Below are 1,144,503 nucleotides of genomic sequence, written 5' to 3'. Positions count from 1 at the left end.
AAACGTAGGTATGTATGGCAGGTTTCCATCTTTGTGGAGGATAATGTTCCTCACAAACCATAGGGCATCGAAGATCATTGGGAGGCATTTAGTTTGGATTATTTGTAATCTTTTGATGTTGCTAGGGGAGGTTTAGCTCCATGCTAGTGAACCGTAAGTTAGCATGGGTCTGATGATTGCTATGTATATTCTTAGTTTGTTTTCTGGACTGACTTTGCTTCTACGATTGGGTAGAATTGGGCTATTGCTCAGTTAGCTTTGTTGCAGGCATGGGAGATGTGGGAGTTGAAGCTAAGATGGTCATCTAGTTTGATTCCCAGGTATTTTACTTCTTTTTGCCATGGGATATCAGTATTGAACATCGCGACTGCTCCGTGATGGTTTGCTTTATTCCTTGTAAATAGTATGGCCGTGCATTTGTCTGCATTGACGTCAATTCTCCATTTCCGAAACCATTTTTCAAGATTCGTTGCTGCGTTTTGTAGTCTTTGTGTGACTAGGTATAGCCTATGCGATCTGGTGTGTATCGCCATGTCATCTGCATAGAAAGCCATGGTGGTTGATGCTGTGCTTTGGACGTCTGAGATAAAAATGTTGAAGAGTAGCGGCGATAATAGGGAGCCTTGTGGGACACCTGCTGTGATACCTCTAGTGGATCTGAGCCCAAAGAGTTTCAATTGAAATTTTCGGTCTTTCAGGTAAGAGTCTATGATTTGGATGAGGTTTAGTGAGTATTTTGCAGTTAATTTGTGGATAAGGCCTTTGTGCCACACTTTATTGAAGGCATTGGCCACATCCAGGAAGATTGCAACTGTATGTTGTTTCCAATTAAATCCGATAGTTATGTATTCTATAAGTCTGTGGATTTGTTGAGTTGTGCAGTAACCAGTTCGAAACCAAATTGTTGTTTTGGGATTAGGTCTAGATTATCCGTTTCGTTTTGTGGGCGTTTTAGTATTACTTTTACAGCGATTTTCCCAAGGCCTGACAAGAGACTGATAGGTCTGTAATTCTCGGGGAACTGAGGTGCTTTCCCCGGTTTGTGGATAAGGGTTATATCTGCCTGCTTCCAGCGAGTGGAGAAGTAGTTGAGACAGCATCGCATTGATGATAGCCACTAGATGCATTACTGTTTTGTGAGGGAGTGCTTTTATAATTTTCTTTGAAATCTGATCAGAACCTTGTGCTTTTCTATTGTTGAGGTTCTTAATAATTTGGTATATTTCCTTTGGCATAGTATAGCTTCTGTTGTCACTGCTGCTGGTGGTATGATGAAGTGCATAGCGTACTTGCCTCTGGATTTTTTCAATGAAGAGCAAGTCCGCACGAGTGTGGTTTGGTTGAAATTGCAACTCCAGTGTGTCTGCAAAGGCTCCTGCTTTTTCATCGTCTCGGTAGACTATGCCTCTTTCTCCATGGATTGGTTGTATGCTGGGGTGATCCCTGTGAAGGGCTTTAGTCATTTTCCATAATGAGTTATCTTCAGTGTTTAAGGAGCCTAGTTTCCCCTCCCATAGTTGATTTTTATGGACTTTGATCGCATAACAGACTAGGTTTGTTGCTCTCTTTATCTCTTGTTTATCCTGGGGTGATAGTGTTGCATGATATCGACGTCTGATCCTGTTTTTGTTGCGGATAAGCTTTGGAATCTCTTCTAGGAGCAGGTTAGTTTGAGCTGGAACGGTAACGGTTGAGGCTGTTGCAAGGCCAGTTTGGATTGTGCTTTCCAGTTTATTGATCGCTGTGTCTATTTCTTTGGGTGAGGAGATGGTTGGGACATGGCCTGTGATGTTGCAGTTGCGTTGAGCTTCTTGAAATTTGTGTAGGATCGTCTGGAGGTGGTTTCTGCTTCCATGTCTAGGCTACGCAAAACTGGATTGTGGTCGGAGCTAAGATCATTAATAACCTGTAACTGGAACTGGTGTGGGGTGTTTCTGAAAATGGCAATTTCCAGCACATCAGGTTTGTCCAGTGGTCCGTGGTGTGTTGGTTGAACAGGACCTGCTATGGTCATGTTTCTTGTCATAGCGAATTTGTGTAGGCTCTTCCCATTATTATTGGTGTTTCTACTGTTCCACGTGGGATGTTTTGCGTTTAGGTCTCCCACCACTATTGTTGCTTCATTTGTGCCAAGGAGCTGGGAAAGGTCTGAGGCTAGAAGTGGTTGTAGACTAAATCCTGGAGGGTTGTAGACTAAATATAGTTTTAGACTACTTGTGTTGTTGGTATGTATTTCAATTCCAGTTTCTTCTACGTTTGTAGTTATTAATTTCTTGATCTCATTGTATCTTATTCTTTTTTTAACAAATTTAGCCGTACCGCACCCTCTGGCATTGAGCCTGTCTGTCGTAAGTAGTGAGTAGTACCTTTTTTTGGGGTTGTCGCAAGGCTGAAGGTGCGACTCGTTGACTAACAGGATGTCTATCTTATATTTTTCAGCGAATTGTTTTAGTTCTAGGAGGTTGTTGTTTAGTTCGTTAGCATTCCAATATGCAATCTGTATTGAGTTAGCTACGGTAACCGTGTTATCCATTAATCATGGAGAACAAGACTTGTGTGTTTTTGAGGAATTTGTTGGTGTCTGCCTGATTGGGATTTGTTTTGCTAAAGGCCGTTAACATCTCTCCTGGAACGGCAGCTAGGATTGCTGCAGGGTTTTGGTTGCAAGATGCTGGTTTGTTACTTGTAGAAACCGCAGATGCATATGATTTCTAGAGAGTAACAGCCCGTGTTCTGATTTCTGGCGTAGTTCGCTTCTGAGTCGGTGGGGGTAGTGTCTCTCTAGCCTTCTGCAGGTTAGATGGTTGAAGTGAACATCTTTCTAGTTGGCTGGGTGTGGCCGCCATAGTTTGCACACTTAGTGGGAGTGGTTCGCGGTTTGACGCAAGTGTGCGCGGGATGGTTGTTGACGCACTTGTAATCCGCTTTTCATGGTTTTGTGCACGCCCATATTTTTGGCAACGATGGCGTTGACCAGCTGAAGCCTTTCTTCTGAGAGGTTCGGTCTTGATGATTAAGCTGCAGACTATTTTAAAGTCGTAAATTTCTCTATGGTCTTTACTGATCGCTACTAAGGCCAGAGGCATCGGTCGCTTGTCTGCACGGTACATGCGCGATATCTTAATTGGCTCTAAGCCTTGTGATCTGAGGTCAGTAGCTATTTCTTCAGCTGGTATGGTTTCAGCCAGACCTCTGATGACCACTTTTAGATTTTTTTCACTCTTAAGCTGAAGCGTGTGATATGGGACTTTCAGTTCATCCATAAGTCTTGTGAGATGGCGGTAGTCCGAAGTTCCTTCAAGTTGAATCCGGATTGCTTCATCTGTACTCTTGGCTGATGTAAATTTGATGCTTGTGTTCTTCATCGTCTCTGTAATTAAAGACCATTTTTCTTTTGTTCTTGAAATTATTAGTGAAATTTTCTCTTTGGGTTGTGCCCTGGAGTCAGTCTCCATTCTTTCATCAGGTTGTGCTGTTAAGCTCATTGGAGCTGTTCTTTCCAAGGGTTGAGGTATTATTTCAGGTTCTGCAGCAGGCGACTCCTTCTTGCGCTTCTTTCTGCTGACAAACCGATAGTCTGTAGAGTTATCTGAGCCGACTAGGGGCTGGTCGTTAACTGGCGACATAATCTCTCTGGTGTTATCTTCAGAAGTGCTGGGGAGAGGGTCAGGGGATTGATAGTCCTCTGTATCAACCTCTTCTATTTGGTGGATTGCTACCTTTCTTGGCCATTTCCTTTGCAGCTGGCCTCCTACATGTTTGAAGATTGCCAATAGCTGCTTGAAGTCGAGCTCATCATAAGAAGAGTCCATAATTCGGCCTAAGAGAAAATAGCGGTTGCTCGGGTTTCCCGAGTAGTTTGCTAGTGATCCTGTAGACTTTGAGAGTCCACTAGCTAATCCCGTAAAATACCAGCAAAAAGTTAGTTTATTATAGGTGACTATCCTAAAAAAAGAGAAATGGAGTTTCAGGAACTTACTTGGACACAGTGCAGAGACCTACCTCCCTAAAATACCATTCATCCACCACGTCCTCATTGTGGGTGAGGCCTGCCGGCCATCAGACCACTGCATATTTCATACAGAGGGGGAAATAGTAGGTCTCGAACTGTGTTAGTTCCAGCGCAATGCGAGCTTCCCGAAAAACCTTATATAAAATTCAACTAGGCAGAGTCCAAAGGAATACGTCCGATCACAACGACAGCCACTATTAGAATCTTGCATGCTTCTCTTTATTGACAATTGACATTTATGTCTGTAGGGGTGAAGCTAGATGCTTTTCATATTCCCTGCTATCTGTTCCGGTTAGTGAGGGTAAAATTTATGAACAGTTTGGTCGCTGGGTAAGGAGATTATGCATCGCTACAGTAGGTTAAAATAACTTTTGGTCTTCTAAGTTTGAATATGTCCGTTACCTCGTATGCTACAGCTTGCTGAACCAAATCGGTGGAGTGTATAGACGTGTTTAGGAAGAACTTAGATGCTAAAGATTGTAGAAAAAACAGAAAATATTGAGAATATTTGTATCTCTGTGAATTTTTTTGTTTCTTACATACCATGGGTCGTTCAGAATCATTCTCAAGCACTGTTCTGTACTAGTTATATTTTGATAACGTTAGTATTAGATGTGTGGCTCCAGGCTGGAGAGGCGTAGGTGAAAATAGGACGAATTGTCATCTGGTATAGCTGCAATTTGATTCTGTTACTTAGTTTGCTATTGCTATTAATTAGCAGATAGATCTGAGCGAGGCTTTAGATGCCTTTTCACACTCCGACTTGGTGTGTTGGTTGAAAGTTAGCTTTTTGTCGAGAATTACACCCAAGTAATTTTGTTTCTGTCTGCTAGGGACTGTTAGTATTTAATAGTAATACATCTCCTGCAGGAGATATTGGCCTTGTCGAGAAAAGAATGGCTAAGCTTTTTTGGGGTTTGACTTCCAATCTCCATTTGGAGAGCCAATCCTCCAGCTTTAGAAGGTTTTCTAGAAGCTTTCTGGTAATGAAATGAGGTCGGAGAGATCTGGTTAGTATTGCTGTATCGTCCGCATATTTATATATATATACTGTATATACATACATACATACACACACACACGAAACCGAGCAATTTTAAATAAAACTTGGTTTTAATACTATTTCCCAAGTAAGCAAACAGACAAGTAAGTCAAGTTTGCGCCTGCACGTAGTGCAAGTCCAAGCAACTCGTGGTAAAGGTGGAATAAGCTTCGATCACTGTCCTTGGTATTTACGCTTAATGCAAAGCACATACCCTAGTATAGATGTATGAAGCTATACATTAAAGGAAAGGGCCACTAACCAGACCGGTTTCGACCTTTATTGAGGTCTCATCAGTAGGAGCCAGGCTAAAGAAATGCCAAGGTTTAAGTAATACAGAGTTTATAAATTTTACCAAAACAAGGTGCTTTGATCTTATTAATTAAAAATCTCAGGATAAGATATAGATGTAGAAAGATTTTTCCCTTGGGTATGTTATGTATTAAAGATACCAAGCAATTTTAAATAAAACTTGGTTTTAATCCTATTTCCCAATTAAGCTTACTTGGGAAATAGGATTAAAACCAAGTTTTATATATATATATATATATATATATATATTAAAAATGGTTATTGAAAATGGAGCGCTACGCGAAAGAACAACGCATTTTCTTTGTTGAGCAATATTTTAAAAATAATGAAGGTTTGGCAGCTACAATTCACAATTTTCGTACAAAATGTGGTCGGAATAGAGATTTAACTAAGGAAATTGGATCAATTAGTGATCGTATACACTCTGGCAGTCCTTCAACAAGCCGTTCAACAGAAAACATCGAAGCAGTTCGTGAGAGTGTTGCTGAGAGTCCAGGAACATCAATTCTGCACCGTGGTCTTGAATTGGGCATTTCGAGAAGCTCTCTACAGCGTATTCTCACGAAAGATTTGCATCTTCACGCTTACAAAGTTCAATTGATTCAACAACTGAAGCCTACTGATGACACACAGCAAAGAGAGTTCGTTGAATGGATTATGGAACAACAACAAGTGGATGCTTATTTTTCGAACAAAATCATCTTCAGCGATGAGGCTCATTTTCATCTTGATGGCTTCGTTAATCGACAAAATTGTCGCATTTGAGGTTCAGAAAATCCACGAGTGATTGTTGAGAAACAAATGCATCCACAACGTGTCACTGTTTGGTGCGGATTTTGGGCTGGTGGCATCATCGGTCAATTCTTCTTTGAAAATGCGGCTGGTAAAGCAATACCAGTTAATGGTGCTCGCTATCGCGACATGATAATCCAGTTTTTTGTGCCTAAATTGCAAGATATGGATGTGTACGACATGTGGTTTCAACAAGACGGCGCCACATTCCATACAGTCCGAGTAACAATTCAATTACTGCATGAGTCATTTCCTGGTCGTGTAATTTCCCGTTTTAGTGATCAGAATTGGCCGCCAGATCATGTGACTTAACGCCGTTGGACTTTTTTCTTTGGGATTTTTTGAAGTCTAAGGTTTATGCCAACAAGCCCACGACCACCCACACCTTGAAGGAGGAAATTGAGCGCTGCATCAATGAAATTCAGCCACATTTATGCAAAACGATCATGGAAAATTTCGACAAAAGAGTGCGTATGTGCCAGCAAAGCCATGGAGGCCATTTACCTGATATGCTATTCCATGCATAACCCTATACTGTATACTTTATGAATCAATAAGAAATTACAATTTTTAATTAAAAAATCTGTGTTTTCTATCAAAATTACTTCTTGCGTGAATTTTGGGATACCTTGTATATATACATACACACACCAAGGGGAGCTACGCCCCGGCACCCAACTCCGCGAGTTCCGAGCTGGTAAGCCGGTAAGCTGTGATAAGACAAAAAACGTGACTTAAAAACGTTTCAAATTTCAACTTATCCTTATATATATATATATGTGTGTTACGGTTAAAGTAATAAATCCGGTTATTAATAATAATTACCGGTTAAAGTGAATAATTTACGAGAATTAATCACTTTAACCGGTAATTATTAATAATTCCTAGAGGAGTCTGGTAAATGTAATAAAAACATGTTTCATAAAAAATATTTTATTTAATAGCAGAAAAAGTTGGTTTAAAATACCATATTTTGTACCTAATTTATATAGGTTTTCATTCTTAATAGAAATTATAACAGCTATAATATTCCGGTTATCGGTTAGGTTACTTTATAATGATTTCTGATTTCATTGAGTGCAAAAAAAGTATTTCCTTACTTTTTTCATTAAACTAACCTAACCTAACCAATTGCAATATTGGAAACCTTGACCACCTAAATTAGAATATTTCGTACCTAATATATATAAGTTTTCATTCTCAATAGCCTAACCTAACCGGTTAGGTTAGTTTATAATGAAAAATGTCAGGAAAGTACTTCTTTTGCACTCAATGAAATCCGAAATCATTATAACCTAACCTAACCGATAAAGGTTTCGGTAATGATTTCTGATTTCATTGAGTGCAAAAGAAGTACTTTCCTTACTTTTTGATATATGAAAAGGATTTTCCTGTCAGATGTTTTAAGGGAGAAGCGAGATATTTTAAGTAGGGGAGTCAATGCCTTCAACTATTGGTCTAAGAGGAGTGTTTTCTTTGTGGATCTTCGGAAGGCCATATAAATGGGGAATAATGAATGAAGAGAGCTGAGCGATAGGCGAATATTCCTAGGTAATTCTGTAGTGGATTTGATTTGAGGAGATTATTTTCCGGTTATTGTAGTTCTCTCGTGGGGTCTCTTAGAAGTTCAAAGTAAGTATTACAATCCAATAATTCACAGGTCTTGAGGCGATAATCGGATCTATTCAGGATGACAGTGGCGTTCCCTTTGTCAGCTGGCAAAAGAAGATATCTTTATTATTCCACAGTTGATGAATAGCTTTTCTCTCCGAAAAGGAGATGTTGTCAGTGGGAGGTCTACTCTGGTTGATTGCAAATATAGCTTCTATCCTAAGTAGGTTTGCATCTTGTGTTGATAGATTGGAGGCAGCTTTTTCTATTTTCGTAAGAAACATTCTTTAGGAATAGATCTGGTTGAAGGTACTAATTAAGCCCCTTGGATAGTACATTTATTTCTGCCGTTGTAAGAACATGTGAAGATTTATTAACGATAACATTGTTAAGAATGTGTGAAGCAATATTAGGTCTTGTGTACGTTTGAGGGAATCAAATTTCCTAATCAGTTTATATTTATTGATTTGGATTCTAGCAGCAAAAGTGCACTAATAGATTTAGTCTCATTCCAAGATATATTGTCTAATGAAGACTCTAGGCTCTTTTCTAACGTACCTTTTTTCGGGAACAAAGAAGCTAGACTATGATTGGTATCCATAATCCTTTCTGCAAAAAGTTCTAGTTTGGCCTTGCGATAAATAATATGCGCTCGCTTATATATATATATATATATATGTAGAAAGTATTTTACCTTGGGTATAATAAATGTTAAAAAATACCAAGCAATTTTAAACCTGGTTTTACTCCATTTCCCAAGTAAGCAAACAGACAAACAAGGCAAGTTTACACCTGCAAGTGATGCAAGTCTAGCTGATCCTACAGGTAGTGCAAGACCAAGGCAACTCGTGGTAAAGGTGGCATAAGCTCTGATCACTAATCTTAATATTTACCCTTAATGCCAAAACACATCTCCAAGAAGGGAATGTATGATGTTTTGTATTAAAGGCAAGGGGGGCCACTACCCAGGCCGGTTTCGACCTTTATTGAGGTAGAATGGGAGTTCATGTCTCTCATCATTGGCCTTTGGAGAATAAAGCATGCTGAGGGTCAGCAGACAGTAAGAGGAGTATAATGTAAGATAGAGTAGGATAGTAGGAGGTAAAAGAGGCCTCAGTCAACCTGCTTAGCCGTATTAGGCTAATTGGTCTGTAACACATAATCTCCATTTATCTGTTCAGAAAAAAAAAAGGTTAAACCGGGACTTTTGTCTAGGGTTCGCATATGATTTTATCCAAATTAATAATTTGCTTAGAGGATCTTTTTGTGTTACTAAATATAATATCCTTATTTGTATTCCGGGTAATTAAATTTTACTGCTGTTATTGAGAAACTGAGGGCTTATGGTCCGGGCTAAATATATGAATTGATCATAGAGGTCGAACTTAGATCCGGAGAGAAAAAATAAAAAAAAAAGGAATTGTTTTTTTTTTTTGAATACATTAAAATATAAATTTTATTATTTAAATTTAAAAAAATTCAAATAATAAAATAACAGGACTTGAGGTCCGGTGAGTTGAAATGAATAGGGACTTATAGACCTGGTACCATTGGGACTTAGAACGGGATAGAGAGACTGGTCCGGGAGATGCCGCTCGCGAGGAGCGGCACCGCCTCGCTGTAAGCCTTCGCAGCCCGGGTTCTCAGCTCTACCCCCCCCCCCCTTATTTGGAGTAAAAGAAACCGTACCAGCGAAAGCTTTGTGGCTAGGGAAGACAGAGTGGTTATTCTTTTTCCTAGGTGGGGGGGGGGGGTTGGTGAGGTTTTGTGGGTTCTAAAGAGATATACAGGGCTTGATGCGTCCCTGTATAAGAAAGCATATTGTCGGTGGTTTGCAGTATTGATTCACAAATTTAAAATCTCCTAGTAAGTGCCTTTTTTGTGCAAGAAATTTGGGTAGGTAGAAAAAGAAACCTATCCTTATTCTTGCATACATTAAATTTGCGTCTCGTACCTGGGATTTTTTCCGTGCCTTCCAAATGTTATATTTTAACACGTTGATTAGGAAGATAGCGAACTTTTGGGTTTTTTGGACTGGTGGGGGGGGGAATTGTAGCCGTACGACCTCTTCTACTGTCAGCATGGGGATTCCCAATGCTGTGCTGAGTCTCCGCCAGATGCTATGGGCTGGTGGGCAAAAATAAAAGAAATGGTCCACCGTTTCCACGTCCTGGCCAACATCGCAGAAGGGATCGCACGGGCTAGGTACATACCGGGATTTCACCTGTTTCACCGGTAGCCGCCCGTAGGCTATTCTCCAGGCTAGATCTCGATGAAAAGGCTGTCTCCAGCTGTTTTTGATTTTTCTGAAGAGAATTTCATTATTTGTCCTGAGATTGGGTGTATCACGCCTGGAAAGTTGGAAGAAATCCCAGTATACTGCTTGGGGTTTGTGTGTGAGGATTGCTATTTTCCTCTGTCTCTGAGTGTTGTGATCGATTTAACTAATGTACGGTACTACTTGGGCACCCCCCCCCCCCCTTGAGCGGGGTCCAGCATAGTCCGTGATCCCAAAGAGGGGGAGGAAAAGTCCTATAAAGTATCTAATTAGCAGGCCAGAAATGTGGTGGAGTTTAAGGCCTTCCGTACAGTTTTGAACGTGTTTGCTTGTAGCAAGCTTTTGTGATCGGGCAGAGCGTAACCCCCCTTCTTCCTGTTTGAGTTGTAGGTATTCTTTCTTTACTTCGTGTTTTCTCCCATTCCAGAAGAAATCAATGAGTTCTTTTGATAATTTATTTTCTTGTGACAGTGTGATGCCCGTGATGTTGACAGTGTGCATCAGCATTGGGGTGACGATTGTTCTTATTACTGTCGCTCTGCCATAAAAGGAGAAAAAGGTTGGTTTGAATAGCCTTATCCTGTCCCTGCTTGTCTCCTGCAATTTTTGGATTGGTAGTGCTAGGGTGTCTGAAAAAGGCACGCCTAGTATTTTTAGGGGCTGTGTCTGTAGCGTAGGGAAGTCCAGTGCTATGGAAATTTCTAAAACTTTTGATTTTAGTTTTTTGTGCGTTAACGCGAAGACCACTGACTATGCTGAACTTTTGCAGCATGTGCAGATAGATATAGATGGACTCAGAATCTTTGAGTGTGGCCACTACATCGTCCGCATATGCTACTATTTTGCATTGTCTGGAGACTTGGGGCAGTGGAATACCATTAACTGCGGGGGTGTTATCAATTCTTTTGATTAGGGGTTCTAATACTAGGGAGAAGAGGAGGGGGCTTAGCTGGCAGCCTTGCCTAACCCCTCTCTTTATGCGGATTGGTTCTGTCAGAAACCCATTAATAGATAGTTGGGTCGTGGCTTCCGCGTACATGTTTTTAATTGTACGCCGAAGTCTCGGGCCCACGCCTGTTTTTTGGAGAATGTTCTGCAAGTACCTGTGGTTGACGCTGTCAAACGCTCTCTCCAGGTCGGTGGAGAGAAGTGCCAGGGGGGTATTTTTTTTTCCTTAGCCAGTCTGATCAAGTCTCTTAACAAGAAGAGATTGAGTTCCATAGATCTACCGGAGATCCCGTAGACCTGTGAGCTTGTTATTATATTTTCGATACCGCCCTTAAGGTGTGTGCAGATAATTTTTGCAAAGATCTTATAGTCTAAATTGGTTAAGGAGATTAGACTCCAGTTATTCGACAAAGTCCGATCTCGGTCTTTCTTGGGGATAAATATGGTATAGCTCTTAACGAATTCCTCTGGGATGTTTCCCGAAGTGAGGAATTCGTTAGAGGTCTCATCAGTGGGAGCAAGGCTAGAAATACCAAGATTTTAGTAATACAGAGTTTATAAGTATTTTACCAGAACAAGTTACCATAAGGTGTTTTTGTGACAGAGTTTGTGATGACATTGATACCTGTGACTTCGAGATTAGTGGTTGTAGGAATGGTTACAGCATGATGGTTGATGTGGTTTTTGATGATGATGGCTGTACCACCACCTCTATAATCCAGCCTATCATTCCAGTAAAGTTGATATCCTTTAAATTTAGGATTATCAGTAGGTCTCAGGTGAGTTTCATTAATTAATAATATATCCGGATTATATCTGTCATTAAATTCCTGCACTTCTAGTATTTTATTTTTAAGGCCGTTGGCATTCCATGCAATAATCATTAGAGAATCTGGGTTGAATTTTTCCCTATGCATTGGAAAGTGCAGATAAAATGGACTGTGTTTGCTGCACGGAACTTTTTGTAGTGCTTAGTGATGGATTTCCGTTACTGAAATCCTGTAATATTTACAAGAGAAGAGGTGATGATGGCTGTTATATTTGAATGTGGATTTGGCATATTCTGATCATGGACTGCTTTTTTAGGGCGGGCCACGTCACCATATGTTCTTGTTTGGTATTAAAGATTTATTTTCTTGGGGGTTGATGGTAGGTGAGCTTGAGCTTCTGGGGCCTCGCTTCTGATAATTAGGTAGATTGACTGATTAACTCAGTTTGCCTGTTTTTTAGGTAGCAAATGCATCCTCTGTAATTTGCAGGGTGGGGGCCACCAGAATTAGTGCACTTAGCCAGGGTGGTTTTTGGCTTGGAGCAGGTATATGTGGGGTGGGTGTCACCACGTTTTAAACATCTGTATTAAGCTTTACACAACTTCTGGGCTTGACCAAATTTTTGGCATCTATGGCACTGCCCAGAAGAGGCCCTCTTCCTTAGTGGCTCCGGTGAGACCTTAAGCCCACAGATCGTCTTCAAGTTATAAATATTTTTATAGATATTGTGTATTTCCACAATACCAGAGGCACAGAGGTCTTGTTTGATCTGTACATTCTGCTGACCTTTATTGGAGGCAGATCTTGCATGTTGAGGTCGGCTGCAATTTCAGCTGTTTCAATGTCTTCTGATACTCCTCGGAGTACCACTTTTAAATTTTTCTCCGAGGTAAGTGTGAAGGTATGGTATTGTATACCTCTTACATCCAACTCCTTGGTTAAATTTCTATAGTCATTCACTGTATTGGGCTGAATCTTGATGTTTCTCCTCTGTGTTCTTGGCAGTGGAGTAATTTATCTGCAGGTTGGCCATGGTGGTTGTTAAGACTGTCCATCTCTGCTTTTCCCGAATGACTGGAGGCACCTTTTCATTGGTGGAGGCAGAGGAATCTGTGTAGGGGGCATCTTCATCCATGCCATTTTCGTTTGTTGAATCCGAGACTAGAATTTTGTGCTTTTTGTGCGCATGCGTCTCTCCTTGATCTGAATGAGTAGAGTCCGAGATTACTAGATTTAATTATTTTCCTCCATTTGAGAAGCGTCTTCATTTTGATCTTCATCAGTCTCGAGTAAAGAGTAAAAATTTAGGAAGCCGGGCCATTCAAGCTCGAACTTCTTAAGAAGTTTCTTTATGAAGCTGAATGCCATCCCTTTATCTAGAGAGTCTATAATGATGTCAGGATCTATCATGTGTGATGGCCATTTCAGCTTAAACTTCCTTTGAAGTTTATTTACAAGAATAACGCTGGCTCTTCATCCAGGGAATCTGTGAGGGCATCCAAATCTAACACATCCATCATTAACGATTTGCGTATAAACGCAAGTAAATCCTGCAAGTATATGGATCTGAAATAGATGTGCTAACAATGGCGATTCTAGCGACTGTTAGGCCTAACGAATCCCCCCTCGTTGCAATTACAGTCCATTTACCTGTGCTGCTGTTCTTAAATACAGTATAATCCGCAATTTAATAACTTTAATCATGTCTATGCTAGTTAATCTATCAGCTACACTACAAAACCAGAGTTTCTCATATTTGATTAACACGTTCTACCGAGAAGAAAATCCACAACCGTCATACCTTAAAATAATCGCGTCACTCCAATAGCGGCGTTACCATTTAGTTGAAACTATATTGGTGTCCTAGACAGCGGCGAAGAGGTTGTCTCATCATCTTAGCTATTTCTGCCATAATTCTAAACAACAAAAACAACAATTCCATGAAATATAGCATAATAAATAATAATGGCATTATGGTTTTAAAAAAATCCTACAAAAACCAACAAAAAATTCAAAATATATAATGAAAATATTTTACTAAAAAATACTATCTCAGTGACGAGAACTACCACTTACAGGTATCGAACCGATTTATTATTCATCAACGAATTGTAGCTAGCATCCTCTACCAACAACAGTTCATTTCATCACCATGATGTCTTTCTTAAGGACGGAACATGTGCTTTTGTCACATAAGACAGCATTCTAGTTGGACATTCATTCGATTTTTTTACTCAGGAAAAAAACCTAAAGGTGAATTAAGCGTTTTCATATTGAGATGATAGTAGACTTCCTATAGAAACCTTTTTTTTCCTGTCATGTAAAAACTAGCCAGAGAACACACATTGCTAGACAAAGCAGGTTATGTGAGAGAGGGCTAACTGCCCAATAATTACTTGCCCAAATGATTGAGAGAGGGAGAACTCTTCTTCTGGCCAGTTAACTCACCTTTATTCGAAAAGTTCTTATAAATGGTCTCGCATCCTAGACCGATTCGAATTCGAGTCTTTCTAATCAAACTATTGAGCTGAATATGTGAAAAAAGAAAAACAGGATGGTGATATAAATGTTTTTGAGGTCTTCAACTCTACATTGGTCTTCTGATGGACTTCAGTTATCAGACCAGACTATGCTTTTTTTTTCTTTTTTTTCTTTTTTGTTATTTTCTGCTTGAGGTATTCCATATTTTCGATGTACTTTTGAATTAGTATATTGCAGTATTTATCTACAACCGGAAAAACTTTTCTTCTTTTGTATGTGAACTCCACCCACAAAAGGTTTCAAGCCAATATATAGTACCTAAGTATTAGTACTGCTGTTGGGCAGAGAATAGACAGGACACCTAACTCTAGAGACCAAACATGGAACTTTTTCAAACCATTTCAAGTCTGCAATAACCAGAGTTGTCGCCCGCAGAGTAATAAGATTCATCTACTCTACTAGCTGAAGACACTCACAGACATTCATGCCCATCGTGGTAATGGAACCTGCAGCCAGTTAGTGGGGGAGTGAGTATTCTATCCAGTCAGCCGATCAGGTCACGTAATTTAAAATGAAATTAAACTATGTTGTTGGGAATGCTAGATATTATTTATAAAATGAACCCCCCCCCTTCATTTTTAAAATAAAATCAATTTCAGGAAACACATTATACCTAAAGCTGAAATGTTTCTTTTATTTTTGACTGAACTTCGTTTTAAGTAATAATTCAGGATGTCGTATTTTTGCAGATAGTTTATACTGTAGTTCGAGAAGAAATGTTGTTTCTTCCCGAACTAAAAAATTATAGTTTATACTGTAATTCGAGAAGAAATGTTGCGACACTTACTGTACAGTCATCGGTGAACGGAAATGTTTGTGAAACTCAAAAAAATAAAAAACTATCCGGTACGTAATGTTGTACTTGTATTGCTACAAAAAAAAAAAAATAATAATAATAAAATGTTGAGAGTAATTTATTAATTATGTTACGTCATTGAATATTACGAGATATACAAATCATGAAATTAATTTAAATAAATTTCATGTTTAACATCATTTTAAATGAAATCCATGCAGAATACAATTGATTAATTTTTCATCTCGCAGTAATAATTTCCTCTGTTTATGGAATCGCTCGTTTCTCATGTTCTGTGAAGACAACATGGTCTGGTGATAATAATAAAGCACGTGAATAAAATGATTCATTTTATTCGCAAACTTCACTTTTTTTTATTTTTAAATTTTCACCGGTATTTTCGTTTTTCTCATTCATTTACCATGTAAACTGTTCTCGAATTAATTTTTTTCCCCCTTTCAAAGTATTGCATATTTAAGAAAAAAAAGCCAAACAAGAATTAATATTGTTAACTAAGGACACCAGTCAATTATTATATGCAATGAAACAAATGCTTGTTAAAAATGAGTCAGACTAGTGTGAGTCATGATCATTTCCAATGTAATGTACTGTATATGTATATACCACACACACATACACACACGTACACACACGTACACACACAGTATATATATATATATATATATATATATATATACTGTATGCCTGTTTTGCGGGATGGTAGGGTTTTCTTCTAGATGAAAATCCTGTCATCTTCCTATGCAAAGGAAAGCAAGAACGTACGCATTCGTTTACAAGTCTACAGTTGTAACCTCACAGCATGAATGTCTTTAGTTGTTAGATAATTTGCATTGAGTGATGTCAAACAACCACCGTTTCTTGGATGCCTTGAGTTAGCTTGAAAAATGTTTATTTTTGGTCTCTAGTGAAGAATTTTCCGGATGACCTTATCTTTTGTCCACGCAGCGTACTAATTTTGATACAGGGTTCCAATTTTTTTTTTGTAGATGAGACCAGTGGCGCACCCAGGAGTGGGGGGAAAGAGGTCCTAGATCCCCCCCCAAAAAAAAATTAGAAAATTTTCCAAACTCTTTTCCTATTTAAAATTAATTTTTTTATTTATTTATGTTAGGTCGTATCTTCTATTTCTATACTATTTATGAATTAGCGGTCACATAAGGTGGGAATACCCTATAGCGCTCGGGAATCACGGCCGCTATGAACGCAAGGCGAACCGAGCTCTACTTCGTTTGCCCGAGCCGGGCCAGAGGAGATCACAGGCATCATGTATTGGCGATCACTGCAGATGCTGTCACAGGTCATATGCAATGCATAGTGCAGGGGTCTCAAACTCAAACGCAGCAAAGGGCCGGTCAATTAGATATATATCAGACGCGGGTCGTATTCAATATTATTCTGTGAACCAAAACATAAACTAAAAAAAGAAAGGCTCTAACAAAGGCCCTTTTGTTGCCGGGCCTTTACGACTTAAGTAAACAGTTACACCACCATTTAAATTTTAAATTTATAATCATTTTTTTTTTAAATTTAAAAATATAACAAAATTATTTAAATACACAATTTTGACTTACAAAAATAAAGATTTTTATTATAAAGATTTTCTATCATCAAATGTTATTTCATGATAGAAACATGGTACAAAGAATTATAGTAATGCGTTTTACTTTTGTTTAAAGCTGTCATCAAACACTTAGAACAGGGGTTTTCAACCTTTCAGACAGTGCAGGCCGCATTAAAATTTTGAAGGAAGCCCGCGGGCCACTAAACTATACTGCGGTATTTAGAATTGTAAGATGCTTTCCAGATTCACAAGGAACGCTGTGCATTTGATACTTTACATAAAATCCTATAAAAATAAATAAACTCAGCTTTAAATCGTAGGTAGGAGTCGGGTTCATGATAAGTAAATACAATCAATACTTGAAAAAAGATAATTTAATGAAGAAAACATTCATTTTTTACAATGTCAGTGGGAAACTTGACAATGCTTTTCCTCATCAATGCCACGGAAAGAGATAGCCAGTTGTTCTCTATCCTTTACATCTGTGCTCTCATCTAAAGCAAGGGAATATGACGTAAATTCGGACGACCGTTTTTTTTTTTTTTTAAAGTTCCTTCGATATCATTGGCAAGTTCTTCGACATGTGATGCTACACTTATCCCAGACAAACTCGGTTTTTTAAGCGCTTCCTTATTATTTGGGCACATTTCCCCAGCAGCGATGAGACACTCTTTCACAAATTCGCCGTCCAAGAAGGCTTTTGATTTTTTAGCAATTTTTTCAGCTATTACATAACTTACTTTGACGCATGCTTCGCTCTCTTCCCTCCCTTTTAAACGTACCCTACTGGCATTTTAATTCAATTTGGAGACGGTTCACTTTGTCCACACGAAGCTGCCCTTGAAGGTGATCGAAATTGGACGCATGATTTGTCTCATAGTGTCGTTTTATATTGTATTCTTTTGATACAGACACTGACTCACGACAAATTAAATACACTGGCTTATCGTCGATCGGCACAGAAAAGTACAAATTGGTCCACTTTTCATTAAAAACCAGACAAGAATCACTTGATTTACGCTTTTTACTCGTAGACGCTATAATGATGGAAGGTGAACCCAAAAAATGATCCAAAATGGCCGTGTAACGGTTATTATCCACTGAATATGTCTCACACTAATAAAAAAAAGTCTGGCAATATAAAACCACAATAGGCTATGGCTGACACGACGAACCTGCGTGCGCTTATACACGAATATCACACTGTTAACGACTGACTAACTGTGTTCTTAAAAGAACTGGGCGATGGACTGAGTCCTTGACTCTTTATCCCGTCATCTGAATGAAGATAATCTGCGTGGATGGAGTGTTATTGAGCTAAAAAGCTCTAGTCATGGCTGGGTAACGGCAATAGCCGAGCCTCAGTTAAAACTTCATTGGCTACAGCATTGCCATTTGTTACCCTGGAAGTACCGAATTTTTCAAATCGTCGACTAACTGTGGATGTGATCCTCTTGTATTTATATGAAAATAACGAAGTTTCGAGAACCTTCGAAATGTATTTGGAAGGCACTAGACAGCGCACTCGAACGAACTACTGCTTCAGCCATCTACCTGCGACGTTAGTACTAGTACTTAAGTGCCCCTGGTAGATGGCTGAAGAAGCATGTCTATTTAATATTTATTTTTATAGGATTTTTATATAAAGTATCAAATGCACAGATTTCCTTGTGATTCTGAAAAGCATCTTACAATTCTAAATATCTAAATATACTGCGGTATCTAAATACCGCAGTATAGCTTAGTGGCCAGCGGGCTTCATTGAAATAATTTTTTATTTCATCGCGTTTAATGTTAAGTAGTTATTTTTTCAAAATGGCCGGCGGGCCATGCGTTGAAGATCCCTGATTTAGAAGTTTGAATTTTTTTCTGTTTTAATCCCCGCACGATGTTAGAAATATTGATTTTTAGAAAAGAAATCATTAAGGTCGCTGATCAGATAGAAAGCCTTCTTCCTATCTCACCCGGAATACACACTATATCAAGATTCGCAAACTGGTGACCTGTGGGCCAATTTGCGAACCATGGCATAGTGTGTATTCTCAAATCGTCTACTCAACTCGTCCTCACCAAGATTAAATCCTGAGTGCACCACTGGATGGGACTGTAATAAAAAAAAAAAATAAAAATAAAAAAAAAAATAAAAAAAAAGAAAAAAAAAGAGTTAAGCCTAGTTAAAACCAAATATAATGAAAATAACTAAGTAGTGAAAATAGCGTTTTCGTTGGGTACACTGAGCTTGTGAGAGTAAGAATTTGTGAGAATTTGGATTGTCAGATTTGTACTTATATCGCTTAGTTTCGTCATATTATAGGTTTGAAGTAACTTCTAACTTCTATGTCTGGATGGACATCAATCCCTTGGATTTTTATCCCGTAATCGGTAATTTTTTAATTGTTTAAAGAAAGAAAGTTTTAAGCACTTGGCTCGCCCTAATTACGGCTGCATAGAAATATTTCAATCTGTGATCAGGGCAGCCTTTGGGCGTTTATGTTTCCATCAGTCTTTTTTATCGTAATCTGATGACTCACGAATGAGTGGGTTGGGATGGAGTGATACCTGACCAAAGTACTTGGTTGATATCTGGAGGAGAAACGTAGGTATGTCTGGCAGGTTTCCGTCTTGATGGAGGATACTGTTCCTCACAAACCATGGGGCATCGAAGATCATTGGGAGGCATTTAGTTTGGATTATTTGTAATCTTTTGATGTTGCTAAGGAGGTGTAGCTCCAAGCTGGTGAACCGTAAGTTAGTATGGGTCTGATGAGTGCTTTGTATATTCTTAGTTTGTTTTCTGGACTGACTTTGCTTCTACGGTTGAGTAGAGGGTAGAGTTGAGCTATTGCTGAGTTAGCTTTGTTGCAGGAATGAGAGATGTGGGAGTTGAAGCTAAGATGGTTATCTAGTTTGATTCCCAGGTATTTTACTTCTTTTTGCCATGGGATATCAGTATTGAACATCGCGACTGCTCCGTGATGGTTTGCTTTCTTCCTTGTAAATAGTATGGCCGTGCATTTGTCTGCGTTGACGTCAATTCTCGATTTCCGAAACCATTTTTCAAGATTCGTTGCTGCGTTTTGTAGTCGTTTCTGTGGTTAGGTACGGCCTGAGCGATCTGGTGAGTATCGCCATGTCATCTGCATAGAAAGCCATGGTGGTTGATGCTGTGCTTTGGACGTCTGAGATAAAAATATTGAAGAACAGCGGCGATAATAGGGAGCCTTGTGGGACGCCTGCTGTGATACCTCTTCTAGTGGATCTGAGCCCACGGAGTTTCTCTTGAAATTTTCGGTCTTTCAGATAAGAGTCTATGATTTGGATGAGGTTTAGTGAGTATTTTGCAGTTAATTTGTGGATAAGGCCTTTGTGCCACACTTTATTGAAGGCATTCGCCGCGTCCAGGAAGATTGCACCTATATATTGTTTCCAATTAAATCCGATAGTTATGTATTCTATAAGTCTGTGGATTTGTTGAGTTGTGCAGTGACCAGTTCGAAAACCAAATTGTTGTTTTGGGATTAGGTCTAGATTATCTGTTTCGTTTTGTAGACGTTTTAGTATTATTTTTTCAGCGATTTTCCCAAGGCCTGACATGAGGCTGCTAGGTCTGTAATTCTGGATGAACTGAGGTGCTTTCCTCGGTTTGTGGATGAGGGTTATATCTGCCTGCTTCCATCAAGTGGTGAAGTAGTCGAGTCTTAGCATCGCCTTGATGATAGTCACTAGATGCATTATTGTTTTGTGAGGGAGTGCTTTTATAATTTTGTTTGAAATCTGATCAGGACCTGGTGCTTTTCTGTTGTTGAGGTTCTTGATAATTTAATATATTTCCTTCGGCGTAGTATAGCTTGTGTTGTCACGGCTGGTGGTATGATGAAGTGCATAGCGTACTTGCCTCTGAATTTTTTCAATAAAGCGCAAGTCCGCATGTATGTAGTTTGGTTGAAATTGCAGCTCCAGGGTGTCTGCAAGGGCTTCTGCTTTTTCATCGTCTTGGAAGACTATGCCTCTTTCTCTATGGATTGGTTGTATGTTGGGGTGATCTCTGCGAAGGGCTTTAGTCATTTTCCATAATGAGTTATCTTCAGTGTTTAAGGAGCCTAGTTTCCACTCCCATAGTTGATTCTTATGACCTTTTATCGCATATCGGACTAGATTTGTTGCCCTGTTTAGCTCTTGTTTATCCTAGGGTGATAGTGTTGCACGGTATGGACGTCTGATCCTGTTTTTGTTGCGGATAAGCTTTAGAATCTCTTCTGGGAGGAGGTTAGTTTGAGTTGGAACGGTAACGGTGGAGGCAATTACAAGGCCAGTTTGGATTATGCTTTCCAGTTTATTGATCGCTGTGTCTACTTCTTTGGGTGAGAAGATGGTTGGGACAGGGCCTGTGCAGAGAGTTGCATTGAGCTTCTTGAGATTTGTATAGGATTGTCCAGGTATGGTTTCTGCTTCCCCGTCTAGGCTAAGCAGTACTGGATTGTGGTCGGAGCTAAGATCATTAATAACCTGTAACTGGAACTGGTGTGGGGTGTTTCTGAAAATGGCAATATCCAGCACGTCAGGTTTGCCCTGTGGTCCGTGGTATGTTGGTTCAACAGGGCCTGCTATGGTGAAGTTTCTTGTCATAGCGAATTTGTGTAGGCTCTTCCCATTATTATTGGTGTTTCTACTGTTCCACGTGGGATGTTTTGCGTTTAGGCCTCCTGCCACTATTGTTGCCAAGGAACAGGGAGAGGTCTGAGGCTAGGAGTGGTTTGCCTGGAGCGTTGTAGACTAAATATAGTTTTAGACTACTTGTGTTGTTGGTATATATTTCAATTCCAGTTGCTTCTACGTTGGTTGTTATTGATTTCTTGATCTCATTGTATCTTATGCTTTTTTTTTAACAAATTTAGCCGTTCCGCCCCCTCTGGCATTGAGCCTGTCTGTCCTAAGTAGTGTGTAGTACCTTATTTTGGGGTTGTCGCAAGGCCGAAGGTGCGTCTTGTTGACTAAAAGGATGTCTATCTTATATTTTTCAGCGAATTGTTTTAGTTCTAGGAGGTTGTTGTTTAGTTCGTTAGCATTCCAATATGCAATCTGTATTGAGTTAGCTATGGTAACCGTGTTATCCATTAATCATGGAGAAGATGTCTTGTGTGTTTTTGAGGAATTTGTTGGTGTCGGCCTGATTGGGATATGTTTTGCTAAAGGCCGTTAACATCTCTCCTAGAGCGGCAGCTAGGATTGCTGCAGGGTTTTGGTTGCAAGATGCTGGTTTGTTACTTGTAGAAACCGCAGATGCATATGATTTCTAGAGAGTAACAGCCCGTGTTCTGATTTCTGTTTCTCTATGGTCTTTACTGATCTCGACTAAGGCCAGAGGCATGGGTCGCTTGGCTGCTCGGTACATGCGCGATATCTTAATTGGCTCTAAGCCTTGTGATCTGAGGTCAGTAGCTATTTCTTCAGCTTGTATGGTTTCAGCCAGACCTCTGATGACCACTTTTAGATTTTTTTTCACTCTTACGCTGAAACGTGTGATATGGGATTTTCAGTTCATCCATAAGTCTGGTGAGCTGGCGACAGTCTGAAGTCCTTTCTGGTTGAATCCGGATTGCTTCATCTGCACTCTTGACTGATGTAAACTTGATATTTGTGTTCTTCATCGTCTCTGTAATTAAAGACAATTTTTCTTCGTCATCATCATCATCATCAAATTCCTGCCATGTGCCCTCAAGGGGTGTACAGGATATGACAGTACTACATGAAAAAAATTACATCATTACTAACTTCCTATCTACAATTTTCCTCCAAATCAGTCTGTTACTTGTCAAGACTCCAACATTATCAGATCTTATATTTCTATCGTCTAAGGCACTTTGTACCGTATCAATCCAACCATTTATATCTTGGTCTTCCTCTGTTTCGTTTTCCTGCCAACCTGGCAGAAAACACTTGTTTTGCTAATCTTTCCTTGCCCATTCTGTTTAAATGACCATACCACCTGAGATTAGCTCTGCTAACGCATTCCTGGATGCTGACAATGTCAAGTTTTTTCCTAATATCCTCGTTTTTAATATGACATTGCCATTGATGCCATCTGTTCACGCCTATAATCTTTCTCAGGACTCTCATATCTGTGGTCTCTAGTCTTTGGTGTTTTACTTCTGATCCAGCTCTCAGATCCATAACTTAAAACTGGTTTGAACACTGTCGTGTATACAGCTAATTTAGTGTTCCGACTAATCTCTTTCTTATTCCATATGAATTTATTCAATTGACTTCCCACCATACAAGCTTTGCTGATTCTGTTGTCTATTTCTATATTGAATTTACCATCTTCAGTAAAAATCTTGCCTAAGTAGCTGAAATGTTTTACTTGTTCCACAGTTCTCCATTCACAACATAGTTGACATTTTCAATTATTCTGACTATTTTCATTGTCTTTGTCTTTTTATTGCTGACCTTCATACCATATCTATTACAACAGCTGTTCAATTTAGTCAGAGAATCTTGTAGACTTGTAGCTGATTTATTTAGAAGTGTAACATCATCCGCATAAAGCAAAGAACTGACATTAACATCTCCAATTTTGATATCATGTGTAATGCCACTTTCCTTCATAATGTGATCCATATAGATAATGAATAACAGAGGGGATAATGTACATGCTTGTCTCACACCAGATTTAACATTAAACCATCTTCCTGTACTTCCTTCAATTCTAACTGCTGACTTACAACTCAAATAAAGACTAAGTATTGCTTGATATAATGTCCCATTCACACCATATAACTGCAGCGTATTGAATAGCTTCTCTCTTGGCACCTTATTATATGCCTTTTCCAAAGCGACAAAACTTAAATACAGATCTTTGTTTATTCCTATGCTTTCTCGACTATTTGTCGTAAAGTGAAGATCTGATCCTGACAGCCTGTATTTGTCCTGAATCCAGCTTGTTCTTCACCAAGCTTTTCTTCCACAACTCTTCTCAATCGTTTCTCAAGTATACCTGCATAGATCTTGCCAGGAACACTCAGTAGGGAAATATCTCTGTAATTCTCACATTCAGTTTTATTTCCCTTTTTTATATATGGGTACTATGAGAGCTCTACTCCAATCATCGGGAATTCGTCCCTCTGTTCAGGCTTTCTGAACTATGCAGTGCAAGACTGTAACATCTACTGTTAGACTCTTATACCACCATACTTCAGCATTTCTGGTCGAATATCATCTACTCCTGCTGCCTTTCCACATTTCAAGCCTTTGATGGCTTTTTCTACTTCAAGTATGAATATACAATTTTTCTTTTGTTCCTAAATTACTGGTGGAATCCTCTCTGGAGTCGGTCTCTATACTTTCATCAGGTTGTGCTGTTAAGTCCATTGGAGCTGTTCTTTCCAAGGGTTGAGGTATTATTTCAGGTTCTTCAGCTGGCGACTCCTTCTTGCGCTTCTTTCTGCTGACAACCCGATAGTCTGTAGAGTTATCTGAGTCGACTAGGGGCTGGTCGTTAACTGGCGACATAATCTCTCTGGTGTTATCTTCAGAAGTGCTGGGGAGAGGGTCAGGGGATTGATAGTACTCTGTTTCAACCTCTTCTATTTGGTGGATTGCTACCTTTCTTGGCCATTTCCTTTGCAGCAGGCCTCCTTCATGTTTGAATATTGCCAATAGCTGCTTGAAGTCGAGCTCATCATATGGAGAGTCCATAATTTGGCCTAAGAGAAAATAGCGGTTGCATGGGTTTCCCGAGTAGTTTGCGAGTGACCCTGTAGACTCTTTGAGAGTTCACTAGCTAATCCCGTAAAATACCAGCAAAAGGTTAGTTTATTATAGGTGACTGTCCTAAAAACAAGGGAAAAGGAGTTTCTTTTCCCTTGTTTTTAGGACAAGGGAAAAGAAACTTACTTTTCCCTTGAACTTGAAGTGTCCAAGTAAGTTTTGAACTTACTTGGACACAGTGCAGAGACCTACCTCCCTAAAATACCATTCATCCACCACTGGTCCTCATTGCGGGTGGGGCCTGCCGGCCATCAGACCTCTGCATATTTCATAAAGAGGGGGAGATAGTAGGCTCGAATTGTGTTAGTTCCAGTGCAATGCGAGCTTCCTGAAGACCGTTAAAAATTCAACTGGGCAGAGTCTAAAGGAATACGTCCGATCATAACGACAGCAAGAACCGAATCGTTTAAAGTAATAAGCTATTTCTGATAATTTTATATCTACCAATCATCAGTCTCTTCGGACATCTATTCCGCTTCGTTTGCATTGTCTTTACAGCATGTTAAATTTCACCGTTCCATTATTCAGTGGCGGATTACCTAATAGGCGCACGCCTAGGGTCTTGTCGTCGCGAAGGGCCTCAAAAAGACTCATTTAAATGATTTATCTATACTCTTTATAGAAAATGATATAGTTAATATGTTAAATTATGATAACTTTATCGATCAATTTGCAGATTTAAAAGCACGAAAGGTAACATTGTAAGTTGTAATACTAACTAGACGAATTAAATAAATAATTTTAAATAAAGAAAAAAATTTGCTATTATTTAAGGATTTTATTGTCTTTTAATATTAAAAAAACTTTAATATAAAATGCCTTATATCAAAATTGCGCTTAGGGCCTCAAAGGAAGATACTCTGCTACTGCCATTATTATTATTATTATTATTATTAGTTTTACAATTTTACCTCATACCTTCAGTATATTTGATTATTCTCAACGATGTCTGTGTCTATGTTACGATTTATTTTGTGTCCTGTTTAGCACAGTTATCCACACATTTCATTGTGTATTTAATGCACAGAGCTAAAATCTCAGTGATCAGTTCAATTTTATTCAAGGAAATGGCTAAATCGGAAAGATGAAGAAATATTTTTTTAAGCGTTCGATATATATATATATATTGCTATGCATGAAAGGCAAGGGCCACTACCCAGACCGGTTTCATCCTTTATTGAGGTCTCGTCAGTGGCAGCCAGACCTAAAAATGCCAAGGTTGAAGTAATGCAGAGCTTATAAATTTTACCTAAACAAGGTGCTTTGACCTTATTAAATAAAAATTTCAGGATGAGAGTAAGATGTAGAAAGTTTTTTTTTTTTTTTTACCTTGGGTAGATACTATGTTAAAGATACCAAGCAATTTTATAAGCTAGGTTTTAATCCTTTTTCCCAAATAAGCAAATAGACAGGTAAGTCAAGTTTGCGCTTGCAAATACAGAATAAATATGGCAGTCATTGCAGGAAGTTATTCGCTCAGTTGAATTAGTATATTATGTTATACATGACAATACAGTGATCCGTGTTTTCTTTCTTGTTTTACTAAAGCTTAAGCAAACAAAAGGTTGCACGTGAAATAGCTTCACGATTAGGCTACTTGTATATACAATAATACCCAGGGCCGGCTCTACCGACGGTGCAAGACGTGCAGTTGCACAGGGCGACTAAGTTGGCATAAACTATACGAAAAATAAGGGAGAAGGGGCGGCAAAATATGCTACTGCATGGGGCGGCAAAATTCCTAGGAGCGGCCATGGTAATACCCCGCCTTACGACGATCCACTCGAACGACGCTTGATTGTTCATATAACGGTTTTAGCGAGATGACAACCGATGACTCAACCAGTGCGTAATTTTCATGGACTATTGATTTACGATGTCGTTGCTTGGTACGTACATCGTACGTACTCTCATCCTGTTTTGGTGTTTCGCTGTGAATATAAACTGCTCATAACTATTATTTTATTTTGGTTAATAATGGCAAATAAAATTCAAAGTCAGAATTCTGTTGCTTCAGTGAAAAGCAACAGAATTCTGTTGTTTTTATATCAAGGTTGAAATAATTGAAACTAGATATCAAGGTTGAAATAATTAAATTTTAGTGACAATGGCATATCGAACACTGAAAGAGACTGCAGGCAAGGCTTACCTCGCCTCGCACTACTGTTGTTACAGTTGTTAAAAACAACGATAAAGTTCTCGGTGGAGTGAAAAGGTGCTACATTAGCTAATACTACAGTTATCCGTAAACGAACAATCGTATTGCCGAAATGGGGAAAAAAAAAAAAAAAAAACCTTTTAATGGCATAGATTGATGATCGAACTGGTTGGCGTGTTTCCTTAAGCGAAGCCATTCAGAATAACTTTTTTGTTTGCGAAAATTATTCTGAATATTTCGTTTCGTTATCTGACGTAACTAATGCTTTATTTAAGTCAAATTTTCTCTTCAGCAGCAGCTAAAAGAAATCAAATTATCTATGATACTATAAAAAAAAAAAAAAAGATGTTGGCTGCAGTTTAAATTATTTCATCGATATTATTCTTTAATAGGTATTCATAATGTTGTTATAGCATATCTTGAATTTTAGAAGAAATTTAGCATTCTCTACAACAATAATGTCAGCCAAGTAGCCGCTTCCAAACTGCAATCAATCTTCAGCTTACTGAATTTTAAGTGAAAGTTTACTTAATTCAGTAAGTTTTACTTACTGAATTAAGTAAAATATTCGACATATAACTGATTCGAATTGATTAGATGCAATCCGTTGCAGGGTCCGCGATATTTTTTTTTTCTCTCTCATTACAACCCCGACTTCCATTCTGATCTCTTTATTTCGAACTTATCAGGTGACCTAAAGCAAAAGTAAGAAGCAACTATATTTCAGATGAGTTTCTTTTCGTTGATGGATTAATGGGTTAATGTGTAAGATGACATATCCACCAAAAACCAGAGCGGTCAGCTTTCCAGATTGCTCTCAAATATTTCATATTTGATATTCAGTACTCTGCGACTCGATATTAGCATGATATCGGTCGTTCTGTGAGCAACGGTAATTTATGTATAAAAAGTAGAGCATGAATGAAAGCACTGCTTTGCATCACCTTTATATTTCATAGTTTTTCCCATAGGTATTAACAGCAATGGCAATTTCTTTTATCAATTCACTAACAGTTAAATATAAGTTAAGGAGAAAAGGATCTAGTAAACTGCCTTATAAGCAGCAATATGCGAAAAATCTGGAGAACGATCAAATCCAGTGCAGTATATTGTACTGTATTCCTCTCTTTAGTGATGATTATAGATTCCTCTATCTATTGGATGTATCACAGTCCGAAATAGCAAATTTCTCTATTTCTCTGGTTAAAATTTGAATTTTGTATAGAAACATAATTATTTAATAGCCCAACTGCCAGGTTAATTAGTTCTCTATATTAGCATTATAACAATCTCTGTACATAGATAATCTAGATTTAAGAGAATTACAACCATTATGTTGAAAATAATGGTTCTGATTGAAACCCGGATTTCTGCAATAGCGGAAACTTAAACCTTAAAAAAAAAAAAAAAAAAAAATCAATATTTCGTCTTGAAAAATTTATAGAAGAAATGAAACACTTTTTAATATCTTAGATAAACGAATTAGCGATCGAAATGAACTGTCTTCAGAACTGTTGTATTTTCAGTGACGGTAAATTAGTTAAATGATTCCCAGTTTACACTAAATAAGAAAACAGATATATCACTTTCCAATCTATACTGATAATAGATATATTGACAGATAGATAGATATGTATTTATAATAGATAATAGATTTGTCTCTTTCCGATCTTACTAAGCAAGATAACGTAAACTGAAAAGTAATCATTCACACGTCAGTGGATGTATTTAAACGAACGTCCTACTGTAACATTTATTTAATTCATTCTGAAACTGTCCAAATTTTCTATTATACAACGCAGTTTTGAGGATACTTAATATATATTCTCTATTCTAATTGTTAAGCCTAACTTGAACTGCTTTAATGTAAGTTATTTTATAACTTAAGTTGATATTAAATCCAACATCATTTCAAAGCCGAATACAGAAACTATAAAAGTTTCGTGCGCAAATTGATCAGAAAGCTTGCGGGAATACACTTGCCGCCATAGCAGAACAAGTGTATTCCCGCAAGCTCTCTGGTCGCAGAACGCTACTGTCTATAAGGGTGAAGCATAATGCTTTTAATCCCTGCTATCTGATAGGTTACTGTGTATGGAAAAATTTATGAGCTACGTGCTCAGCCCGAGTTAGGCAAATTATAGATCTTGGAAGTGAACTAGAATGGTCTTAGGTCGTCTATATTTGCATAATTCCGATTCATCATAATTTGCTGCTTGTTAAACTAGTTCATTTGGATGTGAGGACGATTTTGAGAAGTACTTTACTGCGAGAGATTGCACGAAAGAGTAGATAAGGGATATTTGTGTCTCGATGAAGTTGAACATTTCTAATGTACCATGGTGCATTTAAGATCATGCGTAAGCATTTGTTTTGCAGTCTTTGCAGTTTAAGGATATTTGAGCTTGAAGTATGGCTCCAGGCGGGGGACGCATAAGTGATAATGGGACGAATCGTCAACTGATAGAGGAGCAATTTGATTTTAATATCTAGTTTGCTGTTCCTATTGATAAGAGGGTAAAGCTGTGCTATGACTTTTGATGCCTTTGCACATAAGGATTTTGTATGCGGTCTGAAGGTTAGTTTTCTATCTAGCAGAACGCCTAGATATTTGGCTTCAGTTTTCCAGGGAATCCTGATGTTAAATAGAAAGATGTCTTCTTTGGGAGATGTTGAATGTTTTGTGAACAGAAGAGCACTGCTTTTTTGAGGGTTTACTTGCAGTCTCCAATTGGAGAACCAGTGTTCCAGTTTCAGCAGGTTATCTTGTAGTATCTTTGAAACAAGATGCGGTTTAAGAGATCTGACCTATATTGCTGTATCATCGACATAGAGAGCAATGATAGATGACGTCGGGTTATGCGGGATGTCCGCCATGTAAATCGATAAAAGTATCGGCGCCAGGAGGGATCCTTGAGGCACTCCAGCCAAGATCCACCGCTGGGTAGAAACCGCCCCATTTAGTTTAACTTGCATGCGTCTTCCAGAAAGAAAGGAATTAACGAGGTGGATCAGATCCAGTGGAATACCGGCTAAAATCAACTTGTATAGGAGTCCAAAGTGCCATAATTTATCGAAGGCCTTTTCTAAGTCAAGAAAGACTGCTCCGGTGTATTGATGCCAGTTGAAGCTGTGGTAATGTATTCAACTAGTCTTTGGATCTGTTGAGTAGTGCTGTGGAGTTTGCGAAACCAAACTGCTCTATAGGTAGGATATTTAGCTTGTTAACAGAAACTTGAATTTTGGAGAGGATGACTCTTTCAGCGATTTTGCCCAAATTGGAAATAAGACTGATGGGGCGATAACTTTGTGGCAGCTGTGGGTCCTTACCAGGCTTATAAATAGGGAACACATCTGCCAACTTCTAAGCATAGGGAAAGTCTTTTAATCTAAGCATGGCATTTATTATTGTTGTAAGATGTACAATGGCCTTTCGGGGGTTGCAATAACTTTATTTGGGATGCTGTCAGATCCAGGAGCTTTTTATTTTTTAAATTTTGTATGATGTCGTAGATTTTGGCTGGAGAAGTAGGTGTGAGTTGGCTGGTACAATTATCACACTGTTTTAGTACGTATCTGACGTGACGGTTGATTTTATAAATATGATTGAAGTTCAGGTTATCATAAGATGGACTGCACTGCTGTTCTAAGTTTTTGACTATAGTTTCAACTTTTTCAGCATCTGAGTGAACTATGCCTAAATCCGATTTGAGAGGAGGAAGAGTTTTATTTTTATTTTTTAAATTTCTTCACAGTTTCCAAACGGTTTGATTTCTTTCTGTGGGCCTTTAAGTGTATCTGTCACTGCACTATTCAACCGGTTGAGTAACTTTTTATCCTGGGGAGCCCTGGTATTAAAGTATCTTTTTTTCTTGCCTTATTTTTTTTCCCCTGATTAAGTTCATAATATCTTCTGGAAGTCTTTTAGGCTTAGAAGTAGGTGTATTTGAGGTGATAGATGATAAGGCTGCATTGATTTGTTGAGTAAATTTATTGATTCCAGAATCAATTTCTTCTTTAGAGTTAATATGAGGAGCAGGACCAAAGTAGTTTGGGAGCACATTGGATAGTTTTCCCAGGGTATGAAGGTGTGAGGTGGGGGGGGGGGGAACAGTCCCTTCTGGTTGCCTAATTGGAGCAGAATAGGGTTGTGGTCAGAGGTTAATTCGTCAAGTGAATCCAAGTTGGACTGCAATTTGACATTTTGGAGGACAGCTATATCTAGGACGTCGGAGGAGCCAATTGGACTGAGATGAGTTGGTATAGAAGGACCAGCTACAGCTATGCAATTGGCACTTGAGTAGTTAAACGGTATTCGGCCATTTTTGTTGGTTGATTTACTGTTTCCGGTAGGATGTTTTGCGTTGAAGTCTCCAGCGATGATGACCGGCCCTTTTACTCCAAGGATGGCATCCAGATCTGAGGTCAACTATGTTTTTGATGGAGGGTTGTAAGCAGCAAAAAGTTTTAGGTTTCCAATTGAGTTTGCGAAGACATTAATGCCTGTGATTTCGAGGTTGGTGGTCGTAGGGTTGGTTATTGAATGATGGTTGATATAGTTTTTGATAAGGGTGGCTGTACCTCCACCTCTATAGTCAAGTCTGTCGTTTCTGTAAATCTGATACCCTCTGATTTTTAGGTTGTCAGCAAGCCTCAGGTGAGTTTCATTGATTAGAAATATGCCTGGATTATATCTATTATTGAATTCCTGGATTTGCAACACTTTGTTTTTGATACCGTTGGCGTTCCAAGCGATAATCCTAAGCGAATCCGGGATGATTTTTTCCTATGCATCAGAGAGTGCAGATAATATGGATTAGGTTTGCTGTAAGAATCTTTTTGTAACACTTAGTGATGGATTTGAGTTGCTGAAATCCTGCAGCATATTTGCAAGAGAAAAGGTGATAATAGCTGATAGATTTGAATGTGGATTAGCCAGGTTCTGGGTTTGTACTATCTGTTTGGAACGGGCCACATCAGCATATGTTCTCGCTTGATGTTGAAGATTCATTTTCTTAAGGGGCTCAGTTAATGGTGGGCGAGCACCTGTTGTAATGTTCTCACTCTTGAAGGACTGAGGAGCCTGAACTTCAGGAACTCTCGCACGTTATGACAGGTAGATTGATTATTTGGATCGTTCCATCTGTTTTTTGGGGTGATGTATATACACCCTCGATAATTAGCAGGGTGAGGACCGCCACGATTAGTGCACTTAGCCAGGGTGGATTTTGGCTTGGTGCAGGTGTTTGTGGGGTGATTCTCGCCACATTTTAGGCATCTGTACTGGGCTTTGCATAGCTTCTGGGCATGGCCAAGGTTTTGGCATCTGTGACACTGCCCAGAAGATGCTCTCTTTTTCAATGGTTCTGGGGTGATTTTAAGTCCACAGATTGATTTTAGATTGCATATGTCTTTGTAAATATTATGAATCTCTACTAAGACTAGAGGCATAGGTGTCTTATTTGATCTGAACATTCTAGTGACCTTTATGGGAAGTAGATCCTGTAAGTTGAGGTCAGTAACTATTTCATCCGTATCAATATCCTCGGAGACTCCTCATACCACTTTCAGATTTTTTTCGGAGGTAAGTGAAAATGTGTGATATTGTGTTCCTCTTGCGTCCAGCTCCTTTGTAAGATTTCTATAATCAGCCACCGTGGCGGGCTTAATTTTTATGCCCTCATCTACATTGTTAGCCGATCTATAACTTATTTGTAAGTTAGCCATGGTGGTTCTTAGTGCTGTCCATCTCTGCTTTTCCCTTAGGATAATCGGTGGCACCATTTCATTGGGGGAGGCAGAGGGATCTGAAATGAGAGCGTCCTCATCCATACCAACATCATTTGTTGGCTCAGCAGCGAGAGTTTTTCGCCTCTTACGAGCGTGGATCTCTCCTTGATCAGAAGGATTAGAGGCAGAGACAACTAGATTTAGTTTTTCCTCCATTTAAGGAGAGGCTTCATTTTCCTCATGATCGACCTCGGTGAGGAATATAAGTTTAAGTAGCCGGGCCAATCTCATTCACATTTTTTGAGACGTTTTTTAACAAAAGTGAGTGCTAGCCCTTTATCGAGTGACTCGATAATGATGTTGGGGTCCGCTTGATGTTAATAAGGCCGCATACTAAGAAAATGTGCAAATGAACTAACATTACCACTGACTTGACTTGACAAAATCCAAAACAGTGATGTTGAATATAAACTCGTGTTTATATTCAAAAATTCAGGAATGATAGTAGTGGCAAGTTTGTGGTAGGAAGGGTGGGAGAATTGGTTGCGGTTAGAATAGATATTTTGATCGATGAAAATACAAATCCATAGAGAGGAAAACATTGATTTGTTAAAGACTAATTTTGCAATAGGGTAATCATCTGTCGAAGACAGAGGAGATGAAGATTCCAATTTTCTGGATTTTATGAGGCCAGTTGATAAATACTACATAAAAAATTAGCATCGGAATTAAGGGAATGGGAGTGGATAACAGACTGGTTTCTCGGACATGCGTGGCTGATATATATATATATATATATCAGCCACGCATGTCCAAGGACGTAGGGATGTAGCTATTGTTAAGATAACATGCTGATGGCAGACAAAAGACTGTGATTTCACATATTCAGCTGTTGAAATTCACTATAGGATCAGAGGAGAAACCAGGAATCGGGATGATGAGATGGATAAGGTTAAAGTTTAGGGAAAAAAATTGCGAAAAACCCAGAGCATTTCCAAATTGAGGATTCTATCAAATCGAGATAAGAATACAATTCGATCATAGTAACATCAGTTAATTTTATTACTTGCAACTGAACATGTATTTCTAGCAGATATTAAAATAATGAAGAGGATCTACAAGTGCGCAACAAAAATTATATCAGACTTATGGAATGGTGAGTTTAAGGATAGATTAAGGAAGTGTGGTTTTACAGAGCTTTGCAGATATGGTTGAAACATAAGTTGGTGAAAGAAGCTTGTCAGGTAAGTCAGTAACGCACTCAGGGTTTAATCTTGGGGGGGGGGAGGGAGCGAGATGAGTAAACGATTTGAGTAAACACTATGCATCACATACAGCCAATGACTGAGCGTCTGCAATGATCGCTAATTCATAAGTATTATAGAAATAGAAGATACAACACAACATAAATAAAAAAATAATAATTTTATTAATAATTTATTTTTGGAAAATTTTCTAGTGTTTTTTTTTTCTTGGGACCCCCCCCTCTGGGCGCGCCACTGAGGTAAGTTATTACTGTATGAAAGGAAGGAGGAGGTGATGGAGAACAAGAAATCATCCCATCATCCCTAGAAGCTTTGTTGGGGTGCCCAGCAAATTCTTTGTATGGAGGGCAGCGGGTGAGTGAAAAATTGCCAGAGTGCTAACACTGAAACTTTCAAAGTGGGGCAGTAGGTTTATCGTGCAGCATGAAAGAAGATCATCCAGGATGAGTCTGATTTCATAATAATAATAATTGACTATGACATGGTTTTTTATCATACAGAGTATTTACATACAAGGTGGCTAAAATTAAAGAGGAGCTGTTCAGAGCCCTGTAGCGAAAAATGTATAGGACAAAATTCAACCAAACTTGATGTAAGTACATTCTGGAACATGGAGTTTTGATTTACAGGGGAAAAAAAGAAAAAGTACAAAATTCTGCCACCAGCGGACAATTGGCACTAGAATCGCATGATATTTGCATAATTTCACTGTTTCTACTGATGAGTTGGTGGATATAAGGAAGACCGAAACGGATTCGTGTCATTCTGATAAGGCTGAAGTGCTATGAATGTTAACTTACCAGAACCTGCCTTGCTAGGCAAGCTTTATTATCAACAACGCGGTAACGCTAATGCCGCGCTCCGAGAATTCCGGGGTTCGATAGATATACGAAAAGGTCCAATTATAATAACAAATCTTAGAAAAATTATTTTAATTTTAAAATAGCGGATCTTTAGTAGTGAGGCCAGGACGAGGGCACAAACGGATGATTCTTCAACAAGTTGACGAAGTTGCAACAGCCGTCGTGGAACACGGAATGAATAACGTAGAAGGGTCTAGCAGTGCTCGGACAATATCAAGGCAACTGGACATGACCTACTCAACTGTGTGGAAAATCCTGCATCAAATGCTGAGGTTTTTTTCCCTGCAAGATCTCCCATACTCAAGCTTTGCTTCATGGTGATGCGGAAACTCGACTCTAGTTTGCCCTGACGTTCTTAGCTCAAATGGAGGTGGATAATGGATGGCCGTGGACGATCTTGTGGCGTGAGGAGGCACATTTTTATCTGAACGGCAGTGTTAATTCACACAATTGCCTCATTTGGGCTGCGAGTATCCCTCATGTGTTTCAGCAGACTCCTTTACATTCACCGAAAGTCACAGTGTGGTGTGGTGTGGTGTGGTTTCACTGTATTGTTTATTATCGGTGGTACTTTTTCGAAGAACTTTGACCAACAGGAACAGCCACTTGTATCGTATCTACTGTTACGTATCGAGAGATGGTGCGCAGCTTTGTTGTTCTGCAACTGCAGTAGTGAAGATGCCTTGACCCTACCATTCATGCTGGATGGAACACCACCTCACATTGGATTGCAGGTACAGCGAATGTTACGGAAACACTTCACAGAACACAGAGATTAGTTGTGCATTTTCCACAGCATAGTCGCCTGGTTCGACAGATCTCAACTCCTCTGACTTTTGGTTGTGGGACCACCTGAAACGTTAGGTATATGAAGGACATGTTTCTGATTGAACAACCTCGAAAGACAAAATAACGTAGCATGTGAGGCAAATCAATGCAAATATGTTGCGTTCCGCTGTAGAAAATGTCATTCACAGAATGCAGAACTTAAAAGAACATCTAAAAGGAAGACATATTGAACCACATCTGTTAGTTATACGAACACGAACATTGATTTGCTGTGTCTCGTCTAGCCATTATTATTTAATTAATTCCAAACCACGAGCTTATAGCACAAATATCCCTGTTGGCAGAATATTGTAATATTTTTGATCTTCTGTAAATAAAGACCCCATGTTCCAGAGTGTACTTACACCCATTTGGTTGAATTTCGTCCAATACATTTTTCATTACAGGACTCTGAATACCTCTTTAATTATGGCCATCCTGTAGATACAATTAAAACATACTATTATATTTTATAATCAGTACAAACATTCAGTACAAAATGTAGAGCACATGAAGTTTTTATAATAATAATAAGAAGAAGAAGAATTTTTTAAAATTTATAATAATAAGAGGAGCATAATTATATTCTTTTTATTTCCAGTTCCAATCTGGCTTATATGAAGATATTTTTGATAGGTTTCAAGTATATAATTAAACGAAAGAATTTTTTGAAACAGATACGATTTGGGCTAATAAAATGTTGTGTAGTTTTCAAACACATTGAAACTACTCGAATTTTTTATTTTTTATTTTTCGTTTGTTCTGTTTTCGCATCAGTACGCCCTTTAATTTAGGGTAAGTGTTGTACATATTTTAATTTAGGGATTTATTAACATTTTTAATGGATTTTGTGACAAGTGGCTAGTTTAGTGAGCTTTTGTTATTTCCTGATTGTAAATCCAAGGACCACAAAGCCCTTTTAGTGCTGTATAGGAAGTTAAGTTTTGCATGTTTTATGAAAGTTTACAAAAAGTAAAATTTCATGCATTTTATTAACATTAATGAGTATTTACATATGTAGAGTAAATATGCTGAGTAAAATTTTTCTTACTATTTTCATTAACATTTCCTTTTTAAAATGTTTGGTAATTCAGTTGATAAAAGATTGCCGGTTCGAATTCTGACTCACTTATGTTTGTAAAAACCTGCACGTTAATGCTCGTATAATTCTTTCAGTTTATAAGGCTCGACTTTTATCGAGACAACAGATATGCATTGACGTCTCGATAAAAGTTAGATAGCTATGAAGGTGTTGGTGTATCGGAAGAATTGTAGATAGTAATTGCAGCTCGGCAGACAGACATTGAGATAAATAAAATCGGTCATTTTTTATGTGCGTAGAAGGATTAAAAAGTAATTCTATACACTTTTGCATAGAACATATTCCATAAGGTTTTTGGAAAAGCCACATCGGGGGAGTGAGATGCTACGATGATCACTATACTCTTGATAATAGCAGTATACTAATGCTTTCAAACAAGTAGACAAGTAGACATTAAGGCAGCAAACGGATCGCTTCAACCAATGAAACGAAAGGTGGTGATGTCAAGTAGAGATATGTTGAGTTGGAATTACAGCTTAATCAACTAAGGCTATGAGGACAGTATGTGCTATATGTTAATTGCGTGTGTTTTACGGCCGTTTGTCCGGTTTTGGGAATGAACAACCCTTCCAACTTCATATGAGACCTTTTAACCCACCCTCACTTAAAAAACCCTTATTAGGTTTTTTTTTTCCCCCGTTTGTTTTGTTTTAGAATCGGTACTTCTTTTATTAGGGTAAGTGTTGTACATATTTTAATGTAGGTATATTTATTAACATTTTTAATGGGTAATTTTCCCATTACAGTAAAATGATTTTTGTGACAAGTGGCTAGTCCAGACGGGATTCCGATCCAGATTTCCAAATGAAGGGCAGATGTCAAGTAACGACATTCCTTGTGTATGACGGAAGTATTACAGCACTGACAAGATTAGTCTGGGATGCAATTTTAGGACTTCATCCCGAGGATTTCTGAATCTTTGCTGTGTCTCTACATGTGAATGTAGAGACACAGTAAATTATTTATGAATTTGTGTTCATATACAATATTAAATTAAATGCAGGCATATAGAATGGATGCAGACAATTGGCGACCTTGTTCCCTGGAAACAGAAACTTTCTGAAATGATATAAGTTGCACTGAATACTTAGACCAAATGTATTTCCATACATGTAGAATGTAGATGAAGTTTATTTCAGTAGGATACAGAAAACTTAAGTATAATGTCAGACATATTTGCAAATATTTACATAACATGTACTGGGTGAGATGACAGGTAATATTATTTACATAACGGCTACTCAATAACAGAAATTGCTGCTTTCATTGTATATTAATTGTGATTTTTATTATAGCGCATTTTTTATAATATTTCCACCTCTTTCGCGAATGCATTGCTCACATTGTGATTAAAAGTGAGTGTGGTGGTTCAATACAGAGTTAAAACTGGTTTCTTAAGATATAATTTTCAGAATTAGAAAATATCAATTTCTCGTTAAATATCCTAAATATCTATCAGTGATAGCAGCACCGCGTACTTAGGGATGAGAGCCGATAGAATAAGTACAAATAACTGTTATTCGGATTGCTTCTCACGCCTCCATCACCAATTTTAGATTAAAACCTGTTGGCTTAAAGCCTGAAAACAATTTTCCAGGATAACGGAAGCTTATCAATGAACGGACGCTATGATGGTGACGCTATCACAAGGAGGGATTGATGCTGTTCTTTATTGCTGTTTAATTACCCAAAGCAACTAAAGCTAATAGCAGTGAAATATGTCTGTAAACACTACGTGTATGTTCTTCTAATCGATCTGTCTGTTTTAAAGAATTAAAACCTGTGTTTTCGAAGAAAAAACCTTATCACCTCCTAACTAGACTAACTGACTTTCATTTGATGTCACCAATATTTCAATAAATGATTAAGGGAACTGCTCTTTTCTCCCAAGTTCCAACGACAAAGAAGAACGACCTAAATTCCACACGTTTGATTTCCTTATCTACTACCGATAATATTCAGTCATATTGTGAACCAACCTAGAGTAACAACATCTTGTACACATTTGTTATCATTATGGAACAGTTTCTTTCTTTCTTTCTTTCTTTTTAATTATATCTAGCGGTGAACAAACTACAGCGCGTGTTTCCGTCACATTCCTACACAAGAGATATCGGTTCAAGATAATTTTTCTAGAATTCAAGACATAGAATGAAGATTAGAATGAAGTTATACAATGCGAACTAGATAATATAAACACTTTAGCCTGACGGAAAATATATTTAAAACAGAATAATAAGGTTGAGGGAAAGTAAAGTATTTCATTTTAAAATAAAATAAAGTAAAATAAAAAAAATAAAGTAAGAAATACTAACTGATTGATTTGATAACAGAGATTATTGTATTGCCTGGCATAATTGTTTGCATTATTTCAATCAAAATAAATGGGAACTCCATTTTTAGATAGGACTGCAAAATGTAACTATTGCCGTCCTAGTTAAAAATATTCTGGTAGTACAATGGCTATAAAAATAGGACATGCTGGTCACTGTTTCTACATGGCATGATATAAAGTCGTAAAAAAAAAAGAAAAAATCTTCGCCATTTATTCAGACGAATTCTGGTCCACTTCTCCACCATACACATCGCCAGTAACAGATTGAGATAAATTTTTATTATTGAGATGAAAAATAATAATAAAAAAAATTCTGACGTTAGATAGCAATCCAAAATATATATTTAAACGCCAATTACAGTGCTAAGTAAACTGTTTCCTGTTTGAAAAGGACACTCCGAAACTTCTAACACAACTTATTTGCAGAGAATTTCAAGTAAGCCATAGAAAGTTTCTGTCATTTATATTTGTCATTCACAGTCTTTACAGATAGTTCTCATAAATGTATTAGGCCTCCACGGGAGACTTCTGAAACGCCATAATATTGCTCATGTTGTTTGTAATCTATTGACAGGCTTGATCTGTATAACTTCTTTTCTAGCTGTTTCATAATACTTTCATATTTTTGTTGTTGTCTATGGTTTCTTGTATCATTTTGTCTTCTCTTTTCTTTTTATCTTCTTTAATATTTTTTTTCCTGATTGCTTTATTTATTTCTGAAGTTCTGCCAGGAACGAATGATATGCGATGCGCATATTTATTTATTTTCCTTTTTTTTTTTTTTCGACAATTGAAAAACAAAAATCTTTGTCCTTCCAAATCTATTTGGTAATAAGTGGGACTTCTAAGAAAATACCGTTTTAAGATTATAACTGAAGGATAGAAAAAAAAAGAAAAAAAAAACTAATCAATAACTTTATCCAGTGTATAATTCGAACCGAACCCTCTCCCAAAAGGACTGCTTATTTCACTTTGCTACAGGAAATCTCTTATGAAGCGAGTTTTTCATTAAGCACGCGAATTTAAAACATGATGTCCCATTATTTTCTTCCATCGAATCTTTTTTTGTGAGTTTCCAGATTTTATCCTCTTCGTCATTCTCCGCTCTCCGTTTAACTTTCATCCATTTATACACGTTTTCAATTTTTGTAAGCGTGGCTTGGTATGACATAACTGTGGAACTACTGAAAACATTTTGGAACGTGTATGATGTCTCATGCAATGTAAAAATTTGAAATTTTCTATGCAAGGAGCATAAAGCGTGACGAAGTATCGTAGATAAATAGTTCTGATTTTGGATGAGAACACAAAACTTAGCTGATTTTTTTTTTTTTTTCAAAGTACATGCAGCGCATCTTCTTCATCTTCATCTTCAATAAATGATAACTTGGATTATGTAGGTGTAATAAACATAGAATAAGTAAGGACAGTCATATTATTATTACGTGACACCTCCAAGGAGACCAAGGACTCATTGCGGGAGGGCACTCTTCAAACAATCCACCGGCCTATCCTCCATCTATACAACGCCACTACCACCATCTGTATACTACGCCATCTACTACCTATCTATCATTTTCGTTCTAGGTGTTTATCAGAACTTTCAAGACCCGCCCCCTCTTCTGTTCGAGATTCGTTCAATTCCTGGAGATTAATTTAAAAGTCGTCTACATTTAAAATACTTTTTTTTTTCAGCTATTCATTAGAATACCTGAAAAACGAAACTTAATCATGGAAAAGTTCACAACCCAATAACGAACCAAAATCATGCAATTTTGTTTTGAAAATCGGCACATTTTTGGCGAGCGAATATCTGTAGTTAATTAGGAATTGTGTTCTCCAGATCTGATGGTTCCTCACTTTTCCCTTTTGGATTTACCTGAAGGAAAAGGTTTATGTGAACAAGCCCAGACAATCCAACAGCTAAAGGAGAACATTCATGCAGAAATTAGGGCACTGCAGCCACAAACATAAACATAGCTGTCATGGAACAGGTGGAGGTCTAGCTTTATTTATACAGAAAATTGCTTCCATACAGTTCTTTATTACCAAACAAAGACGCTAACCTCCTCCGTATGGAAGCAATTTTCTGTATAAATAAAGCTAGACCTCCACCTGACAACATTTCTTACTCTGAAAGGAAAGCTATCAAGTCCTTAAAAGATAATAGTAACATAGTTATCATTCCGGCAGACAAAGGGAATGCAACTGTCATCTTAAACAAGTCTGATTACCATAATAAAATATTGGAACTTTTAAATAGTGATACCTACTCAGAAATTGCTAATGACCCTACGATGGAACTACACAATAGAACTAATAATTTATTAAAAACCACCTTAGAGTTACAAAGAAACATTCGGCTTTCTCTTCGGTCACTTCATCCCTTGATACCTCGACTGTATGGTCTCGCCAAGATTCACAAAAATAACTGCCCACTCAGACCTATAGTTGAGGGCATACACTTTCCCACTTATAATCTCTCCAAATTTCTAGCGAGTTTTCTAAGAAATCTTTCTGGAATTTCTTCTTCACATATTAAAAACTCTGCAGATTTTGTTTCTAAAATCAAGGACATCAAACTTAAAAAAACAGATTTAATGGCCAGTTTTGATATTGTTTCTCTCTTTACAAATGTTCCTGCTCAAGAAGTCCTCGATCTTCTCAAGAACAAATTATCAAAAAAACTCTTTGCTCTTCTCTCCCATTGCATAAAGTCAGGCCACTTCAAATATGATAACAAGATCTACTTACAAAACTCGGGTCTGGCTATGGGCAGCCCACTCTCTCCGATTCTTGCGGATATATTTCTCAACGAATTTGAAGGAAAAGCTATTAACTCCTTTCACTTTAAACCAAAAGTCTGGTACCGCTATATTAATGATATTTTCCTCATCTGGGAAGACGGCGTCAATAATCTCTATTTATTTTTAGATCACCTAAACAAGTGCCATGAAAAAATCTCTTTCACCCTCGAACTGGAATCAGATGACTGCCTTCCCTTTTTAGACCTCAAACTTACCAGATGTGCTGAGAGCATTAAAATCTCAATTTTTAGAAAGCCTACTCATACTGACAGATACCTTCATGCTTCCTCCCATCATTATCCCCCACAAAATGTGGTATTATTTCCACTTTAGCTCACTGAGCCAAATCATTACTTACAGAAGAAACAGAAATTGAAAATGAACTCCGTTTTCTTAAAAAAACGTTTATTAACAATGGTTTCTCTCCAAAGAAAATTGACAAATTTCTTTCCCCCAGGCACTCAACTACTTCTGAAGATCCCTCTTCCCCAAGAGCCTTCATCTCCTTGCCTTACATCAGCTCTCTTTCACCAAAACTGGCAAAGATTCTCAAGAAATTCAACTTCAAAACGTGCTTCACTACGCTTCCAAAACTTCGTTCATTACTTTGCAAACATAAACAGAAACATCTTCCTACTCAGTTTCCAGGAGTATACAAGATTTTGTGTGATTGCGGAAAGCCATACTATGGATAGACTGCTAAATCCATCCTTCTACGTTTGGATGAACACCGTAGAGATATCTCCTATAACAGGACTAGAGCTAGCGCTCTCTCTAGCCACGTCCTCTTTTCAGCTAACTCAGACGAAGGCCGCCAGCACATTGTAAACTGGACTCAAACTGCTAACATCCATGTGTGCTACGATGAACTCAAAAGAAAGATTGTTGAATCTAGGGAAATTTCTCTAGATTCCTCTCATATCAACAACAGCCTGAGTTACAATCTCTCTGACGCACACGTTGCTTCTGTTCAGTACTGGCGCACTCGCGACAGCGCGTAGTATTCGTTTGTTTGGAACTCATACTTGCATTTTTTCAAACACGCTACTGTTTTTTATACTTGTTCTGTTAGTACAATTTTAAGTCTCTGTAATTTTTTATATACTTCTTTGATTATGATACCTGAGGATGTTCATGTAACGAAACTAATAAACTAGTAGTATCTTGTTAAATATATCTTGTCATCTTTTCTCTCAGTAATAGTCATTAAACCTTTTTTTATAATATTCCAACCGAGTAAAAATGAATTTTGAAAAAAAAAAAAAATATATATATATATATATTCTCTTATTCTTATATATATATATATATCCTGCACTTCCGGAAATTGTCAGAGACACGTAATAATTGAACTATAATAATTGTCGACTGGCCTCTGGAAGGCTAAGTATTGTCGTTGTCCCTCCCTTTAAAACAAAACTAAAATAAAATAAAGTGCGGTGTCTCCCTAAAGTTATGTAAAATTCCATGTGCACAAGAACGGGTTTACATGGTTAGTTAGTTTCTCCCCAAACATTTTAGAATAAACAATAATAACATGCATTAATATTAATAAGAAGAATAAGATTTTTTTTTTTTTTTTTTTGCTTGTAGGAATTTTATTTATAATCTTTATCCGGTATTTATAATAATAATAATTATTATTATTATTTTTATTCTCTTTAAATAGTTTTTTTAGTGATAGTAATTAATTGATTGCTAAAATATTTACACATACAATAGACATCTTGAGTGACATTGCAACTTCTAATTTTACAGAATTCAGCTCTAAGTGCTGCATTTTCTATATTGATTTCAACTGAAATTTTTAATAGTATTTCCCCCCCCCCCCCCTCTATACTATGTATTTACAACAAGTTGTTCTAATGTTAACAATGAAGATCATTCAGAATTTTTTGTATAGTATTTTTTTTTGTTTATATAATTTTTTAATTATAAGAATAATTTATTGCATTATTTTTTCATGTTTCATAAGAGTATTATATTAATGATATTATCACATAATAATCAGTATCTTCAGTATCTTCTTTATTGTTGTCTACTTTACTAACTGTTTTATTATATAATCTGCTTCTTTGGTTATAAGGATTAAGTGTGGTTGAGTGAGGCGAGTTAATCCCACCTACTTCGAAGCTTGGGTTAGCTTTTGTGAAGAGAGTGGGATTTAGGCTTCACTATTTATATTGTTGCTACTGTTTGTGTATGGGATGTTGGCATTGGATGCTGCATTAACATTAACATTTATGGCTAGATGGGTGACGCAAAATTGCTTTTCATATTCCCCTTTGTCTTGTAATGAAAGTGTTTTTGGATGTCTTAGTGTCTTTGTCTTTGAATGGAGTGTTTGTATATGCTCGCCCATTGAGAGCAGTGAAGTTAGTTGTGTTCAGCTGAACTTAAAATAGACTTTGGTCTTTTATATTTGTAACTTTACGCTTTGTTATATTATTATTATTATTATTATTATTATTATTATTATTATTATTATTATTCCGAGGCTTCCTTGATTAACGGATTAGGATGAAAGCTTGTCTTCGTAAAGAACTTCTCGGCTAGAATTAGGAGAAGGGAAGAGATATAAGGGATATTAACTTCTCTCCTCAGGCACTTATTCTGTAATCTCTGTAGTTTTAGAATGTTTGAATTCGCGGTGTGGCTCCAAGCTGGGGATGCGTAAGTGATGACCGGTCGAATTACCATCTTGTAAATTGTTAATTTTGTTTGCGTGTCCAGTTTACTTTGTTTGTTGATCATATGGTAGAGCTGTGCTAATACTTTGGATGTCTTTGAGGTAATGTAACTTATATGTTTGCTGAATAGGAGTTTACTATCAAGAATCACTCCAAGATATTTAACTTCAGTCTGCCATGGAATCTTTATTCCCAATAAATAAAGGTCCTCCATGGTATGGATTTTCTTTCTAGTAAACAATATAGCTGAGCTTTTCTGGGGGTTAACTTGGATCCTCCAGTCAGCCATCCACTTTTCTAAAATGTGTGTGCTGGTTTGGAGTCTTTTAGTTGCCAGTTTTGGGCTTAGTGATCTTGCCATCAGTGCAGTATCATCTGCATATAATGCAGTGAATATCACCAGTGCAATGCGCGTTTCGTGAAAAACCTTGTAAACAAACTAATCAGGCTCAGTGTAAAATAATACGTCCGTTCACATCAAAATCCTTCCTCTCATCTAATCATTGGATGCTAGTGATTTGTGAAGTGTATATTAGTGTTAATAGTCTATTAACTTTGTTGGTATATTTTCCAGAGTTCGTGTTTTAATGTTCTGTAGTTATCTATGTGATTTAAATTTCTTGGTAGGTTGTTGTAATAATAATAATAATAATAATAATAATAAGACTATCAGATATATTTCTGCTTAAGCGACAATTTTTTTTAGATTTTTTCAAATTCCGACAGTGTGAAGGATTTTTCACGGAATTTGTTATTATTCTGAAATTAAACCTCGAAACTTGTCACATCAACAAGCAAATCTCATGGTACTGGAATGGTTCTGCACTAGTGTAATGATTATGTCATACTAGTATTACTGTGTAATATAAAGTTTCGAAATCACACAATGTGAAGAAAGGAAAAGAGCTACTACGCTGGCGAACTAAATGAAAGGAGGAAAAATCGAGAACGCTTACAAGTTCTCGATTTTTATTAATCCTAATATTTAAATTAGGCACATAACACACGTAAAATGACACACTCGCAGGCGAACATATGTGACGCATACATACTATGTTGAAATCATTATGAGGACACCTGAGTGTTTCACAAACTCTTTGTGTTTACGAGGCTGATATACGACTTGGTCGGAATTATGTCATTTCCTGGGCAGATGTTAATAAATGGATAGGTAATTTGATCTATTATTCCACGTGAAGTTGATGTGTTGATTATACCCTGAACCCAAGTTTATGCCTGTTCACAAAAGGAGTACTAAGACTGAAGCGGATTGCACTATGGTCAGTCTAATCTTTCCACTTCATTTGCTTAAATCATGTTGGCACAGCCCTTACCATTAATCACGTTAATACTCAAACGTGGTTTTCAACTACAGTATATCCAGCACAAAATTTATTCAGAAGTTCATAAGAGATCCTCGTAAAAAACAGCAGGAAAGAATCTCCATAATATAACTGCACTTAACAAATGACATGGAGCTCTCCTAGAAGCCACCATCCCAAAACACACATCTATATGATCTGAAGAGTGTGTACTGTGATTTGTCACCATATACCACAGCTCTCCAACGGTCTACTGTCCAATAACGACGAGCTCAGTACCATATAAATTGAATCCAAGCATTGTTTGGAGTGATGTTTGGCTTAGGCCACTGTCTTCAATCGAAACCAAGGTTATGAAGCTCGCTATGTAATGTTTCGGCACTAAGAGCAACATAGTGACCCCCTTAAAAAAACCTCGTGATTGACAGAATCTATCGATGTTTATTAGGACTCCAAAACTCTTATGACTACTTTACTATCAATTTATGAGGTCCTCCAGACTGATTCTTCATTTATTTCAACCATCAACTTTTTTTTTCTTTTAATGACGTCACTTACAGTTGATGCTGGATGATTTAATTATACTTCATCGTAGGAACTGATCGGCAATTAACATGCACTCTCCCCCCCACCCCAACCCAGGATGTTCCAAAAGTCCCTGCGCAGTTTTAAACTCTTTAATAACTTAAAAAGTATAAACATTACAAAAACGAAGGTTTTTCGTGAAGTTTTTATGCAGCGCAAGTTTATTCTTGAAGTTCGATATAACCGCCATCGTTACATTGTTCAAGTCGATTTTCGAATTCTGTGAAATTATTCATCAACTGCTACTCAGCGACTGAATGGATTGTATTTGTAATCCTAACCCTAAGATTATCCAAAGAACGAGGTTTGGTGCATAGACCACTGTTTTGACTTGACCACACACACACACACACACACACACACAAATCTAATGACGTTAAATCTAGGACCGAGGTGGCCAAGAAAGGGTCTCTCATTACTGATCCACCTTTCTGATGGTTCAACTTACCTAATATCGGACATCCTTGTACTTGTGAGAATACAAATAAAAAAAAATAGTTCTCATTTCAACCATCACTTTTCTTTCTTTTAATGACGTCACTTACAGTTGATGCTGGATGATTTAATTATACTTCATCGTAATATACTTCATCATTGAAGTTTAATAGCTATTACACTTCAACATTTATCTAATAAATTATTTTCAACTTCTTACATATTTCTCTCTCCTCTGGCGTGATTGCTTTGAGTGTAATTGTTAAGCTGACAATTACATTCAAATTAATCTTGGTTTCACTTCCGATGTTAAGTTAAGATGTTTGGAATTAGCTTTAAAGAACTATGTCACATATTTGTCTAATGTCATATGTTCTCCGGCCAATATGTTTTTGAAAAGACTGAAAAAAAAAAAAAAAAACTCATTGCATCGTTGAGTGGATTCGAATCCGAGTTTTCCGAAGCGAATGAGAAGTGTTTGCGCTCGCAGACCCCCCCCCCCCACACACACACACTAGCCATTGTTTGCACTACTTAAAAGACAAACTCTGCTTAGAAGTCCGCATCTTCGCCTTTTATTCGCGCTTTAATTATAGGACTTATATTAATCTGTCTTGTAAAATTTCGAAACTTTTTTTTAATTTCTTTATATAAAATATAAAATATTTTATAAAATATTGCTGGATCCATAATATCCTCCATTTTAATATCTTACCAATGCCAAATTGAAGCCATTCAGTTCTGTATTAGAATCAGTAGCGAAATTGAAGGAACAACGGAACATTCGATTGGAAAGACCTTAGTTCGATTCTCGCAATGACGAGAGGAATCTTTATATATTGAAGGTAAGTTAGCCGATCTCATATGGAGGTAGCAGGGATTTTTCTCCCTGAAACTAGGGTTTTTCATTTCGCGTACAAGCAAATCAGCCATGAGAACATATGCAATTTACAGACAAAAATTCTATTGTTGTTGTGGTGACTGGCGATAGATGGCGTTGGTAGTTATATAGTGAAAGAATTAAGGAAATATTAGGGGAGACGGTGAGATGTGTGGAGCAAATGGGGACTCCAGGGAAGAGTTCTGGGACTACTTGGAGGTGTCACATAGTAATTTAAAGCAGTCTTCGTATATTCATTTATTTTATGAACTAGGAAAAGGAATCTACATTGCAAATATTCTTCTAATCATTTAATTTCTGAAATTTTCTTCTTTCCTTTTCCTTTTCTTTTTTTGAAGTAATTTGGTTTCTTTAGTTACGTTTTGCAGAATGCGCTATTTCAATAGCGCATTCTGAAATAAATTCTGCAAATTTTATTGTCGTAGTATGAATATACAAAGACTGTAATACTCCTCTAGTGATGAAACCCGATTTTAACTTATCTAAATATGATATTTGGTATTTTACAAAACACTCATGCAATCATTTCAGTCGTAGTTTAAATTAGAGCACTTTTAGTGCAAAAGGTGGCAAAAGGATTCGGATTGATATACACATGAAAATAAGTAAACCGAATATACGAGGTGTAGCTATTAAATAACGAGACTGGTTGCAAAAATGTGGTTTATTATCACCATTTTCAGTCAGTGGATCAGGTAAAGGAGAAAACGGCAGCGCTACTGAAAGAGATAACACCTGATGACTTGCAGCACTGCTTCCAACAGTGGAAAATTCGTATGCAACGGTGTATAGATAGAGGAGGGGGATGACAATTAAGTTGTACAATTGTAATAATAAACCACATTTTTTGCAACCGGTCTCGTTATTTAATAGCCACACCTCGTACTGCACATAAACGAAAACGGCTCTACCCTCAACGTTTTGAAAATGAAGGATGTCACTAACATACCATATGAAGCACACCTTTTTATACGAAGATGTACTAGAAAAAGGAATCTTCGAGGATGTAGAGGAATAACCATATTAGTTTCTTAAGGCCCTACCCCCCCCCCCTCCTTTGGTCATCTTCTTTCTTGGTCAAGGTTGCTTCTTTACTAGTTCTTTCCGTTTGTCATGCAGTAATGAGCTGTTGATCTATTTATCATTTCTTTTAAATAACTATAGAACAACACAGATGAACCGATATAAAACGAAAGCATTATTTAATCTCAACAAAGCAGTCTATCTCTGCGCTTTGGTGATTTTATTATCTATTGATGCTTATTGCAGAATCCATAATTTAGTGTATTGATAATTCTCATTAAAAAAAATGCTGAAAATGTTTCTGATTTCCGAGAAGAAATGCCCTCAACTCCAAGATCGCCACTGCAACCGTATCCATGGTGATTGTTGTGCGGTACGACGAAATGGAGTCGAGGATGCTGCGAAGTGAGTTTAGTACAGTTTGCACGAAGCGTTTGCTAAAACCAATTAGAATTATTCGTTATATTTTGGTGACTTTAATTAGGAGAGCCTTAGATCAGGAACTTCGCTTTGCATATACTATTATCTATATTCTATAGCAACATAATGAAAAATGGTAAAAAGTATACTTAGTATTGAATTAGTCTTATTTTTCATTCGAAGTATAGTGAATTTTCCTGACTTCGGTTTTACATTTTAGTTTGTATTACCTTTTCCATTTTTTTATTTTTTTTCGTGTTCATTTTGCGTCATTGCTCCACTTTGGAGTGCTAGATTATTTATTTATTTTCCTGGTTGGAGTGCCCGCTCTCCAACCAACAGGCCATGGGTTCGAATCCTGCTACGGGCATGGATGTTTGTGATTATGTTTAGGTGGGAGATTACCCTCATCGCTCGGTGTTAGACCACCTCCCCGCTTATTGGAGGCCTGAAGTGGCTTGAAAAGTTCCATGTTTGGACTCTACAGCAAGGTTTTTGGACTCCTTGTTAGACTTAAGTGCTGAGAAAAACTCATGATAAAAGTTTAATGGAAGGAAACAGCACTAATGAACGATTAAAAGAAGTATTTAATGCTTCCAATATTTCGCTCAGTTATAGAGACATCATCAGGGAGTACAAAATGAGACTGATGATGTCTCTGTAACTGAGACGAAATATCGGAAGCATTAAATACTTCTTTTAATCGTTTCCTGCTGTTTCTTTCCATTAAACTTTTATCATGGGGATTCCGGACCATGCAGAAATACATTTTTAAAAAATTATAAAAATATATATATAAAAACGGGGGGGAAATGTTGGCCCATCCACCCACGGTACAGGTGTACTATAGGGCTACTAATAACCTTTTGTGAGTGGAAAACATTAAACAAACAAACAAAAAAAAACCATTCATCTCCATTAATCCTTGATTGGAGCTCTTTGGTACTCTATGATTTTTACCATATGCTTTTTAGTTATTATACATTTAGTCATACAGGCAAATCGATCAAGAGAACGAACGCCGTTTACAGATATAAAAGAACATAAGTTACCTTCATAACTCTGCTACTAATATGTTCTTTCTTGTGATTAAATCAGTTGCTTTAATATCATTTTTGTCCTAGGTGTTTATTTCCATTCCAACCCCCCCCCCATCTTGTAATCTCCTGAGTCGGCTGTAAGTTGGCAACCTGGTGACGACCCCCTTTCATTTCGTGAAAGGCTCTGATAATAAGTAATAGCATTTACCAAACTTATTTATCATGCAGTGTTTTCGCAGTTTTGCTTTCCGTATTCCTCTTGTGTTGCTTTCTAAATGACAATTGCAAATTGGGTTTGGTTAAGTTTCTCCAGGTGAAAGTAACCTAACCAGTATATATTTGGATAATAATGTATGATGATTAGTTTTTTGTCTTTGTTTGTTTGTAAATCATTCTTCATGACCAAAAAAATGTTTCATAGACATGCGCAATGGAACTTTCCAAATAAACAAACAATGACTAGTTTGTTTTATTTTTTAAATTTGGGAAAGCGATCATTTCTTTGATCCATAATACAAAATCTACCGTATTATTAAGTATCAGCGTCATAGTTTACGTTCAGTTATATTTCCACGCATCAACCATCTTTTTGGCTATGAGCTTCGCAACCGTAATCCTAGGGAAGGAGTGTCCTAGGTTCGATTCCCGTCAATGACGTGAGGAGCTTAAGGATCTGCCATAGCCAAGTTAGCCGGTCTTGGGCGTGAACAAACAGCAGGGTTTTTTCCACCAGTTTATCTGGAGTTTTTCATCCCGCAAGCAGGCAAACCGGTCCAGTGAACATACATGGATTACAGTCAGGAATACTGACCCAGCCATAGGTCTGATTCGTCAGCTGTTCCGGAGCCCGGATAAAATTTTTGGGGGAATGAGATGGTACCGTACCTCCCCATAAAGGGGACTCACGACGGTGTATCATCATACGATTATTATTATTACTGAAAATCAATTAGTTTCAATACTTGGTAAATAAATTTGTTGACAAAAATGATAAATTTGTTGGTAATAGGAATTTTTATCTACAATATTGGTCTTAGCATAAAGATGATAACTAAAATATTTAAATAACATAAAAAATATTTAAGATGCACATGCAAAAATTGTCTAATTTTAGTTCTTGGCTAATTCTCTACAAATAATATGTGTATGTATACTTGTAAATTAATAGTAAACAGTTATGTAAATTGCATAAAAATGAAAAAAAAAAATAGAACAATTTCGGCTTACAGTAGAGGTCAATTTTTTTTTTTTTTTTTTTTTTTTTGCATATTCTTAAATAGTTTAAACACTTCCGCATTGGGCAGGAATGAAGTCTGCTGACTTGGAAGGTAAGATACAAATTGAAGTACAGGTAACTCTCGTATAACGCGGATGTTAGGTTCCACAAAAATACCGCGTTATATAAATCGCGTTATGCGAGACTCAAATCACACAGAAAAAGTAGGTTTAGGTTCCCAAATCGTTTTTTTTCTTTTTTTTAAGATTATATAAACAATGACATATTCAGATAATTCATGTAAGTTAAGAAAACATAAACTATGCAACAAATACATAGTAAAAAATTATAAAAATTATAAATTGTATGTATACTTCATAAATGTTCTTTATTTATATATGCAATAATTCTTATTGCATACTTCGGTTGGTTTAGTTATGAATTCAAGAAGTCAGTAATAAGACCTTGCTTACCACTATGCTACAATTTTTTATTAAGTTCATAATACGGAACTAAACAAATATCCAATTGTCTCGTAAATTTTCTGGAAAGCTCCATTGAGAGATCATTATCCATAAAATAACTTTCTTGTCAAGTCTAATCCTATTGCTAATTTCTTTAAACTGAATTCTTTAACGGACTCATCACAATCATAATCTTTGGCAGAACTTTCCCCGCCATTTGGTTCAACGTCATCTATTAATTGTACCAGTTAATCCTCGTTTAACCCCCCCCCCCCCCTCAACCGGGCAGGACGTCTATAGACGTCCAGATAAATCTGGATACGATGAATGCTATCTGTTGAAGTTATAAGAAGTGCAATTCGGCCAGCATGTCCATTAGAAGGTGTGATAAACCCTCCCGCTGAAGAGAACAGTTAATCGGATTATCTCACGCTCATAGCTACACCTCAGTTGTCTATAACAAGGAATGCAGTTCCTCGTTCTATGCTGGGTAACTGAATCCCAGTTATATTGGATAAACTAAAAATATAGAAATTATTTTTATTTTCTCTTTTTATTGTACAAAGCAATTTTAATGCCTGGACAAAATAAAGGTTCTTGCATAGTTTCTTCATTTAAATATCGCCTTACCTTGGAACACTAATTTCATTTTTATTTATTTTTATTTTTTTGCTAATTTTTTCTAATCGCTTACTGCACAAAACATTTTCTTTGTTCTCGAAAAAAATTAATTCACGATAATTATTTGAAATATTTGAATTATTTAAAAAAAAAAAAAAACAGGCTGCAGAGGTTCAAGATTATGTTATATTTTTGTTCAAAATCATGTTTCGAAGAATACTTCACAGATTTCCTGAAGGACCTGTTTGAGCGACTCTGTTTTATAGAGAATAAAATGAAATTCTTTAATCATATCACTAATTTTTTTCTTTATTTTCTTTATATTGTAATCTTCTTGGTTTTCCTGTATAATTGGTCATTTCAAAATGAAATTAACGGTTATGATTAAAATTGATATGTATATATTTTCTGCTAGTTCAGATATACTAATTGTATCAGATGTGTTATAATGGCAAAAATAGTAAGAAAATAATCATTTACACTTTCCTTCCAAAACACAAAGAAAGGACATTGTAAATTCACCCAATGAAAAAGAAAATACTACATATTTTTCTTGTGTTATCTGCTTTTTTTTTTTTTGTAGTACAAAGAAGAAATCGCTGCCCATAAGATGGTAGAATAAAAGAGGACAAAAATCTGTAGATTGATTACATTATAACTAATAGAGATATGTCAGAAAAAAATTATTTATGTAAGAGTTCTAACATCAGCAGATGTTATTACTCTTGTATAAATGTTATTACTCTTGTATAAATATTTTTTTCTTCCAGTTTAGATACATGGCATTGTTGAAGTAGCTAAACATTTGCTACTATTTACACTAAAATGAATGGACATGTTTCCCCAAGTGATTTACGTTTGTAACAGTCGTCTTGCGAAATTTATAAAATAAATTCTCTGAAATATCTGCAGATTGAATAAGTCTATAACCCCCCCCCCCCCCGCCCCACCAAAAAATAAGATTATGCATATCTTCCTTTTCTTTCAAAAACAATTCAAATCTTCTTTTTCAAGATAATGGAAAGAAATAATTTATAATTTTTCGATAATAAAAATGAAACTGATCATTACAAATTAAGAACTTATTTTAGCATAAATACTGTATCAGCCTGTGAAAGAATGTCTATATTTATTTCTATGTTAGGATGTCTACTAATCAACAATTGAAAACAAAACACGACATTCTTGATCTAATTCGCACTACAGCTTGAGGCACTTTAGTGTCCCTTCTGGCTAAGTGTCCTCTCTTTTCTTTCTCAATAGCACCCAGAGTAATCTAAGCCTTTACCCTTTTCCTCCAGCTAAGAGGATTACTATCAAATATTTCTAAGACGTAGTATTTCTAAGACGTAGATTACTTCAGAAATAGCAACCAGCATCAGAAGTAGAAGTAAAAATATTTAGATTATTTTAAGAAAAAGAAACAAAATTCTGAAATTTCTACTGAACTTTCTTTTGTGTGATATGCATATAAGCAGTTTTACACGTTGAAAATATAGCATAGTGTTTCTAAAATTTCAAATAACTTCAGCAGACAGTAGAACAGCTGATTTAAGATGGCAAAGAAAGATTACAGAATTAGAATCTTCACGGTACAACAATATTATTCTCTTATTTCTTTTGTCAAAATGGTAAAATGGAGTAATAGATTATGAATACTCTCTGGATTTTCAAACCTGTAGAAATTAAGAGTGGTTATGTAATTGAATTGCAGGAGAAAATAAGGAGGGGGGGGGGGCGTAAGCATTAGAAATTCTTCTAAATAAGCATAAATTTTGAATCATTCTCTATATGATATCCTTCATATTATATTTTCAACATATCTACGGTGGTTACGCACTGGATATTATCGTAATGTACATCCTACAAGAAAAAAAAAAAAAAATATATATATATATATATATATATAATATACTCTCATATAAATCCAGTATAAGTCTGCTTCCCTAAATAAACTGAATAAATGCTGTATTAAATTTGGTATGAAAATCAACAATAAAAAGACGAAATGTGAACTGCATCCTGAATGGAGAACTTACAGAAGAAGCATAATATTTCAGCTATTTAGGCACAATTTTTAGTAAAGTTGGCAAATTTAAAATTTTAAATATGGAAATAGACAATAGAATTCTTTTTCCTTCCTACCATACCAAAGCTGGTATGGTAGGAAGGAAAAAGAATAAAGTTTCATGGAATTAGAGAAATTATTCAAAACACTAAAACTAGCTGTATACAAGACAGCGTTCGAACCAGTTTAAAAAAATTATGGATCTGAAAGCTGGTTTAGAAAGAATAAAATCACTATCAAAGTCTAGAGACCGCAGTTATTAGAGAGAAAGATTAGGAGCGTGAATAGAGGGCATCAATGGCAATATCATATTAAAAACAACGATATGAGGAAAGAACTCAACATTGCTAGCATTGAACAATTTGTTAATCTCTATACATTAGGTTTTGTTTATTTTATTTATTTATTTATTTTTTACTGTCAGCAGCTCTTATGTCTTATCAATAATAGAAGATGTCTCAAAAATGCTAATATTTTGTTGCAAATCAACTTCTTATAACACACAGAAGTATTCATTTTTACTCAGGAATTGATAAATTTTTACTACTTCTGTTTTGTCCGAAGACTACAATGATAATGTCCATGTACCATTAAAGAAACTTTCACTTCAACAGATGCTATAATGCAGAAGCCAGAAAACAGGTGGCTTTGTTTAACACTGAATACAGTAAAAAGACATTTATGTATTGCGATGGCAAATAAGTTTGTTCAGTTTATGCGTTAGTAAAAGTTTACGCCTTTACGAAATTATCTTCACTGCATTTACTTTTCATATCGGTATCAATGCAATATCATTTCAATTTTCTAGCGAATAACATTTTCAGCGAATTTTTTCTGCAATCAATAGTTCGCGAGATGAATTTTTCTGATTTTTCCTCGCGATGAATTGTTCGGTCACGAACATAGCCATATGTAAAAATCGGAAAAAGTAATCATTTGGGAAAATAACTCTTTTACTTAATTATTTATAGACGAATATAAATATACGCAAAAGAAGAAATCCATCGGAATCAAATCGGGACTGCGCGGTGGCCACAAGCAGTGGGATACGCGCAGTCGCCATAATGAGGAGTTGCTCCATCATGCTGGAAAATGAGGCCCTACACATTCTCAATCTGGGAAACACAAATTTCTCTAGTATATTTAGGTATGCCACTCTCGTAGTCGTCTCCTCATGGAAAAAATGGCTCAACAATGCGATCATGCACGATCGCATTGTTGAGCCATTTTTTCGAACCAACTCGAAAATTCCAAAACAGAAAAATCAACTTTAAGAAACATCTCATCTCTGGAAAATGGAAGACTACAAAAAAACTTGGCGTGAATGTATAAAAAAAAGTCTTCCATCCTAAACTTATTTCCTACAAAACTACAGAAACCGAGAAGAGAAAAATTCTACAGCTCATTTAATGAAACTGCTGAAAAGGACGTCAGCATCCTACGTTTATCAAGGATGTCAAGCGCCTTTATCAGGGCGTTTAACCTGAAGGTGAGTTAGCCTGTCTCATACGAGGATGGAAGGTTTTTCCTCTCTGAAATTTTTTCTTTTTTTTTTTCTTGCCGAAAAACAAGCGAACCGAATAGGAAAAACACGCAGTGATTTAAGGCCAGTTGCTTCTTCCTTAATTCAAAACAGCTTATCCCAATTTCAATTTCCTCTAGCACTGTGTTTTCTAACTGTGATCTGCCGACCACTGGCATCCTTCAAAAGTCGAATATGACTTCCAACCGCTGCTCATTTAAATATAACACTAGATGAGTATGCTTCTAAAAGGTTTACAGGTTTGTTTTTTAAGACTCTTTATTCATCATTCCTTATTTTATTATTTTCCTTTCCTAGAGAATATTTTAACCTATTATTTTTTTTTTTTTAACAAACTGCACCGATCACCTCCTCAAAGCCCAGAAATATACCCACACATATACTCATTAGTATTCTTAGCCTATTCCCTCCCTTATTAACTGCAATTACTTGCTTTCGAGGTTATTCGGGAGATAAGTGCATGTGGCACTCCTGTCGTTGAGGAATAACAGAAACAGGAGTAAATAAGTGAAACATGATTGAAAAATCTTCAGGAATTAATTTTTTCAAGTTTTCCAATATTTTTACTCTGAATTCCTATATATTTATATATTTATATATATATTTTATTATTATATTGTGAAAAATATTTACATCAAAGAATCAATTTATTATTATTAGTAGTAGTAGTAGTAATATTAATGATTAATACTATTTTCCCTCATCCTCCTCAATATAATGATTGTTGGTATAGCAATGCTGCTTTACTAAGGAATAATTACAGAACAATATCGATTCTTATTGTTCTTCTTGTCCGACTTGCCTACCGACCGCATGCGTTGCATGTCCGCTTCCGCCGGCCCTGCTGCTAGTAACAGATGAAGTCAACTTTTCATGATTCCGTGATAGCACGTGCAATATAAAAGTCAAACATCTGTCACTACGCATATACGCTAAAACACTACTTTGATTCCAAGTATAGAACAGCTATAATCACGTATTATGTAATAAGAACTGAGACAATTGCCACATATGAATAAAACACTGCGGAAAATTTACCTGGAGATCTATATTCCAGAACTATTTAAAATGTCTATTTTGAGTGTGTATGTATATTAATATATATATATATATATATATAATAACACCTGTTCGGTTGGAATTACAGAAAAAAATAGTTTTTAAAATTATGGAATTAATGGAAAATTAATGGAAGATAAAACCTTCATTCCAAAATCCCTCCACGTGCGCGCGCGCGCACACACACACACACACACACACCGCTCAAAATTCACAATCACTATTAAATCCTTGGTTCTTCAGCAGTGTAACAAGAAACAAAATAAGCATATCGAAAATGGATCTAGAACAAAACTACAGTCTACATGGTTGCTTGCGTTGCAAAATATACAAATATAAAAGTCTATCAAAAAATTCCAAAATCTAGTTAGAAAGGGCCAAGCGGAAATCATGCAAATTTTTAAAGGGCAGTAGAGCCTCTTCTACGTTTGACACCATTTATGCATTGTACAATCATTCGTATCTTATCTTTGCCTTCTCCTTCATTCTCCCACACCCTTTCAAGGGCCAGGTTTTTGTGTAACTACGCTGTTGAATTAGCAGTTAGTGAAACAATATGATCTTAGTATGTACATTTGACAAATAAATTTCGAAAACAAATTGGCATTTTATTTCAGTTCATAAATCGAGACAATGAGAGTAAACAAAGGCAATCACATGGCTTTTGACTTTATTATCACTCTCTTTATTGAGCGCGTGTGACAATCTGTTATTTACATCTACTGTCACCCTCTCTCCCTCTCTGAACAGATTTGTAGAAAGATACAAAACCTCAAGAATGATAACAGATTATTAATACAATTCACTTTTTCGCAAATGTTGCATTCAAGGATAGCTACAGTATTTGCGAGATTTATTTATTTTTTTTTAATTTATTTATTGTTGCTTAATAAATATCAGTGTAGGAAACAAAACGAAAATAGTAGTACAATTCTATGCATCGGATTCGTAGACAAATGGCAATAATAATAATAATCATCATCATAATAATAATAAAACCAGGCCCTTAAGGCATACAACCGACCAAATACCCTTAACTTTCGTAACAATAATTACAGAATAAAGGATTAGTCTTATGACTAAATATATATATTTGTGTGTGTGGGGGGGGGGTTGCCAGGTTGCAATAGGAAAAAAACTCTTCCACCCCACTCCAGTGAGACTGGCTATGTGTCATTCAGTTGAAAGCCTATGAAAGTTCTTCGTGTAGTAGACAGGATTCAAGGAGGTCTGATTTTTTTTTTTTTATAATGATAATATTTTTTATTGATTGCTAAAATATTTTACGCATACAATAAACATCTTGAGTGACATTGCAACTTATAATTTTACAGAATTCAGCTCTAAGTGCTGCATTTTCTACATTGATTTCAACTAAAATTTTTAATAGTATTTTTTTGCCTTTATATTATGTATTTACAACACACGTTCTTCTAATGTTAACAATGAAGATTATTCAGAATTTTTTGTATAATAATTTTTTTGTTTATATAATTTTTTAATTATAAGAATAATTTATTACGTTATTTTTTCATGTTACATAAGAGTATTATATCAATGATATTATCACATAATAATTAGTATCTTCTTTATTGTTGTTTATTTACTTGTTGTTACTTTATTGTTGTATACTGCAATATTTTTTTTATATATTTCTCAGATAAATTACATACATTATATGAACATAATTATGCATAACATATTTTTTTTTATTGTTCTTTCAAATAGTTACATATGTACAATGATCATCTATTCAGTATATTATTTTACAAGGTTCAGCACTTTGTGCTACATATAATGAGATTTAAATAGTAATGATGATAACAGTTTTTTTTTATATATATAACAATCATAATAATAATTTACATTTATATTGTTCAGATATTATGATAATAATAATAATAATAATAATAATAATAATAATAATAATAATAATAATAATAATAATAATAAACATTATTTAATATCAAAATCTTATAAAAATAGTGTTTGCGGGTCTTCCTATTAGGTTACGAGTCTACTTGATAACTAAACTTGAGAATGACAAATAGAATTTTAAAAACAACATATTGGCTGATAGATATTAGCCTGACAGTGTGTTGTGAATGATTATTGCAAACGAGGAGGTGATTCCCATACACAAAGCATCATCATAGAACCACTTTGGAACCATTTTGGAACCGCTATGCACACTTTTTATGTCGATAAATAGTCAAAAATGTGAAGGGAGATATTCCATTGTTTGCTGATGACTCAAAATTCGGGAAGGTAATAACAGAGGATTTCAATTCAGTGGTACTTAGGAGGATTCGAATAGACTTAATAAATGAGTGGGGGATTTCACATTAATAATGACAAGCATAAAAATTTGCGCTTGGACATAAGAAGTGGAATTCAGTGTATATTAAAGATAAAATAGAACTCGAGCAGACGAAGGAGTTTGAGATAAAGTAATGTTGTCATCCATAAGATTTTCGTCATAATGAAAAGTTAGGATCAAAATGTAATTGCATGATGTATAAAGTATTGATGAAGCCGAACCTAGAACACTACGGATAAATTTAGTCTCCTAAATTTATCTCCTATAAATTGATTTCAAAGAAATGCTGGAGAGAATTCAGAGGCAATCTTAACTAAGATTGTATCAGAACTGCGAAAAGTTCAGTATAAGACAGACTAAGCACTGGTTTGAGGAGAGATAATATGATTGAAACAGAAGATAGTCAGAGGGACAGGTAATAGCACAGCTTATCAGAAATATAAGGGAGTAATTGTGCACGCCGAATCAGATGTATAAAGAGAGCTATGCAGCGGATGACAGGAAAGGGAGTTTGAGCAAGAGAGTGTAAAGATTCTTTGGATGGATGAGATAAACAAAATTCTTCTTCTTCTTCTTCTTCTTCTTCTTCTTATTATTATTATTATTATTATTATTATTATTATTATTATTATTATTACTATTATTCGATGGAACTGATATTACCAGAAAATTTATTGAGAAGAGAAGAAATTTCCTGCATTGCTCACTTCTAAATCGCACGATTTTGGAATACAATGTATTCCTTTGTAAATTTCAAATAAAAGAAAATTTGAATTGCAAACCGACTGAAAATACATTTGATAAATTACACACTACCTTTACATCCGAAATAGGATCGATGAATCCTAGATTTACGATCGAATAGAACACCGTGCTAGATGACAGCTGTACGCCCTACATTCTAACGAAAGTGGAGCACAGTAAATAAGCCACACACACACACACACACACACACACACACACACACATGCTCTGTTGTGTCATCATACTAAATGCTTCTTCACCTTTACTTTAAGCGCTGGAAGATTATCATCCAGGGACGCTGGATGATAATCTTCCACAGTAATTTTATTAGCCATTATAATACTAATTTTATGCTCATGTAACTTATCAGTTACAAAGGATCCTGCTGAAAATCTCACTTGCTACAGATGCAACAACTTGCATGCTGCAAACGGTGTTCGAGAAAACTCATAAACGATTACAACATCATTAGGAACAAGGAATATGTTTGCATTTTTTGTAAGCAGTTATTAAGTGCTCTTTAACAGCAAAGCCTATATTTTAAAAGCCTTTTAAAAAACATTTAATAATGCTATTAAATATGGCTTCGCTAATAAACTATCTTCACAATAATAATAATAATAACAACAATAATTTTGCCGTGTTCATGAGCTAAATCACATAAAAATGTATTCATTCACTAATGTAACGTCATGATCTTGAAACATTCTTGAAGTCAAGAAAACTAAAGTATTTAGAAAAGATCCATTAAGTGTGGAAAAATGTTGGTTCAGACAGTGCATAAGATAGACTGCAGAAGTTTGTTGCATTTAGTAGAACCTGACTGCATAATAAAGAGAGAGAGAGAGAGAGAGAGAGAGAGAGAAGAATATGGAATAAATATAAGAAAGTTCGTTTATTATTTTTATTTTATTTTAGGGATAAAAAAATATCTGGATTGACTTTCATAAACTGAGCATAGAAAACTTGCATTTATGTAGCATTACGAGTATTAGATAGCCATTATGGTTGACGCATGCATATATATATATATATATATATATATATATATATATATATATATATATATATATATATATATATATATATATATATATATATATATATATATATTGTTTATCTAATTTAGCAATACTGAGTAAGGTATTTTCATGTCTATGTATAAAATGTATGTTTAAAATCAAAATTAAGAAAATAGTGTGAAAGAATGAAGGAGAAGGCGAAGATAAGATGTGAATCAATGTAAATTTAACCAATCTATAGGAAGTGTGGTAATCTACCATGCTTCTGTAAGAGTATAACGTATGAATTTGAGTAACTGTCCAAGTTAGATTTAACTTAAGTCATCTTAGATTCATTTAAGACTCTTGATGGAGACTTAAGTCCATCGGGGTGGATGATGAAGTTTCTATTATTATTAGACTCCATTCTCTCTCTCTCTCTCTCTCTCTCTCTCTCTCTCTCTCTCTCTCTCTCTAGTTTCAATGCTTTGCACGCTCAGGTCCAGCCTTAGAGTTTGCGAGATCCAAAATGGCAACCTCGTGGTAGCATTTCTTAGGTAGAAAACAAGCTACATATCTAAAATTTTCTAGTCATTTGGAGCGCGAGGTCATTTAAGCCCAAGGCCTTGTCGTAAGCCTGGGCTTGCTCTCACTTTTTTTAATTTTTATTTATTTATTTTTTATGTAAATCTCACGTAGAAAAATTGTAAATTTATAGTAAACTAATATTATTACTGAGAGTGAGCTAAATGTAAAATAATGAACTGAAAAAAATCTCCATAGCACAGGTTGAAGCACTACGGAAATACATCTATCCATTGGATAAGATATGATTTTGGGATTCTTGTCATGGCGAAAGAAATTTTACAAAATACGTACAAAATTACTATAGAGTGGATAGTAGATGGTATAGTATGGACAGTGGATTGTGTGCCGTGTTAGCTGTGAGGTCCTGTAGTGTACACGATACAGTGTAAGAGTGGCCACCCGCAATGAATTCTCCGAATCTTTGTAGGTTTCAGTTAATAACAATCCAATGCTCTACTCTAGAGACCAAACATGGAATTTTTTCCAGCTACTTCAATAAGTGGGATAATACTGCTTTAAGTCAGATAAATATTACGATTTTACTGCGTAGCAGCCTTGAGAAATTATGTAGAAACCTATATTTCAAGCGACATCAGTAGTAGTTAAATTAAATTATTGAGAAATCCTAAAAAAACATGCGCATTTGTTTAATAAAATGGGCTTAACAACAATACAGAGTACAAGGCCATTATTTTTTAACATTTAAATTCCTGGTTTTGAATAATCATAATCCGCAAACAGTTGTGGAAAGAAAGCCTCGCAATGCTGGGCCCCGGAAAGGTAAAGTGTACCAAAATTCGAAGAGCCAATCTCACCACGATAAGTTGGTTTCCGTCGGAAAATTGAGGAATCATATTACATCACTGTTTGTGAAAATCTTTCAGCGAGATCATTTCACTGTGAGTACGACCCACCATACTGTTTACTGGAAACCAAAATTGACTTGAAATGATGCCGTTTAATATCTAAAGAAGCGCAGTTATTAATAAGTTATGGATTTACCACCTTCGTTGGGGAGACGTTCTTAAAAAAAAAATTAAATAAATAAGCATGTGTCTGGAATTAGTGGGACACTTTTTCCGATATGCTGCGATCTAGCAATGCACATGCTTTTGGATATCTCATTAAAAAATAAAATAAAATAAAATAAATTGTTTAAAAGTACTTTTCAGTGACCCAAACAGTTGAATCCAACAGAGGAAGGTTTGCATTGTATGAAAGGTGTTATAGAAACCTGAAATCGTTACGTGTAGAATATTTCCATACTTTTACCAGGAAGAGGAGGATGAATATCAGTGAAATAATAAATTGCAGTCGATATGCGAATTTTAACCATTACAAAATATTGGGTTGGAGTGTTTAGAATTATGGCTGAATCAACTGCATTATATTTCATAATTGTGTTTGTTCTTCTGGACAGTTTTCAGAATGAAAAACCAGAGTTTCCGGGAATCCTTCCATTGATCCGAAACCGGTTAATTCACCTTCAGCTGAAAAGCCTTTATAAAGTTACTTAAATATAAAGAGCCAATAGGCTTCATTTCGGCGATATAAACATTATTTAAATTAAGGGGATATTAAATCCCACATTGTTTTAAAACCGAATAAGAAACTCAAAGATTGGAATCAGAGAGTTTCATGCCGAATATAGTAAACTATAAAAGTATCGGCGACTACTAGCGTGAGCTAATGCACGTAGTCCAAGTACGTAGTACAAACTCGGGCAATCGGCATGAAACTCTCTGATTCCAATCTTTGAGTTTCTTATTCGGTTTTAAAACAATGTGGGATTTAATATCCCCTTAATTTAAATAATGTTTATATCTCCGAAATGAAGCCTATTGGCTCTTGATATTTAAGCAACTTAATGGGTGCACCTTTTTGACAACTCGTATAGCAGAGTATATAAGTTCTTTTCGCTATACCCTTCGGTATTAATTTGGTCTAGCTACTCACTGATGAAGCCTCAATAAAGGTTGAAACCGGTGGGGGCTATTATGAGTTCGCTCTCTTAAGGTTTTTACTTTAAGGGAACAATTTGAGTCTCCGGGGAAACTGGTTTCCGGCACGGCCCGATGAGGGGCTTTGTCGGTGAATGCTTTTCTTCGGAATATGAGCGGTTCTGCTCGGTGGTGGTAGTGTGTGGGTGTGAAGGCCATCACTGAGTGGAGCCAACGCTGAGATGGGTGGTCTATCGCCCACAATTGAGTGACCTAGGGATCGTCCGAATTTTTAGAGACGGCTTTACTTATTCATAAGGCTGAAACCGGCCTGGGTAGTGACCTCCCACCATAATGTAATAACAGCATAAATTTCCTAAGAAATGTGTTTTACATTATGGAAAATACTAAGAATAGCGATCAGAATTTTATCACCTTTGCTGCGAGTTGCCCGAGTTTGTACTACGTACTTGCATTAGCTCACGCTAGTAGTCGCCGATACTTTTATAGTTTACTATATTCGGCATGAAACTCTCTGATTCCAATCTTTGAGTTTCTTATTCGGTTTTAAAACAATGTGGGATTTAATATCCCCTTAATTTAAATAGCCTTTATAAAGGTTTTTCGCGTCTTAAACAACATTCAAATTCAAGGTCTTTTCACTGAAATAATGAGTCGAAAATGTGGACAATATGATTTGACATTCACTGTTCTGTCTGCTTAGTTAATGGCTATAAATGATCAAATGTTGATTCAGTGTCAGCTGTTCCTTTTGAGAGAAGTTTTGTGTAAAACAAGAACGATAGTATAAAATATTTCAGTCATAAAATATAACACATCATAAAATATAATAGATGTGATCACATCTGTTGAAGAACTTTCAGGCGCATGTGCATTAGCTTTTATGGTCGCATGTGCATTAGCAAATATCACAGTCGAATATGACCTTGATGCTATTAGTATTATTGCATGAGTGGATTCTTTTCAACTCTATTTCTGTTTTTCTGTAAGTTGTAAAACTCACAGAAAAACAGATTCGCATTATCTGTTTTTCTGTGAGTTGTGACGTATAGAGATCCTTTTTATTGTCATCACACTAATATTTTATTAGTATCGACTGCTCCTACACCTGTGATATTTTTTGGACAAAAAACTACTTGAGTGTCACCTGCTGCATCCTAACTAGTTTTAGTGGGCTATAGAGAGGCATATATACAGTTATTGCAAATTATCATTGTATTATATTATTAATAAACAGATCATCCGTGTTTGTAATGATTGTTCTGCTAATATATCAGTAATAAATGAGTAAATGCTATTGATGTCTTCTTTTTCGCAGTATAAACATTTATTAATTCCGTATTTATTGTTGTTTTTGAAAATACGGAGCTGAAAATCGAAATGAGCTATATTAGGCACACAAAAAAAGACAGATTCAATATCAATATCTTCGATAACGAATAGAACAAGTGCCATTGTGTGTCATCGAACTATTCTTGAAATGTCAACTTGGACGAGCAACTACAAATCATATCATCAACTCGTTACCTACTATTGCTCGAATAGTATGCGTCTTTGTCGTGTATATCAACGATATTCCAAAAACAAAGCTCAGAAGCTTTCAACAGTTTTTAATCTCAGTTAGACGTAGGAAAAGAAAAATAACCCTATAGGTTCCTTGATGCTGTCACAGTTTATATTATATTATATGTTGCGATTCCTATTTTTCAGAACTATGTTTTTCGTGACTGAAGCATCATCTGTTTCCACATTTTCACTACATTACGCTTACTTTTTTAAGAAAGCGTCTGCAACTTATCCTGAAACTGGCAGAATGGATATTATTGAAACTTGATACTTGAATCCTAGCATAAATTTATAAGAACTATTCGAGTTTTTGTTTTAATGAGGTCATTTAAAAGAGCCTCTCAAATACGAAAACACCTTAACTCTGTTCTGGCTAGATGGAATTTAATAAATAAAATTCGGAATAAAAGGATGTAGAGAAGAAAACGTTTATGTAATACTACAATTCTGTTTTAATTGGATCAATTTTATTGAGTTCTACCTTAGATCTCACACTATATTTAGAAGAGACAGTCACATAGTGTTAGAATAAGAGAGCACCACGAGATGGCAGCAGTTGTCTGTCGTACTCTACTTCTCGGATGCCAATTGAAATCACTGGCAATCTTAGGACAGCTATTCTGTGATTGGTTGAGAGTGGAGGATAGCTGCCCACTAGCCTTCAAAAGTTAATTAGAATTAAAAGTGTTCGCCCTTTGGGGAATAAAAGGTATTATCGCATTTATTTTATTTATTTAATTATTCTAATTAATATCACTAATTAACGCATTGGTTGGATAGAAGTTTACGAAATTGGGTATTTAGGATTTCGATTAAAATCTGTCCACTCATTTCAATTTAGAGTTCAACCAGATTATTCGTAGTAGCAAAAGTGTGCGATGCAAAATTATAGACCTAGAGTGCATAAGCTAAAAATGGTTCGGTGTCAGTTCAATGTTTGTAAATGTAAAGTTATGCACTTTGACGTAATGAGATACAATGTCATATTATATTGGCAGGATTATGCTAGAAGAAAACTGATTGGGCTAGGGATCTTGAAGGTTTAGTAGATCGAAAATTGAATTTCACAGGCCGTATAAGCAAAGATTACAAATGTAACTTTGAGGATAATTGCAATGCTGAAACGAACCGTGACATATTAGAATATGGAAGTTATTTTGTCTCTTTAAATGAAAAAAAAATCAACAAATAAAATAAATAAATAAATAAATTTGGCTAAATAACATATAATTGTAATATATTTGAAATGAGCAAAATGAGAACGGAAACATCGTGATGATTAGGAGTGAGGAAAAAGTTAAAACCGGGCGCTGCAAATATCTTTGAAATGTCCTTAGAAAATTTATTAAGAACATGATACGTATACACATCTGGCTGATGGAAAAAAAAAAAAAAAGTCGTGCGATAAACAGTTCTGAGTTCAATTCTAGTGAACCAGATTATTTTTGATTGTATCCGTTATCATCAAAATAGCAGTGTTTTTAATAAACAGTGTTTTAATTTTTATAAATAATTTTCAATTATCTATAAAAAATAAAAAAAGAAATATCAGTTTTCTTGTAAAAACAATTCTGCACATGAACATTTCTGAAGTTACGTGTTTATTTTTCTCAACACTTCTTACCATTCAAAATGGAATTGAGCTAATATTTTTCTTTTACGTGTGTAGTAAATTTTTATAGTTGAATATTTAGAATAAAAGCTGCCTATCAAATCTCGTTATTGCCCGCTCAACAGAGATGTGTTGAGAATCCACGCACGTAAAGTTCAGCAACTTCATGTGTGTACGTGTGAGGAGGTTAATATACGAACAGTGCTTGTTGTTTCATGCGGAAAGCACGCAAAACATTGCCAAAAAGGAAAGCAAATTGCGAGTTCATTGTATACTGAGATTTTTCAGAGATTCTGGTTCTCAGCCAGATCTCTTTTCAAATTCTCAGTATTGCTGATGCTATGTTTGGAAAGCGGAAATGCTGACGACTGTGTGTGTGTGTGTGTGTGTGTGTGTGTGTGTGTGTGTGTGTGTGTGTGTGTGTGTGTGTGTGTGTGTGTGTGTGTGTGTGTGTGTGTGTGTGTGTGTGTGTGTGTGTGTGTGTGTGTGTGTGTGTGTGTGTGCAGCAGATGAGTCATCCCAACATTTAGCATCATACAAATAAAAATATTTTGTTTTCCTCATACTTCTTATAGCGATGTGTGAAGACATCGCAACAATATACCCACCCACACCTTATCTTAGTTTCATCAATGTTTGAACGTTGTCAGTGAACTCACTCTCATCTATTAATTGAGATGATCTATAATAAATAAGCTTATGACACAATTCTTTTAACAAAATTACGAACTGAGTACGTTATTATAATAAATTAATTACCTTGAATACAAACAGAACTTTACACCAAGATGTGAGCCTGGACAAAACTGGGATGAGGCGCGGAAGGGATGAGATGATAAATTAGCATGCTGAATACTGTATCAACCTTCTTCAGCATGCTGTTTGATAAGTCACAGACGCTCATATTTAAATTTGAATACATTGTCTCAAGTTCTCCAGCCTCCACAACTCCTTGATTTTATAAAACCAGACATTCTTGAAAATGAACTCGAAAATAAATTACATATTAAGTTGATCGTTATGTAATCGTAATTATTTACTCGTATATTTGCTATTGTCGCATGGCACACACCACTCCTGATAGGGAGAAGCACTAAATACTCTGAAAGATAGAATTAAAAAGATTGCTGTTGAAATTTGTAACCACCCATGAAGTGGATGCACTTCATGGGTGGTTACAAAATATTTTTATCCATCTAAAAGATAGAGTAATACTAACTTATTTTCTCAAAATACAAAATTATTCAGCCTACGATTTCATTTATAATTTGATGATCTGGAATGAATCAAAAGTTCAGTTTAGCTAGATCAGGGGTCGGCAAACTTTTGAGACGGAAGAGCCAAACGTGTCCCTCACAGCAATTTAAAAATTATTCGAGAGCCATAAGTATATTTTTATAAATAAGGAAAATTTAAAGTAATATTATAGTAAATTTATAGTAATATATAACACGTTATAATATTAATTATATCTTTATTAAATGAAGAAAAAAAATCACACATAAAATTGCTCTCATTGGTTTTAATCAGTGTGAGCAATGAGCTTGCATTTCCTTAGAAAGTTTCTGTATGTCCGGTTTGCAACTAGTCGTTTTTAATTTAAGGCACGATTCTAAGTTGGAATCAGTATTTTGCCTCCTCAATTTACATTTAATGAAATTCATGTTAGAAAACGATTGAGCCCATAACTATATTTCGGACTCATGACATGAGTCCGAAAGCTATTCCAAGTATTGAAAATCATTGAGTCTGCCTTCTGTAGTTCTTTTACAGCAGTCTGCTTGTGCTGTGAAATCAGGTTGCATTTTTCTTTTTCCAGCTCTTCTATTTCAGTACCAAGACGTACAAATTTTGAGCTCCATAAGTCTTTGCTTGTCAAGTCCAGCAATTTTATTTCAAAATTAGCCATGTCAATATCAAACGGAGAAAAATTTAATCCCTTCACATTGGCATTAAGAGGATTTGTAATAAAAGTTAGAGTCGTTTTATTATTTCTGAATTCCTGAAACCTTTGAAGAAAAGATTCTCTCATGTTTAAAACTGCTGTCTTGAAATAATCTTTGTTAATGAGGGCATTGTTTTCTTGGCGATATTGAGACAAGTTTGGGAAATGAACTAAAGTTCCCCTCTCTAAATCTTCAGCTAACAGAATCAATTTCTTTTCAAACGAAATAACTTCCTTTAGCATTGAAAAAGCAGTATTTCCCTTGCCTTGTAATTTACGATTGAGCTGATTCAGTTGTGATGTAACGTCCACCATAAAGTACAATTTTTGCAACCACTGATCTTCTGTTAATTTTGGATATTGAACATCCTTGTGGTCGAGGAATAGTTTGATTTCATTTCTGCAAGACGCAAAAAGCTTTAACATGTCGCCTCTAGAAAGCCATCGAACCCTGTTGTACTGGAGAAGATCTGAATACTCGCCATCCATTTCACTTAGCAACTCTTTAAATTGTCGATGGTTAAGTCCCCTTGCTATAATGGTGTTGGTAATCTTAATTACCAATTCTATAATTTTACCAATTTCTTCTGTAAATGTTTGTGCACAAAGTGCTTCCTGGTGGAGAAATGGAAAGTAATCACTTCATGATTAATTTTTCCTTTTAAAATTGAAACAAAACCCTTTTTCGCTCCCGTCATACTTTGTGCACCATCGGTTGCAATTGACACAATTTTATTGAGTGGGATATGATTTTTTCCATACATTCAAGGATGGCATTTGCTATGTCCTCTCCACGCGTTTGGCCCTTGAGTGGCAATAATCCCAGAAGTTCTCTCGGATTCTCAGAATGCATACCGCACAAAAAGGAAACTTGGGCTGTGTCCTTGAGATGTTGCAAGATTCATCTACCGCAATTGATAAAACTGAATCTAATTTAACTTCTTCGACTTGTTGGTTGGCCACATTTGAGGACATTATAACTGTCCTATCTGCTATTGTTTTGGCAGATAACGGTATGCTTTTAATTTTATTTAAAATCTTTGCTTTGTTTTTGAAATCCCAAAAAGTTCTTCAGCTGCATTAACAAAACAACATTTTATGTATTCACCATCTGTGAATGGTTTTCCTCTCTTAGTGATCGCCTGACTCACTACGAAGCTTGCAATATTAACATCATTGGCAGACTCTCTCCAATAATTAAATACAGAACTTGATTTTTCAACATTTTTCTGAAGTTCTTCAACTGCTCTCTTTCTCGTGTCACCGACAGGATATTTTCTGGCAAATGTGGTATGTTTTGTCGTGAAGTGTGTCTCCAAATTTGACTTTTTGTTGTGCGCCAGGTTTTTCTTGGCAAATAAGAGAGGTTGGAAGGCCATCTGAGTTTGAGATAAACGCGAAAGATTCAGTCCATTCAGTTTTAAAATCACGATGCTCATCTGTTGTTTTTCTTAGTTTTTTTCTTCGTAGCCATGTTGAAAAGCACCCTAAGCAATATATTTTATTTAACACATTATATAAATACATTATATAAAAAGAAAATAAAAAGAACTAAGTGATTATTTAAAATAATAAATGATAATAATTCGAAAATATAATAAAAATAAATCTATATCTATCTATCTATCTATGTGGCATAATATATTACCCACTCCTACTATATTACGAAAATTTAACTCAAACGTCTCAGATAACTGCCTCTTCTGCTACCAATTAGGAACGGTCCGACATATCTACATGGAATGCCCAGTCAACACTAAATTAATCAGTTTGACTCGGGAAACGGCAGCTCTTACCTGTGGTAATCTTCATACAGAAGAGGAATATTTCAATCTCGTCCATGTGGAGTCAAATAACCATTCATTCTGCAATTACCTTTTCATCACCGCAAAAGCGGTAATATACAACTTCTACCTCAGACATACAAGACCAGACAGCACAGCAACTTCACAGAGAGAGGCAACTGACCAACTCACTGCAGCCTTCCAACAAAAGGTGAGATGTCGGATCCTACACGAGCATCACCACCATAGGGAAAACAACACCTTAGATCTTTTCCACCAAGAATGGAATCCACGGAATCAACTCCTGGCTGAGCAGGGCGACTGCATTATAATCCACTTTCCAGCATAGAAGTGACACCTTTACTCCCCCCCCCCCCAAAAAAAAAGAAAGGGGAAGAAAGAAGGATTGTTGTGCTTAACAGTGCGATAGTTAATCAGCTGGCACTCTCATGTTAATAGATAATATTGTGCAATAGTAACTTCTATGTTCTTCCACATTTATGTTCTTATGTTAAAATAAGATCTTATGTTATCATGTTAAAATAACTCTTAATAGCTTTAATTTATTTAAAAAAAAAAAAAATGTAATTAGCCTTATAAGTGACTTCGATGTAACATACCTCAACAAGAGTATGAGCATGTAACCTCTCTGTCTGACTGCAGAGAACCAAAAACCGGTTAATCCTGTATATAAGATTGTTATGTTTACAATAAAAAAAAAAAATAAAAAATATCTATCTATCTATCTAAATTCTGCCAAAACCACGGGCTTGTGGTCAGGCAGATGGAAGTCTAGAAATGATTCTCCGATCGAATGTACCTGGTCAAGCGAAGGACAAAGATACTTAGGTGTGCACCTTGGCAACACCAAAATATATAACACACTGAACTGGACACAGCTGCACAATCGTTCTAAACAGGTGCTAGGTTAATGGAACAGCGTTCGTTCCATGTCTTCACTTAGAGGAAGAGTACTAATAGTTAACCAGATGGCTGCGAGTGTCTTATGGCATACCCTCAAAGTACTCACACCTCCTGAAGAATTTCTCTACCACATTCAAAAGGAAATCAAACGTTTCCTCTGGAACAAAACTCACTGGACAACATACCCTCAACTCTGCAAGCCACTCAGCAAGGGAGGTCAAGGCCTGATTTCCCTTGAAAACAAGATTCGATCCTTCAGGATAATCCTCCTCCTAAAGACACTTCAATGCAATCACACTTATGTAACCACCTTCGATTACATCACGAAAGCATCCACCAGAGGACTTACAGTTTCCACAATCCTCCGAATGGCCAGTCCTGCACCATCTCCTCCTAAACTACCTCATTTTTACAAAGATGCTCTACAGCGATGGAAAAACACAGGACTCCATCACACACTCACAGGATCAACAGAGTCAGCTGTACTTACAGAACCACTATTTTCAAACAAAAACATCACAAGTCTCACAACTGGCCAGCCTTTTCTTTTCCTTACATGGAACTGGGCAGGAATAAGAGTCATAGGAGACCTCCTAACCCACACCCTAAAGTGGAAAGCATTCACAAGCCTACCAGTGAATAACCCAAAAACTGAAAAGCAATATCAACAGCTGCAAGCCTCCATTATAAAAGCCTATCCAGATATCGCTACACCTCAGGAAATCCGTATTCCTTCTAGAAACTGCTCGGGGCCAATATTTCATCTTGTACAATCTGAAGCCTCACTTCCAATTCTTCCCTCCAACTACAAGAAAATATACCACTTCCTCATGTCAGTGTCCCCATCCTCACCATTCTTATATTCAGCCTTAACACTCCCATCTACAAGGCTGCATATACCACAAGTTTTCAGTGGGATCTGCCATATAAATCAAAATGTGCCAAACCAGATTCCGAAATACAGTGGAGACTATGGCATAACATCTTGCCAACTCCTTCAAAGCTCTACAAATTTAAGCTAAGAGAAACGGATCTGTGTCCATTCTGTGACGTTTCAGGCACCTTGGAACACACATATCTGACCTGCCCTGCAAACAAAGTGATAATCACCTATGCCCTGAATACCGCCTCTAGCACCTGTAACTACACACACAGCCAAGAAGACTACTGGAATTTAATCCACACAGAAGAAAACAGACACAGAACATGCAATTTCATCTTCATCTGCGCTAAGGCCGTCATCTACAGCTTTTACCTAAAACAGACAAGAAGTAACCAGCACCCATCCATCACTGAAACTGCACAAACCCTCATGCACATCCTCCGTCGGGAAACTAAAAAGCAGGCTTCTATTGGAACTTGAGCACTTCAAAGAAACAAGAACTGTCGCGAAATTCCTAGAGGAGTGGAATCCAACTGGTACCCTCTTCTGGATTGACGACGACAATGTGCTTCCTCTGAATGATAACTCAGACTGAAACTGAACTTTTAATTTTGAATATTCATTTATTGCATTCTCTATTGTACACCCGAAAGGAAAATGTTTTCTTTCTCTGTAAATATATACTTATAATATGTAAATAGTCATTGTTGCCTATCGTGTAATGTTTATTTTAACAAGTTAAATAAAAAAAATAAAAAAAATATCTATCTATCATCTATATATTATATATTTAAAATAATTGCCTTTATAATAATTTTTTTTTTTAATAATAATAATTTTTATTGTTCTTTCAAATATTTACATATGTACAATGATCATCTATTCAGTATATTATTTTACACGGTTCAGCACTTTGTGCTACATATAATGAGATTTAAATTGTAATGATGATAACAGTTTTTTTTTTATATATAACAATCATAATAATAATTTACAATTATATTGTTCAGAGTTACATAAGTTGTATAATATTACATGTTGTGGTTTACTATTTTTTTTTTTCAAGTTTGAAAAGGTGTTAACAACAGTATTTACACATATGCAATCTGAATATTATGTGTCCTTATTTTCACAAACATACGGTGTAAACTCATGATTTACTTTTAAGATAATTTTTTTTTTTACATTGCATACATTTGTTACAGTTATTATATACATTACATTCATTTGTTTACATATGATACATTACTTTACATTTGTTTACATGTGACATTTACATTACGTACATTAGTTTACATATAATACATACATTGGTTTTCTTGTGATACGTACATTATATGCATTTCGTTACATATGATACATCTTGGATGAGAACTAATTTTTTTTTTCCTTTCATCCTGGAAGCTTAAATGTAAGCTTATCTGAGGATGACACCAGTTGGTTATTATGTATTTTTTTTTTTTTTTTTGCTGTGTTAGGATACTACGGAATCTATGATTGAGAAATTCGCGCACGCGCATTCACACGCACACGCCCCCCCCCCCCCCCACACACACACAATAAATTGGAATGTACTGATGAGTCGCTGAACTAGAAGCCTGAGCGAATATATTGTGTTTAATTTTATTTTGGATGCGTGTTTCTTGTTCATAGTATGTCCTTAGAGCTCTTTTCAGGCTATTGTAGTTTGTAAGGTTTCTGTATTCAAAAGGTAATTTGTTTATCATGTCTAGGATGTAGAAGTTTCGCGTGGCCTTTCCGTAGTGATTATTGTATTTATATGTGATATAATTAGTAGTCTGAGGTCTTGTTATACGGTATGTATTTCTAACTGTCCTGTAGTTGGCATCGAAATAATGTTTTAGCAAGGCTGCATAGTGACATAAATATTTTGCTGTCAGTATTTTGTGTTCTGCCATTGCAATGTTTATAAGGTCGTGATTTTCTCTTTGTTCCCAAAAGATCAGTTTTGTCATTTTGTACTGAAGCGACATTAATCTATTTAATTTGTAGGGTGCACAGAAAGCATACGTTGTTATAGCGTATCTTAGTATATTTTGGCATAGTGCTTTGTATATTAGTGTTTTTAGGCGTATGGGAACTATGTCTTTTAATCTGTAGAGTTTGCCACTTATTGTTCGGAGTTTGTTGTGTAGATGTTTTATATGGCTATTCCAGTTCATATCTGCATCGAGGTAAATTCCAAGGTATCGTATTGTTTCAACCTGAGTGATTGTAGTGGTTTTGCTGTTCTGTGTGTTTTTTGTGTTGGAAAGTGGATGTTGGATGGTTATATATTTGTTATCAACTGGTCGAGTCAGTGGATTTCTGAATATCATTAATTTTGTCTTTTCTGAGTTTAGGTGTATGGAGTTTTTCGTGAGCCAGTCTATGATCAGATTTATATCATGTTGCATATTTGTTTGGGCTATGCTTGAGTTATTATGGATGGATATTATTGCTGTATCGTCTGCGTACTGTAATAATAATAATAATAATAATAATAATAATAATTGCCAGGTTGCCTTTAAACCTTAATGCAGTTTCTGGATGCACCCAGCCAAAAGAGAATACTAAGTTGCAGAAACGGCAAAGCGACGCGGACTCCACTTTCACATTGCCAACGTTGACTTTCCCAGTAGAGGGCGCTCATGCGCTCACTTATTAGTCACTTTGTTGCTCTGAAAATGACCTCAGATGTCGAGGCATCCTAAAATCTAATCCTAATTAGTCACTTTGTTTGGCTGCTCTGCCTACCATGTGCCTACCTCTCCACTCCTCTGTATACCCCCCCCCTCCACGCTCGCTTTCCCTTCCCTGACATCGCGCATCTCAGTGCCACGAAGTTTTGCGAGACCTATAAAACAAATGAAATCACCATTATGTGAATAAAATCCTTTAAGAATTTTATAAATAAAACTATGATAGTTTTATTTTCATTTTCAATGTTACTTCAGAGCCACATGTACGTACCCAAAGAGCCGCATGTGGCTCGCGACCCGCAGTTTGCCGACCCCTGAGCTAGATACATTGGAAATAGCCGATTATTAAATATCTTTAATAATAAACGGACGGATTACAGTTGGGTTTTTACCCATTTATTCATAATTGGCTCTTCTATTGAGAAAATGATTGCGAAGGACGCAACGCTTTCTGAAGCCATACACAAAAGTAATACGTCCCATATTTAAAAAATAAATAAATAAATAAAAACTCTAAATCAACACCTTTGTTTACTTATTTAAGACTGATCGTTTGGTTTGATTTATTTATTTATTTTTCCAAACAGGAGCCAGAGGAAAATATCCAACTTCCGCATCAGTTGGTCGTGATCATAATAATTATCATTATACAGAGAGGAATGCTGTTTGGAATTTCGCAGAAGCAACGTAGGATATGAGGCAGGTGTATTTATATACTGTATGTTCACAGCGTTTGTTCTTCTGACTTTTGCGAAATGGAAAAACCTGCCATTCACTTTACCACCAAGGTGAAACAGGTCTCATCGTCGGAGTTATGACTTCGACGGACTGCTGATTTCTCAAAAGTCTTAACGATTGCAGCTAGTCCTCTGTGCCAATCTTGTCCTTGTGTTTTTTTATTGCGCTTTGAAGATTGGATCTTCCCATCTTGCAGATAATCTTCTTGTTTATTCCTTTACCTTTCTCAGACATTGGCCAGCAATTTTGAAAATCTACGTTATCTTTGATTCTGTAATATAACCTCATCTTTTATTATTATTGCATAGTATTTTTTATATAATAAAGCTTCATTCAATATCCATCCATCCACCCACCCACCCACCCACACACACACACACACACACACACACACACACACACCATTCAAATGTTCTGAGTTAGATCAGTTTCACTCGTAGCTTTCTTGAACTTTGCATACACCTCTCTACAACTCCATATCTATCTCATTAAGCATCTTGCAATATCATTAATATCTAGGCGTCTTTAATTATCTCCATTTTCTGAGACATTACTTCCATTTACACCGCTCGCTCTAGTTATCGTGTGGATGCGTGTTCAGATTTTTATTTTCTAAAAAATATGGCATTCTTATCTAAACAGCGGCATCATTTTGCATATACAGTATTGTATATTCCCCTTGATGATTTTTTATACAGGTAGACTTCTCCCGTTTGCAATTGGGCGACTAGTTTTCGTCTACCGATTCGTTGCTTGTCGTTGATGGATAATATTTTATATTTCAATTCCCTGCTAACTGATAACCTTGAATGGTCTGTTTTTCGCTTATGTATTTTTAGCATACCTATCACTATGCTGGTAAATAAGCGATGTTTCCATTCCTAACTGATATTTATTCGTGCTTGTTGTATACGATCAATTTTGCGAAGTCCGCAGGAAATTCCTGAATTACTGCTGCGCTTTATAAAAGAGGTTACGGTTTCCAGTATTCTCGTTTTCTTAATAAAACTGAATATATATACGAAATATTTATATAAGTTTTATATTCATCTATCTGTGCGGACAAACAGAACCCGACAAATCATGCACTCCCCAAGGACCCCCCCCTCCCCCACACCATTATTTTTTTAATGACATGTCCCAATAAGTTAATAGGAGTTCCATAAAACGATTAGTGGTGTTATATTGTTGTTTGGATTTATGGTTTTAATGGCGCAAGGACAGCAAATGATATACTGAGCCATATCAAAGGTTAGAGCAGTACACAAAGTAATCACCAACATCCATGCAGCAGCGGGATTCGAACCTGCGACCAGTTGGTTAGAGGGGGGGTACGTTAACCACTCGACCAACCGTTGTTTAGAGAACATTTCCATTGTGTGAGAACCATTCAAGAATAAGCCAATAAATAATAAAAAGAGAAAAAGCAGTAAAAACAACAGTGATTTTTTGGAAAATACATGACGCATACTCGCCATGGGTGAGTAGATTTTGAGCAAGAATATTTGTCAAGCCTTATATACACACACTCGAGTGTGTGTGTGCGGTCTATTTCAATAAAAGGTCTATTTCAACTAAAGGTGAGTTAGCTGGTCTCATACGGAGGTAGAGGGTTGTTTTCACCCGAAACACGGGTTTTTCATCCATTAACACAGGCAAACCGGCCCATGAACACACGGATCTACAATCAAAAATACTTAAAATCCCTCACAGGAGGGCTCAACCACACCTAAGTTGAGGAAAATTGGGGGGAACCCCCCACACGAAAAAAAAACAACTCGTATGTATGTAGGTGTGTGTGTGTGTGTGTGTGTAATTCTTCTTTGTAACTTACTGGATGGAGGTTTGATATTTTTATACTATACTATACTAAAGCAAAAGAAGGCTTTATTCTTATAAATAGAGGGTTGAATGGTTATATAATTGAAAGATCTTATCCGGAAAGAAGGCCATTATATTCTTCATTTATTATTATTATTACGTGATACCTTCAAGGATTCATCGGGGAGGGCATTCTACTCCACACCACCTTCGTCTCTACTCGTATTACACACAAAGGCGCCCTCCACCATCTCCACAGAACTCCGTCTACCAATAATATATGTGCGTTCTTTTATTGGGTGCAAGATGAAGAATTAGTTTCCGGGGGAAGGAGAGAGAGAGAATTTTACCTCCGTACGAGATCGGCTAACTCATCTTCAATTGAAAAATTGAAACATTCCCATTTAAAGATTCCTCTCGTCACGACGAGCCTACAACTCAGGTCTTTGCAGTCAAAGGGTGCAATGCACCGTTTCTTCCAATTATACATGGAGGCCTAATATAATGCTAATATAATGGATGTTGAATCAACTTCTTTGTAGCACTTAGTAAATGTTTTCCAAATACTTCACTTTTCTTGATATCCAAATTTTTTCGAGATTATGAATATATATATATATATATATGTGGGGGGGGTGAATATATTTTTGTGTGTTTTGAATACGCACAAATGAAAATGGCAAAATTATTGTTAAATGACAAAGAGATAGTATAGTCATATAAGGACTTTCTATTAGATATGGACTTTGCCAGTAAAGAGCGCTTAATAACTGCCAACAGAAGCATGCGAGCATATTTCTTCTTCCTGATGATGTCGTAATCGCGGAACTGGTTGGCCGAGTGGTTAGCGTAATCCAGCCGTAGGCGTGGATGTTTGTGATTGTCTTTTCACCTTCATTCATTCATACAATTATATATATACTCGTACACACTCTCAAGACGGAGTGGGTCACCATGGGAGAAGTAGACCCAACCCTCCCGCAATGGGAGAGGCCTTCACCTATCCGGCGAAAGATATAAGGGAGCAGATCCTGCACCGAGCGAGACATAACGCTAAGGAAGAAGATGTAATCGTTTTTGAGTTTTCTCGAACACGATTTACAACAAGCATGTATTGTAAGTATTATTTTCAGCAGGACTGTTTGTGGCTGATAAGTTAAAACCAACCCATTATAATGACAAGTCAAAATATTATCGAAGATTATCATCCAGTGTTTTTTCAACTTTATGTAAGTGCCTCGCCTACTCCCCGTATACGGGAATAAAAAGGGGTTAGCTGATTTTTTTTTTTTTTTTTTTTTTGATGAACTCATTTAGCATAACGACACAGTACATAGGGCTGTGACCCACTTTCGTTAGAATGTAGGCTATACAGCTGTCATCCAGTATGTTGTGATTCGATTCTGAAAGGACGATTCATCGATCCTATTTCGAAAGTAGTGTGTTTAGTAATTGGCTAATTTAGTAAATGTATTTTCAGTCTGTTTCAACTCAAATTATGTTATTTTTCAGTCTTTATTTTATTATTTGAAATTTACAAAGGAATAGAATGGACTCAACACTACTAAATCCGCAAATCAGTGCCGATTTAAAAGTAGTATTAGTCAAAACGCAGGATATATTTTCTCGTTACTAAATATTGTGGAAAAATCAGCCTCCTTGTGTAATAATAATCTGTTTGCAGTATAACATCGTAAAGGAGAACTATGTGTTTGCTTTTTACCTGCTTTTCTGTCAATCAGTATTCTTGGGTTTCTTTCTTTTGTCTATATATATTTTTTATTTAAATTATTTCCCCAATTCTTAGATATAATGCCAGGAAATTTTTACAAGTAAAGAGAAACGCTTAATAAAACGAAATATTCATTTTGATTAATAAATAAATAAACGCGCCAAGTTATGTCATATTGTATTGTAACATAGCGTGAATTTTTATTCTGATAAAAAATAACGACGAATTAAGGCAGCCGGCTTGTTACTCCTCTGCTGCATCCCTTAAGGGCAGTATTCATGACTGTAATCCATGTGTGCTCACAGGGCCGGTTTGTCTGTTCTGAGGCACGAAAAACCCGAGTTTCCGGGAGAAAAAAACATTTATCTCCGTATGAGACCAGCTAACTCACCTTTCGTCGAAAGAGACCAGATAAAGGTTCCTCACGTCATGGACGGGAATCGACCCAGGTCTTTCCGACCAAAGGGGCTTCGTCTATATCAACTGAGCTACGGAGACTCTCGTGACACCCTATCCTGTTTACTAAAAAAATAAAAGACCTCAGAACTAACTTGAAATGATCTCAAAAGCACTTTCCGGATTTACTAACCATTACCTAACCAAAGGTACTAAATGGTTATAGATTTGCAATCTTTGAAGGAGAGAAAATCATAAAAAATAAAATAAGCATAAGTCTATATCTGAAAGGATTAGAAATAACTTTTTCTGGATCCTACGATGCACGAGCTTTTGTATGCCCGAAGTGGAAAAAAATACCGCTCTGATTCCCCGTTGGATTCACCCAAATAGGTGAATCCAACGGGGAATGGTTTTCAATGTATGAAAAATTATCTACAAATTTCAAATTGTAACGCCTAGAAGCTTCCACAGTTTTACAAGAAGGAGAATAAGAGTTGGTTACTTCACTGAATATGAGTGAAGTAACCAACCAACTGCAGTTGATATATGCAATTTAAAAAAAAAAAAAAAAAAAAACGAAGTATCGTATAAGGTTGAGCAGTTTTGAAATTGTGACCAAAGAAACTAAGGCTATGAGGCGGTGTGACGTCCAGTTTTCAGAATGAAGATATAGCGTTTCCGTGATGCAAAATCCTTCCAAGTTCATATGAGACCGGTTAACTCACATTCAATTGAAAAGCCTTTATGAAGGATCTTCACGTCTTAACGAGATTCGAACCAAGAGCTTTCTACTGTAAGTATCAAAAATTTGAACTAATGCTCACTGTTCTAAACAGGTTTAGTCGACTATATAGACATATACATTTATCACAAAATGTCATGGTTATATTATATTATAGTATATTATTAACGAACAGAAAACTCCTGTTTGTAACGGAGGTTCTGCTAATTACCAGTATTAAATAAATAAATACCATTGTCATCTTCTACAAATATCGACGTCATTAATTCTGTGTTCACTGACTGATTTTTGAACACGAAACAAGCTGTGTCAAGAACACAGAACACAACTTTTATAAATTTAGCCCATACAATATCTTCGTTAACGAATGCAACGCGTACCAGTCTTTACATCATCTATAACCAGTGGTGTGTTGGTAAATTTTTAACAACCGGCTCGCTTTATGAAAAATTTGATTCTTCACAAAGTTCTATTGTATCTTCAGATGTCTTTGTTTCTGCTTCTTCAAATTTTGTCCTTTTAATGTTTAAGAAGTTTCGTTCTATTTCATTTTTTCAACTAACGGCTATCCGCTTTTTAGACCGTAAACCTCTAACCCTGATTAAAATTATTTTAATTATTAAAAAAAAAGAAAAAACCGAAATAAAAACATATATTAAAGAAAATTTTCCTATATTACCTACAACTTACCTATTATCAAATGAAATCCTGAACAAAAAAAAATGTAACACTAATATTACCACTCGTAGTCGATCCAATGGCCAGAGACTCTAGCCGTCGCGACGAATTTTTGTATTTTTCGATAGTGCAACAATGTTGCATTTCCAAGAACTTAATGTTGCAAGTTCTTGGAAATTCGCCGAAAAATAAGGCATTATTGTTCATTCAAATTCCCAGTTCGGGAGTTTTGATAACGTGTTTGTGTTTTAATGAATACAGACATTGTTTAGTAAATAAAATCGTTTCCAAATTTCCGTTCGTAAATTGAGTTTGTGTTTTGTGAATTCTCCTTTATGCATTTATTTTTGATAATAATAATAATAATAATAATATATACGTAAGTGTTTATTATACAAATTCAAAATATTTACGAGAAAAAGTATATACCACCATTCATCATCTATCCTTTCATAAAGAATTTTAATAACCAGCTCGCCCGACTTAAAAACATTAACCGGCTCGCTAAATTTGAAAAATTTTAACAACCGGCGCCAACACACCACTGTCTATAACCCATATAATATCTTCGATAACAAAAAGAATAAGTGTGTCATTCTTTTCGTTACGGAACTACACTGCTTGGAAAGAAGTCAAGGAGTACCATAGATATTATATGACGTCCATCTTAATAAGATGTAGGACCTCCTTTTGGTGCGATGACTGCAGCTTACAGGGCATACTTCCCACAAGTGTGATAGCTAGGGATCCCAGATACATTGAAAAAAAAATACGGGACACTTATGACTGAGGGTGAAAGTTTAGTATGCGCACTCATCACATATGCGTCTTACAAAATAATTCTAACTTTCCAAGTGTGTGCGTGGTAAGGTTTACTATGCACGCACTTTACTAAGTATAAGTAAAGAAATAGTAAATCAAATTGTTAGGCTAATGATTGAGGGTATACATCAGGAATTTGACAATGTTCACAATTAATGTTGCGAAGGCGGTGTACAAATATTGTATGGTGGTTAACCGATTGTGTTCTCCAGCTGATTTGGCTATTTTATTTAATTAAAAATCCTTTTATCTCCACAATGAGACTGATTCCAGGGAACATCCCCCTTATAGTCTCCTCCCGATTCTAGATTCCAACTGAAGGGCAAGTATAGCGACACCCTCACTACTGCACTACAGAGGCTCATAAACTGTACACTGAATTAACTGCAGGATAATAGAATAATAACGATAATAGCATGGAATCTAAAGGCGAAAGAAGAGATGGACAGACATGAAAAAGTTTTAATGTATTATTATTTTAATCTTTTATCCTCCCCACCTTCCTAACTGTATAGAAGGGAGATACACTATTGCCTCTCTCTCTCTCTCTCTCATTTTCGTGGAACTCAAAAATTGATGTGCTTTTTACAACAAGAGATATATTTTTAATTTTACAAGCACAATCACTTTAATTAAGAAAAATTACACTGTTCGGAATTGCACCAGAAAACGTCTTTTTTCATTTATTCATTACTCTCGCGCTGTTGTTGTGAAGATCAATGCAGTCGTAGTGTAGCAAGTTAGGCTATGAGACCCATGTGTTATGTATGCAAACTGCGCATATTCTTTAGTCCACCGTAAGAGGCCGGACAACTCACTTTCAACAGAAGAACCTCCACGTTCGAACTACTGTGAAGCAGTACAGTAACGAGGGTATGAAGCGCCTGTGGCAAGTGTCTAGCTTGCGCCTCCCAACCCAAAAATGACAAAAATTTTGAAAAATTTAGATCTAACAAGTTAAATTTTACTAAATGCAATATGTTAAATGCTTATATTAACCCCATCAAAATGAGCTGCAGTGTGTTGCAGAATTTGTGTGTCTAAAGCGCGTATTGCCGAAATTTAAAAATACAATATAAAATAGCGGACTTTTATATCTATTTATTTTTATTTTTTACGTTTTGCGCCCCAAACCTAGTTTGAGCCTGTGACGGGTGCCTCTTTCGTCACGCCCTCATTACGGCACTGCTGTCAAGTTCATATTAAAATTAAAACAGCGTGTAGTTAGAAATATGTAACAAATACTCATAATAAATTTTATTGAATATTTTAACTAAAAGTAGTACTTCACTATCCTTTAATAGCCCCATTCTTCATTTCAATGTTATTCCTGTTTCCATTAAAACAGAAATACTGGCAGTTACCATATTGCTAATCATACAAAACCATCATTACAAATGCAAACTGCGAACCTTTATTCGCGTCCACCCCACTCCATACGCCTCCATTCATTTAAGTAGATCACTTGGTTATGCCCTTTTCAACACACAAATTCTGCAACACACTGCAACTCATTTTGATGGGTTTAATATTAAGTATTTAACATATTGCATTTAGTAAAATTTAACTTGTTACATTTTAATTTTTCAAAATTTTCGAACATTGTGAGCGACGAAAATATAAAATCAGGAGCTTCATGCCCTTAGAAAACTTATTAAGAAACCTGATATACACATCTGGCTGATGAGGGAAAAAAATATATAAATAAAAATAATAAGTGTGCGATAAAGAATCATATGTTCGAATCTTACACTGAATCAGATTTTGATTGTGTTCGTTATCGGCAAGATAGAAGTGTATTTAATAAAGTGTCATCATTTATCTATTTATTAAGAAAAATTAATAAATATCAATTTCTGTGCAAAAAAAAACACTGTCTTATACAATATGTGTTTATGTCATACGGAACTCATATAATTTTTTCAGACACATCATACCCAAACTTTGCTAATGGAGTTATGCTAATATTTTTCTTTCACGTGCCTATTAAATTTTAATAGTACAACGCTTAGAATAGGAGTTAATTACCATTAAACCTGGTTATGTTTGCTCATTCAACACTAACATGTTGAAGTTCAGCAAACTCATATGCTTGCCAGAAATGAAACCAACTTGCGAGTTAACTGTATATTGAGATATTTCAGAGATGCTGGGTATGAACCGAATTTCGTTTCAAATTCTCAGTACTGGCGATGCAATGTTTGGAAAGCGGAAATACCGACGTCGTCTTTTTCTTTTTTTTAAATTATCTATAGACAGTTTGTGTAGTGTGTATATGTTACCGCTAAAGTGCGAAAGCCGTTAATGTGCACATTACCTAGCTAATCTGCAGATTAACTGATTTGCTCCGTTAACGTGGGGAATCAAGAGTTTTCCGCATTTTACCTAGGTAATGTGCACATTAACGGCTTCCGTATCGTTAAAGTTCAAGTTTGTTTCTCTCATTTCCTTTCCCTACTCCTTCCCCCCTCTCCCTCCACTTTTAGTTTGGTTTTTTAATAAGTAAACATAATTTTATATGTTTTTTTTCTTAATTGTAATAATATTTTAAACCGTTTGATTCCTTGTATTATATTAATTGATTGATGATTGATTCTATCAACTAATTTGTTGATTGTTTGATTGTATTAACTTGATTCTGTAGATATCGAAAAATAAATAAATAACATTATCTTAATTTAAACATACAGAAACGTTGCTGTGTTCCAGCAAAGATCTTATTTTCACTTTAACGAGTGCCTAGTAGGTAATTTGCAGATTACCTAGGTAATTTGAGAAATGAAACAATTTTCCGCACATTAACGGATCACCGTAGTTAATCTGCAGAATAACTGATTTATGCATTTTAGCGGTAACATATATAACTGAACCCGAACCAGTAGGTATCAAAATACATAGTATGTGTGTCACTGGGGTAGTATCTTATGTACGTTAGATACATAAAGTTAGATACTTCCCCAGTGATATACTGCTTTAGCGCCTGCTAGATTGTCTGAAGAAACCCTACTGATCGCATGACCCTAATTTACATAACTTATCTGCTCAGTTCGATTGTTGTTCTGCTACTGTTCTTAACGAGCCGTTAAGCGACCATAACCGCCCAAGATATCCTTGGATTTCGTAACCACAAAGTGGTTAGTCCTATGGCTGTAGTGTCTTCCGTAAATTGCGTGTGTTAATATGTGTTCTCCTGGCCGGTTTGCGGGATGAAAAACCCAAGTTTCTGGAAGGGAAACCCTTCTATCCCCCGTATGAAATCGGCTAACTCACCTTCACTCGAAAAATCCTGCTATAGGTTCTCCGCGTCCTAGACGGGATACGAATCCTGGTCTTTCCAATGGAAAAGCATCGTCGAAACCGATCGAGTTTCGAATTATTATTATTTTTATTAGTGTTATGATTCTATGGCATATTTGACGCACACATATGTAAGATAATAAAGAGAAAAATAAAGAATATAAACTAGAGACGTAGAACTCACATAATAAACACTATACCGGATTTATAACAGGAGTGACAATTGTCTGTTGTATTTTGATACCAGTTTTATTTATCAAAGCTCTGTAGAAATAGCACTATCGTCTGACAATTACGGAGGCAGAACTCAGATAATAATCGATTTTCAAAAAAGTTAATGGTAGAGTGCAGTTTATTATTTCTCTCTAATAAAAATCCGTAGAGCTTTTATTTATTTATTTTTTTCCCATGAGGAGATTCTTTTCTGCTATACAGCTAAACAGCAAGAAAATCTGACGACTATTAGGTAAATTTATACTAATAAAAAATCTTTCCAAAAATAGCAGGTGTTTGTAATGCTGAATTTTAGAAGTAAACTACCTGTATATAACTGAGAATTTTATAAATACATGCAGCTGTCATTTGTAACTACAATGAGCTATAATTAGGAACGTTTACTGGGAGATGCTAATAACGAAACAGCGTTTCTAAAGGACAACATGAAAGCGGTAAAAAGTAACGAAAAACATAAAGGAGGAATCACAAATAAGATTTGCACTTCTTCCCATTTAAACTAAAACTGAAATGCATCCATAACTTTTTGAAAGATAAATGTTCAAAATGCAACGTAGCCTCTGAAACGCACTTAAAAAAAAAAAAAAAGTTCAGATTAGCTAGACTCGTGGCCAGGGCCGCATTTAGACTTGCTGATGTCCTAAGCTATACAAAACCCAGAGAGGCCCCATACTGTTTTAAATTACATCAGCTGGTCTCAGAAAAATTTAAAAAATATATACGCCTTTTTAATATAAAAATATATTGTCTTTTAATTTTTATTAAGAAAATAAAGTATGCGTTTACAAAATCACAGAAATAATTATATAATTAAAGGGTTTTAAAAACGACAAATAAGGCTAAAAAAAAAAAAAAAAGAAGACGACGACAAAATATCTCAATCACTTTTACAATGCGCTAAAATTATTTTAATGTTATATTTTGTATATTTAAAATTATTTAGAAATTATCGTGATATGTCTGACTTCATTTGAGTGATTTTTCTACGAATATTTTTTTTATCAATTTTTAAATTTTTTTATTTTTTTTTATTTGAGGCCCCAGCAGATTGCGAGGGCCTAAGGTGTAGCTTTTTTAGCTTATACGTAAATCCGGCACTGCTCGTGGCCAATAATAAATGGATGAATGCGGTGTTGAATTTTTCACATATTCACAGTTGGCTGGTCTATTGAGAATAGCATAATCGGGAAGCACGCTACGCATTCCGAGACCTGTAAAAAATAAATAAAAATAACAATCCGTCGCATTATCAAAATTTTCTAAATCACTGCCATTGTTTATTTATCTAACACTTTGTAAATCATTTTAATTTTTTTGTACACCGGAGCTTGTGGAAAATATCCAACAACTCGTGCATCATGTAATTGGTTCTGAGCATAATTATTATTATAGAAATAGAAACCCTGCCACCTTACCGCCATGAAGAAACAAGTTTCATCGGTCGTGTTATGACTTTGATGTCATGGATCTCTCCCTCCAGTGTGCTTTGATTGGATCATCTTATTTTGTAGTCTTTCTGTTCATTCTTTTGATGTTTCTCAAACATTAGTTAACAATTTTGATTGTCTTTAATTTTCGATATGCTTCCATTCAATTTATTTCTGATTTTTATGTGCTTTGATATAATTTTCTTCTTATTATTTTAATGACTAATATAGCCTACTTGCGTTTAGGAGTACCCCTTTTTTTGCAATGTCATTGGCTCTTTACTCAAATCTTACGGCATTATTGAACTGTTATAAAACTAATATATGAATAATATGGGAAGAAAATTTAGACATACCTTTTTTTTTTTTTTTTTTTTTGGATGTTGTTTTCTGTCTCCTTGTCCTGGCGATAACCCCTTCCCCCCCCCCAAAAAAAAGTATGTCCAAAAATTTTCCTTCTATAATAATTAATTAATTCCTTCTATAATAATTTCCTTCAATAATGCCTTAAGATTTGAGTAAAGAGCCAATGACATTGTAAAAAAAAGGGGCACTCCTAAACGAAAGTAGGCTATATTAGCCATTAAAATAATAGTTTATTTTAGAGGAGTTACATGGAAATTTCCCCGGAAATAATATCTATTAATTTTCTTATATTACATATTCTCCTTTCTATGGTTCATTAGGTTGCGATTAAACTTTCTTTTATCTTTTTCTTTTCTATCCACGTTTTAATCGGTAATTGTTACGAGTATCTGTTTATGGAAATAAGAGATCAAAGCAGTACTTTTTTTCTTTTGCGATATCATTGTTCACTGCTCGAGGCCGAGAGATTTGCCAGTATTTTTCTCGCATGACGTTACTTTAGGAAGATAAAGTGATTCGTGCAGTGTCCATTTTTCATCCCTCCTGCTTTGTTCCAATGTATGTCTAGACCACTTTTTTTTTGACAGTTTTTGTCCTCTATTATTGATTCTGTCGGGCACTGTCCCAGTCAGCATGACATTTCGTCGTGCTGTAATCAACCTTGTCGTTTCACAAACCAATACATAATGCAGTTCGGCTAGCAAACCGTCAAATTGCCAGCGCATACTTGTTCATTCAGTATCTAGTACCTATTAATGGAGTGCACCACAAGAAAAAAAAAAGCTGCACATTTGGTAACGCCTTCGTTGGTTCTACACATTCCTTAGGTTATGTGGAAGTCTCGCAGTTATTTAAGTTTGACATTTGGAATTACAGGGGTCTTAAATGTAGTCAATGAGAAACTGGAAGTAAAAAATTAGATTAGAAAAATTAAGAGTTATTGAGGAGAGGGAGTGCAGGCAGGCATGTGTGCAACCACTTTTTTGAGGTATAATAAATTTAGTTTAATCCTTTATCCAAGTGTAAGCAAACAAAGTTTGCGCCTGAAGTATCTTCAGGACTGAGGTAACTCGTAGTAAAGGTGGACCAAGCTCTCATCCCTCCTAGTCTCAGAAGGGATGAGAGCTTGGTCCACCTTTACTACGAGTTGCCTCAGTCCTGAAGATACTTCAGGCGCAAACTTTGTTTGCTTACACTTGGATAAAGGATTAAACTAAATTTATTATAGTCTAACCAAGTGGGGAAAAAAAAAAAACCAACTTTTGAGGTATGAAAATAGTAATCACAAAGAATACTGAATATAGTTTCCCAGGGCTTGAACCTCGATGGGACAGTAATTTGCAAGATGCAAGAACATATTGCAATAATGCCAGAAGTTTCAAGAAAAAGAGTATTTGCCATTATGGTTAGACTTTGTTATCAGCAGGACCATGGGACATTGCATTTTCAGAGAATATGAATGGGGGGGGGGGGATTATTGCTAATGAGAGATGACTACAACCCAGTAAAAAAATCAGCTATGGAATGCAGTTATCTGGTGTGAGAATAGCTAACAAGACAATATACAGTTAGTTGTTGCTATTTAACCAGGGAATGCAAATATTATGCAGTGACATATTATATTAATGAGTGTAGGAAATGCAATTAGTATTAGGACTTCCACTATGGGGACACTAAAAGGAGAGGTAGTGAATGAGATATTGGTCCACATGTTATGAAAATGTGCAAGAGAAGTGAGTGCGCTTCTGACCAGGCTGTTTAAGTCTCGGTTTTTGCAGAATTCCAAGGGAATAAAAGCCAAGAAAGGTGGCAAAAAATGTGCTAGTATCAGAGGATTTGCCCATGACTTGCAACCTTGACAACAAAAGGTCGCAAAAACATGTCGATTTCCCACTTAAGGATGCGTATGTAAAGATAAAGAGCTAGTGATTGTAACAAACTTAGAAGACAACTTGCAGCAGTGCATGCCAGAGGAACCTGCAAGGGATGGATGTCAGAAGTACATGGTCAATGTTAAGAGGTGTTTGAGAGAAGCCATATGGGAGTGTCAGTACATTCGCTTCGTTTAAAAGTTCAAGTTTGTTTTTAAAGTTCTATCAGATGGTAGATTAAGTAGTTTCTTAAGGAGCATGTGATGTTAGAGGCTTGCAATATATAAACAAAAGTAATTCTATTTTTACACTGCATATTTTGATTTAACAAAGTTCAAATGGCGCCTATTTTTAAAATTTGTTTGAATTCAGTTCTGTTAAAAAGGGTATTTCTATTATAATTATAATTATCATTTTCTAGTGTACTTAATCTTGAATTTTGGGGATTTCCCCCTCGATGTTTTAAATGTCAGGGATTACTCTACGCTGCAGAATGTAGACAAATGCCAAGTAGAACTTATATAGCGAAACCACAAAAGTGTTGGTGGCTTTAAAGCAGCTAAGGATCGCGTGACTATTATTTTGCAGCAATGCTTCAGGAGATCGTATATTATTAAAACCATTACTCATTAATCGATCTCTAAGACCACGGGTAATGAAAGGGGTAGATTTTAACACGTTACCAGTGCACTGGAAGGCAAATAAAAAAGGTTGGGTTACAAAAGAAATTTTTAATGAATAGTTCCATCCAGTGGTGCACTCTGGATTTAATCTTGCGGGGGGGGGTGAGGCAGGGTTGAGTAGACGATTTTAGAATACACACTATGCATTGAATACGACCTATGACTGAGCATCTGCAGTGATCGCCAATACATGATACCCGTGACCTCCTCTGGCCCGGCTCGGGCAAAAGAAATAGCGCTCGGTCCGCCGGAGTACTACTTGGTTCGCCTTGCGTTCACAGAGGCCGTGATTACCCGAGAGCTATAAGGTAGTCCCACCTTATGCGACCGCTAATTTATAAGTAGCATAGAAACAGAAGACACAACACAACATAAATTAAAAAAAAAAAAGAATTTTAATTAGGAAAAGATTTTTCGAGTTTTCTATTGTTTTTTTTTTCCCTTTTTCTTTTTTTGATGGAACCAGTGGTGCACTCTGGGTGTACCACTGGTTCCATCAATGTTTTGTTCCAGAAGTTAAACGCCATTTAATGGGAAAAAAAAATCTGGACTTTATAAAGTTTTATTGATTATAGACAATGTGCATGTCCATCCTGTTTTAGAATAACCCGAATGTAGAATTTTGTTTTCTGCCACCTAATACAACATCCTTAATACAACCACTAGACCAGGGTGTGATCGCTACCTTCAAAAATTACTACATAACATTCCAACACATTTTGGATAAACTAGATAAGGATAATTTACTGGTAGTTATTGATGTGAGGAAGACATTTTCTGTTTTGGATTGCATCAAACTTGCTAAGTTGGCATTATTAGAATTGAAACCATCAACTTGAAATGCATGCTGGAAAGCTACTTGACCAGAATGTGTAAAAAAGAAAAACCCTGTACCTTTTGCATACAAATGAATATCCCAATATCATCATCACATCGTCCGCGCGGTTAGCCTGGTGGCACTTCGCAACCATATGACTGGGGAAGGAATGTCCCAGGTTCGATTCCCGTCGAAAACGTGAGGTATTTAAGGATCTTCCTCAGCCATAGCCAAGTTAGCCGGTCTTGGGCGCGGGCAGTAGGGTTTTTTCCCGGTGTTTTTCATCAGGCAAACTGGCCCCGTGAACACACACAAATCTACAGCCATAAATACTTATACCCCCATGAGGGGGGGGGGGGGCTCAACTCGCCCCAATAGGGACAGGGGAGAAAAAAGGGAGGAAACTCCATACGAATAAATACATCAGCATATGCAGCTGGCAGAGAAGGGTTTGATGATTTTTCATCTGAGACATTGAAGAATTGATGGTTGACAAAGCTGTTAGTGATGACGAAATAATCGAAGTTATCCTTGAGAATCTCGATGAAAAAGAAAAAAAGTGATGATGATGAAGAGATTCCACTCACTACACAGGATTTCAATGAATAATTACAGTTCGTGGTAAAAAAAAATTCAGAATTATTGAAAATTAGTGCTAATTTAGTTCTTTTTACTGAAGAAAATGTTTCGCCATTGCATATGAACAGGACGACCAAAGTGTTTCAAAGTGACTTAATTCTAGTCTCACACAAAATGCAGCTACTGTCAAAAAGTGGTGGAGAATAAAATTTAACTAATAACCATATGTGCAGGTGCATTTGAGCCTTTTCGAATTTCTGTTTTTTAACTGACACATCATTTTCTTTAAGAGATGCATGTATATATTGTTTGAAAATAACTTATTGTTCATGGCGGGTTTTTACATCTGGAACCATTCTTCTATTTTTTAATATGCATTGTATTCTTTTTTACACGGTTTTCATTTACACGATTTTTTCTGGAACCAATGTACTATGTAAATAGAGAAATGGGTGTATATATAGTCAGGAGGATAAATCAAGTCAGAGTTAAATGGATATGTTGCATTTTGCTACTTGAAGCAGTAGTTGGGGAAAAAAAAAATATTCTGGAGGAAATATCAAAGAAAGGCGATTAGCAGGAGCGTGAGCAGTAAAAAGCAGAGGCAAGATGGGTGATCAGCATGGTAAAGAGAGAAAAATCAGCTTTTTCACTAAGTGGCAAGTAAAAAGAAGGATGATTACGGAAAATAACTAATGACTTCTGTGGAGTTAGGAGGAGATAAATACATCAGAAGTAGTGACTGATCACCCTGCATGGTAGTTGCATCATCATCCTTACATGAGAGATGTGACTGGAGCCGATGTGATATTGGTTGCATTAAGAGAATGTGCAAGAGAAGTGAGTGTGCTTCTGACCAGATTGTTTAAGTCTCAGCTGTTGCAGGGTTCCAAGGAAGTGCAAGTTGCAAGAAAGAGAGCAAAAAGTTCCATTAAAGGAGGCATGGAGACAGAGGTCGCAATATATATAGACCAATAAATATCTTGGGAGTAGTGATTAAGGCATTGGAAGAACTGATTAAAGGGAAAAATCCAGGAATAGTTAGATAGGAATATGATACTCTATGGGGGAGGGAGAGGGGAACAGAAGTTTGTGAATGATTTCCTAATTTATGCAATAATAAAGTGACGGGTTGAATGAAAGACATTGCTAAACTATGATATTGCTGGACTCTGTAAAGGCACTTGACAGGATACTGCATTGAACTCTATTATGTAAATTAGAACAAATGGAGATGGATAATATGAAGCTGATGGATAAAAGAGTGGCTGTTGGAAATCAGACTAGTATACAGTGGGATAGAAGCCAGGAGTATGAAGGAACAGCAATGTGCTTTGCAATGGGTTAGCTGCTACTTATATTTAATTTGTACATTAATGATATAGTGATTGATTTGAGGGAGAAAATTCTGCTTATGATGCAAAACTAGGAGACAACATTTAATATAGCTGTACACATCCTGCAGGATGATTTAATTAAACTGACGGAGTGGACAAAGAGTAATGGTTTCAGTCAAGTCCCATCAGTGTAATGTGATAAGGCTAAAGATCGGGGGGGGGGGAGCACAAGGTGAATAGGAAATTTTTCAGTCCCATTCAGGTTCAAGTCACGACAAGAAGGGAGAGCAAAAGAAATCACTGTTGGAAGTTGGGTTAAAATGTGGTTAGCACAGCATGAGACTATAAATTTTTGCTGGGAATGGTTAATGAGTGCATTTGGTTTCCAGAGCTAGCCTAGTTGATCCAGTGGCTAGCATATACTCTCTAACAATGAGTTGCAAGTTTGAATAACACCATAGGCATGGATATTTGTGACTGTTCTTAGGTTAGAGATGAATTCCACCATACAGAATGAGATCATCACCACCAACCCACCCACTGGAAGACTAGAGTGACTTGAAAAAGTTCCATGGTTGGTCTCTAGAGCAGGGTTTCCATATTATATAAAATTAAAATAATAATAATAATATATACATATATACCTGTTCATGGGTGCATAAATAAATTAATAAATATCGACATCATCATCATGCATATCAAGGATTTAGGCCTAGAGTGCCCTGTTCCGGCCTTAGAATCATCGTTGAAGCTCTTAAGAGGATGTCCTGGTTTTTCTTTTTCCTAATGGTTTATAGTTTAAGGCTTGTTTTGGTAATCTTTCTGTTTTCATTCTTTCAATGTGTTCAATTCATTTGTGCTTATATTTTTTAATTTTTTCTATTACTGATTCCTGGTTTAATTCTTTCATAATTTCTTCATTTTTTTTGTGATCAAAGTTTGAAGTTTTTCTTATAAACTTTATTTCAGCTGTTATTAATTTTTGTTTTTTTGTTTTATTGTCTAGATTTCACTTCCATATAATAGGACTGGTAGGGCTAATGTACTGTATACTTTTAGTCTGGTTTATTTTGGTATTTTAATTATTAATACAAAAATACAACAAAATAGAAAAAAATAATAAAAATAGAAAAAAAATCATTAGCCCATTCACAGTGCTAATGTACTATATGTTTCCAACTTTCAATGATTGTGAATCTCACACACACACAAAAAAAAGCTGCAAGTACTTTGTTAGCAAATGAGTTCAGGGACAGGTGTGACAGGTACTAAGTGAATAATGGTTTGTGTGAGCCTCCTTTCTCTCTCTCCCTCTCATCATTCACTATATATCACAGTGGATGGTTTTCTCTCTTCAAATTTCTTGACCAATGATGTGGTTTCTCAGAGTTCAGGTACATTTGTCTATGCATTTCTTCCTGTACATAACTCAGACTGAATTCACAGAGATGCCTGTGCAATAATATTAATGATCAATAGTATAGGTTAATCAATTATATATACTTCTAATGCTAATAAAAGACAGGCTGTTAAACTATTGTCTCATCGCAATTACCTCAGTTCTCTAGAAATTAATGGAAGAAAGTTCATCACCATTAGATTGCGAACTTTTTCACTATTCAAGTAGAGGCCTGCCAATTTATTAGTGACCAACAATCATCCACAATATATCTCCCAGATAACATTACCCACTTTTAAATACAACACAATGGAAAATTTGGTCAAGTCTAGCATCGAAACCTACTTGCCAAACTATCATTTATGTCTGCCTTTCAGTATTTTCAGATGGATCACTAGTTTCCTTTCTCTCTCTCCCATCATTCACTATATATCACAGTGGATGGTTTCTCTCTTCAAATTTCTTGACCAATAATGTGGTTTCTCAGAGTTCTGGTACATTTGTCTATGCATTTCTTCCTGTACATAAATACTCTAACTAACCTCAAATGCTATCTATAGTTTTATTTTATGGATGGCTGACTATGTCATTCCTCCTATTCATTTTGCAAGCTTTGCAACATTCAAACATTCCAAATTTCAAGATTTTCCAATAACAAATTATTTAAATGTTGAACTTCTTGCAATTCTTCAATGTTGTGAAGACCACCTTTCCAACTTCAATGCCAGTAAAACAGAATCCCTCCTGTGTTATTTCTTGCAAGAAAGATTTCACTTCACTTCTCCCCTTATATGTGATAAAAAAATTAGAAAAAAATATAAACCCAGATCACCAAGCTAAAACTCATTACATGTGCAATCTCACTAAAACTTGGTATCTTTCTTTAATTCAAGTCACCATTTCTCATTTGTACAACCGTTAACACTACATACATTCCAAACTTGTCTAACCTTAAAATATTTTTTTTTTTAATTTGGAGATGCTGTACCAAAAAGCTCCCTAAAAATGTTTGATGCTTGCCAAAGAAGGTAAGAGACGATCCTTTCTCACAGATTCTTCACTACTCCATTTATTACAGATGATTTATTTCTATCATTTTTTTTTAAAATTTAATCAAAATTGTGCTGTTTTTTTTGAACTGGCTACTTCTATGCTCCATTAAGCCTATAAAAATATGCCACCTAGTTTAGACCTCTGGAACCAACTGTTCATTGTCTTCTTTCATTAGTAGACTTTTCACTTTCAACTATAGAGCATTAATACCCATGGATAGGCAGAGAGTATAGGAGAAAGAAAACTTGCTAATATATTGGATAGGAAATCATGCAGATTATACTCTTTAGGAAATACGCAAGTTGAATCTAGTATAGACATGCTGATTGTTTAAAGAAGAAAACACATGTCTTCAGATAAGTAACTAACTAAGTTTATATATTATTAAATTATTCAATCAATATTTCTAGCTAAACCAAAACTTGCTAAACAAAAGTCATGGGAGGACTTTAGTAAGAATATAGAAAATAAATATCAAGACGGTGGCATGATATTCTGGAGGCTGTTGAAGAACCTCAGAAATGAAGGAAAGAGTGCTGTAAAAGGAATTAGAGATGAAAAAGGTGACATTAAAACAGGAGAAAAAGATATCTTTGAAGTATGGAGTAATTACTTTGAAAAATTGCTAAATGAAACAAGCAGTGATGACAGCACAGTGGTAAAAAACACTGACCAGGCATGCAGTCAGGAATACATATCCATAGAAAAAGCCATCAAAAGCCTGAAATGTGGAAAGACAGCAGGAATAGATGATATTTGACCAGAAATGCTCAAGTATGGAGGTATAAAAGTCTTACAGTGGCTGCACTGCATAGTTCAGAAGGCCTGGACAGAGAGACGAATTCCAGATGATTGGAGTAGAGCTCTCATAGTACCTATATATAAAAAGGGAAATAAAACTGAATGTGAGAATTACAGAGGTATTTCTCTACTGAGTGTTCCTAGTAAGATATATGCAAGTATACTTGAGAAATGGTTGAGAAGGATTGTGGAAGAGAAGCTTGGTGAAAAACACGCTGGATTCAGGCAAAATAGAGGCTGTCAGGATCAGATTTTCACTTTATGACAGATAGTTGAGAAATCATGGGAATATAGCAAAGATCTGTATTTAAGTTTTGCAGATCTGGAAAAGGCATATGACAAGGTGCCAAGAGAGAAGCTATTCAAAATGCTACAGTTATATGGTGTCAATGGGGCATTATATCCAGCAATGCTTAGTCTTTATTTGAGTTGTAAGTCAGCAGTTAAAACTGAAATACAGGAAGGTGGTTTAATGTTAAATCTGGTGTCAGACAAGAATGTACTTTATCTCCTTTGTTATTCATTATCTACATGGATCACATTACGAAAACCTGATATCAAAATTGGAGATGTTTCTGTGGTTATAGAGCTGTTTTTCAAAATTCCAGCAGAAATGACAATATGATGAGAACCCAAACCTATATTTAAAAACCCATAAAACAACTTGATTAATTTTTTATACTATTAAATACACTCTGTTGTCAGGGCCATACCTATGCACAGGTGCACAAGACTCGAGATAATACAACCGATGAAAATTAAAATAAACAATGTGCATATGAAAGCAAGTGTGCAAATAAGTACTGTCATCTAATACATGTGTATCCTAGCTGAGGTCTAGGATCAGGTCCGGCTGGTGGTGTGTGCGAAGTGTGCAATATACACAGGCGCCGCAGAAGAAAAGGCGCCTAAAAGATGTCAAAAAATATGAGATAAGAGTTTAAACGAACAACAAATGGTACATATAATTATGAATGTACATCATCTTCCGTTCGGGGGCCCCAATCAGATCTTCAGAGAAACGAACAAATAAATTCTGAAAATGTATCCTGGACCCAATTATATCACTGTAATTTTTGATTAAAATTTACGAACATATACCTAAAATAGTTCTTTATTTTTTGATGTATCATAAATTAACTTATGATTAACTGTTGAGTTCCGTATAAAAAAATTTTTTGTATAAGCAGGATTTATCCGCAGGTAACATTATACTGTAACATTATACTGTAAAGCAGTTTTCATTTGTTTTTCATTTCCTGTTTGTTTTATTCACACTTTATTCAAAAAAAAAACTTTTTTGGAAAGGTGCTGAACATTAATCATACACACAAGAAAAATACTAGGCGCTGCCGCTGTCTAGGATACACATACAAATGTGAGATTTTTGATGCATGAAGATCAAAGTTAATGCAGAATCATGCCACGGTTCTTATTGCATTGAATGGGTATGCACAGCATTTGGGAAGTTTCTTTAAATATTCTAACAAAACAGCTATGTCCAACATATGGCATTTCTATTTTCTACCAGATAGATTTCACTGGTTGTGTAAAAAGCTAAACCAGATTTGTGTTCTCTTTTCTTTTTGACATCTTCAAAATGTTCTGACACACAGATTTCTTGTTATGTTGGCCAAACATCTGTTTGGCCAACATAACATATGCCACACAACTCAAGAATTATTTTAACAGCCTATACCACAGTATAACACTTACACATGAGCTTGCAAAATGGTAGGACACTACCTTTCCTTGATATTCTCCAAGAATTCACTGAAGATAAGACTTATTCAATATACAGACAACCTATCAAGAATGACAGATTCCTCCACACTTCTTCTCATCATCATCCCTTGATGATAGGAATAATCATAACTCTAAGGGACAGAACATACATCTCCAGTGACACAGAGAAGAGAAATAAACAACTTCATTACTTCAAACATACTCTTCCTCTTAATAGATATGAGCATAAGATGATCACCAGAATAATGCAAACATCCCTGAAGGCATTTATAAATAAGCAAGACTTCAAAGGTGTGGTCACTCTTCCTCCATCTCCTCAGTCTGCCCTTAAGCGGCTAGGTAGTTGCCTGCAAGATTTACCACATTTGTTAAATTGATCAAACAGGGTAGTATGAAGAAATGTGTCTGAAAATTTAAAGATGTCAAAAAGAAAAGAGAATACAGACAAGATGTCAAAATGAAATGAAAATACAGACTGGTTTAACTTTTGGTTATGAAGGCCATGTGGTACTTTTGAAAAAACAGAAATTCCATAATGAACATAACTGCTGTACAAAATTGTTTAAACTACTGTCTACAGTTAGTGAGAAAACTTAATTTCTTGGATGCTGAGGAGGAAATACTTGTAGTACGCTTATGCCAAGAAAGATAAGAGGTTCAAATTATCTGAAGAAGAGAAATTATTATATATATTATTATTATCGTACAGGCACCTCAATGAAAGACTCATCATGGGAAACCCAATTTATCCACACAATCTATCATACCTCTCCTTGAACCCATTAACAGACCAAGTGCTCAACAATTGACTCTGGCAATCCATTCCATTCATTCACAACTCTCCAAGTGAAAAATCTAGTCCTCATGCCCCTACCAATCATACCTTTACTCAACTTCCAGGTATGACCTCTTGTTCTGCCCTCACTAGCTTAAGTGCTGAAACATTTCCTCTGCATCAATCTCTATCACATCCCCTCTTTTATCAACCAACTGCAGTCCACACACCCTCAATCTATCCTCAGTGGAAGCTTTCCACAGACCATTCCCCAGCTCAGTTACTCATTTCTGAATCCTCTCCCACTCCCTCATCCTCAAGAAGCCCAGAAGATCTGAATGAGCACAGTAATCCAGATGTGGACATATCGAGGCCTTATAAATAACTTCCTTTTCTCTACTTGTTAGTGTATTCTTCAATAGCAAAGTAATTTTATGAGCTACCTTAGCAATATGTCCTCTAAATTTCAATTCTCTGCATACCATCACCACACCTAAATTCCAAGCTTCATCCATTTCCTGGAGTATAGTTCCATCAATGTGGAGCACAGCTCGTAATCTATTTATTCCAAAATGCATAACTTTACATTTTTCCTCATTAACACCCATTGTCTTTTGTTCATACTGACAGCCCATTTAAATCATCCTGCAAACTCTCCATCACCTTGATTCACTGTTACTCTATCTAATTTTGCATTATCAGCAAACAACTGAATTTTCCTTTCAGGTTATTTTCTATATCATTTATGTGCAAATTAAACAGTAGTGGTCCTAGAACTGAACCTTGCGGCACACCATTAAGTCACCAGCATTCAGCTGGATTCTGTTCATTTGTATACCATTTTTTGATATATGTCCAGCGGCTACCCTCTTATCCACATAATCAGTGTCATATCCATTCCCATTTGTTCTAATTGCATAACAGAGTTTTCCATGTGGTATTCTGTCAATGCCTTTGTAAAATCCAGCATAATCATCATGTAGTCATTGCCTTTATCCAGCTAAACTGTGATCCATTATAAAAAGTAATTAAATTACTAAGGCATGACCGACCCTTTTACAAATCCATGTTGCCCCTCAGAGTATCTTATTCCTATCCACCCATTCCTGAATTCTCTTTCTGACCAATTTTTTCAGTACTTTTACCACCACTCCTAAGAAACTGATTGGTCTATAATTTGCTGTGCAGTCTTGGAACCACCCTTATTATATAATAATTATAATAATATATTATTATATATATTAAAAAATTATTTTGAGGATTATCTCTGAATAAGGAAGTTAAGTGCAAATTTTTCTCATGGCAAATAAATGGAATATGTTACTAGTTTGTAATGGTGAATGCAATACCATACTGAGTCCTGAGACTTTGTGAAAGCATCCAATTAATGCTAATCACAATGTGCCAAAATATTCTCAAATGGTACAGGACATAAGGAGAACACTGACCAGAATGTTAGCTCACATGTACCTAATTAAGTACACAAGGTCAAGAGCTACTAATCACTGCTTAATTTTAATCCCATAAATGATATATATATTTTTTTTAATAACATGTTTTGCATTCACTGCAGCTTCAGAATACAGCACACCCTTTTTCCTTTTGTTCCTAGAGTGGAACACTGCCACTTGACTTATTAAAAGTTACCTTAAGATACCACAGTTTTTTTTTTCTGCAGTAATCTATTACTAAAGAACTTTTCCATATAAGACAGAGGTTATAATTTTCAGGTGATACATGTAATATAAGGCTTTTCCAGCAAAATAAGCACATCCATAGTGCAATTGAAAGAAAAGGTGTCAGGTCGGTTCTTGTCGTTATGAGAGGAATCTTTATGTAGGCTTTTTCATTTAAAAATGAGTTAGCTGATCTCATACGGAGGTAGCAGGGGTTTTTTTTTTCTCCTGGAAAGTCAGCTTTTTCATCCTGTGTATAGGCAAACTGGCCTTCAGAACACAAGCATTTTACATACAAAAAATACTGTTAGTGATGATGGGAAGTAGATGACATTGATGGTAGTTGTGCGTAGTAGGGGGAAAAGTTAGATGAGTGGAGTGCCCTCCTGTGATGAGTTCTTGAACTCCTGGGAGGTGTCACATAATAATAATAATAATAAAGAGAATAAAAATCTTTGGTCACTGCATGTTTTAACAAGTTTAGAAGACATTATCATTTCTGATACTTTGGATTAACAATTATTGTTAACTCAAAATCAACACTTGCAAATTCTTTATTAATGACACAAAGAGAATTATTTTTGAAGTATTTCATTAAGTCCAATGTTATACACATTGTTATAGAGAACTCCAGGATGTAACAGTGATATAACTCAATCCAGTGCCCTATAAATGCCATTCATCAGGATTTACATCAAACTCTGCCATTTTCCTTTTGATATTGTGCCACTGATTGAAAAATCCAATATCCATAATTCTTTCATGAAATGCTAAAACTTTAGGTTTCAAGTAAGTACACTGTGCTTCATAAAGTTTGCAATCTGGATGATAATTATCCAACCAAACAACTGAAAAAATCCCAAGATTTAAAAATCTTATTATTCCTGAATTATAAAAGTCATTTATATATTTTATGTGTTCTGAAGACTTGGGATTCCTTATATTTTCATTAAGAAGAATCAGGTCATTAGTACTTGAAAGAAGCTGCTCACGAAACTGTATTTCATCTGGGTTTGTCTTCCATGCATAAGTAATAGTAGCCAGTCCTGAAAGGGAAAAAAAAAAGAAAAGAAAATATGTAAAAAATAATAAAATAAATAAAACTTTTTTTTTTGTTTTAAATTTTTTCAACTACAATCACAAACAATTTTACAGGGAAGAGAGAGAGAGAGAGAGTAAGCAACAAAAGATTTCACACAGTAAATTACACAACAATAATAATTATACAGCAGAAACTTTGGTATTCTAAAATTTGTCTGCTCTAGTTAAGTGACATCATCTTGATTCCTAAGATAACGTATTCAATATAGTTCAGAGTATCATTCAGACATGAGACAATTTTTCTAAAAGACCAACCAACTGTATTAGCACTTTTCAAGATTTCTAGTCACATTTTCTACACTGAATATATATAATAATATACATATATATATATATAATACAATTGGTATTAGTGCTAATACAGTTGGTGTACACACATGTGCACTGCTTGGAAAAAAGTCAATGGACAGCCCCATGGGCAAGTAGCATCATGCCATGTAATAAGTGATGCATTTATAGTCAGTAAAAATTGGAGGAATATGATGCTCCCAAGTCAGTGGAATTGTTTCCAGGTGAAATGTCTGCGAGAAGTTAACTGATGAAGTTCGAAAGAGGTGTTGTGATAGGATGCCATGTTACAGGCCTATCTGTTCGGCAAATTGTTGACTAATTGGGCCATCATAGTTCAACAATCAGTGATACATACTGGATGACCCACCATACTCACTGAACGTAATCATAGGGTGCTATGATGGATAACATGTAAAACCAGTATTCGTTGGATAACACTTTGAATGCAAAGTTCTGGGCATCAACTGTAACATGAATCTGCACAAAAACATGCAGAAAAAACGAGGCTCACAACATGGGTCTCTATTGTGGTAGGACCACAATATGTAAGCCTCGCACTATCTGAACCAACATGCAGTGTCGTCTTAAGTGGTACAAACAGTGTGACAGTGGGACGTGGAAGCTTCGAAAGATGTTATGGAGTGACAAATCACTCCATAACACAGCTTATGGGTGGTGTGGTGGATGCCCGATGAATGTCTCTTACCAGCGTGCATAACCCTCACTATGAAATCTGAAGGTGGCAGTGTGATGGTATGGTCCTATTTTTCCTTTGTGAGGGGACCAGTAGGCCTGACTCATTTGAACATGAGGTGATTGTGTGACATTTGGTCCTTTCAAAATTTGATTTGAATTTGCAGTTTTTTTTTTTTTTTTTTGCAGTTGCTGCAAGCTGTAAACTAAATTAGGTATAATGCTGGGATTTTTCTCTCTAGCCAATTGTAGTATGCTGAATTATGTGTACTGACATCATCAAAACTATAGATAAGATTTTGGTCAGTAAGAAAGTCATTAATGTACTTGAGGGTCAAGTACAGAGCAGTGTATCACTATAATGGTTAGAAAATCTGAAAAGGAAATTGCAATATAAGACTGATCTCTTGACATCAGTCCATTCTACCAATCCTTGTACAGACAACCAAGGAAAATAACTTCCCACTATACCACAAACAACTCACCACGTATTTTGCCAGAAAGATATAACAATCTTTAATCTACATGGTAAGTTGTTTTGAGAATGGAGAACTTACAGAACAAGTAAAACATTTCAGCTACTTAGGCACAATTTTTAGTGAAGATGGTAAATTAAATATGGAAATAGACAATAGAACCAACAAAGCTGGTATGGTAGGAAGTCAACCGAATAAATTTATATGGAATAAGAGAGAAATTAGTCAAAACACTAAATTAGCTGTATACAAGACAGTGTTCAAACCAATTTTAACTTATGGATCTGAGAGCTGGGTTAGAAGTAAAACACTTCACCAAAGACTGGAGACTGCAGATATAAGAGTCCTGAGAAAGAATAGGGGCAGAAACAGAAGGCATCAATGGCAGTCTCATATTAAAAACAAGGAAATTAGGAAAGAACTTGACATTGTTAGCATCCAGGAATGTGTTAGCAGAGCTAATCTCAGGTGGTATGGTCTTAAATAGAATGGGAGAGGAAAGATTAGCAAAACAAGTGTTCTCTGCTAGGTTGGCAGGAAAAGACCAAGATATAGGTGGAATGATATGGTAAAAAGTGCCTTAGAAGATAGAAATATAAGATCTGACAATGTTGGAATCTTGACAGGTAACAGATTGATCTGGAGAAAAATTGTAGATAGGAAGTTAGCAATGATGTAAATTTTTCATGTAGTACTATCATATCCTGTACATTCCTTGAGGTACATGTCAGGAATTTGATGATGATGATGATGATACGAACATCGCTAAATGACTAACTCTGACTAATGTTGATGGTAATGTTGTTGCCTGGCACAGTATCCCTCCAAATGTACTAAAAAACTCTGCTCTAGAATTAGCATCTATCCTGTGTCACCCTACATATCTGGCATTTACCTAACTACATTGAATTAGCTTTTATGCCCACTTGTTCCTAAAAATGGGGATAAAAGTCAGCCATTTTAAACTACCATCCCATTGCCTTCACCGATTAATTTCAAAAATAACGGAGACTGTCATTAACATTCAACTTCTTCACTACCTTGAGGTCTACCAATTAATTACCAATTACCAATATAGATTCTACCACTCTAGCTCCACAGCAGATCTCCTAGCCAACCTTACAAATTTTTGACACATCATAAAAATATCTGGAGAAACTTATATGGTTGTTCTTGATATTTCCAAGATATCTGATTATGCCTGTAACAGAGGCTATCATACAAGCTGCCATCCTGCCTTTTTGTGATGAACTGTCAGTTTCCTTTCTGCTTGTTCACTGAGTATTATGATGGATGAATCCTTCTAATTGGATTTTGATGTTGAAGTACAACTGTAAATGTCCTTTCACCTATGCTTTCCTCCTATACATTAATGACCTTCTCTCATCAACCATGAATCCTAATCCTATCTATATTTTGTTGATGATAGTCCTCTGCTCTAGAAAGTCTGCAGTGCTCCATCTTCATAAACCAATGCTTAAACAAATCTCCTCATCATTCACGGAGTGGAAAAAAAAAACAAAAATACTAGTGAATTCAATGCTGCATTACAGAATCCCATCTTATTTCTCTGGAAGAAAAATCTTACTTCACTTCTCCTTCCATATACTTTTAATAATATTCAATCTCCAGTCAAAATCAATTTTCTCGAGTTGATTTACATTTAGCTTATCTCGGCACAAACACATCAAATCAATTATTACGGGTATCTCCATGGAGTCAGTAGACTCATCACAGGAGACCCAAACTAGCAAAACAATATCTGTCATATCTCTTCTTGAATTCATTTCAAGACGAAGAGCTCACAACTGAATCAGGCAATGAATTCCACTCCACCACCCTCCAGGCAAAAAACCTTGTTCTCACACCTTTGTTAACCACACTCTTCTTTAATTTCCAGGGATGACCTCTTGTTCTTCCATCACTATCACACAGCTGAAACATTTTCCCCTGCATCAATCCTATAAAAACCTTTCAGTAATTTAAATGTTTCTATCATATCTCCTCTTCTCCACCTATCAACCAACCTCTGCAATCCACAAGCTCTCAATCTATCAATGTAGGGAGCACTTTTTACATCACTCATCAACTTAGTCACTCTTCTCTGAACCCTCTCCATAACCTCCTCATCTCCAAGGGATCCAGGTGACCAGACCTGAGCACAGTAATCCAAATGTGGAAGCTTTATAAAGGGGAATAATAACCTCTTTATCTCTGGATGTCAGTGTGTTCCTCAACAACCAAGTAATCCTATGTGCAATCTTGGACACCTTAGCAATGTGTCCCCTGAACTTCATCTCTCTATTTACCAACATCCCCTAAGTCCCTAGTCTCATCAATCTCTTGGAGTACTGTTCCATCAATGTAGTACACAGCTAGTAATCTTTTAATCCCAAAATGCATAACTTTACACTTTTCCACATTGAACTGACATCCATTACCTTTTGCCCATTTTACCAGCTTATTTAAATTATCCTGCAAACTTTCAACATCAGCTTGATTTTTTATTGCGCTACCCAACTTTGCATCATTAGCAAACAACTGAATATCTCCCCTTAAGCTATTTCCTATATCATTTATATACAAATTAAACAACAATGGTCCAAGCACAGAGCCCTGCGACACACCACTGGTCACCTGCATCATCATGGACTCGATATCCATACACCCTCGATATCGGCTCCTCCATACACCACCTTCTGGTATCTCTCCCTGAGCCATTCTCCTATCCATATCACCAATTTAGTATCCGTTCCCATCTGCTCCAATTTGCATAACAGTGTTCTATGGGTATCCTGTCAAAAGCCTTAGCAAAATCCAGAAGTACCACTGTGTAGCCAGTTCCTTTGTCCAACTCAGATGTCATTCTATTATGAAAAGTTAATAGATTGCTAAGGCAGGATCTACCTTTAACAAAACCATGTTGGCCTCTATAGAGTATCATATCCTGATCCACCCATTCTTGAATTTTGTCTTTAACCAGCTTTCCCAATACTTTTACCACTACTCCTGAGATGGCAATTGGTCTGTAATTAACTACCGGAGTTTTAGAGCCACCCTTATGCAAAGGAACCACTTTGCCTAACTCCCACTCCCTAGGGACCATACCAGAGTTCAAACTTAAGTTAAATATCCAAGTAAGAGGGGTTGACAATTATTTTGCACATTCACACACAACACCCAAGCTGATATTCCATCTAAACCTACAGCAGTGTTTTGCATTTAAATTTTGCAATATATTAAATACCTCTGATTTCTTAGCTTAAATTCTCACATTAGTTATTGCTACAGGTAGAGATATCCTCACTTGGGTGATAGACTTTTGAAAAGTGATCACTCAGTAACTCGACTATTACATCTGATTTTGTCACCTCAATACCATCAGCACCCACTAAAGTTATCAAGTTATCCTTCCGAAGTCATTCTTCCTTTTGCTTGCCACATAGTGGAAGATCTTCTCATAATCTGATTTAGCTTTTCTTACTATGTTGGTAACCTTCCTAGCTTGAGCCTTGTACTGCTCATGGGTGTACAGATCGCATTTTCCTTGTACATTCTCCATAACATTTTTTTTTTTTTTTGCAGATCAATAGTCCCCTCCATCTACAAAAAATTCAAGTACTCATTCATTCAAAACACTAGTTCTCACCTGAATTTAGAATATTAAATGCTATCCAGGGAAAGGAATCCCCCACTTAATAGATGCCTGCTCTCTATCAAAGTTCCTTACAAGTGCTTTCTCATAAATGTTTTGCATTATATATTTATATAATGCCTGCTAATATATATATATCAGTTTATATATATATGTGTGTGTGTAATATATATATATATATATATTATACACACACACATATATAGATATGGTGGTTGGCCAGCCAAAAGGCTGTGGGTTTGAATCCCACCATGGGCATGGATGTTTGGGATTCTCTGTGAAAATACTAGTGGTGGTGGACAGATGGTGTTGGTGTAGTTGCCGTGTAGATTGAGTGGTGGAGGCAAAGTTGTAGAGTAGATGCTCTCCTTCAATGAGTCCTTGAACTCCCTGGAAGTATCACGTAGTAATGATAATAATATTTTTTCATGGGCACTGCTGAACTATTTAACATCTTTCTGCCACTTTCCTCTTAATCATGTAACAATACAACCAGCAGCTAGTCAAAATCCATACAGTTCAGTTCCAAAGTTATCAAACCAACTTCTCACCTTCCTTCTATCTCAATATTGCAGAATGGTCTTTCACACACTGCTTTCTCCAATGAATACAAATTCCAGCTCCTCAAGAAACACATTAACAGATTCTTTCTTTCTTTCTTCCTAATCACTTTCCCATTGTGTTAATGGTTTTGTGATCACCCAAGCACTGAGTTTGATATTCCCTCACAAAGGATAGCATGTTAACATAAGATCATAGTTTGCAAAGTAGGGCTGTATGTCGTACTCAGTCAAATATACTGGACACGTGAAGAGCAACATTACAGAGAAATCCTATGATTTACATAAGCTGATATTGCTCATTTAATATAGTACCACTCAAACTATTGATATATATTGGGTTGGCAAATAAGTTCGTTCGGTTTTTCAGAGTGGAATGAAACATTTTATTTAATATATATAATACATACTAGTCAGTTATATACTGACCCCCTTTATCAATAACGTCTTGCCATCTGTCCACCAACTTCATTATGCTGCGTTCATAAAACTCCTGAGGTTTACTAGCGAAAAACTGATCCAGGTGTCTTTTAACAGCCTCCTCATTAGAAAGATTTTCCTTTTCAGAGAATTCTGCAACGATCGGAATAAGTGGTAATCGGAAGGCGCCAGGTCCAGTGAATATGGAGGATGCGGAAAAACATCCCAGCCAAGACGTAACAATTTATTCTGGGAGTTGTGCTAATTGCACGGGCCAGACGAGTTAACTGTGAGCAATAGCCAGTTGAATCAATTGTTCTGATTGATAGTAACACCTCGTAGTGGACAACACCTTTATAATCCCACCACACAGAGAGCATGATCTTCTTTTGGATGTAATCCCGCTTTCGAGATTGTTTGTGGCGGTTCGCTCTTGTGCCTCCCCATGATCTTTTATGTATCACATTATCGTACATGACCCATTTTTCATCTCCCATAATCATCCGCTTCAAAAATGGGTCATTTCCTTGGAGACGTCGCAGCGAATCACAGCTGGACATGCAAGCAGTCATATTGGCCTCAGTCAATTCATGTGGCACCCAAACATTGAGTTTTGAAACATATCCCAGCTTGTGCAAATGGTTTTCAATGCTTGTATGGGATATGTTCAGTACTGCAGCAATCTCTCGCACTGTTTGTGATGGACTATTGTCGACGATATCCTTCACAACACTCGAATCAACCTTGGTCGGGTGATCGGCACATCACTGATGTCAAAATCTCCAGAACGGAATTTGGCAAACCACTTTTGGCATATGCATTCCGTTGCACCATATACGCTGCATATTTTTTTTATGGGCCTCTGCAGCTCGTTTGCCTTTTTTTGAAGTAAAAAAGCAAAATATGCCGGTAATGTACGTTATTTCCTTCCATTTCTAAAAATATGTTACACACATGCAACTGAAGTAGGCCGAACGAAAATTCACTGAAAGGTTATGTGAAATGTCGCCTTTCAACTGCGCAATAGCATTGAAAGGCGTTAAACAGCAACAGGCGAAGCAGCGTAAACTTGTACTAACGCATAAACCAAATGAATTTATTTGCCAACCCAATATTTATGCCAATCCCATCCTAAATATATATATATATATATATATATATATATATATATATATATATATATATATATATATATATGCATTCAGAAAGATTGACTTGGTTGTTTTGATACATTTTTATAAAGAGATTTAATGACTAAAACCAAGAATAATTGTAAGGCTTCATTAAAGTCTTACAATTATTCTCGGTTTTAGTCATTAAATCTCTTTATAAAAATATATATATATATATATATGATGATGATCCCATGCTAAAAGGTTTTTAAGTCTACAGCACCTGACATCAAGCCACTTACAAGCTGGGAAAGCATAATCTAAACCTCTCTCAACTGTTAATCCCACCCTCTTGTGGTCTGTTTCCAACAAGGAATTCACCACTTTAATGAATTCAGCAAGCAAGCACTCACTTTGCAAAAAATGCCTTCCTCACTGGAGGATGTGCTAGCTTAGCCTTACTAAGTGGCCAGTGACCCTCACTTCTGTGCTACACCCCCATCTTGCTTATTGCAGATCTGATGGGGGTTGAAGCCATGTTTGGTCTCCAGAGCAGGGATTGCAGTGCTCGTATTCCCCACCATTCTTTAACATGTGGTGTAATGCCCTTCAAGGGCATGCCAAACTTGCTACAGAGATTCCTCCATTTCACAATGCAGAAGTGAACTGCAGGCTGGATGTCGGATAATATATGGGATCAAACCTGATTATGCATCAGGAAACTTTCCAATTAGCTAACACATAATCCTTCCAATCTATGCTGTCAGACTGTGCCTGAATCAAGGTGCTGAGTTGTACAGCATGCAGGAAGAGCATGGTGGAGGCTACATTATGGCATCGAGTACAGATGCTTTCGCTATAGATTAATCAGGCATGTCTATACAGAGGGCATAAAGCCCAGATGCTTCCTATAGGTAACATACCTGATTAATCTCCTCTCGGTGTGTCACTGCACACCGAGAGGAGATTAATAATTTCACTCTTAAAGCATCACTGTCAGTTTGTGTATATATGTGTGTGTATGTATATATATATATATATATATATATATATATGACCTGTGTGATATTCTAGATTGTGATTTAGCTTTAAAGGAAGAAAATTAGAACTAAGTTTGAATCGGGAAGAATTGAAATTGACAAAAGAATTGTAACGTATATATATGTTAATGTGAATAAACTGTAAATATTGCTTTCTGATTTAAAAATGGTTTGTGAACAACACAGTGGACTGATTCTGTCAATGTACTATCCTGAAACTTTCGAACCTGCATAAGATAAAGCCAAGCCATGACTAAATAAAGGTAAAAATCAACATAAGCAGGGGAATGCTAACAATATCTGCTTTTATCTTTGGTTTAAGATCTTATAATCTCTTAGTACATACTCTAACTGGCACAGTCATAAAACAAATAAATTTGTTAGACTATAGCAGTTGCGGCTCATGCAGCACCCACAAGGAAAAACTGAAAAAATTAAATTTTGTTTGTGTTCATAAATAATAACAATGCTTACAACGTTATATAAATGCAATACAACACGTTAAAGGTTACAGCTTATGTTCTGACATTGACCGAATAGTTAATAATTGGAATTGCTCGATTAACGCTTTAGATTATGAAACAAATGCACTGCGATCTAACGCCGATATTCGTTTGCGCTTGTCATTGCACGTTATGTCCTTAGATACATTAGATACACTGCTGCTTGGGCAGTGTATCATATGCTTCGCGCGTTATTTCTGTGAGATATGAAACATTTATTATTGGTGCTGTGTTCGTGGTGAACTACTTTTTGTAAATCTTATTTTATTTTGTTAAAATAACATTTATTTATTTATTATAGATACAAGGCTGAATTATGACGAGTGTCACTGTTGAAAATATGAAAAGAATTATATTTTTTCAATTATCGTTACACGAAACAAATGCACTGCGATTCGTTTGCACTTGTCATTACTATTGATACGAAACTTTTATTATTGGTGTTTGTTCATGGTGAGGATGAGATATTTTTAATAAAGCAATTTTTTAATATGTAAATTTATTTATTAATAAATTCGTTACTGATTAGGGAAAAAAAGTTTTTTTTTTTTTTTTTGTATATGCGGTATCCCCACTTAAAATTTTCACCGGCTGCCACTGGACTATAGAGCATGAGAACATAGGCTCTAGTAGAAATAAATAAATGGTGATAGTCAATAGTTAAGGCAGTCAACCATTTATGACATTTCAAAAAGTTTTAAGTAAAGAACAACAAAGACAAAGCAGGATTGAGAAATATGTAACAAGATAACATCACCATGATAGGAAAATCAAATTAAAAGAGGTTCACCGTGGTTACAAAAAACTCAGATTCCTAAAAAAAAAAAAATTAAATAAATAAATTAAATTAAATAAAATTTAAACATCAAAAAATTATAACAAAAGAAAAAGAAATCATTTCCACCAACTTCAACATTTAACATGTTCGCTGCCATGCTACTTCGGCATAGTCTGTTCCCATACTCCGAGCAATTTCACTTCTTCAAGGTCAGTACGGTAATCTCGTTGCCGGCGGTAAGTGTGATACGAGTATACTCGTAGTTAGCTTGGGCAGAGCATATACCATCTATGAGAATACACAGTTTTGATGCTAGCTCCATAAGCCAAGCATTTTCACTTCTTCAAGGTCAGTACAGTAATCTCGTTGCACGCGGTAAGCATCATACGAGTATACTTGTAGCTGGCTTGTGTAGCTGGTTTACCAACTACGAGTATACTTGTAGTTGGCAGCGAACGTGTTAAGGTATTAACACTAACTTAAATGAAGGGCTCACCTACACTCATCCAGACTTGACCCATTTTTTGAAACAACTCTAAAATGTAGCAGCAACAACAACTGCACTTCACCATAACTGTCTAAATTATACTTTGTATTTTGGTATTACAATCAATGTAATCTTCTGCCAAACGGAATATGTATTTGTACAGCATGATATTCCTTGATAGAGGATGCCATATCTTGAATCTCATCTTTTTTGGTTTTCTCCAGACTGTTTTCTTGCCCCATTTTGTACACCACTCATCTGTTCTCTACTCTAAAAAATCAGTCAAACTACTGACTTCTTATCCTTGAAGCTTGACTTCTTGAATTACAACTATTACCACTACTACTCAGATGCAGCTTAAAGAATGCAATATTTGAATGTGTCCTTAAAGTTCTAAGAACAAATACAGTGGAATTGAAATGATTTGTGATCATAATAAGCAAGAAATCCTTAAGAAGAGGATGATGTGAAAGAAATATTGTGAGAATAAGGGTGGAAGGAATTATGGAATACACACACATATGTATATACAGCACAGGCCAGAATTGTTATGAGTATTGTATGGAAGGCTAAGTTGGAGTATGAAAAGAAATTGGCTGTGTAGGCTAAAGTTAACCCAAAAGAATTTTTCTGTCATGCTATTCTGGAGATTGTAGTGGTGATATGTGCATTCCCAGGTTTGTTGAATGAAAGGGAGAAATGCAATGTGCTGTCATCAACAAAACTATGTATTGGGTTGGTAGTCTGCTAGAGTAAGTCATTTATATATAGAAGGAATAGGATGGTGAGAGAAGTCTTGCGGCACTCCTGCATTGGTTGTACTTAGAAGATAAGTAACCATCCACCAATACACAAAGCAAGCATTCAGTCAAAAAGCTGGTAGTCCAACTGTAGGATTCATGGGAGAGACCAAATGATGAGTTTACTTAACAGGCCTTTGTGGCAGACCAGGTCAAAAGCCTTGGAGATATCAAGGGTGAACCATATGGGAATCAGGAAATTTTTCATGGTATTTGTCCAGATATGGGTGACAAAAGTGAGTCGATTGCCTGTTGAGTGACAGTGATGGAAACCATACTGTTGGTTATTAATTAGAAAATCAATTATCAATTTGAGCAAAATTCTCATGATCTCTTTTTGGCAAAAGGATACACTGACATTGAGTGTAGAGTGAGTGAGCGAGTGTATGTGTGGAATGGTTTGGGAACATTTACAACAATCAGCACTAAAAGAACTGGAGGAGAAGTAGGAAGCCAAGAAATAGGCTTTTTCGGTGGGTAATGAAGCAATAGAGCCATCAGTGAGTAGATTGCTTGTTGAGTGATAATAAAGCAACAGTGGTGGAAGCACTTATTGGGCAAAAGTTGCAACCAATGGCTTTGGTTAGAGACCAGAATGCATAGTTGCCATATAGACAGGATGGATGAAAGTTTCCTGCTTTTAGCTCTCTCAAAGTTTTCTGACATGTTGATCATTTTCTTGCAACTATTCCAGGCTTTGATATAGGTAGCTGGAGTTTTGGTTGCAAGTCAGTTATGGTATGCTCAATTCTTCTCTTGTACAACTGCCACACCAGTGGGAGAACCAGAGTTAAATACAGGATGGGCTTAGGGTAGAACAGAGAATAAATGTTTGCATGCTGATAAGAACGATTTGCTGACCATTTCAGTGATATATTCAGCAAATAGGTTTGGGTCAGATGGCAGGAAGCAATAATCCATCCAAGGAACTGTGACATAGTAGTTGTGTAGATCATCCCACTTGGTTTTCTTATAATGCCATACAATGCATGAATGCAAGTGATTGTGTTTGTGTTGTTTCAATGGAGAAAAGACCAGCATGAAATTGTGATCTCAAATACCTAGAGGAGAGACTACATTCATGTATACTTGGATGGGTCACTAGTGAGGAAAAGGTCCAAGGTATTTGGAGAGTGGTTAGGATTGTCTAGTATTCTGGTAGGCACATGTACTATTTGTGTAAGGTCATCAGTGATAGCAAATGACTCAGTCTCTCTAAATACATGATCTGTGCAAATGAAGTAGGATGCCAAGTTAGTGTTGTGAACATTTAAAGTCTCCAAGGAAAATGACCTAACTATTAGGAAAGTTGGATTGAAGAATATCAACTTTTAGGAAAGGAAACTGAAAAGTTAAGAAAACTGAAAATAGTTAGTGGCATTAGAAAATGCAGCAGAGACAGCAAATGAATTTGATAGAATGAGAGAGGTCTAGCTGGGAGTACAGAGATTTTCAGCCAGAGAAGGTCAAAATCGGGAGATTCCAGGTTTGGTACTCTTTGACATGGTATGTCACAGCAAACACATGCACAAATCCCACCGTTGGGACAAAAGGATTGAACAAGTGTGTAACTTGGAAAGCTGAGGTAAGTAATAATTTAGGTTTCTATCAAAAAAAATAAGCAAAGGTATTGCAGACTGGAGATGGAAATGGACATCATTGAAGTTTGAATGGAGACTACGTATATTGGTGTAGTGTATTTGGGAAGGTTCTGTGATGTTTGCTATTGATGGCATTGCTCATGCATCTTCTCTATGCAGTGATGGAGTTCAAGTTTCTGTGCTGGCTAGTAGTAGGACTAGATTTTCACATTAGTACTCCTTTTTCAAATAAATTGTCCATGTGTTGTCTCCACCTTGACATTTTTCTTCCAGTTGTTGCTGTCACTGCATGTAAGTGACGTCTGGCTGGGCTCATATACATGACATGGCGATGGCAATTTCTGACATGTTACTCATAGCAGTTATTAATCACTGTTCTGCTCATTGGTGTATCACAAAGTCACTATGACCAGGCACAGGAGATTCACTCAATCACTCCATGTGTTCATGGGCTTGAAGTAGTGATCTGTGATCTGATCTGACAATTTTCCCAGGGTCAAATTTGCATTATTCAGCACACTTGCAGATGTCATCATCGAGCATGACATGTTTTGGAATGAAAGTTCAGTGCAATGGAGTTCTATTTTTTAATTTTCTGCTTCCATAGAGTGTTGATTTCTATTTTTAGGAGAGTAGAAATTTGGATTTCTGTCAGGAAAAGTAAGTGGGGGTTTTGCAGACTGGAGATGGAAATGGACATCACTGAGGTTTGAATGGAGGCTGTATATATTGGTGTAGTGCAGTGTTTCCCAACGTGGAGCATATGTCCCACAGAGGGACAATTTGATATTTTGAGGGGCAATTGGAAAATGATGTTATGTTCGTCACCTCACCACAGATATAGTCAAAAAATCACTATTGTCGGCGATAAATTGTCAATGTTACAACCCTGACTTTCCGAGAAAAAAAGCTGACAACACTAGTACAGCAGTCAACATAAATACAGTATCAAGAAGAACTCTCAGAAAAGCAAAATGATGAGTCTTTTGTGACAAGACAAAAACAAAATACCGAAATGTAACTAGTTTTGCAAAAAATTACTACTGTCTTTCCCGTCTTCATATTTAGTTGAATGTGGCTTTAGTGCTGTAAATGAATTGTTACTGACAAAAAAAAAAAAAAGAAGTCATCTGAACATCACAAATCGTGGGGATCTGAGATTGAAATTGGCAAAATTAGTACCTCAAATAAAAAGTCTTTGCAGCAGACAACAAGCTCAAGGATCACATTTACTTGGATTTTATTTTCCCAAGTTCAGTTCGATTTATGTTTTATAATATAAAATTTATATTCATTGAAGAAAGTCAAATTAAAAACAGTTTTACCTATGTTGTTTATTATTTTACGGTATAATAGAACACAGAAACTAAGTAAATAATTAATTTATTAACTTGATGCTGATATTTCGCTGGTATTATAACCAGCATCTTCAGAGCACAAAAACACTGTTTGTCACAATACGCGAGACTAAAACAACATGGTGTACTTAAACAAAATTGTAGCAGCAACACAAAGACTAGAGTCCTGATTTTGGCACCCTCTATCTGAGAAAAAAAAAAAAAAAAAAAAAACCTATCATATATTACTAGAGTCCTAGAAAAGTGCTAGTTTTTTCTTAATATGACTGTCTCCCAGATCTTCGGCAAGTTAATACAGCCATATTTGTTGAGATTTGGAGTGTGTTTAAGGCTTCTGTCGCCTCTAAGAACAATCTCTCTGATTTATATGGGTTTCTGTGTAGTACTTTTGTGTTTTTCCAGTTGATCCTGTGTGCAGGGGTATCCAGAGCATGGTCTGCTAGGCCTGACTTCCCATAATGATAATTCCGGACGTATCGTTTATGTTCGCTGATGCGGATATTCACAGTTCTTCCTGTTTGACTGTAGTAGGCTTGATTGCATGAGCAGGGTACTTGGTAGACTCCTGGATGTGATAAAGGAGGAATGCTGTCCTTGGGTGAGCGGATGAGGGTGGCTAATTTGCTACATGGTCTGAATGTAGTGCGTAGTTTATGTTTATTGAGAATTCTTGAGATCTTTTCGGATGTGCCTTTAATGTAAGGGATGGTGACTGTTTTGTTGTAGTTCTCTGTGGTGGATGGTGGGAGGGGTTTCTTAGGAGTGTTTAGTATTTTGTTTATTTTTTGTGGATTGTAGCCGTTGGCCAAGAAGGTGTGGCGTAAGTGAGTCAGTTCAGCAGTAAGAGCCTTGTCATTTGAACAGATTGCTCTCGCTCTATGGGTTAGCATTTTTAATAGGCCATATTGTTGAGAAGGATGATGGTGTGATTGTTTGTGTAAGTATCTGCCTGTATGTGTGGGTTTTCTGAAAACTGAAAATGATAAGGAACCATCTGGGAGACGTGTGATGAGTGTATCCAGGAAGGGCAGACAGTTGTTGGCTTCCAGTTCCATAGTAAAGTGGATTTTTGGATGTTGGCTATTTAAATGTGCTAAGAATGTTTTCAATGTCTCAGGACCATGTGGCCAAATAGCAAGCACATCATCAACATAGCGTAGCCAAAGTGTTGGTTTGAGAGTGGCTGTATTGATTGCTTGTTTTTCCAGGTGTTCTATGTAAAAGTTGGCTGGGGGGGGGGGGGACCCATGGCTGTCCCATCAATTTGTTTGTATATTTTCCCTTTCCATGTGAAATATCCTGCATGTATTGTGAATTTGAATAGTTCAAATATATCAGGGGGGAAGTGTGACTTCAGTAGATTGAGGGTTTCTATTAGTGGTACATTTGTGAATAGTGAAGTGATGGCAAAGCTTACTATTAAGTCTGAGCTTTTTAGGGTGAGGTGTTGTAAGATGCTTTTTAGGTGTGCTGCATTTTTGACAAAGGAGGGAGAATTGTTAGTGAGAATGGCTAGTAGCTTCGCTAAATGTCTAGCCAGTTTGTATGTGGGACTATTTATACTGTCCACAATTGGGCGTAGGGGTGTGCCTGGTTTGTGAATTTTTGGTGATCCATAGATCCTCGGTGTTTTAACATGGAAGGGTTTGAGTTTGTTAACTGTGTCTTTGGGCCAGGAAGTGACTTTTTTTTAATAATTTTCGTGCCTTATTCTTTTGTGTGTTGGTGGGATTGCGATCTATAATTTTGTATGTTGACTGATCTTGTAATAGTGTGTGCATTTTGTTTTCATATTCAGTTGTGTCCATCACCACGGTTGCATTTCCTTTGTCTGCTTTTGTTATGGTAATCTGGCTGTTGTTGTGTAGCTCTTTTATAGCAATGAATTCCTTATGTGGGATATTATTTTTGGGAGGCTTGGACTTGATTAGGATGTTGGCCACATCTAAACGTATGTTGTTAGCTATTGTTGGAGGCAGGTGGTAAATTCCTCATTCGATGGACGCCATTATTTCGGCTTTTGGAACTTGCTTGGGAGTTACGGCAAAGTTGTGCCCTCGACTTAAAGCAGTCGTGGCTTCTTTGCTTAAGGTGAGTGACGATAGATTCACGACGATGAGGTCTTGTTGTAATTGCGGTCGTTGTATGGTGTTCCGTTGTTGTAGATTTTCGAACTTCTTTTGGTGCCGGTTTTTGACTCTGTCGAAATCTTTTTTTGCCGTTGCGTCGGTGATGTTCTCTAAGATCTGCCAAAGTTCCGTATTTAGAATATTATGCAGTGATTCTCGTAATGCGCTGATGGTTGTATTTGCTTGTGCTAATTCCCGGCGAGTGGTGTTAATTTGTTTGCGTAAAAGCGCTACACTCGCTCGTTTATAGATGCGTTGGGCTTTGGCCGAGTGGAACTTGTTTTTGATTTTAAAACAGTTCGGTATTAATTTGGTGTCTCGGCACCTCTTTAAGAAGGCTAACCTGTTTAGTTGCCGCGCCAATTTCAACTTCCACTTACCATATCGTCGTGTCTTGCGTACGATATCGTCTCCGTGAAGAATCCTTAAACGTGTGGACAGACTTATGTGTTCGTCGAACATGTTGTTTATTATTTTAACGGTATAATAGAACACAGAAACTAAGTAAATAATTAATTTATTAACTTGATGCTGATATTTCGCTGGTATTATAACCAGCATCTTCAGAGCACAAAAACACTGTTTGTCACAATACGCGAGACTAAAACAACATGGTGTACTTAAACAAAATTGTAGCAGCAACACAAAGACTAGAGTCCTGATTTTGGCACCCTCTATCTGTAAAAAAAAAAAAAAAAAAAAAAAAAAAAAAAAAAACCTATCATATATTACTAGAGTCCTAGAAAAGTGCTAGTTTTTTCTTAATATGACTGTCTCCCAGATCTTCGGCAAGTTAATACAGCCATATTTGTTGTGATTTGGAGTGTGTTTTAGGGCTTCTGTCGCCTCTAAGAACAATCTCTCTGATTTATATGGGTTTCTGTGTAGTACTTTTGTGTTTTTCCAGTTGATCCTGTGTGCAGGGGTATCCAGAGCATGGTCTGCTAGGCTCGACTTCCCATAATGATAATTCCGGACGTATCGTTTATGTTCGCTGATGCGGATATTCACAGTTCTTCCTGTTTGACCGTAGTAGGCTTGATTGCATGAGCAGGGTACTTGGTGATGATGTGCTTGCTGGTTATAATACCAGCGAAATATCAGCATCAAGTTAATAAATTAATTATTTACTTAGTTTCTGTGTTCTATTATACCGTTAAAATAATAAACAACATGTTCGACGAACACATAAGTCTGTCCACACACAAGTTTTACCTATGTTTCTTTTTTATTTAAAGTACCTATTTATATTATACTTTTTCAGAACTTGGCCGACTATTATGCTGGGGGGGACATCAAAATCTTTGAGCCGTTGAGGTGGGGCATGATCCAAAAAGGTTGGTAACTACTGGTGTAGTGTATCTGGCTGGGCTCATATACATGACGTGGCTATGGCACCTTCTGCCATGCTACTCATAGCAGTTATTAACAGTGATCTGCTCATTGGTGTATTGCAAGTCACTTTGACTATATACAGGAGATTTGCTCCATCACTCGTGCTCATGGAGTAGAAATTTGGGGATCAGCAGTAAAACTCCTAATCTTGTTTTAAAGATCAGGAGTTTTACTGCTGATTCATCAATCTTTGCACAATTAGCATACATCAAACTGAGATTTGATGAGCATTGCTCATCAAATCACAGTTTCTTCACAAATATGGCAGAGGATCTCAGTTTCTGACAGATATAGTCAGAATCTTGTTTTAAAGATCAGGAGTTTTACTGCTGATTCATCAATCTTTGCACAATTAGCATGCATCAAACTGAGATTTGATGAGCATTGCTCATCAAATCACAGTGTCTTCACAAATATGGCAGAGGATCTCAGTTTCTGACAGATATAGTCAAATCTCCTAACACATTCCAGATTCACACTGGAATGTTTAGGAGATTTGCCTTTATTTGCACATAATCTATTTCTCTTTGTTTGACAAACCATACTCATGGAGTTCACCTAACTTTTCTGCAAATCATGGCCTCAGCATACCCATTACCCAAATTCCCCTCCACGCAAAGCTGGTGGAATAGCATCAGCAAGATTATTTGTTAACTGATCTGGAAACTTAATGCAGGACATTAGATAGCATACTGGATTTGACAGCTTTAAAATGGAATAATTTTAATGTTGTAACCTTGTAAAAAAAGAAATTTGGGCTTCTCTATGATGATGTCTGATGAAACTCTGAACACATTGCTCAAATTGCGAGCTGGAATTAATAAATATTGTCTTTGCTCTCGAGTCCAAGCATCATTCTGGCCACTCCAGTAATCAAAGTGGTTTTCCAAGTGATGAAACTCATCTTACACCTAGTAGTATCAAGTACTACACTCTGCCCCTGCCTGCATTCACTCCTAGATAGTTTCCTTCAGTCTGATAATTTAATGCCTGTTGGCTGGGGATAGATATATCCAAGGCTACTAACAAAGTCACCAACCTAAAGGTGTAAACAGTGGTTTTCGTTCTTGCAGACTGACCAGACTTCATTTGATCATAGAATGTGATGGTCAGAACATCAGCAGTTTAGACTTCTGAGGTTTAGCCAGGATAAAATCATGCAATCTATTTTGACTATCTTAAGAATATCTTCAGCTCCATTTAGGCACCTAAGTACTTTTTGTTATAGTGATTTTATAGTGATTACTTGGTATGCATTTATATTTAAGAATTTAGGGACACAAAACACACATGTTGAAATGATTATTTTATTAATTATTAATAAAATAACAATTGACGTTTCGACCCCTGTATCGAGGTCATCATCAGAAGGATACATGTGTATAGGAACCAAGCTACATGCTGTTGCACTCTAATAAAGGTAAATTAAAACTATGTTGTTAACTAATCTTTTTCTTAGCCTGACCTCTAGTGATAAAAAAAAATTATATATATATATATATAATGAAACAAAATAAATAAATAAAAAATGAAACCTACAATAAACTCTGCTATAGTTCTCACGTACTGAGATTCTTCTGGAATTGTACAGTTCATATTGTTATATTAAGATTTTCTTCTGGATTTGTACAGTTCAGGTTGCTATTTAATTTTCCGAAAAAAAAAAAAAAAAAAAAAAGTCACAAGTCTTCTTGTATTGAGATTTTTCTTAGTGGTTGCTATGAAGGTTGCAGATGGGTCCTCCACATTCTTGGAATGGTTAGCCCATCATTTTTATTCAGATTTGGATTATGTTTGAGCATTTCACATGCCTTTTTGAATTTTCTCTCACACTAGGTTTTGGTGCGGTGTAAGGACTTGGTACCTTTCCAATCAATTCTGTGGTATGTTTGGAGTGCGTGGTCAGAAAGGCCAGTTTTTCCAAAATGAAGGTATTTAATATGTCGTTTGTGTTCATCCTTCCTGATTGGGATGGTTCGCCCTGTTTCCCCTATGTATGGTATGTTACATGTGCATGCATTGTATTTTGTAAACCCCTGGGTGGGCTAGGTGTGGCAGAGGATCCTTGGAAGAACTGAGTAGGTGTCTTAATTTTGTCGGGGATTTAAAGGTGGTTTTGATGTTGTATTTGTGTAGTGTTCTGTCTATTTTTTTGGAAATGCCTCTAACATATGGTATGGTATGGCGATAGCATTCTTGAAATCTTTTTTTTTTTTTTTTTTGTATCTCTGTGGAGAATCTTGTGGATGGTTTTTTTACTGTATCCATTTTTTATAAAGGTATGGTTGATGATCTCGTATTCCCGGTTAAGAGCCTGTTCATTTGAACAGATAGTTTGAGCTCTGTGTTTAAGGGTGCTTATGACCCCTAGTTTTTGTATTGGGTGGTGATGTTAAATTGTGATTGATTCAGAATTTAGGATTTTCAATCTCATCATAGTTTAACAAACAAGACCCAATGAAAGGGGTATAAATACATGTGTGTGTGTGTCTCTAAGTGTATTATAATACAACCTTGTATTTATGTCAAATGTTCCAAACTTAGAGAAAGGAGCAGTTTCTAAAATAACTCAAGTAAAGATCACTCACTTGTTTGTGTAATTAACATTGTGATGTGTAAATATTCAATATTTGCTAGAGCTATAAATATTTAGAGTTGTTACATGACTTGGTGACCCACGTGATAAAATGTTCCAGGCGTTAGGTGGACATCGTAGAGTGTGGGAATCGCCGAGATGGAGAGTGAAATAAAAGGGTCAAGAACTCCCTACGAGGTTTTTTCATTTCCAGATCTCCTCGTGTTGGTCGCTTGGGTGTCGTGAGCTGGACAGTGGTGATAGCGCCTCCAGTGTGGAGCGTTTGGATGATGCATCGACGAAAATTCTAGATCCGTAGTCCCGAGGAGCTACAATAGGCCCAGCTGTCCCTAGAAGGAAGGGTTACACGTTCATCATGCAGAGATCGTGAAGACTCATCGATAGTTTGGAGAGCCACGTGCCTTAAAGCTTGTTGAGGGAATCAAAGGAACATTCGAATGAGGAGAAGAAATTTCCAACAGATCAGCAAGTGTGATGAACTTCAAGTATGGATAAGTAGAATTTACTATTTTTGCTAGCTTTGGTTGAAAGGAATTTGTGTTGTGTAGTGATTCAGAAGAAAGAACTAGAGTAGTATCATAAACTGAACTGAAGTGATCTAAAGTTGTATATCATAACATTATAGCTTTGCGGTACTGAGTTATTGTATGTGCTTAAAGAATGTTAAGATAATTCAGAGTGAAGACTGATGTTAGTAACGAATTATAATTGATTCGAAACGAAATATAATTGAATAGAATTGTAAATTTTAGTAATATTAAACTAAAGTTTTCAAACACGGTAGTTGTCTCCATAATTTCCAAAAATGCATTCCGATCACCGTGCAAGCCTAAAAGAAAAGAATTATAATTGACATTACCTAGCTAGAGTACTTATTAACTGATTGAATTGATAGTGATAACACAGAATAATCAATTTAAGTAATTGTGTCCGGTTAGAGTATTTTATGTACAATCTAATTGTCAGTAACCTTCTTAGAGTGAAAATTGTAATATTATATTCTGTATATTTATAAAGTGTTCAATAAACCTTTGTTTTTGAATCCAAACAAGACTGTCTTTGAATCTGATGCACCTCTTGCAAAAATTTAACATGAACCCCAGCGGGAAATCAGGGAGTAAGAATTTTGGCCACGTCTGCAAAGATAAGCAATATTAATATAAACTTCTTAGAGCTTTATGAGAGGTTGACCTTGGAAACTCTGATACACTGGCATTGGCTCAACCCTGAGGCAATTCCTTTGTTATCCAGAGGTACCACGTGATATCTGAAAAGGGTTCTTACTTGTATTGATGTGTTAGACAAAAAAATACGTAACATACAAAAAAATCGATACAACAGTGATAAGAAGTTTTGTGTATGTACTGGCCTGTGTGAGTAGGTTTGCGGTAGACTGAGAAGGAGAGACAGCCTGAGGGAAGACGTGACGAGTGTGTCTAGGGACTTAAGAGTTTTTTTTTCTATTTCATTGGTGAATTGGATGCATTTGTGTTGTTTGTTCAGGTGGCTAAGGAATGTATTTAGTGCTTCGTGGCTGTGGGACCAAATGACAAAAATATCATCGACGTATCTGAGCCAAATTTTGGGCTTTAGGCAAGCTGACACTCTAGAGCTCGTTGCTCAAAGTCTTCCATATAAAAGTTAGCTATTGGGGGGGGGAGTGGTGAGCCCATGGCTGTACCCTCTTATGACCAACTTCGTTTGCCACACGAAATACCCAGAACGGAGTACGTGAGCAAAGTGGGTCGTGATGTCATGGAAATATGTTCTGTAAGAGCAAGATAATATTATTGATTGGGACATTGGTGAAAAGGGAAGTTATGTCAAAGCTGACTAATAGATCTTGGTCATTGATTGTAATGTTTTTAAGTTTGTTTATGAAATGTTGTGTATTTTTTATGTAGGAAGGGGAATGACCTACCAATTCCTTGAGTGTGGCTGCTAGTTTTTCAGCTAAGTGGTAATTCGGACTGTCGATTCCTTCTACAATATGACATAGCATTGTGTCTGTTTTGTGTACTTTTGGCAGGCCATAAATTCTAGGTGTGCAGGTATACTGAGGTATTAGTTTTTTAATTGTTTCTTCTGGCCATGTGTTAACGGATTTAATTAATTCAGTTGTTTTGTTTTTGTTGCGTTGCGTGGGGTTATAATTTACCATTTGGTAGATGTTGTAGTCCGATACCAAATGGTTCATTTTTTCTATGTAGGTTGTCCGATCTAAAACAACAGTGGCATTCCCTTCATCTGCTTTTGTGATAATAATGTCCTGGTTATTTTTTAGGGATTTGAAGGCCAGTTTTTCCGTTTTATTTAGGTTGATACTTAATTTGTTTGAATTTAGTATACAAGCAGTTTCCATCCGTATTTTGTCAGCTAAATTGACGGGGAGGGATCTTAAACCTCTCTCGATATGATAAATTATATCAAGTTTGTTTACTAACCACAGTGCAATGGCATAATTCGATCCTTTCTCTAGCAGTGAGAGTTCACCTTGAGCGAGATTGTAGCGTGATTGGTTGATAACCAGTCCGTGGTCCGATGGTGGCTGGTTGCTCCTAACTTCGTTTGGGTGATTGGCTGCTCCTTTCGTTATAGCACTGGAATTGTCTTGTGTTTTCCTGTTGTTTTAAAGCCTGAAACTTCGTTTTTAATTTTTCCTTCTTTTTGAGTAATAGGTACTTGGCCGAGTCATCTGTGATCCTGTCCAAAATATCTCAAATTTCAGGATCAACGTAACTGGATAGCTCACATTTTAGTTGTAACACTTCGGCTTGGGTAGATGCTAAGATTTCTCGTGCCTTGTGGATCTGTTCCCTTAGAAACGCTTTTTCTAGCCGGGAATAGATACGAAGCGCTTTAGCTGATGTAAACTTCTGCTTTAGTTTAATGCAGTTGGTATTAAGTTGCTGTCTCTACATCGTTTCAAAACGGCTAGTTGATTAATTAACATGGAACAACATATCTTTAGCTTACTGTAGAGGCTGCACTGCTTGTGGGTCAACTCTCCATGGATTATGATGACTCTTTCTTTTAAGGTTACACAGTGATCAGCATTCATATTTAAGAATTTAGGGACACAAAACACAAATTATTAATAAAATAACAATTGACATTTCGACCCCTGCATCGAGGTACAGAAGGATACATGTGTATAGGAACCAAACTACATGTTTTTTTTTGTTATTTTGTTAACTAATCTTTTTCTTATCCTGACCTCTAGTAATAAAAAAAAAAAAAAATTATATATATTATAATAAAATAAAATTAAAAAAAAAACAAATAAAATAAATAAACAAAAAATTAAAACTACAATAAACTCTGCTAAAGTCCTTACGTACTAAGATTCTTCAGGAATTGTATAGTTCATATTGTTATACTAAGATTTTCTTCTGAATTTGTACAGTTCAGGTTGCTGTTGAATGTTCCAAAAAAAATAAAAAAAAAAAACTTCACAACTCTTCTTGTATTGAGATTTTTCTTAGTGGTTGCTATGAAGGTTGCAGATGGGTGCTCCACATTCTGGATTCTGTACAAATCCAGAAGAAAATCTTAGTATAACAATATGAACTGTACAATTCCAGAAGAATCTTAGTACATGAAGACTTTAGCAGACTTTATTGTAGTTTTCATTTTTTATTTATTTTAATTTTTTTAAAAATTATATTTTATTACATATATATAATTTTTTTTTTTTAATCACTAGAGGTCAGGCTAAGAAAAACAGTAGTTAACGTCGTTTTAATTTATCTTTATTAGAGTGCAACAGCATGCAGCTTGGTTCCTATACACATGTATCCTGATGATGATGACTTCGATACAGGAGTCGGAAATGTCAATTGTTATTTTATTAATAATTAGTAAAAAAAATCATTTCAACACGTGTGTTTTGTGTCCATAAATTCTTAAATATGAATGCTGATCATTGTGTAACCTTAAAAGAAAGAGATTTGGTATGCAGGGGTGCTTAAGAGTCAAAGCTGTATAACCGAGAGGAGACCTCCACATAGCCTTTAAAGAAATGCGGAGAACCGACCAGGACATCTGACCTAATGTCCAATCCTCACCTTCTCGTGGTGCACCCTGTTGGGTAGCTACTTGGATACTGAACGAACAAGGATGGGATGGCAATTTGGGATTTAGCCAACCAAATTGTATTCTTATTGGTTAAACCAAAATAAAAAATGATGGTACAACATGACAAAATTTCATGCTGGCTGGGGCATCTCCCGATTAAACAAGGCCCCCATTGTTTTCGCCAGGGAAGCAGGGTGAACAGCGAAAAGTCAGCTACTGGAACAAATCTGAAAACACACCCCAACTCAACATCACCAGAGTTACAGATCGGTACTATCAATATAAGAAGACTGAATGGCAAAGAAATGGAGCTAGGTGAGGAATTAGATAAGTACCAGATCGGCATAATAGGGGTGACTGAAACAAAAATGACAAAACTGGTGAGATCTTTCTGGGCAATAAATACAAAACGTTATAATCAGGCAATGACAATCAAGGAAAAGAAGGAGTAGCCATAGTATTCAACACAAAATACGAGGCTAATCTTCTTGAATGGCAGTCAGTCTCAAGTAGAGTAATGTGGGCAAATATGAGAATGGGGAACTGGACAATGAGACTTATTTGTGCCTATGGTCCCACAGAAGGTTCTACTAAGGTAGAAGTGGAGGAATATTTTGAGGCTTTAGAAAAAGCAACAATGAAAAAGGAAAAGTTGGTCCTTGTTGAGGATCTAAATAGCAGAGTAGGAAGTGATTGTCAGACATACAAAAATATTTTGGGAATATTTGGAGAAAAGAGCAAAAGCTAATAATAATGGCAAAGATTTGTTGGATTTCTGCTCAGGACATGGACCGGTTATTACTAACACCATGTTTCAACATAAAAATGTGCACAAATTCACATGGAGAGAAGAGGCAAGGAATAAGAAAAGTCTCATTGACTATGTTATTGTTGATAGTGATGTTTTCTCCTGGTGCAGGTCACCAGAGTGTACTAAGGAACTGAAATTGGAAGCGATCACAATTTAGTCTTGAGCAGGATAAAATTGAATTTCATATTGAAAAGAATAACATGTAAGAAAGTTTTAAAGCAAATTAAATTTGAACAGCTCTCAGATGTGAACTGTAGACTGAAATACGCAAAGTTTATTAAAAAAAAAAATGTTTTTTTTTCAATAAACTTTTTGAGAATAGGAATCAAACCTTCGAGATTCAGTGGCAAGCCTTGAAGAAAGCCCTGATTGATTCAGCTAGAGAGGCATGTGGTGAAGTTGTCTGCAAGGAGAGAAAAATTAGAACTCCATGGTGGACACAGGAAGTTAAAGAGGCAGTGAAGGAAAAGAAGAAAGCATATCAAAAGTTCCTGGCAAATAAGTCAGCTTGTGCTCTTAGAGAATACAGAGACAAATACAAGAATGCTAAACACTGTGTAAAACTAGCTAAACAAAAGTCATGGGAGGACTTTGGCAAGAATATAGAAAATAAATATCAAGAAGGTGGCAAAATATTCTGGAGGTTGATGAAGAAGCTTAAGAATGGAGGAAAGAGTGCTGTAAAAGGAGTTAGAGATGATAAAGGTGACATGAAAACAGGAGAAAAAGATATCCTTCAAGTATGGAGTAATTACTTTGAAAAACTGCTAAATGAAACAAGTAGTGATGACAGCACAGTGGTAAAAAACACTGACCAGGTATGCAGTCAGGAATACATATCCATACTTGAAGTAGAAAAAGCCACCAAGGCTTGAAATCTGGAAAGGCAGCAGGAGTAGATGTTATTCGACCAGAAATGCTGAAGTATGGTGGTATAAAAGTCTTGCAGTGGCTGCACTGCATAGTTCAAAAGGCCTGGACAGAGGGATGAGACGAATTCCCAATGATTGGTGTAGAGCTCTCATAGTACCCATATATAAAAAGGGAAATAAAACTGAATGTGAGAATTACAGAGGTATTTCCCTAATGAGTGTTCCTGGCAAGTATACTTGAGAAACGGTTGAGAAGAATTGTAGAAGAAAAGCTGGGTGAAGAAACAAGCTGGATTCAGGCCAAATAGAGGCTATCAGGATCAGATCTTCACTTGCCGACAAATAGTCGAGAAAGCATGGGAATATAACAAAGATCTGTATTTGAGTTTTTGTCGATTTGGAAGAGGCATATGACAAGGTGCCAAGAGAGAAGCTATTCAATACGCTACAGTTATATGGTATCAATGGGGCATTATATCAAGCAATACTTAGTCTTTATTTGAGTTGTAAGTCAGCAGTTAGAATTGAAGGAAGTACAGGAAGATGGTTTATTGTCAAATCTGGTGTGAGACAAGGATGTACATTATCCTCTCTGTTATTCATTATCTATATGAATCACATTATGAAGGAAAGTGGTATTAAACATGATATCCAAATTGGAGATGTTAATGTCAGCTCTTTGCTTTATGCGGATGATGTTATACTTTTGAATAAATCCACTACAAGTCTGCAAGATTCTCTGAATAAATTGAATAACTGTTGTAATAGATATGGTATGAAGGTCAGCAATAAAAAGACAAAGACAATGAAAATAGGCAGAATTGTTGAAAATGTCAACTGTGTTGTGAATGGAGAACCTGTGGAACAAGTAAAACATTTCAGCTACTTGGCATAATTTTTAGTGAAGATGGTAAATTCAATATAGAAATAGACAACAGAATCAGCAAAGCTGGTATGGTGGGAAGTCAATCAAATAAATTCATATGGAATAAGAGAGAAATTAGTCGGAACACTAAATTAGCTGTATACAAGACAGTGTTCAAACCAGTTTTAACTTATGGATCTGAGAGCTGGGTCAGAAGTAAAACAGTTGACCAAAGACTAGAGACCGCAAATATGAGAGTCCTGAGAAAGATTAGAGGTGTGAACAGATGGCATCAATGGCAATATCATATTAAAAACGAGAATATAAGGAAAGAACTTGAAATTGTCAGCATCCAGGAATGCGTTAGCACAGCTAATCTCAGGTGGTATGGTCATTTAAACAGAATGGGCGAGGAAAGATTATCAAAACAGGTGTTCTCTGCCAGGTTAGCAGGAAAACGACCCAGAGGAAGACCAAGATATAGGTGGATTGATACAGTACAAAGTGCTTTAGATGATAGAAATATAAGATCTGATAATGTTGGAGTCTTGACAAGTAACAGACTGATTTGGAGGAAAATTGTAGATAGGAAGTTAGTAATGATGTAATTTTTTTCATGTAGTACTATCATATCCTATACACCCCTTGAGGGTACATGGCAGGAATATGATGATGGTGATGTTTACTAATGCCAAAGAAAAGCACCAGAAAAGGAAAAGCATGACTATAGTATATGTAAGTATGACATATGAGAGGAGAGGAGGGATAGACTGTTATGTGCAGATTGTCATATGATGCACCTTTCTCATGGGATGTCCACTGACTTCTTTTGAAGCAACGTGTATATTACACACACACACACACACACAGTGTTCAAATAATTGGGATTTATTTTGCAATAAACAGAAAAAAAAACCGTCACTAATAGGTAAGGCTTATTGCAGGAACAAGAAGTTTTATTATTATTATTATTCAGGCCTCCATGGATTCAAAAGACTCATCGTGGGAGGTCCTTCCTAAGAAACACAAAGTCTATCATGACTCATCAAGGGGAGCATATTCTCCTTCCATTGATTTAAAGAACATAACTTATCCATATAATCTAAAGAATACATAAAATGAACTTCACAAAATGACTAAATTGAAATGCATATCCAATAAAGCGATCTTGATTACAATGCTAGTCAGTAAATGTTGCTTCATCTTTGAATAGTTCACCACCCCCCATCAATTATCTCACACATATATAAACATGTCAACTCCTATAACTAATTACCAAAAAAAAGCTGTAAAGCAGCTTTTGAACCTTAACTTCCTCCTTGCATGAATGAGTCCAACAAAATAAGAAAATCTAATAAATGAGGTCCCACAACCAAACATAAGGACTATAAGTTTAGTTTCTGAAATGTTTAGAAATTATTATTATTATTATGGGCGACTCCAGGAAGTCCTTGGACTCATTGAGGGAGGCCCTAAACATCATGTCCACACAACTATTCGACATTCTCACAGTATCTATCATACCATACCTTGCCTTGAACTCACTTACTGTCATAGCACCCACAACAGACTCTGGCAGCTTATTCCACTCATTTACCACTCTAAAAGTAAAGAACCCAGCTCTAACATCCTTGCTAACCACACTCTTGCCCAGCTTTCACAGTTAATTTGTATTAATGAAAACTAATGAGTTTTCATTAGACCTAGTTTAATATGTAATAGTGATAAATACTTTCTTAGGATCAGTAAGGAGCTCATGTTTGATGTTCTCTATTCTTGGTGTGAAATCTACTTCAAGAAAATATGTCCTACTCCAAAAAAACACTGTTGTTGTACCAACACAAAAGCATAAAAAGCAGCAATCTTCAATGATAGCTTTCCATCTGCCTTCAAATGTAAAAGGATCTCTACATGTTTTATTGATTAAGAGAAAGCATTCAAGGCATCGGTGTTTTGGGATGCTAAAGCATTTTGTTTATTAATTATCTTGAAAAGGGTAAAACAATAACTGGGAAATATTATTCCAATCTTTTAACCAGACTAGACGAAAAAATCGTGAGAAAAGACCCGGTTTGCAGAAGGAAAAAAATCGTCTTTCATCAGGACAATGCACCTGCCCACAAAGGTGTTTTGGCAATATGAAAATTAAGAGATCTGCACTATGAATTGTTGGAACATCCACCCTATTCCCCAGATTTGGTTCCCTTTGACTTATATCTCTTCCCAAAACTAAAACTCTTCCTCGCTGTTCAGCATTTTTCTTCAAATCAAGAGGTGATTGCAGCTGTAGAGGGGTATTTTGCAGATCTTACCGAGAACCACTATAGGGATGGGATACTGCACTGGAGCATTGCTGGAATAAATGTATTAGTCTTAAGGGAGATTATGTTGAAAAATAAAAATAATTTTGAAATTATAAATTTGTTTTTTCATTGTTAGGTTGAGAACTTTTCAGACCACCCTCGTAGATCTAGTATTATGCATTATTATTACATAATATGATTCATCACAGGAGACACAGTCTAGCCATTATTCACAAAATGCCTATCATACCTCTCCTTAAACTTATTCACTGTTGGTGCACTCATAGCTTCTTCTGGTAATCCATTCCACACATTCAGTACTCTTCAAGCAAAGAACTAAGTCCACACACCCTTACTAACCACCCTCTTACACAACTTGAAGTGCTAACCCCTTGTTCTCACCTTACTACTCATGTATGAAAAATTTCTTTTGTGTCAATCTTATAGAATCCCTTTAGTAACTTATAAGTTTCTTTCATGTCCCCTCTCCTTCTGGCTGTTAACCAAACTCTGCAACCCATAAAAATCCTCAATCCATCCTCAAATGTTTATCCACTATCACCCCAAGATCTCTAGCCTCATCAATTTCCTGTAAATTAAGACCATCAATATGATATGAAGTATGTAATCTTTTTATCTTGAAGTGCATTACCTTACATTTTACAACACTGAATTGACAGCCATTGTCCTTTGCTCACACTGCCAATTTATTTAAATCATCCTGTAAGATATCTACATCACTTTTATCAACTATTTCCCTTCCTAGTTTTGCAAACAACTGAATATCTCCCTTCAAATCTTCCAATATACCATGAAAGTACAAATTAAATAGTAGTGGTCCTAGTACAGAGCCCTGGGATGCTCCATTAGTCATCCTCTGATGTCTATCAGATACACCCTATCCACCCACCTAATATCCATTTCCTATTTGCTCCAACTTATGTAATGGTTTTCTATGCAGTATTATGTCAAATTTTTTGCAAAGTCCAGCAGTATTACGATGTAGCCATTTCCTTTATCCAAATCTGCTGTCAGCTTATTATAAAAGGTGAATAAATTACTGAGGCAGGACCTACCTTTTACAAAGCCATGCAGCCCCTATAAGAGTATCATGTTCCTATCCATCCATTCCTGAATTTTACTTTTAACTAACTTTTCCAATACTTTAATCACCACTCCAGATAAACTAATTAGTCTGTAATATGCTACTTTTGTCTTAGGGCTGCCTTAATGTAATGGAGCTATCATACCCTCTTTCCACTTCCTTGGAACCTTGCCGGAGCTGAGACTTAGATTAAACAACTTCATCAGAGACACTGCAATTCACTTGCACATTCTTGTGGCACATGAGCTGGCATACCATACAGGCCCATTGTATTCACATTGATATTTTTCAATATACTGAGTACTTCCAGTTCCTCTACCTCAGTATTTCCCAACGTTTTTTGGATCATACCCCACCTCAACTGCCCCCCAAAATATTCAAATTATCAACTATTTCCCTTCCTAGTTTTGCAAACAACTGAATATCTCCCTTCAAATCTTCCAGTATACCATGAAAGTACAAATTAAATAGTAGTGGTCCTAGTACAGAGCCCTGGGATGCTCCATTAGTCATCCTCTGATGTCTATCAGATACACCCTGTCCACCCACCCTGTGGGGTGTGCATCTTTGAAAAGTGACCACTTAATAACTGAACTATTTCTTCTTCTTCTTCTGTCACTTAACTACCATCAATACTGAGTAAATTTATCTTTCCATAATCATTATTTCTCTTATTTGATAGGTAGTGAAAAAACTCTTTTGTATTTGTCTTTGCCTACTTAGCTAACTTTCTCTGAAAATCAGATTTTGCCTTCCTTACCATACTAGTTATCCTTCTTGTTTGTGCTTCAATATTGCTCAGGAGCATGCTGATCACCTTGTTATTTATATTCCTTCCACAATGCCCCTGCCCTATTTCCTCTGCCTTCCATGAAAATACATTAAACAAATTACATTGCACTAAACCCTGCACATTGATATCAGTCAACACCGATGTCTTGGCCACCATTTTTCTCATACACATTGGTGCCATAACAAATAACGTTTTTGAAAGATATTGTATAATAGTCAAGACTAAATAACACACTTAATAACAACCAATCAAAAATAAACAAGATCTACAATTATATTTAACAATATCACCAATATCTACTAAAAATAATCATTTAACCAGACAAAAGCCTTTGAAATGTTTTAATGAGAAAGGAAGTTATTATTATTATTATAAAAAAAGTAGACAAACTTGATAAAAAAAATTAATACAAATTAAAATAAGGAAAACCCAATATTTAAGGCCATATCTTAAATTATCAATATGAAATCTTGGATAAGAACACAATTTGTTGCTTATCAAGTTGATACTTGATAATATTTTTATTATTATTATTTTGACGCCAATATAATCCCTGCAAATAAATAATCAAAAGAAATATTACTGAGAGTTTCCAATAATATTTTTATTTATTTATTTATTTTTCTTTTTGGAGGGAGAAAAAATGTTTTCTTCTCCCTCCAATAATTGGCTATTAAAAAGGAAAGGTAGTAATTCTAGAGTGACAAGAACTATGGACATGTATACTACTATGCTTTCAAACAAGCTGAAAGTTTTACCAAAAATAATACTTAGATTTTGAGGTTGATAGAAGTAAACGGAGATGGATATAAATTTGATGATGTGGATAAGAGATGAATAATGGCATGCATTTAATTGAGAGTAGAGTCTGGAGAAGGTCTGTGACTAGTGTGCTGCAGGGATCTGTACTTGGGCCAGTGAACACACAAATAATATAGAAAATGATCTAAGGGGAGCACTTGTGTGATGCAAAACTGTGCAAAGGCAAAGCAACAAACACAGATAAAGGTGAAGTAGAGATCTTGCAGGATGATATAATAGTTTGGCAGTATCAGCAAAGAAGAATGGCTGTTCACTTCAATGTGGCAAGTGTAAGGTTTTGGTTTTGGGATGAAAAGATTATCAGCTGTGTACTTCCATAGAATAAGAGATTGTATCCAGAAGAGAGCTTATTATTTTAATGGTTCTCTCTCTCCTTGCTTTCCCATAGACATTCTGTTCCTGCATTATATCTTTTCTATTGGTATTTCTGTGGAGTTCAGCAGTGGGCTGCTGGAAATTGATGAGCCCTAGGATTTGGTAGTGCAGATATTGGGAGTTACAGTTCTGAGGCCATAATGCAAAAGTGGCTAAAATAGCTCATGACGTTTCCTGGTTATTGCAGAACATTCTGACAAGAATAGATAAGGAGATTATTGTACCTTTAGTCAATCCTTGGTTTTGTGGGTATGAGAAAAAAAGGAAAGAATCCAGAGACAGAAGGAATCTATGAAATGTTCCTTATAAGGATAGATTGAAGATCTATGCGTTACAGAATTTTTCCTTTCTTTATAATTTCAATTCCCCCCACACACACACAACACGAGAGATTTCACAATCTATGACACGACAATGCTAATGTGAGGGTAAGTGATCACAAAGAGAGAGAGAAAAAAGAAAGGAATCTGTTAATGTTTCGTGAAGAGTTGGAGGGAGATGATCATGTGAGTATGCTAACCTGTTCATGTTCATACATGATTAAAGGGAAATGGAGGAATAATGGTGGCCAGTTAATCCACATAAATACATATAATGCAAAAACAGAAGATCTATGGAAAGTGACTGGAGGGAGTCAGAGAGAGAGAGAGAGAGAGCGCTATTAAAAGAATAAGCTGTCTTCTAGACACAATCTATCATTCTAAGGGAGTTGGTGTGACAACAATATTCTAAGGTTGGGCATATTTAGAATTGATAAAGCATTAAGAGTTGAGGAAAAAAGAAGTAAAGTTTGGAATGAAAAAAGAACATCATGCTTTTTTGGGAGGCTGAAGAGGCTACAGATGTGATCTGTTTATGCCAGGATAGGGTGAAAGTCAGCCAAAGATGAGAAAAGTAATTTTGGTTGGTGAGCAGAGTGTTATCCTGGTTTCCTGTGGGTATGAGGAAAACAGAAAAAAAAAAGGAAGGAATCTATGAAATGTTCCTTACAAGGATAGATTGAAGATCTATGAGTTACAGAATTTTTTTTTAAATTTTTTTTTTATAAGTTCAATTCCCCCCCCCCCCACCACAATACAAGTAAAAGAGAGAGAGAGAGAGAGAGAGAGAGAGAGAGAGAGTGCATGATCTCTGTTCTGAGAAATAAGGTATTGTGTCTTTGAAGCATTAAAATTCACAATTCACTAATTGTGAATTATCTTCACCCTACCTGAGATCGCTAGAACATTGATGTTTAAACGCTGGTCATAGAAGATTTTGAAGCCCAAGTAATCTGACTACTACAAGGCTTTGCAAATGATGAAAGGGAATGGCCTGTACTGTCATCAGTAAGGTTGGACATTAATGAGGATAACTGATGAATAGGAAGAAAAATATAGGTGAAAGACAGAGCCTTCAAATACTCCAGCAGTGGTGGAAAAAATCAGATGAGAAAGAATCATCCACCATGATATGCAATGAATAACCAGACAGGAAGTTGGCAATCCACTCACAAAAGGTAGGAGAGAGAGACCATAAGATGGCAGTTTGGAAAGAAGGCCATGAGGCTAGACTCAATCAAATGCCTTGGAAATATAAAGAGTGATCACATGAGATTCTCCAAGCCTTTTCAAAGCCTGTCTCCAAAGGCGTGTAAGGTTAGCGAGGCCTGCTATAGAACAAGAGCAGTGGAATCTATATTGGAAATTGCCAATCAACTAATGGTCTCTAGGTAGTGAAGAAGCTGGCTGTTGATGACCTTCTCCATCACTTTTGAGAATACTGAGGTAAGGACAATGGGACAATAACTTGATGGCTGACTTATCAAATCTTTTAGGAAGATCTAATGAAAACTTGCTTCCATGCTGTTGGGATACTATCTGGACTGGAGAATTTATTAGTATCAAGGTTACTGAGTATTTCTCTGACATTTTTCTGATGATCAAAGAGGTATACTGAGAGTCGTTTGTGGAATAGTAAGAAGAGATTTGGTTTGGTCATCTAAAGAAGAGTTGGAGGAGCAGACCAATAACAAGAGGTCTGCCTCTTGGCTTCAGCCTTCAGTCAGAAAGAGCAAGGTGGAAACAGGGCAGAAGATTTGCTCAACAGCATTAGTAGGCCTGACTACCATTTGAACAGGAGGCAAGCTTAGTGCATTTGGACTTTATGAATTCTTCTTCTTTAGATTTGCTGATGAGATTTTTTTTTGGAGCTGTCATGAGCTGTGGTGTAAAGAGAGTGAAAGGCTGGAGTTTTAGCTTGAGCCAGTCAGTATATACTGAATTTTTTTCTTGGAATGCTTTGGCACATGTCACAAAACCAAATCTTGGATAAGGGTCAGGGATTCTGAATAGAATAGGGAGTGAAGGCACTCATCCCAGCAAGAATAATTTCAGTTATTAGATTAGAGCAGGTACCATGGAAAAGATGCATAGAAATCTAGAAGTTCATCCTGATTGGCATCATTGAAGCAACAAGGCTGAGATTGGCTGGGAGGAGACAAAATGCAGAAAAAAAAGAAATACAAACAAGAGTATGGTCGGATTGAGTGGAAGAAGCGTGTAGAAAAAGAAATATAGACAACAAGGTTATGGTCAGAGATGCCAAGAGGAGAGTTAATGTCAACAGTGTATCTGGAGAGTGAGCTTGTTAACAAAAGGTCTAAGTGCTGAGAGAATAATGAAGATTATCTAGCATTTTTGTGGGTAGGTTAACAATTTATATAAGATCATATGAGAGAAACAATTCACATTCTCTTCCGCTTAGTCCATAAAGTTAGAGAAGGGGAATCAATCAGAATTGCAGACAATGAAAACTCCAAGGAAGATTAGCTCACAGCTCACTGTTTGGGTGTTAGACTGCATGCGATCAACTTTCAGAAATAGATAACCAAGAAAAGGTCAGCATATCACCAGAATTATGAAGAGAAGCAAAGGAAGCAAATGAAGTCAACAAAATGAGGCAAGGAAATCTTGGGCCACAGTAAATCATGAAGATTTCAGGTCTGATAACCTTTGGTATAGGATATTAGACCACAAAAGTATGTTCCACACTTCTTATGGAGGGCAATTTATATAATGGATTATGGAAAGTTTAAGTGAGATGTAGTGATAAAGGATGCCAGCTGATGTTTCAGTGATGAATAACAAACTAGACTTGTTTTATAGGAAGAAAAGTGGAGATATAATAAACATATACAGTAAGTTACTTCAAATTTTCACAAATTGACTAATACTGAGGAGAATTTTCAGAACATAACTTGTGTGTGGAGGTACTTAAGGGTCAAAGCTGTATAACTGAGAAGAGACCTCCACATAGCCTTTAAAGGAATGCAGAGAAGCGACCAAGGCTTCTGACCTAATGTCCAATCCTCACCTTCTCGTGGTGTACCCTGTTAGGTATCTACCTGGATACTGAACGAACGAGAAGGATGGGCTTGCAATTTGGGATTTAGCCGATCAAATTGTAATTCTTATTGGCTTAAACCATATTACAAAATGATGGTACAACATGACAAAATTTCATGCCGGCCTGGGGCGTCACCCAGTTAAACAAGGCCCCTCTTGTTTTCACCAGGGAACCAGGGTGAACAGCGAAAAGTCAGCTACTGGAACAAATCTGAAAAACCACCCCAACTCAACATCACCAGAGTTAAAGATCAGTACTATCAATAAGAAGCACGAATGGTAAAGAAATGGAGCTAGCTGAGGAATTAGATAAATACCAGATCAACATAATAGGGGTAACTGAAACAAAAAAGACAAAAACTGGTAAGATCTTTCTGAGCAATAAATACAAAATGTTATATTCAAGCAATGACATTCAAGGAAAACAAGGAGTAGCCATAGTATTCAACACTAAATACAAGGCTAATCTTTTTGAATGGCAGGCAGTCTCAAGTAGAGTGATGTGGGCAAGTATCAGAATGGGGAACTGGACAATGAGACTTATTTGTGCCTATGTTCCCACAGAAGGTTCTACTAAGGTAGAAGTGGAGGATTTTGAGGCTTTAGAAAAAGCAACTGACACAATGAAAAAGGAAAAGTTGGTCCTAGTTGGGGATCTAAATAGCAGAGTAGGAAATGATTGTCAGACATACAAAAATATTTTGGGAAAATTTAGAGAAAAGAGCAAAAGCTAATAATAATGGCTAATATTTGTTGGATTTCTGCTCAGGACACGAACCGGTTATTACTAACACCATGTTCCAACATAAAAATGTGCACAAATTCACATGGAGAGAAGAGGCAAGGAATAAGAAAAGTCTCATTGACTATGTTATTGCTGATAGTGATGTTTTTTCCCTGGTGCAGGTCACCAGAGTGTACTAAGGAATTGAAATCGGAAGCAATCACAATTTAGTCTTGAGCAGGATAAAATTGAATTTCATATTGAAAAGAATAACATGTAAGAAAGTTTTAAAGCGAATTAAAGTTGAACAGCTCTCAGATGTGAACTGTAGACTAAAATACACAAAGATTATTGAAGAAAAAATGAAAGAGTTGAGAACAGTAACCAAACTTTAGAGATTCAGTGGCAAGTCTTGAAGAAAACCTTGATCGATTCAGCCAGAGAGGCATGTGGTGAGGTTGTCTGCAAGGATAGAAAAATCAAAACTCCATGGTGGACACAAGAAGTTAAAGAGGCAGTGAAGGAAAAGAAGAAAGTATATCAAAAGTTCCTGGCAAATAAGTCAGCTTGTGCTCTCAGAGAATACAGAGACAAATGTAAGAAAGCTAAACACTGTGTAAAACTAGCTAAACAAAAGTCATGGGAGGACTTTGGCAAGAATATAGAAAATAAATATCAAGAAGGTGGTAAAATATTTTGGAAGTTGTTGAAGAAGCTTAGAAATGGAGGAAAGAGTGCTGTAAAAGGAGTTAGAGATGATAAATGTGACATAAAAATAGGAGAAAAAAAGATATCCTTGAAGTATGGAGTAATTACTTTGAGAAATTGCTAAATGAAACAAGCAGTGATAGCACAGTGGTAAAAAACATTCAACAGGCATATAGTCAGGAATGCATATCCATACTTGAAGTAGAAAAAGCCATCAGAGGCTTAAAATGTGGAAAGGCAACAGGAGTAGATGATATTAGACCAGAAATGCTGAAGTATAGTGGTATAAAAGTCTTGCAGTGGCTGCGCTGCATAGTTCAAAAGGCCTGGACAGAGGGACGAGACGAATTCCCAATGATTGGAGTAGAGCTCTCATAGTACCCATATATAAAAAGGGAAATAAAACTGAATGTGAGAATTACAGAGGTATTTCCCTAATGAGTGTTCCTGGTAATATATATGCAAGTATACTTGAGAAACAGTTGCGAAGAATTGTAGAAGAAAAGCTTGGTGAGGAACAAGCTGGATTCAGGTCAAACAGAGGCTGTCAGGATTAGATCTTCACTTAACGACAAATAGTGGAGAAATTATGGGAATATAACAAAGATCTCTAATTGAGTTTTGTAGATCTGGAAAAGGCATATGATAAGGTGCCAAGAGAGAAGCTATTCAATACGCTACAGTTATGGTGTCAATGGGGCATTATATCAAACAATACTTAGTCTTTATTTGAGTTGTAAGTCAGCAGTTAGTATTGATGGAAGTACAGGAAGATGGTTTAATGTTAAATCTGGTGTGAGACAAGGATATAACATTATCCCCTCTGTTATTCATTATCTATATGGATCACATTATGAAGGAAAGTGGTATTAAACATGATATCAGAATTGGAGATGTTAATGTCAGCTCTTTGCTTTATGGAGATGATGTTATACTTATCAATAAATCCGCTATGAGTCTGCAAGATTCTCTGACTAAATTGAATAACTGCTGCAATAGATATGGTGTGAAGGTCAGCAATAAAAAGACAAAGACGATGAAAATAGGCAGAATCGATGAAAATGTCAACTGCATTGTGAACAGAGAACCCGTAGAACAAGTAAAACATTTCACCTACTTAGGCATGATTTTTAGTGAAGATGGTAAATTAAATATGGAAATAGACAACAGAATCAATAAAGCTGGCATAGTAGGAAGTCAATTGAATAAATTCATATGGAATAAGAGAGAAATTAGTCGGAACACTAAATTAGCTGTATACAAGACAGTGTTCAAACCAGTTTTAACTTATGGATCTGAGAGCTGGGTCAGAAGTAAAACAGTTGACCAAAGAGTAGAGACCACAGATATGAGAATCTTGAGAAAGATTAGAGGCGTGAACAGATGGCATCAATGGCAATATCATATTAAGAATGAGGATATTAGGAAAGAACTTGACATTGTCAGCATCCAGAAATGCGTTAGCAGAGCTAATCTCAGGTGGTATGGTCATTTAAACAGAATTGGCGAGAAAAGATTATCAAAATAGGTGTTCTCTGCCAGGTTAGCAGGAAAACGACCCAGAGGAAGACCAAGATATAGGTGGATTGATACAGTACAAAGTGCCTTAGACGACAGATATATAAGATCTGATAATATTGGGGTCTTGACAAGTAACAGACTGATTTGGAGGAACGTTGTAGATAGGAAGTTAGTAATGATGTAAATTTTTCATGTAGTACTATCATATCCTATACATCCCTTGAGGGTACATGGCAGGAATTTGATGATGGTGATGAACTTGTGTGTGGGGGGGGGGACTGAACCAAGAAGTGTTAGCAAGGATCTAAGGACTAGATTTTTTCTTAGAGAATGCTGAATGAGTAGAATAGTTTACATGATGCTATTGTGGGTACCTTGTTGGTGAATTAGTTCAAAGTAAAACATGAGATATTGTACATATATTGGACTGGTTGGTTAAGTGTTTAGGACCTCCCTCGATAAGTCCATGGTGATGCCTGTGTAGTAATAGTAATAATAATGACAGCAATTTTTACTGAAGACTATGAACTCTAAATCTAATCACAATTTAACTATTAGCTTTAAGCAAGAGTCTTATATTGCCAATAGTGGCAACAGGATTTAAATCTACAGGATGAAGGTTCAAATCCTGCTGTAGCATAGGTGTTTGTGAATGTCTTTAATCAATAGATGAATTTCATCAACCCTTCTTAGTGAAAGCCTGAAGCAATTTGAATGGGGTACCATTTTTGTTCTCTACAACAAGTCTTCCAAGCTTATCAAACTCTTATCTCATTGAAACATGGCATAGGTTTTTACAATAATTCATGAATGATATCACCATTAAAAAAAAAAAAAATACAAACAGAAAATCAATAAACCGCATACAATTACCTGTTAAAATAAATGCTGCTTTTCTGGGCTTCTCTCTTGATTCTTTAATAACATCTGTGGCCACAGTTCTGTAATCCTCATAAAGATTTTTCCAAAAACCACCTGCATTTAAAAAGTTATATGACTATTTCCAGAATATTATCCCTTATATCAAGTATCCTTAAAATATAAACTAACAGTATTCAAATTCAGGTTAACAGCATAAAAAATGCAATAAATATTAGTTTAATTTCTTCTGTGAATTCATGAATGATTCAATTCATGAATTGAATTGAACTTATGTTTAGAATGAATTCTGTGAATTCATTCTAAACATAAGTTCAGAAAGGGTTCACTTTTGAAAACATTAGTCTTTTCCAACATCAATCAAGAAATTCAAAGAAAAGATATTCAACACTGTCCCAGAAGTACTCAAAATATCACAGTATGACAACAAAAGTACAACTGCAAGCATATCACTTGAGTAACTTACCAGGAAATGGCCATAAGCAACTGGAATTATTATGTGAAACCTTCAAAGAGTCCAAAGACTCATCACAGGAGAGTACTCCACTCCTACTTAATACACCTACTACAAACAACTACTATCAATGCCATCTACTGTCCATCATCACCATCAACAATATTTTTGTTGTCCGTAAATTGCATGCGTTCTGGTGGCTGATTTGTTTGTATGCAGGATGAAAAACCTGAGTTTCCAGGAGAAAAAAAAACCCTGCTACTTCCATATGAGATTGGCTAACTCACCTTCGATTGAAAAAGTCCATGTAAAGATTCCTCTCATCATGACAAGAATTGAACTCAGGCTTAAATTAAGGGGATATTAAATCCCACATAGTTTTAAAACCGAAAAAGAAACTCAAAGATTGGAATCAGAGAGTTTCTTGCCGAATATAGTAAACTATAAAGTATCGGCGACACTAGCGTTAGCAAATGCAAGTGATCCTAGTACGTAGTACAATACCGGACGACTCGTTGCAAAGGTGGGGGAAGTTCAGATCGCTATTCTTAGGTATTTTCCATAATGTAAAAACACATTTCCTAGGAAATGTATGCTGTTATTACATTATGGAGAGAGGTCACTACCCAGACCGGTTTCAGCCTTTTTGAGGCTTCATCAGTGAGTAGCTAGACCTAATACCAAAGTGTATAGCGAAAAGAACTTATATACTCTGCGAACGAGTTATCCAAACAGGTGCAACTATTAAGTTACTTAAATATAAAGAGCTAATAAGCTTCATTTCGGCAATGAAAACATTACTTAAATTAAGGGGATATTAAATCCCACATAGTTTTAAAACCGAATAAGAAACTCAAAGATTGGAATCAGAGAGTTTCTTGCCGAATATAGTAAACTATAAAGTATCGGCGACACTAGCGTTAGCAAATGCAAGTGATCCTAGTACTTAGTACAATACCGGACGACTCGTTGCAAAGGTGGGGGAAGTTCAGATCGCTATTCTTAGGTATTTTCCATAATGTAAAAACACATTACTTCTCTCCATAATGTAATAACAGCATACATTTCCTAGGAAATGTGTTTTTACATTATGGAAAATACCTAAGAATAGCGATCTGAACTTCCCCCACCTTTGCAACGAGTCGTCCGGTATTGTACTAAGTACTAGGATCACTTGCATTTGCTAACGCTAGTGTCGCCGATACTTTATAGTTTACTATATTCGGCAAGGAACTCTCTGATTCCAATCTTTGAGTTTCTTATTCGGTTTTAAAACTATGTGGGATTTAATATCCCCTTAATTTAAGTAATGTTTTCATTGCCGAAATGAAGCTTATTAGCTCTTTATATTTAAGTAACTTAATGGTTGCACCTGTTTGGATAACTCGTTCGCAGAGTATATAAGTTCTTTTCGCTATACACTTTGGTATTAGGTCTAGCTACTCACCGATGAAGCCTCAAAAAGGCTGAAACCGGTCTGGGTAGTGACCTCTCTCCATAATGTAATAACAGCATACATTTCCTAGGAAATGTGTTTTTACATTATGGAAAATACCTAAGGATAGCGATCTGAACTTCCCCCACCTTTGCAACGAGTCGTCCGGTATTGTACTAAGTACTAGGATCACTTGCATTTGCTAACGCTAGTGTCGCCGATACTTTATAGTTTACTATATTCGGCAAGAAACTCTCTGATTCCAATCTTTGAGTTTCTTATTCGGTTTTAAAACTATGTGGGATTTAATATCCCCTTAATTTAAGTAATGTTTTCATTGCCGAAATGAAGCTTATTAGCTCTTTATATTTAAGTAACTTAATGGTTGCACCTGTTTGGATAACTCGTTCGCAGAGTATATAAGTTCTTTTCGCTATACACTTTGATATTAGGTCTAGCTACTCACCGATGAAGCCTCAAAAAAGGCTGAAACTGGTCTGGGTAGTGACCTCTCTCCATAATGTAATAACAGCATACATTTCCTAGGAAATGTGTTTTTACATTATGGAAAATACCTAAGGATAGCGATCTGAACTTCCCCCACCTTTGCAACGAGTCGTCCGGTATTGTACTACGTACTAGGATCACTTGCATTTGCTAACGCTAGTGTCGCCGATACTTTATAGTTTACTATATTCGGCAAGAAACTCTCTGATTCCAATCTTTGAGTTTCTTATTCGGTTTTAAAACTATGTGGGATTTAATATCCCCTTAATTTAAGTAATGTTTTCATTGCCGAAATGAAGCTTATTAGCTCTTTATATTTAAATGAACTCAGGCTTTTTTCTAATCAAAGGGTGCAATGTACCGTTGTTTTCCAATTGCGCTTCAAAGCCTACGTAGCGCAATTGGAGGAACAACGGTACATTGCATCCTTCAATTGGAATAGGCCTAAGTTCGATTCTCGTCGTGACGGGAGGAATCTTTATCTGGACGATTTCAATCGAAGGTGAGTTAGCCGATCTCATACAGCTGTAGCAGGGTTTTTTCTCCTGGAAACTCGGGTTTTTCATCCCGCATACAGATAAATCGGCCCTTCAGAACACATGCAATTTACAGACAAAAAATACTAGTTGTGGTGGTGGTGGAGGTAGATGGCATTGATGGAGTTGATTTGTAGTAGAGGTTCGGTGTAGTGGTTGAGGCAGTTGTAAGTGTCCTCCCACGATGAATCTTCGGACCCCTTGGAGGTATCAGGAATAATAATAATAATAAATCTCTAGGCTTTCACAGTTAATAAAAAATAATAATAAAACAAATAAAAAAAATGAGTACAGGCAAAGTTGAACAATAACAAATACAATTTTTACACAAAAACTACAAATGTCATTTAACAAGACGACAGCAATTAATGATGCTGGTATGCTATAGTAAGTTTAAATAATTCACTCTGCACAGTACTGGTATTCTGAAAAAAAAATTACTTTCTAGAGCCTTTAACACACCTTACTGGCCATTAAAGATCAAATACGCACCCTCAAAAGCTTCGTATCCATCATAAATTTCAATGTAATATCAATGGTATTACAATTTTAATATGCACTTCACATCCATGGAAATGTGGACGTATATATACGTCCTGGCCAGTAGCGTGGATAATGGCAAGTTAAATTTAGCAATGGACTATTTATAGTAAACAACGTGAGCCGTGGGAAGGGAAGCACAACATGAATTGTAGTACTTCCTAACAGAACATAACAATACAGAATATGTCTGTTGAAGGTTAACATGGAAAAAATATACTTGGAACCACTGCAGGGTCAACAAACGCTGACTATTCTGGTGGGAAAGGATCTTTGCACCTCTATAGGTTTAGATGGAATAATCTTCAACATGGTTACAGGTGATAACAGCATTATGGCTTCCAAAATCCATCTTGCTTGGCAAATACTAATGGATATGAAGAATCATATAACTACAACAATTTTATAATCATGAAGCCAGAACAAGAATTGGCCTACTCTGCAACACACATATTGATTGTTCTATTTGCATGACAACACTTCAAGTTGTAAATGCTTGCACCTATAATAAATTTAGTTTAATCCTTTATCCAAGTGTAAGCAAACAAAGTTTGCACCTGAAAATATCTTCAGGACTGAGGTAAGATGGTACAACACCAGGCAACTCCAAGCAAATGTGGACCAAGCTCTCATCACTCCTTGTCTCAGTATCTCCCATGATGCAAAGCACATCTCCTTGTGAATATGTATACTGCTATGCATTAAGGAAAGGGCCACTACCCAGACCGGTTTCGACCTTTATTGAGGTCTCGTCAGTGGGAGGCAGGCCCAAACGTGGAGATACTAAGGCCTCAATAAAGGTCGAAACCGGTCTGGGTTGTGGCCCTTCACTTGATGCATAGCAGTATACATGTCTGCAAGGAGATGTGCTTTGCATTATGGGAGATACTGAGACAAGGAGTGATGAGAGCTTGGTCCACCTATGCTCGGAGTTACCTGGTGTTGCACCACCTTACCTCAGTCCTGAAGATATTTTCAGGCGCAAACTTTGTTTGCTTATGCTTGCACCTATTCTAGTAACAGAATCCATGCCATCCTGAATCTCTGGGAGAAAAACTTTTCCACTTCTGTATAAAAATACTCACAATCACTTAAAAAGCATTATAAATGTAGTATAGCTTATGTATAAGACAGTATCAAAAATCAGGAGTTTTCAAAAGCATAATTCTTCTTCTTTTAGGTATAGTTGCCATAATTAGTACAAATTTGTCTTTTGAATAATTATGGTTAATTTGTGGGAAAACTGGAAGAAAAAAGCTATTCCAAAGTATAGATGAAATGCAGATTAAAGAAGATGAAAGCCAGTTCAATAAGTTTGAAATTGGACCATACACAAATGCAGAGCATTTTTATAGATTTTGAGGAATACAGGGAGGTTAATGGATGTCCAGTGAGTTGAGTCAGTGAAAGAACTTTGGCTCAACTGTTATGAAAAAAAAAAAAAGGTAACAGAAGCAAATCTTAGCAGGTGTTCAAAAAAAAGATGATTCTTGATTATGAAGACATTCAAGGAATTTCATTTCATGTGCCACCCTAAATCTGATAATCTGATAATCAAATGTGATATATAAAATAAAACTTATGCTGAGTCAGTAATAACAGTGAACTCATCTAGGGCAAACAAAAAATATATCTTCATTTTGGCAAATACACCATTTTATCTTTGATTGTAAGCATGTAATATTGCAGCTCCCATTCTTCATTAAACACTCTATTCTCTTCCTTAATTGTTCTTTTCTTTGTATTTGGGAAATTTTGGGCTATCAAATAAAATTAAAAAAAAAAAAATTATAAACAAATTATATAAAACTTCTACTCATTCAGCTTGCCATAAAACAACAATACATGCGACAGCACCACAATACTGCAACACACATGCCAAACTAAATTAAACAGTTTCTTTTTAATCTAGTTCATAATGCACCGAGCAGGCATAGTGGCCTCTAGTGACAAATTAATATAATACGATAGCAAGCTAACCATTGAACAACAGATAAGGATGAAACAGCAACCAGAGAACAATGGATAGATTGATAATAGTTTTTTTTTAACACTGTGCTCTAAAAATAACATTTTTTAAATATAATTAATTAAAATGCATGCTTTTTTTGAGAATGTATAATTTGTAAATGATGAAGATATGTAATTGACAAAATATGCAAAAAAGGACACAGGTTCCCATGCCTGATCTAAATCATCAAAGTAGGAAATGGAGAGAGGAATAGAACCACATGTAAAACTGGTTTTCTACTTTTGGCCCTATCGAAATCAAACTGAAAGCTGGAGCAAGTTTTTTTACAACAATGAAGCTGAAAACAAAATAAAATAAATAAAATTTACTCAACTGGTATCCTCCCAATAGAATGGAAAAAAGCAATTGTGATTCCTATCTTTAAGAAATGTAATAGAGATGACCCTAAAAACTATAGAGGTATCAGTATACTAAATTCCTGTTACAAAATATATAGCAGAATCTTAAATAACAAACTAATGAAATATTCCGAAAACTTTATTCTAGAAGTACAGAATGGATTTAGAAAAGGACGATCATGTATAGACCCAGCCTTTTGCCTAAAATTAATAATAGAGAAAAGAAGAGAATATAATTTAGAAAACACATATTGCATTTATTGACTTTGAAAAAGCATTTGACAAAGTTAAAAGAAACATATTATTTAACAACATTAAAAGGAAGACAAATACCAAATAATATCCTAAAAGCTATCACAAGTATATATGAAAATAATCAAATACAAATAAGATTAAATCACGAGCTATCATATACAAGAGAGATAAACCAAGGGGTCCGACAGGGATGTCCCCTCTCAGCAATACTTTTTAATATCTACTTAAATGAAATAATAATAAAATGGAGTAAAAATTTACATCAAGGAATTAAACTTTCACCTACAGTTAACTTAGACACTCTCCTCTTTGCAGACGACCAAATAATAATTACAAATTCTGAAGATAACTTACAGAAAGCTATTTTAAATCTAAATGAGATATCCAAAGATTATGGTATGATAATATCAACGGAAAAATCAAAAACTATGGCCTTTAAAGGACAAGATCCATCAAGAACTAAAATAGTAATACGTGTGTAGAGGCTTAAGTGCTGTGAGGACATCATGTTGGAGGCTTAATGGATTTTTTACAACACTCAAAAAGAATTAAAATAGACTTTAATACTTCCTATATTTCGTCCTAGTCACTAGGACATCTACGGGGATTACAAAAAAATTAATGTAACATATGCACAAATAACAAACAATACTAAGCCCAACCACGTGGGTGACACTAAAGTCCTATCTAGGTAGAGCGCCCTCTAAGGGCAGTAGTAGGTGGCCTGGAATGTAAGGTGGGAACTCTGGTGATAAGTGTTTCCAAAATCTTCGGAAGCTTAATGCACCCATATTTATTGAGATTTGGTTGGTTTTTGAGAGCTGCTGCTGCTTCTAAGAAAACATTCGTTTTCTTAGAAGGCGTGTCTGGGCCTCATGGTCCAGACACGTTAGACTCCTTCCTCAGTCATCTCAACAGTCTACATCCAAGAATCCAGTTCACTATGGAAAAGGAAAAGAACAATTGTTTACCCTTCCTAGACACCTTAGTCACACGCCTGCCTAATGATACACTTACCTTCACCGTATACAGAAAACCCACACACACAGGCAGATACATTCACAAACTCTCCCACCACCACCCCTCTCAACAATATGGCATAATTAAAACTCTTACCAAGAGAGCCCACAATCTTTGTTCCAGTGGAACCGCCCTCACTAATGAGCTTAACCACATACACAGCACTTTCCTCTCCAATGGCTACAGCGATCACAGTATCAAAAAAATAATCAACTCCTCCCCCATTCCCCTTCCTTCTCGTCAACAAGATTTTAAAAATGCCATCACCATACCCTACATCCGTGGCACATCTGAAAAAATAGCCAAGATACGAAAACAATACAATCTACACACAGCATATAAGCCCCACCGCAAACTGGCTACCCTTATCCGTTCTACGAAAGATCAGCTCCCTCCTCTCTCTCTGCCTGGAGTTTACAAAGTACCGTGTTCCTGCAAGCTGGCGTACTTTGGACAAACAGGCAGATCAGCATCCATCCGTCTAGAGGAACACAAGTCTTACATCTTCAAACACAACTATGGCCATTCAGGCTTGGCTGACCATGTTTTGGACACCACCCACAGAGTATCATGGAAGAAAACCACCATGCTCCACCACAGCAAATTCAAGAAAGAGAGACTTTTCTTAGAAGCAGCAGCAGCAGCTCTCAAAAACCAACCAAATCTCAATAAATATGGGTGCATTAAGCTTCCGAAGATTTGGGAAACACTCATCACCAGAGTTCCCACCTTACATTCCAGGCCACCTACTACTGCCCTTAGAGGGCGCTCTACCTAGATAGGACTTTAGTGTCACCCACGTGGTTGGGCTTAGTATTGTTTGTTATTTGTGCATATGTTACATTAATTTTTTTGTAATCCCCGTAGATGTCCTAGTGACTAGGACGAAATATAGGAAGTATTAAAGTCTATTTTAATTCTTTTTGAGTGTTGTAAAAAATCCATTAAGCCTCCAACATGATAAAATAGTAATAGATAACAAGATCTTAGAACAGGTGAATTCATTTAACTACCTAGGATGTATGATCACATATGAAAATGAAAAAGATATAAATGTAAAAATTGCAAAATATTTAAAAATAACAGATGTAATTAACTCAATATTTAAACCAAACCTAGTTCAAAAACAAACCAGGCTAAAAGTATACAATACATTAGCCCTACTGGTCTTAATGTATGGAAGTGAAATCTGGACAATAAAACAAAAAGACAAACAAAGATTAACAACAGCAGAAATGAAGTTTATGAGAAAAACTGCAAAGTATACCCTATTTGATCACAAAAGAAATGAAGATATTATGAAGGAATTAAACCAAGAAATAATTAAAATAGAAAAAATTAAAAAATATAAACATAAATGGATGGAACACGTTCAAAGAATGAAAGAAGAAAGATTACCAAAACAAGCCTTAAAGTACAAGCCATTAGGAAAAAGAAAACCAGGACGTCCTCTTAAACGATTCAACGATGACTTCTAAGGCCGGAACAGGCCATGCTAGGCCTAAATCCTTGATACGTATGATGATGATGATGAAGCTGAAAATTTGAAAACAGCTATTATGAAACAGGTAACCCTCGTATAACGCAGATGTTAGGTTCCACAAAAATGCTGCGTTATATAAATCGCGTTATGCGAGACTCAGATCACATAAAAATAGGGTTAGGTTCTGAAGTAGTTTTTTTTTAAGATTATATAAACAATGACATATCCAACAAAAATAAATTTTTATTTAATTCAAGTAATTCATGTAAGTTAAGAAAACATAAGTTATGAAACAAATACATAGTATAAAATTATAAAAAATTATAAACTGCACGTAAACTTCATTGCACATAATACATAAATGTTTCAGGCAAAATAAAATAAAGTGCATATTTTAATCATCATCACTGTCTTCAAAAATAACATTTCATAGATGTTCTTTATTTATGAGTGGCCAGACGTCTTCGTCACTTGAAATCTCTTGGGTATCTCATTGCATACTTCGGGTGGTTTAGTTATTAAGAAGTCAGTAATCAGACCTTGCTTACCACTATGCTGCAATTTTTTATTAAGTTCATAATATGAAGCTAAACAAATATCCAATTGTCTTGTGAATTTTCCAGAGTGCTCCATTGAAAGATCATTATCCATAAAATAACTTTCTTGCCAAGTTCAATCCTTCTGCTAATTTCTTTAAACTGAATTCTTTAACGGATTCATCACAATCAGAATCTTTGGCAGAACTTTCCTTGCCAATTGATTCGACTTCCTCTATTAATTGTACCAGTTCCTCCTCATTTAAATCTATTTCCCCATCAATTAATTCACTATTGAAGAGACTGGAGCACTTATGAAGGTTGCGAAAGTTGAGTGTCATGTACTGATCGAAACCGAACGTATCTTCAGTCTTATTCAATTATTACCTTTGGCAGATTACAGTGGGTGGGTTTATCCTTATTAACAAACGCATATATCGTAAAAATGCTCTAAGTGGCCATTAGTATAAAAATATTTTTTTTACATAAAAAAAAAAAGCATTACATATTGTATGTAACTCGCCAAAAAATAAAGTGCTCAACTTGAGATTAACACACTTATGATTTTTAATGTGCTTTCCTGGCAGAAAACGAAGACAGTTTTCAACAGTAAATACTTTATATGGTGGTAAACAATTGACATACATGCATGCTAAAGGGTATTTCCCCTAATAAAAATTTGCTACTTATAACAACGTGTGTGATATGGGCAGACGCAAATTTAACGAAGATAAAATTTGATTTTTAAGTTGCGCATTGAAAAATATATGTAAAGATAAAGGGTTACTATAGTTTGTAGACCGTCTCATATCGAAACTGTGTTGTATAAGTACCGTGCTCAACAATGGCTACTACAATTTGTAGACCGTGTTATATCAAAACCGCGTTGTATAAGTACCGTGTTATACTAGGGTTACCTGTATATATATATTCAGAGAGAGAGAGAGAGACTAGTGGATATAACTGATGTTACTAATGAAGGGGGGGGGAACTAAAATAGGTGATATCCTGCTAAATAATAAATATAAGATTTTATATTCATGAAACAGTAATCAGCAAAAGGAAGGAGTAGCAAAAGCATTCAACAGCAAACACAAACATAATTGTAATTTTCTAGGAAGTAGCAACATAAACTAATTATTAATTATAAAAACTTCAATTATTAACTACCTATATTTCAGCAATGTTACACTGCCATCTTCAATCACAAAACCATATGTGCATGCACACACTCACACAAAGCAAATGAGGCTGAAGAAAGGCAACTGAAGAGTGTCCCGAAGTCCTAAAAGGTGTACTGGGCTAAATTGGGTTGTCTTGGCTGTTGGGCTGACGATCTTAGAATGTCCTTCCATTCATATTTAAGAGAAAAAAGAAAGGATCTTAGAATGTATGCTTCACAAATTTAAGGCAGTCTCATGCATCCAAATTTGTTGAGGTTTGGAAAGTTTTTCCAGAGCTGAGGTTGATTCAAGGACCAATCTTTCATACTTGTACTTGCTGTGGTGTAATAAAGTGGCCTTCTTCTGGCATATTCTGTGATGGGTGTCCAATGCATGGTCAACAAGTCCTGAGTGGCTGTATTAGTGGAACCAGATGTAGTCCTAGTTTAGGATAAGCTGATACTGGCTGTCCTGCCTGTTTGGCCATAGTAGGATAGGATAGGACAGTTTGCAACTTTAAGGGACCTAGTATACTCCAGGTAGGTCTAGGGAAAGTGGCTGGTCCTTGGTGGAGCAGATAACAGATGCTAATTTCTTATATGGTTTGTAACTAGTTGTGAGGTCATATTTTCTTAGGTTTTTGTTAGTTTTTCAGATGTACCCTGGATATATGGAATGGTAATAGATTTAGAGTAATCTCTGCTATGAAGGGAGGGGGAGTTGTGGTTAACTGGTTTTAATATTTTTTGGATTTTTTTGAGAGTTATAGCCAGTGTTCTTAAGCAAGACAAACCACCAAAAAGCAACAAAAAATAGTAATTACTAAAGCAGATAAGGGAAATACCACTCTGGTTCTAAACCAATCAGATTAAACAGGTAAGCTTGCCTCTTTACTTTTAGATCATTCTACCTACCTCCCTATAGAATATGATCCTACTAGCATCCAAATCAGAACACTCCATAGGCTCCTTAAGAAGGTTACCTCTTGGCCTGTATGATGTCCTGAACTGTTGTGGGCCGGACGTCCCTTAACCTCACTTGATCCTCCAGTTCATCCAACATATGTTCAGGAAGGTTGAACATATGTTGGATGAACATATGTTCAAAACCTTTTAACTCTAGACCCCCCCCCCAAAGACAGATATATGGACTACCAAAAATCCATAAGCATGTACTATGTCCCATTGTGGATGGGACATAATGGTAATTTGTAAATTGATCCCCACACATACAAATTAGCCAAACATTTAGCCAAAGTTGAAAGTTTATTTTTCACTTGGTTAGAGTATAATAAATTTAGTTTAATCCTTTATCCAAGTGTGAGCAAACAAAGTTTGCGCCTGAAAGTATCTTCAGGACTGGGGTAAAGTGATACAACACCAGGGCAACTCGTTGCAAAGGTGTAGCAAGCTACCAACACTCCTGCCTCAGTATCTCCTTTAATGCAAAACACATCTCCTTGCGGATATGTCTACTGTTATGCATTAAGGGAAGGGCCACTACCCAGACTAGTTTCGACCTTTATTGAGGTCTCTTCAGTGGGAGCCAGGCCCAAGCTGAGATACCAAGCAGAAGTGTTCGCAGGTCATCTACACCTATAGGAGTTGCCAAATGGTGTGCCACCTTTTTTAATAAATTACTCTGGATTTAGAGAAAGATGTTGAAAGTTTATTTTTCACTTGGTTAGAGTATAATAAATTTAGTTTAATCCTTTATCCAAGTGTGAGCAAACAAAGTTTGCGCCTGAAAGTATCTTCAGGACTGGGGTAAAGTGATACAACACCAGGGCAACTCGTTGCAAAGGTGTAGCAAGCTACCAACACTCCTGCCTCAGTATCTCCTTTAATGCAAAACACATCTCCTTGCGGATATGTCTACTGTTATGCATTAAGGGAAGGGCCACTACCCAGACTAGTTTCGACCTTTATTGAGGTCTCTTCAGTGGGAGCCAGGCCCAAGCTGAGATACCAAGCAGAAGTGTTCGCAGGTCATCTACACCTATAGGAGTTGCCAAATGGTGTGCCACCTTTTTTAATAAATTACTCTGGATTTAGAGAAAGATGTTGAAAGTTTATTTTTCACTTGGTTAGAGTATAATAAATTTAGTTTAATCCTTTATCCAAGTGTGAGCAAACAAAGTTTGCGCCTGAAAGTATCTTCAGGACTGGGGTAAAGTGATACAACACCAGGGCAACTCGTTGCAAAGGTGTAGCAAGCTACCAACACTCCTGCCTCAGTATCTCCTTTAATGCAAAACACATCTCCTTGCGGATATGTCTACTGTTATGCATTAAGGGAAGGGCCACTACCCAGACTAGTTTCGACCTTTATTGAGGTCTCTTCAGTGGGAGCCAGGCCCAAGCTGAGATACCAAGCAGAAGTGTTCGCAGGTCATCTACACCTATAGGAGTTGCCAAATGGTGTGCCACCTTTTTTAATAAATTACTCTGGATTTAGAGAAAGATGTTGAAAGTTTATTTTTCACTTGGTTAGAGTATAATAAATTTAGTTTAATCCTTTATCCAAGTGTGAGCAAACTTTTGTGAGCAAAGTGTGAGCAAATCCTTTATCCAAGTTTGCTCACACTTGGATAAAGGATTAAACTAAATTTATTATACTCTAACCAAGTGAAAAATAAACTTTCAACATCTTTCTCTAAATCCAGAGTAATTTATTAAAAAAGGTGGCACACCATTTGGCAACTCCTATAGGTGTAGATGACCTGCGAACACTTCTGCTTGGTATCTCAGCTTGGGCCTGGCTCCCACTGAAGAGACCTCAATAAAGGTCGAAACTAGTCTGGGTAGTGGCCCTTCCCTTAATGCATAACAGTAGACATATCCGCAAGGAGATGTGTTTTGCATTAAAGGAGATACTGAGGCAGGAGTGTTGGTAGCTTGCTACACCTTTGCAACGAGTTGCCCTGGTGTTGTATCACTTTACCCCAGTCCTGAAGATACTTTCAGGCGCAAACTTTGTTTGCTCACACTTGGATAAAGGATTAAACTAAATTTATTATACTCTAACCAAGTGAAAAATAAACTTTCAACATCTTTCTCTAAATCCAGAGTAATTTATTAAAAAAGGTGGCACACCATTTGGCAACTCCTATAGGTGTAGATGACCTGCGAACACTTCTGCTTGGTATCTCAGCTTGGGCCTGGCTCCCACTGAAGAGACCTCAATAAAGGTCGAAACTAGTCTGGGTAGTGGCCCTTCCCTTAATGCATAACAGTAGACATATCTGCAAGGAGATGTGTTTTGCATTAAAGGAGATACTGAGGCAGGAGTGTTGGTAGCTTGCTACACCTTTGCAACGAGTTGCCCTGGTGTTGTATCACTTTACCCCAGTCCTGAAGATACTTTCAGGCGCAAACTTTGTTTGCTCACACTTGGATAAAGGATTAAACTAAATTTATTATATTTAGCCAAAGTGTTCACACAATATACTGGCAACACACCTTCACACATAAAAAACTCAGCCCACTTTAAAGCCAGTACAGAAACTCTCACACCAACACACTGACATAATGGTCAATGTTGATGTCTCTTCCTTATTCACCAATGTTCTACTCAAAGATAACCTCATCCAAGCCAAATTTCCTCCTGACATCTCAAGCCCTATTTCAGTTCAGCATGAATTCAGGCTATTTCATTTGGCAAGGAACATTCTGCAAACAGGTAGAGGGGACAGCCATGAGTTCTCCATTCTCTCTGCCCCTGGCCAACTTCTTTATGGAGACCTCTGAAGAAAATGCCTTAAACTCTGCCCCACATAAACCCACTTTTTGACTATGCTATGTGGATATATGGAATGATGTGCTCACCATTTGGCTGCATCGTCTGGATACTATTATTATTATTATTACCCAAGACTCCATGGAGTCAAAGACTCATCCAGGAGGTCCTTTTATCAAACACATAGCTCATCATACCGTACTTTAAACACACTCAAATTCTCTGCAGACACCACACTCTCGGGCAAGGCATTCCAATCATTCACAACTCTGCATGTGTTTGATATGTGTTTGATAAAAGGACCTCCTAGATATATGGAATGATGTGCTCACCATTTGGCTGCATCGTCTGGATACTATTATTATTATTATTACCCAAGACTCCATGGAGTCAAAGACTCATCTAGGAGGTCCTTTTATCAAACACATAGCTCATCATACCGTACTTTAAACACACTCAAATACTCTGCAGACACCACACTCTCGGGCAAGGCATTCCAATCATTCACAACTCTGCATGAAAAAAACCTGCTTCTCACTTCCCTACTCACACCTTCCAGGGATGACCTCTAGTTCTTCCCTGATCTCTCACTATTTTCTGTAGAATCTCTCCAGCATTATTCCTATAACAACCCCTTAATAACTCATAGGTCTCTATCATATCTCCCCTCCTCCTCCTGTCCACCAGACTCTCCAAGTTGCATCTTCTCAATCTTTCCTCATACTCGACATTCCAGAGGTTAGAAACTACCTTAGTCAGTTGCCTCTGGATCCTCTCCAACATCTCTCCATCCTTCTGAAAACCAGGTGTCCAAATCTGGGCAAAATAGTCCATGTATGGCCTAATCAAAGGAACATTATACAATGGAACAAGAATCTTCCTACTTCAACAAGTCATTGCATCATTCCCAGAAGCCTTTGTGTTGTCTTCACAATTTTTGCTATGTGTCCTCAAAATTTCAGATCCTTATCCACTATCATCCCCCAGATCTCTTATTTCCTCCACCTCAGACAATATATCTTCACCAAGCATAAATTCTGCATTCCATTTTTGTTTTCCAAATTTTAAAACCTTACATTTTGCAACATTGAACTCACATCCTCATTCCCAATCACTCAATTTATTGAAGTCTCCTTGTAAGGCCACAACATCTTTACTCTTCATGGTTTGTCCCAACTTTGCATCATCTGCAAAAACCTGAATATCTCCATCCACATCTTCACCAATATCATTAATATACAAGTTAAACAGCAATGGTCCTAAAACAGACCTCAAGGCACACCACTAGTAACTTTCCTTTTCCTGGATATTGCTCCCCCCCATACACAACTTGTTGATACCTATCAGATAGCCAGTCTCCAATCCAACACCAATCTAATATCCAACCCCATCCACTCCAGTTTGACTACCAACTTATCACGTGGTAATCTATCAAAAGCCTTGGCAAAATCTAAGTATATCACTGTGTATCCTTCTCCTCTGTCCATGGAAGCAGCACCTTATTGTAATAAGTAAGTAGATTTCTAAAACATGATCTCCCTTTAGCAAATCCATGTTGTCCATCAAAGATAATACCATTGTTGTCAACCCAATTCTGGATCCTAGTTCTCACAAGCTTCTCCAACTTAACTATAACACCTGACACACAGATAGGCCTATAGTTTGATGCTTGAGTTCTTTTGAGTGGCATAATCTTGCTCTCCTTCCACCCCTTAGGAACTTGACCGAGTGCAAGAATCGTATTAAAAAAATATGTTAAGGCTGGCGTCAACTCCTTGGCACATTCCTTCAGAATACATGGTGATATATTATCAAGTCCCACAGCTTTATTTACATCTAGTTTGCTCAACTCCCCATACACCTCTTGCTCACTTACAGTCAGTCTCTCTTCCCCATCATAAACTGCTCTCAATCTCTCCATGAAGTCACATTCACAAGATTGAAAGACCTTTATGAACTGCTCATTAAGTATCTCCATCACCTTCTGCAACAGCTGTCTTTATACCATTTTCTCCAATCAATGTCATCCTTCCATAATCATTCTTTTTTTTTGCAGACTACATATTGAAAGAACTCCTTAGGATTCTTTTTGGCTTCATTAGATAACTGCTGTTCATACCTCTCTTTAGCTACCCTCACCAACCAAGTCACCTGCCTTGCCTGGTCTTACATACACTCCACAATTTCTCAACACGCTTAAACAATCAACACCCAAGGATCCAGTTTACCTTGGAAAAGGAAAATGACAGTTTCCCTTTCTAAGACACACTGATTACTCTCCCAGCCTGATAGATCCTTGGCTTTTTCTGTTTACAGAAAACCTACACATACAGCTGGATACATTCACCAGCAGTCACCCCCCCCCTCGTCCCAACAATATGGGATTATAAAAATCCTACATAACAGGGCAAAATTATTCAGTTCAGATAACAATGTCCTAACTACTGAACTTAACCATATCCTTAACACCTTCTTAGCCAATGGCTACAACTCCCAAAAAATATTAACACCAGTTAACTATACCCCCCCTTCATAGCAGAGATCACTCTAAATCTATCATCATTCCATATATCTGGGATACATGCGCAAAAACTAACAAAAATCCTAAGAAAATATGACCTCACAACTAGTTACAAATGACATAAGAAATTAGCATCTCTTATCTGCTCCACCAAAGACCAGCCACTTTTCCTAGACCTACCTGGGGTATACCAGGTCCCTTAAAGTTGCAAACTGGCCTATCCTACTATGGCCAAACAGTTAATATCAGGACTACATCCGGTTGCACCAATACAGCCACTCAGGACTTGCTAACCATGCATTGGACACCCACCACAGAATATGCTGGAAGAAGGCCACTTTATTACACCACAGCAAGTACAAGTACAAAAGATTGTTCCTTGAATCAACTGCAGCTCTGAAAAACTTCCCAAACTTCAACAAATTTGGGCACATGAGACTGCCTCAAAATTGGGAAGCATATATTCTAAGATCGTCAACCCAACAGCCAAGACAACCCAATTTAGCCCAGGGCACCTTTTAGGACTCCAGGACACTCTTCAGTTGCCTTTCTTCAGCGTCATTTCCTTAGTGTGAATGCCTGGTTAAACATATCATTGTTTTATGATCCCTGAAAATGGCAATGTAACATTGCCGAAATATAGGTAGTTATTAATTAAAGTTTGTATAATTAATAATTAGTTTCCATTGACATTTCCTAAGAAAAATTAAAAACACAAACATAAACTTCTTGACTGGAATGCAATTTCAAGTAAATTGGGCAAATTTTTGACAAATTAATGCAATCGTATTTGTTCAGATTAGGAGCATGCTTCATAGCCATGGCTGACTCAAAAAATGATCTTTCTGACCTGTAATGACCATTATATAGCACATTGGTTTTTTTCTCGTCTAATCCTGTGTGAATATGTCCTAAGCATGGTCTGCCAGTTCAGACTTGCCATAATAATTATATTTCTTATGTTCTTCAAGGCAGATAGATATTAACAGATCTTCCTGTCCATCTACAGCAGGCCAAGTCACAGAGAACTTCATGCACCTCAGGATATGCTAGAGGATTAAGTTTAACCTTAGGATAGCAGATTATCATCATCATCATCAAATTCCTGCCATGTACCCTCAAGGGGTGTACAGGATATGATAGTACTACATGAAAAAAATTACATCATTATTAATATCCTATCTACAATTTTCCTCCAAATCAGTCTGTTACTTGTAAAGACTCCAACATTATCAGAGCTTATATTTCTATCGTCTAAAGCACTTTGTACCATATCAATCCACCTATATCTTGGTCTTCCTCTGGGTCGTTTTGCTGCCAACCTAGCAGAGAACACTTGTTTTGCTAATCTTTCCTCTCCCATTCTATTTAAGTGACCATACCACCTGAGATTAGCTCTGCTAACACATTCCTGGATGCTGACAATGTCAAGTTCTTTCCTAATATCCTCATTTTTAATATGATATTGCCATTGATGCCATCTGTTCACACCTATAGTCTTTCTCAGGACTCTCATATCTGTGGTCTCTAGTCTTTGGTCAAGTGTTTTACTTCTGACCCAGCTCTCAGATCCATAAGTTAAAACTGGTTTGAACACTGTCTTGTATACAGCTAATTTAGTGTTCCGACTAATTTCTCTCTTATTCCATATGAATTTATTCAATTGACTTCCCACCATACCAGCTTTGCTGATTCTGCTGTCTATTTCTATATTTAATTTACCATCTTCAGTAAAAATCGTGCCTAAATAGCTGAAATGTTTTACTTGTTCCACAGGTTCTCCATTCACAACACAGTTGACATTTTCAATGATTCTGCCTATTTTCATTGTCTTTGTCTTTTTATTGCTGACCTTCATACCATATCTATTACAACAGCCATTCAATTTAGTCAGAGAATCTTGCAGACTTGTAGCAGATTTATTTAGAAGTACAACATCATCCGCATAAAGCAAAGAACTGACATTAACATCTCCAATTTTGATATCATGTTTAATACCACTTTCCTTCATAATGTGATCCATATAGATAATGAATAACAGAGGGGATAATGTACATCCTTGTCTCACACCAGATTTAACATTAAACCATCTTCCTGTACTTCCTTCAATTCTAACTGCTGACTTACAACTCAAATAAAGACTAAGTATTGCTTGATATAATGCCCCATTAACACCATATAACTGCAGCGTATTGAATAGCTTCTCTCTTGGCACCTTGTCATATGCCTTTTCCAAATCAACAAAACTTAAAAACAGATCTTTGTTATATTCCCATGCTTTCTCAACTATTTGTCGTAAAGTGAAGATCTGATCCTGACAGCCTCTATTTGGCCTGAATCCAGCTTGTTCTTCACCAAGCTTTTCTTCTGCAATTCTTCTTAACCGTTTCTCAAGTATACTTGCATATATCTTACCAGGAACACTCAGTAATGAAATGCCTCGGTAATTCTCACATTCAGTTTTATTTCCCTTTTTATATATGGGTACTATGAGAACTCTACTCCAATCATCGGAAATTCGTCCCTCTGTCCAGGCTTTCTGAACTATGCAGTGCAGCCACTGTAAGACTCTTGTACCACCATACGTCAGCATTTCTGGTCGAATATCATCTACTCCTGCTGCCTTTCCACATTTCAAGCCTTTGATGGCTTTTTCTACCTTCAAGTATGGATATGTATTCCTGACTGCATGCCTGGTCAGTGTTTTTTATCACTGTGCTGTCATCACTACTTGTTTCATTTAGCAGTTTTTCAAAGTAATTACTCCATACTTTAAGGATATCTTTTTCTCCTGTTTTCATGTCACCTTTGTCATCTCTAACTCCTTTTACAGCACTCTTTCCTCCATTACTAAGCTTCTTCAAAAACTTCAAGAATATTTTGCCACCTTCTTGATATTTATTTTCTATATTCTTGCCAAAGTCCTCCCATGCTTTTGTTTAGCTAGTTTTACACACTGTTTAGCTTTCTTACATTTGTCTCTATATTCTGTAAGAGTAAAAGCTGACCTATTTTCCAGGAACTTTTGATATGCTTTCTTCTTTTCCTTCACTGCCTCTCTAACTTCCTGTGTCCACCAGGGAGTTCTGATTTTTTTATCCTTGCACACAACCTCACCACATGCCTCTCTGGCAGAATCAATCAATGTTTTCTTCAGAGTTTGTCAATGAATCTCCAAGGTTTGATTCCTGTTCTCAAACTCTTTCATTTTTTCTTCAATAATCTTTGTGTATTTTAGTCTACAGTTCACATCTGAGAGAGTTGCTAATATAACATGTGGTTTGAATATGGTGTGAAGGTCATATTTTATTAGTACTTTTGGGAATTTTATTAGTACTAGTAAGGAATAGTGGTGTTTTGTTCTTGTATGTTAGAGGAGAAAAAGTAGGAGGGCCATATAGTATTTTATCTAGGAGCTGTAGTCAATGGCTAAGAAAGTATGGCAAAGATGTTTACATTCTGCGGAAAGAGCTACATAATTAGAACAAATAGCCCTAGCCCTGTATGTAAGGTGTTTTTAGAATACCATACTGTTGGGCTAGATGAAAGAGCTACATAATTAGATCAAATAGCCCTAGCTCTGTATTTAAATGTTTTTAGAATACCATACTGTTGGGCTAGATGAAAGAGCTACATAATTAGATCAAATAGCCCTGGCTCTGTATTTAAATGTTTTTAGAATACCATACTGTTGGGCTGGATGATGATGTGATTGCTTATATAGATATCTTCCTGTGTGTTGGCTTTCTATAAAAGGAAAAAGATAGTGAACCATCTGAAAGAAGGATGACTAATGTGTCAAGTAAATAGTTATTGGATTCTTTTTCTACTGTGAAGTGAATTTTGGGATGTTGACTGTTTAGATAAATAACAAAAGAATCCAAAGTGTCTTGCCCATTGGACCAAATGGCAAACGTCATCAACAAAGCATAACCACTAGGTATGCAGTTGTGGTAAGTATTTTGTTTTAGAATTGTTCCTTGTAAAAGTTAGCTAAGGGGAGGGGAACCCATTGAAGTCCCATTAGTCTGTTTGTAGATGAACATAGATGTTTGTAGATATCAATAAACATCTTTTAATAATTAATTCATTTGGTCTTGTAATACCATTAAAATAAGTTATGAATAGATGGCTACAATGTTTCGCTATCTGTATTGTAAGCCTTTAGTAATGTTTCTTTCCTTTACCATGTCTAATGTATTGATGCTTTGCATGCCAGTCAAGGTCCCAGGGAGTGGCCACTGGTGCACTCTACCAGCTACTTGGAGCCATAAGTGAAAGTTGCATGAGCAGTGGGGACCAATTCCACCAAATATTTTGATGTGACTGCTGAGCAGGCAGAAGTGCTACACCTACTATGAAGACATTTAAAATGCACTTAACAATGCAAAATCCGATGACATAACTATTGTTATGGGAGATCTAAACACTAAAGCTCAGTAAAGATCTCTTCCTGCATGGGAAACCAAGGCCTGGGACATAGAAATACAAGAGGAGAAAGATTAATACAGTTCTGTGAAGAAAATGATCTGGTAATAAATTTTATTGCTGTCATTAAAACAATAAAACTAAAGAAAACAATGAAACCTATAAACATAGAAAAATATGATCTTGGCTTCCTTAAAAATCAAGAAATAAAAGATAAATTTTTGAAAGAACTGGCACAATCCACTGCTGTTAACGTTTCTGATTCCACCAAGTATTCTTGCTCTAAAGATAAGACTGAGGATATATGGCAGAAATTTAAAAAGGGCATAAAAAAGGTAGTAAAACAAACAATTCCCAAATTTGAGAAAAAGATGAGTAAACCCTGGATGAATGACAAGATACTGAAAATGGAACACAAAAATCGTCCTGAATACAAGAACTTGAACAAGATCTGGAAAGAATATAAGATTGCAAAAGAATTATGGCTCAACGACAAATACAAGGAAATTGAGCTTTTGAACAAAAAACACAAAACCAGAGAACTTCATGTAAAAGTTTGGGAGCTAACTAGCAAATCTTAGAAAAGGTTAGGCTCTCATTGCATTGAAGATGCCAGTGGAAACATCGTAATGGAGAAAGACAAAATAAGAGATAGATGGGTAGAGTATTCAAAAGAACTCTACAATTATGATAAAACAGATAAGCCATTGCAAGAAAATTTGGAGGGGGCCTACTATTCTTACCTGGGAAGTAACAAATGCCATTGGGAAATTGAAACCAGGAAAAGCTCCAGGAACAGATGGAATTATGGCAGAAATTTTAAATGATAAGACTATAAGATCACTGAATGACATATGTAACAAAATATATGAAACTGAACACCTGCCAAAAGATTTTAAGCACTTGACATTCCTACCAATACCTAAAAAATCTAAGAAAATCAAACATGAAGATTACAGAACAATCATTGAGATCAGTCAGATAGCAAAAGTTATATTATATATCATCCTAGAAAGAAATAAACATAAAATCAAATTGGAAATTAATTAAACACAATCTGCTTTTCAGGAAACTAAAGGTACTAGAGAAGGATTCTTCAACATTAGAACTATTATAGAAAGATATTTGGAGAAGCAGAAAGAAGTCTACTTATGTTTTATTGACTACACAAAGGCCTTTGACAATATAGAGCATGGACAACTAATAGAATGCATCAAAAAATTAGGAGTAGATGGTAAAGATACCAGATTACTGGTAAATCTATTTTAGGAGCAAACTGCCTCAATAAAAATATCAGGAGAAACCTCGGAGAATTCCCAGTAAAGAAGGCTCTGTTCTTTCTCCTATATTGTTTAACCTCTATACTGAAAATATCTTCCAACAATTAGCAGAATTTAAAGGAATAAGCATAGGAGGCAGAAATATAAACTTAAGACATGCAGACGATATGATATTGCTAGATGAAAATAAAAAATATCTTCAAAACCTACTAGAAGAGATGCTGAACTAAGAGAAAAATATGGATTTAATTTCAACTTGAAAAAAAACAAAACAATGCTGGTAACAAGAAAAAAGAGGGAAAATACCCGATATAAATATTAAGATCAGAGGAAATACTTTAAATCAAGTAGAGTTATATATATTTGGGTCAACTAATTACAGAAAATGGAAAATGTGATAAGGAATATTAAGGATAGAAATTGCTAGATCAACCTTAATTAGCATGAAAAACATTCTGACCTCAAAGGAAATTCACAAAAAAAAACAAAAAAACAAGAATTAGGTTGTCTAAATGCTATGTATGGTGAACACTGCCACCTGGAGCAGAATCCTAGACAATATCAAAATATTGTGAAAATAAACCACTCTAACTACTTATAAACCACGTGAATAAATGACCACGTGAATAACTACTTATAAACCATGTGAATAACCACTCAGCCAGCCTGGCTGGCTGAGTGGTTAGCGTATCTGCTCTCCAGCCAAAGGGCTGCGGGTTCGAATCCCACCGTGAGCATGGATGTTTCTGATTGTCTGTGGAAAAAGTAGTGGTGGTGATCAGCGGTAGATGGCATTGATGTAGTTGCAGTCAGTTGGTGCATTGGAGTGGTGGAGACAAAGTTGTAGAGCAGGTGCTCTCTCTCTATGAGTCTTTGGACTCCATGGAGGTGTCAAATAATAATAAACTGAAAGCTTTGAAATGTGGATCCTCAAAGAATCCTCAGAGTTCCATGGACTGCCAAAAAACTAATTTAGAGATATCGGAGATGATTCGAGAAGGTAGGCCTGTTGAAAACCATTAAGAAAAGGAAAACCACCTACCTTGGTCACATACTAAGGCATGAATTCTGACAAAAAATACTTTTAGATACAAGGAAAAAGAAGAAGAGGAAGACAAAGATTGGATGGGAAATATTAAGGGCTGGACCTTTTTGTCTTATGAAGAATGTAAGAGAGAAGCACAAAACCAAAACCACAAAACTTCCACCAAAACCATGGAGGAAGCTCATGGTAGTCAACCTCATGGAAGGAGATGACACCTGACAAGACAATATATTGATGTTCTCATCCTTCTCTTAGCACTAATTACATAACCTTTAATTAAATTACAAAAGTCAGTGTCCATTTTTTAAAATTTATATAAATTTATTTAAGAAGTAAATATTAATATACCAAAATTTTGTCAAGTTTCCAAAAACTTGAGGATCTGAATATTGCTGAATTTTGTAATAATTTCTGCATTGGATTTTTAGTGTCCCTGCTCATGATTATTGTAAGGAACTATTTAATCCTAAGTAAAATACAGAAAGTTTGTGTCTCAAATTTTATTATAAAAAGAATAGGCAGAGGGAGACAGGAACAGAAGAAGAAAATACCTTTTGCAAGCATTGCAAATGCCTAAAAGTAATAAAGAATGTGAGCAGGTGAATGAGAAGCAGATTTTTTTTGCATGTAGAGTTGCTGATAAGTGAAATGCACTGCCTGAAATTGGGATGGGCACTGAAACAATGAACAAGTTTAAAGCGAGGATTAATGAGCAATATGTTTGTGTGTATGGGAGGGATGACCTCGAGTGGCTCATGGAGGGATTGGTGCTAATAATAATAGCAAAGCATATCAATAATAAACATTTGTATCTTGGTTATTTCAATAATAGATGTGAAGAGATATAATAACTGCGGCACCTTTCAGATAATGAGGAATGCAGGGTAGTATTAAAAAGAAAGAGAAAATTTCTGAGTAAAGGAATAGTCAGAAGAAGTCAGCAGAAGTCATGAGCAGCAATATAATCACCCTTCCATTTTTGACAGTTTAGGACTAAAGATATTCTGCATTACTTTATATTTAGCTATGATAATCAAAAATTGTCTATAGGCATATCTAAAGTGAATAAGGATGAGAAATGGAAAGTATCAAAGAATTCCAAATGCAGTTTCTCTGATCTCAAATCTGAATGATGTAATATTTACAATATGTAATAGTCATGGATCCAAGAGGATATTGCAAATCACGTATATGAATGCATAAAGTATCAGGAATAAGGGTAAGGATATTTAACATTGATTAGTTTGACTTGGACAAAAATTATTGGCATTAACAAGATTCGGTTGAGAGAAAATAATATAGGGAATGAATAAATGAAAGAGGTATTGCATTTTCAGGAATGACAAAGAGAACAGGATGGGCAGAGAAGAGCACTGCAGATAACAAAAGTAGATGGTCAACATGAATACAGGGTTGAGAGAAGCACTACGTTTTAAGCTATTTGATGTGAAATTGAAATCAAAATTATAGTCAGTTGATGCTGAAGGCTTAATGGAAGATTCAGCTAATGAGTACAGGGTGAGTAATTATGGAAGACTTCAACTAATGCACAGGGAAGAACCACAATTTGAGAGTGCTGAATCTCGCAATAGCACAAGATACATCTGTATGGAGGGAGTGAAACATATATATTTCATGCAACTGAAATTAAAAGGATATACAGGGAACTATGGAGCTGATGATTAAGACAAATTCAGGGGCAGCTTAGTGCAGTACCATGGTATAAGAAAGTGAATGATGGAGCAATGCACAGGAAATGTTCAAGGGACTAAAACTCTCTGTCCGTTACTAAAATTCAGTAATGGACAGATAGTAATATTATTATTACATGCCATCACTATAGTCTCAGAACTCATCATTGGGAAGCCACAACAATATACAATACTGCATGATCCACTGTCTGCACTACCTCATCGACTACCCACTACATAATATTTTTGTCTGTTAATTAACCACAAGTGTTTTCTGGGTGATCTGGCTGTTTAGCAGGACAAAAAAAAAATCAAGTTTTTGGGAGAGTAACCCTACTACTATTGCATGAGCTAGATAACTCATCTTCACCTGAAAAAAACCCACATAAAGATTCCTTTTCATGATGTGAATCAAACCAAGGGCATTTTCAATCGAAGGATGGAAGGTCTTGTCATTCTTCCAACTGCTATAGTTGAAAGAATGACATCTAGGTGAAGAATGACATCTAAGTAATTCTTAGATTGGTACTAAAAAGTACCAATCTAAGAATCCAGAGGAATATAATACTATATGTGCCATTTACCCACCCCCACATATACACGATACATTTGTTAAGGGCAAATCTCACCTTAGTAATTATGCTGTAAAGTAAAAGCACAGCTGGGTAAAGGAAACAGCAAAGGCATTTGAGAGTATGCCATATTAAAATTTGTTATATAAACTGGAAGAAATGCAGATATGAAGCTGGGGTCATGGATAAGGTGAGTGACAGGCAGACATTAAAGAGTAGTATGTGGCAGAGCTGAATCCAGGAGAATGCATGTAACCAGTGAAGCATTGCTATTTAATTTGTACATTAGTGATAAGGAGAATTAGTTGAAAGGAAATATTCATTGTGTGCTAATGTTGCAAACTGGAAAGACATTATTATTATTATTTGACACATCCAGGAAGTCCAAGAACTCATTGAGGGAGGGCACCTGCTCTATAACTTCGTCTTCTCCATTCAGTCACCAACTGACCGCAACTGCACCAACACCATCTACTGCCGATCACCACTGGTATTTACATAAACAATCACAAACATCCATGCCCAGGGCGGGATTCGAACCCGCAGCCTTTTGGCTGGAGAGCAGATACGCTATCCACTCAGCCAGCCAGGCCAGCTAGACATTAGTTAATGAAGGTAATACTGAGATCTTGAACTACGATTTAAACACACTGACAGTGCATGTACAAAGAACAATGGTGGCCAGTTTAATGCAGAAAAGTGTAAGGTTATACACTTAGGATCAAAATGTTACAAGCTCTGTATACTACACTGATGGATAAGGAGTACAGGAAATCACTGAGCTAGAGATATGAAAGAGTGAAAATGATGATGGTGATATGATGTCGTATTACTTACATGAAATGAAAATGCTCTCCAAAAGCAATTATTCAAATTCCAACAGATATGAAGCAATTTTAACATGAAATTATCAACAGCAAACACAAAAACAGTGGTAACTGCAAAAAGAATCAATAAGATGTAATTAGAACTAAATGGAAAAATATGGGAAGTAATAAAATTTAAATACCTAGGAATAACTGAACAGTGATAATATAAATAAAACTGAGAATTTGTTGACCAGATACTAGCAAACAGGAGAAAAAGAGATATTTGATTTGAGAGGGATGAAATTTGATTAAATCTGAAAGAGTCATATAGGATTTCAGTAGATGGAAGTTTTCCTTTTATGAAGAGTGGGGGGGGGGGGAAGGACATTAGTGCATCATTGGAAGTTGAGAATGAATGAATGCTGTCAGGATTGGGGGTGAGGATTGGATTTTTCTCTCAGTGGCGCATAATTGGAATGGACTGCCAGTGGATGTGGTGTGTGTGCAAGTAGCGTGAATGAATTGAATAGGCATGACAGCTAGTGAGAATAGTATGGCCTCCCTTGATGAGTCCCTGACTTCCTGGAGGTCTCTTTTATATAATGACTTTCAACGCTCCATGTGGTAGGGTTACTGGCAGCTCAATTAAATGACAGTGTCTCCAATAAATAAAGCAAACAGTTATATTCTCATTTTGTTTTTCTAGACTTGTGCCAAAAAAAATATCTGTCTGGATTAACCAATTGGCCAATTAACTAGACTCTACTGTATATGTACAAGTTTAAAAAAGAATCCAAGTCAAGCAGGATTTAGAATTTAACCATAGACTCATATATTATTTAAAAAAATAAATAAAAAGCTTTATGCAAAATTATGCTGAGCTCATGAAATTAAAGCCACCATCCTGGAATAGAAAAAAAAAAAAAATGAAAATTTTCGAAAAAAAATTTCATACAAAAGAAGACTTTTGTAGTTGAAAATATTCAAGAGGAATGAAATCAAGAGTACATATCAATACCTGAAAGAACAAACCACCACAAACCTAAAACATGGAAAGGCAGCTTGAAGTAAATGATATTCAACTCAAATATGAAGGTATAAAAATTTTACTGCATTATTCAGGCCTGTTCAGTGGATCAAATTCCAGATGACTGGAGTAGAAATGTCACAGTACCCATCTATAAAATGAAAAATAAAACAATGTCAAAATTAGACAAATTTCCAGTGCAAGCGTTTCAGGAAATACTTATGCAAACATAATTGGGAACAGATGGAGAAAAATAGGAAGAACAAGTTGGTTGTAGGCCAAAGAGCATGTTGTCCAGTTCACATATTTTACATTAAGAAAAACAGTCAAGAAATCATTAAATAAGGGATCTGTAAGTTTTGTAGATCTGGAAAAGTTGTTAAAAACTCCACTTATATGGTATGCATGGAATATTATACAGAACAACATGTATTTTATATATGTCAACTGTTTGAATTGAATTGAAGATGTTTGATGTAGAGAAATAGTTTCTTTTGCAGCCAACAAGGGTAGGATCAGTCAAGCAGATGGCAGTTCTCTGGAGCCGATCTGGTGTGAAATTGAGGACAATAGGACAAAATATAAAACTGGTTGCTGCTATAGGCCAAGGGATGATGTGAAGACAAGCATTAGCAGATTAGTATAATGAGTGCAAGTCGAGTAATTATCATTATGGGCGACTTCAGCTCCAGAGACATAGAATGGAAGGAGAAGAGATCACATGGCAGGAAAGAAACAGAATTTATAAAACTACTCAGAGATAATTACTTAAAACAGAATGTGACGAAGAGATTCAGGGCCTGTGTAGCTCAGTAGAAGTGATGTTTGCACTCTACAATGCTTGACCACATCAAGAAAGACTTATAGGTTCAAGCCTAGTTGCCGACTGGCGGAATATTTTCTAAGGCATTTTTTTGACCAGTTCCCGAGTTAGTTGATCTATGGCACAGGCAAGCGGGTATTTTCTCCCGGAAACTCGGGTTTTTCATCCCATGAACCCAAGAAAATCAGCCATTAAATCCTCACTATTTTCAGACATTAAAGATATTGTATTACAGTTAGGGACCACGAGATGGCGGCACTTGCTAGATGCCTTCTTCACTGCGTACCGATTAATTAGTGATAGCATTGGGCCAGCTATTGCTGATTGGCTATCAGCGGAGAGTGAACTGCCCACTCAGTCTCCAAAAGTTATATAGGGCTAAAATGGCCTCACCTACTTCCCATATGGGAACAAAAAGGCGTTAGCTGATTTTTTTTTATTTTTTAAGCAACACTTCCAAGGAGTCCAAAGACTCTTCAAGGGAGGGCACCTACTCTACAACTTTCCATCTCCATCACTCAATCCACCAGCTACAACTTAACTGCAACTACACTAACACCATCTACCACCCACCACCACCAGTATTTCCACAATCACAAACCATGCCATCATGGGCATGGATGGGATTCGAACCAGCAGCCTTTTGGCTGGAGAGTAGATACACTAACCGATGTTGGATCTAGTTATAGGATCAGAAGACCTGTCCATAACTAAGTTGGCTACACTGCCTCCAACTGGCAAAAGTGATCATGTAGTCTTGACTTGTGAGGTAACAAAACGTAGAAATTTCAGTTAAGAAAGGGTATATGCAGAAGTACAAGGAAGGTGATTATGATACACTTAGGAGGCAACTTGAAGCAGTATCATGGCATAAAGATCTGCAAGGGAAAGATAAAGATGTTCACAGTGCATAGTCAAGGGGTATCTGGAGCAAGCAATATCACACTGCATACCCTAGGTAAATCTGGTAGAAGTTAGATGGATGAGTATTATCATTAAACATGAGCAGCAAACCCAAAAAAAAAAATGTTGTGGCAGGCATAAAATGAGAAAGGTGACCAGCTAATTCATGAAGAGTACAAGGAACAGGCAAGAAAGGTTATCATAATGGTAATGAAAACAAAATTAGATTATGAGAAGAAGTTAGCCATGCAAGCAGGCGAAAGAAAATTCCAAAGAATGCTTTCATTATGTGGCAAGTAAGAGGAAGAATGGCTGTTGAAGGATAACTGTAATGAGTGCAGATGGTAGACAGGTAACGGAGTCAGACAATATTGTTGAGCTACTCAGTGATCATTTTGCAAGGGTATATTCATCTAACTGAGGATACTGTTATGACAGAAGTGAGAGGAACCGAAATGAGAACAGAAGTTGAAAAATTGAATGTACTTAGTACGTTACAGAATCTGAATGCAAATACAGTTGCAGGATTGGGTGGGATATCAGCTCATGTTTTATGAGAATGTGCAGAGGAATTGGTGATACATTTCACTAGGCTGTTAAATTTAAGTGTCAGCTCTGACAGTCCCAAGAAATTGGAAGGATGGCAAAATAATTCCTTTGTATAAAGAAGGATCTAAGTTTGTGGTTGCAAATTATAGACCAATCAGTATCTCAGGAGTGCTGATAAAAGTTGATCAAAAAGAGAATTCAGGAATGGGTGAATAAGAATACGATACTCTTTAAGGAAAAGTTGGGTAAGAGTGTGGTTAGCAAGGGCATGAGGACTAGATTTTTTGCTTGGGAACTGGTCGATGAATGGAATGGGTTGCCAGACTCAGTTGTAAGTGCTTTGTCTTTGAGAAATATGACAGATGTGTTGACAGTTTGGGTCTCCCATGGGCACCTCCATGGCCAAGTCTGAGGCCATGGAAGTGCCCATGCAATAATAATATAATGTGTAAAACAAGAAAACACACTATTTCCACTCTGATTCATCATCTATATGGATCATACAAGGGAAAGCAGCATTAAACCTGATATCAAAACCCAAGATATGCAGGCGCTTCTCTTTATTTTATGCAGATGATAGTGTACTTCTAAACAAATCCAGTCTTCAGAACTCTCTAACTAAATTAAACAGCTGCTGTAATAAATTTGGTATGAAAATCAGAAACTAAAAGACAAAAAATTATGGAAGTAGGCAGGAATGTGGAAAACACTTAACACATGGGTTAGAAATAAATTAATGTTCAGACTATGGACCACAGACATGAGTTCTGAGAATAATTAAGTGAACAGGTGGCATCACTGGAAGAATCACACTGAAAAATGAACACATCCAAAAGGAATCACACAGTGTTAATATTCGGGAATGTGTGAGCAGAGCTAATCTATGGTTACTAAAGCAAAAAAAAAAAAAAAAGTTCATGCTAGAGTGGCAAGAAGACCAAGATTTGTTGTATTGATGGCATTAAATGTGGCTTAAAAGACAATATCAGATGGGACTATATAGAAAACAACATATAGTGGTCATTCTTATACTGCATCACGAAATGTGAGATTTTTTACAGAGAATTGCAAGCGAGTGAAACAGTACCAGAATACACAGTGAATGTTAAGGGTGTTAAGAATTTTAGGGTTCAATATGATAAGTACGTTGTTAGTTAAGTAAACTTCCTAGGACGATTCTACTGACTCCATGGAGGTCAATGATAATTTGGGAGAAAAATTACTGATAGGAAGCTGGTCATAATGCACACTTAATCGTATAGTACTACCACAGTATTCTGTACATATCATGAGAGTACATAGCATTTGATGCTTTTTTTTATTTGCATTAAAAAAAATTAAGAGATCCCTAAACATTCCTACGTACCCCATCTTTCTATTCTTCCACCTTTCCACTTCTCAGGGATTTGAATTCTGTTCAAAGTATCTCGAATTTTAATTATATTCTTGCCTCTTAAGTAAAATAATTTAACAACCTCTTTTATTGCTCTCATCGTAATCGTGAAAAATAGCCAAATACCGTGAGTTTTATAATGTCCAATTCATCTGTTCAGGTAGACTTACATAAAAAATTCGGCACTGACATGACATAAAAAGATTCAATGTAAATATTGTTAATTTTATTTAATGTAAATATTAATATGAATAAACAAAAAAAAAATCGATGTAGACAATTATATGATATATGCAAAGTTTATAGCCATATATCACCAAACTTTTATTACAAATTTACTAATCATATACACATACAGACAACAACATCAAATAAGAGTAACAAATTCAACAGTTTAGATATAACCATGTGTGACGACATTCATCTTACATATTGTATTGACAGCGCACTCAGCAGTTGCGAATAAAAATGTATACTGTATTTCAATAGCCTTACATTCGCCAACTTTAAATAGACGTTCACAGCATTCTCTTTAATGCTGTGAACGTCTGGTCTGGTCTTTTTGAAGACATTGAGATTACTCTTTTAATGACTTTAATAGAGAATCAAAGTAAACATGTTCATACTTAAAAATGATGAATTTAAGGCTATTGAACACAGTATATATTTATAAAAGCTAGGAGCGCTGTTCACATGAATGTCAGAAGCATGCACCAAATTCAAGTGGCCATGATGTTGCACTTTATGCCATTTAAATTTTGGTCAGGGAATATGCGATTGGAGTCGCCGAATAGAAGAACTTCTAGCCCATTTATGTTCTAGAGTTTCCGTGTTCCTTGACATTTCGAGCAGGTCAATAGGATTAACTCATCGAGTTTTTGAATTACGGAGTTAAATGATCAAGTTTTTAAATTTTTTTAAACTTAAAACACTCAAGTATTTTTAATTCTCCAATGCAAAAAAATAGACAACAGAACTCACATAATACTACAATAATTGTTTCAATACGGAAATACCCTGAGTAGGCATATTTAAATAAATTATAATACCGGAATAAACTCACATAAAATATTATTTTATTAGTATAATTTTTAGTATTTAATAGTATAATTAGTATTGCCGACCTGGTTGGCCGAGTGGTTAGAGTATCCACTGTAAACCCAAAAGGCTGCGGGTTCGAATCCCGCCGTAGACATGGATGTTTGTGATTGTCTGTGAAAATACTAGTGGTGGTGGTGGTCGGCGGTAGATGGCGATGGTGTGGATGATGAAGATAATGGTTGTGGTTCGTTGCAGTTGGTGAAGACAAAAGTTGTAGAGTGGGTGCCCTCCCTCGATAATTCTTTGGACTCCCTGGAGGGGTCGCGTAGTAATGGTAATAATTTTCGTCATCTTTAGTAGAAAAAAAAGTTTTGAAAAAAAAGCTAATCGAACAATAACATAACAATAGAGGAAGTAAGAGGAAGAATGACCATGGAACTTTAATTAGTGATGATGGTCACGAGGAGACAAAAGCGGATAAAATAGTTGAAGTAGGTATGGAGTGACCACTTTGCAAGGGTATATCATCCTAATGAGGTTACTACTTTAACCTATGTGACAGACACTAATGTGGGACAGAAGTGGAAGAACTGGAGATTCTTAGACTATTGCAGAATCTCAATGTAAATACAACTGTGGGATTAGATGGGATATCAGCTAGAGTTTTGTGAGAATGTGCAAGGGAACTTCAGTGCCTTTGACTAGGCTCCTTAATTTAAGTCTCAGCCCTGGTAGAGTTACAAGGGAGTAGAAATAGGGTAAAATAATTCCATTGTATAAGGGATGTTCTAAGACTGCAGTAGCAAATTATAGACCAATCAGTATCTCATGCGTGGTGATAAAAGTACTAGAAAAATTGGTCAAAAAGAGAAATCCAGAATGGGCAGATAAAAATATGATAGTGTATGAGGGTCAACATGCTTTTTTATATAATAGAGCAACAGCTGAGTTAGATAAAGGAAATGGCAACACTATGATTTTGGATGATTTTGCAAAGGCATTTGACAGAGTACTACATGGAACACTGTTATGCAAATTAGAACAAATGGGGATGGATATAACACTAGTTAACTGGATGAGAGGATGGCTGCTGAATAAATATCAAAGAGTGGTATGTGAAGGGGTGGAATCAAGGCGAAAACAGGTGACTAGTAGTGTGATGAGGTTCAGTATTGGGAACACTGCTGTTTAATTTGTACATAAATGATATAGGAAATATTTAGTCGTTTTGCTGCGAAATTCAGTAGAGTAATAGTTAATCAAGGTGGACGGTTTAAATAGGCTATCAGCATTGGCTAGTTAATAGGAGAGTTAATGGGTGTCAGTTTAATGTGGAGAAATGTAAAGTTATGCATTTTGAATAAATAGATTACACGCTGTGTATCCCATTGATGGCACTATTCTCTAGGAAATATATTGATGAAGCTGGAGATTTAGGGGTGATGGTAGACTGACAGTTAAAGTGTAGGAGACATATTGTTAAGTTTACTTAGCAATATGTCTCCTTAACACATTAACAAGTAGAGATAAGGAAGTTGTCATTCCTCTATATAAGGCCTTGATACACTCACATCTAGATTACTGTACTCAAGTCTGGTCCCATGGGTTTCTTCGGGATAAGGTGGAGAGGATACAAAGGCAAGTAACCAAAATGGTGAGTGGCCTGTGGAATGTTACCTATCAGGATAGATTGCAAGTGTGGTTGCAGAAGTTGGTGGAAAGAAGAAAAAAAGGGGAATATGATAAAAACATTTAAGTTGCTTAAAGGGTATTATAGGTATTTTATTATTAAGTTGCTTAAAGGGTATTATAGGATAGATGCAGGGGAAATGTTCAGCACTTGCCTAGAGGGACCAGAACAAGGGCTCATCCCTGGAAGTTGAATAAAGATAGTAGAGTGTGAGGATTAGATTTTACACTTGGAGAGTTGTGAATGAGTCACTTGTGAGTGCTTTGTCTGATAATAGGTTCAAGGAGAGATATGATAGATTGGGTCTCCCGGATTGAGCCTTCAGACTTCATGGAGTGGGTTCGAATCCCACTGTGGGCATGGATGTTTGTGATTCTCTGTGGAAATAACAGTGGTATGTGGATTTGGTGTAGTTGTGATCATTTGGTGATTGAATGGTGGATATGGAGTTGTAGAGCAGGTGTCCTCCATTGGTGAGTTCTTGGACTCTCTGGAGGGGGTCAAATAATAATAATAATAATAAACATGAGACGGAGGTGATTTCTGTTGTGGTTTTGTTGCATGCATATTCGTCGATGCATACTGGTTACAAACTGGCCCTCTGAAAATGAAGAATACTAATGCCATGTGTCAAATGATTTCCAAAACGTCATTACGAATTAGTAAATCAAGTCCACTTCAGAGAATATAAAAGTGTGTAAAGATCATTTTACTTTTTTTTTATTAAGAGTGCTGGATCAAAGTGGTTTTGAAAATAGTTATACTTATTTTTACAGAAATTGTTCCAATATTTTCCGTATGGATATGCTTGCAAGTTATGTTTAATGACAAAGATTCTGGAGGAACTTTTTCTAAGCCTTTCTTCGATCGATTCCCCCCGAGTTAGTCGATCTCTGGCACGGAGAAGAAGATTTTTCCTCCCGGAAAGTCGGGTTTTTCGTCCCGTAAACTCAAGAAAATCGACCGTAGTACCCACATTATTTCAGACAATAACATAGCTTGGTAGGGTTAGGTACCAAGAGATGGCACAGCCTCTTCATCGGTGGCTGCTATAATTAGTGATAGACATGGGCCAGATATCTCTAAATGGCTACTGGTGGAGTTTGAACAGTCCACTCAGTCCCCAAAAGCTAAATATGGTATAAAGGCCTTGCCTGCTCCCTATAAGGGAATAAAAGGTTTAGTGGATTTTTTTTTTTTTTTTGGAAAACAAAATGACTGCTCCCAACTTCACTATGAGAATATTTTGTGTACTGATATTTGAATGTTGTGCACTTACAAAGAAAAGCAGGATATTCAATCACGGTACAGTGGTTCCTTGGATTGCGAGTAACTTGGTCAGTGAGTGCTTTGCAAGACGAGCAAAAATTTTTAATAAATTTTAACTTGGTAAACGAGTCAGGTCTTGCAATACGAGTATTACCTATACTCTTGTCTGCCGAGCGTCACGTGATCATAAGCCTCTCTGGGTTTTTTGTGGATAATCGTCTCGCATGCTCGGTCTCAGTCGGCACGCTTCATTCGTATAGTCAACATTCGTGCTAGCGTTGTGACCACATGTGTGTGCGTAAAGCATTTTTTTATTTTGTATCTATATGTAGTGACTGTTCTTTATTAACTGTACTACGACAATGGCCCAATGAAGAAAATGGTTGATAAGGAAGGCGGTAAGAAGAAGGGGATGATTACGGTGGAAGTTAAGATGGAAATCATCGGGAAGCACGGACAAGGTATGCAAGTGGCCGCCATCGCAAGATTTTATAAGAAGTCTACGTCAACGATTTGCACAGTATTAAAGAAGAAAGAAGAACTAAGGGGGCTAGATGTAGCAAAATGAGTCACGAGAGTATCAAAGCAACGGCCACGTATTCTGGAAGATATAGAAAAGTTGCTTTTGGTGTGGATAAACGAGAAGCAACTAGCAGGTGATACTATGACCGAGAACTTGATCTGTGAGAAGGCCTTGTATGCCGACCTCTTAAGTAAACTGCCAGGTACGTCTACAGAAAAAATTTTGTAGAAAAAACACCACCTGAGTAAGGCTGTTGCAGTGCGAGCAATAAATCTGTTTTACGACAATGCAATGTCATATTTCCGTGAAATCCTCAAAAGGAGGCAAAAGCAAGTGTCATTGGATAGGTTCCTTGTTAAAGTCGCACAAACAGAAAAAGTGTCAACAGATAGCAGTGATTCCGTCAGTGACAATGAAAGGCATCCTATCCAATACAATTACTATAATACGTAATTGTAATGTAATTAATAAATTCGATTACTTTATGTATACATTATTACATTTAAATACATAATAAAAATATAAAAAGGTATACATATATAAGGTATAACGAAGGTATATGTATTTTGTATTAATCATTTTTATATGAATATTTTTGAGTTTTGGAACGAATCATCCGAGTTTCCATTATTTCGAATGGGGAAATTCACTTGGATATACGTGTGCTTTGGATTACAAGTATGTTTCCGGAACGAATTATGCTCGCAAACCAAGGTGCCACTGTATTAGAAAACACTGTAAAAAAAGTAATTGCAGAATGACACCGTATTTGCACTAGCACACAAATGACCATCTGTTTTTTGCCGATGCCTTTAAAATCATTGGCAGCCCTGAGCTCAGCTATAAGTGAAGACCGGCTACCTATCGATTTCCAAAAGTTTGGATTAAAAGAATTTCGCATCAAATTCAAAATTTCGAATCATTAATAACCATATAATTAATCATTTTCGGTGTTCATTTGTAATAAATGTAATGTAATAAATAAATAAATAAAATAAAATAATCATTGTTCTACACATAAAGAAAGGCTTCAAATGGATTGTTGCTAAATTAATCTTTAAAATTTAAAGAATCTCTGACAAAACTTTGCTGTTTTCTACTATTCCTACCTTTAGTTACCGTCGTTAATGATTACCTCAAGGTAGCTTTTATTCTAACGTGCAGCTATACACAAAATGTGCAGTGGGAATTTGAGAATTCAAAACTTGTGCAATAAAAGAATTATTCAGAATACAAAAATATACAATTAAACAATGAAACTATACTGTATTTTATACAAACGTATACAAATAAAAAAAAATAAGTAAATAATTTTTTTTTCTTTCTTATACAGTATTTGTTTTAGTTTTGTCATTGCCTAATTCCTTTCTTGTTAGCTTCTTGAAATAAAAAAAAAGAAAAAGAAAGCATTTGCACTCAACAAATTTGATTAATGTCAGAACCTCCACTCTTAGAGAGTTCAGCAGCGCACATAAAACCTAAACAGAAAATTTCAAGTTACGGCATACTTCGCGGCTTGAGATAGAAAGTTGCTCAGTGGGAAATCTTAAAATCGAGGCTGATCCATATCATCTAACATTGACATTATACATATTTCTGAAAAACAATATTATCCGTATGTTCCTTAAGTCTCACGTCAGCAGACTGGAGAGTCTTTATATGATAATGCAACTGTGTCCGGGTGAAATGGCTGTAAGAAGGGAACCGGCCGAATTTGAAACAGGCGTCGTGATTGGATGCCATGTTATGTTACAGACCTATCTGTTCGGCATATTGTTGACAAATTGGATGTAATTTGTCAGAACCGAGGCTAACAATATGGGTTTCCATGGTAGAACCGCAATATGCAAGCCCCACATTACCCGAACCAACATACAGCGTCGTCTTCACTGGCGCAAACAACCTGTACTGTGGAATAGAAGCTTGGAAAACTCTGTTATGGAAGGACGAATCACGTTACACCTTCTACCCAGAAGATGAACTGGTATGAGTATAACCCCAACTATGAAATTCGGAGGTGCCCGTGTGATCCTGTTTTTCCTGGTTTGGCCTCGGACATCTGTTTGTGGTGCCACAAACACTGAACATTTGGGGTATCTGAACATTTTGGACAATGCAATGCATCCTACTTTGGCGTTTCTACGGAACTGACTATTGTCTTTTTGAGCAAGGCCATCTCATAAGGCTCCAACTGCAACTGCATGTGTTTGTGGACATGAACTTCACCCAACTTGACTGGTTTCCACAGAGCCCCGATCTCAACCCTATTGAACATCTGTGAGATGAACTGAAGCGTTGGGTGAGGTCAAGGGCCGTCCACCCCTAGAGCAGTCAAGGACCGCATTACATGCCTACAGGAGGAATGGTCCAAAATATCCATTGATCGCTATCTTACTCTTGTGGAAAGTATGCACCATAGGACTGCTGCCGTAGCGAAAGGAGGTCCTACATCTTATTAAGGTTGGCAGCATGGCTGTTTGTTCTGTGCACTGCAGTGCCGTTGACTTCTTTTAAAGCAGAGTATATTATTATTATTATTATTATTATTATTATTATTATTATTATTATTATTACGTGACACCTCAAAGGTCTCCAAGGACTCATTGCGGGAGGGCATATATATATATATATATGTATATATATATATATATATATATATATATATATATATATATATATATATATATATATATATATATATATATATATATATATATATATATATATATATATAATTGACAAGACCACCTTCTCAATGATATACAGTTGACCCTTAAATGAACAATGCAGGTTTGGACTGCGCAGATTCACTTATGCGGATTTTTTTCAATAAATGTGTGTTTGTGGACATGAACATCACCCGAAAATTGACTGGTTTCCACAGAGCCCTGATCTCAACCCTATTGAACATCTATGGGATGAACTGACGCATTGGGTGAGGTTTACTCAGTGATACTGCTGGACTTTGCATAGGCATTTGACAGGATTCCAGACGGAACTCTGTTGCATAAATTAGAGCAAATGGGTATGGATCCGAAACTCGTGATTTGGATTAAAGGGTGGTTGGTGGACAGATATCAAAGAGTGGTTTATGGAGGAGCTGAGTCCAGGAGAAGGCAGGTTAACTAGTGGTGTGCCTCAGGGCTCAGTGCTTGGTTCTCTATTGTTTAATTTGTACATCAATGATATTGGGAATACTTTGAGAAGAAATATCCACTCGTTTGCTGATGATGCAAAATTAGGAAGAGCAATAGTCAATTCAGATGATGTAGATATCTTGCAGAGTGACTTAAATAGGCTGACTGTATGGATCAAGGTAAATGGCTGTCAATTTAACGTAGCTAAGTGTAAGGTGATGCACTTCGGGAGGGTGATATCACATGCTGTTTACAATATTGATGGAATTGAACTGCAAGATGACGAGACAAGGGACTTGAGAGTTATTGTGGACAGAGAACTTAAATTAAAAGGCTATATTGCAAAGATTGCTATAATATTACATCAAATTACATGGTTTTTGAAGAACACACTGACAAGTAGGGATAAGGAAGTTATTGTTCTACTTTATAAGATATTATGAAGACCATTGGACTATTGTCCAAGTAATTGGATTATTGCACACAGATCTGGTCACCTGGATTTCTTGGTGATGAAGAAATGGTGGAGAGGATTCAGAGACGAGTTACATTGTTACAGTCTGTGGAATGTTCCCTAAGAGAACAGATTGAAAATCTGTGGGCTCCAAAAACTAGCTGATAGACGTAGGACAGGAGATATGATAGAGACATATAAATTATTAAAGGGATTTCACTGGATTGATACTGATGACATTTTTAAGTCCAGTGCAGGAAGGGAGAGAACGAGGTCCATCCCTAGAGATTATGTAAGAGTGTGGTTAACAAGGGTGTTTAGGACTAGATTTTTTACTTGGAAGGTTGTGAATGGGTGGAATGCATTGCAAGGAGAAGTATGATAGGTATTGCATAAATAATGGTCAGTATGTCAATGTAGGGTCTCCCACGATGAGTCTTTTAACTACATGGAGAGACTGTCATTTTTTTTTTTATTTTTTATTTTATTTAACATTTTATTGTGTCTCGGATAATAGATAGATACAATAATAATTATATATATATATATATATATATATATATATATATATATATATATATATATATATATATATATATATATATATATATATATATATATATATATATATAATTTATAATACATTAGAATTGTGATTCACAGATACTTGCAAGTTAATAATATTTTTAAATAATAATAATTTTTTAATTAAATTACTGGTTTCCTTGTTAGTCGATCTCTGGCATGGGCAAAGGGTTTTTTCTCCCGGAAACTTGGGTTTTTCGTCCCGTTAACTCAAGAAAATCGACCGTAGAACCCACATTATTTCAGACATTAAATACAAGTGTTAGGATTAGGGATCACGAGATGGCGGCACTTGTTGAGCCGTCTCTCTTCACTGCATGACACTTAATTATTGATAGCCTTGGGCCAGCTATCTCTGACTGGGCACCAGTGGAGAATGAACTGCCCACTCAGTGTCCAAAAGTTAGATAGGGCTAAAACGGCTTTGCCTACTGGAAATATATAGGCGTTAGCCTATGGAAATATTATATGGAAATATATAGGCGTTAGCTGATTTTTTTTGAATACATATTTAAATTACATATGATACATGTATTGCATACATACATACATTTGATTACATATGATACATACATTATGTGCATTTGATTCCATATGATTCGTACATTACTTTACATTATATGCATTTGATTACATATGATACATACATTATTACATTTTTTTAAAAAATTCAATCCTTTTTTATTATTAAAATTATCATTACATATTTACAACAGGTTTAATTCTGTTTTTGTGTGTGTGTGACAATGAAATTCGTACAGATTTTTCTTTCTTTTCTTTTTTTTTCTGTATAATGTATTAATTTCTTTCTTTGAGAGGCATTTCTTCCTCGAAGCTTTGCAGAGTTTATCTGAGGAAGATAATAGATAGCGGTGGTTTCGTGGTTATGTTTCTATACTGGTCGCAAGCCAGGTGTTGATTTTACTGTTTGGTGGTACATGCTTGGAAAACTTCAACTACTATTACACAGTTTAACTTTTTTTTTTTTTTGCAACTAGGGTTGGATTTGGGCATGGTCTGTTTGTTTGTGTCCTTGTAGTGGTATTTTTTGAGAGGGGTTTGCCATAGGTTTTGTGTGTGTGTGTGTGTGTGTGTGTGTGTGTGTGTGTGTGTGTGTGTGTGTGTGTGTGTGTGTGTGTGTGTGTGTGTGTGTGTGTGTGTGTGTGTGTGTGTGTGTGTGTGTGTGTGTGTGTGTGAAGGAGAGAGAGAGAGAGAAAAACAGGAATTTTTCTAATTTTCATTCTTGCTATAATATTTATACAATGCCTGTTTCAGCTCTCTGTATGTCCCTAGGTTTCTGTCCTTGAACGGCAGTTTGTTTATCATGTCAGGTAATAGAAGTTTCGGGTTTGCCGTAGTGATTGTTGTACTTATATGTTATGTAGCTTGTTGACTGTGGTCTTGTTATCTGATATGTTGTTCTGGTTACTCTATAGGTTGGGCTGTAGTAATGTTTTAACATGACTGTGTAGTGGCATAAGTGTTTCACCTTGTATATTTTGAGTTGTGTCCGTGCTGCCTGCATAAGTGTGGGTTGTTCCCAGATTATCAATTTTACCATTTTATCTTCCAACCATTGTAACCTGTTAAGTCTGTAATCTGCGCAGAATGTATATGAATGATATTGTTATCATTCAGGGAGTGAGAAGTGTGATTGAAATCTGATTAGTGGAATAATGAATTACAGGTAACCCTCGTATAACGCTGATGTTAGGTTCCATAGAAATGCCGTGTTATATAAATCGCATTATGCGAGACTCAGATCACATACAAAAAGTAGGGTTATGTTCCGAAATCGGTTTTTTAAAACAAAAAAATTATATAAACAATAATGACATATCCAACAAAAATATATTTTTATTCAATTCAGGTAATTCATGTAAGTTAAGAAAACATATAAACTATGACACAAATACATAGCGTAAAATTATAAAAATTATAAATTATAATTAAGCTTCATTGCACTTAATGCATAAATGTTTTAGGCAAAATAAAAATAATTGCATATTTTAATTTTTCATAGCACGAGGATTTGAGCATCGGTTAATAAACTGTTTTGTCATGTAATCATCTGATGCATTACTACAAAACAGTAGAGTAATTCTGTCTTTGGAAACTTTGAATCCAGGAGCTGATCTTTCATTTTTCGAAATATAGGTGCGTTTTGGCATTTTTTTCCAATATAACCTCGATTCATCAGCATTGAAAACCTGGTCTGCATTATAAATGTTTATAAACGTTGAGAGTTTTTTGTTTAATAAGATTTCCATGCAAAGGAATTTTCTTTTGAGTGCATCTTCTTTCCAAATCATTAGAGATTTCTTCATTTTTCTCTTAGAAAATTGCGTACACGAGCAACGAGCTTTGCACTTACCGTTGACCCAGCAATAAACACTTTCTCGGATTTTATATTCATTGTGTTAGATTGTTGATTCATTTAAATTCAAAGTCCTTACAACAACTGGTGTTTCTCCATTTTTTCAACCGATTCATGATTTTAATTTTTTTTCTTCGAGAGAAATTTTCTTCGAGACGAATTTTCTTTTCAATATTCATTTTTTCCCCTTTCAATGCAATTTGTGGCCATTACTATAAAAATAATTTTTTTTTACATAAAAAAAGCATTACATATTAATTATGTATGTAACTCATCAGAAAATAAAGTGCTCAGCTTGAGATAACACACTTATGATTTTTAATGCGCTTTCCTGGCAGAAAACGAAGACAAGTTTCAACAATAAACACTTTATAGGGTATACAATTGACGTACATGCGCGTGCTAAAGGGTGTTTCCCCTAATATAAATTCGCTACTTATAACTACCTGCTCGATACGGGCAAACACAAATTTAACGAAGATAATATTTGATTTTTAAGCCGCGCGGTGAAAAATATATGAAAAGATAAAGGGTTACTACAATTTGTAGACCGCGTTATATTGAAACCGCGTTGTATAAGTACCGCGTTATACGAGGGTTTCCTGTACTGACCATTTAAAACTATATATTTAGAAATTTATGTACATTTAATCATACAAATACAACATTTATTTTACAAATGATATTCTATATTTTTCAATTTAGCTACTTGAATACAAATTTACTATTTCTGGATATACACAAAGCTTTTGACTCTGTATCACATGAAATTTTAATAAAAAAATTAGGAGTCATAGGAATACGCTAAACTGGTTCAAACATTACTTAAATGCCAGATCACAAATTGTAAAAATAAGCAACAGCTATAGCAGCTCCAAAACAGTAGACTGCGGTGTACCACAAGGATCTGTCTTGGGACCAATTTTGTTTAATATTTATATCAATGACTTCTGCAATCTTAAACTAAACAGTAAAATAAATACTTTTGGGATGATACAGTACTAATTTTCTCTACAGACACAGCCGAACAAATGAAAACCATCGTGAATGCTGATCTTTTGAAAGTAACAAATTGGTTCCAGTCAAACAAACTCAGTCTGAATGTCTCAAAAGCTAAATACGTAAATTTTAACTTGCGAAATACAACTGGCAAAATGAACTTCACTGCACAATTAATTTTGCATGATTGGAATTGCAGGACAAATTCAAATTGCAACTGCGAGAAAATAGAAAAAGTCAGTGTAATAACTTACTTGGGATTAAAAATTGATAGTAGTTTAAGCTGGAAACCGCATATTATCGTAAATAAAGTAAGGATTATGTTAAGCAGACTTACTACCTAAACAGATTCTTAAATTTAAATATGCTAAAAATATTATATTTTGCATGGATTCAAAGCGCACTACAATATGGTATATTAAGTTGGGGAGGAATCTATCGCACTACGCTGAAACCTTTAGTCTCGATTCAGCATAAAGTAATTAAAAAAATTACTTTAGTAATTAAAATTAAATTAAAAAAGAGTATTTATTTTCCCACAGAAATGAGGAATCTCTGTTCAAAATAACTGCATAAATTATTGCTTTTTAGAATATTTGTATTCAAAGATCATAAAAATTTTAATGCAATTTAGCTGCTTTATTTTGTTCCTAATTAATTGTTATGCAACTTTCTCTGTGCATATTAGCATGTCTCCTGCGATTTCATTATGTAATTATATTATAATAATATGTAATATGTATATTATATGAATGTACATGTATGTATATAATGAAAATTAATTAAATAAATTTTTGTAACTTTATGCATATCGTAACCTCGATGAGCTGTTGCTCTTAGGTTACACATATGATTGTTCAACATTTTGTACTATTATAGGAAGCTTACAAATAAATTTTACTAGTTAAAAAAAAAAATCTGGTTAATAACATCGTCATAAAAAGTTGGTTGTAATAATTTTCCCAAGCAACACGCACACTTGTAAAGGCTGCTGAAGCTCACTGGCTAGAGCCACGTTGACTGCGTATGGCCTGTGGTTTAAGCCAGTGTTTCCAAAACTTCTGGATGTCAGGGCCCCCTTTGGAAAAATTAAAATATTTCACGGCCCCCCCCCCCTCGAAAAAAAATCGTAATATATAGACATATATTATTATAATATTTATTGTATTTATATTCAATACAAAACATACACAGCGAATATTGCAAAAATCAAATGCAAATATTACATTTTTAGCATCTTACATACACATTTGACATGGCACATTATCTCGTATTTTTATATAGATAGATATATTGTTATTGTACATTTGCAGTACAAGCACATGAAACGTAAAACGATTAGTAATAAAGAAAGAATTAAAAAAATAAAAGAAGTTTAATAACAATTTAATGCGTGGATGTGTTTCAATACTGCTACACCAATATCAGGTGAAATATTTGAAACTGCAATTCTTAGATTTCTGCTTTGAAATGAAACTTATATGAATAAGCATATATTTATATTCATTAAGCACCGAAATACGCAGGACGCAAAATTTGTGAACCAGCACCAATGTGTGATTTTTTCCCATTAAAATATATATATATAAAAAAAAAAGAAAGAATAAATAATAAAAATTAAATACGTTTCTTTTAAGATAAAAACGTCTACTTAGTCTTAAAAGATTTTAAATTTGCTTTTAATTATTTCACGGGCCCCCTCAACTAAACGTACCGCCCACAGTTTGGGAAGCGCTGGTTTAAGCAACAGAGTGAGACGCGTGGAATGGCTATGCGCACGCATAAAATCACAGTGCCGCTGCGAGGATCTGTAAGCTCCTACAATCGAGCAAGCCAAGGTAGCTTTGATTAGACAAGCAAGCATCGGCCTTCGATACACAACGCAATGCTCAATTATTGCAGCGCAAGCTTAAGACGTCTTCTGTCTACAAAAATAAAAGCCTAAATGGAACGCTTATAAATGCATGCATTTATTAACAAATAAATAGTACTTCTTTCTCAATTAATGAGCTTGAGCAGCAAGCCTAGCAAGCATGGAGAAATCGCCACTGATGTTTTATTATTCTGTCTTCACTTCTCCTCTCCACATGTTCAATCCATTTTATTCTTCGGGTTGCTACTCAATTGTTTATTGCTTGTATTTCACATTGTTTTCTTATATCTGTATTTTTTATTTTATCCAGTCTAGTCTATTTTTCTTAATATATTTATTTCACCTGTGTTTGCCATTTGTCTTGTTTTCCTAGTGTCAGGTCTTGTTTCTGCATTATATGTCATAATAGGCCTGATTACTGCTTTATAAATTCCGGTTTTTGTGTCTACTCTGAGATGTTTATTTTTTCATATTGTTCATTCAAACATCCTTATATTCTTGCAGCTTTTGCAACTTGTTGTCTATAGTAGTACCTTCCAATTCTTACTTATATTATGTAAAAATATTATATGTATGCATTAATCTTGTATTATATGTATGGATATGCCTGTGAAAAAATATATATGTGTTATCAATTTTTGTCTTTTTTGATAAAGACAGTAAAAACGTAAAAACCAAAATTACTTCAAGAGCTGCAGCGAACGATGCCGCTCACAAGCTGGATTTTGGCCCCAGCTGCTCTATACCTTTTTGCCATCGTCGAGTAAGACGTTGGATGAAAACTCCGTAAACGTCTGTTTTCCGACGTCAGATATCTTCTCGAACAACTTTTGTCACTCCATTGTCAGCAAAATGGCGCCCTCGCAATGTATCCTTCAGAGGGACAAACAGGTGGTGGTCAGAGGTTGCCAGTTTCTAGGACTTATTTTTTTTTTAATGGATATGAAAATACATATTCATGCGAAAATCTCAAGTGCATATTAAAAGCGTATTGATGAAATGGCTAAAATATTCTAATCTGCTGCTATTTAAAATTGAGAGAACTGCACGAAAACATTAAGCAAAAATAAACATTTTAAATATTAACAGTTTTTTTTTTTTTTCTCGTTACTTGTATTATGCCAGCGACTAGTTATTGCCCAGTATTTACTCTTAAATCTAATTTGTCAGGATAAGGTTGAGTAGGATGTAAATAAATTTTTCTACATTCTTTCGCAATTAATTTTTAATAGCGATTCCCCTTCAGAGGGATCTCTTTCCTACTTTTCAAAAGGTACATTTGAGATTTAAATTTGAGACTAATTAAGCTTTTTAGTACACCTTATTGCCATAAATGGAGTTTCACGATATGGTAGTTATATCACAGATATTATACACTACGTTATCAAAAGTATTACCATTCCTGATAGAATAGTACACGATGCAAAGAAAATATACAGCGTACAAATTCTATAATGATATTATAGCGGCTGCAATGCCATGGCATTCTAAGAAGACATGAGTACCACGTTCAGTTTGAACTAAAATGGCACAGGTAAACGACCTCGATCGCGAGAACAAGAGTGCAACCTCAGTGACAGTTAGAGCGATGCTCAAACCACAAAAAACTGAACTCGAACAACTGGAAAAACGAGTACTTTGGGGTTACGAAACCCATTATAATCTGTTTTTCATAAGTTGGAAGAATCTATATCTTGCGTCAGCTCAGTGAACGCTACGAACATGACACAGCATTGTCTCAACGTAAAGCATGGTTCTGGACATGTAATAAACTGGAGATTTTTTCATTGTATGGAATTGGTCCGCTGGTTTATTTGGATACTTCCATGAAGGGAGAGTATACTGTATACGTCCACGTTTGTTTTGAAAATTATGAATTTCCTGTTTTAGAATTCGACAGTAAAGAGAGAGAACGCCGGCTTAGCTTGAAGATTCCTATAAAGTGCAGGGCAGTTCATAGTTCAAACATAAATCCTATTGGGGGATCTAGTAGAACAACGTGTGAGGAATCGTTCTTGTATGCCAACATCTTGGCATAACACGAGACAGACCCGCAGTTAATGGAAGTTAATTTTTCACGAAGCTTGTCAGAAAGTCGGGGAAAATTTATTAAGTTGACAGACTAAGTGATGTAATTTATGCGAAAGGAAGAACCTGAATAGTGCATCTTTTTAATAAGATGCAGACCAACCACTTATTAAAAATAATTATATTTTCATCTTTGTTGTCTATATCGCTATGGCATATCCATACTTCTATATCTGTTTGCTAAATGCTTGCGAAGGTGGACAGTATAGTCTTTTGGAGGATGAAAGTACTATTCTTCCTCAAGTTAATAATCAAAGCGGTTCGTGTTTTGTTGCTCGGAATCCTAGCAACACACACACACAAATTTTTTTCTTATTCTTAAGCTGTGTTAAACCGCAATCGTACCGTGTAAAATTAAAATTTGTAGCATTTTTTTGATCGAAATCATTCAATTCGAGTACCGTGTAAATCCAAGGTTAGGTGTGCGCGCGCGTGTGTGTGTGTGTGTGTGTGTGTGTGTGTGTGTGTGTGTGTGTGTGTGTGTGTGTGTGTGTGTGTGTGTGTGTGTGTGTGTGTGTGTGTGTGTGTGTGTGTGTGTGTGGTGTGCGTGCGTGCGCGCGCGCGCGTGTGTGTGTGTAATTCAGTACCTTTAGGTTAACCTTGTTAATGTTCGCGAGTTTAATATAATTTCAAATTAAATAAAACTATTAATAAAAGGAGTTTTTCTTGGACGCAGAGTATGAGTAATAAAAATAGTGTAATTAAAAAAGTAATGACAAAGATAAGTAGGATCAAACTACTAGTGCAAGTTTTTCACCAACCTTTCCCACATAGTGTCAGAAATTTTTAATGCTCGCTTAAGTTTAAATGATTTTAAACATTAAGCATTGTACCTTCAGTTCTGCAGACAAAAACCCACTGGGAACGATAATTATACAGGAACAACTGGTAACGGTCGTAGACACAATAATTACGAATTTGAACTTCCTTCAAGACAAGCCTCTCAGAAACACAGATTACAAATTTGCTTTGTCCTACTTTTTTTGCTTCTCATTTTCTCTGTTTCAGCATGTTGCTGGCTGCATAAGGTGCGCGTTCATGGAGTAAGAATCGCAATCAGTTTTAACTTAATCTTTAGATTATAATCTAAAGATTAAGTTAAAACTGATAAATGATAATTATCATTATCATATTACATTAGAATGATAAGGATTGATTTCTTTAATCAAAATTTATTGCATTGAGATCGTATTTAACTCTTTAAGTTACACGTTTACTTCTTCTTCTTCTTCTTCTTATTCTTATTATTATTCTACTGTATTTGGATAATTCATTTGGCAGTTACGACATCACATGGATTTTCTCCTTGTAAATAAACTATTCAAGTTGTTGATCTTCAAAAATGAACGTTAAAATAAATAAAGCTGACAAAATAATAAAAAAAAAATGAAAGTATCTGTAGAAGCATTTTAAACTATAATGTAATATGAAACTAAGAAATATGTAAAATTAAAATGAAAAATCACTACAACCAGTTTTGTTCGGAAAAACGCAATCATTATTGCTGCAGCAATGTCACGTAATAAATTATTTTAAAAATAATAACATGCACCATGCACAAGAATATGCATGTTATTATGCTTGTTACTTGTTACACTTTTAAATTTCATGGAAATATGTGGTCTGGAAAAACGAATAAGCAACTATAACACATTTTAGGAATGTCAGGCAAGTGGGTAATATTTATTATCCTACTAGTTTCACCGATTTTTGCTATCGCCATCTTCAGGGATACAATTGGTAAGCGATATGAAGGTAACAGACTAGGTTTAAACTGATAGTTCTAATTCATACAAAATTAGTACAGCGCGAGACAATGCGTGACGGTGAAAATTAACATGTTAATTTTCACCGTCGTTCCTAATTTTTCTTTCATTAAGCAAGAAAAATGGTTTTCGCGGTTTAAATTATGTATTCGAGAGAGCCTTCGTAGCTCAGTCAGTTTCAACCTGGGTTGGAATATTGTCTAGGATGCCAAGAACGAATTTTTACCGGGCATTTTCAGGTGAAGGCTAGTTAGCCTGTCTCATACGGAGGTAGAATGTTTCCCTTCCGAAAAACTTAGATTTTAATACTGTAAAGACAAATCGGCCAAAAGAACACACACACACACACACACACACACACACACACACACACACACACACACACACACACACACACACACACACACACACACACAAATGACAACCATGATATGCAGATAGAATTAATCGCGCTGTCAGGTTTTTAAAAATGTAACGGTTTAATTTTTTTTTTTTTTTTTTTTGTTAAATCACCGGATAGTTTAGCAGCAGCACTGCTTGCATGGTTTTATCTTTTATTTTAATTTATTTGCTTTTGTTAAGATTTCTGCCTTTGCCTTTTTTATATAAGGTTAATATTCAAATACTTTACGTTTGTAAGATTTGAGGATTAATTAATAGCGATTTTATGCTGAAGTCGCTATTCTCTAAATTAAATCGTTTAGCATTTTCCCACGAAGGAATATTTAGCAACTTTTTTTTTCCCCCTCACGGAGTGGGGTTTGAGTGCATTTCCAGTTTGCTCAAGATTCCAAGATCAAAAAGAAAAAAATAGTCCCTCTGCTTGCTAATTAGAATCGAATTGGGATTGTCCCTTTTTCTGCGGAACTAACATCATGAAAGTTAACACGGTGTTACGCAGACCTTTCTTATATGATAATGATGTACGTTTTTATTTCATTTTATTTATTTGATTATCGTTTTTTATTTATTAGTGGCGTATTTTGTTATCTTTTATTTATGTTTGAAAAATACAAATACAATATATTCGGAAATGCATTTCCACATACATATTTCGGAGAACGATAGAACATTGCGCCCTTCGATTAGAAAGCCCTGAGACCGATTCTTGTCATTGCTAAAGGAATACTCAAGTTGCAAGGTTTTTTTCCAAGAAATCTAGGCTCCCACATATAGGCAAATAGGCTAGGGAACAAATGTAGTTAACAGACAAAAATACTATTAGTGGGTGGTGGATTGCGGATAGCGACAGGGTGTGGAGTATTAGGAGTGTTAGATGGAGTGGGTTGTGTGGTGCCCTCCCGCGTTGAGTTCTTTGGACTCCTTGGAGGCGTCACGTAATAATAATAATAATGATGTATACGTTGCCCACTACACTATCCAACCAAAAGATTAAGTTTCGAATCCTATCCTGCCCCATTGGTGTTAATGAATGTTTTTAGGCGGGAGATAAATTTCATCGCCAGCCAGGAGTGAGAATCTTCCGTCTTATTGGAGGACTGAAGTGACTTGAAAAAGTTCTGTATTTGATCGTAAAGTATTTTGATCTCCAGAAAAGGATTTTCAGTGAAATAATTAATAAAAAATAGATGGAAAAAATATAAAAAAATATAAAAAAAAACTTAGCGAATCCACCGTACTAACAAATTAATGGTTTACAACTCTTCCTGGCCGGGAGTTCCATAATTATTGTAATCGTACAATTAAATATTCCAAATAATTATACCTGAGTTGTACGCAAGAAAATGTTTAATCCTAAATCGTAAGATTTTAAATTACATTTTAAACGATGCCCTTTGGCGAGAAAGACCCGGGTTGGAATCCCGCATAGGAGGCAAAGAACCCTGATTGGGGCTTTTCATATGAATTAGCTGTCTCATACGAGGATGGTAGGGATTTTCCTCCTTGAAACTCAGGTTTTTTCATCCGCCGCCAAACAGACAAACTGACCAAGAGAACACGCAATATACAGACATGAGCACGAGAATATGGATTAACCATCCATTACGTCATATCTAGTTTCCGAATCCTGCACTGTACGGCTTAAGCACATTACAGGAAGGAAGGAGTCCTAAATCAGATTTATTTCAAATTGATTTTGCTTATCTGATATTGTTTACTTTGAGCGCAGGAAGGAAAAGAAAATTTTAAAGTAAATCGAATTAGATTTTAAAGCTGAAAAGTTTAAATCAAAGAAAAGAAAATTAAACCTAAACAAACATAATAAGATGTACAATGTGTAAGTAAATCTGAATTACTTATTATTTATCTATAACATTAATTTTTTTTGGGTAATGCAAAGTTCGAGTATATTTATATGGGAAACATAAATTTAGTCCTATCCTATTCCCTCAGCCATACGGCTGGTGGGGGGGGGGGAGCTCTATGCTACCATATTAGGGAGATGATTATGAGCAAGGTGGTAATTACATAAATATAGTAATGGCAACAAATTCATTACAGCAAAGACAGCCCAGCCAGCATTCCTCAAGGTATCTAAATAAGAGTATTTCAAAACAACGATAACGACAATTTGGTTTTCCTACTTCGTAGTTTAAGACCAAATCGTTATAGAATGTACTGGAAAGAAGTGATACTGTATTCGCTCCAGTGCTCAGTTTTCTTCTTCCAGTGATATTTATACAAAAACTCCCTGTGAAAGGCGTACCTCTATATGAACGTTATATTACCACTTTGGAGTTTTTATGAAAATGCAAGATTTTTAAATCAATGTTGAAAATAAGTTCATACTTATTCCACGTTTTTACCTTTGAATTTTTAACTATATTATTTTATCCGATAATATTATCAGATTCGGTATTGCGCCAATGGAATATTTAGACGATATATCATTGTCATCTGGTTTACCAAAGCAATAACCTAAAAAGAAAAAAAAAATTTGAAAAGTTAAACTCAAATGAAATGTGATATATACTGCTAAGATACTTTCTTTCTTTCTTTTCTTTTCTTTTTTTTTTTAATGCGGCATTTTCTTCCTTAGATCTAGGCAAAATAATTTTTCAGGTTCCTTCTTTAGCTTATCTGCTGTGGAGAACCACGTGCTTCTGTAATTACTTCTCCCTGAACGTGGTGTGTGTCCTTTTTAGAATCTCTAAAATCGATACACGAACGCGCTGTGCAGCTTCTGCTCGCACCGATTATCTCAAGCTTGCGCACCTCTGAGGAAAGCGCAATCTTTAATAAAAACAAGAACTCTATGTAATCTTGCGAAGACTCGCTAGCAAAGAGTAAAGTAACAAGCCAGGAGCAGGGAGACAGACAGACAGACACACACACACATACACAGCTAGAGAGAGAGAGAGAGAGAGAGAGAGGAGAGAATGTACTGGAAAGCAGGTCAGAACGATTCATAAGTAATCATGCGTTACGTTCAGGAAAAGTTATTTATTTAGGAGCAGGTTTAGAACAGGGTAGCTATTAAAAATCTAAGCGTGGCAAATGATCTTTTTAAATTTTAATTTATTCCTTTGTATATGTTCAAGGATTTGGATATATCTTTTGAAAAGTAAACCTTAATATTACTACTGGCCTTCAGTGAGGACACATTTAATCGATATAACTTTTTAAAAACAAATTCATGTTGCTACATTTGATGGACGTGCTAGTATTACATTATTCTCCGATCGATAATCACATAATTTATTTATTTATTTATTTTTGATCAATAATACTTATTCTTATCGTTAAAAAAGGAAATATTACTAATTAAGTCGTTATTTATTAGCAAAAGAAGGCTGGATTGTTGGGAATTAGACAAAAGCAACTAAGGATTTGAATCCATTGTATTATTTGGAGTTGTGAACTTCTGTACCATGTGTCTGTTTTGTGGAAGGTGAGTTGTCCGATTTTTTTCATTCCCTACAACAAACCAAACAAACAAACGTATGTTCGGCCAGAAGAACACACGCAATATGCAGACAAACACTTGATTGCCTTAATTGTTTCTGCCGTTAATCAAAACAAACTTGTTTGGTGGCATGTAAAACCTATCGCCTTTGTTCGAAAAGTCCACCCATAAAGGTTCTTAACATCCTAGATAGGATTCAAATCCAAGTGTTTTTAACCAAATGCCATCATCCTTACGATTGATCTTACAAAGGCTCGCGTCAGGAGGTAAAGCAGCAAATTTCCTATACTATTCATAAAAAGATTATTAATAAATTAAAAATGCAGTATTTCCTTTCATTTATTTTCTTCTTCTTGCTGTCTTTGTCCATTTTATAGATAAGCAGGTAGTTTTATATGCAACTATATGAAATTTACTGCATATATTACTGTATCAGACTCTGTCTGACGTTGTTACTATGGTAACGGAGAACAATAGCTGCTTGGGTTGTACACCTGATTTTCGCTTATGATAAAACTGTCTTCTTATTTTATGAAATAGGCATGGTTTAGTGCATTTCGAAGAATGCGTTGGCATTCTTCGAAACTTTCACTTATTAAACTAATGTAATCGTTTTGATATCTTGTGCGAATAGAATCGACGGATTTTGATGAAATTTGGTATTTGGGAACTTAATGAAATCGTCTCGGCATTTCAAGTTTAGTGGTAATAGTGCAGTTTAAAGAATTCATGAAATGCGTCGACGTTCTGCTGCAATACTAAATGTTACAGCAGAACGTCGATTATCCGGACTAATTGGGACCAAGGTTGGTTTGCTTAATCAAACAATCCGAATAATACAGTATACATGAGAGTCCCCAGTTTATACGAAACAAAGGGTAATTTGTTTCGTATAAATTATTGTCGTATAAATAAATTTGCCCTTAATTAAATTATTGTACGCAAGGTTATTACGACTGTATTTTGATTTAGATAAATGGTTTGTAAATAATAATCAAAATATTTTAAAGAAAAAATTATTTTGAACTTACCTAATTGTTCTACATGGTTTCAACTATAAATCACGATTTTTTTAACATAAACAAAAATAAACAAACACAAGTAATTGAATGACAAATTAAGACTATTTCTGTGTCGTACTGCATATATCTTCGAATAAAGAATCAGAAAGGAATGCATTTAATCTGTAGGAGTGTTATTCCAACATAACAATAAGCTCAATAAAAATAGATACTGTAATCCTTTTTTGTGGGGAGCGGTGATTCGGACAATCGACGTTCTACTGAAGTTTTATACTTATTTCACCTGTGGTTCCGTTTATAAACAGTTCTTGCCTGCTTTGAAAATGCTGCAATGCATGCCATGCGGCTGCACGCATAGAAGGCGAAATGAATGCAGTTAAATGCCGAGTATTTTAATTTCTATATGGTTTAGTACAACATAAAACTTTATAAAAAATATAACTGGGTGAACACACCTAAGTCCCGTATAAGATGGAAGGAATATTTATAAAGGTTTCGCACTGCTGATGTCATGACAAAATGGCAGGGAGTGGCGCAGTGAAACACTCATGGCCACTTCCAAGTTGCATGTCTTCTGTGTGTGTGTGTGTGTGTGTGTGTGGAGGGAGGGGGGAGGTCACTGCAAGCAACTTGCAGAATTTTCCATACATAGACATGGCTGAATAATATGAAGGATTTTTTTTTTTGTTATTGATTTAAAATAAGAAAACTCTTTTATTTATAATTGTTAAATATCAATACATTACACATATACATATTTCCATATTATGTACGCATATTCATTGCGACACGATTGAGCATACCAAATAATTATGCTTAAATCGTATGGGATGAAAAATGTTTCAGAAGAATCGTAGTCAGATTCTTCCCCCGTTTCTTTATCCATTCTGAAGAACAAAAACACCAAAACCAGAAAACCAGTGCATGACGGTTTTACTTATTTTTCGGTTAAAAATGACAAAGATGGGAACTATTACATCATCTCAATGGCCACGCATGCGCGATATGCAAAACTGTTGAAATGACCCTCTGATTCTTAATTTCCAGCTAAGGTAGGGAAGATGATTTAGATTAGTTTTCACAATTGTAAATTTGAAAAATTAAAGAAAAAATATTAAGTGAAAAGAAACAAAAAGCATAATAGTTCATTATATTGTCCTCTTATTCCTCTACTTGTAATCTCGATTTATTTTCTTTGGAATTGGAATGTGTGAAATATCCAGATACAGAGGAACGGATTCGCCATGATACTTTTGGACTTTGCTAAGGCTTTTGAAAGGATACAGCAGAAAAGGCTGTTACATAAGTTGAAGGGAATGGGATTGCATTATAAACTGCTTGCGTGGATAAGACAATGGCTGACTGACAAATATCAAAAAATGGTATACAGGGGGGGGGGATGTTAATCTGCAAGATTTAAGGTAACCAGTGGTGCATCACAGGGACCAGTCCTTGGTCCATTGTTATTCAAATCATACATTAATGATATTGGGAAGGATTTGATAGTTGGCATACAGCTATTTTCTCATGATGCAAAGATAGGCAGGATCAGAAATGTGGCTGCTATGCAGTACATGAAGAATGATTTGAATAAACTGAAATTGTGAGCATGTGAAAGTGGTTGTTATTTCAATTTTAGTAAGTGTAAAGTTATAAATTTTGTTGTAATGAGATAAGCAATTTACAGACAAAAAAAATGCTGTTGTTGGTGGTTATGGCCGGTAGATGACATTATTGTGTGTGTGTGTGTGTGTGTGTGTGTGTGTGTGTGTGTGTGTGTGTGTGTGTGTGTGTGTGTGTGTGTGTGTGTGTGTGTAGTGGGAGAATTACGTAATAGGGGAACAGTGTATAGCGGAGTGGAATAGAGTACCCTCCCGCAATGAGGCCTTCTTGACTCCTTGGAGGTGACGGGATTGTGCTAGAAGAAGCTGATCAGGCTAAGGATCTTTGGAGTTTTAGTAGATAGGAAGTTGAAGTCAATGGCCATATAGCAAATATTGCAAAAACAACTTACAGGATAATTGCAACGCTGAAACGGAGTGGCATGTAAGGATAAGGAAGTCGTTTTGCCTCTTGACAAGGCCTTGATAAAACCTCACCAGTACTATTGCACTCGTTTCTGGTCTTCCGGTTTCAAGATGATGCCAATACTGTGGAGACGATGCAAAGGAGAATGTTACAGGTGACATTGTGTCTGGGGAATAGAGATTATGAAGACAGACTGAGAATTTGTCGACTGCAGACACTAGCAAACAAAAGAAAGGGGGTTTATATGATTGAGATTTACAAACTTCTGAAAAAGTCATACAGGATACCAGTAGATGCAATTTTTCATTTTATGGAGAACAGGGAGAATACAAGAGGGTATCCATGGAAGTTGAGAGTGAATCCAGTCAGGAAAGGGATGGGAGCTAGATTTTTCTCCCATAGAATGAATGGTGTGTGTGATTTGAATGGACTGCCTTTGGAAGCTGTTAATGCAGGTAGTGAATGAAAAGTATGACAGTGTGACAATGAGAATGAAAAGTATGACAGCCCCACATCTCCGTCATTGGCGATGGAGATGTGGGGCTGCTTCTCTCGATGAGTTCTTTATTCCCTAGAGGTATATAATTTTATTTTTATTTTTTTTATTACATTGCACACATTTGTTAGAGTTATTACATACATTACATACATTTGATTATATATGATACATTACTTACATTTGTTTACATATGATACTTACATTACGTACATTGTTTACATATAATACATACATTACATATATTGGTTTACATGTGATATGTACATTACATGCATTTGGTTACATAGGATACATCTTGGATGAGAAGTAATTTCTCTGCTTTCATCCTCAAAGCTTATATGTAAGCTTATCTGAGGATGACACCAATTGGTTATTATTTATTGAATTTTTTGCTGTGTTGGGAAGCTACGAAATCTATGATTGAGAAATTCGCGTGCGCGCGCACACACACACACAAACACACACACATACATACAATAACTTGGAATGTATTGATGTGTCGCTGAACTGGTGTTTCGTCAAGTATGTATGGTATTTTGGGTGCGTGTTTCTTGTTCATAGTATGTCCTTAGAGCTCTTTTCAGGCTATTGTAGTTTAAGGTTTCTGTATTAAAAAGGTAATTTGTTTATCATGTCTGGGATGTAGAAGTTTCGTGTGGCTTTTCCGTAGTGGTTATTGTATTTATATGTGATATAATTAGTTCTCTGAGGTCTTGTTATGGGATATGTGTTTCTGACTGTCCTGTAGTTGGCATCGAAATAATGTTTTAGCAAAGCTGCATAGTGACATAAATGTTTTGCTGTCAGTATTTTGTGTTCTGACATTGCAGTGTATATAAAGTCGTTATTGTCTCTTTGTTCCCAAAAGATCAGTTTTATGATTTTGTACTGTAATGAGATTAATCTATTTAGTTAGTAGGGGTGCACCAAAAGCATACGTTGTTATAGCGTATCTTAGTATATTTTGGAATAGTGCTTTGTATATTAGTGTTTTTAGGCATGTGGGAACTGTCTTTTAACCTGTAGAGTTTGCCAGTTATTGTTCGGATTTTGTTGTGTAGATGATTTAAGTGGCTATTCCAGTTCATATCTGCATCGAAGTAGATTCCAAGGTATCGTATTGTTTCAATCTGAGTGATTGTAGTGGTTTTGCTGTTCTGTGTGTTTTTAATGTTGGAGAGTGGATGTTGGATGGTTATATATTTGTTATCAACTGGCCGAGTCAGTGGATTTCTGAATATCATTAATTTTGTCTTATCTGAGTTTAGGTGTATGGAGTTTTTCGTGAGCCAGTCTGTGATCAGATTTATGTCATGTTGCATAAATAAAATAATAATAATAATAATAATAATTTTTTTTTTTTGTTTTTTTTTTGAATTTAGAATATACATTTTTTTTTTTAGTTTATTATCTCTCAAATAATTACATGAATATACTAACATTTAGGCAACAATGCATCTTTTTCTTGTAAAATGGTTCAGTAAGAATTATAATTACTCTTAATATCATTATCATTTGCAGAATTTCTCATTGACACAAGAGTAAAAAGTGTGTATTATTACCATTAATAATAATCATAGTAATCATGTTTATTGTTAATGACTCACAAGTTAAACAATATTACTTATGTTGCAGTTTATATAATAATATTTTTTTTAATTTAAATTGTAAATTAAATACAGTATATAATTTTAAACTTAAATATGTAACTGAAGTATTACTATCACATTTTCTGTTTACTACTAGAATTCATTACAGAATGTTAAGTGAATAATGTTAGATAAATACTACTACTGGGATGTAACTTAACTGCACCCTCGAAGCTTTGCAATTAGCTTATCTGAGGGTGATACTGGTTATATATACATATATTTGTTATTGATTTGGTTGCTGTGTTGGAAGTAGGCAGATCTTTGGGAGGTCAAATGAATGATCTGAAAGGGCGGATCAAAGTGAAATTGCCGATATATCCTGTGTTATTGCATCTGTCTTGATGGTTCACGTTCTTTTTTTTATTGTGGGCTTCTTTATGAACTATTTAGGAGGCTTTTTTCTTCACAGTGGCAGCCTTTCTATGTCTTCTGTGCTTTTAATTTGTATTGGCTTTGAAGTTTGTGACTTCCTTATGAATATCTTGGCATCTCTGGTCCACAAAAATTGGTAATTTTTTTCCATTTTTGCTTTTCTTGCTTGGTACAACAGATTCTGGTTGAATGGTGTTAAATATTCGGATAGGAAGATTGGTGTATTGTCTTGCTGTGCGTTCAAGTCCTTGGCAACTGGTTTTTTCTGCCTGCTGGCTTTTATGAGATTGTCTCTTGTGGACTTGCTTTTAAGACGAATTATGACTGGTGCAGGTCGTGGGAAGCCTTGGTTTTTGCTCTTCTTAGGAATCCGATTTACAGTCTGAATGTCGTTAAGCTGTAGGGGTATATCAATTACATGGCCTAATTTTAAAACCACATCTCTGAGGTTTTCTGTAGGTGCAGTTTCAGGAAGACCGTTTATGACAAGATCTTTTTTATGTTGTTGCTGATTTAAACGTTCGTATTGTAGTTTTATAGAATGAAGTTCTTGACGGAGTTCGGATGTCTCTTTCATCAAATTGTGTTGCCTGTCTTTTAGTGCGTTAATGCTCATTTTAATGTCTTTTACCGTTTGCAACACTTCTATAACTGCTAAATTATTATGTTTCACCAAATCTTCATATTCGCTAGATTTTTTTGTTATTTGTTCGTTCTGTTTCTTAAAGAGTTCTTGCACAAGATCTACTAAGCTGGCTTTTATAGTCACTAGACCGTTTTCTATTAGTATACTTAAAGAGTTTAAATTATAGGACTCACCTGCGTTTTTTTGTCTGTTCAGTTCGTCATCTGATTTTGCCTCCGGTATAATCAGCTGCATCGTAGGTGGCTGCCTTACGTGCGTTTCTTTGTTCCTCAAGCAGATTACACACTTCCATTCCTCACGTGTTACATCGGGTTTATATTTATGTTGCCTGGTTGTTTCTGAAAAGCCGGCACATTTTAAGTGTAGAATATTACTGCATTTCGTACAAGTTATATTATTTCCGTTGGACGATAACTCCTCCAGGCATTTGATACACTTCATGACTCACCTTTCTTCCCTTTGGCAGTGAGGCGTGATTATAAAGATGGCGACGTCCTTTGTTCTTCGCTGGTTGTTGACCATGGTCCTCTCTGTTCCTTTTTCAACGCTTCAAAACTTGGTTTCTTCTTAGCCGATCTCGTTGAATTTTATATCAATGTCGTCGGCGTCATAAGTAGGGTTACTTGGGAGCACTTTCAACTTAAAACAGGAGTTGGAACCACTTTAAAACTATAAAAAACTGGAGCAGCGATATCACCGTGCGACCGTTCGTATGCTTACACAGCGCCTAATAATAATAATAATAATAATAATAATAATAATAATAATAATAATAATAATAATAATAATAATAAATTGCGAACATATAACATAGATGTATATTTAGTAAATTTTTCGAGTTATATTAAACTTAAAAAGTTGTTAAGTTATTATGCAAGAAACTCTTAATCACTAAATTAGAAAGTTGAATGAGAACTCTCATACAAAAATATCCGAAATAGTGGGAATGTTTATTTCAACAGAATAATTATGGAATCAATTTAGTTGGTATTTTCAATAATTGCAAAAGCATCTTTCTATCCAATAATTAAATATCTTGTTTTATTTATGATATGTATTTATTTCAATTCCCTTTATTTTCACCCAGGCGCAAGTATATTTTTCGTCTATAAGTATGTATATACAGGGTGTTCGGGATAAATTTGACAGTTTCGTAAGGAAAAAGAAAATCTTCTTTGTATCTATTAAATTTAATGAATTGACAAAAAAACATTACAGGCAGAGTTAATTACAATACTATCAACAAGATTTACTCAAAATAACCACCATTAGCATCGATCACAGCTTCAATTCTGCTTCGGAACCTCGAACAAGCTGATGCTACAGTCTCCCTGGGAAGGGCCGCAAAAACTGTTTTAATTTTATCCATTAACTGGGCTTTTGTATTACTGGAAGTGCGATTGGTGTCTTTTTCAACTGCGCCCCATACAAAATAATCCATGGGGTTAAGGTCTGGGGAGTTTGGAGGCCAAACATTTGGACTGGTGAAGTCGTAGAAATTTTCAGACAACCATTTTTGACTTTTCCCAGAGGTGTGGCAAGGGGCCGAATCCTGCTGCCATACATACGGCCTACCATTGGCTACCCTTGTTATCCAGGGCTTGACTACAGTTAGCAACTCCACGAACAAAGCCCGAATTCCAATGCCAGGGTTCTTCAACACCTGTTCCTGCAGATTTGCGAGGAATTCTGCTGTACGAACGCAATCAGATCGTCTGCTAGGGATCTTTCTTCTTGCTACATCCTCGTAGTCACCATTGCAAGTCTCTAGTTCATGCCTGATTGTTTTTACTGTATTCAGGGAGCATTGGGCAGCAGTCGTAATATCCTTATTTTGATGGCGGGCACGAATCATCATGATACAAGTTATTCTCTTCCATGATTCAGGTGGGTTCCAGCTACCCATCCTTTCTGACATCTTGTATATGAATGAAGAAGGGTCCAAACTTTTAAATGAAGAGAAGTGTGTGTTAATACATGTAACTTACGGAAAAATATAATTAATTATAAATATGTCAAATTTATCCCGAACACCCTGTATATATAAGATTTTTCGTACCGCAAATCAAACAATCGACTGTAGAACACACGCTATTTTCAGATAATAGTATATCGTGTTAGGGCTACGAGATGGCGGAAGTTGTCTGCAATACTCTCCTCCGTGGATCCAGTTAAAATACCGACAGTCTTGGGCCAGTTATCTGTCATTGGTAGATTAAAACCAGCTGTTCCCTACATTTTCCAAAAAATGTTAGGGCTAAGTAAATGCCTTGTGTACTCCCTTTGGAGAAGAAAAGGCATTAGCGGATTATTGTGTGTGTGTGTGTGTGTGTGTGTGTGTGTGTGTGTGTGTGTGTGTGTGTGTGTGTGTGTGTGTGTGTGTGTGTGTGTGTGTGTGTGTGTGTGTGTGTGTGTGTGTGTGTGTGTGTGTGTGTGTGTGTGTGCATACAAAGGTATAACAACTGGGCTCACTCCTGAAACACAAAATCTTAACAGTTTACAAATCTCTGGATAAAGGCTCCAATTTCCTCAGACTAATTAAGGACCACCAGGATCCTCTCTCGTTCCCAGCTATCTACAGTATCTCCTGTCAAAGTGGGATTTATTACTTTGGACAAACAGGACGGACTACCATTACCAGAAGAAAAGAACATAAAAATATATGCGATATTGACAACCAAAAAGTGCACTAACCCAACATGCCTTAGACGAAGACCATTTCATCAGGTGAAAAAAAGTGAAGCTACCAGCAATCCCAGTTTAAATTATAGAAACTGTTCCTCGAAACGGCATGTGCTACAAAATCCGTTGACTGTAGCAGAAATTATGGTGTAATCGTACATAAATTTTGGCGCACTGCCTTATCCCCCCCCCCCTTCAGCAATAATCATGAAACATTACTGTCGCCTTCCATGCACGTGATTGTCCTTGACTGTCTGGTCTCCCTTGAGTGTATATCTTAAAAATGCCTTTGATCATGTTAGCTTGAGCTGGCGAAACGTCAGATTATAAATATACTTAATTTGGTTATTAAACTAGATATTCCATTCTTGTCTCTCTACATAGTTTAGTCCAGAAATTTCAACATGAATTACTATAACTATGGAAATATGAATATCTAAGTGTAGAAGAAGCATTCCCACAGTAACACTACTCACCACTGTTAGCATGCTGGTTGATATACTCGGATAAATAAATTCAACATCATATTTAAACATATCCATGGATTTGAAATGTGCATATCATGATATGTCACTCGATACCAGCGTTATTCTATTATCCCCAACGAGCTTTGCATTATGCAAGTTGATGCATACCACATACATTTTACAGCATATTTATGACCAAGTACATGCCAAACATCATTCAAATAAGGGTAATGTTTGACCTAGCAATCTTTTTTTGGTTTCAAAGTTTGTATCTGGTGTGTGATTCCTTAGAAAATATATTATAAAAATATTCTAATAATTAAACTTGCTCATATCCTTAACACCTTTACAGAGCTCAATCAAATTCTCCTTAATTTGCAGCATCTAAATTCATATCATACAAACCTGAAGCCACCTATTTCAGATATCTGGGATCTGCCTGTTCATTGCTTTCATGGGGAAATAATTAACCACATGTGTCTACCAGTAAAACAGTTCCATTTACAGTCCTAGCTCGCTTATTACATTGTTTAGAAATTTTCATAAATGGATTGCACTATTATTTCTAGGTTCTGTTCATCTTCCACTGTAAAATGTAAAGTCCTTCACACAAGTAGCAAAAATGCACTGTAATTTATCTTGATCCAATATAAAATGTAAAGTCCTTCACACAGTCACCTGTGTGAAGGCCTTTACACAGTATATTTATTCAGTATATAAAAATAAGATGAGTGTGCTGTATAAATTAGTGCATTATCAAATATCTTACTAACATCCAAAAAAAAAAAAAGTGGGATGATTTAAAGCCTTATTCATTTCGTTTGTGTGTCATATTGTATTCTCTGGTGCAAAACTAGTGGCAGCTAGAAGCAAATCCCTGAACACTTACCATCATTAACATTTAATCTACTCAAGATCAATGTGCAGTTTACCTCCCTTAAGTGCTCCTCTAAATCAGTACCTTTCATGCTTGTAGAATTCATAATGCATATTCCAGAGCCAGTGGTGTAGCTAGAGCTTTTGCCGCCTGGGGAGGTCCCTGAGTTTTCCACCCCTCTAAAAACACACTAAAAATACTACAAAAAGTCAAAACGACGTATAGGAAAATAAATTAAAACACTATGTTTATTTTTGAAGTAAAACTTTAATTTCAACATTCTAAAATGTTATTTTTCTTGCTTTTCTGTTAGCAAAATCGTCGATGACATTGGCGAAGTCTATTTCATAATAATGTAGGTAATTCTTAATCTCTTTCATTTAGAAAAACTCCTCTCACAACTACTCCACTTACAGCAATTGTGAGGTAAATTCATAGTAGTATTACAATATTTGGAACTGAGTTCTCGAGAGACTGTATTTTAGAATTAACTGCAAAAGTTCAAAAAGGGTCAAAGTGCCCGGGGCGGACCTCCGCCTCCGCCCCTCCCTAGCTACGCCTCTGTCCAGAGCACAAAATGACGATTATTGCCAATGATAATTAGTGATTATAATTGGGCAGTACCTGGTCAACATCCATACACAGTCCAACTCTAAACATGAATCAACATTTTATCATCTTCCTTCATTCCATCTACTTTTGTTCTTTGGAACAGCCTTCCTCATAATGTTTTTCCCAATGAGTACAACCCCCCCCCCCCTCCGCAGCTTTTCAAGAAACCCGTCAACAGACTTCTTTCTCTTTGATCACTTGCCAGCACATTGCATTGTCGTAGTATTCTAGGTCTTGTGACTTCTCATGCGTGAAGTCAATACATTTTTTTTTAATAATAATTTTTTTTTGAGTACAGTGATCCCTCAACTTACGTCGGGGATCCGTTCCATCAGGCGGGACGTGAGTCGATACATTAAATCAACAGAGTTATAGGGGTTAGGGACTTAACACTAATAAGTATACTGATATTTTAATTATTAAACCTTATTCTAAAACTGCACTGTGCGTTACTGCCAGTATAAAACAGGAGAAGAATATTCACCCAAATCTTCCTCCACAATCACATCTTTATTACCTTCCCAATGCGAAGGGACAGGCTGCTGCTCTTCTGGTGTAATCTTTGTTTTTTTGATGAAAATGAATTGCGTTGAATTCGTAGTCATAATCGGGTTCTGCTTTCTCCTTCAACATGTTGAAGAGACTTAGTGCCTTAGCGGTTATGGTCATAGTGCTAAGAGGTATGCGCTTTTGGTTCAGGTCCTCTTTACATGATGGAAGTAGCTTTTCCAATTACTGATAGGATCTTTTCGTTGCTTCGTCGCTATCGTCGATTTAATGGAAGCAGATCCTTTCAGAGCCACTACGATTTTATCCTTATTTTACAAAATGGTCGTCACTGTAGAATGAGACCATCCGAAGTCATGTGCGATCACAGTGAGGGGCTTACCAGCTTCATGTCGCTTTATAACTTGCAACTTCGTTTCAAGATCAATTGCTAGCTTCTTTCTTCTGTGGTTCTTCACTATGTTTTTTGATTGGGCATGTTGCACAGAACATCGCCAAATATTTAACGATAAATACACAAATAACCTATTTCTAAAACACAAAATCAACAGAGAAACTGTTGAAGCCAAGTGTCGAGAGAGGTTGCTGCTGAATGCACTGTTGCCACTGCGCATGATGCATTGTTGCTAAATAAAAACCTTTTTACTTTACGCTCGCTTGCGTCTTGTTCGAAAGTATAGTCGAAAATGTTATTTATTCCATTATGGGATTACGGATGAATCTTCGAAAGGACGTAACTCGAACGGACGTAAGTCGAGGGATGACTATATGATTTTTTTTTATAAATATCAATATACATTTTTGACTAGCTAAATATATAGTAATGCAGCACATAATTCACTATACTTGGATTACACACTTTTTTTTTTTTTTGCATGTTTACACATCATGTATAATGTAACAATTTTTCTATTTTCATCTTACAGAGATTTACATATTTATAATTAATGTATATTACACTTGATGCTCTGTACAATATTCTGTACGCAGTTTAAGGCGCATTATTTCTTTTCAATATTTTTTTCTTTGAATTACAAATTCATATACTTTTTTTTATATCAGTATCTTCATTATTATTATATACCGTACTGACTGTTTTGTTACATAATTTGCAGTCTTTGATTATGAGGATTACGTGTAGATGAATGAGGCGTATTAATCCCACCTACTTCGAAGCTTGGGTTAGCTTTTATGAAGACAGTGGGATTAGCCTTCACTATTTGTGTTGTTGTTACTGTTTATGGATGGGATGTAGGCATTGGATGCTGGTGATTTGTGATGTGTATATTAGTGTGAATGGTATATTAACTTTGTTGGTATATTTTCCAGAGCTACTGTTTTAATGTTCTGTAGTTGTCTATGTATTTTAAATTTCTTGGTAGGTTGTTGAGTTGCATGGGTATCTGATGTGATCTCACAAAAGAACCGTATGAGAAATAATAATAATACGAAGAAGGAGAAGAAGAAGAAGCGACAATGTATAATAATTTCTAAAATACCAAATAATAAACTGAATTGAATATTTAATTATTACACTAGTAAATCCTTAAATGAAGCACTGAAAAGTACTACCTACGTGCGCCAAAGTCATAAATTCGTAGGAAGAGTAATACATGAATATATGTATTTGGACACCATTAAAATACAGTGGTATTATTAAGTGAAAAAAAAAAAAAAAGTGAGGCATTTTTGTAGACAACCCCAATGCATGCACGCTGTAGTAATCAGATTATGCAATCATAGGCAATTTTTCCTTGTAGAACTTAAAGTATAAGGAAATGTTTAGTATCAGCATCACTATATTTCTCTGTAAAAGGAAAAAATAATAATAATAAATAGTCCAGTGAATAACCTAGCGTGTTGCAAGTAATTTATTCTTCATGCTTGTACATTATATTTATAGATTCTTTCATGAAGTCTACTTGTGTTCTTTATAGTGATTCTAAAAATGGAAAATTCATAAATACTTTATTTAATAGCTTTATAATCATATGACAACCTACAGTAATGCTAATGAAGACTAGTAATTATTATGTCATTCCGGTATCGAGGCTATTCTGAAACAGACGCATGATTTTTGTTCTCTTGCTAGACCATTAATGTTAAGTTAAAATTTTAAGTATAAAACTAAAAATTTAGAGCAACAGGTGCTCTAATGTACTCCCCCACCCTCTCCACACGAAGTTTGAAAATAGCAATATTTGATATACAAATGACATTTTTACTTACTTATTTACCAGTGATATTGAGAACGTTTACAACATTCTGCACAATGGTTGCTGCCGCTGCAGGAGAATGTCAGGGTTGCCTTAACTTGTCGGCTTATCAAAGGATACTTGGAGGAAAAATCTAATATACGCAGGTTACAGTGGTGATGTAACATGTGCAGAAGTAAAACAAATGGGGATAAAATATTGGAAACAGATGAGCTAAATTCTGATTTTAATTAAAAAATTTGTGATTATGAAAATTTCATTCGATACAACTAAACAATAATAGCGATGAGAAAGTTCTTGACACTCTTTAGGATATCAAGAGCAATTATTAAAGAAAAATAACTTCTTACGAAATTAAACATTTTAGAATTAGAGCAACGAATGCAGGTAAATATTAAATCTACAGAGTGACTGTAGATTTACTATTAAATTAAAATTACCAAATACAAATGTTGGATTAGGAAATAAAATAGAAACTAAGGATATTGAAGGTCAACAGAATAACTAAACGAAACTTAGAAAATTCCAAACCAAGAAATCGTCCTTTGCCATTTATAAGGAAGTTGACCAACAAGAAGGCTAGAGATAAAATGTCCGGCTCCAATAAGACTTATCGCTCTGTTTTAATTACTAATCTCCCAGAAAGACTGATGTTCATCTCAAAATACTTGACACCATCCTTCAGAGATCGCATTTTTAAGCGAGGAAAATAAAATTTAAAAAAATGATAAGAAAACATTATCAGTTTTTATGGTACAAAAATAGAAAAGCGTTCACAAGGAAACAAGGTAATGCTAAGTATATGTAATAACCAGTTGACCTCACTTCAGACACTTTAAGAAAGAAAAATCCTAAAAATTCAAACCTTAGCAGACTTCTGAGAATTTTTACCAAAACTTTCTCCAGAAAACTACGTCATCTTGCTTTATGTCATTATTCTAAGTATTAAAAAGTACTGACGAAATAAAAAAAAAACTCAATGCCTACCATCACAACATACTGTTATTTTAATTCTAACTGAAGTTGCCTGTACAGAATCGGAAACAAGTAGGTACTCACTGAAGAACTACCAGCTATAAACTAAATGCAGAACAACAACAACAACAACAAAGAAAAGGGGGGATTTGTTAAATAAGCCCACAATGTAACAGACGGAACTGTTCCATTTTCAGTAGCAGAGTATTAGAATAGCTTCATTAGCGTTGTAGCGCCAACCAGACCAAAGCATGACTCGCTTCCACGAAACAGAAAACTGGCTAACCAATCCTATATTAAACCACAATAATCAAGCTGTTATGTTGGTGATATGAACATCAATAGCTAGCCACGACCTGCCATCTACACCAATATACTGAATGAACGGGCTGTCTAAAACTGTTATTGCATTTGCAATAACTAAGGGAAATATTCTAGTTGGTTCTTGCATCGATCATATCAATGTCTTCGTCACAAACAATGAGTTCCACTCTTAACAGAAATCTGGCTGATCATTACTTTACAGCATTAAATCAGAACCAGAGCACAGATATGATAGGTTCAACCAAGGCCATATTCATGAGTGTGCGAACTGTGCGGTGGCACAGGGCCCCGCAAAGCGCAAAAAATTGAAAAAAGAAAATCAATTAAATGTTTTAATTATTATATAAATTAATATTGTAATTGTTTTATAAAAAATATTATTATATAGAAAAATATATGTATATAATTTTACAACCAACTATTGTTGTTATAGTAAGCGAAATAATATCGTAGCACTAAATTGAAACCACTCTAAGATATATAACAATATCGTACAACATATATTAAATAGGGAAAAGTGCATTTTAAAACAGGTGTTTTTAATAATTTTAAGGAGTTTTTAGATTTTAGTTTATGATTGTCATGGCAATTTTTTATGTGACATTACTTGCAAAACATCTTAAAAAATATATTTTGTAAACTGGTTTTCGGTTATCCGACATCAGAATTTTTCTTCAATAGCAGTTTTCAATCTATATTAGATTTATTTATTTTCTAATATTATCTATTTTAGATATATTTTATTTATTAGTAAGTAATTTTGTTTTAATTTATTAACTTATTTTATAATTAAATCTATCGTATTTAATTCTAGAGTATGACTAGTCGTAAGAGAGATTATTATTGAAGAAAATACCCAAGTGGGCATGAAAAACGAAAGCGAAAATAAGAAAAAGAAGCGGCTGAGGAACGTCAAAGAAATTCGCTGTTTCAATTTATGAAGTTGAACTCATATATTTGTTGAGATATATCAGTTGATAACGGGAGTTCTGAAATAACTACAAACAGTTCTTCGGCTTCAACATTAATTAATAATGAGAGTTCTGAAATACTCAAAGGAAGCGGAGAACATGACGCATTTGGTCAAATAATGAGTATTGAAGATCCTAAAACTGAGACACCAGAGGAAAGTGAACTATTTACTATTGATGATCCAGCAACATGGCCCAAATTTTTGAACAACGCAACACTAACACAAGTTGTACAACGTGCTCCACCGTCTCCTCCGACTGAAAATGATTTTCCAAAAGATGACAACAAGAGGTGTTTTTCCACAACTCACTATGTTAGGACAATTGCAAACGGAGAGAAGCAAAACAGAAGATGGCTTGTATATTCAAACTCTTCCAACTCTATTTTTTGTTTTTGTTGCAAATTATTTTCTTCTGATGATAATTTTTTATATGATAATAGCTTTTCTGACTGGCAACATGTAAGTGAAAGATTAAAGTCGCACGAACGAAATCCAGTGCACATGAAATGCATGTATTCATGGACACAAATGGAATGTAATTAAAAAAATCACAATGCAATTGATCAGGCAAATCAAAATGTCATAAAATTTGAAGCAGAACGATTAAGAAATGTTCTAAGACGAAGTAGCAGCAATTCTTTATTTATCGGAACATAATTTAGCTTTTAGAGGTAATTTTGATACTTTGTACACAGCCCATAATGGTAATTTTTTTGGAATCATCGAATTAATTGCAGAATTTGATCCACTTTTAAAAGATCATTTAATGCGATGTTCGGGGGCAAAAATTATAGGTAAGAAATAAAATTCGTATCTATCACCCATTGTGCAAAATGAATTAATTGTTGATATGGGAACCAAAATTCAACAAAATATTGTAAATATGATAACAGGCAAAGTACTATTCAATAATTCTCGATTGTACTCCTGATGTTAGTCATCAGGAACAAATTTCAGTAATTTTTAGATTTTTACATATATTTGAAGCAGATATTGAAATTCGTGAACACTTTTTGACGTTTTTAACAACTAATGACACTACTGGTAAAAGTATATATGAAAATATAAAATCACTTTTGAATAAATTAAATATTAAATTGTCAGATTGTAGAGGGCAATGGTATGATAACGGAGCGAATATGAAAGGAGTATATAAGGGAGGTCCGTGCTTGCATTTTAAATGAGAACGAAAAGGCATTTTATACTCCTTGCGCCTGTCATAATTTAAATTTGATTTTAGGGGATGTCGCAAAAATCATCAATTATAGCAATAAATTTTTTTAATGTTATACAAAAAATATATACATTATTTGCTGCCTCAACTTCACGTTGGGACATATTAAAGAAATTTGTTAAGCAAAATTAACTCCAAAACCGTTATGTGATACAAGATGGGAATGTAGAATAGAATCAGTTAGAGCTGTACGTTTCAAATTCCAGAATTTTTAAATGCACTAAAAGAATTATTTAAAACTGCATCGGATAATACTATCAAAGTAGAAGTGGTTTCAATATATGAACAAATAGATTCATTTGAGTTTATACTAAGCCTTGTAATTTGGTATGAGCTTTTGTCAAAAGTTAATTTAGTAAGTAAAGTATTATAAAATGCAAAAATTCCCATAGACGTAGCAACTAAGCACATTAAAGAGTTAGTGCAGTACTTTGAAGAGTAGAGAATATCAGGATTTGATAGCTGTTTTGAGATTGCTAAAGAACTGTCAAATCTATTAGAAATAGAAATTAAGTTTAAAGAAAGTCGAGTACGTCGAAGAAAAGTATTTTTTTGATTATGAAACGCCTGATGAATCACACATAGGTGATAACAAAGATAATTTTAGGATAAATTTCCTTTTTGTAATTTTAGATACTGCTTTACAATCTGTCAAAAAAAAAAAGATTTGAATTGTATGAAATTCATGAAAAATCATTTGGATTTCTTTATGATATGAAATTAATAAGAAAAATGACAGAAAATGAATTAGAATTTTGCCGCAAACAGCTGTATCAAAAATTAAATACAGATATTGATGAATCTGAATTTTACAATAAATTAGTTATTTTTAGAAATATTGTTCCTGAAGATGCACCGATTAATATTTTAAAATTCATAATTGCAAATCATTTGTCGGATATTTATCCAAATATTACTACACCATTTAAAATATTATTGACCAGTCCAGTTACGGTAGCATCAGCAGAAAGGTCATTTTCCAAATTAAAATGAATAAAAAAATCTATTTGCGATCTTCTCTGTCTCAAGAACGTTTGTCGTCAGTGGCAATAATATCAATAGAGCATGAAATTGCAAAAAAAATTGAATTTTGATAGCGTTATAAATGATTTTATTGATAAGCGCATTAGGTTAAAAAAATAAAAGTTAATATATTAAGATTTCTTTTAAATCTTATAAGTTGTTATACATATATTTCATTCTTTATAGTAAAAATGGATATTTTTTCATATTTTTATATTATTATTTATATTATTAAATAAATCATTGTTCTGGCGTATTTATATGATAATGTGTACTTACATAATAAAATAATATATCATGTACATACAAACACATTTATTTTTTAACTAATTTTTTCCCTTTGCTTAAATTGATGCTAAAGAGCATACTCGTTTATTTATGTGCATAAATATTTTTCATATTTGATTTAATTAACAAGATATCCATTTCAAATTTCCATAAAAGTTACTAACTTTCAGGGCCCCGCTTTTCCATTTCGCACAGGGGCACGCAAAATGTAGAAACGGGCCTGGGTTCAATATTAAATCAACAAATTCAGAAAAATGAAAGAGCTTTATCTATGAAAACTCTTTCCACGTATTATGCAATAGCAAAACATTTCAAGATATATAAAAAGAAAACAACAACAAAACAAAACAAAACAAAAAATTAAACTATTTACCTTGGATTAACAATGAAATTCTCTTAATACAGTCTAAGATGTACGTGAACTTTGAGAACTTTGAAAAATTCAAAATCTTTTCTCAAATCATATAAAAATCAGATGATCATAAGAGTGCTGAATTTATTAGGTCAAGGTACAAAAGCCAAACGATTCTACTCCAACTCCCATAGAGAGAGAGAGAGAGAGAGAGAGAGAATAAACAAGCTAATAAATGAAAGAGAATATCAAAGTTTTATTGAAAATATTTCCTCCGGAAAATTCAAACCTTAGACATCTCCAACAACCAACAAATTAATAATAGTCAAAAATTAAAACAAAAGCCATCCCCGATATCTCTGATTTGAGCAAAAGATCACTTCTCACAGCGAGAAAATTGCGTGGCTCTTCCTTAAGTCAAAAAATGAAGAAATAGCGCTGAAAACTCAAATGCTAAAAAATAAAATAAAATAAAATAAAATAATAATAATTAAACAATTTGTCACAAGCAATTCAAATATTCGAATAATGTAGCCGTTGCTAATTGAAGTCAATTAGCAACGGCTACATTATTCTGGTATATAGAATAGGAAACAAGAAAGACGTGAATATCTACAGTTCCATTTCCAATCTACACTGAAAAAAAAATGTAAAGAATCTTTTAAAAAAACTGGCTTCAGAACTACCTTCAGAAGAATCAAATACGAAGTTCCAAACCATACGTTTTCCAGAAAGTGAAAAGAACAAATGTCTTTAGGAATTTTCAGACAAAATAATAAATCTCTTTACAGCAACAAGTATGCAATTTTTCAGTTTTATTGAAATGCAGCCAAAAACAACTTATTTACATTTCTTGATCTCATCTAGGGTTCTTTGCAATACGAAATGCAGGCTGTAGTGAACTTATAACTGCCGATATTGTGAATCTTGGTTGGTAATGGTATCAGCAACTTTTAACAGATGCGATTCCTGGAGAAGATGTTGGGGGGATGAGGAAGCCATAATGTAAAAACAAGGAGAAATCCTTTTAATTCACCAAGGAAGACCGACACATAAAAGAAACATTTTGGTACTAACATCTTTTATGGAAATTGGTTAACTGCCATTGTTCACCACTAGTTGAGTTCATGGCTTCTGGTGATTTTGAAACTTCTTTACTAAACGCTGTTGTTGCATTCTGCGAATAAAATACCTACTTGAGTGTGTCAGAGATCGACTGACAGCAGCAGCAGCTAGTTGGAGAAAAGTCTAGAAGCATTTCCTTTAGTCGGCGACTGGAATTAAACCTACAAATGTGTTTCTTCTGCCATTGTAGCGTTATGGATGCAGATACGTTGTCACAAGACTACACTTACACCCTTCCTATAATATTTAGCTATTAAATAAAATTAGAATAGGATTTTGCGCAATCTTTACCAAGAAAAAATGAGACATCTAAACACACTGTGTGTGTGTTAGAATGGGGTGCTGTGAATTATTACAGGCTTATTTCTGCAATTTTGTACATGCAGCTACTATATTTGCAGGTATACTTTGCATAATGAAATTATTATGTACACGTAAATTATGTAAAGAAAAATATAATATTTAATATAAAATATACACGTTATTTAATGAATATATTTAATTGATTAAATTAATTACAAATGGAATAATTAAAATGTAAATTAAATAATTAAATAATTAAAATTTAATACTTAATATATATATATATATATACATATATTAATGTTTTGGGGGGAATTTGTGGGTTATAGAGACAATAAGTTACTTAGGGAGTTCTATAGGATTATGAGGAAGAAATATTTCAGTACATAAATAATGTGACGAAATCTGGGAGTCATGCATGGAAATTAAGTAAGAATGTGAGGACTAGATTTCTTGCTTGGAGATGGTGAATAAGTGGAATGAATTGCCAGTCATTTGTAAGTGCTTTGTCGGAGAATGGTAGGTACAGACTCCATGCAGGTGCCTATATGTAATAATCATAATAATAATAAAAGTTCATCGTCTAGTGCTAATAATCAAAGTCGCATAATGCTTGCCCAAAAAGCACAAGTCCGGGTTGTGCGTAGTTGAAGCAGAAACTGCAGTTGTTAGATACCATATCCCTGTATAAAAATTGCTTTCGCCTGGTTACAAAGTATATTATACTTGAGAAGAAATTATATTCTTGTATTAATCTTTTATCTAAACGTAAGCAAAAATTGTGGTCAAAGTATCTTCTTGTACAGCGTTTCCCAAACAAAACTAACGGCTCCCCCTTGGGAGCCGTTAGTTTTGTTGAGGGGGCCGTGAAACAATGAAAAAAAATTTAAAATGTTTTAAAACTAATAAGATAGATAATATCTATCTATATAAAAATATAAGATAATGTTGCATGTCAAATGTGTATGTAAGGTGCTAAAAATGTAATATTTGCATTTATGTTTTGCTGTGTTTTTCGCTGTGTATGTTTTTTATTGAATATAAATGGAATAAATATTATAATAATATATGTCTGTATTACGATTTTTTTTTTTCGATGGGGGCCGTGAAATATTTAAATTTTCCAAAGGGGCCTTTACATCCATAAGTTCGGGAAGCACTGTTCTAGTATACTGGTATACTAGATATGCTAATATACTTGTATATAGATGCCGTTAACTTCACATGAATTTTCCCCAATATCCGATGTCTGTATGTAAAATGTTCCTTTTTTCTATGTAAAATTGACTATTTGGGAAATGTTGATCAAGAATCTGAGAAAAAACTATTTTAATACCAACTAGTTTCACCAACTAAAGCTGTTGGCATCTTCAGGGTACAGGACTGATGATAGGAACTAAAGCTAACAAAACATGTTACAGAGAATTCTATTAATACAGAATTCTAATTATAAATTACTAAACAACACTGAACGTGTGCAATACATGTGTGTTCCTTTTTTCTATTTTTTTTTTTAAATTAGCAACATAAAACCACATACCATAAATATAAATTTTCATTCGAATTCAATGTTTAATATATATATAATTATATTGTAAAGTGTATAAAAAATATAAGTAATATTTAAAAAATATGACTCATTTGTCTGAGTTTAGAAATTACCAGCCAACCAGAAGGCTAACTTAAATTTTCAGAAAATGCAATTTTTCATATGATTTTTGGGAAGTAAACTTTAATATGAATTTCTCTTCTCCACACAAAAATGAACATCACTTTTTTGCATTTACGTTCCTATCCCTTTCATCTCTTCTTCTTCTTGCGAATTCCTGAAGCTGAACAGAGCAAATTATGTGACAGTTGATTTCTTCTTGCCCAGCAAAATTTATTTGTCGCCTACAAAAGCGAGCATTTTTTTTTTTAAATATCAGTTATAAAGTTATTGTGTGAATTTTTTTTAAATTACCATTATTTTTTATTGCGAAAGATCGAAGATCTGACATCAAAGGAAGATACGCAGCACCTAGAATAATTTTATAATTAAAAAAAATATATAAAAAATACTACGCATCTTTACAATGGATTTATGAAAAAGTCAGCCACGGCAAGCATATGTATTGTAATTTCTAAAAATCAGGGATTTTATGGAGTGACCAAGCTTTCCAGGTGAATTCATAGTAATTACCAGTTGTGAAACATTATGGCTTACACTGGTAAACTAAACAAAACAATATCCCCACCCCCCTAAAAAAAGCAGAAAAAAAGACTTGACGTCAGCACATCATGGTGGCGCCATCTCTTGGGAAAATTGTGAAATCACCGTATTAGCTTTCCCGTGTCTATTCTGAATTGATTATGCAACGAGATGTTTTCTCAGTCATTATATTGATAAGTACTATAATGAATTACAAACTACACCCCCCTTTTTTCCATAGTACTCCATATTTAAAATTATTAAGAGTTTTCAAGTTCTGCTCATTGCTTACTTATTTATAACAAACAAACAAAGAAATAAACAAAAAACCTGCCACAATTTTTTTTTTGGTTTCTCAAAGAACGTATGCAAAAACACTTTCAGTAGTAAGCTTTACGAAATCGTTAAACAGCTGTGCACCTACCTTAGCTGTCACCAAAGTTAAGCTGATGGCTGCCACTGTTCACAGCTGTCGGGAGAGAGTATGGCAGACAACTACTAGCATTTCATTATCCTAAATCTTAACTAGTATCATTGTTTTGTTTTGTTTTTAAATAATGTAAGTTATAAAGTTTTCCGATTTTTTCTGGGAGAGAGAACCTCATTTGCATTCGCTAAATCTTTAGAACACTCAAATCACCTACTAAAAGTATCATCTAGCAGTTAACCAGAATCGATTCGATTCTAGTTAACTACTTTTTTAAATAACGAAACCTGTGGTGCGATCATAATTAAAAGAAACACACGTATTAACCACGGTGAAAATTATTTAATTGTAAATATTTCATCGTAAGTATCTTAGGACATCATCAATAATGTAATAAAATCATCATCAGTAATAAGAACATCATTACCAGAGCTGCTAAAGGAAATACCGCTGTGGTTCTTGATACAAACTCATATGACCGAAAAATGATTTTACTTCTTCGAGATCGTAATACTTACGCCAAATTGGATTATGATCCTACAAAACGTCAACTCAGAAAATTAAATAAACTACTTAATGAAACTTCCTCCTTAGATGAAAAAAACAATAAAAAAACTTAAGACATACCATGCAAGACCTCCTAGAATTTATGGCTTACCTAAGCTACACAAAACTAATGTTACACTTAGACCCGTCGTAGACTGTATCAGCAGTCCAACTTACAAGTTATCAAGATTCTTATCTAACCTTCTCCGCCCTCACATAGGCCACTCAGTCTCTTCAATCAAAAATTCTACTGAGTTTCACACAAAAATTAAAGACATTCAACTATCAAAAACTGACTTGTTAATCAGCTTCGACATTGTCTCCCTCTTACAAACATTCCCCATAAAGAAACGATAGAATTACTAACTCAAAAATTTCCGTCTGATATAGTTGAATTGTTCAAGTTTGTTATTGCATCAGGTTACTTCAACTGGAAAGGTCAAATTTACAAGCAAGAAGAAGGAACAGCTATGGGATCTCCTTTATCACCAAACCTAGCAAACTTGTTTCTAGAACACCTTGAGGAAAAAATATTCACTTTTGAACCCAAACCAAAAATTTGGTTAAGATATGTCGACGATATTTGCAGTTTGGGATTATCCCGAACATGAATTACAACTGTTTCTAGATAAAATTAACCTTCTTCATCATCGCATCAACTTTACATTAGAAAAATAATCTCCACAGGGTATCTCCTTTTTGGATTTACACATCCAAAGTAAAGAAGACGGTTCCATCACCACGTCTGTCTTTCGCAAGCCTACATTCTCAGATCGCTACATTCACAATTCTTCCGCTCATTATCCATCTCAGAAATCTGGTATTATTAAATCACTAGTTTCCAGAGCACACAAATTCTGCTGCTCTGAAGAACCTTTAAACCAGGAATTAGAAGTGATCAAAAATACAGCCATCCTAAATGGATATAATCCTAAAACAACTCAAAAAATCATCAGTCACTTCACACATCAAACCAGGAGGGAAGAAGTCCATAGGATTCCCATACCTTACGTCAAAGGCATCTCCGAACGTCTTTCTAAAATTATGAAGAAATACAATTTTGCCACTACTTACAAACCTATCAACCAAATTTACAACTTGTTACCTTCTCCTAAAGACAAACTCTTACCTTTGATGTTGCCTGGCGTTTATGAGATTCCATGCTCATGCAAATGGTCTTACTTTGGACAGAGAGGTAGATCTGTTCAGAAACGTATCTCGGAACATCAAGACCACATTCGTCTTTTTAAACCGCAGAAATCTGGCCTCTCTCAGCACGGAATTGAAGATCCAAACCATAGGATCCATCGGAAAACTTTTACATAGATCTTTATATAAACACGAACGTTTATACAAAGAAAGTTCTGAAACCCTACTACACAGACCAAACTTAAACCGCAACGACGTTCTTACTATTCCTAGAGTATGGGAAATTGTCATACAAAATTGTGTTAAATAATTATTAGTTTTTTTTTTTAATATTACAATAGAATCTCATTAAACGTTACGCACGTTTAATGAGATTCTATTGTAATCATGCGCCATAACTGTATGTTATTCCTATAATGGTTTTAAACTACTGTACTGATGATGTCCTAAGATACTTAGGAGGAAATATTTACAATAAATAATTTTCACTGTGGTTAATACGTGTGTTTTTTTTTTAATTAGTTAACTACTTTCTTTGGCGATTTAACATTATCGAACCGAAATCATTTCGAAATGAAGTTGTTTTAGTTGTTTCAATTCTTTTAGTTAAATTTGAATATCTCATCAAGCATATGAAATCCAACAAGGCTGTATGTCCTGTTGAATACAAAATATCGGCTGTGCTCTCTAGTCAGAAAGCGGGTTCCGGAACGCTGAGAATATCAATATGAAGATCTGAGGTTGCAGAATCTTAACTTTGTGTCTAAACGACTGCAGATCGAATCCTACTATGTCATGGATGTATGAGAAAGGATTTAACATTTTACTCCAGAAAACACACAATCTGTCCAGACAATACGTTTAATTTATAGAGATAATATACTGTGCTGATGACCTTAATTGCCTCACAATATTATCATTAAACCTCGACTTAACCTTATTGCTATATTAATCCATCCAATATCGTATTCTGTATTGTGTCATTACATTTGCAAAATAAAATAACGATGCAAAAACATTTGCAAAATAATAGTGTATCTATTTTTCTTATCTAAATTAATTTGAGCTTAGTATAAAAAGTAGATTGTAAAGATAAGATCTTCTATTAAAAAATCTGTGCTGTCTCACAAAGGATTTTCTTACATTTCCTACAATGAAATCCAACCGATGCTAATTTCTTTACACAATTCTCTCAAAACACGAGGTGATTATAATTTCATAATTCTTGATTCATCTTTCTGTTTTACAATATATTCTATTCTTGGTTATATATCTTTGTTGATAACGATGCTCTTCAGTTGCAGATACTTTAGTTCAAATCTATTCCATGATGGGAAAGGACCATTATTAGGGCTTTTCCGCTAAAGCTTTTTTCATTCTTGATTTAGCCTTTTTCATACTTCTCGGTTCCTGGAAGGTTTTGCCCATCCCTGAACTGAGGTTGTTCATCCGCAAACAGGCAAACGACAGGGGAATCACATTTGATAGTATTAAGTAGGTAGTATTAACTGCCTATTAGGGCATTTGAAGAAGACAAGATAGTTGTCCGTAACAGGCTGTTGAGTCTAATTCGAAAAGCAAGATTGTGTTTATTCTTAAATTTCCTCCGTATCATATATATAATAAATACACATTATAACCCTTTATCCATTTAACTACCAACCATTTTTTTTTTAATGCTAAGTATGAAAATACAATCTGAGATTACTGCTTTTAAATATCTTTTAAATGGTTCTCGTGTAGTACTGTAGATATTTAGCTACTGTTCTTTATGCTATGAACACCTTTTAAAGCTGCCTAAGTAAGACCTTTTTTAGTTCTTACGCCTCAAAATGTTTTATCTCTCATGTGAAGTCTCCAAAAACGGAAGAGAGAGAGAGAGAGAGAGAGAGAGAGAGAGAGGGGGGCATCTTATTAGATGATTATAAAGAGAATTGTACCTGTTAAGGTACAATTCTCTTTATCTTTAAGCTCCTTCTTTCACATCCTCCCGAACTCAATAGTATTTTTAAAAACATTTTTCAACTACTTTTAAAATGCAGACTATATTTTAGCAATTCATTGTATTATTCAATTGACAGGAGCCTCCGTAGCTCCGTCAGTTTCGACGGAAACCTTTGGTTAGAAGGACCTCGGTTTGAATCTGTTTGTGACGCGAACCTTTATCAGAACTTTTCAATTAAAGACGAATTAGTTGGTCTCATAAAGGGAATGATGGTTTCTCTCTCGGAAACTCGGGTTTCGTCCCTCAAAATAGGCAAACCGGTCCATGAATACACATATATATTCATAAAATACTTTCCCCTCAGGGGATGCACCAGAGAAGTGGAAAGCAGGCTGCATTAATTGCCAAAAACCTCTAATTAGGAGGCCAATACTCTCCGACGGGCGAGAACTGAATGGATTCATTTAACCAGGCATCTTCTGTAAGATTACAAATCACTGAATCTTGTTATCAAGATAACAAGTCCTAAATGAAATGAAGTTTTACCCTGAATGATCGATTGTTTCAGATATTTAACAATGAAAGCAAAGGAGAACAAGAAGAAGAAGACGAAAAAGTAGTAAGAGGTTATTTCTTTGACATAGAAATAAGATGGCTCTCAAAAGAGTGACATGGATGGACAAAAACGTTGAGGAGAGAGAGAGAGAGAGAGAGACAGATGTCATCAGCAAAACCATGGATTGGATTTTTACGGTCAGATGGATACAAAGAACGTTTATCAGAGCTTTTGAGTTGAAGGTGAGAGTCATTAAGTCTCATGCCTCTTTTGGTGGAAGAGTTTTTCTCCCTGAAACACGGGTTTTTTAATCTCGCAATTATGCAAATCGGCCAAAAGAACACAATGCAAAGAACAACAATACAATAGTCTCATAGTTCTAATTGCTTCAATCGAAAGTCCGAACGACGACAACAATAACAACAATAATTCCCTCTTTTTTCAAAAACGTGGACCAAATGATACGCGAAGGAGGTGGCATCATCATAGACACCTTGCTAAATTTATTCCAGGACGTCTTGAACACAGAGACTTGGCCTTCTGATTGGCGGACTTCTGTCCTTGTACCTATTCCTAAAAAGGGAAACAGCAATAAATGTAGCAACTACAGAACAAGAAGCCTTATTAGTCATCCAGGCAAAATCCTGTTAAAAATGCTATTGTCAAGAATCGAAAAGAAAATAGAAAGCAGACTATCAGATGAACAAGCAGGTTTCCAGAAGTCCAGAAGTACAATCGACCATATTTTTACAATACACATTCTAGGTGAAAAATACATAGAACATAACAAAATAATCTGTCACAACTTTTTAGACCTTCAAAAAGCTTTTGACTCAATATGGCACGAGGCATTATGGAAAATTTTAGAACGTTATGGTATTGAAACAAAATCATTAGGATGATTAAATCTCTTTACTCCTCATCTTATATGAGAATTGAAATTAAAAATTACAGCAGTAAACTGTTCCGGGCAGAACGGGGGGGGATAAGACAGAGATGCATCTTGTACCCTCTTCTTTTTAATTATTTTCTGGAATATGTCATAGATGAAGCACTTCATGAATATGACACTGGAATAGTAGTTGGTGGATTAACAATAAATAACTAACGTTTTGCAGATGATATCGATCTTCTGGCAGAAAGCGAAGAATTACAAGAGATAACTAGCCGCGTTTTCAGAGCATTAAAAAATTATGGATTATACATAAACCTACAAATAAAAAAAACATTGATAACCTTAAAATCAGACATTGAATTCTTAAAGATAGAAATTGGCAATAAACAAATTGAGAATGCAAAAAAATTCACTTATCTAGGAAGCACGTTGGGTCAAGATGGTCGCTCAAAAACCAACATTAAATACCGAATTGCTTTTCAGAAGTTAAAACCACTGTGGGGAGATAACAGAATAGCAATCACAACCAGACTGAGAATAATTGACACCTTGGTGAATTCTATCCTCTTGTATGGTTGTGAGGCCTGGATTTTATTGAAGGAAGATGAGAGGAGACTCCTGTCTTTTGAAATGAAAACTTACAAAAGACTTTTGAGAATTCCCTATACCGCTCACGAAACCAGTGAAATGTCCAAAAACTGATCGATTTAATAGACGGGAGAAAAAGGGAAAATATTCTGATAGTCATCGGAAGAAGACATATGAAATGGTTCGGACATGTGGAGGGGGCTAATGGCATTCCAAAGCAGGAACCAGACGGAATCATTCCAGGATCAAGGGTTAGGGGCCGACTTCGATTAAAATAAACCGATAACATCTAAAAATGGACTAATTCCTCCCTTTCCCAACTGACAACAACAACAAGAGACCGAGATGATTGGAGGAGGCTAACAAAGAATATCACCTACCAGCCATGAATGACCCAACGGTCCATTTAGGACTACGGTAGAGAAGAGAAGAAGACCAAATGGCCTCGCTTATTTTCTAGAAAGAATGAAAGAAATTTAGAGGATGTATTTATTATTTATTTAAAATTATATCAGACTTAATTGAAATAATTAATTTAATTACTTTCTTTTCATTATTATATATATATATATATATATATATATATATATATATATATATATAAAAATCAGCTATCGCCTTTTTATTCCGGTATACGGGAGTAGGGGGGGGGGCATTTAGCCCTATCAAACTTTTGGAGACTGAGTGGGCAGTTCAATCTCCACTGGTACCCAATCAGAGACAGATGGCCCAAGGCTATCACTAATTAAGCGGTACGCAGTGAAGAGAGACGGCTCAAATGTGCCGCCATCTCGTGGTCCCTAACCCTAACACAATATATTTAATGTCTGAAATAATGTGGGTTCTACGGTCGATTTTCTTGAGTTTACAGGACGAAAAACCCTTTCCGGGAGGAAAAACCTGCTTGCCCGTGCCAGAGATCGACTAACTCGGGAACCGGTCGAAAAAAGGCTTAGAAAAATTTCCTCTAGTCGCCGACTAGACTCGAAACCAAGTCTTCCTTCGTGCGGCCAAGCGCGGCGGTGTACAAACGCCACATCCGCTGAGCCACAGGCTCTTTGTTTAGGTAAATTTATGAACTCTGTATTACTTAAACCATGGCATTTCTTAAGCCTGGCTCCCACTGATGAGACCTCAATAAAGGTCGAAACCGGTCTGGGTAGTGGCCCTTGCCTTTAATGTATAGCATCATACATCTCCGCTAGGGGATGTGCTTATCATTAAGGGTAAATACCAAGGATAGTGATCAAAGCTTATTCCACCTTTACCACGAGTTGCCTGGACTTGCACTATGTGCGAAGTCGCCCAGAATTGCACTACCTGCAGGCACAAACTTGACTTACTTGTCTGTTTGCTTACTTGGGAAATAGGATTAAAACCAAGTCTTATTTAAAATTGCTTGGTATCTCTAATATATATATATATATATATTCATCTTTTTTTGATTGACTGAAACCGAGAAAACAGATAACAAGCTAATTTAATGGAACACACAACGGGTTTCGTCAAAATTGCTTCTCAGGTATGGTAACACTTAAAGCAAATTAAAAAAAAAAACATAAAGACACTGTGCCATTATAATAACAGACTTGTAAACTGAAGTTAAGTTGGAATTGTCGTTATAGTCCGTTAACGACAATGCTGAAGTTCAACAAAACAATGCTGAAGTTACTGAAGAGCTAAAGCAAAGATTTATTGCGACTGCACAGAAAATGAAAAGATATGATGCAAGAATCAATCAATATGTACAAAATATTCAATTTCGACTGAAGCATCATCACTTCTTTCAATCTCTTCAGAGAAATACAAATACAAATAATCATTCATCAGAAAAAGAAGACACTCAAATTTTGGAAGTCAATCTGGGACAATCCTATTGAACAGATTAAAACATTTTGATCAGTTCAATGGATTAAGGTAATAGAATCAGAAATGAAACAACAACAACAAATGTAAAATGTCGTTATTACTGAAGAAATGGTCAGTGCACAAGCTATTAAATTTAAAAACTGGAGAGTACAATGCAAAGATGAATTACATGGGTTTGGTTGAACCATCTAAAGAACCATCATGAAAGATAAGGGCAAGGGTGCGGACCAAAGCAACTATCGTTCAATAACATGTCTATCAACTGTGATTAAGCTGTTCACCATATACCACTATTTACCAGATAATCAGCTTTTCTCTAATGAACAAAACGACACTTTCTTACAGGCAGAGGGAAAAAAATTGACATGTCCAAGACGATAAAGCAAACAAGACCAAGTGATCAGAAAGATGAAACTTCAGAACCTTTGATCAATACCTGCAGCAAGATAAGGCAAACTGATTAAAATTATCGCCATGATCACGTAGCCAAAATAATTCATTGGTACGTATGCAAAAAATATAGTTTCCGTACCTCTGATAACTGGTGGCAGCATAAAATAGAGACAGTATTGGAAAACGTGAAAGAAAAATTTGGTACTTGAGAATGCAAACGGATTGGCCTTTGGGACACAATAGATCTGACATCACAATTGAACATCGAGTAGTTTGAATTATTGATATTGCAGTGTCCAGTGATAAAAATATTAAAAACAAAGAACTGGAAAAAAACCGACATCTGGCAATCGAAGTTAGCCATCTGTGGCTTAAACAGAACAAAGTTATCCCAACTATTATCGTCGCACTTGGTACAATTTCAAAGAAGCGGTCCAACTATTTACAAGAATTAAACATAAACGAATTATCCACATATGGTGTACAAAAAACAGCACTACTTGGAACAGTTCATATTTTACGACGCTACCTGACAGCCTATTCTTGGATTCTTGGGTAGAATCTGAACTGCACTGTATCACCAGACAAATTGTTGTTTGAAATATCTTATTTTGACTGTGTTTCAACTGTGTGAATAAAGTAATATAATAATAAGCGCCTTCGTAGCGTAGTTGGAAGCACAATGGTTAATTGTGCATTTAATTCGAAAATTTCTGAGTTAGTGTGCCATCATTACGAAAGGAATCGTTTTTATGGACATTTTAGTTGAAGATGAATTAACATATCGCAAACGGAGGTATCATGATTTTTCCTTCTAATACTCGAATTTTGTGGCCCTAATACATATTGGACGTGAAAATACATGAAAAAATACTAGTGATGTGGACTGCAGATATCATTGTATGTTGATACTGGTAGTGGCAATTAGATGAAGTAATGGATAAAATGAGTTATGAGTTATAGAGCAGTGTCCACCTTAGATAATTCTTGAACTCTCCTTGAAGGTGTAATGTAATCAGAATGTTATTTTAAAGTTTACTTTTCTTTCCAATATGAATATCATCATTTGTTTTCATATGAAGCATTTACATATATATAATTAAAAACATTATTTTTTTTTTATCATTAGAAAATCCGGATAATCAGGTAACGCCTTTTATTCCCTTACTGGGAGAAGTCAAGGCCATTTTTAGCCCTGTGAAACATTTCGAGACTGAGTGGGCAGTTTATTTACCACTGAACTTTTTTTGATTGTTTGTTCATGTAGTGCTGCTGATGTTTTCCTCAAAGCTTCTGCTCAGCTTATTTGAGGAAGATATATTGGCAGTGGGTTTTGGTTTTATTTCAGGTACCCATGGCGAAACAAGTAGCGATTTTACTTTTTATATGCACACACACACACACACACATACACACACACACACACACACACACACACACACACACACACACACACACACACACACACACACACACACACACACACACACACACACACACACACACACACACACACACACACACACACACACACACACACACACACACACACACACACACACACACACACACACACACACACACACACACACACACACACACACACACACACACACACACACACACACACACACACACACACACACACACACACACACACACACACACACACACACACACACACACACACACACACACACACAATGTATGGAGGTTCATTTAATCGGTTGTTAAGCATATTTTTTAAAAGAATTGAAAGACATAAACCAAGAGAAAAGGAAAAAGGTTTAATAGTAACACACAACAAGTATCGGCTTTCTACAGCCTTCTTCAGGTGTTTTTATAAAAGAAAAGAAAAAACATTAAACAGTGAAGATAAAAACTGTAAACACCACAGGAAAGTCACTATACATATTTGCGTACATACTGTATAGCATCCTGTGAGCACCAGTATTTGTTCACAGAAGGATGACAGTCTGGGAGGTTATAGCTTAAATTATTATTTAAATATACAGGATTGAGGATGATTTCTCTATATTCTACAATTTTTCTCTCCAATTCGTCATGGCAACGGAAAATGTTGTTAGATCTATCCCAAAGGATTGTATGAGTATGGTTTTCATCATCAGAATCTGCCGAAAAAAGGATATGGCTGGATAAAGCACTGCCACGTGTTCTCTTGTAAGCGATGTCCCTCCTGTGCTCCTCCATAAGCAATTCAATAGATTTATCCGTCTGGCCAAAGTAAGGAATGTTGCAGTCACACCATATCTTGTACACACCGGGATATTTTAGATTGTGATGGCTAGGCTTTGGACGGCTCAATTGAGAGCGGATCATAGGAAGCAGAGTAAATAAAGTTACTCTGTAACTTTATTAACCCTAACAAGATATGTTACTGTTTTGAGAACCTTGACTAATATTTCAGAGACTGAGCTTATGTATGGTATAGATATATTCCTTTAACATTATTCATTTCTTCAGTATGGCGACTAGGAGGATTAAAAAGGAATTTTTTAGTAATTTTTTGAGAATAAACATTCAGTATGAAAGTAGATATAAGAAAATTGATTTCCTTAAGAAGTTCACCTGGGTCATCAAGAAGAGAGTGAGCTCTATGTCCCAAACTAGAAATTATTTCAAGTTTCTGAGGAGGGAAATGATGGGACTGAATATGGTGACATCTATTGGTGTGTGTCGGTTTTCTGTACATCGAAATTTTAAGTTTTTCAGAAGAACGGGTCAGTTTGACGTCCAGAAAAGGCAGGGAACAATTAGTTTCAAACTCAGCCGTGAATTGGATATTCGGGTGTTGAGATGTTCAAGGAAATCCAGGAGAGAATCACGTCCATGGCTCCAAATGAGGAAAATGTCGTCCATATATTGTTTCCAAATTTTTGGTGCTAAGGAATAGGAAGAGATAGATTTCACTTCAAAATCTTCCAGATAAAATCTTGTGGATCTTGGGAACTCCGTATATGTGTGGAATAAGTGGATGAAGAGAGGGAAGAGATAGGCAAATATTTCTAGACAGTTCAGAAGTTGTTTTTAATAAATTGTTAGTACGATTTTGAAGTTCTCGAGTGAGATCTATCTAGAGAATTGAGTAAGTGTCACTCTGTAGTAATTCAAGCATCTTATTTTTATAATCTGCAAAGTTAAGGACAAAGAGGTCTGTGTAGCTCAGTGGAAGTGGCGCTTGCGTCCTCTGCGTTTGGTCGCTTGAAGTCAGACTTAAGTTCAAGTCTAGCCTCTGACTGGAGGAACTTTTTCTAAGCCTTTCTTCCACCGATTTTCCCCGAGTTAGTCGATCTCTGGCACAAGCAAGCGGGTTTTTCCTCCTGGAAACTCGGATTTTTTATCCCGTAAACTCAAGAAAATCGACCATAGTACCCACATTATTTCAAACAGTAACATATCTTGTTAGGGTCAGGTACCAAGAGATGGCAGCACTTGTTTGCCAGCCTCTTCATCGGTTGTTACTAGAATTAGTGATAGACATGGGCCAGCTCTCTCTGATTGGCTACCGGTGGAGAATGAACTGTCCACTCAGTCTCCTAAAGCTAGATAGGGTATAAAGGCCTCGCCTACTCTCTCTAAGGGAATAAAAGGCGTTAGCTGATTTATTTATAAGTTAAGGACAACTGTGGCATTGCCTTTATCCGTAGGAAGGATAATTGTATTTCTGTTATTTTTTAAACTCTTAAGAGCCTGTTGTTCGGACGAAGAGATGTTATCTTTGGGTGGTGTTGCATTGTGATGATAAAGATGGATTCAATAAGGAGAAGTTTTGCATCTTGTGAAGGGAGGAAGAAAGCAGCCTTTTCTATCTTTGTGAGAAATGATTCTTTTGGGATAGATTTTGGAGAAGGAATAAAATTTAAACCATTGCTGCGGATACTTTTTTCTTCATCTATAAATTATGTTTAACAACCGAGTAAATGAAAAACCATACATGTATAGCCTTCATGACAAGGCTATTCTTAATAATAATAAAAGAAACTTCAACAAATCACTGAAGAAAGGACTGAACACCAACAGGTTAATCTTTTTGAAACGCTGTAAATGCCATACAGTTTTCCCTAAGTTTATATCTTTTAAAGAGAATATTGGAACGGAATCTGCCAAAAGAATCTATTACAAAGCAAAGTTAGACCTTGCTGAAAAAATATTCGACACAAATCGCACTCTCGCTTTTGTGTTTGCCAATAAAAGTAAATTATCTCAAATACTTGAAGAATCTCTGGACAATGAAAATTGGCATCTCTTTAGTATGCATAGTGAATCTCAACCAAACCAAATCAAATGTATAACAACAAATTAAACTTATTAGAAAATTTGAAGCCCTAAAAAGAGTACAAAATAATCTGAAATTCTCAAAATCCCACATCAATCCTGACAAAGTTGTAATTAATAAATCATCTCACATCCTTTCAGATGCAGAAAAAAGTGTCCCCAGCAAGAGTTTAAATTTTATTCCTTCTCCAAAATCTATCCTAAAAAATCACTCCTCACCAAGATAGAAAATGCTGCCTCCTTACTCCCTTCATAAGATGCAAAACTTCTCATTGAATCCATCTTTATATTCAACAATGCAAAACCACCCACAGATATAGCATCTCTTCGTCGGAACGACAAGCTCTTAAAAATTTAAAAAACAACAGAAATATAATTATCCTTCCGGCAGATAAAGGCAATGCCACAGTTGTCTTTAACTGTGAATATTATAAAAATAAGATGCTTGAATTACTACAGAGTGACACAATCAATTCTTTAGAGAGATCCCACTCGTGAACTTCAAAATCGTACCAACAATTTATTAAAAACAACTTCTGAACTGTCTAGAAATATTCGCCTTTCTCTTCGCTCTCTCCATCCACTTATTCCACGCATATATGGAGTTCCCAAGATCCACAAGGAAAATACCACACTTCGTCCCATCATTGAAGGCATTGATTCACCAAAATACAACCTTTCAGAACATGTCGCAGAACACCTTAAATCTTTTCCGGCAAGGCTTCGTCTTTTATTAATAACTCTGCGGATTTTGTATCATACATTAAGGATATTACTGTTAAAGAAAATGAAATCATGGCTAGCTTTGACATGGTATCCTTGTTCACAAATGATCCTACAGACGAAGTCCTGACACCACTCAAAGATAAGTTATCCAAAAAAATGTTAGTCTTACTTATTCATTGCATCAAGATTTTCAAGACACCATCTACAAGCAAAATCATGGTGTAGCAATGGGTAATCGTTTATCTCCTGTACTTGCCAACATCTATCTGGATGATTTTGAAGTTAAAGCTATCTCTTCCTATTCCTTATCACTTAGAATTTGAAAGCGATATATGGACGATATTTTCCTCATTTGGAGCAATGGAGTGATTCTTTCTTGGATTTCCTTGAACATCTCAACACCCGAATATCCAATTCACCGCTGAGTTTGAAACTAATGGTTCCCTGCCTTTCCTGGACGTGAAACTGACCCGTTCTTCTGAAAAACTTAAAATTTCGATGTACAGAAAACCGACACACACACGAATAGATGTCTCCATATTCAGTCCCATCATTTCTCTCCTCAGAAACTTGGAATAATTTCTAGTTTGGGACATAGAGCTCACTCTCTTCTTGATGACCCAGATGAACTTCGTAAGGAAATCAATTTTCTTATATTTACTTTCAGACTGAATGTTTATTCTCAAAAAATTACTAATTTTTTCAGAATAAACTAAATTATTTCAGACTGAATGTTTATTCTCAAAAAATTATTAAAAAATTCCTTTTTAATCCTCCTAGTCGCCATACTGAAGAAATGGATAATGTTAAAGGAATATATCTATACCATTCATAAGCTCAGTCTCTCAAAAATTAGTCAAGGTTCTCAAAACATATAACATTAGAACTTTATTTACTCTGCTTCCTAAGATCCGCTCTCAAGTGAGCCGTCCAAAGCCTAGCCATCACAATCTAAAATATCCCGGTGTGTATAAGATATGGTATGACTGCAACATTCCTTACTTTGGCCAGACGGATAAATCTATTGAATTGCTTATGGAGGAGCACAGGAGGGACATCGCTTACAAGAGAACACGTGGCAGTGCTTTATCCAGCCATATCCTTTTTTCGGCAGATTCTGATGATGAAAACCATACTCATACAATCCTTTGGGATAGATCTAACAACATTTTCCTTGCCATGACGAATTGGAGAGAAAAATTGTAGAATCTAGAGAAATCATCCTCAATCCTGTACATTTAAATAATAATTTAAGCTATAACCTCCCAGACTGTCATCCTTCTGTGAACAAATACTGGCGCTCACAAGATGCGATATGTACGCAAATATGTATAGTGACTTTCCTGTGGTGTTTACAGTTTTTATCTTCAATGTTTAATGTTTTTTCTTTTCTTTTATAAAAACACCTGAAGAAGGCTGTAAAACGTCGAAACTAGTCGTGTGTTACTATTATACCTTTTCCCGTTTCTTTCGGTTTTATGCCATTTAATTCTTTAAAAAAAAAAAATATATATATATATATATATATCTATTTAAATCTTTTTTTTTTGGGGGGGGGGGTTAACGTGTAGGGGTAAGCACGCGAGTCAATGGTCAAGGCTCTAAGTGCACACATTAACCTTTTTGATTGAGAAGGTTCCAGGCATGTGTATATCACAATGCTGGTGTTTTTAATAATTTTCCATCTCGCTATAATCTCTCTCTCTCTCTCTCTCTCTCTCTCTGAAACAGATCGGAATCACTTAGAAAACCCAATCACTCTAGAGTAACTGAAAACTGCATGCACCTCCTCGCTAAAGAGTAAATCTCCCGGCCTTGATGTTCTCACAGCAGAGTTTTTCCAAGTCGTCTGGAATGAACTCGGACCACTTCCCCTTAAAACACTGCAAGAAGCCTACCTCAACCGGCTCCCAGATTCCGTCGCGGCCTCCGTAGCACGACTGATACCAAAGAAGGGAGACCACACAGACATCAGGATCTGGCTTCCAATCTCACTAATCAATACAGATTGCAAAATAATTTTCAAAGTTATTGCAAACCGACTAAAGCCAACACTGCCTAACTTCAGGCAGTGTTGGCTTTAGTTGATACTGCCAAACTTCAGGCAGTGTCGACTAAAGCCAGCACTGCCTGAAGTTATTGGCTGACATCAATCTTATTCTGTTCCTGGAAGATCAATACATGATAACCTCCATTTAATAAGAGATCTCATCCACATCGCAAACAGCCAAAATGAAGACCTAGCACTCGTCAGCCTTGATTAGGAGAAGGCTTTCGACAAGGTAGAGCACGATTAACTTTATGAAGTCCTAAAAGCAATCGGTTATGGCCCTCTGATCATTCAAACAGTGCAATTGTAATACAGAGATGCACTCTTCTGTTTAAACATTAACAACAGGTTCACCCACACTTTGCTATACTTCAGAGGGATCAAGGAAGAATGTCCTCTCTCTGGACAGTTATACACACTTGCCGTAGAACCCTTCTTAAAAATAGTACACGACACCATCATCTCCAAACGAACCAGCATAATAGAGCCACATCAAAAAATAACCCTATCGGCATATGCTGATGACTTCAACCGTAATAATCCGTAATGACAAAGAAATGAGAGTAACCAGTGAAGCACACAGACTACATGCACAAGTCTCAGTGGCCGAATTAAACTCTGCGAAAACCACTGGTTTGTGTCATGTACATGGAAGGCCCGAACTGATTCTCTGATTGAATGTACCTGGTGAAATGAAGGACAAATATATTTAGGTGTACACCTTGGCAACACCAAAATATATAATGCACTAAACTGGACATAGCTACACAACCGATTTAAACAAGTGCTAGGAAAATTCGTTCAATGTCTTCACTTAGAGGGAGAATCCTAATAATCAACCAGATGCTGCGAGTGTGCTATGGCATACCCTCAAAGTACTAACACCTCCCCCCCCTGAAGACTTTCTCCATCATATTAAAAAGGCAATGAAACGATTCCTATGGAACAATACTAACTGGACAACATACTCTGAACTCTGCAAACCACTCAATAAGTGAGGTCAAGGCTTGATTTCCCTTGAAAACAAGATAACATCTTTCAGGATAATCCTTCTGCTAAAGACACTTCAGTCCAATCATGCTTATGTGACCACCTTCGATTACATCATGAAATCATCCAACCGAGGACTTACACTTTCAACAATCCTTCAGAATGGCTAGTTCTGTACTCCCCATCCCTAAACTACCTCATTTTTACAAAGATGCTCTACAGCGGTGGAAAAATAAAGAACTTCATCATACACTGACAGGGTCAACTGTACTAACAGAATCACTGTTTTAGAACAGAAACATAACAAGTCTCACAAAAAAGCCAACCCTTCCTTTTCCCTACATAGAACTGGTCAGGAATAAGAATCATAGGGGATCTCCTGACCCAGACGCTAAACTGGAAAACACTAACCCGCCTACCATTAAAAAACTCCAAAATTGAAAAGCAATATCAACTGATGCAAACTGCTATTATAAATGCCTTCCAAGATATCGCTACGACTCAGGGAATCCGTATTTCTTCTAGAAACTGAAGGGAGACTACTTTTCATCTTGCATTATCTGAAGCCTCACTTCCAATTCTTCCCTCCAACAACAAGAAAATATACTACTTCTTCATATCTGTGCCTTCAACCTCGCCCTTCGTATATTCATCCTTAACCCTCTCATTTACTAAGCGACACATGCCACCCAGTTTTCAGTGGGATCTTCCATATAAATCGAAGTGTGTCAAACCAGATTCCGACATGCAGTGGAGGCTATGGCATAACATCTTACCAACTCCTACTAAGCTCCACAAATTTCAGCTAAGACAATCGGATCAGTGTCTATTCTGCGAAGTTTCAGGCACTTTGGAACATATATATCTAGCCTGTCCTGCAAACAAAGCGATGATCATCTACGCCCTGAATACAGCCTCTAGCACCTGTAACTACGCACACAGCCAAGAAAACTACTGGAATTTAGTCCATACAGAAGAGAACAAATACAGAATATGCAATTCCCTCTTCATCTGCGCCAAGGTCGTCATTTACAGTTTCTACCTTAAGCATACAAGAAATAACCAGCACCCATCCATCACTGAATCGGAACAAACCCTCATGTGTAGCCTATGTCGGAAACTACAGAGTAGGCTTTCAATAGAATTTGATTATTACAAAGAAACAGGAACTGTCGCAAAATTCATAGAGGAGTGGAATCCAACTGGTACCCTTTTCTGGATTGCCGACGACAATACACTTCAGTTAAAAAATAATTAAAAGTGTTACTGAACTGTAATATGGTCTCTTATTGAAAAGGATACATCCTTTCAAAATCGTATCCTGTCTACCAACAATGTACATTTTATCCTAATTTTTCTTGTATATCTAAAAAGAAAATCCTATTTTCTCTCTCTCTCTCTCTCTCTCTCTCTCTCTATATATATATATATATATATATATATATATATATATATATATATATAGCAATTTGTAGTATTAACTCGGTGTTCGGATATGTTCATATTTATATATACTGATTATAACCGAGACTAGAATAACAATTAAATTTATTCAAAATGCAATATGTTTCATCGTATTATCCGACTTCTTCAGGCGTGGGAACATAGAAAGCAAATAAACACTATAAGAAACATCGCATCATTATACAAACGACTATTATAAAATTCAATTAGTTTTGAACTGTAGCTGCAGTCCGTGTTGAAGTTCTATTGTTAAGCAGCTGCGTGCGTCTGATTTCACGAGTGTACCAATATCGGATAGCAGAGCTGAAAGAGTCTGGTAGATTATAGCTAAGGTTATTATTTAAGTGATGAGAGTCCATAACAATTTCCTTAGACTCGACCATGCGGCGCACCACCTCGTCACGGCATATATGAAGGTTTGAGGTTGTCCAGTTTATCTCATGTTGACGGCCGTCATCATTTGTGTTTACTGAAAACCGTACATGGCTTGACAGGGCACTTGCTCTAGTTCTTTTGTAGCCAAACTGAAAAATCGATCTTCCTACGTCTGGAAGAACACCAGGGGGACATTGCCTACAAAAGAACTAGAGCAAGTGCCCTGTCTTGGCCGGTAGCGTGGTTTGGTCTGCGAACATGTAGGTATATGCTATCCCTTCTTTAAGACTTTATTTGGAAGACACAAGATGCAAAGCCTTAATTGGTTTTGTCGGCATTCTTCGGGCAGCCTAGTGTCAAGAAGGGACACGTTACTCCACTGAGCTACTCAAGCTACTGGCTAGCCTACTGGCTTATAGTAGTTGTAGTATGTGTTATAAAAATCATCCCAATTGTAGACAAACAATTGGGATGATTTTTTCACTGATTAAACACTTGGAGTATCTTCGCCTCATCAGAAGCCAGTCAGCTCTGCTGTTTTCAAAATTGTGACTCCAACCAGATGGTCACCCACAATATCGATCTCCGAAATATCTTTTGTTTTTCCCATTGTGATCAATGGTATTAACTAACACTGACCAACAGTCCAACTTAAATAGTTGCCTAGAGCATGTGATGAGGCATGTGACCAAATATTTTGCATATACGTTGCGTAAGTGATGTTTTCGTCAAGTTTCTCCAGGGGCTGGTATGTCTACTTATGAAGTATGCATAATAAAGTTTGTGTGTTAAAAACAAGTTTATTATCTAAGACCAACCGGGTGTTATGCTCTCGAATGAGGCCATACACCACCCATGCTACCTCTTAAACGGGTACGCGACTCTTACCCTATATGGGGCGGGAGAGTCGAAATCTACTGCCATCTGGAGTTTTCTTTTTGTTCTACTCATTGTCGTTATCATAATGTTCTAACAATGATTCCACTGACCAGTTTTTTGAATTACAGGAGAAAGAATCAGGGTCAAGGACAAAAGCATGGATCCGTAGTAGCTCTATCTTTAGGTTCTCAAAAGGAACAAAAATGAAACTACTGGAATCTAGAGAAGATATCAATATTTTGATAATAGTGAAACTGAATAATAAAATAATAAGCTAATGCCTTTTATTCCCTTATATAGTAATGGAATAGATGAGGCATTTAAATCCTATCCAGCTTTTGGAGGCTTCATGGGCAGTTCAGTCTCCACCAGTAGCCAAGCAGAGATAGCTGGCCCAAGTCTATCACTAATTTTAGGTGGCCACCGTTGAAGAGACCAGCAAACAAGTGCTGCCATCTCTCTGCCTAACTGTAACAGGATATGTTACTGTCTGAAATGTGGGATCTACGGTCGATTTTCTGGAGTTTAAAGGACGAAAAACTCGACTATCTCGGGAACCAGTCGAAAAAAGGCTTAGAACAAGTTCCAGTCGGTGACTAGACTTGAACTATAATAATATACAGGCCATATTGTTATTTAATTTTGTGATATGATAACCATAATCCTTCAATAAGCTGTTAGATCAGCTTTTTATTTCTGGATTTATGATACATTACACCATTCTGTAAAACGTAGTCATCACAAGTTTATGATGTGCCGTTTATGTTCCTGAAAACAATTTGGAACTGCAAGTGCTGAAATGACATGGAGGTCAGAAAACCATTCTCATCCATCTGCAAAATCAGCCGAGTGAATATTATATTTTCAGTTCTGTGTTTCAGAACTGTAGGTCTACTAACGCTATTATGACAATAGATTAATTCAAGTAAAGTTCATTACTGTTCACAGAGGAGTCCTCTGTAAAATGGGATTTGCTTCCTTTGCTCTAGATAGCCAGAAGAAATACCGCTATGAGTTCGATTCTGGTCGCAAGCTATTAAACGTTTCGGCCGGTTCCTGAGTTAGTCGATATCTTTTTTCAGGCTAGTTGGGATTTAAAATTCCGGAAACTCCTGTTTTTAATCTCACATCGCAAGAAAATAGATCATGCAACTCTCATTAGCTCATAAGAATACATAATGTTAGAATTAGGATACACAAGACAGCATCTGCTCTCTACCATAAATCATTCACAACCATGGACCAGCTACACTCCGTGATGGCAATACACAGAAATTAGCTTTCTGTGGATCTTTAACAAGTGAAAAAAAGCATTAGCAGATTTCTTTATTTATTAATTCATAGTTCAGTAAAGTTGAAATCCTTTAATCACATTAGGCATTTATAGATTTTATCTTATAAATCTTGTGTATAAGAGAGAGGATTATTTAACAGAGTCACCATATTATAAGGCTGCTGGAAGGTATTATGTCTGCTAGAATTGTGTGAGCTAGGGGTTGGTGCAAATATGATATTTTCTCCTGTTAGAAAATGAAAATTAATTATTTTTCAGTTAATTAATTTTCTCCCCATGAAGAGGTTCTCTATGAAGATCACTTCTATGCCTTGCGAGTTTGTGTTAGTGGCAGATGCTGTAATAATTTTGTTATGCTCTGCACATACCACATTCAGTTTACTCTTTGATGTTAGATCTATTGAACTTTATTAGCCAAGGTTATTAATGCCAAGAATGCCAAGGTTCTTAATGATTTTTCATAGGCATCTGTGAAGAGCATTACAGTATATGCTGCAGCTGTCTCATGGTTAATAATCCTAGCACTCTATATTATTGTTTGAAATAGCATGAACTCTATGGTCAATTTTCTTGAGTTGGAGGATCAAAAATCGGTGTATATGGGAATAAACTTTACTTTCTTTCGATTCAGATTGACTAAATCGGGCACCAGTTGAAGAAAGACAGAAATTTTCGTCTAGTCAGCAACTAGAATTAATTTTATGAGCATTTTTCTTCAGATGCATTAGTGCTGTAGATGCATGCACCATTTCTTTCCACAAGACTATACAGATCTTAATAATAAATAAATGAATCTATTAACACTTTTATACTCCAAAGGGAATAGACAAGGCCTGTTACCCTATTTTTTTAATATTTCCAAACACCTAACTACAGCACGGTTCTTAGCTCTCAGTGATAATTAGTACAAGTTTATCAGTGATTTTCATTTTTATTTAGGAGGAGAGTGCAGCAGACAGCTGCTGTCTTGTTGTTCCTAACTGTAACAGTACAGAAAATGACTTCTATAGTTGATTTTCATGATTGCCAGGCTAAAAATCTTCTTTTGCATCTGCCAAAGATCATGTAACCAGAAAACTGACTAAAAAAAAGGCCTGGAATATTTCCTTTAGCCAACAACTAGAATTATACTTATAAAGGTCTTTCTTCTGGTAGAATAGTGCCATGGAAGCAAACGCCCATTCCAGAGAACTATATAAGCACACTCATTCATATTACTACTACTACTACTACTAATAATAATGATGATGATAATAAAAGGAATGTTTAGCCTTTGGGAACGGATTTGCATCCATTGTGCTAAACTGTTCAAGAAAAATGATTTTCAGCTGAATTCTAGATGATATTAGAGTAAGTTTCCTAAATCTTTCTTCGATCGTTTCGAAGGTAGTTAGGCTCTGGTATGGGCATTCAGAGTTTTCTTCTAGAAGCTTGGATTTTTAATTCCGAACTCAAGAACATTGACCATATATATTTTAGATAAATAAATAAATAAAATAAATCCGCTAACATCTTTTATTCCCCCTATAGGGATGGTGAGATCATTGCAGACAATAATATATTGTTCAGATTGGACATGAGATGGGAGAAGTTTTTTCTGGGAAATTGTAAGATATCATAAATTGGGTGATTGGAATGTTGGAGTGGTCACGTTAATACGAACATTTACCGATGCATAGGTATCTTGTACCATAAGAAGGGGAGAGGAGGAGACCGCTATATCTAGTATGCCATGTTTCAAAGAAGAAAGAAGAAAAGATCCATGTGAGGTAGACCCATGAAGATACTAAAGATATTAGAGCTAGATTCAGTAGCATTACTCACATTTCCTTATATAAACAAAATGGCAATTCGACGACATCGAAGCTTAATGTCCAGATTTCAGATAGTTGTGAAGTTTTTTCCTCTGGATGGAATATAAACCATACTTAACCAGATGGTATATTCTTGTTTTGAATCCTGTTTTGTCTGGGCGTGAGTAAACGATAATTTGCACTTATCATTTATCATTATGCAGAAGTCTGTTCATTGATGAATAATAACATTAAATTATGCCTCAGTATGCGACTACCATGCTTTTGATATAATTACTTAATATATGGGTATTTCTTGCTCTTTCTGCTATTTGCAAACTATCGTTTGTAAATGATAAAGATTTTCTTTTTATTAATATATATTATTAAAATCAAATAGAGAAATTAAAAGTTAAATTTGATTTGTTTTCATGTGTTATACCAGTTATTAATGAACATCACTTTGTAACATTTCAAGAATATTTTTAACTGCTCACTTTTATCTCCACTTTTGTAAACGATGTTTATCAGTCTAGTGCAGCCTGATAATATTGACAAAACTCGCTATGGCTGGTCATCAAAGACAGCTGTTAGAGAACTTTGTTTTATTTATTTATTTTATTTATTTTTTTCCCCATAGACTCTGGTTTCTTTCTTAAATTTTCAGGAATTTCCGAGAGTATTGGGCTATTCTTTATAGGGGGTATCCTCCCTCTATTGATTACTGTAATATATTCCTGAAATGCACTTAACCTGAGAGGCTTCAGTTCATTTTTTGATTCTCAATTTTGACATTTATAAGTATATTATATTAGTAGTGTTATCATTTCCCTATTTTCTATTTCTATATCATCCGGGAGGAGACGGAGTTTTTATTTTCCTTTCAGTAAGAAGCTTGCTAAACAGCCAATCACAGTAACGTGAAATCGCGTTTGTTGGTTACGTTGTGGAGGAAAGCGTGTAGGAACCTCCGCGTTGAGAAAGTTGAGCCCAATCACATCTCGAGGTTTGACAGTTCTCAATTGATGTTTCTATGGCAACAGGGTCGGTGCCGTCCTGAATGTCTTGACAAGTGCGTGACAGTTCAACATACAGCATGTACGCTAAAGGGAAAGGCTCAACAGTACCTTCCGATGCTCAAGCAAGGGAAAAGTAAGTTCTTTACACCATACTTTTAAGTACAATTTTTAGAATGAACGGTATATAGCATGATCTACCTTCATTGTTGATGGTGTGACAATAGCATATATGATCTCCTTAGAATAATGTTATGAAGTACGTTTCAAACAGAGACTGCCTGTGGCTATTCTGACAGTTGCGCTCACTCCATCATGGCGCTCGGCATGTCACGACTCGGTAAGAATGGAAAGTGACGTATTAAGAGTAGCGCGTGTACCTGCCGATGAGATACTTCTAGGAAGAAGTTATCTTGCATTGATTGTGCTTGAATCGTATTACTCTTTTTTTATTTTCTCTGGTTTGTTGTGGGGCTGAGAAATTGGTATTAAGGAAGCGAGCCCGAGGCTCAGACATATGTCCAGGTACATACCATTTTGATATGGAGGGGGGACATCCTTAATATAATAGCTGTAAGTCATTGATCTAACCCTAACTGTATGATATGTATATATATTAAAAATTCCCCTCAAATAACATTTTTTCTGTTTTATTTCAGGTTAGCACTCTACGTGTACGAATATTTATTACATGTTGGAGCTCAGAAAGCTGCACAGACATTTCTTTCCGAAGTAAGTGTTTTTACGTAGTATAGGTTATTGAGTTTAACCGGTTGTGATCCTTTAGCCAGGCCAGGACTTCGCTGCTCTGGTACATGTGTTGACGCTAAATCTCATCTAGGTTTCCTTGTTTAGGTCCTAATTTTTTCACTGCAGGAAAATAGTTCTGACACATTTAAGTTATTTTATTAAAATTGGCTAATACGAACGATCGCATCTTCGCGATGTCATTCTGTCTCCTCTCCTAATTTTCATTACAGAGTTGTACATTTTACCTGTGTGTAATATCAGTTCGCGAACATTTTTACTCGAGGATTGATCACTAATGGATACGATCAAAGGAAAACAGCTGTTTTTATTTTATATATTTTTTCAATTATATTTTTTGGGGGGGAATGGTAGATTTTTTTAAAAATCGATTATCTATCGCTATTACAAAATGCATTTTTACAGTGTCATGCAGTGCACTTTTCCCCCCAATTAGATGAATGCTTTCAACATAAGATATCACATTGCCTTTTGGTTGGCCACACGATAATTTGAGCAAACAGTAAATCAGTCTTATGTTAAAATCTCTTGGGGTATAATGAACATAAGTTGAGCACATTGAAAGTAATACAAAAATGGGTTTTCTGAAACAGCATCAGCACATAATTTTTGGTGTTGATATAAATAGATTCAGTTTAAGATTTTTCTTAGAATAATCATATTTTATAGTTCTTTGTTCATGAAATATAAAAAAAAATGATATTCTGCCTCTGATAAATTAAGACGATGAACAGTGAATAAAATGTGAATTACAGTAGCAGCCATTCATTTTAATCATTGCAGTTTACATCATTAGGATCACTCCCTGTGGTTTCATTTGTTTCCATATCACATGTAGTAGTTGAAGTGTGGGAAAAGCAAGAGGTGGCACTTATAGCTTTCAGTTTAACTGATCATGAGAGAGAGAAATGACTGATTGTAAAACCATATCCCATTCTTTTTGTTGGTAGGAATAACCAATTAGCATTAATAAACCTCTTCAAATAAGGGTAAGGCAGGATTAGAAGTAAACTTCTTTATAAAAACACTTTCATTATTAATTAATAACCAAGTAGGGATTCTGCCACCCAGATCCACATCAGATCTCCTGCATTGTTTGCCTTTGGACGTCCGGCATTTGACCAGGTCTGTCAAAAAGGCCTGCTTAGCAAATTGCCATCACTTTTTCTACCTCCCCCCCCCACGCACACTAGAATTAGGCAGAAAGAGGTAGTTTTCTCTAATTGATCACCATGCTCCTTAGTTGATGGTTTTCTCTTTTTGAACTTCTCCACTAATGCCAGAGTGTCCTGAAACTTTGTTCTGTCATGTACCCTGTTTTTCCTGAACTTAAATGACCTCTCATTCATCTGTAGCATTATCTATAGTTTTGTTGATATGTTGCTTTCATTTGATAGATCACTTAAATTTGTCAAACAATTGAGCATACTATCTAAATAAATAAATAAATTCAATACAATTTTTCAGTTGAATTAAATAATTGTTGACAAATTTGGAATAAAAATCAGCAATAATAAAAAAAAAGAAAAAAATGCACCAACTGACCAGGCAGGAACATGGGAAAACATCAACTGCATTTTCAGTGGAGAACTTGTAGAACAAGTAAAATATTTCATCTGTTGAAGGCATGACTTTTAATGAAGATTTATAAACTTAAATTTGGAAATAGATACAAGAAAGTAAGGCAGTATTGTCAGGAGTCAGCTGAATGAATTTCTGTGGAATAAGAGAAGTTAGCCAAACACTAAACTAGCAGTATAAAAAATGTAGATCTGAGAGTTAGGTTTGAAATAAAACAGTTGATCAAAAACTCCATATCAAAATTTTGAGAAAAATTAGGTGAGTGAACAGATGGTTCTCGTAGACAGGCTTATATGTTGGTTATGCATTATTAAATCACTTAAGGAATTGAACAACGTAGATACAAATATAAATTAAATTACACTTTAATAAATATTTCCGATATTTCGGCAACATCACGTTGCTATTTTCAAAAGGAACTTACAAAAAAAGGCACGTAGGCAATACAACACAGTAACTGAGAATGAAGAGATGAAGTTATTGTTCTCCTAAAAGTCCTGATTGTGCCCAATACCAAAAGCACATTAAAATCATATGGATAATAGAAAGGAATTGGACATCATTAGCATCCAAGAATGGAGAAGGGCCAATCTCCATTGGTACTGGAGATTAGTACAATTAAACAGAATGCAGAGGAAAAGCTAGCAAATAGGTGTTTGTGTTTGGCTGGAAAAGGACCCAAAAGATGACAGAGATCTGGTTGAAATGATGTAGTTAAGTGTCTTTAGATAACTGAAATATAAGGTCTGACAGTATTGGAGTACTGAGAAATTACAGACTACTTTGAGGAAATTGTTGATAAATCGTTTTTGCAAATGAAAAATTATGTAGTACAATCATAAATGTATTGTACACATATTGAGGGTATGCATCAGGTTTGATGATATAGTAGGACAAAAGAGCTCTTTCAATGAATCAGTAACTTTTTTTTTTAAAGAAGATTAACATTATTGTGCATATTATTTTATGATTTTTTTTTATTTTATTTTTAATGTAACTTCTGTTTTAGGCAATTAAAAAAAAATAGCGAAGCTTTTATGGTAATTGAGCTGCTGCTGTGTTCCAGCCTAAGGATAAATTAAGTTTTAATTAGTTAAATTTTTATATATTAAGAGTATTAAAAAGACATTTGTAGGTATGTATTTATTCTTTGAAAGAAGTGATGAGTGGTATTTGGTACCAAGCGTGATTGAAATGAAAATGAGAAATTTGGAAAGATCTCGAAGATTAAGAGCAAATATGCAAGCATAGAAATATATATCCAATAACTGAAATGGGATTTGAATAGAATCAAATGTACTTGTGGATTTTTACAGGTTAAAAATTAAAAGTTTAAAATCCAAAAAATTAAACAAAAAAAGGAACATATCATTCCATATATATAAGGCCAGCACCATGACATTGTGCTGGCCATTCCTTGGAATTCATTAGATTTTAAATTATGTGTTGCCATGTGGTTCAAGAAATTATGTTAAGAGGAGTCGGATTGTTTTGAGAGTAATGGGGCTAATTTATCTTGTTTAATTGAGCCTCCATAGCTCAGTCGGTATAGACGAAGCCCTTTGGTTGGAAAAACCTTTGTTCGATTCATGTGAGGAACCTTTATCTGGTCTCTTTAAACTAAAGGTGAATTAGCCAGTCTCATATGGAGGTAGAGGGTTTTTCACTTGAAACTCGGGTTTTTCACCCCTCAGAACAGGCAAACCGGCCCATAAACACACTTGGATCTACAGTCATAAAACACACACTTAATCTCTCATTAGGAGGGCTCAACCAGTTCTAAGAGATGGTAAAGGAATGGGGTGAACCCCATATGAATAAAATAAAAAATCTTGTTTAATTGCCAAAAGAGCGAGATTACATATGGTCTTTTTTTTTGTATTATTGCATGTAGGTTGGATTTTATCAAGGAGATTCAGAGCAGCATATCTTGGTTTCATTTTCTTGGAAGTCAATAATGCTAATCTTCTTGATTTCAGGATTGAGTTTTAATTGTATCATATGTAATGATATTTCAGTTAGTTGGGTTTTTGTTGATGTTATTAGTTATATTTTTTGTTTCTTTGTGGAATGTAAATAATCTGGTATCTGAATATTGCATTCTCTGTAATGTTCAATTAAACTTGTTCTTAAAGAATGGATAGTAGCAGGTATCACATCGTGATTGACAGTTAAACTTATAAACTACATAATGTTATAGTAATAAGTCAGTATGTGCTATTGTGGTGTTATATCTTAGCAAGTTTTATAGTTTGCTAGTAGTGAAGACAATTTTGTGATTAGAATATTTCAAGATGTGTTTGATGGTAGATATTTTCGATGTGTGGAATTTAGATGAGTTATTTTGGGAAGAAGACAATTTCAGGTTGCATGAGACATAATTGGAAATTCATGTTTTTCATCCCACATGCAGTCAAATCGGCCTTCAGAATGCACACAGTTTATAGATAAAAAAAATACTGTTGATGCTGTTGATGGTAGTGGTATCATAGTAGGAGAATTAAGTAGTAGTGGAGAGAATGAGATGTATTTAACGAAGTAGAGTGCCCTCCCGTGATGAGTCCTTGGACTCCTTGGAGGTGTCATGTAATAATAATAATCTATTAGATGTTGGGGTTATTGGCAAGAATGGACGATATCTTTTAGATGTGCGATTTCTTGGTTTATAGTGGTGATTAAAGATGAATATTTGTAAGTGTTAATGAATTGTGATAATTAATATTAGTGATCATTGGATATAAGAGAAATGCAAGTCATTTGCAATGCATTATAGATTTACAACCTTTAGTGGGCAAGAGTCCTGTAATAAAAAAAACCAGCCAGAAAAAACATATGATCAACAGACATTGTTTTGAATTATTGATGAGGCAACTAAAGCCAATTGGCCTTAGATTCCTTTTACATTATTTAAAATGCCTCAATCCATTTCAAAGTTTCAGTTGGTGATGGCAGTGCCCATTCATTCGAAAAATCTGAGTTTGAATCCTGTCTAGAATGCAAAATGCCTTTAGAGTACATTTTGAAGATGTATTATCCAACATCATGCAGAGGTAGTAGGGTTTTTCCTCTTGCAAACCAACCAGAATAGCACATTAACAGACAGTATGTTTGGCCTCATATTTTGGTAATACAAATTCAGTCAATTTTAATGGATTTAAAATCACAACAGGCTAATGTGAGATTTCTATGGTTCTCTGATTTCACTTAAAAGTCTGGTTAAAAGTGAGAGGCACAGTTCTGGACTTTGACTTATTTGTCTTAATTTCTGTTGTTCTTGTTGCCAGTTTTTGAGGTAATCTGTCCATATAATCAGGCAAAATTTCACTAATAAGTTAATTTTATGAAGATGATATTATACTTTTAAATAAATCCAGTATAAGTCTGCAAGATTTAACTCAATTGAATAACAGTTGAATAAATTGGGTATAGAAATCAGCAATAACAAGACAAAGACAATGAAAATAGGCAGAAACATCAAAAATATCGTGCATCATGAATGGAGAACCCATAGAACAAGTAAAACATTTCATCTGTTTAGGTACGATTTTTAGTGAAGATGGTAAATTAAATATGGAAATAGACAACAGAATGAATAAAGCCAGTATGGTAGGAAGTCATCTGAATAAATTTATATGGAATAGAAGAGAAATTAGTCAAAACACTAAATTATCTATATACAAGACGGTGTTCAAACCAATTTTAACTTATGGATATGAGAGCTGGGTTAGAAATAAAACACTTGACCAAAGACGAGATCACAGATATGAGAGTCCTGAGCAGTGCTTTTTTTCTGGAAAAAAAGGTGCCGGTACTCACCATGAAGATGCTATTACAGCAGCTTCTACACTTTTAACATATCCTCTGATATACCTTCGTCGTCTTTAGATCGCTTCTTGCTTTTGGAATCAACTGCAGAATGATGACCTCGGAACAGCCATGAGTCCACATATTTGATAGGGTTGAACTGAGCTAGAGGAGGTCCTATTGTCCTGATGAACATCACTGCAGAAGTTGTCCGTACAAGCAGAGATGACCTAGATGAAGTTACCATAAAATTCATCTGAGAGAAACAACTTTCACATTCACTGGAAGACATTGCAATCATGCCCAATTGTACAAGTGTGCTTTAGAGGAAGTAGTATGTCTGGGACTTTATTTTCTTGAAGATATTCACGGAAACCACGAACTGCTTCTCTTTCATTTAAGCGAAATTTGCATGCTAACTTTTTAATTTTAGCTTCACCAAATGTCAGATGCTTCATTCCTAGGATTTTCTGGCTAATACTTGGAATCTAAAATCTTAGCACATTCAGACAAATCAGCATCATCTCTTTCAAGCAGTGGCTTTCCAACAGCTTCTTTCAGACTTTTATAGAAAGCAGATGAACTTGTTTCAGGACTGTGTCTTTCATTTTTGTGGACCTCAATCCCTTTGATCTTCATGTTCTTCTGACTTTGAAGAGAAATACTGTAGTACGGACCAGGATTTTCAATTCTTTCTTCAAAAAGTTTAACTGTATTCTTTATCTTCCTGTCTGCTTTGTACAAGTCAATATTTCTCTCTCGTAAATCTAGACTTAGTTCACTAAGTTCTTGGAGAGCATCACACATAAGACCCAAATCAAGAAGTAATTCGCATTATGTTATTTTTCTTAAAAGGCCATCATAAAGAAAGCGATCTGTTTTGCTTCTTCTTCTGCTGTCTCCTTTTGCCTCCAGAAAGTGATGGACGAGGGCTTCAAAGTCTTGCCACACTGCAGAAACAGTGCAAGTGCTTAAAATTCTGCCACTTTTAAGAAGTTGAAGTTCTAGAGTCGCTGCACATTCCTGTAGTTCCCTAACATTCTTAGGTGAAGCATGATAAGTTACATAAAGTTTCACCATGAAACTCTTAAAGCGATTCCCTTCTGCCACATTGTTCACTGTGTCACTAACAGACAATTCAAGTCGATGGCTACTAGGAAACTTCTCTTGCATTAGCCTTCTTACACCATTAAGCACACCAAACTACACAGCTGCACCATCACAAGTTACAGGCAATAAATACTCCTTTACTCAAGGTGACTAATTAAAGAGTTTAGAATTCCTCTAGCAGTTACATCTGATGATTCGATAAAATCTAGGAAAAGACTCGCAGGAACCGAAAGTTCAGAAAGAACTACACGAACAATAACAATCAATGTTGTTGTGTTACTCACAGTTGTCGATTCATCAATAAGTAACAATATTTTGTTCTTGGAGTTCAGTATATTGTCTGTTAATGTTTTTCTCATTTCATTTGCGATATGGCTCACAATGTTAATGCAAGCATTTGCAGAATGAAGAATATATCCCATGTTTAGGCCATTAAGTTCCTGTAAATTTAATTTGTCTTCGAAGTTGTAAATGATTGTTTTCTCCTCGCAACTTTGTAAGTGGTTTAAAACACTTTTCCTGTTATATCTTTATTAATCATACCAACTTATGATTAATCAAAACTGAAAATTCAATTCGTGAACACAGTACCATCTACCGGAATATTTATAATACATTTTGCTGTCAATAAATCGCAAATTTTTAAAAACTTTAAGAAAAAAGGTGCCGGTACTGCGTACCGCCAGAAAAAAAGCACTGGTCCTGAGAAAGATTAGGGGCATGAACATATGGCATCAATGTCAATATCATATTAAAAACGAGGATATTAGGAATGAACTTGACATTGTTAGCATCCAGGAATGTGTTAGCAGAGCTAATCTCAGGTGGTATGGTCACTTAAACAGGATGGAATGAGGAAAGATTAGCAAAACAAGTGTTCACTGCCAGGTTTGCAAGAAAAAGACTTAGAGGAAGACCAAGATACAGGTGGATTGATAACAGATTGATTTGGAGGAAACTGTTGATAAGAAGTTATTAATGATGTAAGTTTTTCATGTAGTACTATCATAATATTCTGTACAACCCTTGAGGGAACATATCAGGAATTTCATGATGATTGCGATGAAATTTTGTGTGAAAACACACTGAATTAGGATATTAGGAATCAATTACCTTATGTAATAACATGCAGTAATTATTGGTATCACCCATCCCAAAACATGAAGTACTGCTTTTTTTTGTTAACTGCACTACTTTTCCGTAAATTAAAGATCAAAAAGAAAAATTACAATAACACAAACTATATGATGAATTTTTTCATCAATTAGTTTTTATCAATATAAATTAGTTTCATCAATTTAGAATAAAAAAATTCACCATATTCATCAAAAGTGAAAAGCAGTATGACACGAAGTGTGTAAGAAACATTCATAAAAATTGTAAATAAATACTTTAATTCAGTAACAAATAGTACATGAAGACAAACTGTCACAAACAATAGGTCAAAACGAGATTGCCAAAGTGCCTCAATAAGGAATATGATCACCTCCTCATAGCAATATAGCACCAACAACTATGGTTTATAATGCTGTCCAGGAGATAAGTTAGTAATAATCATTGCTCCTGCAAAAGCTCTTACTTTAGGGAGGAGGTTGAGAGCAGCAACACATCTAACTAGGTATTGTAAACATGCACAATAGGATTAAGGTCAGGAGAGCTGGCTGGCCGGCCAGTCCATACATACGATAGTCTCTTCTTGAAGATATTGATCCATAAGTTTCATTTGATGAGGATGAGCATTATCATCTTGTAGGATGAACATCTCCCACACCTGCACATGAATGAACATAGGGATCCAGGACCCTGTCTCTATAAGTTATGGCATTTGTGGTTTCACTAGAAAGCACATACAGGTCATTGCTCAATCTGCCCAATGAGATGCCTCCCCAAACCATCATGCTAACTCCATAAGTGTTCCTTTCAGGGATATTAGTGGGATGATAACATGTCACTGGTTCTCTCCAGATCAGAACATGCCTGGCATCACTTTGTAGATCAAATCAGGACTTGTCTGCACACAATGCCAAATCCCATCGGTTCACTGATGCTCTCTTGTCCTCTCTCCACCTTCCTTATAATAAAAAAATTTATTAACTGTTATCCTATAATCAGTGCATATTTTGTAAACCAATAGAAGCCAGTACTTTTTATTTGGTATGCTAAGTAAATGTATAAAAAATTATACATTTACCTAGTCTGTGTATGTCAAAACATCACTGCTAATATAAAGGTGCTGTTACGTTGTACCATTCCTTCCAAAAAAAAAAAAGAAGAAAAAAAAAACACTACTAGTAACACTCTTTCAGAAGTTTATAGACCTCTGTCATATCACCTCCTCTGTCTGCCAGTGTCTGTGGTCCACATACTCTCAATCTATTCTCATAATCTACATTCCATAATCCAGATATCATCTTTATAACTTTTCTTTGCAGCATTTCCACAGTTTCTTTATCCCTTTGAAACCCAAACCCAGAGACCAAATCTGTGCACATTGATCATATCAAGGCATTGTAAAGATGTAAAATGATTTTCATATCATTACATTCAATGTTCATTTCAACATTGAAATCATCCTATGAATTGTATTTGCAATTTTTGTAATGTCGCCTTGGAACTTGAACTTTCTATTCACCATAACTCCAGATCTACTCTTGTCAGTTACTTCAAGCATAATCCAACTAATATGCTGTTGGATATTGCATCACACCAAAGTGCATAACTTTACATTTACTAACATTGAATTGATAACCATTATCATTTGCCCACACTTCCAGCCTATTCAAATCATCCTATGAATATCAGTAGCATCTGATTTCCCTACATATCTTTTGCATTATCAGTGAACAACTGAATATTTGTTAAACTCTTTCAGCTCTTATATAGTATTATTTTGCTTGTATCAATGTGTTTTGATATTAAAACTATCATCTGCATAATTTAGATCTCCCAGTTGTGATGTGAGATTCCATTTTTATTCCTCTCCTTGTAATATTTTGGATAATCCAACCAATGAATATGTTGGAGTAGTTCTAGACACTTCTCAACCCTCTCTGCCATTCTGTATTTCAGGCTATTCTTATGTTTATACAGTAATCCCTCAATTAATGCGCCCCCGATTAGTGCGCCATTTTTTTTCTATACCCAAATTCGATTAGTGCACCTATATACATCTTAAAAATAAATGCTACAGATTTTTTAAATTTTCTATCTATACATTTTTTATGGCTAACTATTTTAAAAAATCACTCACCAGAATGAAATAATTTAGTTACTGATTTAAAACATTTTACAAAATTATTTTTAATGGCATACTACACTACTTCCATATACGCTATGTATACTATGTTCCAAATTTTTACCACCAAAATTTGTTGGCTGCTAATTACATAGCATTTTTGTGATCATATTTTGTACCTCCTTTGCAATTATTTTCCTTGCATTTTTTTATTTTAAAGTATTTTCCCAACCTTTCATCATGAGTAAAAGAATTAGTGAGCAAAAAAGTGAAAGTGTGAAAATGATTTGAAAAGTATCTCATTGGAAGAAAAACTTGAAATAATAAAGAAAGTGAACAAGGTGAATCCAGAGCAAAGATGAGACAAGAACACAAAAATGGGTGAATCAACTAAGAGCAATTTTAAGAAAGCTGCTGAATACAACGTATTATAATGATTGAATTAGAGAGACTTTTCTTTGTACACGGATCTGTTTTTGTAACCAAAAACGGATCCTGCTAAGAATTGACCTTATTAAATCAAAAGCATTAAGTCTCTTTGGAACTTTGAAAGAAAGGACTATCAATGATAGAAAAGAAAAATTCCACGTTAGTGCTGGGCGGTTTGAAAAATAGCCTATGTAATGTTCTAATCACAGGCGAAGCTGCAAGTGCCGATAAGCAGGTGGCTGCAAATTATCCAGAACTTTGAAGAAAATTGTATAAGAAGGGGGCTATTGTGACCAACAAATATTTAATGTCGATGAAACTGGCCTTTTTTTTGGAAGCCAATGCTTTTCTGGCTAAATCGGAGAAATCTCAACCTGGTTATAAAGTCACAAAGTCGAATGAAATTACTGCTAGCAATATGCGATCCATTGGAAGCACATTCTTCCACATTGTGCAAATGATTTTAGGGGCTTTTCAAATGAATCTAAGTTAATTAAATCTCGTTCTGAGAAACTGAGTGATTCTGACCTTCTAAATTTAGATGCACTTTAGGAAGATCCTGAAGAATAGGAAGAAAATTTAATCGCTGACAAGCCTAAAGAGATTTCACAGAAACAACTTGAAAATATTGTTCATGCAACCGAAACTTTTAAGTAGCAATGCTTAGAGACTGGCCCTTGTGAAGAGAGAAGCAGTAAAATTTGCAGAAGAGGCAGTTGTATGAAAAAAAGAAACAGAATGCCCACCAGAATAATAGATTTATATTTTGAATATGTTTTATTGTCTTTCAGCTTCATGGTTTTCCTTTAACTAGGCCCTGAGACATACCCTAATCCTTTTATAAAAAAAAATCAAGGGTCTAAAAAGAAATTTGAGGAATGAATTATGCTTTTTTCCATAGGTTATTATACTCGATTAGTGCGTTTTTGATTAATGCGCCTGTTTTAAAGAACACATTAGGTGCACTAATCGAGGGATTGCTATATGTGTAATTCCTGATAAATGTATAACTTCTACTTTCTTTATACATTTATTTTATTTGTACTTTTATCAGGAATTCAATAACTTCTAATAATTATCCCTGTCTCAGCACTGTCCGAATCTTTGGCAAAATCTCTGAAATTTAGGTGTAAGCAGTTCTCTACTTTGTTCAGTGATATTCTTTAAAATAAAAATGTGATGTATCTTCCACCTGTTCTAAAACCTACTTTATCTTTTCTGTTTCATTTTTAATCTTATTTATCAAAATTTTTGCAAGTACTGATGATCACCTGCAATTTATCATTCCCATTGTCTTAAGCAATATTATCATTATCTATATTATCTGTTGCTATATTATCATTGCCACATGCTTTCCAGTTTTCATCTTCATTATTTCATTTTTCGATAAAGGTTCTAGCATTATATTTAAATCATGCTTATAGCAGGTTCATTCTATAAGTATGCACAAAATAACTTGTCAGTTATACTGTTTCTACATTTACAGTTTTGAAATTGCTTTCTTTATCTTTTAATGATCTTATGTTCTTCAGTTAGTTAGCAGCACACAGTCATTATCTCTTGTTGTTTCTTGCTTCCTTTTTTTAGATCATATTTTCCTTGTTATTACTTCATTCAGTTTTCCAATATAGCCTAACACTTCAGCCTTTTGCACTTTTTTCTGACATACTGTCCACATAATTTATCTTCAAGATAAGAAGGGAAGCTGATGTTTTAACTAACTTATCTTTATCTCTGTAATTTCTCAGTTGAATTTCTTTCTCTGAGACTTAACGTTTTCAAACAGCATTTTACTTTTATGCTTTTCTTCTGTGAATTTCCAGTTCTTGATACTCTACCCTAAAATATTTTCATCTCCTTTCTGTTGTGTCTTTATGCATTCTTCTTACATGCTTTCTATCATTCTCAAAAATTTGAAATTGGTTCTTTATCATAAGTTTTTTTTTTTCCCTACTATGCCTTTAAAACTACCCTTGATTACAATATGATTTTGGCTTTTGTTTTAACATCCAGTGATATACAGGTCAATTTCTTTTTTTTTTTTTATGTTTAATTAAACTTTCTCCTATCAAAGATCATTCATTTCACAAAATGCTAAATTTGACTACATACCTCATTACCTGCTTCACTCTCATCTTCATTATATCTTTGGTATTCATGTCACCCATAAAATTAATTGTGTCATGCTTCAGTATTTGTTCTACACACTTCTGTAATTTTTCATGAAAGATCATCTACTTTTCTTCCAGATTCTTACTATTTATTGGTGCATAAATCTGTATAATGGGTAATCTAATATATTACAGGCTTCCAAATCATCAAACCTTTACTCGTATCTTTTGCTCAGTATAAGTGCCACTCCTCTTTCATGGTTATCAGATACCGAATACAATATTTGATAACCATCATGGATGTGTGTGGGGGGGGGCTGATACAGACATCAGAGGATGGTGATTAGTGGAGTGCCCCAGGGCTCTGTACTAGGACCGCTACTTTTTAATTTGTATATTAATGATATAGGAAGATTTGAAGGGGAATATTTAGTTGTTTGCTGATGATGCGAAACTAGGGAGGGCAGTAGTTGATAAAGGTGATGTAGATATCTTAAAGGATGATTTAAATAAATTGGCAGTGTGGGAAAAGGACAAAATGTATAGTAATGCACTTTGGGATGAAAAGATTATACATTTCGTATCATATTGATGGTACTAGTTTACAGGAATTTGATGAGGCTAGGGATCTGGAGTTGATGGTGGACAGAGATTTGAAATTCAGAAGACTTATTGCAAGAGTTGGCAAATTACTTGGATGCTGAAGAACACATTGACATGTAAAGATAAGGGAGGTTATTATCCCTCTTTATAGGGTTATGATTCTGCCACATGTTGACTACTGTGCACAGGTTTGGTCACCTGCATTTTTTTGGGATTGGCAGATTGTGGAGAGGATTCAGAGACAAGTGATGAAGCTGGTGACAGAAGTCTCTGAAATATTCCCTATGTGGATAGATTGAGGGTGTGTGGGTTGCAGAGTTTAGCTGAGAGGCAGAGAAGAGAGAATAGGATAGAAACTTATAGGTTACTAAAGGGATTCTATAAGATTGACACAGAAGAAATTTTTCAATACATGGAGAGTAGGGGGAAAACAAGGAGTCACACTTGGAAGTTGTCTAAGAGTGTGGTTAGTAAGGGTGTGCGGAGTAGATTCTCTACTTGGAGAATGGTGAATGAATGGAAAGGATTGCTAGAGGTGGTTCTGAGTACCTCAACAATGAATAGGTTTATGAAGATGTACAAGGGGAGGCTAAAACCTATTCACTGTTGAGGTACTCAATAGTGAATAGGTTTAAGGAGATGTACAAGGGGAGGCTGAAAAGATCTGATAAACACTTAGAACAAAAGTGATATTAAAGCAACTAATATAACCACAAGAAAAAACATATCTTAAAACCTCCACATGTTTTATCAAATTGTAATAGTTTATTTTTCTTTTAGGATATATAAGAAGACATGTTGGAGGTTTTGAAGAAATTCAAAATTATCACAACTTTTCAGCACACACACCCTCGCTTGATAGGTATCATGTTAATGGGTAGAGACTCATTTCCTGCGATGAGTCTTTCGACTCCACGGAGTGACCATATAAATAATAATGATAATCTATAGTCTATATTAGCTCACTTATTCCTAAAATATCATATAATTTCCTTAATAATTTGTTGTCTTTCTGCTTTTGAACATAGTTTTAATATTACAGTTAGTGTTTATTTAGGTGAAAGTGGTGACCTCATCTCTTTTTAAAAGGTTCTGCATGCTTCTCATATCCATTTAAGATGGAAAGAGTTTAATTGCATGAATAGAACTTCATCCATTCAATTAACCTCATTGCTATATTGCTATCTTAAATAGTGAGAAATAGCATGGTTATTTTCTCTTGGAAAATCAGGTTTTTCATTATCCAAAGGATAAACTCACCATTAGAACACATGCAATTAACAGACATAATACACTGGCCTAATTAGCCTAAGTTGCTTCAGCTATGAATCCTAATCAACTAACTGGTTTTAAATAGTGATCATCTGTAGGTTGTCATACAGATGATCACTATTTGTATATTGGTATACTGGATATTTAAGAATCTGTTTCTCTTATAGGAAATCTTTGTGGAGATGAGTGGAAAAAAAATTATAACTTTGCCAAAAAATAAAAATGAAGAAAAAATTGTTTTAGAAAAGGAATATCCTGTATTAATCTGGTATTCATTCTTAAAATACTAATTGTGGAAAGAAGGAGAAAAACTCAACTTAGAAATGCAGCATCTGACAATCATTCATAGATTATTTAAAAAAAAAAAAAAGACTTTTGGTGAGATATAAACAGATATTAGAGAAGCGGCAAACCATGGTGTGGCTAAAGCATATTGAATTAAATTTTATTAAGAAATGTTTTTAGAGCCCCCATAACTCAGTTGGTATAGATAGAAGCACTTTGGTCGATAAGACCCGGGTTCAGTTCCTGTCTCTGACGTGAGGAACTGAACTGGTTTTATCTGGTCTTTATCTGGTCTCTTTTCAATGAAAGGTGAGTTAGCTAGTCTCATATGGAGGTAGGGTTTTTTTTTTTTTTTTTTTTTCACCCAGTAATTTGGGTTTTTCATCCCCCAGAACAGGACCAGCCATAGGCCTGATTCGTCAGCTATGCTGGTCACGAGCCCGGATAAAATGGGGGGGGATTGAGATGGTGCCATACCTCCCCGTAAAAGGGGCTTACGGCTGTTGTATTGTCATACGAAATAGCAGTTTTAAGGGAAATATTTTTTCCTTAAAGCATTTGTTTTAAGGGAAAAAATAGTCATTTAAAAATGATACAAATTTTTAATGTGTTTGTGTGTGTGTATTTTTTTTTTTTTTTAAATCAAATCATTTCTTAAAAGAATTTAATTCAGTATGCTTCAGTTGAATATTCGGTGCTTCGTCTGATTTGCAGAATGAAAAAAGATTAAAAAAATATGTGTAATAATACTTTGCTTAACCATGCAACCACATGAAAATGTGAAAAAAAAAAAAAAAAAAGCCTTATTTCATAGCTGGATAACTTTGAAAGTTCCCATATGTATTCAAAAATTGACCAGAGTGCTTATGACTATACAGTCCTCAGCATTAGAGTTAGCACTGCCCAGGTCTGTATATTTGCTTTTTATTAATTAATGCTTTTGATAAAGGTTTCACTAGCCTGACAGCAGTTTCAAACTGTTGGTTCTTATCAGAGATCAAGTAGAAACCTCAAAATATCATGAATTCTTTATATGTCGCATATCATTTATATATATTGCATATATTTTTATATATGAATTCTTTATATACCGAGTGGATAGCATATCCACTCTCCAGGCTGCGGGTTCGAATCCTGCCGAGGGCTTGGATGTTTGTGATTGTCTGTGGAAATACCAGTAGTGGTCGACAGTAGATGCCTTTGGTGTAGTTGCAGTCAGTTAGTGATGGAGATGGAGTAAGGTTTCAAATAATAAAATATTTTTTTTATGGAATGACTTCTAATGGGACTATATTGATCAAGTACATATAAGAATCAACTATGTTATACCAACTAAGGCTGTCGGCATCGGGTACAAAGCTGATGTAAGGCACTAAAAAGTTAAAAACTGTTACAAACTATAAACAACCGATTCCAATTATATTAGACAAAGAACAGAGCACATACAATACATGCATAGAGCGTGCACGATCTCACTTGTTGTTATTTAGGAACGTTTGGCACTGTAATTCAGTTCTGGTGAGTTGGTGAAACTAGTTGGTATAACATAGTTGTTTCTTATATGTACTTGATCAATATAGTCCCATTAGAAGTCATTCCATAGCTTTTGTGGTCAAGAAAATTAAACGTTTTTTAACATACATTTTTTTATATAAGTAAACAATTTTGGAACTTAGAAATATAGAAAAAAATGTCTCTATCTATATTTTGCTATAAAATATGGTTGGATTTATAATATTCTCCATTTTAGTATATTTTAATATGAAAAATTTATTATTTTCTGCTCTCTACTTTAATATCTTATTATGCATCCACTGAGAGTTCACTTGTAATGATTTTATCTTTCTGATATAGTTGTCCTGTAGTTTTTGTCTTCATTTCAGCTGGTAGTTTTAAATTTTTTGAACTTTTTGCAATTTTCAGCCTGGTTTTTGATGAGAACCAACAGCTACAGAGCAAGTGAAACTTAATCAATGTAGTAATAAAAGGCAAATATTCAGGCTTCTGGATTGCGCTTATGTTTAAGTAGGGCAAGCCAAAGCAATCCTGATTCTGAAGGTAATGTTCTCATAAAGCTCTCTGGTAAATTTTTGAAACTTTAAGTTTCTTTCTACATTTGACTATGAAATGTAGATGGATCCATAATATCCTCCATTTCAATGTAATAAAACTATTTATTTAATTTTACAGGAAACATTTATTTAAAAAAAACACAGCATAAAAATTGGGAAAAATATTTCATTTAATAAAAAATAAGAGCCGAAGCCTTAGTCTCTGTGATATTAAAATAGATAGAGGAGATATTAAAGATCTATCCATACTTTATAACCAAAGGGAGGGAAAAAAATACTTTCAAAGTTTCCAGTTTTAATTTCGCTATGAAATAAGGATTGATCTTTAATATCCCCTGTTTCTAACTACGTTGCACTAATTTCCTCAAATAGCAAAATTAAAATATTAACAGAACTTTTATTTTAAATTGGGAAATATAAAAAATAATTATGGATTTAATAATCAAAATGAATTTGCAATAAATGATGATAGAGTAAATGGAATATTTCAGGATTTTGGGGCGTTGTCTGTCAGTTTTATTTTTCATACATATTTCCAGCTTCTAAAAAAAAAACTTTCAATTAATATGCTGGTGGCTGGTACCAAAAGAAATTTTCCGAGGAATTTTACTGCATAATAAGTTTATTCGTTAACCTTGGTTTATTGGTTACAATAATTTGCTATGTATGCATTTTTATGTGATTAATCAGAGATATGTACTTTTTTTTTTTTTCCTTTATCACCAGATATTTTGTTGTTTGCATATTTAACATATTGCAAATTTTGAATCTGCATATAAATTGTCATCATCATGCATATCAAGAATTTAGGCCTAGCATGGCCTGTTCCGGCCTTAGAAGTCATTGTTGAATCGTTTAAGAGGATGTCCTGGTTTTCTTTTTCCTAATGGCTTGTACTTTAAGGCTTGTTTTGGTAATCTTTCTATAAATTAAAGCATATATAGGCATATAAATTGTAAAACTTCCAAATATTGCTTTTTTTATATTATTCATGACCAAAACTACTATTTTTCAATATTTTAAGACAAACTTTAATGCTTTATAATATAAACAACTTTTAAGACTGCATAATATAGACTAAAATGAAAACACCAAAGAAAGTACCTATCACAAATGACCAGCCTTTGCATGCAGCCACACCAAATAAGGGGATACTCTTCCCTATTGGTTGTGTTTGTATTTGACACATGTAACAGGAATATTTTTGCTTCAGCAAGCCAAATACTGACTCTTTCTATTGATTTGTGTGAAGCCAAATATTCAGTGCATTTCTAATATTAAACATAGTATACTAAAAATAGTATACTAAAGTCATTTACCTCTAAATTTACTAGTCATTTCTGCAGCTTATACAAGAAACCAATAATAAGCATAAAAAAGGTGAAAACAGAACCAAAATACACGAATGACAGACTTAAACAATGGTGTCTTCTATCTTCATTATTATTTGGAAATAGAGATTGGAGGAAAAATAATGAAGGATAAACAACAAAGAATGAATTTATATTTTTTTCTTTTCAATCTGGACCAATGCTGGATGAAGGTCTCTCCTAATTTTCTCCATTCCATTCTGTTTTTAGCTTTTCTTATCTGTTGCATTCCATCATTCCTAACAATTTTATCTTGCCATCTCTATCTTGGTCTTTCCCCTCTGTCTACTGTAACCCATCGGTTTCAATACTGTCAATAACTTAAGCTTTCTTGCATTGTTCTTATTTTGCAATGTGTCCATATAATCTCCATTTTGAATGCATAATTGTAACTGATGATGTCCTGTTTGTGATCTTATCAAAGGAAAGGGTATCCTGTTTTTAAGTGTTATGCCGACCATGTTCTTTTCCATTCTTCTGTGGGTCACTTTGTGAATCACATTTTGAGTTAAGTTTCAGGATTTGCTGCCATATGTAATCACATTATCAATGAAGTCATGTAGGGGGAAAAAAGTTACTTATTTTGCTCTTTAAAAATAATCAAGTGATTGGAGAAATGAATGGTGATCTACAAAAAAAGCTGCATGTATACAGCTTTGTGTGTATAGTCTCACTGATGAGTTTTTTGTAAACCTGTAGTACATTTCTAAAAACACACGTAATAACTATTTATTTTTTTGAAAGTTTATTTTTCACTTGGTTAGAGTATAATAAATTTAGTTTAATCCTTTATCCAAGTGTGAGCAAACAAAGTTTGCGCCTGAAAAGGTAGTACGACACTGGGCAACTCGTAGCAAGGTGGACTAAGCTAACGTCACTCCTATCTCATTATCTCCCATAATGCAAAACACATCTCCTTGCGGATATGTATAATGTTATGCATTAAGGGAAGGGCCACTACCCAGACTAGTTTCGACCTTTATTGAGGTATCTTCAGTGGGAGCCAGGCCCAGAGATGGAGATACCAGGCAGAAGCAATTGCAGGTCATCTTTGCCTATGGGAGTTGCCAAACGGTGTGCCATCTTTTTATTAAATTTCTCTGGATTTAGAGAAAGATGTTGAAAGTTTATTTTTCACTTGGTTAGAGTATAATAAATTTAGTTTAATCCTTTATCCAAGTGTGAGCAAACAAAGTTTGCCCTGAAAATATCTTCAGGACTGGAGTAAGGTAGTACAACACTGGGCAACTCGTAACAAGGTGGACCAAACTTACCCCAGTCCTGAAGAAAATATCTTCAGGACTGGGGTAAGCTTGGTCCACCTTGCTATGAGTTGCCCGGTATTCACACTTGGATAAAGGATTAAACTAAATTTATTATACTCTAACCAAGTGAAAAATAAACTTTAATCATCTTTCTCTAAATCCAGAGTAAATAATATATATATATATTATTTATTTATTTTTACATAGTCTGGATGGAAATCCTTCTCTAGAGATCACACTTGCAACTTTTTTCCAGCCAATTCAGATCAAAAAAAAAAAAAAAAAAACAGGGATTCAAAAGAAAAATTGCCATCCAAAATTAAAATAAGTTACAATGATGATTCAGAAATACCTAACAAAATAAATATTTGCTTAATTGGCTGAGTGAATAACACCTACTCTCCAGCCAATAGGCTGTTGGTTGAAATCACACTCTGAATATGAATAATTGTGAATTTAGGAGATAAATGGCAGTCATTATTTGATGTGAGACTTTTTCTTTCTGTTGCGGGGCCTGAAGTGGTTTGAAAAATTTTCATGTTGGATCTGTAGAGTAGTTTCCATGTATGTAACCCTTGCCTACCCATAGTACTAATACTAATGTACTATACGTTTACCAAAACTTTTTGTGGATGTTGCTGATATTAAAAAGAAAAAATTCTCTGGAGTAAACAGAATATTAAACATAAGACAATAGTCATTAAAAGAAAAAAAAGCAGATTTAAGAATGTTTATTTTATCAAAACTATTTGTTTGAAATACATAAAAATGAAGCATGGAAGCAAAAGGAGATAAAGTAATTGTTCAACAGAAATGAAATATGAGAGCAGCAAGTGATATAAAACTAGATAAATGAAACATATTGAAGGGAATAAACAAAACATGATTAATAGGAATAATAAATTCAGAAATAAACGAAAGATGATAATCTCGAACAAATGCCATGTGAAACATTATACAAGAAGATAAAGAATTTTAGACCTAATGGATTAAGAATGAATAGGACTGAACCTGACCACTTAACCTAAATTTGTAAATAGGAGAAGAGTATTTGAAGAAATGCCTTATTACTTTTTTTTGAAGTAACAAATTTAGTAGACTTAAATCACACGATTTATCCAACAAAAATGTTAAAAATTGGGAGGGGGAATGTACAAGGATTGAGTAACTGAGGCTATGAGGCTTTGTATTGTCTGTTAACTGAATGTGTTCTGGCAAGTTTGGCTTTTGCTGATTGAAAAATACCTGGTTTCTGGGAGGAAAAACTCTTTCCCTCTGTATGAGACTGGCCATCTCACTTTTAATTGAAAGCCCTGTTAAAAGTTTTTGGTGTCCTAAATGGGATTCAGACACCCAGGTCTTTCCAACCATGGGCGCTTTCATGGCTGACTCAGTTTCAGAGGAGAAGCAATAATACTGATATTTAAGAAGGGAAATTGAGAGAACTCTGAAAATTAAGAGGAAGGTTTGTTTGCAAACTGTGAAATTTATAGGGAAATAGTATTATTATTATTATCACACTTCCATGGGGTTGACTCCTTGAGAGAGAAGGGGGAAATCCAATCTTTCATGTAAAAATATAGTTTTTTTAAGGGGAAAAAAGCAGGCCTGATCTTTAAACCCGAGCCGGCTGGACTTGCGGATGTTAAGGTCACCTGGGAAGATTACTTCACTCTTTGGATATCTGGATTGCAGTTTCGTGGATAGAAAGGTGAAGAGCTCAGGGTGGTTTTTGGAGTTTGATTTCTTCATTTGTTTTCGATTTATGGTTGAAGCAACTAATGAATCACTCTGTTATGTATGTAAATTGCAGGTGTTCTTCTGACTTGTTTTGCAGGATGATAAACCCAATGTTCTGGGTAGGAAAAAACTGCTACCTCCTATGAGACCATCAGAGATTGTAGACTAGTAAATATGGCAGATGAATGTTACAATTGGTCAAGGAAATCTTGAGCCAGAGGAGGTCAAAAAGCAAAGGATTCTTTGATAAGTGACTCTGATCTCACAAAAATCATAGGTGACAAAGGGAATTATGAAATGATGTCATTTATATTAGTGTTTATGCCACCGATGCTGGTAAAGTGAATGTGAAAAGGAGTGTTTTTTTGTAGGGGATTTTACATGTTTTGTATATTGTGCTTGGTTTAGCTTTTTTGCTGGCATTACTTTTTGAGGGCAGTTTTTATTTTTTATTTTTTTTATTTTTTGGTTCAGGATTAGATGAAATGTTAGAGTAAAGACATACAGTGAGAGGAGATACTCTTGAACATTACACCATATGCTGAGTAGTCTCTTGACAAAAACATGGCCTCGACAGGTTTAGGTAAGTCTCAAAGTTAAATGGGTTTGTACTCTTGCAAAACAGACAAATCAGTTGGAGAAGGCTCACAGCAGACATTGTGTACATATGACAGGCATAATATGATGACCTCTCATTATTTTAGTTATCTTGACTGTAATTTCAACATAGCTACATTGACATTAGGAGATTACATTACGAGAAATAATCATATTGTCTTTCTTTCAGAAGCATCATCAGCTAGATATAGGAAGTTAGTAAATATGCTTGATACCATCAGAGCATTGCATGTTGATTAATACTGGTTATTAACAAGTTGAATGATACATACTAATTTAAATATTAATAACATCAGTAAAGCCATATAGTAGATATTAGGAAGTGTTTGTTCAATTGTATTATCTTATTGTTAATTGACTGAGCTACGTGTAGTGTTAACTTTATTATTACAAGGAAATGCATTATATATGTATAAAAATCAGGTAGCATCATTTAAACAATAAATGTGGAACTGAACATTAAATTTCGAGTTCAATATAGATTCTGTGCATAGGATGTGACCCCCCCCAGAGGTGTAGCTAGGGGGGGGGGGTCCGTCCCCGGCGGACTTTGAACATTTTTGAACTGTTGCAGTTAATTCTAAAATACAGTCTCGAGAACTCAGTTCCAACTATTGCAATACTACAGCAAATTTTCCTCACAATTGCTGTAAGTTGCTAGTTGTGAGAGGTGTTTTTCTAAATAAAATTGATTAAGAATTACCTACATTACTATGAAATAGACTTCACCAATGTCATCGATTTTGCTAACAGAAAAGCAAGAAAAATAACATTTTAGAATGTTAAAATTAATGTTTTACTTCAAAAATAAACATAGTGTTTTAATTTATTTCCCTATACGTCGTTTTGACTTTTTGTAGTATTTTTAGTGTGTATTGAGAGGGGTGGCAAAAGCTCTAGCTACACAACTGCCCCCACACCTCCAAAGAAAAAATGTCGCATGAAATATGGCTTAATCACAAACTAAAATTGATGTTTATACAAAAAAAAAGTAAATATCAAGAAATATTAGAAACAAACGAGTTTTGCAATAGCATTCTTGTCTAGCAAGAATACTGATTGTTATCACAATTGAACATAAAGCCATATTAACACATGCACTGCAAAAATATGATTTTGCCATTCAAATTGAAATGAATAAATTTTAATAAATATTCTGAATTACCAACTATTTAGCTGAGTATGTAACATTTTTACAGCCAGTAGGCTGTAAGTTCGAATTGGTCTCTAGAACTTTGGGATTATTTAACCATTGGCTTGCCTGTGGGTGAGATTCACATAAAAAAATAAATCAAAATCATTAAATTCCATTGAGCCAGAGGAAGTAATCATTTCCAATTGTTTTCTCTGTGCTAATGAAATCTGCTTTGATAAGTGTAAAGGAGGGAGATTATCATTTATTTTAAATCAATTCATACCAGGATGGTCTAAGAATTATCTGCATAGTGAAGTAATATTAATAGTATGGCTAAAAATGCGTGCGCGCACACACACACACACACACACACACACACACACACACACACACACACACACACACACACACACACACACACACACACACACAGAGAGAGAGAGCAATTGCAAGTTTTTTGTATTGCTTACGTTGAATACAACTTGAAATTCTTAAAAGTTGAATTTTTAGTTGATGTTTTTCATTGCTATTCATGTAAACTATCTTTGCAACATCCAGGACACAAACTGCCTTCTGCCAGCAACTTAGCACAGCCCCCCCCCCCCCCCACCACCACACACACACACACACACACACACACACACACACACACATATACTTATTTGCTAGGTTAGGGACCAGAACACCAGTGAAAAACAGAACCTAACCTTTATTTTGCATTTTGCTGCCAGAAAATGTAAATAATGCACTATTTGTGTATTATTTACATGAATGTGTGCAAAAGCTAAATAACACACTACAAAAGTACATTTACAAAATATACAAAAGTACAGTAAAATAAATTTAGTATGCACTGACTTTGTGTTTTTAATTTTGTCTAACATTTATCAGCTTTATTCTTAACAATTGTACCAACTGTTTTGCAAGATACGCATTAAGTTTGATTAGTTCCAGCTTTCTTGCAAATTGAGAAGCTTATGACTTCTTTTAGCTTTATCATTACACTTAGATGCCATTATAGTCACATATAAGTATGAATACTACAGTATAATGCAGTATTCATAAATACTGCAAAAATGTAAGAGATTCACACTGCACAATTTCTAAGAGATGCATCATGCATGACTTCTATAAACACACTGAATGCAAGTCGATTGAGAGAAAAAGCATGTGGAAGGTCGTGAAAGCACAGAACTGCAAAAAAAAAAGGGGGGGGGGCTACTGTATGCTATTGGCAGAAAAGAGGAACTGTCAATGTCTTTCTTGAATTACAAGAAATACTTATGTTGTCATAATCATGGCAACATGTCAGGAATAGCAGGCATTTGACATACCTTCACACAGTATTAAATGGAAGCAAACTGTGGTACTACATGGACTGTTCTAAACCTGAGACTGTTTTTAAGTCAGCATTAGCAATTAAGCACTCTGCAGATATCAGCAAGGATGGCTCCATTAATTTGCTCAGTGGCCGTAGACTACCACTTTATATCTTGCCCTAAAGGATGTTGTGGTGGGTTATTTCACTTTTCCCATTGCAGCTCAAACCAACTAAAGGGCTTGACAAGTTATGCAAACTCTACTCACAATGCAAAAAATATACTTGCCCAAGATCTTTCTCAATTTTCTTAAATGATATATCACAATAAGTCATTAGGATTTCCATAAAGTGATTAGTGGTGCTTCATGTGCTTCCTTAGTTAAAAAAAAAAAAAAAAAAAAAAAAAAAAAAAATTAGTTATCCTAAAGGTTCCCAAACTTTGTAGGTAGGATTTACATTAACAAAAAAACAGTGTGGTGCCTTGTTCTTTAGCAAGTTTGTTTGAAGAAGGTGGTCTGACATCTAGCAAAATATTGGCAACTTCGTAAATGATATTTATTTTGTTCTCGTGTGGTGGTGTGATTCGATATCATAAAAAATTAACATGAATCATTAGATTCATATTGTTTTTGTAGCTGACTCTTTTGAGTGTATTTTGGCATGTGAGCCTTGTTAAGGAACAAAGCTGAATGTCAAAAAGTGCCTGTCTTCTCCCCCCAACCCCCACCTAAATCTGATCTTATTTTGTCACAAGAGTTGTGAAACAACTTGAAGTATGCTCCTTTGGATACTGAACCTGACCTCAGAGGCTCTTTTTTTTGCTTCATAAATTATTTTTCTTATTATAAATCATTTCTGGATTTGTATTTAAGTCTCAAAAACATGTGATCTATTCAGTGTGAGAGGGGAATATTGCACTGATCATATTCCTGAAAAATGAACTCCTATATTTTCACAATTTCAGAATTTTACAAAATAGTTGTTAAAGACCTGGATTTGATTCTCATAATGATACGAGGAATCATAAGGATTATTTTTTGATTGAAGATGAGTTAACTTGTCTGCTATATGGAATTAGCAGGGTTCTTTTATTCCTCGAAATCCTGGATAATCTTGCAAAACAGGCAAACCAACAAAACAACAGACAAAAAAGCTGTGGAGTTGAATAGAATTGAGTAGAATTACCACCTGCAGTGACTTCTGAGATTCCATGTTAAATGGGATAATTATGATAAAATAATACGGCTTTAAACCTGACACTGTGTTCAGTACAGGTCATCAGAACTTCAGAGTTGATGATCTATTTCATTTAGATTAGTCTTAAAAATGGTTCTTGTGGGATTTTCCTTTTTGACTGAATGTAGTGGTCCATGATACATGATATTTTTATAAACATGAAAATTCACTTTTCATGTTTATAAAAATTTATTTCAGCTAATGAAAAAAAATAAACCTCTGCCTTATTCTTCAAAAAAAGAACAGCACTTTCTAGTCCAAATTTTAGTGCTACACTCAATTAACAGTCATTCTCTGTCTTCGTTTTTGCCAGAAAACATTAGCATGTTTTCCAGCTGGCATGCATAGTAAACTTGCATAAGGTTATAACCTTATGTATTGTTGATTGTTGCGATAGACTTGGTGATCCAGAAGAAGCATCGCAGATTATATCAGCAGATTAGCACCGTGAATGCAGGCTGAGTAGTTATCATAGAAAAGACTTCACTATGGGGATATAGTTGAAAGGAAGAAAGGACACGTGGCAAAATGGAAATAGATTTTATACATTTACTAAGGGTTAATTAGCTGAAATATCATTGGATGTAGGGGTTCGAGAGTGTTAGATCTTCTGATGCTATTACCAGATTTATCTATAACTACAGTAGCAACCCTACTTCCAATTGGGGAAAGTGATCTACGGTCTTGTCCTGCATAAACTTGTTACTTGTTCAGTCAAGTAATGGTTGGTTTATGCAGACCTACAAAGCTGGTGATTTATGACAAACTTAAGAGGCAACTTGGAGCAGTGCCATGGCATAAAAAACTACATGGAATGTAGTTTTTTTTTGGTAGATGAGGTAGATGAACTGGAGATATCCAGTATATTGAAAAATATCAGTGTGAATTCAGCAGTGGGCCTGGGTGATATGTCAGCTCATGCACCATGAGAATGTGCAAGTGAACTGGCAGTGCCTCTGACGAAGTTGTTTAATATAAGTCTCAGCAAACTACAGACCAATTAATATATCAGGAGTAGTTGTTAAAATATTTGAAAAGTTGTTTAAAGTGGGTGGATAGGGATATGATACTCTATAAGGGGGCTGCTTGATTTTGTAAAAGGTAGCTCCTGCTTCAGTAATTTTTCACATTTTATAATAAGGTGACAGTGGAATTGTATAAAGGAAATAGCTATGCTATGATACTGCTGGACTTTACAAAGGCATTTGATAGAATACCACATGGAAAATTATTACATAATTTGGAGCAAATGGGGAGTGGATATCTGGTGGCATGGATAGGGAGGGGTGCTTGATAGATGGATATCAGAGTGTGGTGTATAGTGGAGTGGAATCAAGACAAATGATGGTGACTAGTAGTGCCCAGGTCTCTGTATTAGAACTGCTACTCGTTAATTTGTACATTAATGATATAGCAGATTTGGGGGTAGGGGGAGATTTGGTTGTTTGTCAATGATAAACTAGGAATGGCAAGAGTTGATAAAGGTGATAAATTTGCAATGTGGGCAAAGGATAATGGTTGTCAATTTAATGTTGCAAAATGTAAGGTAATGCACTTTGGGATGAAAGAGTCACGTACTCTGTATCATATGGATGGTACCAGAATACAGGAGATTGATGAGGCTAGGGATCTGGGGATGATGGTGGTGGGTAGAGATTTGAAATTCAGATAATATATTGCAAGAGTTGGCAAAATAACTCAAAGGATTACTTGGATGTTGAAGAACACATTGACAAGTAATGATAGAGAGGTTATTATTCCTCTTTATGAGGCTATGATTTTGCCACATGTATTGGCTACTGTGCTCAGATTGGGTCACCTCTGTTTCTAGGGGACCAGGAGGTGGTGGAGAGGATTCTAAGATGCGTGACCAAGCTCATGACAGGTCTGTGGAATGTACCCTATGAGTGAGGATAGGTTGTAGGTGTCTCGTTGTAGAGTTTGGCTGAACAGGCAGAGGAGATAGGGATATGATAGAAACTTATAAGTTACTAAAGAATTCTCTAAGATTGACAGAGAAGAAATTTTTCAGTACATGGGGAGTAGGTAAAAAAACAAGAGGTCACACTTGGAAGTTGTCTAAGAGCACAGTTAGTAAGGGTGTGTGGACTAGGTTCTTTACTTGAAGAGTGGTGAATGAGTGGAATGGATTGCCAGAGGTGGTTGTGAGCACTCGAACAGTGAATAAGTTTAAGGAGATATATCATAATCAAAATAAGGTAATGATAGCACAATGGATAGACCCGCACTATCCATTGTGTTAATGGATAGTGTGGGTCTCCTGTGATGAGTCTTTTAACTCCATGGAGTACCCGTATAAATAATACATAATAATAAATAAATTGCATGTATTCTCATGGCCAATATGCAGAATGAAAAACCTGAGTTTTCGGTGGGGGGGGGGCAGCGCTACCCCTGTACGAGATCAGCCAACTCACCTTCATTTGAAAAAGTCCATATAAAGATATCTGTTGTCATGATGAAAATCAAACTTGGGTCTTTTCCAATTGAAGGGTGCAGTGTTATAACGAACTTATTTTTACCTATGATCATAACCAGCTTAATAATGGATCATAGGAGGATTAAAGAAGTAAGATATTTCAGACATTGCTTCCATTCTTTAAATATCATCTGCACAATTTGAGGAAGACTATGAAAAGTTGCATTTTGCATGTTATTCAGTTTTCATTTGTTGAGGGGAGTAACCCTTTGAGTACATTATCAGTGAAAGAATGAAATAAGTGAAATGACTTGAATAAGATTTTGATTTGATTTAGAAAGTAACAATTGCTTACCAGTGTAACTGATAGCTGACAGATATCAGTCAGTGAAACGTTGGATATTAAACTAATATTTACTTGACTAACATACAGAATTAAGTCTTTAATTTATTAATTATGGATTGTTTAAATTAAGGGGATATTAAATCCCACATTGTTTTAAAACCGAATAGGAAACTCAAAGATTGGAATCAGAGGAATTATGGAATTTCTTATGGCAGGTCACATCTCCCTTGTAGATTTTGTCTGCAGGGAGATGTGATCTTGAGTTAGCAACATATACTGATGACAAGAGGAGATAATCAACCTGCTCGAGGACAGCACATAAACTCCTGTCACCTTTCAAATTAAGCAATTAGAACAGAAACCAGAGGATTCGGCAAGGGGAAACACATGAAGTACACTTTCAAGATATCGAGTGACATAGTCTAAATACATTAAGGTTCTAAAAAAATAACTTTAACAAGAAGTTATTAATTAATTAATTTAAAACAAATTAATTCCAGAACTTCTGAAGAACTGTCTCATATTAAAAAAAAAAAAAAAAATTAATGATCTCTTGTTAAAGTTATTTTATTAGAACCTTAATTGTCACTCCATATCATGTACATGTAGAAAGTTTATTTTTCACTTGGTTAGAGTATAATAAATTTAGTTTAATCCTTTATCCAAGTGTGAGTAAATAAAGTTTGCACCTGAAAGTATCTTCAGGCAAGGTGGTACAACGCCAGGGCAACTCGTTGCAAAGGTGGAGCAAGCTACGAACACTCCTGTCTCAGTATCTCCTATAATGCAAAACACATCTCCTTGCGGATATGTCTAATGTTATGCATTAAGGGAAGGGCCACTACCCAGACTAGTTTCGACCTTTATTGAGGTCTCTTCAGTGGGAGCCAGGCCTAAGCTGAGATACCAGGCAGAAGCATTCGCATTTTAAAATCCGTAAAAATTGACAGGTTTCCACTCGAATATCTAGAGAAAGGGGAGGAAATCATTAAAACCATTTTCTCCAAGTGGGGGACTATCCGAAACGTAACAATCGGACAAGACGCGGATATCCCAGAGTGGAAATCAGGGGAAGTGAGCATTTCAATCGAGATGAAAACCGAAGTCCCCAACTTGATTTTTTTTAGGCTCAGCAAGAGTAATAGTCAGTTATCCAGGCATAAGAAAACAATGTTTTCGGTGCACCGCTTTGGGTCACCTTAGCGCTCACTGCCCGAAAAACAACACATGCCGCAACTGCTTATCGACAGAACACACATTGAATCAATGTGAGTCACCATGCCATAAATGTGGGAACACATCCCATAAAATAGACATTTTTCCTAATAGGACCCTTGCAGAAAGAGCAGGAGGTGCCATAACACCTGCGGCAGTAGCCATGCCTAAACTCACAACACAGGACTCTCGAGCTACCGGCCAAACAGTAAACGAACCACAAACAACTGAACCAGAAGAGTTTCCAGCCCTCCAACCGCCAGCTACCGCAACGACTACATTAGGAAATCGGGCAATAACTGGGAGGAACGTAGAAGGGAGAATTAGGAAGAAAAAGAAACAGAACACTAAGAAATCGGAAGGCAACAATGACAGCACAGAAACAGAGGAAATGGAAATCAACACCAGTACAACTAAATGACCCATCACGTCGGAAGAAGAAGGAGAAATGAAACGAAATAAACAGGACACTGAAAGCCAATTAGAAGCCTCAAGTTCAGATGAGGAAGGAAATGAGTTAATATCTCGAAACAACACAGAAAATGAGGAAGAAACCTCTTCAGAAGAAGAAGACAGAGAGCAAGGAAACAATTCAGAAACTAAGGAAGGAACAGACTTTGTTAAAAGCAATACTCCAAACGGCTCTGTCATTTTGAAGAACTTTAAGGGATCTCCAAAAACGGCAGGAAAACTATTTCAGATAATGACCACAAAAGGAGAGCCAACTTTCTTGCTCTTTAAAAGGAGCAATAGACTCATATGGGGAGAACTCTATGTAAAGGATATAACCAAGGTCGAGCCCCAGCAACTGGACGGTCACCTGGACTTAACAGAGGAGGAAAAACAACACTTATGCGGCACATTGAAGTCGCTGACACGAGTCGATCTGGAAAAGAGATACCCAGGGATAATGAAGGAATTTGAAAAAAGAACTTTACCAGTAGATACAAACACCGGTTCTTCTCACCCCATTACAAAACCGGTAAAAAGAAAAGAACCCCTATATGAATATTCGAATGTAACAAAACGAATCGTATTCTATCTTAAGAATAAACCCGAGATAAAAAACAAAGTCAACACAGCTGTACAGGAAAAGGGAGACATGGCTTTGCAACGTGAAGGTGAGCTAGAGAGTCTTAGAATATGGCTCAAGTTTGGGAAAGTCACTTATGACCGAGCGGAATGGAATGAATGCTTGAAGAGAATATGGCAACTTAATGATGAAGAGTCAGTACACGTACTCACAGTGATGGAAAAAGTGGTAAAAGACTATGAGGAAGCGGTAAGAGATAGCAGGGCAAATATGACATTAAAAAAAAAAAAAAAAAAAAAAAAAAGAAGCCCCTTCTAAGTTTTTTGGTTCTGTTTCTGTATGTTCACGCTTAATCCATATAGGAGGGGGCAGACCTGAGAACCCGAGCGGCGAAGGCTTACAGCGAGGCGGTGCAGCTCCTTGCTGGCTGCATCACTCGGGCCAGGCTCTTCCCCCGTTCTTGCAGTACTTTTCTGTTAATTCACAGACTTTTGTTGTTCTATTTATGCGTGTTCTAGCTCCTTTGTTGTTTCTGTTTATGTGTGTCCTAGTTCTTTTGAGTTTCAATTTATGTGTGTCTTCCTGCATTTGTTTTTTCACTTCTTTCATTGGCCAGACATCTGAAGAGGTGGCTGGCCGGAGAACGGATGGAGGGAGATAATGTCGGAGATCTGCTTGGTGCTGGCATTTAAGTCAGGCCAGGTGGATCGACCGAGGCCTCTTTTAACTACCTACTACTATCCACTCTATCTTTCTTCTCCTCTCTCACTATCAAGCTGACTCTCAGCACAACTTTTTTTTTAAATCTAAAGAGGCCAGTGATGAAAGGCATGAACTCCCATTCTACCTCAATAAAGGTCGAAAATAGTCTGGGTAGTGGCCCTTCCCTTAATGCATAACATTAGACATATCCGCAAGGAGATGTGTTTTGCATTATAGGAGATACTGAGACAGGAGTGTTGGTAGCTTGCTCCACCTTTGCAACGAGTTGTCCTGGTGTTGTACCACCTTACCCCAGTCCTGAAGATACTTTCAGGCGCAAACTTTATTTGCTCACACTTGGATAAAGGATTAAACTAAATTTATTATACTCTAACCAAGTGAAAAATAAACTTTCAACATCTTTCTCTAAATCCAGAGTAATTTATTAAAAAAAAAGGGTGGCACACCATTTGGCAACTGCTATAGGTAGAGATGACCTGCGAATGCTTCTGCCTGGTATCTCAGCTTAGGCCTGCCTCCCACTGAAGAGACCTCAATAAAAGTTGAAACTAGTCTGGGTAGTGGCCTTTCCCTTAATGCATAACATTAGACATCCACAAGGAGATGTGTTTTGCATTATAGGAGATACTGAGACAGGAGTGTTGGTAGCTTGCTCCACCTTTGCAACGAGTTGCCCTGGTGTTGTACCACCTTACCCCAGTCCTGAAGATACTTTCAGGCGCAAACTTTGTTTGCTCGCACTTGGATAAAGGATTAAACTAAATTTATTATATCATGTATATGTAGTTTGTGTGTTTTCATTGTTGAAAACGCACAAACTTCAGGTTTCTGCCTTTTCTCGCTCTCCAAGTAAATCATACATATGCGCTCACCAGTTTCATTCTCTTTCTACAATTCTTTCACCCTATAAAGTGAATATGTTATCACCCATTGCATCAAACAAAATCCTGCATGCTGCAATTGCATAACATGATATATATTGTAGAATTTTTTTTTTTCAGCCGGTCACAAAGTAAATTATATTTGACTAGAAATTATGTTCTTGTTTAATCCTTTATATGAGTAAGCAAACAAAGTTTGTGCATGAAGTATTTTCATGACTAGGCTATATAGGTTGCCTGAGTATTCCATAATGGAAAGGTCACTATCCAGACAAATATACAAATATCAACTTTCATTCATGTCTCATCACTTGAATAAGGTTGAGTTAGTACAGAAGTCATATATTTTTCATACATGAGTGTTAAAATGATGTATCATCTTATTAAAATACTCTAGATTAGAGTATTTTATCCTTTATCCTGGTGTAAGCAAACAATTTGCATGTGAAATATACAAGCTTATAACAAATAATCAACTAACTGTGATTCTGTTCAATAACTAAGATACATCTGTCTCCTGGAGGAGGGGTTGGGCATAAACACCAGGAGTAAAATTTGAAAATTGGATATTACTTAAACAAGTGGGTTGATTTTTCTAGGTTCTGGCTTTGGCATGAGGAAGAACTGAACTAGCATGCACAGAACCTTGTAGAGAAGGATATTTTAATGCTATCAATTTGTTGACTGTCAATATGTGTTATTAACAGCCTGAACTATTAACGAAGACATTTTTTGATGACTTAGTTTTTTTATGACTTATTCATTGGAGCAGATGATTGACTTTAAGGGTATTAATAACAAAGTTTATTGGTGTGGTGATGGTGGCATTCGACACGTATTTATCATCTGTTTGTTACTAACGATAAGTTACTAGGGAGTAGCATAATACAATAGTAAAAAGATAATGGAAACATGCAATTATTGTTATAGAGACATCTATAAAAAAAGAGAAACAGATACAAATCCTTGACTAAATTTAGATAATATAGATATCAAACCACCAGATGTAAATATCCCCACTATATGGGAGAAGATGTTGGGTCTGAAAATGATTGTAGTGTCAGTGAAGACTGAACAGAATGGCCATGGGGAGTGGATCTGGGAAGTGGTGTTCATAGATCTGGTTATAGAACTGGAATTTAACTATTATGTTTGTAAATGAATGGTAGAAGTAACCAAAATAAGGGAATAAAATGGTTGCATTGATAGCAAAAATTATCAGAATAAGTGAGATGTGGTTGTATCAGGATGATATCCTGACATTGCCATACACCTGGCAATGTGACAAGGCTAATTTCTCTAGCAAAAGAAAAAAAAAGTGATCATTATTCACTGCTTGAATGAAGTCAATGGACACTATAGTGTGAGGAACAAACAGCTATGGCACCCACCTTAATAAGATATAGAACCTCTTTTTGGTGTGATGAGAATATAAGGAATAGAAGAAAAGCAAAATCAGCTCACATTTTACTTGAACAGCTGAGGGTTGTAATCTTTGGGGAAGGTAGAACAGGAGAGACTGTTTCAAAGGACAGAAGTAGATGGAATGAAAGAGGAGGCAATGAAGTTTTTTTGGTAAGTTTCAAGATGGACTGTAAAAGGATGTTGGTTAGCAGTTACTTTTGTTTTAATGATTTTGGAGGTGAGTAGAGGAGTAATAGTGGCCAATTCAGCAGAGCACTGTAGATGAAATTATCTGTAGAAGAGGCATAAGACAGAAACTGAACATCTGTGTGTGAGAGAGGGGGGGGGGATTGAAGTGGGTATGTGAGAGAGGGATCATTAATTAGCTGGAATGCCTTCCAGAAGAGGGCAATCCAGCTGGATTGCCTTCCAGAAGAGGGGTGCCCTCCATAATTGGGGTGGAATACCACCCCAATTATGGAGGCAGTATCCCATGGCTCTGTGGATTTTGGATTTGTAAAGAGTTAGCAGCTTTGGAGGTATGAAGTAGTGTCTTGTGTGAAAAAGTACAAGTCTTTTGACAGCTGCAGAAACTATAGTTGAAATATTGTAGTGCCAAAAAAGATCGAAGGTGAAGGTCAGCCCAAGAAGAGAAATCTGATTGTGTTTGAATATCTCAATATTACTTGAAGTTAAGGGGGGGGGGATGTGAGCTCTTTCTTGTGGGAGATCAGACAGGACTGAGTTTTGGTGGCATTGAAGTTTACAAGGTTGTCCTTGTCCCACTGGGATATAGCTTTAAGATCTGATTTCAGGTCACTGGTTGTGGAAGATCTTGAGGATTCCAATACTTAAGCACTACAAGGTTTGTCGAATGAAAAGAATGAATGGAATGCAGTCACCGCCAATGCTGTGGATAAGATTTGGGAGTCTGTAGAGCAGGTCATTTATATACAAGAGGAAGAGAGTGGGTGAAAGAACATGATCCTGGGATACTCTGCATTGGTTGGAAAATCTGAGGAGAGGAAAATGTCCACCATGACATACACTGAGTGACCAGTCAGAAAGTTGGCGATTCAGTTGCAGAGTGTGGCAGATCATAGGATGGCAATTTGTTAAGTAGGCCCCTGTGCCAAACCAATCAAATGCCTTTTGAGATGTCGAGGGCAACCATGCGAGTTTCTCCAATTTTTCCATGGCTTGAGTCCAGAGGTGGGTGGTGAAAGCAAGATCATCAACTGTAGATTGTGAGTGCAGAATCCATACTGCTGGTCACTGATTAGTTGGTATGTCTCTAGTTAGTTTCAAGATTTGGTTGTTGATGACCCTTTCCATAAGTTTAGAGAGAGAACAGAAATGTGAGTAATTGGACAGTAGTTCATTGGTTGACTTTTAACACCTCTCTTTGGGATGGGCTGGATGCAACCTTGTTTCCATTTTGTTGAGTAGGATAGATTGAAGAGGTGGTACAGGATAGGTGTTGGTTCTGGGGGTACAATTTTTAACACCATAGGTGTATGTTTGTGTTCAGGTTATTAAGGATTCATCAGATGTCTGTTTTTGTCTGAACACTATCGGTGACATGATCTTGGTGGAGCGGAGGGATCTTTGCCCAGGTCATCATTGCAAGAATTGGAAGAGAAAAGTGATGCCATTAAGTTGGCCTTGTCTTTCGGTGAGGTAGCTTCAGTACTATCTGGATGTGAGTGGTGGAAACCTGGGTGGGCAGAAGTTGCACCTATTTGCCTTGGCATGGGACCAGCAGAATTTACTGCCATTTAGAAAGCAGGCGAGTTCACAGCGTTTGGCCCTTTCATGGTCTGATGTGGACTTACTTGGTGATGATTCTTTTACAACTGTTGCAGGCTGCAGAATAGGGAGCTGGAGTTTTGGTCTTGAGCCATTTGTGATAATCAAAGGTTTTTCCTTTGATTACCACAAAGGTGTTTGGATGAGAAGAACTGAAGCACTAGTCAGACCATAGGAAGGAGAAACAGAAGTCTTGGAGGTCTTCACATGTTACTGTGAACTAGTGGGTGAAGGTTGTTCAGAGGCAAAAGAGACTTCTATAAGGTTGTGATCTGAGTTGCCAAGAGCAGAACTGACAACCACAGTGTATACTTGGAAGGGGAGCTTGTTAGGAAGAAGTCAGATGTGTTGGCAAATTGGAGGAGGATTGTCAGGTGTTCTGGAAGGAAGATTGATCTGAGATATGTCATTGCTGATGACAAAAATCTCATCATCTCAGCTTGTTTGATCGATGAAACTGTAGGGAAGCCAATATGAGTTGTGGACATTGTAGTCCCCAACTGGTTAAGTGGATAAGAAGGTGGCTGCTTGATGGATATCAAAAAAGTGGCATATGGAGGGGCAAAAACAGTTAACTAGTGGTGTGCTGCAAGGTTCAGTGCTGGAACCATTGCTGTTTAATTTGTACATAAAGGATGACCTCACTAATTGGGTATTTCGACTGTAGAAAGTAGAGATTTAGAGAGAGATAGTTGAAGAGGTCAGAGTGGTTGACAGAGTTTGAAGAGTAATGTTGTAAATCAAACAGTTGGTATTCAAGGATTTGCAGTCTCTTGCATGGTATGCCGGTTCTGATGAATGCACAAGTGCCACCCTTGTAGTTTGTGTAATGTGTAGCTTGGGCAGTTGAGGTTCTGAATGGAATTTTAATTCTGGTTTAGATGACTGCAGGTGGTGGTGCACATCGTTTATATTGCTGTTTAGGTCACAGATGTTGAAGTGGACACTTTTTTTTTTGGCAAGAATTAATGTTGGTGGGTTGTTTGGTTGTATTTACTAACTTTTTATAATAGACTAACAGCTGAGATGAATAAAGGAAATGGCTACACAATGATTCTGCTGGATTTTGCAAAAAAAAAGGCAGAATACTGCATGGAATGCTGTTATACAAATTAGAACACATGGAAATTGATATACCACTGGTTAAGTGGATAAGAAGGTGGCTGCTTGATGGATATCAAAAAAGTGGCATATGGAGGGGCAGAATCAAGGCAAAAACAGGTAACTAGTGGTGTGCTGCAAGGTTCAGTGCTGGAACCATTGCTGTTTAATTTGTACATAAATGATATAGGAAGTAATCTGAAATGAAATATTTATTTGTTTGCTAATGATGTGAAATTAGGGTACAGTAATAGTTAACAAAGCGATGTGGAAATGACTTAAATAGGCTGTCTGTATAGACAAAAGTTAATGGGTGTCAGTTTCATGTGGAGAAATGTAAAGGTATACATTTTGGAATAAATAGATTACAAACCATGTATCACATTGATGGCACTGTACTTCAGGAAATAGATGAAGCTAGAGATTTTGGGGTGGTGGTGGTGGCAGACACAGAGTTAAAGTTTAGAGGACATATTGCCAAGGTAGCTTATTAGATTACTTGCTATTGAAGAACACACTAACATCTAGAGATAAGGAAGTTATTATTCCACTTTATAAGGCCTTGATATGTCTGCATCTGGATTACTGTACTTAGGTCTGATCTTCTGGGTGGGATGAGATGAATATATGGAGGATATAGGTGAGATATTAAATGATAATTCATAAATTATTTCATCCTTATGAATGTTGCATCCAGCACAACTTGAGTGCATTGTGGAAGTGGATAAGATGCATTGGTGGTGAATGAGTAGCAGGTATGTGAGGAATTGGGTAAATTTGTGCATATTGCTGTATGGCTTGATGCATTATCATTTGTGTGTTTTGAGGCAATGTTACAGGTAGATAACAACAGCATTGATATACTTGTATAACACATTTTTAGATTAGGTCAAGTTCCAAAGGGGATTGAAAAGAGGACAAAATTTTTCCGTTCATTTCACGGGAAGATATGTTCTAGGATATGATTAAGCTTTGAATTATAAGCTAATCTTTGTGTTTGGAGTTGTGGTTAACCACACTACTGGCCAAGACATCAAGGTTATCATGGATGCGAAGTGCATATTAAAATTGTAATACCATTGATATTACATTGAAATATATGATGGATATGAAGTGGATGAGGATGTGTATTTGATCCATAATGGCCGGTGAGGTGGTTAAAGTGTATAATATCATTAATAAAATGATTCTGCAGGCTAGCTATTAGATAGGACATGAAACTAAACCCGATAGCTATGAAATAATCTGGCTGCAACCAGAGTTTAGTAGTGTGTGTGAGGTGGGGGGGGGATGTTGAGGCCATGCAGAGAGCTTGGAGACTGGCTTTTCAGAGCAAGAGGTATGCCTATGGATTTTTCACCTATTTCCTCTTTCATAAGCATGATAATTTCATTAACACTGGAGAACAAAAGAAAAAAATCTTTCTCACACACACAGAAAACCATACCAGAAACAAACAAAGAAACCTTAAATAACAAATCATGTAAAAAAAAACATGCATCTGCTTGACTAACATTTATGGTCTTAATCCCAATATAAATATATGCTTCACCACATATGACTTCTAAATCTAATGTTATTTATAACAAAACCTCATAGTCCAACTACTACTGTCCACCTGCGCTTTCTCAACTACACTCAGTATGATTCAGATCAGACATCTCTATCAGAGAGGAGCAAATTTGAATTCCTCTTCATGCACTATCTGCTCTGGCTCAATTTCTTTGCTCTATTCAGTGTCATTCATTTACTGTTTGTCTCCCTTCAAATTCTGATAACCATTTTGTCCTTTTTCATTATTTTTATTTGATGCTTTATTAACTACAGCCCAAATTAGTGAGGTCATCTTCCTTTTGAACTTAATTGTTCACAGCTTACCTTCTCCAATTTTCTGATCAAGCTGGAAGACATGCAGAGATAGTTGCTGTAAGGAACAATCTTTAACAAGTTGTCCAGCTGTTTACTGGAATATCTGATAATTTTCTCCTTCATCAATAAATATATAATGTTCTTTACATGATTAGATCTCCTTCATTGCCATTCCATCCAGAATCACAGCTCACCACACACACACATAGTAGGTGACAGCTATAAAAACACAGGCTTTGAAAGGAAAGGTCTATTTGCACGTTTCCCTTGCTTGCTGAAATTCTGGTTCCTTGGTGAAACCATTGACCATGTTTTAACATCATTCAAAGCTGATTGCTTAGTATATTCAACTCCTACATTTATTATTATTATTATTTCGGGCAACTCCAATGATTCGACAGACTCATCGAGGGAGGCCCTAACATCATGTCAAGAACGACTATTCGACATATACACAGTATCTATCATACCTCGTCTTGAACTCATTCATGGTCATAGCACCCACAACAGATTCTGGCAGCTTATTCCAGTCATTCACCACTCTCCAAGTAAAAACCTAGCTCTAACACCCCTGCTATCCACATTCTTGCCCAGCTTCCATTTATGGCCCCTAGTCCTCCCAAAACCAGTCCTATTCTCAAAAATATCTTCTAGATTAATATTATAGAAACCCCTTCAGTAATTTGAATGTCTCAATCATATCATCCCTTTTCCACCTATCAACCAATTTTTGCAACACAAATCTTCAACCTCTTCTCATAAGGTTCATTCCACAGACCTGCTATCATCTTGGTCACTCGTCTCTGGCACCTCTCCACCTCCTCCCTATCAAGAAGAAACCCCTGGCGTCCATATCTGGGCACAGTAGTCTAGATGGAGTCTTATCAAGGCTCGATGTAGAGGAACAATAACGTATTTGTTTCTGCTTGTTAAAGTATTTTTCAGCAACCAAGTGATTTGATGAGCTGATTTAGCCGCTTTTGCAATGTGCCCCCTAAACTTCAACTCCCTATCCACCAACACTCCCAAATCCCTGGCCTTATCAATCTCCTGGAGCACGTTCCACCAATGTGGTATACTGCTGCTAATCTTTTCATCCCAAAATGCATCACCTTACACTTTGCCACATTAAATTGACATCCATTTTCCCTAGCCAAGTCCTCCAAACTATCCAAATCATCATGCAAAATTTTGACATCCTGTGCACTCACAATTGCTCTACCCAGCTTTGCATCATCAGCAAACAAGTGAACACTTCCTCTCAGATCCTTTCCTATATCGTTAATGAACAAATTGAAAAGTAGTGGTCCAAGAACAGAACCCTGCGGCACACCACTAGTCACAAGCCATCTTTTGGACTCCATTCCTGAATAAACCACTCTCTGGTATCTCTCCATTAACCATCCTCCTATCCATATCACCAACCCTATATCCATCCCCATCTGCTCCAGTTTACTGATTAGAGTTCCATGTGGTATCCTGTCAAAGGCATTGGCAAGGTCTAGTAGAATCACTGTAAACCCATTACCCTTATCCAGTTCAGCCGTCACTGTGTTATAAAATGTGAGCAAGTTACTGAGGCATGATCTACCCTTCACAAAACCATGTTGTCCCCCATACAGTATCCCATTTTCATCTATCCAATCCTGTATTCGTCTCTTGACTAATTTCTCCAAGACCTTGACAACGATTCTGATATGCTAATCGGTCAGTAATTTACAACAGTGGTCTTGGAACCTCCTTTATGCAGTGGAACTATTTTCTCCTCTTTCCACCCCCTCGGGACTAACCCAGACCCGAGACTCAAATTAAACAAAATAGTCAAGGGTACTGACAATTCTTTAGCCGCTTCACGTACGACATGAGCTGGTATACCATCCAATCCCACAGATGTATTGACATTGAGGTTATGCAATAGACGACTCACCTCCACTTCATTCACCACAATTCCCGTATTGGTTCATTCATTTCTGCAATTTCACCACCTGGAAGATATATTCTGGCAAAGTGCTCGCTCAGTAATTCAACTATATCAACTGATTCGGTTACCTCCCTACCATTGGCATTCTTTAAAATCATTCTGCCATATACATTTTTTCTTTTACTTGCAACATATTGAAAAAACTGTTTAGGATTCTCTTTAGCCTGCATGGTCAATGTTCTTTCGTAATCCTTTTTTGCTTTTCTTACCACACTCGTTACCCTTCTAGCCTGCATTTATACCATTCTTGTGCCTGCCAGTCACCTTTCTCCTTAAATTCCCTCCATAGTTGTTTCTTTTTTTGCAGCTCAAGCTTAATGGTATTATTCATCCATTTAACCCCTACTTGATTTATTATTCAGACTCTACGTATACAGTCAGCCATTGCTTCATGCAAACACTTCTTAACTGCCTCCCATGCACTATCAACTTCTAGCCCTTGCAGTTGTACTTGCCATGGCACTGAACCAATCAATCTCCTAAGCTTGTTATACTTACCAGCCCGATAATTCCACATGTACCTTGTCTTAATTGTAAATTCCACACCTTTTAGCAACCTCCCAAGTCCAGACCCTATGATCACTCTCACCAATTGGTGGCAACGTGGTCATATTCGTTAGTCAAATTCTCAGATGCTATTACCAGGTCAAGCACTCTCTGACCCCTAGTATTTTCCATTACATGCTGTCGCAGATAATTATCCCTTAATAACTGCATAAAATCCAATTCCTTCCTCCCATGTGTCCTCTCCTCCTTCCAATCAATGTTACCATAGTTGAAATCTCCCATAATAATTATCCTCCTTCCACTCATTTCTTTTATTTGCTTATGCATACTATCTTCACCATCTATTCCATCACCTGGTCTATAGCAGCACCCAACTGTATATTTAGTTCTGCTAGTTTCAGTCTCACACCAAATAACCTCAAATGTGCTCTTTTCTCTATCTTGCAGTTCCACTTCTATTCTTCTTGGCTGTAGCTCATCAGCTATCATCAATAACACTCCTTCCCCCATTTTATTCTCCCTGTCACTCCTGAACACACCATACCCATCACATTCAATCCCACTAGCTGTGTCATCTTCTGTCAGCCATGTTTCACTAATGCCAATAACCTGTTGTCTGGAAGTGCCAACCGAGGCCAAAAATTCTTTCTTCTTGTTCCTAATACTTCTGACATTTGTATACATGATTTGCAGAAGCCGATTTGTCCCATCCCTATTTTGATGCCTTATACTAATTATCCCATTCTGATTCGTGGTCTTTCCTACTCGCTTGGGCATATTACACACATTCACATACTCAACTGTCTCCCTAAAATCTGCATATCTACTCCCCTCCCCCTTTAATAACTCTATTTTCCCTGATTCTGCACATTCACTTACACTACATTCGACAACACCTTTTCAAGTCTCCGTACACCAAATCCATTCAAATGTAACCCATCCATTTTATATAAATCCTTTCGCCCATCGAACTCATTCCACACCACTCATCAAACATAATTCACTCATAAAGTCATTAGCAATTATGGCCCTCCTTCTGTACTCTTCATTGTCATACCACGGCAACAGACTCACCATCCTAACTCTCTCACTCTTCTCTTTTGCTACCTCAAGCAATTCCTTCACATCCTCACTCATAGCCTTTTTGTTTCCTTTCAAATCATTTGTACCTGCCACCACTATCAATTCTTTCACACGCTGCTTTTGCATTCTAATTGACTCGCTTACATTCTTAACGTTCGCACTGGGTTGGTATGATTTTGTTAAACTCTCAACTAACACACCTCTTACTCTCAACTAACACACGCTCTTTCATTTTGTTTACACTCACTATCATACCCTTATTTTTTCTATCATACTTTTGCCGATTATTAGTCGGTACGCTTGGTAAACATTTTTGCCAATGCTCCCGCTGCCAATTTGCCCTATTATCACTCCGCGTAATAAAGCGATCTCACTCATTGCGTCAGTTTGTGATTGTGTCATTTATGATAAAGACAACCTCTCTCCCACTTATCACCAAGAACAACTGCTCACTGCATACTTCCTCTAGTCTTTTATCAGAAAATACATCCAAAAACGGAATTTTGTATGCCAGCAGGACCTTTTGGTTCTGATGATTATTCTCCCGTCTCCTCCACTTGTGCTCCAGAATTGATTTTCCATCCTGTATTGTCTTTATAATCTTTCATAGTCATGTGACATCGTCCTTACAACATGGAAACAAGCATATATTGAAACTATCTCAATAAAAGGTGATGGAAGCCAGCCAGCAATCATATTAGATACATTAAAAAAATAATGGAGAAAAGTAATCAGCAGTCATCTGCACAACCTGGAAACCAGTCATTGACCATCAGTGTGGGTTCTGCCACTCTTGATCACAACCATTTTTGCCATCATCACAGTATCACCGTGACACAAGCCAGAAAGGTTTGATAAAACCCATGTGGTCACTCAAGATATTTCTGAGGCATATGATAAGATTCAGCACAAAGGTCTACTTTGATAATCATATTTACTATCGTATTGTCTGTCATCTATCTCTTGGATAGCCAATTTCCTCTCTGCTTGTTCACTGTGTCGTGATAGATGGATTTCTCTCTTCAGATTTCCTCATCAGTGACAGAGTTCCCAAAGGATTCTGTACTTTTTTCCCATGTCTTTCTTCCTCTTCATAAATAACCTTCTGCCACTAACCTGTTCATTAGACGCTGGTGTAGCATAAATATTGACCATCAACTGGCCACTACTCTGCCTATCCATATGCTAGGATAGGCATGAACAAGATGTTCTCAGTTCATTGAAAACACAATAGCACTCGATCATGCATAAACCACATATTCTGACATGTTGTCAATGACACATCCTCCAACAATGCTGGTTGTTCCTCTTCCAAGAAGTGCTGACTGCTGAACGTCAATGGCAAGAAGAACTGGTGAGATGGTCTCCAATGATGTGAATCTAAACATTCACATTGAATCCCAGAATCATTTGATTCTGGGATTGTCTCATTTCATTTATACCAACCTGCATCCAGTTATACACATTGTGAAAGTTCACCATGCCATTCTGGGCGATTTAGATTCATCTATTTTTAAAAAAATAAAAAATAAAAAATACACTATGAGCAAAATATGCTAGTGAAGAAAACCTGTACCTGCTATGCATTAGAATTCAGTTGCACATGACAGATATGCAATACATTAGAATGTGATACAGCTGCCCTGTGGCTGTAGTTTAGCCAAACATTTTAGAAACACTCTGTATAAAAGAAATAAACAAGTTCATTCAGTTTATAAACTAATACCATATTATTATTATATGGGTATTTCCTTGGAGTCAAAAGACTCATACTAACCATTATTCACGCAATACCTATCATACCTCTCCTTAAACTTATTCACTGCTGGGACACTCGCAACTACTTCTGGCAATCCATTTCACTCATTGAGTGCTCTTCAGTCAAAGAAACAAGTCCACACTCCCTTACTAACCACACTCTTATACAACAACTTCCAGTGCTGACTTTGTTCTCATCTTGCTACTCATGTATGAAAAATTTCTTTTGTGTCAGTCCCTTTAGTAATGGCCAGCCCGAGTGGTTAGCGTATCCGCTCTCCAGCCAAAAGGCTGCGGATTTGAATCCCACTGTGGGCATGGATGTTTGTGATTGCCTGTGGAAATACTTGTGGTGGTCGGCGGTAGATGGCGTTGGTGTAGTTGCGGTCAGTTGTGGAGACAGAGCTGTAGAGCAGGTGCCCTCCCTCAATGAGGCATTGGATTCCCTGTAGGTGTGTAATAATAATAATAGTAACTTAAAAGTTTCTATCATGTCCCCTCTCTCTCTCTCTGTTAACCAAACTCTGCAACTCATATGCCCTCAACCTATCCTCATAGGGAACATTCCATAGATCTCTCACCTGCTTGGTCACTTGTCTCTGAATCTTCCCCATCTCTTGAACCCCAAGAAACACAGGTGACCAAATCACTCCTCACACAATAGTCAAGATGTGGCCAAATTATAGTCTTATAAGGAGGAATAATAACCTTCCTATCTTTACTTGTCAGTGTATTCTCTAACATCCAAGTATTTCTCTGAGCTATTTTGCCAGTTCTTGCAATATGTCCTCTAAACTTCAAATTTCTATCCACTGTTACCCCCCAGATCTCTATTCTCAACAATATCCTGCAATCCAGTATCATCAATGTGATGCAAAGTATGTTATCTTTTCATCCTGAAGTGCATCACTTTACATTTTGCAACATTAAATTGACAACCATTGTGCTTTGCTTACACTGCCAATTATTTAAATCATCCTGTAGAATATGTACATCACCTTTATCAACTAATGACCTCCCTAGTTTTGCATTGTCAGCAGAACTGATTATCTCCACCTGAAATCTTTCACTATATTGACATCACATGAAAAATCAGTATCATTATTAAAAGAGTTAATCATATATAATTAAAAATTTTGAAGGCATATTCCATTACAACAAAGTCAGTGATGATGAATAAAACAGGTATTTGTAATGAGTGGCATGTCTTCTCAATAGATTCAATAATTGTGATTAAAAAAAAAAATTAAAAAACCACAAATAAAATAGGTCATAGAATTGGCATTATATAAATATTATCCAGCTTATATTGGAATTGTGATGAATGAAGTAGAGGTAAATAGTCTATTACAGAACCTCAATGTCAGTACATCTGTGGGATTGGATGGTATACCAGCTCATGTCGTACGTGAAGCGGCTAAAGAATTGTCAGTGCCCTTGACCATTTTGTTTAATTTGAGCCTCGGGTCTGGGTCAGTCCCAAGGGGGTGGAAAGAGGAGAAAATAGTTCCGCTGCATAAAGGTGGTTCAAAGGCTGCTGTTGAAAATTACCGCCAATCAGCATAACAGGAATCATTATCAAGGTCTTGGAGAAAATAATCAAGAGTAAAATACAAGATTGGATAGATGAAAATGGGATACTGTATCGGGAACAGCATGGTTTTGTGAAGGGTAGGTCATGCCTCAGTAACTTGCTCACGTATTATAACACAGTGACGGCTGAACTGGATAAAGGTAATGGATTTACAGTGATTCTACTGGACCTTGCTAAGACCTTTGACAGGATACCACATGGAATTCTAATCAGTAAAATGCAGCATATGGGGATGGATATAGGGTTGGTGAGATGGATAGGAGGGTGGTTGATGGAGAGATACCAGAGAGTGGTTTATTCAGGAGTGGAGTCCAAAAGATGGCTTGTGACTAGTGGTGTGCTGCAGGGTTCCGTTCTTGGACCACTACTTTTCAATTTGTTCATTAACGATATAGGAAAGGATCTGAGAGGAAGTATTCACTTGTTTGCTGATGATGCAAAGTTGGGTAGAGCAATTGTGAGTGCACAGGATGTCAAAATTTTGCATGATGATTTGGATAGTTTGGAGGACTTGGCTAGGGAAAATGGATGTCAATTTAATGTGGCAAAATGTAAAGTTATACATTTTGGGTGAAAAGATTAGCAGCAGTTTACCACATTGGTGGAACTGTACTCCAGGAAATTGATGAGGCCAGGGATTTAGGAGTGTTGGTGGATAAGGAGTTGAAGTTTAGGGGACACATTGCAAAAGTGGCTAAATCAGCTCATCAAATCATTTGGTTGCTGAAGAATACTTGACAAGCATGTTATTGTTCCTCTGTATCGAGCCTTGATAAGACCCCATCTCAACTACTGTGCCCAGATTTGGTCACCTAGGTTTCTTCTTGATGGGGAGGAGGTGGAGCGGATCCAGAGGCGAGTGACCAAGATGATAGCTGGTCTGTGGAATGAACCTTATAAGAACAGGTTGAGGATTTGTGGGTTGCAAAAATTGGTTGATAGGCAGAGGAGGGAAGATATAATTGAGACATTCAAATTACTGAAGGGTTTCTATAAAATTAATTCAGAAGATATTTTTGAGAACAGGGCTGGTTGTGGGAGGACTAGGAGACATCCATGGAAGCTGGACAAAAGTGTGGTTAGTAAGGGTGTTAGAGCTGGGTTCTTTACTTTTAGAGTGGTAAATGAGTGGAATGGGCTGCCAGATAGAGTCTGTGGTGGATGCTGTGACAGTGAATGAGTTTAATGCGAGGTATGATAGATACTGTATGAATGTCAAATAGTTGTGATGAACATGATTTGGGGCCTCCTTCGATGAGTCTAAGGACTCTCTGGAGTTGCCTGTAATAATAAATAAAATTGATGATTTAAATAAATAAAGAACAAAAAAAGCTCTTAATTTTTTTTTTCTGATTTGTGAATTAAAAATTCTCACTCACTATTGGTTCTGGTTTGGCTACTTGATGGACGAATTTGCATGTTTTGTATTTGAAAAACAAGGATTCTAAAAAAAGGAAAACACCTTAGATCTCTTCCTTACCAATGATCCTTCCAAATACCTAATGAATGTAGTGAGCCACTGGGTAATTCTGACCACAATTTACTGCTCTACTCCTTCTCCCCCATGCAACAACACTTACACTACCACTCCCATACGAGTACTTTGGCACTATAACAGTGCCAAGTGGGACAGCCTCCCTGACTTCTATACTTCACTCCCATGGTCAGACCATTGTTTCTGGTCTTCTAGTCCAAACACGTGCACTGAACGTTATCACCAAAGTAATCCTCACCAACATGGAAACATACATTCCCACACTGTTCTGAACTGCTGTTCTCTTAACTAAACCCTCCAAAAATTCTGGTTCTTCAAAAGTTGTGCCAAGACTATGCAAATGAAAATTCAAGCATACTGCAACTGGCTTACATCAAGAACTCCATCCTCCTTTAGTGCCTATACCCAAGCCCGAAATAGATGCAAGAAAACTATTAATACTTCCAAAATAGTTTGAAAAAGCAGGAAACTTGCATTATGGCAGCCAAGCCTTTTATTCTCTTACCAAAGCAAAGCAATTGTTCGTAACTTTTGCCCAACACTATTCCCATCCCTATCATACCCAGATGGCTCTATTACATCATCACTCACACAAAAAGCCAATCTTCTAGCTTCACACTTTGCTTCCAATGCATGCATTACTGACAATGGTAAATGCCCCAACCATTCCAGCTGCCCAATATACAATCCCCCCCCCCCATATCCTTTTGCCAGAAAGAGATCAGAAAACTGTTGTCTAAATGATACACAAAAAATCTTCTGGCCCTGATGGCATTCCTCCAATTATACTGAAGATTTGTGCACCAGAACTGAGTCCTATCCTGTGCTGCCTGTATATACTCTCTTACTCCACTGGTATCTATCCCACAGCCTGGAAATTGGCCTATATTCAACTCATTCCCAAGAAGGGTGACAAATCATTGCCCTATCTCACTCACCTCAGTCCTATCTAAAGTAATTGAGAAAACCATAAATTTCCAACTCTACACTACCTTGAAGGCACCCAGCTAATAAATGACCACCCATATGGATTCCGTCACTGTCGATCAACAGGAGATATACTCACATACATTGCCTATCTTTGGACAAATGCCATGGAGAAGTTTGGCAAATCTCAAGTGGTTGCACTTGATATCTCCAAAGCTTTTGACTGGATCTGGCACAAAGGCTTACTAAGCAAATTCCCATCATTTGGACTGTCTCAGGACTTCTGCAGTTGGATTGCCAGCTTTCTGTCTGGATGCACACTATGTGTGATGGTAGACTGTTCCTTATCCTCTTACCATCCAACTAATGCCAGGGTTCCACAAGGTTCTGTCTCTCACAAACCCTCTTTCTTCTGTATATCAGTGACCTACTTTATTTGACCTCCAACCCAATACACAGTCTTGCAGATGACAGTACATTGCACTCCTCTCTTTCATTTGATAGACCTTACTCTACACAACTCACTTCAACCTACAGAACATCAACTGCCACTGCCCTCAATTCCGATCTCCAAGCCATCCTCCAATGGGATTCAATGATAACGCCGTTAATTTCAATGCCAGTAAAACCCAATTCTGTCTTATTTCTCACAAAAAAAGAACCATTTTCTCCCAGTATTATTTTTGATAACACTCAAATTTCCAGACAAGATGAGATTTCTCTTCTTGGAATTACAAGCTTCTCCTGGCTTAAGCACATCAACAACCATTGTATCCTCGGCTTCTAAAAACTAGGATTTCTCTTTTGCTCAAGATGTTACTTCACCTCTGAACAGCTGTCAACCTTATACAAATTACAAATCCACCCATCTATCAAATACTGCTCTCACATTTGTTGGAGTGGGGCTCCTAAGAGTTACTTCAAAATGCTCATTACAGAAGAGAGTAATTAGATTGATTACCCCCCCCCCCCCCCCCACACACACACTCTCTCTCGCATAGACATTTGGTTTCTGCAACTTGTGTATTCTAAAAATATTTCCATGGCAAATGTTCATTTGAAATAGTATCAATAATTCTCCCACTCAGTACTAAGTGCATCTTGAAACTCATAGAACAAGTTTCTTCTCTTCCTCCTTCATGCCTGCTATTGTTGTACTGTCAAATAGTCCCCCCCCCCCAATGTGTTTTTCAAGGAATACAATATACAGTCTTTCAAATGAAATGTAAAGAAGTTTCTTCTTTCCCAACCTACTACCCATATATTTATATAAAATACTTGTAACTTAATTCTCTAAATTGATGTAATAGTCACTCTGATCATAGACAGGATTCAAACATGCCTTTCTGATGGCAGAGCTGCTCTGCTATGAAAATGCCTATTTGTGATGTGAAATTTCTGTCACTGTTATGATCGAAATTTTTGGGTGAAATGGAGATTAGACTCAAATTATATAAGTTCCAAATTAAACCGTTGATAACATTTCAAACTTTTTTTGTTGCTGGTTTCCCAGTTTAAAAAGACATAATTAATAATATAATTTTATAATTTAAATTTCAAGTAATTTTTGAGATGTTACATTTAAGCTCGTATATTTAAAAGGACTTATACAGGTAACCCTCGTATAATGCGGTACTTATACAACGCGGTCTACAAATTGTAGTAACCCTTTATCTTTCCATATATTTTGCACCTTGCGACTTAAAAAATCTAATTTTATCTTCGTTAAATTTGCATCTGCCTGTATTGCGCATGTAGTTATAAGCACCGAATTTATATTAGGGGAAATACCCTTTAGCACGCATGTTCATCAATTGGTTACTGTATAAAATGTCTATTGTTGAAAATTGTTGTATTCTGCCAGGAAAGCATATTAAAAATCATAAGTGTGTTAATCTCAAGCTGAGCACTTTATTTTCTGGTGAGTTACATACATAATTAATATGTAATGCTTTTTTTTTTATGTAAAAAATTTATTTTTATAGTAATGGCCACTTAGAGGGCTTTAGCAATATGGTTGAAAACGAAATTAGTGAATTAATTGATGGGGAAATAGATTTAAATGAGGAAGAACTGGTACAATTAATAGTTAGTGGGGAAAGTTCTGCCGAAGATTCTGATTGCGATGAATCCGTTAAAGAATTTAGTTTAAAGAAATTAGCAGAAGGATTGGACTTGGCAAATTGGTTATTTGTTTAGCTCCATATTATAAACTTAATCAAAAAATTGCAGCATAGTTGTAACTAAGGTCTTATTACTGATTTCTTGATAAATAAACCAGCCTAAGTATGCAGTGAAATTATACAAATGACGTCCAAGAGATTTCAAGTGATGACGACGTCTGGCCACTCGTAAATAATGAACATCTATGAAATGTTAGTTTTGAAGACAGTGATGACAATTAAAATATGCACTTTATTTTATTTTGCTTAAAATATTTATGCATTATGTGAAATGAAGTTTATGTACAATTTGTAATTTTTATAATTTTATACAATGTATTTATTTCATAGTTTATATGTTTTCTTAACTTACATGAATTACCTGAATTAAATGAAAATATATTTTTGGTGGGTATGTCATTGTTGTTTATGTAATTAAAAAAAAAAAACAAAAAAAAAACAACACTATTTCGGAACATAACCCTACTTTTTCTATGTGATCTGAGTCTCGCATAACGTGATTTATATAACGCAGCATTTCTATGGAACCTAACATCCATGTTATATGAGGGTTACCTGTATTTTGATTTAAAAAGTGTTTTAATTTTCCTTTAATGTTGAATTGCATTGAAAATTATAAGTAATGTAATCTTAATATAGAGGTGCAGTAGTAGCTTAGCTGAAAAGATTGAAGTTTGGCTTTGTCGCTAAATATATTTTAGGAAAATCACATACATAAGAAGGGAAATAGAAGTTTGCACACTAGAATAAGTTTCTTTCATTGTTAAAACAGATATTGCTTGAACTGTCTCTAATCCATATTATTATAATACCCTGGATTTACTATACCATTTTGTTATAGAAAATTTTTTTGCTTGATTACAAAATCTGTTAAACTGACAAATTATATTCTTCTTTTAATCCTATGGGAATTTGGAATTTTTTGGCTATTTCTTTGTTCAAGTCGCTTGGGTAAAGGATTAAAACATTAAATTTTTCTTGTCAAGTAGAATATACCATTTTGCTATTTGCATTTGGAAAATATGACACTTGCCTTGGAAATAGGTCTCAGTATCCATGTGTTATAGCTCTCACTGAGAAAATGCATGACTCCATCTCCTCTAGATAAAGTCATGCATTTTCTCATCAGTGAGAGCTATACACATGGATACTGAGACCTATTTCCAAGGCAAATGTCATATTTTCCAAATGCAAATGGTATATTCTACTTGACAAGAGAAATTTATTGTTTTAATCCGAAGTGTATCTCGGTAAACGTTGAAACCTGTTTGGATAATGACTTTCACCATAACACACATCATTATACATTCCGGAGAAGGGAACCAATGATTCAGTGGTTATTTACAACAGATTTCAAATTAATACTTGATAATATTTTTTATTATATTTTATGAATTGAATGAACCTGTGTTGTTTTCTAATCCTCATATGATATATCATTAATGCAATGTATGACTTTTCTCTTCATACCTTATAGGCTGATAAACGTTCACATACAAGGTGTTTATAAAATATTTGATCAAACTCTGGACACTTCTTCTACTGTTCAGTTCTGACGATGAAAGTTCATATAATAAAAATGTAGGACCAGAAACACTTTGCTATAGATATAGCACATTGTTGGAGATAAATCCTCAGAGGTGGCCACATCCCATTCCACTGTATGGCATATCTCAGATCAGAATACAGGTATCCCTTGCTTAATGTGGCAATCCCTTGATATATGCTGCAAGAGTTTTGATTAACGCACCTTTCACCCTGCAGAGCTCTCAGCTGATCTGACAGATACATGCAAAATGCTTAATATAAATATTCTTACACAATTCAGTGAATAGCTTGGAGGTCATGAGTAGCCATGAGTAGCTGTGCATTCATATGTTACGAGTGATATTCCGCACTGTTTTTTGCTATCAGTTTGGTTTAACACATGTTAGTAAAGGTTTGTGATATTTAGCAGTAAATTGTATCTGAGAGATACCATGACCTCAGATGTCAATGTAGTATGTTTTTTTTTTTTTTATTATTATTCTTTGTTAATAATTTCTAGATTGTAACTGAAATTAAATAAATCATTATGTACTACTGAAACAGAGAGCCAAAGGCTTATGGAAAATACTAAGGAAATTGATCTGGAGCTTACTTCACCTTTACTGCAAGTTGCCCATAAGGTTGCTTATGCTTGCATCTGCTGAAACGTTTAGTTTCTATATATTCGGCACAAAACTCTTATTTCTATATTTGGCTATGAAATAATGTTGGATTCAATATTAACTTAATTTGTACCATCATGTATTATATTTGCAGTATTTTTTCTTTATGTTTCATTGCTTGTTTGCCGAGGTCTGGAGAGTCATTTTGCTTGTTATTGTAGAACTTATGCGATTAATAAAAAAACTAAAACTGTTCAAACGACTCGATAACTTCTTTTGATTAAAAAAAATTGCAGTAAATAATGTAGGTACAAGTATTTATTAAACATTTACTTTGCATTCATTTTTTATCTTTCCTAAAAGAGTACCACATAAAACGAATTATTAATACAGTAATCGATCATGGACGAATTGTAATTTTTACCATTGATTATTAGATTTGCTTAACACGATTTTGATATACGCGGTAACATCGAGGGATTAATTAACTGCGTTAATCGAGGGATACCTGTATTTTGGAAATATAAAACTTTTGTGTAAGTAAATTGCCATGAGCACTATAAGTAAGTGGGTGTAAAATAACAGGACACTATAATGAGGTTTTAAATTTTTTTAAAAATTTCTCTTCTTGACTCAAACATATTAAACAAAAGTTTAATATGCCTGAGTTAAGAAGAGAAATAAAAAAAAAAAAATTAAAAACCTCGTTATATGGTGGCCCGTTATTTACTCCCACTTAAGTTTGTAGTCGTTATGCTCTTGATTTAGACACAAAAGTTTTATATTATTTCCTGAGTTTTCTGATGAGAGGATAACAACATTCCAAATATGATAATTACCAAAAACAAAATTTTAATGATAAAATTATTTCCCTAACTTCAAGTTTGCACTGACTTGGGACAGCTTGAAGTAAAGATTAGGTAGAATTAGTACCAGCATAAAGATTCTAGTTGCACATTGTTTAATCATTTTAATAAGGACATTTTAATCTGATATAAAATATATTAAATTATACATTTAGTTAACAGAAAAGAATATAACCACAATTGGACATTTTTACACGCAAATCGCTGCTCCTGCAGAAATTCCGAATGCATATATTCAACACAAAACATCTGCTTCATGATGCACAGTGATGGTATCATTTATCCCCAAATAACTATTTATTCCAAATATTTACAGCAGTATATTGCAAGTCTTTTGGATTGTAAACTTTTTTGCATACCACAGTCTGCAATTCATTCTTTGCTAGCTAAGTGAACAAACAAACAAAAAAAACAATTTGTTATCAAGCAGTTATACTTGCTGAAAAAACGTCTATCAGTGATATTGATATAATGATTACTGCTGCTCATAATGATTGTTACATTTTTCTTTTCTTTCAGATAAGATGGGAGAAAAATATTACATTAGGGGAGCCACCAGGATTTTTGCATTCATGGTGGTGGTAAGTTATTCTTAGGAGTTTACACATTTAATGAAAAATAATGTAGTAGGATGCCTTTTCACTATGTTATGAATTAAATTAAACTTTCCCACAATGAAGCTTTGGACTCCATGGAGGTCTGATGAATAACAAACATTAACAATGCCATGAAATGATATTTTTGTCTGATCCTTTATCCAAGTGTAAGCAAAAAAAATAAATTATAATGTTTGTATAATGCTATGTATTATGGGAATAGCAGCTACTCGAACCGGTTTTCTTCTGGGTCTGGCTCAGGCTCCCACTGATCACTGATGAAACCTCAATAAAGGTCTACTCCAGTTTGGGTAGTGGTTTTTCCCATAATAAATAGCATTATACACACCTAAAAGGATGTGTGCTTTGCATTATGGGATACTAAGGCAGTTAATCTGAAGTCATTAGCCTCTATATATACAAGTAACCTAGTCACAAAGAAACTTCACTTGCAAACTTTATTTGCTTACACTTCGATAAAGGATTAAACAAGAATATAATTTAAGTTAAGGGGATAAAAATCCCTTATTGTTTTTCAGCCAGTAAGCGAAACTAAGATCGAAAACTACGATCTGAACGTTTCATGCCGACGAACTGTCGGCGTATCCAAGCGTAAGTGACCACTTGGTAGTGCCACACCACGGCAACTCGTTGCAAAGGTGGAGCAAGATCCCTCACTGTTCTTGATATTTTCTCATTATGTTAAAACACACAGCTCTTAGGAGATGTAGTACTGTTTTACATTATGAGGAGAGGTCACTACCCAGACCGGTTTCAACCTTTTTTTGAGGTCTCATCAGTGAGTAGCTAGACCTAGAATATCAGAGTTTAAGTGAAAAGAACTTGCATACTTTTGCTATACTATTGCCAGAAAGGTGTGTCACTATATTATATTATAACATAGTATAACTGTGAGGGAATATAAAAGTATAAAATAGTATAAAAGTGAGGGAGCTTGCTCCACCTTTGCAACGAGTTGCCGTGGTGTGGCACTACCAAGTGGTCACTTACGCTTGGATACGCCGACAGTTCATCGGCATGAAACGTTCAGATCGTAGTTTTCGATCTTAGTTTCGCTTACTGGCTGAAAAACAATAAGGGATTTTTATCCTCCCCTTAACTTATCAACCTCGCCAGAAAAATAGCCGTTTGGCTTTTCATCTTAGTTATACTATGTTATAATATAATATAGTGACACACCTTTCTGGCAATCGTATAGCAAAAGTATGTAAGTTCTTTTCACTTAAACTCTGATGTTCTAGGTCTAGCTACTCACTGATGAGACCTCAAAAAAAAGGTTGAAACCGGTCTGGGTAGTGACCTCTCCTCATAATGTAAAACAGTACTATATCTCCTAAGAGCTGTGTGTTTTTACATTATGAGAAAATATCAAGAACAGTGAGGGAGCTTGCTCCACCTTTGCAACGCGTTGCCGTGGTGTCGCACTACCAAGTGGTCACTTACGCTTGGATACGCCGGCAGTTCATCGGCATGAAACGTTCAGATCGTAGTTTTCGATCTTAGTTTCGCTTACTGGCTGAAAAACAATAAGGGATTTTTATCCCCTTAACTTATCAACCTCAGAAGAAAAATAGCCGTTTGGCTTTTCATCTTAAGAATATAATTTCTTGCCATTTTTAATTTAATGATATAGAATGTACAAAAATATTTTTTAAGGCCTCTGAGATATTTCATCCTTTATCCTGTCTTCTGGATTAAGCTGTGTATAAAGCTATGTTAACTAGATAGTACTGTTCACAATCGACTCTCACCTAATAGCACACGCATAGGCATGGCTCACCAAATTATGTGGGATGAGTTTGGCAAAAAAAATGAACTTGCCAAACCCATTCCATCATCATCATCAAATTCCTGCCATTTACCCTCAAGGGGTGTACAGGATATGACAGTACTACATGAAAAAATTACATCATTACTAACTTCCTATCTACAATTTTCCTCCAAATCAGTCTGTTACTTGTCAAGACTCCAACATTATCAGATCTTATATTTCTATCATCTAAGGCACTTTGTACCGTATCAATCCACCTATATCTTGGTCTTCCTCTGGGTCGTTTTCCTGCGAACCTGGCAGAGAACACTTGTTTTGCTAATCTTTCCTCTCCCATTCTATTTTTTTATTATTATTATTATTATTATTATTACCACGGGCTACTCCAGGAGTCCTTAGACTCATCGAGGGAGGCCCTAAACATCATGTTCACGCAGCTGTTCAAAGTTCTCACAGTATCTATCATACCTTGCCTTGAACTCGCTCACTGTCATAGCACCCACAACAGACTCTGGCAGCTTATTCCACTCATCTAAAAGTAAAGAACCCAGCTCTAACACCCCTGCTAACCACGCTCTTGCCCAGCTTCCATGGGTGTCCCCTAGTTCTCCCAACACCAGTCCTGATCTCAAAAATATCATCTGAATTAATCCTATAGAATCCTTTTAGCAATTTGAATGTCTCAATCATGTCTCCCCTTTTCCGCCTATCAACTAGTTTCTGCAACCCACAAATCTTCAACCTGTTCTCATATGGTTCATTCCATAGACCTGCTATCATCTTAGTCACTCGCCTCTGGATCCTCTCAACCTCCTCCCCATCAAGAAGGAACCGAGGTGACCAAATCTGGGCACAGTAGTCGAGATGAGGTCTTATCAGGGCTCGGTACAGAGGTACAATAACTTGTTTTTCTCTGCTCGTCAAGGTATTCTTCAACAACCAAATGAGTTGATGAGCTGATTTAGCTACTTTCGCAATGTGCCCCCTAAACTTCATCTCCCTATCCACCAACACTCCCAAGTCCCTGGCCTCATCAATCTCTTGGAGCACAGTTCCACCAATGTGGTATACTGCTGCTAATCTTTTCACTCCGAAATGCATAACCTTACATTTTGTCACATTAAATTGACATCCATTCTCCTTAGTCCAGAACTCCAATCTATCTAAGTCATCTTGCATTTAAGTAACCATACCACCTGAGATTAGCTCTGCTAACACATTCCTGGATGCTGACAATGTCAAGTTCTTTCCTAATATCCTAATTTTTAATATGATATTGCCATTGATGCCATCTCTTCATGCCTCTAATCTTTCTCAGGACTCTGATATCTGCGGTCTCTAGTCTTTGGTCAAGTGTTTTACTTCTGACCCAGCTCTCAGATCCATAAGTTAAAACTGGTTTGAACACTGTCTTGTATACAGCTAATTTAGTGTTCCGACTAATTTCTCTCTTATTCCATATGAATTTATTCAATTGACTTCCCACCATACCAGCTATGCTGATTCTGTTGTCTATTTCTATATTTAATTTATCATCTTCAGTAAAAATCGTGCCTAAGTAGCTGAAATGTTTTACTTGTTCCACAGGTTGTCCATTCACAACACAGTTGACATTTTCAATGATTCTGCCTATTTTCATTGTCTTTGTCTTTTTATTGCTGACATTCATACCATATCTATTACAACAGCAATTGAATTTAGTCAGAGAATCTTGCAGACTTGTAGCAGATTTATTTAGAAGTATAACATCATCCGCATAAAGCAAAGAGCTGACATTAACATCTCCAATTTTGATATCAGGTTTAATACCACTTTCCTTCATAATGTGATCCATATAGATAATGAATAACAGAGGGGATAATGTACATCCTTGTCTCACACCAGATTTAACATTAAACCATCTTCCTGTTCTTCCTTCAATTCTAACTGCTGACTTACAACTCAAATAAAGACTAAGTATTGCTTGATATAATGCCCCATTGACACCATATAACTGCAGCGTATTGAATAGCTTCTCTCTTGGCACCCTGTCATATGCCTTTTCCAAATCGACAAAACTTAAACACAGATCTTTGTTATATTCCCATGCTTTCTCAACTATTTGTCGTAAAGTGAAGATCTGATCCTGACAGCCTCTATTTGGCCTGAATCCAGCTTGTTCTTCACCAAGCTTTTCTTCCACAATTCTTCTCAACCGTTTCTCAAGTATACTTGCATAGATCTTACCAGGAACCCTCAGTAGGGAAATACCTCTGTAATTCTCACATTCAGTTTTATTTCCCTTTTTATATATGGGTACTATGAGAGCTCTACTCCAATCATCGGGAATTCGTCCCTCTGTCCAGGCTTTCTGAACTGTGCAGTGCAGCCACTGTAAGACTTTTATACTACCATACTTCAGCATTTCTGGTCGAATATCATCTACTCCTGCTGCCTTTCCACATTTCAAGCCTTTGATGGCTTTTTCTACCTTCAAGTATGAATATGTAATACTGACTGCATGCCTGGTCAGTGTTTTTTATCACTGTGCTGTCATCAATGCTTGTTTCATTTAGCAGTTTTTCAAAGTAATTACTCCATACTTTAAGGATATCTTTTTCTCCTGTTTTCATGTCACCTTTATCATCTCTAACTCCTTTTACAGCACTCTTTCCTCCATTCCTAAGCTTCTTCAACAACTTCCAGAATATTTTGCCACCTTCTTGATATTTATTTTCTATATTCTTGCCAAAGTCCTCCCATGCTTTTGTTTAGCTAGTTTTACACACTGTTTAGCTTTCTTACATTTGTCTCTATATTCTGTAAGAGTAAAAGCTGACCTATTCTCCAGGAACTTTTGATATGCTTTCTTCTTTTCCTTCACTGCCTCTTTAACTTTCTGTGTCCACCAGGGAGTTCTGATTTTTTTATCCTTGCACACAACCTCACCACATGCCTCTCTGGCAGAATCAATCAATGCTTTCTTCAGAGTTTGCCACTGAATCTCCAAGGTTTGATTCCTGTTCTCAAACTCCTTCATTTTCTTTTCAATAATCTTTGTGTATTTTAATCTACAGTTCACATCTGAGAGCTGCTCAACTTTTATTCGCTTTAAAACTTTCTTACATGTTATTCTTTTCGATATGAAATTCAATTTTATCCTGCTCAAGACTAAATAGTGATCACTTCCAATTTCAAATCCTCTGTACACTCTGGTGTCCTGCACCAGGGAGAAAACATCACTATCAACAATAACATAGTCAATGAGGCTTTTCTTATTCCTAGCCTCTTCTCTCCATGTGAATTTGTGCACATTTTTATGTTGGAACATGGTGTTAGTAATAACCAGTCCATGTCCTGAGCAGAAATCCAACAGATATTTGCCATTATTATTAGCTTGGCTCTTTTCTCCAAATTTTCCCAAAATATTTTTGTATGTCTCACAATCATTTCCTACTCTGCTATTTAGATCTCCAACAAGGACCAACTTTTCCTTTTTCATTGTGTCAGTCGCTTTTTCTAGAGCGTCAAAAAATTTCTCCACTTCTACCTTAGTAGAACCTTCTGTGGGACCATAGGCACAAATAAGTCTCATTGTCCAGTTCCCCATTCTCATATTTGCCCACATTACTCTACTTGAGACTGACTGCCATTCAAGAAGATTAGCCTCGTATTTTGTGTTGAATTTCCTTCAAACCCCCATTCCACATTTTTAAATGATATGTGCCTATGTTCCCATAAGTCAGAAGAGTTCCATAAAGTGATTAATTGTGCTGCATCTGTGTTTTCTTCAAGTTAAAATTATTTATTAAATAAAATATAATCTATTTTGTTCACTCTGCAGCTACTTGCCAGCTGCAAAATCTGCTCACTATAAGCGAGTATATTTGTCAAGTTCTGCTCATAGAGACCACAGGAATGGTTTAGTATAGTGGATAGTTTGCTATAGTGAATTTCTACTGGCATGACATTGCAATGTGTGGCTTTAGTTGGGACTTTTCAGTAGTTGGTTATTATAAGAGTTAGTAATGCCCGCAACTCTCCAACTTACACAGATTTGCTCTTACAGTTTTTTTTTTTTCTTTCTGCCACTGCATACATAACATTGTTGCATACTTGTGCATGTTTGCAGCTTGTTGCTGATTTGAAGATGAACTTTAAAAAGGAAACATAAATGTTTAGCTCGATACACTTCTGATGCTATTGTTTCCACACATACTTATTTATTACAGGTTTAATTTGCACGATTATTAAACATGTCAATAAGACCAGCAAAGGAAAATCTCAACATTGAAGATATCTTGGCACATAAAAAGAGGTATGTCGGTTGTTATCACTTTGTGTAAATCATACAAAAACTCATTTGATTTTATGCTTGTTGATACTGCACATGAATTTAAATTATGCGAGTCAGCAATCTTTGACAAAGAAAATCACCTATTCTCAGAGTGAAACCATCCAAGAGTTGGTAAACTTGTTAATTGTGTGGATCGAAGATTTAAATGAAAAATCAATACTTGTTCTCAAATAATAACAAATAAGACTGTGAAAGTAAAAAAATAGAAAAAATAATCAATCGATAAATAAGAATAGTCAAAAGACATGAGAAAGAAAAAAATGGTATGCCCTGTTTAATGTGCAGAAATTTACTTTATGTGGTTTTGTTGGGTTATCCAAGAAACTGGGATTACCCAGTAGTAGTGTTTACTATATATAGAGAGAGAGTGAGTGAGATAGTAGACTGTATTTAGAACTGATTTCATTCATAAGTGATAGAAAAATAGTATTCATCAGGGAATTAGTTATCTATCAGATGTACAAGATATCATGTTAGTACTGCATGGAAAGTTAACAGTATTAACATCCCAACTGGTCGTAACGTCTATAGACGTCCAGCAAAATCTGGATACGATTCTGTAACACCTATTGAATAACATGGATAAGAAGTGCAATTTGATCTCATTATTTCATCCGCCAAGGTCGGTAGGGAGGTTAATAACTTCCTGTGTACAGTTTTCCTTCCAAATATCATTACCTGTTAGTAACTTATATTTTAATATTCTAAGACGCTTCTAACCACATCATTCCACTTACATCTTGGTCTTTCTTTCATTCCTACCATCAATTTTGCTAGAATTTTCTTTCCCATTCTGTTTAAGTAATCATATTACCTGGGTGAGCTCTCCTTACACATTTCTGAATGCTAACAATATCAAGCTCCTTCCTAATATCTTAATTCTTAATATGATTCTATCATTGATGTCACCTGTTCATTCCACTAATTTTTCTCAGAACTCATGTTTGTGATCTCCTATCTTTCATCAGCACTTAAAATTGGTTAATATTTAAAAATTTAATTGGTTAAACTTTGAACACTGGCTTATGTAACTAGTTGAGTTTTTGACAGCTTGCTGTCTTGTCCCATATAAATATATAGGCTCATTGTGGGCCTCGCATGATGAAGCTGACTCCATGGAGGGTAATAATAATAATTTTTTTGACTTCCTAACATACCAAAACTTCTGCCTACACAGCGAAGTGTTTACCTGTTTATAGATTTTCCATTCAGAATTCATTCCTTCATTTCTAAGATTTTCAATAACCTTTAAGATATTCTTTAGAGAATTCAGATGATGATTTTCATGTTCTTTCCTTTTAATTTTTATATATATTGTTGATTTTCATGTCAAATTTTTTACAACAGTTATTCAGTTCAGTTAGGGAGTCCTGCAGAGGTGTATTGGATTTAAGGGTATAACATTATTTGCATAAAGTAAATAGCTGAGTTGAATATCTCTAAATATATGTTTAAAATATTGGATTTAATGCCATTTTTCTTCATAATATGATTCATGTAGATCATAGGTTTTCCATTCACTACCTTTATTTACCCTAAAAATTAGCTTGTTCTTCTCCAAATTTCTCATCCACAATTTTAATTAGCCTCTTCTAAAGTATACATGCATAAATCTCATCTGAAGTAGTAGAGAGATTCCTATTCTCACATTTGGTTTTATTTACCCTTCCATGAATATATACTAAAAATATGTGCTAAACTTGATCTTCTGACTTTTGAAGTAATTACTCCAGATGACTGAAATAATTATTTCAGGCTTTGTCACATGCATGATCTCTTATTTCTTTTACCTCTTCTGGTAATAGTATAAATGAAGGAATAGTATATTCCTTCATTTCTAAGATTTTCAATAACCTTTAGGATATTCTGCCAATTTCCTGATATTTACCATTTTCCCATTAATTTTGTTTAGCGACTTATATATAGGGCTTTGCTTTCTTACATTTTTCTCTGCATTCTCTTGCAGCACATGCCGATTATTTGCTAGGAACTTTTGATACCCTTTCCTCTTTTGCAGTTTTGCTTCTAACTCAGTGAGTTCATCATGGAGTTCTGATTTTTCTAGATTCAACTAGATAGGGGTCTATCTAGTTGAATTAAAGATTTAATTTTTTTTGTTTTTTTCCTTGAATAATCTTTGTATATTTGAGTCTATGGTTCACTTCTGAAAGCTTCTCAACTTTTGTTCCTTTTCAAAACTTTTATACATATTTTTCATTTCATATATTGTATATGTTGGCATATAAGATGATATTTGAAATTTAAAAAAAATTGCTGAAACCAGGACATTATTTTATACTGAGTATAAAATCTGAACCTTTAAATTTGGCGATGGAGAACATTGTCAAATGGTCATCTAACCCCTACAGTAATGTATACTCTGTAGAGTTGTTATGCTAGATGCGTATGCAGTGTTCTAATAAGCATGTTAATAAACTGATATATCAACACATTAATATATTTTATATATACATTTTTGTATTTAATAACTGTATTCAGTAGAGCAACTATGTAGCTTTTTCATTTAAACCGAATGAAACCTTACTGGTGATCACATGGTCATCTAACCCCTACAGTAATGTATACTCTGTAGAGTTGTTATGCTAGATGCGTATGCAGTGTTCTAATAAGCATGTTAATAAACTGATATATTAACACATTAATATATTTTATATATACATTTTTGTATTTAATAACTGTATTCAGTAGAGCAACTATGTAGCTTTTTCATTTAAACCGAATGAAACCTTACTGGTGATCACATGAATTATAATATATGAAAGTGAATACTAGTATAAATGCGACAAACAATTTTACTCATCAGTACAAGAAGATATTGTTCATAAATTACAGTAAGAAAAATATTTGAGGTGATTGCTATGTCTAAATTATATTCAAGTAAAAGTAATGTGTAAGAGGCTGTCAGCATTAAGTATAAAATTTGTGGTCATGTTATTTTGCAAGTATAGCTCAAAATGTAGATTTTGGGGGTAGCATTATATGCCAATATGTATGGTAATTATTTTTCCCTTTCCATTTTATTAAAATGATTAGCTAAGCTGCACCTTGTTGGTAAGCAGGAATATGATACTTTATAGGGAACAACATGATTTTGTGAAGGGTAGGTTCACCTTGGTAATTTGCTTACTTTTTTATAATAAAGTGACAGTTGAGTCGAATAAAGAAAATATGCAAAGCCATTTGATAGTATTCTTCATGTGAATGTGTTGCATAAATTGAGGCAAATTGGGGATGGATATGAAGCAGGTAATTTGGATCAGAGGGTGTTGATGGACAGATTTCAAAGAATGGTTTATGGGGAAGTTGAGTTAAGAGATCACAAGGTGTGTACTTTATTGATAGAAATGAAGTACAGATTGAGGCCAGGAATTTGGGGGTGATCGAATTCATTAAATTATGTGGCTATTGAAGAACATGCTGACAAGCAGAGATAAGGAGATTATTATTGCCCTTTCTGTGGCTTTAGTAAGACCTCATCTTGATTATTGTGTGCAGATCTAATTTGGATTCCTTTAGAATAAAGTGGTGGAGAGGATCCAGAGGTGAGAGACCAAAATTGTGGCAGGTCTGTTGAATGTTCCTTATGAGAATAGATTGAAAGTCTGTGAACTTCAAAAACTAAATTAAAAAAGAGGAACATGATAAATACATATAATTTATTAAAGGAGTTTTATAGGATTGACACCAAAGACTTTTCAGCACATAGTAGGAAGGGAGAGAAGAAAGTGTCATCCTTGAAAATTGTATAAGAGCATGGTTAGCAAGAGTGTTAGGATTACATTTTTCGCTTGGAGAGTGGTGAATGGATTGCAGAGCTGATTTTTGAGCAGTTCATGAAAGAGTTCAAGGAGAAGTATTGTGTGGACAATAGTTTGTGGTCTCCTACAATGAAACTTTGATTCCTTGGATACCGGAAAAATAATAGTAGTAATGGCATCATTTTCCTTTCTAATATTTTCATTTTATCATGATCCTGCCATTGATGCAACTATTCACTCCATATTTTTTCCCCTTCAGGACTCTCATATCTATGCTTTTCTAGTTCGATTAACTGCTTTATTTCCAGTTAAGGTTTGAAATTTGTAAGGCAAAATTAGTTTTAATACTATCTTTTAGTGTTTTGGCTAATTTCTTACTTATTCTATATGTTTATTCATCTGGCTTCTTACTCTATATGTGCACATAAGGTTAGAAATAAATATCAATGTTCTATCAGTTAGTGCAATAACTTGCACCAACTGATTTAATTACAACCTATTTAATTATAGAAACATTGTCGCTAAAGATTCAAATATGTCACATGATGAAGGTGAGCGGCCGATTGTGTTGATAATTAAAATTTAATTCCATTCATTTTACAAATAATGTGAGCAATTATAAATTATAATGAATACTAAAAATTTAATTATAAATGTAAATTTATTTTTTTCCTGAAAAACTTTAGTTTTCAAAAATTCTCGCATATATCTCGCATCATGATTTTTTTCACTTTAATTTTGGGGAAAAAAGTGAGAGTTTTATTTGAGTAAATACAGTATTATTATCTTAGACCTCCAGGGAGCAAGGACTTATCGAGGGATGCTATAAATCACTCAAGCTAGCTGTCTTACCTTCCCTTAAATTCATAATGTCTTCTTTACTTCATATGATTGTAGCATTTTAGAGATTAATAAATTTAGTTTAAGTATTTATTGCTGAAAGATCTCACCAATTTTTGTCTTTTTTGTTTCAGTCACCCCTATTATGTCGATCTGGTACTTATCTAATTCCTCAGCTAGCTCCGTTTCTTTGCCATTCAGGCTTCTTATGTTGATAGTACCGATCTTTAAATCTGGTGATGTTGAGTTGGGGATGTTTTCAGATTTGTTCCAGTAGCTCACTTTTCGCTGTTCACCCTGTTTCCCTGGCAAAAACAACGGGGGCTTTGTTTAACCGGGCGACGCCCTAGCCGGCATGAAATTTTTTCATGTTGTACCAATATTTTGTATTTTGGTTTAACCAATAAGAATACAATTTGGTCGTCCAAATCCCAAATTACCAGCCCATCCTCGTTCATTCAGTATCCAGGTAGATACCCAACAGGGTGCACCACGAGAAGGGGAGGATTGGACATTAAGTCAGAAGTCCTGGTCGGTTCTCTGCATTCCTTTAAAGGGTATGTGGAGGTCTCAGTCAGTTATACAGCTTTGTCCCTTAAGCACCCCTGTGTGCTTTTGTCAAAATCCTCAAAACTTAAATACACATTATAAATAACAAATTACATGATAACCACAATAATTAAATGAAAGTAGTATAGATATTTTGTACTGAAAATAAAAGTACATCAGTCTAATCATTAAAGTTCCTGTAGCATGACTATAAAAATAAATTACATGATAACCACAATAATTGACTGTAATGAAATGAAAGTACAGATATTTTGTACTGAAAATAACAATACATCATCAGTGCATAGAAACAAGCAAATCATAGAAATGGGAACACAAGGTATATACAGCAGTCGGTGGTTACCAATTAAAAACTATTGCTGCGTGCTAGAAATTAATAAATACTATTATTAAAAATATTATTAAAACTATTTTTGATGGTTATATAAAATAATATAATGTAATACATTGCCAAATCTGAATAGGACTGATTGTCTCTCTCTCTCCCAAAAGTTTGGGAGATTCTTATTTTTTGTAACCATCAAAAAAAGTTTTTAATAATATTATTTATTAATATTAATTTGTAGTATGCAGCAACAGTTTTTAGTTGGTAAACCACCAATATAAAAGAAAGGAGATAGAAGAGATTGCAGAAACTACAGACCAATCATTTTACTCTCCCAAACCTATAAAATATTTGTAAGAATTATACAAAATAGATTAAAAAGCACCTATGAAGAACTGATGGGCACTGAAATAGCTGGTTTTCAAGGACACTTTCTACAATAGACCAGATTTTCACATTTCACCAACTAGCAGAACTCAGCTGGGAAGACCATAAAGACCTATAGTGTTGTTTTGTGGATAAATATATAATACAGTTTCTGATAAAATATTACTCTAAGACAAATGCAATAATTAAAAAGGACACACTCGCAACAGAACCCATAGAGATCCAAAAAAGGAGTAATGCAAGGATGTCCACTATCTCTATGCCTGTTCAACATATATCTAGAAGAAGTTGTAAAGAATGCAATAGATAATGAGCTTGAAATCAATATCAAAGGTTTAAATATAAATAATATCAAATATGCAGATGATCTTGTTCTTATTGCAAGAACTACAAAGATTGATAAACAAACTAAACAAAACCTGTAAAATATATGACATGTTAATAAACATACAAAAGTGATGAAAATAGGAACAAAACTAACATCTCAGTCACCCTAAATGGAGGACAAATATAACAAGTAGATAACTTCATATATCTTGGATCTAAACTAACAGAAACAATAGATGCACTCGGAACAATCAAACACAGAATAGCGATAGGATGGACCTCCATGGGAAAATTACAGAAAATCTGGAAAACAAACAAGATATCTAAACAAGCCAAAATCAAATTATATGAATCAATAATTATACCAACAGTTATCTATGGAGCAGAAGTATGAACAATTAAGAAAAGTGAGGAGAAAAAACTGTTAGCATTTGAAATGAAATGCTTAAGAAAAATAAATAAAACAAGTTGGATAGAAAAGAAAACAAATAGCACAGTTAGACAAGAATTATCGTATAAGAAGACAATATTAGAAAAAATTAGGAAACAACAGTTGAGATGGTTTGGCACGCATGATGCATACAGATTACCTAACATCCTAATAAATACTTTTACAACTGAAAAAAGAAGACCTGGGAGACCAAGAATCACCTGGATATTCATTAAAGAAACGGAATAATTATTCTTTGAAACAACAGTTCTTCCATCCAGGAAGCCTTGGTATGAATGCTGTATTGTTTATTGTTGGAAAATAAAATCTAATAGCTAAACAGTGGTTTATCTATATATTTGGCCTTAATGGTTCTGAAACTTTTAATGCTTTTTACCATGAGGTGGATTCCATTCACCTGGAATCTATTGTGGAATCTGACCTCTAGGTAAAGTTTATTTCTGAAATAAGAGATTCAAGATTGTCTTCCATTTCTGAAAGCCAGTCTTGAACAAGTAGTGTTTTGTAATAGAAACTTTATTTTATTTTTATTTATTTATTTTTGTAGGGGACAGGAAGCAATTATGTGGAACATGTTTGTTCAGAATTTTTTGTGTTTAGGTAGCTATGAAATTAGTTTGGAGTTATCATTTGGGTCTAAACATTTGAATAATATTAAATGAAGATTTTTCATGAGATGAGACATTCAATAAATAGACATTTGATTTTTGGAAATTTGAATTTTTTGTTAATATCAACTTATTGAATTTACTTTAAAATATTTTTATGATTTTTAGTGTGTTCTGGGACCTTTATTGTGCTGCTCCAGAAAGAAGAGAAACATGTGAGCACTCCAGTGAAGCCAAAGCATTTCATGACTATGTAAGTGTCATATTTGACAACAGAACTAATTTTGCATATAAAAATACTTGTAATTTGTCTATTTAGTGTTGGTTTATGTTTACATAAACAATAAATTGCAAAATGCATGCTCATCATCTTTCAGATTATGTCAAACATTTTACAAAAAATGCATACATGTGAATTAAAAAAAAATGTTCAGCATACTATAAATTAGATGCCGAGAAATTATATTCTTGGTTTAATCCTTTATCCAAGTGTAAGCAAACAGTTTGCACTTTGCACCTGAAGTAATTTCAGCACTGGGTAACTCGTATATAGAAGCTAATGACTTCACATCACTTGCCTTAGTATCCCATGGTATCACTTCAGGTCTGGCTCCCACTGATGAGACCTCAATAAAAGTCGGAACTGTTCTGGTAGTGACCTTTCCCATTATGCATAGCATTATACATGTCTATAAGGACATGTGCTTTGCATTATGGGATACCAAGGCAAGTGATGTGAAGTCATTAGCTTCTATATACAAGTTGCCCAGTCCTGAAATTACTTTAGGCACAAGCTTTGTTTGCTTACACTTGGATAAAGGATAAAACCAAAAAAGATAATTTCTTGGCATCTTTAATTTATAGTATAACCAAGTGGAAAAAACTTCCAACAAGTTCAGCATACTCTTTTAGATACTTTGCAGAGATGTTATAAGCTATTGCAGATTGCATTGGATCGATTGTAGAAGTGTATGTAGATGAGGTTCTACAGATGCAGAATCACTTTCCCAAAAGAAAATAGATGTTGTTATCAGTATTATTATTATTGACCTTCCACTAGGAGACTTGAGTCGATCTAAGGTGGCAATAGAATGAACACCATGAATTATCCACATTCATATTTCTATTAGGATATATGTTAACTACTACAAATGTTACCACTTCAAGATTGGTTTTGGGTTTGTGAAGGTAAACTAGAGCATAAGATAGGAAATTTACCTGATAATGCAACTAAATTTTGGAAAGAAATAGAATTGAAAAAACAATACATTTTCAATTACATAACCAAGTGGAAAAAACTTTCAAGTTCAGCATACTCTTTTAGATACTTTGCAGAGATGTCATAAGCTATTGCAGATTGCATTGGATCGATTGTAGAAGTGTATGTAGATGAGATGATAGAAAAGAAAATAGATGTCGCTATCAGTATTATTATTATTGACCTTCTACCAGGAGACTTGAGTCGATCTAAGGTGGCAATAGAATGAACTCCATAAATTATCCACATTCATATTTCTGTTAGGATGTACGTTATCTGCTACGAATGTTACCACTTCAAGATTGGTTTTGGGTTTGTGAAGGTAAGCTAGAGCATAAGACAAGAAATTTACCTGATAATGCAACTAAATTTTGGAAAGAAATAGAATTGAAAAAACAATACATTTTCTCCAAATTTTAAATTTATATTTTTTATATAGATATTTATACACAGTATTTAACAGTACTAGCGTGTTCAGCACTGCCTGATATATCATCATGTATAACCTATTTCCCAGCCATAACTGTTATTGTTTCTTAAAGTTACATAAATTTACTATACACACACACACACACACACACACACACACACACACACACACACACACACACACACACACACACACACACTAGTGGCCAAAATTGTGGAAACCGTTTGGAAAAAGTATATTTTTGAGATTTGATGGCTCATAACACCACTTTTTTTTGGTGTAATACCATAAAATTATATATCAATGGAAAGATAATTTAATCAAGAATGTAATGCAACAAAGTTTGTTCAATTATCTGTATTATATGAAAAGTTATAGTCAAATAATCAGAAAAAAGAAGCACAACTTGCTTAGGTTGATATGAAGTAGCTTTCCTTCATTTGAATGTAGCCAATGAGCATGAGTGTTTAGAGAGCCAATCAGGTGTCATCTTGTTTTGGCAATGAGCCAATAAGGTCACAGTAGGATTCAGCTATTGATGTCATGTATTGGAGCTGAGAGGAGGACATTTGTCAGTGTGTTATGTGATTGCTATCAAGTTGGTTGGTTTTTTCTGTTTTTTCATTTAGTGAGCTTGTAAAACGTAATAAAATTAAAGAAATGGCACAAAGAGTTGACTGGTCACCCAGAAAGCGATGTAAAATAGTACTATTAAGTGAACAAGGCTACAGTTATGAAGAAATTAGAAGAAAAATTGGTGGAAACTTAACCAAAGGTGGCATTTCTAAATTTTTGAAGAGGTATAAGGAGACTCAGTCACTACAAAACCAGACTGGTAAAGGCAGGAAAAGGTGCACAACAGCAAGTGATGATAGAAGAATTGAGAGACTGTGCCTATGTGACAGAAGAAAATCATCTGGGTGTATGCAAGATGAAATGGCACAATACAATGTAAAGTTGAGTGCAAGGACTGTTCGGCGCAGACTGCAGGAATTTGGTCTAAATGCTAGAATTCCACGAAAAAAGCCATTTTTATCTCTCAAACATAGGTTGAAAAGATTAAACTAGGCTAAAACCCATGTTAACTGGAGCAAAACAATGGGACAGTGTTATTTGGAGTGATGAGACCAAAATCTCCCTGTTTGGTAGTGATGGCATAAAATACGTAAGGAAAAGAATCAGAGAAGATTTGGATCCTGATTGCATTACACTTACCATGAAACACCTATTTAGTGTTACGATCTGAGGTTGTATGACATCAAAAGGTGTGGGCAGAATTTGCGTGATTAATAGGAATATAAATGCCCAAAAATACATATGAAATACTTGCGCCCAAACTGAAGATTTCTGCATGTGATCTTTTCCAAGATAATGAAGCATTTATAATTCAACAGGATTCAGCCCCATGTCATGTTGCTGCTGTGTGCAAAAAATCTTCTTCTCTCTTCCATCATCTATGTGGATGATGATGAGGCCAAATGAACTCTTTCCACTTCTGTCTGTCCCAGAAGAGTCCGAACAATTCTGTCCAGTTTGGTGTTGCTTGTTGTCTTGTGATTTGGTTTTCAGGTTCTCTTTTATTTTCTCTATCATTCAAGTCTATCATCATTGTATTCAGGGCTTTAGATGGTAGTCTTTCTGTTCCCATTCTGGTCACATGGCCAAACCATTGCAGTCTTCTTTCTTGGATTTTGTTTATTATTGTTATTTCTTGTTTTAGTTGTTTCCTTATGTCTTTGTTTCTCAGTTGATCCAGCAGAGATACTCCAAGTAATCTTTTTAGCCCACCCATTTCAGTAACTAATATTTTTTTCTCTTCAGCCTTTTTGAGATTCCAGCATTCACTTCCATAAAGGAGTATTGGGAGGACCATTTGTTTCATAGATTCTTACTTTTGTTACTTGTTTGATGTCTCTTGACTTCTATATTTTATTGAGTCGTCCAAAATTTTGGGATGCTTGACTGATTTGTCTGTTTATATCTTTTATAATTTCACCATTGTGCTCAATAACTAACTCCTCCAAGGTAGGTGCATAATTTTTGTTTTGTCTATGTTTATGTTTAATCCAGATTTTATATACTCCTCCTTTATTTTATCAGAAATTCACTGTAGATTTTCTTCTGTGCTTGCAAGTAATGCAATGTCATCTGCAAATTTTTAATTTGTTACATTTTTCCCCATATATTTTGATTCCGGAGTCTTCATTGTTTAAGGTCTTATTGGTTGCTTCTTCCAGTGTAAGATTGAACAGGTCTGGTGACAGATTGCATCCCTGTCTTACTCCGCTCGCTGTGTGGAACCAGTTGATTAAGGTGTCCTCCATTCATACTACAGTGTCAGATTTCTCATACAGATTCTTTATTATTCTGATGGTTTTGTTGGGAATTCCAAATTCTTCCATAATTCTCTTCTACAGATTGAGTCAAATGCCTGACGAAAATCTATGAAATTTATGTAGCAACTTTGGTTGTACTCTAGTGTCTTTCCTATTAGCTGTTCTTAAGGTGAATAGTTGATCAATTGTGCTTCGCCCTGGTCTGAAACCGGCTTGTTCTTCTCCTAGTGCCAGTTCTATATATGGCTTAATTTGTTTTTGGAGTACTTTCCTTAAAACCTTACTTGGAATACTGAGGAGGCTCATGCCTCTGTAATTATTGCATTCTGTTTTATCTCCTTTTTTGTATATAGGAGTCATAACTGATTTAGTCTGATCAGTAGGCACTGCTTCATTTTTGTAGATCCTTTCAAATAATGTTTTTAATGGTTCCAAAAGTGTTCCTTTCCTGCTTTTAAGAATTCTGCATGTATTTGATCAATACCAGGTGCTTTCCTAGTTTTAAGTTTTTCTATGCTGTGTGCTATTATTTCTTTGGTAAAGATATTTGTTTCCTCTTCCATTTCAGTGGCTGGAATAGTAATATCCTGGGAGCTGTTTTTATTATATAAATCTTTGAAGTATTCTTCCCATCTGGCCATTCTTTTTGTTTTACTTTCAATTAGTTGTCCCTCTTTGTTTTTGATCATTATAATTTTTGTTGTCTGTGTCTTACTAATTTGGTCTATTTGTATATATAATCCATGAAGGTTATTTTCTTTTGATAACTTTTCTGCCATTTTGTATTTTTCTTCTAATCAGTTATTCTTTTCTCTTTTAACTAGTTTTCTAATTTCTCTGGTTAATCTATTATATTCATTTCTGTTATAGTTGTGTTTTAGTTTCATGCTTTTCCTTTGATTGCTTAACCTTTTTACTTCATTTGAGATCCAATCCTTTTTACTTTCTCTTTCTGTGTAAACTATTACTTTTCTGTCGAATTTAATATTATTTCCTTTAATTTGCACCAATGTTCTTCGATGTTAATATTCTGTTTTAGTAGTTCTTTCAAGTTTTTATCTAGTTCTAGTTGATATTTTCTTAGAATATTGTTGTCTTGTAGTTTTTTTTACATTCAGTCTCCTTTTGACTCTAAAAGTGCTTCCAGATTTTAACTTTATTCTTAGGTTTGCTAATACTAGCTTATGGTCTGATCCACAATCTGCAGTTTAGGATACTTGATTTCCATCTTTGGTTTACAATAATATAGTCTCTCATATTCTTGGTTTATCTATCTGGTGATATCCATGTCCATTTTCTTTGGGGTTTTGGATGTTTAAAGAGAGTGTTGGTTATTGTTAGTCTATTATTTGAGCAGAAGTTTAGCAGTCTTTCACCACGTTCATTGCTTTCTCCATACCCGAACTTTCCAATTACCCTTGGCCAGGTATCCCAGTCTTTGCCTACTTTTGCCTTTAAGTCCCCCATTACAATTAGGAGATCTTGACTTGATGTCTGCTGTACTGCATTTTGCAAATCTATATAGAACTCCTCAATGTCTTCTTCTGGTGATGTCGAAGTTGGTGAGTATACTTGAATAATAGTTAGTGATCCGATTGATGTTTTAAATCTTGCTTTAATTATCCTAGGTGAGATAGGATTGTAGGACAATAGAGAGTTTTGAGCCTTTGGTTTTAATATAAGTGCTGCTACTCCTTGGTATTTGTTGTCCTCCCTGCCTGAAGTTAAGATTTTGTACTGTCCATGGTGGAATTCTCCTTTTCCAGTCCATCTGGTTTCGCAGAGTCCAATCACTTCCCATCAGTAGTTGTCTAATTCATGCAGTAGTATTTCCAATGCTCCTTCCTGGTGAAAGTTCTTACATTGCATGTTCCTATGCTTGTTATGTTTTTCCTGCCTATTGGGTGATGTTTTGTTCCAGTAGCATATTTTTCGCCTTCACTATCTTGGTTTCCTAATAGTGGGCGCGACCCTTGTTTGACCAGGCGACGGTCGAGCCAGCATGTATCTTTAGATTGGTTAGAGTTCATTCGGTTTCAATGGTTAAGTTTTTGTCAAGTGTCAAAACCACCACTCCTTGACCTGAATTCAGCCGCTTTATTTAGTAGATAGTGGAAACTACAGTTTGAGAGGAAAGAGTCACCCCCCCCCCCGCCTTCGAGTTGCTCTAATAGCACTGGGGGGGGGAGTAAGATGTAAGACAGAGTAGAGGGAAAGAAGAGTAGAAGACCAGTCTCCGGATATGATATACCAAGTGTATATTGTATGAAGTAAGATCAGGTCTAGCTTGGGTATCTCGGGTTTGCCATGCCTGTACTCACGAATGTGAGCCCTGAGAACCTGTGCAAAGAACCCCTGTGCAAAAAGTGGTTTCAAGATAATCATATTCCACTGCTGGAATGGCCTGGGAATAGCCCAGACCTTAACCCAATCAAAAATCTATGGAGCCGACTAAAGAAACTTGTTAGTCAGAAGCAACCCACCAATAAAACCCAGTTAATAGAAGCAATAATTCAATCTTGGTTTCAAATTATAACACCTGCAGAACTAAAAAACTTGGTTCACTCCATGGGAAGGCATTGTAAGGCCGTAATTAATGCTAAAGGTTACCCAACTAAGTATTAACTCACATTGTGAGAATTTTTGTATATCTCATTTTTTCCTACGTGTTTGACTTTTCTTCTTTATAACTACTGTTCTAATAAAAAATCCTTCATAAAAGTTATTGCATTACATTCTTGATTAAATTATCTTTCCATTGATATATAATTTTATGGTGTTATGATCCATCAAATCTCAAAAATACATTTTCTCCAAAAGGTTTCCACAATTTTCACCACTAGTGTGTGTGTGTGTGTGTGTGTGTGTGTGTGTGTGTGTGTGTAGAAAGTTTTTTACCTTGGGTGTAATATATGTGAAAGATACCAAGAAATTTTATACTTGGTTTTAATCCTTTTCCCAAGTAAGCAAAACAAAGTTTTGCATGTGAAAAATATTCACATCAGAGCTACTTGTATATAGAGGCCAATGACTTCAAATCACTTGTTCCTTGTTCTTCCAAATGATCTTATTCTGATCAAACTGGGAGATGCTGCCATAATTGTGGTCCATCATGTTTAGCTGACCATGCCTTTGGATACCATGCACAGAATCAAATGGAAACAATCTACTATGCTTTACCACAACAAAAATAAACTTGAAAGAGCTTTCTTAGAATAAGCAGCAGATTTGGAAAACAAATTCTTAGGCCTCCCACCTAACAGCACTCCATAAAAGGCACACCCTCTTAGGACTTCAGGCTTTTCTAAATTTTTTCCACTTATTGTTTTGAGTGTTTTTGTGTGTACTTTTACAATTTTAAGATTGTATCCATTAAGGAAACTAATGGAAGATGAGCAAGGATTTAGAAGAGACAGAACTAATACTGTATTTCCTTCAATTTTACAGAAGTAGAATTGAAATAAATATAGGAAGGTGGTTAGATGTAAAATCAGGGGTAAGACAAGGATGCACATTATCTTCACCCTTATTCATCATGTGTATAGGTCACATTATGAAAGAAAGTGGCATTAGGCATGATATTAGAATTGGATATGTCAAACTTAGCTCTTTGCTTTATGCAGATGATGATGATGTAATCCTAGACACATGTAGTGCAAGTCTTCTCTAACTAAACTGAATAACAAATATAATTAATTTGGCATGAAAATTAGCAATAAAAAGACTAAAACTATGAAAATAGGCAGGAACAAAGAAAACTTCAGCTGCATTCTGAATGGAGATCCTATAGAACAAGTAAAATATTTCGGCTCTTTAGGAACAGTTTTTAGCGAAGATGGCAAGTTACATATGGAAAGAGACAACAGAATAAGCAAATCTGGTATATGGTGGGCAGCTAGCTGAATAAATTTATATGGAATAAGAAAGAAATTAACCAAAACACCAAACTGGCAGTATACAAGACAGTGTTCAAACCAGTTTTAAGGTATGGATCTGAGAGTTGGATTAAAAATAAAGCACTTAATCAAAGATGAGAGACCACAGATATCAGGGTTCTGTGAAAAATTAGGGGAGTGAACTGATGACATCAATTCCAGAATCATATTTAAAATGAGGATATTAGAAAGGATCTTGAGCAGAGCTAATCTAAGATACTATGGCCACTTAAATAGAATGGGTGAAGAAAGGTTAGCTAAACAGGTGTTTGGTGATGGCAGGAAAGAGACCCAGAGAAGACCGAGGTCTAGGTGGATTGATTCAGTCAGAACTGCCTTAGAAGAATGAAATGTTAGATATGACAATATTGGAGGGCTTACAAGTAAATAGACTAATTTGGAGGGAAATTGCAGATGGGAGATTAATAATAATATAAACTTAATCATGTAGTGCTGTCATAGTAACCTGAACGTCCCTTGAGGATACATATCAGGAAATTGATGATGAGAAGTACTGTGTACCAAATATTAATGTTAGATTGATTGTAAAAAAAGTTCTACGTAAAATTAAAAATATTTATACATGTTTTGTTGACTTTCAGAAAGCATTTGACAGTATAGGTCAGAAAGTTGCATTGGCTGTACTAAAATCTTATGGATAAGAACCATATGGCTATTGCTGAATATCATTGACAATACAGAAGCTGCTGTGAGCAGCTGTTTAGAAATAGGAAGATGGCTCCAGACAACAAGAGGCACATGGAGATGCAATATCCTCAAGCATCTTCATCATGCTTTTGGAAAGAACAATAGATATCATAAAAGATAATATAAGGGGAATTTCAATTCAAGGTTCAAAATGAAGAGTTTGTGATTTGCAGATAACATAGTCATTATGAAGAAGATGAAGAGGAACTAGAATATGGTCTGATAATGAACATTGATAAAAAAAAAAAAAAAAAAAAAAAAATTATATTTGGAGAGATAAGGATGAAAAAGCAAATAAAGGTCAATGGACAAGAACTGGAAGAGGTTAAGAACTTCACGTACCGAGGCAGCAACATGACGCATGATTTAGACTGTAAAAAATGAAATAGGATCTTGGATAACAAAAGCTAAAGTAAACCTACAGACAGTGTACAAGATATGGAATAGTAAATCATTGAGTCTCCCTGTAAAGTTAAGACTGCTGGAAACATGCATATTCCCAAATGCACTCTATAGCTGTGAGATATGGGTAATGGCCAAAGACTCTAAGATGATTATGGCTTTTGAAAGAACATGCTACAGAAAGATTCTGTGAATTGGGTGGGTGCAAAAAGTAACAAATGAAGAACTGTATTGCAAAAGTAAACAGCAAAGAAAACCTAATGCAAAAAATAATAATTCAAAGGAAACTAAAGATTTTTGGACATATCTGCAAAATAGATAACAGTAGAAAGATCGAAACCTTGATGCATGGTACAGTGGACAGTATAAACAGAAGAGAACGGCCAAGGCAAGAATGGATAGATGATGCAAAAAAGTGTTGTGGAAAGAGTTGACTGGATTTGAGTCATCTGGCAATAGACAGAGAGAAATGGTAAAGAATTGTGAAACAAGCATCAGACACCAGCGAGTATTGGACCCATGGGCAGTGATGAGGATATGATTTCTTATTATGTTTCCATGAAAGAAACAAAATATAGGATCCATTAAGCTTGGGTTTAATTGTTTCTCTGTGCTGTACTCATTCTATTAAACTTATGATGGCTGATTTATCTCGCAATTTTGTAATGGGCTTGAATAACTGGCATCTGTGCTGTGAGGTAGATCCTAGACAAGTATGAATAATGTATAAAGAGAATATAGGATAAGTGTTAATTATGGAGCATGAAATTTAAGCATGTTAAAGAGAAGGAATTAGAATGCTGGATAATATTTGCTTGCTTGGTTGGTGAAATGGTTAGCATATCAGCTCTTGAACTAACAGTCTATGTCTTTAAATCCTGCTCTGGATATGGAGGTTTGAAATTCATCTCCCACCTAAAGACAATAACATTGTCCAGCATGAAACCACTACCCTGCTTATTTTGAGCCCTGAAGTGGCTTGAAAAAGTTACATGTTTAGTATCTAGAATGAGGTTTCTGAGTCCTATGAAAAATATTCTATAATAGCATATCAGGAAATTGATGACGATGAGAAGTACTGTGTACCAAATATTAATGTTAAGATTGATTGTAAAAAAATTTTTTTCATAAAATTAAAAATGTTTATACCTGTTTTGTTGACTTTCAGAAAGCATTTGACAGTATAGGTCAGAAAGTTGCATTGACTATATATACATAGAAGTTGATATTTAAGTTAAGAAAAAAAGATGCTGAAGAATGGAATTGTCTTATAACTCCAGATATGAAATATGAACCTTTGATATCAGCAGTGGGAAACGTTGTCTAGCTACCACAGCAATGTATGCACCATGTAGCAGTGTTATGTTAGACAAATATACTGTTCTCAATAAGCTTTTGTATTATGTTCATTAAATATTAATATAATGATATAAACTTTTTTTTAATATAAATATTTGTATGTAATAAATGTATTCACCAGAATAAGCATGTAGTTTTTCAATTAAATCTTAATGAAAACTTACCACTATCCTGCTTATTGAATTAGTATTGTTAAAGTTTTTGATCATGCGATCAAAACTTTAGCAGATCATCTTGAACTGGAAGACATCCTTTTTAAATAGCAATAAAGAAAATATTTGCTGTGATTTCTTTGCCTATGCTATATTAAAGTCAAAGTAATGTGTAAAAAGCTGTCAGTGGTAAGTGTAAAATTTGTGGTTACCTTATATTGCAAGTGGAGTGCTTAAGGGTCAAAGCTGTATAACTGGGAGGAGACCTCCATATAGCCTTTTAAAGAATGTGGAGAACTGACTAGGGCTTCTGACCTAATGTCCAATCCTCATCACCTCGTAGTGCACCCTGTCAGATATCTACCTGGATACTGAACAAATGAGGATGGGTTGGCAATTTGGGATTTAGCCGACCAAATTGTATTCTTATTGGCCTAAACCACAATATAAATGATGGTACGACATGACAGAATTTCATGCTGAGTGGGGCGTTGCCCGGTTAAAACCAAGACCCCCCCCCCCCCTTGTTTTCACAAGGGAACTATGGCAAACAGTGAAAAGTCAGCTACTGGAACAAATCCTAAAAAAAACACGCCTCAACTCAACATCACCAGAGTTCAAAATTGCTACTATTAACTTGAGAAGCCTGAATGGCAAAGAAATAGAGCTAGCTGAGGAACTGGATAAGGACCAGATCGACATAATAGGGGTGACTGAAACAAAAAAGACAAACTGGTGAAATCTTTCTGAGCAATAGAATAAGTGAATAGAAGTTGAGCAGCTCTCAGATGTGAACTGTAGACCATTAAAGTTTTGATCATGTGATCAAAACTTTAGCGGATCATATCGAACTGGAAGACATCCTTTTTAAATCGCATTAAAGAAAATACCTGCTGTGATTTCTTTGCCTATGCTATGTTAAAGTAAAAGTGATGTGTAAAAAGCTGTCAGTGAAATAAAATATACAATGTCAGTAAAATACACAAACATTATTCAAGAAAAAATGAAAGAGTTTGAGAACAGGAACCAAACCGTGGAGGTTCAGTGGCAAATCCTGAAGAAAACATTGATCTTAATGATCTGGCTTAATCATAAGCTAGAGAAGCATGTGGTGAGGTTCTCTGCAAGGATAGAAAAATCAGAATTCCATGGTGGACACAGGAAGTTAGAGGCAGTGAAGGAAAAGAAAGCATATCAAAATTAAATGGTGAATAAGTCAGCTTGTGCTCTTAGAGAATACAGAGACAAATGTAAGAAAGATAAACACTGTGTAAAACTAGCAATGCCAATCAGGGAAAAGGAGTAGCTATAATATTCAACACAAAATATCAGGCTAATCTTCTTGAATGACAGGCAATATCAAGTAGAGTGATGTGGGCAAATATCAGAATGGAGAACTGGACAATCAGACTTTGTGCCTATGATCCCATAGAAGGTTCTACCAAGGTAGAAGTGGAGGAATTTTTTTGAGGCTTTAGAGAAAGCAACTGACGCAATGAAAAATGAAAAGTTGGTCCTTGTTGGGATCTAAATAGCAGAGTAGGAAATGATTGCCAGACATACAAAAATATTTTGGGAAAATTTGGAGAAAAGAGCAAATCTAATAATAATGGCAAATACCTGTTGGATTTCTGATCAGGACATGGTTAATAACAGAATGTTCCAACTTAAAAAAGTGCCCAAATTTGCATGGAGAGAAGAGGCAAGAAATAAGAAAAGTCTCATTGACTATGTAATTGTTGATAGTGATGTTTTCTCCCTGGGCAGGACACTAGTGTACAGAAGATTTGAAATTGGAAGTAATCACCATTTAGTCTTGAGCAGGATAAAATTGAATTTCATATTGAAAAGAATAACATGTAAGAAAGTTTTAAAGTAAATAGAAGTTGAGCAGCTTTCAGGTGTGAACTGTAGACTAAAATACACAAACATTATTGAAGAAAAAAATGAAAGAGTTTGAGAACAGGAACCAAACCTTGGAGGTTCAGTGGCAAATCCGAAGAAAACATTGATTAAGACAGAGAGGCGTGTGGTGAGGTTGTCTGCAAGGATAGAAAAATCAAAACTCTATGGTGGACACAGGAAGTTAGAGGCAGTGAAGGAAAAGAAGAAAGCATATCAAAAGTTCCTGGCAAACAAGTCAGCTTGTGCTCTTAGAGAATACAGAGACAAATGTAAGACAGCTAAACACTGTGTAAAATTAGCTAAACAAGTCATGGGAAGACATTAGTAAGAACATAGAAAATAAATATCAAAAAGGTGGCAAGATATTCTGGAGGTTGTTGAAGAAGTTCAGAAATGGAGGAAAGAATGCTGTAAAAGGAATTAAAGATGATAAAGGTGACATGAAAACTGGAGAAAAAGATATCCTTGATGTATGGGAGTAATTACTTCGAAAAATTGCTAAATGAAATAATCAGTAAGAGCACAGTGGTAAAAAAAAAAAAAATCCTCAACAGGCATGAAATCAGGAATACATATCCATACTTGAAATAGAAAAAACCATCAAAAACCTGAAATGTGGAAAGGCAGGTGGAGTAGATTCTATTCAACTAGAAATGTTCAAGTATGGAGGTATAAGTCTTACAGTGGCTGTGCTGCGCAGTTCAGAATGCCTGGACAGATGAAAGAATTCCCGATGATTGGAGTAGAGCTCTCATAGTACCTATATATAAAAAGGGGAAATAAAACAATGTGAGAATTAGAGAGGTGCATCCCTACTGATTGTTTCTGGTTAGATTTATGCTAGTATACTTGAGAAATGGTTGAGAAAGGTCGTGGAAGGGAACCTTGTGAAGAGCAAGCTGGATTCAGGCCAAATAGAGGCTGTGTCAACTATCTGTGAACTATTTTCACAAATAGTTGAGAAATCAAGGGAATATAACAAAGATCTGTATTTAAGTTTCTTAGTCCTGCAAAAGGCATATGACTAGGTACCAAGAGAAAAGCTATTCAAAACACAACAGTTATATGGTATCAGTGGGGCATTATATCAAGCAATACTTAGTCTTTATTTGAGTTGTAAGTCAGCAGTTAAAATTGAAGGAAGTACAGGAAGATGGTTTAATGTTAAATCTGTTGTCAGACAAGAATGTACATTGTTCCCTCTGTTATTCATTATCTATATGGATCACATTATGGAGGAAAGCGGTATTAAACCTGATATCAAAATTGGAGATGTTAATCTCAGCTGTTTGCTTAATGGGATGATGTTATACTTCTAATTAAATCCGCTTCAAATCTGCAAGATTCTCTGACTAAATTGAATAACTGTTGTAATAGATATGGTATGAAGGTTAGCAATAACAAGACTGAAAATGGGCAGAAGCATTGAAAATATCAACTGCGTTGTGAATGGAGAACCTGTGGAACAAGTAAAACATGTCAGCTACTTAGGCATGATTTTTAGTGAAGATGGTAAATTTAAATATGGAAATAGACAGTAGAATGAACAAAGCTGGTATGGTAGGAAATCAAATGAACAAAATTATATGGAATAAGAGAGAAATTAGTCAAAATACTAAATTAGTTGTATACAAGACAGTGTTCAAACCAGTTTTAACTTATGGATCTGAGAGCTGGGTCAGAAGTAAAACACTTGACTAAAGACTAGACACTGCAGATATGAGAGTCCTGAGAAATATTAGAGGCATGAACAGATGGCAACATCATATTAGAAATGAGGGTATTAGGAAAGAACTTGACATTGTTAGCATTCAGGAATGTGTTAGTAGAGCGAATTTCGTGTGGTATGGTCACTTAAATAGAATGGGAGAAGAAAGATTAGCAAAACCAGTGTTCTCTGTTAGGTTGCAAGGAAAAGACCCAGAGGAAGACCATGATATAGATGGATTGATATAGTAAAAAGTGCCTTAGAAGACAGAAATATAAGATCTGATAATGTTGGAGTCTTGACAGCTAGCAGATTGATTTTGAGGAAAATTGTAGGTAGCAAGTTAGTGGTGATGTAAGTTTTTCATGTAGTACTATTACATATCCTGTACACCCCTTCAGGGTACATGTCAGGAATTTGATGATGATTATATGGTAAGTATAGCCGAAAATAAACATTTTGAAAAGAATTGGATTTCAACGGTATGGATGCGAACACAGATTGATAAGAAAATAACTATTTATTAACTTAACCTCCCTACCAGTCGATGTGGATGAAATAGTGACACCAAATTGCACTTCTTATCCATGTTATTCAATGAGTGTTAGAGCTTCGTATCCAGATTTAGCTGAATGTCTATAGACGTCGTGGCCGGTTGGGGGGTTAAAAGCTAATATTTCGCTGGTATTATATCCAGCATCTTCATAGCACACAAACAAAGTTTGTTACAAAGGCAAGACAACCACAATTCAGTGTAACAGTGGGGCTAGTATAAATAATTGCAGCGTGCAACACAAGAATAAAGTCCTAATACAGTGCCATCTAAGTTTAAAAAAAAAAAAAAACAGTAGTCCCAAAGTTTGAAAAAAATGAAATGAAATTAAATTAAATTAAATTAAAATAAATAAATAATAATTTGGTCTTAGGATGACTATTTCCCAAATCTTTGGTCGATTTATACAGCCATACTTGTTAAGTTTTTGGAGTATGTTTTAAGGCTTCTGCTGATTCCAGGAACAACTTCTCTGACTTGTAGAAGCTTCTGTGCAATACTTTTGTTTGTTTTTTTCATTGATCCTGTGTGCTGGGGTATCCAATGTATGGTCTGCCAGACTCTACTTGCCATAACGAAAACCTATCCACGCATATTGAAAAGAAATTTTGGGGATCATCTTATATGCACAATTCTCTTTTATGCCAGCATATATGGTAAATAAAAATAAAAAAAAAATACAAGAAATATAAAATCAGTAAAGAAAAAAGTAAAAATAAAATCTTCGTCTATCCACAGTATGAATGTATTATAGGTTTGCAAAAACTTTTTTGGGGGGGAGCCACATTAAAAAAAAAAAAAAAGCCATAGAGTAAACATGTAGCAAGCTTTACTTTATATAATTGAAAGTAATGATAAGGATGATGACTAGAGCTGAGTCCTCTTCTGTTGATGATAGGATACCATTTGGGCATGAGGAAAAGCATTTGGTAGTCTTTACTGAGAGATTTGCATAGGATGTGACCTTTCTGCATTTAGCACTTCCAAAAAGAATTTTTTCCACTTCTGTGCAGTAGCTTAAGCTGAATACAAAGCTGCTCATTGTCTCAAACCAGTTCTAATGCATTGAGTCCTGTTCTGTTGAAAGTTTATTTTTCACTTGGTTAGAGTATAATAAAATTAGTTTAATCCTTTATCCAAGTGTGAGCAAATAAAGTTTGCACCTGAAAGTATCTTCAGGACTGGGGTAAGGTGGTACAACATCAGGGCAACTCGTTGCAAAGGTGGAGCAAGATACCAACACTTCTGTCTCAGTATCTCCTATAATGCAAAACACATCGCCTTGCGGATATGTCTAATGTTATGCATTAAGGGAAGGGCCACTACCCAGACTAGTTTCGACCTTTATTGAGGTCTCTTCAGTGAAGAGACTGAGAGTAACTGAGTTTCCAGATTTACTGTAAATCATAGGTTCTTAAAAAAAATTTTTTTTATCTATAATCCCTTTTCATAAGACAAAAGCTTCCATGGAGTCTGAAGACTCATTGTGGGTAGTTAAATACTCAGACCACAATAACTATTATACTTGCCTTAAATGCATTCACTGTTGGAGCACTCACCACTCATTGTGGCAGTGAATTCCATTTATTAACCGCCTACCAAGCAAAAAATTTCCTTTTCACTTTCTTCTCACATCATCCATTACCCTATGCAGTAATTTCCCTGTATCTGATAGGCTCCTCTCACCACCTTATATATCTCAATCATATCACTCTTCCTCCTATCAGCCAATCTCTCCAAAACCACATACCCTCAATCTGTCCTCATATTCAAAATATCTCAATCATATCACTCCTCCTCCTATCAGCCAATCTCTCCAAAACCACATACCCTCAATCTGTCCTCATATTCAAAATTCCATAGTCCTGAGAACAGTCAGCCATATGTTGCTTATCCATATATGTCAGTATTCTTTGAAATTTTCTGGATAACCTTTACAACTTTTGCAATGTGTTCCCTGAACTTGATTTTCCTACCCACCAAGAACGGCAGATCCCTTGTCTCCTCCTAAAGCCAAGTTATAATATGGTAAACCTCTATAATAAATTTAGTTTAATCCTTTATCCAAGTGTAAGCAAACTAAGTTTGCACCTGAAGTATCTTCAGGACTGAGGCAACTCGTAAAGGTGGACCAAGCTCTCATCTCTACTTGTCTTATTATCTCCCATAATGCAAAGCACATCTCCTTGCGGACATTTATAATACTATGCATTAAGAGAAGGACCACTACCCAGACAGGTTTAGACCTTTATTGAGGTCTTGTCAGTGGGAGCCAGACCCAGAGGTGTGACACTAAGGTGGAAGCAATGGAGAAGTCATATTTACTTATACGAGTTGCCAAAAGGTGTTTCACCTTATTATTAAATTACTCTGGATTTAGAGAAAGATGTTGGAAGTTTTTCCCCACTTGGTTAGACTATAATAAATTTAGTTTAATCCTTTATCCAAGTGTAAGCAAACAATGTTTGTGCCTGAAGTATCTTCAAGACTTTGGCAACTCATATAGGTAAATGACTTCTCCATTGCTTCTGCCTTAGTATTACCACCTCTGGGTGTGGCTCCCACTGACAAGACCACAATAAAGGTCGAAACCAGTCTGAGTAGTTGCCCTTCCCTTAATGCATAGCATTATATTGCCAGCCTGGTTGCCCAAGTGGTTAGCATATCTGCTCTCCAGCCAAAAGGTTGCGGGTTCGAATCCCACCATGGGCATGGATGTTTGTAATTGTCTGTGAAAATACTAGTGATGGTGGTTGGTGTAGATGATGGAAGGTATGGTTTTTGTGAAGAGAGAGTTGTAGAGTAGGTGACCTCCCTCGATGAGTCTTTGGACTCCCTGGAGGTGTTAATAATTATAATAATAATTAATAATATATAATAATAATAATTATACATGTCCGCAAGGAGATGTTCTTTGCATTATGGGAGATACCAAGACAAATAGTGATGAGAGCTTGGTCCACCTCTACCACGAGTTGCCTCAGTCCTGAAGATACTTCAGGCATAAACTTTGTTTGCTTACACTCGGATAAAGGATTAAACTAAATTTATTATAGTCTAGCCAAGTTGAAAAAACTTCCAACATAGTTAACCTCATTGCACTTTCTCTGGCCAAACCATAATTTACAATATTGCAACACTGAAATGACATCCTCATTCTCCAGCCTAAAATACCAACCTATTCAAATCCTCTTGTAACAACAACACATCAGAACTGCCTGACATTGCTGTTCCTAAATTAGCATCACCTGCACACAACTGAGTATCTCCTTTCACACTCTGAACTGTATCATTGATATGTAAGGTAAACAACAGTGGTCCCAGAACAGAACCTTGTGGTACTCTACTTGTCACTTTCCTGTCTTTTTTTTTGGGGGGGGGGGACATTACACCTTCATACACAACTTGCTGGATCCATTCAGTCAACCATCCCTATAACCAATCTGATTCTTAACAAATAATTATTCATCTCCATTCTGCTCAATTTCAACAGTAGTTTATGTGTGATATTTTGCTGAAATGCTTTAGCAAAATTCAAATAAATCATAGTATAAGCATCTCTTCTATCCAATACCAGTATTCACCCTATTATAAAATGTAACCAAAGTTACTAAGCGGAGCATGACCTCCTCTTAACAAGCCCATGCTGCTCTCTCAAAAGATTTCCATTCTCATCAATCCATGTTTGTATTCTCTAATGCTTTCACCACTACACTTGGTCTATAGTTTGACACTAGGGATGCACTGAATCATGATTTGGCCTAATACTGAATATTTTGTTTGAAATTTGGTCAAAGCATACTGAATTAAATTTTATAAACAAAGATTTTTTGGGGGAAAAAAAATTAAAAGCTGTTTTTATTTAAATATTGCATGTATGTTTTTTGTTCCAAACATTTATTTATAAAATTTAATTCAGCCTGCTTTTGGCCAAATTGCAGAATGAAGATTGAAAAATGTGTGATACTTCACCTAATTATATAACCACATGAAAATGCAAAAATAAAAAGACCTATCCATTATTTCACAATCAAATATATATAGAAACTTGGAAAGTTTTTTTTTTTTTTTTGGGGGGGGGGGGGGGGGGGGAAGACAGAGAGCTTATGCAACCTGTGGCTTTGGAGTTGTCCTGTCTTTCACTAATTAAAAGACAAAAGCTCTGCCTAAGTGACTGTATATTTGCCTTTTATTAAGTTTTTTTTATTTTTTTTTTTTATTTCACTGGCCTCACAATTGCTTTGAACTTGGTTTTCATCAAAGAGCAGTCAGAAACTTTAAGAGGACAAAAACTCTCATTCAGTACCAAAGCATCAAGACCACATCTGCCTTATCAAATCTCAGAAATCTGATCTTGCACAACATGAAATTAAAAATGCTGACTATAGGATCTAGTGGCAAAATGCCAAGCTACTACATAGATTTGCATATAAACATGAATGTTTACATAGAGAAAGTGCTGAAGCCTTACTTCATAGACCTAATCTTAATCGAAATGACTGTCTCACTATTCCAAAGTTTGGAAAATTGTTATCCTCAATTGTATTCAATAATTTATATGCTATATTTTAATTTTAGTCCAGAAGTTTTTAATCCATGAACATGGACTGTATGCATAGAGGGACTCCAATTTAAGCATGTGCACTACTGTTTTTTTGAATTCAATTCCTATTGTTGTTTGTTAGTTGTATTGATGATGTCTTATGATACATAAGCTGAATATTTACATAATAAAAAAAAAAGTTATTTGCTGTGGCATACATGTTATTCTATAGTTATGGATACCCCACTGTATTAAAAAAAAACATTATTAATGGATCCTGGCGATGTCTGAGGGAGAAGAAAGTACCGGAGAAATATGTCATGTTGATGCAAGAGATGTACAGAAATGTGAAGACAAGTGTTGGAACCTGCCTGGGAGTGACAGAAAGTTTTTTTGTGACAGTTGGCTTGCATCAAGGGTCTACATTAAGTCCGTTCCTGTTTAATATTGTGATGGAGGAAGTGAGAGAAGATGTGCCTTGGACTATGTTGTATGCAGATGACATCGTGCTGTGTGCAGAATCAAGAGAAGTGGCAGCCAAACTGGAAAGTTGGAGGAAAGTACTGGAAGAGAGCGGTATGAGACTGAGTAGAAGTAAGACTGAGTATATGTGTTGCAAAGTGGATGGCAGCCCGCAGACAGATCTGGAGCTGGAAGGAAATGTCGTCAGGAAGGTCAGTGACTTTAGATACTTAGGTTCAACAATGAAAGAGGATGGTGAGGCTGAGAAGGAAGTGGGATGCAGGATGAAGGAACTGAAGAGAGATTGCTGGAATGCTATGTGATGAGGGTGCCGATCAATCTAAAAAGCAAAATCTACAGGACAGTAGTGAGACCAGCTATGACATATGCTATGGAAACTGTGGCCCTGAGGAAAAGTAACATCAGCAGGATGGAAGTAGCAGAGATGAGAATGCTTAGGTGGATGTGCAGTGTGACCAGAAAACATCGTCTGAGAAATAACTATGTAAGGAGAACGGTGAAAGTTACGAACTTAGGAGCAAAGATACAGGAGGCAAGGTTGAGATGGTTTGGTCATGTGATAAGGAGGGAGGAAGAGTATGTGGGAAGAAAGGTCATACAGATGGATATGCAGGGGAAGAGGAAGCGTGGACGGCCAAAGAAGAGATGGAAGGAGATGGTGGAGGAGGACTTGAGGATGAAGAACTTGGATGTGGCTACAGCCCAAGACAGGAAGTTGTGGAGGAGACTCACCACAAACAGCGAGCCTACTTAAGTGGGAAAAGCTGCAGAAGAAGACGATTAGTGGATCCTGGCAGTACTCTTTAGGTTAGGTTTTTTAATACTCTAGTGTCAGTTTCTGTATAGTTTTAAATAAAATGAGAAATAAAAACAATGAACACATTTATTATTATTAATAAATGTGTTCATTTTAAATATGTATGCTGTGTTCACATATTTAAAAATATGTATGTGAACACAGCAGTGGAACTGGATGGCATATCAGCACTGTGTACTACTTGAATGTGTGCAAGAGGGCATTGCTTCTGACGAAGAGGGTAAGATAGTAACATTGCATAAAGGTGACTCCAAGACAGGGGTGTAGCAAACTACAGATGAATTAATATATCAGGAGTAGTTGTTATAGTTGGTGTTTGTGCATAAAGTATCTTCACAACTGGGCTGCTTGCATATAGAGGCTAATGACTTTGCACCATTTCTATCCCATAATATAAAGCAGACATCTTTACATAATGCTATGCATTATGGGAAGGGCCACTACCCAGACTGGTTTCAACCTTTATTGAAGTCTTATTGTTGTCTTAAAGATTTTGGTCTTTATTGAGGTCATAATGTTGAACTTTGTTTGTGTAAATACAAGATTGTCTAAAGGTTAAGAAGATAAGCTTGTGAGATTGTGAATTAAGAGTGATATGAGATCTAGTAAAATAAGTGACCCAGATTTTGATTGGCAATAACTGCCATTAAAATGTAACAAAACAATTAAACGAGAATAAGAAGTTGTTTGCATAATTTTGAATTGGAATTTGGGCTTGAGAATCGTGTGCACAAAGATGTTGATGAAAGTTCTGATAGACAATCGTGAAAAGAAACATTTGCTCCAACATTTTGGAAAGATTTATGAGGGATTATCCTTTTAAATAAGATTATTACAATAGATAAATGTTGGGCATTCCAATATAATCTCCAAACATGCAAATATCTCCAGTGGGAAACAAGCATGTTTCTAGAGAAGGCAAAATGTCATATTCAGAATCGAAATTATATCAGTTGGCAGTTTTTGACATCAAAAAAATTATATACCACACATTTATGACACTGACCTCTTATTGTGGCACTTCTATAAAGTTTTTAGAGCATTTAAGAGGAAACTTTGCCCAAAATAATTCAATGATGAATTGGTGTTTCATCATAATAATGCTCCTTCTACTTGGCATTATCAGTTGAGCAGATTTCCTAGTGCAAATCTATATCACATCTTTGGGGATACCTGCCATGTACTTATCCCCCTCCCTTCATTCTTGTGAATCTTTGTTTACAAAGCTTAAAAAAAATTCCAGAAAAATATTTTAGCAGTTTTGAAACAAAGCAAAACATGATGGTGCTCCTAAAGGGTATACTATAAACAGAGTTCCAAAAATCTTTTCATTCATGAAAAAAAAAGAGTAAAGAGGTGTCAAGTATTGGGTATGGAATGTTTGAAGATATATGTATTTAAATGTGTGAATTTTTTTTTATTTACTTGGTCTGTTCTTCCCCCACATATTTTCTGAACATCAGACATTTCTACTTGTTTTGCTACACATAATTTGCTTGGGACAAAGTAGCTTGTATTCTCAGTCTGGTTTGTCTCATAAGAGGCAAACTCAAGTTCCAAGGTTAAAATTGACTGCCTTCCAGCTGGAAAAATAAATATATAAATTTTTCCCCAGAAAAGAGATGCTTGAAGTGCTGTTTAAAACTATGCCACTGATGGTTTTAGCCTGTAAATAGCTAAAAATAGCAAGTTACAAGATAACTAAAAAACAACTGCTCATAATGTTTTCCAACATTTAAATTGAAAAAAATGTAAGTTGTATATTGGATGAAGCCTTTGAGCAGTTATAAACTATTAAAGATTAATCATGAATATAACTGCTAAAACTTAACTACTACCCACTGATCAAGCTCTAGTGAACACCTACCCAAATATACTGTGAAGCTTGGATATCATATCTATTAAGAGTAATCTGCATAACACTGGAAATGGAGCATGTATGCTCACTTTCCAGTGTTATGCAGATTACTCTTTGACACTAAGTCTGGTTATGGAAGAATATTTTATTTCCTTAAAATTAGATATTTAATTTTTAATAATCCATTATAAATATTTAAAATAACTGAGTTTTTTTTTTTGTACTTTATTTACTTTTCTTATGGCTATTTTATGTTTGTGTAAAATTAATAATTTAGGTATCAAATGAATCAAGTTAATAGTATGTGAGTCAATATTATAAACTGCCATTTTAATTTAATCCTAGGGCTTTGTCAACTCAGGTTATGCTGTAAATGGTATTGCACATGTAAGTATGTAATTATAAATGTTTTTATTTTTGTAGTCTTGCATCTTTAATCTGCTATTTTTCCATGAGAGGATAATTCTTCTTGTAGTATGTAGTCCTAATTGAGGTAGTCTGCATGAAAGAGGAAATGTAAACATACTACTGATAATATTAAAAGGCTTCAATTTAGTATAAGTATGATATTGAATGAGAATATAATCTTCATTACATTCTCATAAACTCTGATAAATTTGAAAACTTAAGTTTCTTTCTATATTTGGTTATGGTTATAAAATATGAATGGATCCATAATATCTTCATTATTACGAATTAGAGCCATTCTGCTCTGTATTTTAGTATTTGATTATGCACCTATTGAGAGTTTGATTTACAATAAATTTAGCTTTCTCAGATGGAATTGCTATGGTATTAAACTGCTTTTTGTCCCTATAGATTTCTGCCTGATCTCTGATGACAGCCTGATGGAATTCAAATTTGTATGACACATCTGTTTGTGTTACTAAAGTTACCTTTAGTAACTTCAGAACCAGCAAGTAATTCAACATAATGTCATTGGGTGGTGGTGGAAGTTCAATGAAATCCAATGATTTTCAGCAGCAGGATGCATATCATGGCAGTTCAGATATGAAGAAGTTGGAATGAACCTAAGACTGATACTTTGTAACTAAGGTCTTGGTTTAGACCTCTGATGGTCTTTCAAACAAACTGAATTGCTTGCTCTGTAATGGGAACAAAGAGTTTGAAACAACAAACCAGCCAAGAAAAACATCATAAAAATAAAAAATAAATAAAAAATCCAAAAAATGATAAATGACAAAAATTCAACATCCCAAAAATCATAAAAAATGAGACAAATCGAACCCTTAAATCTCATAAAAAAAACAAAATTCAGCACTCCAAAATCTCATTTAAAAACGACAAAAATCCAACATTCCAAAAAATTATAGCAAAAAAATTTTAAAATTCAACATAAAATCAAAAATCATAAAAAAAATGACAAAAATCCAATATCCAAAAATCATAAATGATGACAATCAAAAATCCAACATCCAAAACAAAAATCATAAAGGCAAAAATTACACATCACAAAAAATAAGACATTCAACATTCCAAAAAAATAAAAAACTACAAAAATCAACATCCCAAAAAATCGTAAAAATAAAAATCCAACACCCAAAAAATCATAAAAAACAACAAAAATGAACATTCAAAAAAAAAATAATAAATCCCAAAAATCATAAGAACAATAATCCAACATCCAAACAACCATAAAGGAATGACAAAAAATTAACATCCAAAAAATCATAAATGAAAAATCCAACACCTAAAAATCATAAAAAATGATGACAAAAATCCAACTTCCAAAAAATCATGGAATATCACAAAATCCAAATGTTGAAAAATCCAACATCCAAAAAAAAAGAGAAAACAAAAAATCAACATCCATTTTAAAAATGCAAAAATTCAACCACCAAAAATAAAAAGGGCCAAAATTTAAACATCCCAAAAATCATATGAAATAACAAAAATACAGTAACCAAAAATAAAATATGACAAAAATCCAACATCCAAAAAAATCATTAATGAAAAAATTTGCACAACCAAAGAAACCATTAACAAAAATCCAACATCCAAAAAAATGGCAAAAATTCAATTCCTAAAAATCATAACCAACAAAAAATTGACTTGACAAAAATTTAACATCCCAAAATATTAAAATCACAAAAATCATGAAAAATATCACAAAAATCATAAAAGAATGACAAAAACTCAACATCCACAAATCATAAAAGACGACAAAAATCTAACATCCCAAAAATTGATGAAAACATAACTCCTCGTAAAATCGTAAAAAAAAAAATAATAAAAATCCAACCCCAGAAATCATTAAAAAATAACAAAAATTCAACATCCCAAAAAATTGTAAAAAGCAAAGAAAATTAACAACTCAATAATCATAAAAGAAAGAAAACCAACAAAAATTTAACATCCCAAAATATAAAAGACAAAAATCCAACATCTCCAAATCATAAAAAATGACAAAAGTCCAACATGCCAAAAATGTATAAAAATAACAAAAATCCAACATCCCAATATATAAAAAATGACAAAAATACAACTTCTCAAATATCGTAAAAGAATAAAAAAAATCTAACATCCACAAATCATAAAAAATCCAAAAATCATGAAAACGAAAAAATCCAACATCCCAAAAAATAAAAAATGATTAAAATCTAACTCCCAGGAAAATCATAAAAAATGATAAAAACCAACCTCTCAAAATCATAAAAAAGACAAAAATTCAAATCCCAAAAAAATTAAAAAAATGTTGAAAATTCAGCATACTCAACAATTGTAAAAAGACAGAAATCCAGCAACCAAACAATCATAAATGACAAACATCTAAAAAACCATAAAAGAACAAGAAAAATTTAACATCCAAGAAATCCAACACCTAAAAAATCATGAAAAGCAACAATTCAATCCCAAATATCGTAAAAGGATGACAAAATCTAACATTGAAAAAATCATTTCAAAAAAACAACAACAAAAAAATTGCAAAAATCGAAAAAATAAAAAACCCATGAAAATTTAACATCACAAAAAACAACAAAATATTAATATTCCAATAATCATTAAAAAAAATGACAAATATCAACATTCCAATAATCAAAAAATGACAAAAATCCAACACCGTAGAAAATCATGAAAACAACAATAATCTAACATCCCAAAAAGTCAAAAAATTATAAAAGTCCAACACCCTCAAAATCATCATCAAATTCCTGCCATGTACCCTCAAGGGGTGTACAGGATATGACAGTACTACATGAAAAAATTACATCATTACTAACTTCCTATCTACAATTTTCCTCCAAATCAGTCTGTTACTTGTCAAGACTCCAACATTATCAGATCTTATATTTCTATCGTCTAAGGCACTTTGTACCGTATCAATCCACCTATATCTTGGTCTTCCTCTGGGTCGTTTTCCTGCCAACCTGGCAGAGAACTTGTTTTGCTAATCTTTCCTCTCCCATTCTATTTTAAGTGACCATACCATCTGAGATTAGCTCTGCTAACGCATTCCTGGATGCTGACAATGTCAAGTTCTTTCCTAATATCCTCATTTTTAATATGATATTGCCATTGATGCCATCTGTTCACGCCTCTAATCTTTCTCAGGACTCTCATATCTGCGGTCTCTAGTCTTTGGTCCAGTGTTTTACTTCTGACCCAGCTCTCAGATCCATAAGTTAAAATTGGTTTGAACACAGTCTTGTATACAGCTAATTTAGTGTTCCGACTAATTTCTTTCTTATTCCATATGAATTTATTCAATTGACTTCCCACGATACCAGCTTTGCTGATTCTGTTGTCTATTTCTATATTTAGTTTACCATCTTCAGTAAAAATTGTGCCTAAGTAGCTGAAATGTTTTACTTGTTCCACAGGTTCTCCATTCACAACATAGTTGACATTTTCAATGATTCTGCCTATTTTCATTGTCTTTGTCTTTTTATTGCTGACCTTCATACCATATCTATTACAACAGCTATTCAATTTAGTCAGAGAATCTTGCAGACTTGTAGCGGATTTATTTAGAAGTATAACATCATCCGTATAAAGCAAAGAGCTGACATTAACATCTCCAATTTTGATATCAGGTTTAATACCACATTCCTTCATAATGTGATCCATATAGATAATGAATAACAGAGGGGATAATGTACATCCTTGTCTCACACCAGATTTAACATTAAACCATCTTCCTGTACTTCCTTCAATTCTAACTGCTGACTCACAACTCAAATAAAGACTAAGTATTGCTTGATATAATGCCCCATTGACACCATATAACTGCAGCATATTGAATAGCTTCTCTCTTGGCACCTTGTCATATGCCTTTTCCAAATCGACAAAACTTAAATACGGATCTTTGTTATATTCCCATGCTTTCTCGACTATTTGTCGTAAAGTGAAGATCTGATCTTGAATTTGGCCTGAATCCAGCTTGTTCTTCACCAAGCTTTTCTTCCACAATTCTTCTCAACCGTTTCTCAAGTATACTTGCATAGATCTTGCCAGCAACACTCAGTAGGGAAATACCTCTGTAATTCTCACATTCAGTTTTATTTCCCTTTTTATATATGGGTACTATGAGAGCTCTACTCCAATCATTGGGAATTCGTTCCTCTGTTCAGGCTTTCTGAACTATGCAGTGCAGCCACTGTAAGACTCTTATACCACCATACTTCAGCATTTCTGGTCGAATATCATCTACTCCTGCTGCCTATCCACATTTCAAGCCTTTGATGGCTTTTTCTACTTCAAGTATGGATATGTATTCCTGACTGCATGCCTGGTCAGTGTTTTTTATCACTGTGCTGTCATCACTGCTTGTTTCATTTAGCAGTTTTTCAAAGTAATTACTCCATACTTGAAGGATATCTTTTTCTCCTGTTTTCATTTCACCTTTATCATCTCTAATTCCTTTTACAGCACTCTTTCCTCCATTCCTAAGCTTCTTCAACAACCTCCAGAATATTTTGCCACCTTCTTGATATTTATTTTCTATATTCTTGCCAAAGTCCTCCCATGACTTTTGTTTAGCTAACACACTGTTTAGCTTTCTTACATTTGTCTCTGTATTCTGTAAAGAGTAAAAGCTGACTTATTTGCCAGGAACTTTTGATATGCTTTCTTCTTTTCCTTCACTGCCTCTTTAACTTCCTGTGTCCACCAGGGAGTTCTGATTTTTTTTATCTTTGCACACAACCTCACCACATGCCTCTCTGGCAGAATCAATCAATGTTTCCTTCAGAGTTTGCCACTGAATCTCCAAGGTTTGATTCCTGTTCTCAAACTCTTTCATTTTCTTTTCAATAATATTTCTGTATTTTAGTCTACAGTTTACATCTGAGAGCTGCTCAACTTTTATTCGGTTTAAAACTTTCTTACATGTTATTCTTTTCAATATGAAATTCAATTTTATCCTGCTCAAGACTAAATAGTGATCACTTCCAATTTCAAATCCTCTGTACACTCTGGTGTCCTGCACCAGGGAGAAAACATCACTATCAACAATAACATAGTCAATGAGACTTTTCTTATTCCTAGCCTCTTCTCTCCATGTGAATTTGTGCACATTTTTATGTTGGAACATGGTGTTAGTAATAACCAGTCCATGTCCTGAGCAGAAATCCAACAGATATTTGCCATTATTATTAGCTTTGCTCTTTTCTCCAAATTTTCCCAAAATATTTTTGTATGTCTCACAATCATTTCCTACTCTACTATTTAGATCCCCAACAAGGACCAACTTTTCCATTTTCATTGTGTCAGTTGCTTTTTCTAAAGCCTCAAAAAATTCCTCCACTTCTACCTTAGTAGAACCTTCTGTGGGACCATAGGCACAAATAAGTCTCATTGTCCAGTTCCCCATTCTCATATTTGCCCACATTACTCTACTTGAGACTGACTGCCATTCAAGAAGATTAGCCTCGTATTTTGTGTTGAATACTATGGCTACTCCTTCTTTTCCTTGATTGTTATTGCCCGAATATAACATTTTGTATTTATTGCTCAGAAAGATCTCACCAGTTTTGGTCTTTTTTGTTTCAGTCACCCCTATTATGTCGATCTGGTACTTATCTAATTCCTCAGCTAGCTCCATTTCTTTGCCATTCAGGCTTCTTACGTTGATAGTACCGATCTTTAACTCTGGTGATGTTGAGTTGGGGTTTGTTTTCAGATTTGTTCCAGTAGCTGACTTTTCGCTGTTCGCCCTGGTTCCCTGGCGAAAACAACGGGGGCCTTGTTTAACCGGGCGACGCCCCAGCCATCATGAAATTTTGTCATGTTGTACCATCATTTTTTATTTTGGTTTAACCAATAAGAATACAATTTGGTCGGCTAAATCCCAAATTACCAGCCCATCCTCGTTCGTTCAGTATCAAAGTAGATACCCAACAGGGTGCACCACGAGAAGGTGAGGATTGGACATTAGGTCAGAAGCCCTGGTCGGTTCTCCGCATTCCTTTAAAGGCTATGTGGAGGTCTCCTCTCAGTTATATAGCTTTGACCCTTATGCACCCCCTCAAAATCATATAAAAAGAAAATCTCACACTCCAAAAATCATAAAGAAATAACAAATATTCTACATCCCAAAAATCTAACATCCAAATTCATAAAAAGATCAACAAAAATTCAACATCCAGAAAATCATAAAAGAATGACAAAAGCCCAACATCCAAAAAAATCATAAATGATAAAGAAATCCAACACCCAAAAAATAAACAACAAAAATTCACCATCTCTAAAAATATATGAATGACAAAAATACCAACATCACAAAAAATGCAACAAAAATCCAACGTCACAAATAATAACAATCTAACACCCGAAAAACAAAATCATAAAAAACAAACAAAAATCTAACCAAAAAATTCATAATAATCCACCATCCTTAATGTTTATCAAAGGAAAAAAAAAAAAAGGTTTGTACATGACCTTTTATGGTCTAACAGGAATATAAGCCATCTGCACTATCTAGAGTCATCTACACCAGAATTACTGTTTGTAACAAAAGCCCAGCTGGAAATCCAATAAGCACTATCTACTCATCTACCAAAAGCAGTCATTAGGTAGATTGCATTCATTAGAACTGACACCTTGATTGTATCCCAGATTGCAATTCCCCCCCCCCCACTTTGATCTGGTTTGGTCTTAATTTCATTACCATACAAATTTGTCACTTTCACTTGCTGCTTCCATCACTCTCCAAGCCAAAACTACAGCCAGGCTTCATGTTAATCTCCAATTTTGATATCTTTGCTTTATGCATAGGATGTTATACTTCTAAATAAATCTGCTACAAGTCTGCAAGATTCCCTGTGTGTTAACCCTGTAACCACTTCTCAATAGTTTAAAAGTCTAAGTCTCAATCATATCACCTGTCTTTCTTCTATCTACCAAACTCTGCAGTCCACATTCCCTCAGCCTGTCTTCATAACTAACAGTCCTGATACCATCTTTGTTATCTGCCTCTACACTAACATGAATTCAGTTAATGTTTTTCATTTGCTGCAATTTGAAAAACTTTTTGAAATTCTGGCAAGTGTAACGATTATATCTCTTTACTACATTTTACTTCTTTAATGCCACTCTTCACCCAACAGTTCAGTCTTGTGTTCTTAGGCTCTACGTGGATACCAAGTGAGATGACCTCTGTGACTTTTACTCCTCCCTTCCATGACCCAACTACTGCTTCAGTTCTCCTGATCCAAACACCTGCTCAGACTGAATGACAGAAATCATCCTCACAGGATTGAAGGCCTTTATCCCTCATTCCACCAAAAATCTCTGGTCACCATCGGAGCCTTGGTTCTGAAAAAAATTGTGCCAACACAGTAAAAGAAAAAACTAAGCATACCATGATTGACTCAAGACAAAAACTACCAAAAATTAAATAAGTCCATGGGCCTGGATGTTTGTGATTGTCTTTAGATGGGAGATAAATATCATTGCCTGCTATGAGACCTCTGCCCCACTTATTGGTGGCCTGAAGTGGCATGAAAAAATTCGAAGTCTGGTCTACAGCTCATTGTTTCCAGACTAGGTGAAAAACAAATTAAAATGCAAAATAATATATAAAGTTGGTAAAAATAGAAAAAAAAATCCTTAGCCCACTCGTGTACAAAATGTATTTTAGGTTTGCAAATAACTTTTCATGGTTAGATGCAAGATAAAATGCAGTTGAGCCTTCTTGCCAAGCCCATTGGGGTTCAGCGTTTGTTAGTGTATGTTTCCACCACTCACATGATATCATAGGCATACCTAAAGACAAAGGCCAACTTACTGACATCACTTTTCTCTTCCAATTTCTGCATTGATGACCTGAGCAAAGCTCCCCACCCTTCCAATGCAGCAAGAACTGTCCATTCAATTTCACCATAGCTTTCCATCAGAAAGATATCTGAAGAATCCTTAATAACCTAAACACAAACAAGACATCCAGTCCCAATGGTATCCCACTTATTGTGTTAAAAAAATTGTGCCCCAGAACTAACACCTATCGTGTATCGCCCCTTCAGTCTATCCTATTCAGCTAACATCTATCCTTCAACATGGAAACAGGCCTGAATCCAATCCAATCCCAAAGAGAGGGTGTTAAAAGTCAACCAACAAACTGCTGTCCAGTTGATCTCACTTCTGTTCTCTCTAAAATTATGGAAAAGGTTATCAACAACCAACTTTGGAACTGCCTAGAGACATACCAACTAATCAGTGACCAGCAGTATGTATTTCGACACTCATGATCTACAGTTGATCTTATTTTCACCACCCACCTCTGATATTTCAAAGGCATTTGATTGAGTTTGGCACAGGGGCTTACTTAACAAACTGCCATCATATGATCTCCTTTCCACAGTCTGCATCTGAATTGCCAACCTTCTTACTGGTCACTCACTACATGTCATCATGGTGGACAGTTTTCTCTCCTCAGATTTCCAAACCTGCAGGAGTATCCCAGTGTTTGTATACACCAAAAAACTTGTTGTACTTTTTTGCACAAGACTGCTTCACACCTCCAAAATTGCTAACTCTATACAAACACAAAATCCTCCCAGCCATGGAATGCTACTCCTATATTTCAGGTGGTGTACCAAAATCCTCTCTAAGATTGCTTGATTCTATCCAGAAGAGGGCAATCTGCTAATTAATGATCCCTCTCTCACATACCCACTTCAATTGTTTGGAACAGTCTCTTTCACCCACTCTTTCTCTTGTATATAAATGACCTGTTCTATAGACTTCAAATCTTATCCATAGCATTGCCGATGACAGTACATTCCATTCATTCTTTTCATTTGATACACCTTGTAGTGCTCAAGTATTAGAATCCTCAAGATCTACCACAACCAGTGACCTGAACTCAGATCTAATTATATCCAAGTGGAGCAAGGACAACCTTATAAACTTCAGTGCCACCAAATCTCAGTCCTCTCTGATGTACTCCCGTAAGAAAGAGCTCACACCCCCTCCCCCTTACCTTCAAGTAATACGAAAATATCCAAACATGATTAAATTTCTCTTCTTGGACTTTCATGGATAGTGTTCTGCTGAATTGGCCACAATTATTCCACCACTATCCCCCAAAATCATTAAAACAAGAGCCACTGCTAACCAACATTCTTTTAGAGTCCATCTTGAAACTCACTGAAAAAATTTCACTGCTTCCTCTTTCATTCCATCTACTTCTGTCCTTTGGAACAGTCTCCCCCACTGCCTTCCCCAAAGATTACAACCCTCAGCTGTTCAATCAGAATGTGAACAGCTTCCTTTGTTCTTCTATTCCTCTTGCCCACACATGGTTGATATGCTATAGGTCTTGTGGGCCTTTCCTGTGAGGATAAGATAGAGAAAAGAGAGACGCTGCATAGTGGACATGAACATCTCCACATTTGACTGGCCTCCAACATCTGTGGGATGAACTGGAGCATCAGGTTAGGTCAAGGGACATCCACCTCACAACAGTCCAGGACCTCATTACATGCCTACAGGGCAAAGTTCCCTCCACAACTATGGAGAGCATCAATAACCATCTCCTGTACCACCTGGAGACCTACTAACTAATCAATAGCCAACAATATGCATATGCCACTCTCTATCCACAGCCTATCTTTCACCACCTGCCTCTGGACTAAAGTAACAGAAAAATTTGTAGAAACTCATGTGCTTGCTCTCAACATTTCAAAAGTATTTGATCAAGTTTGCCTTTTAACCTCTGCAACTGGATCACTAACTTTTGTATGTCATAGTGGATGGTTTCCTTTCCTCAGACTTCTCTATAAGTGCAGGAGTACCTCAGGGTTCTGTACTTGCACCCAATCTCTTCCTGTTGTCTATAAATTATCTGTTCTCACAGATTTCAAATCCTATCCATAATTTTGCATATGACAGTAAACTCCATTCCTGAATTTCTTTTGACAATCCTTGTAGTGCTCAGTTGTTAAACCGCTAAGATCTACTATGACCAATGTCCTGAATTTAGTGGTTTCAGTGGGACAAGAGCAATCTTTATATATTTCAATGCCACTCAGTCTTTCCTGATCTCTCACAAGAACGAGTTCACATTCCTTCTCCTAAATTTTAATGATATCCAGATATCCAAACATGATCCAATTCCCTTCTTGGATTGACATACACCTTCAGCCTTTCTTGGTACAAATACATATCACCCATAGCTGCTGCAGCTTCCAAAATGCTGTACTTTTCTTCACAAGACATTACTTCACACCTTTATAGCTGATAACTCAAGAAATCCCAAATCTGCCCAACCATGGAATATTACTTACATATTTGTGGTGGTACACCATAATCTTTACTAAGATTATTCATTGCTATTCAGAAGAGGGCAATCAAATTAATTAATTAATGATTCTTCTGTCACAGATCCACTTCATTTCTTTTCCCATAGACATTCAGTTTCCACCTTATGCCTTTCTGAATTGTCCATTCCTCCACTTTCCTCGAATATCACAAGAGCTGTTGCTGCTGCTAACAGACATCCATTTACAATACAACTTGAAAATCGCAGAACTAACTTCTCTGCCTCATCTTTCATTCCATCCACTTCTTCTCTTTGGAACAGCCTTCTCAAAGGAATACAACCTATTCAAAATAATGTGAACAGATTCCTTCTTTCTTTTTACCTTCTTGCCCACACTCACACAGCGTTTATCTCTTATAGGTCTTGGGACCTTTCATGTGTGTGTGTGTGTCAGATGTAAACAGATACATATATCAGATATATATATAACCTGTCAGGCCATTGAAAGCTATTTATGCACTAATAAAGAGTGGGTATGTATGCTCCTGAGCAGAGATTTGTCTTTTAAGAGCACAAACCAAGGCAATTCTAATGCTGACAGGTACATTCTCATAAGCCCTGGTAATTTCTGAAACTTAAGTTTCTATGTTGGAATATAAAACATAGATGGACTCATGATATCCTCCAGTTCAGTAACTGCTGATATGTTTCATAGACTTTAAGGAAAGTGGAAGAAAGGTGGATGCCAGTTCAGCTGAATGGCACACATTCTGTGGCAAAAAAAAAAGTGTGACATTTTGAGTTAGCCGGTGTAAGAGATGTCGTCAACTATCCATATTGCTCTTTTTCATAGTCTTTATCTATTTTTGTTTTTGATGTATCAAACCTAAAGATTAAAAGCATATTGTAAGGTCGGACAGGATTTGTGACTTGTCCAGAACTAGCAGCTGTACAGAGAAGAACTAGATTATTCTAAAATCTGTCCTTTCTTTTCTTCAGAAATACAGTAATTCACTTATTTACAGGTATTTTTACAATGTAAGGAATGTGCACAAACAAAGGGAAAAAAAGTTTTAGCAATTTATGTGGGGAAACGGATTCTCCCCCTTCTCCAAACTTGCTTCTCTGGATTAAATATCAATTAGAAATGATTTCAGAATTTGCCAGCATACCTGTTGTTGTTGGATCTCTTACCATTCTATAGCAAGCTTTTATTAAATTTTTTGAGACTTATTCAAAACAGAATGGATCGAAAACATCTACACAAGTGACATTCACCTATGTATTGATAACATCCCTATAGAACAAGTCGACTCCAAGTACTTAGGACAAACAATAAAAAATGAATAACAATTTATCTGAAGAACTAGCAAAGAGAAAGAAAGCTGCATGGCTATCATTCAACAGACTGAAAGAAACACTTACTGATCCAAATCTTGACATCTCTGCAAAGGCAAAACTATTTAATAGTGACATTTTTCCATCACTCACATATGGATCAGAAACATGGAACACGACAAGAAAAGAAGAGACTCTCAGAATAACTCAGCATGCAATAGAACTCAGGATTTGTAACATCAGAAAAATGGAACATGTTAGAAACATGGAACTAAGAAAGAGATCAGACATAAAAGATGTGGTAACTGCAGTATATGAAAGCAAGATGAGATGGGCAGGTCACATAGCCAGACTCAGGGATAACAGATGGACATATAGAATACTCAACTGGCAACCAAGAATAAAGAGAAAACCAGGAAGACCACCTACAAGATGGGAAGATCCACTAGTGAAATCTCTGGGTGTATAACATGGAAGAGAGAGGCTCAAGATCGAGATCGTTGAAGGCATCTTTGTGACCTGCACTCATGGAAAAATCCTGAGTGAAAAACAGGGCCATCAAGGTAATTCGAATACCTCCACAGCGCTCTAAGATTTATCGTAAAGGCATCTTTTAACTCACCCAACACCCTCTATGCTTTTTCTTAAAGTATTTACTTCATGTTGCTCCCTCCTTGATGTGAAAAATATCTCCTACTGTTTATCATCATTATAATCATCATCATCCTAAGACCTCTGTGCAGTCACTCATCTAGGAGGTCCTTTTTGTCATACACACACAGCTCATCATGCTGTGCCTTAAACATATTCAAATTCGCAGCAGACACCATGCTTTCAGTCAATGCATTCCAATTATTCACATCTCTCCATGTAAAAAAGCCTGCCTCTCACTCCCCTGCTCACATCCTCCTTATACAGCTTCCAGGGATGACCTCGTGTTCTCTCCCAGTCTCCCACCATTTTATGAAAAACCTCTTCAATGTAAATCCTATAACAATCCTTTACAAACTCGTACGTCTCTATATCATCACTCCTCTTCCTCCTATTTACTAGACTCTGCAAATTGCATCATCTCAACCTTTTTTCATATTCATCATTACAGAGATCAGAAACAACTTTAGTCAATTGCCTCTGGACCCTCTCCAACATCTCTTCATTCTTTTAAAAACCACGTAACCAAATTTGTGCACAGTAGCCCATATGTGGCATAATCAAACTATTATACAATGGAATCAGAATCTCCTTACTGCTAAAGTCAGTGTCCTCTGCATCATGGCAGAATTCATTACTGTCGTCACAATTTTGGCAATATGTCCTCTAAATTTTAGATTGTTATCACCATCACCCAAGATCTCTTATTTCCTCTACCTCCAACAATATATCCCCATGAACAGTAAATTCTACATCCCATCTTCGTTATCCAAATATTAAAACTTTCACATTTTGCAATATTGAACTGGCATCCCCACTCCTGTGCCCATTCACACAGTCTATTCAAGTCTTTTATAAGGCCATAACATCTGCTCTACTGCTCATAATTTGTCCCAATTTTATCATCTGCAAACAACTGTATATCCCCATTCAAATCTTCCCCAATGTCATTAACATACAGGTTAAACAGCAATAGTCCTAGAACAGACCCTGAAGCACACCATTAATGACTTTCCTCCTCTGGGATATTGCTCTCCTATACACAACGTGTTGATACTTGTCTGACAGCCATTCACCAATCCTGTGCACTAGTCTAATATCCAACCACATCCGCTCTAGTTTCACTATCAACTTATCATGTGGCAATCTATCAAAAGCCTTTTCAAAGTCTAAGTATACTACTATGTATCCATCTCCCATGTCCAATGCTGCTGTCACTTTATGGTAATAAGTAAGTAGATTAATAATAATAAAAAAAGACCTCCCTTTAACAAATCTGTGCTGTCCATTGGAGATAATATCATTGTTGTCAACCCAATTCTGTATCCTGATTCTCACCAGCTTTTCCAACACTTTAATTACAACTGACATACATATTGGCTTATACAAGGGAAGTTCAGAAAGTAATTCCGTTAAATATTTTCACTGCAGCGCTGCGATCCGATCACAATGGTGCACATGTGTGCTGAGTTTGTTGATTCGTTAGCAAGGCATTGGTGCCATTTTCAGACATTCTTGCAGTGCATACGCTTCTTGGTGTGTGTTTATAATATCTAAGAAAATCGAATCACCTACCGCATGTGAAATTAGGTCAGTTATCTGTTTCTTGAATGCGAGAAACGTTAAAGCAGCTGAAATTCATTGCCAAATTATTGAGGTTTATGGAGAACACACAATAAGTGATTCAATGGTACGAAGATGGGTAAGACTTTTTTAATGGGGACGAGACTTGGGTGTCGCACGCAGTCCCTGAATCCAAACAACAGTGCATGGAATGGAGGCACATCTCATCACCAGTCAAGACAAAATTGAAGACAAAAGCTTCCACTCAGAAAATCATGTGCCCTGTGTTTTGGAACAGACAAGGAATTTTGCTGATACACTTCTTGGGTCAAGGCTCCACAATCAACACGAGTATGTACTGCCAAACCCTTAAGAAACTGCGTTGTGCGATCCAGAATAAACAACTTGGCATACTTACCAGGGGCATTGTTTTGATTCATGATAACACCCGCCCACACACGGCCTGCATAACACAACAACTTCTCGCCACCTTCAGCTGGGAACAATTTCATCATCCCCCATATAGCCCTGACCTTGCGCCAAGCGACTTTCACCTGTTCAAACATCTGAAATCTTTCCTTGGTGGCCGGCGGTTTCAAGACGACGACTAGGTCAAATAAGCAATCAATACTTGGGTTGCGTCACAGGCGGCAACCTTCTACAATGAAGGTATACAACTCTTGGTGCCCTGTTTTGATAAGTGCCTGAACAATGGCAGAAATTATGTAGAAAAGTAGTGAAAAATGTCTACTTTTATTTCCAGTAAAGCTTTTTTTGTAAGTATATTTTTGTTTCTCTGACAGCCCATCGGAATTTACTCTCTGGACATCCGTCGTAATTTGATGCTTGAATTATGTTGAACTCAACCCAGTGCAAGACTCTTATTAAACAAATATGTCAAGGCAGATGTCAACTCCCTGGCACATTCCTTCAAAATATGCAATGATATATCATCAAGTCCCACAGCCTTATTAATATCAAGTTTGCTTAATTCCTCATATACCTCTTCCTCACTCACATTCAGAAAAATTCAGAAATTCAGAAAAGGATGAAAGACCTATGTGAACTGCTCATTAAATATCTCAATTATATCCCCTGCAGAAGTTGCCCTTATACCATTTTCTCCAGTAAATGCCATCTCACCATAATCTTTTTTTTTTATGTCTACATATCAAAAGAACTCCCTAGGATTTTTTTTTAGCTTCATTAGCTAACTGCTGCTTATAGTGAACTTCTGCTACTCTTACCAACCGAGTCACCCTCCTTGCCTGTTCTTTTCACTTCTCATGGAATTGATTATTATCACTCCTTTTATTGCCTCCATAATGTATTTTTTTCTCTGTATTGCACGTTAAATGTCTTCATTCATCCATTTCACACCTATCTTATTTAAACTTCTGACCTTTGGAATACATTTAGACATTGCTTTTACTAGATAGTTCTTGAATATCAACCGAGCAGCATTGATCTCCTTTTCACCCAACTCCTCATTCCATGCTACATCTGCAAGCTGTCTCCTGAGCTTCTCATAATCGCCAGCCTTGTAGTTACACTTCATGGACGTCCTCACATGGTTGGCAACCACCCAGGTAATCACTTCATGGTCACTCTCTTGCCAACTAGAGGGAGATTTGACACCTCATTGATAATAACATCCTCTGATGACATGATCAAATTCAAGACCTTGAATCCTTGTGTACCCTCTGTTACGTACTACCTGAGATAGTTGCCCATCAAAAACTCAAGAAACTCATTTTCTTTACTTCCGGTTGCTATCTCATCATTTCAGTCTATATTGTTGTAATTAAAATCACCCATAATGATCACCCTTTTCCTATTTGCTTGGCTAATTTGCTTATGCATTTACTGGTCACCACCCTCCACATTACCAGGTCTATATCAACATCCAACAAAATATTTCATTCTATTCCCCTCTATCTCACACCATACTGTCTTAAAACCACCACCACTATTTCTCCCTTGCATCTCTACCTTGTATGGACATAACTCTTTTTCTATCGTTAATAACACTCAATTTATCTTTTTTACCCTTTCTACCTTCCATCTCTATTCCTCCCAGGATGTCATCCTCATCCAACCATGTCTCACTTATTCCAACAATTTTTGGATGAACGAATTCAATCAATGCAACCATTTCATTAATTTCATAGCTTTCAAGTCAGCTTTCAAATCTTGTGTCCTTTTTTTTTGCTATCATTCATTCTCATTATTTTATTGCCCAGTCACATGCACTCATTCGCTTAACCTTGCTTGCAACCTTACCATTAATTGTACTCTGTTTTTCAACATCATTATTGCCCACTTTATCGTTAATTTATATGAACATGACCTTTTGTCATCAGAACTGGAAGTAGAATGAGAACCCAGAGTTTGGTGTCCTATATTTTAGAAATGCCTTCTACTTGACTGAAAATCCAATACATTTTGTGGATGACAGTGTACCATATTTTGACATGGTACACTGTCAAAATATGGTACTTGACTTGGTACAGAAGAGAGCAGTTTGTTTGATTAATGACCCATCTCCAACCAGTTTCACTCCACTCTCTTTCATAGGTTTACTCTTTGTTTTTGCAATTTTTTCAAATATTCCAACAGTCACTAGTCATTAGAATTTGCTTCAGTAATTCCTCCACTCTGATCTAACAAGAGGTTATTCAACCTATAGTACATTTGAACTGAGGATGGGTGGAGAGCTAAACAGAAAGAACTTATCATACTTTTCAGGAAATACATTAAGAAGAAGGATTTCTTCAAAAGGCAGTAATTCCTCCACTCTGATCTAAATCTGTTAATACATGAGCTTTAGCTGTTCAACATTCTGTCAGAATTTATCTCCAATTGCACAGAACAGATTTTCTACCATTCATTCTAATGGATATATATCAAATGGAGATAAATTCTGACAGACTGTTGACCAGCTAAAGCTCATGTATTAACAGATTTAGATCAGAGTGGAGGAATTACTGCCTTTTGAAGAAATCCTTCTTCTTAAAGTATTTCCTGAAAAGTATGATAAGTTCTTTCTGTTTAGCTTTCCACCCATCCTCAGTTCAAATGTACTATAGGTTGAATAACCTCTTGTGAATAGAATTAACATAAATGGGGAAGGGGAAAATCGTATATAACAAGCATAAGAAATATAAACACATTAACACAAGAATATTTTAATATTTGCCAAATATTTCAGTCTGAAATTAACAGACAGGAATTGGTATTGATTCTAGCTTGTCTAATTTTAATTCGACAAGCTAGAACTAATTGCTCAACTCCCCACGAATTACAGAAAGAACTTTCAACTATCAAACATCACATGAAATTAAATGGCTTCTCCGAAAAGACTACACAACATCTGTTCGATTCCTACAATCTATCCAGAACAACAAAGAATCAATAAGTCGAGTTCCAATTCCATATATTTCCAGAATCTCAGAACCAATTTCAAGAATTCTGAAGAAATATGTTTTAACAGCCACTTAATATTGTTAATATCCCTATTAACAAAATATCTACATATTTCCCATCTTCTAAAGATAAACGCTCAACTATGTCGCTGCCTGGTGTATATCAAGTTCCTTTGATATTTTAAGGATACTTGTGACATAAAGATTGAATAATATAAGCACGTAAACAAAAGAAAGATATTTAATTAGCCAAATATTTCGGTCTGAAAATTGTAGACCATCTTCAGTGACACTACAAGAACAGTTTTAAAAAATACAAGGTGGAATATTAACAATAGATCATTTAAAAATAGAACAAGCCATGTGATGTTATATCACTAAGTATTAAAGGGAATATTATTAAGCAGAGACATGATTGAAATAAAGATATTAATTAATAATATTAAATAACATGAAATTAATATGAATTAATGAGTTATCCTGATTAGACTTTCCCAGATTTTTGTTACAGATACACAGTCATTCCGATTCAGGTTAGAATGATGGAGTAATGCCTCTACACTTTCTTTGAATAAACGTTCAAATTTATAGTAGGATCTATGTAAGAGGCGAGTTTTTGACCAAAGGATGTTGTGATTAGTTTCAATCCTGTGCTGAGCCAATCCAGAATTTTCAGGTTTGTTGTCATGAATGGAGGATTGATGTTCTTGGATTCTTTTTTCAAGAGAGCATCCACATATCAAGAAATTGATTATGATCCAACCAACAGATAACTAAAGAAATTAAATTCTCTCCTAGATGAAGTCATCAGTTTAGATAGAGACACAATTGAAAGACTTAAAACTCATTTTGCAAGACCTCCTAGATTTTATGGTCTTCCTAAAATACATAAGATTGACTTTCCTCTTCATCCAATAGTAGATTGTATTGATTTTCCTACTTACCATATAGCCAAATATCTAGCTAAATTATTGAAATCTCACATAGGCAACTCTAGTTCCTTTCTTAAAAACGTCTCAGATTTCTTAGAAAAATTTAAAAATATCTCATTGCAACCTACAGATCTTATGGTGAGCTTTGATATAGAATCTTTATATACAAATGTACCTCTCAAGGAGACTTTAAAATTACTGACTGACATCTTTCCAGAAGACATAAAACTATTCGATTTCGTAATACACTCTGGATATTTCTTATGTCAAAACAAATTTTACAGCCAAGTAGAAGGAAACGGCCATGGGATGTCCTCTCTCTCCTGCTTTAACCAACTTTTATTTAGAACATCTAGAAAAAGTCCTCTTCTCATCTATTTTCTCTCAACCATCCTTTTGGGTAAGATATACAGATAACATCTTTACTATATAGCCTCACAACAAAGACTCCTTACCTTCTTTTTTTAAACAGTATTCCTTACATCTTCGTATAAAGTTTACTATGGAAATGGAAAAAAATAACCAGTTATCATTTTTAGACGTTCTCCTCATCCGGAAACCTTCAAATACTCTTACAACTACACTTCATGTGTAGAGGCTTAAGTGCTGTGAGGACATCATGTTGGAGGCTTAATGGATTTTTTACAACACTCAACAAGGATTAAAATAGAATTTAATACTTTCTATATTTCGTCCTAGTCACTAGGACATCTACGGGGATTACAAAAACAACTAATGTAACATGCACACAACTATCATACAATACTAAGCCCAACCATGTGGGTGACACTAAAGTCCTATCTAGGTGGAGCGCCCTCTAAGGGCGGTAGTAGGTGGCCTGGAATGTAAGGTGGGACCTCTGGTGATGAGTGTTTCCCAAATCTTCAGAAGCTTAATGCAACCATATTTATTAAGATTTCATTGGTTTCTGAGAGCTGCTGCTGCTTCTAAGAAACGTCTCTCTTTCTTGAATTTGCTGTGCTGGAGCATGGTGGTTTTCTTCCATGATATCCTGTGGGTGGTGTCCAAAGCATGGTCAGCCAAGCCTGAATGACCATAGTTGTGTTTACAGATGTAAGACTTGTGTTCCTTACAGAACACAAGTCTTACAAGTGGCACGGTTTTACAGATGTAAGACCGTGCCAGCCTGGCATTACTACGCGAGCAAATCGCCTCTACTCGTGCCACCCTCTCAGTGACGAACGCCGCCATTGGCTCCTTACATTCAGAGCTCTCCACTGTTCTTAACCCTGAACTTTGGTCGATTCTCTCTGGCATTTTGGAAACTTCCGCACAGAGAGGATTTCAAAAAATAAAAAAGAAACACGTCAAGAAATATAACAACCTGGTTAAAGACAAACCACAACCACAAATTCAACCTCTCCAAACAGTAGTAAACCTCTCTTCCAAAAGGCTCAACGACGATGCCATCAGCGCCCTTTGCCTCGGCCATAATTTTGCCGTTGCTCCGAAGGAAGTGCCGGTGCTTGATGTAATGGTTAACATCGAATGGGGGATCGGTCGCTTACCATCGGAGATAGCCAACAACACATCAGACTTGACGTAGCCAACATCCTCGCTCATTCTTCGCCTCCAAAAAGTAATTTATCATACGCCCAACGCACGGCTCTCCTGAAACTACGGAAAGGAAAAAAGTATCATCATCACCAGAGCGGATAAGGATAATGCCACAGTCGTTCTTAATACCAGTGAATACAATCGTAAAATGAACATTATCCTCTGCAATCGCGCTACCTACATCCCGCTAGAACACGACCCCGCAAAAACACATTAAGAAATTAAAAATCTTACTTAAAAAAAGTATCTTCCTGGCCCCTTGACATAACGAAAAAACTTAAACCTTTCTGCTCTCGTCCCCCCCCCCCCCTCGAATATACGGTTTACCAAAAATCCACAAACCCAATTCTCCACTCAGGCCTATAGTAGATGCCACCAATGCACCTTGCTACAGACTGTCTAAACAGCTGGCCAATTCTCTGACTTCCTCACTGGAAGGTCCACTTCCTATATAAAAAAAACTCGACCCACTTTAAAGCCCTCACAGAAAATTTAACCTTGAATAATGCAGACATATTGGTAAGCTTTGATATCTCCTCTTTGTTTACCAATATTCCCTTAACTGACACCTTATCTCTCTTAGAAAACGTTTTTCCTTCTGACATCTTAGATCTCTTTTCCTATGCCATTAACTCTGGGTATTTGTCTTGGAAGAACAAAATCTACAAGCAGATAGAGGGAACCGCCATGGGTTCCCCCCCTCTCACCTCCCCTTGCCAATTTCTATATGGAAGATTTTGAAAAACGAGCCATAGACTCAGCCCCACTCAAACCTTCAATCTGGCTAAGATATGTAGATGATGTGTTCTCTATTTGGCCTCATGGCCCAGACACGTTTGACTCCTTCCTCAGTCATCTGAATAGCCTACATCCAAGAATCCAGTTTAGTATGGAAAAGGAAAAGAACAATTGTTTACCCTTCCTAGACACCTTAGTCACACGCCTGCCTAATGATACACTTGCCTTCACTGTATACAGAAAACCCACACACACACAGGCAGATACATTCACAAACTCTCCCACCACCACCCCTCTCAACAATATGGCATTATTAAAACTCTTACCAAGAGATCCCACAATCTTTGTTCCAGTGGAACCGCCCTCACTACTGAGCTTAACCACATACACAGCACTTTCCTCTCCAATGGCTACAGCGATCGAGTATCAAAAAAAATTCAGTTCCTCCCCCATTCCCCGTCCTTCTCGTCAACAAGGATTTAAAAATCCCATCACCATACCCTACATCTGTGGCACATCCAAAAAAATAGCCAAGATTCTAAAAAAGTACAACCTACACACAGCATATAAGCCCCACCGCAAACTTGCTACCCTTATCCGTTCTACGAAAGAGCAGCTCCCTCCTCTCTCTCTGCCTGGAGTTTACAAAATATCCTGTTCCTGTAAGCTGGCATACTTTGGACAGACAGGCAGATCAGCATCCATCCGCCTGGAGGAACACAAGTCTTACATCTGTAAACACAACTATGGTCATTCAGGCTTGGCTGACCATGCTTTGGACACCACCCACAGGGTATCATGGAAGAAAACTACCATTGTCCACCACAGCAAATTCAAGAAAGAGAGACGTTTCTTAGAAGCAGCAGCAGCTCTCAGAAACCAATGGAATTTTAATAAATACGGTTGCATTAAGCTTCCAAAGATTTGGGAAACACTCATCACCAGAGGTCTTACCTTACATTCCAGGCCACCTACTACCACCCTTAGAGGGCGCTCCACCTAGATAGGACTTAGGTGTCACTCACATGGTTGGGCTTAGTATTGTATGATATTTGTTTGCATGTTACATTAGTTGTTTTTATAATCCCCGTAGATGTCCTAGTGACTAGGACAAAATATAGGAAGTATTAAATTCTATTTTAATCCTTGTTGAGTGTTGTAAAAAATCCATTAAACCTCCAACATGATCTTACAACTACAGTTTACAGGAAACCAACGGTATATTCCTTGTCAAAAAACAGGAATCATAAAATATCTAATCAGAAGATCCAAAACTAATTGTTCTACTTCTAATTTCTACAGAAAGAACTTTCTACTATCCAACAACACATGAAACTCAATGGCTTTTCCAAAAAGAGTACACAACATCTCAATTCTTATAATCCACCACTAAACATGTGACACTAAACAAAAAAAAAAATGACTGCCTATCCTTGTCAAAAATATGGGAAAGTTTAATCCAGATAACACACTAGTTTTTTTTTTTTTTTTTAATTGAGACCTAATTCCTCCATTAGTCTAATGTTATCTTTAATTGAATTTATAAATTAATATTATTATATGAAATTGTGAATATCAGAAATTGTCAGTCTGATATTGATAATTTCAGACTGAACTATTTGGCAAATATTAAAATATTCTTGTGTTAACGTGTTTATATTTTTTAATTTAATATCACAAGTATCTCTCGAATAGAATATAACAAGCATGTTCCATATAGATTTATTACGAAATGGGCATACACATCTTTGTAATATAGACTGAAATATGTAAACCTTGTTTAAAGAAAATTTTATACAAGGTTTCCTTGTGCAGCTTTTTTTAAAAATAATTCTACAAAAAGTTATACAGGAGACTGAGATCAAATGGATGAGATTTCCATGCCAAACTCAAGTTTTGTCGAGTCTTGAGACAGTTTAGAAATTGAGGTGTTGCCCCATAAATTTATAACCATTGCCATATAGTATGCAATCCAAGACAATATAAGGATTTGTTTAGGACAGTGCTTTATAATGGTTTTGTGATTTGTTAGAATGGATATCAGATTGCAGAATACAGATATTTAGTTTATTTCAAAATTTAGAAATAAACTGCCTGAGGAAATAAGGCCAAAGTAGTAATAGACTCTTTTTCTCTTACATTTTCATTATTTATAAACAACAAAATTCCTTGATTAATTAAGAAGCCTTGCTTCTGCAGTATTCAATTGCAAAGTATATCAACTTTATAATGTCAAAAAAAAAGCTAATAATAATATAGAGCTGTTATTATTTAATTAAAATACATTTTGATGACAACTGCATATACCCCAACCATCTGCTACTTGATATGTTTTAATAAGATTATAACTACTAGTAAATTAATTTTGGACTTAAGAAATACCTGTATATAGAAGAATAGGTGGCAATATCTGTGTGTGGTGACCCACATCTGTGGGTCACCACACACAGATAACTATATATATTTTAATAAAAGTATATTTGGTTTCTGTTTTTGAAGAGTAGTTTGGCATGGAAAATTATTAATACACTTTTATTCATTTTTGAACAACATATTGAAAAGTGATAAATCTTTACATGAACAGACTAAATAATAAATATGAATGTTGAATTACAAGGAGAAAAAATGTAGGAGAAATGAGATCATTCAAAAAAAAAAAAAAAAATATATATATATATATACATTCAAATTTGAAGTTGCTGCTACTTCTTAGAATGAATTCCATATCTTGCTTGCTTTATAATAATTAATCCCTGTGATTCATATTATAGGAAGGGTTTGCATCCACTTACTAGCTTTTGAATAATATGTCTGATCACCTGTATCAGTACAACTGCAACAAGTACCACAAAATTAATTAATTACAAAAAATAAATAAATAAATAAACATTCTTTGAATTGTAAAACACAATTTGAATTGTTGAAATGATGAATACTCTCAGTATTGACCATGCAGGATATTTTATCTCTTATAGAACCCTACAGCACCAAGCCCACTAGGACAAATGGCTCCTAGTGATGGTATACCTGGAGGACCAATGCCACCAGCTGGCTTCTTTCCTGTGAGTAATTTGAATTAATCTCATATATTTTAAATGAACAGCAATACTTGACCACAAATATAGAAGCACTTTCTGATTTACATTAGTGATGGCTACTTAGGTGCCGTACTTGAAGACATGTAAATTGGACATGCTTTTTCCAATAAACAGAGAAATGTTCATTGGTTCCAATTTTTGGATTCTCTCTAATACTTTAGCATAACTCAAACCACATAAAAATAAATGCAGTGAAGGCAAACATGAACTGTAACATTACTAAAAAAAAAAAAACAATAAACCATGTAGGAACCCACGCATTCATTAATCATAATGTAGTTTTCATGTTTCAAGAAATCAAGAGACCGAACAAAGTTTTTTGCTTTTTCTTTTATTATAGTTCATAAGTATCATAAAAGATCACTTATTCCTCAACTTGGCTTGGACTCCTTTAACAAGAGTATTTATTACTTCTTGAACAAAGGCTTCTAGCATTCTTTTTGTTTTGCTTGTAAATGACATCCTACTGCCTTTCCCTTTTTTGCTGTGATGCAGTCAGATTCTTGTTGGTCACTTATCAATATGGCTACTCCATTATGTTGGACTAAAAGGAACAAAGGAACAGTGTTAAATTGGAAGCATCAGTGTTCCTTTCAGCCTGCTATAATGAGAGTTGTACTTTGTGAAAATCATGTGATGAAGGCATACTGTTTCCTAGACACTATTGTTAACATCCCTTTGACTGCATATTCTGCCACACACACACACACACACACACACACACACACACACACACACACACACACACACACACTCCTGTATCACTAAACTATGGAGTGTGCAATCAATTACTTACATAAATTTTTTCGACATCCTCATGAAAAACCATGGGTAGGCTATTGATTTTCTTTTATTATTTAAATATTTTTATTTCTAGAGGGCTACACAATGTGTAGTGTTTTCAGAGAGCTCCCGAAAGCTAAGTATAATTTTGAGTGAAAATTGGAATATTGGTTTAAATCTTAAAGGAATGTTGTCTATTTTTGGTAGCTTGTGTCGGTGTGATTTGTTGTGAATTCCGTTTTATTTAACTTAGTATTTTAACGATACGTTTCATAGCATAGCACATGGCGGCAATGAGACGTAAGATAATGCTTCCAAAAATACGACATCTTTGTTCAAAAACTGTAATGTGAGGGAGTTTGTACTGGGTGCGAAATTTAAGGATGTAAGTGAGAGTATTAGAGCGCAAAAACAGAGGGTGAAGGAATTGATAGTTGTGGCGAGTACGAATGAATTGAAAGGAGATAAATTTTTTATGAGAGAGGACATGAAAGTATTGTTAAAGGTAGTGAAAGAAAAGAGTGACAGAGTTAGGATGGTGAGGTTGTTGCTGCAGTACGACAGAGAGGAGTTTAGAAGGAAGGCCATAATCGCAAATGACTTTATGCGCAGGTTATACAGACAGTGTGGTATTCGTGGACGTGTGGAATGAGTTTGATGGGCAAAAGGATTTATACAAGATGGATGGCTTGCATTTGAATGGATTCGGTGTGCAGAGACTGGAAAAAGTGTTGTTGAATGAAGTGAAAATGGATATGCAGAACCAGGGAAACTTGAACTACCAAGGAGGGGGGAAGTGGATATGCTGAGATCAGTGAGATAGTTGAGTGTAAGAATGTATATAATGTACCCGAGCCAGTACTGAGGACAAGAAATCGGAATGGGATAGTTAGAATAATGCATCAAGATAGGGGTGGAACAAAGGGACCTCTGCATTTCATGTATACTAATGCCAGGAGTATTAGGAACAAGAAGGAAGAATTTTTGGCCTTGATTGGCTCTTCCTGGCCACAGGTTATTGGCATTAGTGAAACATGGCTGATGGAAGATGATATTGTTAGTCTGATAGAATGTGTACGTTATAGTGTGTTCAGGAAGGACGGAGAGAATAAAATGGGGGGAGGAGTTTTATTGATGATAGCTGATGAACTGCAGCCAAGGAGAATTGAAGGTATCGCAGGATAGTGAAAAGATCTCATTTGAGGCTATTTGGTGTGAGATTGAGACTGGCAGAACAAAATATACAGTTGGGTGCTGCTATAGACCAGGTGATGGAATAGATGGTGGAGATAGTATGCATAAACAAATTGATGAAATGAGTGGAAGGAGGGTAATTATTATGGGGGATTTCAACTATGGTAACATTGATTGGAAGGAGGAGACCACACATGTGAGGAAGGAAATGGATTTTATTCAATTATTAAGGGATAACTATCTGAGACAACATGTAATTGAAAATATTAGGGGTGTGAGAGTACTTGACCTGGTAATAGCATCTGAGAATTTGACTGTAATGAATATGACCACGTTGCCTGCCACCTATTGGTGAGAGTGATCTTAAGGTCTTGACCTGGGAGGTGGCTAAAGGCGTGGAATTTTTGATTAAGACAGGGTATATGTGGAATTACCATGCTGACAAGTATGACAAGCTTAGGAGATTGCTTGGATCAGTGCAATGGCATTTAAACTGCAAGAGCTGGATGTCGATAGAGCATGGGAAGTGGTCAAGGAGCATTTACAGGAGGTTATGGCTGATTGTATACCTAGGGTCCGAATAGTAAAACAAGTAGGGATTAAATGGATGAATAACACCATTAAGCTTGAGCTGCAAAAAAATAAACAACAGTGGAGGGAATTTAAAGAAAAAAGTGACCTGCAGGCACACAAACGGTATAAAGTGCAGGCCAGAAGGGTAACGAATGTGGTAAAAAAAACAAAAGCGGATTATGAAAGGAAACTAGCTATGCAAGCTAAAGAGAATCCCAAACAGTTCTTTCAATATGCTGCATGCAAAAAAAAAAACTGTGCACGGCGAAATGATTTTAAGGAATGACGATGGTAAGGAGGTCACTGAATCAGTCGGTATAGTGGAATTACTGAGCAAGCACTTTGCAAGAGTATATCATCCAGGTGGTGACGTTGAAAAAATGAAGGAACCATGGTTGATGGATGGTTGATGGAGAGATATCAGAGAGTAGTTTATTCAGGAATAGAGTCCAAAAGATGGCCTGTGACTAGTGGTGTGCCACAGGGTTCTGTTCTTGGACCACTGCTGTTTAATTTGTTCATTAACAATATAGGGAAGGATCAAAGAGGAACAGTTCATTTGTTCACTGATGATGCAAAGTTGGGTAGGGCAATAGTGAATGCAGAAGATGTCAAAATCTTGCAGGATGACTTGGATAGATTGGAGTTCTGGGCTAAGGAGAATGGATGTCAATTTAATGTGACAAAATGTAAGGTTATGCATTTTGGGGTGAAAAGATTAGCAGCAGTATACCACATTGGTGGAACTGTACTCCAGGAGATTGCTGAGGTCCCGGGTCTTGGGAGTGTTGGTGGATAGGGAGATGAAGTTTAGGGAACACATTGCAAAAGTAGTTAAATCAGCTCATCAACTCATTTGGTTGATGAAAAATACTTTGACGAGCAGAGACAAGCAAGTTATTGTACCTCTGTACCGAGCCTTGATAAGACCTCATATCGACTACTGTGCCCAGATTTGGTCACCTAGGTTTCTTCTTGATGGGGAGGAGGTGTGGCAGATCCAGAGGCGAGTGACCAAGATGATAGCAGGTCTATGGAATGAACCTTATGAGAACAGGTTGAAGATTTGTGGGTTGCAGAAATTAGTTGATAGGTGGAAAAGGGGAGATATGATTGAGACATTCAAATTGCTAAAGAGTTTCTATAGGATTAATTCAGAGGATATTTTTGAGATCAGAACTGGTGGTGGGAGAACTAGGGGACACCTATGGAAGCTGGGCAAGGGTGTTAGAGCTGAGTTCTTTACTTATAGAGTGGTAAACGAGTGGAATAAGCTGCCAGAGTCTGTTGTGGGTGCTATGACAGTGAGTGAGTTCAAGGCAAGGTATGATAGATACTTTGAGAATGTCTTATAGTTGTGTGGACATGATGTTTAGGTCCTCCCTGGAGTCGCCCATAATAATAATAATAATAATTTATTTAAATATAAAGATCCAATAGGCTTCATTTCGGCGATATAAATATTATTTAAATTAAGGGGATATTAAATCCCACATTGTGTTAAAACCGAATAAGAAACTCAAAGATTGGAATCAGAGAGTTTCATGCCGAATATAGTAAACTATAAAAGTGTCAGCGATTACTAGCGTGAGCTAATGCAAGTAGAAACTCTCTGATTCCAATCTTTGAATTTCTTATTCGGTTTTAAAACAATGTGGGATTTAATATCCTCTTAATTTAAATAATAATAATTTATATTTTATATAATTTGGAAACCCTAATCTAAAGACCAACCACGAAACCTTTTCAGGCTTCCAGTAAATAGTATTAGTCTCACATCGGGTGATGAAATTCATCTTCCATCTGAAGACTATACATCCATTCCCAGTTTCACATCAATCATATTTCTGTTTTTAAATTATTTGCAGTCAGGCTAAGTGAATAGCACTTTTGCTTTTCAACTAATACTGTCAGTTCAAATCTTCCTGGCATGGATGTCTTTAGATATAGATGAAATTCATTAACCAGTATGTGAGAATTGTAGGCTTGAAGTGGGCGAAAAAAAGTTCCATATCATTTCTAGTGCAGTTTTTCAGATTTTCTAACCCTTAGTCTACCCATAGTAATAATGGGTAGACTGAGGTCTACCTATTACTGAGGTTACTGGATTTTTTAGCCTTTGGTGCATGAGATTCACATTAAAAATAAATAAAATTCACCATGGAGTTAGGATTTTTCTATCCTTGCAAACTTCACCACATGCCTCCCTGGTAGAAACAATGTTTTCTTCAGTCTTCCACTGAGTCTCCAAGATTTGGCTCTTGCTTTCAAGCTTTTTCATTATTTCTTGAACAATGTTTATTGTTCAAAGGCAAACGATATGCTTCACCTTTGAATAGTAGACAAATTTCTTAACCTCCTCTGTAAGTATTTGTAAACATACTTAAGAAGAAGCTAAGAAAAATTATGGAAGAGAAATTTAAGAAAGAAAAGCTGGGTTCTCAGGTTGTCAGGATCAGATTTTCATGTTAAGATCAAAGAGCAGAGGAAATCATGGGAATATAACATGGATCTAAGTCTGGAAAAGGTATGTGATAAGATTCTGAGAGAAAAATTGTTTAATATGCTAAAATTATATGTTGTAAATGGACTATATATCGAGAAATGCATAGTCTATATTTGAGTCTCAAGTTACTGGTTAAAACTGAAGGAGGTATATAGGAAGATGGTTTAATGTCAGATGAGATGTGAAACAAGGCTGCACGTTATCTCTACTGTTATTCATCATCTGTATGGATTACATCATGAAGGAAAGTGGCATTAAGTCTGATATCAAAATTGGAGATACTAGTATTTAACTCGGCTCTTTACTGTATGCAGATGACTTTATACTCCTAAATAAATCCAGTACAAGTCTTCAGAATTCTATGACTAGATTGAACGACTGCTTTAATAAATTTGGTATGAAAATCACCAATAAAAAGACCTTTACCTTGCAGCAGGCAAAAGCCTACCACCATGATGAACTTGGCTTTATTCTGAGAAGAACAGACTGAACTCTAAACAAGCACCCTCCAAAACACTTTTTATTGAGGTCTCATCAGTGGAAGTTAGACCTTTGGAGATACCAAGAGCTAAATCAATGGTAGAAATCATATTTCCATGTACAAGTAAGGACGTTTTAAAGTTACTTCACATGCAAAAATACTTGTTTGCTCAAATTTGGGTAAAAGATTAAAGCAATAGTATAATTTCTTCAAATATAATTTAAAAGCCTTTCATCCTCCTCTTCAGGTGACATCCATCAAATCCAGTTTTTTAATAACAGAATGAAGTCTTACTCCATCTTTCACATGCTGATGAAGCAAAAAAAAAAAAAAAAAAAAATTCAGGAAAATAATTCTTAAATGCCAGCCTGGTTGGCTGAATGGTTAGCATATCTGCTTTCCAACCAGCTGAGTGGGTTTTGGATCCCATCATGTGCATGGCATGGATGTTTGTGAATGTCATTAGGTGGTAGTTAAATATTATCAACCAGTGTGAGCCACTATCCCCACTTATTGGAGGAATGAACTTGGGTGGGAAAGTTCCATGTTATGGTCTCTAAAGCAGAGTTCCCAGACTATGTAAAAATAACATAAAATACAAAAAAAAAAAAAAGTAATAAAATTAATTAAAATTAAGTGTGACCACCTCTTTGAGAAAGGATATATGTGGCTGGTGATTATGAGGAGCTCGGGAGACAACTTGCATGTGTAGCATGGAATGAGGAGTTAGCTGGAAAAGAGATCAGTGCAACTCGGAGGATATTCAAGAACTATCATTTAGACATTGCTTCTACTAGATAGTTCTTGAATATCCTCCGAGCTAAATAAGGTAGGTGCGAAATGATGAATGAATAAAGAGATTAAGCTTGCAATACAGAGAAAAAAGGCATTATGGAAGCAGCATAAGAGAAGTGGTAATACCTGAGGATTACAAAGACCAGGCAAGGAGGGTGACTTGGTTGGTAAGGATAGCAAAAATGAAGTATGAGCAGCAGTTAGCTAATGAAGTCAAAAAGAATCCTATGGAGTTTTTTTGATATGTATCCAGCAAAAAAAAAAAAAAAAAAGATTATGGAAGGATGGCATTGATTGGAGAAAATGATACATATAAGGACAACTGCTGCAGAAGATATAATGGAGATACTTAATGAGCAGTTCATAAAGGTCTTTCATTCTTGTGAATGTGACATCATGGAGAGATAGATTGAGAGCAGTTGATGATGGGGAGGCGAAACTGACTGTAAGTGAGCAAGAGGTGTATGGGGAATTGTAGCAAACTTGATGTTAATAAGGCTGTGGGACTTGATAATATATCACAATGTATTCTGAAGCAATGTGCCAGAGAGTTTATATCTGCCTTGACATATTTTTTTAATAAGAGTCTTGCACTGGGTCGAGTTCCAAATGAGTGAAAGGAGGGCAAGATTGTGCCACTTCAAAAGGGAGGTGATAAAACTCAAGTATCAAATTATAGACCTTTCTGTGTGTCAGGTGTTGTGGTTAAGTTGTTGTAGAAGCTGATGAGAACTAGGATCAAGAATTGGATTGACAACAATGGTATTATCTTTGATGGACAACATGGATTTGCTAAAGGGAGGTCATGTTTTAATAATTTAGTTACTTATTACATCAAGGTAATGACTTCCTTGGACAGAGGAGAAGGATACACAGTATTGTTGTGTCGTTATTTATCCAAATTCACTTAAATCGTATCTTATCAAACCTACTATGCAGTTGCTCTAAGTACTGGCCTGGATTTTTGGTCCTATCTCCTTTTTAGGCATAAACACATTTATATTTTTTAATGACTGCACCAGTCTATGCCCTATAATAATAAAATGCACTATTCAGGGAGACAATTCCAGTAACCCAAATATATAAATACCTGCTAACTCCTTCAGACAGTTGTGGCAAAATCTCTCAACTTAACTTTACCCTCCCGCAACAAGTTTGTAATTTTAGAGTGGTGAATTGACGCTCTTAATCAGGCAAGACTCAGTTTGGGATAAAAATTACATGTTTATTTTACAACTTTAAATACACTATACACTTATATAAGTTCACTCTTGCTGAGATTACAATTTTAGCCTAATGCATGCAAAATTTTATATCTAGTTAAATTGCTAAACTTAATCTTAACACAATTCCCTCTATAAATCTGGGGACACTAAGTTAAATTATCATTAATTTATGGCTCATAATTCCTCTCTCTACAATTCTGTTAAACTCTTTTAAACAATCTCGATATCTGGCTATAGCCTACTGGAACAATCACTTAAGAGTTCACTAGTTAATATTGTCCTGACATTTCATACTTCTTGCATCTAAATTTCTTCATACAAGCAGGTTTCCATAACATAAATAACAAACGTTTACATTACTTTCACTCGATTACGGAATGGGTCTGCTGGCTAATACTGTTGTGGAAGTACCCGAGGTTCGATTCCTTGTTTGGATTACACGTGGCGTTAAATTCCTGCTAAGTGGCTATCCGCTCAATGGCTACTTTTCATCTGAGGACTTTACAGGAACATCTACGACATAGCACCCGCTTGTAATGAAAGCGTTAGCTGCGTCGCGCTGGAATTCCATCCGTAGTTTCATGGACTGCCTGATTCAAACTTCCTGCTGCCACGCATCCTCGCCCCGCTGTTCTACCTGGAAACCGCTACCTCGATTGGACCTCCTCACGACCTCGAATCCCGTGGAAAAAACCCATCTTCCTTCTCCTGCAATCACTTTTATTATTCATCACATAGCGCCCCATCTCCTCCTGAAACTCCTGTGCGGCGCTATGCCAGTCTCGATCTCCGATGATGTCAGCACTTTTTCTGTGACAGGAATCATGGAGCTGTTATTACGCACACCTGTTCCTAGTATTTTGCAGCCTCAGGCACTTACACTAACACGTACGAAACCTTTGGACCCACTCTTACACTCTGTTCAGTGGAATATTGAAGTTAATTTCAGCTGCACTGTATAATACTAAATTTTGATTTATAATTCATTTAAAAGAATCTAAATAACACAATATAATTCCAATCTGTTATACTTCTTTACAATTTTATAAACTGATACATTCTTAGTGTTATATTTCATTATCTTATAATTTCACACCTTTGACACAATATTATTTGATTTTGACTAAATGCAAGTACTTTCTACTATTAAATATTCAGTTTCCTGAGAAGACCATTCAGAGTTCAACAGTATCCCTCTCCTCTAAGTATAGTGTACAAAATCAAAATCTAAGTATAATATACACTATACTTAGATTTTGCAATTCAATTGTTTACAGATGTTGCAAAGTTGGGATGAACTATGAAGAATAAAGATGTTGTGGCCTTATACAGAAGACTTGAATAAATTGAGTGAATGGGCATGGGAATGGGGATTCAAGTTCATTGTTGCAAAATGTAAGGTTTTAAAACATGGGAAACAGAGATGGGATATAGAATTTATGCTTGGTGGGGATATGTTGTTGGAATGGAGGAAATAAGAGATCTTGGGGTAATAGTGAATAGGAATCTGAAATTTAGGGGAACACATTGCCAAAATTGTGAGGACAACACAAAGGATTCTGAGAATGATGCAGCAGACACTGACTTGTAGAGTAAGGAGATTCTTGTTCCATTTTATAAAGTTCTGATTAGGCCACACATGGACAACTGTGCACAGATTTAGTCACCTGGTTTTCAAAAGGACGAAGAGATGTTGGAAAGGATTCAGAGGCAACTGACTAAGGTAGTTTCTGATCTCTGGAATGTTGAATATGAGGAAAGGTTGAGAAGATGCAATTTACAGTTTAGTGGATAGGGGGAAGAGGGATAATATGATGGAGACCTACAAATTAGTAAGGGGTTGTTATAGAATCAGTGTTGGGAAGGGGAGAACCAGAGGTCATCCCTGGAAGCTCTATAAGGAGGGTGTGAGCAAGGGAGTGAGAAGGAGGTGTTTTGCATGCAGAGTTGTGAATGATTGGAATTGCCTTGCCTGAGAATGTCGTGTCTGCAGAGAATTTGTGTGTTTAAGGCATCGTATGATGAGCTGTGTGTAGAAAAAAAAATCCTTATCCCATCTACTATACAAATGTTCTATAGGTTTATAAAAAAAAAAAAATTGTGGGTGGGAGGCTAATTCTGTACTGCTGTAGGGTTACCTAGAATCTTTATAACACACAAGCTGCAAGAATAATTGTTACTGAAGAGTTGGGAACAGAGTAGACAATCTTAATAAACCATGCTAAAAAAATATAATAAAGTTCTCTTTAAAGTTTAGATGACTGACTGAACGAATGCACTAGTTTGATTTATTTATTTTTATTTTTTATTTTTTTGTGTGTGTTACTCCTACACACAAAAGGCATTAGAACATATAGCAAATAATTGCCATGTGTGGGCAGGTGTCAGGAGTAAAGTAATCTGTTGATATTCTTCGTGAACTCTTGGAGGTGGTAGTCCTTTGGAAATGCTTCATGGGGAGGGGGGAAGCTGTTTCACAGGATTGAGGCAGATGGAATGAAAGATGACCAGAAGTAACAGGTTGTTGAGTATGCAGTTCAACTGTAAAGGAATGTTGAGCAACTGTTGCTCATGTTTCAAGTAAATTTGGCAGAGATGGAGGTCATAATGGATGTTAGTTCTGTTGAATAATGGCCATGGAAATATCTATAGAAGAGACACAATACAGAAACTGATCTATGGGAAAGTGGCTGAAGAGTCTATAAGAGATGTCAATAATCAACCAAACTGTCCTTTACTGAACAGCATTTTTTAGGGAGGTATTAGGTGCACTACCTTAAACATGAGAACAGTATTCCAAGGTTGGTCCGATTTGGGATTTACACCTAATACTCCCTAAAAATTCTCCCCAAGAATTTTTAGGGAGGTATTAGGTGCACTACCTTAAAGATGAGAACAGTATTCCAAGGTTGGTCCGATTTGGGATTTACACAGTGAAAGGATGCAGCTTGATAGTAAACATTTATCTCCTTTTTTGGAAACTGATTGTATGAGCTTTCTTCTATGCATCTTGTGACCTTCCACCTTTGTGGTGGAAGGTCACAAGATGCATGAGATGCAATGTTTGTAGACAAGGAAGGAGATAGTTTACCATGGTCATCTATGTAGAATTTGGAAGAGAAGAATGAAGCCAAGACATCAGGCTTGTCTTTAGGTGATAGAGGAGGTAGCACAGATGGACAGAAGTTGCACCCAACAGCTTTGGCCAGGGACCAGATGACATGAATGGTAGTGATGCAAGTCAGTAAGTTTTCAGTATTTATCTGTCTTGAATTTAGACTTTGCCCTCTTAATGGTGGTTTTACAAGTGTTGCAGGCAACTTTGTAGGCTATGAAGAAAGCTGGTGTGTATTGGTCTCAAGCTGCTTGTGACCAAGGCTGCTTTTTTTGGATCACTTCTTAGCAAACCATGGGTTAGGAAATTTGAGCGTAGTGAGAAATCAAGGTTTTCGTTCCAATATGGATTATTTCTGTAACAAGATCACGTCAGATATCTGGCTCATAAGAATGAAAACAATACTCTCACTATGGAAGTAAAGATTAACAGTCATGTGTGTCCTCCCACTTGACATTGTAATGTCAGAGCACACAAGGGAATGACTGAAGATGAAACTTCCACCAGAGATGAAACTTGGATGAGATTGTGATGTGAATTACCCAACAGGAGCGGTCACCTGAACAGAGTTCCGGAAAGGAGAATTAGTTAAGAAGAGATCCAGATTGTTGGGAATTCTGGTAGGGAGATGAACAATCTCTCCACTCGATAAAGGAAGTCATTTGGAATTATGGACATTGAAATCATGCTTTGACGATAGGAAGTCAAAAAAGATCACAATGGTTTTCAGACTTGGGAGAACGGTAGAGGCAACAGATTAATGAAATAAAATGTGGCAAAGAAATCTTAAGACACCGGAGTTCAAAAAGGTGAAATTCTAGGTTAGGCATCCTTTGGCTAGAAATATCAGAATACACTTTCCTCCCAAGTACCTTCCTTTTGGTGGAAAGGAGTCATAAAGAGTGCAATTTGGGCAGTTAAGATCGGCTGTGGTTGATTTAACTGAAATTTGAGGTTCAGTCAGGAAACAGAACATCACATTTAGTTGACTGAAGATGATGATGATGCACATCATTAAGTTACTCTTGATGCTGTCGATGTTGGTAAAGAGTATGTGAGATTTTTGAGTTTAAATGTTTTTTTTTTGGAATTTTTGAGGTTGGTTTACTTTTCTAGTTTAACTGCAGAAACGCTATACTTATTTAGGCACTAGTTTAATGTTTCTAAAAGTGAAGAGAAAAATATAACGGGAACAAGCATTGAGAGAAAATTGACTCTCGAACTTGTTGCTCATACAGAGCATTCAGTCTCCAACCCACAACATGGTGCTTGACAGTGCTCCCCCTGATGCCATTACACAGGCATTATCTGGGATTATTTGGCAATGAGATTAAACTTCAGTTGATCAGGAGGTCTCCTAAAAAACACTTTACCATCTTGTACAGTAACTGGCAGCCAGTCTGCAGAGCTACCTTATCCTTGAAGATGGGGATGGTACTAGATCCCTGCAGTATGTTCGGCATATCCTCAATGGACATCTTTCACACTACATTATATTTGGCAGTGAGATTAAGCACCAGTTGATTAGGAGGCCTCCTAAAAAAACACTTTACCATCTGTTTGGTCCTGTGCACTAACTGGCAGCCAGCTACAGAGGCCCCTTATCCTTGAAGGGGGTATGCAATATGTTTGGCATACCCTTAATAGGTATCTCTCACACTGCATGTTGAAAGTTGAAAGGGGAGGGGGAGAAAGAAACTGGAATCCTTGCTTTAGGAACATGGTGGTAACCACTTCGTGTCCCTAATGAGCAAGATGGTGGTATTTCACTGGGCAATGAAAGTCATCTACCATTCAGATGTAGTTGGCATTTACTTCAGCTTGGAAGATGTCCCTTTGCAGTGGGAATACTCTCTTTTTCCAGAATCCCTTTAGTAGAAACAGGTCACACCACGAGAGGGCAGGATTGACTTGGCTTGGAGAAGCTGTATATTGTGCATCGGTGGCCCAAATTAATACAGGGAAATTAAAAATAAACCATATCCCCCCCCCTCCTTAAATAGGACCGCTGTGTGATAGGGATTAGCCTTGAGTGAATTGAAATTAATAGGAGAAATGAGTGCAGAAGCAGAAAGGTTGGAATTTTAAGAAATCATATTTTGAAGATATGACAAGAAAAGTATAAAAGATAAATTGGAAGTTAGAATTTAATAGAAGAAACATTAATAGTAAATGAGAAGCATTTTAGGATATTTTGCTTAATAGAATGTTTAAATTTATTCCAACAAGAAAATTCGTTTGTTGACTGGTTATGAAAGAACTAGGTTAAAAAAAAAAAATCTTCGAAAATAATATAATTTGAAAAATCAGCTGATTGCTGATTGCGTTTGTGCAGTAAATAGTTATTATTAATAAAATCATTGAAGATGGTAAAGTTAAATTTGAGTTACAATTAGCTAAGCAAACTGAGATCATGTGTAGATATTTTTCTAGATATGTCACAAAGAATAATACTGAAATTAATTAAAAAGCTCTCCAGATATGACTTTGAAAAATTCTATTGCAGTAGTGGAGGAATTTTTCAAGTATTTAGGTGGGCAAAGGTAAAATTGAAGGAGAAGTAATAAAATTGAAGAAGGGTGGTATGATATATCATTAGTGATAATCTAGAAGAAGAAAATTGTTTAAAAGGTCTGCCGACTGATAGTTGAAGTTGAGAGGAGAGTATGGCCAGTTAGGATGAAACTTTATGTGAATTCCACCCACAAAAGGTTATAAGCCTATTGTACATTTATTAACTATAGATGAGTTTATATAATTCAGTTCCCACCTCCTTTTTGTGACTTCCCACTGCAAAAGATTATAAACCTATGGTATAGCAATGGGCAACCTGAGGCCTGCATGCTAGATCATGGCCCATAAGCTCTTTATGATTGACCTGCAAAGAGATTTTTAAAAAGAAAATATTTCAAATATTTTTAAAATATTTGTTATAGCATGATTTTGATCCTATTCTTTTTAATATGACAATTGGCAGAAAGGAACATACTCATTAACAGTATGCCATTACAATAGAATTGTTTTTATATAAAAAAGTTAAATATCCTTATACTCATCACACCAAACTACAAAAGCTTGTGGTGTAATGAGGAGTAGGTAGCATGATTGTGATCATCCATGTGGTGTGTGTGTTTCCCTTTATGATCAGTTTAGCTCACATGTTCAGTCATATTTGGAGTGCGAGTATATGTTTTGAGCATTTCTGAGAATAATACATATGTTTACTTCCCTTTTTTTAAATATTTGTTATAGCTTAACATGTCAAACTAGAAGGTAATTCTATAAAAGCTTATAGAATTGTCCTCTAGTGTGTCATTAGTTTTTATGAAAAATAAAATTATCTGGTCTGCAGTTATCTTAGAGAATAAAATCTTGCTCATGGACCAGGAAAATGTTTCCCATCACTGCTGTAATACATTAGTATCATGGCTAGGCCAAGATTTTATATCTTAATTTTTTACGTAATCTCGAAACCCTGCTGCATAGACCAAAAATACTTTTTCAACTCACTTCAAGCTTTCATTGAGTGCAGCCTGGACCTGGGTGATAAAATTCACCTACCATCTAAAGGCATTTACAAACATCCATGTTTTAACAGTGGAATTTGAACCCACAGCTTCTTGATTGGAGACCATGCATGCTATCCACTCAGTCAAGTAAGCCAGCAAAACCTAAATTTCCAGGATGAAAAACACTTCCACCACCACCACCACATGCAGTTGGCTTACTCACCTTCGGCTGAAAAGTCCTTATAAACGTTCCTTGTTTCCTGTATGGTATTTGAATGTATTCTGTTCTAAATGAAAATTCACATGTATACCACAGTACAGGAATACCTCGATTATTGCGGTTATTGTTGCCACAAAAAATACCGCAATATTCAAATCCGCGATAATCGGGATAAATAATGTGTGTAAAATGAGTGATCAATGCCAAGGATTTTTCAAATCTATTAATTAAATTTTATATATCAAGTAAAAAAGAAATGTGTTAAACGTGTTAAGTAAAAAATGAAGGTTCATTTAGGAAAAGAAGATTATTCTTTAATCTTTATTTATATATAAGAAGTACATACAGTACAGTACAGCAATTATTCTTTCTTGGATAAAAATTGGTGTAGAGCTGTCTGGAATTTTTTCTTTGTATAAAACTCGGTAGCAACGGATGGAATTTTCAATTTCCTGACGAACTTTCAGTGATCGCCCAAGATTAGGATCGCCATTCAAGATTTTTTCTTTAAAATTTTCAGCAATTCTAAACATTTTGTCCATTTCTTTGAGGGTAAATTCCTTCGGTGCCAAGTCAATTTGTTCATTATCATCGATTTGAGCATCGTAAGCACGTTCTCTCTCGAGGTTAATTAGGTCGTCATCATCCACTCCTTATCATGTGACTGAAGCAGGTCCTGAACATCACCTTTTTCAATTTCTTTTAGTCGTAGATCGAAGCCCTAGAGTTTGCAGCGTGGTCTAAAATATGGCGAACAGTTGATTCATTTAGACCATACTCTCCTGCAATTTTGGCTTTGGTTATGCCTGCTTCATACTTATTTATCATATGCAACTTATCTTCTAAGCTGATCACTCTACGTTTCTTCTTGATAGCTGTAGACCTGAAATCATCCTTGTTTCTTTTAGCATTCATTGTAGGGGTAAATAACAAGAGAAATAAATATCCACATGTACTTCAGGCAAGGGCGATAGTAAGTGGTGAGAAGGCGCCGTTGGATAAAAACGAAGCACTACAAGATAGCGATACCTGGAGAGTGGTGACTCGAACTGGTTGCATATGTAGTGGGCTACATCTCGCGGCCACAATAATTCGAATTTGGAGTGCAATAATTGGAATTTTGGTATCAAATTATAAACCGCGATAAATCGAGAATCGCGATAAGCGAGGTATTCCTGTAATTAAATTTTAATAATATGTAGATATTTTGTCATAAGTATCTTAAGACATCATCAGTACAGTTATTACATGCAATACTAGGAATTACATTCAAAGGAACAGTTAGTGCACATGCCTACATTTGAATCCCTCTATGCATACAGTAGCATAATATATTGGATAAATTTATTTTATACAAGTGAAGATAATAATTTCCAAGACTTTTGAGATAGTGAGACAGTCATTTACAGTTCAGATTGGGTCTAACATAAGGCTTCATCACTTTCTTTATATAAACGCTTATGTTTATATAAGAATCTGTGTAGCAGCTTGGTGTTTTTCCATTGGATCCTATTGTTAGGGTTTTCAACTCCATGTTGTGCGAGGCCAGATTTGTGCAGTTTGATAATACAGATGTGGTTTTGATGTTCAGAGATGCATTTACTTATAAATCTTCCTGTTTGTCCATAGTAAGACATCTTACAAGAACATGGAACACGATAAATTTATTTTATACAATTGACGATAATAATTTCCAAGACTTTTTGGGATAATGAGACAGTCATTACGGTTCAGATTGGGTCTGTGACGTAACACTCCAGCACTTTCTTTATATGCTCATGTTTATATAAGGAAGTATCTCTGTAGCATCTTCGTGTTTTTCTCATCTCATCTTCTTTATACGATATATGCCACTAGAGGACTGCATGGTGTGTAGTGTTTGTAGAGAGCTCCCGAAAAGATAAGTGTTATTTTGAGTAATAATTGGCAATATTACTTGAATCTTAACGTAGTGTTATTTACTTTTGGTAACTTAGAGTGTCTGTGTGATTTTTGGTGTGATTTCTGCATTATTTAAATTAGTATTTTTTTGATAAGATATGATAGATAGCATAGCACATGGCACCGATGAGAAGAAAAACAATGGCGTCCAAATCGTTGCCATCTTTGTTTAAGAATTTTAACTTAAGGAAGTTTGTTCAGTGTAACGTCTGTGGGAGGTACGCTTTGCCGAGAGCGGCTGGAGTTTGGTGCGATAATGATAGTGGTGGGAATGTGTGCTGAAAGTGCAAGGAAAGTGAGGATTTGAAGTGTGTCTCAGGACGCGAGATTGATGTCATTGATGAAAGCCAGAATGTGATAGAAAAATAGTGATATGATAGGGATTTGCGATGTAGTACCAGATAGCTTTGAGAGCGGTGTTAAAAGTGAGAGTGAAAGCAAAAATACAGAGCGAGAGAATGGTTTAACGGATAAAAAAATGAAGAGTTAGTTGTAATGAGTGAGATCGCAACGTTGCGTGGAGTGATATATAGGGCGAAGCGGCAGCTGGAGCAATTGCAAAATTGTTTACCGAGCAAATGTATGATAAGAAAAATAAGAGTATGATCAGGAGTGTAAGAAAAATGAAGGAGTGAGTGTTTGTTGTATGGCGATTCATTAGTAAGAGGTGTAATGGATGAGAGTTTGTTAAAATCGTACTTACCAGGTGCGAAAATTAAGGATGTAAGTGAGTTTATCAGAGTGCAAAGGCAGAGGGTGAAAGAAATGATAGTAGTGGCAGGAATGAATGATTTAAAAGGAGAAAAAATTGCTATGAGAGAGGACTTGAAGGAATTACTTGAAGTAGCAAAAGAAAAGAGTGAGAGAATTAGGATAGTGAGTCAGTTACCACGGTATGACAGAAAAGAGTTGAAAAGGAGGGCCATAATTGCTAATGACTCTATGCACAGGTTATGCAGGATGAGTCGTGTGGAGTGAGTTTGATGGGCGAAAGGATTTATACAAGATGGATGGTTTGCATTTGAATGGATGTGTAAGGTGTGCAAAGTGTAAGGAAGTAGCAAAAGAAAAGAGTGAGAGAATTAGGATAGTGAGTCTGTTACCACGGTATGACAGAGAAGAGTTGAAAAGGAGGGCCATAATTGCTAATGACTCTATGCATGGGTTATGTAATAGGAGTGGTGTGGAGTGAGTTTGATGGGCGAAAGGATTTATACAAGATGGATGGTTTGCATTTGAATGGATTTGGTGTGCGGGGACTGGAAAAAGTGTTGTTGAATGAAGTGAAAGTGGATGTGCAGAATCAGGGAAACTAGAGTTATTAGGGTGGATATGCAGTCTTCAGGGAGGCAGTTGAGTGTAAGAATGTGTATAATATGCCCGAGCTAGTACGAAGGACAACAAATCAGAATGGGATAGTTGGTATAAGGCATCAAGATAAGGGTGTGGCTAATGGGTTTCTGCTTCTGTATTTCATGTATACTAATACCAGGAGAACAGGAAGGAAGAATTTTTGGCCTTTGTTGGCTCTTCCTGGCCACAGGTTATTGGTATTAATGAAACATGGCTGACAGAAGATGATATAGTTAGTGGGATAGAATGAGAGGGGTAGTGTGTTCAGGAGAGACAGAGAGAATAAAATGGGGGAGGGTGTTATTGATGATAGCTGATGAACTGCAGCCAAGGAGAATAGAAGTTGAACTGCAGGATAGAGAAAAGAGCACATTTGAGGCTATTTGGTGTGAGATGAGATTGAGACTAGCAGAACAAAATATGCAGTTGGGTGCTGCTATAGACCAGGTGGTGGAATAGATGTGGAAATAGTATGCATAAGCAAATAGACGCAATGAGTGGAAGGAGGGTAATTATTATGGGGGATTTCAACTATGGTAACATTGATTGGAAGGAGGAGAGACCACATGGGAGGAAAGAATTGGATTTTATGCAGTTATTAATTGATAACTATCTGCAACAGCATGTAATGGAAAACATTAGGGGTTTGAGAGTGCACGACCTAGTAATTGCATCTGAGAATTTGACTGTAATGAATATGACCATGTTGCCACCAATTGGGGAGAGAGTGATCATAGGGTCTTGACCTGGGAGGTGGCTAAATGTGTGGAATTTTCAATTAAGACAGGTTACATGTGGCATTACCGGGCTGGTAAGTATGACAAGCTTAAGAGATTGCTTGGTTCAGCGCCATGACATGTAAAACTGTAAGGGCTGGATGTTGATAGTGCATGGGAGGTGGTTAAGGAGCGTTTGCAGGAGGTAATGGTTGACTGTATACCTGGAGTCCGAATAATAATAAATCAAGTAGGGGTTAAATGGATGAATAACACCATTAAGCTTTAGCTGAATGGTGTTATTCATCAATGGAGGGAATTCTGACCTGCAAGCATACGAACGGTATAAAGTGCAGACCAGAAGGGTAACGAGTGTGGTTAAAAAAAAAAAAAAAAAAGCAAAAGCGGATTAGGAAAGGGAATTAACCATGCAAGCTAAAGAGAATCCCAAACAGTATTTTTGATATATTGCAAGTAAAAGAAAAAATGTATATGGCAGAATGATTTTAAGGAATGCCGTTGGTAGGGAGGTAACCGAATCAGTTGATATAGTGGAGTTACTGAGCGAGCACTTTGCAAGAGTATATCATCCAAGTTGTGAAATTGCAGGAATGAAGGAACCAACAGCTTATATGGGAATTGTGGTGAATGAAGTGGAGGTGAATAATCTATTACAAAACCTTAATGTGAATACATGTGTGGGATTGGATGGTATACCATTCAATCCTACGACACGAGCTGCATACTTTACGTACGCAGCTCGTGTCGTACGTTGTTAAATTTTGAATGAAGAATTTTATGATTATTAATAGTTCATTCATGATTTAACATGAATTGCATTTCCTGAGCTAAGTTTGCTCCTAGGTAAATTGTAAGTTAAACACTTACTGTTTTTTGTTCATTGAAATAATAATTGTAATTTTTTTCAGTTATTTATCTTATATAAATTCTTTATATTAACTTGTAAATGTATCCTAAGCATTTTATGCTTATATTATATGCATTTTATTTGTTGTTACTGAAAGTGAAAGTATTTCTAAGGGACTCTGCTAATGTGATTTGATTGGCTGCCATCAGAAAACTATGTTATTTTGAGATAGTGCATGCCTTAGCGTTGGGAACTGTACAACGATCACGTGGGAATTCGGTTGAAAACTGAAAGAGCGGAGAAAAACAAGTTTGGACAGTAAGGAGAGAGGGGATTTATGAGATATAGGAAGAAGGAACCAGAAAGAAATTGGTGAGAGTGTGGGAAGGTCGTGAGATGTGATTTAACCTGGGATCGTACGACGTAACAAAGATTTGGAAACTTGTTCTGATTTTAATGAATCTTACTTGGAACTTATATTTATTTATAGTTTCCTGTCATCTTGTAAAGGAATTTACCCGAGTGAAAGGTTAATAATATGATCGAGATTTATCGCAAGATAAGTTATTACGAGCAAGAAAATACATTTTCCAGTCTTAACAAATAAGTTATTGAACTCAGGGATACTATAACTTTTGTGTTGTCTATAGTGGAAGATCATCGAGTCCCTAAAAGTGTTGGAAGAGTTTTCCATAATGTGCAAGCTATGATGATCATACCAGTAAGAATATCTATTCTATAACTAACATGTGATAGTGTTGCTTGTGTCCGGAGAACTTGGTCAAATTTCATGTTGCTGGAACCAGCTAGTCAAGCTTGAATGAGTGATATTATAAAACATTTTCCTTGTGAAACTAATGTAAGAACCTTCATTGAAGAATTAGTTTGTGTTTGAATGTGTTATCTCACAATGTATATGTAAATGCAAAGAACTATTTTAATCCTCTGATAGATGTTGATGATGCCAGCTAAATGTTTGATAAAATTGAAGTTTGTGATTATTCTATGAGACTAAAAAGAATTACTTTTTAAGTGTTTTGCTGAATATTGTTATTGTTTAAGGTGAAACTAAGTTGAAATCCTAACGGATGAGAATTGTGAAAGCCTTATATATATGTTCTAGCAGTAAATGATGCACTCAGCTGAGTAAAATATAAATACTTTATAGAATGCATAAATTATTATCTAATTGTATTGATCTTAATAGAGTTCTTGTTTCTTATGTAAAAATAATTTTGTGAGAGAATTAAATATCTTGTTTAACTTAATTCTTGTGCTTGCCTAATTTCAGTTTCATTGCACCGCTCATTAAAATACGAATCTTGCGGGAAACCCTATGTATAAGTAAGAAAATTTCGGCCTGTAGCAAGTTCACTTTGCTGTTGTGCTATTTGATGCTTGACTCCTTTACAATAATTGTGTAATTTCAAACGTAGAGTGGCTCAGTATAATAAAAATTTTCTTTATGTTTGAATGTGGGGTCAACCAACAACTAGCAAATATAAGGTTGGATGAAACACTAAACCAACAACGTAAAGCGGCTAAAGAATTGGCAGTGTCAAATTAAACAAAATTGACCATTTTGTTTAATTTGAGTCTCGGGTCTGGATTAGTCCCGAGGGGGTGGAAAGAGGGGAAAATAGTTCCACTGCATAAAAGAGGTTCCAAGACTGCTCTTGCAAATTACCGACCAATCAGCATATCAGGAGTCGTTGTCAAGGTCTTGGAGAGAGTAGTCAGGAAAATACAGGAATGGATAGATGAAAATGGGGGAGAGCATGGTTTTGTGAAGGGTAGATCATGCCTCAGTAACTTGCTCACGTTTTATAACACAGTGATGGCTGAACTGGATAAGGGTAATGTTTACAGTGATTGTGCTGGACCTTGCTAAGGCCTTTGACAGGATACCACATGGAATTCTAATCAGTAAACTGCAGCATATGGGGATGGATAGGAGCAGTGGCATAGCTAGGGGGGGGTGCGGAGGGGGAAGTCCGCCCCGGGCGACACTTTCAACCGTTTTGAACTTTTGCTGTTAATTCTAAAATACAGTCTCGAGAACTCAATTCCAAATATTGTAATACTGCTGCGAATTTTCCTCACAATTGCTGTGAGTGTTGCTAGTTGTGAGAGGAGTTTTTCTAAATAAAATTTAATTAAGAATTACCTGCATTACTATGATACAGACTTCGCCAATGTCATCGATTTTACTAACAGAAAAGCAAGAAAACTAACATTTTAGAATGTCGAAATTAAAGTTTTACTTCAAAAATAAACATAGTGTTTTAATTATTTCCCTATATATCATTTTTACTTTTTGTAGTAATTTTGGTGTGTATTGAGAGGGGTGGCAAACTTGGGAATCGCCACTGGATAGAAAGTGGTTGATGGAGAGATATCAGAGAGTAGTTTATTCGGGAGTAGAGTTCAAAAGACAGCCTGTGACTAGTGGTGTGCCGCACGGTTCTGTTCTTGGACCACTGCTATTTAATTTGTTCATTAACAATATAGGAAAAGATCTGAGAGGAACTGTTCATTTGTTTGCTGATGATGCAAAGTTGGGTAGAGCAATAGTGAATGCACATGATGTCAAAATTTTGCAGAATGATTTGGATAGTTTGGAGGACTGGGCTAAGGAGAATGGATGTCAGTTTAATGTGGCAAAATGTAAGGTTATGCATTTTGGGGTGAAAAGATTAGCAGCAGTATACCACATTGGTGGAGCTGTACTCCAGGAGATTGATGAGGCCAAGGATTTGGGAGTGTTGGTGGGTAGGGAGTTGAAGTTTAGAGGGGGCACATAGCAAAAGTGGCTAAATCAGCTCATAAGATCACTTAGTTACTGAAAAATACTTTGGCAAGCAGAGATGAGCAAGTTATTGTTCCTCTTTATTGAGCCTTGATAAGACCCCATCTTGACTACTGGGCCCTTGGGTTTCTTCTTGATGGGGAGGAGGTAGAGAGAATCCAGAGGTGAGTGACCAAGATGATAGCTGGTCTATGGAATGAACCTTAAGAGAACAGGTTGAAGATCTGTGGGTTACAGAAATTGGTTGAGAGGAGGAAAAGGGGTGATATGATTGAGACATTCAAATTACTGAAGGGTTTTTACAAGATTAATTCAGAGGAAATTTTTCAGAACAGGTCTGATGATGGGAGAACTAGGAGCCATCCATGGAAACTGAGCAAGAGTATAGTTAGCAAGGGTGTTAGAACTTGGTTTTTTACTTGGAGAGTGATGAATGAGTGGAATAAGCTGTCAGAGTTTGTTGTGAGTGCCATGACTGTAAATGAGTTCAAAGCAAAGTATGTGAATGCCGAATAGTTGTTCTTGATGTGATGTTTAGGGCCTCCCTCAATGAGTGTAAGGACTCCTTGGAGTTGGTCGTAATAATAATAATAATAATACCCTCTTTTACCTTGCGGTGTCGAGGGTTTATTAATCATCGGACCTCAAACCGTTCACAGGATAAGGTGGTCTCAGCCCCCCTCCAGTGTATCCTATGTCCTGTAGTGTTGAGTTCTCGAGGCCAGTTTGCCTGCTTTGTGGGATGAAAAACCCCAGGATAAATGGGGGGGGGGGCCTACTGTCCACACCCAAGACTGGGTAACTTGCCTATGGCTGAGGAAGATCCTTCAGCTCCTCACGTCACCAACTGGAATCGAACCTAGGACACTCCTTCCCCAGGCATATGGTTGTGAAGCGCACAGCCACTAGGCTAACTGCACTGGTGGAAATTTATAAGAACATTTTTTATTTATTTGAATATTTAAATGGTACCTTAATACTATCATCATCATCAAATTCCTGCCATGTACCCTCAAGGGGTGTACAGGATATGATAGTACTACATGAAAAAAAATTACATCATTACTAACTTCCTATCTACAATTTTCCTCCAAATCAGTCTGTTACTTGTCATGACTCCAACATTATGAGATCTTATATTTCTATTGTCTCAGGCACTTTATACCGTATCAATTCACCTATATCTTGGTCTTCCTCTGGGTCGTTTTGCTGCCAACCTGGCAAAGAACACTGGTTTTGCTAATCTTTCTTCGCCCATTCTGTTTAAGTGACCATACCATCTCTCCCACTCTTACGCTTATTTTTCCTTTCGAACACTTGTTTATTTCCGTTAGCCGAGGCACTCTGGAAAGAGTTTTGCAGGTGCTCTAACTGCCACTGTGCACTTTGTTTCACTGCACACAATCTAGCGATCTCACTCCCTACAAAGAATTCCTGATTTTTTTCATTATTTAAACCATTTTCTCTCTCTGTATAGTTGCTTTCACTCTCTCTTTGATCATTGCTCTCATTGCCATCTTGTACAACATTGCAGTTCCCTATCAAGCCACTATTTTCACTTACATTCTGGCTTTCTTCAACCATAACTATCTCACGTCCTGACTTCAGTTCCTCACTTTGCTTACACTTTCTGCACATTTTCCCACCACTATCACTTTCCATCCAAACTCCAGCCTCCTTCGGGAATGCATACATTACATTACAGTTTTTGAACAAAGATGTCGTATTTTTGGAAGCCATTATCTTACGTTGCATTGCCGCCATGTGCTATGCTATGAAACATATCGTTAAAATACTAAGTTAAATGAAACGGAATTCACACCAAAATCACACAGACACAAGCTACCAAAAATAGACAACATTCCTTTAAGATTTAAACCAGTATTCCAATTTTCACTCAAAATTATACTTAGCTTTTGGGAGCTCTCTGAAAACACTACACACCTTGTAGCCCTCTTGCAGCAACTCCCCCTTAATTAATGACTTTAAAATGTCATGAAGGATCAGTCCTTGTTTTCTATTTGGCTTGCTGCCTTTTGAGCGAATGACCTTGGAGGATTCCTTGAATAATCTGTCAAAGTAATTCTCTTCTAAGTATGGCATGGAGAAGGCTTTTTTTTTTTTTTTGAAGATCACCTACGTGTTCTCTTTTTTGCCGATTTCAAAACTTCTCTCAGTTTGACCTACACACACATTTTAACTTAGTAACATCACTCACTGATCTTAGTTATATTGACAGAAGTGTAAATCAGAATCAATATTGATACACATGGAAACATTCACATTCAGTTATCTGTAACAAAAAGAGAATACAAAAAGAAAAATAAAATAGATGAAAAAAAAAAAAAGAAAAGAAGATAAACTAGTATGCAATAGTGTATGGAATTTTGACTGCCACTACTTTACATTAAACACTGGCTTTGGGTGGGGGAGGGCAGGGAATACATATATACATTGTTGAGAGAATACAAATGCTTGACAGGAACCATACATAAAATCTCATGACACATCAAAACATATAAATTCAAACAGTAATGGGAGACAATATAAGAAAGAACTAGAAGAGTATGAAATTTATACAAGTGAAAATCCAGAATTAGTGTTTGAATTTTGAAATGTTATACTATCTTAAGTTAATGTCTCTTTTACCTGAAATCTTTATAGTGAATTAAATATGTGTGGTCTACAATTACAATAAAAAATAACTTGAAAACTTCTGCAGTCAGTTAACTCCATAATTAATGAACAGATAGCCTGCATTAGTCAGCTTAAGAGGAGAAGAAAAGCATTTAGTATAGCTGGTGTGAACAAGTCATCTTCCTAATTATAAAGAAAGATTTATTGCTACACTTCCAGAGAACAGACTGTGTTTATTTTAAACTTTGTTTAGCCAGAAGACATGAAATCAATTAGTTCCCATAATAATACTCATGTAGTGCCCATCTTACCTCAAATTCAAAAGCACAATTGTACAGTAGTTTGGTTTCTCTGGGAAATGGGGTTTCTTTCTCTCCCAGTGTCAATTTTAATACAAAATAAATATTGGCAAATAATTTTGGTTTATCAGACTGTTTGTTAGCATTTATTTTAAACAAAGTTTAAAATAAACACTTTGTTCTCTACTAATGTAACAATAAATCTTTCTTTACAACATTAAAAAAAAAAAAATCGAGAATGTAATACAGCGAATTCCAAGCGAATAATTGGGACTAGAACACTTTATCCCAATTAAGCAGCTGCCCCAATTATGCAAAATTTTATGGACAAAGTTAAAAATAGACAAACTTTCAGTATACCTTTTGTTAACCATGTTTTTATTTAAAAAACTAAATGTACACATATGTGTCAGTATTCTTAAAGAGGTTAATTATGTATACATATATATCAAAGAAGCATATTTTCCCTAGCAATTATTTTGGAGAAATTTATCGAGTTTTTTTACCATGATGTGTTCCCTTTTTAGACTTTAAATGAACAAACTCAGCACAGGTATCTAATTCAGATAATGGATGCGCTGATTTCCTTGGCCATTGAAGATAACGTCAGTAGATTTTCTTCAATTGTTTCAAGGATGTAGCATACCAACCTTCCACGATACCAGTGTCTTCAAATTTTTTATGATTCCCATGTCCAGTGGCTGTACTAAGGACATGGTGTTAGCAGGAAGAAATCCAAGTTGAATGTTTTTCAAAATTGAGGGTGTGCTGCACAGTTGTCCAGAAGCAGAAGAATTTTTCTTGAATTTTGTTGCAATTCTACACCCAACTCATTATCCGTTCCTGAAAAATAACAGAAGTCATCCCTGCATTCTTGTTGTCATAATACAGAACTGCCGACTGTCCATTCTAAGCCCGTTAAAGCATCGAAGCTTGGTGCTTTTTCCAATAACCAACAGCTTCTGTTTGTCATTACCAATATGTTACAGCAGCACAACTTGGTAACTTGATCCATTGCTCTTTTTACAACACTGCAAGTTTATAGCTCAGGGAACCATCTGGTGTGACATGGTAAAGCAGACCTGTTTCATCAGCATCATAGATTTCATGACTAAACTTCTGCAGCAATTCTGGTAGCTTAGTTGACTTCCACTGTTAGCACTTGTAGTATCAGCACTTCCTTCTCACCATGTGCCTTCTTAAATTTTATTTCATGTCTGGTTTTCCATCACAATAACCAACCATCTGTAGTTTTAAAGTCACATGGCCCAGCTTTCTAGCTAATTCTTTAAATTTGGATCCTTGCCTTCTCACTTCCGTTTTTTGGATTTTCCCTGTTGTCCATCGTGCGATCCCCATTCTTCTCGTAATTTGTTGCAATTTGTTCTAAGCCTAACAAACATGCGATTATAGATTATGGAACACCAGTTATCTCTGCCAGCTGATGATGACTGGTGTTAGACAGTTGACTTTTTATTTTTTCAAGTGAGGCAGATTTTCAAATCAGAAGTATGCTACCTAGCAGTCACTGTAGTTAGAATCGTTACACTATCAAAATACATGCGTCCTCTCTACTCTGTATCCCATGCTGACTGGCAGCAACACTCTCTACACAACTCACTATACATGCACCATCTACAGCCACTGTCCCAATAAAACGGCAAAGGAGCCCAAATAAGCAAAGCAACTTTGAGTTATGTTCTCGATTTGTTTCTGTTCTTCAATATTCCTTATTCCTTCCCTCCTCTTTTACTTTGTGGTGTTGAGGATTTTCTACAACATCTAACTGCTGCTTTATCTCGAGGATAAGGTGGTTAGCCCTATGCCTCCTTGTGTGTCCTTGTCTGTAGATGCGTGTGTTCACGGCCCGGTTTTGCCTGTTCTGTGGGATGAAAAACCTGAGTTTCCGGGTGGAAACCCCCCACTTCTGTATGGTCTGGTCTCTTTCAAATAAAGGTTGAAAGAGACCAGATAAAGTTCCTTACATCACTGACTGGAATCAAACCTAGGTCTTTCCGACCAAAGGGCTTCATCTATACAGACTGAGCTATGGAGGCTCTCTTCAATATTTGTCCCAAATAAATGGTTGCCCTGATTAATCGATGCCCCAATTAACCAGAATCTACTGTATATGCTACATTTAGTTAAAAACAGAAATTGTAACATGGATAGCACAAAATATTTTTTTTTTTTTAGAATTAAGTGGTATATACAGTGGTTGTATAGTATAAAGTAATTTATCCAGTGTGTCTGGACCATGTGGCCAAATATCAAACACATCATCAAACATATAGAGCAGCCAAACCACTGATTGGAGAATGACTGTATTAATTGCTTGGTTTTAGTAATTGCTGACACTGAGGCCTCCTGACTAAGATGGTAGCTTAGTCAGGAGGCCTCAGTGTCAGACATAATTGAATGTCTTTGAAATAGCAAGAGTGACAACATGGGTTTCTCCCAATCTTTTAGTGGCCTGTGTCCAAAGATGGGTTGAGATTAGCAAGGAGTCAGTTGTAGAATTATAGAACCTGCATGTCATTTAAGCTGGTTTATTGTCTAGCATGGCTAACCATAGAAGGAACAGATTCTTTCATTTTAGTTGAAATGAAAATCAAATCTACTTTTAATATATTTACAGTACTTCATACTGTAATTTTTGCTTTTCACTTTAACATTTTTATCTTAACCTCCCTACCAGTCGAGGTGGATGAAATAGTGAGACCAAATTGTACTCGTATCCATGTTATTCAATGGGTGTTACAGAATCGTATCCAAATTTAGCTGGACATCTATAGATGTCACAGCCAGTTGGGAGGTTAATTAGTTCTTTGTTTCTTGTTTATTTTTATGCTGTTGTTATTCTAAGTATCAGGTTGAAGTTCTTTTAATCTTACCAATTTGGCATTTGATTAATACTTGATGAAATGTGAATCTCAGTGAGTTTGAAACCCCTTGTGCTTAATTGTTACAGTTATGATCATTTAAAATTATTTTAACTGAAATAAGTGCAGGTTAGAGATCTTAAAAGGCATATTATTTTGAGTTGATAGCAAACATTTTTGGCATTTCAATACCACAGTGCTTATAAGTTTCTATTATGGAAGAAAAAACTTTTCCCTTCCATAATAGAATGTTACTGCTGTGGCACACAGCTTGTTAATCAATTATAGCTCTGCATCATACCCATTACTTATTTTAGATTTCCTTCTAGCAGAAAATATAGCAAAATGTTATGTTCACAGTGCAAATTTCTTCATCTGCTTTTACTGAATATATATCAAGGATCCAGCTGGATGGGTACTCATTCGAAAATTCTTCTGTTATCATCATTCCTGATATAGCCTCAGGGAGTGTATAGGATATTATGATAGTACTACATGAAAAGGTTACATCATGACTAACTTTCTATTGTTGACAGTTTTCCTCCAAATTAATCTTGTCTATCAGGACTCCAATGTTGACAAATCTCGTATATTTCAGTTTCCTAAGATCCCGGTCTTCCTCGGTCTTTTTTTCCTGCTATCCTGGCAAAAAAAGAAAGAAAAAGAAAAGAGATAAAACACTTGTTTGGGGTACCTTTCCTCTCCAATTCTGTTTAAATTATCATACTGCCTGAGTCAAGTTGTTTCCTAATATCCTCATTTTTCTGTTGTTGATGCCAACTGTTTCACTCCCCTTATATTTCTCAGAATTCTCCTATCTCTGGTCTCTAGCTTTTGATCAAGTATTTCATTTGTATCCCAGCTCTCAGATCCATTAGTTAAAATTGGTTGGAACACTGTATTATGCACAGTTAATTGTTACCGTTATGATCATTTAAAATTATTTTAACTGAAATAAGTGCAGTTCAGAGATCTTAAAAGACATGATAGCAAACATTTTTGGCAGTTCAATACCACAGTGCTTAAAAGTTTCTATTATGGAAGGGGAAAAAAACTTTTTCCTTCTATAACAGAATGTTACTGCTGTGGCACATAGTTTGTTAATCAATTACAGCTCTGCACCATACCCTTTTCAGTGTTTGGTTAATTTCTCTCTTATTGGATATAAATTTATCCATTTGACTTCCTACCATAACCAGCTTTTCTAATTTTGTTGTCTGTTTCCATATTTAACTTACCATCTTCACTAAAATTTGCCTAAGATCCTTGTTATGTTATCATGATTTCTCACTGAGATTAACATGAAAAAATCTGATCCTAACAACCTCTTCTTAGTCTGAACAAATCAACTTGTTCTTTTACTAGCTTTCCTTCCCCAATTTTTCTTAATATTTTCTCAAGTATACTTGTATAGATCTTACAGAACTCTCAGTAGGAAAGTTCCTCTGTAATCTTCACATTGTTTTATTTCCTTTTTCTCTGCTGTAGGTAGATGCTATGAGAGCCTTACTCTAATCATGTGAAATTTGTCCCCTCTGACCATGCCTTCTGAATTATGTTCTGTAGCCACCATAAAACTTTTATACCTCTATATTCGAGCATTTTTGATTTAATATCTACTTGAACTACTTTTGCCATTTCAGGTTTTTGATTGCTTTTTTCTATTTCGGGTATTGATATGTATTCCTTATTGCATTCCTGTTGAGTGTTTTCTACCACTGTGTTGCCACTGCTTGTTTCATTTAGTAACCTTTCAAAGTAATTACCTCAGACTTCTAGAATATTTTTTCTTTCATGCTTACATGGTGATCAGAACACATAAAACTTATGGATACAACTACTGTGTTAGAGTAAAACTTTAGTTTAATATAAACCAAAATATACACTCAACGTTTCGACCTTCATGTTAAGGTCATCTTCTGGAGTATATGTATATATACAAAGAAACAAGCTGCACTACAATCTACACGGTATGCTAAAGTTACTGATCAACCATTAAAACTATTTGTCTGACCTCTGGTGCTAAAAAAAAACAAAAAAACCTCACTACTTCAAAGCTAGATTCCTGTTATTATTATCTATTAGGTTACAAAGTTAAATTAAGCTGGAAAGTAACATGTTTATACAGAAATAATAGATAAATAAATAAACAGAAAATCAAATTACTTATGTGAGTATACATATAAATTGCAACTGGTATGGATAGTGGCCAATAAAAAATGAAAAAATGCTAAGAGTTCTATAGTCAGGGTTTGCTGGAAATTAAGTGCAATCCAAATTCTTGGGATTTTTAAGTCCCCATTATTATTAAGATTAGGCTGGTTAATCACAATTTCACAGGCTTCTTTAAATTTCCGTTCAGGTTTTTGTATGATGTAAAGAAAGAACAAGTACTTTTCTAATCAATTTGATGTAGGGTGTTAAGAGCATGATCTGAGAGGCTGCATCACCAAAATTATTATATTTAATGTGTCGTTTGTGTTCTTTTTTATGGATAGGGATTGTACGTCCAGTTTCCCGAATATAAGGTTAGTTACAGGTGCAATAGATGCAATAAACTCCAGGGTGTGCCAATGGGGAAAGAGGATCCTTAGAGGTGTTGAATATGTTTTTTAATTTTAAAGGTGGTTTAAAAGTGGCATTAAGATTATAATGATGTAGGATTCTATTAATTTTTTCTGATAATCCTTTAATGTATGGGAGTGTTATGGTTTTACTGTAATTTATATTACTTTTTGATGAAGTTTTATGAAGAATTTTATTAATAGTATTTTTGCTATATTCGTTATTTATAAATGTATTGCTAATAATTTTTAATTCTTGTTTAAGAGTTTGTTCATTAGAGCAAATTGTTATAGCTCTGTTTTTGAGGGTGTTGATGACTCCAGATTTTTGTGAAGGGTGGTGATATGAGTTAGCATGTATATATTGGCTGGTGTGTGTAGGCTTGTGGTAAACAGTGAAGGATAGACTGCCTGAGGGAAGACATGTGACTAGCGTATCCAGGAATGGGAGCGAGTTCTGATTTTCAATTTCAATAGTAAATTGTATGCGCTCACATTGCTTGTTTAGGTGGCTAAGGAATGTGTTTAACGTTTGGCAACCGTGTAGCCAGATAACGAAAACATCGTCAATGTATCTAAGCCAAACTGTAGGTTTTAGAGTAAAGGAATCAAGAGCACGTTGCTTAAAAGCTTCCATATAAAAATTTATTAGTCAGTTTTGACGTTTCTGCCCTTTTCACAAATGTTCCAATCAATGACACAATTCTTCTTTTACAGAACAAATTTCTGCCTGATGTTGCAGCTCTCTTTGTCCACGTACTACGTTCCGGTTACTTCGCGTGGCAAAATAAATTTTACCTACAAAAAGAAGGTACGACCATGGGCTTACCGCTATCCCCCCCCCCAATTACTAATTTTTATATGGAAGCTTTTGAGCAACGTGCTCTTGATTCCTTTACTCTAAAACCTACAGTTTGGCTTAGATATGTTAATGATGTTTTCGTTATTATATTAAACTAAAGTTTTACTCTAACATGATAGTTATATCCATAGACTTCTAGAATATCTTTATCTTCAGTTTTCATGTCACTCTGGTCATTTCAGACTCCTTTTACAGCACTCTTTCCACCATTTCTAAACTTTTTTTTTTCAGTAGCCCACAGAAAATTTAAGAATGTGGCAGTGGATTTGAGCCTATGCTAGAAAAAAGTGTTTTTTAAACAGTGTATAGTGTGACTTCTGTTGCGAATTGCACTACATTTTTTTAGTAGTGTTAGTCGACTGGTAGAGCCTCTGCTACTAATGGCTCACAAAAAGTTAAGCAAACTTGAGCACAGTTAGTAGTTGGAAGGGGGTTAATCGTTCGATGCTGTTGGCATCGAACGAAACTCTCCCTCGATGAGTCTTTGGACTCCTTGGAGGTGTCACATATTAATAATAATAATATATGTTAAAAATAGTTTATACTTATAGTGTAGCACAAGTAAATTAACTTACAGTAGAGCGTTTAGTATTTAGCATCTAGTTGTAGTAGTTCCTCTGCACTTTGAATGATGGCGGCAGCCACAGCTCCAATTACAAATGGCGTGTCGCCAAGTCCTCCTCTATTTAGGAACTCTATTTTGTGTAACATAATACAGGATTTTGTGGCATGCAGTGCTTGTGAGATGTATGCATTCCTGCAGTTGGATATGTAGATGAGAGAAGGGGGAATGCATACAGTGCAAGATGTAGGCAATGGGAGGAACTTAGTGAGTTAGATATTACAATAACCGACCTCGTTGCGTCTGGAGTGGGAATATCTCAACCTAGAGAGGCGAGTAGTGTGATAGAGGGTGAGAATGACGAGCAGAATATGAATGAAAAAATAAGAGTGTGGAGTGTGGAAGGCTTGAATGATTGTGAAGTTTTTGGAGATTGTCTTGATTGGGAGGATGAATGCGAGCAAGAGTGGCTAACTTGCAGAGAGAGAGAGAGAGAGAGATGAGCTGAAAGAGGAGGTGGAATGTATTGGGAATGAGACGAGAAGTATGAAAGATGAGATAAGGCGAATCAGAGTAGGAGTGAGAGAGTGTTATGGGAATGATAGAAGAGGAGAGAATGGAAACAGTCAGAGAGAGGGAATGAGAAGAATGCAAGGGAGTGCTGTAAGCAGTGATAGAGTGATGCCAGGACAGCAGGTAAGTAGTGGAACACAGAGAGAAAGGGTAGGAGAGGGAGCGAGTGAGGGATGCAGGTGAACAATCAAGGAACAGAGTGGTAAGAGGTATGATGTTTGGAGACTCAATGATCCATGGTGTGCAAGATAGGATGCCAGAGGAGTGTTTGCCTGGAGGAATGATAGAAAGTGTGCCTATGGCAATTAAGCGGGGATGAAATGATGGTCGGTACAACTGACTTGAGAGGCAATGTAAATTGGGTGGCAAGAGATCTGAGATTCATGCTTGAGGTTGTACAAAAGAAAACACAGAAAGATTGTGTGGGTGGGTGTGTTACCCAGGTATGATAATGACGAGCTGAGCAGAAGAGCAGTAATAATGAATAGCATAATAGCCAGATGTGTCAGAAGAGAAGATTAGAATATGTGGATGTTTGGAGGGCATTTTGATGACAGAAAGGAGCTGTATGCGAGATACCACTTGCATCTGAATGAGGAAGGATGTAGGCATCTGAAGAGATTGCTGTTTTCTGAACGAGTCAGTGCAGGGAAACTAGAATTCCCAGGATGGATAGCAGGGGGTGGCCTCTTGGGGGAAGGGGGATGACATCAGGTAACACTGAGTCCAGTGCAGTCTGGAGGGGATAATGATAGATATAGAAGCAGTGACATTTTTATGCTTTACACTAATGCCAGGAGTATCCAGAACAAAGGAGATGAATTGGTGATGTTGATTGCTTCAGCCTGACTAAAGATTATTAGGATTTTTGAGATGTGGTTGATGTAAGATGATATAATAACAGCAATAGAAGTAGCAGGGTACAGCATTTTTTGGCAGGAGAGGAAGATAGATATAGATATAGAAAACGGAGTGATAGAGTACTGCTTATGATAAGTGATGACTTATGTCCTCTAAGTGTGGAGGCATTTGGAAGGCAGTGGCACTAATGGTTTTGAAAGCATATGGTGTGAGGTAGAGGTGGGCAAGACAAGATATTTAGTGGGATGCTGCTACAAGCCAAGGAGCACAGAGGGTGGGGAGCAGAAAATGTTTAGACAGTTGAGTAGGCAAATGCAAGAAGAATGGTTGTTATGGGAGATTTTAACTACAGCAGTATAAGTTGGGAAGAGGAAAATGCATGTAGTAATAAGGGAATGGAATTTCTGGAATTCTTGAGGGATATATGTCTTAGGCAACATGTAATAGAGGGAACAAGAGGTTCAAGAGTTTTGGATTTGGTCATAACATTTGGGAGGCTTACATCAGCAGCCCAACAGCCAAGAACACCTACATAGCCCGCTAGGGGGCACCATCAGGACTTTTAGGAGAACAATAGCTTCATCACTTCATTCTCAGTTACTGTGTTGTAGTGCTTACGTGCACTTGCCTTTTTTGTAAGTTCCTTTTGAAGATGGCAATGTGATGTTGCCAAAATATCGGAAATATTTATTAAAGTGTAATTTCATTTATATTCTTATCTACGTTGTCAATTCCTTAAGTGATTTAGTGATATATAACGAATGTATAAGCTTGTCTATGAGAACTTGTTTATCATCATCATGCGTATCAAGGATTTAAGCCTAAGATGACCTGTTCCAGCCTTAGAAGTCATCGTTGAATCATTTAAGAGGATGTCCTGGTTTTCTTTTTCCTAATGGCTTGTTTTGGTAATGTTTCTGTTTTCATTCTTTGAACGTGTTCCATCCAAAACATTTTGCTTGTGGGAGATAAGAACATGTTTTTACAACAGATGTTGAATTATGACTGTCTGAGCTTTGACATCTCAAATTTCTAAGGGATGCCAAATGTATGATGGAATAGTATCATGATAGCTTGAAAATATGGCTTTTACCTGTAATTTGTTGCTATTATTAATATTATTTATTTATTTTTGTTAACACCTGGCCTGCGTGAATTTGAAAGACTCGTTGTGGGAGGAACATACTATTATACACAAAGCTCTTCAAACTGTGCTTTAAACTCATTCAGTATGTCTGCATTCACCACACTGTTAGGCAACACATTCCACTCACCAACCTCTATGCAAAGAATAGACTCCTTACTCCCTTACTAACAGTCTTCAAGGATGGCCTCTTCCATTCTGTGTTGAACTAATAGAAAGAGAGAAACTAACAAATAAAGCCCCGATAGAGTGCATAATAAGCTAGTGAGTATAGGAAGGCTACAAATCATAAGCAGTTGATTTTTCAATCAACTCCTTATGAGTTGATTGAAATGACCAGTGTCTTAGTTCCTTAAATCTTCAGTATTAAGTTAGCTGGTTTTGGGGGAGTTTCCTCCTCAAGAGTATCTGCCATCCAGTTTCATAATTTCAATACAAGTGACATGTTGACTCTTTTGAAATTCAGTAATTTCAGGTCATTTTTGGATTTATCATCCTAGATGATAGACTGTTGGAAGGGTGAAATAATAATGTAGTGTATTTTATTCACTGGCAGCTTCACTAATACATCATGGTTAATAAAATATGTTAAATGTACAATTAAAGCAAGAGCTACTTGTATTACATAATATAAGCAGAATAAGAGCCTCCATAGCTCATTCAGTATATCGATATAGGAACCTTTATCTGATCTCTTTTGACTAAAGGCGAGTTAGCCAGTCTCATATGGAGATAGAGAGTTTTTTCACCTGGAAACTCACGTTTTTCATTCCTCAGAACAGGCAAACTGGCCCTGTGAACACGCACGGATCTACACCATGAATACTTGCCCTTGGGTGATCCAGCAGAGGAGTGTGATGAGCCGGCTGCATTAATTTGTTGTAAACCTCTCATTAGGGGACTCAACCCATTCTAAGGGATGGATGAGAAAAGGAAAGAAGCGGAATAACATATGCAAGAATAATGTGTGGATCCCATGGACAGTTTGATTAGTTCATCTGTAATGGAAAGTATAGAACTAAACATATTTTTTTTTGTTCTTTTTGTAGAACTCTCATATGCGGCCCTCACCACCTCAGCAGCCAGTGTCTCAGCCGTCCCCCCATCCTCAGCCCCCTCCACCACATAGTCAGATGATGCAGACTCAGGTAAGTGTAACTTTCTCTGTTTATGCAGTAGGTATATCCTGAGTATATAGTGTAATGTGTAATAATGCATTATGAGTGAAAAAAAAAAAAGCTATTCTGCTACAGGTCTTATTTTTGTTAACAGCATGAAATGTTATACAGTAAGTCCTCGACTTATGTGGATTTGTAGTTTTAAATTATGACTAGCAATGCCATCTATCAACCACTATTTTGTGAACATAATAGACAACTAAAATATAAAGCTGAAAGACTTTGATTTGGCATATCTAAGATATTACAATGGAGGTTATTATAGATCCATTCATATTTTATAGCCCAATATAGCAAGACACTTAAAGTTTTGAAAATTTACCAGAGAACTTGTGAGAGTATAGCTTTCAGCATTGGATTGCCTTTGTTTGATGATGGGCATACTGGCTTCTGGAAAATATAATAAAATATTTTAATTAAAAATTAAAATATCGCTGGATCTATAATATTCTCTGTTTTAATATAATACATGGCCTTCATAGTTAGTTGATACACAGTTGATAACGTCAATGCCATTTTGTTTTTTCTGCCTTTTACAAGTTGTCTTGTAGTGAACCTAGGTAGGTACTATTGTAATTTGTCTCAGAAACATATTTAAAAGTGACCAGAACAAATACTTGTGTTAACAATGATAAGAAGAGTCTCTATATAAATATGGTAAATATGGAGACTAAGAGTAGAAATTATTAAACAGTGTTAAAAGGGTAATAAGTTTGTTGACATTTTTCCATGTTTTTGAAATGAATGAATAGTATTAGAACTATTATCGATGATAAAGTTTGCATTATGCAACATGTGGAAAGTTCAGTCAGTGTAATCCTCAATCATCTTCAAGAAAAGAGGCATATTAGTAGAAGAAGAAATGAAAAAAAGAGAAAACCCAACATGTTATTACGTGCTATGAACTGATTTATGATGATTGAGATGTCGGAACAATGCATGCATGGCTCAGACTGTCATCAGCATAAACTTTCTGCTGGTTTTCAATAGACAGGAGGGAGTCCCTGGAGGATGAACCACACTGTAGATGGCCAGTTTCTTCATGGAGAAATGAAAATGTAGTAAAAGATGGAGAAATTGTTGCCCACTATAGGCAGATAACCACTAGGTTACTCGCTGTATTGTCAGTAAGGAAATGGCCAGATTAATCTTAGAAAGAGATTTGAGCAAGAGGAAGATTTGTTCACGGTTTGTACTGTACACATTGACAACATGAACAGAAAGAGCACTGGGTTGCATGTTGTCAAAATTTCATCCATGCAGTTGATCAAGATCACAATGTGTTGCAACTTTCATCGCAGGTGATGAAAGTTGGTGTTTTCAGTTTGATCCGGAAACAAAATGCCAGAGCAGAGAACGTCTTCTCCCCGGCAGAAGAAAGTCAGGTTGCAAAAATCACATGTGAAAATGATGGTCATTGTTTTTCCAATGCTGCTGAAAAAAATTCACGGTGGAATTATCCACCATGCATTTGGATAACTCTGTACACCTGCATGCGACTTGTCAGGAAAGAACTTTTCCACAACGACAATTGGTGTTTGTTACATGACATCACGCTAGTGCACTGTGTGTTGCCTATTAAGCAGTTTCTGTCTTCATAGTCGATCTGTGTGATTAAACATCTCCCCTCCCCACTCCACCATTTCATTGAGGACATCCAACGCTATGTGACCCAGAGACTGAAGGAAGTTCCTGTGCAGGACTACCACTTTGTTTTCAAACACCTGTACAACAGAAGGAAATGTTGTATGGAGTTGGAGGGAGATTATTTTGCATTTGTGTAATTGATAATTCCAAATATCATTCTTTGCTTTGATATAATAATTGTTGTCTCATTACTTAATGCGGGCACACTGTGTATATATTATATTTGTATATAATATATACCCAATATAGAAAGATACTTGAAGTTTTAAAAATTTACCAGAGAACTTATGAGAATATACCTTTTGGCATTTGAGTTACCAAAGTTTATAATATTTTGAATAAACTTTCATTTTCTCAGTTTTCTTTTCATAAACACAACCTTGAAGCTTTAATCATCCTTTGAACTGAACACATGTCAAAAATGTATTGTATGTAAGCACAATTTGATTTACTTGGATTTTCAGCTTGCAGAAACTGCTGGAACGAATTGACTACATGTCGAGAACTTACTTCAGTGCATCTTTTTTCTTATTATTTTCAACATACTGAAAATCATAACTGCTGTAAGAAAAACTTGTTTTACTCTAATAGGTTTAACAAATAAAGTAATAACTGGTAATTAGTTTACGGAATTAACAACGCTTATAAAGTATATTAATTAAAGGTAACTTTAATGAATAACTTCTATATTTCGGCAATGTCACATTGCCATCTTCAGGAACATAAAGATATGGTATGTGCACTCAGAAACTAACACAAAGCAAATGAGGAAGAAAGCAAGAAACTAATATTGTTCCTAAAGTCCTAATGGTGCCCTCTTGCGGGCTAATTTGGTAGTCTTGGCAGTTGGGCTGAAGTTCTCATAATGAAAGTCTCCCAAATTTGGGGCAGTTTCATGCACCCAAATTTGTTGAGGTTAGGAATGTTTTTTAGAGCTTCTGAAGATTCTTTGAATAATCTTTCGTATTTAAACTTGCTGTGATGGATTATTTTTGTTTTCTTCCAACGAATTTTATGGTGGGTATCTAAGGCATGGTCTGCCAGCCCAGAGCGGCTGTACTGGTGAAACCGGATGTAGTCTTGGTGTTCTGAAATCCTGATATTTGTTGTTCTGCCTGTTTGGCCAAAGTAGGACAATTTGCAGCTGCAAGGGACCTGGTATACACCAGGTAGGTCTAGGGGAAGTGGTTGGTCTTTGGTAGAGCGGATAAGGGATGCCAATTTTTATATGGTCTGTAACAGGAAGTAAGGTCATATTTTTTGAGGATATTGATTATTTTTTGAGGATATTGATTATTTTTTCAGAGGTGCCCTGGATGTAGGGGATGGTGATAGACTTGGTGTAATCTTTATTGTGGAGGGGGGGATGGGAGTTGTGGTTCACAGGTTTTAGTATTTTTTGGATTTTTTTGGGGTTATAGCCATTGGCTAAGAAAGTGTTGAGGATGTGGTTTAGTTCAATAGTCAGGGCCTTGTCATCTGAGCAGATTAATTTTGCCCTGTTATATAGTGTTTTTATCATCCCATATTGTTGTGAGGTGGGTGGTGGGATTGCTGGTGAATGTATCTGCCAGTGTGGGTGGGTTTTCTGTAAACAGAGAAAACCAAAGATCCATCAGGCTGGCGGGTGATTAAAGTGTCTAGGAAGGGGAGGGTGTTGTTTTCCTCTTTTTCTAAGGTGAACTGGACTCTGGGATGTTGGTTGTTTAAGTGTGTTAGGAAGGAGTGGAGTGTGTCTGAGCCATGTGGCCAAATAGCAAACATATCATCCACATAACGAAGCCAAATAGTGGGTTTTTGTGGGGCGGAGTTTAAGGCTTTCTCGTCAAATGTCTCCATAAAGAAATTGGCCAAGGGTGGGGAAAGTGGTGAACCCATGGCTGTCCCCTCTATCTGTTTGTAGAACTTTCCTTGCCAAAAGAAATAGCCTGAGTTCATTGTGAACTGAAATAGGGCTGAGATATCGGGAGGAAACTTGGCTTGGATGACATCAAGGGTTTCTTTGAGTGAGACATTAGTGAATAGGGAGGAGACGTCAAAACTAACCATTATGTCAGTGTGTTGGAGTGTGAGGTTTTCTATACTGGCTTTAAAGTGGGCCGAGTTTTTTATGTGTGATGGTGTGTTGCCAGTGTAGTGTGTGTGCGTTTTGGCTAAATGTTTGGCTAATTTATATGTGGGGGAATCAATGCCATCCACTATGGGACGCAATGGCACACTTTGTTTATGTATTTTTGGGAGTCCATATAATCGGGGGGGGTCTGGAGTTATAAGGTTTAAGTTTGTTGGTGACTTCCACAGGCCAAGAAGTGACTTTCTTAAGGAGTCTGTGGATAGTTCTACTCTGAGAGCTGGTCGGATTATATTCAATCGGGAGGTAAGTAAGTGTTCTCACTAAAGCCAAACCTCCAAAATCCAACTTATCCAAAAACGAATATACAGCCCTACAAGAATTGAAAAACAACAAAAAAATAGTAATCACCAAAACTGATAAGGGAAGCGCCACTGTGTTCCTCAATCAAAAAGACTACAAAGGTAAGCTAAATTCTTTAGTACGAGACCGTACTACTTACCTCCCCATTGAATATAATCCGACCAGCTCTTAGATTAGAACTATCCACAGACTCCTTAAGAAAGTCACTTCTTGGCCTGTGGAAGTCACCAACAAACTTAAACCTTATAACTCTAACCCCCCCCTGATTATATGGACTCCCAAAAATACATAAACAAAATGTGCCATTGCGTCCCATAGTGGATGGCATTGATTCCCCCACATATAAATTAGCCAAACATTTAGCCAAAACGCTCGCACACTACACTGGCAACATACCATCACACATAAAAAACTCGGCCCACTTTAAAGCCAGTATAGAAAACCTCACACTCCAACACACTGACATAATGGTCAGTTTTGACGTCTCCTCCCTATTCACTAATGTCCCACTCAAAGAAACCCTTGAGGTCATCCAGGCCAAGTTTCCTCCCGATATCTCAGGCCTATTTCAGTTCACAATGAACTCAGGCTATTTCGTTTGGCAAGGAAAGTTCTACAAACAGATAGAGGGGACAGCCATGGGTTCACCACTTTCCCCACCCTTGGCCAATTTCTTTATGGAGACATTTGAAGAGAAAGCCTTAAACTCCGCCCCACAAAAACCCACTATTTGGCTTCGTTATGTGGATGATGTGTTTGCTATTTGGCCACATGGCTCAGACACACTCCACTCCTTCCTAACCCACTTAAACAACCAACATCCCAGAGTCCAGTTCACCTTAGAAAAAGAGGAAAACAACACCCTCCCCTTCCTAGACACTTTAATCACCCGCCAGCTTGACGGATCTTTGGTTTTCTCTGTTTACAGAAAACCCACCCACACTGGCAGATACATTCACCAGCAATCCCCCCCCCCCCCTCACAACAATATGGGGTGATAAAAACACTATATAACAGGGCAAAATTAATCTGCTCAGATGACAAGGCCCTGACTATTGAACTAAACCACATCCTCAACACTTTCTTAGCCAATGGCTATAACCCCAAAAAAATCCAAAAAATACTAAAACCTGTGAACCACAACTCCCATCCCCCCCCTCCACAATAAAGATTACACCAAGTCTATCACCATCCCTACATCCAGTGCACCTCTGAAAAAATAACCAATATCCTCAAAAAATATGACCTTACTTCCTGTTACAGACCATATAAAAAGTTGGCATCCCTTATCCGCTCTACCAAAGACCAACCACTTCCCCTAGACCTACCTGGTGTATACCAGGTCCCTTGCAGCTGCAAATTGTCCTACTTTGGCCAAACAGGCAGAACAACAAATATCAGGATTTCAGAACACCAAGACTACATCCGGTTTCACCAGTACAGCCACTCTGGGCTGGCAGACCATGCCTGAGATACCCACCATAAAATTCGTTGGAAGAAAACAAAAATAATCCATCACAGCAAGTTTAAATACGAAAGATTATTCAAAGAATCTTCAGCAGCTCTAAAAAACATTCCTAACCTCAACAAATTTGGGTGCATGAAACTGCCCCAAATTTGGGAGACTTTCATTATGAGAACTTCAGCCCAACTGCCAAGACTACCAAATTAGCCCGCAAGAGGGCACCATTAGGACTTTAGGAACAATATTAGTTTCTTGCTTTCTTCCTCATTTGCTTTGTGTTAGTTCCTGAGTGCACATACCATATCTTTATGTTCCTGAAGATGGCAATGTGACATTGCCGAAATATAGAAGTTATTCATTAAAGTTACCTTTAATTAATATACTTTATATGCGTTGTTAATTCCGTAAACTAATTACCAGTTATGTCTAACCAACGTATAAGTCTTACTACTAAAATAAAGTAATAGCTCAAAAATGAAGTTTTAGAAAATAAATTCCATGTTTCACATTGATCTTTAGGAAGTAAATTCATCTGCAAAATAATAATAATAATTATTATTATTATTATTATTAGACGCCTCCAGGGAGTCCAAAGACTCATCAAGGGAGATTGTGCCAACGGCATCGAACGATTGGTCCCCTTCTAACTACTAACCGTGCTCAAACTTACTTAACTGAGCCATCCCGTGAGAGTAAACCTAAATAAATATGCTTTCACTGCAGTTAAATAATAATAAAATTAAATAAATAAATATTAAAAAAATAAAAATAATAACCTCACAAATAATCCCCTTCTCCCAAAAAAATTTCAATTAAAAAAATCTTGCAAAAAAAAAAATCCTGCCATATCTCCTTCACCAGCATTCATGGTATAGACACTAACCTTAATTATGTGCATCATCACCTGCAGACATCCAGACTTATGTTCTGTTTTGGATTGAATCCCCAAATCTCTGTCACAACAACCACAACTCATCTTAACTGTCTGAATTAAACACTGTATGAGTTCTTCTGCCACAAGAGTGGTAGTTGTGCTTTGTGATATGATGGGATATGCTTGCTAAAGGATGCCAGGAAGAGACTTTTTTTTTTTTTTTTGAGCAGATTTTCAATTTTTTGATTTGAGATTTGGTGGGATCATAATCTAAAGGTTTATAAGTCTCTGAGAATGATGCTTATTTCTTGATTGTATTCACTGGTATTAAGAATAACAGTGGCACTCCCCTTATCAGCTACGGTGATGACTATACTGCAATCTTTGCATAGTTTCTTGAGGGGTACTGAGTTTGTAAGATGTTAGATTTCTTTTAGCAGGCAAAGATTGAGAAAGAATACTGGTGACATCAAGCCTAATGTTGTTAGCTATTTCTGCAGTTAAGTTATGGATACTTCATTCGATGTTGAGCAAGTACCAGCCTGTTGCTGGTACTTGCTTGAGAGCAACAGCAAAATTATGGCCAAGACTAAGGGCACTGAAGGCAGCATCACTAAACCTTTTTGACAATATGTTAAGTACTGTATGAAGAGGTAAAACTTTAGGTATGGGTTTAGAATAAATACTTATACTTTTTGGTGTGTTTATTTTTAAGAATTCTTTCTGAGCAGAGGCTTCTGAATTATCAAGTAGGATGGTACAGAGTTCAGTGTTCAAAATAGCTGAGAACTCCAACTTCAGTGAGCTGATGGCTACATTAGTAGCAGCGATGATGCATAGCAGAGTAAAACTGGCATGCTTTTAGATACTTAGAGCCCTTTTAGATTTTAACTTGACTTTAAGTTTCATGCAGTTTGGTAATATTTCTTTTTATGTATCCCAACATCTTTTAAGAAAGACCAGCCTGTTTAATTTTCTAGGCATTTGAAGTTTGAACTTACCATAATGCTTTGCCTTGCACACTATACCTTCACCATGAATAATCATAAGCCTTAACGTATCATAACATGTTAAGGCTTAAGTGCTGGGAGAAATTTACGTTAACGGCTTAATGGAGTGAAATAGCACACTCAGAAAGAAATAAAGATAATCTTTAATTCTCCCAATAATTTTCACCGTAGAATCCAGTTTCTTCTTCTTCTTCAAGTATCATCCTCTAGAAGGAGGTTGGCAACCATGTCATGGAACTTTTTTCTTTCTTTTGCTGCTCTGGAACATTTATAGTACTTCAAGCCAGTCCAGTCCTTAATGTCTTCAAACCACATTCTCCTGGGTCTACCCCTCCCTCTTTTTCCATCCAGTTTCCCTTCTAATATTGATTTCTGGATGCCTTCTTGTTTAGTTAGATGTCCAAAATATTTAAGTTTTCATTCTTTAATTGTTTTCATTAATGTTCTTTTCATTTTTGCATTCTTTAAAACATCTTCGTTTTTCATTTTCTCTGTCCATGGTATTTTCAACATTCTTCTGATGGTCCACATTTCAAAAGCTTCTAATTTTTTTCTCTGCTTCTTTATTTAGAGTCCAAGTTTCACTGTTGTAGAGAAGGCTTGACCAGATATAGCATTTTATTAATCTTTTTCTTGTGTCTATATTAATGTCTCTGGATGTTAGAACGGTTTTCATATCAATAAAGGCTTTTCTTGCTATCTCTATTCTTCTTTTTATTTTTTTAAGGGAATTTCCTTTGTCTGTAAACATTTGTCCCAAATATATAAAAGACTGAGCCTGTTCAATTTTCTTTTTATTAACTGTTATGTTTAGTTTCTTATTTATTGGTTCTTTTGATATAATTATGCACTTTGTTTTCTTTATGTTAATAATTAATCCCATGTCTAAGCTTCTGTGGTAAATTTCTGTGACTAATTTTTGAAGATCATCTTCAGATTCAGCTATAAGGACTCTGTCATCTGCATACCTGAAGTTGTTGAAGTTCCTACCCCCGACTTTTTTAAAAGTCGGGGGTAGGAACCTTCAGTTCTGGAATATTTTTAAAAACTTGCTCACTATATATATTGTACAGTAAGGGTGATAAGACACATCCTTGTGTTACTCCTTTTTTGATTTCAAAGTTGTCATAATATGCATGTTTATATCATATTGAGGCCATTTGATTCCAGTATATATTTGTAATTATACGTAGATCTTTTCCTTTTAACCCATTATTCTGTAGGATGTGTATTAATTTCTTGTGATCTATTGAATCAAATGCTTTGGTGTAATCAATAAAACAAAGATATATGCTTTTCTGGTTATCAAGGCTTCTTTCACATAATGTTTTCAAATTGAAAATTTGAAACAAATCTCTTGTACCTTTGTATTTTTGAAAACCTGATTGAGTGTCTTCTTTTTCTGCTGACAAAGTGCCTTTTATTCTTTCTAGGATTATTCTCAATAGTAATTTTGTAACATGGCTTGTTAAATATGTTATATACGTGATGTGCCGACTGGGCCATTGTTACGTCGTTACTTCCTTGTATTTCTTCTTACTTTACTTATAATGTTTACTTCATGTCTATATCATTAATAATTTCTTAATTCAACACTTTCTGTTATAACCTTAACTATACCTGATTAACTCCTTAATTTATGCAGTCTTAACATTTACCTTGGGCCGTTATCAACTTTAAGGATATTGCACGTGGGTAGAAGACAAAGAGATTCCCAATGGACAATGGCAATTCCTTTGTTTCTGTACTGGTGCTGGTTCTCTCTTCGGATTCAGGGAAAATTTATATTATACTGCCCACCCTGAATCCTAGATTTTTGAACAATGAAAAATCAAAGAACTAGAACTTAGCATAGCACACTATCCCTAATTTCTTAATCTATATAAAGTAGTTCAAATCTCATCTATCTCTAACTTAGTTTGCAGTCAGAGCCTCCCTTATAAATTACCTCCCACCGTGGTTCAATTATTTATGAGCAGTGCAATAGAAAATGATATCAGGCAAGTCAACTATTGAATCTAAAGAAAACATTTATTTACACTGTAGACAGATTACACATCATAAATGAACTTTGGCACATGCTAGCTTCAATATCAATTTCAATAAAAACATAATTATCTAACACTTCTTATTCTCTCTTAGCATGTATAAATATCAGTACAGTTAAAACATTCTATCAAAGGTAGATCATAAGCTAAAACTCCATAATACTAAAGATTCTTCATTCATAGACATTAATTTAACCCTAATTTCTTCATTCATGTCTCAGAGTTACACTGCTCTCTTAAACCATATCTCTCAAGTCCTTGCAAAAAATCACAACCCTTTAAACTTAATGTCCAACTAAAATTTACAGTCTTTCTTCCTTTATACATTCTTTAAACAGATTAAAGTTTCTACTTTACCAATTGCTGGGTAACTGCTAGAACATCATACATATCTCGATATAACATCACCTCCAGGTCCACCTTCTGTTCTGCTTGGTCTGCATTACCCCACTGAATGATCCAGACTGGATATATCTCCGGCGATGAAGACACGTGCTCGCTGTTCACTATTCATCAGGCTCGGCAAGGCTTAGCTGTCTCTGCGGTAAACAGGAACTCAGTTTCGCTGGGCAAATCCTTAACCAGCAATTTCCAAGGATTTCTTGGCATTCTCCTACGATCTCTGCTTTGACGATCCCTCCAAGGAACGAGGACGCACATCGATAAGTGAAGAGGACGACTAAAGAAAAACTAGCGAAAAAGGCTCTGAGCTGGCGCTGCTTCGCTTTTTAAATTCCATGCCCAACACTTCCTTACTACGTCATTAAACCTCTCCCTCTTTGCTCACGTCATCTTACATCTCCCAGCACCTAGTGCCACAATCTGCTCTAGCAAGCTCTTCGGTGGTTGGGGGGTTATGTGTTCTCTTTCCACAGTGCATGTGTACTTGGTGCGTACATGTTTTGCTCCTGGCTATCGGTACTTAATCTGATTAGCCTTCTCTCAGTAACATACAAGTATTTATACAAATTTAGCAAAGTTTAAACAATGGACTATTCACAGTAAATACATTACAACACTTTGGATAAGTAAAAGGATTCTTAAATTATTAACGTTTCTGGTAATTTACAAGCAATTTTATCCGCCTGATATATCAGTATTTGCCAAAATGGAAGATGCATGTTAAGTTCTGAAGAAAATATAAATTAATACAGTTTCAGTTTCATTCAGAACTTAACATTGTTAAACTTATTAGTCTATATTCTGAACATTCAAAAGTTCTTGAAATTTTGGGAATAGTGACAAAGATGGATTTCCTTGGATCATCAGGGATGTATCCTGTAACATAGATGTTATTTAAGATAAACTTTAGGTCATTAAGTGTGTTTTTTTACTTTCTTTAACAATTTGATAGGAATCTGGTCAGGGCCTGGTGTTTTACCTGTTTTCATTTGACTTAGAACGTATTGTTATGTCTCCGTGTCGAGTCTTTTCCTTTTATTCTTATCTCTTATTGTATTCTAAGGTTCAATTATCTCTCATGCATATCGTTTATTTCATTGCCAACAAATTTATATTTTTTTGAATGACTGTGCCAGCCGGCAACTAAATTCTGATACTCAAATAAACAACATTAATTTATTAGGGATCACGTGATGTGCAGTCATGGTTCCTCTCTTTTCTTTCTTACACGAATTGCTTCCCCCTTCACTCACACAGGTCCGAAAAGTTTTATAAGTGGTCATTCAGTCTCAGTACAACAGAACTCATGAAGTTTGGTATAAAAGAATACATTTATTAAAACACAAACATGGATACATTTTAAGTAATAATTTCAATGCTAAGTTACCTTCTTTGTATTAAATTGAGAGTCTGAACTCCCCCCCCCCCCCCTTTAGATTAAGATATCCAAAATTTCAATCTTTATGCTCCAGTAATACAATCCTATATCTCTGTCATATTATTAAGCTCAGACTCGACTTATCTTTACAGGGTTACTCACTGCTCACTTTCTAAGCACAATTAGACATAAACTTTATACATGGCATATCAAACTCATTCTAACTTATATTGTAACATTGAAAACAAATTCTAGTTCTGCAAAATCTCTATCCCCCACATTTTTAGTGATAATCAGGCTAATATCTAACACTACAGCAAATAGTTTCTTCCAGACAAACAGTTCAAAGGTTAGGTTCCCTTATCAGCACAAGCTTGGAATGGCACCAACTTACTTGACAGAAACAATTAGTCCAAACAGTCATTTAAGGCACTATGGGTAAGTTAATGTGTATGTTTACAATTCTATATTATGTATGAAAAGGTTGTACATTACCATCTTGTCTTAGTTCAAGGAGTTTCCGTGACTTCTCCCACACTTTCACTTCTGATATGGCAGGACTTCTGTAATTCCTAGCCACGTGTTTCTATCTCTGCGATTTACTTAGACTTTCTTCGAAGGTTGCCCCAATTTCAGTAAAGAGCCGTGGTTCACCAACGGCTCTTTACTGAAATTCGGACTTCATTCCTTAGGTAGCTCTATTCGACTCGGTACAACAGCAACTGGGAGATTGTTGCTGGGCACCAGCGACAAGCTTCCTCAGCTATCCAGGATTGGACGGGAACACAGGAACAAAAAACCAAGAGAGCGTTCGAGTCTCGCGCGCCGCCTTATATTTGCCTTCCGAGCACCCTCTCTCTCTCGTTGACTACGTCAGATGCTTAGCTGCGGCTGATTGGTCTCCTTAACTCTGAACTATTCTAACATGGTTCTAAACCATAGATCTCTTAAGCACATTTAATAACAACAATTTTGGTCTTGAAACACAGTTTTCCATTGCTTAGTTTACAGGAACAATATTAGTTCTAAACACACATTTCCTTAGTTTATTTAATATTAACAATCTCAGTCGAGTTGATATGTCTTTGAGCGAATATATATACAATACTCCCTTAGCCCTTTCCTTGGAAGTATAAGCATGTCCTTATCCTTAGGTCTTCATTGTCTCTGTGTTGGGTTGGAAACAAAATGGCTTACGAATAGTGAGTCAGCCCTTTTTCCGACAGAACAGTATTCTATTTCTTTATATGTAATTGGTTCACAATCCATATTTTGTATATCTGGTGCGTCTGTGCGATCAGAGTCAAACAGTTCTTTTCCATATTCTCTAATAGCATTTTTCCATTTTACCATGGGAAAAAAATGAATAATAGTTTAACATTTCTAGATGCCTTAGTAATGCACTTACCTATTACCTGTCCTTTTCAGTGTATAGTAAGCCCACCCACATAGGCAGACACACTCACAATCTTCCCCCCCCCCCCCCTCCAAAATATAGTATCATTAAAAAACTAACCAAAAGAGTCTATAACCTTTGTTTCAATCAGTCTTCTTTTACAGCAGAACTTAATCATATACACAACACCTTATCTAATGGCTAGTTCCCACAGTATCAAAAAAATAATTAGTCCTTACCCCAATCCTCGACCTTCTTCAGAAAGAAGATTTCAGTAATGCTATCAACATCCCGTGTCTGAGGCACTTCAAAAAAAAAAAAAATAGCAAGAATGTTAAAGAAATACAATATCTGCATTGCTTTCAAACCCCATTGAAAGCTTGCTACCCTTATATGTTCTACTGAAAATCAGCTCCCCCCCCCTGTGTGTGTGTGTGTGTGTGCGCGCGTGTGTGCATGCACGTGCGTGTGTGTGTGTGTGCGCGCGCGCGCGTGCCTGTAATATATAAAGTACCATGTTCTTGCAAATTGGCCTACTATGGATAGACAGGAAGATCAGCCAACATTCACTTGAAAGAACTGAAAAAATAAATCTGCAGTCGGGCCTTGTCGATCATGCTTTAGATACATTTCATAGAAACAATTGGAAAAAGACCACCATGCTCCATTGCAGTAAATTCAGAAGAGAAAGATTATTTTTGGAATCCTAGGCCACCAACAGGTGCCCACAGAAGGTTCCCCATCAAGTTAGGACTCTAGTCTTTTCTTTCATGTTTTACTTAATTTTGTGGGGCTTTTATGTGTAAGTTACAAGTCTCATATTTACTCTCTGATGATGTCTATAATTATTTCCAAATAATTATAGACATTATTATTTTTAATCTTTTCTCAGTGCTGTTTCACTCCATTAAGCTTCTGTCATGAATTTCTCCCAGCACTCAAGTTGTAACACACGATCAGTTATTGAGTTTTACTCAACTGAATGACTAAAAAGGTGGTGAGTTGGTGAATAACTCCTTGGAATTTATGAAGTCAGCTCACTGAGTTCACTCATGAATATTTTGTACACAGCTGTTCAGGTGTCACCTGATAAACTCATTCTTATATTCTTATGTTTTCTTGTAAGTGTACTTTTATCAAGGCAATATTATGCTGCATCTTTACGACCTTTGTTATATGCCCTTTGCAGAATCACTTTGGATTCCGCATCTTAACTACTTCTATGTTTCACTTTGATATTTAAGTATTAGATCAAAAACAGTCATCACTTAGAGACAATTAAAAGCTAAATAATTGTAGTGTATTCAGTTTAATGTGATTTTGTATCATTTCTAACAATGAACTGTCACTTTGTTTTTGAATTTACTTGAATATTCCTGGTAACAAAATATTGCTTGACTGTCTTCTTTGTATTCAACAATGTAGATTCACTGCATTCAATTTTTTAATGGAAGCACTGTGTAAAAGTAGCTAAGCAAAAGTCATAGAAAGACTTTGGTAAGAACATAGAAAATAAATATCAAGAAAGTGCAAAATATTCTGGAAGTTATTGAAAAAGCTTAGAAATGGAGGAAAGAAACTGTAAAAGGAATCAGAGATGATATAAAGGTGACAAGAAAACTGAAGATAAAGATATTCTAGATGTCTGGAGTAATTACTTTGAAAGACTGCTAAATGAAACAAGCGGTGTCAGCACAGCTGTAGAAAACTCTCAAAAGAATGCATATCCATAATTGAAGTAGAAAAAGTCATCAAATATCTGAAATGTGGAAAGGCAGCTGGAGTATGTGAAATTCGGTCAGAAATGCCCAAATATGGAAGTACAAAAGTTTTAGTGTGGCTGCATTGCATAATTCAGAAGGCTTGGTCAAAAGGTCGAATTCTGGATTATTGGAGCAGAGGTCTCATTGTAGTGATCTATAAAAAGGGAAGTAAAAACAGAGAATTGTGGAAGGAAAGTTTAGTGAAGAACAAGCTGGATTCATGCCAAATAGAGGTCGTCAGGATCAGATTTTCACTTTAAGACAAATTGTTGAGAAATCAAGGGAATATAAGAAGGATTGCATTTAAGATTTGCAGATCTGGAAAAGGCATATGACAAGATGCCAAGAGGAAAGATCTTCAAATTGCTAGTTATATGATGTAAATGGGACATTATATCATAGTTTCTATTTAAGCTGTAAGGCAATTAGAATCGAAGGAAGTACAGGAAGTTGGTTTGATGTTTAAATCAGATGTGTGACAAGGATGCATGTTATCTCCACTGTTAGTCATTATTGACTAACGGTGGAGATAATTTACTCTGAATAAATCCAGTATGCCAGTATGAATCTGCAAGATTCCCTGAGTAAATTGAATAACTGTTATAATAAATTTGGTATGAATATCAGCAATAAAAAAAGACAAAGACAATGAAAATAGGTGGAAATATTGAAAACATCAAATGTGTCCTGAATGGGGAACCTATGGAACTAGTGAAACATTTCAACTATTTAGGCACAATTTTTAGTGAAGATGGTTAATTAAATAAGGAAATCAACAATAGAATTAGCAAAGCTGGTATGGTTAGAAGTCAACTGAATAAGTTTATATAGAATAAGAAAGAAATTAGCAAAAACACTAAAATAACTGTATACAAGACAGTGTTCAAATCAATTTTAACTTATGGATCTGAGAGCTGGATTAGAAATAACACTCGATCAAAGACTAGAGATTTCTGAGAAAGATTAGTGAAGTGAACAGATGGCATCAATGGTAGCATCACATTAAAAATGAGGATATTAGGAAAGAACTTGCCATTGTTAGCATTCAGGAGTATGTTAGTAGAGCTAATCTCTGGTGGTACTGAGAATGGAAAGATTAGCAAAGCAAGTGTTCTTTGCCAGATTGGCAGGAAAAAGTCCCAGAGGAAGACCAGGATGTAAATGGAGTGATACAGCAAAAAGTACCTTAAAGGACAGAAATTGAAAATCTGATAATGTTAAAGTCTTGATGGATAGCAGATTAATTTGGAGCAACATATTCTTGTACACCTCTTGAGGATACATATCAGGAATTTGATGATAACTTTATTTTCTTAGAATAGTGTAATTATGGTATTTAATCTAAAATGTAATAAGGTACCAAGTGTCAGCACTGAGATCTTTACAGGAGTGGGTGTGTATCAGTCCATTTAAATTTAGTATTTTAAGAAACTAAAGTTGCATTTAATGCTATAAATACAGTTCTTGTCTGTTTTTATTGTTGAAATTTCAAGAACTCCCATCTCAACACATGATTTGTGTAGAAAATATAGCCACGTTAAAGTAGATATTATTGATTATCAATGTAATTTTGCTCAATGTAAAAAAATATTATTGGAATAAATAAATATAAACAAAATGCAAATATAGATGCTATAATTATGTATTTATAGCATCTATATTGGCATTTTGTTCATGCACTATTTCCATAAATAAAGGAAGAGAAAAATCACAATAACTAGTTGAGGGGAAAAAGAAAAACACATATGAAAGTCATTCATATTATGTAAAAAGTGATGCTGCATCTGGTTATCATACATAATAACCAGAGTTTTGGCATAAAAATGGGCATTGTACAGTGGTTTTTCCATTTCATGTCTAGAGTGAGAACAAGACATTTCATGATAGCAAAATTCTTGGATATAGTTGCAAGACATAATTTAATCAGTGACTTCAGGTGGCAAGTCCTTGTAAGACTAAAAGCTGGCCAAAGTCAGGCAGAAGTAGCCAGATGGTTGCACGTGAGTCCTTCCATGGTTTGTGAATCAGTTCTGTGGAACTAGTTCAAACAGTCACAAACAGCTTCTCAGAGATATAGTGAAGGTAGGTGATAGACTTCTGCTGCAGTGGGTGACTGATATCTTTACTTATCTGTCATTGAAACAGGAGTGTTACTCTGAATCAGGTATAGTCTGACTTTGCGCCACATTCAGGAACACTACTGTCTGTTTTTGGTGTATGCAGCAAGCTTCACGAAGGTGGTCTGTATGCTAGTTGACCAGTAGTCTGCATGTCCATGTCACAGGAGAGAACATTTGAAATGGATCGGGTTCCATCTCAGTGGACCCAAGACTAATGGGGGGGTCAGTATTGTTTACAGACGAGTCTCAATTTATTCCAAAGGATTCCAGGTGTGCTCTGATCTGGAGAGAACCAGGGACACATTAGCATCCTTCTGATATCCATAAAAGGGACACTTATAGTGGAGGTAATGCGATGGTTTAAAGAGGCATCTTATTGGATGGATACACCAACCTTTATATGCTTTCTAGTGGAACATGTTTGCTGCATCATATAGAGACAAGGTATTGGCCCTTATGTTTGTCTGCATGCAAGTTCAATAGGGGAGACATTTATCCTGCAAGACGATTAGGCTTCTCCTCATCGAGTGAAGCTCATAGGCCAACATCTTCAAGAAGAAACTATCGTATGGATGGACTAGCCATACATGTTTCCTGATTTTAATCCTATTGTGCATGTCTAAAATACTCTAGTTAGATTTTTTTGCTGCTCTTAACCACTTTCTCAAAGTAGGAGAGCTTTTGCAGGAGCAATGGTTATTACTAACTGGATAAGCAGTATGAAACATTGTTGTTGGCACTATATTGCTATGAGGGGAAACCACATTCTGGCCTTTTGTTTTGGCATTTTGACCTCTTGTTTTTGAAAGTAGTAAGAAATAGGTACATCCAGACAGTTGTCTGAATGTACCTATTTCTTACTGAATTAAACTATTTATTTGCTATTTTTGTGAGTGTTTCTTTTACATCTCATACTGTTTTTCACTGCATTGCATAAAAAAACTCATATAGTTTTTGCATTGTGATTTTTTCTTTATTTCTTAATTTATGTACACCAGTGTATTTATATAAACATAAGTTTTATAATAATTTTATAAAACTAGGAACTCTTGGTAATATACAGTTATCTGTGGAACAGATTAATTTCCACAGATAATTATAGTCAATTTTTGACACCTATGGTAATATTCATATTTCATCTTCTTTTTCAATCAGTGCACTTTTCCTATGATACTTAGAATTGGTCAGTATTCAGCATTAAAGGGAATTTTAGTTGCATTTTCTTCACAAAAATAAGTTTAAATACTATTATATAAAGTTTTGAAATGATTTTACAATAAAAATTGATTAAGAGATATTTCTCTGCAGTTATGATTACAATATTATATAAATCAAGTGGATATTAAATCTAGCATTATTTCATTATCATTAGCAGTTTTGTATAAAAGAGCCGAACAGACCAAGAACAACCTTCCTGCCCACCTATTAACATAGAGAAAGCACCAGACATACACCAGAAGTCATTGTTCATATTATTGATTTTGTTTTAGACAAATACATTTCTTTTCCTGTTTCAGTAATTACATGCGAGAACCACTGAGATCAGGGTGACTTAATAAAACTTTGTTGATATCTTGGGCATTTATCAGATGTTAAAAAGTACTAAAGGTAAAAATATCTAAAATATTAGTGTGGCTGGGTGTTTATTTATTTGGTCAAGTGATCGTGTTTTCTATAAGATCTGTTCTAGGGCAACTCGTAAATGCCAGCGAGTGTATTCCCATAAGCTCTCTAGTCAAATTTCGTATGAAACTTTCATAGTTGTGTGTATCAGTTTTATCTTTCTACCCACCTATTAACATAAGTGGGCAGGAAGTGACCATAGAAAAAGCATCAGACATACACCATAGGTCACTGCTCATATCATTCATTTTGTTTTAGACAAATATATTTCTTTTCCTATATTTCAATAATTACATGCAAGAACCACTGAGATCAGTGCTACTTAATAACACATTGTTTTGATATCTTGGGCATTTATCAGATGTTAAAAAATACTAAAGGTAAAAATCTCTAAAATATTAGTGGGTGTGGGTGTTTATTTATTTGCTGCTTTTGAGGCAGGATATGACAAAGCTTCAGGATTTGTGGTCAGAGAATTATTTTAAAAAATCCTGTGAACACAGGATTTTTTTTTTTTTTTTCACAATCTCAATTGCAGAGCTTTGTCACATCCTCAGTTAAGACAGCAAATAAAATAATAATAATAAAAAAGCAAGGTATGATCTCTAAGAGAAGGATGTTTTTTAGAAATACATAGAAAATGGTGCTGTTTTTCCAGTGGATGCTTCAGAGTTCTTGCTGGCATGATCATTCGTATTTGAGCTAATCTGAAAATGTGAACAAACTTCCCCTCTCTTGTTTAGTTACAATATTTGAAATTAAAACATCAATTAACGTTAATAATTGTTGTAGTGAACAGTACATCGATGGGATTAATTTAACAAGTCACTCAACGAGTCCTTCATTTGGGAGTTTACACACTGATAAAAATATGTTTCAATAATTTTTGAATTTTATCTTTACTTACTTTTTTTTCTTTTTCTTTTTTTTTTCCAGTCCTTTATGTCTCCAAGGTATCCTGGTGGACCGAGACCTGGGGTTCGGATGCCACAGCAAGTAGAATTCAATGTAAGTTTTCTATCCAACTAATGTTTTCTGTTTGTATTTTATCTAGTTATAGCTAAGAACTTAAGTCATGTTGGCTGCTAACTTGCATAGCTGGTTTTTATTTAATATTAAGCATTCTGAGCAACATGGTAATGTTAGTAAGAAACTATGATAGATTAGGATAGTATAAAGTCTCCTTTCAGAAATGTTTTGTAAGAAATTCTTGCAGAATTAGTTGCTGGGTATTCACATTCCACAATGAGTTTTATTACTATCTCCATGTCACGACAGTGTTAGAAAATCTGCATTCTTTCAAGGCATTCTTCAGTTTTGGGAACAGCCAAAAGTCACAAGGAAGTAAGTTTGGTTGAATACAAAAGGATGATCCAAGTTTGTGATTGATTATTTAGCCAGAAACTTGCAGTCAGCTATTGTATCATGTGGAGGTGCATTGTTGTGATTAATGATCCAACTGTTTGACCAAAGTTAGGTCTTGTCTTATAAGCAGCTTCATGTGACCTTGTTGGCACTTCTAAATAACAATGTTGGTTTACTTTTAGTTCTTGCTTAACGCATTCAAAGTGAACTATGCCATTATGATCAAAAATAACAGACAAGCATTTGCATCTATCATTGAGACATTTGCACCTTTTTTTTTTTTTCTTGGTGAAAAAAGAAAGTTGCTTCGAAGTCATGAAGCAACTTCACATGCAAACATTGTTTGCTTTCACTTGGATACAGGATGAAACCAAGAATATCATTTCTTGGCATCTTTAATTTATAATATAACGAAGTGAAAAAACTTTCAACATCTATCTCTAATCCAGAGTATTTTAGTAATGGTATATGGAAATATGACTTTTGCATTACTTCAACCTTGTATCACTTCTGGCTCTGGCTCTCAATGATGAGAGATAGCAAAAAGGCCTCAGGATTAATGGCTCACTTTCACCCCTATATTAATTACTCTAGGCCTATGATGAGCACCTTTATTTTTTTCACCTCAAAGGTCAAAACTGGTCTGGATAATGTCCCTTCCCATAATGCATGGCATTATACATGTCTGCAAGGATGTGTGTGCGTGCTGCACTATGAGATGCTAAGGCAATTGATGTGACTTCATTAGCTTTTATATACAGTAGCCCATTCGTGAAGCAACTTCATGCACAAACTTTGTTTGCTTTCACTTGGATAAAGGATGAAACCAAGAATATAATTTTTTGGCATCTTTAATTTATTGTATATTTTGTAAACTACTTTTCTTTAAATGAAACTTACCATATCTTCCTGTATTTCCTGTATTCTTCACTGTATAGGTTATTAATTGAACTTTTTTAAGAACACGTGTTTTTTTATAAAGTAAACACTCACCTCCACTAATCCTACCTGTACTTCATCATGGTATTGTAATTAACAGGTGATGTGGGCAAAGCATATTGGAAGTATATACTTTCAAAAGGGCTAGTATGAAGGCTACATCAATCTTGGCCAATACAGCATTCTCTGGTTGGGTTAGCAGCTCGCCAGAGAACATTTGAAAGACTGATTGGAATTGACCAGGAATGGAATGAGGAAAAGCAAAAGAAGAAATGCTGAGATTTTGAACATTCAGTTTTGGGAACAGCTAAAATTCACAAGGAATCTAAGATCACCAACAAGAAAAGAATTAATTGACTTGAAGATCAAAACATTAAAATTTGTGCAGTATCAGAACCCCCCTCCCCCAAATAAATAAAATTAAAACAATGAGGCATTATATACTAATATGTAGCAGTGAAGAAAAACATGAAAGAGCAATTATAAAGGAGTTGAAATAACATTATATAAATATAAGAGAACAAGTGCAAGAATATAATTACATATCAAGGAGAATATTACATTTAAAGAAAAGAAAACATTATTAAATATTATTAGTGTGCATATCTAGAAATATAAGGATTTTACAAAATGTAACACTCAAAATAAATAAATAAAATGGATATACAGTAATAGTTGAGATTTAAATGCAAGAATGGGAATGTAGCTATTCCAGGTATATACCACATCCTCAAAAATCTCAGCTGGCTAGACTAAATCCTTAGCTTTATCAATTTAATGAAGGAATAAATAGTGAAAATGGAATAAATTTTTTATGGTTTTGTGCAAATAAAAAGTTCATCATCATCATCATCAAATTCCTGCCATGTACCCTCAAGGGGTGTACAGGATATGACAGTACTACATGAAAAAATTACATCATTACTAACTTCCTATCTACAATTTTCCTCCAAATCAGTCTGTTACTTGTCAAGACTCCAACATTATCAGATCTTATATTTCTATCATCTAAGGCACTTTGTACCGTATCAATCCACCTATATCTTGGTCTTCCTCTGGGTCGTTTTCCTGCCAACCTGGCAGAGAACACTTGTTTTGCTAATCTTTCCTCTCCCATTCTATTTAAGTGACCATACCATCTGAGATTAGCTCTGCTAACGCATTCCTGGATGCTGACAATGTCAAGTTCTTTCCTAATATCCTCATTTTTAATATGATATTGCCATTGATGCCATCTGTTCACGCCTCTAATCCTTCTCAGGACTCTCATATCTGCGGTCTCTAGTCTTTGGTCCAGTGTTTTACTTCTGACCCAGCTCTCAGATCCATAAGTTAAAATTGGTTTGAACACAGTCTTGTATACAGCTAATTTAGTGTTCCGACTAATTTCTTTCTTATTCCATATGAATTTATTCAATTGACTTCCCACGATACCAGCTTTGCTGATTCTGTTGTCTATTTCTATATTTAGTTTACCATCTTCAGTAAAAATTGTGCCTAAGTAGCTGAAATGTTTTACTTGTTCCACAGGTTCTCCATTCACAACACAGTTGACATTTTCAATGATTCTGCCTATTTTCATTGTCTTTGTCTTTTTATTGCTGACCTTCATACCATATCTATTACAACAGCTATTCAATTTAGTCAGAGAATCTTGCAGACTTGTAGCGGATTTATTTAGAAGTATAACATCATCCGCATAAAGCAAAGAGCTGACATTAACATCTCCAATTTTGATATCAGGTTTAATACCACATTCCTTCATAATGTGATCCATATAGATAATGAATAACAGAGGGGATAATGTACATCCTTGTCTCACACCAGATTTAACATTAAACCATCTTCCTGTACTTCCTTCAATTCTAACTGCTGACTCACAACTCAAATAAAGACTAAGTATTGCTTGATATAATGCCCCATTGACACCATATAACTGCAGCGTATTGAATAGCTTCTCTCTTGGCACCTTGTCATATGCCTTTTCCAAATCGACAAAACTTAAATACAGATCTTTGTTATATTCCCATGCTTTCTCGACTATTTGTCGTAAAGTGAAGATCTGATCCTGACAACCTCTATTTGGCCTGAATCCAGCTTGTTCTCCACCAAGCTTTTCTTCCACAATTCTTCTCAACCGTTTCTCAAGTATACTTGCATAGATCTTGCCAGGAACACTCAGTAGGGAAATACCTCTGTAATTCTCACATTCAGTTTTATTTCCCTTTTTATATATGGGTACTATGAGAGCTCTACTCCAATCATCGGGAATTCGTCCCTCTGTCCAGGCTTTCTGAACTATGCAGTGCAGCCACTGTAAGACTCTTATACCACCATACTTCAGCATTTCTGGTCGAATATCATCTACTCCTGCTGCCTTTCCACATTTCAAGCCTTTGATGGCTTTTTCTACTTCAAGTATGGATATGTATTCCTGACTGCATGCCTGGTCAGTGTTTTTTATCACTGTGTTGTCATCACTGCTTGTTTCATTTAGCAGTTTTTCAAAGTAATTACTCCATACTTGAAGGATATCTTTTTCTCCTGTTTTCATTTCACCTTTATCATCTCTAATTCCTTTTACAGCACTCTTTCCTCCATTCCTAAGCTTCTTCAACAACCTCCAGAATATTTTGCCACCTTCTTGATATTTATTTTCTCATCAAATAAAAAGTTAAGAATAAATAATGCATTCTTTGATCTTAAAACACAACATAAAATAACATGGGAAAATACAAGACAGCAAAAATCTGTAATAGCTTATGCTATAAGTGACCATAAGTTGTTATTATTGCATGGGCATCTCCTTGGAGTCTGAAGACTGATCATGGGCGACTCAAATTGTCTGCACTATATCTATTATCAGGGCCATCATACCCACTAAGGAATGCCCGTGAGTTTGATGAGCAGCAAAATTATATCTCATCCATAAAAACACTTTTTATGTATGTTGAAATTTTTTTACCTGTTTTCTTGAATTTAGGAGCTACAAAATAGTGCTGGCATTGGGGCAGCATATACCCTAGTAATGGTCCTGTCTACCATTGACTGGCAACCTACTCCACTCATTCACCACTTTCCAAGTGAAAATCCTCACATCCTTGCTAACTACACTCATACTCACTTTCTAGGGGTGACCCCTCCTTATTCTGCCTCCTCTAGCTAAGTTCTGAAATATTTCTTCTGCATTAATCCTATAAAATCCTTTTAGCAACTTAAATGTTTCTATCATATCCCCCTTGTTTGTTGTCCATCAATTAACTTTTGCAACTACAAGCCATCAATCGATCTTCATAGGGAGCATTCCACAGAGGCCACTCACTTCTAGATCCACCACATCCTCAAAAATCTCAGCTGGCTAGACTAAATCCTTAGCTTTATCAATTTTTGAGAGAAGCTCTATCAATAGGATACATGGCTTGTAATCTTTTCATTCCAAAATGCATGACTTGACATTTTTCCACATTAAACTATGCATATTATATTTTATTTATATTGTCAGCCTGTTTAAACCAATGGTGGCATGATTGATACAGGAAATGGATTTGTGCTGTTTGATGCAAGATAGTGTATTTTGTTCTGTTATATATCAGATGCTGCTACACACACAACAGGGATACAGAAAGAATGTAATTATGAATGATTTCAGCTATGGGGATATAAACATAAGGAAGGAGTAAGCATGCAAGACAAAGGTTAAATGAATTATAGAATTACTCAAGGATAAGTACCTTAAGCAGCATGTAATGAACTTTGTGGTACAAGAACATTGGATCTAGTAATAGCATCTGATGATTTGTGTGTAAATGTGTTGATCATGCAGTTTTAACTTAGGAGGTGTTAATATAAGAGCTTTAAATAAGAAGGGAGAGAAGGGACATATGTGGAATCATGAGGCAGGTAATTATAATAAACTTAGACGGCAGATTGGGATGATGCATTGGCATGAGAAACTACATTATAGAGCAATGGGAATTGGTCAGCTACCTCTGACTGTAGTCATAAAGTCCGGAGAATTAATTGCATGAGAATTAAATGGATGAATAACACTCTAAAGCAAGAGCTGCATAAAAAGGAAATATTGTTGGTTTACTATCTGTGAAGAGTGATAGAAGTGAAATCAGATTATGAAAAGTAGTATACCAAAACAGGCCAAAGAATTGCTGTGTAGCAAATAAAAGGAAGAATGACTGTGAAAGAATAACCCTAAAGGATGCTGAACCACCATCCATGCATTAAGGTTATTCTGGAGTTGGATCAAAACAATATATTATCATTCTTGGACACTAATGATAACTTCCTTCAAGCCAACTCTCACTTCTAGCATATCAAAATTGACTTTTACCTAAATAATCACTTTCATTTGCTGCCTTTACCATTCCCCTAATTCTGACAACCATGCTGTCTTTTCTGACTGCTTATTGCTAAAAGTTGATTTCATACATTCTAATTACCCAAATTGCAAAATAGTTTCTAGAAGACTTCATCATCATCATCATCATCATCAAATTCCTGCCATGTACCCTCAAGGGGTGTACAGGATATGACAGTACTACATGAAAAATTACATCATTACTAACTTCCTATCTACAATTTTCCTCCAAATCAGTCTGTTACTTGTCAAGACCCCAACATTATCAGATCTTATATTTCTATCGTCTAAGGCACTTTGTACCGTATCAATCCACCTATATCTTGGTCTTCCTCTGGGTCGTTTTCCTGCCAACCTGGCAGAGAACACTTGTTTTGCTAATCTTTCCTCTCCCATTCTGTTTAAGTGACCATACCATCTGAGATTAGCTCTGCTAACGCATTCCTGGATGCTGACAATGTCAAGTTCTTTCCTAATATCCTCATTTTTAATATGATATTGCCATTGATGCCATCTGTTCACGCCTCTAATCCTTCTCAGGACTCTCATATCTGCGGTCTCTAGTCTTTGGTCAAGTGTTTTACTTCTGACCCAGCTCTCAGATCCATAAGTTAAAATTGGTTTGAACACTGTCTTGTATACAGCTAATTTAGTGTTCCGACTAATTTCTTTCTTATTCCATATGAATTTATTCAATTGACTTCCCGCCATACCAGCTTTGCTGATTCTGTTGTCTATTTCTATATTTAGTTTACCATCTTCAGTAAAAATTGTGCCTAAGTAGCTGAAATGTTTTACTTGTTCCACAGGTTCTCCATTCACAACACAGTTGACATTTTCAATGATTCTGCCTATTTTCATTGTCTTTGTCTTTTTATTGCTGACCTTCATACCATATCTATTACAGCAGCTATTCAATTTAGTCAGAGAATCTTGCAGACTTGTAGCGGATTTATTGAGAAGTATAACATCATCTGAATAAAGCAAAGAGCTGACATTAACATCTCCAATTTTGATATCAGGTTTAATACCACATTCCTTCATAATGTGATCCATATAGATAATGAATAACAGAGGGGATAATGTACATCCTTGTCTCACACCAGATTTAACATTAAACCATCTTCCTGTACTTCCTTCAATTCTAACTGCTGACTCACAACTCAAATAAAGACTAAGTATTGCTTGATATAATGCCCCATTGACACCATATAACTGCAGAGTATTGAATAGCTTCTCTCTTGGCATCTTGTCATATGCCTTTTCCAAATCGACAAAACTTAAATACAGATCTTTGTTATATTCCCATGCTTTCTCGACTATTTGCCGTAAAGTGAAGATCTGATCCTGACAGCCTCTATTTGGCCTGAATCCAGCTTGTTCTCCACCAAGCTTTTCTTCCACAATTCTTCTCAACCGTTTCTCAAGTATACTTGCATAGATCTTGCCAGGAACACTCAGTAGGGAAATACCTCTGTAATTCTCACATTCAGTTTTATTTCCCTTTTTATATATCGGTACTATGAGAGCTCTACTCCAATCATCGGGAATTCGTCCCTCTGTCCAGGCTTTCTGAATTATGCAGTGCAGCCACTGTAAGACTCTTATACCACCATACTTCAGCATTTCTGGTCGAATATCATCTACTCCTGCTGCCTTTCCACATTTCAAGCCTTTGATGGCTTTTTCTACTTCAAGTATGGATATGTATTCCTGACTGCATGCCTGGTCAGTGTTTTTTATCACTGTGCTGTCATCACTGCTTGTTTCATTTAGCAGTTTTTCAAAGTAATTACTCCATACTTCAAGGATATCTTTTTCTCCTGTTTTCATTTCACCTTTATCATCTCTAATTCCTTTTACAGCACTCTTTCCTCCATTCCTAAGCTTCTTCAACAACCTCCAGAATATTTTGCTACCTTCTTGATATTTATTTTCTATATTCTTGCCAAAGTCCTCCCATGACTTTTGTTTAGCTAGTTTTACACACTGTTTAGCTTTCTTACATTTGTCTCTGTATTCTGTAGGAGTAAAAGCTGACTTATTTGCCAGGAACTTTTGATATGCTTTCTTCTTTTCCTTCACTGCCTCTTTAACTTCCTGTGTCCACCAGGGAGTTCTGATTTTTTTATCCTTGCATACAACCTCACCACATGCCTCTCTGGCAGAATCAATCAATGTTTCCTTCAGAGTTTGCCACTGAATCTCCAAGGTTTGATTCCTGTTCTCAAACTCTTTCATTTTCTTTTCAATAATTTTTCTGTATTTTAGTCTACAGTTCACATCTGAGAGCTGCTCAACTTTTATTCGGTTTAAAACTTTCTTACATGTTATTCTTTTCGATATGAAATTCAATTTTATCCTGCTCAAGACTAAATAGTGATCACTTCCAATTTCAAATCCTCTGTACACTCTGGTGTCCTGCACCAGGGAGAAAACATCACTATCAACAATAACATAGTCAATGAGACTTTTCTTATTCCTAGCCTCTTCTCTCCATGAGAATTTGTGCACATTTTTATGTTGGAACATGGTGTTAGTAATAACCAGTCCATGTCCTGAGCAGAAATCCAACAGATATTTGCCATTATTATTAGCTTTGCTCTTTTCTCCAAATTTTCCCAAAATATTTTTGTATGTCTCACAATCATTTCCTACTCTGCTATTTAGATCCCCAACAAGGACCAACTTTTCCTTTTTCATTGTGTCAGTTGCTTTTTCTAAAGCCTCAAAAAATTCCTCCACTTCTACCTTAGTAGAACCTTCTGTGGGACCATAGGCACAAATAAGTCTCATTGTCCAGTTCCCCATTCTCATATTTGCCCACATTACTCTACTTGAGACTGACTGCCATTCAAAAAGATTAGCCTCGTATTTTGTGTTGAATACTATGGCTACTCCTTCTTTTCCTTGATTGTCATTGCCTGAATATAACATTTTGTATTTATTGCTCAGAAAGATCTCACCAGTTTTGGTCTTTTTTGTTTCAGTCACCTCTATTATGTCGATCTGGTACTTATCTAATTCCTCAGCTAGCTCCATTTCTTTGCCATTCAGGCTTCTTACGTTGATAGTACCGATTTTTAACTCTGGTGATGTTGAGTTGGGGTTTGTTTTCAGATTTGTTCCAGTAGCTGACTTTTCGCTGTTCGCCCTGGTTCCCTGGCGAAAACAACGGGGGCCTTGTTTAACCGGGCGACGCCCCAGCCGGCATGAAATTTTGTCATGTTGTACCATCATTTTTTATTTTGGTTTAACCAATAAGAATACAATTTGGTCGGCTAAATCCCAAATTGCCAGCCCATCCTCGTTCGTTCAGTATCAAAGTAGATACCCAACAGGGTGCACCACGAGAAGGTGAGGATTGGACATTAGGTCAGAAGCCCTGGTCGGTTCTCCGCATTCCTTTAAAGGCTATGTGGAGGTCTCCTCTCAGTTATACAGCTTTGACCCTTAAGCACCCCTCTAATCCTTCTCAGGACTCTCATATCTGCAGTCTCTAGTCTTTGGTCAAGTGTTTTACTTCTGACCCTGCTCTCAGATCCATAAGTTAAAATTGGTTTGAACACTGTCTTGTATACAGCTAATTTAGTGTTCCGACTAATTTCTTTCTTATTCCATATGAATTTATTCAATTGACTTCCCGCCATACCAGCTTTGCTGATTCTGTTGTCTATTTCTATATTTAGTTTACCATCTTCAGTAAAAATTGTGCCTAAGTAGCTGAAATGTTTTACTTGTTCCACAGGTTCTCCATTCACAACACAGTTGACATTTTCAATGATTCTGCCTATTCAGTCTAGAAGACTTGGACATCCATAACTCAAACTCACTCCCCTTCTCTAACTTGAGAGATCAAGCTGAATCATTCATCATGGTCTATCACAAATAGTTAACCTACCAACCAGAAAAACAGACAGTCTTCATCATTTTTCCAACACTGTACCTTTACCAACTTTTACCTTTAACCAACTCTTCTTTCAAATACACTGTAGATGTCTACTCTCCTCTTGGAAACACTGACCATAATCTTATCCAAGTCTCCATTTTTATAGATTTACACTAAGTAATAATCGAAAGAATCCTCACCAGAGTCAGGGAATTCATTCCAGACTCCACTGTAAAACTCCAACCACTATCCAAGTCCTGGTTCTCTCACAAAATGTGCCTTTGCAGTTGATGATAAAAATGTGGCATATGTTTGGTTGCTCAAATCAAAAACTCTAGCTTCTCATTCAGCATACACTACAACCTAAAAAGAGATGTCAAAAACTTAACAGTTCCAGAGTAAGCTTGATAAGAATGAAATGCAATAAGCTTGCCTCCTACTTAACTGGCAGTTGAGCCTTCTGGTCACTTGTGAAGGTTGTTGGGCATTACTTCTGCTATTCCTTGTTTAACCCTTTTTTCACATCCTGATGGTGCTATGGTAACCTTACCCGAATGATCAAAGCCTCAAGATCCTCCATAGCCAGTGACTTAAATTCTGATCTTAGTATTCTCAAATGGGTAAACACAACTCTCTGAATTTCAGTGCTATTAAAAACTCTGGTCTGTCTTATTACCTACAAGAAAGATCTTATTTCACTCCCATTTGCATTTAATAATGTTCCAGTATCCTTTCATGATCAGTTTTCTCTTCTTGGGCTGGCTGCCACAAAAGATACAGCAGGAAAACATTTGATCATGTTTTCCTGCTGTATCTCTGGAGTGTGAAATAGCTATATCTCCTTATATTCACAGCTATCCCATTTCTGATTAGGAGTATTAATCTGATATGTTTGTACATGCTGTAATCATTGTTTCTGAGAGACTGGATTACTGAATATGAAATATTTAGTATTTAGGATTCAGTTTTTTTTATGGGGATTGCACTCATGGGGAAGAACAGTATATGGGAGATCATTCTAAAGAACATAGGTGAATGGAATGAAGGAAGATAATGAGAATTTCATTCAGTTGGATTTTGGCAGTGTGTGGGTGTTGACCAATGGCTGCTGCAATTCTTGCATGATTAAAAGTAATTGGATGAATGGTGGTGGCCAGTTGGGCAGAACAATGCCCAAGGGGGGGGGGGGGACTCTATTCACAGTTGCTAATGTATTGAGCTCTTCTGAAGACCCCCAACTCTGCCGCCACAATACTTAGTCTATAGAATTTTATTCAAACTTCAACTTTATTTATTTAGATGAATAAAGATGAATTATGTAAATTTCCTTGCTTTTGCAAACAGGAGGCACAATGGATATTTGATTTACTTTTAAATAATCCAAAATACTAACTAGAAAAAAAAAAAAAAGACTTAAGGGAACTCTGAAACCAATACAGTACCAGCAAAAATTATGGTCTTAAATTTTCATACATGTAAGCTTTCCCTGCAATTAATCCTTGTCCAGATATTCAAGGGCATAACTTCTTGTGTTGGGATGGGAGGATTTAAAACCAAAACATTTCAGCTAGGAAGAGCAACAGCAACAAACAGTATGTTATATACCATCCACTGTGGAAAAGAACTTAAGAATGCTTGAGGATATTCTAGGCCCACAGATAATATCATTTACCAAATCTTATGTAACCAATAGAATTCCAGACACTGTTATTAAGAGAATAACAGGATACTTAAATACTTGGGTTTTAGCAGCACAGCTACTGGGATGACTCTAAGCACTTACAAGCCTCTTCAAAAAACGGGACTTGATGCCTCTGGAAATGAACCAATGTACATTTCTTATAAATTGGTATCAGATAAAAAATAATCAGATATTTCATGATCATGATAAGATATATCATGATCATCAAATTCCTGATATGTGTTTTCAATAAGTGTACAGGATACTTTTTTTTTTTTTTTTTTTAATACTATGGTATTATTATTACACCAGATCATAGAGGTCAAATTCATGTATTTTATACAGCACATTTTCTGGGTTGTTATAAAGTTCACATTTGGAAATATTCATACAATTTAGTAAATTCATTGCCGATGTTACAGATTTTGCAGATCGGGAAGACTTTTATGCCATTGCTAAACTTGATTGGTCTTGTGTGGTCAGTCTTGAGGCGAGAGATCATGGTAGTGGCACAATGATTAAACTTGGAGTTGATGCTAGCTCCTGGTTCTTCTGCTGAATACCAGTGGTGAATCATGTACTGGAGATTCGTTCTTTTTATGTTTTGTATTTGAGTGGTTTTAAAAAGATTGAAATCTGTGGTGTCACTGGATGTTGCAGCCATTTTTGCTACTTCATCTGCAGTTTCATTTCCCTTTAATCCCACATGGAATGGGATCCATTGGAAAATTATTTCAGAATCCTTATGTAGTTTATGTTTTTTGCTATGTCTCTAAGTATTTCTTGATAGCTTGAAGGGCTGCTAAGGAATCTGTGAAATATATAAACTCCTTTGGGTTTTGTTTATCCAAATGTTGCGGTGCTGTGTTAGTGGTTATTAATTCTGCGTGGTATGAGTTGCATCCAATACTGTTAGTTGTTTTTAGTTCTATATTTTGAGAGCCATAGATGAGTACGCCACTCCCAGAATTTCCATTTGGATTTTTGGAGCCATCTGTGTAGATCTTTATTGAGTCAGGTCCATATTCCATTATTTTTGAAAGACCTAATGATCTCAAGATTTCAGGGTTTCTAGGCTTTTTTTCTCATGTTTCCCTATTTCAAAGTTGATAACTATATTTTTCCTGTCTTGATTTGGAGGAAATGCTGGGTAGTTGGCTATTTTATTTGGACAATCCAAGGGAATTTTATTTTCCATGATTTCATGCATTGTTGATTTTTTCTTTATTCTATTTGTTGGTTGACAATTTTTAAAAAGTTCACTTGTTCTATGATGTGCAAGGTTAGTTCTTTTTTCTACAAATTTAGTAAGATTTTCTTGCCACCTAATTTTTAAAGGAACAAGGTTGGATTCGAATCTGCTATTTTTCCAGGAATTGTGTTCCTTAGTGCACATATGATTCTAGCTGCATTTTTCTGAATTTTTATAAGCTTGTCTAAACTGGTTTGTGATGTTTGCATCCAGATAGGCGAATTTGCACACCATCGCGCTAGGCCGCACGAAGGAAGTCTTGGTTTCGAGTCTAGTCGGCGACTAGAGGAAATTTTTCTAAGCCTTTTTTCGACCGGTTCCCGAGTTAGTCGATCTCTGGCACGGGCAAGCAGGTTTTTCCTCCCGGAAACTCGGGTTTTTCGTCCTGTAAACTCAAGAAAATCGACCGTAGAACCCACATTATTTCAGACATTAAATATATTGTGTTAGGGTTAGAGACCACGAGATGGCGGCACATTTGAGCCGTCTCTCTTCACTGCGTACCGCTTAATTAGTGATAGCCTTGGGCCATCTGTCTCTGATTGGGTACCAGTGGAGATTGAACTGCCCACTCAGTCTCCAAAAGTTAGATAGGGCTAAATGGCCTCGCCTACTCCCGTATATACGGGAATAAAAAGGCGTTAGCAGATTTTTTTTTTTTTTTTTCTAATTTTTAAAGGAACAAGGTTGGATTCGAATCTGCTATTTTTCCAGGAATTGTGTTCCTTAGTGCACATATGATTCTAGCTGCATTTTTCTGAATTTTTATAAGCTTGTCTAAACTGGTTTGTGATGTTTGCATCCAGATAGGCGAAACATATTCCATTATGGGTCGGATAATAGAGGTGTATGTGACTTTTAAGGTTTTAGCATCGGCTCCCCCACTCTTTACCTGAGATACTTTTCATGATATTTAGTCTTCTTTTTGCTCTGACTGCAACATTGTTGATATGTTTATTGAAGCTTAGTAATGGATCCAGAGCAACTTCGAGGTATTTGGGTTTTCATTAAAGGTAATTAGTGGACTGTTTAGTCTCTTTGGTCTCCACTTTCTGAGGTGGTTATTAATGGTAAATACACAAATTTCTGATTTAATATGGTTAATTTTGATTTTTTGATATTCACAGTATGTAGATAAACTTTCAATGGCTTTGTTTAAGTGACCTTCTGCTGTTTCTAGGTTGTTGTGAGCTGAGAATAGGACCAAATCATCAGCAAACATAGCTATCTTTGTTTCTTTATTTATATTTTTATCTAAGTCATTTAAGTAGATGGAAAAAAAGAGTTGGCTCAAAATTCTGCCTTGAGGGAGTCCTTGTCTTATTTTCACTTTCTTGGAAAAGGTATTATTTATCCTAATTCGAATTGTTCTATTTCTTAGAAAGTCCTAAATCCAGTTTAGAACTTTCCCTTCTATTCCAATATGACAAAGTTTGGAAAAGAGTTTCTGCCTCCACACCTTGTCAAAGGCATTGCTAAAATCTATAAAGGCTGCAATGGTGGATTTGGTAGGTTTGGTCTGGAAGTTATCTTGAATTGTCTGGGTTAAGTAGAAAAGTTGATCAGTTGTTGAGTGATTTCTTCTAAAGGCAGCCTGAAAATGTGTTAGTATACTATTTTTGTTTAGATAGTAATTCTTACGTTGGAGTATCATTTTTTCCCATCAATTTGCCTGGAATTGAAGTCAGTGAAATTGGTCTATAACTTCCTGGTTGGTCTTGAGGTTTGTTAGGCTTTAAGATTGGTATGATTGTGTCTGTCTTCTTTTGAAGCTTTTCCTTGTTTTAGGCTATTGTTGTACGGTAAAGCCCCGAAGTTACGCGGTAGGTGGGACCAACAAAAAGCGCGTAAGTCGAATTCGCGTAACTGGGTATAATTTTGCATGTAATTTATATATACAAACATACAATTGGGACCAAAGGTTTACAAAAACACCTATATTTTTTAAGAAATATAATCATAATTGTAGTTTTTTGTACATAAAAAAAAGAAAGTTATTTCGATGTTGATGGTTTCATAAAATCTAATAGATTCGTCCGACGGTATAATGTCTTTTTCGTGTCACGCAAAATTTCTTCATAGCAAGCTAATGAAGCTTGCTATGAAGAAATTTTTTATCCCTTGCCTTGTGGCTACAATTCATTCCTTGTCAGAATCTATGTCCTCCAAAATCTGTAAACCTTTCTTTTATGATTGTTCTTACTGTGGATTCCTGTAGATCGAACTTTGCTAGCTCACAAATTTTCATTCTGCCTTCAAAATCCTTAATAATGTTGAGTTTTGTTTCCAAAGTCGATGTTTTTCTTTTCTTGCTAGCTATATCAGAATCAGACTTGCTTCTTTTGGACGACATTATTATTTTTTATGTGATAAAATTTTTATCAAGAACATAACATTAAACAATCGCAAGGGTTGTAGACTATAAAAATCGTGCATGAATGGAGACCACGCGAAACACGTCAGTGCTTGTTCACAGCATGTGCAACACTGGCGAATGCAACCGGTGCCTGAAAGATACGACTAGTGGTGAGGCATGAAGCGGGACGGGAATACGTACATATAAGAAACTGCGTAGCTCCAGATTCGCATAAATCGAGGTATGACTGTATAGGCAAAGTAGCCAATCTAGGGCAAGGGAAGAAAGATGCTTGATCATAATTCCTCGTATGTTATCTGGTCCACATGATTTATTTGTATCTAGTCTCTCCAAGGCATCTCTCACTTCAGCGATTGTAAATGGATCCCAGAATAATTTGTTTTTATATTTTGGGGAATTTGCAGCGTTTTTCTCCTGTCAAGCCTGTTTTGATATTTGATGGCCTTTCCTAGTATTCATCGCTAGTTTGCTTATATTTTGAAAATGAAAGGCCAATGTATTTGCAATCTCCCTGTCTCCTGTTTTGATATTTCCATCTGGATCTTTTAGCGTGTTAGTCTCACTTGCCTTTGGTAGGTCTCTTTTGTAAATTAGCAGTCAGTTTTCAAAGTTTGGTATCTGAAGTGTTTCGATTTAAGTTGTGTCAAAATTTTTGCCACCTAGTTCTTTGTAATATATTATATTTGATGGCCTGTTTTGATATTTGATGGCCTTTCCTAGTATTCATCACTAGTTTGCTTATATTTTGAAAATGAAAGGCCAATGTATTTGCAATCTCCCTGTCTCCTGTTTTGATATTTCCATCTGGATCTTTTAGCGTGTTAGTCTCACTTGCCTTTGGTAGGTCTCTTTGTAAATTAGCAGTCAGTTTTCAAAGTTTGGTATCTGAAGTGTTTCGATTTAAGTTGTGTCAAAATTTTTGCCACCTAGTTCTTTGTAATATATTATATTTTTGTTTAATTTCAGCATTTATTTGGTCTGTTTTGGAACCAGTAGGAAGCAACCATACCCCAGTAACTCAATCCTGGTTTCTGGAAAGCTTCCAATTTTTAAGATGTTAAATAATTCATTTCATTTAGTTATTTTACTGGCAAGTTCCTGGTGAACCTTTGTGTAGTTTGAAATAACTTTTCTCCTATAGTATTTTTCTTTGCTGCATTTAGGATAGTATTCTTCCAGGTTATGTAGGTCTTTGTCTAAGTCATCATGGTATGTGCAATCTCTCAGCATTTTACTTACTTCATCCTTGTATTTCTCCCAATTTGCCTTCTAGAAGTTCCAATGATATTTTCTTTTTTGGGTGGGTCTAATTATTTTCGGGTTCAGGTTGATTAATACTGGGGTACGGTCGTTTCCTACCAGTTCCAAACCAGACCATATAGCTTTGCCGTGAAGATCTGGAGAGACCACTGTAATATCTAAGGCATCTTTTGTACCATAAGAATGAGACAGGTAAATGGGTTTTCCACTGTTGAGAGTTATTAGACCTGTTTCATCTAAGAAATTACTCAGGTTTTCTCCTCTTGAGTTTATTTCCTCAGAACCCCATAACAGGTGTCTGGTCTGGCGCAGTACAGTATTGACGCTACTCATAGTGTCCAGTGGGATAAAGCTGTTCTCCTCCATAGATGCAGATTCAAATATGAACGCTTATTCAAAGAAAGTTGTGAAACTGTCTTTCTCTCTCAAAGATCTGGGAGACTTTTATCTTATGTAAAAAATCATTTATCTTAATAGATTAAATTTGTTATTTTCTATTATTTCCTAGCACGCGGTAACAATTGTATTTTAATAGGTGATCCACCAAACGTTTTGCTTGTATTCCATTCCTATTACTGTAACAGACACTGAAGATGTACTGTTAATTTTAGTACGAAATATTTGTCTTTTTAGTAATTAAAGATATCATGGTGTTTTTATGTGTTTCTTTATTATTTAATTTACTATGTCACAGGTTCCTCTTAAAATCATAGTCAATGAGACTTTTCTTATTCCTTGCCTCTTCTCTCTGTGAATTTTTGCACATTTTTATGTTGGAACATGGTGTTAGTAATAACCAGTCCATGTCCTGAGCAGAAATCCAACAGGTATTTGCCATTATTATTAGTTTTGCTCTTTTCTCCAAATTTTCCCAAAATATATTTGTATGTCTGACAATCTTTTCTTACTCTGCTATTTAGATCCCCAACAGGACCAACTTTTCCTTTTTCATTGTATCAGTTGCTTTCTCTAAAGCATCAAAAAATTCTTCCACTTCTACCTTAGTAGAACCTTCTGTGGGACCATAGGCACAAATAAGTCTCATTGTCCAATTCGCCATTCTGATATTTGCCACATCACTCTACTTGAGACTGCCTGCCATTCAAGAAGATTAGCCTCATATTTAGTGTTGAATACTATGGCTACCCCTTCTTTTCCTTAATTGTCATTGCCCGAATATAACATTTTGGATTTATTGCTCAGAAAGATCTCACCAGTTTTTGTCTTTTTTGTTTCAGTCGCCCCTATTATGTCAATCTGGTACTTATCTAATTCCTCAGCTAGCTCCATTTCTTTGCCATTCAGGCTTCTTATGTTGATAGTACCGATCTTTAACTCTGGTGATGTTGAATTGGGGTGTGCTTTCAGATTTGTTCCAGTAGCTGACTTTTCACTGTTCGGCCTTGTTCCCTGATGAAAACAACGGGGGGCCTTGTTTAACCTGGCGACGCCCCAGCCAGCATGAAATTTTGTCATGTTGTTCCATCATTTTGTATATTATTTTAAGCCAATAAGAATACAATTCGGTCAGCTAAATCCCAAATTGCCAGCCCATCCTTGTTCGTTCAGTGTCCAGATAGATACCCAACAGGTGCACCATGAGAAGGTGAGGATTGGACATTAAGTTAGAAGCCCTGGTCGGTTCTCCACATTCCTTTAAAGACTATGTGGAGGTCTCTCAGTTATACAGCTTTGACCCTTAAGCACCCCAATAGTGCACTCTAGTGGGTTAAAACTGGGCATCCTTGAGTGTTGGGCTGAAGTACAGAATAAGCAATATGATATTCTGTGGAATGTAAAAGAGTAATGTATTGAGGAGTATAATCCAAGAGAAACCAGCTGAGCATCATTGCATTGGGACTGCTGCTCTTTCATTTATATATGAATGACATAAATGATTTGAGGGGACTTATTCAATTTTACTGATGATGCAACACTAGTTTTGACAATAGGTAATAATGATAATGTGATCCTGCAGGGTGATGTAAACAGATGACAGTGCAGGCGAAGGATAAGTTGCCAGTTTAATGTGGCCCTGTGTGAGGTTATGCACTTTGGGATGAAAAGTATATAAGATGCACTACACTGATGGAACTGAACTGCAGAAAATTGACAAAGCTAGTGATTTGGGAGTAACAGTAGACAGGGAATTAATATTTGGAGGAATATTAATTCCCTGTCTGCAAAAGTGGGTAGAATAGCCCAAAGGATCATGTGGATGTTGAAAAATACTGACAAGTAAAGATAATGAAGCTATTATTTTACTTCGTATATTACTGTCTGGAATATTCTGCACAGATGTGATAACTGGGTTTCTTTTGAATGAGTAAGTGCTGGAAAGGATCCAGAAGTGAACATCCAAGACAATGAACAGCTTGTTGATACAGAAATTAGTTGATAGCAGAAAAAAGGGGATATATAATCAAAGCATAAGTTACTAAATGGGGTTTGTTTTGTAAGACTGATATGAGAAACGTTTTGGTACATGACAAGATGGGATAGAACAATAGGTCATGCCAGGAAGTCCTATAAGAATGTGATTAGTCATGATGTAGGTATTAAAATTTTTTACTTGGAGAGTAGTATTATGAGTGAATAGGTTGCCAGAACCATTTGAGTTTATATCTGTGAATGAATTAATGCATGGCAGGCATTGTGTGTATCACGGTTACCATTCTTGAGTCTTTTAATTCTGAGATGCTCGTAGTAACAATTTATCAGAATCCTTTCCTTTAGTGTTACATGGTTATCAGCATTCATTTTACACAAATTATGGACATCTACAAGCGTATTATAACATGGTTGTAGAGTCCATAATTTGTGTAAAATATAAATTAAGTAACAATTTGACTTTTTTTTTTTAGTGTTGCAATTGGTCACTTTATTAGATTTACAAAATGTCTTCCTTCTGCATTTAATAAAGTAGAAAAAAAATTATAGCTATCGTTTAGGTGTGCCCCTTTTTTTAATGCCATTGGGTTTTTACTCAAGAATTCTTAGGGCATTGCAGATGTATTTTAGAGACAAATATATGTAGCATAATAGAAGAAAATTCGCACATACCTTTTCTTGGATGTTGTTACCTGTCTTCTTTCTGCGATGTGCATACTTCTGCTGTTATGGTGTTAAAAGGGAAGTGGGGGGGGGGTTAGGCAATGTGGGAGAATTAATTTGAAAAAAACCCGGGTTTTTTTATATAATATATACATATATTATTTTTAAGGATGGGCAGAGCACTTTTTTTTTTTTTGTGGGGTAGGAAAGAGATGAAAGAGGAGGCTGAAAATAGAGACCTTTTTTTGAGAAAGGGGAAAGGTTTATGGGAAAAGGGGGCCAGGAAGAGGGTTAACGGGGTGCGAGCCGTTTCGACCGTGTGTGTGTGTCGTCTGAACTCGTGGAGGAAGTGGATGTTATGCCATGTCGGCTTGGTGTTTCTGCCTTTGAAGTGCTTGAGTTATCGCCTCTTGGTGATAGGCGATAACTTTAATGTTATAATATAACATTAGCAATGTTCTCAAAATGGCTGAAGACATGGACCCCAATGTTGAACGCTACTTAATAATAGAAATGAAAGTACATGATGCGTTTGCTTGCTATAAACAAATTTATGATGAAAAGAAGGGGAATAAGCAAAGCACATTGGGCATTTTCATCAAAAAACAAAGGTTACGCCAAAAGAGCTACAGCCTGATCGTTCGCATAGGGAAGATGAAGATGTGATTGTGGAAGAAGATTTGGGTGATTATTCTCCTGTTTTATAGTGGCAGTAACACACAATACAGTTTTATAATAAGGTTTAAAATTTAAAATGACAGTATACTTATTACTGTTAAGTCCCTAACCCCTATAACTCTGTTGATTTAATATATTGACTTACGTCCTGCCGGATGGAACGGAACCTGGACGTAAGGCGACGGATGACTGTATATTAATTTTTAAATAGGGAGATTTTTGCCCATTCCATTTGGAATGATATCGGGATGATATAATGAAACATATATATAAACATGAAGTAAAATAGCTAACAACAAATGTAAAGAATATAAAGTTGTAACCTTTTGCAATAGTGTTCAAGAAAAATGTCTTTAAAAACTGTTGTCGTAGGTTTGAAGGAGAGAGTTCAATATTATATGCATTACAGAAAATTTTCTGGCATTTTTTTCATGCCCTGTATTAGTTTGTGGGGAGATTTATTTGGCATTTTTAATTTGTGTGTTATAAAACTTCACATCCTGTTTAGGATGCAAAGAATCTCTGTAAGGTTTTTCAAACTGAAGATGAATTAGACAGTCTCATGTGGATGGTAAAGTTTTTCCTTCAGCAAAGAACACTGCTTTGCTGAAATTACTTCCAGTTAATACAATTTTTTTTTTTTTTTTTAAACAAAGAATTCATTAGATTTTTTTTTCTACCAAGGGAACCAGGTACTTCTTTCTTCTTGGTCTGTTATTGTACATGCAGAAATGCAACAAATGATATTTAACTATATATTTGAAGATCAAAATATAATGCATAAATCTTATCAAGTCTTATATTTCAGTTATACAAAAAAAAAGCTTTAACTCTAATGCATATCTCAAATTTAGATATGGTGATGTGAAGTCATTAGCCTCTATATAGAGGCTAATGACTCCACATCACTTGCCTTAGTATCTCATAATGCAAAGCACATATCCTTACAGACATGTATAATGCTATGCATTATGGAATGGGTCACTACCCAGACTGGTTTTGACCTTTATTGAGGTCTCATGAGTGGGAGTCAGACCCAGAAGTGATACCAGGTTGAAGTAATGCAGAAGTCATATTTCCACATACAAGTAGCTAAAAGCTGTCACAGCTTATTTCTAAAATACTCTGGATTAGAGATAGATGTTGAAGGTTTTTCCACTTGGCTGTACTATAAATTACTTCATGCACAAACTTTGTTTGCTTACACTTAGATAAAGAATTAAACCAAGAATATAATTTCTTGGCATCTTTAATTTATAGTATAACCAAGTGGAAAAACTTTCAACATCTCTCTCTCTCTTTCTCTCTAATCCAGAGTAGATGTGACACCTTTTGGCTACTTGTATATGGAAATATGACTCCTGCATTACTTCAACCTGGTATCACTTCTGGGTCTGGCTCCCACTGATGAGACCTCAAAAAGGTTGAAACCAGTGCGGTACTGGCTCTGATTTGAGAGGCTCTGCTTGGGGACAGGTTTTTGCTTGTCTCTGAGTGGGGCCATGTTGAGATTATGGCTCAGCTTGGTGGTGGGGTGAGCCTGCCACTGAGTAGAGCCAATGCTGAGAAGTTCTTCTCGGTGATGGGTTGAGCCCGTCACTGAGTGGAACAATGCTGAGTTGGGCGATCTTTCGGGATCGTCTTATTTTTAGAGCCTGCTTCACCTATACATAGGTCGAAACCAGTTTGGGTAGTGACCCTTTCCATAATGCATAGCATTATATGTGTCTGTAAGGATATGTGCCTTGCATTAGGGTATACTAAGACAAGTGATGTGAAGTAATTAGTCTCTATATACAAGTTGCCCAGTCGTGAAGTTACTTCACGTGCAAACTTTGTTTGCTTACACTGGATAAAGGATTAAATCAAAAATACAGCCTCCTGGTGCTGTATAATTTTTTGGCATCATTAATTTATTGTATAACCAGGTGGAAAAACTTTCAACATAGGAATGGGCGAGTTCAACATTTGTTCCAGATTCCATATTAAAAAAGACACTGAACTTTTCTCTAAGGAGACAGAAAATTTAGTGCTGCTTAACATCTGTTTATATGGATAGACAACAAGCAAGTATGATACCTATAAAAAAAATTAACACATCCCATCCCATTGACCAGAAAAGAACTGTTTTCTGTTGAGTGTTAACAGAAAACAAATATATGGGCATTTCTGAAATGTTTAATCTTGAAATATATGTTTGTTTTTTTTTTTTAAAAAAATACTCACTATATTCATTCTTTTCATTTAAGCCTCCTGGTGCTGTACCCGGCCAACCAATGATGCCAAATAGTATGGACCCTACGAGGCAAGGTAAGTTGCTAAATATACATTTTGCAAGGGATGAAAGATACTTTGAAATCACCTAAGAGTTGGTTGAAATATGTTTTGAAATTTTTGATATTAGCATACTATGTTTTGTTCATTGAACGTTGTATTAACTATAAGTGTTCATTTACTTCTGCTGATATCCAGTATCCAATGTTGTTGAAGATTTTATGTTGATGAATAATTTGTAGCTCTCCTTTAACTGGCACACACAGTTTTGTAACTTTCCAGCATATGTTAGTGTATGACTTGTCCTTGACATTAGTATAATTACCTGAGACCTCCAGGGAGTTATGGACTCTTTCATACTTGGATTCACTCACTGCTCTGTGAGAAAAAAACTAGCTCTCAGCCCTTTTTATCCATATACAAATTTAACTTCTAGGATGCACCTTCCATATAATGAAAAATTTCATCACCTATGAAATGTTTTCAGAAGTTTATAGACATCTATCAATGATAGCTCTTCTTTCTCTGTTTACTAGTGTCTTATTCAATACTTATTCTCAGTCTGTCCTCACAATCTATATTTTAAATCTGTGCACAGTAATCCAGGTGCAGTCATAACATGGCCTTGTAAAGGACATATATAAAATGGTAGTAAGTAATGAAATATGCTATTTCTCAATAATCAGGATTTTTTTTCTCCATAACAGAGTAAGACTAGATAGCAGTTTGAAACATAAAGAAATATCTTCTTCTTCTTCCTAACTTGGATTTTAGGCCAGGTATCTTGTTCTGGTCTCATGCCATCTCTTTCTTGGTCTTCCGATTCTTCTTTTACCACTTATTTTATATCTGTATAATATTTTTGGTAGTTTGCTGTTGTCTATTCGATTTAAATGTTTTATCTAGTTTTACTTACTGTCTTATGTAATGATTAATTGGTTTTATATTCAGGGATTGTAAAATTTCTTCATTTGGTTTTCACTTGGTATATCCAGCTGTTTTTCTGAGAAATTTCATTTCTGCTGTTTGAATTCATTTTTCGTCTTTCCCTTTTATGGTCCACGTTTCCCTTCCAGATAGTAGAGTTGGTTTTGACAAGACATTATATAGTCTGATTCTAGTGTGTTTTTGATAAAGAAATATAATTCCATAAATATGCATCATGAGAAACATAATCTTCTCCCCAGAAATTGTGTTATTAGTTTTATTTGTTAAACCAATATTCCACTACAGAAAACACTGGTGTACCATAGAGACCATAATGATGGGGGGGGGGGGGGTTCTTATGCATCTGAGATATATAGCTTCAGAAAACTTTTTTCCTTCATTTTGTCATTTTCTATAGCTTTCTTTTTAAATAATAAAAAGGTAAAAATAATACTTTATAATATAAAGTATATTTATAATATATTAATATTTAAAATATAAAATAATATAAAACAATAAAATAATAAACACTTTAAAAGGTAAACATGGAGAGCCTACTGATTTGCACAGTCAGGTTCTGCACATTTCCTATTTTTCTTACTCTTTTGGATATTCCATATTTTCTTAACTTTTTTAAATATTATTATTATTCCAAAGGATTTATTGTAATGCTGATACTTCAGAAGCAAAAATAAAATAAAATAAAATAACAGCATCAAAATTTCTGAGTTTGTTAATATATATATATATATGTATATAAATCAATCCCACATATGAGAAGTTATGAAACTTATTTTACATCAGTGCCATGTGTGGGCAAATGGTTAAGAAGAAAGAAGGACCTATTATTATTATTTATGAACTGAAGGTTGTAGTCCTTAGGAAAACTGGGAAAGACTGTTCCAAAGCACAGAGGTGAAAGGGATTGAAAGAGGAGAACAATAAGTTGGTTGAGAGTCCATGTGTGGGCAAATGGTTAAGAAGAAAGAGGGAACCATTATTATTATTATTTTTGAACTGGAGGGTTTTAGTCTTTGGGAAAGGCTATTCCAAAACATAGAGGTAGAAGGGGATTGAAAGAGAGGGACAAGAAGTTGGTTGATAGAGGGGGGGGGGGATAATGTTGGCCAGTTCAGTAGAATGTTTCCCATAAAACTACCTATAGAAGAATAAGCACAAAGTAGGAACTGCATGATAGTAACTGGAGCGAGTCAAAGGAGAGGGAAGGTGTCTTTCTATCATGAAATAAGGCAAGTTGATAATGCCCTCACCTCACTGATATATTACTGTAGATGATATTATTGTTACAGTAACCTTTATGGAGGCAGTAGATTCATCATCAGAGGCCCACTTAACTAGCATCATCTATCATATTGAACCTTGAAATTATTTTACGCTTCCTACATTCACAATACATTTTGGCAATGTGGTCCACTCACATACCACTTCTGTTTAAAAAATTGCCCCTCACATCCTTCTCCACCACACATTTGGAGATCTTCCAGGAATGATCTCTCATACTTCCATCTCACACTCCAGTTTTTTTTTATAATCCCTTCTGTATTAATCTGGTAAAATCCCTTCATTAAATTAAAGATTTCTATCAGATCACATCTTTTTCTCCTATATACCAAACTCTGCAAGGTACATTCCTTCAACAGCTCTGCATAACCAACATTTCAGAGTCCTGATATTACCTTCATTTGTCTCTAAATTCTCTTTAGTTTTGAGAAACAATGGTCCATGTGTGGCCTAGCAGAAACACCATCATCTCCTTTTTTCTACTTGTTAATGTACTTCTTATCATCGAAACATTATGTGTTCAAGTCTTCACAACACTTGCAATGTGCCCTTGGAACATTAATCCACTGTTTTTAAGTAAATACCATAATCCCCCAATTATCTGATTGCAACAGGAAATCGGTTTACTGATCAAATAATTCGTTAACTGAAGGTACAGTTATGTAATGCTATGCCAGAAGTTAGTGGATACACCAACCCATTTAAGAGTTGGTTAATTGAGGCTTGTTTATTTGAATGTTGAGAAATCACTGTATTTGTTTGTATTGTCATGTATATAATATCTTCATGCAGAATTTGTAATCCTCTAGTCATTTCAGACTTGTACGTTATTTAAGATGTTTTCATTGCCAAGCAAAATTATAATTCCTATGGTTTCAAATCCAGATCATTGTAAATTTCCATATACATAGATTTATTTATAATTTACCTAGAAGGATCCTGATTTTTTTTTTTTTTTTTTTTTTTTCCCAATGATGAAATGTTTTCAGGTATAATCATTAAAAACATGGAACAGCAACAACCTATGCATATTGGACATAGGTTTTTACAATCACTTTATGTATTAGTTGCTCATGTTTGGTTTCCTTCTTGTTTCAAGGCTTAGTTTTCATAATTGCATAAAACAGAAGAATATTACCATCATCATCATCATCATGGGTACTAAACGAGTAATCATAATGGCTTAAATTATCCAAGCGTTGATTGGGTAGAGAATTTATTGAGCTCTTGTTAGATAGCGTTCTCAAACAGCATGTGAAAGAAGGAACTCGAGGTCAGAGTGTTAGATTTGATCATAATGGCACAAGAGTGTTGTCTCACTCAGTTAAGGATGTGTTGTGTCACATTCACATTCTTAACTGAGACTCCTGCCAACAATTATCACCAGTTAGTGATAGTGACCATGCTGTACTGACCAAGGTGGTAGCTAATTATATGGATATTCCAGTTAACACAGATGATATGATGAACTACAAAGTTTGTCTTTGAACTACAATAAGTTTGTCATTGAAATGATGACCTCAGGAGAATGCTAATTTGATCCTGTGGTATCAAATTAGTTGTTGAATGGGAAGGTTATCAGCAGTGCATGGAAAGCTTTGAAAAGATGCTTAAATAAAGAAATGTCTGAATGTGTCCCTAGAGTTTGAAGAACAAATAAGGTGGGAATGCCTTATTTGTTCTTATATATACCACCTTATTAAGCAACAGATCCATAAGAAAATAATCTGGAGGAATATCATGAAAATAATAATTTATTAGTTATGAAATATATAAGGTAATATATATATATATAATAGGCCAGAAAAGTTAAGAATATTATATATGCTAAGTTAGAGTATGAAAGGAAATTGGTTATATAGGTCTAAGGCAAACCAAAAGAATTTTATTGTATGCCAAAAGTAAAAGAAATAATTGATGTGGAATAACTTGACTGAATTCAGATGGTTTGCTTATGTCAGATGCAGATGCGACTATTCAAATAATGAGTGCTCATTATGCGAAATTCCATCAATCTGGGGTATGTAATATGATGCACACATCCAATGTAGTGCTTATCTCTTAAGAGACCACTATCTCTTCATCCAGTGTTGTGGTAGCAACACTGGATGAAGAGATAGTGGTCTGTGAGGAGGAGATTCTATAGCTGTCACATCACCTGAATAACAGAATTGGCAATAAGGAAAGATAGAATATCAGTACTTATGCTAAAAGAATATTCCAAAGTGGTTAGTTTGTTAATATGCTTGTATAATTTGAGTGTCAGCTCATGAAAGATACTACAGGAATGGAAAGAATGTATGATTGTACAAAGGTAGTGAAAAATGATGTTTCTAATTTACCAAGCTATCAGTAAATATGGACTGGGTCTGAAGATTTTAGAGAAGTTTATATATATATATATATTTATCCCACACATGAAAGGCAGAAGAGCCTATAGCTGACAGATGCCGTGTGTGGGCAGAGTTAGGAATACAGTAATCTGTTGATATTATTCTTGAATTGTTGAAGTCCTTTGGAAATGCTTCATGAGGGAGACTATTCCACAGAATTGAGGTGGGAAGAATGAAAGATGACTGGGAATAGCAGGTTTGGTGAGTATTCAACTATAAAAAGGATGCTGAGCAGCTGTAATATGAGTTCCTGTAGATCTAGTAGAAATATGAGGCATAGTGGATGCTAGTTCTACTGAACATTGGCCATGGAAATATCTGTGGAAGAGACACATTGCAGAAATTGATCTTCGGGATAGTGGCTGAAGAGAATCTATAAGTGAAGTGTCATTTATCAACCGGACTGTCCTTTTCTGAACAGCATCAAGAATTTTTAGGGAGGTCTTAGGTGAACCATTCCATACATGAGAGCAGTATTCCATTGTTCAGATTTGTGATTTGTATAGTAAGTAACTGTTCGGTAGAGAACTGACGAGACCTCAATAAAGGTCAAATCCGGTCTGGGTAGTGGCCCTTCCCTTAATGCATAGCATTATACATGTCCACACTTTGCATTATGGGAGATACTGAGACAAGGAGTGATGTGAGCTTGGTCCACCTTTACTACGAGTTGACTCAGTCCTGAAGATACTTCAGGTGCAAACTTTGTTTGCATACACTTGGATAAAGGATTAAACTAAATTTATTATAGTTTAACCAAGTGGAAAATAAACTTCCAAGAGAAGTACCTTGTTGACTGGAAAAGGGTGCCAAGTTTTTTTGGAAGCTGTTAATGCTATTGAAGTGATATGATTGTGCCAGGAAAAGTTTGAAGTAAGAGTCAGTCTGAGAAGAGAGATTTGGTCTTAACTGTTGAGCTCATCATTATCAAAAGTAAGCAGAAAAGATCGGAAGTCTTTTTTTATGGGAAAACAAACAAAACTGTATTTTGGAAGCATTGAAGTTGACTAGGTTGCCTTCACACCAGTCATGGATGCTGTGAATATCCATGTTCAGGGCACTTATTATAGATCTTGAAGCATGAGATGTTTGAGTACTGCAAGGCCTGTCATATGAGTAGGACAAGTGAGTGTGCTCTCATCAGCAAAACTATGAATAGGATTTGCTGTTAATGAGAGCAGGTCATTTATATATATCAGGAAGACTGTGGGCAAAATGACAGAGCCCTGAGGGACACCAGTATTGACAGGAAAGTCTGAGGAGAGAACACCATCCACCATTATATGCAGGGATCGATCTGAGAGAAAATCCATTTACACAAGGACAAAGGCAGTCCAAATGATGGTTACTTGAGAAACCTTCAATGCCAGACCCTATCAAAAGCCTTGGAAAGTCAGGAGCAGAAGCACAGGTTTCTCCAAACCTTTCCATGGAATGGGTCTAAATGTTAGTGATGTAGGCTAGGGGATCTCCTATGGATCTGGTGTAGTGAAATCCATACTGGTGGTCACTAATTAGTTAGCAGTTGTGCAGGTGTTGAAGAAGTTGACTGTTGATAACCTTCTCAATTACTTTAGGCAAACTGATGCAAGAGCAATAGAGCTTGATGGTAAAATTTACCAATGATTTTGGGAACTAGTTGTATATGAGCTTTCTTCACAGCTGAAGGGTAGATGCCATCTGAGTACAGTTTAGTCAGTAGATGATAGAGAACATGTGTTAGTTCAGGAGCACATCTCTTGAGCACAATGGGTGGAATTCTCTCAGGACCAGCTATCTTTGTAGTATTTAAGTTAATCAAGGTTCAGTCTAATAGACAAGCTTAGGTGTTGAAGGTTATTAATAACTTATTCTTAATGGTATTAACAACACCAAATGAACTATTTTATAAAAAGTATGTTTATTAACTTGCTTATATTTCGCCAAATTTTAAATCAGCATCTTCAAAGCACAACATAGCATGTTTATGCTACAGTGATAAGTGAAGCAATTCAAACTGTAATGGACAAAAGATATCAAGTCCTAATTTTGCACCCTCTATTGTTGTAAAAAAGAAGTAATTCAGCTTTGTGGGAGTTGATCTTAAGATAACAGCCGCCCAAATTTTTGGCAAATTAATGCAACCATATTTGTTCAGGTTAGGTGAATTCTTCATAGCCATGACTGACTCTAAAAATAATCTTTCTGATCTGCGACAACTTCTAAATAGCACATTAGTTTTTTTCCATCTAATCCTGTGAGAAGTTTCCAAAGCATGGTCTGCCAGTCCTGACTTGCCATAATAATGGTAGTCAATGTATTTTTTATGTTCTCCAAGACAGGTGTTAACAGATCTTCCTGTCTGCCCATAGTAGGCCAAGTCACAGTCACAACAAACTTCACACTCCAGGGTGTGCCTCTAGCACACCCTGGAGTGTATGAAGTTTGTTGAACAACACTGATCTGTTCTTTGCCCTCTAGGCAAAGAACAGATCAGTGTTGTTAATTTAACATGAGGAATAGGAATTGTAATGTTTTGTTCTTGCATATTAGAGGAAGGAGAAGTAATGGAGTTATGTCATATTATATATATTTTGTAGGAATTATAGCCATTGGTCAAGAAAGTATTGTGCAGATATTTAAGTTCTGTGGAAAGAGCTATATCATTAGAATAAATAGCTCTGGCTCTGTGTGTAACTGTTTTTAAAATACCATGCTGTTGGGCTGGATGATGATGTGATTGTTTATGTAGATATCTTCCTGTGTGTGTATTTCTTTTCTATAAATGGAAAAAGATAGCGATTCATCTGAAAGGTGGATGACTAATGTGTCAAGAAAAGGTAAACAGTTATTTTTCTACTGTGAAGTGAATTTTGAGGTGTTCGCTGTTTAGGTAGGTTATAAAAGCATCCAGTGTCTTGTCCATGGGCTAAATGGCAAACACATCATCAACAAAGCATAACTATATTAGGAGCTTGTGTATAGCTGTGGTAAATATTTTGTTTTCAAAGTGTTAATTGTAGCCTGCATACATAGTAAATTTGAATAATTCAGAGATATCAGGTATACAGATACCATTATTTCTGTATTTTTAAGGATATGATTTTTAACTAATGATTTGAAATGAACTGAATTTTTTTACAAAAGTAGAGGAGTTGCCAGTAAGGTGGGGCAAAAGATTTGGCTAACTGTTAGGCAATTTTATAACTAGGACCATCTATGCTATCAACTGTAGAGTGGAGGAGAATATTAGATGTGTGGGTTTTTGGTATTCCATAAATATCTTATACATGCTGCATTGTGCTCTGAAGATGCTGATTTGAAATTCAGCAAAATATAAGCAAGTTAATAAATATATTTTTTTTTAATAAAATAGTTCTTGTTAATACTGTTAAAAATAAGTTATGAATTATTCAAGATTCTTCTGATATGTTCCTAGCAGGTCACAGAAGACATTAGATGCAATGTTCTAGGCAAGGAAGGAGGTAACTTATCATAGTCATCTATGTAGGATATGGAAGAGAAGAAGGAAGCTAAGACATCAGCCTTGTCTTTAGGTGCTGTTACAATGCTTCTGTTAGAGTGAGATAGAGGAGGAAGCACAGATGGACAAAAATTGCACCTGACAGCTTTGGCTAGAGACCAGAAGTCAACTGCCAAGTTTCTACATTTATTTTTGTTGAATTTAGACTTTGCCCTTTTAAATTAGGAAGTTAGTAAGAACTCTTATACGGAAATGGGTTGACAGAAAAACTATACTTTCCTAGGTTTGGTAAAGGGTGATGATATCTTGAGCAATTTGTTCATGTTTTGCCCAAGTTGGATAAAGAGAACTGATACCATTGGTCTTTGCTAAGGCATTTGATAGGATATCACATAAGAGGTTGTTGTTGTATAAACTGGAGAATATGGAACTGGCATATAAATTATTCACCTTGGATAAGCGAGTTGCTGATGGACAGATATCAGAAAATTATATATGTGTGAATCTGCAATTTTATGTGACTGGTGGAGTACCCCCCAGGGATGTGTTCTATCTGGCCTATTATTTTAATCTTAATTGATTGGATTTTATGAAAAACTCAATCATCCAAAGAGAGGAATATGTTGGGACTTTACATCCACACTGGAAGACCTCAATTTTGCTGATGACATAGTGCTCCTGCCCTCCAAGTTAAATGATTTACAGCTAAAAATTGATGACTTTGCTCATTGCGCAGAAACTGTGGGTCCATATAAACAAGAAGAAAACCAAGGTCATGCGAATAAATGAAAAATCAAATAAAGAAATTAAGTTAAAAATGAAACAATTGAAGATGTTGATACTTTTACATACCTCAGATCAATAATAAATAAACAACACCAACAAAGAGACAAAACTGTTTCAAGTCATTAAATAAATTATGGAAAGCATCAAATATTGCAGTTAAAGTGAAAATTAATATTTATAAAGCTATTGTGCGAGCAGTATTGCTATACAGCTCTAAAACTTGGAAACTTACCAAGGTACAAAGTAATAAATTGGATATTTTCCAAAACAAATGTTTAAGAAGAATTTTAAAAATTTTCTGGCCAAATACAGTCACTAATGGGGAACTTTTAAAGAAAATTTTCTCCAAGTCAATAGATGAAGAGATTTGCCTAAGATGGAAATGGACCAGTCATGTCCTACACATTGGAATAAACAGAATTCCCCAAGTAGCATTGAGTTGGGCACTAGAAGGGAGATGCTCTAGAGGTCTCCCAAAATGAACTTAGAGAAGAATGATGGAATCCAAAGGAATGAGGCAGGAATGGACAAGCTAGGTAGAAGCAAGTGCAGCTGCAAGGGACAGGGGCAGATGGAAAACCAGTGTTGCAGCCTTATGTGCCAGTAGCCATGGAAATCATTGATGATAGTGGAGTACCCCAGGAATCTCATCATGCACTTTGGTATGATGAGATTTGGCATGCTGTAAACTGCATGTTTACAGCATGCAGTTTACAGTTTGTAGCATGCAAAAATACAGTAGTACAGAATTTAAAATAATGCTGCAAATGTTAGATTCATTATGTATTATGATATCTAGTATGATAATGCATATAATGTTCAATGGTATTGATGTTTGATGATTTGATGTTATTTCGCAATATCAGCTCTCTATATTCCTGTTTGTCCTAGCTTGGTTTTTAGGAGGCCTTTTTTAGGATTTATTTTTTTGATTATATCAGTTTTGTGAAAGGATTAGACTGGGGTGTTTAAGTTCTTCGTTTCTATTTTCTGTAATGGATGGCGGTGTGATGTAGCTGAGTTGTTGTCTCTCTCTCTCTCTCTCTCTCTCTCTCTCTCTCTCTCTCTCTCTCTCTCTCTCTCTCTCTCTCTCTGTGTGTGTGTGTGTGTGTGTGTGTGTAAACTGAATAGTTGAGCTTATTCTGTTTGAAGATTTCCCAGAGTAGACTGGGATCTATTGTTTTCTAATTTGAAGTGAACTTTATGTGGGGATGAATGATTGGCAATATCCTGTAGTTTATCTCCCAAATCATGCCATATGATAAATATATTGTATTGTAAACTACTGTTCTGTGTAAGGTTCACTTATATACAATTAGTGTTTTTGTACAGTTTCTCCTTATTACTTTATCATATCTTTTCTGGAAATGCTCAATAGGAAATTTCTTTAATTCTCTCATTGTTTTGTTTTCTCTTTTTATTTTTATACATTGATATGATGGGAGCTCTACTCCTCTGGGATCTGATCTTAACCAAACATAGATTGTGCATTGGTAACCTCTGCACAACTCATCATGTTTTGGATTTCATATTAAATATCACATACTCTACATTTCAGATTTCTGGTGGTTTTTCCCCTACCTGAAGTATTGAAAGTATTTATATATATTTCAGCTTAAATGTTTCTGCATTTAAGTTTTTTTTTTAAAATTACTCAAGACTTTTAGAAATATCCTTATCTTCAGTTTTTCTATCAACTTTATACAGGGTTGAATGATTGGAAAAATCCTGTAGTTCATCTACCAAACCATACCATATGATAAATATATCATTTCTTGGCATCTTTAATTTAATCTTTAGAACAAAAGAGGAAATCAGATGTAAAGAGTTTATTTTTCACTTGGTTAGACTATAATAAGTTTAGTTTAATCCTTTATCCAAGTGTGAGCAAACAAAGTTTGCGTCTGAAAGTGTCTTCAGGACTGAGCTAAGGTGGTGCAACACCAAGGCAACTCGTGGCAAAGGTGGAGAAAGCTATCATCACTCCTATCTCAGTATCTCCCATAATGCAAAGCACATCTCCTTGCGGATATGTGTAATGCTATGCATTAAGGCAAGGGCCACTACCCAGACTGGTTTCGAGCTTTATTGAGGTCTCGTCAGTGGGAGCCAGGCCCAGTAGTGGAGACACCAAGGCAGAAGGAGATGTGCTTTGCATTATGGGAGATATTGAGATAGGAGTGATGATAGCTTTCTCCACCTTTGCCACGAGTTGCCTTGGTGTTACACCACCTTAGCTCAGTCCTGAAGATACTTTCAGGCGCAAACTTTGTTCGCTTACACTTGGATAAAGGATTAAACTAAATTTATTATAGTCTAACCAAGTGAAAAATAAACTCTCAACATCTTTCTCTGAATCCAGAGTAATTTAATATTAAGGTTGTACACCTTTTGGCAACTCCTATATTTGGTGGATGACCTCTCATTGCTGCTGCCTTGGTGTCTCCGCTACTGGGCCTGGCTCCCACTGATAAGACCTCAATAAAGGTTGAAACTGGTCTGGGTAGTGGCCCTGGCCTTAATGCATAGCATTACACATATCTGCAAAGAGATGTGCTTTGCATTATGGGAGATACTGAGATAGGAGTGATGATAGCTTTCTCCACCTTTGCCACGAGTTGCCTTGGTGTTGCACCACCATAGCTCAGTCCTGAAGATACTTAGTGCAAACTTTGTTTGCTCACACTTGGATTAAAGGATTAAACTAAACTTATTAAAATCAGATGTAACTTCGAAGATTACTTTACTGGCATTATTTTTTATTAATTAGCTGTATTGTTGTTTCTGTTACAGTCCTGTTGCTTGAATTTCAGATGGAAATTTACTTTTTCAATATTTAAAACAATAATGGCAGCTTAATAGCTTCTTCTAAATTGCAGCCAACTTCTTGCATCCTCCACTTTGCTCACCTTTTTTTTATGTATGGAATCTTTTTTTTTTTTTTTAGATGGAATAGGTAAAACAGTAAAAATAAATTGTAGAAATTAGTTGAACAGTATAACTTTTAATGGTGTCATCTGGCATTTTCATCTTCATTCTTTTACAACCCATCCTTTTAATTTGGTCCAGTTGTGAGGAAATTGTTAGGGTGTTTTGACAAAAACAGTTGAATGATGCAGCAACTGTGGAAGTGTTGCAGATAATGGGGTCCTATTTGTAATTCCCCTTCACTTTAGTCCATTTGGCTGAATTTTTTTTTCCATGGATCTTAATCAGTGTTAGAAACAGCTGTATTTCAAATCTGATGAAAACTGGTTTGAAAGAAGTCTTGTAGAGGTCTTTAAAAAAAGAATGTAACCCCCTGTCCCCCTATAAACCATCTCTAATTTTGTCCAGTTGGATTGAATTCTCCTTGGAATATAAAATAAATAAATAAATAAAATGTATCCAGATTTTATTGAAATTGTGGAACATTTCAATAGTAGAGATGTCCACATAGGTGAAAAAAGATGATGCTTTTTTTTTTTGGTGGGGGGAGCATTTTTTACTATTTTCAAAATGCTTTAGGTTTATTATTAAATGTATTTAACACTTCAAATTTAGCATGCTGTTGAAGGTCACTGTCAAATAAAGGTGGCAAATCATTAATGTTGAATTTAGAATATGATATTCAGTAGATCAAATTTTGGCTGTGATGATTCTTGTAATAAGCTAGTGACTCGCTAAAGTACTTTTTTAATGATTCCCACTCATGAAAGGTTGTAAACCTAAAGTACATTTAACAGCATGGGTGGAAGGTTTTTAATGATTATTTTTAATATTTTTATTTATATTATTTTTTACGTAATCTTGAAATCCTGCTCTAGAGACCAAACATGAGACCTTTTCAAGCCACTTTAGGTTTCTAATAAGCAGGGTGATTGCCTCACATCAGGTGATATGATTCATCTCCCATCTAAGGATATTCACTGAACATTCATGCCCATAGCAGGATTTGCACCCACTGTCTGTTGGCTGGAAAGTGGGCACACTATCCATCACAATAATGTCAAGGATTATTCATTTACATTTCCAGAAGCAGCTTGAAAGGTATGTTGTATAAAAAAAAGTTGGGAAAACACTAGTCTGGAAGATTCTTTTTCATCTTGCCTGGACCATCTGAACCATGTTCTAAATCACATGGATCATTGTCTCCATTATATAAAGAGTTGTCTTCGGTGTTTAGCGATCTTAGTTTCTTCTCCCATAGCTGGTTCTTATGGTCTTTGATCGCCTTTATTTTGTTCTTCTTGTTTTTGGCTTGCTTTCGAATGCTGTCATCATCTTCTGAATTACTTGCATCACATAACACTAATTAAAAAAAAAAAATGTGTATTGGAGTACATGGTAGATTCTTACAAGCTGCAGGATACATGTCAAGAGTTTAGAAACACAATAAACCCAAAGATTATTTATTTTGATTCCTGTTGGCTGAATTGTTTAATTATCTATTATTATACTGAAAATTTAGAATTTTGCTATTAATAACTGCATATCATAAGTTCAAAACCATGTCACTACTAGTGTCAGGACACAATTTCTCCTCATATAGCTTGACAAGTAATGCTTATAAAGAGTCATGCTAATGGCAGCACAGTGCTATTAGCACAAACTGGCTGCTTCTAACAAGAATCATCTAATCCAACCTCATCATGTTGTAACTCTGGTTCTTAGTTGAATATTATTATTCTGCTATGTTTGTTTCCCAGATGTTCAGTGGGACACATATTCTATGTATGGTACTTTTGTGATTTGCCAATTAACTTGATGGTTTTTGCTGGTAGCATGGAAGGCCAATCCAGATATGTATGCTCGTTTTTTTTCTCCACATCTCTGACATTTTCTTTTATATAGATTTCTCCAGAACGTTTTGTCTTTTCAATGTACCTGACCTAAAGAGGATAGTAAGATAATATGATGTCTGATCCAGTGTAATAAAAACTAAGGCCTAATATTAACCCTGCAGAGGTCGCAGTCGAAAAAATTGCAGCTTAGGTCGCGTGTATCCGAGAGATGCATTCATTACTAGTATGTGCTGAAATGCGATAAAACTTTAAAAAACACTGCAAATATAATACATGATGGTTTATTTATTTTCAGCACAGTCTAGAAATTATTGAACAAAGAAACAAAGGGGGAAAAACAACTAAATCAATACTATACTGACATCAGAGTCCGTGGTATCTCTCAGATACAATTTACTATGAAATATCACTTTCGCATTCAACTCTGCAACCTCTGCCTTGTAGTCTTGAGTAACATTTGCTAAATCTCTTCAACATCTGATGGATTATTCAATCGATATATTTTTTCAGCCATTTTCAACAGTAAATTAAAAAAAAAAAAAAAAATTAAACTGGTACTATACTGACATCGGAGTTCGCGGTATCTCTCAGATACAATTCACTATCAAATATCACAAACCTTTACATAATACATGTTAAACTAAACTGATGGCATAAACAGTGCAGAATATCACTTGTAATATATGTATGCACAGCTAGTCATGACCTCCAAGCTATAACTGGATATGTGTAAGAATATTTATATTAAAACAATTTGTTTGTATCTGTCAGATCAGCAGCGACCTTTGCAGGGTTAAATCAACTCTGGGCAGCATACATGAGATCTAAGTATTAATGAATTAGGCAATTAGACAAAATGTTATATCCTGTAACAACGACCTATGCTCATGGTATCTCATTCCTGCATTCAATGTCTATTGAATGAATTTTTAAAAAAAAATGACAATTTGTTATTTAGAAATCTCTATGTTAATACCTCTTTATATTTGTGTTTACTGTATCAATCTGAAGTAGTACGCAATATTGTTATATGAAATTAGGCATAGATTTATTAAATTGTTCTACTTTTTTGTACATGATTTTTTGCCAGTATTAATTTAATAATTATAAATACTATAAGCCATGTAAATATAAACTCCATACTCAAATTCCTGATATATACCCTCAAGGGGTGTACAGGATATGATAGTTCTATATGAAAAATTACATCATTACTAACTTCCTATCTACAATTTTCCTCCAAATCAGTCTGTTACCTATCAAGACTATAACATTATCAGATCTTATATTTCTATCTTCTAAGGCACTTTTTACTATATCAATCCACCTATATCTTGGTCTTCCTCTGGGCCTTTTTCCTGCCAACCTGGCAGAGAACACTTGTTTTGCTAATCTTTTCTCTCCCATTCTGTTTAAGTGATCATACCACCTGAGATTAGCTCTGCTAATGCATTCCTGGAAAGAAACAAAGGGGTAAAAAACAACTAAATCAATGACAATGTGAAGTTCTTTCCTAATATCCTTGTTTTTAATATGATATTGGCATTGATGCCATCTGTTCATGCCCCTAATCTTTTTCAGGACTCTCAGATCCATAAGTTAAAACTGGTTTGAACACTGTCTTGTATACAACTAATTTATGCACATAAAAAGTGCACATAAAAGATGCACATAAAACAGATTTCTTAAGGGAAATGATTTTCTGAAGAGATGCCAGAACAATGACATTATTCCCAAGTTTCTTAGAATGAAGAATCATATCAGAACAAAAAAATCCAATATAATTTGCAAAAGAGCTTCTTTAGCACTGCTACAAGAAAGAATTTCCAACCATGGAAATTCTGTTTCTAATAATATAAATCACTAATTTGTATTATTAGAAACAGACAAAGAGCTATATGCTATCATTCAAGTTAAGCACAAAATCTTCCAAAAGACGTTGGAATTTAATAGATAGACTGATTGCAACTATTGTGGAATAACTGGCTAATAAACAGAAGATTACATTAAAAAAATTCAATAATCTCTTAAAAGGCCTGGTTGACCAAGTGGTTAGTGTATCCGCTCTCCAGCCAAGAGGCTGCTGGTTCGAATCCCGCCATGGATATGGATGTTTGTGATTGTCTGTGAAAATACTAGGTGGTGGTGATGGTGGTGCAATAGATGGTGTTGGTGTAGATGATGATGATGGTAGTTGTGGTTCATTGTAGTTGGGGGAGACGGAGAGTTGTAGAGTAGGCACCCTCCCTCGATGAATCTTTGACTCCTTAGAGGTGTCACGTAATAATTATAATAATAATCAACAAACCATTCTGCCCATAGAAAAATATAGTAATTATTCTTCATATGTTCTTTCACATACGCAGCAGAGTATACTAGCCAAAGGGTTCAATGTTGCACATAAGAACGCAGCAATTTTAATCCATTTTAAACCACTATTTAAATATTTCATCTAGAAATATTTCCAGCACTGTGAAAGATCTTAAAAGAATGAGAGCATCTAATCTTAAAAGCTGACAAAAGAAATACTACTACTGTTTTAGATTCAAATAATTATATAAACAAAATGGATGATGTACTAGACAATACCAACACATACAGGCAATTAAATATTGATCCAACCTGGATGATTGATAATAAGGCAGTTTAATAAGAGATCTTTGTAACTTTTACAAAGAGGTCAAAGAATGAATTGCTTCAAAACGTCCAGTTATTGGAATATGCTATGGAATAACCGGATCCACAATGTGGACATTCCCATCAGACCCATAGTAGAAGCAAGGTATTTGCTGACACATTATCTCTGCAAATATCCAACTTACTAACACTGCACGTTGGAAAAACATCATCTTATACATATGTATATATATATATATACCTAAGGGTTTCATAATGCGGTATTCACTTGGGAGATTGTGAAACATGAGGAATATTCTGTCAAGAAGGGGTATATATACATGCAACTACAAGGCAGCTGATTATGACAAGCTTTGGATGAAGCTTTAATCTGTGCCATGGCATAACACTCTGGAAGGGAAGGATGCTAGTGTTACATGGGAGATAGTTAAGGAGCATCTAGAGGAAGCAGTATTAAATTGTATACCTAAGGTAAGGAGGGTTAATCAGGTAGGAGCTAGATGAATGAGTTAAACACAAGCTTCAGAAGAAGAAAATGCTATGGAGGATATATAAAGAGAAAAGTTAACCAACAAATTCGTGAACAGTACAAAGCTCAGGCAAGGAAGGCAAAATCAGATTACGAGAAGAATCTAGCTGAGCAGGCCAAAGGAAATCCCAGAGAGTTCTTTCGTTATGTGGTAAGTAAGAGGAATAATGACTGTGGAAGATTAACCTTAATATGTGACGATGGTCACAAGGTGACAGGAACAGATAATATAGTTGAGTTACTGAGTGACCACTTTGCAAGGGTATATCATCCAAGTGAGGTTGCTGCTTTAACATGTGGCACACGAATGTGGAATAATTGTAGGTTGTTAAGATATTGCAGAATCTTGATTTTTACAGATATTGCAGAATTTTGTTTATACCAGAATCTAAGATATTGAGATGTTTTTATCCCATCTAAACCCACAGCTCAGATCTTGCAAGAATATGCAAGAGAATTGGCAGTGCCTCTGACTAGGCTCTTTAATTTAAGTCTCAGCTCTGGTAGAGTTCCAAGGGAGTGGAAAGAGGACAAAATAATTCTCTCACATAAGGGAATGTTTTAAGACTGCAGTAGCAAATTATAGACCAATCAGTATCTCACGCTTGGTGATAAAAGTGCTGGAAAAATTGATCAAAAAGAGAATACAAGAATGGGTAGATCAGAATATGATACTGTATGAGGAGCAGCATGGTTTTGTGAAAGGTAGGTCATGCCTTAGTAATTTACTAACTTTTATAATAGAGTAACAGCTGAGTTGGATAAAGAAAATGGCTACTTGGTGATTCTGCTGGATTTTGCAAAGGCATTTAACAGAATACCACGTGGAATTCCATTATGCAAATTAGAATAAATGGGGATGAGTATGGAACTGATTATGTGGATAAGAGGGTGGCTATTGGACAGATATCAAAAAGTGGTATATAGAGGGGCAGAATCAAGGCAAACACAGGTGACTAGTGGTGTACCACAAGGTTCAGTGCTGGGACCATTGCTGTTTAATTTGTACCTAAATTATATAGGAAATAACCTGAAAGGAAATATTCACTTATTTGCTTATGAATCAAAATTAAGTAGAGTAATAGTGAATGAAGACAATGTGGAGAGCTTGCACAATGATTTAAATAGGCTGTCATTATCGGCAAAAGATAATGGGTGTCAGTTTAATGTGGAGAAATGTAGAGTTATGGATTTTGGAATAAATAGATTACAAGCTGTTTACTCCAGGAAATAGATGAAGCTAGAGATTTACGGTAGGTGCAGGGGGGGGGGGGTAGACAGAGAGTTAAAGATTAGATGCCATAATGCTAAGGTAGCCCATAAGATTACTTGGCTATTGGGGAATACATTAACAAGTTGAGAGAGCCTTATAAAGAATAATAAGGCCTGGATACATCCATATCTGGATTGCTGTGCTCCGGTCTAATCTCCTGGGTTTCTTGGAGATGAGGAAGCGATGGAGAAGATTCAGAGCCAAGCGACCAAGGTGGTGAGTGGTCTCCAGAATGTTCCCTCTGAGGATAGATTGAGGGTGTGTGGATCGCAGAGGTTGGTTGATAAGAGAAAGAGAGTGGATATGATAGAAACCTTTAAATTTCTTAAAGGTTTTATGGGATTAATGCAGGGTAAATGTTTTAGCACTTGTCTAGAGGGAGAAGAACAAGGTGTCATTCTCTGGAAGTTGAATAAAGGTATGGTTAGAGGGGGGGGGGGGGATGAAGACTAGATATTTTGCTTGGAGAGTTGTGAATGAGTGGAATGGATTGCCAGAGTCAGTCGTAAATGCTTTGTGTGTTAATGGGGTTCAAGGAGAGGTATGATAGATTGTGTGGATAGTTTGGGTCTCCCGTGATTAATCTTTGGACTCCATGGAGGCACTCATATAATAATAATAAACAAAATGAGAAAAAAACATTAAACTTAATCTCACATGTCTACTTTGGACATAAAACTTTTCACCAATGTTTCAAGACAAGAAACAATCTCAATTTTAGATGTTTTCTCATCTGATACTGATAAACTTTTTAAACATTGCCTAGAGAACACCTTCTTCAAATTCCAAGGCCATTATTTTGAACAATCTAAAGACTTAGCAATGGGTGCAAGAATTTTGCCATACCTAACGTAAAATGTGAACAATCAGCTATTGAAAAATACCATACCAAATCAAGATTATCACAGTGATTTGTGAGCAGTGTTTTCATCATTTGGCCATACTCAGAAGAATCTCTTCAGAACTTCAACTTCCTTAATGGTTTAAATCATGAAATCCAATTTATATCAGAGGTAGAAAAGATAGATTCATTTCCTTCTTGGATGTTCTCATCTCATTTGGAGATCATAGTAATCTTGCTTTTGAAGTATACAGAAAAAAAATTTAGTTCAAGTTAGTATCTGCATGTCAGTTTCTACTACCACCCAACACAAAAATGGAGGATCATCAAAACATTAAAGCCATTGCATTATCAAGAGATGATAAAATAAACTAGGAAACAATTTATATTAAAAACGTTCCTCAAAAAATGGTTACATCATCAAAACTGTTAATTATGTACCGAATAAACTACCATATATCAAGAACATCAGAGACTTCTTCTTCTTCCTTTCCAGGCATATAGTAGACCCAAAATCTATTAATTTTGGGTCTACTATACGTTTAAGTTTATATGCTAAGATTTTTGCATATACTTTATAACGGGTACTAAGTAAGCTGATTCCACGATAATTGTTACAATCAGATTTGTGTTCTTTTTTTGTAGATGGGAATAACTATTGCTTTGGTCCAATCTTGGCATTTTCCTTCTTTCCAGATCATATTATAAAAGTTAAGTAACCTGAGTGAGAATTTAAGTCCTGCATATTTGATAAGTTTCAAGTTTATATTGTCTTCTCCTGGAGCCTTTCCTGTTTTGCTTTGGGTTAATGCTTCTGTTAATTCTTCTAGAGTGATGTTTTCCAAGTTATCAGAGATGTTTACAAAGTATAGTTTTCTGTTTTGAATGTTTTCATCATACCATAGATCTTGGTAGTGATTTTGCCATGTTTCTATTTTAATGGTATCTATATCTGCTTTTTCTCTAGTTTCATTGCTTAGATCTTTGAGGATTTTATATGCATTAGGTCTTTTGAGCATACAGTTTCTCTCTAATTTTGTTACAAAATTGTTCCATCTGTTTCTGTTTATTCTCCTGCATGCTCTTTTTGCTATTGCTTTTTTTCTGTTGTATTCGATTTTTGATTCTATTGTTTTTAGGTTGAGCCAGTTTTTATATGCTTTTTTCTTTTCTTTAATAATGCATTCAGTTTCATCATCCCAGTCCCTAAGGCCTCTTTTTCTTTTCCACTTTTTCTTTGTTCCTAAACTTTCTTTTGCAGCTTTTGTCATTATGGTTTTTAGGTTTGACCATTCTTCTTCTATGTTCTGATTTTGTTTTATACTTGTCATCCAGTCTTTAATACTACTGTCTTTAATACTTTTTCAAGTCTTTAATACTACTGTCGTCCAAAAGTCTAACTTTGAAAGATTCAAAATTTCTATTTTCCTTGTGCATCAGAGACAAAATAGCAAAATTCCTAAAAGAACATAACCTAAAAGTTGCCTTTCTCTAAAAAATCTCCATGGTGTTAAGATCACCAGAACATCCACAAAGAGACCAAGAGTTTATAAAATCTGTTACAATTGCCATGTTTGTTACATTGGAACAGATGGTACATTTTGGGAAAATCTTTTCTAAAAGAACATGTCAGTGATTTGGAGAAAAAAACAAGCATATAAACCTGGATTGGCCTTTCACACTACCAGTGAAAACCATCAAGTTAATTGGCAAATCACAAAAATATCATATAGAGAATTTAATGCAGTGGTATCTTGCTAATCCGAACTAATAAAAACCGTGCTTGTTTGGATTAGCAAATTTTCTCCCAAGAGACAACAATAACTAGCGTTTAAGATAAAAATAATCAGATTTTAATGGTACATCAATTTAATTCTGTAAATAAATGAAGTAACTGATAGAAAAAAAAGCTACTGTAATGTAAAACTTAAAAAATAATACAGTATACAAGTTTATTTTAGTAAAAAATTTAGTTTGTACCTGTATTGCTGAGGATTCTGATTTAATAAAATTGCATACTTCAGTACATAACTTAATTTGCGTAAAAAAAAATATCACTTTCTTGTACACAACACAAAAAAAAGTTTCACCAAATAACACAAGTAAAAGTTTTTTTATTTCTTTGTAAAACGGTCACTGATTTTCTTTTGCTTCTTGGAAGCTAAACTTTTTTTGAATGCTTCTTCTCAGAGCTGCATTAGCAATAAAATTTTCTGGAATGGCATATCATTCTGGTTAGCCCATTCTATACACATATTAAAACTGTCAACTGGCTCTTCATGTTTTACTTTTTTTTCTTTGAGTTCTTTATCATCATCATCGTCTTCTAATTCATTCTGCAGCATCATATTTATAATTTCAGCATCTGATTTGATTTCGTTAAATCAAAACTTTAAAAATAGTAAAATAAAAAATGAAGTTAATAAACAATAAAACTGTCACTTTTAAAATTTATCTGAAAAATAAAATCGCACTTACTAAAACAATCGATAATCATTCACTGAAAACTTACAAAAACACAAAACAATAAACGACAACTCAGACAACGTTTCATTTCAATAACCAAAGAAAAAATTAGCATTATATACAACCAGGCTTTAGGCTAAGTCGTTGTTATTGTTGAAGGAATGTAAAGATACACAAACATTATGCAATAGTGGTGCTAATCAGTTCATTAATGACAGCCGTGATTCATGCCGACAATACAGTACATACTGTACAGTATAAAAAAGCAAATGTGAACATTTGCTTTTTTATATCACACAATAAATCAAAATAGGCCTCTAGCATAACCATACAATCAACAATATGAAAAAAATACTGTACTGTAATAATAATAAAATACATAATAATAGTTAAAATAATAATTATTAAATAAAAATAATAGTACACAAAATAATAATACGTAAGAAATAAAACTTTTTTTTCTTTCAAACCGCAGTTCTGATTACTGGAGGATTCGGACTAAAGAGGTTCATATTAGCGAGATACCACTGTACTTAGGTACACAAGTTTGAAGAGGCTAGGAGATTATATGCTTTCCAACCCAATGTTAAAAAAAAAAAAAATGCCATATATTAAGTCAACTCTGGGCAGCATATATCTGCATATTCATGTAAAAGATCTACATATTGATAAATTAGGCTATGAGACAAAACATTATGTCCTTTAACAATGACCCATGCTCATGGTGTCCCATTCCTGCATTCAACATCTGTCACATGTTGAATGAATTAAAAAAATTTGACATTTTGTTATTTAGAAATCTCCTTGTTAGTCATTATCATCATCAAATTCCTGACATGTACGCTCAAGGGGTGTACAGGATAGTATGATATCACTACATGAAAAACTTATATCATTACTAACTTCCTGTCAACAATTTTCTTCCAAATCAATCTGTTATCTTTCAAGACTCTATCATTATCACATCTTATATTTCTGTCTTCTAAGGCACTTTTGCTGTATCAATCCACCTATATATCTTGGTCTTTCTTTGGGTCTTTTTCTTGCCAACCTGGCAGCGAATACTTGTTTTGCTAATCTTTCCTCTCCCATTAAGTGACCATACATCCTGAGATTAGCTCTGCTAACATATTGCTGAATGCTGACAGTGCCAAGTCCTTTCCTAATATCCTCATTTTTAATATGATATTGACATTGATGCCATCTGTTCATTCTCCTAATCTTTCTCAGGACTCTCATATCTGTAATCTCTAGTTTGGTCAAGTGTTTTATTTCTAACCCAGCTCTCACAAGTTTTACATAAGTTAAAATATCCATATAAATTTATTCAGCTTACTTCCTACCATACTTTTATTGATTCTGTTGTCTATTTCCATATTTAATTTACGATATTCACTAAAAATCATGTCTAAGTAGCTGAAATGTTTTACTTATTCTACAAGTTCTCCATTCGCGATGCATTTGATATTTTCAATGTTTCTATTTTCATTGCCTTTTCTTGTTATTGCCGATTTTCATAGGAAATTTATTACAACAGTTATTCAATTTAGTCAGAGAATCTTGCAGACTTGTAGATTTATTTAAAAGTACAACATCATCTGCATAAAGTTAAAGAGCTGAGATTGTTGAATAATGGTGTGGGGATAATATACATCCTTGTCTGATTTTACATCAAACCATCTTCCTGTACTTCCTTCAATTCTAACTGCTGACTTACAATTCAAATAAAGACTAAGTATTGCTTGATATAATGCTCCATTGACACCATATAACTGTAGCGTTTTGAATAGCTTTTTTCTTTGGCACCTTGTCATAGTCCTTTTGCGGGACTAAGAAACTTAAATACAGATCTTTGTTATATTCTCACAATTTCCTCCATTGACACCATATAACTGTAGCGTTTTGAATAGCTTTTTTCTTTGGCACCTTGTCATAGTCCTTTTGCAGGACTAAGAAACTTAAATACAGATCTTTGTTATATTCTCACAATTTCCAACTATTTGTTGTCAAGTTAAAATCTGATCATGACAGCCTCTATTTGGCCTGAATCCAGCTTGTTCTTCACCATTCTCCCCTTCCATAATTCTCTACTGTTTCTCAAATATACTTGCATAAATCTTGCCAGTAGGGAAATACCTCTGTAATTCTCACATTCAGTTTTATTTCCTTTTTATATATGGGTACTATGAGCTCTATCCAGTCATCTGGAATTCACCCCCTCTGTCCAGGCCTTCTGAACTGTGCAGTGCAGCCACTGCAAGATTCTTATACCTCCATACTTGAGCATTTCTGGTTGGTTATCATCTACTCTCGCTGCCCTTCCATATTTCAGGCTTTTCTACTTCAAGTATGGATATGTATTCCAGATTGCATGCCCTTCGAGTGTTTTTACCACTGTGCTGTCGATGCTTGTTTCATGTAGCAATTTTTCGAAGTAATTACTCCATACATCAAGGATATCTTTTCTCCGGTTTTCATGTCATCTTTATCATCTTTAATTCCTTTCACAGCACTTTTTTCTCCATTTCTGAGCTTTTTCAACAGCCTCCAGGATATTATGCCACCTTCCTGATATTTATTTTCTATGTTCTTACCAAAGTCTTCTCATGATTGTTTAGCTAGTTTTACACAGTGTTTAGCTTTCTTACATTTGTCTCTGTATTCTCTAAGAGCACAAGCTAACTTATTCACCATTAACTTTCAATATGCTTTCTTTTTCTATATTGCCCCTTTAACTTTCTGTGTGCAGCATGGAGTTCTGATTTTTCTATCCTTGCAGACAACCTCATCACATGCCTCTCTGGTTGAATCAATCTATGTTTTCTTCAGGGCTTGGCACTGAATCTCCAAAGTTTGGTTTCAGTTTTCAAACTCTTTCATTTTTTCTTGAATAATGTTTGTGTATTTTAATCTACAGTTCACATCTGAGAGCTGATCAACTTTTATTCACTTTAAAACTTTCTTACATGTTATTCTTTTCAATATGAAATTCAATTTTATTCTGCTCAAGACTAAATGGTGATCACTTCCAATTTCAAATCATCTGTATATTTTAGTCCTGCACCAGTGAGAAAACGTCACTATCAATATTTGCAGAGTCAATGAGACTTCTAAAAATTATTATTCCTTGCATCTTCTCTCCATGTAAATTTGTGCACATTTGAATGTTGGAACATTCTGTTAGTAATCACCAGTCCATGTCCTGAGCAGAAATCCAACATTTATTTCCCATTATTATGAGCTTTGCTCTTTTCTCGGAATTTTCCCCAAATATTTCTCTATATCTGACAATCATTTCCTACTCTATTTAGATCTCCAACAAGGACCAACTTCTCCTTTTTCATTTTGTCAGTTGCTTTCTCTGAAGCCTCAAAAAATTTCTCCACTTCAACCTTAGTAGAACCTTCAGTGGGACCGTTGGTACAAATGAGTCTCATTCTCCAGTTTCCCCATTCTGATATTTGTCCACATCACTCTATTTGATATTGCTTGCCATTCAAGAAGGTTATCCTCATATTTGTGTTGAATGCTATAGCTACTCTTTTGTTCCCCTGATTGTTATTTCCTGAATATAACATTTTGTATTTATTGCTTAGAAAGATCTCACCAGTTTTTGTCTTTTTTGTTTCAGTCACCCCTATTATGTTGATCTGGTACTTATCCTCTTCTGCTAGTTCCATTTCTTTGCCATTCAGGCTTCTTACGTTGATAGTATGGTACTGATCTTGAACTCTGGTGATGTTGTGTTGGGCTGTGTTTCAGGGTTTGTTCCAGTAGCTGGCTTTTCTGTTTGCCCTGGTTCCCCGGTGAAAGCAACGGGGTTCTTTCACCAGGGAACTAAGAAATTAAAAATTCTTGTTTAACCGGGCGATGTCCCAGCCAGCATGAGATTATGTCATATTGTACCATTATTTTATATTGTGGTTTAAGTCAATAAGAATACAATTTGGTCATCTAAATTCCAAATTGCTAGCCCATCCTTGTTCGTTCAGTATCCAGGTAGATACCTAACAGGGTGCACCACAAATAGGTGAAGATTGGAATGACTGTTTTTCTTCTCCTGTTAGTTATCTATATGTTAACACTGCCTACAGTCTCAAAATGTATTATCCACCACATCTTTGCCTTCCTGCTGAAATGTCTATACTTGTTGGTTGCAATTCTGTTGTCATCAGTAGTCGTTTCCTTCATTCTGTGCTCTTTCCTTCTCGAAAATACAGTATTACTTATGTTCTATCTCCACCTCCGTTAGCCATATCTTGCTAATTTTTATGACTTTTGATGGAATTGTCATTAATATAATTTTAAGTATAAGTATTATATGATATTTTCATTTCATAGTCAAGAATAATGCAGTTGTATTTAATATTAGTGATAGCAAGATGGTGAGATAGTCTAATTTTGCTGTATGTGATACTTTAAAAGATCCTAATTTGCATAAAAGATAGCATGGGGGGAGGGGGTAAACTCTGAAGGTGAAGGTTTCAGAAATATTAAAAATCATTAATAATTCAGTATCTTTTAAATGTACTTTTATGACTATATTTGTATTACATTCCCATTTTAATATTCACCTAATTAACAACACTAATTATCCTTTTTTTAAAAAAAAAATACTAATATACTCTCATTACTAACATCAACTAATCCTTTCTGCTTCTAGGTGATGGCGAGTTCGTTGGATGGCAAGGTAGGTGAATTTTTACTTTAGATGTAAATGCTAAAAATACGATAATTAAAATTCCATATTTGAATTTATATAATGTGATTTATTTCTTTTGTCTTAAGAAAAATTCCCAGTTTTCCATTATCTGTGTGCAGGTATATTAATAGAAATTATCACCATTATCTATTTTCTGGATTCAAAAGACAGTGCACCAATCCACTCCTTTACTTTCCCATACACTGTTTCTGGGAAAGCACTCTTCTTGTGCTGTCTCTCTCATATCTTATCTGATAAGGTTCTCAGATTCAGAACAGTGGTTTTATTCAGTCATACTGCTTGATCGCACTGTAGATCATCATTCCCTTAGTCTGTATGCATAATGTACAAGCCACAGCTCCAGAATTATGCTGTTCAGTCTCTTGTTCAAATCTTACCATGTAGCAGTTAGCTAATGTGGGAAAAAGAGGACTACCCATTGACGTATCCTCAATTTGTTGATAAAGTTTGTTTTGGAATGTGAAGTCAGAATGAATGACATTCAAATAGGCTGACAATATCTGCTGGAAAATCTTGCTTGAGGAAGTTAATTGTTTCATCTAAAGGAGCATTTGTGAATAAGGACACCATGTTTAGGCTAAACAATAAATGTGATTTATCAATTATCATCATACACAATACATTCCTATACATTATCACCTACTTTGAAATTTCCCTAAAATTTCCCTTTTTTTTCTCAAAATGTGACTGATTTGTGCATTGTAGCCCATATTGTGTTCAAATAGTCTTATAGGCTAAAATCTAATAATTAGCTAACTGAGAATTCAAAAAGATGTATTTCAGTAGCACAATTCTTCCTTTTCCTGCCAGTTAGCAGTCTTATTTCCTGGTTTCATTAGCCTTCTTGAAGTAAGCACAGATGTCAGTGACACTTGCCAGTTGCAGCCGTTTCACAGCCAAAGATAGAACAGTTGCTTGCTCCCCGTGTCACTCTATTCTCTATGAGATTACTCTAGTCACATGACCATGGTTTCAAGACAGCTGCTGACTACCATTTGTATATTTGACATTTATTTATTTTTAGATGTTTGCTTTTGGTATAATTTCACCCCACATTTTGCTTGGTGGTTATTTATGATGAGCTTGTCATATAACAACATTTGAAGGTTCTCTTGTTAAAGCAACCTGTGGTGAAGTCGGTGCTTTCACAACACATGCGCGCACACACACACACTTATGTAGTTCATATGTATGCAATGTTGCTGAAATTATTTGTACATCTGTGTGACACAGCAAGGTATAATATGCACTATAGGTGGGTGCTATTCTGAAAATGGGAGATGGTTTCAGAGTTAATGGACTTCTAGTGGTGTGCTGTCATAAGCTGTTACTTTAGTCATGACTCCATTTGTGCAACTGCAATGCAATAAGAGCATTCAAAATTCCTGGATTTGCTGTCTCTAATCGGTTATTAGTGGAATAGTTCTCTCCCATATTTTTGATAAATTAATACAGCTATAGTTATTGAGGTTTGGGAAATGTTTCATTTACCTTGTAATTCTATGTGCACTCTGGTTCTTTACTATAATCCTGTGTGAAGAAGTATTTAAAGCAGTTGGTCAATTTGCCTCTGTGGTGGATATCAACAAATCTTCTTGTCTGTCCATAGTAAATCAGTTCATAAATGTGAGGCATTTTATATACTCCCAGATGTGATAGAGGTGAGTTTGTCATTGGTAAACATAACGGTTGCTAGTTTGATATGTGATGTGCAGCTTATATTTATCAAACACTCTATCTTTTTAAATGTGCCCTAGATATATAGGTGAGTGATCATTTTGTTGCAGTCTTATGTATTATGGAGAGAATTTAGTAATGTATCAGTTTTGTAGGAGTTATAGCCATTGGCAAAAAAATGTGTAGCAAAAGTAGATAAGTTCAATGGCAACATCTGCATTATCGGAACAGATAGCCCTGGTTCTCTGTGTTAGTGTTGTTTTAGAATGTGATGCCATGATTGTCTGTGTGAATATCTTCTAGTGCATGTTGGCTTTCTATGAATAGAAAAAGATAATGAACCGTTTGAAAACTTGAGTAATGTATCTTGGAAGGATAGGCAGCTTGATTTTTTTCTATTATGATGTATAGTTTAGGGTGTTGGCTGCTTAAATGTGCTAAAAATGTAATTAATGTGTCTGGACCAAAAATCCAGATAGTAAACACCTGATCAACAAGCCACAACCAGTCCACTTGTTTGAGTGTTGTTTAGTTCTCTAAGTGATCTCTTCAGGAATTGACTAGTGTATGTGATTAACTAGTGTTTAAAGCTACCACTATTCCTTATATCGAGGGTACATCCAAAAAAAGATAGCCAGAGTGCTTAAACTATAAGCCGCACACCACACCACATTCAAACCACACATCAGAATAGCAGCCCTTGTCTATTCACCTAAGAACATACTCTATACTCTGTTGTTTCTGGGAGTGTAGGAAGTGCCTCATTACTTGTGAACTGGCTTATTATGGACAGACAGGAAGCTCTTTTGACATCCTGCCTGAGCAAACATTAGAAATCAATTTTCTACCATCATGGCAAGTCAGGACTTGCAGACCATGCTTTAGATACCATCACAGAGAGTTTTATGGAATAATACCATAGTGCTACATAGCAGTCATTAAGTGGAAGAGATTATTGGAAGCTAGCAGCATTGAAACACTTCTCCAGCTCAATTTATCAAAAGTCTGGAAGATAGTCATTTTAACACTAAATCTTACTTAACACATATAAACTTTTTATCCAGTAGTGGAGAGCACCAAATTAGAACTTAAGGAGGAGGGGGGAAAAAAAGATTCGTAATGTTTATTATAATTATAAATCATTCCATAAGTAACTGATTTCTAGTGTTTTTGTATTTTGATCTGAAGATGCTGGTTAGAAAACCAGAAAAATATCAGCATGATTTTGTTCCTTTGATGTAGATCTACCTCTGGTTTTATGATTTATATCACAAAACCCCAGATGGATAATATGTATATTCTAAACAGTTCCATAATGCTTGTTCTATGTTATTTCTATGGAAATGTTATCAAAAGTTTGGAAAATAGGCATAGTTAACCAGTTATTGGTGTTATATGGAACAATTGCATAACATCACTTGTTTTCTCAGCCTCTGAAAAAAAGTTGAATAACATTCTCATATTTGAGGTGGTGTACCAAGAGCCAGTAAAAATTTCTGATGCAGAGCAGGACAGTCCAACTGGTCAAAGAATCCTATCTCCCTCTTGCAGGTGATCTGCTTCAGACTTGTCTTTTCTACAGTGGGCTCTACTCGACTGAACTGACATCCATTATTCCTCTGCTTTCCACTAGGCCTATTAGAACATAAGCAACAGATACCTAACACCGTTTCACAGTCCAACTTCATATCCACCACACCTTTTCCACCTCTTGTTTCATGCTGTCTGTCTCTATTTTTTGGAACAGACTTCCTCAAAAGTGTTCCCCACCAAGTACAATCTCCATTTCTTCAAGAAAAATTATTGTAAAAATTGAGACATAAGAGGAAGAATTCATCATAAAATATTATTACTGGAATCATCATCAGATTCCTGCCATGTACCCTCAAGGGGTGTACAGGATATGATAGTACTACATGAAAAATTTACATCATTACTAACTTCCTATATACAATTTTCCTCCAAATCAGTCTGTTACTTGTCAAGACTCCAACATTATCAGATCTTATATTTCTGTCATCTAAGGCACTTTGTACCGTATCAATCCATCTATATCTTGGTCTTCCTCTGGGTCATTTTCCTGCCAACCTGGAGGAGAACACATGTTTTGCTAATCTTTCCTCGCCCATTCTGTTTAAGTGACCATACCACCTGAGATTAGCTCTGCTAACGCATTACTGGATGCTGATAATGTCAAGTTCTTTCCTAATATCCTTGTTTTTAATATGATATTGCCATTGATGCCATCTGTTCATGCCTCTAATCTTTTTCAGGACTCTCATATCTACAGTCTCTAGTCTTTGGTTAAGTGCTTTACTTCTGACACAGCTCTCAGATCCATAAGTTAAAACTGGCAGCTAATTTTAGTGTTCCAATTAATTTCTCTCTTATTCCATATGAATTTATTCAATTGACTTCCTACCACACCAGCTTTGTTGATTCTGTTGTCTATTTCCATATTTAATTTACCATCTTCAGTAAAAATCGTACCTAAGTAGGCTGAAATTTTCTACTTGTTCTACAGGTTCTCCATTCACAACAGTTGATATTTTCAATGCTTCTGCCTATTTTCATTGTCTTTGTCTTTTTATTGCTGACCTTCATACCATATCTATTACAACAGCTATTCAATTTAGTCAGAGAATCTTGCAGACTTGTAGCAGATTTATTTAGAAGTATAACATCGTCTGCATAAAGCAAAGAGCTGACAGTAACATCTCCAATTTTGATATCATGTTTAATACCACTTTCCTTCATAATGTGATCCATATAGATAATGAATAACAGAGGGGATAATGTACATCCTTGTCTCACACCAGATTTAACATTAAACCATCTTCCTGTACTTCCTTCAATTCTAACTGCTGACTCACAACTCAAATAAAGGCTAAGTATTGCTTGATATAATGCCCCATTGACACCATATAACCGTAGGGTATTGAATAGCTTCTCTTTTGGCACCTTGTCATATGCCTTTTCCAGATCTACAAAACTTAAATACAGATCTTTGTTATATTCCCATGCTTTCTTAACTATTTGTCGTAAAGTGAAGATCTGATCCTGACAGCCTCTATTTGGCCTGAATCCAGCTTGTTCTTCACCAAGCTTTTCTTCCACAATTCTTCTCAACCATTTCTCAAGTATACTAGCATAAATGTTACCAGGAACACTCAGTAGGGAAAAGCCTCTGTAATTCAACATTCAATTTTATTTCGCTTTTTATATATGGGTACTATGAGAACTCTACTCCAATCATCAGGAATTCTTCCCTCTGTCCAGGCATTCTGAACTATGCAGTGCAGCCACTGTAAGACTTTTATACCACCATACTTCAGCACTTTTGGTCGAATATCATCTAGTCCTGCTGTTTTTCCACATTTCAAGCCTTTGATGTCTTTTTCTACTTCAGGTATGGATATGTATTCCTGACTGTATGCTTGTTGAGTGTTTTTTATCACTCTGCTATCACTGCTTGTTTCATTTAGCAATTTTTCGAAGTAATTACTCCATACTTCAAGGATATCTTTTTCTCCTGTTTTCATGTCACTCTTATCATCTCTAATTCCTTTTACAGTACTCTTTCCTCCATTTCTGAGCTTCTTCAACAACCTCCAGAATAATTTGCCACCTTCTTGATATTTATTTTCTGTTCTTGCCAAAGTTCCTCCCATGACTTTTGTTTAGCTAGTTTTACACAGTGTTTAGCTTTCTTACATTTGTCTCTGTATTCTCTAAGAGCACAAGCTGACTTATTCACCATTAATTTTTTATATGCTTTCTTCTTTTCCTTCACTGCCTCTTACTTCCTGTGTCCACCATGTAGTTCTGATTTTTCTATCCTTGCAGACAACCTCACACCTGCCTCTGGCTGAATCAATCAGGGTTTTCTTCAAGGTTTGCCACTGAATCTCCAAGATTTGGTTCCTGTTCTCAAACTCTTTCATTTTATCTTCAATAATCTTTGTGTATTTTAGTCTACAGTTCACATCTGAGAGCTGCTCAACTTTTATTCGCTTTAAAACTTTCTTGCATGTTATTCTTTTCAATATGAAATTTTGACCTTTATTTGAAAATCTGAATATTTTTTCATGGTGGTCAAATATAAATTTTGAAGTCAGTTTGATATAAGACTCTCCACCTGATAAATTTATATATGAGTAGAAAATTTCACATTTACAAAATCATAAGCTTATAATACTACATTGCAGGCTTCTTGTTCTGACGGCAAACCAACCAAGGAACAAAGATTACTGTCATTTTGACAACACATTAATAATGAGTATCTAGTTTTGTCAACAAAACTTATGATTTCATTTATCTCATTTAACTTTTTTTTTTTTTTTGGAAGACCAAGAAAGAGATAGCATGAGACCAGAACAGGCCAGCTTAATATCCTGCTCAACTAAATAGTGATCACTTTTAATTTCAAATCCTCTGCACACTCTGGTGTCCTGCACCAGGGAGAAAACATCACTATCAACAATAACATAGTCAATGAGACTTTTCTTATTCCTTGAATCTTCTCTCTGTGTGAATTTGTGCACATTTTTATGTTGGAACATGGTGTTAGTAATAACCAGTCCATATCCTGAGCAGAAATCCAACAGGTATTTGCCATTATTATTAGCTTTGCTCTTTTCTCTAAATTTTCCCAGAATATTTTTGTATGTCTGACAATCACTTCCTACTTTGTTATTTAGATCCCCAACAAGGACCAACTTTTTCTTTTTCATTGTGTCAGTAGCTTTCTCTAGAGCCTCAAAAAATTCTTCCACTTCTATCTTAGTAGAACCTTCTGTGGGACCATAGGCACAAATAAGTCTCATTGTCCAGTTCCCTCATTCTGATATTTGCCCACATCACTCTACTTGAGATTGTCTGCCATTCAAGAAGATTAGCCTCGTATTTAGTGTTGAATACTATGTCTACTCCTTCTTTTCCTTGATTGTCATTGCCTGAATATAACATTTTGTATTTATTGCTCAGAAAGATCTCACCAATTTTTGTCTTTTTTGTTTCGGTCATCCCTATTATGTCGATCTGGTACTTATCTAATTCCTCAGCTAGCTCCATTTCTTTGCCATTCAGGCTTCTTATGTTGATAGTACCGATCTTTAACTCTGGTGATGTTGAATTGGGGTGTGCTTTCAGATTTGTTCCAATAGCTGACTTTTCGCTGTTCGCCCTAGTTCCCTGGCAAAAACAACGGGGGGCCTTGTTTAACCGGGCGACGCCCCATCCGGCATGAAATTTTGTCATGTTGTACCATCATTTTGTATATTATTTTAAGCCATTAAGAATACAGTTTGGTCGGCTAAATCCCAAATTGCCAGCCCATCCTCATTCGTTCAGTATCCAAGTAGATACCCAACAGGGTGCACCACGAGAAGGTGAGGATTGGACATTAGGTCAGAAACCCTGGTTGGTTCTTCGCATTCCTTTAAAGACTATGTGGAGGTCTCCTCTCAGTTATACAGCTTTGACCGTTAAGCACCCCTTACTGGAATCACTTAGGTTTAATTTAAATGTCTTTATTTGTAAAAATTTTTCTGCTGCGAATTGTGCACATAATATCACGTGCTTTCAATTGAATTGTTCTGTTTTTTTGTGTTTTCCTATATTTGTATTGACACTGGTTATGAAACTTAGCCAACAATTTTACAAATAAAGACATTTAAATTAAATGTAAGTGATTCCAGTAATAATATTTGATGATGAATCATTCAAGAAAAATGTTTTCATGTGTCTCCTACACATGGCACTGTCCTGTAGGTTCTTCAACCATGTGTGGAATTGATATATATGAAATTCCTTTCATCTGATGCATAGATATTATTTCTTCTTCTTATTCTGAACAGCCAACCCTTCCTGCAACTGAAATGCCCGGACATTATCTATAAGGAAACAATAAAAATTAAATATGGTCTTAGACATTTGTTACAGGAAAGATTAATTTCAGTTATTAAATGTGGAAAGGAAATGTCTAACCTGTTAGCTTTTATATTAGTCTAGGTGCAAGGGTTGGGAAAGAAGGAATCTATATATGTACTAAAAGAGCAAGAGCAGTTTCATTGAATTTGCATTTAGACTGAAAAAATAGGTTGTACAGCTGCTGTTGCATGTTTTAACAGGTCCAGTGGAAAGCAGAGGAATGATGGATGTCAGTTCAGTGAAGCATTGTCCATGGAAGTGCTTTTAGAAAAGACAGTGCTGAAATAGGCTGCCTGTAAAATTGTAGTTGGAGTGAGTCAGCAAGGGAGAGAGAGGGGAATTATCTATCAGCTCTATCACCCTCTTCTCTTTTTAGCATTGAGAATTTTTAGGATGGTTTTTTGTGCACCATTGCAAATATGTGAACAGCATTTTAAGGTTTGGCTTATTTGAGATTTGTATGGAATCTTGATCAGTAAAGGAAGCCTAGTTTTTAGAGGATTAGGTTATCAATGTAAGAAAGCTGAAAGGTAAATGTCAGTCCAGTGAGAGGAATCTAATCCTCGCTGCATTTCACATATTGCTGAAGTTAAGGAAAGGTGAATTGGGATCTTTTTTTGCAAGAAAGAAGGCAAGACTGCATTTTGGTAGCATCGAAGGTGACCAGGTTATCCCCATTCCAAATTTATGACATCTCTATATAAAATTATAATTTATTTAGAAATTATAGTCTGTGACTGTATGAAAGACAATTTTAATATCAAGATCATTATTTGAATTATATTTAATTAAATTAAAAATGCTATAGTTTTTCATTGAATTGTTTATTGATAAAGAAACTGTTACGTGAAACTTAACATAATGCTAAAATCCTATTCACTACATTGCACAAGTGGAAAATGATCAGTAATTAAACCATAATCAAAAGCAGATATATTTTGTTTGTCACTATAATTATTTTATGTTGTTTTGAGAACAGAGATTTGTCTGTGAGATTCAATCTTCTAAGGTGGTTTTAGGGAAGAACTGCTATAGGTAATTTATGCCTCTAGGTAATCTTCTGGAACAACTATTATGCAAGTAATAGTTGGTCCAGAAGTTGTATGTAAAATTCTCCTTGTGCTTACATGTATATTTTATATAAATTGAAACTATTCAATTGCAGATAAATTTAAATTCACAGAATCTTGCACATGCATTGCTGCTCATCATGAATAATCTTCATACAAGCCAAGCATTTGAATGTGGTAAACTTTTTTTTTCTTGAGTTGAATGTAAGATTCTGTGAATTATTACTTTGGGTATATTCTGTCTGCAGAATACATTTGTAACCTGTGATTTCTGATCCTCTTCTAAGACATGGCGCACACAGATTCATAGCCTTCTCATGATTCTCATTTGCCTTGGGCATCTCATCTCTCTCGTCTTCTTCATACCCTCTTTTACCTCGCGGTGTTGTGGGTTTATTAATCATCAAACTGTTCACAGGATAAGGTGGTCAGCCCTATACCCATGTATCCTATGTCCTGTAGTGTTGAGTTCTCAAGGCCAGTTTGCCTGCTTTGTGGAATAAAAAACCCCAGGCATATGGTTGTGAAGCACACAGCCACTAGGCTAACTACACAGACTAGTTTTTAAATTTGTTCACAATTTATTTACTTGTATTTTGTTTAAAAATATGCATATACACTCAAACTTTGAGATCACAGCTGTAATGAACAAAAGGCCGTGATGATTTTAATTTACACATATTCCCATACAGGTGCTCACTTTTATAATGAGCATACTACATGGATATACTGTACAAATTTTGGAAACTGAGCTAACATTCTTAATTGATGGGTGGTTCTTGGAATAGACAAAAATGAAAGGAACAACTTAGCTTTTATGACCACCTGCATCAAATAATGGGCCAATATATAACCTAATCTTGCCCTTGGGAACTAGCTCTGCTCTACCTACTTCTCCATTGTCTAGCCTCCAGCCCTCCTCCCTCACTTTACCTAAACACTGTCACAACTGTAAAATAAGTTAGACATTAACCTTTCCATTGGAAACGTGCATACTAAAAGAAAGTGTCTCTTGGTTTGTGAAAAAATCAGTTATTCATGAGTTATAACATGGTGTGAAAAATGTTGAAGTGTGTAAAACTTTTTCTTTATCCTCTTCAATAATATCTGTATTGTGGAAGTATATTATACTTCCACAATAATGATGCTTACATATCGGCACTGGAAAACAACATAACTGAAAGGGGCAAAAAAAAAAAAATAGAATGTCCAAGCTTGCAAACTTCAAAGAAGTTGCTGCAAATGGTTCACTTGAGTGTTCAATTCTCAGTAGATGGTTCGATCTTGAAGGCACAAGGAGAAAAATTTGCTAATGATTTTCTATGTAACACCGGGTGAATGGTTAATTGAAATCGTGTTTACTATTAATTAGTAGTGTTTTTAATTTACAAGAAATAAACTGTGCTTAGTATTAAGTGTATTGTAGTCTGTACAAGCATATTCATACAAATAATATCTAGGTATGTAATAATATTCTTTTTTTCTCTCTAATGCATTTTTTTTTTTTTATCTATTTTTTATTGAATTATGCAGAATTTAAAAAACAGATGTCTTTCATGTAGTATTCTCATAATTATCCTGTACATTCCATGAAAATACATATCAGGAATTTGATGATGAAAAAATTAGGTAGATTTAACTCATCTGATATAGTGAGTAATGGTTATAATGAGGAACTTTTGTTTGTCCCCTTGTGTTCATTCTAACCAAGTTCGGCTATAATAATGCCATTAAGACATCTGTTTGTAATTTACTCTCTTTCACCAAAATGCATAGTAACTTTTGGGGCACTTTGTATTATGATCTGTAGAATGGTATTTATTTAATGCTTTTTTTTTTTATTCAGTATGTATTAATGGATATCTATAGTCAGATTTGACTTATCATGGGAGGTTCACTCAGTAGCATATCTATCATGTTGGATCTGAAACTTGTTTGTGCAGTTTTCATTTATGGTGCCCTCTAGTGATGAATTCTTCTTCCAGTAAAAAAATCTGCTTCTTGCTGCATTATTTATAACATTTATGTATAACTTCCATGGATGACTTCTCTCTCTCTGAATAACCTCTTTTATATTAACTGATAAAATATGCTTACAAACTTCATATCCTCTGTCACATCACTTATCCTGCACCTATTCACCATGTTCAGCAATACATTCCCTTCCTCTACTCAGTACTAGCATTCCAGCAACCTGAAATTGTCTTAGTTATTTGTCTCTGAATTCTTCCCAGAGTTTTTTCATCACCACTGAAAGACCAGGTGACCAAATTTTGTGCAGCAGTCTAGATGTAGTCAATGAATGGCTTGAACAGTGGGACATCTACTGTTTCTTAATGTTTTTTGTCTTTTCACAATTCCTGCAGTATGTTTTACAAACTTCAGATCTCTGTGAACTAGCATCCCTCAGGTTCCTAATTTTGCCCACTTCCTAAAGCATGATTCTGCCTGTATAGTACAGTAATACCTTACATACTACTGCTAATGCTATGCAAAACCTCAGTTTAGTTTAGATGAATTTCATCATCTGATGTGAGCTACTATCCTGCTTGTTGGTGTGAAATGTTTTAAAAGTTCTGCGTTTGGTCTAGACATAGATTTTTTTTTTTTTTTTGGTTGATTTGATTTTTATGGCACAAAGACATCAAAGATCATACTACACCAAGACAGAGGTCACAGCTGTGCATATGGTAATTGGTTAATAGGACAATCACAAACATCCACGCCCTTGTCGGAATTCAAACCTACAGCCCTTTGGCTAGAGAACAGATATGCCAACCACTCGGCCAACCAAGCTGGCCTTTAGACATAGAGCAGGGTTTCTGGATTATATAACCCTTAGTACTATGTGATAGGTTTACAATCTTTCATAGATGAAACATTTTAAAAGAAAAAAAAACTTCTCAAGAGGACAGTTCAGTTGATTGCTGACACCTCACTCACAAACTATCCAGCTGCCTTACAGATTATCAATTTCCACACTGGCATCTATGTTTCCCTCATTTCTGCTAAAATTACAATAACATGAGAAAGCGCTACTCATCAACTTACAAATGAATTACTAATCTACCAACCTGCTATCCCATTCATCTTTCTTCTCATTCTATCTCTGTTCTATGAAACAGCCTTCCTCGTGAAATAATTCTATAGATTCCATCTAACTCTTCAAAAAGAATATAAACTGATTACTTTTTTCCATGGATTTTGTAGATTCTCATCTCTTGGAGTGACATATAAAGGGGGAAAAAGAGGAGAGGGAATATGTGTGTGTATATACTTAGAGAAGCAGGGTGCTCAGGACCATTCAGAGCAAGAAATAGAAAATATCTATGAAGAACTACAACAGGAAATAGCTAATTCCAAAAATATAGAACTTGTGATAGTGATGGGAGATTTTAATGCTAAAATAGGACAGTTCACAGCAGACAAAAAAGATGTGATGGAGAAATTTGGATACGGAGAGCTTAACGACAGAGGAGAACAATTACTCCACTTCTATAAAGCAAGCGATCTAATGATTGCAAACACATTGTTCTATCAGTGCCCTAATAATAAATATACATGGACATCCCCAGATGGTAATATAAAGAACTGCATAGACTATATCATCATAAACATACAATGAAAAAGATCAGTAAATAATGTACGAACATTAAGAAGCTTTGATTTCGACACTGACCATGAAATATTAACTGCCAAAGTGAAGATAAAATTCAACAGGAAAAATAATATCAGAAAAGAAGAAAACATCAACCTATCAAAACTAAAAGATAGCTCAAGCAGAAGTCGATTTTTAGAACAAATGTGCTTGAAATTAAAACCCTCACATCTTCCAGAACAGTGGATAATACTGGGAACACAATAATTAAAAAGGACACACTCACAACAGAAACCATAGAGATCCAAAAAGGAGTAATGCAAGGATGCCAATTATCCCCATGCCTAATCAACATATATCTAGACGAAGTTATAAAGAAGGCAATAGACAATAAGCCTGGAATCAATGTCAATGGTTTAAACATAAATAATATCAAATATGCGGATGATCTCGTCCTTATTGAAAGAACCCCAAATGAACTATAAAGGTTGATAAACAAGCTTAATGAAACCTGTAAAACATATGACATGACAATAAATATACAAAAGACAAAAGCAATGAAAATAGGGAGAAACAGAACTACCATCTCAGCCATCCTAAATGGAGAACAAATAGAACAGGTAGACAACTTCATATATCTTGGATCAAAACTAACAGAAACAATAGATGAACTCGAAACAATTAAACACAGAATAGCATACAAACAAGATATTTCAAAACAAGCAAGCCAAAATCAAATTATACGAATCAGTGATTATACCAACAGTCATCTATTTAGCAGAAGTGTAGACAGTTAAGAAAAGAGAGGAGAATAAACTGCTGACATTTGAAATGAAATGCTTAAGAAAAATAAATAGAACAAGTTGGATAGAATAGAAAACAAACAACACAGTCACACACGAATTATTGTATAAAAAGACAATAATAGAAAAAATTAGAAGGTAACGACTGAGATGGTTTGGCCATACTGTATGTGTGGATGCAGACAACTTCCTAATGTCCTAATCAATACTTTTCCAACTGAAAAAAGAAGACCTGGAAGACCAAGAATTACCTGGCTGAAATTAATAAAGAACATTTCGGGATGCAGAACATATAAGGAACTTTTTCAAACAGCAAGGAATAGAGAAGACTGGAAGATCCTGCTCAAGGGAAGATTCAACCTGTCTTAGACGGAAGAGAAGAAGAAGAATATATACTTAGCGAAAGAGAATTGGGTGGCAATTTGGAACTTATCCAAGCAGCCTGTATTCCATATTGTTAAAACTACATGTAAATTACAATGATACGATATATCAAATATCATGCCAGCTGGGTCATTGCATATGGTCAGTAGATATGCAATGGCCCAGCTTACATGATATTTGATATTCCTGTTCTTACTAGGAAACCAGAGTGAACAAACAGAACTTACCATGTTATACATGACAAGAAGTTACATTTGTGTGATTTAATCCTTTACTGAAGAATAGGCAAACCAAATATCTTCATAGCTAGTCTACTTATATATAGAAGCTATTGACAGGGAGATAACAAGGTTAAATTTTAATGCTGAAATTTTCTTGGATCTAGCTATTACTGATGAGACTTTAAAGATGGTTGAAATCAGCCTGGGTAGTGACAACTATCAATTTGAATGTTTTTGCATTATGGAATACTGAGGCACTTCATGTGCAAACTTTATTTGCTTATGCTTGGGTAAAGGATTAAAGCAAGAACATGATTTCTTGTCGAGTATAAAATACTTTGTAACCCAACAGTAAAACTTTCTACATTGAAAACTTAGATACTGGAATAACCTCAAACTTAAAAGAATGGATGATTGGCAGCCTACCAACATAAAAAACATCAGAAGTGGAGCTATCAGAAGAATTTCAGAAGCAACATGTTGACATAGTTGATATTACAATAAAATCTAAGTTGTTTTCATTCAAGTAGTAGTGATAAAGTATTTCACACTAAGATGTCTGTATGTCAGTCAGAGTTTCTCTTATCCTCATGTTTGGCATTATAAGAACCAATAAGGACTTCTTCCTGATTTCCTTGATTCTTATGTCATTTGTCTGATCGTATTATTGTTTTCAGTCTTCTAATCCAAATACTATTTGTATTAAATGCATCACTGAAACAAGACTTCTAGACATGGTCATGTTCATTTCTCATGTCATTTTAAATTCTCATTCTTTGTATTAGTTCTCAAAAAAAAAAAAAAGCCATTCAGGAGAAAAAAATGAGCATAAATTTTTGCATCTGTCTATTCTGATTCCGTGACAGTGTCTAAATTAAAATTGCCTCGTTTTGATCTTCTTTATCTAAAACCTCTGTGCTTCATTTGATTGAGTCCACTTGTTTTCTTTAAAGTACTTGCCAACATGTCATTCTGAAGTTTTGATTTCCTTTCTTTAAAAGTTGATTATCTACAGTCCAGCTTTGCTAATATTGACAGTTTATTTACAACACCAGTTTCTTGCGCATTTTAGCTACAGCAGATACAACAACTAATGTGCACAAGCTGTTCATGTGTCTTCTGGAATATACCTGATAATCATAACCACTTTCCAAATGCTTTGAATCTCATCCTCACAATCACAAATAAGTATAGCTTACTATTGATTTCTTTTCTCATAGAGAAACTCTTGCACAGTCACCTTTATTCGTATATTGTCTGGCACTATGGGAATGCCAAGAAGGGATGATTCCCTGAGACCTTTGTTTGATTATATTATTGTTTTCAGTCTTCTAATCCAAATACTGTGTTTGCATTGAACACATCACAGTGATGTGTTCAATGCAATGAGTCTTTTAGAATTAAAATTCAAAGTGATAATTCATCACTTTGAATTATCATTCTTAGCATTGGTTCTCCAAAGAAGTGTGCCAAGGCATTCATGAGAAAACTCAGCAGCTGCCTTTCATCAAAAGCTTTATCCTTTTCTTCTTTTGTTGAAACTTGGAATGATTAACAGACAATTAACACAACATCCAGAACTGATTTTGAAAAAGCCAAATACAGAAAACTTGCCTCATTTTGAAATTAAAATCATGCTTTCTGGATCCTTGTCAAAGTAGCTTTGACAAGGATCTACTGTGTGAAGGGTCATCCTGTTTACACCTGCTTTGCACTTGGGTGGTTCCAACAGTAAATGCCAATCTCCTGGTGGCATTTTTCCTAGTTCTGAAGGTTGGTGCTTCAGAAGTGACTCCTTATGCCCTTCATTTTTATACTCTCCTATTCTACTAGGATTTATCCTGAACTTTTAAAATTAACCTATATTCAGCCTATTTCTAAAAAGATCAACAATCCCCTCCCTCCCCCAATCAGATTGCCATCCAAGCAGAAAGACTATTGCAAATTCCTGCTGTTATATTCTAAAAAGAAAAATATATTGATAGTCTGGTCTGATTCTATGCTGCCTGAGCCTCTCACCTAATAATCATTTACTAATACGGATACTTTTGTCATTCAACAAGAGATGTTCTTGCTTATATCATGTATAATTGTACAAATAAATGCCTTAGAAAATTTGGAGAAACTCATCTTATGGTCTGTCTTTTGACTTATGTAACTTGGGTTGCAAGTTTTCTCTCTCTCTCTCTCTGGTTGCACTCAACTTTGTATGCTGGATAATCATTATTTTCAAGTTGTTGAACTAATGCTTGGAGTGTTATAGGACTGCATTCTTTTCTCTTCTTTTCATGTGATATTGACTTTCTCTGGTTGATTGCAAGTCTGATCCACTGTTTAGCTAAAGACTGTACTTTGCATTCCTCTTTCTTATTTGACATAACCTTGCACTACTCAGCCTGCCCTAAAACTTCTAGAATATCTACTTAGACATTCATAAATTTTGATCTCCAGACTATTTTTCATTTGGAGTTCTGATAATAACTTTTTTAATTTCATTGCTAGCAAAACTCAGTCCTGTCTTATTTCTCCCAAAAATGAACTGTTTTATTACTTAAATTAAGGGGATATTAAATCCCACATAGTTTTAAAACCGAATAAGAAAGTTTAGGTCTAGCTACTCACTGATGAAGCCTCAAAAAAGGCTGAAACCGGTCTGGGTAGTGACCTCCCTCCATAATGTAATAACAGCATACATTTCCTAGGAAATGTGTTTTTATATTATGGAAAATACCTAAGAACAGCGATCTGAACTTCTTCCTCCACCTTTGCAACGAGCTGCCCAGTATTGTACTACGTACTAGGATCACTTGCATTGGCTAACGCTAGTGTTCGCCGATACTTTATAGTTTACTATATTCGGCAAGAAACTCTCTGATTCCAATCTTTGAGTTTCTTATTCGGTTTTAAAACTATGTGGGATTTAATATCCCCTTAATTTAAGTAGTGTTTTCATTGCCGAAATGAAGCTTATTAGCTCTTTATACTTAAGGAACTGTTTTATACTTTTTTTTTTTTTTTTGGCAAAATGAAATCTTCTTAGGAATAATTCTAATGATTTTTCTTAGCATAAAGGTAGTACAAGTATTTCTTCCTCACCATCCAAGATGTTAGGTGGGTGATTCCTTTAATTTACTTGTATTATATTGCTTCTGAATATCTCTTAACTGTATACAAATTGCAAATCAACCCAGCCATTGAATATGGTCCTTATATTTGGGTTGGTGCTTCTAAGCTCCCTAAAAATCCTAGACATAATATAGAAGAGAGAATCTAGATTTGACTAGTGACTCATCTGTTGCCAGTTGCTGCACTCCCCTTCGACAACTGCTTCATTTGTGCTGCCTGCATTTCTAGAGATATTTCCATGGTCACTGCTCATTAGAGTTGGCATTGGTAATTCCTCCATTCTTCTCTAAATCTGTTAAGATGCATGCAGTATCATGACTACCTTCAGTTTTTTCACACATTTTTCTTCCTCCTCATTTGTTCTCTCTGCTGCATTATCCTTTTTGAAACAGTGTCAACTTGTGTATTTCCTAAATAATACAATTTGTATTTAATGAAATCCAAACAAGGTTGTTCTTTCTTCTCCCCTCCCTCCTCAACTTTCTTACATTCGATGAACTTGCATGATTGGTGGCTCTTAATTTTTGATGGCATTACCATCAAAAATTAAGAGCCACCAGATTTGAGTTTTCTGATGTCCTTCTGTCAAAACTTCAGAGGCCTACTTGTGGGTATTTTGTGGAATGGTAGAAAGAGATCTACTGTGGTCATTTATACAAGAATTAAAGGGGAAAAAAAAAACCTAATACCAAGAGGGCTGCCTTATCTTTAGGATATGTTACTATTGTACCATCAGAATATAAAAGGTGGACACATGGAAGGACAGAATTTGCATCCTACAGAAAGCTCAGCTACCAATTGGACAGGAGAAACCTTAGTGTATTTGGCCCTTACAAAGTGTCTGCTTTGGATTTATTGATTATTTTTATTTAATTTAATTTATTTATTTATACATTTATTATTATTATTAATTATTTATTTTATTTTTATTTTATTACAGTTATTATTATGAACTGTAGTGTTAGCTGAATGAGAGGCTGGGGTTTTTGACTTGAGCTATTGGGCATATTGGTAATTTATACAAGAATTAGAATCAGTCAGATAGCAAAAGTTATGTTATATATCATCCTAGAAAGAAATAAACAAAATCGAAATGGAAATTAATGAAACACAATCTGGTTTCCAGGAAAATGAAGGAACTAGAGAAGGACTCTTCAACATTAGAACTATTATAGAAAGATATCTGGAGAAGCAGAAAGAAGTCTACTTATGTTTTATTGACTATACAAAGGCCTTTGACAATATACAACTTGAACAATTAATCAAATGCATCAGAAATTTAGGAGTAGATGGTAAAGATACCAGATTACTGATAAATCTATATTGGGAGCAAACTGCCTCAATAAAAATATCAGGAGAAATCTCGGAGGAATTCCCAGTAAAGAAGGGTGTCAGACAAGACTGTGTTCTTTCTCCTATATTACTTAACCTCTATACTGAAAATATCTTCCAGCAAATAGAAGAATTTAAAGGAGTCAGCATAGGAAGCAGGAATACAGGGGTGCTTAAGGGTCAAAGCTGTATAACTGAGAGGAGACCTCCACATAGCCTTTAAAGGAATGCGGAGAACCGACCAGGGCTTCTGACCTAATGTCCAATCCTCACCTTCTCGTGGTGCACCCTGTTGGGTATCTACTTTGATACTGAACGAACGAGGATGGGCTGGCAATTTGGGATTTAGCCGACCAAATTGTATTCTTATTGGTTAAACCAAAATAAAAAATGATGGTACAACATGACAAAATTTCATGCCGGCTGGGGCGTCGCCCGGTTAAACAAGGCCCCCGTTGTTTTCGCCAGGGAACCAGGGCGAACAGCGAAAAGTCAGCTACTGGAACAAATCTGAAAACAAACCCCAACTCAACATCACCAGAGTTAAAAATCGGTACTATCAACGTAAGAAGCCTGAATGGCAAAGAAATGGAGCTAGCTGAGGAATTAGATAAGTACCAGATCGACATAATAGAGGTGACTGAAACAAAAAAGACCAAAACTGGTGAGATCTTTCTGAGCAATAAATACAAAATGTTATATTCAGGCAATGACAATCAAGGAAAAGAAGGAGTAGCCATAGTATTCAACACAAAATACGAGGCTAATCTTTTTGAATGGCAGTCAGTCTCAAGTAGAGTAATGTGGGCAAATATGAGAATGGGGAACTGGACAATGAGACTTATTTGTGCCTATGGTCCCACAGAAGGTTCTACTAAGGTAGAAGTGGAGGAATTTTTTGAGGCTTTAGAAAAAGCAACTGACACAATGAAAAAGGAAAAGTTGGTCCTTGTTGGGGATCTAAATAGCAGAGTAGGAAATGATTGTGAGACATACAAAAATAATTTGGGAAAATTTGGAGAAAAGAGCAAAGCTAATAATAATGGCAAATATCTGTTGGATTTCTGCTCAGGACATGGACTGGTTATTATTAACACCATGTTCCAACATAAAAATGTGCACAAATTCACATGGAGAGAAGAGGCTAGGAATAAGAAAAGTCTCATTGACTATGTTATTGTTGATAGTGATGTTTTCTCCCTGGTGCAGGACACCAGAGTGTACAGAGGATTTGAAATTGGAAGTGATCACTATTAGTCTTGAGCAGGATAAAATTGAATTTCATATTGAAAAGAATAACATGTAAGAAAGTTTTAAAGCGAATAAAAGTTGAGCAGCTCTCAGATGTGAACTGTAGACTAAAATACAGAAATATTATTGAAAAGAAAATGAAAGAGTTTGAGAACAGGAATCAAACCTTGGAGATTCAGTGGCAAACTCTGAAGGAAACATTGATTGATTCTGCCAGAGAGGCATGTGGTGAGGTTGTGTGCAAGGATAAAAAAATCAGAACTCCCTGGTGGACACAGGAAGTTAAAGAGGCAGTGAAGGAAAAGAAGAAAGCATATCAAAAGTTCCCGGCAAATAAGTCAGCTTTTACTCTTACAGAATACAGAGACAAATGTAAGAAAGCTAAACAGTGTGTAAAACTAGCTAAACAAAAGTCATGGGAGGACTTTGGCAAGAATATAGAAAATAAATATCAAGAAGGTGGCAAAATATTCTGGAGGTTGTTGAAGAAGCTTAGGAATGGAGGAAAGAGTGCTGTAAAAGGAATTAGAGATGATAAAGGTGAAATGAAAACAGGAGAAAAAGATATCCTTGAAGTATGGAGTAATTACTTTGAAAAACTGCTAAATGAAACATACAGTGATGACAGCACAGTGATAAAAAACACTGACCAGGCATGCAGTCAGGAATACATATCCATACTAGAAGTAGCCATCAAAGGCTTGAAATGTGGAAAGGCAGCAGGAGTAGATGATATTCGACCAGAAATGCTGAAATATGGTGGTATAAGAGTCTTACAGTGGCTGCACTGCATAGTTCAGAAAGCCTGGACAGAGGGACGAATTCCCGATGATTGGAGTAGAGCTCTCATAGTACCCATATATAAAAAGGGAAATAAAACTGAATGTGAGAATTACAGAGGTATTTCCCTACTGAGTGTTCCTGGCAAGATCTATGCAAGTATACTTGAGAAACGGTTGAGAAGAATTGTGGAAGAAAAGCTTGGTGAAGAACCAGCTGGATTCAGGCCAAATAGAGGTTGTCAGGATCAGATCTTCTCTTTACGACAAATAGTCGAGAAAGCATGGGAATATAACAAAGATCTATATTTAAGTTTTGTCGATTTGGAAAAGGCATATGACAAGGTGCCAAGAGAGAAGCTATTCAATACGCTGCAGTTATATGGTGTCAATGGGGCATTATATCAAGCAATACTTAGTCTTTATTTGAGTTGTGAGTCAGCAGTTAGAATTGAAGGAAGTACAGGAAGATGGTTTAATGTTAAATCTGGTGTGAGACAAGGATGTACATTATCCCCTCTGTTATTCATTATCTATATGGATCACATTATGAAGGAAAGTGGTATTAAACCTGATATCAAAATTGGAGATGTTAATGTCAGCTCTTTGCTTTATGCGGATGATGTTATACTTCTAAATAAATCCGCTACAAGTCTGCAAGATTCTCTGACTAAATTGAATAGCTGTTGTAATAGATATGGTATGAAGATCAGCAATAAAAAGACAAAGACAATGAAAATAGGCAGAATCATTGAAAATGTCAACTGTGTTGTGAATGGAGAACCTGTGGAACAAGTAAAACATTTCAGCTACTTAGGCACGATTTTTACTGAAGATGGTAAACTAAATATAGAAATAGACAACAGAATCAGCAAAGCTGGTATCGTGGGAAGTCAATTGAATAAATTCATATGGAATAAGAAAGAAATTAGTCGGAACACTAAATTAGCTGTATACAAGACTGTGTTCAAACCAATTTTAACTTATGGATCTGAGAGCTGGGTCAGAAGTAAAACACTTGACCAAAGACTAGAGACCGCAGATATGAGAGTCCTGAGAAAGATTAGAAGCGTGAACAGATGGCATCAATGGCAATATCATATTAAAAATGAGGATATTAGGAAATAACTTGACATTGTCAGCATCCAGGAATGCGTTAGCAGAGCTAATCTCAGATGGTATGGTCACTTAAATAGAATGGGTGAGGAAAGATTAGCAAAACAAGTGTTCTCTGCCAGGTTGGCAGGAAAACGACCCAGAGGAAGACCAAGATATAGGTGGATTGATACGGTACAAAGTGCCTTAGACGATAGAAATATAAGATCTGATAATGTTGCAGTCTTCACAAGTAACAGACTGATTTGGAGGAAAATTGTAGATAGGAAGTTAGTAATGATGTAATTTTTTCATGTAGTACTGTCATATCCTGTACACCCCTTGAGGGTACATGGCAGGAATTTGATGATGATGATAAGATATTCATCTGCAGTACTGCTAGCTGAAAATAAAAAAAGATCTTCAGAACCTACTAGAAGAGACGTTGAAGCCAAGTGAAAAATATGGATTTCATTTCAACTTCAAAAAAACCAAAAACATGCTGGTAACAAGAGAAAAAGGGAAAATGCCAGATATAAATATTAAGATCAGAGGAAATACTTTAGATCAAGTAGAGAGTTATATATATTTGGGTCAACTAATTACAGAGAATGGAAAGTGTGATAAGGAAATATTAAGAAGAATGGAAATTGCTAGATCAACCTTCATTAGTATGAAAAGCATTCTGACCTCGAGGGAAATTCACACAAAAACAAGAATTAAGCTGTCCAAATTCCACGTATGGTCAACACTGCTATATGGAGCAGAAACCTGGACAATATCAAAATATTGTGAAAATAAACTAAAAGCTTTTGAGATGTGGATCCTCAGAAGAATTCTTAGTGCCATGGACTACCAAAAAAACTAATTTAGAAATATTAGAGATGATTGGAGAAGATAGGAATCTGTTGACAACCATTAAGAAAAGGAAAACCACTTACCTTGATCACATACTAAGGCATGAATCCCTACAAAAAACACTTCTAGAAGGAATGATACAAGGAAAAAGAAGAACAGGAAGACAAAGAACAGATTGGATGGGAAATATTAAGGACTGGCCTTTTTTTTGTCCTATGTCGAATGCAAAAGAGTAGCACAAAACTGTACATGGTGGAAGCTCATGGTAGTCAACCTCCTGGAAGGAGATGACATCTGACAAGACAAGATTGGGCATATGTTGAACTTTTGGTATGGAGTGCTTTGGCACAATAATTAGAGAACCAGGACTTGGATAAGTATTGAGAGATCTGAGTATAATGGGGAAGAAAAGCACTTACCACCAACAAAAATTATTTCTATTATTTAATGAGTGGATGTTAGGATCAGAAGAGCCAAAGCAATCACACCATGGAAACAAGCCATAGAAGCCCCGAAGGTGATCCCAGTTGGTACTATTGTAGTACCACAGGATATGAGACTGAGAATGACTGTAAGAAGGACAATTTGTAGAAAAGGATGTGGTCAGACATGCCAAATGGAGCCAACATCAGCAGTCTATTGGAGGGAGAGCTGATTAAGGAAAGATCCAAAATGTTGGAAGAATGATGAGAAGTATCTAGAATTCTGTATTAAATTATTGCTGATAGCAAACAGATTAGCTTCTTGTCCAGCTTGATCTGTAAAGTTTTCAATTGTGGACATTAAAACTATCATGAAAGATTATCTCGCTATTAGGATAATTAGAATTGTATGTTATCAACTTTCAGAGATAGATAGAAAGATAGTGAAATAGGTCAGTGAAGTCATGGGAGTTAGGTAGAGGCAGCAAATGAACACAACAAAATGAGGTAAGGAAATCCTAAGTAGATCATATGAAGGGGATTCTGGGTCTGATATCCTTTGGCATGGAATATCAGACCTGACAAATGCTTTCTTACGAAAGCCATCATGGAAGACATAATCAGGAATGATGAGATGAGATGTTGTAGAGGATTGCAGTTGTGGTTAGTGATAAATAACATATCAGGTTTGGATGTCTGTAGGTGATGGTGCACATCATTGATATTAGAATTAAGACCCCTGATGTTAGTGAAGTCAATATGAAAGTTATTTTTATTGCATGGAATTCTGAGATTTGTTTTTAAACATATTTTTGTGTTTTCATAAAATTTTTAATCACAGTCTCTGGAATTTTTTGTATTGTTTATCATGGTTTCAAATAAAATTATGAGAGATTTAAAGAGCAAGGGAGCATGCAGAAGGTGTTGAAGGACCTTGGATCACCACTCCCACATAGGAAGTGCCCAAACTCCAAGAATGGTCTCGAACTGTGCCCCCTGAAAGTTGCTGTGCTCGTATTCCTTCCAGGCACAACCTGGCAAAGTCAAGTAGCAAGATTATACACTGGCTGATCAGGAAGCCTCCCAGAAAGTTACTAACAGATCCGTCCCTGTTACTGTCTGTCAACTGGGTTGCAGAAACCACCCTCAAATGGAGGCGGTACCTAGTTAAAAGATTACAATGCAGAGAGCATGGACAGGAAGGCCTTCGTCTGACTCCATATAGGAAAAAAGGGGTAGAGGGGACAAATCGGAAACCCTACTCTAGAGACGAAACATATCAAAGGCCACTTCATACTTCAAGCAGGGTGATAGTATTTCACTTGGTGATAGAAGACACCTACTACCTAGTTGACATTTCTTCCAATTAGGAAAGTTATGCTTTTAAGGTGCAATAATTTGCCTTCAGAGCCTTACTGAAACTGGCCATACCATAGGAATGTGGGAAATGGTCAGTTTCTCTTTTGAAGAAAAAGCAATTTCATCTTCTCCCTTAAAACCAACGATATGGCTTCCCTACATTGATGATGTTTTCCTTATCTGGGAACATGGTCTAGATAGCCTCAAACTCTTTCAAGAACATTTGAATGATACAGCCGAATATCAAGTTCACATCTGAATTGGAAGTTGATGGCTCTATCTCATTCTTAGATATCAGAGTTACCCAGACAGCTGAACATCTCAAATTTTCTGTTTTCAGAAAACTGACACATATGGACTGTTACCTTCATGCTGACTCACACCATTTATCTCCACAGAAGTTGGGTATCATCTCGACTCTAGGTCACTGAGCTCGGTCTCTTCTGTTGGAGGAAGAGGAACTTCATAATGAACTTAAACATCTTCAAGTTAATGAATACTCTAAGAAAACTTTCACAACCCTACCTAAACTTCGTACCCATCTTAAGTCATCCTAAAACTAAACACAATAATCTTAAATATCCTGGAGTTTATAAGATTCTTAGTGACTGTGGCAAGCAATACTTTGGAGAAATCTATCGAATTCCTTTTAGATGAACACCAGAGAGAGATTACCTACAACAGAACTTGAGCGCCAGTGCCTTGTCCAGTCATGTGTTATTTTCAGTGAACTCAGATGATGCAGGTTTTCCACATCAGATACACTGGGATGAAACTGTCAATGTACACCAATGTTGTGATGAATTAGAGAGAAGAATTTTAGAGTCTAAGGAGATAGTTATCAATCCTGTTCATATTAATAATAACCTAAGCTACAGCCTACCAGACTCTCACAGCTTCACCATTCAATATTGGTGCTCTCGAGACCTTATAACGCATGCACGTGCATAATGATACAGTCAGAGTTCATTCTTCTATTTAAACTCTAGCCTTTATTCCTTCAGTGTTAGATACGTTACTCTGTGTTTTTAAAAAACTAATTCCTTTAGATTGGTTACTGGTATTTATATATTTATATGTTTATCTCACACCAGATGAAGTCTAAGTTTAGACGAAAGTAGTAGTGTAATTAGTTTTTATTTAAACCTCGGTTCTAGTCATTAAAAAAAATTTTAAATATGATATCAAACTGAGTAAATCTTCAATCAAACATATATATCAGCGGCGAATATTCTGGATGTGCAGTGCTCATCCACAAAATATCAGTATCACCAATATTATATTTTTGCATTTATTCCCGTTAATGACTCCCCCAATTGTTTGCAGACCTCGCACGATTCCTAAAATTGAACACAATATACTAATGCTTCATTGTCCTCTTCAAGAGGATAATAAAGCATTAGTGCTTCATGAAGAGAGCACTTTTCGACACGTAAACATTGCGTCGCATTCGCGTTAATAGTCTGGGTGTGCTTTCAAAATGCATACACCTTTGAGCCCTTCAAAAAGATGTAAAGAGAGCACAGCGGTTCAAATTCTTAGTATTTTTAAACTTCTGAGAAGGCAAGACTGGGTGAGCTAACATTTTGAGTTCACCCAACCTAGCGGCTGTGATTGGTTATTGTGTCAACTAATCCAATTGAATGTTGTCACTTGTCATGAGTTGAGCAATTACTATATCCGATGGCTTTATTACAAACAGCTGTTACACATGTTTTCTGGAACTAAAAATTTGAAAGTGGATGTTAAGAGAAAAAAACTAAATGTTTCTCTTGCTATGCAGTATAGCATCTGTTGAGGTTGGAAAGTTTTTTAACAGTATAGAGACATTTTTATTCTAATCTTCGGAAACAAGACAGTAAATAATAATAATAAATTATTAGTATTAGTATCGTTTTATTCACACAGTTGAATAAAAATGAATATTCTGTGTATTATAAGACGTTGTTGATCTACAACAAAATACCAGCATATGTGAAATTGATAAGACAGAAGAACCGCTGATACTGAAAAATAAAAAAAAAACCTGATGAATGTAGGATTCTTGAAAGTGTGGATAATTCCGATAATGATCAGATGTTATGTGTACTGAGTCTCAGTAAACAAAAGAAATTTCTTGGAAAACGGAGCGAAATATACACATAACATGGCAACAAATTTTACGAGATTATTTGCTGCTCCATCAAACGATATTCATTCTCTGTCTCCTCATAAGTTTTTTTTTAAGTATGCTGTCATAAATTCATTTATTCATGTCTAGACTTTATAGGATCGTGCTATTTGCTCTACCCAGCAACTTATAGGACACACATATCAAATATGTTAATTATTAATAGTTCGTTTACCATTAATGAAAGTATTTCTACTCTCACTTATTCTTTCTTTTCGTTTCCTATTCTAACATGTCTTATAAATGATGGTTCAATTTTCATCTTTGAGTATTTCAAATATACCAACCAACTATAGCATTCTCCTTCATTGTTGTTTTTTAATAAATCCTAAAACAAACAGATTGTTCCCCGACTCTATGCAAAAGTATTCAAAGTTATCCTGCAATTAATTGCATTGGACCAATTAAGATGAGCGCTGATTTAAGAGTGCATAGCACACTCAAAACTTTCATACATCGATAAAAATGCAATCATACGGTCATGGGCGTCTGCAGAGGGAGGGGGCAAATGGGAAACTCCCCCCAGGGCTCGAGTAAAAAATTCCACAAATTATAATTGTAAAAGTGATTGAGATATGTAACCTTATGTTTTATAAGTTTCGGCCCATGGCAGGGTAGCCACAGAATACGTGTTTTATTGCTGCAATAAAATACATGTTCCTGTTTTTGGTTCATCTTTTTCTGATTCGTGAAAAGTGAGACCAGTTCATTTGCCCTCTGTGTCTAGTGAGTCACTGAGTGAAGTGTAAATTGTAAATTTATAGTGAAACAAATTTAAACAGAAAAATACATTTTTAAAACGTAAGTGTATGTAATTTAATATTATTTTGCTTGTTAGTTTTATGATTTTTTTTGCTTTTAAAATGAAATGATTTAATTTAGTATTTTGGGATTAATTAATTAGTTGATTTTTAATAAAATATGCCGGTCGATTTTTTATATATGAAATTGTGCTAAAACTGTATTAATTCTGAATATATATATTTTTTCCAAGAATTAAAGATCATTAAAATCGATATATATATATATATATATATATATATATATTAGGGTTACCGAGTAATTTTATAAGCTTGGTTATTTAACTCCTAATCCCAAGTATGCAAACAATTAAGTTTGTGCCTGAAACATAGTTCAAGTCTAAATATGGTACAACACCAGGGCAACTCATTTTAAAGGTGGATAATGCTCTGATCACTATTCTTAGTATTTTCCCATAATGTAAAGCACATCTCATTAAAAGATGTATACTGCAATACATTATGGGTGGGGTCACTACCCAGACCGGTTTCAACCTTTTTTGAGGTCTCCTCAGTGAGTAGCTAGACCCTAAATACCAAGGTTTTAGTAATACAGAGCCTTATCAACTTTACCTATACAAGTTGCTACAAGGTGTTTTTATTTTGAATAAGAATCTCTGGAGGATTCTTATTCAAATTTGAATTTATAATTCAAATGCATACTTGGGATTAGGAGTTAAATAACCAAGCTTATAAAATTACTTGGTAACTCTAATATACAGTATCCCCAAGTTAAAAAAAAAAAATTAATTACATCTATATATCTCCTCCACAGATTCTTATTCAAAATAAAAACGCCTTGTTGCAACTTGTATAGGTAAAGTTGATAAGGCTCTGTATTACTAAAACCTTGGTATTTAGGGTCTGGGTAGTGACCCCACCCATAATGTATTGCAGTATACATCTTTTTAATGAGATGTGCTTTACATTATGGGAAAATGCTAAGAATAGTGATCAGAGCTTTACCCACCTTTACAATGAGTTGCCCTGGTGTTGTACCATCTTTAGACTTGAACTATGTTTCAGGTGCAAACTTAATTGTTTGCATACTTGGGATTAGGAGTTAAATAACCAAGCTTATAAAATTACTTGGTAACCCTAATATACAGTATCCCCAAGTTAAAAAAAAAAAAATTAATTACATATATATATACACACACAGAGTAAAACCCCTTTTTTTACACTTTCTCCTGTGGAAAATTTTCTGCGGTTGCATGCCCATGCATAGGGTCAAATTGATGTGAAATTTGTTGCGCGTGTTGTATAACCCACATGGCAGCACACCCAACTGAAATGGGCACATGACGCCATATATATATATATATATATATATATATATATATATGGCGTGTGTGTATATATATATATACACACATATACACAGAGAGTAAAACCCCTTTTTTACACTTTCCAGGGGACTGATGGAAAAAAGTGTAAATAGCAGGAAATGTAAAAAACATTAATAAAACTCTAAAAGATGACTTACTGCTAGTATGTGGCTCTACATACTAGATAAAATTTAATGACTGGAAATAAATGAATATACAATTACATTTATCTATTTTTAAAAAATCTTTAATTGTTGATTGTTTTTGCTTTTTCTGCACTCTTATAAGTTCCACCTGCCTCTCCACAGTGTATAAAGCATTAAATGCCCCATCGTCTCCTGATGCACTTGCAATATACTGCCTCAAAACAGAGATAGCTTCCATTGCTTCTTTACTAGTAGGGACGGTAGGTTCTTGATCACAGTCTTCTTCACCAAGGTGGTTGGAACAGATGTCTTCTACACTTGATACCATTGATGTGATCACACCAGCATCAACATAGTCTTGAAATGAGGAAGACTCATCCATCACATACTAGTTGTTGGGCTCTGACATATCTTCTTCGTCCTGTAGTTGTTGTTCCTCTTCCACAAATGTAACTCCTTCCTTCTGGAAACAGTTGGATATGGTTTTAGGAGTAACATGCAACCATGCTTTGGCCACATAATGCATGGCATCAAGGATTGATATGTTCATTTATTTTGGGTCCATATCATTATCATGCATAAACACAGCTTTTTCAACAAGCATTTTTTCTATATTTCCATTTAAATGCATTCCCAAATCTAATGGCTGAAGCTCACATGTACAATTAGGGAGAAAGAACACTAATCTAATGTTTCTGAACTGCAGATCTTCAGAGTGTGCAGGACATTTGTCTAGCAGTAGTAGTATTTTGCAGTGATTTGCCCCCATTTTAGCATCCAGAGCATGCATGGTGGATGTGAAGATGCTGCTGGTCATCCATACTGTGTTATTGGCATCATACTTAGTAGGCAGGTTTTCACGTTCTTAAAACACCTTGGCTTTTTTAATTTACCAATTACCAGTGGAGGTAATTTTTCTGATCCATCAAGCATTGACCATGAGCAAAACAGCTACCCTCTGCTTGCTGAGTTTTCCACCATGACACTTCTCTCCTTTAAAACACAATATCTTACTTGGCAGAATGTTATAAAAGAGCCCGGTTTCATCAACATTGAAAATATTTTTCGGTTTGTAGTCCTGAATAATAGTCTTTAGTTCATGTTTCCACTGATTTACAGTTTCCCCTGCAACACGTGTTCTGACATGCCAATCTACACGTCGCAGAATTGCCATCTTTTCTTCTAACGAAATACATTTTCTGTCTTTTTTCTCTATGTTACTAACATGGATCATCCACCACCTCAACTTGAAAGCAACTATCTCACGCTGAATTATGTAGCAGAAATTCTGCAATATCCAACGTGCTTCTGAATTGCGACTACGAATACCAACACTGCAAGCTAGTGAAGCGATATTTCACGAACTGTGGTTTATTCACTGATATCTAATATTCACGAGTAACAACTGTTACTTGGTAGAAGTGTGAATGTGATTTCACAATTTGTGTATGATCCTTGTTCATAATTTCGATACAGCACTGAATGTGAAATCACATCACAACACGTTATGGGTGCCACGAGCTACTGACAGTTTAAAATTACTGATATGAAATCTTCACGATATCAGTTCGTACTGTGATTGAAAAATCACGATATTGCTCATCACTACATTACTGCTACAAACGTGCAAGTCACTGTGATGGCAGAAACGAAACCACAGCCAAAAGCAATGGCATCTGGGAACAGAAATGGGCAGATTTCCACAGAAATCAATTTGAAAATCAGTGTTGCCACCCGAGAGAAAACTGCAAATCATGGGAAATAACGTCCACATCAAGTTGTTAATGGTGGGAAAACAATATATCATAAGAATAGGCCTTAAGATGGGACCAATGGAAAATGATGTAAATGCCAGGAAAACGTGAATTGCAGGAATGTAAAAACGGGGTTTTGCTGTATATATATTTTTTTTATATATTATATAATATTTATATATATATATAAATAAAATGCCCTGCTGAACTAGAAAGACACATTTTAGAATTGAAAGAAATAGTTCTGGACCACTCACACAACGCAGTAATTCAATTTTGGTGTTCTCGAGATAGTTCCCACTCACTAATGCCTCACGCTAGACCTGCCATGCAGATGCCAGTTCAAACATGATGTTGTTCTTAACTTGTTTATGTGAGAAGTTCAATTTTTTATCTTGCTAATTTTTTCCAGTTTTTTGTGAGAGTATGTACGCCTGAAGAAGTCGGCATTCCAATGAAACTAATTGTGTTCTAATTAAAGTTTTTGTCTTATTTTGGTGTTTCTAGTCAGTAAAATTCCAATATAAAAAAAAAATAACAATCTGGAAATAGATTGTTATATTTTGGTATACAAATAAAGATAGATACACTGTTATTTTGATGATCAAATTGTATTAACTGCATCAGGAGATGATCTACAGAGATCAGTAAAATTATTAAATGATATTTCAGAACAATATATGAGAAGTTTAAAAGTAAATGGCATAATAAATAATATATTTAAGCCATCCTTGATACAAAAAAACACACTAGAATTAAACTATATAACATTCTGTCTAAGCCAACTTTTTTATATGGAAGTGAAACATGGACCATAAAAAATTAATATAATAGGAGAATATAATGTATTGTTCTGAAACTGATTCAAACAACAGAAATGAAATTTCTTAGAAAAACAACTGACTATACCAAGTGGAACCCATAAAACAAATGAAAAAACTTTACAATCCCTGAATATAAAACCAGTTTACCACTCTGTAAGTAAATATTGACATAAATGATTATAACATCTAAATCAAATGGACAGTAGCAGACTTCCAAAAATACTATATGGATATAAAATAAATGGAAAAAGAATCTTGGAAGACAAAGAAAGCAATGACGTGAGACCTGAACAGACCATTTGGCTTAAAATCTATGATAGAAAGAAGAAGAATTATTGACCACAATGAATAATATGTTATTCGTTATTTTATACATCTGTGTTTCTTTTAAATACAATACAATATCATATGACTAATATGGCTGTGAATCAGGTGCAGTGAAATAGCCACATGTAATATATATTTTTATTACACTTAGCTCCTCCAAATTGGTTCATTCACAGAATTACCCCTTTTATCAGGCAGCTCATTAATTAAACAAAAACAAAAAAATCACTACCAGTCAACAGACCTTCATGCCATTGCTGAAGTTATTTTTCATATTTACTTTTAATATCACATTTCATAACTTTAAGATAACAGTTATGTTTTTAATTTTTATTAATGTTAATATTTTCACTTTGATTTATTTTAATTTTGAAACTAATCTGAAGATTTGTTCAAAGTAAATTTCGTGTAAGGGATCTAATACTAGTGGGCTGATAAGGCATTTAGAATGTATGCAAGAATCACATTTTCAAAGAGGTGCTGATTGAACCATGGAATCTTCAAGTAACTCAAAAAGAATGAAGACTGATCAGTCAATTTAAAAGTTTTTATAAAATGAGAAAATTAAGTGATATTGTTTCTATATTGGCAACTGAAGATGGAATCTCAATTCATATCGATATCGATATGAATTGAGATTATCGATAGTTCTTTTATATGTGAATCTTTTTCAAAGCAGTATTAAAGAATCATCATCATCTTTAAACTTCAAAAATGAAAGAATTAAGAGAATTGGATCACTATTTTAGTTTTGGATGAGTGGACCAGTATTGAAAATAAGAGATATTTGAGTATTATTGTTCATTCAGATGATGAAAACATTTTTAACTTCAGATTATTTTGTATACCCTAAAAAAATGTTTGTCAACTGATATTCAAAATATTGTCGACCCATGAATGCAAAAATTTGGAATAATGTTGAAATAATCTTATTTGAAAATTTACTCTGCCTAAATCATGTCATTTCTGCATCAGTTATTGATGCATTTTATAAAAATATAATAAATAGCAAATATACTTAAAAATAATTTTCATGAACAAAATTATAGTTATAGTTTATAGTATAATATGTAGTATACATATACATGTATATCTGTCATCTTGCCAATTTTGGTTGGGTGTGCTGTCGTGGGTTATGCAACCTGCGCTACAAAATTCACGTCAGTTTGGCCGTATGATTGCATTTTTATTGATGTATGAAAGTTTTAGTATAGCACATCACTACTCATTTGTAGGATAACTTTGAATACTTTAATTTATCAATTAATTGTAACCAAATCTTGAGCCTTGGTTACACACATAAAAAATTCTAAATTACAATTTTGTAAATTGCAAATAGAGTAAACTGCAAAAATTATTTGATAATGTAGTTTACTCTATTTGTATATATAAGGAAAATATTTTTATTTGTCTATAACAAAATAATCAGCCAAAAATAAAGGTAAAAACCAAAATATGATAGTGAATACTTGAATTGTATATTTATAAATATTATGTATATGTGATGAGAATAATAATGTTGTAATGTATTGTAAATCTGCACAGAGTGGGGGACAATGTGTTAGTTTTAAGACACTGTATATTAGAGAACAATAATGAAGGAGAATGCTATATTTGGTTGATATATTTGAATTACTCAAAGGTGTAAAATTTGGAAGACGAGGATGAGGCTTACCTCCTTTAACTACATTACTGTTTCCCATTGTAAATATGGAGAAAAAAGTTATAAATTTATCGAAAATTATATATTAAAAACTTGTCTATATTATATATAAGAACTTGCCTACCACGTCAGTTCACATTTCATGCAGCAAAACAGATGAAACTCAGAAAACAAAAACAGCAGCTCATGACAAATGACAGCATTCAATTGGATTGGTTGACACAGTAACCAATCACAACTCTAAGTGCTATCATCTCAGAGCTCACCCTACCTTACTCTCTGAGCGGTTTAAAGCTATTAGAATGCTAAGAATTTGACCAGTGCATCATCTTTACATATTTTCAAAAGACTCAAAGGTGTATGTATTTTGAACACACACGTGGGCTATTAATGCAAATGTGATGCAATGTTTATGCATTGAAAAGTGTCCTCTCCATTAGTATATTGTGTTTACTTTTAGGAATCACACAAAGTCTGGAAACAATTAGGGGCATCTTTAATGGTAATAAATGCAAAAATATAATATTGGTACACTATTGCTATTTGGCAGATGAGCACCGTACACTTAGCACACCCTGAATATTCGCCTGATGTATATTATTAAGAGAGACCTCCAGGGAGTCAGGGACTCATTGAGGGACGCCACATACTACACACACCAGCTATCCTAATTATTCTTAAATGCAAAAATATAATATTGGTACACTATTGCTATTTGGCAGATGAGCACCATACACTTAGCGCACCCTGAATATTCGCCTGATGTATATTATTATTATTAAGAGAGACCTCCAGGGAGTCAGGGACTCATTGAGGGAAGCCACATACTACACGCACCAGCTATCCTAATTATTCTTAAATGCAAAAATATAATATTGGTACACTATTGCTATTTGGCAGATGAGCACCATACACTTAGCACACCCTGAATATTCGGCTGATGTATATTATTATTATTAAGAGAGACCTCCAGGGAGTCAGGGACTCATTGAGGGAAGCCACATACTACACGCACCAGCTATCCTACTTATTCTTGAATTCATTCACACTGCTTGCACTTACAACATCCATTGGCAATCCATTCCAGTCACGCACCGCAATATGAGAGAAAAAAATCTAGCCCCCCTCCCCACTTCATAGCGGCATTCTCAGCTTCTAAGGATGTCCTCTTGTCCTTTTCCCACCCTGCATAAATTGAAAAATTCCATCAACTGAAATCTTGTATAACTCTCAGAAATTTGTACATCTCAATCATATCACCCCTGTTTCTCCTATTTGCTAGTGTCTGCAGTCTGAAATTCTCAATCTGTCTTCATAATCAGCATTCCGCAATCCTGATATCATTTTTAACATTCTGATTTGCACTCTCTCCACTATATCAGAATCGCAACGGAAGCCAGGAGACCAGACCTGTGCATAATAGTCCAAGTGAGGTCTTATCAAGGCCTTGTAAACAGACAAATGACATCCTTATCTTTACATGTGAATGTTCTTTTCAGCATTGACGTTATCTTTTGAGTATTTTGTGTATTTGCAATCTTTGCTACATGGGCCCTGAACTTCAACTTCCTATCTACTAACACTCTGAGATCCCTAGCCTCATCAATTTCTTCTGGCATAATTCCACCAAGAGCCTCTGTAGCTTAGTCGTTATGGACAACGCTCTTTGGTCGGAAAGACCTGGGTTAATTCCTATCAGTGACATGAGAAACCTTTATCTCTGGTCCCTTCCAATGAAAAGTGAGTTAACCAGTCTCATACGTGGGTTCACCTGGAAACAGGACACACCGGGACGCATAAGGCTTAACCACCTTATGTAATGCTAAGACTTGCAACTGCAACCATAACTTGAAGTTATGGTTGCAGTTGCAAGAATAAAAATAAAAAAAAACTTCAACACCATAAAAGGTAAAAGAGTAAGGATTAAGAAAGAACAAAGATAATCCCACTAATATAATGACATTGGATATCTAATCATGCCAAAGTGAATGACTTTACATTTACTGACATCCATTTTCTCATGCCCAAAATGCCAGCCTTTTCAAATCATTCTGCAAGTACTGCACATCAGCAGCATTCCTGATCACCCTACCTATCTTTGCATCATCAACAAATAGCTGTATGTCACTTGTCAAATCCTTCCCAATATCATTAATGTACAGATTGAATAACAATGGACCAAGCACTGATCCCTGTGGTACACCACTGGCTACCTTAAATCTTGCAGACTCACATCCCCCATAGTATAGTATAGTATATTTTCAGGACTTGGAAAAAAATGTATCGATTCCTGAGAATAGAAAAATAGCTGAGACTCAGAAACTCTACTGCAGTCCATGCCTGGCATCCACAGTGTCTTCTGCTTACTATTATACTCAGGTCCTCTTCAGATATAATGTGGCAACTAGTTTTTCCTCGGCTTGCTGGGAAAATCTCCTGATGTGTTAATGCCAGATTCAATCCTGTGTAGTCTCTAGTGACTGATCTGTGGAAGCTGTTTATTGTGCTGTACCCATGGAGGTGAAGCTCTCTCTTTAATTAATTATGGTGTGAATTGAACATTGAACTTACACAGGGTGTCACTTGCACTAAATGTATGAGGACGGAGAAAACATTGTGATACCTCCTCAGGTCTCCAATACACAGAGCTATAGAGTTTCATGAGGTGAAGAAAGTCATCTAACACCTAGAGGTCTAGTTGGTCTTTCCTACATGCATAATAAATTTGAATGATTTCAAATTTACCATGTATGCAGGTCACTTAGCTTGGCAAGGAAAAATCTACATATTCCTTGTACTGTAATGAGTCCTTCCCTTAGGCCAACTTTTACACAGAACATTTTGAGAACAAAGTAATTACCATAGCTACTTTCAAACCTTTAGTCCAGTTATACTATGTTGAAGATGTGTTTGCCATCTGGCTCCCCATGGGCAAGACACTGTCAATTCCTTTGTTCTAATGAAGCCTTTTCTACAGAACTCTGCTATCTTCCCCTACACTTTTGACAAATGGCTACATCTCCTATAAAATAGATAAAATACTACATGCCTCCCTTACTTCTCCCTCCTCTAACATACAAACAAAACACCAGTTGTTGTCGTTTAATTTTGATGGTATATATCAGAACACAGAATTATAAGTAAATAATTATTTATTGACTTATTGCTGATATTTCGCTGGTGTTATAACCAGCTTCTTCAGAGCACAAAAACACATTTTGTCACAGTACGCAAGACTATAACAACATGGTGTAACAAAGGGACTAGTTTAACAAAATTGTAGGAACAATACAAAGACTGAAGTCCTAATTAGGTGCCCTCTAGCTATTAAAAAATAAAAAATATTGTAGTAACAACACAAAGACTAAAGTCCTGAAAAAACAGAGAGAGAGAGAGAGAGATAGAAAGTAGGTACTAGTTATGTCTTAAGATGACTGTCTCCAAAATCTTAGGCAAATTTATACAGTCATATTTGTTGAGATTCGGAGTATGTTTTAAGGCTTCTGTTGCTTCTAAGAATAATCTCTCTGACTTGTAAAAGCTTCTGTGCAGTACTTCTTTATTTACTTATAATTCTGTGTTCTGATATATACCATTAAAATTAACATGTATGACAAACACATAAGCCTTTCTATGCCAGTATTGTTGTTTTACATATGCAAAGTACATTTGAATTCCTTTGTAACTCACCTTGACAGCAACACCCCAAAATTCACTTCATATTAGAAAAAAAGAATAAAATTATTATTTGCCTTTTCTTGACATGTTAGTCACTTGCTTTTCAGATGGTTCACTGTTTTTCCATTTATAGAAATCCAGCACACATACACACACTGGAAGACATCTATATAAACAATCACATCATCGTCATCCAGCCAAACAGTATGGATTTCTCAAAATGCTATCTCATAGCAAAATGGCTTTTTGTTCTAATGAAGCCCTTTCTACAGAACTCTGCTATCTTCTCCACACTTTTGACAAATGGCTACATCTCCTACAAAATAGATAAAATACTACATGCCTCCCTTATTTCATCTTCCTCTAACATACAAACAAAACATCAGTATTGTTGTTTTACATATCCAGGGTACATCTGAATCAATAGCTAAAGCATTATAACTTTCACACCACTTTCAAACCATGTGTCAAATTAGTAACTCTGCTCTTGTATGGACAAACTGTGCCCTTACAAGGGAGGACATCTACTCTACAACTCACTCAATCCACTGACCACAGCAAACCACATCGTCTACATCAATACCATCTATTGCTCACCACCACTAGTATTTTCACAGACAATCACAAACATCCATGTCCACAGCAGGATTCGAACCTGCAGCCTTTTGGCTGGAGAGTGGATACACTAACCACTCGGCCAACCAGGCCAGCAAAAAAGTTCCTCTGGTCTGTGCCTAGAATTGAACCTAAGTCGTCCTTAAGATGGCCTAGGGTTGAGGAGTGCAAACATCAGTTCCACTAAGCTAAACAAGCTTGTAACAGACAGGAAGAATTTCTGTTATACAGCATTAGACAATGTGAAATTAGTACTTTCGATCTTTCTGTTACAATTTGAATTATTTCACTTACTCATTATCACGTGTAAACTGTAATATGTTATTCTGCTCTGAGGATGCTGGTTTGAAAACCAGCAAAATATAAGCTGGTTAGTCTAACCAAGTGGGGAAAAAACTTCCCACATCTTTTTCTAAATCCAGAGTAATTTAATAATAAGGTTAGACACCTTTTGGCAACTCGTATAGGCAAATATGACCTCTCCATTGCTTCCACCTTGGTATCACCACCTCTAGGTCTGGCTCTCACTGACGAGACCTTAATAAAGGTTGAAACCGATCTGGGTAGTGGCCCTTCCCTTAATGCATAGCATTATACATGTCTACAAGGAGATGTGCTTTGCATTATGGGAGATACTAAGACAAGGAGTGATGAGAGCTTGATCCACCTTTACCACGAGTTGCCTCAGTCCTGAAAATACTTCAGGCGCAAACTTTGTTTGCTTACACTTGGATAAAGCATTAAACTAAATTTATTATATTAAAGCTGGTTTATCATCTTATTATTATACAATTTATAATATAATATAATTTCATAATGATATATATGAGGGTGGTCTGAAAAGTTCTTGGCCTCAACCATAGATGGCAACACTTTCTGCAAGATTTTTTTTCTAAGTTGGTACATCTGTCATAAGCATCCATGTGAAATTGCAAGTCATTCTATCAAGTGGTTTTTTTTTATACAGCTATCTGAAGCGAAAGTGTTGTCTGTATCCCTTCAAATGGATAAAATGGAGTATCATGCGGTTATAAAATTCTTTGTAAAAGAAGGTTTAATGCCAAAATAAATTCATTCGAAGTTCCTGGAGGTTTGTGGGCCCTCTTCTCCTTCATTTTTGACAATTAAGAAATGGGCTGCCGAGTTTAAACGTGGCCGTACCAGCCTTGAAGATGATCCACGTGAAGAACGTCCGAAAAGTATGACAAATCAGAAATCATTGATTAAGTGCATGATATGGTATTGGATGACTGGTGAGTCAAAGTGCATGAAATTGCTGAGACTATAGGCATTTCAAAAGAATGTGTAGGATATGTTTTGCATGAAGAATTGCAAAATGAAAAAGCTTTGCACAAGATGGGTGCCACACTTGCTCACAGCAGATCGAAAATGCACTCAGATGAAAATCTCTGAACAGTACTTGAAGCGTTTTAACAAGAATAAAACTTATTTTGTGCATTGATTTATTACTATGGATGAGACTTGGATTCACCATTACACACCAGAATCCAAACAGCAGTGAGATGTTTGTGTAAAGGACGATACAGGACATGTATCTGACTACCAAAGAACAGGTAGATCACGCTGCATTTAGACTCAACAGCTTGTGAAGGCACACTTCTGCAGTAATCCTGTGAGGACATAGAAAGTGATGTCGCGAGCGATGAACGTTTTGCAGAGAACGATATCATGTTACTAACTGATGACCTGGGTGTGATACCCTATTGTCGTCCTACTAGACACTTCCTAACACCACAAATTATATGGCAAAGGGTGATAAAATCAAAGACACTTCTCTAGTCAAAGTTGGTTCCATCAGCAGGAAAGGTCATGGCATCAGTGTTTTCGGATGCTAAAGGAATTTTGTTTATTAATTATGTTAAAAAGGGTAAAACAATAACCAGGTAATATTATTCCAATCTTTTAACCAGACTAGAAGAAAAAATTTATGAAAAAAGACCCAGTTTGCAGAAGAAATAAGTCATCTTTCATCAGGACAATGCACCTGCCCACAAAGGCATTTTGGCAATGGGAAAATTAAGGGTCTGCACTATGAATTGTTGGAACATCCACCCTTTTCCCCCCTCTGACTTCTGTCTCTTCCTAGAACTAAAACTCTTCCTCGCTGTTCAGCATTTTTCTTTGAATCAAGAGTGATTGCAGCTGTAGAGGGGTATTTTGCAGATCTTACTGAGAACCACTACAGGGATGGGATAATGGCGCCTGAGAATCGCTGGAATAAATGTATTAGTCTTAAGGGAGATTATGTTGAAATTATAAATTCGTTTTTTCATTGTTAGGCCGAGAACTTTTCAGAGCACCCTCAGAATTATAATACAGTAAAACCCAGAAGTTACGCGGTAGGTGGGATCAACAAAAAGCGCATCGGATTCGTGTAACTCGGGGTATAATTTTGCATATAATTTATATATACAAACATACAATTGGGACCAAAGGTTTACAAAAACACCTATATTTTTTAAGAAATATAATCATAATTGTAGTTTTTCGTACATAAAAAAAAGAAAGTTATTTCGATGTTGATGGTTTCATAAAATCTAATAGATTCGTCTGATGGCATAATATCTTTTTCTTGTCACGTAAAATTTCTTCATAGCAAGCTAATGATTTTTTTATTCCTTCCCTTGTGGCTACAATTTGTTCCTCGTTAGAATCTATGTCCTCCAAAATCTGTAAACTTTTCTTTTATGATTGCTCTTACTGTGGATTCCTGTAGATCAAACTTCTTTGCTAGCTCACAAATTTTCATTCCGCCTTCAAAATTTAATAATGCTGAGTTTTGTTTCCAAAGTCAATGTTTTTCTTTTCTTGCTAGCTGTAGAAGAATTGGACTTGCTTCTTTTGGATGACATTATTTTTTGTGATAAAATTTTTATCAAGAACATAACAGTAAACAATCACAAGGTTTGTAGACTATAAAAATCGTGTATGAATGGAGACCTTTCAAAACACGTCAGTGCTTGTTCACGGCATGTGCGACACTGGCGAATGCGGCCGGTGCCTGAAAGATACGACTAGTGGTGAGGCGTGAAGTGGGATGAGAATACGTACATATAAGAAACCGCGTAACTCTGGATTCGCATAAATTTGGGTATGACTGTATATAATTATAATGATATAATTACATTATTATGTAATCATCCTTTTATAATTTAATGTTTTGTTTTGGTGTTGTGATATTGTTAATGTAAATTATGAATTCCTCCAACTAGAAGTCTGCTTATAAGATGGCTATACATCAGTCCTCGTGGCATGAACATACAAGTTTGAAATTGTTTGTTAGCTAATATTTTGGATGTTGATAATTTCATCATAATGGCACTCTATTGAATCATGGTTCTTCTGTAAAAGTCTGAGTGGTAAAAGTTAGAGCATTCGTAATGCAACATTTTTTTTTTTTTTTTTTTCCCCTTTGGTGCTAGACATCAATTTTTTTTTTTTTTTTTTTTTTTTTTTTTTTTTGTGAAGCACTGCAAATGGTCTAATAAATTGACAGGTCAGTTTATTACCTGTCAATTTACAGATATGGGACCCCAAACACTTTGGTGCTGTCCTTTGTTCTTCCACCGACGCTGACCCTTTCTTTGTTCTTCTCGTGTACTCCTTTAATCCTATTTGTTTCGGGTAGCAGACATTTGTCTGAAGTTTGTCGATCCGTTTAACACTGACCTTGAATATTTACAGGTGGACTTCACAAACAAATTTTATGTCCTTATAAGGAGCTAACATATACAGTTTTCTGGTGGCAAGGTATTGCCTTAGTTCACATTCTAGAATTTTCGTTTTAGGGCAGCAAGTACGGACAATTCCCATAGGGATTGTTATTTTTATAACGTCCTTACAGGGCTTGACTTCTGTAAAAATTGTTGTAAAGCTTTCTGGCATTATTAAGCTACATCAAATTTTTACAAACTCACCTTTTAGTCGAAAGAGAACAGATAAAGGTTCCTCATGTCATTGATGGGAATCGAACCCAGGTCTTTCTGACCAAAAGACCTTGGTCGGGAAGACCTGGTTTGTCTTTCATCTATACTGACTGAGCTATGGGTTTTTTTTTTTTTTCTAGACTCGTGCGAAGGGCTGTTTTGTGACATCTTAATTTAAATGCGAGTTAGAACACTTCGACATCAAAAGCACTCAGAAATCAAAATATTGGAGAGCAGCAATCTCTGCATGTGTTCCAGTGATGATTGCTTGCTTCCTCATGGCCATGTTGTACCACATGTGGTTGTGTATTGTCTTAAAGAAAAAGCTGCTTATTCATCAGCTTGATTATTTTTATTTTTTATTTTTTTCCTGAATTGCATACGACAAATGAATTAATATTCAGCAAACAGTGGTGACTCGTCCATAAGAGCTCCAGGGCTGTATTGAATGCAGCTCCAACATTGAGTATACTAGCCAGTACTACTCGCTAGTATACTCAACGCTGGGGCTGCATTGAATGCAGCCCTACAGCCCTTATGGACGAGCCACCACTGATCCCAATATAATAACAACACCAGTTACCCATTGTCGAGAAATGATGTCGTTTAGGTCAAAATCTGCATCAGTTTTCATATGAATTGCCATGAAATTTCTTCAAAATGACTTGGTTCAATTTTGAGTCAGTTTCTAATCCAGTCATCCTGGGTGGTTTTGCTGGCAAACATAAGAATTCTTGTTCATTACTGTACAATGTTTAGCTCATTTCAGCCAACTGTAATGTGATAAACGCTATCCAATATCACATTTAAGCAGGCAAATAATTTTTTTCATGGTAATAATAATATCTCCTGCTTTAACAGTTGTTGGTCTGCTGCTTCAAACATTATTGGCTAACACTTTTTATTCCACTGTTTGAAATGCTTCCATCGCCTGATTGTTTTCATAAACAGTCATGAAACACACCCACATGCACGGCAGTGATTATTACACTGCCAGCTTATTTTCATCTCATGTTGATGCTTGTGCCTAATAGATTGAAGCCATTATTTCTGAGCAGTTATTCCCAATTGACTATTTTTCAAACATCTTTTTTCAGAAATTACTGCCTTTATGCATTTCAGAGAAAAATGTAAATAACTTTTTTTCCTTTCTGTTCTTTGCATACTTCTGGTATACTTGATCTGTGCACGTAGTAATGTATTATATTTTATGCATATAATTGTTCTATCTCATTTATGGATCGGACTCATTGTATTTTCTTCTTTTAGCGGTAGATTTGTACTGATATAGAATTTAACATTACAACATGAGATTGTTATAAATATATAGGCACATAAGGATTAATAATTATAATTTAATTAATGCAAATATTTCAGCCTGAATCTAACAGGCCATCATCAGTGCTCAAGCAAATTCACAAGGGGGGGAGTGCTAACAATGAATTGTTATTCCCTTTCATAGACATGAGTCACATGCTAGAGTGGTGACCACACAACAGATAGTAAATAAAATAAAAGGAAAATAAACTTAAAAAGGTAGGTGAGAAGTTACTGCTTGCCATTTATCAGGGCTGAGACTCTTCCAAATGTTTAGTATGGATACACAGTTATTCTGATAAAAGTATTTTGCATTATAAAAGTCACTTCATCACATTCTTCAAATAAATGCTCAAACTTAACATTGATTAACAGGTATGTATCAGAGTTTACTAAGATCAGTGACCATTCTGTGCAGTGCCAAGTCAGATTTTTCAGGCTTATTATGGATGGTGTAAGATTGATGTTCCTGCAGTTGTCTTTTTAACAGAACATCCTGTTTAATAAATTTAATTTAATTTCTAATCAAGTGGATGAACTTTCTACAGAACATTCTGTTTGTTCAACATAAGAACAAAGGCAATTGCATTGAAACTTGTAAACCCTAGGAAAGGGCCTGATTATCTTTTGTGGAAGGTAACCAGACGGAGATTTTATTAACAGGAAAACATGTGGGAACCTAAATTGCATCTTTTAAGGATCTAATCTCTGAATCAGTTTCAATATGTGGAATTAGGGCTCATCATACAGGGTCAAGGTTCCTAGGGACTGACTTATAAGTTTCAGATGTACTTCATTTTCTTTAAGGTGAAACATTTGGTGTCAATTCTTGTGCCTACATGTTCCTATTAATCTTTTATTGTATCACAAGTACCATTCATAATTCATCAGAACACAATGAGTTAATAATATTCAAAGTCAGAAAACCAAGTCAGTATGTGAGCTTTTTATTATATTGTAAATAGGTTTATCTGGAGAAATTTTAATCCTATAGCAAATCCAAAAAAATAACATTCTACAAAAATAACACATTCAACCTCAATTATCGACTAAGGCAATATTAATACATTTATGATGAAGAAACACACCTCATATAGCATTCCCATTGCCAACCAAGAATAGAAAGCTTAAAATTCAAAAATTAACATCATTATTATATAAGTGTGTGTACAATAATTTACTTCGTTGATTGTAAGCACTTGCTTAAGGTTTGCTGTCTGTTTAATGCAAACAGGTTGTAAAATCAAATCTCACAATAGCATGGATTATTATAAAGTTCTATTGCTTGTCTATAAAACAAAGATTTCTGATTCTCCTAACACAGCATATCCATAACACTAATATATGATTAGCCTACAGTGCTTCATTTTTGTGGATACTTTCACATTAAATATTAAGATACGTTTCTAGAAATTGTAATAATAAATAATTAAATGAAGGGAGTAGGTGAGGTACAATAATTCACATAGTATCCACTTGTGGAATTTAATTAGGATGGTGAAAAATATTTAGTTTGTACTGTATTGAAGTAAAATATTGTTTTTGTTGAATTTTTACAATTTGCTATTATTCTTAACTGTAGAAATGGTATCTTTTTTCAAGATTTGCTGGGCTATTCCGTCGTCATTGCAAATCTTAGATATTAAAAAGTTTAAGAGAAAATGTTTTGCAACTAAAGGATGTGCAGTAATAACAAGATAATTTAATTAGTCATTAAAATTTGAAACTTACACATACTAGTTTTGTGTACAAAAAAAAAAAAAAATGGTTGCTTTATCAGGACTTAATAAAGTTCAAAAAATATATAAATAGATAAAAAAGTTGTCCAAATTCTGAAAAAACATTACATAAATAAATTCATGCTATCAAATAAACTTAGTCGCGTGGCATGCATTAGCTGTCTGCGGTCAACGAGTTAGGGTGATTGTTGCAAAGTTGTAGTCTATGATGTTAAAAGATTTAATAAGCAATTTCCATATGTTAATTAAGTCCTTCATTTTTTATTCAGTGATCCATGTGAATGGATGACTATCTGATTCCTTTAGAAATCTGGAGAAAATTGTCCCATATGAGTAGGCTTACTTGCACAGGACTTTATCTTCATGCCTCATCCTTTCACTGAATTTCAGACTTTCTCAAATTTATTTGTTCTTAATGGCTATTTCAAAAAAAAAAAAAAAGAATGGCAGGATTTTATTTCTGGATCAAACCTCTCTCATTAACCAGAACTTCTGGTATATAAACGCAATCATAGGTCTGTATATTGGCAGTCTGGCAGTCTATCAATTTAAATTGCATCTTTTTAGGGTTCACATTATCAGAGTGACTTTTAAACCAATTCAAACTATTTGCAACCTCTTCAGGTCTCTGATGACAGCACACCTTTCTACCCATGGGTATATAGAATTCCATGCTCTTGTGGTTGATCCTACATAGGACAAACATGCTGTGTATTTGAGGTAAGAAAGAAAAAACATGTTGTAGATGTCAACCTTAAAGAAAGAGATCTCACATGTCCAACCATACCTCTAATACTGACCATGCTGTTGAATGGAATGTTTCAACTATGCCATATTTAGAAGCAAGTTTTTCCAAAGGAATCAGTCAGTCATCCATTCATTTGGCTCACTGAATAAAAACGAACTCATAAAAAATTAAGTGATATATGGAAATTGCTTATTAAATTATTTAACATCACAGACTTTAACTTTGCTAACAATCATGTTCGCCCGTTAACTGCAGATAGGAAGTGCATGCCACATGATTCTATGTTTATTTGTATCAAAATTAGAAAGAAAAAAAAATCAGCTAACGCCCTTTTATTCCCATATATATAGGGCGTAGGCGAGGCCATTTTTAGCCCTATCTAACTTTTTGGAGACTGAGTGGGCAGTTCAATCTCCACTGGTACCAATCAGAGACAGCTGGCCCAAGGCTATCACAAATTAAGCGGCACACAGTGAAGAGAGACGGCTCAACAAGTGCTGCCATCTCGTGGTTCCTAACCCTAACACTCATATTTAATGTCTGAAATAATGTGGGTTCTAAGGTCGATTTTCTTGAGTTTACGGGACAAAAAACCCCCTTGCCCGTGCCAGAGATTGACTAACTCGGGAACCAGTCGAAAAAAGGCTTAGAAAAATTTCTTCTAGTCGCCGACTAGATTCAAAACCAAGAAGTCTTTCTTCGTGCGATTAAGCGCCATGGTGTGCAAACACCACATCCACTGAGCTACATAGGCTCCGATGTTTATTTGTTAGCATGAATTTATTTCTTTTACTTGTAATGCTTCTTCAGTATTTAGACAGTTTTGTTATTCTATTTATATATATATATATATTTAATGTTTATCGAATTCTAATAAAATCACCAGTTCTTTTTGTAGGCACACAAAATGAGTGTAAGTTTAAAATTGTATCAATTAAATTTTCTTGTTTTTACTGTATGTTAAGAAGTTGGTTATAACAACAACACAGACAAAAAAGAAAGTTTGCTGTTTTTTCCCTCCCCTTCCTTATATATATATATAAAATATGAATTAAGCACCTTGTTGCCATTTCTTCATCCTGAGAGAGAGAGATTCTGTTGAAGGAGTGTATACCTCCTTCAACAGAATCTCTACAAACACCTCACTCCCTCCCTCTCTACAAACACCATTGCTACCTTGCATGCTGAGATATGTGGGGATTTCTCTTTGATCAGATATGGCACTAGTCTGTGTTGACTGTAAAAGCAACTACCTCAGAAAACTTAATTTAATAAATATTTATTTAAAATTGAATCAGACTGTTTTTGTCATTGTTTTAAGTGACTGCAGAGGAGAATGAGAATTGATCTGATGAAGATTAAGCACTATGGGACTGTGATCTGAAGATAATTCATTCAGATATTTTAAAAATATCTTATATTTTTGAAAATAACGATAATCAGACTGTTTTTGTCATTGTTTTAAGTGACTATCCAATTTGGTCATTTTTAAATTGAAATCTGTTGGAATACGGTAGATATTACTCTGTGTGGCACTGACATGATGCATGCTAACTTTATTTATTTATAGCTCTATGCAGGAAGAAAACTTCTGCAGTATTGTTAGAATTAAAATAAAATAAAAAATCTACTAATGCCATTTATTCACTAAAGGAGTTGGCAGGGCATTTAGACAAATAATTTTTAAAGACTGCATGGAACATGGACTTTAGACTTAGCCACTCACAGATAGCTGATCCAAAGCTTGGTTTTTATAGGCATTCATCGAGGAGACGATGGCAGACAACTACCCCATCTCATGGCTCCTAACCTTAACAGTACTGTTAAGGTTAGGTGCTAAAATTGTGCTAGTTCTTTTGTTGATTTCCTAAGTTGTGAGATTAAAAACCTAAGTTTCTGGGAGAAATAAACCCCACTTATCCATGCCATATTATAGCTAACTCAGGAACTGATCAAAGAAAGACTAAGAAAAAGTTCCTCTAGTCAGCAACTAGAATCAAATTTAATAATAATATATAATTGTCGTTCTTCATGCACCCTTACCACTATGGATGCAAATTTCATTTCCAAAGAACTAAACATGACTTATGTGCCAAATAAAAATTGACATGTTTAAGTAAATAGTAACATTTATAAAAATTTAAATTGAGAAATTCATCATGCAGCATTAATCAGTTAAATGTACAGAATTGTAATTGGTCTACAAAACAACATATTTTAGCAAGTGTTGCTTTTTAAGAATGTCATGGTTGTAACCACATGCAGTTTTATTTCTAACCAGCCATAAACTGAAGTTACTACAATTATTACATAAATCATATCATAATACAGAGATATCCCTTATTGCAGTTCTCCAGTTCAGCTATTGAACCAGTATTTAATGTACTTAACAGTTATCATAACTCCAATTTGGTTGCCTTGAAGAAGCTGCTGACAGGATCAGTCAAGTCGAACATTGAGAAATTAAATATGTGACTTCACCATGTTAGCATTCTTGAAAAACAGTGGGAAAATCACATTATTTACATTGTAATCAGTTATTTACACCTAATACACTCAATGGACAAAACATTAGGGATTGGGGTGATGGGAAGTTGACACTGGCATCTCCCACGCAGAGTGAAACATACTGAAACTGAATGTAGACAGTAAATATGCAGACATCAGGGCTTCTTAACAGTATATTGCAATTGACAAACATGGGTAAATGTGGCGATCTTAGTGACTTTGATCGTGGACACAAGACATATCATTCTATTGACCAAGTGGTAAGAACCCTAGGGTTCTTATGGGCAACCATAAACAGGATCTACCATGAGTATACCAGCAGATGTACCAGCACCCAGCGAGCAAATGGTGGCGGACCACACACACCTTTGAAAACTGGGGTCAACATAGACTGTCCAGGCTTGTACAGACCAACTGCATGGAAATGGCCGAACAAATCACAGTTTCAATGTTAGGTCCAAGAAGCATCCACGAGCGAACAGTGCAGTGTATCCTGCATACCATGGACTACGGGAGCAGATGCCCTAATCATGTACCACTGTTGACAGCTCGTCATTGGGAATTGCACCTCGCCTGGTGTCGTGACCATCAAGACTGTACCTCTCAGAGTAGACCAGAGTTATGTGGTCTGATAAATCCTGTTCTCAGTTGTATTGAGCTGACGAGAGGGTGTGGCATCGACAGCATGAGGCCCCATTGTACCAGGTTGGCTCTGTTCAAGGAGGTGGTGGTGGTGGCTCTGTAATGGTTTGGGGAGCCTTCTCGTGATATATTAGGTCCCTTAGTATCTGGAGAGGTTGTTAAACTCTGCAAGCTACCAGAATGTACTGGCTGATCATCTACATGCTTTCATGTCCTTTGTGCACCCTACAGCTGATGGTCTGTTTCAGCAGGACAATGCGCCACCCCACCTGGCCACAACCACCTAGGCATGGCTCGAGGAACACTCATCTGAGTTTGGGACCATCCATTGGCCCCAAGATTTCCAGATTAAAATCGGATCGAATCTCTCTGGGATGCTGTAGAGCGAGACAATAGATCCATGTGTCCGGGACCTACGTCTAAGACACAATTGTGGACAATGCTGCAACCCACATGGCTGAATTATCTCTGGAAACCCTCCAGCATCAATACTTTGGAGAATACAGGCTGTTGCTAGAGGAGGTTGACATGCTATTAGGTAGGCATCTCTAATGTTTAGTCCACTGAGTGTACTTATCATCCTAAAACAGCAGTAACATTTTAAAGGCATACTTGTATAGCTCCTACAATTACCTATCATATATATATCCCTTAAACTAATTCATTGATGTTCATTTCCCACTATCCCTGGCAATTTATTTTGCTTGCCACCATGAGAAAAATCTAACTCCATTGCTAACTAAACTGTTCAACCTCCATGAATCTCCTCTAGTTCATTTCCATCCTACTACATATTGAAAAATCTCCTCTGCCTCTAATCCTACAACATTTCCCCCTAACCAACTTATCTTCTTTCTCAAACTCCCCCCCCCCCCCCCCCCATACACACACACAAACTCTTCAACCTGCACTACTTTAATTTATTTCATCCAAACTACCAAACCAGCCAAAAATTATTAGGACAGAGCATGGTATATATTTCATAGATGCCCTACCACATGAAATTTAATGGCTTTTAAATGTGCTCGGGCCAGAGTACGTTATGAATCAAAAACAATCTTGAATCCAGTTTACATAATTGATTAATCAAACAACGAGTGCAAAAATTGTATGGGATAAAATCCGGAACATGAAAGATAGATATAAAACACACCTCTTGTCCATTTTGGAACATAATGGATGTATTGTTACTGATTCCAAAGCTATTTGGAATCAGTAACAATATGACATCAGACAATATAACAGCAGGCACTTTAAGAGAAAATTTTGTAATATCCCCACAACAGCTTCAATTCTTAATATTGAAAGACCAGCAGGAGAAAGCATCCCTTAAACTTTTATTCCAATGGGAAGCTAAAGCCATACAATCAATCATTTGTTAAGAAGGAGCTAAAAAGCTCTTTTACTGTCTCACCCCAGTACAGTAGGTCCTGGTGACATTCATTATAAGATGATAAAACATCTTCTATAGATCTCCTTCTGTTAATGTATAACAGAATACTTATGGAGAAAAAGTTTCCAGATTCTTGGCATAAGACAGTTATCATTGCCATCCAAAAATCAGGAAAGGATCCAATGCAAGCAAACAGTTATAGACCTTTTACTTTGATCAGCTGCTTCTGTAAAATATTGGAGAAGATGGCTAAAGGATGGACTTCTCTGTTGTTTAGAAAGCAGCAGTCTGACACACACACACACACACACACACACACACACACACAATGTAGCTTTTGTAGACATCCTTCAATGGTGGACCATTTGGTCTGTTTAGAACCATGTATTTAAGATGCATTCCTGAAACCAGAGCCTCAGGTTTGTTCTTTGACATGGAAAAAGCTTATGACACAGCCTGTAGATATGACATATTACAAGACACTTTCCTGTATTTATTAATAACTTTCTGTCCGGCCAAGTCTGAGTGGGAAGCACATTGTCTCATCCATATTATCAAGAATATAGTGTTCATCAAGGCTGTCATAAGTGTGATGCTCTTTGCTATCAGTTAATTCAATCACTGAATAGCTTCCTTCTGTGGTAGGCAATGCTCTTTGTGTTAATGTCTTTACAGTTTACTGGTACTCTTGTAATGTTATTATTATTATGGGGTATCTTCATGGAGTCAGTAGACATATTGTGGGAGACCCAAACTATCAAAACAATATCTATCATATCTGTTCTTGAATTCATTTACAGACAAAGAACTCACAACTGAGTCAGGCAATGCATTCCACTCATTCACCACCCTCCAGGCAAAAAACCTCGTTCTCACACCCTTGTTAACCACACTTTTCCTTAATTTCCAGGGATGACCTCTTGTTCTTCCATCACTATCACACAGCTGAAATGTTTCCCCTGCCTCAATCTTATAAAAACCTTTTAGTAATTTAAATGTTTCTATCATATCTCCTCTTCTCTGCCTATCAACCAACCTTTGCAATCCACAATCTATCAATGTAGGGAGCATTTTTTACATCACTCACCAACTTAGTCACTCTCCTCTGAACCCTTTCCACAACCTCCTCATCTCCAAGGAATCTAGGTGACCAAACCTGAGCACAGTAATTGAAATGTGGAAGTATCAACGCTTTATAAAGGCGAATAATAACCTCTTTATCTCTGGATGTTAGTGTGTTCCTCAATAACCAAGTAATCCTATGTGCAATCTTGGACACCTTAGCAATGTGTCCCCTGAACTTCATCTCCCTATCTACTAACACCCCCTAAGTCCCTAGCCTCATCAATCTCTTGGAGTACCATTCCATCAATATAGTACACAGCTGGTAATCTTTTGAACCCAAAATGCATAACTTTACATTTTTCCACATTGAACTGACATCCATTACCTTTTGCTCATTTTTCCAGCTTATTTAAATCCTGCAAACTCTCAACATCAACTTGATTCTTCATTGAGCTACCCAACTTTGCATCATCAGCAAACAACTGAATATCTCCCTTTAAGCCATTTCCTATATCATTTATGTACAAATTAAACAACAATGGCCCAAGCACAGAGCTCTGAGGCACACCATTGGTCACCTGCCTCATCTTGGACTCTGCTCCTCCATACACCACCTTCTGGTATCTCTCACTGAACCATTCTCCTATCCATATCACCAGTTTATTATCCATCCCCTCTGCTCCAATTTGCACAACAGTATTCAATGGGGTATCCTGTTAAAAGCCTTAGCAAAATCCAGAAGTACCACTTAACAAAACCATGTTGATATATATCCTGAGGATATATATCATCATGCATCAAAAATACTTGTATGTATATGTATATAGAGGCTGTTGACTTCACGCCAATTGCCTCAGTATGAAGTCACTAGCCTCTATATACAAGAGGCTAGTGACTATATACACTAGCCTCTAATCTGAAGATACTCCATACACAAACTTTGTTTGCTTACACTTGGATAAAGAATTAAACAGGAATGTAATTTCTGGAAACATGAAAGGATTAAAGGTGAACATAATTTGTCAAGTTTAATTAAATTTGTAATAAAGTGAAAAAACTTTCCACAACTATCTCTAATCCAGAGTATTTTAAATATACCTTTTTTTTTTTTTCTACTTATATATGGAAAATATATGACTTCTGCATTAATCCAACTTTGGTATCTTCCTGGGTCTAGGTAGTCATCCTTCTCATAATGCATAGCACTACACACATCCAAGAGGAAGTGTGTAGTGCTATGCATTATGAGATACTGAGGCTATCGATGTGAAGTCAATGCCCTCTATATACTAGTAGCCTAGTCATGAAGACATTTCATGCACAAACTTTGTCAACTCACACTTGGATAAAGGAGTAAACAAGAATTTAATTTCTTGTCAAGTATGATTTACTTTGCTATCAAGTGTAAAAACTTTCTATTACCAGCCATTTATATTTCATCTTAATCAATAGAAATCCTCTTAGCCTTCCCTGTGCACCCATGTTATTGTGGTATTGTTTGGCTCAGTTTTTCTAAATGATAAAGGATTACTATTTTGTAATATGTATATAATGCAAGTTGCTTTACCTAGTTGGCCTAGTGGTTAGCATATATCTGCTCTCCAGCAAACAGACTGTGGGTTTGAATTTTGCGTGGGCATGGATGTTTGTGATTGTCTTTAGGTGGATGTAAATTTTGTCGTCCAGTGTGAGACTACAGTCCGCTTATTTAAGACTTGAAGTGGCTTGAAAAAGTTGCATGTCTGATCTGTAAAGGAAGTTTTTGTGCCTTGTAAAAAATAAATAAATCTTTCATGGGTGCAAGCCACATAAAAAAAGTATATAGTTTCTGAGCTTGTCATCATATTTTGAACAGCAAATTCATGACTGCCTAAAACCTTCAAATTTTTAAATTTGTATTGGTTCATTATAAAAAGAAGAAAATTTTACATATAAGAGCATTTGTAATACAGCAATATTTATATGGGTTTATATCTCTGATATTCTGATATAGAAATATTGAAAATTTATAGGATGAAAATAGTAAAGGTAAGAAAGTAAATTAATTATTCAGTTGTGTAATTCGTATACATATTATAAGATTGTATAATTCACTTTTAATGTTACAAAATGAGAAGACATCTTTGTACAGCAGTGTGGATATAATTTTACTACTCCAACACACCCCCACCACCAGCAGTCCCTATTGTATTGTGACAGTATTGTACAAACTTAGATAAAGATGATACAATCCTAGAAGATAGGTGACATGCACCACATTTACAGTAACTATGAATGGGGTTTGCAGTCATTGAAAACAGGTCATTTATATATAAGTGAACAGCATGGGGGATTAGGGATCACAGTCTACATATAACTTTTGACTCCCCAAAAACGTAACTACTAATAGCCCACTACAGTACTGTACTGTATTTATCAATATAAGTTTACATCATCTCTATACAAGATGAATCGTATTTCAGTACCTACATCAATATTGTCTTAGATGATACAAAATACAGACATCAAAAATGAAAAGATAATGCGAAAAAAAAAAATTAATATTTATTTACAGGTATAACAATTCACACAATGATAATGAAGAAGCAGCAGTATGATTGCTTTATGGTAGCCTAGTGTAATCGATATGATTGCTTCACGTTGGCCTAGCCTATACACTAATGAATGAATTGTTATACATTTTTATTTTATGCTAATTAATTAATAACTGTTAATTTTATGCAGTTATGATTTAATACTGCATCTTTGCATTTATTTACATTTCTCTTGACTCTGAATGGCACCATGTACGGTCTATAAGTGTTTGTGTGGGTACATTTTGATAAATTTTAACTTTTCATAATGATTTGTGCATATTTTATGGTAGTAAAGGATAAAATAGACTAGTGTCTACATACATTTTATGCATTCATGACATAGCTAACTGTTTCTTAATATATTTGATATTTCTAGGCTATACAGTTCGTCTGTAAGTTGTTCAAGTTGTCACAAATCTCCAAAATATTTTCCATTATATTTATTGAAAAAAATCTGTGTATAAGCTGTTGAAATCTGTGTTGTTCAAGGGTCAACTCTATATATAAGGAAGAGGGTTATAATAAAATAACCCTCTTCCTTATATATATACACACATGCAAATAAGGAAGAGAGTGGGTGAAATAACGAAGCCCTGAGGAATAACTGTATTTAACAGGAAAATCTGAACTGAGAATATCATCCACAGTTACACATAGTAAACGACCTGAGAGAAAACTGCCAATCCATTTATAATGGGAGGAAGGCAGACCATAAGATAGCAATTGCTGAGCAATGTCAGACTATAAAATGCCTTGGAAATGTTGTCCACAACACGTTTCTCCAAACTTTTTTATGGTACATCTCCAGAGATGGGTGATGTAGGCCAAACCTGCTGTGAATCTTGATTGGCAAAACCTACATTGTAGTTAATTAGTTGACATTTCTTAAAATGTTGATTATTAAGTTGATTATTGATGACCCTCTCCATTACTTTGGACATCACTGAGGTGAAAGCGGTATGTTGATAGTCAGAATGTAGATATTGCTCATTTTTTAGAACTGACTGTATGTGACTTGCTTCCATGCTGTATGGTGAATGCATGATATATGAGGGTGGTGTGAAAAGTTCTCGGCCTTGACTATAGATGGCAACACTATTGGTGAGATTTTTTTCTAAGTTGGTACATCTTTCATAAGCATCCATGTGAAATTGCAAATCATTCTATCTTTTTTATACAGCTGTCTGAAGCAAAAGTGTTGTCTGTATCCTTTGAAATAGATAAAATTGAGTATCGTGCGGTTATAAAATTCTTTGTAAAAGAAGGTTTAACACCAAAAGAAATTCATTCGAAGTTCTTAAAAGTTTATAGGCACTCTTCTCCTTCATTTTTGACAATTAAGAAGTGCACAGTCAATGTTAAACGTGTCCCTACCAGCCTTGAAAATGATTCACGTGAAGGACATCCAAAAAGTGTAACAACACCAGAAATCATTGATCAATTGCACGATATGGTAATGGATGACCGGAGATTCAAAGTGCATGAAATTGCTGAGACTATAGGCATTTCAAAAGAACATGTAGGATGTATTTTGCATGAAGAATTGTAAATGAAAAAGCTTTGTGCAATATGGGTGCTGCGCTTGCTCACAGCAGATCAAAAACGCACTTGCATGAAAATCTCTGAGCAGTGCTTGGAGCATTTTAACAAGAATAAAACTGATTTTGTGCATCGATTTATTACTATGGATGAGACTTGGATTCACCGTTGCACACCAGAATCCAAACAGCAGTCAAAACAGTGGACAGAAACTGGTTGTTCAGCGCCAAAGAAGACAAAATTGGTTCCATCAGCAGGAAAGGTCATGGGATGCTAAAGGCATTTTGTTTATTATCTTGAAAAGGGTAAAACAATAACCAGGTAATATTATTCCAATCTTTTAACCAGACTAGACGAAAAAATTCATAAGAAAAGACCTGGTTTGCAGAAGAAAAAAATCATCTTTCATCAGGACAATGCACATGCCTACAAAGTTGTTTTTGCAGTGGGAAAATTAAGGGATCTGCACTATGAATTGTTGGAACATCCACCCTATTCCCCAGATTTGGCTTCCTCTATCTCTTCCCAAAACTAAAACTCTTCCTCGCTGGTCAGCGTTTTTCTTTGAATCAAGAGGTGATTGCAGCTGTAGAGGGGTATTTTGCAGATCTTACTGAGAACCACTGCAGGGATGAGATAATGGTGCTGGAGCATCGCTGGAATAAATGTATTAGTCTTAAGGGAGATCATGTTGGAAAATAAAAATAATTTTGAAATTATAAATTTGTTTTTTCATTGTTAGGCCTACAACTTTTCAGACCACCCTCGTAGTGTTTAGATGATAATGAACAGGTGTTAGTTCCGTTGCACATCAGGATCACAAGCGTTTTTGGTATCCAGGCGTTAAATTCCTCTGATGTCTTTCTGACAAAATGCTACAGGAAGCATGTAAGGCATTGTTCCAGATAAAGGAGGAGGGAGGTGATTTGCATTCACCTTTGTAGGAGTTGGATGAGGAGAATGATGTCAGGATGTCAGCTTCGTCTTTAGATGATGTTACAATGCTACTATTTCAAGTACATGAGGTGGAATAACATTTGCACAAATGGCAAGTTTTCTGCATCAGACTTAATTCATTTAATGATAATTTTGCAAGTATTCTGGGCTTCGGTGTAGGCTGTAAATGAAGTTTTTGTCTCAGTCTCAGCCACTAATGATAAGCTGTTTACTGTTTGTGGACTGCACTGTCACACTTTTTGAAAAATGATGGGTTAGATATAGAGTGGGAATTTTGAACATAGTGAGGAATGAAATCTCCATTATTCCAGCATGGATCATTTCTGCAATAAGTATCTTGACAATTGGAACAGGAGGAGTAAAAATCACAAAGATTTTCCCACTTGGTATTATTGTAATGCCAAATTGCTTGAAGATGTGAATGGCTGATGGTAGGACATTCCACAGGAGATAAAACATGGATGAGATTGTGATCTGAATTACCAAGAAAGGCAATCACCTTAGCTGTGTACAATCATACCCCAGTCATACAACATATTAAGTTCCAACCACTGTTGTATAGTGAATCACTGCTTCCTTCTCAGCCCCTTGTGGATGCATGTAATTGATGACTGCTTAAGCAGTCATGTATGTAGTATAAATGAAGTAAATGAATCATTAATTTATGTCAGTTTTGTAAATGAAATATTTCAAATGATTTTCACATAATTTTCTGAATAGCTTAACTTAGAGGAACACAAGTGTTTCTCTAAGTATAAATTTGGTAAAACTTAAGCGTTTTACCAAATATTGTTTGGTAAAACTCTAAGAAAGTGGCAAAGACTTATCACCAGTTTGGTGATCAATCTTCACCATTAAGTTTTACCATTTCAGCAATAAGATTGTTACATTTACAAATAATTTATAAAGGCATTTCATCCTGATCAGGGTGGAATAATGAGGAACTTAAGTATAGAGGACATAGGAGAAGATAATTTAATTGTGAGTGAGCAGGAGGTATTTGAGGAAATAAATAACCTTTATGTTAATAAGGCAATAGGATTTGATGACATATCACCATGCATCTTAAGGGAATGATCCAGGGAACTGGCAGTAGCATTGGCATATCAGTTTGATAAGAGTTTTGCAACAGCACAGGTTTCCAAGAGAGTGGAGGGAGGGTAAAATTGTTCCACTGCATAAAGGCGGTGATAAGGCTGTAGCTTCAAATTATAGGCTGGTCTGTATATCTGGAGTTGTGGTGAAGAGATTGGTGAGAAGTGGGATACAGAAATGGGTTGATAACAGCAGTATTCTCTGTGGTTATCAGCATGGGTTTGTTAAGAGAAGATCATGTTTCACTAACTTACTATGTACTATAACATGGTGACAAATACCTTGGACAAGAGAGATGCATATACAGTGGTGTACTTGGATTTTGCAAAGGCTTTTGATAGCCTGCCACACGACAAGCTCTTAAATAAACTGAAACAGATGGGATTGGATAACAGACTTCTGTATTGAATCAGTGACTTGCTGTCGGATAAGTATCAGAAAGTTGTATATGGGGGTGCAGTGTCTCGAAAGAGAATGGTCACCAGTGGTGTACCGCAGGGGTCAGTTTTGGGGTCATTGTTCAATTTGTATGTTAATGATATTGGGTTGGGTTTAACTAATGATATCCAGCTGTTTGCGGATGATGCAAAACTGGAGAGCAGTGCACAGTCAGGCTGATGTCTTCCAAGAGGACTTGAATAAATTTTATGAATGAGCAGGTAAGTGGAACTGTCAATTCAGTGTTGCCAAGTGTAAGGTTTTGAGATTTGGTAAACAACGATGGGTTACAAAGTATACACTTGGTGTGGAAACTTTAACAGAAGCAGAGGTGATGAGAGATCTAGGAGTAATGGTAGACAAGGGCCACATTGCACAAGTTGTGAAGACATCACATCGAATAATGGCAATGATGCAGACAACCCTGACATGCAGAAATAGAGAGGTTATGATTCCATTGTATAAGGCCTTGATCAGGCCTCATATGTATTATTGTGCACAGATTTGATCGCCAGGTTTTCATGGTGATGAGGATATGTTGGAAAGGGTACAGAGAAGATTCACAAAGGTAGTCAGTGGTCTTTGGAATGTGGAGTATGGGGACAGATTGAGAGAATACAAGTTGCAGAGCCTCGTGAATAGGAGGAAGAGGGGGGGATGTGATTGAGACATATAAGCTGGTCAGGGGTTGTTATCAGGTAGATATGGGAGAGGGGGAGTAGAACAAGAGGCCATTGCTGGAAACTGTATAAGGAGGGTGTGAGCAAAGGAGTGAGAAGCAGGTTCTTTGCATGGAGGGCAGTTGGTAAGTGGAATGCATTGCCTGATTGTGTTGTGGATGTGGACACATTGAATCAGTTTGAGACTCGGTTGGATGAGCATTGTATGTAATAGTGAGTACCTCCCACAATGAGTCTCTGACTCTATGGAGGTCAAATGTTAATAATAATAAATAATTATGCTAATAACTAGTGTGAATAATTCAATACACCATCTTCACTAAATTTAATCATTTTAATCTTAGTATCTAACGTAATAGGTTTACTTGTCTTCTATTCACCAGAAGCAACAGCATCATTACTTTGATTTCTTTTTCTGCCATTATTAACAACAATAAAACAAAATAATAGCTATAAACAGTTTATAATTCATAGCGAAAGACCAAAACACAGAGAGAGAGATGTAGCAAGCAATAATCTCATGATTGATTCACTGGAGTGCCCTGTTGCTAAAAGCGTATGAGTGAGTGTAGCATCATATAATAATTGAAATGCGTTGTATGAATGGATTGTCATAAAGCAAAGCTTTGTAAGGTAGGATATTACCGTATCCGAAAGGAGAACAGGTCAAGAAAAGATTCAGTGTTGAGTGCATGGAAAAAATTGTTGGATAATGAATGATTTGTTTTGAATCATTACTTACAGCAAATATCTCTTCTTGTTTTTAGAGAAATGTTCGTTACTTGTATTCCATTCCTATAACTGTTTGTGTGACACTGAAGATGTACTATTAGTTTTAGTATGAAATATCTGTACCTTATTAATTAAAAAGTTATTACTGTGGTCTTGCGTGTTCTTTTAATAACAAATACAGTCATACCCCCGACTTACGCGAATCTGGAGTTACGCGGTTTCATATATGTACGTATTCCCATCCCGCTTTACGCCTCACCACTAGTCGTATCTTTCTGGCGCCGGCTGCATTCGCCAGTGTCACACATGCTGTGAACAAGCACTGACGTGTTTCGCGTGGTCTCCATTCATACACGATTTTTATAGTCTACAAACCTTGCGATTGTTTAATGTTATGTTCTTGATAAAAATTTTATCACAAAAAATAATAAAGTCGTCCAAAAGAAGCAAGTCCGATTCTTCTGCAGCTAGCAAAAAAAGAAAAAACATTGACTGTGGAAACAAAACTCAACACCATTAAGGATTTTGAAGGCGGAATGAAAATTTGTGAGTTAGCAAAGAAGTTTGATCTACAGGAATCCACAGTAAAAACAATCATAAAAGAAAAGTTTACAAATTTTGGAGGACTTGTATACAAAATTGTAGCCACAAGGTAAGGAATAAAAAATCATTAGCTTGCTATGAAGAAATTTTACGTGACAAGAAAAAGATATTATGCCATCAGACGAATCCATTAGATTTTATGAAACCATTGACATCGAAATAACTTTCTTTTTTTTTATGTACGAAAAACTATAATTATGATTATATTTCTTAAAAATATAGGTGTTTTTGTAAACCTTTGGTCCCAATTAACTAATATTTTGTATGTCTGTATGCAAAATTAAACCTGATTTATGCGAATTCGACTTACGTGCTTTTTGTTGGTCCCACCTACTGCGTAACTTCGGGGTATGACTGTACCACTTCTTCTCTTTTAGTTTGTTCAGTAGAATTCGAAAAAGGAATCCAATTTGAATGTACATTAAAGTCAAGGAAAATAACTTCCTTGAATTTAACATCAAGCATCATGGATTAAAAGTTAGAGGTTGGAATGATTTTCAGAATTGAGAAACAGCAGAAACACCAAAGTTCAAGTACCACCCTTATGGCAGATGGAATCATATGAGATTTGAACAGTGTCAGTGGGCTGTGGCTATATGACAGAGATTTGGAATTCAGTAAGAAATAGAAAATCAGATTTGGATGTCTACAGGTTATGCGTGTGATTTAGGATGGAGTTTCTAACAAATGTTGGTGAAGTGAATGTAGAAGAAAATTTTTTGTAAATTTTTTTAAGTTTTTAAATTCAAGAATAGTTTGGGATTTATATAGATGAAGAGAAAGGGAGTAGGGGGAGCATACAATAAGAGGAAATACTGTGAAAAATCGGTAAGATTTTTATATTTGTTTCTTGTATTTAATTCATCTATATAAGAATTTCAGCCCATTCAAATTAAGATTAAGTGTGTGTGTGTGGGGGGGGGTGCAAATGCTTCATTGCGCCATTATTGACAAAATTTGGCATATAGCATTTCTACATTGTTTACTATAGCCTAGTTAGAAATGAAGGGAGAAGTGTGTGTGTATTGGATAGTTTATTCATAGTCACATCTCCAGGTTACATCATTCAGCCAGTTTTGAACAAATTGGGAATATAATTTCATTATGCTACCTAATTTTTTCTGATGTGGTTATCATAATTGGAGCAGAATGAATGGACATAAATTGTATATATATATATATTTTTTTTTTAAATAATGAAACCTGTGGTGAGATCATAATTAAAAGAAACACACGTATTATACAAAATTGTGTAAAATAATTATTATTAGTTTTTTTTTTTAAACTTCTGTAACAAGTTACGCACGTTTAATAAGATTCTATTGTAATCATGCGCCCTAACTGTATGTTATTCCTATTATTGTTTAAACTACTGTACTGATGATGTCCTAAGATGCTTAGGATGAAATATTTACAATTAAATAATTTTCACTGTGGTTAATACGTGTGTTTCTTTTAATTATAAATTGTATATATCCTAGTGTCAGTAGCATTTCACTAAAATGTAAAAAGAATAAAAATAAGTGAAATGAGATTTATGAGAAGAGCTGCAAAATACACATTATTAGACCAAAAAAGGAACAAAGATATTTTATCATCATCATCAAATTCCTGCCATGTACCCCCAAGGGGTGTACAGGATATGATAGTACTACATCAAAAAATTACATCATTACTAAGTTCTAGCTACAATTTTCCTCCAAATCAGTCTGTTACTTGTCAAGACTCCAACATTATCAGATCTTATATTTCTATCGTCTAAGGCACTTTGTACCGTATCAATCCAACTATATCTTGGTCTTCCTCTGGGTCGTTTTGCTGCCAACCTGGCAGAGAACACTTGTTTTACTAATCTTTCCTCACCCATTCTGTTTAAGTGACCATACCACCTGAGATTAACTCTGCTAACGCATTCCTGGATGCTGACAATGTCAAGTTCTTTCCTAATATCCTCGTTTCTAATATGATATTGCCATTGATGCCATCTGTTCACACCTATAATCTTTCTCAGGACTCTCATATCTGCTGTGTCTAGTGTTTTACTTCTGACCCAGCTCTCAGATCCATAAGTTAAAACTGGTTTGAACATCGTCTTGTATACAGCTAATTTAGTGTTCCAACTAATTTCTCTCTTATTCCATATGAATTTATTCAATTAACTTCCCACCATACCAGCTTTGCTGATTCTGTTGTCTATTTTTATATTTAATTTACTATCTTCAGTATCGTCTTGTATACAGCTAATTTAGTGTTCCAACTAATTTCTCTCTTATTCCATATGAATTTATGTAATTAACTTCCCACCATACCAGCTTTGCTGATTCTGTTGTCTATTTTTATATTTAATTTACTATCTTCAGTAAAAATCGTGCCTAAGTGGCTGAAATGTTTTCCACAGGTTCTCCATTCACAACACAGTTGACATTTTCAATGATTCTGCCTATTTTCATTGTCTTTGTCTTTTTATTGCTGACTTTCATACCATATCTATTACAACAGCTATCCAATTTAGTCAGAGAATCTTGCAGACTTGTAGCGGATTTATTTAGAAGTATTACATCATCCGCATAAAGCAAAGAGCTGACATTAACATCTCAATTTTGATATCATGTTTAATACCACTTTCCTTCATAATGTGATCCATATAGATAATGAATAACAGAGGGGATAATGTACATCCTTGTCTCACACCAGATTTAACATTAAACCATCTTCCTGTACTTCCTTCAATTCTAACTGCTGACTTACAACTCAAATAAAGACTAAGTATTACTTGATATAATGCCCCATTCACATATAACTGCAGTGTATTGAATATCTTCTCTCTTGGCACACCTTGTCATATGCCTTTTCCAGATCTGCAAAACTTAAATATAGATCTTTGTTATATTCCCATGCTTTCTCGACTATTTGTTGTAAAGTGAAGATCTGATCCTGACAGCCTCTATTTGGCCTGAATCCAGCTTGTTCTTCACCAAGCTTTTCTTCCACAATTCTTCTCAACCTTTTCTCAAGTATACTTGCATAGATCTTGCCAGGAACACTCAGTAGAGAAATACCTCTGTAATTCTCACATTCAGTGTTATTTCCATTTTTATATATGGGTACTATGAGAGCTCTACTCCAATCATCGGGAATTCGTCCCTCTGTCCAGGCTTTCTGAACTATGCAGTGCAGCCACTGTAAGACCCTTATACTACCATACTTCAGCATTTCTGGTCAAATATCATCTACTCCTGCTGCCTTTCCACATTTCAAGCCTTTGATTGCTTTTTCTACTTCAAGTATGGATATGTATTCCTGACTACATGCCTGGGCAGTGTTTTTTACCACTGTGCTGTCATCACTGCTTGTTCCATTTAGCAGTTTTTCAAAGTAATTACTCCATACTTCAAGGATATCTTTTTCTCTTGTTTTCATGTCACCTTTATCATCTCTAACTCCTTTTACAGTACTCTTTCCTCCATTCCTAAGCTTCTTCAACAACCTCCAGAATATTTTGCCACTTTCTTGATATTTATTTTCTATATTCTTGCCAAAGTCCTCCCATGACTTTTGTTTACCTAGTTTTACACATTGTTTAGCATTCTTGCATTTGTCTCTGTATTCTCTAAGAACACAAGCCGACTTATTTGACAGGAAGTTTTGATATGCTTTCTTCTTTTCCTTCACTGCCTCTTTAACTTCCTGTGTCCACCAGGGAGTTCTGATTTTTTTTATCTTTGCACACAACCTCACCACATGCCTCTCTGGCAGAATCAATCAATGTTTCCTTCAGAGTTTGCCACTGAATCTCCAAGGTTTGATTCCTGTTCTCAAACTCTTTCATTTTCTTTTCAATAATATTTCTGTATTTTAGTCTACAGTTTACATCTGAGAGCTGCTCAACTTTTATTCGGTTTAAAACTTTCTTACATGTTATTCTTTTCAATATGAAATTCAATTTTATCCTGCTCAAGACTAAATAGTGATCACTTCCAATTTCAAATCCTCTGTACACTCTGGTGTCCTGCACCAGGGAGAAAACATCACTATCAACAATAACATAGTCAATGAGACTTTTCTTATTCCTAGCCTCTTCTCTCCATGTGAATTTGTGCACATTTTTATGTTGGAACATGGTGTTAGTAATAACCAGTCCATGTCCTGAGCAGAAATCCAACAGATATTTGCCATTATTATTAGCTTTGCTCTTTTCTCCAAATTTTCCCAAAATATTTTTGTATGTCTCACAATCATTTCCTACTCTACTATTTAGATCCCCAACAAGGACCAACTTTTCCATTTTCATTGTGTCAGTTGCTTTTTCTAAAACCTCAAAAAATTCCTCCACTTCTACCTTAGTAGAACCTTCTGTGGGACCATAGGCACAAATAAGTCTCATTTGTTGTGATTTTTTTATCCTCGCCTCTCTGGCAGAATCAATCAATGTTTTCTTCAGAGTTTTCCACTGAATCTCCAAGGTTTGATTCCTGTTCTCAAACTCTTTCATTTTTTCTTCAATAATCTTTGTGTATTTTAGTCTACAGTTCACATCTGAGTGCTGCTCAACTTTTATTCGCTTTAAAACTTTCCTACATGTTATTCTTTTCAATATGAAATTCAATTTTATCCTACTCAAGACTAAATAGTAATCACTTCCTTCAAATCCTCTGTACACTCTGGTGTCCTGCACTAGGGAGAAAACATCACTATCAACAATAACATAGTCAATGAGACTTTTCTTATTCCTAGCCTCTTCTCTCCATGTGAATTTGTGCACATTTTTATGTTGGAACATGGTGTTAGTAATAACTAGTCCATGTCCTGAGCAGAAATCCAACAGCTATTTGCCATTATTATTAGCTTTGCTCTTTTCTCCAAATTTTCCCAAAACATTTTTGTATGTCTGACAGTCACTTCCTACTCCCAACAAGGACCAACTTTTATTTTTTCATTGTGTCAGTTGCTTTTTCTAAAGACTCAAAAAATTCCTCCACTTCTACCTTAGTAGAGCCTTCTGTGGGACCATAGACACAAATAAGTCTCATTGTCCAGTTCTCCATTCTCATATTTGCCCACATTACCCTACTTGAGACTGACTGCCATTCAAGAAGATTAGCCTTGTATTTTGTGTTGAATACTATGGCTACTCCTTCTTTTGCTCGATTGTCATTGCCTGAATATAACATTTTGTATTTATTGCTCAGAAAGATCTCACCAGTTTTGGTCTTTTTTGTTTCAGTCACCCCTATTATGTCGATCTGGTACTTATCTAATTCCTCAGCCAGCTCCATTTCTTTGCCATTCAGGCTTCTTATGTTGATAGTACCGATCTTTAACTCTGGTGATGTTGAGTTGGGGTTTGTTTTCAGATTTGCTCCAGTAGCTGACTTTTTGCTGCTCGCCCTGGTTCCCTGGCGAAAACAACGGGGACCTTGTATAACCGGGCGACGCCCCAGCCGGCACAAAATTTTGTCATGTTGTACCATCATTTTTTATTTTGGTTTAACCAATAAGAATACAATTTGGTCGGCTTAATCCCAAATTGCCAGCCCATCCTCATTCGTTCAGTATCCAAGTAGATACCCAACAGGGTGCACCACGAGAAGGTGAGGATAGGACATTAGGTCAGAAACCCTGGTCGGTTCTCCGCATTCCTTTAAAGGCAATGTGGGGGTCTCTCAGTTATACAGCTTTGACCCTTAAGCACCCCAACGATATTTTAAAAGAACTGAAAACAAAATCAATAGAAGAAAAACTAAACAATTATACAAAAATGGATAGAACATGTAAACCAAATTGCCAACAACTGATATCCTAAACGAATAATAAAATATAAACCAATTGGAAAGTGACGGCTGGGTAGACCTCAAAAAAGGATATTAGATGGATAATGAGACCAGAACAGACCAATATGGTCTATATCTGTAATTAGCATTATGATGATGATGACGTAAAATGATGCTTATACTGTTGCAAGCTTCATCATTCAGCTGATTTCACTCAGTTATCTAAAAAATAAATAATAAGTGCAATATCAAACATTGATAAAATTATATAAATAAAATGTGAGCCAAAATGAAAGAGGAGGTTAGCTGCATTTTACAAGTAGATACTCAGGACATTTTATAATTAATTAATATACTTAGAATAGGTTGGTATCATTATTTAAATAATTATTTATATATAACATATTTAGATAAATGATTATCTTGCTCTTAGCTCACCTATGTTATTAATGCTAATTAATATAATATAGATATTATAGTCTTTCATTGGTATGATTCACATTAAAAGATATAATCGATTGCTGTAAATTTTGAATAACAATTAATATAGCGATAAAAGGTTAGTGTTTTGATTATTAAGTAAAGTATTTCTAAGTATGTTGCCTATGGTTATGTTGAATTTTTTTAATGAAATATATAGATTGTACTGTTGAATGACATTATAGTAATACTCCACTCTGTGATGATTCAGTCATAACGACACTTTTCGATTATAACCAGTGTCCATTTATACAATGCTGCATTCACTCATATGATGCTCCTGTGTATCAGACGATGAGCTATTTTCATGAACTCTTTGATTATAACATTGCTTACTACATCCTTGTTTTGGTATTTTGTTGTGGATTATAAACAGTTTATAACTATTGTTTTATTTGATTGTTGTTAATAATGGCAGATAAAATTCAAAGTAAGGATACTGTTGCTTCCAATGAAAAGAAAAAGTTGCATAAACCTGTTACATTCCATGCTAAGATTAAAATTAAATTTAGTGACCTTATTATTAAATTACTCTGGATTAGAGCTAGTTGTTGGAAGTTTTTCCACTTGGTTATGTTATAAATTAAAGATACCAAGATATTATATACTTGGTTTAATCCTTTATCCAAGTATAAGCAAACAAGTTTGCTCCTGAACTATTTTCAGGACTGGGGGCAACTTGGGTTTCAACCTTTATTGAGGTCTCGTCAGTGGGAGCCAGACTTGCCAAAAGGTGTGACACCTTTTGGCAACTCGTATATGAAAATATGACTTCTGCATTACTTCAACCTTGGTATCACCTTTGGGTCTGGGCCCCACTGATGAGACTTCAATAAAGGTCGAAACCGATCTGGGTAGTGACCCTTCCCGTAATGCTTTGCATTATGGGATACTAAAGCAAGTGGTGTGAAGTTATAAGCTTCTATATATGAGTTGCCCCAGTCCTGAAAATAGTTCAGACACAAACTTGTTTGCTTACACTTGGATAAAGAATTAAACCAAGTATATAATTTTTTATTTATATACTTGTTTTATATACTTTAATTTATAGCATAACCAAGTGGAAAAACTTCCAACAATAGTCTTTTAATATGCCAAACAATTTGAGGTTGTAGATCACAATCTCATGTTCTGTGTTCCCTTTTTTGGAACCAAGGAATAGTCTGTACATTACTTGCTTTCTTCTGCTGCTGACTTTTTTTTTGTCCTTCATCTTTGAGGTAATTGATCTCACACTGTGGTGGACTGATTTCCTTGAGATCCTTTCAACTTTTTCCTTGAATCAGCCTTAAACATAATTTTTGCTATGCCATTACATTTACTTCAGCATACAGTAGGAATTGGATATGTTAGAGTTCATCAGAGTCCAATGTAAATGGACATACATTGCTTAACAGAATGTTAAAATAATAATAGTAATAGTTTCAGTCTGTCCTGATAATTGCTTACATTATGATGAGGTTTTAAGGATGTTTCTCCAGTTGAGAAAAGAATGCTATAGCACTAGATACCATTGTATTTGAATTTTATTAGTACTATTTTGATATTTATTATTCCAAATATTATTTTCTTTTAAGGACCACCAGGAATGACACCCATGAATCCACGTATGAATCCTCCTAGAGGACAGCCTCTTGGTCCTATGACTCCAGGAGTAAGTTCTAGTTTTAGAGATGTTATTCTTATTCATTAAATTAGTATCCTCCTTCCCCCAATTTCAGTGATACTATTTTAAATTCTTCTGAATTCAAAAAGTGATTTTTTTTTTTTTTTTTAGTGTAGGGAAGGCTTGCTCTGGTGCCAGTATATCCACTCCCAAACATGGTCATTGCTTACTAGTGAGTGGGCATCCATGTGTGGCTCCATAGTGGATGGGGAGAGCTCGCATGAGCTCCCCTACCCACTGTGGAGCTCTCTGAACAAAAAAATCCTTTCAGCCTGAGTTCTTTATAGTCAAAATTTTCAGACTCTCACAAGGTCCTAACCAAGTACTGATACTGTAGATACATCACTTGATAATAGAAGTAAGAAACAAAAGACATGATGCCAGTATAAATGTACCATTGTTTTCTCACCATCCATGCAACAGGTGAAAAGTCAGTAGGGAAAATATTGCCCTTCTGTATTCGTAAGGGTTTTATTGAAGGACTGGCAGGATTTCTGAAAATAGTTAAGAAATCCTTGTGGAAGCATCATTGGGTGGAATTCCGATTACAGTAACACCTCATAAATCACGAAACAGTTCTAGAAGAGTGATATTAGAATGGGATCTCCTTGATGTGCAGATAAGAAAATATGTTCAGAGCTTAAAAATCATGGAGTGACAAGTATGAGGTGCGTCTTGATATGTAGGTATGAGACAGTCCTCTGGTTGTGACAAGATGCATCATCCTTACTTTGGATGCACCTACACTTCCAATATCTGCAAAAGCAAAGTATCTCAATTGTCCTGTTAGGCTGTGCATCCCTAATGCACTGAGAAGCTTTAAATGTCAGAAATACGAGCATGTCTAAACTGCCTGTCATGGCAGTTTAGACATGCTGTCAATTGTCAAAATGTGTCAACTGTCAGTGAGATCATCTAGTCTACTCCAGTTCATATCAGAGGTGGAAGGATGAAAATGAAATATAAAAGATAATAACAGAACAAAATATATCATATCACAATGCAACAAGGAAGCTAGCACCACCACCACATCTATTCTGATATTTTTTAATGCTAAGAAGATGACGGTTAAGAAAATATCAATAGCAACTCAAACCTGTATATCTGTTCCACTATCTTCATAATTTTGCCATACCTAAACTTTATGATTGAATGCTCAAAAGAGCACTCATCCTCTAAAAAAAGCTTTTCAAAACCCTACAATTATATGGGGTAAATGGAACATTATACAGAGCAATACATAGTCTGTGTTTAAGTTATTGGTCAGCAGTTCAAATTGAAGAAAATACAAGAAGATGGGTTGCTATAAAATCAGGGATAAGATAAGGTACACATTATCTCCACTCTTGTTCATCATGTATATGGATCACATTATGAAAGAAAGTGGCATTAGGTCTGATATTAAATAGAATGGGTGAAGAAAGGTTAGCTGCCTAGATGGCAAGAAAGAGACCCAGAGGAAGACCAAAGTCTAGGTGTATTGATTCAGTTAGAATTGCATTAGAAGCACAAAATATTTGATTTGACAATATTGGAGTACTTGCAAGTAATAGACTTATTTGGAGAAAAATTGTTGATAGGAGATTAATAATAATATAAACTTAATCATGTAGTACTGTCATAGTAACCTGAACACCCTTGAGGGTATATATTAGGAAATTGATGATGAGTTCTCCTCTGTGGAGCACATCAATTCACCTACCTACAGCCTGAAGCAACTCCAGAAATGATTGCATTTGATAAGAACCCACTTGTCAAGAAAATTGTGGCAAGAGTCTTACCTAAAGATAAACCACCAGACACTTCCATAGAAGAAATTGATTTAGAAATATCAATTTTTATCCATCAAAAGTAAACTCACTATCCTGCCACATCAGATTTATTAAATATTTTTCCAGAAGAGATGGATGCTGATCTTTCATATTTCCTAAATCAGCAGATAAATATAAGCCTGACAAAGGTAAGCTCTCATCATTTCAGAAACTGGACAAGTATACAAATCCAAAACTATAGGAAAACTACATAAAAGTGTCATGGTTTTGCCAAAATATTGATATCAAAGTTCTACTGCAGAAACACATGCTTCTATTTCTGTTTGCAGAAAACATTTAAAACCTAGCGAAGACCCAACCTTAAGGTTATTGTTCATTAGAACAGAAGTGGAGATAGTTTTGCTCACAATGGAGTAGCTATCCTGCTCCTTTCCAACATGTCCAGCTTAATACTGCTCTAGAAGCAGTAGCAATTTGACCATCTGTGAGATTTCTTTTTACAGTATGTTCCATTTACTTACCACTGGATTGCAAGTTAAATGAGATTGAGCTTGATAATGTTATATTGCAACTGCCTCAGCCCATACTTCTCGTGGATGATTTTAATGGACATAACACTCTCTGGGGAAGTGCCAACATGAATCAATGAGATCATATCATGAATGAATGCTTAACAGTCATGACTTCTCCCTTCTTAATAATAGTTAATACCTTCTTCCATATGCCTACCTACTCGTATTCTGCATGAGATCTTATAGTCTGCTCCTCTGCCATTTTTCTACTGCCCATTTGGGATGTCGAAGAGGACATCTATGGAATGATCATTTTCCTGTTATTTTCAGTTAAGTCTTCACAAGAACCATGTTCTCCTGCACAGGTGCCCATGTGTAAAAACAGACCAGGCTGACTGTGGAAGACTTTTTTTTCCCATCTTGCAAAATTTAATGCTAAAACAGTGAGGGATTCACAGATTGTATTATCCAATTAGTAACAGTCATAATTTCAAAAACTTCATCTTGATTTTCGCTGAATCCAAAGCTGTGGTGGAACCTAGAGTACCAAGCATCCAAAAAAGATCAAAACAGAGAATAGAGTATATTTCATAGCTATTCTACCACGTCAAATCTAATAGCTTTTAAACATGCTCAGACCAAAGCACATTATGCGAGACCTCACTCAAAAACAATCTTGGATCCAATTTACATCATCAATTAATCAAACAATAGTGTAAAAATTGTACAGGATAAATTCTGAAAAATGAAAGATAGATATTGAATGCATAGTTTATCTACCTTGGAGCATAATGAATGTGTTGTTGTTGTTCTTGTTGCTGATCCCAAATCTATTGCAAATACTTTGGGAAAAAAACTACAGTATCAACAAGTAATATCTACTTGAATTTTTAATATTGAAGGAGCAAGAAGAGAAACAGTGGCCAAACTTTTCTACCGGTGGGTTAGAGCCATACAGTCATGTTCATTGAGTTCGTTGAGGAGGAACTAAAAAGAGCTCTTTTACTCTCATACCATACCAATGCAGTAGGTCCTAATGACATCCATTATGAGATGATAAAATGTCTTGCATCATCTTCTATGGATCTCTTACGTTAAAACATAATACTGTCAGAAAAAGAGTTTCTGAATTTTTGGCATGAATCATTTGCCATCCCAAAATGGACCAGAGCATGTTACATTAGACATCATAATCAAACTCAATCTTAAATTCAATTAACATCACTGGATAAAATCTGGAAAATGAAAGGTAGATATAAAACACACTGCTTGTCTATCCTAAAGCTATTGCAGACAATTAGGGGGAAATTTTTGGTAGTATCTCAGCAATGGCTTCAATTCTTAAGGATTTTTGAATTCTTAATATTGAAAGAACAACAGGGGAAACATCACCAAAATTTCCAGTGGGAAGCTAGAGCCATACAGTCAATCAACCATCATTAAGGAGGAGCTAAAAAGAGCTCTTTTACTGTCTCACCCCAGTACAGTAGGTCCTGGTGACATTCATTATAAGATGATAAAATATCTTCCATCTTCTATAGATCTCCTTTTGTTAATATACAACAGAATACCTATGGAGGAAGAGTAGATTCTTGACATAAGACAGTTGTCATTGCCATCTCAAAATCAGGAAAGGATCCAATACAAGCAAACAGTTACAGACCTATTACTTTGATCACCTGTCTCTATAAGATATTGGAGAAGATGGTTAATGGTGGACTTCTCTGTTGTTTAGAAAGCAGCAGTCTTCTCTCTGACACACACAACGTAGCTTTCGTAGACATCGTTCAATGGTGGACCATTTGGTCTGTTTAGAACTATGTATTTGAGATGCGAAAAATGACACAGCTTGTAGATATGACATATTACAAGACCTCTGTAACCTTGGTCTCAGAGGGCACCTTCCTGTAATTATTAAAAACTTTCTATCCAGCCAAGTCTGAGTGGGAAGCACATTATCTTGTCCATATTATCAAGAATATGGTGTTCATCAAGGTTCTGTCATAAGTGTGATGCTCTTTGCTATCGGGGTTATTTCAGTCACTAAAGCTTCCTTCTGTGGTAGGTAATGCTCTTTATATTAATGACTTCACAGTTTACTGGTACTCTTGTAATATGATGATAATTGAAAGACAATTTCAACAAATAATCAATCATGTCTCTTCATGGACTTTTAGTAATGTGTTCAGGTTTTCAGCAGAAAAAATGTCTGTGTACACTTCTGCCAATGACATATTCTTTACCCAGATCTAAGAATTAACATAAAAAACATAAGGGATAAATAATACTATTTATTTAAGGCTAAATATTTCAGCTTAAATATTACATTGTCATCATCAGTGGTGACAATAGTTAATTACAAAGTAGAACGCAAACAATGGATTGATTTGAAAAAGATCCACATGATTATACATAAAACAACACAATGGTATAAATGAGCAAATATTGCAATATTGATAATTCATTAGCTATTTCAAATAAAATAAAAATATTGATGTGTGATTAAAATAAGACTTTCCCGTATCTTACATAGAAGCAGTTGTTCCCATGTAAGTTCAGATAGTGAGGTAAGACCTCGGCATTTTCATTAAACAAGCATTCAAATTTGTACTAACATTATTAAGTAAACTTGTTTCAGACCATAGGATGCTGTGCCAAGCCAGATTTTTCAGATTTACTGTTGCTAATGTAAATTGGTGTTGTATTCTCTTTTCTGTAGAGTGTCTAGTTTATCCAAAGTAAGAATGAACAGTCACACAGAACTTGGTAGACACCAGTCAGAGCTAAAGGAGACCATTTATCTTTTTTTTAAGATGGAAACCATGCTGATAATTTGTTGATAATTAGGGGGGGGGGTAAAATTGGAAAATTATTGATGTTACAAGGTAAGCTGCGAGCTAGTATTTCGTTTCTCAAAAATGCCATGATCTCAAGATTATTCCAAACTTTGCAAAGCTGAAGGAATCGATTAAGTCCCTAGCTGCTCATAATATTTATTTCAATTCAAGCTTATCACTTGTCCACAATCAACTGTGAGCTGCTAAACATGAACTACCTATTAAGTCTTATTTCTGATCTCTGGCATTTTATTACCTCAACTGTAGACCCTCAACCTTCCAGTATAGTTCTCACTGTGGCTAAACTCTCTCTGCACTGTTCATTTAATAAACACAACCAACATTTAGATCATAAATTCAATTCCCTTGTTGTGAAGCAAAGCACACCTCATACTGTTCCAAAAAATTGGGTAGTAAACATCCCAGGATGCCTGTTAACCGTAAGTGAAACCCTTATTCTTTCAAAAGGACATGTTTTCTCCATAGTTCCTAAAAAGAAACATTACTTAGATTCATTTTCAACATTGTATGGAATTTATTCACTCTGCCTAGTGAAGATACTATTAAACTTCATTTGGAAATTTCATCCATCCTACCAAAAACATCACTTTATCTGAAATGAAGGTGTTACAATCCTTAAGATACAACAGTTATCTCATTATCACTAAGTCTAACAAGGGGAATACTACTATTCTTATGGATCCTGCTAATTATAAAAGAAGTCACTCTTTTATGAGTGACTTTTATGGATTGATGAACATATCCCACTAATAGACAACTCAGAGAAAAATTGAACTCTTTACTAGATGAAGTTGTCTCAATGGAGATACCATGGAAAAGCTTAGAACTCGTTTTGCTACAACTCCTGAGGTTATAGGTTTTACCCAGAATTCATAAGAAAACATTTCTCTTCATCTAATTGTTGTCACTGCATAGATTCACCTACTTACTGAATAGCCAAATTTTTAACACCCATTGAAAGCTGAGATTGGCAACTCCTGCTTATTTATAAAAAAATTCTTCTGATTTTCTAGATAAAGTAAAAAATGATTCCCTACAACCCACTGATATAATAGTTAGCTTTGATATAGACTCTCTTTTCACAAATATTCCTCTTAGGGATACACTACATCTACTTTCAGAAACATTTCCACACGATATGGTAACAATATTCAACTTTGTTATGCACTCTGGATATTTTGTCAGAATAAGTTTTACAGTCAAGTTGAAGGAACTACAATGGGAAGTCCACTCTCCCCCACACTTGCTAAATTTATTTAGAACATTTAGAAGACATCCTTTCATCAAAATTCAGGATAGATAAAATTGGAGGGGGGGGGGTACTGCTGATGGTAGCAGATGAATTACAGCCAAAAAGAATAGGAGATAGATCATTTGAAACAATTTGGTGAGTTCAAAGCCACTAAAACAAAATATACAGTTGGTTGTTGTTATAGACCAGGGGACTCCATTGATGATCTGGAAGACATGCATTGACAAATTAGTACAATGAGTGCAGGCCGAGTGATTATTATGAGGGACTTCAACTATGGAGATATAGACTGGAAGGAAGAAAGATCACATGGCAGCAAGGAAATGAAATTTGTACACCTACTTGAGGCAGCATGTGATGAAGGGGACTAGGGGGTGTTGAGAGTATTGGACCTGGTCATAGGATCAGAGGAAATATGATTGGCAAAAGTGACCTTGTGGTCTTGAATTGGGAGATTGTAAAACATGAGGAATATTCTGTCAAGAAGGGGTATGTATACATGCAACTACAAGGCAGCTGATTATGACAAGCTTAGAATGAAGCTTGAATCTGTGCCATGGCATGAAGCACTGCAAGGGAAGGATGTTAGTAGTGCATGGGAGTTAAGGGGCATCTAGAGGAAGCAACATTAAATTGTATACCTAAGGTAAGGAGGGTTAATCAGGTAGGAATTGAATAATTAATATCATTAAGCATGAGCTGCAGAAGAAGAAAATGCTGTGGAGGGTATATAGGGAGACAGGTGATCAGCAAACTCATGAACAGCACAAGACTCAGGCAAGGAAGGCAAAATCAGCTTATGAGAAGAATCTAGCAGAGCAGGCCAAACAAAATCCCAAAGAGTTCTTTCCTTATGTGGCAAGTAAGAGAAAGAATGATTATGGAAGATTAACCTTAATGTGTGATGATGGTCATGAGGTGACAGAAGCAGATAAAATAGTTGAGTTACTAAGTGACCACTTTGCAAGGGTATATCATCCAAGTGAGGTTATTGCTGTAACATATGTGACAGACACTGATGTGGGAACAGAGGTGGATGAATTGGAGATTCATAGGATATTGCAGAATCTCAATGGAAATACACCTGTGGGATAAGATGGGATATCAGCTCAGGGTTTGTGAGAATGTGCAGAGGAACTGGCAATGCATCTGACTAGGCTCTTTAATTTAAGTCTCAGATCTAGTAGAGTTCCAAGGGAGTGGAAAGAGGCAAACTAATTCCTTGCATCAGGGAGGTTCTAGGACTACAGTAGCAAATTATAGACCAATCAATACCTTATGTCATAAAAGTACTGAAAAAATTGGTCAAAAAGAAAATTGAAGAATGGGTGGATAAGAATATGATACTGTATGAGTGGCAATATGACTTTGTGAAGAGTTGATCATCATCATCATCATCATCAAATTCCTGCCATGTACCCTCAAGGGGTGTACAGGATATGACAGTACTACATGAAAAAATTACATCATTACTAACTTCCTATCTACAATTTTCCTCCAAATCAGTCTGTTACTTGTCAAGACTCCAACATTATCAGATCTTATATTTCTATCGTCTAAGGCACTTTGTACCGTATCAATCCACCTATATCTTGGTCTTCCTCTGGGTCGTTTTCCTGCCAACCTGGCAGAGAACACTTGTTTTGCTAATCTTTCCTCTCCCATTCTATTTAGGTGACCATACCATCTGAGATTAGCTCTGCTAACACATTCCTGGATGCTGACAATGTCAAGTTCTTTCCTAATATCCTCATTTTTAATATGATATTGCCATTGATGCCATCTGTTCATACCTCTAATCTTTCTCAGGACTCTCATATCTGCGGTCTCTAGTCTTTGGTCAAGTGTTTTACTTCTGACCCAGCTCTCAGATCCATAAGTTAAAATTGGTTTGAACACAGTCTTGTATACAGCTAATTTAGTGTTCCGACTAATTTCTTTCTTATTCCATATGAATTTATTCAATTGACTTCCCACGATACCAGCTTTGCTGATTCTGTTGTCTATTTCTATATTTACTTTACCATCTTCAGTAAAAATTGTGCCTAAGTAGCTGAAATGTTTTACTTGTTCCACAGGTTCTCCATTCACAACACAGTTGACATTTTCAATGATTCTGCCTATTTTCATTGTCTTTGTCTTTTTATTGCTGACCTTCATACCATATCTATTACAACAGCTATTCAATTTAGTCAGAGAATCTTGCAGACTTGTAGCGGATTTATTTAGAAGTATAACATCATCCGCATAAAGCAAAGAGCTGACATTAACATCTCCAATTTTGATATCAGGTTTAATACCACTTTCCTTCATAATGTGATCCATATAGATAATGAATAACAGATGGGATAATGTACATCCTTGTCTCACACCAGATTTAACATTAAACCATCTTCCTGTACTTCCTTCAATTCTAACTGCTGACTCACAACTCAAATAAAGACTAAGTATTGCTTGATATAATGCCCCATTGACACCATATAACTGCAGCGTATTGAATAGCTTCTCTCTTGGCACCTTGTCATATGCCTTTTCCAAATCGACAAAACTTAAATACAGATCTTTGTTATATTCCCATGCTTTCTCGACTATTTGTCGTAAAGTGAAGATCTGATCCTGACAGCCTCTATTTGGCCTGAATCCAGCTTGTTCTTCACCAAGCTTTTCTTCCACAATTCTTCTCAACCGTTTCTCAAGTATACTTGCATAGATCTTGCCAGGAACACTCAGTAGGGAAATACCTCCGTAATTCTCACATTCAGTTTTATTTCCCTTTTTATATATGGGTACTATGAGAGCTCTACTCCAATCATCGGGAATTCGTCCCTCTGTCCAGGCTTTCTGAACTATGCAGTGCAGCCACTGTAAGACTCTTATACCACCATACTTCAGCATTTCTGGTTGAATATCATCTACTCCTGCTGCCTTTCCACATTTCAAGCCTTTGATGGCTTTTTCTACTTCAAGTATGGATATGTATTCCTGACTGCATGCCTGGTCAGTGTTTTTTATCACTGTGCTGTCATCACTGCTTGTTTCATTTAGCAGTTTTTCAAAGTAATTACTCCATACTTGAAGGATATCTTTTTCTCCTGTTTTCATTTCACCTTTATCATCTCTAATTCCTTTTACAGCACTCTTTCCTCCATTCCTAAGCTTCTTCAACAACCTCCAGAATATTTTGCCACCTTCTTGATATTTATTTTCTATATTCTTGCCAAAGTCCTCCCATGACTTTTGTTTAGCTAGTTTTACACACTGTTTAGCTTTCTTACATTTGTCTCTGTATTCTGTAAGAGTAAAAGCTGACTTATTTGCCAGGAACTTTTGATATGCTTTCTTCTTTTCCTTCACTGCCTCTTTAACTTCCTGTGTCCACCAGGGAGTTCTGATTTTTTTATCTTTGCACACAACCTCACCACATGCCTCTCTGGCAGAATCAATCAATGTTTCCTTCAGAGTTTGCCACTGAATCTCCAAGGTTTGATTCATCATGCCTTAGTAATTTACTAACTTTTTATAATAAAGTAACAACTGAGTTGGATAAAGGAAATGACTACATAATGATTCTACTGGATTTTGCAAAAGCATTTGACAGAATACCACATCGAACTCTGTTATGCAAATTAGAACAAATGGAGATGGATGTGACATTGGTTATGTGGATATGATGGTTGCTGCTGGACAGATATCAAAAATAGTATATGGAGGGGCAGAATCAAGGTAAAAACAGGTGACTAGTGGTGTGCCAACAAGGTTCAGTGCTTGGACCACTGCTGTTCAATCTGTACATAAATGATATAGGAAATAACCTGAAAGGAAATATTCAGTTGATGCAAAATTAGGAAGAGTAATAGTTAATCAAGGCAATGTGGTGAGTTTGGAGGACAGTTTAAATAGGCTATCAATATAGTCAAAAGATAATGGGTGTCAGTTTAATGTGGAGAAATGTAAAGTTATGCATTTTGGGATAAATATATTACAAGCTGTATACCACATTGATGGAAGAGTATTTCAGGAAATAGATGAAGCGAGAGATTTAGAAGCGATAGTAGACAGAGAGTTAAAATTTACAGGGCATATTCCTAAGGTTGCTAAAGTAGCTCATAAGATTACTTGACTATTGAAAAGCACACTAACATGTGGAGATAAGAAAGTTGTTATTCCACTTTATAAGGCCTTGATATGTGCCTCCGTAGCTCTGTCGGTATACACAAAGCCCTTTGGTCAGAAAGACCTGGGTTCGATTCCCATCATTGACGTGAAGAACCTTTATTTGGTCTCTTTCAACTAAAGGTGAGTTAGCCAGTCTCATACAGAGGTAGAGGGTTTTTCTCCCAGAAACTTAGGTTTTTTGTCCCTCAGAACAGGCAAACTGGCCTCATGAACACACATGGGTCTACAGTCAAAAATACATATTAGAAGTCCCTCACTGGGGGGCACAACCTCAACCAGTCCTAAGGGGGATGGATGGGGAAAATTGGGAGGAACTCCACATGACAAACAAACAAACAAGGCTTTGATACATTCACATCTGGATTACTGTGCCGCAGTTGAATGAGAAAGTGGTGGAGAAGATTCAGAGGTGAGAGACCAAGATGGTGAGTAGTCTGTGCTACTTTTTCTATCAGGATAGATTGAGGGTGTGTGGATTGCAGAAATTGGTTATGATTAAATCATTTAAGTAACTTAATGGGTTTTATAGGATTGATGCAGGGGAAATGCTTCAGCACTTAGCTAGAGGTGCCAGAACAAGAGGTCATTCCTGGAAGTTGAATAAAGGTGTGGTTAATAGGGGAGGTGGGGGGAGGACTAGATTTTATTGCTTGGAGAGTTGTGAATGAGCAGAATGGGTTACTAGAGTCGTTTGGGAGTGCTATGTCTGTTAATGGGTTCAAGGAGAGGTATGATAGATTGTGTGGATAGTTTGGTCTTCCACAATGAGTCTTTAGACTCCGTGGATGTGCCCATATAATAATAATAATAATTTTCTCATCCCTACACTCTCAGCCTTCATTTTAGGTTTTTAGACGGTTTTTTTTTTTTTTTTTTGCTATATGGCCCCATAATGAAGACACGTTACTTCTTTTTTTGTCTAATATAAACAATCTACATCCACGAATTAAATGTACTATGTAAATGGAAAAGACAACAAATTGTCCTTTTTTAGATATGCTGCTTCGTTCACCATCAGGTAAATTAAATTCGACACTGTATTCAATAGTAATCAGCTCACCATTCATTACAGAAGACTGGAATTATAAAACCTTTATTGCGAGACACTCATACTATTTGTTCTACACTGCAACTATTACACCACCAACTGTTAAATATTGAATGATATATGAAACTCAATGGCTTTTGCAGAAAGAGCCATGCAACAGCTTTTTAATTCCTATATTCTTAGCACAAATAACAAGGAATCAGTACTTCGAGTTCCAATTCCTTACTTTTCTGGCATCTTGGAACCCATTTCCAGAATTCTTAAGAAATACAATTTCGTGGATACTTTTCTTCCTATCAACAAATTATCAGCATGATTTCTATCTTCAAGAGATGAATGGTCCCCCTCTAGTCTCTACCAAGCTCCGTCTGTTAACATTGTTCTTACTTTGAACAAACTGGACATTCTGTAGAAAAGAGAATATTTGGCAACATTAAATTTGAAAAATCTGGCTTGGCACAGCATGGAATAGATACAGACCATAACATACTATGGTGTGAAACATACTTACTTCATTGATGTTGGTATAAATTTGAATGCTTGTTTAAAGATAGTCTGAGGCCTTACTTCACCATCTGAACTTAAATTGGAATGACTTCCTTTCTCTCTCTAGATGATAGAGAATGACATTTGATGCAGTTCATATGCCATCCTCTGATCAAATGTGATGAGAGAGTATGACATAATATTATACTTTGGTTGGTTTTTTTTGTCACGTTTGTCTCAGGCATTTATTTTGCTAATCTTTCATCTTTCATTTTTTTATAAATGGCTCTGCTTATATTTCCATTGTTTTATCTGATATCTTTGGTCTCAATATGGTTTGTCCATTGATACCATTTGTATACTCCTCATTTTCCTATTTGATCACCTGTTTATTTTCTATTCTAATTTTTCAATCCATATTTTAAACCAGTTTGGACAGCAAAATAAGAAACTAATTTGGTCTTGTGGTCAGTTTCTCTCTTATCCCATATAAATTTATGAACACTGTCACCCTATATAAAGTTAATTTACATACAAATTTATTATGTAGAACATTTTCTCTTAGTACCTTATAGAGATGCTTTATCCAAATTAAAGCTTAAATTTCTGTCTATCCATCTGCACGCGCACGTGTGTGTATGTGTTCACATGCATATTTCTTGTCACTAGCGATATTGAAAAGAAATTCAATATTAGTGTATGTTTTCCATGGGCATGGATGTTTTGTGATTGTCTTTATGTCGAAGATGAATTTCATCACCCAGTTTGAGACCACTGCTCTGCTTATTGGAGGACTGGAGTGGCTTGAAAAAGTTCCATCTTTTGGTTTCTAGAGCAGAGATTACAGACTATATAAAAAAATTAATTAAAATACAAATATATATATATATATGTATGTTCAATCATTTTAATAACTTAAAACACCAAGATAATTAAGAATAAAAGTTTAATAAGAACACAACTAGTTTCGTTTGGTAAGCCAACGAAACATTACACACTTACAACAACAGAGCTTTCAAAAATTGTAATTAAGTTTGAATTGGAGTCCGTGCTACATTTATATGTGTGCGTGTGATCTCACGAGACCACCAATACTGAATAGCAGAGCTGTGTGAGTCTGGTAAATTATAACTAAAGTTGCTATTCATGTGGATAGAATCGAGGGCGATATCTTTTGACTCCTGGATATGTCTTTCAAGTTCATCGTAACATTTGTGAATATTAGACATTAGATTCCAGTCTATTTGGTGTTGGCGGCCTTCATCAGAGTTTATAGAGAACAAGACGTGGCTGGTGTAAAATCTTGTATAGAAAGAATTTAGAATAAAATTTTTCTATACTGATTTTACTTGGGAAATAAAATCAATATAAAATACTTGTAATTTAATTAACATTTAACTCATTTATGCTGTATTGAAACTGATAAAATATTAGAATAAATTAAGAACCACTGAAATTGTACAAACAAAGAAATAGCTCAGACAGGATTAAAAATGTAGACCTGAGGCTAGCGCAAATTACGAAGGTCAACGAGTTACTGGTTTTAACACCAAAACTCAGCAGCAAAGGGATGACAGAAAAGACCCCTCCCCCCCCCCCCCCAAGAAAATCCAGGTCACCCAATCTGAAAGAGTTCCAAGAATCGGGAGAGTAGAATAAAAGGGAAGAATCGAGGGGCCAAATTGCTCTGTTCCTAGCTCTCGTTTCTGGTCTCGCTTCGAAGAGGTGCCTGTGTCCAGCCGTTCCAAGGACCGACGGAACATGACTCCCCACCAGCAGAAGACCAATGATGATAGGAGGTTTGTAATAGCAGTGACGGTCTATTCCAGAAGTCCCACCGGAAATTTTCTTGACGATCTCCGAGTATGCTGTATCATCGTGGCCGTGAACTAGTGCCCAAATGTGGCTTTTACCGGAAGGAAGAGGAACGTAATCATGATCTCTAGGATCTAGTGTACTGAACTAGCTGGCAAGGTTGCAAGTAAGAATTTTGTAGAACTTTCCTTGATTGTGAAAATTAAGGCTAAGAAAGCCGATCCCATAGTTAGTTAGCATAAAGAACATTTTTGTAAACTCGGAAAGTCGCTCTTCTAATTAATTATGAACTAATTGTATACAGAGTTCAGAGAAATTTGCTAATGTTATGTGATGACAGGAAATTGATTGTGAAGTTTAGTTAAACCTAATTCTGTCTTTGGCCTGAGTTAAGTTACGTTAGAATGTGTATGTGTCTACCCACGTGTCTGATTGTCATGAGCCTATATATATATATTCTTTGTCATAGAGCTTAAGCTAGAATTGCTAATCTAATCGAGTGGAGAACCAGACACGTGCTTTAAAGTGTTGCTTGAACTAGAATCAAATTTTAGAGATATTTCCGTGTTGAGTTGGACGCTTTCTCTTGCATGTATGGGAAAGACATACAATTCCTCTATGCGATCTTTAATGGCGCAGGTTGAAAAAACAAATAAATTTTTATTTAAAGATCAGTGCAAGAGAAAGTCAGCAAGATAGACAAGGGAATTGGTTCCAGCCCGAAGCATTTCCTAAATCTAGACTACGTACATGTGAAAAAATAGCATACTTACAACCTTGACACAGGGGAGTCAAATTATAGCCAGATAGGATTAAGAGTGGTTGAATTAGCTCAAGCAACGACTACTAACTTGGTGTTATGACTGTTAAGGAAAAGAACATAAAGGCGTAGTTTGAAGGTTTTAATAATAAATGATTAAAACAATAATATTATCAGAAAAATCAGAAAATAACGAATAAATAAAAAATAAAGTAAAGAGGAGATAATATTACACTGGCGAGAGCGCTGGCTCAGATTCTATTGTAAGAGATATCTCTTTTGTGCTCTTCAAGACGGAGAAAGATTGATTTATCAGTCTGTCAGTAATACCAAAACTACAAATAATTCTGATTCTGTATTCTCCTGGGAACTGAAGATGGTGTTTTTTTAGGCTGACTAAGGATAGAACGGAGTTTTGGTAAAGTAGAGAAGCATGTTTTGATGTTGAACTTTTTTAATATTCTTGCCAGTTTGGGAGAGAGGGAACTGATGTAAGGTAAGGAGATATAAGCTCTGGGGGAGTAGAAGACAACAAACCAATCTTCATTGGTTTGTTGATGATGGTGAAATATCATCTGCATGGGATATAGTTGAGATATTTAATGAGCAGTTCATAAAGATTTTTCATCCTTGGGAATGCAACATTTTGAAGAGGTTGAGAGCAATGGATGATGAGGAGGAGACTGAGTAAGCAAGAGATATATGGGGAATTGAACAGACTTGATGTTAATAAGGCTGTGGGACTTGATTATATATCACCACTTATTTTGAAGGAATGTGCCAGGGAGTTGACATCTGCCTTGACATTGTTGTTTAATATGCATGTTACATTGGATCAAGTTCCAAAGAAGTGGAAAGAAGTCAAAATTGTACCTCTTCATAAGGGGGAGAGACTGCAAGCATCAAATCATAGGCTAGTCTGTGTGTCAGGTGTGGTTAAAGTGTTGGAGAGGCTAGTGAGTACCAAGATCCAGAATTGGGTTGACAGCAGTGATATTATCTTTCATGGACAACACTGAGTTGCTGAAGGAAGGTCACGTTTCAGTACTTCACTTATTACAATATGGTAATATCTGCATTCGATGAAGGAGATGGATACACAGTAGTATTCTTAGTTTTGCAAAGGCTTTTGATAGATTGCTGCAGATGAGGTCGGATATTAGACTAGTACATTAGATTGAAGCCTAGCTATCTGTTAGATGTTAGCAAATTGTGTATGGGGGAACAATATTCCAGAAGAGGAAAGTCACTAGTGGTGTGCCTCTGGGATCTGTTTTAGGGCCATTGCTGTTTAACTTGTATGTTAATGATATTGGGGAAGATTTGAATGGATGTTCTGGGATATTCTGTTGTTTGCAGATGATGCAAAGTTAGGACAAACTACGAGAAGTAAGCAAATGTTCTTCCCTTATAATAAGACTTGAATAGATGGAGTGATTGGACACAAGAGAGAGAGAGAGTGGAGATGCCAATTCAGAGTTGTGAAATGTAAGGTTTTAAAATTTGGAAAACAAAGATGGGATGTAGAATTTACTCTCTTAGCGGAGATATGTTGTTGAAGGTGGAAGAAATAAGAGATTTGGATGATGGTAGATAAGGATCTAAAATTTAGGAAACAACAAGACACATTCTGGCAGTGATGCAGAGGACACTGACTTGTAGAACTAAGGAGATTCTGGTACCATTATATAAGGCCTTGATTAGACTACATATGGACTACTGTGCACAGATTTGGTCACCTCAGTTTCAAAAGGATGAAGAGATGTTGAAAAGGGTCCAGAGGCAATTCATTAAGGTAGATTCTGATCTCTGGAATGTTGAATATGAAGAAAGGTTGAGAAGATACAATTTACAGAGTCTAGTGGATAGGAGAAAGATGAGTGATATGATAGAGACATACAAATTGTATGCCTGTATCATATCATATGGTAAGGGGTTGTTATAGGATTAAGGTTGAACTGGTTTTTCATAAAATGGTGGAAGATCGGGGGAGAACGAGTTCATCACTGGAAGCTGTATGTGAAGACAGTTACAAAAAAGAAGAGCTATAGTGAATGAAGGAGGAGATTTTAAGCTGAGCTATATATACAGGGTGTCTCAAAAAAATGTATACACACTTTGAATGATCATAAAGTTGGTATTTATTATAATACAGTTAACTTTCTAAAGTACACTACATAAATGTATTTTTCATCCCTCGATGTCTGTATTCAAACTGATGACCGTCCTGGTCCAGGCTCCGCTGATAACGTGCAGCAATTGAATTGCAAATACTGAGAATCATTTCGTCTTTTAGCTGGGCGCATTCTCTTTCGATTGCTGCTTTCAAGTCGTCGACTGTTGCCAGTTTTGAAGTGTAAACTTTATCCTTGATAAATCCCCATAAGAAGAAGTCCATTGCCGTTGAGGTCTGGTGAACGTGGGAGGGTATTTTACAGAACCTCTTCTTCCAATCCATCTGTTGGGTAGAGCCTCATCAAGATAGGTGCTCACATCTCGATGGTAGTGTGAGGGTGCCCCATCTTGTTGAAAATAAAAGTCCTCATCCTCAAAGTCCTCTTGAATACGTGACATGACAGCTTCATGCAGCAAGTTCAAGTAATTGGCACCAATTACAGTGCCATCAAAAAAGAATGGTCCAATTAATCCATGTGCTGATAAGCCGCATTACACTGACTCCTGGTAAATTTACATGTTCCTCCATAACATGCGGATTCTCAGGTGCCCAGTAAGTGCAATTGTGCCGGTTAATTGACCACATTTAATTTAAATGTGGCCTCATCACTCCACACAATTCATCTTGGAAATTGTGCATCCTCTTCACATTTTTCCAAGTACCACTCACAAAACTGCATTCTCCTATCCAGATCATCTTCATTGAGAGCGTGTACTCTTCTTGGAATGTAACTTTTCCAATGACTGTCCTTCAGCATGCGATGGACACTTGATTTTGATACTTCTATCTCACGAGATGCTTGTCACACAGATTTTCTTGAACTTTGACGATACGTTTCAATCAACCTTTCTTCTGTTGTGGGCCTCGTAGCTGTTCATGGTCTTCCTGAACGTTGCTTATGGACATTTTAAACAGTTTCATCTTCTTCAAATTTATCTCTAATTCGAGTGATAGTAAGTCTCGTAGGTGGATCTCGTTGAAATTCTCTTCTAAACTGTCTCTGCACTTCCAGTAGCATTTTAGGATGAATTTTCTTTCCTCAAAGCTTAGTCTGGTTTCAGCCATTATTTCAAATCCGTTAAACCTGCAAAATAGTGAAAATTAAGTGAGTTATCAGCTTTTGAAGTATGTATACATTTTTTTAGATACATTTTTCTGTATAAGTGTTAACCAGCAACTTTTGGTGCTCATAGAGAAAAACTCAAACAAAAAGTACTCATAGAGAAAAAGTAGTGGTCAGTTCAGTGGAATGATGTCCATGGAAAGCTTTTGGTTAGATGATTTTGGATAGCACATTTTTAGTGGTGTTATATGCATAAAAATTGGACAAGATACCAATGGGCTAATGTATTCTTTACAGATGAGAGTCATTTTAGTCTTTCCTCTGATTTTAGACAACACTTGATCTGGTGTGAAAGTGGTACTGCTTACCACTGTGAGAATGTTCTTGAAGTAATAGATATGGCAGTGCTGGTGGGGTCATAGTGTGGGAGGCATTATGCTTAATGGATACACCGAGCTACAAGTGCTGGAAAAAGGGACCATAACTGATAAACGTTATTGCTTCATGACACTGAAGAACTTAAGAAGTTCTTCAGCATCATTTTTGATTATTCCATGGTGCTGTAGGCAAAAGAATTCATTTTTATAGATGACAATGCCACACCACATGATATATGAGCAGTGGAGATACTTCTGGAGACCGAGGATGTTAATCAAATTGAGTGGCCAGATGTTCCTCAGGTCTCAAACCAATTGAACATGTTTGGGATGCAATAAAAAGATGCATCGCTACTTGAAATTCTCCTCCAAAAAACAAATAAGACCTTATCCTTGCTCTGAAGGAGGAGTGGGCCAGTTTGCCTCAAGAATTCCTGAATCACTTGGTACTAAGCATGGTACGACATTGTGAGATCCGCATTGCAATTCGAGCTGGACATATTCCATACTGAAATATCTGTCGGTAGTTTTCTGTAAGCACTATACATGAATTCCTTAACTATGTCCTTAGGAAATTTGTAACATTTTTTGTATAATACGAGGCATGTTCAAAAAAAGACTGAACTTTTTAAATTGCGCACCAACTGGCACAGAGAGCACGAATAAGTGCACCTAGTGGCAAGTTTTGACAACAAACTGCCATTTGCCCTGTTCTGCCATGAGCATTAGTCATCAAGTTACATCTGCTGAAGTGAGCACATGCATAAGCCATTCATCAGATTATTGCACTGAAAAGCAAAATGCAAGAGTGGGTTAACGTAGTCTCAAATGTACAAATATTAGCGAAAGAACTTGAAAACCAAATCCAGACCATAGAGTAAAATCAATGAAGAAAACATTGATTGCCTGAGCCAGGAAAGTAAAAACATCAGACCTTTGTAGTGAAGTCAGGAATCCTGGAAAGGAAGAAATTCTAGAAAAAGGCAAATAAACCAACATGTGCCCTTATAGAATACAGAAATAAATCTAAGATAGTAGTCTTCCCACAACTTTTTGTTCGGCTAATTAGCTGAACAAAAAGTTGTGGGAAGACTTTGTAAAGAATATAGAAAATAAATAATATAAAGGTGGCAAAATGATCTGGAATCTTAAAAAAGTTTAGAAATGGAAGTAAGAATACCATAGAAGAAACCAGTTGATAAAAAAAACATAAAGTGAGATTAAAGATATTCTGAAATAGTAATTTCCTGGGAAAAATTGAAAGAAGTAGATATAGAACAGTAGTGAAATTGGAAGAATGCAACTATCAATGCATTTCAGTATAGGAAGTAAGAAGAACTATTAAAAATCTGAAAAGTGGAAAGGCAGCTGGAGTAGATGTTTGATGTATATTAAGGTATAAAAATTGTAAGACTTCTTTTTACTGAATAATTCAGAGGCTTAATTTGCAAATAATAGGAACAGACTCCTGCAGCACTCACTATATAAAAAAAAAGGAATTAAAAAGGAAAAGCTAGAACAGTTTCCTTCCTTAATCTTCTGTGTTCCAAATAGGAACAAATCTAATGATATGAAGACAGAACTGCAAGATACCCCTGGAAGCTGGTTGTTGTCTATCCATGATAGACATTCAAAGTTTGTTGCACAGTGTTTTCAAATGTGGTGTATCCTGTCTAGCTGGAAAATTATTAGGACATCAGACAATCTTAGTAGAGCATGATTTTCTAGTACACCCAAATGAAACAGGTAAAATTTTTTTGATTTTACTACAGAAAAAAAAAAAAAAAAGCCTAATATTTCATCACTTTTTTTTACTTCATACTCCATTTTAACTACCAGTGAGTATTGCTAATGTAAAGGCAATACCTTCCCTAGGAGGAAATGCTAACTAGATCTCTTTATAGTTAGATGCCTTTCATTGCCCAATGAAACACCTTGTTAACTGTAACAATGAAACAACCATCACCTTGTTAACTGTAGCCCTGAAGTAGCTTACTGTCACGCTTAGTCTTCACATCAAGATCTCTGACTCCTCCTTCCCCTTTTCATATGCTGTGTAGATGACATCCCTCAGTGATATGGGACCCATACTCTCCTCCCTCCCCATTCAAGGGTAAAAGAGTAAAACAATTCTTCACTTTGGCCACTAGCTAGTGCATGAAACTGGAGGCTTCCTAATCAGCTAATGATAAATCTTGCTGCCACTTTCTCTGCCAGTTCATGCCTGGATGGAGTCTAATTATGGTGGTATGCAGAGGGAATTGTTCAGGCCATGCATAATCAGGAGACTGGGTTTTCTCTGTGTGGGTGATATGTCTGTGAGTCTTTAATCTCTCATTGCATGTTATTACTCTTTAACTCTCCTGTACGACAGCTTATTGAAATGTGGTTATACTACGGCTCATAAAAAAAAAATCTCTCACAAAAATTTCCAAAAAAAACAATAAAAATCCAAAAAAGATGCAAAAAATACAACAAAGAAAACACAACAGTAATAAACCTCATAAAAAAGTTTCCATATCCACTACATAAATATTCATGACCCCCAGCAATTTAAGCAATCGTGCACCACCACCACCTATAGTCACCAAAACCATTTATTCCTTCAGTCATGCAAGGTTGGCACTTGTACATTAGAAATGATACCCAATGCTGGAGAAATAGCCCTTCTCTCCCTCCTCATCTCCTGTTTGATTTTCTGTGGCTACTATTCTCCAAATTCATATAACCAGTCTGGCCTTTTTGAGCATCTGTCTAAAGCTTCATTTCTGCACTCAGAATATCCAGATGGTGAAGTTATCTTCCTTGGGGGGACACTCCTTGTTTATAACTCAGATTGGCTTCCTTCCTCCAGTTCCACTCATTATGCGAGCAGGAATGCTCAGTTATTCACCATTTAGCAGTAATGTAACCTAACAAACAATAGTCCATCATTCTACCAGATTACCAAATAACCCTACATTTTTCCAACATCCTTGACCTCTTCCTCACAAATTTCTCTTCCAAATATGCTGTGATGTTACTTTTCCTTTTTGCAACTCAGACTGTCACCTGATCCAAGTTTCTTGCACTTCTGAATAACCTACACCTAGCCATTCTCAATTTTGTGTCCTCTGGCATTATGCTGGTACCAAATGAGATTACATCTGTGGTTTCTGTTCTTCTTTTTCATGGTCTGGCTGCTGCTTCATTTCTCCTGATCCAAACCTAACTCAGACCAGATAACAGAAATAATTATAATTGGAATTAAGGCATTCATCCCTTACTCCTAAAATTCTTAACCAGTATCCAAACCCTGGTTCTACAAAAAGTGTTCTAGGCTGTTCATGAAAAATTTAACATATTATTAATAGGTTCAGCATCACACTTGGCTTACATTGCAGCTCACACCTACAAAAGAAGCCATCATCAAATTTCAAATTTTTTGATTGTTCTTATGCAATTTTGAAAAGACTGAATGCCACAAACTTGTCTCCTTTTCTAATGGCTGTCAAGCCTTCTTGTCCATATCCAAGAGCATTGAGTGCAGTTTCTACTGCTAACATCCAGATGATACAATTTTAACACCCAAATAATGCTGACTGTCATAATTCTTGTCTTTCATTTCCTGCATTGATAACATGACTAAGTACTCCCACCACCCCCACATTTTCACACTCTACCAAGCTGTTATTCATGCCATCACTCATTTTCTTTCCACTGGAAAGAAATATCTTATGTCCAACTGCTGTATGTCCTTTTGGTACTCACTCTTCACCAAGATCCTGAATTAAGAATGGGATAAACTGTTATTCCAGTAGCAACAGAAGGCATGTTCTTAGGATTCATCTTTGACAGAAAACTCGCATTCCTTGCATCCATCCATTGACTAAGAGAGATGTGCATGAGAGCATTGACTCTCCTTCGCACTCTATCCTTTGTTAAATAAGGTGCAGATCATTCTTCTTGCTTCATCTTTATCATCCACTTATACATTTAAAGCTGGATTATGGGTTTCAAGATTATGGTTCTGCATGGCAGAATAACCTGTGATCCTTGGATCCCATCATCAGGGTATACAGATAGCCCATCATGCCTTTCACCCATCACCTGCTCAAAGTCTATGTTGAAGCAAATGAACTGGCTCTATCACTTAGATGGAAACAGTTGTCTCTTAATTACACACTAGAGCATCCTACTTGGACTAGTCTCTTTATTTCTGTGTTGGGAAGCTCAATATCATATCCAACTGCCATTATGTCCTTTTGGTATGTTAAGGAGATTATGTAAGCTATTTGCATGAATTGACAACATTACCTGCACCAAACATAATAGCATTCTTCCTGCCCCATGGCAGTTTTTACTCCATCCTATATTCTCTCTGTTTCTCAGCTACAGAATCTTGTACTCCATCTGTCTACTTGCAATTGTTTAATGCACATGAAATAGCCAGCAAAAGAAAGAATGATTATGGAAGGATGACGTTGATAGGAGAAAATGGTATAAAGACAGCTGTTGCAGAATGTGTGGTGGAGATACTTAATGAGCAATTCACAAAGATCTTTCAATCTTGTGAATGTGACTTCATGGAGAGATTGAGAGCAGTAGATGATGGGGAGGAGAGACTGACTATAAGTGAGCAAGAGGTGTGTGGGGAGTTGAGTAAACTAGATGTTAATAAGACTTTGTGACTTGATAATATATCGCCATGTATTCTGAAGGAATGTGCCAGGGTGTTGACACCTGTCTTGACATATTTTTTAATATGAGTCTTGCACTCGGTCAAGTCCCTAAGGAGGGCAAGATTGTGCTACTTCATAAAGGAGGTGATTGAACTCAAACATCAAACTATAGGCCTATCTATGTGTCAGGTGTTGTGGTTAAATTGTTGGAGAAGCTTGTGAGAACTAGGATCCAGAGTTGGGTTAACAACAATGGTATTATCTTTGATGGACAGCATGGATTTGCTAAAGGGAAGGCATGTTTTAGTAATCTACTTACTTATTACAATAAAGTGACTGCTTCCTTGGACAGAGGAGAAGGATACACAGTAATATACTTAGATTTCGCAAAGGCTTTTGATAGAATACCTCACAATAAATTGATAGTCAAACTAGAGCAGATGGAGTTGAATATTAGATTAGTACGTTGGATTGGAGACTGGCTATCAGATAGGTATCAACAAGTTGTGTATGGGGGGGAGCGATATCCAGGAAAAGGAAAGTCACTAATGGAGTGCCTCAGGGGTCTGTTTTGGGGCCATTACTGTTTAACTTGTATATTAACAATATAGGTGAAGATTTGGATGGAGATATTCAGTTGTTTGCAGATGATGCAAAGTTGGGACGAACCATGAAGAATAGTGAAGATGTTGTGGCCTTACAAGAAGACTTGAGTAAATTGAGTGATTGGGCTCAGAAATGGAGATGTAAGTTCAATGTTGCAAAATGTAAGGTTTTAAAATTTGGAAAACAAAGATCTAATGCAGAATTTATGCTTGGTGAGGATATATTGTTGAAGGTGGAAGAAAATAAGAGATCTGGGGGTGATAGTGTATAAGGATCTGAAATTTAGGGGGCACATAGCCAAAATTGTGAAGGCAACACAAAGGCTTCTGGGAATGATGCAGAAGACATTGACATGTAGAAGTAGGGAGATTCTTGTTCCGTTGTATAAGACTTTGATTAGGCCACATATGGACTATTGTGCCCAGATTTGGTCACCTGATTTTCGGAAGGATGAAGAGATGTTGGAAAGGGTCCAAAGGCAATTGACTAAGGTAGTTTCTGACCTCTGGAATGTTGAGAATGAGGAAAGATTGAGAAGATGTAATTTGCAGAGTCTGGTGGACAGGAGGAAGAGGGGAGATATGATAGAGACCTACAAGTTGGTAAGGGGTTGTTATAGGATCGATGCTGGAGAAGTTCTACAGAAAATAGTGGGAGATCGGGGAAGAACCAGAGGTCATCCCTGGAAACTGTATAAAGAGGGTGTGAGTAGGGGAGTGAGAGGCAGGTTTTTTTCGTGCAGAGTTGTGAATGATTGGAATGCCTTGCCTGAGAGTGTGGTGTCTGCAAGGAGTTTGAATGTGTTCAAGACAAGATATGATGAGCTGTGTGTGTGATAAAAGGACCCCCCCCCCCCAGATGAGTCTTTGACTCCATGAGGTCTTGGGATAATAATAATAATAATGAAACAGCCATCTCTGATTTTTTGCTTATCTATACTGATGGTTCAAGATCAGAGACTTGTTGGTTGTACTGCTGATTTCCTGACTTTATCAGATCCCAGTAATTATACAGCCAAGTTGCATGTTATTCAGCTTGCACTTTGTGTATAAAAGAAAACTGCTACCATAGTGTGTAATATATAGACTTATTGAGTTCTTTACAGGCTATCTCCTCTCCTGCATATAATCCACATCCAGTGCTGTGTGAAATGTTACACTTGTGCAGGATTCCCAGCCATATTGGAATTAAGGGAAATTCTATCCTTACAGCATAAGGATGGAATTCTTTTGGGTTGTCTTTTGCTTGTAGTTTCTTTTCATGATGAGAGTTATCTTTCTGTAGAATAAATGTAACTTTTCTGATCTGCACCTTATCATTTTTCACAACTGACATCATCCTTAGACAGACCAGTATTTCTTCCACATCATCTTTTTTTGCACATTTATTCTTTGAACACTGGGGATACAGTTTGATATTGCATCATTGAAGTATTTTTTGTGTTAAAATGTTACTTCTATATAAGCAAAAACTTATACTACTGTATAAAACAGAATGTAATCATTACATCTTGAAATCATTATGCCCTTTGATAACTGTATATGTTATTCAAAATTAAGTGGATATTGAATACCACATTATTTCTTAGCCAAATAAGAAACTCAAAGATAGGAAACAGTAAAGATATAAGTTCTGACCATTGAAACCTTAGTATTACATCTAGGTCTACCTACTCACTGGTGAGACCTCAAAAAAAGATCGAAACCGGTCTGGGTAGTGACCTTCTCTCATAATGTAGAACAGTGTTATATCTATATTTTCTTCTACTTTGTATATTCCTGTCATTGCTATTGTCTTTACCACTGTTTTCTACACTCTCTCATACAGTTACTTCCTTTATAGTTTTCTAATAAGTTAAATAAATCAGCTATCACTTTCTTTTTCTTAAACAAACCATGATTCAGGCCGCTCCCAAAATTTTGTCACGTGTAATCCTTTCATTCATTAGGGCTTTGTCTATGTATGGGACAAGGCCCTAAAGTTATGTCCTCTGAGACAGTCCGCCGGTTAAATATTGACGAATTTATTTTTTTGCTGCGCCAGCCAATACACAGGATAGATAAGACTCTTATCCAAGGTGGCTATCTCAGAATAATACACAGTAATAAAATTTCAAACTCTAATCTAACTGTTCTCACTTCTCTTTGTTTTACATGCAGTCGTGGCCTGAAAGATTAAACTACCTTCATATGTAGGTTCGTTAGTAATTTTATGAGTGGTATTTGAATTCATAAAATAGGCTGGATTCAGGCAGATGATACAAAACATATTTATTAAGGCTTAAGAGATATACATGAAAATTATAAAGTACATGATTAACTTAAGCACCTTCCTAGCAAAATTCTGATAACAATACTAACGCTATAATGCATAAATCATAACTTGGACCATAGAGTTCTTATAAACATACAATTTTCCAGCTTAAATTATCTTATCATCAGTCACCAAGGTCACTAATCATCTCTCACAATATATCAAAGTTATTTCACATACAGATCCTTTCTAGGGAAACATTCTTCCAAACAGGGACAGGTTACTGCCAAATGCGATAATCACTAAAGTTCTCTACAACTTCTCCATTCATAAATTAACCTACAGAGTTCACTCATATCTTTAATTGGAAATCAGATACTTTAACATTCTACGTTACCATCCCAGGGAATGACTTTCTGTTCTGTCTTCAGCCTTGTCTGGACATCAAGGCACCTTTGTGAGCTACCGTTCTTCGGGTCACTTATGATAGCAGCACGATCAGGTTCTCCGAGTCGATGACGCGATGTGCCATTCTGGTCTTTCTCTGGAACCGCAGGAACACATCTATATCATCGGTCACTCAATATAACTTAGCTATTCTGTTATGAAGAGATAGCTAGCTCTGCCTCGCAAACCTCGATAAGCCTTTCATGACTTTTATGGCCGACCCGGAATCATCCCATTGGCAGAGGTAGAGAGCCAACGTCCAAGAGTGCAGGAACAAAAAAAGCCTCGTGTGGGGGGAGCTTGACCCTTATATTTTCCTTCTCTTTCTCGGAGATTCTTGTGCTTAATTATGTTGATTACCGCATGGTACTCATTCACTTGTGCGTGGCATTCTTCCGAGAATGCGTTCTAGCTTCGCTTTCCTTATAAATTCTCCTTCCCTCAGGCCATACGTTGTACTGGACGGTTAAAGTGTGACCCTTGGACTTTAGCTTACACTCAACTTGCTTTCACACAATACATTGAATGGGATACTCTAATTAAACAATAACCTTAAATAAATTCCTTCATTTGACTCTGTACCAAATGGGTTAAGTCACACATTTCTTAGACTAGACATTTCTTCAGTTTTGCCTTAAATTATAATGTACATTTCAATTTCTATGCAAAACACAACATTCTCTGCCTACAATTGAAAGTAGTTGTTCCTGATATACTTTAAATTTTTTTATTTTCAATTTTCGATTATTCAGGACACAACACAGTAATACATCTCCTAGGAGCTGTGTTTTACATTATGGGAAAATACTAAGAACAGTGATCGGAGCTTACTCCACCCTTACTACGATTCGAGGTGTTGGCTTACGCTTGGACTCGCCGATCTTTATGTAGTTTTCTATATTTGGCATGAAACTCTTAGATTAGGTTTCCTATTTTTCTTATCCTTGAGTTTCTTATTCGGCTAAGAAATAATGTGGTATTCAATATCCACTTAATTTTGAATAATTTGCTTTGCTGAAGTGAAGCCTGGTGGTTCTTATTTCAGTAACTGTATATGTTATTGTTTTATCTTTTTTTTTTCAGTACTTTTGTGTGATTTTTATATTGTTCCTTGTAATGAAATCCCAAATTACTTTACAGCCTTTGCGTACATTTTTCTTTGTAATTAACCATTAAGATTACTAGCAACATGTTCTTTTACAAACCATATTTTTCATTCAGAATTATGGTGGTGGAATGAGACCTCCAAGCAGTACAATAGGACCTAGTGGACCTACAATGCCACCTATGTCCATGTAAGTATATAAAAGAAAATTCCTTTCTCTCTCTCTCTCTCTCTCTGCATGGTATCTTTACTTATTTCTGTATTTACAAAGTGCAACCTTGCAACAGTTGTGTGCAGAACAAATATTTCAGCTACTTAGGCACAATTTTAGTAAATTGGTAAATTAACTATGGTATCTGTTAATTGGCATCTCACTTTCCCGCCACAACTATTTTATTTGGGGAACGAGATGAATAAATTAGCATGGAATAAGAAAGATTTCTGAAAACACTATAAGCCAGCAATATATTGCTAGTTTAATGTTTTGCAAAATAAAATAGGATAGGTTTCCAGCAAGAGGAACCGTTACTTTGTTGTTAAAAGAAGTGTTGAAAATAAAATAGGATAGATAGGTTTCCAGCAAGAAGAACCATTGTTGTTAAAAAAAAAATATAAGAAGTATTGTTAAAAGAAAGGCAACAGTGCAAGAGTTGAAAGAAAGATAATACCAACCAAGTGGTAGAAGATGAGAAGAATGATGGATGAGTATCTGTTGGGAGAAATTGCAGAGGACAAAGTTTGAGCTTGATTGTAGCTGGAAAAGCATTTAGTTAAGTGGTAATAAGGAGATTATTGTATGATGTTTTTATAGACAAGGGCATGCTTGATGAATGCATGATGAAATTGTGTTTGCCTAGTGCCTAGATTAAAGATGTTAGAATGCATCAAGTGGAATGATTTCAGAGGTGAATAGTATGGGATGTGACAGTATGTGTAAGAGAATTATAGACATTCCTCTCTCATTGTAGACAGAGAGAGAGAGAGTTGCCAAGGTACGATGAATGAGGGAAAAAAATGGGGGGGGGGCATGTAAATGCATAGGTTGGGTAAGATAAATGGATTCAGTGTTAGTTATCTGGAAAAAGTTTTGTTCAGTGAGAGAAGTACAAAATCAGGGAAATTAGGGCTATAAGGAGGATGCAGACAGCATTGAGCACGGGAAGTATGAGAAAGAACGAAGAATGCTGAATGTAAGTTGTCAGATCTCAAATATGAATGTGACCATCGTTACAAGTTGTAAGGATACTTACTGACTCCAGGGGATGTTGCATTTAATATGTGGTAAAGACAGAAACATCTAGAACAAACAAGGAAGAATTTTTATCATTTTTGGCCAAGTTAGCTTGACTTGGCCAAAAATTATAATCAATCATATAAAATCCTTTAAATAATTTAAATATTTCTATCATATCTCCCCCCCATTTTTTTCCTGTCAACTATCTTTTGCAATCTGCAAATCCGCAATCTGTCCTTATAGGGTACATTGCATAGACTACTCACTATCTTGGTCGCTTGCTTCTAGATTAGGGTTCCCATTCGTCCCTTTTTCGCAGGACAGTCCCATTTTTCATAAAAATGTCCCTAGTTAATTCCAAAAAGTCCCACTTTTTTAAGTATCATTCAGGAAAAAATGGATAAACGGATTTTATCTCATTTTTAGTACCAATTTCTATTACAATGTTGATAATAATAAATTTTATTTATTTATTATATATAAAAATAATCATTAGTATTATAAATAATATAACTAACTAATAATAACTAATAGTAACTAATGCTGATGTTCTTTTTTCCCATGCTTCTGTTATAACAGTATCTTACTTGATCAATACTTTGCATGTTATCATTTTTATCATTTTCTACCCCCCGAAACATAAGTGATAATATTAACATAATATAAACATAAGTGATTAATGATAATATTAGAAGAGAATTTCCTTTCATTAAAGGTGTAGATGAAAATGTGGAATGTACTTTATGTAACTGTAAATTTTGCATTTCGCATGGTAGTCGGTCAGATGTAGTCAACCATGTGAAAACGAAAGAACATAAAGCTGCTGTTCGAAGTAAGGCTTCCAACTACAATATAAATAATTTTTTAATTGTGAAAACCAAGAGTGAAAGGGAAAAAGAGTTATCACTGGCAGCGCAGGAAGTAACCTTCGCGTATCACACAGCGGTTCATAACCACAACTTTAATTCCATGGACTGCACAACAACCATCGTGAAAAAAAATTTCAACGATAAATTCAAGTGTTCGCAAACAAAGTGCAAGGCAATAATAACCAGTGTTATTGCGCCATTAACGACAAAGCAGATTGAGGAAGAGCTAAAAGAAGTTTGTTTTATATCAATACTAATTGATTCATTAAACCACTTTGACATGATTTTAGTGCCTCTGGTCATTAGATACTATCATCCAGAAAAAGGTGTGAAGGTGAATGCATTGGAGTTAGTTAATTTAGGTGGTGAAACTTCAGAACTTTTATTTCCTTATGTGTTGGAATTGTTACAGAAGTTAGATCTCCTGTAAAAAGTTATTGCTATATTATCAGATAAAACAAATACAAACTTTGGTGGAAAGAGGAGAAAGGGAAAGGATAATCTGTACTTCAAAATGAAAGAAAACACTGTGAACAATTTAATTGGAATTGGTTGCCCTGTACATGTGATACATAATGCTGTGCAGACTGCTTCTGATTGCTTTACCTATCGATCTTCAATTAATAATTAACAAGATTTATCAGCATTTCCACATATATTGTGTATGAGTTGAGGAACAAATCATTTTGTGAATTCACAAACACAGAGTATAAAACTGTTTTTGGTAGCAGCAAGACAAGATGGCTCTCTCTTTTGTCTGCAATCCTTGGAGTTATTGACATGTTCCCTTCACTGACATTGAAGTCATATTTTCTTTCTATTTACAAATGTCCTATCAGTCTCCAACATTTCTTTGAAAATCCACTTTCAATTACACTCCTGCATTTCCTTGCCAGCCAGTTAAAAACCTTTTATGATACCATTAAATGTATTGAAAAGCAAGATATAACAGTAATTGAAGTGAAGGATGAAACAAACAAACTGGTGAAAAGTTAAATTCTAGGAAGGCAGAAAAGTTTCTTACAACTACTGGGAGAAAACAGTTGCAAGAATTAGAAAAAGGACACATAACAGTTGAAAAGTTTGAAAGCTATGCAGTAGATTTCTACTGCACCTGTATTGAATATATTTAGGAGTGGTGTACACCATTTGAAGGGGAAAGGATCCTGTGACTTGGAAGAACATACAAGAAAGCTACATATTCATGCTGACAGTGTCACCAAGTTTTACTGTGAATGAAGAGGACTTATTTGATGAGTTTGTATGTGTGAAAAAATATTGTGAAAGCAAATTTGAAGTGTGGAGTGAACAGAAGGATCAAAGTGTTAGTGATAAATGGTGTGAAATGTTTGCTCATTTTACAAAGCAGGGTAAATTCTAGGAGCATGCCTAGTTAGTTTTTGTTTAGCACTGCCAGGTACTAATGCAGTTGTTGAACGTGTTTTTTCATTAATAAATGCACTCTGGACAGATGAAAAAAATGGACTTAAAATTAAGACAGTAAAAGCTTGAATCATTGTAAAGACATATTTTAAGAATTTCTCTTGTGCTGAGTTCTATGATCAAATATCAGAAGAAAAAAAAATTCTTGAACAGGTCCATATATCCGATAAATATTTTTCTAATTAAATATGCTTGTGATTAATAATCCTTTTTTAAAGTAGATTTAATGTTAATGTATGTTTATAGCATTATTTAATTTAAAGTGCAACATATATAATAGTTTTATTTTTGGTTTTCTTAATTTTTAACATGTCCCGTTTTTTTACAAAATGTCCCAGGTTTTTTAAGTAAAAATTTCAGAATGCCCCAGATTTTGGTAACCCTATTCTAGATCCTCTCCACCACTTCATCATCTCCAAGAAGCCCAGGTGACCAGACCTGAACACAGTATTTCAGATGTGGTTGTATTAAGGCTTTATAAAGAGGAATGATAACTTCCTTATCTGTGCTTGTTAGTGTGTTCTTCAATAACCAAGTAATCCTGTGAGCTGCCCTGGCTACTTTAGCAATATGCCCTGAAAACTTCAACTCTCTGTCTACTGCTATCCCCAAATCCCTGGCTTCATCCGTTTCCTGGAGTATAGTTCACTCAATGTGGTACACAGCTTATGATCTTTGTATTCCAAAATGCGTAACTTTACACTTTTCCACTTTAAACTGATATCCATTATGTTTTGCCCATACTGTCAGCCCATTCACATCATCCTGTAAGCTCTCTAAATCACCTTCATTAACTATTATCCTGCCCAACTTTGCATCATCAGTAAACAACTGAATGTTTCCCCTTCAAATTATTTCCGAAATTATTTATGTACAAATTAAACAGCAGTGGTCCAAGCACAGAGCCCTGTGGCACACTACTAGTTACCTACCTTCTCCTGTATTCTGCTCCTCCAGTTGATACTTTTTAATATCCATATCACCAGTTTCATATCCATCCCATTTGTTGCAGTTTGCTTAATAGAGTTCCATGTGGTTTCCTGTCAAACACTTTTGCAAAACCAGCAGTATCATTGTATAGCCATTCCCTTTATCCAACTTAGCTATCACCTATTATAAAAAGTAAATAGATTACTAAAGCATGACCGACCTACCCTTCACAAAGGCATACTGTCCCTTATAAAGTATCATATTCTTATCTGCCCATTCCTGAATTCTCTTTTTGATCAACTTTTCAGTACTTTTACCACCACACCTGAGATACTGATTAGACTTGCAAAATGTATATCATCCAAGTGAAGGTTTTGTTATGACAGGGACTGGTGTGAGAACAGAGGTTTATGAATTAGAGGTACTTAGGATGCAAAAACAACTGTGGGACTAGATGGGATATTGGCTCGAATTTTAAAAGAATGTGCAGGGGGACTGGCAATGCCATTGACTAGGCTGTTTAATTTAAGCCTCAGCTCTGGCAAAGTCCCAAGAGAGAGAGTGGAAGGAAGGCAAAATAATTCCTTTGCATAAAGGAGGATCTGTCTGTTGTAGCAAATTATAGACCAGTCAGTATCTCAGGTGTGGTGGTAAAAGTACTGAATATTTGATCAAAAAGAAAATCCAGGAATTCAAGACCCAGTTTGCTACTCAGTAGCTCAACAATTTCGTCTGCCTCTGTTATGTCTCTACCATCTGCACTCATTAAAGTTACCCTTCCATAGTCATTCTTCCTCCTACTTGCCACATAACAAAAAAGCTGTTTGGGATTTTCTTTTGCCTCCAGATAATTTCTTCTCATAATCTGATTTTTGCCTTCCTTACCATGCTGCTCACCTTTCTAGCCTGATCCCTTTACGGTTTATGGGTTAGCTGGTCATCTTTCTCCTGGTGTACCCTCCACATTTTCTTTTTTGCAGTAAATACTTAATGATACTACTCATCCATCTGACTTCTACCTGATTTATCCTCCTGACACTTGGATATATAGTGTGGTATTGCTTACTCCAGATATCCCTTTACTATCCTCCATTCACTCTGAACATACTACCCTTGCAGAACTTTATGCTATGGTACTTCTTCAAGCTGTCTCCTAACTGTATCATAATCAACTGCCTTATAGTTCCACATATACCCTTTCTTAACTGGACCACATGTTTTGCTACCTCCCAAGTCAAGAACACATGATCATTTTCCCCAAGTAGGAGGCAATGTAGCTACCAACACTCTCATATCCCGAATCCTCTTTCATAGTTTGTTTCAAGCAATTATTTCCCAGTATGTGTATAGATTCCTTTCCTTCCAGGCATGTGATCTTATAGGAATAGGAAATAGTCACATGGGGGGCAAGTCTGGTGAATAGGGTTTGGTGAGGCAGACATTGAAAGACCACTTGTGTTTCACCTTTTTTGAGGTACTTGATAAGGATTACACCATCCATATCCCAAAAGACAATGGCAAGAACCTTCCCTGCTGACTTGTGTGTTCAGAATTTCTTTGGCCGTGGAGAACATTTGTGTTTCCACTCCATTGACTGTTGTTTGGTCTCTGGATCATAGTGAAGAAGCCATGTTTTACCATCAGTCACAATAATACAAGTCAAAAAATTTGCACCTAATTTCTCAAAATGACCCAAAATCCCTTGAGATGACAGCACATATTCTGTCTTTTGGTGAGCATTCAAACATTTAAACCCACTTTGCTGAGAGCTTCTGCATGTCCAGATGTTGATGGACAATGACCCCAACTCATTCCCTGGATATTCCCAGAGTCTTTGCAATGTTTTTAGGTAGTATTCTTCTATCATCAAGGATCATGGCATCAATGTTTTCAAATGTGATCACTGTGGAAGGTCTTCCTGACATGGGGGCTTCTGTTGTCTCAGGATATCCAGTTTTTAACTTGGCCACCCATCTCGCAGTTGGTGGATATGCTGGGCACAGTCCCCTCAAGTCTCACACAAAGTTTTGGTGAATCTCAGTTGTGGAATTTTCTTGCAGCACGAAAAACTTGATGACAGCTTGCACCTCTGTGTCTTTGAATTTCTTCAAAAACCTCTGACATGTCTTCTTATAACAAATTTTTACAATTCAATGAAACATGGTGGTTAAAGGATTTTAAAATATGTTTTTTTTCTTGTGGTTATATCAGTTACTTTAATATCATTTTTGTTCTAGGTGTTTATCAGAACTTTTCAGCCCCCCCCCCCCATAATTGAATTGGCTTGTCATCTTCCCCCTTATTAGGAATTATATTGAAACTAGAGTTAAACAACTAGGTCAGGAACATTACTAATTTTCTTCCACATTCCTTTAGTACCTGTATTGATATCCCATGCAGTCCCTCTCTCTTGTGTTTACATAAAACTCTTGCAATATCTTGAATACCTGTGCCTCATCTACCTTTATCTTTTCCTCTAATTCCACTTTGGCTTCTTGAATGTGTACCTTACTAAAGTGGTTACTCAATAACTTAGCTATTTCCTGTGCTTACTGCTCTTTATATTATTTAGGATCAATTTTCCTTTATTTGCCATTTAGTGAAAAGAATTTCCTCTGCCTGTTTAAATAGCTTCTTTGGATTGTCTTATTTTGTCTTCCTCAGAGTGGCTGTCACTCTCCTGGCCTGTTTTTTATACCTCGCTCGGGTTATCACGTTTCTCCCAGTATTGTTTCTATAACATTTTCTTTGCATTCAACTCTTGCTTTAAACTTTTGTTCATTCATTTATCTTCCCTGTGATTTCTTCTTCTGACTCCAGTGATGCAGTTAGTTAAAACTTTCTTCATACATCTGACATACTTCATACAACCTCAGACCTGGTTTACTTGTTACATTCTATTGCTATAGGATCTCCTCTTGTCAGCTAGATTTTGTTCATGCCAGAATACCTCATATTTATTTCTAATTCTTCTAGCATTCATGAATATGCATGACATGCACCACCAGTCTTGTAGAATATTCAAGCAAGTCTTAAACCCGTTCAAATTAGCAGTCCAAATTGATTCCTCAACTGAATTTCCTTCCCCACAGTTATTATCTTTTCTGTCTGACAAAACTAGTCCTGCTGTTCTCATTCTCATCCCTTTCATACTGTCTGTTCTCTCTCTCTATCATAAACACAATATTCTTTTTTTTAAGGTTACATGGTGATCAGCATTCATATTTATGAATTGAGGGACGCAAAACTCACATGTTGAAAAGATTATTTTACTGATTAATAATAAAATAATAACTTAACGTTTAGACCCCTGTATTGAGGTCATCATTAGAAGGATACATGTGTATAAGAACCAAGCTACATGCTGTTGCACTCTATACAGGTAAATTACATCTACGTTGTTAACTAATCTTTTTTCTTAGCCTGCCCTCTAGTGATAAAAAAAAAAACCACAATAAACTCTGCTGAAGTACTAAGATTCTTCTGGAATTATACAGTTCATATTGTTATATTACAATTATCTTCTGGATTTGTACAGTAAGGTTGCTATTGAATGTTCAGGAGCAAAAAAAAAACACTTCACCAAGTCTTCTTGTATTGAGATTTTTCTTTGTGGTTGCTATGAAGGTTGCAAATGGGTCCCTCCACATTCTTGGAATGGTTAGACCATCATTTTTATTCAGATTCAGATCATGTTTGAGCATTTCACATGCTTTCTTGAACTTCCTTAATTAGCGGAAATTCAAGGAAGCATGTGAAAGGCTCAAACATGACCCGAATCTGAATAAAAATGATGGTTTAACCATTCCAAGAATGTGGAGGGACCCATCTGCAACCTTCATAGCAACCACAAAGAAAAATCTCAATACAAGAAGACTTGGTGAAGTGTTTTTTTTTTCCTGAACATTCAATAGCAACCTTACTGTACAAATCCAGAAGATAATCGTAATATAACAATATGAACTGTATAATTCCAGAAGAATCTTAGTACTTTAGCAGAGTTTTTTTTTTTTTTTTTTTAAATCACTAGATGACAGGCTAAGAAAAAAGATTAGTTAACAACGTAGATGTAATTTACCTGCATAGAGTGCAACAGCATGTAGCTTGGTTCTTATACACATGTATCCTTCTAATGATGACCTCAATACAGGGGTCTAAACGTCAAGTTATTATTTTATTAATAATCAGTAAAATAATCTTTTCAACACGTGTGTTTTGTGTCCCTAAATTCATAAATATGAATAAACACAATATTGATCACTCACTTTACTCATCCAAGCTCTCATGCAACTTTCCCAGCATATCTAGTATCCTTGACCATGTTTGCTTCTTCACTACATAACAATTTGTTTCTCCAGTCTCCTGATACTAAATCCATTCGAGTGCTTTTTCCTGAAAAGAGAAATTCTTCCTCTTCTTATCAAAATCTCACCCCACACATCAACATATTACATACCATTTTCCTACACAGTCTACTCAGTGAATTGTTTTCGTATCTTGTGACTTCCCTTGACTTGGACATATTTGCAAATGTGTCCATTATACTGTGTGTGTGTGTGTGTGTGTGTGTGTGTGTGTGTGTGTGTGTGTGTGTGTGTGTGTGTGTGTGTGTGTGTGAGAGAGAGAGAGAGAGAGAGAGAGAGAGAGAGAGAGAGAGACCCTACCAGGAGGTAATTTATTCCTACATGCTCCATTGCATACAATGCTTATATTACATGTAGCTTACAAGTACTGATTAACATTTGTTTTTGTATCAGTATTCATATTTATATTTTTATATATCCATATATTAACACCATATAATTCACACAGTACTTTATGTTAGATTACAAACACTGGAAGTTGATCTTATTGGCAAATTTAATTAATTCTAAGTAATACTTTTCGATAAGTCTGTTTTGATACTGGCCATTTGTCTCCAGAAGTGATGACATGTTGCATTAGGGGCATCCGGATGGAGTCCAGTAGCTGATAGTTGTAGAGTATGTGGTCAACAGTCTGTTGAAGGTGTGGACTACAAGTGCATGATGGCGATTCCAGGATATGGAATCTGTGTAGGTAGTGTCTTAGTTTTCCATGTCCCGTTAGTAGTGTGGTTAAACCTAGAGAAATGGCATGTCTTTTCAGCCGGACTCTGCTTCTGATGCTTGGCAAGAATTCTTTTGTTGTTGATCCGTTTTTTGATGTCTTCCATTCTTCTTCCCACAAGTCTAGACTTTTCTCTTCTGCAAGTTTTTTTATAGCAGATTTTGATTAATTTTGGTAACTTGTTTCTAGCCATTCGTTTCTAGCTGCTTCTTTAGCCAGCTGATCTGCTTTCTCGTTTCCTGCTACCCTAGTATGCGCGTTCACCAAGCAGAACTTGATTTCCCATCCCTCTAGAGTGAGATTCCGAACCAGATTTCTTACCTGTTCTATTAATGCTATATGGTTGGTTGGTTTTTTATACCGTCTATGGTGCTTTTACTATCACTATAAATTGTTGCTGTCTTTTGATGAGAGGTGTCAAGTTCTAATTCCTGGAGATATGCAAGTGACTGAACTATAGCAAGTTGTTCTGCTTGGTTGTTGGAACAGAGAGGATGCAGCCTAGAGCAGAATTCTTGTATAATGGACTGTCTGTTGTATGCAATGAAAGAACAAGCGACGTTCCCTTCGGTTTTGCTTCCGTCAGTCAGTGTATATTTGAAAATCATCGCTTTCAGAGCTTTCCTTCTCCTTAATATATGTTCTCTTTGCTGGGTTAGGCCACCTACTGTAGTGAAGCGGGCATTCATAGTAATTGGGATCGATGTTATAACTTTCATTATATCTTCTGGAAGTGACGTCATATACAAGAGATAATTCTTGTATTTTCAGGCAGATCGGTGTTAGAGCTGCAATAACGCAAGCTGCATCGAAAGATGTTGTTCTGTTTTCTTTAATTATACATATGGCTATAAGACGTTGAACTCTGTTTAGTTTTTGTCGGTTTATCTTTGATTTTAGTGTATGTTTCCAGGCAGGTGCAGCATCAGATATCAGTGGTAGTATAGCACTGGTATATATTGTTTTCAGCGCTCGTTGGCCTAATCCCCACTGAATCCTTGCCGACTTAGCTAGGAGGTTTACTACTTGTAAGCGTTTTTTCGGCAACATATGAGATGTGCTTATTGAAGATAAATTTTTCATCTATTATCACTCCTAGGTATTTTAACTCACTGGCTACCTCAAGAACTTCTCCGTTTAAGAAGACTGTTACGGGTTGTTTTGATTTTTTGCGTGAGATGTGGAGCACTTTAGACTTGGTGCTATTAAAAGTAACTTTTTTCTTGCGTGCCCACTCTGTAATTTTAAAGAGTTCTTCGTTGGCCATTACTTCTAACTGTAAGCCACCATGTCCCCAAATCATTATCATCGGCCAAGGCTATGACTTTTGTTTCAGTAGTGAAAGGAAGTCTTAATAGCGAGTCGTACTGGATGTTCTAGAAACCTGGCCCACAGCAGGAACCTTGCGGACAGCCTCGTTTGACTTTTTTCATTAAGTTGTGGTTTTTAATGTCATAGTTGCTCTTCTGTCTGAAAAATAATTTTTTGTAAGGTAGAGTAAGTTTTTAGGGCATTATAAATCTATTAATTGATTGATTATGGCTGGCCACCACACAGCATCGAAGGCTCCTTGTACATTAAGTGAGATCAGTAGCACGTCTTTTTTTTTGCTGTAGACTGTCTTCTGTGAACTCTTTAACTTCCATAATTGCATCTACTGTGCTGGACTGAGGTCTGAATGGGTATTGATTGCTGCTTAATAGGTTTCTTGAGTAGACATAGTACATTATTCGGTTTATTAGAAGTTTTTCTAAGTACCTTACCAGCAACGTTTATGAGAACTGATTGGTCTGTATTTGTTAATTTCCTCGGATGTTTCTTTTCCTGGTTTGATTATAGGTATAATTTTTGAGTGTTTCCATATTGAAGGAAATCATCTTCTTTTTAGGCATTTGTTGTAAACTGTTGTTATGAATTCGGGGAATTTGAGAAACGCTGTTAGGAGTATATCGCTGCTTATTCCTTCTTCTCCAAGAGTTTTTCTTGGATCGATTGATCTTAATACTGACTTGATTTCATTAGTTGCAAATGAGTCGTCGTCAGGAAAGTGTATATCTGTTTCATTCTTTGTAAGTTTTGTGGATTTCTTCATCTGTTGATTCATTGTCATCGGGAATAAACTTCTCTATCATAATAGCTGCAGTTTCTGCTTAGTTTTTAGTGTAGATGCCGTCTATTTTCTTGATAGTTGATAGTATAGGTGTTGTCTTGTTCTTGCTCTGCTAATTTATATATACAATTCCAAGGATTTGATACGGTTGAAACTGCACAAAATTTTTTCCATGATTCTGTTTTTGCATTTGTAATTTTGAACTGTTAGCTGTATTTGGTTTTATAGTAGTTCTGTCTTCTGCTCTCTCTTAAATCTTGGTAATTGTATGTTCTTTGGTATAGTCATCTGACTGCGTTGACACGTTTTCTTAGGACTGTTAGTTCGTCTTTCCACCAAGGTACTGATTTTCTTCCATCTATGTTTAGCTTCTTGGTTGTTCTGAGTGTTTGGTTGCTGGATTTTATCAGACCTGATTTATTTATTTATGCTACATGAAAACTGATAAGTGAAAAGTACAATCACAATTTCCAGAAACAAATGATGAAAATTTTAACATATAAAAGTTCATTACATAAAAGGTACAACCTGCTTTCTAAGTCTTTCCTTTTTTAAAAAAAATATAAAGCAAAAGTAACTTGTCATAATTAAGCCAGGGACAAATTATCGTCCTGCTGCACCAAGTATGACAAGGCTGCATGTTCTCCCAACACTTCACAACATAAAAGTAGCTGTATCCGAGGTTTAAGTAGAGAGCAGTTGTGTCTTGTGTGAGAAAACTTGATCCATTAGAGGAGGCCCATTTTACACTGTATCATCATCTTCTAACATGAGGAGGAGTTCTGCTGATACTATGACGAGAACTATGAGAGTAACGTCTTCGTGGTGAGACGGGACCGTGGTCTTCTGTTTCCTCCATAACCACCGCCACCACCATGCCAACTACAGGTCAAGGTCCAGGCTGGAAAGTCAATTCAAGGCCTCATCCGTCACCTTGTGGATGTCCTGTAGGCCACTACAGTGAAATTGGCACCTTTGGCAGTCTTACACAATATGAGTAATCGTCTGAGCCACAGGAGAACAGTCACAATAAGGATGATCTGACAGTCCCCATTTATGTAGAAGATAACCACATCTGCCCTGACTAGTTCTGATCCTGTTTATGGATGAGAGTTGTACAGTAGGTGTCCTCCTGCGATGAGTCTTCGGACTCCTTGGAGGTGTCACGAATAATAATATGCAGCATGATGAATAAACCACGTGACTGCGGGGATTTCCGGGATGTCACAATAGGGGGTCTACCAGTAAATATCCACTTACTGGTAGACACCATATTTGATCATCTTACTGATGATCAAATTGATGAATTGTTAACAACAAATGAGTCGGCCGAGTTAAGTGAATTGCATACTTCAGATGAAGAAGATCCTGGTGATTCTACATAAATTAATGTGTATAATTTGCATAATCAAGTGGATACCCCTTGATTATGCAAATTTTATAAAACACTATTATTGATATATCCAGACAGCATCATACATTAGAATGTATGATGCTGTCTGGACTTACGTCAGTAAGAATTTTAATTGATTTTATTTATAAATTTTTTGCAAAATTAATTCAGCACATGGGACAATGTCAGTAGCATATAGAGTCAGCAGTTAAAGGGTTAATAGTCAGCTAGCCAGGGTGGATGACATATTTGAACACTTTGTGCTTTTCATCCATGTTTTGATCTACAGTCATGTTGGTAGTAGGGTGGTTAATTTTCTTATGGAAGAGTCCACAGATAAGCCCATTCTTTCTTCTTTTAAATTTCATTTCTCTAAAATGACCATCCACATCAGAATGTAACAAATCGTTTGTCATGAAATATGAAGCTAGGAATTTATTTGTTTCTAAAAACAAAAAAATTTCATTACTGGAATCACTACATACCGTTGTGGATGTAATCCAAGCAGTTCAGATTGTTGCTTAGATAAATTCAGATATCTAACAAGATTGACTCATTACTTCTGTTCAATCCATTGAGTTTTGTTGACAACCTCAGATACTTTTATTTGATGACAATGAAATCCTTTCACATTAGAATAGGAAGTTCATCTTTTTCTGTTTCCAGTATTGACAGGAAGTACACTTACACCATTCCACCATATCACAATATTTTGCAGTGCTGATTGAAAAGGCTGGAAATAAAGCATTGGAATGCTGGTCTTATCTCAGATTTCAAGTTCAAATATCAAATCCATGTTAATCATAATCTTTTGATTCACTCCAAATCATTGGTATCATAAAAACCGTAGACGGATCTTTTTCCTGAATCCATTGGTTCAAATTAACATTCAGCAGTAATGAGGATCCCAACTTTTTTTCTTTGCCCTCCCTACTTCACACCCAAATAAAAAAAATTATGTAGTCCTCGTAATTCGAATGATGTTTATGTAGAGCTCTGATGGTTCTCATCAATCTAAAAGGAATCTAATCTTTAGAGGTACCTGTGGCATAATAAATTAATAACTTAACATGTATAATACCAACAGTAATAACTTTAATGAATTAAAGGTACAAATATTTCGTACTGAAAGTAACAGTACATCATCAGTGTAGAACAAACAGTTAAAGGAATGGAATACAAAGTACAGAACAGTCGGTGGATCACCAATTAAATTGCAACCATCAATGAAATAATTATCTTTAAAGGATTATTTAATATTATTTTAATTAATCTTCTGGCATGCGGCAACAATTTAATTGGTGATCCACCGACTGTTCCCACATATTTTCCCATCAACAAAATTTCTCACTTTTTGCCATCTACAAAAGACAAACTGGCACCTCTATCATTGGCTGGTGTTTACCAGATACCATGTGAATGTAACTTATCATACTTTGGACAAACAGGCCATTCTGTAGAAAAAAGAATGAAGAAACATCAGTATTATATCGAATACATGAAACCTCATAAGTCTGGTCTAGTGCAACATAGCATTGATACTAATCATAATATCCAGTGGGATAAAGCTTGTCTGCTCCTCAGATGCAGGTTTAAATATGAACACCTTTTTAAAGAAAGTTGCGAAGACATTTTGCATCAACCGAATTTGAATCGAAATGACTGTCTCTCTCTCTCTCTCTCCCAAAAGTTTGGGATATTCTTATCTTATGCAACCATCAATGAAATAATTATCTTTAAAGAATTATTTAATATTATTTTAATTAATCTTCTGGTGTGTGGCAACAATTTAATTGGTGATCCACCGACTGTTCTGTACTTTGTATTCCATTCCTTTAACTGTTTGTTCTACACTGATGATGTACTGTTACTTTCAGTACGAAATATTTGTACCTTTAATTCATTAAAGTTATTACTGTTGGTTTTATACGTGTTGTTAAGTTATTAATCTAAAAGGAAATAAAGCTAAATTATTTCAGAGGAATTTTTCTACTAAGTGTTCCAGGTAAAATTTATGTAAATATGCATACTTGAAAAGAGGTTGACAAATATTGTTGAAGAAAAACTTGAAGAACAAGCTGAGTTTGGGTCAAATAGAGGTTTATAAGATCAGATTTTCACTTTACAACAATTAGTTCAGAAATGATAGGAATATGACAAGGATCTGTACTTTAAGTTTTGTAGATCTGAAAAAGATAAGACATATGACAAGGTGCCCAGAGAAAAGCTTTTCAAAGCACTTAAGTTATATGGGGTAAATTGAACATTATTCAGGGCAATACATAGTCTATATTTAAGTTATAAGCCAGCATTTAGAAGGGAATACAGGAAGATGGTTTGATTTATAAAATCAGGTGTAAGACAAGGATGCTCATTATCTCCATTCTTATTCATCATCTATATGGATCACATTATGAAAGAAAGTGGTCAAGCCTGATATTAGAATTGGCAATGTCAAATTTAGCTTTTTTTTTTTTTTTTGCAGATGTTGTATCCTAAACACATCTAGTGCAAGTCTCCAGGATTCACTAACTAAATCGAATAACAGCTGTAACAAATTTGATATGAAAATCAGCGAAAAAAAAAAGACAAAAATTATGAAAATAGGCAGGAGCATAGAAAAATTCAGCTGCATTCTGAATGGAGATCCTATAGAATGAATAAAATATTTCAGCTATTTGAGCACAGGTTTTAGCAATGGCAAATTAAATCTGGAAATAGACAACAGAATAAGAAAATTACCTACAAGAATAAGAAAAGTTGGTATGGTTGAAGCCGTTGAATAAAGTTATATGGAATAAGAGAGAAATTAGCCAAAACACTAAACTATCAGTACACAAGATAGTGTTTTGACTAATTTCTCTCTTTTCATTTCAAATCATTTTTAAGTTATGGATCTGACAGTTGGGTTAGAAATAAAGCATTTGATCAAAGATTGACCACAGATATGAGACTTCTTACAAAAATTAGAGACCTGATCACAGAGGGCATCAATGTTAGAATCATATTAAAAATGAAGATATTAGGAAGAAACTTGACATTGCTTTCATTCAAGAATGTGTGAGCAAGGCTAATCTAATCAACTCATGTGGTATGGTCACTTAGAATATATAAATTAAGCAAAATATTCCACCCACTCAACATAAGAAAACTGTTCCTCATCCTCTTGCAAATCACACTTTTACTGAATTTGCAGCAATGATTATCATATTTCATCCTCCCACCATGTATTAAAAAATCTCTCTTAAACCCTTTGTTCAACCTATTTGCCAGACTCATTATTTTGCACTGTTGTAAATCTTTAAAATAAGATCTTATTCTGATAAGGAAGAATAAAACTCCTTATTTCTATTGTAAACTTGTCATCTGCAACCCCCAAAAAAATATAAATAAATAAATAATTATAACTTTATAAATATTGGCAACAATAAACTGCCATCTTTTTTTCTCATACACATATACTGGCATATTCAGGTCATCCTGAAAGAATGAATATTGTGTCAGAATAACTTTTTATTGCTCTTCCCAATTTCCATCATCAGCATAATACTATGCCGATGATGTAAATCATGTTTAAAGGGATATACGACTACAAACCATTTACAGAATTGCCAGAGTACAAATTGAATAGCAGGTGATCCAAGAACAAAACCTTGTCACTTGTCACCTTCACTCTTTTTGATTATTATTATTATTATTATTACCACGGGCTACTCCAGGAGTCCTTAGACTCATCGAGGGAGGCCCTAAACATCATGTTCACACAGCTGTTCAACATTCTCACAGTATCTATCATACCTTGCCTTGAACTCGCTCACTGTCATAGCACCCACAACAGACTCTGGCAGCTTATTCCACTCATTTACCACTCTAAAAGTAAAGAACCCAGCTCTAACACCCCTGCTAACCACGCTCTTGCCCAGCTTCCATGGGTGTCCCCTAGTTCTCCCACCACCAGTCCTGATCTCAAAAATATCATCTGAATTAATCCTATAGAATCCTTTTAGCAATTTGAATGTCTCAATCATATCTCCCCTTTTTTGCCTATCAACTAGTTTCTGCAACCCACAAATCTTCAACCTGTTCTCATATCGTGCATTCCATAGACCTGCTATCATCTTAGTCACTCGCCTCTGGATCCTCTCAACCTCCTCCCCATCAAGAAGGAACCGAGGTGACCAAATCTGGGCACAGTAGTCGAGATGAGGTCTTATCAGGGCTCGGTACAGAGGTACAATAACTTGTTTTTCTCTGCTCATCAAGGTATTTTTCAACAACCAAGTGAGTTGATGAGCTGATTTAGCTACTTTCGCAATGTGCCCCCTAAACTTCATCTCCCTATCCACCAACACTCCCAAGTCCCTGGCCTCATCAATCTCTTGGAGTACAGTTCCACCAATATGATATACTGCTGCTAATCTTTTCACTCCGAAATGCATAACCTTACATTTTGTCACATTAAATTGACATCCATTCTCCTTAGTCCAGAACTCCAATCTATCCAAGTCATCTTGCAAGACTTTGACATCTTCTGCATTCACTATCGCCCTACCCAACTTTGCATCATCAGCGAACAAATGAACTGTCCCACTTAGACCATTCCCTATATCGTTAATGAACAGATTAAACAGCAGTGGTCCAAGAACAGAACCCTGTGGCACACCACTAGTCACAGGCCGTTTTTTGGACTCTACTCCTGAATAAACTACTCTTTGATATCTCTCCATCAACCACCCAGCTATCCATCTCACCAACCCTATATCCATTCCCATATGTTGTAGTTTACGGATTAGAATTCCATGTGGTATCCTGTCAAACGCCTTTGCCAGGTCCAGCAGTATCACTGTAAACCCATTTCCCTTATCCAGTTCAGCCATCACCCTGTTATAAAACTTGAGCAAGTTACTGAGGCATGATCTACCCTTCACAAAGCCATGCTGTCCTCTGTACAGTATCTCATTTTCATCAATCCATTCCTGTATTTTTCCCTTGACTACTTTCTCCAAGACCTTGACAACGACTCCTGATATGCTGATCGGTCGGTAATTTGCAACCATAGTCTTGGATCCTCCTTTATGCAGTGGAACTATTTTCCCCTCTTTCCACGCCTTCGGGACTAAGCCAGACCTGAGACTCAGATTAAACAACATGGTCAAGGGCACTGATAATTCATTAGCCGCTTCATGCAAGACCCGTGCCGGTATACCATCCAATCCCACAGATGTATTCACATTAAGGTTCTGTAATAGACTATTCACCTCCACTTCATTCATCACAATTCCCATATAAACTAATGGTTCCTTCATTTTTTCAATGTCACCACCTGGATGATATACTTTTGCAAAGTGCGCGCTCAGTAACTCCACTATATCAACTGGTTCAGTGAACTCTTTACCATCGTCATTCCTTAAAATCATTTTGCCATGTACAGTTTTTCTCTTGCTTGCAGCATATTGAAAGAACTGTTTGGGATTCTCTTTTGCTTGCATAGCTAGTTTCCTTTCATAATCGGCTTTTGCTGTTTTTACCACACTCGTTACCCTTCTGGACTGCACTTTATACCGTTCGTGTGCCTGCAGGTCACCCCTTTCTTTAAATTCCCTCCATAGTTGTTTCTTTTTTTGCAGCTCAAGCTTAATGGTGTTATTCATCCATTTAACCCCCTCCTTGTTTCACTATTCGGACCTTAGGTATACAATCAGCCATAACCTCTTGTAAATGCTCTTTGATCACTTCCCATGCTCTATCGACGTCCAGCCCTTGCAGTTGTACATGCCATGGCACTGATCCAAGCAATCTCCTAAGCTTGTCATACTTGCCAGCATGGTAATTCCACATATGCCCTGTCTTAATCACAAATTTCACACCTTTAGCCACCTCCCAGGTCAAGACCTTATGATCACTCTCACCAATAGGTGGCAACATGGTCATATTCATTACAGTCAAATTCTCAGATACTATTACCAGGTCAAGCACTCTCACAACCCTAGTATTTTCAATTACATGCTGTTTCAGATAGTTATCCCTTAATAATTGAATAAAATCCATTTCCTTCCTCACATGTGTCCTCTCCTCCTTCCAATCAATGTTACCATAGTTGAAATCCCCCATAATAATTACCCTCCTTCCACTCATTTCATCAATTTGCTTATGCATACCATCTTCACCATCTATTCCATCACCTGGTCTATAGCAGCACCCAACTGTATATTTTATTCTGCCAGTATCAATCTCACACCAAATAGCCTCAAATGAGCTCCTTTCACTATCCTGCAATACTTCAATTCTCCTTGGCTGCAGTTCATCAGCTATCATCAATAACACCCCTCCCCCAATTTCATTCTCTCTCTCTGTCCCTCCTAAACATACTATAACCTACAAATTCTATCCCACTAACTATATTATGTTTCTCAATATATCATTACTCTTAATATCTATCAGAAAACTACTTTCATATCTAAGGAATAAACTGCAGGCATTATTCATGCTAGCAACCTGTTATCCATTTCCAGTCTGCTACAACTTAAGAATTCATACTACAGGAATACTTTGTACAGCGCGGTTTTGAACAATGCAGGTTTTAGTCTAATGCGGTTTTTATTATTACACTAACATTTTCAACACTGACCGGCGACTCCAGGCATGGCAAGTGACAGTCGAGAGCCACGTTTATGCAGTAGTTATTCAATTGGTATATTAATATTAGTATTTAATATTTTTTTATTTAAGTATGAGTGAAAAGGGACAAAACAAAGAAGACACTGTTGGAGTAAAAAAAAAACTCAAGTGGTTGACATTAGAGAAGAAATTTTGGAATGGCGCTTTTTTTGCTAAAATGGCACGTGAGAATTCAACGAATAAGTCATCTGCAATACTTTTAAGTCATCTGAACAATTATTCAGAGCAAAGAAAAGATTAAATAACATGGAATGAACACCGCTTCTTATATGCCAAAAGTGATCACGAGAAATCGATCTTCTACAATGGAAAATATGGAACGCCTTCTAATGATCTGGATTGGAGATTGTAATCAGAAAAAGATTCCTTTGAGTCAAATGATAATCCAAGCAAAAGCGACAAGTCTATATGACAAAATAAAAGAAAATGAAAGCGAAAATGAAGGAGGTACAAACAGTGAAACTTTTCTAGCAAGTCGCGGGTGGTTCTACAATTTCAAAAAGCGTATGGAACTCCGTAACATTAGAATCCGAGGTTAAAGCACAAGTTCTGACACTAAAACTGCAGAATTATTTCAAATGAATTGTAGGAGCTTATTGAGAATGAAGGCTACACAGATGATCAAATTTTTAACGCTGACGAGACTGACTTATTTTGCTTACATTGTCGGGAGCGAGTTTAGGTTCGAAAGTTCTCCCACAGAGTGACAGTGATTGGTTAACAAAGTCACACACAAATTGATTTTTTTTCAAAAAGTCCAATCCCAGCACAATTTGGTGGCCCAGGCCTGAGATCTCGGGGAGAACTATCAGTCCATGTATAACGCTTATGGGGAAACAAGGCATAGAAATATTTACATTAATTTTTGTGGTGGAACAAAGTTCCACCCTGGCAATTCCCATGATTTTGTGGGGTTGTTGAAGTTCAACCAAACTATCATTATTCAGGGTGCCTAGCTTTTTGAAGAGCGAATGAGGGATGACCGAAATATGTGCTCCAGTGTCTAAGAGGAAATTGCAAGGGATATTCTCTATGAAACCTTCAACCAAGGTAAGGTTCTCTTCATCTTGCATCTCTGTGGTGCTCACGCTCTGCATTTTGCAGAGCTTTCCTTCAATTCCTTTGATTCGCCTTTGGGGGGTCCCCCTCTCCTGAGGCTTCTAATATTGAATTTCTTAGATCAGTGATCTGTGCCATGTCCCCCAATATTCTCTCTCTCTTTCTTTGACCACCTCATAGCATTTATCAAGGCTTTCTGCTCCATTCTGGAGTGCACATTCTTGCAGTTCATGGGAGAGGCCTGTTCGAAATTGTTGGAGCGCTACCCACTCAATGTGGTCTCGATCCTCTGGTGAGGTCCTCATTTCTTGTGTGAGAGTCAGTATTCTATTGAGAAAAGTATTGACTCTCTCCCCTTTTCCTTGGAAGCACTTGTAAAGCTTGCAAGTACTTGAACAATTCCTCCCTTCTTTGAGAATTCAGATATCAGAATTTCCTTGAATTGTTCATATCTCAGGGTTCTCCTTAGGGTGGGTTGTGAGTAAAGAACTTTCTTCGCTTTCCCCATTAGCCTTCTACGTATGAGCATGAGGAGTTGTATGTCGCTCCATCGGCCCATTTCTCTGAGCTCCTCGACGTGTTTAAAGAATGTGTGCACACAATCATCTCCCTCTCCAGAAAATTGTGGGAACACATGTAGGGGATCAATCATTCTAAGAAACTCTGAGCTTGTAGGTACGGACATATCTGCATTCATCTTACAATTCAACACAATGTAATCTTCTTAAATTCTAATTATTCCAATAAATGCCTGATTGCCTGATACGATATCAAAAACTTACAGTGATTAAGGATGTGTCAACTTTAATTCTGGGGCCCCTAATCACATCCTGTCGACTGCGCCATTGTTATATCTGTAATTTGCCGGCTGTGTTATTGTTATATCCTTACTTTCATATAATGTTATATCGTAAATCGTAAGTCCAATCCTATTATACATCAACTTACTGTCTCTAGAATCTATCCTTTTGCTTACTCAAAACTTTGTACAATCAAAGTCCTACCAGCTACTCTATTGTTATGTTGCTATCTCATTATATTATATCTTATTCTACCTCTATAATAACTCTCCTTCTAATCTATTGTCGTGCTCCTAAAATACTAATTCAGATTTATTTCCTCTTCGGATATTGGCAAAATTTATATTTCACTGCGCCAGTCAATATCCTATAACAGAAGAGACTCTTGTTCAGGGAAATAATTCAAAATTTAAAAGGATACACACAATAATTTATCTCACGCTAGTGCTGTGCAGATTCAATTAGCAGTCGTAGACCGAATCTCACTTAAACAATTATATCTAAATTCCTTCCCACCCAAAAGGTTCAATTTCATAAGTGGTGGTTTGAATTCGTAATCAGGCATAACTCAGGTATAAGGTACAAAGCATGTTTATTGGAAAAACAAAACATTTTACAGTTATTTAAGTTTAAATACTCAATGAATCAAAATTCACTCTAAGTTAAGGGTTATACTAAATCACAATGAATCAGATCAAATTAAATCCTTCAATTATGAAAGGATTAGGTTTAAGCAAAATACTACTACTATATAACTCCTTTCACAAGTTACTCACAGAATACTTATTGAACACTTTCATTAATACTCTATCACCTTAATTCTAAATTTTATCTAAGCAAGTATAGCCATTCACAAATCACTGCCTTTTTTTAACAACTCTTCTTTGCTCCACAAGGGCTTAATTAATTCAGTCAAATTCTCACTAAAAGTTCTCTACTAGTGTCCTTTAGTTACAACACACAAATTTTAACATAGAGCGAAAACTCTTACATTACCGGATCCTTTCAGATTTCATGCCGCCATCTCATGTAGGTCTGGATTATCGTACTGCATATTCTTCGGCTGTCTTTGCGCCTGGCGATGTACTACGCTTTTTCTTCTAATCGTTTCTGACTGCTGCGTGCTGTCTACCACTCCGCAGGAAACTTTCTCCAATGGGACATTCTGTTAAGGCTCGATTCCACATAGGCCGTCATATCGCGATCAGCTCCGCTCGAAAATCTTCAAGCATTCTCAAGAAAAGAACCTGCCATCCATCATTACCGTAGAAGACCCACCGCTCTCTCTCGAATCCTCTGACCAACTCCCCCCCAAAACTCGAATCCGGCACTCCTAGATCAAAAGGTCAAAAAGCCCCGTAAAACGGCATGCTTCGTCTTTTATTCGCCCTATTCGGGCGCCCTCTATTCAATGCAGTTTTCAACCACGAACCCCATCGTTCATGCCCCTTGGGTGATCCTACACTCTCGCTAACCTGTCCGGTTACATTATTCTAGGTAGGCGCTCTGACATCATATTTCCACGTAGGTATAGCCTCCATCGCTACGCTCGACTCGTACCGATTATACGCGATTATTCCGGATTACTATTATAAACTTTTCTCGGAATTTCGCAAAGTACTAGACAGCTTACTTGGGAATTACAAATAACCTAGCAATAACTCTCACTATATCTCACACATGGACTATACATTATTACAAGACATAAAACAACACTTTATAATTATTAGCTGATGTGCAGATATCTCCTTAATTAGTAGTAGTTTGTCATGTTAAATCCTGAATAAAGAATTTACTTGTAAAGCTCTGCATTCAGGATCTAACACTGGTATCAAACCTGCTTTGCTAATCTTTCGTCTCGCATTCTGTTACGACGTAACCATACCATACCATCTGAAATGAGCTCTGTTCACAATTTCTTGAATGCTAACAATGTCAAGTTCCTTCCTGTTATCTTCATTTTTAATATGATTCTGCTATTGATGCCATCCGTTTGCTTTGCCATTTTTTCTCGTGGTCTGTATTCTGATTATCTGCTTTATTTCTAACCAACTCTCAGATCCATAAGTTTAAATTGGTTTGAATACTGTCTTGTATACTCTACTTTAGTTTTTTCGCTAATTTCTCTCTTATTCCTAAATTAATTCAGTTAGCTCCTCACAATACCAGATTTGTTTATTCTGTTATCTATTTTCATATTTAATTTTCCATCTTCACTAAAATAGTGTGCCTAAATAGCTGAAATGTTTTACTTGTTTACAGGTTCTCCATTCAAAATGCAAATGAAGTTTTCCATGTTCATGCCTATTTTCACTTTCTTTGCCTTTATGTTGCTGATTTTCATGCCATACTTGTTACAACAGTTATTCGATTTAAAAAAGCTTGCAAACTTGTACTGGACATATTTAAGAGTATAACATCATCTGCATGAAGTAAAGAGCTAAAATTAACATATCCAAACCTGATTTAATGCCACTTTTCCTTAATTATGGATCCATATAGATGATGAATAACAGTGGAGTTAAGGTCCATGTTGTACACCTGATTTCTAAGACAAGAAGACTGTCTTTTTGACTTACAAATTAGTGTATGTGTTGTATTGCTTTGTATAAATTAGACTGTTAAAATACTATAATTTACTCAAAGTAATATCCTGTCTCATTTATGCTATATACAGGGTGTTCGGGATAAATTTGACAGTTTCGTAAGGAAAAAGAAAATCTTCTTTGTATCTATTAAATTTAATGAATTGACAAAAAACATTACAGGCAGAGTTAATTACAATACTATCAACAAGATTTACTCAAAATAACCACCATTAGCATCGATCACAGCTTCAATTCTGCTTCGGAACCTCGAACAAGCTGATGCTACAGTCTCCCTGGGAAGGGCCGCAAAAACTGTTTTAATTTTATCCATTAACTGGGCTTTTGTATTACTGGAAGTGCGATTGGTGTCTTTTTCAACTGCGCCCCATACAAAATAATCCATGGGGTTAAGGTCTGGGGAGTTTGGAGGCCAAACATTTGGACTGGTGAAGTCGTAGAAATTTTCAGACAACCATTTTTGACTTTTCCCAGAGGTGTGGCAAGGGGACGAATCCTGCTGCCATACATACGGCCTACCATTGGCTACCCTTGTTATCCAGGGCTTGACTACAGTTAGCAACTCCACGAACAAAGCCCGAATTCCAATGCCAGGGTTCTTCAACACCTGTTCCTGCAGATTTGCGAGGAATTCTGCTGTACGAACGCAATCAGATCATCTGCTAGGGATCTTTCTTCTTGCTACATCCTCGTAGTCACCATTGCAAGTCTCTAGTTCATGCCTGATTGTTTTTACTGTATTCAGGGAGCATTGGGCAGCAGTCGTAATATCCTTATTTTGATGGCGGGCACGAATCATCATGATACAAGTTATTCTCTTCCATGATTCAGGTGGGTTCCAGCTATCCATCCTTTCTGACATCTTGTATATGAATGAAGAAGGGTCCAAACTTTTAAATGAAGAGAAGTGTGTGTTAATACATGTAACTTACTGAAAAATATAATTAATTATAAATATGTCAAATTTATCCCGAACACCCTGTATATGTAGCATTTTGAACTACTTTTCTCTTGCCATGTTGTCATATGTCTACTTTTAATCAACAACACTTAAATAAATACAGATCCTGTTATATTCTCATGATTTCTCATCACTGTCTCAATCTGTTCCTGACAACCTCTATTTGGCCTGAACCCAGTGCATTCTCCAGGATTCTCTTGCACAGTTTTTCTTAATGTCTTCTTAAGTATGCTTTCATAAATCCTGGAAAGTGCAATAAGGAAATTCCTCTGTAATTCTTGCATTAAGTTATATTCCATTTATTTAGAATCATCTGGAATTCAACATACTAACTAGTCTTTCTGAATTATATAATGCAGCCCTATAAAACTTAGACCTCCATATTGCAGCATTTCAAGTTGAATACCATACTCCAGTTGCCTTTCTACACTTCAGGTTTTTTATGGTTTTTTCTAACACAATTCTGTCACGTTTTGTCTCATTTACAATATTTCACTACCTTCTTCTATATTCTTACGAAAGTCATCCCAGGACTTTTATTTAGTTACTTTTGCACATTGCTTTGCTTTCATACATTTTTCTGTTTTATATTTTCTTAGAGTACATGCTCACTTCCTTGTTACAAACTTTTGCCCTGCTTTCTTCTTTTCTATGACTGTCTCTTTAACTTCATGAGTCTACCGTGGAGTTCAGATTTTGTCCTTGTAGACAAATTCATGTGTTTCTCTGGCTGAATTCCTCAATACTTCCTTTAGTTTGTCTGTGAGTCTTCAAGGTTTGATTATTTTCAAACCCCCTGCATCTTTTCACCAATAATATTTGTATACTTTGGTCTATAGATCACCTCTGAAAGCTGCTGAACTTTGTTTCTTTTCAAAAAATTTGTTGCATATTTTTCTTTTCAATATGCTATTCATTTTTCTCTTGCTGAAAACTAGTGATCACTAGTTTTCAGCAGGATAAATAGTGATCATTATTTACTTTTGAGTCACAGTTTCAAGTTCTCTGCATACTCATGTCCCTGAACCAGCATGATGATATTGCTGTCCTGAGTAAAATATAATAGTAAGACTTCGGTTGTTTGTATCTTCTCTCCATGTGAATTTGTGCTCACCTTTATGCTGAAACATTGTGTTAATAATGACTAGTCCATGTTCTGAATAGAAATTGAAATCCAGAGCACTTACCATTTTTTTTTACTGTGATCTTTTCTCCAATATTTTCCAAAATATTTTTACATTTGCCATTCATTTCCTACTCTGCTGTTCATATCTCCAACGAGGAACATTTTCATTGTGTCAGCTGCCTTCTCTAATAATTAAAGAAATTCATTTTCTTTCTTAGAAACTTCTGTGGAATTATAGGTCAGATAAGTCTCATTTTAGAATTCCCTATTTTGATGTTCACCCACATCACTCTACTTGATATTCCCTGCTATTTCAGAACATTATCTTCATGTTGATGTTGAATATTGTAGCTGCTCCTTGCTTTCCCTGATCATTATTGTTGCCTGAATATAACATCTAATTCTTTGGCTCAACTTCTTTTCCTTTGATACTTTTTTGTTTATTATACCTATCTTGAACTCTCTTGATGTTGAATTTGAGTTTGCTGCTTAATTAAGGATTAACTATTTCTGAGAGGAAAAAAATTAAATTGTAATTAATTTTTTTCTTTTAACACAATATCATTTGTTATTTTTAGGCCTGCTCCAGGAGGTAGACCATGGCAACCAAGCACATCAACAGTAAGCTAAACTTTTCTTATTTTTCTCTATCATTCTAAAATTACATAATGTCACTTGGACATAATTCTTTTTTGTGTGTGTGATCGCTTGTAGTTGTTAGTTGTTTCTGATAGAAATAGTGGATATTAAAGATCCAACATTATTTCAAAGCCAACGTTTGTAGAAACTATGAAAGTTTCATAATTTTGACCAGGGAGCTTAATAGAATGCAATTCTTGGCATCAGAGTTGTCTTATCTTGCGCTGCTTAAAAGAACATGACAGCTGGCCAAGCATTTATATATTTTCCTTTTATTAGTGCATTCGATAAAGGTTTCACTGGCCTGACTGCTGTTTCAAACTGGTTGGGTCTCTTTCTTATAGTTTCTTATATCTTTATTTCTTAACTTTCTTAGTTATTTACTATGGCATACGTGTTATTCTATAGTTATGATTGGTTCTCTGCTTGGTCTTTGAAGAGAACCAACCAGTTTGAAACAGGTTGCTCACTAATAAAAGGCGAAGATATATGATGCTTGATCAGCAGTGCAAGCTAAAGCAACTTGCCAAGGATTGTATTCTCACAAGCTCTCTGGCCAAAATTAAACAACTTTCATAATTTTGATCATACAAACATTTGGTTTTGAAATAATGTTGGATCTTTAATATCCACTATTTCTGTGTAATTTACATCACTAAAATGAAGCTGTATGGCTCTTTCTTTATTAATTGTTTCTGATAGTTTAGTAAATTGATGAAACATAATATGGTAACATGGTAATAACCGAATTTATATTTATTATGTTATTTATATTCTGATGAAAGTTATTTAATATATATAAAGGAATTTTTTTCCGATTACAAAATATAAATCTGTAGCTATTTAGCCAATTTTTGTTTAGGTACCACTTTTTTATAATGTCATTGGCTTTTTACTCAATTTTTAGGGCATTACTATGTTTTAAAGACAGATATATGAAGAATATATAGGAAGAATAATTCGGACATACCTTTGTAAGATGTTGCTGGTTTTCTTTTTATTCAGTAGCATCTGGCATATGGTTTTTGCTGGTTTGAATTTCCGAAATTACCCAACACAGCTAACTTATTAGCTGCATTGGGTAATTTCGGTTTTTAAAAATCTGTGTTAATTTCTTTATTTCTGTGTTGAGATAATTACATGTAGTCGAAAACTTCTAAGCATCTATAAATTGTGCTATGATGACTGACTTTTTTAGTAAAATAAGGATGGTATGAGTTAAAGAAGGTGGTTTCTGATATGTGTGGATTTGTGGAATATTTTTGCAGCTATTTTGTTGTTTGTTCTAATTAATGTCAAGTTAGGAAATTTATGGATTTTTCATGTTCTGTTTCTATAGTGAATTTTAGTTTGTTGCTGAAGTAACAGACTAAAATTCACTATAGAAAATGTTGGTTCTCCAATACATTGAGTATTGGCCACGAAAGGTGATGCTGGGTGGATGGGGGAACTGAGTAGGTGTGATTCTATAAGTGATAGGAATAATTCGACTAATTGTTCGCTAATATTTTGGCATATAGGGAGTCCAAAAATGTGGATATAAATGCTTTTGTTGAATTTAAAGAAGTTTGCTGATATTAATAGTTTGATTAGGTTTATGATATCACTGGGTGTTAATTTTGTTCATGAATCTAAGGTGAGGTCTTCCGTGAATAGTGTGTGTACTAACATTCTGGGGACATTTACGTTGGTGTATAGCGAAATTACATCCAATGAAGTGAGGATGTCTTTGTGGGATAGAGTTAGGTTTTTTATTTTTTTGGAATAGGTCGTCTGTGTTTTTTATCATTGATTTCGACTTGGTTAGTTGCAGTTTGAGTAGTTTTGCTACAAATTTCGATAAGGGTGATGTGGTGGTGTTTTTGTATGAGGCTATTGGGCATACCGGGTAACCGTCTTTGTGGGTTTTAATTTGTTCAAATATAAAAGGGGTACGTGTGGTGTGGGGTGTTGCGTTTTTCATTTTTATTTTGTCTATCTTGTTTTGATTTTTTAGAACATGTAGGGTGTTGTTAATTTGTTTTATGAGGTTGGGGGTTGGTTCATTTATGACTTTTTGGTATGTGTTTTGGTCATTTAAAATGGCTGTTATTTTGTTGTGGTGATCTGTTTGTTTATAATGACTACTTTGTCGCCTTTATCTGCTTGTGATTGTTATGTTCGGGTTCTTTTTTAATGATATCAGGGCTTTTTGTACATTTGGCATAATATCGGATTTTACTTTTATTTTGCTATTTAAGATGTTGTTTATTTTTTGGAATATTATTTCTTTGTTGGGGTCTGTTTCCAGTTTGACTTGGGTTTCAATAATAATGTCTATTTTTGATACATATTTGGAGATATTGCAAAGTTCAGATCTTTGTTTAGGATGGTGATTTCATCAGGTGTGAGGTTATAATGTGATAGATTTATAATTGAATTGTTTGTTGTAGGTTGTGTGGTGATATTATCCGAAGAGTTGGAACTGCACATTTGTTGTTATAGGGGCCTGTTAGGGCATTCCATTTTTTTTATGTGATGAGTTTCGATTAATTGTGTGTAGTCGTTGATACGTAATTGGACATTTTCTGAAAAAAGTGTCCATTCATTTGGGCTTAGTAAAATTTTTAGTCTGTTTTTTGTTTGCTGAACGTATAAATATGTCTGTTTAAGGATACTTGTGACATAAAGACTGAATAATATATGCACGTAAACACAAGAAAGATATTTAATTAACCAAATATTTCGGTCTGGAAATAGCAGGCCATCTTCAGTGGCACTACAAGAACAGTTTTAAAAAAAAAATACAAGGTGGAATACTAACAATAGATCATTTAAAAATAGAATAAGCCGCATGATGTTATATCACTAAGTATTAAAGGGAATATTTTTAAGTAGAGACATGATTGAAATAAAGATATTAATTAATAATATTAAATAACTTAAAATTAATATAACTTAATTAGTTATCCTGATTAGGCTTTCCCAGATTTTTGATATAGATATAGTCATTCCGATTCAGGTTAAGACAATGGAGTAAGACCTCTATGCTTTCTTTGAATAAACTGTGTTGATGTCCCGACTTTCTATGTCTCTTCCTGGAGTTTATCAAATTCCCTGCAACTGTAATTTGTCCAAAATATTCCATCAACAGAATGTGTAGTATCTAAGTAAGAAAGAATATTTATAACTTTTTAAGATGAAACAGAAATTAGGAAACTCACTGATCAATAAAATATTACTTTCACTGTATAAGAATAAAAATATTATGAAAATCTAACTAAAATATAAATAAATAATATATAAATACATAAAAAACTATATTTTGTGAAATTTATCTTGCACTGCATTTGCTTTTCATATATCGATATCAATGTAGTATCATTTCAATATTCTAGTGAATAACATTTTCAGTGAATTTTTTCTGCAATTGCAATGAATTTTCCCATGATGAATTGTCTGTGAACCATGAAAGAGCATTAATCCTAATTTGCAGAACCTGTTTGTATATGTTCTTTGGTCAGTATGGCTGTTTTCCATGATGAAGAAAGCCAGAAAAAACTATGCTCTATATGAGGCTAGCTTAACTTACTGTTTGAAAAACTTTATAAAGATTATAATTCAGGTCTTTCCAACTAAATGATGCCATTACTTAAAAAATTATATTAGCAAAAATTAATAGTTATCCTCATCATACCATTGACTTTATGATCAGTTTAGATGTGGAATCATTAATCACCAATGTTTCACTGGATGTTACTCTTCATTTGCTGTCAAATGTCTTTATCGTCTGATATTGTTAAACTGTTTGGCTTTGTAATTCATTCTGGCTATTTCGGTTACAAAAATAAACTCTTCCAACAAATAGAAGGAACTCCAATAGGCAATCCACTCTCTCCTACATTAGCTAATTGCCATGTGTAACATTTTGAGGATATCTTATTCAACAACCAACCATCCTTTTGGATGTGTTACTCTCCTAATATTAAATAAAGTAATTATTCTAACATGTGTGTTGTGTCTCCATAAATTCTTCGCTATGAATGCTGACCACTGTGTAACCGTAAAGAAATATTTGCAATCTGGCTTCATCCGAAAGATACACTCCTGTTCTGCATACTCATGTAAAATTTACAATGAAAGTTGAAAAAGAGGATAAATTGACTCTTTTAGAAATTTTGCTTTTTTCTTCATCCTATCTTACTAATTCTGTTCATCATAAACCAACTTTCAGGGTCATTATATACTATATAATTCAGCTCATCCTACTTCCTGAAAGCTCACCATTATATGGAATCTTCTAAACTATATGCATGTTGTTTGTTCCAACCCTTTCAGCTGGGAACTTTTAGTATTCAGAATATTATGATCAAAAATAGTTTTCCCAAGAAACAAAGAAACAATACGAAGAATTCTGACATCTGAGGTGTTCTCTGAACCCGTTTCAAGAATATTACATATAACTTGATACCAACATTCTTTTCTGTTAATAAACTGTCATCATGGCAACCTTCCTTTAATGACAGATAGCCTCGCTTTACCCTTCTAGGTGTGTACCAAGTTCCATGTTTTATATATATATATCTGATCCACATACGAAAGGCCCCAAGACCTATAGCACATTAGTGCCATGTGTGGGCAAAAGGAATAGAAGAAAGGAAGAGTCTGTTCACATTATTCTTAAACAGCTGAGAGTTGTAATCTTTGGGGAAGGCAGAGTGGTAAAGACTGTTCCAAAGGACAGAAGTAGATAGAATGAAAGAGGAGGCAGTGAGGGGTGTTGTTAGCAGTGACGCTTATTTTAATGATTTTGGAAGAGAGTGGAGGAATAATAGTGGCCACTTCAGCACTGCACTGTCCGTGAAATCATCTGTAGAAGCGGAACAAGGTAGAAACTGAATGTCTGTCAGAGAGAGAGAGAGATAGAATTGAGCAATCTTAGAGAGGATTTTGGTGCACCACCCCAAATATGGAAGCAATATTCCTTGGTTGGGCCAATTTGGGATTTGTATACAGTTAGCAGCTGTGAAGGTGTGAAGTAGTGTCTTGTGTGAAAAAGTACACCAAGTTTTTTGGCAGCTCCAGAAGCTATAGTTGAAATGTGGTAGTACCAGGAAAGATCAGTCTAAGAAGAGAAATCTGGTCATGTTTTGGATATCTCAGTATTACTGAAGGTAAGGGAGAGGGATGCAGGCTCTTTCTTGCAGGAGATCAAACAGGGCTGAGTTTTGGTGGCATTGAAGTTTACAAGGTTGTCCTTGCCCCTGGGATATAGCTAGGAGATATGAATTCATGTCACTGGTCGTGGTAGATCTTGAGGATTTTAATACTTGAGCACTACAAGGTTTGTCAAATGAAAAAGGAGAAATGAAGTGTACTGTCATTGGCAAAGCTGCGGATAGGATTGGAAGTCACTGAGAGCTGGTCATTTATATACAAGAGGAAGAGAGTGAGTGAAAGAACAGAACTCTGGGGTACTCTTGCATTAGTGGTGAAATCTGAGGAGAGTAAACCATCCATCATCGTCTAATTTTGGTAGTTTGTTGTGTCTGTGTGATTTTGGTGCGAATTCTGTTATTTAATTCAGTATTTAACGATACGTTTCATAGATTTGAATATAGCGCCAATGCGACGTAAGATAATGGCGTCCAAAAATACGATGCCATTGTTCAAAAACTATAATGTGAGAGAATTTGTCCAATGTGATGTGTGTGGAATGTATGCATTCCCGAATGAGGCTGGAGTTTGGATTGAAAGTGATAGTGGTGGGAGAATGTGCAGAACGTGTAAGCAAAGTGAGGAATTGGAGTATATGTCAGGTTGTGAGACAGTTATGGTTGAAGAAAGCCAGAATGAGAGTGAAAATAGTGGCTTGATAGAGAATGGCGATGTACAAGATGGCAATGAGAGCGCTGATCTAAGAAAGAGTGAGAGCAACTATACAGAAAGAGAAAATGGTTTGAATGATAAAAAAAATAAGGAATTATTTGTAGGAAGTGAGATCGCTAGGTTGCGTGCAGTGATACAAAATGCGCAGCAGCAATTAGAGCACCTGCAAAACTCTTTCCAGAGTGATTCGGCTAATGTAAATAAACAGCGTAAGAGTGGGAGAGTTTCTGAAATGAAGGAAAGAGTGTTGTATGGGGACTCGTTATTAAGAGGAGTGATAGATGGGAGTGTAACTAAATCGTACTTACCGGGTGCGAAATTTAAGGATGTAAGTGAGAGTATTAGAGTGCAAAAACAGAGGGTGAAAGAATTAATAATTGTGGCGGGTACGAATGAATTGAAAGGTGATAAATTTTTTATGAGAGAGGACTTGAAAGTATTGTTAAAGGTAGCGAAAGAAAAGAGTGACAGAGTTAAAATGGTGAGTCTGTTGCTGCGGTATGACAGAGAGAAGTTTAGGAGGAGGGCCATAATCGCAAATGACATTATGCGCAGGTTATGCAGACAGTGTGGTGTGGTGTGGAATTCGTGGATGTGTGAAATGAGTTTGATGGGCGAAAGGACTTATATAAGATAGATGGCCTGCATTTGAATGGACTTGGTGTGCGGAGACTGGAAAAAGTGTTGCTGAATGAAGTGAAAATGGATGTGCAGAACCAGGGAAACTAGAGCTACCAAGGAGGGGGGGGGAGTGGATATGCAAACTTCAGTGAGACAGTTGAGTGTAAAAATGTATATAATGTACCTGAGCCAACACTAAGGACAAAAAATGGGAATGGGACATTTAGAATAACGCATCAAGATAGGGGTGGGACAAAGGGATCACTGCATTTCATGTATACTAATGCCAGGAGTATTAGGAACAAGAAGGAAGAATTTTTGGCCTTGATTGGCTCTACCTGGCAACAGGTTGGTGACATTAGTGAAACATGGCTGACAGAAGATGATATAGTTAGTGGGATAGAATGTGTAGGTTATAGTGTGTTTAGGACGGACAGAGAGAATAAAATGGGGGGGAGGAGTGCTATTGATGATAGCTGTGAACTGCAACCAAGGAGAATTGAAGTTGTATTGCGGGATAGTGAAAGGAGCTCATTTGAGGCTATTTGGTGTGAGATTGAGACTGGCAGAATAAAATATACAGTTGGGTGCTATAGACCAGGTGATGGAATTGATGGTGGAGATAGTATGCATAAACAAATTGATGAAATGAGTGGAAGGAGGGTAATTATTATGGGGGATTTCAACTATGGTAACATTGATTGGAAGGAGCAGAGGACACATGTGAGGAAGGAAATGGATTTTATTCAACTATTAAGGGATAACTATCTGAGACAGCATGTAATTGAAAATACCAGGGGTGTGAGAGTGCTTGACCTGGTAATAGCATCTCACAATTTGACTGTAATGAATATGACCATGTTGCCACCTATTGGTGAGAGTGATCATAAGGTCTTGACCTGGGAGGTAGCTAAAGGTGTGGAATTTTTGATTAAGACAGGGTATATGTGGAATTACCATGCTGGCAAGTTTGACAAGCTTAGTAGATTGCTTGGATCAGTGCCATGGAATGTACAACTGCAAGGGCTGGACGTCGATAGAGCATGGGAAGTGGTCAAGGAGCATTTACAAGAGGTTATGGCTGATTGTATACCTAAGGTCCGAATAGTGAAACAAGGAGGGGGTTAAATGGATGAATAACACCATTAAGCTTGAGCTGCAAAAAAAGAAACAACTATGGAGGGAATTTAAAGAAAGGGGTGACCTGCAGGCACACGAACGGTATAAAGTGCAGGCCAGAAGGGTAACGAGTGTGGTAAAAACAGCAAAAGCCGATTATGAAAGGAAACTAGCTATGCAAGCAAAAAAAGAGAATCCCAAACAGTTCTTTCAATATGCTGCAAGCAAGAAAAAAACTGTACATGGCAAAATGATTTTAAAGAATGACGATGGTAAGGAGGTCACTGAACCAGTCGATATAGTGGAGTTACTGAGCGCACACTTTGCAAAAGTATATCATCCAGGTGGTGACATTGAAAAAATGAAGGAACCATTAGTTTATATGGGAATTGTGATGAATGAAGTGGAGGTAAATAGTCTATTACAGAACCTTAATGTGAATACGTCTGTGGGATTGGATGGTATACCGGCATGGGTCTTGCGTGAAGCGGCTAAGGAATTATCAGTGCCCTTGACCATGTTATTTAATCTGAGTCTCGGGTCTGGTTTAGTCTCGAAGGCATGGAAAGAGGGGGAAATAGTTTCACTGCATAAAGGAGGATCCAAGACTATGGTGGCAAATTACCGACCGATCCGCATATCAGGAGTCGTTGTCAAGGTCTTGGAGAAAGTGGTCAAGGGAAAAATACAGGAATGGATTGATGAAAATGTGATACTGTACAGGGGACAGCTTGGCTTTGTGAAGGGTAGATCATGCCTCAGTAACTTGCTCAGGTTTTATAACAAGGTGACGGATAAGGGAAATGGGTTTACAGTGATACTGCTGGACCTGGCAAAAGCGTTTGACAGGATACCACATGGAATTCTAATCCATAAACTACAACATATGGGAATGGATATAGGGTTGGTGAGATGGATAGGTGAGTGGTTGATGGAGAGATATCAAAGCGTAGTTTATTCAGGAGTAGAGTCCAAAAGACGGCCTGTGACTAATGGTGTGCCGCAGGGTTCTGTTCTTGTACCGCTGCTGTTTAATCTGTTCATTAACGATATAGGGAAGGATCTAAGTGGAACAGTTCATTTGTTCGCTGATAATGCAAAGTTGGGTAGGGCGATAGTGAATGCAGAAGATGCCAAAGTCTTGCAGGATGACTTAGATAGATTGGAGTTCTGGGCTAAGGAGAATGCATGTCAATTTAATGTGACAAAATGTAAGGTTATGCATTTTGGGGTGAAAAGATTGGCAGCAGTATACCACATTGGTGGAACTGTACTCCAAGAGATTGATGAGGCCAAGGACTTGGGAGTGTTGGTGGATAGGGAGATGAAGTTTAGGAGGCACATTGCAAAAGTGGCTAAATCAGCTCATCAACTCACTTGGTTGTTGAAAAATACCTTGACGAGCAGAGATAAGCAAGTTATTGTACCTCTGTACCGAGCCTTGATAAGACCTCATTTTGACTACTGTGTCCAGATTTGGTCACCTCGGTTCCTTCTTGATGGGGAGGAGGTGGAGAGGATCCAGAGGCGAGTGACTAAGATGAAGGTCTATGGAATGAACCATATGAGAACAGGTTGAAGATTTGTGGGTTGCAGAAACTAGTTGATAGGTGGAAAAGGGGAGATATGATTGAGACATTCAAATTGCTAAAGGGTTTCTATAGGATTAATTCAGAGGATATTTTTGAGATCAGGACTGGTGGTGGGAGAACTAGGGGACACCTATGGAAGCTGGGCAAGAGTGTGGTTAGCAAGGGTGTTAGAGCTGGGTTCTTTACTTTTAGAGTGGTAAATGAGTGGAATAAGCTGCCAGAGTCTGTTGTGGGTGCTATGACAGTGAGCGAGTTCAAGGCAAGGTATGATAGATACTGTGGGAATGTTGAATAGTTGTGTGGACATGATGTTTAGGGCCTCCCTCGATGAGTCTGAGAACTCCCTGGAGTAGCCCGAAATAATAATAATAATAATAATCATGACATGTAACCAGTGATAAAGTTGGTGATCCAGTCACAGAGTGAGGAAGGCAGATCATAGGATGGCAGTTTGTTAGGTAGGCCCATGTGCTAAACCTGATCCTTTGAAAACCATGTGACAAACCTGCCTTTAAAATGTTGAGGGCAACCATGTGAGTTTCTCCATGGCCTGAATCGAGAGGTGGGTGGAGTAAGCAAGAAAATCAGCTGTAGATTGTGAGAGGCAGAATTCATACTGTTGGTCACTGATTAGTTGGTGTGTCTCTCACTTCTGTTCTCTCTAAAATTATGGAGTTGGTTGTTAATGACCTCTGTAATTTTAAAGAAAACAGAAGTGAGAACAATTGGATGGCAGTTCGTTGGTTGTTTTTAACATTTGTCTTTGGGATAGGGGTGAATGTGGAATTGTTTCCATGTTGTAAGGTAGATGCTAGTTGAACAGGATACACTGAAGAGGCAATACAGAATAAGTGCTAGTTCTGGAGCACAGTTTTTTAACATAATAGGTGGGATATCATCAGGACCAGATTCTTGTTTGTGTTCAGGTTATTAAGGATTCTTCAGATTTCTTTTTGTCAGAGGACTATAGGAGACATGAGAGGAGCCATTCTTGGCAGAGTGGAGGGAACTTTGCCCAGGTCATCAATACAGGAATTCGAAAGTAAGTTGGCCTTGTCTTTAGGTGAGGTAACTACAGTACCATCCAGATGAGAGTGATGTGGAAACCTGGGTCGTTTCCATCTCTCTCGCACACCTTGCAATGATTGCCCTTGACACAGGACCAGTAGGAGCGACTGCCATTTGAGCATGAGGCGAGTTTGCAGCATTTGGCCACAACCTCATACAAGTCTCTTTTGCATCTTGCAAGTTGCAGAGCAGGCAGCTGGAATTTTGGTCTTGAGCCATTCATGGTAAGCAGAGGTTTTTTTTTTTTCTTTTACAGCATTGGCACACTTTTTTGAGAACCAAGGCTTGGATTGGATGGTGGCTGAGAATTTGGTGTGGAATAATAGATGAAAACCTTAATTCCTGTGAGGATGATTTCTGTTATTCAGTCTGAGCAGGTGTGTGGATCAGAAGAACTGAAGCAGTAGTTGGACCATCAGAAGGAGGAATAGAAGTCACAGAGGTCCTTGCAGTTGACACCCTTGTAGTGCCAAAGGACACGAGACTGTGAACTGATGGGTGAAGGTTGTTCAGTGACAAAAGAGATTTGTATGAGGTGGTGGTCTGAGTTACCAAGAAGAGAACCAACAACCACAGTATACCTGTAAGGATAGCTTGTTAAGAAGTGGTCAGGTATGTTGGCAAATTGGAGGGGTGGTTGTCAGGTATTCTGGTAGCAAGATTGATGATCTGTGATAGGTCATTGCTAATGGCAAATACCTTCGCATCCCTGTCTGCTTGATCGGTAAAACTGTTGAAGGGACCATATGAGTTATGGACATTGAAGTATCCAAGAAGGATGACCTCACTATTGAGGTAATGTCACTAATGACAAAAAAAAAAGTTGAGTTTAGAGAGAGATAGAGTGATTGACAGAGTTTGGAGAACGATAGAGTGATTGACAGAGTTTGGAGAGTGATAGATAGCTAGAGCATATGAAAAGAGCAGGTTGATTTGGTAAAGAAATTTTGAGCTAAGGATCAAACAGTGGGATTCAAAGATTTGAGGTCCGGCATGGTATGTCAGTTCTGATTGAATGCACAAGTGCCACCCTTGTGGCAGAAAGAGCTGTGTAATATATAGTTTGGGCAGTTGAGGTAGACAATGGCTGTTGAGATTGCCAGATGGGGTTCTGATAGGAATAGTAATTCTGGTTTAGATGACTGTAGAGGTGGTGCACATTGATTTTATTGCTGTTTAGTCCACAGATTTTGGTGAAGTGAATGTGGAAACTTTTTTTTTTTTATTCATAAGAATGGTGAATGTAATCTGCTTTATTATGGACAAACTGGTTGTTCTGTGGAAAAACAACTACAGGAACATCAGTCTTACATTGCTTATAGTAAACCTGAAAAGTCCAGCTCAGCACAGCATGGTATGGATGCTGGACATAGTCTTCTGGTTATGAACCTGATTACTTCATTGATATCACTTTAAATATGAATGTTTATTTAAGGAAAGTGCCAAGCCTTAGTGAACTGCCAAATTTGAATCGATTGTATGTCTTTACCAAAAATATCCTAGGGTCTCCTTAGTCATTTGCAATTTTTAGTATCTTATTTTTGTCTCAATGTAGTCACGTTATGTGTTCATGTGGTGCTATCTTCTGAAATAATCCATTGTTAGCATTCTTTCTCCCTTGTTCAACTATTCTTATACCGAGAGTGGCTTGTTAGTTTCAAGCTGCAATATTTGTAAATAAAATATTATTTTTGTTTACATGTTAAAAGTCTTGGCATGAGGACTTTTGTGCTTAAGCCCATGTGAAGCCAGTTTCATGGGTATCATGCACCTTTGAGCTAACCTGTTGTTCTTGCCTTGCACATGTCTAAAGTGGCAGAGAGGATAAGCAATGGTCAGTTTCTCTGATTGCCAACTTGTCAGTGGTCACCAATATGGATTTTGCCAGTCAGAAACCACAGCTGATCTCCTCACCTGCCTATGTTCACATGACACCAAAAAGTTTGGAGAAATCTGTGCTGTTGCAGTTGACATTTCCAAGGTATTTGATAGGGTTTAGTACTGGAGACTTCCTGCAGGTTGCCATCTTGTGGTCTGCCTTCCTACCTTAGTGGTCAGTTTCATCTCAAATTGTTCACTGCAACTGATTGTAAGTTCTCTCTTTAAATTTTCCTATTGCTTCAGGTGTTTCTTCGGACTCTGCACGCTCTTTCTTATATATAGAAACTACCAGCTCTCACTAGCCTCCGGTCCTGTTTGCAGTTTTGCTTATGATGTCATTCTCGATTGTCCTGCAGCACTTTGGGTGTTCCTACATTTCACTCTTCGGAATCATCTACAGTGGGTGCCCCAGGCACTGATTTCTATATCCTGCAATTGAGTGATGATGGCCTGGTTACCTTCTTTACTTTCGGGACAATTTTTTTTTTTTTTTTTTTTTTTTTTTTTTTTTTTTTTTTACCCACAAAAACAAATCTTAGTTCTTCCCTTGCCTTTGATGCGACTCATTTTTATAGTTGGGACTGGATTTCTCTCTCTCTCTCTTCTCAGACTGACGTTTGCTCCTGGCCATTCATGGTATGGTCACATTGCTTCTGTAGAATCCTTCGCTTTCAGAAACCTTGGCATTCTCTTTCACTCAAGATGTTACTTTTTACCTGTCTGGTTACATTCTCTGGGGAAATCTCATATCTACTTCACCTGTAGGTACTGCTGTCGCATTTGGGATGGTTACATCTAAAATCTCTAAAAAATTTTAATGCTCTTCAGAGAAAAGTATTTTGGTTGCTTGGCAACTCTTCTCGTTGACCATTGTCTGATGAGCACTGTTATAAGGAGAAGGGAATGTATTTAATAATTTTTGCAACTAGTTTCTGAGAAGAAAGCTGTGCCTTGAAAGCAGAGAGATGCATCTAAAAAGTGAGGGGGGGAAGCAGATTCTTTTTCCTCTTTTCATGAATCTAGGCATTGTGGCCTGTTTGTCTTGGCCCAATGTTTCATTAGTCTTCCTCTGTTTCTTCAACCATATGGTGTTTAATTCATTATCTTCCTGAGCATTTTTTCATGTATAATTCATTCTTGATGTTCTATCCAGTTAATTCTGAATTTTTCTTTTAATTTTCCATTATTGGTGTTTGGTTTAGTTCTTATCTCATACAATCTGCTGTTCTTCTCATGTATTTCTTTCTGTTGCAGTGATTCTTTTTTCTTTTCTTCTCTTATTGTTCATTTTATTTACTTTAGTGGAATTGTTAATTTTGATACAAATACCCAAATCTTCATTTTAACTTAATTTATAGCCCAAATGATTAAAATTATTGACTTGCTTAGTTATTTATTGTCTATAACTATTTTAGTTGAGATGAACATTTTTCATTTGAATTTTTTTTCTTTAGTTTTTTAGCTTTTTTTGTAGATTTTCAGTCACTCCAAATATCACTTAGTTATCTGCAAAGCGTAAGGTATTATTATGGGCTACTCCATTGAGTCCTTACTCATTGAGGGTGGCCCTAAACATCATACCAAGCACTATCTAACATTGTGTATCTAAATCAGACTATATCTAAAATAAAATTTTCTGTTTGGGTTCCTTCTTTGTGGTTATCTTTCATTCTTTGATTGTTTCATTCAGATAGCTAATTATATAGATATTCCAGTTAGGACAGGTTACATGAAGAACTATAAAACTGGAAATTATAACTAACCTAGGATAATATTATCTTTATCCCATGGTTTCATTTACTGAAGGGAAAAGATATCAGCAATACATGGGATGTTTTGAAAAAGTGCTTAAATGAGGCACTATCTGAATGTATCCCTAGAGTTCGAAGAACAAATAGAGTGGCAGTGAAACTGATGTGCAACCTTATTAAGCAAGAGATCCATTAGAAGATGTGAAATGAGAGGAGTTATGAAATGTATAACATGCAGGCCAGAAAATTATGAGTATCATGTGGAGAGCTAATCAGAATATGAAAAGAAATTGGCTGTGCAGGCTAAAGGCAGACCAAAAGAATTTTATTATTATGTGAAGTAAAAGAAAGAATGAATATGGAAGAATAACCCTACTGAATGCAAATATACTCTTCTGTTAGTAGTTTTTGGGATTGTTAAATTTACGAGTGCTCATTTTGCTAAGATATATCAATTAGGTGCATATAACATGGTGTACAGTGATATTACTGCATTGATTGAAGAGATAGAAGTGCATAAGAATGAGGTTGAAGAGCTGTTGCATATATCCTGGATAAGAATTTGACAATAGGAACAGATGGAATATCAGCACGCATGCTAAAGGAATATCCAGCTGAATTGGCTAGGCCTTCGACCTGTTTGTATAACTTGAGTCTCAACTCAGGGAAGATACCACAGGAATGGAAATTTAAAAGAAAAAGCATAAGGACAGCCATAAGGTTTATGTCAGGGTTAAATAATCCATTTTGACCATTTTCTATAAGTTGCTGTGATAACAATAGGTACCTACTGATTATTAGTTCAGAAGAGTTATTCCTCACTTATTGAGCATAGCACAGTATGGTTTCATTAAAGGGAGATTGGATGATAAATCCAATCAAATTAGATGATTAATGGTTATGATGTTTGATATACTTGGATTTTAGCAAAGACTATGATAGCATTTCACATAGGAACCAACAACAGATTAAAATGTATCAGAAGTATTGATGATTACCTAATGAGATAGAAAGAAATTGATTGACATCTGTAGGAGATCAGATCTTGCTTAGAAGGAGCCTTCAGAAACTAGTGTTGTTAGGAGCAGGGTTTAGTTCTAACACTGAACATAACATTCAGTGTTAGGACTCTTGCTATTTATTATCGTGAATCATTTAGGTTCAAATAGTAAGAGTAAACTTTCTCTTTGCTAATGTAAAGTTGGGAAAATTAGTTGACTAATCTGCCCAACTTAGTTCTATACAGAAAATTATCTTAAAATATTGGAAAAGTGGACATGGAAGTGGGGAGAAAATTTAATGTGAACAAATGCAAGTATATCTGATTCAGTAAGATGATAGTGTTAAGTGGATATAAGTTGAGTGGAGAGACAGGCTTTAGAGAAAATTAATGATACAAAGATTTGGCAAAATGTTATGTAGGTTTGTAGATAAGCCATCCAAATCCTTGGGATTTTAAGTCATTATTTTTATTGAGATTGGGTTGATGGATTATCATTCACGGGCTTCCTTGAATTTATGTTCATACCACGCTTTGGTCTGATGTAAGGAATTTGTGACTTTCCAGTCAATCTGGCTTGTTTGAAATGCATGGTCAGAAAGACTTGCTTTTCCATAATGAAAGCATATGATATGTCACTTGTGTTCTTTTTGTTTTGGGATTGTATATCATGTTTTACCTATGTGGGATAGGTGCACTGGATCTGGTATACACTTAGGTGGGTAAAGGAAAGAAGAAGAACCTTAGAAGAGCCAATAAAAAGTTTTTTTCACTTGATTACAAAGTAACTTGTACAACAAATTATATTCTTGCTTAATCCTTTATGCAAGTGTAAGCAAGCAAACTTTGTGCATGACTGACTTCTTGCTCTAGAAAGAAGTCAGACGACCCACAAAGCAAACTTTGTTTGCTTACACTTATGTAAAGGATTAAACGAGAATATAATTTCTTGTATAATTTCCTTTGTAACCAAGTGTAAAAACTTTCTACAACTATTTCTGATCCAGAGTATTTTAATAATAAGGTGATACATCTTTTTGATACTTTCATATGGATAATATATGATTATCCATATGAAAGTACCAAAGTTGTTGCATGATAAATTTCTAAGAATTGCAGAAAGAAATGTATAAGGATAAGCCCATTCCATTTCAAAATCAAAAAAAAAAAAAAAAAAATGGTATTGCTGGCAATTTTCATATAAATTGATTAATTTTTAATGTTTTGCTTTATAATTCTGAAAAATCAATTGTCTTTAAGCACTTAACAGATTTTTATATTACAATTAAGCTCTTCAGTGTTTAGTTAGACCCCAAAATAAGAAAATTGTTTTATTTTTTAAATCAACAGATGAGTTATTCGTCATCTTCACCGGGAAGTCATTATGGCGTAAGTAATTCAGAATCACAACATATTTAAATATATTATCTACAATATTGTCCTTATTAATTTTTTAAAGATTATAGTCAATGTTGGATGCCTTCAAAGTATAAAATACACCATTAAAATATTTTATTTATATATATATATATATATTTATTTATTTATTTGTTTGTTTGTTTTGGAAAATTTATATCCCATTTTCCTTTATATATTAGAATTTCCCAGAAGACTAGTTAGTCAACTGCAGGCTTTAATTAACCTAACTAGATAATGCAGTTTTGATGTATCTACTATACATAATATGCTATGTTTTCCTTCGTTTGAAGATGAAAACAGTTGAGTTTCTGAGGTTTGGGGGAGAACTTTTCATCTTTATACAAAATGAAATTCATTTTCAACTCATTTTCAAGTTGAAAAGCCTGTATAAATATTATTTGCATGCATGAAATTTACTTGTTACCAAATGTGAGTGGTTTATAGTTTGAATGCAAGATTAAAAATGTTTTTAAAGTGATTTTAAGTGTTAGAAGTGCAACTTATATCAAAAATGAGATAGCAAAGTGGAAATGCTGCAGTTATGGTATAAATAGTAATCCTGCAGTTTTGGTATAAAATATTTATAAACTTTTATAAACATTTTATAAAATGAAGGTGAAGGATAAAAGAACTTGTATAAGATGGATTGCACTCATATTAATTTGGAGATAATGCCTGGAGAAAAGAAGATTCAAAGTACATAATTAAGGGAAACAAAGTATTGGGGCAGGGGCAAGTGGGAAGACAGGTGCCTTTCAAATGAGGAAGTGTGGAAAATACTGAATATACTCTAGTTTCTGAGGTCTTGAATATGAATGTGACAGTTGTTACAAGGTGCAAGAGTGTATTGAAATTCATGATTACCAATTCCAGAAGCATCAGTTCTCATATTTGCTATCATCAGTCCTCATATCCAATATTCCATAGACCTGAAACTGATTTAGTAAATCTTCTCTGGACCCTAGAGGGTCATTTTCAGATAGATGAGGATATATATTAGAATATATCCTCATTCCTCATCCCAAAGAAAGTTTAGGAACAAAGAAAAAGAAAAAGAGGCCTTAGGGACTGCGATGATGAAATTAAATACATTATTGAAGAAAAGAAAAAAGCATATAAAAACTGGCTCAACCTAAAAACAATAGAATCAAAAATCGAATACAACAGAAAAAAAGCAATAGCAAAAGCAGCATGCAGGAGAATAAACAGAAAAAATAAACAATTTTGTAACAAAATTAGAAAGAGACTGTATGCTCAAAAGACCTAATGCATATAAAATCCTCAAAGATCTAAGCAATGAAACTGGAGAAAAAGCAGATATTAATACCATTAAAATAGAAACATAGCAAAATCACTACCAAGATCTATGGTATGATGAAAACATTCAAAACAGAAAACTACACTTTGTAAACATCTCTGATAACTTGGAAAACATCACTCTAGAAGAATTAACAGAAGCATTAACCCAAAGCAAAACAGGAAAGGCTCCAGGAGAAGACAATATAAACTTGGAACTTATCAAATATGCAGGACTTAAATTCTCACTCAGGTTACTTAACTTTTACAATATGATCTGGAAAGAAGGAAAATGCCCACAAGATTGGACCAAAGCAATAGTTATTCCCATCTACGAAAAAAGGACACAAATCTGATTGTAACAATTATCGTGGAATCAGCTTACTTAGTACCTGTTATAAAGTATATGCAAAAATCTTAGCATATAAACTTAAACGTATAGTAGACCCAAAATTAATAGAAGAGCAAAATGGATTCAGAAAAGGCAGGTCTTGCATGGACTCTGCATTTACGTTAAAATTATTAATTGAAAAACACAGAGAAATGAACATAGAAACACACATAGCTTTTATAGATTACACCAAAGCATTTGATAAAATTATCAGAGAAAAACTATGGGAAATCCTGGAAGAATATGAAATACCAAACCAACTCTTTAGCGCCTTATATAATATATATCAAGATAATAAAATATCTGTGAAGTACAATAATTCAACATGAAGCTGGAAACCAATAAATCGAGGAGTACGTCAGGGTTGCCCACTCTCACTGGTTTTATTTAATATATACATAGATAAAATCATAAAAGAATGGAAGATAACTAATGAAGGAGGATTCAAGATAAACCATAACACCAGATTAGCTACTCTTCTTTTTGCTGATGACCAAATAATGAAGATGAACTACAAAAATCATTATGCAGTCTAAATAATCTGATAAAAACATATGGTATGGAAATATCAAGAGACAAAACAAAAGTCATGGCCTTCAAAGGTGCTAATCCAATAAGAAGCAAAATAGTAATAAACAACAAAATAATACAGCAATTAAATACATTCAAATATTTAGGTTGCACAATGTCATATGAAAATGAAGCTGATATAGAACCAAAGATATCAAACTTTTTAAAAGTAACAGGCATTATAAATAAAATTTTTAAACCCAATTATGTACAAAAACACACACGAATAAGAATCTAGAATACAGTTGCTAAACCAACGTTACTTTATGGCAGTGAGATATGGACAATAAAAAAAGCAGATGAAAGAAGAATTGAATCATCCGAAATGAAATTTCTGCGCAGAACTGAAGGAGTCACAATAATGGACAAAATGAAAAGCAGCAAAATCAGAAAAAAACTTGGAATTACAACCTCCCTAAATGAAACCGTGATTTGCTATAGAGAAAAATGAAAGAACACATACTAAGAATGAATAGAAGCAGAATACCTAAACAAATTCTAAATTACCACCCAAAAGGTACTCAATGCAGAGGAAGACCCTTAAAAAGATGGAATTGAGTCCAGAACAGGTCACTTGGCCTATGAGCCTGGAAAGGAAGAAGAAGAAGAAGACATTACCTGAATCAACATGAAGCAGTGGGATGTGGAAGCTTGGAAAGCTGTGTTATGGAGTCATCATGCTGCACCCTCTATTGAGCAGATGGATGGGTGTGGCAGATGCCTGGTGAACATCTCTTACCAGAGTGCGTAACCCCAACTATGAAATTCAGAGGTGGCAGTGTGATGGGATGATTCTGTTTTTCCTGGTTTCACCTTGGACTTCTGTTTGTGGTGCCAGGAATATTTAACTCAGAGTTTCTCATAACTTATTTTAACAGTATTAACAATACCAGATGAACTATTTCATAAAAAAAGATGTTTATTAACTGGCTTATATTTTACTGAATTTGAAATCAGCATATATATGTGCCAATAAGTAAGTGAAACAATTCAAATTGTAACGGACAAAAGATCTAAAGTCCTAATTTGACACGTGAAAAAAAATTTATACCATACTAAGATACTTTGTGCTCTGAAGATGCTGATAAATTTAGCAAAATATAAGCCAGTTAATAAACATATTTTTTTTATGAAATGGTTCATCCGGTGTTGTTAATACTATTAAAATAAGTTAAGAATAATGTTCAACACATCAGCTTGCCTGGAACTCGCCATTGTCTCTTTCAGCAAAACAATGCATCTTGTCATAAGACTGCTACTGTAACTGTGTGGTTTGTGGACGTGAACGTCGCCACACACTTGACTAGCCTCACAGAGCCCTGATCTCAACCCTATTGAACATTTGTGGGATGAACTGGAGCATCAGGTGAGATCAAGGGATGTCTGCCCTATAACAATCCAGTGCCTCGTTATATGCCTACAGGAAGAATGGTCCAACATTCCCATTGATTGCTATCATATGCTTGTGGAAAATATGCTCCATAGGATTACTGCAATCACTGCAGCAAAAGGAAGTTCTACATTTTATTAAGGTAGGTGCAATGGCTGTTTGTTCCTCACACTATGGTGTCCATTGACTTCTTTCCAAGCATTGTATATACTTTTATTTTAGTTGGTTAGAATGTCTCAGATTCAATCCGTGATGGTACATTGACTTCAAGATCAGTATGTTGTGTTTATCCAAAGAATGACAATTATAGAAATAAGAAAATATTTACTATAAACATATAAATATATACAACAGATGCAAATTATGTATGCTAAATAATTCACTTTATCTCTCTAAAGAGATCTGACTTCATATTCTCTATAGAATTAAAAGTATTAAATTAATTTCTAACTTCTTAATACATACAAATAATGATGCAGAAATTCTAGGAATTACATAATGAGTTCAATAATATTCTCTCCTACTCTTCTTACAACTAAATTCAAATCTTAGAGATGACATCAAATATTATATGAAATAAACTGTGAACAGCATGCAGCTGAAAGTTTTGTAATTTCACTTGACCATATAAGAACTTCCTTTGCATCATTTAATCCATCAGACTCTTCTTTTTCTGACTTTATTTTATTTCTTTGTTGCTTCCAGTCGTTCCATGAAACTCCTTAAAATACAATGAAAGTTAAAGATATCACTTAACCAATATACTTGCATGTCTTCTAGTTTCCTTAAACATCATTTCTTTATTTTGCTGAAGTAGGCATAAAAGAATAATTGGCACAAATTAAAAATGCCAAGAAATTATATTCTTAGTTTCATCCTTTATCCAGGTGTAAGCAAACTAAGTTTGTGTGTGAAGTCACTACACGACTGCTTGTATATAGAGGCTAATGACTTCACATCAATTGCCTTAGTAACCCATAATGCAATGCACATATCCTTGCAAACATGTATAATGCATAGCATTATACATGTTTGCAGACTGGTTTTGACCTTTATCGAGGTCTCATTAAGTGATACCAGAAGTGATACCAAGGTTGAAGTAATGCAGAAGTAATATTTCCATATACAAATAGCCAAAAAGCATCTTTAATTTATAATATAACCAAGTGAAAAAACTTTCAACATCTATCTCTAATCCAGAGTATTTTAATAAGGCAGAAGGAGAATATAACATAATATAAGAACTCCTATTATATTCTGCTGCTTCTTGAAATGTAAAATAATTGAATGCATTCTGAAATGGTGAAACGTAGCATTTTCACCATTTCAGCATTTTTATAAAAAAAATAAATAAATAAATAAATAAAAAGTGTTATTTAATAATAATGTTCTTTATCAAAAATAAAAACTAATTAATTGCAATTATTATATATTAATTTTCATATGGTTTAATACATAATAACTTGATTCTAGTAACAAATGAAGCATTGAACTACACTGGACAGCCAGAATGGCCAGATTATAGCAGCTTTCAGGTCACATTAAAGTACAGTGCCTTACAAAATATAAAAAATGTGCATTTACATTGCAAGTTCAATTTGAAGAAACCACATTATAAAACAGAATATCACTGAATGCTTTTTGATTTTGATGAGTTGTATCATTAATAATGTATACATGCATTTATAGTGTTGAATGATTTCTATGTTATGTGCATTATATACATGAATCATTTATGTGTATTCACTATTTTTAGGGTCCCCCAGTTTCTAGTGCAGGGCCACCTGGCCCAGGAACTCCTATTATGCCAAGTCCACAAGGTTATTTTTCAACCCCATTTTTCACTAAATATTAAGATGTATTTTTTATATTACATAAATGTACCATAGGTTTTTAAGATATGTTATTTTAGATGCTAAACACACATTATTTTTAAAGTGTGTGTATTTAAAAATGTTTAATACATACATCAGTATACTAATGTTATGCCTTCTCTTGTATATGCTATCCTGTTTACATCTCAGCATGATCAGTGCATTATTGACTTAATGTTCTTTGCCTTGACCATTCCATCCCCTCCTACACAAACTATTAAAACTAGTTAGAGAACACATACAGTTGCCATAGCATGCACCTACCTTATATTTCACTTCATCATAATTCCTAAACAAAAATAGGTTTAGTTACTGTGACCCCACTGCAGTTCTTGGCATTTGTTTAAATGTCAGAATGGAAAAGATAGAAGCAAAAAAAAAAAAAAGTGTTGTAGAGTAAAGCATAGAGAGTGTATTGAGTATCCCAACATGGAAAATATGCAAAGCAAGGTATGTCAGGAATAGTAACAATATAGATCTCTCACACCAAATCATACATGAAGGTCTGCTGTTAGTAATAATATATTTTAATTTAATAACAAACAATTTCTTGATATAACTATCTATAAACATAAGTCCAAAGAAAAATTACTGTTATATTTGGTATGATTGAATTCCATATTAATGCAATTTTGGCATCATCATCAGTTTCTTGATATATAGCCTCAACAGTTCAGGCTACTATTACAGCACTACATGATTAAGTTTACATTTTTATTAATCTCTTATCTACAATTTTCCTCTAAATTGGTTTATTACTTGTCACCACTCCAATATTGTCATATCTAACATTTCGTGCATCTACGGCACTTCTGACTGAATCAATTCACCTAGAATTGGTCTTCCTCTGGGTTTTTTTCTGGCCAACTTGGCATCAAACACCTGTTTTACTAACCTTTCCTTTCCTATTCTATTTAAGTGAGCCGCTACACCACCTTAGATTATCTCTGCTCACACATTCTTGAATGCAAACAATGTCAAGCTTGTTTAATTGAAGTCTTGGTTTAGGAAAGATCCCACAGAAATAGAAAAAATGTATGATAATCCCATTGCATAAGGGTGGTGCAAGGACTGATGTGTCTGTTGACCTATCAGTATCTCTGGAGTGGTTGTGAAGATTTTAGTGAAGAGCTCACATACAGAAATTGGGGACAAATATGCTGTACTTGGCAAGGAACAGCTAGGGATAACTGAAGAAGGGTAATTTTTGCGATTCACTGATTTGTTTTTTTGATAATAACCAGTTTTTAACATGTATACAATTGTTTATTTGCACTAGATGTATTTCCTCTACATGTTTAATAAGACTCCACATCCATTTCACTCTCATCCTATTTGTTCTTTGAACTCTGGGGACATATTCAGATATCAAACCATATTATGACCAGTGTTGAAAAAGCTACTAAATTTCTGTCACCTCATGAAGAGACATTATCCACAATCAGTTTTTAATTTTATTAAACAGTGGATTTCACATGTTTAATACATGTGAAACTCATTAAAAGAATTATCACTTTTAGGTCATCTCTAGATATTCTACACTGTATTAATTGCAGTTAATTCATTTAAGAAGCAAAACCATATTCTCATTGGATTTCTTCACATGGATAACACATGCTGCAGGAATAGAGGGATATTTATTTTCAACACGTAGGTCTTCAAACTAAGCTCAGATTTTGATTATGTACTCACATATTGATCATATTCATACCTCACATTTCTAATACCATCAGCCACCCACTTATCTCAGATTAGGTTTTCAGATGATGTACTTAAATACCTTGCAGCTGCAAGTCTAGATCCAATTCATAAGAACATGGTGCTGTACTTTTAGGTCCATCAGTAGAACTGTCTTTATCTACAGCAGTCATTAGTTACTTTCAAAGCTAGCAATGTACTGTCCTGAAGTAATAATCTTGTGGCTGGTTGGAGTGTTTTATTAGATGTTTTGACTTTGCATAAAATCTGGAGATGTTTGATAAATCAAAGTAGCAATCATCTGCTCCTTCCATACCATCGAAATAGCAAATGTCATTAACTGATTTGTACCCTTTAACTGTCCTCTTAAATACTGTACACACCTGGTGCAAAATTGTGGGGAACCAAAGTCCAGTCCTTACTCCTCCATTTTACATCTGAAGTTACATGCTTTTCTTGATCAATGGAGTGAATGCTTGAATATATACTGAATATATATATAGATAGATAGATTATATTTTCCACTTATGTATATATACGTGGGTGGTCTGAAAAGTTCTCGGCCTAACAATGAAAAAACGAATTTATAACATCTAAATTATTTTTATTTTTCAACATAATCTCCCTTAAGACTAATACATTTATTCCAGCAGTGCCATTATCCCATCCCTGTAGTGGTTTTCAGTAAGATCTGCAAAATACCCCTCTACAGCTGCAATCACCTCTTGATTCGAAGAAAAATGCTGACCAACGAGGAAGAGTTTTAGTTTTGGGAAGAGATAGAAGTCAGAGGGAGCCAAATCTGGGGAAAAGGGTGGATGGTCCAACAATTCATAGTGCAGACCCTTAATTTTCCCATTGCCAAAATGCCTTTGTGGGCAGGTGCATTGTCCTAATGAAAGATGACTTTTTTCTTCTGCAAACTGGGTCTTTTATCACAAAAATGTTTTCGCCTAGTCTGGTTAAAAGATCGTAATAATATTCCCCGGTTATTGTTTTACCTTTTTCAAGATAATTAATAAACAAAATGCCTTTAGCATCCCAAAACACCAATGCCATGACCTTGTCTTCTTTGGTGCTGAACAACTGGCTTCTGTCCGCTGTTTTGATTGCTGTTTGGATTCTGGTGTGTAATGGTGAATCCAAATCTCATCCATAGTAATAAATTGACACACAAAATCAGTTTTATTCTTGTTAAAATGCTCCAAGCACTGTTCAGAGATTTTCATGCAAGTGCGTTTTTGATCTGCGTGGCACCCATCTTGCACAAAGCTTTTTCATTTGCAATTCTTCATGCAAAATGTATCCTACACGTTCTTTTGAATTGCCTATAGTCTCAGCAATTTCATGCACTTTGACTTGCTGGTCATCCAATACCATATCATACACTGATCAATGATTTCTAGTGTTGTTACACTTTTTGGAAGTCCTTCACATGGATCATCTTCAAAGCTGGTTTAGCCATGGTTAAACTCGGCAGCCCATTTCTTAATTGTCGAAAACAAAGGAGAAGAGTGCCCATAAACTTTTATGAACTTCGAATGTATTTCTTTTGGCGTTAAACTTTCTTTTACAAAGAATTTTATAACCGCACGATACTCAGTTTTATCCATTTCAAGAGATTGAAACAACGTTTTGGCTTCTGACAGCAGTATAAAAACAAAAATCTTGATAGAATGACTTGCAATTTCACTTCGATGCTTATGACAGATGTACCAACTTAGAAAAAGAAAATCTTGCCGATAGTGTTGCTATTTATGGTTGAGGCCGAGAACTTTTCAGACCACCCACGTATTTATATATACAAGTGTAAAAAGTGGTGTGTGTGTGTATGTGTCCAGTCCTTACTATGCTGATGATACTTCCTGCAACTTCACAACAGCAAATGCATTCCAAGGTCACTTAAAATGTGCAGTACTGCACATTTTAAGTTAAGGGAAAGTAAATGCTAAATCATATGAGTGCAAAACTAGATGTGCTAGAAGTAAATATGCCTGCTCTCTATGATCTGGTAAATGTCTCCTACATTTCTCTAAAGGCAAATTTTATTGTTGTGCATTGTTTTCCTGATAAATGTGTCAGAATTATTTAATTTCGCTAAAAACTCTTAAAGATCTTACAAAATCGAATTTAAATATTTAAATGGATCTGAGAGCTGGGTCAGAAGTAAAACACTTGACCAAAGACTAGAGACTGCAGATATGAGAGTCCTGAGAAAGATTATAGGCGTGAACAGATGGCATCAATGGCAGTATCATATTAAAAATGAGGATATTAGGAAAGAACTTGACATTGTCAGCATCCAGGAATGCGTTAGCAGAGCTAATCTCAGGTGGTATGGTCACTTAAACAGAATGGGCGAGGAAAGATTAGCAAAACAAGTGTTCTCTGCCAGGTTGGCAGGAAAACGACCGAGAGGAAGACCAAGATATAGGTGGATTGATACGGTACAAAGTGCTTTAGATGATAGAAATATAAGATCTGATAATATTGGAGTGTTGACAAGTAACAGACTGATTTGGAGGAAAATTGTAGATAGGAAATTAATAATGATGTAATTTTTTTCATGTAGTACTATCATATCCTGTACACCCCTTGAGGGTACATGGCAGGAATTTGATGATGATGATGATGAAATATTAGATTTATTTAAATATTAGATTTAATAGATTAGATAGATTCGCATTGGGAAAAATTATGTAATCAAACTAGTATAGCCAAATATGAAGAAATTTGTGAATGTATAAATATATCACTCACGGAAAGAGAACAGTAGAAAAACTATTTTACCAATTATATAAAAGCGAAGAAGAAATAAAAATGTCTGAAATACCACAGCCAGAAAACACAAATGAAATTGAAATAAATAATAATTTAAGAAAATCAGCCATCTCAAAATTGCAAAATAGGAAATCATCTGGAACTATAATGAAATGCTAAAATATAGGGGTAAAAAATGACTGAAAACATGAAAAATTTAATTAAACATATCTTCAAGAAAAGACAGATTCTCAATGAATGGTGAATGTATATTACAATACCAATATTTAAAAAGGGAACACAATCTGAACCCAAAAACTATTGAGGAATAAACTTACTGTGCATCACTAAAAATATGTTTATGAATTATCAAAAAATAATTAGAATCAAGAATAAATTATAATGAAGAACAATGAGGATTCCAAAAGGGAATTTAATGTACTGATATATTTGTTATAATGCAAATAACTGTTTTATTGACTTAGAGAAGGCTTTTGACAATCAGATTACAGGATGTCCTGAAAGTACTAGCATCAAAGATATATGAACAAAAAACGAATGTGTAAAATATACACAAAAAATATAAGAGAAGGAATCAGATCAGGTGATTCTTTAAGTCCATGTTTATTTGACATCATCATGAATGAAATAATAATAGAATTTAGGAAACAAATTAAATGAAATAAATTAAAAAAAAAGAATTAAATTTAGTTAGATATGCAGATGATGTAGTATTATTTGCAAAAAATGATCACCTCCAAAAAGCAGTTATTCAAACTCCAACAGATATGCAGCAATTTTAACATGCAAATATCGACAGAAAATTCAAAATTAATAGTACAGTCATCCCTCGACTTAAGTCCTTTCGAAGATACGTCCGTGATCCCATAAGCGAATAAATAAAATTTTCGTCTATACTTTCGAACAAGATGCAAGCGAGTGGAAGGTAAAGCATGCACAGTGGCAACAGCGCTTTCAACAGCAACCTCCCTTGGCCTAGACTTTTGTGTGACACAAAAGTCTTGCCTTTTGTGTCACAAAAGCGATCTCTGCTTGCCTACTCTTACTCTGAGTAATGCACAAATCATCAGACAGAATCTGATCTCTGTCTTAGACTAACATTTATCTAAATTCTCTCCTGGATATACACATCACAACACATCAGTAATTTTCTTAGCATACAAAAAAACTGGACATTCTCTTTTGTCAAGATGCTATTTTACACCCTCCTAACTTTAATTCTATACAAAACCCAAATCCACCCACCCTTAGAATACTGCTCACCTGTTTGTAGCGATGCACTTACAATTACCCTAAAAATCTTTGAATTTGTTAAGAGGTAAGCAATTTGGCTCATAGATGATCCCTCTCTTACTTGATTCACTTCAGCCTTCTCACAGACTCAGTGTGTCAGCATTGTGTCTGCTCTAAAGGTATTTCAATAGTCATTGGCCAACAGAAAATGGATTAATGATGGTTGTCAGTTCAGTGAAGCAACAGCTGCCCAGCATCCCTTTTCAATGCAGCTGCAAACATGTTGAACATATTTCTCTTCTTCTTCCTCTTTTATTCCGTTTATTTTTGTCTCCTGGAACCTTCCTTGTGAAGTACTGAGACATTTCCTAGCTTACTTAAGACTTCCGTTCCACAAACTTAACTGTTAATCACACTTATTGGTTAGGTGTTTACAGTACATGTATACAGTAGTACTTGAACTTGTTTTAAATCTTACTTTTGTTAGTCTCATTCCCATTATGCACACACAAATTAGATGTTGTTATGTGATTCTTAATGCAAAATAATATGATAAAGTATATTATGAGAAAGTAGAAAAAAATGTTTAATTTAGCCAACCTCCATATGAAATTATCCAGAGATGACTGAACAGCAGCTTTTTAATTCTCTTCATGAAGCTCTCTATAACAGACTTAACTAGAATACATCCTCTAATTTCTATGTCCACCATATTAAATTTCTATCTCTAATTTCATCCTCTAATTTCTATGTCCACCATGCTGGCAAAATGTTAAAAACATTTTGTCAGCATTATCCAGAAATTTTCATCATGAAAAAGCATTTTCATGATGCTTTCAAAAGGCAAGTCCCCTTGCAGGGAACTTTTGATGGTTGCCACGACACAAAAATCAACTTCAAAATTTTCTGAATATGCAATAGAATGCATAATATACGTCATTCAGAATTTTTAAAAAGACAATTATTAGATAAGTACTAGATAATTATTTTTTTCTTTATAATATTCATTTTCATCTCTAGATCAATTTTGGTGCACTTATGCATGTGTTCGCTTTTTCCATTGCCCTTTTTTTTTCTTTTTTTTTTACTCTATTCCAGTGCCCACATAAAGCTATGAAAGTGTGTGAATACAATATGCAACACATTTGTGTCATTAATAAGGAAGACATACACATGTACCACATATGCTATCTTCCTAGCAGACAGCATATGCAGTGCATGTCACCTAACTGCTGTTAGTAATGCATGTGCAGTAAGTAAAATTTTTATAATTCAGATTTTTTTCATAGCCCTTTCAGGGTAATTTTTGTAAGTTCAAATTTATACAAGTCTGGGATTTCCTGTATTCCCTATTTCCCTGAAGAGGGGGGGGGAGTAACTTTCTATCTCAGTGGGATCAATATAAAAAACAAACTAGATTATGAGAATCGTCATGTTAACTAACATTCATGCCATGGGGTGATGGGTTGTATGGAGAAAAAAAGTTAATACAATGTGGTATTGGTCAAGACACATCTGACACAGGCCTTGTACTACAACTATATAACAAGAGTGAGATGAATAAAGTAGGAAGGAAATAGATTAACAGTGAATTAGGGACGCAGTTTAAGAAAGGAAGAGTGCAGAGAGGAGATTGGCCATTTATGCCAGAGAAAATTCAGTGAAATTCCTTAACTTTTGGTATGCAAAAGAAAGAATAAATATGGAAGGATAATGTGATAGATGATTATGGTAGCAAAGTGACTATGGCAAAGGATATAGTGACATTTTTAATGAGCAGTTTGTATGTGTATATTATACTGTGAATGATGCCAAGCAACATTTAGAGGGGAATCAAATGATATAGAGACTAAGGGACTAGAAATGACAAATCACTACATTTTTTGAGAACATGCAAAAGAACATGTTATACCCTTGACATGGTTGTTTATCATTCTTAAGGAGTAGAATGAAGGCAAAATAGTGCTGGTATTAAAAATAGCTAGAAGTTTCCTGTTTTAGACCAGTATGTATATTTGCAGTTGTAATTAAGATATTATGAGAAATTAGGACCAGATTATTAGGATTTCTATGATGGTCAGCACAGGTTTTTTTAAAGGTAATGTTACTTTAGCTATCCAGTCATTTTATGATAGTGATGAATATATTAGATATGGGAGACTTCTATATGATGATATTCACAGAGGCATTTGGTAGATTACAGAAACAAGTTAGTGTACAAGATGGAGAAGATGGATAATAGGTTGGTCAGAGAAATAGGAGTTTCTCTCTGAACAATACCAGAAAGTTGAGGTGTTTTGCAGGGTTCTATTCTTGGTGCCATACTGTTTTAATTTATTTGTTAATGATATTTCATAGGAATATTCATCCAAAGTTGCTGATATTTGTTGATGATGAAAAGTTGGGGAGTTACAAGGAGTGATGTTGATGTCAGTTCCCTTCAGGAAGATTTAAATAGACTTTCATCATCATGAACCATAGGCTCACTGCCCATTGATGTCTGATGCCTGTTTCACTATCTTCTTCCACCTTTCTTTGTCCAGTGCACAGTGTCGCAGTTTTTGTACACCCATTCCACACCAGTCTTTTATATCGTCTATCCATTCTCTGTATGGTCTACCTCTTCTGTTTAAACCACCCAAAATACCAAACATAAATGTCTTTATCTTCTGGACCTCACTCATTCTACAGATGTGTCCAAATAATTGCAGCTTCCGTTTTATAATCTTCTGCATTAGATTCTGTTTTGGTTGTATCTTCTGATAGAGTTCTGATCACTTTACTTTTCATTGGTGATTTTCTGTACCCATCCTATTCTTAGAATCTTCCTGTAACAAGTTCTTTCAAATGCCAAAATTCTTTTTCTTGATTCTTTATTTATTTATTTATATATATGGATCTGAAACGTGGATAATAACCCACGTTTCAGATCCGTAGAGTACACCACTGAAGATACATGTTTCCAGTACTCTTAGTTTTGTTTGCAGACTGATCACTTTACTTTTCCAGATGTTATCCATAGCCTTCAGATTTGTTCTTCCCTTTGCAATCCTGATCTTTATTTCTTTTTTACAGTCCAAGTCATATGTCATATATCAGTTCCATCCACTTGTATCTTTTGTTTCATGTTCTTCTCACCAAATACCATTGTCTTTGTTTTTTCCAAGTTCAATAACAAGTCCAAATCTCTTCCCTTCCTCATTTAACAGTTTCAGTGTTTTTCGTAGTTCTCTTTCGTCTTCTTCAATAATAACAATGTCATCTACAAATCTGAGATTGTTAGTTCTCATTCCGTGTACAGATATTCCTTTGGCATCTTCCTTCAATTTGTCCATTGCTCTGTCTAAATGTGCGATGAAAATGCTTGGTGATATTGGGTCTCCCTGTCTAGTACCTCTGCTTGTTTTAAACCATTTCCCCAAATCATCACCTATTCTAACTGCTGCAGCTGCCTTCTGATAAACATCTTTTAATATAGCTATTAGTTTTTTATCAATTCCATAGGATTTCAGAACTGCTAATGTCACTTTCTGGTCAATACTGTCAAATGCTTTTTGAAAATCAACAAAGCAAGTATATATGTTTTTGTTTTTTCTCTTAGCTTTCTCTGCTATTAACCTCATTGTCAAAATCTGTTGAATTGTAGTTCTATCATTCCTAAATCCTGCTTGCTCGTCTGCAAGGTATGCTTCCAATTGTGTTCTCAATCTTTCTGTCAATATGATCATCATCACTTTACCAAGGTGACTTATCAAGGCAATTGTTCTATAATTTTTACATTCTAGCTTATTTCCTTTCTTGTATAATGTTACTAATATTGATTTCACCCACTCCTCTGGCATTTTCCCTTCTTTCCATACCCTATTACATAGTTGGTGCATTTCTGTAACCATACTTTCACCACCATATTTAATCATTTCTCCAGTAATGTTATCGTTACCAGGACTTTTGTTGTGTTTTAGCCATCTTATTGCTTTTTCTACCTCTCCTCTTAAAATGTCCATATCATACTCATTACCTGGTGGTGATATCTGCTTCAATTCTTCAGTCAGTTTCCCAATGCTATCTGAATCTAGTTTTTCTTTATGTTACTCACTACAGTATCTTGTCCACCACTGTACAATTTTTTCTTTATTCAACAATACTTTGCCTTTTTCATCTTTAATTGTGGTCTGTTTTGGTTGCCACTTTCTATTAATGGTTCTGATCATTTTGTATACCTCCCTTGTTTTATGCTCTCCATAGTACTGTTCTATATTGTTGCATTGGGTTTCTAACCATTTCATCTTATCCATTCTGACTGCTTTCTTCACCTCATTACACTTTCTTCTATATTGCTCTTCTATTTGTTCTGATGTATCCCTTCTTATCTTCAACATTCTTTTCTCCTGTACTAACTTCAGTGTTTCTTGTGTAATCCATTTCTCCTTGATCTTCTCTTCTTCTGGTACTGTTTCTTCAACTGCATCTTCTATCGCCTTCATTACTCTTTTCACTCTTTTTGAGTTTTTTTTCTTTCTCCACACTTTTAAGTTTCTCTTCCTATTTCTGCTTCACTTATTCGTGCTGTATCTCTTCTATTCTGATGTTGGGGTTTATATTTCTTTTTTAATTTCACCTTGATGTTTGCAATCACTAAACTATGGTCCAAGCCTATATCCGCTCCTTGAAAAGTTTGACATTGCTGTACTGATGTTATCCATCATCTTTTAATCATAATCATATCAATCATGTTTTTGGTTTTCCCATCATTTGATCGCCACGTCCATTTTCTACACTCCTTTTGTTGGAATCTTGTGTTACAGATCATCATCTCGTGGTCCACAGCATTCTAACAATTTTTCACCTCGTTCATTTCTTTCTCTGAAACCATATTTACCCATGACTCTTTCCCAACCATCATTATCTTTTCCAACTTTGGCATTCCAATCTCCTTCAATAATTAGCACATCTTGCTTTGGTATTGTTTCTATTGTCTCTGTCAGATCTTTGTAGAATAAGTCAATATCCTCATCTGTGCTGTCAGATGTGGGTGCATATATCTAGACTATTGATATGTTGAATGGCTTTGCCTGAAATCTTGCTACTATGATTTGTTCATTAACTGTAGCCTAACAGTGCCTCTCAAGCTCTTTTGCTAAGAACGAAGCCAACTCCTGCTTCGTGCATGGTGTCATGTCCTGACCATATTACTTCGCATCCATTGATCTCTCCAGATGATGTCCATCTCTTCTCTGCCAATCCTAGTATATCCCACCAATATCTCTTCATTTCCTCACAAAGTAGTTCTAATTTTCCTGACATCCAGAGTGTCCACACATTCCACGTTCCTACTGATAACAGTTCTGTTAGTTTCTGTTTCCTTTCAGTATCCCACTTTTTGATCCAACTCCGATCGCTCGATTGGTATCGCGGGCCTTGTTTATCCGGGCAACACCTGAGCCAGCATGTCGTAGCTGTTGATTGTATAGGCATCAGATAACAATCATGTTTTTTCTTTATGGTCAGAGCATCGACACTCATCTGACCGACCCTCCTCCTCCTTTATCCAGGCTTAGGACTGGTATAAGACCCCTAAGGATCCCATGGCGGAGTTTGAAATAGACTTTGAGGTTTGTCAAATGCATGAGCAGGATTACAGTTCTAATGTTAATAAATGCAAGGTGATGTTGCACCTTGGAGTAAAAAGGTAGAGTTCTTTGAATTATGAATAGCACAAAGGCCACATAGTATATTGGTGCAGTTTGGAACCAAATTAAATTAAAGATGCCAAGAAATTATATTCTTGGTTTGATCCTTATCCAAGTGTAAGCAAAGTTTGTACGTGAAGTATCTTCACGACTGGGCTACTCGTATATAGAGGCTGACTTCACATCAGTTGCCTTAGTATCCCATGATGCAAAGAAAACACATCCTTTAGGGTGTGCATAATGCTATGTACAACTAGTCCAGTCACAACTAAACTACTTGTATATAGCATTGATACTTCACAAGCAAACTTTGTTTGCTTACACTTGGATAAAGAATTAAACCAGTAATATAATTTCTTGGCATCTTTAATTTATAGTATAACCAACTGAAAAAACTTTCAATATCTATCTCTGATCCAGAGTAGTTTAATAATCTGGTAATACACCTTTGCACTACTCATATATGGGAAATATATGACTTCTGCATTTCTTCAACTTCAATGATCATTGATTTGATCTATGGGATTTCACATTTAGGTTCTAGGACCAGCCTTTTAAACTTTAAGTTTTGATAATTGATAGACATAGACATGGAAAATCTGATAGACAAGACAAAGTTTGAGGATGTTTATCAGGAATTTATCCGCTTGGGTGAGGTGCTTAGTAGTAGGTGGCTGGGAAAAGTAAAACTCTATGACACATTTCCCCCCAAAAAAATTGTCACAGATGACAATCTGGGTAACATGATGGCAATAGACATCGGACAGCGAAGCTCGGGTCAGTCACTAGATCCTGAGAATGCGCAAATACCCCAACACAATGCCCACCATATATTGGATACAGCTGATGCAGAAGAAGAATTCTAAACCATTAAAACTAAAAAAAGGAAAATTTCTGTTACTAGAGAATTACCCAAAACAGTAGAAATGGAGACTGATATTAATACAAATACTAAAGAAAGAATACCCCATTTGTTACTTCACTCCGAACTCTAGAAATATCATTTACGAAAGCCACTAATACAGAAGAAGGAATTCTTAATCAGCCAAAAACTTCCACCGATTACAGACAACTAACTAAATTTCTGGATAATAACAACCTTCCCTACCACACATTTGCACTCAATAGTGAAAAGAACCTTAAAGTTGTACTCAGAGGGGTAACAGAGTCCATTACAACAGATTTCAAGAAGATCTCCAAAACAAAGGCTTCGGTCCTACAAAAGTTAGCTGAATGCACAGACCTGATGAAACCCCATATCCTCTAATATTGGTAGAGATCAGTAAAGACCAGAAACATATCTACAATCTACAGACTATTTGTGATTTAGTCATAAAAACTGAATCGCTAAAACATAAACAAACAATGATGCAATGTCATTGCTGTCAAAAGTTTGGCCACTCACAATGCTGCTGCGAAGCAGATTACCGATGTGTTAAATGTGTGGCAAACATGCAACCAATGAATGCCAAAAAAAACAGCCTACAACCAGCAAAGTGTGCAAATTACGGAGGTCCACACCCCTGCAAACTATAGTGACTGCATAGCATTTCCTCAAAACCAAAAGACTCAACTCCAAACCAACAAACCTGTACAAGAACACACATCCTCCCATCAAACTACAATCTCCACAACGGACGGAAGGATGTATGCTGATGTTACAAGACCAACCTACTTAAAAGATCCAAAACCAAAACAGTCACAGTAAACCAAGAAACCTCTCCTACAGAAAATAACAAGCCATATAGGAGAAATGCTTGCTGAACTCTGGCAAACCAACCCAACTCAAGAAGCTAAGGATATCATCTTAAGACACACTCAGAAGATTCCGACGACATCATTAGTTTTTCTGTTACATAGAAGAGCTTAGAAAAGTTGGAGGATGGACCGACTTTCAGTTGTTAGTCTTGCTCCGTAATAAACTGGTGGGGAAGGCAAAAACCTTCCTTTACTCCTCTCCCATCCTCAAAGATACCCTAGATTACTCTCGCTTTAAGACAGTCCTGATTTCTCAGTTCTCCAAACTGGGAAGTTTAGAACCAAATTTGTGGAAACTCCAGAGGTGCACACAGAAGGATAGGGAGAGTGTAGCCAAATTTCACAACAGATTACTAACAGTGGCAAGTACCCTGAGTGTCCAAGGTGAAGAAAAGCCTCACCTGGACTGGGCCATCTTCCAGCATTTCAGACAGGGAGTCAAAGCAGAATTAAAAGAGACTGCATTTAACTAAAGGTTGACCAATCTATGTGACTGGTACATTGCTGCCAAAGAACATGAAATTCTTGGAGACCTCCGTCCCACAACTGTTCCAGGTCTAGTCTATGTAGTCGAAGAGAAAGGAAATCCAGAAAAGAGGCGTGAACAAATCAAAGAAAATAGGGAAAAGAGAGAAAGACCTTAAGGTGAGAGAAGGGATTGAAGAGGGTGATAGACCATTGATAAAAAAATTGACAGGGTCCTATGCTGATACAGATAATATCAAGGCCTTGGTCAGACAAGAAATAGGAATTCTCTAAAAGCCTATTATGGATCGGTTGGATGAGGTGATGACACAACTGGAAACTTTGTCTGTAAGGACCCCAGATCCTAGTCATAGCAGAACTGAAGAAACCACTAGGTTAATACGAGAAGAAGTTGAGCATCTACAAAGACCCCTTCTTGATCGGTTGGATTCAGTAACGCAGAGGCTATTAGAAATCACCTCCTAACAAGCAACAGTAAATTCTCTGCGTCAATGGAGAACTATTGATCTGAGCAATGGTAGAGAACCCCCAAGGTGCTTCAAGTGCAACAAGATTGGGCACCTTGCTCGTGGCTGTTATGTAAATAGGAAACACTTCGGTAAGGGCCATAATGGAGAGTTAAACTCACACACTTATATGAGCAGAGTATGGAATAAAGGGCAAGGAAAGAAGGAGCAGCCTAATGAATTGATGGTGATAGCCAGTGCATGTGGAAAACAGTGCAATGCCTTGCTGGACACTGGAACCCAGTCGTCCATCATGTCTGAGAACTTCTTTACGACAATACAGCCCTATATTAAGGATAATATCACCCATCTCAGGCGACATGTGAGAATATCAGGTGTTACAACCTCTAGCACTCACGCTTCAAGATCGGTGAATCTCAAGATATACCTACCAGAATTCAAGTTGTGTGTTTGGGAAGAGTTTCTGGTCCTGTCAGGGTCCTCTCTCCCACACATTAAACTGATTCTGGGTAATGATTTCCTGTCAGGGTATAAATTTAGGTTTGATTATATAAGGAGGGAGACATACCTGCTAGAAAGGAAGCAGATCAAAGGAAAAGGCCACAATCCTCGTCTAGGAGAAAGCCTTAATATAAATGCCCCTGCAAGTAAGAAGAATAATGTTATATGTCAAGGAGAGCAGGAGAATCCAGTCTCAGACAGACAGTTCTCCAGGTACACTCAGTTTGGAGAGGGCATTGGGGCAAGTATACCAAATGAACGAATGTCAACCAGGGTGGGGGAAAGGAACTATGAGAACCAGAATCAAGACAGGATACGAGAACAAACCAGGTATAACCTTTGGCCCTGACAAAATGGTAAGGTAGACCACAGGAATTGAGTTTATCCCCTGAGTGAACATACCTCTGATGAAAGGATCTTAACCTGGGATGCATCTCGGACAGCTAACCGAGGTGCGAAAGAAGGTATAAGTAGGACAAATCGGAGAAGGAAACTTAAAAAGAAAAAACACAGTCAGGATAAAGCACATAGCAGAATTCAGTGCCTACAATTTACCAGGTGTTTCTTCAATAAGCAGCAAGTTCCTGAAGGAATAAGGAGAGAAGGAATAGAAAGTTTGTCAGTTGACAGGAAGGAATCCAAGGGGATGAATTACACCATAATAGAAAGCTAAATGACAATGCTGTCAAAAACAAGGGCACACTTTACTTCTATAATCTGGGGAATCCAAAGCATGAAGAGTGGATAAGGAGCAGGAAATCCTTGACAAAAATTGGAACCCCAGATGTAAGAAAAAATTTATGAAAAAATTTTTTAAGGAGGGAGGGAACCTTTGTTAAATTTGGGATCTTTGTAAACTTCATAGGAGAATTCACTTGATCACAATTTAACAAGTAGAAACCTCAATAAGAAAATCGTGCTTGCATCTAAGTATAAAATGAAATAAATATATTGAAAAGAATAATTATTAACTCGTATAAGAACATTGATTGTATAATATTAGAAGAATGAGATAATTAATTTACAGTATTTAGTTATAAGAATTTTGCATGTAAAGGCTTGCTTGTTATACACTGGAAACAAGAGTTTGTGAGTTATGCTAGTTCTTAGAAAAAATAGGTGAGCTGATAGAGTTTGATAAAGCTGACTCATAGGGTTACCTAGAACCGAAGTGAAGTCCAAGGTCATGGTTCCCGATTTAGACACTGCCGCAGGTCAGTCGCGTGCACACAGCCCCACCAAAAATGGAAAGTTCAGAAGGGAGATGCCACCCTCACAGGTTACGAGAAACGTATCCTAATGTCGGGGGGGGGGGAGAGAAAATTAATTGCAGAAGGTGCCGGTAGGGTCATAATATAAAAGGGTTAGGGAACCCCCCCCCCCCCCAGGAGGTCTTTTGCCAGTTTTCATTTGGAGGTTACCTTATGCAGTTTCCAGAGTGCCAGTCAGGAGTCCCCTCCGTCTGCCACGACATGGAATATTTGTAAGTGGGATTTAGGTCCCATTTTCCTACCATCGAGAACGAAGGATGCCACATGGTCAGGAAGAAAGGTATTTACCGCATACTAAGCCAACCCTAGTCTAAAGGAAGGAGACTATCAGTGGAAATTGTGGATATCCTCATGGCAAATCTGATGACTGCAGAACAACATATAGATCGTGTTTCCTTAGAAGAAGCCTGATATGCTGCAACCGAGATGGTCCTTGTGTTCCGAAGCACCCCAAATATGTCCCACTACAGAAGGAAATTTTCTTCAGGAATCGCAGACAAGTAACGTCTAGTAGAAGAGTTTCATCAAATGGTATTGTGAAAGGTTTTATGTTAATTCTGTTAATTTAATATGGCTGTAATTGTAATTCGCATTACTAAGCAATTGAAGGACTTGAATGAGAGTTGAACTAGGACTTTAGCTCACTTAATAGTATAGAGAAAGAGGGAACTAGTTTATCAGTATTACTGAACGAGCGATTGTGTGTATAGATACTAGTCTATGTAATTTACCCTTAACTGAGAAAGGTCAAGAGAATTGAATGTGGCATTCATTGTAGCAACGGAATTGCTAAGCCCACATAACTCTTGTAAATTAATGTGTGTAATCCAATTGTGTCTAATTGAATTATTATGTCATATTATTGTGCTTAAGCGGGTGAAAGATTTAAGGCAACTTAATCATTGATGGGAAAGCCCCTTTATCTTGTGTGTGTAGAGTCCTTTATGGAGGCATAACAGTTTATCCCACGTGCTAGTGTGAAATTCTCAAATTTTATATTTTGCTTATCTTATTAACATTGTATAATCTTAGTATTGAATTGTAGTTTTTAGAATTTAATGTATTGTATTGTTATTATTATAATTATGGCTATTTTGCCTGCTTCAGTTTAGGAGTGCCCCTGTTTAAATGCCATTGGCTATTTACTCATGGATTCTTAGGGCATTGTAGATGTAAATTTACCAAAAAGTATATGTAGCATAAGGAAGAGAAATTTACACATACCTTTTTCCATATTCTATATACTGTTAAAAAATCTGTCATCTTATCACAATTCATAAATGCTTCCAAATTTTCAACCAATCAGAATAGTCTAAACGCAGAAATAAAAAAACTAACACAGATCTTCATAAATCGCAACTATCCTACACAACTGATTAACTACGCAAACAGGATGGCAAAAAACCGCCAAAACAATCCAAGTACCAAAACGAACTTCCCAACACAAAAAATTATCAAACTACCATACACCCAAAACACATACAAAGCCTATAAATACATCTTCAAACATACTGACTACAAACTGGTATTCACCAAAAACTGGCAAATCTCCTAAAACCCACCAAACCTCACACAGAAAGAAATATTTGAACATCACAATGTAGTCTATAAATTTCCCTGCCAAAAAGACTGTGATATCACCTACACAGGTTCCACCATCAGGTCTTTATGGGCAAGACTACAAGAACACTTCTGTGATTGTAACATCCCTATTCCTGAACATTTAAACACTAAAAAATGTAACATCAAAAAGAAAAATCGAATACAAAGCACAGGAAAAACGGAAATAGCTGTTCACGCCCTTGAACAAAAATATACCCCACAGATTGACAAGGCCATCATAGTAGACAGACAAGACAATGAAACAATGCTTAGAATATTGGAAACAATAGCCATAAAATGTGATGACGCGAACTCTATCAACATACACAGGCCCTACATAATCTCCGAGGTTTGGAAGCTTCACAACATAAAATTGAGGTCATAACACCGACCAATAGGCGATAACACAAACACTTCAAAAACAGAAGCACCTACCCGACCTGACATAGCATCCACTTTCCCAATGTGTTCAGATGACGACCAAAAATAGTTGAAACGGACTGCACCCCGTCAACCCCCTTTTCCCCTTCCCCCTCCCTATATAAAAAATCAACCCTTTCACCTTTTCCCCACCCTATATAACATAATAATATAATATATATGTTTATATATATATTACTGAAAAAACCCGGGTTTTTCTAATTTAATTCTCCCAAATTGCGTACCCCCCCCCCTCCACACACACTCAGTAGTTTTCGGACATCGCAGAAAGAAAAGCCGCAACACCCAGAAAAAGGTATGTGTAAATTTCTCTTCCTTATGCTACATATACTTTTTGGTAAATTTACATCTACAATGTCCTAAGAATCCGTGAGTAAATAGCCAATGACATTTAAACAAGGGCACTCCTAAACTGAAGCAGGCAAAATAGCCGTAATTATAATAGTTTATTAAGAGGAGTAACATGGGAGTTTTCCCAGAAATAATATACGTATTGTATTGTATTTATGAGTTTAATAAACTTTTGCTTATCAAATATTCAGTTGTCTGAAATTGCCATTCAGTGCACCACTTGTTATAACATACAAACCTAGGGGGGGGAATAGTTAAGTTATGAGATCAAGGTTACGACTGCATGATTATTTCACTTCTAGACTTATTTAGGAATTTGCTTCTTGTTTTAGATTTCTCTATAACCTAAATATCGTAAATGGTGCAGCTTTAAAAAATAAATGTTTTAGGATACTAAGAGGAGCAAGAGTTTAGATTTCTAGTACGGAGGTGACGATAAGCAAAGAAAAAGGATAAGATATATAAAGGAAATATATAAATAAACAAGAATAGGACAAAACACACTCCACAACGCTCCAAATTTATAGAGTCTTTGAATACATCGCACAAGTATTCGAATGGCATTAACATTCTGGCGCAGTCTTCCTGGACATAACACACGCATTTGACCGAGTGTGGCACAAAATGTCTAATTTTTAAACTACACAAAGTTGGAATCTCATTTCCACTAGTTCTATTTATCAAGTCATATCTGAATAACAGAAAATCACAGGAATCAGATCCACAGAGAGGAGAGTCACAGCTGGAGTCTCTCAAAGCTCTCTGCTGTCCTCCCCCCCCCCCCCTACTCTTCTCCATATACATAGCAGATCTTCCCAAGTTGTCTCCATCCATCACCGCTCTTTTTGCCAGTATGCAATCAACCCAGGAAAAAGCTCTGCAGTACTTTTCACCAGACATAAAGCAGAACCGAACACAAGCATACAAATGTTTGGAAAAGTCATCCCTTGGCACATCTCTACCAGGTATATAGGAGTTCATCTGGATAAGCGCCTAAATTTCAAGACACACATAAATAGTGTCTCCACCAAAGCAAGTCAGACTATTGCACAGCTATATCCACTTTTGAATAGGAACAGCTTCCTAAATATAAACAACAAAATTCTCCTCTACAAATCAGTGATAAGACCTCAGATAACTTACGCCTCACCAACTTGGGGACATACATCTAAAGAGAACATCCACAGATTACAAACAATACAGAACAAATGCCTTAGAATGGCATTTAATGCCCCTTGGTTCATCAGAAACCTGCAATTACACCAAGAAGCCAACCTTCCTAATATCAAGACCTACATGACAGGCATTGCAGAAAAATTCTTCACAATCACAGATAATCACCCAAATCAACTAATTCGACAGGCAGCGGACTCTAAACCCTCAGATTGCTTCATATATAAAAAACCGAAATCCGCCATCGCTAGAGAAAACTAATACAGCTTACAATGTTCACAATGAGCAGATAAATTACCTGCAATAATCCCCTCATACTCAAGCTAAAATCAGATGAAGGGATGAAGAGTCAAGCACTTGGTCCATCTCCCAAAGAAGTTCCAAGTTCCACTTGGTATCCCTTCTGGGTCTGATTCCCACCGATGAGAACTTAATCAAGGTTGAAACCAATCAAGAGAAAGACCCAGGAGGAAATGGGCAGAAGACTTTTTAAATCCTTGAAAACGTTACAGGCAAACAGTTGTCTAACACGTGAAGCCAAGAAGAAGAAGACCAATTTGGGTAGTGGCCCTTCCTTTAATGCATAGCATTATACACATCCTCAAGAATGTATGCTTTGCATTGTGAGATACTAAGACAACTGATGTGAAATTAGCTTCTATATACAAGTAGCTCAGTTGTGAAGTTACTTTACATGTGAACTATTTGCTTACACTTGAATAAAGGTATAAACCAGGAATATCATTTCTTGGCATCTTTACTTTATAGTGTAACCAAGTGAAAAAACTTGTAACTGTGTTAGGAGATAAGTGAGATTTGAAATCTCGGAATGATGGTCTCCCAGAAACCTGAAGTTTAGAGTGCACAGTCTGCAAGTATTGCCAAGGCTACACATCACACTGTGGCTGTAATAATGGGTACACATTGACAAGTAAAGGTCAGTAGGTATTGATCATAAGGCATTGAACAAAACACATATTTATTTTTGTGTGCAGATTTGATTATCTAGTCTCAATTGTGATACAGAAACTTTGGAGAGGATCCCAAAGTGAGTGGAAAGAAATATATTTGAGGTGATATGAGAGATGTTTTAATTTGGTGAAGGGATTTTACAGAATTAATACAGTAATTATACATAGAGCAGAGTGTAAGAAAAGAAGCAGTCCCTTAAAGTGGTGAAAAAGCTTAATGAAAAGGAGTAAAGAATTATTTTTTTTAATGTTTTATTTATTATTTTTTTAAATTTTTTAATTTAATTTTTTTTTTTTCATGGAGAGTGATGGCTGAGTAGTTAGCATTTTCTGGAATGTGCTGTGAATGCTAGGAGTATGAATGAGATATGATAGATATGCTTCCCCTCAAGTGAAACAGACCTTTGATGGAGGGTTTGTTGTGATGATAATAATAATAATAATATAAATGATGTGTAAGTGTATATTTAAGCATTTGAAAATTTACAATAGGGCATTAATTTTGAGGTTTGTGTAAATTCTCTTTTTTTATTTTTTTCCCAAGGAGTCTAGAAATTTGGACTTCAGATGAACTTGTTTGAAAAATTTTTAAATCATTGTAACTCATTTTAAATAGTTAATGAACTTGGTTATAGAAAATTCCTTAAAGAAGTGTTCATATAAGTGTCACTGAGCATGACACTTGTACTTATATGAATTTCATCTTATATTTTTATTAATCTTTCTTATTTGCATTTCAGGATCATCAAGTCCGTATTCTCCCGCTAGCCACAGAATGACAGTTCCCACAGCATTAAGAGGTGAGCAAAGTGTTTCTGACTGAACACTTATTTATATTTGATAATTGGTATCATTATTAGCTTTTTTTTTATAATGAAACTTAATAAAGCTTTTTTATAATGACAAAACAACAGCTTTTAAGGTAATAAAATGTATGTAGTAGCTTTGTTATATAAATTAGTTTATTTAATAAATAAACTAATTATTGTTGAGTTTTTTTAATTCAATTTTTTTGAGCATGTGGGTGTTAAATTTGTATTTTATGTCATAATTATTTTTTTCATTCGATGCACACATATGATGGCCTGGTTGGCCATGTGGTTAATGTATCCATTCTCCAACTAGCAGGCTGTGAGGTAATGAATCTAACTATGAGTACATATGTTTGTGATTGTCTTTAGGTGGTAGATGATGAATTTCACTACCTGGTGTAAGACCACTACCCTTCTTATTAGAGGCCTGAACTGGCTTGAAAAAATTCCATGTTTGGTCTCCAAAGATAAATAAAAAATATAAAAAATAAATAATGCTAAAAAATCCTTAGCTCGCATGCAGCACTACTATACTATAGACTTTTACAACTTTTCACAAGTGGGAGATGTAAAAAAAAAAAAAAAAACACATATATATATATATAAGCTATGGTGTTACCTATTAGAATGTTTAACAAGTTTGAAAATCAGTAATATGTACATTTTTGGAAACAGGAGATGACGTTCATCATGTAGCATGAGCACCACCTTGCTCATTGAAGGACTGAAATAGCTTTAATAAGTTCAGAGTTTATTTAGGTTTTCAGACTGCCTGCTCCCTTGTCTACCCATCATTTAAATTGTAGTAACTGTCCACTCTTTCTTGAGGATGAGATATTTTTTTAAAATCTGATCCACACACAAAAGGCTACAAGACCTATAAGCACATTAGTGCCATGTGTGGGCAAGAGGAAAAGAAGAAAGGCAGAATATGTTCACATTTTCTTTGAATAGCTGAAGGTTTTATTCTTTGGGGGAAGGCAGAGTGGGGGAATGAAAGAGGAGACAGTGAAGTTGGTTTGGTGAATTTCAAGATGTAAAAGGGTGTTGATTAACAGTAGCTCTGGTTCTAATGAATTTTGGAGAAAAGTGGAGGAATGATAGTGGCCAATTCAGCAGAGCACTGGCCATGAAAGTATCTGTAGAAGAAACATATGGCAGAAACTGAACGTCTGTGAGTGAGTGAGAGAGACTGAAGTCGATATGTGAGAGAGAGGGATCATTAATTAGCCGGGTTGCCCTCTTTTGATTAGAATTGTGCAATATTACAGAGGATTTTGGTGCATTACCCATCCCAAATGTGTGAGCAATATTTCATCATAGATGAAAGACATCTACCATCTAAAGGTCTAGTTGACATTTCTTCCAATTGGGAAAGATATACTTTTGCAGCAGCAGCAATGCTTGCCTTGTTTGCCAGAGCCCCATCGGTGAAAGAAGCATTCAATGGTAGCATGAATGACATAAGTGATATGAGCTTAGCAAAAGTCTGGAATAGTGAATGTGGTATAAGTATGGTGAATAACATAGCAAAGAGTAGTAAGACAGGAAGATACCAAAGATGGTGGAACAGAAGAAGAATGAAGGAAGAATGGTAAAGAAACTAGTATGAAAGATATGAACACGAGTGAGAATAATAGAAAAAAGAATTAGTAAGGTTGAGGAGTGAATTGAGGCATGTGGAGAGTAAGAGAGGACATTTAGAAGAGATTGTTAGTTGAGGATATAAGAAGGAAGTATCAGTAGCAGATGAATCAAAGATGAATGATTATAATAGAATGGTGGAAAATAGTGTAGTGCTCACTAAGAATTCTATGGTAAAAGATGTGAAAATGGAGCAGGTGTGAGAAGTATGTCTGAGAGAAGCACCAAAGGAAGGGTGGCTGTGGAGAGGAAATGCAGAGGAGTTGACTATGCTGTTAGGAATAAATAATTTGCAAGGGAGTACAAATGAGCTAGTGGGAGAGTTGCAAGTGTTGCTAGAGACAGTGAAGCAAAGAATATGAGAGAGAGTCGAGAGATAGTAGAGAGCTGAAGAAAAGAGCATTGATTATAAATCATATGATAGCTACAATGTGCATGAATAGAGGACTTAAGTATGTGGATGTGTGATAAATTTGAAGGTAGGAGAGAGCTATTTGCTGTAGATGGTCTGCATTTAAGTGAGAGTGGTAGTGTGATGATAAATAGATTGTTGATGAGAGAGAGAGAGGAGAGTGTGTAGCCAGTCAGGGAAACAAAAACTAGACAGTGGGACTGTGAGTATAAGATAAAGGAAGAAGGAATCAAATGCTATGGATATCTTCAGTAGGAGCAACAGAATCAAAGGACTCAAATGATGGGAAGGAAAGGGGACAGCTGCCATGATATACACCCGTACAAAGGAGTATTGGGAATAAGGGTGCAGAGTTTATTATAGCATTTTTTTTTTTTTTTGAAAAAAAAAGTATTAAAGAGGAGTAGGGTATTACTGACGATTTCAAAAGCATCAGAAAATGGCCTCGAAGCCATTCTTATTGCTGTTTTCTTCATGTGGAACTTGAAGAAAAACAGCAACAGAAAACTGGAAGCAGAAAATAATGTGAGTAAGAAGATTAAATTCCTTGAGATACTTAGGGACAAGACAGATGTGTGGAATTGCAGAGCAAGGGACTATGATAAATTAAGGAAACAAATTGATGACGTGCAATGGCTTGATCACATGAAGAGGAGAGAAATCAGCAGTACTTGGGCCTAAATCAGTTACTAATGGCAATGTCAGATTGTATTCCTGAGTTAGAAGGATAAATAAAGTGGGGGGCGTCTAATGGATGAATCATGGAATTATGCAGAAACTTCTGTGAAAGAGGATGTTATGGAAGAGATATAAAGAAAAAGACATCCCTCATCAGCATGAGGAGTATAAGGTGCAGGCTAGGAAGGTGAGGAAATTGGCATTTGAAAGGTGAATGGCTGAAGAAGTAAAACAAAACCTTTGTAGAAGATAAGGTGAATATGTAATATTGACTTCAGTTGTTGCTGGAGATGATGGAACACAGCTCACATATGCTGAAGTTATAGTGTAATGGATATTTTGTTAGTGTATTTCATGGGGGATAGGAGTGGCGTTGATTAACAATAGGAAGGAGAAAAGAAGACTGACAGTTCAAGAAGGAAATGTATCAAATATTAAGTAACCTTGATGTGGTGATACACCACCCAGTCCCATGACTGGATGGGATATCACCAGATATATTATGGGAATATGTGAAAGAGCTGGCAGTGTCCTTGACGTGATTGTTCAACAAAAGTCTGGAAAAGGAATATTCCCAGAAAAGCAAGAAAAATAGTGCCACTTCATAAGGAAAAATCCAAGTGGGTAGTGTCAAACTATAGGCCAGTGTGTATAAATATAAATTACACGATAACCACAGTAATTAACTTTAATGAAAGTACAGATATTTCATACTGAAAATAACAGTATGTCATCATCAGTGTATAGAAACAAGCAAATCAAAGAACAGGAATATAAGTGTGTATGTCAGATGTAGGTGAAGGTGTTTTAGAGGCTGGTTAGAATACAAAGTTGAATTGATGAGAATGGAAATCTTTCAAGAGAACAGCATGGGTTTGTTAAGGAGAGGTGATGCTTTAGTAACTTAGTTACATTTTATAATGATGACTTGTTTATTGGACAGAGTAGATGCTTATACATCAATTTATCAGGAGTTTTTTGCTAAAGCATTTGATTGCATACCACATAATAAACTGATGTTGAAATTGAGCAGGATGGAGATGGATAGTCATTTAGTAGCTTGGTTATAGGGATGGTTGACTGATAGGAGCCAGCAAGTTGTGTACTGGGTGACAAGTGGGGTGCCACAGGGTTCTGTTGTTTATTTTTATGTCAGTGATATGATTCAGAGTGTCAAAGGATTCAATTGTTAGCTAATGATGCTAAATTAGGAAGAGTAGTGTCAGGAAGTTCTGATGTGATGCTGTTACAAGAGGATTTGAATAGGTTGGTGCTTTGTATTGAAGAACCCTTATGTTTGCCATGCTCACATGGCTCATTAATATAGTTTCATATATTTACACCTTTTTAGTAATTCAGATATATTAACTAAATATAGCATTGTTCTTAATTATTGTTTTCTAATATATCTTGAAACAAAACATTCCTTCCCTATGCTGATTTGGTAACACTCGAAGAACCTGTCATGATATGTAACGCATCCGCCAATACTCAAATAGTGTCATGAGATATTTTCTCTTTCCCCATCAGAAGATCATATTTGCTGTGAGAGATTTTATCTCTCTCTCTCTGGCATGAATGTATTAATATCACACATAAATTCCCAAACTTGACCAAAATGCATATTCTTGTTTTTTTTCTGTGAAACTACAAAAATGTATATTATAATCATAAAAGGCAGAAAAGCATGAAAGGCAGAAGGAACAGATGAAATACTTGCAGAATTCCTAAAACAACTTCAGAAGAAAGGAACTGAAGAAAAAACCAAAATAATAAATTTAATTTTTAACAAAGAAGAACTACCAAAAGGTTTTATGACCTTAATATTTATACCTATACCAAAGAAAAGTAATGCAGTGAAGTGTAAGGATTTTAGAACAATAAGCCTCATTTCCCATACATCGAAAATACTTATGGGAATCTTAACATGAAGAATTGCATCTAAAGTGTAAGAATTTCTTGGAGAAGATCAGTTTGGTTTCAGGAAGGGTAGGGGAAATAAGAGATGCGATTGGACTTTTAAGAATATCAAGTGAAAGAAATCTGGAAGTGAATAAAGAAGTTAATATCTGTTATATAGAGTTAATCATGGGAATATAACAAAGATCTGTATTTAAGTTTTGTCGATCTGGAAAAGGCATATGACAATGTGCCAAGAGAGAAGCTATTCAATACGCTACAGTTATATGATGTCAATGGGACATTATATCAAGCAATACTTAGTCTTTATTTGAGTTGTAAATCAGCAATTAGGCTTGAAGGAAGTACAGAAAGATGATTTAATGTTAAATCTGGTGTGAGACAAGGATGTACATTATCCCCTCTTTTATTCATTATCTATATGGATCATATTATGAAAGAAAGTGGTATTGGACCTGATATCAAAATTGGAGATGTTAATGTCAGCTCTTTGATTTATGCGGACGATGTTATACTTCTAAATAAATCTGCTACAAGTCTGCAAGATTCCCTGACTACATTGAATAACTGTTGTAATAGATATGGTATGAAGGTCAGCAATAAAAAGACAAAGACAATGAAAATAGGCAGAATTGTTGAAAATGTCAACTGTGTTGTGAATGGAGAACCTGTGGAACAAGTAAAACATTTCAGCTACTTAGGCACGATTTTTAGTGAAGATGGTAAATTAAATATGGAAATAGACAACAGAATCAACAAAGCTGGTATGGTAGGAAGTCAATTGAATAAATTCATATGGAATAAGAGAGAAATTAGTCGGAACACTAAATTAGCTGTGTACAAGACAGTGTTCAAACCAATTTTAACTTATGGATCTGAGAGCTGGGTCAGAAGTAAAACACTTACCAAAGACTAGAGACTGCAGACATGAGAGTCCTGAGAAAGATTAGAGGTGTGAACAGATGGCATCAATGGCAATATCATATTAAAAATGAGGATATTAGGAAAGAACTTGACATTGTCAGCATCCAGGAATGTGTTAGTAGAACTAATTTCAGGTGGTATGGTCACTTAAACAGAATGGGCAATGAAATATTAACAAAACAAGTGTTCTTCACAAGGTTAGCAGGAAAACAACCCAGAGGAAGACCAAGCTATAGATGTATTGATACGGTACAAAGTGCCTTAGACGATAGAAATATAAGATCTGATAATGTTGGAGTCTTGACAAGTAACAGACTGATTTGGAGGAAAATTGTAGATAGGGAGTTAGTAATGATGTAAATTTTTCATGTAGTACTATCATATCCTGTACACCCCCTTGAGGTACATGGCAGGAATTCGATGATGATGATAAGATTTGAAAAAGCTTTTGACTTTGTAAAATGGGATAAGATGGTAGAAGTAATGGAAAAGATTGGAAAGACAGAAGGCTAATTATTTCACTATATATGGGACAAACTGCCATGGTGAGAGACATGCATGGTACAACAGAACCAGGTATCATTGGACAAGGAGTAAGACAAGGCTGTTCTCTGTCACCAGTTTTGTTTAACATGTATTCTGAAACAATGTTTAAAGAAGCACTGGAGAATTCGGAAGGAGGAATAAAGATTGGAGGTAGACAGATATTTGCAATAAGATACGCAGATGACAAGTCATTATTATCAAATACTGAAACAGGACTACAACATCTGTTGAACAGATTACTGGAATTCTGTATCAAGTATGGAATGAAAATTAACATAAGAAAAACAAAGGTAATGAAAATAGCAAGGAAAGAGGCAAATATGGATATCAGAATAAATTGGGAAAATTGAATCAAGTAAAGACATTTAAATATCTAGGAAGTGTTATTAGCAGTGATGGAATATGTAAAGGTGACATAAAGCAAGAATAGCGATGAGAAGAGATACCTTTAATAGAAAATGGAATTTATTCAGAAGTAAAATGGATAGAAACCTAAAGAAAAGACTAATAAAATGTTATGTGTGGAGCGTTACCCTCTATGCAGCTGAAACTTGGACTTTGAAGAAAGCGGAAATTAAGATTTTGGAAAGCTTTGAGATTTAGATTTGGCGAAGGATGGAAAAGATCAAATGGATAGATAAAATAACTAATGAAAAGGTCTTAAAAAGAGTAGAAGAAGAAAGAAAGAAGTCTGTTAAGGAGGATAAAAAGAAGCAAGAGAAACTGGATCAAGCATATTCTGAGAGGGAATGGAATCATCAGAGATGCCATCGAAGGAAAAATAGATGGAAAAAGACCAAGAGGAAGAGGAAAACAATGCTAGATAACACGCTGAATGGAGATAGATACACAACCTTGAAAGAGAAGGCTCAGAACAGAAGAGAGTGGAAGGAAAGTTTCTGCTATTAAAAGAAGAACCTGCTCGATTGCAGAATACTCGAGAGAGAGAGAGAGAGAGATTTAGACGCAATACAGATGTCCAAACATAAAATAATGTTTGGACATCTGTATCATTTCCTTCATTGTTACACAGCAATCTGCATCTGTTTGACATAATTTTAGAGACTACTACTCTGTCAGAGTATTAACTAAGTAAAAATACACCAAATTATGATTACCCAACATTTTGACTTTCATATTAAGGTCCTCATCTGAAGTATTTACATATAAAGAAACAAGCCACAATACATGCAAACATAATATTTTTAATATTTCTTTTATGATGCTAGCAGCATCATTGGTTGCCTAATTATTGTAAAGTATTTGTATCAACATAAAGGCTGAGGTTATTCTTGTTTAGTACCTAGAGCCCACCAATTGTGGATTGCTGGAAACCATTAGTCCTGCTTATTTGTGACCTGATTGGTCTAGAAAACACATTCTATCTTATGTAGATAGAATGTGGGCTAGCCATAATGTTGAGATTTTTAGGTCATCATTACTTGAGATCAGGATAGTTAATTAGAATTGCACAGGCATCTTTAAATTGATAATATTGATATTTATATTATATTTTTAATGGAAGACACAAAAAATTGCATTTTTAATATATTTCATCCTTTGCTACAAGACATCATCAGGGAGAGAAGATACGATCAGCTGAGAATATTCAAAACATGAATCATTAAATGTGATTCACATAGCATGCCTATTTGCTTTTGTCCTTGTTATAGCCATGTAAACAGGAGATTATTATTATAGTTCGAAGGAAAACAAGTCACAAATAAGTTATATCACCTTGTATTTGAATTACAGAAGCTAACCATTTTTTCGTTTTAATAGCTCTAATAGTGCATTCCCCTATTAACTCATGACTGAGGCATTAGCACATTCTGACTTGATTCACGTCTTGAATGTTGTCACCTTGTTCTAATAATATTCAGTATGATATATATCAGTTAAATAAATTTTGATTTTATGTGTATGTCAACCATTATAAAAATGTCTACTACATATGTTTCTTTAACCACCCAAAAATGGCCACATGAAGAAAATGTATCATTTAATTTATGCTCCACATCCATGTACTGTATATTCCAGCATATAAGTCGACTTTTCAGCATTAAAAAAAAAAAATACTAAATTTTTTAGGTCGACTTATACGCCGGGTCAAAAATTGATTGCTTTCCAAGAAAAAACTAGTATGTATCATACTCTGTTAAATTTATTAGCAATATACAAAAAGGGTAAATAAGTAAAAATATTTCAACTTATATAAAATTTATTTACAGAAAAAATTATTTACATGTTATATAATTATTTATTTACAAAAGAAAATAGGTAGGTAACTACATAAATAAAATTTAATTTTCACTGTCTGAATGTATGAAAAGTTCATTGTACTCTTGTTCTGTAATTTCTTCCAATTTTAAAAATTGGAAGAATTTTAAATTTCTTCCAATTTTAAAAATTGTATTATTTTCTTCCAAAAGAATACAATTTATATGACGATATACAAATTGTATTCTTTTACTCCATCAGATTTAGCATCTATTTCATCATCATTGTAAATAAAATCATCTTCCGAACCATCTAATTTATTAGATATAGCACATTTTTTAAAAGATTTTATTACTATATCTGGTTTTATTTCTTCCCATGCTTTTGCTACTCATTCACACATAGTTACCAAAGACGCATATCGCATTTGTCCTCCTTTTGTGTAACTTTTCTCTCCTCCTTGCATCCACTCATTCCACTGTTTTCGTAAACTGTCTTTAAATGGCTTGTTTATACAAACATCCAACGGTTCCACTAGTGAAGTTAATCCACTTGGAATCACTACCATATTGGTATTATTCTCTCTTAATAAAGATTTTGTGCTCTCTGTTAAATGGGATTTGAACATGTCCCACACTAAAAGACTGTTTGGATTTTTTAATGCACCTTGTCGTGTATTCCAAATATTTTTTATCCACAACTTAACTCCTGCTTCGTCCATCCAACCATTCTCATGAACATGGACAAAAACGTTTCTTGGAATTTTGATCTTTGGCATTGTTTTTCTTTTAAAAATTATCATAGTTTTTAATTTAGTACCATCAGCCATACAAGCAAGTACAACTGTGAAACAGCTTTTTTCATGTCCAGTTGTTTTTAAAGAAATAGTTTTACTCTCTTTCAATTCTACTGTTCTATTCCCGATCATGTCAAACATAACTGGAGTTTCATCCATATTTCCGATTTGAGACAATAAATAATTTTTTTGCTTTCTTTTAGCAATTATAAATCTTTGAAAACTTAATAACTTATCATTCAAATCCTTTGGCAGCTTCTGTGCGATTTTCATTTTTAGTCGAAGCACTACATTTTTCCTTTCCATAAATTGGCTACGCCAACTCACTGTAGCTTTTGAAGTTTTCGCTGTCCTTTTTATTTGCTTTGCCACACTTCAAAGCAAATAAACGAATATCTGCAACATTATTTTCCAGAATAGGTCACTTACAAATTCCTTTCTGTAATGTGCACTTATTTTTTGGCATTTTCATTATTAAAGTTTCATTTTTTCTCCGATTGCAAAACTAGTTTTTCTTTTACTCTGAACTGACGTGCAGCAACAGTTATTATTTTCTTTTGCAAATTTAATCACTTTGCACTTAAAACTTGCATCATATTTCATTTCTTTTAAAAGGAGCCATTGCACTTTAGTTCACTATTGGTCAACTGGTCAATACGAAATAAAATTTCTTTTGTCAACTAGGTATTTTATATCTTTTTGCTAAAACAAAGAATGGAAGGACTAAAAAGGCAGTTATGATCCTAGTGGTTGACGCATGTATAAAAATTTTACTTAAAAACTATCAGAATTTTTATTTTTAAAGAAATTTTTCGAGTCGACTTATACGACAAGTATACTATAAAAACTCAAAAAATTCCAATATCGACTTATATGCTAGGTCCACTTGTATGCCGGAATATACGGTAATTATTGACATGTAAATACTTCAAGCAATCCACAATAATACTGTGATATTCATTCAGACCAACATCCAATAAGAGCCACCCTCAAAATTCATAGAAAAAATGAAGAACATATACGAACACAATCCAACCATAACAAACGCTGAAAACAGATAAATTAGAAGAATTTAGAAAAAATGCGGAAGAAACTGATTGGAAATTAAAAAATGACATCGACAAAGATTGAACAAATTTTATTGAATTGCAAAGAAACAATCCTCCCCCCCCCCCCTTATGAACTTCCTCCAATGACCAAGGAATGCCTATCAGCAAGAATGATAGAACTACTGAAGAGAAGAAGAAAACTGAAAGATACAGGAAATGACCATTTCTTCTTCTTCTTCTTTTCAGCCATTTTCTGTCCACTGCTGCAAGAAGGCCTCCTCCAGTTCTTTTCACCTTTCTCTGTTCTTGGCAATGGTTGACCAATTTTCCCCAACAAATTTTGATAATTCATCTCTCCACTTTCTTTTAGGACATCCTCGGCCTCGTTTCTCTTCTTTTGGCATCCTGTTCATTAGTATGGTGGTCCATCGCTCATCTTCTCTTCTGGATAGATATCTGGCCCATTTCCATTTTAGTCACTTGTGGTGAAGAATGATGTCAGTGATGAGAGTGGCTTCTTATCTAGGTGTTTCGCTTCTTATCTTTTAATGTGCATCGACCTCTCCATTTTTCTTTGAGTTATTGTTAATTTATTTGCCAGTGCTTTTGTTAGCAACCATTTGACAACCATATGAGATGACTGGAAGTATACACTGGTTAAATGTCTTCCTCTTTTTAAACAGTGTGGGACATCATTGTTTTAAAAAATGCTTTTCAATTCTGAATGCACTCCAGGCAAGTTGAACTCTTGTTTATTTCCTTTTAGAGTCCACATTGAGATCAATGAGATGACCTAAATATGTATATGAAGAGACTCTTTCCAAGAAATTGTTTTCTATTATTGTTTTTTGGTATTACAAAATGATTAAACATGATTTTAGTTTTTTCTCTGTTTATTTTTAGACCGACTTTTCTGCTTTCATGATATAGGTCTTCTATCATTATATTAAGGTCTTCTTGAGTGTTTGCAAAAATTATGATATCATCTGCATATCTTAGGTGTGTTAAGTTTCGGTTATTAATTTTTATGTAAAGGTTTGTCCAGTTTATATTATTAAATATTTCTTGAAGTACTGCTGTTAAAGATTTTGGTTGATAGAGAGTCTCCTTGTCAGACACCTTTTTCAATTGATATGTTATTGCTACTTGTGTGAAGTTGGATTGTTGCTGTTGCAGTGAGGTGTATTGCCTGGAGGAGGTCCATATATTCTCCAGGAACTCCCTGATTCTGGAGTGCTTTGATTATTGCATTAGTTTTGATGGAATCAAATGCTTTTTCGTAATCAATGAAGGCTAAACAGAGCGGCAATTGGTTTTCTTCTGCTTCTTCTATTATTTGTTTTACTGCATGAATATGATCAATTGTGTTAAAGCCTTTACAGAATCCTGCTTGTTCTACTGATTGATTTGAATCTAGAAGAGGTGTTAACCTGTTTGTTATTACTTTTGTGAGAATTTTGTACAGATTAGCGAGCATACTAATTGGTCTCTAGTTCTTTACTTCTTCTTTGTCCCCTTTTTTAAATAACAGTATCAGAGTAGCATTTTTCCAAGACCATTTAGAATATAAAATTATCTCTAAACAACTGAGCAGAATATCAAAGACAACTATAATATATATAGAATGACAAAATTAGCAGAAGCAGCTAGGCTCTGCAGTAGCCTAAAAAAAATAGAAAAAGAAATAAGTCTAAAACAACCATCTGCCTTCATAAACAATCAAGGAAACAGGTACACAAATAGAGGTGAAATGAAAAAATAATAAAATCGTTTTATGAGAACCTTTACTCATATAAACAAGTAATCATAGATCTAGTACTAGATGAAAATTTGGAAATACCATCTGTCCTATCTGAAGAAGTAAAAATGGCTATCCACCATATGAAAACTGATTGATCACCAGAAATTGACGATATAAAATCTGATGAATTAAAAATGGGTGGACAAGTACTCTTTAAAGCTCTAGCAGAAAGATTTATTTGGTATAAATATTACCTACTGAATGGAAAACATCAAAGACCATAATCATGCATAAAAAAAGGTAACAAGGAAGACATCAGTAATTACAGACCATCTGTCTATTATTACATACATATAAAATATTTGCCACAGTCATTCTAAATGCAAACCTCCATCAGTGAAAATAGCTGCAAAGAACAGGCGGTTTCAAAAAAGGCTTTTTGACAATAGACCACATTCAGATATTACTTAATTAGCAGAAAGATGCAGAGAATACCAGATGCCACTTTCTTGGTATAGATTTTAAAAAAACGCATTTGACACTGTTGAACATAACACAGTATTCCAAGCTTTAATAGAACAAGGAGTAGAAATAGCATATATCTAGCTCATAAAAGATATTTACAAAGAAAGCAAAACAAATATCACTCTTTTCAATCATCCAATTAGTCAGGGTGATGTCTTATCACCTAATCTCTTCACATCTCTGGACAGCATCATTCGAAAAACTGACATGAAAGGTGGAATAAACATTGATGGTGAAATGATAAATATTCTATTATTTGCCAATGATGTGGTATTAATATCTCATTCCCCAAACTCTTAGAATCAATGCTGGATGACATAAGCCCAAACTGCTAAAATATTGGATTGGAAATATATCCAGACAAAACAAGATGGATGAAAAATGAATACTGTAAAGATTATACAACCACTCTAGAATCCCACACCATTGAAAAAAATTGAAGATTGCATCTACCTCAGACAGTCTATAAAAATGAATAATGACATATCAAATGAAATAGCAAGGAGAAAAAGAGCTGCTTGGATGGCCTTCAACAAAATAAAATCAACAATTACGAACCAAAACATAGACATAGAAATAATAGCCCATCTTTTCAATAGTTACATCCTACCAGCATTAATTTATAGCAGTGAAACATGGAACACAACTTTAAAAGGAGAACAGAGCATAATAATAACTCACCATGCAATAGAAAGAAGAATGTGCAATATAAATAAAATAGACCATGTAAGACATACAGAAATCAAGAAGTCTAGACTCAAAGATGCAATAAAAGCAATTTACAACAGCAAAAGTAGATGGGCAAGACATGTCACCAGAATGAGAGACAACAGATGGCCAGTCAGAGTAACATACTGGTATCCAAGAGATACCAAAAGGAACTTGGAAGACCGGCTTTAAGGTGGGAAGACCCAATGATCAAGAAAGTTGGAAGAAAATGGAGAAGAAAGGCTAATGACAGGAACAGCTGGACTCTTTACGACCTGCAGTCATGGAGAAATCCTGACTGAAACCAGGTCCATCAAGGTAAATGCTTCAAGGCCAGTAAGGGAGGAATATCTAGTTACTAATTCTTTAAATTTGCATTTCTTCCATGTTTTGTATGATGTAAAGAACAAGTGCCTTTCCTGTCATTTCTGTAAAGACTATCAATAGCATGATCAGAAAGACCCACATTCCCATAGTTATTATATTCCAATATGACATTTGTTTATGTTTATTTAGATTGGAATTGTGCATGCTGTTACACCCCCAGGATGGACCACGTGGGGAAGGGAATCCTTGGAGGAGTTGAATGAGTTCTTTAATTTATGACATTAATATGGCATTAAGGTTGTATTTGTGCAGTATTTTGTCTGTTTTGTTTGTATATTCCCTTCAAATTATGGGACAATGGTTTAATTTATAAATGTTTTGCTGATAATTTTTGCTATTACTTGCTTTTTGAGAGTGGTAATGACAGCAAGTTTGTCTGTAGAATTGTGGTAGTATGAGTTTGTATGTAAGCTTACAGTAAATGGTGATGGATATACTTGCATTACAGAAGACAAGTGTATCCAGAAATGTAAGGGAGTAAGTATGCTCTAGTTTTCCCATTTTGGTGGTGAATTGTTTTGTATTTGTGTCCAAAAAAGTGGTTCAAGTTTGGCAGCTATGGGGCCAAATAACAAATATCATCATAATATCTGAACCAGACTTTGGGTTTAAAATCAAGGAATCAGAAGCTTACACATGAAAGTTGGCTGTAGGAGGAAGAGAGTAGTGATGAGCCCCATGGCTTTATCTTCTTTCCACAGGTAAAAAATTTTGCCACATGAAGTGACCAGAACATAACATTGATTGAGATATTGGTGAAAAGAACATATACAACAAAACTGACTAATGAATCACTTTTATGAGTTGTGATCTTAATTTTGTTTTTGAAGTTATGTTATTTTTATATAGAAGAGGAATGAGCTACCAAGAGAAGACAAGTTTCTTGGTTAGATTTTTTTTCCCCTACAGAAATCAGGGCTAGTAAGTTTGGGTAATTAGTTTGATTTATTTTAAATTAATTTTTCTCCAACATGGAATAGTAGTCTGTATTTTTGCCTTAATGCATGTTTTTGTGTAGTTCTAATGAAGACCTTTATTAATTGAGTTATTGATGATGAAATAAATTTTGTTCTCTTTGCCTCCATTTTACCTGTTGATGATTGAATAGGAACTATAGATTGTGATTCTAGGACACATAATAAATCACTGAAACTCTTTATGCCATTATCACACAGGAAACTCCATAGGATCTAAAAACTCATTGCAGGCAGCCTAGTGACCATTATTCACACAGTGCCTAAAGCACCCATCTCTTGTACTCATTTACTACTCTCCAAGAAAAAAAAACTGTCTTTAAAACCTTGCTAACCATACTCTTAAACTTCCATGATGACCCCTTATTCTCATACATCCTGTTATGAAGTGAAATTTTTTTTCTTGATCTGCTCTCTAAAATCCCTTTAATAATCTCACTTTCTTCCACTTATCTAAATTGTGCAATTAGCAACCTTTATCCTCATAAGAGTATTCCACAAACCCATCACCATTTTATGATTGATCTCTGTATCCTCTCCACCACTTATACTCTTTAGTGAACCCAGTCCAGATGTGATCATGCCATGGCCTTAGCAGAATAAATGACTTTCTTATCTCTACTTGTCAGTATGCTTCTTACTGTTATTATTACTTGACACACCTCTAAGGAGTTCATGGACTCATCATGGGAGTGCACACCACTCATCCTACCATCTTAAGAGCATCCGAGTAATCCTTGGATCTAATTTGCTTATTTGCAGTGTCCTATGAACTTTAACTTCCTGTCTATCATTAACCTCTCACAAATCCCTAGCCTCCTCAATTTCCTGAAGTCTATTTCCATTTATGTAATTCACAGTTTGTAGTCTTTGCATCCCAGATTTCATAACCTTTTTTTTTTCCTGCACTGAATTATCAAGTATTATCCTTTTTCCAAACTGTTGGTCTATTAAAATCATCCTGCAGAATCTACATCACTTTTATTATCTACTGCTCTCCTCAGTTTAGCATCATTGGTAAATAACTGAATATCTCCCCTCAAATCATTTTCACATAACATTAATTTACAAATTAAATAGCAGCTCAAGTACAGAACCATTTTGCATGCCATTGGCTTGCCTGCTTTCTTGATTTGACTTCAGTGTCTACTACTGACTGTTTGTTAGCCACAATCTTATGCCCATTAATCATTTGATTGTAGCAAATGATATTTATATGTGTGTGTATAATTCTATGAGGTATCCTTTCAAATGCTTTTGCTAAGTCTCACAGTATCATAGTGTAACCTTATCCAACTCACTGTTATTTTATTATAGAAAGTAAGTAAATTACTAAATCATGGCTTTCAAAATGCTCTATTAAAATGCCCCATAGAGTATCATATTCCTATCCATCCATTCTTGTGTTCTGTCCTTAACCACTTTCCCTTATCTTGTTCACCATTTCCTGAAAAAAATGCTGATTAGTTTATGATTTAATAGCTCTGTCTTAGAGATTCTTTTGTTATGGAACTATCAAGGATATTTCTAATATGTGAAGGATAAAAACTTGTCTACTTTCTTACTTTCTTGGGATCTTGCCACTGTTGAGACTTAAACAGCCTTATTAGGGTTAATGTTGTTTTTCTTGCACTCTCTCATAACACACAAGTTGATATCCCATCTATTCCTATCACTCTATTCCCATAATGGTCCCTTTCCACTCCATTATTTCCATCTGGATGATAATCCTCTCAAAGTGATAAATCTGTTTCTTCTGCTTCTGTTCATCTCCATCCATAATCTCTGTATTCATTAAAGTTATCTTTGTGTAATCATTCTTCATTTTGTTTCTAGATAACAAAAACACTATGGATGTGGGTATTTCTTTTCCTGTTCAGGTAATTTCTCGTAGCTTTTAGTCAGAGTACATCTGGAACCACAGAGCCAGTGATTATAAGAAACTTGGGATGCAGCTTGGAGTGGTGCCATGAGAATAAACTCATGGCACCACTCATGGGAAAGATGAAAATTTACTTGATAAGATATTATATCCTGGTTTTATCCTTTACCAGAGTATGAGCAAAAAGTTTGTATGTGAAGTTACTTCACTTCACTTGCAAACTTTTGCCTACTCATGATTAGGTATAGGATAAGAATATAATTTCTTCACAAGTATATTTACATTTTGACAAAACAAAAACAAACTTAATACAAGCATGGGAAGGATGTTAGCAATGCATGAGTTATGGTCAAGACTTTTTAAAGCTACTATTTCATTGCCAAGGGAGGTCTAACCCACTCCTACACATCACAAAGAATATATTTATAACCAGCTAATACTGTTGGCTTATATTTTATTCTTTTTGATTGTACAGGAATGCACAGTGATTAGATAACCTAATTACTTATTCTAATCATTTTGCCATCCCATTATTGTTTGTTTTGCTAAAAAATAATGCACTCTGAATAAATACCAGCTGCAAACTACTATCAGCTCTTTACATATATTCAAACTAAACTGTTTTTCTCTTTTAAATAATAATTTATTCATCATTTTTGGCAGATTATAAGTGAGTATAGTTGAATATTCTTTATTTTATTTTATTTGTCAAAACTGCTCATAACTGCAGTTTCAGTAATAATAATAATAATAATAATAACAGCAAAACAAAGTTGTGATTACTACAATTTTTAGTTCAAATATAACTTATTTTCTACTTAAAAGGTGGGAGGGGCAGATAAAAATTAGAATAAGGAATGCTGTTTGTATCAGAGAAAAAAAGTTTCTCTTGTGAATGTAACCAATTCACACTTAAAATACATGCACATCATATTCTATTTCTTGCTTGCTGAATATATGTATGAGTGACCGAACCAGATTTTTTGTGAAAAATTGATGTCAGATATTTCAAATGTTAATATTCTCTGTTCTAGTTCTTAGGTTTATTTGTTAATGCTATATATATATATATGATGCTAGAGATTTAGGGGTGGGGGTAGACAGAGAGTTTACGTTTAGAGGACATATTGCTAAGGTAGCCCATAAGATTACTTGAAGAACACATTAACAAGTAGAGATAAGGGAGTTGTTATTCCCCTTTATAAGGCCTTGTTGCATTCACAGCTGGATTACAATGTTCAAGTCTGGTCTTCTTGGTTTCTTAGTAATGGGGAAGCAGTGGAAAAAATTCAGATGCAAGTGACCATGAGGGTGAGTGGAATGTTCCCTAAGAAGATAGGTTGAGGATGTGTGGATTGAAGAAGTTGGTTGACAGGAGAAAAAGAAGGGATAAGATAGAAATTCGAGCTGCTTAAAGCACTTTATAGGATTGATGCAGGGATAAATTGCAGGCGTAAACTTCTGTGGCTAATTGGTTCAAAAGGCATATTTCGGTGATTACACCACATTTTTTTATTATTATTCAGTTCTATAAAACACTGAAATAATAGTTCCCGACAAGTTTCGTAAATCGTAGGATTTACATCTTCAGGGGTAAATAGTATAACTTAAAGTTTAAACAAGAGAATTAATAAATACAAATCATAACCGTCTGGCTATTCATAAAACTCAAATAACAGAATGCAGATATATAACGTTATTCACGTTGAACAATACTGGACGATGTCGCGTGTGCTTGTTCTCGTTCATACAGTCCGAGCTCAGATTGAGGTAGATTTTTTATTAGAGCTGACCACACTTGATGGATTTTTTGATTTTTATTGCATTGGGTTGGGTTGGGTTTTTTAGCATATTAGCAGCTTCTTTAAATTTTCTTATATAACTGTTGTTTTCTATGTATGACATCGTCGTTTTTTGCCAGAGTACATCGTGTCCAGTGGAAGTGGTATGGAAAGCAAGACCCGTTTTTTGTTCTCTTTTGTATTGTACGTCTTTTTGGTGTTCAGCCATGCATATTTCTCCAGATCTTCCTGTCTGTCCTACGTAGCAAATCCCGCAAGAGCAATGGATTTTGTAGACTCCTGGTTTTTTAAGAGGATGATGAGGTGGTTTTGGTGGATGTAGGAATCTTGAGATTTTCTCCATAGGAAGGAAGGCTACTTTTATGTTGTGTTTGTTCATTAATTTGGCTAGCTTGTCTGTAACATTTTTGATATAAGGAAGCGAGATTGCATTTTTGTAATCCTGTTTTATTGTGTTGTTAGCTGGAGGCATTTTAAGGATATTCTTGATGGTTTTTGTTTCATATCCATTCTGTTGGAGGATTTGTGTTAAGTATTTTAGTTCCTCATTACATCTTTCTTGTGTGCTGGAGATATTGTATACTCTGTCTCGAAGAGTTTTAATTAAGCTTATTTTTTGTGAAGGATGGTGGTGTGAGGTTGCATTTAGAAATCTTCCAGTGTTTGTAGGCTTCCAGCACACAAGAAAGATGTAATGAGGAACTAAAATACTTAACACAAATCCTCCAACAGAATGGATATGAAACAAAAACCATCAAGAGAATCCTTAAAATGCCTCCAGCTAACAACACAATAAAACAGGATTACAAAAATGCAATCTCGCTTCCTTATATCAAAAATGTTACAGACAAGCTAGCCAAATTAATGAATAAACACAACATAAAAGTAGCCTTCCTTCCTATGGAGAAAATCTCAAGATTCCTACATCCACCAAAACCACCTCATCATCCTCTTAAAAAACCAGGAGTCTACAAAATCCATTGCTCTTGCGGGATTTGCTACGTAGGACAGACAGGAAGATCTGGAGAAATACGCATGGCTGAACACCAAAAAGACGTACAATACAAAAGAGAACAAAAAACGGGTCTTGCTTTCCATACCACTTCCACTGGACACGATGTACTCTGGCAAAAAACGACGATGTCATACATAGAAAACAACAGTTATATAAGAAAATTTAAAGAAGCTGCTAATATGCTAAAAAACCCAACCCAACCCAATGCAATAAAAATCAAAAAATCCATCAAGTGTGGTCAGCTCTAATAAAAAATCTACCTCAATCTGAGCTCGGACTGTATGAACGAGAACAAGCACACGTGACATCGTCCAGTATTGTTCAACGTGAATAACGTTATATATCTGCATTCTGTTATTTGAGTTTTATGAATAGCCAGACGGTTATGATTTGTATTTATTAATTCTCTTGTTTGAACTTTAAGTTATACTATTTACCCCTGAAGATGTAAATCCTACGATTTACGAAACTTGTCGGGAACTATTATTTCAGTGTTTTATAGAACTGAATAAGACTGAATAATAATAAAAAAATGTGGTGTAATCACCGAAATATGTCTTTTGCAGGGATAAATGTTTCAGCACTTGGCTGGAGGGGGCCAGAACAAGGGGTCATCTCTGGAAGTTGAATAAGTGTGGTTAGTAGGGATGTGAGGACTAGATTTTTTCCTTGCAGAGTTGTGAATGAGTGGAATGGAGTAAAATGGGTTGTCAGAGTCATGAGTTCTTTGTCTGTTAATGGGTTCAAGGAGAGATAGGATAGTTTGAGTCTCCTGTGATGACTCTTCAGATTCCATGGAGGTACCCATATAATAATAATAATAATAATGATGATGAATAGCATATTTTCCTACCCACTGCAGGGTGAATGCCTCTCCCATTGCAGTAGGTTTTGGGTCTACTACTCCTATGGTGATCCAGTCCATATTGGGAGAGTGTATCTATACTTGAGTGAATGAAAGTATTAAGGTGGAAGACAATCACAAACATCCATGCCTATGCAGGATTCAAACCTGCAGCCTCTTGGCTGGAGAGCAGATATGCTAACCACTCAGCCAACCAATAATAATAATAATTTATTTTTTTATATATATATATATAAAATTTGTGTCCAAAAAAGTGGTTCAAGTTTGGCAGCTATGGGACCAAATAACAAATATCATCATAATATCTGAACCAAACTTTGGGTTTAAAATCAAGGAATCAAAAGCTTACACATGAAAGTTGGCTATAGGAGATCACGCACATAGTCAACTTCAGTTGGAACTCAAGCACACATTCCTGTTTTTAAATGTACTTATGTGTTTTATACTAGATCTGTTAATGTATTTTATCATGTCTCTGTTATTTTTTATTTAATTCTTTGCCTGTGATACCTGAAGAAGTTGAATTTCAACAAAACTAGTCATATCTTAACATTAAACTTTTCTTTCTCAGTATGGAATCATTTAAATTCATTTATATATATCTCTCTCTCTCTCTCTTTGAAGATTCTTCTGGTTCTGGTGCAGAAGGAATGTACACCATGATGAAACCTGTTCCTGCTGGAAGCATACCAGGAGTAAGAAAGTTTATTTTTTTTTTACATAAATAGATATGTTACTATTTTCTAATGATCGTAACAAATATAATCTTCAGTAAATAATAAAAACACTTTGATACTGACCATCTAAACTTGATAATTTAGTATTTCAGCAGGTACTATATTAAAATTTTAGTAAAGTAAAATTAATTACAATTTTGTCTTGAAAAACATCTTCTTTGTGAAGAACAATAGAAATTTGAATACATCATCAATTTCCTGATAAGTACCCCCAGGGGGGGTATTGAGGTTACTAAGTGCTATATGATTAAGTTGACATTATTAATCTCCTATCAATAGTTTTCCTCCAAATCAATCTATTATGAGCACTCCATAAATAATTTAACATTTAACATTTCGTGCTTCTAAGGCACTTCTGACCAAAGCAATCAACCTAGACCTTGATCTTCCTCTGGTCTCTTTCCTGCCATCTTGGCATTAAACACCTGCTTAGTTAACCTTTCTTCACCCATTCTGTTTAAGTGGCTATACCATCTTAGATTAGTTCTACTGGCACATTCTTGAATGCTAATAATGTCATGTTCCTTTCTAATATCTTGATATTTAATATGATTCTGCCACTGATGCCACTCATTCACTCCCTTAAGTTTTCTCAGAACCCTCATATCTGTGGTCTCTAGTCTTTGATCGAGTGTTTTATTTCTTTTTTTATGTTAAGTTCCTCTCTTATTCCATATAAATTTATTCAACTGGCTACCCACCATACCAGCTTTGCTTATTCTGTTGTCTAGTTACAGATTTAACCTGCCATCTGCTCTACAAGCTGTGCCTAAATAGTTGAAATATTTTTCTTGTTCTATAGGATCTCCATTGAGAATGCAGCTGAATTTTTCTATGCTCCTGTCTGTTTTCATAGTTTTGGCCTTCCCACCCAGAAACGCCAGTTTTTGTCCCTCAGAACAAGCAAACCCATGAACACACACGGATTTACAGTCATGAATACTTATGACGAGATGTGGAAGAAATAGCATCCTCACCACAAGTCGTTACACCCCTTAGTGAACCATGAGTCACATCATGATAGCCGACCTCCTGGAAGGAGATGATGACATGCGAATGGGAATGGGTCTTTTTATTGCCGATTTTTATGCCAAATTTGTTACAGCTGTTATTCAATTTAGTTAGTTAATCCTGGAGACTTGCATTGGATTTGTTTAGTACAATATCATCTACATAAAGCAAAGAGCTAAGTTTGACATCTACAATTCTAATGTCAGGCTTGATGCCACTTTCTTTCATAATGTGATCCATACAGATGATGAATAAGAATGGAGATAACATGCATACTTGTCTTACCCCTGATTTTACATCAAACCATCTTCCTGTATTTCTTTCAATTCTAACTGCTGACTGACAACTTAAATACAGACTATGTATTGCTCTGTATAATATTCCATTCACCCCATATAATTGTAGTGTTTTGAAAAGCTTTTCCAGATCTACAAAACTTAAGTACAGATCCTTGTCCTATGCCCACAATTTCTCAACTATGTGTCTTAAAGAAAATATCTGATCTTGACAAACAACCTCTGTTTGGCCTGAACCCAGCTTGTTCTTCTCCAAGTTTCTCTTCCACAATATTTTTCAACCTCGTTTCAAGTATGCTTGCATAAATCTTACCTGGAACACTTAGTAGAGAAATTCCTCTGTAAATCTCACATTCAGTCTTATTTCCTTTTTTTTAATAGTTGGGTACTATGAGAGCTCTACTTCAATCATTTTGAATTCGACCTTCTGACCAGGCCCTCTGAGTTCTGCAGTGTAGCCACTGCAAAACTTTTATACCTCTGTGCTTGCGCATTTCTGGTTGAATATTATATGTTGAGTATTCATATGTATTTCTCTTGAAAATTTTCTAGTATGGTTCTGTCACTGCTTGCTTCGTTTAATAGTCTTTCAAAGTAATTACTCCAGACATCTAGGATATCCTTATTTCAGTTTTCATTCATTTTACAATAATCTTTCCTCCCTCCATTTCTAAGCTTCTTCAATAGCCTCGGAATATTTTGCCACCTTCCTGATATTTATTTTCTATATTCTTAACAAAGTCTTCCCATGACTTTTGTTTAGCTACTTTTACACACAGCTTAGCTCTTACATTTTTCCTGTATTCTTTTAGGGCATCTGCTGATTATTTACTATGTTGAGCCCATTCAGGAGAGGTTGGTTGATCAACCTATAGTACATTAGTACCATATATGGGTAGTGGGTTGGGAAAGGAGGAACATGTTTACATTTGATTTAAAAGCCTATGTACTGTATTCCTTGGGAAACACATCAGGGGAAAAGAAACTTGTTCTGTGGGTTTCAAGGTGTACTGCAAAAGGGATGTTGGGTGGCAGTTGCATGTGTTCCAATAGACTTAGTAGCATACCTTGAAACCCATAGGACAAGTTTTTTTTTTCTCCTCCTTATTATTGATACTATTTCAGATTAACATTTGCCATGGAAATATTTATAGAATACACAATGCAGAAACCAAACGTCTGTATGAAAGTGGGAGGAGTGAGTTGGTAAGAGATGGGTCATTAATCAATCTAATTGCTCTCCTCTGTGTTGAGTTGCATTTTGAGGGAGCTCTTAGGACCCCCCCCCCACTCGAAATGTGAGAGCAGTATTCAATAGCTGGGTAAATTTTGTTAAGGTTAACAGCTGCTTAGAGATGAAGTAACATCTTGAGCAAAAGAGAAATCCTAGTGTTTTAGAAGCTGCGGATGCATTGGTTGTGATGTGTTTATGTCAGGGTAATTCCAAGAAGAGAAATCTCATCTTGTCTTGAAAATTTGAGTGTTATCAAAAATAATACCAGGAGAAAATGGTTCTTTTTTTTTGAGAATAAGACATAACTGGGTTTTACTAGCATTGAAATTGATGAGGTTATCTGAATCCCATTGAAGGATGGCTTGGAGATCAGAATTGAGGGCATTGGTGGTCGATGTTCTGTAGGTTGGGGTGAGTTGTGTACAGTAAGGTTTATCAAATGGAAGGGAGGAGTGCAGTGTGCTGTCATCTGCAAAACTGTGCATTGGGTTGCAGGTCAACTGAGGTAGGTCATTGATATATAGAGGGAAGAGGGTTGGTGAGAGAACAAAACCTTGTGGAACCCCGGCATTTGTTGAATGGTGGAGAGGATAAGGAACCATCTGCCATCACACATAGTGTGCATCCAGACAAAAAGCTGGCAATATAACTGCAGAAGTCCTGAAACAGGCCAAATGATGGAAGTTTGCTTAGCAAGCCTTTGTGCCAGACCTGGTCAGAAGCTTTGGAGATATCAAATGCAACTACTTGAGATTCACCAGGCTTCTCCATGGCATTTGTCCAGAAATGGGTGATATATGTGAGTAGATCTCCTGTTGATCAGCAGAGATGGAATCCATACTGCTGGTTGTTTATTAGCTGGATGCCTTCCAGGTAGTGTAGGAGTTGGGAATTGGTGGTTTTTCTCCAAACAGGACTGAGGTGAGTGAGATAGGGCAGTAGTTAGATTGGCAGTGATTTATCACCATTCTTGGGAATGGGTTGAATATAGTCCAATTTCCAGGTTGTGGGATAGATACTATAGAGTGATAGATTATATATATATAGGCAACATAGGATAGGAGTCAGTTCTGGTGCACAAGCCTTCAGGATCATGTTGTGGATGTGCCAGCATTTTTTTTGGTCATTCTCCAGTATATTTTAAATATTTTTTCATTAAGTTCTGCATTTTGCCATTATATGTATCTGTTTATATGACTACTGTGTCATTACCTTAGTGTCTGCTTTTAATACTATGATGTTCTTGTATCATATTTTCTGAGGTGTTGATCGTTTTATATTTGAGATATTTCTGAGAATCTGTTTGGCTCTGAGATCTTCAACATTATTGGTAACATAGAGAAGGAACCAAGGAAATTATCAAGAGATGCTGCAAATTTAATCTGCATCCAGACAGCAGCTGTACTTCAGAGGAACAGTACCATTTTGTTATTGACAAGATCAAATATAGTACATCAGTTTATCTTAGTCGATGAATGGACTGTGTTCTAAAGACCAAACATAGAACTTTTTCAGTTAGCTTCAAGCCTACAATAAACAAGGGAGGAATTTCACAACAGACAGCAAAAATTACTTATCACTTAAGGATATTCACAAGAAATCATATCATGGTGGAATTCACTATGGTAAGTTAAAACGGTAAAACAATCCAATTGACAACCAGGCCAGCACTTCTATATAATAACTAAATTTTAATAATACATTAATTGTATGAGAGGTGGTCTGAAAAGTTCTCGACCTCGATCATAGATGGCAGCACTATCGGCAAGATCTTTTGTTTCTAAGTTGGTACATCTGTCATAAGCATTCATGTGAAATTTCAAGTCATTCTATCAAGTAGTTTAGTTTATACAGCTGTTTGAAGCAAAAGTCTGTATCCCTTCAAATGGATAAAATTCTTTGTAAAAGAAGGTTTAATGCCAAAAGAAATTCATTCAAAGTTCATAAAAGTTTATGGGCACTCTTCTCCTTTGTTTTCGACAATTAAGAAATGCGCTGCCGAGTTTAAACATAACTGTACCAGCCTTGAAGATGGTCCATGTGAAGGATGTCCAAAAAATGTAACAACACCAGAAATCATTGATTAAGTGCATGATATGATATTGGATGACCGGCAAGTCAAAGTGCGTGAAATTGCTGAAACTATAGGCATTTCAAAAGAACATGTAGGATATATTTTAATTTATTTATTTATTTATGCTTATGGCTACATGAAACTGGTGAGTACAATCACAATTTCCAGCAACAAATGATGAAAATCTTAACATATACAAGTTCATTACATAAAAGGCACAACCAGCTTTCTAAATCTTTCCTTTTTTTTTTAAATAAAGCAAAAGTAACTTGTCATAATCAAGCCAGGGGCAATTATTGTCCTACTGTGTAACAAGTATGACAAGGCTGCATGTTCTCACAACATAAATGTAGCTGTATCCTAGGTTTAATTAGAGAGCAATTGTGTCTTGTGTGAGAAAACTTGATCCATTAGAAGGGGGGGGGGGGGCATTTCACATTACATCATCATCTTCTAAAATGAGGAGGAGTTCTGTTGATACTATGACGAGGACTATGAGAATAATGTCTTCGTGGTGAGACGGGACCATGATCTTCTGTTTCCTCCATAACCACTGCCACACCAACTACAGGTCAAGGTCCAGGCTGGACCTTGACCTGTAGTGATGGATGAGGCCTTCAAGACTTCATCCATCACTTTGTGGATGTCCTGTAGGCTACCACTGTGAAATTGGTGCCTTGGGCAGTTGTACACAATATGAGTAATTGTCTGAGCCACAGGAGAACAAATCACAATAAGGGTGATCTGACAGCCTCGTTTGTGTAGAAGGTAGCCACATCTGCCCTGACTAGTTCTGATCCTGTTTATTGATGACCAAATCTTCTTAGGAAGATCAAAACCAGGCTGTGGAGCATAGGGATCTTCTACCAGGAAGCCGTTTGTTGGTAGATTGTTGGACCATTGTTCTCTCCATATGTCAGATATTGATGGCAGCAGAGCTGAAAAGAGTTCGTCCATGGACCAGAGAGGCTTTCTAGATTTGAGGCATAGACTAGGTGGGTTTATGAGAGTCTGATGTATGGGCAGGAGTGGGTTGCTCACTGCTTTATTAAATTCCTTAATCGAGGCTTGTCTTCTCCATATGTGTGGTGGAGCAATATTTTGCATGAAGAATTGCAAATGAAAAAGCTTTGCGTAAGATGGGTGCTGCGCTTGCTCACAACAGATCAAAAACGCACTCATATGAAAATCTCTGAACAGTGCTTGGAGCGTTTTAACAAAAATAAAACTGATTTTGTGCCATTACACACCAGAATCCAAACAGCAGTCAAAATAGTGGACAGAAGCCGGTTGTTCAGTGCCAAAGAAGACAAAGTCGGTTCCATCGGTAGGAAAGGTCATGGTATCAGTGTTTTGGCATGCTAAAGGCATTTTGTTTATTAATTATCTTGAAAAGGGTAAAACAATAATGGGGAATATTATTCCGATCTTTTAACCAGACTAAATGAAAAAATTCATAAGAAAAGACCTGGTTTGCAGAAGAAAAAAAATCATCTTTCCTCAGGGCAATGCACCTGCTCACAAAGGTGTTTTGGCAATGGGAAAATTAAGGGATTTGCACTATGAATTGTTGGAACATCCACCCTGTTCCCCAAATTTGGCTCCCTCTGATTTCTATCTCATACTAAATATTTTAAAAAATATTTCAGTAATCATGCAAAACTCATGCACTATAAATTCTTTATAACTCTGTATAATAAGATAGAGATAAAAACAGTGTCTGTCCTCCATGTTAGAGGAAGCTGGGTGAATCATTATGGTTGGTCAGATGAGCGTTGACCATTAAATCAATCATGATTGAATTCTGGTGCAGTTAAAGGTACAAAAAAGAGTACACGTCCATTCAGATATCATCTGGATAAACAAGGTCCACATACCCAACTGAGTACTAAAGGTTGGATTGACATGCTCTCAGAAGGAATGTGGGGTATCTGTACTTATGGGCTTCTGAAAAGCTAGATTTGCTTACCAATGCTACATTAGTTGTAGCATAGGTAAGCTGGGATTAGTTGCAATGCACTGAACAAGAATCATCTGGTCTGGAAATAGAACAAAACATGAAGTAGGGGTCGAATTTCTTCTCAGTTGTTGTTGTTGTTGTCTTGTCCTTTGAAGAGTCTTAGATGTTTCCGTGCGCTCTTTGTACTGCTTTGGCTATGTCTGTGATTTTGTTTGTATAGAGCTGTTGTTCAGGATTAGGATCTATTTCTTGCAAGGCTGCTGTAATTGCTGGACAGGTAAAGATGTGAGTGGGTGTCAGTTCCGTATTGGGGCAGTTGTTGCAGTTTCTATATGTTCTCGTATCATCTGTATTGATCTTCATTCCTCTATAATGTCCTGTTCGTAGTCTTGCTATCGTAGTGGAGGTCCTTCTGTCAGCATTGATCTCGGGAATTTGATGTTGTATCACTGATTTCAATGGAATTAGTTTAGCTTTTGCTAGTGCATTGGCATCAGCAAGAGTTATCATATGAGTTTCTTGGTTGAGTTCTCTGGCCTCTTTTGCTAATTTATCAGCTGCTTCGTTGTGTTCAATGCCTACATGAGCAGGAATCCATTGTAGAATGCAACTTGTACCTAAACACTTTAGATGATTTAAGAGTTTATGGATGTCTTGTGTGAGCTTGGTATTGCCATTTTTGATTGCCTCCATAGCTGATCTTGAGTCACTGTAAATTATAATTCCTTCAGATTGTTGAGATGATGATAGATTTAAGTAGGCTTCTAGTGCTTTAATTATTGCGTAGAGTTCGCTGGTAAAATTGGAAGCGATTCTCCCAGATCCAACTTTTATTGAAAGTTTTTCACCTTTCGGGAGTAGAAGGAGAACACCAGCGCCTCCATTAATCATATTGGTGTCTGATGATCCATCGGTATAACAAATAACCTGTTTGGAGGATGAAAGAAGGTTGATGGTATTTAGGCCTTTTTCTTTAAGCATTTCTTTTGGTTCTTTTTTTGTACAGAGTTTGGTAAGGTTTAGATTTATGAAGGTATTTGAAGGTAAAGGACTGGAAAATAGAGGTTCTTTGTTTATGTGGACATTTAGCTGATCAAGACCTATTTCTTTCCTGATAGTGTCATCATATTGTAAAGTCGATGATCTGTGAAGTCTGCAAATTTGGTTCCAATGTTCATAGGTTTTTAGGGAGACATGATCACTTTGGTAGCTTCTGATATTATTTATGAATTTTATGGTGGCAAATTTTCGTCTGTCCTCCAGCAGGTCAAGCCCACATTCCTGTTGGGCTCTGATGTTGTTAGTGGATGAGACTGCACCAATGATAATCTTGGATGCTTTTGCTTGTATTTTGTCTAGGTTTTTCTTTACCGATGAAGCCAAAGGTGACCAGATAGGTGCTGCATATTCCATTATTGGCCTTATTAGTGTAGTGTAAGTAGTTTTGAGGATTTTTGGCTTTGCACCCCAATTTGTTCCACAAAGCCTTTTCAGTATATTTAATTTTTTTAGAGCTCTGTTGGAAGTGTTAGAGATGTGTTGTGCAAAACGTAATTCCTGATCAAGCGTAATACCAAGGTATTTTGGATTTGTGACTTTTTCAATTAGCTTGTTATTGATCATGACTTTGGGATTGTAGGAATGTCTATTTTTCCTGTCTGTACTAAATGTACTTAGTTTTGTTTTGTCTGGGTTGATTTTAAGTTTGAGTTCGTTTGACCATTTTTCTAATCCTCTCATGGATTTGTTTAGAATTTCCTCTGATTCTTTGATTTTAGCACTAGTGTGCCAGATGGCTATATCATCTGCATAGCAAGTTACTTTTGTGTCTTCTGTAAGGTAGGGATGAATATTATTGACATATAGAAGGAATAGTAAGGGACTGAGTACTGAGCCCTGGGGAACACCAGCCCAGGTTCTCCGCTCTTTTGATATTGCTGTATTGATTCTGACTTTGATCTTTCTTCCTCTGATGAAATCAGCAATCCAGATTAAAGCGTTTCCTCTAATTCCAATATCATGTATTGTTTGTATTAATTTTTTGATCCAAACACGATCAAAAGCAGCAGTCATATCAAGGAATATGGCAGTTGTCTTTTTTGTTGGTTTTTCCTGAAATGAGTCTATTATTGTTTGGCAGAAATGGAATAATTGATCTGTTGTCGAATGACGAGTTCTATAAGCAGTTTGGTAGTAGTTGATTTTCTTATTTTTTGTCAGCCAGTGCATAAGCCTGGAGTGTATGATTCTTTCAGTAATTTTACAAAGTATGCTAGTTAATGCGATAGGTCTGTAACTTTGACATTCTGCAGCATTTTTGTCAGGTTTCAGGATGGGTACAATAACTGATTTTTTCCATTCTTTTGGAAGTTTGCCCGTTCGCCAAGAGGTATTGAGAATGTCCAGAAGTTGTTCTTTGGCATTTTTGCCAAGGTGTTTGACCATATGACCAAAGATAAGATCATTACCAGGGGATTTATTAGGTGCAGTTTTCTCGATTGATGAATTTAGTTCACTTAGTGTAAATTCTTCGGAGAAGATGTCATTAGTTTGGTATGTTCTTGCTTGTTTTAGCATTTGACTTGTGAGTTTATTGAGGGGCTTGTCCTCTCTGTTATACTGAAGTTTGGAGTTGTTTGAATAGGTTTTTGCCAGTGTGTTTGCAATTTCTTGATCTGTAATAGCTTGTTTGCCAGCATTTATGATGAAGTTTGTTTTCTGTTGGTTCTCTTTTTTGATATTGTCTAGGATTCTAATAATATTCCAGTGTTGGCTGTCTTTTCTTGGATCCAGGTTACTGCAAAGTTCCGCCCATTTCTCTTGTTTGCACTTCCAAATTTCCTGCTCTATTTTGTGTGTTATGTCCATTAATTTCTTTCTGTAATCATCAGTTTTATTAATTCTGAATTGTTCATTGATATTGTCTCTTTCTGTAATCATTGAATCAATATTGTGATCTTTCCAGTATGGTATCCAGGTGTTTTTCCGCTGGCCTCTTGGTATTGTTGCTTTGGCAGTTTTGCTGATGTGTGAAGTAAGGATTTGTAATTTTCTGTCGAGGTTTCCAGAGACAGGTTCATCTTGACAGAGGCTCTCCAAGGTTTGAGTAAACCTTGTCCAGTCAGCTTTTCTGAAGTTCCACGTCCTTTTGGTTTGCTGTTCTTGTTCAATCTTGAAGTTTAGTGTTGTTGTTCTCAGTTAAAGACAAAGATAAACATTATTAGGATAAAAACTAATAAAAGGTGAACATAAAGGCTGCTGGATAGACTCACATCTTTTAAATAGTGCATATCAAGACAACTCTGATGCCAAAGGCTGTCTTCTCATAAGCTCTCTGGTAAATTTCAAAACTTTTAAACTTCTTTCTATCTTTGACTATAAAATATGGATAGATCCATAAATATATTCCATTTTAATATCTTACTTATGCTAAATTGAAGCCTTTCAGCTCTACATGTTAGTAAGGCTTTAAAATTGAGAGAACAAACATAGGATGTAGAGTATACAGTTGGAGAAATATATTGAAGGAAGTGGAGGAAATAAGAGATCCAGGTGGTGATGGTGGATAAAGAACTAAAATTCTGAGGACAGTACAGTGGATTCTGGCATTGATACAGAGAAAACTGACTTTATGGTTGTATTGTATAAGGCCTTCATTTGGCCTTATATAGACTACTGTGCACAGATTTGGTCACATGGTTTTCAAACGGATGAAGAGAAATGCAAGCAGCATATCATGATCTTAGGTTACTAATGGGTATGGCAGGGTGAGAATGTGAAAAGTAGATTTTGTTCCTGCTGAGTTGAAATTTGGATTGATGTTTCGTGTGCATAACAATCATATATCTAAAAGAATATAAAATAACATGGTTCAGGTGTTATATAATGGAAAATTTTAAATAGTATATTTTTTTTGTTGTATTTCAATAACTTTTGGACATTACTGAGTAAAAGAGCTTGATAGTAGTTATTTGCAATAATTTATTCACTATTTATGTACATACTTAATGAAAAATTTTTGATCAAAACTTTCAGTATGTTTATTTTGAATTGATACAGTATTGTTTTCCTAGCAGTTTCCAATGGGACCTGGACCTGAAGGACCCATGGGACCAATGGGTCCAGATATGGGTCCTCCAGTAATGAATGGCATCTCCTCAGGTGAGTTGATTTCTTTGTGCATAGACATAAATGTTAACATAGACATTTAGTTTAATTAAAGAAAGTATTGAAAGTATACTAGAACCTGGTTGTTTCCAAACATGAACATAATGAATATACTGACTTAACTTTATAATTAGTAACAAGATTAATATATGACTATGTTCTTACCAGGAAAGATCATGTGTGCATTAGAATTTACTTGTAGTAGAAAGGTAAACTTTTGATCGAAATAAATAAATAATAATAAATAAGGAGAATTGAATGATAATTGAAGTCTCTACACTTGTGCAGTATACAGACTTACAGTTTAGCATGTTGTATAGTCATAGGCTGACCTATGGATATCAAATTTAATGATAATTTGTCTCATCTTCATTCCTCTGGAAGATACCAGTCATATAGCATGTTCTCTTTACTTTTGTAAAGAGTTAGTACAGAAAAAAAATTGTTGCTTATTGGTGCAAGTTATTATTTCATTCTTGCAGAAAAGTGCAATGCTATGGCATGAACTGTATGCCATTACATATTAACTTGATTCACAGATTAACTGAACTCTGTTCATTAGATGAAAATGGGTAAAAACTTGTCCACTACATGCTTGCTATTGTGAGAAAATATATAAACTGTAATTACAGCAGCATATAATAATGTGGTAAGATTGGATGATACCTTACACGGCACACACACTAATTTATTACGAATTCTATATCTCCCTTTTAACATATCATGCATATTAAACATCTTAAAATAAGATTAGAAAGTAAATATGATTACTGAATTTTTTTTTTTTTAAAAAAAACCTCAGTTTATGTGTTTAAATAATTTAAAGTTTATGCAAAAACAGTTTTAGCAGGTCATTTACACTCAAGGTGTGATAAGCAGCCTCTTAAGAAAGAAACTACTTCATTCTTGATGATAAGAAAGTAAGATAATAAATTTTTCGATAACCCTTACCTTGAGTAAAATTAAGATTTTAGGGAAAGATTTTGTTACCTAAAGGTTTTCATATATCAACAAAATCGAGAATTTTTTGTCAGTGTGATCTGTAATCTAAGATAATTATATAAGGAAAATTGTCAGATTAATGTTATGCTAGCATTGCCATAGTTATCATAGCTCTTCTGCTCATTTCATCTACCTGAGATATGCAGTGCACAAGACTGTAACATGAATATTCTACAAAAAAAAAAAAAAGAAGAAGAATAAAGGTTATGCTTAATATTTTCTGCAGATTCTGATCCTTTCAACAACGTTACGTATCAAGAACTCTTGTGATTGTCTTGCTTTGATTCTTCTTACACGGTCAAAGCAAATTATAAATCTTTAAGTTTGTATGAATTGAACCTTAACAGAAATTGGTCTTTTACCAAAGAGATATTCGGTGAAGTGCTAGTTCAGTTGTATGCTACTGCAGCTTTTTTTTCCTCCTCATAAATTGGTTTATAGCATGTAATAGCATGTTGGATTTCTCCTGTAGAAGCATTATACTTATTGGCATTTGTTGCATGTTTTCAATGAAAATTACCAATAATTTTTCCATTTCTTCTATAATATGCATGTTTTGTTGGGAGTAATTGTGGATTGTGGCTGAACTTTTCACATGCTGTATAATGAGAACTTATAATAGTTCTCGACTTATAATAATTCTTTATTGCTTATGAGTGTATACACAACGCTTTATTTACAATATCGATTGAAGAGTGTTATAGTGTTGATATAAATTTACAATTTTATCTCAAAATTTATCAGTCCTTTTTCTAGAACTCTAGTTTACTCTCTCTGCAGAGTAAACTAGAGTTCTAGTTTACCAACCAACCAACAAGCTACAGGTTCAAATCCCACCTTGGGCATGGATGTCTATGAATGTCTTTGGGTGGAAGTTGAATTTTACCACCATCCTGCTTATTTGAAGCCTGGAATAGCTTCAAAGAGTTCAATGTTTGGTCTCTAGAACAGGATTTCCATAAAAGAAATAAATCATATAAAAATAATTAAAAAATATTAGCCCACCCACACACTACTAATGTACTATAGGTTTATTACAATCTGTAGTTAGTGGGAGTCACACAGAAAGCATTTGAAAATAAAGATGGATATCTCAATTTATATATATTATCCTATAAAGGAAAAATGTCATTTACTTTACCTTACTACCTGGTTGGTTGTAAGAGTGACCTTGATTAGATTATCATCATTCTTCTAATATGATTTCCTTATACTGATGAAGAACACAAAAAATGTACGTGAATGTCAGTATACTCTTGTGAATCACCTGTGGTATTTCTTAATATTCTTTGAGGGGAGGGGAAAATAGCTGTAGTGTATTAAAACATTATTTACTTTATTTATGAAACTAGGAGATGGATTAGATGGCATGAAGAATTCCCCTGCTACAGGTCCAGGAACACCAAGAGAAGATGGACCACCTATGGGAGATTATGGCATTCCAGGTTACGGACAAGAAAATGTAAGCATTTTTGATATGCTAAAGATGCACCATTACCTCAATAGATAACCTGTTTTCCTGTTAGTCTCAAACAGAAATTATATTTTTGGTATTATCAAGATTCCAGACATTATAACCACTGAATTCATCTGTATATATGTGTTTCCAGAAAACACAAACATAAATAACCATTTCAATGAATTTTTTCCCTGAAATACCTTCTAATATACAATTTATATAAAACTTTTGTATAAGCTTTATTTTAATATACCAGATGTACATGACACACATTTTTCAAATTAAGTCATTGATAGTTACCTAAGATAATTATTACTCAGTTTTTTCACATTCATGTCTATATTCTAATTGAATGGCAATAGTTCATCAAATGCTCACTGTGTTTTATGATTGCAAAATTTCAATCAGCTTTTGTGTGCAATTCAAGAGAACTCTCAGAACTGCCTCTGGCAGCCCATTTCACTCATTTGCTACTCTCCAGCAGCAAAAAATGTAGTCCTCATGTTCTTGCTAACCACTTCCTTATGCATCCTCCTGATATGATTTCCTCTCCATCCATTATGTATTGAAAACTTCTTTAACATCTTCTCTACAAGACTTTTAATAAGTTATACATTTTTTGTCATATCATCCCCCCCCCCCTCTTTTTTGATCTCTCAGCTAAACTATAACCTGCAAATCTTCAGCCTATTCCTAGAGGGAGAACTTCACAGATCAGTTACCATTTTGGTCATTGCCTCTGAATCCTCTCCATCACTGCTACATTACCAAGCAACCCAGGTGACCATATTTGGCAATAATAATCAAAACCTTATAAAGAGGGTTAATAACATTCAGTGAGATTTTTTGCTCATCTTTGATATATGTTCTCTGTAATTCATCTCTCTCTCTCTTTGTTAACCACTACTGTTAAATCTCCAGATTCATCAATTTCCTGCAGTGCATCACTTTGCCACATAAACTGGCAATCATCATTTGTTGTCACTATCATTCTATTCAAATCATCCTGCAGGACATCTACATCATCTTTATTAGCTGCTGCTCTCTCCAGTTTAGCATCATTAGCAAACAACTGAGTTTTTTTCCTCAAATCATGTCCAATATCATTAATGTTAAATTGAACAGCAACAGCTTAAGTTCAGAACCACTGATCACCTGCCTTCTCTTTGATTCATCTCCACCATATACTAATGTCTAATATCTGTCCATCAACCACATTCTTATCATTAGCTTCTTGTCCATTCCCATTTGCTCCAACTTACCTTACATGATGGTATCCTTATCCTAACTTATCTGATGATATCCTGTCAGATGCCTTTGCACAGTCCAGCAGTGTCATAGCAGCATAGCTATCTCCTTTATCCAACTCATCTGTCACTTTATTGTAGAAAGTGAAGTAAATTTCTAAAGCAACATCTTCCCACTCACATAGCTAAGCGGTCCCATGTAGCAAGTCATATTTCTATCCATCCATTCAGTATCTTAATCACCACTCCTAATCAGTATTCCCTCTAAGTTTTGTGTGGACATGCACACACACATGCCTAGTAACCGCATACACAAAATTTTTTGTACTTTCAGAATTTCTAATTTAAGGTGAGTAATTTTTGAACATACTATTAAAACAAATTTTATATTTTATTTTATTTAGTAATTTCTCCAGTGTCTCCACTCCAGTATTACTCTAACCCATTCCAACTTAATACACTGTAATTAGTTAGTTTTAGCCTGCACAGTGTGGATGAACTGATGCTGCAAGTTGCAGAGGCATATTGTTTAGAGTGTCTACTGTCTAGACAATATAGTCACTTCAACTTCTGCAAACATGTGATAGATGTTTTGTAGTTATGCAGAGTTAAGCAAATTAAAAAGGCACAGAATTTCCTAACATAGAGCCTGACATAATTTGTTTATAAACACTGCATATACATGCAGTGTTTATAAACAAAGATTTAAGTAGCTGAAGGAGCAAACATTTATCTAGGTTGCTCTTATCAAAATATTTAGCATACAACATACAAGATCTTTTAACAAAGATGTCATCAATTTTATGCATATCAACTTAAGTTTGTTACTTCCACTATTGTGAGCACAGGCTGCTACACGCACACACATTGAGTCTGAGACTGGAAACTTGTGTGCACAAAATGCTTTTCATGTGCATATGAGCCGGAAATGAGAGGGAATGTTGCTCCCAAAATACTAATTAGTCTATCATTTGTTACATGCGTTTTGGAGTTTTGTTTATGTAATGGTATTTTATCTTACCCATGTTTCACTCTCTTGGACTCTGCCAGTGCTGAAACCAAGTTAAGAAACCTGGTTAGCAATACTGCCATTTCTTTTGTACTTTCCTGTAAAAAAATAAGCTGATATCTTACTATCCTAAACACTTTCAGTTCATCTACCTCTGTTCTCATATCAATCCTTATCACCTCAGTCACTGTATTATTTCTGCCTGGATGATATACATTCACAAAGTGATACTTAGTAATGCAATTATTTTTCTGCTTTTGTCACCTTAGGAATTTGTTAAAGTTATTTTTCAATAATAATTCTTCCTTTTACTCACCATGTAGTGAAAGAACTCTTTGAGATTTTCTTTGATTTGCTCAAATAATTTCCCTTAATCAGATCTTGCCTTCTCACCATGCTGATCACCTTTCTTGCTTTAGCTTTGAAGGTGAGTTGTAAATATCTTCATAGAAAAGGATAATCATCTTAATGTGATCAAGAATGGGAATAAAATTTAAACATAGAAAATGTTTATTTTTTCAAACAGAATTTCCTTGAGAAAACAACATGCATCTGTCTTAATACAAGCTTTGTACATTTTATATGTACCTGTATTTTACTTTTAGTACACATGACTTAATGATACCAGGATTTTAGAGTACTGTAATAAAATTGTTGTAATATTTGTTGGGAATCTAAAGAAAGAAAGAAAGATATTTTTTGCATTGAAAGGCATTCTGGAAACTGTTTTGTCTAGAGAGTTAATGTCAGTGCATGTTACCTCGATCAAAATAGAAAAAAATATAACAGGTGTGTGTGTGTGTGTGTGTGTGTGTGATTATCATCAAACAGAGCTAGAAAATTATGAATGCTGCAGAAAGTAAATGAAGAGAAAGGTGATCCTACTTTCCTAACTGGCACCCTCTATGGGCACAGTGAATGGATCTTGATAATTCAGATGATATTCTTGTAATTGTCAGACTGCAAAATTTTTAATCAAATGAGGTAGCCAGTTAGAATGGTAGGATTAACCATTTTGAATCCAGTCTGGTCTATGGTTTTTTAATACAAAATTCTTTAATTATTATCCATAGAAGTCTGTTTCTTCCTTGAAGCAAAAATAAGTGATAATCAGCATATAAGTATTCATACCATGCATTTTTTGTGAATCCCACCATTAAATGTTGTAAATCTCTATTGTATCTTTAGTGGGTGGGTGAAGGGGTTAGGTTTTTTCTGGTTCCTCATCTCCACAGACCAAACATAGTAGTACTTTCTCGAACTTCAGGCTTGAAAAAGTAAATGGTGGTTATATTGCTCTCAGTATGACCGCCCTGTTTGCTGGAAGGACAATGAAAATTGCCTACCATCTAAAGACATAGAAACATCCCAGTACACAGTGAGATTTGAACCCAGATTCTGTTGGAAAACCACAGTACTATCCACTCATCTGGAATCACAATTTCATTAATTTTTATAAATTTTATTAATTCATGATGTCACTGACATGAATGGAGATTAACAAAATCATAATATAGTTACCATTAAGTTCAAGAGCAAGCTTACCAAGCTTAACAGACATGTGTTCCTGAGAATCACATGTCTCATTGCATTAATCACTACTTAGTCTGCACAGTGTATAGAAAACCCACACTCACTGTCTACTATATTTTTTTAAATGTCATTCCCGTCTCAAAATGTTGATAATATATCATATATTTAGCATCATTCATAGGCAATGTTAAATGATCTTTTAGACCAAATATAGAATATTTTTGGTCCACTTCAAAATTACTTTCAAATGTTCATATATATCGAGCATTCTTCTAGCACATGCGAACTTTAAGTGAATGCCATATTATGAGACCCATTAAAATTGTATTTGAAACAATCTATAAAAGATACTTCTGTTACCTGGTAAGCACTAAGTTTTTGCTAGTGTAAGACCTTCACACCTGTTTGGTGGTTGCCTGAAATGATTTGAGAAAGTTTCTTGTAGGTCTGTGGAGTGAGGTACTTTTCTTTTTAATCTAATTAATCATTATCTCACCCTTACTACTCCCTTCTCACAGTCATTCTATTCTTTTGTGGGTGAGATTGACGTAATTTCTTTTTAATTTTATCACTGCTTAGGTAAACTACTGTCTGTTTTTTTTTTCTGTACTTATTCTAACTTTTATAATAAAGTATTTTAATTATTAAAATTAGAAATTGTTAATTTTAAATTGGACATAATAAATTGAAAATATAAATAAAAAAGATAATTTGTCTAGTACAAAAAAAAAAAAAAATCTTAAGAAGAACAGTAAATGCTATGACTATGTTGAACACTTTGTAGCCAAACCATTATGGTTTTTATTTAAGTTCCACTCACAAAAGATTTTAAACCTATAGAACATTAGTACCATATGTGGGCCAAGGGTTAGATAATATCAAATATACTGCTCTAGAGATGGAACATGGTTTTTTTTTTGTTTTTTTTTTTTCAAATAATCAGGGTGATGGTCTCACACCATGATCAAGTTTGTTGTAAATGTCTTGGGGGTAGCAGATGAATTTCATTGCCTGACTCAGAGATTTGAACCTATTGCCTATTGTTGAAAGCAGATATGCTCTCTCTGCTCATCCAACAAGGCTGGTTTCCAAATATTTTACAGGTAAAATTTAGATCTTTACAGTCATCCAGTAAATATGTGTCATAACAATCATTGATTTAAGAAAGAAATTCATACAGAGATGGGTAAAATTAACATTAGCAAGTAAAGAGGAGTGAAGAAAATGAGCACAAATATATTATCGTGCTGTTTATTTACTCTGAAGATACATGCTTGTATTATGTTTGGCATTTTTTCTGTAATGTTTCTTCTATTTAATACTGTTTCTATTTAATACGATTTCATGCTTAAACCAGATAGTTCAGGGTGTTTTTGCCTATAAACTAGCCAGTGGGAAACACATGCAATTTGCAAACAAAAACTTGTAATGGCTAAGACCCCTATGGAACAGATTAGTTCTGCCATGTATAACCTGCTGTGTGCCATGGCAGAAGGAAGGAAGGAAGGTAGGAACGAACCTCATGTTGGCTGACCTTGAGAGGTATTTTCACTTGATGCACATATGCAGCAGTATATGTTTGCAATTCTCATTTTTCAGAAATGCATCCCAGATGTATAAAGACATATTACTGCATTTCACTAAAATGACTTCTCTTCTTTTCATGCCTATATTTGTCTTAAAACACTCATTCTCTCCCTCTCTGTCTACACACACACACACGCATAATGCTTCTTTTTTTTTACAAAACATTTTTACTCTCCTGATCCAAACACCTCCTCTAACCAAATAATTGAAATAAATACTATCGCTGCAGCTTGCAAGAGCTACACCAAAAAATAAAATAAAATAGCAATAATAATGATAATAATAAATAATTTGAAAGGCCAAATGTGCCCACTGTACAAGAAGTAAACATTCCTTGTAGTCCCTCATCAAGGCTCTTAGGTACAACTTATGCTTTTCCATGCTGCTGTCTCTCTCTCGCGATCAGATGCTACATCATAATATTATTAAGAGGTAAGGCTGTCTACATCATTCTTGTCCTCCAATTCTTATGTACACAATCAAATTAAAGCACAAAGATATCTAAAGAATCTTGTGTAGTTTAGGTCTTCTGGCTCTGATATATCATTTAATTGTACTCTGAATTTCTCCAGATATAACACCTATCCTATATCATATTTACAATCATTTTTACTCACGTGTATATGATAACATGGAACCGAGTCTGTATTTAGCCATCATTGATATCTCATTGTCTTAACTTCAGTTCTTTCAGAAATAATTTTTTGAGAATATTAGTGGCCAACTAATATTCTCAAAATCTTTCTACCTGGAGGTGCATTACTTATTAACTGACCACCACTGTGGATTCTGTTACTCTTGATTCACAGCAGTCTCCTAGTTTACATTATCCACCTTTAGATTCAACCATGGAAAGATTTTGTCATTAATTTAATTAACTCCCATTCTCTGATCTTTCTCCTCCTTCAAAATCTTAATCCATATGATTGTCCTAAATTAGCATCTAATCCTATCTTGAAATTCTGAAAAAATTCCTTTCTTCTTCAAACCTGCATGCTTATGTGTGTGGCATTATGGATTATTTGATATTTATATAAGAGGCAGTTAATGTCAACAGCCTCTTATATAAAGTAGACTAGTTGTGAAGACATTTCACATGAAATCTTAGCTTACATAAATATGAATAAAATATTAAAACAAGAACATAATTTCTTGGCAAGTGTGATATGCTTTGTAACCCAGCAGTTAAACTTTCTACAAATATGTATTACCCTGAACCACAAGAGATCATGAAACATAACACAGCAGTGCATATATGGATCTAAGAAAGTATCTAAGGTGAAAGAAGAAACCTATTTATGTGTTTCTATTTGAATGTCTGAAGGTTGTAGTCAATAGGAAAAGCAGTAGGAGGAAGACTGTTTCAAGGAACAGACAGAGAGAGAGAGATGGAATAAAATAGGAAGAGGATGAGAACTTTGTTTGGTAAGTTTGAAGCCAAACTATGTATGGATTTTGACTAGCAGCTGTTCATGTTTTTACATGCTTAGAGAAAAGGCATAAGGTAGAAACACATGATCTGTGAAAAGGTGATTCTGTGAAGCTATTCATCTCTAAAGTAGACTGTTCTCTTCTAGTTAGCATCAAGCATTTTTGCAGAGGTTTTTGGTGCATTATGTTCAGTTTGGAAAGAGTATTCTAAGGTTGGGCAGATTTGGAATCATGAACAGAAGAGGACACCATTTCTTGGAGACTGAGGCTATGGGGGATTGTGTGTTTGTTCCAGAAAAGACTAGGAGGCATAAATCAGCTTAAGAAGAGAAACAGGTCTTGACTGGAAACATGGGTATTAACATAAATAAGTGAAATTGAAGTGAGATCTTATGTGAAATAAGACAGGATTATTCTTATTGTCATTAAAGTTTTTGTTCTCATTCCACTAGAGAAGTGTTTCCCAAAGTGTGATTTGCATACTCCCCAAGGGGGGGGGGGGATTTCAACTGCACAGTTATGGGAGTATGTAAAAGGTCTTCAGGGGTATGAAGCACTTTTTTTTAATTTTTTTTTTTTAATTTTATATTTTTGTTGCCATATTGTGGCATAGGTAATTGCAAGTCTATTCAACAATTTTTCAATAATTAAAAAAATCTAAAGAAAGCTTTAAACAAAATGTCTCTTGGTGTGTATCAACTGACTTCTTGTCAAGTGTGATATGCTTCTGTTATAGAAGTATCTGGTTAATGGCATTTCAACTGCACAGTTAAAACTGTTTGTATTGAAAGTTTAAATTCATTTAGTTCAAACTATGTGATCTGAACTCTCTGCTAAATTTTGGAATCATTTTTATCTTGAAGCGATTGTTTCACCACCCACACCTTCACCTTCTTCTCTCCCATAGTCCTAAATGGACCATTGGGCCATTCATGGCTGGTAGGTGATATTCTTTGTTAGCCTCCTCCAATCATCTCGGTCTCTTGTTCTTGATGTCAGTTGAGAAAGGAAGGAATTTGTCATTTTTTGATGTTATCAGTTCATTTTAATCGAGGTCGGCCCCTAACCCTTGGTCCCGGAACTATTCCTTCTAATTCTTGCTTTGGAATGCCATTAGCCCTCTCCACATGTCCAAACCATTTCATCTGTCTTTTTCTGATGACTGTCAGAATATTTTCCCTTTTTCTCCAGTCTATTGAATCAATCAGTTTTCGGACATTTTCATTGGTTTCGTGAGCGGTATAGGGAATTCTCAAAAGTCTTCTGTAAGTTTTCAATTCAAAAGACAGGAATCTCCTCTCATCTTCCCTCAATAAAGTCCAGGCCTCACAACCATACAAGAGGATAGAATTCACCAAGGTGTCAATTAGTCTTAGTCTGGTTGTGATTGCTATACTTCTGCAGGGCCACAGTTGCCTTAGCAATTCAGTATTTAATGTTGGTTTTTGAACAACCATCTTGACTCAACATGCTTCCTAGATAAGTGAACTTGTTTACATTCTCAATTTGTTTATTGCCAATTTGTATCTTTAAGAATTCAATGTCTGATTTTGAGGTTATCATTGTTTTTGTTTTTTGTAGGTTTATGTATAATCCATATTTTTTTAATGTTCCAAAAACACAGCTGGTTATCTCTTGTAATTCTTCTTCACTTTCTGCCAGAAGATCGATATCGTCTGCAAAACGTAAGTTATTTATTCTTAGTCTGCCAACTACTATTCCAGTGTCATATTCATGAAATGCTTCATCTATGACATATTCCAGAAAACAATTAAAAAGAAGAGGGGACAAGATGCATCCCTGTCTTAACCACCATTCTGCCCGAAATGGTTCACTGCTTTAATTTTTAATTTCAATTCTCATATCAAATGAGGAATAAAGAGATTTAATAATCCTAATAATTTTGTTGTCAATACCATAATGTTCTAAAATTTTCCATAATGCCTCATGCCATATTGAGTCAAAAGCTTTTTGAAGGTCTAAAAAGTTGTGACAGATTATTTTGTTATGTTCTATGTATTTTTTTCCTAGTATGTGTATTGTAAAAATATGGTCGATTGTACGTCTGGACTTCCAGAAACCTGCTTGTTCATCTGCTAGTCTGCTTTCTATTTTCTTTTCAATTCTTAACAATAGTATTTTTAACAGGATTTTGCCTGGATGACTAATAAGGCTTCTTGTTCTGTAGTTGCTACATTTATTGCTGTTTCCCTTTTTAGGAATAGGTACAAGGATAGAAGTCTGCCAATCAGAAGGCCAAGTCTCTGTGTTCCACACTTCCTGGAATAAATTTAGCAGTGTCTATGATGATGTCACCGCCTTCGCGTATCAGTTCCTTTGTTACACCATCAATTCCTGGTGATTTTCCTATTTTTGAGGAGCTAACTGCTGCAATGACTTCTTTTAATATCGGGTAATCTCCTTCCTCCGAACCTCCTGGCAAAATTCCATCCAAAATATTGTCAGTCAGTTGAGGGTCCTTTTGAAAAAGCTTGGTTGCGTAACATTTCCATCTATCAACTATTTTCTGGTTGTCCGTGACAGGAGTTCAATCTTCATCTTCTATGCTCCAATTAATTGCAGTAAAAGGTTTGGTTAACTTATTAATAATTTGAAAAGCACTTTTAGAATTATTTTTATTTAAGTCCTCTTCTATATTTTTGCATTCATCTAATATCCATAAGTTTCTAGCATGTTTGATTTCTTTTTTAATAAACTTAGTAATATTTTTATACTGTTCTCTATTATCACCACTATTAATATGAGATTTCAAATATCTTCTTTCGTCGCATAGGCCCAAAATATTTTTGGTTATCCATGGTTTATTTATTTTCCTTTTGTATCCAAGGAGTTCTTCAGCTGTCTCAGTTATCTTTTGTGAGAGGTATTTGGTTTTAGATTCGATAATATTATATTTCTTGACGCTTGTGTCAAAAATTTGTTTTAATTTGTATTTATATAGTATATTTATTTGGGGATCTTTTAATTTTTCTGTATTATATCTTTTACGAGTTGATTTTGTAGGTAATATTTGTCTCATTTTCATATTCACAGTTGCGATGACCATGTTGTGGTCGCTGCCAATATCAGCTCCAGAAAATGATCTGGTTCTTGTGAGGTTGATGGAGTTTTTAAATCTTGTGCTTACAAGGATAAAGTCAATTTGCTTGTGTGTTTTACCATCAGGGGAAGTTCATGTCCATCTTCACCTATGCATGTTTAATTATGTTTGTGTCACAAGTCATTTTCTTGACCCAAGCCCTGTGGCTCCATGTCAAGGAGACAACTTGTGACCAAAACAGAAACAATTTCATTCATCTCATTAAAATATTTTTGAAAATTTAAAATTTAAATTTCATTATTTTTGTTTCTACTGCATCTGTATTCAATTTGTATAATTAGGATTATATTTAATAATTAAAAATTTTTTTCAAATGTTTGTAATTTGTTTTAATGCAAATGTTAAAAAAAAATACCTTTATTTGTATTTGAATGAAATATTATTACAACTTCTTCCAAATTGCCTTGCCTGAGAAGGGAGTAGTTACACCTATGTAACTAAAATTTTGAAAGGGGTACACAAGTACTGAAAGTTTGAAAAACATTACACTAGAGAATAGCAAATAGATTGGTGTTTAAGACATTGGTTATAGAAGTCTTGAAACTTGAATCATTTAAACATAAGATCACTAAAGCAATACTAAAATGAGGAAGAGGAATAGCATGATGTCATCAGCAAACTGTGGATAGAATTTGAAGTTACCAAGAGAACGACATTAATGTAAATGAAGAAGAGTATGAGCAAAAGTACAGAACCCTTATTCTAGCTTTCGTTATGCAAATTATGGAAACAACTACTGTGTTAGAGTAAAACTTTAGTTTAATATAAACCAAAATAAACAATGTATTCTGATCCATGGAAGCATGAAGGAAAGGACTTATTCTAGCTTTGTTTAGACTTCTGAAGAGTAGAGACTAGTAAATAACCAGAGGAAACTTGCAACCCTTCAAATCAATAGCCAGCCACACAAGTTTTCTAACCTTCTCATGGGTTGTGAGTAAGGTTGACTAGAATCATTCGAGCAATTACTAGTTAATTAGTGGACCTCCAGGTAGTGAAGAAGTTTGACTGTTGACCTTTTGCATTGTTTCTTTTAGGGAACTTGTCAGAGCAATGGTTTGTTTGTAGTGTGACTGACCTTTTTTTAAATTTTTTTTATGAAATAATAATCCTGTGCCAAGTGAATAATGACAGCTTGATAGCTGCTAATTCTGGAGCACAAATTTTTAGCATAGCTTGGAGAGAGAGAGAGAGAGAGAGAGAGAGAGAGATACTACCTGGTCTTAGGAGGCTTGTTTAATATTAGTTATTAATGAATTTTAACTTTGACGTTAAATTTTTCAGGAAATGATGTGTACTAAAATATTAATTAAAAAACTTTAATCAGTATTTTCCTATATTTTGGCAATGTTACATTGCCATCTTCTGGGAACATAAAAACTGATATGTGCACGCAGGCACTAACAACGAGCAAATGAGGCTGAAGAAGGCAACTGGCGTTGGTCCTAGAGTCCTAAAGGTGCCCCTTAACAGGCTAAATTGGGTTGTCTTGGCTGTTGGGCTGATGTTCTAAGGATGTAAGCTTTCCAAATTTGGGGCAGTCTCATGCACCCAAATTTATTGAGATTTGGGAAGTTTTTTAGAAATTCCAAATTTCCTCCCAATATCTCAGCCCTATTTCAATTCACCATGAATTCATACTATTTCGTTTGGCAGGGAAAATTCTACAAACAGATAGAGGATACAGGATTCTCCACCCCCCCACCCCCCTTGCAAACCTCTTTATGGAGGCTTTTGAAGAAAAAGCTTTAAACTCAGCCCCACAAAAACCCACTATCTGGCTACGCTACGTGGATGATATGTTCTCTATTTGGCTACATAGCTTAGACACCCTCCTCCACAACTTCCTAACACATTTAAACAATCAACACCCCAGAATCCAGTTCACCTTCGAAAAAGAAAACAACAACAGTCTCCCTTTCCTAGACACTCTGATTACATTCCAGCCTGATGGATCCTGTCTTTCTCTGTTTACAGTAAACCAACCCATACATTCACCAACAATTCACCCCACCCTCACAACAGTATGGGATTATAAAAACCCTATATAACAGGGCTAAATTAATCTCTTCAGACAACAGTGCCCCAACTACTGAACTTAATCATATCCTTAACACCTTCTTTGCCAATGGCTACAACCCAAAAAAAATCCAGAAAATATTAAAACCAGTTAACCACAGCCCTCCCCCCCCCCCCTTAACAAAGATTACAATAAATCTATCACCATTCCTTATATCTGGGGCATGTCTGAAAAGCTCACAAAAAGCCTAAAAAAATATGACCTGACTACCTGTTACAAACCACATAAGAAATTGGCATCCCTTATCTGCTCTACCAAAGACCAGCCACTTCCCCTAGACCTACCTAGAGTATACCAGGTCTCTTGCAGCTGTAAACTGTCCTACTACGGCCAGACAGGCAGGACAGCTAATATCAGGATATCCGAACACAAAGACTACATCCAGTTTCTGAGTGGCTGTATTGGTGAACTTGCAGACCATGCACTAGATACCTACCACAGAATACGCTGGAAGAAAGACACTTTATTGCACCAATACAAAAAATATAAATATGAAAGATTGTTCCTGGAATCAGCCTCGTCTATAAAAAAAACTTCCCAAATCTCAACAAATTTGGGAAGCTTTCATCCTTAGAACATCATCCCAACAGCCAAGACAACCCAAATTAGCCTTTAGGGGGCACCTTTAGGACTCTAGGACCAATGCTAGTTGCCTTCTTCAGCCTCATTTGCTCGTTGTTAGTGCCTGCGTGCACATATCATAGTTTTATGTTCCCAGAAGATGGCAATGTAACATTGCTGAAATATAGGAAAGTATTGATTAAAGTTTTTTTAATTTTTATACTAAAAATTTAGTCATGTGTAACCAACGTATAAGTTTATCTACAAAAATTAATGAATTTTTTAATGACTTCTAGCAAAAGATCAGTAGTGGAGGCATGTAATGATTTATTCTTAGTATTTGTAGGTTGTGATTTTCCTTGGTTGCTTGTGAAAATTTGAAGACTGACCAGAATGTCAATCTTGTCTTTGAGTGATGTTATAGCGTACTCTGTAACAGTGGAGGGCAAGAAATTTCTCCCCATAGCCTGAGCAAGAGACCAGAAAGTTCAGCTACCCATTTGAACAGGAGATAAGCTGTTTGCATTTGGCCTTTTCAAGGTCAGATTTGGATTTTTTTTTTTTTTTTTTTTTAAAGATGTATAGACTTGGACTGATATGACAAATTGGGACATTTGTGACTTGAGGCACTTAACTTTCCCTATTTGTCACACTTGTTAGAGAACTAAGGCTTGAATAATGGTTGGAGTTTTGAGTGCAGTGTGGATTAAAAACCTTCCTTTTTGCAAGATCTTCTGTGAGATCAGGTGTATAGTTCTGGAGAACAGAAGCATAATCAGACATGGAAATGAGTAGTAGAAATCATGGAATTCATCTAATTTTTTATGAGTCCCACCAATATAGTAGATCAGAAATGAGATTCTAGGTTTCTCTGACATTGGAATTTCATATTTGACAAATGAAGAAGTGACTGAAGGAATCATGCAGTGTAGTTTGAATAATTTGTTTTTTGAGATTTCAGCTAAGGTTTTGTGAAAATTATCTCATTTTAGATGTTTATAAGCAGTGGCACACTGTGTTAAGGCCACACGTTTTGTGCATCAGTACATGAAATGTGGAAATCTTTGGGTTAAATAATCTTTCTCTATAGATCAAAGTGGAACTTGTCTAATCCACTTCATGCTTCAGTAAGCAAGGTAGTATCATGCTGAACAATGAAATTCATCTACTATTTAAAAGATATTCACAAACATCTGATACTATTATGGTTGTGCTAAAGGATATGAAGCTAGAGAATGTCTGAGTGAAAGATGTTCTGTAGTTAATTAAATGCGAACAAGGTTATAAGTAACCAAGAGGATGGTTTGGGAGGATAGAAGAGGTTTGGAAGAGATGATTGGGAGAAGGAGGAGGACTATCTAGTAATTCCAATAGCTAGATGATGTGTTAAGTTTACTAACTTAACGTACATTGCTAATTGCAAGTGACTTGATATTTCTTCCAGCTTAATGAGAATTGGAGGAGTGAAACCAGTATGAATCATGATATTAACAAGAAAAATGTCTTCCCTGCTTGAGTAATTAGACTGCAGGAAATCGAGCTTCAGAATATGGAGAGCAGTAAAGTCAATAATTCTTCTTCCTCCATCTGTTCACACACAAAAAGATTGTGCAAGACCTAGAGCATATCAGTGCCATGTATGGATAAAAAGAAAATGAGGAATCTGTTGATATTTTTGCTAAACAGCTGAAACATATTCCTTGGTGAAGAAAGAGTGAGAGAGTTGGTACCAATGGACAGAAGATAGAATGCAACAGCAAACAGAGAAGTTGATTTGGAAAGTTTGGAACTAGATTGCAAATGAGTTTTAACTGGCAGCTGCTCTTGTTCTTACTGTTTTGGGGAATGATGATGGCCACATCAGCAAAGCACTGTTCGTGAAAGTATCTGTAGAACAGGCATAAGGTGAAAACAGAACATCTTTGAGTAAGAGAGAGAGAGATTGTAGTGAATCTATGAGGGATCATCAGTTAACCATATTATAATCTTCTTCTTCTTCATCTGTGGTCACTATTCGTTAGAACTGACACTAGCATCCCCACTCTGTATGAAATCCAAACATGTGCAGCAGCTAACCAACACTTCCTCACAGTTCATCTCCATACCCATAGAACAGATTTCTTCTCTTCATTCATTCATTCCTTTCACTGCTACTCTCTACTCTCTGGAAAAGTGGACATCTTATCATCATCATCAAATTTCTGATATATACCCTCAAGGGATGTGCAGGATATGATAGTACTACATGAAAAATTACATCATTACTAACTTCCTATCTACAATTTTCCTCCAAATCAGTCTGTTACCTATCAAAACTAAAACATTATCAGATCTTATATTTCTATCTTCTAAGGCACTTTTTACTGTATCAATCCAACTATATCTTGGTCTTCCTCTGGGTCTTTTTCCTGCCAACCTGGCAGAGAACACTTGTTTTGCTAATCTTTCCTCTCCCATTCTGTTTTAGTGATCATACCACCTGAGATTAGCTCTGCTAACGCATTCCTGGATGCTGACAATGTCAAGTTCTTTCCTAATATCCTCGTTTTTAATATGATATTGCCATTGATGCCATCTGTTCATGCCCCTAATCTTTTTCAGGACTCTCATATCTGTGGTCTCTAGGTCTCTAGTCTTTGGTCAAGTGTTTTACTTCTGACCCATCTCTCAGATCCATAAGTTAAAATTAGCTTGAATACTGTCTTGTATGTAGTTAAAATAGTGTTATGACTAATTTCTCTCTTATTCCATATAAATTTATTCAGTTGACTTCCTACCATACTAGCTTTGTTGATTCTATTGTCTATTTCCATATTTTTATTATTATTATTATATTATTACGGGGGTCCTTAGACTCATCAAGGGAGGCCCTAAACATCATGTCCACACAACTATACGAAATTCTCACAGTATTTATCATACCCTGCCTTTAACTCACTCACTGTCATAGCACCCACAACACACTCTGGCAGCTTATTCCACTCATTTACCACTCTAAAAGTAAAGAACCCAGCTCTAACACCCCTGCTAACCACACTCTTGCCCAGCTTCCATAGGTGTCCCCTAGTTCTCCCACCACCAGTCCTGATCTCAAAAATATCCTCTGAATTAATCCTATAGAAACCCTTTAGCAATTTGAATGTCTCAATCATATCTCCCCTTTTCTGCCTATCAACTAATTTTTACAACCCACAAATCTTCAACCTGTTCTCATATGGTTCATTCTATAGACCTGCTATCATCTTTGTCACTTGCCTCTGGATCCTCTCCACCTCCTCCCCATCAAGAAGGAACCTAGGTGACCAAATCTGGACACAGTAGTCGAAATGAGGTCTTATCAAGGCTCAGTACCGAGGTACATTAACTTGCTTGTCTCTGCTTGTCAAGGTATTTTTCAACAACCAAGTGAGTTGATGAGCTGATTTAGCTACTTTTGCAATGTGCCCCCTCCAACACTCTCAAGTCCCTGGCCTGTCAATCTCCTGGAGTACCAACCTCACTAAAAATTGTGCCTAAGTAGCTGAAATGTTTTAATTGTTCTATAGGTTCTCCATTCACAATGCATTTGATATTTTCAATGTTTCTGCCTATTTTCATTTTCTTTGTCTTTTTAATGCTGACCTTCATACCATATCTATTACAACAGTTATTCACTTTAGTCAGGGAATATTGCAGACTTGTAGTGGATTTATTTAGAAGTATAACATCATCCACATAAAGCAAAGAGCTGACATTAATATCCCCAATTTTGATATCAGGTTTAATACCACTTTCTTTCATAATGTGATCCATATAGTTAATGAATAACAGAGGGGATAATGTACATCCTTGTCTAACACCAGATTTAACATTAAACCACCTTCTGTACTTTCTTCAATTCTAACATTCACAATGCAGTTGATATTTTCAATGTTTCTGCCTATTTTCATTTTCTTTGTCTTTTTAATGCTGACCTTCATACCATATCTATTACAACAGTTATTCAGTTTAGTCAGGGAATCTTGCAGACTTGTAGTGGATTTATTTAGAAGTATAACTCATCTGCATAAAGCAAAGAGCTGACATTAATATCTCCAATTTTGATATCAGGTTTAATACCACTTTCTTTCATAATGTGATCCATATAGTTAATGAATAACAGAGGGGATAATGTACATCCTTGTCTGACACCAAATTTAGCATCAAACCACCTTCTGTACTTTCTTCAATTCTAACTGCTGACTTACAACTCAAATAAAGACTAAGTATTGCTTGATATAATGCTCCATTGACACCATATAACTGTAGCGTTTTGAATAGCTTTTCTCTTGGCACCTAGTCATACGCCTTTTGCAGGACTAAGAAACGTAAATACAGATCTGTGTTATATTCCCATGATTTTTTAACTATCTGTTGTAAAGTGAAAATCTGATCCTGGTAGCCTCTATTTGGCCTGAATCCAGCTTGTTCTTCACCAAGCTTCTCTTCCACAATCCCTCTCAACCATTTCTCAAGTATACTTGCATATAATTTACCAGGAACACTCAGTAGAGAAATACCTCTGCAATTCTCACATTCGGTTTTATTTCCCTTTTTATATATGGGTACTATGAGAGCTCTACTCGAATCATCTGGAATTCATCCCTCTGTGCAGGCCTTCTGAACTATGCAGTACAGCCACTGTAAGACTTTTATACCTGCATACTTGAGCATTTCTGGTCGAATATCATCTACTCCTGCTGCCTTTCCACATTTCAGGCTTTTGATGCCTTTTTCTCCTTCAAGTATGGATATGTACCTGACTGCATGCCTGGTCAGTGTTTTTTACCATTGTGCTGTCATCACTGCTTGTTTCATTTAGCAATTTTTCGAAGTAATTACTCCATACTTCAAGGATATCTTTTTCTCCCATTTTCATGTCACCTTTATCATTTCTAATTCCTTTTACAGCACTCTTTCCTCCATTTCTAAGCTTCTTCAACAACCTCCGGAATATTTTTCCACCTTCTTGATATTTATTTTCTATGTTCTTCCCAAAGTCCTCTCATGACTTTTGTTTAGCTAGTTTTACAGTGTCTAGCTTTCTTACATTTGTCTCTGTATTCTCTAAGAGCACAAGCTGACTTATTTGCCAAAAACTTTTGATATGCTTTCTTCTTTTTCCTTCACTGCCTCTTTAACTTCCTGTGTCCATCATGGAGGAGTTCTGATTTTTCTATCCTTACAGGAAACCTCACCACATGCCTCTCTGGCTGAATCAGTTAGTTTTTTCTTCAGGGCTGCCACTGAATCTACAAGATTTGGTTCCTGTTCTCAAACTCTTTCATGTTTTCTTCAGTCATGTTTGTGTATTTTAGTCTACAGCTCACATCTGAGAGCTGCTCAACTTTTATTCACTTTAGAACTTTCTTACTTGTTCTTCTTTTCGATATGAAATTCAATTTTATCCTGCTCAAGACTAAATGGTGATCACTTCCAATTTCAAATCCTCTGTACACTCTAGTCCTGCACCAGTGAGAGAACCTCACTTTCAACAATAACATAGTCAATGAGACTTTATTCCTTGCCTCTTCTCTCCATGTGAATTTATACACATTTTTATGTTGGAACATTGTGTTAATAACCAATCCATGTCCTGAGCAGAAATCCAACAAGTATTTGCATTATTATTAGCTTTGCTCTTTTCTCCAAATTTTCCCAAAACATTTTTGTATGTCTGACAATCACTTCCTACTCTGCTATTTAGATCCCCAACAAGGACCAACTTTTCCTTTTTCATTGTGTCAGTTGCTTTCTCTAAAGTCTCAAAAAATTCCTCCACTTCTTCCTTAGTAGAACCTTCTGTGGCTCCATAGGCATAAATAAGTTTCATTGTCCAGTTCCCCATTCTTGATATTTGCCCACATTACTCTACTTGAGACTGCCTGCCATTCAAGAAGATTAACCTCATATTTAGTGTTGAATGCTATGGCTACTCCTTCTTTTCCTTAATTGTCATTGCTGAATATAACATTTTATATTTATTGCTCAGAAACATCTCACCAGTTTTTGCCTTTTTTGTTTCAATCACCTCTATTATGTTGATCTGGTACTTATCCTCTTCTGCTAGTTCCATTTCTTTGCCATTCAGGCTTCTTATGTTGATAGTACCGATCTTGAACTTTTGTGATGTTGAGTTGGGGTGGGTTTTAGGATATTGTTCCAAATGGACATCTTATATGTTTCCTAAGTGTTATTCTTTTTTTCACCTTATGCCTACAGATACTTTCATGAACAGTGCTTTGATGATGTGGCCATCATTATCATTCTCCCAGAACAGTAAGAACAAGAGCAGCTGCCAGTCAACACTCATTTGCAATTTATTTCCAATCTTTCCAAACAAGTTTCTTTGTTTGCTGTTGTATTCTGTCTGCCTCTTTCCATTGGTACCAACTCTCTCACTATTTCTTTATCAAGGAATATAAGTTTCAGCTGTGAATGGGTTTCCCTATTAAAATTGCCCTCTTCTGGATAGCATCAAACAATCTTAGGAAGGATTCTGGTGCACTACCTTGAAAATGTTTGAGCAGTATTCCATGGTTGGATGGATTTGGGATTTGTAGAATTAGCAGCTGTACAGGCGAGAAGTAGTGCCTTGAGCAAAAAAGTACACAAAAGTTTTTAAGTAGTTGCAGAAGCTATGGATGAGATGTGTATGTCAGGAAAGGCTGGAGGTGTAGGCCAGCCCAGCAGGGAAATATGATCTGGTTTGAATATCTGGGTATTATTGAAAATTAGGGTAAGGGATGTGAAATCTTTCTTGTAAAAGATTAGAAAGGATTGAGTTTTGATAGAATTGAAGTTACATGATTGTCATTATCCTCACCCCATTGAAATATATAGCAAAGAGATCAGAATTGAGAGCATTAGTAATTGTATATCTAAAATAATTAGAATACCAGATATAAACTCATGTAATATATTTTTTATTAGTGTAGAATTTTTGCCTAAGTATCATAGGCATCTTCGGTATAAGAATGCATAATGCCAATTGAATATTAACATACAATTCTAAAAAGCACTACCTAAGTAGCTAATGTAAGATAACTAAAATATCAGTAAATTTCCTAACTTATTAAAAAAATAAATAAAAAATGAGGTATGTGTGTGTAGAAAGTTTTTTAACTTGGGTATATTATGTATTCAAGATACCAAGTAATTTTATATAAACTTGGTTTTTAATCCTATTTCCCAAGTAAACAAACAGACAAGAAAGTCGAGTTTGTGCCTGCAAGTAGAGTCCAAGGCAACTCGTGGTAAAGGTGGATAAAGATCTGATCACTTTCCTTAGTATTCTTCCCTTAATGTAAAGCACATCCCCTTGCAGAGATGTATGATGCTAAACATTAAAGGCAGTGGTCACAACCCATACTGGTTTCAACCTTTATTGAGGTCTCTTCAGCGGGAGCCAGACCTGAAAATGCTAAGGATGAAGTAATGCAGAGCTCATTATGTATTTTACCAAAACAAGTTGCCACAAGGTGCTTTGAGGACATTAGCTTTACCTTATAAATATAAAATCTCAGGATAGTTCCCACATAGTTCTTTGTTTCCTTACTTCAATTCCTGGTGCACACAGAAATTGAACCACACTCGCAAAAGTGGTGATGAAGGCAGGTGAACATTTGAGAACAAGGAATTTGATGACTGGGGGAAAGCCTTGTGGTAAAGCTAATGTCCTCAAAAATTCAGTAAATGCAAACTTACATTCCATTACAGAATATTGATGTATGACTTAGGAACAGTAAATAAATAGCAACTGCCCCACTTCCTTAGGTTGAACTTTTCAGACTGAATGCAATTCCAGGTACATCTTACATGTGATTCTGGTTGTTCATATCTCCATGATTGAGTTGCTATGCATGCTTGTTGTTGTTGTTGACATTTGTGCTAACTACAAAGGAATGTGTTTCAGAAATGCAAGGATTCTGACTCCATGCTTATTAGGACCTTTTTTTTGTTGTTTGGTTTTGAGGTGTATAATATGCCTTTGAAGTTTTTGGCAATTGTTTTAATCACCCTCTATAAATTTAATCAATTACGTCACATTTAATCAATAACACACATATACAATCTACTTCTAAAAGGGATGATGTTGTGTACTTTTTGCATAAAATATGATTTGAAATATTGAAAAATTATGGAGACTACAACCATGTTAAGAATAATTACTTTAATTTCTCTACATTTCTACGTTCTTAGTAAGGTCATCATCTGGAGTATACACATAATAATACAAAGACAAGCTAGTCAAAGCTTCATGTTGCTATGATTAGGGTGGTCAATCAGAATTTCAGAATTCTACCTGCATACCCTTTTGTTCTAAGAGTTCTTTGTAAGTTATTATTAGGACTAGTAATCCAGGATCTTAACTTTAATATAACAAACACTTTTGTTAAATTATTGATTAGGCCACCACTATTGCTGCATTAAAACTATTAATAGGAATTTGTATGTATTTGTCTATACTACATATAATGACTTTAATATGATGGTCGAAACATTGGGACATTAAAGTAATTATTCTTAACATGGTTGTAATATTAAAAGAAAGGATTCTCATAATCCATGGAGAAAAAAATTATTTGTCCAAAGCTTATAACTGATGTTTTTACTGGTGATGGCCTAACTCTTGTTGTCAAGTTTTATGATGAAAGCTATAAATACAACTACAGACGAATACTTCTTTGTTTGGAATGTTAAGAACTCTTGAAAATACTTCATGTGCAAAAAAAAATGTGCTTGTAAATAAAACTAAAATCTCTTGTTGAGTATGATATATTTATTGACATTAACTAATCAATTTAAAAAAAAATGAAGAAACTGTATCCTTTATAAAATATTTGATTCTGTCTAAAATATTCAGCATATTCTGAATATTCTGAACAAAGCTGAATATTCTAAAATATTCAGCTTTGTTTCTTTTTAAATTTATAATTTAAAAAGAAACAAAGACTTTTATGGTTATGCACATTATCAAAATGAAATATATAATATAAAATGATGTAAAAATATAAATAGCATTTATAATAGTTTTTTTCTTTTCTTTTCTAAATTCATTTCATGCTTTTTCTTGTATGCTCATTGTTGTTAGTGCAGTATGTATGTATGGAAAAATGTGGAACATGTACAGAGACTGAATGGAGAAATAGATCAGCAAAAAGTGCAATATTTAAATAGACTACAATGTATCAGCAAATAGGGGGGGGGGGGAGGAATGAGGAGTGAATGTTAGGCAATGGGCAAAAGGCAGTAGTGAAGAGTGTACAATTGTCAGTAGTATTAGGGAGAAAGTGAGAGAGAAAATAGGTTATGAATGTGATTGTAATCGTGAAAGAGACCAACAGAATAAAAGCAAGTTTGGTTGTAGTGATGGAGTATGAATGATGAAACAGAAGTAAGCATGGATGCAGGAACAAAAGAGAGTACAAATTGATAGAAGAAAAGTGATTGCTAGCAAGAGAACAAATGTTTAGTGAATAGAATGCAAGATTTGATGAATGAATTGATCATGGTAAAAAATGAGATGCAATATATGCATAATGAGATTAGGCATGATGGATACTAATGAAAAGTTAGAAAAGAATTCCCTCATTAAGGCTGTGGGTGAAGGAAAGAGTGCACAGAATCTGTTTTATAGGAGAGAGGATGAACATGGATATGAGACATATATGAGTAAGAGAACTAGTGGTGGTGGGAATAAATGATTTGGTTGAACAGAAGGAAAATGTGAAGATGAATATTAGGAGGTTATTGAGGAGAGTGAAAGATAACAGCATGGTATGAAAAGTTGTCATTGTGTTGACAATAACGATTTGGAATGGTGAACAGAAAGAGGAGAAAGAAGTACAGTTAGATGTGTAGGATGCATTTGAGGGAATGATGAAATGAAATTGCACAAAAGTGAATTGCATTTAAATGGATCTAGCATAGGTCAATTGGTGAGACTTTTGCAAGAAGTGTAGTATGTGATGTGAATAAGAGTTCAGAGGAAGTAAGAGGTGATGTGAAAGGTCAGATGTATTGTTACAGAGGTAATGCTGAAATGCTTGTGAATAGAAAGAGTAGTTGCAGTGTGTGAGATAAGGATGAGAGAATAGAATGCAAGATGGACAAGGAAACAGGGACTTTGGGCAGACCTGGGAGTGACATAAGGAGAGTGCATGTTGGAAGCAGTAGTGAATGTGCATGTGTATGATGATGGTCTAGTTGAATTTGAGAAGATACATGGGGTAAGAAGTGATAAAGATGATTATAGACATAATCATACACACGCACATTCTCTTGGCAGATGTGGAGAAATTACAGGTAGCATGGGGTAGGACTGATTATAGACATAAAAGTGAATTGCTGTGTTTGTTTTATGAATGCCAAGAGTATCAGAAATAAAGGAGGCAAAATTGTTGGTTGCACACTAATAGTTTTTTTTTTTTTTTTCACTCAAAAATTGTTGGAATAAGTGAAACATGGTTGGATGAGGATGATTTCCTGACAGTAAAAGTGGAGGGATATGATGCTTTTTGCAAGTTTAGGGAGGGAAGGAGAGTGCTATTGATGATAGCAGGAGAATTATGTCTCTGCAAGGAGGAAATAGTAGCAGTGGTTGATCTACTTCATCTTCCACTTTAAGTCTTAGAATCCTTTTGTGGTCAATGTTTATTTGGGCAATTACAATGTTTGTTGCAATTCATCATTCCACCATTTTTATGGTCTTCTAGTACTTGGTTTCCATTTTTTTTATTTTTTTTCATTATTTTTATTTTCCATTTTTTCAGTTTGTAATTATTTTCTTTTTTGTTGATATGCTTTTGCCAATCCCTTTTTTCTGTTTATATTAGTCATTTATTCATTGTAATTACAGCACACTTTTATACATTTCTTCATTTTTGATCATATAAAATTTTGTTTTTTCCATAATTTTCCTAAGAGTTTTAACTATTTGAACTTAATTGTTTCATCTCTTCTTTCAGGTGCATAAGTTACTGGTCTTATTATACTTCTCTTAGTTGTAATATTTAGATTTTTATTTTTTCACATTGTTCTAGTTAAACGTCCAAAAATATCTTGTTATGCCTTCTGAACTAATCTGAATTCCTAAGTATTTAAAATTTATCACGTGGTCAATTATTTTTCTGTTTATTTCTAGCTTAGACCTGATTGGCTTCCCACTAAATGCAAGTGGTTTTTTTTTTTTTTTAAATATATATATATCCATTTTATATTTTTGGCAAATCTGTTGGAAATGAAATATTTTTTATTGTGAGTTATCGTGTGTGTGTGTGTGTGCTACCATTACTATGTCATCTGATCTGCATAGCAAATTAGATTTACTACATTATTATAAATTTTTATTCCATAGAACTTCTTTTCTTTTAGTTTTGTTATTATTTCACTCATTAAAATAGTAGAGGACTTAATGAATGACTTTGTCTAATTAATTTCTTTATTTCAACTTCTTTTGTTTCATTATTGTAGTACCTTATTGCATGTTTATTATTTGTATGAATATTTTTAATATGCTTTACTATCTGCATTTTTATTTTCACTATTATGTTTACAATATCTTGTACTTTTATATTACTAAATGTTTTATGTATTATTATTATTTTCTTGACATCTATGGAGTTACAAGACTCATCATGGGAAGTCAACACGAGTCAATACAAAGTCTGTTGTACCACCCTTAATCTCATCCACCATTTTCACCTTCACCACCCTCCCAGGCAATGCATTCCATGTTTCTACCACTCTCCATGAAAAAAAACTTACTTCTTACCCTTTTAGTTGCTACTTCCTTTTGCATTAATTCTATAATGACCATTCAGCTGCCTAAATGTCTCAATCATATCCCTGCTCTCCTTTGTCTTCTATTCACTAAACTCTGCAGTCTACATGCTGTCAATTTATCCATAAAATCAACCTTGTACAGTCCTTATCATTTTTTGTTATCAGTCTCCAGGTTACTTCAATGTGGTCTGATCAAAGCTTTATGCAATGGGACCACCACTCTTTTATCTCTCACAGTTAATCTCCTCTTGCAGTAATTCTGAGATGACTTCACAACTATGTCACCCAAAGATCCCTTGCTTCCTCCACTTCTTCCTGTATAACTCTACCAAGTGAGCATGAAACATTCCATCCGTGGATCTCAAATTTCAAAACCTTACATTTAATTGGACATCCTCATTCATTGTTTAGGTTATATTTGGTCATTCAAACATAAACATATAATTAAATTGTAAGATATCGATCTTTAATTGACCATGATTTATAAGCATCTAATACCAATAAGTTTTGCCGACGGGGCTGTCCGATTTCTTCAGGGCTTATAACGGTAAGAGAAAAAAAAAAAACTCAAAGTGGCTAGTACAGAGAAAACGGAGTAACACTATCATATAAATTAAACATTAAAACAGAATGCATAGCATTACACGCATGGAGCATGTTGTGTTAGTCACTGTTATGAGAGCACGTTCTGTAGTTTTGAGCGAAATAACATTACAGGCATGGAGCGTGTTGTGTTAGTCACTGCTATGAGAGCACATTCTTTAGTTCTGAGCAAAATAACATTACAGGCATGGAGCGTGTTGTGTTAGTCACTGCTATGAGAGCACATTCTTTAGTTCTGAGCAAAATAACATTACATGTATGGAGCGTGCTGTGTTAGTCACTGTTATGAGAGCACGTTCTGTAGTTTTGAGCGAAATTATTTCGCTCAAAACTGCAGAACATACTCTCATAATAGTGACTAATACAACACGCTCCATGCATGTAATGTTACGCATTCTGTTTTAATGTTTAATTTATACGATAGTGTTACTCCGTTTTCTCTGTACTAGCCACTTTGAGTTTTTTTTTTTCTCTTACCATTATAAGCCCTGAAGAAGATGGACAGTCTTGTCGGCAAAACTTTTTGGTATAAGATGTTTATAAATCATGGTCAATTAAAGATCAGTATATTACAATTTAATGACATCCTCATTCTTTTGTCTACCTTTCATTCAGATCCACTTGAAGAACCAAAACATACATTTTGCTAATAACCTTTCCAAGTTTCACATCATCTGCAAACAACTGAATATCTCTCTGTAGTCTTGTGACAATATCATGGACAAAAATGGAACAGTACTGAACCCAGTGGAACTCTACTTATAACTTTCCTACTTCCCAATACTGCTCTTCCATATACAACTCTGATATCTATCAGAAAGCTAGTTACCAATCCATTAACCTGATATCCAAACTCATACGTTGCAATTTAAAACCAACTTGTCATGTAGTACTCTTATCCCTCTATGAATAAAGTCTGCAGTACAAAGATGGAACATTCTAATAAAGTAGTCATTAAATGTCTCAACTATGTCAATCTGCATTGGTCACCTAAGTCCTATCTCCATCTAGCAAGGTAATCCATCCACAATCGGTTTTCCTCCTCCATGCCACATAGCAAAAAAAACTCCTTGGGATTTTCCTTGGACTACAGTGCCAATCTCCTCTAGTGTTCTAATTTTTTTTCTCATCTGCAATCCTGTTTAATTTTCTCTAGTCATCCATTTTTCACTTAGGGTATACAATCTGCTATTGCTGTTAACAATGTTTTCTTAAGCGTCTTCTATGCACTTCTGACTTCTTTCCTTTAAATTTTTCATTCATTCTACTGTTTGCAAGCTGGTTTCTAAGTTTATGAGAGTTGCCTGCCTTATAATTCCACATGAATTCAATTGAAGTCTCCCATAATGATTACTCGCTTTGCACTTGCCAAACTATACCTAAACATTTCCTTCTTATCACCATCTATATTCCCTGGTCTATAGCAACATCCCATTGAATAAATTGTCTTATAAACATCTATCTCAGACCATATACTCTCAAAGCCATTAGTGTTTTTTCCACTGTGATTCTTCACCCTTAGAGGACCCATTTGATCCCTTATCAATAGTAAAACTCCACCACCATGTTTACCTTCCCTATCATGCCAAAATATGTTACAGTCTTCAATTTCTATCCTTGTTAGAACATCCTCCTCAGTTAACCAAGTTTCACTTATACCAACAATCTTTGGAGAGATTGAGTTAATCAATGCCACAAACTCATTCCCTTTATTCCTAATGCTCCTAACATTTGTAGACAGAAAAACCAGTGCATTGCCATTATTCTTATAGCCATTATTACTTCTTGCATTCCTCGTACTTCACCTGACTCTGCAATATAGTGTACACCTTCTCATTTCTCAAACTGCTATCCCCACATGAAGCCATCTCTGCTGCATTCGACTTGCAATTCTAGCTTCTCTGCTTTGACACACTCATTTCCCCAGAAAACAACAGTCTCTCTAAATGCTTGCATCCTTCTGCATTCAAATGTAATTCTTCTCATGCATATAGCTCTCTTCTATCTTCAGATGTACTCCACATTTCTATGTATTCTGAACCTCTCTTACTACACATTCTCACCATCATCTCTGCTCTTCCCTTCTGCTCAGCATTATCATACCAGGGAAACTTACTATCTCCCCGCCCCCCAATATATTTCTACTAGACAATTCAGGCAACCTCTCAGATCATTCATACCAACCATTACTATCATCTCCTCTACAGTTTTACTTTGCTTCATTACCAGTGCCACACTCTATCATTCCACCTAGCAAACAATCCTCTGGCACTCTTTACACACCCTGAATCGTTGAATCTCCATTTATGATACTTCAAACAAATTCATTCATTCTTCTTTCACTGACTTTTTCTGCTTCCATTCTCTCTCTCTCTCTCTCTCTCCTTTTTCTCCCACTTTCTGTCCTTCCTTTTATCTCTCTATTCCTTGCTTCCACACACACTCTCTCCCAATTTTCTCTAATTTCCTGTCTTCCCCTGTCTCTCCCATTTTGTTGCCCTCCTCTTTCCCTTGCTCTCTCATGCTCTTCTCTCACACATAAACTTGTTCTCCTTGTACTAACGAGCCTCTCCAGCCTCCTAATCTCTTCATCAATCCTCCTCAACTCATTCTTCATACTTGTAGATCTGCAAAACTCATATAAACCTGTACGTTATGTTCTGTTGATTTTTTTATTTGTTGTTTCACTGCAAATATTAAATCAGTACAGGATCTTCCTAATCAGAAGCCTTCTTCATCATTTAATATTAGAGATTAAAGTTTTGTATAGATATCGATTTTGTACCAAGGTGGTTAGTAATAGATAATTATTTGGATCTGCTTTTATTTCCTTTTGTAGAAATTGGCACTGATATTTTTTTCTCTGTTCGTCTGGTATTTGTTTTTAGAAAACACTTTTATTAATAGTTGAGTGAAAGATTTCTTTTCCTCCATGTTTTAATCTATATTTTGTCTCTTCTGGCTCTTTTTCTATATCTGACTTTATATCTTTCTATATCTGACTTTATATAAAAGGTTTTCTGTTTACTTGTGATGTTATTTCTAAGCTTTCATTATATTAGGTTTTCAGATAAATGATAGGAGCATTAGGAATAAAGAGAATGAGTTTATGACATTGATTATTTTTCTTCATCTTCATACAATTTAGTAAAGTGTTCTTCCAAACATTTTTGTGTATGTTTATATACTCACATACTTCAGTTTTTGGTTTCCAGTTAATCTCCATGTTTGCTTCTGTGCAGAATGAATGTCATGTTAGAGCTGTTTTGAATAGTTATCCTAGAATCCTTGTTTCAAAAATTACCAAGATTTTATTACCTGTTTCATTTCTTAAGCTTTTGTATATGTTATACTTTTCTTCATTAGATTTATCTGGTAGATATGCTGTGAAAGGATTTCTTTTTTTTTTTCTTGTGCCAAAAGCTTAACCTCTTCTGAATACCAAGGAGTGAATCTTTTCCTTTTATTTCCAACTTTCTCCTAAGACTTCATATGCTGCTTGTTTAATATTATTGTTAAAGATTACCATCTTTGATTCAGTTCTTGGTTTTTGTTGAACTTCTCTTCTTTGATGTTTTAATACTTTCTTCCTGTAACAGTTCAACCTGAATGGAATTTTTTTTTCCCTTGTAATCTTAATTTTTTTAATAAGTAATGTATGGTCACTTCCTGCATCAGCTGATGTTAGAACTCAGATATCAGTCATTTCTTAAGGTCTAATGTTTCTATTTGTTATTATGTAGTCTATTGCAGATAAGTTTCCTAAGGGATTTCTCCATATTATTTTATGATTTTCTTTATGTTGGAGGAATGCGTTGTTTATTCTCAGTTCATCTCTACAAACCTTCAGTAATTTAATCACATTTTTATGTTGCAGTGGTTCATTAAATCCTTGGCATATTCCTGATATCTGGTTCCCAATTCATGCATTTGAATCTCTGTCTGTAATGACCATTTCTGTAAGTTTCATTTTATCTAGAGTTTCTTGTAATTCTTTGTAGAGTGTGTGCATTTCTGTTTCTAGTTTCCTCCTCTTTAGGATTATAAACATAACATAGAAGTTGATGGGAAGAAATATTTAGTTGGATGTTGTTGTAAGCCAGGGAATGTATAGGCAACTTGGAAAGTGTAATCATCATGGATGATTTTAATTTTGATAATATACGGTGGAGCCTGAAACCTCTAGAGGACACATCCCTGGGTTGCAGATAGGGAAACGAAATACCTCCTGCAAATCAACAGGCAACAGCATCATTTGATCCATAGTGGGCAGCTGCAAACAGCACCTGTTCCCCATGTTAGGGGTGGTTGAAAAGTACAGCATGCTGGCTTGGATGTTGCCTGGATAAACAAGGTCCACATACCCAACTGAGCAATTGGAGGTTAGATTGATAAGTTAGCTACCAAAAAAGTGCAATAAAATTAAAACCAACAAGACACAAACTACCATTAGGAACATGGAATGTTTCTCCTGGAAAACTTGACTGACTTTGTAAGGAGATGGAGCGATACCATCATGACATCCTTGGATTAGCGAAGAGGTGCAGGACAGAATCACAGGAGACAAGAGGTTGAAGAATCATCTGATCTGGCAGTATTATAAAACATGAGGCAGAAGTTGGATTCAATAATATCAGATGTGGAATAGAAGCGTATAAAAACGGGAAGGTATAAAACTACTCTCCTATTCCATTTTATTTTCCCTTCAACTTTCATATTAGCTATATTCAGCATATTTCTGTGAAGGATAATACATTTTTTGACCATCAAAATACCATCCAGTTACTCGCATTCCATTTCTTGCTAATGTAATGGAGAAATTCATGAACAGTCAGCTTCTACACTGTTCCACGCTACTTGGAAACCACTAATATAATAAGCGATCACCATTATGGATTTTGCAACTAACAATTAATGGTGGATTATCTTGCTTATATCACTGTCAGTGAAAAAATATCATTGAAAAGTTGCAGGGGATAAAGGAAGAGGATTTGCAAATGATGCAGGTAGCATTGTAACAAGTGTATAACATTTTGTGGGGAATATGTAGAATAATGTGTAAGTTCCCCCACTTAGTACTAAGCTCGTTGGAACACATGCAGCTGCTGCTCAACATCCCTTCACGGTGCACCTTGAAACCCACAGAACAAGTTTCTTCTCCTCCTCTTCCTTTATCCCCTGCAACTGCTGTGCTGTGGAACAGTTGTGTTGTTCCCCAGGGAATACGATATACAGTCATTCGAATCAAACGTGAACAAGTACCTTCTTTCCCAACCCACCTCCCATACACGGTACTAACGTACTATAGGTTGATCAACCAACCTCGTGTATGGGCTCAGCATAAAAAAAAAAACATGGTTCTACCTCAATTCCTTCATGGTGATTATCACAACTTTTCAGTGCACCCTCATATATATCAGGTTTAGTGCCTAAATAATCTTGCATTTTATGGCCTATTCTCTGATTTCTGTAGTTAGTTGCTGGGTTTTTTTTCTAGTTTGCACATTACATATGATAATAGATGGATCGACTTTATCCTCAAACTTTGCAGTAACTTCTGAAATGTCACAGGACCCATTTTTTTCCTGTTTTCTTCCTTCTGTATATCAGGGATTCTGCAGTTATCTGAAAATTCAACCAACAGTTTTGCTGATGTCAGTACATTGTACTTCTCTTTTTCATTTAATAAACCTTGCCCAAAATATTTCTATTTTGTAAGGTACAGGTAATATGAGGCATTAGAAATTCACATACTTTTTGGCTATTGCTGGTTAGATAAGCATCTGCTAAACTATGTCTCTACATTCGACCACCACTCTGCTTATTGGGAACTAGAAATGGCATGAAAAAGACCACATTTGGTTCTCTAGGGTAGGATTTCTGGATTCTTTTACCCTTATCTCAGCGACATTTCTACTGTAATATAAAACATCTTTGCATACCTTTCGTAGGTGGAATTATCTTAAAATAAAATAATAACAATAATAATAAAGCATTAAACCCTAATTACATATCATATAACAAACTTGTCTTTAATATAATTTTTAATTTATGTTATTTATAATGTGTGTGTGTGTGTGTGCACGTGTTGTTTTAATGCTATATAATCATATATTAAAGAATATTTCGTGTGTAAGTTATATCCCTTTTCTCAAAAAAGAAGGGAAGAAGGAATAAACTTGTACATGAATTATTATATTACAGTATCATCCAGAAACTGTGGAAATCCTGTTCCCAGTTCCAGTTTTGGATCTAAATTTTGGATTTTCAATTTTGTACCTATATAACCCTGTAGGGGAGACCGGGTATGGTTGTCACATGGGTAGGTTGTTACAAATGCTATAACATAGAAACTGTAATCTATAGGTACATACTAATATGTCATAGAGATGCGTAGACACATCCCTTCTCTCCCCACAATCACTCATTTCTCTGCGGAGTTGCGTGAAGACAGGATGCGTCGTCGTTTGTTTTTGTGTGTTTGAAGTAAATTGTTGCAGTTTATTTTCTGTCAAGTAAGTACTTGTTTTTTTTTTTAACATCTACTATAGTATTTTCTACTTAATCTCGTGGTTTAGAGTTCCTTCTAACTTAACTTAATGATTTTTGGCACTTTTTAAACTCCTTATTACACGAGTAGATAGGTTAGAATATGTTTAACGGCTTAGGTCAAGTTGTCACAGAACATCTGGGGTTATTTGTCACATTTGACATCCAACCCCACTTTAACTTGCTGTATCATGTGATCTTATTTATTTATTTTTTTACAACAGGCTTTAATAATAATGCTGCAAAATTATAAAAAGAAGACATCTAGAGGTGAAGTGTCTTCGGAATTAATGCTACTTGCAGCAAGAAAGGTAAAAAAAAGGCAATAATAAAATAACAAGTGTTGCAAAGGATTATAATATAAATTACCTCACTCTTGCGTGATATTGCCAGAAATTTATGGACACAGAAATTAACAACAGTATTACACAGTCCATAACTATCGTAGGATATAAAAGCAATCGGCAAATTTTATCCGATGAATTAGAAAATTAATTGGAGGCCTATCTCCTCCAAGCCTTTGACATATATTTTGGTCTCAGTCCAATGGAAGTTTGAAAGATTGCATATGAAATAATGTGGTATTTAACAATATCACAGAGCTGGGAGAGTAATAAACAAGCTGGTGCTGATTGGTTTTCAGCATTTATGTAGCGGCATAGTAAATTATCAATAAGATCATCCGAAGCAACCAGCTTGACACATGCAACTAGTTTCAACAGACATAATGTAAATAATAAGCAAGTCGAAGCAGTCAAATCAGCAGAGAGAGGTTCACTTGTTACTTTAGCAGTTGCTGTGTCTGGGACAGGCAACACAGTTCCACCATTTTTTGTGTTCCCTTCAAAGACTACTTCATTAGAAATGGACCTCCTGGTTGTCAAGGTGGAAGTAATCTTTCAGGATGGATGACTGAAGAATTGTTTTTCAAGTCCTTGAAGCATTTTCATAATCATGTTAAATCTATCAAAGAAAAAACATGTTTGCTGCTTCTAGATAACCATGGATCATATCTGTCTCTGGAAGGACTAAAATTTGAAAAGAAAATGGTATAGTTATGCTTTCATTCCTACTTCATTGCACCCATTGTTTACAGCTGCTAGATCGGTCTGTTTTTGGACCATTAAAGAAATATATCAATACAGAAATTGATCAATGTATGATCAATCATCAACCAACCTCAGATAGTGTGTCAACTAACCCCAGATAGTGTGACAACCAACCCAAGCACGGGTTGGTTGTCACAAAACAGTTGCTACAGATAAAGTGAATTTTCTCCCAATTTTATTGATATTATCCATGGGACTAATTTTTTTATAGTCAGATGTAGGTTGTTTATATTAAAGTATGTCTGAATCATCTTCCCTGCAGTTATAACTTGTAAAAAATCAAAATACAAAAATGTGACAACCATACCCGGTCTCCCCTATATATAGATGCAAAATGGTCAGGGAATAAAAAAACATGCATTATTACCAAACTAATTGAGGTTAACTGTATGTGCAACATACATATATATTAAATATTGTATTCTTTGACATTTTAAGTAACATTTTCTTTTGTCTTGATCTATGATAGAATGCAAAATAGCAGTGTCTTGAAGACGTTGTTAGCCTATACTGCAGCACATAACATTAATGTTGGATTTGTGAAATAAATATGTTCAGTTAGAAATTATTTACTTTATTTGAAGTGAATACCATGCTATTTATAATACTTCTTTTTGTTAATATTGATAATTTAAAACATCTCTAACTCTTGATAGATATTAGATATTCATATGGAAAAAAAAAAAAAAATCAGTAAAGATTTTAGTATATAATTATGAAGCTATACAAAATGAAAATCATGGGCAGCATTTTATACACAATATATATATCAAGTTTTTTAGCTATTATCATTAATATATCAACAATTAAAAAATACTATAAAAGTGATTTACTTATTGAATTAAGATGTTTTTTTTGGGGAAAAAAAAAAGATGTGAAACCCTGTTTTGTTATATAGGTTAATAACATTTCTACAGTAGAACAGGTAAGTAGAAATTCTTTGCCTGTATTCAAATCTTTTGAACTAAAAAAAAAAATACCATTAACTAATTTCAAACAAGAATTTGTAATACTGACATACAGTTAATTCATAGCCATGAGGAATATTATGCTTATTGAAACTTAGAATATGCTCCTGCTAAGTGGCAGGATTCTAAGAACCTATTATCTTGAAGATATGCATCACAAAACTTAAATATTGATCTGGTATCTTTTATGTGTTGCCAAATGTTGAACAGGCATAATTCTTCAATTTCTCTGGTGGTTATCAATGATAAAGAGGTTATTAATGATTTTGTAGAGGATAAATGTAATTTTATTAATTTTTACACTTGACATTTCATCATCAATGTCATTGAACAGAAAAATACTGTACTTAACAGGCAATTAGTCACTGTGTGTGAGAACAGTATCAAGCTTAATAGACTGTTGTCCAAAAAATAGCATAATCAGTTCTGTCCTCATACGTTAATAAATTTGAGAAAGAGAGAGGGGGGGGGGATAGGAATGAAGAAAAAATTATACAACAATCAATTAGAATAAAAATTAAAGTAATAATTACTTAGCTAGTGCAAGTTGCCCAACTGACATATTCATTTATTGCAAACAGTAATGTCATCATCATCACCATCAAATTCCTGATATATACCCTCAAGGGATGTACAGAATATGAATATGCATGTTTCTAGCAGTCTTAGCTTTATGGCAAGGCTTACTGATTTACTTTTCCATATCTTGTCCACTGCCTGTAGATTTGATTTTGCTTTTGTTATCCTAGCTCTGTCTCTTTTTTGCAGCCTGAATCATGCACCCTAGGTACCTAAATTTCCTAACTTCTTTCAGTCATATCTGTTAATTTTTATTTGCTTTTTTTCATCCTCTTCTTTCTCTCTCTCTCTCTCTCTCTCTCTCTTCCCATCAAAAATCATTTAAGTTTTTTCAGATAGGAACCATAAATATAAGGAGTATTAATGGAAAGGAAATCAAACTTGCAGAAGAAGTGGAAAAGTACCACATTGACATAATTAACATTACTGAGGCAAAGAGGACAAAAACAGGCGAGATCGTACTAAATAATAAGCATAGGATGTTATTTTTAAGCAATAATGATTGAGGGAAGGAAGGAGTAGCGATATTCAATTGAGTATTCAATACCAAACATGAAGATAAACTTCTTGATCGGAAGGCAGTGGCAAGTAGAATTAAGTGGGCAAACTTCAAAATGGGGACATGGACAATGAAACTTTGGGTCTATGGTCCCACAAAAGGTTCTTCGAAGGAAGTAGTGGAGGAATTTTTTTGTCATCAGAACGGGCAGCTGACATAAAGAAAATTAAAAAATAGGTCCTTGTTGGAGATCTGAACAGTAGAGTAGGAAATGAATCCCACCAAGCATATAGGAACATTTTGGGAAAATTTGGAAAAAAAAAGGGCAAAGCTAATAATAATGGTAAGTATTTACTGGACTTCTGTTCAGGGCACAGACTAGTCATTACTAGCACCATGCTTCAACATAAAGATGTACACAAGTTCACATGGAGAGAAGACACAAGAAATAAGAAAAGCTTCATTGACTACGTCATTGTTGATAGTGATATGATATTATAAGGCTGGTTCAGGATACAAGACTGTACAGAGGATTTGAAATCGGAAGTGACCATTACTTAGTATTAAGTGGGATAAAAATGATTATCACATGGAAAAGAACGGTATGTAAGAAAGTGTTAAAACGAATTAAAGTTGAGCAGCATTTACAAGAAAATTGTAGACTCGACTATACAAGCATTATTGAAGGAAAAATGAAGCAGATTCAGAACAAGAACAAAACCTTGGAATCTCATTAGCAAACTCTGAAGAAGACATTGATTGATTCAGCTAGGGAGGTATGTGGTAAAATTGTCTGCAAGGATAGAAAAATAAAAACACCATGGTGGACAGAAAAAAAAAAGTTAAAGAAGCAATCCTGAAAAAGAAAAACGCATACCAAAAGTTCCTAGCAAATAAGTCAGCAGATTCCCTAAAAGAATACAGAGAAAAATGTAAGAGAGTGAAGCTTCATGTAAAAGTAGCTAAAGAAACAAAAAGTCATGGAAAGACATTAGGAAGAATATAGAAAATAAATATCAGGTGGGTGGCAAAATGTTCTGAAGGCTATTGAAGAAGCTTAGAAATGGAGGAAAGAATACTGTAAAAGAAATCAAAGATGATAAAGGTGACATGAAAACTGAAGATAGGGATATCCTAGATGTCTGAATTGATTACTTTGCAAGACTGTTAAATGAACCCCAAGCAGTGATAGAATCATGCTAGAAAATTTTCAAAAGAAATGCAAAGAGGAGTACATATTGAGGTAGGAAAAAAAAGCCATCAAAAAAAAATGTGGAAAGGTATACTAGTAATGCTGAAGTATGGTAGAAGTTTTGCAGTGGCTATACTGCATAATTCAGAGGCCCTGGTCAGAAGGTCTAATTTCAAATGATTGGAATAGAGCTCACAGTACCCATCTATAAAAAAAAAGGGGGAATAAAACTGAATGTGAGAATTACAGAGGAATTTCTCTACTAAATGTTTCAAGTAAGATTTATGCAAGCATACTTGAAAAGAGGTTGAGAAAGATTGTGGAAGAGAAACTCGGAGAAGAATAAGCTAGGTTCAGGCCAAATAGAGGTTGTCAAGATCAAATTTTGAGTTTAAGACAAATAGTTGAAAAATTGTGGGAATATGACAAGGATCTGTACTTAAGTTTTCTAGATCTAGAAAAGGCATACAACAAGTTGCCCAGAGAGAAGCTTTTCAAAACACTACAATTATATGAGGTGAATGGAATATTATACAGAGCAATACATAGTCTGTATTTAAGTTGTCAGCGGTTAGAATTGAAGGAAATACAGAAAGATGGTTTGATGTAAAATCAGGGGTAAGACAAAGATGCGTATTATCTCCACTCTTATTCATCATCTACATATGCATCACATTATGAAAGAAAGTGGCATCAAGTCTGATATTGGAATTGGAGATGTCAAACCTAGGTCTTTGCTCAATGCAAATGGTGTTGTATTCCTTAACACATCTAGTGCAAGTTTCCAGGATTCAGTAACTAAATTGAATAACAGTTGTAATAAATTTTGCATGAAAATCAGCAATAAAAAGACCAAAACCATGAAAATAGACAGGAGCATAGAAAACTGCGGCTGCATTCTCAATGGAGATCCTATAGAACAAGTAAAATATTTTAGCTATTTAGGCACAGTTTTTTAGTGAAGATGGCAGGTTAAATCTTGAAATAGACAACAGAATAAGCAAAGCTGGTATGGTATGGTGGTTAGCCATTTGAATAAATTTATATGGAATAAGAGAGAAATTAACCAAAACACCAAACTAGCAGTATACAAGTTATCGATCTGAGAGTTGGGTTAGAAATGAAGCACTTGATCAAAGACTAGAGACCACAGATATGACGGTGCTGAGAAAAATTAGGGGAGTGAACCAATAGCATCAGTGGCAGAATCATATTAAAAATGAAGATATTAGAAAGGAACTTAGCATTATTAACATTCAAGAATATGTAAGCTGAGCTAATATAAGGTGGTGTGGCTGCTTAAATAGAATGGGTGAAGAGAGGTTAGTAAAACAGGTATTTGATGCCAAGATGATAGGAAAGAGACCCAGAGGAAGAACAATGTCTAGATGGATTGATTTGGTAAGAAGTACCTTAGAAGAATGAAATGTTAGATATGACAATATTGGAGTGCTCACAAGTAATAGATTGATTTGGAGGAAAATTGTTGATGGGAGATTAATAATAATGTAAACTTAATCATGTAGTGCTGTAATACAGGGTGATTGTAAAGTCACACAACCTAAAGTTTTAATTTGTACCAATTGTTTCCAAATCATTATAATCATTCCTTTTGCCATTTCACCATCATATTATTACAAACTATCGCAGATGTCTAGTTCGCTGTGACATGTACAGGTTATTCTCAGTGTAGCTTTGTTCATTGTGGAAGTGTGAAATGCTTTTTTCCTGCAACGAGTTTCCATTTTGGAAAGTTATTTCCCTAATTGTTCTTACATGTGTTGCCAAGGAATTTTGTGAGAAATATCCGGGTACAGCAGTCCCTCAGAAGTCGACGATAACTAGATTAGTGCAGTGTTTTTGAGAAATTGGATCTGTTGCAGATAAGAATCACTCTGGAAGACCCTCCATTTTAACTGACAATAAATGGATGAGGTAAAAAGAGCACTGCAGCTGTCTGCAACAAAAAGCCTCAGGAAACTTGCCATGCAATCATCAATGTCATATGGTAGTGCTCAGAAAGCTGCAAGATCGTTACACTTTCATCCATATCATGTGCACTCAGTCGATGAACTGAAGGACCCAGATAAAGGCAAATGAATAATCTTCTGCAGATGGTTATGCTCATTCATTGAAGAACGTGGTATAGAAATGCTTTTTACAGTTTTCTTCAGTGACAAGGCCTGGTTTCACCTCAGTGGGTATGTGAATAGTCAAAACAATAGGATTTGGTCTTGTGAAAATCCACATGCTTTTCATGAAAAAGTTTTGCATTCTCAAAAAATTGGAGTTTGGTATGCGATATCATGCCATCGTATTGCGAGACACATTTTCTTTGAAATGACGGTGAATAGTTTCGTCTACCAAGATATCATCACACAGTTCATAGCACTCCTTGATGTCAGCGAATGTCATTGCTGGTTCCAACAAGATAGTGCCACATGTCGAATAGTACTGTACATTTTTTGCAAGAATTTTTTGGTGATGCTTCATCCCAAAAGAATTGTGGTCTCCAAAATCACCAGATTTATCACCACCAGATTTTTTCCTTTTGGAGTATCTCAAAGGTGTTGTTTATCTGAATAATACTCACACACTGGATGAACCAAAAAGGAACATTTCAACAGTGATTGAAAACATCAATGTGCTGGTGCTTCATCAAACCTGGTAAAAACAGCTCCAGTTTGCATTCATGAAGGAGGTGGCCACTTTTAACATATGTTATAAAGAGGTTCCTATTCTTCTTTTGTTATAAAGGTCCAATTATAACCTTTATTTGTAGCTGTATCATTTTTATATACTTTTAATTAAGGTTAATTACAAGTTCTTTTTTTCTAGATCTTCGTCTTCTGTGCTAATGACTATCATATGCAAATTGTAAATTATTGATTTTTGTACCTTGAATGGAAATTTTCCTTATGTTCTCCTTTATGACATCCATTGCTCTTTCCAAAAACGTGATGAAGATGCTCAGAATTATTGGGTATCCTTATCTCGTGTTGCCCGGAACTATCTTCCTGTTCCACAATTTCTAACAGCAGCCTTTACATTATAATTGGCATATTATGTTACTGTCCACTCCATAAGAGTCATGTACATCCCATGCCACTTTCTGATCTATACTGTCGAATGCTTTCTGGAAGTCAACAAAGCAGTTGTGTGAATATTTTTATTTAAAGCTTTCTCCACAATTCAACTTAACATTAATTATTGGTGCACAGATCTCTCACCTCTTCAGGATCCTGCCTGCTCATCTAAATTCTCTTCCATTAGTTTCCTTATTCTTTCTGTTAATATCATCATAAGTACTTTTCCCACATGGCTCATTAGAGCAATTGTTCTTTGCAGTCCACTTTGGTCTTTTTTTTTTTTTTTTGTGATTCAGTGTTAGAATTTTTCTTGTCCATTCTTTTGGTGTCCCTTTGTCTCATGCAATGTTACACAACTGGTATATTTCTTCTGTCATTATCTCATCACCATATTTCAGCATCTCACCAGTGACATCATTATTCCTGGGGGTGATTTTTTTTAATGCCTTACTGCCTTTAAACATCATCCCTCAGTATATCTGTATCTCCATCTCTGCTTGGTAATGATATTTCCTTCAGTTCATCAATTAACCTTTTTTGGATCACATCTCCCTATGTCTTATATAACTCTCAGCAGTATCTTTGTCCATTTTTCTCCTATTTCTTCTGTGTTCATCAAGATTTCATTTTCATTTTTTATCTGCTTTGGCCACCATTTCTTGCTCATGCTGCTGACCACTTTGATTTGTCTCTTCTAACCTCCTTCTTTGCTTCATTGCATTTCCTTCCCTACTGTTCTTCCATCTCTACAGAAATTAAAAAACTGTGATTTCCTTGAGAGAGACACAGAGAATACTGTCTCTCTCTCTCTCTGAAACTGTCTACACCTGTCATTTGAGTTTCAACTTGATGTTGAAACTAAGCTATGATCTAATTCCATGTCCTTTCATTGAAACATGCTGGACTGATGTGGCCTATATCTTTCTTATGAATATCATGTCTAGCACAGTTCTTGAATTTCCTTGTTCTTAGAAGTTACTCCTCAAAGTGGATATTTCTGTTTGCAAAATGGTTTAATAGTTTACTTGTTTGAGGTTATTGACTATTATCTATAGCCCTTGTTGGTAGGTATTCTTTGAGATAGGTTAGTAGTTAGCTGAGTTATTATTTCTCATAGAGCTATGCTGCCATATTTTAGATACATATTTGAAAGGCTTAACTGTTGGTGGTTATATTTAATTGCATGAGCACAAAACTAAAAGAATAAAATAAATCAAATTAGTTATTAAGCAGATAACAATTTGCTGGATTTCAAATCAATATCTCCAGAGCATAAAAATACTTGCCACTGTATTCATTTTTAAAAACAATATTGTAATGAAAAAAAAATAAATAAATAATGGCCTCTCAGTGTACCTTTTATACTGGATAAGGAACTTTATTCACTACTGTAATATAATTACAGGTGGTCTTAAAATGTCTTTCACCTAAATTTTTTGTTAAATTAATACAGCCACAATCAGGTTAGAGAGATTCTTGATACTGATACTGACTCTAAAATATAGTCTCTCAGACTTTTACAACACCGTAATCTACTTCCATTTAATCTTGTGTAAATGATTTAGCTATCTTTTTTGATGTAGCTCAGATATATAGGGAATAGGAATAGTTTTATTTTGATCCTGTGTGAGATAAATTAGGTAAAGCATGTAATGTTTTCTACTTTTTAAGAATTTATGCATTGACTGAAAAGGGAAAAAAAAAAAATGTGGCAAGGATAATGGAGTTCTGTGGTAAGACTATCATTAGAATAAATAGTTTGTTTTAGTGTTTTAAGGATGCCATACAAAGAGCAACATTCCACAAAAATAAATAGCATCATTCACCTTACCGAATTATACATTGATACCTCACTAATACACAATATTAAAAGGTTCATAAATTATTTTAAAAAAAAAAAAAATTACATCTTGGTCCGAAGAAATTAAGCATTTGAAATATCATGATAAACTATCCAGAATGTATGTTGAATGTCAGAAATTATAGTGATTCGCATTGAAGTTTCTGGAATAAAAATTATATGGAATCAAAATGAAAATAAGTAATTTACTAACTGCATCAATTATTTACATACCAATGTTTCACTAGCTCAAGCTAGCATTAACAAAGCCACTTTAAAGACATTCATAAGGACAGTCACAGCATGGCAGGCAACAATGGTGCTCTCTGCAATCTCTTGTGATGGAAGGATAAGGTAGTGTGTAGGATTACACCATCAATTCTATTGCAGTTTGCTGGATTCTGTAGAACATGAGCTGTTTCCAGTAATATATTAATGTATTATTACTGGAATATATTAAAATATTCCAGTAATAACATTAATGAAAAGTGATGACAAAGCTCAATAAGCAGTCATTCTCCTCCAGTTGTAGGTTCTGTATAGTGTGTGTGTGAGAAGTTTATAAAATAATAAATAACAGTCTCTGTGATTTGAACTGAGATTTGTTTAGTAACCCGACTTTCTTCCACCTGATGAAATGGTCTTCATCCAGTTCATGTTGAGTTAGTCCACTTTTAAGATTGCCCATATCATACACTTTGTAATGTCTTTTTTCTTACCAGGGATCCATCCCTTCTGTCCAAAATACTAGACCCAGGGAATACTGTAAACACACCTGGGAAGGAGAGAGAGAGAGAGAGAATCTGGTAGTCCTTGATTTGTCTCAAAATTGTGGAGACTTTGTCCACAGAGCTTTATGGACTGTTCCAACTTTGTGTTGCTTAAGGAGTGAGTCCAGTCTATCTGCTGTATCCAATTGTTTTGTTACTAAGGTATCCAAGAAGGCTAGAGTTCCTCTTCAAACAGTAAAAATAATTTGGGAGTGGATGCTGTTGAGGAACTGTAAAAAGTTAGAAAGAACCTGTGAGCCATGCAGCCAAATTGCAAAGGCATTGTCTATGTATCTCTGCCATTCTTTGGTCTTGAGGATGACTGAATTGAGTGCCAAAGTTTCAGAAGATTTGATGTATAAATTAGTAATGGAGGATGAAAGTAGAGAGCCCATTACTACATCTTCAGTATGTTTTTAGAGCTGATTATTGCAGCTCTAAAAACTGCAATAATCAGTTTTTAAAATATTCTAATTTAAGGTATTGTGTAAAAAGTTTACTAATGTTGGGGAGAGGGAAGTAGAAAGGAGCTCTAGAGTATCATCCACTGGAACATTAATGAAAAGTGATGACAAAGCTCAATAAGCAGTCATTCTCCTCCAGTTGTAGGTTCTGTATAGTGTGTGTGTGTGAGAGAGGGAGAGAAGTTTATAAATAAGACATTTTATGGCATCAATGATGGGGCTCCAGGTTATGGACCTTAGGTAGCCCTTATCTATGATGTACATATGTAAAAAAAATTTTACCCATGGATAAAATAACTGTCCAAATTTTAAAAAAAAAATTAATTTGGACAGTTTCCATTGGCAAGCTTGTACTTAAGGTTTTATTTTTTATGCCAGGTCCTTACTGTTGAAATATATGTTGCCATATCCAATAATAATTCTTTTAATTTATCATCTGCATTAAGGATCATTGTGACATTTCCTTTGTCTCTATATTCAGTATATAACTATGTTTTTGTTATGTTTACATTTTAAATTTCTCAAGGCTGCTTTTCTCCATTAGAAATATTGCTTTTGGAGAGCATGGAGAGATTTTTCTTGAGTAATTGTGAAATTAAAGCTTTTGCTTACTTTGGTTTAATTGTCTGAAAGTGAAATCTGATGTGTTGTGATCATCTTGTCTGCCAGAAGTTACAAGATTGTTGACTTCCTGATTAAATTTCTTTTATTGCCACGAAATATTTTCAGTTAAATTTTGGCTCAGAACCACAAATATCAGGCCAGAATTGCTTAGAAAGTTTAAGGTGAAAATCATTAAAATCAAAACATGCCCCACATGATTTTTTTTTAACTTTTTATAGGTCCTCAACATTATCCACTCTAAATTACTTTTATTATTGTAGAGGGAAAAAAAGAGAAGGCTCTAGGCTTCTTAAATACCTTAGTTATGAGGCAATCAGCAAAAATCATAAAGGGATATTTATTAACTCATATTTTGCTGGATTTCTAACCAGGATGTTCACATATTATAAAAACTACATGTTATAATCTGTGAGCCACAGTGAGTATAGGAAAAAACAGTTCAAAGTGTAATGGACAAAAGACTTAAGTCCTAATTTTGCACCCTCTAATGGATAAATTATCAGGTTTTTTTATGGTTGGTTGTTGAGTTGAATTAGATCTTAAGACGACTGCCTCCCAAATATTTGGCAGATTAATGCAGCCATATTGTTGAGGTTAGGTGAGGGTGAGTATTTCATAGCTGTTGCTAACTCTAAAAATAGTCTCTGACTTTTAACAGCTATATAGCACACTGGTTTCTCCCATCAGATCCTGTATGATGATGATATGACAAAAGCATGGTCTGCCTGTCCTGGCTCCCCATAATGATAGAAGAGAATGTATTTCTTGTATTCTCCAAGGCTGCTGTTAACAGGTCTTCTTGTTTGTCCATAATGGGCAGCGTTACAGTTACATCATACTTCATTCACTCCAGGATGTGGTGAGTGATGCAGGAATGTGTCCTTTGATGAGTAGATCAGAGTTGCTAGTTTAAAGTATGGTTTGAATATGATGTGAGGATTATATTTTTTTTAGCTTTTAGCTATCTTTTCATATGTACCTGGATACATGGGACAGGAATAGTGGTATTTTGGTCTTGTATGTAGAAAGCTTTTCCACTTGGTTATAAATTAAAGTTGCCAAGAAATTATATTTTTGTTTAATCCTTTATCCAAGTGTAAGCAAACAAAGTATGCACATGAAGTAGCTTCATGACTGGACTACTTGTATATAGAGGCCAAGGCCTTCACATCAATTACCTTGGTATCGTATAATGCAAAGCATGCCCCATTTTGGACATGTATACTGATTTTGAACTTTATTGAGGTCTCATCAGTGAGAGCCACATCTAGAAGAGATATTAATGTTGAATAAATGCGGAAAAAAATATAATCAAACAAAGTTTGCTGACACTTGGATAAAGGATTAAACAAGAATATAATTTCTTGAGAACTTTAATTTATGAATTATATTTTCCTGTTTAATCATTTACTAGAGCGTAAGCAAAAAGTTTACTCATGAACTCTTTGTGATTAGGCTGCTTGCCATGAGAGACAACCATGAAGTTGACAGCTGGCTTGACTTCATATCAACTGACTACTTGTATTATGCATTGTGGGAAGGGTCACTATCCATACTGGCCTTTACTGAGGTCTCATGAGTTCTTGGAAAATACTGAGGTAACTGATAATTGTCTTGGATAATGATATAAAAGCAATGCAAGAAGTCATATATTCTCATTTTACAAGTCGTTATTTATTTAGCATTGAGAATATGCAGTACTATACAGAATAAAAAGCATATGAACGTGAGTATAATATAAAAACTACAATTGCATGATTAAGTTTCTGACCGATTCTAGAGCTGATAGTGCAGCTTACAGAAAATCGGACCGGTCACCTTGATAAATATGCAGGATGCATTCATTGATGTGATGAACTGCAGTCACATTGAGGAGAAAGACATTTTCTTCACTTAAATAACAAGTCTGCACATATTCTGTGGTTCATACGAATCCTATTCTGTGTTACCCATGTCTTACAAAGAAGTTCAAGAATAGACGATTGGTTACTAATACCTCGAAACCACATTTGTAGTTGAGGATCATCATTGTTTGTATCCTACTATCTTGTCCATTCTTCTCTGGAGAAGAAATTATTTGTAACTAAGTTTTCTGCTTCATATATTGGTGGTTGTCTAGATTTTTTCAGTTGACTGATTCTCAAGTCTGGAATGTCACATTCTTTTCAATATACTTTTAAAGGAGAGCATCAACTCTTTGAAGATGTGGAGACAGAATGTTGCTTTAGGTAGGAAACCAATAAATATGCATTGATCTGATTGCACCAGCCATAGAGTGTTATTAAGCTGAGTATCCATGAGCTTTGTATGTGGACTGTTGAACCAAACAGGTGAACAATATTCAGCTGCAGAGGATCCACAAAATTTTTGAATGGTGTTGTTACAAGTCTTGATTTTAGCTGCTATGTTCTTTCGATGTTTCCTGTAGGATAGTGGTTCAATGTGTTGCCTAGATACTTGGGAAATTTGTTATATCGTAATGTAGTACTATTTAAGGTGACCTGATGTTCTGTGTTGGCAAGCTTGTTGTTCAGATGGAAGCAGGACACTTCAGTTTCATCTGCATTTGAGCATGGTCTCCACTTCTTAAAGTAATACCCTGGAGTTCTAGATCAGATGTTAAAGTTTCTTCCATATTTTAAAATGAACTGTATCTAGTAGCAAGAGTGATGTTATCTGCATAACAGACTTTTCTGGCTTGTATATCAGAGAGGTCTGAAATATACAGATTAAAAAGGATAGGAGCTAACACTAATTCCTGAGGTATACCATTTTGTAGTTGGTTTTTTTTTTTTTTTTTTTTTTTTTCTTCCCTGTTTATTGATAAGTAGTGCTATGGGTCTGTAGTTATGGGCCAGGTTTTAGTAGAGCAATGATTTTTCATCCTCATATTATTAAAATACTTTGTATCAGAGAAAGAAATTGTAGAAAGTTTTTCTGCTTGGTTACAAAGTAAATTATCCTAGACAAAAAATTATATTCTTATTTTACTTTTTTACTGAAATGGAAACAAAGAGTTTATGCATAAATTATCTTCATAGCTAGACTACTTATATATATAGAGACTGTTGAACTTCACATCAATTGCCTCAGTATCCCATGGCAACATACAGAGTCTATCTCAAAAAAATGTGTACACATGTCAGCAAAAGAAAAACCTGTATAAAAATTGTAATACTAAATTTATACAGACATCAAAGGATGAATAGAAGTTGCCTTTGACTTCTACAATTACACAAGATGCTCAAAGTGGTCACCATTAGTGTCCAGACACTACTGCTTAGGCAACGTTGGCCAAAGTGTTCAGTGGGATTGCTGCGCATGCCATTTCAATTTCTTTCTGAATGGCCACCAGTGTAGCTGGTTTTCTACGATACACTACATCCTTTAGAGTCCCCCCATAAGTAGAAGCCTAAGGGTGTTAAATCAGGAGAACATGGGGGAACTCAACTGCATCTCATTGTCCTATCCATTGTCCCTGCAAACTCTCATCGAGGTAAGCTCTCACGTCTCGGTGATAGTGCAGTGGTGCGCCATCTTGTTGGGAGAGAAATTGATCATTCCCATAAAACGCATGAATGACAGATAAAATGGATGTGCATAGCATGTCTAGGTACACATGACCAGTAAGAGTACCTTCAAAGAATAATGGTCCTATTAAACTCCTAGATGATAATCCACACTAGACATTGAGCCCTGGTAAATTGACTGCCTTGTCCACATGAATGCTAGGATTTTCTGGAGCTCACTAAACACAATTATGCCGATTCACTGTTCCATTAAGCTTAAATTGTGCTTCATCAGACCAAACCATCTTCCTCACAAACTCCTTATCCTCATCTACCATGTGTTGAAACCACTTACAATACTGAATTCTTCGACCAGGATGTAAACTTTCCATTTAGCTGCTTTAAGAATGTGCCATATGCTTGCACTGCTAACTCCTATCTCCTGTGCACATTGTGTGGTAGACTTCTGTGGTGAGCATGTAAACTGTTTCAACACCATTGCTGAAGAAGCAGAACTTGTTGCTGTGCGAGGCATCCCAGATCTTCCCTTGTGCACATCACACATGGTACCATGGGTCTCAAACTTATCACAAATGCGTGCAATTGTCAGACGTGTTGGAGGTGTGATCAAACTCACACCTCCATTGTCGTTGAACTTCAACATTCTCAAATTTGAAATACCACTTTAAAATGATCTTGCATTTCTCAAATGACAATCGTGCCTTGGCCATTTTGTTTGACTGTCCTAATGGTCACGTGTTGATGCTAGTATTCATGTGAGTAATGACATCATACTACACATTGCCACTGTAATTGTTCAACTTTGAAAAAAGTCCATAGTTGACATCTGTTAAAGTGTGTATACATTTTTTTTTTTTTTTTTATGGACTCCATACATGTCAGAAAGGAAGTATGCTGTGCATTATCATGCATTATGAGAAGGGGTCACTTCCCAGACCAGTTTAGACCTTTACCGAGGTCATATCAGTATGAGATAAACATAGATAAATGTCCAAAAGTAAGCATGCTATTCATCATGGGATACTGAGACAATTGATGTACTGTAAACAGTTTCTATATATAGGTAAGCCTGGTTATAACGATCTTCCCCTACAAACTGTTTGTTTACACCAAAGGTGTATCAGTGCTCTCCACTTTCATTCCCCTCCCTCATTGCTAAAAGGATTGAACAAGAATATAATTTCTTGTCAAGTATAATTTACTTTTCTTTTGTAGGTTTGGGGAGGGAAATGTTAGAGAAAGCATGTAGTATTTTACCTGCTTTGCATTAGCAGTAACAATTACCCAAAAATGTGTGGTAGAAGCAGTTAAGATCTAAGGCAACAGTTGCATCACTAGAATAAATAGCTGTAACTCTGTAAGTTATTATTTTGAAGAGCCTATACTATTGGGTTGGATGATAGTGTCATTGTTTATGTAGGTATCTTCCAGTGTGTGTGTGTGTGTGTGTGTGTGTGTGTGTGTGTGTGTGTGTGTGTGTGTGTTGCCTTTTTATAAATAGAAAAAGATAGTACCATATTTACTCGAATATAACTCGCCCTTGCGTATATCTTGCACCCTGATTTTACTTTACGAAAAAAGAAATTAAAAGTATCACATATAGTTTGCACACGAAAAAAAGTTTCAAACTTTAAAAAATAGATAGTGTATGTTGTTATGGCAGTTTCGTATATTTTGGAATTCAGTTGAAGAGAATCAGCATTTCAACTCAACAATCGTCAGCTTGCCTTGTTGAGTAGTGAACTCTTTTGTTAATACTGCACCAATATATATGCATAGAGATGGAAGCAAGTAGAGGAAATGTGGGAGTGAGGGCATTGACTTCTTCTCAATCTTGGATTGCATGGGATGGGTTGCGAATAAGAGACCATCATTAGAACTGTTGTGGAACTGGATTTTGAGAGCTTAGGACATGATTTTGCCAGAAATAATTAATTTAATTACAGAAGCATTGTTGCCAAAAGATTCAAATATATCACATGACGAAAGTGAGCAGCCTTCTTTGCTCAACTTCTTTGATTTAAAAAAAAAAGCTGCAGAATTCCTTGCAAGAATAAAAGACATAAACCAGTCATCTAAAGGTATGATGGTGAGTTTTCTCTCTCTCTCTCTCTCTACACAAATATTTCTCATACTCAGGCAGTAGAAATTCTAACCCAAGAATTTCCATCAAACATTCTGGACTTATTCAAATTCACAATCTCACCTGGTTACTTCACATGGTAGAGTAAACTATACCAACAAGTGGAAGGAACTGTGATGGGCTCACCATTATTGCCTAACTTAGCTAACTATCTAAAGCACCTGGATGAAAGAATTTTCACTCTCAGCCTAAAACTGTCTATTTGGCTATGCTACATAGATGATGTTTTTGCAATTTAGAATTACATAGAGCCAGAACCCTCTTTACTTCTTCAAAAAAATTGACAATTTACATATTGGAATTAAATTTACACTGGAATAAGAATCATCAAAAGGAATTTCCTTTCTGGATGTATGAATGTATCAAATGGCTGGTTGGATTACTTTCTACTTCTCTCTGCTAAAAACTGACTTTTATGGGATGCCATATTCATAATACATCAGCTCATCATCCATCTCAAAAGCAATGCATCACAAAATTCTTATTTTCTAGAGCATGCAAAATTTGTTCTTCCGAAGGATCACTCATACAAGCACCAGAAACTCTCAAACAAACAGCTTTACTAAATGGTTACAACCCACGAATAACACGCAAAAAAATTAACAACCCTTCTAGACAGTATCCAAGTTAAGAAGCCACAGGACTCGTATAGCTTACATTACTTCTCTGAACATGCGGCATAGATTATGATAAACTAAAAACTCATCACTACCTTCAAACCCATCAGCCAAATTCACAATCTGTTACTTTCTCCATGGGATGGACTTTCCACAGTGATGCTACATGGTGTATACCAAGTACCATGTTCATGCAACTTCTTTATTATAGACAAACAGGAATATCAGTCAATAAAACAAGACCATCTGGCTTATCAAACCTCACAAATCTGGCCTGTCAAATATGAAATTGAGAGCACTAGCTATGGGATCCAGTGGGAAAACTTCCAACTATTACATTGACCTTTGTATAAATATGAATGTTTATTCAAGGAAAGTGCTGAAGCTCATAAAATCCTTCATCAGCAGAATCATAATGATAGCCTTACCATCCCTAAAGTTTTGGAAATTGTTATCATCAACTGTATTAACTAGGTTGTATTTAATTTTGTTGTTAATTATTATTTCAGCCTAATAATGCTTCTAACCTAACAAACATATCACTGCATGTAAAGAGAGAGATTCTAACATAATGCATGCACTCTACTGTTTCTTTTGTTCAAATTCCTTACTGTTGTTCTTTGCTCACACTAATATTTTACAATACCTAACACAAAATATTTGTACAATAAATAATTTTTACTGTGGGCACAGGTGCGATTTTATATTATTATTATTATGATTATATGGGTATCTCCATGGAGTTAAAGGACTTGTCACGGGGAAATCCACATAACCATTATTCACACAATACCTAATCACACCTCTCCTTAAACTTATTCACTGTTGGGGCACTCGCAACTACTTCTGGCAATTCATTCCACTCATTCACCCTCTCCAAGCAAAGAACCTACTGTGCACATCCTTATTAACCACATTCTTACACAGCTTCCAGGGGTGACACCTTGTTCTCCCCATATTCCTCAAGTACTGAAAAATTTCTTTTGTTTTGATCTTATAGAATCCTCTTAGTCACTTATAAGTTTCTATCAGGTTCCCCTCACCTTCCCCCTGTCAACTAAATTCTGCAACGCGTTCACCTTCAATCTGTCCTCATAGGGAGCATTCCACAGACCTGTCACCAGCTTAGTCACTCATCTCTGAATCCTCTCCACCACCTCTTTATTCTTGAGAAACTCAGCTGATCAAATCTGCGCACAGGAGTCAACATGAGACCGATTCATAGTCTTATAAACAGGAACAATAACCTCCTATCTTTACTTGTTGATGTGTTCTTCAGCATCCAAGTAATCTTTTGAACTATTTTGCCAACTCTTGCAATATGTCCACTGAATTTCCAATCTCTCTCTCCACCATCATCCCCAAGATCCCTAGTCTTATCAATTTCCTGTAAACATGCCATCAATATCATATGAAGTGTGTAATCTTTTCATCCCAAAGTGCATTACCTTACATTTTACAACACTGAATTGACAACCACTGTCCTTTGCCCAAACTTCTACTTTATTCCAGTCATCCTGCAGGATATCTACAACATGTTTATCAACTATTTTCCTCATCAGTTTTTCATCATCAGCAAACAACTGGATATGCCCCCCTTAAAACTTCTAATTAATATACAAAAAGAGTAGCAGTCCTAGTATCCTAGTGGAGTTTCCCTGGAACATTCCACTAGTCACCCTCTTTCATCTTGATTCTGCTCCACTACACACCATCCTCTGTCTGTCAGCCACTCCCTATCCATGCTACTAGCCTCAAATCCATTCCCATGTGCTCCAACTATTCTGTCAGATATCTTTGCAAACTTCAGCAGTATCACAGTATAGCCATTTCCTTTATACAGTTCCGCTATCACTTTATTATAAAATGTGAGTGAATTTTTAAGGCAGGACCTACCTTATTCAAAGCTGTACTGCCCACCCTAGAGTACTGTAACTCTATCCACCCATTGCTTGATTTTACTATTAACCAACTTTTTTAATACTTAACCACCACTCCTGAGATACTAATTGGTTCTGTAATTTACTACTACTTTCTTGGAGTAGTAAATTACATTTTTGTTCTATTAATTTGATCCCACAGAGATGGTAAATTTAAATAATATATCAAAAATTTTAGTCATCATTAGCCATATAGTAACCTTATTAAATCGAGATTCTTAGTTAATGGAACATTGGTAAGATGTAGTGAAACTAACCATAATGTCTGAATTTTTAAGGATGCAAATTTTTACTAAAGATTTGAAATGTACAGAATTTTTTTATAAAAGTAGAGAAGCTAGCTACCTATGAGGGAAGTAAGTGATTATGTTAACTGCAAGTTTGTAAGTTTGATTTGACTGTGTATATCAAGATTTGTGGGGGATGGGATGGGGGTTATTAGATCTGTGAATTTTTAACAGTCATTCAAAAAGTTAACAAAGTCTCTTTCTTGCTTCATTCATAGATAACTCCCCTACTTTTGTTTAAAGAAAAAAAAAAATTGCCTTAAAAATTTCAACATTGTGGATCTTTATTTACTAATGTATCACTAACAGAGACTCTTGATTTAATAAAGTGGGCTACTTTACTTGTAAAGGAAAAATTACAAATTAATTATACTGAATGGTTTCCCACTTTTAGCTACTTCTTATATAGAGCACTCAGAGAATAAAGAAGTTTGCACAGCTACTTTCAAACCTTTGGTTTGGCTGTGCAATGTGGATAATGTGTTTGCTTCCCCCCCCCCCCCCCCCCCCCCCCCCCCGATGAACTAGATTGATACCTTAGATTCTTTTGTGAGTCATCCAAAGTTAACACTCTAAAATGCACTTTGTACTAGAAAAAGAATCAAATGACTGCCTGCCCAATTTTCACACTAGTCACATGTCTTTCAGATGTTTCACTACCCCTTTATTTATAGAAAGCCAGTACACACTGGAAGATATCTACATAATCACATCATCAACTAGCCTAACAGTATGGGATCCTTAAAATGCTAACTCATGGAGCAAGGGCTATTTAGTGATGCAGCTCTTGCTCAGCTCCTATAAAATAGATGAAATACTTTATCCCCACCTCACCTTCCTTTACCAAGCACATAAGACCAAGGTACCACTATTCGTTTTGGATCTGAGGTACATCTGAAAAGATAACTAAAATAACTTTCATACCACATTCAAAGCACACTTTAAACTAATAGCCTTGATCTACTCACCAAAGGACATGCTCCATCCTCTATCACATTTTGGAAGAGTGCAAAAAGTGCCATTGACTATGATGTTGCCTGTTACAGACTGACAAGAAGATCTGTTAACATCAGCCTTGGAGAATACAAGAAATGCATTGACTACTATCATTATAACAAGTCAGTACTAGCAGGCCATGCTTTGGACAACTCATCACACTATTGATCAGATGGAAAAAACCAGTGCTATATATTATTATTATTATTCAGACTTCCATGGAGTCAAAAGACTCATCATGGGAGGTCCCTCCTAGGAAACACAGTCTATCAAGACTCATCATGGGAGGTCCTTCCTAGGAAACACAAAGTCCATCATACCACTCCTTGAACTCATTGACCGTTCTTGCTCTCATGGGTCTATCAGGCAATGCATTCCATGGTTCAACCACCCTTCATTCAAAGAAACCACTCCTCACCCTCTTGCTCACAGCTTCCTTTCGTAACTTCCAGGGGTGGCCCCTTGTCATCACTCTTTCCTGCTGTTCAACCAAGTGGAAGAACTCCCCAGTGTCAAACCTGTAACCACCTCTCAACAGTTTAAAAGTCTCAATCATATCACCTCTCTTTCTTCTATCTACCAAACTCTGCAGTCCACATTCCCTCAACCGATCCTCATAACTAACATTGTGCAGTCCTGAAACCATCTTTGTTATCTGCCTCTGTACCCTTTCCACAGTTAATTTATCCCCTTAAAATTCTGGGGACCAAATTTGAGAACAATAGTTAAGTGTAGTCTGATCAGGGTCTTATACAACAGAATGATAACTCTTTTATCTCTGCAGGTCAGTGTTCTCAGTATTGCAGCAATCCTCTGTGTTACCTTCACCACCTTTGCAATATGTCCCTTGAATTTCAGGTTTCTATCAATCATCAACCCCAGATCTCTCTCTCTCTCTCTCTCCCCTACTTCCTCCAGTACAACTCCTCCAATAGAGTATGCAGCGTCCCATTGATGTGTCCCAAACCTTAAGACCTTACATTTTGCTGCATTAAACTGACACCCCCCATTCATTTGCCCATCTGTCTAGTTTATTCAAATCCTCTTGCAGGGCTACCACATCTGCACTATTACTAATAAGCCTTCCCAGCTATTGTATTTTTTATAATTTTTTTAAAATTATAAAAAATACAACCCCTCCTTACTTTTGTATTGATGCTCTCCCCAAGTTAAACAGAATTATCTGTTGTGGCCCATAGTTGATTGTTTTGATTGCCCAATATATTATTTAGCTAAACATTAAACTAGCCCTTAAAACCAGGCCCAGAGGCCTTCACAACATCTTTTTTTTAGCTAATGGCAGCCCTTGTAAAATAGATAAAATAATACATGCAATGGACTCAACAGAACTATTCTAATCCCGTACATTGAGCACATCAGAAAAAAATAGAGAAAAAAGTATGATGAAACAGCTACGAACATAATCTCCATGCCACCTTTAAACCATTCATGCAGCTAGCTACCTTCATCTGCTCTCCTAAAGATCAACTTCTTCCTCTTGTATATCCTGGAGTGTATAAAGTTTCTTGTGTCTGTAGTTTGGCTTACTTTAGACAGACTTCTAGATCAGTTAACATCTGTTTTGAAGAACACAAAAATGACATGCATGATCATCTTTATGGCAAATCTGGATAGCAGACGATACTCTGGATACTTCTTCACATAGGATTAAATGGAGGAAGACATCAGTTTTACATAGAAGGCACTATATATCCAAAAGACTATTTTTAGAATCAGCATCTGCTAAGAAGTACTCTCCCAACCTCTACAAATATTGCTTCATTAATTTGCCAATGATCTGGGAGACATTCATTCTAAGACCAGGCAGCCTGACTTCTCCAAATTAACTTTAACTAATGTTAAAGTTAACATTAGTTAACAAGTTTAACTAATGTCGTGAATGCCCATAGAGGGCATTCAGGACATTAGTTCTGTGTCAGTTATAAATTGAATTGTTTCTAATGTTTTAGTATAGTGCTTGTCACAGTTAAAAATTGTTGCTCTGAAGATGTTGAGTAAAATGTTAGTATGTTCAATAAATTGATTTATTTTTTCCTTCTTGGTGTTGTTTATACAGCAAAGTAAATTACTGACCAATCAGCATATCAGGAGTCATTGTCAAAGTATTGGAGAAGTTGGTCAAGAGCAAACTACAGGAATAGATAGATGGAAATGGGATACTGTATGTGGGGTAGCATGATTTTGTGAAGGGTAGATCATGTCTGAACATTTTATAATACAGTGACAGCTGAGTTGGATAAAGGTCATTAGTTTACAGTGATACTGCTGGACCTTGCAAAGGCCTTTGGCAGGATACCATATGGAATTCTAATCAGTAAATTGCAACACATGAGGATGGATATAGGGTCCATTTTCGTCTGTTTTCTGTAACCCACAAATCTTCATCCTGTTCTCATAAGGTTCATTCCATAGGTCTGCTACCATCTTGGTCACTCGCCTCTGGATCCTCTCCACTTCCTCCTCATCACCAAGAAACCCTAGTGCCCAGATCTGCATGCAGTAGTCAAGATGGGGTCTTATCAAGGCTCGATAAAGAGGAACAATAACCTGCTTATCTCTGCTCATCAAAGTATTCTAGATGAGAGGATGGTTCATGGAGAGAGATATCAGAGAGTAGTTCATTCAGGAGTAGAGTCCAAAAGAAGGCCTGTGACTAGTGGTGTGCTGCAGAGTTCTATTCTTGGACCGCTACTGTTTGATTTGTTCATTAACGATATAGGAAATGTTCAATTATTTGCTGATGATGCAAAGTTGGGTAGAGCAATAATTAATACACACGATGTCAAATTTTGCAGGATGATTTGGGTAGACTGGGCAAAGGAGAATGGATGTCAGTTTAATGTGGCAAAGTGTAAGGTTATGCATTTTGGAGTGAAAAGATTATCAGCGGTATACCACATTGGTAGAACTGTACTCCAGGAAATTGATGAAGACAGAGACTTGCAAGTGTTAGTGAATAGGGAGTTAAAGTTTGGGGGAGAGGCACATAGCAGAGTGGCTAAAGCAGCTCAGATCACTTGGTTACTGAAGAATACTTTGATGAGCAGAGATAAGCAGGTTATTGTTCCTCTTTATCGAGCTTTGATAAGACCCCATCTTGACTACTGCATGCAGATCTGGGCACCAGGGTTTCTTGGTGATGAGGTGGAAGTGGAGAGGATCCAGAGGCTAGTGACCAAGATGGTAGCAGGTCTATGGAATGAACCTTATGAGAACAGGTTGAAGATTTGTGGGTTACAGAAACTGGTTGATAGGCAGAAAAGGGATGATATGATTGAGACACAAATTACTGAGGGGCTTTTACAAGATTAATTCAGAGGAAATTTTCATAACAGGTGTGGTGATGGTGGGAGAACTAGAGACCATCCATAGAAACTGAGTAAGATTGTAGTTAGCAATGGTGTTAGAACTAGTTTTTTTGAGATTGGTCAATGAGTGGAATTGGTTGCCAGAGTCTGTTGTGTATGCCGTGACTGTGAACGAGTTCAAAGCAAAGTATGAAAGATACTGCGCAAATGTTTGATAGTTCTTGACATGATATTTAGGGCCTCCCTGGATGAGTCTAAGGACTCCTTGGAGTTGTCAATAATAATAATACTGTGAAGCATTTATGTAAAATTTAGTGTGATTATATATAAGAAACAAAACCAGAAATTAGCAAAACATTACTCCATGCTAATATTTTATTCAGTTTTGTTATATCTTTCCTCTTCACAAATATCATTATCAGAACAATTTGTTATTAATCAAGTAGTTCACTCTATGCCTCTCCTTGCAAACCTAAATTTTGGTTCAGATGCATCAGTGATGCATTTGCAATTAAGCTACATTACATTACATTTCTTAGCCACCTTACAGTCAGCATGACTGCATTCATTTGCATTGGAAGTAGTATATTTTTAATTTCTTGACACTCTCATTATATACTTATCAAGCCATTTGGTTGCAGAAAACTTGCATGCACAAGCTCCTGTACACACATACATATTCTTCCCATAAACTGGGAATCATCAGAACCGTAACAGACAAAGTAAAGGCAATTTGCTCTTTAGAGAGAGTCCTCCAGCTAATAAAAAAATGCCTTCCTTGGAAATGGTTATAGTAAAAAAAAAAAAAAAGTTAAGCCTCTATATGCCATAACCAAATTCAACGCACTAGGAAAAACATTAAAAAAAAATTCATTGGTATCCTTAAAAATTGCAACTTGACCACATTTAAACCATCCTCAACACACATGCACATATACACAAAAATCTCTAGAATTGTCAAAATATTCAAAGATTCACTTGTGATGTAGCATATTTTAGCCATACAGGTCACACAGCACCTAAATGTAGGCAAGAACATTGTGATTAACCAGGATACTCAGCCTGCTTGATTGGCCAGGTGGTTTATGTACCTACTTTCCAATCAACACGCTACAAACTTGAATCCTGTGATTGATATGGATATTTATGAATGCCTTTAGGTAGGAGATGAAGTTCATCACACAGTGTGAGACCACTGCACTGCTTATTTAGAAGCCTAAAATAACTTTTCAAGTTATTTTAGGCTTTTTACATTTGGCCTTTAGAGCAGTTTCTGGATCATATAAAAATAAATAAATACTATTTTAAAAAATACAAAAAAACTTAGCTCATCCACAGTGCAGATATCCTATAGGTTTACAACCTCTCCTGGGTTGGAGTTTTAATAATGATTTCATAACCCCCCTATTTCAAAGCCCAAAGTATCATAATCTCAACAAGAATGAGTATTTTAAATTATGTAGCAAATGGACAGCATATGTCTTCCAAATATAATAGACCTACCAACTAACTCATCTATTAAAGTACCTATCAACTAGTTCCAGTAGGGGGGGGTGGGGGAAGTTAATAGATCTAGGAAATTCCCAAGAAATACATTATTAAAATATTACGTATTCAACCAATAAAAATATCTGCTCTGAGGGGCAAAACTGCTCTAAAGGCCAACTTGTTAGAACATTGAAAATTCTAGGACTAAGCTTATGTTAAAATTATTTTTTCCCCTCAAAACCGAAACATCAAACACCAGGTCAAACAACATATACTGCTTTTGCATTTGTATTAAAGTTATCTACATGAAATGTTAATTGTGTGGTTGGTACAGTTAATTGGATATTAATCATTATTTTAATTTGCATTCTATTCAATCTTTGTATAATTTTTTTATATGTCCTCTCTTCTTAATATACTTATATTAATAAAATTTATTAACAAAAAGGGATCATATGTAATCATGCTATTAAGATAGTAGTCTGTTAAGCTTGATGTGTTCTTGACAGAGGTATTTAAATGCAATATTTTTGATAATTCCTGATGTCATCAATATGGATGATAAAACATCAAGTATAATATAATAAAATTATATTTATCCTCCTAAGTATTAACTGATCTATTATGATGATGATGAAACTTCTGTTCTTACCCTCTAAACAAAATATTTAGCAATTCTAAAAAACCATTCCTAAATTTAAGTTAAGAATGGTTACTTTTAAAAGTATGTGTATATAGGCAAGGAATTTCTACTCACTCATGTTGTTGTATAATATTACCAAACCTGAAACTCCTTTGAGCTCAAAATCCACACAATTCTGCAAAAAACATTTGATTGGCTTAAAATATTCATGTTCATAATACATATATAACATTATATATTTGTGAATTACAAATTTCTAATCTCAGTTTTGCAAAAAGTTTGACTGGAAACAATATGGATAGTTTCCCCCCTCACCTTTCCTAATTCTTGCTTTACTGTGAAATGAGTTGCATTGGCAAATTGGCATTTTTGGATGTATCTTAGGCCATGTCCTTTCTTTTAACTGTAGATAAGGTGATCATCTGGAATATGAACTGCCTTTTTTGTGTGTGGATGTGTGTGCGTGTGCATGCGCGATGTGTTTGAACAATGTGAGCATAATCATCTTTCACAACAGATTTTGAGATTCCTTTTATTTTATTCTTGCTGCATTTTTTAAAATGATAATTACTCTACATTTTAAATTACATTTCTTCTTCATTCTTGTAACATGAAAAAAAAAAAAAGGATCACTTATATTTTAAACATGGGAAATTATCATTTTCATTATGCTCTAATCGGATTTTTAACATCATATTCTGAATGTTTTAGTGTGCTCACCCTCTGGTTTGTGAATCAGTCCTTACGCCAGAGAACTTTGAAGGCTGACATGTAGCTGACTTGTTTTTATGGCCAGCAGGTAAGAAGAAGAATTGTATAATTTTGGTTTGTTATTCTGTAATAAAAAATTGAGAAAAGGAAATTTGAAAGTTTATTAAAATTCATCTAATACTTCGTTGTGTACTAAAGGAAAAATATGCCAAGTTTCAGCATATGTTTCCAGTTCAGTACGTCATGTATTTATATATTTATGTATGTGTATGTTTGTGTTTGTGTATATGTGTGCACATGTGAGCATACATGTATTAACAAAATAAAATCTCCATATTGGTATATATTTTCTATGGATAGTCACTGTTACTGGATTCAATATTTGCTGGAATACTATGAGGATAACTCTAATACTTTCAGTCCTAGTTCTTACTGGATTCATAAAACTCCTTTTTGTTTCTGAAGATATAAAGATTTCTACCATAAAAGAGATTTGGGTTGAAATTCACCAATTTATAATCTGGATTTTACAAGGTCATTATTTTTTTATTTCCATTTCTTTAGCATAGACTTTATTCTGGATGATAGTATGTTTCTTATAGCTGCCATTCTTTATGAATTTTATGTGTATGTGGTCCTTAAAGAAATTATTATCCATTTCATGCATAAAAACAGATGTTATAATGACATAAAAATCATTTTTAAAGAAATAATTATAAAAGCTCATTAAATATTATATTGATGAAATAGTTCATCCAAGCAGTATCATCTCTAGCAGTTAAATATATCTACTCTATGAATTCTGAATTTGGAGGATTTTTTCTTTTTATGAAAGAGGAAAAAAATGCTGCATATATTTTGAAATGAAATCACTTGGATTCTGTTTCAAATAACCACAAATTATTGCAGACTAATTTATTCTTTATTTTTATATGAACATCTTCTTTCCATAATGCATTCACACTAATGAAGTTTAATTTCACCTGAGCATCATTAACCTTTTTTGGTCATTTGTTCTATCTTGTCTTTAACTGAAAAAAAAGTGATATCATTAATTAACTTCTTTTCCAACCAAACAGAATCCTAATTTGGTTTTACTCTGAGAAATATGTTTTTGAAATAACTATTAGAAATTTCATAATTATAGCAAAATATATACTTGTAGGATAAGAGCTCCAAAGTGCTTCAGGTTATTTTTTCTCTTGATTTTATAATTACATGGTTATTATACTTATTTGATTTAAATATATTTAAATAGGAATTATTTTAATGAAAAATAGAAAATAAAGGTATTATTGCTAATTATAACATCAAGAATTTTTGTTTCTTAAATTGTATCTTTTGATTTGAGAATTTATAGTTCTATACAAGTATATTGATTTATATTATTGTGAATTATATATATATTATATATATATATATATAAATAAATGAATCTTTTTTGCAAGCCAGTTAAAAAGATACAAATAAATAAAAAATAACACTAATCTTTAACCCGCCGTTAGGAAGCTGGCATTGTCACAGTTATTTCTTTCTATATGTTTGGGGTCTGTGACCCCACCTTACTAACTCTGGGTTAAATAATAAATTACACGATAACCACAGTAATTAACTTTAATGAAATGAAAGTACAGATATTCACTGTAACTATTTTACTGTTGGCATTAGAATGTTTTTATTATAATGCTTAAATGACTGCTTATATAAAACACATTTTCTTTTTTCATATAATTTTCACTGAACACATAAACATCTTCATTACAATTGATTTAAAAGCTATAGCACCATAATATTAAATGAGAGAAGTTTAACAAACCATATCAAAAGTAGTAGAACACAGGCAAACTTTATAATCATGTGGTCTTGAACTTGAAATAGTCTGTGCTTGCAGAGACTATTGCCTGTATGTACTATAACACATGCACATAAAGCTCACTAGAAGAAAGCTAATAAAGTTCCACACAAGAAGAGATTTCTTAACGAAAGACAATAAAGAAAATTATGAAGCATTATCATATTGTTTATATCTGAACAGATCAGATGAACTACATTTATCCCCACTGTGAAAAATATTACTTGATTCCCCAATAGTTTTATTTGTTTATTTAGTTATTTTTGTATACCATTTACTAAATTTTGCTAGGACTTTAATTGCATTTAGCCATAATATTCCACTACAACTCATAATGCTATCATTAATCTTTCTGTCATTTATGCTTGTGCTGCTGCTGTTATTATTTTGGTAACCTCCATGGAGTCAAGAGACTCATTGTGAGAGGCCCACAACCTGCAACATGTCTATCATAATGAGCTTTGAAGTTACTGTCTACATTCACAATGCATTCCACTTACTAACAACTCTCCACATAAATATTCTCTCCTCACATCCTTCTTCACCACATCTTTATACAGCTTCCAGGGATTGCCTCTCGTTCTTCAAATCTTAACATCCACTCTTTTTATAATTCTTTCTGTATGATATGATAAAATCCCTTAACTAACTTGAAGGTCTCTATCATATCTGTTTTCCTCCTACCCACCAACCTCTGTAATCCATATTCCTTCAAAAGCTCATCATAATCAACACTCCAGAGTCCTGATATCATTTTGGTCATTCGTCTTTGGACCCTCTGCAGCCACTGTAAGACTTTTATACCACTATACTTCAGCATTTCTGGTCGAATATCATCTACTCCTGCTGTTTTTCCACATTTCAAGCCTTTGATGGTTTTTTCTACTTCAAGTATGGATATGTATTCCTGACTGTATGCCTGTTGAGTGTTTTTTATGACTGTGTTATCACTGCTTGTTTCATTTAGCAATTTTTGAAGTAATTACTCCATACTTCAAGGATATCTTTTTCTCCTGTTTTCATGTCACCTTTATCATCTCTAACTCCTTTTACTGCACTCTTTCCTCTGTTTCTAAGCTTCTTCAACAACCTCCAGAATATTTTGCCACCTTCTTGATATTTATTTTCTATGTGCTTGCCAAAGTCCTCCCATGACTTTTGTTGCTAGTTTTACAGTGTTTAGCTTTCTTACATTTGTCTCTGTATTCTCTAAGAGCACAAGCTGACTTATTTGCCAAAAACTTTTGATATGCTTTCTTCTTTTTCCTTCACTGCCTCTTTAACTTCCTGTGTCCACCATGGAGGAGTCCTGATTTTTCTATCCTTACAGAAAACCTCACCACATGCCTCTCTGGCTGAATCTTAGTGTTTTCTTCAGGGCTGCCACTGAATCTACAAGGTTTGGTTCCTGTTCTCAAACTCTTTCATGTTTTCTTCAGTCATGTTTGTGTATTTTAGTCTACAGCTCACATCTGAGAGCTGCTCAACTTTTATTCGCTTTAAAACTTTCTTACATGTTCTTCTTTTCGATAGGAAATTCAATTTTATCCTGCTCAAGACTAAATGGAGATCACTTCCAATTTCAAATCCTCTGTACACTCTGGTGTCCTGCACCAGGGAGAAAACATCACTATCAACAATAACATAGTCACTGAGACTTTTCTTATTCCTTGCCTCTTCTCTCCATGTGAATTTATGCACATTTTTATGTGAACATTGTGTTAGTAATAACCAGTCCATGTGCTGAGCAGTTTTTGACATTATTATTAGCTTTGCTCTTTTCTCCAAATTTTCCCAAATGATTGTATCTTTTATTTCCTACTCTGCTATTTAGATCCCCAACAAGGAGTAACTTTTCCTTTTTCATTGTGTCAGTTGCTTTCTCTAAAGCCTCAGAAAATTCCTCCACTTTTACTATTTGCCCACATCACTCTACTTGAGATTGCCTGCCATTCAAGAAGATTAGCCTCGTATTGAGTGTTGAATACTCCTTCTCTTCTCCTTCTTTTCCTTGATTGTCATTGTCTGAATATAACATTTTGTATTTATTGCTCAGAAAGATGTTACCAGTTTTTATCTTTTTTGTTTCAGTCACCCCTATTATGTCGATCGGGTACTTATCTAATTCCTCAGTTAACTCTATTTCTTTGCTATTCAGGCTTCTTATGCTGATAGTACCGATCTTTAACTCTGGTGATGTTGAGTTGGGGTGTATTTTCAGATTTGTTCCAGTAGCTTACTTTTCGTTGTTCCCTGGCGAAAAGAACAGGGGCCTTGTTTAATCGGGCGATGCCCCAGCTTACATGAAATTTTGTCATATTGTACCATCATTTTATATTTTGGTTTAAGCCAATAAGAATACAATTTGGTCGGCTAAATCTCAAATTGCCAGCCCATCCTCATTTGTTCGGTATCCAGGTAGATACCCAACAGGGTGCATCACGAGAAGGTGAGGATTGGACATTAGGTCAGATGCCCTGGTTGGTTCTCTGCATTCCTTTAAAGGCTATGTGGAGGTCTCCTCTCAGTTATACAGCTTTGACCCTTAAGCACCCCTCTCTAAGTAGCTAGCTGCATAAATTTCCTTTCCATGTGTTCTTTCCTCCTTCCAGTTTATGTCCTCTTAGTTGAAGTTTTTCATAATCTATAACTTGTGCATGTTGAGCTAATTGGCCAATACATGCTATCTACATCTTTCTTTGTAGCCATATAGTAGTAACCAACTATATATTTTATCATGATTGTCTCAATCTCACACACCAGACAATCTCAAATGTAGTGAGATTCTACACCCTGTTTCTACTGAACTTCCACCTTTGTAGATTGTGGTTCTTCTCTCATCGACAGTGCTCTCTTCTCTGAAAATACAATATACATTACATTCTATTCCATCATCATTCTCACTAATGCAATAATTTTTGGCCAAGTCCAATTGACCAATAACAAAATATCTCCTCATCCTTATTCCTAATGTATGTGCCATTAGTATACATAAATTGCAATATCTCCTTGAGACCACAGATACTCTTGCATTTTTATTGACTATTCCTATTCAAATTTGAGACCCAAGAAGATATATTTAGCATTCTTTGATTTATTTATTTTGTGCCTATTGGAAACAATGCAAGTTACACAAATCATAATATAGAAAGCAAAGTTTGCAGTGTACGGTAAGAGGACAATAGCAGTAGGACATACAGGAAAAAACCATGAGTGCTCAAATTTAAATGTCTGTCCAGAACTTTATACTAAATAGTAGCATTTTTGCAGTTATTGAAATCTCTAGTTTTGAGTATATCAAAAAATTCTTTGAAAAATTCCTATTTAGATTTTTAAAACACTTGCATTCTCTTACTAAATAAGTCTTTCTCCAGATGCTAAACTCCAAATCTTTTTAGGTGTTCAATCATTTTGTGCTTAGATGATTGTATCTGTCAGTGCTTTCATTTTCCATCTTCAGAAAACAGTGTTACTTCATCTTTATCAGGAAAGCACAATTTAGCATGTTCTCATCAAACACTACTTCTTGTGGAATTACCATACAATACTATCAATTTACTCTCCCTCTCTTGGTCTTTATATGCTATATCTGATACTGTTAGATGCAGGATTCTAGCAGGTACTGTGCTAGATCCCTATATCTAGTATAACTTTTAACTTTGTTAGGGTAGGAGTTAGATTTGTGTCTAAATAAGTAGAACTTACTAAATGGTTGATTTCCAAGTAATCACTTAGCATAGTAATAGCACATTAGAGTTCAGATCATAAGGTGCATAAAGTGAACAGATTTCTAATTGGTATTTCCATGAAACAAACACTCCAACAATGAATGAAAAGAAGAAAAAATAAAATAAAATAAAAATGTACACATTTAAAAGTGCTTATAGGTATTTGGTTTCTTCTTGTACCTTCATGAAGCTGTCTTCAAAAAAATCAACAGTAATCTTTCATCGTACTACTACTACCACCACCCCCATTCCATTTGCCTAGATATTATTGCTCCATTACCAGGATGTCCTGCTGGAGCTGTTCGCTCTGCTTATCACTCTACCTAGGTTTTCATAGCTTTTTTTGTTGGATGAAGTGAATCTTCAGACATCCAAACCCCATCTTGTGGTACTTTATTATGAGTTGATCGAGTATCCAAAACAACAAACTCTCCAATTGTATCCAAATAATTTCCAGGATACTTATTCTGTTATAGTAAGACATTTTAAATACCTCTCTGATTTGAGCTTTTTTAAAATGGACTGCAACTCAGTTAGGTAGCGGACTTTTTCAGAAAGATCATCTTTTCTCAATATAAAGTACAGTCCTTGTTCTCTTATCCCATAAACAGAAAAAAAATAATAATGCTTTGTAAATCATCTTTGTATAGGCAGTGGTAGTAATTTACTTTTGATCACAAATATTACAATGCACCTTATTACTTCTATCAACCTGCAGGCTTTCAAGTTTCTTTGATCTTTACTGGTGTGTAGGAAGTGAGGGGTATAGAAGGCTTCTTGTTACTACTGTTTAACAAAATTGCTTTTAAGCTTATATACAGAGGCATCCATGTGTACGTACAAGTACTAGTCTTTTGGCTCATAAACTTCGTTTGTTTCATCTTTGTCTCAAAATTTGTTTCTATTTCTAAAAACTGAAATTTCTGTTCCTTCAATAAATCCAGATCTCTAACATTATTTAATTCCTTCATTTAGATCTGATGAAGTTTGTTAGTCAACCCTGAAACAGAAAAATCATCATCCTTGTTTACTGCAGTAGCTTGCAGCATTGGAAGATCCCTATGGCTAGTCTTATATCAGATTCTTAATTTGCATATGATATGTAATGTTTTTCTTAAAAAACCTAGATACATTGGTTTAAACAGAAGTAACAGTTTCATACTTGTTCTTTTGATTCTCTCCAATCACTATCACTGCATCCCAAAAATCATAGGTGACCAGCCTTTTTTCCCAAGTTCATTGAGTGAAATTAATTTTACTGGGCATTGCAGCAATAATGAATCTACTTTTATCTTGGTTCCTTGATATTTCATTCCCAAAAGCAATGAAGGTATGCAGTCTTTACCACAAGAGTGATGTGTTCATTATTTCATGCTTGCAAATGAATCACACATATCACAAAAAAAATTTGTTCTTGTTTTACAGTCTCTAACATTAAATATTATACAGTAATGAATTTGAACACAAATTAGAACTGTAACAGAATTATCTTAGTATTCCTTGATATAGTATAGGATCAGACATATCAGAATACCTGCATTCATATTAAGACCCTTGCTGCATGCTGTGACACAGTCACAGTAGCTGCAAAATGGTAATTTGTTGACCATTTAAAATTTTAGTACTGTTACTAATTCATTTTAAAACAATTATTTGATAAGTGAAAAGTGATTAGAAGTGGCAGGCTAAGTCACTTGGCATAGCTGAAGAAAATTGGCAATAAAATGCATACGTTGAATTAAACTCTCTGTATGTACACATGTATATTGGATTGATTAGAAGTTTTATTTAAAGGTGCAATCAAGAAGGGTGTCTAGTATAATAAGAAAGGTCAAAGTAAATCCAAAAGAGCATTAATTCACAATAAGCAGAGAAGATATTATTCGGAACTCATCGACTGTCTGCTCTCTCTGATCATCCTCTTAGGCAAAACATGCCACCTACCATTTTATATACCAAAAAACTTTCTCACTTTCTTACTTACCACTCGCTTGTGCAACTTCCAGGAATGGTCCCTTATCCATTTGGCAAAATATCTCTGAAAAGCTTAACATTGCAATCATTATCACATCCTTATCTTCTTCCATACTCAAAATCTGCAAATTACATGCCCTCATTTGCCTCATAGCCAATGTTCTACAATCCTGATAACATTTTTGTTATCTTTTCAAAGTTTCTTCAACCTTTCCACATCATGATGACCAGATCTGAGTATAATAGATGTTGTTTTATCAATGTCTTATTATACAATGGAATCACTTCTGCCTTATCAATGCTTATCTCAATATTGCTATAATCTTCTGCATTGTCTTCATAATACCATCCTCTGACTTCCAGTTATTTCATTTACTCCAAGATCCCTTGTCTTCTCTCTATTTCTTTCAATATAAATTGTACTTGACAGGAAATTATATTCTTGTTTAATCCTTTACCGAAGTATAAGTAAATATTTAGGACTTGTTTAAGTTGAAAAGACTTATATATTCCTGATGGGCTACATTTGAATGAAATGGGAGTTAGATGTTTGTAGAAAGTGTTGTTCAATGAAAGTTTGGAAGTACAAAACCAGGGCAACTAGGGATATTGGGCAGGGTGGGGGATGCAGTTAACCCTCTCATGCACATGTCCACTGTGGTGGACGGCTACTATTGGTTTACTTCACAGCTCCATGAGACATGTTTTGTAACCTCTGATGCATGCAGTCCACTCTAGTGGGTTTCCTCTGCATAGTGGTGTTACCTAGTGGCTAAGAATGCAACTTCCACAGTCGTAAATTGCTTTTAATTTGTACTGTGTAGCCAAGATGGCGGAAATTCATGCAAGAAAGGGTTAAGTATGTGTCTGGCTACCTGGTATAAATGAGTGTGTATACAGAAATGATTATGCAACACAGGTTTCATATTAGAATAGGTTGTAATGACATTACACAAGGGTAACTATGGGTTCAAGGGGATTTTGAAATGCATGTACAAATGCCAGAAGTATCAGAAATAAGGGAGGGGAGTTTAGGGCATTGATCAGCTTGACTTGGCCAAAAATTATAGGCATCAGTGAGACTTAGTTGACAAACTCTGATAGTTGCAGAGATTGAATATAAAGGATATTGTATTTTCAAGGAGGATAGAAGGAATTGGACAGGAGGTAAGGTATTACTAATGATAGCTAAAGAACTGTAATCAACATATTAGAAGTTAAAGAGGATTTTAGGTCTGGGGGAGATGGTTCATTTCAGGCTTCATTTGAGATAGAGACCAAAGGACAAAATATATTATTGGTTGTTGCTATAGGCCAGTGGGTCCACAGGAAGATGTTATGCATCAGTAGATGACTGCAGGTCAATTAATTGTTATGGGAACAGTTACTGGAGAGAGGAAAGGAGGCATGGCAAGATGGAAGTGAAACGTATATAGTTGCTAAGGGATAATTACCTGCAACAATATATTATAGAGGGGACCAGGAGTATAAGAGTGCTGGATCTGTTAATAGCATTAGAAGATATATCCATAACTGAAGTAGACACCCTGCCTCCAGTTAAGGAAAGTGACCGTGTAGCCTTGTTTTGGGAAGTTGCTAAACATGTGGAATTATCTTTCTAGAAAGGACTTATGATTTATGTTGACCTATAAAGCTAGTAATTATGGTAGACTTAATAGGCATCTTAGAGCAGTGATATGGCTTGAGAAGCTGCAAGGAAAGAATGTCAGTAGTGCATTGGAAGTGATCAGAGATTGTTTGAGAGAAGCATTATCAAATTGCATATCCAAGGTCAGGAGAATAAACCAAGTGGGGATTAAATGGATGAGTAGAGATATAAAGAGAATTTTTAAAACAACTGTGGAGAGAATATAAAGAAAAAAGTGATCAGCATACCCAAGACAAGTACAAAATACAATCAAGAAGGGTGTCTAGTATAATAAGAAAGGCCAAAGTAAATCCAAAAGAGTTTTTTCACTATAGCAAGTAAAAGAGGAAAAATGACTCTGGAAGGATGACTTTAATCTGTGCAGGTGGATGGGTGATAGACTGACACCAGAGAGTAGTATATAGTGGAGTGGAATCTTGAAGAATGAGGGCACTTTGTATATCAGTGATATAGGGAAAGATTTAAGTCAGGATATCCAGTTCTATGATGATGATGCAAAAATGGGGAAGGCAATAGTTGATAAAGAGGATGTAGATATCCTGCAGGATGATTTAAATAAATTGGCATTGTGGGTGAAGGATAATGATTGTCAATTTAATGTTGCAAAATGTAAAGTTATGCACTTCAGGTTGAAAAGGATACATTGTGTATCACATTGATGGTACTGACTCACAGGAAATTGGTGAGGCTAGGGACGTGGGGATAATGGTGGAAAGAGTTCAGAGGACATATTGCAAAAGTTGCCACATTATTTCAAAGGAGTACTTGGATGTTGAAAAACTTGCTAACAAGTAGATAGGGAAATTATTACCCCTTTTTATAAGCTATGATTTACTCTGTCTTGACTGCTATGCACAGATTTAGTGATCAATGTTTCTTGAGGATAAGGAGATGGTAGAGAGGATTCAAACAAGTGACCAAGCTGGTGACAGGTCTATGGAATGCTCTCTGTGAGCATAGGTTGAAGGTGTGTGGGTCACAAAGTTTAGTTGTAATGCAGAAAAGTGGGGACATGGTGGTAACTTATAAGATATTAAAGGGGGGTTTATAAAATTAATGCAAATGAAATTCATTCATTATATGAAAGAAATGGTCAGGGAACTAGGGATCATCTGTGGTTAGTACAGGTGTGCAAACTAGATTTTTTGCATGGAGAGTGGTGTGAATAAATGAAATGGATTGCCAGAATTAATTGAGTGCCCTGACAGGGAATGAGTTAACTGAGTTTTGGTGGCATTGAAGTTTACAAGGTTGTCCTTGACCCACTGAGATATAGCTAGGAGATCTGAGTTCACGTCACTAGTCATTGTAGATTTTGAGGAGTCTAATACTTGAGCACTACAAGGGTTGTCGAATGAAAAGGAGAAATGGAGTGTACAGTCATCGGCAAAGCTATGGATAGGATGGGAGTTGGTGAGAGCAGGTTATTTATATATACAAGAGCAAGAGAGTGGGTGAAAGAACAGAACCATGGGGAGAGTAAACTGTCCACCATGACACATACTGAGCAACGAGTGAGAAAGTTGGTGACCCAGTTGCAAAGTGAGGAAGGCAGACCATAGGATGGCAGTTTGTTAAGTAGGCCCCTGTGCCAAGCCAATCAAATGTCTTTGAAAGGTCGAGGGAAACCACGTGAGTTTCTCCAAATTTCTCCATGGCCTAAGTTCACAGGTGGATGGTGAAAGCAAGAAGAGCAGCTATAGATCTCAAGTGGCAGAATCCATACTGCTGGTCACTGATTTAGTTGGTATGTTTCTAGGTAGTTCAAGAGTTGATTGTTGGTAACCTTCTCTATAATTTTAGAGAGAACAGAAGTGAGAGCAGCTGGATGGTAGTTTGTGGTTGACTTTTATCACCTTCAGGATGAGATGGATGTGGACCTCTTTCCATGTTCTAGAGTGAGATTCCAGTTGAATAGGATAGACTGAAGAGGTGATACAGGATAGGTGTTAGTTCTGGAGCACAATTTTTTAACACAGTAGGTGAGATACCATTGGGACTGGATGCCTTGTTTGTGTTCAGGTTATTAAGGATTCTTCAGATTTCTGTTTGTTGGAAGATTATGGAAGACATGAAAGAAACCATTCTTGGTGGAGTGGAGGGAACTTTGTCCAGGTCATCATTGCAGGAATTGGAAGAGGAAGAGTGATGTCAATAATTTGACCTTGTCTTTAGGTGAGGTAACTGTATTACCATCTTTAATGTGAGTGGAAACCTGGATGGACAGACGTTGCACCCAATGGCATTGTCAAGGGACCAGAAGGAGCGACTGCCATTTGGACAGGAGGCAAGTTTGTAGCATTTGGCCCTTTCAGAGTCTGATTACAACTGTTGCAAGCTGCAGAGTGGGAAGCTGGAGTTTTGGTCTTGAGCCATTCGTGGTAAACAGAGGTTTGTTCTTTTACAGCATTAGCCCACTTCATTATTATTATTACTTTATAGAACCAAGATTTGGATGGTGGCTAAGTGGAATAAGGGATGAAAACCTTCATTCCTATGAGGATGATTTCTGTTATTCAGTCTGAGCAGGTGTTTGGATCAGAAGTGAAACAGTAGTTGGGCCGTGGGAAGGAGGAGTTTGCTTGATGAAACTGGTGAATGGGAGCCAATACGAGTTGTGGACATTGAAGTCCTCAAGAAAGATGACTTCACTATTGGGGTATTCTGACTGCAGAAAGTCGAGCTTTAGAAAGAGAGGGAGAGAGAAATAGAGATAGTTGAAGAGGTCAGAGTGGTTGACAGAGTTTGAAGACCAATAGAGAGAGCATACGAAAAGGACAGGTTGATTTGATAGAGAAGTTTTGAGCCAAAGCTGATTAAACATGATTCAAGGATTTGCAGTTTCTGGCATGGTGTGTCAGATGAATGCACAAGTAGCACCCTTGTGGTGGAAATTGCTGTGTAATGAAAGCAACCTCAATGGCTATTGAGGTTGCTGGGTAGGATCTGATAGGAATAGTAATTCTGGTTTAGATGACTGGTGGTACAACACATCGTTTATATTGCTTTTCAGGTCACGGATTTTGTTTAAGTGGATTTGGAAACTTTTTTTTTTTTTTGGTAGAAATCAGTGTTGGCAAGTTGTTTGGTTGGAAGACCAAAAAACCTTTATCTGGTTTTTTTTGTTGGATTTTTGATGTTTTTTATGGGGGGTTTTAAACTATTTTTTGTGGGAAATTTTTGAGATCTGCAGTAAAATCATATTTCTTTGGGGTTGTAGTCTATTGTATTTGGCGAGGAAGAGATAAAGAGGAAGTGGGGTATGCAGTGAGAGGTGACAGGCTTGCAAACATACTGCTCACACAGAGGGAACTCAGTCTCCTGCCCGTACATGGCTTTGACAGTCCCTCCCTGCAGCCACAGTATTTGGTCTCCCTCCAGACATGAACTGGCAAAATACGTGGTTGCAGGATTTGACACTAGCTGATCAGGAAGCCTCTGGATTTGTTACTAACAAGTTCAGTTCCATGTACTAACCAGCAGCCAGCCTGTAGAATTGTTTTACTGCTGTAACCTGAAATGGGAGTGGGTCCAGGCCCACTCCAGTGGGATTGGTATGTCATTGAGGATGTCACGCTCAGTGCATGTGTAAAAGGTGTGTGTGTGTGTATGGGGGGGGGGATATAAACCAGAGCCCTTGCTCTAGTGACCAAACATGGCTGCAGCCACTTCAGGTCTCTAATAAACAAGTTGGTGGTATTTCACTGAGTGACGAAAGACATCTACCACCTAGAGGTCTAGTTGGCATTTTATCCAACTAGGGAAGATATGTTTATGCAGCAGTAATGCTTGCCAGGTTTGCCAGAGCCTATATTGGGAGGTTCATATCATTTTGGGAGTTTACATGTACCTATATACATAGTAGGGGGGGTTACATCTACACGGAGGATGGGGAAAGGAAAAGATGATATCCTCGGAAGGTGAGACTGAATGCCATTGAGAAGAGGGTGAAAGAGCTAGATTTTTTTTCTCATAGAATGGTGTGTGTGATTGGAATGGATTGCCATTGGATATTGTGTTGCAAATAGTAGGAATGAATTCAAGAACAGGTGTGTATGACATCTGGTGCAGGTAGTATATGGCCTTCAACGATTTTTTTTCTCATAGAATGGTGTGTGTGATTGGAATGGATTGCCATTGGATATTGTGTTGCAAATAGTAGGAATGAATTCAAGAACAGGTGTGTATGACATCTGGTGCAGGTAGTATATGGCCTTCAACGATGTGTCCCTAACTACCTCAAGTTAGAGACTCCTCATTAAGAGAGTTAGAGACTAACTCTCTCAATAATAATAATAATTATTATTATTATTATATTCTCTGCATTCCACCTTGCTTTCCAACTTTCAAAATCTTACACTTTGTAACATTAAATTGACAACCCACCCCACTCATGTAATTAAGAAAGAAAAATATTTGTATACTCAAGAAGGCATCATTAATTATAGGTGTGTATCTGTCTTAAGGTTGTCATTGTTTAGGTTTTATAGGGTCCAAGGTAGTCCTGGTGTCCCACCCACTTCCAAACGCAGTTATTTCTTGTCAGATAGTGAGTATCCATGTGTGGCTCCATGGTGAATAGTGAGTCCTGATACAGAATTTTCTCATAGCTAAGGCTCTCATAATGGCCTAGCTAGATTTAGAAACCATTAAAAACCATCAAATGATATAGGAAACAGAAAATAGCAGACATCACTGACATGCTATCATTCCTAATCATATGATTAACAACTGATGTCCTATGGGAAAATGTCACTCTTCTTTATCCTTCTTAGAAGGTTAGCAGGATCTTCAAAATCTATAAACTTGGTTCATAAGATAGATAGAAACAGCATTGGAAAAAAAAAAAAAAAAAACATTTAGAGCCTTTCCTTTTGTGGAGGAATATCAATTATGGTATGAAATGCCACAACACCATGAGGTAGTGCACATACTAATATCAGGAGGTGAGTTGTTGAGGGTATGCTCCACAACCAAAACCTCTCCTTCATAAGCATAGGAAGTAAAATTTCCTTCCATGTGCCTTCCCAATCATTCACGGCTGTTGACTTAACAATCAGTCTGCTCTCCATCACTTTTCCACTGTTTAAATGGAAGTATAAAACATCTGTGGTAGTGATCATTTGGCCATGATATCCATTCTTTTACATGGGAAACTATGTACTACACAAATATCATTGCTACTCTCTAATTAGAGAAGCAGTGAATCACATTATACAACATGGTATAATGCAGAGCAACCAAATTTTGGGATATCTCCCATCCATCATACAATGAGATACAATACATCTGCCATCAGAACCATAAAAACTTCTGGATCCAATTTACATATTTTATAACCAGAGCATTTCAGGACAAAATCAGAAAAATTAAGGTCAGATACATATCATACTTTTTTGTTCAGTCCTGAAACAAAGGATGCACAGTTGCAAATACTCCTGTGAGAATTTTGTCAAAGCATCACAACATCTTCCCTGAATTCCTTGTCCAAAAGATGTTCAATTTTGTTTTCTTTGGGTGGTCTGGAAGTTTACAATGGACCATATAAAGAAGAACTGAAAACTGTGTTGCTTCGATGTTGAGCTAGTGCTGTAGGATCCCTAGATGCTTCATTTTGAAATGATCACATATTTGTCACCATTTTATGTGATTTTTAAATAAATATTAATTAATGGAAACCCTGACTACCTGTACAACAGTCTTCTGTGAGGATGAATTTCTGAATTCCTGGCTAAGTGCAGTTGCAATTATTTTTCCAAAGCAAGGTAAGGATCCATTCAAAAATTTCAAGAAAATGGTTGTTACTCATCTTTGGGGGTTTCTGGAGAATAGCATTGTTTCATGACACTGTCTGGTTTTTGTAAAAATTATTCATCTTTAGATCATTTGATTCAGCTGGAAACATCCAATTGAATTAAGTGCTCTAAGAATGTGTGGAAGTGATGTTTGCATCCTGAACACTTGGCTCCTGAAGAAAGCCATTTTCAGTTTGAATCTTGTCACTGACTAGAGGAACTTCTTCCTCAACTGGTTTCTGAAGGGTAGTCAATCTCTGGCATGTGCAAGGTATTCCCCCCCCACCCTTGGAAACCTGGCTTTTTGATATTTTATTTTTGATACTTCAGACATCTGTATACATGTATTTCAACATTCCCTTGGGTCCACAGTTACCCTTACATAATGTCATTACCTGCCTATTCAGATTCGAAAGTTCTGAATCAACCCAGTAGTATTAATGTTGCTTTAGCATACTATGTATATTATCATGTAACTTGTTTCTTTGTGTGTGTGTACTCCAGATGATGATATGGAGGTTGAAATGTTGGATAATTATTTTAGTTTATTTTAAATTGAAGTAATTACTCTAACATGGTAGTTATTTCCATAATTTTACTACAATGAATGCTGAACACTGTGTAACTATGAACGAAAAGATTTGTAACCATAATGTTTAGAGATATGATGGACTGTAGGACCATCATATTTCCTACTTTTCCTATTTTTTTTCCTTTCGATTTGAGCACAGCAAAAAGCTTTATACATGACTGAGTGGACAGTAGTAGCTTTGGCTCCACCACAGATAGTGGTATTGCAGTTGGTCCCATGAGTGCAGCACTCAAGGAGTTTGAAATGGCAGATGTTATAGATGTATAGATGCAAATATGTAGTAGATGTTGACTGAATTCCTTACAGCAGATGAGTCCAAGGGAAATTCATATCCATCTGAAAAATGTAGTGACAATACTGTTGATTTTGAGAATAGTTGCATCGAGACAGACAGTGCCCAACCTCACCCCTGTTTGCACACAAGGAATGCAATTGCAACATTTAACTGGACTGATCTTCCCCATCCCAACCATATCCTGGATCTGGCACCTCTGAGGGATAGACTCCAAGGATGGCATTCTGCACATGAGGAAGAGCTGAAACAAGCTGTTCGTAGAGTTCTAGTGTTGGAGTAACTTATGAGTTTGGCATATAGTATCTCACTCAACAGTGTCAAAAGCGTATAGTGAATAATGAAGGCTCTGCTGAAAAATGACAAAATGCTTTAAAAGACATTATTAAATAAATTATATTTTCAGATAAGGGGGGGGATTGGGAGTAATAATACTTTCATACTGCTCCTTGTACAGTACAAGTTTTGAATGTATTTCTTTGGAATGAGAAAATTGCTTTTAAGTCATAAAAATTTCACAAACCTACAAAAACCACAAACCTCATCTTTTCTTTCAAGAATATTCAGACATGTTTTTCTTGTCAGTATCTTTAAAGAATAAATGTTAATTTGTAATTTTAAATAAGTAGATTTATTAGCCTTGCAAGTTGGTAGCATAAGGTCAGCTTCATTCCTAGTGAGCTCATGTATTCAGTAGTTATGTTTTGAATATAGTTCCTCGGGTCTAAGACTTGAATGGGACACTCATTACATGATTCAAGGGTAATTGTTGGAACATGGATATATTACAATTCATGTATACTAATACCAGACCAGAATCATTAGGAATAAGGCTAAGGAGTTATTGGCATTGGTTAGTCCTATTGGGCCAAAAATTACTGGCATTAGTTGAGTTGATTCACAGAGGATGATATAGGAATACAATGTAAGAAGTATTATATTTTCAGGGAGGATAGACAGAACAGGATGTGTTTTGCTGATAATAGCAGAAGAATTTGCAACTAACAAGGGTAGAAATTCAGCAGAAAGAGGACACAGAAGACTGCATTTGAGGCTAAGTGGCATGAAATAGAGACATACAAAATGAAATATATTGTAGAATGCTGCAGTAGGCTGGGGGAGGCGCAAAGGAAGATGATGACATACATCAGCAAATTAACTCAATGAGTGCAGAGCAAGTAATTCTTTTGAAGCACTTCAACAATGGGACATAGATTGAAAAGAGAAAAGATTGTATACATGCATGTGTATGTGTGGAATTTATGCAATTTTCAGGAAATAATAATTACCTCTAACAGCATTTGATGATAGAACTTGAGAATACTGTATAATTCTATGTTGCTAGTATTGGAGAATTTGTCCACAGCCAAGATAGCCACATTACTGCAGATTTGGGAAAGTGAACATGCAGTCTTGACTTGTGAGGTGACTATGTAGAATATTCAGTTTAGACAAGGTATATGTAGAACTACAAAATCAGTGATTACCACAAGCATAGGTAACAGCTTGGATCACTACCATACCATAAGAAACTGCACAGAAGGATTTAGAAGTGCATGGAAAACAGTCAAGGAGTGTGTGTGATGCAGTATCAAATTGAATTCCTAGTGGTCAGGAGGATAAATCACATGAGAGATTTAAAGAGATAAAATGCATGAATAGCATCATTAAGCAAAACCTGTAAGAAAAGATATAGAGGAAATATAAAGATTAAAGTGATCAGACTCAAGAGCAGTACAAAGCACAAGCAACAAGGAAATTAGTTAAGCAGGCCAAAGGAAGTTCCAAAATTTTTTTCCACTGCATGATGAGTGAAAAGGAAGAATGATTATTCAGTAAGGTATGTATTTTGGGAAGATCCATTAGCTCTCTAGATGAAAAGGAGAAGGTGGGTGAGCTAGAAGTATTAAAGTTTGTTACACTGAACTTAATTTGAAGACAGCAGTTGGATTGAATCTGAGTCTCAGCAGTGTTCAACCTGAGTCTCATAATGAGTGGAAGGAGAATAAAATAATTCCATTATACAAGGATTAAGGTAGAACTAATGCAACAAATTACAGACCAATCAGTATCTCTGATGTAGTCATCATGTTTTGAAGAAGCTGATGAGGAATCACATCCAGTGGTGTGCAAACAGCACTAGGATCCACTATAAATGAGAACATGGGTTTGTTAAAAGGTATTGCTTTAGCAACCTGCTAATCTTCTATAACAGAATGACAACAGAATTAGATAAGTGGAATATATCATGATACTTCTTGATCTTGTGAAGGCATGTGACAGGATATTATATTGGAAGTCGTTATATAAAATAAAAGGAACAGGTATGCAAAACAAACTTGTGGCATGGAGAGGAGAGTGGCTAACTGACAGTAGGTGCTATCTAAGAGGAGGATGACCAGTGGTGTAGCACATGGTTCTATACTTGGACAGTTATTTAACTTGTATATTAATGATATTGGAAAGAGTCTGGAGTGTGATATCCAGTTATTTGGTGACAATGCTAAGTTGGGGCAAGTAATAAGGAACAGGAAAGGACAGTGTTATTAATGTTAAGGTTTAATGAAATGAAACAGCACAATGAACTATTAAACCAGGTTTAATGGATAGGACTTTAGGCTTTAGTCTGATATCTTCTACTTATTTTATAGTTTGTGTTATTAAAATTCTTATATTGTATATCAGAGGTCTCTGTGACAAAGATGAAATATTGGAACCATTAAACCTGTGTTTAATTCATTCATTATGCCGTTTTTATTCCATTAAAACTTAACTTGAATTACACAGTTGTATGGATAAATATTAATGAGTGTCTGTCCATTTAATGTTACTAAATGTAAGATTGTGCATTATGGATGGAGCATTTCAGAGTATCATATTGGAAATCTGCTGAAAGTATTTAGTGAAACTGGAGACTTGGATGTATTATAATGTACAGCGAGTTAAAGTTTAGTGGCTAAATTGATAAGGTGGTCAAGTTATCACATAATTGCACTATAAGAAGAAGCTATTCTTCCACTTGACAAGTTTTTGATGAGATCATACTGGACTGCTATGCACATATATGGTTCACCTGAGTTTCAACGAGGGAGATGGAAACAACCAAGAAGATTCAGAGACAGGTGATCAAGATGTTAAGTAGCTGACCTATGGAATTGTACATACGAGTACGAGGACGAATTGAAGGAATGTAGTCATCAAAGTTTGAGAACGAGATGGATGAGAGGAGATATGATAGAGACATACAAATTAGTAAAGGAAACTTAAAAGTGAGATTTTGCAGCATGTACCTACAGCATCTTGCTTATATGTATATAGTACAGGCAGAACTTTGGTTCATCCTAAATTGGCTAAGGGTATGGTTAGGTTCATGTATGATGTCCGGATTCTTTTCATGGCAGATAGTAAGTGCATATGAATGGCTGCTGTTAGATGTTATGAGTGCATCTTCAGTGAGTTTGTTCAAGAAGAGATATGGAGATTTAAGTATGATTGACAAAAATGGTCCTCCCTCTAGTCTTTGAACTCCTTAGAGGAACATACATAATGATTAATTAGTACTGTATTATTATCATAGGATAACTTTAATGAATGCTGTTGTTGTAAAAATGACAGAAGCAGAGGGAATTGTATTACATATTGCACTAACAGAAACTCACGTGAGAATAAAACTGACAACACTTATGATATTGCAAAATCTCAACATGAATTTTGCCATGGAATATTATTGGCTCTTATGATATTGAAAGGTTCAAAATTTGGCATTGCCTCTGGACTGTTTAATGTAAATCTAAATCTCGGCATGTTCCTAAAATTACCATTACACAAAGGAAGTTTCAAGACACTGGTAGCAAATTATAGACTAATCAGTATCTTAAGAGTCAATGCCGGCTCTAGATAACCTGGTGCCCCGATGCAAATTGAAGTTTGAGCACCCTTTACTTTTTTTTTAAAGTAGTTAAAATTTAAAGGTTAAAAACTCAAAACACATATATTTTTATGTAAAGTCATGTACTTTGAAAAATATATATATCAGCAACACAACACAACAGAAATTGAAAACATACAAAAATGCAGACTAGAATTACAGATACATAAGTTGCCGATTGCTTGCTTTGAGCTATTATAACTAGAGCTGTACAAACCAGAAAAATTGCACAATGATAAGCATAATTTAATTTTTAATGAAAAAAGAAATGTATGGAAGAATTAAATTATTTAAAAGTTTACTTTTCTTGATTTTATGGAAGCAAATCATCCAAAATTCCATTGTTTATAATTTCTAGATAGCACCTTCTATTTCAAACATTGATGGTCCATCCAGTCTTTCCTGTGAAATACTAGATCTTAGATATATTTTAATTAGCTTCAGTCTTGAAAATGATCATTCATCAATTGCTACTGAAAATTCGAACCAAAATTGTTAAATTAATGAAGATGCTATCTAAATTATTTGCAATATTTTCTGTGGGTCTAAGTTGTCACTATCCTGTATGGTGTCCTTTAGAATTTGTATTTCATTATATAATTCAGTGGCACAAATATCCTTTTCTTCACCATCAGTCAGCGCAACTTGTAAATCATCACAGTGTTTTCTTAAAGTGTCCTCATCCATATTAGAAATTTCCTTGAAACTGAATAAAAACTGAAATATGTTAAAGTGACTTGTCAAGGGATCAAACCTTTCAGCCAAAGAATTAATAATAGTGTCCACAATTGGAAGAAAAAAAATCTAACTTTAGAGTAGATTGCGGATCAACTGGCCCTTAGTCTGAACATTTTTAACAGAACAATCTTTTCTTACATTTGCATAATGTACTGCTTTTGAACTCAAGGGAAATTTTTAAATCTAATGTTAACTCTTTTGCCGATTGAAGTAGAGCATTAAAATTTTCATCTGATCTAAATTCTTCAGTAAAGTTGATTACATTATTTAGGGTGTTTATACATTCACTGAAATTTGTGTTTGAATTCTGAAGCGTTTTGCTCACTACATTGCTCCTGCATAAAATTCATACCAGATTATAAGTGAACACAAAAATCGATAACCTTTAATTTTCAAAGGTAATGTTTTTGCTTCATATTTTGTGCTATTGTCGTCAATTTAAGTTACTTACTGTATTCAAGTTGAAGTGATACTTGCGTATAAGTGGCTAAATACATCTTCCATGTTGTCTTCTACACTTAATTCACCCACTTTTTCACTTAGATTTTCAGCTTTATTATGTGTGGCCATCATTCCAATATTACTTAGTGTTGATGCTGGTAAATGATAGTCTTTACAGCACGTGTTATGCCTGAGGCCATACTTGACTGACAAAATAGCTGTCAGCATTGCCAATTCCATCTTCTTTCTTAATTTAGTTTTAACTACATTCATGGAACTAAAAATTCGTTCAATTTCCGAATTAGAATTTGGGAGTATTAATAAATTTATTGCACACTGAGCAATTTCTTTAAATGGATTCATTCCAGATGCATCTTTATATTCTCGTACTTCAGTCCAGAATAGCTCAGTGTTTTCTATATTTGTTCATTTATTTAAGAGGATAGTATTGTACTGGTATTCAACAGCAGCAACATCTTTTTCTGTTTTCAGCATTATTTCTAAGATGGGAGTAGCAGGTTCTTTTATATGTTTTAGGATATTGTCAACAGAAAAAGAAGACATCGTTCTTAAAATATTCAAGTTTTCAGGCAACCTTTGCTTAAGCTGTTTGAAGAGACCAAGAAGAAACTGTATTGCTCTACTTCTAAGATTTCACTCATCATTTTGCATTATTTTCTTTTGTAACATCAACTCTGAAATTTTTCTTTCAAATCTGTAACCAAGATTTGGACTGAGATCCAAATAGCCATCAATCTCTGACTCTAGAGGGTCGACTGTGGATGATGGTAGCACTAACATGTTAGCAATAGAGTGAATCAAATGAGAAAGGTCTTCAAACAATCTCATCTTATCCACACTGTTAGATGCAAAAAGTTTGTTAACTTGCTGAACTTGAACTAGAACAGGATGCAAAAATAAAAGGTACAACAGATTCCTTTCATCTTTGTACATCTCCCACAAAATTTGAGCTTTGTAACATTTCTCAGTCACACTCACGACTTCGAAGTGAGTTTTTAATTCCAACCACTGGCTGAGAATTCTGTCTAGTGCAGGTTCAATGGACAGCTACCTTATTGCACAATTGCTTACAATTTTCAGAGGAGCATCATTTTCGTTGATAGTTTGATCCAGCTCTTTGTATGCTGCTTGTCTTGAAGAAGAATGTGAAAACCACTTTTACGTTTCAGCAACTAAAAATTCTAATTTTCTTGGGAGAGATTCTGCACAAATGTGAGACATAGCCAGTTGTAATGAATGGCATACACATCTAATTGAAATTAAGGAGGGAATATATGCCTTCAGTTGTTCATAAACGCCATTATTGACACCAACCATAATGCTGGCATTGTCTGTACCGATTGCAATGAGATATTCAATGTCCAGTTTCTTGGTCAAGAGCTCTTTTTTTCAGTGCAGCCACAATACCACTAGCGTCACACTTTTCTAGAACCACCATGCTCAGAAATGTATAATTTTGTTGAATTTCCTGCTATAATAAATGATGGCCATTCCTAAAATCTTATTCACTGTGATATCATTCGATTCGTCTATTAGCAAGCTGAAATTTTCATCTCCAATGTCCGCAATTAGATCTTCTTCAAAATGCCCACTTAGAATATTCTTTACAATTGCAGAGCATTTAGTTCGGTGCATTTTTACCTTTGGCATAATTTGACTGTCTGGGATGATATTTTTGCAAAGATCTACAAGATGATCGCAACTGTTGAATGATGAGTGACAACAAAGAAATAATGCTAACCTGCCTTCAAAGTTCGCGGTCTCATCAGACTTTTTCCCAAGCATATTTGTAATAGGAACAGCCTTATGTGGAACTGCAGCAAGATGTTTCTTAGTTTCGCTGACAATATTTAGCAGCTATATCACATCTGCAAAACTTACAGTGGCCTTTTGTGCATCACCAGGAACTTCACACAACCATTTACTAAACATTCCCATTTGCAACCACTCCCTCCTAAATTTTTGCTTGTAAGCTTTAGTTTTCTCTTTGCTCATTTTTGAAGAAGAGTATACAACTCTTTACTGCAACGAATTATGATCAGTCTTTGAAAACTTCCCACTCGTAATCATAACTACCAACCTGAACACTGTGCAAGGACTAACTTGTAGCAGTGCTATCAACTTTAAAACGACAAAATGGCAGACTGTTGGGCCACGTGACTGACTGACTTCATCATACATTTGAAACGTGTACGATGCTCGTACCAAACGTACAATACAATTCCTTATCAAATGCCAACATCTGGAAAACTTTTAAAACAATTTCTTTCTTTAACAGTAAGTTATAAAAACAACTAAAAAGAGGTGAAACTAGTTCTGAAGGAGCTAGATTTGGAGCTAGGTGCTAGATTAAAATTTTTGGAGCTAAGGAAGAAAAAAAAAGAGCTAGATCTAGCTCCAAAAGAGCTAAATTGGCAACACTAGTCTTGATACACTTTGGCAGAGGTTTTGACCCCTTTCTCACAGAAATGCAACTTGGATTCAACCCAGGATTCAGAGGGGGTGATGACCTCTCTGAATCCTGGGTGCTAAGGCATATGCCCGATCGCTTTGGCAGTTAAACAACTCATCATTGGTGACAATCTTCTCATCTGTGAAGAGGATATCTCTGCATCTGTTGTTTGCATACCACTGGAGAAGTGCCTTTGATTGTATTACCTGTGATTTTATCACGATTAAAACATTGCAAGAGAACTCGGTTAATTCCAACTTGTTGCAAAATTAAAGAAGTTTTTCATTCTTCTCAGACACAACACATTTATAGACATGCAAGTTTTTCATTATTAATTAATCAGATCCAAGAAGCAAAGAAATGGTTCTTTTTTTATCAGTTGTGATATTGATGCTATTACGGTTGAATTATCTAATATATTAACTACCGAAGAATTTGATACTGTTTACAAGATTTCTTCACACTCGGACAACAAAGTTTTTTTTTTTCCATTTAAACATCATATTCAGAAGTTTGAAAGTCTATTGAATAAGAAAAATTCATGTATTAATATATGGCCAGAATATTCAGCATAAAGATTTTTGCCGAAAACATTTACCCCATAAGACATTTTGCATTAATTTTTGTAAATAATCAAGGGATGATAAAAGATATTATAAAATCATTAAAAAGGCAATTAAGGTGAATGTCAGTGATACATAACATAATGAAATCATTTAAAAATTGTGCAAATTACAAGAGATGCTGCATAAATAATTACCTTTCTTGCTGTGGATCGTCAATTCAACAAATCCATCAGTAACATCACTCATTGAAAGAAATGCTAATGCTGTGAAGCATTTAATTTTCGTGTTGAATTCAACATCTGTTTGATAGTGTAACTTCAAACCAATAGCAACAATTTTGCGATTAAGATTTTGTGTCATATGAAACTATAACTGAAACAACAACTGTAACATATGTAACTATAACTATAACAACCTGTTATAGTTGTTGATGTAAATATATTATATGTTAGAAAAAGCATTGATAGTTGCTTTCTCTAAGTCAGCCATTAATGTTTCGGGATCTAATGATGGACGTAAGCCTTTTAAGGCACTAAATAATCTACTGTAAGTTAATTCTGATTTGCCAGGAAGCAAAGCAAAAAGCCACCATGGAATCCTTAGGGGTCTCATGTCTGGTTAAAGGAAGAGGGTCGGTCAGATGAGTGTCGATGCTCTGACCATAAAGAAAAAATGATTGTTATCTGATGCCTGTACGATCAACAGCTACAACATGCCAGCTTGGACGTCGCCCAGATCAACAAGGTCTGCCATACCAATCAAGCGATTCCATATCATACTCATTAGGTGGTATATGTTTCAATTCTTCAGTCAGTTTCCCAACGCTATCTAAATCTAGCTTCTTTTTTTTTTTTTTTTTTTTCATTTTAACTCACACTACAGTATCGTGTCCATCGCTGTACAATTTTATCTTTATTCATCAATACTTTCCCTTTTTCATCTTTAACTGTGGTCTGTTTTGGTTGCCACCTTTTATTAATGGTTCTAATCATTATGTACGCCTCCTTAGTTTTATTCTCTCCATAGTACTGTTCTATATTATTGCATTGGGCTTCTAACCATTTCATCATATCCATTCTGACTGCTTTACACTTTCTTCTATATTGCTCTGATGTATCCCTTCTTATCGTCAACATTCTTTTCTCCTATACTAACTTCAGTGTTGTCTGATCCATTTCTTCTTGATCTTCTCTTCTTCTGGTACTGTTTCTTCAACTGCATCTTCCATCACCTTCATTACTCCTTTCATTCTTAGATTTAAATTTTTTTTCTTTGTCCACACTTTTAAGTTTCTCCTCTAACACTGTTCTGTACCTTCTTCCTATTTCTGCTTCACTTATTCTTGCTGTATTTCTTTGTTTCTGATGATGGGGTTATATTTTCTTTTTAATTTCACCTTAATGTTTGCTATCACTAAACTATGATCCGGGTGTATATCTGCTCTTAAAAAGTTCGACACTGCTGTACTGATGTTATCCATCTTCTTTTAATCATCATCATATCAATCATGTTCTTGGCTTTCTCATCATTTGATCAACATCCACGAGATCTCGTGTTCCACAGCAAATTTTAACATTTTTGCACCTCATTCATTTCTTTCTCTGAAACCATATTTTCCCATAAATCTTTCCCAACCATCATTATCTATTCCGACTTTGTCATTCCAATCTCCTTTGATAACTAGTACATCTTGCTTTGGTTGTTTCTATTGTCTCTGTCAGATCTTTGTACAATAAGTCAATATCCTCATCTGTGCTGTCAGATGTGGTTGCATATATCTGGACTATTGATATATTAAATGGTTTTGCTTGAAATCTTGCTGTTTTGATTTGCTCATTGACTGGTTTGTAGCTTAACAGTGCCTCTCTACCTCTTTTGTTAAGAAGGAAGCCAACTGCTGCTTCTTGCTTGGTGTCATGCCCATATGACTTCGCATCCATTTATCTCTCCTGATGATGTTCATCGCATCTCTGCCAGTCCTAGTGTATCGCACCAATATCTCTTCATTTCCTCGCAAAGTAATTTTAGTTTTCCTGACATCCAAAGTGTCTGTACATTTTATGTTCCTATTGATAATAGTTCTGTTAGTTTCAGTAACCCACTTTTCAATCCAACCCCGATAGCTCGATTGGTATCGTGGATCTTGTTGATCCAGGCGACGTCCAAGCCGGCATGTCGTAGCTGTTGATCGTATAGGCATCAGATAACAATCGTGATTTTTCTTTACGGTCAGAGCATTGACACTCATCTAACTGACCCTCCTCCTTTATCCATGCTTGGGACTGGCATGAGACTGCTAAGGATTCCATGGCAGCTTTTTGCTTTGCTTCCTGGCAAATCAGAATTAACTTATAGCAGATTATTCAGTGCCTTAAAGGGTTACGTTCATCATTAGATCCCAAAATATTAATGGTTGCTTTCAGAAAGCAACTGTCAACGCTTTTTCTAACATGTTTACATCAACAAAATCTTTATCGCAAAAATGTCCGTTGGTTTGAAGTTGTACTATCACACAGATGCTGAATTCAACACGAAAATTAAATGCTTCACAGCAGCATTTCTCCCAATGAGCGATGTTACTTATGGATTTGTTGATTTGATGATCCACAGCAGACAATTATTTATGCAGCATCTCTTGTAATTTGCACAATTTTTAAATGATTTCATTATGTTATGTATCACTGACATTCACCTTAATAAAGATTTCCCTTTCTAATGATTTTATAATACCCTTTATCATCTGTTGATTATTTACAAAAATTAATGCAAAATGTCTTACGTAAATGTTTACAGCGAATTTCCCTAGAACCGTATTAATAACAAGTTTGACTCCTCAAAACCTGTCGTTAATATTTCAGGCCGTCTTTATCTAATGACGAAATATCAGTATTTTCTGAAGGATTAGACTATGCAGTAGCACTAAACACCATTGCAATCATGGACCATGTATAATTTAGATAAAGACCTTCGTAACTGTTCATATAATTTAGCAAACAAAATTAGATTTCAAGCAGCATATATTTTATTTAAATCAATACCTCCTGAATGTAATCTTTCTTAGATAGATTACCTCCTGAATGTAATCTATCTAAGAAAGAATTTCAAGCCATATCTTCTCTAAAACATAATAAAAACTTAATTATTATTAAAGCTGACAAAGGTCGAGCAATTGTAATTCATAAGAATAATTATTTTAGAAACCTTAGTCTTCTACTTCAAGATCAATCTACGTACAGAAGCATTGATAGATGCCCTACACAATCACAAATCAATAAATTTAATAGACTCTTAAATGAAGTTTATTCTTGGAATGAAGAAACAGTAAAGAGGCTAAAAGTTCATCATGCTTTTGCTCCAAGACTGTATGGCCTACCTAAATTGTATAAAGAAGATGTGCTGTTAAGAACTGTTGTGAACTGCATAGGATGTCCAAATGTATAAAATTTCAAATATTTATCCAATCTTCTTTCTAAAATTACTGGAAATTCTGTTTCCTTCATAAAAAAAACAAAAATTTTAAGAATAAAATTTCAGGATTATCCTTACAACTCACAGATCTTCTAGTTTTAATGTAACCTCACTCTTTACAAATATGCCTCTGACAGATACGATTGATTTGCTTTACAAAGACTTACCTCCAGATATTGTAAAATTATTTGACTTAATAATTAATTCAGGATACTTTAGATTTCAGAACAAACTATATAAACAGATCAAGGCAATGGCTATGGGGTCTCCCTTTTCCCAACTCTAGCCAGTTACTTTATGGAACATTTCATACAACATATTCTGGATGTTTTTTCACCTAAACCATTGGTTTGGTATAGATACATTAATGTGTTTGCTGTATGGAAATCCTCTTTGTCTGATCTTTATGAATTTCTTAGAAAAATTAATTCAATTAACCCAAGAATTAAATTTATCCTAGAAGTAGAAGCTAACAATTGTCTTCTTTTCTGGACATTCTCATTCTACATCAATCAAATGGCAGTTTACAGTTCTCGATGTATAGAAAACTAACTCATACTAGTAAATGCATTGATTCTAACTCCCATCACCACCCTTGTCAAAAATATGGTGTATTCAAATCCTTAGTTGATAGAGCTCATAAAATTTGTTCTACAAATTCTCTTTTAAACAAAGCACTATTTATTATCAGAACTACCTTTAGTACAAATGGTTATAATACAAAAACTAACGAAAAAATAATCGGTAGTTATGGCCATCGTCCTAATCCCCTCAGGAAGAAATTACCAGAATTTGTATTCCATATATAAAGATACTTACTGAAAAAATAGCATAATTACTTCAACAGATTAATGTACAAGTTGTTTTCTGTCCAGTTCACAAATTTGATACATTCCTTATCTCACCAAAAGACAAAACTCCTCCTGTATCTTAACCTGGAGTTTATGGAATCTCCTGCTCTTGTGGCTTACATTATGGACAAACTGGTCGATCTGCACAAATTTGTCTGGATGAACATCAGGAATACATTTATCTTAACAAGCCAAACAATTCAGGTTTAGCAAACCACACTATCTACAAAACACAGAATTCAGTGGACAAAACCTGAACAAAAACGATTGCCTAAGACTGTCTCAATTTTGGGAAGTTATATTAACCAATACTCACCATCCATGTGTTCCATAATTGTAATCAAATTTTGTTTATAATTTAAAAATAATTAACTAAATCATTTTATTGTAATTTATTTTGAATATCTATTAATGCATATAGAGCTATTCTCTGGCAGCTGATATTGCACATAATATCACGTGCTTTCATTTAAATTGTTCTTTTTTTTTTTTAAGTTTTCCTATAACTGTATTGACAATTGCTATGAAAATTACATTAAAAATATTAAATGTGTTTCTGATATTAATATTTTATAATGAATTCTTCTGCTTACATCTCGATTTTCAGACGAATGTTATATGTATATACTAATGCCATAAGCATCAAGAATGAAGGTAGAATTATTTGCTGACAATGCTAAGTTGAAAAGAGAGAGGTGTATGTGGAAGGGGGGGGGGGGGACAATTAGCTATAGAATCCCCACAAGCTAACTTGAACAGGTGGGTTATGTGGATAAATGAGAATGACTACTAGTTCGGTGTTGCAGAAATGTAAGATTATTACTATTATTATTATTATGCGACACCTCCTGGGAGTCCAAAGACTCATTAAGGGGGAGTGTGCCAACAGCATCAAACGATTGATCCCCTTCCAACTACTAACCGCTCAAACTTGCTTAACTTTTTTCGTGCACCATTAGTAGCAGAGGCTCTACTAATCTTTGCTGGCTTGATTCAAGTAGTCCATGATGCTGGAAACTTGAGATTACTGGATGGTGAGCTAAAGTAAAGTCTGCATTGTTAAGGTGGTTAACTCATCACTTCAGCTAGCTCTCCTGTTAAAGAGAACACTGATTTATAAGAAAAAAGGAAGCTATTTTGCACTTTACTAGGCTTTGATAAGACCACATCTGTCTGGATGTTCACAGCTGTCCAGATGTGGACTGCTGTGTACATGTGGTCACCTGGGTATCAAGGAGATGGGAAGACAGTTGAAAAGATTCAGTTGTAATCAACCAGAATAATAACTGTTATATGGATTGCTCATGTGAGAACAAATAGGTGAAAAAATGTAGTCTTCAAAGTTTTGATGAATAGACAGAGAAGAGGAGATAGTTACACAAGTGAGATTTTGCAGTTTATGCTTGGTGGAGGTGAATCATAGTGTCATTTTTGGTTGCTGCCTAGGTTAGAAAGCATGACATCCACATGGTGTATGATGAGCATATGAATTGCACTATACTGCTAGATGCTGTGTGTCTTTGGCGAATGTGTTCATAAAACCATAAGTATTTATGTATGCGTATCTTAATGGTCCCCTGGATGAATCCTTGGTCTCCCTAGAGAAGCATTAATAATAATAATAATAAGTGCTGTTACAGATGAATATACTACATATCAACTCTGTCACATATGACCATTGCCAAATCATCTGGTACCTAATTAATACAATATTTCCATCAAAGTATTTGTCATTTGTCTTGCTATATGCCCTAAGATCTAATCAAAGTTGGAGAATGTATTTAGAGGAATAATAATGCCAATGACTATTCATTGTCATTAAATGTGTTTTTGTTATTTGATTAATTGGTAAACTGATTTACATTTTGTCAAAGGTCTAGTGCGGTGTCGGCAAACCCTTTTATGTGTGCGTGCCAAAAATTTACAAATAATATTTATCGAGTTGCTGACATGCCAGGCAGTTTTTAATACGGGAAAAATTAATAGAAAATTAACATAGAATTTCATAAAAATGAACTCATAATTTGACATACACATTGTCATATACAAATCAATATCAATTTATTCATTTATCAATATCAATTTATTAATGAGATTATTAATAAATTATTAGATGCCAAAGGCTTTATATCAGGTTCATATTTTGTCACTTTTAGTAATACACATGTCGAACTAGATTCATCAGTTAATATATTTCTCAAACCGTCTTTTATAAAATTCATTTCGGAAAATAATGACTCACAAGCATATTTAGAGGAGAAAATTAATAATATAGCCATCACTAGGTTTTTTAAACAACTCAAGGTTTCAGGAATGGCATTCCAAGTTCTCATTATTTCCCTCTTCTGCATGCTTTTTAATTGCCCCCAATAATTGGTCATTTTCAATTATTTCCAAGTCATTTCTTAAATCGACAAACTTTTGTTTCCATATAGAACTGGACTAAAAATCAATTAATTGCATTTCTATATCTTCCAAATTCAGCCACTCAAAAATCTCCAAATTGAGTTTATCTGCTGATGTAAAATGAATTTTGTTGTCTCTGCAAATTGCCTGAATTACGTAAATCTTGAAGGAAATTCGTTGATTATTGACTGAATAACTGTAGAAACCTCTTTTGTCAATTTAACTTAATCTGTTTTTTTCATGAGATTTTAGATCTGCAAAAAATTATTTTGTATTTGGAAAATATTTGAAGGTATTGGAAATAACGTCACGATTGAAAATTTGTAATTTAGCTTCGAATGCTTTGATTAAATCAAACATTGCAATAACTGTCTTGTTAACAACTTGCAGCTTAACATTTAATTCATTTAAACGTAAACACATCACTAAAAAACATTAATTTCTAAAGCCATTTGACGTTCATTAATTGATTATATTTTTCGGTGATTTTCTCATTATGTAAAAAAAGTCTGATTTCATCTAATCACTCAACAAATGTTCAAAGAACCTTCCCACAACTTAACCATCAGACGTTGTTGTACATAAGTAAACCATTGTACGCTGTGTTTACCTCACTTAATAATTCTATAAATTTTTGTTTATTTAAAGTGTGTGCTGATATAAAATTGACCAGTTTTGTTACAAGGCTCATAATATCTTCCAGTGGCTTCAAACTAGCCTTTGAGCATAAAACCTGCTGATGTATAATGTGATGAACACCCAGACCTGAATGTCCAGTACGTTCGGTAAATAAATTGACAAAACCATTTTCCTCTCCAGTCATACTGCGAGCACCATCAGTAATTACTGATACAATTTTGGAGAGATCTATATCTCTTTCAGCAAGTGCATTTACAACTGCGTTGCAAATATCTATTCCTTTTGTTGTTGTTGCTGATGATGTTAACTGATCAATTCTTCTTTGGTATTATTCCGAATGCAATAACAAATAAAAATTGCTAAACGAGCTGATCCAATTATGTCAGTATGCTCATCAAGACAAAGAGAAATTAAACCAGAAGATTTTATATCTATATTTGGCCATTTCCAAGATTCTATCTTTTCACTGTGTTTCTAGCCAAAGGCATATCTTTTATTCTTTGAATAATTTTTTCTTTGTTTTTAAAATCTTCAAAGAGAACAGGTGCTCATTTTAGCCATGCTTCTTTTATATATTCCCCATCACTAAAAGGTTTCCCCTTTTAGTGATGGGGAATATATAAAACAGCAGTTATATTTGAACGACTGCCAATAAATTTCATTAGGGTTGTTGACTGAATATTTCTATTTTTAATTGCCCGAGCAATAAATTCTTTCTGTTCATCCTTGCTTTTCTCAAGGAGCGATTTATGGTTTGTCTCATAATGCCATTTTACAGATGACATTCTGTACACAACTGTCCCAGAACATAAAACACATATTGCTTTATTGTCTTTGGTAATCATGCCATACTCTTCAGTCCACCAACTTTTGAACTCTCTGATTCTTGATTGGGATAATTTTCGTTTTTTATTTTCACCAGCTAAGTAGAACTGTAACAAAATAATTCAAAACTTAAATCAAATGCATTTTTTTATAGTTTCAAAAAATTAACATTTTATTATATACCTAAATTAAATTACCTTATAATTCACACTTACAGCAAAAAACAAAGCAGTGCACATACATAACAATAATACACTTGTTGCTGCTTATTTCTGCTTACTGGCAGATGTGCAGCACGAAATGCATAATGAACGCATGTGCAATTAGAGAAGGGAAGAGTCTGGGAATCCTAAGGATCAGTGCTTCTCAATTCTTTTTCTATAAGACGAGGGCCTGGTCCCAACAAACTTAATCGTAAATACCTTTCCCATTTTTAGAAAGTTCATACATTAAACTAACATAAGTATTAATAATTAATTATGGCATAATCATAAAGAGTATTAATACACTTATGTATATGGTGTGGCATGTTGACAATATAAAAGTACGTTTAAATTAATTATCAATCACTGGACTAATGAAATCTTGTAGCATATTGTAGTTTCCTCATACCAACATCATTAAATTAATTTGTGCTAATTTTCATTGACATTCCATTCTGATTACCAAAAATTTATATTATTCAGTGTAAAATTATTATTAAATTTATTTTAATGATGTTGGTTTGGAAAAAAAATGGTAGTGAGAAAAATATTTATGAATTGTAACTCACCATAGAAGTCAGCTGAGCAGGGTAAACAGCAGAAGGATGTCAACTTGTTGGCGAAATGCTTATCATATTTACTCAAATATGACTTGCCCTCATGCATAACTCGCACTCCTGATTTTACTTTACGATAAAAGACATTAAAAAGTTTTGCATATACCTTGCACACAAAAAATATTTAAACATGTTCACGTCGAGGCGATAGTAACTTGCTCCCCCACGGTTAACAACACACCCTCCCCAACAGCCATTATACTGCAGATGCAAGAAAAACAAGTAGTTTGATTGTATTCCTGAATAAGGTACAGAGGCTTTTGCAGTCTATGTAATATATTTCTCAACAAATAGTGCAATTAGAGACAGCTGGAATAAAAACGTTGCTAACTAATGAATCACGTGTCCCCTCTCACAGAAACTATGCTATATAGACTCAAGCAAAACCACTGGAAACACAGTAGCTAACAAAAAACTATTGTCCAATTTTTCAGTTACATGAAATAAGTTTGTTTTATTGCATTTGAAATTCTGGATGGCATTGTGACAGATCACAAAGGCTAACTTCAAATAAAATTCTACCATGAATTGAAACATGTCATATAATGTAGGTATGAGTTCGCCTGCCAGCTCAAATGCTAACAAGCAGCAATAAAATTCAACCAAGGGTTGCAACTTTATGTGAGTTGAGCCTGCTAGTAATGGAAGTTCCGTCGTGAATGTGTTAAAACTAAGAAATATATAGTGAATGTTCTTATGACAGTTTCAGATGTTATGGAATTCAATTGAAGAGCATTAGCATTTCAACTCAACAATTGTCGGTTGCCTTTGTCTTTGGGTTGCACAATCTTTTGTTAATATTGCACCAATCATATGCACGTATTCATAGCTGCTCTATCTCTACTGGCCTGCCATTACTTGTTTTGTGCTATGCTTTCACTTCTCATTAGTCATTCGTGAAGGATTGTTCATTATGTATCTCAAGTCTTGTAAATTACTAGTCATTTTTGCTTGGAATAATGAGAAAGAAGACGATGCTCTTTGGATTTCCGAAAATTTCCGCATATATCTCGCACCACAAATTTTTAGCTTTAATTATGGGGGGGGGAGGATTATATTCGAATAAATATGGTATGATCACATATGCCAAATATTTATATATGCAAAGTTTGTAATTTAATAAATAAAAATATATGAATCTCTCAATTCTAATCACTCAATTCAATTCAAAATAAATTCACTAAATATTTTGAATTTAAAAACGCATCAGTTATAAGTTATTGAAAAAGTTTTAGTTAGGCTAGTGAGACTTTTGTTGCTGTTTTCTGTCCATTAGCTTATTAATTCTGGGTTGAATTGAAGTGATAGCCAAATGGAGACAGTCAGAAAGTTGCAGGCGGTTCCTCTGTTTCGTTATAAGCACAGTCATGCTAGAAAATGCAGTTTCACAAAGATATGTGGTAGAAAAACCAAGAAAAAATCTCATGGATATTTCATGTAAATTTGGATATTCATTTTTCATTCTTATCCAGAATTTTTGAATTACTCATAGAATTAAAAGTATTTTCCAGTCCTTTGTCTGATGATAATTCAATAAGTTGAAGACTTTCTTCATGGGAAAGGACTGTCTCTTTGTGTTCAACAAAGGGGTTCACATATTTTGCCTCTGGGGATCCTCATGTTTGGGATAAAACTTTTCAAATGACAACAACATCTTCAAGTGGGCTGCAATAATATCTGAAACTGAATTCGGTGAATAGAAATCACCTGCTTCATAATATAATGTGAATACGACTGAAACATTTCATTATTTCTTTCTGCAATCATATTAAACCAGAGTTTGAGTTTCTTTTTGAATGATTCGATCTTGTTCCAAGCATTAAATTTTGTTGTATCTGGACCTTGAAGTTTTAAATTCAACTCGTTTATGTAAGAAAATGTATTGCTGAGATATGCCAGCCTGGCTACCCATTTTTTATCCTGGAAATAATGGGACAGGTCACTTTTCTTATCAATTAAAAACAGCTCAACTTCCTTTAGGAGTCCATATAACCTCTCAAGAACTTCACCGCAGGACAGCCAACGAACTTCCGAATGTTATAAGATTTCGATGTCTGAAAATTCCCGATCACTCATGAATACTTCCATGTTTAAAAATATGTGGCTTCATCATTGACATTTCCTACATAGATGTTATTTAGACATTCTAGATCTGAGCTTTTTGATACATTCATAAATATTATTCTCCTCAGAATATTTCCACTATAAAATATTTATTCATGAAAAATGCTTAGAAAACTGAAATGATAAATTTCAGGAGAACCTCTTGCGGCGCGGTATAATTGATGCCAAGGCCCAGCAGTTGAGAAACCCTGATCTACAATGAGTCAACTGATGCAAAGAAAAATTGTATTTGTTTACAGACCACTGTAGGAAGAAAGCCTGGTAGATATGACTGCCATGTTGCTCTTAATATCATATGTTTAGAAGCCACGTGTTTTGACAAAGTTGCAGCTGGTGACTTTTCATATGCTATAAATATTAAAGATAATAAACTTGAGTTAATTAATAAGCTTTTAAATAATGAAAAGTTTTGGTGATTAAACACAGTTGTTTTCTATCAGCTGAGTCATGTCATTATTCCCCTCAGCCATTGACTAGAGGTTCATAACATCAGTTGTAGTTTTTAGCTGCTGGGCCTTGTTCCTACAGTGGGCTATGTATTTGTTGGTTAGTTTCTTTCGTGTAAAACAAAATTTAACTTGTACATATTGTAATAATTAAAAAAAAAAAAGGTTGAATAATTTATAAGCGTATAAAAGGATGTCACCTGTAAATCATTGACATGCCAGCAGAATTCTCGGACGTGCCACCTCTGGCACATGTGCCATAGGTTTGCCATCTAGGGTCTAGTGTGTGTTATCATTATCACAAAGTCTTTATGGAGTCAGATTCATTGTGGCAGTGTATACTTTTTGAACACCACAAAACTACATTCTTACCACCATCGCAGGCAATGTGTTCCATGCACTTAACACTTTCCATGCAAAGCATAGAAAGTGTTAAGTGCATGGAACACATTCTCACTTTCTTCCTCATGGCCTCTTTCTTGCACAACTTTGACGCATAGCCTCCTTGGTCTTTTTCCCCTTATTCTATCCTTTGAAAAAATCTCCACTGTTCATCTGATAAATACTGTTCAACAGTTTGAATGTTTTAATCACATCATCCCCTTCAACTTTTATCTATCAAAAACTCCAGATTACATAACCTCAATTTATCCAATGTCCTGCTGTCATTTTTGTTAACTACTTTTGTCTCTTTAAGCTCCTTCATTGGCCTTCAAATACTAGTCGTGTCTGAGCAAAGCCTTATACGGCAGAACTATGACAGCCTTATATCTGCTGGTCAATGTTCCGAGTAGTATTGCAGCAGTCCTCTGGGTTGTCTTTACCACCATTGCAATGTGTTCTGACCACTTTCTCCCAAGATCCCTTGCTGTCTTCCCTTCCTCCAATACAGTTTCGGTACAATATACAGCCTCCCACTTGTGGATCCATAATTTAAAAGTTTACACTTAACTGTGTTAAACTAATTGCCACTCATTCTTCCACCTTTGCAGCTTATTCAAGTTATCATTATTTGGCATAAATGATCATCATCACTGTTAAACTCTAGTCGAATATAATGTAACAAATAATCATCTTTTCCATATACCCTCAAAGGATGTACAGAATATTTACTGACCACACCTACAGTAACATATAATTTAAATGGAAAATTCTTTTATTAATTTCAAGCATGTTTGAATATATTTTGAAATCCTATTGATTATTGGCCTAATTATTATTATTATTATTTTTTTAAGGACTTGAACAATTGCAGTTGCAGTGTCAGCAGATAAAGAGACAATGCAGGAGGGGAAACAGCAGATTTAAAGAAGGCATCTCAATAAAGCAAGAACACAAGCTTGAAAGTGATATCATGTGTTATAAAGCTCTGTATATAGTATGCTTATTGTGAGCAGTTTCGGTAATTTCATAAATAGGAACCCTTTACTCATCTGATCCATCACCTCTGTGAAAAATCATTCTTTGGAACATTTCGTTTCTTACAAGTGTTGTGAGCTTCATTTGTGGAAGGGGGGAAAGAACTAATCAAATTTTATAATCCATTTTATGTTCACTTCAAATGTCCACAAAAGTGAAGCCCATTCATATATATTCCTGAAGTTGGGTATCAAGTTCATACTGATTCCTAATATTAAATTTCTTTTGCATTCATATATCCTGGATCAGCCTGGATTGACCATAACTTCTCAGTTTTAATATTTTGTCTTCTCTATTTAACATAAGTGTTATTTATTTTGTGTTCATTGCTTCATATTTTTAAATATTTAGACAGTTTCTCGACTTTTCTTAAATCAAAATAATTTTGCATACTAAATATTGAAAAGGAAGAAGAAGAAGAATTTAATTTGTAATAAGTATTTTTTTAGATATATATTACTTATGTCTTTTAATTATAGTTTATAGCATTAAACAGTAAATTAACAAAAATTGTAGGTGCTCTCCTGAAGACATGAAATATTGAGTTCTTAAATGCTATATCTGCAGCCACAGTTGATGTAATCACTATAGTATTGGAATAGCTAATTAAAAGTAATTTTTATGAATAACTGTAAGACAAATCATCCTTTATATTTTTTTAAATGAACCCGGTTGAGTAAAAAAAAAGTCTCAGTATTCAGAAAATATATATTTCATTAGCTTTACTTAATAGCAAAGCTTTTGACATGTAAAAAGATAAACGATGAATCAGTCTTTATGTGTATAATATGCAATTGTTATTTAGTTAGTAGGTGATGGTATTTATAAAGTACTTAACAAGAAAGATTGTGTTACGTTTTCTCAGCCAAAGTTGAGGAAAGCAATTAAAAAAAAAATACTTAAATGACTGTTGTGCTAATTTTTTAAACATCTTTTCATTGTCCAGGATTACAATTCAGGTACACATTTTACGTATTTATCTGGCCTGAGTTTGTCTTTAAATAAGCACATGTGGAATAGAAATCCTTTTTTTTTTTTTTTTAATGTTATCCAACAGAAAGAGGTAAAGGTATGGTATTTAACCACTCTTCAGAATTTTGTAGGACTGCAGAAGCTACCTGAATGTTTTTATTATGAGAAAATATCAACAGAATTATTTCACCATGAATTAGAATGTCTTTTGATTTATATTAAATAATCATCTTATCTCTCAACTAAATAGTATATAAAATGATCATTTTATGATATTAAATTAAGAATTTGTAATTAAATACCATTTCAAGTTCCTAACCAACATATATATATAAAGTGATACGTTATTATTATTATTATTATCACCATATCCAGAGGCTCGATGAAAGCCCATTCTAGCTCACACAGCCATTATACATCTCATTATATTCATTCACTATCAACATAATCTCTTCAGCAATGCATTTCACTCATTCACTTGCCATAAGGACAATCATCTCCTAACTTGCAGATCATATGTTTACTCAGATTCCAGGAACCACTCCTTGTTCTCTTTTCTCTTTCTGCTGTCACGAATGAAGGAGAAAAGAATCGTTTGCATCTATAATTATGCTCCTTTCAAAAATTTAATGTACTGTCATATAATGTCCTTCCTTCTTATTTATCTAATCTCTCTATCTCCCCCCCCCCCACTGCTTCCTGATCTTGAAAACACTCAGCTGAAATTTTTTTTATTATGCCAGTCCCACCTCATCAGACCTTCACTAAATAGGGGGGATGATCCCACACCAGTAAGTGAAAAGCATCTACTACCTGAAGACTGACTTAAAATCTGTGCACCATAGTATTCAAATGGTCAGAACAAAGATATGATGACAATTATAAAGAGATGCTACATTGCAGGATTAAATAATAATAATGTTTTGCTCTTTACTAACTGCTCCATCAGGAAGATAAATGCACTAGCGAACATACAAAAAATCTGAACAGCTGTAGGTTTGAAAAATATAATATTGATAATACATAGATTAGTCAAATACTTTATTTGACTTATGAAGCATGAAATGTTCATTGTTGCACAGATTACTTTATTTATTTAATTACTTCCTGATTAAATGGCTGTTAACATAATGGAGATCTGATATGTTGCATGAACATATAAGAGATTTCCAAATCTAATGAAAGATGGATGGCATCTCTGATTCCTGTTTGAGGTGCCATGTGATCATATCACTTCTGAGCATTCTTTAAATGTCCTTGAAAAGAAATTGTCTTTCAGATAAGGAATCGAGGCAGAGGACTAATCCGTTTCATGATGTTCAGAGAAAATGTGTGCAGTGTGGCCACCATTTTTATACTCAGAACATCATGAAATGGATTGATCCTTTGCCTTAATGCCTTATCTAGGATACAGTATCTTTTCAAGGGTGTTTAAACAATTCTCAGAAGTAATCTGATTGCATAGCACCCTAAATTGGAACTAGGATCTCGTTCTTTGATGTTTAGGAGTCTCTTAAGTTTATGTAACCTACCAGATCTCCATTATGCTAATAACCATGTAGAGTATTTGCACATTGGTGAACATCTTATGCTTCATTCAAATGAAGTATGAGATAATGTGTGTGACTAATCTACATTTATTATTAATGTTATTTGGTTAAAAACAACTGCTGCTGGAAATGGTCAAATTTTCAGGTATGTTCTCTAGTATATTTGTTTTCCTAATGAAGATTTTAGTTAATAAAGAGCAAAACATGTCAAAGTTTATTATTATAATAAATCTACAACTTAATCTCCCCAAATGTAATTTCTGTAACTATTTCATCATAGTTTGGTTTCAATATGACACAGTGTAATAGGACATTGTATTTTTCAGTCATATTATATCCTCTTAGAATCCTTATCAGTATTATAATAATCTTTTGCATAGCTCTAGCCAGTCTCATATGTCCCCTGAACTTCAACTTATACTGCAGTGCAACCAATGTAATGCATGGCTTGCAATCTCTTCAGCATGTAAAAACCATACATCGTGTAAGAAAATTTTTTGAAAAGAATTATGTTGTCTATATTTGAAATTCTTTTCATATAATTATTTTGATAATTAACATTAATTTTTTTTTCTTTTGGAAGTTAAAAAGCTTGGTTAGCTTCACTTTATTACAAATCACATAAACTAACTTGTTTTATAAAGTTGAAAATAATGATAAAAATACTTAATCTCATAAATATGTGCATGAATACATACAGGGATTTAGTTGTAAATTTAAAAATATATGCATGCATGCTTTCACACACACGTGTATGCACAGGATTTCACAAATAGGATTATTTAAGCGTATAACAGGATAGGGATTGTTTATTTTACTTTATTTTCATGTGTAAACCTATTGATTATATAAATCAGGTATAGTAATTTGAAATGACCAGTACCCCAGAAAATTTTAACAAAAGTTTAATGTTGCTTTTTTTATTTAAATTACATAAATATGAAAACAGTTTTTTATTAAAATTATTAAATATCATATACAAAAATTTTGATAGTGCTGTGGTAGCTATTTAAGGTTCCTTTTTTGCACTCATACACTGTTTTTTAATACATTATATTATAATTGCTAGCCTGGTTAGCCAAGTGGATGGTGTCTTACTCTGTAACCAATAAATCATTAGTTTTGAATCCCATTATACCCATGGATGTTTGTCTTTAAGATGTCAGATTAAGATCATTGCCTGGTGTAAGATCATACTCCATATCATGGAAGCATGAAGTGGCTTGAAAGAGTTTCATTTTTAGTCTCTAAAGCAGTTGTTCCTGGACTGTGTAAAAAATAATAAAAGAGAGGGAAAAACTTAGCCCATTCTCAGTACTACTATTAGTATCACTATTACTTCCAAGCCGCAAACACCTTTTGTGGATCAGTTACAAAATAAATGAATAAATAATAATAAAGAATATGTTACTTTATATTAATATGAACTGCATTTCATAAGAATGTGTTATTAAAAGTTTTTAAGTTTATATATTATTCAAGTTTATTATATAAACTTGAATAATTTCTAAATTCTTGCATCATTCAAACCTATGCTGTATGAATGAGATTCTTGGGTCATAACACATACATACCTTATATGTAAAGATACATTTATATGTAAATTGTTGCATTAACTGAATTAACTCAGCCATTTAATTGCTGAAAAAAAAATTTAATATCTAAACCTTTTATTAAATCATTAATGATATTAAATTATCTTAAAGCAAGAAAACCCAGTATAAATAAAAACGGAACTTATTTGTGTTCTGTTTTTTGAAATGAAACAAATGGAATAAGTTCCATTTGTTTCATTTCTAACATTTGTAACAATTTAATGTATCCTTCAATAATGAATGGTTTTGTATGTGCAAAAATAGCATATACTTATCTTATTTTCTCTACTTGTTCAGTTTAAATGGTGATCTGAAAAATCAATTTGCAATCAAAATAAATTGAGTGCTTCAATTATGATACTTTATTAGCACCATTTATATATATATCACAAAAAAAATAGAGAATAGAATGGAACCATTCTAATAGGATTGCTCCATTCTTTGATTATTTGTGAAATGTCTAATTACAAAGCTTTCATTATATCCAAAGATTAAGTAAATACTTATTCAAGTGGAACATAGTTATTATTGATGATGCCCTTTGGTTATAAAGACTACTAAATCCCATCCAGGGCATGAAGAAGCTTTATTAGTTTTCAAGTGAAGGTGAGTTAGCCAGTGTCCCATACAGAGACAGCAGAATTTTCCTCACAGAAACTCATATTTATGATCCTGCAAAACAGGAACTGGCCAGAAGAACACTGCAGTTTAAGACAAAATATACTGGCCTCATAGTATTAGTTACTTTGGCTGTGATTACAAACGAAAAAACGTTTTCGAGCTATGTCATGCCTCAATTAATGAAAATCACCACAATCAATAAAAAAAAAAAATTAAATGCTAGCTTGGGTAGATGTTTGTTTTCAAGCTGTAACCTTAAATCTCCCTAGTATATTTGTTTTTGAATGTCTTTAGGTGGCAAATGATTTTCATCACTTAGTGTGAGACCCACTCTTCTTATTCAGTGCTTGAAGTAGCTTGAAAAAAAAAAAAAAAACTTGTTTGTTCTTTATGGATTCTTAGATTATCTAATCCTTAGACTAAATCTAGTACTTATATGTGTTAAGTTTACAACCTTTCTCTAGTACTAAAAATAATAATAAATAAATAAGATCGAAAATTCATTGCAATTTTAAAAAAATTTCACTTTAACATGTTGAAACATTTAGATCAGTATTGTTTTTAAGCATTTTTCAAGTGAAGTTGAGTTAGCCATTCTCATACAGAGGTAGCAGAGTTTTCTCTGCCGGAAACTCAAGTTTTTCCTCTTGCAAAACATGTAAACTAGCTGGAAGAACACTTGCATAGTTTATAGACATAGCAGGCAATGCAGATAGAATTAACTTATATTGTCATAATCAATAATCAGGTTTGTAAGATGGCAAGTTACTTTACCGTGACAGGCCATCGAGCCTAACACAGAAAGGAAGATGGGATTGTTTTGAGTATGAATTGTCATGACACTGTGCTCTACCTCTCAGCATAATTTTGTCTTCCATGTATGTTTTATTGGTATACAGTACATTGTTTATAATCCAAAGCCAGTATACCAGCTGTGTGCAAAGAAAGGTAGAATTGTTTTCATTGTCATTTCTTTTTATGTCTATCAAAAGTTTGATATGAGGACACCGTGAAGAGGTTAATATACTGTGAAGTTTGCTTAAAAATAAAACCAAAATCCTTGTGAGAGGATTTCATAATTAAGATTAAGGAGTCATGAACTAAGGAGAAAAAATAAAGATGCATAGAAAAGTATCTTTTATTTTCTGCCTTTAAAGCTGATCAAGATTACTCTCTTGAGAAATCCACAGCTAAAAACTTCATTTGGATTTGCACTAGATCATATGTGAAACAGAGAAACATAGAGCCAGAAATTTAGTCACAAGATAATGGAATAATAAAAAGTAAATAAATATTAAAGAAACTGATGTTGATCATAAAAATGAAAATAAGTGCAAACAAAATCAAAATGAAAGAATCTGTGGTTTGATTTCTGACAGCATTTAGCATTGGTGACCAAAGCATATTCATAAACACAAAGATAAGAATATGCACACTTTCATGCAGCTTTAGTGAAGGAAGGCAAACAATGGAATAAAAATTAAATGGTGTAAACCTACAGGCCTAATTGATACCCTCTATAGCCAATAAAGCAAAGCTCGATAAGTGGATTGTTGGTCTCATAATAAGTTTTCCAGATTTTTGGTAGTGTGCTGTAGCCATATTTATGAGCACTGTTGCAAAGCTGTGGCAGGCAAATTCCAAAAACAGTCTCTCAGATTTAAATTTACATCTGTATAATGAAGTTTTCTTCCAAAAATAATGGCCTCATATCATTGTCATGAATCCTCTGAGTGGCTGTAGTTAAATACTGGAAGTATTTGTGTTCTTCAGCTGATAATTTTTGATTTCATGTTTTGATCTGAGATTTGTATTTTAATTTTGTGTTTTGTATTACCCTGCTTGTGGGTTAAAAAAAAAGAGTATGTGTTTGGTCTCTAAAACAGTTTCTGATTATGCACCCCTCAGCTCACCCATAGTACTATGTACTATATGTTTACAACCTTTCATGGATGGCATTATGTAATAATTTTATGTAATAATGCAAGCTTTGCATTATGGGATACTAAGGCAAGTGATGTGAAGTCATACCACCTTTACCACGAGTTGCCTCAGTCCTGAAAATACTTCAGGCTCAAACTTTGATTGCTTACACTTGGATAAAGGATTAAACCAAGTATTTAATTTCTTGGTATCTTTAATTTAAAGCAGAGATACTATTCCTCTTAGGATGTGGAAGTAGTAGTTGAGTTAAGTGACCAAGATTGTGGAATGCTGCCTATGCGGCTACAGTGAGGGTTTGCAGGAAGGTGGCTGATATGCAGGAAAGAGAAGATATGATAGAAACATTTAAATTACTAAAAAAGGTTTTACAGGATTAACACAGGAGAAATTTTTTAGCACTTGGTTTGTGGGATTGGTTCAAAATAAAGGATCAGCCCTGATTTTTGGCTTGGAGAGCAGTGAATGAGTGAAATGGGTTTCAGAGTCTGTTGTAAATGCATTCAAGGAGAGTATGACAGGTATTATGTGACAAATATGGGCCTCTCACAATAAGCCTTTGGACTCCATGGAGATTCCTGTGCAATAGTAATAATCTGTAATAATCATTAAATGAGTAACTTGTATTTTTATATTATTTATTTACAATAAGGTTAAAGATTTTGTAATTTGGGTAAGAGCGCAGCAATTTATCCTGTTTTATCTTTAGGAATACTAGATAAATTGGTTTACAAGATTTGGGAAGTGGTAGGGCAATGCATAACACTTTCTGCTGTTATTTGTTGTGAATGTTATTTACTTTGTTTTCAGTTTTTGTTTTATGCTGTCAGATTGATATCCTTTAAAATTCCTCATAAATTTGGATCTTTTTAGCATATTTCATTTGTAAGGATAATATATATATTTTATTTATTTATTTATTTATTTTTATTAAGATCATCTACTGCAATGATCTCTCAGTTATCAAAGTTGTTACTCAGTTCTTGAATGAATCAGATAAACCACCAACAATCATTTCCCAACATTGGTTAACTGAGAAATTATTGTATTATGATCTTTTGGATCATCAGTCTTTTGGATTATTTTTTAAAATATTAATAGCTGTTATTCTTCTTAGTAGAAATCTGGTTTCAAATTAATTCTATGATTGCTGAGTTCATTCATTGTTTAGAAGAAAAAAATTACTGCTAAAAAGCTAATTTAACTTGAGTTCTACATTGCAAATGAACTCTTTCTCAGAGATGAGTTTGGCAGAATGTAATTTTCAATTTTTTTTTTTTTTTTTAAGTAGGAAAATTTGTTCATTCTGTGATAGACAAGGATCCAGAATTATTTGTAATTATCATTTTATAGTTAGATTTTTTTTTTTTTTTTCAAATTTCAGTAGGTTCTGCATTTAATGATGCCAATGTTTCTTGTTTACACAGTTCTATTTTTTGAGCTCTTTCAGTGTTTTTGATTTTGATTCTAGTTACATTCCTGTATATAAATTATATAATTTGTATGTGTTATATTAGTTTTTTGTCCATATACATGTTATTCAAATTCAATATTTTGAATCCTTACAAAAAATTTGTTGGAGCCATCTTGGCTTTGGTTTAGTTTGATCATTTGCAGAGACAAAATTTCACAAATGTTTTGAAATTATATAAAGCAGTAATTCTACTCTGGCTGGATGGCATTTAATAACATATGTATCTACTTGCAGTTCAGTTTTGTTTGATTTGGATCACTTTTATTAGAATAATGTGTCGAAATGATAGTAATCATTTTGCTCTAACATGATGGAATGTAATGAAATTTGGTATTTAAAATCTCTACTAAAATGTATCCAGTTATCTCAGTTTCAGTCAGATCATTTTTAGCAAAAAATTAGACAATGATATACCTACAAGACATAAGGCAAAAAAAAACTCCAGGTTTAATCATTGTGGTATTGAATAATAATACAAGAATGCTATTACAAACTGCACTTTTTCATGTTTATCCTCAGTCATTTCTATTGAATGTATTGCTTATTTTGAATAGAGAGACAGCGAGAGAAAAATTATATAAAGCAAATTAAATAATTAGTGCTTATTCCAGTTACTTGCTTGACTATATTGATATAAACTTGATAATTTGTTCATAATCAGAAAGTTGATACATTTATGACTTTACCAGATCAGTTATTTTGTATTTCATTATAAAATTTAAACACTTTTTAATAAATGATTTTTTAATACTATGGATGATAAACAGAGAAACTTCAAGTGTCATTTCTCAGCAGCAGTGTCATGTTTTTTTTTGGTATGTTGCCAAAAAAATAGTAGGAGGAAAAAATACAAGTACTGTGAAATTGATTTAAAGAAAATCAAATTGTTCAATTTATTTGCATAGTGTTTTGATAAAGTACTTACAATATATATATATATACACATACACTGTATCAATCCTCTCATATACGAGAAGTTTTAATGGATGAATTCAGAAAAGGTAAAATTAATTCCCAATCAACAGAATTGCAGCCACAGTAAGACCACTAATTATAAACGAAAGAAGAAAAATATTCAGAATTCTGTGCTATTTACAAATGGTACTGTGAAGAAGTTGCCTCCTCATCTCACCTTTCATTCTGGCCAGTAATTAAAAATGAAAGTAATACTGAGGAAAAAAGTACTTATTATTATAAAGTTGAGTTACTGATTTATGTAGGAAATTTGTAAGACTTGGTATAATTAAATTATTATATAATTAAATTTTTGCTACATTTCACCTTATTACAGTGATAGTGTAGATTTGTTAAAACAGACTTAAAACCAGTTTAAATTTCTGAAGTAAATTTATGTATTTTTTTTAGTTGTGAAATGTACTGCTTTTTTGAAATACAGTATTCTAGGCTAATGAACTGTTAAATACTTGAAACTTCATAGTTAATTAATTTGCTGTGGTTAATGCCAACCTTTTGCCTCTTTAAAATCAGATAACAGAGCACAACTGTAACTCTGTATTTAAATAATATACTGTACTTCTTTTCTTTGTTTGGGCTGAGTTAGCCACTGCCATAGCTGAAAGAGGAGGGGTTGGGAGTGGGCGAGATCTTGTAATGTAGTTGTAAATATAGAATGCTGTTTCTGCGGGTTTTATCTGTCAGCTTTACTTCCTGCATTATCTCTTCAAGATCTGATTATGTAGCAAGGTTTGATAGTGTACAGTGGATTTATCTGTTGGTGGTAGGTACTAGAGTGCACAGGAAATCTGTACAGTTGATGTTAACAGCTCTTTAGGTTGTAGAACCATGGGAGATAGAGGGAGCGACAATGCAAAGTCTCATATTTCTCAAAGTTTCATTCATGATGTCAGTATTTCTCTTTCTCCATATCATAATCCTCATGCCTGGAACGGATAAAAGCAGCAGTACTGTGAACAGTATTTGAATAGATCATAAAATATATCTGCTTAATAATTATGTCACTCTTTGAAATGTTTTTATTAACAGATATGCGTAACACAATATTCAAATATATTATTTCAACTCTTTATGTGAGGTCATTGCGGTAATCACCAGTATAGACACTTTTCCAAAATGTTATTAAATTGGGGATGCTGTTAATTTGTTCAGTTCATAATAATACTTGGTTATTATTATGGCTACTCCAGTGGGTCTATCATCAAGAGAGATAGAACTCTTTTAATCACTATGCCTAAATACTTATCATATGTCTCCTTGAAGATGCTCACTGAAAACATACTCACACTTCTAATTGGAAGCTCATTCCACATACGACACACACATACACCATGAGGAGACCCTGGATCTCACACTCTTTCTAACCATACTGTATTTGAAATATGGTATAGTTAGGAAGCATTTAATTAAATATTAATAAAGCATTACCAATTAACTAAAACATAAAATTTCAAATATGTATTTGTAACACATATTTGAATTTTAAAAACAGCCAGCTCCTCTTAGTTCTTCAAGGATAAAAGGAAATAATGTTGAAAAATATGGGTCTTGGAAATAGATATTAGAAAAATGCTTACTAATGAGGTAATACAACCTGCTCTATAGTTTTAAGAAATTGTAAATGAATAATTATGATTACATTGTAATGCATAGATTAAATTGCTATATATGATTTGATTTTTTTTCCTAAACAAAAATCATTTTGTGATGTTGTTTTAATGCATTTTAAAAATGCACTTCAAATTGAAATAAAATGAATCACATAGATTAAAAAGCAATGAGCCTTTTCTGTGTTAATTGAGGATTAACACAGAAAAAGCTCGCTATTTAAAGTTATTCATCTTTAAATAACTCAATGTTATTTAAAGATGAATACTGAAGATCTGCCTTTAGATCTTCTGACAGATTCTGTCAGCTAATTGAGTGTTTGATTAGCTTGCTAAAGATAATCAGAATCACATTATTCAGACAATGTGCCATTCAGTTAACTTATAGTCACTAGTTGTTTTGCCCATTATCTGTGAAGAAAGATGATCTGAGTAATAAAAATTGCTGTGAATATTTCTTATGATAAATTTGTATAATTAGTAGATCTGACTTAATAGGTAGACTATTGAAAAGCATTTTGCTATCATATTATAGGAAACATGGGCACAAATGTTTCATGGTCTTGTTTTCAGTTCTCTTTAAAGAGGGAACATTCATTATATATGATATTATTTTTTTAAATATATCAACCACATGCTTAAGTGGTTGTAAAACCTATAACATGTCACTACTATGTGTGGGCTCTACGTGGCACCGATAAGCACCTAACTAGATTAATTTAGAGATGATGCAAAATTTAAAGGGCAAAAAAGTAAAATACGTAATAATATGTATATTAGAGATCTTTGTATTAGATCATGTTGCTCTTATATGATTATTAAAGAAGAACAAAACTTTGTTCTTTGATGGTAATTTAATTGACCTTTTCATTACAAGGCAAGTTGCCAGCACCAGCTTCCATGATAGTACAGTTAAGTCGCCTAGCATTTTCATTCCCTTGTCTCAAAAAAGACAGTAAGAAAGAAAAAAAAGACATAAAGTACTAAAGTAAATAACAGTATTTGGATAGATTACTCTGACAAATTGACTGTGTACTTCAATAATATATATATATACACACACACACACACAGACACACACACACACACACACACACACAGTATAATCGAACTAATATTCAGACATTAAACTTTATGCATCTTTTTCTACTTTTATAACTTCTCATTACTTACTTTATGTTATTAAAAAAGGGGTGGAAGGGGAAAGAAAGAGGAGACATTATAATTTTATTAGGTATATGTTGCTATGAGTCATTAAATTCATAGTTCTGATCAGAAAAATTAATCAGATTTTGTCATGTTCATTCAATCATTTAAATTGTATAGCTCCATTTTTCTAAGGATATATTTTATTTATTTTTATAAATAGTTACATTTTTATCATTAAAATGAAATTTCAAAACACATTGAAGTTCACAGTATTGCTGAGTTCTTAATTTGAAAGCCAGATTAATAATACATAGCAGAATATAACTGTTTCCATTTAAAGAAAACTACCGATGGCACATCTCCAAACTACAAGTCACTTTGGTGCAGCCTGTTTATATACATTTTCTTGCTTGTATGTTGTAATCCATATGTGTTTGTCTCATAATTTTCCCTTTTGTACAGCACCCACAGTAGCTCAGAGGGCTATGCTAGAGTTGCACCTGTACTGTAGCATGTGTTGTAAATCATTTGTAGCCACATAAATTTACTTTCTTATACATAACACTCACACACACACAGACACATAAATCCTTACATTATAATACAATATTGTATGTATTTAGAATTTTTACGTACAGGAATTGTACAGGTGCAGCTCTAGACTCTGTGGATTTTAGCCTTAGATTAGCATCTTACTAGCAGAGAAGAGAGGAGGATGGATACCTCGTGTATTTTTAACATTGTTGTTCACATTACAAATAGGACAGGGTTTCACACACTGAGATTCTACTGACTGTGTGGCATATCTTTAAATTTCCCTGTACTCATGATATGCTTGTCCTTGAAGTAAGGAATTTTTTCTGTAATATATATATGAATATAAATACAGTATTTAATTACACCGAACAATGAAGAGATATGTTGGGGAAAAAAATTATTAAAATGCAAATTACTACAAAATTATTCTTAAGTATCTCAAGTACTGTTGAATTCTGTAAAGGTGTATTCATAGCTTCTGATATAACTATTATTTAAAATTATTAAATCTGACCTGTTTGAATACAGATTATTTATTCAGAATTCTTATAATTTAGTAAAAAAAAAAGAAACTATGTTGGATCATCTGTTGATACAAAAAAAGTGTTCTTTGATTCATGTAACAAAAAGCATTGTGCTATATATATATATATATATATATATCTGTTTTTATTTTATTTCATAAAATTTTAATTTAAGCAAAACTAGAAAGAAAATATTTCCCCATTCGATGACATGAAAGAGTGTCACGTTCCTTTGTGTAATGTTGCACATAACTATATGGGGCTATTAATCGCTCACTCTCAGTGTGGTGTTGTTTTGTATAAATATGTCCTTTTTTGTTAAGGGCTTGACTTGTATGTTCTGTACAACTCAGGAAAGTGGTCACAAACTTGTTTTAGTTTTCCTTCTCTCTCATGCCCAGTTTGATACCACTGTTGTTAAAGATGGTTGCTGAAAGTGCTGTATCTTAGTATATTTCTTGTTTGATTAAAATGTTCAAGTATTGAAAGAGAATTGAAAGTAATTATGGAATACAAATGTAATTTTTTTTTTTTGAATGAGCTATTTTAATTGGTCTACTTTTAAAAAAATTATTGTCATATCTCTAATCAACAACACTAAAATATTTTGTTAAAAATATAAATAATAAGACTGCAAAGATTAAAATAAGGTGATATTTTTACAGAGTTAATATATCTAATAAAAGTTATGGCAACATTTCTTACTGGGCATTGGAGTGTAGAAATAGATATGCATCCATGTTAAAGTGGAGGAGATATTGCTCACAGCACTCTGCAAACCTTAGTTGTACTGTTGAAAACTTACATCTGTATAGTGTGCAACAGTGAAATTATTTGTTTTTATTGAATTAGTAATTTAATGGATATTTGTATTTGCAGTTGTAGAAATATTCCTCAGTGCTAGGCAATTATTTAATATACCAAAACTATAGTGCAATTATTTAAGGTACTCTAAAAATTTAATGGCATTACCATAAAAACAAAAATAAAACTTTCATTAAAAATTAAAGTAAGAATTATATTTTGTATAGAAGTTTAAGCTTTTCTTTGAAACTTTTAGATCTATTGACTATAGTAAAATAAAACATTCCACAAAAGTAGACTGTCCATATACAAATCACTTTCTTATTATCACCTCAATAAAAGTGTCAAATAGAAGCATATCTATCCATCTGCAACACGGAGAAACATTTTTGTTAAATATTTCATATAGTTAAAAATATTCTTTTACATTTCTGCACAGTATACAACACATATTTATTATTATTATTATCATCATCCAGGCCTCCATGGAGTCAAAAGACTCATCGTGGGAGGTCATTTTTAGGAAACACAAAGTTTATCATACCACTCTTTGAACTCATTGACCGTTCCCGCTCCAACCACTCTCTCAGGCAATGCCTTCCAAGTTTCAACCACCCTCCACGCAAAGAAACCACTCCTCACCCCTCTTGCGCACAGCCTCCTTTCGTAACTTCCAGGGATGGCCCCTTGTCGTTGCTCCTTCCCGCTGTTCCAATGTAAGGACAGAAAGCCAAGTATAGGACTGTTGTGCCTTTCCCACTTTAGGGAACAGATAATCTCTATCATTTTTTACATATAAAAAATCTCAAATCTTCTGCTCATTTCTGAGCTGATTACTCCAAGGATATGTGAGGACAGGAGTAATCAGTAGTTTATCAGCTTAATGTTGAGATCAAAATTAGTTCTTAGAACACATTCTAAGATTTTCTATTGAGCAGTAAAAAAAAATTCTGGTTAAAACATTAAACAACATACCAAAAAATGAAGTATAGAGAACAAGAGTATTCAAAATGGATTTTGGCATTAATTGCATTTGTGTAAATGAAATCAGTCAACATATTAAGTATGAATTGTTGAAGATGCAGTCTATAGAATATAATGAAAAGATGAATAGAAGATCAAAAATAAGTATAAAATAGGACATATGAGCCATTAAAATGTCATGAGATGAAAGGAAGAAAATGGATAAAAACATTATCACTTTCCTGATGATATTTTATGATAAGCATACAGTAACTAAGTTTACTTTATTATAGCTTTGTATTACTAGTTTTCATCTATATTAGTCTGCTATTTGTCAGGACTCTAATAATGTCAGATCTTATATTTCATTAAAGTACTTTAAGTCTTTTTAGGCATTTCTGTCAGTTTGCCTGAATTGTGAACTCTCTAAGTCTTTTCCTGTCATCCTGGTATCAAACACCTGTTTTGCTAACGTTTTCCTCTCTCATTCTGTTTAAAACTTTAAACAACATACCAAAAAATGAAGTATAGAAAGCAAAAGTTTGCAAAATGCATTTTGGCATTTGTGTAAACGAAATCAGTCAATATATATGACCATACTTCTCTGCTTACACATTCTTGAATGCTAACACTGTCAGGTTTCTTCCTAATATTTTCATTTTTCATATGATTCTGCCATTGATGCCATCTTTTCACTCTCTTAATTGTTCTCAGAACTCTCATATCTGTGGTGTAATCCTTGATGAAATATTTAATTTCTAACCAGCTCTCAGATCCATATCCATACATTAAAACTGATTTGAACACTGTCTTGTATTTATGCTGCTAGTATTTCTTGTTTTCTCTCCATGTGAATTTATGTTCCAACATAAATTCACATGTCAGTAATGACCAATCCATGTCTTGAAGAGAAATTCAGCAGGTTTTGCTAGCCTTAGTGGCCAAGTGGATCTGCATTTTTACCATAGGCTTGGATGTTTATGAATATCTTTATGTAGGAAGTCTGAAGTGGCTTGAAAAAGTTCTATGTTTGGTTTCTAAAATACAGTTTCCAGATTATGTACAAAATAAGTAAATCCTTAGTCCAGCCACAATACTAATATACTGTAGACTTACCAACCTTTCATGGGTGGGAGTAATAAAAAAAAAGTACCAATATTATTAGCTTTGCTCTTTTCAATTTTATCCAAAATCTCTCTATATGCTTGATATTCATTTCATACTTTTCTGTTTAGATCTCCAACAACAACCAGCTTATTTTCAGTTACCTTCCCTAATTATTCACAAAATTCCTTCCCTTTTTTTTACCAACCTGGTTGGCCAAGTGGTTAGCACACCTGCTCTCCAACCAACAGATTGCAGGTTCAAATCCTGCTGCAGACATGGATGTTTAAGATTGTTTTACCTTGTATAGTGCTATAATCTTTGATATGATGCACTGTGACATTTGCTGTCCTTGTGCCATTAAAAAAAAAAATAATAAATCATAACCCTTTTTTCCTTCATAGAACCCTCTTTGGAACCATAAACACCAATAAGTCTCATTGCCCAAATCTCAATTTTGAAATTTGTTGACATCACTCAAATTGAAATTTAATGTTGAATAGTATAAATAATCCTTCCCTGATTACTGTTGCCTTAATATAACATCATATAGTTATTATGCAACAGAATTACACTTGTTAGTCTTCTTTGCTTTGGCAATAGCAGTTATGTTGACTTAATATTTTCTATAAATTAAAGATGGCAAGAAATTATATTCTTGGTTTAATCCTTTATCCAAGTGTAAGCAAGCAAAGTTTTCGCCTGAACTATTTTCAGGACTGGACAACTTTTATATAGAGGCTAATGACTTCACATCACTTGCCTTAGTATCCCATAATACACATATCCTTATGGGCATGTATAATGCTATGCATTATGGGAAGGGTCACTACTCAGACAAATTTTTACCGTTCAGTTTCATTTCTTATCCATTGGTACATCTTACAATGATGGTGCTTGTCTTCATTTGTGCTGACGTTGAATTTGTTCTAATAGCAGTCTTCACTTGCCTTGATTCCTTGATGAAATCAGACCTTGTTTTACAGGGTGATGCACCAGCTGCCATGACATTCCGTCATGTACCATCATTAATTTTTTGTTTAAGTCAGTACAGAATATAATTTGCATGGCTAAATCCTAAATTACCAGTCTATCCTTGTTCATGCAGTATTCAGGTGGATACCTAATAATGAAGCACACTCCACAAGAAAGTGAAAAGGGACACTAATTCAGAAGCCATGGTCAATCTTCTCATTCCTTAAAGGCTATATGAAGGTCTCCCAGTTATCTAGTTTTGACTATGAAGTGATCTCACAATATTTCTTTCTTGTGAAATGTCTGGTTCCTTTCTTGAAAGTCATACAGATGAGGGAGCATACCTGCCAACTCTCCTGATTTAGGTGGTGAGTCCCAATTTTTGATAAAAGGCATTATTTAAAATTACTGCCTATTTATCATAGTTCTTTGTCAATGACTCGTATATAGGAACGATTGGAGTCTGTTGGATCATTTTCCTAAGAATGTTCCAACTTGTTTTGAGTAACACAGCTATCAGTATGCTATTATCTGCAAAACATCAATGAAATTTCACAAAATGTCAATGGTAATTTATCATTTTGGTATATTAAACATAGACATATGCAATCCTCTTAAGGAAGGGAGGGGAGGGAACCTTTCTTTTGGACCTATTCCTTACAGTATTGCTCCATGCTCTAGTTCAGTTTGAATACTGATGAATGGATGCGTTTTTGATTTATATATATATTTTTTTTCTTTTTCAAGTTAATATCTCCTGAAGATGACAAAAATAAAATTATTGCATTTTTCATGAAGATATACTATATCTGCATGGTGTTTACAAGAGTTTTTTCAAGTAAAATTTCAAGACATCCCTAAATGATGGTCCACTAAAGTTGCATCATTAAAGTATACAACAATACTTTGTTACTATCAGCCAGTAAAGCAGAGCCAAGCAAAAATTCATATTTTTATATCTTTCTGCATGCTTTCTTATTATCAGAACATGACCCAGATATCAATGGAAACTAAATTATGCCCATGACTAGCTAAAAGTAATACTACTTTATTTTGCAAAATTAATTTAATTGATCAACATTCGCATGCTGAGTACACTAGAATATATTGTAGGCTTGCATATTATATATCAATGTGAAAAGAAAGTTCCTGTAAAGACAAAAGTATCATATAATAAGTAAGTAATAATAATTACATACAGTATGATATGTGTATAGCAAAAGTGATATTTTGGTTGAAATTTTAGTGGAGCACAGGTTGTAAAAAGGACACCAGTTGCAGAAAGCAGCATCCCAGCCATGCATAAATTGAAGATACTTTTTGAAAACTTACAACAACAAAAATAAATAAATAATTTGAAGAGAAACAAATTAATACTTGTGTAGTATACTGTGCACTCAATTGTTTCATTTACATTCATTATTTGTATGGTTTGTTGTCTCACCAGGGTACTCATTTAATGAAACTTTTCTGTATTCATGTTTTATTTTTAGCACTTTTTATTTCCTGGAGTTTTTTTTCTTTAATTATTTCAACTAGTTATTTTCTTATTACACTCATAAATATGTAAAAATCTGACTTTTAAAAATTATAAATTATTGTTTTCTACATACTTCTGCAAATAAAATTACTATTGAATATATAATATGCTAGGAAAATTAATATGGTTGAAAAAATTTTCAAACTTGTAAGTTCATAGGCATGTGGAAGTTTTTGACTACAGATAAGTATTTGTATACAGTTAAAACTCAAGACAATGGCAGCAGCATCATATTATATATATATATATATGCATACATACATATACACACATACATCTTTATTCAGATAAGTTCACTTTCACCATTGGTTAACATTTTTTGTTGCATTCTGTTAAAATCTGCTGTCTTTGAAAATGGCCATCATACTTAATGTGAACAAATTTAAGTACTTTGTAAAAATTGTAATATATGTATTTTTGGAATAAGAACAACATTGGCAATTTTGAAAATTTTAGCATGTGGTAAAATAAATTACTACTGTGTCAAAAAGAAACCAGCCATTGCTTTCTATGTTTATTATAACCAAGCTTTACATGAACTTTGAAAGCTAACTAGTACTAGAACCTGATAAAATAATAAAATATATGTTAATAAACAGTGAGAGATAGATGGCTGCTGCTGCTGCCTAATAATAGAGATATAAACTAGTTAAGTGACAAAAGAATGAACTGACAAATGGTAATTAAGGTTCTTCTGTAAATCAGCTTGATTAAAACGACTATTTGATTTTAATGCCGATGGAAATGTACAATCCATAAAGAAATTCTTGCTGGTAAAGCTACACTATAATGGACAAAAATTTCACTTCTAGCATGCTTGTTATAAATTCTTATACACGATACTTCTGTTTCTTTTATTTACCAAAACCTCTAGCATAATATATTGCATAAATTGTTAATAACATTGCCAAACAAGGATTTTGTAAGTAGGATCAAACAGGTAAATCTTATGCATTTTAGGATATATAGACTTAAAAATGTTTTAAGTCTATATACAATCCATTACACTTCATTATTACAAATATGCCAGAACATAAGTACTGCCCAGTAATAAAAAAAATAATAATAGTAATAATTAGGTTATTATTATGTGGGCATATTGTGGGAGGCCTACATTACTATATTTTGTGAAATGAATATAAGTACACACAATTTGAGTATTTATGTATTTTTACTATATTAACAATACACAAGAAAAATTGTTAGAAATATACTAGGCTAAAGTGATTATTAGTACTTGGTTTTTCTCATAATGCTAATATAAAAGCCTCCTTTTATATTAGCATTCCATTTTCCCTGGTATTGCTGCTCCATTATCATGATGTCCTGATAGATTTGTTTATCCTACTCTTCAGTTACATGCTGGCTGCAATGGAACTTTGTTACAAGTTTATCAACTAGTACTTGATGATGTCCGACTTTATTGTTTCTCAGAAAAAAAGTAAATAAATAAACTTAAAAAAAATCTCAGAATGATTTTCATCTTTTAATACTTCTCTAATTTTGAGGTCCAACAAATATACTTTCCTTAATCTTCTGAAATATTTTGTAAATCTTGCAGTTAGATAATGAAGGTTGATTTTTGTCTGATGCTTTATAAAGTTTTCATGAGACTTAGTTTAATGATGGCAAAATAAAACTGCCACCCTTTTATCCCTGCTGATCAATATCCTTGGTTTTGCAGCAGTACTATCATGTCTTCACAATCTATGCATTATGTCTGCTGAATTTAAACTTTCTACTATCACCCCAAGATCCCTTACTTGCTCTACTTCAAGTATAATTCTACAAGTGAGTGTGAAACATTCCAAATTTCAAAACCTTCCTTTTAACTTAATTAAATTAACATCACCATTCATTTGCTTATCCTTCCAGCTTATTTAAATTCTCCTGAAAAGCACTATTACTAATAACCTGCCCAAGCTTCACATCATCTACTCACAATTGAATATCTCCCTGCAATTCAATGACATTATCTTTGAAATAAAGGTTGAAAAGTTTAAATCCTGCCATGAGCATGAATGTTTGCAAATGTCTGTCTTTAAGTGGGAGATGAATTTCATTACCTGGTGTAAGACCCATCCTACTTATTGGAGTCTTGAAGTGGTTGAAAAAGTTCCATGTCTAGTCTCTTGAGCAGGCTGGACTATATAAAAAATATATAAAAAATTAATAATAATAATAAAAAAAAGAAAGAAATCCTTAGCCTGTCCACAGTACTAAGGTACTATGAGTTTACAACCTTTCATTGGTGGGAGTTGCATAAAAAAATTCCTTTTTCTTATCCACCACTCTTGTTGCTTTATTACAAAAGGCAGCCTGGAATACTTCTGTTTTGGTAACAAAACAGAAGTATTCCTTAACAAATCTGTGCTGACTTTCATAAATACTATTAACCTCATCTTCCTGTTCTGTGTATGAGCTCTTATCAGTTTTTCCAAAATCTTAGCAACTGCAGAAGAAATACAAACCAGTCTCTAGATTGATATCTCCATTCTACCACATTACTCCAATGCAGTGTCATTATCTCACCCTTCTTCCTCTCCTTAGACACTTTTCCAGTTGCATGACTTGCATTAAATAGCCATTTCAATGGCACTGACATTCCCTTAGCAAAGCCAATTAAAACGGCAAAATCCCATCTATCTCACTGCCTTCATATTTCAAATACATATATATATATACAGGGTGTTCGGGATAAATTTGACATATTTATAATTAATTATATTTTTCCGTAAGTTACATGTATTAACACACACTTCTCTTCATTTAAAAGTTTGGACCCTTCTTCATTCATATACAAGATGTCAGAAAGGATGGATAGCTGGAACCCACCTGAATCATGGAAGAGAATAACTTGTATCATGATGATTCGTGCCCGCCATCAAAATAAGGATATTACGACTGCTGCCCAATGCTCCCTGAATACAGTAAAAACAATCAGGCATGAACTAGAGACTTGCAATGGTGACTACGAGGATGTAGCAAGAAGAAAGATCCCTAGCAGACGATCTGATTGCGTTCGTACAGCAGAATTCCTCGCAAATCTGCAGGAACAGGTGTTGAAGAACCCTGGCATTGGAATTCGGGCTTTGTTCGTGGAGTTGCTAACTGTAGTCAAGCCCTGGATAACAAGGGTAGCCAATGGTAGGCCGTATGTATGGCAGCAGGATTCGGCCCCTTGCCACACCTCTGGGAAAAGTCAAAAATGGTTGTCTGAAAATTTCTACGACTTCACCAGTCCAAATGTTTGGCCTCCAAACTCCCCAGACCTTAACCCCATGGATTATTTTGTATGGGGCGCAGTTGAAAAAGACACCAATCGCACTTCCAGTAATACAAAAGCCCAGTTAATGGATAAAATTAAAACAGTTTTTGCGGCCCTTCCCAGGGAGACTGTAGCATCAGCTTGTTCGAGGTTCCGAAGCAGAATTGAAGCTGTGATCGATGCTAATGGTGGTTATTTTGAGTAAATCTTGTTGATAGTATTGTAATTAACTCTGCCTGTAATGTTTTTTTGTCAATTCATTAAATTTAATAGATACAAAGAAGATTTTCTTTTTCCTTACGAAATTGTCAAATTTATCCCGAACACCCTGTATATATATATATATATATATATATATATATATATATATACACTTCTAATCATTCAACCTCCCTGATTCTCTAGGAATAAATCCTGCTTTACCAGGATGAAACACTGTGATAAAATGATACTCCTTAATGATCATTAAACAGTTCTACATCATCTATATTAGTCACCCAATTACCATCTCCATCCACTTTTACTGGCCACATAATGAAAGAACTCCTTGGATCAAAGTGCTAGTTTCCTCTCACATTTCAATTTTTTCTCTTCCTAGCTATTCCTCATACAAGGTTCTATATTTCTCCATAGCCTCTTTTTCATCTGCAATTCCTGTTTTTGTCATTCATTTTACTCCAAATCACTTTTTTTTCCACTTTATTATTATTACGTGACACCTCCAGGGAGTCCAAAGACTTATCAAGAGAGGGTACCTACTCTACAACTCTGTCTTTACCACTCAATCCACCAACTCCAATGAACCGCATCTACACCAACGCCATCTACCACCCACCATGACTAGTATTTTCACAGACAATCACAAACATCCATGCCCATGGTGGGATTCGAACCCGCAGCCTTTTGGGTGGAGAGCAGATACGCTAATGACTTGGCCAACCAGGCCAGCTGAGATATGCAATTTGCCATTGAGGCTAAATATTTCTTAACTAGTCACCATATGTCTCTAACCCCTCTCTTTTTTTCAAATTCTTTTAGCCATTATACTGCTCCATGCTGGTTTCTAAGTCTGTTATAATCACCTGCCTTATAATTCCACATAAATTCCTTCCTCCTTGATGTTTTGCATTCCTATCATCCTCCAAGTCAGGATTACAGTCACTCTCATCTGCTTAGGTGGGAGAAGTATGGTATGGTATGTTATAATCAAATCCTCTGATGATGTGACCAAATCCAGAACTCTTGATCTTTAGGTTCCCTCCAGCACTTACTGCATAAGGAAGTTTCTAGAAAATTCTAGAAATTAAGCTCCTTTATTACTATATTGCTGTTTTTTCCTCTGCTCAATTAATATTGCTATAGTTAAAATTCCCCATAATTGATCACTTATTTTGCACTTCCAAACTAACTTGCTTAAAATATTTCTCACTTATCACTCTATATTCTCTCCAATCACTAAATATCAAGTCCTACCTATCTCTGGATCACCCGTAAACTCTCAAGGCCATTAGTACCATTGCTTTCTTGATTCTTTACCCTGAGACAACATAACCCACTGACCATAACTAACACCCTGCCATCCTGTTAAACTCCCTATACTGCCAAAATATACTATACTCTTTAGTCTCTATCCCTGTCAGAACATCATCTACTGTGTCGGTCGAGTTTTGCTTATACCAATATTCTTCAGACTATCAGTGCCACAAACTCATTCCCTTTATTAATCATGATACTCCTGCCATTTGTATAGATAAAAACCAGTGCACTCAGTATTCCTGTAACTGTTATTACTCACCACAGTGCCATATGATTCTTTAGTATATCTTCTCTTATTTTCCAAGCCACTATTTACACATGGGGCCATCCCTGCAAACTTCCACTCTAGCAACAAGTTTCCCTGCCCTGAGACTTGCACTTGTCCAGGCAATGACTGACTTCCCAATGTCCACATTCTTTCATGTTCAAATGCAACCTGTCTCTTGCATACAGTGCCTTTCTATTCAAAAGCACTGCAAACTTCCACTTATTCTAGACCTCTCTTCCCACATATTCTCACTATCATTTCATTCACCTATTTTATATACCCAAAATCATTGAATACTACACATATTCCTCACAACAACTCCATCCATTTTTCTCTCACTAATATACCGAGCTGTTTCTGCTTACACTCACACTTTCTACTTTCCCTGTCTCTTGCACTTTCTACCTTTTTCTCATACTTATGCCTCTCTACTCCTACTCCTACTTTATGTTGCTCCTGCCAATAAAAGGTTATTTTCAAATCTATAGTACATTTGGTACTGTGGGTGGGCTAAGGATTTTTTTTTTTCTATTTTATATATATTATTATCTCATTTTTATTTAGTCTGGAAACCCTGCTCTAGAAACCAGACATGGAACTTCTCCCACTTCAGGCCTCCAATAAGCAGGGCAGCGGTCTCTCACACCAGGTAATGAAATTTATCATCCACTTAAAGATTCATACCCACAGATGGGATTCATATTTGCAGCCTGTTGGTTGGAGAGCAAGTATGCTAACCACTCGGTCAACCAGGCTAGCACCTTGCACCAGGTTTTTTAATCTCACTGTTTCACCCTCCTCAATTTGGTCTTCATTCCTTTTCTCAGTGCCTTTATTTCTCTTTTTTCTAACATCTTGCTTTCAGTTCATGAACTTTATTTATTTCCTCAAAAAAAAGCAACCAACATTATGACATTAACATATTGTTTTCATTGTTTTGAAATATTCATTAGAATCTGAACAAATTCAAATCTCTAACAAGATAATTAATCTTTTTGTTCAATCACATGAAGTTTTTTGAGCTTCATAAATGTTCTCACTAGTATAACATTCTGTTACATAATGTTTTGTTTCTCTTGCAATCATAAGCATTGACAAAAGTCATAGACTTTTTTCCTGGATCTGTTGAATCATATTAACTTTACAAGATGTCCAGCAATAATGACTAGCCCAAATTTGTATCTTGGTCCCCTGTTCCACACCTTCAGCAATGAAAATATGTAGTCCTTACCATGAGTAATGTTGTGTTGCTGGTTACATTTGCAAACGAACAGCCTTTAACTTTTAAATATACATAAAAAAATTAATAAATTATTGTCTGATATAATGAAATGAATTCCAGCAATAATATTAGTTTTAAACAATGATGAAAGAATATTCACATTATTATACTATTTACATTGTTTGTTTATATTATAATACTCTGATTTAAGGAAATTTATTAATATTTTATCTAGATAAAAACTGCATGTTATTCTTTTCTCAGCATTAATTGTTAAGCACTAATTATTTCCATTATAAAATATAGCCATTCTATAGACAAAATGTCCTCAGTAACTTTTTACCTTTCAGTTAAGTAACTTAACTTTCTTACCAGTATGTTTAATAAAATATATTTCAGTTTCACTTTGAAAAACTTGGACATTTCTTATTCAGAAAGAAAGAAGTCTTTAAATGGCCTGGCCCTGAGGAAATTTCTTCATCATTGATTATACTTCATAACTTCATAACATAAGTAACTTCATAACATTGCTGATTTTTGTCATGAATGCCTTTCAAAATATTTTTGTCTTTTGTATGGGTACTTTTTAGAAGAGTGCTTATGTTAAAAATTTGGTGATCTCAAATCTTTATTGGTCAGTTGGCCAAGGAATGATATGTTGTTGCTGTACAAGAATCGTCATGCTCAACATTTGAATAAAATGCAGCTGTTATTTCAACATGGTATTGTGTTACTGTTCTGATGCTTATGTAATTTCAGTTCACAGGTTAAGATTACTGCAATAGAATCACACACACGCTATTCATTTTCTGATAACCAAAAGTCAAAATTATGAAAATTAAAAAAAAAAAAAAAGCCAAATTATAAATGCAAAAATATTTTTAAAAAATGCAAATGAGATTGTTTGAATGCTAACTATACCAGAACTTAGACAGTAATTTGTTTTAGAACCGATGTTTTCAAATGCCACACTTCATATAAAAATGCAAATACATGATATGGTGAGCTAGTGTTCTTTATATGATGAGGTAATTTACAAACTGAGTATATTCATATCATTGTTACTAAATTTACTGGTTCTAATGCTAATATCAAAACCACTAGCCTATTTAATCGATTTGCATTCTGTATTTAAAAACAGATGCCACACTTGTTCTCTTATGTGGATTTTACACACTGCAAATCAGATATCTGTGGTTCATTCAAATATTTAAGACAGTTGATGTAAGCATGCAGGGAATCATATGTTTGTGTTGTTATTTTATTATTATTTTATGCATATGGTTCCCACCTACAAGTACATTTGTACTGCAGATGTGCTAAGGATTTTTTCTTCCATTTTTATCATTTCTTTGTATTTTTTACAGTCTGGAAACCCTGCTCAAGAAACCAAACATGGAACTTTAGAAAGAAATGCATTTTGGGAATTTTTATTTATGAATGTTTTATTTATATAATTTACTTTATCTTTTCATTAATAACATTTATTTCAAATTTTTAGTTTGCATTATATTAAAAAATAAAAAGCAAATATATTTATTTAACTGAAACTTCATAATATTTATAAGTGGGTGGGGATCTTCTCTCTCCTCTCATTCCTCTGTTGCTAACTGACATTTACGTCTAAAGGATATGGGACTGATCATTGGAATTTCAGAAAATATTCCAAATTATCCTATAATTATTTGCATGTAAGTGGTCTAACTTTAATATTTATAATAAAGTGAAGAGAGAATTGGACCGACTCTTTTTTACTATTGTAAATTAATAATAATTAATAATTAATTATATTAACAGCCAGCAATAAATGGAACTAAAATGTTAAATAATAAACTTGCTGTTTTAGCAGGCACAAAAGAGCCTAGGGCATTCAGTTTTATTGGTGGTGGGAAAAGTGAAAATGACAACTTTCAAATTATTCTGAAATTAATGGACAAAACATGTCTGTTCTTTTTTCTCTTTTTTGTATTCTCACTTTTGTTTTAAAAATGATCAAGCATCTTTAAATTTGGCAATCATAACTATCCAGAATTGATTTTTTTTTTCTTTATGAAAATTAAGATCTATTATTTAAAAAAAAAAAAAAAAGTTGAAATTGCCTACTGCTAAAATTTGATTCATTGCAGTTTTGCTATATTGGCAATTGTGACATTCTGAATGCTTTCCTCTTATGAGTTAACAATCTGGTTTGTGAATATATATTTGGTGTAATCCAAGCCCTTGGTAATAGAAATACTTATAAAGTAATAAATGCTGTATATGTTTACTTTTCACTGTGTGGATATAAACAAGAAAAAATTTCATGTTTACATTTCTAATGTAATTTGTTTTGCAGATATCTTTTTTATTGCTCAATATTTATTAAAATATGATATCTTGTATTATAATTAAAAAAATCTATAAACATGAAAAACAAGTTAATTATCTTGAAAAACTATTTTGCTTTCTTCACCATGACTATCACTCTCCTAGAATTGTTTTATAATGCTCTGAAACATTATAAAATTTATCAATATGCTGTAATATTGAATTCACAAAATTGTCTGACATGGGTTTTGCTTTAAAGTTTTACCCATCCATTTAACTCCCATCAGGGCCCGAGACACTAGAGTGCTCTCCCCTCCCCTTCATTGTTTGGGGCCCTTAAATTGACACAAATTTTTCAGGGGGTCCAAGCTAGAGCTTCATGTGCCTGTGCATAAGTACAGCTCTGACTCCCATGCGATTTATTCTTTAACTTTGGAGATGCAGTCTGGTATAGCTTCGTTCAAACACCCTTGGATAACTTCCATACACTACTGATTCCTTTACTATGTATTTGCCTATGTCAAGGCACTACTTAAAATTGCTTTCTCAATTTATTATAATCACCTGCCTTATAGCTCCACATATATCCCTTTATAGTCAGAGCTGTTACACACGTTCATCATCAACATGAACCATAGACTCACTTCCCGTTGGTGTCCGATGCCTCCTTCACTATCTTCTTCCACCTTTCTTTGTCCAGTGCAAAGTGTCACAGTTTCTGTACACCCATTCCACACCAGTCCTTTATGTCGTCTATCCATTCTCTGTATGGTCTACCGCTTCTGTTTACACCATCCGTAATACCAAACATGAATGTCTTTATCTTCCAGTCCTCACTTATTCTGCAGATGTGTCCAAATATTGCAGCTTCTGTTTTATAATCTTCTTCATTAGATTCTCCTTTGGTTGTATCTTTCAATAGAGGTCTTCATTTGTGACTTTCTGTACCCACCTATTCTTAGAATCTTCCTCTAACAAGATCTCTCAAATGCCAAAATTCTTTTTCTTGATTCATTATTTATTACCCACGTTTCAGATACATACAGTACACAGCAAAAGATGCATGTTTCCAATACTCTTAGTTTTGTTTGTAGGCTGATCACTTTACTTTTCCAGATGTTATCCATGGCCTTCAGATTTGTTCTTCCCTTTGCAATCCTGATCTTTATTTCTTTTTTGCAGTCCAAATCATATGTTATTTTACTTCCCATATATATGTGAATTGTTCTACATTTTCTATATCAATTCCATCCACTTATATCTTTTGCTTCATGTTCTTCTCACCAAATGCAGTTGTCTTTGTTTTTTCCAAGTTCATAACAAGTCCGATTGTCTTCCTTCCTCATTTAACAGTTTCGATGTTTTTTGTAGTTCTCTTTCGTCTTCTTCAATAATGACAATGTCATCTGCAAATCTCATATGGTTAATTCTCATCCCATGCACTGATATTCCTTTTGTATCTTCCTTCATTTTATCCATTGCTCTTTCTAAATGTGCAATGAAAATGTTTGGTGATATTGGGTCTCCCTGTCTGGTACCTCTGCTTGTTTTAAACCATTTCCCCAAATCGTCACCTATTCTAACTGCTGCAACTGCATTCTTATAAACATCTTTTAATATAGCTATTAGTTTCCTGTTAATTCCATAGGATTCTAGCACTGCTAATGTTGCTTTCTGAAAGTCAAAGCAAGTATATATGTTTTTGTTTTTTCTCCTAGCTTTCTCTGCTATTAACTGCATTGTCAAAATCTGTTGAGTTGTAGCTCTATCTTTCCTAAATCCTGCTTGCTTGTCTGCAAGGAGCTTACACACATTGCCACCTCCCAAGCAAAGTTGCATGATCATTCTCAATTGGAGCATAACAGTCATTTATAGACATTCTCAAATGCTATTACTATATTCCATATTCTTGAATTGCTGTTCCTCCTCATAATACTTAAGGTATGCTTATTAAATAACTTAAGGAATTTACAATGTACAAAGGATATAAATTAAACTTTAATCTATATTTCCAATATTTCGGCAATATCACGTTGCCATCTTCACAGGAACTTAAAATAAAGACCTACCTGGTGTATACCAGGTCCTTTGCAGCTGTAAGCTGTCCTACTTTGGCCCAAACAGGCAGGATAGCGAATATCAGAATTTCAGAACACAAGGACTACATCCGGTTTCACCAGTACAGCCACTCTGGTCTTGAAGACCATGCTCTGGATGCACGCCACAGAATACGATGGAAGAAAGCCACGGTGATACACCGTAGTAAATTCAAATTTAAAAGGCTATTCATGGAATCAGCCTCAGCCCTAAGAAATATGCCAAACCTCAACAAATTTGGTTGCATGAGACTGCCCCAAATTTGGGAGACTTACAACAGAAGACCTTCAGCCCAACGGCCAAGAATACCTACATAGCCTGCTACGGGGCACCATCAGGACTTTTAGGAGAAACAATAGCTTCCTGCTTCCCCCTCGTCTACTGTGTGTAGTGCCTGCATGCACATGTCTTTATTTTAAGTTCCTGTGACATTGCCAAAATATTGGAAATATAGATTAAAGTTTAATTTAATTTATATCCTTTGTACGTTGTAAATTCCTTAAGTTATTTAATAAGCATGTATAACCAATGTCTAAGCCTTTCTACAAGAAATACTTAAGGTAATTATCATTATTATACAACACCTGCATGGAGTCCAAGGCCTCATCATGGGAAGTCACTCTACACTATGTAGAGTGGCAAAAGAAAAAAAAAAAACCTTGCTACCTCCAAGGTATTAGATTATAAAAAGCTCTGCAGTCAGCTAGCATCAGATACCTTAAGTTGATCAGCTGTAGAAAAAGAAGTTGACAGAGCATGGGAATTGATTATGAGATATCTGACACAAGCAGTCCACCACTATATACCAAGAGTTAAGCCAATAGAGTAGGAATGAAATGGATGAATAATAAAATCAGGCAAGCAATGTCGTAAAAGATGTTATGGAGGAGAAGGTACAAGACAGCCACTAGGAGATTCTCCAGTCAGGCTGAAGATAAATCAAGGGAATTCTACAGCTATGGTAAGCAAGAAAAAAAATAATTATGGAAGATAATGCTGGTGGATAGTATGGCAGCAGAATGACCATTGCAAGGGATGTAGTGAAGTTCATTGTATCAGTGTATATCATACCGGTGTAAATGATGCTGTTCAACATGTAGAAGGGAGGAAAATATTAATGGAATTAGATGTGAATGAATCAGAGATATATTAGTTGTTGATTGGGTTAGATATTCATAAACATGTGGCAGTTTCTGACTTATCATCATGCAATTTTAAGGAAAATTCAAATGAGTTAGATATGCCCTTGGCCTGGTTATATAAGGTAACTCTTGCAGTGAGAAAGGTTCCTAAAGAGTGAGAAGACAGTATAGCATCATGCCACAACCATCATTCTAGGATAGTAGTTCTAATTATAGACCAAAGTGTATACTGCAGTTGTTGTTATTGGAGAGGTTGGTTAGGAATAGAATACAGTATTAGGTTGACAGACATAGGATTCTTTATGATGGTCAGCATAGATTTCTGAAAAGTAGGTCTTATTTAAGCAATCTCCTTGCATTTTATGAAAAGATGACAAATGCTTTCGATAAGGAAGATTCTTATACACTGTTATTATTGAACTTAGCATTTGATAGATTACCTCATGATAGGTTAATGTACAAGCTGCAGAAGTTGGGAATGGATAGCAGATTAATTACATGGATTGGAGATTGGCTTGCTGAATGATACTGCAAGCTATGTATAATGGAACAGTGCCTCAAAAAAGGAAGGGGACAGTGGTGTGCCCCAGGGATCATGTACTTGGGTCCCTGATATTTAACTTATTTGTTAATAATTTGTGGTTTCAAGATTGAAATACCATGTGAGATGAGATTTCATGTGGAAAGACCAGGGATCCTCAGTTGTTTGCTGATGATGCAAAGTTGGGCAGAATTATAAGGAGCATTACTGATGTTAATTCTCTTCAGGAAAATCTGAATAGACTTTCAGCTTGGACAAATGAGTGGAGTTGAGGTTTTAATATTAATAAGTGCAAGATGTTGCACAGAAACATTGGTTGGACTACATATGGACTGTTGTGTTCGGATTTGGTCATCTAGTTTTTATTATATTATGGAAACATTGGAGAAGGTGTCCAGAGAGAGAGATATGAGTGACCAAGGCAATATCAGAGGTCTGGAATGTTTGTTATGGAGAGAAGTCAAAGGAATGTAAATCAGAGAGAGATAGAGAGTTTGGTGGCGGCTGGTGAAAATTTTAAGTGGGAGTGCTGCATATACAAAAAAAATAAATAAATAAATAAATAAAAGTTTCCTAATCAGTAACGAATTTATTAATAAATAAATTTATTAAAATATTTCATCCTCACCACGAACAAACACCAATAATAAAAGTTTCGTATTAATAGCAATGACAAGTGCAAATGAATATCGGCGTTAGATCGCAGTGCATTTGTTTCGTGTAACGATAATTTAAAAAAAATATTCTTTTCATATTTTCAACAGTGACACTCGTCATAATTCAGCCTTGTATCTATAATAAATAAATAATTATATGTTATTTAACAAAATAAAACAAGATTTACAAAAAAAATGGTTCACCACAAACATGTGCCAATAATAAACGTTTCACATCTCACAGAAATAACGAGCGCAGGCATAAGATACACTGCCCAAGCAGCAGTGTATCTAATGACATAACGTGCAACGACAGCAAATGAATATCGGCATTAGATTGCAATGCATTTGTTTCGTGTAACGATAATTGAAAAAATATTATTTTCATATTTTCAACAGTGACACTTGTCATAATTCAGCCTTGTATCTATAATAAATAAATAATTATATGTTATTTTAACAAAATAAAATAAGATTTACAAAAAATAGTTCACCAGGCACACGTAATAAGCATTTATAAGTGTTTCATATCTCACAGAAATAAGGTGCATAAGCATACTAAAAATACACTGCCCTTTGAGCAGTTACATTTGGGAATGACATAACGTGCAATGACAAGAGCAAACAAATATCAGTGTTAGATCGCAGTGCATTTGTTTCGTAATTTAAAGCATTAATCGAACAATTCCAATTATTAACTATTCAATCAATGTCAAAACATAAGCTGTAACCTTTAACATGTTGTACTGCATTTATATAATGTTGTGAGCATTGTTATTATATATAAACACAAACAAAATTTAATTTTTTCATTTTTTTCCTTGGGGGTGTTGCAGTGCTTATGTACGGGCTGCCACTGGTGGATAGGTAGAAAAGTGGTGATATAATAGAAATGTTTCAGTTATTTAGGGGATTTTATTGGATTAATAGAGAGGGAATTATTAAAAAAGAATGGAGGATTTGAGTGGAGAGAGAAAGGAGTTTGAGTGGTAAACAATAATATAATTTCTTGGCATCTTTAATTTATAGTATAATTTAAATGAAAAAAAAAAAAAAAAATTCAATATCTCTGATTCATTTTTTTAATAATAAGATGATATACCTTTTCATTACTTGTATATGGAAAATATATGACTTCTACATTACTTCAAGCTTGGTATTTTTCTGGGTCTGGCTCCCACATCAGTAGGAACCAGAATGGGGAAATTTTCTGAAGTGGTCTTGATCATTGCATTCCATTAGATATTTGCCTGTAGTATGGCCTTTCCTGATGTGGCCTTTATTGTAGGCCTTCAGTGGATCCTTTTTCCTGGGAGATGAACAGAGTTAAAATGATCCTTTGGATCACTTATGAGGTTAGAGAGATCGTCTAGTTTTATGAAGATGATCCTTTACTTATACAAAGGTTGAAACCAGTCTGAGTAGTGGCCCTTCTCATAATGCATAGTATTATACATGTCCAAAAGTATCCCATAATGCAGTGCACATTGGGATACTAATGGCAATGTGAAGTCATTAGCATTTATATACAAGTAGCCCAGTCATGAAGATAGTTCACTTGCAAATTTTGTTTGCTTACTTGGATAAGGATTAAACCAAGAATATAATTTCTTGGCGTCTTTAATTTATAATGCATAATACTGTCACCTCACTGCTGGATCCTCAAGTAACTCTTAAAACCTGATCGGTCTAAATTGATTAAAATGATTCTTCAACAAAATATACTACCTCACTGCTGCAGTGATGTCTTTTGTTGTTAAAATAAAATTTTACCTTTCACCTTAATCTACATATCCATGCTGTCATGCAACCACCCTGACTCGTTTAGTTTCATTGACTATTTATATTTGCATTCACTCACTCACAGAACAGTTTCTGTAGTAATCTAACACCAATCAATTTAAATATAATCAGTCCTTTAAGTACAAATTTTCAACTATCAAAATTGCCTCATACATCACCATATCGTACCATTCCTGCTACATAATCTGCATCCAATGATTTGAATTCATAGCTCTCTTCATGTCACTCACATCGTGACTTGTAATCCTGACTTTTACTCTTCATTTTTGCTTTGGTCAACAAATATTTTCTCTCATACCATACTTATTATGTGACAACTCCAAGGCCTCATTGTGGAGGGCACACTGCTCAACAACATGATTCAATGTCTCCTCTACTTAATCCTCCAACTACACAACACTACTACTACCATTGATACACAATGCTATCTACTGCCTGCCACCCCAATAGTATCATTTGTCTGTAAATTGTGTATGTTCTCACAGCCAATTTGCCTGTTTTGCAGGATGAAAAACCCATATTTTCAGGAGAAAAAAAAAATCATCTCCAACCTACACAACCGTGTCTTTCACTTGTTCCACATGCTTGCATATAGTACTCCCCCCTCCCCTTCCACAATCATGTTACATATCTTTCTGCCTAGAAACTATGCTTTTTTTGCTTGTCTATCTTCTTCTTTTAGAGATAGATGTTGGAGGTTTTTTCACTTGGTTACACTATAAATTAAAGATGGCAAGAAATTATATTCTTGGTTTAATCCTTTATCCAAGTGTAAGCAAATAAAATTTGCACCTGAAGTAATTTCAGGACTGGGCAAATCATACATAGAAGCTAATGATTTCACATTACTTGCAGAGTGATGTGATATGATGCAAAGCACATATCCTTAAGGAAGGGTCATTACCCGCACTGATTTCAACCTTTATTGAGGTCTCATCAGGGGAGTTAGAACCAAAAGTGATACCAAGGTTGAAGTAATGCAGAAGTCATATTTCCATATATGAGTAGCTAAAAGGGGTGTCGCACCTTATTATTAAAATACTCTGGATAAGAGATAGATGTTGGAAGCTTTTCCATTTGGTTATACAATAAATTAAAGATGCCAAGAAATTATATTCTTGGTTTAATTCTTTATCCGAGTGTAAGCAAACAAAGTTTTTGCCTGAAGTAATTTCAGGACTGGGCAACTCGTATATAGAAGCTAATGACTTCACATCACTTGCCTTAGTATCCCATAATGCAAAACACATATCCTTGCAGACATGTATAATGCTATGCATTGTGGGAAGGATCACTACCCAGACCAGTTTCGACCTTTATTGAGGTCTCATCAGTGGGAACCAGACCCAGAGGTGATACCAAGGTTGAAGTAATGCAGAAGTCATATACCAAGAATATAATTTCTTGACATCTTTAATGTATAGTATAATCAAGTGGAAAAACTTTCAACATCTATCTCTAATCCAGAGTATTTTAATAATAAGGCATGACACCTTTGGCTACTCATATATGGAAATATGACTTCTGCATTACTTCAACCTTGGTATCACTTCTGGGTATGACTCCCACTGATGAGACCTCAATAAAGATCTCATCACTGGGTAGTGACCCTTCTCATAATGCATAGCATTATACATGTCCGTAAGGATGCATTATGAGATACTAAGGCAATTGATGCGAAGTCATTAGCTCCTATATGTATATAAGTTGCCCTGTCCTGAAATTATTTCATGCAGTATCTTTGTTTGCTTACACTTGGATAAAGGATTAAACCAAGAATATAATTTCTTGGCATCTTTAATTTATATCTTCTTCTTTGTCAGTCATTTTATTTCCCCTGCTGGATGAAGGTCCCCACCCCAAAAAAAGTCCTCCATTCAGTCTTATCTTGAGCTATTCAATGCCACTGAGTTCCAGCCACCTCAATAATGTCATCCTCCCACCATCTCTTTGAGCTTCCTATAGCTCTCTTTTTATCTCATTCAGATATCAACTTTGTCCATTTTTGAGTATTACTTCTTGCAATATGACCTGACCATTGCTATTTGGATATTTTAATAGCTGTTTTAATGTCTTTCATCCTAGTCTGAGCTTTAACTGCTTCCATTTAGAATAGTAATACCAAGTAATGATCTTTTCATTTTTCCTTCTCCCTCGATGAGTCTTTGGACTCCCTGGAGGTGTCAAATATATAATGCCTTCATTTGGGCATAAAGATGCTTTCTTTCTTTCAACTTGGATTGAACAGATGATGCAGAATGATATGCTGATAACTGGGAAAGAGGTTGTTGTCTGGAAAATTCCATCTCCAAATAATGATTCTGCATCATCTTTCATCATCAACTTTGCTGTAACATATACTTTAAAACCCTGTGAGCATACTGAAAGAGAGGAGGTCAATCTTGAGATGTTATAAGACATATTTGAAGAAAGGATCAAATTGTACTGGCCATACTCCTCTCTTGAAATGATTGCAATGGAGCAGGAGGTACAGGGGTAGTACCTACTCCTGTAGCATCTTCTAACAGATGTTCACAGTCGCGATACTAGTTCTCCATAGGATGGTAACTTACAATGCAATCTGATTGCAACTGTTGTCCATCTAGACAAAAGCTCTTCCAAAACTTCATTAATATGGGCAATTTCTTCAATAACTAATGAATCTTTACAGAAAGCAAAATGATCCTCCAACAGTCCACCATGCCTTTGCATGTTCAGTACAAATTTCAGCATTAACAGCAACAGGATGTTACTGGCCAGAATGCTCACTGACATTCTAGGCAGACAAAGAGCATTAGTATGCATATAGTACATTAGTATTAGTAAATAATCTGGAGGCCCTGTTCCAGAGAGCAAACATGAACTTATTCTCAACCACTTCAGCCCTCTAATAAACAGGTGACAATTTCAAGCGAGATGATGCAGTTCATCCACCCTGAAGAATATTGACACATTTCCATGCCCACAGTGCAATTCAAACCCATAGATTGAGACTATATGCTAAGTGCTCTATCCTATCTACATCATATTAATATTCTATAGTCAAACGCTTGCATAATTTATGTAAATATATTAATTTTACAATAATTAAGCATGGTCATTTTTTCTTGTAGCCAGCTAATATTTTAGAATAGAATGTAAGAAACATTTACAGAATTAAGCCAGTTTTGAGGGAAACTTTTGCCATAGTATCATAAATTATCTACATGTAAACACAAGGAGAAGTATTATTTATTAAATATAATGCCAAATATTTCAGTTTGAAACTAACAAACTATCATCAGTGGCTTGAACGACATTTTTAAAAATATTTTTTTTTTCTGGATGATAATATAAATTATATAATTATTTTATAATCACTTTTATGATTAACCTTTTCTTCAGTGAATTATAATGCTATTAGCGATTTAACATCACGCAGCTCATACTATTTTGAATAAATCGTTTGTATTCTACCTTGTAAAAAATGTTGTTCAGGCCACTAATGATAGTTTGTTAGTTTGAAATATTTAGCAGTATATTTAATAAATAATACTTCTTCTTGTGTTTATGTGTAGATAATTTAAGGATTAAGCCAAGTTTAATTACTGTAGGTAGTAGCTTCAAAAATAGACATTATCTAAATCACTGTTTCTGCTTACTTTGTTTTTTCATGAAACAAACTTTGCAGGCTAAATCTTATCATTATCTAATTATTTAGTAAATCTAACTCATATGTATATCATATGTACACACACACTTAATGGACAATTAGAGATACCTACCTAATAGCATGTCAGTCCTCCTTTAGAGCAAATAACAGCCTGTGCTCTCTGAGGCATTGACTCCACCAGATGCCAAGGGTAATTCCAGCCATGCCTGTTGCAACATTATCCACAACTGTGCCTAAGATGTACAAGCGATTCAATCGGATTTAAATCTGGTGACCTTGGGGAAACCACTGGATGGTCCCAAACTTGGATGAGCGTTCCTCAGGCCATGCCTGGGTGATCGTGGCCCGGTGGGGCAGTGCATTGTCCTACTGAAACAAACCATCGGTTCCATAAAAGTGTGTGGGTGATCAGCCTGGGAAAGTATGCTTAATTTTTATAATAATTTTCTTTTGAATCAATCAGGCTGTTTTTGTCATACTTCCACTGTAATTAACACAATTACACACCATTGTGTGTGTGTGTGCGTGCACACGCACGCACACACATTCAGTGAACAAAACATTAGAGATGGGATGATGGGAAGTTGACTCTGACATCCCCGCACAGAGTGAAGCATACCCAAACCATATGCAGATGGTAAATCGGCAGACGTTGGGGCTTCCCAACAGTGTATCGCAATCAACGAACATAAATGTGGCAATCTTAGCAACTTTGATCGTGGACATATTATTGGTGCAAGACAGATGGGTCATTCTACTGGCCTAAGTGGTAAGAACCCTATGGTTCTCAAGGACAAAACATCAAGAGTCTACCGTAAGTATACCATCAACGAACAATACCAGTACCCAGCAAGCAAGTGGTGGCCAACCACATGCCATTGATGACCGGGGTCAACATAGACCAGGGGTGGCCAACCTTTTATAGGTCATGCGTCAATTTTTTCATTTTTTAGTTAAGATGTGCCATACAAACTTATACTACTTTTCAGTCCTTTTAAAATATGGTATATTGATATATTTAACAGTTATGCATAAAATGATTTATTATATATATGGTAATATAGACACTTTTAGCAGTTTTAAATAAAAGGATTTCATATAAAGACAAGATAAACATTAATTATTTTATTGACTTTTGAAATTGCTTTGCTTTTGCTAAGCTTGTAATGTTTGGAGTTAAATCAGTTACAGAAAGCATCAAACAGTTTTTCAAATTTGAATCAGTCAGTCGCGACCGTAGTTTGTTCTTAATAATTTTCATTCATGAAAATGCTTGTTCGCATCTGTATGTAGTTCCAAAACGAGATATAACTCGGAGCAAATTTTCTCAGTTCTGGAAAATGTTCACAGGGCAACGATCGCCAGAAATTAATTATATCAGAAGCATCTGGGAGTGATGGAAGTTCATTATATTTCATTTTCAATAATGAATTGGTTTTGAGATCAATAAATTCCATTTGTATGTTACTAAGCATCGTCTAGATTTTTTGTTCAGTAAGCTTAAAGGGATTTATAAATGCAAGTATGCAGTATTTTTCGGCAAAATTGCTAAAATGACTGTTAAAGGACTCTTACAATAATCTGAGTTTCTCAGTATATTCTGTAAAGTTGCCATTATCTTCAACAGATTCACTGTGTTCTTTTAAATGTGGAAATTGACTTAAACCCCCATTTTCTAACTGGGGGAGGAACAGTTTTAATTTCATTTTGAATGCACTGATGTCATTTACTAATCTAGGAAACAATTTGTTCTTGCTCTGCAGTTTCAAATTTAGATCATTGAAGTGGCTGGTAACATCAATTAAAATTGCTACATCAAATAGCCATTTCTCATCACACAACAGGGCTTTATCCTCATGCAGCTCATCCTTCTCTTCCAGAAAATTACGAACACTTTCTTTCAGCTTCCAAAATCTACTGAGAACTTGTCCTTTAGAAAGCCAGCGCACCTCACAATGAAGGATGAGATCACCATATTCCATATCCAGCAGTTCACAATATTCTCTGAATTCTCTTCTGTTTAACCCTCTTGCTCTAATTTTATTCACACACTTTACAACTGGTATCATAACATGCTTCAAATTTAGAGTTTTTCTATACAGTGATTCTTCATGTATATACAGTGATACTTTAGTAGAGAATGATCTAAAAACCTTTCAAGTAAAGTTACAGTCCCAGAAACTCTACCTACCATTGACGGTGCTCCATCAGTGCAAACACTGATGAGCTTACTAGAATCTAGTTGTTGATTTTCTAGACATGACTTTACTTTGTCAAATATGTCTGACCCTCTGGATTTTCCATGAAGTGACTCAAGACCAATAGGTTCTTCAAAGATGTTAAAATTACCATCAATTCCTCTTATAAAAATGCTTAATTGGGCTACATCACATATGTCAGCGGATTCGTCCAAGGCTAAAGAAAAGAAAGAAAGAACAAGCATGAACATGGTCTTTCAATTGCTCAGTAACACATGGGAAAGTTCTTTGGTGCATCTCTTAATTGTTTGCTTGGACAGAGCAATTTGGTTTACTTTTCTTTCAACATTCTTATCACCAAGACATTTTGCAAATTTTTCGAGACAGGGCTTAACAACTTCCTCTCCATCAGAGAAAGGCCTGTGTTTTTTAGCCAACACAAAGGCAATTTCATAAGACAAAGCATTGCCACACTTTCACCACTTCGTTTCACAAATATATTTTGTCTCTTCAGTTTTTCTTCTAATTCAGCTTGATGTTTTCTATAGTGTCTGTTAAGATCATGTCTTCTATTATCTGAGAGAGTGCTTTCACAAACAATGCACAAGGTTTTCCTGAAGGACCCTCAATAAATAAGAACTCATTTTCCCACAGTTCATTAAACTGCCACTTGCTATCACCTTTTATCAGTTACCCATTACTTCTTTTGTAAAGTAATGCGTAACTGACTGTAAAAAAAAATTATTTCAAAAAGTAAAGCTTATTATTAAATAATTTATTTAAATTATTTTATCGTTTTAAACATTATGAACATTCAAAAACAGTTCTACCAAGTTTAAGATAAGATTCCTGTTTTCATGAAGGCCTAATACAGTTCTATAAGTTTAAAAATCATATATATATTTTTTTTTCATGGAGAGTTTCGTCTCTCTCTCGTAATATATTATGTCCAATGAAATGCAAGATCGCTTCCTCCCATGAAAAAGTCGATCAGCTGGCAATCCCACACACAACCCAAACATCCTCATTACGAAAGCTTTGCTGATGATCAGTTAAATTTTAGGAATAAACCTACTATATGTAAATTAAAAGGAAAGATATTGTATTAAAAAAACATAAAAACACACACATAAAAATACAAAGAATAATTGCAGATTTTAGTAATCAGCAAATTAGGGGAGCGGGCAAGAACTTGACATACACGTTCAAATTGAAAAAATTTATTTTTAAATTTACAGAACTATATTAAGCCTTTATGAAAACAGAAATCTTATCTTAAATTTAAAGAACTTAATAAAAACATATAAGTTCGAAAACACAGTTGTTCACTCACATCGAATCAGAAGTTCATCGAGTAAACTGATTGAATAACTGGTGACGCATGTCAGCATTTGCCGGTGCCTGTTGCTTCAAGATCAAACAAGTATAATAAGTGTGCACTCTAGAATTCAGTGGTAGGTTAATTGTGTTTATATATACATACATATATATATACAATTTTTTTTTTAATTTTTCTCTGGGGTTCAGTGCGCCACTTCTAATCATGCAATGCGCCACTTTTGGCGCATGCGCCATAGGTTGGCCACCCCTGACATAGACTGTACAGGCTTGTACAGATCAACCACAGGGCAATGGCGGCAAAAATCACATCCAGTCTCAATGTCGGAGGTTCGAAGCATCAGAATAGCCCATGGTATGCCGTACCCTGCATACCATGGGCTATGGAGCCGATGCCCTAATCGTATTCCACTATTGACAGCTCGTCATCGGGCATTGTGTCTTGCCTGGTGTCAAGACCATTAAAACCACCTCTGCAGAGTGGACCAGAGTCATGTGGTCTGAGCTGATGGGAGAGTGCAGGAGTGGCATCAACAGCATTAGGACGTGGCCCCATCGTGCCAGGTTGGCTCTCTGATGGTTTATGGAGCCTTCTCCAGACACACTAAGGGATCCAATGTGTCATGAAAGCTCCTTTAAATGCTGTGAGCTATCAGAATTTGCAAGCATATCCTGGTCATACAACACATTAGGCTCCAGACCACCACCATCTTGTAGTGAATTTTGTCATACATCAATCAATGCCTTTTTTTTTTTCTTCACTTATAGATGCATGTAATAGTTTAATAATGCTTTTAAGCAATCATATATATGTGCATAGATGTCATAAATAAAATATTTGTTTATGTCAGATATGCAAACAAAAAATTTTTGCAGACAAAAAAGTTATTCTGAATAGTTTGGCCTAGGGAACATGCCAGTCATCAATCTACACCATTAAAAGTTTTTCCATTTCAGCAATACTGTTCGAGTCAACTTTATCTTTGTTTGTGATGACTGTTGTTACAGTAAGCCTGTGGCCTATCACAGTGTTCAATACACCATCATCATAAAATTTAATCGTTTTAACCTTAGTATGTAATGTAATAAGTTTATTCATCTGAATTCTGTATGTAATGTAATAAGTTTATTCATCTGAATTCTGTCTGCCATTATTAACAACAATAAATTAATAAACCATTTATAATTCATAGTAAAATACCAAAATACAGAGAGAGCATCTATGTCATAAACTTTTAGTACACAAAAACTGCTCATCAGTGGATTGATGGGAACATCATATGGCTAAAAGCATTGTACGAGTGAATTCCGCATCAATGATAAATGGGAATTGGTCATAATTGAAAAGTCTGCCATGAAACTGATCTTTTCTTACCTTATTCTTCACCAAAAAATGGAGAATTTCATTAACAGCCAGCTTCTTCACCAGATGTATTGCCATCATTTAATTAATGACAGCATAGATTCTGCCACACTAGCACTTAGCCCACATTATCTGGCATTGAATAGTCTGTCTTGATATTTGCAATTCATCTAATTAGGTTTGCCATAGGAGCTTGCTCAGCAATCTGCTATTCCATAGTCTGCCTTCTGCTCTTTTAGCCAGTTTTTTCTCTGGATGTTTACTGCATGCAATGTGTGCAGTTTCCTCTCTTCAGATTTCACCACTAATCCAGGAGTGCCCCAAAGGTCTGTTATATCACCACTTTCTGGTATACAGGATGTTTCAAATTAAAGTAATTGTATTCAGAACAATCTAGAAAGAACCAGTAGACGAAATTCCCTCACACTTGTTAGGTACCCTAACTGAATCGTGGAGAAGAGATTTTGACAATAAAAAAAAATTAGTTCAAAAATGGCAGATAGGGGAAATATGGCACTATGAACAAAAGAAAATTACATTAATATGAACTGGATGGTATGTGATTGCAAAATTATTCAGAGTCAATGACAAAGGGAGTTATTCAATGTTTATTTAGCTCATTTCATAAAATTATGTGATACAAAAAACATATCCCATAGAGCCAACATGCTGCAAGGAGTTGTGAAGGAGATCTGAATGATCAATGAAAGTGACATCCAATGTGTTGGCCTCTGTGTAGGACCAATAACCAAAACTGCCATATAACATTGTCTACATCAGAATGCAACAAATCTGAGAAGGATTTCACACATGGTATGCACTTTTGTCTTTGAAATCTGCCAGGTGAAGAACTTTGCTCTAATACACCAGAATTCACAGGGATCAAGGTCTGATGAACATGGTGGCCATTTCTATCCTTTGTGAAATGTTGATGCAATAATTGTTGAACTTCACATCCTGTGAGGAGAAGGTGCTCCATCTTGCATCAACACTGTTGTGCTTGGGCACCTTCTTTGCTGCAGTTACATGACAAAACTGCTTGATATTCATGATAACATGTAACCATGATTGTGGGGTCACAGGTCCAGTTCAATGGATTTCTTCAAAGAATAATGGCCTGATAATGAACTTTGCCATAAATCCTATCCATAACCTTTAGCAAATGTTAGAAAACTTGTTGAAATGCACAGGGATTCTCTGTAGCCCAGAATACAGCAGTTTCAAGTGTTTGTTCCACAAACATGAAATGCACTTCATTACTCCATAGGATGTTCCATGCCAATTCTTTCCACCTCCATGTGTGCCAGAAATGTTAACCCAAACTTTCTCATTTCAACCTTTTTTATTGTCAAAATCTCTTCCCCATGGTTAGGATACCACCAAGTTTGAGAGTATTTTGTCTACCTGTTCTTTCTACAAATTGCTCCAAATAGGGTACTTTAATTTGAAACACCCTGTATAAATAACCTTATTTCACTGACCTCAAACCCTGTCCATAGTTTTACTGATGGTAGCACACACACACACTGTTTCTATATGCAGGTAGCCTAATCATGAAGACACTTCATATGCAAACTTTGCTTGCTTACACTTAGGTAAAAGATTAAACAAGTAACTTCTTGTAACACCATTTTACTGCTTGTATATGGGAAACGTATGACTTATGCATTAATTAAACCTTGATAGCTTGTTGGGTATGCCCCCTGCTGATGAGAACTAAATAAAGATTGAAACCAGTCTGGGTAGTGGCCCTTCCCACAATGCTTTTGAAGTATGGGATATTGAGGCAATTGATGCAAAGTCAATAGCTTCTTATACAAGTAGCCCAGTTGTGAAGATATTTCACATAATAACTTTGTTAGCTGACAATTGAATTAAGGATTTAAACAAGGATATAATTTCTTGTCAAATTTAATTTATTTTGTAACAAAGTGAAACACTTTTCAGATGCTGTTTCACTGATCTGGCATTCATCATTCCTCCACTTTCTACTGAACATTTAATAACAGTAGTAACTCTCAATATTCATTTGCAAGCCAACTATAAATCCACCTAACCTGCTTCTCCTCTTCTATCATTCCACTTTCCTCAATGCTGTGGATCAGTCTTACTTGACTGATCACATATGGTCCAAATGTATTATATATTCTGAATCCTCTGGCATTCAGGAGTAGTGATAAAAAAATAAATAAAACTAGAATTTCAATCAGTATAATTCCAAAAACTTAATAAAGCTGTCTCCAGAAATGCTTTTTTTAGTATTTGTCTTGACTAGATGTGAATATGTTTCTTAAATAACCTCTGTCTTGCAAGGGTTCTTCAGCTTAATTAAAAATGATTGAAAATAATGATTTTAAACTATAAACCATTTAATTCATTCTGTTAATGCAAACTCCCTTTAAATTTTCTAAATTTATCATGCTACATGCTGGTTACCAGTGTAGTCCATAATCACATCTAATCAGTAATGTAACATCAGTGCTGCAAAACTTCAAATTCATAGGGCCCAAGGAAATCATTAAGAGATCATACAAAAACTAATGGAAGCCATCTAAATCTAGTGTGTAGCATGGACTGAGAAACTAGTTATGTCACACACATGAAAGAATGATATTAAAATATTAAAAGGGACAACTGCAGTAGCAGTTTGCACAAAATTGGGTAGTCAGGTTTCAGATCATTCATTGACACCACCATTGTATCTTTTTTTTTTTGATAAGATAATAAAAGTTTCAGGCAGAAACTACCTATCTAGTCATCTTAATGTGTCCCTCAGATGCAATTGTGCTAAGTTTATAACAAAAATATTCATAGCATACCTTAGCTATGAATTAGTTTAACATACTTGTGCATTTACTGCATAGACAGTTTATATGACTGAGTCAGAAAGTATCTATAAGCATATTTATTACAATTAGTAAAACACAAATACAGAATATATAAGTACATAATTTTGAACTTAGTCCTGATTTTGTATGCAACTTCTGATGATGTACCAGCCATGTATGTACTGCTTGATTGTTGGCAAAACAGCTTTTTAAGCACTTAAGAGATAGGCTGATAAAGCATGATCTAGCAATAGGAACTCAAATCATAACACACTGAAATGTTCACAATATAGGAATTGGCAGTGTGCTATGCAACATAATGAATGCCTTATGACATCAATCTTCTGTACTTACCTACAAATTGCTGGCTTCAACTTGGCACACATCATGTCACTGTAATGCACTGCTTACCACATCTCTTTTATGATATTGTTCAAGTTTCATCTTTGTCAATATTAGAAAGGGTATCACTTTTCTTGGCTGAAGGTTGTAATTAGCTTTCTTGAGATGCAATTAATTACATCCAAAAATTTGTAATTAATTTTCTTGGGATGTTTTGTGTTTCTATTCAACTCTGTTTTTGTTTACCAGCTCATTGGAATAGATCCATGCTTCATCAGATAGGTTCACTTCTCTCACAGTATTAGTTCAAATGTGTTCAAATTAGTTCATTTGTTCAGATGTATTAGTATTAGTTCAAATGGTGATTATAGATACTCAAATGGTTTTGCTATGCTCCTCCAAGAGTTTCCAGAATCTTTTTACATGAAAGTTTATAGATTATGAACTTATTGTATGTTGCCAGTCTGGTTGTGTGGTTGGCATGGTTGTTTTGTGCATGTCTTTCTTTAGATGGAAATGAATTTCATTTTCTGATGTGGGATCACTGCCATGCTTATTCTAGATCAGAAATAGCTTGATAAAGTTCCATCCTTGGTCTCTAAAGCCGATTTTCAAATGATCTAGCAGTAGCTCACCGATAGTACTAATGTGCTATAGGCTAACCATCTTGCATGAGTAGGATACACATAAAATATTAATACTCTGAGTTAGATAATCATTTTCTTCTTGTTCAAGAGAACAGATGTAAAGCCACTTCAGACTATGGTGGTCTCACAATGAGCAATGAACATTTACCACCTAAAGACATTCACAAACATCCATGCCCTGTGGTGGAATTCAAACTCACAGCCTGTTGTTTGAAGAGCAGATGCTACCCATTTGAATAGTGCCAAGCTGGAATCTTGCACAACCTTTATATATGTGAAGCCTACTGTGGATGATTTCATAGGCAGAACTGTAGCATCTGTAGCCATTTTATCAATAGTCATCATCCTTCTAGTTAAGTGGAAATAATGTTTCTTCTTTCCAAAAACATTTACTCCCACTTATGTTTCAGACCTCCAGTAACCAAGATGGGGGTATTTAAACTCACAGCCTGTTGGTTGGAGAGTAGATGCTTTTTTGGTAGTTGAGTTTATTGTTGGAAACCAAAACACTATCCACTTAAGCCAGGAGGCTGGCAACTATTGATGAAATGGAAGACCAACTCAGATTAGTTATGGTAATCTGAATGCCTTTTAGTGGTAGAATATTTGTAGTTTTCTGGTGCAAAAAAAACACACCAGACTATTTGGTCCTGAAGTGAAAAAAAAAACATGTTTTGTTTCTGTGAAACAGGGTTTCTGAATTTTGGTGTGGGATTATAATATATATATATGTAATATATATATATTACATATACCACAGACCACTGGTCGTTGTCCGTGGTTCCACGAAGGCAGCTCAGCACCTTGATATTCTGGATAATCAGGCTGCCTACACTGTGAAGTTTTTATGGGATGGACCCATACCACAAAGCTGCAGCTGTTATGGAATGGTATGAAGAGATGGATGTTAAATGACTGCCCTGGCCTGCACACACTCCTGACCTCAACTCCATGAACTGGAGCAGCGATTGAGATCTACAGCAGCATGTTCTCGATCTGTCGCTAAACTCAGTGCTGTCTGATGGAGGAATGAAGACAAATTCCACCTGATGTCTGCTGCAAATTGGTGGAAAGCCTCCCTCAAAGGGTGCACAAAGTTATCAGAGCCAAAGGTGGACTTACCTGATTCTAGGATTCGCCTGCTGTTATCAATAGTCAATTGCTAAAGTGTTCCGGACAATTATTGGTAGATAATGTACACACACACACACACACACATAAAAAGCATTTTTAGTGTTTTTAATGGATAAATAATGGATACCATTCTTCAATGGTAACACTCATTCAACCGTTATGTACGTGTGATTTTTCTCATAATATGCTCACTCTGGCAAAATATGCTTATAAATCTTTGAATTGTTTACATCTACTATATAATCAGCCCACATACACACACACACAAAAAAAAAAGATTATTGCATGCTCTTTTCCTTTTGGTGAATACATTTACCATTTTCATGCAGATAATTATCAAGATAGTTGTGGAGGAATGGATAATTTAAAGTCAGATACTTTACTTAATTAATAAACCAGGTCTCGTGATAATGTTCATGAAGTTTAGGACCAAAAAAAAAATTAGTGTTATGGCTACTTTCTAATCTACAGTGTAATTCAATAATGTAGCTGATGCCATTAATTGTATTAAAATTGCTGGATTGAAAATGGTTATTGTAGAATTAGTAAAATATTATTTACAAATTCCCTTAAAATGTAATGTTACAAAGAAAGAGACTTAAATATTGCATTTTCAAAGGTTCTGTTAAACGAAAGTTAGCAAGACCAACAGATTTGTTGCATGCACATATCTGAATTGCATTTGAAAAATCTGACATGTAATAAAATTTTGTTCAGTTGACTAATATGATCAAACTCTAAGTTGAGGTCATTAAGAAACTTTCTGCATTTTTTTATTTATTACGTTTTTTAAACTTGCATTTATTTAGCAAATGATGATACAATGGCTATATCTACCCATACAGGCAGATATAGCACCATCATATGAAATCAATTGAATTCTATTGATGTAATACTTCTTGTCAGCAAATTACAGGTGTTCTCCCAACCAGTTTGCATGGTTTGCAGGATGGAAAAAACTCAAGTTTTCAGTTGGAAAAACCCTGTTACCTTTGTATGAGACCAACTAGCTCACCTTCAGTTGAAAAGCCCTGATAAAGGTTCTTCACATCCTAGATGGGATTTGAACATAGGTCTTTCTTTCTAGCCAAAGGGCTTTGTGAAACCAACTAGAGGTTCAGTTTTTGCATTAACAACTGTGTGTAGAGAAATAAAGTATAATCACTCATTTTGTAACTGTCTTAAGTTGCTATATACTCTGCCTGATATCAGAATTTAAAAAAAAAAATGTTTGAGCTTGATTTTTTCCATTTGCCACCTTTTTTTGGGGGGGGGGGGGTAATTAAGATATGTTTATTGGTTTTCATATTTACATGGTCAATGTTTCTAACAGAAATTCAATGACTAAAACACAGTTATATACTTACCAGATAGTGACCTGGACCCACTATTTCTGAATATCTCCAAACTTCATTCTTTTCCTCAACAAAATTCTTCAGTTTCAGTATACTGCATGTCAGTACCAAACTTACATTAAAATCCTACATTACGAGGGATTGTAGTTAAATCACTATTCCACTGTCATAAGTTTTTGATTTCATCATAAAAATAATTGTATTTTTATATTAAAACCAGAATGCCAAAGTAATGATATAGCATAATTACTACCGCACCAGACTACTCATTTCGCAAGTACATTTATTATGGAATGGCATTAGGATTTGTCTTTTTTGCTAATATTACTAATTATTCAGTAATATTAAAAGTATTTTAAAATTAATACTGATTTGATATTTTATTCATTTTCTGCTCCTAATATTCCTGGACTGTGGGCCAGATTTAAGGTGGTTCTGTGCTCCTAAGCTATAACTGTTAGGACACCCCTAGCTAGCGAATAAATTTTAGTTCATCTATACTGAGGTGATGTCTCTTGTTATTGAGGCCCTAAGCTGTAATATAATTTATCTAGCTTATGCATAAATCCAGCCCTACCTGGACCACACATACTTTATTTTATTTTCCCTCCTTAATCCAGATCACCAAAAATATTAATGGGTAATCCCTGGAATTAGCTATCAACAAGTTGCAAGTCATGTTAGACTGGAAAAAGAAAAAAAAGATGAAAACCTCACTCAGACTAAAAGAATGGTGTTTTCTATCATTTTCCACTGTCATAAAATCAAACTGGAATTTCCTCAATGCATCATTTCTCCTAAATGCTTGATAAAAATATAAACGTCATTGCCAATGTTTTTCCCCCCAGATATTTTCACATGGAACATTGATATCTACAGACATGAAATACTTATCCTTTGAGGGATGCAACAGAGGAATGGCAAACCCCTAATCAGGAAATTCAATGTCTAAGAACAGAAGAGAATTGGATGATGATTGACCTGGTTGGCTGAGTGGTTAGCGTATCTGTTCTCCAGCCAAAAGGCTGCAGGTTCGAATCCCGCCGTGGGCATGGATGTTTGTGATCGTCTGTGAAAATACTAGTGGTGGTGGTCAGTGCTAGATGGTGTTGGTGTAGATGATGAAGGTAGTTGCAACAGAGAATTATAGAATAGGTACTTTCCCTCATGAGTCTAGACTCCCTGGAAGTGTTATGTAATAATAATAATAGAGAATTATGCTTAATCCTAGAATCAAATAATTTTCTCAGAATTATTCTCTCTCTCTCACACACACACAAAATCGTTGATCTAAAACCTTTGAGGACTGGTTTTACTACTCAAATAAAAATTGGAAAGCTACGTGTCTAACAGTGTAAATTTTATTAGACTGACTAAATTAGGTGGGATTTAAAGAATGTCCTTATATGAAGTGGCTGAAATAAAATGTTTGTGGCAGTTGAGTCATAAAGCGACCAAGAGATGGAGCCACGTCATTCTTTTTAGGTTAGCATGCAACTGAGTGATGTTCGCTTTCTATTGCTAAACCTACAGTATTAGTTCATGAAGGCCATCCACCTCGATCGCTTGTCGCCTCCCCACCTGCGGCAAAGAACATTTGCAAGCCGAGTGAGGCACTTTGTCCGTCACAGCTGCACGTGTACTCTTCGCCTTAAGACGCTCTGCGCCGGCAGTTGTAGGCCTACCGTTGCATCTGAGGGGAGCAGCCCTCACCATAGTGATTGGGAAGGGAAGTTCATCCGTTAACGTTTGAGCAGAGGTCGCAGGAAAGAAACCAGCTGATGAAACCTGCTTTGAGAAAATCGCAGTATGTCCGATTTTAGCATACAACAGCAGGAAGAATAAGTTTGTCTTGGAATGTGTATCGGTGGAATTTTGTGCCTCTAAATTCGCAGCATTTGGCGATCGCAGACGGACTTTTATATTAAACCAAAAGAACCTGCCCATTAAATTCCAAGGTAAGTAATTTTATCGCAAGAAATCTGAATATATATTACCTTATTTAGTTGGTGTCGTTTATAGACACTTTCAGGAAGAATCGAGGAGGGTGAGAGCGTCCTGTCCTTTAGAGAACAAAATTTAAGAAATATTTCCTGTACATCATTCGTACCTTCACCCTTACACATGTCATTGGTTTAACGTATGAAATCAACTGCCAGGTTTAGCTGATTGAAAATTTATCCTTGCTGGGTTCCAAATTTGTAAGGCCACGAATAATATTACCAAGGAATGAGTTCACTGGTTCGTCTCTGAATTTTAGCTCAGTCGATAACTATAATGTCGTTTAACTGGAAGGACTTCGTTTCCAGGATGCGAAGAACTTTTAATAAGGATTTGTTCGACTAAAGATGAGTTAGCCGGTATCATACGTAGATAAAAGAAAATCTTATTCCGGAAAGTTTAGTTATTTTTCATCTTGACAAACTGGTCAGAATAATATGCAATTAAGATTTTACACTCACAGCTTTAATTGCTTCATCCTTAAAACAATTGAGCATTGCCCCATTCAAAATCCCAAAAGTCATATCTTCCTCTTCGTTAAAAGTAAAAGCATGAAAGTAAAATCGCATTATGTCCGATTTTAGGAAGCCTAGATCAGTAATATATTATTATTATTACCCCAAGACCTCATGGAGTCAAAGACTCATCTGGGATATATGCGTAACTTGTTTAATTTATTTATTTGTGGAAGGGTGAACGAACGAACTTTTTTTTTAACAATACTGTATTGGTAATTTATCTGAAATTTCTGCCACTACAAGACAGAAGAGCTATGATTTTCTCCCCCCCCCCCCCCCACTACCCTAACAAGGTTTGAGTCCACGGGCACATTCGCACAAATTTGCATTGGCTTCTTGAAGTTTTTGGGTCTCTTACTGAAATGTTGCGATAGTTCTGCCACTCTTATTACTGTTCGTTATATAGTTTGGACTTGTAATAATTTAAGATGTGAGAAAGATTAGTACTCGGTTTATATATACTGTATATATATATACTTGAAAACTTATTGTATATATTCTTAATTAAAATATTTCTTTTCAAAGTGGTAAGGCAAAGTTTTTTTGCTTTTTTTAAATGAGCGCACTCCTAATAGACCGTATCTTCCTTGTAAAAAAAAAAAATGATTTTTATTATTATAATTTCTTGAGTGACATATTCACTTGAGAATAAGTTGATTAAGTGTCGGTTCCGATATTTTCCTCATACGTGATTAGAGAAAAGCGAGGGAGTAGTGCCCATCAAAATACCTATTAAAAAGACGTGGAAACAGACATTGTATGAAGAAGCGATTGGAGTGAATGCGCGAGAGAGGTGTCATTTTTTTTTCTCTAACTATGAACGAAAAAAGATATCTGGAGGCTACGGATGTAATGTGTTTAGGCCATAATGCAATGTGAAAGTTAACACCCAAAAAGAGAAAATTGATCTTGACTGGTGATTGGGATATTATCAAAGGTAACGGAGAATGCAGCAATATCTTTTTTCCAAGAAAAGCTTTTCACCTGCAGGTGAGTTAGCCAGTCTCATATGACGATAGTGAGGTTTCCTTCCCGAAACTCCGGTTTTTCATCCCGCAAAAGAAGTAAAACTGGACAGGGGAACACTCGCAATTAACAAGCATACAACACTGACCTAATAGCCTTAGTTGCTCTGGCTGTGATTTCCAAACAGCAATCTTTTGATAAATAAGACAGAGTTGTATTTTAATAGCATTGAAATTTACTTGATTAACTATACCTGAGAATGGCAGAGAGATGAATTTTTGAGGCATTAGATCTTGAATCATTTCAGCACTACACTACAAGGTTTCCCTCACATGAAGAAGAATAGAGTGTATACTGTCATCAGCAAAACTATGCATTTGAGGTTTCATAAGAGATTATTGATTTGGATAAGAAAGAGGTGTGGGTGAAAGCACAGAATCCTGGGGTACACCTCAACATTCGGAGAAATATGAGAAAGAACCTTCCACCATGATACTCAATGAACAACCAGAGATGAAGTTGGCAATCTACTCAGAAAGCCATGAAAGACCATAAGATGGTAGCTTGACAACGAGACTTCTATGAAATGCCTTGGAAAATATCAAGAGCAACCTCGTGAATTTCTCCAAACTTTTCCATGATTTCTTTCCAAAGGCAGGTATGTTAGCTAGTGGTGGAACAGACAAAGCAAGCAAATATCTAAAAATGTCAAGAATAACGTGTTTTTAATATTTTCATGGCGCATGTTTAGCAATAGGTGATATTGAAGAGACTGCTATAAATCTAGAACCAATGAAATCCATGATCACCGATTAATTGGTGGGCATACAGGTGGTGAAAAAGTTCACTGTTAATAAAAACAAGGTTAATTATTATTTTAAAGAGGCTTGAATGCAATGGTGTCAACAATGTAATAACATACTTTTCTGGAACAACTGAATATAGGATGCTTCTGTAGTGTGGTGACGCCAATCGCACTTCGCGCCACTATGGTTCTATATGACATAAGGATGAGAATGCCTGAGGGCATTCTTAATGGGAGGAAGCTTATACCTGGACTAGAGGAGAGCTGACCTCTATGATGTGCTTGACTAGACAATTGGATAAGATCAAAAGCATTAGTTATCTAGTAAGTAAGTCGATCATTTTTACAGCAAATTCTTCAACATCACGTCCAACTTGAACGGCAGTATTCGTAAAGGGGAAGGCAATTGAAGTTATTACGTGACACATTCAAGAACTCATTGCAGGAAGGTACTTCACACAATCCACACAACCTCCACTACTTAATTCTCCACAAGCAGAAAGCCACTGTATACACACTCCCTCTATCATCCATAGCAGTATTTTTTTGTTTGTAAATTGTGTGTGTATTCTGTGGCGTATTTGCCGATATCAGGGATGCACTTTCCCGGAGGAAACATCCCTTCTACCTCCGTATGAAATCGGAAATAGTAGGGCTATTTCCATCTTCACTTGAAAAGATTCCTCTTGTTATAACGAAAATCGAACTGGTCTTTTCCAGTCGAAGAGCGCACTGACCCGTTGTCTTTCAATGAAATTACGGAGACGCTATTTGACAACAGTAACTAACTTAAGAACATTGAAGTTCGCAAGCCAGACAGGTTGGCCGAGTGGTTAGCGTATCCGCTTTCCAGCCATAAAGGCTACGGGTTCGAATCTCACTATCGGAAAGGGATTCTGCGACCCTACCACTTCTAACAGAAGGCTTCACTAACTATACGGCGTCCATTGACATCAAATGTAAATAATTTACTAAGAACTCCCCAACGAAGATGATCTCAGTGTTTGTGTGGTTGGGCTACAAAAAAAATCAAGCTTCAATGGTAAAAATTTGAATAGGTCAGAGTAATTTTCACGATGTGGATAGTACAAAGAAAGAGAGGTCGTGAATATTCCAGAAGAAGCCGAGAATACCTTGAAATGAAGTTTCAAAAAAGAGGAGATTCTGTAGATTTTATTATTTTGATGAAATATCATCTTGCTGGATAAAATAAATGCTAATCTTATAGTGGAAGGAATCATATAAGAGTAACTCAGATTGTGAAGATAGCAGCTGGTATAGCTGCAAGTTGTTGAGATTCATTTAAAAATAGTTTGGATATTAGTGAGTCGTTACATTATTTGTTTCCACCTTTTATTATGAGGTGGAAGTTTTTTTTTTTTTTGAAGAATTTTTATAATCTATGTTCCTTCCCATTTGAAGAAGGTTGAATTACATGAAATTATGACCAACCAACAAAGGTTATGAATTCAAACGCAGGTTGCGAAGCGAATGTGCTAAAGTGGAGCTTTTTTAGTACAAGTAATAATTAGATTACGGGAATATAGTAAGAGTGGGAAGACGACATACAGGGTGCTCTGTATGTCGCCCATACAGAGCACCCTGACTCGTCAAGACTATGCTTTAAAAATGATGAGTTAGCCATCCTCATACCAATGTGGCAGGATTTTTTCACTCTGCTAACCAGGCAGACTGCCTGGAAAACACATAATTAACAGACATAACAATCTTCTACAGTAGTTTCTTTGCTCATAATTATAAACATATGTCCATGAGCCACACCACGCTGACTGATCAAAGGCACGGTCCTGACCCGTAGGATAAAATCTGATCCGTTACTATCAGCTTCCGTTAGACATATTATCCAGCAGTTGAATAGCCTGAAATGGTCTGAAGAGCCGCTTTAATGCTGTATGAATCGAATATTTGGTATATCTTCTGAAGCGTGTGTCACTTACAATATTATTGCACAGGCACCTCGTAATGCCTCTCATAGCTCTCCTTGAAACCATTAACAGACAGAGCACTCACAACTGACTCCAGCAACCTATTCCATTCATTCACCACTCTCCAGGCGAAAAATCTGTTCTTTGGGCCCTTGCTAACCAAATTCTTACTCAGCTTCCAGGGATAACCTCTTGTTCTGCCCTGTCTGAACAAGTGCTGAAACATTTCCCCTGCATCCATCTTAAAATATCCTTTCAGTAACTTTAATGTTTCGATTATATCCTCCACTTTTTTTCGCCTATCAATCAACTTTTGCAATCCATAAACCCTCAATAACTTTACCCTTTTCCACATTAAACTGACATTCATTGTTTTTCCTACAAGATCTCTACTTGATTAACTGTTACCCAACCTAACTTTGCATCATCAGAAAAACCGAATATTTCCCTTCAAATTATTTCCTTTATCATTTATTTACAAATTAAACAGCAGTAGTCCAATCACACCAACTAGTCGCCCGCCTTCTGAATCCTGCTCCTCCATATACTGCTTTTTGATATCTGTCCATCAAAATGCAAATATGACTGACCCTTCACAAAGCCGTGCTGTCCCTCATAGAGTATCATATTATTGTCCACCCATTCATCCTTATGGCTCATCCTTAGATGAAAAGCCATTATAAACTTCTATACCTCCTAAACGGGATTTAATCCCAGATCTTCCAACCACAAGACATCTTGAAGGTAAAGTAGGATTATAATAGCAGGTTATTTGCCATGACAGAAAGCAAGCAGATGCGTGTTTGCTTGTATTTGTGGTCCTGTGAACAGTAGGACCACACCGTTGTTATGTTCATTGTTCAGTGGTAATAGACCTTTGCGTACCACATCCGACAGTCTTACTGACTACAAATAGTTCATGGATTCGCTGATTTAGAAACACCGTTCAGAAATATATTAAGACATATTAACTAATGAGTTTCTTAGCTCAGTCGTAACAACACTGACCTTCAATGAAAAAACCCAGGTTCGAATCTCGTCTAGGACGTGAAGAATCTTTACAAAGATCTTTAAATCTAAAGGTGAGTTAGCCAGTCGTATATGGCGGTGGAAGGGCTCTTGGAAACTCGGTTTTTTTTTATCCCTGAAACAAATGGCTAGAGAACGCACAATTTTCAAATATCACCCGTAATAGGCCTTATGACCACTGTGTCATCAGACGCTAAATAAATAAAAAGTTGTGGCTTACGTGACGTGCCTTCGTACACTGCGTTCTTTCTTGAGTAACGTGATGTGAAACTTCTAGTAGTTATCGCCTTTGTCACCCCTCCCCCTATTTTTTTTTTTTAATTTTGTTTCAAATTATTATTACTTTGTTGCATTCAAAAATGAGTACCGTGGAAATCATGTTTGCATCCATTGCGCTAAGCAGCCCGGCAAAAGACTTATAGATTGGATTCTAGTCGCCGATTAAAGGAACTTCAGTTCATTTCTCGAATTTTCAACTTCTGGTACGGCAAGAAGGGTTTCGTCCCCTCCGGAAACTATTTTAATCCCGCATTAAAAAAAAAACAAAAAAAAAACGACTGTTAGTATTCGCACTATTACGGACAGAAACATGAGTGTTGGTTTCAACACCATGAGATGGCATCAATTTTTCTACTGCTCTCTCTCAATACCGAAAAGCCATTGATTGTGAAGCAAGAAGCACTGCCTACTCCATTTGGATAATAAAAAGCGTTAGAGGATTTATTTTATTTTTGCTTTCAAAAATAATCAAATCTGAACTGATAGCTTTACATTAGACCAGTTCTAACTTGGTAATGCCCAAGTAACAACTTATTAAATTAATAAATGATTTATTGATAATGAAGTTATTTAATTTGACAAAATTTGTGAAAATAATTTAATGAAAATGAGTGCAACGAAAAATTTCTAAGATGAACCGCTGCCAGTTTGGAAATCATTGTATTTAGACCTTTTGAGGAAGAAATGAAATTTCAGTGACTTCATTAGAATTCACGATCATCCACGACCAGATTAGAATTTGCGTTTGGAAATTGCTAGTAGAAAGAATTATTTATTTTCATGATTTTCGTTATTTATGTTCTATTCGTCCATTGAGTACACATGTTGAAAGAATTTTTGAGTGTTGGAAAAGCCAGTTAAATTTTTCGTTTCGCTTAATTTCTTTTGCAAACAGAGTTATTTGCCTTAATTTTTAAACTGAATAGCCAACAGTCGTAATCAAGCATATGTAATTTAGTAGTTCCTTTAATCTACAGAGAAACAAATTTTCTGTCAACATGAATTTGTTGCTATGTGAAATTCTTACGTCTTTTAGTGCTATTCTTTATCGTGCCTCATTGCAGGTATATCTTCAGGAAGTGGTAAAGATAAAGACACTAAAAGAGTGACACTCGATAAGAGATAAGGTTGTGGACTTAAGAAATGGTGTCAAAAAGTGTGATATGAAGGAAGTACATCGCACGTGTTACCTAAACTCGGAGTTTAATTTAGAACAGACAGTAGTTTGTTCGTGATAAAGGATTTCTGATTATCGTTAAGTCCGAAATATTACTGTAACCTTTTCAAAGTATCCTTAGCATGATGTAGGATCATGATTTAGAGGAACGTACACGTTACTTAATTAGTGGGAGAGGTAAGAGTGGTGATTGGGAGAAATGCTTGACCCGGTTTGTCATAAAAAGAATAAGTCACGGTCTGTTCTTGTGCGATGTTAAAGAATGATACAGTGTCCACATGGCAACATAAATGTGATGACTAAGGAGGATGCTTGGTAGGTACGAATGGATGTTTTGTGAATATCCTTAGGTGATAGGTGAAATGATCGACCCGTTGGAGGCTTGAAAAAAGTTCCGCGTTTGATCTCTAGGAGAAGACTTCCAGTTATTTATCCCTTGGCGCTCCACACCACTAATATTAATAATATAGACATATAACCCTTTGTAAGTGGGATTCACATAAAAGTTAATTATCTGAACTATTTCACTTGAGCGTGCAATGAAAGGAACCTGAAGAAAGTACCATACTGAATAACTATTTATTAAAACTCACTTCCTAAATTTTGTAGTGATTTTTAAATTAAGAAAGATTTAAAGAACATATTCTATGAATCTGCATACCACAAACTGAAATCGAACTGTTTAACTGAAAGAATGTGGGTAACAATGAATAATATTGTTATTCCATACTCGAATAGGTTGACAATTTTGTTTCTTTTCCCCTCTCCATGCTTTATTAATAAGCAGGAAGACCTACAGTTTAACTGTCCTCGCCCGGTCAGTCATGCCACAAGATTTTAATAATTGAGAAAGAATTCTCACCAGCAGACACCAGTTACAAATCAAGCAATATGGCCGTGTTGCAATGTTAAGTTAAAAACAACAACAGAAATAAAACAATCAAGACCATGCCTGAATTTTTTATATTTAACAGAACATTTAAAATAGATTCACGCCTTTTCTCATCGCTGTATGTTTAGATGTATTAGGAATATCTAAAAGAATATCTGGCAATTTAATATTATTTATTTTACAAAGTTTTAAATAAGATTTTGGAAGGATATGATTTATGACTCGATATCTAATTTATTATTATTTTTTTAAGGAATAGGATGAAATTTAGAACAGTTTTCTTTTTTTTTTTTTTTTAATTCATATACTTCGATTTAAAGATCCGGATAATCTGTAAATCGGAAAGCCCTCGATTACGATTTTCCATCACTTCATTGTTTAACCTTTATATATTAAAAAAAAAAAAAAGAGAGAGAGAGAGAGACTGACCGGGTGAGTAATAGCCAGATGTTTCCTTTTCTTCAGTCAGCGATTTGACATATATTGTCAAGTACTGATGAGTGAACCAAATGGTAGGAAAACTGCGCCGAAAGTTAGAGGAAGAAACCTTTAAAAATGTAAATAAAATATAAATTTGAATCTATTATTATAAGGCATATTTTCATGTTCTTTCGCTGTAGTAGGGAGTATCAATAACATTCGGCTGATCCGCCTAAAATCCTAAATGGCATTGAAGAGGGGGCGGGGGGGGCAAGTGGAGAGAGGAAAGAAACTACCGCATATGCCAACGTATAAGATGACCTCTACAATTTCTTTTCACAATTTCTTGTTGGTGCTATACTCACCATAATAACCATGATTTTACACTTACCGCTTCTTACTTTAATATAATGTAGGCATCGAAATCACAGCAGTATGAATGATAAATTACCCTACGAGAGAACCAGTAAAGCTGTTCATGTTTATAACCAGTCTTCGATTTCGTATATTGTAATTCACGTGAACATGCCAGTAAGGTTTCACTGATATTTGCTGGACACATTTTATTAGATTCCCACTGGGGGAAGGGTTGGGTCTACTTCTCCCACGATGACCCAGTTCAGCTTGGTAGAGTGTGAAGATGAAGAACAATCACAAACATCCATGCTCAAGGCGGGATTCGAACCCGCATCCTTTCGGCCGGAGAATGGATATGACAATCACTCGGCCAACCTGAATACGTTTACTAAATACAAATATTTATATTAAAATATATTAATATATCAGTATATTAACATGCTAATTAACATAATTGGTGGTTGGTAGTAGAGGTTCGGTGTAGTGGTGGAGACGGAGAGTTGTACAGTGGGTGTCCTCCCGCGATGAGTCTTCGGACTCCTTGGAGGTGTCACGAATAATAATAATACAAAAGCAAAAGCTTGTTAGAACACATTGGATGCATCTAACAAAACGCCGCTACAAGTACATTACTGTAGAAGGCTAGGTGATGTTTTCCATCGCGGAATTTTTTTTTTTTTAACATCAAATAGCGTCTTATATGCTGACATATACGTTACGTGGAAGTATTTTTAATTTCCAAACGCCAACAAGGTATTCGTAAATCGTAAATTTTTACCAGCGCGCAAAAATTTGCACACCGCTGAATCACGAGAATTATACGACTTGACACAAGATATGTTAGTTAATCAAAGATGATTTGGAAAAATTAATTTAAAAAAAATTAGTGCTACCCATCTGTGACCTCATTATTATATCAGAATTATACGACTTGACACAAGATATGTTAGTTAATCAAAGATGATTTGGAAAAATAAATTTTAAAAAAATTAGTGCTACCCATCTGCGATCTCATCTATACACACACGCTTAATAGTTTCTAAATACCTTAAATTCATACGAGTAAGTTTTAGATCTTATAAAAATAATAATAACGGGATGGAGCAGATTTGACACTAATCAAATGATAATGGACCAATTATTAATAATTATGAGCAAAAGTAACCCTATGTCCATAACCCAAGCCTGATTTAATTTAAATGTTGAACATAACCGTGAATGTTACTGATACTGGAGCTGTAAGATCCACGGTGATGGACATCTTCAGGTAGGAACCAAAGTTATAAATGTTGGATTTCTCCTTTCTGCAAACAAACCAGCTTCTAGATCCCGGTTTCCCAACCTGTAGGTCGCGACCCCCCAAGGCAGTAGCAAAGTATTTTCTGGGGGGAGGTCACTACGGTTATTTTTAGCTGCAATTGTTTTTATAGAGAATTCCACCACGCAGGTTTTCAACACTTATTTCAATATGGCTACACTGCAATATTCTTCATATCAAAACCAAGGCAAGAAACAGACTGAATGCCTTTTTATGCAAATATGGCGGGGGTTGCAAGTTACTTGGCTATTATAAAAGGGGGTCGCGACTCCTAAAAGATTGGGAAACACTGTTCTAGAGAGTTCAACACACAACTTAGGAACACAATGCGCTGACTTTACGATCCCTGCTTGACGAGATTATTATTATAAACAACCTAACAGAAACATTTACATACTAATTTTTGAAATAAATACACACCCACACAGAAGCGAAATAATCTCTGATCCCTTTAAAGAAATTCTTCTAGATATGGCATAGTTGCAGACGCAGTGTTCTTGATATCAGTTACCGCTATCTCATTGGACAAGCTTACAAAGGTCAAACTTCGAAGAGTGCAGATCAAACAGAGTTGGTGAAAAGACATGCATTCGCACACAAATCACACAAACGTATCAACTTTCGGTAAGATGAAATATATTCACAAACGGTGAGAAATCACGTAGCACTTCCCTATAATGGCACGAACTGATTTTATTTGCGATCATATTATTATATGCAACTGCACGGTTTCTGAACTAGTATGAATTCTAACTCCCCAGTTATCAACAGTGTGGTGAAATCTCCGTCAAACCGACCCCGCAGCCTCAAACTAAATATGATTTAATTCTTTGTATTGTCTTTTTTTTTTATTACTCATTTTGATATATTTCTTTGAATTTAGGCTTTCATTTTTGATTGCTTTAATATGCCCATGTTAAAATTGATCTACTTATTTAATATCTGTTCAACATTACAAAACAGAAAATTTTTACTTGCTTTACTTTTGAATCTATCATATGGTAGTATATTTCATATACTACCGAAACACATCTTTCATACAATCACGGTGCACCTGAGCTGCTACAAGTTTATGCGGTACAGCACTATTCGGTTTTAAGGACTTCCTGAATGACAGTTGAAAACAGGTGAGTTATGCAGGCGTTGAACCAGTACTGATGATAGTATTAGACCAGCAAATAAATAATAAGCGGTTACAATGCAGTGACTGAACCAATCTCTCAAACAAATAATAATAATATTAAATAAATATTGTGAATTTTCAGGTAAATAATAAGAATCCTTCTCTGTACTTTATGGAAATTTTAATAAAAATTCAAAATTCGATACGAAATGTTATTAGTGAACAGTAATAACTACAAATTCTTTTGCCAAAAACAGCGAAAAATCGAAGTTATACCACTTTTGATTCTGCGTGAAGGTGCAGGCGAGGGTAATCATAGGTGAGTTAGTTTATTTATAATTGATAAATAAACGTTTTTTTATTCCACGCCGTATGGTCACTCCCCTACCTCTTAGGATTTCAGGAGTGAAGTCTGCTAGAAGTGGTAGAGTTGCAGTTGCCAGTCCCGCACAGAATTAGTAAGACAGTCACAAACATCCCATTCCGAGAGCTCGACAAATTATACAAAATCCTACTCTACACGCAAAAAAAAAAAAAAAGTACTCTCCCAAGACCCCAGTTTTTTAACGATATATCTCAATTAAAAGTTCCATAAACTGATCAGTGGCGCTGCACCTGTGATTTAAAAGTTAAAGATATTGCATACAAAAGTTATTTTATTAAATTAAAATATATATATATATATATTCTATTTTGTCCAGCCTTTAACGGCTCGTCAACTAGCAAAATCCACTCACCATGGAGAAGCTCATTCGTTGATCCCTGTCCATGCCGGGATTCGGATCCTCAACCTGTTGGCTGAAAAACGGGTATGCTATCCATTCTGCCAGCTCGGACGGCAGAGCGTCTGATGAAACAAAAAATCAATATACTCCTTTCCCGTATATTAGGCCCTAGTGTCCCGTTACGTTCGTATTAGGCATGGCTTATTATGATTTGAAACCACGACCGCTTCGAGAATAAGGTAGTTATCCCTATGTCTCCCAGTGTGTCCTATGTCTGTAGATGCGTGTGTTCATAGGGTCGGTTTTCGTATTCTGGGGGACGAAAAACCCGAGTTTCCGGGTGAAAAAAAAAAAAAAAAAAACTTACCCCGTATGAGACCGGCTAACTCACCTTTAGTCGAAAGAGACCAGATAAAGGTTCCTCACGTCATATTCGGGAATATAACCCAGGTCTATCCGACCAAAGGGCTTCGTCTATACCAGTGGTGTTCAACCTTTTTTACTGCGCGAGCTACTTTTCTACAAAAAGTTATTCGGCGATCTACTCTCTTATATAGATCACGTTCCCCCAACCTGATATCTGATTACGCACAAATAAACAAGTAAAAAAAAACACAACGAAAAACTTTATTTGTGTATTTAAAAATGTATTTATCACTTTTAATTATTTGAATACAACAAATATTTTAATACAACAAAAAAAACAAATATATTGGAATAAAATATTTATTTCTCTATTTTGAAACCAAAGTTTAAAAAAAACAACAGATTGATTATAAACTCACAAGTTAAAGGAAATGCTGGTTGATTAAAAAAAAAAAAGTTAATGTGAAATTTGGCATTGTTTGGACCTCGCAATATTTTCATAGTCAAGTTGATATGAAGACGTGGCCAATCGCAGACAATCATCCAAATGATCATTTGTAATTTGGTTTCTTAATTGATTTTTTATGACGGTCATATTTTAAAAAGCGGATTCTGACAAGTATGTCGATTCGAAACAAGACAGAATTTTTCGCGCAATATAGTTAAGCAAGTTTGAGCGCGGTTAGTAGTTGAAAGGGTTTCAATCGTTCGATGCTGTTGGCACACTCTCCTTCGATGATTCTTTGGACTCCCTGGAGGTGTCACATAATAACAATAATAATAATAATAATAATAATATCAGTTAATATCGGGAATTTTTCATGTGCATACTTCCAAATTACTTCATTGTTTATTGATTTTAAATGTAAACTATTCTGAATGTTTATTATCTCAAATTCTACTTCAGCTTGGTTTGCATCAAACAGCCCACTAATTTTATTTGAAATTTCTGTGATGTTCAAGTTTTCTTGAAATGGATTATTGATAAAAATACAATCATTTCAGTTTTATTAAAATCTTTAAATCTTGAATTTATTTCTTCCTCAACTAATTCTATTTCACGAATAAATTCTTTTAAATCATAGTGAAGCATTTTTTTATTTTGTTCAAAAATTTTTAATAAATATGGGAGATGTCTAAATTCGTGGTCATTTATATTTTTCTTTAATAAAAGTAAGTATTGTTGGAAAGTTTTTATTGAACTTAACATGTCAATTAAATTTTTATCTCTACCTTGTAACTCTAAATTTAAATTGCTTAATTTCGTACAGAAATCTACTAAAAATGATAAGTGTAACAACTATCTTTTATCACTCAATTGTGGATAAATATCTCCTTTTTCATCAATAAAATTTTTTATATCGTTAATTAATACAAGAAATCTTTCTATTAATTTAAATTGCTTAATTTCGTACAGAAATCTACAAAAAATGATAAGTGTAACAACCATCTTTTATCACTCAATTGTGGATAAATATCTCCTTTTTCATCAAGAAAACATTTTATATCGTTAATTAATACAAGAAATCTTTCTAAAAATTGACTTCTGCTGAGCCAGCGAACATTAATGTACAACAGAAGTTCCCTATCATCATCTGCTTGTAATTTAAATAACCGCCATTGCAGGGCTTTTCCTCGAACAGAATCTACAATTTTAAATGTAATATCCTAAACATCTTTTGTGTTTAATCTTTTACTACACAGTACTTGTTGGTGAATAATACGGTGGTACGTTAAAAAATCTGGATATTTGTTATTGTTTTTACATAATGAAATGAAGCCTGATTTATTACCTATCATTGCAAGAGCACCATCAGTAGTAATAGACAGAAGTTTAAAAAGCGGAAGTTTGTGTTGTTTCACAAATTCATCAAATGCTGAAAAAAATGTCTTCTCCCCTAGTCCTTCCCAATAATGGTATAATTTTCAAAAGTTCTTTACTTGAATAACCTTGAAATACCATGCGAATAAATACCATTAACTGAGCAATATCAGAGAAGTCGTTTGATTCATCAAATTGTAATGAAAACGCAACACACTGGTGAATGTCTGAGATTAACCTGGCCTGGAAACTTTTCTTAGGCAATTGGAACTCTTCCTTTCGGCAATTTGAAACCTTGTCTGCGGCCTAGAAGTAGTCTCTCTCTAGCGACGTCTGGAACCGAGAAGCTCCTTTCTGGAAGCGGGAAACTCCTCTCTCAAGCAACGTGGATCCAGGCAGTCTCTCTGACGGCGACTCTGGACTGGGCGGCCTCCTCTCTGACAGCAATTCTGCAACCGGGAACCCCTTCTGCTTGCTTCAGTCCCTTTTTATTAAGCCTCCTCTGAGACCTCGCATGAAGTTTGGCAACCCAAAGAATCGGTATGAGTCTTTCATCTTAAGTTTCAAGTTCGACATGCCTTTTGTTCTCCTCCGCTTTCTTTTGATTGTAAGTTGCCGGCCATCGGAAAGTTGTTTGAACTCTTTCTGACTGACTTCGGAGATGTTGACACTTAGAGCCTGCAAGCCTTTCTCATACATATAAGTTTCAATAACAATCTTTCTAATGCCGCCATGTATGTCGACAAAAACATCGCCTTTGTTTCTAACACTCTTAACATATTCTTATTAAAGCAGTATATACAGTTTGCTTCAAAAGAGTTATTTACAAAAACATCTAACAAACTATACCGAGACAAACAAAGTTTATTTTTTTACAATATTCACATGGGACTTAACCTAAGTAAAAAATCGATGTAATGTGCTTCGGAATATTTAATATTTAAGCTACAATCGAGTTTTTACACTTTGCTTATAATCGTATTATAAGCAAAGTGTAAAAAACTCGGCTCGCTGTTTGACTTCCACTGATCCAAATTAATTCATTTACCCGGACTTATAAGAAAATTACTAATTTAACAATTTTAACGAAAAATAAATAAACAATAGCAATGCACTTAAAGCGAATTAAAAATAATACAAAATAATGATAAATAAAATATTATGTTTTCAGTTTTAATTAAATTTGTAAGTAAGGAGGAATACACAAGAGATCGACCAAAAATCGCTCCGCGATCGACGGGTTGAACACCCCTGGTCTATACCGACTGAGCTACGGAGGCCCCAATATACTCTACCCCCAGCTGAAATGAATGTGAAAGACATTTGTCTTCACTTGTGTCCTATTAATTTAAGTGTACTGAAGTATATATGATGAACAAGAAATTGTAATTAATCTATCTTTCATTTAAATCTATTTAAAAATTCCCTTTAAAGACCCGTTAGCATGTTTCAAAAATCTTAATAATAATAATCTTAATAATTATTATTATTGTAACTGTTGAAGTTACGAAAGAAAAAAGAGAGAGAGAGAGAGAGAGAGAGAGAAAGAAAGAAAAGAAAAGGAAAAAAGAAATTTCATCTGGAACTTTTTAAAAGCAAAGTTAATGTATTTACGGATTTTTTTTTTTTTTTTTTTTTTTAAATGTGTCATGACATGGAAAGGGGCGATTGGATCTGGACATTGAAGGAGCTTGGGTGAGGGGAGGGGGAGAGAATGTCCGAAAAGGCTTGATAGAGATGACATCATTAAGATGACTCTCCACCATAAAATAATAATAATCTGTAGTATCTATTACTTTTTCGTCTGTCATTAGATGTTTTTTTTTTTTTTTTTGTATTGGAGGTGCATAAAAATTAGTTTGGAGAACCAGTGCGATTGTAATCAATTGTTTCAATTCAGGCATCAAATAAAGCAAGGGTACGTGTGCTTCGTATTTGTATCAAAACATTTTTATCCTCCTGCCTTCAGGCTTCCGTAAACTTGTATTATCTAATTTAATGCCAAACCTAAATACAAAATCACGTGACTTACCTGAGGAACACACGGTTAGCAGCGGGAAGTAACGTACCACCCCGACGTTTCTCCATTCTGTACCGGTTAACGATGTCCTGATAAACTACACATCAATGGTACTTCACCCAGTTTGGTGACCCACTATGATAACCATCTCCGTGTGCTGTTTACCAATACAGAAATAACACTGTGTCTATTTCGAGTGGTGCTCTTTACATAATTGAGGGATTTGATGGGTTCTAATGTTCGTGATGGATGAATATAACATGACTTGGCGAAGATAGCATGTTGCTGTGGGTTTTTGATCTACTACTTTTTCGAGCGCTCACTTAGTGACGCAAATGCGTATTCAAAATAAATTACATATTTCGTAAATTACAAAAATCAGATACATCCTTTCGCTGAAGAATGATTAAATAACTACAGTCGAAGCACTCTTTTTCAAAAAACTTTTGATGGTAGCTTGTAAAGCAAGGCAACCCAGATCGATTCAAAATTCACTGGAAAATTGGAACAGTAAATGAAATGTAAAAATGTCTTTCAGTTTAAATTAATCTACAGTATTGCGCCTGCGATAAAGATAAAAATAAAAAGTTCAACTTCCATTGTTTCTTTTATCTAGTGTTTTGTTGCCAGCTGATTTTATGTAGAAATAGAACATTTACCTCTGTCAGTTATATCAGTGTAAGTTCCCCCCCCCCCCCTTTCGGTCATTAGTAATATCGAGAACAAGTTACTCTTTTGTTTCCTGTGAGATTACGTTATTGTTATCTCTCAGGAAGATAGTCTTTTATTAAAATCTAATTAACGGATCACCGATAGCTGAAGGTCCTGTGTAATTCAATTAGTTTGACTTTGTACAACAACCTTGGTGATAATCAAGAGAAGCACGGTACTTGCTTCTCTTGATTAGACCCGTTGTTGAATCTTGTCAAAAATAAGGAGGATAAGTTAATGGGTCTCAGATGAAGTCGAAACTTTTTCCCTAAAAATCCCGTGTTTCTGACTTGCAAAATAGACAAATCAGTTATTATTATTGACAGACAAACCGGATATTACTACTGTTAGCTTGTTATTTTTTTTTAATTATTCAAAACCAGTGTCCTGCAAAGTATGTGTACCTTTGCCTTAAAGGATGGCATTATTAATTCGAAGTTCGTAATTTCAGAATGCCAAGAAAAGAAAGAAGAAATAGTAGCCGTACATTAGAGACAGCTAAGCAGTTACCCCCCAGATCCATAGATTTTCCTACAAATAATTACTAATTTCCCAAATATTTTTAGTATATACATTATATATAGATGAATCTTGAAATCTAAGCTTAAATATGTAAAACACAGCGGCCTAGACGTGGAGACTATTTCAAGAAATGAAGTTACATTAAATGCACCTCCAATGATTGTGCTCGCATAATTGAGATTGTCAACTGTTTTGCCTCATGACACGAGTGCTGCACTGACCAAGGTCAGCTTATTGCGCAAAATCCTCTACGTGTATTTCCTTTGCTTTTTCAGTTATAAATGAACACTTATCACGAATGTACATGCTTCCTTATCTTCTTGATGATGCATTATATATTACTAGCGAAACGTCCAAAATGAACTGTATCTGTTTTGCTGTCTCAGGGCGAAAAAGGGTGTCATCTTATAATATATAATAACGTCTTTCTTCCAAGAAAAAAAAAAAAAAGACATTTTTCACTGATGTGAAGTATGTAGCATGATCCGAGAGAGGAAACGAAGCACAGAAAATAACGAAAAGAGATTTGTATTGTGGTTACGTTGTTTGCCATGACGTCACCTCGTGATTAATTAAAAAAAAAAGTATACCATCCTTAATTACTGAAAAAGGGAACGAATAGTGATTGGGCCTTTTTTTGTTTTTAGGAGAGCAAAGGGGGTACGTTGGTGAAATATTCACGTAATCTGAAAGGGGGAGGAGTGTATAGTCTCGCGTGATAGCTCGTGATGCTCTGGCAAATATATATCTTGAAGATAATATAGATAATCTAGTAGTGCAGAGATAAGAGCACTTATTTTTCATCTCCTGCTACAGCTCTTTTAGTTATGACTGTTCACAGCAATGAAAACGATGAGCGAGATGGTATTAAGAAATCAGGACTTTGAGCACCTAAGCGAAGGTAAGAACGAGGTTAGGATTAATTCATGCTTACTGATTTATAATATCGGTCGGATTCAAATATTAAGATCTCCTGTGGAGCCCGTAAATATTGCGGGATGGAGGGGGGGGGAATACATGAAGTACTCAAAATTCAGTTAAGTAAATGAACAGAAATGCCACGTATTACGAATTATATACTTATAACACGAATAATTGTTGATGTGGCATTTAGTAGCCAGCTGGTTGTGATTTACAACACTAATCCATGTAGTATAGCTATAACGACGTGTGTTCTCTGACCACTGTCTCCTTTGCAAGAGGAAAATTCTGTGATCTCCGTATGAGATTGGGTAATTTATTCTGGGTAATTGTCACGAAGGCATTGCTTAGAAACAACCATAAACTGGTTCGCAATATCCTTAGTTTTCACCGAATTAAGCAGTAAACGAGAAGTTACTGGAATTAGCTATGGGTAGCCTGCAATTTCTCTCTTTAGCACTGTTTATTCCCGTGACCTCAAAATACTATGCTTTCTTCCAGTGGACCAGTTTTGACGACGAAAACGTGTTTCTGTTCCTACTGTTTAATGACCATCAGGTGTGCAGTCGTGATAAGACGCTTCCTCCTGTAATGTGCTATTTCCAGTGATGCCGGCACAATCTCGATAGATTCGTCACCATAGTCAAAAGGCAGTAAAGTCTTTAACCAGGTAATCACACACTGAAATAGTAACTTTTAATGACGGGGAGTCCAGCAGCGGTGTTCTTATTGGTTATGCAGTCTTTCATAACAGTATATGCATTGAATGAAGGAGATTCCAGTGTCGGTATCTCCCTTCGCAACCAGTAGGTAGATTGAGGAAATCTCGGTAATTGCTCGGCAAGTAATGCAATGAAGTTTTTTTTTTTCTCTTCTTTATTGTTTTCGTTAGCGTAAGCATGAATTGATAAAGGAAGAACCGTTTTATGACTATTAAACGAACGAATTAAGAAACACGTGTCGAAACATTTCTCCGTACATTGTCCTATTATTAGTGCAAGATTCATGGGCGTCAGATCGCGCTTAACTCGTTCTATTCAGGAAATTAAAACCTAAACAAATCGTATAGGGTATTACGGTAGGAAATTCGATTTAAAAATAAATAAATAAATGTGCCAAGGAGTCATGCCCACATTTTTTTTTTTTTTTTTTTTTACAATCTTTGTAAAATGGAAAAATGCTTGTATCTTTGTACGATTTAAATAGGCTGTCAGTGTGGGCGAAAGATCACGGGTTTCAGTTTAATATGAGAAATGTAAGTTTATGCATTTTGGGAAAAATAGATTACAAGCCACACTATCATATTGATGGCACTGTACTCCAGGAAACAGATGAAGCTTGAGATTTAGGAGTGGTGGTAGGTCGTTCAAGTTTAGAGGACATATTGCTAAGGTAGCCCATAAGATTACTTGGCTATCGAAGAACACATTAACAAGTAGAGATAAGGAAGTTGTTATTCCTCTTTATAAGGCCTTGATATGCCCACATCTGGGTTACTGTGCTCAAGTCTGAACCTCTGAGTTTCTTAGGGATGAGAAAGCGGAGGAGAGGATTCAGAGGCGAGTGATCAAGATGGTGAGTGCCCTGTTGAATGTTCCCTATGAGGATAGACTGAATTAGTTAAAAAAACACCTTAATCATTCATATTGTCAGCTTTTCCCCAACGACACGGGGGAAATTGAAGGTGTGTGGATTGCAGAAGTTGGTTGATAGGAGAAAAAGAGGGGATATGATAGAAACATTTAAGTTGCTTAAAGGGTTTTATAGGATAGATGCGGGGGAAATGTTTCAGCATTTGCTAGAGGGGGGCCAGAACAAGGAGATCATCCCTGGAAGTTGAATAAAGGTGTGATTAGGAATGTGAGGACTAGATTTTTTGCTTGGAGAGTTGTGAATGAGTGGAATGGGTTGCCAAAGTAAGTTGTGAGTGCTTTGTCTGATAATGAGTTCCAGGAGAAGTATGATAGATTGGGTCTCCTGCGATCAGTCTTCAGACTCCATGGAGGTGCCCGTATAATAATAATAATATAGAGAGACTTCGATGCGAAGTATGTTTTTAGGGAAATTTTGTGAAATGTTGATACCATACCAGATTCAGGTTTTTAGCAATAGAAAAAAAAAAAAAAAAAATGAAATCTCTCTCTTAATTAGTATACTGAAAGGAACGTGTTGCATTATCAAAAACATGACATATTATTGTGTCTTTAATAACGCCGATATACTCGTACATTAAGTGAATTTCGTTATTTTTATTCTAACTATGGAGACGACCCAGTGTCGTTGGGGAAAAGCTGACAATATGAATGATGAAGATGATTTTTTTAACTAATTCAATACATACATTTTATTTATATTTTAAAAATATCAATATATTATAGTTGTAAACATATTTCCGTATTACGTAGAAATACAAATTGCCTGTCTGGTCGGCCGCGGGGTTAGAGTATCTGCTCTCCAAGCAACAAGTTGTGAGTTCGTATCACGCTGTGAGCATGGATGTATGTGTTTGTCTTTAGGTGGGAGATGAATTTCATCGCCTGGTGTGAAACCCTCTCCTCGCATGGTCTCATAAAAATGCAATATATAGAAGAAGAAAAAAAATCCTTAGTCCTCCCAAAGTTTACAACCTTTCCTGGGTGGCATCACATATCCCTGGTATTCGAAGAAGCGTGAGGACCATATCGCACCATATCTTTCATACTTTTCATACATCTTCAGTCTAGTAAGGAGCTGCCAACTTCTTGGTTTCCACTTCTTCATGAAAGACCTCTTTATTCCTCTGTATTAGCTAATCCTATCTTCGGCGTCTTAATCTTTCCATTCACTGTCTTCAATTCGGTCTTCATGCCTTCCCCCTTCTTTCTGATCACCTTTTTTCTTTCTAGTATTTCTATCGCTAGAGAATGAAGCATAGACAGTATAATGTCAGAAAGTAATGGTAGGCCATCCTCACAAAACCTTCAGAACTGGAACAAAGTTTGTGAATTAGTACTAGCAATACTGAATGAATGGCTGACCGATGCAAGATACCTTCCAAATGATTTTTGGAGACATCTGATTATTGTCTGCCAATTATATAGAATTTAATCCTGGAGGTAAAGGAAATGACAATTTCAATTCTGAATATGTTGTCTTGGAAGTGTAAACTGTCATAAGAAAAGACTCGCATCTTATAATTTCATGAAGCTTCACATGATGATTCAAGTTGGATTTGGCGGTATAACATCTGTAGCAGACCTCATATTGATGTTGTGACAAGGACTTTCAAGAATGAAGAACTAACTTGTGCTACTTCTGAACGAAATATTCGGACCTTGTGGTTGAGGTTCTGCTCGTGTAACCGATGATTACTTGGTCCAGTGATAACAGGCACATTGTATCCTTATACATCATTACAGAAAACTACTACTACTATCTTGATGGGAACGATCAGCAAAAGGTAAAACAGGAGTCGCTTCAAGCAAGATGGACGTCAGATTCGATGTCTTGGTACCTATACTTTGAGTAATCTAACTGGATGCAGAAGCTTCAGGTTGTATACAACTAATGACTTACTATCTTCATATCTACCTTAATTCTGTGAGATGAGGTTCCAACAATGGTCAGAATGGACAGCTTAGTTATAATTGAAATTAATGTATCGCCTGCAGACTATCGGAAGATACAGATATATTATCTGTTGTCATCGGCTGTACATCAAATGAGGTAACTCCATTTCAATTACTGTACCTTTTGCAGGTCACGATATCATGAACTCTATACAGATGAAAGTATTTCTGAGCAGGGTGTGCACTTAAATGAGGAACGGAAACCTGAGTTAGCATATAGGTGTTGTTAACTATGACCTTCTTTCACTTCTGATGGACATTGCTTCCTCGTTAATATCCTCAGGCACCTGTGGGGTGTCTAATTCTATGATTGTGGACGTCATCTGTTCCTTTGTGTCTTTACTATTAGAGTCTTCCCGAAATCTCTGAAACATTCCTCTTTTCCGCCTGCTTAATGTGCCCCATGTTGCTTTTTTGTACCCCAAGTAAGAGACGACGCCTGTGCAGTCAAGTTAGGATCACACTCCGCCTGTAGATTAATACCCGAAGCATTACAGTGTTGACCTTCAACCTCTGTAAAACCTTTCACGTTATTTAGACTCCCAGCTGTACTAAGTAGTACGGAAAGCTGTATGGAATGTTTACTTTTGAATTAGTACTAGCAAGGCACAAGTTCAAAACTCACAAAATCCAGGAAAGAATCACCAAAGTAATGAATTTATTGACCAGAAATCCCAGGGTACTTCCGATCAATCATAAAAAATTATTCACATAAATCACCAAAAATGAGAACGGAAAAACCCGACATTTAACCTCATACTCCGCTGCTCATAGCACTTTCAATGTAATATTAATCGTAGTCGTACAATTAAGTGTATACTAAATTATTCACTTATACTCGAACTGTATATTATATAATGAAAATATTTAATCTTAAAGTAATCGTTTAAAATCAATTTAATATTCATTAATATTTAATTTTCTTAATATTCTTAACTTTAAAGCTCGAAAGCGATAATGCTTTGGATTAGTTTTTACTTTGGAGAATTGAAATTTAAAGAGAACCTCTCTGATGTAGAAAGATGCCTTATACACTTCGTGTTATTTTTATTTGTAATTTTTCTTTCAAGGAATGCGATGATGTGCAACAAGCAAAAAAAAAAAAAAAAAGTAATAGAAACAAATTTATTATAGCGCATGTTAGCAAATGGTGCAATACTATTTGTCACATGCAGGGCCGTACATACACTCTTCCCTAGGCGGGCGGAGCCTGAGGCGCTATAGTGCTCCGTGGCCTCTCCCTCATTGTTTAGGACTCTTAAATTACTCCTAATTTTTCGGGCCCCCTAGCTAGAGCCTCGTGTGCCTGTGCATGAGAAGGCCCTAGTCACATGTTCTCCAAATTTTGGCCTTCCCTGCATTGTAGATTCTTGTACTCGGCCAGCATAACCTTGAACACTTGTTCATTTCGCAATTATTTACTTTTATATATGAAAATATCTGATTATATAAAACTTACTAATTTGTAACGTAACATAATTTTGTATTAATAATTTATTGATGATGATGATGACCATCAGCCTGTTTTTTCAACCCACTACAGGGTGAAGGCCTCTCCCATTGCGGGAAGGTTGGGTCTACTTCTCCCATGGTGACCCAGTCCATCTTGGGAGAGTGTATCTATACTTGGTGAATGAATGTATGAATGTGATTGTCTTCCACTTACATCCATGCCTTGGCGGGATTCGAATCCGCAGCCTCTCGGCTAGAGATCGGATACGCTAACCACTCGGCCAACCAGGCCGGCAATAATTTATTAGTTTATAAGAAATGTGAAAAATTAATACATTGTCACAAACAGACAAGAAAACAGTCTAATATTACGATGTATACAGGATAAAAAAAGGGTATAATAACCTGTATATCCTCAGTTAATATCTTATATCTGTAGATATGTATGCGTTCACGAAACGGTTTGACCGTTTTGAGGGACGAAATACCCGAGTTTCCACGAGAAAAAAAACACCCACTTGTGTATAAGACCGGCTAACTCACCATTTGATTGAAAACACCTGATAAAGATTCCTCACGTCATAGAAGGGATTGCAACCCTGGTCTTTCTAGCGAAAGGTCTCATCTATACCAGCTGAGCTCCCCGAAAAAAAAAAAAATTAATTGCATCGATTATGAAAGCTGGAGCTTTCTCTCGAACGAATTTCAAGCGAAAAAAAAAAAGGGGGCATAAAAGAGTCACCTACTTCTTTTAGGAAATGCAAATATGAAACACGAAGTGATTTATATGTTGAAATTTAGAGTCTCTATTAAGAAATTTTGCAACCCCCGAATACATTTGTGCGCATACTATTATTTAATGATTTGCAAAAATTGTAACTATATTTTCCAGGAACTTCTAAATTAAACAGCTAGACACCACCAAAATTTTCTTCCCCAAGATTTAAAAGTATAAATATCTTGCATCTGTTATATTTCCCCTTTTTTAACTATTGGCAAGCTCTGATCTGATTCTGATTTTCCCTTTCAGTTGTTTCCGACCGTAGGTGACTTCGTAGGCATTGCCCACAAAGTATTTTTGGTGAGATTTTTACAGGATAGTTCATCATTGCTTTCCCCAATCCCCCAATTTTATCCGGGCTCGGGACCGGCATATGGCTGGGACGTATTCATGACCAATTCAATGAGTGTTCACGGGGTAGGTTTGCCTGTTCTGGGGGACGGAAAACCCGAGTTTCCAGGTGGAAATAACCCCTACCTCTGTATGAGACCAGCTAACTCACCTTTAGTCAAATGAGACCAAATAAACATTCCTCACGTCACTGACGGGAAACGAACCCAGGTCTTTCCGACCAAAGAGCTTCATCTATACTGACTGAGCTAGGGAGGTACTGTCGAATATAGGATGCGTGGGTTAATGTTATGAGCCCCCCCCCCCTCAACAGATGACACTTCTGTCAAAAGCTGAGTTACAGGAGCTGCGATGCCGTTGGTTACGCTGGACTGAAAATTTTGTACAAATTATCCAAAATTAAATTACTGATTTATCGGCGAATTGTTCTTTGGCAACGTCTTCCCGAACCAATAGTAACAAAGTCATGTCAACCATAGTAAACGACACTACAGGGACAGGAGTGTTAGGCCATTCGTATTTTGATGCAGTCGGAATAGATTTCCAATAGACTAATTGATCATTAGGGAACAATCGCATTGCACGAAATAGGTTCATTGATCTTGCATAGTCTGAAGGACAGACGGTGTTCCCGCCTCGCACATCTCTTCCTTATATTCTTGCAGTAGAATGCTTAACACCGGAGTCATCAGAATTGTTTGCCAGAGCGTGTAATTGCTCCCTCACGCTGGGCTCTAAGTATGCGTATCCTAAGAAGACTAGAAATTAATGGCAATGTTCGAAGCGTAAGAAAAACTGAAACGTTTCTTTATAACGTGGACCGCGAGTTTCGTGTACGATATACCACTACTACTACCACTACACTTTCAGACAGGTTTCAGTAAAAACTGATTTATTATTATTATTATTTCCGTCTATCTGACGCTATCTCAACTGCCTTAATAATATATCACAGTTCTCTAAAAATCGTTATTGTAGTCGCTGTCTGTCTGGGTAAACTAGATCATTAAGTATATTTAGGGATATTGTAAAGAACAGCTAACCACTGCGTACCTCGATTTAACCGAGGAAAATCGAAGGAAGTAGAACTTACGGAAACAAAAGCAGAATATCAAAACCAGTAGGCTTAATTAACCGAGAACTGGTTTTTGAGCAAATTAATGTGTATCTACAGCTGCAATGAAAAAACTGCGTATAGATGTATTGGTAGGTTTCTTGGGATTTTTTTGTTTTAAAGTGGCTCCAGAATTATACATTAGCAATCGTCATTTCCACCTCACCTTAGGCAAATATCAGATCAATCACTGCCAAATGAGCAACTAAAACACTTTAGGATAACAAAAAAAGTCAAAGCAGGAAAACTCATGAGTTTCCCGCTTGGGTGTCCCAGTACTTAGAAAACAAACAAACTTTTGGTTAGTTTGTTTGTTGTTGTTTTTTTGATAAATGAAATGTTTACAGTTCATAAATTTCACTTTTCATAACCGCATTTAGGTGATTAGCACATAAGAATGTAGGATTCTGTAAACATTGCTTTCTATGTAAAAGCGAAGCTACACCCGAAAATTTCTGATACACGCAGTATCACTTTACAGTATTTGCAAATTAGCAAGTCAAAGAGCCCAGAAGAGTAAGAGGGTTTAATTTCTGCATGTGGTATTATTTTCCTTTTCCAATTTCACTGATCCAGCAAGGTAAATATGCTTAGCCTTTACTATTATTTAATTATCTCACAATGATTTCGAAAATTGTTCACATCCATATCAGAATACTGGACAATCTTTAACCACTCTCCCAACACACTTGATCAATGGACAGTGTACTTCTGGATGTTATTTGTCCACTAGGCAATTCATCTCACAGCCTACTATTGACGCCTTCTCCTATAGAGCAACACTTACACAGTAGCTTTGCGTTGTTTCGCAGTATCAGAATGCTGAGTGATATCATCTTTGTAATTTCTGTGTCTTATTTCCTTGTTTAGAATACTGTTTTCAGTCTTCTGATTCAAGTATTTGTTGAGGACAAATTACTAAACAGTTTTCTTCTTACTTATATGAAAACACTTGTTCCCGTGTTCCACTTTAAATTCTTATCCTTATCTCATTCTTGGTTCGTTCTCCAACTATGTCATATCAGTAATAGAGAATAATCAAACGTATCCGAATTGATTTTCATTGAAATGTTCATTTTCCTTTATAGTTAACAAATTGTTAGCACATCCAAAATTGATTTTGATAGCTCCGAAAGCAGAAAACTCATCATCCAAATAGCACTCATTATTTTTGGTCTCCTGCCAAAGTTAGTGACCACAGCTTTCATCCAACCAACCTGTTTCCACCTCTTTTGTCTTTTGCACTGAGGTGGTTTATTGCTTTGTTTTCTACAGAAAATACTGATCTCCTGGATTCTTAATTTTCCTTCAGTTCTTGCACTAATGATCTTTGTAAATGTCATCCTACCATTCCATACACAACAACAATCATTTGCCAAAAAGAGATCAGAAGATCTTATTCAAACTGGCCCACCTAGTCCTAATAGCTTTACTCCGATTGTTCTGAAGATTTGGAACCGAATCCTCTTCTATGCTGCTTCCCCCCCCCCCTGTCCTATTCACTGGTATCTGTCCTGCAACTCAGAAATTAGTACATATTCAATCCATTTTTAAGACGGGTAACAAATATTTACTCAAACTACTGTCCAATTTCCATCGTTTCAAGTCATGGAGATAAACAATAAAGCTACAATGCACCTGGAACTCTCGACTAATAAACGATGGCTAGTGCGAATCTCACTACTCTCGGTCAACAGAAGGGACTTCTTGCTTATGCCACCCATCTTTAGACAAATTCTATGCAAAAGTTTGGTTCGTGGTCATGTAGCAATTGAACTTGTTTAGCAAAAAGACCTGTTTAGTAAGCTCTCATCATACAATGACCTCTACTTTTACAACTAGTTTCTAGTTGTAGAAATTCCTAGCTTTCTCTTTAATTGCGCATTATGTGTGATGGTGGTGGATGGATTTTTATCCTCTAACATTGCAGCTAAGTCTAAACTGCCACAAGATTGATTATGTCACTTATTCTCTTCATTCTGTATAGCAATCACCCCTCCAGTTTGAGACGATAGTCCGCTACACTCCTTCGCAATGAAGAAATTAACACAACTTCCAGAATATTGACTTCTACAACCCTAAATTTAGATTCCCAACTATTTTTAGTGAAATTCTGACAACAATTATTGTTTTCAATGCTAGTCAACATCAGTCCTGTTTTACTTTTTGAAAAATAATTAAAAAAAAGAAAAAGAAAAAAAACCTTTTCTTGATTCTTTTCAATACTCAAATCTTTGTAGAAGACGATATTTCTCTTCTCTTCTTTGGAGTGGCTGTAAAACCTCCATTCTTTCTTGGCATAAACCTCTTACATTATGGCCTTCTCAACAAGCAAGAAATCAGGTTTTCTGCTTTCCCTCTGATAATTATTAATTCTATATAAATGAAAAAGTTGTCCAACGATGGACTGATATTCTCACATTGGGGATGATACGTATAAGAGCCCTCTAAGATACTTGATTCAGTACAGAAGAGAACAATTGATTAATGACGGTCTCTCACCAACTCATTCCGTTCTTTCTCACACTGACGTTCAGCTTGCTACTTGCATTTTCTACAGATGTTTCCATGGTCATCACTCCTCGTCAGAACTGGCATTTAATCCCGCTCGCTCTCCTAAATTTGTTAAAACAAGATGTTCCACATTCCTTAACACTTCGACTTCAAGCTCACAGAACGAATTTCTCTTTCTTCTCATCTATTACTAATGTACGAGTACTATAGGTTGAACAACTACTGAAGTATGAGATAAAAAGATAAGTCCTTTTAAGGGTATATTTATGTATTGGTTCAATGTCACATTATTATTATTATCATATGGACTTAAGACTCCTTTCCACCAGAAGTCTGAAGTCCATTTAGGACAGTAATAGCATAAACTCACAAATTATCCAAATTCACATTAGTGACATTTTAGAGTGACATTGGTAGTAGTGACATTTCAGAGTAATGTCCCTACTACAAATGTGTTCAGAAATCAATTTTATAATTGTGAAGAAAATATCAGAGCTCCAGGAGGAAACCACCATCTCAGTCGGAGGACAACAAACTCGGTGCCGATGGTGGAAGTGGTGTATGTGTGTGTGTGCAGGGGCGCGCCAGTAGTGTCCGGCGCCTGTGTGCAAAACTTTAGTTGGCGCCCCCATCCCCCCCCCCTCCAATAAAAAAATCACTTTAAAAAAACGTTTTTTTTTTAAGCATTTCCTCCTTTTTGGCACCTTTACTATCCTGGCGCCTGTGTGCGTCGCACACATTGTACATATGGTCGGCGCGTCCCTGTGTGGGTGGGTGGGGGGAAAGCAGTGATTCACCTAATTCACCGAATGAGAAATCGAACCCAGGTATCGGAAATAACTGGGTTCGATTTCCGTCAGTGATGACGTGAGGAACCTTTATCTGGTCTCTTTCGACTAAAGGCGAGTTAGCAGGTCACATACGGATGTAGGGGATTTTTTTCACTCGGAAACTCGGGTTTTTCGTCCCCTAGACCAGGCAAACCGGCCCCCTGAACACACGCTTCTACAGGCAATAGGACACCTCTAGGAATACGGTAAAATGTATAGGTCTACGCGTGAGCGTAAATTAGGATAAGATATTCACAGTCATATAATAATGTTAAATATAATATTCATACATTTTTTTGAAACAAACACTCTAAATATCACATATAGCTGACTACGACGTGTGTGGTATTTAGCTTCTGCTTTAGTTTTGTGACTTGTAAAAGAGTTGAATTTCACTCGTACATAAACAAGATGAGTCCTCATCCTTTAACAGCAGGAATGTGTGATAACTGGATGCCACGCGCAACTATGAATCAGATATCATAGCTTTAAAAACATCGAATTGTTATTACGTCGTTTATTTGTTTATCAGATGCAATTTGGTTTATGTAAGCGGGTGTGTTTTATTCGCTTGTTGTGTTATTCGCTTTTTTCTTGTAACTAATACCTTTCAATTTTTATGCAGTTCCCAGAAGAAAATAGGGAACCATAGGATTACTGAAACTTACAACACACACACGCACGCACACGTGGAAACTCAATTTTCATCAATCTCTGGTTAGAGAGATTCTGTTAAGATATCTGAGGGGACAGATAAACGAGCTAATCACTTATTTGGATTGTTTTGAATTCTGGCCGAAACAACAAAGTCTATGAGGACAGTGTGTTATATTGTTAACTGCGTATGTTTTTCTGGGCGGTTTGCCTGTCTTATGAAACAGTTTACGAATAATCTCAATTATTTCTTTCGGAATGGAGAGAAATAATCATGAACTAAAAAACCCGCGCTGCCTCCGTGTGAGACTGGATGACTCCCCTTCATTTGATAAGTCCATATAAAGATTCCTCGCATTATGACGAAATCGAACTGAGATTCTAGAAAATATTTTAAACTATTAAAATGTTGAATGACAGCTTATAAGTAAGATTATTATTTCTCTCTATTCCAAAAGAAATAATTGAGATTGGGAAATTCGTTTTAGTTATCAAACAAAACGTATATCGAATTTGAGCTTGGACAGATATACTGAATTTGTTTTCGGGGGAGAGGAGCTTATATTAGTTAGATGTGTCAATAAAATCCATTCAAATAATTAATTTCGATATTATCATTGTTTTGTATTTATTACGTTTGTTGAACCCACGCTTTAGCTATGATGTTATCCAACACGTCAACCCTACCTGTATTCGGCTTTAATACAAGTTGAACTTTTCGAATGACCTCCTCGATAGAGGATAAATATGTCGGCCAATAGCCCTGGAACACCCAGCTTCACTGGATTAGCCATAAACTCGTCTGTACGTCTGGTTTGGCTGAAAAAAAAAAATAATAATAAGAGGACACTGGTATGGAAATTAACGTGTAATGTTTCTGGTTTTAGGGATGTTCGGGATTTAAAGGGGCTGGTGTTATGCAACACGCGCACGCACACACACACACACGCTGCCAGAGGTGAATGTCGGTTCATTAATTAAACATGTTCATCGCAGTCTGGCCCTCAAGCAGACTTGAGTCTCGGACGATACTTATTAAAAGCATCTGGTATTTTTAGCACGAAACTGGAATTTCTGGGTTGGAGCAGTCAGCATACTTAAACTGCTGGACTGCGAGATAGGGAGTGATGATATGTTGGCAGGGAAAACAAGTCTACGGTGTAATGCTTTCGTGAATGCAAACTTTCCTGAATAAATTGCATGCCTGCTCAACGAAATATTGGATGAATTATTATTTATTATTACTATTGTTACTGTGTGTGCGTGTGCGTGCGTGCGCGCGCGCGCACACACACTTAATGATAGTGGTCTTTTATTCAGCAGCAGCACTAAATTCAGAACTGGTCGGCTCAGTGTTATATTGATTGCGACCTCTTTCTACAGCTAAAGAACACGTAAACCGATAGCAGTGGTGTTTCCAGGAGTGGGATTTTGCAACGTTTCGAGATCTTACTACAAAATAAGAATATTAATAATGATAAATACTTAATTGGAATACAGGCCACACCTGCTTAAAATTGCATGAGTTATTCATCTTCTCCTATTGCCTGTCATGGTCTTAGGTATCTGGCTTCTTAGAGACTTAAGTAACATGTATTTTTTGAATGTCTTTAGATGATAGACGAGTTTCATCTCCCAGTGTGAAATTATCCTGCTTACTGAAGAACCGAAACGGTTTGATAAAGTTCTGTTTCGTCTCTAGAGCAGGTTCCTCTATTATCTCTTAGCGCTTGGTGCTAATGTACTATAGGTTTACAACCTTTCGTGGGTGAGATTTTAAAAAGAAATAAAATCATTGTAGAAAGTCAGGTGTAGAAAATATAACAAGTAAGTAGGTGTCGAGGAAACAAGTTTTCTCAGCTTCCTTTTACGGACTGGGCATATACAGAATGCCTAAGTTCCTTGTTCGTTGGACAAGGAACTTAGACTGTTCCACAGCTACAGTTTTCTAAATTGATCTAATTCTTTGTAATAAATTATTTGAAAAGAGTTAGTCAGTGAATCAAACAACTTTTTAGAGAAACGCGTGTCAGACATATTAGAACAATGAGCAACGGTTTAACGCACAGAAAAAAAAATATTGCCTCTAATATTTGTCCACTTGTCACAAGAGAGAGAGAGAGAGGGTTAGTTTTTTCATATTTGACGTTGTACCTCGTATGTTTTTTTAAAAAAAAAACTTTTTTTTGTTAAACAGCTGACCTACGCAGAATTGATTAAGACAATCATAAATATCCATGCGCGTGGTGGGATTCGAACCCACAGCTTGTTGGTGCGGGTACGCTATCCACTCAGCCAACCAGGCCGACGGGGAGGAGAGAATAGAACAAGGAACGGTTAAAAAAAAAATAATAATAATAATAAATTGCATGTGACATAAACAGCTCCAGTCTCGGTCGCAGATGTATAAGAGAACTCGCTATTAGAGTTCAAAAAGACCAAGAAGTAACCCATATATATATATATATAATATGCACACTGTACATAATATGAATCATCCTTGCATTAAATAATTATGGCTACTCATTGGTTCCTTTGGGCTATGATAATGTGTTTACTTCCTTCTACAGCTATGACACAGAATGAAAACAGTAAACGCACGATGTGACTTATACCTTCATGCAATGGCGCATTCAGGATTTAATCTTGGAGGAGGGATGAGCACTCAAGATTTAATCTTGGGGAGGGGGAGAGTTGAGTAGACGATTTGAGAATACACACTACGCATTGCATACGAGCTATGACTGAACATCTGCAGTGATCGCCAATACATGATACTCGTGATCTCCTCTGGCCCAGCTCGAGCAAACGAAGTAGCACCCGAACACTACTTCATTCGCTTTGCGTTCACAGCGGTCAAGATTCCCGAGTGCTATAGGGTATTCCCACCTTATGTGATCGCTAATTCATAAATAGCATAGAAATAGAAGACACGACATAAATTAAAAAAAAAAAAAATTAATTAGGAAAATATTTTTGGAAATTTTTCTAGTGTTTATTTCCTTTTTCTTTTTTTTGGGGGGGAAGGTCCCCTTCTCTCCCCTCCCCCCTCCCTGGGTGCGCCAATGCCTTCATGCCATTTAACATTATCTGTTGCTAGTGAACAACGCTTATTTTGGAAATTATCATTAATGATTATATTCATAATAATGACATATGTATTACTGTTGCAATCAGAGACTGACATATTCAGTGTTATAAGAAATATATTATTAAAATTCACAGTGATTATAATTAGACTTGCATAATCGAATATTTTAATTAAGAATATTAGTAAACTTCTACAAAAAATGTTTTGCTTCTGGATTCTCTACATCGCCTGTCTCGATCCTTGCTCTAGCTTAGTAGTAAACAATATTACAGCGATCATATTGGAGCAGAAAACTGTAGAATGATTTCAAGAAAAAAAAACAAATGTTTGTTTCTACAAATCCCAGCGTTAAATTGAGAAAATCCTCAACGCGCACTCCCGACGATTTAAGAATGGAAAATTTGATTTCTTGCATTGCAAGATCACTAATCTGAGTCCCGGATGTTTTTAAGCAGCCTGAATTTCCTTCCACTAATAGCACCGTTTCATTCATGCGTTTCTGAAAAATTTCCAGTTTTTCTGCAGTTATTTTTATTTTTATCATTATTATTTTCTTTTTGTGGTAAAACGGACTCAAGTAAAAGCAGTTATTTAGAGCAGTCGTTTTTATGGGGTCGGTTTAATTTTACTTCTAAGGAAAGAAATTTTTAAAAAAATGTACGTAACAAGCAGACACAGTCCGATGAGACAGTAGACCGACACGTGACAAACACCCGCCCTATTCCCCCCTCCTCAACCATCAACAATCCGTATTATGAAAGAGTGAGCCGTTCCAAAGGGTACCCAATTCTAATTCTTGACAGGAAAGCTAGCGTGACTAATGGCTTTTACGGGACTTATTAGAAGCCCTGATACTGTGCTAGGGGTGCACTGCGATAAAATGAGAGGGAATTTTTCTGACAGCGTCGTCCTCGATGTGATGAGGCGGTCCAGGTGGTCACAACTCGCGGACAGTGTGTGTGTGTGTGTGTGTGTGTGTGTGTGTGTGTGTGTGTTTGTCATGGTGAACATTAAATTTTCAATATGCTATAGGGAGGGGAGAGAAGATATGGGTAAGACTATGTCTTTCTTCCAGTCGTCTTTGTTCCTTTTCCAAGATAATACATTTAAAAAAAAATGGTATATACTTCAGCATTATATTATACGCATACTGGTCACTGAATTAGAAACTTTTATTTAATACCGTGTTGGACCTCCTTTAACGACTGTCAATACCGATCCTCTTCAATTCCCTGAGCATAGTTCAGTAAGATATAGGTCGGGAACAGTCTTCATTAAATGCTTCGGTCAATTGCTGCAAACAGGAAGTTTGTTTGACCGTACAAGCTTTCTCAGAAGACGACCTCCTTTCTGATACTGTCTTAGAACCACAGTTACGTCTCTTAGACAAGCAATGGAGGTTATTTTTCCACTGATTAAACACCCGGAATATCTCACCTTTTGAGAAACCAGCCAGCTCTGCTGTTTTCAAAGTCGTGGCTCCAGCCAGACGGGCACCTACAATAATCCTTTTATTTCACTCGGATTCTTTATTTTTCCCATTGTGATCACAGTATTGACGATTACTGACAGCAGTATTCTTAAAAGTTGCCTAGAACACATGGTGACGCACGTGACCAAGTATTTTGCATATACGCTGCGTAAGTGATGGCTGCGTCCATCTGCATGAAGATTTCTAATTCAGTGGCCAGTATGTGTATTCATATGCAATAATATATTATATTTATATACGGATATATGCCATTTTTGCAAAATATTCTGAACTGAACTAGTTTTTGATGAACTTTAAAAGAATTCATGGAACTATTTCAATTTTTGTCTCTATTGGACCATTCTCAAGGACACAAAAGGGATAAAACGTATCGAAATTATATAGTATAATAACTCGTTTCTGAGAATGGATGGAACTTGATAATAATTGGACTTTAGGACGTACAAAACAAATAGTCTTGATATATTTATCAATACTATTTTGGTTTTCATTTGGCATTGATTAGATAGAATTTGATATCAGGATGTCTACTAAAAACTGTCGAAACTTCTGATTTAGTTTCAATGAAGACTTTCAGGGCAGAGACAACGGCACACAAATGCCGCCATTTCATGGCACGAAACCCTAACAGGTATACTCGTATATCTGAAATAGTAAATTCTAGGAGTCGATTCTTTTCAGCTGAGGGCTAAAATCCTGAGTTTCCGGGAGAAAAAAAATCTGTTCGCCTCTACCAAAGATCGACTACCTCCGAAAAAAAGAAAAGTTAAGAAAGTTTCTCTGGTCAGCAAACTAGAATAATGGTTTTTCTTCGGCTGTCTAGTGCGATAGTAGTAAACGCCTTTTTTGACAACAGGCACGCACGATTTGAAATAACTTCGCTATAGAATATTCCAAAAACGTTTGGAATATTTGTTGTTGAATGATGTCACTGTATGTGAATGCGATTACGAAATGCTCTGTTTTTGTTATTATCATTTGCAATAATTTTCTTCCTTCTTCGTGTTTAATGTCAACTTATTTGTCTATTTATCTATTTACCGATAACGATTTATGCGTGCCGATGAGACATTTGTTGTTTCAGATTAATGTATATGAAATTTGTGTCTTTGTGGCTTACATCAGATGAAAGGACATAAAGTAGACATAATAATGAAGACTTCGGTTTCCATCTGTTTTTAATAACTAATTAACTTGTTGAATTAAGACTGTAAAAGCGCAATCTGTTTAAATTTGTTTTAGGTTTAAATCCAAAACCTAAAACAAATATAAGCACATCTGCAATTACTGCACGAAAGTATAACATATACCCGAGCTGATATCTTCAAGGTTTATTTTTCTTTAGAATGACGATAAACTGCTGAATGATGAGTTTGATTACGTGAAGTGTGCTGTCGAATCTTCGGTGCCATCAAGAATAATTGCTTGTTAAGTGATGGACGACACACCTTTTCATGTCCATCATATTGCTAATATTCTACCACAAAAACTGAACTGACATTACGTTTGTGATTTTATCCTGAAAGTGTACATCCAGAAATTTGTCTGAATTCCTATTTTATTTTCATAAGGTAAAAAAAGTATAAATTAGAACAAACGCTGCTAATTTGTGAACTTCTCGTTTAAAATTATGGCTCTTTGTGTCCAAGAAATCTGACTCAACTAATTCCACATCGCATTATACAATCCTGGAAAACTACGGGCATATAAATTAAGAATAACTGCTTATGACTTCCATAGTTCTAACACCTAACATTCATCGCTTCCCTCTCTCATACCTTCTAACTAAAATTCTTGCCTACGCATCATTTGTGCCAAGTGTTTCTTATATGGTAAGTCAGGTCGCACATAATATCCGAACATAAATTGTAATCAATGTGCTCATATTACAGTGAACTTTGTGCCACCTTTAATGAAGCCATAACTACACACTAGGATTAATGATGCATAGCTTCTGTGAATTGACAACCAAGAACTATGTTTTTAAAAACTTTCCAAGGTCGCGAATATTCCCGATTAACTGTTACTTTTGTTTGCCAACAACGGATACCATGTTTGCAGAAAACAACATACGTATTTGTATATCATACCAGCTATGGAAATAGGAGCACAGATGTGGAGGAAAATTCGTGCTCCTATTTCCGAGCTGAAATTCAACTGTTAAAAAAAGCAAAAGCGAGAAAGCAAAAACCACCGAGTATGTTATACATTAAGGGAAATGGATACGACCGAACAAACTGCCCTTGAATGAGAGGAAAAACAATGTCCGGTATCACTAGCATCGACTGCAGTGCTGGAGAGAGAGAGAGAGAGAGAGAGAGAACAGTATGTTGTTGCTTTCGTAAGATGATGCCAAAGAGTCAGTTTTTTAGCATCCTCCACCACCCGATACATTTCCACGCAAATTGTTGGCGTCTTGTTGGTGCGGTTAGTAACCCTCTCACTCTGTGAACGCTCGGAGTGCAATCGCCAGATGACTTTGGCAGATGTTTTGGTGTGAAACATAGGGTTAGCTAGAGACGCACGAGTGGGCCCGCTAGAGGACAGTGACGGATAACCTACCTACCTACCTACAGAGAGAAAGCGGTGGGTGACCTTTTCGGACTTCTTCGCCATGCCATAATTTACATGTGGTACAACAAACTGGTATGAAACATCGGGCTTCTAAGAGTGTAGTCGCACATCATTTCCTTATTACTTCCCTGGGAACTTTTGACAAGTTATTTATTTATTTTTTAATGGTCTCACAGTCGCCATTTTCCACTACTGCTGTCTTAAACATAATGTTTCAATCATCATATTTTCATATTATTCACCAAGTTTGTGCATCAATTTCCCCCCCTCCCCCCATCCATCTAATCCTATCTCCTGGTTCTATCCCGATACTTCACCTGTCAAATGCAGTCTATTCGATTAACAAGCGAGGCTGATCGGCCTTCATTACCGACATATTGATGACAGGGTGTGACTGCGCACACTGTTCCAGTTCATGCCAGCGGGGTTCTGTGTTGTCTGGCATTTTCGTAACAAAACAACTCTAAATCACTCGTGGCGCAGCTGCTCTCTCTTTCTCTCGCTCTCTCTAGAGGGAATGGAGGAGAAATTTCTAACATAATGTACAACGCCTTGTTCGTGAGCGGATCAGCGTCTAGACAGCAAACGGAATGATTAGTTTATTAAAAAAATTTCAGGAAATGACTGAATGAATATGACGAACTACGCGGTTTGCTTATTACTGCATTGATTTTTAGTTCTCCAAATGCTGATATTTTGTAAGAAAATATTCTTCAAATGAACAATCCACTAATATGAAAAATGGAAAGATAGAATCCTAAATCATATGTAGCATCCGAAGCGACTCTGCTTTCCTCACTGCTTATCAATGCTGCTAATCAAAGTTTCTTATGAACAGTTGCTTTCGTTATACACACTTCTGATTGAGGGGTAGGCATCCTTTAAATGATGCTAGTTTTTTTTTGTGGGGAGGGAGAAGGATTGGGCACAACAAGAGTCAGATGTCTCCATCCTCCTTGACATGGGAGGAGAGACAACGTCTGAAATGTTATAAATAATGATAATTAATAAAAAGACAATTGAATTTTTCTTTAAAATTCTCACCTAAATTTATTTCTGTTTTTAGTAAACTTTGCTAATTATGTACAATCATATTCACAGTATCAGTTTGAAAATCATAAGATAAATTAACAAGTTAGTTCTGTTTGTACTACTCAGAAATTTTAATATTTTTAAAGAGTTCTTTAAAGATGTCTTGGTGTTGTGTTCTCGTCCAGAAACTTCCAAGTTTTTTTTTTGTTTTTTAAAAAAGAAATTATTCTCACAAAAAATGCCCACATTACAAACCTGTCTTTGGTATCGCTCCTCGCATGCGTATCTAGAACGGGACGTTCTTCGATACACATGTGAGGAGCGGTATGAAAGTAATACCTAGTAATTTTTATTTTTCTCAAAAAAAATAATTTATTTAACAATGGCTTTTGTATGGATTAATCCTCCATCTATGACGATCATTCTTCCATTTTTCAACGGTCTCCATTGTTTGCTTCAGCTATTTATCGTTCGCAAAATAGCATCCTTAGAGTGGATGCATCCATCTCAGCATCCTTCATAGGACAAAACAGATGGTAGAGCTATAGCCGGGTTAGTGATGATCACTCCATTTAAAATGTTGCAAGTGCATCCGTAGTGAGCAAACTGGTGTCGGGTCGGACATTGTGATGGAGAAGGAGGAGAACCTCATTCTTGTTTCTGGTGGCCTGAACTCTACTGATGACTTTTTTCAATCTCTGGGACATCTCCCCATATAGTTCTGGACTGATTATAGTGCCTCTCTCTCTTCAAAAGGTCCAAAACCAAGCCCCATGTTTGTCTCATAACACGGATGCCACGACTTTGCCCACCGAAAAGGTATTTTGAATTTCTTCTTGAGCGGTAAATTTGTCATCCTATGGATTGACTCTTCGATCGGTTTCGGGGTCGTAATGTCGAACCCATGTTTCATTACCTGTGACAATGCATGACAGGAAAGCTTCCCTCGTAGTAGTGCTGGAGAACTTCCGTGCAGATGACTTTCCAGGTTTCTTTGTATTCGTCTCTCAGCATTTTTCGGCGTTCACTATGCACAATCCATGTTGCAGCCAAAGTCGTTAATGAAGGCCATTTACGACACCGACTGTATGGCACAAATCGTGAATTGAGGTCCACCTTGATCAGCAGATTAATGCGATTCTTATCCGTCGTCACTGTCATCGCTGGTCGGCAGCTTCGAGGCTTGTCTGTGACTTTCTGTTTTACCAAAGTATCTGTTCCAGCATCTAACTGTGCTCACAGCAACAGTGTCATCTTCATACACATTTTTCAGATAGGAATGAATTTCCATGAGAGACACATGTTCCGCAGTAACGAATAAGTACCACTCTCTGCTTTGTACATACCTATAGAACAGCCGACATCTTGAACTACTTGTGTGCTGTGCTCATGTGACTAATCGTAGCGCCACTCACTGTGGTGAAACTAGAGACTATTCTCCACTCAGTGACGTGTAAAAATTCTACTGCGCTCGAATCGAAAGAAGAAAAAAAAAATAGGATACATTACTTTCTCATCTTTCATCCTATTTCTTTCTCTGTTTCTTTTCTTACTTGCATGTCTCGTGTTCTGTTGTGAATTTCATTCATGGGAATTATCAGTTACTTTCCTGTGGCTAATGAGTCTAAGGACTCCTTGGAGTTGCCCGTAATAATAATAATAATAACTATCTCTGTGTGTCATGTACTTTTTTTTTATATGAACAGATCTCTCTCACTCACACAGATACCCTGTTGTAGAATTTTATTATTAGATCAATTGTTTTAGTTTAGAGTCCAGACCACGAAACATGTTCATCTGCTTTATAAAAAATAATAAAAAAAAAAACCTTGCAACATTCCTCGCATTTTTTTTAAAAGAAAATGGAATCTAAGTTCTTTCATCTGAGAAGCATGCATATCGGCCATGCCACGGAGCCTAGTTTTAAATCTGCGTCTACAAAACGTATCCGTAACTATTAACCGTTCTTGCTTTCCGTTGCAATTTGTCTTTTTCTTTTTTAAGTTTCCCCTGAAAGTTCCGCTGTTGGTATGCGTTCCAAATCGGAAACGCACACTAATTTTCTTACCGAGACTACCTGCACTCCCAAGCAGGTTGTGTTTGCGTTTTATTTTATAATGGATAATCCCCCAGAGGAACGTTTACGTGACTGCCGTTAATCCTATCCCTTCGCGGACAACCTATTTCTTAGAACTGAAAATGAAGACTTCGCTGCTATGCTAGCTTCACTTTCTTGGAAACTGAGCATTGAGATATTCTTGGAAAATTAGATTAACTATTGGAAGGCGAGGATCCCAGCTATTGACTACAACATTTGGCATAATCAGATTGTTGAGAAACGTCACAAACAGCTATAGCGTCCTTTAGAGTATCCAAACTTCACAAACTAGCAAAGAGTACAAGCAAGAAGAAAAACATTCCCAGAGACCAAATGCATGTACAACAGTGCAAATACTACAATCTGAATAATCCTTGTGCATCCGAAGTCGTCCATTTTTATGCACTGCGGGAATAAAATTGATCTATATAGTCTTCTTCTGCATTACGTGATTTCTGAAAGGTATGTAAATAAGATTTGTCTTCTTTAAAAAATAAAAAGTATTAAATGAATGCACAACTGGTGATTATAGTGATCCATTTTAAGACTAGTTCTCAACCAATTTTCAAGTCGCACCACAAAAGCCAAATAGAAAATGGCATTTAATGTTTTTGCGTCGGCATAGTTAAGCATGTGTGGTACATCGGTTGCGAATCTGTCATAGACTAATGGTATTTATTATCATTATTATTCCTATGCTATGTTCATGCTTGCACCTTTAAACTATCATAGTTTCCTTTGGGGTTGAGAAAATATGCGAGGTGGATGCCTCCTTAGTTTATTATTATTTCTGTATTTTAATTCAATTAGTTTGAAGATGAACAGTTCTTAGTAATGTGTAAGAGAATAATCTTACACAAAGATCTAGGGACCCAATTTGTACGAAAAACGAAATTTCTCGTGAAATTAATTTTTATGGAATGTAATTCATTAATCGTTGATCATCCATAAATGCAAATCTCCTATGAATCTGCATATTGTGCGGAATTCAGTTTTTCAACGGTCAACTTACAACTAAACATACAGTTGTGCACGTTATTTTTTGCTTCTGCACTGACACGTGCTTTCGTCAATTGGCGTCTTCCTCACATTATTTTCCCCACGAACTGTATCCTTCAGCCGTGCACGAAATACCAGCAGGTTTCTTTTAGCTTCCTAACTACTTGCTCACACACTGCATTGAATGTTACGACCTCTCGTATGTGGGGTTGATATATAACTAGTATAGAGGTACAATGCATACATACTTGGTACTCCGACTTAACACTCGTCACCCTGCGCTTTGTACAGACTGTAGTTGATAGAGCGCGTTTATATCGAGAGGCCAGATTTTTCCCTGCTGTCACCTCTCTCTCTCTCTCATTGTAGTCTTTCACTAGCTACATCACTCACTACATTTTTATTATTATTTATGCGAAATATTATGTCCAACTAGAGCAAATGCTTACTTCTTCTCTATACTAATAGCATTTCTCTGTCTTTAAAAAAAAAAAAAAATAAATAAATGTATGATAGAGATCTAGAGAAACCTAGTTACAGCATAACACTTCCTGGTAGCTTCTACTACGTGTACTGTTCATAGAAGTGGATTTGAGAAGTACAGTATTTGGAAAAAAATCCATCTCCATTAATGGATTATAAAACATTCTTATCGAGTGATAACTTCGCCAAGATAGTTAGAATCTTAAATCTTTATGAAGAACAGTCTCGTTTTTGAGACAGGCAACAAAACAAATCTCCATACTTATGGGGTAGGGGAGAAGGAAGAAGTCTCTACTAGTTCTTTGTTAATGTTACTTTAGTGGAGGATAATAACCCTGGATCGTCTCTAAGCCTCAGCCATTGAAATGGGCTAAAAGAGATTGCCATTCTTCCTTTTGTCCTTGTTACAAAAGTTAAGCCTAAACTTCGTTACTGCAATAGCTATTGTTCCAAGCACGCATTACTGCCAAGTATTTGTATCCTATTATCGTATTTTCCACCCTCTTAACTAGGCCTAATTCTTAACAATACACAACGCGCCATCTTCCGGCCGCTGCTCAACTCAAGACCGGGAGAACATTGCACCCTGTTTGACTATCCCAAGTCGTCCGTCCGGAAAGATAGACAATAACGATATGGATCTTCCTTCTTTGAGGTGGAGACAAAGAACGAACTCTCATGTGATGGGAGAAAGACTTAAGGAACGGTGCGAGCAATCATAAGTTGATGAGAGGTCACGTCTTTACATGAAACCACATGCATCGTATCTCAGGTATAAAAAAAAAATGCACAAGCAGCACTCTTCCACGACGGGCACACGTGCCCGAGGACAGGTTGTCGATGATGAGATGCTACACGACAATTCACACCCTTGGCTGTTATTGAAAGCTCACGTTTTTTTTTGTTTTTTTTTCCCGAAGTGTAACTGTAAATGGAGAAAAGACAGTGCCGGGGGGGAGTAATACTGTACCCCCTTTTGGCTGGAAGAGTAAGGGGAAAAAAAACGAAACAATGATGCGATGAACTATTTCTATGAATATACTATATGACGGTATTTTGTTCAACAACAGAATCCTAGCTGGTCTGAAAACTCATGACACACAAACAAATACACTGATGTGGCATACTCATGACAAAATCCAAAAACCACCTATGTTTGGACAAGAGTATTACGTGAATTAGAATCGAACAAACGAGTATGGAAAACATTCAAAGAAAATAATGGAAACATGTCGGTACCAAGTTAAATCCACATCTAAAAAGACAGGTATTCAGCATGGTAATATTTGTAATTTCCCGGATACTGTGGTAACTGAATGCTTAATTTAGGATGGGTTTAATTTAGTTGGTATCATACTGAACCAATTAAGGCGGCTATGAAATCAGTATTTATCTGTTAACTACGTGTGTTCTCTGGAAGGTTTGCTTGTTTTGTGTAGATGAAATATCCGAGGAGGGAAAACTCTACTGCCTACTATGAGATGGTAGGGTTTTTTCCTCTTCGAAACTCAAGGATGGGAAAAAGACGTGCTCTTGTTGATGGAGAAATTTAATTCTTCATTATCCGGTACCTGGCTAGAGCTATACCCATAGCAAAGTCGCTCTTGGGAATTAAGAAAAACATTTAACTAAATGCAATTATGGTCTTCCTGGAACTAGCAGTGCGTAAAACTTGAAAGGTGGATTTACCAAGAGAGCGTATCAATAAATAAAGAAAATTAGTTTAAAAAAACTGGAAAGTCTTGCCTTCCAATATCAAAGAACGGTTCTAATTTGTATGTATTACAAATAAGATTCTTGTCTAAACCACTTTGTTATTTATTGCTAATGACAGGATTTAGATGGCTGGCTTCGATAGCTCGGTCGAATGTAGCATTGCAATATGTGTCGAGAATTGGCTTTTTCACTTATTTGGTAGTCCTTTAATAGAACTGGCGCTAAGCTTTATGAAATTTGATGCAGAAAAATAATTCAGCACTTCTTTTAATTAATTTTCCGTGAAACCCAACACTTTTTTTTAAAATTTATTTTGTAAATTAGTACCACTAGAAAATGCTTCACTCTCCATAGCTAACCTTACCCTTTAATGACTTGATTGAAACTGAACCTAGAATAAGTTCAAATAATCCAGAGTCGACCCTTTAGAGATGCCTCCGTAGCGCAATTGAAAAAGGCCTAAGTTCGATTCTCGTCGTGACGGGAGGAATCTTTATATGGATTTTTTCAATTGAAGGGGAGTTAGCCGATCTCATACGGAGGTAGCAGGGTTTCCCCCCCCCCCGAAAAATACTGGTGGTAGTGGGCGGTAGATGGAGGTGAATGTAGATGATGATAGTAGCAGAAGTTCCGTGTAGTTAGTGGATGGAGTGGTAGAGTAGGTGCCCTCCCTCGATGAGTCTTCAGACTCATTGGAGGTATCACGAAATAATAATAATGACTCGTCTTCATCAACCCATTTCTCTCTCACTCTCATATAGGTCCTCCCAATAAGAAAAATTTTCTTATTGGGATAACCTAAGCCTCACACTTCTATGTTTAATACTCCTGAAGCCATGCTCACTTAGCCTCAAGGCATCCGCTGGTATCATGCAATTATTTATATTTTTCGCTGTCATTGAGCATAATGAAATGTCACCTGTAAGCGTCTTGGTTGACGTGATTTGAATCATTACTTCCTTGCAATGACATCAGATTACCTAAAGGTTCATGGCTGGGACATCTTCCGTATCTCGTACATTACGGAAAAATACGACAACAGAACACTTTCAGCAATCCTAATCTTATTACTGTAGTCGTAAGGTGGCCAATAGAGATTTCGTTCTCAGTTGTTTTTCTTCACAGGTCATTTTGGTGACCTCGTCCCACTTCCACCGCCCAAACCCTCTCTCTCTCTCTCTCTCTCTCTCTCTCGTGTCTTTGTTACCTACATGGCGCTAGCCATTGCCCCTTCCTAGATACTGTTACTGAAAAGTATATATAGCGTGACTAGTAAGAATCGTGACTACTCACGCCCTCCTAGGTCACGATGATTTTGGATGCAACCAAGCGAACTCAATAGTTCGTAGTGGCCTCCTAGCGAAAGCTATTAATCAGGTCTTCCAGAGATTGGACTTATTGGATTTCGATCTACGATATCATCCTGGCTTTACAGCAGTAATGAGGTGCATCATATTGATACCAGTGTTTTGAGCTGTCGTACGAATTTTGTTCTGATACTAATACCTTAAAAATTACTCTCTAAACAATGGCTCGTTATTCTTCTTCAAATGTCTGTAACTGCCTGTCATACATCATTCCACTGAGTAATTACAACCAGTCAAAGACTTGCATCCTTTCAATTACTCACCTTTTTTTTTTTTTTTCCATTTCTCTTTTTACTCACCGAACTACAGAGAACTAAGAAATCCCGCTGCGATATTTTGTGGCGTGATGAGAAAGGGTGTTGTTGTTAACATTCGTTGACCGCACGGCTGTTGGAAAACTTCTGAATTCTATTGTTTGTACATGGTAGTACAGTTCTAATGGATGCATTGAAACATCATGTGAAATAGCAATGCGATAAATAAAAGCTTAACCAATTGCACCATACTTGTCGTTTAAAAGTAAATTTGTATTTCATTTTTTATAGGCAACCTGTCATCGTAAATATGACCTGTACTCATTGTACAAAACAGGTTCATCACTTATACTTTCATTTGCAAACGTCTGGTTTTTTTACTGTGCGCGCGTTCATTCCAACTATAGGGAAAGTTAACTTGCTAAAACTCTATTTTCACAACTGATAAAAATAATTTAACTTTTTTTTTATTTTTCAAGAGTTTCTTACAATTTTAGCTTTGTACTACACCTGAAGTAACCTTCAAAGGAATAACGATGTATTTATTTTAATATATATTAATACAGTTTAGGAAACTGGTGATGAAGCCGGCAAGTACCTCTCTAAAAATGCGTCCTTATAGGTATCTCTTTTACATATTGAAGTTCTTGGCCACGTTTAACTTAATTTTATATCCTTCCTTTCTTTGTACGATTTTCTAAATAAAGATTTTGTTTTCTACGTCAACAGATTTCTCTATTGAAGATCAGTTAATCAATAAATAATGGATTGCTAAATCTGTATCTCATAATTATAGGTTAGTTTTTATTTATTTTTATTTTTTTTACTCCTCCAAATCTTATCATCTTATTTTCCCTTACGTAAAAGCAATCTTCGTTTTGAACCTTTTACATCACACGTACAATAATTTATTTTCACTACGTGCCTTTACAAGTATTGCGTGCAAGACAACACTTCGTTCCCGTTCCCTCTGCACACATCAATTTACAGTTATAAGATGTGAAATTGTTGTACTGTACTTTGAAAGGGGTACGCGCACCTGAAGTTTCAATCGATGGTAGTCTACTCATATCTCACCTCATTATAAGCTACTGCTTTTTTATTAGTTCTCTTAACATCTGCACTTACGCTGCAATTTATTATAGAGTATTTCGGACACAAATTCCTATTATCGACTAACGCAGTCATTTGTCTATTAAAAAAGCAAAAACTAAATAACATTTTTGTTTTGATTATTGAGAAGAGGAAGGCAGGTAAGGTATGGATTTCTGCATTAGGTTATGGATGCAGTGGAAATATTCTAATGTGCAATGTTTTCTTCATCTTATTTGTATCTTCGGGTACACTATCCCCTAACTAGTTATTCTTGAGAGAGATCTTTGGTCGTGTACTCGTAGATACAACTCAGATATGTGGGGAAGGGGGGGGGGGGAATAGGTCGAGTTCTGCGTAAGAAGCCATCAGATTAGTGTGACCCAATCTCAAATGATACGGCGGAGACAATGGAAGCCAGTTAGAATGGGAAAGTTTTTTCTTCTCTCTCTCTCTCTCTCTCTGCACAGACATTACAGGCTCATTTTAATGATGTTCTCGATGTCGTTAGCCAAGCTACGTATTTTCTTTTACTGAAGAAGAAAAATAACACTGAAACGAATGTCATCATTGTCAGGACATGGCCACTAGTTTTAGATAGAAGGGAGCATTCGAGATGAGTGCTAAGGTCATTCACCGTGGGCAATGGACTTTCTTGAATAGCTTCACGAAACAGAATTTATCATTTCAATAGGATTGATAAATTCGGTTCTCTTTCCCCTCTAGTTTATTATTAGTTAAAATATAGTGACGTTTTTTTTTTTTTCATCTATCGCCTACATTAATTAGAATGGTTTTGGGAGTTGGAGGTCTACTCTGAAATGTATTCGCTAACAGTAACAACATTTATATATGCAACTAAAATAATATACATTTGAAGTAGTTATACAAAATGTTATATATATTCAGGCAATGACAATCAAGGAAAAGAAGGAGTAGCCATAGTATTCAACACAAAATACGAGGCTAATCTTCTTGAATGACAGTCAGTCTCAAGTAGAGTAATGTAGGCAAATATGAGAATGGGGAACTGGACAATGAGACTTATTTGTGCCTATGCTCCCACAGAAGGTTCTACTAAGGTAGAAGTGGAGGAATTTTTTGAGGCTTTAGAAAAAGCAACTGACACAATGAAAAAGGAAAAGTTGGTCCTTGTTGGGGATCTAAATAGCAGAGTAGGAAATGATTGTGAGACATACAAAAATATTTTGGGAAAATTTGGAGAAAAGAGCAAAGCTAATAATAATGGCAAATATCTGTTGGATTTCTGCTCAGGACATGGACTGATTATTACTAACTAACACCATGTTCCAACATAAAAATGTGCACAAATTCACATGGAGAGAAGAGGCAAGGAATAAGCAAAGTCTCATTGACTATGTTATTGTTGATAGTGATGTTTTCTCCCTGGTGCAGGACACCAGAGTGTATTGAGGATTTGAAATTGGAAGTGATCACTATTTAGTCTTGAGCAGGATAAAATTGAATTTCATATTGAAAAGAATAACGTGTAAGAAAATTTTAAAGCTTAAATATTTTTAAAGAATAAAAGTTGAGCAGATCTCAGATGTGAACTGTAGACTAAAATACAGAAATATTATTGAAAAGAAAATGAAAGAGTTTGAGAACAGGAATCAAACCTTGGAGATTCAGTGGCAAACTCTGAAGGAAACATTGATTGATTCTGCCAGAGAGACACGTGGTGAGGTTGTCTGCAAGGATAAAAAAATCAGAACTCCCTGGTGGACACAAGAAGTTAAAGAGGCAGTGAAGGAAAAGAAGAAAGCATATCAAAAGTTCCTGTCAAATAAGTCAGCTTGTGCTCTTAGAGAATATAGAGACAAATGCAAGAATGCTGAACACTGTGTAAAATTAGCTAAACAAAAGTCATGGGAGGACTTTGGCAAGAATATAGAAAATAAATATCAAGAAGGTGGCAAAATATTCTGGAGGTTGTTGAAGAAGCTTAGGAATGGAGGAAAGAGTGCTGTAAAAGGAGTTAGAGATTATAAAGGTGACATGAAAACAGGAGAAAAAGATATCCTTGAAGTATGGAGTAATTACTTTGAAAATTTGCTAAATGAAACAAGCAGTGATGACAGCACAGTAATAAAAAAACACTGACCGGGCATGCAGTCAGGAATACATATCCATACTTGAAGTAGAAAAAGCCATCAAAGGCTTGATGTGAAAAGGCAGCAGGAGTAGATGATATTCGACCAGAAATGCTGAAGTATAGTGGTATAAAAGTCTTACAGTGGCTGCACTGCATAGTTCAGAAAGCCTGGACAGAGGGACGAATTCCAGACGATTGGAGTAGAGCTCTCATAGTACCCATATATAAAAAAGGAAATAAAACTGAATGTGAGAATTACAGAGGTATATCCCTACTGAGTGTTCCTGCTAAGATCTATGCAAGTATACTTGAGAAACGGTTGAGAAGAATTGTGGAAGAAAAGCTTGGTGAAGAACAAGCTGGATTCAGGGCAAACAAAGGCTGTCAGGATCAGATCTTCACTTTACGACAAAAAGTCGAGAAAGCATGGGAATATAACAAAGATCTGTATTTAAGTTTTGTCGATTTGGAAAAGGCATATGATAAGGTGCCAAGAGAGAAGCTATTCAATACGTGCAGTTATATGGTGTCAATGGGGCATTATATCAAACAATACTTAGTCTTTATTTGAGTTGTAGGTCAGCAGTTAGAATTGAAGGAAATACAGGAAGATGGTTTAATGTTAAATCTGGTGTGAGACAAGGATGTACATTATCCCCTCTGTTATTCATTATCTATATGGATCACATTATGAAGGAAAGTGGTATTAAACCTGATATCAAAATTGGAGATGTTAATGTCAGCTCTTTGCTTTATGCAGATGATGTTATTCTTCTAAATAAATCCGCTACAAGTCTGCAAGATTCTCTAACTAAATTGAATAGCTGTTGTAATAGATATGGTATGAAGGTCAGCAATAAAAAGACAAAGACAATGAAGATAGGCAGAATCACTGAAAATGTCAACTGTGTTGTGAATGGAGAACCTGTGGAACAAGTAAAACATTTCAGCTACTGAGGCACGATTTTTAGTGAAGATGGTAAATTAAATATAGAAATAGACAACAGAATCAGCAATGCTGGTATGGTGGGAAGTCAATTGAATAAATTCATATGGAATAAGAGAGAAATTAGTTGTATACAACACAGTGTTCAAACCAGTTTTAACTTATGGATCTGAGAGCTGGGTCAGAAGTAAAACACTTGACCAAAGACTAGAGACCGCAGATATGAGAGTCCTGAGAAAGATTATAGGCGTGAACAGATGGCATCAATGGCAATATCATATTAAAAACGAGGATATTAGGAAAGAACTTGACATTGTCAGCATCCAGGAATGCGTTAGCAGAGCTAATCTCAGGTGGTATGGTCACCTAAACAGAATGGGCGAGGAAAGATTAGCAAAACAAATGTTCTCTGCCAGGTTGGCAGCAAAACGACCCAGAGGAAGACCGAGATATAGGTGGATTGATACGGTACAAAGTGCCTTAGACGATAGAAATATAAGATCTGATAATGTTGGAGTCTTGACAAGTAACAGACTGATTTGGAGGAAAATTGTAGATAGGAAGTTAGTAATGATATAATTTTTTCATGTAGTACTATCATATCCTGTACACCCCTTGTGGGTACATGGCAGGAATTTGATGATAATGATAAATTTTACGACTTTAATGTGAACTACTGGCTGGACACAATGCTATAAACGCAAATTTTTTAATCTATTCTCTTCTTCAGAGAATATTCATAAGGTATTGTGTAACAGTATAGGGATTGATAATACTGGAAATGGGTTTTATCACGAAACAAAATCCAATTCAGGACCATTATAAACAATCGATTTTTCCTTCCGAAGCTTCAAAGACTTGCGTGGCCGACTAGTTCCCTCCCACTTCCCCCAGTTGATCTTCTACCCTTCTCTTCAACTTTGGGAGAAGGGAGGAAGATCAACTAGAGGGAAAATCACGGGTCCACTGACCCACTTCAAATGTATGAAAATTATAAAATTTACACTCGCTACGGTAGATGCGTGCACTATGTGATGTGGCATCTTCGTTTTCACAATAATTTTATGTGATCTTTCCTTTGACCTCCCGCTGTTATAAATGTTTATTGAAAAATAATGTTAATATTAATAATGTTAAAATTCAGTGCCTAAGGAGTTGAATGTCCCTTACCGAGAGGAAAATGACAAACTAAATAAGATCGTTCCAATTTTAAATCGTCCAGAAGAGTAATCCCGCCCATGCCTATTCGTGTTGATTAAGGCTAATGCATAACAGTATCGTGTGACTCGAATTTTCTGTTTACTTCAGCTTCAGTCGGTGAACGGATTATTACCTGGACACTCCGTGTTGGCTGTGTTTATCGCCAGTTTCATTAGTTCATCGCCCAGACAAGACGGGTAGTCGTGTAGGAGTAGTCAAACTATTAGCCGGAGGGTTGTTAGGTGATCGCCAGCCTTGAAAGCAGAATGCCTTCATAGACGACTGTCAGCTGTTTGGGCGGGGTAGCTTAGGGAACGAATTACGTTACCAAGAAGCGATAAGAAACCTGAAAGGAGAGGGAGGGGCTTAACGACAGAGAAAGAGAAGGACCGCATAATAAAAAGATGAAGGAACAAATCTGTCGAGAACTTTTCTATCCAAAAATAGTTTAAGAAGGACCCCGATGAATAAGGAATATAAAGTTATTGTTCCTCTTTTATTTAAAACACATAACTGTCATGTTATGTTTGTGGATAGCCACGAATACAGTCGTTCGTGGCTATCCACAAACAAATACATGCCAGTTGTGTTTCTCAGCAGAGGGTTTGTCTCTTTTGTCAAGAAAAGTCGAATATATTATAATATAATATGATAAATTAAGCATGTTCCATACTGGCATGATTGTTGCCAGTATTGAAAACAGTTATGAACTTCTAATAAAACACAAGGTTGTACATATTAACATAGACTCGTTCCATCGATGCACATAAATATTGAGTTATCGCAAAAAATCGTTAACCGTCTAATCAGGTTTTTTTTTTTTCTTCTCTCCCACTTGCCTGGTTTACTTATCTGAGTTGAAAACATATGATAGTATAATAAATAAGAACGCGATGTAGGTTATTTTTATTTTAGTATTTTTTGTGCATTAATTCTTAATTAATGTATATACATGTATATTATATATGTATATTCTCGACGTGTGTCTGATATAAATGGCAGCCCAAAGAACAGCTGGGCATTTGGCTGCGCGTGGGACAGGAAGGGAAGGAAACGAGCGAAAAAGTTGGGAAGGATAACTCCCAACACTGGACAAGCAGGAAAGCTTCAGAATCATAAATAGGAAAACGTATGACAGTTTTTCGATTGACCGATACCTGGCGCAAGGTTTATTCCGAAACATGTTTCATTCTTGTATTGTAAGGTGGAATGAAAAAATCACTGCAGATGGAAGCATTGCTGCGCTTTTAATTGTCTCAACATTTCTGAGGTACGGTTTGACATTCAAAATTAAAATATGGACTTTTTTTTTTATCTTCCCCAACCAGATCAGTGTTTTTTGATATCATATATGCTTTCATGAAAGAAAACTCATCATTATATTGTCAGAGCACAATACATTCTTTTATTTCTTTATAGGAAAAGAAACTTATTCTTCAGATTTTCGTTAAACTTGAGTTCTCTTAGCTTTGTCTTCCATTTCCAAATTTAGTTTAAAATTCAAAAAAAAAAAATTTTTTTTTAAAATTTTAGTTAGATTGTAATGATATCCGTTTAGTTTTATTTTATTTTATTATTTATTCTGTTTTTCTTGGTTATATCAGTTACGGATATGGGTCCCATAGAAATAACGTCACTATTCTCCACATCACAGGCTGTGGGTTCAAATCCTACTGTGGCATGGATGTTCGGGGAAAACGTCTTAAGTGGAGAAGAAATTTATCGCTCGGTATGACACTACCACCCTGGCTTCTTTGGAAGCCTAAACTGGCTTGAAGAAAGAGTTCGATGTTTGATCTCTAAACAAAAGTTTCCAGGTTATCTAAGTCTGCCTTCTCACAGTACTGGTGTGCAGCAGGTTTAAACCTTTCATGGTTGGAATTAACATTATAAAATAATCCAACTGTTAACCTACTAGGTACCAATATATATTCACACTCGTATAGTATTGTCCTTGATCCTCCGTAACCAGTTGGTTTGAATGACCCTGGTTCGAATCCTGTCTATGATGTGAGGAACCTTTTATCGGTTCTAGGAAAATTTGCAGTAAACATTTTCGCTTCAAGACATTTTGCATTAATTTTTCTAAATAATCAGTGGATGATAAAGGGTATTATAAAATCATTAAAAAGGCAAATCTTTATTAAGGTGAATGTCAGTGATACATAACATAATGAAATCATTTAAAAATTGTGCAAATTAAAAGAGATGCTACGTAAACAATTAACTTTTTGCTGCGGATTGTCAATTCAACAAATCCATCAGTAACATCGCTCATTGGAAAAAATGCTAATGCTACGAAGCATTTAATTTTTGTGTTGAATTCAGCATCTGTTTGATAGCGTAACTTCAAACCAATGGCAACAATTTTGCGACAAAGATTTTGTGCCATATGAAATAAACAACCGGTTATAGTTGTTGATGTAAATATATTAGAAAAAGCGTTGATAGTTGCTTTCTCGAAGTCAATCATTAATGTTTCGGGATCTAATGATGAACGCGAGCTCTTTAAGGCACTGAATAATTTGCTGTAAGTTAATTCCGATTTGCCAGGAAGCAAAGCAAAAAGACGTGGAATGCTAATTCTGTATACTTCCTATTACTATATGTAGCCTGAATGACTGATAATATATATTTGGGCTGCATTTAAAAGTACCGTCGCATACCCAATCCTTATTATTTTCAAGATCATCTAATCCAGCTTGTGTACCAAACACTAAAATTTTCTCCTTCTCATCTTCACCACTATCTTATAATAAAAACTGCTCACCATTTACTAGAAATTTATACTCATCTGGAATTATATATCTACTTCTTTCAGTTGGGATGGGGGTGCTTGGCCTTTTGCGTCCATCTAATCTACGATACAATTTTGCTAAAGACAACATTAGAGATGAAGTGTTATCTAAATTTGATGAAATATCGGCAATTAAAGACCGAGCAGAGATTTGTGAACTAGTAGCTGATGATTTTAAATTTGCCATTGCTTGATAAACTTTAAATTTCCAGGATTGAGAAGGGTGACAGTGCTCACCGAATGTTTTATATAACGGAGTTAGTGCATAGAAATATTTATCAAAAGAAGCACACAAGCAGACGGTCAGTTAGAAAGCTTAATTTTAAAGAAATTACCTTCCTCTAACTAGCTGGTTGATAAGGTCACCAGATTGTTAGTTTAAATTTTTATGGCGAAAATGTTTACGGCGAATTTTCCGGCCACGCTTTTATCAGGTCTTTTGAATCAAATGGTGAGTTAGCTGGTCTCATACGGAGGTGGGGAGATTTTTCTCCTGAAAACTTGTACTCTTCGTCTCTCAAAACAGGGAAACTGGCCTCATGAACACACAGATCTACAGGCATAAATACTTACCCTTAGGGGATGCAACCGATGGGTGGGGTAGCGTGCCGGCTGCATTAATTCGCCGTGATCCCTAATCAGGAGACTCGCCAATCCTAAGGGACGAATGGATTGACGAAATACTGTCATAACCTGTACATCCCTTGAGGATAAGGGTATCCTATCAGTAATTTCATGCTGACATACATGGGAATGGAGCAGCTCATGTAGTGATCATTGATGAGATATGATTATTGATTTTTTGAGAGAGAAAGAGAGAAGTATATTGCACGAATTTTCCAACTTTCCAACTATTTTGGAAAATTTAAAAATGTGTATTACGCAATACGAATTACTTATACTTTACACAACACAAGGGCCCTTTTTAAAGCATATCCCCCTAATCCCAAGGCGATAGCAGAAAGATTGTTCCAAAAGTTGAAAGTGTAATGGCTACTTTAGGATGTGACCAAGACTAATCCTTCTACATATCCTTCCATATATATGAATCCCCCCCCCCGCATCTTCAGATAACAGTTGGCACAGCTGCATGAAGGATAACAAGTTTCCATCATGTACAAACTCGGTTAGAAATAATGAAGATAACTATCTAACCTTGGATCGTCTGTTCGAGCAGAGGTACATTATTTTAGTTTTTGAATTTTGTTTTAGTGGACTTGAACAACCACTTCTGCATCCCACGTTGAAATTCATGCAGACTGAAAATATATTAGTTTTCTCGAAACATTTTCCGATACTGCATTGCAGATTGTTGCATGAAATGATTTCAATGAGTATAGCTTCCGCTGTGCAAGACGTATCACATTTGCTATCAAATCCTGGATGAAAAAGTGTTCAAGGCTTATTAATGTCAGCCTAGCACTTGAAAACTTCTTACTTAAATTTACTTACTTACTAATAATATTATACACACTTATAATTACCGTGGCTAGCATTCCTTGCTGGAATGGAAAATCAAAATCATTCCGTTATTTTATCGGATATTCTACCTGAATTATTTCTGGTTTTATCATCCTTAATGGGAGAAAGCCTAATGACGCTTGCATATATATTATATACAAATATAATATATATGCTTATATGCAAGCTGGGATTTAAAGCATCAGCAAATTAGCGTGCGTATAATAAACGGGTTTAACAACATTTGCGTTGACATTGTAATGTGTTGCAAATCATCAGTACGGCACGCACACGTTTCTCATCAGTGTATGTATAAGTCATCTCCTAGCCTGTGAATTCATTTCGGATGGTTGTCCAAAATGATGGCATATCCTTTCTCTCTAATCAATAGGCCATGAGTTCGAATATCACCGAGGCATGGATTTTTGTGCAAGTCTTTAGGAGACAGATGATTTTATCGCCTGGTGTGTGATACCATCACTCTGCTTTGGAGCCTTGAATAACTTAAAATTACCATGCTTGATGTTTAAAGCAGTTTCCGAATTGCTTAGCCCTAATTTCACCCGTGGTACTATTGTGATATAGATTCACACAGTGCCTTTCATTGTGGGACTATCCCTCAAAAAAAAAAAAAAAAGTGGTGTATGTGTGATCGGCAATCCATTTATTTTCTGGGGCGTTCAAAAGTGTATCCATCCATCACGTCTTTAAGAATCCTGCTCTCACAAAAGAGTATAAACTTGTAACACATTAATACCGTGAGCATGCTAAAGTTAGATAATCTTATATCTCTGCTGCATAGATCAAACACGGGACTTTTATCAGGCCACTTCACGTTTACAAGTAAGTAGAATAGTGGTCACAACCGGAGAGGGCGGGTGCTGAAATTCATCTACTACTTCAAGACAAGCAAGGCGAATGTTCTCCATGTTCGCATCTTGCTCTTTCTTCTAGATTTTTTTTTTACCTCTTGTTTTGCTTCAAATGCTTGCTTTGCTTTACTTTCATCTCCAATTCTGTTTAAGTGACCATGTCCATACTATCGCAGATTAGCTCTGCTTATACATTCTTCAGTATTAATAATATCAGCTATTTTTCTAATATCTTCATTTTTAGCATACCGTTAATGTTGCCTATTCGCTTCCTAATTTTCCTCTAGAATTCTCTTATCCGTAGTCTCCAGTCCACTTCTTTTTATTTCTAATCTAATTTTCAGATCCATATGTTAAAACTGCTTCGCTCGTATATGGTGGTCGAGTGGTTAGCGTACCTGCTCTCCACCCAACAGATCACCAGTTCTAATCTCGCCTTGAGCATGGATGTTTGTGATTGTCTTTAGGTGGGAGATTATATTTCGTCTATTGTAAGATCACCTCCCCGCTTACGCTTATTGGAGGCTTGGAGTGGCTTGAAAAAGTTTCATGTTTGGTCTCTAGAGCAGGGTTTCCGACCTATGTAAAAAAAATAAAGAAAAAATTACAAAAAATATAAAAAATGATAAAATTGGTGAAAAAAATCCTTTGCCCACCTACGGTACAAATGTACTATAGGTTTACTAATAACCTTTGGTGAGTGGGAACCACACATTATATATATATATATATATATATATATATATATATATATATATATATATATATATATATATATATATATATATATATATAATATATATATATAAATGTATGCAGACTTCCGATCACTTAGTTCATTGCCCAGGTTTCATTTTGTCTGCACCTCACTTCAAATTCCTATAACTAAATTACATGTTCCTTATAATCAGGAACCTCGCTCGGATTCTGCCTTTTTAAGTGTCTCTCTAGATTCCAATCCTTAGACGACCCACAATTAATGCTATGCACACTACTCGCTTTAAGAAGGCCCACTGCATTCTCCCATATTTATGAAGAGATCTGAGAACATATGATATGTTCTCGGATCTGTTTTTCAACGGGAGGCGGCTTCTATATGAGTCCAGCTAACTCACCTTCCTTTGAGAAAACCCATTTATTTGTTATAATTCGTCATATAGCACCGACAAGAAATCTCAGTCGACATCTATGTTATGAGCAAATCTGAAGTATGGAGGAAAGTTAAAAGACTAGCATATTCCTATATTTAGATTCCCTTATGGAGGTTGAGATGGAAAAGACAATATCAGCCATTAAATTGAAGGCTAATAAAGGTCTTGTTAATCAGTCCTTAGATTCAAATGTTTGTGATGTCGTTCGACACTAAAATATGGAAAGGCTTGTTATAAGATCTCACTGAACATGCCTTTTGGGGGAGGGGGAATAAAGACTCCAAGTGTTCGTTTATGTAGAAGATCCGTGTGCTGTGATTTTTTTTTTTTTTACTGTTCAGGCACTAGTGCTCTATTACCTTACCACGGCATTTCCCCAACTTCAGAGTCGAGATCTTCGCTACCGTTTTTTAGAGTTAACGTAAGCGTGTCCAATAGCATCTAATGGAGACGTGACAAGCCCTGAGACACAGCTGCAGGCGGAACAGAACGAGAAACAGAGAGAACAAATCACGAGCTTGGTTAATCGCTATATTTGTTTAGGGAAACATGAGGACTTAAGTGGTGTAAGTAGCAATATTATATTATAAGAGCGTTTTTGTTGTCTTTATGGTTCAGACTTCCGTGACCAGATCTTCTGTGATTTCCTTATAAACAACATCAAGATGGGGAGGGGTGGGAAGAGGAAACGAGAGACGTAATTAACTAAAGTACTCTCTGCTTCCTTCACGATTTACGAGGCATACGCGTACCTTTATGATCGTATATTCAGAGCACGTAGAATTAGATCAAAGGTTAAACAATGAAAGATCGACTTACAGTACCTTCGTCTGAGATTACTGAGTATATGAATATTCGTTAACGTATCTCAGTATCTTACCATAAAACCACGTTTTGCCGAACGTGATTATAAGTAGTCACTGACTTGTGAAGCAAATATTGCGCTTCCCCTCTCCCATCAGCTAAGCCGAGGCGAAGACTACATTTACTAATAGCAGAGTCTGAGAAGGTCAGAGATCAGAACAGTAATTATAATTGACAGGATGGAAAGAAGACATTTTCACCACAGCAGACTGTGGTGAAAATGTCTTTTGTTAGCTGTCAACATTGTTTCCACTATTAATCTGAAGTCAAACTACGTTTATTTTGATGTAACGTAATTCAGTTTTCCCTACTGCCACTGTGTTCGTTTGACCAGTCGTTGAAAGGAACTAAAAAAAAAAAAAAATCCTATACTATCTCGGGGAAAGATTTGCAAAATTATATGAAATCAGGTAATGTTTATCAACCCTGTGTTGTTGGCAGCTGTCTTCTATTTGTGAACATTCACTCCGTGTTGTATAAGGTAGCATTATTCTATGCTCTAAAAATATGAACATCAACGAGAAAGAAGGCTTCACTCGGTAACGAACATTATTAAGAACACAAACAATAAATAAATACCCCTTTGTTTTAGTTATCAAGTAGGCAAATAATTTCCGTGTCTTTTAAGTAATGCAAATACTAAGGTGACTACTCACTACTCCTACCAGAGGTTATGTAGCTTGTTGGATATCGTCCACTGTTGAAAGTTGTAAAGGTTCCAGTTGTAGAAACAGTTGTCCATTTGGTGATATGCACAATATGCCATTACAATGAAATTGCATAATTAAAGAAACATGTAAATTTCCATAATTAATTTCCATAATTTCCATAATTAACATGTAAATTATGTAAATTTCCCCAAGGGGTAAAAACCAACCGCAGTCCGTTTGGGACTGCGGTTGGTTTTTACCCCTTGGGTGTCCTAGTTTTCCTTTCAAAAACATAAAACCCAACCTTTGAATATATATTGGTATTAGCATTATGTAAAATCTTAGTTGAGTATAGAGTAGAAAATTAAATCAACGAATTAATCATGCAGATATGACGTGGGAATCGCTCTAAAATGTTTCTAGTTTCTACCGAGACTGGGGAGTACTAATGGATCCAAAGCAGTGCTATGACGTCAATGAAATCCTTAATCATAAACACTAGTAAAAGACGATTAGTGACTCTTCGGAGATCGTGTCTTTTACGTTATGCAATACCAAGACTTCATGCCAAATGCTACCTAAACTCTGTACCACTGAAGCTTCTTTACTCGTGAATATATTACTTATCCCACTATAGAAAAGTCTGGATAGTTTATTTAGCTGAAAAAAAAAAAAAAATATATATATATATATATATAGCTTTAAGTCCGTTTCTCTCTCATTCACTTCTCGGCATTCGCATGGCAAACAGATATCCCGCTGCTGTATTAAGCCTTCCCCAACTGTCTAAAACCTATCCAGCGGGATTAAGAGCAAATCCCCCCCCTCGAAATTGTGTAATTTATTTGACTGAGAATACATGAAAATAAATGAGTTGAGAATCAGTTTTCATTTTCGTTCCATTACTTTACCCCCCCCCCCCCCCGAACAAGAAATAGTTTTTTTTCTTATTCTTTAGAAGATAGTATGTAGTGTGGAAGTGCTATTATTAACCGAAAGAAAATCGTCAGCCCAAACAATAGGTTCTACCTCTTTTAAATATCTTATTTTCATCTAGTGAACTATTATGAGAAATTGGGTTTTCGGCCGTTGTTTATTTTGTACTAGAAAATGCCTTCATTTCTTTGTTCGTATTGTACTTAAACAATTCAGTTCTATACAAGTCGTGACTCCTGTACGTAGAAGTTGTTGGCCCCATTTAAATAAGCGGAACTGTTCTCATGATACTTTCCCTATAGTTGTCTATATTGTTTCAGACCATTCGCTCGTTTTTCTGTTCCTTCTCGAGCAGATAAAGAACCTAGAGGTATCGCTCCCCAGATAAAGTAAAACCTCAGAAATTGAATGCTGGTAAAACGTGTTCGTCGTTTTAAGTATCATGGCTTTTTCTTTTTTTTTTTTTTTTTTGATACTCGGTATTTGATCAGTTCAACAGCTGACGTTACTAAACGTTGGCCAAAAAACATGCAATATAGGTCATGTGCGCAAATAACCTTGAAACAGACCGGTATATGGAAAATTTTCCACATTTCGACAACTGTTCATTTATCTATCTAGCATATTTACCTTCAGTTAACTGGCACATAAAAATGAAATAAATAAAATTCTACTGTTTGGGCATCTCAGTGTTCCGTGATCGTGAACCGTAACGCAATCCTACGAGTGTGAAACCAGCATTTACAGTACTAAAAACGGCGCCAGGAGTGAATGAACATCAGTGTTCAGATCAATCCTGCGTTACCTCCAAACAAAACAATAATAAAAAGTCTTGTTTAAATTAGAATTTTAAAACAAATAGCACAATTGGGCTGCACATGATGAACGAAGCATGTTTTCTCAGGTTTCGGTTGCCTAAAATATCCGCGTCTTGGTGGAGAAGTTGAGCTTCTTACCTCCACTAGGAGGGGGATGACTTTGCAGTCATTGACCTCCAGACAGCAATTCGACCGCTCTTCAAGCCAACTTGTTTTCTCTTCCACCCCTTCCGCTCACGAACGACACCTGACGCGACAATCCCTCCTGAGTTGTCGAGAAGAGAGACTTGTTATGTCCGTTACGGAACTACATAACCCTGCGAGACAAATCTCCACTAAAGCTATCATGTCATTTTTGGCTCTACCAGCACACGCAACGGAAAGAAGTATCTACATTAAGCTGGCTGAATGTTGAACAGATTCTGTTTAGAAGTTTTACTTTGTGCGTTTCGCATGCAATCATTCTCCAGTAACTGTTTTTAGCTTTATTACTGCCTTATCAGATAAAGTGCATACAAATCTTTATAGGTGTTGAAAATCACAGTCATTTTCATTAAAGCAGTTTATTAAATAAAAAGAAAAGATCGAGAAAAAAATCGTTATAACTGAAGTTGTTATTTAAATTAAACTAGCCAATATTTTCTTCAGAGAAACAGTAGCTATTGTATTACCGTTGCTTCACAACTGGAAAAAAAAAAATCTGTGAAACTTAAACCCTTCTCTACTACCAGTTAATCGGTCCATATTTCGTAGCCTAAGATAAACATTCAATACTGATAAATTTCTGAAAAGTCCTGATGCTCCTAAATGCGTTGCTGGCATACCGTGTGTGTATACATATATATACACACACACACACACACACACACACATACATATATACAGTGGCGAGCTATAAGGGGCTCGCGTGAGCCCTTTGTTAATTTTTTCTCAAATTTGCGAGCCCCTTGTTCTTGTTTGATAATCTTGTAGAACTAGAAAATACCACCGTGGAATGTATACATGCTACTATAATTGCTACTTTAAATTCATATGGATTTTCTGATAACTATATAAAAAATCATTTCATCGCATTTTGTTCTGATAGAGCTAGTGTAATGTTAGGAAACAAATCAGGTGTTGCTAATTAAGCTTCTACAAAATTTTCCCAACTTTGTGATTTGGCTTTGCGCTCATATCGTTTACACTTAGCATTAGACGACTCGATAAAAAACATTAAAGAAATAAATCAATTTGAAATATTTATGGATAAATTATATGCATTTTATCATCAATCACCAAAAAATCAACGAGAATTAAATACGATTGCAAAAGACCTTTGTATCGAAATTTTAAAGACCGGCCGTGTGTTTGGATCACGATGGGCAGCTTGCAGTTTACACGCGGCTCTTGCATTGTGGAGAAATTACCCAGCTTTATGCAAGCATTTTGCATCGAACGATAAATATAAGGGCTTTTTAAACTGACTTCTCAATTTGAAATTTTTAAAAGATCTAGCATTAATGATTGATATCCAACAGGAATTATCATATCTGTCAGAAGCACTACAAAGTCACAATATAAGTATTATAAGGGCCAAGTTAGACTTTTTTTTTTTTTTTTTGCTCGACGATGCGAGCACTTTGTTAAAATTTCCACAACTCACTACACTACTGTATATATATATATATATATATATATATATATATATATATATATATATATATATATATATATATATAAAGCATCATACATCTCCTGAAGGAGATGTATGATGTATTAAAGGCAAGGGGGCCACTGACCAGACCGGTTTCGACTTTTATTCAGGTCTTATCAGTGGGAGTCAGGCTAGAAATACCAAGATTTACTAAGATTGGTCTTGCACTACGTACAGGATCAGCTAGACTTGCAACACTTGCAGGCGCAAACTTGACTTGTTTGTCTGTTTGCTTACTTGGGAAATGGAGTAAAACCAGGTTTAAAATAGCTTGGTATCTTTAACATTTATTATACCCAAGGTAAAATACTTTCTACATTTATATCTCCTCCTGAGATTTTTATTTAATAAGGTTAAAACACCTTATTAAATAAGTTAAGTATTTTACCAGAATAAGTTACCTTATGGTAACTTATTCTGGTAAAATACTTATAAGCTCTGTATTACTAAAATCTTGGTATTTCTAGCCTGGCTCCCACTGATGAGAACTCAATAAAAGTCGAAACTGGTCCGGGTAGTACCCCCCCCTTGCCTTTAATACAAAGCATCATACATCTCCTTCAGGAGATGTGTTTTGCATTAAGGGTAAATATTAAGATTAGTGATCAGAGCTTATTCTACTTTTACCATGAGTTGCCTTGGTCTTGCACTACGTACAGGATCAGCTAGACTTGCAACACTTGCAGGCGCAAACTTGACTTGTTTGTCTGTTTGCCTACTTGGGAAATGGAGTAAAACTAGGTTTAAAATAGCTTGGTATCTTTAACATTTATTATACCCAAGGTAAAATACTTTCTACTTATATATATTAGGATAACCAAGTAATTTTATAAGCATGATTATTTTTACTCCTAATCCCAAGTATGCAAACAGTTAAGTTTGCGCCTGAAACGTAGTTCAAGTCTAAAGATGGTACATCACCAGGGCAACTCATTGTAAAGGTGGGTAAAGCTCTGATCACTATTCTTAGAATTTTCCCATAATGTAAAGCACATCTCACTAAAAGATGTATACTGCAATACATTATGGGTGGGGTCACTACCCAGACCGGTTTCAATTCTCCAGAGATTCTTATTAAAAATAAAAACACCTTGCAGCAACTTGTATAGGTAAAGTTGATAAGGCTCTGTATTACTAAAACCTTGGTATTTAGGGTCTAGCTACTCACTGAGGAGACCTCAAAAAAGGTTGAAACCGGTCTGGGTGGTGACCCCACCCATAATGTATTGCAGTATACATCTTTTAGTGAGATGTGCTTTACATTATGGGAAAATACTAAGAATTGTGATCAGAGCTTTACCCACCTTTACAATGAATTGCCCTGGTGTTGTACCATCTTTAGACTTGAACTATGTTTCAGGCGCAAACTTAATTGTTTGCATACTTGGGATTAGGAGTTAAATAACCAAGCTTATAAAATTACTTGGTAACCCTAATATATATATATAAATTTACATAATTTATCGTTTCGGTAACTTTTTGTTTATTTGAATGTTATCTCTACACTCAGTTGCCGGTTCTTTTGCTCATCATTTTTAATTGTATACCGCCTCTATGATGAAGTCTTTGTCATATTTTTACCATCTTTACATCCAGACATTTTGGCATATGTATGTAAATTACTATGCTTTAATTTAAACCTCATTTGATTTTTTAACTTTTTAGCCTAGTTCTTAGAAATGGGACACTGCTCAATAGCCAAAAATAGATTTACTTTTTTCTTTTCCAAAGTAAAATATTTATTATTTATTTATTTTTCGTTTAAGCTATTATATATTTATATTTATTGTGCTACCAATACTAAGCTGTTTATTCTCCCGGTTCTAAAATACTAGGGTAATAATGTAAATTAGCATTTTTAATTATTAAGGGAATGGAAAAAAATCTAGGTAACTTACTTTTCAGCACGTAAACAAGCAGTCGTCAGACGATAATGCCATACTGAAGTTTTTCCCTTAATACAATGTTAAACGAATTTTGTAATGATTTACTGATTCATTATAAAAGAAAATTACAAATGAAATTACTAAAATGAATTTTACTTCTTACATTTGAGTATCAAGTCTATTTTTAGCATTAATTGCGAATTCACTGACACTAAACGATGTTATTAATTTACTTACTGCTTCCTTAGCGCCCTCATACGGCGTAATGAAACTATACACAACAAAGCCAATTAATTACAATACGCCATGTAATTATTCTCTTTTTCTGGGATTTGGTGGAGATCAAGAGAACCACATAATGCAGAAATTCCCAAAGTGGGGGAAGTGTTTTTTTTTTTTTTTCTGGAGAAGGCGTGCTGTTAAATTTTTTTATAAACTTTTTGAGGCTGTAGTTTTAGAAAGTAAACGACAATGTACGTTCTTTTAAATAATTCAAATGTATTTTTTAAAATTTAAATGGCCGACTCATTTTGCAGCACTGTATTTCGATTTTATATTAATGCATTTTTTTCATAATCTAAAATTAATCAGATAATTTTTCTGTCAAATCTGTATTTGCACTAGTTCTAGAAAGGGAATTATAAAATATTTAAGTAGGTACAGAATATAAGTTCGAAAATGCGTGGCATAAATACTGCTGGTGTAAAATGCATACGTGGTGTTTAAGCAATATTTCCTCTGAACGAGGATATAAAATTATCGAACCAAAGCCTGTAATTAATATTCTCACTGAGTATTTCTCTAAATTATCCTAAGCGCCTGTAAGAAACATTCATATCCCTTTGAAAATGCAGGAAAACGGTGAAATACGATTCGGTATTTTATTTTTCAGGAAGTCACAATGTTTCGTCCTATTAAATTATTCGAGGAATTGGAGTATTTTCCTTCATCGTTTAATAGGCGCATCTTGTTTACTTCCTGTTGCTATCAAGCAGTAAATGACAACACTTTCAATGTTTATTTAGAACTAAATTTGTTCGGTGGTTCAAATTAATACGAAGATTCGTTGTTGAGCTTTAACCAGAAAATTCCGTGAAACATGTACGAAGTGGACAATAACTGGTCACGTCACTCATAACTTTGTGCATGTTTTGAAATGCAAGAAGTAGGGGGAGGAGAGGAGGGAGAAATAATGCGTGGGTGTCGAGTAGCGATGTGCTTTCGATAAGCCATTCGTAATGCTAAGCCAGGCTTGAAGGATTTATGAAAGGAAAACTTTTTTTTTTATTCTATTCCATTACTACTTGGCATAAAGAGAAACATGAGAACACATGAATTTAACCCTTGTAACTCCACCTGCCAAATGGCTACATCTCGAATAGAAATATAAGCCTGCTTTGGGTCATAGTTATGTGTAGTAAATAATAATCTCAAGATCATCCACTTTCTTGTCGACTATGTTAAGTCAAGGAAAACTACTTTCTGCTTCTTGGACCTCTTCAGCAGGAGCTACTTACGTGGCATTGTCTAAAGAAAGTAGGCCAATCCACCCTCTCGTCTTCTACGTATATCAACCCAACCGGAAAGGACTGCCTGCCCTATTTACTTACTGTCTCTACCAGTTCGCCAAGTATATTATATATCGCGTTCAGTTCCTTTTTAGTTCCTCCCTCCCCACTTTTCCCCTTCTTTATTTTTTATTAACGATTCTCGCAGCTTTGCCAAGAAGCAACTCCCAATTTTCCGGTTTTCTTTAGTTCCTAGTTGACAGACATATTTGTTACGAAACGACCTCTGCCGGCAATAGCTGCTACTTGTTACTTTGGGGAAACGAAAGGTAGGGTAGATCTACATTATTATGTAGACGCGGAAATTGCGAAAGTGTCGTTGTTCTGCTTTATCACTCCATCTACTCGTGAGAATACGAGCGGGTGGCTGAAAAAAATCTACGCACCGAATACTAACCTCTTTCTCCCTTTTCACATACCGTATATGAGAGAGAGAAAGAATCTGCAGGTCTGATCTTTCTCTGGGACAATGGTCCCAAAGTGGTGGATATCAACCCCTGGGGGTTGATTCTGGCTCAGGGGTCGATAGAAAAATATAAGACATCATTGTACCGATAATATTTAATTCGATTAACTTGGATACCTCCATCCTGAATGACAACGCAATTAAGAGTGAATATCACCTATAAGATGGAGCAAGGTCATGAAGATAGTTACGGAGGCCAATCAAGTAGGCCAAAATGACGTATTTACCAATAAACGGATGTTGGTGGTTCCTGCCCGGCCGGCGCGGCGGGAGAGAGAGAGATTGCAACACGCGCGCGCGGTTGCTTATTTACTTATACTTACACGTATTCGATCCCAGTCTCATTTTTGCGCATCGACATACAAGTGAGCGTTAATGTTCTAAAATTCATCAACATACATATTACGTGATGTTAAAATTACGTAATAGTAAAATAGAGGGGGTCGATAAAAAATCAAGAAACTCTTGAAGGGGTCGACGGTCAAAAAAGTTTGGCAACCCCTGCTCTAGGGCATCGTCTGAAGAGATCAACATACTTAAGTAAAATATATTGAATATAAACCAGAAAAAAATAATAAAAACAGAACACTAGAAAAATTTGAAAAAAACCACAAATGATATTTAAATGAAACAGTGCAAGCTTATAGGCTGTAAAAGACATTTATTACTGATAACTTTATAGTCACCATCGAGCAAAAATTTGATTTTTGCAAGTTTCTTGTTTTTAAGTCAATTCTGAAATACAACTTTCGTACTTTATTAGAAATTCCAAACGTAATAAGTGAGTGAATTTTGGCACCATGGCTGCTTAATTCGTTACCGATGATGACCAGTCTCTGGTATTTTATTCCCTTTCGGCTACCATTAATTAAATTGGAGCAGTACCATCGACAGGGTGTAGCAGAGAGGCATCCTGCCTCAAGGCTCGGCTTAATAAGGGCGCTCATTCAGCCATATTGAGGTAGGCGCCGTCGTACGCCGTATCAAGTGCGGAATGAAGTTTTTCCAAGCTTAAACTGATTAAAAATTATTTGCGAACAGCAATGACCCAAGAAAGATTGGTCGGTCTAGTAACTGTATCGATAGAGGCGAACATAACTTATAATTTAAATTTAGAAGAGTTTATAAACAGTTTTATTGTGCGATATCCCCGTAGAGCAAACATTTAATTAATATTATTATATAATCGTTTGGCATTAATGTTTCTCTTGTAATAAAAATGAGATAACAATTGGAGATTTTCTTATATTTTTGTCTTATAATCCATCAGGGGCGATGTTTAATTGTTTGCCTCAGGGCGCGATCTAATGTGGAGACGGCCCTGAATTAGAGAATATAGCAGTGTGTTTTGTTTATCATTCGTGAGTCTTAAATGGATGGTTTGCTAGATGTTTTGAAATTTTGAGGAAAAGAAATTTTTTCACACGGTGTAGTACTGGCCAACATGGCTTCCTTTTGAAATGGCCAAAAATGAATCATGCTGTTGTCAGGATAAGAATCAAGCTCTTTCCTTACAATTTCTCAGTCACTTGCGGAAGTTATTATTGTTTGTAGAATTACTCCAAAGCAGCCAATGTCGCGAGGAGTGCTTGTGGTGCTTGTATTCTGCAATCTGTTTTGAGCTGACGGTAGGGAAAGGGAGGAACTATACTACGTAGAGCAGTCGGAAGTGACGTCTAGGACATAAAGAGTTACAAACATAAAGAGACCGTAGAAGTTTTTTTTTTTTGTTTTGTTTTCCTCTCGAAAAACTGACATCGCTCAGAGAACGAGAACGCATGCAATCGCATAGACATTACAGATTCATCTCATAGTTTTTTTTTTTTTTTTTTGTAATCTACACTAACCAAACAGAGAATGGCTAACTCATATAGGAAAGACAGTTCTTGTAAACTTTTTGCATTCTAGATTCAAAATAATTGGCTTTCCATAAAAAAAAGACGTTTTTCCGATTGAGATAAGGACATAGACATCGATTATGTGGTCCAGGATGAACGGATTTCAGAGTAGATTATACCACGGGTTAGGAGAAAATATACCTTTCTCGCCACTTGAGAAAACACTGTTGTAAATGGGAAATATATTTGTTCTGGGAACTTTTTAATATTGCAAGGCATACGACTAAAGCGGAATAAATATACATCGATGTTATAGTGATGTTTTGCTAAACTTTAGACAATTTCCTACAACCTAAGTAGGAATTCTGATTCTGTAAGTCGCACAAACGTGCAGAAAATCACTAAAAATCTCGTTTATCTCAACCATTTCACAGTCGCTGCTAAAGTGTTCGAGTACTGTTTCATCGTATCAAATGATACCCAAGTCGGGGACTTTTTTTTTCTTTTTCTTTTCTTTTCTTTCAAGAGAGGAAGCTGATTTACATCCCGTCTGCGTCGTTGTGATTCTACGTTCTACAGCTTTCACATGGGAAAGTCCTTTTCTCTTCAGTTTAAAATTGGATCAACGCTTTTGAAGAACAGGAAGTGCGGAGTAGTAGTTTCCGGTGGTAATAATTTTGACACTCAGATCGATTGACCTGACATAATCTCAGTATCATTATCAAAATCTTTCGGTAATTTAATAACAAAAAAATTTGTATGGGGTACAAAAATAAGAAATATTTTTGTAACTCACGTTACTGTTCTCCATTTATAATTGAAAGCAGGGATGTAGTAAAAAAAAAAAAAAAGAGAGAGAAAGAAAGAGAGAGTATATGTACTAAATTAGTACATAACTGTCATCAGTTTTGCCATGATTGACACAAATTAATCTAATGAGATTGTAGTTGTGACAACAAGATTGTGGTTTTACACCTTTACATATAACTCATTAAAATGCCTGAGGAGAGAGAGAGCTTCAACCTTAACCCGTCTCATCATAAACAAACTTGTTAATAAAAGAAGAAAAACAACCGTTGCATTAAATTCTGGCGAGACTTCGTAGGTTTGCACATCTAATGAAATTGTGGGTATGACCCCAATACACAGTGAGATCTGTCAGACATATCCTCTTGTACACACCTTAATTTGTTCTTCACGTTCTGTGGGGGGGAGGGTGCAATTTAAAATACTTTGAATGCGAATTTTGGGAGTTTAATATGTAAAAAGTATAATAAATAAGAAAAAAACTTCATGTAATAAAAATATCGCTTCCCCGCCCCCGATATGGTAATTATGCCATTAAGTTACATTAGACAGAGATTCCAACAACATCATACAGAAGGATTTTAAATGACAGTTGGACACATTATGATAATCTATAAATGATCATAAACAAAATTGCCTGAACTGTATTGAACCAAAATAAATAAATAACATTAAAATTTTTAGACTTCTAAAAAAAATGGAGGCTCTGCGTATACAATAAATTTAAAGAAACTTTGTCTACAAAGTTCAGTCACGTATATTGTATCGGAAATAACTTTTGCAGACCTTATTTCCATTTTTAAGGTGTCTTATTCTTGAGGTCTATAGTTCAGTCGGTATCATTAATGCCCTTTTGGAAAAATCTGATATTGGATTCCATCTAGCACGAAAAAAAACCTTTATAAGAATTTATTCAAGTTATTTTTAGTCTGTCTCAAACGGGTCAGCAGGGTGGTACTGTAGACAGGCAATTATAATTATCCTTCTTATGAAGCGCTAGTTTGGTTTCTATGAAAGCCAAGTTACTTGGCCTTGACAAGCTATTGTTAACCCGTTAATGAAAAGATGAAGTATTTTATTAATGTTTGCTACCTGGGTTATAGGGGAAGTAAAGGTTGGTGGTTTTACATTATGACAAAACGATAAAGATATGCAAGTATGTTGTTCGTATGCTGCGTATTGTTCCTTAAGTTTGTGTGGTTCACGGAATGAAACACCGAGAAGAGAAAAATCTCGTTGAGAGAAGGAAAAAAAAAAAATCTTTCCCCCACTCTATGAAATTAGCTAACTCATCTCTAGTTACGATCTTATAAAGATTCTCCTATTTCTCCAAAGAGATTTAAAACCCTGATTTCTTTTCAGAGGAGTCGCATATTTTTCGTACCTCACTCACTCTCTCTGTCTAGGTGGATGGAGGTTGTTTATTTTTATGAAACTATAAATACTGAAATTCTGGCACTCTGTTTAATCCTAAATTAAGAAACGAAAGAAAAAACTTGCTGAGATTATTTGTTTTGTTTTGTAATATCTTGTGACTGATTACTGTATTTATCCAAGCCATTAGAAGATTCATCTCAAGATAAATCCGTTAATGGAGTTAGATGGTATTCGCCAAGAGAGAGCAAGTTCAATTAAAATGAGGCATTGAAAATGAGCGAGTTCTATGCCTAATGCTTCAGTAGTCTAGGCGCTCTATATCCTCAAGTCATGTTAGTAAAGGCTAGGCGAAATCAATTATACTGGAATCATTACGCAATTCCGAATCCGTGTGTTTTAGAGAATTACATCTATGTTCATTGTAAACTCTGTTAAACTACTTTATATGCAAGTCTGAATTGCTGCTTGTATTTAGTTTGTGTGCAGCTTGGTGCCTGCCCGATTAACGCGGTCAGGCTATTTGACTGAAATCGATCAGGAAACTGGCGACAATGCAGTCATAAACCAGCCACTAACCTCGTTGTGAAAGAGTTTGTCTGTTCTAAAGGGAGCAAACAACAGACCTGCTTCTAAATATCACGACGATAAATTAGTTAATGTAGAATATTTCACGCTCAGATACTGCTTGGCACAACAACAGCATTTTGACTTTGAAATATTTATGATAGCTGTGACCTGATTTGATAATACAATGAATACAATTGAGAGAATTTCTAATTGCTTCTTCGAGAAAGTGTTCTGCAATCCATTTAGTGTGTACTTATATAAATCACGCACATCGTAGTGCATTCGGAAGAACAACACACCCTATGAATAGAAAAGGTGTGAGTTCAAATATTCTGTATGAGGAATCTTTATGAAGGTTTTGTTGAAGGTGTTAACCGACTTCATTTCGAAGTAGGGTTTTTGTCCTTTCTTCCAGAAACTCAGGTGTTTTTTTTTTTTTTTCTTAAAAACAAGGGAACTATCCAGAGGAGAACACATGCATTTAACAATCATAAATACGTTTGATGGATGGGGTATAAAGTGGCTTACTGCGATGAATCAATAGGATCATGCAAGTGCCAGATAATAATCATAATATGCAAGCATATGAAAAATTTCGACTAATTTTTTATATAATGCGCATTGTTTTTATCTTTCTAGATTAATTTCTGCTACTAAATTGCTGATAATTTATCTTCTGTGCCTACTACCACTTATTCAGAATGAAAACAAGCCCTTTTTATTCATACTTTTTTTTTTCAAGAGCTTTTAATAGGCCATTTGGCCTATTAAACATTGATATTTCATTACCATTTTTATTCGAAATGGCATCTCGAACTCTTCCACTTTCTATAGAAACAGAAAATTCAAAAGAATAACAATTAAGTAGCGTTAAAAGAAATAATCAGTGACCAAAATTTAATTCAGGGAATAAAATAGCGTTTGGAATAGGATTTTTAAAACGCATATTAGAAGACTGAGCATAGCAGTCTTCCAATAAAAGGATACTGGAAGGCTAGTTGCTGAAAAATACCGGTTTGTTCTGATTCTTCATGCGCAAAATGATGCATTTGTTGTTTTGGCTGGAGCGTTCTTTCAACTACTCTTTTGGTTGGTCGGTCTCGAATGCATTTATTAATTATTCGAAACTAGAGCCTAGAAATATGAGCGGCATCCAATCGTACTGTAATTCAAAAAAAAAGTAATTTACTTGAGTAACCAAATGAATTGTTCTTTCTCTCTCTCTCTCTTGCGCCAGAGAAATGTTCTTGCATTTGCTTCTTCTTTAGTGGTATGCCAGATTTAAACTGTACACGAGTGCTCTGTCCCTTTCTGATATAGCTGTAAATAGATCCTCATATAAACATTTTTAGCGCCAACAGTTCACTCGCTCAATGGAATTCGTTGTCTTCGTTTTTAAACTTAGTCACCGAGGACTTTTTTTTTTGCAGCATCTCTGTTTTGGTTCAGATATTTGACCGTTAAATCCATTCGAGAATTTGATTATTCAAAAGTACAAGGGCCGATGTCTGAAATGTTACCTTTTAGGATTAAGAAATCGAAGAAAGTGGTGTCCTTTGAATGCAATAAATTAGTTATCGTCATAAATAATATTCTTGTTCTTTAAATGAGACATGCGAAAGTGTTGAAATTTTTAATACGGTAATAAAAATGATACACCTAAGAAGTTTAAAAGGGAGAAAAAGATATTAAACAAATTAAATCACGTGTGTTGTTTTACTTGGTCAAAATGGCTTCTCACTCGATAAGGAATGTGATGAAAGAAGCCTTGAAAGTTGCTGAATAAATTAGTGTAGATTAAATAAACGAAAAGGATTTTAAACTAAATTATAATAGAATACAAAAATGAAATATAGATGTTCGCAAAAGGAGTATGCACTCCTTAAAGATTCGTGTTATCAGTCCGTACTACTGTCCACTGATTGGATGAATTTTGTTTCAGATCAAAATTTGATATTTGTTTCCATCGAATCATCTGTAAGAGGGGCCAAGAAGAAAACCTTTTGATTCATATTTATTTAATAAAGAAATGTAATAAAATATACTTTTTGGGTGGTTCAAATTTCATTTGTAATAATGGCAAAATTTGGCAAACTAATATTAATAACTACACTAATTTGATAAATTTAAAGTATCTTTTGTTTTGTTTTTGTTTAAATTAATCGATTTGGTTACATTTACGGTACATAAAACTTACATATGTAGGCCATAAGGAAGCTGAAGTTTCATAAACCATGCTCTAACTTTTGATGGATTGGATTTTTACGGAATGCCATGACTGGATAGAGCTCCTTGCATGCAGTAAAATTAGCTGCTTACATTATAAATAATGAACTGTTTATGTCTTAGAGAAAGCGAAATCTTGACATTCGCAAATTCAATTATGAACTATTTAAAACTAAAGTATGTGTAAAAACTTAACAAGAGCCTACGGGATATGTACAGTTTAGAAAATTTTCGTTTTACGTTCAAGTGAAAGTGAAAGATTTTCGCCTTCCTCACTATATTTTCCCTTCTTAAGTTCAAGACTGGTTGAATGTTTCCTTCTTCCACTCGCTACAACTGTATTGTTAATTGGTAACACGTTTCGAAATTATAAAAAATAATGTTTCTCTGGATAGAATTTAATGTAACTGGTCATTTACGGTCTCTGATAAAAGTTATCTAATCCTATCAAGTTTAGTTTCATTCGGACGATTTGAAAACAAAATTAGGCCTGGAGTACGCTTTAAAAAATGTTGTCGGTTCAAGTTGGAATAACATATGCTGTGACTAAATAAGAAAGATTAAGAAACTCACTTTTTTAATATGATTATATACAATCATTTGTAGTGTCCTGCCACACACATGCACGCACACACGTTTAATATAATGAACTTAAATCTATTGTCCTGAAAAACTGATTGGTCTCACTATCCAAAAAAAGCCTTCCGCAATTTATGAGCGAGCTCATGACCGACTTTAGTGATTTTTTTTTTGTAGTTTCTCGAATAGGAACTGCTTTTCGAAAGTATGAAATAAATACCGAAATGAGGAGAGAGAGAGAGAGAGAGAGAGAGAGAGAGAGAGAGAGAGAGAGAGAGAGAGAGAGAAATAACTGATATGGCAAAGTGTTAATGTGAAATGCCTTTTTTTTTTTTTCCTTGCGTTTCTCCTGGCTGTATAAAAAGAAATAGGAAATATTGACTGGTGACACATTTAGATAGAACAAAGTTTCTTCCAACAAACAAAAGTATACCTTATCCTATTAATGTACTATATATATAATGGGAATGAAAGGTAGCTCAAGCAAAAATAACAACAAAAAATCATCTACGTTTTTTTTTTTTTTTTTTGTCCAAAGAAAATAGACGAAGATTTTTTTTAACTCTCATTAAAATTTTTGGAAATCAGTGGGTAGCTGGTTTCTACCTTTAGCCATCATCATAGCTGAGCCCATTGCTATTCAATGATTTTAGGCTCATCGGGGAGAAAATGCGTTAGACAATTGCTGCCATCTCGTGATACTTAACCCTAACACTCGTATTGTCTGAAATACTGTGTTCCTCGAACAACATTCCGAAATATTATTAAGTTAAAAAAATAAAGAGAAAGAAAAATAAAGAATAAACTTTACGAAATACAGAAAATTTTATCCTCCGTTACAAATTTTTCCGGTAAAATAATTACGATAGTGCGTTGAAAGGAACATGTTGCAAACACTTGACATTGCACTGATAATCGGTGACTTTGGTAAGGCCAGTCGTGGCTTTGTATCTTCCCATTCGATCCACTAGCATATTTGTTATCTGCGGGTGCCCAACTTCTGGTCAGTGATTCAATATGAAAGATGGCACAACCAGAACCTTTAAAGTTAATGACCCGGGTGTTACTCTTTTCCTGGCGCATAGCTATAAACAGCTAAACTAATGCTAAAAATAATCGTTAAGCCGGTGCACTAAAGAGAAAAACAAAGAAAGAACATGTTGCCAGCTGTTTTGCTCGCACACATAAAGAGAAGAGGCAAAAATCGATTGTTACCAAGTGAACCAGCAGCAGACTTCGTTTGCCACTTCATTCTCTACAGAAAAATAGAACTTTGGACAGAGGTCAGTGAAAGAGATATTACAAAATCTGAAGGTAGTCTGTAATGAGAACATGTTTCGTGAGAAGTTCTCTGAGAGCACTAAAAACGTTTACAGTTCACAGTTCAAATTTGTGTAATTCCAAAAATCGAGCAGCACAGATCGGTGAGAAGTCTTATTAGAGCAGACGCCCAATTCCTAGGAAGGGTTTCGATTGAATAGATAGAGGCATATATTTTTCCTCCATAAGAATCGAGCTGACTGAGGCGAAAATACTGAGATTAGTTTAATAAAAAAGCATTACTCACATAGCCTCCATTTCAGTGCACAAAACAAAGAACTCTCAACCTTAGGAGAATGCATCCCTGAAGGTTTGTCCAAACATTTCTAAAAAGGCATTCCTTCTTCCAGTGGGTAGTCTTATTTGCTATTTATTGGCATCAAATAACAGTTTATGACTAAATGTATATCGCCACTTTGAATTTTCTCTTTCAGACAAGTATTGATTCCTTTATATTATTTTTTTTTTCTCTTATTCCTTGAACAGTATTCTTTTTCAATAAATATCGAATTTTTGAATTAATCTGTTCTTCACGTTGTGCACTTCATCACACAATTTATTCCAGTTGCTAGCATCTATTAGATTGAATGGTTTTTTTCTTTTCTTTAGTTCAATTGCTTATTCTGCTGCTCAGTTTTAAAAAAAGTGTGACTTCTTATATACTTTCTCCTTTCATTTATTAAAAAAACAAAAAAAGTAGCGTCCAGTTTATTCATAAACTTGTATTTACTTCTGAATCATATAGGAAAATGCCTCTCACTTCCAAATGTGTGCAGAAGGTGCTCTCCTTTTAACCATCGTAGTAAACTACCGTCCTCCCTATAACGGGACCTCCCCACACTTCCACAGCATATTCCAAATGCAGTCTCACCTTTGTACAATAGACCTATTACTTTCCTGTGTTAAGACGGAAATTGGCAGTTTCTGTTTGAGATTAAGGTTTATCAATCTGTCTCGTAATTTTCTGCGTCAGTCTTTGACCCATTTTTTGTATTTTTGGGCGAATGTCCTATTTTAGTCTACGGATACCACTTCTGAGTCCAGTAAGAATCTCATGACAATGACTAGAAGTTTACAAATGATTTCACCTCTTTCTTTGAGAATCTTTTGAAAGACTCCATCTGCTTTTGGAGCTTAGCCAAATTTCATATGCTTTAGTCAATCTTAACCGTTGTTTTAGTGATAATAACGTTTTCCCGTAAGTACTGATAGTGGCACTAATGCATTGCTTTCATCTTTAGTCATTTGTCCTCTCTACTTTGTAAATATGGAAACAAAATATTAAAAATTGAGAGTGTGCGCCAACGGCCTGTATACATTTCACACTTTCTTTTTTGTTATCATCAAATTCCTGACATGTACCCTCAAGGGATGTACAGGATATGATAGTACTGCATGAAAAATTTACGTCATTACTAACTTCATATCTACAATTTTCCTCCAAATCAGTCTGTTACTTGTCAAGACTCCAATATTATCAGATCTCATATTTCTATCGTCTAAGGCACTTTGTGCCGTATCAATTCACCTATATCTTGGTCTTCCTCTGGTTCGTTTTCCTGCCAACCTGGCAGAGAACACTTGTTTTCCTAATCTTTCCTCGCCCACTCTGTTTAAGGGACCATACCACCTGAGATTAGCTCTGCTAACGCATTCCTGGATGCTGACAATGTCAAGTTCTTTCCTAATATCCTCGTTTTTGATATGATATTGCCATTGATGCCATCTGTTCACGCCTCTAATCTTTCTCAGGACTCTCATATCTGCGGTCTCTAAGTGACCCAGCTCTCAGATCCATAAGTTAAAACATATTTGAACACTGTCTTGTATACAGCTAATTTAGTGTTCCGACTAATTTCTCTCTTATTCCATATGAATTTATTCAGTTGAATTCCTACCATACCAGCTTTGTTGATTCTGTTATCTATTTCTATATTTAATTTACCATCTTCAGTAAAAATCGTGCCTAAGGAGCTGAAATGTTTTACTTGTTCCACAGGTTCACCGTTCACAACACGGTTGACATTTTCAACAATTCTACCTATTTTCATTGTCTTTGTCTTTTTATTGCTGACCTTCGTACCATATCTATTACAACAATTATTCAATTTAGCCAGGGAATCTTGCAAACTTGTAGCGGATTTATTTACAAGTATAACATCGTCCGCATAAAGCAAAGAGCTGACATTGACATCTCCAATTCTGATATCATGTTTAATACCACTTTCCTTCATAATGTGATCCATATAGATAATGATAACAGAGGGGATAATGTACATCCTTGTCTCACATCAGATTTAACATTAAACCATCTTCCTGTACTTCCTTCAATTCTAACTGCTGACTTACAACTCAAATAAAGACTAAGTATTGCTTGATATAATGCCCCATTGACACCATATAAATGTAGCGTATTGAATAGCTTCTCTCTTGGCACCTTGTCATATGCCTTTTCCAGATCGACAAAACTTAAATACAGATCTTTGTTATATTCCCATGCTTTCTCAACTATTTGTCGTAAAGTGAAGATCTGATCCTGACAGCTTCTATTTGGCCTGAATTCAGCTTGTTCTTCACCAAGCTTTCCTTCCACAGTTCTTCTCAACCGTTTCTCAAGTATGCTTGCCAGGAACACTCAGTAGGGAAATACCTCTGTAATTCTCACATTCAGTTTTATTTCCCTTTTTATATATGGGTACTATGAAAGCTCTACTCCAATCATCGGGAATTCGTTCCTCTGTCCAGGCTTTCTGAACTATGCAGTGCAGTCACCGTAAGACTTTTATACCACCATATTTCAGCATTTCTGGTCGAATATCATCTACTCCTGCTGCCTTTCCACATTTCAAGCCTTTGATGGCTTTTTCTACTTCAAGTATGGATATGTATTCCTGACGGTATGTTTGTTGAGTGTTTTTTACGACTGTGCTATCACTGCTTGTTTCATTTAGAAATTTTTCGAAGTAATTACTCCATACTTCAAGGATATCTTTTTCTCCTGTTTTCATGTCACCTTTATCATCTCTGACTCCTATAACAGCACCCTTTCCTCCATTTCTAAGCTTCTTCAACAACCTCCAGAATATCTTACCACCTTCTTGATATTTATTTTCTATGTTCTTGCCAAGGTCCTCCCATGACTTTTGTTTGGCTAGTTTTACACAGTGTTTCGCTTTCTTGCATTTGTCTCTGTATTCTCTAAGAGCAAAAGCTGACTTATTTGCCAGGAACTTTTGATATGCTTTCTTCTTTTCCTTCACTGCCTCTTTAACTTCCTGTGTCCACCATGGAGTTCTGGTTTTTCTATCCTTGCAGACAACCTCACCACATGCCTCTCTGGCTGAAACAATCAGGGTTTTCTTCAAGGCTTGCCACTGAATCTCCAAGATTTGGTTCCTGTTCTCAAACTCTTTCATTTTTTCTTCAATAATCTTTGTGTATTTTAGTCTACAGTTCACATCTGAGAGCTGCTCAACTTTCATTCGCTTTAAAACTTTCTTACATGTTATTCTTTTCAATATGAAATTCAATTTTATCCTGCTCAAGGCTAAATAGTGATTGCTTCCAATTTCAAATCCTCTGTACACTCTGGTGTCCTGCACCAGAGAGAAAACATCACTATCAACAATAACATAGTCAATGAGACTTTTCTTATTCCTTGCCTCTTTTCTCCATGTGAATTTGGGCACATTTTTATGTTGGAAGATGGTGTTTGTAATAACCAGTCCATGTCCTGAGTAGAAATCCAACAGGTATTTGCCATTATTATTAGCTTTGCTCTTTTCTCCAAATTTTCCCAAAATATTTTTGTATGTCTGACAATCATTTCCTACTTTGCTATTTAGATCCCCAACAAGGACCAACTTTTCCTTTTTCATTGTGTCAGTTGCTTTTTCTAAAACATCAAAAAATTCCTCTACTTCCACCTTAGTAGAACCTTCTGTGGGACCATAGGCACAAATAAGTCTCATTATCCAATTTTCCATTCTGATATTTGCCCACATCACTTTACTTGAGACTGACTGCCATTCAAGAAGATTAGCTTCATATTGTGTGTTGAATACTATGGCTACTCATTCTTTTCCTTGATTGTCATTTCCTGAGTATAACATTTTGTATTTATTGCTCAGAAAGATCTCACCAGTTTTTGTCTTTTTTGTTTGTCACCCCTATTATGTCGATCGGGTACTTATCTCTAATTCCTCAGTTAGCTCTATTTCTTTGCTATTCAGGCTTCTTATGTTGATAGTACCGATCTGTAACTCTGGTGATGTTGAGTTGGGGTGTGCTTTCAGATTTGTTCCAGTAGCTGACTTTTCACTGTTCGCCCTTGTTCCCTGGCGAACACAACGGGGAGCTTGTTTAACCGGGCGACGCCCCATCCGGCATGAAATTTTGTCATGTTGTACCATCATTTTCTATATTGGTTTAAGCCAATGAGGATACAATTTGGTCGGCTGAATCCCAAATTGCCAGCCCATCCTCGTTCGTTCAGTATCCAGGTAGATACCCAACAGGGTGCACCACGAGAAGGTGAGGATTGGACATTAGTTCAGAAGCCCTGGTTGGTTCTCTGCATTCCTTTAAAGGCTATGTGGAGGTCTCCCTCAGTTATACAGCTTTGACCCTTAAGCACACCTCTCTCAGTTGCTAGCTGCATAAATTTCCTTTCCACGTGTTCTTTCCTCCTTCCAGTTTATATCCTCTTAGTTGAAGTTTTTATAATGTATAACTTGTGCATGTTGAGCTAATTGGCCAATACATTCCATCTACATCTTTCTTTGTAGCCATATAGTAGTAATCAACCATATATTTTATCATGGTTGTCTCAATCTCACACACCAGACAATCTCAAATGTATTGTCTTCTAGACCCTGTTTCTACTGAACTTCCACCTTTGTAGATTGTGGTTCTTCTCTCATCGACAGTGCTCTCTTCCCTGAAAATACAATATATAGTACATTCTATTCCATCAGCATTCTCACTAATACAATAATTTTCGGCCAAGTTCAATTGACCAATAACAAAATATCTCCTCATCCTTATTCCTAATGTATGTGCCATTTGTATACATAAATTGCAATATCTCCTTGAAACCACAGATACTCTTGTATTTTTATTGACTATTCCTATTCAAATTTGAGACCCAAGAAGATATATTTAGCATTCTTTGATTTATTTATTTTGTGCCTATTGGAAACAATGCAAATTACTCAAATCATAATATAGAAAGCAAAGTTTGCAGTGTATGGTAAGAGGACAATAGCAGTAGGACATACAGGAAAAAACCATGAGTGCTCAAATTTAAATGTCTGTCCAGAACTTTATACTAAATAGTAGCATTTTTGCAGTTATTGAAATCTCTAGTTGTGAGTATATCAAAAAATTCTTTGAAAAATTCCTATTTAGATTTTTAAAACACTTGCATTCTCTTACTAAATAAGACTTTCTCCAAATGCCAAACTCCAAATCTTTTTAGGTGTTCAATCATTTTGTGCTTAGATGATTGTATCTGTCAGTGCTTTCATTTTCCATCTTCAGAAAACAGTATTACTTCATCTTCATCAGGAAAGCACAATTTAGCATGTTCTCATCAAACACTACTTCTTGTGGAATTACCATACAATACTATCAATTTACTTTCCCTCTCTTGAAAATGTTAGATGCAGGATTTTAGCAGTACTGTGCTAGATTCCTATATCTAGTATGACTTTTAACTTTGTTAGGTTAGGAGTTCGATTTGTGTCTAAATAAGTAGAACTTATTAAATGGTTGATTTCCAAGTAATCGCTTAGCATAGTAATAGCACAGGTTCTTAAGTTCAGATCATAAGGTGCATAAAGTGAACAGATTTCTAATTGGTATTTCCATGAAACAAACACTCCAACAATGAATGAAAAGAAGAAAAAATAAAATAAAATAAAAATGCACACATTTAAAAGTGCTTATAGGTATTTGGTTTCTTCTTGTACCTTCATGAATCTGTCTTCAAAGAAATCAACAGTAATCTTTCATCGTACTACTACCACCACCACCACCATTCCATTTGCCTAGATATTATTGCTCCATTACCAGGATGTCCTGCTGGAGCTGTTCGCCCTGCTTATCACTCTACCTAGGTTTTCATAGCTAATTGGATGAAATGAATCTTCAGGCATCCAAACCCCATCTTGTTGTACTTTGTTATGAGTTGATTGAGTACCCAAAACAACAAACTCTCCAATTGTATCCAAATAATTTCCAGGATACTTATTCTGTTATAGTAAGAGATTTTAAATACCGCTCTGATTTTTTGTTCTTGTTAAAATTGTCAGATTATAATTCGTATATTCCTAACTTTATTGGAATGCAGCTATATGTATAAAATTTTCTCTTGACCGGTTTCGAACCAACCATTCAACAAATTAACTGTATCCAATTCCTATCTAACAGTACTCGCTCCTCCCAGACCTAGGTTCTTGCGTAACATGGATCCATCTTCTTAGGCCAGACCATTCAATGATTCTCCTGCACCAACTCTTCTGTAACACAGTTCCAAAATATTTGCGATATCCTCTTCATTTAGAAACACCTGGTTTTGAACCCGTGTAGAATGCGAACCTTTATTAGGCTTTTTCAACTGCGATGAGTTACTGGACTCATACGAAGATGGAAGAGTTGTTGTTGTTTTTTCCTCTCCTTCTGGGAAAGTCTTGTTTTTCAGTCTGCAAAACAGACAAACCGGCCAGAACACACGCAGTTTACAGATTGAATGCACAGTCCTTATAAAGTTAGTTGCTTTGGCCGTTCAATCAACCAGAGGATCCACGTAGCATTGTTCTTCGAACGACTGTGATAAAGAGGTGCAAAAAAGAGGATTATTTGTTAATGATTACTTAAATACTTTAATTGTTGACACCATCGCTCAAAATGCCACCCAAGAGACGATGGTATTTAAACTCCGACAACCGTGATGTCCAAATAATGGTTAATAATTGGAATTCTGACAACGGAACTAAAGCTAATGAAGCTTTTAGCCAGAGGCTATTTTGCGAGAAATGAAAAACTCGAATTTCCAGGGGGAAAAAATATATATGACGATATGTAGAATAAAATGCCAAATTAGTACATATTCCAAGATCTACAAGGAATAATACATTCCTTGTTTTCTTCTTCGTGAACTTAACTGATGTGTAATAACATTACATTTGTACTCGTGATTTTAATGCATTTGTGAATGTTTCATAAGGTCTGTTATTATCAGTCTCTCTCTCTCTCTCTCGAACTGTGTGCAGTTTTATCACCCGGATTGTTTGATTTTCTTAGCACTGTCTGGCTGTTTGACTCCATTCTCCAGTTCGACTTTTGTCCATTGTCTAAACAGTGACAGGAGATTATTGTCGCAATTTTATTCTTCATAATCAATAATTCGTCTACTACGAGTGGAAAATATTCTCGGACGACTGGTCATTAACCTTTGATTTCTACACTTTTTTTCTCCCTCTTCATTCCAGTATATTATTTTGGAAATTTGACATTCATCCATATTTCGCGTTTTGGGCAAGCAGTCGGTATAGTGTGAATTCTTCCCTTCACGCCTTTTTTCTGCTTTTGTGTAGTTTGTTTTCTGATCATCTTATTCATGCACAGTATTTAGTAGAGCCTCAGCTGACTCAGAATAAAAGAAACGCACTTTAAAGAAACGAGTTTAAGTTAACCGATATACAACAGAAGACTAAGCTGATTTGAGAAGACGTAATTCACAGATATAATTATGTTAACATGTTTCATGTCTCTAAGTTACTTCGTTAATAATAGCCAACAAACTAATATTGGCTTCAGACAAACATTATTTCTACTACATATACATTCGACTAATATTTCTACAAATTATACAACAATTTGTGATAGAATTGCGTATATAATAAAAGTTCTTTTGTTTGTAGACAACATAAAAGGATGGTGTTGGTTTTTTTATCTATTTTTATTTTATTAAGGTTACAATAGGTTCTTGCGTACCGTAATCAGAGCATGTTTCCGCTGTGGTTCGAAAGATTTCATAAATACTTTCTTTTTGTCTGTGTATATATTATTTTTTAATTGTTTACTAATTATAAGTAACACATCAACATATTCCTTCTTTCTCCCTAATTACCTGTTCGCACACGGCATTATGGTGTTAGAAGTCTTGTGACCGCTAGCGTGTGTGTGTGGGTTTGATATATAAACAAGTAAATTCAGTAATTAATGATATTGTTTAGTGCCACCAGATGTTATGGTTCGCGTGACGGCGTTAAAAACTGTATCCTTTCAGTGTGAGAATCGTTTGCCTTTTAGAATAAGTGTAGCTTTAGTTGACATCTGATGCACAAATAGTGTAGCGAAAGATCGCAAAAGTCTTTTGTTATTACATACTTCCAAGAAAGAATCAGCGGGATAGAGTGAATCGTTTATTTAGTAGGTTAATGTTTTCGTGTTTCTACATCTTCGTGGGAATAATCGATTGGCATTTAGTAAGATATAACAAGTATGTTATATTATGTACTGACCTTTACTCTTACTGTACACGTGGGGAAAAAGTATCTTTTTTTGCTCCCATTAAACTTTGTCATATAAATTCATACATAAAAGAAGCTTCGATTATATGCATTCACACAAGGCATTCAGCGTAGTATGAAAGGGATTCTTGAAAGCCATGAATGTGTAATCGCAATGAATACTCATAAAAAAAAAAAAAAGGTCACTACACTCTTATTAGGTACTATCATTCCATTTCAAGAACATCTGTTGGGAGTATGCTCCCGGCATGCATTGTTCCGTTTCTCTTAACGCGTCATTGACTGCATAGTATGCTTTGTTGATTAATTTTGCGGTAGAATGTACAGAGAGGCATTAACTTTAATGAAGGTACTTAGCGTGAGAATCTCACTAAAAGCACTTAGCTATTAAAATGGTTGCTAAAGCTGTTCTCCAGTGACGATGTTCTTCAGTGATGCAATCAAAAACACTGCGCTAACGATATAGGCATGAATTTATTCGGTTTCTTAGTTGACAAATTTTACACAACGTTTTATACCAAGGAAGTAGTTTTTTTTTTTTTTTTTTTTTTTTTTTTTTCGCGAAGAAACATTTGAAAATTCAAAGAACATTCTCAGGAAGAGAATTGTGGGGAAAATAGTTTGTTTGTCCAAAACTGGATGGTGTATTCCGAGGTTATCTCTGATTATGGTCACTCAACCGTCTTTGACTCTGTACGAAAGGAGCTCTTAGGACAAAGGTTAGCAAAATATAGCTCTTAACTAACCTCAAATATCGTTGTTGAAGATAATGAATATCAACAAAATTGTGAGTGGATAGCTAAACATCAAAATAGACCAACTAGCGATGGTATCGCTTTCAGGAAGTTGTATGTCATGTGTTTTGGAACATTTTATGAACATAATCAGAGTTTACTGCAGACAGAGGAAGAACATATTTCTTCTAAACCTCAGTCAATGGGATAGATCTTTTTTGAAATCAGTATTAGAGTTCGTGCGAATGCATTCTTATCTCGTTAACAATGTTCAGACCTCTATTCTGACAGATAAAGTCGATAACATCCCTCTTACAACACGAAATCAACGAGAACATTCTTCTAAAACATTCCTACAAGTATTCCTATCAGTAACTATTATTGTGTTTTCTGAGGTATGAAGATGTTTCGCTCAGAATGCAACCCTGATAAGGCGTTATCGGTTACAGAGGTCGTATGATTCGACAATAATTATCTATTATCGGATGGTCTTTCAGAGTTACAGTGAGACGGGAATTCATAGTGTCATTTAAGTTGGCCTGAAAATTCACTCAAGGCTTCGAATCGGAGTGTTTAGTGTGTGGTGATGAATAAGTGAGGATAATCTGAGATAGTGAAAGACTGAAGCCAGGTAATATAGAGAACCAAATAGTTGTTATTTATATTTTTATGCCACCCTGCTGGGTCTCTGTAGCTCAGTTGGTTTCGACGGAGCCCTTTGGCTGGAAAGACCTGGGTTCGAATTCCGTCTATGACGCAAAACATATTTATCGGGACTTTTCATTCGAAGGTGGGTTAGCCGATCTCATACGGCGGTGGAGGGCTTTTTTGTACTCAAAACAGTCAAACGGCCTCATGACACATCTACAGACATAGAATACTATTGGACAAGGGCTGCAACGGGAACTACCTTGTTCTATAAAATATCTCCAGTTAAGCAGTACTGCTACCCCCCAACTACTAGGTTGAGGGAAAACACAACACGTATACATTTGAGCACCAAATTTTACACATACGCTGTAAATATCAAATTTTTATATCCACCGATAATTCGCCGATCTATACATGCACCAGGTTCATTTTTCCATTATGATATTTATAATTGAAACATGAGTTACAACCAGTTCTTCATATCATATAAATGCGGATTATACGGAATATGGGGAGAAAAACATTTTTATGATATGCTAATTAAAAAAAAAAAACAAAGTTCTAAGGTTGACATTTGCTGTTGAATCTGCAAATGAAGCTACTGTTCCAATTACTGCAGTTGATTGACCAGTCCAAATACAGTCTAGACGCCAGAGGCGGAAATTCGACAAAGCAATCGAAGTGCAGTTTATCATTTATTTTCTTGCGTAGTAGAAAATCGGACAGACTATCGCGTGACATTTCCTGCAGAAGGTGCAGTAGAAATCACGCACGAAAAAAAGGGCACTCAAGACAAACGCAAACGCAACTGGGAAAGAGAAATATTTAGCGAGTACGGTAGGAGTAATTAGCTTCCGTATCTTATGGATGCTTCTTGAAAATAGTATATTTCTCAAATCTTCATAGGCATTGAACCATAATGGCCAAGATTGATAAAAGAGATTTTGAACGATGAATATATACAGAGATCATCTGAACAACAGAAGGATTACATGTGTTGGCTCCGTTGTCATACACCGGTGTCTAAAAGTTAAGGACGAACTACAGTTTTACCTGTGTATGAAAAAAACGTTCAAAACATTTATTAGTATGCTGGCAATAAATTTGGACATAAATTTATTGCCAGCATACTAATAAATTATATTACACAAAAGATGTGTTATAAATTTTGTACAAATTAAATTTCAATACGTTTTTGGCAAAAGGTACAAATTTCCTTAAGACGTACTTGAGGAATGCGCTAATTAACTACGTCCTTATACTGTGTATTAATTCCTAAGGAATTATTACACAGAATTAGCACCAAATGATTCAGATGTTCTTTGAAGCAAACTGGCCTACTTCTCTTTCAGAGTGAGGATAAGGCCTTGTTTGTTTTCTGGAGGGGAATTTCGAGCAACGCGTCTCCCGAAACGTGTTCTATGGGATTCAGATCTGGGACTCGTGCTGACCACTCGATTCGATTACTATCCTAGGACTCCAGAAGTATCTCCACTGCTCGTGTACGATACATTGTCATCCATAAAAATGAATTTTTCGCCTACAGCACCAAGAAACAATCAAACATGACGTTGAAGAACTTCGTTGCAATATCGTTCACCAGTTATCGTCCCTTTTTCCTATATTTTGTAGCTCGGTGTCTTGTCCAATTGTTTATGTATATGACACCACTGAAAACGTGCTCTACAATAAGCTGTAGACAGAGTGCAGGTCTTCCAGCCTATAGGCCTTCTTGTAGACGTCTTGCTACAGTTTAGCGGGATATCTGCGTACCTGTGCTTGAATGGAACTGACTTGCAAGCTGACTCGCCGCGTGTTACGTCTATTACGTTTTGCTGTCATAACCAAACTTTGTCTTCATGCTTCGTAGCAGAGTAAGGGTGACCTCTTAGCAAACCTCTGGAACGCATTTCATTGGTTTGATGGAGGCCTGAAGTAGTTTGAAAAGGTCTGTTTGGTCTTTAGAACAGGGTTTCCGAATTGTGTAAAAAGTAAATACAAATATATATATATATATATATATATATATATATATACAGGGTGGCCCATAAGTCACGAAGGGGTTTAAACATTTATAACTTTTTTATTTATTAATTACTTTTATATAAAAAATATAAAATAAAATTTTATTTTATTTTTATTTTTTTTTGTTATAATGAAATACAGAACCTTGAGATATTTTTATTAGTTATGAAAAATCACATCACGTAAATGCCTTTCAAATTCAGTTTCACAAAGACGGGCCTTTTCTTCGGAAACATTAACAGCTGTCTTGTTTCCATGACAGCTGTTAATGTTTCTGATTGTAGTGCCCTAATTTCTGCACGAATGTTCTCCTTCAGCTGTTGGACTGTCTGGGGCTTGTTCCTGACTTCTTCCTATGAAGAATCGGGAACCGTCAGATCAGGAGAACGTGATGGCCAATTAATTGAAGATCTTGCAGGCGGCGATGAGCTCCTCTTTGCGTTAGAATAATAGAATGCTGATTTTGGTTCATTGTTAGGTTGTGTACTTTTCCATGATTAATTTCCCAACTGCTTTCTCTCGGTGTGCCTTTCTATTAACGTGGTCCATAACTACTCACGAAAGTTAGTAAACTGCAATAGGACTGTGGATGGACTGAAATAATCCGATCCTTCTCTTCTACAAAACGAACGCGGAACTTTCTCAATCCTCAAACGTCTAAAAGGTAGAATGGTGAGTTTACACGCGTGATGGAAATATCTACAACTGAAAAACCTGTACAAATATCCATACCAAAGGTGGGATTTGAATCCACAGACTAACTCTTGGTTTGAGGGCGAAAATGACATTTACTCGGGCTAGTCTTGTTTACGAATATAATAGTTATGTTTTTAGGAATAATATTCAATAGTTATAGCAAATATTCCTATTTGCTTTAACGTTTTTATGCGTTAAAATTTTAAAACTATAAATTTAAAGTTATATTTTTCAATTTTAAAAAGTGTACATAGTTTTAAAGAAAGTAGATATTTGGCTTAGGCAGCTGCTTATTGGTAAACGCGGTATTGCAAACGATATTAAAAACGTAACTGAATTGAGCATATTATAACTGCATTTTTTTTTCTTAATAATTCGCACTCACCAAAAATTGTAAACCTAGATAGCACCGTCTAAAGGGCGAATCCAAAAAAAACCTGCTTATGGACTAAGCATGGGACTTTTTAATCCACTTCAGACCTTTAATATTCATAATAGTGGCCTCATACAAGGCAATAAAAACAGTTTAGCTCCTAAGCACATTTACGTACACGGAATCTGAACCCATACCTTGTTTGCTGGAAAGAGGAAACGCTATCCTTTCAGATTGTGTAAAAAGTAAATAAATTACTACTTATTATATTTGCTTGAATTTAGATTTGCAATATTCGTTTTGAGTTTTGTTTTCTTTGATCGCAATAACTAGTTGCAAATATTTTGCAGCTAGCTGCATTCTCCTTTCTGACCGTTCCATTTTTATTTGTCAGCAGGTTTCGACTGAATGCAATGGAAATATTTAACATTTGCCCTTCACTAATACTGTTATTTGTGTACTGAATATTTGGTACACTCACATACATACAAGCATTTATATCACATGATTTACAAAATTCGTTCAGCCCTGTAATCTTCTAATGCATTTTATTCCTTAAAGGGAGAAGGTGAAAAGCTTCAGCCATAAGAGACTTTCAGAAATCGATAAGCAGCTAATTTCCATTCGTAGTTGTTACTGGCAGTTGAGCTCATGTCTACCGCTGATTTGAAAACTTCGCATACAAGAGTATACAAATGTCAAAGACTTCCCAAACTCTGATATTATAGTCTGAAATAATTCAAATTCTAGGGTTGAATTTATTAAGTTCTAGGTTAAAAATCCAAATTTCAGAGAGACAATCCTACTTGCCTGCGCCAAAGATGGACTAACTCTGAAACTGTCTGAAAACCGGTCTAGGAAAAAAAATGTCGGTGACTACTGTATAATGATCTTTCTTCTAGTGATTTAGTGTTACGGAATGGTTACCGCAAGACTACACAAACACCTGATTTATATATGCATATCGCAATTTTTTGTTTGATTTTTAAGAATTTTTATGCCAACTTGAAAACCATATTTTTTTTGAAATTCAACTAGTTCTGAAAAAAATTCATAAACAACTGTATAGAACTAGCGCCTACTAACCTATCAGTATGCTTTGTGCAGATGAGCAGCACAACAAATACCGTGACACTATAACCATAAAATTACCACACTGTGATAGGGAAAAATAACGGAATAGTACTCTCATGAGATTCCCGAAATTACTTTCTCTTCACGTTTATATGGCGTATTGGTTGGCCACGAGATGGGTTCGAATCTCGCTGTGGGAATGAATGTCTGTGAACGTCTTCAGATGAGATAAATCTCTTGGTGGAAGATAATTGCCTAATTTACTGGAGGCATCATTGGATTGAGACTTTTAAACATCTAGGATGTTTAAAAGTCTCATGTTTAGTTGCTTGCAGGATATTCGAATTATATAATTTTTAGCCTACTAAAGGTATTAAATACTGAATATGATATGGAGCCCCCTGTAATTCAGTTGGTATAAACGAAACCTTGGTAGGAAAGATCTGGAGTCGAATCCCATCTAGGATGTTTAGAAGATTTTTTCCCCTTCTTCTTTTTCTTTTCAAATGAAGGTGGATTAGCCGATCTTAGGACAGACGAGAATTGGATGTCCGCTATCGGTTTATAACCTTTCATCAGTGGAATTAACATAACGAAAAAACGCTTAAGTTTAAAAAAAAAAGGAAAGAAAAGAAGGAACGAAGGTCTGAGAATCGATCTCATGAACCGCAACATCACCCAGAGAACGAATCCAGATGTTCTCATTTCTGGTTCCCATTTTCTGGTTTACCTAAATTTTCTGATTATGTATCGTTGTTGCTGTCGTAAAAATGTGAATATTTGATTCAATGGGCAGCTATTTAAATATAATTTCTTGTTAAGGACAAATATTTATCAGATAGTTCTAGAAACATCAGTATCCAAGCCAAAATGAAACAATAAATAAATAAATAGCAATGAATTTAAGAAAATCTTCACTCTCCTTAATAGATTGTAACATGGAGAAATCATGTATGACAGTCAGTGCGGTTAAGTTTTTATTAATGTTTTCCTGTACAAAAACATCATCACAACATTAAAGAATTCTCGTCCCATTATTCGAATATATTTTACTCCTAAATTTCTCCCCCTTTTTTCTTTGTCTTTCCTGTAATTAAAATTCATCAGTGCATTTTTGGTCTCACTTTGGACTGAATACTGATGTTTCCAGTTCTGAATCTTGAATTTGATGGCTTGCGCTTTCTTATATTCATAATGATTCCCTTGCATTTCCACTCATCTTTTTATTTTTTTATATTTTTTTTGCACATATAAAACAAAAAAAAACAATAACATGTTTAATGGTGCTAATTGCATAATATCATCAACGTAGGGGAGGATTCAACCCGTCCTAGGTTGGATGAGGGGTTATGTTGTTGATGATGAATAATCTATGGATATAACACATAGTTATAATTTCATTACAATGTTAACCATCAAAACCAAGTCTTGATCTCAAAGCGCACTTTATTTTATTTGATTATCATTATTATTAGGAGCCTTATGATTATTACTACTACTGGAGATTTTAGAATTTTTGGACGTCGCTTCCATCATAAAATGCATTATCGCATATATAATATAATGGACTCCTTGTCTATGAAATAATGATTCCTTGCCTTATCCCTACCTCGAAAGCCTTAAGCAATGTCGGGACGAATCCGAGATTTTGATAATTTTCCGTACTTTGGAAAAACTTTTTTATCTTACAGTAATAATAATAATCCATGGTGCTTACAAAGCATTAAGTTCGCGTGTCTATCCAGATGATTTTCGTACCAATTTTTTTTTTTGTTTTTTTTATGCTGGTTTGTTTTATTTCTAAATATATAATCCTCTGCATAAATTGCATGCGTTCTTAGGTAGACAGCTGCAGCCATCTTGTGGCCTAAGAATTGTCTGTGTAGTAATATTTGTGATGGATGGTTAAAAATCCAAGCTTTCAGGAGGAAGAAGTTCCACTTTCCAGTGTAAGAGATCAACTAACTCGAGGACCCGGCTAAGATAGGATCATGGGCGCGCCAGCGGTGTCCGTCGCCTGTGTGCAAAACTTTAGTTGACGTCCCCCCCCCCCCTCCAATAAAAAATCATTTTAAAAAACGTTTTTTTTTTTTTTTACGTATTTCCTTTTCTTTGGCACCTTTACTATCCTGGCGCCTGTGTGCGTCGCACATATTGCATATATGGCCGGCGCGCCCCTGGATACAAAGAAAAGGGAACAAAAAAAAAAAGTTTCTCTTGTTGGAAACTATAATCAAACACTAGAAACGCCATTTCCAGGGTCCACATAGGCATCCCCAACCTTTTATACAAGTACAGAAATGCAGCACTCGTTTACACTTTCTCTCAGTGTTTGCTGTGAAAATGAATAGAAAAGGAATGTTGGTAGATGGCTTAGTTTGACATCGTGAGAACTCAAAGTGACTCGAACGAAACATCGACATATCACTGGGGTGAGAAATAATAATAATAATAAATCTACCGACTGCATTTCGATCTCCGAAACAAGAAAATAGATAGTTATGAGAGTCACATCTAGATGTACTGAATTTTGAAAGAGGTGCAAACCCTCTTGTTATCATAATTATTTTTGGAACACCCTTTCAGTTGAAGAATATGCTTTCAATTTCAATAACCTTTTGTTCATGCCACTGGCGAGAAATACCTGTTCCAATGAAGCTCTTTCTTTCTCGCCCACATACATTGGGGTTGTGCCTAGAATGTCTTGCATCTAATAACGAGCAACGTGTGCATACAAAAATAATTCTTAGTAGACATTTACTGACCCTAAGAATTGTTGTGTGGTGATGATTAAGACGCCTTCTTTCAAACTTAGTTCGTTTCACTTTAATTTTACTCTAGTGAAACCTAAGTGGATTTTTGTATGGCAAATAGGATGATTAATCAATTTAAATTTCTTCTTTAATTATAGTCACTGCAAAATCTTGATGCCACTGGAACGGTAAGCATTCTTTGATTATTTCGAGTACGCGCATGCGTTTACATAACAAGGATCGTTATGACAAATGCTTTGCATGACATTCAGGGCTTTTCTCGAATATCATTCTTCTCCATAAGCTTATTTGTTAGCCTTTCCGAAGAAGTTATAGGATTAGAAAATGTGTTGTATTTAATGAATGTTAAAGATTATTGAATTTAATGACGATTAAGTAATTAAAGATATAAGTATTGAATGGATATTTTCAGTGCACGTCCTTTGTTCAAAAGTGACATCATATATAGGGCTGGGCACGGCAGCTGTACAAGAAACTGGTTTTGCGATATAGTGATTCCCCTTCTTCCCACCACCACTTGGGTGCGCCACTGTTCATAGTCAGATCAAATACCAAAAGACTTCGCTGTTTAGAAGGTATTTCACATATTGTGAAGTTCTCAGTTGGAGAAAACATAAACCTCCTTCGACGCAACTTAGTTAACTTTTTTTAGCCAGTTTAGTAGATGATCAATTGGTCACTGATAACAATTATCGAACTGTCTAGATCCCAAGGCTATAGAATAATAAATAAAATTTCGAAGAACAAGCTATCATTGTGATTACCGATAATTACAGATAACTGCAATTAAACTTGTACTAGTTACAAGGTTAACCAGTGTGCATATGTTTCCTGTTAGTTCCATCCATGACTTCGATTTCTGCGGACAAAGAAGAAAATTACTTGCTATCAATTTTTTTTCCTTCTTACAAATGGAGATGTATCAAAAGTTTCCTACTAAACCTACTTTGCCATTTAATAATGATAAGAAGAGCCTCTTTTGAAAATATATTATTAGTTCGCTGTCATATACATGACAGCGAACTAATAAATTGGTAATCACATTATATGTGATTACTAATTCTAGGATTATGGATCTTCCCCTTGATCTGTTAGGCTTAATTGTATGTAAAAGTAGCTAAACAAAAGAATTGTTTTAGAAGGAATATCATGAAGGCAGCAAAATGTTCCCGAAAATGACTTGGAATTAACATTAAAAGAGTACAATCATGCTCTTCATATCACTAGAAAATTTCCGGGATTGTGAATAATTCAGTGTAGACATTGAATAATTACAGTTGCTACACTACATATTTCAAGGGGCATAAAATATTTACCAATTGTAGATAAAATTCTTGTATTTCAATAAAATCATGGGGTATTATAAGTTTCCAATAACGTTTTATGGATGGGATTGATCTAAATTCTCGTGTACTCTCACGGTAAAATTCATTGAACATTCACAATAAGCTTGTCGAAAATATTTTTGATGGATTTTTTTTTTTTATTTAATTTTTGCATTGAATAAAAAAAAAAGAATAAAATTTCTGTTCATAGAAAAATATCCGAAATGTAAAACAGACACCCATTCTTCAGAAGTTATATGATTTCATTAGAATTACAGCAGTTGCTTAATCCTGTCGCCTCGCACTTTTAATGGACCAAAGGCTTTACGCAGTGGGAGATTTTCTTTGGAACTTCGAATATCTTTTCATTCTTTGTATGATTTCCCCACTGAGCTCGCCTTACTATGAACTGCTATGATCCATCGAGTCCCAAACTTTCTGTCGACTGCACGTTTATTTGTTCTTATTGTTAAGTAATTCCTTGACCTAATCCCAGCCTGTAATATTTGTCATTCATCAGACTGTAATTATAAATTTAATTCGGCATGTCATTTGCACTTTTCACTTTTATGCAATGTCTGAAATATTAATTAGCATACAATAACGGTTACGAAAGGATAAAAACGATGATGAAGAAAGAGAGAAAAAACAATTTAGCCTTGTCGCTTTCTAAACAGCTTTTAATGACTTCGCGATGTAACGATATTCTCCAAGAATCTGTCTCTCCTTCGTTCTTCTATATTTTAAAGTTGTACACGACTTTAAAATATAGAATTTAAAATAATAGTGCATTTAACACTGTGGACTTCTCAATATGTTTCTTTAAATTTATCATCAAAGAAGAGAATTCATAAACCCATGAAAGGTTGTAAATCTATAGTATTAACACTTTGGGCAAATTATATAATTCAGTTTCGCTGTGAAGACCAAGCATGTTTTTTTTTTTTTTTTAAAAGCTGTATCCAGGCATGTCGGTAATATCATACTGGACGATGAAAAATCATTCCCAACCTAAAGACACTTGTAAACATCGGCGTCCACTACGGAATTCGAATCCATAGTCTGGAATTTGGAAAGCAAACATGCTTATCAGTCGGCCATTCAGATCAACATTTCAGGCATAAAGTTTCACAGCTATATATATATATATAGAGAGAGAGAGAGAGAGAGAGAAACTTTTTTACTTTGGGTATAATATATGCTAAAGATACCAAGCTATTTTAAACCTGGTTTTACTCCATTTCCAAAGTAAGCAAAGAGACAAACAAGTCAAGTTTGCGCCTGCACGTAGTTGTGAGTCTAACTGACCCACAAGGTAGTGCAAGTCTAAGCAACTCGTGGTAAAGGTGGTATAAGCTCTGATCACTATTCGTAATATTTACCCTTAATGCAAAGCCCATCCATCTCCTAGTATTACTACTTAATCTTGGTATTTCTAAGCCTGGCTCCCACTGATGAGATCTCAATAAAGGTCAAAAACCAGTCTGGGTAGTGGCCCCTTGCCTTTAATGCATAGCATCATACATCTCCTCAAGGAGATGGGCTTTGCATTAAGGGTAAATATTAAGAATAGTGATCTTAGCGAGCTTATACCACCTTTACCACGAATTGACTAGACTTGCACTACCTTGTGGGTCAGTTAAACTCGCACTACGTGCAGGCGCAAGCTTGACTTATTGGTCTGTTTGCTTACTTGGGAAATGGAGTAAAACCAGGTTTAAAATAGCTTGGTATCTTTAACATATATGATAACCTAATACATAATTCCTTATAAGTAACATTTATATAATAAAATCGATATATTTGAAATATAGGTCTAAGAAATTATGTATTAGGTTATAAATGATTCTTATTTTGAGTATTGATTCAGCAGGTCGGTAATAGAAAGGTGTTAACAGAAAACTTTAAAAAAATATAACAAAGAAATGATATTTATTTAAATACCCCCCACACACTCAGTGTAACAAACCAAATCTCTCTCGAATTACTTACAGCAAGTTCCCTAGAGATTACCGCCGGTCCTGTTAATCTATATAATAGCCTCGTACCTTGTTTCTGGTTCTTTTTTAATTCTTGGAATTTCTTATTCTTAATATTTTGATGCTCACGTTTCACCTTATCATATGTCCTTGTTTGTGTTTTATTCATGTAAAAATTATTCCTTACGAGTTACAAATACTTTCGCAAACATTACAACCTTGTTGTTTTATGAACTCCGGATTTCTATTTAGCCTATTCACGAAACAGGACTTAAGGGTATACAGCGTGTTGTGAATTTTGAATGGTATGAATTTTATATTTTTTTCTTAACTAGCAGAACATCCAGTATTATCCAAAGAAATTACTACTTCAACATTTCATGTATGCCAAATTGGATAACGTGAGCCGAATGATTTATGATTTTCTCTAAGTTAACGATTTTGCTTTGTAAATTCGGCTTGGATTTCTTTTTTTGTTTTTTAATTGATTTTCTTTATTCCCACCCCCGATATTTTGACAAATTTGTGGACTGTCGCCAGTTTCGTTTGTAATTTGGAACCCGCCGCCACGGCCGTTTGTTTGAAAGTGACGATATTAACATCGTCATTTTACTTGTGATGATTTATGCATGCATGTGAGTGTGCGCGCGCGCGCTCACTACATCCAATAGAAAGTGGATCGTTCTTTTTTTTTTTCCCCTAGTCTGTTGGATAATTTTTTTAATATTAGCAGTTTATTGTTTGAATTAAATCGCGTCATTAGAAAAAGAATGAAAAATACTGCATAAAACATCGAATAATTACTGCTACTACTACTAATAATAGTAGTAATAGTACATTCAAACCGCTTTGGGTTCTAAAGACTCATCGCAGGAAGTCGAACACTCAAATACCACAATAACTATCATACCTTGCTTTGAAAACATTCAGCATTGGAGTTCTCACTACCCACTCTAGCAATGCATTCTACTCCACCATTTGCTATGCAAAGAATCTCCTTTTTCGCCTCTTTACTCACGTGATTTTTGCAGTTTCCAGGGTTGACCATCATTCTCCCATCATCCATTATCATGTGCAATAATTATCTAATATGGTCTAAATGATGTGAACTAATCGTATCTATTCTCATTCTCCTGACTACCAAGCTCTGCAGAGCACATTGCATCAATTTGTCCACGTAATCAACATTCCAGTTCTGAGATAGTCTTAGATTCGCCTCTGTACTATCTCCAGTTTCCTTATCGCCAGTGTGATCAGATTTGTGCACTGAAATCCCCACGTGGGCCTGATTAGAACTTTATACAGTGGAACTATAATCTCCTTATCCATACTCGTTAGGGTTTCCCCTCATTGAAGCACGATTTTCTGTGTAATCTTTACAACTTTTGCGATGTGTCTTCTGAACTTCAGTTTTCCCTGTCCACCAAGATTTCCAGATCCCTCGCTTTCTGGAGCAGTGTTCCTCCATTATGAGAAAACTCATTCCATCTTCTATAGCCAAAGTGCATAACTTTACTCTTAGTAGCATTAAAGTCACACTTCTTTATTCTTTCAAGCACCAAATTATTTAAATCCTCTTGCGGCAACGACATCAGAACTTCCTGACATTGCCTTTCCTAGTTTAGCAACATCAGCTGATGTTGCTAAACTAGGGATATGCTAAACAACTAAATATCTCCTTTCACACCGTGAAGTGTATATATAACTCATTGATATATAAGTTAAATAACAGTGATCCCTGAACAGAACTCTGTAGTACTGCACTCATCACCTTCCTTTTTGAGATATTGCACCACATACATAATTTGCAGGCTTCTATCAGTCAATTATTTCTATAACCAAGCTACAAACTGACTATCCCCATCCTGCTCAGTTTCAACAGTAGTTCATCATGTGGTATTTTATAAAACTTTAGCAAAATCCAGATAAATCACTGTATTAATCATTCCCTTTGTCCAATGTGCACCCTATTATAAAATGTTATCACAACACCTGACATTTGAAAAGGAAGAGACTGAGATTTAATAGAAAACTCGGCTGGCCTCAAAATTGACTATAGCATTTTGAAAAAGATATCAATTTAATAAAAATATAAAACGAACTTAGGTAAAATAGTTTGTTATTCATAAAAATTAATTCAGTGCCTCATATAATCGATATGAATAAATTAAATGACAATGAAACAGTAGTTTAAATAATACATTAACATGAAAATTATGGTATCATAAGGAGCAAGGTTTAGTAAAATGTATGCAATGAAAATCATACTACCTGTAGACTGTGTAACGTATTATGGGATTTTTTTAAAATTAAAATGTCAACTAACGTCTCAGTTAAAGAGACAAAAGATAGAACGATTAATCGTAATATATATATATATATATATCCATCTTCAAGGCCTACCTTTCCTAATTGGGTTGTGGGGCAGCAGCTGCAAGAGGGAATTACAATGGTCACGATCCTCCGCCACTAAGCTCAGTTACAATGGAACAGGCACCTGGTCAGAATGCCACAAGAGAGATCCCCCAACAGGCCCTCTTTGCCAAGCCAGAGGGTGGGAAGCCACGCGGAAAGCCAAGGGACTCTCTGGATAGACTATATCCAAAACCTTATGTGGACACGTCTGGGAGGGCAAAGAGGGCTGGGGGACCTCTCTTTGGCATTCTGACCAGGTGCCCGTTCCATCGTAACTGTGATCTCTCAACACGGAGAAGCAGCAATTGAGTATTGAGGGTTTCCCGAATTGCAGAGCTTCTGACCCTACGAGTCTTGTCAGCCTCGCAACCCCTCGAAGGAACCTCATTTCAGCCGATTAGATTCGTGTCCGCATTCTTTCGGTCATACCCAGCTCTCATGATCATAGGTGAGGATGGGGACATGTAGATGTATTGAAGACAGCCAGCTTTGCCTTCTGGCTTAACTCCGAATACCGAACGACCAAGCTCCCACAATATTGCGCTTGCTGATCCAATTAGAGTATCTAGCTCTACGTCCCACTTTCCATTACACGTGAATATTTGAGTCTTTATTTGAGTTGTTTAAATACCCAAGGTATTTAAACTTCTCCACTTGCTTCAGTGGGACTCCACCCACATGTAGAGTGCACTGGGATGGCTGTCTTGAGACCACAAATGTTTCCGTTTTGGCCACACCGATCTTCATCCCGGCTTCTACACAAACAGCTACAAACCAATCCAGGGTCCTCTGGAGGTCATCTGTGGCAGAGCTAAGCAGAACTAAGTCATCTGCAAAAAGCAGACGTGTATATATATAGGATTACTTACCCAGTATGTTTTGTGTGTGTGTGTGTGTGTGTGTGTGTGTGTCAGCACACCTAAAAAAATATTTTTTGTCTTTTGTTATTAGTTACATGGGTTAGCATACTTATTGATTATTACTTGTTAGTATGTCGTCACTTTAGCTGTGAATCGTGTGAATGCACTTCTGTAGTTTGATATGCAGTATATCACTCTCTGTACTTTAAATAATTAAGGGATACGAGGAAGGATCAAAAATATCTATGATGCCATATTCTTATATGCAAAAACTAACAGTATCTAAGCAACAACCATGTAGAATATTGGAAACCTGTTCTGAGGTCACATGTAGAAATGGGTGCCAACTTGACTCGGTCATGGGTGAGCTCATCTTAAATGCAAACACTTCCCGTCTAGTGTGTTGGATATATCGAAGAATCAGTATATGCGTAATTGCATACCTGTAAGATTACCACAGAAACGTATGAAATGTTACAATAAGGATTGTGTGTGGGGAGGGGTAAGTCGAAGAAAGTGGAGTATATGTGAAGGCAAACCTAATTGATTTCTTTGACTCGGAGGAGTTAGCATAGCAGGCATTTCTTTCCCAGGCCATACCATGTATCAGTATCTACAAAACCATTCACGAACGCCTTTGAGATGCAATTTATTGGGAATATTGCCTCAAAAATGGTTTTCTGGAATGGTTTCTTCGCAACGGTATGATTTTACACCCTTTATTGTGTATCAAGGAATTTTTAGCCAAACGCAGCATCTCCGTGATCGTCACTCGCCTTGTTAATCAGATTTTTCCCCTCCTTGCGATGATGCGAATAATATAAGGACTTTCCAACTGAAAGGGGTGAGTTAGCCTCTACAACGAAGGTGGCAGTTTATCGTCCCACATTAATAGACATAATACAGCTCATTGTCTTAGTTGCTTCGGCCGTAATTCAAAAGAACTCAAACCAACCCCTCTGCAGTTTTTTCCTTTCTCTTCCCATCCAGGACTGGAAGAAGTCGCGGGTGATAAAAATATTCTGGAATATAAGTGAATTCTAGATATTGCTAATATATATATATATTTGAATTCAACTAGGTGTTCACCCCTTCTACATAGCTATGTATTTGAATGCATAGTAGTATAGCACTTCACATGCGATAACTTATCTGCTGTAATCCCTCTCTCTCTGTCTCTCTCTCTCTCTCTCTCTCTCTCTCTACTGAAAGCCTTAGTTCATTGCTAGGCTTCGAGCTCATCATTCATTTACAACTTAATGATATTGCCGCCAATCTTCAAAAAGTTAGTTAAGGTTAAAGGAGTTCCGCCCACTCCCTTAGGAAATAAAAAAACATTAGATGTATTGAATAAGTTGAAGATAGACTCCACCCTGTCTTACACATTGATTCATTCCTGTCTCTTCTGTTAATTTATTAAAAACCTTAATAAAGGCTTTTTAGCTATAGTCAGCCGATGAAAGTTTTTTCCACCGCCAAATACGCAAATCTTCCAGAAGAACACATGTAATTAACAGACATAAATACACTAGTTTCATAATGTTAGTTGCTTAAGTTATAATTCCATAAAACTCAAACAATAAACTGTGGTAATTTATTATCTAATTGTAGCTTTACTATATTTTTCATATATAATAATGTATGGATTATAAGTTACACACACACATACATATTTTTCCTTGAAACACCTGTGATGCATAAGAACCAGTTGCAAACGTGTTTGTGAATCTCAACAGCAAACTTGATAGCTCCTTGATTTATCTTGGCAAGCAATTTTGGTAAAACTAGAGCATATGTTCTTTTTTGGAAAATGAAGCCAAACAATGTGATGAAAGCAATACATTTACGAAACTGTGTTTTAACTTGAACTAAACTATTATTTAGTTGAATTATTTGCTCAATCATTTCTTCAAACAAATATTTGTAAGCTTGGTATTACGAAAGATATCAGATGTTATCCCTAAACTGTATTAACAAGATATTTCTGGACACACGTTATGAAAATCTCTTTTTAAGTATAATATATGCAATGCAGTGATCCAGTTTAAGTTTTGGTACAAAATAAATAAATGGAACATTTTCCCCCCTATCGCCTGTTTTAAACTTCGTCTTCCCCTTTACGTATGAAAAATAAGAACCGTATAGTAGACAAAAACAGGTAACACGCCTTTAGGTCTCAAAGACCTGTTGAATTACTTTGGATAAAACTAGTTTAGAATCGAGTGGGTTGGACGTATGAAGTTCCAAGGATACATGTTCAACTGGACGAAAACAGAAATCGGTCAGCCAGGCAGGTTTAAGGTAACAATAATTCCATCAAGGCCAGAGTATTTGTGTATAACAACCATTGCATGTAATCCTTTACTTAAGGACATTTTATTATCGTGTCCATTTATTATTATGCCTATACTAAGAATAGTTTATTATAGTTTATACAAAATTAAATATGTCCAAGATGCGTAAACACATTGTATAAAAATTTAAGTGTCGGTAGATGTTTTTTCATTTTCTTCATAAGCCTACTCGCTAAACTTGTCACGGCAAGGGTTGAAATGCATTGAAAGATTTCGGCCTTCAAATTTTGTAGGATTAATACTGCTGTGCAAATCGAGACACCAGATTTTCCATGTTATAAGGAAAGTGCAGAAAAGCTCTTGTGTGCGCATGTGCACACGTACCTTGCACCACTGTCCAGAGGTGGGGAGGATGAATATGTAAGACGGTGTTTCTTTTATTTCTTTTTTCGCAGAATTCCTATAAAATTGTTCATATAAAAGTATCGGAAAGGAATTATGACGATACCCGTAACCTGCAAAATATGTTAATCAGATAAGTCGGAGTAATAAATATTAGTATTTGCTCTCGCTCAACTTTTGTTGGCACACTAGGGGTTCTTCGGAACACAGTTTTTAAGAAACGCTAATGTAAGACATCTGGTTGATCTTTCCATGAAAGAAGCGGTATTGAAAGGTGTTCAGCATATTTCAATATGCTGAACACCTTTCAATAATATACGTGTATAACAAAACATTTTATATGATAACCACGACCTTTACAGTTACTTTAAAGTTTTAAATATTAGGGAAATATGAAGTTATTTCACTAATAAACAGAAAAGTTTAGTTTTATTGAGTTAATTTTGTGAGGTCTGTAAATTTGATAAACTCAGAGAAATATTTTCTCTGAGTTTTATATAATTTTATATAAAATGTTTTGTATTTATTTATATAAATTCAGTTGAACTTAAATATATTTGAAGAACTCTTTTAAAAATTTTCCCGATTTATGTTGACATTATTATTACATGGCACTTCCAGGGAGTCTAAAGACTCATCGAGGGAGGGCTTACGCTATAACACTGTGTCTCCACCACTCAATCCACCAACTACACCAACGTCATCTACCGCCGATCATATTATATTGTTATATATTATCGTGTTATATTCAATGAAATACTTTCAAAGACAAATAATAGTTAGTCTAAAACTTCAACATCAGGGTTTGCCCTACAATTTTAGTGTTTAATATAAGTTCAGAGCTGTATTAAATCAAAGCACGGTTTTTCCCTCCCGGAAACTCGAATTTTTTTTATCCTACATACAGGCATATTAGTCAGAGAACATTCGTAATTTAACAAACCAAAATGCTATCTGTGGGTAGTAGATGGAGTTTGTGTAGATCGAAGATTAAGTATCGGTGACAGTGGGTTGTATGAATCCTCGGGTTCGCTGAAGGTGTCACCTAATGATAAATAAACTCCAAAATTGTTGAACATTTCTTCCAAAACCATTTCATTTTAATTCCGGATAGTTTATCTTCCATAAATCAAAATGCAGCAGTTAGCGCATTTCCAACAATCGATTCAAGATTGCTTTTACTCTTGTATAAAGTTTTAAAATTGAAAGATGAAAACAAGGTGATAGGTCACATTTTTATAAAGATAGCAGCACAACGCGAATGGAACAAGTAAAATTGTTTATTTGAACCTTGCATCAACCTTAGAACAGTACTTGTATATCCTTTTCTTTCTCTCTTTCTCATTGATATTAAACGGCGGCTAAATATTTCTTCTGTTGTAAATGGAACGAACCTCTGTTCAAGATATTTTTGCCATCAGTTATCAACACAGACTAATTATCCCACTCTTCGCTTCTATCCCCTGCCTAGGCCTAATTATTATTATTATTACAAAATATTCCATTTACCATTCCAGTAATCAAGGATCACGTATAGTTTTCGCTAGATCACATTAGTTTTAATGTACAATGAATATATTATGGGGGAAAGAAAGATAGCGGCAATTTTCTTCAAAACAATTGCATTAACCTATTCTTTGGGCGATAGGTTAATGCAAAAATTTCCTTTTTCTTTCTTTTACGTTTAATCCTATACATCTGGAAACAGTCAAAATGAAATAGGATTATTCCTTTAAAAAAAATGAAATCAAAAGTATTCAGAAACAGTAGTCTGATTTTGTTCAACGTCTTATTCAGCTCTGTAATGATATGACAAAAGTCCATAACTTATCTGAACGTATTGTAAAATGTTGACATTTTCTTCGCAGTATGACTTTTAGCTGTAAGTTGAAATACGATGAAAATCTGATATAATGAATTTTCATAAAATTGAGATCGGGAGAACTTATGATAAGAATTATTTGTATCCAAAAATTCCCAGTTCTACTAACTTGATGACGCCTTGTTTTATTGCTCTTTAGACGATCTGGCTACAGTCCAATATCGCAAATTGGTTTCACTGTACTTTATGGCATTTCTACTCGAACAAATAAGTATTGTACTTGCTAGCGGTGAATGGCATTTTTTAATGCTCGTAAAATACATATTATTTAAAATTTAATGTGTTTCCAACATAAAAGTGTCCCTGGAATGTACTCTTTAGCCAACGTCGAACCCAACTTGACATGGTACGACTTTAATGTTAAATACCACTCTTTTTTCATATGGATAGCACGTATACAGTAATTATTCTTTGTGGGAAAACTTCGCAATAGCCGCTGGTATTAACCGTTACCAAGGTTGACATCACACCAATAATTGGTTCCCATCTTCGTATTCTAGGAAATTAGCCCTGGTTCAAAAAAGGTTCCGTTTATTTAATTTGTTTTTCTCTGCATGATAATATCAGACATAAGCATACAGCCAGCTATTGAATGTAAGTGATTTTCGCCATAAAATGAAATACATTGTGGTTAATTTATCAGTAAATGAAATTATACTGGATACTCCGAGCGGTAGCATTCAATGTCTTAAAAGTTTGAAAAGAGAGTCGTTATAGAGGAGCAATTTTATTATAATTCCTGTACATATTTTAAAGGAATTTAAGCTTACAAAGTTGAGAGCAGTGCACACTGAAGTTATCAAATAACTCTTAATAAAGAGTATAAAAAAATTTTCATTAGAAAAAAGAAAATCGGAAAGGATCAAACTGTTGGTGTTAATTTTGATTTGTATTCGTTTATTAATATTAATTTTTGATTAATTTTGTTCTCTGAATGGGGGTGAAGTGGTGAAATTTAATTCTTCAGATATTCAATCTGGGAGGGGAGGCGAAAAATAAAGTTGTTTTTTTTCTTTCTCTGATATACTTGGTTTGAAAAATGCTAGAAATTCCTGCAGAAGGAAATCCGATTGTGTAGGAGGGAAGAAAAAAAACTATGATATCTGCATTATGTGAAGTCAGAGAACTGGTTCCTTGCTTGAACTTCTCGGCATAGTTGTATTAAATTTGATTTGGGACCATAACCTCATTTTATTCTATTATTAGAATAATGGAAAAAAAAAAAAGAAAGAAATGAAAAGAAAATAAACCATTCTTTAAATCTCCAGTGCAGTGGCACTAAGGTCTTTTTTTTTTTTTCCTTTTTTCTTTTTCTTGTCGTTTCGCGATGCCCCTTAAGAAAAAATAAGAAACATATATATATATGAAAACGAAAGTCTCATTGTCCACCATCTGCTAAATTTCAGTGTGGCGAACGAGCGACTATTCGTTGAGTCGTAACCGTCAGGTTGGATAAAACTTGAACAAGCCACATGACAATTCGAGATGGCTAAATGGCGTTTGACTGTCACACTACCCTCTTGCTCAGTGTTAGTGAAATGCTATCTAGTGATGGATGATCAACGATGGCGAATAATGATGCCGCTGTAATCGAGAACGTAAGCGTAGTTTTCGTGAACAGTAGTTAAGCCTACGAAACTGCAAATAGATTAAAAAAAAAAAAAAAACGAAGTGAGCAGCAATGGCGAGAGTCCACTACTAATGCCGTTGTAACCGTTGGTTGGATGAGTAGAATGTCGGAGCTATGTAAGAATGAGGGCGACCAATCACTCGAAAAGACTACATATTTAAACCAATTAAAGAAGTAATTATCCAACCTACTTAGGTATCTCGTGGGTAATGTATAGGTTAGCTGCCTGCCTCACCTAGTTAGGTTCACTTTTTTTTTTCTTTTTTTTTTCGAGTTAAGTTGATCATGCCAACAGCTATGTTGTTGTGCCCCTCCCCTCATCAGTAGCGTCTCCCTGTAGTTAGTCTACTCATACTCAAAATCCCCTCCTCTCGATGCAGTGAATGCGCAGACACAATGAGCTATTGCATTCCAGACATCTCATTATCTGGTGTTCCCTGTAAAGATCCCTTTAATGGCTTTATTTCCTATTAATGGTTGGTAGCCGTAAAGCTACCATCACTTAATTCCCTTTTGTTTAAAGTCCAATGTTTTCTAAGCACGTTCTTCTTGATTATAAGAAACATAACCGTTTGCAGTAAAAGAAATGTCTTTGCTCCCTTAATTGACTAGTAGGTTCCCATTAGGGGGAAGAGGCAAGCGGAAACCTTTAAATCCATTAGTTCGTGAAAGAATGAAGAATGACCTACGAAGTAGCTGAGTTGTCGAGAAAACTGGTGACCGTTACTTTCTCGGATTGATAGAGAACTGTGTGTGTGTGAAGATATATATTACGTAAAAGGTGAAGAAAGTGGGCACATTTTTGTTCTTATTCTCTCTGAATGGCATTCGAGAACAAATTGCAACCTTAAGTTGGAGATTGCTTTCACTGAAAGGTGTTAGTAGAAGCTTTTTGTGTTTACAAGTAGGATAGAACTATCTTAGCAATAAAACTGAAACTTTTTTCGTTTCCTCTATGAAATCTTTTCTAGTAAAACCTTGATGATTATCTTTCCCAAGAGCTTGGTAGCCATTCGTCGTTCTGTTCTATTGAGGACTGTGCACACTAAAAGCTCAAAGCAATTAAATTCGAAAAGGTTTGATAATAGAAGTTGTTCGTGCTAACCTTTTAGTGTTGTTTGTAAAAACCTAAAATATGGAAATTAAACAATCTCATAAAACGTAGGACATTTTTCTCTTCACCGGAACTGGGGTTATTAAACTGCCATACTTTCCAAAACTATATTATGCGTTTTCTGAAGGAAGAGGAAAATCAGACTGCACACAGAAGAACCAAATTCACTGATCACATCTAAACTTAATAGAAATTAGCGTTTGCACTAAGAAACGTAAGTACCGTTTGCGAAGAGTAGCGTGTAATTCCTTTTTTATTATAACTTCTGAAAGAAAGGAAGATCTTCAAGTTTGCATATTTTATGTGTTACAATGTTCTACGTGACTTTTTGATAAGTCCAATGTGTTCACATAAGACGCATGCGCTCTCTTTAGAAACGTTGGTTTGCTTACTTGAGAACAGTGGTATACTGTATATATATATATAATTTGGGAATTCCTATTAATGGTGGTACATTAATAGAGTACTGTGGTTGGGGTAAGGATTAAGATAACCGGAAATAACGCTCTTGAAGCTAAATTTATGGATGTAATTTTTCCAAGCCAATTCAGACTTCCAGTGAGCAGGGTAGTGGTCTCACACCAGGCAATGGCATTCACCTACAATCTAAAGATATTCCTCAACATTCATACCCAAGGTGATTTCGAACCCGCAGCCTGTTGCAGATCGCTTATGCTATCCACTTGGCTTAAGCTAGCAAGTCGAACTCTCAATATGAATCTTCGCACTTTTTTTTCTTTTTTGACTAAATAAATAAACGAAATAATCAGTCACTTTATTTGTAGCATGTTTTCTGTATTAAGTAGCACTCAACATAACCTTATCTTGATGGGTACCATGCACACTGAGAAATAAAGTTTCAGTGATTGCATAGTCGACTGACTTAGGATAAGCTTTACAACGCTGTATCTCGTGGACCGTTAGGCAGCAAAAAAGCCGAAAAGATAGCATTCCAGGTCTTAACTGTTCTTCTAGTTTCGGTCAGAAGCGATAGGTTTAGGGTTACACTGAGTGATTTTTCCACGCTTGACTTGCCTGGGAAAGAGATTAAAGTTTAAACTTCTGTAACTGTGGCATTTTTAGGCATGGAAAGTTTCTCTGCCTTGGTGTCTAGGATTTTTTCTTTTACAAAACGGATTGCTCAGTCCGGAAACACGCTGGCAGATATTCTGATGCCTATATGGAAATTCTCTAATATATACATATATAAATACAATATATAGAGGTGGGATAGGGCTAACCACCTTATCCTCGATACAGTAGCGGTTAAATGTAGAAAAATCCATCACTCTTTAATTAATTTTTTTTATGTTTTTGCAATATGGAATTAATGTATTTGAATTCAACATGCACAGCATCATGTAACAATGGTATATCCTCAAGGTATACTTTCTGGTTGCAAGGAAAGAGGGACTCGGTGACATCATAAACTTACTGTCAGTTTATTTTCAGTATTGTCAAATGTGGATTGTCTAATAACAGCTAGTTTTCAGACAGTGAGTCTGAAATCATGGAACAGTTCCAGTCTAGTTTTATGATAGGAAGTGGTTGAAATGCTTAAGATTTTAACATTTCTTTTACTGATATAGGTAATTTATTTCAAATGTTTAATTGATATTGTTATTAAAACATACATTTAAATGGTTTTCAATTAATATTATATAGTAAAATGTTCTGTTCTGATTTCCTATTGCGTATGGGCGTGGTGCAATCATCTATAGCACAGTTGATATAAGAATTCGACTCTTTGGTTGGAAAAACCTAAATTCAAATCCAAGTTTGAACACAACGAACATTTATGCGTGTTTCAGCTGAAGTGAAAAGCTCTTTACGGAGGTGAAAAGTTTTCCAGGAGGGAAACGCAGTTTCCATTTCATGTCTATTATGCAAGTTGCGGACCAGTCATGTTTTCTTGGAAAACCTTTACAGGTCTGGTTGTTTACTTGCTTATTTGACGTAATTATAAACAACAACAACTTTGATTTCTTTATCAGGTCTATTACTGGATCTGCCCCCTCGTCTGGATATGGTATCTACTAGAATTAATCAGCACAAAGTTTTCTAGAATCTGGAAGAAAAAATAATTCACTCCATTAAATGTTTGCAAATCAGGTCAACCTCATCGTAATTCTTCCCGCAACTGCGCTAAGCATTGACGCCTATCGACTACAAGATTATTTGCTACTAGACTGCCAAACGGTGCAATGCAAAAATCGAGACGTCCGGTGAATCCTTCTTCGAGTGCCTAAATGCAAAATATATCCTTATGAATTGTTGAACTGTTCATAGTGGGTGCAATTTAGTTAGGTTGACTTTGGTTACGACAGTCATGAGGTTATCGTTACTGTCGTTAACTGCTTGATTAGCGTCTGTTCAAGAACTGTAAAACACAGTCCTAATATCTTTTGAGATAAATTCTTATTAGTTTACCTCTGGCTATTTCATATCACTTGAAAACTCCCGTCTTTGTACGCAGAGAGAGTATGCACTTTATCAGTTAATATTGGCGCTGCCGCCTTTTCAATGGATTCTCGAAAAAAATCTTTGCAGTTTCTGAGAGGTGATCAAAGTTGTAAAGTTTATTATTATTATCAGTATTATTGTTATCCTATTGTACACTTTAATGGAATCTAAGCATCCTGTGATCCACACTCTTCTTTTTTATGATATGATATATTATTTTTTTGATATATTATAGAATTCAAGAAAGGTATTTCATTTTCCGTTTTGTATCATTTGCAGTGTGATTTTTCTGTACTTTAGCAAAAAGTACGACATAGTTAAGCATTCTAGATGACATAATTTTCAATGTCTAATGTTGACCATACTAATAAGCAGTGTTTGCAGTCTTAGTCCACTCACAGTACAGGTGCTATATGTGAACGACTTTTCGTGAGTGGGGTTATCATTAAAAAATATGCAACTATTCTCGAAAATTGGATAATTTTATTCGGTCTCATACAAGGAATAAGGATCCAAGAAGAAGAAGATGGACTGAGTCCGGAACAGGCCACTTGGCCTACAGCCTGGATAGGAAGACGACGACGACTCATACAAGAATAAATACAATGAAATTCGCGGATCGTAATATAGCAATTTATCTTTACCATAAATCAGTTGGGAGACGTCATGTCATTTGCCTTTCGGGTGGAAATACAAATGTAGGCCTCGAGGAACCGTTTAATAAAAACTTTTTCGGCTAAACATGAGTTGCGGTCTCATACAGAGGAAAAACTTCAATTTTTTTTTCATTCCACAAAACAGGCAAACTAGACAGAAGAACACACGCAGATAACAGACATATAATGTCTGTTATCTGCGTGTATTGCTTTGGCCTTAATTCCCACCAAACCAAACCTCTTTTACATTGTTCTGGAAGTTGATTTTTCCTTTGTATTATGCTTCAGATTAACTTACCATCGCGAATTGTTATGAACTAATTCATTCTCTAAATATCACCGAACCTTTTACTTTATGTTAGCGCACATTTCACTGTTATATTGAGATTTGCTGTTTATTCATGACAAGTGACTTTTATCTTTAAAATTTTTCAGGTCCAGACGTAATGGATCGCAACATTCCTCACGTCAAGGATATCTTTTGTCAGTTGTCCTCTGCAGATTCGCCACGTGATCAGATGACCCCAGTCCAAGTATATGATTATTCACCACGAAGCCGACGACGACGAAATGAAATAGATATCGAGAATTTCATTGACGAGGATCGCATCACATCTCGCATTGCGGAGATGGACAACAGACGGGAACTAGCGATGGAGAGAAAAAAGAAAAACCGTTCTGCTGATGACTGCATTCAAGAGAGTGAAGAAAATAAACGTAATTCCGCTAACAAACATAGTAATAAAAATGCTGCCCACTATTCGACAAGGACGCTTACCGATAGAGACATTAGACATCTGGAGCGCCATCTATCGATGAAAAAAACCATTAGAAAGCAAATCAGCCGCAATCTTGCCCAAGCTTTTGTTGAAGACCCCGATGCCATTCAAAACGAACCTCCAGCAGCACTCCCACCTCCTCAAACCAAGGAGAAAGTGAATGATCGCAGTTTTACCCTTACTAGAGCTAAGGTGTCTAAATCTGAGCAGAATGTTCTTGAACTGTTAAAGGATTCTCCAGAAGACACAGACTCGGGCCATTGTAGCCCAATGCATCATGGAAGTTCCGATGATGATCTTAATCCTGATGAAAGGGAATCACGATCTTCCACAATACATAATGGTCCTAGAATTCCCAATGGAGTCCTTACCGATAAGCAGAAAAAAGAACAACATCAAGAAAGCAGGTTTTCTGCTTTTTGGAGAATGTTTTCCGTTAAGGGAAAGGGGAAACGATGAAAATAGCAATAATGATTTAATATTAAGAAATATAGGGTAGGTTTTTATATTGTAATTTTTGACGCTTTTTTTATTTGTCTTATACAAAGTTTGCATGGGGAATATGAAAAAAAAAAAAACATCAGAAAATGCCATCCTTGGATTTTTTTTTTTTTTTTAAAAACTTTTAAATCACAATGCTGACTATTTAGCCATGTCATTTTAGGGTGACTGGCACAAAGAAAGTGATTATTGTTTCTTTATATGACTCCTGAAGTAGTATATGTTTATAATAACCGAACGTTTAATTCTTGGGAACCACACAGTCAAAATAAAATTTAAGCCTGTGGGGTGAATCCCACCACAGAATTGATCTCAATAAATATGTTAAATTACTTACTTTCTTTCTTTCTTTTTTTTTTTTTTTTGTGTGTGTATTTTTATATCACACTGTATGCTGAATGTTATTTAACTTTTTTCTTTATGTAAATATATTTCTCGGGAATCGAAAAACAGCTACTTTAATAAGTAATAATTAGTTCTTTGTAAGAGGCGTTCATTATATATGATAGAATATGAATTTTCTCTCTAATTTTATTCATAAGATATGAGCATTGGAAGAAATCGTAAAGGTTATTTACTTACGAATAAATTTCCATCATAATTCTATGAGAATCTATTTATGAACTGATGTATATACATGATAATGAGGTTATGAAAGTGACTAACATATTTCCTTTATTGAAACAAAAGAAAAATCAAAAAATCGGTATCACTTTTAAGTGATATTCGTACTTTGAGGAGAAATACATACATAACACAACAATCTACCGATTATCAGAGGCAAAATTATATATTGTGCTCATGTAATAAAAATAAATAAACTGTGAATATCCTTTTAAACAGGTGATTCAAGTGTAAAGATTTATTATATTCAGTTTATGATTACGTAAGACAATAAATAAATGTTTAGTTGCATTGTTCCTCTTTCCGAATTCCTCCTTCATCATTAGTTTAGATAATCCGAAGTTTATAAAAGTGTCATACTTCAAGAAAGAAGGCAAAAGAAAGTAAGTAAGTCTTGAGTTGTCAAAAAAATGAGTTTATTAAAGAACTAATCGTATCTTTAAAAAAAATCATCATATATTAAAATTTAAATAAAATAAACTATGACCCTTAGTATCACTTGCCGAACAGATTGAAACTCTTGGAGTCTTTAATGTAAGAAAATGCATGAAATAAAGAAAACATTAAAAAAAAAATTTTTGTTACTGAAACAAAATTTGACAAAATAAAAGCATTATGAAGAATGTCAAGTACAACTAATAAATGAATGCTTAAAAAACAGATCAGGATGGAATGAACGTATAAATAAAATGAACTAAAAAAAATAGAAACCAAAAGTAAACGATCAGTTAGCAAATCGATTTTGATAAAAAAAAAAAAAAAAAAAAGAAATGAGATTGTCAGCGTTCTGATATTATGAACACTATAAAGAAAAGGAATTAAATGTACCTGTGGAATTGTCATTTTCAAATCTCGAAATTGTGAAACGTTTTCCTGGAAAATGACGTAATCTATCTCTGTAAGGAAATACAATACAACCCAGGAACTTTTTAGGTGATGCAAGAAATCTTCTTATAAATGTAGTCTAGTTCTAAAATTTTCGATGCGAATTTTCAGTCTCTTAAGTAATTTAAATATTGATACAATATGTTGAATTGAATTGAACACACACACAGATCAGGAATGTAGCAGATGCTCATGTTTTTTTTTAGTTTTGCGATACTTTTCAAAGCGCAAAAATTGGGACAGTCCAGATTTTTCGGAACATAGCAACCGTATGTATAAGATTCATCGAATCCGTAAGCTATTTTCAAGAGGTCGTCAGCACATTTTGGCATATCGTGTTCATTATATAACAGTGGTATTTTAAAGGAAAATAAAAACTACGCATTAATGTTAAATTAAACGAATAGAAAAGAGCATTTTATCTTTCGTTGTATTTATTAAGCACTACAAACCCCGTTAGGGTTTTAATTGGTTTAATTTGGATCTTGTTGACATAGTATTTTATTTTGAAAATTCTAGAAAATTATCATCAGGTGAAATGTATGGCCATGCTATGACTAATTAATTCAATCACCTGTTTATTTCTAGTATTGATCTAATCTTGTTTTTAATTTAGTAGGCAATCAAAAATTTAGGTTTATCTATTTACTTAAACGTTCGACAAAGGTTTTGAACTGTCAAAACTTTTGTTGTTATCAGGGTAAATGAAAAACTGCATCAAGATAACGATGCACTTCCTGCTTGCTATCAATACTACATTGATTTTGAAATTAATAAATGACATGCATTTCAATGAATTTTACACATAGACAAAATGCATGCTTTGTGATTGGTCTATCAACTGTGTCGCAATCGAAAAAAATATTATAATAATAATAAAACTCACAACATTGCGAACTGTTTTGTTTTTATAACAGCACTTTTTTTTAAACATTTGACATATTGTCCAGTGTTAAAAAAAATGCTGAAATTTGAATTTTAGCACTTTTTTAGACCTGAGATTCTTACTGGCAAGGCATTTATTTTTTGTCATTCCTTTTAATGAAATTAAAAAAATAAAAGTTGTTCTGATTTATCTGACTTCAAAATTCGCTGATAATAGACTGACTCTTTCTCGGAGATTGATAACAATGATTAAAAACTTTGGGGAAAAAAAAAGTCAGAGATGAGTCAGTAACATCTTTAGTTTAGTAGTTTTGGACAACAATTAATTTTAGAAAAGCCAACGCATAATGGAGTACTGCATTTGAAAAACTAGCATACGGTTTTATTGCCTTAATTAATATCATATCAATTTTCGATAATAATGCAAGAAGTTGGCACTCCAAGAAATTGACATTAGTTTTTATCTATTTTTCATTGTGTCGAACATCATCTTAATATCGATATTTTGAGATCATTATCTTTTCATATAAAACGCGTTAATAAATATTAATAAAAATTTCTTATATATTATTATATAATTTTAACTAAGCTGACAAATAAAGTATAACCATTAGGGACATTGTTGGTTTCCACACACACACACACACACATATATCTACTCTATAATATAAAATGATAAGCCTTTTTTTTTTTTTTTGTAACGTTTTTGTGTCAAGTTATTTGAAACGTTTTGAAACTCAGGGGCTACCCTGAGTGTCGAGTCTTCAAAATTCGAGTAATCAGAATTCAAGGAGAACAGGCCTACCAGCCCGGAACTCAGGGGGTTGGGCGCCGTAGGCGTGGGGCGGCACTCCCCTTTCTAGTCGTCAAAATTCGAGTCATCAGAATTCAAGGAGAACCAGCCTACCAGTCCAGAACTCGGGGGGTTAGGCGCCGTAGGTGCCAGGGGGAGGGCGGAAACCCCTTTCGAGTTTTCAAAATTCGAGTCATCAGAATTCAAGCAGAACCGGCCTACCAGTCCGGAACTCGGGGGTTGGGCGCCGGGGGATCCCTTTCGAGTCTTCTGAATGCAAGGAGAACCGGCCTACCAGTCCGGAACTCGGGAGGGGGCGCCGTAGGCTTCGAGGGGAGGAGGATCCCCCTAGTACATATATATATATATATATAAAGATTAAGCAGCATCCATCCTCCTTCATAAGTAAATCAACAAGTTAGCCTCCCCCTCATAATAAAGACAACAAACCGATCAATTTCTCATCTGCAGTTTGCGTTGACCTTTTATCCTTTGAGCCTTCACTAATTGAGTTATATACAGTGGACTAACTAAACTGTACGCTAGAAATGCAGTTTGCTGTCCAATCTCTTTGATACCCTGGAATATGATATTCACTTGGATTAGAAAGGCTCAAACTACTACCTAACTTCGATTATTGTTTTATTTTCCGTTACCTATTACTCGAAACTTTCTCATAGCGTAATTGTAGTGTAATCTGGTCCTAATTGCCAGGAATAGTATTCTCTAATCTCGGGTAGATTTTATTTATTTATTTGACAAGGTAATTTGCCATAACTTACGAAACAGTAAGCAAATTAGTAGCTGTACAAAACGTATTTGGAATATCACTTTTATAATTATCGATGGATGCAATAAAGTAATATATAATATCAATTCCATTGCGAATATTTATAACCTAGAATATAATTTCCATGTTTCATTCTGGGCTGGAAAATTTCATTAAATTCCGAGATGCACAGCTGTAGGTTATAAGTAATTAGAAATGTATGCACATCTGTAGGTTAACACACACTTATTAACGAATAAGTGTGTGTGAAAGAGAAAGCATATCCTAATGAGTTATTGTCCTTGTTTAAACTGATTTCTTCATTTCGCTGGAAAAACATCTACTTAATGTTTTTTATATGAGATCTGCCTTCTTTATTACCTATAACAGAAGCTGGTTCCTACTGTAAATAATGCGTTTTAACGCGACTCGCCTGATTTACAAAGCATGGCATATTAGACTGCAAATTTTTAAATTAAGCAGAATTAATAAATCGCTGACGAAGATTTTTCTACTATAGAAGACAAAGTGAAAAGTGAATCTATTTGAGAACGTATACAAGAATAAAATCTAGTTATTTCTTACTGCCTTCTCTCCCTTCCATCTTTACTGCTTAGGTATTCTTTTACAAGTGAATTGGATCCCAGCTCTAACTGAAAACAATGGGAATTACCCGCCCTAGGCCAGAATATATTTAGAGAATTAAAGCCTCGACAAGGTTATTTCACTAAAATAAGACTGTGTGGATGAGAGAAAAAAGTTTGCATACTTAACTAGTGCAAGAAGATTTTTAGCAGTGATTTCATTCTAAGAAGTTTCGGATTAGTTGTAAACAAGATTAAAATTTGTTGCCGATGGTTGAAAAACTCAGAGGCTTTTAACAGCTTTTGGTATTTTCCAGTGACAAATATATGTAAGCATTATTAACAATTTAAAAAAAAAATACTCTAAGCACTTTTTCGCAAGTGTAATCAAAGAGTTTTTACCGTCGACCGGGTGTAGCATAGAGGCAGCCTGCCTCATGGCACTGCTCAATAAGGGCGTTCGTTCAGCCATATTGCAGTAGGCGCCGTCACTTTTTTTTAAGCTTAAATTGATTAAAAAAATTGTTTGCGAACAGCAATGACCCAAGAAAGATTGGTTGGTCTAGCAAATTTATCGATAAAGGCGAACATAGTTTAATTTAAATTTAGAAGAGTTTATAAACAGTTTTATTGTGCGATATCCCCGTAGAGCAAACATCTAATTAATATTATTATGTAATCGTTTTGCATTAATGTTTCTCTTGTAATAAAAACAAAATAGCACAGATTTTCTTATATTTTTGTCTTATAATCCATCAGGGGCGATATTTAATTGTTTGCCTCAGGGCGCGATCTAATCCGATGGCCTGAACAGAAGTATCCCTTGGGTGGCATGTTTTGCCAGAACGAGTTCAAATCAGAATGTATTCTCAAATCTACTCCAAACATACAACGCTTGTCCTAGAACCGATTCCTCATCAGGATGTTTTGAGACGCTGTTTCACTGGAGATGATCCATTAAGTTTAAGCGATGAGTTGTCGTAAACCTACTTTCAATTACGAACAATAATTCGTTTGATGAAACCGTCAGGAATTGAGAAGTAATTCTTTCTCTCCGTATGCTGTCATCAGCGAAATGATAAGCTTCTTCTGGTTTCAATTCGTATAGAACGTTTCATCAGTTTTGTTGACTTCCTGGTATCAGATCGCAGCTCTCCTTGGATTGAAAAGATCTATATTAAAATCCTGCCTAGAACACTGAGAACATTTTAAGGCTTTTTCAATTAAAGGCTAGTTAAATGAAGGGCAGACGTCTCTTTTTCCCTCCAGTAAACGACAAATTAGCTGGTATATTCATGAATTGCTCGTCTAGAAATTCATGAACAACTTCGTCAGTTTGACAATTCAGTTGATTGTGGCTTTAGTTTACAAAAGAAACCACGATCAACTGGATTGGTAAGCTGGCGAGGATGAATGCGCAGATTGAGTAAGACCTAGTTTGAGACTCAGTACTCCATTTCAGAGTCCTTCTGACTAGATCGGCTTGACACAAAGACAGGATCGATTCAGAGAACTGCCCATCTAGAGTGAATTGGTCGTCGAAAGTGGTCTCGTTGGCTTCGAACTTTTTTAACCATCAGATAATACAGCTTTCTGTCTTAAAGCTTTTTTGCTTTGAGGGTGTTTTACAATGTTTTCATTCGTGAGACATAAGCACACGTAAAAAAAGTCGTTTTTGATTTCAGAAACAAGATTGTAGTAATAAGTAAAGTGCATTGCAGAGCCCTCCTTAGAACTTTTAAGAGCGACGCAGAACTCCTTTGTGAGTTTTACTTTACTGATGAATTTTATTCGATCATTTCCATTCGACAGATATCGAAGAAAATAGCAAGCAACAAATGCATGAAGACAATTATAAAAAATGGATTTCTTAATATCATTCTTACACGGTGATATACTTCACTATCGCAATAAGTTACAGAGCCGTTTTTTGCCATATACTGTATATACAGTGAATATATAATTTTGTTTTTATCTAGGATTAAAGTGAAATCGATCTGATTAAAACCAAATTGAGAAATTGGACAGGTTTTAGTACAGATTCCAGTGGTGCCGGTGAAAATTTTAAGTGGAAGTGCTGCATATACAAAATAAAAAGAATTCATTTTTCCTAATCAGTAACCAATTTATTAATAGCATTTATATATTTAACATATAACATTTATAATAAATTTATTAATAACAATTCCAATACATTAGCCCTACCAGTCTTAATGTATGGAAGTGAAATCTGGATAATAAAACAAAAAGACAAACAAAGATTAACAACAGCAGAAATGAAGTTTATGAGAAAAACTGCAAAGTATACCCTATTTGATCACAAAAGAAATGAAGAAATTTTGAAAGAATTAAACCAAGAACCATTAATAGAAAAAATTAAAAAAATATAAACATAAATGGATGGAACACGTTCAAAGAATGAAAACAGAAAGATTACAAAACAAGCTTTAAAGTACAAGTCATTAGGAAAAAGAAAACCAGGACGTCCTCTTAAACGATGACTTCTAAGGCCGGAACAGGCCATGCTAGGCCTAAATCCTTGATACGCATGATGATGATGATGATGAAAAATTTGCTTTATTAAAAATTTTATTTGAAAATAAAATCCATAAATAAAGTAAGATTTACCAAAAATATTTCGCCCTCACCACGAACACACACCAATAATAAGTTTCGTATTTCACAGAAATAACGCGCGCAAACATACAATTTATCTGTAGCGGCACTGTTCAACGAGCAGTGTCGGATTCACTTGTTACGTGCAGTGACAAATGCAAACGAATATCGGCGAGTCTAGCCGCATCTAACCGAACTTAGATCGCAGCGCATTTGTTTCGGAATCTAAAGCGTTAATCGAACAATTCCAATTATTAACTATTCAATCAATGTCAAAACATAAGCTGTAACCTTTAACATGTTGTATTGCATTTATATAATGTTGTAAGCATTGTTATTATTTATAAACACAAACAAATTTAATTTTTTCATTTTTTTCCCCCTTGGGATGCTGTAGTGTCGCAGTGCTTATGTACAAGCCGCCACTGACAGGATTCTGATGGACTGTACAGGGATTGCACAGTCCATCAGAATTCTGTCAGTGGCGGCATTTTTTTTTTTTTTTTTTGCTTTGATGAATAGAGGTGTTATCCTCTTTTAAAAATCTTCAGTCCAAAGGGAGTTGACAGAATTCCTGGCACTTTTTGGAAGTTGGGTGGCAGCCTGTTACCAATGTGGGAACAAAAACATACAAGTTTCAGCGCCCTGGGCTAAAAAAAATTGGCGTCTTAATCACAATGGATTGAGCAATAATTTAATATATATAATTAAATAAGTTTCATTGCAAAAAATTTTATTTCAAAATATATCGACATTGCACATTTTTATTTAATTCAACAATATTTATAATACTGTTGAATTAAAATTCAACATACTCGGTACTTAAGCGCCCTTGTCTGGATACAAGAATAAAATAAAAGCATACAAGATTAAACGAATACTACCATTGTTCTTAATCGTAAATAGTATTGGTCTTCAAAGTAGTGCAAGTTCTACGGCCGATTTTTGTAAATGGCGAGCTTTAAAAACCTGTTTCCTGGGGAGGGGATTACTTTCTTGGGACAAAGATGGACTAACTTGGGTGGAAACTGGCTGAAAAGAGCCTAAAAAAGCTCTAGTCGGTGGCTAGACTCGAATATTCGACGATCTAGCATCATAATCTGCATAACCGTGAGTTTACTCAGGCTATATTATTCGGAGAAAATTCACCGAAATGTAAACGCACACACAGAGTCAGCATTCCATAGTGAACAAAAATAATAATTTATAAGGAATAACTTTTTACATAGTCAATTAATTATGCACAGCAGACACTGAGGAAGAGCTTCCGTAGCTTAGTAGGTATAGACGAAGGCTTTCTTTCCTAACCCGTCTAGGACTGGAAGAAACTTTATCAAGACTTTTCAAGTGAAGGTGAATTTGCCGGTCTCACATGGAGGTGGTAGAGTATTCCTCCCAGAAATTCAGGTTTTTCGTTCCCCAACCAAACAAACTGCCCGGTAGAACACACTCAAATTACAGACAAAGAATACTTATAGCCATAGAATTAACCACCTTATCCTAGAGTTATGATAAAGTGGTTACGAAACCCAAGGATACTTGGGATGTTATGAACAATTAAGTGCCTGTTAAGGCCAATAATAATGATGAAACAATGAAGTTTTTCCCCCAATAAGTTTAAGGAAAAGAGCTGGTGTATAACTAAGCGATATCAATAATTTCGAGATAACCAAAGAATTGTGTAATGCATTATTAATATTACTTTGCTAATGTTACAATCAAATTTACAATCAGCCATAAGATTTGTGCCTCGCTTTTTAGGTTTTCTAACACTTGCTGTGCTATCGACAAGATATTGCAGTACTGAGTGACCATGAGCTTTCTGCTTCCAGTATAGACAGGAAATTATATTCAGACGATAGCAGTTATGAAGCATTCATAAATCTGATTGAATGAAACCAATTAAACAGTCTACAATGCAATGAAACTTAGTGTCCAAATTTAGGAACGAAATTTTCTGTGTTTAAAAATAAACAAAATCCTGGCTTCATATTTTGGGAAAGCAGAGCAAAGACAGAAGATGTCCATTCCAAAGAAATATAATCAGTTAAATTTAATTGAAATTTAAAAAAATAAATAAGTATTAAGAAAGTATAACAATGTGATGCCTCTGTCCATTTTGGGCACGGACCTCAGAAAAGAAAAAAAAACTTGTGGATATTAAACTGGGCCTCATGAGAAACGTTTCTAGCGCATTAGAAATCATCACCAAATTAGGAAAGTATAAAAATCTCGCTAACATCGAGAAGCAGAATATTGGAAATTGTTCATCTGAGATATTGTTGAAAGGTCTTAAGGAAAATGATAAAGATGATAATTACTGACAATTTGCGATTCACTTCATCTTCGTCCATACCTCTTTATGAGTGACGAGCAGAGTGAACGGCTCTACCGAGAAGGCACGGAACAATGATACGAAGGATTTCAAATTTCTGCAAGTCTCTAGATTACGACTTTGTTTTCTTATTATAAATATAGTAAACAATTTGTACGTGCTTACATTTTGTCTGTTTATTTTCTAAATTGCATTTTTTTCTAAATGGCAATTTATTTATTTATTTTTTTTTTTTTTTTTCATTTTGGACAATTATTATACCTCCATGGAATCAAAAGATTCATCGCCTAAAGGCCTGCTGTCAGAGAGTTCATGATAATGTGCTTTAAATAAAAATAAATATAATCACGTCTCCGAACTTACCACAGTCCCAGGCAATGCATTTCAATCACCTACCACTCTCCTTTCTCACGTCCTCCTTATACATCTTCCAAGGATGACCTTTTGATTCCCCCCATTCTATGTAAAAGCTTATCCACATTAATCGGCAATAATCCTTCATAACTTATATGTCTCAATCATATCCCCCCCTTCTCACATCCAGTAGTCTCTGCCATTTGCACTTCCTCAATCTGTCTTCATACTCAACATTCCAGAGACCAGAAATCCCCTCATTCAGTCATCTCTGGTTCTTTCCAATATCTGAACAAATCCGTGTGGCTTGATCAAATTCTAGCAATCTACCCTGACATTTTAGGTTCTTGTCCACAATTACTTCCAGATCCCTCATCTCCACCACTTCCCCTCAGATATTCCCACTAATCGTTTACTCTGCATCCCACCTTTGCTTCTTAAATTTTAAAACTTTATGTTTTGCAAAATTTCACTGGAACCCCCACGGACTTCCCAATTTAGCCAGCGCATTCAAGTCATTTTACAAAGCCACATCTGTTCCACTCCTCATAGTTCTCCCCAACGTTGCATCATCTGCAAACAACTGCATATCACCATTCAAACCATTCAATATTTATTCAAGCTAATGTTCACAACAAAGAACGTGTAAAATAAATAAATACATGTAATGAGATCTTTCTCTCCAAAAGAATAAGTGGAATTCTCGCAGCCCTAACTTTGAAACTAGTAGGTAGTTGATTTTTTTTTTTTTTCCCCTTTGTAGGTGAGCTACAAAAGAAAAAAATTTTTAATTAAAGATAGGCTCACCTACAAAGGCCAACCGACGATTTAAAGGCTTACGCGTGATGCTATCACGTGGTATTATTCTTTGAAATAATTCTACAGCCGATTTCCTGAGTTGCGAGATTCGGAGAGAGAGAGAGAGAAAAAAATTACTTGCTTGTGCCAAACACCGACAAACTCAAATGGTTTGCAGGAAATCTAGAAGTACTTCTAATAGAACCTATAATCTTTCTTCTGACAAACTTCCTTTTTAAATTCTGTGTGTTTAAATCCTCTTTTAAATACACAGAATTTAGATCCGCTTGTTTTTATCCTAGTCACAAACACCTTGTAACTATGTAGCATGATAAGCTGATATAGGAGATATCTGCTACAATTTCCAATACGCTTTGTAAATTAATTCAAGAGATGGAGTAACATATATTTATTTTTCTTAATCGCATTATTTATGATATAATATAAAGGTGCTAATGATGCAAACAACCAGATGTTTAAAATTCCTTCGTTTAAAATTTATAATGTAAATATATATTTTATGAAAAATATTATATTTTGATGAATAATAGGCGACAATACAATCAGAATAAGCAAACCCCTTTTTATTATTTGACACTTCCAGGGAGGAAGTCCTTGGACTTCATCTAGGGAGAGGACCTACTCTACAGTTCGCTGTCTCATCACTGAATCCACTAACAGTGGCTACACCACCGCCATCCACCACTGGTTTTTCACAGATAATCACAAACATCCATGCTCACGGCGGGCTTCGAACCCGCATCCTTTTGGTTGGAGAGCAGACACGCTATCCAATCAGGCCGGCTATATTTTATTTCGAATTGTAAATTAAGTTACATAGAAAAAGTAGATATTGAAGATCCACCATCATTTCAAAGCCGAAAGTTTCGTAAAATTTGAACTGAGAGCTTACGAGAATACAAATCCTCGGCATATAACATAATGAATAAAATTTAATTATGTTAATAACATAATCCTGTAGATTGTGTTATTAATTTTTAATTATAGATTATGTTATTAATCTTGAATTAAAGATAGGTATTAAACAAAATTAAACGGGGTAACTTTGTAATGCATTCGAAGAACAAACGGTTTTCTTTGAATAGAAAACACTAGGATTCAAGTTGCCATCAGAAACGCAAGGGATGTTAATAATAGCTTTTCCAATCGAAGGTGAGTTAGCCAATGTATATTTTTCTGCCAATGTTAATGGCGTGAAAATATACAAATTAGCCATCACGAAACAGAACATACTCTTTTCAGAGCTTTAGTTGTTATTGCATGATCCCATGCAGTTGATCCCAACTCATTAGATTTATTTGTTTTAAAACTTATGTGTCGATTATGCCTGTTGACAAAATACTTTTTTTTTTGTTGGTTGTCTATAATTATGAACCAATAAGCACAAAACAGATTAGTGGACTATGCGCTCAACACACCAAATTGGACAGGGAGAGGGGAAATGTTATGTCAAAAAGATTGCTTCAAAATAATAGATCATTCTGGGAATCTGCTCAAGCTTTGGAACACTCCTATTCTAAACTGATTTGGATGCAAGACACTTCCAAATATCTGGAAGACTGTCATCCTCTATTATATCGACATTTTTTTTTTTTAAATATTCAAATTGTTCAGACTCTGCCGAGAGGAAGTAGTCAAAATATTTAAATACTTGCATGGAATTCCGTGTTTTTATTCAATTTACTTTATTTTTCTCTGTTACCGTGTATCTGAAAATGCCTCAGTTACTATAGCGTTTTATTGGATTAAATCGCTGCTTTTTTTTTTAATTTTTATTTTTAATCTCTTATTTATTTTCTGGGATGGTACGTAAAGTGTAGAGGGGCAATGGATTGCAAATTACTCTCGTTATACATTGCAATTACCAATTGTTTCACAGACGCTGTATTATCCTTTAGCTGAGAATAATATGGCATATTAATTCGGTGTTAACTTTCTTCACAAAATTATACTGAAAGAGAGAACATTATATTATATTCACAAAAGATAATAGCGTTACGTCGGTCACCCCGAACAACCCTATGGAACAAGCTTTCTCCGGTTAATGGCTTCTGCTTTATAATTTGATATAATGTGATTTTTTCTCGGAGAATCTATAATACTAGTATACTAGAGGAGTTTAATTTTTTTTTTTTCTAGTAAAAAAAAAAAAAAATCCAGTTGCCATATATAAACTATCACAACTCACGGATCGTATTTGGTCTAACTTCTTCATATATCAAAATCAGCACATTTCTGTGCATGAAGATAACAAAAACTAGAAATTTAACTCGTTCAACGTAGATGTCGACAAATACGATAAAATTTTTCAAGTCTTAAATAAATAAATAAATGTCTCATAAATGTGATGCATTTATACATGAAAAATGTTATCGTATGAGTAATTTTAAACGGAACTGGAAGAAGATATAACGATAAACCCCATACAAAAAGATTCCATTTCTTAACCATTAAGTTATAAACCAGTTTCAACCATTATAAACAAGGGAGGAAGTGGGGGAATAACAAAACAGTGCTTTGTGTAGGCACCAGTTACCGACCTGCTGAGAACTGGTTATAATAAACATACTCCGGTAGCATTTCTCGATACCTGTTTGAAAATCAGGACACGTCTTTGGACTCGTAGAGAGTGCAGATAGCATGGCCAGATACAGTGATACTATTTTTGACTAGGTGATGCATTTGGCAGGCAGAAGGGGAGGGGAGAACTTGGAAAGAAGAGTGAACATCTCTCTCTAGTGTACAAAAAATATTCATCTTCGACTTCCGCTTAGACCGCAGGTGATGTCCAAATTTTTCATGTGACGTGTCCCCTAGTGAAGTTTTAATTTTCATCCTTCTCTTTTTTAATTATAAAAATTAACATTCAATTAATATAAAATTATTTTTATTATAAAATAAATGTATAATAAATAATTATAACTACGAAATCTAATGTAAAGTTATAAATCAAGCAACCAGAAAAACAACAATTTTATTTAACCAATGGTACAGTAAGTAGTACCTTTGGTTAAAATGAGATTGTTTTGGAATGACGGCCTAAGGAATTATGGACAGTGAAGTATAATTGCATGCAGTTAAAATGACGTCTGGATCTGTCTAGGAAGCATAAAGTTTTATCTTCTGAAGGTTAAAATTCAAAGGCAAAAACAGACAACCGACCGGAGAATATACAGTTAGGAGGAATAAGATACCTCGTAGCCTTTGATGCTTCCGCATAATCTCAACAAGAACTACTTTTGATACAATGGTAGTTTTTCGAAAAAAGTATCCTGTTGCACAAGTTCGAGTTTTCTGTCTTAAAATCTACAAGTTTTTTTCTGTAATTTCAAAATATTTGGTAACAAGTTCACGATTTAACTTAGCTTTCATGCTAAGCTGCTAATATATCAGCACATAATCGAGAATACTAATTTTCTTTTCCCGTGATCCAGTGTTGAACGGGACTAAAACATAGCCGATAATGCGGTTAGGTTAATCAAGAGAAGGAAAAAACAGCAATTTCTTCAGCTCAAGAGATAGTTGATCTTTAGCATTTATCTTGAAAAAGAAAAACTTTTGCTTTTAAACACAAAAACTTATTCTGATTATAAGACCATCGGTTTAATACACATATGTATAAAAGAACGCCAACTAGTTTCGCTAGCATACTGTCTAGCTTTGTCAAGACTAAAAAAGATGAAAAAAATAATAAATGCAAAAAAAAAAACGAGAGAATACAGTAACCGTTACAATGGTTAGGCAACCAAATTTGACAATGTATGCATGTAGCGAGATGCTTCAGTCATTATTGTGAATACGCGTTACATAGTTTTTAGCATGCTGTAGTTCCGCTATATTTAATGAATTAATCAGAGTTTTCCATGTATCTTTCAATACATGATTTCTGTTCAGGTTATTTCCTGTTCGTAAGACCACCGCTGCTTCTTTGAATATTCGGCATTGAGCTGTTTTCCCAATCTATTGCGTGGTTAGAAGTTGAAAAGTGATGCGCCAAACCCGAGTTATCCGTTCTGTTGTGATTTACATCTCCAACGCGTTCCTTCTGTCTAATTTCCAGGCTTCTTGAAGTTTGGCCTATGTAGGAAAGTCCACAAGTGCATGGTATTCTATAAACACCTGCATATTTGAAAAATTGAACGCTGTCTTTAGGGGATCTTAAAAACTGTCTAATGGTTGTAGTCAGTTTAAACACAACTCTGATGTTGTAAGGCTTCAAAATTTTAGCTATTTTAGTGGAGACTGAACCAACATAGGAGATGACAACAGATGAAACGTACTGAGTAGCTATCCTTTATTGTTGGAGGTTATTTTTATAAAGTAATTTGTTGATTATGTTTGGAGGATAACCATTTTGAGATAGCAATTTCGATATTTGAGAAAGTTCTGTACGCACATCTTCTTCGTCTGTGACTATGTTTTGGGCTCTATTTCGTAACATATGGATGATGCTGTATTTTTGTGTATGATGACGATTGGAAGTAAAATGCAGATACTGTCCAGTATGTTAGTTTTTTATATATAGTATAGTAAGTTTAATATCATTCTCTTGTCTTTTGACCAGTATATCTAAAAAAGGTAGTTGTTGATTGTTTTCAATTCTAAAGTAAATTTGATTTTGTTGTGAACCGAGTTGATTTTATTTAAGAACACATGTAAGCTTTCTATTTTTAATTTCCAAATGATAAAAAACATCATCAACGTATCTCCACCAAACTGATGGTTTTGGAACAATGTTGGCTAGACTTTCATTTTCTAATTTCTCCATTAACAAGTCCACATAGGTGACTGCCCATGGCTAGACCTTCTAATTATTGATAAACGATGCTGACTTTAAAGAAATTGGACTTCAGGCAGTGATTGAAAAGTTGTGTGACAGCCCTAGGAAAGAGATCTTTTATAATGTTTATGACCTCCTCAACTGGAACGTTCGTAAATAAGGAGACCACAACCAGACTGGCCATTATGTCTGTTTTTGATAGCTTAACGTTCTTGAGTTTCTCAACAAAATGTTGAGAGTTTTTTTAAATAAGACTCTGTTTGTCTGATTTTTCCTTTTAGTAGGTTGGCAAGGTGTTTGGCTAATAGATAAGTTGGGGAGAATCTGACATCAACGATCGGACGAAGTGTTATTAGGATGTGAAGATTTTAGTTTTCTTTTTAACTCTTCAGGTCAACTATTCATATTACGAATGAGAAGGTTTGTCTCGTTATGGTTAGATCTTTGTTAAGTATTTTGTACGTGGAACGGTCCGAAAGTAAATTATTGATCTTACTAATATAATCTCTGGAGTTCCCTTTGTCCGCTTTAGTAATTATTATATCTTTATTCCTTTGTAAGTTCCGAATTGCCTTTCTATCGTAGGGAGTGGTATTTAGTTTGGGTGGTTTTGCTGAGGCAATGATGATTGTGCTTTGGAATCTAATATTAGCTATTGCCTCCGGGAGAGGATAAAGATCTTTTTCAATACCACAAATGAAGTCCATTTTTGGTATGCAGCTAGGAGTAATTGAAAAGTTGAAACCTTTTTTTAGAATTTTGGATTCTTGTTTAGAAAGGCAGTAATCTGACATGTTAAAAATCACTTTATCATCCCAGAGACAGTTATTAGAATTGTATTTTTCTTATAAAATTCTTCAAATTTTTTTATTTGAGTAACTTTGCTAGACTGAAAAGTTTTTTCGTAACTATTTTGTATCATGTGGTGTATAATGTCTAAATACCACTCCCTATGATAGAAAGGCAATTCGGAAATTTAGCAAATGGTTTCATCTACTGCTGAATTAATTTTACAAAATAAATTCTAATACTTATTATCAAAGGAGGTAGGTGGAACTCTTTTTAGTCCTAATTTTTTGAAGATAGGAAATTGCTAAATTGCTACCAGTCACTGGCCCTAAATCCAAAAAAGGATATATTATATCTGAAATAGTGTCAATTGTGTTCGTATTTCTTCTTTGAAATGGGATTAAAAGCAAGAGTTCCAAAGAGAAAAAGTCTACTTGCTTGTCAAAGATCAACACTAACTCAAGCATTGGCTTGTGTGTGTGTGTGTGTGTGTAATATACATACACATATGTATATATATTACATACATATATGGCCTGGTTGCCGAGTGGTTAGCGTATCCGCTCTCCAGCCAAAAGGCTGTGGTTTCGAATCCCGCCGTGGCCATGGATGTTTGTGATTGTCTGTGAAAATAATAGTGGTGATGGTTGGCGGTAGCCAAGGCACTGCTCACAGGCCACATGCGGCCTGTGAGTTTTGATTTGCACGAGCGAAAAAATAAAATAACAATTTGAATCGAATGCATATTAGATATTTTAATTCCATTACTAATCAATAATCTCGATGTTGGTAATTTTATTTCATGTTTTTACATCTCTATTCGTATTTCTTCTTGAAATGGGATTAAAAGCAAGAGTTCCACAGAGAAAATGTCGACTTGCTTGCCAAAGATCAACTAACTCAAGCATTGGCTTGCGTGCGTGTAATATAATATACACACATTTATATGTATGTATATTACATACATATGTTTTTCAAATATTAGATGTTCGTTTTGTTCAGCTTTCGAGGTTGCGTTGCTACTGCTCACCAAATTACTAGATACGCATTGTGATGTGGCCCTCGGATAAATCTTTTTTTTTTTAATGCGCCCTCGGATTACCTAAGTATTCACAATAATGATGAAGGTAGTTGCGGTTGGTGCATTAGTGGAGACGGAGAGTTGGAGTAGGTACCCTCCCTCGATGAGTCTTTGGACTCCCTGGAGGTGTTATGTAATAATAATAATAGAGAGAAAAAAACATGCATGTAAGTTTTAAAAAATCAAAATTAAGCAACTTTCAGAGGTGAACTGAGTATACAATTCTCCAGTAATATACAAATATTACTGGAGAAAAAATGAGTGTGAAAATGCAAATCAAAACTTCTAATTCTTGCAGATTCAGTGGCAAACATTGAAGAAAACACTGATCAATTCAGTAAGACATACGACAAGCTTGTTATCAAGGAAAGAAAATCTGAACTTCATGGTGGAGTTAAAGATCATGCAGTCTTGAAAAAAAAAAAAAAACATACTGAAGCATAAGAAAGCTAAATCACAATGTCCACATAGTGAAGCAAAAGACATTGGCAACAATACTGAAAATACCACAAAGATGGAAAATGTCTTGAAGGCTAATAAAAAATCTAAGAAATGGAGGAAAGAGTGCTGTAAAAATATCAGAAATAAGCATAAAAATAAAAACTGAAAATAAAGATATTCTGGAGTTTGAAAGACTGTTAAATGAGGGTGACCAAAACACAGTAGAAAGATGACTGGAGAAGAGGTAAGATGGTCAACTTAAACAGCACAGGAAAACAACCAGAGGAGATCTAGGTGCAGTTAGATGTTCCTTAGAAAACTAATATAAAAGATCTGACAAAATTGGAGTATTGGTAAATAGCATATTAATTCAGAGGAAAATTTTTTCATAGGAAGATTAGTAATAATATAAACTTAATCATATTGCACTACCCAAATTTCTGTGCATCCCTAAGGGTACAAAGCAGTAATAGGATGATACACGCACTGTGCATTCTATGTGCAGGTATATGAACATATTTATGACAGTATCTAAAAAATACTGAAAACATTTAAGTAGGTATGTCAGGGTATTTTATGCTCCAGACAGGACTTAGATAAACGTTTTAATAAATTTTGTTTACCTTCTATTGCATACCAGTGTTTATTGCCATGATAATAATATTATTATTGTTCTTAAGAGAGACCTCCAGGGAGTCAGGGACTCATCAAGGGAGGCCATATACTACATGCATCAGCTGTCATACTTGTTGAATTCATTCACACTACTTGCACACACGACATGCAATAGCAGACCATTCCAATCATGCACCACTTTATGAGTGAAAAATCACCCCTCCCCCTTCTTCATAGTATTCATTCTCAACTTCCAAGGATGCCCTTGAATCATATTCCCTATCCACCATAAAATAAAAAAATTTCATCAAATGCAATTCTGTATGAACCTAATGTCAGCAGACTACAAATTCTCAATCTGTCTGATCTGGTTAAAAGATCGGAATAATATTCCCCGATGCAATGAGTTTTTCTGCTGATGGAACCAACTTTGTCTTATGTGGTGCTGAACAACTAGCTTCTGTCCACTGTTTTGACTGCTGTTTGGATTCTGGTGTGTAATGGTGAATCCACGTCTCCATAGTAATTAATCGATGCACAAAATGAGTTTTATTCTTGTTAAAACGCTCCAAGCACTGTTTAGAGATTTTCATGCGCATGCGTTTTTGATCTGCTGTGAACAACAGGGGCAGGGCACCCATCTTGTGCAAAGCTTTTTCATTTGCAATTCTTCATGCAAAATATATCCTACATGTTCTTTTGAAATGCCTATAGTCTCAGCAATTTCACGCACTTTGACTCATCGGTCATCCAATAGCATATCGTGCACTTGATCAATGATTTCTGGTGTTGTTAAACTTTTTGGATGTCCTTCACTTGGATCATCTTCCAGGCTTGTTTGGCCACGTTTAAACTCGGCAGCTCATTTCTTAATTGTCGAAAATGAAGAAGAGTGCCCATAAACTTTTATGAACTTTGAACGAATTTCTTTTGGTGTTAAACCATCTTTTACAAAGAATTTCGATTTTATCCATTTCAAGGAATATAGACAATTTTGCTTCAGACAGCCGTATAAAACAAACCACTTGATAGAAGAAAAAAAAAAATTTCTTCTATCAAGGAAATTTAGTTTTTAGTTTTAGTTCTTCAATCGTGCCTATAGCGTTTTTTTAAAATCGTGCCTATAGCATTGCCATCTATGGTCGAGGCCGAGAAGTTTTCAGACCACACTCGTATGCAGACATCTTTACAGACGTTTGATGAGTCTGAATTGAAGGAATACAAAGTCTAAATTGTTCCCTCCTTGTAATCATTTCCAAGATAACGCTCATTCATGGATGTTATCATTTCCATGATAATGTCCATGGAAATGGGCATTAAAAGTTAATTAGCATAATATATGCTAAATAACTGCATCTGTGAAAAATGCAATGACTATTTTGGGCTACTTCCTTTTTTTCATCCAAAGTCCAAAAATACATATGTAACAAAAGCAAAAAATTAATTCATATTTATCAAAGACAGGTACTGTAAATGTGATTTTCTTTTAATAAGCATTTTATTTCTACTGCACAACATTCACTTTAGATATATTAAACATGGTCAATATAAATCAAATCAAAACTAAAACATAGTTAACATTCATGTTAAAAAAAAAACTAAACAAACAAACACTTTCTTACTTATTTTTACCAAAAATACATATAATCTTTTGAATAAACAAAACTAATAACATTATAAAAAATGCTCCTACAATTCACATTTCGTCCGACTCTATGCTGATAATTTACCGTCCCCTGAGTGTTGAATTAACTTCTTTTTGAATGAATTTCTGGTCACTATGTATTAATTTTATCTGGCTCTTTCCAATTTAAAGAAATTTTAACATATCTTTCAGTATACAGTAGAATCTGGTTAATTGAGGCAGTAGTTTATTTGAGACAGGAGAGTGTAGCAATCAAGATTACCCCTCTGATATAATCCCTTGTAAATGGTTTTAGTTTAGTGAAAGGTTTATTGGCACAAGGTGAGCAAAGGTCATACTGTGCTAAACCATAACATGTAAATGATTTATCAAATGATCCCTATAGCTGTTTAGGTGAGGTACATAAATGACCTATCTCACTGACTCATGTTCTACAGTGCACACCTTTTTAAGGGGGGAACAGTTTCTAACTATGAGTTGCGTGTACTTGTCATCTTTCATATGAGCCAATGGCAAATCAGAAAAGTGTACAGATTTTTCAGCCTCTTTTCAAACTTTTCAGTTTTTTGATAACTTTGTTTTTAATTTTATAAAATTTTGGATCCTTACCAAGATCCCACATAAAGATTTGTCACTCACTGAAAGAACTACATTACTGGACCAAATCAAAGACCACTCACCTAATACCAGTCACTGTCATCGTGGTGGAAATAATTGGAGTACCAAAATCTACAACTGCATGATTAATACAACAGCAAGATAAACAGTGAGAAGAATGGAAGCATGAAAGTAAGGATCCAGACAATGAGGACACCCTAAATCAGTGGCTATCCATTATAACTGGATGAGGAGTGCTTGTCAATGGTCTAATGTTAAAAAAGAAGTCAAAGGAGCTAGCTAAAAAAGCTTTAAAATCATGATGATTTTAAAACAACAGATGGTTGGTTGTCTTGATGGACATGTAGGCACAATATTAAATTCAAGAAAGCAAATGGAGAAAACAACAGTACTGATGTAAGTGCAAAAGAATGGAAATCCAAAAAAGTATCTGAATTAATTCAGAAATTTTATGTAGATGATATCTAGAATACTGATGAAACATGCCTCTTTTAATTGTGCCATGCTGGATGGTTTCTGTCTGCTACAATGTAAAATTGTTGGGTTCTAAAAAAGCAATGAATCACATAACTGTGTTACGTTGTTTAAACATGTCAGGAACTGATAAAAAGAAGCTGTTGGTTATTGGGAAAAGTACTAAGCTTCGATACTTTAAGGGACAGTTTACCAGCTGAGTACTATAATAATAAGAATGCATGGATGACTTCCAAAATTTTAAAGAAATGGTTAATGAGGTGGGATGTGGAGTTAAATCAGAAATCAAGAAAAGAAGTTGTTCTGATTCTTGACACCTTCATTGTTGCACACCCTCACTGTTCAGAGTGTTTTAGAAACATCCAACTGGAGTTTTTGCCTGCCAACTCTACATGCTTGGTGCAGGTAGTTGATGTAGGAATCATAAAAAATTGAAAATGTTGTACCCTACAAAGTTGGTGAACCACATCCAAGTTGCAAATGAAGAACATCTTCCAAGCCAAGGAAGTGAGTTCAAAAGTCAACCTTCTCTAGGCGATACAGTTTGATGATAAGAAAAAGGCAGCAAGACAGTTCAGAATTGTTTTTCTCATAGTGGTTTAAAGCATTCAGGCTTGGAGATGCCTGAAATGGCAAAAAAAGTAAACATAAAGCCATTTCAGAAATACAAAAAAGTTAGGCACTATGAAGAATTTGAGGCATCAGCAACATTATTGAATGTTACAATGAAATGCAGACTGTGAAGATGAAATCGCTGAAAGCATTCTATCAAAGTCAAATAAGAAATTAGGTGAGGAAGCGATGAAGATGACACATCTGAATTTAAATGAGTGACTACGCAGGATGCTAGGAAATTAATTAATCAGTTATGATGATACTCCATGCGGGAAGGCAATGAAGGTAATCCATTGTCTGCATGAGATGTCTGTGCTGATTTTGCTTACTCATAGTCAATCAAAAATATGCTGCAGGGTACACTGGATAAATTCTTCTGGCAACAACTAGTAGGCAAGTAAAAGTTGAAAAGTACGCACATGTTTGTTATATAAATTAAATGTTTTAATATCAAATATTTTATAATGTGTTGGTTATTTTGTTTTAACAGGATTACATTGAAGGACTTTATGGACAATAGATGCATCCTCGAACAGGTCATTATTATTATTATTATTATTATCTGAGACCACCAGGGAGTCAAGGATTCATTGTAATTCACTTGAATAAATGCTTTGTTGCTCAGTGAAATGTTAGTTTGTCTTTTTATATCTTTTTTTAAATTATTAACAGAAACATTGCATAACTGGGCCAGCCATTTAATTGGGTCAAAATGTCCTAGTACTGATGTGTCCCAATTAACCGTAATATACCACTTGTTAAAATTTTAGAAAAGGCAAAAGCAGCAGTTGTTGCTTTTACCTTCATTTATAAAATATTTTGAAGGCTAATATTTTAGCCTGCAGAAATTTATATTTTAAAATTCATTCAATGATTTGCTGCTAATGCATAATCTTTTTTTAAAAACCTATCCCACTTTTTTTTTTTTTTAAACAAATCCTCCTCACTATTCATTATATAATTTATTTCACTTCTAATGTTAAGCAGTGCTGAAATTCTATCACACCTTCATGACAGATAGTCAATTGTATTAGGATTTGCATAACAGCTTTTATTCTAATAACCTTTTTCTACTAATTTAAGAAGTTATTTTTTGAAGGACTTTTCATATATTTAAAAACTTCACAAATATATCTTGCACAGATGGTGATTTAAAAATGACTGGGTGATCAGATTAAGAGGGCACTAATGGTTACTGTTACTGCTTTTGAAAGACTAAAAGCAGTATTTCTAAAAAAGTGTTTTAAGATTATGTATTTTACAATATCTCTCACAGGAAATCAAGTCTATACTGTTGTTCAGAACTAGTCAATTCACAGGAATGTCATCTGCAAAACCAATTTTATATCTTCTGAAATCCACAAATAAGTGAAACATAATATCGAGGATAATAAGGCATCCAGGTCTATCAGCTGAAATCTGGTCCAAGTCATTAAGCAAGAATGTGAGGTAATAATATTGATTTACTTTACATGCATTTCCTATTAAGTTTTAAATTTAGTTTTTATTTATTTATTTTTAATATCACTGTAAAAATTATGATATAAGAATTTGGAAGAAATAAATCAACACATTTTGGTATTATTACAACACACTGTATCTATAAACAGCAGAAATTTCTAAAAAATAAACATTATGATAACACTGTACACTGTCTTTGCAATAACAATAATATCAAAAATATACTTGGCATCATTTTTTATCACATAAGGGGAACATTAAAAAAAAGAAAAAGAAAAAAATATAAAGTATGCACATACACACATATATATACATAAATATATACATATATACACACACACGCATGCACACACACACACACATATATATATACATATATATATATATGTGTGTGTGTGTGTATATATATATATATTATGAAATAGTATTTTTATGAGACTAGTGCAGCATATATTATTCACCTTTACTGCACTTAACTATCAATGGCAATCAGGGTCAGTGACCTCTTTTAAATCACACTACTAGATTTTGGTTTTAGAGAATAAGTGTTTGAATAGTGGTACAAAATACTATCCATAACTGAAAGAATGGTTCAGATATATTATAAAATTAAGAAATTCCATGGGCAAGGCAGGGAGCTTTCCACACAGCTGCAGCATGTCCACTTCTTCCACAAGACATCGATGGTGCTTCAGTCCATTCATCTTTCTCTGGATCATAAACCTCCACTGTTGCTAAAAAGTCTTTTCCATCATAACCACCTTATATATATATATATAAAATACAACAGAATTAAAAGAGCTGAGCTTTGTCAGTAGGTGGGTTAGAAGTTAAGAAGAAACTTATCAGTATTTGATTTAAAACAGCAATCATTTCCAGAAATACTGAAAAAGGAAAGATACCAAAGAACAGAGGAATGATGTGTAAAGAATGAATATATTTCATAAATCCAGATGTCCAGGAAAGATGGCATTTTTCCCTCTTAGAATAACTTGAACTTTCTATGATTTATTATTTTACTTCTTAACAACTATTAACCCTATATAAATCCCAAGTCACCTAATGATAGAATGCAGGTAACCCTCATATAACACAATAGTTAAGTGCCTATAAAATGTGTCATGTGAAACCATGTTATGTGGGACTAGGAATCAGTTTAAAAAGAAAGGATGGAGATTACATCCACAAAGCAAGCAAAACTACACCATTTTATTTTCATAAAATATATGTTAGATAAATGTATGCACATTTAATTTTCTTCCTCTTCATCACTGCTAAGTACAATTTCTTTCTCTGGTGCAGAATATTTTCACCTTATTTCATCAACCCAGTGTTAGTAAGGTGGGGTATCACAGACCCCAAAGATATAGAGAGAAATAACTGTGACACTCCACCTTACTAATGCTGGGTTAAACATAATTTAGGGCTTGAATTTAACTCACAACACAGAAATTATTCCATTACAGTTCTTAAGAACAAAGTTTAATAATATATACATGGAAAAATTTATGAACTATCAAATAAAAACCAAAATAATCTTACAAAAACTTAAATATGCATAATGCGAAAACATGCATAATGAATTGCATGTTTTCAAATCACAGCTTTTAATGGTCTCAAACCAACACAAGTTCAATAACACAGAACTTAACATGGGGATTTCCCAATCACCTAACCTAGCCAACGTTTGTCTTGAACACCTAGAAGAAAGAATTTTCACTCTTAACCCAAAACTAACAATTGAGTTATGGTACATTGATGATGTCTTTGCAGTTTGGAGTCACACAGAACCAGAACTCCACTCATTTCTACAAAAATCAACAGCCTACATCCTCGTATCAAGTTCACACTAGAAAAAGAATCTTCAAAAGGTATTTCCTTTCTTGATATGTATACATCCAGTGTAAGCAAGATGGATCTATTTCCACTTCTGTCTACTGAAAACCAACCTTTTCATGTTGATATATCCACCCTACATCAGCCCACCATCCATCTCAAAAATATGGCAACATAAAATCCTTAGTATCCAGAGCATACAACATTTGTTCTGCTGAAGAATCTCTAAAACAAGAACTGGAAATTGTCAAAGAAACAGCCTTATTAAATGCATATATTCCAATAATAATCCAAAAATTAATCAACTACTCTCCTATAAAGCAACTCAGACAAGAAGCCCATAGGACTCCTATACCATATATTAAAGGCATCTATCTCTGAATGTGTGGCAAAAATTATGAAAAAATATCAACTTATTGCTACTTATAAACCAATCAATCAAATACACAATTTGCTATCTTCTCCAAAAGACAAACTCTCACCACTTATGCTACCTGGCATATACAAAGTACCATGTTTGTGCAACTTGTCTAACTATGGACAAATATGAAGATCTGTAAATAAACACACCTCTCAACATCAAGACTACATCTGTCTTATGAAACCTCACAAATCTGGCCTTGCACAACTTTGAATTAAAAACATTAAGCTGCTACATAGATCCATATATAAACATGATTGTTTATACAAAGAAAGTGCTAAAGCACTACATCATAGACCTAGACCTAATCTCAATCAGAATGACTGGCTCACTATATCAAAAGTTTGAGAAATTGTTATTCTCAATTGCATTAAATAAATTTTAATTCATGAATGCACGACTGTATACCTAGAGAGAGAGATTCCAATTTAAGCATGCATTCTACTGTTTTCTTATTCAATTCCTTATTATTGTTTGCTGTTTGTGCTAATAATGTCATATGATATGCAAGATGAAATATTTACATAATAAATGTATTTTACTGTGGCATATGGATTATTCTATACTTAATATTCACATTTGTGCACAATATAACAAAATCAGAGAATGCATATCCTCTTAATTCAAGGGAGACATTGTATAACTCTGATAGTGGTAGAGCATAATACAATGTTTCAGGCAAATGACACATTGTCCACACAGTCTCTGTTAAATTTCAGAATCATTCCTATATTAAAATTGTAACGGTCCTCGACAATTGTTTCATCACCCATGCATGCATGTATACATGTTTAAATGTGTTCGTGTCAGAAGTAGAGACAGATGTACAGGTTATATGTGTACTGATAACACTCACTTTTTTAGAAAAATATCTTGTGTTATTAGAAATATTGAGGTGCAGCCTAATAATAATTAATATTAAAAAATTGAATCAATATTAGCATCTCCCTTTTGTATATCTTTTAAACCCTTTTAATATAGATCATTAGTTAAAAATGGGATGTTTGAAAAAAAAGAAAATAGTGAGGGAAATGAATGTGGGCATGGTAAAAAACAGAAGTTTAATGAGATGAATGAAACTGTTTCCCCAGCTGAAACAATTTCATTCATCTGATTAAACCACTTTTATTATTGAAAATTCAAATTTCAAAATTTTTTGTTTCCACACTATGTTGCCAAAAGTGTCTGGACAGCAACTGTTCGTATTTTCTTTCAGTGCAGCACTGCTGTCAATATGAGGTTGGCCTCCTTTTGCTACTGTTAAATATGTACTATCTACTAAGTTCTGGTAAATTGCTGCTGGAATTTGTTTCCATTCCAGCAGGGGCGGGGGGGGGGAGATTGTTCCACAATACAGCAGTTGCAGGGATGAAAGAAGAGGAAAAGAAACTTGTTCTATGGGTGAAATGAAACAAGAAGTGAGACAACAGTAGCAGAATATATTTAAAGAATGAAATCACAAGTACATATAACCTGAGGTGGAAAAAATCATGAAATACATGATATATGAAAAGGCAGCCAGAATAGATGACATTTGACAGAAACGCTACATAAATGTAGAATTTATGGAGACAAAAACACACGCATTAGAGCACTAACTTTACTTATGATTAAGAAAATAACACTCAACATTTTGGCCTCTATCGAGGTCATCAGAACAAGCTACATGACACTACACAAAAGTAAGCTAAATCTAACTGCTTTGTCAATCATTTTTGATAGCCTGATCTCTGGTGAAAAAAAAAATAAATAAAATAAAATAAAACTATTAAAAATGGTAAATAAAATTAAAAACATTAATAAATAAATAAAAATAAAATCAATAAATACTTTTTATAATTAAATACATACACCAAGATTCATACCACCACTAACACAAAAACTAGAGGTCATCAGCACCCTCAAACATGAACATAAAGCCCTGCCAAATTTGCTCCAATCAGCAGGTGTTGAAGAAGGAATATGAAATCATTAGCCAAACCTTATAAAAAATGATTATAACAAAAAAACAGTTCACAAGATCCTGAATAATAATACTATAGTCATACCATTAGGAGAATATGGAAAATATAAATAAATAGAACACTATTAAGACAACTTTCAAACCTCCTGCAAAATTAAATCAGCTCATCCAAAGATCTTCCTTACCTTGCCCACCTGGGGATTTACCATAGTGTGAAGGAATTTTGGAGTTGTGCACCCTGTTTTCTCTATATAAAGTAAGTTGCAGGTATGCTAAATTCAACAAGGAAAGATGAACACAAATGCCACATTAATTCCTTCACTACGGTAAAACAGGCCTATCACACCATGTACTCCAAACATGTCACTGAATTAACTAGAAAGACACCACTTGGTTTGAAAGAAAATTCAAGGAAGCTTATGAGATGCTCAATCATCATCCTAATCTCAACAAGAATGATGGATTAGTAATTCCAAGAATCTGACACATCTAAAACCCATATAGGATCCAGAACATGATTTTAGAATCCCCAATAAAAGAAAATCTTAAGACAAACAGGACTGTAAAGATGCATTTGATGTTGTTCCATTATAATGAAACAAAATCAAATTTTTTTTAAAATCATCTATGTTATTTCAATTATTATGTATAAAAAGTATTTATTGATATTATTTTTATTTATTTATTAATTTTTTAAAAATGTTATTTACTGTATTTTTTGCCTTATAATAAATGCTTTTTTTTTGTACCTAAAATTTATCTGAAAATTAGGATGCACCTTATAAACCAGCACTTCACTCGTCAGTAATGAGTGATCAGTTTGAATAGTTACAAGGTCATTAACAGTCAATTATTATATTAAAATTTTCTTTTTATAATCCATGGATTCTACAAAACACAGCTTTATGATTGCGTTTAAGCGTACTGTGATTGAGTATGAAAAAAAAGTATGGCAGTAGGACAGCAGAGGGGCATTTTGGGTCTCAGGGTACAAACTTGGAGGACACAAGAGCAGCAATTAATAGAAGTAAATTCTAAAAAACAAACAATCTCTGCAGAAAATGCCAAAATGCAAAATGGCCAGAAATTTTGGGCATTGAAGAAAATGAATTAAAAAACTTGGATAATGAATCAAAGAAGATCGGATTGCTGCATATCTATAAAAATGATTATTCAATGAGCAAAATTATTGGCAACAGAAAGAAACATCATCGATTTTACAAGATCTCCATCATGATGCTTTAAATTTATGAAGAGAAATGATTTATGCATGAATGCATGAAAATAAAGGGATAATACAAGCCTTAAAATTTAAAATTAAAAAAAAAAATATTGTTCGCATTAAATTCAGAAAACTGACTGTGGTTTCTGCCCTAATGTACAATCTCACTATCATGTGGTGCACCTCTGTAAGGTATCCACTGGGTACTGAATGAGCAAGGATGAGCGAAATTTGGGACTTAGCTGACCAAATTGCATTCTCTGTTAGCTTAAACCACAAATGCAAATAATGGTAAAACATGATGAGATCTCATGGCAGCTGGGGTGTCACCTGGTTAAACAAGGTCCTACTGTTTCATCAGTGAACCAAGGCAAACAGTGAAAATTCAGCTACTGGAACAATCTCCAACTCAACATCAACCCAATGTCAGAAGAACTGAAGGAAGGAACTATCAATATAAGGAATATTAATGGAAAGAAAATCAAACTTGCAGAAGAATTGGAAAAGTACCATGTGGACATAATCAGCATTACTGAGACAAAGACAAAGGCAACAAAAAAAGGTGAGATCTTACTAAATAATAAGTAGAGGATATTATATTAAGGCAATAATGATCAATGAAAGGAAGGAGGAGTGACAGCCTTCCAATCATGAAGATAAACTTCTTGATTGGAAGGTAGTTTCAAGTAGAGTTATGTGGGCAAACTTCAAAATGAGAACATGGGATTATTGCTTTTGACCCCCTCCCCCCCTTGATAAAATCATATGCACCACTAAAGTAATCCTCACTAGTATGGAAACACATTCCCCATTCTACTAAATTCCAATCCTGTGACTAAGTCTTAGTTCTCCAAAAGGTGCATCAAGGATGTACTAATGAAGAACTTCATCTTATCTTAATGCTTACACCACAGCACAAAAACAGTTGCAATAAAATCTGAAAACTGAATTCACAAGCTAAAAGCAGAAAACTTGCATCATGCGCAAATGATAGTCATGCCTTTTGGTCTCCTGCCAAAGCAGTTGGCCATTACTTTTGTACAACACTGTTCACACTTCTACTGCATCCAGATACACCTAAACCTCTTGTTACGCGATAGATACGTTCCTAAAAATTACGTGTAAATAGAATTTGCGTAAAAAGAACTACTGACTCCATAGAAAAAGTGAAGATTGGTTCCAAACCTGAAATATAAGCAAGCAAAATAATGAAAAAAACAAACTTTAAATTTGTTAGGATCATAAGATTTTTATTTACATTTCATGGAGAACACACATACATATAATGAATTTTAATAACTTTAAAAAAATATATTCATTTCAGTTGTTTGCTAAGGATTCTATAAAAAAATTATGTTATTTGCTATCAGTTTCTGACAATAAACGTGACAGCTTTCGTTTTTGTGAGACTGTAACATCACTAGAACTACTAGATATGGTATTATCATCATCGACTTCTGCCTCAACTTGTGGAATTCTTCTTGTCATGTCTTGAACAAAATTACCACTGGTTGTTTCAGTAGTTTTAGGCATGAACTCAGTTATTAATTGCTGTGTTGATGCTTTAGATAAGTTGCGATATAATTCTCCGTATGAAGACATTAACAACTTAAGCTCACGTGAAACTTCCCAGCACGTTCTTCATTTGGATCATGTCAGGCAAAATAATTGCCTAAATTACTGGCCAGTTTAAGACCTTCTTTAATAATATCAGTAGTAAAAGTAGGATTATCTTGATCATTATCATTAACTTCTTTGCTTTCAGGAGTCTCAGAAATAATCTCCACTATTTCGTCTTCGCTAAGAGGTTTATCAGTTAACAATTCTTCGATATCTGCCGATGTAAGATCATCGAATCCTTCTCCGCTAATTTCACATGCCAAACTTATTATATTGGAGAATTCTGCAGTATGATTGAAGGGAACAGGAACATTCTCTTTAACACATGCGGACCAAATAGCTTTCCAGCATGCATTCATAGTTTCTGGTCTCAATTCAGATAATGATAATCAAACCTGATCAATACAATCCATAATTGAAAAATTTTTCCACACATCCATAACTAACAGTGTTTCATCATCATTTAGCTTGTTCAAAATGTACTGAAATGTTCGTCTGACATAATATGTTTTAAAAGTTGCAATTATACCCTGATCTAGAGGTTGTAGCAATGATGTGGTATTGGGAGGCAGAAAAAAAAATGCGCATCTGGGTTGTTAAATTCTGAATGAAAGGAATTATATTATAATAGTGTTTCATTCAGGATTTAACATGATCTGCTATTCCCTGAGCCAAATTTGCTCATCAGATAAATATCAAATTATTACTTATTGTTGTATATTCCATAATTATAAAATAATTATATATTCTAATAGTTGTTAGTTATTTATCTTGTGCTAATTCTTTGTAGCGTGTATATATCCTATTTAAACTGTGAACGGAAACTCTGAAGTTAATCCGCTTATGTAAACCATTGCCAAGGACACAGCCAGCATAACAGAAATTGAGTGCTGTAAGAAATTACGAAGTTATCTGCCAGAGTACATTTTGGCGCTAGTTGTTATGCTGTGTTAAAGAAACCAACACGAACCGGATTTTGGCATGAAAATGAGAGAGAAGAGACATGCGCTGTTGATATAGGGGAGAGAGAATGAGAACGCGGTGGAATCGAGTTGAAGAGGCAAGGGAGTTCTCTGTTGTTTAATTTGCCTTTTCTCGGGCTCTTGTTTGTATCCGGAATTCTATTCCCTCGTCCAGTAATAATGAAGGACAAGAGGCATGACAAGGATTGCCAAGGAAACCTGAAGGATAGCCAATTTAAAGTAAGGAGGCATGTGTTCCCGAGCCAACCAAACCGCTACTAAAAACCAAGGTTCTTTCGTACTAATGTGAGCTGAGAGAGAAAGAATTAAGAAGCAAAGTGTTTTTGAGAACCAGTGATAATAGGCAAAGTATACCAATTGTTCTAGTAAGGAAATCCTTTCTATGTTTTTGTGAATATACTAAAAGGGAAGCATATTGCCATAATAACAGTTCAATTCTGAACGTATGATTTCGTGAAGCTTGTTCCAAGAGAACGTGATATAAGTTAGTGACTGATTTACTAAGAATTACAGTAATAGATTGATAGGACTTTAGAAATTCCTTGGTGTGTGTATTTAGCAAAGTATGCTTTATAACCTGAACAGCTAAACAGAGTCAACATTTGAAGCCCATTGAATAGTTAACCTTGTCTAAAAAAATATTTGTGCTTAGAAGCTTTAACAATAAGAGTAGAAATCTGTATGTTAAAAATCTAATCATGCTCAGTGTACTCTACAGTGAAGTTATTGTCTCAATAAGAACTTGTTTATTTCATGATCATATTATTTATGTTTAGAACTTCTTGGATTAATGTAATTTCATGTGTTAATGTACTAAATGTTTCCATTTGTTTTGAATCTTGTGCTTGCCTGATTTCATTTCATTGCACCACTCATTTAATAGTCTGAATCTAAGTGGGAACCCTATTTAATGAGAAAGTAATATAAAACTAGAGAACTATGACTGCTATATAATTTAAGGATAAATGTCTAAGGAGAGTTTCGATCTGAATTAGATTATATAACGTTGTATTTGCTGATGATTGATTCCTCAGTATTGTTCATACAAATGTGAACGCAGAGTGGCGCAGTTAAAAATAAATTTTCTTTGTGTTCAAAAGTGGAGTCAGTCAACAGCCAGAACACACAATGGAGAAGAAAGATGTCACAACAGGGTGTTCTATGGCAGGATGACCGGGTGCATTATCAAGAATCAAAAGCACTTTAAATTTGAGACCATTGTCATACATCATCTAACTTCTGGCACAAAATGTTTGTGGAACCACTCAGTGAAAATATCAATGGTCACCCAAGCTTTTTTGTTGGCCATCCAATGAACTGGCAATTTTTGAAAATCTATACCTTTCATTGGCCATGATCTTAATAATCGATTTATGAGCAGTGATTTTAACATTCGATCTCTTAAAACGTTCAAACAAAATAGGAGTGTTATGCAATCCTTTGCTGATTTGAACCCACCAACAGTTTTTTGCATTTTTGATATGTAAGTTCTGTTTGGCATTTTTTTCCCAGAAAAGGCCGGTTTTATCCATATTCCAAACTTGTTCACGAGTGTAACCTCCATCTTCAATTATTTTAGCAAGTTTTTGTGGAAATGCTTTAGCAGCTGTTTCATCAGCAGAAGCCGTTTCACCTTTAATTTTTATATTATGAAGAGCATGTCTTTTAATAAACTTAGCTAGCCAACCATTGCTTGCATGAAATTCATATTTTTTTCTCGATTGAGATGAAGTATCTGGATGCAGTTTTTTAATCTGTTCATAAAATCTCAATGCTGATTGCTTGATGGAATTTCCATCAACCGGCATTCTTTTTTGTACATTATCTTCTATCCACATCACTAAAGCTTTTTTTGTTTGAAGACGATCTAAAATTTGAATTTTTATATCCAAGGAAATGACTTTCCTTTTTTTTTTTTTTTTGGTTATCTGCAACATCATGTGAGGGCTGGATTAAAATCTTCGGTTAATGAAATGAAAGTTTGAAAATTACATATAGCTTACCATTTATTATTTCTTGGCAAAATTATTAATTTTATAACGTGATTTTTATTTTGATTTCACTTAAAAAATGCAAATACAAAAAATGCGGTAACAGTGTTGTCTACTCAAACACCAAATTCAAACTGCTAAGAACTGCTTTTTTATGTGCAGTCAGTTATGTAATTCGGAGAATTCCCAATAAATGAAATTCGTAAGAATTTAGAATTTTCTTAATTGAAATGAGAACGCAAAAAAAAAAAAAAAAAAAAAAAAAACTCAGAATTTTCTTAATTGATATGAGAATGCAATTCTACAAAATTCTCAGAATTTTTTTGAATTACGGATTTTTTCCTAACTTAGACTTTAGGTTGGTCGCATAAAAGTGAATAAAAATCGTGTAAAAAAATTTTTTTTTTGATATCCCAATTTGCATAAAAAGAGGTTAGGTGTACTTATATTGCACTGTCACCCACAGAAAAGGCCAATCTAATGGCATCATACTTTTCTTCAAATTTGTGCACAGTTGATTTTGGCAAATATCCTCCAACCATTACAAATCCTCAACACTCAATGTCCTCTCTGACCTTTCATCAGAAAGTGATTAGAAAGATCTTTCCAAATTAGATATCAAAAAGTTCACTGGTTCTAATGGCATTCTTCCAATTGTCCTGAAGATTTGCACTTTAGGGTTGATCCCTGTTCTATTTAGTCTTTTTATGCTGTTTTATTCCACTGGTATCAATCAGCCCTGAAAATTAGCCCATGTACAACTCATTCCTAAGAAATGATGATAAATCCTTACCATCAAGCTACTGTCCCCATCTCTTTCATATCAATTTTTCATCAACATCCAATTCCTATGCTACCTTCAGGGTACTCAACTAATAAGTGACTGCCAGCATGGATTCTGCCAATGCCAATCAAAAGGGGATCTGCTCATTGATGTCACCTAACTCTGGATAAATATCATGGAAAAGTTTGGCAAATCACAAGTGGTTGCACAAGAATCTATTAAGTAATCTCTCATCAACTGGTTTGACCTACAACAACTGTAACTGGGTTCCCAGCTTTCTGTCTAAACACATTACACATGATATTAGATGGTTCCATATCTTCTATGTAATGAATGCTGTGATACCAGAATGTTCTTTCCTCTCACTCACCCCCAATCCTCTCCCTTCTCTATATCAATGCCCTGCTTCAGTTGACCACAAATCACATAGTTTCAGTGACAACAGTAGACTACATTTCTCCTTCTGATTTGCCAAACTCTGCACTGTACAAACCATCACCAGAACAACAATCTTGGCAACTATAAATTCTGATCACCAAACCATTCTCCAATGAGGTTTCGATAACCTTGTCAATTTCAAAAATACCAAGATTAAAGATACCAAGAAATTATATACTTGGTTTAATCCTTTATCCAAGTGTAAGCAAACAAAGTTTGTGCCTGAAGTATCTTCAAGTCTGGGGCAACTCGTGGCCAAGGTGGTACTGACTTCACATCACTTGCCTTAGTATCCCATAATGCAAAGCACTTTGCACTTTTTCTCCTTGCAGACATGTATAATGCTTATGCATTATGGGATGGGTCACTACCCAGATCAGTTTTGGCCTTTATTGAGGTCTCATCAGTGGGAGCCAGACCCGGAGGTGAGGTGATACCAAGGTTGAAGTAATGCAGAGGTCATATTTTTATATACGAGTTGCCAAAAGGTGTCTCACCTTATTATTATAATACTCTGGATTAGAGATTGTCATTATTGAAAGTTTTCCACTTGGTTATACTATAAATTAAAGATACCAAGAAATGATGTACTTGGTTTTATCCTTTATCCAAGTGTAAGCAAACAAAGTTTGCACCTCTTCGAAGTATCTTCAGGACTGGAGCAACTCGTAGCATGGTATCACTTCACCTCTGGGTCTGGCTCTCACTGATGAGAGTATATAATTTCTTGGTATCTTTAATTTATAGCATAACCAAGTGAAAAAACTTTCAACAACTTGTCAATTTCAATGCTTGCAAAACCTCTTTTGCCTTATTTTCCAAAAGAAAGAACCATATTCTTCGAGTCTTACCTTTAACAACACCCAAATCTCTAGAAATATGAGATTTTGCCTTGAGATTACTTACATGAAGCCTCTTTTGGAATAAACACATTACAATCATTGCATCATCAGTTCAAAAAAATCAGCAAAACCCTGTAAATCACAAATCTGCTCCCCCACTGCAAGAGCACCTTAAAAATACTTGACTCAATACAGAAGAGAAATTAGATTGTTAATGACATCTCTTATCAATTCACTCTACTCACTTTCACACAGGTGTTTAGGTCTGCTGCATGCATTCTTCTATAAATATTTCCTTGGTAAATGTTCATTAGAACTAGCAATGATTCTCCTCTGTTTACCCAATCTACCGAAACATGTGCAGTTGCCAACCAACAGCCATTCACTCACAGAACAAGTTTCTCTTCCTCCTCTTTCATTCCTTCTGTTGCTGTACTCTGGAATAGCCTCCCATCCTATGTATTTACCAAAAATTAAAATGCAGGTTTTAAGATGTGACATGAATAAGTTCCTCCTTTATCATATCCTTACTAATCTGTGGTACTAATGTAGTATAGGATGACCTACTAAAATCTTATGTATGTGTTCAACATAAAAATGTATTAAGTTGCCAATATTTCAAACCAGAAGCTTCAAAGTACAAGTATATACTTGTTATAAAACACACAACACTTAACCAGGAAGATGCAGAAACAATTCAAACTATAATTTAAAAAAGCAACTAATGTCTTATAAAGTCAGAGAAAAGAAGTTAATTCAGAGAAGTTAAGGCATGATGTGATCTTAAAATGACCATTTCTGAAATCTTTGGTATATTAATGCTGTAATATTTATTGAAGTTAGGGGAGTGATTCATAGCCAATGCTGATCCTAAATATAGTCAGACATGTGGCTATTTATATGCCACTCATTAGTCTTCTTTCATTATTTAAATCTGCATGATGGTATATCCAGAGTATAGTCTACGAGTCTTGCCTTGTGATAACGATAGTAAATGTTTAATATGTTCTTCAAGGCTAGTTGCAGGCACATGGACCTTTATATACTTAAGAATGTGTAAGTGAATGAAGCATGTCCAGCAGAAGTGGCATAGAGATTATATTTATGAAGGACTTTAGCTATCTTTTCAGATGTATCCTGGATATATGAGGGTGGTCTGAAAAGTTATCGGCCTAACAATGAAAAAACTAATTTATAATTTTGAAATTATTTTTATTTTTCAACATAATCTCTCTTAAAATAATACATTTATTCCAGCGATGCTTCAACACCATTATCCCGTCCCTGTAGTGGTCCTCAGTAAGATCTGCAAAATACCCCTCTACAGCTGCAATAACTTCTTGATTAAAAGAAAAATGCTGACCAGTGAGGAAGAGTTTTAGTTTTGGGAAGAGATAGAAGTCAGAGGGAGTCAAATCTGGGGAATAGGGTAGTGCACATCCCTTAATTTTCCCATTGCCAAAACACCTTTGTGGGCAGGCAGGTGCATTGTCCTGATGAAAGATGAATGTACTAGTGATTTGAGAAAACTAGATCTAGCTTTCTCAAATCACTAGTACATTCATCTTTCATTCTCTGATGCACTTACTAAAGTGCATCAGAGAATTTGTCTGTAACCCAAAATGATCACAATGCCACCAAATGGTGAGAATAATCACATGGTCTTGACCTGAGAAAGGGCTAAATATCTGGAATTTTCAGTTAAGAAGGGATATATAATGGAATTACAATGCTGATGAGTATGACAAACTTGGAGATTGCTTGGAGCAATGCCATGGCATGAGAAATTGCAAGGGCTGTTCATAATGCATGGGAGGTGGTAAAGGAGTGTCTGAGGGAAGTAACAGAAGACTGTATATCTAGAGTCAGGAGGATAAATCAAGTTGGAATTAAATGGATGAATAGCATCATTAAATAGAAGCTTTAAAAAAGTTCAGAGAGAAAAAAAGTGACCAGCTGGCTCAATAGGCTGTCAGTGCTAAGTGACTCAATGTGGTTAATCCAAAATGCATTGTATACTGTGGCTGTAAATTACATGTGTTCTTCTGGACTCATGTAATTCACATTTGTTTTGCTGGTTTTGTGGGATGAAAGTAGTAGTACTGCACATGACTTACATATATGTCTTTTTATTTTTAGTAAATATTATTGGTAGTATTTTACTTATGTAACAAAAGTTAACCAGCACTGGGTTTAAAAGGTCGTAATAAATATTTATTTTAACCAACTAGTTTTGTCACATATTCTAATAATATGTATAATAAAAGGGTTTGTAGTTATATAATGGTTCATGTTTATGACTTATTGTATATTTGTTTGTTCTTCCTAACTCAGAAGAAGCCATTAGAATATGTGGCAAAACTAGTTGGTTTAAACTATTACAACCTATTAAACCAGTGTTAGTTATCTTTTGTTACATTCGTTTTTAGGTCGAAAAATTCAACATACTCATCAGTATTTTACTTACTTTAGACTCTACAGTTGTGTGTGTTTGTTGCAAATTTTAATATGTGATATCATGCATTTCACAAGCCATAGATATTTATGAGGCCTCCAAGGTCTACCTTGAGTTTAGCATGAAGTGAAGAAAGAAATAGTGTGCTTATGCTTAGTCCTTCACAGGAAAAAATGTGAGCCTGAGTGACTGGAGAAATAACTGGTGAGTGTGGTACAGTAGGAGGGAAAATGAAAGAAAAATTGAATGGGAAAGGTATTGGAAGTCCCAGAAACTGGGAATAAGAAGAAGGTACTGTATGGAGATTCGATGACAAGAAGTATACTTAATGAGAAAGTGACAAAAGCATATTTCCCAGGTGCAAAGATCAAGGATGTCAATGAAGCTTTTAGTTTGCAGAGAAGTGAAAGAATTCACTGCTTCAGCTAATATGAATGATTTGAAAGGTGAGAAATATGCAATGAGAAATGAAATGAAAGAGTTGCTGATAGAAGTAATAAAAAAGAGTGAGAAAGTAAACATTGTAAGTCTACTGCCTCAGTATGATAGGATTAAACTGAGAAGAAGAGCTATGATTGCTAATGAGCCACATTACTCCTGCATGGAGATTGCACAGGAGTAAAGGTATGCAGTTTATAGATGTATGGAGTGAATTTGATGGATTAAAGGACTTGCATATGCCTGATGGATGGGTTTGGAATTAGATATTTGGAGAAAGTGTTGTTCAACGATACATTCAAAATGCAAAATTAGGGGAACAAGATGTACTGGGGGGGTCACAATCAAGTGTAGGTTCAGCCTCCACTGAAACAAATGGATGTGTACAAAAATGATTATGCAATTTCACTGAATGCAAATTAGAATGGGTTGGTAATAACATTATGCAAGGCTAACTTTGGGTCCAAGGAAATGTTAAAATGCATGTACACAAATGCCAGAAGCAATGATATAATTACAGGAATAGAATGTAAAGGGTATTATATTTTCAGGGAGGAGAGAGGGAATAAATAGGAGGTGAGGTTACTGATGATATCAGAACTTCAACCAAAAAAAAGAGGGGAGAGCTTATTTGAGGTGATCTCTCTCTCTCTCTCTCTCTCTCAGCCTATATATTTCCCATTATTGGGTAAAGGCCTCTCCCATTGCAGGAAGGTTGGGTGTACTTCTCCCATTTCATCTTGGGAGAGTGTTCATACACTTGTATGAATGTGAAAGACAATCACAAACATCTGTGCCCATGGCAGGTTCAAAAAGACCCAGAAGTGATACTAAGGTGAAGTAAGTCTGGCTCCCATTGATGAGACCTCAATAAAGGTCAAAACTGGGTAGTGGCCCTTCCCACTACCCAGTTTCACTATCCTTATGGACATGTGCTTTGCATTATGGGATACTAAGGCAATTGATTCAAGTCATTAGCCTCTATATACAAGTAGCCCAGTTGTGAAGTGCACACTTTGTTTAAGCCTGGATAAAGGATGTATGAATGTGTGCGTTGCAAAACCAAGAATATAATCTCTTGGCATCTTTAATTTATAGATTTTATATTCGGGCCTTTTTTTTTGAGAATATCACTGTGACAGGACCAGTATCTTGTTCCATTACCACGTGGAAATACCACGATATGCTGAATAGTTTTGTCATTCCACAACTTCACAACAACAAGGTCTGAACATTTTTATGCAAGATGGAGCACCACTCCATGTTGCATAACTGGTATCAGCTTCTACAGCATCACTTCACAAAAGAAAAGTGATTAGTCACTCCTTTCCAGTTGCATGGCCACCTTGCTCCACCAATATTACTCTATGCAATTTTTGGTTGTGAGATTATATGAAGACCAACTTCTATAATGGCAGTGTCTTGAACTTGGCGACCTTAAAGGAGAATGTATCATGGACTGTGACGAACATTCCTTGAGATATATTATGTTCCACCGTTGAGAATGCTGTGTATAGGATGCAATTTCTGGTGCAAGTGAAATCAATGTGCTCAAAGTTGTGCAACAGGTTTGTGACAGATGCTACTGTAATTACTGTGCTAAATTAAATTTATATTAAATGTTTTATTGCTGTGTTATCATAAGTGCAGCACATAAAGGTAATTTTTCATTTCAGTTTAGTCTTTGTTATTCATTTGTCTGTCCATTTTGATGCTTTTTTTTTTTTTTACATTGTATAGTGCCATATTCCCTCTATCACCGATGTTTCAAACTAAAATTTTTTTTTCATGGAATCCTTCTTCCCATGTCTTGATTAGTCTTCCTACCAAATTTGGTGCATTCTGGTTGTTAGATTGAGCTATATAAGGTTGTGAATAGGAGGTTTAATTATGGCCACCCTGTATGTGTGTATCAGCTGCCTTCTTTCATTACTCAAAAAATTCCTCTACTTCTTCCTTAGTAAAATCTTCTGTGAGACCTGCCACAAATAAACTTCACTGTCCAATTCCCTATTTTTGAAATTTGTAAATATCATCTCTTTACTTGAAACTGGCCACCCAGTCAAGATTATCATTGTGTTCCTTCCTTTCCCTGCTCATTTAATGTCTGAATATAACATCTTATATTTATAATTTTAACAGAATTTCATCAGTTTTTTTTCCCCTTTCTCATCTTTGCCTTGGTAACACCAATTCTGCAGGCATGGAACTTCTTTAGTTCTTCTGGAAGTTCAAATTTCTTTCTATTGATACTATGCAATGAATTTTGCTGATGAGAATTCAGAGTTTTTTTATAGTAGCTGACTTTTTTGCTGTGGTTACTTAATGTAAACAGTGTGGCCTTTGTTTAAGCAGGTGACACCTCAGCCCATATGCTATTTCACCATGTTGTACTATCATTCTGTGTTTTTATTTAAAACAACAAGATAATACAATCCCAATTTGCCAGCCATTCTTATTCCCATCATTCAGAATCCATGGAGATATCCCATTGTAAGATACACCAGTAGTTCTAGTTGGTTCTCTGTTTCCCTTAAGGATATGTATAATTCTTCGCCCTATTATATACTTTTAACTCTTAAGCAATCCCATAAATTAATGTAGCTATACTTATTGGTTAGGAGAGTTCTTCACAGCATGTGCTGATTTTACAAATATGGAAACAAATAGATGGGATGCAATGAGTTCTCTCCTCCACAATACCAATTTCTATATAGAACATCTGTGTACAGTAAGTCCTAGACTTATGTGGTTATTTCATTCCAAAAGTTTCAGCACAAGTTGAAAAACTGCCTAAGTCACATGAGGATTAAATACCATGTATTTTTAACATATAAGGTATATTTGTTTCAAAGGATGACTAATAACTAGTATGAGACCTAACACAGAGTCAGGGAAACTAAATTATAAAGGGAGGAATGGTAAGAATGTGAGTGTTAATGTTGGGAATGGGTTTTATCATGTAAATGTTGATGAAGAGAGACCAATTTCAACTTTGTGTTCGTCCAGTATGGACCCATCAAACATGTGCATAGATGTCTATAAGTATAACACACTAGAAAAGAATAGAAATCTGCAAGTTGTCCAAATGTGTCATGCAGACTGCAGACAAGAGTATACAAAAGAACATGAAGGTAGATTATGTCTATACAGGAATGCTAGAGTATAAGAAACAAAGGGGTAGAGTTTGTTGCCTTGGTAAATATATTGGGACCTCAGATTGTAAGCATTAGTGAGACCTAGCTATCAGACATGCTAACTGGTATCAAGTGTAAAGGGTATGGTATTCTTAGGAAGGATAGAGAGGATAGGAGAGGAGGGGGCATGCTGCTAATGATATCGGATGACTTGAATCCAGTTAGAGTTGACTACTAACAGTATTTCATGTGGCAGTGAGTTTGAAGCCATCTGGTGTGAGGTGGAATCTAACGAGATCAATTACATAGTGGGATTGTTGTTACAGACCTGGTGGATCAGTTACTAATTATGAAGAAATGAATCACTAAATAGAAAGGATGTGCACAAAAAGAGTAATCATAATGGGAGACTTTAATTAACCAAATATTGATTGGATAGCAGTAGAATCTCACGAGAAGAATGAAAATGAATTTACTGAGCTGTTGGAGGACAACTTCCTCAAGAAGCATGTGACAAAAGGAACTCAGTATTAGATTTGATTAGTGTCAAAGTGCACTTCAGTTAAAAACGTAAGTATTCTGCCTCTGGTTGGTGATAGTGTTCATGTGGTACTCACTTAGGAAGTGACTGAATTTATTAATGTCTCATTCAGAAAAGGTTGCATGCTAAACAACAAAGCAGAAAATTATGACCAACTGAGGAGTATACTGAGTTCAGTGGAATGGGATCGATTGCTGAATGGGAAGAATATCAACAGTGCATGGGAAGCATTTGAACAATGTTTAAATGATGCGATATCAGAATGTGTCCTGAGAGTTCGAAGAATAAATAGGGTAGGAGTCAAATGGATGTGTAATCTTATTAACCAAGAGATTCGTAAGAAAAGGATGATGTGGAAGGAATACAATGTGCATAAGGATGATGTCGATTATGAAAATTATAAGCAGCAAGCTAGAATAGTCACAACTGTTGTACGGAAAGCAAAGTCTGAGTGTGAAAAGAAACTGGCTCTGCGTGCTAATGATAACCCACAGAATTCTATCGATATCCTGCAAGTAAAAGAAAAAATGAATATGACAGAATAACTCTTCTAAATGCAGATGGCGTGAAGGTTACAGATACAGAAGAGCTTGTTCAACTAATGAGTGCCCATTTTGTTAAAAGCTGTTAAACTGCTGTATGCAACATCGAGCACACTGCTACCTCCTTACTGGATGAAGAAACTAAGGTGTATGAGGACGAGTTACTAGAGCTGCACAAAATGAATAAGAATTCAGCAATAGGGACTGATGGGATATCAGCATGTGTGGTAAAAGAGTGTTCAGCTGAATGGCTATTCCTTTGAACAGGCTATTTAATGAGTCTCAGAACAGAGAAGATTCCACAGGAATGGAAAGAATACATGGTAATTCCATTGCACAAGGGTGGTGCAAAGACCGATGTATCCAATATCAACCAATTTGTATCTCAGGAGTGGTGGTGGTGAAGATTTTGGAAAAATTGGTTAGGGACTGCATTTAGAAATGGGTTAACAGTGAATCTCTACTTTGCAATGAGCAACATAGGTTTACTATGGAAAGGTGGAGTTTTAGCAACTTGCTCACATTCTATAACAATGTTACCATTGAACTAGACTAGAGGAATGGATACACCGTGATACTTTTGACAGAATACAGAATGGTAGACTGTTGCATAAATTGGAGAATATAGGTTTGGATTACAGAATATTAGAGTGGATAAGAGGATGGTTGACTGACAGATATCAAAAAGTGGTCTATGGGGGATGTTAGTCTGTAAGATTCCTGGCTCTGACTCTTATAGGCCGGAGCCAGGAAACTCGTCGGGTGTGATTCCAGATGTCTGTTTCTTGTTTGGAGGTGATCCTACCACTCGTCCCAGCAGCATCCTCAGGAAGAAAGTTAAAAGAAAGCTCAATAAGGACTGTCATCAACCCATTTCTTCAAGTTCTCATCATGTTTGTTCCGGCGGACAAGGAGTTCCAAATCTCAGACATTTTGTGTGTCAGGTCTGCAATCATGCATTCTCCACTGCAGTCGGCCTTGGCATGCATCGCACCTCAAAACATCCAGTAGAAGCCAACACTGCAATAAGAACTGAGTGCGTCAAAGCACGTTGGACTGCCAAAGAAGAAAAGATCCTCACCGCTCATGAGATTGAGTTGATGGCTCGAGGGATAAAGAACATCAATGAGGCTTTATTTAGGGTGTTCCCATTAAGATCTTTAGATACCATCAAGTGTCATAGATGGAAAGCCAGTTACAAAGCCTTAGTTTAAGAATTGCCAGTCCATCTGCCACAGATAGGGACAGGTAATATCTCCATATCTCCTGTCCCTACCTCTCCATCCTCCAGCCACCATCCTGCTGTTGAAGAAGAGGCTTTGATTATCAGACTTCTAGATGATCCTTCTCTTTTGGAATATAACCATCATATTCTTAAATCTCTCATCCAGACTCACTTTCTGGGAATGGATATCACAGATCAGTTAAATGACTACCTCCATACTGAATTCTCCGAACATTGATGCCTCGTCAACATCAGCCTATGTCTCATTCTACGACTTTGTCAAATAGGAAGCAGAGGAAGAGGGCCTATGCAGCTATGCAGGCCCTCTATAAAAAGAATAGAGGGCAATGTGTCAAGACCATCCTTGATGGTGCTTCCTCTCCACATCTAACAGACTTACATGATAATTTAGTTAAATTCTGGAGTACAATCTTTTCTGCTCCACCTCCACACTTCTCTGATGATGAGAAACCTATGATATTGAGGTCCATTCCTGCCCTTCAAATATACCAGCCTGTCTTCATCCAGGAGATCAAAGCAGCTCTTCCATTCAATTTCTCCACCTCCGGACCTGATGGCTTTCCTGCGGCTAGGCTTCGGAAGGTACCATTGAAGATTCTTCAAGACTTATTGGATATTCTCCTTTCCAGTAAAGCAATACCACCATACCTACATGCTTCAAGAACTATCTTCATTCTGAAGAAAGAAACTTCGAGCCGTGCATTAGACCTATTACCATCTCCCCTGTGAGACTTAGACTCTATCATAAAATCCTAGTTAAATGACTTCAGCAACATAAACAGCATGATTATAGACAGAGGACTTTTATATCTTCTTTCTTCTCTTCTCACTGATTCCCGACACTGCCTTAAGCCTCTATATATGGCATCGCTGGACCTCCAAAAGGCCTTTGATAGCATCTCCCTTCCTGCTCTCCTTCGAGCACTGTCTACTGCTGGATGTCTAGAATCCTTTCTTTCCTATGTTATGGAGCTATACTTGGGTAGCTCCATCACTATCACTACAGGGTCCCGTGCAACCTATTCCCACAGTGCAGGGTGTTCGCCAGGGTGATCCTCTATCTCCTGTTTTCTTTAACTGTGTTATAGATGAGTTTCTTCACTCTCTTCTTAGCCATATAGGCTACTCTCTCGGCACTTCTTCCTTTAATGCTAAGGCCTTTGCGGATGATCTTATTCTCATAGCCTCTACTAAGGTAAGCTCGCAGGAACTCCTTCACCGGGCAGTTGACTTTTTCTCTATTCGAGGCCTTTCTATTAATGCACAGAAGCCCTTCTCTTTAGCTCTTGTCCCCCTCTGTTCGTGACAAGAAGCTTAAGGTTGAGACTATAAAGTGTTTCCTGCACGGGAGGCCGTTGCATGCTTTGACCATCCTGGAAGAGTGGAGATACCTCAGTATCATGTTCACCCCAAAGGGAAGGTCTTCTGTCCCTTCTATCCTAGAAGCTGGGATCACTTCTTTGAGGAAAGCTCCTCTCAAGTCCCAGCAAAGACTGTTTCTCCTTTCCCACTATCTCTTACCTCGCTTTTACCATAAGTTGGTGCTTGGTAGGACATATATCTCGTTACTGTCCCAAATGGATAGGGCTATCTGTTCAGCCATGAGATCACGGCTTCAACTGCCGCCTGACACCCCTACTGCATATTTCCATGTGAGGGTGAAGGACGGCAGGCTTTGTAAAAATTTGATGCAACAAGAATAAATTTTGTATAACGAACGCATTGAGTTTTTACAGTTAGGCAGAACCCAGAACACCTGTAAATAGTCTTTTCTCTTAACATTTTGTATTGTATGTAACATATGTACAGTCCAACAGGAATTAGCTATCTCTTTGAACAAAAGATGTAAAACTTTCAAGGCTAAGGGAAATGCTCTACAGTCGGAATGCTGTTTAAAATTTTGTTTATGAGTTCAACCCTAAGCTGCCCCCTTTTTGCATCAACCTCAAGGTCGATGCAAAAAGGGGGCAGCAAAATTCAAACGGATGTTCCGCTGGCTGTCTTAATGAGATTAGAACACAAAGATGGAGAAGAAAGGGCTTGTCAAAGGTTCCAGAACCAGGAATCATATGACTATGCAAGGGGTTTAGAAAACTGAACCCAGGGTCTCGAAACTGATGGAATATAAGATGAGACTTCCAGAGACACAGAGAGTTTTTTTTTTTTTTTGCACAGAGAAAAAACGAGCATACGAGGAGATGATGTGATAGAAAGCCTGAGAGTGATGTCCTGCCATGTCAAGGAGGAAGCCAAAGGAGGGAAGCCATGCCACGAGCCGTCATTTAGCCCAGAAGCATAGATGACCAGGGGGGACGAATCAGCTGAACTTGTCTATGAGCCACTCCGCTTATCTAAGTCCATGAAGGCCCTGACAATTCGCGACCCTTCACCAGTGTATTAACATGCCGATGAATCATCACCCACATCCCACGAGCCAACCTGATGAATGGCCAGTATCTCAAGGACCTGAAGGAGAGATCCAAAACACAAGACAAAGAAAAGGAAACATAGGAAGTCGCAGCCAACAGAATTGGAGAGTGCAACCCAACAGAAGACAGCCCATGTGAGTTAAAATATTGTTTTATTTAGACTGTGTGATGCTATAAGAATAGGTTGTAGATGGAAAAATGCATGTAAGAGGGACATTAATAGCCAGAATAACTTTTAGAGACTTGTTCTGTCTGGATTTTGATGATTGCATCTAAGAAAGAGTATAGCTAATTCCTAGGAAATATTTTGGGTTATGATTTTTATCTAACGCCTGTATATAATCTTGTATGAATTTTCTTAACTAAGTTTATAATATGTTATATTAATTGTAACATGTCCTTACCAATTATTCAAGTATTAAGATGTTTGTTAATGATATTTCTTAAAGCTAGATAGATAACATGATGTGTGCCTTATATTAATTGAAGAGAGATATATGCAGGTACTAAGAAGTTTGTTAATGATAATTCTTTAAGCCAGATAGATAACATGATGTGTGCTTTGTATTAATTGAAGAGAGAGATATATGCAGGTATTGAGAAGTTTGTTAATGATAATTCTTTAAGCTGGACAGATAACATGATATGTGCCTTGTATTAATTGAAGAGAGATATATGCAGGTATTGAGAAGTTTGTTGATGATAATTCTTTAAGCTAGATAGATAACATGATGTGTGCCTTGTATTAATTGAAGAGAGATATATGCAGGTATTAAGAAGTTTGTTAAATGATAATTCTTTAAGCTAGATAGATAACATGATATGTGCCTTGTATTAATTGAAGAGAGATATATGCAGGTATTGAGAAGTTTATTAATGATAATTCTTTAAGCTAGATAGATAACATGATGTGTACCTTGTATTAATTGAAGTAGAGATATATGCAAGTTTGTTTTTAGAGTTTTTTTGAGAATTACAGAGGATCACCCTCTGTCTTATAGTGTAAAATATATGCCTGTTTGTTGACTATTAAATCCTATGTTGCATTTTAAACGAAGTTTTTGCCTGATCTTAATTTTAATTGCAATGCATTGATCTTAAATAAAATTCGAACCTAAGCGGGAAACGTTGATATAAATAGTAAGTGAGAAAAGGGCCAGGACTGCAAAGCAAATTGATAACTTGGGGACGATAAAGAGATTTTGAAGATTTAATAACCTGCTGGAAGTACTATATTTCTTGCACCATATCGAGGCATGGATGGCGCAGTCATAAATCTAAATAAATATTTCCATTGCTCTCGGGTAGAAGGAGTATAGAATACAGAAGGTAGGAATCTAGAGTATTAAAAGTGGAACGTATAAAATTAAGTGCCGAGAATACTACACTGTCGCAGCAACACCTGGATATATATAAAAGGAAAGAAACATGAATATATAAAAGAAAGAAACTATAATATATATACAATATTGCAGCATCCCCAGGATATATAAGTAAAGAACACCAAAATATTACAGTAGGACATATATCTTGGTACTGTCCCGAATGGATAGGGCTATCTGTTCAGCCGTGAGATCATGGCTCCAACTGTCACCTGACACCCCTACTGCATATTTCCATTTGAGGGTGAAGGACGGCAGGCTCGGGGTTCCATCATTTAGATGGCTAATCCCACCCGGCAGCTGTCCAGAATCACGAAGTTAGAACAATCTTCTTCCCCTATCTGCAGAGAGGCTTTCTATAGCCCATTAATACAAGAAGACTTCAAGTGGGCTAAAGGCTGGTCCTATTATCAAGGTACCTTAATTGAGTCAGCACCTGCAGAACACAAGAGATGGGCATCTCTGCTGCACTGTTCTGTAGATGGTGCTCCTTTAAAAGAGTCATATCTGGTGCCTCTCCAGCATGATTTGGTAAGGGATGGCACCAGACTCCTCCCTAGGTTCGAGTATATTGACCTTATTAGGATGAGGATCAATGCCCTGCCCACTTGAGCCCACACAGCTCGATGGGGTAGTGGCAACTCAAACTGTAGGGCTGGCTGCCACTACACAGAGACATTGTCTCATATAGCCCAGCGTTGCTTCTGCACCCATGGAGGCTGCGTACGGAGGCATGACGCTGTGGTTTCCATTCTGAATAACTACTTTAAGAACAAAGGTTGGGAGACCATGGAGGAACCATGTTATAGGACCTCTGCATGTTTGCATAAGCCAGACTTAGTCGATGCCCAGGTGGTGGGAACAGGAAGCCCACTAGCCTATAGCCATAATAATAAGGTTAAACTATTATAAGACTAATCAAGATCTAGTTAGTAAGATATGGGAGGAGCATGGGGCAACTCCGAGGTTTACCAGCGCCACCATCTCTTTACATGGTGTATGGAGTGCAGATAGCTATAAGAACTTAAAACAGCTTGGGCTTACGCAAAAGGATAATAAAAGTTCTTTCATTGAGAGTCCTACAGGGCACACTGGTGGCATGGCGTTGCCACCAGAGAATGACTACAATGATAACTAGAACAGCCATAGGGTAAAACACTTGTAAAGGCTTAGGCCTATATCAAGTCTGGACATGATGTAAGGGTAGTAGTGCCCATAACCAGTACAAAGATTAAAAATAAAAAAATAAAAAATAATAATAATAAAATAACCAGTGGTGTACCAAAAGGATCAGTGCTTGGTCCACTGTTATTCAATCTGTATATTAATGATATTCGGAAGGATTTGACTAGGAACATACAGCTATTTGCCAACGATGCAAAGATAGGTAGAGTTATCAGGATTGCTGCTGATATGCAGTACTTGCAGAATGATTTGAATAGGCTGGAATTGTGGGCATGGGAAAATGGATGTCAGTAAATGTAAAATCATTCACTTTGGCATGATTAGATATCCAATGTTGTTTTTTATTGGTGGGATTATGCTAGAAGAAACTGATGAGGCTAGGGATCTTGGAGTGTTAGCACAGTGCTTCCCAAACTTCTGGATGTCAGGGCTCTCTTTGGAAAAATTAAAATATTTCACCCCCCCCCCCTTGAAAAAAATCGTAATATAGACATATATTATTATAATATTTATTGTATTTATATTCAATACAAAACATACACAGCGTATATTGCAAAATCAAAGGCAAATATTACATTTTTAGCATCTTATATACACATTTGACATGACGCATTATCTCATATTTTTATATAGATAGATATATTGTTATTGTACGTTTGCAGTACAAGCACATGAAACGTAAAATGATTAGTAATAAAGAAAGAATTAAAAACATAAAAGAAGTTTAATAACAATCTAATGTGATGGATGTTTCGATACTGCTACACCAATATGAGATGAAAAATTTTAAACTGCAATTCTTAGATTTCTGCTTTGAAATGATACTTATATGAATAATCATACATTTACTAATATTCATTAAGCGCCGAAATATGCAGGAAGCAAAATTTGTGAACCCCATCGATGTGTGATTTTTTCCATTAAAATATAAAAAATAACAAAAAAGAAATAATAAATAATAAAAATTAAAAAAAAAAATCTGCTTAGTCTTAAAAGATTTTAAATTTGTTTTCATTATTTCACGGCCCCCCTCAACAAAACCGATGCCCTCAAGGGGGCCGCAGCCCACAGTTTGGGAAGCACTGTGTTAGTAGATAGGGAGTTGAAGTTCAGGACCATGCAAAGACTGCAAATACAACTCAAAAGATAATTACAATATTGAAACGAACATTCACATGTAAAGATAAGGATGTCATTTTGCCTCTTTACAAGGCCTTTATAAGATCTCACTTGGACTATTGTGCGCAGGTCTGGTCTCCTGGTTTCTGTTGTGATTCTGATATATTGGAGATAGAGTGTTAAAAATGATATAAGGATTATGAAATACTGATTATGAAGACAGGTTGAGAATTTGTAGATTGCAAACACTAGCAAACAGGAGAAAGAGGGGTGATATGATTGAGACTTACAAACTTCTGAAAGGGTCATACAAGATTTCAGTTGATGGAAATTTTCAATTTATGGAGGGTGGGAAAAGGACAAGAGGGCATCCTTGGAAGCTGAGAATGAATGCATAAAATAAAAGTGGGTGAGGGCTAGATTTTTCTCTCATAGGGTAGTGCGCGATTGGAATGGATTGCCATTGGATGTTGTGAGTGCAAGCAGTGTGAATGAATTCAAGAATAAGTATGATAGCTGGTGCATGTAGTATGTGGCCTCACTCGATGAGTTCCTGGAGGTCTCTCTTAATAATAATAATAAAGCTAAACAGCTTCTGCTTATGAACAGCAGAGAACTTTGAGAAAATAAAACTTGATTCAATATCCTGCTGCATACATTAATATACAAACTTATGTAATTATAAAAACAATAACATGTATTACATATTCATTATGAACACATATATACATAGATACTAATAATTCAAATTAAGTGGATATTGAATCCAACATTATTTCAAAGCCGAATATAGAAACTATAAAAGTTTCAGCGGATCCACGTGTAAGCAAACCTTTCATGACAGGGGAAACTCGTGGTAAAGGTGGAATAAGCTCTGATCACTTTCCTTAGTATTTCCCATAATGTAAAGCACATCTCCTTGCGGACATGTATGATGCTATACATTATGGGAGGGGGTGGTGGACAAAGTGAAGCCTTTTGGCTCTTTATTTCAGTAACTCTTGGTGCCTTTTGTGATGTGACACCTTTTGGCAACTTGTATGGTAAAGTATAACTTCTGCATCACTTCAACCTGGGTATTTACATCTGGGTTCTACCTATCCCAGTGGATAGGTAGATCCAGATAATGAGACTGATGATGACAGATGAGAGCTCAACAAAGGTCGAAACTGGTCTGGGTAGTGACCCCCCCCCATAATGTATAGCATCATACATGTCTGCAAGGAGATGTGCTTTACATTATGGGAAATACTAAGGAAAGTGATCAGAGCATGCTCCACCTTTACCAAGAGTTGCCCCTGTCATGAAAGGTTTGCTTACGCTTGGATCCACCAAAACTTTAGTTTCTATATTTGGCACGAAACTCTTGTAGTTTCTCTATTCGGCTTTGAAATAACGTTGAATTCAATATCCACTTAATTTGAATAATTTTGCATTGCTGAAGTGAAGCCTTTTGGCTCTTTATTTCAGTAGATACTAATAATTTAATATGTTCTTAGTCTCTGCAGATGATAGCATCTGTAGAGAATTTATTCAATGATGATTGTAATGTAGCGCTGTTTTTCTCATTATATAAATCAGTTTATATCATGCAACTGCATCAAGCACTGCTCCAAATACTTTTGCAAACCATTTGTTGTCTAGAATCTGGGCTTTTAAGCCAGCTAATCCTTTATCAATCATTTTAAAGCATTCTGTCATCTACTCACAAACTATTTTGAGGGTTCAACTTCTTGTTCTTCCTCTGATAGTTCTATGAATTTGTATTCTTCCTTTGTATGAATTTGCAACAATTCAGTAAAATCATTTTCCTCTAAATTTAATTATTTTGTTCTGGTCATTTTGAAGGTCTCTAATTACATTTTCATGTTCTTCAGATTCCAAAGCAATTTGAACAAACTGGAGGGGAGGGGTTCTTCAGATGGCATTGATGCGTTTAACAACTCTCTAAATGTTGAGCTCTTTCCAAGACTATTTTAATGATTTGGCTTTGAATCCTTCAGTGGTCCTTTGCTGCTTGTCCAAATGCTCATTGGTAATACTTTTTAATGCCTGTATGTGAGGCCTTGATGTTGGGTTATATAAATTGTATTTGCAGGCAAGAATATCACATTTTATGTTTTCGTGGTAGTCACACATGGTTGTAAGGTGATTTGGTGCATTATCCACCAGCAGCAATATCTTAAATAGTAGGTTGTTTTCCCCATAGTATTTTTAGCCTTGCTCACAAAACGATGAAGAAACAAGCCTTGAAAAATATCTCAAGTCATCCATGCTGTTCAATTTGATTCCCATAAAGCAGGTTGTGATGCCTTTGAAATATTTTTGAAGGCTCTTGAATTTTTTTATTTTATTTTGCAGTCTCTAGCAGCATTTCCCACAGAAATAAATGTCCATCTGTCCTATAATATTTATACCTTGGCCAAGTTTTTTCCTTGCAATATGTAAGAACGATCTGCCATTTTTTTTTTATCCCAAAATAAACTCATTTTGTTTAGAACAAGTACTACACGGGTTCACTAACATGATAAAACTTGCACTCAAGAGAGAAACAAACTGGCAATGTCACTATCACCTGATATTAGCTAAACAAACACACACACAATTGGGATACTTGAAGTATCCCAATTTTTTTTTTTTGTGTGTGTGTGTGTGTGTGTGTGTGTGTGTGTGTGTGTGTGTGTGTGTGTGTGTGTGTGTGTGTGTGTGTGTGCACGCACAGAACATCTATACAGAACAAAGCATTCAATACCACCACAGCCAAAGCAATAGTCAGGCTATGCTGTGTAAATGATGTGTTTGGTACTTGTCCCATGACCAGGACACATCATTTTTTAATTATATATAAACTGTCACCATCCAAAAATAGACTTCACAATAGAAAAAGAAACCAAGTGTGTTATTTTTCTGGACACACAAGTTACATATCTTACAAATGGTTCATCATTTTTTTTTCTGTTTACAGAAAACTTACACACACACACTGGAAGGTACATGTAAGCATTAACATCATCCATCTATCCCAATAGTATGGCATTCTCAAATGTGCACATAAGGGCTGAGTTATTTGTTCTAATGATACAGCTTTTAACACAGAACTCAGTTATCTTCGCTGCAACTTTTTAGCTAATGGCTATAACTCCCATAAAATGGAGTAATACTACATCTTCCCTCATTCTGTTCTCTCATCTGACATACGAGATCACAAAATTATTCTCATCCCTTATATCCAGGATATATCTAAAAAAAAAAGTTACTCATAAATACAGTGAACAATTACTACAGAAAACCCATAGAACCAGAGATAGTTTGTTATAATACAAGGTTTCACTATAGTGAATTTAGTGTAAAAATATTAATTCCTTCACACCATTCACATGAAACAAAAAGAAATCAAGATATGAAATCATGGGGAACAGATCAAAGAAAATTGCAAGAAATAAAATAAATCACAGGAAATAACATCAAAAGAAATTACAAAAAAATGTTGCAAAGGAAACAGAACAGAAATAGAATAAAAGAAATGATGAAATAACACACAATGCAAAGAACATAAGAAAGGAAATCACTAGAAATAGAACAAAAGAATTTGCCAGAAATAAAAAGAAATCACCAGAAACATAGCAAAGGAAATTGCAAGAAATAGAACAAAGGAAATCCCAAGAAACAGAAAAGGAACTGGCAGGAAATCATACACTAATGACAGAACACAAATGATTGGCAGGAACTACACATAAAGCAGACAAAATAACAATATGAAGTACAACTGCAAACAATAACAGGAGACAAAGATAAGAAATAGCAGAGTATGAAATTTATAGAAATGAAAATTCAGAATTAATGTTTACATTTCAAAATGCTACGTAAGCTTAAATTAATGTCACTTATCTGAAAATCTTTTACATAATGTACAGTTTGTAACATCAAAACCAAAAATAACCAATAAATTCAAATTAATTTAAGTTAATGTAACCTAATGCTTATGAAATTTATGATTTCTACATTTAAAACACTTGACCAAAGACTAGAGACCAAAGATATGAGAGTCCTGAGAAAGATCAGAGGCGTGAACAGATGGCATCAATGGCAATATCATATTAAAAACGAGGATATTAGGAAAGAACGTGACATTGTCAGCATCCAGGATCTGATAATGTTGAAGTCTTGACAAGTAACAGACTGATTTGGAGGAAAATTGTAGATTGGAAGTTAGTAATGATGTAAGTTTTTCATGTAGTACTATCATATCCTGTACACCCCTTGAGGGTACATGGCAGAAATTTGATGATGATGATGATGATTTCCCACAATTTTTTTTTGTTCACTTCGTCATTTCCAATTATAAACAGAAAAGAAACAGAAGTCATGAACATTAGTCAGCTGAAGGTAAAAGAAATAGAATGTCAACTGTTCCAGAATGGACAGATACCCGATGATGTACAGTTGGCATAAACTGATACTGTTTTCTAAGGACTGTAAATTAAATTTTTTTTTTTTTTAATTCGAAGTTCAAGTAAAAGTTATGAAATTTGTTTGGGTAGAAGGTCAGTGTCTGAAAGATTATCTATGGAGTAAAAAAAAAAAAAAAAAAAAAAAAAAAATTCTGATTTTAATTATAAAAATCTAAATTATTAGTCTGCAGTCCTGTTCTTTTCTTTTAATTCCCACCATTTCCTTTGTCTCATGATCGTGAAGTCATTTAGTAGAGGAGAGGGCACTCGTGTGTAAGAAGAGCTCCAGATTTAGATAAGTATTCTTGGAATAATTAGGTATATATGAGTGTTTGTTTGAGTAAGAGCTGCTGTAAAAGTTGTGCGCTACCATTATTATCAGTGTGGGGGATTTTCTTTTACTTAAACTTAATTACGAATTCGTTGTTATTATTAGACTTTAGAGTGTTAACCAGCAGATTAAAAATGGCGGCGGCTTTGTCATTCCATAACTTTAACTCAGATTTCAGTCGTTTCATTAAGTATGAGGTATGTTATATGTATTCCTTCGATTACATAAATGATTTGTGGATGTTTAGGGCGGATGGAAGGAGGGTGTGTGCGAAGTGTGACCTGAACGACGAATTGATGAATGCAAATATGAAATTGATGACAGAAAGTGTTAGTAGCGAGAATGTCGCAGGGAAAATGAATGCACATTCGAAAGAGAAGGATGATGTGAAAGAGAGGCGAAAGAATGTTAAAAAATCAGTAAAGAAGAAAACGAGTGATTTAAAAACCATAAGGGATGTTAATAAGGATGAAAGTGAGGCGAGAGTGGCGGAAGAAACGAAATTGAGAGAACGAATGACACTAAAAATGGCATGTTGCAGAAATCGAAAGAATGAATGATAGCGAAAGTTGGACGCATGTTCCGAAAGTACGGAAGCACAGAAGGATGAATGAGAGTGAAAGTGAGAAGAGAGTGTCGAGAGTTAGAAAATTAGAAAGAATGAATGATAGAGAGAATGTGACACAAGATTCAGAAGTTGAATTGGATTGGATGAGGAAAGAGATGAAATTAAAAAAATTCATAAAAACTATTAAAACTAATCATGATGGTACGAAAGAATTAACAAAAGATGAGTGAGTTGCGTTATATGACGACTCCATTATTAAAGGTGTGCTGGATGATAGGATGCACAAGGTATATTTTCCAGGTGGTAGAATGAGTAGAGTGATTGAGGCATTGGATATGAGGAAGGAGCGACGAGCAAAGGAGTTGATGGTTTTAATCGGCACGAATAATTTGACAGAGGACAAAGAGCAAGTCAGAATGAATGTCAGGAGGCTGCTTAGAAGGATAAAAGAGAATAGTGTGACAGGAAGGGTAGTTAGCATGTTACCTAGGTATGACTGTGGTGAGATGAGGCAGAGAGCAAGGATTATGAATGATATGCTGACTGAAATATGTGAGGAGATGGGAGTACAGTTTGTTAACGTGTGGAATGAGTTTGAAGGAAGAAGTGAACTGTATGGGAGCGATGGACTGCATTTGAGTGGTTATGGTGCGAATCGCTTGGAGAGACTGCTGCTGGAAGGTAGAGAAGTGAGTAGAGTGAGAGAGAATGAATCAGATCAAGCAGGAAGTGATATGGAAGAGCAGGAGAGTAAGACAGGAGAGATTGAAGAGGTAGTTATGAATGAGGAAGTGAGTGGTATGAGTATAGAAAATGAGAAAATGGGCATGCAAGAGGAGCAGGGAAACGGTGGATAGGGGTACACAGCATGAGAAAGGTGGATGCTCCGAGAGGAGGTGTGAGCATGTGTAGAAAGGAAAGAAATAGGATGACCTGGGATCAAGAGGAAACTTGATCCCAGGTCATGCTATTTTAAGAAAAGCATTTTAAAATTAATAAGCAGAAAGGGAAATTGTCCCAGTCGAGCATGGAGAGATCACATCGCGTGAGTGATATCAGTGGAAAACTAGCTGTAGATCCAGAAATGAGCTGTTTTGTTTGTGTACAAATGCTAGAAGTATAAGAAACAAGGCAAATGAAATGGTTGCCTTAATTGCGTTTGTTCACCCAAAGATTGTCAGAATAAGTGAGACATTGGAAGAGTTTGGAAGAGTACGACATCCTGACAGGAATAGAGATGGAAGGGTATGATGTGTTTCATGAGGATAGAAGGGGTAAAAAGGTAGGGGAAGGGCTGTTGATGATAGAGAAAGAGTTATGTCCATACAAAGTAGAGATACAAGAGAGAAATAGTGCAGTGGTTTTGAGGCAGTATGGTGTACAAGTCTTGCACTCAGTAAAGTTCCTAAGGAGTGGAAGGAGGAGAGTGAGCTCAAGCATCAAACTATAGGCCTATCTGTGTGTCAGGTGTTGTGGTTAAGTTGTTGGAGAAGCTTGTGAGAACTAGGATCCAGAGCTGGGTTGACAACAATGGTATTATCTTTAATGGACAGCATGGATTTGCAAAAGGGAGGTCATATCGGTACACAATAAATAACGGAAAAAACTCACGTAGAAAGATTATTTATTAGTATAATTTTCGCCTGTGTGTCACAAGCATCCTCAGTACATTAAGCTCAAAATTAAACACTAACTGACAATTCCAAAAAGCGCCACCTAAGTAGCTGGTGTAAGATAACTAAAAAGGTCAATAACTTTCCTTAAAAAAAAAAAATAAATAATAATAAAAAGTCAGGAAAGATTAGCTGATTTGTAAAGTACTATCTCCCATAAAGGGGGACAGATGTAAGCCGTCGGATCTGTTTAAGTTAGGAGAATGAAGTAGAGTTTCACATGTTTCTTTATAAAGGCGTTCCATGAGAAACTGACTTTTGTGAAGAACTCTTGTCTTTCTCCAATGAACTCTGTGTCTAGTGAAGATGGCATGTTCAGAAAGTCCAGCCTGATCAGCTAATCTTTCCTAACTTTTTATTATATTAATTTTTTTTTTTTTTTTTTTTTTTAGGAAAGTTATTGACCTTTTTAGTTATCATACACCAGCTACTTAGGTGGCGCTTTTTGGAACTGTCAGTTAGTGTTTAATTTTGAGCTTAATGTACTGAGGATGCCTGTGACACACAGGCGAAAATTATACTAATAAATAATCTTTCTACGTGAGTTTTTTCCATTATTTATTGTGTACCGATATGTCTACTCACGGTTTACCTCTTTTAAAACTTAAAGGGAGGTCATGTTTTAGTAATCTACTTACTTATTACAATAAAGTGACTGCTTCCTTGGACAGAGGAGAAGGATACACAGTAATATACTTGGATTTTGCAAAGGCTTTTGATAGAGTACCTCATGATAAACTAGAGCAGATGGGGTTGGATATTAGATTAGTGCACTGGACTGGAGACTGGCTAGCTGACAGGTATCAACAAGTTGTGTATAGGGAAGCGATATCCAGAAAAAGGAAAGTCACTAGTGGAGTGCCACAGAGGTCTGTTTTGGGGTATTTACTGTTTAATTTGTATATTAACGATATAGGTGAAGATTTGGAGAGATATTCAGTTGTTTGCAGATGATGCAAAGTTGGGAAATCATGAAGAGTAGTGAAGATGTTGTGGCCTTACAAGAAGACTTGAATGAATTGAGTGACTGGGCACGGAAATGGGGATGTGAGTTCAATGTTGCAAAATGTAAGGTTTTAAAATTTAGAAAGCAAAGATGGGATGCAGAATTTATGCTTGGTGAGGATATATTGTTGGAGGTGAAAAAAATAAGAGATCTGGGGGTGACAGTGGATAAGGATCTGTAATTTAGGGGACACGTAGCCAAAATTGTGAAGACAACACAAAGGCTTCTGGGAATGATGCAGAGGACATTGACGTGTAGAAGTAGGGAGATTCTTGTTCCGTTGTATTAGGCTTTGATTAGGCCACACATGGACTATTGTGCCCAGATTTGGTCACCTGGTTTTCAGAAGGATGAAGAGATGTTGGAAAGGGTCCAAACGTGACTGACTAAGGTAGTTTCTGACCTCTGGAATGTCGAGTATGAGGAAAGATTGAGAAGATGTAATTTGCAGAGTCTGTTGGACAGGAGGAAGAGGGGAGATATGATAGAGACATACAAGTTATTAAAGGGTTGTTATAGGATCAATGCTGGAGAGGTTCTACAGTAAATAGTGAGAGATCGGGGGAGAACCAGAGGTCATCCCTGGAAACTGTATAAAGAGGGTGTGAGTAGGGGAGTGAGAGGCAGGTTTTTTTCATGCAGAGTTGTGAATGATTGGAATGCCTTGCCTGAGAGTGTGGTGTCTGCAAGGAGTTTGAATGTGTTCAAGACATGGTATGATGAGCTGTGTGTGTGATAAAAGGACCTCCCAGATGAGTCTTTGACTCCATGAGGTCTTGGGGTAATAATAATAATAATTAGGAAATTCAGTTTATTGTAATGAAGACTTTTAGCTTTTACTGTTTATAATAGTCAGCTTAAAATAGCACTGGTTCTATGGGAGTTTCCACAGTGCATAATTTCGATAGTGATGCTAACTAGAGTGCATGTATAATGTTCATGCCACTTTTAAACCACATCCAATTAGCAACCTTCATCTCTTCTCTAAAGAAGATCTCTTCATCCAATCCACTTACACATAGTGTGCTTTGGATAGACTACTAAATCTACTAACATTTGCCTTGGAAAATGTAAAAAGTACATTCATTATTATTATCATCACAAGACAGGAATGGCAGATTATGCTCCGAATATTCCATTACAGAAGTTGCTAACAGGCCTAATATACTATACTTAGGATCACAATTGACTACAAATCACCCTCCTAATTTATCAAAGATTTCAGAGATAGTCATCTTACCACATCTAGCCTAACTTGTCTGAATTAACTTAATTTTCTCTGACTCTACAGAGTGCCATGATATCCTATCAATTTTTTCAGTTATTTGAATTGTTTCTACAACTGCCTGGTTGAGTGCTCTGTATTTTATAATAAGTATATGTTCGTGCTATGAAGAATGAAGCAGAATATTAGCAACTTAATAAATAATACATTTATTTTTTTAATGATGTTTATACTATGAAGTAATACAATGAATAATCACTAACATGCTTTCACTATATAATTTTATCGTAAAAATTATTGCTGGCTCAGTTGGCTAAGTAGTTAGCATACCTGCTCTCCAACCAAGCATGTTTGATTCCCACCATGGGCGTGATTGTTTTCATGTGGAGATTAATTTCATTGCATGGTGTGAGACCACTGCCCTGCTTACTGGGCAGTGGTCTCACACCTTTTTTGAGCCATCCTGAAGTGGCTCAAAAAAGGTCCATGTTTGATCTCTAGAGCAGGGTTTCTGGACTATGCAAAAATAAGTAAATAAAAAATTACAAAACAAATATCTAAAATTGATAAAAATGGCAAAAAAAAAATCCTTAGTTCAAACATGGTACAAAATCTATTCTTCTTCTTCTTCTGCAGCTTTTCCCACTTAAGTAGCGTCACTGTTTGTGGTGAGTCTCCTCCACAACCTCCTGTCTTGGGCTGTAGCCACATCCAAGTTCTTCATCCTCAAGTCCTCCTCCACCATCTCCCTCCATCTCTTCTTTGACCGTGGGTGCTTCCTCTTCCCCTGCACATCCATCTGCATGACCTTTTTTCCCACATACTCTTCCTCTCTCCTCATCACATGACCAAACCATCTCAACCTTGCCTCCTGTATCTTTGCTCCTAAGTTTGTAACTTTCACCGTTCCCCTTACATAATCATTTCTCAGACGATCCTTTCTGGTCACACCGCACATCCACCTAAGCATTCTCATCTCTGCTACCTCCATCCTGCTGATGTTATTTTTCCTCAGGGCCACAGTTTCCATAGCATACGTCATAGCTGTTCTCACTACTGTCTTGTGGATTTGCCTTCAAGATTGATCGGAACCCTCTTATTGCATAGCATTCCAGCCATCTCTTTCCAGTTCCTCCATCCTGCTTGTATCCTGCATCCCACTTTCTTCTCAGCCTCACCATCCTCTTTCATTGTTGAACCTAAGCATCTAAAGTCACTGACCTTCTTGATGACATTTCCTTCCAGCTCTAGATCTGTTTCCTGGCTGCCATCCACTTTGCAACACATATACTCTGCCTTACCTCTGCTCAGTCTCATATGTCTCTCTTCCAGTACTTTCCTCCAACTTTCCAGTTTAGCTGCCACTTCTTCTCTTGATTCTGCACACAGCACGATGTCATCTGCATACAACATAGTCCAAGGCGCGTCTTCTCTCACCTCCTCCGTCACCACCTCCATCACAATATTAAACAGGAACGGACTTAATGCTGACCCTTGATGCAAGCCAACTGTCACTGGAAAACTTTCTGTTTCTCCCAGTTCTCCCAGAACAAGAGTTCGAACCAGCAGGTTCGAACTCTTGTCTTCACATTTCTGTATATCTCACTACACCAACCTGACATATTTCTCCGGCACCTTCTTCTCCCTCAAACACTTCCAGACTTCTTGCCTTGGCACTCTATCATAAGCTTTCTCCAGATCAATAAAAACCAGATGTAGCTCCTGTTGCTTCTCTCGAAACTTTTCCATCATCTGTCATCGATTGACCAGGCATGAAGCCAAAATGCTCCTTTGCAATCTCCACCTCCTTCCGGAGAAATATATTATAGGTTTATAATAACCTTTTGTAGGTTGGAACCACACATAAAATAATAAATAAAAATAACTGACAGCATGAAACTGATATTGTATGGGTGCATATTGTAAACTATATTTACATTTTACTTTGCTCAAAAATATTTCATTAACTTGTAAAAATTAAAAAAAAAAAGTGCTTAATTTAAATAAAAGACTACCCGTGGGAAGTTTTCGGTATTGAGACCACATTATAATATAAATAAGGAGTTTAATAAAAAATAAACAATTAAAACCCGAGAAGTTTCATACATCGTAAGACTTACATCATCAGGGATAGTGGTACATAAAAGTTTTACACAATAAAAGCCTATTAACAATCAATTACACATATTAGATGTGTTCTATAGCTTCACAACTGTTAATTGTTAATAGGCTTTTGTTGTGTAAAACTTTTATGTACCACTACCCTTGATGACGTAAGTGTTAAGTATGAAACTTGTCAGGTTTTAATTGCTTATTTTTATTAAACTCCTCATTTATATTATAATATGGTCTCAAATTCGCAAACTTCGCACAGAACTGCTAAATTACAGAAACTTATGTTCACATAAAAGACTACCTGTTTAACAAACACAAAAATAATTCTGTTTATTATTTAAAGGAAATGTTTATTTGAAAGATAAAGGATTTATTTACTTATTTATTTATTTTTACCTAAGGCATAGATTTTGCCATCTAATACTGCCACGCAAAGAGCACTTCTTGGTGAAAGCATGGGAGACACAAACTGCCATTCATTAGTTTCCGTATTGTATTTTTCAACAGAATTTAACTGTGAAGTACCATCATAGCCACCAACTGCATATATATAAATATCCAAGGCCACAACACCTAAAATATATAAATACACCATATTAAAATATGTATGCTTTTAATACTTCCTTAAGAAATAAACAATCAGACAGTAATGCTTATGTGCCCTAAGATCTTTTCAAAATAAATATGTGATTAGTTCTTATATGTGATAAATGAGTACATCTTACAGGGATCACAAATTGAGAGTTGCTATGATCCAAAAGATGCATGTGTTGTGTAGCATGGATACCTTTCGCAAGCATGTACATAGTGATTTGTTCGTGCTATGAGATATTAATAAATTTATAGTATAAATAACTTTTTTTAATATCTAACATTTTGCTGTTTGCCCATTTGTGTATATCTTTTTTTTATTGAAGGAAAAGAAACAAACTAAAAAAAGCAAACAAATATATTTGTCTAAGAAGCAGCTAAATAATATGCAATAACCTTTTAAATTAGCATCCAATTTCACCACAATGAATTTGTACAACAATGAAATAAAAATGTCCTCAATAGAAAAACAGCTGATGGCCTCTTATGTACTACATATTAGATGCAGTTGCTTTACAGCATTATTATTCATGTGTATGTGAATGTGTGAAAAGCCTATTGGTACTTGTATATTTGAATGGAAAAAATTTTTCATTCAAATTTTACATTTGAAATTTTGAATTTTCATTTGAAATTTGAATTTTATTAATATTTTCTGAATTTTTTAATTTATTTTTTATCTGGTCCAGGTGACTCTGCTCTAGAGACCAACTATGGAAATTTTTCAAGCCACTTCAGTCCTCAACTAAGTGGGATTCATTGAAATATTGGATGATGAAATTCATTATACATGCATCCAAACCAAAGGCAGGATCTGAACTTGCAGCCTGTTAGGTTGAAGAGTGGATATGCTAACCACTCAGACAACCAAGCATGCATGTGCGGGATCGATAAAAAGAATACTTTAAACATTAGAAATGAAAGGGGAGAAATGCTAGTGGCATGATTACAAAAGAAATATAAAAATTCTGAACACCTTTTTTCAAAAAAGCCTCAAAACAAATTGATGTAGGATAACAAGAATGAAACAGATTACATGTTAATGGATGAACTACATATTGTACAAGACAATTATTACAAACATATTATTCAAACAAAGTAAGATTAAATAAAGATCAGATAGTTCAAAGTTAAATAGTAATAAGTTAAGAAATCAAAATTAAATTAATAAATAAAAAAAGAAAAAACCTTGGAAACCAAAAAAAAGCAGAATTTCAAGTAAATTTAGAAAGACATTAAAACATGAACCAAACAGAGAATGATGAAAATCTGTATAGTAATGAAAAGGAACAAGAAAATATATTAAATAAGGATACAAAGACCTAATAGGAAAAAAAAACAAAACAAGAAATATAGAACAAAATATATATGGTATAAGAAACAAAGAATAGAATGAAATTTGAAATAATGAAAAACGATAAGAAAGGAAATAAGGAATTTTAATACAAAATGGTTAGAACAATTTAAAATAACAGTCTAAAAAAAACAAGAGTTTATTGGTATAGAGAGAAATTTTATATAACAGCTGTAAAAGATGAAAAGGAATACTGATAAAAATGCTAAAGATAATAACAACTAGTTACAGATTTATCAAGAGTTACAGTATCTGATCAAAAATATTCAGACACCTCTTATGGCGCATAAAGGTATAAAGAGAAGTGCACAGTTTTGTAATCTTCATAGACGAACATCAACAGGAAAATGGGCCATATCGAAGAGTTCAGTAACTTTCGACCTGGCACTATTATAGGATGCCACCTCTGCAACAACTCAATTCATAAAATTTCTCCTTGCTGCAATCAATTCTAAGTGATGTTAATGCAAAGTGGAAATGCCTGGAAGCAACAACAGAATAATCATGACCTGGAATGGAACTGCCAAGTGAATGGTGTGAAAAAATCCGAAAAAAAAAAATCAATCCAAAAACCAAAATGTCTCTGCAAGCAATGCAGCACAGCAACTGTTTCTTGGAAGCTGAAGAACATCGGTTTCCATAGTTGTGCAGCAGCAGCACACCAGCAAGGACACTAATTGTCAGATGGAGTGATGTAAAGCTTGCTGTCACTGAATTATGAAGCAGGAGAAATAGATTCTCTGGAGTGATGAATCACACATTATCATATGGCAGTTTGACAGCAAGTCAAACTTGGGCAGATGCAAGCAGAATGCTATCTGCTTGAACATGTTGTTCCAACTGTGAAATTTAGAGGAGGAAGTGTCTAGGGCAGTCATTCATGATTCCAGCTAGGCTCTCTAGTTCCAGTGATGGGGAATCATCACAAGGGTCTATAATTACATTCTAGACAATTCTGTGCTTCCAACTTTATGGCAACAGTTCAGGGAAGACTCTTTCCTGCATCAAGATGACAATGTCCCTATCCACAAGATGAGATCTGTGCAGAATGGTTTGATGAGGTGGGTGCTGAGGAACTTGAGTGGCCTGCACAGAGCTCTGATTTCAATTCCACTGAACACTTAGGGTGAATTGGAGTGTCAAATGTGAGCCAGGCCAAATTGCCTGACATCAGTGACCAACGTCACTAATGCTCATTTAGAAGAATGGAAGGGAATTACTGCAGCAGCATACTGAAATCTATGGAACGCTCCCAGAAGTTTAAAAGACATTATGGCAGCAAAAGCTTCCCTTACAATCAAGATGATTACCCCTTATGGGCAATCATCTTGATTGTAAGGGAAGCAGCACTCCCATGGACCCCTAGCTGGATCTATCCTCTCCTTCTACTACTTTGAGGAAGATCCACTTACTTTAATCTTTCCTATAATTCCTTATCAGCCAACTCTTCTTATACCCCTATGCTATTAGAGTACTCGAGGGCCATGGGGGTCTTTTCATTTCTGGCCTTACAACTATGCCCTCTCTATAAATCTTACTATAATTCCTCTATAATCTACTCTTTCCTCCTTCAATATACCCTATTCCTCCTATGGGTTTATATTCGGAAGTAGGCTAGTTCAAAAGCCTTAAGGTAGCAGTGAACTATTCCATCGTCAGGCTAGTCCCCTGGCATGGAGAACATAATTCTACTAGTAAGCTGACAGAAAATGATAATCAGATTGAATCTATATGAAACGATCCTGGAATGGAAAATGTAAAACAAAAATGGAAACGACAACATATAATACACATAGCAAACTGGAATGTAAGAGGAATAGTATATAAAGAAATAGAATTAGACCAATTACTAAATGAAAGAAATTTTAAAATAGCAGTAATCACTGAAACAAAAAAGAAATTAAAAGGAACCATGAGAACTGAAAATTTTAATGTGATATACAGTGGAGTTGAGAGACCAAAGAGCACAAGCAGGAGTCATGATTTGGATTCATAACTTCCTTTCAAAACAGTTAAAACATTATAAATTATGGAATGAAAGAATAATAGAAGCTAGAATAAAAATAGATAGAGGCTATTTAACAATAATTGGTTTATATGCCCCAGAAGAGGGAAGAGAACAAGATAATATTGATTTTTATAATCAGCTACAAAACATATATAATAAAATAAATAAAAATAATTACATAATTTTAGCAGGAGACTTAAATGCAAGAATTGGAAATACGAAAATTAATAATAATATAGGAATACATGGAGAACATACTCCAAACAGGAGGTAAAAAATTGATTGACTTTGTAGTTTATAATAACCTAAAAATAATGAATTCCTTCTATAAACATAAAGACATACATAAGTATACTTGGGCAGCAAGAGGATGGAAATCAATATTAGATTATTTTATATTAAATGGAAAGACATCAAAATTTTCACTAGATGTTAGAGTTCACAGAGGATATGAAATAAGCAGTGACCACTTCCTTGTTAAAATAAAATTAAGATTACCACCTAAACGGCTACAAATAACAAGAACACAAAGAAAAATTTAAACATTTGTTTATAAAACTAGGCTATTGAATGACACAAATGTACAATGGCTATATGAACAAAGAATTAACCAATATCTAGACAAAATAAAACAAAATGAAGAAATAGAAATAGAATGGCTTAATATAAAAATGATACTAAATGCAGCAGCAAATGAAAGCTTAGGAAAGACCAAAAAATTCAATAAAAGGAAAAAACTGAAGATCTGGAATGACACAATGAAAGAAATAATCAAAAAAGACAAAAGAAGCCTATCACAAATGGTTAAGCAGTAAAAGATTAGAAGATGAAATAGAATATAAAAGAATAAGAGCCATAGCTAAAAGAGGTCAGAAAAAGAGAATCATGAAACAAATTTGTTTCTAATTTAGAACATGATTTATATTAAATAAGACCCAATGTACATAAAATTTTGAAACACTTAAATGCAGATACCAAAGAAAACATAAAATTAAACACTGAATTGAAATTAGAAGAATTTCTAAATTACTACATAGAATTGTGGACAGACAAATATTTTAAAAAAGACAATTGGCAAACAATTAACGAAATTGAAAAGGAAATAACTAAAGAAGAATTAGAAATCAGCCTGAAAGAAACAAGAAACGGAACATCACCTGGAGAAGATAAACTAGGTTCAGAACTATATAAATATGCAGGAACTAGATTCAAAGAAAGACTCTTATTATTTTTAAATAAAATTTATTCAACTGGTATCCCCCCAATAGAATGGAAAAAAGCAATTGTGATTGCTATCTTTAAAAAAGGTAATAGAGATGACCCTAAAAACTATGGAGGTATCAGTATACTAAATTCCTGTTACAAAATATATAGCGGAATCGTAAATAGCAAACTAATGAAATATTCCGAAAACTTTATTTTAGAAGTACAGAATAGATTTAGAAAAGGACGATCATGTATAGACCCTGCCTTTTGCCCTAAAATGAATAATAGAGAAAAGAAGAGAATACAATTTAGAAACACATATTGCATTTATTGACTTTGAAAAAGCATTTGATGAAGTTAAAAGAAATATATTATTTAACATATTAAAAGAAAGACAAATACTAAATAATATCCTAAAAGCTATCACAAGTATATATGAAAATAATCAAATACAAATAAGATTAAATCACAAGCTATCATATACGAGAGAGATAAACCAATGGGTCTGACAGGGATGTCCCCTCTCAGCAACTCTTTTTAATATCTACTTAAATGAAATAATAATAAAATGGAATAAAAATTTACATCAAGGAATTAAACTTTCTTCTACAGTACACTTAAACACTCTCCTCTTTGCCGAAGACCTAATAATAATTACAAATTCCGAAGATAAACTACAGAAAGCTAATTTAGATCTAAATGAGATATCCAAAGATTATGGCATGATAATATCAACAGAAAAATCAAAAACTATGGCCTTTTGAAGGACAAGATCCAGCAAGAACAAAAATAGTAATAGATAACAAGATCTTAGAACAGATGAATTCATTTAATTACCTAGGATGTATGATCACATATGAAAATGAAAAAGATATAAACGTAAAAATAGCAAAATATTTAAAAATAACAGGTGTAATTAACTCTATATTTAAACCAAACCTAGTTCAAAAACAAACCAGACTAAAAGTATACAATACATTAGCCCTACCAGTCTTAATGTATGGAAGTGAAATCTGGACAATAAAACAAAAAGACAAACAACAGCAGAAATGAAGTTTATGAGAAAAACTGCAAAGTATTATACCCTATTTGATCACAAAAGAAACGAAGAAATTATGAAAGAATTAAACCAAGAACCAGTAATAGAAAAAAATAAAAAAATATAAACATAAATGGATGGAACATGTTCAAAGAATGAAAACAGAAAGATTAAAATCAAGGAAGATGAAGTTAAAAATACACTTTAAAAAAACACAAAAAAAATAAGAAGGTACCTGAGGTCCAGAAAAGACGTTTTTCTTTTTGTATAGCAAACAGGATGGATGCTAAGGTGGAGGAGGAATGAGATGTGTGGCAAAATGGAGAACACATCATCAATGTATCTTGGCCAGATAAAAGGTTTGGGAACAGCAGTATCACAAGCAAGTATTTTAAAATGCTCCATATAGAAACTGGCGAGAAAAGGAAAGAGGAGAGAACCCTCTGTTGGTGTATTGATGCTGTGGACTCTTCCCCCTTTCCTTTAAATTAGCCAAATAGTTAGCTAAATCTTTAACACCCCTACCCCACAACTGGCCATACTTCATCTTATATAAAAAAAATTCCACCCACTTCAAATCTTTAATCTAAAATTAAGCTGTACCAATGTCATGATTAGTTTTGACATCACTTCTTTATTCAGTAATGGAGTAAAGCACCCCCCCCCCCCATTGAACTATTTAATTTTGCCATCCATGTTTCACTTGCAAGAGTATACATAAACAGATAGGGATACTCTTGCAAGTGAAATATGGATGGCAAAATTGAATAGATCAATGTGGGGGGGGGGATGCTTTTTTCTATTATTCTCTGACCATACTAATCATGACATTGGTACAGCTTAATTTTGGATTAAAGATTTGAAGTGGGTGGAATTTTTTTATATAAGATGAAGTATGGCCAGTGTGGGGGAAGGGTGTTAAAGATTTAGCTAACTATATGCCTCATTTAAAGGAAGGGGTAAGAGTCCACAGCATCAATTATGGAATAAAGAAGATTATTCTTTATGAATTTTGGGTTGTTCACATATCTGGGGGGGGGGGGGGAGAATTAAAAAGGGACTTTTTTTTTTTAGTTAATACAGACCATGAAGTAAGAAGTATTGTTAATGTTTTCTTCTGGAAATTAGTGGAGGATTCATAATCTGAAGGTTTGCAAGTTGTATTATTTGCTAGTACTGAGGACCTCAGTGGCATTACCCTTATTAGCTCTAGTAATGATTACATTTTTGTCTTTGGGTAATTTACAGAGCAAGTAGAGAGATTTCTTTTATACAGCAAAACTCGCATAAGGATGTTAGTTATGTCAAGCATGTTGTTGGCAAAATCTGAAAGCAAGTTACAGATGCCACATTTTATATGCATCAACAGGTATAACATCAAAATTTGATGATGTGCTATTGATAAGTTGTGACCTATGTAGGGATGCTGAAGGCTGTTTTATGGAATCTCCTGGAAGAAAAGTCGATGAAGATAGGCTGAATGTGTAGCTGAGAATTAGATCTGCAAGGGATGTCATATTTCTTGATGTGTTTGCTCCTCACTTTTAGAAATTCTTTAGAAGCAGAGTTATTAGAAATGTCAGAAAGGATGCTCCAAAGTTTTGAGTTAAACTCTCAAACAGAAAAGAGTTCTGTTTGAAGAGACTTTAAGACTGCATTGGTAGCAATTAGATTACTAAGAGTGATAGTTATATATTCTCATAGCTTTGTGTTTAACTTTGGCCACAACTTTGCAAGAGTGCCTCATCACTTTTTGAGCTTAGACCTCATGACACACATACAGAATGTGGCATCTGCTACCTCCAGCTGACCATACTTCATCTTATATCATGACTAGTCTTGATTAACTGTGTTTCCTTCTAAATTCTCCAATATTTCCCTTCCTGACCCCCCCTTCCAAAAAATGATGTATTGATTTTGGAATCTATATCAGTTTCTTCACTTGGAAGAATACATCTAAACAGATAAGGTATAATAATGGACTATCTTCTGCAACAGCCAATTTCTACATGGAGCATTTCATAAACCGAGCCTTGATAAGACCTCATCTCGACTACTGTGACCAGATTTGGTCACCTAGGTTCCTTCTTGATGGGGAGGAGGAGGTGGAGAGGATCCAGAGGCGAGTGACTAAGATGATAGCAGGTCTATGGAATGAACCATATGAGAACAGATCGCAGATTTGCGGGTTGCAGAAATTAGTTGATAGGCGGAAAAGGGGAGATATGATTGAGACATTCAAATTGCTAAAGGGTTTCTATAGGATTAATTCAGAGGATATTTTTGAGATCAGGACTGGTGGTGGGAGAACTAGGGAACATCTATGGAAGCTGGGTAGGAGTGTGGTTAGCAGGGGTGTTAGAGCTGGGTTCTTTACTTTTAGAGTTGTAAATGAGTGGAATAAGCTGCCAGAGTCTGTTGTGGGTGCTATGACGGTGAGTGAGTTCAAGGCAAGGTATGATAGATACTGTGAGAATGTCATATAGTTGTGTGGACATGATGTTTAGGGCCTCCCTTGATGAGCCTAAGGACTTCCTGGAGTCGCCCGTAATAATAATAATAAAACATTCTCTTGACAATGCTGTTCTTAAACCTTCTATCTGGTTAAGATACAATGATAATTTGTTCTCCATTTGGCCACACAACTCAGACACATTAGACTCAATCTCCTCTATCTCAACAGCCAGCATTCCAGAATTCAGTTCACTATGGAAAAAGAAAATAAATAGCAATAGTCTTTTATAGACTATTGCTATTTAATCCAACACCTTCCCAGTGACAAGTTTCTGTAATTAAACTGAGTTAGCATATATCTACATGGGTAAATAGATTTAAAATAACAACAGAAAAAAAAAAATCATTTTTTTTTAACGAAAAAGTAGAATAAGTAATTTAGAATGGATTAGAATTTTTTTATTTATTTATTTTTAAATATATTTTTTTCACCATAATATACTATCACGGATAAATGCACATAGACAATGCATTCACACACACACACACACACACACACACACACACACACACACACACACACACACACACACACACACACACACACACACACACACACACACAAGGAAACTAATCCAAATATTTTCTAATTTTAATATTTGCAAATATTTTGTTATAATAAAGATAATTATACTATGTCACAGTATACCAAAAACTTAGAGCAACCATTTTTTAAAAAAGAGAGTCCACACTGACTTAGCAAATACTGCAAAATCATTCTTTACAACATTGGAGAAAAGACCTGACAAAAGCCACATGGATATAAATGCTAAGTTAAAATAAATTCACTATACTAAACTAGTTTAGTATAGTGGAAGTCTAGTTGGGTATATCCACAATTCCTGAGTTTGTTATAGTGAAAGTCAACTGTAATTTGCTGGCATTATTCGATAGTAAAATTGTTAAAAAATCAAATGGTTAAGGAAAATATTATATAAGGAAAGTAGACTATTTTTCAATTTCACATCTTTTTTAATTAAAAAGAATTAAACGTTGCTAAAGTGTGATATCAGGTAAAAAATTTACTACTTAATTCAAACAAGAATTCATTTTTTCTATTAAATAAGCAGCAGCAGCTACATTTCATATTTTCTTTTTATATCAGGTTCAATGACCTGAAAGTAACTTGTTTCATAGGAACCTAATGACATAACAGGGCAGTAAATCCCTCTACATAGTCTGTAAAGTACATATATTCTCTAGCCAGATTGCCTGTGTTGTGGGATGAAAACCCTGAGCTTCTGGGGGGTGGGGGAAACCCTGTCACCTCCAAATGAGACATATAGCTAAAAAGTTCTTATCAAGATTCTATGCATCCTATACAGTATTCAAACACAAGTCTCCACACAAAGAGTGTTGTTGTTAGCAACTGAGGTATACACACACTATCTTCACCGGGCATCTACAGATGCCGTATGGTCACTCTGATGCTTGATGATGTGCCACACCAGGCCTCACCATGTAGTCCTGTTGTTTGCTTTTCTGGCGGCCTCAACTCTCTGAAGATCAGTCACTCCACACACGCCATCCATCCATCTCATTGATGGTCTACCCCTGCCTCTTTTTCCAGGAACTTTACCTTCTATTACTGTTCTGAGAAGTCCCCCTTTCATCCTTTCTGTGTGTCCAAAATATTTTAACTCTCTTCTGTCAATATCTTTAAGAAGCCTTAAAGTTCTGCTGATCTTTTCTAACACCCATTCATTTGTATGCTTTTCAGTATATGATATCCTCAACAGCCTTCTGTAACACCACATCTCAAAAGCAGATATCCGTTTCTTATCTGACTTCTTTAGGTTTCAAGTCCAACATCCATAAGTCGATGTTGGAAAAACAACTGCATCCAAAATCCTCAACTTTGTTTCCATGAAGATAGATCCATCCTTCCAGATTTTAGATAGATCTCTGAGACTGTTGTTTTAGCCATTCCTAACCTTTTTCTGACATCTTCTGAACAGCAATTCTTCACATTGATAACGGATCCCAGGTACTCAAACTTGCTGACTTCCTCAATTCTTTCTCCATTAAGGTACACTTGTTTCTCAAGAGCTTATCTGTTTGTATTTCCTTTGAGAACCATAATCTTTGTCTTGCTAGGATTGAGTTGAAGTCCTCTGTTATTACTGATCTTGTTAACTTTGTCAAGAATTAGTCTTAGTTTTTCCATGTCATTACAAAGGAGTACTGAATCATCAAACTGAGGTATGGAGGTTCATTAATACATTAAACCAAGTTTTTTAACTAAACCAACTGGAACCATTTGTTTACATCTCTCAGCAGCAAATGTTAACCAATAGATTACTTCTTTTATTTGTTTATTTATTAAGGAATGTATAATATGAATATATTAGCTAATTAGAACACATTACCTGCTCCACTTCTTGTTGTGCACATACTAGCTACAGATGTCCATTCTTCTTTTTCAGGATTATAGCACTCCACTGTATTTAATCGGACAAGTCCATCATATCCTCCTACAGAATAAAGCAGCCTCTTGACAACAGCTACCCCTACTCCAATGCGTGATGTAAGCATACTGTTTACAGAATACCATTTGTCTTCTGATGGTTCATACCTATTATTAATATTAAATAAAAAGAAAACATCTTCAAAGGATATGAAATGTATTAAAATTAAGATTTAAAAAGTAAGTATACACTACATGGCATAAATATCATGACTTTTGTAATCAAATTATACTGCAATGAAGATAATCTGAAGCTGTGAATAATATCAGAGTACTATTAGCATAAGAGATACTATTTATATCAGATGGTATCTCTGCATTATAACAGTTTCAATGTGAAAACAAGTAATAAATTCAAAATAAAAATAACTACAAGGGTAGTGATTTTTATATTAGTAAAAGCTGATCCAAAATAATTTCCCTCCCCTTAGATAGCATATAATCCAAGAATGATTTATTAAAGTTCTAAGAAAAATTTCATTATTATCATCTCATCTTCCTTTTCCCTCTTTTATCTTGCAGTGTCGAGGGTTTATTAATCATTGGACCTCAAACTGTTCACAGGATAAGGTGATCAGTCCGTAGTGTTGAGTTCTCAAGGCCGGTTTGCCTGCTTTGCGGGATGAAAAACCCCATGATAGACTGGGGGGAAAAAAACCTACTGTCCACGCCCAAGACTGGCTAACTTGGCTATGGCTGAGGAAGATCCTTCAGCTCCTCACGTCACCAACGGGAATTGAACTAGGACACTCCTTCCCCAGACATGGTTGTGAAGTGCAGAGCCACTAGGCTAACTATGCAGACATTTTAATAATAATAATAATTATTATTATTATTATTATATGGGCATATCCAGGGACTACAAAGACTTTTGACAGGATTTCACATTATCTACTATTATTTATACAATGCTATCATACCTCCCCTTAAGTCTGTTCATTGCCAAACCATTCATCTCTCTCCAAGCAAAAAATCTAGTTCTCACACACTTGCTAGCTATCATACTATTTCCAGGGGCGATCTCCCTTCCTATCATGTACTGAAAAAGTTTCTGTATTATTACTATAAAATCCTTTTAATAATTTATATTTCTATCATATTTCCCTCTTCACATCCAAACTTTGCAATCCACAAATCTATCTATCACAGGAAGCACTCTGCAGACCAGTCACCCATCTCTGAATCCTCTCCATCACTTCCATATCCCCATGAAACTGAGGCAACAAAATTTGTAAATGATAGATAATTCACAAGTGGTTGTATTAAAGTTTAAAAAACAACTTCCTTAACCCTGCTTGTCATTGTGTTTCTTGATATCTTAATGATCTTTTGAGTTATTCTGGCCACTTCTGCAATGTCTCCTAAGCTTCAACTCTCTGTCCACTGTCATACCAAAATCACTAACCTCACCAATTTCCTACAATACAGTCCTAATAGTATAACATACAGCTTGAATCTCCTCAGACCAAAGTGCAACAGCCATTATGATTTGCCCAAACTACATGCCTGATATTTAGATCACATTCTGCAGGATATCTATATCAAGTTTATTAACTGTTGCTACCCTAGTTTTGTATCACCATCAACAAACAACTAGACCCCCCCCCCCCACGAAATCATTCCTAATATCATTAATACATAAACTGAAATACAGACACACCACCGGTCACCTGCCTTTTCATTAATTCAGCTCAACCATATACAAGCAGTTAAACATATAATTAAAAGCTTTTTCAAGGCTTGTAGATTTATATAAGAATAAAAACATTTGCATAAAAGTGAAGTTTAATAAAACATCAATTTGAATATCATATTTAGTACTACCTTCTTTTATAATGTGGTTCATGTAAATAATAAGTAACAGTGGAAATAATGTACAACACTATCTTAAGCTTCATTTAACATCAGATTTACTGTGCATCCTTTAATCATAACCTGATTTGCAACATAAATATGAATTATGTTTCTTGTATAAGATTCTACAGGCACACTATATAATACAGCTCTATTGTTCTGAACTTTTGCAACATGTCCTTTGAGCTACAACTCTGTCCACCATCATCCCGAAATTCCTAGCCTCACCAATTTCCTATACTGCGATCCCATCAATATATTACATAGCTTGCAATCTGCTCAGACAAAAGTGTATAACTTTATTTTATTTGCTGCAACTTATATAATAGGCTTCCTTGCAGTATCCTGTGAAATACCTTTGAAAAATCTAGCAGTACAATCATGTAGACATTTTCCTTATCCAACTAAGCTCTCACTTTATTGTAAAAAGTATGAAAATCACTAAGAAGACAAGATCCATTCAGAAAGCATACTGTCCCTCATAGAGTATCGTATTCCTATCCACCCACTGCTGAATTCTGCCCATAGGAATGCCTCCATAGATGTTTAACGTCAGGTTACATATCATGTCAAAAAAGTTAAATTCATCATAAGTGAACTCTCGGTAGATGCATGATCAAATATTAAACTATACAGCAAAATGATTTTAATTTGGAATAAGTAAGATATTACAATCAAGGATATTATAGATACTTTTCTATTTTAGAGACAAATGGAGAAACATACAAGTTTAGAAATTTTACCTGAGAACTTATAAGAAAGTTATGTGTTTATAAACAATGTACAGTTTTTGACATTTGGCTATAAATAATGGATGGATACATAACATTCTACTTTCAGTATCTTAGTAATGCCAAAATGAAGCTTTCGGCTCTACTTTTAATATTTCAAATTTTATTCCATTTATGGAAGACAAAAAAATTTATTTTTGCTTTTTAACAAAGAAGGGCCTAAAATTCTTCATTTTGGTGATGTAAAATAATCCTTAAGAAACAGAAATAGGTGATATCAAAAATCCATGCTTATTTCATAACTAGTCTTTATTCAAAGCATTAAGTGTGTACACACACACATACACACCCACACACTTAAAGCTTTGGATAAAGACTAGAGAGCTCAATCGTAGGCAGTAGAGTTGTTTTAGCTTACACTACTTAAAAACATTTTCCATGTTTCTTTATATATATATATTCATCTTTTTTTGACTGACTGAAACCAAGAAAAAAGATAAGTTCATTTAATTGAGCACATAACATGTTTCATCAAACATGACTTCTTCAGGTGTGGTAACACTTAAGCAAATTAAAAAACCATAAAAACACTGTGCCATTATGATAACAGACTTGTAAACTGAAGTTACATTTGAATTGTCGTTATAGTCCATTCTGTAGTTCTATTGCTGTGCAAATGCGAGCATATGAATTCATGCATAAGCCAGTATCTAATGGCAGAACTATGTGAGTTAGGTAGACTATAACTGAGGTTGCTGTTGATGTGAGAAGGGTCTAGGACAATTTCTTTGGATTCCACTTCATCGTGAAAAATATAAATGTCTGATGTTGCATTCCAATCTGCTCTGTGTTGGCGGCCTTCATCGTTTGTGTTCACTGAAAATAACATGTAACTTGAGAGTGTGCTTGCTCTGATTCTACTGTATGAAATGTCTCTCTGATGTTCCTCTAGCCGTAGGAGGATTGACTTCTCAGTCTGACCTCCCACAATCGCATTTTATTTTTTATACACTGGGGAACCTAAGATGGTTATGAGCTTGTTTTGGGTGGCTTAGAACTGACCTTAGTTTTGGAAGAGTTGAAAAACACATTTTTATATTAAATTTTTTCAAAATTCTTCCTAGTTTCTGGGAGAGCGAGCGATGTACGGTAAAGAAATATAACTCTTGGGGTTGTTAGGGATCTCTGTGTTGTTTCGAGGGCGCTGGTATAGTTGCCTCTTAACGTTTTTGGAAGAGTATCCGTTATTTAAGAAAGTTCTTTCTAGATATTTTTTGAGGTATCGTCAGTGGGAGCTAGACCCGTAAATACTTAGGTTGAAGTGATGCAGAACTTATACTTTACCATACGAATTGCTAAAAAAAGTGTCACATCACAAAAGGCACCAAGAATTACTGAAAAAGAGATCCAAATGGCTTCACTTCAGCAATGCAAAATTATTCAAATCAAGTGGATATTGAGTCCAACATTATTTCAAAGCCAAATAGAGAAACTACAAGAGTTCCGTGCCGAATATAGAAACTATAAAAGTTTTGGCGGTAATATATCCAAGCTTTTATGGTTTCTATATTTGGAACGGAACTCTTGTAGTTTCTCTATTCAGCTTTGAAATAATGTTGGATTCAATATCCACTCAATTTGAATAATTTTGCATTGCCGAAGCAAAGCCTTTTGGCTCTCTTTCTGAGTAATTCTTGGTGCCTTTTGTGATGTGACACCTTTTTTAGCAACTCGTATGGTAAAGTATAAGTTCTGCATCACTTCAACTTGAGTATTTACAGGTCTGGCTCCCACTGACACCTGAAAAAAAGGTCAAGCCGGTGGTCTGGGTAGTGACCCCCCCCACATAATGAATAATATCATACATGTCTGCCAGGAGATGTGTTTTACATTATGGGAAATACTAAGGATAGTGATCAGATCTTACTCCACCTTTACTATGAGTTGCCCCTGTGGTGAAAGGTTTACTTATGCTTGGATCTGCCGAAACTTTTATAGTTTCTATATTTCACGGAACTCGTAGTTTCTCTGAAACTTCTAGTTTCTCTATTCGGCTTTGAAATAATGTTGGATTCAATATCCACTTAATTTGAATAACTTTTAAGCACTTCTCTGATAATTATTCTTACCACTGACTGCAGTTCACTTACAAAAAATACAACTCTCGGACATGATTGCTTTGATATTGAATGAGAATTTTTGTTCTTTTTAAATTTCTGTCTGATCTCTGTTGAGAACTAACAGTTCAAAACAGCTGTCAGTCCAGTGAAACTTTAATCAAAAAATGCAGGAAATAAGCAGTGGTGTAGTCCTAAAAGAAATAGTGCCAGGGCTCTAATTTTGAAACAAAAATCCAGAGCACAAAGTACACCATTATTATTATTATTATTGCGATGGCCATATGGCAGAGAGATTGCCTTGTTTTCAAAAAAATGATAAGAGCGGCAAGCTGCTATTTTTTGACTGAAAGCTGGAAATGCATTATAAGTCTCATTATTATAATTCTTATAATTTATTATAATGAATTTAAAAATTTTGATAGTTTTAAAAAAGTATACCAGGGCATGCCCTGGTCCAACTACACCCCTGGAAATAAGTATAAAAGTCAAATATATGGGCGATTGAGCAGGATTTGTGTCTTTTAAGTAGTGCAAGCTAAGGGAACTCTGATGCCACAGATTGTATTCTTCATAAGTTCTTTAGTCTTTTTTTCAAAAGTTTCCAGTTTGCTTATATATAAATATATAAGGATCGTTCTTATTACATTTTGCATGGTAAGGTGAAGTATTATTACACATATTTTTCAATCTTTCTTCATTCTGCAATTTGGCTGAAGCACCAAATATTCAGTTGAAGATTGCTGAATTTTGTAAACAAAGGTTTTGAACAAAAAATATACATAAATTAAAATTTTAATCAGTTTTTTGATGAGCATATTTTTTTTTAAATATTTATTTAGTATGCTTCAGCCAAATTTCAAATCAAATATTTGGTATTCGGTCAAATCATGGTTTAGCACATCTATAATATTTATGTTATAAATCAGCAGTTTTGAAAAATGCACAGAAAGATCAGATATTAAATGATGCATAAAACAGTGATTTACATTAGGAAAGTGGTACTAGACCTGATATTCAACTGGGGTTTTATTAAGTTTTGTTTTTATGTAAACAATGTTATCCTTATCAATAAATCTACAAATCTTGAAAAGACATAGAATTATTGATAAGAACAGGGCGATCGCCAGATTAGATCATTTCCTGTGGCAAAAATTAAATATCACCCCTGATGGATTATAAGACAAAAATATAAGAAAATCTCCAATTGCTATTTTGTTTTTATTACAAGAGAAACATTAATGCAAAATGATTACATAATAATATTAATTAAATGTTTGCTCTACAGGGATATTGCCCAATAAAACTGTTTTTAAGCTCTTCGAAATTTAAATTATAAGCTATATCCGCCTCTATCGATATAGTTGTTGCTAGACCAACCAATCTTTTTTAATTCAAAGTAGAATTAAAGAAAACAAACAGTGTAATATACACATGTGTTTCAGACTAAATATTTGGATAGACTATAAGAGTTTATAAAATTCACATCGTATGATACTTTATGGGCTGTTTCCTTAAGTAGATAATAAGTGGGTTCTAAAATGTTTAGTTTTAGTACGTATGACTATAATTTTTTTATTATTAAAATATAATAAGCACATATTTAAATGTCAATGGGAAATGGCGCCTTTTTTATTTGGTAAACTAAACACTGTATATTTGTAAAATATCTTGTTTCTATAATACGGTGCCGACGGCACCTACCGCAATATGGCTGAACAAGAGCCCTTATTAAGCAGCGCCGTGAGGCAGGCTGCCTCTATGCTACACCCTGTTGATAGTACTGGATAAGCACTGAGTACTACATTCTCAGCACTGAATCTATAGCACACTTTTTGTGTGTTATGTGTCTGTAGCTCTTCATCCAAGAAAGATTTTTCTGTAAACCTACAGTATATTACTACCATTTTTTTTGGTATTTTTTATTTATTCTTTACTGTGTCTGGAATCCTAATCTGGAGACCAAACATGAAACTTTATCAAGACACTTCAGGTCAATGGTCTCACACGGAACAGGAGAGAAACAGCAAAACACCAAGATAGATGTATTTAAGATAATGCAATGTGCAAAATATTTAATCATATGGATATGAGATTAGAGTAAACCTTTCAGGGTGGTGAATTGCAACAATATAGCCTCTCCCACTCAAATGCCAACCTCACCTTCTAGTGGTCCACCCTGTTTTAAAAGTACAAATGAGGCACTGGTGACAGGGTATGGGCAGTATAACCAAGCCAAGGTAAAGATATGTATAGTAACAGAAACAAAGAAAAAGAAAAAAGTACCAAAGAAACAAATAACTATATACAAATTTATAGTGGAGTAAAAAAAAAAAAAAGAAGAAAGAGAAAAAGAAGGTATAATAATAATGACAACACTTCACCGACAACACTGTTTTTCACCTATTGCAACAACTTCCTCAAATCCCTCTCTTCATTTTTTTTACCTTTCATTTTATTTATGTGGATAACTATCACTACTTCTGATGCCCATTCATTCTTCTCTTCTTTCTTTCCATACAAAGTCTCAATATCTTGCTGTGCAGTCTAGAAAACATGTTTTATGCACCCTATTATTTACCACACCTCTACTGACTGAGTCCCAATACAATGCCAAATAATCATCCTTTGACACCTTATTCTTAATAATTTCTTCCTCTCATTCACATTAGTCAAGTGTTTCTCCACATGTTCAAGTTGATTTCATCCTTCACACACACTACATTTTCACTAACTTCATTATTCCATTTTCATCATTATCACTACTAGCATTTTCTTCCATTTTTTTTATTATCTTTGATCATGTCATTCTCATTTTTCAAAAGCCTATCATAATTCTTACATACACCATAGACAACCTAGTTCCACAGCTGGTTTGTGTTCAAATTAGAAATCAGAAAAAAAAAAAAAAGATGTACAAATAAAAGCTTGTTTTCTAATACTAACATGAAGATATTTGATGGCAGTTCATTGTATCAGTTAAATATACTTTTTCAGGAGTAATTATTTCACAAGAAGGAAGTGCTTTTGAAAACTATGTTGATCAACAAGGATTTTGTAATTCGGATAAAATAATAAATCTGAACAGCTTGTGCAGATATTTGATGGTTCACTATATTATCAGTTAAATATGCTGCCATCGAGTGATTATGACAAGTATTCAGCTGAATATCATCACTATTCACATTGTGCTAGTGTGCTGAAAGTGGCAATTTGATGTTGAGAATTACACTTGTCAAAAGGATTTCATAACTAGGATCAAAATGAGTAGGTCCTATATATTTTAGCAAAAATAATTGAAACATGAAGTTTGTCCCCCACCTCCCTCACAAGAATGTTAAAACATTAACAGCTACAAACCATCTTATACCTTTGCTAACTTGATATGATTAGAGAATAATAAGCATGTAAAATAAATTTTAAATTTTATTATGTAAATATTTTGTCTTATGAATCATAAGAAATCAACAGTACAATTATCGAACAACAATAGGAACTGAATTAGAAAACAGTAGAGCACATGCTTAATTGGAATCCCTCTGGGTATATGGTTGAATGTTAATGGATTAAAACTATTAGGCTGAAATTAAATTAAAATATATAAGAGATAAATTTATTTAATACAATTGAGGATAACAATTTCCCAAACTTTTGGAATAGTGAGACAGTCATTATGATTAAGATTAGGTCTATGAAGTAGGGCTTCAGCACGCTCTTTATATAAACATTCACGTTTATATATGAGTTTATTTGAGGACCTTACAGGAAAATATCCTGAAGGAACACAGCTGTTTGCTGCAAGCAGTGGTTGGCTTGCACATTTTAAAAATCATGCTTGCTTTCAAATGGTCAAATTTTAAAATATATTTAGTGTGTTCAGTGTTTAAAAATTGTCCGACTGGATGTAATTTAAAATTTATGTATCTTTTATACAAGATGTTTATAATTTTTTATTACTATTTAATATTTCTGCATTGCACTGTTTATTTTTTTCATATGGATTTGACATGACGAAAAGTTTATTATTATGAAAGGTTGGGGGAAGTTGGGGGGGGGCAAGGATCTATCGTAATGAGTTGCAGAACAGTCTACTCACATATGTCGAGGAGTGTCTGTATATAAAATCATTAAAAATAGAAAGGGGGGAAAAAATCCTTAACCTACTCACGGTATGAATGTACTATGGGTTTATGGAAGCCTTTCGTGGCCAGATCTGTAGGGTCTGATAGATGGATGTGGTCTTGATGATCAGAAATAAGTTTATTTATAGATCTTCCTGTTTGCCCATAGAAAGACAAGATTCATGAACATGGTACAGCTATCCCTCGATTAGCGTGGTTAATTAATCCCTTGATGTTACCACGTATATCAAAATCGCGTTAATCAAATATAATAATCAATGGTAAAAAGTACAATTCGTCCATGATCGATTACTGTATTAATAGTTCGTTTTATATGATACTCTTTCAAGAAAGATAAAAAATGAATGCAAAGTAAATGTTTAATAATTTTCACTTGTACCTACATTAGCTACTGCAATTTTTTTTTATCAAAATAAGTTATCGAGAGTCGTTTGAACAGTTTTAGTTTTTTCTTATCGGCATAAATTCGACGATAACAAGCAAAATGACTCTCCAGACCTCGGCAAACAAGTATTCTTTGATTAACATCTGGATCCATATCCATTACTTGCTGGTTAAGCGATTCTAAACTGTGAAATATTCCATCCAGTTCTTTGATTGTTGGAACCTCATCTTCACATTCCATTTGTTCATTGTCTTCATATGCACACTGTTCTTCAATTTCAAGAAGATCATTGTCATCGAAATCTTTTGAATTTGAATCCAATAATTCTTTAACATCTTCTGCATCAACACCATCAAAACCAAGGTCTTCACCAATTGCAACGATTTCTTCAATCACGCTGTTCACAGGATTTTGAAAACAACCTAAGTCATTAGTGCATTCTGGCAAAATGTTTTTCCAAACAGCTAGAAGACACTTGCTTCCACGAGTCATAAATGTTTTCAATTGCGTGTCTAACGTTACATTTTTTCCAAAATTCTTGGAACTTTGTTCTTTGAAAGCTTTGTCCCCATCTACAAGAGTAAAGGGAATGCCCAAGACTGTAAGAATTACAGAGGAATAAAGTTGATGTCCCACATAATGAAAATACTAGAGAGGGTTCTTGATGGAAGACTCAGAAAGGAGGTGGAGATTGCCAAGGAGAAATCTGGCTTCATGCCTGGTCGATCAACGACAGATGCTATCTTTGGGTTACGACAGATGATGGAAAAGTTTCGAGAGAAGCAACGGGAGCTACAGCTGGTATTTATTGATCTGGAGAAAGTGTATCACAGAGTGCCAAGGCAAGAAGTCTGAAGGTGTCTGAGGGAGAAGAAGGTACCGGAGAAATATGTCAGGTTGGTGCAGGAGATGCACAGAAATGTGAAGATAAGAGTTCGAACCTGCCTGGAAGAGACAAAAAGTTTTCTAGTGACAGTTGGCTTGCATCAAGGGTCAGCATTAAGTCCGTTCCTGTTTAATATTGTGATGGAGGTGGTGACGGAGGAGGAGGTGAGAGAAGACATGCCTTGGACTATGTTGTAAGCAGATGACATCGTGCTGTGTGCAGAATCAAGAGAAGAAGTGGCAGCTAAACCAGAAAGTTGGAGGAAAGTATTGGAAGAGAGACATATGAGACTGAGCAGAAGTAAGACAGAGTATATGTGTTGCAAAGCGGATGGCAGCCAGGAGACAGATCTAGAGCTGGAAGGAAATGTCATCAAGAAGGTCAGTGACTTTAGATGCTTAGGTTCAACAATGAAAGAGGATGGCGAGGCTGAGAAGAAAGTGGGATGCAGGATACAAGCAGGATGAAGGAACTGGAGAGAGATGGCTGGAGTGCTATGCGATAAGAGGGTGCCGATCAATCTAATAGGCAAAATCTACAGGACAGTAGTGAGACCAGCTATGACATATGATATGGAAACTGTAGAACTGAGGAAAAATAACATCACAGGATGGAGGTAGCGAAGATGGGAATGCTAAGGTGGATGTGCAGTGTGACCAGAAAGGATCGTCTGAGAAACGATTATGTAAGGGGAACGGTGAAAGTTACGAACTTAGGAGCAAAGATATAGTAGGCAAGGTTGAGATGGTTTGGTCATGTGATGAGGAGAGAGGAAGAGTATGTGGGAAGAAAGGTCATGCAGATGGATGTGCAGGGGAAGCACCCACGGTCAAAGAAGAGATGGAGGGAGATGGTGGAGGAGGACTTGAGGATGAAGAACTTGGATGTGGCTACAGCCCAAGACAGGAGGTTGTGGAGGAGACTCACCACAAACAGTGACGCTACTTAAGTGGGAAAAGCTGCAGAAGAAGAAGTGGTTTCTACTGCCTTTGAGAATGTCTTTTTAAGAAAATAGGCTTTGAAAGTTGCAATGACACACATGTCCATAGGTTGTAGTAGTGATGTCGTATTTGGTGGGAAAAATAAAACTTTCACATTCTCACACAGATCATGAAGAGAATTTGGATGACCAAGCGTGTTATCTAAAAGCAAAAGTTATTTGCTTTGAAAGCTAAGTTATTTCTCTTGCAATAAGCTTCAACTCCCAGGCAAAAATAAGACTTAAACCAATCTTCGAATAGACTTTAGTAACCCAAGCCTTCTGATTCACCCACTAAATTACAGTTAAAGAGTTCCTGTTACATCCTTTTAAAGCCCTTGAGTTCGATAGACAAGCAGCAGCTTCAATTTAAAATCTCCATTAGCATTCCCTCCAAGCATAACAGTTAAGCAATCTTTTGATATTTTATAGCCAGGCTGTGCTGTTGCTTTTTTTTGATATAAAAGTTCTAGATGGCATTTTTTTCCAATAGAGGCCAGTTTCATTTACAATGAAAATTTTGCGGTAATCATAATAATTTTCTTCGATAATTTTCTGCAGCTCAGCAGGAAACATGGATGCAGCATCTTCACTGGCACTTGCAGCTTCACCTGTTATTTTCACATTCTTTAGTCCAGCCCTAGATTTAAAATTTTCAAGCCAGCCTTTGCTAGCTGCAAATTGTGAATTGTCTTCTTTATATTTAGTCTCTTTAAGTCTTGAAAACAGGCTTAGAGCTTTTGGCCATGATATTATAGGCACTAATTGGAATTCTCTTTTGATTGCAGTCTTATATCCAAATAATCAACAGACCTTCCATTTCATCCATCATAGCATCCCGGTTACGTGTGCATTGCATACTTGCAGATGCAACTTTACATTGGCTCGCAATGCTCATCAGCGTTGGAGAAAATAGTCTATATCGTAGACTCGTTAAAACCAAATTCACTTCTGATCTTACTTTTACTTTCACCACGTTTAAATCTTTTAATTACATCACGTTTTGTGATATGAAGTTCTATGAAGTAATTTGTAAATACATAGAGCAGAACAACTGGAGCTTGTAATACACCCACTTTTAACGCTGGCAGCGAAGTAACTGGCTGGCACTCAGGCTCAGGGAGTACGGCTGTGTGGGAGGAATGATGTCATCATGATTACGTCACGAGGCTTGCATGTTTTTGCATGGTAAATTTAAATGTGCGTTAATCAAAATTCTTGCCGCATATATCAAGGGATTGCTGCAATTAATTTTGCCGCGTTCATCAAATCCTGTGTTAAGCAAGGATACCTGTACTTCATATATGCCATGTAACATCATTAGTGAGAGTCGTCTTTTGGAAAAAGTAACAAGTTGTGTATTTGGTTGATGGATTCATAGGTAGCAATGAGTTAATGCTTTTTCATATTGCCACCCATTCAGAGATGCCTTTAATATACGGTATAGGAGTCCTGTGGGCTTCTTCTTGTCTGGGTTGATTTATAGGAGAGTGGTTGATTATTTTTTGTGTTATTATTGAATTATATCCATTTAGTAAGGCCGTTTCTTTGACAATTTCTAATTCATGTTTTAGAGATTATTCAGAAGAACAAATTTTGAGTGCTTTCGATACTAGGAATTTTATATGCCATAGTTTTGAGATGGATGGTGAGCAGATGTATTGTGGATATAATGACCTAAAAAAGCTGGTTTTCAGTAGTAGACAGAAGTGGAAATGGATCCATCTTGCTTATGCTGGATGTGTACATCAAGAAATGAAATAACTTTTGATGATTCTTCATCTAGTGTGAACTTGATACAAGGATGTAGAGTGTTGACTTTTTGTAGAAATGAGTGCAGTTCTGGTTCTGTGTGACTCCAAACTGCAAAGATGTCATCAATGTGCTGAATCCAAATTGTAGGTTTTAGGTTAAGAGCAAAAATTCTTTCTTCTAGGTGTTCAAGAGAAAGTTGGCTATGTTAGGTGATAAGGGTGAGCCCACTGCAGTTCTTCCTCTTGTTTATATATTTTATCTTTCCATATGAAGTAACCTGACAATTACAAATTTGAATAATTCCACTGTCTTTGTTTGCTTACACTTGGATAATGGATTAAACCAAGTATATAATTTCTTGGTATCTTTAATTTATAATATAACCAAGTGAAAACTTTCAACAACTATCTATCTCTAATCCAGAGTATTTTAATAACAAGGTGTGACACCTTTTGGCAACTCATATAGGAAGATATGACTTCTCCATTACTTCCATTTTAGTATCACCAGGGGATAATTTTTTAGTGATTCATTTCACTTCTGGTGCTTCCTTGATTGATGAGGATTAAGTGAGAATAATCTGAATATAGATTCTTTGTGAATTATCCTTGATGATTAGAATTTTTAAGTTTGGATGTGTTCCATCAAGTGTTTGACTGCATATGTAAAGTTTTTATACATTTTAGGTAAGTACTATACTTCAGAAAACTGTAGTTGTAACGAAAGCGATTACTAAGACTAATATTTTGCTTCGTATGCTGGTAGATCGATTTGATCTACGGGATATTTACATTGGGTTCTAGGAGCCGCTTCTTAAACTTTATTCTAACAAGATTATTATCGCTCATCAACCATGACAAAACCTCTAAATGAAACCATATTCAAAGAGGTATACAGAGAATTCCTAAGACTAGGAAAATTATTAAGCGACAACTGGCCAGGGAAAGTAAAGCTGTTTGATACATTCCCCCCATACAGCAATCACCGATGACAAAATGGATGACTTAAGCGATGAAAGTATAATGCTAACTCAATCAGAATTAGGACACTCCCCAAATCTAGAGGATGTTACATCCCAAAATAACATCCAGCAGTCATTGGAAATGTACACAGAATTCCAAATAGTCAAAAAGAAGAGGAAAATCTCCTCTTCCCCAAAAGAGATTTTTCCCAAAGTAATGGAGATAGAACCAGATAATGAACCTAAAGAAAGGGTGCCCCCGTCATCTTAAGGGGTACCCTTCACGAAAGCTACTAACACGGAAGAAGGAATACGCATACAGCTGAAAAGATTGTCAGATTACAGAAAAATAACCAAATTCCTAGACAACAACAACCTGCCATACCACACATTTGCACTCAACAGCGCAAAGAACTTAAAAGTGGTGTTAAGGGGGGGGGGGGGGTGACTGAAACAATACAGATAGAAGACGTCACAGCAGACCTCTAATTTAGGGGATTTAGCCCAATTAAAGTCAGCCGAATGTGGAGAGCTGATAAAACACCCTACCACCTAATTCTAGTGGAAATTAGTAAAGACCAAAACACATATCCAATCTTCAAACCATCTATGATCATCATCATAACACTAATTACGGGTATAGACCATATTGGTCTGTTCCAGTCTCATTATCCATCCAATATCCTTTTTTGAGGTCTACCCTGTCTTCTCTTTCCAATTAGCTTATATTTTAGTATTTGTTTAGGATGTCGGGTGTTGACCATTCAGTTTACATGTTCAATCCATTTTTGTTTATAATTGTTTAGTTTTTCTTCTATTGATTTTGTTTTTAGTTCTTTTAAAATGTCTTCATTCCTTTTTTGATCTAATAATGTGTATTTTGCAGTTCTTCTCATAAATCTCATTTCACTTGTTTTTATTCTTTGTTTATTGCAAAATTTCTACCATATAATAATGTGGGCACTGCTAAAGTATTGTATATTTTCAAGCGTGTTTCTTTTTGTACTATATTTGGGTTGAGTGTTCTATTTATCAGGCCAATAATCTGTAAAAATTTTGAAGTTTTTAATTTTATGTCTTTTTCTCCTTCATATGATATTTCCCATCCAAGATAACTGAAAGTATTTATCTGTTCTATTATTTTATTATTAATAACTATTTTGCTTCTAACTGGAGTTTATCCACAAAATGCCATTGTTTTAGTTTTATCTATGGAAATTTTCATTCCAAACTGTTCTATATAATGTTTAAATTATATACTGCTCTTTGTAAATTGTCTTCCTTATCTGATATTATTACCTGATCATCTGCAAATAATAGCGTATTTATTTTGTTATTCCAGGAAATTTCTGTGATCTAGTCATAAATGTTGAGGCATTAAAGCATAAATAAACTACAACTCAATGTCACAGATGCCAAAAATTTGGGCACGCAATACAATGCTGCAAGGCTGAATTTCGTTACGTGAAATGTGGAGGAAAACATGCATCAACAGAATAAGAAGCCACGCACACAACCAGCAAAGTGTGCAAATTGTGGAGGTCCACACCCAGCAAACTACAGAGGCTGTACAGCATTTCCTGAAAACCAAAAGACACAACTCAAAACCAGCAAACCTATAAAGAACGCACGTCCTCTCATCAAACCAGAGTCTCCACAATGGACAGAAGGTCGTATGCTGAAGTTACAAGACCAACCTACCTAAAAGACCCAAATCCAAAACCAAACCAGTCACAGCAAACCAACAAATTTATCCTACTAAACATAACAAGCCACACAGATGAAATGCTTGCTGAATTCTGGCAATCCAACAACAGAGTCGTTGAATACATCATACAAAGGTACGAATGGCACCAACATTCTAGCACAGGCTTCCTGGACATCACACAAGCATTTGATAGAATATGGCATTATGGTCTAATTTTTAAGCTACACCAAGTTGGAATCCCACTACCACTAGTTCTACTCATCAAAGTTCTACTCAACCTAAATAACAGAAAATTTAAAATAAAACTCAATGGAATCAGATCCACAGAGAGGACAGTCACGGCTGGAGTCCCTCAAGGCTCTCTGCTATCTTCCCCTACTCTTCTCCATATGCATGATACAAGGCAGATCTCCCCAAATTGTCCCCATTCATCACTGCCCTCTATGCTGATGACATAATTATTATAGTCAGATCCCTCCATCCACATCTGGCTACAAACAAGATGCAGAGAGCAGTCAACGAATTAGAACACCAAATGGTGTATTACAATTAACCCAGGAAAAAAAAGCTCTGCTGTACTTTTCACCAGATGTAAAGCAGAACCAAACACAAGCATACAAATGTTTGAAAAAATCATCCCTTGGCACAACTCTACCAAATATCTAGGAGTTCATCATAAATGCCTAAATTTCAAGACACACATAAATAGTGTCTCCACTAAAGCAAGTCAGACCATAGCACAGCTATATCCACTTTTGAATAGGAACAACTTCCTAAACATAAACAATAAAATTCTCCTCTACAAATCTGTGATAAGATCTCAACTAACTTACGCCTCACCAACCTGGAGACACACGACTAAAAGAATCATCAACCGATTACAGACGATCCAGAACAAATGCCTAAGAATGGCATTTAATGCCCCTCGGTTCGTCAGAAACCTCCAGTTACACCAAGAAACCAACCTTCCAGATATCAAGACTTACATGATAGGCATTGCAGAAAAATTCTTCACAATCACAGATAATCGCTCAAATCAGCTAATTCGACAGGCAACAGACTACAAACCCTCAGATCACTTCAAACATAAAAAACCGAAATCCTCCATCGCAAGAGAAAGCTAATACAGCTTACAATGCTCACAATAAGTGGGTAAATTACCCACAATAATCCCCCTCATACACAAGCAAAAATTAGATGAAGGGATGAAGAGTCAAGGACTTGGTCCATCTCCCAAAGAAGTTCCAAGTATCACCACCTCTGGGTCTGGCTCTCACTGATGAGACCTCAATAAAGGTTGAAACCAGTCTGGGTAGTGACCCTTCCCTTAATGCATAGCATTATATATGTCTGCAAGGAGATGTGCTTTGCATTATGGGATACTAAGGCAAGTGATGAGAAGTTATACCACCTTTGCCACAAGTTGCCCCAGTCCTGAAAGATACTTCAGGCACAAACTTTGTTTGCTTACACTTGGATAATGATGGATTAAACCAAGTATATAATTTCTTGGTATCTTTAATTTATAATATAACCAAGTGAAAAACATTCAACAATCTCTCAAACTTTTGGGAGAGAGAGACAATCATTCCGATTTAGATTTGGCCAATGTAAAATGGCTTCAGAACTTTCTTTGAAAGGCACCTGCATCTATGGAGAACATGAGCTTTATCCCACTGGATATTGTGTTCATTGTCAATACTATGTTGTGCCAGACCAGACTTTTGAGATTTCATGTATTCGATATAATATTGATGTTCTCATCATCATCAAATTCCTGCCATGTACCCTCAAGGGGTGTACAGGATATGACAGTAATACATAAAAAATTTACATCATTACTAACTTCCTATCTACAATTTTCCTCCAAATCAGTCTGTTACTTGTCAAGACTCAAACATTATCAGATCTTATATTTCTATCATCTAAGGCACTTTGTACTGTATCAATCCACCTATATCTTGGTCTTCCTCTAGGTCGTTTTGCTGCCAACCTAAACAGAGAACACTTGTTTTGCTAATCTTTCCTTGCCCATTCTGTTTAAGTGACCATCCCACCTGAGATTAGTTCTGCTAACTCATTCCTGGATGCTGACAATGTCAAGTTCTTTCCTAATATCCTTGTTTTTAATATGATATTGCCATTGATGCAATCTGTTCACGCCTATAATCTTTCTCAGGACTCTCATATCTGCGGTCTCTAGTCTTTGGTCAAGTGTTTTACTTCTGACCCAGCTCTCAGATCCATAAGTTAAAACTGGTTTGAACAGTCTTGTATACAGCTAATTTAGTGTTCTGACTAATTTCTCTCTTATTCCATATGAATTTATTCAATTGACTTCCCACCATACCAGCTTTGCTGATTCTGTTGTCTATTTCTATATTTAATTTACCATCTTCACTAAAAATCGTGCCTAAGTAGCTGAAATGTTTTACTTGTTCCACAGGTTCTCCATTCACAACACAGTTGACATTTTCAATGATTCTGCCTATGTTCATTGTCTTTGTCTTTTTATTGCTGACCTTCATACCATATCTATTACAACAGCTATTCAATTTAGTCAGAGAATCTTGCAGACTTGTAGCAGATTTATTTAGAAGTATAACATCATCCGCATAAAGCAAAGAGCTGACATTAACATCTCCAATTTTGATATCAGGTTTAATACCACTTTCCTTCATAATGTGATCCATATAGATAATGAATAACAGAGGGGATAATGTACATCCTTGTTTCACACCAGATTTAACATTAAACCATCTTCCTGTAGTTCCTTCAATTCTAACTGCTGACTTACAACTCAAATAAAGAATAAGTACTGCTTGATATAATGCCCCATTGACACCATATAACTGCAGCGTATTGAATAGCTTCTCTCTTGACACCTTGTCATATGCCTTTTCCAAATCGACAAAACTTAAATTCAGATCTTAGTTATATTCCCATGCTTTCTCGACTATTTGTCGTAAAGTGAAGATCTGATCCTGACAGCCTCTATTTGGCCTGAATCCAGCTTGTTCTTCACCAAGCTTTTCTTCCACAATTCTTCTCAACCGTTTCTCAAGTATACTTGCATAGATCTTGCCAGGAACACTCAGTAGAGAAATACCTCTGTAATTCTCATATTCAGTTTTATTTCCCTTTTTATATATGCGTACTATGAGAGCTCTACTCCAATCATCAGGAATTCGTCCATCTGTCCAGGCTTTCTGAACTATGCAGTGCAGCCACTGTAAGACTTTTATACCACCATATTTCAGCATTTCTGGTCGAATATCATCTATTCCTGCTGCCCTTCCACATTTCAAGCCTTTGATGGCTTTTCCCACTTCAAGTATGGATATGTATTCCTGACTGCATGCCTAGTAAGTGTTTTTTAACACTGTGCTGTCATCACTGCTTGTTTCATTTAGCAGTTTTTCAAAGTAATTACTCCATACTTCAAGGATATCTTTTTCTCCCGTTTTCATGTCACCTTTATCATCTCTAATTCCTTTTACAGCACTCTTTCCTCCATTCCTAAGCTTCTTCAACAACCTCCAGAATATTTTGCCACCTTCTTGATATTTATTTTCTATATTCTTGCCAAAGTCCTCCCATGACTTTTGTTTAGCTAGTTTTACACACTGTTTAGCTTTCTTACATTTCTCTCAGTATTCTGTAAGAGTAAAAGCTGACTTATTTGACAGGAACTTTTGATATGCTTTCTTCTTTTTCCTTCACTGCCTCTTTAACTTCCTGTGTCCACCAGGGAGTTCTGATTTTTTTATCCTTGCACACAACCTCACCACATGCCTCATTGGCAGAATCAATCAATGTTTCCTTCAGAGTTTGCCACTGAATCTCCAAGGTTTGATTCCTGTTCTCAAACTCTTTCATTTTCTTTTCAATAATATTTCTGTATTTTAGTCTACAGTTCACATCTGAGAGCAGCTCAACTTTTATTCGCTTTAAAACTTTCTTACATGTTATTCTTTTCAATATGAAATTCAATTTTATCCTGCTCAAGACTAAATAGTGATCACTTCCAATTTCAAATCCTCTGTACACTCTGGTGTCCTGCACCAGGGAGAAAACATCACTATCAACAATAACATAGTCAATGAGACTTTTCTTGTTCCTAGCCTCTTCTCTCCATGTGAATTTGTGCACATTTTTATGTTGGAACATGGTGTTAGTAATAACCAGTCCATGTCCTGAGCAGAAATCCAACAGATATTTGCCATTATTATTAGCTTTGCTCTTTTCTCCAAATTTTCCCAAAATATTTTTGTATGTCTCACATTTCCTACTCTGCTATTTAGATCCCCAACAAGGACCAACTTTTCCTTTATCATTGTGTCAGTTGCTTTTTCTAAAGCGTCAAAAAATTCCTCCACTTCTACCTTAGTAGAACCTTCTGTGGTACCATAGGCACAAATAAGTCTCATTGTCCAGTTCCCCATTCTCATATTTGCCCACATTACTCTACTTGAGACTGACTGCCATTCAAGAAGATTAGCCTCGTATTTTGTGTTGAATACTATGGCTACTCCTTCTTTTCCTTGATTGTCATTGCCTGAATATAACATTTTGTATTTATTACTCAGAAAGATCTCACCAGTTTTTGTCTTTTTTGTTTCAGTCACCCCTATTATGTCGATCTGGTACTTATCTAATTCCTCAGCTAGCTCCATTTCTTTGCCATTCAGGCTTCTTACGTTGATAGTACCAATCTTTAACTTTGGTGATGTTGAGTTGGGGTTTGTTTTCAGATTTGTTCCAGTAGCTGACTTTTTGTTGTTCGCCCTGGTTCCCTGGCGAAAACAACGGGGCCCTTGTTTAACCGGGCGACGCCCCAGCCGGCATGAAATTTTGTCATGTTGTACCATCATTTTGTATTTTGGTTTAAGCCAATAAGAATACAATTTGGTCGGCTAAATCCCAAATTGCCAGCCCATCCTCGTTCGTTCAGTATCAAAGTAGATACCCAACAGGGTGCACCACGAGAAGGTGAGGATTGGACATTAGGTCAGAAGCCCTGGTCGGTTCTCCGCATTCCTTTAAAGGCTATGTGGAGGTCTCCTCTCAGTTATACAGCTTTGACCCTTAAGCACCCCTTATTGATGTTCTTTAATTCTTTTTTCTACAAAGCATGTTCAAATAAAATGATATCTGGTAAATGCCAGCTAATGACAGAGGTGCCAGTTTGTCTTTTGTAAATGGCAACAGATGAGCAATTTTGTTGATTGGAAAATATGGGGGAATAAGATGATACCACTTCAAAATTCTACCAATCGGTACCGAGATGCCAGAATTATAAGGGATGGAACCCTGCGTTCTGTCGATGAATCCTGAAGTGTTGGAACATAGGATTCCATTATCTGCTGAATTTGGTTAGGGTTGTAACCCTAAATTCCATTAACTTTTTGATAGTGAGAAGTTCTTGTTGTAAACTTGAGGGAGTGGAGGTTGTGTTCTATTAATTCTTAATTAATAGAGCACAACCTTATGTGCTCTATTAATTAACGACCTGATAACACCAATTTTTTGAGAGGTGTGAGCACACTTTTGATGGATGTATCTACCAGTGAAGGTAGGTTTTCAATAAACACCGGTTGACAAATTACTGGATGCTTGTTAGGCGGATGTCCAAGAATGGTAAACTACTAGTTTTTTCTTTTTCCATTGTAAACTGAATTCGTGGGTGAGGGCTATTGATCTGTTGTAGGAATGTGATAAATTCATTTTGAGAATGAGGCCAAATAGCAAAGACATCATCAAAATAATGAAACCAATGAGAGAGTTGGGGATGAATGGATGAGAACAAGGTATCTTCTAGATGGTTAAAAAAATAGTTTGCCAAAGGTGGAGACAGAAGGCTACTCATGACAGTACCTTCAACTTGTCCACAGATCTTGTTTTTCCAGCTGAAATATCCTGATGTATAACAAATTCAAAAATCTTTGCAATATCAGGAGGGTAATCATGATCATCAAATTCCTGCCATGTACCTTCAAGGGGTGTACAGGATATGATAGTACTACATAAAAATTTACATCATTACTAACTTCCTATCTACAATTTTATTTTCCTCCAAATCAGTCTGTTATTTGTCAAGACTCCAACATTATCAGATCTTATATTTCTATCGTCTAAGGCACTTTGTACCACATCAATCCACCTATACCTTGGTCTTCCTCGTTCGTTTTCCTGCCAACCTGGTAGAGAACACTTGTTTTGCTAATCTTTCCTCGCCAGTTCTGTTTAAGTGACCATACCACCTGAGATTAGCTCTGCTAACGCATTCCTGGATGCTGATAATGTCAAGTTCTTTCCTAATATCCTCGTTTTAAATATGATATTGCCATTGATGATATCTTTTCACGCCTCTAGTCTTTCTCAGGACTCTCATATCTGTGGTCTCTAGTCTTTGGTCAAGTGTTTTACTTCTGACCCAGCTCTCAGATCCATAAGTTAAAACTGGTTTGAACACTGTCTTATGCATTATGGGATATTGTATACAGCTAATTTAGTGTTCCGACTAATTTCTTTCTTATTCAATTGACTTCCTGCCATACCAGCTTTGTTAATTCTGTTGTCTATTTCCATATTCAATTTACCATCTTCACTAAAAATCGTGCCTAAGTAGCTGAAATGTTTTACTTGTTTCACAGGCTCTCCGTTCACAATGCAGTTGACATTTTCAATGATTCTGCCTATTTTCATTGTCTTTGTCTTTTTATTGCTGACCTTCATACCATATCTATTACAACAGTTATTCAATTTAGTCAGGGAATCTTGTAGACTTGTAGCGGATTTATTTAGAAGTATAACATTGTCCGCATAAAGCAAAGAGCTGACATTAACACCTTCAATTTTGATATCATGTTTAATACCACTTTCCTTCATAATGTGATCCATATAGATAATGTACATCCTTGTCTCACACCATATTTAACATTAACCATCTTCCTGTACTTCCTTCAAGTCTAACTGCTGACTTACAACTCAAATAAAGACTAAGTATTGCTTGATACAATGCTCCATTGACACCATGTAACTGTAGCATACTGAATAGCATCTCTCTTGACACCTTGTCATATGCCTTTTCCAGATTGACAAAACTTAAATTCAGATCTTAGTTATATTTCCATGATTTCTCAACTATTTGTCGTAAAGTGAAGATCTAATCCTGACAGCCTCTATTTGGCCTGAATCCAGCTTGTTCTTCACCAAGCTTTTCTTCCACAATTCTTCTCAACCGTTTCTCAAGTAGGAGGGTAATCATCATATAGCAAATTAACAGTGTCAGATAATGGAATGTTGGTAAAGAGGGAAACAATTCAGATCTATTAGTCAAAGCGACTAATAGATCTGACTCTTGTATTTGAATATCCTTGATTTTTTTCAAGAAAATATGTGGAATTCTTGATGAATGATCTGGATTGCCCAGTGTGAGCAGTTAATAAACATGACAGAAATTTAGCGATTCTATATGTGGGAGAGTCAACAAAATTTTCCGATCAACAAAATTTCTCATCTGTTGCCATCTACAAAAGACAAACTGGCACCTCTATCACAAACCGGCATTTATCAGATACCGTGTGAATGTAATCCAACATACTTTGGACAAACAGGCCGTTCTGTAGAAAAATGAATTAAAGAACAATATTATATATTGAATACATGAAACCTTAAAAGTCTGGTCTGGCACAACATAGTGTTGACATTAAACACAATATCCAGTGGGATAAAGCTTGTCTTCTCCACAGATGCAGGTTTAAATATGAACGCCTTTTCAAAGAAAGTTGTGAAGTTCTTTTACATCGGCCAAATCTAAATTGGAACGATTGTTTGTCACTCCCATAAGTTTGGGAGATTCTTATCTTATGTAACCATCAAAAATAGTTGTTTAATAATATTTTTAATAATATTATTTATTAATACTAATTTCTAGCATGAGACAACAGTTTTTAATTGGTAAACCACTGATTGCTATATGTACTTTGTAATCCAGCTATTTGTCGATTGCTTCGATTGCTTGTTTCTACACACTAATGATGTACTGTTATTATCAGTACGAAATATCTATACTTTCATTTCATTAAAGTTAATTACTGTGGTTATCATGTAATTTATTATTTATAATCATGCCAATGGTACCTTTAAAGATTAGACTTACTATCCTTCACAGGGAAGAATTCACTAAACAAACAAGCAAGTTAGGAAAATTATCAGTTTTACAAAAGCTTTGTGGTCGGATTGCCTTTCTCAAAAAATGTCGCGATACGAAAGTTATTTTTATGTTTGCTAGATTCAGAGAAACTATTTGGACGCCTGGAGTTCATGCAATTTACATTCACGCAAGTTTTTCCTTGATGTGGAACCAACTTCGAGCGACTAAAAAAGATTTAGCATCTAATATTCAGTCGATTTTAGATAATGAAAGAAGGATTTCAGCTACTCTGGATGACGAATTACTGGATATCATTGTTTGTATTTATAAACAATTTTTAATAATATTATTTATTAATACTAATTTCTAGCATGAGGCAACAGTTTTTAATTGGTAAACCACTGATTGCTATATGTACTTTGTAATCCAGTTCCTTCGATTGCTTGTTTCTACACCCTGATGATGTACTGTTATTATCAGTACGAAATATCTATACTTTCATTTCATTAAAGTTAATTACTGTGGTTATCATGTAATTTATTATTTATAATCATGCCAATGGTACCTTTAAAGATTAGACTTACTATCCTTCACAGGGAAGAATTCACTAAACAAACAAGCAAGTTAGGAAAATTATCGGTTTTACAAAAGCTTTGTGGTCGGATTGCCTTTCTCAAAAAATGTCGCGATACGGAAGTTATTTTTATGTTTGCTAGATTCAGAGAAACTATTTGGACGGCTGGAGTTCATGCAATTTACATTCACGCAAGTTTTTCCTTGATGTGGAACTAACTTCGAGCGACTAAAAAAGATTTAGCATCTAATATTCAGTCGATTTTAGATCTTGAAAGAAGGATTTCAGCTACTCTGGATGACGAATTACTGGATATCATTGTTTGTATTTATAAACAATTTTTAGCCCATTCTTATGAAAGATATTCCTGCAAACTAATGCAAAAATATGAATCTTTATACCATAAACAAAAAATTACTCCACTAACAAATGGATTGTGAATATTTCTTATCTGATGCTGAAACTAGTGTATTAGCTGAAGGTCATTACTTCGCTTTGGTACCAAAATGCATCCCGTATCTTGAATTTTTGCATAACATCGAACAGAATCTGTTGGGACTTTCCAGCAAAGATGCTAATAAACTAGGCTTTGAAGTTGCTGCTTTACTTTTTAAAAGCAAATTACTTCCATAAAAACGACACAGGTGTAGGCTGCACCTGATTATCCAGAATATCAAAGTACTAAGCTGCCTTCATGAAATCATGGACACGACTAGTGGTCCCACTCCAAACCAGCAGAATGCACACTATTAATCCTCCATGACCAAACTTTAGTCCCAAGCATTTACCAGGCTGCCTCTACACCCTGCCATCAGACTTGAAACAGGTGAACCTTGATTCATCGCTCCAGAGTATATTTTTCCACTGGTCAATTGTCCAGTTCACATGCTCTTTGCCAGCCCAGACGAGCTGCCTTGTTCATTGTTGTGATGTTGGGCTTGTGTCCTGCTGTTCTTCCATGGAAACCCACTAAATGGAGTTCTTTTTGTAAAGTATTAGTACTCACCATGGTGTTACTGGTGCTGTGGAACTCATCATGGATGGTCTGTGCCAATTGTAGCCGATTTTTTCGTACCACCTGTTTTACCACCTTCCTGTTTCTGTCGGTCAATTTTGGCAGCTGCCCTGGGTACACTTCCTACACTAGTCATGCCAGAACATCTCCATTTGTTGATCACATCGCCAACTTTTGATTTTGGATGCTCTAGTTGAGCGGTAATGGCACGTATGGACATGCCCCCCCAATGTGACAGCCCTCTCTCAAAGTCACTAAGTTCACATCGTGTTGCCATACCACCTGTATTCAACTGCTATGATGAAACACTGCTTTCTACTATCTGTACACTGGTTTTTATCTTCTGGACAATTATTGGTAGATAGTGTACATGTGTAAATTTATTTACATCTGATAAGCAAATGAAAAATTTAGAATCATTTTCACAAATGAATAAGTTATTCTGAATAGTTTGGTTTAATTAAGGAAATCAATGTAATCTATACCATTAAACGTTTTCCATTTTGGCAATGAGGTTGTCATATTTATGGATAACTGTAGTATTAATTAGTATTAGTACTTTCTCACAAGTGAAGTGAGAAAGTACTATACTACTTTTAGCATTTTAGCCTTAGTATCTAATGTAATAAATTTACAAGTCTCCTTCTTTTTACTGAAAGCAACAGCAACCTTTACTGTAAATTTTATCTGCCATTATTAACAATAAAATAAAATGTTAGTTAAAAGCAGCTTATAATTCAGAGCAAAACACAGATGTGGAAAGCAATGATGTTGTAAACAAACAGTTCACAAAAACTGGGCATTGGTTGATTCAGTTCGCTAAAATCATGTCATTAAATGCACTGTATGAGAGAATGCACCGTCATATAAATGGGCACTCATCAAAACTGAGAACAGTTCATATGCATGAATCTTTATAAAGCAAAGCGTCATAAAGCGGGATATTACATGTTCTAAGTAAAAGACTATGAAGCACATTATATCTGTTAACCGTGAGTGCATCCTCTGGCTAGCCTGCATGTTTTGCACAATGAAAAGTGGAGTTTCCTGGAGGAAAATCTCTATCATTTCTATATAAACTGGCTAACTCACCCTCCATTATAAAGATACCTCACATTCTACATGGAATTCAAACCTTGGTAATTCCAAACATAGAAAATGTTCTTATTCTTATCATTGTTCTCATGACTGCATTATGGAAGTATGCTTAACCAAGTTAGTTAAACATGCTTCCATAATGCAGTCATAAGAACGTGCATGGATCACATGGCTAAAAAAGAAAGCACATGAATAATATATTAGTGGGTTTGGAGTATTTTGAAAACAGTTTCTCACTGCACTACTTTAAGGAATCCAGTGGAGTTATTCATACATGTGGAAGTAGAACAGGAATCAGAGCATGATTCTGAATGATGCAGAGAAGCTGTTTATAGGATCATTTACTGCAAGGAAATTTAGGAATAACTTTTGTAATTAAAAAAAAAAAAAACTTGAATTTTCTAGTTCAATTTTTGTAGTTTCTAGTTTATTATGGTTAATATTTAAATCTTTCTATGTGCTGCATTTATTTTAATTTTTTTGTATATATTCGGGCAGAAAAGATTGTCAGTTGTATTTTAAGTTTTTTTTTAATTTTAATTTTTATTTATACTTGTTGGGGATCTAAATAGCAGACTAGGAAATGATTGTGAGACATACAAAAATATTTTGGGAAAATTTGGAGAAAAGAGCAAAGCTAATAATAATGGCAAATATCTGTTGGATTTCTGCTCAGGACATGGACTGGTTATTAGTAACACCATGTTCCAACATAAAAATGTGCACAAATTCACATGGACAGAAGAGGCTAGGAATAAGAAAAGTCTCATTGACTATGTTATTGTTGATAGTGATGTTTTTTCCTTGGTGCAGGACACCAGGGTGTACAGAGGATTTGAAATTGGAAGTGATCACTATTTAGTCTTGAGCAGGATAAAACTGAATTTCATATTGAAAAGAATAACATGTAAGAAAGTTTTAAAGCGAATAAAAGTTGAGCAGCTCTCAGATGTGAACTGTAGACTTAAATACACAAAGATTATTGAAGAAAAAATGAAAGAGTTGGAGTACAGGAATCAAACCTTGGAGATTCAGTGGCAAACTCTGAAGAAAACATTGACTGATTCTGCCAGAGAGACATGTGGTGAGGTTGTCTGCAAGGATTAAAAAATCAGAACTCCCTGGTGGACACAGGAAGTTAAAGAGGCAGTGAAGGAAAAGAAGAAAGCATATCAAAAGTTCCTGTCAAATAAGTCAGCTTGTGCTCTTAGAGAATATAGAGACAAATGTAAGAATGCTAAACACTGTGTAAAACTAGCTAAACAAAAGTCATGGGAGGACTTTGCCAAGAATACAGAAAATAAATATCAAGAAGGTGGCAAAATATTCTGGAGGTTGTTGAAGAAGCTTAGGAATGGAGGAAAGAGTGCTGTAAAAGGAGTTAGAGATGATAAAGGTGACATGAAAACGGGAGAAAAAGATATCCTTGAAGTATGGAGTAATTACTTTGAAAAACTGCTAAATCAAACAAGCAGTGATGACAGCACAGTGTTAAAAAACACTTACTAGGCATGCAGTCAGGAATACATATCCATACTTGAAGTAGAAAAAGCCATCAAAGGCTTGAAATGTGGAAGGGCAGCAGGAGTAGATGATATTCGACCAGAAATGCTGAAGTATGGTGGTATAAAAGTCTTACAGTGGCTGCACTGCATAGTTCAGAAAGCCTGGACAGAGGGACGAATTCCCGATGATTGGAGTAGAGCTCTCATAGTACCCATATATAAAAAGGGAGATAAAACTGAATGTGAGAATTACAGAGGTTCCCTACTGAGTGTTCCTGGCAAGATCTATGCAAGTATACTTGAGAAACGGTTGAGAAGAATTGTGGAAGAAAAGCTTGGTGAAGAACAAGCTGGATTCAGGCCAAATACAGGATGTCAGGATCTGATCTTCACTTTACGACAAATAGTCAAGAAAGCATGGGAATATAACAAAGATCTGTATTTAAGTTTTGTCGATTTGGAAAAGGCATATGACAAGGTGCCAAGAGAGAAGCTATTCAATACGCTGCAGTTATATGGTGTCAATGGGGTATTATATTAAGCAATACTTAGTCTTTATTTGAGTTGTAAGTCAGCAGTTAGAATTGAAGGAAGTACAGGAAGATGGTTTAATGTTAAATCTGGTGTGAGACAAGGATGTACATTATCCCCTCTGTTATTCATTATCTATATGGATCACATTATGAAGTGGTATTAAACATGATATCAAAATTGGAGATGTTAATGTCAGCTCTTTGCTTTATGCGGATGATGTTATACTTCTAAATAAATCTGCTACAAGTCTGCAAGATTCTCTGACTAAATTGAATAGCTGTTGTAATAGATATGGTATGAAGGTCAGCAATAAAAAGACAAAGACAATGAACATAGGCAGAATCATTGAAAATGTCAACTGTGTTGTGAATGGAGAACCTGTGGAACAAGTAAAACATTTCAGCTACTTAGGCACTATTTTTAGTGAAGATGGTAAATTAAATATAGAAATAGACAACAGAATCAGCAAAGCTGGTATGGTGGGAAGTCAATTGAATAAATTCATATGGAATAAGAGAGAAATTAGTCAGAACACTAAATTAGCTGTATACAAGATAGTGTTCAAACCAGTTTTAACTTATGGATCTGAGAGCTGGGTCAGAAGTAAAACACTTGACCAAAGACTAGAGACTGCAGATATGAGAGTCCTGAGAAAGATTATAGGCGTGAACAGATTGCATCAATGGCAATATCATATTAAAAACAAGGATATTAGGAAAGAACTTGACCTTGTCAGCATCCAGGAATGAGTTAGCAGAACTAATCTCAGGTGGTATGGTCACTTAAACAGAATGGGCAAGGAAAGATTAGCAAAACAAGTGTTCTCTGTTTAGGTTGGCAGCAAAATGACCTAGAGGAAGACCAAGATATAGGTGGATTGATACGGTACAAAGTGCCTTATACGATAGAAATATAAGATCTGATAATGTTGAAGTCTTGACAAGTAACAGACTGATTTGGAGGAAAATTGTAGATAGGAAGTTAGTAATGATGTAGTTTTTTTCATGTAGTACTATCATATTACACCCTTTGAGGGTACATGGCAGGAATTTGATGATGATGATGATTTTTATTTATTTTTTTGTATATCATGAGAATACACTCAATTAAATGAGGGTAATGTTATCTGTGAGAATCAACATGAATTTGTTAAGGGGCGCTCTTGCTTTAGTAATATGATTGCCTTTTATAATAAAGTAACAAGAGCCAGTTGAAGAGGGAAAGGCATATACTGCCATTTTTTTTTTTGGTGCCACATAATAAGCTGATATTTAAGTTGCAGCACATGTGTTTAAATGTCAGGTTAGTTCAACTGGATTCAGGATTGGCTGTCTGATAGGTATCAGAGAATTGTGTATGATGGGGCAATATCAAGGAAGTAGAAGGTTACAAGTGGGGTTCCACAGGGATCACTAGTGACCGGTATTGTTCAACCTTTATATCAATGACATTGTCAATGGATTGCAAGGGGATATTCAGTTGTTTGCAGATTATGTGAAGCTGGGAAGAGTTATCAGTAATAGTGCAGATGTGGCAGCCCTGCAAGAGGATTTGAATAAACTAGACAGATGGGTAAATTAAAGAGGATGTGAGTTTAATGCAGAAAAATGTAAAGTCTTGAAGTTTGGGATCCATTGATGGGAGGCTGGACATACTCAATTGGAGGATCTGTACTGGGGGAAGTAGGAGAGACGAGATCTGGGGGTTATGATTGATAGAAAACTGAAATTCAGGGAGCATATTATTGTAAATGTGTTGAAGGTAACCCAGAGGATTGCTGCAATACTGAGAAGGACGCTGACCTGCAGAGATAAAAGAGTTGTCATTCTGTTGTATAAGACCCCGATCAGACCACACTTAGACTATTGTTGTCAAATTTGGTCCCCAGGATTTGAAGGGGATAAATTAACTGTGGGAAAGGGTACAGAGATGGATAACAAAGATGGTTTCAGGATTGTACAATGTCAGTTATGAGGATCGGCTGAGGGAATGTGGACTGCAGAGTTTGGTAGATAAAAGGAGAGGTGATAATGATCAAGACTTTTAAACTGTTGAGAGGCGGTTACAGGATGAACATTAGGGAGCTTTTGCTTGGTGGAACAACAGGAAGGAGAGATGACAAGGGGGCCATCCCTGTAAGTTACGAAAGGAAGCTGTGAGCAAGAGGGTGAGGAGTGGTTTCTTTGTATGGAGGGTGGTTGAACCGTGGAATGCATTGCCAGAGAGAGAGTGGTGAGAGCAAGAATGGTCAATGAGTTCAAGGATTGGTATGATAGACTTTGCGTTTCCTAAGAAGGACCTCCCACGATGAGACTCTTGACTCCATGGAGACGTGAATAATAATAATAAATTTAAAATCTTCTATGAGTAGATGTGCTGAGAACATTTTTTCCTCCCCCAAAATGATTATGTAGAGTTCGCTGCAGGTCAGACCATAGAAGTGCATGTTGTTTGTTTGTACATTCTGTCCTTCCATGTGAAGTTGTTTGCTTGGATAGCAAATTTGCATTGTTAAGATGTCTATGTGGTGGCGGAATGAAGGGAAGGGGGAAACGATTTTTATTAAGAGAAATATTTCTATAAAAAGGGATGCGATATCAACAATGACAATCTTAACTATTTAAGAAAATTTAGATTCATGATTTCAAGTGATGGAGATTTCCAGGCATGAGGAGGTATTTATGTTGTCTGTGTACACACACACACACTATAGTCAACATTGCATACTTGATATTTCTGTGACAGAGATAGGAATCATTAAAGTAATGATTAATTTCTTCCTCAGTGCTGTATATTAATTCCATTATATCTACAAGATACATTTTAATCTGCATACAAGCTTTTACAACATGTAAAGAATCTGCAGTAAATCATAAGAAAGGCAACTTACTTTTCAACAGATTTATGATGCAATGTTCCCTCTGAACCACCTACAGCATACAACAATCCATCTAAGACTGCAACTCCAACTCTATTACGGGCTACAGACATGGGGTTGCAGCGCTTCCATGTGTTAGTAATAGGATCATAGCAATCCACTGCATTAGAATCTTGATTTCCATCAGGAGAATTATTCCTTCCACCAACTGCATAAAATTTTCCTTCAATGAATGCACCACCTAGTCCACTACGAGGTGTGGGGAGCTCAGCCAAGGAAAACCACTGCTTCTCTTGAGCATTATAGCATTCCATATTACTGAGGGAATGTTGAAGGTAACCCCCTGAAGTATAAATTACACATGGTACTTTTGGTGTTCTTTGATTGCAGCTGTATTTCCTTTGCACTGTCAGATCCTAAAAAAAAGACACTACACTGTGAGGACTCTCTAAACATGAAATTAATAAGAATATCTTTTCTATTAAATATTCTTATTCATTTTCTCTAAGAGAAATTTAATTAATCAAGAATTCAAATTATAGAATTAAAAAATGTTTTACTTATACAGCAATTATATATGTATGTATAGAATGTATATATAACCACACACACACACACACACACACACACACAAGTTTAAATAAATTAAAGAACAAAGAAAATTTGCGATAACTTGGGGGGGAGGGGATATCTGAAAGTCAAGATACATTATGTAAAAACTGATGCCGAGTCTGGTAATCATATACAAATGAACAATACTGTTAGCACTACACATACACCTTCTGTCCAAAAAGAAACCGGACTTTTGATAGAAAATAAAACACAGTATATAGATGAAGTTTTTGTCACTTGGCTAAATGACCCACAAGTGTTCTAACTTTTCCATTTTCTCAACAACATTTATTCTCAAATTAGTTTCAGTGTGGAAGAGGAAAAAGAAGGGGCTCTAGATTTCTTGGTTAATTTAGTTACAAGGCATGCAGATGAGATGGTCCCTCATGTGTTCAATTTATCATAAACACATACTAAGGCAGATACCTAAATGCCAGTTCACACCATCATCTTATTCATAAACTTGGAATTTTCAAAACTTTAGCCTCCTGTGCAAAGCAAATTTCACCCTACTCTCCAAATCACACTATATGTACACTGTATCTTTACCTTACATTAAAGATATAATAGAAAAACTGGGCTCCCTCCTGAAACATCACATAATCAGAACAGTATATACCAGGGGTGTTCAACCCGTCGATTACGATCGACTGGTCGATCATGGAGCGATTTTTGGTCGATCTCTTGTGTATTCCTCCTTACTTAAAAATTCAATTAAAACTGAAAACATAATATTTTATTTATCATTATTTTGTATTATTTTTAATTCGCTTTAAGTGTATTGCTATTGTTTATTTATTTTTCGTTAAAATTGTCAAATCACTAATTTTCTTATAAGTCTGGGTAAATTAATTAATTTGGATCAGTGGAAGTCAAACAGCAAGCCGAGTGAATACAATTATAAGCAATGTGTAAAAACTCAATTGTAGCTTAAATATTAAATATTCCAAAGTACATTACATCGATTTTTTACTTAGGTTAATGTTTAGTTAGTAAAGAGTTATTTACTAACTCTTTTGAGTTAGTAAATAACTCTTTTGAAGCTAACTGTATATACTGCTTTAATAAGAATATGTTAGAGTGTCAAAAGGCGTGCCGAACTTGAAACTTAGATGAAAGACTCATACTGATTCTTTGGGGGTTGCCAAACTTCATGCGAGGTCTTAGAGGAGGCCTAATAAAAAGGAACTGAAGCAAGCAGAAGGGGTCCTGGTTCCAGAATTGCTGTCAGAGAGGAGGCCGCCCAGTCCAAAGTAGCTGTCAGAGAGACTGCCCGGATCCATATTGCTTGAGAAAGGAGTTTCCCGCTTCCAGAAAGGAGCTTCTCAGTTCGAGACATCGCTAGAGAGAGACTACTTCTAGGTTGCAGACAAGGTTTCAAATTGCCAAAAGGAAGAGTTCCAATTGCCGGAGAAAAGTTTCCAGGCCAGGTTAATGTCAGACATTCACCAGTGTGTTGTGTTTTCATTACAATTTGATAAATCAAACGACTTCACTGATATTGCTCAGTTAATGGTATTTATTCGCATGGTATTTCAAGATTATTCAAGTAAAGAAGAACTTTTGAAAATTATACCATTATTGGGAAGGACTAGGGGAGAAGGCATTTTTTTCGGCATTTGATGAATTTGTGAAACAACACAAACTTCCGCTTTTTAAAATTGTGTCTATTACTACTGATGGTGCTCCTGCAATGATAGGTAATAAATCAGACTTCATTTCATTATGTAAAAACAATGACAAATATCCAGATTTTTTTAACGTACCACTGTATTATTCACCAACAAGTGCTGTGTAGTAAAAGATTAAACACAAAAGATATTTTGAATATTACATTTAAAACTGTAAATTCTGTTTGAGGAAAAGTCCTGCAATGGCGGTTATTTAAATTACAAGCAGATGATGATAGGGAACTTCTGTTGTATTAATGTTCGCTGGCTCAGCAGAAGTCAATTTTTAGAAAGATTTCTTGTATTAATTAACGATATAAAAAATTTTACTGATGAAAAAGGAGATATTTATTCACAATTGAGTGATAAAAGATGGTTGTTACACTTATCATTTTTAGTAGATTTCTGTACGAAATTAAGCAATTTAAATTTACAGTTACAAGGTAGAGATAAAAATTTAATTGAGATGTTAAGTTCAATAAAAACTTTCCAACAATATTTACTTTTATTAAAGAAAAATATAAATGACTGCGAATTTAGACATCTCCCATATTTATAAAAATTTTTTGAACAAAATCAAGAAATGCTTCGGTATGATTTAAAAGAATTTATTCGTGAAATAGAATTAGTTGAGGAAGAAATAATGATGGTACAACATGACAAAATTTCATGCCGGCTGGGGCGTCGCCTGGTTAAACAAGGCCCCCGTTGTTTTCGCCAGGGAACCAGGGCGAACAGCGAAAAGTCAGCTACTGGAACAAATCTGAAAACAAACCCCAACTCAACATTACCAGAGTTAAAGATCGGTACTATCAATGTAAGAAGCCTGAATGGCAAAGAAATGGAGCTAGCTGAGGAATTAGATAAGTACCAGATCGACATAATAGGGGTGACTGAAACAAAAAAGACCAAAACTGGTGAGATCTTTCTGAGCAATAAATACAAAATGTTATATTCAGGCAATGATAATCAAGGAAAAGAAGGAGTAGCCATAGTATTCAACACAAAATACGAGGCTAATCTTCTTGAATGGCAGTCAGTCTCAAGTAGAGTAATGTGGGCAAATATGAGAATGGGGAACTGGACAATGAGACTTATTTGTGCCTATGGTCCCACAGAAGGTTCTACTAAGGTAGAAGTGGAGGAATTTTTCGAGGCTTTAGAAAAAGCAACTGACACAATGAAAAATGAAAAGTTGGTCCTTGTTGGGGATCTAAATAGCAGAGTAGGAAATGATTGTGAGACATACAAAAATATTTTGGGAAAATTTGGAGAAAAGAGCAAAGCTAATAATAATGGCAAATATCTGTTGGATTTCTGCTCAGGACATGGACTGGTTATTACTAACACCATGTTCCAACATAAAAATGTGCACAAATTCACATGGAGAGAAGAGGCTAGGAACAAGAAAAGTCTCATTGACTATGTTATTGTTGATAGTGATGTTTTCTCCCTGGTGCAGGACACCAGAGTGTACAGAGGATTTGAAATTGGAAGTGATCACTATTTAGTCTTGAGCAGGATAAAATTGAATTTCATATTGAAAAGAATAACATGTAAGAAAGTTTTAAAGCGAATAAAAGTTGAGCTGCTCTCAGATGTGAACTGTAGACTAAAATACAGAAATATTATTGAAAAGAAAATGAAAGAGTTTGAGAACAGGAATCAAACCTTGGAGATTCAGTGGCAAACTCTGAAGGAAACATTGATTGATTCTGCCAATGAGGCATGTGGTGAGGTTGTGTGCAAGGATAAAAAAATCAGAACTCCCTGGTGGACACAGGAAGTTAAAGAGGCAGTGAAGGAAAAGAAGAAAGCATATCAAAAGTTCCTGGCAAATAAGTCAGCTTTTACTCTTACAGAATACAGAGACAAATGTAAGAAAGCTAAACAATGTGTAAAACTAGCTAAACAAAAGTCATGGGAGGACTTTGGCAAGAATATAGAAAATAAATATCAAGAAGGTGGGAAAATATTCTGGAGGTTGTTGAAGAAGCTTAGGAATGGAGGAAAGAGTGCCGTAAAAGGAATTAGAGATGATAAAGGTGAAATGAAAACAGGAGAAAAAGATATCCTTGAAGTATGGAGTAATTACTTTGAAAAACTGCTAAATGAAACAAGCAGTGATGACAGCACAGTGGTAAAAAACACTGACCATGCATGCAGTCAGGAATACATATCCATACTTGAAGTAGAAAAAGCCATCAAAGGCTTGAAATGTGGAAAGGCAGCAGGAGTAGATGATATTCGACCAGAAATGCTGAAGTATGGTGGTATAAGAGTCTTACAGTGGCTGCACTGCATAGTTCAGAAAGCCTGGACAGAGGGACGAATTCCCGATGATTGGAGTAGAGCTCTCATAGTACCCATATATAAAAAGGGAAATAAAACTGAATGTGAGAATCAGAGGTATTTCCCTACTGAGTGTTCCTGGCAAGATCTATGCAAGTATACTTGAGAAACAGTTGAGAAGAATTGTGGAAGAAAAGCTTGGTGAAGAACAAGCTGGATTCAGGCCAAATAGAGGCTGTCAGGATCAGATCTTCACTTTACGACAAATAGTCGAGAAAGCATGGGAATATAACAAAGATCTGTATTTGAGTTTTGTCGATTTGGAAAAGGCTTATGACAAGGTGCCAAGAGAGAAGCTATTCAATACGCTGCAGTTATATGGTGTCAATGGGGCATTATATCAAGCAATACTTAGTCTTTATTTGAGTTGTGAGTCAGCAGTTAGAATTGAAGGACATACAGGAAGATGGTTTAATGTTAAATCTGGTGTGAGACAAGGATGTACATTATCCCCTCTGTTATTCATTATCTATATGGATCACATTATGAAGGAATGTGGTATTAAACCTGATATCAAAATTGGAGATGTTAATGTCAGCTCTTTGCTTTATGCGGATGATGTTATACTACTAAATAAATCCGCTACAAGTCTGCAAGATTCTCTGACTAAATTGAATAGCTGTTGTAATAGATATGGTATGAAGGTCAGCAATAAAAAGACAAAGACAATGAAAATACGCAGAATCATTGAAAATGTCAACTGTGTTGTGAATGGAGAACCTGTGGAACAAGTAAAACATTTCAGCTACTTAGGCACAATTTTTACTGAAGATGGTAAACTAAATATAGAAATAGACAACAGAATCAGCAAAGCTGGTATCGTGGGAAGTCAATTGAATAAATTCATATGGAATAAGAAAGAAATTAGTCGGAACACTAAATTAGCTGTATACAAGACTGTGTTCAAACCAATTTTAACTTATGGATCTGAGAGCTGGGTCAGAAGTAAAACACTTGACCAAAGACTAGAGACCGCAGATATGAGAGTCCTGAGAAAGATTAGAGGCGTGAACAGATGGCATCAATGGCAATATCATATTAAAAATGAGGATATTAGGAAAGAACTTGTTGTTAGCATCCAGGAATGCGTTAGCAGAGCTAATCTCAGATGGTATGGTCACTTAAATAGAATGGGAGAGGAAAGATTAGCAAAACAAGTGTTCTCTGCCAGGTTGGCAGGAAAACGACCCAGAGGAAGACCAAGATATAGGTGGATTGATACGGTACAAAGTGCCTTAGACGATAGAAATATAAGATCTGATAATGTTGGAGTCTTGACAAGTAACAGACTGATTTGGAGGAAAATTGTAGATAGGAAGTTAGTAATGATGTAATTTTTTCATGTAGTACTGTCATATCCTGTACACCCCTTGAGGGTACATGGCAGGAATTTGATGATGATGATGATGAGAAATAAATTCAACATTTAAAGATTTTAATAAAACTGAATTGATTGTATCTTTTATCAATAATCCATTTCAAGAAAACTTGAACATCACAGAAATTTCAAATAAAATTAGTGGGCTGTTTGATATAAACCAAGCTGAAGTAGAACTTGAGATAATAAACATTCAGAATAGGTTACATTTAAAATCAATAAACAATGAAGTCACTTGGAAGTATGCACATGAAAAATTCCCAATATTAACTGATATTGCATGAAAAATTCCGATAAAAGATCGGATCGGATCGACATAATTGTCAGAATCTGCTTTTTCAAATATGACCATCATAAAAAATCAATTAAGAAACCAAATTACAAATGATCATTTGGATGATTGTCTGCGACTGGCCACTTCTTCATATCAACTTGACTATGAAAATATTGCGAGGTCCAAACAATACCAAATTTAACATTAACTTTTCTTTCTTTTTTTTTTTTTTTTTAATCAACCAGCATTTCCTGTGAGTTTGTAATCAATCTGTTGTTTTTTTCTAACTTTGGTTTTCCAAAATAGAGAAATAAATATTTTATTCCAATATATTTGTTTTTTCTTTTGTTGTATTAAAATTATTAAAAGTGATAAATAAATTAATAAATTAAAGACTTAATTCTGTATGTTAGTCAAGTAAATATTAGTTTAATATCCAACATTTCACTGACTGATATCTGTCAGCATTTTCAAAGGAATACACTGGTAAACAATAGAAAGTAACAAAAAGTAGGAAACTAACTGACAATTCTAAAAATTATATAACGTTTTCACTGTGCGTGATACAATGATATAATATGCATGTCGCAAGCGCAACATTTTATTTGTTGAGATATTTAATATAATTTTCATGAAAGTTCATTTCTTTTTGGTTAAATGATCTGATTAGAGTTTTCCATGTATCTGGTAAGATTAGGCCTTGATTCTTATTTAAGTTACCTGCTGAACGGGTGACTGTAGCAGCTTCTTTAAATGTTCTGGAATGGTAGTTGTCTTCTATGTAGGGCATATGACTCATATCCCATTCAATATTATGGTTGGTAGAGGCAAAGTGTGAAGAAAGGCCTGATATATCCTGTTTGTTATTTCTTACATAGCCTATGTGTTCTTTCTTTCTTGTATCAAAACTTCTAGATGTCTGTTCAATGTAATTAATAAAGCAAGAACAAGGTATGCTATAAACTTCAGAGTATTTGTAGAAAGGATGGATATCTTTCGGTGATCTTATAAACTTTTGAATGGTCTCAATATCTTTGAAGGTTATTCTGATATTATATGGTTTTAGAAGAAGAGCTAATTTTCTGGATATGGCACTAACAAATGGAATTGTTATAGAGCTGATGTATTGGGTTTCATCTCGTTGTCTTTGCGGTATGTCACTAAAGAGAATCTTGTTGATGATTCTTGTAGGGTAGCCATTTAGGGATAGATCTTTGGATATTTTCATTAATTCTTCTTGAAGGTCGCCAGGGTCTGTGGTACACTGTATAGCTCTTTTTTGAGCATATGGATAATGCGGAGTTTCTGGGAAATGTGGTGAGACGAGCCGAAATGGAGGTAGCATCCAGTGTTAGTAGGTTTTCTATATACTGACAGGTTGATGCTATTGTCAGTTTGTTTCTTAATAAGGACGTCTAGGAATGGAAGTTTATTATCTTTTTCTAGTTCCAATGTGAACTTGATGGTGTTGTGGAAGCAATTAATTTTATTTAGGTAATCTATTAATTCTTCTTTTTTGTGATTCCAAACGATGAAGATGTTGTCAACATACCTAAACCGTGTGGTTGGTTTTGGGGTAATTTGGGATAAAATTTGAGTTTCTAGATTTTATAAGAATAGGTCGGCACAAGAAGGAGAGAGAGGGCTACCCATGGCTAATCCAGTGAGTTGTTTGTAGTAGGCTTTTTGCCATGTAAAATAATTTGAAGTTAAGCAATGCTTGAACAACTTGGTGATGTTGGGTAGGAACAAGTTTTCTAAGATGTCGATGAAAAATGTGCCGACCTATTCTTATAAAATCTAGAAACTCAAATTTTATCCCAAATCTGCTAGTGCTGATAAAGATTCTGCGGCCAAGTTTCGTGAAGAATTGCAAAGGATAATTCAGGAGGGTGATTATGACGATCGGCAATGCAGAAGGCAACTTTAAACTCAAACCTATGTTAGTTTATCGTGCATGAAATCCAAGATCTAATATTTTGAAGAAATCATCACAATTAGAAAAGAATTTGGATTTAATGAACTGGATAATAAAGATGTGAGAAACTTGCTCGATTCCCATTTAGAACAGTTAAGCAAGCATGATCTCTTTCCACTAGAAGAGAACAGCATGCATATGAAGAAGAAGGAGATAACGAGTGCAAACAAGAAAAGAATGTTATGACTAAGAAGCTAACTGCGAAAGAGCTTGAAGTAGTTTTCAATGATGTTGAGAATACTAAGGAAATTTTGTTTGATGCTGCTCCTGATATGGAACGAGGCTTCGAAGTCTGCCAAAATCTTGATAAAGCATTCGCCAGCTATTGCAAACTGCATGACAAAATGAAAGTCGAGCATGATTCAAACACATTTACTTAATTTTTTTTGTAAAAAAGTAGCTCAATCTAATGTTTAGACATTAAATAAAAATTTAAGCAATTGATTTTTATTAACTTTGATGATTTTATTCTCTAATATAGCTTATACTGTCATTTTTCACCCAAATTTACGCTAACTGATGGATGAATTAATATTATTCCTATTGTTTACTGAATTCACTTAGCGCACATTAATTGACGGATTAATTAATTGCATTAAGTGAGGTTTGCCTTTATTATCAAGTGGAAAAACTTCAAACAACTAAGTGATCTGATGAGCTGCTTTAGCCACTTTTGCGATGTGCCCTCCCTATTCACTATTTGATGAAGCCAGAAACTTGGGTTTCTGGCTTCGTCAATTTCCTGCAGCACAATTCCACCAATGTGATATACTGCTGATAATCTTTTCACACCAAAATGCATAGCCTTACACTTTGCCACATTAAACTGACATCCATTCTCCTTTGCAAAGTCTGCCAATCTATCCAAATCATACTGCAAAATTTTGACATCATGTGTATTAACTATTGCTCTACCCAACTTTGCATCATCAGCAAATAACTAAACAGTTCCTCTCAGATCCTTTCCTATATCATTAAGAAACAAATTAAACAGTAGCAGCCCAAGAACAGAACTCTGCAGCATGCCACTAGTCACAGGCCTTCTTTTGAATTCTACTCCTGAATAAACTACTATCTGATATCTCTCCATCAACCACCCTCCTATCCATCTCACCAATCCAGATCCATCTCCATGTGCTGCAGTTTACAGATTAGAATTCCATGTGGTATCCTGTCCACTACCCAGACTGGTTTCGACCTTTATTGAAGTCTCATCAGTGGGAGCCAGACAAAGAAGTGGTGATACTGAGGAAATAATGAAGAAGTCATATTTCCATATACCAGTTGCCAAAAGGTGTCAGGCCTTATTATTAAAAATACCCTGGATTAGAGATAGATAGTTGTTGAAAGTTTTTCACTTGGTTATATTATAACCAAGTGAAAGTATTATAAGATACCAAGAAATTATATACTGGGTAATGACCCTCCCCCTTAATGCAGAGCATTCTACATGTCCGCAAGGAGATGTGCTTTGCATTATGGGAGACTGAGGCAAGTGATAAGAACTTATACCACCTTTGCCACAGTCCTGAAAGACACTTCAGGTGCAAACTTTTATTATTATTATTACGGGTATCTCCATGGAGTCAGTAGACTCATAGAGGGAGACCCAAACTAGCAAAACAATATCATATCTCTTCTTGAATTTATTTACAGACGAAGAACTCACAACTGAGTCAGGCAATGAATTCCATTCATTCACCACCCTCCAGGTGAAAAACCTCGTTCTCACACCTTTGTTAACCACACTTTTCTTTAATTTCCAGGGATGACCTCTTGTTCTTCCATCACTATCACACAGCTGAAACATTTCCCCTGCATCAATCTTATAAAAGCCTTTTAGTAATTTAAATGTTTCTATCACATCCCCCTCTTCTCTGCTTATCAACCAACCTCTGCAATTCACAAGCTCTCAATCTATCAATGTACGGAGCATTTTTTACATCATTCACCAACCTAGTCACTCTCCTCTGAACCCTCTCCACAACCTCCTCATCTCCAAGGAATCCAGGCGACCTGACCTGAGCACAGTAATTCAAATGTGGAAGTATCAATGCTTTATAAAGGGGAATAATAACCTCTTTATCTCTGGATGTTACGTGTGTTCCTCAATGACCATGTAATCCTATGCGTAATCTTGGACACCTTAGCAATGTGTCCCTTGAACTTCATCTCCCTATCCACCAACACCTATAAGTCCCTAGCCTCATCAATCTCTTGGAATACCGTTCCATCAATGTAGTACACAGCTGGTAATCTTTTAATCCCAACCTTACACTTTTCCACAATGAACTGACATGCATTACCCTTTGCCCATTTTGCCAGCTTATTTAAATCATCCTACAAACTCTCAATATCAGCTTGATTTTTTATTGCACTACCCAACTCATCAGCAAACAACTGAATATCTCCCCTCAAGCCATTTCCTATATCATTTATGTACAAATTAAACAACAATGGCCCAAGCACAGAGCCCTGAGGCATGCCACTGGTCACCTGCCTTATCCTGGACTCTGCTCCTCCATACACCACCTTCAGGTATCTCTCCCTGAGCCATTCTCCTATCTATATTACCAGTTTAGTATCCATTCCTATCTGCTCCAATTTGCGTAACAGTGTTCCATGGGGTATCCTGTCAAAAGTCTTAGCAAAATCCAGAACCACTGTGTAGCCATTTCCTTTGTCCAACTCAGATGTCATTCTATTATAAAAAGTTAATAGATTGCTAAGGTAGGATCTGGTAGAAACACAATTCTACCTTTAACAAAACCATGTTGACCCCTATAGAGTATCATATCCTGATCCAACCATTCCTGAATTTTGTCTTTAACCAACTTTTCCAATACTTTTACCACTACTTCCAAGATGGTGATTGGTCTGTAATTAACTACCGCAGTTTTAGAGCCACCTTAATGCAAAGGAACTACTTTGCCTTCCTTCACTCCCTAGGGACCATACCAGAGTTCAAACTTAAGTTAAATAACTAAGTAAGAGGCGTTGACAATTCGTTCATGCAACACCTGAGCTGATATTCCATCTAAACCTAAAGCAGTGTTTGCATTTAAATTTTGCAACATATTTAATACCTCTGATTTCTTAACTTCAATTCTCACATTAGTTATTGCTACAGGTACAGAGATCCAGAACCACTGTGTAGCCATTTCCTTTGTCCAACTCAGATGTCATTCTATTATAAAAAGTTAATAGATTGCTAAGGTAGGATCTGGTAGAAACACAATTCTACCTTTAACAAAACCATGTTGACCCCTATAGAGTATCATATCCTGATCCAACCATTCCTGAATTTTGTCTTTAACCAACTTTTCCAATACTTTCCTATAACAGCAACCAACTGTATATTTGGTTGCGTTGGTCACTATTTCACACCAGACCGCCTCAAATGAACTCTCATTCACATGTCTATCATCTTGATATACTACTTTCTTTGGCTGCATCAACAGTACTCCTTCCCCTGTTCTATCTTCTCTATCCTTCCTGAAAATATTGTACCCATCACATTCAATTCCAGTGATCACATCTTCTGTTGACAGCCAAGTTTCACTAATGCCTACAACTTCTGGTGAGATTACACTGACTAATGCCAAAAATTCTTCTCTCTTATTTCGAATGCTTCTTGCATTGGTATACAAAAATTGCAGATTCCCTTTAGTTCTTGTACCGGCTTTAGAACTGATATACACATCACTAATTTCAGTAGTCCCATGCTGATTTTTATCCCCCCCCCATTCTGCGAATAAGGATCAACAAATATACAATCACTGCTAAAGTTTCTCTCTCATACACTCATCCTTTTAAATTTTAGTTTCCCTGCCCAATTATTTCAACTTGTTCAGAAAACAGTAACTTCTTCAATCGCTTATGACCTTCCATGTTCAGATGCAACCCATCTCTAACATACAACTGTCTTTTTCCTTCAAACACACTCCAGACATCAACAAATTCCAGACCTCTTTTTTTGCACATTCTTGCAATTATATCATTCATTAGCATCGCTCGTCTACTTAACTCATAATTGTCAAAACGAGGCAGCACACACTATTCTCCCACTGACACTTTTCTTCTTCACAATATCTAACGATGTTCTTAAATCTTTTGTTACCCAATTTATACTATCACTCAGGTCATTTGTACCCACAATAACTATCATCTTGTCTGCATCATGCCCTCTCTTTATTGCTAAAGCCACTCTCTCTATTGTACCACTAGCCAAGCACTCCTCAGGCATACTGCTCTCCATACCCTTAATCATAGAATCACCATATATTTCACCACTTTTAACTTCATTCACTTCCAAACAAGCGTCACTCATGGCCTCAGTTTCTGCGCTATTTAGCATGACTCTCCCAGTTTCATTACTCAATGCTCTTTTACTTACCCCCTCACTCTCACAACATCTCGTTTCTTCTAGACCTCTTGTGCTTTTATTTTGTTGACTCCCAATCACTTCCATACTATTTATTACTTCATCATTCACCAAATTCATACGCAATCCTGTCCTAGTTACTTCAGCTAAAGTAATCTCTATAGTCCTAATTTCTCTGTTCAACACATTTAACTCAGTTTTAACTTCCAATGCCTCATTACTGAGCACTTCCAATTCCTCTCGCAGAAGATGAAGGTCACTTTTCATTTTCATGAACTCCTGCCGAAGTTCTTCCGCTACGGTCCCGATGTCTGCTTTCATTCCTAAATGGTCCAGCCTATCCTGACACTTCTCACATATGTCGGCAATTCTCTCATTTAGCCAGACTGTCCATAGATCCTTCACATTCTTTGGCGCATACATGTAGCAGTTTCCACAACGCATCCATTGCGAAAAATCTAACGCGGAGTCAGCCTTTCGTGTAGAAGTCCTGTGCGCTGCTGACGTACGCTTCTTGTTGGATGCCATCTTTAGACGCTGAAGTAGCAAAACAAATAGCAGCGAAAACACAATATATACAACAGAGTTTCAAACAATAACATTACTGAAGGACACTTGTATCTAACCGATGCACAACTGCAGCATAATTTGAGAAAAAAAGCCACATTATACTTAAATTTAAAAACACGTTTTCTAGCCTAACTGAACACGACCGCCACGTTCACCAATGGCACTGAGGCAGTTGATAGTTTTAATGTACGTAAGAATGGGCTACAGAATGATACGGCATTTTACAAAATTTCATTGCTAATGCAGCGAGAAGAAGCATTCAAAAAAAATTTAGCTTCCAAGAACCAAGTATATAATTTCTTGGTATCTTTAATTTATAATATAACTAAGTGAAAAAGTGAAAAACTTTCAAGTCACTGACAATTACCTCGCTGCTTCATGTAAAACTCGAGCTGGTATACTTTCCAATCCCCCAGCTGTATTCACATTAAGGTTCTGTAACATGCTATGCACCTCATTTCATTTACCTCAATGCCCATATAAGCCTTTGGCTCTCTTCTTCCTGCAATATCACCACCTGTGATATTGCAGGAAATAGTAATTCTACTATGTCGACTGATTAAGTTACCTCCCTACCATCAGCATTCCTTAAAATCATTCTGCCATATACATTCTTTCTTTTACTTACAGAATATTGAAAGCACTGTTTCGAATTCCCTTTAACCTGCATTGTTAACTTCCTTTCATAATCTGCTTTTACCTTTCTTACCACACTAGTTCCCTTTCTGATCTGTGCCTGCAGGTCATCTTTCTCCTTAAATCCCCTCCACAATTGTTTCTTTTTTTCTAGCTCCAGCTTGGTGATGACATTCATCCATTTAACTTCCACTTGATTTACTCTCCTGGCTCTAGGTATACAGTCTGCCATTATCTCCCTCACACACACTCTTTTACCACTTTCTGTGCACTATCAATGATCCAGCCCTTGCAGTTTTAAATGCCATAGCACCAATCCAAGCAATCTCCTAAGCTTGTCATACTTACCAGCCCGGTAATTCCACCCCAGTCCTAACTGAAAACTCCATACATTTGGACATCTTCCAGGTCAAGACCATACAATCACATTTGTCAATTGGTGACAATGTGGTCATATTAGTTATAGACAAATTCTCAGATGCAATTACTAGATCGAGTGCTCTCGAACCCTAATATATTCCATTACATGTTGTCTTAGGTAATTATCCCTTAGTAATGGCATAAAATCCATTTCCTTCTCCCCATGTGTCCTCTCCTCCTTCCAATCTACGTTCTCATAATTGAAATCCCCCATAATAATTACCTGTCCTCCACTCATAGTCTATTTGCCGATGCATACTATCTCCATCTTTTCCATCACCTGATTTATAGCAGCATCCAACTGTATATTTTGTTCTGCTGGCCTGAATCTCACACCAGATAGTCTCAAATATGCTATTTTCACTGGCCTGCAGTTGAACTTCTACCCTCTTTGGTTGCAGTTCATCAGCTATCAATAACACTTCTCCCCCCATTCTTTTCTCTCTATCCTCCCTGAACACACTGTACCCTTCACATTCTATTCCACATGTAAAACTCAAGCAGGTATACCATCCAATTCCATGGCTGTATTCACTTTAAGGTTCTGTAACATGCTATGTACCTCCATTTCATTTACCTAAGTTCTCATATAAGCCTTTGGCTCTCTCATTTCTGCAACAGCACCACCTGGATGTTAGCCATATCTCACTAATGCCAATAACCTTTGGCTAGGATGAGCAAACCAATGCCAAAAATTCCTCCTGGTTGTTCTGAATGCTCTTGGCATTAGTGTACATAAAGTGCAAAAGCTGCTTAGTTCCCATCGCTATTCTGATGCTTTATACTAAACTATCCCATTCTAATTTGTTACCAGTGGTAACAAACCAGAATGGGATGAAAAATCTGAGTTTCTGGAAACAAAGCCCTGTCACTTCTGTATGAAACTAGCTAACTCTCACCTTCAACTGAAAAAGCCCTTATAAATGGCTCTCACATCCCAGATTTGAACCAATTTCCAAGTAAAGGGGAAATTATCGATACCAAATGAGCCATAGAAGCACATAAAGAAAAGCCACACACACACACACACACACAATTAAGAATAACATGCTTGTCTAATAGTCTTTGGTGCAATTCAATTCTTAGTTCCTTTGGCTGAAATTCAAAACAACCCATCTTAACTCATTCATCCAGGATACTTCCTTTTTCCTACAAAACAATTTTTCTATTTTTCTTCAAAAACCAATAATTTACAGGCATTAAAAAGATGTCAATAATCTTCTAATTTCTAATCATTTGCCCAAACACAGTAGTGCTATGTTATAAGTGGGAGGAAAGGACTTTGGCTACATATTGATCTTAACTTCTTTATTTCAAGGAATTTTTTTCTCATTGTTATTCTTGCTGCAATTCTTTTACTAATTTCTAAATTTTTATCTACAAGTCATATATCTCACATCATATATCATATACATTCACTGTATTTTACGAAGTATCCAAACTGCCCATTATTTTATATTTCATTCATTCTCTCCTTTTGATAATAATGCTTGAAGCAAAAGAGAATTTTAGCACCTAACAATCATCAAATCCATCCATATTTATCTCCTAGTACCACCAAATGAATGGTATCTCTCAATTATGTTAGCAAAAGAGGTACTTTGATATCATTCATTCAATAAGTTATGGCATTATTTCAATACAAACCACTCCCAAATTTCAATGAACATTCTTTACTACTATCCTTAACTGTTCTTTCACCACACTTTCACGTGTTGCATGATTCTTCATTAAAGTCATTGCCATAATAATTTCTTTCGTCATTTGTATCAGTCAAGATATCTTATCATTGTTCAAATACAAACATTAATAATGATCTTTTTGGAAAAAAATACATTCTGAATATCACTATATTATGGGTACAGAGTTTCATTTCTACTTCAATCAATTTTTCATTCACAAACCCAATATGTAATAAATTTTCTGGGCATTTTTTATAGCAAATGAAAATTATGCTCTCTTGCATGTGTGTTAACTTTTCCCACTTCCACTGTCTTCGTTCTTTATTACTCCAATATCAATCTTGAATTCGTTGAATTTACAGTAAATCTTTAGACAACTTTATGTAACATACAACAAGATTCAGCCTTTTATCTTATATAAACCAATAACAAAAGATACACAAAAACAAGACATCAAATATATTTGGAATATTCAGTTTAGAACTACTTAAGGATAAAGTAAAAATTAAAAGAATTCTTTAACTAACAGAAATCTGTTAATCAATGATTATTAGAATTGAGAACATTACATAACATATGACAATACCAATTAAAAACTTAGTATCAAAACTAACGCTAAATCAAAGGAGAGAGAGATTTGTGACTCATTTTTTTAACATACCTGTATAATAAGTGATAAATATTCACAGCACTTCGGTAAGTTTTTTACAACATCACAACCTTGTATCTGTTCCTTTAAGAATCTTGGTGTCAAGAAGTGACAACGGACAGCATATAAGATATCTGACATCTTAGGACACCTTCTTTCTTCATCATGCTTGACCCACCTCAGTACTGCATTAAATACTTCAGATTCACTTCTTACATTCAGTTCATCCCTTCTGATTAACTGTACTAACTGGCATGCTGAGAGAGCCAAAAATTCTTCTCCTTGAGAAACCTTATTAAATGAAATTATCTTTGTGTTACATGCATGAATATACAAGGATAGTATATTTCCAATTTCTAATTACTTCAAAAAATTGCTAAATGAAACAATCATTGACAGCACAGTGTGAACACTCAACAGGCATGCAATCAGGAATACATATTCTTATTTGAAGTAGAAAACACCATCAAAAGCCTGAAATGCAGAAAGGCAGCTGGAGTAAATGATATTCAACCAGAAATGCTCAAGAATGGAGATATAAAAGTCTTACAGTGGCTGCAATACATAGTTCAGAAGGCCTGGACAGAGGGACAAATTCCAGATGATTGGAATAGAGCTCTCATAGTACCCATATATAAAAAGGGAAATAAAACTGAATGTGAGAATTACAGATGTATTTCACCTGAGTGTTCCTGATAAGATTTATGCAAGTATACTTGAGAAACAGTTGAGAAGGATTGTGGAAGAAAAGCTTGGTGAAGAACAAGCTGAATTTGGGCCAAATAAGAGGCTGTCAAGATCAGATCTTCACTTTACAACAAATAGTTGAGAAAATCATGGGAATATAACAAAGATCTGTATTTAAGTTTTGTCGATTTGGAAAAGGCATATGACAAGGTGCCAAGAGAGAATCTATTCAATACGCTACAGTTATATAGGGTCAATGGGGCATTATATCAAGCAATACTTAGTCTATATTTGAGTTGTAATTCGACAGTTAGAATTGAAGTACAGGAAGATGGTTTAATGTTAAATCTGGTGTGAGACAAGGATGTACATTATCCCCTCTGTTATTCATTATCTATATGGATCACATTATGAAGGAAAGTGGTATTAAACATGATATAAAAATTGGTGGTGTTAATCTCAGTTCCTTGCATTATGCAGATGATGTTATGCTTCTAAATAAATCTGCAAGATTCCCTGAATAAATTGAATAACTGTTGTAATAGATGTGGTATGAAGGTCAGCATTAAAAATACAAAGACAATGAAAATAGGCAGAATCATTGAAAATATCAACTGCATTGTGAATGGAGAACTTATAGAACAAGTAAAACATTTCAGCTACTTAGGCACGATCTTCAGTGAAGATGGTAAATTAAATATGGAAATAGACAACAGAATCAACAAAGATGGTATGGTAGGAAGTCAACTGAATAAATTTATAAGGAATAAGGGAGAAATTAGTCAAAACACTAAATTAGCTGTATACAAGACAGTGTTCAAACCAATTTTAACTTATGGATCTAAGAGCTGGGTTAGAAATAAAACACTTGTCCAAATACTAGAGACCATGAGAGTCCTGAGAAAGATTAGGGGCATGAACAGATGGCATCATGGCAATATCATATTAAAAACGAGTTTATTAGGAAAGAATTTGACATTGTTAGCATCCAGGAATGTGTTAAGGGATAACTAATTTCAGGTAGTATGGTCACTTAAACAGAATGGGAAAGGAAAGATTAGCAAAACAAGCATTCTCTGCCAGGTTGGCAGGATAAAGACTCAGAGGGAGACCAAGACGTACATGGATTGATACAGGAAAAAGTGCTATAAAAGACAGAAATATAACATCTGATAATATTGGAGTCTTGACAGATAACAGACTGATTTGGAGGAAAATTGTAGATAGGAAGTTAGTAGCAATGTAAATTTTTCATGTAGTACTATCATATCCTGTACCACCCCTTGAGGGTACAAGACAGGAATTTGATGATGATGATTTGTAAAAAAACATCAGTATATTATATTATAATCATAATGTGTAGGAATTTAAAACTGAAGGATGTGAATATATTTAAATTTTAGGTAAAATTTAATTTACTTTAACTGTATAACTGAGAGCATCATTTACACTCTCTTATCATCCCCTTTAATTGCAAGAAAATGATGCAACTACACAATATATTAATTTTATAGCTTTTATAGTTTTGATTAGTTGTTTGCTTAAAGTTCAGTCTTATATGCTAATCAAAGAGAACATGGAAATTGAGTTAACAGCAGGAGTAGAATGTCATTTGGTGAAAATGTCTCTTTGTACGTACTACTGTATAGTAATTAAGCATTTCTAAGTCAACACATGGCCATAAGTTGAAGAAAAGGAAGTCCATTTAATAATGAATATGACCACCACATACCATAGCTGAGCAGCTACACTGCAAGCATACCCAACACAATTTTTGCATCTAGACCCAGAATCTAGATAGCTTTATTTATTTATTTTTTGTAATGATCACATCTATAAAAAACTTAAACCTATAGCTTGAAGTAGATAGTAAGTAAAAGAAAGATATTAACATTTCTTTTAAAAAAATGTAGATTATAAGACATTATTGTTTATGTGACTATAGGTTTTTTCTCCAACATTGTCTGATTTTGAGGCTTGAAGTTTGTCCAATGTAGGAGAGGCCACACGTGTTGGAGATGTCAATCATAACAGGACGATCACCTCCGGTTTAGTGCATCACTTTTCAATTTCTAACCATTCTATAGACTGGGAAAATAGTTCTATGCCCTACATAGATGATGATTTCAGACACTGATTATTCAAAGAAGCAACAGTAGTCCTACGAACAGGCAGCAACCTAAACAGAAACCAAGGTGCCATATTGAATGAGACTTGGAAAAATTTAATCAATTCACTCAGTTTGACGGAACTACAGTACGCCAACAATCATATAACACGTGCTTATGCAACGCGTGTTCAGGACACGGACTAAAGATTCGCAATACATGCTGACATTGTCACACGAACGTATCAACTTAGCTACCTTATAGTTACTAACAGTTTTGTATTCGTTATACTTTGTGCATTTTTCATATTTTTTTTTGTGTTTACTGTTCAAGCCTTGAGAAAGCTAGACAGTTGCTAGCGAAACTGGTAGGTGTTATTATATGAACATATATAGTAATTAATACACAATAAATAACGGAAAAAACTCACGTAGAAAGATTATTTATTAGTATAATTTTCGCCTGTGTGTCACAGTCATCTTCAGTACATTAAGCTCAAAATTAAACACTAACTGACAATTCCAAAAAGCGCCACCTAAGTAGCTGGTGTAAGATAACTAAAAAGGTCAATAACTTTCCTAAAAAATAAAAATAAAAATAAAAAAATTAATACAATAAAAAGTTAGGAAAGATTAGCTGATTTGTAAAATACTATCTCCCATAAAGGGGATAGACGTAAGCCGTCGGATCTGTTTAAGTTAGGAGAATGAAGTAGAGTTTCACATGTTTCTTTATAAAGGCGTTCCATGAGAAACTGACTTTTGTGGAGAACTCTTGTCTTTCTCTAATGAACTCTGTGTTAGTGAAGATGGCATGTTCAGAAAGTCCAGACTTTTCAGGTTTAAAGTATTCAATATAAGATTGGTGTTCTTCTAGCCGAATAGAGGCAGATCTTCCCGTTTGTCCGAAATAAGATAATCCACAAGAGCACGGAATCTGGTAGACACCTGGATGATTAAGATGTGGAAGCTTGTCCTTAGGAGAAGTGAGACAGGTGGAGATTTTTCTAAATGGTTGAAAGGCAACAAAAATATTCAGTGGTTTTAAAACTTTTGCTATACGTTCACTGATGCCTTGTACATAAGGGATAGTAATGCACGTTGTTTCCTCTGTGTTTGAAGAGGAAGACATATTAAAACTACTCAAAGTTCTTTTAATGAAGCAATTCTTATAACCATTAGATAGAAAGGAAGAAGTTATGTATTGTAGTTCTTTCTGTAAAAGATCGTCTGTAGAACAAAAGGAGTGGGCCTGATGAACCAGTATTTTAATAGTCCCTGCCTTTTGACTGGGATGGTGATGAGATTCTGCATGGATATAATGGCCTGTATGAGTCTTCTTTCTATAAACTGAGAAATGTAGGTTACCATCTGGTTGGCGAAGAATTAGAAGATCTAAAAAGGCTAACTGCCTATTTGATTCTACTTCTAGGGTAAACTTGATCCTAGGATGAAATGCGTTTAACTTAGTGAGAAATAGTTGAAGTTCATCAGAAGAGCCATTCCATACAGCAAAAATGTCATCGACATATCTGAACCAATGCGTAGGTCTGGGAGAAATATTGTCAAAGATACGTTGTTCAAAATGTTCCATAAAGAAATTGGAGATAGCAGGAGAAAGAGGATTACCCATTGCTGTTCCTTCAATTTGTTGATACAACTTATTTTTAAAGGAAAAATAACCAGAATTTATTACAAAATCAAATACGTTTACAATGTCCGAAGGAAATTCCTGTTGTAGTAATTCAATACTTTCCGAAAGAGGCACATTTGTAAATAAAGAAACAACATCTAAACTGATCATGATATCAGAAACGTCCAAATGAAGATCTGAAATTTTATTTTTGAAATCCAAAGTATTTTTATATAAGTATCAGTTCTTCTAGTTGAAGAGGAGAGTAAATTAGATAAAAATTTTGAGATTTTGTAAGTGGGGCAACCTATACAATCTACGACTGGTCTCAACGGAATGCCTGGTTTATGAACTTTCGGAAGACCATACAATCTAGGTGGACGACCGAAGAAGGTTTTAAGTTTTTTCTTTTGATCTTCATTCCATGTAGATACATTATCTATAAGAGAATTTAGTCTCTTCAATTGACTCCAGGTAGGATCCGATGTTAGAGGCCTATAAGTTGAATAGTCGCGAAATAAAAGAGACATTTTTCTCTCATATTCCTTCCTATCTTGAATCACTATAGCCTTCCCCTTATCAGCTTTCGTAATTATTAAATTATTGTTATTCTTCAGTGATTTCAATGCTTTAAACTCAGAGTGAGAAAGATTAGGACGAGGAGGCTTGGCATGAAAAAGAATTTGTGCACATTCAAAATGTAATCTGTTGGCTGTTTTTTGGGATAAGGATCGAATACCCCTGTCTATGTTATGAAAAAAATCCATAATTGGCACCTTATTCGGCGTAACAGCGAAATCATATCCTTTTGATAAAACAAAACGTTCACAGTCTGTTAGTGGACGTCCGGAAACATTTATGACTACTTTATCTATATCAATAGTATTATTACTGGATCTAGGTAAGCTGAATAATGATTCAAATGTGTGTTTTAGCTTGTCACGAGAATCATTAAAGACCTTTAAGTAAGAACTCAAAGATATGCGCATTACAGTAGTAAAAGTTTCAACAGTTAAAACAGATTCCAGAGCATTTTTTATATCCATAATTTCTTTATTTAAGATGGCAAGAGATTTTTTAGCTTCGTGTAGCTGAATATTTAAAAGAGACTTACTAGCTTTGAAGTAGATCAGATGAGCTTTTGGGGGACCTAAAAACTTCTTTTATTTTACAACAGGTTGGAATAACCTGGGCCACCTTACATCGTTTAAGGAATATTAATCTGTTAATGCATTTGGCCTTCTTTACCAATACTTTACCGTATCTAGCAGATTCTTTGGAAATAGACTCTCCGTCAAGTCTAGCAATAAGATTTAAAAGAGGTAAACCGTGAGTAGACATATCAGTACACAATTTTATCTAATTTACTCTCCTCTTCAACTAGAAGAACTGATACTTATATAAAAAATACTTTGGATTTCAAAAATAAAATTTCAGATCTTCATTTGGACGTTTCTGATATCATGATCAGTTTAGATGTTGTTTCTTTATTTACAAATGTGCCTCTTTCGGAAAGTATTGAATTACTACAACAGAAATTTCCTTCGGACATTGTAAACGTATTTGATTTTGTAATAAATTCTGGTTATTTTTCCTTTAAAAATAAGTTGTATCAACAAATTGAAGGAACAGCAATGGGTAATCCTCTTTCTCCTGCTATCTCCAATTTCTTTATGGAACATTTTGAACAACGTATCTTTGACAATATTTCTCCCAGACCTACGCATTGGTTCAGATATGTCGATGACATTTTTGCTGTATGGAATGGCTCTTCTGATGAACTTCAACTATTTCTCACTAAGTTAAACGCATTTCATCCTAGGATCAAGTTTACCCTAGAAGTAGAATCAAATAGGCAGTTAGCCTTTTTAGATCTTCTAATTCTTCGCCAACCAGATGGTAACCTACATTTCTCAGTTTATAGAAAGAAGACTCATACAGGCCATTATATCCATGCAGAATCTCATCACCATCCCAGTCAAAAGGCAGGGACTATTAAAATACTGGTTCATCAGGCCCACTCCTTTTGTTCTACAGACGATCTTTTACAGAAAGAACTACAATACATAACTTCTTCCTTTCTATCTAATGGTTATAAGAATTGCTTCATTAAAAGAACTTTGAGTAGTTTTAATATGTCTTCCTCTTCAAACACAGAGGAAACAACATTTATTAATTAAACAACGTGCATTACTATCCCTTATGTACAAGGCATCAGTGAACGTATAGCAAAAGTTTTAAAACCACTGAATATGTTTGTTGCCTTTCGACTGTTTAGAAAAATCTCCACCTTTCTCACTTCTCCTAAGGACAAGCTTCCACATCTTAATCATCCAGGTGTCTAACAGATTCCGTGCTCTTGTGGATTATCTTAATTCGGACAAACGGGAAGATCTGCCTCTATTCGGCTAGAAGAACACCAATCTTATATTGAATACTTTAAACCTGAAAAGTCTGGACTTTCAGAACATGCCATCTTCACTAAATATTGGAGAAAGACAAGAGTTCTTCACAAAAGTCAGTTCCACATGGAACGCCTTTATGAAGAAACGTGAAACTACTTCATTCTACCAACTTAAACAGATCCGATGGCTTACGTCTATCCCCTTTATGGGAGATGGTACTTTACGAATCAGCTAATCTTTCCTAACTTTTTATTGTATTAATTTTTTTATTTTTTTTATTTTTATTTTTATTTTTTAGGAAAGTTATTGACCTTTTAGTTATCTTACACCAGCTACTTAGGTGGCGCTTTTTGGAATTGTCAATTAGTGTTTAATGTACTGAAGATGCCTGTGACACACAGGCGAAAATTATACTAATAAATAATCTTTCTACGTGAGTTTTTTCCGTTATTTATTGTGTTCTGATATGTCTACTCATGGTTTACCTCTTTTAAAACTTATATAGTAATTAAAAAAAACTATGGTCACATAAACAATAATAAGTCTTATATTTTAACACTTCATGACCAAATATGAATACTTTAAATAGTAAAATGTAGATTGTAATTTCTGGGGATTATATGTGAAAGAAAATTGTTTCATAAGACACAAAGTAAGCAGGAATGAAAAGAGGATGGCATGCATGTGTGTGCGTGATGAGTTTGAAGTGAACTGAGAGTGGATGTTGACTGATTGCTGTTTAAGTTTTCACAGATTTTGAGAAGAGTGACAGAATTACAGATGAAGAATGCTTTAGTAACAGATGTAAAAAATGTAAAAATGTGTTTGTATTAAGATGTATTTCAAAAAGATTAAAAAAAGTAAAAAAGTGTATTAAGATGTATTTCAAAAAGATTAAAAAAAGTAAAAAAGTGTATTAAGATGTATTTCAAAAATATTAAAAAAAGTAAAAATGTGTATTAAGATGTATTTCAAAAATTGAAGTGGGTCAGTAATAGACTCACTTCAATTTTTATGAAAGTTTTCAGAATGCTTTTGTTTGCTTACACTTGAATAAAGGATGAAACCAAAAACATAATTTCTTGGCATCTTTAATTTATAGTATAACCAAGTGGAAAACTTTCACCATCTTTGAAGAGGGTTTTGAATTTTTAAAAGATATCATTACTATATAGAAAGAAGAGTGAGCAACAGCTGATTTACCCAAGCATTTGTGCACAAATTAGAATATACAATCCTATTCATTCATTTCCAAAGCATTTGTCATAAGGTAGAAAGCAGGATCTCCTGTATAACAGATATAGTAAAATCAATATTGGTGATTAATGATTAAGCAATGGACCTAAATGGGCAGATGATGTGCAATACACAGCCACTTCCTGTCAACTGTATATTTCCCCACCATTGTGGTGTGGCCTAATTTCCACAAAAAGAACTCTGGTGTTCCTTATGATGCCAGGTAGTGCATCCCCACTGCAAAAGGATATCTTCATAGTTTTAAAAAATGCCAACAAGATCCACTAGGTAGTAGATGACCTTCATTGCCAAGTGAAACACCACCCTGCTTATTGGAGACCTGCAGTGGTGAATGCCTTCTTTGGCCTCTAGAACAGGGGTATGGTTTTTGTCCCCACCTCTCCTCCATGCAGTTTATGTGATACTCAAGGGCATGCTAAACATACTTGGAGACCACAAAACCTCCTCCACTTCAAGACTACAGTAGAAAAAATAGTGATGTCACAGTATGGTGGCAGATAGTACCCAAGATAGGCTGAACCTGCCCACAAAGAGTCAGAAGGCTTCCAATTCATACTCTGCCAGGTCTTGCCGGAAGATAGAGAAAAGTGAGTAGTGGTATATGCTACTGAGGCCACAATATGGCAGGAAAACCAACCTTTTTCTGTATGAGTATCATATCCAAGTGTCTATCGTCTTTTAATGCATGTCTCTGTTCTATTTATCATCATACCATAGTCCACAAAGGACTATAGGGTAGATATTAGGAAATATTCCTTATAGAAATCCTTAGTCCTTGATTTGTACTTTGCTTTCAGCAAAGTACTGATGAAGTACTGATCCAACTTTTTATATTGTCTATCCAGTTTATTCTAGGTCTGCCTCTTTTTCAAGTTCCTGGAATAAGTCTTTCAAGAACTTGCATTGGTAGACCATTTGATCTGCTGTTATAGCAAAGCCACACAAGTTGGTTCCTTTGAATCTTAGTTATGATGCTATCTTTTGAACTGGAGAAAAAACTGATTCTGATACAGCACTTCCTTCTTGGTTAGAAGCACAGATATTTGTCATTGTTTCTGATTTTGGAGTACTTATGGTTAAGCCATATTTTTTAAGAGCATAAGCTAATTTTGTGGTGATTTCCTGAAGATTTGGTTTGTTTTCCACTTGAAGATCAATATCATCAGCAAACTTTAGATGGTTTATTCTTCTTCCTCCTACTGTCACTCCAATATCATACTTCTCCAGGGCTTCAATAACAACATATTCAAGAATCAGTTAAATAACGTTGGCGATAACTTGCACCCCTGTCTCACTTTATGATTCATTGGAAAGGGAGTACTATAATGCTTGCTGATTTCAACCATCATTTCAGAAGATGAGTACAAGGATTCAATCAGTCGTATTATTTTGTTGTTCTATTCCATAATGTTGCAGAATTTTCCAAAGATCATCATGCAAATAGGATCAAAGGCTTCCTTCAGGTGAATGTTCGACATATTTTTCTCCAATGATATGGAGCATAAATGTGATTAGTTGTACTGCTGTGGTTTCTCCTGTGTTCTGGAAATCTGAAAAAAAGTCTCAATTCCAATTTTGCTTCAATATGTGAGTGTAAGACATCTAAAAATATTTTGCTTGGGTGGCTGATAAAGCTAATTGTCCTAAAATTATTGCACTTCTTGTGTTTCCTATTTTTTCAGAATGAGAATAAGGATAAATGTGTGCCAGGCCTTTGGCAAGATCCCAGTGTTCCATACCTGCTGGAAAACTTTGTGGAGTGTACTAACAATAGGTTTTCTCCCTACCCCTTCTTTAAGTAGTTCTGTTGGAATATACGTATTATTTCTGGGAAAGTTCTGTTGGAATATTGTTAATGCCTGTTGCTTTTCCCAATTTTGATCATAAGATGGCTCTTTCTACTTATTTTCTAAGTACAGGATAATCTGTTGTCTGTTACTATTGGGACAATTCCCTCTAAATTTTGTTGGTCCAAGCTATAATCACACTTGAATTGTTTATACTTGAATAATCATATCATCTTTTCAATATTTTTTCATGATCAGTAACATTTGTCCCATCCTAATCCTCAATTATCTAGCTCTTACAAACCAAAGGACTTTTATAATAAATTTAGTTTAATCCTTTATCCAAGTGTGAGCAAACAAAGTTTGCGCCTGAAAGTATCTTCAGGACTGGGTTAAGGTGGTACACACCAGGGCAACTCGTTGCAAAGGTGGAGCAAGCTACCAACACTCCTATCTCAGTATCTCCTATATGCAAAACACATCTCCTTGCAGATATGTCTAATGTTATGCATTAAGGGAAGGGCCACTACCCAGACTAGTTTCGACCTTTATTGAGGTCTCTTCAGTGGGAGCCAGGCCCAAGTGGAGATATCAGGCAGAAGCATTAGCAGGTCATCTCTACCTATAGGAATTGCCAGTTGGTGTGCCACCCTTTTTTAATAATTTACTCTGGATTTAGAGAATGATGTTGAAAGTTTATTTTTCACTTGGTTAGAGTATAATAAATTTAGTTTAATCCTTTATCCAAGTGTGAGCAAACAAAGTTTGCGCCTGAAAGTATCTTCAGGACTGGGTTAAGGTGGTACACACCAGGGCAACTCGTTGCAAAGGTGGAGCAAGATACCAACACTCCTATCTCTAGCAAAGGTGGTCCTGAAGATACTTTCAGGTGTAAACTTTGTTTACTCACACTTGGATAAAGGATTAAACTAAATTTATTATACTCTAACCAAGTGAAAAATAAACTTTCAACAAAGGACTTTTAATTTCTTGATTATTTGATATGCTGTCATATGTATTCTTATAAATGGTGGTTTATGGTTTATTGGTGCAAGAACAGCAAAAGTCATACTGCACCATAGCAAAGGTTACAGCAATACATAAATAGTCAAAGACAAATTAGTAAACAATATGCATGCACAAAAATTAAGTTTAGCTAAGTACCTACATATAAACAAAATTACAGCAATACACAAAGTCAAATGCTACATCAGTATATAAATAGTCAAGAAAAAACTAAATAATATGTATTACAAAAATGAAGTTAAACAATGCAGTATCTACATATAAATAAAATTACATCATTACATAAATAGTCAAAGAGAAATTAGTAAATAATATGTATATATGTACAAAAAGTAAGCAATGCAATTTTTACAGTCAAATGTGTTTGTACAAATTAATTCTTTGTAGAAAGTTAAAAACATTATGCAATCCGAGCCTGATAATATCTGCCTGAGCGTATATGGCTTGGCTAGATAGGTAAAAATTTCATTTCTCTTTGTGTAAAGTGCTGGCACTCCACCAGAATATGACAAATAGTAATATGCATATTGCATTTTTCACACATGGGAGGGTCATCAGCTCTGTAAATAAAAACATGTAAGATGACTGTGACCTATGCGAAGCCTAGTAAGAACAACTTCCTCTCTTCTCTTTCTACAGACTAGAATACCAATGCTTAATTTCACGCTCGATGTTATAATTTGTTTGTCAATGCACGATGACTGCCATTGAGCAATTAGTTTTGATCTAATGAATAGTCTGTATATGGTACTGTCAAACAGTACATGTAGAAAGTATAAGCTGATCTGGCAGCTGCATCTGCAGTCTCATTTCGGTTAATTCCAGTGCATCAAAATTAAGAGTTTTCATTTTGTACAACACGTGTAACACCTCATACAGTACTGGATGTGGATCATACATAGGAGAGGAGATACCTGTAAAGAGCTCAATGAGTCTATATAAATTATATACTTTTGGTACCAGTTTTCTGTAATCTTTGCACAAGTGCAAGCTGAATACCATGCAATTCTGTTGTATAATTACTGCAATCAGGTGGGATCTGGATTAAGATAGTAACGTCAGGAAACACAGCAGCACAGGTATCAGTTCTTGAGCCATCAGTATAGATGGGCAAGAAATCAGACTGGGCTACTGTGTGCATTAAACAATTGTAGGTAGACAGATGATGGATTATGAGACTCCTGTAGTTGACAGTGAGAGGATGCAGGATGGAGTGCAAACCTGCCATGGAGGGATGCTGTTATGTCTGGTGTAGGCAGTGTTGTCAACATTCATGCCAACAGCTTGCATAGTCTCTTTAACACACAAACCAAAAGGACATATGGCAGTCTGACGTGTGTAATATTGAGCTTCCCAACACAAAGAAATGAGACTAGTCCATGCAGAATGATCTAGAGAGACTTTATCTTTAGGAGATAATTAAGAGACAACTGTTCCTGTCTAGTTAGATAGGTTTAAAACGGCCTCGCCTACTTCCTATATACAGGAACAAAAAGGCGTTAGCTGATTTTTTTTTTTTTCCCTGTCTAAGTGATACAGCCAGTTCATTTGCTTCAACATAAAGGCTTTGAGTAGGTGATGTGCAGGAGGCACCAGTAGCTATCCACATACTCTGATGACGAATGGGATTAAACCATCGCAGGTTATTTTGCTTTGCAGAAGATTTGGGGCCCATAATCGAGCTTTGAATGTATAAGTGAATGATAAAGACAGAGCAATGAAGATCACTCGGCATCCCATTCAGTAGAGGATAGAGTGTGAAGGAGTTTCAATGCTCTTTTACACTTTTCTCTTAGTTGACAAAGATGTGCAAGGAATGTAAGTCAAAGATGAGCTCAAGAACTTGGTTTCTGGAATAGCAATTAATCCCATTCTTAATTCAGGATCTGAGTGAAAAGTGCATTTTTGACAGAAGTGTGCAAAGACTTTTTTTTTTTTTGTTGAAAACATGAACCGATTACATAGAGATTATAGAGAAACATGAACAATTGCTTGCTGAAGTTGTCTTTCAATTACCCTCATGTTACGAGAGTGACAGTATATTGTGAATCATCAACATATAGAGCACTGTCTACAGTCGGACTAAGCTGTTCAGTGATTGAGTTAACTTGGATAGCAAAAAAAAAGTGTCACACTGAAGACAAAACGTTGGGGAACAAGTGAGAAAGCATATTTCTCACTCTCATTTGGAAAGTTCACCTGGACTTTTTAATAAATACAGGAAGGTGTCCGTTGAGACCTAAGTCCTGGATGGCAAACCTATGGCACAAGTGCCAGAGGTGGCACATCCAAGAATTTTGCTGGCACGTCAATGATTTACAGGTGATATCCTTTTATACGCTCATAAATGATCAACTTTTTTTTTATAGTTACAATATGTACAAGTTAAATTTTGTTTTACACAAAAGAAACTAACCAACAAACACAAAGCCTACTGTAGGAACAAGGCTCACCAGCTGAAAACTACAGCTGATGTTAAGAACCTCTCGCCAATGGCTGAGGGGCATAATGACATGACTCAACTGATAAAAAAACAACTGTGTTTGGTCATCAAAACTTTTCATTATTTAAAAGCTCCTTAATTAACCGAAGTTTTTTATTTTTAATATTTTTAGAATATGAAAAGTCACCAGCTGCAACTTTATCAAAACATGTGGCTTCTAAACACACACCCTCTGTCCAAAAAGAAACCGAACTTTTCGAAAATAGAAGAAACTAGTGGTGTCACCTGTCGTATCTTTTTGTTGTCGAAAGCAGCAATCTTCATTAGTGTTGTGTCAACTGTTTACGACATTTGTTTCATTAGAAGCTGAGTTATAGTACCAAGAGTGACAGTGTGTTTTGATGAATGGTCGTAAAATAAAATGAGTTTCAAACAGAGAACTGCGATTGACTTTTATGTTAAACGTAGTAAAATTTTTACCGAAACACATCAAATGCTTCAAAAACCATACAGTGATGAATGCTTATCCCATACTCAAGTTTACGAGTGGTTTAAGCGATTTCAAAGTGGCCGTGAGATGCTTGAGGACGACGAAAAGCCGGGCCATCCAAAAGCTAGACTGAGCGAAGTTAACATTCAAAAAGTGTGTGATTTCATCAAAGAAAACCTGAAATTGTCCATGAGATTGATTGAAGATGAATTGGGGATTCCAAAATCAACTGTGCATAACATTTTGACTGAGAGTTTGGGCCTTCGTAAATTGAATTCGCGATTTGTTCCCCACAAGTTGACCGATGACTAAAAAATGAATTGGATTGAACACTGCAAGGACCTCATCAAAACCGCTCGTAAGGACTCAAACTTCCTTGAAACGATCGTTACTGGTGATGAAATGTGGTGTTTTGGTATGAGCCAGAAACAAAGCGACAGAGTGCTGAATGGAGACCCCCAGAAGAGGGCATCCGAAAAAAAGTCGCTTGGTGAAGTCAAAAGTAAAGACAATGCTGATTTGTTTCTACGATTCCAAGGGCATTATCCACAAAGAATTCATTCCGCCTGGCCAAACGGTCAACGGTGAGTTTTATCTCGAAGTTTTGAAATGATTGATAGCGAGAATTCGTCACGTATGGTATGAATATCGTGATGCAGGCAGCTGGTCACTTTTGCACGATAATGCACCACCTCATCATTCGAACATTGTGAGACAGTTTTTGAGTAAAAACCAAGTTTGTGTGTTGAATCACTCGCCGTATTCGCCTGATTTAGTACCCTGTGACTTCTTTCTCTTCCCCCGACTTCATTTGTCGATGAAAGGACCACGACCCTCAACAGTATCCCAAAAACCGATATAAAAAACTTATTTAACGAATTAATTGACCATGCCAAATGCTGTATCGAAGCTGAGGGAGAGTATATTAATTGAAATAAATGATTTGAATAATTATAATTGGCCTGTGTTTTATTTTCTATCAAAAGTTTGGTTTCTTTTTGGACAAAGGGTGTATGATATTAAGAGTAACATTTCGTTTGTATCGGTCATATCTGCTGGGTCTTCTTCCTACAGTGGGCAGTGAACAAATACAATTTTTTTTTTGCATCAGTCGATTCATTGTAGATCAGGGTTTCTCAACTGCTGGCCCCTGCATCAATTATACTGGGCCATGAGAGGTTCTCCTGAAATTTGTCATTTCAGTTTTCTAAGCATTTTTCATGAATAAATATTTTATAGTGGAAATATTCTGAGAAGAATAATATTCGTAATTGTATCAAAAAGCTCAGACTCAGAATGCCCAAATAACATCTATGTAGGAAATGGCAGTGACGAAGCAGAGTATTTTTAAACATAGACGTATTCATGAGTGATCGGGAATTTTCAGACATCGAAATCTTTCAACATTCGGAAGTTTGTTGGCTGTCCTGCGGTGAATTCTTGAGAGGTTATATGAACTCCGAAAGGAAGTTGAGCTGTTTTTAACTGATAAGAAAAGTGACCTGTCCCATTATTTCCAGGATAAAAAATGGGTAACCAGGCTGGAATATCTCAGTGATATATTTAATTACATAAACGAGTTGAATTTAAAACGTCAAGGTCCAGATACAACAAAATTTAATGCCTGGAACAAGATTGAATCGTTCAAAAAGAAACTCAAACTCTGGTTTACAATTGCAGAAAGAAATAATGAAATGTTTCAGTCGTACTCAGATTATATTATGGAAGCAGGTGATTTCTATTTACCGAATTCAGTTTTAGATATTATTGCAGCCCACTTGAAGATGTTGTTGTCATTTGCAAAATTTTATCAAAAACATGAGGCTCCCCAGAGGCAAAATATGTGAACCCCTTTGTTGAACACAAAGAGACAGCCTTTTCCCATGAAGAAACTCTTCAACTTATTGAATTATCATCGGACAAAGGACTCAAAAGTTCTTTTAATTCTATGAGTAATTCGAAAATTCTGGATAAGAATGAAAAATGAATATCCAAATTTAACAATGAAATATCCATGAGATTTCTTTTTTGTTTTCCTACCACATATCTTTGTGAAACTGCATTTTCTGTCATGACTGTGCTTATAACAAAACAGAGGAACTGCCTGCAAGTTTCTGACTGTCTCCATTTGGATATCACTTCAATTCATCCCAGAATTAATAAGCTACTGGACAGAAAACAGCAACAAAAGTCTCACTAGCCTAACTAAAACTTTCAAAATCTCAGCTGTAGTAAAAGAAACTAAGTTTAAGTTTTTCAATAACTTATACTTGATGCGTTAAAGTGCTGCGTTTTTAAATTCAAAATATTAATTAGTGTTGGAATTAGTGTTTAGAACTGAGAGATTCATACATTTTTATTTATTAAATTACATACTTTGCATATATAAATATTTGGGGTATGTGATAATACCATATTTATTCAAATATAATTTTCACCCCCCCCCCCCCCATAATTAAAGCTAAAAATTTGTGGTACGAGATATATGCAGAAATTTTTGGAAATCAAAACAGCATCATCTTCTTTCCCATTATTCCAAGCAAAAATTACCAGCAATTTACAAGACTTGAGATACATAATGAACACTCCTTCATGAATGACTAATGAGAAGTGAAAGCATAGCACAAAACAAGCAATGGCAGGCCAATAGAGATAGAGCAGCTATGAAGACATGCATATGATTGGTGCAATATTAACAAAAGATTGTGCAACCCAAAGACAAAGGTAACCGACAATTGTTGAGTTGAAATGCTAATTCTCTTCAATCGAATTCCATAACATCTGAAACTGTCATAACAACATTCACTATATAATTCTTAGTTTTAACACATTCACGACAGGGTTGTCATTTATCATTCCAATGGAACTTCTCATTACTGGTGGGCTCAACTCACACAAAGTTTCAACCCTTGGTTGAATTTTATTACTGCTTGTTTGCATTTGAGCTGGCAGGTGCACTCATACACGCATTATATGGCATGTTTCAATTCGTGGTAGAATTTTATTTGAAGTTAGCATTTGTGATCTGTCATAATGACATCGAGAATTTCAAATGTAATAAAACAAACGCTTATTTCATGTAATCAAAAAATTGGACAATAGTTTTTAGTTAGATACTGTGTTTCCGGTGCAACATATGGTTTTGCTTGAGTCTATACAACATAGTTTCTGTGAGAGGGGACACGTGATTCATTAGTTGGCACCATTTTTATTCCAGCTGTCTCTAATTGCACTATTTGTTGAGAAATATACTACACAGATTACAAAAGCCTCTGTACCTTATTTAGGGATACAATAAAACTACTTGTTTTTCTTGCATCTGCAGTATAATGGCTGTTGGGGATGTGTTGTTAACTGCGGGGAGCGATATATAATATAGGATTTATAATATTAGAAATTTTTGGTGATCAGAATGGGATATGTCCATGAAAATTAGCACAAATTAATTTAATGATGTTGGCCTGAGGAAACTACAATACGCTACAAGATTTCATTAGTCCAGCGATTGATAACTAATTTAAACGTACTTTTATATTTGTCAACATGCCACACTGTATACATAAGTGTATTAATACTCTTTATGATTATGCCATAATTAATTATTAATACTTATGTTAGTTTAATGTATGAACTTTAAAAAAATGGGAAAGGTATTTACGAGTAAGTTTGTTGGGACCAGGCCCTCGTCTTATAGAAAAAGAATTGAGAACCACTGATCCTTAGGACTGTCATGTTGTATCATCATTTGAAATTTTTAAATATAACAAAGATCTGTATTTAAGTTTTGTAGATCTGGAAAAGGCATATGACAAGGTGCCAAGAGAGAAGCTATTGAATACACTACAATTATATGGTGTCAATGGGGCATTATATCAAGCAATACTTAGTCTGTATTTGAGTTGTAAGTCAGCAGTTAGAATTGAAGGAAGTACAGGAAGATGGTTTAATGTTAAACCTGGTGTGAGACAAGGATGTACATTATCCTCTCTCTCTCTTATTCATTATCTATATGGATCACTTATGAAGGAAAGTGGTATTAAACATGATATCAAAATTGAAGGTGTTAATCTCAGCTCTTTGCTTTATACGGATGATATTATACTTCTAAATAAATCCGCTACAAGTCTGCAAGATTCCCTGACTAAAGTGAATAACTATTGTAATAGATATGGTATGAAGGTCAGCATTAAAAAGACAATGAAAATAGGCAGAAACATTGAAAATATCTCCTGCATTGTGAATGGAGAACCTATAGAATAAGTAAAACATTTAAGCTACTTGGGCACAATTTTTAGTGAAGATGGTAAGTTAAATATGGAAATAGACAACAGAATCAACAAAGCTGGTATGGTAGGTAGTCAATTGAATAAATTCATATGGAATAAGAGAGAAATTAGTCAGAACACTAAATTAGCTGTATACAAGACAGTGTTCAAACCAATTCTAACTTATGGATCTGAGAGCTGGGTTAGAAGTAAAATACTTGATCAAAGACTAGAGACCGCAGATATGAGAGTCCTGAGAAAGATTAGGGGCATAAACAGATGGCATCAATTGCAATATCATATTAAAAATGAGGATATTAGAAAATAACTTGATATTGTCAGCATCCAGAATGCATTAGCAGGGCTAATCTCATCACTTAAGCAGAATGGAAAAGGAAAGATTAGCAAAACAAGTGTTGTCCCAGGTTGGCAGGAAAAAGACCCAGAGGAAGACCAAGATATAATCAGATTGATATAGTAAAAAGTGCCTTAGAAGACAGAAATATAAGACCTGATAATATTGGAGTCTTGACAGGTAACAGACTGATTTGGAGGAAAATTATAGATAGGAAGTTAGTAATGATTTTTCATCTAGTACTATCATATCCAGTACACCCCTTGAGGATATATATCAGGAATTTGATGATGATTCTTAGGACTCCCGAATTCTTCCTATATCTAATCGCACGTACATTCATTATACATTTAGTGCCATGCATCTGCCAGTAGGCAGATGCATGGCATGAAATACAAATGAAAATAATGTCGACCACAGATGGTAGACAATTATTTGCTTGTGTTGGATCCTTTCCTAGTTTGGGATAGCAATGACAACTGACTTATTCCAAGAATCCAGAAACTCTTCCTCTGCAAGTATATTATATATTCCCCTATTGTATATTAAGAGAAGATCCATAGAAGACGATGGCAGATGTTTTATCATTTCATAATGGATGTCATCAGGCTCTACTGCACTATGGTCAGACAGTTAAAGAGCTCTTTTTAGTTCCTCCTTAGAATGGCTGAAGTCCATTGGTAGAAAAATTTTGCCTTTGTTTCTCTTGCTGCTCTTTCACTATTTAAAATTCAGGGGGATATGAAGCTGTTGCTGAGATTTTGGCAAAATTTTTTGGGATCAGCAATAACACTTCCATTATGGTCTAAGGTAGACAAACTGTGTGTTGTATATCTACCTATCATTTTCTGGATTTTATCCAGTACAATTTTTGCACTGGTCATTTGATTAATTGATAGAGGTAAATTGGATCCAAGTTGTTTTTGACTCTGATATCTCACATAATGTGCTTTGGCCCGAGCATGCTTAAAATTTATTAAGTTTGATGAGATGGGGTATCTATGAAATATATCCTATGCCCTGTGTTGATCTTTTATGGCTGTCTGGCATTCTGAGTTCCATCAAGACTTTGGATATAGTGGAAATCGAGATTCTTATGAAGATCATTCTCAATTTCGTTGTATTCTTTGGGTAACTATTTATTTTTAGCAAACTTTACCTATGTTTTTATTTAATCTGTCCATTTAGATAATTATACTGTTCATTGTTGTTCCCAATGTGCCGAATCTTCTCTGCTGACCACAAAGCTGTAATATTTCTTGGGTAATCCAAGGTTTATTAATGCTGCATTTTCTTCCTAGGATATTTCCAGGTGTTTCAATAACTGTCATTGAAAACTGTTGATAAGAGGTATGTATGGCTCAAGAGAGTCAGCAGGGATTTCAGAGAGATATTTGCAATTATTCAACTTAAGGGGATATTAAACCCCACATTCTTTTAAAACCGAATAAGAAACTCAAAGATTGGAATCAGAGAGTTTTATGCCGAATATAGTAAACTATAAAGTATCGGCGAATTACTAGCATGAGCTAATGCAAGTAGTCCTAGTACGTAGTACAATCTCTGACAACTCGTTGCAAAGGCGGGGGAAGTTCAGAGCGCTATTCTTAGGTATTTTCCATAATGTAAAAACACATTTCCTAGGAAATGTATGCTGTTATTACATTATGGTGGGAGGTCACTACCCAGACTGGTTTCAGCCTTTTTTGAGGCTTCATCAGTGAGTAGCTAGACCAAAAGATACCAAAGGGTATAGTGAAAAGAACTATTGCTCTTGCTTCAGTGTTGTCTAAAGTAATAGAGGTCATCAACAATCAACTTCTTCAACACTTGAAGAAGCATCAACTAATTAGTGACCAACTAATTTAGCAATCAAGATCCACAGCAGAGTTCCTTACCCACATCATCCACTTCTGAACATGCCATGGAAAGGTTTGAAAAAACATGTGTTGTTGCATTTAACATTACTAGACATTTGATAAAGTTTAGCATCAAGGGTTTTTCAGCAAACTATCACCTTACAATCTGTCACCCCCCACTCCTTGTAATCGAATAGTCAGTTTTCTCTTCAGATTTTCCTATTTATGCAGGTGTAACTCAGGGCTTTCTTATTTCAACTACCCTCTTTCCTCACATATATAAATGATCAAAAACCCTATTCACAGTTTTGATAATGATAGCAGAAACCCTTTAAGGAACTTAAATGTTTCTATCATACCGCTCTTTTTCTCCTATCAACCAAATTCTGCAATCCACATACCTTCAATCTATCCTCAAGGAACATCCCACAGGCCACTCACCTCTGAATCCTCTCCACCACTACCTCATCCCTAAGAAACTCCAGGGGACCAGATTTGAGCACAGTAATCCAGATGTGGGCAGGAATAACAACTTCCTTATCTCTACTTGTTAATGTGTTCTTCAATACCCAACTAATCTTATGGGGGCTACCTTAGCAACACGTCCTCTAAACTTTAACTCTGTCTACCACTACCCCAAAATCTCTAGCTTCATCTATTTCCTGGAGTACAGTGCCATCAATGTGATATAACTGTAATCTATTTATCCCAAAATGCATAACTTTACATTTCTTGACATTAAACTGACACTCATTATCTTTTGCTTATCCTGACAGCCAAAAGATAACGAGTGTCAGTTTAATGGCACTCATTATCTCTTGCAGGACGATTTAAATCGTCCTGCAAGTTTTCCATATCACCTTGATTAACTATTACTCTACCTAATTTAGCATAATTAGCAAAGAACTGAATATTTCTTTTTGAAAATTATGGAGATAACTGCCGTGTTTGAATAAAAACTTTAGTTTAATATAACTAAAATCTATATTCGACGTTTCAACCTTTATGTCAAGGTCATCTTCTGGAGCATACAACTATACACAGGAAACAAGCTATACTACAATCAAACTGGTTTGTTAAAGACACTGACCAACCACTACAACAATTGTTGGCCTGACCTCTGTTGAGAAAAAAATAAAAAATAAAAAAAAAATAAAAATAAATAAATAGAATAAAATAAAAAAATTATACATCAACGCTGGAGTCCTATTATTAGTGTTGTCTACCATATACATATATTAACATCATTCCAGCCAGCTGGTATGGAATGGTTTCTAATACTAGCTAAGAATTGGCTAGAGTCCTGACTTATGCTGGATCTTTCATATTAGGTAGGCTGAATGTGTGCCATCCAGATCCTTGGAATTTTCATGCCATCTTTGTTGTTAATATTTGGGTGGTTTATCAGGATTTCGCAGGATTCCTTAAATTTCCTTTCGTACCAGGTTTTTGTGCGGTGTAAGGAGCAGGTGCTTTTCCAGTTGATTTGGTGTAAGGTGTTGAGTGCATGGTCTGAGAGGCCTGCTTCACCATAATAGTTATATTTAATGTGTCTAATGTGTTCTTTCTTGCGTATAGGGATTGTCTGTCCTGTTTCACCAATGTACGGTAAGTTACGGGTGCAGCGGATGCAATAGACTCCAGGATGTGCTAATGGGAGGAGAGGATCCTTAGAGGAGTTGAATATGGTTTTAAGTTTAGTGGGTGGTTTAAAGGTGGCATTGAGGTTATAATGTTGTAGGATTCTGTTGATTTTTTCTGATAACCCTTTAATGTATGGGATGGCTATGGTTTTACTGTAACCTAGATTCGTTTTTGTTGTTGTTTTATGGAGTATTTTATTAATAGTATTTTTGTTATAGCCATTATTTATGAATGTGTCACTAATAATTTTTAGTTCTTGTTTCAGGGCTTGCTGGTTAGAGCAAATAGTTGTGGCTCTGTTTTTAAGGGTGTTAATGACTCCATATTTTTGTGATGGGTGGTGGTATGAATTAGCATGTATGTATTGGCCAGTGTGTGTCGGTTTTCAGTAGACTGTGAAGGATAGACTGCTTGAAGGAAGACGTGTGACTAGTGTGTCTAGGAACAGGAGTGAATTTTGGTTTTCGATTTCGGTGGTAAATTGTATGCGTTTGTGTTGTTTGTTCAGGTGGCTGAGGAATATGTTTTGCGTTTGTCACCCGTGCGGCCAGATCGCGAACACGTCATCAACGTATCTAAGCCAGACTGTCGGTCTTAGCATGGCAGAATCAAGAGCCCTTTGCTCAAAGGTTTCCATGTAGAAGTTAGCAATTGGGGGGGGGATAGTGGTGAGCCCATGGCTGTACCTTCTTTTTGAAGGTAGAATTTGTTTTGCCACACGAAGTAACCGGACTTTAGTACGTGGGCAAAGAGGGGCATAATGTCATTAATTTTCAAATTTTCATAATTTTCAAAATTTTCAAAAATGCATTTGGATCACCATGTAAGCCTAAAAGAAAGAACTGAATATTTCCTTTCAGCTTATTTCCTATATCATTTATGTACAAATTAAAGATCTATGCAGCAGCTTAGTGTTTTGTCATTGGATCTTGTGTTCAGCATTTTCAATTCCATGTTGTGCAAGGCCAGATTTGTGAGTTTGATAAGACAGATGTGGTTTTTGATGATCAGAGATATATTTATTTATAGATCTTCCTGTTTGTCCATAGTAAGACAAGTTACACAAACATGGTATACTTAGTATATGTCGGGTAGCATCATTAGTGAGAGTTTGTCTTTTGGAGAAGGTAGCAAGTTGTGCATTTAGTCGATAGGTTTATAGGTAGCAATGAGTTAATACTTTTTCATAAATTTTTCCACACATTCAGAGATGCCTTTAATATACAGTATAGGAGTCCAGTGGGGTTGTCTGGGTTGATTTATAGGACAGTGGTTGATTACTTTTTGTTATCATTCGATTATATCCATCTAGTAAGGCTGTTTCTTTGACAATTTCCAATTCTTGTTTTAGAAATTCTTCAGAAGAACAAATCTTGTGTGCTCTGGATACTAAAGATTTTATGATGCCGTATTTTTGGGGTGGATGGTGAGCTGATGTATTTTGGATATAACAACCTGAAAAAGTTGGTCTTTGGTAAACAGAGTGGAAATGGATTAATCTTGCTTACGTTGGATGTGTACACCAAGAAAGGAAATATCTTTTGATGATTCCTTTTCTAGTCTGAATTTGATACGAGGATGCAGGTTGCTGATTTTTTGTAGAAATGAGTAGAATTCTGGTTCAGTGTGACTCCAAACTGCAAAGATGTCATCAATGTACTGTAACCATATTGTTGGTTTTGAGTCAAGAGTGAAAATTCTTTTTTCTAGGTGTTCAAGAAAAAAGTTGGTAGGTTAGGTGATAAGGGTGAGCTCATTGCTGTTCCTTCCTCTTGATTATATATTTTATCTTCATGTGAAGTAACCTGATATAATTACAAATATGAATAATTCCACTATGTCCAATGGAAATTTCTGGATTAAAAATTCTATTGTCTCTTTGTGAGGGACATTAGTGAAGATAGAGACAATGTCAAAGCTTACTACGTGTTTGTATCTGCCATTTTAATGTCTTTTATTCTTGTATGAAATTCTATGGAATTTTTTATCGAAGAAGCTGAGTGTCCAATGAAGGGATAAAGAAGGTTAGACAATTCTGCAATAAGGACTGATTGGATATCAGCGCGAATGCTAAAAGGGTGTTCAGCTGAACTGCTATTCCTTTGACCACACCATAGTTAGGGTCTCAGAACAGGAAAATTCCAAAGGATTGGAAAGAATGTAAGTTAATCCCATTGCACAAGGATAGTGCAAAGACTGATGTATCCAACCATATCTCTGGAGAGATGGTGAAAATTTTGGAAAAGTTGGTTAGAACTTGCTTCAGAAATGGGTTGATAGAGAATCTCTACTTTGCAATGAACAGTGGGTTTACTAAGGAATGGTCATGCTTGAGCAACTTTCTCACATTCTGTAATAATGCACCATGATACCACTGGATTTTGCTAAGGATTTAGACAGAATACAGCATGGAAGACTGTTGCATAAATTGGAGAATATGGGATCAGATTATAAAATATTTTAGTGTGGATAAAAGGATCAATGACAGACAGATATGAAAAAGTGGTATACGATGGATGTCAGTTTCCAAGAATTAAGATAAACCAGTGTACTGTTTACTGTTGCTTAACCAGTGTGCCATAAGGATTAGTCCTTGGTCCATTGTTATTCAATCTATACAGTAATGACATTGGAAAGAATTTGGCATGTGACATACAGCTATTTGCTGATATTAGAATGATTTCAATAAGCTGGAATTGTGGGCATGTGAAAATGGCTATCAGTTTAATGTTAGTAAATGTAAATCATGCAGTGTGATTAGATATTCAATGTCATATTATATTAGTAGGATTATGTTGTAAAAAACAATCAGGCTAGGGATCTTGAAGTTTTAGTGGAGAGGAAGTTGAAGTTCAAGGGCCATACAGCAAAGATTGCAAATACAACTCAGAAGATAATTGCAATGCTTAAATGAACTTTGATATATAAAGATAAGAAAGTCATTTTGTCTCTTTACAAGGTTTTGTAAAAACCCAGGTTTTTCAAAAAGTTCACATACCCATTGCCTCACAAATAATTCACCCAGATCTCTCTCTACCCGTACATTTTCCAACCGCTCTTCTTTTCAATCATACTTTCTTCCTTTAGCAGCAGATGAATGTATATTGCCACACACCGGGATGCTGCTGAATAAGAAAACAGCCAGCAACATCCTACAAAGGTATGTCTGAATTATTCTTCCTATATGTTCTTCATATATCTGTCTATATAAAACACCAGTAATGCCCTAAAATTTGAGTAAAAAGCCAATGATATTATAAAAGGAGCATTCCTAAACAAAAAATAGACTAAATAGCCATAAAAAGAATAATAACTATTTCATCTGATTCAGAATAAATTACGCCAGTTCACATAAAATGAATTAAATAAGCTGGTGAGAAATTAATTATACCAAAACATTATATACTGATCTTGGGATTGATATTAAAAGTTAAGAATTTCTTATACATCAGGGATTTCATTTTCTTAGCAGTGAAAATGAATTTATGTCATACTTTTCAAAAGAAGGTTGATCAATAAAGTGCATTAATATTTCTGAACTAGGTAACTAATTTTGGTATAGAAGTATATGACCAAAACAACTTGCAGTAGTACACTTAAAACATTAAAAATTATGTTGTACAGGGTGAGCCAAAAGTCACTAAGGGACCTAAAGTTTTAATAACTTTTTTTAATTATTTTTTTTTTCTTTACAGATTTTATGAAGAAGACCTTGAAGATTAACCATGGAAAATTCTGAGCAATAAATACAAAATGTTATATTCAGGCAATGACAATCAAGGAAAAGAAGGAGTAGCCAGAGTATTCAACACAAAATACGAGGCTAATCTTCTTGAATGGCAGTCAGTCTCAAGTAGAGTAATGTGGACAAATATGAGAATGGGGAACTGGACAATGAGACTTATTTGTGCCTATGGTCCCACAGAAGGTTCTACTAAGGTAGAAGTGGAGGAATTTTTTGAGGCTTTAGAAAAAGCAACTGACACAATGAAAAATGAAAAGTTGGTCCTTGTTGGGGATCTAAATAGTAGAGTAGGAAATGATTGCGAGACATACAAAAATATTTTGGGAAAATTTGGAGGAAAGAGCAAAGCTAATAATAATGGCAAATATCTGTTGGATTTCTGCTCAGGACATGGGCTGGTTATTACTAACACCATGTTCCAACATAAAAATGTGCACAAATTCACATGGAGAGAAGAGGCTAGGAATAAGAAAAGTCTCATTGACTATGTTATTGTTGATAGTGATGTTTTCTCCCTGGTGCAGGACACCAGAGTGTACAGAGGATTTGAAATTGGAAGTGATCACTATTTAGTCTTGAGCAGGATAAAATTGAATTTCATATTGAAAAGAATAACATGTAAGAAAGTTTTAAAGCGAATAAAAGTTGAGCAGCTCTCAGATGTGAACTGTAGACTAAAATACAGAAATATTATTGAAAAGAAAATGAAAGAGTTTGAGAACAGGAATCAAACCTTGGAGATTCAGTGGCAAACTCTGAAGGAAACATTGATTGATTCTGCCAGAGAGGCATGTGGTGAGGTTGTGTGCAAGGATAAAAAAATCAGAACTCCCTGGTGGACACAGGAAGTTAAAGAGGCAGTGAAGGAAAAGAAGAAAGCATATCAAAAGTTCCTGGCAAATAAGTCAGCTTTTACTCTTACAGAATACAGAGACAAATGTAAGAAAGCTAAACAGTGTGTAAAACTAGCTAAACAAAAGTCATGGGAGGACTTTGGCAAGAATATAGAAAATAAATATCAAGAAGGTGGCAAAATATTCTGGAGGTTGTTGAAGAAGCTTAGGAATGGAGGAAAGAGTGCTGTAAAAGGAATTAGAGATGATAAAGGTGAAATGAAAACAGGAGAAAAAGATATCCTTGAAGTATGGAGTAATTACTTTGAAAAACTGCTAAATGAAACAAGCAGTGATGACAGCACAGTGATAAAAAACACTGACCAGGCATGCAGTCAGGAATACATATCCATACTTGAAGTAGAAAAAGCCATCAAAGGCCTGAAATGTGGAAAGGCAGCAGGAGTAGATGATATTCGACCAGAAATGCTGAAGTATGGTGGTATAAGAGTCTTACAGTGGCTGCACTGCATAGTTCAGAAAGCCTGGACAGAGGGACGAATTCCTGATGATTGGAGTAGAGCTCTCATAGTACCCATATATAAAAAGGGAAATAAAACTGAATGTGAGAATTACAGAGGTATTTCCTTACTGAGTGTTCCTGGCAAGATCTATGCCAGTATACTTGAGAAACGGTTGAGAAGAATTGTGGAAGAAAAGCTTGGTGAAGAACAAGCTGGATTCAGGCCAAATAGAGGCTGTCAGGATCAGATCTTCACTTTACGACAAATAGTCGAGAAAGCATGGGAATATAACAAAGATCTGTATTTAAGTTTTGTTGATTTGGAAAAGGCATATGACAAGGTGCCAAGAGAGAAGCTATTCAATACGCTGCAGTTATATGGTGTCAATGGGGCATTATATCAAGCAATACTTAGTCTTTATTTGAGTTGTGAGTCAGCAGTTAGAATTGAAGGAAGTACAGGAAGATGGTTTAATGTTAAATCTGGTGTGAGACAAGGATGTACATTATCCCCTCTGTTATTCATTATCTATATGGATCACATTATGAAGGAATGTGGTATTAAACCTGATATCAAAATTGGAGATGTTAATGTCAGCTCTTTGCTTTATGCGGATGATGTTATACTTCTAAATAAATCCGCTACAAGTCTGCAAGATTCTCTGACTAAATTGAATAGCTGTTGTAATAGATATGGTATGAAGGTCAGCAATAAAAAGACAAAGACAATGAAAATAGGCAGAATCATTGAAAATGTCAACTGTGTTGTGAATGGAGAACCTGTGGAACAAGTAAAACATTTCAGCTACTTAGGCACAATTTTTACTGAAGATGGTAAACTAAATATAGAAATAGACAACAGAATCAGCAAAGCTGGTATCGTGGGAAGTCAATTGAATAAATTCATATGGAATAAGAAAGAAATTAGTCGGAACACTAAATTAGCTGTACACAAGACTGTGTTCAAACCAATTTTAACTTATGGATCTGAGAGCTGGGTCAGAAGTAAAACACTTGACCAAAGACTAGAGACTGCAGATATGAGAGTCCTTTAGAAAGATTAGAGGCGTGAACAGATGGCATCAATGGCAATATCATATTAAAAATGAGGATATTAGGAAAGAACTTGACATTGTCAGCATCCAGGAATGCGTTAGCAGAGCTAATCTCAGATGGTACGGTCACTTAAATAGAATGGGAGAGGAAAGATTAGCAAAACAAGTGTTCTCTGCCAGGTTGGCAGGAAAACGACCCAGAGGAAGACCAAGATATAGGTGGATTGATATGGTACAAAGTGCCTTAGACGATAGAAATATAAGATCTGATAATGTTGGAGTCTTGACAAGTAACAGACTGATTTGGAGGAAAATTGTACATAGGAAGTTGGTAATGATGTAATTTTCTCATGTAGTACTGTCATATCCTGTACACCCCCTTGAGGGTACATGGCAGGAATTTGATGATGATGATGATGATGAAAATTCACGAGTGAACAATGAATACAAATTGTGAAATTTTACTATCAAAACAAAGGATCAATAATTCTGACTCAATGAGCATATTGTCACCATTACAGTGCGAGAGATTCTCCAAGCAAATCAATGATTAGACATTTGACTGGTTATTTTGAGGAACAGGGTTCAGTAAGCGACTTTCCACAAACAGGCAGACTGTGTTCAGTTAGGAATGAAGCCACAGTTGAACATGTAATGGAGAGCGTCACAGAAGACCAGAGCACATCAACTCGAAAGCGGTCCGGGTAGGTTGGAGTCTTTCGGACATCACTCCGGCGTATTCTGAAAACCTTGAACTTGTTTCCATATAAAATCCAGTTGGTACAACAGCTGAAGCCACCAGATTATGTCCACAGATTTCAATATGCTGTCAGATTTCAAGAATTAGCAAGGAGAGATCCCAAATTTATCAACAAGCTGATAATGTCAGATGAAGCACATTTTCATTTGAATGGCTTCATTAACAAACAAAACTGCAGGATTTTGGGTTCAGAAAATCCTAGAACAATTCACCAAAGGGAAATGCACTCCCTGAAGTGTACGGTCTAGTGTGGGGGTGACGTCAGAAGAAGTGATCGGACCTTACTTTTTTGAAGACCATGCTGGGAACCCTGTCAATGTTACAAGAGATGAATATCGGTCTATGATCAAAAATTTCTTACTCCCAGTAGTTCAAGATAAACATGACATGTGGTTCCAAGAAGATGGAGCAACAGCTCCATCACACAGCAAGGGCCACAATCCAACTGTTGAGGCAAATTTTTGAGGGAAGAATAATTTCTTGCAGTTGCGTCATAAAGCGGGCCATCGTGTTCTCCAGATCCGATGACTCCTCATCACTTCCTATGGGGGCTATCTCAAAAAAAAAGTTAATGTTAACAAGCCTCAGACACTCCAACAGCTGAAGAACAATATTTGGGCCGAAATCAGAGCACTGGAACGTGAAACACTTAAGAGGTGTCATGAAAAATGCCTTAGAAAGGAAACATTTGTGCGGAGCAAAAAATGGATGGCATTTACAAGATTTGATTTTTCACACCTAGTGTAAATTTACTTCCTATATATACTGTATATAATGCTATGGTATTGTAAATTAAAAACAAAAAATAAAGGAGTTATTAAATATTGAAACCCCTTCATGACTTTTGGCCCACCCTGTAGAACACTTGCCATTTTTGTAGTAAAAGATTCCAAAAATGCCAATATTTTGCAGTGAAATATATAAAAAAAAAAATTAAATACAAAAAATGTAAATAATTAATTTGGTAAATATTTGAAAGTTAGTTCTCTATGTAAGAACCCCAAAGTAGCAATTCAGTTACATGAAAGTATCATGTTTCTTTTGTAAATGGAATAGCAAAGACCACCAACACTGGATTTAAAAAAAGCAGTAGTCAAGGAGAGAGAGAAATCTTCATTCTAGAATTCAAAAATTCTCTATAAAGGTTTACTGAGTTCTGGATAAATTGTTATTTATCTTCACTAATATAAGTGTGTATTTCATTTCTTGCATTTTTGCTGCACAGTCACTTTTCACTTCAACAAATTTCCTTTAAAGCAGTAGTTGTTATTGCTACTGAGGAAATCGACTATAGTTTTATTTGTTCTGTTAACTAACATTAACAAAGCACAGAAAAAAATCCAGAGTCATTTCCTTGAAAATTCAAACAGTCATGCCATTTTTATACAAATTTTAATAAATCTTTTGAACATCAATATATCAATCTTTTATACTTATAAGCTATAAGAATAGATATAAATTGGTTTTGGAATTTGCTATTCTAGATTTTATATATTTCTGATTGCTTAGTGAAGGTTTTGTATGTGTTGTATATATGTATAGATCTCAGTTTAATTGCCTGAAAATAATGTATATACTTTTAAGGGCATAGAACTGCTGAAACCCCCCCCCCCCCAGCATAGAGAATTCCATATCTCAATTTCAGTGAAAAATGTCTAAAAAGGTTTTGACTTACTTTCTGAACGACCTTCATGTAATGAAGGACGTTCAGAAAGTAAGTTCTGTTTTTAAATATTTTCACTGCAGCGCTGCGATCACAATGGTGTGCATGCATGCTGAGTTTGTTGATTCATTAGCAAAGTGTTGGTGCCATTTTCAGACATTCTCGCAGTGTGTACGCTTCTTGGTGTTTGTTTATAATGTCTAAGAAAATCAAATCGAACCACATGTGAAATTAAGTCAGTTATACGTTTTTTCTTATAGATTATAGAGGTTTATGGAGAAGACAAGGCCAGCATAACACAGCTTCTCGCCACCTTCAGCTGGGAACAATTCCATCATCCCCCATATAGTTCTTACCTTTCACCAGTTCAAACATCTGAAATCTTTATTTAGTGGCTGGCAGTTTCAAGACGACGACGAGGTCAAAGAAGCAGTCAATATGTGGTTTGCATCACAGACAGCAACCTTCTACAAAGAAGGTATACAACTCTTAGTGCCCAGTTATGATAAGTGCTTGAACAATGGCGGAAATTATGTAGAAAAGTAGTGAAAGATGTCTACTTTAATTTCCAATAAAGTTTTTTTTTGGAAGAATAGTTTTGTTTCTCTGACAGCCCATTAGAACTTACTTTCTGTCCCTCGTATAAATACACAGACACACTGATGTCCGAAAGCTAAGGATGAACTACATTTTTACCTGCATATATATGAAAATATTTTTATGACTGCAGCCAAATTTGGGCATAAATTTATTACTAATAAATTATATTACATAAAAAAATGTGTTATAAATTTCATACAAATTAAATTGCAATATGTTTTTGGAAAAAGTGACAAATTTCCTAAAGACACAGTTAAGGAATTAATATGAAGTGTTTACAGAAAACTATGCAGAGAGTATTTCAGTATGAAATATGCTCACCCTGAACTGTGATGCAGCTCTCACAACAACGTACCATGCCTTAGCACCAACTGATTCAGGAGTTCTTGAAGTAAGCTGCCCGACTCCTCCTTCAGAGCAAGGATAAAGTCTTGTATGTTGACTGGAAACCAACTTGTTTGTTGGTTTTTGAGGCAATGCATTTCCTTATTGCGTCCAAAATGTGTTTTATGGGGTTGAGATCTAGGGAGCATGCTGGCCACTCAACTCAATTAATATCCTTAGTTTCCGGAAGTATCTCCACTGCTCGTATACAATGTGATGTGGCATCATCATCATCAATAAAAATGAATTCTTCACCTACAGCACCACAGAACAATTGAACATCACTTTGAAGAACTTTGTTGCAGTATCATTCACCATAGTCCCTTTTTCCAGTTCTTGTAGCTCAGTGTATTCATTAAGCATAATGCCTCCCCACACTTTGACCCGAGCATTGCCATATCTATCCCTTTCAAGAACATTCTTGCAATGGTAAGTAGTACCACTTTCACATCAGATCAAATGTTGTCTAGAATCGGAGGGAAGACTAAAACGACTCTCATCACATAGAATGCTATACTCTGGAAATATCAGTAATTCTGCAGCCTTCTTCAAACCTTCCAATAATTCTTCCACTGCGTGAAATCATTTAGATGATTTTTTGAGACATTACAGGATGTTCAAGTTTGCAACTTTATTTCTTCATGAATGGTGCTTCCTTCAAACACAATATGCTTAGCACAGTCTTTTTGCCCTTTATCTTGTTGAGTGTACCATGTGACTCCTTTGTGCGCAATTCAAAAAATTGAACGTATATCTGCTTTCTACTCTAAATCATCAATTATACAAACTGTCACAAACTAATTTGTCTGAATTTGCAGTTGTAATCTTCAGAAATATGTTCGTTTTTAGATTTTGGACACCAGTGCATAATCTTATATGTAGATGATTCAATGAATAAACCACATGCTCTATGTAATAAACAGAATGCATTATCACTTACTTGTGAGAAATGCTGATCAATAAATTGATTAGCTCGCTGATAAAGAGTTGTACAACCATGCTGAAGAGCAAAATCTGCTATACCAATGCAATTAGAAGGATCGAGTTGGTTTTCAAGAAATGCACAGCAAGCTTCAATAATATGATTCACCTGCAAAATAACAAATTAGACATTTATTGAAGCTTAATTTTTATAAGCATTTTAAACTTACGCTGTATGCAGGATTAAATTGATAGTTCATTAACAGTTAACATCAATTAAAATATAAATGAAAAAGGAAGATATTAGAAGCAGATGCTTATTAAACAATGTTCCATTGTACATCTTTAAAATATATGTTTTGTTTGACTAATTGTAATATCATTTCGAAATCTGTTTTGTAATTTGAGAATAATCACAGGCAATCTGAAATTTCATTTCATAATTTGTCTCTGGCATATTTTACTCACGTCTGTGGAAACGTTTTCCTGTGGAAAGGCATTTATTTATTTTCTCTTTACCTATCATGCTTTCCTTTGTATACTGATTGTATATTTAATGAGCAATTTGCTAGGTTATGTTTTGCATCCATGAAAGGTAAACCTACTGTATATATTATACTATGGGTGGTGGATAAGGATTATATAAATTCTGAAACTGGATTATCTTTCAGGCCATGTGTCACATTTCCAATTAACAGGTTAGTGATCTCATACTACGTGATGAAATTTATCTACCACCTAAAACCACTCATAGCCATCCATCCACTTACAGTGGGAATTTTAGCTAGCTATAATATAACAGCTATAATAAGAGCGGATACACTAAACACTCGACCTGGTTGGCCGAATGGTTAGTGTATCTGCTGTCCAGTCAAAAGGCTGAGGGTTCGAATCCTGCCATGGGCATGGATGTTTGTGATTGTCTTTGAAAATTAATATTTTAGTGGTGGTCGGCGGTAAATGATGAAGATAATTGTGGTTGGTGGACACGGTGAGTTGTAGATGGCTGCCCTCCTTCGATGAGTCTTTGGACTCCCTGGAGGTGTTATGTTACATAATAATAATAGAAGTATATGAAAACAAGCGATATCTTCTGGAAGTCTACAGAGAAAATGGATAGAAAGCATCAAGAGCATAAGTGGAGGGAATTCTTAGAAATCCAAGTAACTTGTCTGCAGATAAACCAAACTGGAAAACTCTTCATGTTCATGGTAGCATCAACCTCACATAGGCATGTGATGATGAATATGATAAAAATCTATTTTCTCATACTATACTTGTATAGAACGTGTGCTTAACAGCCTGTTAGTTACTATGAAATGTTGGATGAATTCATGAGAGTCTATGTTTAAGATAACTCGTAGGTGGTATAGACAAAGGAGGGGCAAAAGATATGTGGAAGACATGCGTTATCAAATCAGCAAAATGAGTTCAGGTGAAGTGATTATTATGGGGCACTTCAACTACTATGGAGACAGATTGGAAGGAGAAAAGATCACATGACAGGAAGGAAATGGAATTTGTACATTCTTCTTCATCCCAAAGTCCAGAAAGGAATGGAGGATAGATATTAGGAAATGTTTCTTACACAGTTTCGTCTTCCACTTCTTCTTCAAATGTTTCTTCCACTCAGTCCTTGATCGACATTTTGCTTTCAGCTCTGCAAGTGCAGTACCGGTCCAACTCTTAATATTGTCTATCCAGTTTATTCTAGGTCTGCCTCTTTTTCAAATTTCTGGAATAAGTCCTTCAAGAACTTGCATTTGATCTGCTGATATGACCAAACCAGATAAGTTGTTTCCTGTGAATCTTAGTTATGATGTTATTACTTGGACGACTAGTAAAAGAACTGATTCTTTGTCTTACTTCAAAATCTATGATGTGATCAGTATATGGTATCTTTAGGAGTTGTCTATAGCTACTCATTTCAAATGCTGACTGGCTTTTCATTTTCTTTTAGGAGGGTCCAAGTTTCACTTCCATATAGAGGTATGGAAGTATGACATACTGAATTAACTAGTATGTCAATAAGGTATAATTTGTTGATGATTGTAAGCTTGTTATCTGTCCATAATGATTTTAGTTTTTGCAGTGTAGTTGTTGCTTTTGCAATTTTTGTTCTAATATCCTGTCTTGATCTACCATCTTTATTAAAGATATTGCCTAGGTATTTAAACTGATCAATGTCTTCTATGGGTGTATCCTCAAGTAGAATTTTTTTTAGTTTCTACTACAGCACTTCCTTCTTGGTCAGAAGCACAGATATTTGTCACTGTTTTTGATTTTTGTGTACTTATGGTTAAATATGACAATATTGAAATGCTGACAAGTAATAGACTAATTTGAAGAAAAATTGTGGATAGGAGGTTAATAATAATGTAAACTTACTGTCATAGTAGCCTGGACACCTCTTGAGGATACATATCAGGAAAATTTGATGATGATCGGTACTTATGATTAAGCCATATTTTTAAGAGTATAAGCTAATTTTGTGGTGATTTCCTGAAGATCTGATTTGTTTTCCACTAGGAGATCAATATCATCAGCAAACTTTAGTTGTTTATTCTTCTTCCTTCTACTGTCATTCCAATATCACAGTTCTCTAGGGCTTCATTTACAACATATTCAACAAAGTATTTACATAACATTGGTGAAAATTTGCCCCCTTGTCAGACTCCATGCTCCACTGGAAAGGGAGTGCTATAATTCCCCTTGATTCTGACTATCATTTCAGAAAATGAGTACAGGAATTCAATCAGCTGTATTATTTCCAAGGTCACAAGGTGTTTAGACAGATGAATTGTATCATTAAGTAGAAACTACAAAAATGTTGTGGACAGTATACAAGGAGAATAAAGCATAATAAGGAATGCAAAATAGGATTGACAAAAAATTAGCTGAGAAGGCCAAAGAAAAAAGTTATTTTACTATGTTGCAAGTTAAAGGAAGAATGATTATGAAAAAATAACTTTAACGAGTGCTAATGGTAGCAAGGTGACAGAAGCAGGGACAAAACAGTTGAGTTACTGAGTGATCACTTTGCAAGGATCTATCATCCAAGTAAGGATATAGCTGTGATAGGAACTTATGTGAAAATAGAGCTAGACACAATACCATTTTTTTAAATAACCGAGTGTCGCTAGAGTTGTAAGTGAACATAGTGGTAGATTTGAGCTGCACTAAAAAAAATATTAATTAGTGTAGTAGTGTTGTTGGAATTCTTTGTTGTTTATATTGTGTTTTGCTACTTGTTTATTCTTAATGTTTCTGCATCTGAAAATGCCATCCATAAAGAAATGCACATTGGCAACACAAAAAAAGCTTCATTATGAAGATCAAGCTCTGCCTTGGATTTTTCGCAGTGGGTGCGTTGCGAAAATTGCTATAAGTATGCACCAAAAAATGAGAAAGATTTTTGGACTGTTTGTGTAAATAAAAAGAAGGAAAGCATTAATGTATGTGAAAGTGTCTGGATAGATCAGAGCAATTAGGAATGGGAGCAAGAATTAGAACCGTAGTAGAACAGCTTAGGCAAGAGTTAATGAAAATGAAAAGCAATATGAAACATCTGGAAGAGGATATTAAACATCTAAAGAAAAGATTGGCTGATGAGAATGAGGAAGTTAGTATTACAAAGAAAGAGTCAAAGGATAGTTGTATATCATTGTATGGGGACTCAATCATCAGAGATGTGATGACTAATAGAGTGCACAAAAATGCTTTCCTGGTGAAACAATGAAACAAGTAACTGATGTATTGCAGAAAAGGAAAGACCAAGTGTCAAAATTAGTGGTACTCATGGACACAAATAACTTATATGGAGAAAAAAAAGAATGTCGATAGGGTCTTGAGGAAGTTTTTGGGCAGGTAAAGAAAACTAGTGTGTTGGAAAAGTCATTAGCATGCTGCCGACATATGACAATAGTGAACTGAGAAGGAGAGCAGAGATTATGAATAATAAGAATGGCTGTCTGTGAAGCAAAGGTGTTCAATTTGTAAATCTATGGAGCGAATTTGAAGGAAAGTTGGAATGGTTTAAAGTTTATGGATTGCATTTGAATAGGTTTGGCGTTGGGCATTTAGATAGGCTATTATTTTCTGAGGAGGCATAATGTGAAGAAGGATAGCACAACTAAATGGATTGTACGACAGGAGGAAGATGGATACAAGGTTGAAGATGTGATTGCCAAGAGAGAGACGTGGTATAGCAGCTAGAATAGAGAATGTTGGTGCTGGTAGAATGGCCTCAAAGACAGAGGGATTGTGTCTTTGAGGCCATTGTGTCACAAATGTAAAGAGTATTCAAAACAAGAGAGCTGAGTTTGTTGCATTGACTGAGGCAGTATGTGCCCAAAGATAATTGGAATAAGTGAAACTTGATTGTCTGAGGAGGATGTGATATTAGGAATAGAAATGGAAGGATATATAATTTTTGGCAAGGATAGGAATGTGAAAAGAGGGGAAGTGCTGTTAATGACTGCAGAGGAATTGTGTCCACAAACTGTTGCAAGTTTGACTGTGCATGCAAAAATTTTGAATCTGTGTGGTGTGAAGTTGAAATTAACAGGATAGTATATCTGATAGGATGCTGCTATAGGTCAAGGAAAGCAGAGAATACTGATTGTGAAATGTTTAGGCAAATTGGCTGAGCATGTAAAAAGAAGCTGATCCTGATGGGAAGACTTTAATTTCAGGAATATACAATGGAAGGAGAAGATAGTGTATGGGAACAAGGAGAGTGAGTTTGTTGAGTTTCTGAGAGATAAATATCTTAAGCAGCATGTGACTAAAGCAACTAGAGGCTTTAATATTTGGGATTTGGTGATAACTTCACAAAATGTAGTTGTTAATGAGGTGTTGATACTGCCACTGGTTGGCGAGAGTGATCATGAGGTACTTGTTTGGGAAGTGGTGAAACGAGAAAAGGTTACTGCCAAAAATGGATATATGTGGAAGTATAAAACAGGTGATTATAGCAGTTCTGTAGTCAGTTAGCATCAGTATGATGAGCTGAGCAGAAAAGATGTTGACAGTGCATGGAAATTCACAAGGCAGTATCTGATGCAAGTAATGCATAACTACATACCAAGGGTTAATCAAATAAATAGAGTAGGAGTGAAACAGATGAACAGTGAAATCAAGCAAGCTGTGCTGGAGATACATCAGATTAATGAATAGTATAAAGTGCAGGCTAGGAAGATGACAAGCATGGTAAAAAAAGAAAGAGGTGCAGTATGAGAGCAAGAGAAAGAATAATTGTGGCAGGCTGATGCTAGTGGATAGTTATGGCAGCAGAATATTATTATTATTATTATTATTATTATTATTATTAAACAAGACCTCATGGAGTCAAAGACTCATCTAGGAGGTCCTTTTATCTCACACACATCTCATCATACCGGGTCTTAAACACATTCAAACTCCTTGCAGACACCACACTCTCAGGCAAGGCATTCCAATCATTCACAACTCTGCACGAAAAAAACATGCCTCTCACTCCCCTACTCACACCCTCTTTATACAGTTTCCAGGGATGACCTCTGGTTCTCCCCTGATCTCCCACTATTCGCTGTAGAACTTCTCCACCATTGATCCTATAGCAACCCCTTACCAACTTGTAGGTCTCTATCATATCTCCCCTCTTCCTTCTCTCCACTAGTCTCTGCAAATTACATCTTTTCAATCTTTCCTCATACTCGACATTCCAGAGGTCAGAAACTACCTTAGTCAGTCGCCTTTGGACCCTTTCCAACATCTCTTCATCCTTCTGAAAACCAGGTGACCAAATCTGGGCACAATAGTCCATGTGTGGCCTAATCAAAGCCTTATACAATGGAACAAGAATCTCCCTACTTCTACACGTCAGTGTCCTCCTCATCATTCCCAGAAGTCTTTGTGTTGTCTTCACAATTTTGGTGATGTGACCCCTAAATTTTAGATCCTTATCCACTATCACTTCCAGATCTCTTATTTCCTCTACTTCCAACAATATATTCTTACCAAGCATAAATTCTGCATCCCATCTTTGTTTTCCAAATTTTAAAACCTTACATTTTGCAACATTGAACTCACACCCCCATTTGCTTGCCCAATCACTCAATTTATTCAAGTCTTCTTGCAAGGCCACAACATCTTCACTACTCTTTATGGTTCGTCCCAACTTTGCATCATCTGCAAACAACTGAATATCTCCATCCAAATCTTCGCCAATATCATTAATATACAAGTTAAATAGTAATGGCCCTAAAACAGATCCCTGAGGCACTCCACTAGTGACTTTCCTTTTCCTGGATATTGCACCCCCATACACAACTTGTTGATACCTATCAGATAGCCAGTCTCCAATCCAATGAACTAATCTAATATCCAACCCCATCTGCTCTAGTTTGACTGTCAACTTATCATGAGGCACTCTATCAAAAGCTTTTGCGAAATCCAAGTATATTACTGTGTATCCTTCTCCTCTGTCCAAGGAAGCAGTCACTTTATTGTAATAAGTAAGTAGATTACTAAAACACGACCTCCCTTTAGCAAATCCATGCTGTCCATCAAAGATAATACCATTGTTGTCAACCCAACTCTGGATCCTAGTTCTCACAAGCTTCTCCAACAACTTAACCACAACACCCGACACACAGATAGGCCTATAGTTTGATGCTTGAGTTCGATCACCTCCTTTATGAAGTGGCACAATCTTGCCCTCCTTCCACTCTTTAGGGACTTGACCAAGTGCAAGACTCGTATTAAAAAAATATGTCAAGGCAGGTGTCAACTCTCTGGCACATTCCTTCAGAATACGCGGTGATATATTATCAAGTCCCACAGCCTTATTTACATCTAGTTTACTCAACTCCCCAAACACCTCTTGCTCACTTACAGTCAGTCTCTCCTCCCCATCATCAACTGCTCTTAATCTCTCCATGAAGTCACATTCACAAGATTGAAAGATCTTTATGAACTGCTCATTAAGTATCTCCACCACACATTCTGCAACAGCTGTCTTTATACCATTTCCTCCAATCAATGTCATCCTTCCATAATCATTCTTTCTTTTGCTGGCTACATATCGAAAGAACTCCCTAGGATTCTTTTTAGCTTCATTAGCTAACTGCTGTTCATACCTCTCTTTAGCTACTCTCACCAACCAAGTCACTCTCCTTGCCTGGTCTTTGTAGAACTCATGAAATTGGTTACTTCCACTTCTCTTATGCTGCCTCCACAATGCCCTTTTTCTCTGTATTGCATGCTTAATCTCTTTATTCATCCATCTCACACCTAACTTATTATTATTATTATTATTATTACGGGTATCTCCATGGAGTCAGTAGACTCATCGCGGGAGACCCAAACTAGCAAAACAATATCTGTCATATCTCTTCTTGAATTCATTTACAGACAAAGAGCTCACAACTAAGTCAGGCAATGAATTCCACTCATTCACCACCCTCCAGGCAAAAAACCTTGTTCTGACACCTTTGTTAACCACACTCTTCTTTAATTTCCAGAGATGGCCTCTTGTTCTTCCATCACTATCACACAGCTGAAACATTTCCCCTGCATCAATCCTATAAAAACCTTTTAGTAATTTGAATGTTTCTATCATATCCCCTCTTCTTCGCCTATCAACCAATCTCTGCAATCCACAAGCTCTCAATCTATCAATGTAGGGAGCATTTTTTATATCACTCACCAACTTGGTCACTCTTCTCTGAACCCTCTCCACAGCCTCCTCATCTCCAAGGAATCCAGGTGACCAGACCTGAGCACAGTAATCCAAATGTGGAAGTATCAATGCTTTATAAAGGGGAATAATAACCTCTTTATCTCTGGATGTCAGTGTGTTCCTCAACAACCAAGTAATCCTATGTGCAATCTTGGACACCTTAGCAATGTGTCCTCTGAACTTCATCTCCCTATCTACCAATACCCCTAAGTCCCTAGCCTCATCAATCTCTTGGAGTACCTTTCTATCGATGTAGTACACAGCTGGTAATCTTTTAATCCCAAAATGCATGACTTTACACTTTTCCACATTGAACTGACATCCATTTTCTTTTGCCCATTTTACCAGCTTATTTAAATCCTCCTGCAAACTTTCAACATCAGCTTGATTTTTTATTGCACTACACAACTTTGCATCATCAGCAAACAACTGAATATCTCCCTTTAAGCCATTTCCTATATCATTTATATACAAATTAAACAACATTGGCCCAAGCACAGAGCCCTGAGGCACACCACTGGTCACCTGCCTCATTCTGGACTCGGCTTATTTAACCTTCTCACCCGTGGTATACATTTAGACATTGCATCCACTAAATATTTTTTGAAAATCCCCCAAGCTGCATTGATCTCTTTTCCAGCTAACTCCTCATTCCATGCTACACCTGCAAGCTGTCTCCTGAGCTCTTCATAATCACCCCCCTTGTAGTTCCACATATACCCTTTTTTCACAGGGGTCCTTGCACTGCTGGCAACCACCCAAGTAATCACCTCATGGTCACTTTCACCAATTGGGTGATGATTTGATACCTCATTGATAATTACATCCTCCGATGAGATGACCAAATCCAAGACCCTTAATCCTCTTGTGCCCTCTGTTACATACTGTCTGAGGTAGTTATCCCTCAAAAACTCAAGAAACTCATTTTCTTTACTTCCAGTTGCTATCTCTTCATTCCAGTCTATATTGCCATAATTAAAATCACCCATAATGATCACCCTTTTCTTATTTGCTTGGCTTATTTGACTATACATTTCACTATCATCACCATCCACATTACCAGGTCTATAACAACATCCCACCAAGTATTTGATTCTATTCACCTCTATCTCACACCATACTGCCTCAAAACCACTGGCCCCATTTCCCCCTTGCATCTCCACCTTGTATGGACATAACTCTTTCTCTATCATCAATAGCACTCCCCCTCCCCTTTTACCCCTTCTATCCTCACGAAACACATCATACCTTTCCATCTCTATTCCTGTCAGGATGTCATCCTCATCTAACCATGTCTCACTTATTCCGACAATCTCTGGGTGCACAGACGCAATTAGTGCAACCATTTCATCCGCCTTGTTTCTTATACTTCTAGCATTGGTATACAAACACAACAACTCATTTCTGGATCTACAGCTAGTTCCACTGATACCACTCACTCGATGTGATCTCTCCATGCTGGACTGGGGCCATTTCCCTTTCTGCTTCTTCATTTTAGAACCCTTTGCAATTCCATCTGTTTCCTTTTGATCCCTGATCATCCCATTACTTTCCTGCCTACACATTCTCTCACCTCCTCTTGGAGCATCCACCTTTCTCACGCTGTGTATCCCTGTCCACCCTGAGCCTCCCCGTTTCCCTGCTCCTCTTGCACACCCATTCTCTCATTATCTATACTCATACCACTCACTTCCACATTCATTTCCACTCCTTCAATCTCTCCTGTCTTACTCTCCTGCTCTTCCACATCACTCCCCTCTTGATCTGATTCATTCTCTCTATTCACTTCTCTACCTTCCAGCAGCAGTCTCTCCAAGCGACTCACACCATAACCACTCAAATGCAGTCCATCGCTCCCATACAGCTCACTTCGTCCCTCAAACTCATTCCACACATTAACAAACTGTACTCCCATCTCCTCACACATTTCAGCCAGAATATCATTCATAATCCTTGCTCTCCGCCTCATTTCACCACAATCATACCTAGGCAACACACTGACCACCCTTCCTGTCACACTATTCTCCTTTATCTTTCCAAGCAGTCTTCTGACATTCATTTTGACATGCTCTTTGTTCTCTCTCAAATCATTTGTTCCAATTAATACAATTAACTCTTTTGCTCGTTCCCGCCTCATGTTCAATGCCTCAATCACTCTACTCATTTTATCGCCTGGAAAACATACCTTGTGCATTTTATCCTCTAGCACACCTTTAATAATGGAGTCGCCATACAACGCCACTCGCTCATCTTTTGTTAACTCTTTCATGCCATCATGATTTATTTTAATAGTTTTGACTTGCATTCTCTTAATTTCATTCCGCATCCATTTCATTTCTTGCTTCATCCAATCCAATTCACCTTCTGAACCTCGCGACACATTCACTCTATCATTAAATCTTTCTAACTCTCGACCCTCTCTTCTCACTTTCCCTCTCATTCATCCTTCTTTGTTTCCGTACTTTCGGTCCAACATACGTCCAACTTTCACTGTCATTCTTCTCACTTTCACTCTCACATATCTTTCTTTGTTTCCGTACTTTCGGACTAACATGCGTCCAACTTTCGCTATCATTCTTCTCACTTTTACTGTCATTCATCTTTCTTTGGTTCAGTACTTTCGTTCCAACATGCGTCCAACTTTCGCCATCAGTCATTCTTTTTTCGCTATCATTCATTCTTTCGATTTTTTTTTACTTGCGGTTTCTGCACCACGCCATTTCTACTTTCATTCGTTCTCTCAATTTCGTTTCTTTCCGCCTCACTTTCGTCCCTTTTAACATCCGCTACGGTTGTCAAATCGCTCTTTTTCTTTTTTCCTGATTTTTTAACATTTTTTTGCCTGTCTTTCTCGCCATTCTCTTTCAAACGTGCACTCACGACACAATCGGTACTAGCACTTTCTGTCATCAACTTCATATTCGCATTCATCAATTCCTCGTTCAGGTCACATTTCGCACACACCCTTCTTCCATCCGCACTAAACATCCACAAATCATTTATGTAATCGAAGGAATACATATAACAGACCTCACACTTAACGAACCTACTGAAATCCAAATTAAAATCATGTAATGACAATGCAGCCGCCATTTTTTTTTTCTGCAGGTTACTAGGTCTAATATTAACGTTTTCGTATTTAGTTTAAGCAAGAAAAAAAAAACCCACACTAATAATATTGGTAGCGTACAACATTTACAGCCGCTCTTACTTAAACAATTACGCATATATACTTAATTATTCCTAGTAAAACTTATCTGAATCAGGAGCTCTTCAAAGCACGTTCGTAGCGCTTGACCCACTAGCGCCCCCTCGAATAACAGTTGCAAAGTATATAGTGGAAATTTTGAATAAGCATTTTATTTGTATGTCATACTGATGTAAATGATACGGTGGAATATATAGAAGGGAGGCAAGTATTAGGAGAATTGGAGTGAAAGAATCTGAGGTGTATCAGATGTTGAGTGGGTTAGATATTAATAAGGCTGTGAGAAATGATGACATATCACCATGTATTCTTAGGGAATGTGCGCAACAGTTGGCTATGCCCTTGACCTGCTTATTTAATGAAAGTCTTGCAGTGAGTAGGGTTCTTAAGGAGCGGAAAGAAAGCAAAACAGTACCACTCCACAAGCATGGTTCTAGGACAAAAGTTTCCAATTATAGACCAGTCTGTATAACTGTAGTTATGGTCAAAGTGTTGGAGAGATTGGTTAGGAATAGAATAGAATAGAATACAGGATTGGGTTGATGGATAACATTCTTTATGATGATCAGCATGGATTTGTAAAGGATAGGACCTGTTTTAGCAATTTATTTGCATTTTATGATAGGGTAACAAGTGTGTTAGATAAGGGAGAACCATATACGGTGATATTCCTGGACTTTGCAAAAGCGTTTGATAGATTACCACATGATAAGTTGGTGAACAAGCTGCAGAGGATGGGAATAGATAGCATATTGGCTTGATGGATCAGAAATCGCCTCTCTGAAATACTAGCAAGTTGTGTATGATGGAACAGTCTCAAAAAAAGAGGGTAACCAGTGGTGTGAACCAGAGATCTGTTCTTGGGCCCTACTGTTTAACTTATTTGTAAAAGATATATCGTGTGGACTGAGTGGGGATCTTCAGTTATTTGCTAAAGATGCAAAAGTTGGGGAGAATTATAAGTAGCACTGCTGATGTTAATTCCATTCAGGAAGATTTGAATACACTTTTGACATAGACAAAGGAATGGGGTTGTAGTTTTAATATTGGTAAGTGCACAGTGCTACATTTTGGAGTGCAGAAATAGAAGGCTGTGTAATATACTGATGGTGCCATACTGCATAAAGTGGATGAGATTCGAAATTTGAGAGTGATGGTTGACAGTAGACTGAAGTTTAGAAGGCATACTGCAAGTGTTGCAAATGTTGCACATCGTAGTGCTGCTGTGATAAGAAGTACACTAATCCTGTATTCTATTTGGGTTGATGGTGTACACTATCAACCCAATCCAGTATTCTATTCTATTCCTAACCAATCTCTCCAACACTTTGACCATAACTACAGTAATACAGACTGGTCTATAATTGGAAACTTTATACAGTGGTTGTGTCACTGTATAAAGCACTGGTCAGACTACACTTGGACTACTGTGCTCAAATTTGGTCACTTGGCTTTCAGTGTGATGTAGAAACATTGGAGAGGGTCGAGAGACAAGTGACTAAGACAATATCAGGACTTTGGAATGCTGGCCACGGAGAGAGGTTGAAGAAATTTGGATTGCAGAGTTTGGTGGATAGGAGGAAAAGAAGTGATATGATAAAGACATTTAAGTTAGTGAGAGTATGTTACTGGATTAATCCAGATGGGATTATATAAAGAGTAGAATGCAAGAAGAGCAAAACCACAGGCCATCCCTGGAAGTTATGCAAGAGTGCGGTGAAGAGAGGATATGAGTAGATTTTTTACATGGAGAATTGTCAGTGAATGGAATGCATTACCAGAATGTGTTGTTAATGCAAATGATTAAGGATTTTAAGATACAGTATGATAAATATCTTGTCAGTTTGAATGAACTCCCATGATACGTCTTCCGACTCCATGCAGGATGTAATAATAATAATAATGGTTTCACACATGTAAAAGAAACTAGAATGTAGGATTGACAAAATAAATTGAATAAATCAAAAGGTTCTACAATGGGCAGTCCTACATTATCTGCTTTGGCTGATTATTTCATGGAGCACTTTGAGAAAAAATTTTTTAACATCATTTCTTCTCGACTCCACATTTGGCTACTTTTTCTTGACGATGTCCTTGCAATCTGGTCCTGCTCTGAAACAAACTACACCCTCTGTCCAAATGAAACCAAACTTTTCGAAAATAGAAGAAACTAGTGGAGCACCTGTTGTATCTTTTTGTTGTCGAAAGTGGCAACCTTCATTAATGTTGTGTCAACTGTTTATGACATTTGTTTCATTAGAAGCTGAGTTATAGTGCCAAGAGTGACAGTGTGTTTTGATGAACGGTCGGAAAATGAGTTTCAAACAGAGAGCTGCGATTGACTTTTGTGTTAAAACTTGGTAAAAGTATTATCAAAACGCATCAAATGCTTCAAAAAGCATACGGTGATGAATGCTTATCCCGTACTCAAGTTTGCGAGTGTTTAAGTGATTTCAAAGTGGTCGTGAGATGTTTGAGGATGATGAAAAGCTGGGCTTTTCAAGATACTTCATTTTCAGGAATCAAAAAACTGGACTGAGCGAAGTTAAAATTCAAAAATTGCGTGATTTCATCGAAGAAAACCCGAAATCTTCCATGAGATTGATTGAAGATGAATTGGGGACTCCAAAATCAACTGTGCACAACATTTTGACCAAGAGTTTGGAACTTCGTAAATTGAATTCATGATTTGTTCCCCACAAGTTGACCAACAACCAAAAAATGCATCGAATTGAACACTGCAAGGACCTCATCAAAACTGCTCGTAAGGACTCAAACTTCCCTGAAACGATCGTTACTGGTGATGAAACGTGGTGTTTTGGTATGAGTACAAAACAAAGCGCAAGAGTGCTGCGTGGAGATCACCAGAAGAGGGGCATCCGAAAAAAAGTCGCTTGGAGAAGTCGAAAGTAAAGACAATGCTGATTTGTCTATACCGAAGCAATTGATAGTGAGAATTCATCGCATACGGCATGAATATCATGATGCAGGCACCTGGTCACTTTTGCACAATAATGCACTATCTCATTGTTCGAACACTGCAAGACAGTTTTTGAACAAAAACCAAGTTTGTGTGTTGGATCACTTGCCATATTCACCTGATTTAGCACCCTGTGACTTCTTTCTCTTCCCCTAACTTCATTTGCTGATGAAAGAAAAGCGATATGACACCATTGAAAACGTTCAAGTGGCAGTAACCACGACCCTCAACAGTATCCCAAAAACCAATATAAAAAAACTCATTTAAGAATTAATTGACCATGCCAAACACTGTATTGTAGCTGAGGGAGGTATATTGATTGAAATAAATGATTTGAATAATTATAATTGGCCTGTGTTTTATTTTCTATCAAAAATTTGGTTTCTTTTTGGACAGAGGGTGAAGTTCAGTTTTTTGGACAAAATTAACTTCTTATACATTTACAGTAAGTTTGCTGTTAAGCATGACTCTAACAACAGTCTTCCCTTTCTGGATACGCTAAAATTTCATAACTCTACTGGTAACATTGAATTTTCCATTTACAGGAAGTCATCATTCACTGGCAGGTATATCAACACAGTCCACATCATCCTTCACAGAAGGCAGGTATTATCAAAAGCCGCATGCAACGAGCATGCACAATTTGTTCCTCTAACTCTGTTCTATTAGAAGTATTAAATAAAACAAAACTCACTCCAACACTCACTGGATATAACAAAACCACGATATTGAACAAGGGTGGCCAACTACGCATCCTTTTGGAGCCTAAATAATTCCAGTAAGACTTTGATGAGCTGCAACCTTTGACCTACGTGATGGTATGGGAGTAAGTGAGTGTGCACATGGCGAGGTGGGGATGCAGAAGCTATGCTTGCCCACCACATCACGTAGTTACACTTCCGGTGCTCATCTATTGGTATTGTTCAACATATTGTTGCTGAGTCTATTGACAGTGCATGTTATCATTGAACTATTTTTAAAGTAGAAAGTATTTTTAACTTGGGTATAGTTATGTTAAAGATACCAAGCAATTTTAAACCTGGTTTTACTCCATTTTTTCCAAGTAAGCAAACAGACAAAATGTCAAGTTTGCGCCTGCAATTTATGCAAGACTAGCTAATCCCACAGGTAGTGCAAGACCAAGGCAACTCGTGGTAGAGGTGGAGCAAGCTCTGATCACTAATCTTAATATTTACCCTTAAGGCCAAAACACATCTCCAAGAAGGGGATGTATGATGTTTTGTATTAAAGGCAGGGGGCCACTACCCAGACCAGTTTCGACCTTTATTGAGGTCTCATCAGTGGGGAGCCAGGCTAGAAATACCAAGATTTAGTAATGCAGAGCTTCTAAGTATTTTACCAAAACAAGTTACCATAAGGTGTTATAACCTTATTAAATAAAAATCTCAGGAGGAGATATAGATGTAGAAAGTATTTTTAACTTGGGTATAGTTATGTTAAAGATACCAAGCAATTTTAAACCTGGTTTTACTCCATTTTTGGTAAAATACTTACAAGCTCTGCATTACTAAATCTTGGTATTTCTAGCTTGGCTCCCCACTGATGAGACCTCAATAAAGGTCGAAACTGGTCTGGGTAGTGGCCCCTTGCCTTTAATACAAAACATCATACATCCCCTTCTTGGAGATGTGTTTTGGCATTAAGGGTAAATATTAAGATTAGTGATCAGAGCTTGCTCCACCTCTACCACGAGTTGCCTTGGTCTTGCACTACCTGTGGGATCAGCTAGTTTTGCATAAATTGCAGGCGCAAACTTGACATTTTGTCTGTTTGCTTACTTGGAAAAAATGGAGTAAAACCAGGTTTAAAATTGCTTGGTATCTTCAGCATAACTATACCCAAGTTAAAAATACTTTCTACATTTATATCTCCTCCTGAGATTTTTATTTAATAAGGTTATAACACCTTATGGTAACTCGTTTTGGTAAAATACTTACAAGCTCTGCATTACTAAATCTTGGTATTTCTAGCCTGGCTCCCCACTGATGAGACCTCAATAAAGGTCGAAACCGGTCTGGGTAGTGGCCCCCTGCCTTTAATATAAAACATCATACATCCCCTTCTTGGAGATGTGTTTTGGCATTAAGGGTAAATAAGGGTAAATATTAAGATTAGTGATCAGAGCTTGCTCCGCCTCTACCACGAGTTGCCTTGGTCTTGCACTACCTGTGGGATCAGCTAGTCTTGCATAAATTGCAGGTGCAAACTTGACATTTTGTCTGTTTGCTTACTTGGAAAAAATGGAGTAAAACCAGGTTTAAAATTGCTTGGTATCTTTAACATATTTTTAAAGTGCTTAGAAATGTTGCATAAAAAAATGTAAATATGAAGAGGAACACAGAAGTTTTAGGTCAGAATGGGAAGTGGAGTTTCTTTTTGTGAAATGACAAAGTAAACCATCTGTGCCATATGCCAAATAATAATTTGGCGTGATGGTATGGGAGTGAGTGAGTGTGCACATGGCGAGGTGGGGATACAGAAGCTATGCCTGCCCACCACATCACATAGTTACACTTCCGGTGCTCATCTATTGGTATTGTTCAACATATTGTTGCTGAGTCTATTGACAGTGCTTGTTATCGTTGAACTATTTTTAAAGTGCTTAGAAATGTTGCATAAAAAATGTAAATATGAAGAGGAACACAGAAGTTTTAGGTCAGAATGGGAAGTGGAGTTTCTTTTTGTGAAATGACAAAGTAAACCATCTGTGCCATACGCCAAATAATAATTACGAATTCAAAGCCAGCAATCTCAAGCATCTTTATGACATGCATCACAGAAATTTTAGTAAACAATTTCCTCTTGGCTCTGATCTGAGGCCAACTAAACTTTAAACTTTGAAAGAACAACTCCATGTTCAGAGTAAATGGATTCCATGTTTACTAAAGAGGCTGATGTTGCTACCAAGGCTCGTTTTATTTTAGCATTTAATATTGCGCCGGCAAAACATCCATACACGGAAGGAGAATTTATCAAGAAGAATATTGCACAAAGATTTCAGTTTTAAACCCAGATAATAAAAAACTACTCAATCTGATTGAACAGATGCCAGTCTCCAGGCATACAACTGAAAGGAGAATTTCCGTTATCAGTGCAGACATTGTAAATAACTTACACCGCAACTTGAAAAACTATGCTGCATTTAGTTTTTAGTCTGGCTTTGAATGAATCTACAGGTATTCAGGATACATTTGTTTGCTTTGTATCTCACAACCTGGACATCAAGGAGCTACCATTGGACTTGATAGCACTGAAAGATACAACATGTGGCTCTGATATCAAAGAAACTCTCGATGTTGCACTTACAAAAGCTTCAGTATCGCACAAAAAAATCATCAGCATTGCAACCGATGGTGCTCCACTATGAGGGGTAAAACTAAAGGGCTCATGGGGCTCCTTGAGAATGATGAATCATATCCTGCTTTCCTATCTGTACACTGCATTATTCAAAGAGAACATCTAGTTGGCAAGTGTTTTAAATTTGAACACGTAATGGAAGCAGTTCTAAGAATTGTCAATTTTTATTTGTTCAAGTGCTAAAACACACTGACAATTCAAAAGCTTTCTCGATGAGTTGAATTGTGATGAGATTCCTAATGATGTACCATGGTTTTGCTTAGTAAGGTGGCTCTCAGTTAGTAATGTATTAAACAATTTTTTTTTTTTTTTGTTAGACTCAATCAAACAGTTTAAAGAGAGAGAGAGAGAGAGAGAGAGAGAGAGAAGGAGAAAATTTTCTCTCGCCTCAAAGACACTCAGAGGTTGTTAGATATGGCATCCTTTACCGATGTTTTCCAGCACCTACAGATATTAAACATTTCACTTCAAGGGAAAGAAAAATTAATAACCGATCTCGCACAGACCGTGCTAAGCTTCCAAAGCAAACTGCGACTTTTCCAGAGAGACTTGGAAAATAAAACTTTCAATCACTTTGTTTGTCTGAAGAAAACATTCATAAATTTGCCAGGAGTGGAATTAGAAATGGGATCTTTATGTTAGCAAATTAAATGATCTGGCCAAAGAACTCAACAATTGATTTTGTGACCTTCGAGACCTAATGCCAACATCACTTTTTTGGAAAATCCTTTCCTCGCAAACGTGCTTGAATGCAGTTGTCCTATTTCAAAATCAACTGTGATGGATGTTACAGCTGCAGAACTGGAGCTTTTGGAACTTCAAGAGGATGAAGGACTGAAGCTAGTGAAGCAAAGTGGATGTTCTGTAATTGAGTTTTGGAAGCAAGTTTCTGACCAATGGTATCCAACACTTAAGCAATGTGTCAGAAAACTGATCTCCAGTTTTGGGACCACATACTCCTGTGAAACGCTATATTCGACTCTTAAATTTATTAAATCTAAATACAGATCTGTTTTAAATGATGAATATTTGAACGAGATTGTAAGAACAACTTTGACTAATTACCCCACCTAATTTTAAGGAGCTTACTAAGAAAATGGATACAAGGAAGGCCTCTACTAGTAAATAAGTAACTAAAATTATTGTGTTTTGACTTTAAAATTATTCTAATTTTTCAACATAAACTTCATTTAATGTGTTTTGAATTAAACTTTTCTATTGCAGTAATTTTTTTAACCCTGTTTTTGTCTCTTCCTTTTTTTTTTATTTTGTTCCTCTTTTTTGTTGTCTCCTCTTCTCTTTTTGTTTATTTTTTTCTTGTAGAGCATGAAGAGCCACATGACGCGTGGATGCGAGCCACATTGTGGACACCCTATATATAAAATAATCAATAATCATCAGACTTCTGAGAGACTGCAATCTAATCAACTGGATCAAAACAGATTATCTTAAAGGGACTTCTGAACAAATAGCAAGGATTCTTTGTAAATATAATCTATACACCTCCTATAAACCAGTCTGGAAGTTATCTTCTTTCCTACCATCTATTAAGGATAAATTATCACCTATGTTCTTGACTGGTATTTATCAAATATCCTGCTCCTGTCAACTTTCTATTTTGGACAAGCAACTGGCCATTCTGCTGAGATCAGAATCCAAGAATATCAAGATTATATAAGATTTCTGGAATCAGATGGTTCAGGTTTTTGCTTTCATGCCATTGTTACTAGACAGAGTTCACTGGAATCAACTAAGATGATGCACTACAATAGATTTAAATTTGATTGTCTATTTCTAGACTCATGTAAAGCCCTACACTGCCATTCTCATTTTAATGAACCAAGTGGTTAGCGTACCCACTCTTCGACCAATGGGCTGTGGGTTCGAATCCCACTGTGGGCATGGATGCTTGTGATTATTTTTGTGAAATTCATCTCCTTACACCAGGCAAGGAGAGAATTTCATTGCCTGGTGTGAGACTACCATCCTGCTTTTTTTGGAGGCCTGAAGTGGCTGGAAAAGTTCCAAATTTGTCACTAGAACAGGGTTTCCAGACTATGTAAAAAAATTAATTAAAAAATTCAAAAATAAAAGGGGTGATTAAAGATTAAAGCTGTATAACTGAGAAGAGACCACCACATAGCCTTTAAAGGAATGCGGAGAACCGACCAGGGCTTCCGACCTAATGTCCAATCTCACCTTCTCATGGTGCACCCTGTTAGGTATCTACCTGGATACTGAACAAACGAGGATGGGCTGGCAATTTGGGATTTAGCCGACCAAATTGTATTCTTATTGGCTTAAACCACAATATTAAATGATGGTTCAGCATGACAGAATATCACGCGGCTGGGGCATCGCCCGGTTAAACAAGCCCACGTTGTTTTCGCCACGGAACCTGGTCAAACAGTGAAAAGTCAGCAACTGGAACAAACCCTAAAACACACTCCAACTCAATATCACCAGAGTTCAAGACTGGTACTATCAACATAAGAAGCCTGAAAGGCAAAGAAATGGAGCTAGCTGAGGAATTGGATAAGTACTAGATCAGTATAATAGGGATGACTGAAACAAAAAAACAGGCAAAAACTGGTGAGATCTTTCTGAGCAATAAATACAAAATGTTATTCAGGCAATGACCATCAAGGAAAAGAAGAAGTAGCCATAGTATTCAACACTAAATACGAGGTTAATCTTTGAATGGCAGGCAATTTCAAGTAGAGTAACGTGGGCAAATATCAGAATGGGGAACTGGACAATGAGACTTATTTGTGCCTATGGTCCCACAGAAGGTTCTACTAAGCTAGAAGTGGAGGAATTTTTTGAGGCTTTAGAGAAAGCAACTAACACAATGAAAAGTTGGTCCTTGTTGGGGATATAAATAGCAGAGAATAATTGTCATACATACAAAAATATTTTGGGAAAATTTGGAGAAAAGAGCAAAGCTAATAATAATATCAAATACTTGTTGGATTTCTGTTCAGGACATGGACTGGTTATTACTAACACAATGTTCCAACATAAAAATGTGCACAAATTCACATGGAGAGAAGAGAAGAGACAAGGAATAAGAAAAGGCTCATTGACTATGTTATTGTTGATAGTGATGTTTTCTCTCTGGTGCAGGACACTAGAATGTACAGAGGATTTGAAATTGGAAGTGATCACCATATAGTCTTGAGCAGGATAAAATTGAATTTCATATTGAAAAGAATAACATGTAAGAAAGTTTTAAAGCAAAAGTTGAGCAGCTCTCAAGTGTGAACTGTAGACTGAAATATACAAGCATTATTCAAGAAAAAATGAGAGTTTGAGAACAGGAATCAAACCTTGGAGATTGAGTGACAAGCTCTGAAGAAAATATTGATTGATTCAACCAGAGACATGTGGTGAGGTTATCTGCAAGGGTAGAAAAATCAGAACTCCTTGGTGAACACACGAAGTTAAAAAGGCAGTGAAGGAAAAGAAGAAAGCATATCAAAAGTTCCTGGCAAATAAGTCAGCTTGTGCTCTTAGAGAATACAGAAACAAATGTAAGAAAGCTAAACACTGCGTAAAACTAGCTAAACAAAAGTCATGGGAAGACTTCGGCAAGAACATAGAAAATAAATATCAAAAAGGTGGCAAGATATTCTGGAGGTTGTTGAAGAAGTTCAGAAATGGAGGAAAGAGTGCTGTAGAAGGAATTAGAGATGATAAAGGTGATATGAAAACTGGTGAAAAAGATATGCTTGAAGTATGGAGTAATTACTTTGAAAAATTGCTAAATGAAACAAGCATTAATGATAGTACAGTGGTAAAAAACCCGACCAGTTATGCAGTCAGGAATACATATCATACTTGAAGTAGAACAAGCCATCAAAAGTCTGAAATGTGGAAAGGCAGCTGGAGTATATGCAGACAGAAATGCTCAAGTATGGAGGTATAAAAGTCTTACAGTGGCTGCTTGCATAGTTCAGAGGTCCTGGACAGACAGACGAATTCCAGATGATTGGAGTAGAGCTCTCATAGTACCCATATATAAAAAGGAAAATAAAACTGAATGTGAGAATTACAGAGGTTCTTCCTGGTAAGATTTAGTTTGAGAAGGATTGTGGAAGGGAAGCTTGGTGAAGGACAAGCTGGATTCAGGCCAAATAGAGGCTGTCAGGATCAGATCTTCACTTTATGACAAACAGTTGAGAAATCATGGGAATGTAACAGAGATCTGTATTTAAGTTTTGTAGATCTGGAAAAGGCATTTGACAAGGTATCAAGAGAGAAGTTATTCAATATGCTGCAGTTATATGGTGTCGATGGGGCATTATATCAAGCAATACTTAGTCTTTATTTGAGTTGTAAGTCAGCAGTTAGAATTGAAGGAAGTACATTATCCTCTCTGTTATTCATTATCTATATGGATCACATTATGAAGGAAAATGGTATTAAACCTGATATCAAAATTGGAGATGTTAATGTCAGCTCTTTGCTTTATGCGGATGATGTTATACTTCTAAATAAATATGCTACAAGTCTGCAAGATTCCCTGGCTAAATGGAATAACTGTTGTAATAGATATGGTATGAAGGTTAGCAATAACAAGACAAAGACAATGAAATAGGCAGAAGCATTGAAAATATCACCTGCATTGTGAATGGAGACCCTATAGAACAAGTAAAACATTTCAGCTACTTAGGAATTATTTTTAGTGACAATGGTAAATTAAATATGGAAATAGACAACAGAATCAACAATCAACAAAGTTAGTCGAAACACTAAATTATCTGTATATAAGGTAGTGTTCAAACCAGTTTTAACTTATGATCTGAGAGCTGGGTTAGAAATAAAACACTTGACCATAGACTTGAGAGTCCTGAGAAAGATTAGAGGCATGAACTGATGGCATCAATGGCAATGTCATATTAAAAACGAGGATATTAGGAAAGAACTTGACATTGTTAGCATCCAGGAACATGTTAGCAGAGCTAATCTCAAGTGGTATGGTCACTTAAACAGAATGGGAGAGGAAAGATTAGCAAAACAAGTGTTCTCTGCTAGGTTGGCAGGGAAAAGACCCAGAGTAACACCAAGATATGGGTGGGTTTGATACGGTAAAAAGTGCCTTAGTAGATAGAAATATAAGATCTGACAATGTTGAAGCCTTGACAGGTAATAGATTGATTTGGAGGAATATTATAGGTAAGAAGTTAGTAATGATGTAAATATTTCATGTAGTGCTATCAAATCCTGTACACCTCTTGAGGGTAAATGTCAGGAATTTGATGATGATACAAAATAAAATTATAAAATTGCTAAAAATGAAAAAAAAAAAAAAATCCTTAGCCTACCCATGGTACAAATGTACTATAGGTTTACTAATAACTTTTCATAGGTGGGTACCACAAAAAAAAAAGTTTATAATTTTTATTTATTTATTTTTTACTTTTTATTTTTATTACCTTTTATTTTATTTATTTTTTGATTACACAACTATACCTGTTTTCCTGGAATTTTAATAGCATTTCCTCTTACTTGCTCTGCTACAACCAAAACACACACAGTATGACTCATTCTTGTGTTCATATTTTAATTGCTGTAGTCAATTCTGCTTTCTCCCTGAATAATGCTCATGTTACAATGAGCAATATATACAGGGTGTTCGGGATAAATTTGACAGTTTCGTAAGGAAAAAGAAAATCTTCTTTGTATCTATTAAATTTAATGAATTGACAAAAAAACATTACAGGCAGAGTTAATTACAATACTATCAACAAGATTTACTCAAAATAACCACCATTAGCATCGATCACAGCTTCAATTCTGCTTCGGAACCTCGAACAAGCTGATGCTACAGTCTCCCTGGGAAGGGCCGCAAAAACTGTTTTAATTTTATCCATTAACTGGGCTTTTGTATTACTGGAAGTGCGATTGGTGTCTTTTTCAACTGCGCCCCATACAAAATAATCCATGGGGTTAAGGTCTGGGGAGTTTGGAGGCCAAACATTTGGACTGGTGAAGTCGTAGAAATTTTCAGACAACCATTTTTGACTTTTCCCAGAGGTGTGGCAAGGGGCCGAATCCTGCTGCCATACATACGGCCTACCATTGGCTACCCTTGTTATCCAGGGCTTGACTACAGTTAGCAACTCCACGAACAAAGCCCGAATTCCAATGCCAGGGTTCTTCAACACCTGTTCCTGCAGATTTGCGAGGAATTCTGCTGTACGAACGCAATCAGATCGTCTGCTAGGGATCTTTCTTCTTGCTACATCCTCGTAGTCACCATTGCAAGTCTCTAGTTCATGCCTGATTGTTTTTACTGTATTCAGGGAGCATTGGGCAGCAGTCGTAATATCCTTATTTTGATGGCGGGCACGAATCATCATGATACAAGTTATTCTCTTCCATGATTCAGGTGGGTTCCAGCTATCCATCCTTTCTGACATCTTGTATATGAATGAAGAAGGGTCCAAACTTTTAAATGAAGAGAAGTGTGTGTTAATACATGTAACTTACGGAAAAATATAATTAATTATAAATATGTCAAATTTATCCCGAACACCCTGTATATATATGAAAAATAAATTAGTTTGAATGACTTATCTACCGAGTAAATATGAATGCTGATATATATATATATATATATATATATATATATATATATATAAATTAATTAGTTTCCTTTACATGTGCGAAACCATTATTGCAAAACCATTTTAAATGTGGGATTTAAAAAAATAGTATGATGTCTACCATACATTACATGTCTCCATTAAATGACTGGTAACAGAGGTTGATGAAGCGGAAAACTTAGGATCCAGACTCCCAATGCAAATATGAATGTGGGATTAGTCAGATGGGATATCACATCATATATTACGAGAATGCAGAAAGCAATTGGGCAAATACTCTCAATAGGCTGTTTAACTAAGTCTCAGCTCTGGTCAAGTCCAGAATGGAGTGGAAGGTGCAAAATAGTTCACTTACATAAAGGAGGCTTCAAGACAATGGCAGCAAATTATAGACCAATCAGTATCTCAGGAATGGTGGTAAAAGTATTGGAAAAATTGTTCAAAGACAATTCAGAAAAGGGTGGATAAGAATATGATACTGTATGGGGGGAGGGGAAACATGACTTTATTTAAAGGTTGGTCTTGCCTTAGTAATTTATGAACTTTTACAACAGAGTGACAGTTGAGTTGGTTGAGCTGGATTTTGTAAAGGTATCTGACAGGATACCAGATGAAAGTGGTATGAATACAAGGGTGGCTGATGGATAGATACCAAAGAATGGTATCTATAGGAGCAGAATCCAGGAGAAAGCACATGACTAGTGGTTTGCTACAATGTTCTGTGCATGGATGGACTACTGTTGTTTAATTTGTACATAAATTATAAAGAAAATGATTTGAAGGGAGATATTCAGTTGTTTGCTGATGATGCAAAATTAGGTAGGGTAATAGTTAATCAAGGTGGTGGAGAAAGATTGCAGGATGATTTAAATATGCTGACGGTATAGGCAAAATATAATGGATGCCAGTTTAATTGAAAAGCGTAAAGTTATTCATTCTGAGGAAAAAAGATTACAAGCTGCATACCACATTGATGGCACAATTTCAGGAAAATTATGAAGCTAGGAATTTTGGAGTAGAGGTATACTCGGATTTTGTGAGTTGCAAAAATTGGCTGATAGGAAGGAAAGTAATCAATTTTACCCCAAGTTATGATTTTTCTCTTTGTTCCTTCATTTATGGAAACAAGTGTATATAGGAGTGTTTAATAAATTCTAATTTCTATTACATGTGTTAAACCATTTTTTAAGCATTATTAAGTAATTCTCATGGGTACAAACGATTTAACTAGTGATAAATGCAGTACAAGAGAGGATATGAAAAATAATTAAAAGAAACACACATATTAACCACAGTGAAAATTATTTAATTGTAAATATTTCATCCTAAGTATCTTACGACATCATCAGTACAGTAGTTTAAAACAATAATAGGAATAACATACAGTTAGGGAGCATGATTACAATAGAATCTCATTAAACGTGCGTAACGTGTTACAGAAGTAAAAAAAAAAAAAATTATTTAACACAATTTTGTATGAAAATTTCCCATACTTTAGGAATAGTAAGAACGTTGCAGTAACGTTGTTGCAGTTTAAGTTTGGTCTGTGTAGTAGGGCTTCAGAATTTTCTTTCTTTGTATAAACGTTCATGTTTATATAAAGATCTATGTAAAAGTTTAGACTTTTCCCAGTGGATCCTATGGTTTGGATTTTCAATTCCGTGTTAAGAGAGGCCAGATTTCTGCGGTTTAAAAAAGACGAATGTGGTCTTGATGTTCCGAGATGCGTTTCTGAACAGACCTACCTGTCTGTCCAAAGTAAGACAATTTGCATGAGCATGGAATCATATAAATGCCAGGCAACATCAAAGGTGAGAGTTTGTCCTTAGGAGAAGGTAACAAGTTGTAAATTTGGTTGATAGGTTTGTAAGTAGCGGCAAAATTGTATTTCTTCATAATTTTAGAAAGACGTTCAGAGATGCCTTTGATGTAAGGTATAGGAATCCTATGGACGTCTTCCTGTCTGGTTTGATGTGTGGAGAAGTGACTGATGATTTTTTGAGTTGTTTTAGGATTATATCCATTTAGGATGGCTGTATTTTTGATTACTTGTAATTCCTGGTTTAAAGATTCTTCAGAGGAGCAGAATTGTGAATGTAGCGACCTGAGAATGTAGGGTTGTGAAAGACAGATGTGGCGATGGAACAGTCTTCTTTTCTTTGGATGTGTAAATCCAAAAAGGAGATACCCTGTGGAGATTCTTTTTCTAACGTAAAGTTGATGCGATGGTGAAGAAGGTTAATTTTATCTAGAAACAGTTGTAATTCATGTTCGGGATGATCCCAGACTGCAAATACATCGTCGACATAGCTTAACCAAATTTTTGGTTTGGGTTCAAAAGTGAATATTTTTTCCTCAAGGTGTTCTAGAAACAAGTTTGCTAGGTTTGGTAATAAAGGAGATCCCATTGCGGTTCGTTCTTCTTGCTTGTAAATTTGACCTTTCCAGGTAAAGTAACCTGATGCAATAACAAACTTGAACAATTCAACTATATAAGACAGAAATTTTTGAGTTAGTAATTCTATTGTTTCTTTATGGGGAATGTTTGTGAAGAGGGAGACAATGTCGAAGCTGATTAACAAGTCAGTTTTTGATAGTTGAATGTCTTTAATTTTTGTGTGAAACTCAGTAGAATTTTTGATTGAAGAGACTGAGTGGCCTATGTTAGGGCAGAGAAGATTAGATAAGAATCTTGATAACTTGAAAGTTGGACTGCTGATACAGTCTACGAAGGGTCTAAGTGAAACATTCGTTTTGTGTAGCTTAGGTAAGCCATAAATTCTAGGAGGTCTTGCATGGTATGTCTTAAGTTTTTTGATTGTATCTTCATTTAAGGAGGAAGTTTCATTAAGTAGCTTATTTAATTTTCTGAGATGATGTTTTGTAGGATCATAATCCAATTTGGCATAAGTATTACAATCTCGAAGAAGTAAATTTATTTTTCAGTCATATGAGTTTGTATCAAGAACCACAGTGGTATTTCCTTTATCAGCTCTGGTAATGATTATGTTAGTCGTAGACTGTATCAGCAGTCCAACTTACAAGTTATCAAGATTCTTATCTAACCTTCTCTGCCCTCACATAGGCCACTCAGTCTATTCAATCAAAAATTCTACTGAGTTTCACACAAAAATTAAAGACATTCAACTATCAAAAACTGACTTGTTAATCAGCTTCGACATTGTCTTCCTCTTCACAAACATTCCCCATAAAGAAACAATAGAATTACTAACTCAAAAAATTTCCGTCTGATATAGTTGAATTGTTCAAGTTTGTTATTGCATCAGGTTACTTCACCTGGAAAGGTCAAATTTACAAGCAAGAAGAACGAACAGCAATGGGATCTCCTTTATCACCAAACCTAGCAAACTTGTTTCTAGAACACCTTGAGGAAAAAATATTCACTTTTGAACCCAAACCAAAAATTTGGTTAAGATATGTCGATGACGTATTTGCAGACTGGGATCATCCCGAACATGAATTACAACTGTTTCTAGATAAAATGAACCTTCTTCATCATCGCATCAACTTTACGTTAGAAAAAGAATCTTCACAGGGTATCTCCTTTTTGGATTTACATATCCAAAGAAAAGAAGACGGTTCCATCGCTTCCATTAGGTAAATAAACTAAATTAATATATTTTTTATGTAATATATGCTTGTGTTTTGTATGTATATATATATTAAAATGAAACAAAAATTTATGTAACTGGTAGTACTTTTTTACTAATTTTTAATTTTGTGAAAAGTGTTGAAGATTTCTCATTTAAAACAATGATTATATTAAGAAATCTTTGGATATAGCCTACATTTTCAGGTCGCTACATTCACAATTCTTCCACTCATCATCCATCTCAGAAATCTGGCATTATTAAATCACTAGTTTCCAGAGCACACAAATTCTGCTCCTCTGAAGAATCTTTAAACCAGGAATTACAAGTAATCAAAAATACAGCCATCCTAAATGGATATAATCCTAAAATAACTCAAAAAATCATCAGTCACTTCTCCACACATCAAACCAGACAGGAAGAAGTCCATAGGATTCCCATACCTTACATCAAAGGCATCTCTGAACGTCTTTCTAAAATTATGAAGAAATACAATTTTGCCGCTACTTACAAACCTATCAACCAAATTTACAACTTGTTACCTTCTCCTAAGGACAAACTCTCACCTTTGATGTTGCCTGGCATTTATATGATTCCATGCTCATGCAAATTGTCTTACTTTGGACAGATAGGTAGGTCTGTTCAGAAATGCATCTTGGAACACCGAGACCACATTCGTCTTTTTAAACCGCAGAAATTTGGCTTCTCTCAACACGGAATTGAAAATCCAAACCATAGGATCCATTGGGAAAAGTCTAAACTTTTACGTAGATCTTTATATAAACATGAATGTTTATACAAAGAAAGTTCTGAAGCCCTACTACACAGACCAAACTTCAACTGCAACGACGTTCTTATTATTCCTAAATTATGGGAAATTGTCATACAAAATTGTGTTAAATAATTTTTTTTTTTTTATTTCTGTAACACGTTACGCACGTTTAATGAGATTCTATTGTAATCATGCTCCCTAACTGTATGTTATTCCTATTATTGTTTAAAACTACTGCACTGATGATGTCGTAAGATACTTAGGATGAAATATTTACAATTAAATAATTTTCACTGTGGATAATACGTGTGTTTCTTTTAATTATGATCGCACCACAGGTTTCGTTATTTAAAAAAGAGGATATGAAAGGATTGTGTGAAGAAGCACAGGTGAAGAATGAGAAAGTGAAAATCATTAGTCTGTTACCAAAATATGATATTACTGAATTAAAAAGGAGGGATATGATGACAAATGATTCAATGTACAGGGTTGCAAAGAAGAAATGATTGCGAGTTTTTTTTTTTTTTTTTTTTTTGGATATGCAGAGCGAGTATGAATAAAGAACAGATTTATGCATATAAGAGGGATGGCCGGCACTTGAATGTGTTTGGTGTCAGGGTCAGGAGTCGGGAGAAATTATTTGTTGACTATTAAGTTTTAATAAGGGAATACCGTGAGCAGACATATAAATACAAAATTAATAACGGAAAATTCACGTAAAAAAGATTATTTCATAGTATAATTTTCGGCCGCGTGTCACAGGCATCTTCAGTACATCGTCAGTTATTTTTTTATTTTAGCTTAAAATGTACTGAAGATGCCTGCGACACACAGGTGAAAATTATACTATTAAATAATCTTTTTATGCAAGTTTTTCCATTATTAAGTTTATATTTATTTATTGACTATTAAGATGAAAGGATTATTGTGTGCTTGTCTTGTTCAGACTTTTTTATACCCAAGTAAAACATCAGATATGAACAGAGATCAGCAAGTCGTCCATCTGGGTCATGCAGACTACAAAAGTGAGTACACAGAAAAAACCTTGGAGGTAATAACTTATTACATCTATACACAAATGTCGAGCATCAGAAGAGGTTCAGTCTGTTGCCTTTATGAATATATTGTGGCATCAGATTTTGAACATTATTGAGACACATAACTCTTAGTGGTAAATGAACTAACTAGTATCAAGTGAAAAAAGGATAAAGCATTTTTTAGGAAGGATAGACAAGATGAGAGAGAGGAGGTGGTGTACTGGCTAATGAATTGGATGATTGAAATCAGTTAAGGTAGAAAGCTATGTTTGCAATATTAGTAACAATTCATCATGTAGCAGTGAACTTAAGGTTATCTGGTGGGGTGGAATCTAACAAGAAAAAGAGAAGGAATATTGTGTGCATAAGGATGAAATCAGTTACGAATATTATAAGGTGCAGCCCCAGAAGAGTTATAAGTATTGCAAAAAGCTAAATCTGAGTATGAAAAGAAACTAACTCTGAAAGCTAAAGAGAATTTCAAAGAATTCTATTGATAAGCTGCAAGTAAAAAAAGCGAATGTGAAAGAATTATGCTAATGAATTTGTATGGTATATGGATGCAGAAAGAGATAGTTCAAGTAATGAATGCCTTTTTGCTAAGGGCAATCAACCTGGTATATGCAACATGGAATCCAATGCTAGTTCTACACTAGATGGAAAACTCAGGTGTATGAGGAGGGAATACTAGAGCTGTTGAACAAGAAGTTGGCAATAGGGGCTGATAGGATATCAGCACAGATGCTAAAAGTTCAGCTGAACTGGTTGTGTCTTTGACTTGGCTGCATAATTTGAGTGTCAGGACAGAGAAGATTTCACAGGAATGGAAAGAAAGTATGATAATCTTATTGCATAAGAGTGGTGCAAAGAGTGATGTATCTATCAACCTCTCAGTATCTGTGGAGTGGTGGTGAAGATTTTGGATGGCAGAAATGGGATGACAAAGAAACTAAATCTTGCAATGAACAGCAAAGGTTTACTACGTTCATGTTTTGAATAACTTAATCACATTTTATAATATTCAAGATAAATTAGATAGGGGGAGGGAATGGATAGCCAACAACACTTTTGGATTCAGTTAAGACTTTTGAGAGGATACAGCATGGAAAGAAGTTGTTACATAAGTCAGAGGCTATAGGTCTGAATTATAAACTACCTAGCTTGGATGGCTGGTATCAAAACAATAGTGTATCGGAGATGTGGATCAAAAAGGTTTAAGGCAGTGGTTCCTAAACTGTGTGCCACGAAATATCCAATATTTTCACTGAAATGATACTTGGCCCACATGGTTTTAGAATTGGACCATCGATGATAGGATGTCCATCCTATCATTGCATAGGACTAAGTTATGACTTTGGATGCTGTGGAAAAATCCTGATACACTAAAGGGTGCTGTGAAACAAAAAAAAAGTTTGGGAACCACTGGTTTAAGGTGATCAGTTCTTGGTCCATTATTATTCAATCTTATTATGAAGTCCTTCCATACAATGATGTGGATGTCATTGCATGCGTTCATATTCTCAGCAATGACACTAAATTAGAGTAATTCTGATTTATTATTTTTAGAAGGAAAATTATTCTGAAATTATTATCCATGCATTTTTGAAGGTCCTCCTAAGGCTTTTCAATGTAACTGTATCTTTTTTTTTTTTTTTCCCAAACAATCACTAACATACAAGTATTATTCAAATAAAAATGAGTGTGTCAGTTGTCACTGGGTGATGATAAGAAGGTGACCAGAGATAAATAGTTAAGTTTTGCTTTTACAGTTAGAAAGCAATTTTTACTTCTAGACTATGAAAGAAACAAAAAAATTTTTGGTAATTGGCATTTTTTGTAAAGATATCAAACTCTGAAAACTATACACTTTTTAGATGTTGAATGGACATGAAATCCAATGGATAGTGGTGCCTTTCTACACCCAGGACTGTCGTGCAGTACAAGGGTTGAAGTCTGCTGTTTCGTTTTGTGTAAAATGTGAATCATGCAATTACGAGGGTAGTCTGAAAAGTTCTCAGCCTAACGATGAAAAAACAAATTCATAATTTCAAATTATTTTTATTTTTCAACATAATCTACCTTAAGACTAATACATTTATTCCAGCAATGCTCCAGCACCATTACCCTGTAGTGATTCACAGTAAGATCTGCAAAATACCCCTCTACAGCTGCAATCACCTCTTCATTCGAAGAAAAACGCTGACCAACGAGAAAGAGTTTTAGTTTTGGGAGTCAGAGGGAGCCAAATCTGGGGAATAGGTTGGATGTTCCAACAATTCATTGTGCAGATCCCTTAATACCCTTTGGCAAAGGTATAGCCAAAATACCTTTGCAGGCAGGTGCATTGTCCTGATGAAAGATACTTTTTTCCTTCTGCAAATTGGGTATTTTCTCACAAAGTTTTTCGTCTAGTCTGATTAAAAGATCGGAATAATATCTCCAGGTTATTGTTTTACTCTTTTCAAGATAATTAATAAAAAAAATGCCTTTAGCATCCCAAAACACCAATGCCATGACCTTTCCTGCTGATGGAACCGACTTTGTCTTCTTTGGCGCTGAATAACTAGCTTCTGTCCACTGTTTTGACTGATGGATTCTGGTGTGTAATGGTGAATCCAAGCCTCATCCATAATAATAAATCGATGCACAAAATCAGTTTTATTCTTGTTAAAACGCTCGAAGCACAGTTCAGAGATTTTCATACGAGTGCATTTTTGATCTGCTGTGAGTAAATGCAGCACCAATCTTGCACAAAGATTTTTCATTTGAAATTCTTCTTGCACAATATATCCTACACATTCTTTTGAAATGCCTATAGTCTCAGCAATTTTACGTACTTTAACTCGCCAGTCATCCAATACCATATCGTGCACTTGATCAATAATTTCTGATGCTTTACTTTTTGAACATCCTTCACGTGATGTTGGAGGCTTAATGGATATTTTTCAACACTCAAAAAGAATTAAAATAGAATTTAATACTTCCTATATTTCGTCCTAGTCATTAGGACATCTACGGGGATAACAAAAACAATTAATGTAACATGCACACACAAATCTTACAATACTAAGCCCAACCACGTGGGTGACACTAAAGTCCTATCTAGGTGGAGCGCCCTCTAAGGGCGGTAGTAGGTGGCCTGGAATGTAAGGTGGGACCTCTGGTGATGAGTGTTTCCCAAATCTTCGGAAGCTTAATACAACCGTATTTGTTACGGTTTGGTTGGTTTCTGAGAGCTGCTGCTGCTGCTTCTAAGAAAAGCCTCTCTTTCTTGAATTTGCTGTGGTGGAGCATGGTGGTTTTCTTCCATGATACTATGTGGGTGGTGTTGTCCAAAACATGGTCAGCCAAGCCTGAATGGCCATGGTTATGTTTGCATATGTAAGACTTGTGTTCATCCAGGCAGATGGATGCTGATCTGCCTGTCTGTCCAAAGTATGCCAGCTTACAGGAACAGGGTACTTTGTAAACTCCAGGCAGCGAGAGAGGAGGGAGTTGATCTTTCGTAGAACGGATACGGGTAGCAAGTTTGCGGTAGGGCTTATATGCTGTGTGTAGGTTGTACTTTTTTAGTATCTTGGCTATTTCGAAACCTCCACACAGAGAGAATTTCAAAAAATAAAAAATAAACACGTCAAGAAATATAGCAACCTGGTTAAAAATAAACCACAACCGCAAATTCAACCGCTCCAGACAATAGTAAACCTCTCTTCCAAAAGTCTCAACGACGATGCCGTCAGCGCCCTTTGCCTTGGCCGTAATTTTGCCGTCACTCCGAAGGAAGTGCCGGTGCTCAATGTTATGGTTAACATCGAATGGGGGATCGGTCGCTTACTGTCAGAGATAGCCAACATCCTCGCTCATTCTTCACCTCCAAAAAGCAACTTATCGTATGCCCAACGCATATCTCTCCTGAAACTACGCAAAGAAAAAAGTATCGTCATCACCAGAGCGGATAAGGGTAATGCCACAGTCGTTCTTAATACCATTGAATACAATCGTAAAATGAACATTATCCTCCGCGATCGCGCTACCTACATCCCGCTAGAACACGACCCCACAAAAACACAGGTTAAGAAATTAAAAATCTTACTTAAAAGACGTCACGAAAAAACTTAAACCTTTCCGCCCCCCCCCCCCCCGAATATACGGTATATCAAAAATCCACAAACCCAATTCCCCACTCAGACCTATAGTAGATGCCACCAATGCACCTTGCTACAGACTGTCTAAAGCTGGCCAACTCAGTGACCCCCCCTAACCGGAAGGTCCACTTCCTATATAAAAAACTCGACCCACTTTAAAGCCCTCACAGAAAATTTAACCTTGAATAATACAGACATATTGGTAAGCTTTGATATCTCCTCTTTGTTTACCAATATTCCCTTAACTGACAACTTATCTCTCTTAGAAAACGTTTTTCCCTCTGACATCTTAGATCTCTTTTCCTTTGCCATTAACTGTGGGTATTTCTCTTGGAAGAAAAAAATCTACAAGCAGATAGAGGGAACTGCCATGGGTTCCCCCTTGCCAATTTCTATATGGAAGATTTCGAAAAACGAGCCATAGACTCAGCCCCACTCAAACCTTCTATCTGGCTAAGATATGTAGATGATGTGTTCTCTATTTGGCCTCATGGCCCAGACACGTTAGACTCCTTCCTCAGTCATCTTAATAGCCTACATCCAAGAATCCAGTTTACTATGAAAAAGGAAAAGAACAACTGTTTACCCTTCCTAGACACCTTAGTCACACGCCTGCCTAATGATACACTTGCCTTCACTGTATGAAGAAAACCCACACACACACAGGCAGATACATTCACAAACTCTCCCACCACCACTCCTCTCAACAATATGGCATTATTAAAACTCTTACCAAGAGAACCCACAATCTTTGTTCCAGTGGAACCGCCCTTACTACTGAGCTTAATCACATACACAACACTTTCCTCTCCAATGGCTACAGCGAACACAGTATCAAAAAAATAATCAGTTCCTCCCCCATTCCCCGTCCTTCTCGTCAACAAGATTTTAAAAATGCCATCACCATACCCTACATCCGTGGCACATCTGATAAAATAGCCAAGATACTAAAAAAGTACAACCTACACACAGCATATAAGCCCTACCGCAAACTTGCTACCCGTATCCGTTCTACGAAAGATCAACTCCCTCCTCTCTCACTGCCTGGAGTTTACAAAGTACCCTGTTCCTGTAAGCTGGCGTACTTTGGACAGACAGGCAGATCAGCATCCATCTGCCTGGATGAACACAAGTCTTACATATGCAAACATAACCATGGCCATTCAGGCTTGGCTGACCATGTTTTGGACAACACCACCCACATAGTATCATGGAAGAAAACCACCATGCTCCACCACAGCAAATTCAAGAAAGAGAGGCTTTTCTTAGAAGCAGCAGCAGCTCTCAGAAACCAACCAAACCTTAACAAATACGGTTGTATTAAGCTTCCGAAGATTTGGGAAACACTCATCACCAGAGGTCCCACCTTACATTCCAGGCCACCTACTACCGCCCTTAGAGGGCGCTCCACCTAGATAGGACTTTAGTGTCACCCACGTGGTTGGGCTTAGTATTGTAAGATTTGTGTGTGCATGTTACATTAATTGTTTTTGTAATCCCCATAGATGTCCTAGTGACTATGACGAAATATAGGAAGTATTAAATTCTATTTTAATTCTTTTTGAGTGTTGAAAAACATCCATTAAGCCTCCAACATTATGTCCTCACAGCACTTAAGCCTCTACACATGAATCCTTCACATAGATCATCTTCAAGGCTGGTACGGCCATGTTTAAATTTGGCAGCCCATTTCTTAATTGTTGAAAACAAAGGAGAAGAGTGCCCATAAACTTTTATGAACTTTGAATGAATTTCTTTTGGTGTTAAACCTTCTTATACAAAGAATTTTATAACTGCATGATACTCAATTTTATCCATTTCAAGGGATACAGACAATACTTTTGCTTCAGACAGCTGTATAAAACAAACTACCTTGATAGAATGACTTGCAATTTCACATGAATGCTTATGACAGATGTACCAACTTAGAAAAAAAAATCTTTCTAATAGTGTTGCCATCTATTGTCGAGGCCGAGAACTTTTCAGACCACCCTTGTAGTTCAGTACATTTTTATAAGAAGATAGGAAGAAACATTTGGAGGAAATTGCAAAATCCGAAAGCATGCAGAATTACTAAATATGTTATAAAGAATTCAAACCACATTAGAAATCAGACAAAAAGTGTCAGAGAGCATGTAATGAGGATAACTGAGATAAGTAGCACTAAGAAGCAGAAATTTGATGTGTGTGACTGAGTGTGTATTTGTGTAAAAGTGCAGTTTTGTAGACTGAAGATTGCAATGAACGACATAAAGGAAGGGACTATGACCATACGATATGTATTTGCAAAGTGAATCTGTAAAGTTTTGGATGGTTTAACCATATGTAATGTACACTTCTTGGGAAAGTCAATGGACACCACAGTGTGAGGAACAGACAGCCAGCCATTGCACCCAACTTCTCTGCAAACTGTGGCTTCGGCAATGCTCCCCCCTCTCCTTCCCAAAGTATCACTACTCTTTCTAGGCAGAACAGAACAGCAAAATGATTTGCTAGCCAATTGGGAGGCTTTTAGGTAGTATCATTAGGGTCATTTCAGTCAATATACTATCTATGTCTGTGGAATTACTGCTTTAAAGTTGTAACCTTGAAAAGGATGAAACAGTGGGTCTCTACTTTCACTATGTGCCAAGTAAGAGGAAGAATGATTATGGAAGCATAACCTTTATATAGTCATTCTTCCTCTGAGAGGATTCAGAGATGAGCAACCAAAATGGTGTTTGGTCTGTGGAATGTTCCCTATGAAGATATTCATTGATAGGAGAAAAAGAAGGAATATGATAGAAACATTTGCGTTATTTAAAGTTTTATATTATTAATGGGAGAAATTTTTCAGCACTCAGCTATAGGAAGTTGAGTAAAAGTGTGAGGACTAGATTTTTTTGAAAGTCAGTTGTTAGTGTTTTGTCTCTTGATGGGTTCAAGGAGAGGTATGACAAATTGAGTGGATAGTCTGTGTTTCCTGTGATGAGTCTTTGGATTCCATGGAGGTGCCCTTGCAATAATAATAATAATATTGGAAAATCCAGTTGGAATGAAAAATCAACAAACTTCAAGCATATCTGAGCAACTCAAAGAGTCTTAAAGAAGGATGGCTGAAAAATAATAGCATCAAAAACAAAATCATAAATACATATAATTTGGCCAATAAAACAATTGCTGAAGTTACTGAAGAGCTAAAACAAAGAATTATAACGACTGCACAGAAAATTAAAAGATATGAAGCAAGAATAAACCAATATGTACAAAATATGCAATTTTGACTGAATCAACATCACTTCTCTCAGTCTTTCCAGAGAAATAAAAATGCAAACGATCATTCACCAGAAAAAGAAGAAACACTCAAATTTTGGAAGTCAATCTGGGATAATAATAATAATAATTATTATTATTCAGGCCTCCATGGAGTCAAAAGACTCTTTGTGGGAGGTCCTTTCTAAGAAACACAAGTCTATCAACACTTATTGAGGGAGGTCCCTCCTAGGAAACACAAAGTCTATCACACCACTCCTTAAACACATTGACCGTTCTCGCTCCCACCACTCCATCAGGCAATGCATTCCATGGTTCAACCACCCTCCATGCAAAGAAACCACTCCTCACCCTCTTGCTCACAGTTTCCTTTCGTAACTTCCAGGGATGGCCTCTTGTCATGACTCCTTCCTGCTGTTCAACCAAATGAAAGAACTCCCCAGTGTCAACCCTGTAACCACCTCTCAACAGTTTAAAGTCTCAATCATATCACCTCTCCTTCTTCTATCCACCAAACTCTGCAGTCCACACTCCCTCAGCCGATCCTCATAACTAACATTGTAAAGTCCTGAAACCATCTTTGTTATCTGCCTGTGTACCCTTTCCACAGTTAATTTATCCCCTTCAAATCCTGGGGACCAGATCTGAGAACAATAGTCTAAGTGTGGTCTGATCAGAGTCTTATACAATGGAATGATAACCATTTTATCTCTGCAGGTCAGCGTCCTTCTCATTATTGCAGCAATCCTCTGTGTTACCTTCACTACCTTTGCAATATGTCCCCTAAATTTCAGGTTTCTCTCAATCATCAACCCCAGATCTCTTGTCTCCCCTACTTTCACCAGTTTAACTCCTCCCGTAGAGTATGCAGCATCTCACTGATGTGTCCCAAACCTCAAGACCTTACATTTTGCTGCATTAAACTGACAACCCCATTCATTTGCCCATCTATCTAGCTTATTTAAATCCTCTTGCAGGGCTACCACATCTGCACTATCACTAATAACCCTTCCCAGCTTCGCATCATCCGCAAACAACTGAAAATCTCCTTGCAATCCAAGGATAATGTCATTGATATAAAGGTTAAACAATATAGGTCACAGGGCTCAGTGAGATACCTGTTGGACAGCAAGATTGGCTATCCAACAGGTATCAGAGATACCTGTTGGACAGCCAATCTTGAATCCAGTTGACCAATCTAACATCCAGACCCATGTGCTGCAACTTGAATATCAACTTATCATGTGGTACCCTGTCAAATGCCTTTGCTAAGTCTAGGAAAATGGCAGTATATGCCTTTCCCCTCATCTGATGCACTTGTAACTTTATTATAAAAGGCTAGCATATTGCTAAAACAAGCGCGCCCCTTCACAAATTCATGTTGACTCTCACAGATAACATTACCCTCATCTGCCCAATGCTGTATACGGTCCCTCACTACTTTCTCCAAGATCTTACTAACTACTGAAGACACAAACTGGCCTATAATTAGACACTTCCAGTCTGTTACCATCCTCATGCAATGGCACTATCTTACCTTCCTTCCATTTCATGGGCACCTTTCCCACAGCCAGACTTTCACTGAAAAGCCTGGTCAAAGGTGCTGTCAGTTCCCTAGCACATTCTCTCAAAACTCATGGTGAAATACCATCTAGTCCCACAGCTTTACTGACATCCAGAGTACTCAGTATTTGGAACACACACTCTCCTCCTGCACCTCTAAACCTTGAACCTGCCCTATTCCTCTAGTATTCAAATTGACTCCTCCAGGATGAAATACTCCAATAAAGTGTTCATTGAACAATTCCACAATGTCCTCTGCATCAGTCACTCCATTCCCATTTTTATCCCACAATGTCATTCTTCCACAGTCATTTCTCCTCCTACTGGCCACATAGCTAAAAAATTCCCTAGGATTTTCCTTGGATCTAAGGGCCAATCTTTTCTCATATTCCAATTTTGCCTTCCTTACCATACTAGTCACACTCCTGGCCTGTGTTTTATATTCTTCATGCATCTTCTCTTCACCTGTCTCCTTATATTTCTTCCATAACCTCTTTTTCGCATGCAGTTCCTGTTTAATATTGTTTGTCATCCACTTTACTCCAAATTGTGTCCTCTTCTTCACTCGTGGAATACAGCTTACTATTGCTGCTAACAAATATTCCTTCACAATTTTCCAAGCTCTAACAATATCCCGGCCTTCCAATTCCTCCCTCCAAGAAACTTCTCCAAGTTGACATCTAAGACTTTTATAATCACCTGCTTTATAATTCCACATACATTCCCGTCTCTTTGACACTCCTGCATGTCTATTCATTTTCCAAGTCAAAACCATATGGTCACTCTCTCAAACTGGTGGGAGAGATGTCATCTCAGTTATTATCAACTCTTCTGATGCTATAACCAAATCCAAAACTCTTGAACCTTTTGTTCCCTCTGTTACATGTTGCCTAAGACATTTGTCTTGTCCCTCAAGAACTCTAGAAATTCCATTCCCTTATTGCTACATGCATCTTTCTCTACCCAATTTATACTGCTGTAGTTAAAATCTCCCATAACAATCATTCTTCTTTCACTTGCAACGCTCAACTGTCTCAACATCTTCTGGTCCCCACCCTCTGTACTCCTTGATCTGTAGAAACACCCACTAAATATCCTGTCTTGCCCACCTCCACCTCACACCATATGCTTTCAAAATCATTAGTGTCACAGCCTTCCAAAGCCTCCACTCTTAGAGGACATAGGTCGTCACTTATCACAAGCAGTACTCCACCACCACGCTTTCCCTTCCTATCCTGCCGAAAAATGCTGTACCCAGCAACTTCTATTCCTGTTATTATATCCTCTTCTGTCAACCACATCTCGGTGATCCCAATAATCTTTGGCCAGGCTGATACTATCAGGGCCACCAATTCCTCCCCTTTCTTCTGAATACTCCTGGCATTAGTATAAAGCATAAAAATGCCATTGTTTCTATACCCAGCATTATCCCCTCTAGACTTCATTGGGCTCAGTGTTACCTGATGTAGTCCCCCTTCTCCCAAGTACTGACATCTTGGGATAATGTCAGTACTTGGGATTCTGACTGGGAATCTTGGGATTGCTGTTCTGACTCGTTCAGAACAGCAATCTCTCCAGATGCCTACGTCCTTCCTCATTCAAATGCAAGCGGTCTCTCGCATACAATTCCTCTCTGTTCTCAAATGCACTCCAAGCATCCACATATTCCAATCCTCTCTTCTGACACATTCTCACTATTATGCCATTCAATATCACCGCTCTTCTACTCAGCTCGTCACTATCATACCTAGGCAACACACACACACTATCTTTCCTCTCTGTGTCTTCTTTCGTACACCCTCAAGCAAGAATCTCATATTTCCCCCTGTCCTACTTACATTACCACTCAAGTCATTTGTTCCTACCATCACAATCATCTCATCCACCTTTTCACCTCTCTTAATTGCCATAGCCACACTTTCTATTGTTCCTCCTGGCAAACACTCCTCACGCATCCTATCTTGAACACCACGGATCATTGAGTCCCCATGCATTACACCTCTTACCACTCTATTGCTCGATTGCTCACATGTATCCCTCACTCTCTCTCTCTCTCTCTCTCCTGTAATACTTTCTCTCTGTGCTCCCCTACTTACCTGCCTTCCTGACATCACTCTATCCCTAGTCCCTGTGCTCCCTTGCATTCCCCTCATTCCCTCTCTCCTGCTGTTTCCATTTTTTCCTCTTCTATCATTCCTATATCTGACACTCATTCCCTCTCTTCCACTTATCCTATTCTCACCTCTTCTATCATTCATATAACTCTCTCTCATTCCCTCTCTTCTATTGTTCCCATTCTCTCCTCTTCTATCACTCATAACTTTACGACGAAGATGAGATTAGAACCCACGCGAGGAAGCCCCAATAGATTAGCAGTCCATCGCCTTAACCACTCAGCCACTTCGTCAACACTATAATTCTATGAACATAATAAAGATGCCTCATGGATTAAGGAAACAGAATCAGAAATGAAACAAAAACAAATGCAAAAGGCGTGGATTTTAGTTAAAGCATCTATCCAGTCTACATGATCAAATGGCAGAACAATTTAATTATTTGTTGCAGTCAGGCTCAGTGGAAGACTGAATGATATCTGGACATACTTTTCTCTTCATGAAAGATAAGGATGCAGATCCAAGTAACTATTGTTCAATAACATGCCTACCAATTATGCTTAAGCTGTTCATTGCAATCATAGCAAATTTCATATCAGATAATCAGATTTATTCGATTGAACAAAAAAGGCAATTTTCAAAAATCTAGAGGAACAAAAAGACCAGATCCTTATTAATAAAATGATCCTCAGTAATTCAAAAAGACAAAAAACTAACTTAAACATGGCATAGAGAGACTATAAGAAAGCATTCGGTTCCCTCCCACACTCCTGGATCCTAATATCATTACAAATAAATTAGCAAAAACATACATTTATGGCTACTGCTATGAAATCATGGAAAACAACTTTAATAATCAATAATGAATGATTCAGAGATATTAGCATTAAACATAGAATTTTCCAAAGTGATTCCTTGTCACCATTGCTCTTCAACATTTCTTTGATACCTTTGTTAATGATTTTGAAGAAAACAAAACTTGGATGTGAAATTCCTAAATATAATATTCAAATTTCCCATCTGTTGTATATGGATGACTTGAAGTTATATGGAAAATTTGCACAGCAAATAGACTTACACAGTTCATATTTTCAGACAGGACATCAAAGTGGAATTTGGTTTAGATAAATGTGCAAATTTTATAAAAGCAATTTTGGCTAATAAACACTATAAATACCTAGGAACATTAGAAGCTAGCAATATTAAAAAGGAACAGCAAAATAACCGATACGTGCGCTGAAGACCCGAGTTATGTTCAATAGCTATGTCCAACCAGAAATAATAAAAATGAATAATGAGGAAATTAAACAAGTAGATCATTACATATACTTAGGACAACAGATATCAATGGAATAAAATATCATGGATGAAATTAAAAGGTGCACGATGCTTGGATGGAAAGCATTTGGAAAATTACATTCGATATTCAAAGACCAACTACCATTATGCCTGAAGAGAAAAGTTTTTAACCAATGTATTCTTTACTGACATATGGCTGTGAAACATGGACACTGAATGCAAAGGAAATTCAAAAATTAAGAACAACACAATTTAGTATGGAAAGAAGTATGCTTGGTATCACAAGATTGGATCACAAAAGGAATGCATGGATAAGAAATCAAACCAAAGTCTCTGACATCATAGGAAGAGTGAAATGAAACATCTAAAGTGGCAATGGGCTGTGGATATTGCTCGAAGACAAGATCAACAGTAGACAAAAGAAGTACTGGATTGAATTTCATGAGAGGAAAAACACCCACAATGCCCACCTAAATCACAGTGGATTGATGATATCAGATCTACAGGAGTGACATGGGAAAGGAAAGCCATGGACAGATAGTTTTGGAGTAATCTTGGAAAGGTCTTCATCCAGCAGTGGATCAACAATGGCTGATGATGATGATGATGATTGTATGCTCTGAAGTCCAAACCTGGTTTCTGGCGTGGTTTATACATCTTGACCCCTGTCTATATTAGTTCAAATTTAGATAATTTCAATATGGTGGTTAATGCCTGTTTATTGGAAGATATATCCAGGACTACTAAAAGCCCACCTATTTAAAGTGTAGGCAGAGGATTGGTTGCACAGACTGACTGGGCTTCATCGAAGTTCAGCATACTTCACATCATGGTGACAAGAACATCAACTCGATCTATATTTTAGACTTCTAAAACACTGTGCAATCATGAAAGCTATCTTGCTATCTCAAAACGAATATCTCTGCCCCCCCCCCATCCCTTTCAAGTCCTTTCTAGAAAAGCTTGTTTCTGATAGCAATGAAGTCAACAGTATTGTCCTCCCTCCAACAGAGAATGACGAGGAACAATGGAGCACACACATACTGTTATCAGCAAAAATACAGAAGATAGTGATTTATGTATAAATGGACAAGAGTAACTGAAAGTATGGAGGCATGTGTACTCCATACTACTGCTACTAAAATATGAAGACAGGAGAGAAAACTGGCCATTCAATTAGAAAAGGTAGAAGGTAAACCTCAAGAGAACAGTTTTCTAAGAGTAGATCTTTCATGCCAAATCAAAATGTCTTAGAATAAATTAATGCCTCTCCCAACACACTGTTTATTAATGCAAAAAGAATGTTGCCCATATGTCAGAGAAAATTTTACCAAAATGATTTTACTTCTGGAAACAAAAAATTTGAAAATTTTATATTTAAAACTACATTTCAATAAAGCTGATTTAATACCTGAAACATTGTGGCAGCAGGAAGAAGGTTACATACAGTCATTTCTTCAACTTTAATTTCACCAGTATAGACAAAACGTATGATGAGAGCCATACTAATAGGAGAAACTCCTTGGATGTTAATGACAGACATTTCAGATTCCTTAAGTCCACTAGTGAACATCGCCTACATTTTATTGTAATAACCATTTAAAAATTAGCTGAAATAAGTCTTTTCTAATATTTACTATTTTAACTATAACAAAAAAAATCAAGAAAATTAAATTAATATCCTGCAGCCAATTATTAACTTTTGTTCACAAAAGCACTAGGTAAAAAGCCAATAATTCAATCATGAACTATCAGTAAATGACATCAAATTGCTAGTAAAATATGCTAAATGATCACTTTGATCTATTAAATACCTCCCTATCAGCCATAACATGATTTCACATCAACTAAACATGGATGTCAAATAACATGTATATATTATTTCCATATAGAGGTGTAATAATCCCTATAGTTTCTCTCTCTTATTCCAAGAATTATATGATGAATTGAATTATAATGAAGAGTTATAAAGCAGGTTTTATAGGTGGACTTATAGGTTTATAGGTTTTAATGGTAGACTTGACTATACAATCTTTATTGAAAAAAATTTAAAACAGTTTGAAAACAAGAACCAAACATTGGAGTTTCTGTGGCAAACTCTGAATAAGACATTGACTGATTCAGATAGGAAGATATATAGTAAAGTTATCTGTAAGGATAGAAAAATAAGAACCCCCACTGTAGACACAAGAAGTTAAAGTAGCAGTTCTGGAAAAGAAGAAAGCATACCAAAAGTTCCAAGCAAATAAGTTGGCAGATGTGCTATGACAGAGAAAAATGTAACACAGAGAAAAATGTAAATGAGCTAATCTATATGTAAAAGTAGCTAAAACAAAAGTAATGGGAAGATTTTGGTAAGATTATAGAACATAAACACTAGGGAGGTGTCAAAATGTTCTGGAGCCTATTGAAAAAGCTAAAAAATGGAGGAAAGAGTATGGCAAAAGGAATCAAAGATGAGAAAGGTGATATGAAAACTGAAGATAAGGATATCCTAGATGTTTGGAGTAATTACTTTAAAAGACTGTTAAACAAAACAAGAGGTGAAAGAACAACAGTAGAAAATTTTCAAGAGAAATGCAAAGTGGAATACATATTAATATTTGAGCTAGAAAAAGGCATCAAAAACTCGAAATGTAGTAAGGCATTTCAAGCATGTCGAATATCATCTACTCCAGACAGATGGAGTAGATGATATTTGACAAGAAATGTTCAAAATATGGGGATATAAAAGTTTTGTAGTGGCTGCACTGCACTGCATAATTCAGAGGGCCTAATCACAAGGTGTCAAATTCCAGATGATTGGAGTATAGCTCTCAAGTTCTCATCCATAAAAAAAGGAATAAAGATGAATGTGAAAATTACAGCAGAAATTTTCTACTAAGTGTTAATGGTAAGGTTTATGCAGGCATACTTGAAAAGAGGTTGAGAAAAATTGTGGAAGAGAAACTTGGAGAAGAACTATCATGGTTCAGGCCAAATAGAGGTTGTAAAGATCAGATTTTCACTTTATAATAAATAGTGGAGAAATCATGGGAATATTACAAGGATATGTATTTAAGCTTTGTAGATCTGGAAAAGGCATATGACAAGGTGCCCAGAGAAAAGCTTTTCAAAACCTTACAATTATACAGGATAAAAGGAACATTATACAGAGCAACATAGTCTACGTTTAAGTTGTAAGTCAATAGTTAGAATTGAAGGAAATACAGGGAGACGTCTTGAATCAGGAGTAGGACAAGAATGTACATTATCTCCATTCTTCTTCATCAACTATATGGACTGCATTATGAAAGAAAGTAGCAGTAGGCCTAATATTAGAATGGGAGATGTCAAACTTAGCTTTTTGCTTTATTTTATGCAGCTTAACTTTATGCAGATGATGTTGTACTTCTAAACATATCTAGAGCAAGTCTCCAGGATTCTTTAACTAAACAGAATAACAGCTCTAACAAATTTGGCATGAAAATCAGCAATAAAAAGACCAAAACTATGAAAATAGGCAGAAACAGTGAAATATATCAACTGTATTATGAATGGAAAGCAATTTAGGCACAGTTTTTAGTGGAAATGGCAAGTTAAATCTGGAAATAGACAACAGAATAAGCAACTCTGGTATGGTAAGTAGACATCTGAATAAATTTATATGACATAAGAGAGAAATTAGGCAATACACCAAACTAGCAGTATACAAGACAGTGTTCAAACCAGTTTTAAGTTACGGATCTGATAGAGACAAATTTGAGGAGTGAACAGATGGCATGAATGGCAGAATCATATATTTCTTCTCTGGTGCATCAATCAGAAGAATGGTTAGTTGAATGAATTACTTGAATGAAGTCGACTTGCAAGTTTACCTGCTGTGGTATGTCAGTTACGTTTTGTGGTTATAAACAACAATCTATCTTCATGCTCTGTGGTAGAGTGAGGGTGACCTCATAGCAAATGTCTGAAACGCATTCCATTCGTTTGAAACTGCACAGAGCCTGGATAGAACCATGTGAGGTTCCAAACTCTCTGGCAATATCAGTAATTCTGCAGCCTTCTTCAAGCTTTCCAATAATTCTTCACCACGTGAAATCATCTAGATGATTTTTTGAGACATTACAAGATATCTTCGTTTACAACTTTATTCCTTCACCAAAAGAGCTTAGTTCAAACTAATTCACTTTGGGCAGTCTTTTGCCTTTTATTCTGTTGAGTGATACCATGCAATTGCTTTGCTTGCGATTTGTACTCTTTCCACTTTGTACTGTTACTACTTTCTACTCAAAACGCCAGTTATAGAAATTGCAACAAGCAAATTTGTCTGAATTTCATGCATGGATAGTGTTAGTCCTTATGTTTTGGACACCAATGTATGACTATGTTAATGTGCTCATATTTACGAATTTAGGGACACAAAACACACGTGTTGAAATGATTATTTTACTAATTATTAATAAAATAACACTTGATGTTTTGACCCCTGTGTTGAGGTCATCATCAGAAGGATACATTTGTATAGGGAACCAAGCTATGTCTTGCACTCTAATCTGTTTGTTAATCTGTTTCTTAGCCTGACCTCTAGTGATAATTAAATAAGATAAAATAAAATTAAATAAATAAATAAAAATATTATGTTTTGGATTAATGTGCTGACAAGTAATAGACTAATTTTGAGGAAAATTGTGGATAGGAGGTTAATAATAATGCAAACTTAATCATGTTATGCTTTCATACTGGTTGAACATCCCTTGAGAATACATATAAAAAAACTGATGATGATCATGAGTTATGAAGCAAATCATAACAAATCATTTAAAAAAAAAAATCGGTTTTAAAGCACTGATTCTTGTCTGATCAGTGAAGTTAAGCAAACCTGAGCACAGTTAGTAATATTTGGAGGGTCCACCTGCAGGCATCAATTTTTAAGCACCGCTCGAGCACAATTGGAAGAACGATGGTACGTTGCCCCTTCAAATGGAAAAGGCCTAAATTAAAGATACCAAGAAATTATATACTTGATTTAATCTTTTATCCAAGCGTAAGCAAGCAAAGTTTGCACCTAAATGTAATCAGGACTGGGGCAACTCATATACAGAAGTTAATGACTTAACATCACTTGCCTTAGCATCCCATAATACAAAGTACATATCCTCACAGGTATGTATAATGCTATGCATTATGGGAAAGGTCACTACCCAGACCTGTTTCGATATTTATTGAAGTCTCGTCAGTGGGATACTAAGGCAAGTGATGTGAAGTTTGATATGATGCTTCAGTTTTCATGTCACCTTTATCATCTCTGATTCTTTTTACAGTCCTTTTTCTTTCATTTCTAACCTTTTCTAATAGGATCTAGAACATTTTGCCACCTTCCTGATGTTTATTTTCTATATTCTTATCAAAATCTCTCCATTAGTTTTGCTTTATCTCCTTTTACACATAGATTAGTTCTCTTGCATTTTTCTCTGTGTTCTCTTAAGGTATCTGCTGACTTATTTACTAGAAACTTTTGATATATATGGTTTCTTCTTTTCCAAGACTTCTTTAACTTCTTGTGTTCATCATGGGGTTCTTTTTTTCTATCCTTGCAGACAACTTCACCACTATACCTCTGTAGCTGAATCAATCAAATCTTCTTTATAGTTTGCCATGAGACTTCAAAGTTTGGTTTTTTGTTTTCAAATTGCTTTAAAATTTCTTCAACAATGTTTGTATAATCAAGTCTACAGTTTACCTGTAAAATCTGCTAAACTTTAATTCTTTTTTTAAATCTTTCTTACGTATCGTTCTTTTCAATGTAATATCTACTCTTATCCTGCTTAACACCAAATAACGGTCACTTCCAATTTCAAATCCTTTGTACACTCTTTCTTGAACCAGCATGAACATATCACTATAAACAATTATGTAGTCAATGAGGCTTTTCTTATTTTTTGTGTCTTCTCTCCATGTGAACTTGTGCACATTTTTATGTTAGAACATTGTGTTAGTAATGACTAGTCCATCTTCTGTAGCAGAATCCAACAAATGCTTACCATTTTTATTAGCTATGCCTTTTTCTCCATTTTCCCAAAACATTTCTATATGACTTGTGGGATTCATTTCCTACTCTGCTGTTTAGATCTCAAACAAGAACCATTCCATTTTCTTTATGTCAGCTACCTGTTCTAAAGACTCAAACAATTCTTCCACTTCTTCCTTAGAAGAATCTTCTGTGGGTCCTTAGCCACACATAAGTTTCATTGTCCATTTCCCCATTTTGAAGTCTGCCCACATCACTCTACTTGAATCTGCCTTCCAATCAAGAAGTTTATCTTCATGTTTGGTGTTGAATGCTGTCACTACTCATTCCATTTCTTGATCATTATTGCCTGAATATAACATCCTATATTTATTATGATAAAGATGAATTATTTTCCATGTTCACTTGGTAATAATAGCAAGAAAATAATCTTGTGCCCCTTTGTTCTGAAAAACAAAAGAGAAACAAAAAATGTCCTCTTCTTTAGCTTGTCGAACCTCTAAGGTGCTTTGCTGTAAGTACCAATTTCTTCCACTCTTCTCAGTCTTGAGCTCTCCCAGTCCAATCTAGGATTCATATCTCAGCTGTCTGCTTGGAGATTATTCTTTAAATGTTGTCTCAGTTTTCCCCTAGGTCATTTTCCATCAGGTGTAGCCATTCTCACCTCACCATTCTTTCCACATGACCAGGTCATCTCAATCTGCAAACTTTGATTTCAAATAGAAGTCGAGATCTATAGAGAGTTTATATAGTTAACAAACACATATTTAGACTCACATGCTGCTTTACACTCATAATTAGATTTACTGGAATGAATGCAGCAGAGACATCATCTGAGATGTAATAACACACGCATGCATGCATGCATGCACGCACACGCACACACACAATAAATGGAAGAAGTCAAGAAGCATAAAGTTCTATGAGGGATGCCCTCTATGAGTCCTGTCAGCTAGTCTTAGCTGTTCAGTGGGAAACCTAAGAATTAAAGCTTCCAAAATGTTGGGAAGCATAATACGACTATATTTAGATTAGGTTGTTTTTTTTTTTTAATCTGCTGCTGATTCTATAAATGACTCAAGTTTTGTAATTTCTATCAAGAAGCATAGTAGTTTTTTAATATTTGATTCTGCACAAGGCATCCAAAGTCATGGTTAGCTAGAACTGATGACCATAGTTGATGTGGTCGGTATATTTCTTATGTTCAAGGCAATTGGGCAGATCTAGTTTGACCATAATATGATAAATTACAAGAACAGAGAATATTGTAAACACCTGAAACTGAGAGAGGGGAAGGAGCAGATAGCTTCATATGAGGTTTCAAAGCAGTATAGAGATTATATTTCTTTAAAGTTCTACATGATGCCATGTATCAGCACATTTATTAAAACCCTTTCAACAGTGCCTCCATCCTCTGATCCAACCAGGAGACTTCAGCTGTCAGGGGAAACCTGACAGCTGAAGTCTCCTTTATTTGCCAGACCTTCCTGTTCAATGGTTACAATGCCAAAAAAGACAAAGAAAATAGGTTACTCCCATCCTTCTCAACATACAAATTACAGCAATGCTATTATTATTCCATATATCTGGGACCCCTTAGAAAAAATAGCCAGAATTTAAAAAAAATATTTCTGCACTGCTTTGAAACCTCATATGAAGCTTACTATGCTTGTCTGCTCTCCCAAGGATCCGATCCCCCCCCCCCCGTTCCAAGTGTTTACAATATTTTGTGTCCTTGCAACTTACCATATTATGGTCAAACTGGAAAATATGCCAAAAATACCTTGAAGAGGTACAAGAAATACATTTGTTGCCTCAACTATAGTCATCAGTTCTGGCTAACCATGCCTTGAATACCTTGCACAGAATCAAAGGGAAAAAACTATGCTTCCCCACAGCAAGTACAAACTTGAAAGACTTTTTTTTTTAGAATCAGCAGCCAATTTAAAAAAACATCATCATCAAATTCCTGACATGTATCCTCACGGGGTGTACAGGATATGATAGTACTACATGAAAAACTTACATCATTACTAACTTCAAATCTACAATTTTCCTCCAAATCAGTCTGTTACTTGCCAAGACTCCAACAATATCAGATCTTATATTTCTATCGTCTAAGGCACTTAGTACTGTATCAATCCACCTATATCTCGGTCTTACTCTGGGTCGTTTTCCTGCCAACCTGGCAGAGAACACTTGTTTTGCTAATCTTTCTTCGCCCATTCTGTTTAAGTGACCATACCACCTGAGATTAGCTCTGCTAACACATTCCTGGATGTTGACAATGTCAAGTTCTTTCCTAATATCCTCCTTTTTAATATGATACTGCCATTGATGCCATCTGTTCATGCCTCTGATCTTTCTCAGGACTCTCATATCTGCGGTCTCTAGTCTTTGGTCAAGTGTTTTACTTCTGACCCAGCTCTCAGATCCGTAAGTTAAAACTGGTTTGAACACTGTCTTGTATGCAGCTAATTTATGTTTCAACTAATTTCTCTCTTATTCCATATGAATTTATTCAATTGACTTCCTACCATACCAGCTTTGTTGATTCTGTTGTCTATTTCTATATTTAATTTACCATCTTCACTAAAAATCATGCCTAAGTAGCTGAAATGTTTTACTTGTTTCACAGGTTCTCCATTCACAAAGCAGTTGACATTTTCAATGATTCTGCCTATTTTCATTGTCTTTGTCTTTTTATTGCTGACCTTCACACCATATCTATTACAACAGTTATTCAATTTAGTCAGGGAATCTTGCAGACTTGTAGCGGATTTATTTAGAAGTATAACATCGTCCGCATAAATCAAAGAGCTGACATTAGAATAGCACTAATTGGAAAATCACTATCAGATGCAGTTCTTCTGTAACTCTGGATGCAAACGTTTTTTGCTGTTTAAATTAAATTAAACTTGCCAAGAAATTATATTCCTGTTTAATCTTTTATCCAAATATAAGCAAACAAAGTTTGCACCTGAGGTATCTTCAAACCAACTGCCATAATGCAAAGCACACATCCTTGCATGTATATAATGCTATGCATTATAGGAAAGGCCACTACCCAGACCAGTATCGATTCAGTGAGGTCTCATTAGTGGGAGCCAGATCCTTCAGAGTCTGGCTCCTATTGATGTCCTGCCTATAAACACAATGCATTTTGTTTGTCTCCTTGTTCACATATATTGAGTAGTGACAACAAGTGCTATCTTAATGCTGCCGATGTACTGTATATTAAATATACAGTAATTTACTACTTAGTAGAGTACTGTTAACTGATTATATTTAGAAGTTTTTAGGTTCCCTAAATAATGGGAGCCTTGTGGTGCTCAAATGATTCGATTTTTACACCTGACCAATGTCTTGAACACCAGCTTCATCATTCTCAAGTGCAAAGAAGATGATCTAGTGATCTCTCATCCTGAGATTTTATTTAATAAGGTCAAAGCACCTTGTGGCAACTTGTTTAGGTAAAATTCATAAGCTCTGCATTACTTCAACCTTAGCATTGTCATGTCTGGCTCCCACTGACGAGACCTCAATAAAGGTCAAAACCGGTATGGGTAGTGACCATTGCCTTTAACATAGCATCATACATCTCCGGAAGGGGATGTGCTTTACATTAAGGGAAAAATACTAAGGAAAGTGATCAGATCTTAATCCACCTTTACCACGAGTTGCCTCAGACTTCCACTAAGTGCAGGCACAAACTTGACTTACTTGTATGTTTGCTTACTTGGAAAATAGGATTAAAAACCAAGTTTATATAAAATTACTTGGTATCTTGAATACATTTCATCATGTTTGTTTGTTTGTTTTAAGTACTACAGAATACAATTGAATGACCAAGTCTCGAATTTCCAGACCATCTCTTCGTTCATTCAGTATCCAGATGGATACTGAATGTACTCTATTAGTAGGTATCTACCTGGATAATGAATGAACTGAGAACTGGACATTGTGTCAAAAGCTCCAGTCATTCCTCCACATTCTTTACAAGCTAGATAACAGTCTCTTCCCAGTTATCTATTTTTCACCTTTAAACAACCTCTTGTCAATTCTGTCAATTCAAATTTCAATTTAACCTATGATTTAAATGGAAATTTCTATTACAGAATTCTTAAAAAGATTTTATACAACATGAATTTCAATGCTTTTCATTAAAAAAAATGAAAAATTCTTTCACAAGTTATTTTTTAACACTTAATATTGAAGAAAAGGGTGTGTAAGAAAGTTTTAAATCAGATCAAAGTTCAGCTTTCGGATGTGAAACTGTTGACTCAAATACACAAGCATTATTCAGAAAAAATGAAATATCAAAAACAAGAAACAAACACTGGAGATTCATTGGCCAATCTTGAAGAAAACATTAATTGATTCAGCCAGAGAGGCATGAGGTGAGGTTGTCTGCAAGGAGACAAAAATCAGAACTCTATGGTGGACTCAGAAAGTTAAAGAGACAATCAAGAATAAGAAGGAAGCATATCAAAAGTTCCTAGCAAATCAGCCAGCTTGTGATCTCAGGGAATACAAACAAAGAAAGAGAAGCCCCACGTAAAACTATTCCAGCAAAAGTATGGGAAAACTTATGTAAGAACAGAGAAAATAATTATAAGAAAGTGTCAAAATATTCTGGAAGCTATTGAACAGCTTAGAAATGGAGAAAAGAGTATTGGATAATGAAACAAAGATCATGACAAACAAAGACATGAACACTGAAGATATTCCAGATGTCTGGAGTAATTACTTTGAGAGAATACTAAATAATACAAGCAGTTACAGCACAGCACAGTTGTAGAAACACACAACAAAAATGCAATCAGGAATATATATCAATATATGATTAGAAAAAAGTCATCAAAAACCTGAAATATGGAAAAGCAGCTGGAATAGATTATATCTGACCAGAAATGATCAATTATAGAGGTATAAAAATTTTACAATGTACCCTTGCATACTTCAGAAGGCCTGGTCATAGGGTCCAATTCCACTTGATTGGAGCAGAGTACTCATAGTAATCATATCTTTAAAAAAATTGAATGTGAAAATTCCTGAAGAATTTTCCTATCGAGTGTTCCTAGTAAGATTTATGCAAATATACTTGAGACAAAGCCAAAAAAAAAAAAAATGTGGAAGGAAAGCTTGGAGAACAACAAGCTGAGTTCAGGTCAAAAAGAGGTTGTTAGGATCATGTTTTCACTTTAAGACAAACAGTTGAGAAGGTGTGGGAATATAACAAGAATATGTATTTAAGATTTTGTAGATTTGAAAAAGGCATATGAAAACTTGCAAGAGAAAAGCTGTCCAATATACTACAGTTATATGGCTTATTATATCAAGCAATAGTATATATTTGAGTTGAGAGTCAGCAGTTAGAATTAAAGAAGGTACAGGAAGATGGTTTGATGTTAAATCGGGTGTGAGACAAGGATATACATGAGTGGTCTGAAAAGTTCTCGGCCTCGACCAAGAACTTTTTTCTAAGTTGGTACATCTGTCATAAGCATCCAAGTGAAATTACAAGTGATTCTATCAAATAGTTTGTTTTATACAGCTGTCTGAAGAAAAAGTGTTGTCTGTATCCTTGAAATTGAGTATCGTGCAGTTATAAAATTCTTTGTAAAAAGAAGGTTTAATGCCAAAAGAAATTCATTAGAAGTTCATAAAAGTTTATGGACACTCTTCTCCTTTGTTTTTGACAATTAAGAAATGGGCTGCCGAGTTTAAACGTGGCCATACCAGCCTTGAAGATGATCTATGTAAAGGACGTCCAAAAAGTGTAACACCACCAGAAATCATTGATCAAGTGCACGATATGGTATTGGATGAGTGAGTCAAAGAGTGTGAAATGCTGAGACTATAGGCATTTCAAAAGAATGTATAGGATATATTTTGCATGAAGAATTGCAAATGAAAAAGCTTTGCACAAGATGGGTGCCATGCTTGCTCACAGGTCACAGGTCAAAAACGCACTCGCATGAAAATCTCTGAACAGTGCTTGGAGCATTTTAACAAGAATAAAACTGATTTTGTGCATCGATTTATTATTATGGATGAGGCTTGGATTCACCATTACACACTAGAATCCAAACAGCAGTCAAAACAGTGGACAGAAGCTGGTTATTCAGCGCCAAAGAAGACAAAGTCGGTTCCATCAGCAGGATAGGTCATGGCATCGTGTTTTGGGATGCTAAAGACATTTTGTTGAAAATGGTAAAACAATAACTGGGGAATATTATTCCGATCTTTTAACCAGACTAGACAAAAAAATTCATGAGAAAAGACCTGGTTTGCAGAAGACAAAAATCATCTTTCATCAGGACAATGCACCTGCCCACAAAGGTGTTTTGGCAATGGGAAAATTAAGGGATCTGCACTATGAATTGTTGGAACATCTGCCCTATTCCTCAGATTTGGCTCTCTCTGATTTCTATCTCTTCCCGAAATAAAACTCTTACTTGGTGATCAGCGTTTTTCCTCAAATCAAGAGGTGATTGCAGCTGTAGAGGGGTATTTTGCAGATCTTACTGAGAATCACTACAGGACGAAATAATGGTGCTGGAGCATCGCTGGAATAAATGTATTAGTTTTAAAGGAGATTATGTTGAAAAATAAAAATAATTTTGAAATTATAAAATTGTTTTTTCATTGGTAGGCCGAGAACTTTTCAGACTACCCTCATACATTATCTACACTGTTATTCATCATCTAAATGGATCATATTATGAAGAAAACTGGTCTTAAATCTGATATCAAAATTGGAGATGTTAATGTCAGTTCTTTAGATATATGACGTTATATTCCTAAATAAATCCAATTCAACTGACAGGATTTTCTGACTAAATTGAATAATTGCTGTAAGAATTTGGTATGAAAATCAGTAATAAAAAAATACAATGAAAATGGCAGAAACACTGAAAACATCAACTGTATTGCGAATAGAGAACCTCCTGATTTACACTCACGTGTAGACTCACACTTCACTGTCTAGGCATTCGAAACCGAAATCCTATGAAATAGGTGGATTAATCCTTATTCCATGTCTTATGTCTGTAGATGTGTGTGAGTTGACGAGGCTGGTTTGCCTGTTTGGAGGGATGAAAAATCTGAGTTTTTGGGTAAAAAAAACCCTCTACCTCCAGATGAGACCAGTTAACTTGCCTTTAGTCAAAAGAGACCAGATAAAGGTTCAGATGGAAATTAAAAGCAGGTCTTTCTGCCCAAAGGGCTTCGTCTATATCGGCTGAGACATGGAGGCTCATGGAAAACTAATAGATAGCAAATTAAATAAATATGGAAACAGTCAACAGAATTAGCAAAACTGATAATAGTAGGAAAGTCAACTGAATAAATTATATGGAATAAGAGAGAAATTAGTCAAAACACTAAATTAGCTATATACAAAACAGTGCTCAAACCAATTTTAACTTATGGATCTGAGAGCTGATTAATAATAAAATACTTGATCAAAGACTGGAGACTACAGATATCAGAATTCTGAGAAAGATTAGTTGAATGAACCAATGGAATCAATGACAGAATTATATAAAAAAGGAGGATATTAAGAAGGAACTTGACATTGTTAGCATTTAGGAAGATGTGTGAGTTGAGCTAATTTCAGGTGGTATGGTCACTTATAACAGAATGGAGAGGAAAGGTTAACAAAACAAATACTTTTTGCAAGAATGGCAGGAAAAAGAGACCAAGATCTAGCTGGATTAATACAATCAGAAGTGCCTTAAAAGACAGAAATGCAAGATCTAATAATACTGGAGTCTAGGCAGATGACAGATTAATTTGGAGGAAAATTACTGATAGAAGGGTAGTAACTATGTAACTTATTATTATTATTTTTTTCATGTTGTACTGCCATAATATCCTGTATACCCCTTGAGGCTGCGTAGCAAGAATTTGATGATAATAATATGATATTAAGAATTCTCACTCACTCACTCACACACACACACACTCTCTCTCTCTCTCTCTCTCTAACAGATCTCAAATGAAAGCTATGACTGCAGAGATTTATAGCAAAATATGCATCTCCAAAATTTTCAAATGAGACCTTTACAGAAAAAAATGTTTAATTTAGAAGGGATAAGCAGTGGGTGCTACCTGGTACACAGTTCCTACTCACTCTCTTTCAGCACTGAAGTACACTAGCCCTATCCTACACTAGAGAGTTTTCATGCGGAATTGATAAATATTGCTAGTATTATCAATTGTTTGTACACCTCCAAGTAAGCTCAATTTAGGAGAAAGAATTTTTAAAACTGGACCACCTCAAAAAATGGGAGAATAAGTTTCATTAAGGAAATACCATGAGTAGACACATTACTTACAAATATAATAACAGATTTAATTCACGTAAAATATTCAATTATTAGTAGAATTTTTGCCTGAGTATCACAGGCATCATCAGTACAAGTACAAAGGCTAATTAAACAATAACTGACATATTCACAAGGCACCACCTAAGTAGCTAAAGTAAGATGACTAAAAACGGCCCATAAATTTTCTAAACTTATTTTTTAAAAAAATCTATATATATATATATATATATATATATATATATATGTGTGTGTGTGTGTGTGTGTGTGTATACAATTACAAAAGTTAGGAAAGATTAGCTGATTTACAGAGTACTATCTCATACAAAGGAGATAGACATAGACCACTGGTGTTCAACCTTTTTTACTACGCGAGCTACTTTTCTATAATAAGTTATTCGCCGATGTACTCTCTTATAAGTTATTCACCGATCTACTCTCTTATATAGATCACGTTCCCACAACCTGATATCTGATTACGCACAAATAAACAACTAAAAAAAATACACAACAAAAAACTTTGTGTATTTAAAAATTTATTTATCAGTTTTAATTATTTTAATACACTAAAAAAAAAAACAAATATATTGGTATAAAATATTTATTTCTCTATTTTGGAAAACCAAAGTTAGAAAAAACAACAGATTGATTACAAACTCACAAGTAACAGGAAATGCTGGTTGATTTAAAAAAAAAAAAAAAAAAAAAAAAAAAAAAAAAAAAAAAAAAAAAAAGAAGTTAATGTGAAATTTGGCATTGTTTGGACCTCGTAATATTTTCATAGTCAAATTGATATGAAGAAGTGGCCAATCGCAGACAATCATCCAAATGATCATTTGTAATTTGGTTTCTTAATTGATTTTTTATGATGGTCATATTTGAAAAAGCAGATTCTGACAATTATGTCAATCCAATCCGATCTTTTATCGGAATTTTTCACACAATATCAGTTAATATTGGGAATTTTTCATGTGCATACTTCCAAGTGACTTCATTGTTTATTGATTTTAAATGTAACCTATTCTGAATGTTTATTATCTCAAGTTCTACTTCAGCTTGGTATATATCAAACAGCCCACTAATTTTATTTGAAATTTCTGTGATGTTCAAGTTTTCTTGAAATGGATTATTGATAAAAGATACAATCAATTCAGTTTTATTAAAATCTTTAAATGTTGAATTTATTTCTTCCTCAACTAATTATATTTCACGAATAAATTCTTTTAAATCATAGCGAAGCATTTCTTGATTTTGTTCAAAAAATTTTTATAAATATGGGAGATGTCTAAATTCGCAGTCATTTATATTTTTCTTTAATAAAAGTAAATATTGTTGGAAAGTTTTTATTGAACTTAACATGTCAATTAAATTTTTATCTCTACTTTGTAACTCTAAATTTAAATTGCTTAATTTCGTACAGAAATCTACTAAAAATGATAAGTATAACAACCATCTTTTATCACTCAATTGTGGATAAATATATCCTTTTTCATCAAGAAAATTTTTTATATCGTTAATTAATACAAGAAATCTTTCTAAAAATTGACTTCTGCTGAGCCAGCGAACATTATTGTACAACAGACGTTTCCTATCATCATCTGCCTGTAATTTAAATAACCAACGTTGCAGGGCTTTTCCTCGAACAGAATCTACAATTTTAAATTTAATATCCAAAACACCTTTTGTGTTTATTCTTTTATTACACAGCACTTGTTGGTGAACAATACAGTAGTACGTTAAAAAATCTGGATATTTGTCATCGTTTTTACATAATAAAATGAAGCCTGATTTATTACCTATCATTGCAGGAGCACAATCAGTAGTAATAGACACAATTTTAAAAAGCAGAAGTTTGTGTTGTTTCACAAATTCATCAAATGCCGAAAAAATGTCTTCTCCCCTAGTCCTTCTCAATAATGGTATAATTTTCAAAAGTTCTTTACTTGAATAATCTTGAAATACCATGCGAATAAATACCATTAACTGAGCAATATCAGTGAAGTCATCAAATTGTAATGAAAACACAACACACTGGTGAATTTCTGATATTAACCTGGCCTGGAAACTTTCCTCCGGCAATTGGAACTCTTCCTTTTGGCAATTTGAAACCTTGTCTGCAACCTAGAAGTAGTCTCTCTCTAGCGATGTCTTGAACCGAGAAGCTCCTTTCTGGAAGCGGGAAACTCCTGTCTGAAGCAACGTGGATCAGGGCAGTCTCTCTGATGGCGACTCTGGACTGGGTGGCCTCTTCTCTGACAGCAATTCTGGACCCAGGACCCCATCTGCTTGCTTCAGTCCCTTTTTATTAGGCCTCCTCTGAGACCTCACATGAAGTTCGGCAACTCCCAAAGAATCGGTATGAGTCTTTCATCTTAAGTTTCAAGTTCGAAACGCTTTTTGTTCTCCTCCGCTTTCTTTTGATTGTAAGTTGCCGGCCATCAGAAAGTTGTTTGAACTCTTTCTGACTGACTTCGGAGATGTTTACACTTAGAGCCTGCAAGCCTTTCTCATACATACAAGTTTCAATAACAATCTTTCTAATGCTGCCATGTACAGCTTCGGCGACAGAAACATTGCCTTTGTTTTTAATACTCTAACATATTCTTATTAAAGCAGTATATACAGTTAACTTCAAAAGAGTTTTTACAAAAAAACATCTAATGCACACTATACCGAGACAAACAAAGTTTACTTTTTTACAGTATTCACATGGGACTTAACCTAAATAAAAAATCGATGTAATGTGCTTTGGCATATTTAATATTTAAGCTACAATCGAGTTTTTACACTTTGCTTATCATCGTATTCACTCGGCTCATTGTTTGACTTCCACTGATTCAAATTAATTCATTTACCAGGACTTATAAGAAAATTACTGATTTGACAATTTTAACGAAAAATAAATAAACAATAGCAATGCACTTAAAGCGAATTAAAAATAACACAAAATAATGATAAATAAAATATTATGTTTTCAGTTTTAATTAAATTTGTAAGTAAGGAGGAATACACAAGAGATCGACCAAAAATCGCTTTGCGATCAGCGGGTTGAACACTCCTGACGTAGACCATCAGATCTGTTTAAGTTAGAGGAGTGTGGTAATGTTTCATATGTTTCTTTGTAAAGTCGTTCCATGAGGAACCGACTTTTGTAATTGACTTTTGTCTTGTTCCAATGAACTCTATGTCTAGTGTTGATGGCATGCTCTGCGAGTTCAGACTATCCAGAACTGAATCCAAGGTACTGAATATACGACTTGTGTTCTTCTAACCAGAAAATAGCAGATCTTCCTGTTTGTTCAAAATATGATAACCCACAAGAGAAGACAATGTGGTAGACACCTGGATAGCTGAGATGTAGGAGCTTGTCCTTTGGAGATGTGAGGAATGTTGAGATTTTTCTGATGGGTCGAAAGACAACACAAATATTTAGTGGTTTTAACACTTTAGCTATGCGTTCGCTAACACCTTGCACATAGGAGATAGGTATATGCGTTATTTCTTCTTTGAAGAGGATGCTGAAATTCGACCACTCAATGCTCTTTTTATGGGATTCTTATATCCACTGGATAAGAAGAAGGAATTAATATATTGCAATTCTTTCTGTAATAGTTCTTCTGAAGAACAAAAGGAGTGGGCTCGATGAACTAGTGTTTTATAGTACCTGCCTTTTGACTGGCATGGTGATGTGATTCAGCATGGATGTAATAGCCCCTGTATGAGTCTCCTTCCTATAGACTGTGAATTGTAGGTTACCATCTGGATGGCGAAGAATTAAGGGATCTAGAAAGGCTAACTGCTAATTTACTTCTAGTTTAGCTAGAAGTAAATAAGCAAGAAGTAAATTTACTTCTACTTCTAGTTTAGCTAGAATAGAAGTAAATAAGCATATATTCAGTACCTTGAACCTGAACAGTCTGGACTTGCAGAGCTTGCCATCAACACCAGACATAGAGTTCATTGGAACAAGACAAAAGGCATTCACAAAAGTCGGTTTCTCGTGGAACGACTTTACAAAGAAACAGGTGAAACATTACTTCACTCCCCTAACTTAAACAGATCCAATGGTCTACGTCAGTGCTTCCCAAACTGTGGGCCGTAAGTTTTGTTGACGGGGGCAGTGAAATAATGAAAACAAATCTAAAATGTTTTAAGACTAAGTAGATTTATTTTTATCTTAAAATTTTGAAACATATTTAATTTTTATTCTTTATTATTTCTTTTTTGTTCTTTTTTATATTTAACGGAAAATATCACACATTCACAAATTTTGCTTCTTGCATATTTCGGCGATTGATGAATATTACTAAATATATGCTTATTCATATAAGTTTCATTTCAAAGGTATTGATGAGAAACACAAAAAAGATTACAAACGCAAAATCTTGAATATAAATTGTATTGAATATAAATACAATAAATATTATAATATATGTCTACATTACGATTTTTTTTTGATGGGGATCGTGAAATATTTTAATTTTTCCAAAGGGGGCCTTGACATCCATAAGTTTGGGAAGCACTAGTCTATGTCTATCCCCTTTGTGGGAGATAGTACTCTATAAGTCAGTTAATCTTTCCTAACTTCATATATATATATATATAGTTTTTTTTTAAAAATAAGTTTAGAGAATTTAAGGACCATTTTTAGTTATCTTACTTTAGCTACTTAGGTGACACCTTGTGAATATGTTAGTTATTTTTTAATTTGTCTTTGTACTTGTAATGATGATGCCTGTGATACTCGGGCGAAAATTCTACTAATAACTGAATATTTTTCGTGAGTTAATTCAGTTATTATAATTGTAAGTAGAATGGGAGAATCTTGCAGTAGTAGACATAGCTTTTATCAGAGAGAAGTGAATAACACAGAATTGAAAAATATATATATACCCTACTAAAAAGGAATTATCACAAAATACCTCCTGGATCAATCTGAGATGTTATTCACCACACTCTCAATGAAAAATGTGTGTTTCTGCTATTTATTTATTCTTCTTTACTGTGGCAATTGTTACTGCAGTGAACATTACTTCATTCTGTCCTAAATAAAGTAAGCAAGTAGTGACAGAACTTGATTTATTTTAGTTATATAACGTCATTTTGATGGTATATGGTTACTCCCATAACTCACTGGGTTTGGTTTGGAAGTATTTCTCACTTTGAGAGTGGGCTAGAGCTCTGCAAGAAAGTAGTGGTAGGGTCACAGATGTCCTTTCCCACCAAGAGTTAGTAGGACAATCACAAACATTCATGCTCTTAATGGAATATGAACCAGCAGCCTCTTGGATGGAGAGAGGATATACTAATCACTCAGTCAACCAGGTCAGCCCATTTAACTTGAATATAAAAATTTAAACTGACCTTGTGCCAGGATACATTCTGACTCAAGATCATCCTTAAGTAGTTGTAGAACTGAATGCAATTACAACACATTCAAAGATACCTCATGATCAAAAACTTCTTCAAAATGAAACTGAAATTGCTAACATATTGTGACCACCTTATAGCCTATACTTATAGTCAATGCTGCACCACTTGTCAAAATAATGAAGATTTCTGCTGCACCATAAATAAATAGTTCTAGTTTGACTGCTGAGATGAAATGAACATTAATCTCAGAAAAGAAAAATTCTAGCATGATTTGGTAAGCATCACAAGAGTGGCTTGAAAGCAGTGCTGCATGTATCCAAGCACAACTGGCATATTTAAAATACTACCAAATAAAAGCTTAATGTAATATTCTGAACAATAATTTGAATAATTCAAATGCTAATTATTAGAAATAACTCCTGAATAATTAATGAGGTTATTAAAGTAATATTTTAAGTTAAGGGATATTACATCCCATATTGTTTCATAGCCGAATTAAGAAACTCAAAGAGTTTCATGCCGAATATAGAAACTATATAAAGTTCGGTGAGTACAAGTGTAAGCACTTCCACGCTACCGGCCAAGACATCTATAGATGTTAAGATTATCATGGATGCGAAGTGCATATTAAAATTGTAATACCATTGATATTGCATTGAAATATATGATGGATACGAAGCGTATGAGGATGCGTATTTGATCCATAATGGCCGGTAAGGTGGTGAGCTTGGACTCGCCGAACTTTATATAGTTCCTATATTCGGCATGACATGAAACTCTTTGAGTTTCTTAATTCAGTTATGAAACAATATGGGATGTAATATCCCTTAACTTAAATAATTTCACGTCGCTGAATTGAAGCCTTTGGCTCTTCATAAAATTAGTAATATTTTAATTTATTTTAGGAAATATAAAATTAGTCAACAAGCAAACTAATATTAGTACCATGAAACTTCAGAGTTCCGAAATGTCATTTTTAGTATAAATTATTTTTCAGAACTACTTCTGACCACAAGACTTTTTCAAACTAAATGGTTCTGCTCAGAGACCAGGTAGAAACTCAGAACATCTTAGAAATTCATTTTTGAAATATGCTGTTTGTGCTTGTGTATGTAAGCTTTCAATTTGGAGCAAATATTAAAAGTGGCATTAAAAGACTCATTAAATGTAAATAAAGACAAGTGTTCGTTAATAGATATGATGTGGATTTAATAGAAGACAATAACACTGGTCAGATTAAGATAAAGTAGGTTCAAATTCCATTATTTCATCCTACAAGTTTTTCGGCCATGCTTCTATAAAGCAACTGAATTAATGATATCTAGATATTTTGAAGGGAATATGAGTGATACGAAATATATATTTACATATGTCATTATTCAAATAGAAGGAACATCTTTCCCTGTGCTACTACCTCAATTAAATCAGCAAAGTAAGTCCATTATGTTGGACTTATTAAATGAAAGGGCTACAGGATATGGACCCCCCTCTCTGCTAGACCTGATTTACTGTATTATTTCTTAAAAGTAATGTCTTTTTGAAATTCATATCTTCTGAAGTCCACAAAAGGTATGAATCATCACATCCTGAACAAAAGGGACAATGTGAAAGTGAACTTGGTCATGTGTACAGCTGGAGAAAAGGAATGGTGGGTAATGGTCTTAGAGACCATCAGAGGCTCTTAATTTGGTAAGGAACAAACCACCTTATTGCATGTCACCATACTGCATAATGAAAAAGTCAATAACTATTAATAAAATCAGCAATCACAGTAGAAAACATCCCCTCACCATCCTAAACAGCACTGCTGTCAAAAATATGGAAGACGCTACTCAGCCAGTTTAACAAATCAAAATGCCCAGATGGACTAATCATGATACTAGTCATGTTTTAAGAATACAGAACTCCCACCAAAATCTGCAGTCCTTTGTCTTAGGAAGTAATGTTGTGCTGATCACAGTCTTTCCTTGTAATCTGGACAAAATATTGCCTTTAATTGAATCCAAATATTTTAAATTTGACCATTTTTGTTTTCCATTAAATTCATTTTGCCATAAAAGCCTTCATTTAATAACACTTACAGTATACTTACAAGTATACTGTAAGTGCACTACAGAGGTGATTTGCAAGTATACACTTGCAAATTGCCTCTGTAGTGCAATTGGAAGAGTGACAGTTCTTCCAATTGTGCCATGGAGGTGATTTTCTCCCTTTTCCTTTGATTGGAAAAGGCCTAAGTTCGATTCTTGTCGTGACGGAAGGAATCTTTATATGTGTTTTTTTCAACTGAAGGTGAGTTAGTCAATATCATATGGAGATAGCAGGGTTTTCCTCCTGGAAACTCGGGTTTTTCATCCCGCATACAGAGAAATCGGCCTTCAGGACGTGCAATTTACAGACAAAAAAATACTACTGCTGGTGGTGGACAGTAGATGGCATAGATGATAGTGACAGATGGAAGTGGTGGAGATGGAGAGTTGTAGAGTAGGCACCCTCCCTCAACGAGTCTTTCAACTCCTTGGAGGTATCACGAAATAATAATAATATATCCAAAGAGTCAAAGTAACAGTTAGCTTCAAATAAAAAATAATGTGTCATGCAGAACTCAAGTAATCTTTATCATGACTGAAATCTGACTAACTATAACATATGGATAATTTTATCCTTGAATGAGATTTAATTTCAAATGTAGCCCTTTAAACTTTTTTTTTTTTTAATAAGTATGATTTTAAACTACCAATCTTCAGCATGCACTTAGCCATTGAAAATCCAAAACAGTGAAAATGACTTCAGACTACTGAAAGTTAATAAAAGGCAGCCATTACAAAAAGTCCTGTGCATTCTTTTTGAAGTTTCATAGTACAAATGTTAATTTGCTTAGTTTGCTATCCTCCTGAATTAAATTTTAATTCCAAATAAAGTGCTTTTTAAAAGCTTTTTTATTTATTTTTTATTTTTTAAGAACTGCACGCAATGTTTTATTAGAGACCTTAAAAATAAATTCTAACTATAAAGCAACAAATTCCATACCTTAAAATATGGGCTAGCAGCTGCAAGGACAATTTTATGAGCATGGAATATTTCACTAGCAACATGAATTTCTACATCACACAGCTTTTGATGCCGCCTCATCAGATTCATTACTTCTAATGCTTCTTTTGGAAATGATGAAATGGAAAAGTTCATAGAACCATCAGAAATCGGATCACTTTCACTAACTGGTCGTGGTCTAAAGCATCGAGGCTGTCCACAAGATAAAGAATGACGAGACACATTGTCATGTTTTTCGGCCATGCTTCTATAAAGCAACTGAATTAATGATATCTAGATATTTTGAAGGTAATATGAGTGATACGAAATATATATTTACATATGTCGTTATTCAAATAGAAGGAACATCTTTCCCTGTGCTACTACCTCAATTAAATCAGCAAAGTACTTCCATTATGGTGCTTATCCTATGAGAGGAAAAAAAAAAGGGAAAATATTAATGCATAAATATACACTTCCTGTGGAGAGAGAGAGATATACTTGTTACAATTATGCTCAAAAACAGAATATTGTTCTAGGCAAATTAGAATATTACAATATACTATGCTAAAATTTGCCTTGTGGAAGTTAAGTGATTTTGACATCATTTTATGTACTGAATTTAAAAAATAGCTATCTGAGTTGTTCATCACCCATTTACACAAGTAAATACCTTTTTCAGCGAGTCAGCAGTAGTGGGTTTCATAAAATCAATTCAAAGTTAGCACACACTCTCTCTCTCTTTCTCGAGCATGCAGATGCACAAGGATTACATTGTCAAATCATGTGACACATACTGTGGGCATGTGCTGTTGTCACTGTCCACTGATAAAATAGTTTTGTTCTTATGCCTTGATTACACTGCCATGAAAAGCAAGAATAGGGAGAGGTACAACCACCACTCTTGAGTGTCATATATAGTTTTAAGTCCACATGATTAAACATGTACTTTTTACTAATGTTATTAATATTCAGAGTGATTTTATGGAGTACACCTTTGGTATAGTTGCTCACTTGTTGCACAGAAACTGTATGATTTTGATCACTGAAGGATGCAGTTATGCAACATCTTGTGTTTGAACAATGTAGATTCATTTTTGCTCTGTGTGTATGTGCTGAGGATGGGGAGGGGGAACAGGGAAACTGATATTAAAATCTGTGAAACAAGCACTCATATGACTGCTTGTTTCATAAAGCATATGAGTTGTACTTGTGGTAGAAAGAAGAGGACCTGCGTTTCCTTTGTCTCCAGGCATCCTGGAGACAAAGGAAAATTAGCTGATGGCTAACATAGTTGTTAGCCATCAGCTAATTGGAATGCCTTATCTGACAGTCTGGTTGGCCGAATGGTTGGTATATCTGCTCTCCAACCAACAGGCTATGGGTTTGAATCCAACCATAGGCACTGTTTGTAACTGCAAGTGGGAGATGAATATCATTGTTTGGCATGAAACAATCGTCTCACTTACTAGAGGCCTGAAGTGGCTTGAAAAAAGTTACAAAAAAGTAATGCAAAACAAAAAAAATTACAAAATGTAATAAAAACTAGGAAAAAATAAAAAATAGAAAAAAACACCAGCTCGCGCATGCACACATGCAGTATTAATGTGCTCCATGTTGACGTTTGTGGATAGGAAACAAAAAAAAAAAATTAATGACCCTATTAGAAATTAATGATCCTGTGAGAGACTGGATTGTACAAAAACATAAATGAAATCTTATGGTGGACTGCAAAATTGGAACCTCCTCAAACAATGGCATGAAGATCAGCTAATTCTGAAAGTCTTAGCAAATTTTAGAATTATTTTTTCTATAAGTGATGGTTCTTGTGTTTTAACAGGTGTTAATGGATTAACATGGTGGGAAGAAAACATGACAACAACAATATTTGTGTGTAGATAGAAGCTTTTGAAGAGCATGTTTCTATATGATGGAAATAAATATCTCTCTATTTAATATAGCATACAATTATCTATATCACAGAATCATATGAGAATAAGGCTTTATTTCTTAAATATGTTAATGACAATGAATGTAGGTGGAACATTTGTGGTGACCAAAAAGTCACAGTGCTTTTAATGGATGTGATACTTGCATCATGAAAAACTATTACTTTTTATGTGAGTGAAATAGTTGGGCTAAAGACCACCACTGTGAGAAACAAAAAATGGTTCTTTTAACAAAGTTAAGTGCTAGGAGAGAAATGCTTCACATCCTACCTTGTGAAGCCTGAAAGAGTATTTTTGCCACTGCATCACATTAAACTCAATCTTATGAGAAATCAGGCTTTAAATAAGAATGGTAAAATGTTTCAGTATTTAAGAGATGAGTTACTAGGAATATGAGATGCAAAAATTAAAAAAGATTTTTTTTATTGACCCACAATCCATAGAAACTGGTTGTATACAGAAATTTAGCAAACATTTATCAAAACCGTTTACTCTACTCACATGCAACTTCTCCTTCCTTTATTAAAAATTATACTCATTTCAAAACTTTAACATTAAAAAACTCAATAATTCACATATTACAATCAACCAATGACAGAGATCCTTGACATAATCAAGCTACATTTCTCACCTAATATTTGAATTTTTCAAATTCATGACGGATTTAGATTTTTTTGCATTAGAATGAAATCAAAATTTGAAACAGCTGGCATCAGAAAAAAAAAAAAAAAAAAACAGAATTGCAAGGTGTAAACCTTGTAATTCTGTGGTTTTTCTTTTCTTATAGTTGGAGTGGCGAGCAAAAATCTATAATAAAATTACTTCAACCTTGATAGTCACCTTTTCCCATAAAAATTCCCTGATGGGAAACTTTTATGGTGATTAACCCTCTGCCCAATCCTTCTTATTTATCTGGGATTGGGACCAGCATGGGGGTAGACTACCCCAAGGCACGTTCCAGATACTGTTAAGAATCAAAAAAGAGAAACAGCTGTGTTTGCAGGTGGTGTGATTTGGAATAATCAGAAGAAGAGCTACAAAAGAAACCAGACAAATAAAACAGTGTGACACAGAACTAGTGAGTAAGAAAGTGTGTATCAAATAATGGTGTTAGACTTAATGGGCAAGTCTTAATTGTCCAATTTGTCTTTGGCAATAGAGACATGAAGACATAAAAAAAAGGTAGAATATAAGCAATGAAAATGAAAGTTTTGAGAGGTCAGTACTGACAAAAGCAAGGAAAAATAGAATTAGGAATGCTTCAGGACTAGAAAGTGTTGAACTGCTTATCAACTCTTATGTTAAAAAGTTTGGATATAATGAGAATGAATTCAAAAAGAATATTAAGAATGCATTCTTAATAATGAAGAAAAGGCCAAGAGGAAGACTGTGGAAAAGTTGGAAGAGCAAACAAAAGAAAATAAAAGCAGATTTCATGAAGAAAGGATATGTGAGGACAAAAAAGAAATAGAGCTCTAATCTGTCTGACATGGCAGTTTCTGTTGGAGTAGTTGTTAATGATGATGAAAGTCACCACACATTCAGGTTATTTTACATGGAAAGGAAAAATATACAAACAACTAAACGGGCTGCATTTGGTTCCTACCCTCCACAGTCATTTTCTATATAAAACACCTACAATAAAAAGCAAAATCAAACCCTGCCACATTGAGACCAATAGTCTGGCCATGCTATTTTATGTAGATGACATCAATCTGTTTGTTTCATGGTAATACAGCATACCGAAACAATAAATAATAAGAAAAATAAGAAAAGTTATCTGTTAAGTGGCTAATATTTCACTGGCTTCTTAATCAGCATCTTCAGAGAACAACTACTTGTTGCAATAGATAAGGAACAATAAGTATAGGAAATATTTCAAACTGTTAGGGACAAGACCTAAAGTCCTAAATACCTGAAGTCAAGAATGTGTGGAAAAAAAAAAAAAAAAAAAAGGCCAAGAGGAAGACATTGGAAAAATTGGAAGAGCAAATAATAAAAAAAAACGAGCAGATTTCATGAAGAATATGGGAGAACAAAAAGAAATAGAGCTAAAAAGTCTTAATATACCAGAAATATCAGAAATAATGGAGATGAAATGGTTTCACTGAGTTTATTCACTCCAAAATCATTGGAATAAGTAAAAGATGGTTGAATTGAAGATGATATCCTAACAGGAATAGAAATGGAAGAGTACAGTGTTTTTCCCAAGGAAAGAAGGGGGGGGGGGAGTGCTGCTGATGATCGTAGGGGAATTATGTCCACATAAGGTAGACGTGAAAGAGGAAAACAGAGGCAAGGTATATGAGATGGTGTGGTGTAAGGTGGAGGTTGATAGGAAAACATATTTAATTGGATGTTGCTATAGGCCAGGGAATATGGTGTTGTGGTGAAAATAGAAACATGAGTTAGTGAACAAGGGAAGGGTGATATTATGGGCAATTTTAATTATGGCGATAGATTGGAATGAAGAGATAGTATCTGGGAAGAAGAAAAATGAATTTGGATTCTTGAATGACAATTGTCTCAAGCAGCATGTAAAGGTGGGTACACAAGAATCGAGAGTTTTTGATCAGATCATTTCATCAGAGGATGTAACTGTGAGTGAGGGTTTGCACTTTCCTCCAATTGGTGAGAGTGATGATGAAGTGATCAGAAGGGTTGTGGCTAGCTATATGTGGACTTCTGTGATGAAAGGATATATGTGGAAGCACAAGGCTGGTGATTATGACAAAGTTAGGAGACAGCATGGAGCTGTACCATGGAATGAGGAGTTCAGCAGTAAGGTAATAAATGCTGCTTGGGAACTGACAAAGAAATACATAACAGCATCAATGTTGAATGTATTTTGAAGGTCAAACGACTGAATAAAGTAGATGTAAAATGGATGAATGTGGAAAAGCACGAAATCTGGAAAAGGAGGCATTACAAGATGAATAATGATAATAATCAGTTACATGAAGAATATAAAGAACAAGCCAGGAGTGACTCAGTAAGGCACAACAAAAGTGCAATAAGAGCAGAAATTAGCAAATTAGACAAAGACAATCCCTAGAGTTTTTATATATGTGGTAAGTAGAAAGAAGAATGATTATGGTAAGATGATGTTAATGGATGAAAATTGTAGAATAGTACCTGATGGAGAAGACATTGTTAAGGTATTCAGTGATCAATTTATAAGAGTGTTTCATCCTCATCAGGGTGAAATCATGAGAAACTTATGAGGGCATAGGAGAGGATGGCTTAATTGTGAGTCGGCAGAAGGTGTTTGAGGAAATAAATAACCTTGATGTCAATAAGATGATAGCATTTGATGACATATTACCACGTATCCTAAGGAATGTTCCAGGGAATTAGCAGTAGCATTGGCATGCCTGTTTAATAAGTCTTACAACAGCACAAGTTCCAAGGGAGTGGAAAGAAGGGTAAAGTTGTTCCACTGCATAAAGGTGGTGAAAAGACTGTGGCTTCAAATTGTAGACCAATCTATATATCTGGAGTTGTGAAGGTACTATAGAGAGAGAGAGAGATTGGTGAGATACAGCAGTATTCTCAGTGGTTATTAACATGAGTTTGTTAAAGGGAGATCATCTATAACTAACTTATGTACTAGAAAGATGACAAATGTCTTGGACAAGGGAGATGCATATAAAGTGGTATACTTAGATTTTGCAAAACTTTTGATAAACTGTCACACGACAAGCTGTTATATAAATTGAAACAGATAGGTATGGATAACAGACTTCTGAGATGCAGTATCCCAAAAGAAGAATGTCACCAGTGGTGTAGGGCAGTGCTCAGTTTTGGGACCATTGTTGTTCAATTTGTATATTAATGGCATTGGGATGGATTTAATTGGTGATATGCAGCTGTTTGCAGATGATGCAAAATTGGGGAGAGCAATACAAAATGAAGCAGATATTATGGTCTTACAGGAGGATGTGAATATATTATGTTGCAAAGTGTAAGGTTTTGAAATTTAGTAAGCAACAATGGGATGCAAAGTATACACTTGGTGGGGAAACTTTAAAGGAGGTAGAGGAGATGAGAGATCTGGGAGTGTTTGGTGGACAAGTACATGAAATTCAGGGGCCACATTGTGCAAGGTGTGAAGACATCACATCAGATAATGGCAATGATGCAGAGGACCCTGACATGCAGATATAAAAAGGTTATGATGTCATTGTATAAGGCCATGATCAGGTCTCATATGGATTAATGTGCAGAGATTTGGTTTTCATGGTGATGAGGATATGTTAGAAAGGATCCAAAGAAGATTCAAAAAGAGTTGTCAGTGGTCTTTGGAATATGGAGTAGAGAATGTAAATTACAAAGCCTCATGAATAGGAGGAGGAGGAGGGGGATATGATTGAGACGTGAGCTAGTCAGGAATTGTTATCAGGTTGTTATCAGAACAAGAACCCATCCCTGGAAACTGTATAAGGAGAGTGTGAACAGGAGTGAGGAGAAAGTTCTTTACATGGAGAGTGGTTGGTGAGTGGAATGCATTGCCTGTGTGTTGTGAATGTAAACACAATGAATCAGTTTATGGCATGGTTGGATGAGCTTTGGATGTGGGATAGTGTGTACCTCCCATGATGAGTCTCAGGCTCTATGGAAGTCAGATGTTACTAATAATTTGGTACCCTCTGATATATAAATGGAAGTTTTTTTTCTACAGCTTTTTCTTGGTTGATTGCAAGATGAGTGTCCCAAATTTGCGACAGATTAATGCAGCAGTCTGTTATTCCTGACCTGCCATAACGATGATAACAAATGTATTTTTTGTGTTCTCTGAGGGAGATGCTGATTGACAGATCTTCCTGTGTGTCCAGTGGTGAATAGATCAGAGTTGCTAGTTGGAAGGGAGATATAACCTTCACACTATGTTCATATTTCTTTAATACTTAAGTACTTGAAATGTACTAAGCATATGGAATAAGGACAATAGTACTATGATCTTGTGTATTTGGGGAGAGGAAGGTGGGGGAGGGGATGCGGTATTTTATCCATGTTGTAAGGACTGTACTCATTGACCAGAAAGTGATGGAAATGTAGAAGAGTTCTGTAGTAAGAGCTACAATACTAGAACAAACAACACTTGACTCTATGAATTAGCATGTCAAGGATTCCATACTGCTGGGATGGATGATGGTGTGACAGTTTCTGAAAGTATCTTCCAGCATGTGTGTTAGCATTATGTGACCCAGAAGAGACACTTCCATGATGAGTCCTTGAGTCTCTGTAGGAGCTTGTTTGATTTCATTCTACCAAGTTCGTTTTCTATATGGCATTTGGGCTTTTCTTATTGATTGCATAAATTTGTCCCTTAATCCTTCATATTATACTCCTCATGCTGCTTCTGAGGGGGGGGGGTATCCTGTTCTTCATGTCTCCTCCTCCATAACAACCTCTTTTCCAGAAGCTTCTGCATAATTTAATGATTCATCCATTTTACTCCTACTTATCCTTAGACCTTTAGGAATATAATCTGACATTCCCATAAATAATTGATTCTGGAGCACGCTAATTTCTCTTCAAATGATTAAGCCACTGCATATTACCAATCTGTTTCCTTAATTTATCATAATCCCCCCCCCCCTGCTCTGTAATTTCATACATTACTCTTGTTCTGTGAAGCTGATTCCTGGCTAGCCATGCTCCATGTCAAAGCCAGATGATCGCTCTCCTATTGGTGGCACTGTTGTGATGTCCTCTGTTATCGCTGTATGAGATGATATTATTAAGTCTAACACTTAAAGTCCCATGCATTGGATCAACTACATGCTACATAAGATAATTGTCCCTAAGTATCTCAATGAACTTGATCTCCTTATTCACACATGATATTTCATGCTTCCAGTCAATGTTGCCATACTCAAAGTCACCTGTTATTATCATCCTCCTGTTGCTGTTTCATTTCCCTCTGCATTCCGATAATTACCTAAAATTTTTGCTAAACCTGAATCTAACACCAAATGGCCTCAAAGTCATTATCATTACTGCTTTCTTCAAGTTCTACCTTGAGAGGACACAACTCTTCTGAAATCATCAATAATATCCCCATCTTCTCTTTTATCATTTGTCTTTTTTGAAAAATACTGTAACCATCATTCTATTCAAATAAAGTATGTCATGCTCTGTAACACATCTCAATAACACCAATGATTTGTGGACTGACTAACTGCATTAAAAGAAAACTGTGAGCAAGAGGGTAAGGAGTGGTTTCTTTGCATGGAGGGTGGTTGAACCATGGAATGCATTGACTGATGGAGTGGTGAGAGCGATAATGAGTTCAAGGAGTGGTATGATAGACTTTGTGTTTCTTAGGGGGGACCTCTCCTCGGTGAGTCTTGATAGACTTTGTGTTTCTTAGGGGGGACCTCTCCTCGGTGAGTCTTGATAGACTTTGCATTTCTTAGGAAGGACCTCCCACGATGAGTCTTTTGACTCCATGGAGGCCTGAATAATAATAAGGCTGTGCAAACTTTGTATCCTTATTTCCTAATACTCCTTGCACTGGTGGCACAGTAGCTTTTCCCTGGTCACCCTTCCCTTTCCACAGTTCCTTACCACATCATTCAAGTCTTTGGACTCTGCTGCTCCGATTGAGGCCATCTCTGTCTTCCTTTGTTCATTATCCCATACTAATTCTCATATCTTACACTCAGTCCTACTAGCTAGTATTCATTTCTCTGACTCGCTACACACACTCCTCTCATCAACAATCTACTTAGTTTTACACTATCACTCTCTCACTCAATCGCAAAAGTCTACAGCAAACAGCTTTTTCCTACCTTCAAATTTATCCCACCCATCCACAAACTTAAGTCCTCTCTTCCTCCATATTTTAGTTATCATGCCATTCATGATCACTGGTCTTCTCCCCAGCTCTCTATTATCATACCTCGGTATTCACTAACAATTCTTCCTCTCTCACACTCTTCTGCTTCACAGTCTCTAGCACACACTTGCTAATCTCATGCTACCTCATTCACACTTCCTTGCAAATCATTCTCCAACCAGCACATGAACTCCTCTGCATTTCTCAGTCACTTTTTTCCCAATCACTGCTCCTCTCACACATCTTTTTGATACCTACTTCATTTTCCTATTTTTTCCATAGACTCTCCATACCATACTACACTACTTTCCACCATTCTGCTCTAATAATTTCACTTTGACTCATCTGCTGCTTGCACTTTCCTTCTTGCACCACCACTATCAATCTCATTTCTAAATATCCTATCTCACTCTGTGCATGCCTCAATTCATTCCACAACCTTACAATTTTTTTTTCTAACATTCCTCACTTGTGTTCATATTTTTCATGCTAGCTTCTTTACCATCCTTCATTCATTCTTCTACCATTGCCACTCTTTCACAATATCCCTCTCTGCTATCATATTAGCACTCAATTTTCTTGTTACTATCACCCACAGTCACCAATACATCACCACCCATCAATTCTGCTTTCAAATCACACTTCACATACTCTTCTTCCATTTGCCTTAAAAATCCATAACTTATTGACATAATCTAATGAATACACATAGCATACCTCACATTTCACGAAATGACTAAAATCAAAATTCAACTCATGCAAAGACAAAACCTCTGGGCATCTTGCTTTCTATGCTAGTCAGCATGTTTCACTCTAAGTTTAAAGATTTTATATATAAGCTCAAACGAACAAGTGCATACATTACAAACAATGCAAGCACAACTTCTAAAGCAACTTTTACACATAAACACATAAAATCCACAAATAATTGGCCACCCAAAAATTATCAGAAACAGCAGTGTTCTTGCACAAGCCCATCAGCAAACTGCCACTTATACTTGTGCAGTGGCACTATTTTTGTTTTTTTTTGACATATTTTTTTAGGATCCCTATACACAGCAAACTTCATATTAAACAACTGACTCAAAGGCATAACTCTTTTGCACATACCCTAAAAATACATGGTAATATATTATCTATTACTCCAGCCTTATTAACATCTGCTCAAGCAGCACTTGTTCCTATGATTCTTTCATTTCTAATTCTTCTATCATTTGCCTCTCTTCTAGGTTTACACATTTACACCATTACAGCTTATGCTGACAAAGTGCCCAACTACCAGGTCACCCTATTAGCATAACCACTTACCAATGTTACCCTTCTGAAATTCTTCATCCTCTTACTTGCAAAAGAGTGGAAGAAGTGCCTTTTCTAACTTGCATTTTATACTCTGCATGCATCTGTACACTATCAACTGTCTTGTAGCTCATAATACTATCTTTTCCCATACCACTGATTGCCTGACATCATGATTCAATGGTTTTATTTGTACTCTACTTATTAGTCTACCTCTTGGCATACAACTGTTCACTGCTTGAGTCAGATGCATCAATTTCCATACTCCATCAAAATCTTTCCTTCACAGCTCATCAACCTATGGTACTAATGCTAGTTGACTGCAGAATTTCCCATAATCGCTTACCTTATAATTCAATATAAATATCATCTTGATAGGCTATTAAAACAGCAGAGGAACTGTGTCTATCAAGAAATAACACATGGTTTTGAGGCTACATGATGATGTTCCATTAATTTCCGTTCAAAATTAATAGAAGAGTATAATACGCTGTTATTATAAGCTAGAGGAAAATGATTGTGTCCAATTTATCTAAAGATTTCCCAATCAGTTTCCTCTATCTTTTATCACCTGGCAAAATATCACAACTTGGTTATTGGAGGCATGAAGTGACTTTCAGCCATGTCTGGATGCTAGAGCAAGGGCTCTGGTTTCTGCCTCCTCCCATCACACGAATATTATCCTCAAGCACATGTCAGTCAAATTGTAGGATCCCAGACCCTCCTCACTCAAGGGTACAGCAGTAAAACTGTATTGCAAGCCAGAAGCTAGATAGTATATGGAACCAAACCGGATAATAATGAATTGGAAAGTTTCCTGATCAGCTAGTGCTAATCCTGCTGCCACTTACTCTCCAAGTTCATGATTGGAGTAAGGTGGTTTGCAGGGGAAGAGGCGAAGGTCATGTGTAGACAGCAAGATTGGGTCTTTCTATGTGGGCAGTATGTTTGCAAGTCTGCCACATCTCACTGCATGCCCTTGTTCCTTATCTCTTCATCCCACCATGTATAATGGATTACAACTCAACAAAATTTCTAAGTTTACCAAATGAAACTGTCACTTTCATTTTCTGTCTCTAATCACATCCTAAACTCAAACTTCAACTCACACTGACTTCAACTATCTGAAGTCAGAGTTCAATTTTCTGCAGATAAAATACCCTAACAGTGAGGCATCATTCTTGTGAACTTCAATGTCCACAAATCAAATTGGCTTCCCTTCTCCAGTTCCACGAAGCAAGCAAGCAGGGATGCTGGGGTATTTTCCATTAGTCACAAATTAACACGTATATCAATATCCCTACAAGAATACCAGACAAATCCCCTCCAATCTGACAACACACTTGATCTCTTCCTAACAAGCTCCCCTTTCAAATATACTGCAGATGATGGTTCTCCTCTTGGTAACTCAGACCACAACTTCATGTCTCCTTTGCTATGAAACAACCTTCACTCAACAGTTCTCAGTCTCACATCCATTGGTACTAGAAGAGTGCCAAATGGGATGAGCTCCATGATTTCTCCTTTCCATAGTCCGATCACTGCTCCTATTCTTCTGATCCAAATACTTGCTCAGACCAAATAATATAAATCATTCTCATAGGAACGAAGGTCTTTATCCCTTATTCCTCCCGAAATCCTCAGCCACCATGCAAGCCATTGTTCTCAAAAAGTGTGTTAACACATTATAAAAAACAGCATATGATGATTAGTTCAAACCAAACTCTAGCTGCTCATTCCATGTCACAGCTCACAACAGCTGCAAAAAAAAAAAAAAAAAAAAAAAAAAAATGAACAAATAAAAGAGAGATTTTGAAAGTGCCAATGTCAGAAACTCACCTCCTGTCCAAACTGCAGTTGAGCCTTCCAGTCCTTGCCAAAGCCATTGGGCACAACTTTTGCCTACCCATGTTTCTACCACTATCATATACCCAAAGACATACCCAAAGATAAGAATGACTTACTGGCATTAATCTTCTCTTCTAATTTCTGCACTGATGAAAAGACAAAGTTTCCCTACTTTAACACGAACTTCTCACTTCAAGCCACTGAGTCTCCTATCAGAAAAAAATCAGAAGAGTTCTTAATAGCCTGAACAAAAACAGGTCATCTGATTCGGATGGAATCCCTATTAAAAACTAAAAAAAACTTATTAAAAAATATTAAATGTATTAAAAACTTGTGCACCATAATTAACATATATCTTATATTGCTTCCTCAATCAATCCTATTCAACTGGCAGCATGGAAACAGGTCCACATCCATCAGAAAGACGATAAAAATCAGCAAACAAACTACCATCAAACTGCTCTCACTTCTGTTCTCTCAAAAACTATGGAGAAGATCATCAACAGCCAATTTCTTCATCACCTGGAGACCTACCAACTAATTAGTAAGCAGCAATACGGATTCTGTCAGGATGGTTGGCCAAGCAGTTAGCGTATCCACCCTCCAGCCAAAAGGCTGTGGATTCAAATCCTGACATGGGCATAGATGTTTGCAATTGTCTGTGGAAATACTAGTGGTGGAAGCGGGTGGTAGATGGCATTGGTGTAGTTGTGGTTAGTTGTAGTTGGAGGATTGAGTGGTGGAGAAAGAGTTGTAGAGCAGGTGCCCTCCCTCAATGAGTCTTTGAACTTCCTGGAGGTGTCACATAATAATAATAATCTTCACTACCCACCTCTGGCCTTAAGCCATGGAAAAATTTAGAGCAACTAGTGACTGATCTCAACATTTCAAAAGCATTTCATTGGGTTTAGCATAGGGACCTACTTAGCAAACTGTTATTCTATGACCTACCTTCTATTCTCTGTATTACCAGCTGTCTCACTGGTCACTCACTATGACTTGTGGTGGATGGTTCCTTCTCCTTAGGTTTCCACACGAATGCTGAAGGAACCCCAGGGTTCTGTGTTTTCACCAACTCTCTTCATCTTGTATAAAAATGATCTGTTCTCACAGAGAGAACAGATCCACAGAACCACCACCAAGACTAATGTCCTAAGCTCTAATCTCTTAGCTATATTTCAATGGGATAAGAATAATCTTGTAGATTTCAATGTCATCAAAACTCAGTCCTGTCTAATCTCTGGCAAAAAAAGATCTCTTATCTCTTTTCCTTAATTTTTGATAATACCTAAATATCCCAACACAATTAGATTTCCCTTCTTGAAGACTTACACCTCCAACTTTTCCTGCCATAAACTTACGTCAACCATAGCTTCTGCAGCTGCTGAAAAACTCTGTATACTCCTCTGCTCATCTCTACATCTGCTAATTCAACACAAATCCTAAATCCACTCACCCATAGATTATTACTCACACATTTGGGATGGTGGACCAAAATCCTCTCTAAGACAGCTCAGTGTAATCCAGAAATGGACAATCTGGTTAATTAATGATCCCTCTCTCTCTCTCTCTCTCACCAAACAACTTCAACTGCCCTCACAGATCTTCAATTTTCATCTATGGTCATCTAGAGGAAGCAGTCTTAAACTGTATTAGGGTAAGGATGATTCCTAAGGTAGGAGTTAGATGGATGAGTAATATCATTAAACACGAGCTGCAGAAGAAGAAAATGCAGTAGAGGGTATATAAAGAGAAAGGTGACCAGCAAACTCATAAAGAGTACAAGGCTCAAGCAAGAAAGGTGACCAGCATGGCAAGAAAGGCAAAATCAGATTATGAGAAGAATCTAGCTGAGTAGGCCAAAGGAAATCCTAAAGAACTCTTTCGTTATGTGGCAAGTAAGAGGGAAAATGACTATGGAAGATTAACCTTAATGAATGATGATGGTCACAAAGAGAAAGAAGTGGGTAAAAATAGTTGAGTTACTGATTGACCACTTTGCAAGGGGTATATCATCCTAGGCTCTTTAATTTACATCTCAGCTCTGGTAGAGTTGAGAGTGGAAATGGAGTGGAAAGAGGGAAAAATAATTTGTTTCCATAAGGGAGGTTCTAAGACTGTAGTGGAAAATTGAAGACCAATCAGTATTTCAGGCATGGTGGTAAAAGTTCTAGAAAAATTGGTAAAAAAAAGAATTCAAGAATGGGTAGATAAAAATATCATACTGTATGAGGTTCAACATGGCTTTGTGAAGGGTTGGTCATGCCTTAGTAATTTACTAAGGCATGACCTTAGTAAATTACTAAGTTACTCTTATAACTTTTTATAAGAGTAACAGCTGAGTTGGATAAAGGAAATGGCTATATGATGATTTTGCTGGATTTTGCAAAGGCATTTGACAGAATACCACACGGAACTCTGTTGCACAAATTAGAACAAATGTGTAGATATGACACTGGTTAAGTGGATAAGAGGGTGGCTGCTGGACAGATATCAAAAAGTGATATATGCAGTGACCGAACTGAGATGAAAACATGTGACTAGTGGTGTGCCGCAAGGTTCAGTGCTGGGACCATTGCTGTTTAATTTGTACATAAATGATATAGGAAATAACCTGAAAGGAAACATTCAGTTCTTTGCTGATAATACAAAATTAGGTAATAGTTAAATAGGCTGTCAATATGGGCAAATGATAATTGGTGTCAGTTTAATGTTGAGAAATGTAAAGTTATGCAAATTTTTAGATTAATAGAAAAATAAGAAAAATAGGGGTGGTGGTAGATAGAGAGTTCAGAGGACATATTGCTAAGATTACTAAGGTAGCCAATAAGATTACTTGGCTATTGAAGAACACATTAACAATTAAAGATAAGGAAGTTGTTATTCTTCTTTATTAAGGCCTTGATATATCCACATTTGGATTACTGTGCTCAAGTGTCTCCTGGGGAATGTGGAAGCAGTGGAGAGGATTCAGAGGTAAGTGACTAAGATGGTGTGTGTGAATTGCAAAAGTTGATTGATAAGAGAAAAAGAGGGGATATGATAGAAACATCTAAGTTGTTTAAAGGGTTTTATACAATAGATGTAGGGGAAATGCTTCAGCACTTGGCTAGAGGGACCAGAAAAAGGGGTCATCCCTGGAAGTTGAATAAAAGTATGGTTAGTAGTGATGTGAGGACTAGATTTTTTGCTTGGAGAGTTGTGAATGAGTGGAATCAGTTGCCAGAGTCAGTTGTGATTGCTTTGTCTGTTAATGGGTTCAAGGAGAGGTATGGTCGATTGTGTGGATAGATTGGGTCTTCCGTGATGAGTCTTCAGACTCCATGGAGGTGCCTGTATAATAATAATAATAATAACTTGCGTGACTTTATTTAACAGAGAATTTATGACCTAGTGTCTACAGCATCTTTAATATGACTTTCAATGTAAACAAGTAGAGGAGAAAAATGGAATATTTAAAACAAAAACATGTGAGCTACTCATATATGACACAGAGTGTAGCATGGTTGAAAATATATTAAGTATAAACTACAAATTTAAACAACAAGCAAAGCGTTAATTAATTAATTGGAAACTTACTGATTACAGAATACGTGAAGAATGATTTTTCCATAAAGGGATGATTTCAGACCATCATTTCTATTCAGATTTGGAAGATGAAGCAAGTTATCACAACAGTCTCTGTATAAACGTTCCCTAAGTTAACTTTTTGTGAAGGACCTTAATCTTCTTCCCAAAGGGCTCAATGTTTGGTGGCGATGGCATGTTCCCCTGGCCCAAACAACAAGCCCTCTGAAAGAAGATTAAGCTCCTTAATCAGAACAGACTCTGATAATGGGTCCCCACAGATGGTTGTAAGTGCTCTGTTTGTAAATAAGAGGTGCAACATGTACTGTGCAGATAGTTTAGGTCTCCCATGATAAGTCTATGGATTTCTTTTCCCATGCAATTGTAATAATATACATATATATTTTTTTTCAAGATCAGCTGGTTTTAAAGGGAGATCATTAGCAACAGATCCTTAAGGACAAATTTCTAATTATTTTTAATTAAATTAACAAGCATTCTTTATTGGAAAGAACTCATAATTAGTAGTATCACCAAAAACACTTCATTACAGCACTAGACTGTAAATGACTGCAGATGATAGATCCCCCAAGAAAGAGGCCTATCATTTGCTCTAGTTCATTACCAACAACCAGTTTCAAAGATTAAGTGGCTAAATGTAATATCAATTACTGTGGATGTGTGTGTGTGTGTGTGTGTGTGTGTGTGTGTGTGTAGTGCGAGCATGCACACGCACGCATACACAAAAAAAAACAGTACTGAACTTTGACATCTGTTTGCTCCATAACATATATCATTGTAGATATTAGACCCAGCACTATTCAAAGCCAAATGTAGAAACTATGAAAGTTTCATAAGGTAAGTTGACCAGAGCACTTACGGGAATACACTCCCTGGCATTCAAGAGGTGCCTCGGAATGGACTGAGGCAACTCGTATCTAATATCCACTCGACTTATATAATTTTGCATTGCCAAACTGAAGCCTTTTGGCTCTTTATTTTACTAATATATCACTGTAGTTATTCAGTACTTTTTTTTTGTTGAACCATACTGCATTTTTACAAACTTACACACAAAGAAAAATTCTGTACCTTATTTCAGTGCTAGAGGTACATGCCTGCGCCTAAATTTTGCCACTCTCAAATTTTCTTATAGTTTTAAGGAGATTGTTTTAACCTAGCTTAACCTTGTGCCATAACACTATATATATATATATATATATATATATATATATATATATATATATATATATTTCACTTAAATCATTAGGTGAAATACAACTTCCAAAATGAAAGGACATAATATACTATATAGAAATTATACTTCATTTAACTACAAATTTAAACAAAGCAAAGTATTAATTGATAGGACACTAGTAGAAACTCTACTAGTTTCGTGAGTCGACAAGTAATTCTTAAAAATTAAATAAACAAATGATTTATTAAAAAGCAGATTGATTTCTAGCATTTATTTATTCTCTGTCATGTATTTCACTTAACGATTTCATGGGAAATGGTTCTGAATGGACATAGAATATTATGGATCTTTATAAATTAGCGATTAAGAATCAGAGATTTGAAAAAAATCTTAAAAGTAGCTTTAGATTATTAAGCTTCATCAACTGCCCTGCTGACATTACTCACAAATTTTTACATATGTTCATATACATCGAAAGCAATGTGCATTTTTAAAATTTTATTTTATTTTATTTATTTTTTTATTTTTATTTTTTTAAGCATTGGTTGCTCCTGTGCATAAACTGCTATTTTTTTTTTTACAGAAATAATAAATCGACCGTACCAGAATTTGATTTTCGACTCCATATTTCTTACAGCTGATTTTAGCCAAACTCACCTGACATTTCGCCAGGGGAGCAGCACGGAAACAGTCTATTATAAACGATGGAATGGGACGACCTGCCTTTAATTAATATTAAGGAAATAAACGCCCTTCGTTTCACTTAGAGATTTCATCCACAACTTCACGATGAACGAAAATTTCCATGAATCCTATGAACACAGCGAACGCTGATCGTGCAAACCCCCCAGCGTGTTCGTCAAGTTTAACAATTATCTAAAATAAGCAACAAAAAGTTCTTGACAGAAACGCGTTTCAGTAAATTTAAAACCATTAAACTCATATTATGCTTATTTTATGCAAATATCACTGTAATATTTTTAGAAATTCTTAATCTTGTTGGGAGCAGGTTAAACCAATGAGATTATACACATACATACATATATACGCGCGCGCGCGCACACACACACACAGATATATATCAGCATGGATAGGGGATAGCTGACAGATAGACAGATACAAGAGAGTAGTATATGGTGCAGTGGAATCTGGGAGAATGATGGTAACTAGTGGAATATCTCAGGGTTCAGTAATAGGACCGCTACTCTTTAATTTGTATATCAGTGACATAGGAAAATATTCAAGAAGGGATATTCAGTTGTATGCTGATGATGCAAAATTGGGGAGAACAATAGTTGATAAAGGTAATGTAGATATCCTGCAGGATGATTTAAATAAAGTTGCATTGTGAACAAAGGACAACGACTGTCAATTTAATGTTGCAAAACGTAAGGCTATACACTTTGGGTTTAAAAGGTTGCATATTATTATTATTATTATTATTATTATTATTATTATTATTATTATGTGACACCTCCAGGGAGTCCAAAGATTCATCGAGGGACAGTGAGCCAACAGTACTGAACGATTGATCCTATCCTCTTCCAAACTACTAACCGCGCTCGCACTTGCAGGAGAATTGCTTGGACACTGAAGCAATTGGATGTTGTGATTTCTGAGAAATCACAACATCTTTCAGGTTTTTTCATGCCACACTTGTTGGAAGATGAATTCATTGTCTTTCTGGATCTCTCAGCCTACACTTTTCTCCAATATTTGTATCTGTTGGTCAGTTTTCATCATACAAGATGCACTAGTGATCCTGGACCATTATGTGTAAAAACAACAATCTTTTTAATAGGGTGTTTAGCTGCTTGAAGGTGGGAGGGAGAAGTTGTCTCAGCCGTTGAGACAACTTCTCCTGCGAGGACCCTATTAGCAAACATAGGGTCCTCGCTCTCCTAGGAAAAAGAAACAGCTCTCATATGAGAATATGACCTTTTCCCCCTCCAATCTTTGTACATTTTTGTCCATTGAAGCCTCTTTTTATGCACAGCCTTCATCAACAGTTTACTTCTGTTTTGATCTGTGGGCAGTCTTACCTGCTTCCAACAATCTTTGATGGACTGTCATGTCAGAAACATTAATTCCACATGATGTAAAGTCCTGTTTGAAACCAAACCCCAAATAATTGTGAAATGAAACAAAAACCCGACTGAAACCAAACCTTGACGAAATTTCGGCTTGTTCGGATTAATTTCTTCGCTACTGTGTGTGTGTGTGTGTGTGTGTGTGTGTGTGTGTGTGTGTGTGTGTGTGTGTGTGTGTGTGTGTACACAGAAAATATTTATTTATTTTAAGAAAAATAACTTTATAACTGTATAGCCGAATGTCGAGATAGAAAATGACTCATTTATTTCTAAATGCACTACTAGTTTCGTCTTTCTAGAAGAAGACTTCATCAGGTTCTTAACACATAGAAAACAATACATAAAGACATTACTTGAGTACATCACCAGAGTTCTAAATTATTAATGTATTGTATTAAGAGATCTCTGAGATGTTTCTTGAAATGAAACTGCATTAATTTCTTTGTTTTTCAATAGTATGTAGAATTAAACAGCTACACCAAAAACGGTGCACATCTGGATTCTTCAGATTGACTTTTCTATATATTTCGCT

The 1,144,503-nt window shown here is 35.6% G+C and overlaps 4 protein-coding genes across 16 annotated transcripts; 2 read left to right on the top strand and 2 right to left on the bottom strand.

Moving 5' to 3' along the window:
• Window positions 1-100,314: 100,314 nt before the first annotated feature.
• Window positions 100,315-171,655, bottom strand: LOC150108649 (mitochondrial import inner membrane translocase subunit Tim29). The gene is made up of 3 exons (XM_090416123.1): window positions 171,237-171,655; window positions 140,180-140,281; window positions 100,315-100,995 (listed from the first exon to the last, which is right to left on the bottom strand). Exons 1-3 carry the CDS (start codon window positions 171,361-171,363, stop codon window positions 100,616-100,618), a joined length of 609 nt encoding a protein of 202 aa, XP_090272249.1. The 5' UTR covers window positions 171,364-171,655; the 3' UTR covers window positions 100,315-100,615.
• Window positions 171,656-238,440: 66,785 nt separating this feature from the next.
• LOC150108648 (single-stranded DNA-binding protein 3-like) lies at window positions 238,441-750,204 on the top strand. Of its 5 annotated transcripts, none has more exons than XM_090416119.1 (21): window positions 238,441-238,688; window positions 239,212-239,284; window positions 292,392-292,453; window positions 306,052-306,136; window positions 328,676-328,717; window positions 352,254-352,340; window positions 387,899-387,997; window positions 407,124-407,195; window positions 429,304-429,364; window positions 455,393-455,419; window positions 522,471-522,547; window positions 550,043-550,116; window positions 576,802-576,844; window positions 593,113-593,151; window positions 598,585-598,648; window positions 619,866-619,925; window positions 640,650-640,720; window positions 651,414-651,498; window positions 653,859-653,968; window positions 712,310-712,397; window positions 749,175-750,204. In XM_090416119.1, exons 1-20 carry the CDS (start codon window positions 238,633-238,635, stop codon window positions 712,364-712,366), a joined length of 1,344 nt encoding a protein of 447 aa, XP_090272245.1. In that variant the 5' UTR covers window positions 238,441-238,632; the 3' UTR covers window positions 712,367-712,397; window positions 749,175-750,204. The 5 variants fall into 5 exon arrangements, with proteins under 5 accessions (XP_090272245.1, XP_090272244.1, XP_090272247.1 ...); XM_090416118.1 differs by having other exon boundaries at window positions 651,411-651,498; XM_090416122.1 differs by lacking the exon at window positions 238,441-238,688 and adding an exon at window positions 238,943-239,077 and having other exon boundaries at window positions 651,411-651,498.
• Window positions 750,205-798,957: 48,753 nt separating this feature from the next.
• Window positions 798,958-909,023, top strand: LOC150108647 (uncharacterized). Of its 4 annotated transcripts, none has more exons than XM_090416116.1 (2): window positions 798,958-799,341; window positions 907,264-909,023. In XM_090416116.1, the coding sequence occupies exon 2, from the start codon at window positions 907,275-907,277 to the stop codon at window positions 908,064-908,066; it is 792 nt and encodes a 263-aa protein (XP_090272242.1). In that variant the 5' UTR covers window positions 798,958-799,341; window positions 907,264-907,274; the 3' UTR covers window positions 908,067-909,023. The 4 variants fall into 4 exon arrangements, with proteins under 4 accessions (XP_090272242.1, XP_090272241.1, XP_090272240.1 ...); XM_090416115.1 differs by lacking the exon at window positions 798,958-799,341 and adding an exon at window positions 806,327-806,419; XM_090416114.1 differs by lacking the exon at window positions 798,958-799,341 and adding an exon at window positions 817,163-817,281.
• Window positions 909,024-931,719: 22,696 nt separating this feature from the next.
• Keap1 (kelch like ECH associated protein 1) lies at window positions 931,720-1,142,706 on the bottom strand. 6 transcript variants are annotated; one of them, XM_090416110.1, is made up of 10 exons: window positions 1,142,485-1,142,706; window positions 1,137,108-1,137,325; window positions 1,125,180-1,125,607; window positions 1,103,845-1,104,009; window positions 1,060,760-1,060,909; window positions 1,028,311-1,028,589; window positions 1,011,706-1,012,109; window positions 980,316-980,521; window positions 969,631-969,807; window positions 931,720-932,052 (listed from the first exon to the last, which is right to left on the bottom strand). In XM_090416110.1, the coding sequence occupies exons 3-10, from the start codon at window positions 1,125,441-1,125,443 to the stop codon at window positions 931,901-931,903; spliced, it is 1,797 nt and encodes a 598-aa protein (XP_090272236.1). In that variant the 5' UTR covers window positions 1,125,444-1,125,607; window positions 1,137,108-1,137,325; window positions 1,142,485-1,142,706; the 3' UTR covers window positions 931,720-931,900. The 6 variants fall into 6 exon arrangements, with proteins under 6 accessions (XP_090272236.1, XP_090272235.1, XP_090272234.1 ...); XM_090416109.1 differs by having other exon boundaries at window positions 1,142,539-1,142,706; XM_090416108.1 differs by having other exon boundaries at window positions 1,137,233-1,137,325; window positions 1,142,539-1,142,706.
• Window positions 1,142,707-1,144,503: the final 1,797 nt, after the last annotated feature.

The sequence above is a fragment of the Typopeltis vanoorti genome, chromosome 3, assembly GCF_054136105.1.
Source record: "Typopeltis vanoorti isolate ZY-2024b chromosome 3, IOZ_Tvanoo_1.0, whole genome shotgun sequence".
Lineage (NCBI taxonomy): Eukaryota > Metazoa > Arthropoda > Arachnida > Uropygi > Thelyphonidae > Typopeltis > Typopeltis vanoorti.
Note: the sequence above shows the minus strand (reverse complement) of the source record. Positions and strands in the feature narration are given on the sequence as shown.

What these genes read in the sequence shown, in the direction of transcription:
- Keap1 (XM_090416110.1), bottom strand. Translation starts at nt 1,125,443, where the DNA reads ATGGCCGAAAAACATGACAATGTGTCTCGTCATTCTTTATCTTGTGGA. An exon ending in CTGCTAGCCCATATTTTAAG is followed by an intron (nt 1,104,010 to 1,125,179) that starts GTATGGAATTTG and finishes AATAAAATGTAG; the next exon opens with GCGATGTTCACTAGTGGACT. An exon ending in CACAACAAGAAGTGGAGCAG is followed by an intron (nt 969,808 to 980,315) that starts GTAATGTGTTCT and finishes TATATATTTTAG; the next exon opens with GTGTTGTGGCCTTGGATATT.
- LOC150108648 (XM_090416118.1), top strand. Translation starts at nt 238,633, where the DNA reads ATGTACGCTAAAGGGAAAGGCTCAACAGTACCTTCCGATGCTCAAGCA. An exon ending in GTCAGATGATGCAGACTCAG is followed by an intron (nt 387,998 to 407,123) that starts GTAAGTGTAACT and finishes TTTTTTTTCCAG; the next exon opens with TCCTTTATGTCTCCAAGGTA. An exon ending in AGTTCCCACAGCATTAAGAG is followed by an intron (nt 619,926 to 640,649) that starts GTGAGCAAAGTG and finishes CTCTCTTTGAAG; the next exon opens with ATTCTTCTGGTTCTGGTGCA.
- LOC150108647 (XM_090416114.1), top strand. Translation starts at nt 817,224, where the DNA reads ATGAAAACGATGAGCGAGATGGTATTAAGAAATCAGGACTTTGAGCAC. An exon ending in CTTTGAGCACCTAAGCGAAG is followed by an intron (nt 817,282 to 907,263) that starts GTAAGAACGAGG and finishes AAAATTTTTCAG; the next exon opens with GTCCAGACGTAATGGATCGC.
- LOC150108649 (XM_090416123.1), bottom strand. Translation starts at nt 171,363, where the DNA reads ATGAGAGCAATAAAAGAGGTTGTTAAATTATTTTACTTAAGAGGCAAG. An exon ending in TGGAAGAATAGAAAGATGGG is followed by an intron (nt 140,282 to 171,236) that starts GTACGTAGGAAT and finishes TTTTAAATGCAG; the next exon opens with GTGGTTTTTGGAAAAATCTT. An exon ending in AGCAGCATTTATTTTAACAG is followed by an intron (nt 100,996 to 140,179) that starts GTAATTGTATGC and finishes TTTCCCTTTCAG; the next exon opens with GACTGGCTACTATTACTTAT.